Source organism: Callionymus lyra, chromosome 11 (genome assembly GCF_982586985.1).
Source record: "Callionymus lyra chromosome 11, fCalLyr1.hap1.1, whole genome shotgun sequence".
Lineage (NCBI taxonomy): Eukaryota > Metazoa > Chordata > Actinopteri > Syngnathiformes > Callionymidae > Callionymus > Callionymus lyra.
The window spans coordinates 14,176,004-15,329,436 of record NC_141828.1 but is presented as its reverse complement, the minus strand read 5'-3'; the positions used below and the strand labels follow the sequence as shown (position 1 = coordinate 15,329,436).

At 37.9% G+C, this 1,153,433-nt stretch overlaps 23 protein-coding genes and 1 pseudogene across 41 annotated transcripts; 9 read left to right on the top strand and 15 right to left on the bottom strand.

Annotated features, from left to right (window-relative positions):
* Window positions 1-95,944: 95,944 nt before the first annotated feature.
* Window positions 95,945-99,645, bottom strand: ly6pge (lymphocyte antigen 6 family member pge). The gene is made up of 3 exons (XM_087802616.1): window positions 99,585-99,645; window positions 96,829-96,945; window positions 95,945-96,141 (listed from the first exon to the last, which is right to left on the bottom strand). The coding sequence occupies exons 1-3, from the start codon at window positions 99,643-99,645 to the stop codon at window positions 95,945-95,947; spliced, it is 375 nt and encodes a 124-aa protein (XP_087658742.1).
* A 45,645-nt stretch (window positions 99,646-145,290) lies between these two features.
* On the bottom strand, window positions 145,291-176,546 carry tacc2 (transforming, acidic coiled-coil containing protein 2). 9 transcript variants are annotated; one of them, XM_087803213.1, is made up of 19 exons: window positions 172,367-176,546; window positions 170,993-171,505; window positions 167,905-168,102; window positions 158,303-158,409; window positions 156,375-157,743; window positions 155,458-155,515; window positions 155,170-155,335; window positions 154,783-154,832; window positions 154,588-154,697; window positions 153,855-154,008; window positions 153,466-153,609; window positions 153,110-153,202; window positions 150,914-151,057; window positions 150,769-150,845; window positions 149,624-149,667; window positions 147,649-147,809; window positions 146,215-146,321; window positions 145,918-146,038; window positions 145,291-145,852 (listed from the first exon to the last, which is right to left on the bottom strand). In XM_087803213.1, the coding sequence occupies exons 1-19, from the start codon at window positions 175,636-175,638 to the stop codon at window positions 145,787-145,789; spliced, it is 6,954 nt and encodes a 2,317-aa protein (XP_087659339.1). In that variant the 5' UTR covers window positions 175,639-176,546; the 3' UTR covers window positions 145,291-145,786. The 9 variants fall into 9 exon arrangements, with proteins under 9 accessions (XP_087659339.1, XP_087659340.1, XP_087659341.1 ...); XM_087803214.1 differs by lacking the exon at window positions 153,110-153,202 and adding an exon at window positions 152,610-152,669 and having other exon boundaries at window positions 150,914-151,060; XM_087803215.1 differs by lacking the exon at window positions 153,110-153,202 and adding an exon at window positions 152,610-152,669.
* A 7,294-nt stretch (window positions 176,547-183,840) lies between these two features.
* Window positions 183,841-184,486, bottom strand: LOC148069366 (dynein light chain 2, cytoplasmic pseudogene; annotated as a pseudogene).
* A 9,191-nt stretch (window positions 184,487-193,677) lies between these two features.
* On the bottom strand, window positions 193,678-199,568 carry nsmce4a (NSE4A component of SMC5/6 complex). The gene is made up of 11 exons (XM_087802489.1): window positions 199,364-199,568; window positions 198,914-199,139; window positions 198,763-198,840; window positions 197,236-197,366; window positions 196,103-196,248; window positions 195,925-196,024; window positions 195,752-195,842; window positions 195,547-195,641; window positions 195,409-195,457; window positions 194,022-194,098; window positions 193,678-193,841 (listed from the first exon to the last, which is right to left on the bottom strand). Exons 2-11 carry the CDS (start codon window positions 199,098-199,100, stop codon window positions 193,776-193,778), a joined length of 1,020 nt encoding a protein of 339 aa, XP_087658615.1. The 5' UTR covers window positions 199,101-199,139; window positions 199,364-199,568; the 3' UTR covers window positions 193,678-193,775.
* A 1,468-nt stretch (window positions 199,569-201,036) lies between these two features.
* On the top strand, window positions 201,037-202,818 carry LOC148069364 (uncharacterized). Its single transcript, XM_087802866.1, has one exon. It carries the CDS (start codon window positions 201,127-201,129, stop codon window positions 202,816-202,818), a length of 1,692 nt encoding a protein of 563 aa, XP_087658992.1. The 5' UTR covers window positions 201,037-201,126.
* A 2,176-nt stretch (window positions 202,819-204,994) lies between these two features.
* Window positions 204,995-220,618, bottom strand: LOC148069363 (mechanosensitive cation channel TMEM63B-like). 5 transcript variants are annotated; one of them, XM_087802352.1, is made up of 25 exons: window positions 220,457-220,618; window positions 215,613-215,829; window positions 215,453-215,532; window positions 214,055-214,096; window positions 213,271-213,352; window positions 213,108-213,145; window positions 212,880-213,022; window positions 212,736-212,787; window positions 211,708-211,816; window positions 211,573-211,643; window positions 211,084-211,164; window positions 210,876-210,999; window positions 210,039-210,172; window positions 209,836-209,973; window positions 209,596-209,749; window positions 209,369-209,475; window positions 209,201-209,287; window positions 208,886-208,951; window positions 208,654-208,816; window positions 208,470-208,575; window positions 207,290-207,457; window positions 207,116-207,231; window positions 206,988-207,059; window positions 206,749-206,887; window positions 204,995-205,787 (listed from the first exon to the last, which is right to left on the bottom strand). In XM_087802352.1, the coding sequence occupies exons 2-25, from the start codon at window positions 215,808-215,810 to the stop codon at window positions 205,735-205,737; spliced, it is 2,523 nt and encodes an 840-aa protein (XP_087658478.1). In that variant the 5' UTR covers window positions 215,811-215,829; window positions 220,457-220,618; the 3' UTR covers window positions 204,995-205,734. The 5 variants fall into 5 exon arrangements, with proteins under 5 accessions (XP_087658478.1, XP_087658480.1, XP_087658477.1 ...); XM_087802354.1 differs by lacking the exon at window positions 220,457-220,618 and adding an exon at window positions 218,500-218,718 and having other exon boundaries at window positions 204,995-206,532; XM_087802351.1 differs by lacking the exon at window positions 220,457-220,618 and adding an exon at window positions 218,500-218,718.
* A 2,070-nt stretch (window positions 220,619-222,688) lies between these two features.
* Window positions 222,689-223,560, top strand: mrpl14 (mitochondrial ribosomal protein L14). Its single transcript, XM_087802795.1, has 3 exons — window positions 222,689-222,732; window positions 222,920-223,021; window positions 223,160-223,560. Exons 2-3 carry the CDS (start codon window positions 222,942-222,944, stop codon window positions 223,524-223,526), a joined length of 447 nt encoding a protein of 148 aa, XP_087658921.1. The 5' UTR covers window positions 222,689-222,732; window positions 222,920-222,941; the 3' UTR covers window positions 223,527-223,560.
* Window positions 223,561-223,609: 49 nt separating this feature from the next.
* Window positions 223,610-234,313, bottom strand: LOC148069361 (calpain-1 catalytic subunit-like). Its single transcript, XM_087802084.1, has 23 exons — window positions 234,185-234,313; window positions 232,417-232,434; window positions 231,006-231,252; window positions 230,632-230,701; window positions 229,612-229,730; window positions 228,815-228,948; window positions 228,566-228,734; window positions 228,414-228,497; window positions 228,266-228,351; window positions 228,126-228,200; window positions 227,901-228,061; window positions 226,543-226,712; window positions 226,460-226,471; window positions 226,181-226,392; window positions 226,050-226,089; window positions 225,507-225,572; window positions 225,341-225,398; window positions 225,186-225,250; window positions 225,042-225,110; window positions 224,905-224,983; window positions 224,726-224,839; window positions 224,328-224,383; window positions 223,610-224,258 (listed from the first exon to the last, which is right to left on the bottom strand). The coding sequence occupies exons 3-23, from the start codon at window positions 231,249-231,251 to the stop codon at window positions 224,232-224,234; spliced, it is 2,112 nt and encodes a 703-aa protein (XP_087658210.1). The 5' UTR covers window position 231,252; window positions 232,417-232,434; window positions 234,185-234,313; the 3' UTR covers window positions 223,610-224,231.
* Window positions 234,314-237,295: 2,982 nt separating this feature from the next.
* Window positions 237,296-247,098, top strand: capn8 (calpain 8). Its single transcript, XM_087801959.1, has 21 exons — window positions 237,296-237,532; window positions 237,724-237,793; window positions 237,868-237,986; window positions 238,619-238,752; window positions 238,824-238,992; window positions 239,058-239,141; window positions 239,210-239,295; window positions 239,363-239,437; window positions 241,192-241,352; window positions 241,601-241,770; window positions 241,848-241,859; window positions 242,475-242,686; window positions 242,774-242,810; window positions 243,300-243,365; window positions 243,429-243,486; window positions 244,676-244,740; window positions 244,875-244,943; window positions 245,100-245,178; window positions 246,474-246,590; window positions 246,657-246,715; window positions 246,786-247,098. Exons 1-21 carry the CDS (start codon window positions 237,296-237,298, stop codon window positions 246,807-246,809), a joined length of 2,103 nt encoding a protein of 700 aa, XP_087658085.1. The 3' UTR covers window positions 246,810-247,098.
* A 1,969-nt stretch (window positions 247,099-249,067) lies between these two features.
* On the top strand, window positions 249,068-259,340 carry LOC148069359 (calpain-2 catalytic subunit-like). Its single transcript, XM_087802129.1, has 20 exons — window positions 249,068-249,345; window positions 249,681-249,750; window positions 250,956-251,074; window positions 251,137-251,270; window positions 252,568-252,736; window positions 252,805-252,888; window positions 253,147-253,232; window positions 253,499-253,573; window positions 254,588-254,748; window positions 254,829-255,010; window positions 255,146-255,357; window positions 255,425-255,461; window positions 255,522-255,587; window positions 256,215-256,272; window positions 256,354-256,418; window positions 257,275-257,343; window positions 257,419-257,497; window positions 258,548-258,664; window positions 258,767-258,825; window positions 258,900-259,340. The coding sequence occupies exons 1-20, from the start codon at window positions 249,109-249,111 to the stop codon at window positions 258,924-258,926; spliced, it is 2,106 nt and encodes a 701-aa protein (XP_087658255.1). The 5' UTR covers window positions 249,068-249,108; the 3' UTR covers window positions 258,927-259,340.
* A 5,822-nt stretch (window positions 259,341-265,162) lies between these two features.
* Window positions 265,163-266,861, top strand: cfl1l (cofilin 1 (non-muscle), like). The gene is made up of 4 exons (XM_087802573.1): window positions 265,163-265,333; window positions 265,876-266,168; window positions 266,252-266,328; window positions 266,403-266,861. The coding sequence occupies exons 1-4, from the start codon at window positions 265,331-265,333 to the stop codon at window positions 266,522-266,524; spliced, it is 495 nt and encodes a 164-aa protein (XP_087658699.1). The 5' UTR covers window positions 265,163-265,330; the 3' UTR covers window positions 266,525-266,861.
* A 1,407-nt stretch (window positions 266,862-268,268) lies between these two features.
* rrbp1a (ribosome binding protein 1a) lies at window positions 268,269-281,348 on the bottom strand. Of its 4 annotated transcripts, none has more exons than XM_087802291.1 (27): window positions 281,128-281,348; window positions 277,921-279,060; window positions 276,836-276,990; window positions 276,616-276,738; window positions 276,006-276,158; window positions 275,815-275,933; window positions 275,307-275,460; window positions 274,608-274,746; window positions 273,788-273,954; window positions 273,663-273,691; window positions 273,510-273,585; window positions 273,244-273,281; window positions 273,079-273,160; window positions 272,959-273,008; window positions 272,221-272,299; window positions 272,066-272,155; window positions 271,897-271,977; window positions 271,718-271,807; window positions 271,560-271,652; window positions 271,266-271,316; window positions 271,099-271,179; window positions 270,409-270,492; window positions 270,207-270,269; window positions 269,734-269,817; window positions 269,561-269,659; window positions 268,831-268,974; window positions 268,269-268,740 (listed from the first exon to the last, which is right to left on the bottom strand). In XM_087802291.1, the coding sequence occupies exons 2-27, from the start codon at window positions 279,038-279,040 to the stop codon at window positions 268,702-268,704; spliced, it is 3,483 nt and encodes a 1,160-aa protein (XP_087658417.1). In that variant the 5' UTR covers window positions 279,041-279,060; window positions 281,128-281,348; the 3' UTR covers window positions 268,269-268,701. The 4 variants fall into 4 exon arrangements, with proteins under 4 accessions (XP_087658417.1, XP_087658419.1, XP_087658418.1 ...); XM_087802293.1 differs by having other exon boundaries at window positions 272,959-272,996; XM_087802292.1 differs by having other exon boundaries at window positions 272,959-272,999; window positions 281,128-281,347.
* A 4,491-nt stretch (window positions 281,349-285,839) lies between these two features.
* Window positions 285,840-291,958, bottom strand: snx5 (sorting nexin 5). Its single transcript, XM_087802143.1, has 13 exons — window positions 291,791-291,958; window positions 291,192-291,296; window positions 290,997-291,107; window positions 290,807-290,928; window positions 290,583-290,706; window positions 290,257-290,352; window positions 290,066-290,171; window positions 289,878-289,953; window positions 289,543-289,582; window positions 289,375-289,461; window positions 287,603-287,762; window positions 287,459-287,544; window positions 285,840-287,175 (listed from the first exon to the last, which is right to left on the bottom strand). Exons 1-13 carry the CDS (start codon window positions 291,824-291,826, stop codon window positions 287,125-287,127), a joined length of 1,200 nt encoding a protein of 399 aa, XP_087658269.1. The 5' UTR covers window positions 291,827-291,958; the 3' UTR covers window positions 285,840-287,124.
* A 290-nt stretch (window positions 291,959-292,248) lies between these two features.
* mgme1 (mitochondrial genome maintenance exonuclease 1) lies at window positions 292,249-295,607 on the top strand. 2 transcript variants are annotated; one of them, XM_087802144.1, is made up of 5 exons: window positions 292,252-292,993; window positions 294,027-294,240; window positions 294,308-294,440; window positions 294,613-294,762; window positions 295,475-295,607. In XM_087802144.1, the coding sequence occupies exons 1-5, from the start codon at window positions 292,453-292,455 to the stop codon at window positions 295,511-295,513; spliced, it is 1,077 nt and encodes a 358-aa protein (XP_087658270.1). In that variant the 5' UTR covers window positions 292,252-292,452; the 3' UTR covers window positions 295,514-295,607. The 2 variants fall into 2 exon arrangements, with proteins under 2 accessions (XP_087658271.1, XP_087658270.1); XM_087802145.1 differs by lacking the exon at window positions 295,475-295,607 and having other exon boundaries at window positions 292,249-292,993; window positions 294,308-294,444; window positions 294,613-294,742.
* Window positions 295,504-297,662, bottom strand: LOC148069354 (glycine N-acyltransferase). Its single transcript, XM_087802150.1, has 5 exons — window positions 297,319-297,662; window positions 297,134-297,244; window positions 296,958-297,066; window positions 296,067-296,193; window positions 295,504-295,975 (listed from the first exon to the last, which is right to left on the bottom strand). Exons 1-5 carry the CDS (start codon window positions 297,388-297,390, stop codon window positions 295,573-295,575), a joined length of 822 nt encoding a protein of 273 aa, XP_087658276.1. The 5' UTR covers window positions 297,391-297,662; the 3' UTR covers window positions 295,504-295,572.
* A 90-nt stretch (window positions 297,663-297,752) lies between these two features.
* On the bottom strand, window positions 297,753-301,526 carry LOC148069353 (glycine N-acyltransferase-like protein 3). 2 transcript variants are annotated; one of them, XM_087802149.1, is made up of 5 exons: window positions 301,385-301,526; window positions 301,203-301,310; window positions 301,010-301,124; window positions 299,512-299,644; window positions 297,753-299,445 (listed from the first exon to the last, which is right to left on the bottom strand). In XM_087802149.1, exons 1-5 carry the CDS (start codon window positions 301,457-301,459, stop codon window positions 299,046-299,048), a joined length of 831 nt encoding a protein of 276 aa, XP_087658275.1. In that variant the 5' UTR covers window positions 301,460-301,526; the 3' UTR covers window positions 297,753-299,045. The 2 variants fall into 2 exon arrangements, with proteins under 2 accessions (XP_087658275.1, XP_087658272.1); XM_087802146.1 differs by having other exon boundaries at window positions 297,756-299,445; window positions 301,010-301,130.
* A 363-nt stretch (window positions 301,527-301,889) lies between these two features.
* Window positions 301,890-303,248, bottom strand: cst3 (cystatin C (amyloid angiopathy and cerebral hemorrhage)). Its single transcript, XM_087802349.1, has 3 exons — window positions 302,953-303,248; window positions 302,666-302,776; window positions 301,890-302,194 (listed from the first exon to the last, which is right to left on the bottom strand). Exons 1-3 carry the CDS (start codon window positions 303,151-303,153, stop codon window positions 302,120-302,122), a joined length of 387 nt encoding a protein of 128 aa, XP_087658475.1. The 5' UTR covers window positions 303,154-303,248; the 3' UTR covers window positions 301,890-302,119.
* Window positions 303,249-303,313: 65 nt separating this feature from the next.
* On the top strand, window positions 303,314-308,735 carry ephx5 (epoxide hydrolase 5). The gene is made up of 9 exons (XM_087802347.1): window positions 303,314-303,422; window positions 303,497-303,698; window positions 304,999-305,179; window positions 305,244-305,453; window positions 306,475-306,604; window positions 306,670-306,878; window positions 307,280-307,388; window positions 307,459-307,581; window positions 308,343-308,735. Exons 1-9 carry the CDS (start codon window positions 303,400-303,402, stop codon window positions 308,542-308,544), a joined length of 1,389 nt encoding a protein of 462 aa, XP_087658473.1. The 5' UTR covers window positions 303,314-303,399; the 3' UTR covers window positions 308,545-308,735.
* A 137-nt stretch (window positions 308,736-308,872) lies between these two features.
* On the bottom strand, window positions 308,873-318,226 carry mad2l1bp (MAD2L1 binding protein). Its single transcript, XM_087802348.1, has 3 exons — window positions 317,886-318,226; window positions 309,557-309,795; window positions 308,873-309,494 (listed from the first exon to the last, which is right to left on the bottom strand). Exons 1-3 carry the CDS (start codon window positions 318,172-318,174, stop codon window positions 308,982-308,984), a joined length of 1,041 nt encoding a protein of 346 aa, XP_087658474.1. The 5' UTR covers window positions 318,175-318,226; the 3' UTR covers window positions 308,873-308,981.
* A 64,599-nt stretch (window positions 318,227-382,825) lies between these two features.
* macrod2 (mono-ADP ribosylhydrolase 2) lies at window positions 382,826-960,041 on the bottom strand. 2 transcript variants are annotated; one of them, XM_087802705.1, is made up of 18 exons: window positions 959,271-960,041; window positions 954,736-954,837; window positions 953,131-953,277; window positions 801,219-801,248; window positions 734,014-734,130; window positions 576,759-576,880; window positions 541,985-542,015; window positions 521,039-521,112; window positions 439,024-439,102; window positions 428,292-428,330; window positions 425,205-425,261; window positions 416,176-416,217; window positions 415,685-415,729; window positions 410,578-410,718; window positions 410,212-410,280; window positions 386,869-386,907; window positions 386,101-386,172; window positions 382,826-384,023 (listed from the first exon to the last, which is right to left on the bottom strand). In XM_087802705.1, exons 1-18 carry the CDS (start codon window positions 959,305-959,307, stop codon window positions 384,001-384,003), a joined length of 1,266 nt encoding a protein of 421 aa, XP_087658831.1. In that variant the 5' UTR covers window positions 959,308-960,041; the 3' UTR covers window positions 382,826-384,000. The 2 variants fall into 2 exon arrangements, with proteins under 2 accessions (XP_087658831.1, XP_087658830.1); XM_087802704.1 differs by having other exon boundaries at window positions 410,212-410,283; window positions 959,271-960,039.
* flrt3 (fibronectin leucine rich transmembrane 3) lies at window positions 855,499-864,021 on the top strand. The gene is made up of 3 exons (XM_087802493.1): window positions 855,499-855,816; window positions 859,616-860,268; window positions 860,876-864,021. Exon 3 carries the CDS (start codon window positions 860,912-860,914, stop codon window positions 862,862-862,864), a length of 1,953 nt encoding a protein of 650 aa, XP_087658619.1. The 5' UTR covers window positions 855,499-855,816; window positions 859,616-860,268; window positions 860,876-860,911; the 3' UTR covers window positions 862,865-864,021.
* Window positions 960,042-965,291: 5,250 nt separating the features above from the next.
* On the top strand, window positions 965,292-989,671 carry tasp1 (taspase, threonine aspartase, 1). The gene is made up of 14 exons (XM_087802633.1): window positions 965,292-965,459; window positions 965,811-966,000; window positions 966,164-966,231; window positions 967,950-968,018; window positions 968,603-968,723; window positions 969,319-969,403; window positions 969,472-969,551; window positions 969,923-970,029; window positions 970,868-970,987; window positions 971,245-971,323; window positions 977,672-977,782; window positions 979,265-979,372; window positions 979,812-979,885; window positions 988,749-989,671. Exons 2-14 carry the CDS (start codon window positions 965,883-965,885, stop codon window positions 988,839-988,841), a joined length of 1,233 nt encoding a protein of 410 aa, XP_087658759.1. The 5' UTR covers window positions 965,292-965,459; window positions 965,811-965,882; the 3' UTR covers window positions 988,842-989,671.
* A 6,766-nt stretch (window positions 989,672-996,437) lies between these two features.
* On the bottom strand, window positions 996,438-1,012,137 carry ism1 (isthmin 1). The gene is made up of 6 exons (XM_087802956.1): window positions 1,011,499-1,012,137; window positions 1,003,212-1,003,442; window positions 1,001,497-1,001,764; window positions 998,413-998,556; window positions 997,666-997,755; window positions 996,438-997,588 (listed from the first exon to the last, which is right to left on the bottom strand). The coding sequence occupies exons 1-6, from the start codon at window positions 1,011,619-1,011,621 to the stop codon at window positions 997,071-997,073; spliced, it is 1,374 nt and encodes a 457-aa protein (XP_087659082.1). The 5' UTR covers window positions 1,011,622-1,012,137; the 3' UTR covers window positions 996,438-997,070.
* A 9,420-nt stretch (window positions 1,012,138-1,021,557) lies between these two features.
* sptlc3 (serine palmitoyltransferase, long chain base subunit 3) lies at window positions 1,021,558-1,062,005 on the bottom strand. Its single transcript, XM_087802363.1, has 12 exons — window positions 1,061,762-1,062,005; window positions 1,058,984-1,059,175; window positions 1,055,298-1,055,452; window positions 1,052,373-1,052,521; window positions 1,047,309-1,047,433; window positions 1,045,363-1,045,456; window positions 1,040,511-1,040,616; window positions 1,036,978-1,037,197; window positions 1,028,293-1,028,419; window positions 1,023,544-1,023,679; window positions 1,022,065-1,022,194; window positions 1,021,558-1,021,975 (listed from the first exon to the last, which is right to left on the bottom strand). Exons 1-12 carry the CDS (start codon window positions 1,061,858-1,061,860, stop codon window positions 1,021,862-1,021,864), a joined length of 1,647 nt encoding a protein of 548 aa, XP_087658489.1. The 5' UTR covers window positions 1,061,861-1,062,005; the 3' UTR covers window positions 1,021,558-1,021,861.
* Between the last annotated feature and the right edge of the window lie 91,428 nt (window positions 1,062,006-1,153,433).

The following is a 1,153,433-nucleotide window of genomic DNA, read 5'->3' as shown; positions in this document are numbered from 1 at the left end:
TTACCACAAAAAAAGCAGCTTTATAACCATTTAACTAGGAAGACAATTTCCGAATAGAGCCTATGATAATTATAACATTTGGGTACATTTAGGATAATTTACAAGTCAAGATTGATGTTAGAATATCCTAATGATAAATCAAGAAAAATAAATAGAATTTGAAGAGAATATGGAAGGAAGTAAATAGTGAGAAGCCATTACAGAGATGTGATTATAGATATTACCAAAGCTGCTAAGCCTGGGCCGCATAATATTGAGCGCTATCGAAGAGATTTAAGGATCAGAGAAATGTGAGTTCTTCTATGAGAACAAGTCAGAATTCTTGCTGCAGAGTTCTGTATCAAACGCAGGCCAGACAGCTCCTTCTTGTTAAGACATGAAAACAAACAAACAAACTATGTTGCAATAGTCCCAAATCGTGCACTTCTGCACTTACACCTAATATTTTGAGTGCACAAGTGCGTCCCAATGCGCAGTGATAGACACTTTCCACCCTTAACAGCCGCCATCTTAGTGACGTAGGTGACGCTAAACAGAAGCTACGTCACTGATGACGTGTCTTTGGAGAAGATACAAGCGAAAATGTCTTGAGGAAACGCATTTTACCACAAAACAACACAACAACAATAATAACACAATGAAACACAACTTACTAACTTGTTTCAATTGGCGAAAAGCTCTGTCAATTGTTGGGGATAGTGTTTCAACTTCTGGTTGCAATCACTGTTAAAAAGTATTAGAAGTAGAAGCTGTCGATTCATTTCCGGTAAATGTGTAACGACAGTGTTTCATTTGAGACAGTACTGCCATGTCGAAATTTACGCACTGGGCAAGTATGTACACTGTCTTGCAGTGTACTGTAAAACAGTTCACTTATATAAGTGCGCGATTTGGTACACAGCAGCCTTTAGGCTACTGCCCTTAACAAGCTTAAAATATACACTTATTACATTTTTTTTCGAACAATTTCTAGTATCAAGGCTTCAATAAAAGATAGACTTTACAGATGAGCAGATCAGCAGATCTTTTTAAGTTTGTCATTTTGGATAAAGATGATGACAACTGAGCATCAGTTGCTACATTAAATTGAACATACATTTTTGCCTTTAACACTAAAAAGCCACTGATTTAACTGAAAATAATCCCAACACTTTTTCGACATTTGGGTGAGTAGAAAATTAGATTTATTCAATATTCTGGGTAAATTATCACAATGAGATTTTAGATTTTCCGTTGATACGAGTCCAAAGATCATTGCAACGTTAACTTTTCTGGCCTTGTTTAGTTTGTTTGAAACTATTAGATTGAAAAATAAAAAGAGTAACACTAGATGGTGTCTTTATATACTCCTCACTTGATTCTCATGATATAACAAACAGTATTTTGATGATATTCAAACCCTGAAGCAAACCCCTGACCGCTCCATGATGGCGTTTGTGTACAGTATGCTCGCTTCCTGCCGCTTCCTTACATCGCTCTCCCACTCCTTCGAAGCTTGATTATTACAACGTGGCCGGTGACTGTCTCTTCATTGCTGCATCGTCATACCCGGGTGGTTATATGCTTCCACCCGATAGTATCAGTGTCGAGCATTATTTTTAAGACTTCCCTCCCTCTATCAGGGGAAGCGTTAGAGCAGACAGAAAGCTGTGTTGGTCCGGCTTCTCATTTCTTCCTCCTCCAACTCATATTAAATCCCACCCACTCCCTTTGAAAAGCTGAGGGGCTGTAAAAAGCACTGCGAGCGAGAGAGAGAGAGAGAGAGGAAAGGAGTAATCATTATGTGCAATTTATAAACCATTAAGCGCCGTATTAAAAAGCCTGCAATCTAATTCGCCCAGTGGTGGGTGCTGCCAACGAAGGAGGCTGAGGGAATAGAAAGAGTTCATTTAGGGAGTGTGTTTTGGCCATTCAGAGTGTGTGATGTTAATAGGATCCGTGGGGTCACCTCCAGCCAAGGGAGGCTGCTTTCCTCAGCACAGATGCCCAAGTCATCATGGCAAGGGCAGAGGGAGAACATGAAGGCAGGGGGAGAACATGAAGGCTGACAGACCCCCTGAAAGATGGTGGAAAAGGGGATAAGAGATTTGGAGGAAACGATACTGCGGAGGCCTCTCACCTAGTGCAGCTGGTCAGGTCTTAAAAATAAACCTGCTTCACAGCTGTGCAGGGCACACCGGTAAAAAAAAGAAAAAGCTTTACCTGTCCACAACAAGCTTGAATACAAAACGTACAACTGTCCAGCAAATTAACTTTAATGATGAACATTTCAGCATCAAAAAAAAAAAAGGAGAGGTATTGTCGCCGCACGACATCGTTTCCTGGTACACAACGGGGTTCATGGACATTTGACCTCCCACTGTGCAACGTCACAACTCTGCTCTCGCTGTTTTCTGAGCCTTCTCCGCTTTTTCAGTACCCAGCTGGGGGCAGTATGAGGAGAATTGTGGTTTTTGATCCACTCCCTGTACAACACGCAAGAAGCCGCCGAGCAGCATTTCGGTCCAGCCGGAGTTTTCGGTCCAGACTCTTCCTACGTGATGATGTCAAGTTTTCTTTTTAAAAGCACATTTTATTAGTTTTCTTAATTAAACAACAACACACACAGAAACTATCTAAATGCAAACAACAGAAAAACAACGTAAAAATAAATAAAATAAAAATTAATTAAAAAATAACACAAAACGTAGAATGGGTTGGATTGATATTTCATACAAAAGATATTTAACACAGTGAAACAGAGTTCAAACAGTCATTTAGTGTTATTTTGTTGTATAAATGTAAATCGTTGTCCATTTTCCAACATTTCTTATAACATTTTTCTTCCTGTTTTTATTTTATTGGAGAGCAATTACATTTTGTAAATTCCAAAAATGACATTCGTACATTCTTTTAGTGTTGGTGTTTCCTCCTTGTACCAGTTATTGGTAAAGGTTTTCACACAAGCCACAAAAAACATTATTTGTTATGGTATGGCAAATGTGTATTTTGAAATATTTTTTTCTTTTTTGAGTGAAGGAAACCTAAACTGTACAATTAGAGGATATTTTTGACAAACATTAAATATTTATATTATCAAAAACAATCACAAGACAAAACTGAATGTCTGATTGGCTAAACTGTGTCCCTTGCCCTTTTTTTTTTAACTTATGACTAATCAATACATCATAATAGATTTCCTTTAAAAGTTAGAACAACCATTTATTTGGTAATTCCTTGAAGGTCTGTGTTGGATTGTACAGTAACAAGGGCATAATTTTTAGCGAAAGACATTTGGAAAAATCCGTGGCGTCGTCTCATAGAGCCTGGATACATTCTGCGTCGCCAGAACAGGAAGTGTAAACACATAAATCTTTTTAATAGTATAAATGTTTTATGTGTGGTACAAAATGTCCGCCAATCATTAAGTTGAAGTTTCTTTCACTCATAAAACGTCTTTTAAAAAAGATGTTCAGATTTCTAGCGCTTGACGTTATCATGTAGGAAGTGCCATTGTTAGATAGTAAGGGGTCATGAAATGGTACTAAAACTAGTGAAAGTACTAGATGTTCTCCCGCTGTTAGACAATACAATTGTTGGCAACTGATGGAATTTTACTCTAAAACAAGGCAGAATCTCAGGTCTTTAACTTAACATTAGTAGTGGCACTCAAGCTTAAGTTGTGTTAAAAAGATTGTATTCGGTTGGTTGTGTTTCCGGTGACGGCATGGTGGACACCTGAGAACAACTTCTGCTTCCATGTATTCTTGGTGCCAGAGTCACCTCAACTGGGTTCCTTCTATGTGGATGAGCAGCAGTTCTACCTTGATCTTACCTCCAGACACCCTGAGGTCACCATCAATTGACCAGTAAATCAAGAGCTTCGCCCTTTAGCCCAGCAGTTTTCTTCCTACGACGATAAAGACATTTCCTGACTAAAGACAACCAAACTATTTTTATGAAACAAAGAAACATGAACTACTCTAATAACACGAGAACAACAATTTATCATAAGTGAACTTTAGTTGAACCTTTCGGTCCGAGTGTCCAAACATTTTTCAAGGTTATCCACATTCGATGAAGCTATAAAGAGCAGCTGACAAATGAGGATAGTGACATCATACCAAGAGTTTTCTCATTCAGCACTTCCAACACAAGTTCTTATACATTCAACCAGACAGGTAAAACCGTATGATTAGATAGGAAGTTGCATTGACACTAAGCAGCTTCACGTTCACATGAAAAGCTTATTTTTTTTATTTTTTTTACAATTTTGAAATTTTTAAAGGGAGATAATGCATCAAAACATCAATCACAGATTTGTATAATAGAAATAAACATTTTTTTGATAAGACTTATGTTCAGCAGTGTATTAAGATATCCTTGTCATATTTTAGAGCCCATTTTTCATTTGTTTATTCACGATATTGTCATTATCTCAGGATTCACAGCAACATACTTCAGGTTTTTAATTAAGGTTTTAGAACCTTAGTATCAAACCAGTAAATAATTGAATGATCAGAAGTTTTTCTCATGTTCTGTTTTGGTCTCCGAGCAAAGATCCTTTTTTTTCTAAATGCGTAAAGTGGGAATTTAAAAGGCAGGTGTAATAATGATGTAAACTTACGAGAGATTTCAGATTTCAATTATAAAAATGGATTATTTTAGCCTCTGTTAGTAACATGGTTGGCAACTGATGATGACATCACACTTTGACATTTTACTCCATGACAAGGGAGAATACAAACCCGTTCATAATCAGAACCCAGTGTCATCTCCTGCCTTTTTTTTCACTGCATTGACGTTCAAATGTAATTCATTTTCAGAAGAGACGAAGGTCGCCAGGGTCAATAACTGTGGCGGGGAGAGCGTCTGCCCGGAGCCCGAGGCCCTTCCTCGCCGTATCACAACAACACCACAGTCAATACCGTTCAAATTGAGCCCTCATGCAGAACACTGTGCTGATCAATATTCTTAAAAAGGTTACACGTCCAACCAATAAATAGTTTATTGATCTATATCTGATATCTGCTGCTTATATAGATATCTATGGCTGTGGCATCTCTGTCCATTGGAACTGAAATAAACATCAGTTATTATCATGATTGTCTAGTGTATTATCTTTTGGCCGGATGCCCTGAAAATGTCGGTTTCCATCGAGTTGAATCGGTGGAATCAGGTGCAGATACAAGCCCAAACCTTTTGCACGACGAGACACTGTTATACGAGAAAACTAGATGAAGAAAAATGTACAGTAGGTCAATAACTTCAACTCGACGTGAGCTCCTATTGTTCCTGACACACCTACATGCCCGGCGTCGTCGCACGGCAGCTGCAGTCGTGTTATCCAGCTAAACTCTGACACCGTTTGTGATAAAAACCAGCCGCTATCTTTTTGAAAAATGAGTCGTTTAAAAGAAACACCAAAGCAGGTGTTGAGTGGGGTCGTGGGAGGTGTGTGGGTTTGTGTGCCAGGTATAAATCTGGCAAATGGGAACTTGAAAACGCCGCTCCAGTGAGACGGATGGACTAATATTAGGGGTAGAAGGGAAACATGGAGCATCCAAGGACATGGCGGGAGATGATGTTTTCTTTTGAAAATTAAAAAAAAGAAAAGTTTTTTTGTTAGGAATAGAAGAGGATTCTTTGTACTTGTATGTCCACATTTTCCTTTTTTAAAAGGAATTCTTAAATAGAGTGGAAAGAACAAGTACTGAGCCCTCGATCTGAAAAGAAAAAAAATTACATAGACCTTGCTACCAACAGCCAACATGTCTTTGTACATACTCAATCTTGTGATCTTCAATCACCAATCCATGATTTTAATGATCATATAAATATGTGCTCTGTAGTGTTTAAAGCTGTTTCATTATTATTATTATTATAAGTACAAATTGACTTGATGAGACATAAAAAATGATGAGACATAGATCAGTAATACATTCAGTAAAACAATAATCAAATGATACAAGTAAAGGAAATAAAATACAGATGTGGCTCATTATTTAAGAGAGAGAACATAAGGTTCCTCTGTTAATGTCAGACTGATCTTGAACGTTGCATTTAACAGTGTTTAAAATTTAGTCACAGTATCATGATATAGTGACTTAATTTTAAAAATTCCTAGATGTTACTCTCTGCTTCATAATCTTTTGACTGTTATATACTAATTCAGTGAAATGGCCTTTCAAAATGAAGACTTTGTTTCATGATACAATGTCTATGGAGCGTATAATCCATGCATTTGTATCTTCGTGTTTAGACTATTGTAATTATTATTTGGAGTATTTATTTATATTTATTTCCGTGTCTAAACAAGAAGGAGCTGTCTCGTCTGCAGTTAATACAAAGCTCTGCAGCGAGAATTCTGACCCGCTCTAGTAGAAGAACTCACATTTCCCTTAAATGCGAGTTAAAACTCTTCACTTGCTGCCAGTTTCTTTCAGTATCAATTTCAAAATTCTGGTTCTTACTTTCAGATCTATTCATGGTCAGGTTCCTCCTTACATCAGTGATCTGATCCAGCCTTACACCCCAGCTCGGGCTCTGAATCTACTGATGGTTCCTGAACATGCTTCCGGACCAGAGGAGAGAAATCCTTCCTAAGCTTTGGAACGATCTTCCTCTTCCTCTTTGTCTACTGACTCCTTCATAAGCATCTTAAGACATTTTTATATGTGCAGGATTTTTCCTAATTTTCTTGGGGCTGCTGTGTTTGTCTTTATGTTGTCTCGACCGTTTAAAACATGTATTTAACTGTATTTTGTTTCATTGTTTAAGTGCTTGGTGACCCTGGTCTGAGAAAAGCTTCTCAAATATAAATTACTTACTTACATGTTGGCTATTTTAGTAGAAAGGTTTATGTCCATTTTCTTTCTTTGATTTATAATCTTTGGCTCTTATCTATAAATTTAATTAAAACACGCTTAATTTTAAAACGAACAATTCTCATGATACATAGTCAACTAAAGGACAGCAGATCAAAGTTGTCGATAAGGAAATAGCCAAGTATTAGGCAAGTCAGTGAGTATTAATTCAACCCTACATGACAGAACGTGAACCATATCCTACACAGTGTTTACTGATATTGTGATCTTGAAAAAATGTTGGATTACCATGTGTAGATTTAAAGTAAAGTTAAGGGATGAAAACCATGCAGACGCCAAGGCAGTGATTCTTCAAGAACACACTAACGCGGTTATCGAAGAAAGGCGTTGGGAAAATCGAAAGGGCAACAAGAGAAAGTGACTAACATGAAGAAAAATGGCCTGACAGTGAAAAATGTAGGCAGTTAAAGATATCTGCAGAGTGATCTGTTATTACACAAGGAGGAAGACAAACAGCTTCTTCTTTTACACTCTGAAGTGGAGACGCTCATCAATTTGAAGCAGCCGCCTTCCTGGACCTCACCTTCACTCTGCCAGGTTCCAGACGGCGTGGGCGGTCAGTTGCCTCTTCTTCTGTATGCATTCATCACGCGGAAGAAGACGACTACCCTCCCGGGGCATCCTGGGTAATCTTGCGTGACAAGACAGATTCCGGAAACGCTCTGGTCGGAGGGCTGATGGTGGACGGACCCTTTGTTATTTACTGCTCACTTAGCCCCTCTGCACCCCAGCGCTCACGCAATTTATGAGGACAATCGTTGGGAATGCTGCGCTCTATTGGAGCTCTCCCTGATGGATGTAGGGAGTCTGGAGAGGGAAGGGAGGCAGGAAGAGTACATAAGACAAAGATTGAGGTCTGGAAGTCATACGTTTTTTTATTCCTATGAATTAACCAAGACCTTTAGTTTTATGAAAAGAAATACGCCTGAGAATTAAATCCTAAAAAGCAAAGAAATCTAGCCCTAAATGGTTTGAGGAGTTACTTTTGTTGTCAGTACTTCCCTTCAATACTTGAATACTTGATTTTTATTCTCATATTCTGATTTCATTTTGAACAGTCATGACTGGAACAGTAGAGCTCCCTATATTTGCTTGTGGGGAGTGTCCAGGTGAGCACCCAATGGTTTTCAGGCATTTGGTCAGAGACGGCGGTTCCGTTTATTTCCTTCCTTAATGACTTAACAAGAAAAGAAAACAAAAAAAAGAACCAAATGCGGCCATCCTTTTTACTTTTTACGAAAGTTTTTAGTCCGAACTGACAGTGGGGGGCGCCAGAGAAAAATATTTTCAAGCAGTTAAGAGCCTTTGGCCTGTTCAAAACATTTATGTTTGATTTTGCGTTTCCTTTCTTGTTGGCAAATACGCATTCATTGGGGGATCATTAATGTGATAAGTGTATTAGAGGAATATCATTCATCATCTATAATGATATTTATTAAGTCAGGTCAGAAGTGTGTACCAAACAGATGGCAGCGCTTAGGTTTCTTTCATATGGCGCCCTTGGAGTAGCTCAAACGTTGATGACCTCTAGTGTAGACTAAAAGACAAAAAAAGGATTAGATCTCTGGCCGTTGAACCCAACTGGATAAACGATAAATAATAATGTCGAAAAGCTCAATAGATATTAGCAAGCAATAATTATGGCTGATGATTTCAAATCCTGAAACTGCCTTTTAAACTGCATACTTAATTTACAATTCCACTCAATAACTAGTTAAAAGATGAACAAACATGTCGGTAAACCCAACATTTTTACAAAGGTAGTCAATTCTATTTTGTGCCACCAAGAAGTTTTCGGTTTCTCTTAGAGGGTGCAACCTTTTCTATCTGAAGTTTGCCATCAGAATCAGAATCAGAATCAGAAAACCTTTATTAGTCCCGCGAGGGGAAATTCGGTTTAACAACAGCAAGAGAAATAAAAACACCCAGAAATAAAAACGAGAAAGAAAATCTAAATAGAATAAAAGATAAATCTGCGCTATATAATATATACACAATCATATTTACATAAATAACAAGAGGTGCAGTTAAATAGTTATCTTGGTGTGTTCTTGTTGTGGAGTCTGATGGCAGCAGGGAGGAAGGACCTGCGGTACCTCTCCCTCACACACCGGGGATGGAGCATCCTATCACTGATGGAGCTCCTCAATGCTTGCTTACTCATAGTTGAAAAACAAAACAAAACATACAGAGGTTAATTGTGAGCTCTAAGTTGTCCATAGGTGTGAGTGTTTGTGGGATTTGTTGTGTACCCTGTGAATGCATGTCCCCTGCCTCGTGCCCAAAGGAGCTGGGATAGGCTCTTATTTCAATACTATTTCAACACTTTTCTTGAACTATTCTTATGCAAAAATGTATCAGAACCATGTATAGAAATTTTTGACGTATATTTTGGGCGACAAAAGTATTTGCAAGGAGTTTTATTTAGTTTTAATTGTTATTTTCTCAATGAATGGTGATTTCAGAAGTCAATAAAGGATGGTGTAGACATCACGAGAAGGAATAATATCCTAGATCATTTTGACATTCCTTCTTTCATGAATAAAAATAGGATTGTGTGAATTTATCTGAGCAATTACAGAAAACTATTATTTTCCATAAGAGAGGCGGGAAATGGATTAATGAGCTTAACCCTACTTATGTTGCGTCCATTCATTGCAGTAAATCAATAATCCGATGGTAATGTTCTTCAGCGGGGGCAGGGACTCCCTCAAGCTGCTTCGTCTTGATCTTCACAAGTTATTTGAGCTGCCATGGTTGGTTCTCCATAAAGTTGTCCAATGGGACGAACAGAACCAAACACATATATTTTTAGCCTTCTCTAAACAGTCTGGTGTGGAACTGCACGGGGGACTGATGAGGCTCCGAGTAGCAGAGAGCACACAGAGGGGAAGGGAGAGAGTGATGGCACAGAGAGAAACGAAAACACTGAAGAGACGGAGTACATCTGGGGAGTTTCTCGATTAAACCTGCTTCTCCGTACAAACCTTCAACTCTCAGATGATCGGCTCTGATCAAGTCACAGTGGAACTGTTTCAGGAGATGTTAGAAACTTCCCCAACGCTTTGATTTTGCCAGCATGTGACTTCAATGGTGGACGAACTTTACCGACTATCATGGCTGCTGCTTGATCTTTGAAGCAGAGGTTCCCAAACCTTTTTATCACACTGTTTTAATGTTGGCATTATTTTTTAAGAAGGACCTTGAAGGTTAACCTATGTGTTTGTGTAAGTGTCTTGTTAATAGATCTTGGACGTCTATTGTACTCATGAATATGTGTCTGTTTGTACAAAACTCCAGAAAAGTTTTTCCAGAAATAAAATCTTATAAACTATAACCACGCCTACTCTGTTGTGATTGGTCAAGCATCAAGGTTTGTACCGATGTGTAATCTCAGAAATGTCCACCACCAAGGGACTCGTTGTATAAACAAAGCGGAGCGGGATTACAACTGGCTGGTGGAGAAGTGAGGTCCATTATTACTGCATAATGGACTCCGCTCTTGTAACCTCTTGTTGCTGAGATTTCAGACGGGGGAGAAATGTATTAAGTATTACTTCAAAACATCTTCACGATGAGAGACTTACTACATCTTGGAGAAGAAGACATGTAAGTAATTAAGTAAGTAAAGGTTATTTGTAAAGCGCCTTTCTAGACCAGGGTCACGAAGCGCTTTAACAATCAAAGCAGGGAAATGTGAGTTCTCCTACCACAGTAGGTCACTACAGATCCTTCTTGTTTAGACAAAAAAAATAAACTGTTACAATAGTCCAGACGAGAAGACACAAACGCATGGATTATAAACTCCAGATGGTGTTGTGACATCATTTTCCTAAGTTTAGAGATTTTTCACAGTTGAAGGAAACAGTTTGTGGTTAGTTTTCTGCAATGTCGAACAAGAGACATGTCTTTGTCAAAAACAACACCCAGGTTTCTCAGGCTCAGTTTTGACAGACTGACCTAAGTCACTCAAGTACTGATTCAACCCCTGGAACCTTATCATCAGAAGCAATAACCAGAGTTTCAGTTTTGTCCACATTTAGCTGCAAAGTGTTTTCATTCAGCCACTGTTTGATTTCTAGGAAAAAGATTGACTAAGTTCAGCCTCTGGGGCTCAGTTGGATCAAACGAGCTGTAGAGCTGGATGCGAGTGAGTCAGAAGAGTTGGAGTTTAGTTGTTATTTAAGATAAAAAACATAAAAACAATGTAGCACAACTGGCAAAAAAATGGCAATTCTTTTTTTTAAGTTGTTCAAGTTTATAGACTTATTTTTGAATAAACTCAACATCTGTATATGATTTATTTTTATTGTTATCAGTCAGTAATAATCGAAAACAATGGAAATTGAAAGCAGTTTCTATGTGTTTTGGAAACAGATCACATGTTAATTAATCCCAGCCAAGCAGAACTGAAATAGTATGAAATTTACAGACGCAGGCCCTCCGCAGGCACTCAAGCAGTTTCGGTGGGGCCCACAGCTTATGTTATGTACTGTATTCAGCCAAATTTTTTAAAATTGGACTATTTTTAATAGTCACAGTGAAACAAGCTCCCATGAGTAAAAAAAAACTAAAATGACAAAGTGAAGCTATTTAGTGTTGATGCTTTTTGTAAACACTGAAAACGCTATTTGTCACAATTTTGTGTTATGTTTCTGAATGAGATGTTACTATTAACACTTGGCCCCTGTTCATTTTCACACCATCATCCCTGTTTTGAAAAAGGTTCGGACATCCCTGGCTCAAAATAACTTCTTATAAACCGCCGGACCACCAAAACTTTTTTGCTTTTTTAAAAATCTTTTCATTCTTTTACGTTAAATAAAGAGCTTCAATTCTGCATCTTCGATTCACCATTTTGACTTTCTACTGACTTTTGACACCAAGCAAATCTATGGTATATATTTTAACTGTGTATTGTATTAGATTGTGACTCTAGTCTAGAAAGGCGCATCAGAAATACCCTTTACTTACTTACTTACTTACGCTGGGGTGTGGTGTTAATTCCTAAGACAGTATATGTTAGAAAATCATGTAAGGTGTAAAAGCACATACAATTTGACCAAAGATCTATTATCCAAAAAAACCCCCAAAAAAACAGTATTAATACCTGTTTAGGAAAGAACCAGTAACTGAATATACTATTCAATCAATACTCATCTGATCTGTAAGGAAAGATAACATAACACCTGTAAATCAAGTTAGGAAATCTAACACTGATTATTAAGCAATTGAAATGAAAATATTAACAGCTGCTCTGCGCCCATTACACCTTTATTACCTGTCATAATGTTGCCAAGCAACCGCTCACATCTTACATCATAACTCAGTGGAGCTCATCTTTTGCTACAATAATTCCCTACCTCATCTAAGTTGTCTCTTTGGCAGCCCGACAGGAGAAAAGGATCCATGCATTTGTTTTTTCTTTTCTTTAAGATTTTAACACAACAGAATCACCTATTTGGTGTAACTTTGTCGAAAATAAAATAGTCAGGTATGTGGACGACCAAATAGCTTTTCTGGTAACGAGCGAAGCATTCCGGGTCTGACACTGACACATTCTTTTTTCGGACATGCTTTTACATTTTCGGCATAGTTGTGAGTCATTGTACCTTTCAAATCAGCGGAGTGAACCGCAACACTGCATACCATAGCTTTGCAAATGGTAGGAGAGAGAGGTTATGTAAGGTCACCAGTTGCTTTATGGATGATAAAGTAATTGATGGAAGGAACATTTGAGACTTTCACTGGCTGTACTTTTATTTGTCTAAGCTGGTCACTCCTTACTTGTTTGATAACTGAATGTCTTTCAGTGTATTCTTGGTAACACTGAGCTCATTACCAAAGGAAGGAGGGAAAGAATGGCATCACACAGCTAATGCTATAGACCAGTGGAACTCTAATGCTCTAACTACTGCCTTCTCAACTGTATCCATGGTCACAGCAACAGCAAGGAGGCTGATAATATCCTGCGGCTGGTGGTTCAAGGCATTATTTATATTTGTAGAGTGCTTTTCCAGACAAGGGTCACACAGTCTTAAACAATCAAAACAATACCCAATAAAATATATGTTTAAAAGGTCAAGACAATACCGAGACAAACACAGGGGTCTCAGAAAAGCCTGCAAGAATAGAAATTCTCTTAAAATATTTCTTGAAGGAGTCAGTAGATCCTCAAACACAGAGGGAGAGGAAGATCGTTCCAAAGCTTAGGAGCAACAGCCTGGAAGGATTTCTCTTCTCTTGTCCGGAAGCGTGTTCAGGAACCATCAGTAGATTCTGATCCACAGACCTCAGAGCCTGAGCTGGGGTGTAAGGCTGGATCAGATCAGTGATGTAAGGAAGAGCCTGAGCATGAATAGTTGAAGAAAGTAAGAACCAGAATTTTAAAATTTATCCTGAAAGAAACTGGCAGCCAGTGAAGTTTTTTAACGATCGGATAAATGTGAGTTCTTCTACTAGAGCAGGTCAGAATTCTCGCTGCAGAGTTCTGTATCAACCGCAGGCGAGATAGCTCCTTCTTGTTAAGACATAAAAACAAAAATGTCCACCTAATTCATCTTTAAAGTCAGCCAGAATTTCAAAATGTATTTGTCACTCATCATGAAATGATTTTAACTTTCTCAGGTCAAGAAAAAGGGGGCATTAAGTGGGAAGAAGACCCCTGTGAAAATTCTAATATGAAACCATATATATATACCAATTTTATCGATTATCCAGAATTTCACATTTTATTTGTTTTAAGGAGCGGAAAAAGGGGGAAAAGACCTCCATGGAAAGTGAACTGGCATGAAGGAATTTCACAAACCTTCAATTTGAATAGTGAAAACAGTGGTTAAAGTTCGGAAAACATTATAGATTTTCATTTAAAGAAACATCAAAAGGGATTTTAAGTGTTTCTAAAACGGCCTATGAGTAGATTCATCCTTGAGAGAAATAGTTAAAAAGCTTGTTTGGGTGATTTAAACAGAAATATATGCAATGATAACCTTGTTTTCAAGCTTCATAAATACTCATTACGCCTGTAAAGCAGCTGAGAATTGAGGTTACTAGAAAAACATAACGGCATAATGGTCGAGCGCCGAGGAGCAATCACAGGAGTGCAAATGAGAATAAGAGATACGTGTTTTGGGAGGATTTACAGCTGAAGTGCAGCATCTTAGAAGGGGCCGGCGAAGTTCAGCAGATGAGTTCCAGATAAGATTTAACTAAGAACCAAAGAAGCCCCCAAAGCTGTATGCATGTGTTGTTAAGCTGGCCGTCGCCTTACACTCAATCCCATCATCGGGAACGACTCCAGCACTCAAAGCACATATGGCCGGCGATGAGTGTCTGACATATCCTTCAAATGTAGGTTAATGAAATCTGCAGCAGACGGGTTGCCAGATCCTTGGCAACTCCACTCGCACACCTGTCCATCCGTGGTGAGAAAATATTTGGCTGTGTTGACGATGGATCGTGAATTTGTTCTTTATTGTTGTTTTCATCTTTTTGTTAGGAATTCAGTTCAGCTCAAAAAGCTTTTCTCCATTATAATTACTGTAAATAGAATAAATAAAGCGTCTCTTAAATACATCTTGGACCTCTATTGTACTCATCAGTGTGTGTTTGTTTGTACAAAACTCTCTTTTCATTCAAATATTGACATTACAAAATGTGCTTAAGCCCCACCCACTGAAAACACTCGGTTTTTCTGGAGATAAAATCCTGTTAAGCATACTCTGGTGTGATTAGTGATGTAATTTTTATCACTGTTGTGTGCATTTTAATAATAATGATTTAAATAAAAAAAATCTATTTACTCTAAATTAAATTTTTACTTTTTGACACCTTTTTAATCCTGTTGTACTTTAATTAATGACTGAACTGAATTGTTTCAATGTTTCCTTCGCATTTTGCCAGCATTTTGAACTTTCACTTTAACAAAAAAAGAACCTCATTTCCTGGATATTCATATGTTTTACCACAACTTAAATATTGTCGGGGCGCTCTTCAGTTTTTGGGAAACACAAATATTAGAAAAAAAACCCCATAAAGTTGATGATAAAACGGGTAGATTTCCATTTTTTAATTCCTAATTTAAAAATAAAATGTAAATAACTGCGACGTAAATGGACTTGGTAAAATCGCTGACAGTCTAGTAGCAAAGGTTTAGCACTTTCACTGTCTGGGTTAGAGTTATTTTATTGCTTTGATTATATGATGTGTTTTTCTTTTTCCAAGTCGTGTGAAATTAGGTAGAAGTCTGCGCTCATAAGTGAGGGATGGAGTGGGGACGGCGACTCCAGATTCAAGTCCATTCATCAGACGGCGCGAGCAGCTAATGAAACACACGGAGAGTGATTAAGACACAGACACCTTCTACAGCAAAGCTCTCAGGCTGATGCATTAATCACAAGCGTTGTCTGCTGGTATCTATAACCTCGCTGTCTCTGTGCATGTGTGTGTGTGTGTTACAGACACACACCTACCTGGCTATTATGTGCGGTTCACTGTGTGTATTTGTTAGGGAAATTGCTATGGTGCGAGCGCAGATTACGCTACTGTCCTTGTTGTGTCTGACCTTGGACGTTGTTTTCAGCACATTTGTGCATGACTCGTTTTTACGACTCAGGTTCATTCAATTTTTAAAGTGAATCGAGGCTTTTAAAACCTATAAGAAGCCAAATCTGTTTTTTACCAGTTTGTTCCTACGTATGCTTTGACTCGAGCGTGTCATGTGGAGTGGCAGTATTTCTCGTCTGAAGTTCCAAACGGCCACATTAAGGCTGTGCGACGCATTTGTTGGATCGTCCAAACACCATCTGTGGTGTCACATCCAGACAGAGCGGCTGCATATTGTTTATGACAGAAGCAAGATGAAGCTTTAATACCGGCTTTATTGCCTAACAAATGAAGACAGACTGAAAGTGATAATTTATATTTGCTAATTAAGTTAATTAAGATGGGGGTTGGTTTGCTTCCCCTGTTGTTAATTACATCTGTGTCAACAGTGTGAGGTCAGGCCAGTAAATGCAGATGTCATCCACGTACAAAGCCAGACCGTGGAGAGGGGGATGAATGCATACTTGGAATAGATTGTGAGCACAGATGAAGACTTGACAGGGGCATTTTGTTATTGCTACCCATGCTTCTTGTTGGCTCCATCCTTCATTGCTTTCCAAATTAAACTTCACCTTCTTGAACCACCACGCAAAAAAAACAAAAAAAACAAGAGCAGCGACTTAATGAAGCCCTCGAAGAACACTTCAAACACATTAGCAAGTTTTATATTCGCTGTTTAGATGTAAACAGTTGAGCTGTAAAAGTTTAGAATGGCGACTTCTCTGTTCATATAGACCTGGAGATTTTCACTGTTCTTTTTACAAAAGAGGATATAAACAGGGATAAACAAAAATGTATTGGACATATGGATTGTCAGGGTCTCTCTAACATGACTAGTCAATGACTTAATAGCCGAGCTGTTTCCTAGTGGCTTGTTTTACAAACTGGGTTTGGGTCCATTCAGTGAAACATATGGATTGAAAATAAATTTCAACATCTTTATTTAGATTTAATTGAACTGAACATTTTCAGAATCAGAAATCTTTATTGTCAGTGTTGTAAACACAAAATGGGAATCTTTTGTTAATAATAATAATAATAATAAAAAAAATAAGTAAGATAATAGAAGAGAATAGAAGAACAGAACTAAGCGATAGCAACCTGAATTTCTCAACTTTGTAACATGGTATGGAAATTAAAAGGCCATTTGATTTTCAGCTTTGTATTATTTTACATATTTACATAGTTGGTACGTGCAACATCCAGCAGTTTTTAGCTTTAAATTTGGACGGAGCGGCTTGGTTCTTGTATCTTTATCCATGATTTTAGGGGTTTTTTTTATATTTAAGTCTTGACTCATTTTTTTGTATTAAAATAAATAAACAACTTGTGTTCCAAACTGTTTTCCATCAAGCTGTCTGTGTTTCTTACTCCCTCTCAGTGAACTCATTACCGCATCTGCGTGCATTTGGTACCACTGTCAATATTCCTTATGGTGTCAAAAATATGAATACTCTGAAAAGTATAGTTTCTGAAACTGCATATCCAGATACTTAAAGTATATAAATGCCTGTCCTGGGACTCACATTCCTCAGTCAGTTTTAAAGGCAGGAAGCAGATAAACTGTCACTACAGTTTACTCGATATACACTTATATGAGTGTATATGGAAAGGTTCTGTCGTTTTTGTTTTTTTGCCTGGACACTTTATAAAGTACCATGATAGTATGAATGCAACCAAATGGTGGTCATAAGGTTGATGAGACCTAGAGTTCTACTATGAGTATATTAATCCCCAAATTCATAATAATATAAAAAAATAATTTAAAATGTTGAAATCTTACTTAGTGTTGCTTTAACAAGCCCTAGTAACATGATTTGAATATTGGTTTCACGACTAAGGAGGTGACATGTCTTTCTGGCAACACAGCTGGATTCAACTATGGCGTACAAATGGATTACACGTAATCCTTAATGAAAAACACATTCTCTCTCTTTGGATTTTCAAGTGTCTTTGTCCACCAGGTTTTTTCGACAATTGTGACATGCTGACTAGGCAAAGTTGTGCTCCACCTATTGTATCTCTGTCTCGTCTTCAGACTCGCCTCTGTTGCAGCGAACGGGACGGCGAGCAAAGGGGTCTTCGCTACAAGCAGCAGATTAAAGGATTACCATTAATTAGATGTCCGGGACAGAGAGGGGCTTTGCCTGTCTTGGCCATGATACAATATCTGTTAATCTGCTGCACCCCCGGATAAAAAGAAATCAGTCCATTGACAGGAAAATAGGAAAGGAGGGATGGGGCCTGAAATGGAAAAGTAAGAACAAAAGGTGGAGAGGGATATATATGGAGGGATGAAAGAAGAGGAATATGGCGGACATGATCACGGTCCACTTGAACATTGGTCGCGAGTCCTGATGTTGGACGGAGAGGCAGCTGGAGATAATCCGGCCATGAGGACGTAGGGGAGCAGGAGACAACAAGCTAATAACGGGGGGGTCGAAAGATGGAGGGGGGGAACAGTGTGACTCCAGAGAAAATGGACCCGGAGGTTTAGTTCTTGTTTTGTTATATCTATAATTACATTTTTTCTCGCCTGGATTGTATTTCGCGGAAATCTGAACCCTGATTGACATTTGTCCATTTCAGGTGTCGGAGGAAACACAGGATCGAAAAATGAGCAGCTGGACTTCACAGATAGTGTTTCTTTGTAAACACTTGTCAGGTTTAATTGAGGCCTCGCTCAGATGGGTAGCAGGTATGCTGGGGTGATTGACAGGTGACCGGTCGGAGTTTGATAAGGCATCGGTCCATAATGGAAGCCCTGACCCTTTTCTTTTAGGGCTATTAACCCAGCAAGGACAGACGGCACTGACTTCATCTTTCTCGGACAAGGAGTTGGACTCTGTGCCCGAGGCCAGGTGAGGAAAGGCCATAGGGGTCATGTTAGACACAACCCAGTAGATAAGAGTCACCCTGCAGGCCGCTGCACTGTGACCCTTATTTCTGGTCGTCTGCTCAATGAAGATATAACTCATTAGAGATGCCTGCAGGACACATGACTTGTTTACGTATAATCTTAACTCCCAGTTTAGGTATAATAGTTCAGAATCTATTTGTATACTACTTTCTATGACAACTGAACTATGAAGAAGGTTTTAACAGTTAAAGTTGTCATATTAATCTGAACAAACTGTATTTATCATGGGAAATGTTGTTTTTCCAATAGCAAAATTGTTCTTTAAAGTGTAATTTCCTCTCATACATACATGCAAAAACAGAATTTACAACATTGCAGTTGCACTATTTCTGACACTAGGGAGAGCCAGAAACACATTTGGCAATCCAACGAATTGGGCCTTTAATTTTTATTTCCCCAAACGTTTTCAAACTTTACATAATGCTTCTATCATCCACAATTTTTAAATTCATAATTATACTGAAAATTATCTTATTAGTAGTGAAAGATAAATTACTTTTTCAGTGTAAGTATACATAATACTATTGAAAATTATTTTATTCGCATTGATTGAGAAGTTGCTTTCAATATTCATTTCCTTAACGTTTATAAAAAAATAAATAAATGCTTATCTTCTTCAGTGTTACTATACATAATTATACTACAAATATTTTATTAGCAGCGATTGATAAAATTGCTTTTTATTTTTCATTTATTTATCAAACATTATATACAATATACATGTTTTCTTTTTCAATCTTTCTATACATAATTAGACAAAAAGATAGGAGTGATTGATGAAATTGCCTTAAATTTTAATCACCCAAATATTCAAAACATTACATAAATGTTTCTATTCTTCAATCTTTCTTACATAGTTATACTGAAAATCATTGTATTAGCAGTGATTGCTAAAGTTGCTTTTCATTTTAATTTCCTAAGCGTTTTAAAACGTTACATAAAAGCTTCTCTACTTCCAATTATTCTATACATAGCTATACTGAAAATCATTGTATTAGCAGCGATTGCTTAAGTTGCTAAGAGATACTGAATCAGTGCAAACACACAAAGCAATAGTTATTATATTAGAGATAATAGAACTGATGCATTCAAATATCAAGTACAAAATATGTGGACGATGTGTTGAGCATCACTTCATTTGAGACGAGTGCGTAATTGTTGGCGTAAGGTTAGGACATAATTTCCTCTCAGTCCAGGGACGGGGCAGTCCCTCTGTTTGTGTGACTCCGGGCACCCCTTTGAGCCCCTCACGCCTGAGACTCTAATTACTTTTGGGACCTGGAGAATTCAAAGGATTTAGATATGGGGGAGAAAAAAAAAAAAGAATTTCCAATTTACTGAACCACTTGATGTTTGTCTTCGTTTGTGCTTTGACTTGTGCTCCAGCGAGCAGATAGATGCAAAGTGCACATTTGTGCATCCTGATAAACGTGAAACACTATTAGAGCGCTGTCATGCCGGAGTTTATCTCAGGGGAGAGTGTGTGTGTGTGTTGGATAATAATCTCCTGGACAAACAAATTTTTACAACCCCTGCCTTCTCAGTCGGACCTATCTTCATCTCGCAAAGCTCAACCCCTTGCTTGCTCGGCTGCTGACAGTTCCGCTCATGCTGTGAGTCTGTGCCTTGAAATCCCCTTTTCACGGAAAACAAATAATCACTGAAGGCAAAGTCAATAATAGACGCTATGATTTTAAGGATTTTAATACAACCCTCGACATTTACAGAGAAGCAATCAAAATATAATTATTTCAATTAGATAAGATTAAATGTTTTATTTGATTATATCCACTTAAAAACAAAACATAAAAACAAACTTCATCTAAAAATATCTGTCTAGCTTGGTTTTTCTTACATTTATTTTCCAAAAGATTTGACGAAGAGCACCACATTTTAACATGGTTCTATGTAATCCTACAGGGAGATTAATGTTCAAAACCTTTTTGTTTACAGTTTAAAGTGTTACATTTTCTAGTGTATGTTCTAATAAAGGTTTTAGTCTGACCCTGAGAAAACACAATGGATATTTGTGTATCAAAAACATTTTCATGAAAGAGTAAAATTAATTTATTTAGTCAAGGATTTTCATTAAAACCTTTTAGATATACAGCGCTAATTGAAACACATTCTTAAGAAAAAAGGGGCCAACATTAAGAAGATATATATATATATGTATATATATATATGTTTTATTGTCAATTGTCAAAGTTTGAAACCTTAAAGTTTGATTGACAAGTAGCTGATATAATCAAATATTTTAAACTTCTCTCAAATTAGGTCTTGAACGAAACACGATGTTTAAAGGTCAACTGTTGATTTAAGTGTCTCCTAAATACTGTAGATCTTGGACTCTATTGTACTCATCAGTATGTGTCTGTTTGTACAAAACTCTCTTTTCATTCAAATATTAAGAAAATGTGCTTAAGTCCCGCCCACTGAAAATGCTTTGTTTTTTTAGAGATTAAATCTTGTTTACCATAACCACGCCCACTCTGCTGTGATTGGTCCAGCATCAGGGTTTTTCACCGCACTTCATCAATCCCGGAAGTATCCACTTCCAAGGAACTCGTTGTATAAACAAAGCGGGCTGTGATGACGGCTGGCTGGAGCAGGAGTAAAGACAATCTTACACAATAATGGACGCTGCTCTCGTAACCTCTCGTCCGCCCAGATTTCAGACGAGGGAGAACTTTATAAAGTCATAAAATTAAAACATGGTCATGATGAGGGACTTACTGCATCTTGGAGAGGAAGACCTCAATATTTGAAATATGTGAGTGAATTGAGAAAGTTGGGATTTCACATTAATTGTCCTTTTAATAGTAGTTTGCCAATTTTTTTTTTACAAAGAAAAGTCTGTTAAATGTCTCTGAACATGAGAAAAAGGCTCTTGAGAATTCAAGCTATTTATAAAACCCGAGGAATACCATAAACGAGGCAGAGAGCCAAAGTGAGACAATGGATTCTGTATATTTAGTCGGGTCATTGTGGAAGACTGATTCCTCCTGAAGGCTGCCAAGGACCACGGAGACAAGAGCAGACGGAAAGTTCGGAGGCGAAATGCGACGCGGATGAGTGACGACTTGAGGAAAAAAAAGCGGTTCTCATTGCCTGACTTATATACAAGGTGATAAAAGTGTCCTGATCTTGTCGCAAGAATAAAAGCGTAGACAGTAAAGGACGTCTCGCCTTAATCTAGTGAAGCACGAGTATCTACTGTTACTACGACGCGCTTTATCAAAAATGACCGAGACACGAGATTTGAATCCAAATGATGTTTATTCATACGCAACCATTTGAGCTGCAGAAGAAGTGGAGAACGTCGATAATAAAGCGACTAAATCCAAGTGAATGTAATTAGAATCCTAGTGAACAAACAACCCCATTATAATTTTTCATTAGTTTGAATTAGATTAGTGTGCATTCGAGAACTTTCCCCTATGGACAGTGTAAGGCAACGTCCAAACAGTCGGGATTTCTCGACAACAGACCCCGCGAAGCATGATAATCAGACACACATTTTGGTTATGAGGTCAACCGACAGTAATTGCCGTGCAGGTTGGTGCAATTAACACGTTTCCACCACACATGTTAGGATTGGCATGCACGTCCTGATTTTTTTCGTCTCCTGACAACGCCTTCCTGTGAGGTGCTAATTTACCTCTCTGCTAATTGACTGAGGCACAAACCACATCATGGGTTCTTAGAGTGAGTTCCCTTAAAAGTTAGGCTTTCAACAGAAAGCTCAAATTAGGACAGAAAAGCTGTGTAAATGTACGGTGACAAAAAAACAACAAAACAAGGCATCAGATCAAAGACGTTTTGCAGTGATTCAGTTGTCACCAGCCGCTGCATGCAAATGCTCAGACCCATGACCAATTAAATGTGAGTGAGAGAACAAGAGCCTGTAAACTTTACATCATCTCAGCTCACAAGGGAATATTTTGCATTCTCGCTTAGCGGCACAGGCTTGTAAAGTTTTACAGGGCTCCTGCTCCGTATTGACGAGGATTGCGCAGAGAGTCCCAAAGTCATCCCGGTCAGGCACAAAAGTGAACCCCCGACAGATGAAGTCCCCGCATTAACGCAACACTTTAACGCCTTTAATCGAGCGCCCAGTGGGGAGGTTGTCAAAATGGCCATCTCTCTGGCTAATTTATGGCATGTTATTTGTGTGTTTGTGTCGGCGTGCACATGTGGGGGTGTGTGATTGACAGAATGAGACCTTTCAGCCGAAGATCCAGTGTGAAAAAATCAATACCGCAGGACGAGTTGTGCGTCTTCGGCCCACTCTGGTTATGAGCGTCAATGAAGGTTGCAGCCGGGGGGATCATTGTACACTGATGCAAGTCTCTTCATGGGTGTCCTTGCTGTCTTTTTTACGATGTGTGACGATATAATGAGTCTCTAAAAATATCCGAATGAGTGCATTATCTCTGCATAATTTCTCAGGATTTCTGCTGAACAATGTCCATTGGGAGGAACATAAATATAGTATTTGATGTGGTGAAAAGAAGCTATTTGTGGAGCCTGTTTACCAGTTAGCACAGGGACTGGAACAGTCTGTGAATCGACAGCATACAGTGACACTGTGAAAAATAACCATCTGAAGAAAAGTATGAGCCATATTTCCCGCAGAATAACTAGAATCCCAGAAGAGAATTTGGATTAGAAATATCTAAAAATGGCAACCCAACTGGGCAGTGATTTCCTGGACCAAGACTATGGTACTGTTCTCATTAGCTGTACCCCATCCTTTTTTTAAAAAAAATAAATGTTGCCAGTTAGCTTTGCCAGGAACGTTGAATGGTCTCATTAAAATGCACCATCCAGGAGAGAGTTCAACAAATGAGAGCCTCTCCTAAGACAATGGCGATGCACCAGAGATTCAAAGGTTAATCAGACATACTGCTTGTAAGTGATAGCACATTGTGGGGTGTTGGTCCCTTTGCTATACACTCACATACACACACACACAAACCCGCACAGTGTTTGTTCCAAATTATCATTTGCTTTATCCTTAGAGGTTTATTTATAAAATTGTTATTTTGGTTACATTGGATAATTTTTAATTTTTTAATGCAAATGACTTAAGCTTAGTATATCAGACTGTTTCCACCCAGGTATAACTTAATAAAGTTTTCTCGTCCGTCCGTCTGTCCGTCCATCCATCCATCCACCCGTCCGTCCCTCCGTCCATCCATCCATCCACCCGTCCATCCATCCATCCATCCATCCATCCATCCATCCATCCATCCATCCATCCATCCATCCATCCATCCATCCATCCATCCATCCATCCATCCATCCATCCATCCATCCATCCATCCATCCATCCATCCATCCATCCATCCATCCATCCATCCATCCATCCATCCATCCATCCATCCTTCAATCCTTCAATCCATCCGTCCACCCTTCCATCCACCCATCCACCCATCCACCCATCCATCCATCCACCCCTCCATCTATCCATGCTCAGAGCTGAAGATAATCATGAATATGTTTCCTTCATTTTCTTGTGCCGGTTTACTAAAAACTAAGGAAATGAATCAAATGAAAACAGAGATTCATTTGTTGTGATTCTTGTTTAAGCCTGTTGTTGTCAATACAGCAGCATTTGCCATCACACACCTTTTTTGTGCAGATATTATTGTGAAAGACAATCGTTATCCAGTGTTTCCGAGAAAAATTCTACCTGCTGTGTCGACCAAAGGCAACATTTATTAAGCCCAGAAGGCAGAAGCCTCGAGTCTCTTGGCAGCATGATGAACAGAGAACCGAGCCACTCGGGTCAAGTCTCATCTTCCCTTTCCTGAGGCTGATATGTATATCGAAGCCAACAATTATGACATATCAGCAACACCATTTTTCCTTTTCATATGACTCAATTTGTCATGAGGATACTGCTTCCTTCTCCTCTTCCCTCTCCCCAACCCACATATGACCACATTCACATCTTAGTTGAAAGCTTTTACCCCCTGTGGTTTTCCTGCTGAAGCCCCAGGTACCAGAGGTCTGGTGACGGCCCATCCAGACCCGATAGCGCACACGGATTACACCCACACTAGATTAAACCAGCAGCACCACTGCCTGCTGGGAATTCTGACAATTATCGGCCTCATACTCCAGGGAACTGGACTGATGGGGGGACAGGGAGCCCGGGCGTGGAGCAGGGGGCAGTCGGGCTCAGATTGTCACAGAAGCGATGCCACGATCTTGAAACCTGTCTGCTGCGTTAAGATAAACAGTGCCTGCCAGGCAAATGTTTTTGCAGCATATCAGATTGTTGAAAATTCCGTGTTCAAAAGCACAGTGTGAGCTTGTGGCTGCAGCCGTGCTGCTGCCTCTGACTGCTCTTGAATTACCTGCTGCTCTTTGCTCCGTCTTCGGGTTCAGAAATGGCCAATGATGTTGAGCGTGTAAGGTAAGTGCTTTCCTCTGCCGCCCACACAAGACGAGCCTCTTTGTCTCTTAGGAAACCATTGTATATTAAAGGACCCTTACGAGAGCGTTGAGTGGAGAGAATATGGTCTTTAATGAGAGCATTAAAACAACATATGCTGCACTCTTACACCTCAGCACTTGAGACTGGATTTTATTCAACCGTCTCTCTCATGCGCACTTCACCCCCTCCTGCTGAATTCCCACTTGCCTATTTTTGGAAAGTCATTGAGAGTCTTTGACAAAGACGGGCAGAAGTGGATGTGAAAGTGCGCCCCTGGCCTTCTCACTTCACAGCGGAGCAGGCCATCTGACCACCAGCACTAGTTTGGGCCAAGTGGGGCCATTAGCCCCAAACCTGGGAGACCTGCACCGCCACCAATGCCAAGCTATTTCACTCTCCTTCAAGCTTCAGACTACTTTGTCCATCCCGGTCAATACCACCCCGTATCTTCCCCCTGCGGGCGCCAACTCTTCAGCTCAGCACAATCCCAACGGAGCACAACGAAAAAATCCATCCCGTCCACCACACTCTCCTGTCCTGTACGTGTGGGAGTGATTCGGAAATATAAAGGACTCCCGGTGGCCAAATAGGACTCGTAAGCGCCGGTGTCAGAAGAGGTTTCTCTCTGGAGGGCTAATTTTATATTGTTGTCCAGATGACCTTGAGCCGGGTGCCATGGAAACATTTCTATGTCGGCTCTGTGAGGTGTCTTGGTGGCTCTGCTCTTGTCTGGCGACAAAGCCCTCTCACCTCGGAACACAGAGAATTGGCTAAAGGCAAAATGACTGGAAATAATAGCAGGCAGTCTTTGGTACGTGAAGAAAGAGAGAATTAGCAGGGAATCTTCTGAGGCGCCAGTTGTCACAAAAGGTGGCTGAATTTAAAGGCTATTGATGGTCTTGTACGATCAATGGAACAACAAAGTCCGCAAGACCCAGAGAAAAGTGGGGCTAAATGTATTCATGCCTGGTTGACACAGAAAAGCGAAAACAAGGTAATTCATTTGTCCATATGTTTAGCAAATGGCTTAAGACAAGGTTTGTTTTTTAAATGGCCAGATTTTGGCTTTAAAAATAGAGGGCATCAAAGTGTTATATCTGTCATGAATATAGTAAATATATATATTTTTTTGACAGCATTGATGTCCACTGACATCTTAAGGAGCATTGGGAAGGACAAGCGATTGCTTATGTAGACATCACATCAAGTTTTAGCTTTGTTGCTTAAGTCCTGAAAATGTAAGTTGTAGAAACAAAAAGCAATTGTGTTGCATTTTCCTAGTGTTGTAGTTCTTGAGACCATTATTTGTCATCTTGGTCTTATATAAGTCTTGAAGGTCTATGATCTTCGCTTGGTATTTCACAGAATATTGTTGAAATCATATGATGCTAATGTTCTTCAATTTCGAGCAGGTCACTATGTACATTTCGTTTGTACTATTTTTATATTTCGTTTTGGTCTTGACTCCTCCTGTCTTGGTTTTGGTCTTGCCTTGGTCTCAACCCTCTCTCTAGTCTGGACACTATTCTAAAGTTGCTGGGATGATCCAAAATAACAATCAATTTGCAAATTTTGGTGATGATGGTACTATTTAGAAACAATGAATTTAATTTATTTTTAAGATTGTGGGCCACTTAAAATTTCATTGATGAACACAAATGTCTGTCTCTGGACATGCCTGGCCAAAGTAGGCATGTCTAAGGTGGCTTGGACAAGTTAAAAAATGGTTTGGAATAGGGAATAGAAAGAATATAATTTCTAATGTGCATAAAAAGAATCACACATTTTGGTATCCAGGCAACACGTTTCCTTTCTTTGTGAATATGTATATAATCAAACTATTTCAGAAGAAAATGTATGTGGCAGTTTTGTAGAAATAAGGGCGATTCCAGAATATCAAACGAATCAACATGCTAATGTGAACATTGCTTCACCACCATGTTGGAATTTATCATCAAACCTGAGCTATGGATCAATATAAACACCTCTAAGAGTTATCACTATTTACACAAAATAATTAGATTCTGACGTGGTTTGAATAACGAAGACAAAACTGCTTAATATTCTCTGGCAGGTGACGATGAAGGAAATGCATGCATCACTTGTTTCATTTGTTTTGACAGCTCCATTATTTACCTGATTAGGGACAATTTCCTGAACAAGAAGTTGCACCGGAAGCAGCAATTTTAAATGACAAGAACATATTTCTACTGAGGCAGGTGACATTAGAAACACTGCCTTCAATACAAACAACAAGCATTAATCCTTCCCAACCTTGTTTTTGTTTATGTCCATAAACATATAAAAAGGCACCCACTGCTTGACCATGTTGATACTGGATCAGTAGCTTTATATTGCTCAGCTGTTCGGTTACACACACTCTCGACCTTGCATCTACACTACACCAGTGACACTGACGCTTAATTGTCCTCCTGATACTGCAGGTACTCTCTTTTTTTCCTTTGGTATATTCAATTAGGTTAATGGCATCTCTTTGTTAAACATTGATCACATCACTTGTTTTGGTGCTATTTCATAGGTATGTGAGATGAAAACTTCCCTGTGTCATTTCCCGGTTCTTTAAAATTACATATTTGTAGATAAAAAAAGATTGAAACAGCCTTCACCAAAAAGGAAATGATGAAGCATTAAATCAAATAGAAAAACGTTCATAATCATTGGTTAAATGTTCTATAATCAGGAATCAAACCCACTAGTTTGTTAGCTTTGCTGTATTTCTGAATTCTAACCCTGCCTAGCTTACTTGGCAAAATTTGCTGTTGTTTGTTTTCATCGCCACAGTCACATACAAGTAAATATATTTATGTAATGGAAGATCATTTAGTTGTCTGTAGCTGCAGATTCCAGGTTCTATGAGTTTAAAGGAAAACAGAAAATATTTATTAACTTTCTTAACAATAATAAAGAGATACTGACCACACCATTATCTCAGCTGACTGCTTTTTACCAAGCTCTTAACCACTTCACATACGCACACATGCCATTTTAAAATAATACAATTATTTCCATCCATACGCTGCTAAATCGCTAATCGGTTGCTATAGATTCACAGTATATTTACTAAATATGAAGTGGATCGATAGCAACAAACTCTGGGCAATAGTAAAGTGGCTTTACTGGCATTTGATGGTTTCATTGAAATAAATACACAATATTTCTACGATAATGGAAAAACTTGATTGGTTCAAACAATCAAGTCCTTGAAATAAGTTTAAATAAACTCTACCATGTGTGTTTCAGTCAATTAACATATACTATGAAGTCTCATAATCACTCATAAAACTCGTATACTGTACTCTTTTCTATCCAAAATAACCGGTGTTTTCTTTGTATAATACCAGTTTGTATTGATTATTATTGTCTGGAAGTTGTTTCATCACATAACAAAAACGGAATCAGGTTTTACGTGACTTTTAAGACACTTGTTTTGATTCAGTTTACTCCAAAAACAAACCTGTAAACTTGTGATAAGGAATAAAACACAAACACTATTTGGAGCCATCTTGTTTCAGAGACAACAGACCAGCATTTCTGCTGACTCAGCGTTATGGCGAGAGGTTTTTTTTATTTTTTTAATTTAAAGCCTGTCATGTTATTTTATTTTTTTCAGTTTTTACCTAAAGGTCGGCCCCGTGGAAATAAATGTCGACATTAAACGGGTTGGGGTTCCCTGTTATTTCATGTTTAGTCCAGTTAGTGTTGAACCTCTGGAGAGACAAAGGCTTGTGTCAATAACAATATCTGCAGGCTTAGAGAAGCATCAATGGATGAAGGAGTCCAGCTCATCCCAAGTCTCTTCACTCAAATCATCATCCAGTGAGCAGCGTGAATAAGTCATACATCAAACAGGGCCCTATTCTTAATGGCAGATATTGCTAAAGCAGGAATCTTGGTTTCCATGCGAGTGAGCTCATTTGACGTCACCCTCGGTCCAACAGCCGCACCAGACGGTCCCCCTTCGCCACATCAACGCACGCCGCGGTAGTAAACACTGTGGTGGGGAGTTTGATTGATTCCCTTTTTATTCGGGAGAATTATTCATGAATTCATGAGGCGCTTTTGCAAAAAAACTATTTTGAACAAAAAAAAATAGAAAACCTGTTGTGCGTTTCCCAATGATGAATTAATTACAAAGGGGCTTAATAAACAGCGAGTGACTAAAAAAGTTTTTACCGAAAGTGTCCGCAGCCTGGAGGGGTTTCCTAGTAAAAGAGCCAAACGTCTCTGTTTGAAGTGTCGTCTCCACGGTCTAGTTATACTAAACTTCTGACACTATTCCTTCCTGGCGAGTTGTAACCTTGACCAAATCACCTCTACCTTTCACTCTGATCAGAGATCCCGAAGTTCCGTCGTCGGACCGCCCGAAGATCCGCCATGTGGCTCAGCGGGGGGGAAACACTCCGGGGGATATGCGGGCCCAGAAGGGCTGCTGCTAAACCCCTGAGCCGCCTGTCAGCAATACTTTGTCTTAACATAAGTTGCTGTTAAGAGGCAGAAGTGTCGTGTCAGGGAACAGTCCCTATAAACAGCAGGCGCTCCCGGAAAACTTGCAACATATTTTTCCGAACAACTAGAAAATAACAATTAATAAATAAAGGCTTATTATGAAACCAATGAAGAAACAGAGGATTTTCTATGAAAATTAGATAAATATCTTTGGATTTTATAACCGTTGAAGTGTAAAAAAGGCTGTTTTAATGGCATCCATTGATCGTCATGACATGAAATAGCTGCATTATTTTCACTCATTTAAACATTTGATCGATTATCAAGAGCACATGGCAAATTATTTTTTAAGTTTAAGACACAGAGGTGTAAGTATGATGTCTATTAGTATCACCCCTGTAACAGGAAACTGTGTTTTTCAACCTTGGTTTGTCTCCTTTGAGCGACAACATAAATTTCCTTTGCTATCCTTCACTGAATCTCCTTATATCTGCATCAAACTTTTTCAGACGTCCTCGGATTTTCTATGACATATTCGATCTCTGCCCACGACAAACCAACCTCTCAAAAGGCGGAGCTTTAATCTTAGTGGGTGACAAGCTTTTTATCTAAAAACATTCACAGACAGACCTTTATATAAGATTTTCCACTAGTTTACAGGTTTATTTTCTGAGTAAACTTGATTGAAATGAGTGTCTCGATGTGTCAAGAGTCACAGGTTAATGTTGCTTTGGTGAAAATACCATATTTTTTTCTAAACAAAACACATTTAAGATGGTGACAATCAAAAGAAAAGATATTATATAAATAATTTCATACTGCTTTCTTATAGTGAGGACCACAGGATGTTGTTTCTGGGAAGAAAACATTTCTTTAATGAAGCTAATCTGCTAAAACAATGCTCCACAGTGGTGCTGTAATGAATGAAACATATAAAAATTACCCACAAACACTCTGGCAAACACAACGTGAGGATGTAATAAACATCATATTCGTGGCAATAAGTGTAAAACTTTAATAACATCCAGTCTGATTGTATTTCTCCTGCGGTGTTGTGATAACATGCTAGCCATGATTGATTATCTTCAGTCGGATTCACATCAGATTGTATCAGTTAAGGAATTCAAATCAATTTAAAAAACATGTTGACCACAACTTCAAGTCAGAATTGGGCTAAATCTTGAGCTTATATTCAAAGAGACTTCCAGCCCCTCGAGAGAAAGCCGACTCGAAAGAAAGTTAGAGAAGAATAGAATCTCCGGATGAAAGTATCACGCCACAAAACAAAGCACACCTGTTCTGCATGGAGAGCACAAATGAGATTTCACAATCATAAATCATTCCCCTCCACTCGACAGGTTACTTCTCACATGTGGACTCAGGGGGCAGATGCCTGTATGGAAACAAAGCTGAGCTGTTTTTTTTTTTTCAAAGGAACATAGTTTTAAGTCTCAATACTTGGACTCACATCCAACATACCTGCTTGTGTCACACTGTGGCCGACAATATTAAACCATTACTCTATAATGACAGCATCTGCTCATGGTGGGAAAATAAATCCCACGTGTCTAATGAAGTTTAGATCTCCTAAATTAAAAGATATGTGACTCCTTGCTAGCGTTTCACGAACCACTTTTTAATTTATTTAGCAGTGTGCACTGTGGCGTTATCGCGGTGGTATTCCGGTGTGTCACAAGAGAACAGCATTAGCACCACGGGGTGCACTTGCTCCTGCAAAACAGCTTCATATTCGTCGGCTGTTATGCAATCATGCAGAGTAATCATCGGAGCTAATGATCCCCAGTAGATGGCTTCGTCTACCATTACAGCTCGGCAGCCACGGCGAACAGTCGGCAGCAGAGTTTGTGGGTTGAAAGCATCATTTACAGCTTTGCTCAGAAATGGCAGAGGATAAAAGATGACTCATGAGATGAGTTTTGGTGCCCTGATGCTAATCCATCTTGTAGTGGAGGCCCTGGATCCAGGCTGCTTCCGAATCTGTGCATAATTAATTTTATTTTTATTAAAAAAATCGAGTGTACGGCGACGTCTCCATCTCTCGGAGGCTGTGATCCATTCTAATAAAAGAGAGTTCAAGTTTTTGCAGGTTACTTTTCCCACATAGACTTTAACAATAATTTAATCGTTTCGCATCGCTATCGACATTTCAATATCATGCCCGTCGCTGTTTTACTGGCCTTCTTGCAAATTTTTCACTTTTTGCCATTTCTCTTCCCGCAGTTCTCCGCTCATTTATATCTATCTTCCGCTGGTGTTTTGTCATTTCATTAAAGTTCAACAATGTTATCTGTCTGCCTTACTGTTCAATCATGACCAAGTCTTGAAGGTTGAACGAAGATTGACTATAAAACTGAAACTATTGTCTTGTTTATACAAAAGAAATAACATCAGTTTATCTCGGTAAAGCTTTAACTGGCAAACCTCAGTTAAGGTTATCAAATAATAAAGCAAGAGTTGTTTAAAATTGAAAATAATGATAACAACATTTGGGAGAAAACGGTTAAAAGTTCCAGGATTAAGGTAGTGAATGTAAATTCTTACTTTTTTCACTAAACTATTGCTATTTAACCAAAATGGAGCCTCAGCTGCCATTCTTTTGACAAAGAAAGGGTTAATTTTTAAATTAAATTCTGTTAGAATCTGAAGATTTTTCAGTTGGTGTGTATTATACAGCCAATTTTCCATTCAAATAAAATTTAAAAATTATCGAATCAGAAATTCAGTATGTCCTAAACACAGGGAGGAGATGCTTTTGTGTAATCCCTTACAATCTCTGTCCATATTGTGTCCATTTTTGTATCAAAAATACAATTATTTTCAACCCCACAATTACATCCATTTTTTCCATAATCTGAATAATGAATAAAATGTTATCTGTAACTTTACTGGAGTAAAAAAGTTACTGATCGATGCAGTACGGCGTTTTTATGGTAGAGGGCGTGTGTGAGCACAAAGATTCTAGTACTACATACACTATTCTTCTTCATCCTTTCTCATTTTTCCTTCACCTGCCTAATTAAAATGGATGACTATATTTTTAATTTGAGGTAGGCAAGACTACAAACTTTTATTATTTGAAATTGAGTTAATATACTTGATTAAAACATCAAATAAAACTTGTCTTACATGTTTGCGTAAAGAATGCTAAAATGAGAAATGTGTTCGTCTCTGATCAAGTGATAATAATAATCCTCTGGGTTCAACGCACGTCACTGGCAAATAATGAATAACAACATTAATAGTGACATTAAATTGAGAGACTAAAATAAACCAAAAAGTAGTTGAAATGAATTTCAAAGTCATATTGATGTGACTTAATTTGTTTTGAAGCAAGACTATTAAAGTCTTGGAACCATAATGAGTCAGAAACAATTCAGAACCGGGGGTTTATTTAAGGGTTCTTTCATTTAACTCAACCTCAAATAGTTATTTCCTTGTGTGAGCTTAATTTAACATTCTTAATTATAGCAAACAGCAATCTTGTTAATTGTCCCCTTAAATAGAGAACGGAAAAACTATTTTTTAGTCTGAATGGCTTTGATTTCTCGACCACATCAGTAAGTTCCACCTGATGTGGCCTTGACCAGCCTCGGTGAGCGTCAGCGAGGCAGTCAGTGCATCACACCAGACACACAACATCGTTTAAAATCCATCCATCAGCGCAGGCCGACTGCATGTTGTCCCCCAGAGAGGCTCTGTGATAGGAGCCAAAGAGAGGACATGAGCAGCTCAGTGACTACATCCTCAACATTATGAAGATGAGAGCCCATATTGTGTTCACGTTTACTTTTACTTCTAAAACTGTATCACTTCATAAACTGGATTCTTGGACTCTTCGTAGAAGTTCAGGAGGTTTGTGTCTTAGCATTGTACTGCTTAGGAACCGTTCATACTTTTTTCACTCGAGTAAAGTTTATTATTTCCTCCAGTTACCCCCAAAATTCTGCCAGATTAAATGATTTAAGAGTGACGAGGGAATCTTTCGGATTTATTATTAGCATATTCCGACGTCATTGTGAGCTTATGCTGCTGCTTTCCTTCTTCTCCCTGACAGTTTTTGGCGGAGTTGACTTAACAAGTGCACACAACTGGAGCCTAAAAAGATTTTCTTACAGACTCACATTTTCCCTGTAATAAAGTTTTTTACGCGATTGATAAACATCATTAACTACTTTACAAAATTGATAGTTTTTGGTGGAATTTCTTGGTTGACAGTGATATTGAAAGGACTGCAAATTGGTCCCAGTGCAGTTGCACCGAAATACCACACATTGATGGATAATACATGGAATTTGGGAGGAAAGTCAGACTAAACTTTCAACCTCAGTAATAAACAATGGAGAAAACGGTATCCCTGTGTAAAGTAGGATTCAGCTGATGTATTTCTGTGCTTTGACAAAAAGGGTCAATTTAGCAATTAAAACGTAATAATACTAAATCCAGAATGGGATCCCCAATATATAATAACTTTCAAATGATGGCAATTTATAGACTGACCATTAACCTTTCACTGTATTCAACATTTCTTTTCCACTTCTGTTGTTGTAATTCAAATGATCACGTTCGAAAAAGCACGACAGTCTTATAATTAACCCACATTTTTCCCATCATTCTGAATGCTCTTCTTAATACTACCACATTTCTGGAATTAACATTAGACACTTATCTTCAGCATATTTAAATCCCCTAGACCCATTCTGTCTTTAGCTACAGCTAGACAGACAAGATAATAATCTCAATTAATTTGTCACCACTTGCTAATGACAAAAAGGTATAGACAACAGAAAAGCCAACCACAAAAAAAAAACAGATAAAAAAAAAAAGAGGAGTACATGGAAAATGGCACTAATTGAATCTTCAATGTGACAAAACCGAAGATGAAAGTATAATTACTAATTCAAACAAGTGGGAGGCAAATGCACTAACTTTATCTTCTTATCAACAATTACCAGCAGAACGTCGGCCTCTTATCGCGTATTTCAGATTCCTCTGGTAACAAACTAATGAAAATAAGCCTTTATAGTTACGCTGAATTGAAAACTTCTGTTGATATAAGTGGTAAAGCTTGATAATTTATGACTCCTAATAGTTTTCTCCCAGCATGCAATGCAAAGATGTATTTCTTTGTTTCTTTTTTCGTTCTTGCATCATTGTTACCGGTGGATCTAGGCTTGGATGGATGATATATGTGGGATCATTAATCATATGCAAGCGTTTGCAAAATGTTTAGCCTTTGTTTGCTGTGGTGTTGTGTCTGCGGCTCATTCACTGACAACAAAGGTGGCACAAGGGCAACATCGGACAGATATGGAGAGATGAGACCCTTGAATTTAATCATGGGCTAAGTATGAATAGAAAACTCATCCATGTAAAAGCATTTGTTTGTATCACATCCGTGTCTCTCTGTGATCCAGCTCCACACACCTTCTTTTTGATGTTGTTGATCTCTCTCTCTATCCCCCTGAGGACGTCTTCAAACCGAATCCTTCCGACTTCTGGCTCGGGTGAGTCTGACTAAGTAGGACACATGATCAATACATTGATGACATCTCGCTGTTTTCTTCAGTACGAAAAAAAAACACGTTGAAGGCGTCATGATAATGTGCTAAAAAACCTTTCCGAGAGGGTTTTCAATCTTGTTGTTGGTGTAAAAGAGTGTAAATAAATGAACTGATTTAAAAAAAAAATATAGAAAATATCAAGCATTTTACAGCATTTTGAAAAAGACACAAGAAAGCCTTCAAACGTCTAGAATTACATTTTCTTTTTTTTCTATCATCGGAGGCAGAAGTGATCATTTTTAAAAATGTAAAAAATATATATAAAATGGACAAATATAATGTTTACTATACATCCATTGTGGAAGTAGCCCCACAATATCCCAGGGGGTATTAGTGAAATAAAATACAGAGGTCATTTTTCCTAGTACAAGGTAAATTGTATTATAAGATTTAAAATGAAACAAATAATACATTCATTAAATATAACATTAATACACACCAGTAACGCTGCTAAGCTTGTGTAAATTGTGAACCAATAATATTGAATTGCCGATCATTATAGGATTTGGACCTAATTTTGAATCACTAAAAGAGTGAAAAAGTAAAAATACATTTTTTGTAAAATGAAATACTATTTTATTCAGCAAGCACTGCAAAAGAGAAGACCAGTGCTTAAATCGCGCAGTTCTCTTAGTGCACTTACTTCTGCAGTGCGCAAATTTCAAAACGCTAGTACTGTCTCAAATCAATCACTGCCACTACACACTTCATGTGTCATCGGAAATGACTCGAAAACTTCTTCTTCTACTACTTTTTAATGCTGTAGTAGTTGGAATCGTATCGCCGACACTTTACAGAGCTTTTCGCAAATTGTAACAAGTTATTGAGTTGTGTTTCTTTGTGTTATTATTGTTGTTGTTTTGTGGTTAAAATGAATGTTTTCTCGAGACATTTACACCGTTCAAAGACACGTCGTCAGTGACGGATCTTCCATTTAGTGTCATTAAGATGGCGGCTGTTGAGGGTGGGAATTGTCCATCGATCCACACTCAATTTTCTGGCCATTTCTGTGCACCAAGTGAGTGCTCATAGCGCACTACATTTTTGCACACTCCTCATCGTGATGTACTTGCGCGCAGGTACAAGTGCAAGTGCAAGTGCAGAAGTGTGCGAATCGGGACACACCCCTGGAAGCCTGCTAATGCTAATTATCGCTAAAAAACCTACATAACTTACATAATGAAAAAAATTAGCAGGTGTGATATGTTAATTTGGACCTTTTTCCTGGTTCAGCAAACAGTATAACACCAAAGAAAATACCTAGGAAGTAAGTAGTAAAACGTTTTTAATGAACAAATGCTGTAGTAAGTAGCTAATGCTAATTGTTGCACTGTTCCCATGATTCTTTTCATAGATGTTTTTCATCTTGTCAAAATTATAACTAACATTTGTCATCTTCACATTTCAACATTTAAAAATGAATATTGAAATTGAAACGATGGAACTAGTGAATATCCAAGAAAATTAAGAGGCAACGTCAAGAAAACAACAACATTCTTCAAAATCTTTCATTTTAAGGGCGCTGTGGAGCCGCGATCCAGGATGGAGTATTTTTGTGGACGCCGACCAACTTCGCACAAAAAACTCTAAAACCCAACTTTTTGAACACTATGACCACTTAGAACATATCTAAAGCCCACTCAGTTAAAGACTGTGACATTTTCACAAGAAAACTTGGTCTCCAAAAGCCGGAAATAAGTGCTTTAACAGCTGAGCAAGACGAGGAGGCTAATGGCAACATGGTAGAGCTATCGGCAGAGCTAATGGAGCTAAAATCACTTCGCTTTCGGAAATTCCAGGATCGAGAGTTTTCTTTCCGCGCGGCGAAATGACAAGAAATCCCGGTGGATGGTATCAAACTTAACTTTATGGAGGACTCCTCGTCAGAAACTATGAAACGGCGACCACGACTTCAACCGCATGAGAAAAGTGTTTGTTGAGAAAGGAATGTTCCGTAGATTTACAAACAACCCCTGCAGAATGAAATCAGTGAAAATCAGACGTTCTTACATAAGTGTGCGGTGAGAATAGGTTCAAAAACATTCTCAACTGTTGATCCGAAATATATTCAACTCAAGTGCAACGCATATAACCATTTATGGTGTGTGTTTCTTTAATGTGAAGCTACTTCTTGTGTTATTTTTATATTTACTTCTTTTTGACTCGATGTTGACTCTAAAACACAGGTCTTATTTAGTTTTGTATTTGACTCATTATAGATTTGCTTGTTGTTTCATAGGTTAAAACTAGAATTATTTTTTGTGTGACTTTTTTGTGATTAAGGTTACCATAGTTTTGGCTGCTCCTCCGAAAATGTGGATCAGCATCAGCCTCGGGGTACATTTTTAGTAAGGGAGGGGGAATGGGTGTTAGTTCCATGTTTTTATTTATGTTTTTCATGTATTTGTTTGTGTGTTATTCCACGAGACAAGAATGTGTTTAAGCTGTGCCCTTTGTTTGTTCCACATGTAGCATTTGATATATGGCCAAATTAAACATGTTCAAAAATATAAGGCTAACTAGCTGGAATGTTAGAGGATTAAGTCAAGTTAGCAAAACTGAAACAAGTTATAAGTAGGATTCAGTATCTTAAATCAAAAAATAGTATTTGTCCAAGAATCTCAGCTGACCATCTGCATCTTTTTGCATGCATCATATAACAACTATGCCAGAGGTCTTATTATTTTGATCCATAAAAAAAGACCATTTAACATTTCCAAAACAAGTCAAGATGAAGTTGGTAGATATTTTATTGTCCAGGGAAATATACTCTCTCTTAAATTGAATTAAGTCTGTTTATATGGACCTAATGAAGACAATCCTAAATACTTCCAACAGTTTTTTCTTATTGGAATTACATGGAAAGTACATCATTGGGGGAGACTTTAATTGTACTTTAGACCCAGCAGTTGATCGCTCTACAGGTTTTGACAATACCAAGAATCAGACTAGAAAAGTAATCAAACAATATAAAAGTGATTTAAGCCTGGTTGAGGTTTGAAGGGAACAAAACCCTGATAAAAAGCAATACTCATGTCACTCTATTGGCTACAAATCTCACTTTAAAATTGATTTTTTCTTTGTATCTCAAGAGCTTTTGTCAAGAATGAGAGATTCCTGGTATGATATAATAGCAATTAGTTATCTGGCTCCTATTAAAATAAATATGCACGTAGATTAACTTCTTCAAATCCCACCAAATTGGCGCCTGCAGGTGAGCTGGCTACAAAATTCAGTTTATTAAATGAAATGAAACACGGATGAAACCAATGCCAGTGTAAGATGGGATGCTTTCAAAGCACATATCAGAGGACAAATTATTGGTTACACCGGTTACAAATAAAAACAAAAACGATTAGAATTGGATACCTTAGAGAAGCTAATCAAAGAGTTAGAAATACATCTTAATAGAGAATATAATCAGGAAAAAGAAAAAGACCTGCTCCTATTAAGAACCAAATACAATAGAATATCTGCTGAAAAAGTTGCAAAGATACTATTATGGTTGAAACGAAGCTATTATGAACAAGAAGAGAAACCAGGCAAACTATTAGTTTGTGGAAATGTGTAAACCACTATTATATTTTGTAGAACGATGGGGTACACAGTTGCGCACTTCAGAAAAAAAGTATCCTTTCTAAGTAGTCAGTAAAAGAAAAAGTAGTTTCAAGTAATTGATGATCAGAAGATTAGGGCCAAAACTTGGTTGCCTGGCAAGGAAAAGTAAAGTTGGGATTGTTAACTGGCACCAGTGTTTGTCAGAGCGCCGCAGGAGTTCAACATCATACATGGAGGGAGGCGATAATGAGCTGCAGGTGGAAACCATCACGCTGATCGTTCTGAGATTTAAGGGCAAGCGAAGGAAATCCACGATTGAAGAATGAGTTGATAATTGAGCAGGTAATCCATCAAATATATTTCTTGTTTTGAAGGAGAAATAAATGAAGAGTAAACTATTTTTCACTAAACTCTAGATACAGAAATGAACGGAAGCGCAGTACTGCCAATGTGATCACATTGTTTTTGACTGTGCTTCTCGTTCGAATGTATTGTCAAAACACGTTTTAATGTATTGTCAAACATGTTTTAATGTATTGTCAAACACGTTTTAATGTATTGTCAAACACGTTTTAATGTATTGTCAAACACATTTTGATGTATTGTCAAAATACGTTTTAACGCATGTTGTCAAACATGTATTACGTATTGTTGAAACAAATTTTAATGTAATGTCAAATACGTTTTAACGTATTGTCAAACACGTTTTAACGTATTGTCAAAACACGTTTTAAAGTATTGTCAAACACGTTTTAACGTATTGTCAATCACGTTTTAATGTATTGTCAAAACACGTTTTGACGTAATGTCAAACACATTTTAACGTATTACAAACAAGTTTTAACGTAATCCAAACCTGTTTTAATGTATTGTGAAACACGTTTTAACGTATTGTCAAACACGTTTTAATGTATAGTCAAACATGTTTTAATGTATTGTCAAACATGTTTTAATGTATTGTCAAACACGTTTTAATGTATTGTCAAACATGTTTTAATGTATTGTCAAACACGTTTTAACGTATTGTCAAACACGTTTTAACGTATTGTCAAACACGTTTTAATGTATTGTCAAACATGTTTTAATGTATTGTCAAACATGTTTTAATGTAATGTCAATCACATTTTAATGTAATGTCAAACACGTTTTAACGTATTTTAAACACGTTTGAACGTTTTGTCAAAACACATTTTAATGTATTGTCAAACATGTTTTACGTATTGTCAAAACACGTTTTAACATATTTCAAACATGTTTGAACGTTTTGTTAAAACACATTTTCAAGTATTGTCAAACACGTTTTAACATATTTCAAACACGTTCTAACCTAATCCAAATACATTTTAATGTATTGTCAAACATGTTTTAACGTATTTCAAACACGTTTGAACGTTTTGTCAAACACGTTTTAATGTATTGTCATACACATTTGTAATGTATTGTCAAATACATTAAATTGTAATTGAAACACGTTTTGACGTAATTGAAACACGTGGGACAATATGTTTAAACGTGTTAAAAATACGTCAAAATGTATTTGAAATACGTTAAAACATGTTTGCAATACGTTAAAACGAGTTTGACAATAAGTTTACAACGAGAAGCACAGTAAAGAAAATTGACATTGGCACTTGGCAGTACTATGCTTTCATAGAAATACACACAGACAAAAAAATAAAATGACTATCCTCATTGGCAAACGCATTTTCTGAAAACAGTCGACCACCTCCTTTTCTACAAAGAGTATGAAAATGACACTCAGGTGAGATAGCGTAAAAGGAACTGCTGCCTCTGGAGACTCGGTGGCTCTCTTTGTCCCCCGGTCTGCCAGTGGACTCCCGAGGGTCCGCCCGAAGAATAATCAGTCATTAACGGGTGCGGGACCAGTGTCAGTTCCAGAGGGCCGTGTCCCTGCGAGGATCAATAGACTTGGGTAATTAAAGAGCTACAGAAGAAGAAGGGGGGTCCCGATGCCAGTAAATCCACCGCAGCCACAGGATGCTTGTAGCCAGAGTGACTACAGCGCTGACACGGAGAATGACACGACTGATCAGAGTGTTTATGAGCCCGACAGTAGCTCAGACACAATAAATGACACGGCACAATAATGATGGCGACGAAAGCGCCGTTACTCAGATTTTTTTCCTCAAATTGGCAGAGATGATAATGATTACTGTGATTTAGAGTTTTACTACAGGCCGAGACAACGGCAGATTAATGGCAACATCCTGTGTTTCACGGTGTGAAGGCGAATCCATTGAGCTGTCAGGACACATGGTGATTTAATTCCACTAAGCTGCTTTTAGTCTGGCTAATGTTTTATTTTTGAAAACGCCGTGGATCTGATGTGCGCCGCGTGATACCTTGGCTTTTCATTTCCAAAACTTCTGGATTTATTTATTGTTTCGTGACAAAACATTACAAGACGCTCCCTTTAAAGGCCGTTAAAGTGTGTTCACAAACCGTCAGGTCGCATGAATCCGTTTGAAAAAAAACCCTGTTTTGGCATCAACCCCTCGTCAGCTATGTAGTGGTGTGATGAAAGGAAGCTGTTCCTGTGTAAAAGCCCAATAAAGAGATGAAAGAATGACTTCAGAGTCCTGTGGGAAAGACTGCTGTGAATTATGTTGTTTGTTAGCAGCGTATAATGTGTTTTTGCAGAGTAAAGTTCAGAGTGTGTCCTAAATCCCTGAGCGTTTGCTGGCTCCACTTTAATCTGATGCATTACCGACTCTTACCACATTCTAATAGGGACACAGAGTTCTTGTGTTGTCGTTGACCTTCTTGGACAGTCGAGTCGTACTAAATCCTGCCTTTAAAGGCAAAGCACATCTATTTTCCAAACAGTAGTTAGTCTTCTGGATGCTTTTTTTTAAGAGGCGGATACTGAGGGAGGGCTGTAACCAACAGACAGTTGGCGTCACGGAGAGCCATGTCGTACACATGCAGCAATGAATAATTAACAAGGAACATCTGTTGACGGATCATTTCCATGTAGAGATCATTGACTTCTACGGGTTTCAGCCAGAATGGCAAAGAGGATGGAGCAGCATTTTCCTTCTCTAAGTTTACTATTTGTTCGTTTTTTTTGTATATTTCCATGGAGGGTAGGCTGCCCTTTGTCAGTGGTTCTTACTCTTACGGACAGGATTTCTTGTGGGATTTTCAAGATTTCATTTGTGTGATGTTTAATCAGTTGAGAGTGAAGTGGTCGGGATAAGGATATGTTTCCCTACTTTGGTTCTCAGCAGATTGAAATTATTTTTCATTGAAAGCAATAGTTCACCCAAGATTCCGACTTGACTAGTTTTTTACTCAACCTCATGTCGACTAAGGGTTGGGATTATTTGCAGAGTATTCTGTTCTTTTTTAAGAGTTATAGGCAAAAAGATATGTTCCTGAAGCGACTCATTCTCAGTGGACGAACTTCCTAAAAAGAGACCTCCATGGAAACTTGTAAACATTAAACATGTATCGTCCATCTTGAAGCCTTGACCAGAAGAATTTTTCAGTAAAAAAATTAAACAAGTCTTTATTTTTAAGCTTGTTTGTGGCAGACATTTGTAAAAGAACACAATACATGGAACATACAGGAAGTACTCCAGGTAAATATGAAGTACTTCCAGAGTACTTCCTGTTTTTATCGCTGGATATTCTAGTTATGTCTGCTACAAACGAGCGTAAAATATGGACTTTTTATGGACAATTTTTTTTTCTGCTCGTCGAGGTTCAATACATTACAGACGAGCACCATGGAGGTATTTGAATGTTATTAAGTGCATAAATTTTGTGCGTCGACTGGGTTCCAGACGCTTCAATAAAATGTATGAACATTTTTGTCTATAACTTTAAAAAGGAATAGATTATTCTGAAAAAAATCCCCTTAGTCAACATGAGGTTGAGTGGAATGAGCGTGAAACTGGAATTTTGGGTGAACTATGACTTTAATTTTTTTTTTTTCTACTTTTAAAATCACTTTTTTAAAACTCTGTACGTCAGTCTTAATGCAATGAATGCAAGCGCCGTCTCTGACCTTCTGCCACATACAAACAATTTCCCCCAGAAGAACTGGAAAGAGACTTGGACCAAATCCCATTCATCTCCTTAACGTTTCTGGAGCTCATTCCTCAGAGCTGTTTTTCGAAAACAAAGGAATGAGGCCACCTACCTTAAAAACAGATATACGTCATAGTACGTCGTCCATAGAATATGACGTTATCGAAATATTTATCAGAAATATCGTCTTTTAATCTCGCTGTACTTGTTTTTTGATACATGGCCAAACTTCTGGATCTAACGCAGGTACGTAGAACATACTAAAAACACTTATTGATGTAGATTAGCTTGAATAGCCAACCACATTTAAAATTAACATATTTAAATTAGAGCTTGTATCTTTAAAACATTAATATTGTATCAATCCATCAGTCTTTAATCAAACGTTTATTTATTAATGCATGATTATTGTTTCACCCAAGAGCAGATTTAAGTAAATATACATTGTATCAAACGTTAGTGTCCTTTGGAAGTTTTGGATGAAAAAGCAGATTTTTTTTAAATCACTCAAGACGGATTATACATTCTGAAGTCGGAGGGCGGATACATCAAATCATCCTGATGCAGCATTTTTCAACGTATCATTTTCCCCGGCATGTTAGCGGGACTCGGGAGTCATTTCGGCGCCGCGGATCAGTGAAATTCAATCGCGTTTTTAAAATCAGATTAATCACAACAATGGATAATCTGTGATGAAGCATCCGTTTTGACTGCTCTGATAAGAACCGAGCATTTAAAGCTAATAAAAACTGGAGTCAGTAAGTACACATGAATATAAAGATGGTGACACTGATGAAGCCGTCGACGACGAGAGTGTCTGAGAGGATTCCTTTATGAATATAACAAAGTTCTGTGAAGTTATTCTCATGATTAAATGCCTGCTACATGAAAATGAATTTGGAATGTAATTAAAAAGATCAATTTTCTGGTTTTGTTTGAAGATGACAACACAAATCCAATTAAAACCACCTGCATTATTCACTGTTATATTAATGAGTGGAGATGTTATATGTTGCACAAAGAAATGAACAAAACTCAGAAGACAGACGACAGCAGAAGACAATAAAAAGCGGACATTAGCGGCATCCATCATCCACGCTTGTTGAATTTGCAAGAATTAAACCGGCACTTCCTGTTAGTTATTTGCGCTGAATTTGATGCAGCGAGAGTGTGAAGGTTCATCAAAGTCCTCTGAGACAAACACTGTTAATGAGAACGTTACATCACCACTGCAAACACAATTTACTGGATGATGTAAATCAGCCGTTCTATACAAAGAAGACAAACTCCGAATCTCATGGTTAAATCCTCATGATTTGGATGTGAAGTACCACTTTCCCAGGTTCTTAAATTTATGTTAACTTATTATTGAACTTGTGCTTTTCAATCGATTAAATTCTCAAAAATAAAAAGATGATTTGACAGTAACACCGGGGTTACTGCAGACATATGAGCCGCCAAGTGTCTGAGACTTAATAAAAAAGACGAGACACATATCGATCAAAAAAAAAAAAGAGATTACAGATGGTCCAACGAGAGAAGATGAGAGCAATACAAAATAGGTATCTATAAAACAAAGGATGACTGAGCACTTTTTTATTAAACTTTCATTGGTACTCATTTTAATAGTCATCTTGTCTGTGTATGTATCAGCGTACTGACATGACGGTAAATATCAGGACTACATTATTAGACAATACTACAATATTAGCAACATTGTCATTTACAACAGGCCACTAAATCTCCGTCAGGGAACTGGTACTGGTCTGTCAGATCCGTGAGGGCCGCAAAGCAAAAAATAATATTACTATTGAATAGAACTGCTTTAAAGGTGTTTCATTATGAAATAAAACACCATATTTTTCTCTAAAATAACAATGACATGTGACTCTTGACTTGTCAAAGTTCTTAAGAGACAAAACTTCCCATTCACAGTCCCTTATTCCATATAAATAATGCTAAAACATGAAGTCTCTAAAAGCCAGGAGACACACACGTACAGAACAACATCATCAGCATACAATCAAATATACATAGATGCAAAAGGATCTTCTTGCAACCAGTCCAGAGCTATTGCTTATTTAGTGAGATGTATATTTCATGAACTTTATTGTAGTTTTTTTTAGCAGGTCATGATGTTATATTTACATTTTTGTTTTTCTGATTTTCGGGTTGGCTTGTGGATATAATCCAGACATTTAAATGGTACGCAGTACAAAAAAAGGTTGGGGACCATCCTTTAGAAACTCTGCAAATCCATTCATCACGTTTAAAAAATGTTCTAAAGACATTTGCTCAATAAATCTATAAGATGAAACAACAGTTTTTATCTTAAAAACGTGCATTATAAGTTATTAAGTATTGGACAGAGAGAAAAGAAGGGTTGCTAACATTCACGGACACGCCGTAGAATTGGGTGTTTACTAACTTTCTGTTACATTAGGAGACGTACTAGGGCCCTACTGGCCCATATAAATGGATGGTATGTAAAGTAATAGGTAATCATCACAGTGTATAATGGAAAGCCATTTTTTTGTGGTTAAAATTTTTATGAATCTGCAAGAGAGAATCCCTTAAATGTACTTCAAGGGCATAAGCTGCTATGAGTGTAATGGGACCTATATGATAAGCCTCATTAAAAAGGTGATAAATAGATAGATAGACAGATGGATAGATGGATAGGGTGATTTTAAATAGTTGTCAGATTATTTTTAATTATACCTCTTTATATGAGAGATTTAACAAATTGCTTTTGTTAAATCCTCTTGTTTTTCTTTTAATTCCATGCTGTCACTATACATCACAATTCTCTTATACTGTTTACACATAATGAAGGAGGCTCAATTTATATACATTAAAACTAATTTTATTTGCACAACGATTGCGACGAGTATGTAATTGACAGGTTTTAATTATTCTTCTGTGTTGCACAAGCAGAAAGTCAGTGACTTTAGAGAAAAGAACGCTTCTATTTCAGAGTTAGTCTAGAGTTCACCACTTTGCAAATGACTTTAAATCGGCAAAGTGCACTAACCACGCTGAAAGTTTGTTGGCAGTTGGCGGGTAAGACAATACTTTATTTCCTCAGAGTAAAAATAGCCGCTCTGCTGAGCCGTCGTGACGTTTCATTGGGAACTAAATGTGTCTGAGTATTGATCGGAAAAGCTTTCAGTCGCTAATGCTCCTGTTTTATTAGAGCTTTATTAGCGGTAGTTACACCGAAAAAGGTCGGGTTGCTAATTGTCAGACAGAATTCACAATGTTATCAGTGTCGGATTAAGTGGGAGAAAAATGTGTGTTTCAAGTTTGGCAATTTGACAGATACAATGAAAGGCGATCATACTGTGTATTTCTAGAACTAATGCAAGCACTAATTGCCTCTTCAGAGGGAGTTAGGTATAGGATTAGGGCGAACTGAAGGAAATGTATAAAAGTCATGAACTGACTTCATGATTTTTTTTTTCTTGACTTGAATGCAGTTTGTCACTGTGGGTGCGTGTCCAGGTATTTATAAGGTAACTAATGTGTTGATTTAAGTGTGTCTTACATTGATCTTGGACCTCTATTGTACTAATAAATACCTGTCTGTTTTTTACAAACAGATCAAAAAATTGATGTATTTACGTCAGAAAATGTGCTTAAGCCCCGCCTACTGAAAACACTTTGTTTTCTGTAGATCAAATCTTGTATACCCTAAACAGGCCCACTCTGCTGTGTTTGGTCAAACATAAGGGTTTGTCACCTTGTGTCATCAATCCCGAAATTCTGCACTTTCAAGGGACTCGTTGTATAAACAAAGCGGGGCATGATTACAGCTGGATGAAGGAGGAGTTAAGCTATTATTAAATCATAATGGGTCTGCTCTCATAACCTTTTGTTTGACAACATTTCAATTGGAGGAGAACTTAATAAAGTAATGATTTCAAAAGATGGTCATGATGAGGGACTTACTGCATCTTTGACAGGTGAGTCAATCAGGAAAGTTATATTTTTACATTAGTTGCCCTTTAGCCTTTGTGAGGTCTCTGGGTCAACTTGACCCTGTGGCCCGAAATCCCTCATGGTGATTGACCTCCCTCAGTTAACCATCTTAAAATGCGTCTCCTACAGCGATGCTTATAGTAAACCTAAAACAAACAAGGCAAGGTTAGTGGGTTTGATTCAAATGATAACCGGATGGATGAAAAAATAAAAAGTCCTTTTGAATTTCCCGGCTTCCTCTAAACACTTTCTGTTGATTCAGTCCTGGATAATTCCTCATCTGAGTCTATTAATGTTTGTGTTTGCCAATAACTGTCTGTTTATCTCTATTGACGACCATCTGCTTTCCTGGCACGTGTCCCAATCTTTGATTCCCACGACGTTCCTCCTCAGAGGAACCTCATCCTGCCTGCGTCATTGATTATCCACTATTGACCGCACCACTGTTCTTTCCATTAGGACACACAGGAAAACTAACTCCAGTCACAGTGGACATTTTAGACAAGAGAACAGGAGGCACCTATTGATCGTGTCGACACTGACTCTGATCACTTTGAACAGGCGGGCATCAACATGCCGTCCCAAGGCGAACTCGAGCCTTGATCGGTAGGACAGGAGTCGCCGACCGGTGTGTCCCTCAACGGCAAACATTCTGCAGTTCGACAAAAACAAGAGGAGGTATTAACTCCAATGCCCATCGATCGCTCAGAGAGATACGCTGACCCACTCGTCTGGAGGCCGATCTACGTCCTGATGCATTAAGTTTCTGTGGGTGGGGTGAAAAACATATTCTTGCTACTGGGTTGACATACTTTGGAACAAAAAAATCAGACGGATGTCGAGAAGAGTGAAGGGAAGTCGAACATATAGAATAGAAGGTTACGAACCACAGGGGGTTGATGGTTTCAAATCATTATCAACGAGATTCTCTCTCTGGATTCTCTGTCTCCGGGACTCTGGGGTTGATTCGGTGCACAGGAGGGACATAAACTGAGGGCTTAGAGGAGATTTATTTTGTCTGGTTTGAAAGGTTGTCTTAAAGGTTAGACGAAGATCGTGCTTTACCTCGTTATGATTGACAGCTGAAAACAATAAACTTTTGTCTCTTCAACACGTGTTATTCACGTCAAAGTACAGGCAATATTCCATATGATGGTATTGATCCGATACCAAGCAAATACATGGGAAAAATAATGAATACTTACAACAATACTGGTTGATTTTATGGTCATCAAAATGATGTTTTGATACAATGACCCCACTACATTTCCATCTATAAATTCAAAATTTCCTGATAGGTTTATCCAAATCTAGCACCTTTACTCCTGGACCATTGGGAGGATTTAGGAAAAGGTTTTAGAAAATGGTTGTTAGAATCAATTTTCAAATGTCTACTACCAGAAGGAAGTGAGAAAACTAGTCACAACTTTGAATTTTGAGTGGGAAGAACAGGCTGCTGAGTCCGACGACATAAGATAAAAACACATTCCACTTATCAATGGGATAATACTGTAAAAGCCCAGGAGTGAAAGTTATCATTCCATTACTGCATGGATCAACAGTGGCCAAAGCCTATGTTCAAACCAATAGTTTACAAAATTAGACCCTTTTGGAACTGATTTTGATAAAAAAAAAAAAAAAGGCCATCTATTCTTGGTTTATTTTCCGTACATTTATTTAATGTTCTTGCTCATTAAATAAATGTATTACTTTTTCTTAAAACACTGTTGTGATAAAACTTTGTTTAATTTCCCATTTCTAAGATATAGCAACTGTGCAGGTATTGTGCAGCAATGTTTGTATTTATATTCTAAACTATGTATTGACATCAAGTAAATCTAAAAAGAGACAATGATGACAATAAAGGGTTAAATGGTCTGCTGAAGGTCAATGGATAAAAAGTAACCCGTTGAAAACTCCTTTAAAAAAAAAAAGAAAATGGACAGGGTTTCTGTAGATCATCTATAACAGTAGTCACCGTCGAAACTGAGCGTCATTATCACTATTTCATGACTGAAGTCGTATGAAATGGACGAGATGATGAAGCAGATCAATGAGTGTAGCTTAAACACTCCGCACTGATGCTGCAGTTCATCTCTGCTGCAGTATCGTTTATGCCTCTGGAAAATGTGTGCATGATTATGTGGCTATTAAAAATCCAATTTGAATTGTTTTAGATGATTGATTCTCGCTTCTCTTCAAGACAACTTTGTTAGAGCAGCCCGGAATGAAACGACTCGGTGATTGGCTACAATCCAAGACATTATCTGCTATTAAAACTGTATTTAACTGTTATTTGGTGTGAAACGAGTGGCCGTACAGTGGAGGGTGTTAAAAAAGCTTCTGTTTTGTAGTATGAGTGGAACTTGTCCACTAGATTCTTGGTAGTTTTACAGAGTCATTGTTTACGGCACAAACAAAATATGTCACTAAATTATTGGGGAGATTCCATGAAACCTTGGACCAGTAAATGAGAGACCAGAATTGTAAAAGTATTTCTAAATGTATTTTATTTTTTTAAACTCTTAGTTGAAGTGTTGAAATAAAATATGGCAAGTTTCAATGTATATATGTCACAGCACAGATTGGAATCCAGTAGGATCTGGAATCCTAATAGTAGTGGAATTCCAATCTGTAGTAGTACTGAACTGGGATCTTAATATTGATATGTAAATCGGAGAAAAAACGTAAGTTAGTGTCTCAGCATGAAAGAGCTAGTTCCCCCCCCCCAAGCCAGTTCCAAAGTTGATGTCTAATATTCAGATCCCAATACAGTAGTATGATTCAAATCTCTCCTAGTAGAGATTGGAAATCACTGGTAGAATCTGGAACCCTCCTAGGATTGATATATTATACTCAGATCCCAGTTCAGTAGTAGTATCTGTGCTAGTACAGATTGGAATTCCAATCTCATCACTACTAAATGTAGTAATACTAAATATATTCTACTAAAATCTCTACCAGCTAAATGTGGACAAAACTGAAACTCTGGTTGCTCCTGATGATAAGGTTCCGGGCTTAAGTCAGTACTTGGGTGACTTAGGTCAGTCTGTCAAACTGAGCCTGAGAAACCTGGTAGTTGTATTTGACAAAGATATGTCTCTAGTTAAAAACTTCAGAAAACTGACCAGAAACTGTTTCCTTCAACTGAGATAAATCTTTAAACTTATAATCCATGCGGTTGTTTCTTCTCGTCTGGACTATTGCAACAGTTTGTTTCCATGTCTTAACAAGAAGGAGCTGTCTCGCCTGCAGTTGACCTGAAGAAACATCTTAAGACCTTTTTATCTGTGCAGGCTTTTCCTTTATTTTCTGGAACTCCTGTGTTGTTATCTGTGTTATCTTGACCTTTTAAGTATATATTTTATTGAGTATTGTTTTTATTGTTTAAGCACTTTGTGACCCTGGTCTTGAAAAGCGCTATATAAATATAAATGACTTACTTACTTACTTGCTAGTAGGATTCCAGATTCTACTGGATTCCAATCTGTACTTTGACATATGTCTGTCTTTATATACAGAAGCTCTGTCAGGGACTCAAGGGGGGTAAAAGACCCCCATGAATGTCAAATATCATAAAATCTAAAGCTGTAAATTCTATTTGATAATACATGTGACATATTTGGTTTTAAAATGTGTAATTCTGATGACATTTGTACAATATTTAACTGACATCAAGAATGATGTCCATACTTTACATAACGTAGATGCCCACTAACAATTGTGTACTGGATCATCTTCCTGCAAAGACAAGCCTAGATAACAGCCGGAGACAATAAGCTTATGGTACCTGCATGCACGGTCTGTTAGACATAATTGCTCAAACATTAGCATATAGACTACTGACCCCTCTGTGAAGGTTTGAGTAGGGGGCGGGGGGGCAACTGGATCAGGTCCAGTGAAAGGGGGAACAAGAAGGGTAAGACCCCCATGAAAATCCAAATATGTTGAGTTGTGATGAGATTAATACCAAATCAAAAAAAACAACATAACCCCATCTTCTCTCTGGGTCAAGGTGACCCGGCGGCCCAAACGACAAATATTAATACAGTTTATATTATTCTTAAAAAAACAACACACAATAGATAACAACACTGTTAATTTTCTCTACCTTAATTTAAAATGAAAGAGGTAATACACGTCCTTCTGTACTTGTCAATGATGGTGCTAGTAGCAGGTATTCCAAGGTACATACAGGAACAGGCCAAACATTTGGAAACACCCTTTTTATTCACTGTGTTTTGTTTATTTACTATTTACATTGTAGATAATCACTGAAGGCACTTGACAAACACATTTGAAGTTTATGTCTAGTTTCTTGAAAGCAGCCACCTTTTTTTCTAATCACTGCTTAGCAGACGTTTTATCTTTTTCTGGACGAATTCAAGATGTTTTCACCTGACATGGTTTTCACTTCACCGGTGTGTCTTTTCCCGGGTTACTTTGTGGAGTTTCTTGACTTTTTGATGGAGTGGGTCCATCAGTTGTGTTGTGCTGGCGTCAAGTTGAAACACATTCGACAGCCTTATTGGACGACTGTGACCAGAACCAATCCGCTAAATGAAAAGACACGGTGACCATCATTAGTTTAAGAAACGAAGGTCAGCCAGACCGGAAAATTGCAAAAACTTTAAATAACTTTGTTAGGTGTTTCTTAACTTTAGTCCTGAGCTGTCGTTTGAAAATGGAGAGACAAACAACAAAGCCCTGAGGGGCCTCATTCTTAGCCATTACCACTGCATACTTAAAGTAATTCGGTGAGACCAGGAAATGGTTTTCCTCCTCCTGCAATTTCGCCAGAATCTACAGAAGGTAGTTTTAACAGTTTTTCCCCTGATGTTTTAAGATTAAAATGAATTCTATAAAAAGTTTCTCCGGCAAATTGAACTAATTTCCAGATTGATTTTATGATTTTTATTTACGTTTCCAAAGAGAAAAGTGAGACATGCATCATGTCTGAGATCTGTCATTTTCATAAAGGGGGTAAATTCCCTCCGAGCATCACACATTGGCCAAGACTGCAATTAAAATACGTCAGCACATAAATCATCGGCGAAGGAAGGCAGACAGTGACACACTAATCACACTCGCTGAAGGAATCCATTTTTATTAAAATGAGACAGATTTGACTGACAGGTGACACTCTTTTGGGCACCTTGTTGGTAATGAGATATTGGATTTCCTTTAAATTTGGTCCCTGAGATACGTTTTCTGTGATCATCACATGTGGCAGATCTCGTGAAGTCAGGAGCAATTTGTCCATCTCCTGCCACCGCTATTATCAGCCACATAATTTGTCTCATGTTCACATTACGACCTACTTACGGTCCACAGTAGCTTCCTGGGAAATGGATAAAATGGATCATTAGCGTTTCCTTTGTGACAACTTCTTTTAAATGGAGGGACGTTCAACTTTCGTATTATTCACTGGAGAGCGAAAAGTGATACGTATAGAAACACATTATACACCAAGACACCTGCTGTTCTTGAATGATTTTGAATATTCTTAACGCGTGTAAGGCAATAATTTCATAACCGAGCCGTGGCCATGGTTACGCTGATGCTTCTGAAGCATAAATATGTGACCAACTGTTAGAAGGAAAAAACAGTGATTGTGAAAACCTGAACTGAGTTTCAAATAATGCCGTTAATTGCAATGAATTATTAAGTAGTCATTTGTGCTTTATTTCTTTTAAACTGTGTTGGTCAATTTTTTTAAATGCATAACTTTTCATCTTATGTGTCTGTTGACTTGATGTGTACAGACATGTATATGTTTGTGTGTAAAACGTGGCCATCGGGAAACTTAACTCGGATCTTGTCATAGTTCCTTAGAAACTCAACTTTGCTCCTGAGTCGAGTTTTTGTAAATTCAAGATTGCACTAAAATAATGTTTGTCACTTTTGTAAATGGACATATTAATTCATATTTTTCTATCTGAACTACACAAAAAACCTGATTTAAACATAACAAAAAACAAGGTAAATCACATTTAGTAAAATTAGTAAAAAAATCCAGATCATGTTCATGATCATGTTCATGATTCTATGTTAATCGACTCAATATATAAGACATACTTTCTTTAAGATGAATGTTTATTTAAAAAAACAATGTTAAAACATGACAATATAGTCTAGCAATGAGTCAAAATCACAAAATGTGGATCACTCCTCTTTTGACTGAAGTATTTCTTTGTCCTACAGAGACAAGATTAACAGGTAAAGTTAGTTTAATATTGAATATTTTATCTGGAATCAGCCGAGTGTTCGATCACTGGTCACGACCATTTGATCCCTCTCTCTGTCTGACAGGTAAACAGCGTCATCCACACCTCCTTATATGGTCATACATTTATGCTAAAAAGGCCTTACAATGAGCTTCTCTCACTTTTGGAATTCGTAAAAAAAACACTTGTTTACGATCAGATCGGAGTTATGCTCCTGGTTCATGAATCTGGAGTAGGGTTTTCGTAGCAAGGACCTTTATGTACAAATCTGGCCAGGGATTTACTCATGCTTCATCTTTTATTTTCTAATGAAAAATAGACAAAATAACAATATTCAACCCCTTTTGTTGCAAACTAAAGATTGAAAGCAACACTCAGGACTAGAGTCTTAAATAATTTAAATGACTAGAACTGGATCTGTTCAAACCAATAAATGACTCATTATGATGCTTTTTTTTCTTCTAAAATAAAATAAAATCTTAAATCACAACGATTAATTTAAATAAACATAGCTCAAGTTTATTAAAAGATAAAAACAAATGGATTAATTAGATAATTCATCATGATGTGTAATTAATGAATAGATTTTTCTTTGCAGCACTTTATTTTCCTCACTTTTGCCCTTCAGCGACCCGAGCACTCTTTGACGCTTGTATTGATCTTTTGTTTTGGAAAAAAATAAAAAAGTGAGTAAAATAAGAAAAACAAGAACATATGTAGTTCTTGTTATAACTTTTGAGGAACGAGGTCACAGACTCCGGTTCAGCACTAAACAAAGCACAAAAGTGTTTTCGTAAAAACAGTCAAATAAAATAACGAGCAGGTCGTGAACTTGAGTCGCTCCTCTGCTGAAGCCTGATTTCCATGTTTTTCGGATTTTTTTTACAGCGTGACCTGCAATGCACCTCAAAGCACATAATCAGCTCAGAATTCAAACACATTTCAAATCTTTAAGCAGACATACGTCCTCATGTGCGAAGGGTCCTACAACTCCCAGTCATATCCGAACATTGCAATTAATAAAGACGGGTGTTTTCCTCACCGCGCTAATCTAGAATTGCTGACGGGTCACCGGATTTCTGCGGCGGGCGAGAAGAGATTAACGGAACAATCTTTTTTATGTTTTATCTCCGGCACTCACGCTGAGAACGGAGGTGGCCACGGTTTGCTTTTAAATCAGCGACTCAATTACCTCGTCCATATGGGACTAACTGTGGTTGGGATATGAAACAGAGGGAGACTGGTGTGTGAAGACGCCGTATCAAAGGGGCTTCCCCCCAAACTATGGCGAGTCCCTGAAGGCGATGCTTAACACCTGACCGAGTATGATTGGAGTCTGTGCGGCGGCGATAGCTTTGGCGGCGGGCGCGGAGGTGAGATGAGGTGGTAGACGTAGAACATCTGGTCCACAGACAAAGACCCTGAAGCTCCAGGGATTCTTATAATTAGCGTCACATTTCCATCATGACACTTTTTGAAAATGGACACAATGGAGCCCAGAAAAGTACTTGAGGGAAGATGATGATGAAGGAAACAAATGTAGATATTTCAGGACAACGGCTTGTAATTGGTGGATTCGTCGTAAAGACGTATTCTTAATTCTACAGCCTTACACAGGAATATAATCATCTAAAAATGTATCATAATAACAGGTTGATTATGAAATGAAGCCTGAGATTTGAGTTTTAGATTAAAATAAATACTCTCTTGCGTTGATCTTTTTTCGACTTGATGAGAAAATGAACATCTTTGATGTCTCCTTTTACCAATTAAGAATTAAACAAGAAACTATGAATCGAAATAAAAACCTCGATGGCAACAAACATTTTATGATAATGAGACTTTTGAGAGTCTTTGCTTTTTATTGACAACAGGTTTTGTTGATTATGATGTTGACACTTTAGTTTAATTGTTTATGTTGGTTTGAGTCTATTTGTGGAAATCAGAGTTTAGTAAAGAGTTAAGACACTCAGTGGTGGGAAACTAAACCGACCTCTTTAAATCTTAGAACTGGTTAACTTTTGTATTGTCACCATTGACCAAACAAGGGATGACACAAACACATTTGTTTTTCGGGTCTCTGGGTCACCTCGACCCTGAGATAACACAAGGGTTAGGAATGTTTTCAGAGCGATTTAAGAAAAATTATATTTTGGATATAAACTTGAGTGAAAGGACAGATAATGACGATATGGACCTCTGAGATATATTTTTACGCTTGTGTTATTTCTGGGTCATGGTGACCCGGTTGCCCAAGGTCATTCACGGTGACCCAGAGACAACATTAGGGATACCACAAACACGTTTTAAAATAGCTGAAATTATGAAAATGATTTGGAATTATAACTCCATATTACTATGGAATTATATCATTGAAAAGTTATCTATTTAGTTGTCATGGGGGTCTTCTGCAACCCCTTTTGCCCCCTTATTTTTGACCTGATTAAGTTCGAAATGTATAAATCCAACTGTAAATCATACATTTGCTGTATGCTACATAACATATGGGTAACAATGCAACACTTTTCATACATTTCTGAAGAGCTCTGACATGTAGAACTACAAGTGGATTTTAAATGAACTGATTATTCTCCATAAAAGCACCATTGTTGACATCAACGTGTCAGCCAGGACCGTCTGTTTACCGCGGCGTCGCTCTGACAGGTTTTCGTGGGGATATTTAGGCTGTGATCTGACTGGATCGCTTGTCAAACATCTTATCTGGAGGAACGCGAGGCAGCGAGAAGCCTCTTAAAATAAACCTCCTTTATCGGCGTTAAATGTTTCCTGTCAAGACGAGTCGGAGATGTATGCGAGGCACAGATTGTAAACAGCGGTGGATATAAACAGTGCTTGTGAATAATCTCGGTTTGTTATCATCTCCTATTCATTTTAAAGCTTCACATTTACATCACAGTGGAACGTTTGTTAACATGTTCATCATCTTTTTGGATAATGACTTCTATTTCCTGACAAAATGTAGAGACGTATAAGCATTTCACTCAAACTTGCAAATCTTTGTCGTGAAGTAATCCGCTCTATTTAGTCACATTAACTGTACAAAGACTAGCAAATATATCCATATATTTACAGGATTTAGATGGAAGTGTGTCGTGAAGACACTATCTTGATACACAGCTGATTCATGACCCCTCTGTTGTCGTCTTCGGCGTTAGCATCATCTTTGGCACCGTCACCACCAACACCATCATCATAATCGTCGTCACCGCCATCGTCTTCATCACCAACGTCATCATTAACACCATCATCATCATCATTGTCAACATCGTCATCATGATCGTCGTCCTTGTCATCATCATTATTGTCATTGTTGTCGTCGTCAACTTAAATGTCAACATCATCGTCATCAGCACCATCATCAACACCCTCATCATAATCGTCGCCATGGTCACCGGCATCAACACCCTCATCATAATCGTCGTCATGGTCACCGGCATCAACACCCTCATCATAATCGTCGTCATGGTCACCGGCATCACCATCATCTTCATAACCGACATCATCATCAACACCATCATTATCAACGTCATCAGTACCGTCATCATCAACACCATCATCATTATCATCGTCGTCACCGCCATCGCCATCCTCTTCATCACCATCATCGCCATCATCGTCATGTCATTATCATCATTGTCATCATCATCGCATCATCATCGTCATCGTATTCTTCGTGGCCGTCGCCGTCAACGTAAACATCAGAGTCATTGTTATCAGCAGCGTCATCATCAACACATATCGAAGTCTTTGTCGTCGGCGTCGTCATCATAGTCTTCGTTTTCGACGCCGCCGTCGTCATCGTCAACCCATCACTAGCTGTCAGGAACATATCATACATCATTTTTAACATAAAAAAGTTCTTCTCTCGGTTTCTGTAAAAAAATCCAAAACAAGGTTACTTGGTTATGTGTGGCTTTCTGGAAAATGACACTGTTTTGCATCAAGGGCCCTTTGTTATCATAACTTTTTCTGTTATGAAACTGACCCTGGATCCCCATCAGAGAAGTAATAAAGTGAAGTGGCCCTCTCAGGAAATCGTTTGGGGACCTGATCTAAAGGGTTTGATCCACTGAGATTCTAAGATTGTACATGATTTACACAAAACAAAAAGGGTAAGATTTAAGGTGTGCAATTGTATAAAAACAAATTAAAGATATACTGAATATGAGGGAAAGCAGTGGTCCCCAATCCTTGATACCGGGGGCCGCACAGTAAGAAATGTATTATTATTACCACCCAAAACGTATTGGGTTATTTAGAAAACTGATTTTCTCTGAAATAACATAAGTGTAAATGAGTAATTAATTATAATTTTAAATGTATCTTAATTGTATTTTTTTGCAGGTCACGCTATCTTATTTTTACTTTTAATCCTGACAATTGAACACTCTGTGGTACAAAAAAGGTTGGGGACCCCCTGATGTAAAGGACAAGATTAGATTGAAACACATGCAATTAGATTGAATAGATTTTATTAATCACTCTAGAGATTTCCTCCGGGTACACAGCAGACGATAGTTTCATAAAAGCAAGAACAACCTGCCTATTATTATAGCTTTTATTGTCGCATCACAAGAAGCCGATCCTCACTTTGCCTTCAGATTCTGTATCCAATTTGACATCCTTGTTTCCTAAACTCATTGTAATTGTCCTATGATTCAAACATCTGCGAGGCCCTTTTCTGGACCAGTTTGACACCTGTCTATTAGAGGGTCATGAATATTGTTTTTGTCCTGAGATGCAAATGCTGCAAAAACATGATGTAAGAGCATGGAAAAAAATCGAATATATACAGGAATCAGAAACTTTTATTGCCAGTGTTGTAAACGTACAATTTTTTGTCATTAAACTCATGTAGAGACTTCATTTCTGTCGCCTTTACTCCACAAGTGTCCTCCATGATGTGTCTTTTTGGGCTCTCCCTTCATTCAGCATTTCTGCTTCTGATAAAAACTTTATTTGAGATTTGATAGAAAAAAAGAGACGTTTAAAGAGACATTTTATGCTTCTCAGTGGTAGTAGTTGTCTACAGCTGTGGTTCTCGATTGGTTGATTAAATAAACTATTTATTTATAGGTTAATAGGATGAAAGCAAATTATTTTAAACTCTGTTAAAGCAAGTTCATGACTCACTTTTGAGTCTCAACCCACCAGTTGAGAATCACTGACCTTGTGTCACTTTTTAAATCTCCCCTTAAAACACATTTTCATTCCCTGGCTTTTAACACAGCATGAGACTCGGTAGCTGTTCTTAGTGCCTTTATTTTTGTGATATTTTCGTGTTCTTGTACAACACTGTGTATCAACTGCTGTGGTTTTAAAGTGAGTTGAGTGTCTTTACACTGCTAACATGTTTAAAGCGATTTCTCAAACCCATCGTTTAATTAAATATTCCAGATAAATATTTATTTTACAAAATGATATTCTTGTTTCTACTGTACTACACTTCCATAGGCGCTCCATATATAATTCCGACATTAGCAGGTTTGGAAGTTATTTTTAATTAAGCATGAAATGTTCTCTCTCATACTTATTATATCATGGCCAACCCAGATTTATCCAGCCAGCTCTCTGACAGCGGTGGATGATCAAGGTGATCAGAGGGTTTTAATTCAATATGAGGGAATTTGTAAAGGTCAGCCACGGATCTGCCATTTCGTATAAGTTCTGTCCTCTCGTCGAGCTCACCGTCTATAAAAGGTCAAGTCACACAAAAAGAAAAGAGTGTAAAGAAGAACTATTCTTTGTCACCAGAAAATAAACTCCCTTTATAGTCCAGTCTTGAACTTTTCGTGAATGATCTTAATGATGCTGACAATGTCATCACTATATGTCAAAAACACAGTCGATACTCAGGTCTAGTGTCCGATGAAGCTTTATGAAGCAGTGTCATTATTTTCAGAGTTCCCTATATGGAGGTCTCTGCACGATTTTCCTTTGTTTTGAACAACTGTGAAACACTAAATTATTTTTTAAACTGATGGCGCCACCTACTGACCTCTAAACAACTTGACACTGCTTCATGAAGCTTCATAAGCCCATCACTGCTGAGGGTTCAACACTTTCTTGAGCTCACAGTAAAATCCCCAAACGCGATTCAGAAGGAGGAAACAAACCGTTTTTCAAATTAAGAGCCTCGCACCAGCACTCCCCTTCTGCCTTGCAATCCTTTATTATCACAAGCATAGTCTACTGTTTAAAAGCCATGTTTGTTCATCTTTTTTTTTTTTTTAATTATGATCTTATCTGTTGATTGTTTGAAACAAATTTAGATTCATATTGTAGCCCAATTAAAAGGTTTGAGATCATTTCAAATGGTAGGTGTAAGATTTGAAAATATTGAATTTCATAATATTTGATTATAGAATTTTTTTGGGGGGATTTCACAAGTAAAACGTAATATTTCACCTATGATGCTTATACTGTACGTCACTGTCAAAGATGACAGGTTTATGAATCTATAAATCAATAACTATCCCAAGTTATGATCAGTGATCGCAAAAGATCCCATAAATAAATATCATAACAATTCAATGTAGATTTTAGAGAAATTCCTAATAACATCATCATATTTTAACCATCCTATGCATGTATATATTTACAGTATATATATATATATATATACATATATATATACATGCATACATTGTATAAATTGACATTAAAGCATAATGACACTCAAATTTCACCCTTGTAATTTTCTTTGCAGCACTGTTTATCTGATTACCGGTACTAAAATAATGCTTACTTTATCCATGTCCTCTCAATAAGCCATATCGCTCATATTGAAATGTATTTAAAGAAATATACATTTTAGGTAAACTATTACTCTAAGCGTATACATGGCTAGGCATGTTTGATTGTTATTTTAGTGAAGAAGATGTTTATTTTTGTCAGTTCATTTGCTGTTTTATTCCATATTTGCTAAGGATGCAACAGACGATAGCATTAACAGTTGTTAATGAACTCTGATGAGACAAATATCTGTCTCAAAAACATATTCACTGATGACATATCAGTATTGTGTAGGTATTCATCAAACTCGTGTTGCTTTTAAAATTAACTTCATCAGACCGAGAAGTGACAAAGCTCATCAAGCGGCAGCCTGAACACATATTCTACCGACTTATCTTTTATTTTAGCTAATAAACTAAATTCATCCATTAATTAACTATGTTTCTTCTCTTTCCAACTAATCTTCAAATTGAATGTTTATTTTGCCGGATCCGCACCCACCGCTACATCCTGGTACCAACACCAAGACCTGTTTGGTGTAACACAAACAAACAAAGATACTAAATTAAATAAAAATTCCAGTCAATGATGCAGATCCTCATTAATTTACCATCTGACTGCGCTCATTGTTGACATTTGCCTTCCAAGATAACGAGGCTGTGAGGGAACGAAAGAAAATACATTCAGTTTATCTAGTCAAGCTCGCGGCGATGTCACGTCTCATTCAACCAAATAAAAAGCAATAATTGATTTTTTTTTTTTTTCTTATTTATAATGGAAAACACTGATAATTAACCTTTTGCAGTTTTGTCACTGTTTTTGTCCACCATCCGTTCAATGTTTTGAGTGTTGTGTGTGCTGTAATAGAGAGTTGACAATCCTTACAGCCTGAATCTGAAAAGTTAAGATAAGACTTATTTGATTCTCTTGTCAGTAAGCATTAGCTTTCCAGTAGTTAGCATAATAGCTAATAAATCATAATAATTGTATAACAATTCCACAGCAGGATCAGCGACCACAATTCTATTTTGCTTATGTCTCTAATGAAGTCACAAACCCCTCTGAGATAATACTTATTTTTATTGAAAAGTAGCCTCTTTTGGTGGTTTTATTCAATTACAAAAGTGTTTTACGTTGAATATCTTATTAAAAGTTCAATTTTAAGTACAAATCAAATAAATGTATGTGCCCAAAAACCCATCAGAAAGATAAAGAACCATGTTGTTACTAAAATATTTTTAGTAACGTTAAGTGAATGAAACCACAATAATTGTTGTTTCATTCACTACACATGCTCTATAGGTGCCATAAGAACACCTACCTGTCACTAGCTAATGAGTCACATCGAGGCGCTGCCGTACTCACGTGTATTGTCAAGCTAGCACTTAACTTTCAACTCAATTAGTTGCACCGCTGACAGGTGCAGCGGGAGATTAGCAAGTGTTCTAGATTAAGTGTACTTCTTGTTTCTTTTAAAAATAAACCACATTATTTGGTCGGGTAGGAGTAAATTGGCTTTTAATTTTGTGTATGAGTTTTGTGTATGAGTTGGTAGTAGATTTAAAACACAGGTGAATTTGTAATTGTAAATACAACTTTTAACCAAATACTTCTGAGAAACCGGGTTGGTGTATTTCTTGTAATTCCAATCACCCTTAATCTATAGTAATAGTTGATCAAATGTTTATTATTGCTTGTTCTAGGTGCCGCCTCTCTGGCTTCAGCTCGATCTGGAAAGCCAGTGGAAGTTGTGATGATATTCTCCAAGCATAGCTGTTCTGTACTCATTTTCAAGCGGATCTTCCGGATTATACGCTGTTGAAAAGACCTCGGGCATTCAACAAAGTGCCTCAAGGGTGTGTGGCCACGTAACATTTCGACATGCACGGACCAGAAACATCATGTTTGGATGGAGGTGAGCTAGCTGTCATGACTTCACACGGCTGGATCTGTTTGATGTAATCGTGAACGGAGATTATTCAAACACAAGAGCTAGGAGGTGGACTGTATTGAACATTACTTTCTGTCAAGGATCGTGGACACCTTTTTATCTTCAGCAGAAACACAAGCACTGGTTATTTATTCTTCCATGGATGAACACGAGGACATTAACGTTGGACGATTCTTGGAAGAGACTTGTGATGCATGATAGACTTTTAAAATAGCTCACAGAATTGCTTACAGGATGCTGGATTGACGTGACCTCAGCTGCATAACTGTCATGATATTAGAAGCATGCAAGGATATAGGTTTCAATCTTAATTATTCTCCGCTGTATATAAACCCTTTTAGCTTCCTCTACGTAAACTCTAAGATTATAGACTTGCTTATTTTTCATGTCAAACAACACAGAATACCCATTACAAAATTATTAAATAGCTGGAGCCTTTGATAAATTGTATATTAAGTGTTTTGATAATCACTACTAAAAATGAAAAACACTAGAATTAATTGGATTTACAGTTGAATTATTTGTTGCTATTGTTATACAACTTCTGATAATGATGTTGAGGAATTAGAAAAAATAAAATAAAATGGGCAACTAATGTGTTGATTTAAAGCAGCTCTGGGTAGCTTTGGATACCTTAATATTTTTGTACTCAAATAACTTGTGATGACACATTTACTAAAAACTAGTTGAATGACTCATATACCATGACTTGAGGTGTTTTATGTGATTTTTACTTTCACTGTAAAAGTTCTCGGGGATGGTGTGAACATGCTACATATCGTGCTGGTTTTAAAATGTGCTTAAGCCCCGCCCACTTTAAAACCCTTCGTTTTTTTGGACTCTGTTATTGGTCAATCATCAAGGTTTGTCACTGTGAGTAATCAATCCTTGAAGTCTCTACCACCATTATTACATCATAATGGACTCCGCTCTCAAACACGGGAGTGAGTCAGGTTAGGTTTTCACATTAGGGTCGATGAGTACATAACTCCCGCCCGTTTCATTAAAGTTTCATCGTGATAAATTGAACCGCTAGTGTGATAGTCACCATCAACCGAAAGATGACGCATCCTCGTATGAATCAGAGGCGGCGGGAGGATAATGTTTCCTGAAGAATCCTGGAGTGTTGATAACTGACACCTCGAGGCGTGACTATTGATTAACGCCTGGCGTTACAGGAGACAGTTGGAATAAGTAATTGAACAGTGCGTGATCCTAAACGTACGTTTGACGAGGCAGCAAAGCATATACGCGCTCACTAATTAGACACGGATATTTATTGATAGAGGTTTTGTCCTCAAAAGAATAAAGCCATAAAAAGGATTTTATGTGAACATTTATATCCACTCTTGCATGTATTTCATAAATGAGCCTGAATAATGGTCCCCTCAATAATTGTTATTATCGCGAACCATATTTAAATCGCTACACCAGAACCCATAATCTGTAATCAAAGGCAGTAAAAACTGTACACGGCGACACTCCAGGAAGCTAATCAATGCTTGCGCACAAGTGGCGGCCATGCTTTTTCTTTTCCAGTAAGACAGCCTCCAGTTTCCCGGCAGGGGAGAGTAAAAGCTCCAGGCCTCAGATTTCTTGTGGGAATCCAATGTGGCTGTCTTGTGTTTCCATAGAGGTGGCTCTTGAGTTCGTCATGACGAGGTAACCGCCACGGTCAGGGGGGCGTAGAAGCGTGAAACGATACACCTCCGTAAAATAAACATGAAACGCCGCTGCACACCAACGCTCTTGTGGCGAACACACACACAGAAAAAAAAAAAACAACTGACGGACACCTAACGATCGCAGCTCCTCTGACATGTTTTATTAATAGTGGGAATCATAGGAGGCTTTTAATTGGAGAAGCTCTTGTGGGTGTCTCTGAGGAAGCGGGGTGCTGTCACTGTTGATCTGCGGACTTCCTCAGCTCGGAGGGGAAAAACAACAGGACGTCACACTTTCATGTGTATCTCCTGTTGACTGGGTTTGTAATTTGAAGCCGTCCTTCGCTCACCGCAGCCTCTGATTAGCAGTCCTGACTCCCAAGACGGAGAATACTAATTCAGGAACAGCAGACTGGGAATCGCCGCCATTAGCAGCAGGAAACCTGAGTAAAAGGCATGATATGCAAATGAGAGAAAGGTATGAACTTCGCTGTCACTCACCAAATGAAGTTTGTACAGCCACTAAGAGCGTGTCGCTGGAGGTGTGGAGTCGACGTAGAGGTGATGATAGACCGGGATAAATGAAACTAGCATGACTCTGTGATCATGAAATAAGTCTTTGACATTGAAAGAAATAACACTTTGAACCCGGTTAAATCCAGCATCTAGGTGAATCGTCCAATCAACTTTGCTGCATTTTGGCTGAATCTGAGCAGAAAACATATCCCTATACACTTCAGAATTCATCCGGCTTCTTCTGTCTTTTGTTACATCATCAATTCAATAAACAGAAGTGCTGCTGGAAACCATGCATGCCCATGGCATCCCACTGCCTGCAAACTTGTTTTAAAGAACATCATGGTCATTTCCAATTATTCCCCAAACTTTCTTCGTCCCATCATTCTGATCTTGGACTAATCTGTCCAAAGAATTCTGTATCCGATCTGGGCTGGCTTCCTCCGGTGTTTTTTAAGTAACTTTCTATTTTTGAGGCAGATTGATGGTTTGCACCTTTTGGTGAATGGTAGAATCCTTAATGCTAGACTAAGATGGTGATACACCCACTTCCTGCCTGGAGACTCAAGTGTACAGTGGATGTTGTGAAGGGGTTTTTCTTTACCAAAAAAAGGATTCTGCGATCATCCACCACCGTTGTCCTCTGGCCTTTTTCAGTTCCCAAGTTCTTAACTGGTCTCTCCTAACTTTTCTGGTTTCTCTCTCAAATATTTCTTCTTTTTTGTTGTGTGTTCACAGCAACAGCTTCCAGATTTAAACACCACATCTGGAATCACCTCCCGAACTTTTAACTGCTTAATTCATGCGTCTCCAAAGTGTTCCACAAAGGGCTGAAGCGGGTGCAGGTTTTTGTTCCAACCAATCAAGAGGACAACTTTCCACCAATCAGGAATCTAGGAGTAATCAGTTGATTGTCTGTCTTGTTTCAGCTCAGAGGTAATTGGTTAAACTGTACAAGCTTGATCGGTGTTAAGGACCGGTTTAGCTACCCCTGGGTTAATTGATCACAGGTCAACTGTTTTGCATCCTTTGAGTCTAAAACCCCTGTGACACTGTGATCCATGTGACCTCGTCACGCTAATCTAACACAGGCTGACAGGACAGTAGCGACGTTGAACATTTGTTTATTGACACTGTTCACTTTGCCTAATGTCCGAGTGACCTTTGAGTCATAGATTTGTCAGATGAAGGTTATGTAACGAGCGTTAATGGAGGCTTGGGTTCAAAGAGGCTGAACAAAAATGATTTGTAGCGGGAAGTCTATGACTGGTTCGTGTTTATCAACAATAAAACTGGTGTCATAATGTACAACAAGCGGAACTTTACTCAGTTTCACTGGGTTTATACAATTTAATACTGTTTGGGATGATCTCAAATCAAAAGTTGGCTCTGGCGACAAACCAAATATCACACTGTCCATATGGAAAAAGCATAATGATTCACTTGGCTTTTGGGGTGTCTGAAGTCAGCCCTGGGCGGTCTCAGAACCATCGGTCGATCACACTGTGCTTGCTGGCAACAACAATGTGTGAGTCCCTCTAGTTCGCCACATATTGACCCAATTTCCCCGATGGCTCGCCAATCAAAGTGGCTGCTCGGCGCGCCCTCTGTGTCGGAACATGTGTTTGTCACCCGCCCTTCAGCGTCACGGCACCTCGTGGAACTCCCCAAGAGGCTCCCAGGGCCTTACCTCATTTGCACTCATCACGGCGATTCGGGACCGGGGCTGACAGGCTCATTTCCACCACTCTGCATGGAACAGCACAGCAGCAATGTCTGTAAACTACCAGACACCCAGAGCGCTTTTATAATTAGCTCCTTGTTCTGCCGCTGACGTACAAGAACCAGCGTCTGTGGTTTGACAGACACTCCACATAGGTGCTGATCCTGCGGATGCTTCGGGGCGCATGCACATAAAGACTCATGTCTATCCACTGACAGAATCTCCTCTAACATCCTTCATCCAGCAGAATATCCTCCTTAAAAACTCCTGCTATATCACAACTTTATTTTACGACTGAATCCTGACAAGATTAATGTGTGTGAAAAGAAAAGAAAAGACATTAAAAACTCTTAATTCAGACGAAATGCTAAGTCATAGCGATAGCATATGTGACTGGATAAAATTCATTTTTTTTATACTCCAGGGACAGAGAATGGAAGACAAGTTTTGATATTGATCCTAATAAATATTGAAAACGACAATGGTACAGAGTGGTAGCAGAAAAGGAAACGTGTCACAAATCTTTATTTCAGATAGCAACGTTGATTTTTCCTCAATGACAATATTCACCGGATCATGTTCAACAAACAAAGAAGGATCTGCAGGGACTCAAACCAGTGGCAAATATGGTTCCGCTGAGTTTTTCTTGGGCAAAAAGATGTTTTTAATCACTTGACATATACAGTTTGGATGGGGCTCGGTACCAAACTTCAGTTCTGTAATGGCACCGACCAAAATGTTTGGGTAGTAACAAGTATCAAAAACTTGCCTTGTCTTTTGATGTAAAGTTTTGCTACTGAGATGTTAATGATGACCTCAAGACTTGATGATGCTGAACGGAAAAATGTGGTTATCTCTATATATCTGTGGTATATCTGTAATTTTGTTTTTAGTTAAAATTGGTGTTGGAAAAAGCACCGGTATCGAAGGGAAGGTATCAGTACTGGTATTGACGATTTTGAATACCCAGCCCTAATTTTGGACATTGTATTCTTTTAATAAAGCAACATACGTTTTGATGTGCTTCAACTAATCTGCAGAAATGTTGTGGAGGGAGGAGGCTGGTCAAGTCAAAATCACATTTTTGCTCTCTCTTGCTAAACCGATTGCCAAATACTTAAAAGGAATTCTGGCATCCAGATGGTAATTTCCCATTGTATTTCATATAACAAACGGTCAAAATGTTTTCCATTCATCTATTTTTAAGTCATTTTGCTATCAAACCTTTCACTGAGGTAATAAATCATGTTCAAAGTCTGGGTTCCATTTTTCCACCCTCGAGCTTGTTCCCCCCAGTCTGCATAATATGTTTTATTCAACTAAAGAACATGAAAATACTGCAAAATAAAAGCCTTATAAATTCACAAGCTGCTCAAGAAAGGATATTTTCTAAATATCACAATTGTTATTTATAATCATGAGTTATTTAAAATGCATTCAGAGATTAGTTGCAAGTTTCTTTTTGTACTTTAAACTAAACTTTTTCTTTGTGCTTTTGTGTTGTTGTATGGTCGATGATTGATCTCCCACAGGCAAAAGAAATCCACGCGATGATGCCGTCAATCATCGACATTTGTTAGAAATGCTTGTTACATTTAGAAATAATAAGAGCTCTCTCGGTCTGAAGAGGGAGCTATAGACGGAGTTTGACGTCCGCGGCTCACAAAGAAGTGAAAATTGTGTTTTGAGCAGGTGGCTGATTGCTCTGAAGCCAAATGTATGTGTTTAATGTGGTTCACTGAGGTGGGAAATTCACAGGCATTGCACTGGTTCGACCAGCCCAAGGTCAGTCAGGTTAACAAGAGCTGCACCCTCACCTGCTCCCCAGTGCTACATGTCATTGCTGTGTGATGAGTGCGATGGTGAGAATGAAGCTGCTGGTTGCACCTCCAGGTCTGTCCCCTGTGCCTGGAGGGAGGTGAAAATGAAACATGGAGAGGTCGAACGGACACTGGTGTCTCTGTTCCTATAGGACACGAGTGTCAAACCCAACCATACAAACGACCGAAATACAACACAAACATACATTGCACAGAGTTATTATTTTGTTTAATACTGGGCAAAAATCTAGAAAATATATTTTACCGTCATAAGTTTTATTTCGTTGTTTTAAGGCTTTATCAAACAAACACCAATCAGGAAGCCTCAACACAAGGTACAAATCCTATTTTTTCAACCCTTTTGTTGTCTCTGGCCCGAAAAACAAACGTGTTTGTGGTAGCCCTTGTTTTGTCTCTAGGTCAAGGTGAACGACGTCCCTGGATTGCAGAAACAAATATGCAAGGGTGGAGGTCGTTCACCATGACCCAGAGGCAACACAAGGGATACCACAATCACATTTTTTTTTCAGGCCATCAAGTCAACTTAACTCTTTGATAATAAAAGGTGTAAATTCCCTCCTTCCTTATCTTTTCTTTCTCCCTTTTTGAGAATGGGTTTGGTGTATCATTCTGTTATTTTTACTTTTTTACAAATTATTCGAAAGATTGTTTTTGTTTAATTGTGTTGCATAATATCTCACAATAAGTTTGGTTGTGTGTCTTTGTGTGCCCTCTGACAGACAGTTGGCTTTCTGTTCAGGGTGTCCCTGACCTCTTGTCCAAAGAAACTGGGATAGGCTCCAGGGAGGGAATAAGCAGTAGAAAATGAATGATTGAAAACAAAATTAAACCAAAATAAGCTAAAATGTGTGTTATTTGACGCATTACAAATAAATTACAAATGGAGACGATGGATAAGGACATTTGCTTGACCGTTAATCGTTTTGTATTAAGTATATTGGTGTTATATAATATTATAGTTTCCTATAACAGACTGATGCATATTATATATAACTGCAATTATATTTGGTATTAAGAAGAAAGCACTTAAATTTTTTTTTAAGGTTGGAATCTAAAGCACGATCAACATTCAGTTAAAAAGATGAACCGACCCCTGCCTGGCATTGAAACATGGTGGTGGTGGTTAAAAACGACACGGACACAGGAATGAAGAGAAAATGCTCGTTTAGTGAAATATGCCTAAATCAGAGACACAACTTGGCAAAGCAGAGATATATCGCAGAAACGTTTTCGGGTGCGAAGCGCAAAGTTCTGAATAAATGGCAGATCTTAATAGTATGGATATTCAGGAAAACACCTCTAGTCATTTTAGCATGTATGATTGGTCGCCAGTTGACTTACGCAGATGTCTGCCCTTGTCCTTGTTGGAACCAGACTTGCTGGCATCATCTACAGATTGTTTTGTCTTTCTCAGTGTGAGTGTCGACTTGACCTGAAGAATATCTGAGCAAAGGGATTCTAAAGAGAGGCAATTATTTAATATTAATAAAATATGAACAATATCAGTTAATCAAGTGATTATTTGAAATGTGTATTAAATCTAGATGATCAATTACAGTAAGGTTGTATTATTCTTATACTGACAATCAGATTCACAAGGATTACTGAATGTGCATAAAACACTGACTGTGTTATGCGTTATAGTGAACATACTACGAACAAAAGAATTGACACAAATAGCGAAAATGCACGTATACTAGAATAAAAGGTATTTGTCTGACGGAGAACGTATTAAAGATGTAAAAGGTCTCAGAAAAGAGATTAAAAAGACCTCCCTGGTAGACATGTAATCAGTGTTTAGTCGTAAACCTTGTAATACAAATATATAAACACACATATATCCAAACAAACATCAGGCAAGATAATTGGTTGTTTTAATAGTTTGTCTATACCACTGTTAACTAGACTCAGCAGGACATTTGTGCAAGAGATTCAATATTACCGCTATTATTACTTCCATAAACTACACACAGGAAGGCACAGTGCAGGCTGTGGATGTGGTGATGTGAATTACAAAAGGACACGTCCCATCTCCTCTCTACACGGAACTCTGCTCTCCCTGCCGTGTTGGACAGACATCATCGGCTGTTCAACTACGCACGCACAGCAGCCAGAACATGCACAGTGTAGAGGTGGAAATGGAGCGATCAATTAGATTTTAACAAATGACTTTCTGTGTATTACCCGGCAGCTGTTAAACCAGCCAACCTTAGCGCACCCTCCTCTCAGAAGGGATGATGGGGGCTTCTCTCTGCGTATGCCGTGTCGCTGCAAACTAAAGAGAAAGTCACTCGTGGCCTGGAGCTGGAGTGGAGGTACCAGCGGTGTCAGCGAGGGACAGAGACTGAGTACGGAGGTGGGTCAGTCGGACCCCCAAAGGGCCCCCGGAGGACATGATGTTGGGAGTGAAGGCCCAGGGATGAACCTGCCACGGATGGAGGTCCACACTCACCGCAGGCAAAATCACTATTGCCTTCAATATGCTTCACTAGACAAAAGTATGCAGCGCCATATTTGTTAGCACACTTTCTTCGAGTCCTTTTATAATATTATATTATATTTCGATTATCAAGCACAACCAATCAGCTAACTCGATTTATATTGACTTTATAAAGATTGTATTGGTTGGGTTGCAGTGCTTGCTGTATTGTAACGGGTTTGCCCTGGGCACTCTTCCCACAGAACAAAAACATACACAACAAGGGTGGGCTAAGTTATATAATGTGAATGCTAACAGTGGTTTTTCAAGCAAAAAGGAAAAAGGGCCAAAAAACTACTATGAAAGAAAAGTTATTAAAAAGTGTAATTATGCTATAGTTAAAGTTAATCTAAAGATATCGCGAGTACTCTCAGTGTAGACAGTAGACGTAGTTTTTGCGTTATTTAAACGGAGTACTTCCTGTCTGCGTAGCATGTTAGCATTTAGGCTTCTGCTATAAAGAAGCTTAAAATACACTAAACAAGTTTTTTAAACTATTCCTTATGTCCAGGCTTCATTACAAGATTGAAGTTACAGACAAACAGTATGGAGGTGTTTGGATTTTTTCAAGTGCTTAATTTTAGACGAAGACAACTTCAAGTTGCTACATTAAAATGGGCATACATTTTTGTATATAAATCTGAAAAGGAACAGATTACTTAAATTTAAAATAACCCCAACCCTTAGTCGACATGTGAGTAGAAAATTAATTTTGAATTTCGGGTGAACTAACCCTTCAAATATTGGATTGTATATAATACAATATATAATAATGAACATAGTATATACATTTTATTTAAAAATGATTCGTCAAAGAAAATTTGGATGTAAACATGTAAATGTAAACATGACAAAAAAAAGCGCTTTTAAAAAAAAAAAAATGTTCTCACAAAAATGTAATAAAAAATAATGAAATATTATTCTGATATGATATATTATATGTACTCTTATACATGATCGTTTTTTAGCTTCATTATCACCCTAGTTTGCCACTTAAATGCAGTCAGATCTCATCTCTTTTTTTTTTAAGTGCTGTGAGAGGTTCTAAATGTTTAACCTAGTCGAAAGGTTTATGTATCAAAACCTCAAGGGAATACATTGAAAATAAATGTGTAGTAGAGAAAGAGTTTATATACACTGTGGCTCCTTTATTTTTCCACCTTTGGGTTCAAACACATACAGGACTTCAAACGTGTGACAACCGCATGATTGGCCATCATTCGGGAGACAGCCATTATCCCACATCAATGTCGCCAAACAGACTTGCTTGTCCTCATGTCAACTGGAGCTCTATATATACATTGTGAAACTTCTTCCCACAAGCAATTTCAGAGCGTTTTTTTGTACTCAAGTACATTTTCACACTTCTGTCTTTTTTAATCAACACATGGGCAATTTAATCAGAGAACACAATACATCCTGTGACGACGGAAAGAGATGTGTCGGTGCTTGAATCTACCATAGTGTGATTGCTGAGATGACGGTCTTTATGTAGGACAAAGAATACAATCTAGAAGTTAAGTAAGAACACACGTACACTTCTGAAATCTTAACAATAACCTGTCCACCGTCTCCTATAAACCATTTTTAACCCTGACGTTTACACGTCCACAGGCCACATACATTTCCTTCCTTATCTTACCGGCCCTCTTGAGGTTGATGTAAAACAATAACAGTTTTTAAAGATAACTTTAACTCCAAAAATAGTTTTTGTTTGCGGTTTTAGTTCTGTGTGTTTGTTTTTATCTCCCCTGAATTATTAACGGTCATGTTGAGAAGCTTTGTTAAACCAAATATTTTCCAAAACAATGCTTTTTTGTGTATATAATTCTTAAAATGAGAATAAGAAGTGTTTTTTTTTTTTCAATAAAGTGCATTACTGTGATGTTTACATATTTAAATTAAAGGATTTTTATTTTTATTTTATTAATATTTGTCAAGATTGCAATTTTCCTCGAGAATATTTCAACCATATTAAGGTTTTTTCCATCCGTATATTTTCTTGGCAGCAGCCCACAACTGTCATAGCATGTAATTCTTTTTTCTAGAAAGGCCTCGTCTGATATGTACTTTATGAGCAAGTAGACTTGTATCACCCTGGAGTTCATTTTTGGAAAGTTAACTCTAACTTTTGAGCATTATGACTCTGGTTCTGTTAAGGTTTCTGCAAGGCCCTCTTCTTTACATTTGTGATAACGTTTCAAAAGCATATGAGTACTTCCTTTGTTTTTTTTAATCTGGTGCTAGTCATGTTTAATCTGCATCAATCTTTGACCCTAACAATTCAAACTGTTGCAGTGCATTACGGGATATGGCCTATATGTGTCTCATAGATCATGAACTTCACATGCAGCTCATGGTAATGACATGAAGATTGAAGAAGGAAACCCCCAGGTCCTCCTCTTCAGTGAAGGCAAAACAATCTAAAACAGCTAAATATGTGTATATACATTTTAATATTTAAGATTATTTTTAGTTTCAGGAAAGGTTTATGGTCAATTCTGTATTATGTGAGCATTAAAAATGCATTTCTTAAAAAACCCACGACGCAAGTAAACATTCAGAGTGCAAGAAATATATGTGTATGTAATGTAAAAAATAACATCTAAAATAGATCTAATCTAAACACTGCATTGAAATAAGGGAAATATAAAAAGTGACATACATTTCTGTTTAATCAAAAAACTACCATTTCAGTTGTTTTTTTTTAAATTGTTTGATTAATTGAAAAGTTGAAAAATGTTTGATAACAGTTCAATATTCTTGGATTGAAGTGTATAAGGTACATTGTGTTCGATCGTTATGATTTTATCAAAATGCTACTATCCGAAGTAAAGGTTAACAGGATGCGAAGGATGTGAGAAATGTGATTGGAATAGACAATCAAAACCAAATTCACATATAGTTGTAATAGTATTGTCAAGTTGACAACAGTAATGAAAGGGTTAATTCTCTGAAAACAAGATAACTGGTAAGCTAACTTGTCACTGGTTCCAAACTTAACACCATTTCGATGATGTTTGGCTGAATATTATTGGATTGATTAGATTGTAGCTGTTTGACTAGCATTTGCTCTTTGGGTAGTTTTTTGCTAGCGATGTTGTCATTTCTCGGTGGTGATGGATGACGGGAAGGCCAATTTGTCATTCTCACAGTTTGCCACAGCTGTCAGGTTTTTATTATCTGAGAAAAAACAGTGCAATTCTGCCGATACCAACATCTGCACTTGGACAAAAGAGTTCCACGGTTGGACTATTTGTTTATTCATTTAATTTTCTACCACTTCTTCTCTGAATGTGCTTTCACATGGAACCGGCCACTTAATACAAACCAATTTCCTTCAGTCAGTTATCTACATTTTTCTATTAAACCTCTTCTTTAGAATTTCAATCCAATCATTTTGGAATGTTCACATTTACACCGAGCACTGAAAAGATTGGAATCTGTGAGTGTTTTAGCCACACGGCACAACACAACTCGGGCTCCGACTCATCCGATAAAGGGAAAAGTCACTTTGTTTATGATGTGAATTGCTCTCTGAATTCATTTCCACGGCAATTAATCCTGATGCCTCGCCTATAAGATGCATGCCGCACTTTGGCAAAGGTAAGGAAATGGAAAATAATTTAATTGATTAGTTCATACATTTTTGTAATGAACAAGCTGTAATGGATTTTTTCTTTTTTTTTAAATGGAATTAATATCTTTTCATTATTAATGTCCAATGTTGTCTGTGACATTCAAACATCCCTTGGGCTTCAGCTTATTTAATAAAATAGCTTTATTGTGCTTTACTTCATAGGTGAGGCTGAAGTGCTGCGTCCTATGTCCAAAGTGCTTATCATAACCCCCCGGCGTTATCAGGGAGCAACCCCTGAGTCACCATAAGCCCCTTAAAAGAGGATTTCTTAATTAAAGCTTTATTTGTCTACCTGATTGCTATATAAGAGCCGGGTTGAATCTTGATTCTCATATTGGAACCTGACTGTCCTAAGGGATTGGGTCAATATAATTTGAACAGCATGCTTTCCAGCTTGTATTTTTATTGCTTGGATGATGGTATTATTCGTGCCTTAAAATTAGCAGTTTCTCATTCGCATAAAGTGAAGGCAAAGTGGGATTCTGGTACTCTGAGACTTTTATAATGGCCCTTGTATTTTCAACTATCTTTACTGATGATAACATACATGAGTTCGCTGGCTTTCACACCAAAAATCAAGTCTAATTTGTTATAAAAATAATGTTCCTGACTTCTGTCTTCGTAGACTTTGCTCTAAGCCTTGTGTTATCGCAGGGTCAAGGTGACCCAGAGGCCCGAAAAAATTAGTTTGAGGTAAATACTAGACCTCCTTAAATGTTGAAGTCTTCCTGTCCGAGATGCATTAAGTCCCTCATCATGATTATGTTTTAAGTACTTTATAAAGTTCTTCATTAAAATATTAAAATTGAAGAACGAGAGCGGAGTCCATGACATAATAATGGGCTTCACTCCTCCTCCGGCCATCTTTGATCACGCCCCACTTTGTTTATACAACAAATCACTTGGAGGTGGAGACTTCCGGGATTTATGACGCGCGATGCTAAATCTTGATAGTTTACCAATCACAGCAGAGTGGGTGTGGTCATGGTACACAAGATTTCATCTCCAGAAAAACAGTGTGTTTAGTGGGCGGGGCTTGAGCAGATTTTCTAATGAAAAGAGAGTTTTGTACAAATAGGCACATACTGATGAGTACAATATTTAATGATCTTAAAACATCCACTAAGTTACTTTTTGTTGAATTTAAATGCAAAATATGAAAAAAAAAACTATTTGGCACCCGTCTATAATGCACCGGAGATCTGCCTGATCCTTGCCTCGTCCATTTTCATTGTTCACAGCTAATAAGCGGACATGTTGTTGGCAGCTGTTTGTTCCAGTTGCTCCTGTTAACATATGAACTTGTTCTCTTTACCAGATGATCGCAATCATTTTCAAATCTGAAGCAAGTTCCCATCGATCGTCGGCGCTCTGCAGCAATCATTTCACCGTGTGCGTCGCTCAGCGGCTGGAGAGCGAGACAGAAAAGCTGTGACAAATACTAGACTTACGAGAGAGCCATGCTTTGGATGTTCTACACGTGTACAATTAAACGATGTCATTCCACTGTCGGGACCCGAAAAAACACACACTCAGCCACACAACTTTCATATTGCGTACTTATTTTTATTAACTACTAAATAGTATTTTAATTAATAAAGTAAATTTCTTAAAACCTATTTTTTTGGATAGTTCAAAAATCATGGACCATTCAAAGAATACAAGTAGTAATCGATATTTGGGTGTAGGTTAACTGCCCCCTCCTGGGGAAGTTTGAACTGGAAATCCGAAGAAAAAAAAGTTGAGAAGGACAAGGTGTGAAGGGTATAGTAACACTTTTTATAGAATTTTTTTTTACTTTTCAGTTCCAGTCAACCAAAAGTCAGATAATTTTAGTAGAGGTGTCAATGACTACTTTTGTGTTGTTTTTGATTTCAAAAATAGTATTCAGAGTTTGTTTTAACCTGATCAATATAATACAAGTACATAGTGTCATAGGGTAAACAATAATTGTATTTCAAGCCAAACACATTTCTCAAGATAACCGTTCAAAACTTGTATCCATTCTAGACACAGAAGACTTGAGATTAACGCGATTAACATTAGTTAAGTAAAAGAGCAGCCATTTGGCTTTTCTACCTATAAAAACCAAAGGACAGCCGGTCGTCAGGAAACCACCTGTGGAAACTCATTTTTGTTGTGTAAACAATCCTGAGGGATCAATAAAGTTCTACCTACCTAAACCTTGCGATCATTGTCTCACCACAGGAGGGTACATGTGGTGGAAAGGTTCAGTTACAAAATTGAAATTAGAAAACAATATAGATAAAGAAAAAAATGTGTATAAAAAGACAAAAATAAATAATAAATAAAAATAAATAATACAAAATAAATGTTATGTCTACATATTAGACCAAGAAAGCAACACTGACATGTATGGCTTCACTTACATTAATTATACAATGCCTTGAGATTTTCCCAAAATTAAAACGAAATAGTATAACTAAGTTCAGGTGGAATATGAGACTTAAAATAAAAAAATAAAATTTGTGGGGGAGGGGGGAGCTTTTTCTACCCCTTACAATTAACAAAAGAGGCTGCAATTCTAAAAATCTATCTCACTTAAAATACATATGGTTTCCATTTCATTTTTAACTTGACCTGATGGAGTTCCGCTCACCCCTTAAATTAAGGTTTTATAATAGTCTATAATACATTTAGATCAGGCAAACTTTCTGCTCTATAAATAACCTTTTCAAGCTGAAATATGTGGAAAAAAAACTGAACACGAATACCATGACTCGAAGTGAGTGAAGTTAGGCTTGAACTTGTGCATAAAACCTCTGCTATCGTCAGGAAATTATAATAAATTTTGATTTAATTTTACATTTAGCAAAACTAATTTGAATATAATAATAATGTCCATTTGTAAAGCGCCTTTCTAGACCTCGGTCACAAAGCACTTTGACAGTCACACATTCCCCCATTCGAACAAACACATAACGATGTTGTAGGCTGCAACACATAGTGCCAGCTCTGCCATCAGGAGCAATCAGGGTAAAGTGTCTTGCTCAGAGACACTATAACACAAACTCATCTGGAGCTGGGATTGAACCCGCAACCTCTCAGACCCCAAGCAAGCACTCTACCATCCAACTATGACGGCCCTATGAAGTGGATCTCAAAGTTTGACACAAGAAAATCAGGAAAATCAAAAATAAAAGACCAAAGATTCTGTCATGTCAATGTCATCTTCAGATCAAAGCGATGGACTCAATGAGATAAAGGAGGAGGTTTTCCAAGATAAAACATGAAGATAGCAACATTTTTTTAATACCGGTTCTGTACAGTTTAATAAAAATCCACCCCCCCCCCCCAAGATATAGTTGTTAAAGTAATCATTCAAATATCGTGATGGAGCAGAATTTTAACCAGCAATATCGGTGACATGACTGTACTATTAAGACACTATTTCTTAACATATCCTCAGAAGAGTAACTTCGCCTGACTGAGTGATGTCTACAGCATCGGGAAAGAGAAGTCTAATCAAGTTCAGCATTTGACTTCAGCAGCTGGAGGGTGGAAAGCAATTACAGTTGCTGCAGCGAGGAGCAAATCTTTTGAAGCTGAACAACAACATGTTTCACGATGACGTCTTTTTTCCTTCTTTCTTTTTTCGGGTCTCAGTCTTGAAAATCAATCAGCCTACTGATCAATCTTTTTATGTATACTTTAAGTGCTATTTTTTAGAGGGTGAGGTTCCAACTCCATCATGCAATATTTTAAATTCAGCCAAACAAAAAAAACGAACAAAAAAATAAATCACAGGTGATTTAACTCCAATTATTATAAAAAAAAAGTTTTAAAACATTTTCTTTTTGTCGGTCCTTAAATCCCCACATTTCTTCCATCAGCATTGTTTCAGATTAATTCCTGATATTCAAAATCTCTTTCAGAAAAGTAGCCTTTTGAACAGCATGTTGTCAGTAGTTATCAAACATACATTTATACGAGAAATGATACCTTGTACCATAACAACACTTGTTCTGACATCAATGATAGTCACCAGGCTGGAAATATTTCAGTGCCCTCTTTCATCGACTCATTGTTGGTTTCATTTATTCCAGATGAAATAGATTATTAGTTATAGTTATCTTAAATTGTTTAAATAAATCAAAGTTTAGACAACTACATTTTGTATCATAAGTACATGTTTTGACGACAGTGCTTCAATGATTTATATTAAGCATTAGATATATACACGATAGAAAACAAGACCGTTTTTTGTTTCCTTACTTACGTTTGATATTTTTTTATTCTAATTATATTCTTCATCTAAAGGCTGTCTTTCTTTGCACCTCTTTTTTTTAGCTTGATTATTTAGCTGATTATTTTCATGTGTCCTCAGCAGCATAAAATAAAATAAAATGTCCTTTCTGCCAACATTTAACACCACACACATTGAAACTATAAACTTCATTTTGTGATTTAAGCCATTATTTTTCTCCTTGAACATGAAACAGGCCTTGAAATATCGAGGCATCATGTGCGGCACAGCAACACTATATCATTGTCGTATGAATAAAATATAGCTGCACAGGGAGGAAATGACTAATTTTCTTGGTGAATACTTTAAAGGGTAAATTTAAAGGTTAAACCAACATCTCTGGGACAGAAACTGTTCAGTGCTTTCGGCAGAATGAAGCGGTTTAAAACTGCCCGTCATCCCGCCTCACCACGTAGTTATCGTGCGTCCAGATTACACATTTAATTAACCAGATTCATTATGATCACATTCTATTTAATGCCAGGGCAGATCGGCTCACTGCTTTGGCATATTGTCGCGACTGAATCGAAGTGGGTTTCCTTGTCGGAAACACGTGCTTTTCTGGTGTTCCCTGAGCAAGGACCGCTAATGAAAGTCGCCTGCTGTGACAGTTCTGATTGTGTGCAGTAACACTGATCACTTCACAAACTTCCGACAATGGTACACAACTTGTACTCGGGGTAATTATAGATCCATACTGTGTAATGTGGTGGAACTTGTATTTTAAACATCACTTATACCTGCTTTCGCTTTCAGTTGCATGGCAACCCGTGCTGGCCGCTGATTAGGCTGTCAGGGGGACCAGTGACATTCTTTCACCTCCCATGCCTTCGAAACCAAAGCTCTATTATTTGTCAATACATAAATCATATTTATCAAACCTCTAAGGTTTACAAAACAATCATGTAACAATACATAACCATTTCTATTTGTCTGATATTTACTTGTTACTGATTTTTCAGCATTTCTGATCATACAATCGAGAAACACTATAGATTAGTAATAGATTGATGAGACTTGTGTAACAGCTGGGTTTTGAAGACACTAGATGGCTTTATAATATATGGCTATGATTCTAATAATTTGTTATCTACCTTGTAAGTCCCTGACACTGTCTTGTACCAGCTGTTTGTCGGACCACCCTTTGTTCTTGGATGTGATTCTGGGAAATTTAACAGTCAGCAATTCTCTTACACCGTTTTTGATTTACTTATTCTCTAACAGCTACCATGATATGCAAATTGAAATGAGTGGAAGTGTAAGGATCAGTTGAGCATTAAATTCAGCGTTTGACAGGAGGAATAAAGTTTATTGGTATGGTATCAACATATATCAGAGATGATATTGTTTTTGGTATACAATGGTATTAATTTTCAAGTACCGTATATGTATTTAAATTTGACTCATTGGTCCTTGATTTTGAAATGTATGCCTTAAAGCACATATTTATACTACAATCACACTTTTAATATTCCTGGTTACTTCAAAAAGTGTCGTGACGGGATGACGTGCAGCCTGTTTTATGCAGGGGAGTGGCTACGCCTGCCTGGCATAAATCAGGTGAGCCGAATTAGTTTTTTTTTTGTTATAGGGGTAAAAAAAGGAAGCAAAGCCCTGCTACACTCGTACTTCTTGGTTCAGATACCTCCTGCCTTTTGGCCTTGTGGTCTCTAAGCTCTGTTTGGCGGTAGGTCATTATGAATTGGTTAATTCCTTGTGCCGGTACCTCTGGCCAGAGACCGTGGCTTATGTTGAATGCTTATAAATTAATAAATCCTTATGGATTTTGTGTTAAAAGATTTATTTTGTTTCCTGAATTAATATTCTGTCTTCTGTGTTTTCTTTAGCCTGCTGGCGCAGATTGTGGTGGAGTTCCAGGAGGTGGCGGGGTCCCTTGTTTTCGTGTGCTGTGTGGTCTTGGTTGGGATAGTTTCACTGGAGTGGTGTGGTGCACGAACGAGTTGGGTGTTTTCTTTTGTTTTGGACCCTCCCCAGTTTTCCTCCTTACCGTTGGTAAAACCAATCTGGTTCCATTGGTCCTTAAAAACGATTTGTAAAGTGATGCTCTTAGTAGACTCTCATTGTAAGGCGTCCCTACGTACCTCTTAGGTTGACTTCATGGGTGAACGTAGTTGGTCCTTCCAACTTTTAAGGTTAATTTCAATATTTATCGAAAACCTCAACTAACCTTGCACCGCCACAATTATTATAACAAATGACATGTTATTGTTAAAAATGAAAAACAACATGTCAAAATCTTACATGTGCCAGGTGTTTTGGCCTACTGCGTTAGTGGGTTAGTGTAAGGCTTCGCCAAGAAGGTGACTTGACTGAACAGGTGCTGTGAATTGGAATGCTCAGTTTGTGTAACTGTAGAGCACACAGTTAGACATTTTGTGTTCTTTTCTGCCATGGACTGAGGCTATCTTTGGCTAACATCAATCAAGCTTCACAAAGCACAACCAGTTTTATTTTACTTTCACTTGAGTAGTTTCACCATGGGGTTCCCTTGTCTCTCCCTGAGTCAGATCTTCAACTTCTCATTTACATTGACATTTTTTTCTGACTACATTTTTGCAATCAGGTGTTTCCAAGTTCAAAGAAATTAGGGTAACATTAACATGAGCATGATGGACATATTTAGATGTTTTAAAGTGTGTATTTTTGGACAAAGATGAAGATGCCGACAACTGAGCAATAGTTGCTGCATTAAAATGGATATAGATTTCACTTTAACTTTATAAAGGAATAGATTACCACATATTCCCAACCCTTAGTCGACATAAGGGTGAGTATAAAAAGAGAAAGTTTCCATTTTAAGTGAACTATCACTTAATTCTATTGAACAAACCATCTTAACCCCAAGAGTTGATGTCATATCACAGTTGTGACCAATGCTGTGCCTCAAATCGCATACTTCCATACTCAAAGTTAGTATTTTTAGTGCGTAAGTGCTTCTCAATTCTTAGTATGCGAAATTTAGTGCGCCATGCACACTAAATTGGTATACTAAAACGCCCACAAAACTGGGAAACAAAATGATTCGATGGACACTATCTCCCCTAAACGGCAGTCATCTTAGCGACGGAAGTTACGTCATATATATATATATATATATATATATATATATATATATATATATTCATATACTTACAGGTGCATTTTCAGCCAACAGGAGGAGGATGACGTGTCTTCGGTGCTGATACCGGAGTAAATATCTCGCAAATATTTAGTTTCTCATATTTTTTCTTCATTTCTTCTTCCAAACTTGCAAAATGTGCTGCCAGCAGGTGTCAGCGATAGTGTTCAAACAGCTGGTTGCAATCATATTCAAATAGTAGTAGAAGAAGCTGTCGCGTCATTTCCTGCAGTATTAGATTTAGTAGTAGTAGTAGTTTAGTAATAGACATACTATCTGTTGAGAATTTACGTACTAGTTAGTACTAGAGAAGCGAATTATGCGATTTGAGACACAGAACAGGACAACTGGGGAAGTTGTTTGAAACTTTTTAGCCTCCAGAGGTTAGGATGTGCTACTGCGTTACACCTTAAAACAAAAAAAATAAAAAGCAAACAGGCCCTCACCACACATTCTTCTAAGTTCTCTCAATCCCACCACCAACCTCATCCTCACCCCCCACAGAGAACAGCTTAGGTCATTACAGTCTGCTGTCAAAACCTGTGACCGCTCCGTGTTGGAGCCGCCAGGATTAAGGGCTGTGAAAACAAGAACAAGGAGGGAAAGGAGGTGAAAGCTGACGGAGGGAGAAAAGCCTAAAATATTTTCACTCTCTTCCTTTTTTTTTCCATTACCACAGTTGACCACATGCTGATACTTGCAGCTACTTTGCTCTGAATTGCACTCATGTGGAGGGATACAAGTCACATGCTGAACAGAGACAATAGGCCTTTTCGAGTGAAAGAGAGATTTGATAAATACGTTTTTTGAGATACACCCACACCATGTATTTTATTAACCATTTGGCTGTGTATCAGCATGCATACCCTCAATTATGTTTGACATTTGAATGGATTGGAGAGTTGTTATGTTGCTTGTTTTGAGTTACCATGACCTTTGTTTGGTGTGAAATTCCCAGCAGCAAAAGTTAAAAGCCAATGTTCCCAACTGATAGCATATATGCTACAGCAATTGTCATGGTCACTGCAGTTTCGAGGTTAACAAATCAAGAAAAGTACTCGCCCTCATGTCAACTAAGGGTTGGAATTCATTTGAGAGTAATCTGTTTTAAGAGTTATAGGCAAAAATACATGTTAATTTCAATGTAGCGACTGGAGCCAAGTGGTCTTCTTCTTCATCTTTTTCCAAAATACACAATTAAAAAAAAAAATCAAAATACATCTGTGCTCAAAAAAACTTAATAAGTCTATGTATTTCAAGTTTGTTTGTAGCGGTAGTCTCTCAGCTCCTGCCTGAAGTCTTTCCTCATTGAAAATTAAATTGACAGTGCATACGCGTAAGATTTAGGCTGCTAATGAAAATGAAGCTGGCGTAGCAGCTAGCATAGCAGCTAGCCTAGCAGCATCCACTACAAACAAGCTAAAAATAAAGTAGCTGACCTCTAGTCGCTACATTAAAATAAATACTTTTTTTTTGTCTTTAACTCTAAAAAGGAACAGATTACTCTGAAAATAATCCCAAACCCTTAATTAACATGAGGGTGAGTAAAATAGTTTGATCACATCATCGAATAAATTCAGCTCAGCACTGCATGATCGATGGAAGATGTAGAGCACGGTAACAACATCATAATGTGTGCCAACCTTTCAAACTCTCGTAAAACCTTCAAATTTTACCATAATCTTCAGGAAAAAAAAGTTAGTCAGTTCCTCTTCATCTTGTCTTTGTGTTATTTCTGTACACCGCGTTGTCAGTGATGAAATGAATGTCTATGCCTCAAGATTTTGCGAACCGCTCCTCCACCGACTGGTACAAGAAGCCTCCGGTGGGAATTGGCGGAGAACAGACTGGAGACACAAGGCAACTGAGACAAAGAAGCATCTGGTGAAGAATTGGGAGAAATAAATAGAATAAAGCTTCAGTGGGGTTAGTTTCAAAGTACGTTCATTGTACACGCATCATCAATTCCCCTCTACGTGCATTCATTTTGAAAAGTTATTGGCATCCAGCCTGTGGAACAGTGCCTCGTTCTACTCCGCCAAAACTCTTACGGGTCTCAAACAGTTAAGGGTCCAGTTTTGACTCTCCGACGTTGAGTTTAACACAAATTATATGGAAAAATGCATTAACAGTTATTCATATTTCACTTAATTTGGTAACAATGGGATCAGAAAGTGTCATAAAGAAACCCTTGGTTATCTGTTAAAGGAATCTCACCCTTCTCCCCCTAATTAAATACATGAGACCCCCATCATCTTTTAATTTGCCCACTCTGTTAATCTGGTCGTTCACAGCAGATGTTCAGCGCAGACAGGAGTGAAATGTTATCTTCATTTTAATGAATCTTAAAATAATTTAGCTGGAAGTCATTGGATCTAGTTTTACAGACAAAGAGAATCATCAGGCAAACGTGTAGGTGAACTACGACAGACACAACTTGGAGGTGTTTTTCAGTTTCATTTGTTTTAACTTGTCATGTCTTGGAATATTTTATAATTGATTTGTATTACTTAAAACTGTTCCTGTTTAATGCCTAGTTAAGTTAAGAACTAACAAAACCTTAGTAGCTTGACTTCATTAGAAAACAACACAATGGTATCACTAAGATAAATCTTTTTTTATGTGAGAATTTTGATGTCCGGGAATGAGGCAGATCCAAATGCGCAGTGGAATCAACGAACAACAGGAAAAAAAGGATTCTGTAAACAAGTTTATTAAGAGTACCACAAAATAAACAAGAGTCCCACGTGGAATTCTCCATAATCCTCAGTGTCCATATCACAGGCCAACTGAAAGCGCACCACAAACGGAGAACAAATGAAGGTAGACTGGAAAACAAAGAGAGCGGTGGTTCAGGGGAAAAAACACACACACAGTAATAAACATGGCAAAAAGCAGGCACTGGCACAAGGTGAACTAAGAACAACAAAAGAGGAATTCGAGAAAGTCGAACGAGAGCAGAATGCAAACATGACATGCCATGAGGTGTAGATTACAATCTGGCGCCTGCTGCTGGGAAAGGCGTGGCTTTATACTCTCCACCTGATTGGAGTTATTGCTGAAGAGCTGCAGCTGTTGCAGCAACAGGCGCTGAGGTTCTAAACAAACTCAAACAAGTATAAACAAAACAGTAAGTGTGTCACAATAAAATCATCAGGACATGACAAAAATGTGTTATTTTCTTTGTCGTTTTAAATCTCATTTGGCACACTGTTTAGAGAATAACAGTAATAAAATAAATGTAATTGTGTAATCTGCTCTTGATGTTTGTTCCCAGGTCAGATGATCCATAGAGGACCAGTGATGTAGAAATGCATACAATGCTCTTCTTCTCGTAACTAGTGTTAGCTTAGCGTCAAAGGCATGTCATGTTGGTTGACCGGCATAATGAATAGCATTAGACACTACATTTCACTTCTTTAATGCATTTTCATTGTTGCTCTGGTCACACGTTGCAGTTTTTAGGACAACCATGTGTCTTAAGCGGACTGTATCATTCGTTTTTGCTGATTTCTTTCATTCATTTTTTTTTTCCTTGCATACACTTCAGATTCAGTTTTTAATATTATGAATTTGGACATATTAATTTATTAATATCAATCTGGTTTGGTTAAGAGGGTTTAAAGCAATATAGCAAAATATGCCTGAAATATTCCTGGACACTTCTTTAATAGAAAGGAAAGATAAATAAAAAATTATATAAGAAACAAAATAAATGTTTTGGGAGGAAAAAGATAATTTCGAAATGCAAAAGGAGTTTTTTTAAGGGTTAAACTGCAATAAATGTGGTCTTTATGTTTGTCAGACAGGAGCCAAAAACGGCAATCTGACCTAGACTGTCATGTGGATAGCTGAATCTGATCTGTGGGTCATCTTTCATCAACAACAAACTAGTGGGGTTAAAGCAAAAGAGACATTTCTTCACAACAAAAAATAAATCATATAAACTTGATGCTAGTTTCGCATGTGAACTTCTTCTCTACTGATGGTTCATTATTTCCAAGTTAATCCACTGTTTGTGTTCAAATGCTTTCACCAGTCGAGACGAGCTGTGTCAGTCCGTCTCCATGCCTCCGAGATCAGTCTGTCCATCAGGCTTCCAGTGGAGCGCATTTGACAGCCGGTCTCCTGTTGAGGAGCGATGTGTGACATCGGATATTGGATTGGTGTCGTCTGTCTGCTCATCCACCAACCTCCTGCGTTTCTATCTGTCTAACCAAATGTGTCTCGGAAAATTTCATCCTGCCTTATCATTGTTGACCTCACCACAAGCGGCGGTGTTTGGTCTTTAGACATACGACTTCTATTAGCTGCAGCCTCGGAATTTGGACATCAGTTGGGAAATTCCGGCTCCTACGTGTTGCGCTGGTGTGAGTTGTACATTTGCTGAAACGTTGCTTCTAAAGTTTTGTTCACACTAGATGTAGTGTATGCACAAAAATACATTTTTTCACATAAGACTCCAATCCATAGGTGACATTATTTGTAATTAACTGTTAACACTATGATGTGTGAGTACTCAATGCAACACGTTTGGGTTTCAGCTTCAATGTGTTTATAGCGACACATTTCAGAAACATCTGTCGTATCAAACATTCCAGAATGTCAGCAGATATGTTAACCAATCAGAGCTCATGATAATGTGCACAGGAAGCCAGAGAAAGCAGATTCAGAAGAAAACAAAAAATGTCACAATCTGATCCTTAATGAATCAACAAGCGGCGCTGCACAGTGGAGGAATTCATTAATAAACTACACAAACTAAACACCCACAATGAAACCAAACGAAAAATCCCCCGCGATCAAAAATCGAATGACCATGATCAATGTTTAAATTCCATGAATCATAAAAAAATGGACGAAAGATCGAGAATGTACTACCTTTGTGGCCAGTTCCAATAATTTTCACATGCTCAGTCAGTTTGTAATCCAGTCCGTCTGTCTCTCTGTGCCTTCCTGTCAATCTCCACACCAGGTAAACCATCCTCCACATATTTATCAACTTCCTGCAATATTTACCTTCATTACAAAGCAAACATGAACAATTAAGGCATTATCAGTCATAAACAATATGTAGCCTACATGAAGAAATGAAATGGAAATAAACTCAGAACAGGTCAAACTTTGAATTATTTAATCGATACAGAGATTTTGGCTTTAATTTAATTTGTCACTTTTTTCAAACTTTCTGCTTCCCGGATTTGCCATTTTGACTTTCAACTGAAAACTGACTCTAGACTAGCCCCAGTCTACTTTTTCAGATGCAACTTCAAAGATAAACCAACTACCACTGAGTAAGTTGTGTAATAAAATTTGATGTCGAACAAATCTCATGATAATTTTATTGATTCTTACAACAAGGACACTGTATTATGGAAGTAAATCTGTGTCCTCTGGCTTTGAATATGAATTTATAACATTTAATTACATTTGAAATTGAATTCTTTCTTACATTGAATTATGAATAGATTTTTTTTTTACATTGAATTATTTTTACACAATTAATTTGACACTGAATTTATTTATTATGCATTGAAAAATATCCTTAAGGTTTTTCAAATTCAAAGATTGATTTTGATGCTCTAATAATTCAGTGTTAGAGATTCATATTTAAAGTTGGAGGTCAGAAATTGACTTCCATACTGTATCATGATACAATGTCTTTAATTTGAAACTAGACGGCACTCTTAGTTTGAAAGTTATCACACGTTTCATTGAATTACTAGAATAGCGACAGATATTATAAATCAGTAGAGTGCCATCTAGTGGCATTTCCAAATGAAGAAACTGTATCATGATGCATTCACTACACAGTCCTCAAACATCAATTCAATTCAATTCAATTCAATTTTATTTAAAGTGTCTTATCATAACACAGTTATCTCAAGACACTATACAGTTGAAGTAAGACTATAGTTGATTAAGGAAAAACAGATCCCAGCAATTCAACAACAACAACATCACTAGCTTTACTAATAATGTAACCAAGCAACAGACAATGTCCCGCAAATTCAAATATATTTGAATGAAAATTACCTCCCTCTTTCGGCTGGATCCAAAAACACAAACCTAGGGAGGTTTCACGACCCAACCCCCCTCCTCACTTTTTAACGGTGCCCCTGATTATCTCATAGTTTTGCAGGATATTCCCTCCTCTCCCCTTGAAAAAGACGGCATTACTTCCAGCTCCCCAAACTTGTCAAAACCAATTTACCGTCCTATTATTCCCTCAACCGATTTTGCCATGACCCCTCCCCACAGCCCCCACAAATCCTCAACCCCTCACTTCTCTCGATTGAAACTCCCAACACGACCTGTGCAACCCCTGAGCTCCCTTGATCCTCATCATGTTTTTTTTTTGTTGTATTTTACTTAAACTTATTTTTCTCTGTCCTAACTCCTTTAGCAAGTTTCTGAAAGAAATGAACACGGCGACCGCTGATGTTAAACTAACTAACAGGTCTCTGCGTGAATCACTGACTTCATAAAATATACTTGAAGATGTTTGGGAGTCTGTGTGTGCAACACTTTCGCCGTCATCATATCCAGCTCCCCAATCCTCTCCCATCAATTAGCGCCCTCACCAGTGACAACACAGAGGATCTTCATTAGCGGAGAAGGCTCAATTATATCAGTAGATATTGCCTTCCAAAACTAATTATCCCAGTTGCATGGCACGGCTGACTGAGCTTGCCCTCACCCCAGGGCGCAGCAGTTAGTGATGTGATTCAAGTTTGGCTCGGAGGTCGGCCCTCCTTCTCTTTTGTCTCCTTCTCTTTACTTTCACTTGTTGAGCTCATGCCAACTGTACTTAATCCGCAGCCAATTCCATTACCAGGAAACTGAGAGAATTGTTTCTCTGGTGTCAGAGCACCATCATCTTTATCTACTGCTGGTGTAAAGGCTCTTTGTTTTAACAAGTCAGAGCTGTCAAAAATACATGTATTTAGCCTCAATATATTTCACCTATAGTGAAGTAAAGTTTATTTGTAAAGGGCCTTTCTAGACCAGGGTCACAAAGCGCTTTAACAATCATAAACAATATACAGCTAAAATACATGCTTTAAGACGCCAAGACACATAAAACAAACACAGGAGTCCCGGAAAATCAGGGAAAAGCCTGCACAAATAAGAATGTCTTAAGATGTTTGTCTGGTCCGGAAGCATGTGCGCGGAACCATCAGTAGACTCTGATCCACAGACCTAAGAGCCAGAGCTGGGGTGTAAGTCTGGATCAGATCACTGATGTGAGGAGGAGCCTGACCTTGAATAGTTCTGAAAGTAGGAACCACAATTTGAGAATTGATCCTGAAAGAAACTGGCAGCCAGTGAAGAGTTTTAAGGATCGGAGAAATGTGAGTTCTTCTACTAGAGCAAGTCAGAATTCTCGCTGCAGAGTTTTGTATTAACTGCAGACGAGACGGCTCCTTCTTGTTTAGACACGGAAATAAACGCAATAGTCTAAACGAGACAACACATGGATTATAAAAAGTGACCGAAATTAAAAACAAAATATCGATTAATAACTCTTAAAGGAATTCCACAGAAATTATCAGAACATTTTCACGGAAAATGACATCAATATTGAAAAGAGGCAGCAAAAAAGGGCAACTTTTTGTTGCTTTCTCATATTTTACTACAGTCGGAACTGGTGCCGCAAATGGCACCAATCGCTTTTTTCCACTTCAGCATGAAAAACATCCAGTTTTGTTCTTAATATTACTTGAAATTAAGTTGACCATCCCAAGAGTACTTCTGACACAGTGGAAATAAATACAAACACTATTTAAACAATTATATTGAAACATTTTAACCCATGATATGTAAACAAAGTACAAAGGATTTCGCTGATAAGTGTTGAATGTGCTGGGTTTTAAAGTTTTAGGAACCTCTCTTACTCTTCTTCTGAAAGAGTTAGTATGGTTACAAGTAGTAATGATACTGCTTATTCATTTTCAAATGACACTAAATGTCACTCTCTGCTTTATATTTGTCTCTGATCAAATAATTAAATGATGCCTGGTATCTTTTTCAAACTTTGATTGCCATCTAGGAGCCTTTCAAAATAAAGACACTGTATCATGATGAATTTTTTCGTTACCTCCTCTCCTGCCCTCTGCTTTCGTTTTTTTGCTTAACAGTTGACAGGGGAGGTTCCTGACGGCGCTGGGTGGTCCTAAGGAGATGCAAGGCGATCAGAAACGTAAAAAAGTGCAAAGCTCTAATCAAACGCTTTATTTTCTGCAGACCAGCATCAGCTTGTGATCAGATCTACCTGGTAATTCCCTGAAACTCTTCTGTATCTCCCGTTTGTTGGACCACTCTTTGTTCTTGGATGTGATTCATGATACAGTTTCATCACTACACAGCCGTTTCATGAGGCCTTGTCATCCCATCACACGCACAACAACATTGTACTGCTACCAAGAAAGGAGACAGAAATGACGTCAGTGTGAGAACACAAGCCAGCTTTGTTTGTAGCAGCACTTTTCTTTTCTCTTAGTTTAATTTTTTGTCTTGCACTGCTGGTTTTTGTACCTATCACAGAAATAAAAAAAAAAGAAAAGGTAGCCGTTTGTATAATCCAAAGACTACCACCATATTGTGCTTCAAACACAGAATTAGCTTTCAAAAAAAGTACAAGCTCCTTTTCTCCATACGCTACTGATCCTTCGTTCATCCTGCTGGGAGTAACAAAAATAGACTTGCGGCGCCGCAACACAAGTGGTGTAAACATGTCTGAAAGGAAGGTATAAACTACAGGGAACATATGGAGAAAATTTGCTTCGGAAAGGATTCCCCTGATGTGAAAATTACAGCAGAATTTATTGCACTCAATGAGTACAAAATTAGAAGAAAAAAAAAAACAGAATGAAAGAAAGGATTAGTTTTCTTTCATCTCAAGAGCATTACTTGCATGGTCATGACATGTTTCGGGGCCTGTTGTCCGAGCCTTTATTTTCCCGTCACCATCCAGCTCTCTGTCATTTCCTTGTTGCCCTGCAGCCCACCGGCCTCGCAGAAGGAGAGCCATTTAGTCACATTTCAAAGTGGCCCGGTTCAGGGGGACACAATCATTACACATCATTCTTCCTCTCCTCTTCCCCTCGTTTATCCCTCTTTGGTCCCCCTCTTTTCTTTCTCCAGTTTCAGCTATTTGGTCCTTCGGCCGAACTCCGGAGGTAGATCATTTTAATTCTGCTTCACAGATCTTTTTCAAAAAGACCCGAGACCTGCAGACCTCAGAACCGATGACCGCCAGTTGAACCCGTTCTGGCCAGGGAGGAATCCGCTGCTTGTAAACACAGCCATCGTCTCACACGCTCTCATTCTCCCCCTCTAAGTACTTTTGTTCTTTTGCACAATGAGGCAAAGTATTTGATGTTTTAGTTAGAGCTGATCTTTGAGTGTTTGTTTGTGTTTGCATCTGCGGGCCTGCTCCTGCTGCTAACCTGTTAGAGATCCTGTGGTTTCTGATGAGAAGGTGATGAATTCATTATACCCTTAAAAAAACTGCAACCTTAATATAATGATCATTAAGGAAATGTGTCACTACTCATTGTAGTATTTGCAGTCGTTCTACTACACAGCTATATTCTTTTTTGTCAACAGATGTCAACAGTTAATATAACAATTCTAAGAGATCACAAACAGACCATTTCAAGGCTGCTTAATTCCACAAAATTACCAGATTGAGATTTGAGTGTCACCAAAAAAAAAGGGCGTTATAATTATTTCTCTAAAAGTCTACATTGAATTGTTATAATATTTTGTGGGATTGTAGTCTACATCCCATACATCCTCTAGAAGATATCTTTTGCAGTCATTTATCTTAACTTGGGATAATTATTGATTTATAGCGTCATAAACCTTTTGTCTTTGACAATTAAATATATGCATCACAGCTGAAGTATTATGTGTTCATGTTCAACTTCTCTAAAATTCTACATTACAATGTAATGATGTTTTATTATTTTGTATCTAAGACCTGCGATCTATCTTTGATTATCTGTAGCCCATTAATTTGTGCATTATTTTGTTTTATATCAATAGATATGGCAAAAAATAATGAATAAAGACCAGAGAAAATAAATAAGAAACGTGGATTTTAAACAGTAAATATTGACTGTGAAAATGAAGGATTACAAAGCAGACGGAGCGTTAATATGAAAGCCGTATTTATATATTTCCACCATCTGAATTTGTCGTTAAGTTGAGCGCTGACTCTCCAGATTTAAGGGCGACTCATGACTGGAGAAACCCAAACGACAGTGGTTTGTAAGGTTAAGATGAACTGCTGAATGAAAGATAGACCCGCCTAATCTTGCTTCTTATTGGTCGATACTGCATGGTGTGTAACATGTCACAATCAAAGCGTGACAGCCATTACGGGACCAGCAGACAACTGGTTTGGTTGTGTATCGATTCAGCGTCTTTAGACGGAGAACTGGGCCACTGGTCAATGACTGACAATTCTCATAGTTGAATCTCCAAAGTGTTGTACTTTGCAAGGCGTGTCAAGGTGTGTCAGAAGCTCATCATTGTTGATTTATCGTACTGTACGTCAAACTCTCTTTGTGTGCATTGTATATCATTATCCTTGTTTTTTTTCATTGGAGCATGTTAGCGATAAAATACCTTAAAGATAGTCCATGAACAGGTAGTTTCAAGTACATAAGGATTTTGTTCATGAGTGAGGAAAGGATACAGTCTGCATTAGTACAGTATACAAGACGGTTTATTTGAATGAGTACAAATAAGAGTCAGCAACTTGGAATTGAGTTGCACTTAACTCGCACTTATCAATGACTCAACTTGGACTTCTGATATGAGATTCAACTCTGACTGGTGAATTATGCACAAAGTTAGGTTCTGTAGGTCTCATTCGTAAATCGTTCGCAGAAAGAATTTGTGTGGGAAATTGACAGGATTTTGTCATTCATCAATATTTTAGTAGCTGTGAGTGAAGTGTTTCTTTCGTTCATTTATTTGCCCACAGTTTCAGATCAAACAAATATATTAAATCTGTGAAATGTTCTCTCTTCTACAGAGGCAGGTAAAGGTTTGATGTTGAATATTAGCTCCGGAACCAGAGTCTTCAACCACCATACCAAAGTAAGACAGTGATCACGGCCGGTCGAACTTCCAAAATCATGTTTATCAGTTTTTTTCAGGTGGACAGGATCATCTCCACCTCTTTATATGGTCATTCATGAAATGACTCATTACCATGAGCTGCTCTCACTTTTAGATTCATTGAATACTCAAGTGTTAACAACCTGAAGATCTATGAGTTTCCCTCCTCCTTCGTGAATCCAGAGTAGGTTTCTCTTAGCAGCGACCTTTATGTAAAAATATTTATATGGGATCTACTCACTTTGTTTACCTTCTCATCTCTTGAACTCTTGACCAAAGATTCTAGACTTAACTTGGACTCATAACCAAAATATCTGGACTTGACTTAAGCTCTTGACCTAAGACTCTGGACTTGATTTGAACTCTTGACCAAAGACTCTGGACTTGGCTTTACCTCTTGACCAAATACTCTAGACTTCATTTGAACTCTTGACCAAAGACTCTGGACTTGGCTTTAACTGTTGACCAAAGACCCTGGACTTGATTTGAACTCTTGACCAAATACTCTAGACTTGATTTGAACTCTTGACCAAAGACATCAGACTCGACTCGGACACTTGACCGAATACTCTAGACTTTACTTGGACTTGTAAAAGTTAACTCCTAAGCATCTGTGTTCAGTACCATGATTTCACCATTTCTAATTGCTATACAAATGTAAAAGCTTCATTTTGGTGACATCATTGTGAAGCTGAACCGTAGGCCACGCCCCTCCAGGTTGAGTGCCTCTCCCGGCCTGAATGCACCAGACTGAAGGTGCCAGGTGAGGCTGATTAACTGGGTTCGAAGTCATGCAACCACAGAATCTCTGCAGAGCAGCGGTAGGAGCAGGCAGCATGAGAGGTGGTCATGTGGACTGAAGCACCAATGCTGTGTCTCAAATTGTATACTTGCGTACTCAAAGTTAGTATTTTTAGTGCGTAAGTGCGTCTCAATTCTTAGTATACGAAATTTAGTGCGCCATGCACACTAAATTGGCGTACTAAAACGCCCACAAAACTGAGTATGGTTCGATGGACACTATCTACCCTAAACAGCTGCCATCTTAGTGACGTTGTAAATGGAAGTTACGTCATATACAGTATATAAATGCATATATATTCATATACGTCCGGGTGTATTTTCCGCAGCAGTAGAAGGATGACACGTCTTTGGTGCTGAGCTTAAATATCTCCCGAATATTTAGATTCTCATATTTTTTCTTCATTTCTTCTTCCAAACTTTCAAAACGTGCTGCCAGCAGGTGGCGATGGCGTTCAAACAGCTGGTTGCAACCATCATTAAATAGCAGTAGAAGAAGAAGCTGTCGCGTCAATTCCGGTTAGTGCGTAGCGGCAATGTTTGATTTGAGACATACTATCTGTGGAGAATTTGCGTACTAGTTAGTATGTACACTATCCTGATGCATACTAACTTCTAGTATACTAAGAGAAGTATGCAATTTGAGACACAGCACAAGACTGTTTGTGCAGAACAAATTCAAGGAAGACGCAGCCGGTGAGCATGTTTCTGGGATGTAACTGGGCCTTGTCTGTTTCATTGCTGTAATCAGTCATTTTCATGGTCTGACTGCGAACTTTAAATATTAATGGTTAAAATCATGTTGGTTAAATATAATTAAAGGTTATTTCATGGCAATTAAATATAGTTAAAAACTAATAACTTTAAAAATCATGTGAGCTGAATATCTTAAAAAGCTATTGATTTATTGCATAGTTAAAATCATGAGGTCAATTTAAATTCCACGCTGAAAATGTATTGAATGTGTTAACTGTTTTTAACTTGTATACTTAAAATATTATAATTTGCCACTTATTTATGAGGTTCATTTTGGTTACTTAAATACTTGTATTTAACTGAATGTGTTTATCTTGTTTGTAAAATGGTGTTTGTTTGTGTTCAAAGGTTTTTCACCTGGTTATTTACATTGCATTAAACTTCTAAAATAAAAGAAAGAAGGAAATGAAAGCAAAGTTGTGATGAGTAGATTGTTGATGTTTGTGTATCTTACCCTAATCCAGTTCGCTCTAGTTCATCACATGTATGTTTCCAACAATGTTTTACTTTTTCTGCATGACTCAAGGAGCACAATTGTATCATATATTCGATTTTTGTCTCTCCTGGTGATGACCTTTAGTTATTGCAGACAAATAATGTCTGCCGCTGTTATTGTCTAGCGTCTCCTCAATTTACCCGAAGCTCTGGACATGATGGTGCTTTCAAATACTGCTACCCAAAGTCTATGTTGGAGAAAAGTACAGGTGCCCGGGAAATTGTGCGTCGGAATGTCAGTTGATTAAATCTGAATTGTAACGTTGAACAACTCGAATTGAACTATAAACCTCTCGAGACGTTGTACACTCCCATGCAGAACCTTAACCTATGACTTTGAAGTGGCCCTTTAACTGCTGAAGAATATTGGCTCCCCAGGTCTGAACTAAACTAAAGAGAACTTGCTTTAATAACGCTCACGAGGGCCGACACAAGGCCTCTCTCCTGGCTGTCTGAGGACATGAAAGTACAGAAGCAGCTCAAGGTTTGGGGTCAGTGTTTATCCTGGTCCGGGGCAGTCAGTTCACATTCTCACGCCTGCTCGTCAAAGGGAGAGAGAAACTGAAGCTCAGCAACTTTTTACATTTTTTTTTCGAGAACACAGGTCAGTTAATATTGATGTTTCTTACACGGTCACACAGGTCAAATGCATACTCGCTGTCCAAATGGAGTAAAAGTGTGTTAATACTGACCTCTAGAGGACGATGCGTGAACTAAACCCACTTAATCGAACATGAATTGCCAGATGAGACTTTCAGAAAATATTTATCAACTATAAATATGTGCCTTTTACAGGCCTTGACCTGGAGTTTAGGGTCAAATTTCAATAATTTACTACTCTACCAAGGGTTGGGAGGTTAATATACCTCTTTTTGAAATTATTGGCAGATATGTGGGTGAAATATCACTTTCAGAGGACACATCTAATTAGAATGGCAGACGTTGGCAAACATGTATAAACCGATAATGGGAAACGAAAATGAATGGATGATCAATATTTAACCTCAAAATCTGTAATTAAACACTTGTTTTTTTTTTGTTTTTTTTAACAGGCTGTGTTGTTTTGAAGTGCTGGGACGTGTTTTTCTTTTTAAATGGCGCCACCGTGAGGTGAGTGTACAGTATGACAGTCAAATTAAGTAATTTTGTTTTATTTCAAAACTTGAGGATTTTTGATTCTTCAAATACATTTCGTTCAAAAGAAAGACAAAGATAACGCATTATTTTTTTGTCAACGTTTTTATTTTCGTTTTGATTGCCCGTCTTTGTACATTCTCTTACTTTTAAAGCATTTTTTCTGTTTACTTCCTTTCCTCAAGTATGCAGTGAGAGTGGCTCATCACGGTCAAATTTGACAAGAATCCTGGGTCACGTGATGATCTTTGCAGGTGACTCGAGGCTCTGTTTACATGCTCACGGACTGTTTAGGTAACTTGATTATCTTCATCGCTGTGACTCACCTGGTGACAGGCAGGTAAAAGGTTTATGGCAAGAGTGTGAGGCGCTAATCTGGCTTTACTGCGAGGAGCCTCCATGATCCTCCGGTGGCCGTTCTGTCAAGCCTTAGCTCGTATTTAAAGGTGGCGTAGGTCATTGTAAATTCTAAAACCTTTCTTCACATCTTTCAATTGAAGGTAAGAAAAAAACAATATTATGAAGTAATATTTCAGTATAAAATGAAAATTAGGTTCTAATTAAAGTTACTTTAACTTAATTAGAGTCTTTTTCCACAGTTTTAACATATATGGTCCTAAATAAATACAAATAAATATTTATGCCTTCAAGAAAAAAAAGGAAACGTCTACTGGGTTGATGTATTTTTGTGTTTTACTTTCCCCACAAATACAACACCAGAGTGAAACACAACTCCTCTCTGAAGCACCGTCTCAGTTACTTCATCACTAAGTTTCTTTCTACTTTCCTAACCCGCCCAGAAGCACCTTCTCTCAAAAATCCATGCCTAAAAACTCCGAGCACTGTCTCTCACACCAAGAGCCTCTTGAAAGTCCGGTAAAACTTTGTGATATCCGAGGGTCGGCGGCAAAAGATGTGGCAGAGGGTTGAGCGTCGCTCACTTGAAGAAGAAGCAGCAGCTCAGCAGCGTCAGAAGAAGACACCAAAAGTGGAGTCCTTGTAGAGGAGGTGAGCCGCCGGACAAGTTACAGTTGTCGCTGTAGCAGCAGTGAACTGTGACCCCTGGAGATTTGTAGCCCTGGCTGTTGGACTGACTACAGAAAGACTTGTAGCTGCAGGACTTCATCACGCCACCTGGAAAACACAGGATATCAGACTTGTCTCTACCAACTTTGCACATCTAGAAACTTAATTTAATTTTACCATTTATCTTGGAAAAATAGCTTGAGTTCAGTCAGATTTGATGAAGAGCTTTTTTAAACACCCGATTTCAGATCAGCCTTAACAGTCTTTTTCTGACTCCAACATGTTATCTTTCTATTGTATTTGACTCCATCAATCTTCTCTTTAACTCTGAGGTTGCTTTTTATGTGCAGGGATCTGGAAATACTCAGTATGATGCTGTCACCACCCTGTTGTTCGGAGGCACAGAGAAGCCATACAAACTAACAAATGTTTGCTTCTAGTTATATATTATTTTCACACATAATTAGTTGATATATCCATTAAAGTTCCACAAGAATTGCAGTAATAACTAAGAAACAAAGTTCTATAGCTCCCACCATTTGAAGTCTGAAGACTGAAAAGTGTCACAAAATAAAGAGATCTTCAGCCGCGAACACATGGCGCACTATAGGAATATTGACGTTGCAGAATACATGTGAGTCTCAGACCCCCTGCTGGCTGAGAGGTTTCACCAGATGGCTTTTTGAGAAACGACTCGGAGTGATTAAATAAAAGGAGTGGTTGTTGTTGATATAAGTTATATAATTAATTAAAGATGAAGCGGTAGAGAGAACGCTACTCTACGACTGGACTCACTGTCATGGCCGACCACGGTAGCGCAGGCGTCGGAGTGGCTCGGACAGGATTTGGAGCCCTGGCGGTTGCAGTCTTCGTTGTTGGCGCCCATGCAGGTGTAACATGTCAGAGCCTCACCTGAGCAAAATAAAAAGAAAACATTAATTTCTGCAATTATCTTTATTAACTTGTCACAGTATACTGAAAAAACTCAAAGCATGAATAGTTAAATTAAATCAGATCAGAAGTAATCCAGTTTAAGTGCCGAAGCTCTGAGACCAGTGTCTTCCAGGCTTATCCAGTTAACGGTTTAATTGGTTTGTTAAGAAGGTAAACATCCATTATGAACAATGCTTCTCTGGGATAGAAACTCTAAACTATACAACCCATAGTGTGACTACCAATAATTATAGTCCACCCCGCCAAGTAGAATAACTTCAGCAACCGCAAGATCACACCGTGAATAGATGTAGAGATAAAAGCTAATAAACGTTTTAAAAGTATTTTTAGTTTACTTTACGGCACCATCCAACTCCTGACGCCATCTTTCATGGAGAAGATGGCTTGCCTTTTTTTTCTACACACATCAAAGAGGTATGTGGTGTAGCACTTGATAGATAGATGGGTGGATAGATGGATAGGTCGATGGTTGGATTCCAAAATGCACTACGTACTGGCAACATGGATCTTGAGAACTTTAAAAGATTGAAAGTTTTATATTTTTTAACTTCTCTGAGTCTTTTAACTCCTTAAGATGTTTTTTTCTTCCATGTCCCCTTAGGAGTTCCCAACAGAAAAAAGATTTAGGGAATCACAGCTTAGAAAACATGGCCCATTCTTTGAAATACGGAATGATCGAGAGATTTTCATTTTGCCTCGATGCCTTTGGTTTTTTTTTCCAGTGGAAGCGTAGACGGACAAAACAACACATTCATATAAATATCACAAAACCAGAATTTCCATGGCTTTAATGCCAGCTTCGTAAGAGGATCAGACAGACTGGTATTTAAAGAAGGAGCTTCACCATCGACTTAACTCCGGATCTGTCGTCTAATTGTTTTGATCCGGCCGGACAAGTAGAAAGAATGTATTCTCATCTTCACATCAATGAAACAAATTAAGAAAACCCAAATATTAAAAACCAGTATTTCAGCAAAGAAATATGTTTCCCGAAAAAAAATACTCATTATTAAACTAATCATTCAAGTGTATATAAACAGCATCATTATATTTTTTCAAGTGCTTATTAGCATCTTGTTTAGCTTGTTTAGCCAAACATTGAGTTTGTGTTTCATTTTCACAGTTTACATGCTTATTTTTGGAGTATATTTGAGTCAAGAATTACAAGCTGATTTCACTTCAGACAAAATATGTGTTTTTTTCTTTCCAAAATCTCATATTAAATCTTAATTAAATCTTAAAATTAGTTAATGCACTGACTAAAAATGATGGTAATGCAATCTGTGGAATTTCTTCTTGTGGTCCTATAAAAGAAAACTATCAATTAATATAAAAACAATAATTCTAAAGATCTCAGTGCATCAGGTTAAATTGGGCCTCAATAGATTCACCAGCCAATCACAGCATCCAGGTTGAACTTTATTAGCATGTCAGGAATCATAGTAACTTTTAACACCCAATGCAATACCCATGAACAACCACCAGAGAGATAGCGGTGTCTATAGTTTCTGCACATGTGCAGAGGACCCCTCACTCTCTTCTTTGCAATAAATAGTGTATTGTTTATTATTGTTGTTTATTACTGCATGGATGTGAACCATCTACCGGGGAAATTAGAATCTCAACTGTGTGGAACTTTAAGCCGCTGATTGATTCCATTATTAACCTGAGCTAAGCTTGTTCGCTACTCTCACCATGCCTAAGAACCTGTAACCACTGTTGCCTTGGCGGAAACATTTGAAAATGTTTCCTCTCTCTGGGGTCCATTGAACCATTCCCCCCCCATGGAAGTTTGGTCTTTCGCCTCTCGCGGGATACATTTCAATGTAATTGACTTCTCTTTAAGATCATAGGAGATGTTGTATAAACTAGGATACTAATGGTCAATCTGTGTTTTTTTATTATCTTAAGTGCTTGGGGTAGTTCTGTCTTTCCTGTGACTAAATACAGATAGAAAATCGCAATATTAAGTATTGTAGCATCATTTAGATACTCCAGCTACTGTCAAACAGTACCAAACCCAGGGAACTAATTCTTGAATGTTAAATTCAAGACAAGAGGTTACATCAAATAATTATGTACGTGCAAAAACATGATTTAACTCATATGTGTCGACAGATTCCAAATTATTATTCCCTTACTTTTTTTTTAATAGGTCCATTAGTCTTTGATGATATTTTAAATGAAGACTTTCTTGGAAATACTTCATAATCATATAGACTTCTTATTAACTCATATGAAGTGTTTCTTATATAATTGCTCTATAACTATTTCAAATTTGGACCATCAACCATTTCATTCCAGTCATCATCGACGCTTACCAAGTCAACCGGGCGTGAGTCGAGCTGCCTCAGCCTAAACCGCCGCACATGCGAAAAGTATTAGCTCAGAGGCCTATTAAGAGATTATGGGCTGGGATGTCACAATGGTTGGTGCAGGATGACTGGTTCAAGAGAGGAATTAAAGGCATAAACGGCACCAACAGAAGGAGTGATCGAGAGTAAATAAGTCTGAGAAAGAATAACAGAACTGTCCAGAAACTATTGAAAGAAATGTAGGGAAACAGAGAAAGATCATATTGAAGTGTGTTTCCTTACTGTGCGATGCAAGTAGAAGAACAGACAGCAGCATGAGTGGACAGTACTGGACAGTTCTCATGGTCCTGGTGGTCCTGATAACAAGAACTAAAGCAGGTTGTTGGTTCTAAAAAAAAACCCTCCTTGGATTAATAAATTCCTCCTGCTGCTCCCAAGAGTCACAGATCCCTGTTGTCCGGTCGGCTTCTCTGCCACGACATGGATGACGGGGATTGATCCGGGTGTCCTTACCTCACTGCTGAAGCCCCGCCCTCTTTACTGCTGATCAACTTCTCTGTTGTTACAGCGCAGATGATCAGTCCACCTCTTACACGATGCTGAGACGAGTCGTGCTCACACTTCTTCAGCATGCAACGATTATAAAATGAGCAAATAAAAATGGTCTTCCTAGTAAAAACATGGCAAACGTATTTATTTATGAGTATATTGACATCATTTTACATGTACAATGTATTTTGATGTACTTTGCATAACCACAGGACCACCAATAGTGCACAAAAAGTTTGACGGACATGTATGCTTCCTCTTGCAAATTAGAGTGGAGGTCATACGACCCCAGTACAAATCGCTGATGGTGAGGAACACCATTAACCCCCCTACAGATGTCTAACTGAATGTGTGAAGTTGTAGACTTGCAGCTGTTCAGACGACTGGTGTCAAGACCCTGTTGTGTTACCGGTAGAGCAGTCATTCCCTGGTGGTCCGTCCTCAGGGTGAAATATCGTCCATTAACATTCATGTGTACCTTTTACTCCGAGCGATTATTTCTGTTGAGTCGGTGTTGGTGACCGTGAAGCAAAAGCCTTGTAAAACCTTTGTTGAAGCTAGGAGAGGACTGTACTCACAGCTGTGTGGGATACATCAAAGGTCACAAATGTGGGACTCAAGTTAGTTTGCACCATTTCCACCACTCCAACTTATAAAAAAAGGCATTTTCGGACACGCCGATTTTGGGCATATTTTTTAAAGTTTGAGAACGAAAAAATCGGTCGAAAAATACCTTTTTTCGAGCCTTCAAAAAACGACATTTTAAGCATTTTCGTAAAAATCTTTTGTGCTCACATGGTGCGTCTGATATCTAACTTAAGTATTCCGACCTTTTTTTCCATTTTCGGACACGTCGATTTTGGGCCATTTTTTAAAGTTTGAGAAAAAAAAATGGGTCGAAATAGACCTTTTTTCGAACCTTCCAAAAACGACATTTTAAGCATTTTCGTAAAAATCTTTTGCGCTCACATGGTGCGTCTGATATCTAACTTAAGTATTCCGACCTTTTTTTCCATTTTCGGACACGTCGATTTTGGGCCATTTTTTAAAGTTTGAGAAAAAAAAATCGGTTGAAATAGACCTTTTTTCGAGCCTTCAAAAAATGACATTTTAAGCATTTTCGGAAAAATCTTTTGCGCTCACATGGTGCGTCTGATATCTAACTTAAGTATTCCGACCTTTTCTTTCCATTTTCGGACACGTCGATTTTGGGCCATTTTTTAAAGTTTGAGAAAAAAAAATCGGTCGAAATAGACCTTTTTTCGAGCCTTCAAAAAACGACATTTTAAGCATTTTCGTAAAAATCCTTTGCGCTCACATGATGCGTCTGATATCTTACTTAAGTATTCCGAGCTTTTTTTCCATTTTCGGACACGTCGATTATTGCCCATTTTTTAAAGTTTGAGAAAAAAAAATCGGTCGAAATATACCTTTTTTCGAGCCTTCAAAAAACGACATTTTAAGCATTTTCGTAAAAATCTTTTGCGCTCACATGGTGCGTCTGATATCTAACTTAAGTATTCCGACCTTTTTTTGCATTTTCGGACACGTCGATTTTGGGCCATTTTTTAAAGTTTGAGTCGAAATAGACCTTTTTTCGAGCCTTCAAAAAACTACATTTTAAGCATTTTCGTAAAAATCTTTTGCGCTCACATGGTGCGTCTGATATCTAACTTAAGTATTCCGACCTTTTTTTGCATTTTCGGACACGTCGATTTTGGGCCATTTTTTAAAGTTTGAGTCGAAATAGACCTTTTTTCGAGCCTTCAAAAAACTACATTTTAAGCATTTTCGTAAAAATCTTTTGTGCTCACATGGTGCGTCTGATATCATACTTAAGTATTCCGACCTTTTTTTGCATTTTCGGACACGTCGATTTTGGGCCATTGTTTAAAGTTTGAGAAAAAAAAATCGGTCGAAATAGACCTTTTTTCAAGCCTTCAAAAAACGACATTTTAAGCATTTTTGTAAAAATCTTTTGCGCTCACATGGTGCTTCTGATATCTAACTTAAGTATTCCGACATTTTTTTCCATTTTCGGACACGTCGATTTTGGGCCATTTTTTAAAGTTTGAGAAAAAGAAATTGGTGGAAACAGACCTTTTTTCGAGCCTTCAAAAAACGACATTTTAAGCATTTAGGCAACAATTTTCTGCGCTCACATGGTGCGTCTGATATCATACTTAAGTATTCCGACCTTTTTTTCCATTTTCGGGCACGTCGGTTTTGGGCCATTTTTTAAAGTTTGAGAAAAAAAAATCGGTCGAAATAGACCTTTTTTCGAGCCTTCAAAAAACGGCATTTTAAGCATTTAGGCAACAATTTTCTGCGCTCACATGGTGCGTCTGATATCATACTTAAGTATTCCGACCTTTTTTTCCATTTTCGGGCACGTCGATTTTGGGCCATTTTTTAAAGTTTGAGAAAAAAAAAACGGTCGAAATAGACCTTTTTTCGAGCCTTCAAAAAACAACATTTCAAGCATTTAGGCAACAATTTTCTGCGCTCACATGGTGCGTCTGATATCATACTTAAGTATTCCAACCTTTTTTTCCATTTTCGGACGCGTCGATTTTGGGCCATTTTTTAAAGTTTGAGAAAAAAAAAACGGTCGAAATAGACCTTTTTTCGAGCCTTCAAAAAACAACATTTCAAGCATTTAGGCAACAATTTTCTGCGCTCACATGGTGCGTCTGATATCATACTTAAGTATTCCGACCTTTTTTTCCATTTTCGGACACGTCGATTTTTGCCCATTTTTTAAAGTTTGAGAAAAAAAAATCGGTCGAAATATAACTTTTTTCGAGCCTTCAAAAAACAACATTTTAAGCATTTAGGCAACAATTTTCTGCGCTCACATGGTGCGTCTGATATCATACTTAAGTATTCCGAACTTTTTTTCAATTTTCTGACACGTCGATTTTTGCCCATTTTTTAAAGTTTGAGAAAAAAAAATGGGTCGAAATAGACCTTTTTTCGAGCCTTCAAAAAACAACATTTCAAGCATTTAGGCAACAATTTTCTGCGCTCACATGGTGCGTCTGATATCATACTTAAGTATTCCGACCTTTTTTTCCATTTTCGGACACGTCGATTTTTGCCCATTTTTTAAAGTTTGAGAAAAAAAAATCGGTCGAAATAGACCTTTTTTCGAGCCTTCAAAAAACAACATTTTAAGCATTTAGGCAACAATTTTATGCGCTCACATGGTGCGTCTGATATCATACTTAAGTATTCCGACCTTTTTTTCCATTTTCGGACACGTCGATTTTTGCCCATTTTTTAAAGTTTGAGAAAAAAAATCGGTCGAAATAGACCTTTTTTCGAGCCTTCAAAAAACAACATTTCAAGCATTTAGGCAACAATTTTCTGCGCTCACATGGTGTGTCTGATATCATACTTAAGTATTCCGACCTTTTTTACCATTTTCGGACACGTCGATTTTTGACCATTTTTTAAAGTTTGAGAAAAAAAAATCGGTCGAAATAGACCTTTTTTCGAGCCTTCAAAAAACGGCATTTTAAGCATTTAGGCAACAATTTTCTGCGCTCACATGGTGCGTCTGATATCATACTTAAGTATTCCAACCTTTTTTTCCATTTTCGGGCACGTCGATTTTGGGCCATTTTTTAAAGTTTGAGAAAAAAAAAATCGGTCGAAATAGACCTTTTTTCGAGCCTTCAAAAAACGGCATTTTAAGCATTTAGGCAACAATTTTCTGCGCTCACATGGTGCGTCTGATATCATACTTAAGTATTCCGACCTTTTTTTCCATTTTCGGGCACGTTGATTTTGGGCCATTTTTTAAAGTTTGAGAAAAAAAAATCGGTCGAAATAGACCTTTTTTCGAGCCTTCAAAAAACGGCATTTTAAGCATTTAGGCAACAATTTTCTGCGCTCACATGGTGCGTCTGATATCATACTTAAGTATTCCGACCTTTTTTTCCATTTTCGGGCACGTTGATTTTGGGCCATTTTTTAAAGTTTGAGAAAAAAAAATCGGTCGAAATAGACCTTTTTTCGAGCCTTCAAAAAACGGCATTTTAAGCATTTAGGCAACAATTTTCTGCGCTCACATGGTGCGTCTGATATCATACTTAAGTATTCCGACCTTTTTTTCCATTTTCGGGCACGTCGATTTTGGGCCATTTTTTAAAGTTTGAGAAAAAAAAATCGGTCGAAATAGACCTTTTTTCGAGCCTTCAAAAAACGGCATTTTAAGCATTTAGGCAACAATTTTCTGCGCTCACATGGTGCGTCTGATATCATACTTAAGTATTCCGACCTTTTTTTCCATTTTCGGGCACGTCGATTTTGGGCCATTTTTTAAAGTTTGAGAAAAAAAAATCGGTCGAAATAGACCTTTTTTCGAGCCTTCAAAAAACGGCATTTTAAGCATTTAGGCAACAATTTTCTGCGCTCACATGGTGCGTCTGATATCATACTTAAGTATTCCGACCTTTTTTTCCATTTTCGGGCATGTCGATTTTAGGCCATTTTTTAAAGTTTGAGAAAAAAAAATCGGTCGAAATAGACCTTTTTTCGAGCCTTCAAAAAACGGCATTTTAAGCATTTAGGCAACAATTTTCTGCGCTCACATGGTGCGTCTGATATCATACTTAAGTATTCCGACCTTTTTTTCCATTTTCGGGCGCGTCGATTTTAGGCCATTTTTTAAAGTTTGAGAAAAAAAAATCGGTCGAAATAGACCTTTTTTCGAGCCTTCAAAAAACGGCATTTTAAGCATTTAGGCAACAATTTTCTGAGCTCACATGGTGCGTCTGATATCATACTTAAGTATTCCGACCTTTTTTTCCATTTTCGGACGCGTCGATTTTGGGCCATTTTTTAAAGTTTGAGAAAAAAAAATCGGTCGAAATATACCTTTTTTCGAGCCTTCAAAAAACGGCATTTTAAGCATTTAGGCAACAATTGTCTGCGCTCACATGGTGCGTCTGATATCATACTTAAGTATTCCGACCTTTTTTTCCATTTTCGGGCACGTCGATTTTGGGCCATTTTTTAAAGTTTGAGAAAAAAAAATCGGTCGAAATAGACCTTTTTTCGAGCCTTCAAAAAACGGCATTTTAAGCATTTAGGCAACAATTTTCTGCGCTCACATGGTGCGTCTGATATCATACTGAAGTATTCCGACCTTTTTTACCATTTTCGGACACGTCGATTTTTGCCCATTTTTTTAAAGTTTGAGAAAAAAAAATCGGTCGAAATATAACTTTTTTCGAGCCTTCCAAAAACAACATTCAGGCAACAATTTTCTGCGCTCACATGGTGCGTCTGATATCATACTTAAGTATTCCGACCTTTTTTTCCATTTTCGGGCACGTCGATTTTGGGCCATTTTTTAAAGTTTGAGAAAAAAAAAACGGTCGAAATAGACCTTTTTTCGAGCCTTCAAAAAACGGCATTTTAAGCATTTAGGCAACAATTTTCTGCGCTCACATGGTGCGTCTGATATCATACTTAAGTATTCCGACCTTTTTTTCCATTTTCGGGCACGTCGATTTTGGGCCATTTTTTAAAGTTTGAGAAAAAATAATCGGTCGAAATAGACCTTTTTTCGAGCCTTCAAAAAACGGCATTTTAAGCATTTAGGCAACAATTTTCTGCGCTCACATGGTGCGTCTGATATCATACTTAAGTATTCCGACCTTTTTTTTCCATTTTCGGGCACATCGATTTTGGGCCATTTTTTAAAGTTTGAGAAAAAAAAATCGGTCGAAATAGACCTTTTTTCGAGCCTTCAAAAAACGGCATTTTAAGCGTTTAGGCAACAATTTTCTGCGCTCACATGGTGCGTCTGATATCATACTTAAGTATTCCGACCTTTTTTTCCATTTTCGGGCGCGTCGATTTTAGGCCATTTTTTAAAGTTTGAGAAAAAAAAATCGGTCGAAATAGACCTTTTTTCGAGCCTTCAAAAAACGGCATTTTAAGCATTTAGGCAACAATTTTCTGAGCTCACATGGTGCGTCTGATATAATACTTAAGTATTCCGACCTTTTTTTCCATTTTCGGGCACGTCGATTTTGGGCCATTTTTTAAAGTTTGAGAAAAAAAAATCGGTCGAAATAGACCTTTTTTGGAGCTTTCAAAAAACGGCATTTTAAGCATTTAGGCAACAATTTTCTGTGCTCACATGGTGCGTCTGATATCATACTTAAGTATTCCGACCTTTTTTTCCATTTTCGGGCACGTCGATTTTGGGCCATTTTTTAAAGTTTGAGAAAAAAAAATCGGTCGAAATAGACCTTTTTTCGAGCCTTCAAAAAACGGCATTTTAAGCATTTAGGCAACAATTTTCTGCGCTCACATGGTGCGTCTGATATCATACTTAAGTATTCCGACCTTTTTTTCCATTTTCGGACGCGTCGATTTTGGGCCATTTTTTAAAGTTTGAGAAAAAAAAATCGGTCGAAATAGACCTTTTTTCGAGCCTTCAAAAAACGACATTTTAAGCATTTTCGTAAAAATCTTTTGCGCTCACATGGTGCGTCTGATATCTAACTTAAGTATTCCGACCTTTTTTTGCATTTTCGGAGACGTCGATTTTGGGCCATTTTTTAAAGTTTGAGTCGAAATAGACCTTTTTTCGAGCCTTCAAAAAACTACATTTTAAGCATTTTCGTAAAAATCTTTTGTGCTCACATGGTGCGTCTGATATCATACTTAAGTATTCCGACCTTTTTTTCCATTTTCGGACAAGTCGATTTTGGGCCATTTTTTAAAGTTTGAGAAAAAGAAATTGGTGGAAACAGACCTTTTTTCGAGCCTTCAAAAAACAACATTTTAAGCATTTAGGCAACAATTTTCTGCGCTCACATGGTGCGTCTGATATCATACTTAAGTATTCCGACCTTTTTTTACCATTTTCGGACACGTCGATTTTTGCCCATTTTTTAAAGTTTGAGAAAAAAAAATCGGTCGAAATAGACTTTTTTCAAGCCTTCAAAAAACAACATTTTAAGCATTTAGGCAACAATTTTCTGCGCTCACATGGTGCGTCTGATATCATACTTAAGTATTCCGAACTTTTTTTCCATTTTCTGACACGTCGATTTTTGCCCATTTTTTAAAGTTTGAGAAAAAAAAATGGGTCGAAATAGACCTTTTTTCGAGCCTTCAAAAAACAACATTTCAAGCATTTAGGCAACAATTTTCTGCGCTCACATGGTGCGTCTGATATCATACTTAAGTATTCCGACCTTTTTTTCCATTTTCGGACACGTCGATTTTTGCCCATTTTTTAAAGTTTGAGAAAAAAAAATCGGTCGAAATAGACCTTTTTTCGAGCCTTCAAAAAACAACATTTTAAGCATTTAGGCAACAATTTTATGCGCTCACATGGTGCGTCTGATATCATACTTAAGTATTCCGACCTTTTTTTCCATTTTCGGACACGTCGATTTTTGCCCATTTTTTAAAGTTTGAGAAAAAAAATCGGTCGAAATAGACCTTTTTTCGAGCCTTCAAAAAACAACATTTCAAGCATTTAGGCAACAATTTTCTGCGCTCACATGGTGTGTCTGATATCATACTTAAGTATTCCGACCTTTTTTACCATTTTCGGACACGTCGATTTTTGACCATTTTTTAAAGTTTGAGAAAAAAAAATCGGTCGAAATAGACCTTTTTTCGAGCCTTCAAAAAACGGCATTTTAAGCATTTAGGCAACAATTTTCTGCGCTCACATGGTGCGTCTGATATCATACTTAAGTATTCCGACCTTTTTTTCCATTTTCGGGCACGTCGATTTTGGGCCATTTTTTAAAGTTTGAGAAAAAAAAAATCGGTCGAAATAGACCTTTTTTCGAGCCTTCAAAAAACGGCATTTTAAGCATTTAGGCAACAATTTTCTGCGCTCACATGGTGCGTCTGATATCATACTTAAGTATTCCGACCTTTTTTTCCATTTTCGGGCGCGTCGATTTTGGGCCATTTTTTAAAGTTTGAGAAAAAAAAATCGGTCGAAATAGACCTTTTTTCGAGCCTTCAAAAAACGGCATTTTAAGCATTCAGGCAACAATTTTCTGCGCTCACATGGTGCGTCTGATATCATACTTAAGTATTCCGACCTTTTTTTCCATTTTCGGGCACGTCGATTTTGGGCCATTTTTTAAAGTTTGAGAAAAAAAAAATCGGTCGAAATAGACCTTTTTTCGAGCCTTCAAAAAACGGCATTTTAAGCATTTAGGCAACAATTTTCTGCGCTCACATGGTGCGTCTGATATCATACTTAAGTATTCTGACCTTTTTTTCCATTTTCGAGCACGTCGATTTTGGGCCATTTTTTAAAGTTTGAGAAAAAAAAATCGGTCGAAATAGACCTTTTTTCGAGCCTTCAAAAAACGGCATTTTAAGCATTTAGGCAACAATTTTCTGCGCTCACATGGTGCGTCTGATATCATACTTAAGTATTCCGACCTTTTTTTCCATTTTCGGGCACGTCGATTTTGGGCCATTTTTTAAAGTTTGAGAAAAAAAAATCGGTCGAAATATAACTTTTTTCGAGCCTTCAAAAAACAACATTTTAAGCATTTAGGCAACAATTTTCTGCGCTCACATGGTGCGTCTGATATCATACTTAAGTATTCCGAACTTTTTTTCCATTTTCTGACACGTCGATTTTTGCCCATTTTTTAAAGTTTGAGAAAAAAAAATGGGTCGAAATAGACCTTTTTTCGAGCCTTCAAAATACAACATTTCAAGCATTTAGGCAACAATTTTCTGCGCTCACATGGTGCGTCTGATATCATACTTAAGTATTCCGACCTTTTTTTCCATTTTCGGACACGTCGATTTTTGCCCATTTTTTAAAGTTTGAGAAAAAAAAATCGGTCGAAATAGACCTTTTTTCGAGCCTTCAAAAAACAACATTTTAAGCATTTAGGCAACAATTTTCTGCGCTCACATGGTGCGTCTGATATCATACTTATGTATTCCGACCTTTTTTTCCATTTTCGGACACGTCGATTTTTGCCCATTTTTTAAAGTTTGAGAAAAAAAATCGGTCGAAATAGACCTTTTTTCGAGCCTTCAAAAAACAACATTTCAAGCATTTAGGCAACAATTTTCTGCGCTCACATGGTGTGTCTGATATCATACTTAAGTATTCCGACCTTTTTTACCATTTTCGGACACGTCGATTTTTGACCATTTTTTAAAGTTTGAGAAAAAAAAATCGGTCGAAATAGACCTTTTTTCGAGCCTTCAAAAAACGGCATTTTAAGCATTTAGGCAACAATTTTCTGCGCTCACATGGTGCGTCTGATATCATACTTAAGTATTCCGACCTTTTTTTCCATTTTCGGGCACGTCGATTTTGGGCCATTTTTTAAAGTTTGAGAAAAAAAAATCGGTCGAAATAGACCTTTTTTTCCAGCCTTCAAAAAACGGCATTTTAAGCATTCAGGCAACAATTTTCTGCGCTCACATGGTGCGTCTGATATCATACTTAAGTATTCCGACCTTTTTTTCCATTTTCGGGCACGTCGATTTTGGGCCATTTTTTAAAGTTTGAGAAAAAAAAATCGGTCGAAATAGACCTTTTTTCGAGCCTTCAAAAAACGGCATTTTAAGCATTTAGGCAACAATTTTCTGCGCTCACATGGTGCGTCTGATATCATACTGAAGTATTCCGACCTTTTTTACCATTTTCTGACACGTCGATTTTTGCCCATTTTTTAAAGTTTGAGAAAAAAAAATGGGTCGAAATAGACCTTTTTTCGAGCCTTCAAAAAACAACATTTCAAGCATTTAGGCAACAATTTTCTGCGCTCACATGGTGCGTCTGATATCATACTTAAGTATTCCGACCTTTTTTTCCATTTTCGGACACGTCGATTTTTGCCCATTTTTTAAAGTTTGAGAAAAAAAAATCGGTCGAAATAGACCTTTTTTCGAGCCTTCAAAAAACAACATTTTAAGCATTTAGGCAACAATTTTCTGCGCTCACATGGTGCGTCTGATATCATACTTAAGTATTCCGACCTTTTTTTCCATTTTCGGACACGTCGATTATTGCCCATTTTTTAAAGTTTGAGAAAAAAAATTCGGTCGAAATAGACCTTTTTTCGAGCCTTCAAAAAACAACATTTTAAGCATTTAGGCAACAATTTTCTGCGCTCACATGGTGCGTCTGATATCATACTTAAGTATTCCGACCTTTTTTTACCATTTTCGGACACGTCGATTTTTGCCCATTTTTTAAAGTTTGAGAAAAAAAAATCGGTCGAAATAGACCTTTTTTCGAGCCTTCAAAAAACAACATTTTAAGCATTTAGGCAACAATTTTATGCGCTCACATGGTGCGTCTGATATCATACTTAAGTATTCCGACCTTTTTTTCCATTTTCGGACACGTCGATTTTTGCCCATTTTTTAAAGTTTGAGAAAAAAAATCGGTCGAAATAGACCTTTTTTCGAGCCTTCAAAAAACAACATTTCAAGCATTTAGGCAACAATTTTCTGCGCTCACATGGTGTGTCTGATATCATACTTAAGTATTCCGACCTTTTTTACCATTTTCGGACACGTCGATTTTTGACCATTTTTTAAAGTTTGAGAAAAAAAAATCGGTCGAAATAGACCTTTTTTCGAGCCTTCAAAAAACGGCATTTTAAGCATTTAGGCAACAATTTTCTGCGCTCACATGGTGCGTCTGATATCATACTTAAGTATTCCGACCTTTTTTTCCATTTTCGGGCACGTCGATTTTGGGCCATTTTTTAAAGTTTGAGAAAAAAAAAATCGGTCGAAATAGACCTTTTTTCGAGCCTTCAAAAAACGGCATTTTAAGCATTTAGGCAACAATTTTCTGCGCTCACATGGTGCGTCTGATATCATACTTAAGTATTCCGACCTTTTTTTCCATTTTCGGGCGCGTCGATTTTGGGCCATTTTTTAAAGTTTGAGAAAAAAAAATCGGTCGAAATAGACCTTTTTTCGAGCCTTCAAAAAACGGCATTTTAAGCATTCAGGCAACAATTTTCTGCGCTCACATGGTGCGTCTGATATCATACTTAAGTATTCCGACCTTTTTTTCCATTTTCGGGCACGTCGATTTTGGGCCATTTTTTAAAGTTTGAGAAAAAAAAAATCGGTCGAAATAGACCTTTTTTCGAGCCTTCAAAAAACGGCATTTTAAGCATTTAGGCAACAATTTTCTGCGCTCACATGGTGCGTCTGATATCATACTGAAGTATTCCGACCTTTTTTACCATTTTCGGACACGTCGATTTTTGCCCATTTTTTTAAAGTTTGAGAAAAAAAAATCGGTCGAAATATAACTTTTTTCGAGCCTTCAAAAAACAACATTTTAAGCATTTAGGCAACAATTTTCTGCGCTCACATGGTGCGTCTGATATCATACTTAAGTATTCCGAACTTTTTTTCCATTTTCTGACACGTCGATTTTTGCCCATTTTTTAAAGTTTGAGAAAAAAAAATGGGTCGAAATAGACCTTTTTTCGAGCCTTCAAAAAACAACATTTCAAGCATTTAGGCAACAATTTTCTGCGCTCACATGGTGCGTCTGATATCATACTTAAGTATTCCGACCTTTTTTTCCATTTTCGGACACGTCGATTTTTGCCCATTTTTTAAAGTTTGAGAAAAAAAAATCGGTCGAAATAGACCTTTTTTCGAGCCTTCAAAAAACAACATTTTAAGCATTTAGGCAACAATTTTCTGCGCTCACATGGTGCGTCTGATATCATACTTAAGTATTCCGACCTTTTTTTCCATTTTCGGACACGTCGATTTTTGCCCATTTTTTAAAGTTTGAGAAAAAAAATCGGTCGAAATAGACCTTTTTTCGAGCCTTCAAAAAACAACATTTCAAGCATTTAGGCAACAATTTTCTGCGCTCACATGGTGTGTCTGATATCATACTTAAGTATTCCGACCTTTTTTACCATTTTCGGACACGTCGATTTTTGACCATTTTTTAAAGTTTGAGAAAAAAAAATCGGTCGAAATAGACCTTTTTTCGAGCCTTCAAAAAACGGCATTTTAAGCATTTAGGCAACAATTTTCTGCGCTCACATGGTGCGTCTGATATCATACTTAAGTATTCCGACCTTTTTTTCCATTTTCGGGCACGTCGATTTTGGGCCATTTTTTAAAGTTTGAGAAAAAAAAATCGGTCGAAATAGACCTTTTTTCGAGCCTTCAAAAAACGGCATTTTAAGCATTCAGGCAACAATTTTCTGCGCTCACATGGTGCGTCTGATATCATACTTAAGTATTCCGACCTTTTTTTCCATTTTCGGGCACGTCGATTTTGGGCCATTTTTTAAAGTTTGAGAAAAAAAAATCGGTCGAAATAGACCTTTTTTCGAGCCTTCAAAAAACGGCATTTTAAGCATTTAGGCAACAATTTTCTGCGCTCACATGGTGCGTCTGATATCATACTGAAGTATTCCGACCTTTTTTACCATTTTCTGACACGTCGATTTTTGCCCATTTTTTAAAGTTTGAGAAAAAAAAATGGGTCGAAATAGACCTTTTTTCGAGCCTTCAAAAAACAACATTTCAAGCATTTAGGCAACAATTTTCTGCGCTCACATGGTGCGTCTGATATCATACTTAAGTATTCCGACCTTTTTTTCCATTTTCGGACACGTCGATTTTTGCCCATTTTTTAAAGTTTGAGAAAAAAAATCGGTCGAAATAGACCTTTTTTCGAGCCTTCAAAAAACAACATTTCAAGCATTTAGGCAACAATTTTCTGCGCTCACATGGTGTGTCTGATATCATACTTAAGTATTCCGACCTTTTTTACCATTTTCGGACACGTCGATTTTTGACCATTTTTTAAAGTTTGAGAAAAAAAAATCGGTCGAAATAGACCTTTTTTCGAGCCTTCAAAAAACGGCATTTTAAGCATTTAGGCAACAATTTTCTGCGCTCACATGGTGCGTCTGATATCATACTTAAGTATTCCGACCTTTTTTTCCATTTTCGGGCACGTCGATTTTGGGCCATTTTTTAAAGTTTGAGAAAAAAAAAATCGGTCGAAATAGACCTTTTTTCGAGCCTTCAAAAAACGGCATTTTAAGCATTTAGGCAACAATTTTCTGCGCTCACATGGTGCGTCTGATATCATACTTAAGTATTCCGACCTTTTTTTCCATTTTCGGGCACGTCGATTTTGGGCCATTTTTTAAAGTTTGAGAAAAAAAAATCGGTCGAAATAGACCTTTTTTCGAGCCTTCAAAAAACGGCATTTTAATCATTCAGGCAACAATTTTCTGCGCTCACATGGTGCGTCTGATATCATACTTAAGTATTCCGACCTTTTTTTCCATTTTCGGGCGCGTCGATTTTAGGCCATTTTTTAAAGTTTGAGAAAAAAAAATCGGTCGAAATAGACCTTTTTTCGAGCCTTCAAAAAACGGCATTTTAAGCATTTAGGCAACAATTTTCTGAGCTCACATGGTGCGTCTGATATCATACTTAAGTATTACAACCTTTTTTTCCATTTTCGGGCACGTCGATTTTGGGCCATTTTTTAAAGTTTGAGAAAAAAAAAACGGTCGAAATAGACCTTTTTTCGAGCCTTCAAAAAACGGCATTTTAAGCATTTAGGCAACAATTTTCTGCGCTCACATGGTGCGTCTGATATCATACTTAAGTATTCCGACCTTTTTTTCCATTTTCGGGCACGTCGATTTTGGGCCATTTTTTAAAGTTTGAGAAAAAAAAATCGGTCGAAATAGACCTTTTTTCGAGCCTTCAAAAAACGGCATTTTAAGCATTTAGGCAACAATTTTCTGCGCTCACATGGTGCGTCTGATATCATACTTAAGTATTCCGACCTTTTTTTCCATTTTCGGGCACGTCGATTTTGGGCCATTTTTTAAAGTTTGAGAAAAAAAAATCGGTCGAAATAGACCTTTTTTCGAGCCTTCAAAAAACGGCATTTTAAGCATTTAGGCAACAATTTTCTGCGCTCACATGGTGCGTCTGATATCATACTTAAGTATTCCGACCTTTTTTTCCATTTTCGGGCGCGTCGATTTTAGGCCATTTTTTAAAGTTTGAGAAAAAAAAATCGGTCGAAATAGACCTTTTTTCGAGCCTTCAAAAAACGGCATTTTAAGCATTTAGGCAACAATTTTCTGAGCTCACATGGTGCGTCTGATATCATACTTAAGTATTCCGACCTTTTTTTCCATTTTCGGGCACGTCGATTTTGGGCCATTTTTTAAAGTTTGAGAAAAAAAAATCGGTCGAAATAGACCTTTTTTCGAGCCTTCAAAAAACGGCATTTTAAGCATTTAGGCAACAATTTTCTGCGCTCACATGGTGCGTCTGATATCATACTTAAGTATTCCGACCTTTTTTTCCATTTTCGGGCACGTCGATTTTGGGCCATTTTTTAAAGTTTGAGAAAAAAAAAACGGTCGAAATAGACCTTTTTTCGAGCCTTCAAAAAACGGCATTTTAAGCATTTAGGCAACAATTTTCTGCGCTCACATGGTGCGTCTGATATCATACTTAAGTATTCCGACCTTTTTTTCCATTTTCGGGCACGTCGATTTTGGGCCATTTTTTAAAGTTTGAGAAAAAAAAATCGGTCGAAATAGACTTTTTTCAAGCCTTCAAAACACAACATTTTAAGCATTTAGGCAACAATTTTCTGCGCTCACATGGTGCGTCTGATATCATACTGAAGTATTCCGACCTTTTTTACCATTTTCGGACACGTTGATTTTTGCCCATTTTTTTAAAGTTTGAGAAAAAAAAATCGGTCGAAATATAACTTTTTTCGAGCCTTCAAAAAACAACATTTTAAGCATTTAGGCAACAATTTTCTGCGCTCACATGGTGCGTCTGATATCATACTTAAATATTCCGAACTTTTTTTCAATTTTCTGACACGTCGATTTTTGCCCATTTTTTAAAGTTTGAGAAAAAAAAATGGGTCGAAATAGACCTTTTTTCGAGCCTTCAAAAAACAACATTTCAAGCATTTAGGCAACAATTTTCTGCGCTCACATGGTGCGTCTGATATCATACTTAAGTATTCCGACCTTTTTTTCCATTTTCGGACACGTCGATTTTTGCCCATTTTTTAAAGTTTGAGAAAAAAAAATCGGTCGAAATAGACCTTTTTTCGAGCCTTCAAAAAACAACATTTTAAGCATTTAGGCAACAATTTTATGCGCTCACATGGTGCGTCTGATATCATACTTAAGTATTCCGAACTTTTTTTCCATTTTCGGACACGTCGATTTTTGCCCATTTTTTAAAGTTTGAGAAAAAAAATCGGTCGAAATAGACCTTTTTTCGAGCCTTCAAAAAACAACATTTCAAGCATTTAGGCAACAATTTTCTGCGCTCACATGGTGCGTCTGATATCATACTTAAGTATTCCGACCTTTTTTACCATTTTCGGACACGTCGATTTTGGGCCATTTTTTAAAGTTTGAGAAAAAAAAATGGGTCGAAATAGACCTTTTTTCGAGCCTTCAAAAAACAACATTTCAAGCATTTAGGCAACAATTTTCTGCGCTCACATGGTGCGTCTGATATCATACTTAAGTATTCCGACCTTTTTTTCCATTTTCGGACACGTCGATTTTTGCCCATTTTTTAAAGTTTGAGAAAAAAAAATCGGTCGAAATAGACCTTTTTTCGAGCCTTCAAAAAACAACATTTTAAGCATTTAGGCAACAATTTTATGCGCTCACATGGTGCGTCTGATATCATACTTAAGTATTCCGACCTTTTTTTCCATTTTCGGACACGTCGATTTTTGCCCATTTTTTAAAGTTTGAGATAAAAAATCGGTCGAAATAGACCTTTTTTCGAGCCTTCAAAAAACAACATTTCAAGCATTTAGGCAACAATTTTCTGCGCTCACATGGTGCGTCTGATATCATACTTAAGTATTCCGACCTTTTTTACCATTTTCGGACACGTCGATTTTTGACCATTTTTTAAAGTTTGAGAAAAAAAAATCGGTCGAAATAGACCTTTTTTCGAGCCTTCAAAAAACGGCATTTTAAGCATTTAGGCAACAATTTTCTGCGCTCACATGGTGCGTCTGATATCATACTTAAGTATTCCGACCTTTTTTTCCATTTTCGGGCACGTCGATTTTGGGCCATTTTTTAAAGTTTGAGAAAAAAAAATCGGTCGAAATAGACCTTTTTTCGAGCCTTCAAAAAACGGCATTTTAAGCATTCAGGCAACACTTTTCTGCGCTCACATGGTGCGTCTGATATCATACTTAAGTATTCCGACCTTTTTTACCATTTTCGGACACGTCGATTTTTGCCCATTTTTTTAAAGTTTGAGAAAAAAAAATCGGTCGAAATATAACTTTTTTCGAGCCTTCAAAAAACAACATTTTAAGCATTTAGGCAACAATTTTCTGCGCTCACATGGTGCGTCTGATATCATACTTAAGTATTCCGAACTTTTTTTCCATTTTCTGACACGTCGATTTTTGCCCATTTTTTAAAGTTTGAGAAAAAAAAATGGGTCGAAATAGACCTTTTTTCGAGCCTTCAAAAAACAACATTTCAAGCATTTAGGCAACAATTTTCTGCGCTCACATGGTGCGTCTGATATCATACTTAAGTATTCCGACCTTTTTTTCCATTTTCGGACACGTCGATTTTTGCCCATTTTTTAAAGTTTGAGAAAAAAAAATCGGTCGAAATAGACCTTTTTTCGAGCCTTCAAAAAACAACATTTTAAGCATTTAGGCAACAATTTTCTGCGCTCACATGGTGCGTCTGATATCATACTTAAGTATTCCGACCTTTTTTTCCATTTTCGGACACGTCGATTTTTGCCCATTTTTTAAAGTTTGAGAAAAAAAATCGGTCGAAATAGACCTTTTTTCGAGCCTTCAAAAAACAACATTTCAAGCATTTAGGCAACAATTTTCTGCGCTCACATGGTGTGTCTGATATCATACTTAAGTATTCCGACCTTTTTTACCATTTTCGGACACGTCGATTTTTGACCATTTTTTAAAGTTTGAGAAAAAAAAATCGGTCGAAATAGACCTTTTTTCGAGCCTTCAAAAAACGGCATTTTAAGCATTTAGGCAACAATTTTCTGCGCTCACATGGTGCGTCTGATATCATACTTAAGTATTCCGACCTTTTTTTCCATTTTCGGGCACGTCGATTTTGGGCCATTTTTTAAAGTTTGAGAAAAAAAAATCGGTCGAAATAGACCTTTTTTCGAGCCTTCAAAAAACGGCATTTTAAGCATTTAGGCAACAATTTTCTGCGCTCACATGGTGCGTCTGATATCATACTTAAGTATTCCGACCTTTTTTTCCATTTTCGGGCACGTCGATTTTGGGCCATTTTTTAAAGTTTGAGAAAAAAAAATCGGTCGAAATAGACCTTTTTTCGAGCCTTCAAAAAACGGCATTTTAAGCATTTAGGCAACAATTTTCTGCGCTCACATGGTGCGTCTGATATCATACTTAAGTATTCCGACCTTTTTTTCCATTTTCGGGCACGTCGATTTTGGGCCATTTTTTAAAGTTTGAGAAAAAAAAATCGGTCGAAATAGACTTTTTTCAAGCCTTCAAAACACAACATTTTAAGCATTTAGGCAACAATTTTCTGCGCTCACATGGTGCGTCTGATATCATACTGAAGTATTCCGACCTTTTTTACCATTTTCGGACACGTCGATTTTTGCCCATTTTTTTAAAGTTTGAGAAAAAAAAATCGGTCGAAATATAACTTTTTTCGAGCCTTCAAAAAACAACATTTTAAGCATTTAGGCAACAATTTTCTGCGCTCACATGGTGCGTCTGATATCATACTTAAGTATTCCGAACTTTTTTTCAATTTTCTGACACGTCGATTTTTGCCCATTTTTTAAAGTTTGAGAAAAAAAAATGGGTCGAAATAGACCTTTTTTCGAGCCTTCAAAAAACAACATTTCAAGCATTTAGGCAACAATTTTCTGCGCTCACATGGTGCGTCTGATATCATACTTAAGTATTCCGACCTTTTTTTCCATTTTCGGACACGTCGATTTTTGCCCATTTTTTAAAGTTTGAGAAAAAAAAATCGGTCGAAATAGACCTTTTTTCGAGCCTTCAAAAAACAACATTTTAAGCATTTAGGCAACAATTTTATGCGCTCACATGGTGCGTCTGATATCATACTTAAGTATTCCGACCTTTTTTTCCATTTTCGGACACGTCGATTTTTGCCCATTTTTTAAAGTTTGAGAAAAAAAATCGGTCGAAATAGACCTTTTTTCGAGCCTTCAAAAAACAACATTTCAAGCATTTAGGCAACAATTTTCTGCGCTCACATGGTGCGTCTGATATCATACTTAAGTATTCCGACCTTTTTTACCATTTTCGGACACGTCGATTTTTGACCATTTTTTAAAGTTTGAGAAAAAAAAATCGGTCGAAATAGACCTTTTTTCGAGCCTTCAAAAAACGGCATTTTAAGCATTTAGGCAACAATTTTCTGCGCTCACATGGTGCGTCTGATATCATACTTAAGTATTCCGACCTTTTTTTCCATTTTCGGGCACGTCGATTTTGGGCCATTTTTTAAAGTTTGAGAAAAAAAAATCGGTCGAAATAGACCTTTTTTCGAGCCTTCAAAAAACGGCATTTTAAGCATTTAGGCAACAATTTTCTGCGCTCACATGGTGCGTCTGATATCATACTTAAGTATTCCGACCTTTTTTTCCATTTTCGGGCACGTCGATTTTGGGCCATTTTTTAAAGTTTGAGAAAAAAAAATCGGTCGAAATAGACCTTTTTTCGAGCCTTCAAAAAACGGCATTTTAAGCATTTAGGCAACAATTTTCTGCGCTCACATGGTGCGTCTGATATCATACTTAAGTATTCCGACCTTTTTTTCCATTTTCGGGCACGTCGATTTTGGCCATTTTTTAAAGTTTGAGAAAAAAAAATCGGTCGAAATAGACTTTTTTCAAGCCTTCAAAACACAACATTTTAAGCATTTAGGCAACAATTTTCTGCGCTCACATGGTGCGTCTGATATCATACTTAAGTATTCCGACCTTTTTTTCCATTTTCGGGCACGTCGATTTTGGGCCATTTTTTAAAGTTTGAGAAAAAAAAATCGGTCGAAATAGACCTTTTTTCGAGCCTTCAAAAAACGGCATTTTAAGCATTTAGGCAACAATTTTCTGCGCTCACATGGTGCGCCTGATATCATACTTAAGTATTCCGACCTTTTTTTCCATTTTCGGGCACGTCGATTTTGGGCCATTTTTTAAAGTTTGAGAAAAAAAAATCGGTCGAAATAGACTTTTTTCAAGCCTTCAAAACACAACATTTTAAGCATTTAGGCAACAATTTTCTGCGCTCACATGGTGCGTCTGATATCATACTGAAGTATTCCGACCTTTTTTACCATTTTCGGACACGTCGATTTTTGCCCATTTTTTTAAAGTTTGAGAAAAAAAAATCGGTCGAAATATAACTTTTTTCGAGCCTTCAAAAAACAACATTTTAAGCATTTAGGCAACAATTTTCTGCGCTCACATGGTGCGTCTGATATCATACTTAAGTATTCCGAACTTTTTTTCAATTTTCTGACACGTCGATTTTTGCCCATTTTTTAAAGTTTGAGAAAAAAAAATGGGTCGAAATAGACCTTTTTTCGAGCCTTCAAAAAACAACATTTCAAGCATTTAGGCAACAATTTTCTGCGCTCACATGGTGCGTCTGATATCATACTTAAGTATTCCGACCTTTTTTTCCATTTTCGGACACGTCGATTTTTGCCCATTTTTTAAAGTTTGAGAAAAAAAAATCGGTCGAAATAGACCTTTTTTCGAGCCTTCAAAAAACAACATTTTAAGCATTTAGGCAACAATTTTATGCGCTCACATGGTGCGTCTGATATCATACTTAAGTATTCCGACCTTTTTTTCCATTTTCGGACACGTCGATTTTTGCCCATTTTTTAAAGTTTGAGAAAAAAAATCGGTCGAAATAGACCTTTTTTCGAGCCTTCAAAAAACAACATTTCAAGCATTTAGGCAACAATTTTCTGCGCTCACATGGTGCGTCTGATATCATACTTAAGTATTCCGACCTTTTTTACCATTTTCGGACACGTCGATTTTTGACCATTTTTTAAAGTTTGAGAAAAAAAAATCGGTCGAAATAGACCTTTTTTCGAGCCTTCAAAAAACGGCATTTTAAGCATTTAGGCAACAATTTTCTGCGCTCACATGGTGCGTCTGATATCATACTTAAGTATTCCGACCTTTTTTTCCATTTTCGGGCACGTCGATTTTGGGCCGTTTTTTAAAGTTTGAGAAAAAAAAATCGGTCGAAATAGACCTTTTTTCGAGCCTTCAAAAAACGGCATTTTAAGCATTCAGGCAACAATTTTCTGCGCTCACATGGTGCGTCTGATATCATACTTAAGTATTCCGACCTTTTTTACCATTTTCGGACACGTCGATTTTTGCCCATTTTTTTAAAGTTTGAGAAAAAAAAATCGGTCGAAATATAACTTTTTTCGAGCCTTCAAAAAACAACATTTTAAGCATTTAGGCAACAATTTTCTGCGCTCACATGGTGCGTCTGATATCATACTTAAGTATTCCGAACTTTTTTTCCATTTTCTGACACGTCGATTTTTGCCCATTTTTTAAAGTTTGAGAAAAAAAAATGGGTCGAAATAGACCTTTTTTCGAGCCTTCAAAAAACAACATTTCAAGCATTTAGGCAACAATTTTCTGCGCTCACATGGTGCGTCTGATATCATACTTAAGTATTCCGACCTTTTTTTCCATTTTCGGACACGTCGATTTTTGCCCATTTTTTAAAGTTTGAGAAAAAAAAATCGGTCGAAATAGACCTTTTTTCGAGCCTTCAAAAAACAACATTTTAAGCATTTAGGCAACAATTTTCTGCGCTCACATGGTGCGTCTGATATCATACTTAAGTATTCCGACCTTTTTTTCCATTTTCGGACACGTCGATTTTTGCCCATTTTTTAAAGTTTGAGAAAAAAAATCGGTCGAAATAGACCTTTTTTCGAGCCTTCAAAAAACAACATTTCAAGCATTTAGGCAACAATTTTCTGCGCTCACATGGTGTGTCTGATATCATACTTAAGTATTCCGACCTTTTTTACCATTTTCGGACACGTCGATTTTTGACCATTTTTTAAAGTTTGAGAAAAAAAAATCGGTCGAAATAGACCTTTTTTCGAGCCTTCAAAAAACGGCATTTTAAGCATTTAGGCAACAATTTTCTGCGCTCACATGGTGCGTCTGATATCATACTTAAGTATTCCGACCTTTTTTTCCATTTTCGGGCACGTCGATTTTGGGCCATTTTTTAAAGTTTGAGAAAAAAAAATCGGTCGAAATAGACCTTTTTTCGAGCCTTCAAAAAACGGCATTTTAAGCATTCAGGCAACAATTTTCTGCGCTCACATGGTGCGTCTGATATCATACTTAAGTATTCCGACCTTTTTTTTCCATTTTCGGGCACGTCGATTTTGGGCCATTTTTTAAAGTTTGAGAAAAAAAAATCGGTCGAAATAGACCTTTTTTCGAGCCTTCAAAAAACGGCATTTTAAGCATTTAGGCAACAATTTTCTGCGCTCACATGGTGCGTCTGATATCATACTTAAGTATTCCGACCTTTTTTTCCATTTTCGGACACGTCGATTTTTGCCCATTTTTTAAAGTTTGAGAAAAAAAATCGGTCGAAATAGACCTTTTTTCGAGCCTTCAAAAAACAACATTTCAAGCATTTAGGCAACAATTTTCTGCGCTCACATGGTGTGTCTGATATCATACTTAAGTATTCCGACCTTTTTTACCATTTTCGGACACGTCGATTTTTGACCATTTTTTAAAGTTTGAGAAAAAAAAATCGGTCGAAATAGACCTTTTTTCGAGCCTTCAAAAAACGGCATTTTAAGCATTTAGGCAACAATTTTCTGCGCTCACATGGTGCGTCTGATATCATACTTAAGTATTCCGACCTTTTTTTCCATTTTCGGGCACGTCGATTTTGGGCCATTTTTTAAAGTTTGAGAAAAAAAAATCGGTCGAAATAGACCTTTTTTCGAGCCTTCAAAAAACGGCATTTTAAGCATTTAGGCAACAATTTTCTGCGCTCACATGGTGCGTCTGATATCATACTTAAGTATTCCGACCTTTTTTTCCATTTTCGGGCACGTCGATTTTGGGCCATTTTTTAAAGTTTGAGAAAAAAAAATCGGTCGAAATAGACCTTTTTTCGAGCCTTCAAAAAACGGCATTTTAAGCATTTAGGCAACAATTTTCTGCGCTCACATGGTGTGTCTGATATCATACTTAAGTATTCCGACCTTTTTTACCATTTTCGGACACGTCGATTTTTGACCATTTTTTAAAGTTTGAGAAAAAAAAATCGGTCGAAATAGACCTTTTTTCGAGCCTTCAAAAAACGGCATTTTAAGCATTTAGGCAACAATTTTCTGCGCTCACATGGTGCGTCTGATATCATACTTAAGTATTCCGACCTTTTTTTCCATTTTCGGGCACGTCGATTTTGGGCCATTTTTTAAAGTTTGAGAAAAAAAAATCGGTCGAAATAGACCTTTTTTCGAGCCTTCAAAAAACGGCATTTTAAGCATTTAGGCAACAATTTTCTGCGCTCACATGGTGCGTCTGATATCATACTTAAGTATTCCGACCTTTTTTTCCATTTTCGGGCACGTCGATTTTGGGCCATTTTTTAAAGTTTGAGAAAAAAAAAATCGGTCGAAATAGACCTTTTTTCGAGCCTTCAAAAAACGGCATTTTAAGCATTTAGGCAACAATTTTCTGCGCTCACATGGTGCGTCTGATATCATACTTAAGTATTCCGACCTTTTTTTCCATTTTCGGGCACGTCGATTTTGGGCCATTTTTTAAAGTTTGAGAAAAAAAAATCGGTCGAAATAGACCTTTTTTCGAGCCTTCAAAAAACGGCATTTTAAGCATTTAGGCAACAATTTTCTGCGCTCACATGGTGCGTCTGATATCATACTTAAGTATTCCGACCTTTTTTTCCATTTTCGGGCACGTCGATTTTGGGCCATTTTTTAAAGTTTGAGAAAAAAAAATCGGTCGAAATAGACCTTTTTTCGAGCCTTCAAAAAACGGCATTTTAAGCATTTAGGCAACAATTTTCTGCGCTCACATGGTGCGTCTGATATCATACTTAAGTATTCCGACCTTTTTTTCCATTTTCGGGCACGTCGATTTTGGGCCATTTTTTAAAGTTTGAGAAAAAAAAATCGGTCGAAATAGACCTTTTTTCGAGCCTTCAAAAAACGGCATTTTAAGCATTTAGGCAACAATTTTCTGCGCTCACATGGTGCGTCTGATATCATACTTAAGTATTCCGACCTTTTTTTCCATTTTCGGGCGCGTCGATTTTAGGCCATTTTTTAAAGTTTGAGAAAAAAAAATCGGTCGAAATAGACCTTTTTTCGAGCCTTCAAAAAACGGCATTTTAAGCATTTAGGCAACAATTTTCTGAGCTCACATGGTGCGTCTGATATCATACTTAAGTATTCCGACCTTTTTTTCCATTTTCGGGCACGTCGATTTTGGGCCATTTTTTAAAGTTTGAGAAAAAAAAATCGGTCGAAATAGACCTTTTTTCGAGCCTTCAAAAAACGGCATTTTAAGCATTTAGGCAACAATTTTCTGCGCTCACATGGTGCGTATGATATCATACTTAAGTATTCCGACCTTTTTTTCCATTTTCGGGCACGTCGATTTTGGGCCATTTTTTAAAGTTTGAGAAAAAAAAATCGGTCGAAATAGACCTTTTTTCGAGCCTTCAAAAAACGGCATTTTAAGCATTTAGGCAACAATTTTCTGCGCTCACGTGGTGCGTCTGATATCATACTTAAGTATTCCGACCTTTTTTTCCATTTTCGGGCACGTCGATTTTAGGCCATTTTTTAAAGTTTGAGAAAAAAAAAACGGTCGAAATAGACCTTTTTTCGAGCCTTCAAAAAACGGCATTTTAAGCATTTAGGCAACAATTTTCTGAGCTCACATGGTGCGTCTGATATCATACTTAAGTATTACGACCTTTTTTTCCATTTTCGGGCACGTCGATTTTGGGCCATTTTTTAAAGTTTGAGAAAAAAAAAACGGTCGAAATAGACCTTTTTTCGAGCCTTCAAAAAACGGCATTTTAAGCATTTAGGCAACAATTTTCTGCGCTCACATGGTGCGTCTGATATCATACTTAAGTATTCCGACCTTTTTTTCCATTTTCGGGCACGTCGATTTTGGGCCATTTTTTAAAGTTTGAGAAAAAAAAATCGGTCGAAATAGACCTTTTTTCGAGCCTTCAAAAAACGGCATTTTAAGCATTTAGGCAACAATTTTCTGCGCTCACATGGTGCGTCTGATATCATACTTAAGTATTCCGACCTTTTTTTCCATTTTCGGGCACGTCGATTTTGGGCCATTTTTTAAAGTTTGAGAAAAAAAATCGGTCGAAATAGACCTTTTTTCGAGCCTTCAAAAAACGGCATTTTAAGCATTAAGGCAACAATTTTCTGCGCTCACATGGTGCGTCTGATATCATACTTAAGTATTCCGACCTTTTTTTCCATTTTCGGGCACGTCGATTTTGGGCCATTTTTTTAAGTTTGAGAAAAAAAAATCGGTCGAAATAGACCTTTTTTCGAGCCTTCAAAAAACGGCATTTTAAGCATTAAGGCAACAATTTTCTGCGCTCAGATGGTGCGTCTGATATCATACTTAAGTATTCCGACCTTTTTTTCCATTTTCGGGCACGTCGATTTTGGGCCATTTTTTAAAGTTTGAGAAAAAAAAATCGGTCGAAATAGACCTTTTTTCGAGCCTTCAAAAAACGGCATTTTAAGCATTTAGGCAACAATTTTCTGCGCTCACATGGTGCGTCTGATATCATACTTAAGTATTCCGACCTTTTTTTCCATTTTCGGGCACGTCGATTTTGGGCCATTTTTTAAAGTTTGAGAAAAAAAAATCGGTCGAAATAGACCTTTTTTCGAGCCTTCAAAAAACGGCATTTTAAGCATTTAGACAACAATTTTCTGCGCTCACATGGTGCGTCTGATATCATACTTAAGTATTCCGACCTTTTTTTCCATTTTCGGGCGCGTCGATTTTAGGCCATTTTTTAAAGTTTGAGAAAAAAAAATCGGTCGAAATAGACCTTTTTTCGAGCCTTCAAAAAACGGCATTTTAAGCATTTAGGCAACAATTTTCTGAGCTCACATGGTGCGTCTGATATCATACTTAAGTATTCCGACCTTTTTTTCCATTTTCGGGCACGTCGATTTTGGGCCATTTTTTAAAGTTTGAGAAAAAAAAATCGGTCTAAATAGACCTTTTTTCGAGCCTTCAAAAAACGGCATTTTAAGCATTTAGGCAACAATTTTCTGCGCTCACATGGTGCGTCTGATATCATACTTAAGTATTCCGACCTTTTTTTCCATTTTCGGGCACGTCGATTTTGGGCCATTTTTTAAAGTTTGAGAAAAAAAAATCGGTCGAAATAGACCTTTTTTCGAGCCTTCAAAAAACGGCATTTTAAGCATTTAGGCAACAATTTTCTGCGCTCACATGGTGCGTCTGATATCATACTTAAGTATTCCAACCTTTTTTTCCATTTTCGGGCACGTCGATTTTGGGCCATTTTTTAAAGTTTGAGAAAAAAAAATCGGTCGAAATAGACCTTTTTTCGAGCCTTCAAAAAACGGCATTTTAAGCATTTAGGCAACAATTTTCTGCGCTCACATGGTGCGTCTGATATCATACTTAAGTAATCCGACCTTTTTTTCCATTTTCGGGCGCGTCGATTTTGGGCCATTTTTTAAAGTTTGAGAAAAAAAAAACGGTCGAAATATACCTTTTTTCGAGCCTTCAAAAAACGGCATTTTAAGCATTTAGGCAACAATTTTCTGCGCTCACATGGTGCGTCTGATATCATACTTAAGTATTCCGACCTTTTTTTCCATTTTCGGGCACGTCGATTTTGGGCCATTTTTTAAAGTTTGAGAAAAAAAAATCGGTCGAAATAGACCTTTTTTCGAGCCTTCAAAAAACGGCATTTTAAGCATTTAGGCAACAATTTTCTGCGCTCACATGGTGCGTCTGATATCATACTTAAGTATTCCGACCTTTTTTTCCATTTTCGGGCACGTCGATTTTGGGCCATTTTTTAAAGTTTGAGAAAAAAAAATCGGTCGAAATAGACCTTTTTTCGAGCCTTCAAAAAACGGCATTTTAAGCATTTAGGCAACAATTTTCTGAGCTCACATGGTGCGTCTGATATCATACTTAAGTATTCCGACCTTTTTTTCCATTTTCGGGCGCGTCGATTTTAGGCCATTTTTTAAAGTTTGAGAAAAAAAAATCGGTCGAAATAGACCTTTTTTCGAGCCTTCAAAAAACGGCATTTTAAGCATTTAGGCAACAATTTTCTGCGCTCACATGGTGCGTCTGATATCATACTTAAGTATTCCGACCTTTTTTTCCATTTTCGGGCACGTCGATTTTGGGCCATTTTTTAAAGTTTGAGAAAAAAAAAACGGTCGAAATAGACCTTTTTTCGAGCCTTCAAAAAACGGCATTTTAAGCATTTAGGCAACAATTTTCTGCGCTCACATGGTGCGTCTGATATCATACTTAAGTATTCCGACCTTTTTTTCCATTTTCGGGCACGTCGATTTTGGGCCATTTTTTAAAGTTTGAGAAAAAAAAATCGGTCGAAATAGACCTTTTTTCGAGCCTTCAAAAAACGGCATTTTAAGCATTTAGGCAACAATTTTCTGCGCTCACATGGTGCGTCTGATATCATACTTAAGTATTCCGACCTTTTTTTCCATTTTCGGGCACGTCGATTTTGGGCCATTTTTTAAAGTTTGAGAAAAAAAAATCGGTCGAAATAGACCTTTTTTCGAGCCTTCAAAAAACGGCATTTTAAGCATTTAGGCAACAATTTTCTGCGCTCACATGGTGCGTCTGATATCATACTTAAGTATTCCGACCTTTTTTTCCATTTTCGGGCACGTCGATTTTGGGCCATTTTTTAAAGTTTGAGAAAAAAAAATCGGTCGAAATAGACCTTTTTTCGAGCCTTCAAAAAACGGCATTTTAAGCATTTAGGCAACAATTTTCTGCGCTCACATGGTGCGTCTGATATCATACTTAAGTATTCCGACCTTTTTTTCCATTTTCGGGCACGTCGATTTTGGGCCATTTTTTAAAGTTTGAGAAAAAAAAATCGGTCGAAATAGACCTTTTTTCGAGCCTTCAAAAAACGGCATTTTAAGCATTTAGGCAACAATTTTCTGCGCTCACATGGTGCGTCTGATATCATACTTAAGTATTCCGACCTTTTTTTCCATTTTCGGGCACGTCGATTTTGGGCCATTTTTTAAAGTTTGAGAAAAAAAAATCGGTCGAAATAGACCTTTTTTCGAGCCTTCAAAAAACGGCATTTTAAGCATTTAGGCAACAATTTTCTGCGCTCACATGGTGCGTCTGATATCATACTTAAGTATTCCGACCTTTTTTTCCATTTTCGGGCGCGTCGATTTTAGGCCATTTTTTAAAGTTTGAGAAAAAAAAATCGGTCGAAATAGACCTTTTTTCGAGCCTTCAAAAAACGGCATTTTAAGCATTTAGGCAACAATTTTCTGCGCTCACATGGTGCGTCTGATATCATACTTAAGTATTCCGACCTTTTTTTCCATTTTCGGGCACGTCGATTTTGGGCCATTTTTTAAAGTTTGAGAAAAAAAAATCGGTCGAAATAGACCTTTTTTCGAGCCTTCAAAAAACGGCATTTTAAGCATTTAGGCAACAATTTTCTGCGCTCACATGGTGCGTCTGATATCATACTTAAGTATTCCGACCTTTTTTTCCATTTTCGGGCACGTCGATTTTGGGCCATTTTTTAAAGTTTGAGAAAAAAAAATCGGTCGAAATAGACCTTTTTTCGAGCCTTCAAAAAACGGCATTTTAAGCATTTAGGCAACAATTTTCTGCGCTCACATGGTGCGTCTGATATCATACTTAAGTATTCCGACCTTTTTTTCCATTTTCGGGCGCGTCGATTTTAGGCCATTTTTTAAAGTTTGAGAAAAAAAAATCGGTCGAAATAGACCTTTTTTCGAGCCTTCAAAGAACGGCATTTTAAGCATTTAGGCAACAATTTTCTGAACTCACATGGTGCGTCTGATATCATACTTAAGTATTCCGACCTTTTTTTCCATTTTCGGGCACGTCGATTTTGGGCCATTTTTTAAAGTTTGAGAAAAAAAAATCGGTCGAAATAGACCTTTTTTCGAGCCTTCAAAAAACGGCATTTTAAGCATTTAGGCAACAATTTTCTGCGCTCACATGGTGCGTCTGATATCATACTTAAGTATTCCGACCTTTTTTTCCATTTTCGGACGCGTCGATTTTGGGCCATTTTTTAAAGTTTGAGAAAAAAAAATCGGTCGAAATATACCTTTTTTCGAGCCTTCAAAAAACGGCATTTTAAGCATTTAGGCAACAATTTTCTGCGCTCACATGGTGCGTCTGATATCATACTTAAGTATTCCGACCTTTTTTTCCATTTTCGGGCACGTCGATTTTGGGCCATTTTTTAAAGTTTGAGAAAAAAAAATCGGTCGAAATAGACCTTTTTTCGAGCCTTCAAAAAACGGCATTTTAAGCATTTAGGCAACAATTTTCTGCGCTCACATGGTGCGTCTGATATCATACTTAAGTATTCCGACCTTTTTTTCCATTTTCGGGCGCGTCGATTTTAGGCCATTTTTTAAAGTTTGAGAAAAAAAAATCGGTCGAAATAGACCTTTTTTCGAGCCTTCAAAGAACGGCATTTTAAGCATTTAGGCAACAATTTTCTGCGCTCACATGGTGCGTCTGATATCATACTTAAGTATTCCGACCTTTTTTTCCATTTTCGGGCACGTCGATTTTGGGCCATTTTTTAAAGTTTGAGAAAAAAAAATCGGTCGAAATAGACCTTTTTTCGAGCCTTCAAAAAATGGCATTTTAAGCATTTAGGCAACAATTTTCTGCGCTCACATGGTGCGTCTGATATCATACTTAAGTATTCCGACCTTTTTTTCCATTTTCGGGCACGTCGATTTTGGGCCATTTTTTAAAGTTTGAGAAAAAAAAATCGGTCGAAATAGACCTTTTTTCGAGCCTTCAAAAAACGGCATTTTAAGCATTTAGGCAACAATTTTCTGCGCTCACATGGTGCGTCTGATATCATACTTAAGTATTCCGACCTTTTTTTCCATTTTCGGGCACGTCGATTTTGGGCCATTTTTTAAAGTTTGAGAAAAAAAAATCGGTCGAAATAGACCTTTTTTTGAGCCTTCAAAAAACGGCATTTTAAGCATTTAGGCAACAATTTTCTGCGCTCACATGGTGCGTCTGATATCATACTTAAGTATTCCGACCTTTTTTTCCATTTTCGGGCACGTCGATTTTGGGCCATTTTTTAAAGTTTGAGAAAAAAAAATCGGTCGAAATAGACCTTTTTTTGAGCCTTCAAAAAACGGCATTTTAAGCATTTAGGCAACAATTTTCTGCGCTCACATGGTGCGTCTGATATCATACTTAAGTATTCCGACCTTTTTTTCCATTTTCGGGCGCGTCGATTTTAGGCCATTTTTTAAAGTTTGAGAAAAAAAAATCGGTCGAAATAGACCTTTTTTCGAGCCTTCAAAAAACGGCATTTTAAGCATTTAGGCAACAATTTTCTGAGCTCACATGGTGCGTCTGATATCATACTTAAGTATTCCGACCTTTTTTTCCATTTTCGGGCACGTCGATTTTGGGCCATTTTTTAAAGTTTGAGAGAAAAAAATCGGTCGAAATAGACCTTTATTCGAGCCTTCAAAAAACGGCATTTTAAGCATTTAGGCAACAATTTTCTGCGCTCACATGGTGCGTCTGATATCATACTTAAGTATTCCGACCTTTTTTTCCATTTTCGGGCACGTCGATTTTGGGCCATTTTTTAAAGTTTGAGAAAAAAAAATCGGTCCTAATAGACCTTTTTTCGAGCCTTCAAAAAACGGCATTTTAAGCATTTAGGCAACAATTTTCTGCGCTCACATGGTGCGTCTGATATCATACTTAAGCATTCCGACCTTTTTTTCCATTTTCGGGCACGTCGATTTTGGGCCATTTTTTAAAGTTTGAGAAAAAAAAATCGGTCGAAATAGACCTTTTTTCGAGCCTTCAAAAAACGGCATTTTAAGCATTTAGGCAACAATATTCTGCGCTCACATGGTGCGTCTGATATCATACTTAAGTATTCCGACCTTTTTTTCCATTTTCGGGCACGTCGATTTTGGGCCATTTTTTAAAGTTTGAGAAAAAAAAATCGGTCGAAATAGACCTTTTTTCGAGCCTTCAAAAAACGGCATTTTAAGCATTTAGGCAACAATTTTCTGCGCTCACATGGTGCGTCTGATATCATACTTAAGTATTCCGACCTTTTTTTCCATTTTCGGGCACGTCGATTTTGGGCCATTTTTTAAAGTTTGAGAAAAAAAAATCGGTCGAAATAGACCTTTTTTCGAGCCTTCAAAAAACGGCATTTTAAGCATTTAGGCAACAATTTTCTGCGCTCACATGGTGCGTCTGATATCATACTTAAGTATTCCGACCTTTTTTTCCATTTTCGGGCACGTCGATTTTGGGCCATTTTTTAAAGTTTGAGAAAAAAAAATCGGTCGAAATAGACCTTTTTTCGAGCCTTCAAAAAACGGCATTTTAAGCATTTAGGCAACAATTTTCTGCGCTCACATGGTGCGTCTGATATCATACTTAAGTATTCCGACCTTTTTTTCCATTTTCGGGCGCGTCGATTTTAGGCCATTTTTTAAAGTTTGAGAAAAAAAAATCGGTCGAAATAGACCTTTTTTCGAGCCTTCAAAGAACGGCATTTTAAGCATTTAGGCAACAATTTTCTGAACTCACATGGTGCGTCTGATATCATACTTAAGTATTCCGACCTTTTTTTCCATTTTCGGGCACGTCGATTTTGGGCCATTTTTTAAAGTTTGAGAAAAAAAATCGGTCGAAATAGACCTTTTTTCGAGCCTTCAAAAAACGGCATTTTAAGCATTTAGGCAACAATTTTCTGCGCTCACATGGTGCGTCTGATATCATACTTAAGTATTCCGACCTTTTTTTCCATTTTCGGGCGCGTCGATTTTAGGCCATTTTTTAAAGTTTGAGAAAAAAAAATCGGTCGAAATAGACCTTTTTTCGAGCCTTCAAAGAACGGCATTTTAAGCATTTAGGCAACAATTTTCTGCGCTCACATGGTGCGTCTGATATCATACTTAAGTATTCCGACCTTTTTTTCCATTTTCGGGCACGTCGATTTTGGGCCATTTTTTAAAGTTTGAGAAAAAAAAATCGGTCGAAATAGACCTTTTTTCGAGCCTTCAAAAAATGGCATTTTAAGCATTTAGGCAACAATTTTCTGCGCTCACATGGTGCGTCTGATATCATACTTAAGTATTCCGACCTTTTTTTCCATTTTCGGGCACGTCGATTTTGGGCCATTTTTTAAAGTTTGAGAAAAAAAAATCGGTCGAAATAGACCTTTTTTCGAGCCTTCAAAAAACGGCATTTTAAGCATTTAGGCAACAATTTTCTGCGCTCACATGGTGCGTCTGATATCATACTTAAGTATTCCGACCTTTTTTTCCATTTTCGGGCACGTCGATTTTGGGCCATTTTTTAAAGTTTGAGAAAAAAAAATCGGTCGAAATAGACCTTTTTTTGAGCCTTCAAAAAACGGCATTTTAAGCATTTAGGCAACAATTTTCTGCGCTCACATGGTGCGTCTGATATCATACTTAAGTATTCCGACCTTTTTTTCCATTTTCGGGCACGTCGATTTTGGGCCATTTTTTAAAGTTTGAGAAAAAAAAATCGGTCGAAATAGACCTTTTTTTGAGCCTTCAAAAAACGGCATTTTAAGCATTTAGGCAACAATTTTCTGCGCTCACATGGTGCGTCTGATATCATACTTAAGTATTCCGACCTTTTTTTCCATTTTCGGGCACGTCGATTTTGGGCCATTTTTTAAAGTTTGAGAGAAAAAAATCGGTCGAAATAGACCTTTTTTCGAGCCTTCAAAAAACGGCATTTTAAGCATTTAGGCAACAATTTTCTGCGCTCACATGGTGCGTCTGATATCATACTTAAGTATTCCGACCTTTTTTTCCATTTTCGGGCACGTCGATTTTGGGCAATTTTTTTAAGTTTGAGAAAAAAAAATCGGTCCTAATAGACCTTTTTTCGAGCCTTCAAAAAACGGCATTTTAAGCATTTAGGCAACAATTTTCTGCGCTCACATGGTGCGTCTGATATCATACTTAAGCATTCCGACCTTTTTTTCCATTTTCGGGCACGTCGATTTTGGGCCATTTTTTAAAGTTTGAGAAAAAAAAATCGGTCGAAATAGACCTTTTTTCGAGCCTTCAAAAAACGGCATTTTAAGCATTTAGGCAACAATTTTCTGCGCTCACATGGTGCGTCTGATATCATACTTAAGCATTCCGACCTTTTTTTCCATTTTCGGGCGCGTCGATTTTAGGCCATTTTTTAAAGTTTGAGAAAAAAAAATCGGTCGAAATAGACCTTTTTTCGAGCCTTCAAAAAACGGCATTTTAAGCATTTAGGCAACAATTTTCTGCGCTCACATGGTGCGTCTGATATCATACTTAAGTATTCCGACCTTTTTTTCCATTTTCGGACGCGTCGATTTTGGGCCATTTTTTAAAGTTTGAGAAAAAAAAATCGGTCGAAATAGACCTTTTTTCGAGCCTTCAAAAAACGGCATTTTAAGCATTTAGGCAACAATTTTCTGCGCTCACATGGTGCGTCTGATATCATACTTAAGTATTCCGACCTTTTTTTCCATTTTCGGACGCGTCGATTTTGGGCCATTTTTTAAAGTTTGAGAAAAAAAAATCGGTCGAAATAGACCTTTTTTCGAGCCTTCAAAAAACGGCATTTTAAGCATTTAGGCAACAATTTTCTGCGCTCACATGGTGCGTCTGATATCATACTTAAGTATTCCGACCTTTTTTTCCATTTTCGGGCGCGTCGATTTTAGGCCATTTTTTAAAGTTTGAGAAAAAAAAATCGGTCGAAATAGACCTTTTTTCGAGCCTTCAAAAAACGGCATTTTAAGCATTTAGGCAACAATTTTCTGAGCTCACATGGTGCGTCTGATATCATACTTAAGTATTCCGACCTTTTTTTCCATTTTCGGGCACGTCGATTTTGGGCCATTTTTTAAAGTTTGAGAAAAAAAAATCGGTCGAAATAGACCTTTTTTCGAGCCTTCAAAAAACGGCATTTTAAGCATTTAGGCAACAATTTTCTGCGCTCACATGGTGCGTCTGATATCATACTTAAGTATTCCGACCTTTTTTTCCATTTTCGGGCACGTCGATTTTGGGCCATTTTTTAAAGTTTGAGAAAAAAAAATCGGTCGAAATAGACCTTTTTTCGAGCCTTCAAAAAACGGCATTTTAAGCATTTAGGCAACAATTTTCTGCGCTCACATGGTGCGTCTGATATCATACTTAAGTATTCCGACCTTTTTTTCCATTTTCGGGCACGTCGATTTTGGGCCATTTTTTAAAGTTTGAGAAAAAAAAATCGGTCGAAATAGACCTTTTTTCGAGCCTTCAAAAAACGGCATTTTAAGCATTTAGGCAACAATTTTCTGCGCTCACATGGTGCGTCTGATATCATACTTAAGTATTCCGACCTTTTTTTCCATTTTCGGGCGCGTCTATTTTGGGCCATTTTTTAAAGTTTGAGAAAAAAAAATCGGTCGAAATAGACCTTTTTTCGAGCCTTCAAAAAACGGCATTTTAAGCATTTAGGCAACAATTTTCTGCGCTCACATGGTGCGTCTGATATCATACTTAAGTATTCCGACCTTTTTTTCCATTTTCGGACGCGTCGATTTTGGGCCATTTTTTAAAGTTTGAGAAAAAAAAATCGGTCGAAATAGACCTTTTTTCGAGCCTTCAAAAAACGGCATTTTAAGCATTTAGGCAACAATTTTCTGCGCTCACATGGTGCGTCTGATATCATACTTAAGTATTCCGACCTTTTTTTCCATTTTCGGGCGCGTCGATTTTAGGCCATTTTTTAAAGTTTGAGAAAAAAAAATCGGTCGAAATAGACCTTTTTTCGAGCCTTCAAAAAACGGCATTTTAAGCATTTAGGCAACAATTTTCTGAGCTCACATGGTGCGTCTGATATCATACTTAAGTATTCCGACCTTTTTTTCCATTTTCGGGCACGTCGATTTTGGGCCATTTTTTAAAGTTTGAGAAAAAAAAATCGGTCGAAATAGACCTTTTTTCGAGCTTTCAAAAAACGGCATTTTAAGCATTTAGGCAACAATTGTCTGCGCTCACATGGTGCGTCTGATATCATACTTAAGTATTCCGACCTTTTTTTCCATTTTCGGACGCGTCGATTTTGGGCCATTTTTTAAAGTTTGAGAAAAAAAAAACGGTCGAAATAGACCTTTTTTCGAGCCTTCAAAAAACGGCATTTTAAGCATTTAGGCAACAATTTTCTGCGCTCACATGGTGCGTCTGATATCATACTTAAGTATTCCGACCTTTTTTTCCATTTTCGGGCACGTCGATTTTGGGCCATTTTTTAAAGTTTGAGAAAAAAAAAACGGTCGAAATAGACCTTTTTTCGAGCCTTCAAAAAACGGCATTTTAAGCATTTAGGCAACAATTTTCTGCGCTCACATGGTGCGTCTGATATCATACTTAAGTATTCCGACCTTTTTTTCCATTTTCGGGCACGTCGATTTTGGGCCATTTTTTAAAGTTTGAGAAAAAAAAATCGGTCGAAATAGACCTTTTTTCGAGCCTTCAAAAAACGGCATTTTAAGCATTTAGGCAACAATTTTCTGCGCTCACATGGTGCGTCTGATATCATACTTAGGTATTCCGACCTTTTTTTCCATTTTCGGGCACGTCGATTTTGGACCATTTTTTAAAGTTTGAGAAAAAAAAATCGGTCGAAATAGACCTTTTTTCGAGCCTTCAAAAAACGGTATTTTAAGCATTAAGGCAACAATTTTCTGCGCTCACATGGTGCGTCTGATATCATACTTAAGTATTCCGACCTTTTTTTCCATTTTCGGGCACGTCGATTTTGGGCCATTTTTTAAAGTTTGAGAAAAAAAAATCGGTCGAAATAGACCTTTTTTCGAGCCTTCAAAAAACGGCATTTTAAGCATTTAGGCAACAATTTTCTGCGCTCACATGGTGCGTCTGATATCATACTTAAGTATTCCGACCTTTTTTTCCATTTTCGGGCACGTCGATTTTGGGCCATTTTTTAAAGTTTGAGAAAAAAAAATCGGTCGAAATAGACCTTTTTTCGAGCCTTCAAAAAACGGCATTTTAAGCATTTAGGCAACAATTTTCTGCGCTCACATGGTGCGTCTGATATCATACTTAAGTATTCCGACCTTTTTTTCCATTTTCGGACGCGTCGATTTTGGGCCATTTTTTAAAGTTTGAGAAAAAAAAATCGGTCGAAATAGACCTTTTTTCGAGCCTTCAAAAAACGGCATTTTAAGCATTTAGGCAAAAATTTTCTGCGCTCACATGGTGCGTCTGATATCATACTTAAGTATTCCGACCTTTTTTTCCATTTTCGGGCGCGTCGATTTTGGGCCATTTTTTAAAGTTTGAGAAAAAAAAATCGGTCGAAATAGACCTTTTTTCGAGCCTTCAAAAAACGGCATTTTAAGCATTTAGGCAACAATTTTCTGCGCTCACATGGTGCGTCTGATATCATACTTAAGTATTCCGACCTTTTTTTCCATTTTCGGACGCGTCGATTTTGGGCCATTTTTTAAAGTTTGAGAAAAAAAAATCGGTCGAAATAGACCTTTTTTCGAGCCTTCAAAAAACGGCATTTTAAGCATTTAGGCAACAATTTTCTGAGCTCACATGGTGCGTCTGATATCATACTTAAGTATTCCGACCTTTTTTTCCATTTTCGGACGCGTCGATTTTGGGCCATTTTTTAAAGTTTGAGAAAAAAAAAACGGTCGAAATAGACCTTTTTTCGAGCCTTCAAAAAACGGCATTTTAAGCATTTAGGCAACAATTTTCTGCGCTCACATGGTGCGTCTGATATCATACTTAAGTATTCCGACCTTTTTTTCCATTTTCGGGCGCGTCGATTTTGGGCCATTTTTTAAAGTTTGAGAAAAAAAAATCGGTCGAAATAGACCTTTTTTCGAGCCTTCAAAAAACGGCATTTTAAGCATTTAGGCAACAATTTTCTGCGCTCACATGGTGCGTCTGATATCATACTTAAGTATTCCGACCTTTTTTTCCATTTTCGGGCACGTCGATTTTGGGCCATTTTTTAAAGTTTGAGAAAAAAAAATCGGTCGAAATAGACCTTTTTTCGAGCCTTCAAAAAACGGCATTTTAAGCATTTAGGCAACAATTTTCTGCGCTCACATGGTGCGTCTGATATCATACTTAAGTATTCCGACCTTTTTTTCCATTTTCGGGCACGTCGATTTTGGGCCATTTTTTAAAGTTTGAGAAAAAAAAATCGGTCGAAATAGACCTTTTTTCGAGCCTTCAAAAAACGGCATTTTAAGCATTTAGGCAACAATTTTCTGCGCTCACATGGTGCGTCTGATATCATACTTAAGTATTCCGACCTTTTTTTCCATTTTCGGGCACGTCGATTTTGGGCCATTTTTTAAAGTTTGAGAAAAAAAAATCGGTCGAAATAGACCTTTTTTCGAGCCTTCAAAAAACGGCATTTTAAGCATTTAGGCAACAATTTTCTGCGCTCACATGGTGCGTCTGATATCATACTTAAGTATTCCGACCTTTTTTTCCATTTTCGGGCACGTCGATTTTGGGCCATTTTTTAAAGTTTGAGAAAAAAAAATCGGTCGAAATAGACCTTTTTTCGAGCCTTCAAAGAACGGCATTTTAAGCATTTAGGCAACAATTTTCTGCGCTCACATGGTGCGTCTGATATCATACTTAAGTATTCCGGCCATTTTTTTCCATTTTCGGGCACGTCGATTTTGGGCCATTTTTTAAAGTTTGAGAAAAAAAAATCGGTCGAAATAGACCTTTTTTCGAGCCTTCAAAAAACGGCATTTTAAGCATTTAGGCAACAATTTTCTGCGCTCACATGGTGCGTCTGATATCATACTTAAGTATTCCGACCTTTTTTTCCATTTTCGGGCACGTCGATTTTGGGCCATTTTTTAAAGTTTGAGAAAAAAAAATCGGTCGAAATAGACCTTTTTTCGAGCCTTCAAAAAACGGCATTTTAAGCATTTAGGCAACAATTTTCTGCGCTCACATGGTGCGTCTGATATCATACTTAAGTATTCCGACCTTTTTTTCCATTTTCGGGCGCGTCGATTTTAGGCCATTTTTTAAAGTTTGAGAAAAAAAAATCGGTCGAAATAGACCTTTTTTCGAGCCTTCAAAGAACGGCATTTTAAGCATTTAGGCAACAATTTTCTGAACTCACATGGTGCGTCTGATATCATACTTAAGTATTCCGACCTTTTTTTCCATTTTCGGGCACGTCGATTTTGGGCCATTTTTTAAAGTTTGAGAAAAAAAAATCGGTCGAAATAGACCTTTTTTCGAGCCTTCAAAAAACGGCATTTTAAGCATTTAGGCAACAATTTTCTGCGCTCACATGGTGCGTCTGATATCATACTTAAGTATTCCGACCTTTTTTTCCATTTTCGGACGCGTCGATTTTGGGCCATTTTTTAAAGTTTGAGAAAAAAAAATCGGTCGAAATATACCTTTTTTCGAGCCTTCAAAAAACGGCATTTTAAGCATTTAGGCAACAATTTTCTGCGCTCACATGGTGCGTCTGATATCATACTTAAGTATTCCGACCTTTTTTTCCATTTTCGGGCACGTCGATTTTGGGCCATTTTTTAAAGTTTGAGAAAAAAAAATCGGTCGAAATAGACCTTTTTTCGAGCCTTCAAAAAACGGCATTTTAAGCATTTAGGCAACAATTTTCTGCGCTCACATGGTGCGTCTGATATCATACTTAAGTATTCCGACCTTTTTTTCCATTTTCGGGCGCGTCGATTTTAGGCCATTTTTTAAAGTTTGAGAAAAAAAAATCGGTCGAAATAGACCTTTTTTCGAGCCTTCAAAGAACGGCATTTTAAGCATTTAGGCAACAATTTTCTGCGCTCACATGGTGCGTCTGATATCATACTTAAGTATTCCGACCTTTTTTTCCATTTTCGGGCACGTCGATTTTGGGCCATTTTTTAAAGTTTGAGAAAAAAAAATCGGTCGAAATAGACCTTTTTTCGAGCCTTCAAAAAATGGCATTTTAAGCATTTAGGCAACAATTTTCTGCGCTCACATGGTGCGTCTGATATCATACTTAAGTATTCCGACCTTTTTTTCCATTTTCGGGCACGTCGATTTTGGGCCATTTTTTAAAGTTTGAGAAAAAAAAATCGGTCGAAATAGACCTTTTTTCGAGCCTTCAAAAAACGGCATTTTAAGCATTTAGGCAACAATTTTCTGCGCTCACATGGTGCGTCTGATATCATACTTAAGTATTCCGACCTTTTTTTCCATTTTCGGGCACGTCGATTTTGGGCCATTTTTTAAAGTTTGAGAAAAAAAAATCGGTCGAAATAGACCTTTTTTTGAGCCTTCAAAAAACGGCATTTTAAGCATTTAGGCAACAATTTTCTGCGCTCACATGGTGCGTCTGATATCATACTTAAGTATTCCGACCTTTTTTTCCATTTTCGGGCACGTCGATTTTGGGCCATTTTTTAAAGTTTGAGAAAAAAAAATCGGTCGAAATAGACCTTTTTTTGAGCCTTCAAAAAACGGCATTTTAAGCATTTAGGCAACAATTTTCTGCGCTCACATGGTGCGTCTGATATCATACTTAAGTATTCCGACCTTTTTTTCCATTTTCGGACGCGTCGATTTTGGGCCATTTTTTAAAGTTTGAGAAAAAAAAATCGGTCGAAATAGACCTTTTTTCGAGCCTTCAAAAAACGGCATTTTAAGCATTTAGGCAACAATTTTCTGCGCTCACATGGTGCGTCTGATATCATACTTAAGTATTCCGACCTTTTTTTCCATTTTCGGGCGCGTCGATTTTAGGCCATTTTTTAAAGTTTGAGAAAAAAAAATCGGTCGAAATAGACCTTTTTTCGAGCCTTCAAAAAACGGCATTTTAAGCATTTAGGCAACAATTGTCTGCGCTCACATGGTGCGTCTGATATCATACTTAAGTATTCCGACCTTTTTTTCCATTTTCGGGCACGTCGATTTTGGGCCATTTTTTAAAGTTTGAGAAAAAAAAATCGGTCGAAATAGACCTTTTTTCGAGCTTTCAAAAAACGGCATTTTAAGCATTTAGGCAACAATTGTCTGCGCTCACATGGTGCGTCTGATATCATACTTAAGTATTCCGACCTTTTTTTCCATTTTCGGACGCGTCGATTTTGGGCCATTTTTTAAAGTTTGAGAAAAAAAAAACGGTCGAAATAGACCTTTTTTCGAGCCTTCAAAAAACGGCATTTTAAGCATTTAGGCAACAATTTTCTGCGCTCACATGGTGCGTCTGATATCATACTTAAGTATTCCGACCTTTTTTTCCATTTTCGGGCACGTCGATTTTGGGCCATTTTTTAAAGTTTGAGAAAAAAAAAACGGTCGAAATAGACCTTTTTTCGAGCCTTCAAAAAACGGCATTTTAAGCATTTAGGCAACAATTTTCTGCGCTCACATGGTGCGTCTGATATCATACTTAAGTATTCCGACCTTTTTTTCCATTTTCGGGCACGTCGATTTTGGGCCATTTTTTAAAGTTTGAGAAAAAAAAATCGGTCGAAATAGACCTTTTTTCGAGCCTTCAAAAAACGGCATTTTAAGCATTTAGGCAACAATTTTCTGCGCTCACATGGTGCGTCTGATATCATACTTAGGTATTCCGACCTTTTTTTCCATTTTCGGGCACGTCGATTTTGGACCATTTTTTAAAGTTTGAGAAAAAAAAATCGGTCGAAATAGACCTTTTTTCGAGCCTTCAAAAAACGGTATTTTAAGCATTAAGGCAACAATTTTCTGCGCTCACATGGTGCGTCTGATATCATACTTAAGTATTCCGACCTTTTTTTCCATTTTCGGGCACGTCGATTTTGGGCCATTTTTTAAAGTTTGAGAAAAAAAAATCGGTCGAAATAGACCTTTTTTCGAGCCTTCAAAAAACGGCATTTTAAGCATTTAGGCAACAATTTTCTGCGCTCACATGGTGCGTCTGATATCATACTTAAGTATTCCGACCTTTTTTTCCATTTTCGGGCACGTCGATTTTGGGCCATTTTTTAAAGTTTGAGAAAAAAAAATCGGTCGAAATAGACCTTTTTTCGAGCCTTCAAAAAACGGCATTTTAAGCATTTAGGCAACAATTTTCTGCGCTCACATGGTGCGTCTGATATCATACTTAAGTATTCCGACCTTTTTTTCCATTTTCGGACGCGTCGATTTTGGGCCATTTTTTAAAGTTTGAGAAAAAAAAATCGGTCGAAATAGACCTTTTTTCGAGCCTTCAAAAAACGGCATTTTAAGCATTTAGGCAAAAATTTTCTGCGCTCACATGGTGCGTCTGATATCATACTTAAGTATTCCGACCTTTTTTTCCATTTTCGGGCGCGTCGATTTTGGGCCATTTTTTAAAGTTTGAGAAAAAAAAATCGGTCGAAATAGACCTTTTTTCGAGCCTTCAAAAAACGGCATTTTAAGCATTTAGGCAACAATTTTCTGCGCTCACATGGTGCGTCTGATATCATACTTAAGTATTCCGACCTTTTTTTCCATTTTCGGACGCGTCGATTTTGGGCCATTTTTTAAAGTTTGAGAAAAAAAAATCGGTCGAAATAGACCTTTTTTCGAGCCTTCAAAAAACGGCATTTTAAGCATTTAGGCAACAATTTTCTGAGCTCACATGGTGCGTCTGATATCATACTTAAGTATTCCGACCTTTTTTTCCATTTTCGGACGCGTCGATTTTGGGCCATTTTTTAAAGTTTGAGAAAAAAAAAACGGTCGAAATAGACCTTTTTTCGAGCCTTCAAAAAACGGCATTTTAAGCATTTAGGCAACAATTTTCTGCGCTCACATGGTGCGTCTGATATCATACTTAAGTATTCCGACCTTTTTTTCCATTTTCGGGCGCGTCGATTTTGGGCCATTTTTTAAAGTTTGAGAAAAAAAAATCGGTCGAAATAGACCTTTTTTCGAGCCTTCAAAAAACGGCATTTTAAGCATTTAGGCAACAATTTTCTGCGCTCACATGGTGCGTCTGATATCATACTTAAGTATTCCGACCTTTTTTTCCATTTTCGGGCACGTCGATTTTGGGCCATTTTTTAAAGTTTGAGAAAAAAAAATCGGTCGAAATAGACCTTTTTTCGAGCCTTCAAAAAACGGCATTTTAAGCATTTAGGCAACAATTTTCTGCGCTCACATGGTGCGTCTGATATCATACTTAAGTATTCCGACCTTTTTTTCCATTTTCGGGCACGTCGATTTTGGGCCATTTTTTAAAGTTTGAGAAAAAAAAATCGGTCGAAATAGACCTTTTTTCGAGCCTTCAAAAAACGGCATTTTAAGCATTTAGGCAACAATTTTCTGCGCTCACATGGTGCGTCTGATATCATACTTAAGTATTCCGACCTTTTTTTCCATTTTCGGGCACGTCGATTTTGGGCCATTTTTTAAAGTTTGAGAAAAAAAAATCGGTCGAAATAGACCTTTTTTCGAGCCTTCAAAAAACGGCATTTTAAGCATTTAGGCAACACTTTTCTGCGCTCACATGGTGCGTCTGATATCATACTTAAGTATTCCGACCTTTTTTTCCATTTTCGGACGCGTCGATTTTGGGCCATTTTTTAAAGTTTGAGAAAAAAAAATCGGTCGAAATAGACCTTTTTTCGAGCCTTCAAAAAACGGCATTTTAAGCATTTAGGCAACAATTTTCTGCGCTCACATGGTGCGTCTGATATCATACTTAAGTATTCCGACCTTTTTTTCCATTTTCGGGCACGTCGATTTTGGGCCATTTTTTAAAGTTTGAGAAAAAAAAATCGGTCGAAATAGACCTTTTTTCGAGCCTTCAAAAAACGGCATTTTAAGCATTTAGGCAACACTTTTCTGCGCTCACATGGTGCGTCTGATATCATACTTAAGTATTCCGACCTTTTTTTCCATTTTCGGACGCGTCGATTTTGGGCCATTTTTTAAAGTTTGAGAAAAAAAAATCGGTCGAAATAGACCTTTTTTCGAGCCTTCAAAAAACGGCATTTTAAGCATTTAGGCAACAATTTTCTGCGCTCACATGGTGCGTCTGATATCATACTTAAGTATTCCGACCTTTTTTTCCATTTTCGGACGCGTCGATTTTGGGCCATTTTTTAAAGTTTGAGAAAAAAAAATCGGTCGAAATAGACCTTTTTTCGAGCCTTCAAAAAACGGCATTTTAAGCATTTAGGCAACAATTTTCTGAGCTCACATGGTGCGTCTGATATCATACTTAAGTATTCCGACCTTTTTTTCCATTTTCGGCCATTTTTTAAAGTTTGAGAAAAAAAAATCGGTCGAAATAGACCTTTTTTCGAGCCTTCAAAAAACGGCATTTTAAGCATTTAGGCAACAATTTTCTGCGCTCACATGGTGCGTCTGATATCATACTTAAGTATTCCGACCTTTTTTTCCATTTTCGGACGCGTCGATTTTGGGCCATTTTTTAAAGTTTGAGAAAAAAAAATCGGTCGAAATAGACCTTTTTTCGAGCCTTCAAAAAACGGCATTTTAAGCATTTAGGCAACAATTTTCTGAGCTCACATGGTGCGTCTGATATCATACTTAAGTATTCCGACCTTTTTTTCCATTTTCGGGCACGTCGATTTTGGGCTATTTTTTAAAGTTTGAGAAAAAAAAATCGGTCGAAATAGACCTTTTTTCGAGCCTTCAAAAAACGGCATTTTAAGCATTTAGGCAACACTTTTCTGCGCTCACATGGTGCGTCTGATATCATACTTAAGTATTCCGACCTTTTTTTCCATTTTCGGACGCGTCAATTTTGGGCCATTTTTTAAAGTTTGAGAAAAAAAAATCGGTCGAAATAGACCTTTTTTCGAGCCTTCAAAAAACGGCATTTTAAGCATTTAGGCAACAATTTTCTGCGCTCACATGGTGCGTCTGATATCATACTTAAGTATTCCGACCTTTTTTTCCATTTTCGGGCACGTCGATTTTGGGCCATTTTTTAAAGTTTGAGAAAAAAAAATCGGTCGAAATAGACCTTTTTTCGAGCCTTCAAAAAACGGCATTTTAAGCATTTAGGCAACAATTTTCTGCGCTCACATGGTGCGTCTGATATCATACTTAAGTATTCCCACCTTTTTTTCCATTTTCGGACGCGTCGATTTTGGGCCATTTTTTAAAGTTTGAGAAAAAAAAATCGGTCGAAATAGACCTTTTTTCGAGCCTTCAAAAAACGGCATTTTAAGCATTTAGGCAACAATTTTCTGCGCTCACATGGTGCGTCTGATATCATACTTAAGTATTCCGACCTTCTTTTCCATTTTCGGACGCGTCGATTTTGGGCCATTTTTTAAAGTTTGAGAAAAAAAAATCGGTCGAAATAGACCTTTTTTCGAGCCTTCAAAAAACGGCATTTTAAGCATTAAGGCAACAATTTTCTGCGCTCACATGGTGCGTCTGATATCATACTTAAGTATTCCGACCTTTTTTTCCATTTTCGGCCATTTTTTAAAGTTTGAGAAAAAAAAATCGGTCGAAATAGACCTTTTTTCGAGCCTTCAAAAAACGGCATTTTAAGCATTTAGGCAACAATTTTCTGCGCTCACATGGTGCGTCTGATATCATACTTAAGTATTCCGACCTTTTTTTCCATTTTCGGACGCGTCGATTTTGGGCCATTTTTTAAAGTTTGAGAAAAAAAAATCGGTCGAAATAGACCTTTTTTCGAGCCTTCAAAAAACGGCATTTTAAGCATTTAGGCAACAATTTTCTGAGCTCACATGGTGCGTCTGATATCATACTTAAGTATTCCGACCTTTTTTTCCATTTTCGGGCACGTCGATTTTGGGCCATTTTTTAAAGTTTGAGAAAAAAAAATCGGTCGAAATAGACCTTTTTTCGAGCCTTCAAAAAACGGCATTTTAAGCATTTAGGCAACACTTTTCTGCGCTCACATGGTGCGTCTGATATCATACTTAAGTATTCCGACCTTTTTTTCCATTTTCGGACGCGTCAATTTTGGGCCATTTTTTAAAGTTTGAGAAAAAAAAATCGGTCGAAATAGACCTTTTTTCGAGCCTTCAAAAAACGGCATTTTAAGCATTTAGGCAACAATTTTCTGCGCTCACATGGTGCGTCTGATATCATACTTAAGTATTCCGACCTTTTTTTCCATTTTCGGGCACGTCGATTTTGGGCCATTTTTTAAAGTTTGAGAAAAAAAAATCGGTCGAAATAGACCTTTTTTCGAGCCTTCAAAAAACGGCATTTTAAGCATTTAGGCAACAATTTTCTGCGCTCACATGGTGCGTCTGATATCATACTTAAGTATTCCCACCTTTTTTTCCATTTTCGGACGCGTCGATTTTGGGCCATTTTTTAAAGTTTGAGAAAAAAAAATCGGTCGAAATAGACCTTTTTTCGAGCCTTCAAAAAACGGCATTTTAAGCATTAAGGCAACAATTTTCTGCGCTCACATGGTGCGTCTGATATCATACTTAAGTATTCCGACCTTTTTTTCCATTTTCGGGCACGTCGATTTTGGGCCATTTTTTAAAGTTTGAGAAAAAAAAATCGGTCGAAATAGACCTTTTTTCGAGCCTTCAAAAAACGGCATTTTAAGCATTTAGGCAACAATTTTCTGCGCTCATATGGTGCGTCTGATATCATACTTAAGTATTCCGACCTTTTTTTCCATTTTCGGGCACGTCGATTTTTGCCCATTTTTTAAAGTTTGAGAAAAAAAAATCGGTCGAAATAGACCTATTTCACACAGTGCTGTGTGTCGATGAAGTTTCATGAAGCAGTGTAATGATTTTCAGAGTCCACTAGATAGCACTATTTTTCCTTTGTTTTGAATGTAATAAAAAATCATTTTTAAACTGACGGCGCCACCTACTGACCTCTGAACAACATGACACCTCTTCATGAAGCTTCGTCAACACACCACACCGTGTGAAATTGTTTTTAGTGACAAAACATGCAGTTTATCTCACAACAACGTGTCGTATTGCCATCTTTTATTGCACTTAGTAAGCAGTTGTCGTACAGTAGATGCGCAGACAAGATTTTTCCCAGCGTGACATCGAGGTTCACGACCGCGGCCACACTTTATATTAAAATAAAAACCCCAAGCTATGACACGTTCGACAAAATATCTACAACGTTACGGAAGCGACGACGATAGTATGTACAAAACAACACATGCGGTGATGGAAGAAGACCAGCGACAGGTTAGCGACACGTCGCTCTTCTTCACTCGGGAGTTGAACAGTCTTCTCTCCCGCGGTGGCCGTCATGGCAACGTCACACGACGCTATGGTTACACTTTGACCTCACGGACACATCCAAAAATATACACAGCCGTTCAAGAGGAGAAGTCAGTAATAAATCGGTAATAAAGTAAAAGAACACTCCGATCTACAAAGTTTGCGGTTCTTTTTTTTCTCTTTCTTTCAGTAGTTTTGTCTTCTGAAGTGATTTTTGGCGTTTTTTCCGCCGCTAACTCTTGCCCATCTTGGCGATCAGCTCGTCGCAGATCTTCGTCAGCTCTTCGATCTCCTTGTTCTGTGAAGCAGATTTGGAGTTTTTAGATAAAAATAAATAAATAAAAGTTAAAGTTAATGTTCGACCTTTTGCTCCAGCGTTCGCTCCAGAGAGTCCACCTTCATCTGCTCCTTCCTCAGGCTGGCCTGGAAGGCGGCCTGTTCCTGCTTGGACTTGATCCTCACCTGAGCTATATCTGTGTTTGCCCTGAAAACAAATGGACAGAATTCAACAAATCATTCAAATAATGTCTGTTTTCTCCATCATGTGTTAAAAACCATTGTAAAAAACAAACACTAGAGGGAGCCATCGCTCCATTATTCGTTTCACTTCTGCAGTTTCTATCTAACGTTCTTGTGGCGTCTAGAGTTTTATAAACTGACTTGTCGAGCTTCTCCTCGGCATGGATCTTCAGGGCCTGGTACCGCTGCTCCTCCTTGCGAACCCTGGACAGATACTCCTGAGCACACTTCTTCAGCACCTCTTCGTTCTGCAGGCAGAAAGACAAACAAAGATTCTTCAGTGACAAGAAAGTGTCATTTTTATGTATTGAATAATAAATATCATTCCTTGAAGAAGGGACACGAAATAACTATTACATAAGTAACTAATTAACCAAATAATAATAAAAATGAATGTACAGTTATACAGTATATATACATACAGTATATATACATACATTTGTTAGATGTCAGAAACATTTCTACAAGATTGGTCTTGTGGTTGCAGTCTGAAGCGATGAGTTCACTGAGAGGGGGTAGGAAGAGACTTGATGTGTTTGAAGTGCACTGATTATTATTGAGTTATTCTTTCGGTTGCAGGTTGAAACCGTGCATTAAGAAATAACGTTTCAGTTTCAAAATAACAATCAAAGGCCAATAATAAAGAGTTTGTAATTTAACATCTAAAAAATAAATCATACAAATCTAAATTTCTAACTGTATTTGGATTTTTAAAGATGAAAATTGTTATTACACAGCCAAATCACAACTTTTTTCTAAACTAAGGAAAATGGTGTCACAACACGATCTGGAGCTTATAATCCATGCGTTTTTTTCTTCTATTTTAGACTTTTGTAAACGTTTGTTTTCGTGTCTGAACAAGAAGGAGCTGTCTCGTCTGCAGTTGATACAAAACTCTTCTGACCCGCTCTAGTAGAAGAACTTACATTTCCCCGATCCTTAAAACTCTTCACTGGCTGCCAGTTTCAGGATCAATTTTAAAATTCTGGTTCTTACTTTCAGATCTATTCATGGTCAGGCTCCTCCTTAAATCAGTGATCTGATCCAGCCTTACACCCCAGCTCTGGCTCTGAGGTCTGTGGATCAGAATCTAATGATTGTTCCTGAACACGGTTCAGGACCAGAGGAAAGAAATCCTTCCAGACTGTTGCTCCTAAGCTTTGGAACGATCTTCTTCTCTCTCTGTGTTTGATGATCTACTGACTCCTTCAAGAAACATCTTAAGACCTTTTTATTTGTGCAGGCTTTTCCTTGATTTTCTTGGACTCCTGTGTATGTCTTATGTGTTTTGGCCTTTTATAGTATGTATTTTAACTGTGTATTGTTTTTGATTGTTAAAGTGCTTTGTCACACTGGTCTAGAAAGGTGCTTTACAAATAACATTTACTTACTTACTTATAAATAACTATTAATTCCAATGATTTAACACATAATTCAAATAATAATAATCAACGCAGTTTGTTTTCGACCCTCCTGGTCCCCTTGACATCAATTGCTAAAAGATTCTGACCTGTCACGTGATGGACGTGGACGCCCGTGCGTCAAAAAGGGTTGAAGAGTATTTAATGTCGTCACCTTGCGGAAACCTTCCAGCACGTCTTTCATCTTCTCGTAGCGTCGGAAGAGGTCGGCCAGAGACTTCTCCACCGAGTTGAGGTCGGCCAGCGCCTGCTCCTTCTCCATGATCAGCTGCTGGATGGTGTGGTGCGAGAGAGACTTCTCCTTCTGGTCGTCCTCTGACGGACACAAGGACAACGTATGATACTCAGTTTGGATCAGCGTTGAGGTTTAAATAAGAGGACGTGCAGACCATCGAATGGACAGCAATAAAGCCGAGTTGATGGTCCGATCTATCGTTTATTTAAACCTGCTGAACGTGCTGTACGACACTGAACAATAAGACGAACGATGCAGCATGCAGATGTCCTGACTCTGAGTTTTCTAGGAAGAAACATTTGGACGTACAAACACAAAAAGATCAAGCAAATGTCAAGTGGACAATGGTCGAGGAAAGAAACGGTCGTCCCTATTCTTTGACGGACGGATGGAGAGACGTGACACACAAGCGAGGTCTGTGATACTCACCCGGCATGCCTGTCGAGGTTATTAAAGAGTCAAAGGGGCAGAACAGAAAAAAAAAAAAGATAGGGGTCGTGTTAGGTCAAGCTTGGAGGGCACGTGACAAGAGTCGAGCGTCGGACACAGTTGGTGGAGGTGAGAAGAAAGTGAAAGTGTGTTTTGCACTTTTTTTTTTCTCTTGCTTGACACGATATTTATTTTTTAAAAAGTGGAGAAAACTACAGGACTACAGCGTAGAATCTTCAGCCAGGAAATAAATATTCACTGGTGAGTTGGCTGACTAAATAATGTGTAGTTATGTAATGAAATAAATATTTTTATGTTCATGTTTTTGGGTAATTAACGCAGAAAACGTGTGTTTCCTAGTTGATCTAGTAAGGGTGTAAAAGAATGGATATTCGTAATATTGTTTTTATAGTTTTTTATAACGTATCAATATTCAACAGCACTGTATACATTTATTTGTTGCTTTTAAAACAAATTTATCTTATAATCATTGTTCTATTGTTTATATTTCAATAAACTGAGTGTAAAAATAAAATAATTCTATTTTTTAATCTACATTTAACATAAGCAAACATTCAGGGCGTTGTGTTGCAATTAAATTTCCGCCCGCTAGATGGCGGCAGTCATTATATCCTCCGCAGATAATGGATCAGAAAAGACCAGAGGATACACTTGACTCCATTTGACCAAAGCTGATTTTTCGACCAATTTTTGGTATTTAAACAAGCAAAAGCAGACTTCATCAAGAGTCATGTGATCTGGAAATTCTGCAACACCAGAGTCAAGTACTCGGAACAATACTACAAATCTATCCTTGTTTCTACAGTATCGCAATATAATATTATAACTAAAAAGCATCTACAAATAGACCAGAAATATATATGTATGTTACAGCTATTCTTTTAAAAATAAACATTTGGAAGAAAAAAAACGAAATAGCTTTAAAGTACTATAAGAATGAGAACATCATTAGGAAAATACAATACAGTAAGTAATGAATACTTGAATAAAATTTGAGTTAGTGTTTCTCACCTAGCTAATCTAATTATCACTGCCTAGACCAATTTCAATTTACTTATTTGAACAAATGTAATCTTATTTATCATTATTATCTTTACTATTAACAATATGGCCTGTTGGTGATCACATTGCAACCCATACAGGGAAGAAAAAAGGACGTAACATAATAGAAAAACTTTTTTATTTTTATTTTATATATTGATTTTATTCAAACCCCCTCATGAACACAGACCTAACCATCAAGATGATATTAAGCCTCTTCATTTCAAAGGAAATCCTGCTCATGTAGTTACATTTCATTACATTTTCAAAAGTATAACACAACAGTGGAACTAGCCAACATAATAAAAAAAAAAAAAAAAAAGAGTATCAGCGAGCATGTTGCTAAAGTGCAGCCATAGACAGTGAAATAAGTTCAGAAGTTCAGTGTCATTCCTTTACTTACCGATCATCTGAGCGATCGTCTTCTCATACTCTGCAACTATTCTCCTGCAGGCGAGACAGACAATGTATGTGAGGAGCGTAGATTAGGTGAGTTTGATGAAGATAATTGAGAATGTTGCTTCATCATATCAAACATGGTGACTCAGGACAAGGTAAAAGGAATCCAGAGGAATAAGAGGATTGATGATCCATCTGAGCCTGCATCTCATCCTGAGCTCAATCAAGCAAATGAACTAAGCTCTGTCTCACTGAACTAAGCCGGAGACACAACAGCAACTTGTGGACACAAACATTCAATAACACGTATAACATCATTAAAAATAAAACAAGTTAATTGTGTAATGAAGAGCAACATGACATCTTCCTCATATGCATTCCCTTTTTAAATTTTGGGACTTGATTTTGAAAATTGATTCCTCAGAAAAAGGAATATTGGAAAAGTATATTCCATTGTTGGTCGACAAAAAACTTGTATGTTATCTTAAGATACAACCTTCTGCAACACTTGCCTTATTTGGCTATTGCACAGGAGGATAGACAAGCACGAGATATGGCAGTAAATATTATTAGTAATTATTCATTTAGAAATTAAATGATGTCTTAATATCAATATCAATATTGTTACATGATACTAATGGCATCACTGTATGCATTTAGTACATTCTGATTGAAATGTGTTGTTTCTAATTTAAACATTACTTAATCATTTTTGTTAAGTTTAATTAATTATCAAATCAACAAACTGTATTTTGTGGTGCAGTGAGTTTTTTCTTCATCTTTACTTTAGTTTTTCATTTTGAGTGAGGAACAGGGGTTTGTGTTTTTTAAAAGGGGTAAACTATACATTTTATTTCAAAAACTAAAAAATATATATATATTCAATAAAGAAAAGTCATATTCCATTCATATACCACCTGTTCGTCTTATATTCTACTGTTTATAATTGAAGTGAAAAACATGGTAATTTTTTTTTCTATTACAAAACATACTTTCAAGCAACATTTTGGGCTAATTGGACTATAAAGCAAAGAAATCTCCATTTAATAATAATAAGAGTTGGAAGTTTAACTAGTTTGTTTTCCTCTTTCCTCGATAACATGCAGATGGGTGAAAATATACATATAGTGTTTAATTCGACGACCCTACCTCATCTCCCCCACCTCCTGCCGACTGTCTTCATACTTCCTCTGCCACTCCAGCACCTCCTTCTCTTTGGACACGATCTGTGCAAACAGGTTTTGCGGTGAACTCATGTGTTCAAGTGTTAAACACACACACATTTATAGCACACCTCCTCTCTAGCTATTCCCAGTGAGTGATCCAGATCCCTGGGCAGGTGAGGACTCTCCCCGTCCACGTAGCTGTTGTTGTTGGTCCTGGTGTACAGGGAGCTCTTGGTGACGCCGACTTCCACCGGAGACGACACGTCTCTGTGCTGCTTCCAGGCGCCGAGGGACAGCAGCGACAGAAAGGGAAACATGGTCCATTAGAATTCAGAGCCGAAGCATGCGACGCGCTCTCCTGAAGCCGGGCAGCATTTGACCAGAAACGACAATATTCAACACCGCAAAAAACAAAAATGAGTCAAGCCGATGATGCTCCCGTGTTCAGCTGCCGCGTGATTGGACGCGACAGGCTTCTTAATCGCAGCATTAGCCCGGTGACTCGCCCCCAGCTGAGTCAGCGGATCATCTTAAGAACTTAAAAGTTTGTCAGATCCAGGCAGGAGGGGTCGATGGAAACGATACAGCACAGACTGCATCACGTATAGAAGAAGAGGAGGAAAGAGGAAGCAGCACAAGTCGGATGAGTTAGTATTGAGCCAAAGCACATTCCACCGCTTCATCCTAAAATAATGTGACGGGTTAACATATTTTATTTAACGACGAGAGCTAATTTATTGTACGACCGGTTCAAAGTTGCATAAATTCTTGTCCAAACTTCTTTGATTGTCATCTAAACTTTAAGTTAAAATGTTAAACATAGTCATGTTTTTGTTGTTTTAAATACGGTTGTGAAACTGAAATATACGTATAATCATTTTAGTCAATGTATCCTTCTTATATTCTTCTACATGGTTTTCTGTGTTTATGTTGTGTTTATCTTTACAGTGCAAATAACTTGTTTTTATTAATCTATTGTTTGTGTTGCTGTGACCTGGAAAAACTATTTCCCGAAGGAGATCTCCAGAGGGATCGATAAAGGTTGTCTGTCTGTCTAACTAACAGCAAATATACAAAGATAATGTATTCTTGAAACAGTGTTAAATAAAAAAAATTCCAAACATGAGATTTCATTCTCAACTTTTTTTTAATGCTTTCCCTCATATTTTTTTGTCTTTTTGTGTTTTAAAATACTTCGTAAGACGCTCCAAACCTGTGCAACCAGCCTCTAAATATGCAGGTGTATTTCTGACTAGACATGTATAACCAAAACAAAGCTAAACTATCATGGGAACTACTGGAATTGTGGGATCTAGAGGTTGTTGTTATTCCTCAATGATTTTGGCTCCGTATAACAGCGTATAAAACAAGCTGAACATTTGAAAAATTTGGTTTTGTCTGAAAACCGATTCTACAGTATATTTGATTTGTTATAAAGATGAACTGCTCCCTCTACTGTTAGACTGACGTAATGGAAACTCCAGCTGGCAGTCACCATACAAACTAATATATATATATATACAGTATATATATATATATAAAATGAAAAAAACATTGTACAACCTGGATAATGTCCAGGTATCCAGTGGATATATTTGACAGGTTAGTAAATTAATAGGTCAAATTGTTGTAGTGGCTGAAACTGTTTTTAAAAGATGAGGGAAGAGTTTGGAAACTAGAGATAAATAAGATGTTTCAGTGCTAAAAAAAAAAGGTTTTAAAAAAAATCAATTCAGCTGAGATGCAGAGCCAAAAAGTAATTTAAGGAATGCGTCAGGATTACTAGAAGGATGATATTATGGGGTTAAAGTAAGCCACCCTTACTTTGAGAAAAGGTGAACCGTTGATGTTCCATCTCCGAGTGCTTGGTTTCTTAAGACGAGACTGTTGAATCACACGGACCGTAAGACTCAGGAACACAAACCTAGATAAGACCTTTTAAGGCTGAAGGCTCATCTTCCTGTGTCAAGTTTATGGCCTTTTATAGTTGTTGACTCAATTGACGATAACCTCAGCGATGTGAAAGTGGTGATTGTAATCTTGAGTTTTTATTAACTTTCATGCTTCTGGAAGCATTTTGAGAAAAAGGCAACATGCGCTGTAAAGGCGGGGGGAAAGCAGGAGGCTGGTTTAGTTTCAGGTGTTAGCTGTTAGACTACCTGATGAAGCGGCAGCGCCGACACCATGTATTAGGCCATGGAGGTCGTAGCATTTTGGTAAAAGGAAAGAGTGCTGCGCTAGCCTCATGCACACACTACTGTCGCAACATTTCCATCATCTAATCATCACAAACACAGGCGGAGCGCAGGTGCAGGGCTCAATACCTGCGGGGTTACATCAGAGAGGAAGGGACACTGAGAGATGTTTTTGGCAACTTGCAGAGCCTCTATCCTCAGGGCTGCAAGCACCAGTTCCTCCTGGGCCGCACAGAGAAAGGAGGGGAGAGCGGTCGGGGGGGGGGGGGTTGGAAAAATTGCGGCCCAAGAAGGAGAGAGCAAAGGAAAAGCAAATATAATTCATCACACACAGTTGCTGCTGTCCTCGTAAGAAGCTAGTCAAGGTGAGAGAAAATAATAATAAAGCAAACAAGACACAACAAAACAGTGGACCACCAGGATGGATTCACAAGAGGGGGTTAGGTGAGGGAGGAGGGGGGTCTTTATATGATTCGTCAACACACCTGTAGTTTTTGGGCGAACGCTGTGGGGTTGGTCTCAGCGAGGTCGGGCTCCAGGTACTGCACGGGATCCTCACATTCAGACAGCCTGTCTAACGGGGGCAGGGACTGGAGCGGGGGGGCCTCCTCGGTGCACTGGCTAGGGGGCTACAGGGGCACCAGGGGAGGGCGGGGGGGAGGAGGGCAGGGTCAGCATAGCAAAGCAAGCGCTGAGTGTTTGCATGGCAGTGCCCGTAACTTCACACCGTAAATAACTGGTGTTTGCCTCGGGAGTCTAAGCTGCCCTCTTGTGGTTATACAGTGAAATGATTTCAATGACTGGAAATTAAATGACATTCAACGATGACAGCTGGACAGATAAATGGTGACGGTCAAAACGGCTCCTCGCTCACCTGCTCGTCTCTTTCTGTGCTCTGCGTGCGACTGAGCGACTCGCACTCTCGCTTCTTGCCCTTTTCGCTCGCAGCACCCTCGGGACCAGGACGGGACCCTAGAATGGGAGACTTCATGCTGGCCGTTATCTGAGCTTCCATTTCTTCAAAACTCCTACAAAGAAAAGCCATGAAAATTACATGCAACATTAAATATAATGGCAGCAATTGTTGGGGGCTTTGCGACAACATGAACAATATTTGCTACACTTAACCATAAAATGTTAATTAAATTGTCATATATATATATAAATATATATATATATATATAAAAATACATATATACACACACATATACACATACAAACATATATAATACACATACATATATACATATACATATATACACATACACACATACATATATATATATACATATATACACATACATATATACATACATACATATATACATACATACATATATATATACATACACATACACATACATATATATATACATACACATACACATACATATATATATATATATGTATACATACATATATATATATATATGTATACATACATATATATATATATACATACACATACATACATATACATACATAAATATATATACATATACATAATTACATAAATATACACAAATATTTTATTAAACACAAAAAGTGTACACAGGTTTTTAGATTTAGATTTTACAGTAAATCTAAGATTAAACAATGGGTCATACCCGGTGCAGGGGGAGGTGGGTTCAGACCCATGTTGACACGAGTTCTTAGTTAACGTGTCCGAAACTGATTCCAAATTCAAGTACATCAATGGTTTCTTAGTAGACAGCGGCTGAAAAAAAAACAAATCAAAAGTTCAGCATTTTTTTCTTGAGATAAATAACTTCCCGTCTTCTCTACGGACGTAAGATACTCACAGGCGACGAGGAGCCGATCTTCTCCATGTATTCAATCTCATAGTCCTGCCCTGAAACAGAAAGTCAAAGCAGATGCTACTGACCGACGGGAGGTACAATTCGAAACTCTGTGCTACAGTGTACAGTGATCCCAGACTGACACAGAGCGGTTCGCTCTGCATTGAACCAAATGGCTGAGCCAAACTGCCCCGGGGAAGAGATGACGAATCAGAGGGTCAGAGGGGAGGAAAGGACTGGGCACCGACATTTATTATTCTGCCCATGGTATGAGACCATCGCTATTTAACGCTCACAATGTACAACAGTGTTTACTTTCTTTTGTGTTCGCCGTTGAAAAGACTCGTTTTGAAGTACACAAATGACACACAAAGAGAGTTGACCGCTAACCTGGAGCCTGCAGGGGAAGGCCGTTCTCGTTGACAAAGGATGTGAGATCAGACGGACGAGGATAATCCTGCTGATCAGAGCTCGCATCGGTGTCCATGTCGTGCACGCTGTTCCACTTGTGGCCGGTGGTGGAGGCGAGTTTCTCCTCGTCCGTGGCGTGGTCGTCCTGTGGCGGGGAAGAGAGGTTAGAAGGGTCAACTGTGTCTGATATATTCTGAACAGGAAATTAAAAAGTATAATAAATGGAGGATTCTTTTTCAGGAGAAGGAAATAGAAGAGTTATTATACCTGGGTTTGGTCCGATGTTGCCGTCTTCTTTGGTGAGCGCTTTACTCTGAAAGTGTTACTGGATAAAAGAAAAAAAATCATGTATTTCAATTAATAATCCAATTAAATTAAATATGCTAAGAACATATTTTAAAAACGTTTTTTTTATTATTTAAAAAATCAATTCATCCATGTCGGACCAGGTAACAAATGACGCTTTAGAAAAAAGAAAAAAAAAACAACTAAATTGACAACTACCAAGAATGGACACGGGGAGGAGCTGTTTCTCTGCGAACCGCTAGGTTCACATTTAATGTTGTAATGTTCTATTGAAAACTCAAAACTATGCAGTAAATATTTAATAATAGGTCAATCACTTATATTTGACTTGATTCTTGGAAAAAATTGTAATCTTGAATTTTAAAAAAAATGGAAGTAAATAAAAGTGACACAATGTCTAATTATTGACTTTGTGTCACTTTTATTTTGTTACTTTTAATGAGAAAGCTGAGGAAAAAAATGCTCAATGAATGAACAGCTTATGACAAATGATGAAAATGGGATTGAGAGTCAAGAAGGATTAAAAATGATAAGAGAGTAACAAGGTGTAAATGTGAAGAAAATGGGTATGAATGTGAAAAGAAAATGAGGGTGTCATGTTTGCCTCTGTACTTACAAAAGACAACATAGAGAAGACACACCTTTGGACTTCCTAAGACATGAGAATACACAGGTGACAGAAGGACAGACAGACAGAAGACACAATGGCCTGGAGAACTCATTGAGCTCTCTTAGAATAAACTATTCAAAATTTTTCAGTCGTTTACCAGCAGACAGGATCCTAACATTTAGGTTATCAGGAGGAGAAAAATGAATTTCCCCGCATCTGTCTTTTTCACTGATCACCGACAAACACACTGTGTTGAAGATTAACTTACGATTTAATGGGGGTCTTCTTCTTCTTGGCAGGTTTGTTCTGGTTTTGGTCCTGCAGCTCCCCAACGTTATCGTTGTCATTTTCAGCATCGCCGTCAGTAGAAGACAGTTCGGCGGAGGCGGATGCTTTAGGGGGTGAGTTAGCCATTTTGTTATTGGATTTAAAAGGATCTACGGAGTCGTCAAAGTTATCTGGGTCAAAGCCGAAGGAAGCCCTGGGTAGCTTGGGGGAGTTGGAGATGGCTTTCTTGTTTGAGAAGGGGTTGAAATGTGGATCTTCCCATTTGTCAGGATCAAAGTTATAAGATGATTTGGGGATTGGGATTTCATCTTCGTTGCCATTGTGTGACGCTGGCGGGTTGTTGTCCAGCTGCTCGGTTTGAGCTGCAGGAGCCTTCTTCAGCCCCAGTCGAGGCTTCCTCAGAGGCATCTTGGCACCAGGTTTCTTGCCCAATTTCTTGGGTGGAGGAGAAGCCGGGTGTGATGCCTCACAGTTCTCCTCCGAGTAGTCAAACTCCAGCCTTACGGACTGTTGTTTGGGCAGGATGGGTTGTTCTTCTGGATCTAATATAGGTTGTTGGGGCGATGGTGAAGGTGTGAAGTGGTCTTGCTCCACCACCAGGGTGCTGGGCTTTTCGGTTTGGGGACAAAAGGGGCCTTTCCGACCCAAAACGGGCGAGTTTGCTATTTTACTTCCTCCAGATTTGAAAGGGTTGCTGATATCAACACTATCTGGATCCCAGTTGTAGGTGGCACTAGGGGGGGGTGGGGAGTCGACGCCTTTGTCCACCGGAGGGGCTCCTTCCTGACATTGAATGGACGGTGCCACAGGACTTTCCTCCGGGCTGGTGTGAGGGGTCTCCTCAGGAAGAGGGGGAGGCGTCACCACACGATTCTTCCGGGTTCTTCGAAGGGTTCCGCCCGGGCTCGGGTTTGCTGGACCCCCCTCTGCGGTCTCCTCTGAGGTCTGGCGAAGGTTGGCACGCTTTTTAATTTCGGGTGTGCTGCTGGCCGAGTTGGGTCGTGACCTCTCTGGATTTGAAATCTGTCTCTGTAGAGGCTTTTTCTTCACAGTAAGCACTTTCTTGGGTCGCCGGAGCGTCCCCGGGTTACTCTCTGTCCCGACACTGAAGGACTCAGAGTGCGGTCGGAAGCCTCCTGATTTGGATCCATCTACTAGATCGGAATCATTGAACTCTCCTCCCTGGAGGCTGAGGGACCGTGTGAGTGTGTGAGATGCTTCTGAAGAACCGGTATCAAAGTTGTATGCTCCGCTGGCTGCAATGGGCCGGTCCTCGTCAAAAGAGATGGAGGGAGAACGACAGGCGGTCGCGCGGTCCAATGCAGGATCACTGCCAGTGATGCCGTAAGCTGCAAAAGAATGTGGAATTAGACATATTTTTTCAGTTCCTTGTAGCTAATTATCAACTAAACTTCAGTTTAATCCCACGTTTTGCTCACAACATTCTGAGCTATTATGCGTAGGTTTAAAAAAAAAAAGTGTTTCTGGCGCAATCTAGTGTCTGAATATGGAACTGCAATATTGTCAATTCTCCAATTTGCAGTTGCCAATTTTATGCATGTGGTTCTTGTCCTGTCATCTTTTAATTTGACCTTAAATCAAAAAGTCTCCCAGTACTTCATTTTCATCTCACTAGGTGGTGCCAGTGTCCTACTTTTTTCAGTGAGTAATGCTATTGCCTATTTATTTTTAATAAGCACGTTTGCACAAGATTGTATTTTGTATTTATCTTATTTGATATGGATTATTGAATATTTTTACTTGCTATTTCTATTGATCTCACAAAGAGAGATTTTCATTTCGAGCAGCATTTTCAGAAAAATGATATCCATCCATCCATCCATCCATCCATCCAATGCATTCTCAACCCAAAAACTCACACATAAATAAAACTTAATTCAATTGTACCTATTTCTTCAGATGGGAGTTGCTGAATCAGTAAATCCGTAGGAGAAGCTGATTTTACTGGAGTTGTGGATTCAGGGGTCTCAAAGGCTCCATCTGAGTCCGAGCTCCTGTTAGAGAAGATACGCATTTAGTCAAACATCGTACCAACATATTATTTCATATATTTTATTATATGTTTTGCATTCAGCAGCATATCAGCAATCACAACCGAGATGGAAAGCTTAATCTCAGTATTATCATTTTTACAGATGAAGAAATACCCCTAGCGGATGAGAGAAAAATACATTACTGAGTGCATTTTCTATATTTATGGTCCCATTCTACCCTTTTTTCTCGGACGCCAAGTGAGCCGATGCAGACGTATGGTTGATTTTATTGAATCTTTTTCATATTTTTAAATGAAAACTATGGTGAAATGACACACCAACCTGAGCCAGAACAATCATCATACACCAATGATCCTATTACATGCCACAATGTCACTCAAAATAAAAGAAAATCCCATAATACTGAATCTTTGGCTACAACAAGAGTCCATTTCATTCTTAATTTGAAAACAAATTTGTCATCTAACCACCAGACCGATCGGACTCCATCTCACCTTTGCCTGATCATCTTGCCATACTGTGAGCTCCATGAAAGCCGGCGAAAGAGCCCCAAACCTGGATCAGAGTCCGGACTGACTGCCCCTCCCAGCAGCGAGTCCCAGCCCCAGCGAGCCCACTGCAGTGGAGACAGCACCTGCCACGCACTTACGGCCATGTCTGCTTCTGGACAAATCTACAGCCTCACACAGGTCGGAAACCCCTCTCTCTTCCTCCTGATCAATCTCGCCTGCACTTGAACGTCTCGCTGCTCGTCTTGAGAGCTGCACGTTGTGGTCTGTAGTCATGACAATCTGCCTCTGCTCCTCCCAGCGCGATGCCGTCCAATCTGAATCAGGGATGCTGCGGAAGCCCACCTCCCCTGATGCATGTACACGTTGGAACTTCCTGCATCACATTCTGCTCCCTCACAGCATCCTTCCACCCCAGTCTCTCGGCAGCATATGGACGCTCAACCGAACGTGCTGTGCTGTTTAATGTTGCTTAAACCGAAAACCACGCGACAGTTGAAGAAGACAGAAACTATTTATCTATTTTGACTGTTACAAACCAATATTCTTAAAAATACACCAGATATATCAAAGCAGCATCACCTTAGGAAAATCAACGTCAAAGGTATTCTTGGAAAAAAAAGATATCAAGATGTCTCTGTGAGCTGGTCAACATCACATGTTCCATTCAATTTGCAATAAAAGACGGCGTCAATAGCCTCAAGGAATGGTGTCACACATACAAACGTATATAAGTGAGTGATTGCAAAGCTTACTTCCACCCTGAGGGGGCAATTTGTGATATAGAGTACCTGAAAGAAACAGGGATTGGAGAACCCAATATGTATGTTGATATGCAGGAAAGTCCTCCGTATTGATCTACTATATTTATTGCAAGTCGACCCGGAGGTATGAATTCAGTCCACAGAGTCTGCATAGTCGTCTACTTCCACGTGGACAACCTTCCGACCCCAAAACCATCTGCTTCCTTCTAGAAAAGTGGCGTCTCTGCTCTGATGTCAGACAGATGACAAAGCTTCTAATCACTTAGGGACACACCGGCCAGAATCTTGAAAAGAAGGACCGTGTTCTCAGGTCAAGGAGCAACCATGTCCTGGAGTTGGATCGTGGGAGATTTTTTTGTGCGATATGTTTTTAGCTCCCTGCAACGAAAGGCAGGTTTAAGATCAGATTTCAGCCCTAATAAATGTGTTTATTTTAATAAACTAACCAAGCCAATGATCCCTCAATGATAAAGAACAGCAATGGAAATTAAGATATTAGCTCAGTAGGGAGTCATCGTTGTAATCTCAGTGTCTCAGCGGGACATGACCGCTCCCTTTCGGAGATCCAACTAGATCAGCCTACTGGACCCAGGATCAGAGACAATGCGGAAATGAAGATTATGGAAATCCCTTTAAGACAAAAATCCAATTGCCAAGGGCAAAATAGAATAGTTGGTAATGTTTCAAGCGATATTTCAACGCTCAGTCATTTAAGACTAAATCACAGACTCTAAACTTTGCCTGGTATTGTGGAAAAAAATTGTAAAAAAAAAAAGTAAAAAGAAATTGAATTTAAAATGTATACAGTATACTGTAAATATATATAAAATAGTAATACAATAAAAAAAAGAAAAGGGGAGTCGCATAGCCCCAATATTCAACTTACTTAAAGTAAATGTTTTGCTGATAAATATTTTGTGAAGTTAATTTTGAAAATTAATGAATTATGAATTTAAACACAGGCAGATTATGATTTCAAAATACTCCACAAAGATGGTATGAATAAAAGAACATAATATATCTTCTAAGTATCTTCCACATATTTCCCCGAAGGAGATCTCCAGAAGGGATTCATAAAGTCAATCTATCCATCTATCATATGCACTGTATATGTTATTTATGTAAATATTTGAAGAGCATTTATTTATGATTTAAGGCTGTATAAATGTCATTATGATGGTTTCCTTAATCTTATTGTAACCCTGTTGGGTATTGAAAGAGCGGGCGACGGATTAATATGCTCTTCTGTTTTTCAATGTCTTAATTGAAGACATTAGTCACTGTGCTACATCATCTTTGTCGCCATGGAAACAGAAGGTCTTTGAGGATGACAGAGGAAGAAAAACAGCAGCTGGAAACAGGAGCATGGCAAAAAATGGTAAAAAAAAGAAAAAGAATGAAGTTACCAGATCTATTTGTGAATAGCGTGGTTCTACCGGAAAGTGTGGTGATGAATATAGTCCCATCAATATTTGTTGATGCTACAAATAAAGCTTAAAAAGGGAAACCAAGCTGGAGGTTGGAGCCGATGACGGCAAAGATGTCAGCAGCAGAGCCTCCCCGTCTCTTGCCTGGAGACAAGCTGCGTGAAGCTGAGAGACATTTTAAACAGCCAGACAGCTCTGCACACAGCCGGTCTCATTCATGGACTCATTTGTCTGCACAGTTTTACCGGAGGGCGGGAGAAGAACAAACACTGGACTAAGACGATGAGAGAAACTGACTGTGTGCGAGAGAGAGTATTCAGACAACACATGTTCCACATCATGTTTTTTGTTTGTGGCATTAATGTTTTCTACTGTGTGTTTGCTATCGGCAGTAGCCGCGGTGTAGACTGTATTTACAAATGCCACCGCAAATATGACAAAAAAATAACCTTTCATGCATGAAATAAATGAATGAAAAAAATATATTACACTAAGAATTGATTTATTTTTAACTATTAATACAGTTTCCAGATAAATTAAAGAAAAGACAATTTTCAAAGAGAAAAATGAAAAGTTACTTTTATGTCTTCAGGTCACGACAACCATTAATGAATCTGTCAGAGCCCCTCTTTCCCTCATTCCTTTGTTCCCCCTGTTTTTTAATCAACTTTTCATATTTTGTAAATCTTGTCTGAACTTTATTAACTTCTAGGTCGCTGGAGATTGTTTATCACATTTAAATAGGCCATGAAATGCTACTGTTTTGCTAGCAATCTACAATAACAAAACATTAGTTACTACCACCATATTTTCTGTTAAGTGAAATAAATATCAATGAGGAAAAACTAAGCGCAGTGATCTTATTATCACCTGGTATATTCCAACATTTAAGAATTCAGAGCGCAAAACAAAGAACCCACAGAGAGAGTAAATCTCCAAGAGTAATACCCGATCTACCATAATCTGAGGAACACTGAGCAGATGGCACATTTGAGCCTAAAGAAGTGAAGCACGAAGGGGGAACCAAGCAATGCCAACTCAGTTAGTTCTAGATTGTTTGTAAGCTTGTCTAGTCATTGATGATCTATAGCCTGTATTTTGAGAAAGCAAGCTTATGATATATTTAGGCAACATTTTTTGTTCTGCTCCCTCCACTGTTGCAACAGTGTAACTGCAGTGGTAGAAATACTTATTTTCAGTGTTCAAAAATCTGTTCTGCAAATACACAAACCTCCATACTACAACCTTTTCTACCTAATAATGCCTTTACATTTACATCATATACAGCTTTGCAACTCTTTGTTCTCTCACTCTACTTTTAATTTCAGTGTTCACAGATTCTCCTCTGCAGCGAAGTTATCATTCCCACGATACCACCTTTCATCCTCCTCTCCTTTGTGTTACTACTAGAAGTATATCAATTCATTTATAAATGTACTAATCATCACTACCACACATTATCTATCCTTTCACACAAAATATTCATAAAGGTATCACCACAATAATAATAACATAACAGAATTACAATTTTGGTATTTATTCAAATAAATATTTTACATGATGATGTTCATGTTATGTATAGATGCTTTAATGTCTTTATCCCTTTAAACATAAATTCAATATGTATTAATTTACTCCCAATGACAGCCTTTTTTTATCTATATGTGGCCAGGAACCCTCAGTGGTAGATCTCTGAGTTTCTGCTAGTTTTTCCCACAGAAGTCTAGTTCATCAACCCGGGCTATGCCCAGTAAAAAAGTAGCCACTGCACACTGCATTTGCATCATTCAGAGCAGAAGTTCTAAAAATAGATGTATGAATATTAACTTGAAATGCATTAAGGTTATGAATATTCTTGATGATTTTATATACGTAATACAGAAATAGCAATCCTATAATGATATTTAGAACTCATTCTAAGCATCAAAACAGACAAGTTGCCAGGCAGGTTCTGTAAGAGGACCAACACGAATTCATGCATAAGCTAATTTCGTGAGCAACTGGGATGTTAAAGGATGTGACAGGTCAAGAAGAGAATTCAGTAAAAGCCTTATTAATAATTGTTGAGATGAGAATAGCTATGCAGCCTTGTGCTTTTAAAGCCAAGTGTGACTGGAACTCCTGTGCTTGTCGCTGTGTTGCTTAGGCCTTTTTAAGTATATATTTTAACTGTGTATTGTTTTTGATTGTTAAAGCGCTTTGTGACCCTGGTCTAGAAACCTTTACTTACTTATTACTAAGATAGCAAAAGGGCATGAAATGTATATACAATCTTTGAGCTTGAAATCCTGTGCTTAATAAAGCCTTCCACGACGTCACACTCCACATCTGTGTGCAAACGTGGAGCCGAGTCTGTGATATAAATAAAGCAAAGTGGAGCGCCCCACATCCTCCCCCTCCTTGCTCCCTCGTCCACTCATCTTCCTGCATTACCTTTGCTCCTCCTCCCAGCATGTTTCTATTTGAACACAGTCAGCAGCAGCTCCTCTTCCTTCATCCTTCGTACAGAACAAAAACATCACCCCCCCCCCACCATCCATGCCAGTGGCGCTGACTGGTCTACTTACCCAATTCTAAATTCCAACACACTATGATTCATGAAGTGGATTAATGTATAATCACTAAAGTGCAGGTGCTTGTGCACTGTTTCCCTCCTCTTCCTTATTTGCATCTCAAAAGCAACAACAACAATGCTGGGATCCTTTGTGGAATGTGACGGAATCCAACCAGTGTTCCGTCGATCAGGAAATGTTCAAAAACGTGTGCTGAAATATTCTAGTCAAGACCTTCTGGGTCATTAATAAAACAGCCCTGTGGTACAATTCCACAGCAAACCAGCTGCTCTAAATAATGAATAGCATCCAGTCGTTTCACTTTTTTTAGTCAATTCCAATTCTTCGCTCTCTTCGAGGCGGAAAATGTAAACAACTCACATGTGTTCCTGAGACAGAGAGGAGCTCAGCCCCTGTTCCGTGGACTCGTTGGCCCCCATCCTCGTCTACCTCTGCCTCCGACCCCCCACCTGTTTTAGGATATTCTCGCCCTCCGATCCACATCCACCTGCTCCAGCCGTCTCTCACGGAGACTGCTGCAGTGCAGGCGGAAAGAAGAAGTGGCGCTCGCTTGCCAATGGAAGTAAGCAGCTCTTCACTTTACATCGCGCATCCCCGATCTTCAGGTCTTGTAAGAAATGATCCTCATCAAATGAAACATCCTCTCAAAAAAAAAAAATTCCAAGATGGAAAAAAAGAAGAAGCTGCGATGGATGGAACAGATTCAATTAAACATGTGGAGATAATCCTGCTTCTTCGCCGTCCCGCGTGTGACTGAAGGCACCGAGGCTGTTTGGCTGCTCACGCTGCCTCCTCCCCCTCCATCCTCTCTCCTGTGCCTTTAACAAGCAGCTCTTTCTATCTCCACCATACAGGAAAGCCGAACAATGGGACCCCCAAAAAAGCACGATGATAAAAAAGACCCATTCTCTTTTTTTCCAACAATCGATTTCCCTACCATTACAGAGATTGATGGATAACCAATTTGAATTGAACATTTGAGTCCATTGATTTGCCATTGTCCGAGCAGCCTCATGTAAACAATAGAAACTATAGAATGTGTGTCAGTCAAGGCTGTGACCCCCTTTTGCTAATACATTCGACACCATATGTAACTGTAGCTTAGAAGGCAGTAACAAGGTGAATAATAGACAATATATGGCACGTGCAACAACAACCAGCATTAGTTATAGTCACTCTGCCTAACAAAATTGTAATGAAACAGAGAATACATGGTAAGAACTTTTTCTTCAGATTCAATAAGTGATTTCTACAAATATACACTTAGTTCCATTCAATGGGAACTTTTTACATTGAAAAAATATATTTATAATGTAAGTAAGAAGACAAACGATAACAAAGTGCTTTTTAGTCTCTTATTTCTGAATTAATTGTATATACATTTTTGGTATTTTTCGAATACTAATAATAATAATAATAATAATAATCTCTATTTATATAGCGCCTTTCTAGACCAGGGTCACAAATGTGAAAATACACAAGTTTAAAACTATTGCTTCTTGCTTCTGCAATGTCGTACTTTGTAGTTCTCATAAGCATGCATTCACAAAATCATAGAAGGGCTCTTGTACAAGTCTCCTATTTTATCTAGGCAAGTCTCTAGTAAAACTCTCTCAGTACGTCATATGAAAACACTGTCACTATCCCACTGCTCTTAAGCAGATTGGTGGTCACTTATTGTTTATTTGCACAATTATAAGGGTAACAATAGAAGCAAATAAGGAAACTAAAAGAAAAGAGACTGTGTAATGAAGTGAAAACCAACTACAGACAAACAAAAGAAACATAAATACTGTGTGTGTTTATATATATATATATATATACAAAAATATAGATGGGTAAAATTAACTTAAAATGAATCATATTAACAGGTATTACAAAAGGTCAGTATTATAGGCATCAACGTTTTGTGATCAGAGCATTTTAATTTCCCTGCTGGCCAACATCAGTACTGCAATAATAATGTATGAATTGTGTGAAGTTCACTTTTTTGCCAACAATTCAGTCAAAAATGTGTGTTTAGCTGAAGCAATATTCTAGTTGCCTCTGCCAAGGAGATTATACTTGTAGCAAAATAACATGAAAAGTTCCATTTCACTTATACATTCAGCACTAACAATGTCACAGACCCTTAAAATCTAAATAAATATATATACAGCATCAGAGAGACAGTGTCCATAATCACTTGTTTACAGTGGTGTTGGACAGCAGTGGGATTTGTGATCTAATTTACCGGCACTCAAATTTAACCTCCACTTGCATCAGAGACTGGAAGAGCGATTACGACACTCTTGTCTAACAGTGTCTGTCAATTTGTCAGTTTTAGTCGTCCGCCTGGGAGAATCCAGGAGAACATGTCCTGTGGGATGGAAACAGGAGGAGGTCCAGGGTCTTAAAATTGATCGTCGAGGGGAAGAGAGAGTAGAGGGGGAACTGATATACGAGAATAAATCTATTGTGAACCCATGAGAAAGAGTCCGGGGATCATCACAAAAGAAACTGCAGCCTGTGGCACTTGAGGCGCACACACCTGCTGTGTGACGGTCTTATGTGTCACAGCTCTGACTATGTGATCTTAATGCGAAACTCAGACTCGACCCAGAAGCACATTATGAACCAAATGTCGGGGGTGGAGTAATGGATTTTTTTTTTTTTTTTTTTTTTTTTAAATCTGACCCAAATGGAGTCCTGTTCGAACAAGATGGTCAATATCTAAAAGCCTAAGGGGACTTGTAAAACCAAACCCTGCTAATGAAAACTTGCAGCACAGACCCTGACACAGCAGAAATATTGATTAGACCATGAACCCTATATTTCACTAATGGACGACAGAAGCAGTTGAATCTGTAGCTGCGGCTCATTTGGCCGTTCTTTCAGAGTGAGGTCTAGCAAAGAGCAGAGAAATAAAACATTCACTATCCTGAGCAGAGGGGAACTCGAACATGGGGAAGGTTTCTAAAAGATTCATTAAAGCATCAAGTCAAATCAAGGTCGGTTCTAACTTCCATGCATTCTACTGTAAAATGATGAAAAAAAAATGAACAAAAAACAAGTTAAAGTTCATCTAAATGTTCAAACTATGAAATTCTGGAGACAACAAAATGAATTAATTCCACATATTCATGGTTACATATCTTTCCAACTGTGAGGGTAAGTTGTAGCCATTATATTTACATCAATAAATATATAAAGAACACTTAGCAATGCTGCTTAAACCATTTTTTTGGCCTTGGAAAATGCCGTTACGTAGTAAGTGATGCTACGTACGAGACAATATTTTTTTAAATAAAAAACATTTTCAGTAATAATTATTATTTTTATTATATTTTACGGTTTCATTGATTAACACAAATGTTTGATGTTGTTTTGATGAAAAGCAACATTTGTGTGAGATTTGATTTAAGAAGAGATAATACACAATAGGTCTCCTTTTAACAATAAACTACATACAAGTAAACAGGATTCCTGGCTTTAGATCAATGACAGCCGGTTAGGTTTTGATCCTTCTGTTGGACATCTGCGGACTAGCCTGGTTTTATAGGTCACCAGAAAGCAGTAGAGTGTCTTCTGAGACATGGCTGCTTTAAGTTTAAAACCACATGTTCCCCGACCTACAGTTCAGAGGCAGTCTTCTGTCCATCAATGCTTAACATTGTTTCTTACATCCAAGCAAAAAACAACTGGCTGCATCATTATCAATTCACATCTTTTGCAGAATTTGTTTCTCATACTTCTCCTGCGCCCTCCACTGGATGAAAGCATCATTACATCAAGTAAGTGGCTGAGTCATTCACTCGTATCCTTAATAGTTAAGACTCACACCTAGTCATACTTTATCCTTCGGACAAATTAAACTATTTTATCCATATAAATACTTAGTTTATTTCTTTATTATTATGTTGAACCAGTAAATATTTTTTTCTTTGGCCTCTATATGAACCAACACATTTATATACAGTCTAAACAATTAATGGTGATAAAGCCAATAAGAAATAAGTCATTCAGGTTTACATTGTAGTGACACTGACATAGTTGTAAAGTAAATTAAGGTCTTTGACGGTGCCAGATGTCACTGTTTGGACTTTAAAAGGATAAAGACCACGGCTACTTGTTGTCAAAGTAGGCTAAAGAGACTAGTGTCACAACCGAGCAGATCGACAGAAGCTTCCTGACATGAATGATACGATCCAGAACAGAAGCGACATGGCACATGTGTTCCTACCTTATAAGGGTCTGATGCGGTTCAGCGACATGGGCAGGAATGTCACTCAGGTGGGCAGGAGGTGAGGAAGTACAGGCAGGGTCAGGGCGGCGGGGGGGTGCAGGGAGATGTTGGTGTATCGTAGAGGGTGGTGGGGAAGGAGTTGTGGGGAGTTCTTCAGATTGGAGGAGGTGAGGAAGAGGGGCAGTGAGGGAGGGCCTGCAACATAAGGGAGGATAAACATAAACAGGAGACACTAATGAAATATACCTGTCGCGTCAGATAAATCCCTCGGCTCGGTCGCTTCCCTTAAACCAAATTATGACTTGAAAAAAAATAAAAAACAGCCTCCGACCATCCTAAGAAGATCCTATTTGAAACTCCGGAAACAAAAGCTGGAACTCCTGTGATCAGCCTGCTCCCATTACGTTTCCTTTGCTCGGCGAGACTTACTCCGAGTCTCCCAGGTCTCCGTCATCGCCGGCCACCTGCAGGAGCGGATTTGGCGCCGGCCCAGGAACCGTCTTATCAGGAGTGCTTGGCGTCCTAATCTGACAGGCAAACGCGACGGACGGCCGTGCAGCTGTTCCCCCCCCGCCCCACTTGCCTCCTGTTTGGCTCTAAAAATATTCCTGTCGGGACTACTGTTGTGAAGAATCCACAATAAACTCACCCACTACAACAATTCTCCACTGATCACCACCAGATTCCTTTCCGCTTGTTTAGGAATGCTGACAATAAAACCAAAACAAAATGAGTCACGTGCAAGTTCCTGAAGGGAACTGGGTTTGTTTGAGTCATTAACTGACGTAAATTGATTCCAAATACATGTTGTTTTCTGTCTTACTTCCTCCACACAAACACACTCAGAAGTGCCTCTAAAAGCTGACTGATCAGGTTCACAGCGGCAGCACTTGTGTTGCTTTTCTCATTAAGCCTTTTTTTTTTCAACCCCCTTTAAAAACACTAAAACAAGCTTCATTACCGGCGAAACAGCTGGATAGACCAAACAATGTGAATCCTGGAGCAATATAATCAACCTCAAGCCTTTCCAGAACAGCGCTGCAATCATGTGATCATTATTTCTGCCCTGTAGCAAATTGCTTTTGTCACAACACGACTCACTTTGAAAAACAAACGCATAAGTACAACTTGAGCATCAAAAACAAATTAAGTAATTGCTTTCGCGTGCTGGGTTGAACCCCTTTCGCTGGATTGGGTTATATGAAAGTTTGATTACCATGGCAACCATCTATTTACAGATTCTTGTGGGATCTTGCTCAGTTCTTTAGTACACAGTGGAAAAAAACATATTCAGGTTGACAGCACAGCGAGCAACTCAATGGAATACATTTATAAACATAATTAAATTGAGTGGAAAACAGTGAGCTGTTTAGATTTTCCAGGAAGTCACTTGAAAAAAGGATGTGAAAAAAGATTTGAAGTATTATCTTTATCAAACACATTGATGGGAATCATCCCAGAGAAGGGCTTTCTGAAGGTTTGCCAGCAATTGTCAAAAGAACCTCAAAGGGAAATTGCATTTGGTTATAATTCTGAATTCTGAAACTTAAATGACTTTTTTCCTCAAAAAATATATGAAAAAGTGGATGCATTAACTTAACTTTAACACATCCCCATAAAATAACCTTAATTTGTGAAACTTAGATTTCTGTTCTTTCAATTTTAAGCTTGTTAGTTTTATTGCCACAGAGGAATAATGTTGGCAAGCTTTCTACTGCGCTCTCACTCGCAGTTACAACTTTCCTTCAATTGTTTTTAGTGTGTGTTGGTTCTTTCTTGCCCACGTCTTCCTACCTGTATCTGCCAATGTGTGTGGTTAGCTGCCTTGTAATTTATAGTCCATAACAACACGAACCAGAAGGAATTTTAAACTACAGAAAATGAAGACGTTACTGATAAACTCACCTAGATTTCAGCTTTTAAAGTCATCCATTATTGCATTAAAAAAAAGGCTTCTGATTCTTCATTCCAGAACACTTTTACTCCTCTTTAACTCACTGTGTACAGACGCAACGGAGCACATGCTGAAGTGTTTCTCTGAACAGTTTTTTCCACTCAGTCTAGTCGGCGCGAATAGTGAGACTGAGGGCATGTCCAAATTCCTCCCACTACAGGCTTCATTTCACAAAAGAACACAGACTGAGCGGAGCTGACAGCTAGGACGGCCTCAGAAGGACGGGGCGGGGGGGTGGAGACATATGTACACACATGCACCACGAGTTAAACCCTCCACCGTAAGGAGACACATTGTTGGATCTCATACTCCAAAGTTGTTATTCTTTGTTGAGATTTGTAATAGCAGTCAATACATATGTCTTTTTTAGCTTTTTTTAAGCCTTATGTCCCTTCTGGAGCAAACAAACACATTGTGACTGACAGGCGACAAGTGGCAGAGTGGCGGGTCAGCTGACGGTAGAAGCCAACTAGGCAGAGATACAATTTGGTGTTGGGATAGATGTAATACACAAAAAAAAAGTTGTCCCATCTCACAGCGGGAATGTTTTTGTTTGGTGTAACAAAGAAAAATCAACTTCTCCAGTAAAGCTACTTAAAACTGATGGGATTAGCTTGAGTACAAGTGAAGTCTAAATGAAAACCCAACAAGAAGTACATTTAAATCCACATGAAGTCAAAGTAGCCTTTCAGTTCTCTTTTGAGTTGTTCGAAAAGGAGAGCTTAAACATTTCTAAATAGACCTGGAAACATTAAATGCAATAAAACAAATAATGTCAAAGCATGAAACTTTCCAGGAGCTACAATGCGTCTCCTTTAGTGCCGATTCTCTTTTCCATCGTTCTTCAAAAACGACCTTGCTGTAACTCTTTTCTAGGTTATTTTTTCTGTAACTCTGTGATAAATCTGTTCCAAAATGCCCCAACATTAAGAATTTGCATAAAAGTTTTTAAACAATATGTCATACTATTGTCAAGAGCTCATAGAAAGATCAGATTTAATTGTGAGCATACAATAAATACATTATACCCATGATCATTCTCAAGTGTGGCAGGTTGTTAGCAACCTTAAAATAAGATCTGGTTTTAATAACAATAATAATATATATATATATATATATAACATTACTCACAAGTTATCTGGAAGCTCCTCAAATGCACCTCTGAAGATATCTTTTGTTGATAACTCCTCAGTTGATGGGACAACTGTCTCCTCTAAGACAGTGTTGTGCTGCTCTGGCTCTACACAGAGGTTTTCTTCTTCTCGGTGCTCCACTTGCTGCTTTATCTCTACCGGCAACTCTTCTTGTCCCTTTGTTTCGACCACTTCTTCTTGCTCCTCTTTCGGTGTCACACTGCTATTGGTCAGCACCGTTACCTCCGCTTGATCCTCCGATATCCTGCTAAAATCTTCTTGGTGTTCCTCTGCTTTCTTGAGCAAGTGAAGCTCAACCGCTGGTTTGCAGAGCTCTTCTGGTGGTTTCGTGGCTTCAGGAACAGTCTTCTCCAAATCCAAAAACAGGGCTTTTATTTTTACTTCTGTTGCCTCCACAGATGCCGTTATCTCGCCTTGACTCAGGGGAACAACGGTCTCTTCAGGTGGTGTTAGAAAGTCCTGTTTAGGAGACTCCAAAGATGGGAGGGGTCTGGGAAAACAATACAAAAGAGAAGAGGGGGGGTGGGGAAAGTTGGTTAGTTCACAGCACACGGGGCCGGGAAGTGACCGACAAATGTGCAGAAAGGTACAGAAGTATGTGGAGATTCTGTCTTGTGTGAGAAAAGGGGGGCCATACTGGCCCTCGAGAGCAGAGAGACGATGTCACAGCTGAGGTCATCCTTTTAGACATAAAGAGCTTCAGTCAATGCATAAGAGTTGCTTTGTGTTTACTAGCTCATCCATATTCATTGTTCCACAGCAGAATCAGAAACATTTCAAACTTAAAAGTAACACTTTAACTACAAGATGTGTTTGTATTATATTATATATTGTACATTTAAAAAATTGTATAACTATTAATTAATAAAAACTTTTGTTTCAAAGCCTTCATACCACGTTGTCTTGACAGCCAAAAAACAAACTTAATCCAATCTTGATCACAGAATCCTGTCATGACCAATGAATCTGAAATGCATTTCAGTAAAAGTCCATGTGACATTTGTTTAATAAGGCTCGCACAAACTGAACTAGATATTTTCTTGGTGCACACGGCCATGTTTTTGTCCTAAAAAACAGCAGATGAAAGAAGCGACACCCTAACCAGATGATGACTATTGGAACCATGTGGGATCCCAGCATAAACGTGTCATCTAACTTGACATTTCTTAAACACAGAATAATAAACCAAAAAGAACAACTTCTTGGAAACAGAAAACGTTACCTCATGTTCACTTAAAGTCGAGATGAGAGTCTCAAACGCATGAACAAATCTCAGAAATAAAACAATTTTAAAATTACCTCCTAGGCTGAGGTAATATAAAATAATTCAGACTCATGCATTTCTATTTACCTTTTCACTGTGCTCTCGGATTCAGCTTGGGCAAGATAATGGGTCCCAATTTCTGTAGTTGCTGGGTCATGACCAGAACTCCTCGACTCTTCTGAAGCTTCAGACAATAGCGCTACTGGAGAACATGTTGTTTCTGTATTTCCTAATGACTTCAGTTTGCTGTCGACATGAGATTCAACACCATCTTCTGATTCTTTGACTTCATCAGCAGCAACAATGTTACTTAGATTGCTCTTTTCTGGTGCTTTATGGGAGACGTCTTTTGCATCCTCCTCTAAATTTAACAGATTTTTTGTTGTGTCACTGTCCAGTGTTTTGCTCTTGCTGTGATCCTCCCCGAGGTCGCTCACTTTCTTTTCATCCAAGGTCGTTTCCGTACTCCCTTCAATAACAGGATCTTTCATGGGTGGTTGTAAAAATGAGCCGCTTTCTGCAGATAATGTTTTACTGGAGTCTTGCCACTCTGCATCCAATAATGTTTCACGCTCTATAGCGTCACCACGCGTGCACTTCGGTGTCTGAAAGGCCATGAAATCCTCATTCAGCATTCCTTGCTGCTTTGAAAGGTTGTTTGATATGTCTCCACAAAGATCTTCAGTCTGGTCTGAACTTGAAAGATCTTGAATGTCATGGCGACGTGTGCTGACCTTTTTTCCTCCTGAAGTCTCATATTCTCGCGACATCGACAGAACAGAGGCTGCAGTGTTACTAAAGTCCACTGGTTGGTCTTGACAAGGAGGTGACAGATTGCTTATTTGCTGACCTTTCCCATCTGAATCGCCGAGGAACATTAAATCTGATATGATCCTTTCTGACTCAGAGCTTTTTTCCATCTGCTGATTAATCTCGCTCGCCGTCACTACCTCACAGTCGGGGATCTCTTCATTCTTAACTACATCTGTGGTCGCTGGGTTTATCTCACTCATTCCATCGTCACTTGGGTTCACTTCCTCCGTCTTAATGTCAGAGCTGTGCTCCTCCGTCATGCCAGACTCCTCCTCTTCATCCGGTAACTTGGTGACAACTGTAAAGCTGGTCTTCTCACCGACACTTGTTAAATTTCCTGACAATTCCTCAGAGGGATGGTCTGATCCCAGGTGCTCCCGTTTGTGTTCCTGTCTTTTTAATTGAAGTTCTCCGCCAGACTCTACCTCATTTATAATTCTGTCTTTAGTCGACTCCGATGGACATAAATTGGGAGACTCTGACTCAGCTTCCAAATAAATATTACCAATTATTGTCGATTCACTTCTCTGTTTTTCATCGTTATGAGCTGGCAGCGGACTGTCAGTTTCCTCTATAGCCTTTTTATCAGACCCATTATTCTGTTGTGGTGGACTGGCTGTCCTTCCTTTCTTCGCTTCGCAGCTGTCGTCGGTTTCCTTTTGGTTTTCATTTGTTTGTTGGTCGTCTTTGTGTGTCTTTATAATCAGTTCTTCTCCATGCGAATCTTCATTACATATGTCGAATGATTGGCTGCAGTTAATGGATTCATTCATAATTGATGAATCGTCAATAATGACTTCAGTACGTTTCATAGTAGCAGTTAAATTAATAGCTCCATCATTTTTTATTTCTCTTACTATCTCACTTAGATCATCCTTGGTACCTTCTTTTTCTAACATTTGTATCTCAGGTGGAATTTTATCCATTTCCAGAGATGCTGGGGAATCATTTCTTTGCTCAGCGGTGAAAAGATCCACACAGTCATCTTTACGCTTCGCCATTGTCGCCAAATTACCGTCACAGTCTGCACTTTGATGATCCATCTCCTGAAGAACGTTGATATCGCAGTCAGTCACTTCTTCTTTGTGGCTCAACATCTGATCATGGGGCAGCGGGGAGAGCCTACTATTACCGGCACAATGTTTGCCGATAGAAGTATTCGCGGAAGGAGGCGAGTCATCCTTTATCAGATTTGAAGAGTCATTAGTTGACAGACAGGCTAATTCAGTTGAAGGCGTAAGCGTTGTACTTGAAACCACTCTTAATAGAGATGAAGAAAGGGAAACGTCGCACACAGAAGATTTTTCGACATCACTTCCCACTGAAACAAGAAGGTTATTTTCTTGTTCCTCTGTGACTGTATTATCCCTTGTTACAAGTGTTTCCGATTCCTTCTCCTGAGGTTCTTTCTTTGCCGGAGCGATTCCAGATTTGACTTCATCTTCAGTCTTGATGTTCTCCTGATGTTTTGAAATTTCAATGTCAGAACCAATCGGTTTGGTTGCCAGGAGACCTGGGCAGCTATTATCCAAAACGTGTACGTCAAAATTGTCCGAAATTGAAGGATCTTTTGCTGGTGAATCTCGGTTTTCCTCTTTTTCTTCCTTGATAATAACCAACTGCTTTACATCCTGGGCTGTATTATTTATGTCGTCACATTTACTTTCTTGCATGAATTGGAGATAGTCTTGATAAATATAACTAGCCTCCAACACAGGATGATGCAAACTTTCGTGTACCGTTAGAGGAGGCAGAGAGCAAAAGTCCAAAGCAGTTGCCGACATTTTGTCCAAACTATTGTCTTGTTTCACAGAGTCGGCGAAGTGCACTCTGACGTTGCCTTTATTTCCTTCACGTGCATGCAAACAGGACCTGGAGTTAATATTATTGTTCTGACCTGAATCCTGAATCACTTTGTTTGTCTCCGTTTGGCAAGTTCCAGGCTGGATCTGAGTTTGTTGCCCAGTCGAGATTTGCTGGGAAGATGTCAAAAGCTCAGACGAGGATGAAAAGACTTCACTGCTGTTCGTTACTGTCCCTGCGATAGGTTGTTTTTCCAAACTGTACCTTGGAGATATGGCTTCCGCTGACGACTGACTCAGCTTCCATCCTTCCTTTTCACTTGTATTGTTTTGTTTGTCCTTCGTGAGGAGAGGAGAAATCACTTCCCTGGGCTCCTCCTGGCTGTCCTGCTCCGTGCAAATGGTTTCTTCTGCGATGGTACTGATCGACCGAGTCCAGCCCAGTGGCTTCAGCTGTGACTCGGCAACATCGGTGGGTGGACACGTCCCAGCTGATGAGAACCCACGAGCAAACCCTTCCGGCTGAAAGGCTGAACTGTGCTTTGCAGCCGGTGTTTCTTCCTCTCCCACAGCATGCGCTCCTCCTTTCACTCCTGCAGCACCGTCACCCAGACATTTAGTATCAATCAATATGGGGGAAGAATCCAAATCCAAATTATTGAGATCCTTTTCTTTCTCTCCCACTTCAGCGTGAAAGTCGTGTGCCTCCTCAAGTCCTCCCGAATCAACCGAGTTTTGCGGCATTTCCTCGTCCTGGCTTTTCTCAGTTACGTCCACTTCGTCTTTCTCCGAGCGTACCCCCGGTGTGATGCTTAATGAAGTCCGAGGAGGATCCGCGACGACTTCTTCCTCCTCCTTTGCGTGGCTGGAGCACTTTTCTTCTGCACATCCAGGAGCCTTCTCGCTCGCTTGTATAGACACTTTCGAATCACGCCTCACACTTTCTCCCTCGCATTTTATCAGTTCAGGAATCGTGGGTGTTGTCAGTGGCAACGCTGGAACTGCCGCCGAAGCCTCTTTTATATCCCTCTCTCCGCTACTCTCTCCCACACACGGGCGGCTATTAGAGTGAAATGTAACAACATCCCTTTCTGTTTGGAGATCTGATCTTTTATCGAGTAAAGCAGCTGGATTGATGACTGAAGTTTGGGCATTCGCATCTCGGCCGCTGACAACATCCACAGTGGGATCCGGTTTCCGTTCTGGGCTCTGATTAATGCAAGATGCTTGTTGGTTGTGGGCGTCCGACTGTTTAGCGAGGGCCGTCGTGGTCGCCTCGGTAAGACGATCGGGTGTGTTGTGCACAGGCGTCGGTGACGGACTGGAGATAATCGTTTCCCCAGGACTCAGCTGCTGCTTGTCATTAAAGCCATCATGAGTCTGTTCCTCAGAGTTCACCGATGGATGGTCCTTCTCTGGCGCTTGTTCTAAAGTTGCAACGACTTCTGGGTCGTTTCCTTCGGACGACGACACCGCAAACTTGTTCTCAGAGTCGCTATAGTTTTTCGCAACTTCCAGGGTTTTTTTCGGTTTCTTCTTTTTCTTCTTTTTGGTCTTTTTTTCAGGTTTACGTGACGATACCGCCTGTTCGTCTGATTTGGCCTCACAAACCTTTGCCTCATCAAGAGCAGGACTCAACAGGTCCTCCAAAGAAGAAGGTTTATCCATCAGACAAAGTTTCACATCTTTCCTAACATCAATCTCCTCAGTGTCAACATGTCCAGAACCCTCGGCGTTCAACTTTGCAATTGTTGCTTTACACACTTCATTATTAAGAACAAGCCTCGTTTCTTGCTCATGAGAAGGTGTTAGCATCTTCTCAGTCTCTACGTTTGCGTCATCACTAACATCCGTCTGTTCCTTACCCACACCACCTTTAGTACCTAGAATATAATCTCTAAAACTAAACACAACTATATCGTTTCGACTGTGTGCAGCCTCGCTCTTTCCACTCCCGTTACTATGGCCTCCAAGTAGTGCCTGCCCTATAATTGTAGGCTGTAATGATGACTCATCGTTCTTTGCTATTATTCTTTCGCTTGTTTTTTTCTCTTCTCTGCCTCTTTTCGTAGGTTCCTGGGGGTTGGCTAAGCCCAGAGAGGCCATTTGTTCCTCACATTCCTGGAAGGCTTTCTGAAGCTCCTGGTCAAGCTGCTCTGCTGGGGGAGGGGTCAGGGGTCTGGCAGAGGCATAAGGCGCGGCGACAGGGCGAGGCGGCGGCGGCGGCGGCCGGGCATTCGAGAAAACTGTGCCGGGGTCATGGGGCCTGCGATGAGGGTAGGGTGACAGGGTTTTTAGAGTCTCGGCAAGACAGATGGTTGGTCATGCACTGGCACCGAAGCTGCTGTTAAGAGCCACACGTCACACCTCCTCGGAGTCCGGTTTATTCTCAGAGGGGTAATTCCCCGTCAACCATGCTGGCGGCTCTAATATTTAGTAAATCCAAACAAGTACTGAAGCAGTGCTGTTGCAAGTTCCGTGACTACCAACCACACACAGACATCTATCTATACATGGTATATCACATCTAATCAGATTAAATGTTAACCACAATATCCAAATATTCCACCAAATAAAGAAGCTATTCAGTGTTAAAGCATGTATTAAGCATTGTTTTATAAGCCATGTTTAGAAATAGTTACATTCCAGATGTGTACCTTAACAGGTTGAGTATCTGAAGTAAAGAAGTTTCCACGAAGGTAATATAACACATTCATTAGACATTACAAATGATAGCTGATGACTTTAAGTGCTTTGGGTGAAGTAATATCTGTCTTGTGTTATTACACATGACATAAAATTAAAGTGTTAAAGCCATCTAACACCGAAGCATTATTTTTTGTACCATTAAGTCAAAATGCACCAGAACTTTCTCACAGAATGGTCACTTTGGCATGAAATGATTTTAAAAAAAGAGATCATGAACTTAATAATGCATTTAGTTAATCTCTTATAATACTTGTTACCTTGTTACAAACTGCAAAATATTATTATATACCATCATATCGCCCTTTATAGAGCCTTATAAATACATTATTACTTATGATAAAAGTGTTCTTAAGACATTGACACAAGACATTTATCTGTTATTTGCTGAAATTTAAATTAAGTAGGTTAATTTTGAGCATTTCCTCATTTATATTCTTTAATTATTTTTTTCTGAGTCCTTTAATGAGTCACAGTTTCCACATGTTTACTCCAGTAGAGGCCTCATGCTTTAAAGTATATTGAATTTTAAGGGTATGCGTTAGTGTTTTGGGTAAATTAGACTATTTAGTTTTTTTCAAACATACACACGGTATATTAATTAACTATTAACTATTTAACAATAGTATTAAGAGTAACAAGAATGCATTTTCTGCTAATTCAGTTAATAAAACATCTTTTTTGTTGGGTTACAAGAGCAACAATCAGCCATATCTTCTACCGTTTATTTATTTTTTCCAAGCACAGACAAACACTTGTTAGCCATCAATCCGTGCACAGCGATACAAGCAGACTTGCAATCACATGATTGTTACCTCGTATCTATAGCAACCACTTGCCCACTGACTTCCATGTGATGCTGCAAACCCACCAGTAGGGGGTTCACCAGCTCACATTTCCTCTCTCCTGTGCTAGTGTCACGTCTGTTGACAGAGCCACACATGTTTAGAACACCTGTATAAGCTTTTTCAGTACACCATTTATGTTTCTTATTTATATTGGGATTACTCCATGGAACCGGTGGGGTTATAAAGTAATACTTCTAGTGTTATGCAATAATAATTCAGAAAAAAAACAATGAAAAAAATTGCTAAAATTTCTTGATTAATTAAAATTACTTTTAGTGTTTTCTCTGACACAATTAACACGAAAGAAAAGAAAATGTATTTCCTTCTTTGGTATAAAATGGTTCTTTATAAAATGTTTATTAATAGTAATCCTTCACTATAGGTATAGGTATTGAGTAAAGTACATGATTTTCTGTCATGTTTCTGATAAAATGTATGTTTATCAAATTGAATTAAACATGTAACATTAATATAATTGTATCATTGTGAATTTTTGCCAGGAACTGTGCGCTTGATGGTATAACTTATCCAAGTGTGTTATTGTATGGAACCTTTTGAGTAAAATAATGTATGGCTTGTAAGAACTGGGAAGCAGGAACCTGAACCATCAGTGCCTCAGAAAGTTTTGAGACACAGGACTAGAAACTCAGCAGCCCTTACATTTCAAATGTGTCTTTGAACCAAGATCGTATTTCTCATCATTGTTTAAAGTGTAAAATCAGTTTCCTTTCAGAATGTTATTGTCAAATTGGACTGATTATTTTATCACCTAAAAAGATGAAGTTTTAATTTTTATATACATATTACGGTTGAGAATGAACATAAAATTCCCAAACACACACTAATAATAGTGAGGTGTATTGTGTTAAAAAATGGAAATATATTTGGGAATTATTTTTGAAAATATAAATGTCATTTTGACTCAAATTAAAAAATAAATTGAACTTTTACTTAAATGAAACCATCAAGATTTTCAACTTTACAAAATGACTATAACTAAAATTATTTTGTGGTAATTCAAGAGCACTTGTTGTTGGAGGATATAAAACTGTTAAGTGTAAAAAATGTTTTACTGTAGTTTTTTTTTTAAGTTTTTAATAATAAATACACGAGGTAACCTGAAATGCTATCAAGCTAAACGCTAACTAGCTTAACGCTAACATGGACGGTGTACTTCCATTTCAATATACCAACAAAGCTGAATTTCTTTTGTCGCATATTATTTTCCGTGAAGCATGGAACTCACCCCAGAGCAGACTCCCAGAGGTTAAAATCACTACCAAAGTCTAAACTGGGCAGCAGATCGTGAGGAAACTCCAGCTCCTCCTTGTCATCTTCTGGAGCGACACCTCCTCCTCCGTCCTCCTCTGTCGACACTTCCGTGAACACGGGCAGCGACTGCAGACTCAGCTGGCTGGAGTTGACCTCCGTCAGCAGCGTCCTCTCGTCTCTCCTGGTCAAACTCTCCGAGATAGAGCCGGCCTGGGCGAGGACAAAAATCGTGTGAGACTCAGGTGTACTGTACTTTGAAACATGACGGAACACGCTGGAGGACGACACGGATCCGCCTACAGATCCTACTGAGACCGAACAAATAATGGCACCCATGGAAATTAACCACTAAAGGGAAACCAGTTGTTGACACAGCAATTGCATTCATCGCCCACGTTAAGTCACGAGTAAACATCAACAAATCTTGAAATATCACAATCAGCACACAGAAGTCAAATAGCAGAGTATTGTAGTAGGTATTAAATCACTTTTTCCAGAATATTGTAGTATAAAATGACTTTTTTTCAAGTGATACTTCAACCCACTTTCATTGTGTGTGTTAATATCAAAATGTTATGTATTGACACATGGGAATGGAGCGTGAAGTTTTGAAAACATGCTAGAAAGATTGAATGTCACACAAAATAACTTTATAGCATTTATTTTAAATACAGATATTCACATTCTTTTAAAGGCCCTAAGGACCTTAAATATTTCGTAATATTGTTTAAGTCCAAATAAAATCCTGTGTACAGCAGGACAATCCCAAGGACAACTCAAATATGAATCATAATTTGCAAAAAAGAAGACAATTTAACAAATATATTAAATCTCTTTTGTTCATTATGTCCATGAAAAGACAGCTAAGAAAGTCAATAACATTTATTAGAGGTTATAACAAGTGATTGTACCAAATCAGAAAATACCTCCTCCATATTTAAACCACAGTAAAAAATAAAATGCACAATAAGCTTAAGATACATCAAATGCAAATATTATGAATCATGTTATTGAAAGGGCCATTTAAAAAAAAAAAACACACATCACCGTCAACGACCAAAACCGTTTCTGAATCACTGATCATTCATTTATATTTATTTCTTGTTACTTCCTTTCTGTTCATGCGAATTAACACGTTGGTCCAGCCCCGGGGGAAGGTGGAAAGAACCAAACGTATCTACTCATTCTAGTGTTTATCTTTTGAGTTCACGCAAATAGACCTGAAATGTTGAAAACAGGTTTTCATGTTTGTTTAGTTACATTCAGTCCGTTTTATTTTGGGGCTTAATTTTGTCAATTCTAACTGACTTTTTGTGGCATTCTGTCAATAAAATTGTGTGTTTTACACTCCATTGTTCCAATACGAAGTATTCCATGAGTGTGCTGCAAAACACACTCATGGCTATATTTTTAAATGAAATTGTCTCTTTACACCAAAACCTGAATACATATACCAGTTTATTGATTATAATTATTTATTATCATAATATATATTTGTTTTATTCTCTTCTAAAGCCGATGTTAGCACAAAACATTTCCTTGCACATTATAATGTGTACAACTTAAAAAATAATGCGTGACTTATCCCAGATTTAAGTCAAATATTATTGAACTTGTGAACCCCGTTTGCACCCAGTTTCCTTCCCACTAAAAAACTTCTTCTTTCTTTTTATATCGAGCATATTATGTCATAATGGAAGTTTTTTTTATCACTTTGATTCTGTTCTGCATTTTCTAAAAATGAAAAAATAAAAACTCATGTGAAATTCTCCCATTGGCAGAGGCATGCATCGACTCGATGCCTTTCTGGTTTACGTCATGCATCAAGTCTCACATTTAAATGTGCATGTTTAGCAAAGTGTTGGTTTCCCGTTTCCTGTCACATCTCAACGCACTGTTCACCTCTCGGTACATCTGGTTGTGAAACCACAAGACCTCTCGGGGGGTGGAGACTCACAACCTTGTTTGGAACATCTTTGAGTTAAAGAGTTAAACATTAAACACAAAGTCAAGAGCCAGAGGGCTAACGGCTACACTTTTTGACGCACAAACTGTCCTCTGGCTTTGTGACACTTTCAACCACGTGACCGATCACAAGCAAAACTTCTCCCTGGAGAACAGACGCGTCTACTCACAGTCGACGGGCCTCCTCTGCAGAAGTCAGTGTTTTGAAGGAGATCCAAACATGCTGCAACACATGCTGCTGACACTCCTGGACTGACTCAGCTTCCTCCTCCTCCTCCTCCTCCTGTACTGCCTCCTCCTCCTCCCCTCCTAAATTTCCACCGTGCGTGTGTAAGTGTGTGTAGTGGAAACACAACACGGAGTCGCTCTGACTTGTCTTTTTTAAAAATGATCACAGGGAGAAAGAGCGCCACATCCCCTTGACCGTCTTTTCTCTCCTCCTCATCCCCCCCTTTTTGCTTCATCTGTTTTCCTCCCTGGCCCCTCCCTCCCCCAGGACCTCCTCCTTCTCCTCCTCCCCCCTTACTCTGTTTTCAAAGTGACTGCCTCTGCAGGTGAAGGATGGGAATTAGGCCAAGGGTCGGGCGAGAGGGTCACGTTACACTGTGCACTGCTTCAGTCACCCATAGATACTCCAACACATGCATAATCTATCAGGCTGTGCCCTTGAACCAGAGCAGGGGAGGAAATGGACTTTGAACCTTTTTATCGGTTGATCCGACACACGCCTAAGAACTACACTAGAATAGTAGTTTGTCACTTTGTTGGTATTCATTGCAGCATCTGAGTCACTGTATGAGTGTCTTCACTACACACCATTTCCACGAAGCGTCGTCAACACGTCACTAATATTCTATACACATTAAAATCCACTATAAGGTAAGGTAAGGTAGAACTTTATGGATCCCTCAGGAGGTTTTTCCAATTATCCACAGCAAATATTGCAATTTTTCATAAAAAATAAATCAAAATAAAATAAGAACATGAGCAAAGAGAAATAAAGTGAAAGAACAAGATGATACAATCTAAAGATAAAGATAAAGAACAAAGATCAAAGAAAAATAAAAAAGACAAAGGATACAAAGACTAACATAGAATAGAACATCCAGATACTTTTACTCCACTCCTGCCCCCCTGAGGAATGAATGAGTCCTTTGCTGTGTCTCAAATCGCATACTTCTCTTGGTATACTAGAAGTTAGTATGCATCAGGATAGTGTACGTACTAACTAGTACGCAAATTCTCCACAGATAGTATGTCTCAAATCAAACACTGCCGCTACGCACTAACAGGAAATGACGCGACAGCTTCTTCTTCTACTACTATTTAACCATGATTGCAACCAACCGTTTGAACGCTATCGGCGACACCTGCTGGCAGCACGTTTTGCAAGTTTGGATCAAGAAATTAAAAAAAATATGAGAAACGAAATATTCGCGAGATAATTACGCCGGTATCAGCACCGAAGACGTGTTTATCCTCCTACTGCTGCTGAAAATACACCTGTAAGTATATGAATATATATGCATTTATATATGACATAACTTCCGTTTAAAACGTCACTAAGATGGCAGCTGTTTAGTGTGCACAAAACATACAGAGGTTGATTGGGAACTTGGGGAAATTGTCCGTAGGGATGAGTGTGTGTGTGTGTGTGAATGGTTGTTTGTCCTTGTGTGCCCTGGGACAGATTGGCATCCTGTCCAGGGTGTTCTCACCTCAGGCCCGAAGACACTGGGATAGGCTCCATATCTATGTGACCCCATATCAATAAAGTTTACCTATCTATAAGTGATAAAGCGGTTAATAAAATGAATGGATGAATGCATTAAATGTATGGCAGCAGTCACATCCTCCACAGCTAAAGGAACCATGAAATCCCATAAGACTTGGCGACGACTGAGGACAAGAGGATACAGTCAACTCCAGCAGCTTTTAAAGCTGATGTTTGGACATATTTTGGTTTTAAAAACAAATGAAAGCAACTTCTTTTTCAAGAGTCATGCAGTCTGTTGATGGCCCCCCAACAACAGCCTGCATAAAATGTGCCCCCCCGAGTAAATATAATTGCCGACCACTGCACTACGCAGTTATTTTGTACAAGTTTATCCACAATGTTCATCTCTTTTTGTGGTTAAGAGAACACAGAAGCAGGTTTAGCTTTAACAATTGACTTTAATTATTCTTGAGTCAAACTTCATTATCTTCAATATTAGGAGACTCAAGCGTAGACTGCAATTCAGTATCAGTCCAAGGACGTTGTTGGGTCGGAGGTGAACTAGCGAAGAACAAAATCTTCCAAGAGATGGTTCCTCCTCAGCCGGACTTGAAGAGCAGCACGGCCACCTGACCCAAGTAGAAGTAGATGAAATGCTTCGTCTCGTGGGTGACGTAGCTGCCGAAATTCCTGCCCACGATGCAGTGCCAGGTGGGGTTGTACTTCTTGTCGAACTCCCTCTTGATGTGGGCCGCCACGTCCTTCTCGATGTTGAACTTCTCGACGGCCTGCGTGGCGCACTCCACCGCGTCCTGCTGCATGTCCTCCGTCATGTCGGCGTTCTTGACCACGGCTTTCCTGTCGGACATGGTGAAGATGTGGTCGGGCGGTCTCGGATTCTTCTGGACTTCCCCTTTGCGTTTTCAGTCTTTGGGCGGGCGGTCTCGGATTCTTCTCGACTTCCGCTTTGCTTTTTCGGTTTTTCTTGCTGGTCGGCGTCCTAGCCAAGTCTTCTTTGGTGTTCTTATTCTAGTTAGCCAGCTCAACATTATGGATATAAATAAACCAGATGTTTGGAGAAGGTCTTTGATGCATCTCAAAGGCGCCTTTGTTCGTTGTGAACCATTGCTTAGTTCTACTTTGTGTGACATCGTTGTGACAAGGCACAGTTGAAAGTTGAGTCATTAAGGAACGTTTGATTGAAAGGCCTTGTTACATGATCAAAAAACAAAGCTCATGCACGCAACGTTTCATGCATTTCTCAGAGGTAGGGTGAGAAGCGAGGCCATCCATAGAGTCTTGGAGTAAGTAAGTAAGTAAGTAAGTAAGTAATATTTATTTATATAGCGCTTTTCGAGACCAGGGTCACAAAGCGCTTTAACAATCAAAACAATACTCAAAACAGTACATACTTCAAAGATCAAGACAACACCGAGAACAACACAGGAGTTCGAGAAATTCAAGGAAAAGCCTGAACAAATAGAAACGTCTTAAGATGTTTCTTAAAGGAGTCGGTAGACTCCATCAAGCGCAAAGAGAGAGGAAGATTGTTCCAAAGCTTAGGAGCAACAGCCTGAAAAGATTTCTCTCCTCTGGTCCTGAGCCGTGTGCGTGGAACCATAAGTAGATTCTGATCCACAGACCTCAGAGACCGAGCTGGGGTGTAAGGCTGGATCAGATCAGTGATGTAAGGAGGAGCCTGACCATGAATAGATCTGAAAGTAAGAACCAGAATTTTAAAGTTGATCCTGAAAGAAACTGGAAGCCAGTGAAGAGTTTTAAGGATCGGAGAAATGTGAGTTCTCCTACTTGAGCGGGTCAGAATTCTCGCTGCAGAGTTCTGAATCATCTGCAGGCGAGACAGCTCCTTCTTGTTAAGACATGAAAACAAACTGTTACAATAGTCCAGACGAGAAGAAACAAATGCATGGATTACAAGCTCCAGATCATGTTGTGACAACATTTTCCTAAGTTTAGAGATTTTTCTCAGTTGATGGAAACAGTTTCTGGTCAGTTTTCTGCAGTGTTGAACAAGAGACTGTCTTTATCAAATACAACACCCAGGTTTCTCAGGCTCAGTTTGACAGACTGACCTAAGTCACCCAAGTACTGACTCAACCCTGGAATCTTATCATCAGGAGCAATCACCAGAGTTTCAGTTTTGTCCACATTAAGCTGTAAAGTGTTTTCACTCAGCCATTGTTTGATTTCTAGCAAACAATTGACTAAGCTGTTCAGCCTTTGGGGCTCAGTTGGGTCAAAAGAGCAGTAGAGCTGGATGTCATCAGCAAAAATGTGATAAGAAACATCTGGAAATCTCTGAATGATTTTACCAAGGGGAATCAAGTACAGCAAAAACAATAAAGGACCCAGAACAGAACCTTGAGGGACTCCACACAACAGATCTGCCGATTCAGACCTCATTTGATTGGCAGATACACTAAAACTGCGCCCAGAAAGGTAAGATGAGAACCATTCTAACACAGACCCAGACAGTCCCACTTCATCCCTCAGTCTTCTCAGCAGGATCTGGTGATCAACTGTGTCAAAGGCTGACGACAGATCCAAGAGAACCAGAACAGTGAATTTACCAGAGTCAGCCGACATCATGATGTCACTGCCACTGCTCAGAGATGTCCCCAGAAAATATGGTTTTGTCTGTTTTTCACGATCTCGTAGTTTGTTCGGAAGTTTTTCGCAATCCTACGCCAGATAATCGATGGAGGGTGGGCAAAAGAAAATGTTTATTTTTCAAAAAAACTGAGGATTCTGGGAAAAAAATGGTGCTCAAAAAAATACCCAAATTGGAGGAACCACAACCAACACTCTTTCCAGAATGCATGGACATTGACAGCTACCATGACAACGGATTGACATATACAAACTTTTTAACAACAATGTAGTAGCTGTGCTAGTCAAGTATAAAACCCATCTTTTGACATTTACAGCAGCAATTATGTAAAATAAAACCCATCTTTTGACATTTACAGCAGCAATTATATAAAATAAAGAACTATTTTCCAACTGAAGTAGAATCACATGTCTAGTTTTCTTATTTAGATGCTCAGAATATTTCTGATTTTAATTGACTCGCATGTTCTTGCCCAAAAGAGCTGCGTATGTCTAAATGTTAAATGTCTAAAATAACTATTCAAAGCCACTACCTTTTGTGCGTCATCCTCAGCATCCTGCGGGGGAAACAGAATAACATTTTCTGTGGCGCCCTCTTCCGGCTGCAAATGGTAACGAAATACATCAATGAGGGTCTAGCAGACTTTAGTGTAAAGTGTTAATGCGGCGAAAACACACACAATTTTCTGTTAGAAGTATTTGCCTCTCAGTTACGGCCCAGAAGTGCAAAACAAACACTAAAAACAAAAGTACCTTTTAGAAAATAGTAAAATTTGGGTCAGGAAATTGTAATTTTGTTTTACAGTTTGTACATTTCTTTAAATGGATTAAAATGATAGTGATTTTTTTTAATTGACAGATTAATTTTAATCTTTGTTTTTATCTGTAATTTTAGAGGATCACGGCGTGACACAAACAAACCAATATTTTACTCAATTTGCTTGTTTAAAAAGATGAGACCTATTATACTTTCACTGCTTTTAAAAATCATTTCATCATCAAATCAAACATTTTAGGTTGGATAAAAGGAAAGAAGACTAAATTGAGAGCAATAAAACTGAGCCAGAAATATTAACAAGATGTTAAGTCATTGCCTACAGTTATATAGAGAAATGACATGTGATAATTAAGGTATTTAAACCTAAAATAAAATCATAATCAAGCACAGAAATAAAACTTTTCTACATGATTTCATCTGAAGCATGCAAAGTTAATCCAAAGGACCCGAGAATGTTACAAAATAATCTCCAGAGAAAGTTGGATAAAGGAAACGGTTGAGGACCAGCAGAGAGGCAAAGATGAATATGTTGAATCCAACAAAGCAGCTATAGCAGCCATTACATGTTTTCAATTCATCTAAAAAGTCCATAATATAATCGAAGCGGTACGTGCACGATTCTAGGTGCAGAGGTTTGAAAATCACTCTGGTTAGCTACGAAAGAGCAAGAAAAGCAGCATCCATCTCTGCTTACCGGAGCCTCGGCTGTGCTGCTCTCGTTCCCCATCTCTCATCTGGCCCGACACAAACTGTGAGTCAGGACCTCGAGTCTCTCCTTCTGCTCAGGATTAGAGGTCTTGCGGTATGAGCTTTGAGCAGAAAAGAACATAAATGTGCATGTCGTTTGAGTGATTAAGCGACCTGTGGTGCAAAAACCTCCCACTGAGACCAAAGTGCAAGTTCTTATGTGGGCTTAAAGACAAATCACAGGTTTTAGTCTCGCAGCGACTGGCATGTGACGCAGTCGTTAGATGACTTTTGAAAACAGTTTGTTTCAAACACAGCAGAGTCGAGCAATAGAATAAAAGACTTGCATTAAAAGTGCCTTGAAGATGTGGTGAGTCTTCTGTCTTAAGAGAGAATCGGGAACGATAAAGATGGATGAGATAGATAAAGTGTTTCAAACTCATCTTGTCCGTTTACATGAATCTGTTATTGTACATACAATCATATAATATTAAGAAGAAGCAGAAAGAAGAACAATTCTTAGTATTGACGTCCTCATATCATGGAGCATAATTTGTTCCTTAATGTTTTTGTTGATGTAAATGACTTCAACAATGTCATGTGGTCAGTTATGTATTGATAATTATTAGTTGTCTGATGAAGCTTCATGAAACAGTGTCATGTTGGTCAGACGTCAGTAGTTGGCGCCTTCAGTTTAAAAATACTGCGATGTTTCATTAGAACAGGTGTTCAAAAAAAAAGGAAAATCCTGCACATACCACCATCTAGTGGACTCTATCAGTTTTCCCGAGATCAGACGTGCTTCAAAACTGTTCAGACCTGAAGAGTTTGAGTGTTCTTTTCCTTGTAATTATTTTACAATTAAAAACTAACTTTATATTTATAATAAACTATAATTTAAAAAAAGATTTAATTATATAATGCATCTTCTTTTTTCCTTTAAAAAAAATAATTTTCTGCATAGTAGTTTCTTGATAAGTATTTTTTACAATTTATTTTCCAAAACATTTACTTTTTATAAGGTGGCATCATAGGGAATTAATGCCATAATTATTAAGTCATTTATTGCCTCATTATTAATTCATTATTTAAGAAATTAAATAGAATATTTAAGAGACTGTTTCTATCGAAATCTAAATATACAAAATTAAACTTTCAGCTCGAAATAACATCCGAGCTAAGAGAAATTAAAAGACAAAATATGCATTGGAGAAGTTCCAGTCGACTAAGTGAAAGAAGAATGAGGGGAGAGCTCGAGAGACTGATCGGTCATCGGTCACATGAGCTGAAAGATCGTGGCTTCAACCATTCCTGGGAGGAAACCTGGGTCGACCCCTTCCATGTCGTTGCCTCATAACTCCCCTGACATATTTACATAAGCACAGAACAAGCTCGTGTGACTGCAGGCAAAGATCCGTCCAACTGTGTTTAGTTGAAAAGCACTGACCTGAATGTTCAAGACTTTATAAATAGAGATTGGCCTCGACTGTGAAGTCACTCTTTATTCCAGGCTTCTGCACAATTTGTTGTGCACTGAGCGGTCGTGTGACCGTTACGACGGATTGAAAATATAATTGAATTTGATCAATGTATAAATATCGTCTCTGCTCACTATCGAGTGAAAGGTGTGTCATTTCATTCCTCGAATGTTTATGTATGTGTTCATCATCTGCAGGTGGGATCAGAAGAGGAGTATTTAACTTTTCAGCAGGATCTGGATCCCTTTGATTAAAAAAAAGAGGATCCTGATTCTAACAGGAAGTAGGATTTCAAGGTGGAAGAAAGAAATGTGGAAAAACTTTTAAAATTGGCGAAATAATCAATGTTTATAAATTATTTGTATATACTTTTATTTATATTCTGCACTTTATTTGTTCAAAGGTTGCAGATGAAGAAGATAAAGTAAACATAGACTATCCGAAAATAAAATAACATTAAAATCTCCTTCTATTCATAGTTAATTTAATGACCACTCAAAGGCAAAATAAATAACAAATTAAACAAATAAACAAATACATCGTGCTTGTTTTAAAAAAAGGAATTTTCAAAATCCCCAAATATCCAATAATTAACAAAATAAAGAATGTTCAGGATAAGAAAATATTTTTGACAGGTTTGTTTTTCAGCGATATCACAAATGTATCCGTTCTGTTTGTTATTCAACTCTGCGGGTTTATTTCATTTTTATTTATTTTTTCATTTTTTATTTTAACTTTATTATACTCAAAGGTTTAATAAGTAACATACATCTACTTTATCTGTATTATATATGTTACAATTGAAAACATTTAGTGCAAGTTATTAATTATACAGGATGAATATTTGACCAATTATAAAGCTTTTCTACAAATTCAGGGAAATGTGGCGAAATAATCATTTTTTTGTCATTTATGTGTAAGTTTTTATTCATATATTGTACCTTATTGAAAAGTAGAAGTGATGAAGTAGATGAAGTAGACTGCTAAACCAACCAATTATGTCTCTCGGTATAGTAAAAAAAAGAAGATATTGTCCCCATGAAATAAACCACCAAATTTGAAAACAAATAAAAATATACACAATATTCTACAAAAGCATATTCAGTTGTTTGTTTTTTTGACCCTGTGCATGTTTTATTTTGTTAACTATTTGACTATTTTAGCTTATGTTTTGCAAACTTTTTCAAAAATATCCACAATAAATTTGTTTATGTCAATACATTGTTTGTTGCTCATAATACAAATCATATATAAAAGTTTGTTGTGTTTTTTGTCTCAAAATAAAATTAAAATAAAAACGTAAGGTGACTTAAAGCCCACATTGTGCAATGTTGTCTCATTCAGAGAAGTGAAGATAAGAGTCCTTCTCAGTTTCTTAAACAACAACCATCTACAAATCAACTATTAGACTTTATATAATATTTGTAATGGTATTCTAACAAGCACAAAACATTTTATTAATGAAATAGAAATGATTCAAAATATCAACCTTCCTAGACAAAGATCAACTACTCACCAAAAAGTTAAGTTGTTTACTTCCCGCAAGTGTTTACAGGCCGACTCAAGGACAGAGTTTGAGGCTCTGGTGAGGAGAGTCTTTGGCTATTTTTATCTCTGGAGTCGGTGGGTGTGAGAAAGCTGGTGAGGTGGGCACAAGATTGACGAAGTGACTTGGCGTGAATTCACTTGAGGTCACGAGCCTGGACTGATTCACTGAGGAAGTCGTTCGTCGACAGACAAGACATTTGATTTAAACTGTCACTTGAGAAAACGTCATTTGAGGACAGAAGAACCGAGACTTTAATCTAAAAATAATCATCAATGCGGAAGAACACTTGAGGCGCAATAGCAGCTAAACACATCCCTTCTCTCTGCTCCTGCCCCAAATTTCAGAATTATACAATGAATGAGTCCCTGAGTCTATTAGTGTTGCATCATGGGAGGAGCATTCGTGCACTTCTCTGTTCACTGATGACAGTGTTCAGAGGATGACTGTCATCATCCATGATGGACAGTCGTTTTTCCAGTGATCTCCTCCTAGCAACTGTCAGCAGTGAGTCCAGCTTCAACCACAGAGCCAGCCTTTCTGATCAACCTGTTGACACTCCTCTTCCCACCCCAACACACCACAGCATAGAACAGGACACTGTCCACCACAGACTTCCCGTAGATGTTAAACTTCAGATTTAGAACTAAATTAATGAAACAAGACCATCAGAAAAAACATTGAAATTAAAAAAAATTAAAATGAAAGGTTCACCACACTTTGAATGATGAACTTTAAACTCAAGATAAACTGTGAAAAAACAGAATGCATTATTTGTTCTGCACCTTATTAGATTGGACTGCGTATTTTGTATATTATTGTGTTTTTGCTTTATTTGTATGTGATGTATTATGTAAACTGTCTGCATCTTTGTAGAGGACCACAGATGGAAATTAGCATTGTGCTAAATATGGTGCAGCCCTCTTTTCTTTTTAATGTAACTGCTCATAGTCCTTTTAAATAAACTGAAACAGAAACTAAGGTTGAAAAAAAAGATCAATTTAAGCTTCGAAAATATGGCATAGGTGCATAATATCAATAGAATCAGTGTTTTTTTTGTATTTAATGGACTTTACTTTTTCTAATTATCTGACTTTAAAGTAACATATTTTTTTCGAGGATTTCAAAACGTCCACATCAACTTTCAACTCCAACATAAGCTGGTTCAATCAAAAGTTTCCAGTAGCCTTCCTCCAAACGACAGTGGCGGACCCAAGACAAATTACATACAGATTCAACAACCATTGAATATTATGTTGGCTTTTATAGTTTATACATCATTTGTATATACTGATAGGGTTCTGGGAATAGAGCTATTTTTAAGAAGCCCAGTGAGGACAATTATACCGAATAACAGATAAAGAATTGCATCTCCTTCCTCTTTACCCAAAGCAATAACACATGAAAATAGAGGTTTTTTTTTTACCTAATTTAACTTTTTTGGGGGGTTACTCTTACAAAACCAACCTTAACTATATGTAGGGTTACAAGCTGAACTTGCAAAGAAGCTTCCCTAACACATTATATAATATCGTCATTGCTACATTATGATGCCAATATTCATTAAAAAAAAAAAAATCTGTGCAGCTTCACAGAAAGAAAAGATTCCATTTTCCACCATTGAAACATGTTATGATCCTCAACTCTTTTCACAATCAAAAGAGCTGCTATAAAAATTAATTTGAAGTCATCCGCCCTCATTTACAGCATACATCTCGCACCAGCCTTCATCCACATGTGACACACAGAATCAGCTGATGGTTCCCGGCTCTGCCAAGCATTCCACCCATCGCTGCTCCGTCCTTCTCCATAACAACCAACTCCTCCCTCGGATCTTCCACCGCGTCTCCCAGCAGCCCATCCTCCGACACCACACACACACTCACACACTCACTCCCCACCGTGGTCCCTTCCATCCTTACCTTTCTGTTTGGGATTCCGATGCAGCTCCCCATCTTGTATTCCATTCCCTCCTCGGGTGAAGTGACTCTGGCACTACATGGTCTGCAGAGAACCTTCCTGCAGAACTGCATCTTTCTCGTTCAGCATCGCCCACCGAGGCTGCGGTGTTGGTGCGTCTCAGTGGTCACTCAATGCTCCTCATGTCATCTCCCCCCATCTTTACATCAGCGGTGAAGAAGATGCTGCTCTTGTCGGACACATCACGGTTGAGTGCACCCAGGATTTGGAGGGAAACACAGAGGGAGGAGTTGAAAGGAGTGGAAAAAGGAGGGAGTGCGTCTCTTTAAGAGAGCCTGAGGACGGTGCCGCTTCAGCATAGTCGTCGTCGTGATGATGTTAGGAGGCGTTCAGCCAATAAATCTGGTCAGATGCAGCCAATCTGAGCAGGAGCTACATTAAAAAAACACAAATGAACACACAAATATGTAGGACATGCATTTACTGAAATATGTTAGAACTCCTATAGAAAAACATCTATAAAAATAATAATAAGGGGGTTAGTATTTATTCGTAAGAATCTGGCTTCATGATACAAGACTAACAATATTATATATTGTAATACTGTGAAAACAAGGATATATATTTGTAGTATTGTCGAGTACTTGTACTTGTCTTGTGTTGCAGAATTTACAGACCACATGACTCTTGACGTAGTCGTAACCGCTTTCATTCGTTTTGAAACCAATAGGTCCAAACATCAACTGTATCCTCTTGTCCTCAGTCATCGCTGGAATCTTGTGTAATTTCATTGATCCTATAACTGCGGAGGACATAGTGAATGCTGCCATCTAGAGGCCGGTAGTTTAATCGCAACATAAAAATGAACAAACACTGAATATTTATATGATGTTAAAAACATTTTTTAAATCGACACAAGTTTTTTGTAATATAAACCATAAAAGAACAACGATCCATTTTTACAGATTTTCCTGAACAATCTTCTTGAATGTGGTATGCGCAGTCTCAGGGATTCTCAAGCTTGTTCTCTAGTGTGTATCATAACCGACTCATCACAATCCCTTCCTGTAACTTTTTTTTTGTTGTTTTATTTCCAGGATTTCTGGGGTTTCCTCTTGTCTGCAGTTTACAGTACGGTCCTGGGCGTCCAGTGGCGAGCTCTGGCGACACCATGTCCATGACATGACTCAATAAAAGAAGGAAATAATTGAGGTTTGAATGCAAAAACAAGTTGATACCAAATAAAAAAGTAGTTTATTTGTGACATTCTATAAATACAGCGTTAAGAGCAGATATAAAAAAACGTTCCACTGGAGTCAGACGATAAAACAAGTCATTCCTTCTCTTTGGTAAGAGGCGGAATCATTGGATCCACGATGTCAAAGCAAGCTATGAATTCCTGTCAAAGATGGAAAAAAAAAAAATATCACAAACACATTAAAAGACATAAGATATAGAGTGTATACTTGTTACAGTCTAATTTCTGCATCCACAGTGATCACATGACCACATCTTCATATTGTGTCGCATTAGAAATGTAATCAATAAAATATGCTGAAGACAACTTTAATTGGTTTACCTTCCATGTCTTCCGGTTCATTGAAACAATGCATTGTCCAGGAGTCCCGGATTCTCCTTCACTTTGTTCCACAGGAGCTGAACACACGTGAACACAGCATCAGTGGGTCCTACTGTGGAGCCTCGTCGTTTGAATAACTGCACACTTATGTTGTACTGGTAGAATCACGCACGACCTTCCAAACCGTTGAGCTTGCAATGATGAATAGTTGAAAGCATTGAGGGCATTGACACCATGAACATGTTATGGCCATAAAGAAGCACTGTTTCTTTAAGTCACACGACAGACAGCAGACGACATCACTCAAGCCCTTGCAGGAGCCAAGGTCCTTAATTTTCTTCTGCATTATTTCTAGATGTACTTACTGATCTGAATTTGATGTGGTACAAAGCACTTAAACAACTGTGAAAGAAGTTGGCAATGTATGAGGCGGCACCGAAAGGCTACATAGTATTACTCCGCGAGGTCGCCCAGTATTACTCCGCGAGGTCCCCCAGTATTACTCCGCGAGGCCGCCCAGTATTACTCCGCGAGGCCGCGTAGTATTACTCCGGGAGGCCGCGTAGTATTACTCCACGATGCTGCGTAGTATAACTCCGCAAGGCCGCCCAGTATTACTCCGCGAGGCCGCCCAGTATTACTCCGCGAGGCAGCTCAGTATTACTCCGCGAGGCCGCGTAGTATTACTTTGCGCCTTATTGTCAGAAAAATAATAAGTACATTTAAGCACACGTTATTTTTGAGATAAAAAAAAAAAATAGAAATGCCACCTGTTTATCATGACTCATTATACGAATAGAAACTGTAAACATCTACCACCCCCTCCACACTACTGTGGGAGCCTTGAGCAGCTCTTTTAGTCAGACTCTCGCACCCCAGGTGCAAAAAGGAACGCTCATTCATTCCAACCGCATACTTAACCCGTACAATAACCCGTCTTAAACTCCAGTAAATAACTTCCTCCTCTTCAAGTACAGCTACTCTGTAGCATAATGCACTTTTTCACTGTAAGCTTCTTACCACTTTAATTATCGTATTGTTTGGGCTAGTACTTCAGTGATGTATGTCAGCAAGTAATTTTTATTTGTATAGCGCTTTCCAGACCAGGGTCACGAAGCGTAGTTCACTCTTCTCTCATGTCTATTTTTCTTTAGTGTTCCGTCTCCGTTTTCGTCCCTGTTAAATGTTTTTTCTACTGCTCAAGTGAATTTCCCCGCAGTGGGATCAATAAAGTCTAATCTAAGTAAGTCAGTAATTATATTTGTAGAGTGCTTTTCCAGACCAGGGTCACAAAGCGCTTAAACAATCAAAACAAAACTCAATAAAATAAATACATAAAAGGTCACGATAACACAGAGGACAACCTATTACATTGGCATCTACTTACCAATACAAGGAAGTTTGTCTCCATCCATATACAGCCATGCTAAACCATCCTGAAACACAGAGCCGTGTTATTCCCCTCAAAGTCAATATAGCTACCGTTCTTTTGATATTTTCAAAACTGTCCACAGCAGACACTCACCCGCATGAGAAAGGAGGTATGAAATATATTCTGTATCGTCTCGGAGAAGGAATGGGGGTTGATCACAAACTCGTAGTAGGAAATCGGGGTTGTTGCTGTGGAAGAAAAAGAAAATGGTAAAAGTGTACATTTAAACAAGTTTAAATTTAAACTGGAAGTGTGGAAAATAATTTAGCAACTTTTCTCCTTTCATTTCGATACTTACGATCGTCCTGATGGTATCCTTTGAGGTACCCGAGGATTCGCTCGACTTCCTTCTCTGTTGCTTCTTGGTGCGACTCTTCCATCTTTTTAAGCTGGAGGATGATCAATTCCATTTTAAAGAGAAGTCACGAATAAATCCAGTAAACTCTGATGAGAGTCGTCAACTGGTTGTACCTGTGTGGGCATGATTCTCTTCGTCTCTTTGGTCGGTGCTTTCCTTTGCCGTTCGATTCGTTGCTTTGGAGGCGGTGGTTCAGCATGGAAGGAACCCATCCTGAAGAATAAGAAGGAACAAAAAAATGTATATTCATGTTAGTGATGGAGAATTATTTGGAAAGGAATTCAATCCTACATGTAATGGAAGGTCGGTGCCGTTCTGAAGCACGGCTCGGCTCTCCGAGCCACCCGGGTCCAAGCGTCTGGTGGCAAGTAACCTACAGCCTCGTCCTCTTCATCTTCTTCATCTCTCTCCAGTCTGTTCAGACCCATGAAGGTTAACTTCAAGAGAAAGAGAATAAAGTTGTCCATCTGTTTTCAAGATTTTACTGGCTGCCATTAATTATATTTTGACTTTATTTTTAGCAACAATTACACGCCTGCCTTGGTGCTTGGTTCTGTTTTCCTATTGCTTATTTTGCATGTCATTTTATTTCATTCTTTATTCTAAAATTGTCTATTGACTGGCGATAAAAGTTTCTGATTTTGATTCGAACATCAGCCATTGTTTACGATCCTGTAACAGCAGGATATGACATGCACATGTTTGAATGACTGTGACTCATAAAGCAGATAATTTGGCCATTGCGCCGTCATCACAAAGTCAGACAATTTCTCAAGCCGTACCACTCAAAACCTTGTTTTTATTTTAATTACAAATCTAGTTGGAGAGTGCCATTTGAATTATGCTTGAAGATAAGCATAGACTACTGGCCTCTCAGTGAAGGGTGTCTTTAGGGTGGCACAGGAGCAGCCGAAGACCCCCTTGAAAATTCATACAAGTCCAATTTCGATTACATTTAAACCTTGTTTATTACATTCTAAATAAAGGAGATTTCCAGAAGTTCCGCTTCTTTCAGTTGTATGTGGTGCAAAAGGAGGCAATCTATTTTTCGATTAAGTTGATACCATATTTATAGATATTAGTTTAGGAGTTTCAGTTCCTTTTTTGCCATCGTACAGCCGATAATCCACCTGAACTCTTCTTTCTCTTCCCCCTATCTTCACAGTGTTTGGGTTATTTGTTTTTTAAATTGAATTTATTTTATGGTGTAATTCAAAACCACATCTTAAACAGATGAACTGAATATAATATCTTCCAAATATGAGTGACAATAGAATTGAGAACACATTGTTTCTGATATTGATTTGGTCCATTTGCTTAAAAAAAATTGTTATTATTTGTAGCTGTGAAGAAATAAAGCAAGATAATGACGGGATATGAGTTGCGTTGCAAGAAGATATTTTAGGGTAGAGAGGGTCACTTACAAGATGTTCTGAGAAAGCATCGGTGTCAAAGGCAGAACCATCGGCAAGAAGATGGGTGGCTTTCTCTTTTCCAAGTTCTGATGCCATAACAAGAAGCTGAGTATCCATTGTGGCTTCTCGCGTTTGTGTCACTAGAAAAAAAATTTAAAATGAAAATTTAAGACTCAAAAATCCTACGTTTCCACTCACGTTAATGTCTGAAGATACAAGTCAGAGCATAGACAACTTTTCAACACAAACACATTCATTTTCACCTTATTCCCCTCACCGAGTCTTATCCCAGCTACCTAGGGTGAACGACAGGTGGCAGCTCATAACATCTGCTCACAGTTATATAATATCTTATATTTTAAGTTACTCACACAGCTTACTCTCAGATATTTGCAACTATAAATTTCTAGTCGTCTCCGGAAAAAATGTAAAGGACAGAACACTCCTTTTTCTTATCTCCACTTATAGATAACGTATGTCCCGTGAACCTCCGGTGGAAGGACATCTTGTTTTATTTTACGGTATCTGAGTATGAACACCTCCATGTGGGGAGGGAATGGCAGAAGAGATCTCTCTGTAGCACTTCTGCGGAAGAGACGCACAGGTGCCATTTCTCGTAGATGTGTCCGAAGCTTCGATTGTTGTACCAGAGAGTCTTGTTATCTACTTTTTCTTCAATACACTAATATCGCTGATTCCAGACTTAAGTGTCATTTAACTTCGTCCACAAGAAATTCCTTCATTTGGAGAAAGAACCTATTTTTACAATTGGCGTCACATACAGTCTGAGGGGGCGATTTTGCGAGGACGAAGTCCCGACCCACATCCTACCAGGACCAAGGACAGACCAGACAAACCAGGGGCCTCAGTTAAAGGTAAGCAGAAACCCGTTTTATTTATATGTAACGAATTCTCGCATTAGATACTTTAAGATATTTTGTCTGGCTTGTCCGAGGTGGATGGATATTCTTGCATAAGAAAACACTTTGAACCTCTTTTACACCAATTTTAAAAAAGCGATCAAGGATTGCCAAAGGTTAAGATTTTAAAAAGCGATCGGCGATCGGCAAAGGTTAAGATTTAAAAAAGCGTACGGGATCACCAAAAGTTCGAAGGTTGAACTTGAGTAATAAGTGCAGTCGGCTGCAGTAACAGACAAAATACAGGCGGCAAACACACGCCTGTAATGCTTTTAATTTTTAAAAGCTAGAAAGAAAGTAACGGAGAAACTTGTGTAAAAATGGCTGGCTCGTGAGGAGACTTGTGTTTCACAGTGTGGAAGAGAAACGAGGCTACATTTCCTTGTGACGCCCTGGCTGTGATATGGAACAGATTTAAGTGCTTGACGGAGAGAATGATAATCTTGTGTCGATGATCTGTGAAAATGACACTGTGATGTGAAGGAAGCACAGGAGAATGCTGGCGTATTTAAAACAGAGTTTGGAAGCAGAAAGGCGCTGTCAAAGACTCCAGACTCGAGTCTGATTTTTGCTTCATCCACAAGAAATTCCTTCACCTATTTTAACAGTTACATACCAGTTTTAAAGATTTTGTTGGCCTCCTGCAGGACCTCGGTCAGCTTATTGTTCGCATTCAGAAACTCCTCTCTGTCATCTGGAATGACAAGATTATTGGGAGTTGAGTTGCAACAACATTCGGTGTAAAAAAAAAAAAAAAAAGAACTCACGTTTCATGGAGTTGATGAGCCCTCGGTATTGGATCCGAATCCTCCTCCTCACGGCCGGGTTGTTGCCGTCCTGCTCGTCGTCAGACTCCGAACCCGCCTCGTTGACAGAACCAGAGCCGTTCACCTGCTCCTCGGTGCCGCGGTCTGAGGCGGTTCCATCGCTGCTGTTGGTCTTTCCTCGCCTCATTGTGTCAGTTGCAAATCTTACTCGGGGTATGACACGTTTCTGGGGAGGAAAAAAAAAAAAAAAGAAGCTATTTTTGAAGAACGTTCACCACCGTTGACTAATAAACACCAGTATTAAAAAGTGAAGTGAAAGTAGTCAGCACAGAGTGAACGTATAAACTAAATATCAACAATAACATTTAATAAAGCAAAGTGCTCGAACTGGAACTAGTAACGATAAACAAAATGTACGTATTTAACATGAAAACACATTTATAAAAGTACCTGGTGGCGCAAATAAGTTCGCGGCAGTTCCCCTGTGCGTCACGGCTACAAGCTAACAACGGTTAGCGTTTCTAAAACTTCTTACACAACTGGGCTATATTGTCCATGACGAGAAAAAACATCTTATTTTGAGTTATAATGATTTAAAACAACACAGCAGCCTCTACACCGCAGGACCCAACACCCCGCCAGAATACTTCCGTACTCATGATGACGCGACACGTTACGTCACGTTTTGTATTACTGTTTGTCAACATTTCCTTGTTCGCTTTCTTCTATTTATATTGACCAATAAAAATGCAAGGATTATAATAGAGGAATTTAACCATTCCTGTTTACGAATTCGATTAAAAGATGGAAAATGAGATGCAGAGAAAATATAAACTTGATTAAAGAATATAAATGTAGTTTAAATATATAAGTATTTTTTATTTGTATAACTTTAAATATAAATATTTCTTCATAATAAGGACTTAAAATAAGGGGGTTACAAATCAATATAATATCTCAAGATTAGACTGTTATTGTTCAAATTACAATTAAACACATTGTATCGTTATTTGTTCAGTTATTAAATTAATATATTAATTATTATTATTATTTTAAACTCGTTTTAGGGTAGGCATATAGCATCATTGTCTCTACTGCTTAAGATAAGTTGCATTCAATACTTTTTGATAACATTTGAATTTAAATTAAAACCACAAAAAAAAAACACATTCATTATTTATTTCTATTAAAATACCGTAATTTAACCAATTACCTTGAAGTGAATGGGATGAAGTGGAAGAAAATGAGCTACAGAGTAAATAGAACCTTTTTGATAAAAAAAAAAAAAGAAAGACAGAAAACATAAATAAATACATTTTAACATACATTTGTATGTGTCCAAATCTGTAAATATTAATTTGGACAAACGTTGTTAACACAATTGACATAATTAATAAGTAATACATTAAAACAAGGGGGATACAAATAAATATAATATTTAAAGACAGATTATTAGTGTTTGCTTTAAATTACAATCCGTATTCGTTTTTTTATTTCATTTCCAAAACACATTGTATTGTACAGGTTCACATTTACATAAATATTATTAGTTCATCTTCAAACCTGTTTTAGGGTATTTATCAGGGCTCCTACCGCTTCCCTTTAAAACTTTTTAATACCATTTGGAAATAAAATGAAAAAAAACCCCCACCAAATTAATTACATAGGTTTAGGGACAATTCTACATAAAAAAAAGACTTTTAAATAAAATAAACTTGTCAACTTTTTAGTCAACTGTAAAATATTCTTCAAATACCATTGTGCTGATAACGAAAATTTTCCTGCCTAAATAATTTAATAAATAAATGTTTACTAATATAGATCTTACTTGTCATTTGTTCACATTTTAAATACTATTAAAAATGTCATTTAAGAAATGTTGATGTCAATTAAGGCATTGTTTTCAGATATCTGACGATAAGCCAAGAATAGTCCAAGTATATGTAACACCTGCCAAATAGAGACTTCCTCAAATGTCTGTACCAGCTGACGAAAAAGAAGGAGAAACGTCAATGACAGCTCTTCACATCTTCAATAGACCTTTAAATAGACCTCTTGAACACGAAAGGAGAAACACTTTCTAATGGACTCCCTGTTTCTTTTACAGGCAGAAGCAGCTGAAACCGATCACATGGATCAACACTAATCCCGGATCACCTGACTGGACAGGGGAATTACTTCCACTCGGAGCCACGTCTCACTTCCCCGTCGTCATGGGGGACTCGAGGACTACGCTTCACTTGGATCGGACCGACTTTGACTCTCCTGGAGCGGGACGTGGTCGCTGCGTTTTGACCAGCCCTCGCTCGTTGGAGTCCTGCGCACGCCTGGGAGTCAAGCCGGTTCAGCTTCTCATCAAATCCCTGAACCAGCTGATCGCCGAACAACATCGACCCCCCATCGAGGCGGTGAGAGTCATGCACCAGTCCTATGAAAACGAGAGGAGGAGGCTCTTGGAGATGTGCAGAGAAGAAAGGGAGAGGGTTGTCAAGGACACGGGTAACACGTGGCCCAGGACTAACAGACTTCAAGGGCTTGTTTCAGGATCCGGAGTAAAGGTGAAGCTCGAAGAAGAGGAAGTCCCGTACGCTGATCTCTGCTCCAAGTCAAAGACCATGAGCAGGTCCTCGTGCTCGGTCAAAGGTCATAGCCACCCGGAGAGGAGCTCAATATGTAGCTTCAGTCTCGGTGATCTTGAATTCTCGCCAGCTACCGAGAGGAAACTGGAGAAGCTCACCAGGGACATCGCTCGGAAGATGCGGGTCACGGTATCGGAGAAGGATCGGAAGATCGCGGCCCTCATGCTGGCGAAACACCAGGAGGAGGAGAAGCTCATGAAGGTCTCTCTTCAAGAGAACCAGCAGCGAGTCGAGGACCGACGTCGAGAGGAGGAGCAGCAGTTACAGGCGGAGAGGAGGAGGAGGAGGAAGCTGAAGAAGAGCGTCCAGCGTTGGCAGGAGGGGCTGGAAGCTCGCAGGAAAGTTCGAGTTTGCCAGGAGAAGGAAAAAGTTGAGCGGCTTGAGCAAGAGATGCTGCAGCAAGAAGATCGATGGAGGAGGTTGAAGGAGGAGGTGGAGGCCCAGCGAAGGGCGAGGTCGGTATCTGTACTTAGGCAGGCTGAGGAGAGGAAGAGCTACCAGGAGAAGTCGCTCAGAAAAATAGAAGAGACGGAGAGGAAGCACCAAGAAAAGGAGAGACTGGTAGGAATGAATAAGGAGCAAAAGGCGAAGAGGTGCAGGTTGCTTTTGGAGGTGCAACAGAGGAGGAGACTTCAGGAGGAAAACCAGAAGGAGCTGCTCCGGCGTGTCCTCTTGAGGCGGCAGGTGGAGCAACAATGGGAGGAGGAGGAGGTGGTGATGAGGACCAGCCTGGAGAAGAAGCTGCACAACTTCAGGGAGAATCGAACACAGGTTGTCGAGGCACGTCTGAAGGAACTGCAGGAGCGAGCGGCCCAGGAGAAGCTAGATGGCCAGAGGGCACTGCTGAGGGCGCAGCTGCAGAAGGTCCAGCTGCTCACTCACAGGCAGATCCTGGTCCAGCTGAGCCAGCAGAGGATGGAGAGAGCCGCCCAGCACACATCGGCACAGCTGAGGAAGCGAGCGCTGCAGACGAGCCAGAACAACCAGCACCGGCGCCTCTGCCACCAGAGGTTGAAGGAGAGAATCCGGAGAGAGGAGGTGGCGGCGCAGAGGATCAGGGAGAGCCACATCGTCGTGAAGGAGTGGAGAAGAGAGAGGCTGAGGAGACAACGAGAAGAGATCCAGGAGGAGGCGCAGAGACAAGCCCGGGCCTCCTCCTACATGAGGGAGGAAGTGAGGCTGCAGACTCGGAGTAGAACGTTCGACCGGATGGCAATGGAGGCTCAGCTGACCGCTTCCATCAGCAACTTGAAACTTGTAGATTGAAAGCTTTTTAGATAAATTGAATAGAAGTCTTAAATAGTCATTTACATGTTTACTTTTCATTAAAGCCTTACCAACATTTTCAAATGATTAAATAGTATCTGTCGAACAAAGGTTTGTACTTTATTATGGACAATACCATAGGTAAGGTAAGGTAAAACTTTATTATTTAAGAAAGACACGTATATTAAATAATATATATTATTTTATATTATTTTTTCCCCTTCTTTTTATTCAGAAAATATTTCATTTATATTTATGAAAAGGTGAATAGATCAGAGGAATCACAAATAATTGTCTCTCACTTACATTTGAAATAAAATAAAAGGGAAATCCTTTAACAAATTACAACTGACTTCGAAATTGTTAGCAGCAAAACTGTAGTTAGTAGTCAACGTTTCTATAATCTAATAGTTACTCTTATGTTCGTTTTGTGATATTGGACAAGGTTACACCATCGACCTATAGATGGCAGTAGTGAGCAACCGAGGCTGATTAAGGATGAGAAGAAGAGAATATTACGTCGAGAGAGTAATAATTTTACCAACACGATAACTTTATCCGGAAATTTCACCACATGTTTATCAAACGAAACATCCAATTTTTGTTCCACATTGTTAACTTAAAATTCTGGTCTTGCCATCAGATCAGAGTTTTTAATTTTCCTTGTGATGCTTTAAGACTTTAATAGGTAAGTCTCTAACTTCGCTACAGGCTGCTTAAAATTAGATAAATTATAAGAAATATTCTCATCTTTCTATCTTTTTCAGATCAGATTATCAAATTATATGATAAATGAAATTGCTAAAAGAACCAAAAGATACCTAAATTCTAAAGATAAATAGACCTAAATAGTTATTGCTAAATGTTGAGCCATAGTGAGCCATTAGTTAACTAATGAAATGATAATGTATTTGTTTTTGTTTTTAAACAACTTTATGTAACGATTTGTATTAAAACAGTATCTATATATTGGTGAAATTTGATAATTGTATCAATTTGCAAACTAAAAGTATACCAGTGAACTAATTCTAACCTAGCTTTTGAATAACAGTATTTCAAGTATTTTGAAATCCAAAACAATAGAATTGCCAATTTTCTTGACGCATTTAAAATGAGTTTTGTATTCGCAGCACTTTATTTTTTGGATGCGATGACGCGGTTTCGCCAGCAGGTGGCGTACGTGTTCCTTGACTTGCCAGTTTCGAGATATGTGCACATTTCTTCTAAATTACAAATGTGTGTACAGTTACACCTGCACATTAATTAAATCGTTCACGCATTTGTGACAGTTTTTACTAAATGATTGTATCGTAGTTGACAGAAAACGTGGACTACGGTTCAGCCGTAGTGTATTAGTCGATAAATAAAAAAACAATGATCCGCACATGTCAGCCAATCAGGAAGCGGTCAGACCAGGAAGTGACAAAGGAGATATAACCTCTGATAATAATTTTTGATAGAAAAGTTTTAAATATATGCTTCATATTTCCCTCAAATCGGTTTCGGAGAGTCTCAAAAAAAAAAGGCTTGGGAAAATACGATTGCTTATGCAGGATGTGACGTAGGAAGCGCACGGACCAAAATGACAGGGCGGGCAGAAATGGTACTTACTGACACGACCCGAAAGAGCAGGAAGAACTTACACGATTTGATAGATCTGCGCGATACGCTAACGCATGCGCAATGGCCTGTTTTGATTCGCTTAGAGGTTACTTTGGCAGGAGTAATTGTTACTCACTTAATCGTTACTAAACTGATATAATTCACAAATGAATTCGTTTAGCAACTAGAACCCTTTACTCCTACATTTTCCTCCTTTTCTATTTCATATTGCTGTATAATTATCTTTATTCCAAATATTATATATAATATACACATTTAAATGCATTTTCTATTGTATTTTTTGTATCACAAAAGAAACAATATAACTGATGTGTCTTATTAGAAAAGAAAAAAGCAGTTTTGTTTCAAATAATTCAGAGGGACAGAAAATTGAAAAAATACATATAAAATGAAGAAGGTTTTCTTACACAACTAATATCCAATTAGCACTTCATTTCGTAATGTTATAAGAAGGTCTTTTAACGTTATAGGATCATGAACACTGGGAGACTAGTGGTGATGCTGTGAGAGTCAAAATGTTTTTTGGGGGAAAAAAAAGGCAAATCAGTCGATACAGTATTATTAACTTTAAAAAAAATGTGTTGTTTGATTTTGAGAGACATCAACAAAAATCCACAGAGACATGTACAGAATGGACTTGTACTACTCACGAGACAACAGCATAAAATGAAAGAGCAACATTTAAAACAAGCAAACAAGACAACCTTTCCAGTGTTTTCGTCCAAGTGAGTGATCAGTGGTGTCCGTACATCCAGTTGTAAAACTACATGGTTAGCAGAGCTGAATAGTGTCTGATACAATTTGTGAACAAAAGAAACATATACACAAAAACAAAAAAATCACCCTTTCGTGGCTGGAAGAGCAGCAACAACAAGTCTCCTCATGTTCTAGCAGAATGAAAGCATGAGACCGTTGCCCTTCTGCCAGTCATACAAGTTGACATGGATTAGTGCACATCTTTATTAAGACCGTGTGTCAAACCTGGATGTGCAACTGAAGAGGAAATATTTTTAGTTCCACATTCTGATTCAAGACAAAAGAAGCAATCATGACTAGCTGACGCGGGGGGTTTGGCAGTGTTAGTACGATCAACTAAAGACTAGTTTATAAAGGCTCTATTAATTCCGTGTTAGTGAGAATAAAGCTGAAGCTGCGGTAGATGATGATTTTGTTCTCTCTGGTCACCTTTTTTCGTGGTGGAGTTTGGATTATTTTTCCAAATGTGCTGCAAACGGAGTTGAGTTGATTACTTTTGTGTCACAAGTGAGTAAACGAGAACCTTGCGTGTTAAAGTTAGCTATAAGTGAAGCTTTTTCTCACCACAGTGGCAGAAGTCTTGTTTACACCTGTTTGATATATGACGACAAAGAGGGGCAGGGTTTGAAGAGAACACTAAAGTAACGACAAGTGTTTGACTTGGTAAGAGCCGAGTGTAAACACAACAGTGGAGGCAGCCGGAGAGGTGAGTCACCTCCAGTAGTCAGCCGGAGACAGAGTGCATACAACTGACGTAAACATGAACAAAGAAATATGTACAAAAGGATACAACAAATACAGCTTCATCACCATGATAGGACAAAGCAGTGTGGGACGCAGAAGACTCTAGAGCTGTGGTAGCACCGTTTCACCACCAGGGGGAGCATATGTGGCGGCAGCCCCAACAACAGCTCATTTTAAGTTCCAGTTAAATTTCAACACCGTATATTGTAATGCACATGTCAACATTCTGCTTTACGAAAGATCCCATTTAGAAATGAAGGGAATGTTAATCAGTCGACATTACAAAAGGGCCAAAAAAAGGTTTAGAAATCATTGTAGATCTGCAAAATAAGTTTTTGGTTTTAGCGTTTGTATGTGCCTGCAGACATTTATACAGGAAATTGACCGACTAAGGAAAACTGACAAAGTACAGAACCAACCCAACAAGCTCTAAATCAATGCGCTTTGCTGTACCTCAAACTTTTATGGCGCCGTTTGGACAAAGACACGCCTTCCTACCTTCACTTGCACTCTCTTCTGGCGTACATGTGCTGAGACTTTAGGGGAGGGACCGGGCTACACTACACTGTTGCTGTCATTGCTAGCAATTCCCTGCACATATATACACAAAGAACAGAAATGAGTCCTAAGAATTCAAAATTCATTGAAAAAGTCTATATCCCTCAATGGAGGTTGAGATACTTTGAAGAACTGTCCGTTCTTACTCTTACACATTCAGTGCACTGCTAGTCTAAGGTTTCTCTATTCTCGTCTATCAAATGTAGCATCAACGCCACACTTCATTATCGATTATGAGGCTGTCCTCACCAGATTGGAAGTCCTCTATCAAATCATTTTCCACATTGATTATATCCTCGTCCTGCGAGGAACCCTGGCCGTCTTCCTTGCCACTGCCTGAATCAGCCTCCTCAGAGTTTGGATCTTGTAGCACCTCGGCAATGTACATCTGGTGCAGGAGACAAATTAAAAAAAGATATTACAGTTTGGTGATAGCTGCTGCTTTGGTAGCCTAAATGATTTTCAGAAAAATGTATCGGAACACTCACTGCAGCCTTGGTGCCGGCAGCATCGCAGACCGTGTCTTCGTCTTCCAAAGTCTCCGGTTCTGGTGTGTCAATCTAGACGACGACACTTGCATCAGCTTGGAAACCCCAACTTCATTTACAGATGTTACCTTGTAGTTGTGTGCGCTGAGATACTTTAAGTGTCCAAAGCACACGTGAGACAGGCTAATGATGATCGTGATGACCAAAACGACAAACGTGAACATCGAGGTCGGAGCCGTGAACCCTGGGGAGAGACGTGACGATTACATATACATCACGACTGATGCCATAAACGGTCTTACCAGTCCGGACGGTGGAAAAGAACAGGAACCAGAAGAGGCAGAGGATGGGGGCGGCGACGACTTGATCCACAGCCGCGTGGTGGATCTTCTTGTCTAGTTTAGTGGGCAGGTAGGCGTAGTACAAGTTGTATCTATCGACCAGGTGTTTCAGGAGGATGTACATAAGACCTGAAAAAGAACAGGATTCAAATTCAACCATGTACCAACACTTAGAATAACTTTGAACTAAAAGTTTGAGCTACTCGTCCTCTCAGGGCAGGTGACCCTAAAGTAAATAAAAATACGGTGTTCCCTGACCATATAGCGTTCTGCGATCTCTAAAATGTTGGGGTTTTTTTGCACGCAGTATTAAATATTTAAATATTTAGTAGCATTCCCGAATGAGAAAGCTACAAGAAGGTGCTGGACAACAGCCGACACCATGTTTTGTCTCGCAATGCTAAACTGCAACAACTCTCTTTCCCCCTTTAACCCGGAAACCAAAACCGTTTAATACGAGTCAGACAATCAGAGTTTGTTGCTCATGACACGTTAACTTTCTACGTAAAAACCCAAACTAAACTGAAAAAAAATAAATCTTAGCTGCATAAAAATGAAGGTCGGGACAATCGGAGGAGCTGTAACATTATTGAGTAATCATTAAGAATTTCATGTTGTTAAAATATTGTAGGATTTTTGAGAGCGTATATACATTTTTGAGAACGTAGAAAATGTGCGTGAAATGGATTTTGAAAGAGGGCCAGGAGGGATTATGAGGCCTCGACATGTAAGGTAAGGTAAAACTTTATTGATCCCTCAGGAGGCCTCTTTCGGGAAATTGTTTAGTTGTTTGTAGTTGCAAAGAGAAAAATGAAACGGTCACTTTTTTTTTTTCCGAGGGCTGTTCATAACTTGATCCCCCCCCATATAACGAGGGACCACTGTCCGCCCGATTCCTATGACATTTTTACCTTATTAGATGATTATAATTTTAATACTTTTATTATATTTTGTCAACTTTGTCTTTTCCAGACAGTGTTCTGTCTTGTATAAATCATTTGTATGATCTCACTTAACATGCCTTCATTTCAGAATATTTAAGATGACATAGTTATTTCAAATGTTATGGATCGTTATTATTAACTCACAAAATGACAACAACAGAACAATCAAACCAAAAAGTTAAATCAGCAGGGCTTACCGAAAGGTACGATGATCGGGCAAGTAATGCTGTAGGTCATGACCACTGTGAAGACGCACATCATCCAGGCGTAGCTTGCTCCAAACTGAAACTCGTAAGCTTGGTGCTGCACAACAGTTTTAGAAAAAGTAAATATAAGGTATAAATAAAATAATGTTCTACAGCAGACTAAGAACTAACTCACCCTTTTTACGTTCCTTCTCTCCGCCGCAGATCGAGCCAGGCAAAGCCGGATCATGTATAGAAGCAGACCAGGAAGTCTCATCAAGTCATTGGCGGTACCGATGAATGCAGACGCGATGACATAGTTTACAAAAAAGGCTCCGTTGTCAGGAAGGAAGACACACCTACAAAAATAATTCACATGCGTAAATGAGCGGTTCCGAAGTGTAAAGACTGGTTTGTGCTTTGCCTACTCAAATCTGACTGTAGCGTCCGCCAGGAACTTTCTGTCAAACAGCCAACGGAAGAAAACGTCCAAACTGGAAGGACAAAATAATATGTGTGAAAATAAAAACACTTACACAATTAATTAAACACAAGATTACATTTGCATCCATGGAAAAAGTTCTGTGGTTGAAAATACTAATTTAAACGTTCACCTCTTTTAAAGTTATAAAACAAAGTGAAATTATGTATTAAAATCCTTGTTATTCAGATCTTAACGCCAATGATATATAAAAAATAATGTAAACAAAAACGTTAATGAACTTAAAGAAATTTTGCAATACCTGCTGAGTCCAAGAGATGGCAGCAACAGGACCATGAAAATAAGAAAAGTGTAGCATTTGTGCATTGTGGTTCTGTTTTCTCCAGACCTGAGGAAGCGATAAAAAGTGATAAAATGTCAGAAGTTTAGTTGAATATACTTAGTTATATCATGCACTTGTTTATTGTACCTGGTCCAGTGGGACTCGAAGAAAGCAGAGTAGTAAACAATTGTAGGAAGTAAAGCAGAAAAGGCCCACAGGAGGAGTGTTGGGAAAAACTGAGTAATGACTGGATTCTGCAGCAGAGAGATAAAAGTTAAAAGCTGAGCGGAACTAAAACCAACAAAAAAAAAACTTAACAGCGTTTGTTTGGTTGTTCTCTACGTTCAAACTAAAACAGACTAGATCGAACATACATTCAAGTAGTCGACTGGTTTGGTGACATTAAACTTGTCCATTGTGGAGATGATAATGGCAGGTGTCGTGAGGAAGAAGAGGAGGATGAAGAGGACGATGTTGATGACCAAGCAGCGCAACCACCAGTTCAATCCTCCCACTGACAGATGGTTCCTGTGGAACAAAGGTTATGAAGTGCTGAGACCAACACGGGGCGATCACCCACAGTTATGGACACAGCTGTCCACCCGTCAGCTCACCAATGGACGTTCTGCGGGTCTGGGGCGTAGTTGACCGTCCAGTTGGATGTCAAAAGCTCAGCGCTATATTGAGAGTTTTTGGGTTCTTGATGGCAGTGCCAGCCATGGCACTTGCAGGCGTTGAAGTCTTTCAAGATTCTAAATCGAATCAGAACAAACATGAATGTGTGATGTGAACACGATAAAGTGTCTTTTGCACTTACATTGCAGTGATGGACTCGTCTTCAAAAGTGACAAAAGCCATGCCCAAGGGTTTCCCATTAACCTTTTCCCGCTCTTTCTTGTAATCGTCCCGGAGCTTGGACTCCAGCTTTGTGTAGTAATTTACTGCATCTTCCTGTGAAGCAAAAGAGGATCCAAGTTGTCGCTTTTTTACTTTCACTCATAATGCCATGTAAAGTCAACGTTATATGAATTACCATCTTAGAAATTTAAAAAATGAAAAAGACATGTTTTCTGGACTATCAGTTTGTAAAACATTATGGTAAGCAATACACAAAGCTATGTAGGACATTCTGTACTTTTGACATTTGATGCATTTTTTCCCCTGATACCACAAAAAAAGAGTGAAGAAAAAAATAAAAATGACAAAAGTATCGCTGGTGGCAGCAATAACAAGAAAGGGGTTTACATGCAAGACCCCAAACATGGACTATTAGATGGTTGTTCATTTGAAATTCATACAACAAAAAACCCATGAAGGCAAGTGAAATTAATGAAAGATGCGTTTGTTTCTTGCTGGATTAATTATGCTGGATTCTCAAAACTCCATATTAATTTTAAATGGTGGTTTCTGCATAAATAAATTACGTTTCTTTACAATTCGGCTGATTGTTTTTTTTAAACTTGTGATATTTATTTTATTTTTATTTAATAAACATAGATTTTATAGATAGATTGGTTTATTTTAATGCTTTAATCCTTTAAATGTGCAGTCATTTGTTTGTCTGTTGACTACCAGTAAAATAAATCATTTAATAGAATAAGGCTGAAAATGTATGTATGTGGGACCATTAAGGTCAGAGAGAGGCGGGTCTGACCTGCTCACAGCCCTTGATGATGCAACAGCAGAGGTGTCCGCATGGTTTCGGGTTTATCATGGGGGTGATGTGCTCCTTCGCCTGCAAATTGAGGAAGAATTTCTTGCTGCGCTCTGCCTTCTTCCTGCATACAAAACATCAGCTGTGTCACACTGAATGAAGGCTAGAACCAGACCACCGGACAGGCATCAAATATTTAACCCGTTACCTTTCGGCATCCAAATCCATTAATTTGGCCACGTCGTAACAAATACGAGCCTCCACAACAGTGCAGTTTTCATACGCTTGCCTGGAAACGGAAAATATCAAGGATCAGCAAGTTGTCAGTCGATTAACCCATTGGTATTTCATCTTTATTTAAAACATAACATCTTTAACTTCAAATACTGTAGTTAGCTCAATTTTTAATTTCAAAAGGTGTAAAGTTAAACAATACATGTCAACTGCCAGAGGCTTTAAGCCGACACCCCTCAATATAAACCAACCACACATGACCTGCATGTTGCTGCTCATCCATCTCCTATTACGGACACTTTGACATATAGTACTTCTATTGTTGTATACGAGCAGTGCCTGGCTTAACAGGAAAAGCCATGTTGCTCATGCCAGTCGAATACGTGGGCCGGACAGTTGCCATACACACAGATTATAATGATGCATCAAGTTGAAGCTTGCACAGTGAAAAAAAAGTGCTTACTCGAAATGTTCCTTGATGTCTGACTCGGAAGCCATTTTGGAGACTCCAGTAACAAATAAAGTGCGTTTCACCTGTGAAGACATAAAGACAGAGGTAAGTAGGTCATAAATAATGAACTATTTTGCTGTCCCTCACCAGGTCATCCTCCTTGTAGCGCATCTTGGATGTGTGTCTTCTCATGCTGTACACCGTCAATAAGAGATAAACAAATGCAAATATGGTGTGCAGCCATAGAAGTGGGTTGCTGTATTGAAGAAAAAACAAACGCACGTGTTAATGACACAAACATCTAACTTTAGAGCTTGTAATCCATGCATTTGTGTCTTTTCGTCTGAACCACTGCAACAGTTTGTTTTCATGTCTTAACAAGAAAGAGCTGCCTCGCCTGCAGTTGATACAGAACTCTGCAGCAAGAATTCTGACCTGCTCTAGTAGAATAACTCACATTTCTCTAATCCTTAAATCACTTAGGATTCTTTCAGGATCAACTTTAAAATTATGGTTCTTACCTTCAGAGCTATTCATGGTCAGATATCGGTGTCGTCTTGGCCTTTCAAGTACCGGTATTTCTTTTTTGGGGTATTTTTATTTATCGATTAAGTGCTTTGTGACCCTGGTCTAGAAAAGTGCTCAATAAATACAAATTACTTACTTACTTTATCTGTACCTCAAGACTTTGGTATTCCAAAGATACTCATAGTTTTATCTACAAGCTAAACACCTGGACATTTAATTTTACACACACATGTTGTTTACTCCGTTTTGGTCCCAAACTTACAAAAGAAGATGTATTTAACCAAACAAAGAAATAATGTTAATGAAAAGGAAAAGATTAACAAGTTTTCATTTTAATTTGATTTGGATTTGAGACATGTATAAAAAGGATACCATTGTACTTTGCCTAGAAGCTATTCAAGTTTAGTCAGCTGTCATCTATGACTGATCAATGAAATTGCACTAATCTTAAAATAACTTATCTTGTTTGGAGCATGAATATCACAAGACCATCTAATGAGACCAACTAGTCCTATATTTTGGCGTTCTGGAGGTTGTGTCAACCACCTAATAAATCATGGTTAGAATATCAAAGTAACGAGTACAAGTTGGCCCAGGTGTCAAATTGCCTAATTAAGAGACAGTTGACTTTACTCATCAATACTCACTCTGAACTCAGATTTGCGATAGTTGCCCTTCCAAAGCTGAAGGCATTATCCTCTGTAGTAAAACACAAGACCAAATTAAATACAATACAATCAAGTGGAAAGTTAAAATACACAGCAAAGAATCTAAAATTCTACTCTACTTACCCAGTAGATCTCCGGAAAAGTTGATCGGTAGCACAATGCCCACAGAAAGAATGCCTACGATGCCAATAACTCCTGCAATGTGCCGCTGGAAGGACTGATAATGCACAGCATCATCCCCACACTTTTCCCTCAATTCCTCATCCCTATCAAGAGAAAACATGTTTCAATACAAAAACAATACAATACAAAAACATAAATGAATAAACGAGGTGAGAAAGTTGGCCTTACTTGATGCGAAAAACAGCCGTCAACCATGAGCAAACCCCCTGAGACAGAAGATTGATCAGAGATGTGCGTTACATTTAGGGGTTTTAAGTATCTAATACAGATTTTTCATATTTCCTCTTGACTATAACATTTTAAAGCATGTATAAAACAGAAGTGTACTCACAGTGTCTCTTGGATCAATGTCTACTGAGCTGCACAGAGAAGTCAGTCGTTCATAGCGTTCAGGCGTTTCCGACGGAGAGGCGCTGTCAGTACAAAGACATTTTAATACAAGTTATATATATCTATGCATGCTCATTAGGTGAGTGAAGAATAGACAGAAACAAAATCAACAAATGTGATTTGATAAAGGGAGCGTGCTCTATTGAAAAAAAAGGATGAAAAGGAGGCGGATACAACTGGTAGTTCCCCCAGTATAGCCGTGTTCTTCCTCATAATTACTTTGATCACATGGACATACATGTCATGTTACTGTCGGCCAATTTGTTATACATTACAAAATAGTTCCAGAACACAAGCTTTTGGTGGAATTCCAGCAAGCAGTGAGGGTTATGGCATGAAGGAATGACGTCATCTGGAATGTTCTGCTCATGGAATGAGGAGCCTACAGCTGCAATCGGCAAGCTCCGCTCCCACATTCTTCCAGACTCATGTGTACTGTGCAGTGGGGGAAATGCATGCCGGGTCTACTAAACTACGACAGATCTAGACGGCGTTACCTTTCCATGTAAGCCTCCCGTCTCCTACGTAAGGAGGTTCATGCAGAGATTAGAGCACACAGATTAGAAAGCTGAGAAAGGCCATAAACACCCCCCCCACACCGTTAGTGCAAGCAAGACTGACAAGCCGAGAGTAGCTTGTGAACACCTAGAAGATTCCCCCCGGGCCGAGATTGTTAGTGAGGTTATTTGAAAAAGTGGCGGCGGGAGATTTTAGGTGGAACATACTATTCCCGATCGTCCAGGCGACTGTATCGTTGATCCACTCTTCTGTTAAAAGCAGAAACATTCAAATCCAATCATTTCAGTGAAGATGGAGTGGCACTTTGACAGATGCCCATTGGATCCATACCATCAGGTTAACAAAAATAGGGAAATATTTTAAAGCTTAGGATGTTCTATTTAAAACTGCTTAAGGAATATATTCTTCCACTCATGTTTCCAGATCCATTCCATCGCTCCACTCTGTTGCATCCTCCTTTCTCTTCACATACAGCTGCAAAAACAGTTGAGCTGCAACACTGGGGGGGAAGTGGGTGATGGAGCAGTGTCATGGTGCTTCCAGGGTTTAGAGTGAAAGACATCGGCGCTCACAACAATCAACAGGTCTTCATTAAACTTTGTGTTGGTGTGCAGTTAGGGGTGGAAAATAAACCTATGGGCAATCCTTTTTTTTTTAAACTTTAATCCGGCGTACCATTTTAAAATCGGTCATCTCCTACACTTCAGCTGACTTGGTGAAAATAATCCAGATGCTCTTTCAAACCATAGTGCATATTGATGTTTTACCTTATGTACTATAACAATCAAAGAGTAACACTTTACATAATGTAAATGTTAGATTTCATCTTGCTACAAACATTGAATATTTTGCAATACAAAGAAAAAACAACAACTGTCTGTCAGACAAGTCCTCACTTTAACCTCTCAACCTACGTGTCCTCCCTCATCAAGTCAATCCTCTTCATGCCCTCCTTGATTAAAGTGTCTTGGAATTAAATCAAGGTATTTTAGGTATTAGGTATTCTATGTATTTTAGACTGATAAATTGAATCTTGAATGCCTCCAATGGACTGGAATTTATTTTTTTTAAATACTATACACATTCATATAACAGTCAGATGATTTTTTTGTCAATATTTGAAACTGCTCACATCAAAGTGCAAGCTATAATATTTACATTGTTCTTAAACACAATTTGATCAGTTTAACATTCTTCACTAAACTATATTTATTAACCAAAACATAAAGCTTTAAAGTAGACTTAAATTACAATGTACGTTCAATAAAATATTTAAAAAAATATATTGTTCTATATAACAATAGTATTTATTAAAGTCTTGTGATCATTGTACACTGTCAATAAACATGTTTGAGTGCCTAGCAATGCAATCCCTTTTGTGGTGTAGGAGACTGTTTGGTATGCAAAGGATATCACACAGATTAGTTTTGTAATGATGTACAAAACGAAACACCTCAGAAACGAAAACGAAAACAAAGTCGTATGACAAAAATGGATGCAACGTTCAAGAGCCAAAGTTTCAAATAATGATCTACAAATTGAGGACTACTGTATTTTATCTTCTACGTACTTCCATTAATCAGAGAACCAAGTTCTTTATTTACCGTTCAGTGTCTGTCACTAAAGCCAGTCTTCCATAATCCCAAGCTTTTTTTCGGAGGAAGGAAAACAGGCCTAACAGCAGCTGAAAGTACAAACAGCACAAACCGAGCATGTTAGGACGCACACAAACAAGTCACGCTGTGCCAGTTATACAGAACTCACCAAAAAGAACACAAAGTCTAGAGCGAGGACGGTAGGTACGCCTCCGAACGGCAAACCCTGCAGCACGGTACTTCGGATCCGACCGGAGTAGCAGTATTCCCTTGACTGATTCAGCATCTGTTCGGACTGGCTGTCGGGCTTGGCACTTGCTTGTGCCGCGAGCAAGGCCATTATAAACACGGATAGTTGGGGCTGCATTAATCACCACATCTTCCACCTTATGGAGAGAAACAACAGTGTAAATTAGGGTTAGAAGGGGAAATGCATACACAGCCAGATTAAAAACAATTCTGGTAAAAAACAAATTACAAACAAGACGGTAGCGAATGAACCTGTTATTTACCACATGACTGTACTGAAGACTGACTGACAGACAAAGCAAATACACAGCTTACTTCTGAAAGTGTGCAAGTTGTGCCTTGTCATGAGTCACATGTTAGACTGGATCACATGGACAACATCTGAAACCGGCTTTTTTTGAAGCATCACTTTCTGTTCCCCGTTTGCCACAAACAGGCACGTTTCCGCTGATAAAGATATTCAATGTTTCTTATTGGGACAAAGGTCACATCAATTTTGGTGGTTTACTTAATCATATTTAAATTACAAACAAAATGCTTAATTTTATCAGTTTAACGTAGACCATGTTCAAAGTGTATATCTCAGGCATTCATTTAATTTGATCACCCAGGGCCAAACATAAGATAAGTCAATCAATCCTACAATTAAAGATGACAAAAATACTGCAGTATCTTAATGACGTATTCAAGCTAAAAGTAACAAAAATAAAAAGGTAATTATAAGGTTCATTACATGTCACTTAGAGTCCCAATAACTTAATTTTCGGCTCAATACTTCACAGGATGCTTAAAGGATAGGTTTGTATTTGCGCAGCTAAACTGCTATAGTTTTGCCCTTTGACCTACAATTATAATCACACACAACAACACTGCTCATCTGCCCCAACACTAAGTCATTTATCCGGTCCCTGGAATGCTGTGACATCACTGCAAAGGGATGCAGCTCGAGTCGAACAATAAGCTGATAGAGAGCACAGGGTTCAAATGGACCAAGCTCAGCCCAAGGAGGACACAACACCCCCCCCTGTGCCTCGAGGAGCACTGCTGTGCATTCTGAACCCAACACCACTGTTCACACTGATTATCATTCACCAGAAAGGACCTTAAGCACAAAAGTATATCTAGACATTTTTTCAAAAGGTTTGAGTACCTTGTGGTCAGTCTTGTTATTTAATAATTCCATTTCATATAATTTTCATCACACCCGAAATGATAATCATTTCAAGGTCTTTGTCTTCCTATGAGGTCTCAAGTGGCTGAGTTTATGATCCTTCTCAGTTCATTATTGTGGGAAATTTCTAGTCGATCACACTTATCGATTATCGGCGATCACACTGTTTAAAGACTGTTATATTTCTAAACATTTCTTGAGTGCAGTTTCATTATCAGAATAAGAAAACTTTTATTGCCAGTGTTGTAAACACAATACAACAATATGTTGTGGTGGCAATACACATGGAATAAATAAAAAAAATACATTACCATAAAATGGCATATTAACTAATTATACCATTATATTTATTATAATTAACTATCGTTATATTTTATACTTTTGTTGAGCGGAAATTGTTCTTATATTATTGCTTTGTTTATTTTACTGTCAATACAATCTTAAAATATAAAAAGAAATGACCATCAATAGATTTCCTTTCTCTAAACAAAATGATACATTACACATACTTGTAGTTATTTTTGGAAAGGTATATATTTCTGTAATTAGAGGTGACAGAGCAGATTTAAACTGATTGACAACTACCTTAAACTGGCATTTTGTTTAAAAAAAAAAAAAACCCACAAAAAACAACAAATCAAGAATAATTGATTTCGAATGATGAGAAAATAAATTGGGATTTATATTTATGACATATTGCCAAACTCTACTCGACATATACATAAAAAACAAATACTATTTACACTACTGTCTTTGTCCATAAAAGCGCAAATTGACATCATTTTCATTGTTTAAACTAAGATTTTTTTTTTTTAATTGTTGTTTTGAATCCATTTTCTAAACTGAATTAGAATATTTTAATGGGGATTTTATAGTATTATTGTTTTTACACATAATCTTTCGAAAATCTTTTTTTTTAATGTGTAGCATTTTTACTTCAATTATTGTATATGTTGTGTGGAATTTTTATATTGAATTTAAAAAGCTATGAATTAAAAACATTGAATTTAGAAAAACTTTTTCTGAAATATTTGGAGTCAGAATATGAACCTTTTCTGAGTACAGAAATGAATTAAGAAAATAGTTTTTTTTTAATCAATTTTTCAACCAAAAACCAAATAAAACCTTTCAATAAAGACATTCGATTTTTTTTATGTTTCAACTGTTAAATTAAACCATTCAATTCTCTGATGTTATACTTACATATAAACATAAAAAACCTATTCGACATCAGCCATCTTCTTACATTTAAAAATCAAACACTGAAGATTTTTGGGTGCATCTAAAACGGTTAAAATTGCGTGTTCACACAAAGGCTTCATGTTCTTTAGACGTGTACTGTAGTTTCGCGCACATATTATAATATAAAACAAATATTTGCATTGAAACAGTTCCAGCAGATATGATTCTATGAGAGTCAACAACGCATTATAAACTAGTATCTCCATTAATGATTACAACTGTATTAGCTTCAATGTTGCTGTCGCTACATTCGTACATTTACTCGCTTCAGGTGAATTCGCAGTAATTAAAACAACTTAATGTAACACAAGAGCAAACCGAGTGGAAGTTTTAAAGTATTGTTTGGTAATAAAAAACGTTATTTACTCGGTCGAGTCAAGTCATCGAAGCTTACCGTGTTGTTGGATACTTAGCGGTTAAGCTTGTAGCTGCCGACAGCAAACATAACTCTTTCTCGCTCGTTAGTCGACAAACGAGTCCACATCCAGGACACCTGTTGGTTCTGGTCTCGGTTGGTAAAGTCGCGAACTTAACGTGGTTTGTTTGAACTAATGAAGTGAGTTTCTGTCCGGATTATAAATCACCGCCTTTAAAAACTTTTAATCAAAGCCAATGTTTTTCTTCTTCTCTTTATTTAATGGGCTGTCAAATGGCAACTTTGGACTCATAACGCCGCCTGCCGTACAGGAGTGATAATGCAACACATCTCTTATTGGTAACTCCTCGTTATAGCGGCTGATTTCAATTATATATTTCTTCAATTAATAATTAACAATTAACTATTGTTTTAATGTCATTTGACAGAGCACAGATATTGTACAGGGAATATATAATTTGAAAGGATTTTTAAAAATAAATTAATTGGACATTGTAAATATTTTCGCCAATATTTTGTTTCCATGAATTCTAAAAATTAATATTGTAATCTAGTGCTTTGCTCGGGATAAATTAGGAGGCAAGCTATAGTGTTGGACTCAATAGGAAGTAAGTAAGTAAGCTATTTATATTTATAGAGCACTTTTCCGGACCAGGGTCAAAAAGCCCTTAAACAATCAAAACAATACTCAATAAAATATATGCTTAAAGGTAAAGATAACACCGAGACAAACAGAGGAGTCTCAGAAAAATCAAGGAATAGCCTGCATGAATAAAAATAAAATTAATTAATTAAAAAAAATAAATAGATGAGAATCAAACTGATGGTAAAAAATAAGAACATGCTGGGTTCTTTACGGGTTTGGGTTGTTTGTTAATTTACAGTACTTTATATAAACATGAAGTTTTATTTTTATTATTAGTATTATTCAGACAAAAGAAGAAGAAATTAATATTCACCCCTGCTGGAGGAAACTAAAGGTCGCAGACAACACTTTTTGCAAATACTATATAATATTCCCAATTACAGCTGAATGTAAGGATTCAAGGAATTGTGTTGCCATTCAATATGTCGTCAACTGCATCTATTAAACACAATAAATTACTTTGTTAGTAGGTTATGTTAAATCCTTTTGGGGGGAACTTATAGTAACTGTTCTTTATCTTAGACCTTTTTTTAGTAACTTTGTTCTTGTTCTTATTTATTTTATTTTTTTTAATTATCGTCTGTATTGCGATTTGGAAAAACTATTTCACCAAAGTTCTATACATCTATCTATCTAAATATAGTGGAAGTTTTCAATGTTAAATTTTATTTAATTATCACAGTAAAATGTTTATTTTAAAGCTAATTTATAGAAGAAATTATTGGAACATTTCCATAAATAGAGTGCTCTGTCCAGAAGTGATGCCACTATTACCACATGTTAGTGGAAGTGACAGTGGACAAAAAAGTGACAGAAGAAAAAAAGCATCTATCTGCTTCATTGCTGACATTTGAAAGGAACTGTTTCCCTTCTGATTAATTCATCAATAGAGGAGCACTTTTAATTTGGGGTCACATTTCTCAACTCCAACACGTGGTTTTACCAAACCAATAAGAAGACTCAAGAGAAATACACTTTATTTGCCGTTATAATACTGCCAATTTATGCAACAAAAATACTGTATTAAACTCGAATTCGTTTTCCCTTTTCTCCCATTATAGGGAGGTTAGATTGCAATGCTGGACTGAAAAAAGCAAACTATAGTTAAATATATAAACCTCGTCTTGACCCATTAGAGTTTCAAAATGAATAATAAGATTATGTCTCAATGACAAGTAATAAAAACAAACATGTCGAGACGTCGACTCAACGAAGGGAGGGTAGTGTCAGGGTCCATGACGCTGGATTGAAATATTCAATAAAGTAGATAAAGATCATTTGCTGATCTTGATTTAAAAAAAACAAAAAAAAAACATTAGTAACACTTACCTTGTTTTTCCACACACCGAGTGATCTATCCTCGATGATACATAAAGTTAAAAGTTCCTAAACGTGGCTCGACGACTAACCAGAGACTATAACTGTCTGCAGGACTGTTAGCATGTGGGACTAGTTGATCGGAATAAAGCTTTACTAGGAATACTAACTTGGATGTGGCGTCGGTGTGACAGCCGGTTAGACAACTCTGAACCTAACCAGCCCAGCGTGGGGGCGTGGCCTGTCGGAGACGTACGTCACTGGTATGAACGTCAGAGAATTTCTTTTTTTTTTTTTTTTGGTACAATTATTCGATTAAAACGTACAAAATATAAATATCCATCAACCTTAATATCAGGTTAACTCGTCGTGTAGCATAAATAAGCAAAAAAAACATTCTGCCACATACTGTATTTCATGTGTTTGTTTGGAAAATACCAAAAGTCAATAATTCGTAATTTACTTTTGGTATTATTTTTTTTAACTTCCAAACAAACAGCTGATCATCTGACGTTGGTAATGAACTTTGCTTAGTAGCTGATAGGACAAAAAACAAGGACAGAATGTCCTGCAAAGAAAGACAGGATGAGGAAGCTTTGTCATCTGGGAGAGATTCAAAATAGAACCACTATACTTCTGTATAAAGAGAAGCCACAGAGCAATTCGAGCTTTAATTCTCTATTTTAAGGACCACTTATTCACAACTGCCCTAAACTCATAATAAACTAGTAAAAATAGTTTAGAATCAACATGTTTGAATGTCAGTTAATGTTAGTTTCCTTCTGTTAACATGGCTGTTGGTTTTTTAAAAATAGAAGCTCAGCAAGTCAAACCTCTGTTGCAACGTTATCTCCCAGACTGCCGGGGCCAAAACAGCATCATGTAAAGCAGAAGCGTCTGCAGTTGACTGATAATGAAAATAATGTACAGACTCTTTACGCCTTTAAGTAAAGTCCCTCTTGTCATACTACTGCTCCTGATGATAAAGCTCCAGGGTTGAGTCAATACTTGGGTGACTTAGGGCTGTTTGTCAAACTGAGCCTTAGAAATCTTGGTGTTGTATTTGACAAAGACATGTCTCTAGTTCAAAACTGACCAGAAACTGTTCCTTCAACTGAGAAAAATATCTAAACTTAGGAAAATGTTGTCGGAACATGATCTGGAGCTTGTAATCCATGCGTTTGTGTTTTCTCGCCTGGACTATTGCAACAGTTTGTTTCTATGTCTAAACAAGAAGGAGTTGTCTCGCCTGCAGTTAATACAAAACTCTGCAGAATTCTGACTCGCTCTGGTAGAAGAACTCACATTTTCCCGATCCTTAAATATCTTCACTGGCTTCCAGTTTCTTTCAGGATCAACTTCGGGTTCTTAGGTCTGTGGATCAGAATCTACTTATGGTTCCTCGCACACGGTTCAGCTCCTAAGCTTTGGAATGATCTTTCTCTCCCTCTGTGTTTGATGATCTACTGACTCCTTCAAGAAACATCTTGAGACACTTTTATTCATGAAGGCTTTTCCTTGATTCTCTGAGACTCCTGGGTTTGTCTCTGTGTTTTCTTGACCTTTTAAACATATATTTCATTAAGTATTGTTTTGATTGTTTAAGCGATTTGTGACCCTGGTCTAAAAAAGCACTCTACAAATATTACTTACTTACTTACTTACTGCCACTCAATGGAAAGATAAAGCTACTGCTACATTGCAGTATTGTGAATATAGTTTTTAGTATCCCTCAGCAAAGTGTGGCGCTACTAACCATTTAGAAATGTATCCGATTACTATCTTTATTACTATTTCAACTCCTCATACAACTTGTTGTAGATCTGTTTGTAGACCATTATCTCCTCTTTTTCCAATCATGGGTATTGGTTTTATATTTTTAGTCGTAGCATTGAGCTATAACATATTTTTAAAATTATTGATATATTAAACAATGATCACACATTTTGCATTTTGGATGTATGTTATTTGAAATTGTAAAATATATGAAGTATGCAGTTTATTTTTATTTTTTTAATGAATTTCCAAAAGTTAATATATTTGTTTTAATCATATACAATCGAATTAAGACTTACGTTTATTTTAAAATGTATTTTCATTGTATTATTTATTTATAGTATTTATTAATATATATTTTCAGCCCAAATGTAAGGCATTTATGTTATGCGTCTGCTCCAAACCAATTTAAACCAAAAAATATTTTTGTTTGTTTTTGTACTCTGGCGGCTTTGGTTGCTGTCGCATGTTGATGACGCAATTTGACATTGGACGAAAAGCGTGACAGAAGGGTGAGTAAATATAGCATAAATTCGTTCTTAAATCGGGGGTTTTCTTCACCAAGTATAGCATTGAAAAATAAATATAACATTGAGCTAACGTTTAGTCTTGATATTGTTACGATGTGGTCGACGTTAAAGCAGCTACTGGTCGTAGCATGTTTCATGCTAACTGCTAATGTTGTTCTACTCTCTTTAGCGAACCCTTGCAGTGGAAAGTCATGGCTTTGCGGCTTTTTTCAAAAGCTTTACCCGGAATCATCACGGAATCTCAAGCTTTGAATCACTCTAGGACCTTCAGGTAAACGATTTAAAAATAGAAAATGTTGAACTCATTCTAAAATACCACATTACTGGAGCGTTATCTTACAGCTTTACACTTATTTTGATTCACATCAACAGACATATTGACTCTAACATTGGTTATTTTTGTGTCAAGTGTTTCCTCAGTGGTCTCTGCCATTCAGAGGATGGCCAGGGTCCGTGTGGTGGACAACAGCGCACTTGGTACCACACCTTACCACAGACCTCCAAGAGTGATCCACGTCTACACCAAGAACGGAGTGGGAAAGGTTGGGGACAAGGTCCTGCTGGCCATCAGAGGACAGAAAAAGGCCGCGTTAATAGTCGGTCACAAAATGCCCGGACAATGCATGACCGCCCGCTTCGACTCGAACAACGTTGTTCTGATTGAAGAAAACGGGAACCCGACCGGCACCAGAATCAGAGTGCCATTACCGAGTCAGTTGAGAAAGAGAGAGGGTGAATTTTCTAAAGTGTTGGCAATTGCTACTACCTTTGTGTAAACATGTGTATATATTAAATATTTTCAACAAATAGTTTCATTTATCCGTAAACCTTTTTTGTTCATGGAGGCAGTGAATCGGCTTTAAAGTGAAATATTTATTGAAGGCACAACATACATTCGACACATGAACACAAGACTGGCACAGTTTAAAAGCTCTTCAGAACTTATGAATTTAAGGCATTACAGTAACTAGATCCTTGTGTATGTTATGTTAGGCTACTTTTCAAATGTTTCCTTCATCTACAGTGTCAGTGCAAAAAAACAAACAAACTGAACCACGATAGTTAGCTGCTTACATATAACAAAACTCATAAATAAGCTTAATGTCAAACTTTAAAATATTTTGCAAGTGAGTGAGCAACATTCTCACAATCGATGATCCTGTAATAAATCCAGCAAACTTTTTAATGGCCCTGAATCTGCTGCTGTCATTACAGTTGTTAGAATCAAACCAAACTAGAACTCATGAAAGCACAGAACATCTTTCTTTTCTTACCAGACATGCAGGGACTCATGCTGTTTGACGGTTTATAGTGGCACATCTGTCATACTGTAGGTTTGCATAGTTGCCAAGATACTAGCTGAGGTTAGGAGGTCTATTTGGATTCTGATAATCAAAGCACAGCGAGGTTGGCTTTGTCGGGGATTTGAGCATCTTCAGTGTTGAACAGTACTGGTGGTCTGCAGGTCCAGCGACCGGCCGTTAACCACACATGGTCAAGTAAAGCCACTGCCGATGGAACAAGGAGAAAAGTTGTTTAAAACATCGAAATATTCGGATGCAAAAAGACGTTTATACCTCTGTAAGATTCATCTCCGCTACTCCGGACTCCTTTTCAAGTTGACGGAAAGATCCTGTTGAAAAATATTTTTCATGAATACAGAATATATTATAAACATTAAAAGTGAGACAGTGTGATAGTAGGTTTTTAGTGTTTTAACGAAACAAGAAAAATATTTAATCTATGCTAAACCACAACGCTATTATTAAATTATACAACGACACTGATTAAAGGATTATATTTTTTAAAATCAATACAACCTAATGATAATTGTTTCTAAACTTTGGAATCTTTAGACATTTTCATTGAGTTCAACATATGTCCGTTTCTCATTGTACAAAAGTAAAACCTAAAAAATAAAGCTACATTTTACATAATTCACTCAGCTCTTTAACCTTTCCCTGTCAATACTCACTGAACATGGTCTCCAGTTTGACCAAGCAGCAGATGAAGTTGTCAAAGTCTATCATCTCATTCTCAGCGTACCGGGCCACCAGAATCTGGTTCAGTTTGTTGTTCAGTTTAAAACCTAAGAGAGAAAGAAGCATTTGTCAGTTATAGTCATTTTTTTCATTTTCTTTTTATGATCCTTACCTGCGGCTTCCACTGCGAGTCGCATCTCATATGAACTCATGGCCCCAGATTTGTCCAAGTCAAACTCTCTGAAAACAAGCTGGAACCCAAATAAATTAATACCAGCGACACAACAAATCAAATTGAAGTTGTCTTACCAGCCACTTGCGGATCTTATTCCATAGAATCTGGAACTCCACGATACCTAAACGGGCGCTTCCGTCTTTCTGGTGAACTGTTAAGTGACTGTTACATGGGAAGTGGAGATGAAACTAAAAGTGTTTGGATTTGTAAAAGGATACGTCCATCAGGTTGACCATGGTCCTGCAGGACTCCATGCTGAAGCCGTCCGTCTTCAAATCCTTATCTGAACACGAAAAACAGATTCACGCAAAAACGCCTTTTAACAGCGGATGCCAGGAAAATGAATAATCCACATGAAATCGAACAATCTTACGTCGGGTAACAACTCTGTTGAGAATAGTCCGGAGCTCCCGAATGGAAATCTCCATATCCTTGAAAGGAAACCAAAGGATTATACTGGGGTTGATTTCAAATTACATTAGATATACGCGGCTGAGTCATCGTTAAAGTGAAGTGGAGAAGACGTTTCCAGCACCCACCTCTCCTGCCAGCTGAGCAAACATCGCCTTAAATGAATCATCGATGTCATCTTCAGTTAGTTCCTCCTGTCGAGAGAAACGATAATCCAGGAAATGCCATTAAAGGAGTCCAAGAGTTTATAAAAGTTCGACCAAATCACAGGTAAATCAAAAATATTTTCTATCCAACTATGTGTAATGTTATTAAAAATTTAAATACATCTATCAAGATAATCTTATATTAAATAAACCTTATCATTGCGTTTGTTAAAAAAAATCGTTTTAATGTTAAAGAGATTTTATGAATATTCTGTCTTTTCTAATTGTTAAATGGACGATAAGAGATAATTTGTTTGCTATACGTCCTGTTAACACTAGGTGTCATCAGCGAGCATAATGTTCATGCTGCATAATCTCCCAGAAGCCTCATTTGAAGGCCATTACTGACCACACACTCACAGAGATGCAAGCGTGGCACACCGCTAAACCAGCTGAATATAATATTTAAGCTCTGTATGTCGCAGTGAATGACTGGAAGTTGAGCCAATAGACAATCGAACATACTTCTTCTTCCAAGTCTGCAGTGATCTCATCGTCCAGTTCCCTGCAACCAAAGTGAAATCAAATTAACCCACACTTTCTGCAGACAACAACAACAGGCTTCGTCAACTAAAAAAAAGACAAAAATGACGCACTCGGTCTCCGACTGCTTCTCAGTGAAGACTCTCAGGACGAAGTCGGCTTCTTGTCCGGGCTCGAAGGTGGAGGGCACGATGAGGTACTCGCCGGGCGGCAGACGCAGCCGCGTGCTCACCTCTCGCAGGTTGATGAAAGTCTCCGAGCGAGCGCAGGACGAGTGCGACAGGAAGAAGTTCTTCTTCAGGTGGACGTTCTGGCAGCCTCTGAACTGAGCGTTTGAAAAAAATGTGTTGGATGACTCCTACTTTGTTACAGAATTCAGAATGTTGGCTTACCTCCTCTGGGATCTGAAAAACAAAGAGTTAGAGTTACATGAGTAATAAAAAAAAAAACTAAAATGCAAGTGACGAGCTCTCACCTCATACAGGGCGAAACCGATCGTGTGCATGTCTTGACCCTGACGCCGATACTTTCTGCGGTCTTTCTGCATCAGAGCCACCAAGAAACTACAGGCCACCTCATTATCCTCGGGGTCATCGTCCTCCTCCAGCAGCGTCACCTTGTATTGAGGGTTGATCCAAAATGTGTCTGCAGGAGAGGAAAAGTGTTTTCCCATCGTTGAAAAAAAACAACTTGTTTTTGGCACCCCCCACTGTCGGAAAATTGCAATTGCAATGCCGTAAATTCGTCATTGATTCGGTACAGAAAATATGATGAAACGAATAAATGTAAGTTGTTGATTTTCAATTGTACAACACATTTCAATTACTGAAGCGAATCATAATTCCAGTATCTGCACCGATGAAGCTTCAAAAATCCTTTCTTTACTTCCTAGTTTGTGTATTTACAGAGACCCTGGTGAAATAAAGGTTGAAAATGGAAGTTCATGACCTCAGCAAAAAAACAAATCATCATCATCATATAATCTCAGTCAGACTAGCTATTAAAACATGTATCATGAAGCTCTAATGGTTTAATGAGGTTTCTTGATACGAGCAGTGTAAGGAAATATTAATACAGCGATATATAGCGAATATCTTTAAACAATACTATGTCGACATTCAACGGCACCATATTCATATGTATTTTTTTAGGATTTCAAATCACATTTTAATTTATCATAGTGATTTTATGGTTTACATTTTATGAAATTATGTGTAAAATAAAATAATTTGATGTTTTATTTACAATTAACATGCAAATATTCATGTTTATTTTGGTGTTGCAATTTAACTTCAGGCCACTAGATGGCAGCAGTAATTACTTCCTCCACAGCTAAAGGATGAAATGAAATACCACGAGATACAGGCTATGACTCAGCTTTTGAAAGCAGATGTTTGGACACCTTTTGGTTTTAGAACAAATCCAAAACAGCTACGACTTCATCAAGAGTCATGTGGTCTGTAGATTCTGACAACACCAGAGTCAAATACTTGACAATACTTCAAATATATTCTTGTTACTACCGGTTTCGCAATATATTACAATGTTGCTTCTGTATGGTGATGCGAATTTTAGCACCAGATTCTTGCCAATAAACACCCCTATATGATATAGTGTCATTAGTAGGTAGACGCCTTCCTTTCAGAGGTGACTTGAATTAGCAGAGAGCGCCATCTAGTGGCGTTTTAAAACGACGATGATTTATCATTAAACCTAAATCAAGGGATTGAGCACGAGTGCTAAAGCGGCCACTGGTGGTAAATACATTAAAATAATGAAGTTCATCCATCCTGACATCGTGACGTGGGTGAGTTTCTGAGCAGAATCACTCACTCGCGTGGTTCCTGCAGCCTCCGGCCGTGCTGCCTTTCCTCCAGGTGCCGTAGAACTTCATGGTGTTCCAGTGGCTCATGCCGTCGTCGCTCAGGACATCCGGGGTCAGGTTGCAGATTTCCAGTCGGGAAAACTGACGCAGAAATTCGCTGAAGGCCATCCTGGAATCAGAAGAAAACACACGTAAGTCTTAAAGGACTGATTTATTACCGACCAGAAACTCACCAAAACTCTCCATCTTCCATCTTCAGGTGCAGATCTTCCCGCTCAGATTCGTCGATTTGATTCCACTCAGGGGAACTTGAGAACAAATAAAAATGTTTAAAAATCAATGCTGGAGGCATAAACTAAAAGACAGTCTATACTTGTCACTCCAGGCACCGGTCCACTCCACCTGGCCCCAGGGGTTACGTATCCGGATCAGGCGTTCGGCTCTACCCTGGTAGTCCACCTGAGACCACAAAAAATTCACTTGCTGTTTTCTTACATTTATCGCTGATGAGTCGCACAAACCTGCTTCAGCCCAGTGACTGAATACGCGTGACCTTTCACGAGCTTCTTGAACGTTACAGCCTCCATGTCGAAGGCGCTCGAGATCTGCGGTGGGAAAGCAACGGAAACTTTTCACCGACTGCCGCTGGAGTTTTTGCACGCTCAGCACTTACGTCGATGGAGCACCCCAGTAGCGAGCCTCTTTCTAAGGCCTTGGTGATGATCCTGTACAGATCTCGGGGGGCCTTCCGGAGCTCGTACATCTCGGACACGCCCCCCGTGAAGTCCTCGAACCCTTCGGTGGTGCTGCCTCCAGACAGGGCCTCGTAGGAGCCGTTCAATCTGGACGCAGCATAAACAGCAGCAGCACTCTTTTGAGCATCTTAATGCTCGCGCACTGAATTATTCACGTCAGCACTTACTTGGCGTAAGCCTTCTCCAGCAGCGCACTCCAGAATTCGTTGTTCTCGGCTGAGTGGACGAACATTAGCTCCCCATCCTTGACGGGAAGTCGATCGTCAATCACGACATCGACCCATTCACCGAACTGCCAGAACTGTAGCACAGAATTTTCAAGTCAAGCTTCTTCCACGTCAATGTTGTCTGAAGCAGCAATTGTACTTCACCTAAGGCTGCACCAAATTACAAGCCAGAGGATTCATACGACCTATAACCTTTTCCTGTTATCCTGATCGGCCGATCAAATGACAATTACGCCTTTTTGCCATTTATATTCCTACACTACGATAGATACAATTAACTTTTTTACTCCTTTAAAATAAATCAATGGATGAAGGAGACTCGAAGAAACGGGATCTCTATTAACTTTGTCAAGTGAATGATGCATTCAATGAGGATTTCCATGGTGCGTTCAAGAGCGAAGGATATTAGAACGCAAAATCCTCAACAACTGAAGTTGTGGGTTCGATTAGTTCACTGTTACACTGTCAAACAAGTCATTTTATTCAATTTAACACTTTGAGTTTTGTATCGTTTGTTATTTATCTTTCTTCAAAGGTTGTCGTGTTTTATTAAAACAGCATTGGTCACTTTTATTGTTGTTATTTATATGGTTTGTGTGATCAATAATAATAACAAATATAGCCAATAATTGGCCATTTGTATCTGCTACGATCGGTGCACCCCTAGTTTCAACTACTTTTCCATCAACTTAAATATTCAAAGCCCCTGTAATGAGGACCTAAAAAAAGTGTGATACCTGGAAGTGAAAGATTCCGGCATAGTCATCCTGGAAGGACTGGCCGTGTGGAACGACTCTGTGGAGAAGCTTTTCGTTCAGAGTCAGTGACCCGATAGCTGCCAGAAGCCAGCAGTCACCTGGAGTGAACAACACACAAGATCAACACTCGGTGGTGATTTGGTCCCGACTATAGACTACCTGTACTTCCTGACTCAAAACATAAAAGAGGATAACTCATAAAAAACTGAGCAAATGCTTTGCAGTTATCTACAATTCATGATCTTAATGAAATAAAATCCAAATAAACTGCACATGACATTAGACTTTAGACTTTCTTTTATTATCATTGCACGGAAAACACAGCAGTGAAGCTGGCAATGAAATTTCGTTGCTTGGCAACCGTTAAAAAACAAATAAAAGTATTCCTGATACCAAAATGCAATACATTTTTCCTCGAATAGATAAATATAAATGGATTAAACACAAATAATAGTATTGTTTAAATTATGTTTGTATAAAACAATAGAAGAAAAATCTGTAACACATTTGAAAGATACACTTTCACAGTTACTTCACTCACACGATATGTGTATTTAGTATTTTTTTTCACTTGATGATTATTAAAAAAGAAATGCATTATTTAACATCGAATATATGCATTTATTTTGTATTAATCTGTATTATTCGTTATTTATTTAACCCTAAATATATATATTTTTGTTAAAAATTAGTTGGGGTTTCCACTTCCTACGAGTAATTCTTTCTTCTTTTAACAACAATTGAACATGAAGTCAGTTTTTTGCATTGGATTTTTTTAATTTTATTTCCAAATTTCTCCTATTTTTTTTGCTTCAAAGCCCCTCACAAAAGTCACATTATATAAATCAGCCCACGAGTAAACGGAATAGGTTCCAAAAGAGAATGAAAAATCTCTTGAAAATGTTCATAACTTTCTAAGGGGATTATTTTGACGACAATTCTGGTAAACTTGACAGCTTTGAAGGACATTTAGAAGCATTGAAAGCTCCATCTTCTCACCCAGAGCACCCTGACAGATGTCCGTCCTGGTCGCTCCTCCTACGATGAACTGGGGATCATCCATCATTTCCTAGAAGAAGAGAAATGGTCAAACATTACTTAACTTCAGGGGGAATTTCGAGTTAAACATTAAGTGTATTAATAAAACAGAGTAAACAAATGTCACAGGAGGGAGTGGTCTAGAATTCCACACAGTCACGACAGCTGCACGGGTCTCAGGGACCGCTGCCGAGACTTGTCCAAGTCCGTTTTTTCAGACGCACGCCGGTGTCGATGACATGTTTGTGTCGGGACATTAATGCTATGCGGTGATGAGTCTAGCCTAAGCGGGTCAACTGCTGTAAACATCTTGTGTAAATGCGACCCTTCTTTACCGTGGGCCTCATCCACTCCACGTCCTGTGTCTTTGCGGAGTGCGGCGCCAGCTCCTTGAAGCCCAGAGACGGAGGCTCGGCGGGGAAATAAGGGTCTTCGAACAGGCCGCCCAACTCCACGCACTCTTGCTTCAGCGCCGCATAGTCCTGGCTGGAGAACTGCACGGCGTTCTCGTTGGTGCCCATGCCTTCTGCTCGCAGTCGCTCTGCCTGGATCGTTGCCGATATCCCTCCAACTGGGTTCATCCTGGGAAGAGACAACCCATGAGCTGGACTGAAACAGACATGCTTTTGTTAGCTTCTCATTTAAGAAATGGCTTCATAACAAATCCTATGTTGCTGAGCTTTTCACAAGTTTTCTTCACACTGCAATATAAAGTTGAGCGCAATATTTGATACACAGGGGCTGACAAAATCATAAGAAGCATGTTAGTAACTAGTACTACAGGAGTAAGAAAATGGAGGGACAGGAAAGGGGCGTCAAATGAAGATGACAGTCATAATAACTGGGAGATGTGGGGAGAAATATGCAAGTATCTCACTGCAAACAGAATCTTATCAGAATGATTGAATGTAAAATTTAAAATGATGAACCTTTGAATTGTCTTTGTTGAAATGTTTCTTTAATCATTGAATTCAATAATTTGTATATCACAGGTTGAATTTATGTTTATTGGATAACTTAATTCAGTAATTTGTAAATTAGATTAATGTAATTTTTTTTTAAATATATTTTCAAAAGGATTTTTTTTAAATGTATCTATTAATATTTTTTTTCACACATATAGTTTGGAAGTCAAATCCAATTATACATATAAAAAATATAAATCTTATTTAATTGTATAGCCTTGTATTGTATAGGAACTAAATATAAAAAGGTTGGGAATAATAGTGCCACTTCACTAAAAACAAAAAGCAAAAAGCTCAGATCATCAGTCATGTGATCGTCTGCGAGTCGCATGATTGGCTCTTTTGTATAGTCTGGCAGAACTATTTTAACAACAGCTTTTAACTGAATTTTAATGGCTATGAATTAAAAATATTGAATTTAAAATTTTTATTTCAGGATTTTTGCAATTAAAAATTATAAAACTAATATTAAAAAAGGTGATTTTACTTTTATTTAAAACAAAAACAATTATACCTTTCAACCTACAAATAACTGAATGAAATTATTCTAAAAAAAAAAAAGAATGTCTTTCAATATAGAAATGATTAAATTCACTTTTCAATTAAAACAAAATTCAATGCTTAATTTTCTTTTTTCAAAGATTCCACATTTCAAATGTTAAATACAAGCATTAATGAATTTGATGGCACTGATATACTTCCATAGAATGTGTGATAACATCACCACCTTCAACACAACAAACCAGGTGATAAAAACAAAATCAAGTGAGTAACATGATACCTGTGTAGTGTAGGCGCGCTGAGAGGGAGACAAAAACAAGAGAGAAAAATGTCATTTTCTCGTCAGCGGAGCAGCGATCGGCCGGCACAGTGAGGGAAACTGCTGCTGCTTTCAACAGAGATAATGGACTCGTGTTTACCCGTCCTGCTCTCGCTGCCAGAAGTGATCACGATCCTCTGAGGATGGAACTAAAGCACTCTGGTCCTCACATTAGAGAAATTGAAACTTAAAACCAACAATTATCATATTATGATGATTTTTTTTGCCGCTTAAAACTGTCTCTGTAAAGTATCAAAGCTTGATATGGAAGAAGAATGAAAATGAAAAGTAGATATTTTAGTAACAAAGAGCTTGAGGCACCGCTGACACCACTAGTTAAACATTTGAGGAGGTTTAACATGTTGAACCTTAAGACATTTTGATGCAACAAAGAGTAACATATTAACCATTAATAAACCCAATACTTCCTCATTTAAGGTTTTATGGTCCGTGTTCAGAGCAGACCTGGACAAAGTGCACCGTGTGGCCTGCATTAGGTCAAAATAAAACAGTTAACAATTCTATTTATTACTAGTTTAACTCTACATATAACTTGTATGATCTTTGTTTGAAGAAATATTTTCTTCTTAAGTGATTTAATATCACACTTGAAAATCTGACCAAAACATGTTTTTGAGTAATGAGAGTGTATTTGAGGCATTCTATTCTAAATGTATAAATATATGAAATGTTATTTTTCCCTTTAGAATCTTTAAGAAAAATGAAATACTACACAATCAGATTAAGACTAACCCTTTTATTTATTTATTAAACATTTGTTTCCCCCTTCTTTTTTTTGGCCTGACAGACCCTAACAACAGTAACAGTATCTAATATTAATTATATACTGAAGTCACTGCTATAACTTTTCCTTTATAATGCTCATTATCTACTGTTTTTACACATATGAGAAAGAATTTGTTTTAGACCTTACTAAGTTAAAAAATTCTAGAATAAAGAGCGAAACACTTGCTCATTTTAGCCATGTTTTCATTATGATATGAGAAGTCTATTATTATCTAATTTCAAACTCAAGGAAAAGTATCTTAACGCAATGTTAGATCATGTTTCGCACTAGATTTAAGTCTTGGTTTTCATTTCCGCCTTATTCCATTCATTAAAAAGCTGGGGCAAGCATTGGGTTAGAAACAATTCCCCAGGCAAAGGACATTGTTTTTGGTGCCAGACCCCCCTCACCAACACCCAGAGGCCCCCACATGCCTGTTGTGCAGGAATGTCCCTCTGCTCTGCAAGCTTCATCTGGATCATGATAGAAACAAACCACTGAGAAAAAAAAACCAGCTGATCGATGCTTTTTTCCTGTATTGATGATGTCATCAACAGGACTTCAACCCTATAAGCCTGAAGACAGGCCAGTATCTCAGGGCTGCTTTCAAGAACCCGTTTGTGTGAAAACAAACATTTGTTTATATCATTGACGTTGGTTCTGACTCAAGCACCTGTTCAGGGGGAGAGAAAAAAAACAGGCCCCTGTGTGTTTAAAGGGCCTTTAAAAAAAAAAGTTAAAGATTGACAAGAGTCAACCAATAATCCACGGATCGTGCAAGAAGATCACGTTAAATCGTTCAAAGACTCGAGTTTTTTTTTAGGTTCGGATATAATCTGGTCTCGATGGCCCGTCGACAATAAACGTGAACCGTAAAACCGTTAACCGGCGCAGTCCAGACTATCCGGTTCGATCCCGTGAACACGAGCGGCACAAACTCACCAAGGAACGCGGGGAGAAACGTCAGAATCGTAGGTGGGTGGAAATCTGGGGAGACTGCAGGGGGTTCAGGGAGATTTCGTGGACGACAGGGAGAAGGTCCAACCCACAAAACACACACACACACTGCAGGACACACGAGGAAGGAGGGGGACACGCCTCATAAACCAGCACTGCAGTCTGCACTCCCGCCACAGGTGGCGCTATGATGCTGTAAAGAAAACATCACTCACTGCTACAAACAAACGAACAAGATAATATAATTACCCACTTATTATTTTTAGAAGTTATTTTTGCGACATATATAAAATATTTCTACCCGACTGAAACATGATTTGTTTTGATAGATTCCCCTTTTTTGTATTACAAAAACAACTTAATGTACACGTGGTACATTTATTTACAAGTTATAAAAACACATATATTTATTCTAGTTTCGCTTTGTCTCTCTTAATTATAGTAGAATAGTGCAAATAAAATACCACTCATGAAATATAGAACTTTAGTACAAGGTACAAATCCACGTCAATTATTTATTTAAATAAAAATATGCACCACATGAAAACTATCAGTGAAAACTGCGTTGCTGCCATTAGGACTACGTCATGATTTCCCGTGGATCATTAAAACAAGTTTTTGTAAGGATTATATTCCAGAATAAAACAAATGAATCCTTAAAATGTCTTGAATCAAATTGCCAAAATTCAATAATAGTTAATAATGATGTTTTTTCTCTTCAAAGTTGAACGCAAAGCTACGAGTATGACGCAAGTAAGTGAGTTAGTAATAGTTATTTATAGAGGTCTACTTTGTGCAGGGAATAGTATTTTATTTCATGTTTTAATAACATAATAATTTGGGTATAATTGTCCCTTAGCCTATCCAATTAATGTGGTGTCCATTTGGGCTTGAATTTAATCCAAAATGGTATTAAAATGTGTTTAAAAGTCCGTCTACTAAACATTGCATAAATCTGAAATATTCTATGATTGACGACGTTGCGTTAGGTTAGATGAACTCTGAGCCAAACGCTGCCCCCTACTGGAAAAAACCGTGTAATGCAGCAACGTCTCTCCACCCCCCCTTTTTTTTTATATATATCTACCAATAATTGTATACATATTATTTCCTATTTCAACATTTTAAGTTTGCAATTGTAAACAGTTAATCAATTATTTTCATTAATTTAATTTTTAATAAAATAATGAAATACATTATTTTCAGTTGGTGTTATACGACTGAGCATCATAGTAGGTCGTTTAGTCTTGTTACTCGCCTTCAAATTCAAACACTTTCCATTGTGCTTCATCACTGTTCTTTTTTCTTCTATTTTGTTAAAAAGTCTGATTTGTTTTTTGATATGGTCTATGTTTGGAATCAGTTGTGTTTATTTGACTTTTTAGGATAGGGAAAAACCTTCAAAGAATAATTTAAAATGTGCATTTCAAAACGTGTCAGTGTCCACAGGATCACCAGTTAATGTTTAAAAAGACATAAACATCCAGCTGATACCGCTTTTAGTTCCTCAAAGAACACTGCCAGTAAACTCAAAAGCATTCACAGATTTGTTGTTACAATTTCAAATGAGATTTTAGGGCTTTATTGTGCCCACACATTCTCTGCCTTAATAAATGAATCACCCCACCGAAAATAAACCTATAACTTGTTAATACAAAACTCTGCAGCGAGAATTCTGACCTGCTCTAGTAGAAGAACTCACATTTCTCCGATCCTTAAAACTCTTCACTGGCTGCCAGTTTCTTTCAGGATCAATTTTAAAATTCTGGTTCTTACTTTCAGATCTATTCATGGTCAGATTCCTCCTTACATCAGTGATCTGATCCAGACTTACACCCCAGCTCAGGCTCTGAGTTCTGTGGATCAGAATCTACTGATGGTTCCTCACACACGGTTCAGGACCAGAGGAGAGAAATCCTTCCAGGCTGTTGCTCCTAAGCTTTGGAACGATCTTCCTCTCCCTCTGCTTTTGATGATCTACTGACTCCTTCAAGAAACATCTTAAGACATTTTTATTTGTGCAGTCTTTTCCCTGATTTTCTGGGACTCCTGTGTTTGTCTCTGTTGTCTTGGCCTTTTAAAGTAAATCTTTTATCTGTATATTGTCCTTGATCGTTAAAGCACTTTGTGACACTGGTAGAGAAAAGCGCTTTACAAGTAACATTTACTTAAGTCAGTAGAAATGCCCTTTTCTGTGGAGCCAACCTTTCTCATGTATCTTGGCCTTTTATAGCATATATTGTGTTTGATTGTTAAAGCGCTTTGTGACCCTGGTCTAGAAAGGTGCTTTACAAATAACTATTACTCACTTCCAATGAGTCTGTATCCATTTTCTTAATTAAATTCACAATAATCTGTTTTATTAACAGGAAAATGAACAACCAACATATTATTCTTAAATTTCAATAAAAATTCCTGCAGAATTTAAAATAGAATAAGGAAAAAAAGTGGAGTTTGAAGCCTCTAAATGACTTAACTGTTTAGCACATATGCTTGCATACAGGACTGTATGCTAACATATGTACTGTTCAACCTTATAGATTCCGTTTCCTCTTGACAAACTTACTTTAGATTTATTTGCTCAAGAATGATCATTGTGGACATACTATCTTGTGGGAGTAAGCGTGTCCATCATATATCAATCAATCATCTTTAGAAACTGCAGATGTTGTTCTTACACAATTTGAGTCGTTACGCCATATTCCTTCCCTTTTAAAGGCTTGTTTACTTCGTCATCAGGCAGCATTACATGGTATTAATATTTTATTTGGGGCATTAGTAACACACTGCTGACTATGAACTGACTGTGCATCCTCGATAGCCTCGAATAATCGATAGTTAATCAGGATATTTTCAAGTTTATATGTCAAAACATGTTTGCAAAATCATGTTGTGGATTAGGTGTGTTCTGTAATTGTGGTCACATCTACGCGTGTGTGGATTTGCTCAGAGCTACCTGTCGTTTGCTCACCTGTCCACGGTCGACCCCTCCCTGTCTGTAATTTCATCCTCGCCCGCCTCAGCTATAAAAGTGTCCCCGGGTCGACGCCTCAGGTGCAACGTCTCGGGCATCTCGTCCAGGAACCCCAGGCGAGGATGACTTCCACAGCAGGCCGACTGGCCCGTCAGAAGCAGAGGGAACAAGGTCTGGGTTCCAACACCAATGCGGTGAAGTTCTTCCAGCAGGACTTTGAGAAGCTGAGGGAGCGGTGTTTGACCAGCGGACGCCTGTTTGAGGACGACCGCTTCCCTGCGGAACCCAAGTCGCTGGGGTTCAAAGACCTGGGACCTTATTCCCCGAAAACCAGAGGGGTGGTGTGGATGAGACCCAAGGTAAGATGGACGACACTTCTGATCTTCTGAGGTTGACATTTTTAATGTGAGAAACATGAGGAGCCCGGTCATCCCGAAAGACACTGCCAGGGAATAAAAGTATGAAAAAATGCAACGTTAAGTTACATGAAAACTTAAATGCCTATCATGACATCTCATGAAATCTTAATGAGCACAATTCCTTCCAACAGGATCTGTGTTCCAACCCGACGTTCATAAATGACGGAGCCACAAGGACGGACATCTGCCAAGGAGGCTTGGGTCAGTTCAAACATTCTGAGTGAGTTCGATCAAATAGAATTTCACAAAGAGTTTTGGAACGACTTCTTCTGCAGGCGACTGTTGGCTTCTCGCTGCGATCGCGTCGCTGACTCTGGACCAGAGGATCTTGGCTCGTGTGGTTCCTCCTGGACAGACTTTCACCAATGGATACGCTGGAATATTTCACTTTCAGGTCCATGGTCTTCTTTGTATCATTTTAGTTTTTATATTAATTATATACTTCTCAGCTAAACATTCTCTAGAAAGAGGTAGAAAGTAGCAACTGAGTCTTATTTTAGATAAAAACAATTTTATAAGTAAAAATCTTAATCTATATGGTTCAGGCTAAATTTTTTCAAAAAAAAAAATACACTTGACACTTTTTAATTTCTGCAAATATTAAAATAAATAAAATAATAAAAATGTTGCAAAGTATTTTATGGTAAAAATGTTTCATTTAATATAATTATGAACTACATTTTACTTGTCTAATATGATCACATTTTTTTGCTTCGACAACGTAAACTTTTTCACGTAAAATAACGTAAAGTCAAATCATTTGCTATGCTATGCTAAAAGTTCTGTTTTTGTCTCCCTGCCGGGCAGAATAGTGCTACTGTTTAAAATAAAACCAATCATTACAGAAAATATTTAAACTGGTAAACATGTTAAAATTGAATGTAAAATATTGCAGTTTTTTGTCAATGTATTTATTTAATCAAAAATAAACAATATATATTTTTGTTTCGTGATTAAACATTTTCTTCTTTTTTTAAATGAACTATAACAATGACATAAATGTGTTTTTTCATGATTTATCTCCAGTTTTGGCAGTTTGGTGAATGGGTGGACGTTGTGATCGACGATCGTTTGCCCACCAGGGATGGGAAGCTGCTTTTCGTCCACTCTGCCGAAGGATCAGAGTTCTGGAGTGCTCTTCTGGAGAAAGCTTACGCCAAGTATAAACTTAAATTTAAAAAATTGAACGCACTCTTTTTTTTTATCAAGCGCTCAATAAAGACTTCTACAGGGTCAACGGGAGCTACGAGTCTCTGGCAGGGGGGAACACCATCGAGGGTTTCGAGGATTTCACAGGGGGGATTTCGGAAATATACAGCCTGGAAAAAGCTCCTCCGAATCTTTTCCAAATAATCAGAAGGGCGTTGAAGCTGGGCTCGCTGCTGGGCTGTTCTATTGACGTAAGCTCTGCTGCACATGAACCCGCTCATTATTACGTCACGCTAACATTGAACATCAACATCAGATCACAAACCAGAGTCAGCTAGAAGCCTGCACGGCTCTCAAACTGGTGAAAGGACATGCGTACTCACTGACGGGAGCTGAAGAGGTAGATTTTTTAATTTAATCTTATTAAGACATTTGCGAAGCCAACCCACAACCCTTCTGCCATAACAGGTTCATTACAGAGGCCGGAAGATGCAGCTGGTTCGTGTCAGAAACCCGTGGGGTCAGGTGGAGTGGACCGGAGCTTGGAGCGATGGGTAAACACATTTGTGCAGTTTCATTATTTTGATGATTTTAAAAGGTGATGTTTTGATCTCTTTTTAGGTCCAGTGAGTGGAAATACATCGAAAAAGAGGAAAAATCGAAGCTGAATCACGTAAAAGATGATGGAGAGTTTTGGTAATATCCGTTTTTTTTAACAAACATATTCATGTTTTTTCACAAATAAATACATTAAACTCTTAATAAGGATTTAGAAATAACTTGTTTCTGGCTCCCCCTAGTGTGAGAAATATATATATGCCATGTTGCGGCTCCACAGTCTATAAAATTCCTGTCATTTACAGAATCATAATTAGAATCAGATTTGTTTTATTGCCAGTGTTATAAAGACAACATACGATTTCTTTTGTGGTGTCAGTACGGAATAAAATAATGAAATAAGATAACACACAAAATAAGCAATAGAAAAACAGAACCAGGAAACAAGGCAGCCATTCAGCGGTGCCTAGCACCATATGTTAACAAGAAAAGAAAGGCTATTGTTGTGTCTCTTTCTGTTTTATTCTTCTGGTAAATTCAAAAACAACAACACAGTACTTGAATAAAAACACCTTCTCTGACCCACTGTTGTAAAGTTATGAAATTATAAAGGATGGTTAAAAATAATAGTTAGTGATTTCTACTATTATTAAACCAATCATTATAGAAACTATAACATACAACAAAAAGAAAACATCAGGATATCATGAACTATTGCTTTGGACTTTCTATTAAGTAAAGTTTTTTTGTAAAAATGTCTAAATGAATGTGTGTAACAAAGTCGTTCTCACCAGTGTTTAATGTCAAATATGTTTTTCATCCAAATAAACACAGACAAACAAAAACTATATTGGTTGAAAAAAAAATGAAACGGATGAACAATTAATATCATTATTGTTATATAAAATATAAAATTATTATAATGTTTCAATATTTAATATGTATATTTAATTATTCCATTCACCACTTTCTACTTAATAGGATCAATTTGAAATAATAATAAATGTGTATTTTTTTAATTAATGTTGTTTTTTTTAAATCTTTTTATTTTCTATCCAATCCAGCCCGTCAATGCCTTTTTTCGGAACCACTAACAATGGGAAAGCATGGACTAAAGAGAATTAAATAAGGATGAAAAAAATCCTCAATTAAATATATTAAAACCAAAGAGTAGTCATATCTTATCTATCTCTAGTGATGGTCTGATGAAGCTTCATGAAGCAGTGTCATTATTTTCAGAGTCCACTAGATGGGGGTCTCTGCACTACTTTCGTCTGTTCTAATGAAACATCACATTATTTTTAAACGGATGGCGCCACCTACTGACTTCTACTAACACACTGCTTCATGAAGCTTCATCAGACAATCACTACTTTATGACTATTGGTCCGAGCGAATCATTGTTTCAAACTATAGAGTAAAATAGTAAATTTAGGAAAATATAAATATAATAAAAGATGAAAATAGCAAAGCATTGATAAAACTGAGTCTTTCCATCTGCAACCAGAGTAAAGGGAACACTAAGTTCTTACATCAAGAAGTGGCTCGGACTCCCACAGAGACAGTCTGAATACAAATGTACGTCTGCACGTTCACTGAATCTCAAAATGCTGCCACGGTTGTTGCCAGAGTAGACGCCGAAGGCACCTCACAAGGGAGTGTTTGACAGCCACAATTCCAGGAAATAGTGGACTAAGTTTACATGGAGAAGGAAGCCAAATAAAAGAACTGTTCCTGCCCTTAAGAACCTACATCCTTGGATGTTCTTTAACTCTGCAACTCAAACAACACCTTCTTAAGAGAGGAAAAAACACCAGCCACATAGACTTGAGTAAATTCAACAGGTGAGCTGCGGGAAAATATCCAACAATTTGAATCACGTGTCCACTCAGGATGTCTTTTCTGGAGTTCACCAAGCAATTCTCCACTTTGGAGATCTGCAACTTGACCCCCGACACGCTCCTGAGCGACGACGTTGGACACTGGAACAATTACCAGTTTGACGGCATGTGGAGAGTCGGATCTACCGCGGGAGGCTGTCGCAATAACCCAGGTACAAAGTCAGTTGATATGATAACACGTGTGTCATGTCAAATCATGATGGACGTTCCCCTTTAAAGCAGGGTTTTCAAACTCAATCACACAAGGGGCCAGAATATTTTAGCCATCCAAGTCGCTTTTATAAATACTGAATATTTAGTCTGATTTTATTATCTTCTATATCTCCTGTTGGTTCTCTTTCACAAAACTAGTTCTACACGTATTGATGACATTAATCCTGGTTCTTATCCACCCCTGCAGCAACGTTCTCTTCCAACCCCCAGTTTGTGGTGTGTCTGGAAGACGTGGACGACGACCCCCTGGACGGGCAAGATGGATGCACCTTCCTTGTGGGTCTGATGCAAAAGGATATGCGAAGGCAGCGGCAGTTGTCTCGGGACATGCAGACTATTGGCTTTGCTATCTACAAGGTAGACATTTTCAACTTCTGACCTGTCATTTGTTCATGGTTGATTACATTTTTAACATTTTTGTTTTTGTCTTTTAGGTTCCAGACGAGGTTTGCTGATCTTTTTTTGGTTTTCATATCCTTAAGCATGTACTTTGTGCAAACATTTTCGGACTAAGTGAAACAAATATTGAGCTTAAATGTTAGTCAAATGTATTCATTATTCATGTCCAATATTATTTAAAAGAATACCAGGTTTATCCAAGGTAACATGAGCGTGCGACTCTTGACAACTAAAGAAAAAAAGCCTGTTAACTAGTGAAAATTAATAAAACACAAACTCTATTCTTGTCTAGTCTTGTTGTATTTTTTATGCAGTTATCATGTTTTTTTTTGCCGACCAATGGTGCAAAAAAGAAATTAAAGTAAAACATAGAGGCGACTAAATTGGATGAACTTTTTTGCAGTTTCTAAGCAAAAATAAAACAAATATATAGACTTAGTGAAACTTTAAATGTTTTCATTCAACTGGATTACCCGAATTATGTACTGTACGTTATATTTATGGACGACCGACTATTTGGCTATTATCACACAATATCAAAAAACTTTTGATTCTCCAAATTTTTCAAAATGGAGGAAAATTTTACCAAATCTGCATTTTTAAAACCATTTATGAAATGATAGGATTATACTGTATTATTGTTTGTTATTGTATTTCATCAGTACAAAGGTCGCAAAAATGTCCACCTGGGTCCCGACGTCCTCCTGCGCCAGAGAGCGGTGGCCATGAGTGGCAGCTTCATGAACATGCGAGAGGTGCGCGATCGCTTCAAGCTCCCTCCAGGGGAATATGCGATCATACCCTCAACCTTCGAGCCTCACAGGAACGGCAGCTTCGTGCTGAGGGTCTTCTCGGAGAAAAAGGCCGACACCAGGTAACGACACTCCATGTTTCTATCAGGAAGTTTCTGTCGACACCTGGTGGACCGATTAAGTAATTACACTCAACATCTTTTTTCAAGTCCACTGGAAGAAGATCTCAAGGCTGAAATTAAAGAGGTAAAGCTTCTTACAATAAAAGTGATGCTGTTTAGTCATGGCTGCTTAACTGAAACAGTGTGATATTTAACTAATGATGCCAATTAAACTATACATGGAACACATTGTTATTTTAAATGTTAAAAAACAAAATTGTAATTTTTTTTTAAAGTCAATTTGTTTATATTTTTTATATTTTTATCTTGAAATGACCATTGTCAAATAATTGTTACCGGAAATATTTGCCACGGTGTTAAGAGATTAAAAGCTGTTTTTATCTGTCTTCATAAAATATTGTACACTTTTAACAGACAGTAAAATAGCTTTATCTTCTGAAAACTCTTCACGAAAAGAGTAAATAAACATCTACATGTGTGCACAAAGTTGCCGGGTTACCTGTCCTGCAGGTATACTTGTCAAGACAACCGGAAAACACAACAAACAGCGAGCAATTCACACTGTGTCACAAAAAAAACCTGTGTGAGTGACGAAACAACATTTTAATTTCAGAATGAAATATCAGAGAATGATGTTGATCCTCAATTCAAGGAAATTTTCAAGAAGATTGCAGGAGATGTAAGTACAAGAAACATCATCCACCAACAATGCAGACGTGAATCAAACGTTTAATTTCAACAGGACATGGAAGTGTCTGTCTTTGAACTCATTCGGATTTTGAACAACATCGTTTCTCACCGTGAGTAAATCAAGTTTTATATGAAAACACCAGGGGCCTCATTTACTAAGAGGTTGTACATACAAAAAAACGCACTGACCTACTTTTCCAGTCAAAGTTCATATGTATGAATAAGGAAAAAAGTGTTAAAAAGGTCGGACATCCCGACACGTTTGAAGGTGGCGTACGACCTTATTTACTGCTCAGATGCATGTCAACCAAACTAGTCATGTTGAGATGTTCACATCAGAGTTACATTAACGATCAATATCGATCAAAAATTAACACACACACACGTGTTTGTAGTTACACGAGTGGATATTAAATTATTCACCAACTTATAAATATGTTCTCATTCACCAAACTGATGATCTGTTTTTATTAAGACAACATCGATCGTTTTATACTGAATCTTTTAATCCGTTTAATACGTGAAACAACATAACGTCAGATTGATCAAAGTGAAGCTGTACCATGAAAGCAACTGGAGCCGTGTGATCACATTATCGGAGCGATCTCCTTGAAAAACACACTTATATAAATACACCGTCACATGATTTGTTCATTTATATTTTTTAAACAAAACGCTATTATTTTATAAATGTGATAAGAATTCGCACATTGTGCCATACATTCATATTTAGCTCAGACGATCAGACCATCTTCACATGGTCATCACTACTAAGCGTTCTGAGTTACGGATTTACAGTTTTCTTCTTGTTAAACTTCATTTTAAGGTGTTTCAAATAAGCCCCTGATCGTCTCTGTAAATAAAGTATTCGCAAAAATAACCCTGAATGTAAAATATAAACATTTACAATATTTACATTACAAGTGCTCGTCTGCACTTATTTAAATTTAAGTATGTGATCCATGTCAGAAATGTTTTAAATAAACGGATATATTAAAATTCATATTTTTTATTTTTCATTTTCTGATCGCAGAGAGAACAATCACAGACTCTGGTTTATTTGAATATGTAAATGAGGGCGTGGAAAGGGACGAACAAGGCTAATTGTAACAGTAATTCTACGTTGGGATGTACAAAGGAAAAAGGGTTTTTATTTGTGTGCACGCGCAGTTTCAAACATCTGAATAGTTTTGGAGGTGCCCCATTTTGTGATTTTGAGCGTGCGACTGTATTTAGTAGAAGATCCACAAACCTCTTTGTACATGAGGCCCCTGGACTGATTAGTTATTTCTATTTCAGGAGCTGATATCAAGACGGACGGCTTCACCCTGGAGACTGGTCGACTGATCATCAGTCTGCTGGATGTATCCTCTCAGAGGACAGAAAAATAGCTAATTGTTAATCATTTATTCAAACTTTTCCAACTTCAAATGTAAAATCTAAATAGGATATTACGATAGCTAAATCAATTAAAGTTTAAATTCTTAACTTCCTCCAGAAAGATGAAAGTTCCAAGTTGGGGCTTTTAGAATTCCACAGTTTATGGGACAAAATCCAGAAATACCTGGTAAAGTATCTTCTTTATCAACTTTGATTAATCTAGATTAATCTCAAATGATATTTCGCCCATCAGATACTTTTATGATATAAAAACAGTCCATGTCCCATGATGCACTGCAACAGTAGGTTTTACTTGTGTTTTTTATGTTTTGTGATCCTTTAGAAAATCTTCAGAAATCATGACAAAGACAACTCTGGCACCATGAGCTCACATGAGATGAGAACAGCTGCCACTGTAGCAGGTAAACATTAAAACACATCCGTGGATTCTGTCTGGACAAAGTTAAACAGATAATTGTTATATATAGTTGTTTTTTTTTAATTATTTGTCCTCAAATATGTTTATTATTCTTATACATATTCTTATACATTCTATATCACATCAAGAGCTTATGTTTTTTCTTGTTTTACAGGTTTATATTTGTGTTATGTGTGTGTTAGTATTGCATTTAGAGCAAAATACCCCCTTGAAAATTCAAATAATTCCAATTATGATGAAATAAAAATCATGTCAAAATTAAAACGCACACTTAAATTCTGGAAATCTCCTTTACTTAGAATTTAAGAGGATCCTAAAGAGAGGCAGAAGATTCCAAAATTGAATTTATGTATAACATATTCAACTAGGATGATTACCATAACTCAGATCTTTCACCAATTTCAGCCTGAATTTACTATTTCCTCTCCTCCTTTTTTGGGGTCATTTACTTTTACTTTGCATTTAGGTTGTAAATAAAGAAGGTTACATTTTCTAAATTCATTCATTTTTATTTTCTAAAAGCAGCAATTTGGAAGATTTAAATCAATGTTTCTCGCTTCACCACTTTCATAAAAGTGGAACTGCAATGTCGGAACTTGTTGGTTCACACAAATAGCATGCACATTTCTTTACATAATTAGAGAAATGCCGTTGATGTGTTGTTTTCTGATTTTAAATGTCAAACTACTGATGAAGGCCTATTGTTGTGAAGCAGCAGGAGGTCACATAGACACTCACAGACACTAAGGAAGTTACGTCTAAAAGTATCGTTAATATAGAACAATGTACTTCATGACTGTTCGGATTGAAACAGATTAATACAAAAAATGTGGAAAAAAGAAATCCTAATATGTTGCATATATGAGTATTTCTGGGACAGGCTCCAGGTAATTTGGGCGACAGGGTAAAAAGCGAAATATAGGTCGAAAAAAAGAATGAACCAGTTCTCACATGAAGCTTTTAACAGAAATATGACTTCCTGTGAACATCAGGCGACACTGACAGACACACATAGAAGACACTGTCAGTCATCCGTCAGAAGGTAAACACCGACCCAACCTTCTTAACACAGAATATGGGAGACAGCCGGACCAGATAAACCGGTCGGAGGACTTCCTCTATGAACGCACTCCTCCCTCCTTCCTTTGTTGTGGTACAAGCATGGGATCGGCTGTGTAACCCGACCTGTCATTTGTCACCCTGTTTAAACTGCTCTCTGACCCTCTGCAGCTTGAAAAACTGAAACACGAGTGGAGTGACCCTCTGCTTCTCCTCCAGGCTTCCAGGTCAACAGTGCCGTCCTGCAGGCCATCGTCAACCGTTACGCAGACGCTCAGTACGCCATCGATTTTGACAGTTTCGTCGGCTGCCTCATTAAAATAGAGATGCTCTTCAGTAAGTGTCAGCAAGCAAAACTCAACACCAAAGTAGTAAAAGCTGATGAATGTATTCCTCATCCAGAGATGTTCAAGACCCTGGAGAACAGCAAGTCGGGGAAAATCGAGCTGGATATGCAACAGGTTTGAGAACATGTCTCAAACATCTTTGTGGATTTTTTTTTAAACTGAATATTTTTTTGCTCTTTTTCAGTGGCTGTGTTTGGCGATTTACTAATGTTTAATCCAAACATCGATGCGTTTAACATTTATATCAAGTGATCCTCCTGATAAAACAACTACGACTCCCTCAGAATCAACACCAACAAAAAGAAGATGATTGAAATGTACTGAAATTTATTTTCGTTTGCAAAAAATCAAGTTAATAAACTGCTTCTCCGTGACATGTTTATGTAAGATTCAGCCACAATATATAAGTCTGTCTTAAACTTCTGCTCCTGTGAGGATTCATAATTAGGTTAGGGTTATCTCATGTTATGATTAGGATCAGCAGAGTCAATACATCAGAAGGAAACTAGCCGCTATCATTTCCTTACGAGGAATTGAGTGATGTCCGCACTGAAAAAGCTGAAATCTAAGTATTTACTTTTAAAGTATAACATTCAAATAAAACTTAGTTTAAGTCACATTTACCTGACAAGTCTTAAAAATTTGATGAGACTTGAATTGCTTGTAAACGGTAAAATAAATCTTAGCCTAGCTTTCTCAATAGCTTGAGAAAAACTTATTTCCTTTCTTTTCATATTAAGACATTAATCTGAAGGCACAGGGTTGTAGTTAACACTCTACGATTGTACGTGACTGATTAATAAATATCAATTTTGAAATGGATTTGTTAGAAACAATACATTTTTGTGTCTTAATATCTTGAAATAAGAATCGATTTCGGACTTATCAGGTGATTCAGGATCATTCTTGCTTAAACTAAGACATAAACAACTCAGCTTTCAGTCATGAAGAAAATTGTAGCCACACCTCTAACAGTTCAACCCTAAAGTGTAGTCACACCCGTACTTGTGACCGCGCCACATGCAGGACCATTGTTTGAAATCGAACATTTATTGATAATGTGTCAAAACGACCATTATCAACTAGAAAGAAGCGTTCCGATTTCGCCAGTAAATGAACACAACAATCGTGTTAGCCTCGGAACTCAACCAGTCAGCAATCAGCAGAAGATTCTTGAGATATGATGAATTATTTTGTTGGTATGGAAAACAGAATTAACTGGAGGAGCTTTAAGGGTTAGCTCACACAAAATTCAATCTTCACTCACCCTCATGACGATTTAGGGTTGGGATTATTTTCAGAGTAATCTGTTCCTTTTAAGAGTTTAAAGTCAATGTTGAAGGATAACACCTGAAGAACTCTTGAAGAACTCCGGGTAAACACCGCGAGGGCTTCCAGAGCGCATACAGTCTACGGTCTACACTGACCTTCACCCGGAGTTCTTCCAGAGAACTTCCACTTTATATCGCTATTGTTCTTTAAACGTCTGCCACAGTTGAGCGTAAAATATATAGATTTTTTTTTTTCCGGAACAATTCTTCCAGTCAAGGCTTCAATACGAGATTATTTATATGATTTGGATGTTTTTAGGGACTCTTTGGAAGAAGTTTTTCCACTGGGCTCAAGTCGCTTATTAAAATGAACATACATTTTTGCCTATAAATCTGAAATGTAATGGATTACTCTGTCCTCTTCATCACATCCATGAACCTCAACAATTCCTCAACTTCCTCTTCCGCCATCCTTCCCTCCTCACCATCCGAGTCTCACCTCTTTTGTCTGAAATAAGATGTCATTCTGTCCCATGACTCATTTCCAATCTCGTCCTTTCTAGTCGCCTCTAATGCCACTCATCTGTCACAGCCACATATCTCACAGTCGTCCCCACCCTGTTCCACCCTGGCTTCACTCTCTTCTTCACCTCTTTTAATCTCTTCCTGACTCTGTTTGATGGATCTCCTCTGTTGTCACTCCCTCCCTCTCTAGTCTCCCTCTTATTCGTACAGATATCTTTATCCTTGCTACTGAAACGGTCACAAACCCACCTTGGTTGCCGTTTAAAATCAAGTTCAATGAGACCGGACCTGATTAAAGTGGGTCACTTGGAACACTTCTTCTTCTTCTTCTTCTTCTTCTGAATATAATCTTCTGAATACTTCTTCTCATGAATTTAGTAGTTCTTGTCAGCCAAAATGAAAAAAAAAAAATCCTCTAAATCTTCTTTTTTTCATGCAAACAATTCATTCATTGCACATAATGTTAAATATTTTAATAAAATAAAGTATATTACAAACCCAGCTTCATTTTATTAATATCCCTATTTATACAATTTGAGTTTTGAACCTTGTTTGCAGCTGGTTAGGAGGAGGACCCGGACAGACAGGAAGGCAGCCTGCGCCGTTTGTAAAAGAACATAAGGGGTGTGACTTAAAGAGAAAACTGCCTCCTGGTGCACACAACCTGTTGTTCATCGAGGGAAGCAGACTTGTCTCACAAGCCTCTCCAAAATGTCTGGCATTGCTGCAAGCCTCCAGCACAAGAGAGAAAGATCCAGTGGGATCGGAAACAATGATCATGCGGTGAAATACCTCAACCAGGATTATGAGGCGATTAAAAGAAGCTGCCTGGATATGGGACGGCTCTTTGAGGATGACTGCTTTGAGCCACTGCCTTCTTCATTGGGCTTCAAAGAGCTTGGACCTGGTTCTTACAAGGTCAGGGGCATTGAGTGGAAGAGACCCGGGGTGAGTACTCATAGTGACCACAGTTACAGGTGTACTGTCACCACTAGAGTCGGTTTCCATGGTGAAGCTGCTCATCTACAAAATACTAATATTTAATTATTTAAGAAAGGAAACAAAACAATACATTGATGGTGCTTTAGAATGAATTGGCTTTATATTTACATGTTTGGGTGTGACCTCACCCAGAAGTTATTCAAATGAGAACTGCTGGTTTGTACTGGTACATAACCACATTTGGTTCCCCAAAGGAAAGATCAAAATTGATCATTTTAAGAGATGGTGCGGGTTGTGGGTTTGTGAGCTGCATTAATTGAAGTCACATCTTTCGTCTTTAGGAATTGTCGGGCAGGCCTCAATTTATTGCAGAAGATGCCAACAGGACTGACATTTGCCAAGGAGCCCTCGGTAAGAGACATAAAACACACATATGTCTGAAAACTGATGATGTATATCAAGTTTGACGTGGTTGCCTGACTACTTTGGAAGGAATTTAAATAACTCGTAGATTACCTTAGAAGAAGATTTGAAGAGCTTTTTACAGCGAATATACATTCTTCAGATCTTATGACAAAAGGTATGATTCACTGTACACAACAAACTGCTTGTACAGGTGCAACAGGTATCAACAAAACAAAGCATTCAGAGTACGGTTTTTGGAGGATTTCAGACACAAGACCCTTTTCAGAATGACATGTAGAACTCAACGAAGCAGCCAATGATCACATAGTTTCACAGCCAGTAGTTGTAACTGTACTTTTGAGTTTCAAGGGTTTGCAGAGTTTTGGTGCAGATAGCCGAAGATGTTAACTGAGGTTCAGTTGAGTTTGCATTAGACTGACATGACCATAAAAAGCCCAGGTGAAGATTCGAGGTTCCTCAACAGCTCAGAGAGCCAAAGACATCCATCCAGGACTCATCGAACACCTAGTGCATCTCCCGGTTCCAAAGATTCAGTTAAACTGGTTTGTCAGTGGGCACACCCAGTGACAGACTAAATGAAGCTCTAGCATATGTTTTGATGTACGGATGAATATCACTTTGAAGTTGTTTCATCAGTCACAAAGAGTTTAGTGCTTTGTAACATCACAAAAACTGGATTCAATTTCAAATACATAATCTGTTTATGGAAGAGGCTAATGTATTTCCTGACCATGCTACTTTTGACACGGTCAGTACTAGATCTGGGAAATCGCAATGGCCTGTTTGGATTTGCCATGCTTTAAACCGATAGGACAAAAAACGGAGTACTATATAACGCACTTCACGATCACGGGAATCCACAGCGATCCATTTGTATGCATGTGTGTTGCATTTAAAAACTTTAATTTGATTCATATAGCCGAGGATGTATTGTCTCGAGTCTCATAGGATCGAAACATAGGATCGAAATATGTCATTGCACATGCTCAGATTTCCCAGATCGTGTACTGACTGACATCACTTTTCACAGAAAAGAAGAAAAAAAATGATGTTTGAATGTTGAGCATGCTGCATGATGGAATAATAATAAAATGGTTGCTACACCTTTGACACATAACTATTGGTTTGTCTACAATAGAATATGTGGCCCGGGTTAGAAGAAGATCTGACTCACCTCTGTTTGTCTTCAGGTGACTGCTGGCTTCTGGCTGCGATTGCCTCCCTGACTCTTAATAAGAAGGTTCTGCATCGTGTTGTACCGCACTGTCAAAGCTTTGACGAGGAATACGCCGGCATTTTTCACTTTGAGGTATTGTCATCAGCAGAAAACTTAAATATGTTGGATTTTACTGACCATTTTTTTTCTAACAGTTCTGGCAGTTTGGTGAGTGGGTGGATGTCGTTGTGGACGACCGTTTGCCAACCAGGGATGGTGAGCTGCTGTTTGTTCACTCCGAGACCAACGCTGAGTACTGGACTGCATTATTGGAGAAAGCGTATGCCAAGTAAGAACGTTAAAAGGCTGTGCATAGCCAATCCAAATACCTTTTTTTTTAAGGTTAAATGACATTGATTTAAGTGTCTCTTAAATGGATCTTGGACCTCTTTGTAAGTAAGTGAGAAAGTAAATGTTATTTGTAAAGCGCCTTTCTAGACCAGGGTCAAAAAGCACTCTAACAATCAAAAACCATACACAGTTATAATATATACTTTAAAAGGCCAAGACACACAAGACACACACAAGAGTCCCAGAAAATCTAAAAAAAAAAACCCAAAACATCTTGAAGGAGTCAGTAGATCCATCAAAAACAGAGGGAGAGGAAGATCGTTCCAAAGCTTAGGAGCAACAGCCTGGAAGGATTTCTCTCCTCTGGTCCTGAACCGTGTTCAGGAACCATCAGTAGATTCTGATCCACAGACCTCAGAGCCCGAGCTGGGGTGTAAGGCTGGATCAGATCACTGATGTAAGGTGGAGCCTGACCACGAATAGATCTGAAAGTAGGAACCAGAATTTTAGAATTGAGTTTTAAAGTTCGGGGGAAATGTGAGTTCTCCTACTAGGGCGAGTCAGAATACTCGCTGCAGAGTTTTGTATTAACTGCAGGAGAGACAGCTCCTTCTTGTTTAGACATGGAAATAAACTGTTACAATAGTCTAAACGAGAAGACACAAACGCATGGATTTTAAGCTCCAGATGGTTTTGTGAGATCATTTTCCTAAATTTAGAGATTTTTCTCAGTTGAAGGAAACAGCAGTGTTTTACTAGAAGACATGTCTTTGTCAAAACAACAACCAGGTACTCATCAGTATGTGACTGTTTGTACAAAACTCTCTATTTATTGAAATATTTACATTAAAAAATATATCTATTAAGCCCCGCCGACTGAAATGTCTTTCTGGAGATAAAATATTGGATTATTATATGGTTATGGATTAGATATGGACTCATAATCTCTCGTTCGCCGAGGTTTCAGACGGGGAGAACTTTATAAAGTAATAACTTTAGAACATCATTATGACTAGATCTACTGGATCTTGGAGAGGAAGAGTTCGACATTGGAAATGTGTGAGTAAGTCAGGAAAGTTGGGTTTTAACATTATTTGCCATTAAAGATTAAATTAAACAAAGGGCAAAAAACTCAAAAAGAAACCAATTAGAGAGAAGCTTTAGGTCACATGCTTGCTTGACATTTGTAGTCCCTCTATACACAACATTATGTCCCTTAACCCAACATGTTTGTATTGAAATAAATCATATAATCCTTAATTTATAAAAGATCATTCTTATGTCTTACATTTCAGGCTTAACGGATGTTACGAGGCACTTTCTGGGGGAAGCACTACTGAGGGGTTCGAGGACTTCACCGGTGGGATTGCAGAAAGATATAATCTGGATCGAGCAGACCCCCATCTCTTCCAAATCATGGCGAAGGCCTTAGAAAGAGGTTCACTGCTGGGATGCTCGATAAATGCAAGTGTGACATACTTTCTTTATATTTAAATGATGGTTGATGTGAGCATATTTTTTCCGTGACTTAGATCACCAATGCAAGCGACTCTGAAGCCGTCACCCACCGTAAGCTGGTGAAAGGACATGCCTACTCCCTGACTGGAGCTAAGAAGGTAGCGTGAACTTAAGTATGGTCGATTACTTTTGCGTGTTTTAAAAAAAGGTATTGTCCAAAAATGTTGTTTTATATCAAAATACTGTGTTTTAATATGTGCTTTTTTCCATAATAGTGCATTATTTTTCTATGACTTATTGTCCCCTTATCAATATAAATCTTTCCCTGTTGTATTTGTCATGTATCATGGTATTTCTTTAAGTTTATTTAATTTTCAAAACACACTTTTTGCTCACTATTACTTTGTGTGTGTCAGGTGGAATACAGAGGACGCGAAGAGCGTCTCGTCAGGATTCGTAACCCCTGGGGTCAGGTGGAGTGGAATGGCGCCTGGAGTGATAAGTGAGCAAAACTCAAATATGCAACATTTTCTAACAAAACACAAACTCGCTTAAACAATAAGTTGCATACTTGATTTTGACTGTGTGCCTGGATAACCCAACGCCCATTGGGTTTCATGGAATTTCCTGAAACAAATAGGTTGGCAGTTCGAGGTGTGGAGGCGTGGTCATGAATCGTGCCAAGATCACAAGATCACAACACTGTTGACTCAGTGTTTAAGAATGCATTTTTTCATCTGGCTGCTCTGTGGCTTGTGTGTCTTTAAGTTCCGCCGAGTGGAACTATGTGAGCGACGAGGACAGAGAGGAGCTCCGATGCAAATCAGAAGATGGCGAGTTTTGGTAAAGACACACCCCAACGTTACAACTAGAAGCCCCATCACTAACATTGACTACTAGAAGTTTCCTCAGTGTGCTGTGATATGCTATATCAGTTTATATTAGCAAAATTAGTATCACACTTTCTAAACATCATCAGGAGCAGAAAACCAGTGCTGTGTCTCAAACTTCTCTTAGTGCACTGGCGGTTAGTATGCATCAGGATAGTGTACGTTTTAACTCATACGCAAATTCTAGACAGGATAGTATGTCTCAAACACTGCTGCTACGCCCTAACAGGAAATGACACGACAGCTTCTTCTTTTGCTACTATTTAACGATGATTGCAACCAGTTGTAGGAACTCTATCATCACCTGCTGGCAACACGTTTTGCAAGTTTGGACCAAGAAATATGAGAAACGTAATATTCGCGAGATATTTACTCCGGTATCAGCACCAAAGGCGTGTCATCCTCCTACTGCTGGCTAAAAATGTATATGCATATATTTATATGAATCCCCACCTATGATACAACTTGAGCTACAACATAGATATAATATATACATATAAATGCTTTGTTTACCTTTAAGATCAATACAATTTAAATTAAAAACTTTTCTTTTAAACTTGTTTTTTAACTTTGCTAACACAAATTTGTATCCTCTCTCAACTCATACCAACTCTCCAACTCTATGAAAAACCTACGCACAGTGTTTAGTAATGTTTAATTTTTTTACTTTAAGCATGATTTGCATTGTTCTGTAATAAAAACAGGTGTTTAAATTCTAAAACAACCCCAATAATGCACCATTATAATCACATATCTAGCTTTGTTAGTAATGTGTAATGCTCCTTTTTGTTGTAAAATTTTTTTTTATCAGGTGTAGTTTTGAACGTATATCACCATTAATCCACACAAGTTGGATAGTGAAGTATAATTGGACAAAATACATTAAAATAAAATAAATTTCTAAGTAATGAACACGCAAATTCGGGAATAAATCAAATGTATTGATTGGTCTCTGTCTATGCACCAGGATGTCCTTCGACGATTTCCTAAGACAATATTCCCAGCTGGAGATCTGCAATCTGACTCCCGACGCACTCGCCGATGACGACATGAAATGCTGGTCGCAGAGAGACTTCGACGAAACATGGAGGAGAGGAGCTACGGCCGGCGGCTGCAGAAACTTTCCAAGTACTGATCTGAACTCTATTTTTTTTTAGACATCTGAACTCGAGCTGTACTTCAGTTCCTCTGTTTGTTTTGTTGTCCAGGGACCTTCTGGACCAATCCACAGTTTATCATAAATCTACAAGAAGTGGATGACGATCCCTATGATGGCGAAGATTCCTGCACGGTCATCGTGGGACTGATGCAGAAGAACAAGCGTCGCAGGAGGAAGATGGGAGAGGACATGGAAACGATCGGCTACGCCATCTATGATGTGAGAGCGCATGTCTCATTTTAAAACATTCGGATTCTTATTTATGCCATTCTCTCATTCTAGCTGCCCGAGGAGGTAAAGGAATCCTAAATGTCCCTTGAAGGGAAAAAAAAGGGCTTTATAATGTTTTCTTTTGAAATCCGCTAGTATTCAGGTAGAAAGAACGTGCACCTGGACGAAAATTACTTCCTCACCAACCGGGCCGCCGCTCGCTCTGAGACCTTTATCAACCTGCGAGAAGTCAGTACCCGGTTCACCCTGCCGCCCGGAGAATACCTCATCGTCCCGTCCACATTCGATCCTCAAAAGAACGGCGACTTCTACGTCAGGGTGTTCACTGAGAAACAGGCCGGCTTCGAGTACGAGCACTAAAGTTTGCACGTTTGACCAGACGCCATAATCTAACCTGTAACTTTTTTTTTGTAGGGAAATTGATAATCCAGTTGAATGTAGAGTGGAAGAGGTAATAACATCTATCACTAACTCTACGAATGAGAATAACTTTTCACAATTTTATTTCTAGATTGAAATCGACAAAGATGACATAAGCGACAGATTTAAGTCCCTATTCGGACAACTGGCTGGACATGTGAGTAACTTCATCAATGTAACATTGTGGCTAGTTAAAGCCACAACATCTAAGATTCATAATGTTGTTTCTGGGTGTGAAACTGCAAACTCTCTATATGATTTTATCGTCCTTGTAACTTCAGTCATAATAAAATACTGTCTTTGACCCACTGTTTTAAATCCATTCTTAGGTCACATGACACTTTACGGACGGATTCTCTAGGCAAAGTAATATCTAGAGAGCACATAGATCAATACAGAAAATATTAACACGGAAAAAGAATAAGAGATTTTTAGTTACTGTTGCTTGAAGAAGTTATTTAGCTACATCATTGTGCAAAGCTAAGACATAAATGTGGCAACATTTTTTCTGTGCTGGCTATTTAGACAAAGGGTTAAAAGCAGGTCTGGTTTGACTTCATGGATATAAACCTCTACTCATTTCTCATTTAAACTACAATAAAAAAGTATTAAGGAAGGGATGGATTTCTTCAGAAGATTGCCAAACCTTTAGTATTACATCTCAATAAACGTGGCAGTTAGATGTTCAGGGAAAACATCTGTACGAGTTTGCAGCTTGTCCTGGATTGTATTGTTTTGCTTCTATTGTTTAGGTTCATGCTTAAACAGTTACTGTGTTTCTCAGGATGTGGAGATTTCGGCGTTCGAGCTGGAAAGAATCCTCAACCGAGTTATAGGAAGACGTGAGAGACGCCTTTGATTTCTTCCGACAAAAAAAAGAAAAAAAAAAACCTAATGTGAATTTGAGAATTTGTCTTTTCCAGGTACAGACATCAAAACCGGCAATTTCAGCATCACAACCTGCCGCAACATGGTCAACCTGTTGGATGTATCCTTCACTGCTGTCTTATAGCTGCAAACAAAGAACTACTTCCTTGATATTAACAGAAGTATCAATCAGATGAATGCTTCTATTACCCAGCAAAGTCAAGGTTCCACTGATAGAAAACAATATGAACCAAAGAACTCAATCTATGACTTGACATCAATGCAATACAACCATAATGTATTAGGTAAAACTCGAGCTATTGCCAATATCTGATATCTAATCATTTAGATTTTGTAGACAATCTACATTTAATAATATATTTCTATAGATCTTTTATTTCAGCATTAGTTTTGTTCAAGATTTTGATAATTGCGTTTGGTATTCACTTATAATTCAAGAGCTAATTTGGTAATAAACCAACTTCAGTTAAAAGGAAAATTAAGAAAAATTTAAATTGTTCAGATTACATAGAAGAAAAGGTTCATGTTCTTACCGCTGATGTGAATTCCACTGTTGGTGAGCAGATGAGCTGGCATGAGGAAGGAATGTGTTCTAAGAAAAGACAGATGGCATACTTATCTAAACAGTATGACACAGTTTAGGCATGTTTTTTTGCTTTAATTGCTTGTTATTTTAGTTTGGATTTTATATTTTACCTCTATGATATCATTCAAAATATACGTTAAAACAGAACATTAAACATTAGAGATACTTTTGTATTTGTAATTACTAAAAAAAGGCAAAGTTAAACCTGCATACTCCATAAAGTAAGCACATAATACCATCTAAAATGTGCCTTTGACTACACAAAACACTACATGGACGTTTTTCATGAAGTCTGGACTGAGCCCACAAAAGAAAGGACTTATTGCCATCATCATAACCAACAAATCTTCCTTAACTCTTTCTGTACTAGGAAGATGGGACAGGAAAACTGGGGCTGGTAGAATTCAAGATTCTGTGGACCAAGATTGAAAAATACTTGGTATGCATACGTTTTAAACTCAACACCGAGACAGTTGATAGTGAATCTAAAATGTGTGTTTAATATCGTCTCAAGGACTTGTACAAGGCTAAAGACATGGACCAGAGTGGATGTATGAGCGCCATCGAGATGCGTACGGCAATTGAAGAAGCTGGTGAGGCCTTGGCTAACAGTATTTCCATCTTAATATTTAGAGACTGTCGATGAATAAGTTGATGAATAATATGTTATATGCTGCAATACCACAAAATATGAGCTAGTAAAAAGATCTGTATGAGAGTAAACTGATACAGGACATTGCCCAAAAGCCCAAAAACAAATGTGTTTCAGGTGTCACTTGTGTTGCCTCTGGGTCAAGGTGAACGACTTCCACCACTGCATATGTATTTCTGGAAAGCAGGGAGGTCCTACACCTGGAACCAGAGACAACACAAGGGATACTATTATTATTTTTATAACGGAAATAAGGAACATTATTATTATTATCATGTTTGTCAGATTAGTTATAAATAACAACTAAGACGCACGTGAACTAATTGCATGAAGGCTCCTCCCCAGATGCAACACTAATAGACTCAGGGACTCTTTCATTCCTTCTGCTATTAGAGATTGTATAACTCTGAGTTTTGGGTCAGGAGCGGAGAAAGAATCTATGTTAATCATTGCATCTTTGTACCTTTTCTTTGTGTTATTACCTTGCACTTTGTTCTTTTTATAATTTAGATATGAGCTAGAGGAATAAAAGTGCTAAATCTTCTCAGAATCTCAGGGAATTGAACTGAATTCCAGTGGGCCACATAAAATGAATTGGGAGCCCAATTTCCCCCCGGGCCTCTAGTTTGAATGTATAGATATTTAAGGGATATATAAAATAACAGAAAGGACATGAGAATTGATTAAACAGATTTTCTTTTTTTTATATATATATATATTTTTCTGAAATTAAAATGTATTTTCACATATAATGTATATAATGGACTCACGTAGTTCTCATTGAGATTAAAAACTAATTAAATAAATGATTTGTCATATTGTGTTGGGAATAGATTTTTTTTTATTATCCAATTTGACTTTTTTTGTAAGCTTTAGCTTTGCAAATATAATGATTCTGTACTCTTACACTTAGCAAATCTTATAATCCAGGTATCCTTTTATATATTTTGTGTGGCTCTGACGTCCAATCGCTTCTATTGATTCCACGCAGGTTTCTCTCTCAACAACCCGCTGCATCAGGTAATAGTGGCCCGCTACAGCGACTGCGCTGCCAGCATTGATTTCGACAGTTTCGTGTGCTGCTTGATCCGACTGGAGTCGCTCTTCAGTGAGTTTGTCTTATGTATATTTCCACAACGGAAACACGTTCATGTTATATAGCACTTTAGTTACACGAGGAAGCTCAAAAGCTAACAATGGCTTCAAACAGAAACCTTCGAGACGTTGGACAAGGACGGCCACGGTGAAATAGAGTTGTCCTATATGGAGGTACGATACATTAAAATATATATATAGAGAGATATATATCATACATTTTACATCAGTTTTTTTTTCTTCCACAGTGGCTGGAGCTGGCAATGGTATGCTAGTAGAAAAGTAATGTAGAAAAGCTGGGATCATTAAAAAAAGACGTTCCTGCGGGTCCTGCATTTATCTTTCTGGTGATCTTTGCTAGCAACTTATTCAGCCTACATGAAGCTTTAAGGGTTTGAAAATTTAGTTTGAATTATATATAAATGATTATCTCATCACTTAAGTGTCAATTTTCTTTGGTACAAATGTAGAAGTTTTGTGGTGGTTTTAGAGGAAATTCTTAAGAGAGAGAGGTAGTGTAAAAGATAAGGAATTATTTACAGAGTCTGCGAAGTCGATCAGATTGTAGTGTTTGTTGTTTTGTTGGGAAACAGTCAAGAACTATCAGACAATAATTATTAACTGCTTCTGTCATGATACATCTTCTTGTTTGTCTATATAATAATAAATACATCTATTGTCATTCTTGATCCTGTCCAGTCTCTCTGCCTCCAGTTTGAACACAGATCATGAATCTTTAAAAGGCAGCTTTTTTTTATAACAATATTCACATAAAAAATGAATCAACAAGATCAGAAATCAAAATGGCTACCGTAGCTGAGAGATTGTACATTGAAAAGTAAAAATGTAAATAGTTTTTTTTCAGTGTCCAGCTTTGAATTAAAGCCTTTTTTAAGTCTTATGTTTTAGTTGAATCATTTGTTTTTATACATTTGTAAATGTAAGAACCGGTCCCCTTTGTCATACAGCGTCGTCAGTGGCGTGAACGGCATCATATTTCATTTTATAATGTGGTGTAGATGTTACAGCAAGAACAGTACGTTTCTGTTATAGCCTTTTATATTTTTATAATCTCAAGTTAAAGAGTAAATCTGTTTCCTTCTTTAACAGCGGTTCAGGTGAAATCTGAACGTAACATCCACATGTTCGGCACACGGTATTTGTCCCACAGTTCACAAGATTTAGGAGTTTTTAGGGCTGGATGATAATTAAATGTATTGAATCATTTGACTTGACTTAAATAAATATCGGGAACTCTTTTGCAGAACCAACCATGAGAAGTTAAAAAAAAGAAGAGTTAAAAGTGAAGTGCAAAAGAGTGTACTCTCCAATCCACTCTTCCTTTACATCATTTTCTTTTCTTTCATTCTGACATTGATGAGACACTACACACCTCTACTACGCACAATAAAAAAAGGGTTAATTTTACTAAAAAACAGTCTTTTTGTTCAGGGAAAAGACATGATTTGTTTTGATTCATTTGAATCAATTAATTTAGATTATTTTAACCAACTTGTAGAAAATATTTGCTCAACACCGTCTTAAAAACAATTGACTCAACACCATCCCTCTCTCTGTCACCAGACCAGCCCAGTTTATTCCAGTACACAATGGCAAGGTTTTGAAAAAATAAGTCATGAGCTATTGGTCTGATTCAGAAAAGCCCATTTATTTAATCTTATTTCTCCGCTACATACTTATGGTAGATTATTATTATTTCATTATAGATTGCTCTTTGCCGTTTTTACACTGTTTAAATGTATATTGTTCTGTTTTATTTCTATTTTATTCGTATATTATTCTATTGTATTACTATTGTGTTTATTTTTATTTGGATTATACCACCCTTTGTGCACGATAGTCTCCTTAAGAAGACAAAAAGTGAAAAATAACATGTTGTTAATATACTTTACAATTACAGCCAATAAAGCGGTTCAAACATTCTGTTCGATGCTAACTAGCAATTACAAGTTTTAGCTTGGTTAGCATGAGCCCAAACATAAAGTATTTGCTTTATACAGAACCAAAAACCCTTGACTCCATCATATGGAATTCTTTACTTATATTTAAAGCATATTTAATAGGTCGTATTTTTGCTCTTATGATATATTTAGCATAACAAGAAAAGGGTAGTGGATATATGAAAATGTACAGTTAAACTCTCTCATTCATTTTTTATGATAAGAAGGTCAACATTTAATCACTATTAAATTGTACAAACGTCGTTTAAAAGTTGCTTTGACACAAAAGAAAAGGTAAATCGAGTAAACTTGACGCATTTTCAAGCCAAAACAAGTTACCCACGTCATGCTCACCTGTCATCACAAACGCTGACTCATTATAGACAGTAGTAATCGATCATTGAAAAATCCAATCGCTGACAGTGAACATTCCATAGATACAGAAGACAGAAACAATCGATAAAAACATCGATTTCAACAACTAACCCTTCTGTTCATAGTCTCTCAAAACAAAACCGTGGATTTTTTTTCCACTGAATGAAATGTATTTTTGACGTTCGATTAAAAAAAAAACCAAACGACATGTTTTCATTTAAGATATTTTATGTGCCCAAAAAATAATTATTTTAATTTTCGTATCTGAAATCCCACTAAACATTCAATAAATATACACAGAAAAAAATTGCATGACTAATTATTATTTTGTTATAGTCATATATTATGACCGGATTTTCACCAGGGGAGCCACAAGATGACGCCAGAGGTAAGTAGAGCCTTAATAAGCCTGACTCATTTATTAGTAATATATATATATATATATATATATATATATATATAAGTAATTTCAGTAACGCCTTCTTTACCTATAAACGAATAAAGTTAGTATAAATTAGAACAATCACATCAACCTTTTTTTTTTTGCATGTTTTTCAGTTCAATTAAAAATAATAATGATGAAATAAAATAAACGCAATTTAAAAAAGAAAGTATTTTAGTTGGAAAAAAAACTACTGAGGTGAATCAAAACGGGCAAACGTTTTGGCTCCTGTGTTTTCTTTATTTTTGCGACTATTTAGATTGTGGATTATCGTCTCGAAAAGCTCTATATAAATAAATATTACTTACTTACTTACTAACTAACTATTGCAAATATGTTCTCAACAAACACATTCGAAAAAACTGGAAACATATCTTATAGTCTAGTTTCTTCAAATTAGCCACATTTTTTTCCTAACCACTGCTTTGCAGACTTTTAGCTTTTTCTGGAATTTTCTGACAAGAACCAATCCGCTAAATTCAGAGAAACAAGTAACCGTTGTTACTTTAAGAAACAAAGGTGAGGCAGACTGGAAAACTGCAAAAAACGTTGACTGAGCCTGTTCGGTGTTTTCTAAACTTTTGGCTTGTACTGTATCTAACAAATGGTGATTATAGAATGGAAAGGTAGGAACAATCAGAAGAAAATGATTGTCGTTCTCATTTAAAAATATTATTAAATATATATGAGTTAAGAGTGTTTGTCATTTCATTCAATAGCTGTTTCTGGACTAGCAGAGGTCAACATTCCTTCTGATGTAAGAATATATGTTGTGCCAAAACATGTTCAATTCTTTTAGCTGCCGCTTCCTGCCAGATTGGTTTTATGACAACTTTTGGTCGCCGTTTCCTCTTCCTGTGAAAGAAGCTTTGATTTTTTATCATTTTAAGTTTGCGATTTACTTCCTGAGTGAGTCTTGAGCTACTTGATAGGAAGTTTCCACTGCAGACAGAAGAATTCTCAGCAAGCTCTGACTTGACACTTTGTCTTCTGCTGTAGGGTGGAACTCAGTCACACCTGGCTCGCATAACTTGGATTTTCACAAGAACGAAGAAGCAATGTTCTTCAGCAAACATATAAGATTCGTGATTTTTGATTACCTGTGTCCCATTTCAAAACTTTTAATGAAATGAAAGCAACGTTGGCTTATTTAAAAAGTGCCACATTTTAGACAATAATTGGCGTTCTCTACCTGAACAAAGTCTGTCACACCTTGTTCCCTGTTTCCTATATTGCACATAACTTCTTTTCCATCAGCTGTGGGGTTTGTTAATTTGGCTAAAAGGTCTTTCCATAGACCCAGACGGGTAATTTTAGGCCTCTGTCAGGTCTAAGTAAACATTTTTAGTCAAAATCTGTTCAGTATTTTAAAGAAAGGAAGCATGATTGTAAATATCAGGTTGCCTTTGCCATAAAATATTTGATTTGTATTCTTTGAACAACATTAATTGATTAACAACTCTCAACAAAAGAGCATTTAAAACAGCACGTGGATTCTTTTTGACCAAATTGGTGTCAATGGCTTTCGTAAGCCAACTTAAAAGTAAGTATATTGGTAAAGTTATGGCATTTTTTTTGTTACATGGTAATAAAATGTGTTTTGGGACTCTGCTCTCATTCCTAAAACAAGTCCTGTAATCTCCCCTTGTGGTGTTTCAATTCCTTGTTTACCTGTTTCCAAAGGTTGAGTTGTGTCTCAGCAGCAGATGTAGACCCATAATAATCAATGTGTGTTTCCACTGACTGCCTGTTCAGTCATGCTTTCTTCAACTTCTCATTGGCAAAAACAGCGTCGGAGTGCATTTGTCATGTGATCAAACTTGAGTTGTAAGATTTTGCGAGGCGTTATCAAGTAGTTTTTTTTTATTTAATTTAAAAAAGGATAGATTTTAAACTACTTTTTAAATTGTACTTCAGTGTCTTTCTAATTACCCAATCGGTGATAATAGAAGAACACATTATGTGACTAGTGTATTGTTTGTACGTTCGCAAAAAAAAAAGAAGTTGGTGACCACTGATCTAAAATAATACAAACAATATACCTGCTCCAAGACTAAACTATTTTGTATGTGATGATAAATTAAAAAGCACGAGATGAAGATTTATAAATTGTGTTTTTATTGCACTACACAAAATAACACAGGCTGTTATAAAATATATTTTTTATCACCGTTTTACTTCTACCTGAGTAGATTACTGGGCAAGAAAATTCACTTGTACTCATGTTATTTTTACTTTTGAGTAGGAGTACATAGCAAATGGACCAACTCACGAACACAATTAAAAATCTACAAAAACTTTTTGTCAATTTGATTTTTGTTTTGCGATGCAACGGATCTAATCCAGTCCATATCAATGAACCCTTTTGAGTTCTTAACCCAGTATTCGCTGTAAATCAAGTGTATTCTATTATGTGCAATAGTTGTGAACACCCAACGAAGATAAAGTATATCAAATTATTTGGGTTGGTTAAGAAAAATGTTGGCTCCACAGAAAATGGCGTTTCTACCCACATAAAGGAGGAAAGTCTTTTTGAGGAAGATGGGCCAAAACCTTTCTTTAAAAAAAAAAATATGATTCTTGGTGGGACTACACAAGAAAGTCCATGAATATCTGCTGCAATAAAACACATTACTTTTACATTAGTAGATTTCTAGATATATGTCTAGATATATGTCTAGATATATGTCTAGATATATGTCTAGATATATGTCTAGATAGATAGATATATGTCTAGATAGATAGATAGATAGATAGATAGATAGATAGATAGATAGATAGATAGATAGATAGATAGATAGATAGATAGATAGATAGATAGATAGATAGATAGATAGATAGATAGATAGATAGATACTTTATTCATCTCACAGAGAAATTCACAGCTAGCAGCTCCAGAATATGTAACAAGATAGATACATAAGAGGCAACTGAAACATATGTATAAAAAGGAAAAAAAAGAAAAAATATATAACGAAAAAAAGTTCTAGTAAACGTACGTATTCTTTCTTTAATTTTAAGTAGAAGTAGCTAGCAGATGGACAAAACGGATCCCAAACTGTAGATAAAGTAAATTAAATTAGTAAATTAGATTTTTGTGATTCTCTTCTGCGCTTCTCGGCCACCGTAGTAACCCCGTGTCACCGCAACTTTATTGACAATCTAAAGGAAACTCGTCAACATGAGCCAGTAAGCACTTTTTTTTTCTTGTTATGCATTTCTCCTCGTCACCATTATGACTAAACCCTTGTTTTAGAATCAGGCGTGACACGACGTCTAAATATATATGAATTACTCATGACGACCTATTTTTTTTTAGGGCGTGGCTCATCGATACTCACCTGGTCCACATTGATCCAGTTTTATTGGCCGACATGCGTTCATAATACCTGCTGGTACTGCGTCTTAAAGTAGTCACAACCCTCTTTCTTTCCACCAAGCGTACGTTTACCATATTAGGACCTTGAAGCGCATCTCAGGTTTGTGAAAAAAAAAAAAAAAAAATTGGACTGGGTTGTTGTGTCCATATATGGTACTTGTGAACTGTGACCCCGCCCACGTCAGGTGTTGACGCACACCTTGAACAAACGATGAAGACAGAGAGCAGACGATTAAAGGAAGTAGCTCTGGGAAAAAATATATGCATTTATAGGATTCTTCTTATTTTTTTTATTTTTTTTTTAAGCCAACAAAAATTGATGAATCATGCAAAAGAAAAAAAGATTCACTTTGAGTTCACCTGGACTGGCAGGGAGTGGTCGGATTCTCTTTTGGAGGTGTGCTCAGGAAGCTCCGCCCCCAAGGGCTGGGAGGTCAACCTGTTTTCCTTCCTTATGTCCCTTCAGCTTTTTCACTTGCCATTTTCCTTCCGCTGCTTGTGTCGCCTACACCATCAGCAAACATGGTAAGTCAACTCTCCGAAAGCTTAAAAAAAAAACAGCTCGTCTTTATCTGAACCACCGAGATCTAAACTGTTGTTCATGTTTTTGTTTTATCAAACTTTTTGTTGCCTGAGAAAATTTGAAAAAAATTGTGTTTCTTTGGAAAAATGATATTAGAATATACTCAGTTTTCAAAGTAACATAATATTTTTTTTAAGGGGGGTTGTTACAGTTTTAATTTCTCTGACTGAATTGTGCGGGTTTCGGGCGTCAAACTTGTTCTGAGCTCAGCCCCCTCAGGGCAGACTCTCCTGTGCTAACTTGTTCTACCATCACAAGAATGTGACGAGGCCTCTGTGGGAAGTTCCGCCCTCTCTGTGCTGCCTTTTCAGCAACGTCTCTTGTTGCCGAATAACTTCCTGTTTCTTAACATGTCTTTCTTCTGCATTTTTGTTGGAAAAAAAAAAGCACAAATGATGAAAGAAGTCGCCTGCCGTGTGCAGCGTTTATTTACTCCTGTCGTCACCTTCCTAAAAAAAACAAACCTGCCTCTTTCTCTCAACAGACATCTGGTGTGAAAGTCTCTGACAATGTGAAGGATTTGTTTGATCACATGAAGGTTTCCAAGAAGAACCTTGACCCTGACCTGCGTCCACGCATCGTTATCATGAAAATCAGGGACGGGAACATCATCGCTGACGAAGACGACATTTTGAGGGAACGTCAAGCGAAGGACGACGCAGACATCTTTAAAACGTTCCTGAAATATTTCAAGGAGGATGCATCTTGCTACATGTTATACGACTGCCATTTTGAAAGAAAGGGCATTTACAAAGAGGAAATTGTCTCTATAATGTGGTGAGTGACGTTGTCCGCTTTTTAAATCCATCTTTTTTTCTTTGGTCAATGTTGTAGCGACAATGTCATCCCTTTCGTTTTAGGTGCCCCACAGAGGCTAAACTAACAGACAAAATGCTGTACGCCTCGTCGAAAGATTCGTTCAAGAGGGTATTATGTGGTGAGTGTTTTATTCAATACATTTTCATTAATATGCGACTGAATATTCTTTTCTTTTTCTTATGTGCCTCCCAGGTGTCAAACACCATCTGGAGGTCAATGATTTTGGAGACATCTGTACCAGGAAAGGCTTTGCCGATAAGCTAGGCTACGAAGAGGATATGAACAAACTTGAGGGCCACGACGTCAATGAATAAGCATTTGTTGACACCCGACCCTTCAGACGCCTCCTTCTTTTTAAATCCACTGAATCAGATTCGCCTCAACAAAAGCCTGTTTACACCGTTTTATAAATGATAAGTTATAATGTATAAACTGTGCTGAGGTCAGTCTGTTGACTGTTACAAATTTATAGTTACCCTTTTTAGCAATTCAACAAATGCCATTTAGATTTTGTCTGTATTTGCGTTCGTAAAAAACGGAAAGAGGACTGTCACTATGTGGGGGAAATGATCTTGTACTGCAATGCTTTCAGTCATAATAGCCACCTGACATTTTTGCTTCAATTAAAAAAACAAAAACATTACAGCTGGACTTGTTTCCGTGTCAATTTGTATGTGAATATTTTGTTTTATGAGGATCCTGCCGACCACACACAATTTCTGGACACTTTAGGAAGAAAGTTTGTTGATTTTTCATGGAAAGTGCCACGAGAAGGGATGGAGTCAAAGTCCCGATCTTAATAAGTAGAAAACCTGAATCCAAATTTCATCATAGTCCGGATAAACTTGGGATGAGATGCTTTCGAAATTGCATATCAAGAAAGAAAACAAGAGTTTTCTCCCCCCAGTTTTGGCGTAAATCTAGTGTAATCTGTTGTGTAAGATATATAGAAGATATTATTTGGTTGCAACAAAAAGGTTGGCTCCACAGAAAAGGGCATTTCTACTGACTTAAGTAAATGTTATTTGTAAAGTGCTATAACGATCAAGGACAATATACAGTTAAAAGGCCAAGACAACCGAGAAAAACACAGGAGTCCTAGAAAATCAAGGAAAAGCCTGCACAAATAAAAATGTCTTCAGATGTTTCTTGAATTAGTCAATAGATCATCAAACACAGAGGGAGAGGAAGATCGTTCCAAAGCTTAGGAGCAACAGTCTGGAAGGATTTCTCTCCTCTGTTCCTGAACCGTGTGCAAGGAGCCATCAGTAGATTCTGATCCACAGACCTCAGAGCCCGAACTGGGGTGTAAGGCTGGATCAGATCAGTGATGTAAGGAGGAGCCTGACTATAAATATATCTAAAAATAAGAACCAGAATTTTAAAATTGACCTTGAAAGAAACTGGCAGATAGTGAAGAGTTTTAAGGATCGGGGAAATGTGAGTTCTTCTACTAGAGCGGGTCAGAATTTTCGCTGCAGTTTTGTATCAACTGAAGGCAAGAAAAGTGTTTTTTTATGTGGAAAAGGTGTGATTCTAACTAGGATCATAGAGGATAAAGTCCATCTCAGCTATACTGGAGGACACCTAGGATATGTTGCCGGTAACCCAACAATGATTGACACAAGGGAAGCATGTTTATTTATGAACCAGATGTGACTTTCGTATATTCAGAAAAGGGGGAAAATGTTAATGTACGGGACTCGCCATTATAGAGATTAATTCAGCCTAAAGTGGTAGCGTGTAGCCGAAGTGTCGTTTCGTATCGGTAACGACCACTTCAATGTAGGCCAATCATCCCACTTCTGATGCCATCTCAAGTGTCCCCTGAACTGACACGAGCGGTAAATGCATTTTAAAACACGATGAACCAAGAAAGGGAAGCACAGAAATCCAAGCTGGTGTTGAGGCATCTTAGATGTGCTCCATAATCGCTCGCTGGTTAGATGGTGAAGGACTGTACTTGTGCTGAGACATATAGAAAACCACTCACACTTAAGAGACAATTCTATCAATAGAATACTATATAGTTGGGAAGGAAGAGGAAAAACCACAACAGACTGTTACACTGTAGTTTATTCATTCATTCTTATTATGAGTTATTGACCAGCTGTAGAGGGGAAGCAGGCCCGGGGAAGGTTCCGCACCATTCAACCACATAGAAAAATAATAACATACAAATTAATTGCACAGGTCGATGCACGTCTGACGCACAACCAAATTCCCTTTTAACACTGAACTATGGATGCGATGTGGGGCGGGACTTTTGGTCGCGGGGCTTAAATATCGTCTGACATAGCCAGAATTTTGGATGGAATGTGGGTTTTCGTAAAGATCCCAGATCTTTTTTTTGAAATGCTTTAGAATGGCAAACATTTGGTTCCTACAGCAACGATTTACAGTACAAAAAAAAAAAGGAAAAATTGTTTTGGAATGCATAACTATGGTAATCATAAGGCATATTTGGCAGTTTTGTGTGTCGCTGGATTTCTCAGACGGATGTTCCTTCCTTCAACTCGGTAAAGTCGCCCTGAAATCCAGAAGAAAAGACGAATGGTTTCAAATGGAGCAATGAGAAGAAAAGTGTGATCGGATTCAACGACGCTCCGAGGCGACTCACTTTGCCATCCAGGTGCTCCTGTAGTGTCTTCACAGTGTCCCTCTCTTTGGTCAGCTGCTCCTGAGTGGCCTTGAGAAGCTGCTGGAGTTTAGTAGCCGCTTGGCCCAAGTCTTTGGACAACTTCTTCTCTTTATCCAGACGCTCCTGCACAAACAACCAGTAGGACGTGAGAATTAAAGCAACCGGCCACAGTTCGACACTTATCCTAAAAATCTAAATTATTTTTTTTAGCTTGTGTGGTAGGACAGAGCAGTCGGGATTCTCTCAACCTAGTAAGGCAAGGGCTCAAAAACGTGAAACAACACTGCCCAACTAGCTTTCCAAATCCATTTTTAACGCAATTTTTATTTCCTAAATGCTTCATCTTGCGGCTTCTTTGTAGAGTGTTTTTCTAGACCAGGGTCACAAAGCGCTTAAACAATCAAAACAATACCTAATAAAATGCTTAAAAAGGTCAAGACACCTCAGAGAAAAACAGAGTTTGTGTTGTGAACATGTACGTCCCCGTCTCTTTTTCAGAAAGCATTCGAATTTCACAAAATGATCGTTCAAGAGTCCTTGGACAGAAAACTCATGAATCTGGTCTGCGTTTGGCTGTCGCTAGCAGCTAATCGAAATATATATCATAAAACTATAAGCATTAACAAAGGTCAACAAGTTGCATCTACACACAACGTCACGAGGGACTGATCACATGACGTGTGTTTTGGGTGTGGTCACACTGAATCACCTTCAGCTGAGCCACATCTTCGGTGTCGCCTTGAGGCGTCTCCGTGGAAACTTTCAGTAGATCCAGTTGAGCCTGAAGTTCTGTGATGGTAGTCTGGGCCTGGCAGGGAAACATGTTTATTCATTAAAAATAAATACACCGATCAAGACCGAGCCTTGAAAAGAGGAACCAACCTGCTCCAACTCTTCCGAGAGCTTCACCCTCTGACCCGCCTCGCCGTGCAGCTTCTCAGACGTCTGACTCAACTCCACGTGGACCTGAAATGAAAATAAACTCGTTCTTAAAGTGACTCAAACACCAGCTAACTGCTGCTGATCCTGTGCAGGCCCTCTTGATCGAAAAGGTGAAAGTCGACAAGATTAGTCGCAGTTGAGAAATGAATAAATATGCTCAGTCGTTGTTAAATAAATATCTGAGGAGCATGCTGGAAAAGACAGTGTTGGTTAGTCGTGTGTACACAATAGAAAGAAAAAAAAACAGTGATTAGCACAAACAGCTCCTGTGTCAGAGGAGTACTGGATAGACTGGAAATACCGTTCTGAGGCGTTAATGAAAAAAAAAAAGAAAAAAAAAGTTTTGAAATTATGTCATGGGCCAGTGCTCTTGACAGGAAGTGAGGGGTGCTTATTAACGTCGGCCCCCTAACCTCAGTCGGGCCATTCTGTTCTTGCAGACCCGTCTTTGTCATCTCGCCCAGCTGTTCCTTGACCTGAAACAGGAAGTCGTTACTCATCACCGGTGGCACCCATGTGGTAGTCGACTTCCTGCCGCTTCTTCGAATAACGTATCCCCCCCCCCCCCCCCGCTTCTCACACAGCCGCGCCACCGAGTACTTTGGAGAGAGTCACCTGGGAGAGTTCCTCCTTGTGTTCCTGGGCCTCCTTCTGGGCCATCGCCAGCTGGCTCTGACTTTCCAAGAGCTGCTGCTTTAGCTGAAAAAAAAAAGAGTTGAAACATGATCACAGGATTGCACTGACGGCTGACCAGTATGAGGTGAAGAAAGCACAATCAAAGAATTGTGGGTGGGAATATGTAGTAAAGAGTTAAATAAGAGTGAGTTTTACTAAATGATGACCGATTAAAATACACCGATGATTTACAAATTCACATATAATAATCTTTCATATTGTTGCTTTAAAAAAAAAAATGTATCGCCCAAGTTACAAACCAAGTTCGACTCAAGATCAGTCTCTGAATCTTACCTGCGCGACTGATTTGTTAGTCATTTGTCATTTTTTCTGATTTGTGTTTGTACCCAAAATACAATTTTTGCTTTGTGCGCCATTGTTTTTTTAAATGCCAACATTTACCCCCTCTATTTCTTCCTCTATTAATATTTTAACATAGTTTCCATACCTCATATCATGTTGAACAAATCAAGATAAAACTACCTTGCAGGTGAAGGCAAGTCTGTGGTCATTTAAAATCTGATTCCAACTCAAAGGAAGGTTGTCATTATGAAATAAAATTAATTTATTAATAAGTTCACATTGTGTGTAAGAAGTTCCATTTATTTTGCCGTTCACTCGACCATGTACCTGCTCCAGTTGTTCAGAGGCGATCTGCTCGTCCGCCTGCTTCTCCAGCTGGGCCTCCAGCAGCATCATCTGTTCCTTCATCTGCGGACGTCCAATCAAATCGTTTCATACCGACCAATGATATTCAATGGCACATTTTTCGCCATAATCTGGAAAAACAAACCCACCTTTCCGATGCCTTCGTTTTCCGCCTTGAGCGCCTGCGTCTTCTCCACGGCCTGGTCGAGGAAATACACATTTTGTTAGAATAAATATAAAATATATCTTTAAATATACCATAATGATTAAATCAAGTGATTTTTGCTCCACTAAGATGAATCAATTAATCTTGTAATTGTGAGTGAAAATAAAGAACATTTCTATCGAATCCTAAAATAGCTTCTTGTCTGGTAAAATATTCAACTATTTAAGTCACTTTGTTCTGCATTCCTAGACTAAAGATTTGGGAGATTCAGGCGTACCGCTCTCAATTGTTCCTCTGTGTCAGCCATTTTTAACCTCCACACCTGCTCCTCCTCCTCCACACTTTTCTGCAAGTGCTTCAGCATTCCTTCCTGGAAGGCAAGAATCCCATTAATATATGTATATAGAAAACATTTTAAGAGATTCTCTTATATACCGTTTCTGCCAAGACTGTCCTGTACTGTTCGCACTCAGCCTGCAGGGTGCTGTGGCTCTCTTCTGCCTCTTTTAGTTTTGTCATCAACTCCTTAATAAACAAAAAAAAAAAGAAAAGACATACACCTTCAGAAATCCTGATCAACATTTTCCATCTTGATGATTTGAATGTGGACGCACTGGACTGCTGGACTGAGATTCTTGGCATTGTTGGACGAGAGACTCTTGAGCTTTCTGTGTGACTTCTTGCAACCAGTTTGCCTGCAGACCAAACGGTCCCAAGTTACTCACAAAAACAGAACCAAAAGACTTTTTGGTAGTTGGAATTTAAAAATGATCATGTCCATACCTGCTCCGTCTCGATGGATATCTGTGGAAAGAGTGTTTGGAATGTTTCTTTCGCTTCGCTTTGGAAAGCTTTCAGCTGTGCCATGATATTCTGCAAAAAAAAGACAAAAATTAAATGCAATTTAGGTTAAAAAACAAAGAAGAGTAAATACTTACTTCTTCAATGTTCAGTTTTTCAGTTGCTTCCTTCAGCTTCTCTTGGAGTTGTGTAACCTGGTCGTCCCTTTCACTTAAACTAGATCACAGAAATAAAATTAAAAAGTGAAGCATGAATTTCTGATACTTTACAGATCAATGATATTAAGCATTTGTCCTCCTTCGATACACAATACATAATCCCACTCATCCAAAGTAAAAGTCTGCAATAATCGTTTAACGTCACAAAACGGGCTGTTTATTTTATTCACCTTTTATGCTGTCCTCGTTGGGTTGAGTAGGACCATAAAACTAATGTGATAATATTTGCTAATATCAAATTACCAAACCCAAATATTTCTTCTTACTCAACTGTAAATATACAATTTATTGGACCCATTTTCCCCATTTTATACGTTTGTATTTAAAAAAAAAGTCCCTTTATATCAGATTTTGTCCTTAAATATGATTTAAATTTTGGGTATTTAAAGAGAATGAAACGGTCAAATTAAAGGTTTTAGAAGTTATTTCGTTGCCCCTGATTTAATCAGTAGAACACATAACATAAGAAGGATAATCTTTATTGAATCAACCCACCTCAATAGATTTGATTTTCTGATAAACATCCCTTTATTTAACAGCATTTAAAATGTTTGGTTGTTGAAGGCAAGTTATCCGACTATAGAGTCAAGATGAATGTATTCATAGTAAAACCAGTGGTTTCTCTTTAAATATAACTCACTGCACTGTTTGTTTTACCTTTTTTCTAGTTGTCCGACCTCTGTAGAAAAATCTGACTGCTGCGAAAACAACAGAGGGTGAAATTTGTTTGTTAGTGTGTATCACAAAAAATAAACAATCAATTCAAATTGCACTTACTGGTGAGTTTTTAAGTTGCGCCATTTCATCTTTGACGGCCTTAAGCTCATCCTCAAGGGATGTGACGAGGCTGGTATCCTCGCTGCAAAAGATTTCCAGGTGTAAAATAAGTCACACAGAATCACACTCTTATATAAAATATACAAGAATAGAATGCTGACAAACCTCTTATTCTGTTGCTCGAACACAGCAATTGTCGTTTCCTTTTTAAGGGGAAAAAAAGAAATAATTAAAATAATAGACTAAGGATATCAAAGTAACTATGATAAAAAACTAAAAGAATATTGGAGCAGAAAGATAAATTCTTTTGGTTATTTTAAGGAAGGATTGTTACCGTTAACTACAACCTTTATCAGCATTTCTCTTTCTGGTTAAAGGTTAAGGATGCTCGAGAACAAAAGGACACCATTAGGATTGTTGGGAACACCTACCGAGGCTGCCTGTTTAATCTGCAACTGCTTCAGATCCTCCTGGAGGGCACTCAGCTGCGTGTCCCGGTCCTGAACGCTGCAGGGGACGTCAATCATAGTCATTAAACAGTTGTAAAGCAGCTGTAAATGCAAACATGAGGGCAGAACACTCACTCGAGCTTTAGTTTTTCGAGTTCTTCAACCTTTGAAATGGAGAAGAATACAAACATCTGAGTACGTCTGCAGGCAGGGGGGGGGTGGGGGGGTCATTCCAAGACAAGGTAAACTGATAATGATACCTGTGAGTCTTGCTGTTTGTCCTGATTGGCTTCTAGCAATGCGTTGATGGAGGCCATCTGCTGCACGAGCTGGCTTTTTTCTTCCTGCACCTCCTTGAGCTGGACGTTCAACGCCTCCACCTGAGCACTGTGCTCGGCCTCCAGTTTTGTCATGCGGACCTGATATTCTGCAAGAGGAGGATTACAGTTTCGGTTATTTTTTCCTGCCATAAAGACGAGGCTAAATTAGGATGCTTCCCTTTTCCCCCCTAAAAGCCTAAAAGTTTTTTTTCTACATTTTTCAAAACTGATATATTTTTTGTCTTCAGTAAGGCCTAACTTAACATTATTTTATAGATTTGTCTATTATTAACAAGTTAATTTGATGTAGGTATCAGTAATGAATTTAAATGTAAGAATTAATAATACAATTTACTTCATTTTACTTAAAGAATTGATTTCAAAACGTGGGAAGTAATAAAAGAGCATGGGTTTCAGACAAAAAAGTTGAATCGTATACAGTTTTGACTTAATTCGATTATGAAGAAAAAAAAACAGAAATAGTTGTGAAAATGTTAATTAAAAAAATATATATATATATATATATATACACTTAAATTAGTGTGCTTTATTTTATTTTAAACTTAAAATTTGTTTTCTCCTGACTATGTAGTCAATATGGACAACACACACACACGCGCACACACACACACGCACACGCGATTATGAAAGAAACTTTTCCTCCATAGTTGCGCTTACAAAAAGTCTTGCAAGTCATTCAAGACACAAGCACCCAGTAAATGTTTCCATCCAACAATGAATGAAGCGGTTATCCTCAGACCTGAGAGGTTGTCCCCTTCTTGCTGGGCATTATTCAAAGATTCCTGAAGGCCGTCGTTCTTGGTCTGAGTGGTTCGAAGCTCCTCGCAAACCTCCTCCAGTTTTCTCTGCAGCGCCTTTTCGCTCTCCAAGTGACTGGCCTGTAATTGTTAAAAACAGATTCGATATCCATGTGTCAACGAAAGAATATTATTACAGTAGTTTATATTTTATCACCAAGAAAATACACATATATACAGTAATATGACGCTTTATACAGTGTTTTCACAATCTCTCAAGTTGTCACGGATGCCAACTCAGAAACTTATAGAGACTATATTTATAAACTTTCTTAGTATTTCCTACTTAAAAATGGGATTTTATCTAGTTAAATTGTAAGAGAAAATGTCCATCTCCGACAAGCACAGGACAGGCAAAGAAGTGCACAGACACGTCTACATTCCAGCTGCTTCTCTGAAGCCTTTTCCCCGCAGCCTCATTCACCGAATGGCCACATTCCAACCCAGTCGCAGGATGTGTGATTACAAAGCACTTGACCATCCCATAACATTATAGGGTTTGCAGACTGGTGGGAGATGTCAGGGTCTCAGTTTACATGACGCTCTGTGAGCACCAAGTAATGATAACTCGCAGGAATCATCTTCTTTCTTCCGTGGAAACCCGTGTCGGTGATCGAGCAACACACGATGATGTGGCTAACCTGCTGCACAGAGAGCTGCTTCTCCACCGCCGAGATTTTGGTCTCCAGCTCCTTCCTGCTGTGTTCATCTGCATGGCGACCTTCTGTCTTCTCTCCCAGCTCTTTCGTGAGCTTTGCACATTCCTGACGAAGCTTGGCCAACTCTGCGTTTTGTCTTAGAACAACCAAATACTTTAACATAAACACACGTACAATTGTAAAATAGTTTCATGTTATAACTTGTATCAGATTTTCTTTCAACTCGTCTCATAATAGACGTAATCTAGATCCGTCTAAGATGGTTGTCTTGAAATGACGTCTGAAAGACACTGAAGCTAAACATAAACAAGTAGGATTTTTTCAGAAACAATGCCTTCAAAGAAAACTCAAGATACCATGGAATAAGTATTTGAAGCCCTAAAGATGCACGTGAAAAGAACATTAATATTTACACTAAGTCGATAATAATTCAATTGCTGATCGACCAGAAACAGACAAAGATAAAGTTAATTTGTTAAAGGAAACTGACTTGCTCTCAGCCTGGCTGGTGGCCTGGTTTAGAGCATCGCGAAGGATGGAGTTCTCCTGCTGCAGACGGGCCAGTTGTGCATTAGGACCCTTTTCAAGCTGGTCCTGCAGGCCCAGGATCTAGAGGAGACATTTGTTATTCAAATCAAGTAACAAAAAGCTATTTTTGGCCAGAGTCAAAACATCACTCACTTTGGCGTTTTGACTTTGAGTCTGGGCCACTTGGTCCTGGTAGCTGGCCTGCATGCGAGCTTGCAGGGCAATGATCTCCTGCTCTCGCTTGCTCAGCTGGGAGCTAAGCCTCGTCTCCACGCTGGCCACCTTGGACTTCTCCGTGTTCAGCTCCTGACAAACACATAAAAAAGTCAATTTGTGAGTGAAAAATGGAAAATGAGGAGAAAAGGCAAATATTCAATAACACCTGAATAATGTCAAAAGCATGTTTTAGATTATGAATGAAAAAATGTTAGTAAAATATTGATTTACATTGAAAGTTAATCGCTCCATTTCCTGAATAATATATACAATGTTCATCTACTTGTCACTTTCTATGACCTGAAGTGTATTTACATATTCAGAAAAGGGTATGAATCATCAAATAGGCTGACAAACCTGAACTCTTAATCGTTAAAAAACAGCCTTTGCCAATGATTTTTCATGATCACCATTTTCACAGCTCTTCTGCCACCTTGAGGCCAAAATACAAACTTGCTTGTGCAGTCTTTATTTAACGTAGGGCTTCAGAACTATCCGGTTACATTTTAAGCTGTACCGATCACGATAGGAAGGGAAACGTATTCACCTTGGTCACTTCCCGGAGACGGTTCTTCGCTGCTGTGGCGTCCTCTTGTTCTGCCGCCAGTTGCTTCTCTCTCTCCTCCAGTTGTTTCCTCAGCATGACCAGGGGGTCGCCCTTCTGAGTGGCCTGGAAAAACGCCTACGATATGAGAACTGGGACCCTTTTGGATTTCACCAGAGAATACAACAAAAAAAAAAGCAGGCACTCAGACCCGATGACGTACCGTTTGCCACGAGCCTTGGATGATGCCCGACTTTTCCGAGAGGATCTCGATAAGCTTGGAGGCTTCTCCCTCGCTGAACACCATGCTGCGGAGCGTGGACACCAGAGACTTGTAGGGCAAATACAGCGGTGCCTCCGTTGAATTCACCGATGGCACTAGAACACAAAAATAAAAGATTAGGGGAATGATGAAATGGCTTTAAATGTTGGAGCGTTGTAGCGCCAGGCGGAGATACGCCTTTGACAAGCAAACTGCAGCCTCTTCTTCACTCACAGTGAGAGTCTTTGTTGATTGACACAACAGGGCAGAAACGTTGGAACAAGCTGGCCAAGTGTCAAGAGTAACCCAAGAGTACCAATCATGCCACACTTGCCATTTTTAACCAGCAAAGTATGGCCCGAGGACAGTGTGCTACTACACTGGTGCAGCCCTAATAAGACTGAGTAAAACCATAAAGTTGCTTAATTAGAAAAAAAAAAAAAAGTACAATTGCATCTGGTTTATGTAATGTTTCATCATCATTTCTATTCTCGAATCCTTGCGTTTTCTCCATTAACACGGCAATGAATAATGATACTGAAATATAAAATTCAATCCTTGGTTAAGACACAGCTTTTTCTTTAAAAAAATTATACTTATTATCAAAAAAGCTAAATAAAAAATAAGTGGATCATATTAAAATCAATTATAAATACAATCAATCCTTCTCTTGGTTCCATGTGTTTTTATGCCCAATAGACAAAATAGTCCCAGTTCACAATGTTGACCTTTCAAGAAATGAAACTCAACAAACATGTCTTCAATAATCAAACCGATGAAGTGAAAAGAAATGGACGACGACCATCATATGTTATCACATGGAGCGAGACGTTATGGATTTGTACCCATTAAGGCTGAAGTGCAGAGACGCACAATCACATCTGTAAATCATTATCGCAGCAACAGATGTGCAGCTAGAGGAGGATTTATTATCATCTCCTGCGTAAACATCAGCGTTTTTCACATAGTGAGTCACGATAAAAATCATTATTTATCTACAAAACTATTTTAAATGGAAGTGGGCCTTCTCTTATATGCCGACTCACCGTTTTCATTCTCCTTATTCTTCTTGGACCCCTTCTTTTTAGGCTCCTGCGCTTTTGTTGCAAGAGGTGCATTTTGCTGAGCTCCCACCGGGGGCACTGCCATCACGGGGACATCTTTAGTGACAGATTCGAGGACCGGGGCAGACTTGGATTGAGCTGGTGCTGACTTGGCTGGGGCAGCAGCAGACTTGGCGGACTCCTTCGCTGGCACCGGAGCAGATTTAGCTGACTTCGTGGATGCGGGCGCAGCAGAAACCGCCTGCTTGGTGGCAGACTGTTTTTCAGGGGCCACTGAAGCCGTCTGTTTCGCTGAAGAAGCCTTTTTGGGGGATGCAGGTGAAGATTTGGCAGTTGCAGCAGGATCCTTGGATGGGGCTGGGTCAGATTTAGCACTTGGAGGGGCAGACTTGGCGGAGACCGGCGCTGGTTTGGTTGGAGCGGGAGCGGATTTCGTCGGGGCCGGAGCCGACTTTGCTGAAGCAGGAGTCGGTTTGGATGCGTCAGGAGTCGGTTTAGCTGCAGCAGGAGCCGATTTGGCAGCAGCAGGGACAGACTTGGTGACAACAGGGGCAGCTTTACACTGGGCAGGTGCGGAAACGGGGGCTACGGCTTTCGTTGGGATATTCGTTTTGGCGGATTGAGGGGCCGCGATCACTGCTGGCTCTACCTTCGCCGTCTTTTTCTTCTTCTTCTCTTTCGGGGACGGTGCAGGGGAGGGATCGGCGACAGCGGGGCTTGGTGGTGCAGATGTTTCTTCTACGGTGGCGCTAGGCTTAACCTCACCAACGGGGGCAGACTCACAAGCGACCACTGGCGAGACGGCGAGCTCGATAGCTTCATCGGCGGTCTCATCATTGCTATCGGGCTCTGGGATCTTCCCGTTGGGTTTGTCTTCTTTCTTCTTTCCACGGCTCTTCTTCTCAGACACTTTCTCCTTCTTCTTTTTCTCAGTGCGAGCCGTTTGGATCCTGCCCTGCTCCATGCGCTGCTTGGCCAGAGCCTCCTCGTATGAAGTCTCCTTCATGGAGAAAGTTGAAACCAGAGCGATCCCCACGGCGGAGATCAGCATGAAGCTGCCAAACACCATCATCCCAAGGGTCTGGGGGTCGTAGATATCCATTGTTGAAGTTTTTTGAAAACCTGGCGTCAGAAAAAAACAGGACAATTAAATACTCAGCAAAGAGGAATTCAGGGTAACATTAATATTATAACTGACAAACGAACTGAAATGAACTAATAAATCTAGGGAAACTTGAATTAAAACTTTGTTTACCAATTGGATTTTATGGTGGGATTTGTTCCTTGTTATACCATTATATTCAAATGCCTAACGAGAAGAAGATGTTACCATTACTCGCCTTAAGATGTCGCTGTTTTCTCCTGGTATAAATGCAACAAGGATATATTTTTCTGTATTTGATACCATTTACTAGGAACAGAGAAGATCTTTTTAGACAATTTATTAATAGAAATCTATATAATTATTATTAAATAATAATGAATAATTGTTATTAATTCTATATAATTTTTTGGGGGCCGAGATCTTTCCATAATCAAGGATTTTTTATTTATTTAATACCATTCAGTAGGAACAGAGGAGATCTCTTTCCGATACAATAAGTACAGTAAATAAATTACCTTTTTAATCAAAATTTAATTTCAACATTTAATCCTGAAATTGAAGATGGGAACAGCTAACTATTGGGATCACATAATGTTAATGTTAATCTAAAATTGAACAGAATGACAATTTGAAATTAAAAGACAATCATAATGTGAACAAATAATTAACAAAATACATTGCAATAATAATAAATTTCAATTGGTTGAAACAATCATAGAGTAGAAACCAAAACAAAAAACTTTATAGTTTCACCTGAACTGAAACTAAACTAAACTGAAAAAGACAACTAGTTTTTAATTTGAAGTTGTAGAACTATTTAAATGTTTGCTCTTATTTAACCCAGTCCAAAATAAAAATTAAGCAATTATTTAAAGTAAGAAAGACACAGGTTTTTTTCTTAAATAACCTCATATAAAAGGCAGGTCAAAAGATGGATTTCACCGAGCAGGGAATTGACACTTGAAGATGTAAACGTATCCATCACCTGAAGGATCACAAAAGACACAACTCCATGTTTAGCCTGAGGGCATGGAATGTGGACCGAGTAGAGGAAATGTCATTTAAAACAAACCACAAACGTATAGAAACAAAAAAAGAAAAAGAAAAATGGCTTTATTGGTTATTTTTAAGATAGAATAAAGAGTTTAATGGATCGAAGTTGAGGTAGAGTCCAGAGTCCCTTTTTCTTTGCAGGGTCTGTGAGTTGGACTTTTTTTTTCTTTTTTTTTTCCCCCTTTTCTGGCTCCTAAGCTGTGATATCACACGTCACTACATCTCCACATTGAGGTTAAAAAATAAAACTAAATAAAATGAAGAAGTCTAAGGTAAAGTCTTCATGAAAGTAATCTTATGACTGATCAATGTTAGGTAAACTTTCACGACCGAGTATTTAACAACCAAATATAGTCTTATGTAAATGTTAAATTAAATATCTATAAAGGGTTACCTTGCAATATATATTAAAGAAAGTACTTTATGTGGATACTTAGGTAGACTATAACGGTTCCATCTAGAAGTTTTCTTTTTTTTTTTTCTCCACGTCATGCAGAGAACATGTACACGTATACGATAGACTTGGTCCAGCAGTGGTTATGTAAAAAGGCACTTCAGTCGTTGCACTGATAATAAAAAACACTCTTGTTTACAGTAAAAGATCAACTAAAAGTCACTTTTTTAGTATAAACTCACCGACCAAAGTTTCTTGTCAACTGTCAATTGGGAAACTAGCCAGAGAGACGAAAGGGTTCAATGGATAAAAGACGGGAAAATCCCACTTTAACGTCAGCAGGATCCCTTAAACCAGATGGAATAATATCATAGTGGAAATAGAATTAACAGTAAAGGGTTAGCATGGAAGCTAACCTTATGAATCAATGGGACTTGTCTAGCGGTTTTTTAACTTAAACGCGAACAGAAAAAAACCCCATTTAAATCAATGCAGTTCACTCTTAAAAGAATCCACGAAGGTTTTAAAATGATCCTCAAATCCACTATTATTCGTTTATTCGAGGATTTTTTTCCGAGCTAGCTATCTTTGGCTTGAATTAACTATATTAAAAAAACCATTTTTTCCACACACTTACGTCGCCGGGGATGAGGGAGCGTCTGCGTGGATCAAAAGGAATGGAGAGAGGGAAGAAAGACGATGGAATGAGTTTTGGGTAAAGCCTCCTTATTGTCCTGCTAACTTGCTTTTTTTCCCCCCCTCACTCCGCTGGAGAATCTGGTCTGCTCCTGTGAAGTCGTGGCACTTCGAGCTGGCTAGACGAGCTGGCCCTCTGCCCCAGATAGCTAGCGTTAACCTAGAAGCCTTTTGATTGGTCGAAACGAGCACATACCGGAAACAGGAGTTGTGGGAAGTGTAGTTTTTTGCTAGTCTTTCGGTTATGAAAAAAAAGGCTCAGTTTATAGTTTTTTTCCCACTCACACACAAAGATGCCTTGTTTGACTGCTGAGTTAAAGATGGTTCTTTGAATAAGCGAACATTTTCACCACGATTTATACGCAAGAGTGAATTTACAACGTGTTTTTTAAAAACTTTTTAAAAAAAAGAGTTTTAAATATAGAACACAAATTCAACATATCCTTTATTTACAATAAATAAATAAAATCAATAATGAATTTTGCTAAAGCCCGATATTTTTTTCAAAAGGGAATAAATATAAAATGGAATCTACTGACTCCTTCAAGAAACATCTTAAGATGTTTTCATTTGTTCAGGCTTTTCCTTGATTTTCTGGAACTCCTGTTGTGTAATCAGTGTTATCTTGACTTCTAAAGTGTATACTTTATTGAATATTGTTTTGATTGTTTAAGCGCTTTGTGACCCTGGTCTAGACAAATAAAAATTACTTACTTACCTACTTACTTACAATAATAACAAGGTAAGGGTGAGTGTAATATTAAAGTCTATATCATGATTCATGATTTGTCCCTGAACTGGGGTCTATTAATTTATTCCAATAGTTGATTCAATAAGTAATTTGTATTATTATCGTTCATATTATTATTCAAAAACCAGAGATCTCTAATTATGTCCATTTTTATTCATAAACTTTCTCAATTTCCCTCCAAATATGATACAATTCTTCAGTTTGAAGTGAAGTGCAAATATATATTTTTTACATAGAAAGTATATAATTTAGTATTTCAGTCCATTCTTCTGTCAGGAGTGGATCAGCTTGCAACCAGTGTCTTATAACAGTTTTCTTTATAGCCAAAGTCTTAATTCTGAAGTTGAATGTTGTTGAAATTGTCTGCAATTTGAGTCTGTAATATGTCCACCACTATTCCGTTTATCACCGACCAGAATTTTTGTCAGCCTTGGGCAGTCCCCCAAAAAATGTGCCAATGATTAAAACTCCTCAGATCCACATACTACATAAAAAAAGGATTAATAAAAGTAATTGTATGGTACTTCATAAGGAAAAACATTGTAAGAAAGTCAATATTAAACAAATATTACATATGCTCAGGTCGTTACACATGTTGAGATGTAACTTTAGACATAATTTTTAGCAATTTAACACAATTTTAATCAGTATGCCATGATATTTAAAAAGTTGACTCTAGATGTATTTTTAATGGTACAATGACAGTCAGTCACACATCCCTGGTTTTTCCTATCAAACAGGTTCTTTTATATTTACTCAGTAAAACTTCAAGCGATCCAATGACCTTTAAGTTTCATCGGTTATTCCGGGAAGGTTTTCTAACACACCCTTCCTTATTCAAATAGTTCCTGTAGAAACTATTTGTCGCAGCCACACAAATGAAAACGTGTGTAGCATAGTTTCTTTTTCTGATAATAACCGCTGAGACTCACCTTGACGGGCGGTTTAAGAAACACATCACCTCTCAGGGTCTTTGAGATTGGCCATCACGAATGTCAATGTTCAGCCTGAAGGCAGCAAGAGCTGCTGATGAGAGTCGCGCTGCTTTAAAAGACAATCCTTCCTACATCCTCACAACCTGTAACGTGTCAACGAGGTAATGTGTAATTTCTGAAGTAGGTCACCGACAAAATGGTGAATAGTGGAATATAAGTAAGTAAGTAAGTAAGCAAGATCGTTCGAAAGCTTAGGAGCAACAGCCTGGAAGGATTTCTCTCCTCTGGTCCTGAACCGTGTTCAGGAACCATCAGTAGATTCTGATCCACAGACCTCAGAGCCCGAGCTGGGGTGTAAGGCTGGATCAGATCAGTGATGTAAGGAGGAGCCTGACCATGAATAGATCTGAAAGTAAGAACCAGAATTTTAAACTTGATCCTGAAAGAAACTGGCAGCCAGTGAAGAGTTTTAAGGATTGGAGAAATGTGAGTTCTTCTACTAGAGCGGGTCAGAATTCCCAGTGACGAGTTTTGCATCAACTGCAGGCGAGAATATAAGATGCTTAATATAAAGAGGAAACTGGACATCAATCTAAAAACAGCTCACTTCCTTTAAATAGATAAAAATAAACATTTGATAATAATTTGAACCAAAAATACCTCCCTTTTTTTTTTTTTAATCATTCTGGTTACATATCCATAATTTACATCACCGAACAGCACACAAACACCATTATTATAAAAGAAAAAAAAAATACAGCTTTTGTCTATGTCATTTCGTAGTAAAATATTAGTAAGTAAGTACTCTTGTATTCATAACACATTTGATGATATAATTTAAATCATTTTATAGAAAAGAAAATAAAAAGCTGAAAATAACAATAATTATAGAAAAAGTGGTACATTATTACTCGGATTACAAACAAAAACGTGTTAAATAAAGAAGCTGTAGTTGAGATTTTTCACTGTTGAAGAAAAGATCATTCAGTTCCGCTCATTTTGGTCCAATCAAGAGTAACTTGTTACTGTTTTTCTAATCCATAGCCTGTGTCCGATGTAGCATTCCTTTTGAGTCCACGCACACTCGACTCCACAAGAGAAGGACAACGCGGTAACTTTCAAAAGGACAACATGGTCTTTTGTACTTTGTACTTGTATTTTTTTAATTGATGAAGCCGGAAAAGCTCTAAGAAAGTCAATCAAGTTTGTTGCCTGGATAACCACAACCGTTGTTTTTGTTCCGTTTTCCCTTGAATTTCAAATTTAAGATTCCTATAAAAACTTTTGACACGGGTAGGAAGATTTTTTTGTTCCAGGAACACCCACGAGGATACATGCTCCGATTCCTTGTTTGCTTTAAACACTCTTACAAAACTGTTTGCTATGATGAAGTGTTATTACCGGATTGGCTGAGTATTTGGCTGGAGTATTTGGCTTCGTCCAATCACACGCCAGCCCTAAAAATACGGGTCAGTGTGACTGCTTGACCGCTGCTGTCAATATTGACTAATCCCTTCAGAATCAGTCCCCACTGAGATCAATGATTCCACCACTAAGAGCGCAGGTTTTTAACCAGTGCTAGTGGATTACAGAACTAGTCTTTGATAGAATTTAAGGTTGAAAAATTGAAGGCGCATGTTTCGACAGCTTGTCTACAAAGTATGCAAACTAAAAAGTTTAAAATTGTAGATAATATCTGGACCTGTATTTGAAGAACTTTTCTGACCAGTGCTTAGGTTGTCGGATGTGTTCAATCATTTATATTAGGCCACTGAGAAAAGTTGAGATCAATACGTACACAGAAGTTAATACGTTGCAACACTGAACACAGTTCCTATGATTTTGATGATTAGAATGATCCATAATCTGATCAAGGGGTGTCCAAAGTTTTCCAGAGAAGGTAAAAAACATGTTTTATACCTCAGATTCTCTTACCTCTATGGAATAAATACATGTGTAAAAAAAAGAGGATAAATCATAGCTTGTAAATGTTGCTTTTTAAGCACTTAACATACACCGTAGCTTCAAAATGAAGGGATTTATAGAAAACTTGGATTGGTCAGAAGAAACTCATCATAATTTCAATGTCATTTTTTACTTTGTATTGGAATGTCTTGGATAAACTTCAACGATGCCAAAGGTTCAGCATTTTCTACGATACTGGATGTTGAATTTTCCCTTCTATATACTCACTAGAGTAATTAAATTAAAGCAAGTTTCACTTGGTGTCACTAGCGTCCCAGGTGTGTTAAGACTATGAACGTATGTGTACAATAAAGAGCATTTGTTTTGGCTGTTGCTTAGAGATATCAAAAACAGGAAACTTTGTTGACGGCGATTCCCTCATGCGCTTTGGTATTTCCGCAAGGCTTACTTAATCCAGCAGAAGTTTGGAAGTCCCTCTCCCAGGAGCCACAGTGGTCAATAGATTCAGCAGAAAAAGGCGACCACAGCTGGCCAGAGCGAGAAAGAGACGAATACCGCCATCTAACGGTGAAACGGAGTTAGAAATTGAATGCCTTTTTTTTTTGTTGGTTTTAAAAGTGAAGCGTTCTTCCACGCCTTCATTCCTAGGATGCTACTTCATTGACCGCTGTTCCATTTCCAAGTAGCTGGTGCTACTGCGTCATAGGTTGATTATAATTACAGAAACATTTAATAGAATTGTGCCAAAAATGATACATTCAGCAGATGGGCAAGAATAAATAATTCTATATTTGTTCCATTTTGTCATGTTTCAACCTTAATATCAATCTTTTATTAGTTCTGCAACTTCACACAGAAGGAAAAATATTAATTTAATAGTAAACCCAAAGCAAGTCAGAGCTAATTCATACTGTGACGCTTCAGAAAGTCTGGGTTAAGAAAAGCAAATCAAACAAGCCCACTTGGAGGAGCTATTTGACCAAAAAACGAAAGAGTTCTGCCATTATAGGTCTATGGTGGCTGACAAATTGAGAGAGAAACTTAAGGATATATGAGGATTTATTCAATGGCATAGAAATGTATAAAATGCTCGTGTTGTGTTTTCTTTCTTTTTTTTTTTTAGAAAAGCATCAAATACAGAACAATCAACACTGTTGGAATCCATAACAAAATACATTCATTAAAAACTATCTTTTAACATGCCACCGAGCCAAATCCTGATTGTGCAGTTTTGAGAAGGGCAGTGAGACAAAAAGGGTGGAGAGTTCTAGTATCATGAAAACAATGATGCACAAGGAACATATTTAATGATTTAATGAAAGTGTTTTCCAAGTATAACTCAAGTAATGTATAGAGAAATCAACCGAAATTAAAAGGATGAGGCTAATAAGCTAATATTGCAAAGAAAAAGTGAGTAGAACATGAATACATGAAAAAGGGGATGTGTAAATAAAAAAAAGTAGAATGAAAAACAAGGGAATCAGAAGGTTGACACTAGATTGGTGATATATGACAAAATTAAGATATTGCTTTATCATTATTTCACATGTCACAAGGGAGCCAATATTGCTTTTCATATGCACTGAGTAACATCATCTATCGACAACATTGTTCCGTCATTTCATTTAGTAATAGTCCAAGTTAGTCTTTTTAAAAGGTGCAGTCCATTTTAACAACACAATATTTCTTCAGAACCTAACCTTGTCAGTCAAGCACACTTGTAACACAAAATGACTGGATTGAAAGCCACTAAGAAAATATTACGATATAATTGATGAAAGGAAAGTTGTGCTTTCCTAGTTGCACTGTATATCTTTAATGTGTTCATGGGGAGGAGTTGGATGGAGAAGTTTCAATCCAACATAAATGACTTTTCAATGCTGCAGGTTATAATTGGAAACATTAGTTATTTTGTCATAATGCTTAATATTGCCCATTTATTTATTACATAATCAATGGTGTAAGATAAAGTAGAACAATGTGAATGCAAAAGGTACGATGATCATGAATCAAGAGAACCTTGAACAAACGCAATGTTTGTTCAAAATGTAAAATGGCAGTAACAAGACAAGATTCAAAAGGGAAGACTTGAAGATGAAAATGCCTTTGTTTTTTAAACAACCTGTGACTTTATAGATGGGAAAGTTAGGACAACATAGAACAAAGAAAGACACACTGTAAACATGAAGACACTTTTGCTTACGAGACAGCTGGTATATCAGAACCTCAGTTGGGAGCCGACATGGAGTTTCTCTCCATGCCAGGAACCTCCTTTGCAGTTACTGGTTACTTTTAGTGCTGGTCATGTGAGGGTGCTTGAAAACGGTCAGTTGTTCTTGAGCAATTCCAAGCATCCCTGCAGAAGAGTTACGTTGTTCTGCGACAAAAAAAAAGAAAGACACGATTTGTATAGACATTAGTTTCAGCCAAGTTTGAAATATTTAATACTTTAAAATTATATGAATAAGTAAAATGAATTTAATCTTCAAATCATTTGACATAAAGTTTTTAAAAACGACAATACAATGAAAATAATAATAATAATAATAATAAAATGAATTACTTAACAAATAATAAAAAAATATATATTGATAAATATAAAAAAAATACACTTGTTTAAATGATAAAAATGGACCTACTCCCAGTTGTGATTGACCTACCTTGGCATGCTTAATCTCAAGTTCGGCCATCTCTATGAGATTCTTTCTAAAAGCCACAACTCGTCTGCCTTTAAAACTCGTCAGCTCTAGGGAGGAGAAAATATTTATTATACATTTGAAAATTGATCCTGAGGATGACCGAACCTTTCTTCCCGGACTCGGAAAGCTTGTCGAACTTTTGCAGACACTGCTGCTGGTGTTCCTCGGCCTGAGGAATATCCTTGCTCTTCAGTCGTGCCTTGTCCAAAGCTTTATTTGAGTTCTCATAGTCAACGAGTGCCCTCGCTCGTCTGTAGAGAAGATCCTTCAAATTGTGATTGGAAAGGTGAAACAGGACCGAAGAAAATAATGGTTAGTTAAAAGGTAAAAAGCAGTCGTCACGTCCCTAATGAAAATAAACTATGGAACAAATTATGTTTTTAACATTTAAACCAATGCACAAAATGAAGTTTCAAGGCTTTAATATTCATTTTCACGTCTATGAGGATCTGGAAATGTGTTGGGCCTCAAACTATTAGATTCAGCCACTGATTCTATTAAAGATCTAAGTAATCACACATGTATTGCTTGGTATGATTCAGCAGATCTACATTGTTTAAAAACGACAAAAGACACCGTAGCCGGTGTTGGTGTCAAATGAATAAAAAAGCAGGAACCCCTTGACGATTATTTACCATCTCGATGGCACATTTCATTAGCAATACTAAATAAAGCTGTGATCGATCAACCTCCAGCACCACTACCCTCCCTTTAAAAAATGGTCAAACTCATTCACAGAGAGGCTGAAATATTAGACACAGACATGGGCAGAACTCCGGTGGTAGCATGCGGCTGCAAATGCCATTCTAATTTGCCTGGAAACAGCCCAGCATCCAGGCTAAACAAAATGTACAGTCATCGAATAGTCTACAAGTGGCCCTCTATTAACAGAAGGTTTCACGTGATCGTCCACATGGGGAATGATTGCTCCTTCAACCAGTTAAGGACAGTCGACTGAGGACCAAGGGCTCTGATTAAGTGTCGCCGACACTCATCCCAACCACTTGATAATTGGGTTTGACTTTACCCAGCGAGAACTAAAGGTCACAGCCTGACAGACAAGAGCACCACATCATCTGCAGAAAAGGAGCAATGATATCCCGTTATCGCCCAACTGAAGACCTGCCCTCCCCTGAACATGGTGAAATATCTACTCCAAGTCTAATGTCTAATTTGTTGAGCAAAATCCGAAGAACTTTTCAAGACCCTGCGGAGCGTCAAGAGCCTTTTTAATGTTCCATGACCAGGACTAACACCCTGCGGCTTCTCTTGAATCTGATGAAAGCTGGACCAATACCAAGGCCTACTAGACCGTCAGGGGAAGCTCATCTTCCATCTGGTTACTCCAAAAAGAAGCAGGTATATCAAGTTGGAACCCTTAACACAACAACAGAGGGTCCTATCAGGCCAGAGATGTGACATTCTATGTCATGAGTGCAAGACTAGAAATCTGGAATTGGGGCACAAAGGCCAATACCGTGGTTGTTGTTGAATCTTAATAGGCTACAATGAATAAGCAAATTGCCTTTATTCGGACGCATGTGGCTTGGATAGTGGTAAATAGTTATGAAAACAAGCGACTGAATTTTTGGGCAAAACTAAAGTCCTGGAAATGACATCACATACTATATCTTAGGAGGCATAATGTAGTATAAAGAACATTACATTATTGGTACACAAGTTTTGTAACCAGAATAAATGCCTTTAACAAATAAAGATGCTCAGATGCTGCAGCCGCAACACAATAAGGTGTCTATAATACAACGTAAAAACTATGTCATGTGCAATCAATCAATTTCAATTCAGTTTGTGATAATATCATGTCATGTTTGTAGCTCTGTATAAAAAAAAAGCAAGAGATTTAATTAAACAATTACCTTGGCAGCTTGAATATCCCTCATGTAGTATCTAAGCAGCTCTGTGAGTTTCAGCTCCTGGTCGGACGCTACTCTTCCCTCTACTTTCTGAATCAAACACAAAGAAAGTGTATCAACTGGACAAGAATAAGTCTTACACTGCAGCAGTTGGTCTCCAAGTATACTTACTCTGAGCTTTTCAAAGAGGTCCGACAACTTCTCAAGGTGCCTTAAAAATAAATAAAAAAAACAATTGATTTAATTGATAATATGGATAAATAAGAATCTAGACAAACATTGCTGAGATCGCTGACTTGATCAAAATTGACACAATTATCACTGAAGAAATTCAACACACTTTAGGGCAGAGAAATTCTTGTAACCATCGAAAATAACAACCCTTTATTGTTTTGATTCTAGAAGCCAGGATAAAAGAAACCTACCTATTCTTATTAAATTCATCTTTTTTTTTAGATCCTGCATCTATTAAGAAGTCCCAAAGATACCTTGAAGTATTTACTCACTTCTTACTTGCTGTGGTGTCATCTGACGAGATACTGCTTAGTGTGGAGGAAATATGAATATAATCATCAGCTATATCTTGAAGAAAAAGAGAGAACACGGACTGTTAGGAAGCTGCTTTGAAAACAAAGATATATTAATAACTGCTTTATGATCTATAAAGGGAAAAAAAAAAAGTTTTCTCAAATACTTTTGTGTGTCCTAGTCATTTTCTCTGCTTTGGTAGTGGAATCTTTAATTTTTCCATAGTAGTCAAGCAGGAACGTCTTCTCCTGCTCAAAAAACTCATCCACTTCCTGTTTGGATAAAACCAAAAAAATTAGGTTAAACAAGTTGAATGTGAAACTCTTATTACCGAGAAATATTATGCAAAAGCCTCACCTTTATTCCGGAGATGAGCACCTCATCTGCTGACTTCACCATGTTTTTAAAGAACCCACCGAACATTTCCTTGGCATTTTTCCTGCGCACACTTAGCTGCAATGATAGAAAAACAACCCGATTATTTTAGCATTTACATTATTTTGTGAGAATGGGTACATGTTGGTTTAACTCTAAAGTCACCGACAGTAATAAGTAACTAGATAAGCGCAAGTGCTGATGCCAGCAGGATGCAGACTGAATGTCACATGTGTTCAGTAAACTGCACTTCCTCTCTTCCCAACTGAAAAGCATAGAAAAGGAAGTCAGCATTATGCAGCACTTACATCCTGATCATACTCCAAGAAGATCTGAAAGTTTCTGTCTTTGCTAAGAATGGGGTGCGACGACACTCTTTGCAGGAAGATTTCATGCACTTGGACAGTTTTCTTGAATACAGCAAGGTATTCCCTGAAAGGGAAAACAAGGGAGAACAGATTTAATAATACTTCATATAAATATCATTCATCTCAAATAATATATATATATAGTGTCTATTTGTTGAACTCACGCTTCCAATTCCTGCTTCATTTTTGCATACTCGTCCTTCGTCATCGTGGCTTCACCTTCGCCTAGTTTGTGCATCTTTTCTCTTGGACTCTCAAAATCCGGTTTTGGAGGTGCAGGGGGGATCTACCGAATAGAGAAAGGATATTTAAAATAAACATTTTTAAGACTTAAAACACAATTAAGTAACTCACAATGAGTCCTGCATAGTCTTCCGTCTCAACCAAAGTGTCATGTAGCCAAATGAAATCTTCATGTTGTCTGGGAACAGAGAACTCCGGCTTCTGGAAACAGCTAAGAGTCGTCTGGAAAGAAAAAAACCATGTGATGAATACAAGATCTTCGCAACGTTACGATAGCAAAGTAGATACAAATAATTGTTTTTATACCTTTGTATGGACAGTGAACTTGACCTTGTCTCTTTCACAGAGAGCATCAGGAATGTCAATGAGAAGAGAGGCGTCATGGTTCAGATCAACCGAGACGGAGCGCATCTTGAAAAATGAGAAGATGTACGTTATTGGAAACAAAACATAAACAAATGGTGGTGTGTGTGTGTGTGAGACACAAATACATTTATTTACTTTCCATCCTAAAGAATGAGAACATGGCGTTTGTCATTCTGAAGTTGCACCAATACAAAGTTTAAATTTGTGTTCCATGTTCTCAGGAGTACTTTAATAGTAAGTTGACTTTATAGCCGCTACAAGGTTATCTGACAAGATAACAGCTTTGATAAAAACACATTTGTGAATACACTTCTTTTTAAACTCTTCCCGTGTATAATGTCGACTGACAACACATATCAAATATGTTTTCGTCTTTTTAAACAACATTGACTAACCACTTAGTTTACCACTAGAATGTTTTTAAAGAGCTCACAAGTTCAAAGTAATTCCGTAGCCCCGGCTTTGATGTTTAGCTAACGTAGAGCTATCGACTTTTTTTGTTGCCATTTGAATCCATAGCTTTAAAAGAAAAAGCTCACCTTTTCTTTCGTCCTTTCGTCTAACGTGGATGTCATTGTGTTCCCAGCGTTGAAGAAGAACAACACACAAAGAATTAACCAGAAATAAGTTGCTAGTTATCGAGTTAGCTGGTTGACGTGCTGTCAATTCGTTTTTTTCCTCCTCCAGCAAAGTAGTGCGTTTCAAACCCCGCCCCCAATTTTATTTCATTGGTCAATGTCAAATTAGGACAAGTATCGATTGGCAGTTGACTAAATCAATCATTTTTATTTTTTTTATTTATAGTTTCAGCGTTTATAGTTTCGGGTTTTACTTCTAAACAATCTATGGTGGACGCCGGAGGAAAAAGTGAAAGTTAAAAACCGAAGCAAAACGAATCGCTTGACTCGATATTCAATATTTACACGGAAGTAGATGTGACGCGCGATGCATTGCGGGTGATGTAGTTTGAAAGGGGCGGAGTAGGACTCAAGACTCACTAGATTAAACTACAATTCCCATCCCCTTGCATCGCTTGTCTGTGACGCACAAGTTAGGCGCGTAGACATGGTCGTGTTTTCGCGACTTGCAGGGGAAAGTTCCCCGGAAATATTGCGCCAATGATATCGTAAATATAGAAAACACGAATTGCTAATAGATAGAGTGGTAACTGATATAAGACATAAATGTTATCATTGTCAAAATGTTGTCTTTAAAAGTCACCAGGTTGGCTGGGTTTGTGGACGTTCACCACCACTGCTCCCATCTCGTCTCTAGATACTTTGCCAAGTCGTCATGCACCTCAAAGAAGACCAGTCCCTACACCTCACACAACAGTGACCTCTACTCGTCTCTGGTCAGATCCGTGTTGTCCCCGAAGAGGGTCAGCTCTCGATCGCCGGAGAGTCTCCAGGCGGAGGACGAGCAGGTCTACGGACCTGTGGTCCTGGCACCATTTAAGACGAGGGCCGTCGCGGCACCTAAGACGAGGAAGACCCCCCAAATCCTGCATCCCTTTCAGCACGACCAGCAGGACACTATGACCGAAAGTACGGATGACCTCGAATCGACTCTTCCGCTTCGGATAGCGTTAGACCGGGATCGACGAGACAAATGGGCCAACCCGAGTGTGTCCAGAATCCTCCAGTACACCTTGAGTCCTCAGCAGATCTACTACCTGGAAAGGTGGAAGAGGGAGATGATCGCAAAGCTGGGAGAGAAAGGCTTCGAGGAGTACAGTGAAAGTAAGTTTAGATCTGTTATGTTATGTTTAGATATATTATGATAAGGTTCCAGGGTTGAGTCAGTACTTGGGTGACTTAGGTCAGTCTGTCAAACTGAGTCTGAGAAACCTGGGTGTTGTATTTGATAAAGACATGTCTCTTGTTCAACACTGCAGAAAAAACTGACCAGAAACTGTTTCCTTCAACTGAGAGAAATCTCTAAATTTATTTACATGCGTATTTACATGATCTGGAGCTTGTAATCCATGCGTTTGTTTCTTGTCGTCTGGACTATTGTAACAGTTTGTTTTCATGTCTTAACAAGAAGGATGTGTCTCGCCTGCAGTTGATTCAGAACTCACATCTCTCCGGTCCTTAAAACTCTTCACTGGCTTCCAGTTTCTTTCAGGATAAACTTTAAAATTCTGGTCCTTACTTTCAGAGCTATTCATGGTCAGGCTCCTCCTTACATCACTGATCTGATCCAGCCTTACACCCCAGCTCGGGCTCTGAGGTCTGTGGATCAGAATCTACTTATGGTTCCACACACATTTTATTGAATATTGTTTTGATTGTTTAAGCGCTTTGTAACCCTGGTCTGGAAAAGCGCTATACAAATAAAAATTACTTACTTACTTACATCCGTGAGGGGGGGACTAGGAGACAGAAACCCCCACCAAAGAACATTTGAATGATTTAGAAAAGGAAACAAATTAGGAAGGAATCTCCACAGGGGATCGTGGCAAGGAACCAATATGGCGATAGGGGGAGGACCTCTCGGGCCCGGAAAGTTGCCTTAAATATACCGATGTTTCTATAGTTCGAAACCTTTTCTCCCGGTGCTATCGACCTTTAAAGTCGCCGGCAGAAAGTGCTCCCAATCGATCGTAAAGCTTGTATTTTGTTCGACTTGAAGCGGCGAATAAACGACCCGTGACACATTCTGAATTGACCCTTTCTCTCCACAAAGCGAAGCATAAGAACCAGGAAGTGAGATCTTTACACCTCCTTTCCTTTTGATTAGGTTGTTTACTTTTTTCTTCTTGTCCATTAGAATTATTTCGACAGGGGAAGCTCTTTCACACTGCTGTGGAGAACATCCTGGTGGAAGGAGAGACACCATCAGCATCCCCGTCTGAGATCGAGGGATACATGGAGAGCGTCTCCCATGTTTTGAAAAACGTCCGCAGTCCAAGAGCCATCGAGAGCGCAGTTCAACATGGTACCCTCAACTACCTTGGAATCGTGGACTGCGTTGCCCGATACAGGTAAGTGTCCTGTCAAAAGTTTACAAAAAAAGTTGTTTTTTTAATAACAGTGTCAATTTTCTCTCAGAGGTGTTCTGTGTCTCATCGACTGGAAGACTTCGGAAAAACCCAAACCACACCTGAGCAACACGTATGACAACCCTATTCAAGTGGCAGCTTATGCTGGAGCTTTGAACAGTGACACAAATTACAACTTCAAGGCAGGTACAACTACTAAACTCTTTTTACATATTGAACGTATGTAACTACTGTATTTCATATTCAATATGTTGTGTAAAGTGATGGTGTATACAGTATGATTTTCTTAAAATGTGTCCAACAATAAAGTGAGAAAACACCATTATGATGTTTGACCGTTCAATCAAATTACAGGTTGATAAAGGACTCATCGTCGTCGGCTACAAGGACGGGTCACCGGCACATGTCCATAAACTCGACGAGGAGACCATGTTGAAGTACTGGAATAAGTGGCTCAGTCGCCTCGGTGACTTTATAGAAAAGAGAAGAGAAGAAAGCGAACAAGTGAGTTTTTTTTGTTATAGCGCTGATGGTAAATAAAACACAACTAAATATTTATTTGATAAAAAAAGTTTTAAACTTCTGAAGACGCATTTGATGACAAATACGAATTTTATTATTTTTCTTTTTGTTATTATTGTTAAAAAATGAGAACAAATGCCGATACCTTCACTTCGAAACCGGTTCCTGAACAAGTATACACCAATATGCTGAGCATCTAACTCAGGGGTGGGCAATTATAATTCTTCAAGGGCCACATTAAATTCTGTGAATGTTGTTAGGGGCCGTCATTCGTCATTAGGTCATGACATTTATTAAGCTAAATAAGCTGCAATTTTATTCTTGTATATATGAGTTTTTTTTCAAAACATTTCTTCAACTAACTATGTTTTGAGGGATTAATATATACTCAAAAAATTACAGAAAAGAAAGGAGGAGAAAATTAATGAAATGTAAATGAATAATAAATACAAAATACATTTGTTAATGCATTAGAACCATTTATACATGGTCAAATTTTGCCGCATAAATACAGTCAAAGGGGCAGGCTTTGCCCAGGTCTGAACTCACCACAAACTCATTTCTCAAGTGTTGTTTTCCGACATCGTGTCCCCTAGCTTTGAGGTTTTGTTTCACCCTTTGATTAACATGTTGAATCATAAACTCTTGGTTGCCTTGTTTATTTTAAAAATCATCACATGTTTTTACTTTGCAGATCGAAGGGAATTCCTCGAACAAATCCCAAGTGCTCTGATGCTGATATGATCATCAGATTTTTCACATTGTACATATACTTTTGGTATTTGAATTATGTTAAAAGTTGAGTTCATTAAATCCATACCACACTTTTCTGTAGTCGGGGTCTTCAGTAAAACCAAGGTTTCGAAAAAGGGTGTACGAGACTCGGTTCTTCTCCTCGACGAAGCAATAGACGGGGAAACCCTCGCTGTGAAGTCTCCTCGCCATGACACTGACCAGGGTTTTAGCATAGCCTTTCCCTCTGTGCTCCGGTTGTGTGTACAACATGCCGATGGCACCCGAGTTGTACGTCAGGATCCAGGACACCGGCTGCCCCTTCTCATCCAAAACACACTTGGAGGGAAAGTTGAGGACCATGTTGCGGATCATCGTCACGGCCGAGTCCTGGCTAAACTTCCATGTCTGATTCACCAGCTGAACGTGGGCTTCATCGAGGCTGCCGAGTGTGATCCCCGAGCTGAAGCACAGGAGACAAAAAAAAAATATAATGGTCTTACAACTTCCATTGTCAGTATGAGTCACGAAAACTGATATGAAAAAGAATCTACCTGTCCACAGGTGGAAGTTTAGTGACATCCTCCAGCGTCATCATGTGACAAATTGCTAGTTCACTCTCTGGCAAGTTTTTTTCGGATGCTATTGTTTTGAACGGCCCAATGTTTTGAAGAGCGGTGCCTAAAAAATATGCAATAAAAACACAATTATTCATTTTCATTTGTTGACCCCAAGAGACAGACACAACATTTTGGTGAGGAAGATAGCTGAAGTTGACTTATAATGAAAAATGAAAACGAAGTAAACACATTTTTAGGTAGTAGCAACATCAACATGCACCACGACGTCTTGACGTCCAGGTGACGTTGGGATATTTTAATACGGCGAATTATATTCGTAATAGAAAGCATAGAATATACAAAATAGCTCTAATAACAAAATGATAGAGAAAAATAACTAAATGCAACTCTAAACAATATAAAAAATACTGGTTACAGTTCAGTAACATTAGCCTGAAAGGCTAGTTTCAGTAAAGTTTACCCAAACAAACCTTTAACTAACTAGTGAAAATTAGTAAAACCCTAAATCTGTGTGAGTTATTTTGTGCTGTTTTTTTAATCTGAAGGTTGGTCTGTGATTATAATAATACATTTGAATTAAAGTTGCCTTTTAAGAAACTCAGGGTCACTGTAAAGATGTGTTTAATTCAGCAAAACACATCATAGCAGCAATAAAGAGTGGATAAAACACAAAAATGCTGATGGAAAACAGTTAGTTATCCCTAATTTAGCTAGTAGGTGTATTAAGATTTGTAGAATATGCAAGACGGCACGAGTCATCTGCAACTTTGTACTTGTGGTGTAATAAAAAAGATACAACATATATTGTTCCAATTCAATTCAATGGACTTCACACTCACAGTGTGATCGTAAATGTTTATTTACCAAGACATAGAAACCTGGTCCAGTCAAACACAGAGGTGCTTCTGATGAGATCCTCCAGAGCTGCTGGATCAGTGGTGAACACCTCACTGTCCTTGAAGAGGTCCTTTTTCTGAAAAAAATAAAACACTAGTTGTTGAACAAATTACTGTATTTGGAATGAATTGCTTAAAATGTACCTGGACGACTTTTGGTCTGCAGATAATAACTCTGAAGTCCGGCCACTTGTCCACGATGACATCCAGTGGGTCTGAGCGAACCCGGTTCCTCAGGGCCAAAGTTCCATATACCTGGAGATCAATGGTAAAACTCAAAAGGAAAATACTGTATTTGCAGCAGAGTCCAACTGACAGGACTAACTTACCGATTGTGAGAGAGGCAAGTACATTTTGAGCTGGTTTTCTGCCAACTTCAGTTGTCCTTCATTCAATTCCATTCTTAAAACTTCAGAGGTTTTCTCCAGTCATTCCACTGAATAAAAGATTCTTCATCAATCCAATGTTCCAAATCTATTTTTAGATTAAATATTGTAACGTGTGGTCCTCCTCACAATGACCAGACGATTTTCTTGCACAGATGGCTTCTTTTATTAGCCGTACCTTACAGAAGGTTTTATTATTTCGGCCACAACCCACGTTGTAAACGTAAACTTCCTTCAACAACAACTGCGCATGCGCACACCCAACTTCTTAAAGTGCCTCGCGACATTACTAAACACAACAAATCAAGATCGTTACAATTATTATTTTCTAAGAACAGTTTGAAAGAATCCCAAAACTGATTCTACTCTGGTAAAAGTGTTTTACTCTAAGGAACTGTGACCAGGCGGGAGAGAGAAGTTGTGCACATGCGCAAACGTTTCTGCGGCTCCTGCTGAATGACAGCTGGTAATATAATAAAACTGAATATAAGAAAATATATTAAAATTAGATGGGGCAGTCATTTTTTCACAAGATTACATTTTTAATGTAAATGTTTTTATTTCGACATTAAAATTTTGAGAACTGACATTTAAATCGTTTAATGGTATAGTTTGTGTCCAATGATAGTGTGATTTCGATACAGCCTGCCTCAAATTTTCACACAAACAATTATTTAATTTTCCTATTCTTCATTTTGTTATCCCATCTGGATAAAGGCATGTTTTGAAGGTTGCATCATTTACTTCGGTTGAAATGTAATACCTAGTATCTAAGACTATTGTAAGTTTAGTTGTAGTTTTTTTTTGGTGTCTAAACAAGAAGGAGCTGTCTCGCCTGCAGTTTATACAAAACTCTGCAGCGAGAATTCTGACCTGCTCTAGTAGAAGAACTCACATTTCCCCGATCCTTAAAACGCTTCACTGGCTGCCAATTTCTTTCAGGATCCATTTTAAAATTATGGTTCTTACTTTCAGATCTATTCATGGTCAGGCTCCTCCTTACATCAGTGATCCAAACTTACACCCCAGCTCGGGCTTCCAGGCTGTTGCTCCTAAGCTTTGGAACGATCTTCCTCTCTCTCTGTGTTTGATGATCTACTGACTCCTTCAAGAAACATCTTAAGACCTTTTTATTTGTGCAGACTTTTCCTTGATTTTCTGGAACTCCTGTGTTTGTCTTATGTGTCTTGGCCTATTAAGCGTGTATTTTAGCTGTAAATTCTTTTGATTGTCAAAGTGCTTTGTGGCCCTGGTCTAGAAAGGCGTTTTACAAATAACCTTTACTTTACTTTAAAGAACTAGCATAAATAAAAGATAAAACAACTTTCATGTAACTCACAAATGTTTTTTTAATGGTTGTTCAATAACAGGTTTTGGAGTTTGGGGGCAAAATTGTTAAAGTTTGGAAAAAACTGTGGTGGTTAAAGGCGGCGACACTATTACTATTACACTTTTTATTTACAAGTCAGGACAGTCGTTTTTTTTTTGAGTGACAGAAGTTCAGATCTTTGTTTTTAATCAAGTTGTAAACTGTTCTAATAAAGTTATGTAAAATTATCATACATCTTGTTTCCTCAGAAACTTAATTTCCTATTAAATCTTACATTATTAAACATATATTCAACAGATCCAGCCAATTTCATTGGACGATAACAACTAAAAACATTGAATCAAAAGTTGAACTCGTACCACACGGCCCTGTACGCCGCATCCTCAATAAAGCCAAGACTTTTGAAAAGCTTGAGAGAAACGTCGTTTTCTTCTTCGATAAAGCAGTACACCGGGAATCCCAGAGTGTGAAGTTTCTTTGCTAAGGCGCTGATCAACACTCTGGCGTAACCTTTGTTCCTGTGCTCTGGCAATGTATACAGCAAACCCATGGCACAGTAATCGTACACCAGGATCCATGACACCGGCTGCCCCGTCTCATCGGTGATGCAGCAAGAAGGGAAATTCTTGATGAGGTTTTCAATGGTCCGGTACCCCACCTCGCCACCTCCAAACTTCCAGGTACTATTCACCATTTCCACATGTGAAAGGTCAAGGGATTTGATCCGTTGTTCTGTTTCTCTGTAAAAAAAAAGAATGAAACCAAATCCTTCATCCGTTATACAAATGGATTAAAGAGTCCAATACCTGTCCAACTCTGGTGACACCAGCTGGTCGACGTCTTCTAAATACATCAGATGCACCGAAGTAAACACCCTGAAGTTGACGTGTTTTTCAGAAGCTACATGCGTCAGCAAAGGAACGTGGCAAACATCCATTCCTGTCAAAGGTCAATCACAGAAACATGATAAACTTACAGCGGTTCATCCTATGAACCCGGTGCCACTTCTGAAGTTTTAAAAAGCTTTCACATTATGTTAGACAAATATGGCCTGAAAATATACTTTCCAAGTTAAATAATAATTGATTGATTATTATTTTTATTATTTTTATTTTTTATTTTTATTTTTATTTTTTCCCGTTTTTATTTCTATTTTATTTTATTTTATTCTATTTTATTTTGTTAATAGTGTTAAATTTCTAATTTTTGTAAATAATTGTATATTCTTAAGATCGTTTTTATTTTATTTTGTATTATTTCTTTTTCCTTGCACTTTATTTTTTTAAACTGCGCTGTTGTGAAAGTGTGTTTCCCCTCTGGGGATGAATAAAGCTTTTCTATTCTTTTCTATTCTATTTTTCTCCATCAGGTGCCATTTTTCATAAAGCAAATGAATTTACTATCACATAACAGAAATTACATAATCTATACATTTATTTAATTTTCTTGATTTCATGTTACCGTGTTTTTGCAGTTTCAAGTTTTCTTTATTTACATTATAGGTTAAAAATGTTTTCCAGTTCCTTAGCACTTCATAAAAGGGGCCTATGGACCTATATAAACTACAGGCTTTTCCTTGATTTTCTGGAACTCCTGTTGTGTTATCAGTTTTATCTTGCCCTTTAAAGTATATACTTTATTGAATATTGTTTTGATTGTTTAAGCGCTTTGTGACCCTGGTCTGTAAAACACTATACAAATAAAAATTACTTACTTACTTACTTACAATAAATAATCTAAATTTGCGTGGGAACCAGCCTGCTTGTATTAGATTAGATTACATTAAATAGAATTAATCAATCCCTCTGGAGATCTCTTTAGGGAAATTAGATTTCCAGTTCACAGCAGACAATAGAAGGTATAGCGAGTTTCATAAAAGCAAGAACTAAGGGCAAATAAAAAAAAAGAACAAAGTTCAAAGAGATAACAAAGTGCAAATATGAAACCTTGGCTCCTGGAGTTACCAGGTGGTATATAAAACTACAGGCATTAAATTGTTTGGGTATATATACAAACAATATATAAATATAGCATGGCATCAATGGCATATGGGATATTAGTAATAAAAACTATGGTTAAAAGTGAGAAGTTTGGATTATTAACTCTCCATTTTGGGTATGTTTGTAATGTTTAAGTGCTTAAATGGTAATTCAAGTGTTCAACACACTTCAATAACAGTATTTTTATCAATTCAAATACGTATTATTAAATTTGAATTACAAAAGCTTGTGAAATGAAACAGACATAAAAGGCACTTGTTTCATTGAATGCTCTTGATTTCATGCATTCATTTTCTCAACATACCTCCTACCAAAAAGTGAGCGCTCCATTCTATTGCGTTCTCCTTCGTCAGCAGTCGCTTCAAAACATTCTCATCCGTGCAAAAAAGAGAAATTTTGTTCGTGAAATTTAAAGATTCCTGTTTCTGCAAAGACATTTGTTTTAGGGTTTCAGTGATCAAGAGGTTTATTATCAACGTGTCAAGAACGTGACCCACCGTGGGATCAGGTTTACAAATGATGACCTTAAAATCCGGCCATGAATCCACGAGCACCTGAAGTGTAGTCGGTTTGTTCCTGTTAATGCCGAACAAGAAACCGTAAACCTGGAAAAGAAATAAAATAAAAATGACGTAATGAAGCTAAGGATCGATCTCGACTTTTAAAAGTAAACACATACCTTCTGACTTTTTGGCCGATGATTAAAAAGAACCTTCTCAGCAATGATAAGTTCTTCTTTCTCCAGGATCTTCATTTTGACCGTTTTATTTCTCTGAGAGAAGCCGTATGTTCTTCTTACACAACTTAATAAAACATTAACAGTTTCGTTTCTGCCGTGTAGGCAACAATATTTAACACTGCCCCCATGCGTTAGAAAAGCATATTGCAAACTGCAACTCCATCTGCTAATCGTTTTATTTATCAGAAATCATTCGGATTCTTTTTCGGTTATTTAACTTGATTTAAATCACTAGGTTGCCGTCATTGTAACATTTCCATTACGTAAAAAAATAGAAACCCATTTTGATATAAATAGAACATTTGAACTAGTTCTATTACTTCTTATATAAGACCGTCATTATGTGTCCACTTCTAAAAGGCAACTTAAAATGGATTTAAAGCTATTACAAGGAAGTAAACTAAAAGAACTTCTTCAAAAATAAATTGAACACACAAATGCCATATCGGGTTGATTTTTTTTATTCATGTTAAAAACACTTTATTTTCTTGTATAAATCAGTTATTTGAGTAAGTTGATTGTTCGAAGAATGTGTGCATTTCATTGTAAAAAGTTGATTCACTGTGGCTCAGAGTTTGAGTTAGCATCAATCAAAATACTGCTTCGGGCTAAAAGAAGAACATCTAAAAGGGAAGTGAAGATCCATCGGCTGCCACTTTTCCTTTTCGTATCTTTTTAGCACTTTTTCTCGACAACCTTGAGGAAACCATTCCATGGTTTGGACCAAACTGTGAACGTGCACTGGAAGGGCTGAGGGGCAGAGATGGAGAAATAGAATTAAAAACAAAACACATAAAAAAAAAAACATACACATGCTTGTAATAGAAACTTGTTTATATCAATTCTAGTCAAAACATGCCAACCAAAAAAAAAAAAAATCGATCAATAAACTTTCAGATAAGTCATGTGATTGATTTCTTCCTCGGAAACTAAGAAAAGGGAAGTATTACGTGTCTGTAAACTGTCATGTTGAACAAAGATCACTTGACTTATAAACAGTATCGAACAAGAAAGGCATTTGGAATTACTAAATATGTTACTTGTTACTAAGTAAAACATTAAATTGAATAGGTTTAATGGATTAAATAAACTTATCGAGTAATGGTAAAAGCTGCACACACTGCATTTTCTTCTAGGATGCATTTTTCCTTTTTTCATGAGTGCACTTGTTGATAAAGTTTGTATTTAAAACAATAAATGAGAGTAAAAAAATGGACTTACTCGAGCCACCTCTGGGTCAGTGTGGATGGAGCAGACTTCATCAACACCGCCCTTTCTGCAGTTGGTCCTGGCCATCTTCACCGTGATGACATATTTAATGCCACTCACCATCTTGGATAGGAAACAACAAAAAACACATAGAAAAAAATAAATAAAGAACTACATGATGACATGACAGGAGGTGCTGCTATTGTAACGGTCGCTAGGGGGCGCACAACAATATAATTCCACATAAATAAACGTATTTAAAGCCATAAGATAAGATCTACTAATTCATACACACACACCTGGCTTTTGGCCGAGACCGTCTCCACCACCTGGCTCAGGAACATGTCGTTGCTGTCGTTGTTGTGCTTGACGACGGCGTAGTTGAGCGCGGTCTGGAGGCCCGTGTCGTTCACGTCCACGTCCCTGTAGCCGCCCACGATAGACGCCTCGCCGACGGCGAACGCGGCCGCCACGAGCACGAGGATCACCTGACGAGTCATTGTTTTTTTTTGTTGTTTGGATCCGCGGGAGACTCGACGCGCACGTTTATAGACGAAGACGGGAGAGAAAAAACAACAACAACAACAAGGGCTCTGCCCACTTTTATATAACCCTTGACGTCACGATTGATTGAGAGCTCCGTCAGCCAATCAGAATGATCCCCGCAACTTACGCACAAAAAAAAGTTGCGTAACATTCTAGTCTAGTTTGAAAGCCAAAAAGTTTCGACCCTCTTTTGTCTTGACATGGAAACACTGCAGTCAATATGGTGAAGTACAGGAACTATTTTTTGATTAAGTTTCCTTTATTTATTCAATGTTTTTTTTTGTTTTTTTTTGCCAGGGACGCCCAGGGCCAGCTGGTGATCGGGTGTGGGGTGGCATCGGTCGGGATTCTTGCGTACATGCTGCTCGGGAGGAGGCAGGAGAGGGTCGTCATTCCTCTGGGAGAAGGATGGTGGGGGAGAGGAGAGAAACCCACCGAGGAAGAAGAAGATGAAGGGATCCATTCGTTTGAAGTGCAAACATCGGATGAGGAGATCCAGGTGATGATGGATACTTAAAAGTATGACAAACTCAGAGCCAAAGTAGATCATTGCCATCAGGATGAATTTAAAGCAGGTTCTATGCGATTTAGTCGAGCGACACCAGTGGACTTAAGTGGTAGTGTTTTAGCCCGACGGGAGACTACATTTCCCATGAGCACACATGTTGCCATGTCCCGGTTTGCAGCAGTTGAACGAATTTCCATTGGCTGAATGAAGGATGGATATATATGAGATAACGGAATATTATATGCGTTATAACAGTTTTGTAAATAACGTAACTTTAACTTTGTTTTTGTACCGTAATCCCCCCCTCACTTCCCCAACACCACAACTAGCGCAATATGTAGCATGTTCACACCACCCCCAACAACTTTTTACAGTGAAAATAAAAATCACACAAAACAATGTACAAGTTATTTTAGTGCAAAAAATATGAAGGTATCCAAAACTACCCAGTGCTGCTTTAACCAGTTAAAAGTTTTTCTTTACTATTGAAATGCTTTTTTTAAACACTTGCATTTAATTGCGTCCTGATTGAAAGCTGGTATTTGTTGCTATTGAATAAATGAATTCAATTATTTGTTAAAAGGTCGGGGTTTTTTTGTGGTTGAATAATTCATGAACTTTTTAGAGTCTGATGTTCTTATTCCAATAATATTTATTTAATTCAAAGCCTTTTAAAATAAATATAGTTTTTTCTTTAAAAATTCTTAAATACTGAACTCTACGTGTAAAACTTTATTCAGTTTGAAAATATATCTATTTTTAATTAAATAAGAAAAAACAACAAATTCAACCATTTAATATACACATTATTGAATTAAATTGATTAATAGAAACAAACTCAACCTTTCTATATAGAAAATATTCAATTAAATGATTAAAAGGTAATAATTTAATACTTAAAAACAACAGCAAATCATTGTATGTGTCTCCCACGAGGGCGTGCAGTATGCTTAAACTAACATTGATTTTCTGGAACTCCAGTTGTGTTATCAGTTGTATCTTGCCCTTTAAAGTATATACTTTATTGAGTATTGTTTTGATTGTTTAAGCGCTTTGTGACCCTGGTCTGGAAAAGCGCTATACAAATAAAAATTACTTACTTACTTACTTACGTGTGCTGCTAAAACCTGTTGATATCCTGACCTTTAAATATTACAATTATTTAATAGTAACTGGAACATAACTCATTGGAAGGCAGGAAGCAGCTAGTTTTTTGGAGAATGAAGCCTCCATCTGCAACATTGTACTCCTCTAAGAACAAACTTTCCTTCTAAATCTCTCTACTGGACAGGACCTCCATCAGCGCATCGACAGGATGCGTTACACGGAGCCGCTCCAGGACAGTAAATTCCACTATGGATTCAACTCCAACTACCTCAGACAAGTGGCCTCGTACTGGAGGCACGAGTTCGACTGGAACAAACAGGTGGCGATGCTGAACAAGTTCCCGCACTTCAAGACCAAGATAGAAGGTTCGTGCACTTCGAAACCATTTTTGTAGCAGAGGTAAATCGCATTATCTTTCTACAAATGAAGGTCTTGATGTGCACTTTGTCCACGTGCGAGCTCATCCTCGCCCGAATCAGAAGGTTCTTCCTCTCATGCTCGTTCATGGCTGGCCAGGATCCTTCTTTGAGTTCTACAAGATCCTGCCTTTGCTCACTGAGGGCAGCCAGAGCGTCGTGTTTGAAGTCATCTGTCCCTCAATTCCTGGCTTCGGCTACTCAGAAGCTCCTCACAAACAAGGTACATCCATTTTAACCCGTGTTGTCTAAGGGTCAAGGTGACCCGAGGGCCTGAAAACAAATATGTTTTTTTGGTATTCCTTGTGGTGTCCCTGGGTCAAGGTGACCCGAGGGCCTGATAACAAATATGTTTGTGGTATCCCTTGTGTTGTCCCTGGGTCAAGGTGACCCGAGGGCCTGATAACAAATATGTTTGTGGTATCCCTTGTGTTGTCCCTGGGTCAAGGTGACCCAAAGGCCTGAAAACAAATATGTTGGTGGTATCCCTTGTGTTGTCTCAGGGTCAAGGTGACCCAAAGGCCTGAAAACAAATATGCTTGTGGTATCCCTTGTGTTGTCTCTGGGTCAAGGTGACCCAAAGGCCTGAAAACAAATATGTTGGTGGTATCCCTTGTTTTATCCCTGGGTCAAGGTGACCCAAAGGTCTGAAAACAAATATGCTTGTGGTATCCCTTGTGTTGTCTCTGGGTCAAGGTGACCCAAAGGCCTGAAAACAAATATGTTGGTGGTATCCCTTGTTTTATCCCTGGGTCAAGGTGACCCGAGGACCTGAAAATAAATATGTTTGTGTATGCCTTGTGTTATCTCTGGATCAAGGTGACCCGAGGGCCTGAAAACAAATATGTTTCAGAATCAGAAAATCAGAATCAGAAAACCTTTATTAGTCCCGCGAGGGGAAATTCGGTTTGTGGTATCCCTTGTGTTGTCTCTGGGTCAAGGTGATCCGAGGGCCTGAAAACAACTATGTTTGTGGTATCCCTTGTGTTGTCTCTGGGTCAAGGTGATCCGAGGGCCTGAAAACAACTATGTTTGTGGTATCCCTTGTGTTGTCTCTGGGTCAAGGTGATCCGAGGGCCTGAAAACAACTATGTTTGTGGTATTCCTTGTGTTGTCTCTGGGTCAAGGTTAACGACCTCCCTGGCTTCCAGAAATACACATGCAGGTCGGTCAACTTGACCAAGACGCAAAGGTTTAAAACCTTTTTTTTGTCAATTTGTTCATGATTTATTTTCTAAATACAGGATTCAGTAGTCTTGATGCCGCCAGAATCTTTCTGAAGCTGATGGAGCGAATGGGGTTCTCACATTTCTACCTTCAGGGGGGAGACTTTGGCCACGTTATCACCACAAACATGGCACAGATGAAGCCGGAGTAAGCATGCACCATTGAAATGTGGTAAATGTCTATTTTCTCTTCAACAATCTTTTTTATTTCAGGCGCGTGAAAGGTCTCCACCTAAACATGCTGAACCCACCTCATGGATTCAAAGTGCTGTTGTATCTTCTCATCGGTCCTTATCTGCCGTGGTTGGTGGGTCTGACCCGAGAGGACGTCGTGCGATTGTTTCCTTTCCACAAGGTCATTAATGTCATGTTGAACGAGTGCGGCTACCTCGCCATTCAGGCCACCAAACCAGACACAGTAGGTGAGAAAACCTGTGACTCCATCAATCACAACTCACTACTGTAATAACCATTCATTTTATTAAATAATGTTATTAATCTTTACCTTCTTTAACATGCTTGATAAGAGCAATTACATTTCCCTTTAGAACTGGCTTTTAAATTGAGCGAGACAAAGAAATAAAAAATAAAATAGGTCAGTAATGACAAAAAGAAAAAAGTGTATTACAGTGTATTTTTTTTTAAATAAAATAAGCTAAAATGTTCTTTTATTCTATATTATTGAATATAGTGCATAAAAGATAAATGAACAAAAATATTTTCGAGAAGTACAAATGAAAATAAAGGGAAAAGAGACAATTAGAATTGTGTTTTGGTTAAATAGGTACGGTTTTAAACCCTATATTTCACATTTTTCCCCCAGGCTGTGGTGTTAATGACTCCCCTTTAGCATTGGCTGCTTATATTTTGGAGAAGTTTTCCACCGGCACTCATCTGGACAACAGAGACTTGGAAGACGGTGGACTGGAGAGGTAACTAAATCTCAGTTTTTAAAAAACGTACTACCATCATTACCTTCATTCACTCAGTATCCGTTTGCAGTAAGTTCAGCCTGGACGACCTCTTGACTGGGATCATGATCTACTGGAATTCCGGCTGCATCGTGTCGTCCATGCGATTCTACAAGGAGAACTTTAGAAACTTTACGAAGAGACTCGACTTAAAGTATGCGGTTCATTTATATCTAGTTAGGGTTTTTACAATAGAAAATACAAAAGTGCATGAAGTATCTGCTTAGAAGAACCAACTTTCTTCACAAATGTTGCTTGCAGTTCTTTGTTGTTAAACTGTGTAGAGAAAAAGGGGATCGATACCAGTTTCACTGCAACTGTCTAGATCCAAAAACATTTCATACAAGAGTCCCAGATGATTAAGAAAATTACTTCACAATTAAGAGTGTCTTAAGATGTTTCTTGAAGGAGTCAGTAGACTCCATCAAACACAGAGAGAGAGGAAGATCGTTCCAAAGCTTAGGAGCAACAGCCTGGAAGGATTTCTCTCCTCTGGTCCTGAACCGTGTACAGGAACCATTAGTAGATTCTGATCCACAGACCTCAGAGCCCGAGCTGGGGTGTAAGGCTGGATCAGATCGCTGATGTAAGGAGGAACCTGACCATATATAGCTCTGAAAGTAGGAACCAGAATTTAAAAATTGATCGTGAAAGAAACTGGCAGCTAATGCAGAGGATAGGTGAAATGCGAGTTCTCCTACTTGAGCGGGTCAGAATTCTCGCTGCAGTTTTGTATTTACTACAAGCGAGTCAGCCCCTTCTTTTTTAGACACGAAAATAAACTGTTAGAATATTCTAAACGAGAAGACACGAATGCATCGATCATAAGCTCCAGATCATGTTGCGGCACCATTTTCCTTATTTTAGGTATTTAATTAAATGCATTTGTGACAGATTTGTATTTTCGTTTTCTAGGACAGGGATCCATGTGCCGACTGGAATAGCTGCCTTCCCAAATGAAGTGTCTCACGTACCCAGGTCCTGGGCGGCGAAACGTTTCTCAGACATCCGGTCTTACAACTTCATGCCCTCCGGGGGTCACTTTGCCGCCTTCGAGGAGCCGCAGCTGCTCGCCGACGACGTCTATCAGTTCGTCAAGCAGGTCGAACAGAAGTGACGGGAATGAGTGAACATTGAAATAAAAATCGTTACTCTGTATTAATACACATTTTGACATTCTGAATGTTGTACTGTACACATTCCTTGATGCAACACGATGCCCCCAGAAAACCTTTGGAACAACATTTTCTTATTAAATGCACTGCTGCAGATTCATCCGTTTTAATGAAAGTTAACAGACTTGATCACATTCGAAAAAAAATCTGATATTCAATAAATAAAAACTGTGTTCATGTAATACCAATAAAATGTATTGCACTAATGCCATTTGTTTTATTTAAGAATTCATAATATTGTGACGTTCAAATCCTTATTTAGGGAATTTAAAAAAAACTAATTTTCAGCGTTTAAAACATAATTCTTAATAAAATATTGACACATTCAAAACAAAATTGATGCTACAGACATGAAGCTCTGTCATGCTTGAACTGATTGTCAGTAGCTGACGCCCTTTATGGGTACAGGAGCCTGGAACCACACGTAGTCATCCCAGTCCTCGTCGCCGCCACGGCTTTCATCGGTAAACAGAGAGATTACTTTTCTCTTCACGCGAATCGGAACTTTGAATTGTAATTTGGGGCGAAACCAGTCCACCCCGCAGTCCCGGTGGGCCAAAGCCAAGACCGAGGTCGACATCAGCCGCACCGGCTTGGCGTCCAGAAGAAAATCCGCCACGAAGACGGTCCTGAAAAGTTGCCTCAAGCAAGAGGACACGCGGAGGCACTGATCCCCGCAGGCCAGGGCGAGACCCTCCATGTTGATCTCGTACATCTCGGTGGGCAGGACGATGGATCCGCCCAGAAGCAGCAGCACTCGGGGGACCACGCTGAGGGAAAACAGGACCTCCAGCTGCTTCATCAACTCCTCTAGATCCTGAAGCGCTTTGTGTTGCGTTCGCACGTTCATACCGGCCGGCTTCAGCGGCCTCTGGATTATCCTATCCTTATCCTGAAAAAATAATTTCAAAGTGAGTGAATATCACGCGTCACGATTTGATTCCAGTCATTTACCTGCATGGACTCTTGACTCTTCTTCTCGTCACGCACCATCTGGTCGTAAGTCGTGGGAAGCTGCTGTCTCTGGTACAGAATGAACTTGATGATCTCGGTCACGAAGCGACACGAAGCGACCTTCGTGACTTGACCAGGGAAGGCGACTTTCACAAGCCCTTCTTCCTGCGCCTTCCTCGCCACCTCTGCGTCATTACTCTCCTGGTTTTGTTGTTCGGGCGGAACACCTGAACCGTCTCCTGGCAAAACAAAGCATCGAGAATGTTAAGGTTCAACATCAACCCTTGGTTACCCTAAAGTGATACACTGTGGTCATGATGCGACATATTCCACACACGATACGGTATGATATATTTATATACAACTATTATGTACTAAATTCAAGGGACATCTTGAGATTGTTCCACTATCTTTTACTTTAATTAAAAGAACTAAAAGCCAATATATGTCCAAATATCATCTTTAAAAGCAGCTGGAGTCGGCGGTAACTTCTTGACCTTAGTCAGCTCTGGGATTCCATTTTTCTTTTTGCGGCCCAGGACGTTATGACTGCCATCTAGCATATAGAAATGTAATAGTGACGCCAAAATGTAAAAACCATATTTTCAAATATATGCTTTATTTCACATGGCGCATGTGTGCAGCCTACTCCCATCAGTATGTGTGAATGCTTTGCGTTTTCAAAGTGCTTTGTGACCCTGGTCTAGAAAGGCGCTATATTTTCCGCTTCCGGTGAGCCTTTGATCGGCTGCTTGAACGTAAGCTCCTGCAATAATTGCCAAAAACAGTCGTTTTAACGACTACTTGTCCGGATATTATGCTCATATCACTAAAGATATGTCTCAAGCATCTCGGATCTATGATCGTGATGCTCTTTTCAACATCAGAGAGTCGATGGAAGATTATAACCTCGACCGTTATCAACGTCCGGTGAATATGTTTCCGGCTCCGCTGCTCATCGACTCGGACTCTGTGGAATATCGTTTGATCTCTCGGGTACCGGGCGATTTCCACAAGCGATCGAGTCGGTCTGGAGTTCAGGTCAGGATGAGACGTGCAGTCGCGATCGCTCGGAACAACTCTGACGTCATCGGACGTCTTCGATGTTTGATCGACATTCCTCTAGCTGCAGAGCTTGACGACACATCAGCGCTGCCGTCTGTCCAGACCTCAACGAAAGGTGGTAAGATTTTTTCATTTCCTCTCTTTAATTCGGCTTTTACAACCGAGTTGAACTTCAGTGACAGCTGGTACCCACATGACCGCTGTTCGCTTCAAAAGATCCCGCTCTGCACGCCTGTCAGTGACGCGGCGTCGTCAGTGACGTCATCGGTGCTGAATGTGGGACTTCTTAATGTTCGCTCAATTACTAATAAATCCTTTATTCTTAATGATCTTTTCACAAGAGTTAATTTGGATTTATTATGTCTTTCTGAGACTTGGCAGAGAGAGGAAGAGTTTATTCATCTGAACGAACTCTGTCCAGTAGGGAGCGCTGTCCTGGGGAAGCCTCGCCTCTCTGGTCGTGGAGGAGGTCTTGCTACTGTTTTTAGGGAGCGTTTTTCTTGCAAAGTGATTCAGACACAGGAATTCACTTCTTTTGAATCTCAGATGATCTTGGTTGGTTCTACAAGACCTTTCTATTGTGTGTCAATCTACCGCCCGCCTGGTCCTGCGGCGGTGTTCTTGAAAGACTTTAGTGACTTCTTATCTTCCATTATTCAAATGGGATCTGTCCTTATTCTTGGAGACTTTAATCTTCATGTTGATGACGTCACATCTTGTTCTGCTAAAGAACTTTTAACTTTAACAGAAGCCTTTAATTTTGAGCAACATGTTTCTGAACCCACTCATCAAAAAGACCACATTTTAGACTTAGTTTTTACTCTTGGCCTGGACATTTCTAATGTATCTGTACATGATGTCCATCTGAGTGATCATTCTCTTGTCTTGTTTAACCTGGACTTCATCCCTGAACCTAAGCCTTTGAAAGTTAGGTCTCAGAGGCGTGTCATCTCAGCCGATACTGCAGACAGTTTTTCTGCTATGTTTGACCGTCTTTCCTTAGATGACTGCCCAGACGTGGACAGTTTGATTCACCGTTTCACTGATCATTGTGTTGAAATACTGGATCAAGTGGCACCTGTTAAATCGAACTTGAAAATTCAGAAAAAACGGTGCCCTTGGACAAATGAAGATCTCCTGAGTCTGAAGAGACTTTGTCGAAAGACTGAGCGTCTCTGGAAGTCCACTAAACTTGAGGTGCATAGACTTCACCTCAGGGATCTGATGACTTCTTACAATGAGATGGTAGAAACTGCTAGATCTGATTACATCAGAAAACTGGTAGCAGCAAATAGGAAAAACCCCAAAGTTTTGTTTGACACGATTAATTCTCTCGTGTCTCCTGCTCCTCAAATCACGCCTGTCTTCTGTGAAGCTGACAGCAATGCATTGTTGAGATCTTTCATTGACAAAATTAAATTGATCAAAGAGAAAATCTCTCCCTCTTTGTTTGGAACCCCTACTGTCTCTGAGCCCCTCTCCTCCTCTTGGTCCTCCTTCACTGCTGTATCTTTGGGTGATATTTCGGCACTAGTTAACAAGATGAAACCCTCCTCTTGCTCAGATGACGTCCTTCCTTGTAGGCTTTTTATCCAAGTATTTGATGTAATTACATGTAATGTATTACATTAAAGGCGCCGACGAGGACGGCTGCCTCTTCCAGTAGCTCCGCAGCAATTTCTATAATTTTCTGTTTTTTATTAATTTTTTACTATAATCTTTTTAAATGGATACTTTTGAACATGGAAAGAATCGTCTTGTTTACTCAAGAGAGGATCTACTGTCGCTGAAGTCAATGGCACGGGCTGGAGATCGCCACGAGATCCCGATCGAACTTCAGCGCCGTTACAGAGGCTGTCGGGCAGGGAAGCGGCTAAAGGCTAAGCTAACGGACAATCGGAGACGTCACAGACCAACGATCCCAACGATCACGATGGGGAACGTCAATTCACTGACGAATAAGATGGACGAGCTGTCTGCCCTCAACAACCAGCGGATCTACAGAGAGAGCAGCTTGTTGATCTTCACAGAGACGTGGCTCACTCAGCTGACTCCGGACTCACACGTGGATCTGCCTGGTTTCAGCACCATCAGAGCGGACAGAGACGCGCGCGCGTGTGGGAAGCGCAGAGGAGGAGGTCTGATCATGTACGTGAATAAACGCTGGTGTAGCCCGGGACACGTTACTGTAAAGAAAGTCTCTTGTTGTCAAGATTTAGAACTGTTGGCTGTCAGCATGCGTCCATATTATCTACCGCGTGAGTTCAGTCACGTGATCGCGCTGTGTGTCTACATTCCTCCGAGCGCTGCGGCTGCATCTGCCTGTGAGAAGATCCACACAATGACAGCTCGACTTCAGAATCAAAATCCTGACGCGTTTATCATCATCTCTGGAGACTTTAATCATGCCAACCTGGACTCTACTCTGCCTACTTTCCATCAGGCCGTGGATTGTCCCACCAGGAATAACAGGACAATTGACCTTCTTTATTCCAACTTGAAGGACGCCTACAGAGCCAAACCTCTTCCTCCACTTGGAAGGTCCGATCACAACCTGGTCCACCTTCAGTCACAGTACACTCCTCTGGTGCAGAGACAGACTGTGACCACTAAGACAATCAGAAAGTGGACACCAGCTGTGGAGGACGCCATCAGAGACTGCTTTGAAACAACAGACTGGGATGTGCTGCTGAGGTCTCATGGTGAGGACATCGAGGGACAGACACACTGTCTAACAGATTATTTAAATTTCTGTTTGGACGTTGTCGCCCCTACTAAGACTGTCCGCTGTTACCCTAATAATAAACCGTGGGTAACAAAGGAGGTCAAGGATGTCCTTAACAGGAAGAAAGTGGCATTCAGGAGCAGAGACAGGGACGCCATGAGGTCAGCTCAGCAGGAGGTGAAGCGATGCTTGAAGGAGGCAAAGGACACCTACAGGAGGAGGTTGGAGGAGAAGCTGAGCCGAGAAGAAATAAGAGAGGTCTGGGATGGTGTTAAAACCATCACTGGACACAAGACCAAGGCCTCTCTGACTGCAGTGGACACGGTGGATGAGGCAAATGGACTGAACAACTTTTTCAACAGGTTTGAGCAGGTCACCTCACCCTCACTGCTGCCCGCCTCAGGACCTGCCCCACCTTCTTGTGTCCCCCCCAGCTCCACAGAACCACTTCCCAGCTTCACCTCACTCCAGGTACAGGATGTACTTCGGAGGATTCGTCCAGGGAAGGCTGCTGGTCCTGATAAGGTGTCTGCTCGACTGCTAAAGACCTGCGCTGCTGAACTAGCTGAGCCACTCCAGCATGTCTTCAACCTCAGTCTACGGCTGGGGAAAGTACCAACTCTGTGGAAGACTTCCTGTATCGTTCCAGTCCCTAAAAAGATCCGACCGAGTGTGCTGAACGATTACAGACCGGTGGCACTGACTTCGCAGCTGATGAAGACACTGGAGCGGCTGGTCCTCAAACATCTCACGCCACAAGTCCAGCACGCGCAAGACCCCCTGCAGTTTGCCTACCAGCCAGCAGTTGGTGTGGAAGATGCCATCCTTCACCTCCTGCATCGGACCTACTCCCACTTGGATAAAGGAAGTGGTTCAGTGAGAATCCTGTTCCTGGACTTTTCTAGTGCCTTCAACACTATCCAACCCACTCTGCTGCAGGACAAACTGACTAAGATGCATGTGGACCCTGGTCTGGTCTCCTGGATTACGGACTATCTTACTGATCGACCACAGTATGTCAGGCTGAAGGACATCAAGTCTGACACTATGGTGTGCAGTACAGGAGCACCTCAGGGGACAGTACTGGCCCCTCTCCTCTTCACCATCTACACTTCAGACTTCTGCTACAACTCAGAGCTGAGTCTCGTCCAGAAGTATGCTGACGACACTGCCATTGTTGGATGCATCAGGGACAACAGCGAAGACGAGTACAGGAGTCTGATACGTGACTTTGTGGACTGGAGTGAGAGGAACCACTTGCAGCTGAACACCTCAAAAACCAAGGAGCTGGTCTTGGATTTCGGGAGGTCCAGGACAAAGCCACGTCCAGTGTCCATCAGAGGCGACGAGGTGGAGATAGTGGACAACTATAAGTACCTCGGTGTGTGGATGGACAGTAAACTGGACTGGTCCTGCAACACAGACCATGTGTATAAGAAGGTTCAGAGTAGACTGTACTTTCTGAGGAGGCTTCGTTCATTTAACATCTGCAAGAAGCTCCTCTGCATGTTCTACCAGTCTGTGGTGGCCAGTGTCCTGTTCTATGCTGTGGTGTGTTGGGGTGGAAATGTGTCCAAGAGGAGTGTCAACAGGTTGGACAGGTTGATCAGGAGGGCTGGTTCTGTGGTTGGAATGAAGCTGGACTCACTGGTGACAGTTGCTGAGAGGAGATCATTGAACAAACTACTGTCCATCATGGACGATGACAGTCATCCTCTGAGCACTGTCATCAGTGAGCAGAGAAGCAGAATGAGTGCACGAATGCTCCTACCCAGGTGCAAAACAAATAGACTCAGGGACTCATTCATCCCTCGGGCTATTAAATTGTACAATTCTGAGTTCGGGGGCAGGAGTGGAGTGAGAGTATCTGGATGTTCTGTTCCATGTTAGTCTTATATAGTTAGTCTTTGTATCTTTGTCTTTGTTGTTTTTCTTTCCTTGACCTATGTTCTTTGTCTTTGTCTTTAGACTTAGATTGTGTCATCTTGTTCTTCCTCTTTATGTTCTTCTTATTTTATTTTTTATGTATTATTTTTTATGGTTTATGAAAAATTGCTGGCTATTGTAAAAAAACAATTTCCCAAAGGAGACCTCCTGAGGGATCAATAAAGTTTTACCTTACCTTACCTTACCTTAATTGGCCCCTGGGTTACCAATATGGTGAACCTCTCCCTTTCCACATGGGTTTTTCCCAATGCATTTAAACATGCCATTGTGGAGCCTCTGCTCAAAAAACCAGGCTTAGACCCAACTGACCTCAGTAATTTCAGGCCTATTTCTAAGCTCCCTTTCTTGTCCAAGATCTTGGAGAAGGTGGTGTCTGAGCAGCTGTCTTTGTTCCTGGATCAGAGCGACATCCATGAGAAGTTTCAGTCTGGCTTCCGTAAACATCACTCTACGGAGACAGCTTTATTGAAAGTGTCCAGTGACATCATGATGTCGGCTGACTCTGGTAAATTCACTGTTCTGGTTCTCTTGGATCGGTCCTCAGCCTTTGACACAGTTGATCACCAGATCCTGCTGAGAAGACTGAGGGATGAAGTGGGACTGTCTGGGTCTGTGTTAGAATGGTTCTCATCTTACCTTTCTGGGCGCAGTTTTAGTGTATCTGCCATTCAAATGAGGTCTGAATCGGCGGATCTGTTGTGTGGAGTCCCTCAAGGTTCTGTTCTGGGTCCTTTATTGTTTTTGCTGTACTTGATTCCCCTCGGTAAAATCATTCAGAGATTTCCAGATGTTTCTTATCACATTTTTGCTGATGACATCCAGCTCTACTGCTCTTTTGATCCAACTGAGCCCCAGAGGCTGAACAGCTTAGCCAATTGTTTGCTAGAAATCAAACAATGGCTGAGTGAAAACACTTTACAGCTAAATGTGGACAAAACTGAAACTCTGGTGATTGCTCCTGATGATAAGGTTCCAGGGTTGAGTCAGTACTTGGGTGACTTAGGTCAGTCTGTCAAACTGATTCAGTTTGCAGTTGATTCAGAACTCTGCAGCGAGAATTCTGACCCGCTCAAGAAGAAGAACTCACATCTCTCCGGTCCTTACAACTCTTCATTGGCTTCCAGTTTCTTTCAGGATCAACTTTAAAATTCTGGTTCTTACTTTCAGAGCTATTCATGGTCAGGCTCCTCCTTACATCACTGATCTGATCCAGCCTTACACCCCAGCTCGGGCTCTGAGGTCTGTGGATCAGAATCTACTTATGGTTCCACGCACACGGCTCAGGACCAGAGGAGAGAAATCTTTTCAGGCTGTTGCTCCTAAGCTTTGGAACGATCTTCCTCTCTCTTTGCGCTTGATGGAGTCTACTGACTCCTTTAAGAAACATCTTAAGACGTTTCTATTTGTTCAGGCTTTTCCTTGATTTTCTGGAACTCCTGTGTTGTTCTCAGTATTATCTTGATCTTTAAAGTATGTACTTTTTTGAGTATTGTTTTGATTGTTTAAGTGCTTTGTGACCCTGGTCTCGAAAAGCGCTATATAAATAAATATTACTTACTTACTATATAAATAGAGATTATTATTATTATTAATAAAATAACTATGATACAAAATAAAATATGATGTGAAAACCCTTCCCAACAAGAAACTAGCTCCCATAACCAAAGGACGGCTTCGTGTACGATATGGTTTGTGAGAATGTTGCCAGGTGCTCGCCAATGCACAGCCGAGACTGTAACATGAAGAAAAATAAATAAGCTCCGACGATTCCCCCCCCCCCCCCAGAACCTTACAAGTGGATCAAAGGAAAAAGGCTTCCCTTGATTCCATAAAACTGTTTTATTTTGTGATTTCCTTGAGAAGCTGAGGAAACGTTCTTACGTTGAATAGAAAAATGACTACGGATTAATGAAAGTATGATGGCTGACTCAACAAATACTCCTCTACCATCTTTTGAATAACCAAAAGCTACATTGTGTTGCTCTTGATGTTATCTTGATCTTTTAAGTATTATATTGTATTGAGTTTTGTTTTGGTTGTTTATGCGCTTTGTGACCTTGGTCTGTAAAAGCGCTCTAAAAATATAATTTACTTACATTAGTTTGGTCGTTCTTGTATTTATCATGAATCTCTCTGTAGCAATATATTTTGTTTATTATTGTACTCATTTAAGGGGGGGGGGGGTATAATGTGTATTGCTTTACTATCCATTTGATTTCCCCATGTATGGATGCATACCATCTCAAATAAAGACATAAAATATACAAGATGTTAAGAAAAAATACATTTGCCAGCTGCAGATTAACACTGAAAATTATAAGCATAGACACTTTTAATGCTATATATATATATATATATTCAACAAAATTAATGAAACAACACTGATATAAATGTTAAAATACTCATGAAGTTGAAGAGTAAGATGAACGTCACCATCATTCTCTCGCTTTAATGTACTATACAAAAAGTACAAATATATATATATATATATATATTATGATAAATAATCGTTTTTTAATCACCGTTTTCTGTTGAAAACTGTGATAAAAGAGAACAGTTACACAGACTATATGAATAAAGGAAGAAACTTACCAGCTGGAGTTTCAACAGAGGATATAGTAGGTTTATCACATTCTTCTTCGATTACCAATAACTGATCATCTTTTACTTTTACTTCACATAAATCTGTCTCAGTTTCTTTGGCGTGGATTCGAGGACTTTCTTCTACACACGATGGTGTCGTCGGTTCAACTACTTCCGCTTTGGATGCGTTCAAATCGTCGGAGCAAATCTTTAAAGTCTCTTCCTTACGAGTCGCGACATCTTCTTTCGATTTGTTTTTGTTCTGCGAGGAAGAAAACGACAGGCGCTTCTTCACCATCTTTTGGACGTTGATATAAATCGAGTGGACACGACCTGACGTCAGAGGTTTAAAAATGTTTGCTACACGAATTTGAAAGTTTCCGCTTGGATTTGCCGCAATGCACCCTGGGAGGTGCGGCGTTCAAGGTTGTAGTACAAATAATACGCGACTTAATACAAACAAATAAATGATTAGTATTAAAATACATATATTATTTGATGTTTCTAAGGAAGTATTTTTTATAAGCGATTAACATCTTACGTTATGCTATCACACAAATGCATAACAATGGTAGCGTATTCGTCTTTTTAATAAAGCAAAAAAAATAAAATCAAGTACATATATTTTAGCTTTCGCTTTAGACTGTTTTACGAATTCTGCAAAATATCAAATATATATTTTCTTTACCAAGCAAAAGCATTCGATTTGTGGGTTTAAATAAATAAATAAAAATAAAAAACATAAGAAATGGGACAAGAGCTTCTGCAATAACAACAACAACATCAATAATGATAACACATATAATAATACAAATAATAAAAATGATAATCTCAGTTGGTGAATAGTAAAAAAAGAAAGCCTTTGAAAAAAATGTTTGTGATCAAGTGGAATAGAATATGAAGTCTTTTCACTTTTTTGCTTGATTCAATTGATAAAAACAGAGAATTTTATCCGTCTCTTCAGTCTGCTAGATTTTTGAAGACAGGCTCAGCAAAGCACCACATGTTAATGGCCCTAGTTACAAGGTTTGATTTTGCCTCCGAGGCACGTAAACAAGGGTGAAAAAACAAACACAATGAGCTTTGCCGATGCATCTACATAGTAAACACAACTGTCCGTTAAAAACCATTTCCTTCCATGGGTTTAACAAAACCACTTATAGCGTCTCTTTATTAGATGTTGGACATCTTTTGTACTCACCAGTATGTGTCTGTTTGTTCAAAACTCTCTTTTCATTTAAATATTTACATTAGAAAATGTGCTTAAACATGTTTTAACAAGGTTCTGGTTTGACTTGACGTGGTTGTGTTTGTTTATTCCATAATGTTTAAGGTCTGCCAACAAAGATTGCTAAACGCTTGGGATAAAACAAACGTAGGATCAAAAAAAGATTGGTCTGAAAATCAGATATCAAGTGGAAATTAACTTCTTGGAAAGGCTGCTTGTGAATGTGATTCATCAAATTAAAATAATTCACCTTTAACGTCAATAATTTTTGCAGCGCAAGCTTAAACTCACTTACAAGTGACTCTCCCAACAAATGTGCTGATGGCCACATCGCCAGAAATGCCTCCACTCTCCCGCATTTATCTCCATGTTCCTTCTTGCTAATCAGAAAATGTGATGAGGCCAGCAACCCGCAGCTTTTCTCTCTCCAGCCTGCACAAGTGGTTCCTTCTAGTACACCAGGAGACTGGAGCAAGGTCATCGACAGCACTCCTGTCAACATGGAAGATAATTACACGTGGTTCTTAATGCTCACTATCTGTTAGTTTGTAATTAAAAAAGAAGGCGCGTAACTCTGAGTGGAATTACTTTCATGCTTCAGCAACTTCGTATTAGTTGAGCTGTTGTGTTGTTTCGGGAGACAAGTGACGGAGAATAGACCTTCCAAATGTGTACGTGAAGCATTTATAATCACCTCTTTTAGACGAGTTGCCGTTCACGTTAAATAGTTTCGCGGCGAGAAAAAAGGCTATTTACCTTCTCAGTGTGAATGCGGCAGAAATATTAAGGTTGGACTCCAGAGACGAACTGATGCCACGTCGTGTCATGTGGAGGTCAGGCCCACTTATCTTCGAGAGGAAGGGATTTACATAAATGAGGTATTCATACATACGCTTGTCTAGCTACACCAAAGGCCTGGTGACCAAATCTGACCCACAAAGTCATTCTATGTGGCCAACCAGAGCTTTAATACTGTACAGTAGTGGATGAAATAATACGAATTAAATAAGTGTATGTTGAACAAATGTCATCATGTCAATATGACCACCTGGCAATATACCATTTTAGGTCTAGTTTAGGTGCTTGAAATGCCTGACTCCATGTGTGTTGAAATACAGAAACGGGGTTGCCGACCAATCAAATGCTTGAACAGAGGAGGACGATAAACAGAGTAACATTCTTTGTCTGTATCTTTCCTATTAGTCGGCCTTTGCTTGTCTTGGTGACAGTTTCCCCACTGCTCTCAAAAAGAGGATGTTGCTTTAAAAGAGAAATATCATTTTACCAAAGAAAGAAAGGTTTGATGGCGAAAAAAACATAACTTCACTTAAATGTATTTTGAGGGGTAAGAAAATATCTTTATTTAAATCATCAAAAAGTTGCAATCTTTGATTTGAAATACTTACCTAACTTCAACTGTTGACATTATAATCACCCAGATATACCAAAGAAAGATAAATATTAGTTTACTATAGATGTAAGTAAGTAAGTAATTTTTATTTGTATAGCGCTTCCGTCTGTTTTTTTTTTAAAGTTGAGGCCGCCAGGGGGCGCTGGAGGTGAAGGGAAGAATTCCATTTAATTTAATAGAATATCATATTTAATCAAATATTTTTTTTTAACCATTTGCCCTGAGCATATAACATGCAAACTTTCTTGAACTATGGATTCTCAAGTTTTCTATTCCTCCTAACCACACCAGCCAGTGAAGAGTTTTAAGGATCGGAGAAATGTGAGTTCTTCTACTGGAGCAGGTCAGAATTCTCGCTGCAGAGTTTTGTTTTAACTGCAGACACAGCTCCTTCTTGTTCAGCCATGAAAATAAACTGTTACAATAGTCCAAACGAGAAGACACAAACACATGGATCATAAGCTCCAGATAGACACCATTTCCTTAAGTTTTGAGATTTCTCTCAGTTAAAGGAAACAGTTTTTTTTCGGTGTTGTACTAGACCTTAAAAGAAAGTCCTGCTCCCACCCCAATTTTCTTTCCAAGCTGAGTCAATGCAGTCAATATATTTGTTATGTATATTGATCCTGAAGACAACCAATGCTGTAAAATTCAAATGACTGATATTTCAAATGCTAAATAAGGCGTTAAATGTATTCATTCTTATGACGAATTAAAAGGTGGGTGACAATCTACAGTCTCTTTAGACACAAGAAGATTGTTAATCCTTGAGTCTCCTTAAAATGTGGTAGATATTAAACTTATAAAGGACCTCTCCACTCTCTTAAATCAAATAAAATACACCTTTTTCAGGGTTTTTTTTACACAATTTTTTCAACAACCCAAGATCAACGCATATTTGTAAAGTTCATATTAATTGCAGGGTTTTTGCATCTTATTTAATGCCAAAAAGAACCAGCAACCTTTCCAAATATAAGTTGCAACGTGGACGTTAATCATGAAAAGATCATTGATTTAAAATCATATATAAAACTAAAAGAGAATTATGTTACACCAAAATATTACACTCATGATCGCTCCGAGGTCACATCTCAACTTTGTTGTAGAAAACTTTTTTTTTAAGAATCTTAGTGGGAAGTTGCACTTTTTCTGATTTGTAACCACTGCCCTGGGCTAGTACTGAAAACGGTTTGGCAACAATTTTAATCTCTCCAAATGCTTAAAGTTTCTTCTGCCTTCTTTCGCTATGACCTCTGAGTTGACCTCACTGAGGGATAAAGTGAAACAAAAAAAAAAGATGATTCCATTCGATCGGCATCAACAATAACCACCGGATAAGGAACTTGTTGAGAGTCTTTTTCATTGCAAATCTTTGGGATTTATCATTTTTAAAACTGTATGAACTGCATGACAAGAGAGTTTCCCGGAGGAGTGACGTATCATCTTCATGGCAAAAAAAACAGTGAACGAAGACGTCAAGGTTATCAGAAAGCAGCAGGTGTAGGTCACCATGCCCGGAGAGCTACCGGGAGAGTTCCAACTTGAACTCAGTCTTGCATAAAATACAATCAAACCATGCATGATTTTGACAGCAGGTATTTACTCAAAGGTCAGACAGGTTTCTCTCTTTGAATCCACTCCAGAAAAGGTTGAACAAAGGGAGGTTTATTCAAAACAGCACAAAAAAGAAATGTCTTTCTTTTGGGTTCTTGGAAAAAAAAAAAGACAAATTCTTCCTTGTTCTTATTTTAACCAAGTATTGGTGCGTATTTAATCTCTGTAAGCACAACTGTAATGACATGACTCCACCAGTTGGTGGGAGTGTAAGTCTTGGAACAGAACAGCTCATGAATTGGAAGAGAAAATGAAAATGAAGTCAACCTGGCACTTAAATGTAAGTTCTCATTTATTACAATTTAAATAGCACCCGGACGCAAGGTCCTTGAAATCGTATTGAATATAGTGTGACAGTCGGCTGGGAGTCTGCCACAGAGAACAATGCAGGAGTCTCTCCTTTTCTGCAGCTCAATATGAAGCCGGGATCTCACAAAACCCCCGAGCCAGTGCAAGAATGCCTCTCTTCTCCCAAACAGTTCAAACTGAAAGTGAACAGTTTTGCTCTGTTGAAATTGAGCCCAACCTCCCAAATAACACCAAATGTCATCTGTTTGAAACGTGTACGATTTAGCCAAGTATTCAGATGCATTATTCAGTAGCAGCAGCAGCAGCCAACACACTACAAGTTCATTTCTACTCCTTGTCGGACTGGACTCGATAAACAGGAAGTAGAAATATATTTATTCCAATAATATTATTGTTTGGTTTCCTTTAAGCCTTGAGAGTTTCAAATATGTATATTGCTAAAATACCACAAAATATAGTATATATATAATATACAGATATCATGATCCAAACGGATGATCTAGCTTTAATGTTAAAGAACTAAGTAGATATTTAATAGTTTACTTATTTAATTTATTTAAAAGGACAATGTGCAGTTACATTAAAAAGATGGCAGCACCAAAATTTAGCACAATGCTACTTTCCATTTGTAGTAAACCTTACCTTAGTAAATTTACTAAAACTAATACAGATGATAAAATATGATGGAAAAGTTTATGATTTTTGGGTGATATTATGGAGTCATGAACATTTGTTTTTATTTAAAACCAACTCTATAGATGTAGCTTTAAGGGTATGTTTTCTGCTGTCACATTGTATTTGGATAATTGTTTAAAAATAAGTTTACCTAACTAGTTGAGTTTAACAATGAAGAGCTTTAGGTCCTCTTTCTGCCCTATGTTTAGAAGAAAACATGAGGAAAAAAACGAGGTGGTTTATGCCGAAAAAGATCTAGGAGCTGATCCAGGTGTGACCAGTTCAATTTTAAATATCTACCTCCATGGGAATTGTTGTATAAACAAAGCAGGGCGTGATTACAGCTGGCTGGAGGAGGAGGAGAGAAGCCATTATTACGTCATAATGGACTCCGCTCTCGTAACATCTTGTTCGCTAAGATTTGAGACGGGGGAAGAACTTTATAAAGTAATAACTTCTGAACATGGTCTTGATAATGGACTTACTGCATATTTTCCTGAATCACAGATTTATCTCACTGTAGTTGGGTAATGAAAATCAAATGCACATTTATCAAGCAAGAAATATAATAAACAAATAAACATGTTCACTATAGTATAAAGGGAAAAACAGTTTACAACTGACCAATAGAGGGCGCCATCTTAGATTACACGACCGGCAAAGTTTCAAAACACACATTTATAAATTCCGATGAGATGAAACTTTAAATATTCTATCATTTGAATTTGAAAACATTTGTAGGAGCTTCGAACCATCACAAACCTGTTAAAACAGGAGGAATGACGGCGACAAGTGATGTTTCCTGACTGTCAGTCAGCGCCACTTCGCCCCCTGCTGGCCACATCACTCGACTATAGCATAATAAACTATATATTTTATAAGAATAATTCTATGGAATTTCCATCATCATTTAAACTTAATTTCAAATATTATTAAAAGTTCTTGAATTCAACTCTCCTTAAACTGAACGAAACTGTGTCCTAGACGTTTTCGGGTTTTCTTATCCTATCATTGAACTGAAAAAAAAACATTGAAAGACTGATCTTCTGAATTGTTTCTATGTTGAATCTGTTCAGCGATTTCAACCGTTTATCCACACGTGTGATTATCTGCTATGTCGACTAATTGGCATTCTGTCCAGTTGTTATAATTCTCGACAGCGCTTTTATTCATGACTGATGTGTATCAGCCGCTGTCTTTTGCTCCTTATTAAAAAAGTCTTGATTATATAACATATGTGTTTACGCATTAAATAATATTTATTAAAGCTAAAGTCTTGCACGAAAGACTGGACGTTTGCTTTATTAATCTGGGAACAGAAGCCCGTCAAGAGGCTGGTCGAGGTTGATCGATTGAGTTGGTCTGAAAGTGAATTTAAATTGTATAAAAAAGTCATTAATTCAACTTGCATTGGCCGGACTGGTTTGATGAGAGACTTTAGACATTAGCAGGTAATTAATGTTTTGAAATAAATGACAGATATTTCCTCTTTTACACAAAAAATACATATTTTTTATTTAGAATTAGCCTCCGTTTCTGCACGAGTACCAGAGTAAAAGCGAATTCTGTAACTCCCCCAAGTGCATTAGATGTTTAATTCTATTGATTCTTTTCCTAAGAGCTGGATGAAAGTCTCTTCCCAGGCTGCGGGGAGACAAGTTGACCACAAGCGGTGTAAACAGAATTTGGAATTCTGTATTCAAAGCGGATTTAAAAATGCAAAGTTATTCATCGTCAGCTACCCAGATTGGTTACAGGGATGTGAGAAAGAAAGTAATTAAAATGAGATGGATTCCAGAGCAGCCTCTTACCAAACGGGAGACGGCAACTGATTTTGAGGGAACAAAAAAGACAGGAAGAGGGTGAAGCGAGATGGTGTTTGACTGCAGGGGGAAAATATATTTACACACACACACTAGTGAGCATGTTTGCCGTGTGAGTGGGTGTGTGTGCGAGTTTCTCCGTTTCACATCAAAAACTGAAATCTTTTTGATGCATTCGTAATCTGCAAACGCTTTCACGTATTTGTCGTACGTGTATTGACCTTAATCTGTCAGTGATAAACGTTATCACAAGGTGTTTGTTGGATTGAAAGCTTTGTTTTTTTTATTTGATTTGAATTCCCTGATTGCATTTCCCTCCCAATTACCAAGGTGAGATCCGCTCCAAGAGCTCTTCTGTGGTTTGTAAACAACAATTTAGAGACAGAATCTCATAGAGTACCTGGTACAATTCACACCTTTGTTGACTGGATATTTGCTTATTTGTCATAATATTATGTCTTTATTATTAAAATGGTTCATATATATATATTTTAACACAGCTAGCTCAGCACAGAGGCACCTTTTTCAATCTACAATTTTAAAGCAACATTTATTTATTTTTGTTGGGTTTCAAAAGTCCCACTGCATTGGAATTGTAGTGTTTATTAACATTAAGAAAAACCCATTAAATCTTTAGCACTCCTCTTTTCAAGAAGGGTCACATTAAAGTGATAGTTCACCCAGAATTAAAACTTTTACTCATTTTCAAATCACCCTCATGTCGACTGAGGGTTGGGATTATTTTCAAAGTAATCTGTTTCTTTTTAGAGTTATAGGCAAAAATGTTTGTTCATTTTAATGAAGCGACTGGAGCTCAGTTGTCTTCATCTTCGTCCAAAAAGACACTTTAGCATTAGAAATCCTTCCTTGAAAATTTTAATAAATCCGTATTTTATAAATCGGTCTGTAGAAATGCTCAGTCTCCTGGCTCACATCTTTCCTCATTTACACAATACAAGTGTCCACTAGCATAGCAGTGCTAAAAACAAAGCTAAAATATAGACATTTAATTGTTTAAGTGTCTTTTTAAAGGAAGATGAACCTGATTAAAATGGAAATACATTTTTGTCCATAATTCCAAAAAGGAACAGATTAAATAATCCGAACCTTTAGTCGACAGTAGAGGGTGGGTAGAAAATGAGTGAAGTTTGCATTTTGGGGGAACTATTTATTTAAATAGCCAAAAAGAAGGCTTTATAAATGTGTTCTCTTCCTCCCTCTAGTGTTGGAATATCTAAACTGCAACGTCATAATTTCTCTGTTGAGCCTTCGCCAATGTGTACTTTCTTTTTATCAACCAAGATTAAAGCTCTTATTGATTCTTTTTCTTGTTTTATTATGTTCTCAGTACTTTTATGAAAACACTTTTGTAAACTAGCTTTGTCGGTAAAAACCCCCAGCTATAGTAATGTTTAATACACAATACACACAACACAACAATGCAGTTAAACAATTTCCCAAAGGAGACCTCCTGAGGGATCAATAAAGTTTTACCTTACCTTACAATATATTGCCATTCTTCTTGAATAAAAGTTTCTTAAGTTAAGAAACATTATATTTTATTAAATAAATATAAATATGATTCATCAAAATGAATCCAAACTTAACCTGTGAATAATATTATTTAAAAAAGTTAAATGTTTTTGAGTTACCCTCCTACTTCTCTTTCTACCTCTGTACAGAAATATTATTATTGCTAGGGTTTATATTGTACACCTACAGGCTGCCATAGGAGCACAGAAGACAAAAACAGGCCTAAGGGCACTGAAGTAAGAAGAATGGACTTGTCGATGCAGCAGAAGCAACCTGATGTGGATTGTAGCATGTGTTCTGCGAGCAATGGTCAGCAAAAATGATCAGTTGGTTTAACATGAAACAGTTTGGAAAAGCACATTAACCGGCATGAAAAACCCGAATTGTCAAAGCGTAGTAAAAAATCCATTACATTTCTGCCCAACCACAGATGATGGCGTTTAATGGAAGTGGAAATGCTGCCCGAGTCTGGTCGCTGGTCCAGGTCACAGTTAATTACAGTATGTTCACCAGCTGCCTCCGACCGAGAGCCGGGACTCTTTTTTTTTTTTTTTGTTATCACAGCACACAAACCAACTTAAGAGCAGAAAATGTGAGCAGAAAAATAAAAGTATCTCATCTGGTGTCGACGTTTAAGGGGAAGTTGCTCAGTGCATTAATCTGCCAGGCTGTTCCTAACCTTCCCTAATGAAGTCTGTGAAGAATCTCTTTTAATTAAGTGCAGGGGCTGAGGTCGATGCCTCTCCTCCTCCATTAGAAAAAAAGGATTCCTTCAATCTCAACTGCCAATGACTTAGGCGCCGGTGGAGGACATGTCTCTCTCTCTCTCTCCACGCTCCGGTCTTTTTTTTCGAACGATGCTGGGCTAAAAGAGAGTTTATGATGACTGTTGCCTTAAAAACACGAAGATCTCCACCGCACACCGATAGAAGTGTGACACTAGAAAATAATAAAAAAAAGAATGAAGTTGCAGGAAGTGTGGATCAATGAGAAGTTTGTTAGGTTGAGTGGTGAAATTTTGTCATTCAAACAAACATATTTTGAAATACGTTTGTCACTCGTTCATCAATTATTTGTATTGTCATTCTTAGTCAGTTTCTTATCTGCAGGAACAAAAAGTTTAACCATACGCCCTCAAACACACTAAAAAAATGTACCTTTCATCTCAATGGACGGTGAATAGATTTGTTCTTAACCCCAAAAACATGATATCCTAAACCCATTCGTGTGATTTTCTTTAATGATTTAAAGTAACAAATAAAATAAATAAATAGATGTTTCGAAGGTTGTAGTCTTCCTCTCCAAGAAGCAGTAAATATTTCATCATGACCATGTTTTCAAATTGTTACTTTATAAAGTCATCCTTGGTCTGAAATCTCGTCGAATGAGAGTCCAGACCTGTGTGTGCGAGATCGTTGGATTTTCTTTGCTTTTGTGTCGTTGTTTTCTCTTGTTCCCTTCCATTGTTAATTCTTGTTTAACTTCTACTATTTTTGCATTTTTGCCCTTATGCGTAAGTGCTTAGTTTGTTCTTGTTTTTGCGCTATTTCTTTTTACCTCTGTGCTATATTTTCTGTTTTCCAGGTTCGTGGTTATATCCTTTTCCATCCTGGTTCAGTGGATGTTTTTTTGGGGTATTCGACTTTGTTACGTTTTCTTTTTTTAGTATTTTTTTTGATTGTACCCAATTGGCTTTTGGTTCTTTAAAAAAATAAAAAAAACTTTTACTCCACTTTTAAAAAGTGTCTGCTGGTTACTCCCATCTCCTATTTGATTCCTTAATTGTTGCACCTCAAGGGTGAACTATTTATCCTCACCACATACAGTGGTTCTGGTATCGACGGTGCAGCCATGTTGATTCAATAAAAAAACAAAGTGTAACATCTTTAAACAAAACGGGGTGAACTCATTAGTTTTGATCTTTCGCATGATATTGAGTTTGGATTTAAATCTCTACCGTGTATCCCGTATTTAGGACACGATATTTACGTCTTCAGATATCTTTTACAAATAGAATCTTTAGCAGAATGTAACTCGGATGTACAGATATTGGCCTTGAAATAATACATACCTCTGGCCAATCGAAGAGCTCCAGGTAATCCGGTAATCCTTCATGCCTGCCTATAATGGTATATAAAATGAAAAAAAAGGTGCATTAAGTCATTTTATTTTTTTTAATCAAACCGATAAGAAACTAATAAACATGCGCGAGCACTATTGCGAAGGAAGAAGCAGCAACGGGGTCAAACAAGGTGACTGCACAAGCTGGAGGGAATGCTTGACCTTGTGGTTGATGGAAGAGATACTCAGCTGATAAAACCAAATGATCAGTAAATGGCCATTAAACTTTATATTTTGTTGTAAGCCTCACAGCTGATCCTTACACGAGAATTTTAATGACACTTTAAAAGAATTCATCTTGTTTCTTTGTTCCCCACATCGTTTTTATTACGAGTGGAACTGATTTAATTAGGAATAACAATACAAAGGTGATTGAATGAGGCAGATTTGAAGACGCTCCAGTCATAAGAGGATGAGAGTCATGCTTGTATCAGGCACACTGCCTGGATTAGATCATAGCTCAACCAATCGCTTTAAGGTTTTAATTCGTTTCTTTCATCATTTTTTTCCATGTTATTCCTCTACCATGAATGGCATCATTTCCCAGTTTCAGTAAGAGTCAAGTAAAGGTCAACTAATATAAAAACCCAACACTTCTGACTCACTCACATGTTTCAAATGTTGAAGTCTCCAAGATGCAGAAAGTCCCTCATCAAGACCATGTTTTGAACTTATTAGTTTATAAAGTTCTCCCCCGTCTGAAATCTCGGCGAACGAGAGGTTATGAGAGCGAAGTCCATTATGACATAAAGGCTAATCCAGCCAGGTGTAATAAAACCCTTCTTTGTTTATACAATGAGTCCCTTGGAGTTGGAGGCTGTTTTCACCAATCACAGCAGAGTGGACGTGGTTATGTTCAATGAGATTTCATCTCCAGGAAAGGGTTTTCAGTGGGCGGGGCTTAAGCTATTAACGTCCTTAAACAGGTTCTCCAGGTGTCGATTCCTGTCCCAAATAAATCACAGTTGAGCTAGTTGCTAAAAACTGTATTTAATACGGGGTTCCAGTTCAGTTATTTGTCATCACATTACAATATTTGTTTACTCTTCATGTTAAAATTATATTATGAAAAAGTATGTTATTGTGTTGAATCATCAGAATCAGAATCGGAAAACTGTATAGCCAGTGTTTTGAACAAAAAGCTAGAATTTGTTTTGTTGCATTATGGAATATACAAATAGAATAATATAAATGAAAATGTTGTGTTCCCCAGTTGTCCAGTCTTTTCCTGGGTTTCCTGGTATTTCGTTTGCTCTCTTGACAGTCTGTGAGTGCGATGCTTGGCAAGATCCACGGCTGTCAACCATCAGGCCATTCAGCGTTGCTGCATAAAGAGTCTGCTCCTGGGCTGAGTCTAAGTCAGCACGTTTTCTCTGGACCATCGTAGATCTTGTGCCTTGCAGCCGCACTGTTCAAATCCTGTGTGGCTTTGAGTGAGCTACTGCCACCTTCTGTCTGGATGAGCTCATTACCATCAGTCAATTCTTCATGTTGTCTTCCAGAAACTCTCAGAGAGATAGCTGGCTAAATACATTTGTTAATAAACTGAAAACGACACATTCATTACATACAGTGGTGTGTGTCTGGGGTAGAAAAGGTGTGTCGTGTGCTCGGGGGCATTGACACCGCTTCTGTTTTACCCTGTGAATACAATGCACAATTTGACTCACACCATCATAATCTGAATGATTTATAGCCTCCCCCCCTACGCTTCACGGAGACACATGGCTGCAACGCTACCACTCTGCTCGGCCTTGGGGCAAGGAAGAGCAGTCATAAAGAATTTAGTTTTCTGCTAGTTTCTATTAAATGTCAGCATTTTTTTTTTTAAATTTTAGATTGTGTGCCATCCTAGCTATAGGCTACCGGGAGAATTTTCCTCGCTGAATATTTTTGCTTGGACTAGACGCTCCCTTATCTGGGATGGATGAAGGACTGAAATCATTGTTTATTACCTTAAGATAATCAAAAGCATTTTAAATACCTACCACTTAAATATAATCCTTGCTTTTCTAGTCTTATTTTTTTTTTTAACGAAAATGATATTTCAAATATTGAACTATTGGAATTTCCAACTATATTTGGAATTTTATATTATAATATTACTATAATTTAAACTAAATTTAATGGGTTTTGTGAGAGTGAGTTTACAAAATCTGCCAAGTTTTGTATCTTAAACGTTTTAGTCCAATAAAAGTAATCATGTACATGAACATGAAATAAGTTCAAACTTTACACTTTTTGTTGCTTGCATTGCATTACTTATGAATTTATAGCGATTTTATAACAAATTACTCCAGTAATTCCACTTATATTTATGGTTAAGTGTGTTCAATTCATGTTCCTCCTGCTGAACATGTGTCAATGTTTACTTTTGTAGTTGATTTTATGTGGGCCCCTTAATGGTTGTTGTAGTCCAATCATCATGTTGTTTTTGTGACAAATAAAGATGGCAGTTTTTAAAATAAGCAAAGGAATTTATCATGACTATTGTTATACATTAAGACTCTAAATATCAAAAAATGGTTGGAGAAGGAGGCACAACACGGATATATTAAATATGGATTAATCATACAAGAAAAAGAAGGCAATATATAAGTCAGACTTCTTGTTGAAGACAATTTGCTAAATAAACATTACATTCATCCCACGACCACTGCAGCTGAAACATTTTGGCCCCTTAAATGATTGAGTTTGACTCCCAATGGTCAACGATTTATACTTATTTAAGATCAACCAAGGTCATGGTTATCCAGCCATTTTTTGTATTTAAGATGTAGTTAGCAAAATTAATAAGATCCATATAACAAAGTTTGTCTGCAGGTCATGATTGATCATGAACCTGTTTTCCAGCTGGTTGGTGCCATTTCTGAAGGGCAAGAGGCACAAAAAGCCTCCGGCCCTTTTTTTTTTTTTTTTTGGTTTAATTGGCAGATGGGGTCGATGAGACCAACAGGTTTCCACAGGTCAGAGAATTAACCTCTGAAAGAAGTGAAGTTAAAACTCTTTCCCCTGCAAGAAGACGTGGGAGTTGACTCTCCTTCTCCTATCAGTTTCGTTTTCTGCTTCTGTTTATGAGAAAAAAAACACCAAAACACAACATGGATGCTGGAGTGCATCAGCTGGATATACTCTTCTCTTTTTAACCGTTTTAGTTTATCCAATATCCCCCTGTAAACCATCCACATCTGAGGCCATTTTCTTGAACAAATGATAGTAATTTTCACTCCTACAGCTGCAGAAATCCATCACAGGCTGCCCTTTCACGTGCTTTGTCACTCGTCAGAAGTCATTAGTAGTTGCAAGATTAGTATTTGCGGCGCTGAGAGCAGAGTGGAGATTGGAGGAGGTTGCCACAGAAGATCTGTGGACGTGACCGCGTGAGCCACGTCTGATATATAAACCCTAATATCTCTGCAATTCCGTGTCTTCGCCGAGACGCGCCGTGCTGTTTGAACCATTTTCTTTTGCTAAATCACCACACTGGTGCCTTCAATCATACTGAAGAAGCCATTTAGAGAAAATAAAACGTTGGCAAACTTTAGCATTTCGTGACCTTTACTAACTTCAGGGGGACTGTTTTTTGCAAAGGTGTGGTTTTCAGGAGGGATATTGATTTATTCTGAATAAAAACAACATGAATAAACTCAAAAAGGCACTGTGTGCACAGTGGATGTAATTTAACTTCACCATCGATGCAAATGATATTAACATTAACTAGAGTATAAAAATATTTACTACATATGTTTTTAACAAGTACATTTATAGTTGCTTTTTTGGCTTTTACAATCCCTTCCTTCTCCTTCCACACATCTATCTTCTTTATGTCATTGCTATCAACACCTTATAGGTTCTTCTCATCCTCTTTTTTTCTATATTATTGAAGAAGAAAATGTGAAAAACTGAAAAAAAATCTGAACTTCTCAAGAAAAACAGAGGAGAACTGGGAAGTTTATAACTACCATGAAAAAAGAACAAGTCTACTAATTGTTACATTTGTATTGTGAAAGATTCTGGTATGTTTTTTTTCATGCTAAACAGCCCATAGTTGAGGCACTACCTTGGAAATGAAAAGTAGTCACAATTAAGATTTAGTATAGTTTCAATGTTGATGTCACTCCATGATAATGCAGCGAAATCCAAGAGTTGTTGTTTTCATGCTGTGAAGTAGGACTGAAATGGACTTATTTTCATGGTAATGCTAATATCATATATGTCTAGACCATCTGGTATTTTTAACTTTTTCTACAAACTTCTTTCTGACATGGTCGTTTTTTTTCATCCCCAATACCGGAATGGTTCTTCTTACTTTGATTCAAGGTCTTTCTAGTGTCCTATAAGACTTTGTTCTCATCTTCACCTACATCTTCACCTTAGTTATTATTTTAAGTTAAATCTCACGTAATTTTATGATTTTATGTCTCCGAACTGGTAATCGTGCCAACTGTATCATCATCCATTACGGACAGTAGTTTCTCCAGTGATCTCCTCTCAACAACTCTCACCAGTGAGTCCAGCTTCATGCCAACCACAGATCCAACCGTCCTGATCAACCTGTTGACACTCCTCTTGGACACATTCCCACCCCAACACAGCATAGAACAGGACACTGGCCACCACAGACTGGTGAACATGCAGAGGAGTTTCTTACAGATGTTAAATGATCGGAGCCTCCTAAGAAAGTAAAGTATACTCTGAACTTTCTTATACACATTGTCTGTGTTGCAGGACCAGTTTACTGCCCAGCCACACACGAGGTACTTATAGTTGTCGACTATCTCCAACTCATCACCTCTGATGGACACTGGACGTGGTTTTGTCCTCGACCTCCCAAAGTCCAAAACCAGCTCCTTGGTCTTTGAGTCGTTCAAAGTTGTTCCTCTCACTCCAGTCCACAAAGACACGTATCAGACTCCTATACTCGTGTTCGCTGTTGTCCCTGATGCATCCAACAAAGGCAGTGTCTTTACTTCTGGACCAGACTCAGTTCGGAGTTGTAGCAGAAGTCTGAAGTATAGATGGTGAAGAGGAGAGGGGCCAGTACTGTCCCCTGAGGTGCTTCTGTACTGCACACTACAGAGTCAGACGTGATGTCCTTCAGCCTGACACATTGTGGTCGATCAGTTAAAAAGTCTGAGAATTGAAGGTGCAGTCCAAGGTTCTCTGACCCGTGGGAAGATGCATTTATCATGAAACTCCTCATGGTGAAGAAGATTAATCTGAATTACATGTTTATTTTGTTTTTCCTTCTGTGAATCATTTTGGATCAAGCAGTGAGTTATACTGCTTTTGCAATAGAAAAGGTGAGAAGGTTCATACCAAAATCATAACTTAGTTTGATATTTTAATCATCAGATTAACCACCACTATACCACATGTGTACAGTTGTCTCCCCGCATGAGCGGTTAGTTGCAACTTTTCAATTCCAGAGCCGGATTTTGACTCCCCATCGCCCTCTTGATTTGTTTTCTGCAGAGCGGCCTGATATCTGACTCCAGTCTGTCCTTGACTGACATGAAACGCACTGAGAAACCTCCCAAGGTGATGCTCTGGCAGCATGGGGGGTGAGACTTGAATGCTAAAGTGGATGTGTTAGTGTGTTGCGTTCAGGGCCGGATGGTGATCTCTTACCGTGAAATATTTGTCAGTGCAAAAGTGCTAATGATGTCAGGGGCCCCCCTCTCATGAGTTATAATATTCAAAAGGCCATTCTGAAGTGCCTCATGCCGAGCCAGGGAGAATCACCTCACCCCTCTTCACGAATGTCCTCAAGTAACCGAAGCGCAGGAGGTAATGAACTATCCGGAGTCCAGCTCCGGAATATTTTAAGCTTGCTGGAGATCATGTTTTTATGATGAAGACTTTTTCAGAATCCACTCTATTACAACCCAGGCTCCATAAAAGAATGTGCGAATAAACAAGACTCCCTCTTAGTATCCGATGTCTCTGTTTCTTTCTAAGTGCGGTTCAGTGATCAACAACTCCGAAGTTTGTTCAAATCCTCTCCTTAATTGCCGCTTTGCTTCTCTGTGTGTTTGTGCAAAAATGAGTCGAACGTACTGATGGAGCGGTTATCTCCCTCAAGGGTGTATTGATTTGGATGAAAAAATAAAGCGGATTTTTAGTTTCCCCCCCTCAGGGTCGTCGCAGCAGTAAAATGTGGGAATGCAAATTAATAAATGAGCAGGTCTTAAAATTAACTTTTCCAAGATGGATAACCCTATAGCGAGTGGGGGATTAAAGCAGTTAAAAAGAGGGATGAAAAACATTGATGTCTGAGACTTCTGGCTTTTGAAAAAAAAAGGAAAAAAAAAAAGGTAGTTAAAAGACAAAGTTATTAACGCGTAGCTGAAAGACGACACCATGTCGGGTCAGGTGAGTTCAGAGCTCCTAGTCATGTTACGAGTCGGCTAACGTTGGACCATGGTGGCTTTTTTAATGACCACCTTCAGCTTTGAAAAAAAAAGAAAAGTCGCTCATCTGACAACCTTCTCCGGGTCCTCTGTCTTTCCACAAGGGCACTTGACATTTGGCTTTTCAAAACCGCGGATGTGTGGGCTGTTATTAGAAGAGTGAAAGTGGTTTTCACTCTGGTATACATCCTTTATTTTCTAGCCACCAGAAAACTTGACAAAGCCAGGAACATTTCATTTCATATTTTCTATCCATCTGATCAAGTCATCCATCCATCTGGCTTTCAATTCTGATAAGACCTGACTGAATTCTTAATTCTGATTTAATTTCATGTAGTCAGCATCTCCATATTTACATTGATGAGAGTGTAAAACATGAATTGGTTCAGCATTTTCTTTGAGTATAGCTGGAGCAAATAATAAACTTGCACAGCTCTTAGAAAACACCAAACGAACCGCCATTATAAGTGGATAGAGTCCAGGATGAGCTTCATCATGGATATTTTCTGAACTGCCTCTCGTATCACAACTGTTAACGTGGCTAATATTTGAGTTTATTTGTTGATCTTTGTGACATTATTGTGACTAAACTGAGCTTTATTTGATCTGGTGTTGACAGGGACAGAAGAACCCAGGACGAGAAGGGGATGGCTTAACAATGGGAATCCATGAGGAGAACATTGAGTGGAGTTATTGGTTCCGAAAGTTATCATTTAAAAAAAAAAAAAAGTGATTCCATTGAGACTTGAAAATGCTCTTATTGGAAAGACAATAATATGCCTATACCTCACATGGATGTTTGGAGCAGACACTGCTTTTGTACATCTTGGCCAGTAAGAATTTGAAAGTTTACTGTCGCTAAAGTCCAGTTGACTGTGGCATGAAGTTCAAACAGAGCTTAAGAAATTGGACTTCATGCATTTGGCTAAATGTTTGGAACATGATGGTCAGTGTAGCACTATTCCAGGCAGAATAATTCAACTTTATTTGTATTGCAATTTTGGTCATGGTGTTCCTAAAGACAGAAATCCAAGAGCATCACAATAAGAACAGCTTGTCTGTACATTCATATGCATGAGATGTATTTGAAAAAAAGATATGGAAAAAACTATATACACTTGTTTTTGTAAGGCCGACTTTGGAACAGTAAATGGAGCAGTTGCAAAACATCCTATAACATCATACAATGAGCATCAAAGTTGTTTGAAAGATAAGTTCAAGATGGATGGCTTCAGAATTTACATTTTAGAATTCCCTTCTATCGCATCTTTTATTTTTATCCTTTATCTTCTGACACTGTGCACAAAGTTTTGTTTTTTTACAGCGTCTTTTTATGTGGTTCATGATTTATTGCAGTTAAACAATTTAATGAATAAAGCAAATAAATGTTGTGGTTCCCAACATAGTGCCCATTTTTCACACTCTTTTTTTTACCAATCAATTGACGTTTTTTAAAAAATAAACTGGACGATTTGCGACCCTTAAGGTCCATATTTTTGTAAAGACAAACTTGATTGTAAAAGCCTACAGAGCCAAAAATACTTGTTTTTATAATTAATTTATTTGCTTCATCTCTCTATCTGTTCGGCCATCCATCCATCCATCCATCCATCCATCCATCCATCCATCCATCCATCCATCCATCCATCCATCCATCCATCCATCCATCCATCCATCCATCCATCCATCCATCCATCCATCCATCCATCCATCCATCCATCCATCCATCCATCCATCCATCCATCCATCCATCCATCCATCCATCCATCCATCCATCCATCCATCCATCCATCCATCCATCCATCCATCCATCCATCCATCCATCCATCCATCCATCCATCCATCCATCCATCCATCCATCCATCCATCCATCCATCCATCCATCCATCCATCCATCCATCCATCCATCCATCCATCCATCCATCCATCCATCCATCCATCCATCCATCCATCCATCCATCCATCCATCCATCCATCCATCCATCCATCCATCCATCCATCCATCCATCCATCCATCCATCCATCCATCCATCCATCCATCCATCCATCCATCCATCCATCCATCCATCCATCCATCCATCCATCCATCCATCCATCCATCCATCCATCCATCCATCCATCCATCCATCCATCCATCCATCCATCCATCCATCCATCCATCCATCCATCCATCCATCCATCCATCCATCCATCCATCCATCCATCCATCCATCCATCCATCCATCCATCCATCCATCCATCCATCCATCCATCCATCCATCCATCCATCCATCCATCCATCCATCCATCCATCCATCCATCCATCCATCCATCCATCCATCCATCCATCCATCCATCCATCCATCCATCCATCCATCCATCCATCCATCCATCCATCCATCCATCCATCCATCCATCCATCCATCCATCCATCCATCCATCCATCCATCCATCCATCCATCCATCCATCCATCCATCCATCCATCCATCCATCCATCCATCCATCCATCCATCCATCCATCCATCCATCCATCCATCCATCCATCCATCCATCCATCCATCCATCCATCCATCCATCCATCCATCCATCCATCCATCCATCCATCCATCCATCCATCCATCCATCCATCCATCCATCCATCCATCCATCCATCCATCCATCCATCCATCCATCCATCCATCCATCCATCCATCCATCCATCCATCCATCCATCCATCCATCCATCCATCCATCCATCCATCCATCCATCCATCCATCCATCCATCCATCCATCCATCCATCCATCCATCCATCCATCCATCCATCCATCCATCCATCCATCCATCCATCCATCCATCCATCCATCCATCCATCCATCCATCCATCCATCCATCCATCCATCCATCCATCCATCCATCCATCCATCCATCCATCCATCCATCCATCCATCCATCCATCCATCCATCCATCCATCCATCCATCCATCCATCCATCCATCCATCCATCCATCCATCCATCCGTCTAATTGTTATATTTTGTAATCTTGTACATTTAAAATGCATGTCTCAAAGTGGAGGTTGTTTCGTCTGCCTTGTGACGAACAGTGAGTTGTCCAGGAAGCTCGACCAGCAGGAGGGAAACTGGCGGCTACTTCAAGAGTCCTCGCTTAGAGAGAAAAGGGGACTTCAGAAGTACTTTAGAGGAAATACGTGATCCTTCGATCAAACACGAGTCGAATACAAAATGGTTTGACAAGATACTGCTACCATTGGGTTGGAAGCGTGGGATACATATAGTTAAAGGGGTTAAAAAGGAACACCCACCCTTTGAATTTTGGTTGTTTTGTTTCAATTGTTTAATTTATTTGGCATGTGAGAAGCATCTCGATCAACCGTGAAGCTTGTTAGCGGGTAACGGTTTTAAACGGGCAACAGCCGGGACAGCTACACTCGGGCAGGCGTCTGATTGGGCAGCTGTGCCGGGGGTCCTGATCCGTTCCAAAGATCGGTGCGACAGGTGTGACCTTAAAAAATGTCTTCTGTTGTCACTGTACTGGACCTTTACTAGTTCACTAGTGCAAGAGCATCTTTCTTAGTAGTGAACAAGTATCACCCAAAAGAGCAACAAGTTATAATACAAAAATCTTACTTGCTTGTTAACTAGTGAGACAAAAAAGACGAGACTAGTTAACTAGTTAAATGCTGTGTCTGCCATTAATGGTGACTAGTTCATTTATTTTTACATGACTAGTTAACTAGTGATTAAAAAGGTTTCCCACTTGTAAACATGTCAATGAAATCTCTGTGCTACTAGTTAACTTTTCATTATACTAAACATAACTAGTTTTTGTTGAATTTCTTTGTGAGATTTCTCTACGGAGATCAATAAAGTATATTGATTTACTAGAAAGACAAAATGCACATAAATGTTAACTTGTGAAATCAGAAATGTCAAAAATCACGAACGGTGGCTGTTACTAGTTGTACAATTTAAAAGTATGTATACATGTATACAATGTACCCTAACTAGTTACCTAGTGAGTTCTGTTTTTCACTAAATTGCCCTCTCACGTTAACATGTTAGCTTTTTATGAGGCAACATGTTCACTAGTATTCCTCACTTTATGCTCTTCTAATCGGTTATTATTTTGTAACTAGTTAACAAGTGTGCATTATGCATTTCACTAGTTTAATAGTAAACACTTTCAGGTCCACTAGTTTACTAGTGCTGCCGCAAAAAGCTTACTAGTTAACTAGCAACTGCATTACTGTCACTAGTAAACATATTGGATCAAACTAGTTTACTAATAAGAGCAAAACAGCTTGAACTAGTTAACTATTGAGTGTTTCGTTTCACTAGTCCACTAGTACGTTTTAAAACCTTTACTAGTTCACTAGTAATGAAAAACTGCATTACTAGTTACTTAAATGTAAAGATTAAATAAGCTTAATTTAGGTTTAACTAGTTAACATGTCAGTGTTTTTGGAACTCACTAGTAAACTGGTGTTTGCTTTTGACATGTGATATCAAGGATATGGAATAAATCCTCACTTGGCTTTCCTTAGAGTTGTATCTGGAACAATATGAGGCGAAGGAGAGAGAGAAGAACATTCAAATTTTTTTCTTTGAGCGTCTTAAGCTCAACAACACATTTCTTGGTCATAGTGGTGGTTTTGCAAATGTTTCTTCCCTCAGGAGAACTGGGTATTGTATGTAAATCCTTGAATCAACATGCAAAGATTCTATTTAATTTCACAGCTAGTTGAGTGGCTCTAATCTCATCCGGCCATTTGGGCCCTTAGCTTTCCAAATCTAATGGATTCTAGCTTTTTTAAAGTTTTTTTTTTTTTTTGGGGGGGGGGTGAGTGTGTCTCTTGCCTGTATTCTGCAGCATATGAATTTTATTTGCTTTGATAGTGCTTGGCACTGTTTAAAAGAATACAAACGCTGCCTTTATATCCAAACTCGATTATTATTTTTTTAAATCTTTTTTTGGGTCAGTTTTCAGTCAGATGGCATCAATCCAGCTTCCACAGGTCCTTTTTTTTTTATTCCCCCACGATGAAAGAACTAACAAATAAAGTATGTATTTATACACCTTTCTCACCTCGCCACTAAATTACCTCACATTTAGGTGAGGTGTCACATCAGCGTGGGACTGAACTAGCAATCCCCTTTTGCCTTTATTAAAGCGAACAAAATGTCAATGCCTGTCCCCTTCCAGCCAGGTCCAATACAGATATTCATAAAGCATAAAATGCCTTTTCCCTGGGCTTAGTCAGGTGGTTTATTATGCACATATTTAAACCCACTTGCACTTTTCTGCAGGGGGTTTCAAAGAAAATGACACATTTTTGTTACAAGATACTGAACGAGTATTTGTTTATTCACTTTACAGTTTGTTTTCAATAATAAAAAAAAAAAGTTTGTTTTCTCAGTTTAATGATCCCCGAACTGAAGTTTGGCTTTTTTTTATCCGCCCACTCAATGTAAACTAGGCTACGTCTCCCTCGCAATCATTTTGGGTCGGACCGAGACTTGCTGCTGCTGGGTGGGGTAAGCGCCAGGGATGGCCCCGGAGCAGGAGACAGGGCCAGTGTCATAAATCAGGGCCAGAGCTCATGTCTGAGCAGCGAGAGGGAAAAGCCGAGAACAGGACCGAGTCCCGGAGTTGCCGGGGGTGGGGGGGTTGTGGTCAGGGGGATGCGAGCCTCCAGCAGACAAGAGTCCTGGGCCCGGGTGATGGATGTGGCAGAAAAGCCGGGAGGGAATGTTAACGAGATCCAAGGTGTCGTGGCTCGTTGCTACAAGAAGAGACCCGGCTCTGGTGGGAGCTCATTAGGCGCAACGTCCCAACTTCAGAGCACAAGAAAAAAAAAAACTGGCGAACAAGAGCTCGCACTTGAGAAGGAGACTCAAGTCTCGAGGAAGGTGGCGCTCTGCTGGGAGCAAATGTTTTTGAGGGGCCAGCTGAGTTGTGTGGCGGAGTAGAGAAATATGTAGGTTGTATACCTACAGAGAGTGATGGTCCTTTAGACCTCCATGGTTGGCTTTTTAAGACTTTCAGTTGTACAGAAAAAAAATAGAATTTTCATCAAATGTCATTGTAAGTTAGGATGAGTCCAAAACTGCAAAAGTACCAATGAGCAGTTCAATGACAACACTACAAAAACTAAGGTTATCCTTCGCACCTTACTGGTCACTTGTGATGGGTTGATGAGGCCTCGTAAAACAGCCGTGTATCATGAGAAAGCGTCTTCATTTCAAAAGACCACTAGATGGCACTCTTTGCTCTAAACTATTTGACTCCGATCTACGAATCAAATTAAATCATCATTTTCAGACTGAGCTGAAAATGAATACCCTCGATGGTACTCTATGGTTTTATTAAATTCTGGATCAGAGGAAAAGATTATGAATCGCAGTGTCCTTTTCAAAATGAAGGCACTTTATAATAATAAAGCGATTTCTCTACACAGCTGTTTCTTGTCTTTAGATGTTTCTTGAAGGAGTCACTAGATCATCAAACACAGAGGGAGAGGAAGATCATTCCAAAGCTTAGGAGCAACAGTCTGGAAGGATTTCTCTCCTCTGGTCCTGAACTGTGTGCGAGGAACCATCAGTAGATTCTGATCCACAGACCTCAGAGCCCGAACTGGGGTGTAAGGCTGGATCAGATCACTGATGGAAGGTCTGACCATGAATAGATCTGAAAGTACGAACCAGAATTTAAAAATTGATCCTGAAAGAAACTGGCAGCCAGTGAAGACTTTCAAGGATCAGAGAAATGTGAGTTCTTCTACTAGAGCGGGTCAGAATTCTCACTGCAGAGTTTTGTATGAACTGCAGGCGAGACAGCTCCTTCTTGTTTAGACACGAAAATAAACTGTTACAATAGTCCAAACAAACAAAAGCACTGTTTTAATGCCTGGAAGATGTGTTGTTGCCTCTTTTGCAGAACTATTAAGTGTAGAAGTTGCCCATTTTTGGAGTCATCTTGGTCTGACTAAGGAAACCATTTGGTTTGCTTTATTTTAATTTTTAATTTAGGACTTTTTTCCACTTAAAAGTGCATGTTTAATTTATATTTAGAAATATGTTGCATCTTATCTATATGTTCAAAGCTATATACATCAAATGTTTGATGTGTGATTTTTATTCAAATACCTAGAAGAATATCATATCATGGGGCCACGAATGACTGTGTGCACGCGGCAAAAACCCCCAAAGGCCAGGGAAAGCGCCCTCAAAACCCGACTATCACAGCTGTCCTGCCGACACCGCCTTCAAACTCTTCACCTTGTGCCGAAGCGTGGAAATTAACTTTCAGTTGCTTCACTGAGGCTGCCGGCCTGATTAATCACTTGTCAAACATCTGATCGGGGATTGAAAGGCCTGTAATGAACCGGTCAACTTGAAAAAACATCTCTCCTTTTTTTCAGAAGGAGCGAGGCAATGGATAGAACAAATGGAATATTAACTGAAATACTCCTTGTTCATTTTTCAGTCATCCATCTTTTGCAATAGTCTTGAGCCTATTGTTTTAGTTACATGTGTGTTTAAACAGTGTAATCATTTCTATATGGGCTTAGACTGGGCTGGTCAAAATATTTAATTTTATTTTTGGTATTTGGTATTTTTGGTCATTTAAAAGACTTTTCTTTATTCTTTTATACATTTTTTCATTTAATAAAAAATGCACATTTAAAAAAGTGACATATTCATTAGTGAAAGTGTCTAATATATATATATTTTCTTTACACTACACTACACTCTTTATTCTACAGGATCCTCTTGCCGAAAAGTTACAAAACGCTTTACAGCAAGGAGCATCAGAGTACCGGTCCGGTAGGAGAAAGAGGAAGATCCTTCTCTTTCTGAAACATCTCGCAACTTGTAGAGAAAACAGAGATGGGTCTGGGGAGAGAGAATCAAACCAACAACTTTTTCCTTGTGCCCTCCAGCTATATGCTGGTCATCTCTGAGAAACTTACATGAGGGACCAGCTTATCTTGACGGGCTCTGTGCATCTCACTCTTTACCCATAATGCATTTCAGTGTCCATAATCTTGTTCTTTTGGACTCTCTTTAAGTTTTTGACCGAAGTTTAAGAATGCTAAAAAAATAGATCAACGTTCAAATGGAAAGCTTTTCATGGTTTATATCTTTTTTTCAAAAGAAAACTTGTATGTATCTTAGTTACTCTTATATCAAGTGACAAAAGGACCAATTATAGTTCTAAGGGGTGGAAATCTGAGCTTCTTTTCTCCAGCTGCTGCCCCTGAAAATGGACCTAGGATAGAATGATGGTAATAATATGAAGTATCCATGAAAATAATCACCTTTTCTTTATCAAGCAGTTACACAAAGGGTGGAAAAAAAACTCTCATCTTATCACCTCATAATGAGTTTCATTGTGTCAGAGATGACGGCACTGCGAGGGAACAGCCTCTAATGGAATTTGTATTTCTTTCAAAACATTTATGACACCTAATTTATATTGTAATTACAGATAGTTTCCTCTGCTTTTACTTCAGGCAACCACGGCACACTTGTGAAACACTCCATTAACAGCCACGGCAGGATAGGACGGAGAAGGTAGACTGTGAAGTCGTGCGTGAGGTAAAGGAAATAACAAATCTCTCAGATCTTTGCTCGTGAAAACATTTTGTTAGGCTCGTTTTTTGTATCTGAACATATTCTGTGTATTATAGGTCACGACCTTTTTAAAACCAGGCCATAAAAGTGGGAGACTTGAAAAAACTAGATTTGAATTTTGATCCGTTTTAATAACATTTCAGATTCAACAATGTTACAGCTCTATCTCTCACTAGTCTTTCAACACTGGATTCATCCCTTCAGTGGTCTTTTATCGACAGATTTTAAGCTTATTAGAAAGATTAACACAAACTCATCACCAACGTTCTGATTATATTGGGGATAGGTATTGTTAAAGTACTGGTTCGAAATGTCACCCATTTTCTACTCACCCTCATGTCGACTAAGGTATTGGTTGGTATTATTTTTTGAGTAAAACATTTCTTTGGTGTCTTTATATTCTTCCAAAACGTCATACTTAAAAACATCCAAATACTTCCATACTGCTGGTCTGTAACGTCCTTCTTGTTTTGAAGCCCTGACAAAAAGAATTTTCCAAAAAAACTTTAACTTAGCTGCTGCTAAGCTAAATGCTAGACCATCAGCTTACACTGACAGGAAGTACTCTGGATAAATATTGCAAGCGTTTTCAGTCTAATGTCTGAGACTGAAGCGCTCGCAATATTAAAAATGACTGAAATTTGAATATTTTGGGTAAACCAACACTTTTTTTTCACACCGGTACTAATCAGTACTTTTAAAATGCCCCTGTGAGTTAAACACTGTTTAAAAAAATGAATTCAATGTTTATCCAGAAACAAAATTTAAAAATGTTTATTTTCTATGATTTTAACAAAAAAAATACATTTGAATTCGCTTCCAAATAAATACAATTCTCTCTCTTAGTTCCGTTGTTTCAGTAATGTACAGGGGCTGATTTTTGTAAAATAAAACATAATTTCAGACACATTTTGTGTGTCTGAAATTTTGAGATTGTGTGCAATGATGGACTTTGACACCAAAACCCAAGCGAAGCACCAAAATAAGAAGCTGAAATCTGTGTTGCATTTTAGTCTGGTTACTAGAGTCTACATTATGGTACTAAGTAGTAATGGGTTGATGAAGCCTGAATGAAAAAGCTGTGTAGTAAAGACACTGTATCATGATACATAGTCTTCATTTTAACAAGCCTCTAGATGGCACTCTAAGTCATTTATTGAATAAATCGATTAGCGCCAAAGACTGTAAAGCACCATCTAGTGGCCTTTCTAAATGATACAGTGTCTTTAAACACAGCTGTTCCATGAAGCATCATCAACACATAACTAGTATTTTAATGTTTTACTCCCTCTTGTAACTATCTTGGTTTCAGGTCATTCATCTGGTGGCGAGCGCTCTTGTTCGTCCCCCAGGCCTGCAGGACAAAGACGGTGATTCACTTAACACCTCTGGGCTCGGAGGTTTCTGGAGAGAAAAACGATTCCTCAGGCGTTTAGAAGCGTTGCTTTGTTTTCACCGGTTTGCGTTCAGACAAATTATTAGCATTCATGTGATTAAAGCGCGGCGGCGTGGCGGAGAAATAAGCTGATGCTCTTAAATAAGGCAGACACTTGAATTATGGATGTAATTTCCCTCTGGTTAATTTGCACCTTTTTTTCTTTTTTTTTAGCAAGGCTAATGTGATCCAAATATTATTGCGTGCAGAAGACTAAATGCATTATAGTGCAGATGAAACCATAGACTTTATCTTTAGCGAAATGATTCTGTGATCAACTGGTAATTGTGTTTTAGATATTAAGTATAATATTTCATCACAAGTCCAGGAATGCATTACAATATTTTTTTCTGAGCGGATGCCGGGCATCAGTGCACCTTCTTAAACAGCGAATAGACATTCACTGGCAGCCTCTGAATCACTAATCAGCCGCGCGTGTGATTTCCCACAAGGTTCCGCGGCCTAATTGCTCAAAGTCATTGATGGCACATATCATGAGGATTTGTTTACTTCCTCTTTTGGAGGCAGTAATGGACCCTGACGGCACTGGCCCGTCCACTCGCCGGCTCCACCGAGGGCGAGGGAAGGAAGGATTACATTTTTTAGCAGAGGCATTAAATACATGGGAAAAGAAAAGTGTTTGTAACAGGTAATGACGGATGATGAAGATTAAATTAGAAGTTAAATAGATATGTATTATGGATGAGCGACACCTATTGGTCTGATCTTCATTTATAGACTGGAGGTAGTGCTTTGACTTGACACTTTTGATACAGTCGTATGACACATTTACAAGTGAAAGGAAGACCCTCGAGTATCAGGGGACAACATTCAAAGGTTATTCATATATTAGCTGTGTCTCAAATCGCATACTTGTGTACTTAAACTTAGTATTTTTAGTGCATAAATGTGTCTCAATTCTTGGCAAAATGTAGTGCGCCATTCACACTAAATTGACGTACTAAAATGCACACAAAACTGAGTAAGGATCAATGTACACTTTCTTACTTCATATATATAAATATATATATATATATTCATATACTTTCAGGTGCATTTTCAGCCAGCAGAAGGAGGATGACACGCCTTTGGTGCTGATACCGGCGTAAATATCTTGCGAATATTTCGTGTCTCATACTTCATGATCCAAATATTCCAAGCGTGCTGCCAGCACGTGTCGGCGATAGTGTTCATACAACTGGTTGAAATCATCGTTAAATAGTAGTAGAAGAAGAAGCTGTCGCGTCATTTCCGTTTAGTGCCTAGCGGCACTGTTTGATTTGAGAAATACTATCTGTCGAGAACTTGCGGACTAGTTAGTATGTACACTATCCTGATGCATACTAACCGCCAGTGCACTAAGAGAAGTATGCAATTTGAGACACAGCTATTGTCTTCATTGTCAGTCAATACTGTATCTCAATACAAAGTCCACTATCATCACCGACACCCTCATTAAACAAGAGACAGTTTTGATTGTTAACTGTTTATCTGTTTTACGAAATATATATAACATTATTAAGAAGTAGTTGATGAAAATTATAGGAACACGTTCAATTGAATGGCGTACTAGAGGTCCATCAGGATCCTCAAATAAGTTGAAGATACATCCATACATGAAGCTGGTAATCCATGCGTTTGTGTCTTCTCGTCTGGACTATCCCAAAGGAGACAGTTCTACCTAACCTAACCTAATCTAACCTATTGCAACAGTTTGTTTTAATGTCTTAACAAGAAGGAGTTGTCTCGCCTGCAGTTGATACAGAACTCTGCAGCGAGAATTCTGACCTGCTCTAGTAGAAGAACTCACATTTCTCCGATCCTTAAAACTCTTCACTGGCTTCCAGTTTCTTTCAGGATCAACTTTAAAATTCTGGTTCTTACTTTCAGATCTATTCATGGTCAGGCTCCTCCTTACATCACTGATCTGATCCAGCCTTACACCCCAGCTCGGGCTCTGAGGTCTGTGGTTTACAATCTACTGATGGTTCCTGAACACGCTTCAGGACCATAAGAGAGAAATCCTTACAGACTGTTGCTTCTAAGCTTTAGAATGATCTTCCTCTCTCTCTGTGTTTGATGATCTACTGACTCCTTCAAAAAACATCTCAAGACATTATTATTCGTGCAGACTTTTCCTTGATTTTCTCCTGTGTTTGTCTCGGTGTTTCCTTAGCCTTTTAAGTAAATATTTTATTGGGTATTATTTTGATTGTTACTTTGTGACCCTGGTCCAGAAAAGCGCTCTACAAATATTACTTATTTACTTACTTGGCCCATTGATATTTCAAATGCTAAATAAGGAATTGTAATTGAAAGTTGAAAAATAAAAAAAACTTTTACCCTTTTTGCTGTGAATTTAATGAGTTTGAAAGTTTCGAGCACTGAAGTTTTGGTGATTGAAATGTTAAAAACAAAGCGAGTAATAAGTGCACACCAGAAAGGCCATCAGATGTGTAAATTTCTGTTAAATCAAAGTCACATCACTGGCATGTTTGAAGGCTGCACGTCAAGGGCAACTTTTCCAAGTCCTGGTCCAGCTGCGTGGCCCCCGCTTTTCAATGACCACTCTCTGCATCCCCGCTGTTTAAAAAAAAAAAAAAAAATCCAGTGAGAAGTCACACAACATAATTAACTCCATCGCCGTACTCTCATCTAACGATGGGCCGCTTTGGCCGGCGATGGCAGCGCTTTATTCACGTCTCTAATGGCGTGCGTTGAGCGGCTAGTTTGTCTCCGAGGGCGCCGACACAATGGCGACCTGAATGTCACTGGCTTCTTTGAGCTGCTCTCATTTGCAAAAAAAAAAAACTGTCCTCGGGCCAGAGGAAACTCTTTGCCCTCCGGAAAAAGGATGAGTTTGTCGGTGCCATTATGCACAACTATTTAGTTCTCCCTGCCCACCTCTGTTCAATGGTGGACCACACACGAGGTTCATTAGCGCTCGCAGGAACTGAGACTCTTACCACCGTGGACGAGGACAGATTTCACAGGCTCAATTTTACAGTTGGCCTGGGGGGAGGAAGCAAAGCTCACCATCTGTTGGGGGAGACTGTACTTCCATAACCAGTCGGCTTCTGCCAAAGCTCCACGATGGAGACTAGAAAGTTGTCTTACGCCTTTTTATTAAGAGGTTTTTAGAAAAAAGTTATTTTTAAACATAAAATGCGACACGGAATTAAAGAATTCCATAAAAACATTAATATCAAAGCATTGATAATGCATTAGCATCTACTGGTCTTTCAATTAATTAATAATTTTCCAAACAAAACTTACTTAGAGTACTTCTTTTAAAATCATTGATCTCTATATCATTTAATTTCGCAATCAGGTTTTAAGAAAATTGAAAACTGGGGAAAATAAGAAAATGCCTACATATATTTTGTCTATATAGTTTGACACATTGTTCTTTTATCATTGAATTTAGCATCTTTCGCAAGGAAATTAGATTGTTAGAAAACAAATTTAGAAATAAATGGGAATCCACCAAAATTGAAACTTTAAGACAACCTGTGTCAAACTCAATCGCACAAGGGGCTAAAATTGTGCTCAGCTTGTGGGACGAACAAAAGAGGAAATATTTGTCTTTTCCTTTTTGGAAGCTCAATTTAAATGTATATTATTTATCTATATAGTCTTTTTTTTGCTTTTTGTTCATCAAACAGCCCCGACATGTTCATTTTTTTTTCAGCTAGAGTTTTACTTTTGTGGTTCATTGTTGATACTATGTTCTTTATCTTATCTTAATTCAAGATTCAAGATTCAAAGTGTTTATTGTCATATACATCGAGAAACACGTTTCCCTATGCAATGAAATTCTTTCTTTGCCGTCCCTCCACAAATATCGGCGTAACAAAAAAAATAAAAATAAATATAAATATACATAGCAAAAAAGTCAAGATGAAATAACAATAAAAAAAAAAATAAATAAAAAAAAATAATAATAATATAAGAAAGGGAGGGGAACTGTACATGAAATGGATTTAAAGTGACAACAGTGCAGTGTTCAGCTGTTCATGATTCTTATTGCAGTGGGGTAAACACTGGCACATGAAGATTTTTCTAGTTTATTTTGAGATCATGCATGCATTTCTTGAAAAATGTCCTTAAATCCATCTATTTTTGTGACTAACAAACAGACCATAACATAACTTGATTTGTGGAGGTAAAATGGCATCATATATTTTTTTTATATTGATTTTTCATGATGTAACAACAAAATAAACAAAAATTCCATTAAACTTAACTATTCATATTCGTTTTTTTATTTTTCATGTATTCCCTCATTTGATTTACTAACCACGTTCAACCCTTTTTTTCTTTGCATGTAAGAATCTTCCAGTCTAATGAGTTTTTTTTCCCAATGTGCAGCTCTCGTCAGTGGTTTTACTCACAAATTGGAGTCTCCACGAAGACGTGTTGGAATTGCATCGGAGTTCATACTTGAGTTCGTCAGCCGGTGGGGCGCAGCAGTCCTTCAGGAAGCAAGTTTTACTGATTATCTTTTAATAAGAGAAGACAGAGCTGCTGTGCTCCACTTGGCAGTCGAGCGGCTGCTCTCAGTACTTCCACTCGCTTCTACTATTGCGGTTCAGTGTTCTACACCTCATTCAAAATATATGTTCGCTTCTTTTTTACCCTCTTATTGCTTCATAAAACACTTATTTACTGCCATTACAGTCAGTCATTGCGAAAAAAACAAGGGGATATTTTTTTATTATTCGACTCAAGAGAGAGATTCCCTGAAGTGAATGCTTATGGCACACAGAAGGACGGACACAATGAAATGGCATGATATGTGATACGACAGAGACCGCTGACAGAGTGACAATGTGTCAGTGTTTTTATAGCACGCTTGTAAATAAGCCAAAAGGAAAAAATCTACTATATTTTCTACCGTATGAAATCTGCCAAGATACTTTCTTTACGAGCAGCTCCACCACATGAGTTGGATTTTGCTAAACAAACAAACCAAAAAAAAAAAAAAAGAGAAGAAAAACCCGGGGTGGACAGAACAATGGATTCGCTAATCTGAGCCGAGATGAACATTAAACAATAATCGGAAGTGAGAGGTGATGGCAGCGTCGTGGGGAGGAAGCAGCAGGTCGACTGTCTGTCCCCTACCCTTGTCCTTATCGGAACATTGGGCCAGGTGTTACCAATAAGCCACGCAGCCGGACCCCTCAGACTCTGCTTGACTAAGTCAATAATGGAACTTAGTTTACTTTTTTTGCAAAAGAGTTTCTTGTAAACCAAGAAGAGATTGTTTAGGTTTTATAATCCATCCACCCATCTCTCCAAACATTAAAGGGCAACCTTAAGTATGGCTTAAATAGATGTCAAACTGTATTGTATCCTCAGTATGGGTCTGTTTGTACAAAACTCTCTTTTTATTGAAATATTTACATTAGAAAATGTGCATAAGCCCCGCCCACTGAAAACAAATGTTTTTCTGGGGATGATTGTTTACCATAACCACACCCACTCTGCTGTGATTGGTCAATCATCAAGGTTTGTCACCACGCGTTATCAATCCGGGAAGTCTACATCTCCATGGGACTCGTTGTATAAACAAAGCGGGTCGTGATTACAGCTGACTGGAGGAGGAGGGAAGAACATGACTATGTCTGAATGAACTCCGCTCTTGTAACCTCTCGTTTGCCCAGATTTCAGACGGACGAGAACTACGTTTAAAACATGGTGATGATGAGGGACTTACTGCATATTTGAGAGGAAGACTTTAATATTTGAAACATGTGAGTAAGTATGTAAAAGTATGTAATTTCAAAATTACACCTTAACACAATAATGGATAATAATAAGGTAAATAAAGTTTAATTAAAAAAGACACTGCAGCTCTTTGGAGTTCCTATTACTTGTAAATTGGCTTTTAAAGGTTTTAACTGTTTTTATTTTGTAGATATTTAATTTAACATAGTTTAAGCTTTTTTATATTTCAAATTATGAATATCCCTTAAGTGTGCACGCTTTTGGGAAAAGTGGGCCTTTTTGTTATATTCATGAACAGTAGAGTTTTTAAAAGTAAATAACTTAAAAGTAAAGAGAAAATGGTTTGTTAAAAAAAAAATCATAACTAGCAACCATTCACACCATCAATAAGCACTGTGTGTTATATAAAATAAAAAGTTTAACCATTTATGATGGTTAAATTGTCGCCGTCATCTTTTGTGTTCCCATTCAGACGGTGTTGCTCACGAATGGAACCCACAGTTCATTTAGGAACTCGCTGTTCATCACGCAGCAGATGATTGTTCCACTGTGACGTTGATTCAATTTGGGAGTCAGTCAGGGGGAATGTTGTTGAGGTAGATGAGTGAATTCTCCGCAAGTAAAGCCGGAGTTGTTCTCTTTTAATTCACTTTGGCTTTATGAAGAGACTTCATTGTACGGGTCGGAATAATAAGTTAATTTGGGGGTTTAGGACATTTTTCCAGACTCACAAACCTTTATCACAAGACACAATATGGCTTCTATTGAGTTCTATTACTTTTCTATTTACTCTGACCCAAGACACGTATGGATGCAAACTACAATTTGGTAGTTTGATGATATTTTATCCATGTATGTTTTTGCAGTTAAAGTTGAGCATTGTTGTCTTCAAGACTATCCCGACATTAGTATTAAACATTTCCATGAGGAACATTTATAAAGAATTACTTCTAAAGCAGTCTTTCGCAACCTTTTTTGAGTTTTTTTTTTTGTTTTAACTTTGGAATATTTACACGGCACACCAAACAAAAACAACGTTTTCTCAATTTACTCAATGTGTTGATTTAAGTGTCTCTTAAAATGAATGTTTGACCTTTATTGAACTCATCAGTATGTGTCTGTTTGTACAAAACTCTCTTTTCATTGAAATATTTATATTAAAAAATCTGCTTGAACTAAAAAAAACACTTTTCTGGAGATTAAATCTCTTTTGCCCTAACCACGTCCACTACGCTGTGGTTGGTCAAACATTGAGGTTTGTCACCATGCATCATCGGTCCCGAAAGTCTCCACATCCAGTGGACTTGTTGTATAAACAAACAAAGGCGTAATTACAGCTGGCTGGAGGAGGAGTGAAGCCATTATTAAGTGATAATGGGCTTCACTCTTCGTAACCTCTCATTCGCCGAGATGTCAAAAATGTTATGTTGTGGATGACCATGATACCTAAATGAAAGATTCTCCACCAACACTTTTTGAGTTAAAATAGTAAAATAAAAATAATTAAAAGGAGAATATTTAGGCTCACAATGATTCACTGATTTAAAATGAAGGAAGTTCAAGATGCTGGAGCCAGCACCAAACTTTCGGCATCAGTGACGCACGAAGAGAAGAACCTGTCGCTGCGTAAATATTCTTTATTGGATAAAATTGGATTATCTTCTCTGTCACAGCTGATTTTTTCCACAGCAGTGGTTGGGAATTACCGTTTTAAAGTAAAAGCTTAAGGAGTCAGATGTGGTTGTTCCCCTAGTCTTGCTCCATGGGTAGAGTTTGATCAAAGGGGACGTTCTTGATACGGCTGTTATCATTCTAATGAATGGCTGTTTTCATCATACATATCAGCCATTCTTGGACAGTTTGCTCCTGCTGTGTCTCCTGGTTAGCACAGAAGGCACAGAGCCAGGCTACTATTATCACGACAAAGTGATGCGACTGTGAAATACATTTGTGACTTTAAGAGATTTACCAGGGAGGAGATGAGTTATATATTGAAAATTGAACGATTGAAAATATAGATTAAACAAGGGTTTTTGGAAAGACAGATTAATAAGTACAATTGGAAACTAAATACTACTTTTAGTGACTATATTTTGAAGGTCATCAAAAAAATGTAGTAAGTAAGTATGTATAGTTATTTGTAAAGCACTTTTCTAGACCAAAGTCAAAAAGCGCTTGAAAAATCAAAAGCAATACATAGTTAAACATACCTACAGATTTAAAAACTCTAAAAGGCCAAGACAACATAAGACAAACAAAGGAGGCCCAGAAAATCAAGGAAAAATCCTGCACAGTAGATCATCAAACACAGAGAGAGAGGAAAATCGTTCCAAAGCTTAGGAGCAACAGTCTGGAAGGATTTTCCTCCTCTGGTCCGGAAGAATGTGTTGAACCATCAGTAGATTCTGATCCACAGACCTCAGAGCCCAAGCTGGGGTGTAAGGCTGGATCAGATCACTGATGGAAGGAGGAACCTGACCATGAATAGATCTGAAAGTAAGAACCAGAATTTAAAAATTGATCCTGAAAGATACTGGCAGCCAATGCAGACTTTTAAGGATCGGAGAAATGTAAGTTCTTCTACTAGAGTGGGTCAGAATTCTCGCTACGAAGTTTTGTATTAACTGCAGGCGAGACAGCTCCTTCTTGTTTAGACACAAAAATAAACTGTTACAATAGTCCAAAACGAGAAGACACTAATGCATGTATTACAAGCTCCAGATCATGTTGTGAAATTTTCAAGTTTAGAGATTTTTTGGAGCAGGAGGAATATGTTTTTGGTCAGTTTATTGCACTATTATGTACTATTATTGTGTTGTACTATTGTCAAATACCATACCTTGTTTTCTCAGCCTATGTCAAAAGTCTGCAGAGAAAAAGGGGTTACTTTGAAAAACTAGAATATAAGACCGTCTTTTTGGTTAATTACATAATTCCACATGTACTAATTCATAGTTTTAATTCATCCAGTCAGAATCAATATCTAAGAAGACATTTAAAAAAAACATTGATTGAGGTGTATCTAAACTTTTGGCCTGTACTGTAAGAGTCATAAAACGCTCTAATAAACATCTTGTAAATGTCCCAACAGAATCAAGCTCCCACATAAATGAGTCGACTATTTGCAACAATGAATCAAGAAGAATCACCCCTGATGACATTAATGAAGCTTTGGATTAAACGAAAATTAAAATTGATAAAAGCTTGATTGCTGAGGTTTTATTTCTTCTCTTCACCATCCTGCTTATCGTGTTTTTTTTTTACAAAAGAACAGTAGCATTACAATTTACCAAATAAATATTAAAGACACATTTAACGACCAAACAATGATAAATCTCTGCGAATGAGGGGTAAAAATGGAGACATATAATCATATTCACAATAACAGCTATTGTTAAACCCAAAAAATAAATGAATCACTGAATCATCTTGGCAGAATACCAGTGTCCTCCATCAGCGAACAGATAAATTGGATTTTCTTTTCTTTTGGTACCAAAACAAAATGAAATTGAGTAATGAAAGTCTGAGATACCCAACTCTGAGGTAATCATTTATTATTGCTATTGATCAAAAATCTTATGAATCGTGCCGCCGGATCGGGTCGAAAAAGCTGGACCCATTGAAGCTTTTAATGAATGATTATCACCTCAGTGAAGCAAAATTGGCATCATCTGACTCTATTCTTTGTTTAGACTGTGGCTGGCTTAGAGTAAGATAGACGATCCTTTGGACGTTCACCAGCTTTTCTCTAATAGCACAAAGACGTATAAAGGAAATGTGTGAGAGAAGGAAACCATTATTGGACACTTATTTTCTAGACTTTTTTGTTCAAGGCTGGCAACATACCATTATTCAAACTGGGTTTAGTGTAGCTACACAATTTAAAGCCTTCAAGTGTTTACACTTTACTGTTTAGACAACACTATATACAGATGTGTGATAGTGGTGAGGGAAAACAGGCAGAAATCTCAAGCAGAACCAGGCTTAATGTTAAAGGTCTCAATATTTGCTTTTGGAGATTCAAGTATAACTAAAAGATCTGAATCTAAGAACCTTAGCATCCTAGAAGAATGATGTTTGGATTTAGTCTCGGATATGTACAGCTTGGTTCATTAGCAGGACATTCTTAAATGAAACTGAATTATACTGGAGGCCAATGGCAGCACTATTATTCTTAGTCAGAGGACGGGCTGAAGAGTTCTGATGAGATTTTTGAGCATCCTGAGAGAAAAAAGTTACAGAAGTCCAGCCAAGTTGTAACAAAAGCATAGATGATCTTTTACCATTGTCAAGGAAAGGACATGTTTGATTTTTTGCAATTTTACGAAGGTCCATCTGTATTTTTACCAAAAATAATTGCCCATTTTATCTTTAGATTTAACGTTTTTACCATTTCCAATATTGTTGCTAGCAAAGGGCTGACATTGAATGAAACATAATTCACAATAGGAGACAGGAAGAATGGGTAGTTGCTGGTACTTGTCCTTCAAAAGATTTGTGGATTCAGAAGGACAACGTCAAATAAAGTTTTATTTTGTTGTCTTTTGATCAGCCAGGACGAAGATTGGTGCGAGGAAAAAGGACAGAATGTCCTTTCGAAACAAATCCCCAACAAGGAGGAGAAGTTTAAGTACATCATTCTTGTTCAATTGTATAGTAAAGAAAGCGACGACTCGTGAAGAGAGAGCTCTTGATTTGAACAACTTTATTACACCTGTAGTCCCGAGCTGTTGTCTGAAAGAACAAGATCGCAGATACAAGGAACCGGAATTGATTTCCTTTCCAGGGTGTCTGGAGTCTCCCTTTGAGATGATGATGATACCGATGAATCTCAAAATTGATTTCAGAGACAGAGGGTGTAAAAGAGCTCTGTAGTACCTAAAGAAACCCCATCATAGGTTATGAGAATCAGTAGTAGGCAACAGAGAAACCAAACGAAAGCATTGTTAAACACCATGAAAGATAAGGTCTCCAACAAACTTCTATCCAAAAACTCGTCCACTTTTATCTGTCTAAAGGATCTGATGTTTTATGAAACCCATTGGGTGGATGAATTATTCATGCATCTGTAAAGTTTCGCTATTGTTAAAACATTTTCTGTAGGTCAACCTCAAAAAGCAACGCAGTTCCAACCAAAATAGCACCTTTGAGAAGATAATCCATGCTCCATTTATCGTGCTGCCATATGATCTATGTATCAAGACGGAATAAAAGAGACATGGATTTCTCGGGACCTTAACCCCGAGACTACGTCTCTCTCCGAGTAATTGGTGCTGATGCTGCGCCTCTTGCCGTATAGCATGTTTGATGTGGCCTAGCGTTCTGAGCGAAAAGGGAACAAGGTTGCGAAGACTCTTCCACGGCAGGAGGCAAATTGCTCCTCAGAAGTCCACTAACACCTTCTGTGCAGCACGACGCTGCTGTAAAGGCAAAAAACAATTTGTCCGACATGAGTAGGCTCCCCGGAGACCGTCTTTAAGTGTTAAATGACCTAAGCGAACCCAATACTAATCCGAAGGCTGGGAGATTTTCAGGCTTGGATGGCTAACACTTATACCCTCTGCGCAGCCATTTGAAGACTGTTTATGCAAATTCAAGGTGATCTGATTTTTTCTCCTGGCTTACTTTCTCACTCAGCCCCCTGCAGACTCTGAAGTCACTCCAATTACTCCGCAACACCTCCTCCAGCCCAGACACACACACACACACACACACACACACCCGGAGTACGACGCTGCTCATCAGGCTAAATAAACACATCCCGTCTTATCTTTTTCAACATCCATCTTTTTCCATCTTGAACTCCCGTAAGTTGGGATGATGGCTATCGACCCGCCGGGAGATGATGCACAGCCAGAAATGAGACACAGCTGATTGTTCAAATGGGATTGGGAAGTTGGAATATATATATAAACATGTTGAATATCACACTTGTTACATGGAAGCGCAACAACAACAACAACAACAAGACATGAGAGCAAAGACGATCCCGGTGGACGTAGGCTGCAAAGAGTCCAAATTTGATTTGGATGAATTTCACCTGCAGTGGTTCGTGTTGTACCCTTCCAGCCAAAAGGTTTGAGTACAGTTATTTTTTACTATGGGCTTCCACCAAGGATAAGCGATTCCTGCCACAGTTCATCACACCAGGAACACTTTCAATAACAAAACTTCCTTGATTCAAGAAGAGGCTCAACCAGAAAACCAAAAATATATTTTCTCTCTTGAAATCTGAAGTTTTTCACACACAGAGTTTGCTATAATCTTCATTCCGTTATGCTTTTCCAAGATTTTGTTTAATGAATAAACTCAAACACAGGTGGGTGTGTCAGTGTTGAGCATTTCCCCCCTAGTTTTACAACAGCGTAACTGCACTGGCCTCTTACTTATTGCCAAATACAGCATGTTTACGGTTACTTATAGTAACCTTGTAAATCCATATATTCTTCACTGTATGAACATACAATTCACCAGTATTATTAAAGTGATAGTCCACACAAAATTCAAACTTCACTTCATTTTAATGTAGTAGCTAATGCTCAGGTGTCTTCGTCCAAAAAGACACACTTAAAAATATCCAAAGAACTTTACTATACTGTTCGTCTATAATGTCCATCTCGTATCGTAGCCTCAACATGAGACATTTTTCTGAAAAAACTTGATTAAATCTGTACATTTATTTTTGTTTGTAGTGGATTCTCCAGGTCTCTCGGCTCCAGCTACAAGTGTATCCTTATTAAAAGACATTGCAGGTTTCCCTTTGTGTCAAGCTTCTTTACAAAGGAGCATCATATGGGTATTTTGATGTTTTCAACCTTGTGTTATTTCAGGGTCAAGGTGACCAAAAAGGCCCTAAAAACAAATGTGTTTGTGGTATCCCTTGTGTGCCTCTAAGGGGTCAAGGTGAAGGACCTCCCTGACAGTCCCTGGGACCCTCAGATAACACTAGGGTTAAGTGTCGCTTTATTAAAATGAACAAACTATTTTTGAATGCAACTCTAAAAAGGAACAGATTACTCTGAAAAGAATCCCCAAATTTTTGTCAACATGAGGGTGAGTAGAAAGTGAGTGAAGTTTGAATTTTCGTTGAGCTTTCTACCTTTAAAATATCAGTTATACATTAATACATTCCATATTTCAATTACTATTATTAATGTTAATAATGATAATTATTAATTTAACTGGTAACAGTTTTTATTTCTGCGAATATTACCCATCAAAATAGAAGCTGCATACTTAGAGTATATTTATACATACAGGGAAGAGTTAAACATCCTAAATAATATATCAATACAAAGGATGATTTTTCTTTTTTCGAAAACCAAATAAAATTTCACTCTAAAAAAAGATTTGCTCTCCATCATGCAGCAGATAAGGCTACAGTAGGGGGCAGCAGCGGGCCATAGGTGAAACATTAAGTTTGACTTCCTACCTCTTTCTTTTCCCTCTCTCATAAACAGGATTGTGGTCTGCCCTCCAGACATCTGCTGCGTTGTAAAAGGAATGAATAAATAAAAGCAAAGGCCTATGAATGGCACCCTTAGAATTTATGTAGCATGCAAACATATATCCAGCGTCGATATCATAATCCTTATTGGTACATTTACTGTTGGTGTCAGCGTTTGTTTTGCTTTTTACGGCCCCGCCGTCGCCCTTCGCGAAGTGACACGAGGACGCCGGGAGGAAGGATGGAGGGAAGTCAAGAAAGTGCTGCATGAGAAGCAGCCGGTGTACAATACAGAGCAGATCATTAATTAATGCTGCTGAGCGTGTGAAGTGAATCGATTTGCCCCCCGAGCACGACACGCACTAACACCCTCGTCTAACAGGCAGTGTGTGGGGCTGCCAGACTGGTGAGGAATCACACTCCCCTTGTCAATTCACCTCCATTTTAATCACTTCTAATTGTTTCCAATACTGCACGCTGAATATCCAGAGGACAAAAAAAAACAAAAAAAAAACACCCCCCCCACTGCCCTTTGTTTTCGCTACTTTTCTTCCTCTCTTGTTTCACCTGATCACCTCCGTGTCCCTGTGAGAGATTGAAATAGTTGTTTCATGAGTTGTGGGTCTGAATGTGTGTTCACCGGGCCCTGGTATGGTTCACATGGTGCGCTCCTGTCAGTGGGTGACAGCTGGCTCTCAGTGCCCCCCTCTCCAACCCCGCCACCCCAACACCACAAAGAGGCTGTGACTGCTGGAGTGTGACCACTCTCCTGCCCGCCTGCCTCCCTTTCTGCTCAAACCTGGTCTGCCCTGTTACTTTGCTTGTGGCCCTTTCTCTATTTTGGATTTCGTGCTGCATATGGGTCTGGTCATCCATGGAAACCTGCTCGGCCCAATTAGACGCAGCCGCCAGCTGGGTTTCCCTTCCATTCTCCCACCCCCCCCATCCCTCCCTCGTTCATTTTCACAAAAACTGCCACATCTCTCATGTTCCTCTCCAGTGGCTTTTCACTCCGTCGTCCTAAAATCAAAGCTCCTCTCACGCCTGTAATCATGCCAAGCTGATGGGCACTCTGTCCCTGGCACGTGGATGGAAAGAGAGATTTGTGATGCGTCACCTCTCTGCAGATGCCATCCACACACATCGCGAGGCTGCAGAGAGAGAGAGAAAGAGAAAGAGAAAGAGAAAGAGAGAGAGAGAGAGGTCCTCTGTGTCTCCTGCCAGATGCTGTGTTTTGTCTTCATCCTCTCCAGCTGGTTTGGATGGAAAGACTCAAGCAAGGAAGTTCAAACTTCACACAACTTTGTTGCACTCTTCAAATCTCTTTTCAAAGACTGACAGCTGCCACAGTTTGAAACACTATATACGCCTTTTATTTTCCCATCGTGTGAGGGCTCACCGTATAAGGGTTTTTGAAAGTAACTTAGATAAAAGTTAAATATTTAGCAGAATGTTTACTTTCATTTTATTGCTGTAAAACGGTTAAAGGTGCAATGAGTGAGATTTAGAGGTAATGTTAGTTTTTGACTGTTTCAATAAAAGAAAAAGGAAATTTCCTTTTTTTTCGTGACAACATTTTGTTCCTTGTTTTTCTTTAAATCCTTTTTTCTTGCTTGATGCAATGTCCAGGTGTCTTACTGGGTGTGTTCGGACTAAGCATGCACTCTTTATGATCTGTCTCTCGCTGTGTTTTAATGCATGGTCGTGAGTGAGAAACCTCCAAAAACTAACTTTGCAGCTGTAATAAAATTTCAACTTTTAACTGTAAGTTCGTTTAGGTTTTTTTTTCACGGTAAATATTTAAGTGCATGACAAGCTATTCCAACTCTAATAGATTTTCCTTTTTTTTTTTACTTTGCAACAATTGTTCTGACCTTTGTTTGTAGGGACAGTTATACGTTTATTTCTACTGAGGATGAACCTTTATTGAGTAACAGTAACAACAAATTTCGGTTTTAAATTGTCAAGTATATGAACGAACAACAACGTATAGTTTCATAGTCATTTTGTGGGGAAGTTTACATGTCGACAAAGTGTTGGGATTCATTTCTGAATAATCCCTCTGTTTTTGGAGTTTTAGGCAGAAATGCATGTCCATTTGTCGGTCGCGAAAGGGACTCACTTTTCTACGTCCAAAAAGACACACTTGAAAACATCCAAATACCTCCATACTTCGAGAAAAAATTCGGAAAACAATAAACAAGTTTGTAGCAGATGCTAATGGATAACAAACCTACACAGACAGGAAACACTGGTAGCTTTTTACCTGGAGTGTTTCCTGTTTGTGTAGCAGAACAAGAGCGACATCAAAGACAAGCAGTATGGAGTTATTTGTTGTTTTGGAGAAATAAATTAGAACTATCACTTAGAGTACCCCATATGTAACTGACTATTTCTTCACAACAATAATATATGAAATTCAACAATAAAATGACTTGACGTATTCTTCTTTTCTCTGACCACAATCATTGCCCCAACACAAATGGAAGTTAGATTCCCATTTGATTTTCCATTTTTATTTGTGGAAATATGGCATTGCTATCCTATATGTTGTAAAGTGGTACTGCAGAAAAAATATAATCCTGAGATATCTAGGAATATTTAACTGTTTATAGTTCGTTAAAGCATAGATAGATGGCTAGATAGGTAGGTAGGTAGGTTAGGTAGGTAGGTTAGGTAGGTAGATAGGTAGATAGGTAGGTAGGTAGGTAGGTAGGTAGGTATAGATAGATAGATAGATAGATAGATAGATAGATAGATAGATAGATAGATAGATAGATAGATAGATAGATAGATAGATAGATAGATAGATAGATAGATAGATAGATAGATAGATAGATAGATAGATAGATAGATAGATAGATAGATAGATAGATAGATAGATAGATAGATAGATAGATAGATAGATAGATAGATAGATAGCACGAGGAATGAATGAGTTCCTGATTCTATTAGTGTTGCATCTTGGGAGGAGCATTCGTGCACTCCATCTGCTTCTCTGCTCATATACATAACATGGGAATACATATACATTTATTTATTTAAAATGTGGAAAATAGCATAGTTATACAATGTATATTTTGTCCTTTTTACTTGGCAAGTTCATTAATGACTAGATTATACTTTAATGATTATCATTATACAATGATGATGATTAAATGTCAGCGAGTTTGTATGGCGTGAATGTTTCTCTGTGAGTTTTAATTAAAGCCGTGATTCAAAGAAAGATTAAGTTCTTATTCTCCTTGTTTACAGTGGGATCCAGAAATCAATTAATTTTGTTATGTCAGCCAGGTTGGCAAGGAAATGGATCAATTAAAAAAAAATATCAAAGATCATTTAATAAACTTATTTGTTAATTAATGAACAACATGTAAGTCAATTTCATTCTATCACCTGAACAGAAATAGACTCAAACCAAACAAGATTTTCAACTTTCAAGAGCAGCGTGACTAAAACGGAATCAAATATTAAACCATTAATTAATTCAACACCCCTTCTGATCAGATTAGTCAATTCTTAAGGGTCACTGCTGTGCATGTGAATCAAATATCAGAGACTTAATAGGTTTTACATCTGGAGAAGAATCTTATCCTGTTAATAACTCATTCTGGTGACTTTAGGGGAATCCACCCAAAAGCCTTTTCTTTAGCTTCATCGTGGTTTTTCTGTTCTGAAACTTTCTGTAGTTTCCGGGGTGTAAAGACTCTCCTGCAAATCCCCAACAGCAATAGGCTCACGGTGGGTCTTCCACCTGGTCTTCAGGCAGGGTTTTCGACAAGCTCCAGGTGCTTCTTCTGCTTCTGCTTCTTTAAAACTTCTTCCCACTGGACAATAACTTAGGAGAGCACGGCTCGTGAGGCTGAGTCAGATGTTAAGACTCTGCCGGAGTGTGAATGATGACTCTTGGACCCTTAAGATGTCTTATACAGCCTTTAACTACCAATTTTACCACACACTGTAAACCATTTGCAGACTAGGGCCAGCATTTTTTTCTGTTGTAAAGTTGTAAAATTTGGTTTGTAAATCTGAGAAACAGCTCCTATATATCCTAAGGACCCTAGCCAGAAAAGGGAAGGAATGTCCAATTCAGATAGGAGTAGAGATTCTTCTGCAGGCATCATGTCTTCTTGATGGCGAATGCTTGACAGTCAGATCGGTGCAGCTGATCTTAGTCATGAGGACTCGTGTATCGATCTATCGGGAGGTTTTCCAGGCTCGTTTCAACTGGGAAGTAACCTCGGGGCAGACCTAGGACACATTGGGACTTTCTATTTCTGATGCTTTGCTTGGTAACACCTTGGTATACAAGCAGAAAAGCCTTTATGGCCAAATGAATAGATGAATGATGACATTTAAATCTATTAAAGTATAAGAAATAACAATTTCCTAAAACATAAATATACATTTTAGGACAGTCAAGGTGAGGTTTATCATTTACATCATGTTCATGATACACACTAGTTTTCTAGTGATATATACAGTACAGGCCAGAAGTTTGTACTTTTTCTTTCCAGGTGCTTTCTCTCTGAAGGCATCAGAACTATGAGTGAACACAGTGTGGTATTAGGTACGTAACAAAAGAGTGTTAGTTTTTTCAAAAGTATCCACACTTCACTCTGAGTTACTTATTAGGTTTCCTAAAAAATTCAAAAGGTAGTCACCTAAAATGGGTTTCACTTCACAGGTGTGTCTTGTCTGGGTTACTTTGTGGAAGTCCGTTCCTTATCAATACAGTTTGAGACAAACAGTTGTGTTGTGCAGAGTTCAGGTTGAGTTTGACAACTCTTTTTTCATATTATGGTAATAACCAACAGGCTAATAGAATAGAAACAAGTGTGAATCACTACTTCAATTGAAGGTCTTTCAGTAGAATCTGTGACCAAACTTTTGACCTGTACTGTATACTTAACAAATATCTTATTCAAATATCTGACAAAGTAAGTAAGTAAGTAAGTAAGTAAATCATTTATATTTATAGAGCGGCCAGGGTCACAAAGTGCTTAAACAATCAAAACAATTCCCCATAAAATATATACTTTAAAAGGTCAAGACAACACCGAGAACAACAGAGGAAGTGTTTTTATTTGTCTATATTATGACACTAAGAAAAAGTATCAAACTATAAATGAATAAGTAACAAAGTAATTATTATTTGTAAAGTGTCTTCACAGACCAGGGTCACAATACGCTTAAACAATCAAAACAAAACAGAGTTAAATACCTACTTTGAAATGACGAGACAAACACAGCAGAAGCAAAAAAATCAGGTAAAAACCTGCACAAATAAAATGTCTTAATATGTTTCTTGACGGAGTCAGTAGATCATCAAACACAGAAAGAGAGGAAGATCGTTCCAAAGCTTACGAGCAACAGCCTGCAAGGACTTATCTCGTCTGGTCCTGAACCGTGTGCGTGGAACCATCAGTAGATTCTGATCCACAGACCTCAGAGCCTGAGCTGGGGTGTAAGGCTGGATCAGATCACTGATGTAAGGAGGAGCCTGACCATGAATAGATCTGAAAGTAAGAACCAGAACTGGCCTCCAATTCAATAAGTTTTAAGGATCGGAGAAATGTGAGTTCTTCTACTAGAGCTGGTCAGAATTCTCACTGCAGAGTTTTGTATTAACTGCAGGCGAGACAGCTACTTCTCATGTAATTATGTACTTAACAAAAAAGTGTTAAAATGACTATCATTGTATCATATTCTTTGTTTCTTCGCCACATTTTTGACTTTCGGCATTCAGTTGATCCCCTTCAAAATATAGTCACCTGAAATGGTTTTTACTTCACAGATGTGTCTTTTCAGGGTTACTTAGACGAATGGTTTGCCTTATTAATGGGGTTGGGACCATAGATGTGCAGACATCAGGTTAATTCAGCCATATTGGACAATCTAAGTAAAGAGAAATGAGTGGTCATCATAACTTTAGGAAATTTGGTTTCAAATTTTTACTTTGAATGAGCTCAGAAGTTGTGTCCAAACCTTTGGCCTGTACAGTATATTTTCACAGCGTAAACTGGTGTTTCCATCAACAGTTTTGTTGAGCTAACCGGACGTTACAAATTAGCAAGTTGAATGGAACTCAACAAAGCCCGTCTTCATGAGAAATAGTTGGTTAGTAATATGAAACCCGACATGTTTGGAAAGTTGAACTCTCCCTACGTTCTCCTCTTCATGGGTTATCAATCAGTAATGTCCGCCTGATTGAACATGCAATTCCTGGATCCCATTTTTGGCTGTGACAGGAGCCTATTTTGTAGTGACGACTCCCTGACAGGAAGCTCCCCGCCCTGTCTCCTGGGGTTTTGAGGATTCGAGCATCCACCAGCCCCCCCTTTTGTCCTCCACCCTCTTTTTTTTTTTTCTTTTCGTGGATGGTCTTCGACACGGTTAGATTTCAGGCTGTGGCGGCAACGCCAGTAATTGATTTCTCTCTCCTCTCTGATTCTTGCTGGTGGCTGCAAACCCCTCTGAGAAACAGATGAATAAAAAAGGACGGAGCGTGAAGTTTATAGCCAACAGTCACGACACCCGACAGATGGTCAAACCTTTTTCGCGTTATCAACGGGCTTGATAGAAGTCTGGAATGTGGCGAGGGTTAGCTTCTGAATTGGCTTCCGAAAGAATCGCTCGTATATATATTAGAGAAAGGTGTATTGAGCCATGAGCAGATGGAGCGATGGGAGATACCGAGGGAGTCGAAAGGTAGGACGAACCTGAGCTTAATACTGACGGGCCACATTAAAAGAGTGGCGTGCTGGTAGATGCACGAAGAATGAGGGAATTAGATCAACTTGGAAGCAGCAGTCTGTTCCCAACAGCCGGGAGAGAAGTTGATTTATTCACTCGCACAATAGTGGCTATTTAATTAGTTGTGTTTTCCGGCCAGTCTGATCATTATAAACCAGACAACAGTTTTTTTTTTTTCTTCTTCTCCCCCTCAAGAAGTCTGCATAAAATCAAAAGAATCAACAGAGCATTCATCATAATTGTGACCTTGTGTCTTCCTGTCAGCGAGACTGACTTAATCAATTGCACAAGTTGTCAGTTGTGACAAGAGGCGGTTAGACTAGAGAGAGAGAGAGACGGGTGGCGTGGATCGTCTTCTTCAAGCTCTTCCCTCTCTCTCTCCTCTCCAGCCGTCTCACCTCGGAGTCGGAGCGAGGGAAAGTTTGTTTGCAAAAATGTGTTTAATCTTCGTCGCCGTCTTCCCTTTTCCCGTGAAGGAATGAGTCGCGTCAATTACAAGGGAATGAGGAGACGTGGCGTTTGCGGCGTGATGTTTCTGTGAAAGGAGTGAGTTTTGAGAAACTCTCGATCGGGAGACATTGTTACTTGTTAGCTGCCAAAAGGAAAAAGAAAAACGGAAAACAATCGGCTATATTGTGACACTAGAAAATGTCTGTAGTGACATGAAGAAAATTAAGAAAATATATGATCAAAGCAAGAAATTGTCACTTCAATGTAGGTTTTTTAAATTGCTGGTAAGGAGGTTTTTTTTTCAACCTACCTTTGGGATAATTAATTGCTTCAAAATATTTTTTTAAACATAGTTTTGTGTAGTTTTTATGTAAACATACGCAATGATCGAATTTCTGGTGATTTTTTAAAAATATTTTTGTCAGAAAAATGGACATTTTTAGGTTTGACGTCAACGGGCGAAGTCGAAATAATTTAAAACATAGAGAAACAAGCGTGAAGATGATCAGAGACTTTGCAACTGAACTATAATGAACTCTCACTTCATTAGTATCTGAATGGGAATCGGACTAATTGTGTTGCAGAAATGTACGACTATTAATTGTCATAGTTGATAGTTATAATCACTGTATTACTGTTTGTATAATCCATCCTTATCCTTTTTATCCTTTTTAAATTTCACATATGTATCCAATAAAAGTTTTCTGATTTGTGTTTGTTTGTTTTTTTGTTTTCATAAAGTGTCTTTGAGTAGTTTGAAAAATACTATAAAAAACATGTATTATCATTATTGTTAATATTATTATTATTAACTGGAAATATAAAATACACACATTCTCATCTCCTTTAATACAAAATATTGAAGTTTAGTGTAATAAACAAACATGTTCTCCGCTAAAATAACGATCAAACATGTATAATCGATTTACTTAATCTTGGTGCCGTGAACAGAGAAGGTTTCAATGAACTCTAGGCTGATATTAAAGCGGAGATTATCAACATCAGAGATTATAGTCTCCGCACACGTCCTTCAACAAGGACGACAACATGAGACATCTGATAAGATATCAACGTGTATTAACTAAACTTTAAAAATGATTGATAGGAGCTCATACTTTGAATGATTGTTATGCAGTTAGAAATATATTTTTTGTAACTTTTAAAGACCTTTGGAGTTTTATTATGACGCTCAGGACACAAGGTTGCCTCTAATGTCAAGTAAGATATGGTATTTCTGACCTTCTGATTGTTACTGAGAAAAAATATAGACTAAACCAGAGGACCAGAGGTCATGTCATAGGCTTTTTAAAAAATATATATAATATGATATAACTTGAAAGGGAATGACAATGATTTTTAATTACACAGATTAACAAGAAAATAAGTATAATGAAGCTTTGAAAACCTTGAAGATCTACATGGAAGTATATCAGTGACATCATAATATTGTATGATTGAATTTATCATTTCAAATGTCAAACTTATTTTTAAAGCACTGAACGATCCTTTGTGATAATTGAAATAAATAGTTTCTATGAGGTTGAATTTGTTTTTAAAATAATAACGTAAAAAAGATTTTTTTAAACGATTTATTATTACTAATAGTATTGTGTATTCTGATCCCAATAATTAAAAAAAATAAAATTCATGTTCAATTTAAAAATGTTGGTATAATAGTGCCACCAGACAATACCAAGGCTTTAGAATCCAACATGATGAACTGACACACTGGTGCTTCAACATCATTACAAGATGGTTTGGATCTTCAAGTATCTCTGTACTTGGTTTTGTCTGATGTCACCATTATTTACTGACATAGACCTCTGCAGCAGATTCTCAGTCAACATTCTTCCCTGTAATCTCAAACAAGCATGTGGCTCATGAATCAGAGTTAGATTTATCTCAGGCAAATAAATTAAACACTAATAGTCAAAAACAGGTGACATGTTAAGCCTTTGAACATGTTTCACATTTCAGAATAAAATTGACATCTTAGTGGATCTGGCTATAGCTGCAAAACATAGATGTCCAATAGAAAAAGGGTAACTAAAAGGTAATTCATGTGAAAAACGATCTCACATGTTTCAAATGTTGAAATCTTTCTCTCTAAGATGCAGTATGTCCCTCATCTTGACCATGTTTTGCAGTTACTACTTTATAGTTCTGCCCGTCTGAGATCTCGGCGAACAAGAGGTTACGAGAGATATCAACGTGTATTGAAAAGGAAGCGTCTCTAACTTCACTTTAAAAATGATTGATAGGAGCTCATACTTTGAATGATTGTGATGCAGTTAGAAATATATTTTTTGTAACTTTTAAAGACCTTTGGAGTTTTATTATGACGCTCAGGACACAAGGTTGCCTCTAATGTCAGGTAAGATATGGTATTTCCGACCTTCTGATTGTTACTGAGAGAAAATATAGACTAAACCAGAGGACCAGAGGTCATGTCATAGGCTTTTAAACAATATATATGATATGATATAACTTGAAAGGGAATGACAATGATTTTTAATTACACAGATTAACAAGAAAATATGTTTAAAGAAGCTTTGAAAACTTTGAAGATCTACATGGAAGTATATCAGTGACATCATAATATTAAATGATTGAATTTAAATGTTTTTTGTCAAATGCTTTTTTTTTAAAGCACTGAATTATCCTTTGTGATAATTGAATTGCAGCAACATTATGAGTCTCAGTCAACATTCTTGCCTGTAATCTCAAACAAGCATGTGGCTCATGAATCAGAGTTAGATTTAATCCAGGCAAATAAATTAAACACTAATAGACAAAAACACGTGACACGTTAAGCCTTTGAACACGTTTCACATGTCAGAATAAAATTGACATCGTATTGGATCTGGCTATAGCTATACTGACATGTTTCAAATGTTGAAGTATTCCTCTCCAAGATTCAGTAAGTCCCTCATTGTGACCATGTTTTGAAGTTACTACTTTATAGTTCTCCCCGTCTGAGATCTCGGCGAACAAGAGGTTACAAGAGCGGAGTCCATTATGACGTAAAAAAGGCTTCCCTCCTCCTCCAGACAAAGAATTCCGAGATTGATGACACACAGTGACAAACCTTGATGCTCGACCAATCAAAGCAGAGAGGGTGTGGTTATGATAAACAAGATTTAATCACCAGAAAAATCAAAGTGGTTTCAGTGGGCGGGGCTTAATCAAATTTTCTAAAGTAAATATTTGAATTAAAAGAGAGTTTTGTACAAACACATACTGATGACTACGAAAGAGGTACAAGATCTATTTAAGAGACATTTAAATCAACAGATATTATACTAGTTGAAAAACATGATATATAATTGAACCTAGAAACAATCATTTTGATCCAGTGCAAAACCGCCCTTTGTTGTGCAACACATTTTCCAAGAGAAAACATTTGTAGCGGCTGGTATCAGGCAATCATTCTTATTTTAAACACCATAGCTGCGGGTTAATGGGGGAGACGACCTTTCATTCACAGGTCAGGGATGCACATAATAATGTTTTGACTGATGATAAAAATGCCAGGGGTCAGGGGTGCATCCACACAATCCTAATCACCAATTTTCCACAGATTCTCTTCCTTGCTTCGACTCGTTGCCGGGGAAAAAAAAAAACACGTTTTTTTTTAATGGTGAACCCGAATCGACACGACAAATGAGGGTACAGTCTCCTTAAATTTGGGCCTCGACTCTTCTTCGTGTCAGCTTACAGCAACACTCGTGTGAGTTTGTGTAACTCTGCACGCTTCATCTCTGAATGATTGGTTGCGAAATGGCACATTTAAATTGCACGCTGTGCTGAAGTGATTTCCTTCCTACCTTGGTGCCTATTTTGTTATGGAAATTCCTGACGCATTAACATAACCAGCAGGAGTTGGGAGCACGGAATAATGAATTCTGGTAGGGAGAAGCTTGGGCTCTCCATTCTTCGCCGTGCAATAATAAATACGCATTCACTCGCCGCCCGAGGTTCACCACCCTCCGTCGATGCTCGACACATTAGGCGGCTGCTCTTCATTGTTACCTGAGAGGCGTCTTCAGCAGGAGATGAAGGTAATGGCTGCCGGGGATTTGATAAAAGTGACTCAAGGGTTGAAGGAAAATAGCGTGTCACCTTAACCAGCTAATGGTCATGATTGCGCTCGCCTTCCCCTCGGCACAGGGCGAACATCATCTGTTGAGCCATTTGGCAAGATGGGTTATTTCCTTGTTAGGATTTTCTGCTTTTCTCAGGCAAGTCAGTGAAAATTTAAGGAAATTCAACCAAGTATTAAAGTGATGTGAAGGAATATTAAACCTTCGAGATTACCCTCTAGAGGCCTCATATTTTAAAGCGGCTCTGGGTAGTTTTGGGTACCTTAATATTTTTGTACTAAAATAACTAGTGACGACCCATCAACTTAAAACTAGTAGAATGAGTCATACACCGTGACTTGAGGTGTTTTGTGTGATTTTACACTTATTTTCACTGTAAAAGTTCTTGGGGATGGTGTGAACATCCTACATATCGCGCTGGTTGTGCGAATTACGGTGCAAAAACAAAGTTGAAGTTATGTTATTTACAAAGCCGTCATAACGCATATCATATTTCATTATCGACAATCTGATTCATTACCTCATCAGTATCCATCCTTCATTCAGACAATAGAAGTCTGGAAACAGAAAACTCGTCCAACTGCTGGGACATGGCAACTTTTGCGACGTTTAGAAAGAGGTCATGGGAAATGTAGTCTCACGTCAGGCTAAACACTACCACTTTCGTCCACTGGTGTCGCTCGACTTCAAATCGCATAGAATTGCTTTAAGGACTGGGATAAAAATTAATATACTTTTTTTTTTTTTTTACAACCATGTCGTTTTTAGCCGTGGTCCCAATCCCCGGTCTGGGGACTGGTTCTGGTCTGTGTGATTAGTAACCGGGCCGCAAAGAAATAAGAACCCATATAAATACCCAATAAACCCAATCAATAATCTATACTATTGATTTTTTCTGCCCGGAAGGTGTTTTATTTTGAAAAAAACTCCACCATATTTTCTCTTAAAAAACATTAGCATTTGACTCTAATATTTAAAATGAGTAAAACACAAACTCTAGAAACCAAACCTCTGTTTCAGAATCTTCATCATTCATCTTCTATCATTTAATATAAATAAAGCTAAAACTCACACATAGGCACAAAGTCTCTAAAAGCTAGGAGACACACAGATAAAGAATACCATCGTCAGCATACGATCAAATATACATAGATGCAAATACATGAACACTAGTCCAGAGCTTGCTAATTCAGCGTTTTTTGTTTTGTTTTTTTGTAGGTCACACTATTGTATTTTTGCGTATCTATATCTGAACGTCGGTCCGTGAATATGATTAATAAACCACAGTACAAAAAAGATTGTGGACCCCTGGTTTAAAACATTATAATAATTAATATTCATAGGTGTTAGCATCACCAGCTAACAAACCAACTATCACAAACTTTCGGAGAGTTTCTGAGTTAATTAGTTGGACTCCGCGGGGCTTGTTTCCAAACCGGTGTGATTTCTGTCATTTATCCTCCAAATAGATTTAAGCTGGCGATAGTTCCAGCAGCTTTGATGGCCGGTCGATCGAAGCGAGTCGCTCACCTGAAGCTTTGTTTCTCTCTGAGGAACACACGGAGGCCCAGATGAAGTGCTGGCTGTGTTTTGATGTCGGCTCTGATGCTTTAATGATCACACCCTCAGAAAGTAGAAAGGGAAAATTGAAAAATACACTGCAATATCAGCTTAACAAATATGAAAAAGAAGAGCTTAATAAACAGTAACCAAAACAAACAACGTAAAGTGTGTGATCAATGGAGGAAGAAAAAAACGACTTAGTGTTTTTTCATAAAGGAAATGCCAAAAAAAGAAATAATAAATACACTTAAAAAACGTCCTTATATCAAAAGAAATGTAAAACAACATGTACACATCTATGCTTACAGTATAGACCTTATTGCCCACAGGAGATCTCCAGAAGGATTCATAAAGTATATCTAAACTTATCTAATGCATAAAACATTAATGGATGAGCGTCATAGCAGCATCGAAGGAAGGATTTCTGAAATGTTAGGAAGGTGAAACTCCATGAGAAGTAAGTTAATTTGATCGCTTTCATCTATCTTTATTGACAGATACAATCGGGTGTCATCAGCGTAACAGTAAACATGTATAGTGTTTTCTGAAAAAAATAACTTTTGGAAAGATTTAGATTGTGAATGGGATCAGGCCAAAAACAGAACCTTGTGGGACCCCATAGCTGACCTTAGTGTGTGTCGATGAGAAGTGGTTGACATGTTCATAATGTTTTCTGTCCGATAGATAACATTACAATACAATTTTAAATCAGTTACACTTATTTATCCACCTATTTGGTTTTCTAGTCTCTGGAGGTGAATTTGGTGGTCAACGGTGTCTAGATAAGATAAAGGTTGAATTGAGGTTAAATTATTGCAACTTTAAAAGTCCAAAGGACATAACCTGACGTTATTGACGTTAAGTTAATAATGTCAAGTACTGATGTCTTCTTAATGCAGCTATTTGGGAATTGGATCTAATCGAAATGTTGTTGATTTAGAAGAGGAAATAATATAACTTTCTGGTAGAAATAATTCCAAGTATGAATTAGGTTTAGAGTAAAGGATGTTTTGAGGTCTTGAATCTTTTCTCCAATGGTTAGGATTTTTTTTCAATCTAGTTCTTTAAAATCACTGCTGCCATAAGTGATGAGTAATAGCTGGCTCTGGCTGTCCGAAGTACTACCATGTATATTTTTTAACTATCTTGTCAGGCCTGCTAACATTTATCTTTTGAACAACATTTCTTCTCCAGTTGCTCTGAATTCCGCTTTTAACTTGCATGTTTCCTAAGTATACCACAGAGCAAAACTTCTATTTACAGCCTTTTAGGTTAAGGTGCAATTGAGTTTACGTTTTTTATGTTCAAAGTTATCAATATCATTAATGCAATAGGCTGGAAAAGAAACTCGGGTAAGAAATCAGAATAGTTAAATTTGGGAAACATCACTGCGATCAAACTGCAATACATTTAAAAACAAAGTCATACTTTAATATTTCATTCAAACTAACTTGATTATTCTCTTTTATCAATATATGTCTGCTGTACTTTAATTATTCAGTAAAAATGCTGTTGGTGGCGTTTGTGTTTTGGACCTCAGGACCTACTCAACAATGTGATGAACACATAAAGGAAATCTATTTGAAATCTTGGCAATGAGGCAATAAAGTAATGCTAAAACTACCAGGACGAGCAACTTGAATGCATCGATTTCACTCACGACCTGCAGTCACTGAGCTCCATTTATTATTTCGTTTTTTGGGCCATTCAGAGATTTTTGTGCAAAGTTTATCGTAACTATTACCTTCCTGGTGGCGTGAGCACTTGTCATGTCAAAGAAGAAAAAGAATCCTAAAAATAATTAATTAAAGTCTATTTTTTAAGGTTGTTTTTAGTTGAAGATACACGCACACACACATCGACAAAAAAGAAACACAATATTTACCTTCCAAGAAAACATAATCAGGTTAAATATAATAATTAAGTTTAATAATAAATAAATTAATACAAAAAGCTAAATCCCCCGCAACCACCCAAAAAAGAAAAAAAGAAAGAACTCGAAAGAATTAGAAGTTATAAAAAACAAAACATCATTTTTTTAATACCTGGTTAAAAACAGGGATTATGATAAAACACGCGTGTCTATTGAAGCATTTCAAAAGCATCTTTTCGCTCAATGAACCCAACTTTTCTAATATTTTCTGTGTGGCTATAAGCAATGGTTTGTTGTTTACCACAAAGAGTAACACACAAGAGACGTTTACTTCTCTCTGTTTAAATTCCATTTACTGGATTCTCTATTTTCCCTTTTACCTACTATACAGCCTGTTGCTATGGAGACGGCTCTCTAAATCACAGAAGGACTCCAAAATCTCTACAGGAGATGCCGTCATGCTTAAGTAATCAAGCTTATCTTTCTCTGAAGATATGAATCTAAATTTGTTCTGGAAGCTTTAAATATTAACAGCATGCAAAAGTAAAAAACGTGATAACTCCAGAGGTCTCAGTTTCATACCAGGTTCTAAGAAAGTCTCTAATTAGTTGTAAAGAAAATCCACACTCGCAACAAGTTGATTCTAGCTCATTAAAAGCACTAAATAAATAAGAGTCTAACACGATGTGAATTCTCTCGAAGGAGATTCATCAAAAAACTGGAAAAAATTCCAGTCCCGGTGGCTGGCTGTTAGATTCTGCAGGTTTGGCAATGATATGATCCATTAAAAACCCATTTTATAAAACTCTCGAGGGCTGAGAAACACTAAGTGGCATTCAGCCTTGCCAACTTGAAATTAAATTTTCATTATGAGTGCAGGCAAAAGTAATTTTAATATAATCCTACGATATTTTCCACATAAATAAAGTGGGAAGACAGAATATATTACATTCTAGTAAAACCGGATCTTCTTATTAGTTATGCAAAATTAAAGAATTGAAAAAAACCCTCACGGGATTCTCATTTTTGCATTAAATAACATAACATTTAATGAGAATTCTAAGCTCAACAGGAATGATTGCAATCACAAAAGGTAGAAATCGTGTTAGAGGATTCTGCAATTTCAGTTTTAATATGTCTAACCTCATGAGCTTCATTTCTCAGGCCCTTTGAGCACAGCACTGATAGAAAAGGCTTTTATTACAAGAGCTTTTATTACAAAAGAATACAATGACTTCCAATAGAAAGGTTGCGATCGTGAGAAAGGTCCGTCTTCTCTGTGAAGCAGAACACAATCATCCGAGCATCACGGAAAGATGACAATGTTGAAACATGACAGTGCGAAGATTGTCAGGTTATTATTAAACAATCGTTATCTTATTAGAATATATTTAACTTATTTAACTATTAAACACATTTATTTTTAGAATATCCTTCTCTGATCAAGTATAAATTCTTCTCACATGATGCATACAAATTGGTTTATATTTATTACAATAGTTATTTTTAGTTAAGGGAGAATTTCAGTAAGTGAAACATTAAATACTTATTAAAAGATTTAATACATTATAAAAAAAACAACTTTGAATTTAAAAGATGATTAAACTTAAAGAGCTTTATGTTAGTTTCATATTAAGCGTTATTGATGTAACTTATAGATGAAAACACAAAATAATATAAGTCCACGATCCAATAAATAATAAACAACAAGTCAATGACACTCAAAAATGTCAAGAAGCCAAAACGTCACTCGGATAAAACACAAAAGAAAGAACAGGGAACCTGGAAACAACAGAAGAGAAGAGGTCAAAACACACGCTGGGAATAATAACTAAAATACTTGGACAGTAGGAAGACAAAATACTTATCTTAAGAAGAACACGAAGACAACCAGGATAAGAAACGCAGTTTTGTTGATCGGTGCCATTAGTCAGGTTCATGTGGGAGGAAGGGAGATAACAGGAAGTAACTAAACAAAATAAAACCACAATAAAAGAGAAGCATAACACGTTTTTCTTCATTTTAAAATTGAAGAAAAAATGAAAGAATAATTTTCCAGTTTTGTGATAAGAAACATAATTAGATAATGAACCAAAATTAAAACAAATAACATTTTTTTTCCCATGTTTCATTTAATCAAACAGACAAAACAATAGTATTGAAAGTGTGATAATGGAAAGAGACAATTGGATTCTTGTGTTTTTTTTCGGAAAACCATCTGTTTTTGAGACTATTTAGGGTTTTTTACTGACTTCCACATCTTAATGATGCTATTATTATTATGTCGGAAGGCAACAGAGATCTTAGAAACTCACCTTTAACATCTTCCCAGGAGCAGAGATGGGTACTGGTACTAGATTGGCATTTGTATCCAGACCGAAAAGAAACACAGATTTTGGTGCCTCATTTTCAACATTGGTTTCTTAATTATCATTATTTTTGGCCTAAAAGACAAACATTATACATTGTACAGTAAAAACTCAACTCCGACTCTGTTACAATTGAGAAAGTTGTGACACTGATGTTGAATAAAACCTAAACAATGTCCATCAGTCCCCACAAGCCTCCTCATGTCTCCTTGAAGAATACTAAGAAGTTCTCTACGGAATGAAAAAAACTTAAATGAGTCTGTATATTTCCTCATTCAAACACATTACAAGGTTCAGAGTACAATACAATACAAGATGGACGTTACATACAAACCACAAGGTATTAGATGTTTTTTACTTTGTCATTATGGAAGAAAATGTTGCTCCAGTCACTACATTAAAATTAACACACAGTTTTGCCTATAACTATAAAGAACAGATTACTCTAAAAAATAAAGTAAAACATTTTTCAAAATTGGAATTTTGGCTGAACTAAGACTTTCTTAGGTAGGTGTCGAGGAGCCATCCTTACTAGGCGACCAAAGCTGATTTCCCAAAGGAGTTCTCCAGAGGGATTAATACGGTCAATCTAATCTAAACCACCTGAGTCCGTCTCTCTGAACCCTTCCTCAAAGGCCTCACTCTATCGCTGCTGAATGTGTGCCCATCCTTGGATTTCATTTGTCGGTGACTGTCCACGTTGCTTGATCTGTTATGAAGGAATAGTATATTCGAGTCTTTGCACATTCCTTCACCAGGATAGACCATAATCCACAACAATTCACAATATGCTTCTAAACGCTCCTTGACCTCCTGGAAACATTTCATCTTTTCGCAACTTCTTTCAAAAAAAGATTCTCCACTTCAGGCGTCATTTAAGGGTGCAAAACCGGAAGCCGAGGGTAGATGTATAAGTTCATCTGAAGAGACTTAGGAGAAAACAGGAAGTGATCCTACAAAATAAAACAAAATGTTACAGGAAGAAAAAACAACAAATAACTATATATAAAAAAGAGGGTACTTGCCTGCTTGAGACCTTGGATCCAACAAAGAGTTTGAGGCAATACAATTAGTTGCGTATAACAATGGTATAGACAAAAAATATATTAAAAAAAAATTAATACAATTTTAGCAAAATAAAACAAGCTAATTTAAAAATGTATTATAATTTTGGTTATGTTCTTGTTAAAAACTACCAATTTACTTGATTAAAATGAATCATTATAATAATGATCCTTTAAAATTAACTCTTTTTTTTTAATGAAACAATGTCGTACAAATTTTGTGTGCGTCCATGCTGTGCTACACACAACAACACAAACATGGCAAATATAAAAAGCTACAATCGGAGAGTTTGGTGTGGAATCGACGATAAGGTTGAGCTGCTGTTGGAGGGTTGGGTCGCTCACTACTTGCTCCACTGATTCTCGACAAGAACTCGTATACATTCTTGTTCGAGTCTGGTTTAAGAAGATAAACTGAGACATCTTTTAAAAAGTTTTCAGTTACTGAAAAACTTAAGAGGGAGAAACACTCGTCTCACTACTTCAGGGACTCTGTACTACACTACGGGAGTCACATTTGCAAGAACTACGGACGGAAAACCATCTTAAAGTCGGAGCAGAGTCAATACGATCCCTCTTTCTCCATGGAAACGACTTGTTTTAGAAGAAACAAAAAAAGCTCTTATAGTCCCGACCTGCTGCGCCTCTTGCTCTCCCGTCCCACTAGTAATTGCAGATAAGTGCATTTCTGTTGGGGGCAGAAATTATTACCAGCAGGGTTTTTGGGAGAACCTATGAACTCCTCGCCGCTTGACTCGTACATCCGAGGATCTCTAAATGCTCCGCCGAGTCATTCACGTGGAAATTAAGATTCCGGTGACATTTTACTTTTAATCAGCGAGAAAACATCAGCATTGCCGGAGCGACTGCAAAGTAACTGCTTAACAAGTTTAATGCATTTATTAATGTCCACTTTAATTAAAGCTATTGGGCTTCGTTCACCTTCATTAGGCTTTCTGCTTATTTTTTTCGCCTGTAGAAAAAAACACATTATCAAATTAAACGTAATTGCGTGTGAAGTTTTTGTTTTTTTTAACAAAAGTTTTTATTTGCTTCCAAGGCTTTTTGGGTGTTTAATAAAATCTTCAAATCACTTAATGTTCTGTCCTGAAAAATTAAAAGTTTCAATTTTAATGTGAGTTAAAGAAAACATATTACATTGTTGATGTATTTTCAACAAAAATAACTTTTTTACTCGGAGAATAAAGAGCTTAAAAAATTCTCCACTGGGATCATGAATTAAAGATTGGATTAGGAAGGACAAGGCCTCTTGAAATCAATGCGGCAAAAAATTGAATTATTTAAAGATTAAACGTCATCTTTTCTGTTTGTCGCAAACCGGTGAAAATAGGAGTGGGGAATTGTTTGTATAAAGGTGCCTCGCAAATAAATGAAATATAGATTAATGGCAGGATCTAGAATTCCATGTCCATGTTGACGTCCACATTAGTGCGTCTTCGTCCTGGTGACGGCAGCGATCCAGTCCATTAGATTGTGTAATAGAAGGAGATGCGATGTCTGAGGCGCACCATCCCCTCATTCCCCACATTAACCCCCATGACAGCGATAAGAACAAGACGAATGGAATTAAATGAAACAGTACATTTCACTCTTTTCCCTCTGAAATGTAGTTTCCGTCATTACGGATCCTCTAATATGTGTTTTGGCATTCGGCACCAGTCTGAGAGAAGTTTCGCGCTCTGGAGTTATTTCTCTACTTTCGTAGCCTGAAGTTTACCTTTTGATACCCCGACTCAAGTCTCTGAAGCCAAATTGCTTTTGGCACCGTGGGTTGGCACAATGTGACTCGGAGCCTTGCGCACTGATTTGTCACAAAAGAAGAGGAATGTAGATTTTGATCTGAAACTTGCTTCTGGTGGAGATTGGAGCGAATCAAAGATTCATTTTGGGGGAACCACGTTTCAACTTTGTCACAATTTATATGGGAGCGGAAGTGAAGGTGAACCGTCCCACGCACGGAAGCCTTAACACAAATAACACAAAATATAAAAGAGTCCAATATCTCACAACACAAAACAACAAGGAGTCCAAAAGCATCCACCAAATTGAGGTGGTAAACAAAACACGGAATTCAACAGGATATATGGAGGTTAAAGTACTCACAGGAATAATCAAACTGAAATACTCTGGGGCATGAAACCAGTGTCAACACGGAATAGAACAAGACATGCAGTCCATTGACAACTTTGTTCTGGAACACTTGCCTGGAAGCTGAGGGTAGATGTATAAGTTCATCTGAAGAGACTAAAGACAAAACAGGAAGTGATCCTACAAAATAAAACAAAATGTTACAGGAAGAAAAACAACAAATAACTATATATATTAAAAAAAAGAGGGTACTTGCCTGCTTGAGACCTTGGCTCCAATAAAGAGTTTGAGGCAATAAAATTAGTTTTTGGGTATCATTTAAAAAACTATATTTGTAGAAATTGAATTATGTATAACGGTGGTATAGACATGAATTATATTTAAAAAAGGCCAAATTTAATATAATTTTGGCAAAATAATAAAGCTAATTTAAAAATTAATTATATTTTTTGGTTATGTTCTTGTTAAAAACGACCAATTTACTTAATTAAAATGAATCATTATAATAATAATCCTTTAAAATTAACATTTAAAAAAAAAAAAAACATTTTTGGGAGCTTGATTCAATTCAATGGCTGCCTCAGCGCTTTTTTTTTTTGTTTTTTATGTCACGACACAATTCCTGTGTTGCTTTTACGAGACTGGTCATTATAGTTTATATTAAACAAAAAACAACAAAAAAAATTCACTACGCGATGATGGAAACAGGTCACGTGAAAATTGGAATCATTCCACATACTTGAGCGTAGATGAAGCCTGATGAACAGAGATGTGTGTCCTATTTACACAAAATATAAAAACATCCTGGTGTGTTTGGACATCTTTTTTTTCTAAAATTTACAAAATAAATGGATTTATTTCTAAGCCGTATTTGAGGGGTACACAGTTGGTACATGCTTGAAGCATCCTACATCCTTAAACGTATGTTTTTTCAAACTTTACTTTTTGTCTCTGTTACGGTTCAGGATGTCCATCGTCTCTCGCCCCGAGTAGCTGGGATAGACTCAGGAGGTGGAGCCATCACAACCATGACACGATAAACGGCGGTAATAAATGAATATACCTATAGTTTGGGACCCTAGACGGTGGTAGAGGATGATCATGTTTGCAGAAAACACGTAGCATTAGCGTCGCTATCACGACCACCACCAGAAGTACGAACAACGATGGACTACCAAAGAGAAAGTACTTCACCGCAGTTGATCATGTGGAAACGGGAGAGAAGAAAAAAGGTCTAATATTGAGTCGGTAAGAATCGTGGGCACCGACTTGTTCAAAGCCACGCGTGAAGCTACAAATCATTTTTCCCTTTCAACATTTCAGCGGCTCTCGCAGCGTTTGAAGACAGACTCCAGTAATGAGTGCCGTCAATTTCCATCCCAATTAGAGTGTTTATCTGGGCTTAGTTCACCTATAGTGTTGCCTTTGCCTTCTCGCAAGGGGGGGGGGGGGTGCTGATGAATTTTCATGAAGGACAAACACTGTACTTCTGATAGAACCGCTTATCTTGGGCTGGGATTTAAAGCTTTGGAGCGGAATTATTTCTCCTCTCTGATTTGTTTGCGCTGTGTTAACATACAGCGCGGCGCTGTTGCAGAGAGAGAGAGAGCTGTGCCACGGCTCAAAGGAGGAAGGGAAGCATGTAATGCATGTTTGTGTTGGAAGAGATCTGAGGGGCTTTCACCTGGAAAATGGAATAAACGGCGCAACAGCTCATCGCGGCGTCCACTTGATAAGCGCCGTCAGGTAGAACCACGCCGGCGGCACGGGTCAATCAAAATCGACGAATCCCGGGGCCTTTCGCTTTATCAAGCTCTTACTGCGAACATACACTGAAGGACATGAGTTAGTAACGTCAACGTCGCACCTTGAGCAGGCGGTAAACGTCAAACTGCGACAGCTGTTTTTTCGTGGTGTATAAATGCAGTTTATTATTTGAGCTACGCAGTGGTTTTATATGCAGAGCAGACGCTGCAAGCTTTTGTGATTCTCCCACTCCCACGACATTGATGGAGCTCAGGGAAGCCTCAGCTTTGACGTGCAACATTTAAATGAAGTCATTAAAATTTTAACCATCCCCTGGTGCCGGGACAATCGCTCCCGACACCCGCTTGGCAGCCGACAAGTTAATAGAAGCCTGAAGACGAGGGGGGGGGGGGGGGGGGTTCCTAAAGCGAAGACTCGCTCAAAGTTACAGGTAAACAGATGAGAAACTTGATTGATTGATGTCGTCGAATCTGGAGCTTTTCCATCCAAGTGTGTCGCAAACAATTTGGTTGAACCTGCTTCATCTACGGACAAAAAAAAAAAGTGCTCCTAATTCAATTTACAAGATAACCTCGGTTTAAAATCCCCAAAGTTTTTGTGGAAAATGAGATTGAATAATAAAGTTTTGCAACGGTTTCTTCTGAATTTACTTTCATTAAACCTTAAAATCTGGGCGAATAATAAAAAAAATCCGGTCTAATGACGATTTACATGAATTTAATATAGAAACAGCAGATTTAATGAATTGACTCTAACTTTAAAGTTGTTTTTTTAAATGGTTAAATAATAATAATTAAAACAATAATACTGATGATGATGTCGAGTCAACTACTACTGATAATAACTAACAATATGTTTAAGAAATGGAGATTTTCACTTTCACAATGGAGGACCGAACAACTCCAAATCCAACTGTGTCTTTGGCTCAAACATAAAAATAAAAAAAATCTTCAGCTGCATTGCAACAAACTTTGAAGCAAAGGCGCCAATAAATAAAATATGTGCCTGAGTTGACAAAGTCTGTTCCAGTCTAGGCCTGCTGTTGGTGAAATTGCATGAACAAAAAAAAAGAAGAATATTTCACTGTTCATCTTCTCCTGGCTTGTGATGATTCAGAATATCAGAGGATGTTTTGTATTTTAGAGTAGTATTGTTTGAAACTTGTAACTGATTATATTTCAGCTTTTAACTCGTAATGTTCATTATTATGAGACATTATAAGTCAACTGAGAACGTTTTTAAATAAGACAGACAACGGTGTAAAGGGAAGACTTACCTCTGGGATGAACTCATTCTTCTTTCCAGTCTCTTGCCGAGATATTCCAAGATTAACACGTGACGGTTGATCGAAGGTCAATCGAGGTCTGACTAGAATACAAGAAGATTCTTCTGGACACCATGTGACCTTCTAACGATTTGCATCGTCAAACTCAAGGCCCCTGGAGCCAAATCTATCAAACCTGGCTCCGTCACCTCATTAAATGAGGCTGCAATATCAATAATAAACAACAACAATAACAATAATAATAAACCTGGACATCCACGACACTGATCCACTACTGTGTTTTTAAAATCATTTTCCCCCTCTTTTTTTTACCTTTCTACTTCTCCAGGTTTTTTAGGGTTTGAATTAGTGCTTCTGAGTATCTTGTTCTGTATGTATCTTCATCATTTTGCGTGTTTATGTGAAGCATCTTTGGGTACGAGGAAAGCGCCATAGGAAACATATGTTTATAATAAAACTGTAATAATAATAATAATAATAATAATAATAATAATAATAATAATAATAATAAGTAGTATCAATAACATCAGTTGTTTATTTATTCAACTAACTAGATCTATATTTTAATTAAATTAAAAAAGTTTTTTGTATAATGCGTAGATCGTTTTTGACCATTGTTATGTTTTTTAGAAACACCAGTCGTCTATATTAAGCGCCCAAGTGCCCGCTTTGTTTTAGAGTTTCCCACAAAGATTTTAAATGTTCAAAATGTGTTTAAAAAATAAAGTGTTTTTCAAAGTCTGTTGCGTCATTGTTTGTTTACAAATTCTTGTCGAATGTGTGTAAACAATACAAATTGTTGCTACAAATTGTTTAATTCCGACTGTACGATTTGCTCTCAAACAACTCTACAAGTTGTAAATTGTTGAAGCTAATTTTCTGTAATTGAATTTTCTCCGAACTTGGATGATAATGAAAGTTAAGAAGACATCGTGTGGCGACATCCGTCGGTGAAGGCTCAACGCGGCTTTTACCCGTCAGAGAAAGTACTCAAATTGCCTCTGAAAAGCAAATCTTAGCCAATTTCCATCCATTTCGGTGCACGAGAGGCTCTCCATTTTCTTTGAACTTTGAAAGAGGGGGATTCAAGGAACGATGTTGAAGTCCTTATGGAGGTTCGGGGTCATTAGTACAGTACAGGAGGTGGAGATCACAAGACACAGTATTTGTTTTTTGGCTCTACATGTCGAAAGCAAGAGGGTTCAATCACATATCTGTGACAGGCCAAGACAAACAAGTGACACCGTTCACAACAAAGCTGAGACAAAGCCTACACCTTAAACTTTATTAGTTGTTCCAGTTATATTTTAGCAAAGCAAACAATTATGAAGGCATCAATTCATAAACGTGAACTCATCCGATCTTTAAAATGGCACCACTAAACGCAATACATAAATCATACAAACACTTAGATTATTGATGGATTATGGGGGGGGAAATTAAGTATTAGATGGTTTAGTGAAAATTAAAAATGAATCTGCAAGCAGGTCGTACATTATTCTTCCTCTCACCCTCTTTATAATGCGTGTGATTGTGAGCGTTTGAGCTTAATACAAAATAAGGCAGATTTATTCAATACCATCGGGGACAAGAAAATGAAGCGTGAATTCGAATGAAGTTCAAATCAATTAGCTGGCATGCACTAGAAAATAAAGGGCACAGATTTTAGGACTAACCGATTTGTTAAAAAGACAATCACATCCTCTTTCGCATGCGTGTGTGCCGATGAGCTTCTTTCCTGGTCGAATGAGTCAAGCCGCGTTTAAGATCAGACGTGAACGGAGATGTTGGTAGTTAAAAGGCCTGAAGGGGTTTTTTTTTTCTAGATCCTCCGAGACCTTTTGTCTGATTCAAAGCATCGGCTGATTTTTTTTTTTTTTTTTTTTTTGTGGGAGCAGGAGCGGCAGCCGTGCACGAGGAGACATGACAGGTTGCAGCTTTACAAACTCAGAATGTCGTCAGTGATTTTGACTGTTGGAAGTCAGTGCGACTGCCACCGTGGCGTTTGAGATGTTGTAACAAAAAAAAAGAAAAAAGGTAGCTTGATGTTTAGCGCCCGCAGAATCAAAAGACACGTCTGTCCCGACAGCTTCAGCATGCTCGCACGGCAGGAGAAATCAAACAAAACACACCTGAACCTGGTTAATCGCATCACATCAAGCGGGAGCAAATGGCTAACACACAGTGAGGTATGGCTCATCTTTTCTGGCTGATATGTTCAAGTCCTATAGTAGGTACATTCTGACATAAACTTGAATGGAGAGGAAGGTTTAAACAAAGGTGGAGAAAGCCAAATAAAGGTGGGAGAATGACGATGTTGGCCAATGTCAGAGCCCCGTATTCCCGACGGGCCGCTGTGACCCCAGGTGGTAGGCCCTTGCACAGTTTGCTGGCTGTCAGATAAGGTTGATTGTCCTTCCCTCATCTGGTCATTCTTTCTTTTCTTTAGCATCTGTAGATTAAAAAAAAAAAGAGTTAAAGAGTTAAATGGTTGCCAGTATATAAATCTAACTCTTAGCTTAAACACAAATTACAGATATGAGAGATGATTCAAAGTCAAAATGATTTTACTTGTACAAGGAGAGAGCAAATACAGAACGTACATTCTCATGTCGGTCTGATTTCTCTCTGAAGCAAGAACTGTTTCGGTTGCATCTTTATGTCGCATCGTAAGATATTAAATATACGACAGAACACAACAACTGTCACAACCAGAAAAAAAACACAATCATGAATGAATTACAGCAAATCTTAGATGAAGAACAGGAAAGTTATAGTTCTCCCTAATAGCTTATGGGTTGTTTGGAGTCGTGTCCCTAAATTATTTTTCCAGCTCAGACCAGGCAATGATTGAGTACTTTATGTGGTTAAGTAAATGTGATAAAATCCTCTCGATCAGTGAGTTTCCTTCAATAATGTTTCGCTATAATTAATCGAAAACTTAATTCAAGTTTTTACAATCAACCAGCTACTGAGCTATTTGGTAATTCCTTAAATTAGGTGTATGGACACGTCTAGAAAGGGGGCAGTCACAGGGTGGGGTAAAAATAGAAAAAAAAATCCTAACAGAAAGAAAAGACAGAAAATAGTGGTGATGGTACTTATAGAATGTGCATGATACTCTTTCTACTTCAATTTTTGCCAAAGTATCACCTTTGTGAGATATAAATTCAAGATGGGACCCTTATGAACAGTTTGGTCACATGTTCCAACTCTTTTTTTCAATATTCATTAATAGTGAATAATAATAAAGTAATTAAAATGATTCAAATAGTGTCAAACCTTAAAGTGATAGTTTTCCTTTTACAAATTATGGGCAAAAATGTATGTCCATTTTAACGTAGGGACTGATGCTAAGTTGACGTTGGCCTTACCTTCATCCAAAAAGAAACACTTAAAAACATCCAAATATCTTCATTCTGCTCATCTGTAAATCTACCCAAAAAATATTACACAGCACTACCAGAGGTATTTGGATGGTCTTAGGTGTCCTTTTGGACCAAGATAAAGGCTACGACAAAGGGGCATCAGTCACTAAATTAAAATGGATATGCATTTTTTGCCTATAACTCCAAAAAAAGACTGATTACTCTGTAAATAATCCCCACCCCTAGTCAACATGATGGTGAGTGGAAAATCACATTTGCAAAATGGGTGATTGTGTGAAGATTTTCTGAAGCTCCTGGAAACTGGAAGCAGATTTTTTAAAGAAAAAGGTTGCGTCACATACTCCGTGCGACAGTGAATGGATTTGACGGACAGAGTGATGCATGAGACACATGCTGAAACTGGGATTTATCCATTTGCTCCGGTACCTCCAATAACTCTTCAGAAAACGGGGTTGACTCCTCTGATGGATCGTCGTCTCATCTGATTCTCGTCTCTAATTTCAGGCGCACACTGTGTACCCTTCTGTTCCCTTCAATGCGCCTCACTCTGATGCGGCCTGTTGTTCAACAGGAAACTTCTCGTTTCTGTCTGGCATTGTTTAAGCCGGCAACATCCAACACCAACCTGTTTGTCTCCGTCAATCTATTTCAAACCATCTTCTGCTTGTTGAACCCAACAATCCGTTTACAGAAGTTGTGTCAAAAAAAGGGATTACAATAGTCTATAAATACTTTTGTGGAGAGATATTTCCCGGGAATCTCGGTGGAGACTTGGAGCATAACAACCGTGTGGTATTCTTATCAGCCATGATTTATTGGCATGATTATTACGCCTACCGTCTGTCTGTTAAAATAATAGGCGACGCACAAGTTGATTTATTAAATGCTGATAGTTTACTTCACAGGTAATTTATCAAACTCAATCTCCAAAGACGCGCTGACACATTTACGCCGAAATATCAGGGTCGTTGCCGAGGACCTGAAGTGGGAGGAGAGGATTCGCACATGCGTTTCAGCCCTGAGAGGGAACAAACAAGCTGAAGGCTACAAGATGGAGACAGACGGATGGACTTTGAGGTGGAGGAGAGAAGGCGAACAAGCGAAGGACTTTTTTTTTTTTAAGGAATCTGACATTTTTACCTTTGGACTGAGTGCTGTCAGTGAGATTAGTTTCAGGTTCTTCTGAGGCTGCGACATCGTCTTTTATCCCCTCTGAACAAAAGAGGTACAAAAGTACAAAAGAGGGAAAACAGAGGACAAAAGTTACCAAATACATAGCAAAGATTTGAAAGCATGACCTGTAAAAAATACCAAAATAATGTGTTGAAGACACAAACATTGTGAGCAAAATAGAAACGACAAAGACGTTGGTTTGGACCAATAACAAGGTTTTTATAGGTCATGTTAAAATTTAAAAAAGACCTCTGAGCAGACCAACGCGTAGTTGGAGATTACCTTAAGTCCACACTGCTGTAAATGGCTTGTCATGTCAAGTGGCCAAAGTCTGGGGCCATAATTAACTTGGCCCTGGACCCTGAGAGTGAAATCACCCATAGACTATGGTTAGGACACCGGTAATATACTCTGGGAAGATATTTCAGAAAGTTTGCCGTCTCCTTACTTCCCTGTCCCACCCTTGTTGTCTCACCCCAAAAAGCACCTTCATATCGACTAATACTCTCCTCTGCGAAGCTCCTTTATTTGGTCGACCTCTCAAATCCCCTCGTAAACTCCAACTGGTTCAAAACTCGGCCGTCTCGTTTATCAACAAAGCATCTAACACACATCAGTGCTGTCCTCGAACAGCTCCATCAGTTTGCTCTTCATCTTCCCCTGGCTCATATTGCTCTCTTGACCTCTGCCCCTCATATCTTGACAATTTTAACAGGGAAGACGTTGTCTTCTTACCGTCATTGCTGGTGCCAGGATCGTGGATTTCAGCGACATCTGAAACAGAAAACATTGTATCAGTTCTATGATAAACGTTTGCATTTGGATGAGTTACTCATTGCATTATGGATTTATGGTGGTAGGCTAAGTTCGTAGCCATAGCTACTCTTGGGAACACTGGAAATGCTCCCCCCCATGGTCATACACACATTAGTGGTGCTAGAAAATAAAGATACGGCAAGACATCCTAATCTTTTTTTTCTCGATACTGTATCGATATTCAGCAGCACTTCATCGACTCTTTTTTTATTACCCAATTTGTTTTTTCTGGGGCTTTCAAGTCATAAAATGATCAAAAAATATATTGGTTGATTTATATATATATATATCTATATATATATTACCATATACACAGGTTTGTTATGTTTTGTGTTGTAATTATACTTCCAGCAGCTAGATGGCTTTAGTCATAATGTCCTCCTTAGCTAAAGGAACAATAAAACCCTGAAAGATCCCAGCAATGACTAAGGACGAGAGGATACAGTCGACTCAATTTATATATTATATATATATTTCTTAAAAATATTTTGATTTCAAAACAGAAAAACAGTTACAACGGTCTTTAAATTCTGCAACACAAGAGTCAAGTTCTTGGATAATGCCTTATCTTATATCTTTGTTCCTAAAATATCGCAAAAAATATTGTATTGTTTACCCTGTAGTATCGCCAGATTCTTTCCAAAACACACCCATTATAGGACCGAATTTTAACCACCAACCCCGCACCTACTATTACAGCGACCCAGTTAAGCATTTGTGTAACTCATATTATTATTGTAGACAAAGTTTCCAAGATCACGTTATCTCTGAATTTCTACAGGATTCTACGTCCATAAATTACGATGACAAACACTTTCACTTCTTGTTTTTATACGCCAGTAAAATTTGAAGCGTACAATCTTGAAGTGTAACTTTAAATTATGAGTTCTGGAAACTTGCCTGGAAAGTAACTCTTTCCTAAAAGGATAAACTTAAAGAACAACACAAATCTGAGAGACGAGAGAGAGAGAGAGATGCATGCAAAATTAATTACAGACTGCCATCCCTGTAAGGCAGCCTAAGAACCCCTCGTTTCCCCCCTCGTTCCCCCTCCACTATATCCTGCCTGTTATCTCTGCGGTTGCACAACTCATTCTACCCCTGCTCCCCCAGCTAACCTCGCCGCTTCCCTCTTTGCAACAACAATCAACCAAACAAAGCACATCATAAAAATAACCACCCTCCCCAGGCGGTCCGGCGATGATGTAAACAAATACAACCGCTTGCTCTGAGAGAAAACAATCGGTGCTCGCGGAGTCGCGGATGCTAACAGCTCGAGAGTCGGGAAGATTACCCGATTTCATGAACCTGCGGTCCAGGACACTAAACTGCACTGCTTGAATTAGCATCCCCGACTCTTGCGTCTATCTGGTCCAGCAGGTTCCTTTCCGACTCTGAATAACAATACACTGATGCAACAATATGGCGTTTAGCTTTGTAAATCCCTGATGGACCCACGACTCCCAGGAAAGAAAGATTAAAGAGCAGGAAGGATGAAGCAACCCTGATTTCACTCTTGTGCGTTTGTTTTGTCGGGGGCGAGGAAACACCCGTGGGAGGAAGTGACAGTGTTCGCAAATAGTGACAACAGGAAGAAAACAGGCGCGATTTATTACCAATAGTTTAGGAGGCAAAGTTACTTTAAAAAAAAGAAAAAAAGTTGGCTAATGAAAAAGAGAAGTGCTTTGGTTACTGACTACTTAAATGTTCTTCTTCCACCAACTAAACATACCTTGATCATCCTCTTAAGGTCATCTCTCTTCTTCATGTCCTTCTTTATCTCAAGTACTTTTGACATTTGTCAGCCCAGTCTTTCTAAATGAAGACCTAAGTATCTTCAACTCTGTCTCTGGTACCAACTCTCTACACTATACATCATGACAGCTCCTCATCTTGACCCAACCAGAGGGATACCACAACCAAAAGTTTGTTTTTCGGGTCAGCTTCAACCTGAGATAATGCAAGGGCGAAAGGGAGAAAATTGACACAACACAAGCCCTTACATTCCTTGAGTATACAAATGTATATGGCAGTTTTTTGGTAATGGTGCTTCAAATATTGTTTGTTTGCGAGAAAAAACTATACATTCTAATATTGTCGCTTCAAGTGATGTCAAGCACAGTCCAATAACAATATATATTTAAAGTTTTGCTGAAGTAAACATTGCTTTATAACCTAACTTGGAGTGAGTTTATATTTATTTGAAAATGTTTGCCGGTTCTTGGGCAATAAAGTAGTGATGGTCTGATGAAGCTTCATGAAGCAGTGTCATTATTTCTTATTAGAGTCCACTAGATGGCGGTCTTTGCACTATTTTCCTTAGTTAAATCACATCATTTTTAAACTGATGGCGCCACCTACTGACCTCTAAACAACATGACACATCATGAAGCTTCATCAACACTTCACTACAATAAGGTAACAAGGGACTAATATGAAACTAATCTAACACGCAGACGTCACGACTAAATATATGGACGTCACAGATAGACCTTCAAATGATGCTGCCCTGGTTACGTCCTCACACAAAACTGATCGTCTTCTCCGGAAAAAGGATTTAATATCTGCTTTTATCACCAAAAGTTCACCGTTGAGGGTTGACATTAAGAAGCGAAAAAGTAAAATGAAACCATCTGAGGTCAAGCTGCAGAAAACTGAAGAATTGAGAAAGTTTTCTCTTTTGCAGAAAAAAAAGAAAAGCTGTTATATCCTAAACTATTGATTTAGTCATTTCAAAAAAGTGGCCTCAAAAAGCCAAGATACAGCATTTTCTTTCTCATTACACACCCTTGTTCCCCCCAAAGTACACAACCAGCTTCTCTGTAAGAAATATGCTCCTTCATTATTGGTCGTTTAATATCTGATCAAAATAAGGCTTTGAATTTTCATCGATTAGGGTCCAATGAAGCTGATGTGGGCCCTGAGGAGAGAGGGCAGTGTTGGCCGCCTTACAAACTAATCTGACTTCTGTTTGTGCTGACAGTGGCGGGGCCATCATTTAGAGGAGGATGTGAGCGGAGGGTGGTAAACACATAAACAAGATGGGGCGGCGAAGGGGAAAAAAAAAAAAAAACGCCTCCAGTCAACATTCCCAAGAACGAGAGGAACAGTCCACAGAGGTCTGACGAAGACGGGAAGCAGGAAAAACAGCAGACAGGATGGAAGGAGAAAGTTCCGCCACCTCGAGGGTTTCGCCTTCATCCTTGAGGTGTTCATATATTTATAGTTGGAATAAAGTATTTTATTAACCAGTTTAAAATAATAATCGCTTAAAAAAAAGTTAGTTAAGGGATTCAATTAGCTTTTTTTTGGGTCTCTTCATCTCTTGGTTTGAGATGGCCAGGGTCATATTTTCTACAAAGACTCGGGCATAAGTCACCCTTGTATGCAGACAGGCAGAAAATTACACAACCCTCCACCCCCGCCCCCCCACACCAGTTCTTTTTAATCATTCATTAGACAAGCGAGGGAGTGTTGTTGGTCAGCATTAGTGCATTGCACCATAGAATTCAGGCGAAGCTACAATTTATTTGAACAAGACTCATTATAAGCCATTTTCCGCATTTAGTGGAGAGTTTTGTTACGAATAAAAACCACAACAAACAATTAAATAATCCCTTTCTAATAGAATACTTAATAACAATTATTGATGAATTTTATTGTGAGGGTACGCAGTATTATTTTAGGAATTAATCCCGAAATAGACCAAAATTAATGAAGCTGTTTATTGATTTGTTGTCGATGTTGAGCAGCAGTCCCAGACGTCTAGTTCAGAGACCAGTATTGGTATGTGAGACATTAATTACCGGACCACACAGAACAAAAGGAAAAAAAGTCATATTATCACTGTATATACTGTATATATGTCACAGTACAAATTGGAATCCGGTCGGATCTGGAAACCTACTAGAACTTTTACTACAATTCCAATATTTACTATTACAGATTGGAATTCCAATCTCCGCAATGGTCCAAATGAATAAGGTCTATGACCTGGACCAGACGGCTGTCCCCATGGTTACAATGTGTATTGAGAGAAAGGTTATCAGATATCTTAAATATGAAGTAATTCACCTAGAATAGTAATGGCGAATGTAGGCTTACCTATGCTTACATTTTAGGTGGTGAAATGATTCAGTCTATTTTCCAAAACATTTTGATGTAATCCGAATTTCTCCTATTAGAATTGGAGAATGTCCTCGTAGAATTCCCATTTGTCCTGGGACAATTCAAATATTCAGATCCCAATACAGAAGTAGGATTCCAATCTCTCCTAGTAGAGATTGGAATTCACTTGTAGAATCTGGAATCCTACTAGGACAGATTGGAATTCCAATATTCAGATCCCAGTTCAGTAGCAGGATTCCAATCTGTACTAGAAGGATTCCAGACCCTACTGGATTCCAATCTGTACTGTGACATATATATACTGATATAAAACTGATTTTCTCTGAATTAACATTATCGTGTGATGCTTGATTTATGAAAATGAGTAAAACAAAAATTCTGGAAACAAAACTTTTTTAACTCTTTCAAAGTCCTCATTTTTATACAAATAATGCTTAAACATGCAAAAACAATGCAAAAACTGAAATCCCAGGCAAAATAAACCCTTCGATTAATCCTGTCCTGATTTGCTTTCTTGTATATGATTTATTTTTTCAATATAAATTGGTATTTGCTTAAAAAAAGAAAAGTCTAATATTCTATTCGCTGGAGCAGGATATTTGATTTTCGCGAGGTGTACTCCGAAGTGGTTCCCTTTTGCACCATTAATGTTCTTGTCAGTGGACTTCAGCGGGGCCCGCAGAGATGGAAGTCCCCAGCGGTCCCGGGCACATGGCAGCATGGAAACTGTCTCGGCCTAATGTTCCAGACAGAAGCTGACGGCGGAGCAGGAGGTTCCCTTTTGTCACGCAGCCACATGACATCTCCCTGTCGCATAGTCGACTCTTGGTGTTCAAAGGAGTGAAGGAGCGAGAAATGGATCGATGGAGGTGGCGGAGGAGCGCCTCGGCTTTACGTTGTCAGACTTTGTTCTTTTCCATTTGATCCACAAACCGTAAGACAGTGTGCGCTCATCTGCTGAGCACAAACCTACCCTGGAGCTTTGATCCCATCGAGCCGTACATGGATGCCCAGCTGCTCGCAGTCAAACAACAGTCACCAGAGCGACATGCTTTAAGCCTGAGAGTGTCAGAAAGAATTCAGGATGCAGCCTTGAGAGGCTTTAAACCTTGTGTTATCACTGGGTTGAGTTGACCCAGTAGACCAAAACCAAATGTGTTTGAGGTATCCCTTGTGTTATCTCAGGGTCAAGGTGACAGGATAGCCATAAAAACAATTTTATTTGAGGTATCCCTTGTGTTATCTCAGGGTCAAGGTGACTCGATAGCCAGAAAAACAATTGTGTTTGAGGTATCCCTTGTGTTATCACTGTGTTGAGTTGACCTGGTAGACCAAAACCAAATGTGTTTGAGGTATCCCTTGTGTTATCACTGGGTTGAGTTGACCCGGTAGACCAAAACCAAATGTGTTTGAGGTATCCCATGTGTTATCTCAGGGTCAAGGTGACCAGATACCCAGAAAAACTATTATGTTTAAGGTATCCCTTGTGTTTTCTCAGGGTCAAGGTGACCCAACAGCCAGAAAAACAAATGTGTTTGAGGTATACCTTGTGTTATCTCAGGATCAAGATGACCCAATACCCATAAAAACTATTATGTTTAAGGTATCCCTTGTGTTATCTCGAAGTCAAGATGACTGGATAGCCAGAAAAACAAATGTGTTTGAGGTATCCCTTGTTTTATCTCAGGGTCAAGATGACTGGATAGCCAGAAAAACAACTGTGTTTGAGGTGTCTCTTGTGTTATCTCAGGATCAAGATGACCCGATAGCCAAAAAAACAAATGTGTTTGAGGTATCCCTTGTGTTGTCTCTGGGCCAACGTGAACGACCTCCACCACTGCATATGTATTTCAAGAAGGTTGTTCAAGTTGACCCAGAGATAACACAAGGGTTAAGGTTCTTTTTTATGAAAAAAAAAATCTCTTGGATCAAACTCTAGAAGAAATCCAGGGCCAAAGTTCTCGGCCAAAAAATGGTAAATTTCCACAAGCAAACAGTATATTTTAAAAAATCTCACTAGATAAGAAATTTAAATCTGAGAAAACAGGCTCATTAGATCCACTGCAGTCTTTATTTAGAAGGATCTTCTTTTAATTTGTGTCTCTTGTAGATTAATTTCCGAGATGTTCCAGCAGGAAGAGACTCCATGTGCTTGATATTTCAGAGATATGACGGCACTTCTTTTTCCTCCCTGTTCCTTTTCTCCATCCATCTGTCTACCCTCCATCCACCTAGTCACAGCAGGAGGCTGTCAACACCGACTCTGGTTCTGCTCAAGACTTCTGCCCTACAAAAGGACGTTTTTCCTCGCCACAGTCACACTGTGTTTCCCTCGCTGGGGTCTGTTTTTCTTTTTTCCCATATAGTCTTACTTAGAATGGAAAGTGTCTTGAGATAAGAGGCTTTAGGGAAGAGGGAAATTGCGGGTCATTCATAACTGGAGATGCAACATTAATGTTGTGTGTTTTGATTTTGTATTTCCATACAATATATACAGTATTCATGAGCAGCATAAAGACTGTGGTTCTGTTTTCTCTAATAAATATTGCTGTGACTACACTTTGATTACCTTGATATGAAGATTTTTAAAGTGAATTTTAAGTGCTGATTGAACGTCCACGATGATGGACAGCACGATGTCCACCTGGAATTGCACATTTGACTTATTTGAATTAGCATGCTCATCCCACTAGCGAAGCCTGATGTCCTTAGCAGTTTTCCCTCTAAGGCTTCATATACATCTTTACCACGGTATTCTACTGCCAAGTGCAGCCTTGATCATCTCTCATCAAACCCAAGGCTGTATCTGACTAGTGCCCCACAACTTGGCCTTGGACAGGGGGAGAAAAATGAATGGATGGTTCTTAAAAACGACTCAGATCCATCCAAATTTAACAATTATAGGTTAATTCATAACAATTCCGAGGTCACAATTTGACTGAAAACATACCTGATCCGTTTCTATTTCCCCCTCCTATCAAAGCTTTGAGCTCCTATTTTATTTTACAAATGTTTTTGCTCAAGCTTTAACCTCTGATGTTCCCACATGATTTCCCACGGCGATACATTTCACCGGTTGAAGGACTTGACCGGTGGAAGTGCAAGTCTCTCTCTGGATTAATGAGTGAATATTTGAATGTTTATGATTGTGGTTTGTCTAAAACAGCCTTGGGCGAAAGCCAGTGTCGGATGAAGTGCTTCTATAATGATCCCTTGTCTTCTATACACCAACTGTGTTGCGCACGTTGTGTGTGTGTGGGTTATCTTAAAAACATGTAGAACAAAAGTATTTTTTTTTTAAAGATTATGTAAGGCACATATGACCTGTAAGAAATGGACAACCTTAAGGCTATTAAACTCTTAACCACTCGACAAGATGAACTTCATTTGATGTACAATTATTTAAACACAAAACCTTTTTCTTTTTAACGTATTTGAAGATAAACACAATTTAAGTTTTAGTCTTCAAAACTTTACAAATATTCAAAATTGTAAACTTCACCCAAGAATTACAATTCAATTAATATTTAAGTTAATTCACTTAACATGAAAAAATAAACGTGTTATTGAAGGTAATTAAACCGTAAAACAATATAAATTGTTTAAGAAGAAATCCCTTTGTTCTTTTAAATAGCGATATCATATAATTGTTAATTAAAACAGTGGGAAGGGCTTTAATTCTAACTTTTACATTAATAATAATACTTATAGTTATTATTTAAAATGTGGATTTTGATTTAATATACGTAGGACTTTGGGTTAAATGATTATAAAGTGGAGATTTCTCATTTAAAATGACATAAAAACATGCAATAATTTCACCTTTTCAATATTTTTTGATACAATTTAACATCCTTGTTAGCTTTAAAAAGGTGCTATACATAATAACAAGCTATTTTAATTGCCATTGTTCTACTAATGAAACAGAAACAAAAGGCGCCGGATGGTGGAGTGACCCGAGTATGATCTCAGACGGGTCAAATAATTGGCGTCCCACTCCACGACAGTTTGCTCGAGTGTCTTGGGAAGTACACGAGTAGGAAACTTCAGAGCGTAAAGTGGGTGGTCTCGGAGAGTGGATTAATAGCTTTGTGCCCATTGTGTGTACAGCAAAGGATAATTAAAGACGTCTTCCTGCTTAAACAAATCAATAACAAGTGAAGCTCAACAAGTCCACCGACCCCTAAGAAAGTAATGAGCGGAATAAACGTGGAAAGCGGCTCATTTTCATATGTTAATGTTTTTCAAAGTAATCTGTTGTGAATAGCTTAGCCGCATGGGCCGCCACTCTGAAAGACAAAACAAAAAAAAAAAGAGGGAATTCTGTGCCAGTGGGTTAAGAGTTTAGACTTTTCTTTTCTTTGAGACGGAACACTGTCTGACAATCTGAGCCAATTAAAGAGCACTGAGCTGTAACCTGCCGGCTAGAGACACGAAAACAAGTCCGCTCAGTAAACACAAGGCGACCGCCCCACTCCACTGCCGTTCTGAAAAAAAAAAGCTCTTCATTAATATTCCGCCTTTTCTCCTTCCTTTTGGTGAAAGGGCCGAGGGGTTGTGGACACAAGTGTGCTCCCCCGCGGCCTTGAGAGACCTCGCAATGAGTCTGCGGTGGGACGGGGGGCCGGGGACGGGGGAACAAGGGGAAGAGGGTCCTTCTGAAGTGAGTGGAAAAGACTCATTACTCCGGCTCGGGCGGGACGAGGAGCCACGGAGAGAGTGCTCGCGTGAATGACGGAAACAGAACAGGACACCATCTGCTCTGGGGTTAGGCTCTGACGCAAGGGGGACATGAAGGTGGTTTTAAAAAAGAAAGACGGATAAAAAAAACATTTTTTTCTAACAATTCTTTCGACCAGTGACAATAAATAAAACGGTTTCCAGTCTGTTTCTTCTTCCACTTCTTAAGACCTGAACCACGGAACAGGAGAGATGCCACGGAGGATAAAAGTGTGTAGCTGATTAAGTGTAGAGGTGAGACAACACAAAAATAGATACAGGAAGAGGAAATGCAAACGAGACCGCACCCCCCCCCACACCCCACACACCACCCCTCCGTGAGTGACCTACATACCTTCTAAACCTGCTGTCACCGGTGGCCGGCTCGTCTCTCATCGCGCCTTGAATTACTTAACATAATCTCGAGACTCTCTGTGCTGCCGGTGAACCCGCTATCAACTGTTCAGTCGGGGACACGGAAAGGGATTGTTGGGGAAAGCTATACGTTGTAAATGGGGCAGACGATCGAGAATGTTCACATGGTGGTGGTGCTGGGGTAGGGGGTGGGGAGGTCACCGGGGATGCTGGTCAAGGCAGTGGATCGACATGGAAGAGCCAGTAGACTCCCTAGAACCTCCAGTCCAAACATGGCAAAACCAAACTGAAGGCCACAACTGTCTATTTTCACAAACTTTGTCATCTCCTATTGGAGGTTGCAAAAGGAAGTGACCATCCTTGATCACAATGCTTGTCCCGTCCATCCCCTCAATGACCAAATCTACAAACCTGATTTACTGTCTCCATCATCTCAAATGTCTTGGTATGATCCTCATCCAAAGCATCCTATGTCTCTTCTCTCCATCCTACCTTATTACTTATTTAGTACAAACTTCTCACCTGCATTTGTCCCACTTATCTACTCTGATCCTCATTACACACATTAATGATTAATTAACTACAAAGGTGAAACTATTGCTGCTTCTCTCGATGTCTGTCGTCTCCACCTGATCCACCATGGCTGCACTCTCTTATTCACCTGCCTTAATCTCTGTCAATAGCAGGGTTTAGAACTGGTGCACAACATTTCACTTTAACATCATGAAAACTATTGAGAGGACAAATTAGGAAATTAATTCAAATTCAGATCCTGACTCACTGCTACAAAGCAGTTTGAAGAGCAGTGTTAGAGAAGAGGAATTAAAAGATTACATATAACGCTGCTTTAAAGTCAACACTTGAGTTTCCAAAAAAAAAAGGAATTTCTTTATTTTATTGGCATATGTTCTGGTATAACAGTACCTGAAGATGAGCATGGAGACAACATTCCAAAAACAAAACTAAAAAATGTGCATTTCCAGAAGAAAATGCAGTGTGAATGCTGACTCGGTAAACATCCCATAATACAATTGTATCTAGTAGTCAAGTGTGTTGATATACGTTGAAGTTTCTAGGTTTGAGTGAGTACATGAATGTACCTGAAGATCAAAGTGAAAGGAGTTGAAACATGAGTTGAAGAGTTTTACCATTCAAGTGAATGGGAGAAAAAAAGGGTAGAAAAGGAGGAATAGAATAAACAGTTAAAAGAGATAAAAGAGAGCTAGACGATAGCCCGCATTTCGGGAACGAGACAAATTGATAAAAGTTTGAATGGTTCAAATCGGATAAAATTTGTAGGAGGAGATGCAGCTCAGTATTCACACAATTATAGTGACAAATAAACTGGCGTCCTTTCCAGGGTGTCCCCTGCCTCTTGCCCTATGAAACTGGGATAAAATCCAGTCTCCCCATGGGCTAAGGGATAAAGCGGTAGAAAATGAATGAATGACTGAATGAATGGAAAATAAATCTGTGTAATTGTACTTACTAAACTATAAATTTGAGAAATGTCGTTTACATTTATTACAATTGACACCTAAATACTTTAACTCATTTATTAAAGAGAGCACCTCATGTTTTTTTTCTTCAAAATTTAAAACTGATTTGGAGAAAATTCAATGTGTAAACTACATCGATCAGTCTGTGGATAGAGTGTTCGTTGGATGAAACAAAAAGCAGCACATCAGGAATATATTTAGAAACATGGCTTGTTGATGTAATGTACAATTCCAGATGAAATAAAAGACAGCTTGTTCAGTTTGTGGTCGTTGTGGTGAATCAATTGGACCAAAAGTGTGGAAAGTAACATTTGTTTTTACTAAACTAAATTGTAGTCACGAGTAATCAAGTATGTTGCAAGGTTTTTTGGCAAACCACTTTATCATTAACAACAATTAATTTGATGGTTTGACTTGAATCTGAAACAGTGGATTTCGGGGGGTGACCGCAGGGGACTGAACGAGTTTCAAAGATGGAATCCATCCCTGAAGTTTTCCTCTGAACTAAATCCCTCCCTCAGTGACGGTCAACACTTCCATCCGAGTAACAAACCATGTTGGAGACAATTAAGGTATTTTCAAGCAAACACACTTCAGAGCGATCATCGGGATCACTCGGGTCGGCTTTCAATTAATTGCTGCCCGACATGAATGCTGAAGCTCTGGAGAGACCAACACAGCAAAACAGTTTCCAACCATCGAGTCTTCACCGGCACAACTTAAAGATGTCTAACAGATATCATGATGTTTTTCAAAATCTCAAATAAATGTACAAACATGAAGAATAGTTCATGATGTTGTTGATAAATGTCCAAAACAGACGAATAAATAAAAACATTACACTTTTGAAACCTTGATCATTGTTAAGCATCGTAAATATTAATAAGATGTATTTCACAAGTATCTATGAAGAGATGTTTCCAGGTGGAAAATTGAAACAAGTATTTTTCAGGATACTCGGGATTAATGTATTTTGAAATAAATCATACATACTGCCTTAATTAAAACAACAGAATTACACAAAATACAAATATAATTTTCATAATATACAAACAAAAATACACTTGTTTACAGTTTTCATGAGGTCTTGATTGTATTCCATAGCAAACAAATTCATAAGACACAATGAAATACTTCATTTATAGGTTTATAATCATGTATGTGGAATTATTACAAGGATTATAAATTGTGCACATTTTACTTTAAGTAAAAACTGTCTTATTACATTGTAATAACACTGTATTAAGTTGAATTGTATGTCTTTTCAGATTGTAAAAAAGTTTTCTGTAATGACATTGTAATTACAACATAGAGTCTTACCGCTACCACTTATATAGCTTAGAAATAGAAAGAGTTACCACATGTAGCAAATACTTTGTATTTTAATAAATGATCTAGCGGTAAAACTACATTAAGTGAGAAAGTCTTGTAGTTTTATTAGTAAAAAAAAAAAAGTTATAGTTAATATTTTCATGAAGTTCGGCACTTTGCTTTCCTTCTTGCCTTTTTACTTATTAATTTACAAAAAGCAAAATCTGCTTTTAACATCGCAAAAAGGCAAAAAAAACATCTAAGGAGGAACCGGATAAATAAGTCTCACATGTCTCCACTAGTGTCCCACTCGAAAATTTATTCCAGACATTTCAAACACAAATTTGTTGCATCTCACCGGCAAACAATACTCCCTCGGCTCTGAATTCATTCAGTAGCCACTTTTGTGGAGCAAACAGAGGGCTAGATGCAGGATAAGAGCGCTGATCAAAAGCGGAGCTTCAAAGGAAAAAAGCGGTAAAAAAGGGTCCTGTGTAGCGAGAGAGTCTATCTTTGAAGCCGGCTTTCGGGTCAGAGGTGACCGATATAATGGACACCGAGCAGACAGCAGGACTTTTCTTCATAACCCAGTAAATGACCAGTATGCTTTCAACAAAACAATGCTGGTGTACTCGGACAAAACACGGCACTGGCATGAATACAATGTCCCAGCAGGGCAATAATTGGTGGAGCTGTATTTTCCGGTACTTTCACAGTCAGTGTGAAAAGCAGGAAGACGGAAATTAAAGCAGAATTTGCCTGGACAATGGCGGCTCGCGCCGGAGATTTTTAGAGCCCGTGGCCGAAGTGAGACATCTTTTGCCAAAAAGTTAATTGCGTGCCGACAACTTCTGGCCACGAAACTCTCCAGAATCAGATGAACATCACGTTGTTCGGTTGTTTGATGAATAAAACCTGTCGGGCAATTAAACAACTGAAAGCTTTGTTTTTTTCAATACAATGCAGTAAAAAAGAAATGGATTTTGAAAGTTTCTTATAAATGTCACTCTTTGCACATTCAAGGTGAAAAGATCAACATGTTTCTACGCGAGACCTGTTTTTTTATTTTTGCAAAACACCTGTGGCTGGATTCCTGAAGAGACAATTGAGTCGGATTGTTGGTCGGTTGGACTCAGACGGAGCAGCTTGGGAAGAAAAACAAATAAATCAACAACATCACCTCGACTCACAGCAGCAGAAACAATGAAAACAAAAAAAAAAATCCACAATCCGCTGTTATGACGAGAGGAGAAATCACAATTCTCGATCGTGGTTCGGGTCAATTCTGTTGATAAGATGTGAGGTGTCGATAACCAGTCGCACATTTCTTTGCCACTAACTGGAGAATAATCAATAACTTTACACTCTAACCAACGTGTTTCTTTAGGCAGATGGGACGTCAGAAAACAGTCGTCCTATATCTTTTATCGTATTTTTGCTTTGTTTGATAGTGAAGCAAAAGTTTATTTGATTGGAAAAATACATTTATTAGCTTAATTTTTTTTATGAAATCTATAGATTAAATGTTGTTTAGAGTTGGTGACAACAACAGAGTTTACATGGCAACTAGGGTTTCCCTTCCTGGATATGACAACAATAATCCATAATCCATAATACAGTATTGAATGTAGATTTTTTTTTAGTGAAATTGTTCATCTCATTTCAGCATGTGGTTTAAATTCTGAAAAAAAAAAAAATTAAACACATAAGAGAGGTTTTTAAGATCTGTAGATATCAAAGATTTGATCCAATAGATTTGATTGATTTTGATTGTTATTCTTGTCTATACAATGTTGACCTAAATTCAACTGATTTCTTTAATCTTTTGAATCCCTTGACGGTTATAAACAAAGTTTTCTGCACCTGTCTGCATAATCCACCACAACTTCTACTCAAATATCTCAATTGTTTTAGGTTTGAAACTCCCAGTACCGGAAATGCTCATTGGAACCAGAAATATCTCGTCTTATTAATCAGTACGACTTCACAAAATCAAAATAAACGTAATGAAATTAAACTTTTCTGACTTATTCGTGACTGGCTTAAAATAAAAAAATAAAAAAGGCTGCAATTTAAAGTCCTTAAAATAAAGCTATTCAAGTTTTAAGTCTAGTCAGGAATAACATGAATTTTATATACATTCATACTTTTTAATTCCGTGTCTTCAAATGTGTTTTTTGTATTGTAACCAAAATCAATTATTTATTTTCATAATTCTGAATTTGGGAGCCGGAGCAGAGTGAAGGGATGATACATTGTTGTTAGTATTTGTATCCTTTTAAGGTCTTTGTGTTATTTCTTTTGAACTATGCTCTTTATTTTTGTCCTTGTTCTTTTTATTTGCACTTTGTTCTTGCTCTTGCTTTTATGAAACTTCTGTACCTTCTATTGTCTGCTATGAACTGAAACCTAATTTCCCTGAAGCAGATCTTTAGAGGGATTAATGTATTATATCTAAGAAAGATCATCTGTAACTACCTACTTAATATTAGTTGTAATTACTCTCAATACATTACTGTACCTTTGATGCCGCAATTAATGATGAAAAATAACATCAACAAACACAAGGGGCAGTGTGTCGAGGAATCAGAAGACGCACTTCGTGTGAATAATTGTGAGTTTTCTTTTATGTTTTCCACTGTGTCTTTGAAAAACAAAAAATTTAAAATCTGTTCGTACTAAAATTACAGGTAAATATGGTTTTGATATACATCTTGTGCTCTTGTTTCGTTTATGTTTAACATTTAAATATTTCATCTGCATAATTAGTTGCCTTAAACTTACTTATCAATGCAAACCTAACATTAATTTTAACACAGTTTTATCGGCTTGATTTAAAATGTAAGAGACAGTTGAGAGTATGTGTCTCTAAAAATACACTGAAAAACACCTCACATATATTCTCTATGACTCATACAAGAACATTACAAAACGCTGCATTAGGAAATGTTACTACAAAGGATTAAAAACACCCGAAGGATTGACAGAAACTGAGTTTTTCTAATGATATTCCATTTCAGTTGCGGCAACAATGGAGACAGATTCGTTCTGATTGAACTCTATAAATGCTGCCGTTGAGGTTTTTTTACTCAAAGACTTTTTTCACAATTAAAGCAGGAGAATTAGCTCTTCAGGCAGAGTCTGTTACTCACACACGGGTGGATTGAAAAAAAAACAAAAAACATGTCAGATAAATTGTTTAAACTCAAGAGTAGAAAGAACACTGTGAACCGGTGCTGGTAATGAGATGGACCAGTTTGTGCTCATGTTTCCTGGGAATCACAACAGGTCTCTGTAGAAGCGAAGAATCAAGGGAGACATAAGCGGTGAGAAAGTCGTCTACCGCCGCCTCTAGCTTGATGTAATTGTGACTTGTGTCTTGCTGTTGTTTTGAGGCTGAGATTGTTGTGCTGCTTTTTGTTTTCATCCTGTTTCTATCTCATCTCCACAGCAGGCTCCCACCTGACTTCCCTTGTGTTGCACTTTAAGCAGGTTTCTTTCTTTTCCGTCTCACCTGGAGCCCGAAGACAACTTTTCAAATGTATATATTTGCTTGTTGCTCACTTCAACAGTGGAAAAATTGCAAAGAAAAACTAAATCCATGGAGCAGAATTTACAGGTATGTCAGGCCAAAACATGTTAAACGATAAAATAGATCGCAACCGAGACCAAGACAGTACCGAGACCAATGAGTGTCAAGACCGGTCTTGAGTCTAAGACCCTGAATATGGTCAGGATGAAAACAACATTTTTTAAGATTGGTCGCTAGAACTACCAACACTGAATCATAATATTCGCATTTGCTTGTCTGTTTTTTTAATGCTTTGATGGATTCATTTGTATGACATGCAATGATTGCTGTTCACGAACCATTAAAAACTCACAAAACAAAAAACGAAAACTCCAAACTCGGAATCATTCGAGTCACTAAAATAAATATAGGCTTTAGTTTCATGCCATCTTTAAAATTCAGCCATTATTTAACGACATAATATTTTAAACTAGAAACTTACAGAACAAAAAAGGTCCAACAAAAGGTTGGATATAAAGCCAGTTAACCTGGAGACAAAATGACCTAGAAGCGATTAATGTTAAATCCAAATCTTTATAAAGGGCTAAAAAAATATGGAGTACCACAATGGTCAGTACTTGGACCGAAATTGTTCATATTTTACACTAAGAATATAACAATGAATCATGTTTCCTCCAAGAAAAATCTTAAGACCTTTTTATTTCTGCACGCTTTGCCATAATTTTCTAGGACTACTGTGTTTGCCTTTTTGAGAGTTTTTATATTTTTAGGTATTTTTAAATGCGTATTGCTTTTGATTGTTCAAGCGCTTTGTGACCCTGGTCTAGAAAGGCGTTTTACAAATAACTATTACTTACTTATTTATAAAGTGGAGAGTATATATGAGAATATGGAATAAAAAAAAAAAAAAGATCGGTTCGACACCGAACTAAAGATATAAAAAACACACCACTAAGATTAAGAAAACATATATTTTAATAGAATTTCAATCTAAGTAGATAAGGATTGTTATTATTAAGGTTTTATTAGATTCTAGTGCCAAATGTACTCAATCTATTAATGAGTTATTTGCTACCAGTAAAATTTTGGGGCTGAATTTTATGTGCACGAAGGGCTTCTTCGGGTTAGTTCTGAGGCGGAAAGAAAGAGAGACACATTACAAATAGCATCTACTTTACTTTTAAATTGTATTGGATGTTTAATTTGCGAAAATATCAACAAAACCAAAATAAGGCACTGAATTTAAGGTCTGCAATCTGTCTTGGTTTTCAGCCTAAATATATCTGTTTATGTTAGAACCAGTGCCATTGAAGTACTGAGTATTCAATGGAAGTCCATAGTTCTTTTGCAGTAGGTCTACCCATGAGTAACGCAGGCTTTACAGTAGATTAACTCTTCAACAGACGGTGTGTTTACATTGTTTTTAGAAAGAGAGAGATGATGATGGAATGGTGATGGAAAAACAAGCTAAACACACAAACCTAAAGAGATGAGTTCACTGAAAGGGAGTGAGACGAAGTGGTGTTGGAGCGTGAGTTATTATTTTTTTTCATTTATAGCGCCAGTGTTGTTTCACATTTGTGATAATTAGTTTCACTGTTAAACATACATAAATAAATATTAAAGTTTCAGTGTCAGTTCACACATTAGCTAAAACAACTGGCATTTCTTATCAATTATTTTACCATTACACTGTCAAAAAAGTAAAATTAGATCACAGATTTTAAAATTGTATCTCATTATGGAAAAGGTGACAAGAAAACTCACTAAAGGCAAAAGTTCGACATAATAAATGCAGCAACAGAAGTCAACTTTTAAAAAATAATAAAAACAAAACGATACAGGTGAAGAAAATACTTTTTGGTTTGAAATAAGTGACATATTCGACCCTAGAATGATTAAAAATCCCAGTCTGTTCAAGCGAGTGGAAATGAATAATTATATTTACAGTAAAAACCGAGCGAAGGTGTGAAGAGAAAAAAAAAGAAGGATGAGCGAGCGTGTGGCATTGAATCTGTGCAGCCATTACATCTTACCTTCAGAGCTCAGACAACAGCCATCGACTCCGCTAAGAGAATCAGACTGCATGAAGGGAAAACAATTCCTGCTCACAACCTAGATTTATTTATTTCTAGCTTAGGGCAAAGCCGGTCTCATTTTAATTTATGGATGTTCCAGGGGCTTAGCGAAGCGCTCCTGTCCCTCTCACAAGACTCCAGAAACAAGGCTTGCCAGATAAATATTCCAGGCACAGTTACAATACAACCTCCAACGTATGTCATGCATATTAATAAATACTGGAATCTTTTTCAGCAGTTTCAATATTGGAAACTTATTGCTGCTGGAGACATTTAATTGTAATAAAATAGAAGTGAAAAGTGCAATTATAAAGCTATTACATCCTCTATAATACACCTGGATGTAGGGGCAACACAAATCATTGTAACAATATCATTATAATTATTTATTCCTTAAATATTTACAGCAGTGACGGCTGGCGTTCTTACTTTATTTTTGTATTATTTTTTTATTTTTTTGTTTGAAAATAATCATCAACACAGAGGATTTTGTAGATGCTTGTAGATGTTTGTAGAAGTCTTGACACTGAGAAACTAAATTTACATTGATTCAAAGCAAGTAAATAATAATATGATATTAGCTATGTTAGCTCACTTAGTAGCACTTATAATATTTATAATTTTAATATAATTTAAGTATCTATGAGGTCCCTAGTTTTTATTCTGTATGTCATAGTTTAATTAAAATGTGTCTTTATTTCCATCTAAACAAGGAGCATAATAAACAGTATTATTCCCCATGAGCTATCAAAAGTGTTGATTTCTAAATTAAATTTAACATTTCATTAATTATAATAAATAATAATATTTGTCCAAGACTATTTTCGACCGATTCTTTCAATGGTATATATACTGCATATATGAACTGGAAAAAGAGCCCAACGTACTGTAGTATATTTTTCATAACTGCATTATTTCACATCGTTCTTATAGAAATAAAAAACAGAATGCTAGAGACAAACGATCCAGGCGAAGTCTTTACTCTACTTAAAGTGGATTATTATAAATGTTACTTTTATTTAAGCTGCCCTCCTGAAACACTTGATGTCTAAACAAGCTGCAAACGTGCCCATGAGTCGAGTGCTGAGAAAGCAGTGTGTGATTATAGCAGAGAAAAACGTGCGCCTGAAACACTTCCTGCGGTGTGGGATCACTAATGTGTACCGAGTGCGACCTCCATATTCCAAGGTTTAGGAGTGAAGCGCCGAGAGTGTCGGGCCGAGAGCTGCTAATGTGTGTTTCGAATGCGTCCGAGGCTGCAGTTGCAGACGCGGCGATGTCAGGTGGAGGGAGTGAAGATGAGGTTGCAGTAAAAATGGCCTCTACTTAAAGTTCACTTTCTTTTTTTTTTTGACTCCATGAAATGTACTTTTGTGAAAACCTACAGCGATATGGATCAATATGTTGAAGTTCGGGCCTGGTGGCAAACGGGTCAAATGAGATTAGCATCGGAAATGGGGTGTCAGATAGGGGTCACTCCTGAGATAACGCTTCCTTACTTGGTGCATATATATAACAGCATGTGTTGGATAAAAACTTTCTTTTTTTTTCGCAATTTGATATGCATCTTCACTCCAGCCACTGATCCGACAGCATGAAGTCGTCTTTAAAATACTGAAGTAATAGCCGGAAAATACACAACAACCACATCTGTAATTGATCATTCTTTTTTTAATTTAAAACGTTCAACCTGCAAAAGGCTTGCGATGACTCCCATCTAAATGGAGCATGTTTGTCTCTTTGATTGACAGGTAATTTCCCCCTAAATTCATTTTCTTTTTTTTTTTCCGGGGCCTAACAAAGTCAGAAAAAATTGCTTTTAATGTTCCATCTGCCGATTGATTTTGCGAGGACAAAACAAAGGAATATATTAGTGTTCCTCTGTGGTTTTAAATTTGCACATAACTTGATTGCGAATCTAAGAAAATGTCAAAAAGCCCACACAGGCAACAGATAATTACTCACACGGCGTGTGTACGTGTGAAGCAATCCCACGTTCTGTTTGCTTCAAATTGTTTCATTACCGACTCCGGCCTTCATTATGAGACCTTTTATTACTCCTTTCAGCGGCGCAGATATAACCTCTACGTCCACCGGCATCATGATTACTGTTATTACTTTTAATAAAGGGTATTTGCACAGGAATCATTTGCTCCGTGAAAAGTCAGCTACGCACGGTCAGCTGGACCTGAATAAGATTGAATATTTTGCCTGATGCTCGGCCATGTAAATACTCATTTGTCAGTTGCAAATGTGACAATAAACTCTCGACCCAGACACCTTATCTAATGACCCGGATAAGAGCTTTCCGGGTCAAGACCAGCGTAGTATCTGAGAAGTCACTGGCTTCGTCTGTCAATCTTTTTTTATCTCTTTGTTTGGACGACCCTTTCCCTAAAAACCTTCTGCCGCTCGCTTTGGGAATATGAAGTTGTTTCCTGGCCAATTGAATAACATATACTCCCTAATGTAGCCTGTGCTTGGACCTCCACTTTATTCATACTTGAGTAGCTCACTTAGACTTCAAACCATTGTACAAACAAAGCAACAATAGAAAAGAAACATTTATAATTAACGTGTAAAAAAAAGGAAAAAGCTCAAAACATTAAAATACTAATGCTAATTGGTAAGCTAGGCTATAAACAGATTAGGGGTGTCAATGTATGAATTTATTTCTACATGTGTAGTAGTGTAACTGGTTACATGCAGTTGCCCTATTTGAACTCTAGAGGGTTCTGTCTCTATTCAAACACCTCCTAGTCCCATTACAGCAAAGCCCTTCTAGTAGTAATCAGATAAAAAAAATGACTGTGATGCTTTATAGTATTACTCCGCAAGGCTCTAAAGTAATACGCTGCACAAAGTAATACTACTATTACGGATTTCAACTCTGTATGATTATAAACACTTATGTACAAATACAATTGTTTTACTTTTCCTATTCTTTCACAATCGTTTAAAAAAGCTTGTTGTCGCTGACAACACAGTCTCAAAACTTTATTAACACCACTGTCTGCCAATTCAGATCTCCACAAAAAAGGTGGGTTTTACATTTTTCATGTTTTTTGTTTTTCTTCTATGGCAAATCCTTTATGCAAATGCAACGAGAGCATTATAACGTCACATCTGTTCTTAGTCATATCAAGTGGGTGTAAATTTTCCCTGAAACGACCAAGTGATTACAGAAGATTCTTTCGACAACGGTAGGGAAAAATAGTCGCTAAAAATCATGAGATAATGTATAGGCTCACCCTAAAAAACTTTGCACATAAACTACAGAAACTTATAGACTATCAAGAAAGGATACAGTCTTAAGACATTCTTGCAATAAATTAAGTTAACAAGCAAGCAAGCCATCTCAAAAGAAAGTATCAATACAATAAAATAATAGTAAGTAAGTAAGTAAGTAATATTTATTTGTATAGCGCTTTTCGAGACCAGGGTCACAAAGCGCTTAGACAATCAAAACAATACTCAAAAAAGTATATACTTTAAAGATCAAGATAATACTGAGAACAACACAGGAGTTCGAGAAATTCAAGGAAAAGCCTGAACAAATAGAAAGGTCTTAAGATGTTTCTTAAAGGAGTCAGTAGACACCATCAAGCGCAAAGAGAGAGGAAGATCGTTCCAAAGCTTAGGAGCAACAGCCTGAAAAGATTTCTCTCCTCTGGTCCTGAGCCGTGTGCGTGGAACCATAAGTAGATTCTGATCCACAGACCTCAGAGCCCGAGCTGGGGTGTAAGGCTAAGACAGTACTTACGTCATGTCTTCTAAATAAAGTGTATATAAAGTACATATATATTGTTTTTTATTTTAATGCATTGGTTCTTGCGAACAAATATCCATTTAGGTTCACCTCCCATCAAGGTCTGACCGTTGCAAATAGAACCTATAACATCGTGACCCACGATCTTGCTTCTCTACAAATATCTCAGTCATTCATTTGGTATTTCATGACATAAGTACATTATTGGATAAAAGGAAATAAAAAAGTCAAGAGTTTGACGTTGTTAGAATAAACGTATTCATGCCTAAGGTTTGTTAAATATTTCATTTGTAATTTCAAAGTACATTTTTTAGGAAACAAGACGCCCAACAATCCAATAGCTAGTCGTGGCCGGGGGCCTCACAAATCCCAGAACCGCTCCCCCAACCGTGATGGACAGCGACAGTTTCTGGCTCGACACAATCAACAGGCGGGGTTGAAACTTTCCAGTGATGGAAGGTCTCGAGTGTTTGTAAGACATATTCCAATGGCTTTTCAGGTAGAATGGAGAAGGCTATCACAAAGAGATCTATCTGAAATGTTCTGCCCAGGCCTAAATTAATAGAATGTCAGTCAAAAACAAAGTGAAATGGAGGTGAGAGTGACTGAGACCTCTGTGTTAGTGCCGTGTTTGGGATTGGCTGGGGATCACAGCTCTGTGCTTCTCCGGAGAATACGGTTAATCAGCAACCGTTCGAGCCAAAGAGAAAAAAAATAGCCTTGTGATGGGAGAGCAGAGGTCTTTAGATAATGACCTGCCTCATCATCAGGCTTGGCTGACTGAATGCAAATGCATGCAAAACATTTGATAGCTCGGCCTCCACAGAATTAGAAAAATAACCCCTTCAGTGGATTTTTCGAAGAAGTCAGCGAGAGTTCCTCGGAAAACATCCATTATTTCGTGATAATAACTTGGAAATGTAGGTTATTTCTTGGAGTTTTAAAATCTATCTGTAAAATATTGATATCTTTTTTACCAACCTTCAGAGTCAAGAGGGGCTTAGTTTTTAAATGACAGGTTTTCACAGACTAAACAACTTTATACATCTTTAGTCTCAAGGAAGTTATTGGATAAAGTTGGATCTCTTTTCCAGTAAAATTGTAATTTTATCCTAACATTTAGCAACATTATTTCTAGGTACAGCCGTGTTCTGGTGATCTTTGAATTCACCATCTGACACTGGGTTTCGGTAGAAGAAAATAAATTAAGAAAAGTAATATTATCCACCATAATATAAGTTGTCTTTACCCTCCCTAGAGATGTGTTTACACCGATGGCCTAATCCTGACACTTGATAATTGCAACCGAGTGGTCCTACGTTCCAAGCAATTGAATGACTTTGCCTATAAAAGAGTCGTCAATCGGCTATGAATGGGTCTAAAGCTATTGGAAAGTCAAAATAGTGGATCGGAGCAACGGAATTGTAGTTCTCTATCTAATATGGAAGTAGGAAACAAGATGAGTGATCAGATCATTTTAACATATGCAGTGGTGGAAGTCGTTCACCTTCACATAGAGATAACACAAGGGATATCACAAACACATTTGTTTTGGGGCCTCACTTTGACACTGAGGTTTAAATCACTCTAATGGGCTATCATAATTTGTTCAGATCAGGATCAAGTTTGGTGTTTGACACCAAAACGTATGGCTAGAAATGCATTAAAACAGATGTAGTAATGTGAAAATATATTGATTAAAACACCTTAAAAAAAAGTATGAGCTGCTGATTTACACGTAAGAGGCTCAGCAGAAAACTACGGCTCCTTGCAATGTAGTGAAGAAAGTCCCAGTAGGTCGGGCACGTTGGTGTAGTTCAATCAATGGATTGGGCAGCGTATGAGACTTACCTGCAATCTCAACTGAAGACTTCCCTCCACCATCATCCTCTGTCTTCTCAGCAGGTTGATCATCCTTTTCTTCTAGTAAAAGGAAACAAATATACAAAAAAAAACTTTTCAGGTTCAGATATTCCCGAAACGATCCTATAATTGTGAGATTTGCGATAAAACAACTGTTGTGACAGTCTGTCAAGTTGCATATACAGTATATGGTTTCACAAAACAAGTTGTTCCAGTCAGCAAACAAATCTAAAATAAACAAATATCCACAGACACCAATTTCTTTTGAGCGTCTCCTTTTCTTCCCTGTAGAGATGATATACATTATCTCTGTGGAACTGGCTTCTGGAAATTGTTTCATGTTTTTCTTCCTACCGTCGTCTTCATCTTTATCCTTGTCGTTGGCGATTCCCTGATCTTCCTCGTTATTGTCTGCGAAACCTGGATTGTCGTAGTTGTCTCCGGTTTCATCTTTGTCGTCGACTTGATTCAGCTCTTCAGTGCCTGAGTCTTCATCTGCAAGGCAGCGGAAACACGTGGACTTAAAAAACATCTACAGGAATGTTCTATAGAAAAAACATGTGACTAAAATGATAGTTTTTTTTTATTTAATAATAAAAAGTTACTACTTACTATTACTATTGGAATGTATAATTATGACAAATAAACATAGTTATTGCCTATGAAAAAGTAACGTTTCGCCAATATTTGTTTGTTTGCAACATGACTACACCAAGCTACACCAAGAGTGATCCAAAGAGCTACTACAGGTTTCCGACGGAACAAACGCTTCTTTCCAGTTTATTACTAATGCTAAATGAAAAACTTCAAGGGCGTATTATTGGATCTATATAATAATGAACAATTATTTAATCAGATAAAAGGGCACTCTGTGACGCGATCTCTTCACAGCGAGAAGGTTTCCGGTTCGCTTCCAGGGAGCAAACTTGTAACCTTTCTGTGTGGAGTTGGTATGTTCTCTCCCTTCCTATGTCTCAAATCGCATACTAGCGTACTCAAAGTTAGTATTTTTAGTGCGTAAGTGCGTCTCAATTCTTAGTATGCGAAATTTAGTGCGCCATGCACACTAAATTGGCGTACTAAAACGGCCACAAAACTGAGTATGGTTCGATGGACACTAACCACCCTAAACAGCTGCCATCTTAATGACGTTTTAAACGGAAGTTACGTCATATATAAATGCATATATATTCATATACTTACAGGTGTATTTTCAGCAGCAGTAGAAGGATGACACGTCTTCGGTGTTGATACCAGCTTAAATATCTCGAGAATATTTCGTTTCTCATATTTTTTCTTTATTTCTTTTTCCAAACTTGCAAAACATGCTGCCAGCAGGTGGCGATAGCGTTCCAACAGCTGGTTGAAACCATCGTTAAATAGAATAAGTAATAAGTAGAAGAAGAAGCTGTCACCTCAATTCCTGTTAGTGCGTAGCGGCAGTGTTTGATTTGAGACATACTATCTGTGGAGAATTTGCGTACTAGTTAGTATGTACACTATCCTGATGCGTACTAACTTCTAGTATACTAAGAGAAGTATGCGATTTGAGACACAGCACCTGTGTTTCGTGGGCTTACTCCTGCAGTCCAAATACATACAGAGGTTGATTGGGAAGTTGGGGAAATTTTCCGTAGGTATGAGTTTGTGTGTCGTTGTGTGTCATGTAAAAGACTGGCGTCCTGTTTAGCGTGTCATGCGCCTGTCGTACATATAATCTGGGATATGCTCCAGCCCCCCTGCGACCGACCCGCATTAAGCGGTAAAGAAAATGAATGAATGAATGTATGTTCAGATAAAAAACATTAAATCATACATTACAAGAGGGTTAACTAATACAATGGCATGAATGGAACAGACCTGAGGGCTACTCTTATGGTCCCTGAGGGCACCTTCAGCCCACGGGCGCTATATGCAGGTCACCACTGTTAAAAGGATTTGTCACTAACGTATTTAAAGTGTTGCCCCTCAGGATCGCAATCCGCCTGTCGATCTCAAGCTCCATTCTTCCCTTACTCATGAACAAGACCCTGAGGTGCATGGGGCAGGATCTCATCCCCAACCGGGAGAAGGCTCCCCACCGATCGAGAACCACAGTTTTTGTGTTGATTTTTATCATCGCTATTAAAAGCTGAAGGTCACGGTCTGATGAGGCCAACAGGACCACGTCATCTGCAAAAAGAGGTGACCCAATCCCAAGCCCACCGAAACCGGACCCCCCCTCATAGCTACGTTTGGAAATGTTGTCAATAAAAGTAAGGAATAGAATAAGTAAAAACAAAAGGCAGCCCTGACGGGGTCAAACCGAAAATGAGTCTGATTTAAAACTGACAACAAACAACCTTTTAGCTGGTTTGGATTTTAAATGAGACTTAAGAGGAGGATAGTAAAGTACAGTTGGTGTTTCAGTACATTATACTGCTGAATCAATATGTAGTCTTAACACTGGGTCTGTACTTATCTTATGTTTACTCCTATTGGAACCTGTTTCCAAAAAAACAAAACAACAAGGTGATAAACTTATCCTCAACCTACATCATTTTCAGTCATTTTATAATTCAAAACGACCAGGCTGTCCAGAGTTCGGGACTGTGCTGTGGTTTAATGAGGGAGAGAAGTTTTATAATGAATGTATTGCAGCAGTGGGAACAGTATTCCACAATCTTTCTCCACTGTTGTGACAAATGGCCATTTTTCAATTTGGTCTTCAGCCCCAATAATAATGATAAAGTGTGTTGACTGAAGGAATGAATCAGAGGAAAATGCGTTTTTCCGGAGAGGACGGCTCTTTAGATAGAGCACTGAAACTCACTCGCTGATTTTCCAAAATGGGAAGGAGCTTGTAAATGTGGATTAGGAAAGCCAGTTTAACCCATGTCGGCAAATTTTTGAACATAGTCCAGTAGCGTTCAGCGCAGACCGAGGACCAGATGGAGGGATTATGGCTCTACATTGGCCCGTGAAAGTCTCAAATCCTCCAAGAAAAAAAATAAGTTTGGGGTTCCCTGTTGTGTCGAGTATTATCGACAGTGTTGCTTCCATGTGTGTTTTACAGATCTCCACCCTAATCCCTAATCTCTGCAAAGAATCATGAGACCAAGGATTTAACAGAAAACAAACAGACACTTCTTCTGCTAATTAGTCAGAGATTTGTTTATCCAAACCACGAAAATCTGTATCGATCCGTCGACTCTCGTTCTGCACCACAGACGTGAGCGAGAAGTGATGCAACTGTTGCGACAGAATTTTTTTTTTTTTCTTCCCCGTAGCCGCACGCTGTCACCCTTCTACCTTTCTGTTTGTGTTTCATGAGACGGTAATTACATATTGCAGGTCTTGGATAGCATCCCGGGGGCTGCCATCGCACTTTCATGTAAATATGAAAAGCAAAAAATTCATGTTCAGAGAGGTGCTATCTGTCAAATCTTTGTCAATTGGATGGGATTTGAATAAAACAAATCCAAAAAAAAAAGAGGAAAGTATGGCAAGGAAGCGCTTCTCGCTGCCTGTATGCAAATACAGAATGGTAATTATGTCGGGGAGGCTGCACGGAGGAAGAGAAATGGTTCTTGCTTAAAGTTAATAGTTGCAACCGTTACAATATGCCTGGGATGGAAAGACATTTCCATGGTTACAGGGACATGTGGAGGCAAGGAATTAGAATATATGTAAAAGAAATCAACTATTTTTCCTGATGTTTTTGATGATCTAGTATGCTTTAATTTAAAGTAGTCATAATAAAAGGAAGCCATTTCTTTATCAGAATCAGAATTATTTTTAATGCCATTATCGGGTAAGGCTTCCACCAATGAGGAATTTGCTTTTGTGCAACATTAAACATGCAATAAAAGCTTAAACTTAGAAAAATACAGTTTAACTATTTACACAATACAGAACTGAAAGTGTGTGTTGTTTTGGCGGCAGGTTCTGATTTGTAGATTTTTTTAAAATCGATTCCAGGGGTTCCCAGGTTTGTTTTTAACAGTCACCTTTAATATCTAATATAGATTTTGTATTTTACTTATTTTCACAAGTTAGCAAGTATATATATTTTTAATTAGACTGATACCAGGTTCTTGAGGTGTCACAGGCTAATATTACTTCAGACAAAAAATACGAAACACCTTTCATATCAATCAGTGGATCAGATTATACGATTATTCGTTTCTTTCTGGGCGGCCTGGTAACACATGCCTCACAGACGGGGGGGTTGAGGACGACGGGTCGATTGGGTCCAATATCAATAGCTGTAATAAAAATTAAAGATGCTGCTTCACCTTGCCTTGATAGTTCCAGTATCCTCTTCATGGACTCTCCTACTCCTGCTCTACACTGTTCTTTCTCTCCTCTCCCTGTCTTTCCTCTCTCCCTCATCCTTCTCTCTCCATCTTAGCCCGCAGCAGAAGGCTGTCCACACCGAGTCTGGTTCTGCTCGAGGTTTCTGCCTGTTAAAAGGGACTGTTTTTTTCACCATTCATCGTTATTCCTCTACTGAAAAATGACACAACATAATTCATTTGGCACTTGGTGGATCTGTTATTGTTTCATTTCCCCAAAAAATTTTGCAAAAAAAATTACTTTGCACATTAAATCCTTCCCTTGATGCAAAATATCACACATATATGCATGGGGTTGACCAGGGTTCCCCCAACATTTCTTGCACCTCAGACCGGTTTAATGTTGCCTTTATTTTAACGGACCAGTCTACAGATAAAACAAAGATAAAAAGACCTGCAAAAACCTATTAGTGCATGAATATATTGTTAACGCCAAGTCGGCAAGAGCCCAGAGCTTGTTACTCTACAAGATGATAAAGAGTTTGTGTTTCACTCCAATTCTTTTGAGTAAATTTGTACGAAATAGTAACTTGACATGTCAAAAATCACATGCTAAAATTCACTTTTTGATGGAATAAAACATCTTTAAGACAATAATAATCAATGCAAAATAAATTTGATAATTTCTTATTCAATAATCTCTTTCTCTATGGCCCGGTATCAAATGCCTCGTGGACCGGTACTGGTCCCCAAGGATCACTGGAGTAGACCAAGCCTACTAGCCAAAAAATTCCATCAGTTAAATGTGTTTCTCTTGCCTTTCTTATCATTGATTTGCATCCAGAAACCATGTCTAAATCCTTCTAAATTGTTATTTATTTATGGATCACAATATGTATCTTCTAAAGAATCACCTTTTTTAGAAAAGCCACATTTACAGCGGATGGGTCCTACGCAGATCAGTCAACTCCTTTTGCACCAGTTACACCAGCGGTAGTTTAAAACGAGAATTCTACCCGGAAAGCTACTCACAACAGAGGTTCACATGGGTCAGCATGTGCATTCAAACGCCCTTCATGATCTCAGAATCAATGCACACAGCTTGATTCCGAGTGAATCACGTTTTGTAAACACCGGCAGTTACACAAACATACAAAACCATGTCTGTGTTGGGAGGAACGTACCGAGGTTCTGACTCTCCATCACCACATCTTCAATTCCCGCGGCGTCTGCAAACAAAAGGGAAAAAAAAAATTCAAAGTCGGGGGAAACATTTGGAGTTGTGTGCTATTGCCTCCAGTTGGATTGGCTCGGCTTTTGATATCACCTCAAACAGCCTTTTTATTCTACTCCTTTATGTAGCTTTGTCTTAGCGCTGCAGTATGAGAGCAATGAAACCACAAAGACATGCATAAATTAAGTGACGAAAAAAGGAGGGGAAAAGAATGTCACTTCTAAAGCCATACATAATTGAGGGATTTCTTTGTTCCGGGCTTCTCTGATAAGGGATTTTTTTCTTTCTTTCTTTCTTTCTCTGGCATAGTGAAGGCACACGGGATAGAAAGACTGAACTGGAGCAAATAGCAAATTCAATTTTTGATGACAAATGACACCACGAAGCACTGGTGGAGCGGAGGAGCTCTGAGCATGTTAATGATGCGTGGAGAAACATTACCTTTGTCGCCTTCTTTTTCACCGGTTTCTTCTTCTCTTTCATCTAGAAAAGAGGGGAAACAACTTATCACACAAACACGCCGAGGAGAGGATCCGGTCGTCCTTTCGAACGGCAAAGCTCGAGTGATCTTCATAGACGAAGGAGACAAACTGCGTGTTGGCATCACGCTTTTAAACGGCAACTTTATATCGAGCTCTTATTTCGTTTCGCACTCACGATGTATTTTGGAGCACTTTTATCTGCAGACCAGAAAGACTAGAGAATAATGAAGTGAAGTTTTCTCTCCTTTTTTTTTCTGTTGCTTCAAGTGCAATGTAACAACTCCACAGTGAAGTTGGTCAAAAAAAAGATTTCAAAACATCTTCACAAAGTCCTTCTCGCTGTGATTCCATGTTGGGTGCCAATAATAAAAGCTAACCGCTTAATTCCCCGACCACAGCGTGATTCAGAACTGCGATGATGAAGGTTTGGATATGAAATTAAGAAATATTTTTCGCTTTAAGTTTGGGGTTGTAGTTGTTCACTCACTCATGAACAAGAGCCTTTGATTCTACTTAACTGACTACATGACTAAAACACAAATCAAACCCTATAAAAAAAACATCTTCTATATCCCAAAATGTCTTAAAAATAATAAAGTATTATTATTATGTGTAAACCTTCATAACTGCAAATGCACCAAACTCAAGAAATCTTTATTAAAATTCATATATTCTTGAATATTTCCGCAATTATATTCGCCTCTGCCAATGAGTTTTATGTCTGTCAGCAATATAAAGTTCAAAACAGACTTCAATGAAATGTTCAGGACATGTTGATGGCAAAATTATGAGGGTGTTCTGGATTGCCATCTGGACCCCCACATGGCAACATCTGCCTTGTCAACAGTGCAGCAACAGCTCAATCGATTTGCTCTTGCTTTCTACTTGGTTGCGTGAGTATGTTTCAGGAAATTCTTCTGCCACTTTTTTCCCCCTCACATCAAGCTCATTAACATTTGTACCTAATTATAAACAATTTAATCATGTTAAAACTATGATGGGTGCTTTCTGGCTATGATTTAAGTCACTTATTTTACCCAATAATTCTTCTGTATACTTTAATGAAAGTGAACTGAGCTGCCTTTTTGATGCAACAATGGCTCACTTGAACTTTCCATTTTTTAAATCCGTTAAAAATGTGAATTGATGTGTTGGTGAAAAAAAAAATGTCTTGATTTCCACAAAGGTCTATCCAACTATAGACCACTTAAAAAAAACAAACCCATCCCTTCCTACCTTGCAACCATTTCACATCGTACTCAAAATAATCACTCACATTTACATTCTGCAGCGAGAATTCTGACCTGCTCTAGTAGGAGGACTCACATTTCCCCGATCCTTAAAATTCTGCTTTTGAGGCCAGTTTCTTTCAGGATACATTTTAAAATTCTTACTTACAGATCTATTCATGGTCAGACTACACCATACATCAGTGATTTATTCCAGCCTTACACCCCAACTCGGGCTCTGAGGTCTGTGGATCAGAATCTACTGATGGTTGTGTCCCATTTATCTCGACCTGATTGAGTTGCATTAGGGGTTTCCTTTCATACAGTATTATATAAAGAGGGAACACGAAAACCCAAAACTATTTACTGACCCAGTCATACCATACAATTTCCCCAAGTTACCAATCAACCTCTGTATGTTTTTTGGACTGTGGGAGGAAACCGGAGTTCCCGGAGTAAACCCAAGCTACACGGGGATAAAATACAAACTACACACAGAAGGGTCACAAGTTGGCTCCCTCCGGACCTAGAAGCGAACCTTCTTGCTGTAAGATAAACATGCTAACCACAACTGCTTTAACTTCGAGATTAAAAATGACATTTTAGTAAAACAATTTCTAAAAACTATAGTCATATGCCATGAAAATAGAACTTGTAAAATGACTTACCATGATATATTTCTTAAGTATTTGATGTATCCTAAATAGCAAAAAAAAAACAACCCTGCATGTCTTCAAATATGAAAGACATAGTTCAGGGGGTGGATTTTACATTTTAGTCGTCAGAACGAGAATCAAGCCATCAACCAATTGACGCTAATATAGCAGTTTGAGAATTTAGCGGTGAAAAGCAATGTTTAACCTTGATGTGAGCTGTCACAAGTGGCTGCTCAGTATTTCATCTGCTGGTTAAGCCCTGACAGACACATATATTACCATAACATTACAATCGCACTGGCTTGACGCCAGAATTTAGAGTCTGACATTTTCTTAAAGCCATTAGTAGTTTTTAATAGAACCATAATCGTGGCCACATTTGTCCTCTGCGACATTCCTGCACACACTTGCTCTATAAACCGCTGACATTTGGGACAAATTGAGTAAATGAAAGGCATGACACCAATAAGAGAACATGCTCCACAATGGCTATTGTGCCGCTTCTATAATTGCTTTTTTTTTTTTTTTTTTTTTTTTAACAAGCAGCTGAGAGAAACCATTTTTCCATATCTATGCAATTCTGCCCAGAACAATAAAAACGCCAGCCTCGATTAAATGTGGAAAAAAGGCCAGTGCTACTCGCGCCTCATGTTTGTCTGGAGACGCTCTGTCCGTCACGCAGAACGCTGGTGACACACAGTAGATGGCAATCCCGTCTATTAATCATGAGTGGCATTTGAAGATGGAGCCTCGTCTTCTCGAAAAATAGAGGATGACAAAACATCAGTGGATTAGACTATTAGTATGCATTTAAAGAATCAGACAGCTTGTGTATTCTCCTGTTATTTGAGCGATTGTCTGCAGCTCTGAACACAGCAGTATTCAATTCGCGGGGGAAAAGGATTCAAAGGGATACTTTGCAGATACATACACATACATCCGGGCAGCGGTGATTTATAACACTGTCAGGATGGGCGAAATTTAAAAAAAAAAGAAAAACTCCTCCTCAAACTTATGACCCCTTTTTCCCTCCACTTCACTGGGCACCTCCTTCAACCAGCAGGTGGCAGCATTGCCACAGCTTTCTTGACTTGTATTGAGAGGCTCACAAAAGGCTGCACCTAGAAAACCTATAGAGCCCCATTCTTTGAATTCCCCAGAGTATTATATCTCAACTTCAAGTGCGGAAAGTTTGCTTGTGAGGAAACCAAAAAAAAAAAAAAAAATGCACTGGCGATTTGTAAAAGGAAAAACTATCCCACAAACACTTACATGATTTATTTATGGCTACAGATCCAAGGGTAAAGTATCAAAAGGACATAAAGTATTTAGATGTTGATATTAAACCTTTCCCCTGTGCCCCACTTTCATCATCAACAGGAGAGGAAAGCGGGGTTGGATGTAAAAGCAAAACTCCCCCCCCCCCCCCAAGAAATGAATATGAATCACACAGCCCTCGCTCCGTCCATTAATGATAACAACAGAGATTTTTGTCCTTCTTTAAAGATGTATGAGGAAAAAGGTAAAGACGTCTGAGATGACCAAGAGCTATCAGTCACACAGATCGTCTACACAGAGTCCATTTGTTAAAGGGTGGGAGATCGAGTCCGTCCTCTGGGAACGTCTTACCTCTCATAGAAGACAAACAGAAAAAAGCTGCCAGACATTGATTTTTGGCTGCAGAAGTTGCCATGCCCTGTGACATACACTAATCTCGCTAATACCGGTCTGATATCACATAATAGACAGCGTGGGGCGGCGCGCCAGCTCAGGTGGGTTGTTAAGAGCCGCCCGTGGACCTCGGTGCCAACATCTACCTCTTGCTTGCTACTTCTTTTTTTTATTATCCCTGCAGCTCACGGGCTCTGTATGCTTGCGTTACACCAGGATTACATCACAACGCATCTCATCACACGCTCTATGTGTGACATTGTTCAGACAAACATGCTGCAGGGGTGTTTGCAGTGGTTGCGGGATCGGGCGGGTTTCTCCATCTTTCATGTGTACACAGTTCTTTTGCATTGTCATCTTCACTAAAACTCTTACCAAACAGGTACTCTTGAAGCCTCTGTAAGGATCTGATATTAAAACTTATTTAATTCAACTTCCACAAACCAATATTTAAAAATCTCTAAGGAACTGATAATTTAGACCTATAGTTATGTTTTATCTTTAAAGTTGAAACTTGCTTGTTTTATCCATTATACATAACTTTAAATATTTAAATACATGCCATTGTTAGAATAAAAAAAGGGTTTTGCTGAATATATAGCCCTGAGGACATTCACAGTGAGCAGCTGGAGCTCCGTTATACTATTGTTCTCATGCAGATCTAACATATTTGATCTTTAGAAGGAATCCTTAAACACTTGGTTACCTATAAATGGATTCAGACGTAGATTTGATCAATTGGAAGAAGTTAAATAAAAAATAAAGATTAACACATGCCACTTTCACTTCTATATTTTATTATTACTTTTTTTCCTTTTTTTTTTTTTTTTTACAGAACTTCATTGCCATCCGTAGCCTTAGAGACCAGCAGTCAATTGTAAAAACACAGAGCAGAACCTGAATTGAATCATTATATTTTTAAGAAACTTTATTTTAACAGCTGGCCTGGGAATCCCTTAGGAAGAGTCCCATGACCCAACTCCATAAAACCAGAAGACGAGAGGAAGAAGATGATTTGATTTTTTATGCTTAGTAGAAAAAATATTTTGTTAAAGGGCAACTAATGTGAAAACTCAACTCTCCCGACTCACATGTTTCAAATGTTGAAGTATTCCTCTCCAAGATGCAGTAAGTCCCTCATCATGACCATGTTTTAAAGTTATTACTTTATAAAGTTCTCTCCTGTCTGAAATCTTGGCGAAAGAGAGGTTGCGAGAGCCTAGTCGATTATGATGTAATAATGGCTTCACTCCTCCTCCAGCCAGCTGTAATCACACCCGCTTTGTTTATACAACAAGTCCCTTGGAGGTGGAGATATTTGGGATTCATTATGCGTGGTGACAAACCATGTTTGACCAATCACAGTAGAGTGGGAGTGGTTATGGTACACAAGATTTAATCTCCAGAAAAACAGAGCATTTACAGTGGGCGGGGCTTAAGATAATTTTCTAACGTAAATATTTTATTTTATTGTAAGAGAGTTTTGTACAAACAGACACATACTGATGAGTACAATAGAGTACAATAATCTATTTAAGACACATTTAAATAAACACATTAGTTGCTCTTTAATGCATGACAAGCAAAAGTAGATATGTATTAATATAATTTTAAGTAGGTTTTTGGATCTATCTAACCTATAAGAAGGTAGTGATAAGATAGCAAGATAGCGATGTTCTTATTATTGTACATTAAGAGTCTTTTTTCTTTTTTTTTCTAGTTTAGGGTCATGAAAACACATTTAAAACTTATTCTAAACCAAATTGTCTTTGTTAAATTATCATTCGGCGAGTGTTTTTTTTTTATACAGGATCTACATGTTCATGGTTTATGCCTTTTCTTCCATCAAATCTAGCCTCTCTCTCTCCCTCTCTCTCTCTCTCTCTCTCTCTATTTATATATTTCCGAAAATATACAACATATTTCCGAAACACTGTCCAATTGCAACAAAGTAGGTGGGAATGAGAGGATTGATCAGGGAAAAAAGTTTTCTACTGTATATAATTTGATTATATATGCAGTCATTTATTACTACTTGGGTAATATCGAGGCTTACCCTGGCTAACCGAGAGGCAAAGCGGGTCCCAGATTTTTCCCATGGGCTACCCCCAGAAAAGCATCATGATCAATATGTCCTCCTTTAGCCAACCCCGGCCGCCTTTCCTCCGAATCCAAAAGAAACAAATGTTTCAATTCTGCGCTTCTACCTCAGCCAGTAATGACTCAGGCCAGACCAAGTGGACCATACTTATTATAGCCTCTTTTATCCGCATGTAAACTGATCCGTCTTTTGTCCCACGCAGCCTCTTATACCGTTGGCTGTTGACAAGCAGATAGCCTGACGCAGTGAAAGAAATGTACATCAGCAGCAAATTGACGAAGGTGTTGTTATTTATCGTGGAACCTGTCGCACTTTTTTTTTTTTTTGCTCCTTCACACAGCCGCCTGTTTTCTTTAATAGTGTACCATTTGTAGCTTTCAGTCCCCAGAGACACAAGAAGCACGGTGCCGGTGTTCATCCCTATAATTACCAGCAGTCCACTTACATGTGCATTTATCAAGGAACGCTGTCCTCCAAAGATTGAGTGTTTTCTCTTCATCAGCGCCTGTTGCTAAAAGCACGTCTCGACCCGCGGACGATGCGGAGTGAATCCCAGCGGGGGAATAATGGATGTGATGGGTCATCGTGGAGCTTATTGACAGATATATATCCCGACCAGTATCATCTGAACAAGAGTGTCTTCTGTATTATATCAAGGTGGATGTTTCGCTCTCTTTAAACAAAACACCGCACTCTAGCGCTCCTACGGTGATGATAATAGATGTGAAAATCCAATTTTAAATGTGCCTTTTTTTTTTTTTTTTCTTGCTCCGCCGTATCTTGACATCTGTGTTTCACTCCGACGAATCTCTCTTATGTGCCACATCAAGCCAACCTTTATGTCGAAGGCAGAACAAGAAAATCATTCCAGCGAGAGGTTGTCTCAAGGACTGTGCGTTTTTTTTTTTTTCCGTGCTAGAAAGCTGTGCCAAGGCCTTTTGTGGGTGGATTAGTTACTATTAAGCTGCCAGGCCTGATAAATTAGGATTTGTAAAGATTATTACGAAATACTTATGCTCTGCTAATGCTGATGATTGAATTTGTGAATCCAATACAATTACTGCAGTGGATTATAATGAAAGGAATTCTGAATAGGTGGCAGGAAATGAGCGTGCTTTGTCAAAAAAAAAAAAAAGCATCATCACGTCCTTCAAGTCTGACAAGAAGAAAATGTTTTCACCGACAAACACCCATTACTGCTATCTTTAAATATTGTCTGCAACCTAAAGGCTTGAAGACAAATGCATGGTGTATGGGTTTAATTGCCTACGAACACCCTCTAGTGTAAGAATCTAATTATCTTTGGTCCATCGTATCGGAGAGGCCTATAATTGTTTCAATATTACACATCCACAGGGCTGAAAGTGCAGAGTAGCCAGATAATGGCTTCTTAAACAAGTTTGCCTGGAAGAAAACATTCCTTTTTTTAAAAAAAAAAAACTGTTGTTTTTATTTCCCTGCAGAGGAATCTTGACCAATCTACACATTACTTATGGTAACTGAGAACAACTTAAACAGAGGCAGACAAAAAGAAAAGTAGAAGTTAATTAAAGGGGAATTACATCAAGAACAACAACCCCTTTACCAAGTCCTTCTTTTCGCATCGATAACTTCAATGCCTTAAATTTAATTATGCTACATTTAAAACAATTACTTCAACAGAATATTCTGAAACAAAATTAATTTGTAATTTAAATAACACTTTTTATTCACATATGGAGAAATAAAACAAACCGTTTTCATATTTCATAATCATTTCTTCGAGGATTAAATACTGGTTAAGCTTTATGAAAAACGCACAAAATTTCATGATCCATCTTGTGTTTTATTTTATTTATTTCTTTATTTATTTTCCATGCCCTTTCTTCTGTGCAATACTATTTTGTATTATCACTCAGTGCTTTCGAGTATATGATTTTAATCCGCAGGGCACCTTACTTTTACTCCTGTATTGCTTTCTTTTGTACTGTACGCTAGTTTTGACAACTACGTTATCTTTTGGAGTTTAAATCATGGTTGTTCTTATTCGTCTTACTCAGTTTTGTTTTTCTCCCAGTTCAGTGACACTTTGTTTCTCGTTTTCATTGTTTGTATTTAGTATATGTTGTATATGTGTGTAGATCAAAGATCAAGTGGGATTCACTCCGCACCGTACGCGGTAAAGAGGTGCTTTTACCAACAGCGCTGATGAAGAAAAAACACTAAATCTTTTCGAGGACAACGTTCCTTGATTAGTGAAAAATATTATATCTAATTCATTTTTAATCTAGTCTACAAATATCTGAGAGAATCCTCAAGTGAAGTTGTTTTTTTTTCCATTTAAAAATGTTAATGTATCATATTAATAGATAGATATACAAAAATGTGTCTTACCAACACTTCCTAACACAGTAATTTATTGTTTTGACCAGACTTGAACAGATGCAGTTCTAGTCATTTGGATCCTGCTGTATTGTGTTGCCCACAATCTTTAGTTTCCACAAGCAGGGCTGAATATTGCTGTGTACTTTTGTTTTAAATATTAGAAAAATAAATAATTGCAGCCATATATTAAATGCTAAATGCTAAAAGTTAACACATCAAAAAGCATTATACAATTTAACAGACCGATCAACATTAGAGCATAACTGACCATTGTTTTCAAACCATCAAATATAGAAGACAAATAGCTTTTAATAAAATAAAATTAAAAAAATAATTTGAAAAAGCCCTCATTATGACCAGAAAACCTATTTTTTATTTACCCCCACCCCTAATTCAATTGCACCTCATAACCACCTGTATTCAGTTGTATGTTGTGGTTGTGTTACAGACATACAAACACAACAAAATCATCATGGAAACCACACAGACTGTAGTTGGAGTGATATTTTGATATTATTCACTGATCATTTGTGTTCATTTTGACTATGATCCAAACTTCTTATTGACCTATAACAGTACACGCTCAGATCCCTGTAGTGTATAAATAACCTTAAAGCAGATATTGAGAGGATGTGTGAAATGCACGGACCGCCTCTGCTGTTACATATTAGTCAGTTATACAGTATGTTTACAGCTACTATCTATATACGTACGTATATATATATATATATATATATATATATATATATATATATATATACTGTATATATATATTTATATATATATATATATATATATATATATACTTGAAAAGCAGTACTACATTTTTGACCAACATTTAATGATGGCTAGTTTAAGGTTTTCTATTCAATCTTTCTCTCTTTTAACCTACTTAGAGGATAATCTCGGAACACAAGTTTCTAAAAAACACGGTGAAAAAGGAAAGCAATTAAAACCGAACACATACCTTCCTCGGGAATTTCACCATCCATGGATGGGGATTTCATCGATGGTGATTTTTCATCTGTGTATGAAAATAAAGGAGTATTAGCTGATTCAGAAGTAGCACTCGTTTGACCCAGACGTTGAGACATTGTGTCTATTTTTTTTTTTTTCAGCAGAGAGGAGGTCGGACATTTTTAGCCACTCACCGTCTCACCTGACCAAAGAGCCGAAGCGAGACCTCAGTGGAATTACCCTGCTTTGTTTTATACCTGCTTAACAAAAAGGTCTCCTACGGGACCCGAGAGAAGAATGTGTGGCTTTGAAACAAACTCCAGTGTATAATCCTGGACAAAAGCACCGTTCCATGTGAGAATGGCAGTCATTGGAACCTCTGAATAGGCTCCAGGCAGCACTGATGCAAACTCGGACTGATCGGGAAGAATAAAAGGCTGGTTATTGGCACCGGCACAGAGGCCGGTCCAACAAGGCCTGGACCGGGTAATGCTGGCACGACCATAAAACACTTCCAAATTATTATTTCAGCCGGGGCCATTCATTATACTGTATTTGTTAAATAGCTGGTGAGTGGAATAACAGTCAACAAGGAGAGTCACTCGAGCACGAACAATGAGACCCGACTCTCAGAAGTGAAACACAGCGCCGCTCGGCCAAATCTTTACGATCCAGCCATTGTGCCACATTGCGTCACTCTGGAATATGACATTTTACTGCAGGCTTATAAAACACCCCGTTTTTATGTTCGCCCCAAAATGGAACCTCATTGAAAACACAGATGCGTGTAATTGGCAAATCATGGTGGTGACTTTTGTGGGTAAAAACATTTTCATAGCACTCCGGGTCCCTTAGCTGTGCTAATACCAACACTTCCTTTTGACAGACAGTAAAAGTAGCATCATTCACGGCATACTTAGTTGCATGTGCGACGTAATGCTTTCATGAAATTGGAGTTGGGGGCTCATGACGGATTCACGAAGCAGCCATTTTGTTGCCGGATGTAAAAACATTAGACCGAAACAGATAGATGCTGTAAATCTCATCAAGGCACTAGAATTGTTTTTAGGAGATAAAATAGTGAGTCTATTTACCGCTGATATCTAAATGGGAAGATGTGAAACTTTCATGCGGCTCTTTGCGGGCCATTGCTTATTCAGCACATCAGTGCGTAGACAAATGTCAATAATTTACACTGATAAGCAGTATCGGGGAGTTGCAGGCTGCGCGCCAAGATGTTGGCGATAAAAGCATTATGTGCCGCCCGGTGGATTCTGCTGAGGGACCACGGCTCTCTTGTTCCTCTGTCACTCGCCTTAGGTGGTCAAATGGTTAAGTATCTGTGGCCGGGTGACTGATAAAAGCTCTGAAAGCTTCCTACTGTGATTTCCATTAACAAAAAGGAGGGCGGGGAACTTTTAAATTGTCAACACACACAACATGAAAAAATAAATAAAAAATACATCCTGAACGGTGACTTACAGTGTCACCGCTGCACTTACGTTTTGCTAGTCAACACACTTAAGTCAAACCTAACCAACTGATTCCCTTTATTTTCCAGCATGATAGTATCCCAACCATCTAAATTCTAGCCCTTTTTTTAAAGTATGTTTTCCTTTTATGCCTTTTAAGACAATCTACATGGGATATATCTTTATAACGTTGCCCTCTTGACAGTGTGTCCAATTTATTTTGCAGAAACACATAAATTCAGCTCAGCGCAGCAATTGATTTAGAGCAATGTAAATGAAAAGTATGTTGTTACCTTTTTTGAATTTACAGCCAACTTTCCTTGTGAAACTATTACATCTCAAAGATATATCAATAAATGAATTCATCAGTGGGTCACTTTTTAAAATCAATATATTTTGATAATTGTTTGGCTATTTACACGGTTTGGTTCCTGGTTGAAATTAAAGTTTCAGCACAAGACTTTAAAGGTTTTGAAGATTATGTACCCCAACTTAATAATGGATTAAATATGTGTTACTTATTTCATTCTTTTATTCTGTACTGCCACCACAAAGAAATGTCTATGTTGTGTTTACAACACTGGCAACAAAAAGTTTTAGATTTTTCTGATTCTGAAATCAGGGCTCACAACTTGCCAACGTTATTAAGCACATTTCAAATTCTGGCCAAAAAAACCCTAAACAGTACATGCACGGAAGCGTTTATAGTAATAACAGTCTTAACCAGGAGTTTCAAACTCAATGACACAAATGCTACAAATGTTTAGCAATCCACATTGGGGGCCGGAAAACAAAATTTATATTTACCAAACTGTGTTTAATGGGTTTCGAGTTGCCATTTTGCTATTTAATCTAAATTAGCTCCATGTTGGTAGCCCCTCTCCAAACACTCATTATCATCAGTTTGACTAATGACTTAGTATAGGTTATGATACCGACATTGCATCATTTTTCAAGTCATTCATCCAGCCAACCACACAAAATGACTTGGCGGACAGATTCTGCCCAAAGGCCTTTAATTTAACCCTTCACAGTTTCAACATACTGCTGTCATTAGAGGCTACTTTCAACATAAATCCTCTCTTAAAAGTGCATATGGTTCCTTCCTTACATCTCTGACACAAGCATCTGTTTTCCTCCCCGATCTAAAAGACATTATTGCAGCAGGGGTTCTCTTGCTAATTATCGCTAATAAATATCAGCAATTGTCTGGATGCGCCAAGCAAAGCGGCTAAAATTAGATACGCAGATTCAAATGTCACATCCATTAGAGAAATATCTCAAATACAACATAGTTTATCTCAGTTAAAAAAACATTTAATGACTTTTTTTTTCTGTAAAATACTAACTTTTCTCATCTTAAATAGACCAGAATTTACTGTAATTTCTATTTCCTACAATGAAATCTTTCCTACGTTAATCTTAACACTGGCACAAAAGCAAATCCCAGTTTATTTAATCTCTCATTTGTCACACCAGGATTCTTCATTTTTTTATACATGTTTTTCAATTTGTTTTAATCCTTGTCAACATCAGTCATGGGCTTGTCGTGTGCCTGTGAATCGGGTTTTCTGAATAAGCTGATTTAAGGTGAAATGGCAACCGAGAAGGATTCTGTCACTCACCTCCCCTCAGCGGCTCCTCGGCAACCTCCGTGTCATTGTCTGTCAGAAGGGGAGAAAAGAGGGTGTCAGACGCCCCTGCCTCGTAATGTTCAATACAGCGAGTCAACCGCGCTTGATTATCATGTTTCCATGCAGTATTATGATGCCACCATTACAGGAGCTGAGCTCCGTCTGCTCAGGCTTGTCAGATGAGGCGTATCCTGCACAGGCTTTGTTCAGAACGCCACAGAGTAGTTGATCAATTCTATAGCAGATTTTGCAGAGCTGTAACACCTCACCATAAAGATGTCATGCGGAATCCACGTCTGACAACTGAATCTATGCTATCGATGGTGTTTGGCTTAAACGGACAAAGCTCCTACAGTGACCAACACGCAGATTAGGAAAAAGCACTTAGACAGAGTACACCTACGCCAAGGAGCTTATTTCAAATGAGCTTAATAAAAACACATCACACAATTAAATCAATACAAAAAAGCTGCAGTTCATTGAGTCTCCACTTGTGGCTGACTGCAGAAACTGTAATGGCTGGGAAAACCGGTACAGGGATGTGTATTGGCAAGAATCTGGTGATATACAGTAAGTAAGTAAGTAAGTAAGTCATTTATATTTGTAGAGTGCTTTTCGAGACCAGGGTCACAAAGCGCCTGAACAATCAAAACAATACTCAATAAAATATATACTTAAAAGGTCAAGACAACACCGAGACCAACACAGGAGTTTCAGAAAATCAAGGATACATATCAGGATACAGGGATATATCAGATAGGTTGCAATAGATTGCAATATATCGCGATACTGTTGGAACAACTATACATTTGTAGTATTGTCAGAGTACTTCCTTCTGGTGTTGCAGAATTTACAGACCACGTGACTCTTGACAAAGTTGAAACTTCTTTCATTTGTTTTGAAACCAAAATATGTCCAAACATCAGCCTTAAAAGCTGCTGGAGTGGACTGTATGCTCTCGTCCTCAGTCATCGCCCCCCGGAACTTGAGGGATATCAATGTTCATTTAGCTGCAGAGGACGTAATGACTGCGGCCATCCAGTGGCCGGTAGTTTAATTGCAACAGAAAAACCCCCGCTGTGAATATGTTTAAAATAGTTTGTTTATTTACTTTAGGGATCGTTCAACCGAAATTCAAACTTCACTCATTTTTTACTCACCCTCATGTCGACTGCAAGTTCACTTTAATGTGAAGTGCCCAGGGATGCACTTCCTCCAAAAAGATGCTTAAAACATCCATATGCCTCCATACTGCTTGTATGTAATTGCCATCTTGTATTAGACTCCAATGACTCCAAGTATATATTTTAGACTTCAAAGTACTAACAGTGCTATAAACCGGAAGTACTCCGGGTAATATCACAAGCGTTTCCAGTGTAAACTGTGTGCGCTCTGGAAGCTGTCACGATATTTACCCGTACTTACGAGTACTTTCGAGGTACTTAAGGTTTATAGCGCTGTTAGTTAGGAGGCAGTTCGTCCCTGGGTCCTCAGACGCTACATTAAAATGAACATACACTTTTGTCTATAACTCTAAAAGGGAACAGATTACTCTGAAAATAAACCCAACCCTTAGTTGACATGAGTGTGAGTAGAAAATGAGTTTGAATTTTGGGTGAACCTAGCCTATAATATATGAAGATTGAAGTACCAAAGTACATCTTTACCATACTGGTCTTTCAACTGACTATCATCTGTAACAAAAGTTTGGCTCAAATTTCTCTCTAAAACGTCAAAAGTGTGGAATAAAGAGCCAGATTGTGACAAATGTATTCTTAAACGCTGAACAAACCTCAGGACTTTGTGTCTGAAACATGAAATGGTGCAGTAGCTATAATGTGTTTCAGGGTGATAAATGAGACGACGACAGAGCTGCCAATGAAACTTTCACCTCCTGTTTTCACCATTCAAAACATCTGCTGCGTGAGGAAATCTCACCCGCAACCCATCAAAAAAGTCTCCCTTCCATTCCTTCAACCAGACGGCCTTGGTTGTGGTTAGTTGCTTCAGCCAGCGAATGTGTGTGTGTAACACTGACACATTCTTTTCCAATTAAATCTATACAGTTAGTGTGAGGCTAGATTACACTGGACCACACTTTTTCCTCAAATTACCAGGAATGTTGGTCTGGCAGGATTGAAAAAAACAACAACCCCTCTTTGATTCCTTCAGCTCTTCTCTTTACGTCTATTGTGCAAGTGAACCAGAGGTGAATCTTGGCAGATGAGTTGACTCGCACAGTGGGAGCCCGGGGAGGAAGTCTTTGGATGCTGCTTCAAGCGAGAGTGAGTGAGAGGCTGTGGACGTCTGCTCAACTCCAATCGTACAAACACACTCGTATGCACGCACTCGGATCAGGGTCTCAAGACGCTCTGATTCCCACTATCAGATAAGAAACGTGTGCGCCCGCATTTAATATGCACATTTCATGTGAGTGAATGGACGGACGGATCCGCGACTGTGTCGTCGAGCGATGTGCGCGTGGTGAACAAGCAAGAGCAGGCATTAACTTTGATGAAAGGCTGTTGTCATCTGTTCTGTGGAATCTCAAACCATCAGAGCTCCCACTGGATCCGGCGACAGGCTTTTTTTTCCTTTGTGCTACGCTGAATACAAGGGGTACAGTGCATAAATCTAACAGTGCTTGGAGGGGAAACAAAAGAGAGTCGACTGATACAGTAAAACAATAGTGCAAGATGGGGAAGCGTTGAGCGTCGCAGTCGCTGCCATATGCTGTAACATTATTATTACTGATCAGCACGGCTGTCACTGTGGAAACATACGTGAAGAATAGGAGGTGACATCTCTCACTTCCCCCCGCCGTGGGTGCACATAGGAATCACACTTCAGTTGTTCTTTGAATGAATGCTAACTGATTATAGAACTGACATGACGCCCGGGTAGAAGAATGGAATTTGCTATCTTGAGTGAACCGCTGTTATTTGGGTTATATGCCCAAGACTGGCAGCTTAATGAGTTTTACAATGAGTAAACAATGCCTTAATTAACACACTTTGAGAGGTGTTTTTTTTTTTAAACCACTAGATATCAGCGCGTAAGGGGAATCACTCGCCAGGCATTTTCAGAAAAATCAAGCAGAATTGCTCCATAAACCAGACAACAACAGTATTAATTAATGAGCCGTAAAGATGATTCATATTCTCCAGGAAGATTGCAGTATTTCAAGTAGCAGGTAACGCACTTAACGGGATACAGTCAGACTTCTAGATAACCTTCAGATAACTTGCCATACCTAATTCCAAAATGGAGTTTTGTGATCAACAAAAAATATTTTAGTAATATTATTATTATTATTATTGTACTATTAATAATTTGTTTTAAAAATAATGTATACGGTTCACTCTAGTTGGGTTTCAAAAAAAACAAAGTTTTGGTATAAAAACATCGGAAAAAAGGTCCAGTTCACTCCGAGAAAACATTGCAAATACGACAGAAGAAAAGACAGATACTTTCCTTAGAGTGATATATAGGGGAAAACTATTGAAATATTAGACAGGAGTCCTACAGTCTTGGGAGATAAGTTTGAAAAGATCTTGCTCACAGCAACCTTTAATGGAAAATATTTTCAACTTTGTCAATAGTTCTGAAATACTGCTTTTTATTTTCCCAACAACTGTTATGGTAACCCAGCTATTGTCTAGCAAGAACTCAATTAATCGTCTGATTAAAGCTCTGCTACAGAAATAGCGAGATCAGGGCCGGCCAAGATGATATGAACCCAAAATCAGGACAAGAGACTGCTGAAACCAATTACCGACTTCATCTATGTCTTGTGATCATTGTGTGTTTATTTGATAGTAAAACGATGCAATTGTTTATAATATTATAGTTTCAGGTATGAGTTGTACATCCTGTTACGTTGAAATTATTAATGTATGTTTTTATGTATGGTGTTGTTCATGCTGGTTATGTTTAAGGGCAACTTTCCTGACTCACTCCAATGTTTCAAATGTTCTAGTCTTCCTCTCTAAGATGCAGTAAGTCTCTCATCATGACCATGTTTTGAACGTATTACTTTATAAAGTTCTCTCCCGTCTGAAATCTGGTCGAATGAGAGGCTATGAGAGCAGAGTCCGTTATGACGTAATAATGTTCTTTACTCCTCCTCCAGCCAGCTGTAATCACGCCTGCTTTGTTTAGACAACAAGTCCCTTGGTGGTTGAGTCTTCCATGAGTGATGACACGTGTTGAAACACCTTGATGCTGGACCAATCACAGCAGAGTGGGCGTGCTTATGGTAAACAAGCTTTCGTCCCCAGAAAAAACTGTTTTCAGTGGGTGGGGCTTAAGTACATGTTCTAAAGTAAATATTTGAATGAAAATAGAGCTTTGTACAAACAGACACAAACTGATGAGTACAATAGAGTCCAAGATCTATTTAAGACACACTTTATCAACACGTTAGTTGCCCTTCAATAATTTGATGGTTCAGCTTTTTGTAAAAGTAAAGAATCAGAATCAGAATCAGAAAACCTTTATTAGTCCCGCGAGGGGAAATTCGGTTTAACAGCAGCTTATGATCAAAGCTTATGATGTCTAGAGAGCTGATCTCTGCTACTGACATCACACGCATGACAGTATTTTCAACCTCAACGTTGCTTATAAGATTCCCTGACAAGTCCAGTTAAAGTTGAACCCTTCGATCCCCTCCGGAGCTAAAAAAGGAAGAGACCGTAAAGCTAATACGTTGCTGGCAATCACATCACATGCACACCATGATCTGCTCATATTGCTGCCGCAAGAGATAGCCAAGTGAAACCGACAGACCTCATTTTCCCTTCTCAGAAGGGGTTCCTTTCCACGCTTTTAACATGCTCTCTGAACAAATTACGTGTGTGACAGAAGTGAGTCCATAACGCAGCTACACTTCTTTCAGATCAATGCGGGGGGGTTGGGGGGGGGTAAATTATAGCCAAACGGCTGTGGTCGCATTCAGCGGTGTGAAAATGTATTAGAAGCCATGCAAAATATAAGTCAATCGCAGAGTCGGTAAAACAGTTGGCGAGGATACGGCGGCCCCTGCAGATCAGCGGGCCGCGTTAATATTGTCAGCGCCGTGGCTGAACGGAGGAGGAGATGGAGCCCAGCGTGGGCAGCCATCCGCGTCATATTAGCCGAGAAGTGTACCCAGAATCAATTTCAACATGCTTTTTACTCGCTACAACTAGCACCGCCTGACTGCGTTCGTGCTCGCGAATAACACACGCCGAGGCAAAGCGTGCGGCCATCCAGGAACTATTAAAGTCTCAGAGAGCCTAATACAATCATGTATGAACATTGAATCGATTGTGTTTTTTTTTTTTCGCCACTCTTTAGTACGGCCCTTAATAATTCTTGCAACTGGATTGTTTGGAAAAGACTCCGATGCTGAGCGTGTCCATGGCACCGTTGAGATGTAGGAGGTTTATGAGTTTTGTAAGTAATGAATAGGTCATTACCACTTGTTATGAGTTCTGTTGGCAAAAAAGGGTAATACATGTTAAATGAGTCCACCGAGGTTTTATAGTCGGTGTAATTCTTTGTGCATATCATAACGTGGATTCGTGTCTGAATTGCCGAAATTTCTCCCGACATTGGCCCGGCGGCCACATAAAAAGGCCCGTGTCTGATGGGGATAATTGTATTCACCTCCGAATACCAGCGAAGCGGAGCTCTATTTGTTCAAACTCCGCATTGTGGAAGCAGATGAATCATCAATCATTCTTATGCCGTCCTCTTCCCTTTTCATTGCCACATTAAGCAGTGATGAGTAAGGGATCTTGAGGCATCGTCAGACCATAGCTCCGGAGGTAGCAGTCCCTATCTTTTTTTTATTTTCCACCGTTCACTAGACAAAGCAATGCAGAGGCACATGTTTGCTAAATGTTGAGTCTCCTACCATTATCTTACCAGCCGGCCCCCGACAACAGACCTGTACAAAACTCTCTTTTCATTGAAATATTGTATATTAGAAAATAGGCGCTTTGTTTTTCTGGAGATTACATCTTGTTCACCATAACCACGCCCACTTTGCTGTGATTGGTCGAGGTTTGTAACTGTGAGTCATCAATCCAGGAAATCTCCACCAACAAGGGGTTTGTTGTATAAACAAAGCAGGGCGTGATCACAGCTGGCTGGAGGAGGAGTGGAGCTATTATTACGTCAATGGACTCCACTCTCGTAACCTCTTTTTCAGATTTCAGACGGGGGACAATTTTAAAAATGAATAAGTTCAAAACATGGTCATGATGAGGGACTTACTGCATCTTGGAGAGAAAGACTTCAACATTTCAAACATGTCAGTGAGGCAAGTTGGGTTTTCATATTAGTTAAGTAAGATTGAAAATATGATTTGCTCTTGTGCAGATGCACTATCTTAAAAAAAAGAAAATCTGCTTTTCCCAAAATGTTTAAAGGCTCTTTTGAGTAGGTTTTTTATTACATCGTACTGGTTACTGAAAAAACCCTCAAAGTACTTAAGAAAATACTGTGTCCGACCCACTTTTGTCAAGCAGTATATGGTCATGTGACACTAACAGATCTGAAAGAATCTGATACAACTGAACAGAATTTAAACACTTGGCGGTGGGTAATGTTTGGGAAAAGTTCTGAATTGATTCATTCAAGTGAATCAACAAACCACTAAAATCCAATCAATTCTCAGATTGCCCATTTCTAACCAATCCAAAAACATTTGATGAAAATAAAGATAAAAACATATAGTTATGTTGTTGAAAATTAAACCAAAATGTGCAAACTTTAGTGGAGGCTGTCTGTACACAATCCAGGAAATTTGTTTATCTGGGAACACAAACTCAATGGCATATCTCGCCAGTTTTATGGGAAACTCAATTGAAAAAACAAACAACATATACCAAGTACTGTATATTCGTGTCAGTACATGATCTGGAAAATCTGCAATTCATTTGCCCATTAGTGTTCCATTCAAAAACACAAATGTATTTATAGAGCTGTGAATACAATGTGCACATTATATATATATATATATATATATATATATATATATATATATATATATATATACTGTATATTGCTACTATGAACAGTCAGTTGAAACATTGAATTATTTGCCCAGTGATATACTTAATCAGAGATTTGCAGGACAATTCTTTTTAATACGATGCGCGACACAACCTCAAAACTGCTGCTAACAAAATCATTTCAATATTTATCTTTGTTTTAAACAGTTGTAGGTACATGGTCAACGAGTATTTTTTCTCTATATCTTTCATAAAATCGATGCTTCGAGAGACATTCAATTATTGGTTACGTCAATAGAGTTTTTTAATGCAACGCACATGAACAAATGGATCGCATTTATTCCAGATCATGTAAAATTCCCTAAATCTGGTTGCTATTGAAAAAAAACGAGAAAGCGTTGCACGTACGATTGCGGATGATGCATATTCCCCCGATCGTGTACTGACAGAGGTAATACTTTTACACGACAGAAACATAACATATTACGACATAATACGAAAATGATAACTACTTTATTCCCGTCGATTGTTTCTTGCCTGATGACAATTTTTCCTGTGACGACTTATAAAACATTTGCATCATATACAAACCACTGGCGGCTGTTCCTGTGCTTGAGTATTCTTGTCAGCACAGGCCATTTTTCAGTATTCCCTCCACTGCCTGGATGTAACCATATTTTGGCTGTCTCGGTGACAGCTTGTGGGACTTCACATTGTAATAAAGCAATTTCCTGTATGCAAATATTCTGTTTACATGTTGCAGCTCCAGTCGTTGTCACTTGACAGATTGCTTGAATATGAGCCAAACAGCCATACAATGAAAAATGAGAATACTAAGACTTCAATAAAACAGAAATCCATCGCACCTTCTCCGAGCCCTTCAAGCTGATGTCATTAAGTAGATGCACGTTCAACTCCGACATGTACAGATTAGAAAAAGAGAAGAGCGTAATGGCTCAATCACATCTGTGGAGCCGGGATGATCCTTCAGGGGAGGTAAACATATATAACCAAAAACAGAAGTGTAATGGCTTATGGGGAGCTTGACATTGATGCAGACAAAATGCCTTCGGGATCACTGTAGCACATTTTGTGAATTTAGGGAACGACCCGACTGTCTGCATCCGGGGCGGCGAGCGTGATGAGACCCCGAATGCCTGAGCCCACCCGCGGAGCTTATTCGCAGCTTCTGATTCGCTGGCGCCTTCACCGCTCTGGAAATCACACTACAGGCGTTGGGATGCAATCAGCATGTTCTTCTTTAAATCAACCCATCCTTTGACTGCTGCCCTCATTTACACCACTCAAAATCAGCTCAGATCGTTGAGGAAGGATGATGGAGGGATCTTAGTTGTTGTCATGGAGCGAGCGGTGAAGCTCTTTACGACATTAGTCCGGCTACTGGGATTGTTTTGACATTTTGTATCTCACTTGTATCTCAAAAGTGATTTACAAATGGTTTATAAAAAGGATAGTGCCATAAATGTACAACAAGTTTGAATTATTTGGAATAATTATACATAGTTCCATGTGCACAGAATAGCTATCAAGACCTACGTTTGTTATGTTTGTGGTATATTGTAGTCACTGTTGTGAATCAAAATATATCCATAAAATATAATGGATCGCTCAAACTACGAGGCATGCCGTTGTGTAAATAGTTAATGTTTGGAAGATGCATGAGTGGTTTTGTTGTTTGTGAATAAAATTAGATTATCAGAATTAATAACCTAACACTGGACTAAGTTTTAAATATATATTTTATTGAGTATTGTTTTGATTGTTTATTTCTATAAATATAAATAACTTACTATGTATAGGTCAGTCATGCTCAAATCTTGATAAAGAACCAATGCAGTGTCTACATATAGAGACACAACTTACTTAATAATGCAATATAATTATCATCTGTTTAAGTTAATTCTCTTTTGTTTATCTCCAAAGAACAACAAAGGTAATACTGGTCTCACAGAACTAATAGTATGCAGGTTTTTGTAAGTTTTAAATCCTTTATTTTGGACTAAGAAAACTAAGATCAGTTGCTTCATTAAAATGGTTGGACATTTTTGCCTATAAATCAAAAATGGAAGGGATTGCTCTGAAAATAATCTCAATCCTTAGTCGACATGAGGGTGAGTAGAAAATGTATTTTGTGTAATTATTTGGATCTGGCAGTATCTGATATGAATCATTGTTACAAATCTTTAACGCCACATTTTACTGATAAACTTTTTTTTTTTATCATATATCATCAATGTTTTAGGGATACAAGGGATGTAAAAGCCTTTTTGGAGTTACATGTCCAGTGTGTACTCTCTATACTGGGAGCTCTCACGACATGCTATCTGTGTAGCGTGTTAGCCTTTAGCATCTTCTACAAACAAGCTTAAAATATATACTTTTTTTTTTTTTTTGGAACAAGTTCTCTTGTCGAGGCTTCAACACAAGAGGGGCATTACAGATGAGAAATATTGAGGTATTTGGATGTACTGTATATCGTGGCTAACTCTTAGTCAACATGTGGGGGAGTACAAACCTTTAGGTGAACTTTTACTTCTAGTACATTTGACAACATCAATTTGAGGTGGTCTTATGAATTAAAAGACTGTCAAATCCATGTTTTTTTCCCCAGATGTATTGGCTCCATGAAACAAGTTTGTAGGCCAGATATGGACACTTGGTTTGCAGAACATTTGATTTTTCCCTAAGGTGCATTTAGAAATACACATTAAATCCTCAGTTTTTCAATGCCTGTACATGTAAAGCAACCCTTTTTGAAGTTGATCTCATTAGTTCTCAACATGTTTATCCAGGAAAACCTTCGCCGAAATCCCCTCCGTGACTCACACCAGCTCTTGAGCTCGAGCTGAGGTGGCGGTGACACGCCGGGGCTGTTATCCTCTGACAGTAGCTTGTAAATGGCAAGAGTGATAACTGCAGAACAACAACCTCAGATTCCCATCTCGGAGCGCTAATATGATGAGACGGGCGCTGGGTGCACGGGGGGCCAAGCAATATAATTAAGGTCTCTCCCCGGACAGTAATCGTTCGCGAGAAGGACCCGGGCAGGGACAGATGACGAGAGCACACTGGGAACAAAACACTCTTCATCTGGGAGCGAGCGAGATGAAGGCCTGAGAGCCAGTATGCCACTGGGGAGGGAAAGGAGAGGTAAATGGAAGGTAATGCTAGACTGGTGAAGCCGCCCACCCTCTTTCGTCTCCCCTAGTTATTCAACCCAATCCTCCATGGATCCCCCATCAGAGCTAGTGACTGCTGCCGGGCCAGGACGGGAAAAAAAAGAAAAAATGATGGCGTGAAAGGGGGGAGGGAATAGAGAGACAGAAAAGAGAGTGGAAAGAGAAGATAAGGTTTGTTTATTTCACAGAGAATTGAAAAGTGGTAACCAAGAGCTGTTGCTGTGCGTGGCACTATTTCACTTTTCTCTGGGTGTTTAATGAATCAAGAGGATTTATGATTTCAAACCCGTCGTCGCGTTGATATTGAAACTCGGTTTAAGGTTTTCTCCGCTCAATGCAGAGGGTCAGCGAGGTGGGCGTGACACCTCATAATGCATACAGTGTTTGAAAGCACAGGAGAGACCGGACCGGATTAATTATTCATCGCTCCATTTGCAAGTTCAACTCAGAGGAGCGAAAGGGGGGGGGAACAAGGAACTGTAATGATGGGACTTTAATGAAAGATGCTGCGAGCACACATACCTTGAAAGATGGTGGCCATTTTCTCCTTATAGATGGAGAAGTCCGTTTCCAGGAAGACACAGAAAATGACCCGAGTGATCTGCGAAGATTAAAAAAAGACGTATAACGTGTTAAAAGGAGACGGTATCGACCATAAACACACCATAATCCCATTTTAAACGCTGAGGTTAGAAAATGATTTAGGAAGCAGTGCATTACAAAACCTCGCCTAAAAATAAGACGTTTGTATCAGCTTCTCAAGTATGGTACTCATTGGTTTTCTGCAATGTAACATAAATCATCTTAGTAAACGCACCTTCAAAATATGTTTTACTGGATAAAGACTTGATTGCATTTTTTCCTGTTAAAATCCAGCCAAACTAATTTAATCTTTACTGTAACAGGATCAAAACTCAGTTGGAAAACCTGCTTATTCTATGGTTCAACTAGATAAATCATAAATAAGGAACATGAATTTCAATAAGGTCCAGTGGATATATTGAAAAAACAGGATCTTTTAGAATAAATGAAATGTATTTCTGATGGTCAAACAATATTCATCAGCAAAACGCAATTGCCTCCATTTTTCTGTAAATGAATAGCAAGTTGAGCAAATACTACAGCAGCTTTCAAATGAAACAAAATGGGATAAGACGAACGCTAGCGTCAGAGCAATGTCCTGATTGCAGAAATAGCAACAAGATGTTGCACCGTCACTAAAAATAACTTTAGAAAATGGCAACACAGTGTTAATGAAGCTCCTATATGATGGGAAAATATGTATTTAGTCTATGTACAAATTAATGATTCAGCCTCTTTACTACAGTTCCCTGCATTATTTATTAATGTATTATACATCTGGCCTGACCTGTTATTGCAACGTCTGACTCTGTCTGGTTCTCTTGAGGTTTCAGTTTTGAATAAGCAACTTTTTTTTGCCCCCGGCTGCTACAACGATTGTTCCTGGAGAGGATTTACAGTGGAATGATTATGCAGGCGTGAGTTTTTTTCCGGGGGAACCCTTGCAGTGAACCTACTCTTTGAAATTGATCTACTTTCTTCATGATTCCTTCAACAGGACTCTAAGTCTGTACTTATGCAGCACAGAAGGTCAGGTTAAATCTTTAAAACCTCTTTGTATAATCCACAAAATCCAAATACTTTGTTTAGGAGAATATATATTCTCCTTTTTGGTACAATTACTCAATCAAAATGCAGGAAAAACAATTAAGATCAAGTATCTTCAGAGTATTTTGAAAGTTCTTTTATGATTTACGACATACATCTTTAAATGCTCATGCTTAAGAAAATAATAATGCATTTTTGCAATCTTTCTATTGTTCTTTTACCCTTGTTACTTTCGTATTAATAACGTATTACTATTAACTAAATGTTTAAAATAGAACTACGGTTCGTGGGTTTGTGTTTCCTTGTGTACCTCATCTTAACATCATATAGACTCCCAAACTTCTTGACAAAATCGCTTTAAAATGTATGTATATTCTACCGACCTCTCACTGACGAACTGAGGGTGGAAGGTCAACTAAATGAGGTCAAGAGAAAGTGGTCAGAAAGGTGGCAGAAGACCACCATGAAAATTCAAGTATGTCCAATTTTGATCAAATTGAAACCACAGACTTTCAGCTATTTTATTTGATTGTTAGGGGGCTCAAAGTGAGAAAGAAGACCCCTAGGACAATCCAAGTACGTCCAATATAAACATAATCTATACCATATTTAATACATTTTAAATAAGAATATATAAAATCAGATCTACTTTCTTTCTCTCGTCCTGCTCCTTTTTTTTCCCCTTTTGACCCTTACAAGAGCAAACCTACAATCTAGGTATATAAGCTACTATATAATAATATATAGTAGTGAATGTGCTCTCTGCTTTGCTGGCAAACCCTTCAGGATGTGTCTTCCCAGCAGGTGGTTTGTATTTCCTATTAAAAAAAAAATGTATTTCCTTGAACATATTTATGACACATAAAACACTTTGGAGTGAGTCACTGAAATCGAGATTTAGTATCTCAAGATGGAGGCTGCTATGGTCATCATACTCTGACTCACTTTCTAAGAGGCGTTAAGACGAGGGAAGAGTTCTATAATCCTCCTTTTCACATTGCAGATGGGCTAACAAACAGATTGTGTGAAAAGTAATAAACAGACAAAGTGAATACGAGTGTGTGGCGAGGGCCGGAGAACGGGCGGCTCGATCGGAAATTCCATTAGTCTTTTGTGTAGCGCCGGCTGCCCTTTGTGAAAGCGGATGAATCATAAATTCTAACGCTGAAAGTCAAGAGCACATGCGTACAAAAAAAAAAAACTTCTCCTCTGCTATTGATGTCACTGCGACTCTAGCGACGGTCTTAACCCCAACCTTATCATAAATATGAGGAATGACCGCAGCCGCAAATGTAATTATCTTTGCAATAAACAGCAGCGTTTCGGGATATAAATCCCCGACACACATGCGCTTTAAGATCACCATAGGAGCGCCCATACATTTTGTTGATACTTAACCTAAAGGAACCATCATAAGTTATGGAAAAATACCGATGCATGTGCAGTGTTGTTATAAGCTGAATAAAAAAATGTGGCAGAGTCTGCGAATGCTTTACGAAGTTAAGATTTAGCATTGAAACCAGATGGACTGCATTGCTATTCCCGTCATGTAGACCTTTCTCTTGTCAATCTTTTTGTCTAGTTTCTCTTACAGAGTGTCCACATGCAGCCGAGGGCCTGTGCAGCTGCTTTTATTCCACACATCAGAAACTCATTGTATGTGCTCTGACAGATATCAGCCGGGGCAGGGTGCCAAACGCAAACCACAAACGCCGGCGTGCAACATTGACATTCTGTCTGTATCACAACAAACCACCACTGATGGAGGTTTTCTCAGAGAGCAAAACAAATCTTGGAACACGGACGGAAAAGTTCATGTTTGAATTGTTGTGGTATTTGCAAATGATCTTTGGAAAAATTAACAATGGACAGAGAGAGAGAGAGCATGAATCTGCAACCAGGAAGTTTGATTGCGTAAGAAATGCCCTTCATTGTGTGATTAATTCCAAGAACATTCTTTTTGATTTGACTTTCATGAAACTAAACTGAGAAACTCAGAGACATATTAAAAAATGGATCTGCCTGAATTGATAAATTATGCTCAAGGAATCTTTTGAATGAATAAAATGATTAAAATATATTGATATCTTAAATTACTTATATACTAACATTATTCAGAATCAGAAAAGTTTCATTGCCTGTGTTGTTAAACACACGGGAATTTGTTGTGGTGGCTTTACTGAATACAAAAATCTACTAATAATCCGAATTCAATAAAAAGAGGTTAATAAAATAAAAAAAAGAAAATTAAAATAAGAAACATTAACATGTAATGGCATATAAATAAACAATTCCTAAATTAACATTAAGTAGGAATATAATGAATATTATATCGTTATATTATTTAAAAAATGGATTTATTTAATATTTTGAGTGACCATCAACTTTTCTCGCCACCAAAAAGTTAAAGCCATAACATGTCAGTTTGAAAGGATTGTTTCTATTTTTCCTGCATGTAACTGCAATGTTGCAACTCAAGAGTAACAGTATTGAAACTTCTTTATAAACAATATAAATGCTCTTGGTATGTCAGTTTCTGGTCTTATCGTCCTTGGTTATTTTACATTAGTATTGACTGGTTGGAAAATTAACCACTAATTACTGAATGTATAAAAAAGTAGAGGAATATAAAATCCTTTGCTTTTTCGATCGTTAAATGTAGATTTTGGTGCAGGCAGACCCATCTTGTCCTGGAGCTTTTGTGTGGATCTTCATATGTGATGCAAGTATGCTCCCTGCAGCCACCAAGGTTGGAAAAGTTAATGGGAGACTAATTAGAAAGCTGGAATCACTGCATGAAAGTACGTCGCGTCATTATTCATCCTTAAGTAGAGCCCCTTCGCCAAAAGGTGGGCTCTGTATGATCAGCTGCCCTTGGCCGGATGTTTCCTCTGCGTGAGGTGCTATGAATCCTTTGGTTGACGCGCATGCTTTACCAGGAAACCCACAGTAAAGTTAAAATGACAGTTCAATCTGTTTTTTTTTCTTGTCAGCACTTGAATCTTTGGAAAGAGTACCCAGAGGATACAAATCCAGTGCCTATAAAACACTGTCTTTTGCCACAATTCTTGGTTGTGAACGATGGTTGTCTATTTAAAATCTTTAGGTCCCCCTAAACCACATTTGTCGAATACATGGCCGATATTCTGACCTATAAATATGACAGTTATTAAGTCAAGCTAAGGAACAGATATTCTGGATGTCAAGAATTGCACAGAGACATCTGATAACAGTAAGGGTTGATATGAAATTTGATACTCCCAGTTTGGTAAATACAAAATCTGTTCAACCAGCGACCAATACAATTAAAACCTTTTGGCCTTTTGACACATTTGGCGAAATAAACGAGGTTTACAACATAGCGAGGCAAAATGCTAAACGCACCTTAAGTTCTGTTGATAGATTAATTCCTAATAATGAGATCCTGTTGAACTTTAAGTATTCATTTAAATAATCTCCACCACAACAGAAAGACCCAGTCATTTAGAGTTGAATCTTGGCTACAAATATTCCTGAGATAAAAAAAAATACTTCTCCCTTTGCTGGTTGGCAGTAAATAGCATGTAGTGTGACTTGTGGTTCATCTTTTTCGCTCACCGGTTGCCTCTTCAGGTAAAGGCCGGCTAACAGATGAGCTGTCATAGCTGGCCACCCATGCCCATAATTATGTTCTGGGCAGTGCCAGCAGGGCGAGACGTGCAACCACAACTCATGCACTTTTTTCGTGACTTGCGTTTCCTTCTTGAGTCTGTCACAAACAATAATCGGGACAGGTTGTCCTGGCGTTCCCTGCTCCAGCTGGAGCCTAGAACCCCTGGGAGAACTGTGTCTGTGTGCCGTGCCGCCTCGTTACCAACCCACCAGCTGATGCAGATTCCAAAATGCTTGACTGATATACAATATTAACGTGGAGTGAAAATTTGATTTTGTTTGTGTTGTTAGCTTTTCTCAGATTGCAAATGGATTCTTCGCTCGAGGAAAAGAAGAAGGTCGTTTTCTCTAAAGAGTTTTATAACGCAAAAATACAACTGAATGTATTTTCCGCACTATTAGGCGCACCGGATTATAAGGCGCGTTGAAAAGATACAGTCAAACGTTTGACTGGGGTTGCGTTATGCATCCACTAGATAAAGCTGTGCTATAGGGAATGTCAACAAAACAGCGATGTACAACGATGTTCAAATGATGTTTAAATGGCTTAAAGCAGCAGCGTGCGAGACTGGTGGTGTGAACAACCAAGACACACTTGCTCAAACCGGTGGCGGTAATATCACTCCATAGCCATCCGCCATGATGTGACGTGCATCGTTAATCCCACCCCGTGATGACACAATGACGTAATTCCGCCCCACGGTGTGTCGGCTCAGTCGGTTCATAGTCATGAAAGTGTTTGTAAACAAGTCACCCACTAGGCAATGTTCATATATAAGGCGCTCCGGATTATAAGGCGCACTGTAGTTTTTTGAGAAATTTAAAGGCTTTTAAGTGCGCCTTATAGTGCGGAAAATACGGTAATGTACCTTCACGTAGTTTATTTCCTTCATCTTGAGAAGGTCCATTTAATTACCCATTTTCATGGTGGACCTCCCTTTCATCTTCATCTCAAGTCTTCCCTCTAAACTTACAACTCTTACGGTACAATACCGAAGTGTTCTCTAACCATATACCCATTGCCGTTCGCCCCTCAGATAAAAGTTATTATTTGTGGTAAGGAATTTTATCCCAAACCTCTTTGTGATGACAAAGCTCAATCTGCTACAGGAAGTTGAAGAAGACAATAAAAATACTCATTTGAGGTTTCTTTCTCCATGTCTACAGCTTTTCCAGATAGAATATACAAGAGTACAGCAGCAGCACAATGTAACTGTCATTTCACAGAAATGTTATGCCAGTTGAGTTGAGGTTAGTCGCTCCACTATCAGACAATTGCATTTGTTTTCCTGGATACAAAAAAACAGTAATTGAAACATGATTGCTTCAAGATGGGATCTGGTAGTACAACCTATTTTAGCCATGTTAAATTGTTCCTTCTTGTGCTCATCAGAACAAGAGTTTGTATGGAACATCTAAGCTCTTAAGCCGTCCAATGCTGCTCCTGACTACACTTGACGGGCGGGGGCCAGTAAAATATAAATGATTCAAAGAAAAATGGCTTTTTAACTCTTTGTAGGATGGAGGGAAAGTGAGCATGACTTAGACAAGTATACATTTATTTGCCAAGTTATCACTAATAATCTGAAATGAATAATAAATAAGTAATAAATTAATAATATATATAATAATAATAATTAATAATATGTCCGTTACCTAAACCTTATGAACTTAAAACTTATGTAACAATTATTTTGCGACTTGTCGGTACAGGGATGAAATACGGAAGACAGGATAATGGTGATATTCTGAAATACTTTATTAATAAATCTGGCTCCAGAAAAATATTTGAAGGATTTATCTCGAGTTTTTAGCTTTAGCGTTTGGAGCTCTTACTGCTGTGCAACAAAAAAAAGACGCACACAATCAAACCACAAATCACACACATTTTGAGTGTGATACCTAAATGTGTTGTTGTTAATAAAACATGTTATTACACATTAAGACACCAATGCACAATCCTGGAGGCTCCTATTTATTGCGTCACAATCTCACTATTAGTGAGATCAGTCCCTTATCTAGGATCAGCATTAAATGCATGCTCATCCCACTGTGGGTGGATACAAGCTGCTTGCCAGGGGTCTTCACTCTCAAGTTCACAACAGTTTTTTTTTTTAATTCAGGGTTTTATAGTATAAATATGCCATCACAAAAACCGCACAGACGAATACATCAGAGCTTCGTTTTGTTCACAGCTCACCCGACATTGACACACAACATACGAGGGTTCTCCGTTTGATCACATGGTGATAGAAGATGCTATTGTTCGTGAGATTGAATAATTTGTACAAATGGTTCCGGATGCAGCCTCGTAGCCGCTTCATCAAAGCTATAATCAGCAGGAGAGCGTCTCTTTTGTTGTCGGCAGCGCGGGGTTGGATGGAGGGTTCACTTTGAGGCAGGTGGACCATTTCCAGGACTTATTGCTGATGTAATTACACACACCTGCTCGGCGCTCGCCTTCAGTTTTTCCGTGTGCTGCAACAGCACAGAAACGCTCAGCGGGAGTTTGACTGACAACTGTAGTGTAACCGCTCACTCTTACTGTGAAAGTGATTTTTGATTGTATACTGGAAGAGAAAAAGAACTGTTGTACTGAAGAAAACACTTGAATTTATGTAAAAATAGTTGTGTTATTGTACAATTGTGAAGTGAATAAAAATGTTACCTTCCTGGTTTCATTTTAATATAAAACCTGACAACAACAGACACCACAAAATATCTACACTGGAATCTGTTTTGACTTATTTTGAATTTTCTTCAGAAATTCAGTAAACAAATTAAGGGCAATTAACAGAATTCAAGCAAATTCCCGTCAGATACGGTTGCCGAACAATTTATTAGGAATCAATTCATTAAAATAGTTGGTCCTAATCGATCGAAGTTAAATTGGATGCAGGAAATATAGGAAGTTCTCTTCTGAAGGTCTGTTTGGACTCTTTCTTATCGATGGGTGAGAGCCTCGAAAATCTTCAAAGGGTAACGTGAAAATAAAGTCAAGTGAAAACCCAACTTTTCCTGACTCTCACATGTTTCAAATGTAGAAGTCTTTCTTTTCCAAGATGCAGTAAGTCCCTCATCATGACCATGTTTTCAACTTATTACTTTATAAAGTTCTCCCTCGTCTGAAATCTCGGCAAACGAGAGGTTACAAAAGCGTATTTCATTAAGACTTAGTCATGACCTTCACTTCTCCAGGCAGCTGTAATCATGCCCCGCTTTGTTTACTAAACGAATCCCTTGGAAATGGAGACTTCCTAGATTGATGATGCTGTGTGACAAACTCAGATGCTAGACCAATCACAGCAGAGTGGGCGTGGTTATGGTAAACAAGATTTCATCCCAAGAAAAACCTTTTCGACCTGGGACATTTTCTCAAGTAAATATTTCAATGAAAAGAGAGTTTTGTACAAACAGACACATACTGATGAGTACAATAGAGGTCTCAGTTCTATTTAAGACACACTGAACTCAACACATTAGTCACCCTTAAAACATACCTTAGTCAAGCACTGACCCACATTATTTTGAAAAGGCAGTTAACCCTTAAAAGACTAAAAATACTGTGAGTTTTTGCCTCTTTAATAACAAGTCAACTTTGGTAGGCCTTGAAACTAACATTGCTTAATGCATGGTTTTCAGCTGGAATATGTGAAAAAAGAGTCCTCTAGTGTATTTACTTCAATATAGTCACTTTCCAAGTTTCTAACTTAAAAAACACCTTCTGACTATTGAAATGAAAATATAGACTTTGTAAAGTTTTTTTCAGAAACAATTCTGGATGTCAAGGCTTTAATAGAAGATGGACGTTACAGACGAGCAGTATCGAGGTATTTGGATGTTTTTATGTGTGTCTTTTTGTACGAAGATAAAGACGAATACAACTGGGGATCAGTCCCTACATTACCATGGACATACATGTTTGCCTATAACTCAAATAATCCCAATGAGGGTGAGTACAAAGAGAGTGAATTTTAAATGATTGTGAACCAACCCTTTAAGAAAGTGGCCTGTAAGTGATGCTTTAAATGGACCCAGACCTGAGGCAGTAGCCAGTCGTGGAGGTCCCAAAGAATTTCAACTTATCAAGTCTATGACAGACTTCATAGTCTGACAATCTATGAACGATTTCAAACCCTTTCAGCATTAAACTCTAAGTAGGATTGAGGCCAATTTATTTAGTATTTCTGCTACTACCAAGAGGAGCCTCCGAGGGAGGTTGTTCCTCTGGCAATGCTAACAGCAGCATCAGCCATCGTTGCTGAGCAGCCAGGTGAAGCCGGGAGCAGTTTTCCCGTTTGACTTTGATTGACCCCGTCTGCTGAGAGCGCCGAAGCTCCACCTGCAGCAAGCTCCTGAATTATCATTTCAAAGTAGTGCTCAGAAAAGGTTATCCCTTTGAACAAAACGCCTCCATCCACGCATCAAAGGGAACCACTGACATCAGGCTCAGAGGAAGTATGGCGACAACCAAAGCTGGAGAAAGAAGGCTTGGATATTTTGGCTTTCCAAAACAAGCTGTGTAAAATGCAAACGATGATGTGGGGCTTCAATAGATAAATAGTTTTATTTATCCTAATGAACATTCAGGTAACAGAGGATGGTTCTAAAGTTCCAATAACTAATGATTAGATGTCAACTCTTGTAGCAGCACATGGAACAAGTAAAGGTACTTGGTATAAGACATTGCATTTGAAGCAAACATTACTTTTCTATATATAAATAACGATATAATATAATATAGCACAATTATTTATGCGATGGATGGATGCATGAACGGATGCATGGATGGACTTGAAACTAGATCAATTAAATCTCGATAACTTTGTATGAAATGTTGATAGTTGTCGAAGTAATGGTTAATTTTATTTGATTGTATTCCAGATCACTGTTTTAGTCCACCAGTCCAAGGTTCCTGCAGCACAAGCTCCACAACTTTCTTTTACGATCAATGCAACCTGTAATTACATGATTGTATATTAAATACAGCATAAAACCTTAAAAAAAAGTGACACAGTAAATACTTTACTGTCTGTTAGCAAAATAATTTTCAGCAAATGTTTATAATTTGACATGTAATAGTTCATTTTATTTGGTTGTATTCCAGATGACCATTTTAGTCCACATATATACGTTTTATTTTTTCAACGTGAGCTCTTCTTTTTATGATCAATGTGGGTGTTGTGCAAGAAATTATGACACGGTACTACCTCTTATTTGCCTCAGAATTTTGTTTAATTTTAATCATACTACTAGTGATACAATATTCTAAATTCTAAAAGGTAAGAAATTACATTCATAGAAAAAGCCGGGCAAACAATAAATAAAAAAAATGGTGAACATGAGCTGCTAGAGAGCGGTCTGCCATCTGTGGCCCTATTACTTCGATATTTTGAATGGCTATTGAGGAATGAGGACGTTTTTTCCCCTTTTAAAATATGCATTATTTAATTAATTCTAATGTTTAAATCAACCGAACTTAACTTGGAAAGCAAAAAGCAGCAGAATTTCAATTTCTACATGTTATTTCATGGCCGGTTTAATGTTGCCTTACAGTCGACAAATGCTTCTGTACACAATTATGCTCCAGTGCTCGGCTCAGTGTGACTAAATAGAAGCGATAACGTCTGGTAAGCTGCCTGCTTAATTCATCAGTGTAAAACATCGCAGGGGCCGTTTATAACGCAAAGTGTAGCGCTGGATATAAAACATCATGACAGGAAAAATGCTGTCTTGCTAAACTTATGGCGCCAAAAAAAAAAAAAAAAACTGTAAAATAACACATCAGCAGTTTGTATGTTAATGTAATGGATTGTGCCCCATATTTTTTACACATGAGCCGAGCAATGCATATTTAAAACAATATATCATAGTGCTTTAACACGTAACAACTTAAAAAGAAAATGATTTTAAATTAAGGGATAAACGTTGAAAGGAACAGTAAAAATCTATTTCAGAATTTTCTGTGTTTTAAGACATTCTACCCACAAATAAATCTGTAAACATTTAAGAACAAGTATTTTTCATGGGCCACAAGAGGAAATGCCAATAACCTCCAACAGGAAATACGACAACAGCTACTGTTGAAGAGGAAACACATGTTTAGTAGAAGACATTTCTTCCAGGAATTGTTTTAAGTCCTGGGGTGGTTTCTTCCAGCGGGTGTGACCAATGGATCACCGGCTTCCACTGACAAATTTGTCAATTAATATGGATGGTCAAATAATTATAATGATGGATTCTCGGGTCGGGTCCTGAGGGGGACATGGTGAGCGCGAAGGAGAAGGATGGGGTCATTTTAAAATCATAAAGATGAGAGGTAGTGCAGCTGCGGACGAGGTCAGAGGGGAGTGATGAAGGAAGGAGTAATATGAGGGCTGTATCTATGATCCATGGCTGCATTGGTAATGATCTGACCTCTGGACTCGGGGTCTATAACAATCCCTGCTGATGGGGCAGTGTGTCTGGCTAAGACGGAGAGTTCTTCAAACTTGTCTACACACATGAGAAACGCGTTATGAAGTATTGCGCTTCCCTGCCTTCCATCGCTTCTCCTTGTCGGACAAAGTGATGAACGGGATTTTAAAGATTCCGTCAGTGATTGAAATGTGCAGTGAGGCTCTGCTCATATTACAGGTTCTGATGAATGATTCATTTCCAGCGTTTGTGCAGCCGCTTTACCAAACAACGTGGAATCCTCCACCAGGCCAAAAAAACAAGGTCCCGGACGCTAATGAAGCATTTTACACACCAGTAAACAACCAGAACACATTAAATAGAAGTTAATTTTTATCTACCAGTTATAACCGCGTTTAAAAGTGGAGCACATGACGATGACCAGGTGGCTTTTTAACGATATTTCGTAATTGAATGTGTAAATTCATTGATTTATAATGTGCTTCAGTCCGTCCAGTTTTTTCCTCTGGTTATCCAGCGTGAATAACACCGACACATTGAGGATTGATCTCATTTCACGCAGCATATGGATGCATTCACGCTGCCTTAATACCTGCTTCTTATTCCCTATTGAGAGGCTAAATGACGACCTCGACATTCAGCGGTTTTTTCGTATCAACCTGGGTTTCTGTCCGTGAAAAAGGGCCATAAGTTAAAAAAGCTAGACTTGCCCGTTCTCTGGAGAAAGTCTGTACAGCACTTCTCGGGGAATCCAGACGTCAAAGTGGTCGTCTAAGAGGTTGTTGGTTTTATCCCAATTCCAGGCGCATTTAAATCCTTTATTCGTGGCGCAAGTTGCCATCTATAGCTAGCAGTATGAATCGGTGACTTAGTACGAAGTACTTTTGGTGCTGGACCAACAATATATAATATAAAATCCATTTACCAAGAGGCATCCGTTATATCTAAGCCACATAAATCTGCTTTTCTTTAGTGAAGATCTACTTTAAGCCTTTAAAGGACACACTGCGAACCAAACAAATGATGGATGTTTACTCAAGCCAAACATCTAAAGCCCACAACTGTAGAGGACGGCGTGTGTTTAATCAAGGACTTTGTTTTCCTGCTGAGCTCAGAACTGATCAACAAATGAGCTTCACCGATTGATCTGTCAATCTGACACTCCATCCTTCCGCACTTAGAGAAGACCTGAGATCAGTCGGATTACACAATCACAGTTACCATTTCTTTTTTTTTTTTTTAATCAACCTGCTTATGTTGTAATTATCCTTAAGATATTGTTGACAATAACTATTGTATTTGTTTCGGACAAGTATTAAAGGGAGGTGTTGATTTAAGTGTGTCTTAAATAGATATTGGACTCTATTGTACTCATCAGTATTTGTCTGTTTGTACAAAACTCTCTTTTCATTTCAATATTTACATTAGAAAATGCCCATTTAAAATGATTAGATTATCTAATCTAATATATTAAATCTTGTTTACCATAACCAGGCCCACTCTGCCATGATTGGTCAAGCTTCAAGGTTTGTCACCATGCGCCATTAATCCCGGAAGGCTCCAACTCCAAGGAACTCGTTGCATAAACAAATGGCTTCACTCCTCCTGGAGCCATTATTACATCATAATGACATCCGCTCTCATAACCTCTTGTTCACCGATATTTCTGCTGGGGGAGAACTTTATAAAAGTAATAACTTTAAGACATGGTCATGATGAGAGACTTATTATATCTAAGAGATGGAAGACTTGAACATTTGAATGATGTGAGTGAGTCAGGAGAGTTGAAGTTACACATTAGTTGACCTTTAAAGTCTCTTTTATGAATAGAATACACTTTACATCTACTCAAGAAATCCTCGCTTGGAAACAATTGATTTTCACTGCCCGTTTCATTCTATATATAACTAGACTGAACAGATTCAATAAGTGTGTTTGATTACAGCACATTCAACATATTGTCTCCATAAATCAACAAATACATTCAGAAACTAAACTAACTCAAAGTCATATTTCATGTTTATCGGTGGATTGTAAGTTTTAGCCACCAGCTGTTTGGCTGAACCCCACAATGATTGTCTCATGGTGGTACATAACTAGTAAGAAATACTCTGTACTGAGCTATGAATCCCAAATTGGGCATTAACCAAGATCTACTCGATGATGTTTCTTTAGAAAAACAATACATGCTCTGAGGTTCCGTCCAGTTCTCTCAGGTGTGTTAACCCGTCCTGTCAAGCTGACTCGAATCGATAAATGGACTTGAACATTCTGTCCCGTGCTCCCAATTCCCAGATTGACCACCAATAAGCAGTATTGCATGTCAAGTTGAAGGATTGGCGCTCGGCAAAGATGTGTCAGGTTGTGCGTCTGCTCATCTGCACTCCTGGGCTTGCCAGGGAGAAATCCCGCCTGGTTGTCAAATCCACTTAACTTTTCATTTTTCCAATTTCTATTTACTCAATACCTGGTCAAGTCCCCAAGAGCGGGACAGCAATTCACCAGTGGCTTATGAGGAGTGAAAAGCAGTGCGCAAACCAGGTATACAGACTTTTACGACAAATGTCCCTTATTATTCCACGATAACATGGATCTAGCTTACACCGGAGTGAACGAATGGGGAGCAAACTATGTAATTATTAGTCCTTATTAGGTTATATTTGGAAGAACATTTCACGGAAGAGAAAAAAACGTCCAAATTGCTTGTTAACACTGAAAATTTCGTCCTTTTCTTAGCGTATTTGAAGTAAAAGACCAACTTTTTTTTAGTGATATTAGTTGTTCTCAATACATTAAGTTAGTTTGTCAACAATGGTTTTCGAATTCCAATGTCCATTCATGGATAGTTAAATTCATACTGCAGGCAAATGTTTATCTGTTTATGTGTTTGCTAAATTACTTGAAAAGGATCTATAAAATAAGATAAAATGGAGAATTTTGAACAATAATTTAGGTTAATAAAACAAAAAACTGTGAAAAATGTAGGTGGTGTTGTTACCATCTGGATTAAGGATCCTTTTGAAGGATATGTATAAGGACTGACTTGTTTGGCCTTGACTGTGACATGTATTTTCAGAAAAAAAGGCAAAAAAAAGAAAAGATTACAGTCAATACAAATAAAAATGATATGTGGTGAATAATAAGGGTGAACATCTTTTGTGTGCTTTTGTGCTTTCAATCACCACAATCTTCCAAAATCATTTTTGCGTAGGTGGCTTTTTTTTTTTTTTGCTTTGTTAAAACGATGCATTTGTCGGAGCTCAAATTGTTCACTCAAGAACAAATTGGTGTCACAGCCTCACCTCGTCTTCCAAGCTTGAAACACACTCTCTAATGTTTTCAACCAAGCTCCAGGACTAAAAAAATAAAAATACGATAAGTAATTTTCTACCACAACCAACGGTTCATACAGTCACATAAAAGACAACAGAGAATGTTATTTCGCATGCATATCTCCTAAAGAAAAGACCTCGCTCACACCACCATCCATCTTTCCCGCACGCTGATTAACTCCTTTCTTAAGCTCTGTAACCCGGTCAGAACTTGAAAACGCTAATGCAGATGAGTGGAAGAGTGTGTGGGCTGAGTTATCCTCCGCTCCACAGAAATGCTAATACCTTTATCTTCTCTCAAAGGTTTTATCCACATGCGCCGTTTCACTGCGGAGTTAATGCCACGAGGTCAGGAGGACACTCATTAGAAGGATCTGTGCTCCACATGTATGTTTTTTCAAGCTTCTGACATAAGCGGGAGATTTTCTCGTTTTGTTGCCATCTGTAAATGAAAGGGAAATATAAAAGATTGACAGAAAAGCCGTATGATAACACACACCTCTGCAGGATAACACACACATCTGCATGTTTACATGACCTTATAACTTGGATGGTAAACGCCATAAAGATAAAGTGAAAGTTCTTCCATATTTCGAACTTCACTAATTTTCTACTCACCCTCAAGGGTTGGGATTATTTTCAGTATAATCTGTTCATTTTTAGAGTTATAGACATGAATGTATGATCATTTTATTGTAGCTACTGGAGCTTAGTTATCTTCCTTTTCATCTTCGTCTAAAAAAGACACTTAAAAACATCTAAATATCTAAATACGACGTGCTCGTCTGTAACGTCCATCTTGCATTGACGCCTCAACAAGAATTTTTCCATAAGTTAAGTTTCTTTGTAGCAGAGTTTATCAGTCTCTCAGTTACGGTATGAAGTATTTTCTCATTGAAACCCAATGCAAGTTTCGAGTTGCAAGATTTAGGCTGCTAGCCTAGCATTGTCCGCTTAAAACGAGTGTAAAAATATAGACTTGTTTCATTTTTTTCCGTAACAATTCCTCTTGTCGAGGCTTCAATACAGGATGGGGGTAACAGACAAGCACCCTAGGTGGTATTTGTAAGTTTTTAAGTGTGTTTTTTTTGGACGAATATGCAGATAACTGAGCGTCGTACATTTAAAAAGGAACAGTTTACTACCAACCCTTAGTCCACATAAGGGTGAGTAGAAAATGAGTGAAGTTTGAATTTTGTCTGAACTTATCTTTTAACAATTGAGCTTTTGTGTTTCATTGATTGTTTGCGCTGACCGACAAAAAAAACAAAATAATAAGATAGTCCGGACAGGAATCAAACCTGCACCCTGGAGTTGAAGGTGTCACTAGCACAACATGTACAAAGTTGTAGAACAAACATTATTGTCGCCACAGTTACATGAAAGTTTACATTTTACAGCGACCAGATTGTATTCCTAGTGAAAAAGACTTTTTTGTTCAATACTTTGTTTACTTTTTATGTGTGTGAACAACACAAGTAGATGATGATTGAAAATGTAATTGAAATAAGTTTAGTACTTGAGTAACTTAAACACGTGAGTTCAAGGAAAGACTTGTGGATCCCAGCAGAGAAAGTTTTATGGAACAAATTCACATATTGTGTAACCGTGGCCTTTGCGAAATAGTTTTTAAGTCTTTGTTCAATAATACAAGAGAAAAAAAATGGTGCTTTGAGTTTTCTTATTCATACACAAGGTCTGGAAATAAAAGTCAGACAAGGTGATCCTGAGAAGAAAACCATATGGCTGTGTGGGCGACATCACTAAAGGGAAAGGAAGCATTACAGCAGAGGAGCTGTTTGACATGAGTTACTGAAGAGAAACAAGAGCTGATCTGGATTTTGTCAGATGAGTCAAACAAATTTAGAGCCTACCGTCGAATACGAATAGCATGCGTGTGTCAGGTTAGCTTAAAGGGAGGTTAGACAAGAGAATGCTCTGCAGAGTAAAACAACAAAACGTTCAAGAGAAAACCGACTGTCGTCGGAAATTGCAACGTCAGCACAAAGAGAGGATACAAAATGTGAAAGCAAGCAGGACTGTTAAAAAAAAAGAAAGAAAAAAAGATGACCACAAAATGATTGTTTTGGTTTTCTTGGTGGCAGCTGCAGAATGAGTAGAAGGAGTCGGCGTCTGTTTGGAGAGTGAATATTGATTACAGCTTAATCCTTGACAATGTTTACTCCGGGAATCGAAGGTTAACCGATAATAAGGAAACTTGACTAAAGCCAGATCCTCGCCTCTTTCTGAACCCTTTTCTTCTGCTAATTGTGGGGAGTCGGGGGTCCCTCTGCGTCTGTTCGTGGGGACACTCGAAATGGGTCGCCACTATTTAGCGTCATCCATCAAGCTAGATGCAGGATTTTGAACTATGGGAGGAAATCAGAGTCCATGGTTTTCCATGGAGGAACAATAGACTATACAAATAAATGCTTCTCATCATTTAAATAAGATAATTTAACTACATAGATACTACAGGATAAAATCGTTTATTTAAAAATAAAAAAGTTACATCAAAAAATATCTTTAATCTGACGATAAATATAATGATTTTATTGGTCATAAACAAATAAAAACAATGATTGAGAGACGAGGGATCAGATTGATGGTTTAAACAAACATTGAATTTTAAGTTATTACTCTTTTATTATATTAAGATTCTTAATATTGCTACTCTTAATATTGTATTCTATTACAAGTGCCTAACACCACAATGAATTCCAATTCATCACATCTTTTTGATTCTAAAAACACAAACAAATGCTTAAAAATTTTGGCAGAGAAACGTGTCAACACAACATGCAATGAATTTGCTGCGATGGATTTTGTAACTCAGAGCTTCACACACACTTTGAAAATTTGCTTTCTTCTGATTCATCTTCATTGCCTGTAGAAAATACGGGTTCACTTTTGTTTTGTAGCAGTTTGTGCGAAGCTTCAATCGTGGAGGAGAAACTTTTTTTTCGGGATGTGATGTAAGGCTGACATCTATTTATTAATAACGTGGGACAAAAAAAGTCCCAGAATATTCTGTGTAATCCAGAAAAACAAGGGCGCTCATTCCAACTTCTGTTTACGTGACGTCAGTGAGACATTATTATTTGGCATCAACCATGTCTTGTTTCTGCTAATTCACCCCCAAAATATTTGTGCAGCTGTTAAAAAACTGTGTGTTTTCTATTTCTCTTTTTTTAAATCCGGCATTGGTGCTGCACTGGTTTTACTTCCATGTCATACGAGTCATGAGCTGATGGCCTGTCATGACATAATAGATACCTTCACAGCCGTCTTCAAAACACGTCTCACACCTGGATGTCTTCACCGAGGATTGTGAAATAAAAAACCTTTTCTCCGCTTTGACACAGGATCCGTCTTTTCTTCGGGGGAAAAAACTGAGACACTGCGAGCATTTACTGCTTATGTGCTTCCTCTGCCAATATGATCTCACACTGTCGGGCCATTCTAGTCTCCTCATTTGCATCTTTAAACACAGTGGTGTTTACAAAAGTCTTTAACCAGTCAATTAGCAATTACTGTCATTTACACTGGGGTGTTTGTTTAAGCTAATGTGTCACAGTAAGCAGCCATATAAACTCATCCCGCACACACACTCCAGCACGCTTCTCAAATCTAACGCGATTACCGTTTTTAACGTTGATTTCCAGACATAATCACATCGTCCAAAATAAGCTTAGGGTATTTTATAGGAGGGCTTTTAATTATCTCTTTTTATTTTCCTCATAAGGGGAGACGAGACCGGAGTGCCATCATGCTGGAATCCTTAGACGTGTAAGAGCAGAGTGGGAAGATTAGGAAAATTGATTTAATGTAGCGAGGAGCTCGTTCTGGGAGACCCATAGTTCCGAGTGGGTGAGGACGTCGTCTTTTTGGAGAGATGAGATGATTAAGATCATGATTTCTCTGATTGTGAGTCTTCCTTACTCAATTTAGGATTTTCTTAAAAGTTCTCTTTTTTTAAAAGGTTCTTCAAATGACAAAATTCAACCAATTTTAAGGAGACAAAAGTATCTAGAAATCCTTATGGACAATTAAAAGTAAAAAATAAAAATGAATGACAATGAAATACATGAGAATTACCGGAAGAAAGGCATTCATTATGTCTTCAGTTGTGATTCTGTACACTGATATTATCTTATTTACTTCCAACTACTAACCTATATTTACCCTTATATTACCTTATAATTATTTTTACAACATTCCCATCAATGGTGCCACAGTGAGTCATCTTCTTCCATCTTGGCCTGACTTCCATATCACACAGATCAGCTTCATGTCTTCATCAATAACCGTCATTGGTTGTTTTTCTTCTCTTTTACCTGTTCTTCCAATATTCCTCAGGTCTTCACAACAACTGCCTCCCCCAAAAAACTTTGTGTCCTAACTTCTCCACAAGATAGTACTGAAGTAGTAATTCCCGATCTTGTTCCTTTCCGTGTCATTGGTCCTGGTCATAATGGCAGGTCTCTCTACTCTACGGTAAAGTTCCCCTTTTACTCCAGCTAAAATATCTGGCACAGATAACATTGTTTAATCCTGTTCCAGCCTGCCTACACTCCCTTAAATATTGTTGAAGAAGATATCTAGAATAATCTGTGAAGCCTTTTAAAAACTTCAGCAAAATTATGTTGATAGGTACCTGGAGATAAAACACTTGGAACCACAACCTTGCCAAGTTCCCCTGATGACGCTGACCTATGTCGAAATCAAGAGACTACTTTTAGTTTCAACGTCAAGATCGGGGGGGGTTTGCCATCTAAGACGAAGATATGTATGACAGTGGAAGATATGGTCATATATGGAACATCGGACCAGACAATGAAAGAGTGGGGAATCCAACGGATGGAGAAGAAGGTAAATAATAACTTTAAATAAATATCTGTAGATCACAAGATGGTCTGAAGCAGCATCATGGGGATGATCAATGGCTCTTATAATGCTGCTCTACACTCACCAACCTGATGCCTGTCCGGTACAATGGCCACGTGATCACGTACGAGGAAGTATATTCAAAATAAGGGGGTGAGGTGGATGAAGTACTGGACCGCATTTCAGTAGAGAGGGGATAGTGGTGCCGAGATAAGACGAGAATAATACTAGTAATTTGATTTATAGTCGGAAATAATTGGATAGACGTGAGCACAAAACAGCCAACTGGTAGTGGGAAATAAAAACTAGATCACCTTTCATGTGCACAAAGATAGATCGTGAAGAAAAGTCAAAGAGGGGAAACCGTGCCAACAGCTTTGATAAATGAGACAGCTCTCTAAGTGACTAATGCCAGGGTGTACGAAGGGGAAACCTCCCCCTGTTGTTCATACTTGATAAACAGGGACATCGACTATTCTCAGCATAACCGGAATTAATTAATGCTCTTGTAAATATGAACCATTAAAGAAGAAGCGAGGGACTAATTATAGCAGCTCAAGAGTCGCAAAGCAAAGAGTGAGATCACTGGGGACTGAGGAGTAAAGAGGCAGAGCACCCACTCTGTCATTAGACGGGGACCCCCGTCAACTCAAGTCGCGGGAAATCCCTCCAAGCCTCGGGTAGAGACTATCCCTTTCCTTCAATATTCAAAGCAACAATTCCTCTTTACATGGCCAAAGGGACGTTAGAACAACATCGGAGGTGACACATGTGGCGTGGACAGGCCCTTTCACAGGTTGAAGACGGAGAGAGTGTGGTGCTCTGGGACAATGACGCCCCCCCACCCTGTAAATGCGTCTTAACCACACATCTAACCAGGTCCAGGCGGACGCTCGCTTCACTGCCTCGGATCCCAAAGTGGGTCAACACAACAAGAGCGAGGAGGAAAAACCTCTTGAAGCGCCTACACGGTCAATGGAAAAGCTCTGGTGTTTTTTTGACCGAGTAACATCGAGGCGGTCTTAACTCCTGGATGGCAGAAATGGAGTCATAAAGCCGACGCCGACCCCGGTGACCCCAAGAAGCGCTTTACCTATTTTACCATTCCGCGTGCCCATGCTACGACCTTTTCAAGTCCCTCTTTAAAGGTTGCACGTTCGTGCGTTTGGTGGGCTGCGCAGGCTCTGCAGGGGCGCCCGGCTGGTGAGTGCACCTCGTCTCTCCACAGAATGACCTACAAAGCTATTGTATTAAAGGAGCCGTTTTTTTTTTTTTATCTCGGCTCTTCAAACCACTCGGTTTTACCGGCTACAACCAAGAATGTAACCTTTCCTATGAAAACTCAAGCTCTCCGTCATCCTGCACTTTGAAAAAGCTTTTTAGGCACGACTGGTTAGAGGGATCACTGAAAGAGACCTGATCTTGCGGTCGCTCCGAGAGGTGGAAAACGTATTCAGAAACTCCTGAAAGTTTAATCCATCTGTAGCATATGTCTGAGTGAAAATGTCTGAAAGCTCATGCAGACTAATGCCGGTCTCAAATATTAGATCCTAAGTGGATTCATGGTCGCATCTTTTAGGTTGTTCTTGAGGCAAATTAGATTACTTTTGTCAAGTTTCTTCAGGTTGACATCTCGAAAGAGAGGCAAGATTAAATAGAAACATCCAAAGCATCACTTCAGTAAACTCACAAGGACAATAGTCTGGCGAGGTTTGTAGAAGGTTGAGTTTATATTCAATCATTATTAATCTTTGGTTTTTCAAAACAATGTTCCAGAAGAACATTTTAAGAAGTCTTACGATGAAATTTATGTTGTTACTTATTCAGGGATTCACTCTCTCAAACCCAGCAATAGTTAAACTCTACAATTATAAGCACAGAAACAACACAATCAAGCCAGAAACATAGATCCTTGGCATGACGTACTATCTCTACCTTAAGTGAGCAACAGGGGGCACCATGTACTGAGCCCGCCAGTTCACCGTATGGTTCGTAAAAGCAGCAATAGTTAACATTTTTTCTTATTTTTTCTTTGTTTTCTCTAATAAATGGCTTTATTTTGATGACTGATGGAGTAGAAACCTGCATCTATTATTTAAACAACGCTCTTCACTACATACGTTACACACCCTGAGAGACTGTCATGTGACCAACAAACTGCATTTTTATATGAAATACTAGGACTTTTTCAAGAAATCAAAAAGATAAAACAGGAAACTGATCCAAAACTTATTTCTGAAAACAAAAGTGCATGTTGTATATGGAAATGAGCTTGACAGAGATTCTAGAGCATTGCATTTACTCTTTACTGACACTGGGGGAGCCAGAAACAATAATTTCAGACCTACTTGTTGCTGCTTTTTTTTATAACAAGCAGCATGTGAAGCAAGCAGAAAACTATCATCTTTACAAGAGTTCCTGCAGAACCGACTTCACAATGAAGTTGTGGCTAAAAAATACGAAGATATCTAACGATGACGACAACTTGCATCTTTGTTGGATGATACAATCCGAATCCAAGATTTGTTCTTACAGTCTTTTTCTCTAATCTTTTAAATTACGAGATGATTTGTTTTTCTAGGATGGAAATAAAACGGCTTTAGAAATATGCTTTACCTCAGGAGAGACAATAACATCTGAACGGGAATTCATTACCATATAGATGAGAGTTATCTATCCTAACATGTGTCATATTTATTCCAAATGATAGTTTACCCTCCAGCCCCGTTTTATCGCCACGATAAGCAAGTATGGTCAGCCAGCATATTTTCCATCTTTCACAAGGTTTTTTCAATTCTCCATGTAATTTTCTTCAAATCAAGTTTCATCAAAGAAAAACGTATGTATAAAATGTTTTTTTCATTAAACCTAGAGAACCCAGCGCGCCTAATAATGAGCACAAATAGTCTAAAAGTGTAAGGAATAGAAATGGAAGAAGGTGTTGATCCAGTCATATAAATGTAGGCTCAGCATCTTTCTTTTTAAGGATAACTTAGATTTTAAAATGTGATTCATGATTCAGTTCTTCAGGGACCATCAACTGCTATGCAAGTCTTCTATGCTTTTTGGCATTTCCAATTAGGTTGCCACAGCACGACAGCCCAAAAAAAGTTTTTAAAAACTTCGGAAAGACAGATTTGGTTGTTGTTCGTTCACAGAGCAGTAATACTGTGGAGCCTTGCAGAGGAGTACTGTGGAGCCTCGCGGAGTAGTACTATGGAGCCTCGAGGAGTAGTACTATGGAGCTTTGAGGAGGAGTACTATGGAGCCTTGCAGAGGAGTACTATGGAACCTCGCGGAGGAGTACGATGGAGCCTCGCGGAGGAGTACTATGGAGCCTCGTGGAGTAGTACTATGGAGCCTCGCAGAGGAGTACTATGGAGCCTCGTGGAGTAGTACCAAGGAGCCTCGCGGAGTAGTACTATGGAGCCTCGCGGAGTAGTACCAAGGAGCCTCGCGGAGTAGTACCAAGGAGCCTCGCGGAGTAGTACCAAGGAGCCTCGCCGAGTAGTACTATAGAGCATCGCGGACTAGTACTATGGAGCATCGCAGAGTAGAAATTTGGATAAAATAGGTTTGAGGTCAGTAAGAAAAAACATTAGGAATACAAAAAACAAGACTTATATGGCTCTACAAATATTACTCACATACTTACTGTACTGGAACAAGATAAAAAAAATGATAGTGCGTACAATATGGTAAATGAAGTTAAATGATTTATCAGTTATGTTGGCTATAATTGACTACCTATTTGAAATGTGTCTACAAGGAGAACCTTTTTTTTTCTCTGATAACTACTAGAAAGGCATTGTTGTAATAGGATTAGGATGTGTTGGAATGGAGACAGAAACCTTAGTGGTTTTATAGTGCTTCTGCATGTTACTGGTTACACGACGGTTACAACCCTTGAATGCATGTGTAGACATTGACGCCTCTTATTGTAACTGCATTTTATAAATGGATGAACAAGGATGGATTTAAGTCCAACAAAGACAGGGAATTATAAATGTCTCATGATAGACAGATCAAGACACAAAAAAGTAGCTTGTATCACAAAACTAGAAGAACAAAAACCAGCAAATCTAATACACCTTACACGATAAACATGCAGATTGAAATGTAACTTCCAATCCTCTGTCCCTACTCGTATAACCTGTAAATGAAACTTCAATATGAACATTGGACCTAAAGTTGTGCTGCTGATCTAATTAGGAGATTCACTGTGGAACCGTGGCGAGGCCCCGGAATCCTTGACTGCATTAAAAACACTTTTTCCACACACTGAGAAAATGGAATTATTTCCACGCAATGCAATCTCCAGCCTGATATCCTGAAATAGTTTTGTTTCATCTTCTTCTTATCTCATCTGTTGATGCCAGCCTAATCTGATTTTTTTTTTTGTCTTCTTCTAAGTTAGGAACACAATGGAATTCCAAAGATAATGATATAGGTTTCGTTCAGGGGTGATATCTAGGAAATATTCTTTGTTAAGTCTAAAACACACAACCCGCTTCTTCTCCTCGACGCTCCTCTGGGAACGTCTCTGACAGTGTTTTCCGATACACGAGTACATGTTGTTGTTTCCTGACCCGCACATACAGAAGCGACACCGCAAACATGTCGTCCTGTGTGCTCTGAAACCGAATCTTTTATTCATGTGCGCCGTCAGCACACGGAACCGAGAGAAACGAAGGAGCGCCGTCCCGATGCAGATGCATAAGATGTTTGTTCGCTTCTTGATCTATTTCGAGGGGGTCATATGCTAGACGTCACTAATGTAGACCCCCCTCCCCGCCCCCAGTTCCTGCTTCACACCGAGATCCCGGTCGTACGGGTCAACGGCTGTTGCCACTACAGCCCATGTGATCCGCACAGGAAGAGAGCGAGTCAATCTTTTATCGCAGACACATATTGAGAAAGAAAAAAAAAAAAAGCAGCTGAGAGAAGATCACAGCAGCGCGGGGCGTCGCAGACCCCGAGAGGTATATCTCCTCTGCTTTCACTTACCCAGATAAGGACCTGAGCCTGACAGCCTTTTCATTTCCACTTTCTTGCTTATTGCATTTGATTGAGCTTTAATGGGTTTTTTTCGTGGGATAAGATCCCTTTGTTTTTCTGTTCAGCTCTTCTAATTAAGATTCGCTATGACTTACGGAATGACGTTTTTTTTTTTTTTGCAGGAGGGCAACCATCAGAAAAGCTATTCATCTGAACATCGATCGTCGCGATGTCTCATCTGCGCCTCTTCAGCGATATTTGAAAAGAGTTTTTCAGAATTTTTAGTTATTACCTAATGGAGGGAAACGGATAACTCATGAACCGCACACAAGGTGAAAGCGGAAACGCGAAAAATGAACTCGGTTATCGTTTCGGGGAATGAATTAAAGCTCCATCATGGAAGTTGTCAATGTAACAATTCACTTTGGATCAATCTGAAAAAAAAAAGAAAATGGGTTTTAATGCATTTTATGGCTAATAAAATGTTTCCATTTATCATCTACCTCTACATTTAAGCTTGATTCAAAGTAAGTTTATTACCGAAGAGATAAAGTATATAACCTTTAGGAGCTTTATATCGAACTTTAGATTTTAAAGGTCTCATATTATTCTCTTGTTAATTTGATTTAAGGTCCCAGTGAAGCACTATATAGAGAGTTCCTTTTAATAAAACACTCTCTTAATCTTAATTTAAGAGGGTCCTTTGTTTCCACACTGCAGTTCAAGAAAGAGACAATGCAAGTGATCTAAAATACCTTATTATTTTTATTTTTGTATTTAAATCCAGGGAAGTCCCATCGAGATCCGGAGACCTCTTTTCCAAGGGAGTCCAAGAAGAAGTTCTGATGGTCTGATGAAGCTTCATGAAGTAGTGACTTTATTTTCAGTGTCCACTAGATGGCGGTCTCTGCATTATTTTCCTTTGTTTTGAACTGTTTTTGAACTGATGCCGCCACCTACTGACCTCTAAACAACATGACACTCCTTCATGAAGCTTCATCAGACCATCACTACCCACAACCATGTTTTCCATTCCACATTTCATATTTAATTCAAATACTAGAAAAGTACCAACTGAAAAATTAAACAACATGAAATCAAATCAGGACTATTTCAATGTTTTTTTTATGTCACCACTTGTGATGTAGAAAGCCATGAAAATGTGCTTAAAAATGCATATTCTTATGTCATATTTTACACATGCAGTGAGGAGTGAAGGATGCAAAGTAACAACACAAATACCAAAACTTATTTTTTTTTAACCAAAAAATGGTAAATGGTTTAGTATATTATGGTTTCTTTAACCAATTGAGTCCAATTAACAATTAATTCAAATGTATCTCTTTTTTAATCCAAATTATTTCAATTACCAATTAATTTAACACTTTATTTTTATATTTGAAAACGTATTTATAGTAAGGCAGAAGTAGCCACCAAGTCTTTTTTATAATCTTTTCTTTGTCCCATTTGAAAGATATTGTGAGGATTCCATTGAAATCTGTTTTTTTAAATACATTTTGGCTTAAAGATCACTAAACCAACATATCAGAGGTAATGAACTGGTAACTACACAAATGAGTATGTCCTGATCAAACACTTTTAGAATGAAGCACTACCTGATAAAGGACATCAAACATGTCAAGAATTTGATAAATAACAAGAATTAATATACTCATTAAAATGGAGTTTTGTGTCATTTAAGTTAAAAAATGTTGAGCCAAACTAAATTTTTCTGGCTCGAGTGTTGGTTAAAAAGCTTCAGAATCCTGGGCCACAAATGTTCACTTTCATTCCATCTGTTTAACTATAATTCAATTTAAAATGTTTTCAGAATAATCAGGATTAGTCAAATATTTTTCTTACCCTCATCAGCTTATGAGGCTGTTTCCTGAGAGTCACTGGTATGTGTGTGTGTGTGTGTATGAATATGCATTCCCTTTCAATGTCAATTAAGCATTGAATAAACATTCATGATGTGATTTTCATGAGCTTAAGTGTAAGCAAAGTAATTCTAATTAGCTAGTTTATATAAGAGGCTAAGATTAAGTATAAAGAGCTGTGGCTGTCCCACCGGCACAAGGCTCGCAGCCCGTGTTGGCGAGACCGTGTGTGTGTTTGTGTGTGTGTGTGTGTGTTGCAGGAATAATAAATCGTCTCATATGCTCCTCAAACTAGTCCGGCCTCGGTGTTTGCTCCTCCTGCCAAGATTCCCGACGATACACATCTGCTATACATTTGCGACGATGATGGTGTCTGAGACGGTGTCATTAAAACTTCCCCGGGTTATGACCAGGTGTCGTCGGACATGCGTGTGACTCCCATCCAGATTCTGGAGGTACGTTGGAGAGAAGAAGAACCGGGGGGGAAAAAAAAACCTGCAGGAAAAGTTCCAAAAATGAGGCTCGAATTAAAAACTCCCATCTGTGTGACGGACAGACGGGTACTTAGCGGACAATTGTAATCTGTTATAAGCTAATAAAAGCACATTCATGCCGCTTCAGCACAAGGTGAGGCCAGACGGGACTGGAATTTTCACCATCCTCCACTCTCATTGGCTCCTTGCTGATAATTGAGAGACATCCTATCTCTTGGCCCAGACCTGAAACAGCCAGAGGCTTAGAGGTTCAAAGGTCAAACCCCCCCACTCCCATCCATCACACAACACCACTGTAAATCCTGACTAGGTGCTTTTGGTAACTAATTTATCGAGACCGTGCTCCTGTGTGGTATCAGGTTATACGCCTCTTGCATGCTTGGAGGTCTTTATAGCTTTGCAGACGAGACAGCGACTCCCGGGTGCTTAAAAAAAAAAAAAAAACGCCTTCTGCCGTAGGTGTGAGATCAAAATGAGATCACTTTTCCCTGCAATCCTTGAGAAAATACCACCAATCTCAGCTGGGAGCTGAAGTGTGTGAATCAGAATATACATTACAGCTCGTCGCAACTTTGAGATTCTAGGACTCCAGTGCTTCGGGGATCTTATTAGGAGTAGACTATTTCTTTTAGCCAAAAAAAACACCCAAAAAACATGAAAGTGCAAGGGAATACTTTTGAATACATCTTTCTGATGGATGACCCAGCTACACAGGTGTCCCGTGTAATTGGTAAAGTGATATAACTGGAATCGAAAGTGAATTCTGAGAGTGGATCTGGCAAAAGTACATTTGGACCTTCATCGCTGATGCTTCTGCCCTCATCAGGTCAGAGTTAAGACAGCAATAATTGACGGATTTTAAAAACCAAAGGTTAAGGTAAAAAACCTGAAAACTGAACGTATAATTTTGACTGAACTAGTTATTTACATCTGCTTTTTATTCCAGGTTTTAAAATCTCCAAATAAAAGTGTTTTTTTACCAGGTCATTTTTTGATTTCAAAATAAAAGTTGAATAGCCACAGCATGGTTTTCATGCTTTTATTTATATTGATCAATTTATATTTTTTACGTTATAAATCATATTAATTGGTACAAACATAGTTGTTTGTAATTTATTGTATCTCATTTTATCAAAATAAAAAATAAAATATATATATATATATATATATATATATATACACTGTATACATGTACATATACATATAAATAAATACACATATACATACATATATACATTTAGCCGCTACAGACTTATCTACTAAAAACGAATATTGTGAGATTAAACTGTCATGTTGTAAATAGACAACTATGACTTATTATTAATTTGAATATGGTAGACACTGTCACTTTCTACTTTTTTAGTAGTTTTGTCTTTTTTTAGTTATCTTTTACGTTGTATTTATTCTGATCCTTAAGTAAACTGATTTAGGAAAGAGGCATCTTAATCACATTATCAACCCTCTTATCATTGGGTCAAGATGACCCAAAGGCCAGAAAACTAATGTGTTTGTGGTATCTGTTGTGTTGTGTCTGGGTCAAGGTGAACGACCTCCCTGGGTTCCAGAAATATATATACATACAGTATATAGTATGGAGGTTGTTGGAGGTCACATTTGTTTTTCGAGCCTCCGGGTCAGCTTGACCCAGAGGAAACACAAGGGTACAAAAATGTAACTCATGCACATGTTCATGATCAATAGATTCAAATGTCATTAAGGTAGTTTCTAAAAGATTTATTTGATACTTTTAAAGACGACTGAACCTGCAAAAATCCTCTAAATGCTTCGAAACAAGCTCGTCATAAAACACTTCCATACACATGAATAATGTGAAAGTGTGAACAGAAATTAGACGTCTTAAATCTTGCTGTTCTCTAGTGTGGAAGGTAAACAGAAGAGCGCGGGTCAAAAGTCCAGTCGAAGCTTGCCAAAAGCTGAAGCCCATTTTTTAATCTGTTTTTATCTGTATGGACTTATCGCACACTCTTCTGGCTTATCTTCACTGTTTAGACATGCAAAAGGGAAAACAATTGTTCATTTTGCTTGCAAATAAAGTTGGTTCTCCCGAGTCTTTCGAGGACGTGTGCAGAGATATGAACTCCAGTCGAATCATCTTGATGCAAACATGAGACCAAACTGTCACACTTGGACAAGAACCAGGGACTCCGGGGGATTAACGAGGGGGCTTTGGCTACCTTTTCATGTTGGACCGTGACTGAAATGTTTTAGTTGCCTTGAGGATTATTCACAAACGCCACAACTCAACAGTTCCTTAAGAGACGACGGCGAGAGCAAGAGTTCACCTGCAGTAAACAGCTGGAGCTCATTGTGGTTTCGCTCGAGCTCACGAAATCTCGTGTGAGACGGACACAGTATACGTTTCTATGAAAATAACTCTCTGTTCCCACTTCTTCTTTTTTTTTTATGACTCACATTTAAACTTCAACTCTTTCACAAAAGTAAAAACAACATTTAGACAAGTGCTTTTCATATCAAGCTCAAGATTTATTCTCCAGAAAAATGTCCCGCAAGGATGATTTATTAATTGGAAACTCACATGTGTGATCTACATTCATGAAGCAGCTCAGTTTCCTTTTGATACATTAGACTTCAAAACTTCAATCTTAAAACTTGTTAAACTTCTCTTTCCCTGCATTATCATTAGGTTGTTTAAGAGTCTTGAAATTGAAGAAAGGTTATTGAGTGACATTTAAAGGTTAAGTTTGAACCTTTCTTTTCCCCATACAAAAAAAAGATCAATCAGGGATTTCATCTGGACATTGGTTTAAAACGGTTTCTTTTGGCCGTGCTTCATCACAGATGAATACATTTCATTCAAGTTTTCAGTGTCCCTCATTCCTAAAACGCCACTCAGTGTCTTCCTTTCAAGCATAGTCTAAAGGATGACATCATAAAATAATCCATATATATAAAAGTATATATCCAGGGATTAGATATAGAAATTCAATCCAGACAGACTACGACAAAATGACACACGCATGTGTTCCTTCAGAATGTGTCGGTCTTAAAATGCAGTCATGCATTTTATTTTATTTGTTAAAAGTCTAATCCATAAACTCTCAAATGGCGTTTCTGGCTCACTCTAGTGTCAGTAAAGTGCAACTGCAACGAATGTAATTTCTCCATTTGAATGCCTTGTTTTTAATCTAACACTTGTTACACTTTCAATTTTTAATTTTATCTTCCTGGTTATATGGAAACACTGTATTTGACACACAATAATTCTGCAAAAAAAATTAGAGCAACCTTTACAGAAAAACATTTTCAAAATGTCAAATTAAAATATTTTTTTGTATTCCACAGTTAACCTTAAAATAAGAAAAGAAGGACTTTGTAAATAAAACGCAGCTCAACCTATTATTAATTTGAATAATCATTAAAAAAAATATTAAATGACGTTAATGCACTTCAGAAGATATATACATTTATTTTTATCTTTAACCGAGAAACAATACAGCTGTCAAAATAGTTTAATCCAAGTGCAAGAACAGTTTTTTCTTATTCTTGTTTGGGTGTAGCGCAAAGTAAAAATATAAAATCTGCTAAGTGTGACATATTTTAAAGATAATATTTCACAAACACATTCTGCAAAGTATCCTTTACTTTGTACAACAGTTGGTGTTAAGAGTAGAATGCTGAGGTAGAGGCAAACGGACAAGCATTTTCGATGATTTTGAAATGTGTTAAGGAACTAAGAGCTGGTGAAGCACAAGTAAAAAGCCTCTATGAAGATGGTGTTGCATGGTGGTGACCTGTGGGTCAAATCTCAAGGGTTACTACAATGAAGAAGAGAAGTTCTATGACAAGCTGCGATAGTTGCTGGGAATACAATTCAACACATTTGAGATACTTCCACAAGCAACTCAGAAAAACAGACTTGAAAAACAAGTTGATTTTTATTAAAGTTTAATTTAACTCCGTGGTTTAGAAAATGACCCGTGGAGTCGTTTAATACAGCGAAAAAGTTAATTCATGCTGTGGTGGCAAACATTCGCCCTCTCATAAATAAATCCATTATCACTTTTTCCGTGAAGGACTCCTACTTTTCTTAGACCTCACATCACCGTTTTAAATATTTAAGACAATTATACAAGTGATGTTACCATAATTGACCGGCATCTAAATTATTCATCAATCATCTGCGATCTGGTCCACATTACTTTAAAGCCCCTTCCATCAGATTGCAGCCTGGGAAATTCGGTGTCGAGATGTAATGAGCGAGACACCCTTACATCCCGACGTCTCCATCCACTTTACGCTCTCGAAAATTACATTAACCTTTTTTTTTTTCGCCACAATTTTCGGGGGATTTTTCGAAGGCGGCTAAGTATTGCATCATTAATTGACTGCTTAGCACAGGAAATGTGGTGGAAAATGACAAGATTATTAGATACAGAGCGGTAATGCAATGGAGTGAAAGGGAAAACGGCTTGATGGTAACACCTGTAAAACAGCAACAAATGCCGCTGCACACAATTTGAGATTCGAGAATAAAACTCTCTAAGTGGACATTTAACTGATTTTAGTCTTTTCCCCGCTCGGTTACAGACAAATTTGGTTTCAAATGTTCTGCCTGTTAACAACAGAAAATAACACTTTGGTGAAAAAAACGAATTATTTTGTTTGTTTTTATTCTGTGAGCAGAAGTTCAGTAACTTTGATCTATGTTCTTTATCTTTATCTTCAGACTTAGATTCTATCATCTTGTTCTTTCTCTTTATGTTCTTGTTCTTATTTTATTTTGATTTATTTTTTTTATAAAAAATTGCTGTATTTTCTGTGGCTATTGGAAAAAAACAATTTCCCGAAGGAGACCTCCTGAGGGATCAATAAAGTTTTACCTTACCTTAACATTGTGATTATTTTTTATATTTTCTTAACACAGCTGTGACCAAACCTTTTTTTTTTAAATGGGAAACATTTAATTTTGGGAAACAATTTGATAGTTAGCCTCGACCAAATTTGTACTGTGACCAGGAGTCATTTGATTCATAAGTTCAAAATATAAAAATGGGAATATTGTCTTTCAGGTCAGCAAAAAAAAAAGTTTTATTGTTTGCAATTTAAAACTGCATTTTATTTCCATCTTTAAAACAAAATACAGTTTACAAGAGAGACAGCACTGATGAAAATTGAGACTGCTTGACGAAATTATAAATATGTATATACCTGTATATACTGCTCATATACTGTACATGCAGGTCAAGCGTGTCGACTATGGACATCTCAGTGAACTTTTAAGCAGGAGAGCCACTCAGGTAAAGACAAATGTGGCACAAGGGGGCACACAATCCCCTAAAAATTCAAATACATCTAATTTCGATGAGAAAAAGTGTACTGTATTTAGTACATAAGAACTATTCCAGAATATTTGCTTCTTTTTGTGAATTGTAAGGGGATGCAGAGGGCGGCAGAAATGGAAATTCTAAAATATATATATATATATATATATAAATACATACACACTTGTGAGTGTGTGTGTGAGTTGTTCATGAATCAAACACAAACCCTCTGAAATCGAACTGATCTAAATCATCTTTTCATCTAAAAAACAGCTGCTTTGACATGAATACTCCGCCTGTGAGTTGGATTGATGTGAAATGAGTCCCGCCGAGCATTGGACTACGAACAAAGACTGCTTGAGAACTTAACTTGCCCACGTGCACCGGCTGTTTATGTTGCTCCAACCATAAACACGTTAAACTCAATAAAAGTGTTGAGCACTGTTTTAATAAGAGGAAAAGGCTCGGAGCTTTAAAGGCTCTGTTTTTCTTCCACAGATCTTCACGTATCACATTTCTCAATTTCGGAGGCCGACTCTAATACCCCCCCCCCCATCCCCTGCAGGAACACTTGTTCATTTCAGTCAGCGCTGTTTGGGTTTACTTCCCATAACTCGTTCCACATGCAGCGGCCGGGGTCACGCAGCTGCTCCGGACGGGGGGGAACGACTTTTCCTTATCTTTCCTTTTAATTCCGCGAATTATGACAAAAATAATTGTCAATCCGCGAGTATTACTCTCCTGACGACATGGCACCCTTGAACAAAACTCTCAGATCTTTAAGGTGAAATACGATTCAATTTAGATGACAGGCGGATAAGAAATGGTTTTGAAACAAGAGGTGACTGACGTCTGAACACCGTCGGGGAGGATTGCAGTAGCTGATGAAAGCGAGATAGTTCTCCTCTCCTGACACCAGTGAAAGTCTCAGGATTAGTCAAAATGTAGCCGACTGCTTTTATACTTGAAACAAGACTTTGGTTAACAGCGCAAAATGTTTCCAAACACTATATATTTGAGATGAAATATGAACTATTTCAAAATGGTATCACATATATTTGGTAATTACCATGTAGTTACCATCATAGCGTGGTATAAATACATTTGAAAAAGTGCTTTATAATGATTAATACGTGGCTATTTTGGTGCAAATACATAAAGGTACGGCTTTGGTGACAAGATTTAATACCCTAATCCCAAGTCAAACATTTGTTTGTGTGGCTCTGTCAGACATTTGTAACATCAAGAATGAAAGATGGTGATGCAAGAGAAGGTAAACGTGAAAATATGGGTTGTTTTTCCACCGGCTAAATGTGTTGCTTTATTGTTCCTGCACACATTCAAAACCGCAATCACTGTAATATGCAGTAATTCAGGATACGCAGTTAGGGACGACTTCGGAGTGAAAAGGTAAGAAAGGGACACATCAGAAGACGGATGTTAGAGATGGAGAAGACAGGGGGGAAAAAAAAAGATAAAATGTGGTTCATGATGTGGCTCAGATGATGTAAATGAGCACATGAAGAAGAAAAGTGTGACAAGAAGGGGAGGATCAAATGGGGTTTTATTTGTTTCACGTTTTTTGGGTGGGTTGAATCATTTTATTTTTATCATTATCACTATCAATTTTGTGTGTGTAAAATAAGATTTATACACCTTTTTTTTAATCGTTATTATATATATATATATTTATTTAGAATTAACAAACAAATTATGGCATCTGTTAATTTTTGTTAGATGGAAGCAGTCATTACATACTCCGCAATTAAAGGAATGAAAAACATTCCTGCAAGATCCCAGCGATGACTGAGGATGAGAGGATACAGTCTGCTCCAGGATCTTTTAAAGCTGATGTTTGGACATATTTTCGTTTCAAAACAAATTAAAGCAGTTACGACTTTGTCAAGAATCATGTGGTCTGTAAATTCAGGAGTCAAGTACTCGGACAAAAGGTAAAAATATATATCCTTGTTATTAATATCGCAATATATCGTATCTTTGCTGCTGTATTATGATACATATCCTATCGTAAGATTCCTTCCAATACGCTGCCAAAGGATCTAGACGGGAAACTGTTGGCATTCGGGGAAGTTAACTTGGACAAAAAAAAGTTCATATCTAGCTAATGCCTATTTATAGTATTTATAGTTAGAGCTGCATTCATTGAGAGAAATGTTTCCAAAAATGAGCAACCACAGACTCACATTGCATTTTGTTCCTGCCAACTTTTTCAAGAAGTCTCTGCAATGAAGGTGGTTATTGTGTGAACACAATTTCATGCTCCACTGTACTCCACAACTATTAGTCACTAATTCTATGTTTTGGCTCCCTATTAATTGTTTCATGGTAAATCCCGTTACTCTCTGCCACTTGTTTCCTGTGTTTAAATGTTATATTCCAGCAGTTCTTCTTCTTTTGTCACATCTTTTATCATCACTCTCTCTCAATAGCCAGCTGCGATTCACACGCAATGAAATAATAGTTTGATAGCTGCAGAGTACAGTGATAGATTTGTCAATTTAATGAAAAAGAAAAATGAAATGAACAATTGGAAAACTCCGCTAATGCCCACCTGTTTGCCTTTCCTTCCAGACCTGTACGAAGAACTGCTTGTTAACAATTAAAATGGATGAATAAAACAGACCTTTTGTCTCAAACGCATCTCGGGATAATGCTTGGAGCAACATTGAAGTCATTTATTTTAACAACTACCAAAAGGTGTTTCCAAGTATAAACTTGACATAATGAACTTTGTGGATGATTAAAGATAAATCCATACTTAATATTTATGCATAGTTGGAAAACCCAATCACTGAACCTCTAAATCTAGAGGGTTTTTTTCCTCCACTTTCGTACTTCCACATGAACGGAGCGTACACAGAACAACATCGCACCAATCTGCCGACGGGGTTACATGCTACAGTGCACAAGAAAAAAAAAAAAACCCTTTAAACAGATGGGAGATGATTATTACACACCATAATTGTTGTTGCCAGTGTATCATGGAAGTGAAAACATTCGCAGATTTTCGAAATGGGCCGTGAAATACATTGGACTGCAGATTATTACTCGTAACAGAGTGAAGCTAATCAGCTTCACAAATGAGCGACGAGGATAAAAGAGGGACGGGAAGAAGAAGAAAAAAAAAAAGACTCCCCCTCGCGATCCCCGCTATGCGGGACTGGCTGAGTAGCTACCTGGAGCGAGCACTGAGACGCCATGCCTGAGCAGTGGGCATTGTACCCCGCTGTGCGCCCTGACCTCATCCAATAATTGCACTAGCACCCCCTTGTGAAGCGGTTGCTTCGGGGAAGCGTGCGGAGGAACGCGTCGGACTTCGGGCAGATGGTTTGTCTGATGAATTAACAGCGTGCGGACGTAAACAGAGCGAGAAAAAATAAAAAAAAGGGACGGCGAGGACGGAACAAAAGTACCGAAGACTTTACGCGCTTCATGAGTGACGTTCAATACAACAAAAGTGGAAAAGATCTAACTCTGACTGGCAGCCGAGTTGTTCATTATCACACAACATTGCTTCCCATCACCCATTTCCAAAAAAAAAACAATAGCAGGTGCCGGGGAAAATCAAAGACAGCCAAGCAGCCAACGGCGAGGAAAGGGAAAATCAAATATGTCACCGCTATAACAAAACGCCTTATATTGGGCATCTGATGACACAATAAACAAGAAGCCTGAGCAAGCGAGTGTGAAGAAGAGACGGTCCCGAGAACAAAGCCGGGATCATTAAAGCCCCCTCAGTCATGTTATTCTTAGCCAGGCTTCAGACGCTACGAAGGTAACACGGCTGAATCTATTTGACAGGGTCAATGGCCGAAAATTTTTCCCCCCCTCCTGAAGTCAGGCGGTGGGAGCAGAGGGGGGCCTGAGGGACTTGCAGGTGACAGCTTGACTTCTTGTCATATCCACCTAGTCACACTTCATTTCCTAACCTCAGTTTACGATGATGTCATGAGGGTCCGTGGCTGACACCATCGCTCAATAAGCTCTTCATCTCGGGGACCTCACAGGAACCTCAGCGTGCCCACATCAAAAATCAGCCATTAACTGCACTCATGTGGCTCTAGAGACTGAGGGCCAGCATTTTCGTCTTTAAACCATTCCATGGATGTGGCTTGACCAACATGCCGGATCATTTAACAGGCAAAAACATATGGACTTAGCTTGTGCTGTTTATCTCTCGTTTTGAAAATTGTGGCGGTGCCTGAAATGTTTACAGAAACAGTTCTTGAACATCAACTAATGTGTTGATTTAATTGTCTCATCAGTACTTGTCTGTTTGTATAAAACTCTCTTTTCAATGATATATTTGCATTAGAAAATGTGCTTAAGCCCCGCCCACTGAAAACACTGTTTTTCTGGATATGAAATCTTGTTTACCATAACCACGCCCACTCTACTGTTATTGGCCAAGAGTTGATTTTTATCACAACGTGTCATCGATCCTGAAAGTCTCCAATGGACTTGTTGAATAAACAAAGTAGGCCGTGATTGACAGCTGGCTGGAGGAAGAGCGAATGGAACCTTGTAACCTCTCATTCGCCAAGACTTCAGACGGGTAGAACTTTATGAAGTAATACGTTCAAAACATGGTCATTACTTGATAATAATTAATGATTACGCTATCTTAGAGAGAAAGAGTTCAACAGTTGAAACATGTGAACAAGGAAATACTCGTACTACTAATTTTTAGCTAATATTTAATATCTAAGTTGAATTTGTATTCGTAGAAATCTTTGTCAGGCTAAATTCCTGGAGGAATGTCTTTATTTTTCCAGGTAAAGATTTTCAAAAGGAAAACAAAACCAAAAGGAAATGAAGCATCAAAACATACAATGCACTTCCCCCTGGTTATGACTCCAGGGTAGAATCGGCAGCCGTCCTTAATGGTCATGACTTGTTGTCTGCTGAGAAAATAGTAACCTAAAATAACAAACTCAACCACTTGTGAAGCCGCAGCCCGTCTTTTAATGATACCAATGACATATAGAAGGATAAAAAACACAGATTTAAACAAATGTAGGGCAATAATGTCGTGTAAAAAAATGTAAACACCTGTGATTAATAGATCAATTTGCAGTGCAGCTCTTAAATGTATTAAAAGCTTCAGATATGATCACAGTGTCAAGATAACCATTCCACTGTGTTTATGTGTTTGCTCTTCAGGGACCCTTGATGTACGATCAAACATGGAGTGGGAGGAACAAAGTGCTAAGGGCTTCTTGATTTAGTAGCAAAGGTGGCACGAGCAATTTTTTATAACCTTCAAGTGACTGTGACACAAAACAGTAACCTCTTTGAGGGATGTACGCTCCTTGTACGTTGATATTGTTTACAATAAACTCTCTGAACTGCAGACCAGACGGCTCTTTATGTACATAAACCTTTATTTTTAAGTGTTTTCCGCTCCATAACGTAGTTTTCATGTGGTATAGTTCAAAAGATGACATGCAGGAGTGTTCAAAAGCTGCTTCAATTAGATCCATATTTCAGTGGGATTTCAAAAGGGACAGTAAACTCCATTGAAATGCACTTTTTTTTCCCTAAGGGATTAATTTCCAGTGTCATTGGTTGCTGTGTACTCCTGTTGCTTTGATTATATTTCATTTTCTTTGCTACTTATTTATTGTAATGAATAAACTTATAACTAAAAAATAAAAATAAAATAATATATGTTATTTTAAAAAGTTGTCATTAAATAAATATCTTGATATTTATATGTAGATAAATTATTTCCCCCCTTGGTGGGCTAGGTGGCTGTTTATATGCCTGGGAGCTCGAGAGTATAATATATTGGCTTTTCCTAGGACTGCACTCTTCTGGAGAGAGATGTTTGATGTTTCTCCAGTGATATGTTGGAGCCACCTCACAGTGTGGGGGTCAATGCTTCGAATGCCCCAATGACCACTGGCACTACTGTTGCCTTCACTTTCCAGGCTTTCTCTAGCTCTGCTTTGAGTCCCTGGTGTAGTTCCAGTTTCTCATTGAAAAAGCTTTATTGTACAGATAGGACAGAAAAGATAGGATAAACAGGAGAGATACAACAGATACAATAGATTTGATCTATATGATTGATACAATTCATATAATATTTATGAGAGGTACAAGAGATAAAATAGATGATGATAAATAGACGATGAATATATGATACGATACATACTTTACAACAGGTACAAGAAGTACAAAAAATCCGATATATATGATACAATAGATGTGATAGATGTGATAGATAATATTTATATGATAGATACGATACATACAATATATACAATAGGTAAAAGAAGTAAAAAAGGAAAGATACATTTGATATCATAGATACAATAGATGTGATGGATGGGATGGATAAGATAGATATGATGTATAAGATAGATGTGATAGATGTCATATGAAAGATGAAATAGATATGATAGATACAATAGATAAGATAGATCAAATAGATGCAACAGATTCCATATATAATATAGATATTATAGATGCAAAAAATACATTATACTGTATACACTAGGTATGAGAGGTATGATAGATATGATAGATACCATAGATACAATACGATAGATAAAACAGATGCAATAGATGCTATAGATGCAATGGATAAAATAGATGCAATAGATACAATAGATGCAATAGATACAATAGATGCAATGGATACAATAGATGCAATAGAAAGAATAGATGCAATAGATACAATAGATGCAATAGATAAAATAGATGCAATAGATACAATAGATGCAATAGATAAAATAGATGCAATGGATAAAATAGATGCAATAAATAAAATAGATGCAATAGATGCAATAGATGCAATAGATGCAATGGATACAATATATGCAATAGATAAAATAGATGCAATAGATAAAATAGATGCAATAGATGCAATAGATGCAATATATGCAATGGATACAATAGATGCAATGGATACAATAGATGCAATAGATAAAATAGATGCAATAGATAAAATAGATGCAATAGATGCAATAGATGCAAGGGATACATAGATGCAATAGATAAAATAGATGCAATAGATAAAATAGATGCAATAGATACAATAGATGCAATAGATAAAATAGATGCAATAGATAAAATAGATGCAATAGATACAATAGATGCAATATATGCAATAGATAAAATAGATGCAATAGATGCAATAGATAAAATAGATGCAATAGATAAAATAGATACAATAGATGCAATAGATCAAATAGATGCAATAGATAAAATAGATGCAATAGATAAAATGGATGCAATAGATGCAATGGATACAATAGATGCACTAGATAAAATAGATGCTATAGATAAAATAGATGCAATAGATAAAATAGATGCAATAGATACAATATATGCAATAGATACAATACAATAGATATAATAGATACAATAGATAAAATAGATGCAATGGATAAATTCGATGCAATAGATAAAATAGATGCAATAGATACAATACGATAGATATAATAGATACAATATTATAGATATAATAGATGCAATAGATAAAATAGATGCAATACGATAGATATAATTGATACAATAGTTAAAATAGATGCAAGAAATAAAAAGCTACGCAGACATTATTTAAATAGGTAGAAACCTGAATCAAACGTTTTCCACCAACAGAAAGGGTCACCTTCCAATTTCCTTCTTTCAGACCCGGGTCACAGTGCTTTGTCAATACATTCAGCGACACATCAACACCCAAGGACAGTCCGCAGGCCCTGGCTGGTCATCCTGAACCGAATCCAAATAAATAACCTTCCGTGCTGTCCCAGATTTACAACCGTTTGACAGAGTCGCCCGCCAGAGGACGACAATGACACGCCACGGCGGCGATGAATTATTCCCCCACTTTTTCTGCTTACTCCTGTGTTTGCGAGAGAATAGATGGGGCTCGTGCAGTAGAACCAGGCATTACTACTGAAAGAATGAAGCGGCATTAAGTGACAAACACATCATCAGCAGTGGCTGTGTGACTCCGGCAGATGTGGCCAACTTGCCCCACTTTCTTGCACATGCTCCGCAGATCTTTTCCCTGCCGGAAGGAATTTATATTTTCACTCCCTTCCTCTTCCAGAGCGCGAGTCCGGTGCCAACCACTAGATTGCGTTGTCCAGGGGGGTGGGGGTGGGGGGGTCTGGGGGGTGGTAACCAGCCTGTTTTCCCAGCTGGGCTGATACTACGGGGGCAGTCACCACTGCCATCCTTGCCCAGGGCGCACCACACTGAGTCGCTGCTCTCTTGGTAGGAGATAAAGTGCAAATGTGCTGAAGCCAAAGAGCCATTCATGCTTAACTGGTGATGTGGAAACTAGCCGAGGAGGAGATGGTTTCATATCAGTCGGTAACATAAAAAAAAAAAGAAGCTTTGAATAATTCAAGACTTCACAGCTACTCATTGAAAAAAAAAATCGTTTTGGTTTGATGATGGTTAACTTGCATCGATGATTGCCTTTAAATGTCTTGTATGTGATAAAACATTCAACGCTGGTGAGTGAATAATGGATAATAAGATATGAATCATTTAGGTCATAAGTGTTCCGTCTGAATAATTTATATAGTATGTTATATGTATAGTATATTAATATTAAGAAAATAAATATATTTTAACATCCTATGTATTGATCTTCAAACATGCCTTTTTAACCTGCCACTTAAGATGATAAAGCCAAATGAATGCAACACTTGTTGTGGCTCTTCAAGCTGATCCCAGTCCGAGCCAAACGTATGCATCTGTCGTTGAGAAATAGTTTGTTTAAGTTAAACTAATGTGTTTATTTTAAGTGTGTCTTAAATAGATCTTGGACCTCTATTGTACTTGTCATGCTCCCTCCCAGATGCGACACTAATAGACTCAGGGACGCATTAATTCCTTGTGCTATTAGAAAACCTGGATATAAAATCTTGTTTATCTCAACAACACCCACTCTGCTGTGATTGGTCAAGCATTGTGATTTGTTTTCGAGTATCCCGGAAGTCTCCACCGCCAAGGGACTCATTGTATAAATAAAGCGCGGCGTGATTACAGCTGGTTGAAGAAGGAGTGAAGACATTATTACATTATAATGGACTCCACTCTCGTAACCTCTCATTCGCCGAGATCATAGACGGGGGAGAACTTTAGAAAGTTCAAAACATGGTCATGGTGAGGGATTTACTGCATCTTGGAGAGGAAGGTTGATAACAAATGCATTTTGTACTTCGAGACAATAAGTAGGGAAATGGTCGATCACAACCACTCACAAACTCAAGCCTATAGTTAGTCAATAAACAAGGGAATCTCTTCCTCTGAGGTTTTCGGCGCCTCCAACAATTACGAATGTATACACACTGCCAAGAAAATATCAGTATTGGCTTAAAGGAGTCTATATCTGGCACCGTTAACAATCACAAAGCATACGATTGCCGTTGTGTATTTAGGAAATAACACAAACAAAGTGATCATATTACGAGGGGAAAAAAAAAACGGGATATTTCTATATTTCTCTACTCGTTCCAGTCGCTAGAAGGTGTTTGTGTCATCTGTCACTTAATCTCTGATATCGCTGTGATTAAGCAGTTCTTGTGGCTCTGATAGTGTTATCAGTTATCAGCAGTGATGCTGGGAGCTGATGGAACAGGCTCTCCAGCTCAAGGAGGAATTCGCTGGCTGATGGAGCGGCTCAACTCCCTAGGCAGTTGAACTGACATTGACACCCGGTGCCAGCGAGAGAGAGAGAGAACGACAGAACGAGAGAGTGAAAGAACGAGAGCGGCGGAGAAGCCGACTGCGACAGAGAAGAAAACAACATCAGTGCAAAATTAATCACTTTGGTCAAGTCACAGTGAGAGAAGGAAAACTACTTTGGGAATAAAATTACATTCAAGGGAAAAAGCATTTACTATGACGAGAGCGAGAAATGATATTTTGAATCAGATTTGTCACTCTTGGCATTCAGCTCAATGTCAGACCCGCACATGTATACACATTTTCTTATTAAACACAACCACATATTCGTCAGTGCCACCATAAAAGGGCAGATTGTTAAAAAAAAAAAAAAAGAAGGGAAAACTCTACCTTTTCTGAAGCCAAAAAAATGAACTTGCAGCCAAAAATCTTAAAATGCTTTTATTTTAATGCTTTTTCTTATGATGACATTTTGTCATTTCAAGCTAATATACCTTTTTTTTTATTTTTCCTCTACCAAGGTTTTTTATATTATCCTTTTCTTATTTTATATAACTATATAACAGATTCAAAGACATTCACAAGAGCTGTTAAAAAGGGGACAAGGAACGGATAATCTTTTTTTTTTTTCTTTTCAAAAGATATGTCACTCTCTGTGGTGCAGAAGGATCTGTGAAATATATTGAGCTCTTTGCTATCAAAAATAGTTTGAATGCTGTCTTGACTTCTGACATGATGGCAGCGCGTTGAAGTATCTCTCAGTAGAACCTGAGAAATTTGCTAAATATTCCGAAACCAACGGATAAATTTTACCCGATTTTGACCCGAAAGACGTGTCGAAGGACAGCGAAAACACCTAAAGCGGCGCACAACGAAGCTAGGTGTCAAAATGGCCGACATGAATATCATTCTGCAAGAACTGAGAGGGTTCCGACGGGAAAGTACAATTCAATTTCAATAGTTAAAGAAGAGATGTTGAAGCTAAATACAAAGGATGGAAGAAGCAGATGGATTGTGACGGCAGAAGAGAGGATTCAGAACATAGAGGAAGTTGCTACGGAGATGCTAAAGCTACATGCGAGAGTCCAGGAGAAGATGGTGGACTTGGAAAGTCGATCTAGAAGAGGAAAATATACGGATCGGGTGCTGAGGAGGAATCATCTACGATGATAACTTTTGTGGAGAACTTGCTTCGTGAAGGACTTGGAATGACTGGAGCGGAGCTGAGGATCGAGAGAGCGCAACGCTCCGCTGGACCGCGGCCGCCCGACAGCGCCCGACCGACCTCCATCATCGTCAAGTTTTGGAGCTTTACGACCAAAAAAAAAAATCGATTCTTCGCAAGGTTTGGCAGAGAAAGGGATTCTTCCTGGAATTATAACCAAATAAACAAGGATCATGATTATGATCTGAGTATGACTGAGCTCAGTCGACATCGACAGGAGACTAGGAACATAAAGAAGAACACAATAGTTTTAATGCGAAAAAGAATGTGAGATAAGATCAAATATATTTAGGGAAAAAAATTAATAAAAATAAAATAGCAAAGGAATATTTTATAAAAAATAAACAGCATTATCAACTTAACAAGCACTTAAGTTGAAACCTGGGACAGCCCAGGGGCCATTTGTGGCCCTTTGACTGTATTTATTTGGCACCCATGATCGGGTCATAGATCATGTAGAACTATTTTATTTTGTATTTATTTCCATTATTCTTTACTCGTCTCTAAATATGACTATGATGTTTTTGTTTAAGGCCTTTTGTCTTTTTTTGCGAGTATTTATTGGTATTAAAAAACAAATGTAGGTAAATATAAAAGTAATATTTGGAAAAACAAGTGCTTTATGTCAGATAAAAAAATATAATAAAACTAAAATTCTTATATATTCATTCTAATACTGTATATTTAGATTGATTTTATTACTTTATTTTGAACATTAAACTTTTTCATTTTTGCTTGGTGGCCCCACACAACAACCGCTGTATAAAAATGTGGGCCCTTAATGTAGATTTGAAAGTAAGAGATCGAGGAAGATGTTTGACGTCTGAGATTGGAATGTTTTATCATCCTATCCCTATGTGGATCACCAGAGTCAAATTAAATCATTAAAATCTCACTTTTGCACTCATAAATCTAAAGGATTGGATGGGATTGGATTATAATTCCACGGTTAATATGTTGTGTGGGATGACATTAACGTCTGATTTGTTTAATGAGTACAGCGCCGGCTGCAGGGGATGAAGAGTGGTACGTGCGAAACGAAGCCTGCTTGACACCATAACTTATAAATCCGTCAGTCGGATTTATTTACCCATCAATCAAAAGCTGTCGGAACCCCATCATTCCGGATCACTTTGACAAACTCAGGTAGTGAACGACTGTAAATGTAATGCTCATAGAGAACAAAAAGAATACGTTTGTTAATGTTTACACCGAAATGTTGAGTCCATTAGACGGAAAAACAAAACACTAAAATAATGCTGACATAAGATATTCTGTCAGCTTTTATCGCCACTTTTCCAGGTGAAAGAGCATTAATGCTGCAGGAATAATGCACCCAAACACGGCGGTGCTCCATCACCTTTAAAACACATATTGAAACGACCTTCATCCTCTGCTAATGGACAATTTACATGAACAACAACACAATCTACGGGAGACATTTTTCTGTGCCGATGAGTTCTAAAGAAAAGCTGCTAAATGAGTCATTAGCAGATGTTGTTCTCAGAGGCTCCACACACAGATGCTTCTAACAAATAAAAAAATAGAAAGAAGGATGATAACATTACTGATAAAAATACATGTTATTTTTGACCAAGTGGCCCTGCCGGTCATAAAGATTGTATTTTCTAAAGCAGGGTAAATGCATGTTTTCTCTGAAGCATTGGCTTTTCACAATTAAATCAGCAAGTCCAAGGTAGCAACAAATCACCGCGGTTCAAACTAATTGATTTCAAGCCCGTGTAATTATGACTATCAATTGTAAGTCACCCTTCGGTCTGGCCCCCGTTTTTTTAATTCAGTCACGCTGAGAGGGCAGTTTTGAAAAAAAAGGCCTCAGTAAGGTCGGCCCCTGCACAATTGATTCAGCTTCTCACCAAATTTGCAGGCTTGAGTTCAGCATATGCTCCTGCTATGGTCAGACGGGTGTGAACAGGTGGGAGGGAAGGATGGTGTGAATTCAACGAGCTGGATGAGACTCAAGGTGGAAGTGCTACCTTCTGTCGGCATCTTGGGACTTTCCCCAGTTTGATCGGCCCCGGAGCCAACCCTCGCTCTCTCTCTCTCTTCTGGGTCATGTTGACGAGAATCTGGGATTCATTAATCACACACTGATAATTGACAGCGTGAGCTTCGTGTGGGCCCTTTCCAGTTGCCCAGATATTTCCTTTAGCGAGGTTGTAAAACAAGAACAAGAGCAAATCGTTTCACCAATACTAACACAGCAGATTGGTCGACACCAACACTACTGAACATTCAAACTCAATACCATATACATCATGGTATTCATCATGTTTTTCAACTTAAAACAATCCTGGCACCAATATATGCTAGCAGGCATATACCTAGACCAATAATGAGGTTTTAAATACATTTGAGTCAAACTTATTTGATTGCATTAAGGACTTCTTTTCGCATTCAGGATTTCGGGTAGGAATTTTATCTAAAATGTATCTGCGAAAACACTGCTGCGGCTGTGTTTGAACTTGTAAAGATACCTTGGTTATTTTTTTTGCCATAACCCAAACACAAGTTTTTAGTTTTTCAAGTGTTTTTATTTTCCTCGATTCGAATGAGTTTTGAAGGCTCGTGAGATGAGCTCCTAGGAATGGTTATGTCCTTTTTCTAGAGATAATGATTTATCAGTTGTTTTTTCAAGTGTAGATGCCATTGTATATATTCTTGAAACTCCCAATATTTATGTATTTACTTTAAAACATACTTAAGTATCTCCGAAAACAATGGTAAAATTATTTTTTTTCAAACTAATTGTATAAAAATGTTTATTTTATTGAGATGCAGATGAGGCTTCATTGAAGGGAGTGTAGTGAAGTGTAGTGCATTGAATCATTTTGAAAGGCCACGAAACTGGGATCCCAGATATTCGCTATGTTTTCAAGCTAAAATGGTATTTTCAAAAAATATTTATATCATTATTGTCAAAGGTATCGTCTTTTGTACCATGTTTATGATTTTCTACCTGGTTGTCAACCAAGAAGGTACTATTACTTCCACAGTATTAGCAACATTTTGCTTATAAAAATAAATGGTTTTGCGATTGAAAAGTAGCCAAAATTCATCAGCTCGTCACCCACCGGTGTTCACTGCCCCTGGACCTGGAACTAGGGGCCTGCAACTCCCAGATCCCCGTCTCAAATTTCTTGCAGTTTTTTACAATACCATTAATTTAATTTTACTTGAGAGTCAACAATTATAGAGCAGAGAGAATGCCATCTAGTGGCCTTTAAAAAAAATGATGACACTATATCATGATACACTGTTTCATTCGGCCTCATAAACACATCACTGACCGGTAGTAAACTGAGCGATATAAGCAGAGCCACTTCAGCAAATGTACCACCGATGCAGAAACGCCTATGTAGGAATTGATCACCACTATCCACCTCTAACTGTCCGCCAGTTCCGGTCGTCCCATGCAAGAGTCCTCTCGTAGCGCCTGTAAAGCACCCTGGGCAGGGAAAGAGTGACAGGAGCTAACACACACTGATGCAGCTTTCACTGAATAATGCAAATCTCATCAGCCATCACACAATGCTACCTAACAAGACTCTGGTGGGTTCACACAGCATCGTCTGTAACGGTGACAAATCCCAGCGTGAAGCAAATTAAAACAGTGTCTGTGATTATTTTTACTATAGTGTACCGGCACCACTGATGCCATAAATTGATACAAAGTGGCTCTGAGGCGCTCTAGTCCTAGATCCACACTAATGCTGCTGTCGGTTTTATAGTTCACTTGAGTTCATCACTCTTCATTATATTTTACTTCTATAGAGTTATTGAAGTATTTTCATTTATCTTCTTGTTTCCTGCTAGCCAAGCAGATAATTTAGAGTATTAATATCACATCGGTGTTTATTTTTAAGAGGGGTGCTGTATGCTATGATAAATAAAACTAAAATATTTATTGCTTTCATTTTTATAAAGATCTAGAAATAGCTGATGCTATTGCTAAATTGAAAAAAAAAAAGTGTGTCCCAAATTCCAAGTGGTTTTGAGAATGTAAACTCAACTCAACTTTATTTATAAAGCACTTTAAAGACACCAACAGTCGTTACAAAGTACTGTACAGTGACATAAAAGTGCTAAGAAAGCACAGTTAAAACACACAAAGGTAAAACAATATCAAATAAAACAAGTAAAAAGCACTTGAAACAGCTCCGAGTCTCATGCTGTGTTAGAAGCCAGGGAATAAAAGTGTGTTTTAAGACGAGATTTAAAAAAGGATATGTAAAATGAATGTATATGTGATATCACGTTGATTCATTTATAGTCATTTTTAAAATTTTCTTAATCACACATATTAACCAGTTCAATAATTTCTTGAGATGTTAAGCTGCAAACAGAATGTTGGGCAATTTCTCCAAATGATACAGACAGGGTTTACTGATGTACACCATCAGGAAAAACACTAACCATCCTGTCCGTCTTCTAAGACCAGCTGTAAATTACATGACAGTCTGTGTTTTCTCGGTAGTTACTTTTGATGTTGTTTCCCGGATGATCAATAGCAGACGTTGGGGTAATAAGATGCAACTGAAACGGATGTTGCTTCGCAGAGAAGAATGCATGTTCTGTTTTATTCTCTCCTAGTTTGTTGTAAGTAAAATTATTGTTTTATATATATATATATATATGTCCATTCTTTGAGTTTTACCTTAAAGTCAGACTGCTTAGATGACATTTTCCATCGAAACATATGAGTAAATAAGCAGCTCGTCGGAAGTCTGTGTGTGTTTTTGAGCGTGTTTATTAATGCTCTTATTTTCAAGGCTAAGAAAATGGTAAAGCTAGTTGTCACACAGTGCTAATCTCCAAGATAAGTGCTTTGCTAATTACAACAAAACAACGTTAACTTTAATTTTCCCTTTTATTTTCTTTTGATATTAAGAGATTTGACTGGCATTTTTTCCATATTAAAAACAAAAAATAAAGAAAATATTAAAGCAAAAACAATATACAAATGAGTCCTTTTAAGCATTATATAAGTCAATGTGTTTTTATTATTATTATATCAATAAAAAGAAATGCAAACTCAAATTTTACTCGACCAAAAGAAAGGACGATTTACAGCCTTTCTATCATTTTCTTCTAAATATTCCTGTTCTCTGCCAAACTCTATGCAAGTTTAAATATTTAGTGATTAGCAAATTTGAATTCTTTATCGATAAGCCAAGGTTATCACCTCTGGACAGAGCAGAAGTCTTAAGAATTGACAGAGGCACGTTTTTTTTTTCTTGCACATTCTGCATTTTAAGTCAGTGCCAGGGGGGTTGGAGGGGTTAGTGATGGACTCTCCAGTCATGGCGTCCGCTGCAAACACAGTGCCAACCATCCAGGCAGCTTTACTCTCCCTTACAGCAGCACTCTGACAAACACTCAGTGCAGCAGAACAGCGCCAGAGGGGGTCGTCACAGTTGTAGCCCGGGACTGATATATGTGTACAAGTGGTATTGTTCCAGCTTCAGAAAAGATTGTCTGGGCCACAGCCTGTCACATAAATATCAAAGTGCAATTCCATCTACTCCAGTCGCCTCCGAAAGAACCAGGTGGAACATTTCTTACTCCACGTCGTACACTGTGCTGCCAGAAAACGCCAGGCTAACTCGCTCCTGATGCATGAGGCAGTTGAGTTTGAACAATAAACAGGACCCGGAGCTGCTGTTTCCCGTCCATCGTCTGGAGGCGGGATGAATGCCGAGTCCATTTTCAACACCTCGACCCGATGTGACAAACCATGCATGGTAATTACGTGTGACTCAACAAGCCGCCGTTAAGTAACCGCAGAGCTTGTCTGCTGGTGCATTAATGTTGACGCGTTGTCATTACTCGAGAGTCACAGCTTTTTCCTGACCCTTGAAATAGGCATGGCGCCCGACAAACTGGGCACCAATGGTATTAATAAAGTATGAACAGGGTGCATTCGGATCTAATTATTGGGCCTAATGCATTAGATGTGATCACATTGGCTCTTCTGCCGATGAGGAAATCATCTCCCGTAAGACTCCACACTGATAATTACAATAACATTAACCTTTTGCCTTGTTAATTCAGACCCTCATTCGGATTCAGCTCGGTTCACGGACCCCCTCGGAACATTTCTTCGCAGCAGTTTTGCACGCTGGCGATGATGCTAATGGAGTAAAGATGGGAAATAAATCCATCAAACACTTTTCTGGAACCAAGAATAGGATCCTGTTGAATACTTGATAGCTGTATGAACTTTGACAGCTCCAACCAACTCTTGCAAATATACTTTAAGTGATAGTTCACCCGGAATTCTAAAATCCTTTTCTACTCACCCACAAAAACAATAATAACAAAATGAAAGTGAATAAGCGATAGAGTTCCAACAGCAGGTTGCAATCGGCGTTAACCAGAATTTTAAAGTTGATCCTGAAAGAAACTGGCAGCTAGTAAAGAGATTTAAGGAACTTAGAAATGTGAGTTCTTCTACTAGAGTTAGTCAGAATTATTACCTTCAGGCGAGACAGCTCCTTCTTGTTAAGACATGATAACAAACTGTTGCTATAGTCCAGACGAGAAAAAACAAATGCGTGGATTACAAGCTCCAGATCATGGTTGTGACAACATTTTCCGAAGTTTAGAGATTTTTCGCTGTTAAAGGAAAACGTTTCTGGTAAGTTTTCTGCAGTGTTGAACTAGAGACATGTCTTTGTCAAATACAACACCCAGGTTTCTCAGGCTGAGTTTGACAGACATCAGGAGAAATAACCAAAGTTTCAGTTTTGTCTATACTTAGCAGGAAAGTGTTTTCACTCAGCCATTGTTTCGGTGTTGTGTTGACATTTTAAGTATATTTTTTATTGCGTATTGTTTTGATTGTTTAAGCGCTTTGTGACCCTGGTCTGTAAAAGCGCTTACAAATATAAATTACTTACTTACTTAAGAAGTAGTATACGAAGAAGCTGTAGAGTCATTTCCTTTAAGTGCATAGCGGCAGTGTTTGATTTGAGACAGTACTACCCTGTCGGCTAAGAATTATTTTCAGAGTAATCTGTTTATTCTTAGAGTTATAGGCAAGAATAGTCATCCATTTTAATGTAGCAGCTGATGCTACGTTGGCTTCGTCCAAAAAGACAGTTAAAAATATCCAAATACCTCCATAGTCCAAGTTTGTAATGTTCCTCTTATTGTGACACCTTTACAAAGGAAATTGTTCCGGAAAAACTTAAACAAATCTAAAGTTTAAGGTCGTTTGAAGCAGAAGCTTAAAGGCTAACATGCTACACAAACAGGAAGTACTCATGCGAGCGATTCCAGTATCTACGCTGGAAGCGGTTGCGATATTTACCCGTACTGCACTAGTCGATAAATTAAAATGAATATACATTTTTGCTTATAACTCCAAAAAAGAAGAGATTATCCTGACAATAATCCAAACCCTTAATCGACATGACATCATTGAAGTGTCTTCACCAAGGCTTGTATATCATCAGACAGCTGCTCAATAGAATGTTTGGTTCTGAGGAGAATTAAATGTGAATTGTTTATGTCGCAATAGCTGCGCAAACACATTTTACTACTGCTGCTTCGATGCTCGCTGGAAGCGTTTCGCTCAGATAACGTCTCCAGTGCATATCTGAAGACATCTGTGACCAGAATCAAAATCCTTTTTCTTTTTTTTGAACATGAAGGGAGGAGAACAAGAGATAAAACCATGTTATTATAGGAAAAGTACGATGTGAGATTGCTTGAAACTCATTGATTTCCAAACTACATGTGGCCTGGGCTTGTATTCAGTCAAAGCCTTTGGTATTTTTTTCAAAGATGTTTCTGCCAAATTTGAAATATTTCTCTGTCAAAAGATTCCGAATGCTTGAGAAAGATATTAAAGGAGATTTTTTTGTCTTTTCCATGAGTTACATTTTCAACATCTGGCAGTTATTTTATTGTCAGTTTGTTTGTCATATCAGTTTACATTTAACAGGGACTCTTTGAAGTTACTAGGCCGTAACAAAAAAAAGTTTTTATTGTTGATTTGTTTAAAAATGCAATAAAAGTGAAATAATTCAGACTTTCTTAAAACAATGTGCCACAATACTTCTCAACTATCCTTTTGGATAAGATGAAAACATTGCCTGACTAATTCCCAGCCACCAGCCAAATGAAAACACATATTTCTGGAGATAAAGTCGTGTTTACCATAACCACACCCGCTCTGCTGTGATCGGTCAAGCAAGACTCAAACTCCAAGGGACTTGTTGTATAAACAAAGTTGGCCGTGATTGCAGCTGGCCGAAGGAGGAGCTCAGTCCCTTATTAAACCATAATGGGCTACGCTCTTGTAACCTCTCGTTCGCCAAGATTTCAGACAAGTGAGAACTTTATAAATCATTAATGTTTGTCACAACATGTCATCAATCCCGGAAGTCACTACCTCCAAGGGACTTGTTGTATAAACGTGGAGTGGGGAGTGAGGCTTATTATATGGCATAATTGACTCCGCTCTTGTAACCTCTCATTCGCTGAGATTTCAGATTGGGGAGAAATTATAAAAATAAAGTAATAAGTTCAAGACATGGTCATGATGAGGGACTTACTAGTCAGGAGAGTTGCAGTTTCACATTAGTTGGGCTTTAACTCCAGTCAAGGTAAAAAGAGCCCAAATAATGTCATCTCAATATCCTACTAATCTAATCAGCTTTGCATGGGAGTTTCTTTTATGCAAGATAGGAGAAAAATATTTTCAGTTCAAATCTGTCATCACCTAGATAAACAACAATATTTAAACAGATGGCAGAGTTCAAACAATCCCTGTCAACAGTGGTGAGGTTCGACAGTGTAGCAGCCATCCACCTGCCCTCACACCACCGAGCGGACAAATGTCAACCTCCAAACACGTTTTTTTTTAACAATTAACGAGGCACATAACCTTTACAGGAAATGTTCATTTTCTCAAGGAAAGCTCAACTATAGCGGGTGGCACGGCCAAAGATCAAAGAATTGTAGAAATTGGGACGAAAGTATAAACATATGCAACTGGAACCCCTCGATACGAATCAACTTAATTGGATTTACAAATCAACTAAACAGATGCAGATCACAAGTGGATAGGGATCTAATTATATTTCAAGATTTGCCTGTAATAAAAGTTACATCTAATTGAGCTTTAAAAATTGAAAAGGGTAGAGAGTTATTGGGGAATGTTTCAGTGGAGAGCGCTTTAAAGACACACAGAGGAAGATGAAGAGAGAATTTAACTCAATATTAAAGGCACAGTAAACTAACTAACTACTGTAGTAACCCATTAATTTATACACTTAGTCCCTGATTGGAGTAGATTGTGACGATCAGTGTATTGCTTAAGAACATAACACGTCTGGAGCTGGGATTGAACCGACAACCTCTGAGTCAGTGAGTCAAGTACAGATTACTAGATCACTGGAAACATCAGAAATCTTAATGTTGCTGTGAAAAAACTATTTTTTTTCCTCACAAAAAACTGTTAAGAATGAGAGAATCACCAACATATTTATCCATCTACTATCTAATTGTACATAATTAAAAAAGAAGGACCAATTAAAATAATTTAATTATAATTAACTCTGAGTTGAACTTGTGAGTAGTTGCAAGCATAGAAAGAATTTAGTATTTTTTATTTGTATTTATGTTTTTTTATACAGGGAATAACAATCGTTTCAGTTTAAAATCATAATTATGCAATTAGCTAAGCTTGTTTTCTTTGCTACCTTCATTTAAACTTAAATTGTTTCTTTTTAATATCTTTTTCACTTTATTTTGTTATGAATCTTTAATGCCTAATGTATTCTTGTGCTGCTGAACCTTAATTTCATGTAAAATTGTACAGCCTCAAGGTGACAATAGAGACGACTTAAATAAATTGATGAGGTCCAGATGTTGCAGGTGTTTTTTAACACGGATTCTTAGCGTTAGCTTACCTGTCAATCTTCCTTCACTCGACGCAACAAGACCGATTATCATGTGTTATTGACAATCTGACGCATGTAGCATGACAATTGCTTGAGGAATATTCAGCGCGAAATAAAAGAAAAGCTACGTGATTGTCAGAACAATTCGTCGCATCTGGGATTTTCGTCAAATGCTTAATTTAACACATTAGGGTTTGTCAATGACACATTGTGTTCTTGTTATCGTTCATATTCAGCCCGACTGCACGTTTGTGCATGCCAATAACAATGAAGCCGTCTGCAGCAGGAACAGCTCATTTCTAAGTAAAAAAAAGAATGAACAAATACAAATAAAAAAAGTTTGATTCCTCCGTCAAAAGCTCGATGTTGCTATGGAATGTTATTCACAGCTTAAAGCCATAAATATCTTTACCATCAAGTACGCAGTCAATTGAATCATGAGAGGAGACATTAATGTAAAATACGAAAATGTCCCTTGTGGTAAACCACATTTATAACGATTATAATATGTTAAGCAGCATAATTAATCCACATAGGTAATGCACATAAATGTAATTATCATTCATGAAGATGATTCAATTGTTTTACATTTAAATGAGATACACGTTAGATTTGCATTCGACATTGCGTGTCGGTGAATTCAATGTTGACCCGTTTAATAGAGACATTTAATTTCCCATCCTCGAGCTACCACACCCTAGTGTGGTGGAGGGCGTTATATGACCCCAGGAGCTATGTAGTCTTGTGGTTTATCACCCAAGACAGAGTTCCTGGGGGAGGAACCAGAAAAGGAGTCTCAAAACCCCTTAAGGTGAATTGGAACCGACATTCCCTTGACGTGGGCTGGTTGACCAGTTGGCGAGTGTAAGTACCATTTAGATTAGGGACTATTATAAGGTAAGGTAAGGTAAGGTAAAACTTTATTGAAATTGTTTTTTTCTAATAGCCAGCAATTTTTCATAAACAATAAAAAATAATAAATTAAAAATAAAATAAGAAGAAGAACATAAAGAGAAAGAACAAGATGACACATTCTAAGTCTAAAGATAAAGACAAAGAACATAGGTCAAAGAAAAACAACAAAGACAAAGGATACAAAGACTAACATAGAATAGAACATCCAGATACTCTCACTCCACTCCTGCCCCCGAACTCAGAATTGTACAATTTAATAGCCCGAGGAATGAATGAGTCCCTGAGTCTATTTGTTTTGCACCTGAGTAGGAGCATTCGTGCACTCATTCTGCTTCTCTGCTCACTGATGACAGTGTTGAGAGAATGACTGTCATCATCCATGATGGACAGTAGTTTGTTCAATGGTCTTGTTATGGTCTTGGAACTTTCTATGTGATGACTTATGAAACTTCAACTAAACGATTGGAGGGAACTTTAAATTGGATTGTGCTGTTACAGGTGAATTATTTTTAGTAGAACACATTTCAAATAATATGTAGACTGGACAGTCCGTTTTTCGGTGAAATTCAAGTGCGTCGTCAGTATGGAAAATGATCAAATTGACAAAGATCATCTTTTTGTGAATATAAATGCTTTTAAGTGCAGTACAGACTGTCCTCCAATCATGGGTTGAAGTTTCGTTTTTTCATTAAAGAAAAAAAGATTTTACAGAAATGCTACCATTTGCAGCGTGAGGAAGAACATGTGGGAAGAGCCCGGATCGAAATGGTAGTGAAGTCCGAAATGGTTCTTCGACTTGGAACTTTCTGAAAATAAAACATATGACACCATTCGCCAATCTTATCCCCGTCTGCATGAGCTATCTGGACACGTGCATTTATGGCGGAAAAAAAACAAAGAAGGAGCATGAAGTGAAGAGATTCTGGCTGGATATACTCAGACTCCAGAACCAGTGCTCTTGAGAGAGGTTGGGCACTCCCCCACTATTGCTACTGGTAAGTTTATTTTTGCATCTCAAGAAGAAGGAGCTCTCTCGCCTGCAGTTAATACAAACCCCTGCAGCAAGAATTCTGAGCCGCTCTAGTAGGAGAACTTACATTTCTTGATCCTTAAAACTCTGCATTGGCTGCCAGTTTCTTTCAGGATCCATTTTAAAATTCTGGTTCTTACTTTCAGATCTATTCATGGTCAGGCTCCTCCTTACATCAGTGATCTGATCCAGCCTTACACCCCAGCTCGGGCTCTGAGGTCTGTGGATCAGAATCTACTGATGGTTTCTCCTAAACTTTGGAACGTTCTTCATCTCCCTCTGTGTTTGATAGAGTCTAAGTCGGCGTTTGGCAATATGTTTTATCCAGTTTTAAAATGGTAATTGATGAGATGGTACAGCATTACACTCTCTCTTCTCACTTCACTAACCATTTTTTTTATACAATTCAAATTCACAACAGATTTCTTATATTTATTTATTAGAATCCTTCATTTTTTTTGTACCTTTAAATCACAAGGATGTATGTATGTGCTCGTCTGATCTGCCGCCGGGGACGAGAAGCGCACTTCATCTGAATCTTTTTGTAGTTTGACACTCTGACATATTTAAACAAGGAAAAGGGAATTGTAAATTGAGATTGCAGGGGTTCAAACACGGGTAAGTCTGGTGAGGAAAGTGAAGAAAAAAAAAAGTATTTAAAGTGTTAATGATGCAGATGAAGGGATTAATTCATGAGAGAGAGCAAATCATATGCTGCCAATTACAATAGCGACCCTGCAAATAGCACCACTGAGAGTGGTACAGGTAAATCTTAGACTAGTTTAGACTAGTGCTCAGGTCTGGCATTTTAATCTAGATTAGAATAGTTCTCCACTAGGGATACGTTTCATAACCGTTTTTTTTTTTTTCCAATACTAGTGTCAGACCAGAACCTTTGTAGCGGTGTTAGTAGTTATCCCAGACCTACTCAAAAAACCTTACCTTAAAACTTAATCTTAAATTTGTTTTCATAGTAACATTACTTTATCCAAGTTAGGGTCTGTCAGTATTCATTTGGGGCACAATTTTGGCAATTGTAACTAATTCAGAGTTGAGTTAGGTCAGTACATTTTGAAGTTAAATTGTGTGTATCTAAGATGACGTGCATTAGGTGGGAATGGTACTTAAGTTTTTCTTTTATGGAAAATGACACCAAATCAAAATGAGGCACAGTACAGAAAATGCTTAGCAGTAACAGAGTAAACATGCAAAAACTGATACACGATGAAGTAGGTGAACATCAGATTAATTTGTCACCCGTTAGCAAATGTTCTTTTGCACTGGAAATGTTTTGCCATTTAGTCTTTCTGTAAGAAAACGGCTTAAAAATTAAACTTTAACCTTTTGTTAGAATTGATCTTAATAAATTGGTAATGAAAAATGTATCATTCAGAAACTGGTATCACGTGAATAATGTTTATTGATATTGACTAAATTTACCGTCGATTTAAAATGTCTCAGTCACTCCCAGCAGGCCACAGGTAAGAAAAAAACAGAGTATATCTATATTTAAAGCCTTTCAGCTCAACTCCTTCCACACAGAGACTGATACATTAACAAGTCTTCACTTATGAACTGAGAGATACTTCAATGTATCTCCAACTGGACAGTTTTTTTCTTTCTGCAATCCTGCTTTTCAAGACAGTAAAACATGGGAATGATAGTCTCAGAACTTTTTTTTAAGGAAGACTAACTTTTTGCTAACAAAATGACATTGATCATATGAGCATGTATTTGTGTTTTTTATTTAATAGCGTATAAGATGGGAGAAAAAGATTTCTCCCTCAAACCAGTAGGCGCGAATTTCATCAGATAGATACCATGCTTAGCCTTTTTTTTATTTTTATCAATGCTTCATCTTATATCTCAGAGTCCAGCAGGCATCCACGGATCCACGCGCTTTGCCTCGGCTGCATGCAAAAATGTTGATAAAAATGATTTGGCCTATTTTCCCACAAAGAAAGATAACTGCTGAGCCGTTTTTTGAAATAGGATTCAGCAGCAGCCCATAAGGAACCTCCATCTATTGATTTCTAATTCGACTCAAGAGATCCACGTGTTTGGAGCGTGTGAATGTTGGACAATTGTGATTATCAATAAGAAAAGCTCTCGAAAAAGGTTGAAAATTCCCCCGATATTGTAGTCCTTTATTTAATGTATTGATATTTTGTAGCTGAACTATCGTTTGTATCCATAAGCACATCATTTCAGGGACACAAGGGGCTTGAGTTAACCAAGCTACATGGGACACAAGGCAGGGAAAACCCTGGACAGTCTAGTCGTTTAAACATAAAAAAAACGTCAGTTATGGCAGGTAATTAAATATCAGTTGCACTAATTTTGCAGGAGGAAACATTGTTAAAAGGATTTTATGTTTTCCTAAAGGGGAATAACAGAAAAAATAGTGGTCAAAAACAGGAGTCTCCATTGGTCAGTTTAAGTGGATAAATAGCTGAACAAAGGGATATTTTAAACTAGTCTGAACTGGATGGCAAACATGAAAATAATTACCTTTCTATTCATGTTGGCATTTTAAAGAGTTCTTTGATGTGGCATTATTTCAAGAAAATCCCAATTAGCTATTGGGGTTACAATGAAAGCGTTTTTGTGGCATATTGGAGTGTTTTTTGAAAGGTGTATCAGTGTAATAATAGTCTTGCTTCCAAGCAGAACAATCTGCGGAAAGTTTGAATGAGAAAAGAAAATTGTGCAATCAAAGTTATGAATTATTTCAAAATGATAAGAGCATTGTCATGTTTTTTAGTCATTGAACGAATAGAATTAGGTTGATTAACCTCATTCTAGAGTTTGGAAAAACAACTTTTAAAGGGCAACTAACGTGTTGATTTAAGTGTCTCTTAAATAATTAGGACCTCTATTCTCTTCATTTTGTACAAAACTCTATTTTAACTGAAAAATCTACATTAGAAAATGAGCTTAAGCCCCGCCCACTGGCTTTTCACAAGCTAAAATCGTGTTTACCATAACCACGCCCACTCTGGATTTGGTCAAACATCAATGTTTGTCACACAGCGTCGTGAATGCAGGAGGTCTCCACCTCCAAGAGACATGTATAAAGAAAGAAGACATTATTAAGTCATAATGGACTTCATTCTTGTAAGCTCTCCTTCACAGACATTTCAGACGGCGGAGAACTTTATTAAGTATGGAGTTCGAAACATGGTCATGATGAGGGACTTACTGCATCTTCAAAAGAAGACGTCAACATTTGAAACATGTGAGTGAGTCAGGAGAGTTCAGAGTACAAAAGCGACCGCCATCTGAACTTATACAAATACAACACCCCCTTAGTAAAACCCCTACTTTTCACATGTTCTAAGTCCATGCCTGGTCCATGCATCACGGCTAAGATCTGATGGTGCTTTGATTACTTGCATCCTCTCTTCTGATTGTAAAGCTCTCCTGCCTGCTCTGGTGGACTGGATTCAGGAAATAATGTGTTCATTAAAAATCAGCCGGACTGCCGAAGTTAGGGAGATGATTAGCGAGATAACCAGGGGGATATGAGCCTAATGGAACAAGAGGTGGTTGACCATGATTAAAAGCCGTTTCCACATCACTGCCATTCTCTCCTCCAATGCGGCACGTTACCTAATTGAAATTCTTTTTAATTTTCATTTGATTTTCCTCCTCAAAAAAAAACCCCGCCTGGAACGGTGGGACCAGGAATAATGGTGGTCTGAGAGTGTGAGGGGAGAATTTATTAACGTGGGGTCACACATTCTGTCATCTTCAAGCTCTTTTATTGCACGCTTATGAAAGTACTTGTGCGGGATAATCATATTTATTCCTTTTTTAAACAGAAAACACTTATCTTCTCATCTGAAGCAAAAAGAAATCTTAATCAAGGGCTATCTGTCATCTTTGAGTGGTTGAGGGTCATTATCGTTTCTTAGCCATAGAGTCTTAAAACAATATCAAAATGAAATTTGTCTGTCACTTGAGAGTTCACAATGCGATCGAGAGAGCTTAAAAACAAGGAAATCATAAAGGATGTTCATGTTCTACCATATTTTGTAACATGAATATTCTCACCCAAATGCCAACACTCCCTCCTTCCATCTATTTTATATTAATATTTTCAAAAATCCTGAACTGCAAAAAATAAATAAAGGGTCGTAGGGGTCTGAGAATTATCTTGTGTACTGTAAACATTTTCTTTTTCCTTTTTTAATTTTTTTTTTTATTACAATAAAGTCTGTATAAAATAAAATAATAACATTTAGTATTAACAATTTACATGTAAATAGCTGAGTCGTTTCTGAAAGCTGAATGAATTCTTAACATGCATAAAAGGCTTTTATTTAATAGACTTTTTAAAGTGGTTTAGGTCGTTTAAATGGTTTCAAATGGTATGATTAGATTGAGTTTAATATAGAATAGAATAGAAAATGTTTATTCATCCCCAGAGGGGAAACACACTTTTACAACAGCACAGTTGAAAAAAATAAAGTGCAAGGAAAAAGGAAATAATAAAAGAAATAATAAAAAAATAAAATAAAATAAAACGATCTTAAAAATATTCAAATTATTTACAATATTAGAAATGTAACACTATTAACAAAATAAAATAAAATAAAATAAAATAAAATAAAATAAAATAAAATAAAATAAAATAAAATAAAATAAAATAAAAACACACGAGAAGAAAAAGAAAAACACACTACGGATTAGCATGAGGATATTTAAATAATATAAATATATAATATTTTTATAATTATAAAAGTAGACCAAAATATGAGTTCTTCAGACCTGACTTATATATGTATATGTATAGCATGTGCTCCTACATTTTGATATAATAATGAAAGAAGCAAAACTTATATTTCTTATAAAAAATAGAAATAGAAAGAATATATGCATTAGCTCATTTTCACCAAAACACTGCAGATGTGTGTTGGGGTCGACTTCCCGCCACAAAGAAAAACAGTCATTCATTATTACACAGCCGAACAAAAAGGAAGGGGGAAAAAAAAACAAAAAACAAAACATGTCACACATTTGTTGAGTGAAAGATCTCAGAGTGCAGAGGACGAGGGAAATCGGCGGTCGGCTTCTGCCACTCAAAAATGTGCTCGCCAGCTTTGTAGTGTGATCGCCTGTCAGACGCCGCACAGTCTCTGTGGTATGTGGTGGGAACCTTCAGAGAAGATGAAAGACGTAAATAAGCGCAGACTGTCAGAAGAAAACATGGAGCTGACAGAAGATGCCGCTTCTAACCAACACGTCCTAACACGCACCCGCTGCGTAACAATCCGTTAGCTTCACTTGCTAAAATGCTAACGTCAGTTTTATAAAAAAAAATGACATGCTTGAATACGAAGCAATAAATCCAGCTCCAGTGGGTGTTGGGTAAATTAATTCAAACGTCCAGAGGTTTTGAAAGATGGGAGATCATCCTCCTGCCAGCGCCAAAACCACGAGGTGCCGCCGAGCGCTGTCAGCGTCGCATCTACACAATGGTCGCGTCTGAAGCCTCCGCGATGAAACGCCACATCTGGTTGCGGTCCAACTGCTGGCTGGCTGATGAAGGGCTCATGAATAGGGTCTTATCAGGTTGTTTTGAGAGAGCTAGAAAGCCAACAACAACAACAAAAAAAAAGCCCCTCCAGAGATCTCTTGTCTGTCAGACGAGGATGAAAAGTGGCTTTTTCTTTTTTTTTTGGTTTGCCAAACACAGGCTCACACTTTAATGCCATTCAGTTTTGCTTTGACAGTGACTGACACAAAGTGGGTAATTATTTTGCATTGTAGTTTGTCTTTCCTAAGCAGGCCTTGTGTAAATTGTTTTTTCTAAAGTCTGGAGCCCGGGTTACACAAATAGTTTGCTCTGAAAACAACGGAAGACGCGAGACACAAAGAGGATGTGTCGGAGACAGAAACTCTGTTTGGAGAGCGAAGCTGTTTTGCTCTGTGCAGTGAATTCACCACGTCATGACTCAGTCCATTTCCATTACAATCATCTCTTGTTTTACTACACCCAGGACAACACGCTCCGACCAAGAACGGCGTCAGCGCCAGGATGTCTGCAGATTTCGTACTTTCTTCTTTAAACCAAAGCATTTCATCACCGTCTTCTTTAAAGTGACTCCACGAGGAAGTCAAGGTGTTGACATGACATTTACAGAGTTCAGAATCATCAGATTTCTTACCCAAGGCTGCACGATCTTTGTCATGATCGTAGCTATGATAATGTTTGACATCGTGTGGAAATGAAGGCAAGCTAACATCTTTTTAAGTCTCTCTACTGATCTACTTATTTTCCTTATTCTACACCCCAACATACTCAGAAGTTGAAAAGATGAGGGGAGCGAGAAAACAGTGTCAACCTTAAACATGTAAACATATATCTATCTAAACTTTTAGTAAGATCAATCACCGTTTTTTTTCCTCTTCTCCTCCACATTTATTTCGCAACAATATCAATATATGCATAGTAGTGACGCACATCTGCTGTGGACCAATGAGGGATCAATGTGGGACTCGGAAAAGAGATCAATAAAGTTATTTTGACATATTTGGAGATATTATTGACAGTGCCGACTCACAAGCTTGTATAGATGATTGTTCAAAGATTTAACAAGTACAACAATTGCATTCAGAAACCAGCATTAATTCTACTTATACAGGATTTTAAATGTTTCTAAATTACAAAATAAATATAGTAGGGCTTCAGAGTATTACTTTACCGGGCGTATTAATGAGAAGTAATACTACAGTGACTCGAGGAAGAATACTTTAATGACTCAAGGTGCAGCGTCACAGTTTACCATCATTTTGACAGATTTTTTTAGCACAGAGAATTTTTACAAAAAACAATTAATACATAAAGCTTATAATGGTGCACTGTGTTTTTCTTATTTCATTTAGAAATTGAACTGATTTTAAGGGTGCCTTATAATCCAAAATGTTTGGTAAATGAAGTCTGTGATGTTGGCTACAATTTATAATTTTTCTACAACAATAAATAATAATAATACGTCTGATAACTACTGGAAGGACTTTGCTCTAATGGGATTGCTAGGTGTTTGAATGGATACAGAACCCTCTAGTGGTTATATAGTGCAACTGTGATAGCAAGATGGCAGTTTCAGTCTAACGACTCTGGGGGGAGCCAGAAAAGAAGTATTAAATCTTACATATTCCTGCTTTAAATTATGATGCGATTATGGAAATCATTTTAAATGTCATGCGGTTATTTGAAGTTCTACTATGATAATGAATATGTCATTTTGTATTGTCAAAGAGCAACAAAAAACGGTTTAAGGTGCACATATTTGATTTAAATGGTGCTTTTTTGAATGCTGGAGGACCCTAAAAAACTTGAGACTCAAAGTATAACTGGTTGGTTCAAGCATCTTAAGATCTTTGATGATGTATCACACAAGAACAACTAGAGATTTCTAGGGAGGAGAAAGTTTATTTTCTTCACTTTATTAAGGTACTCAGCCTTAGAGTTAAGCTCTTTTTTTTATTGTACTGTCCTGTCATTAACAAACCCTCTTTTGGAAAATCAAAGGAAACGCCCACAAACAAACAAAATCAAAAGTCGATGTGTTTTTTTTATCGTCTTAAAATCTTAAAGTCTGCGTTCTTCTCAAGGACAAACCACCTCATGCCAGGCCAACAAAACCAGCACAGTAGTCGATATCATTCATTATTACGGATGAACGCTTGCAGTGGGAGCGTTCCTGTAAGTAAATAAAAGTCAGAACATGATAGATGAAAGTCAGCGAAGGTGAAGTACAAGATCCGGTTTGGAATTCAGAGATTTAATAACAAAGTAAGTGGACAAAAAAACTTGGGACAGATATTAAAACAAAAACCACTATATCAACCTTTATCTTGATGATAGTTCAAAAGAAATTCGAAATAAACTGAGTTTCTCCTCATTACCCTTTAGTAGTAACATCGTAGTTTTAAACTAGACCAAGTCAATTTACTTTATAAAATATAAATAATCCTATCTGTGGAAATAAAGAGGGGGACAACTGTGACCAGAAGCATCAGAGAATTCTCATTCAGAAGTTCAAAAGAAAAGCTCCTAAATCTACATCTTGATTAACATAATAAAAAAAGGAAAAACATCAACGAGTATTTTGGATTTTTGGGGGTAAAATGTGTTTAGAAGTATATTTCTAGATTAACTGAAACACTCTAAATGTCTCCCAAGTTTAAATTGTCTTTCGTTAGCTGAGATACAGTTAAAAGAGTGAATTTGTGAAGCAGGTCCCCATGAAAAATGGAAAATATGAGTCTATTTTCACATATCTTTTTTTTTCCTTTACGTGACTAGACGGACAATGCAGGAAGAACTTGATAGCTACACAGCCTCAGCTGCTTGCTGGTTGCTGCTTGCTGGTTGAGCCGAGACGGACTCTGGTGCACAAAGTTCAGCACATAAATAGTAATTCAGTGCTCCAGGCGAGGAAAACACAAAAGTATACAGGGGACCGCTCAACAGGACGACAGCTTTTTAACTGCCTTCTCTGAATGAAAAATAGGGAGAAAAACAGGTATGGAGAAAGGTTCAGCACATCAGCTGTTCAACTCAATATGTTTGGCATCAAATACAGGAGACCTTTGTACGCCTGTTGGGTAAAAGAAAAGATGCTTGTTAAAGTTTCTTCTATGAAGTTTGTCTTATAATAACGAGGGACTAGCAGTTTTATTATGAACTGAATAAAAATAGTATAAGGACAGTAACCTTATTTCATTGTTGTTGTACAGAAAACCAAAGATAAAGTGACTTAAGCTAATCAAATGAAAATAAAGGACTCGATTACCATCTGGATCCAAGAACATTTTAGAAAAATGTGTAACATTTCCTTTTGCAACTTTCACTACTAACATGGAGATTATTGCTATCAATTATGTCAAAGTATTGATTATTCAGATAAAATAATGGTTGGACAATAATAAAGGATTTTAAATAATGTAACCACAAATAGGTTACAATGAGCTGCTTGGAAGATGTCTGCACTTTCAGAGTGCCGTTTTAGTTTCAACGTTGCAGCTTTATTTTAAAAAGCAGGAATGCCCCAAATTTTAATGCGAAATACTTTTATCACGGAAAGAAAATGGCCCGAAACACGATGTTGTGATGCCGCAAAACTGGATATGACAAACTTGTCTTTGACACCTTTTTTTCTCTATCAATTTAGTTCGACTTCACCTCATCCGCCTTGTCTTCTTGCATTTACAACATTTTCACAATTTTCACATATTAAACAATTAACATCGGATAGAAAGCATTAGAAAAACTTTTTTTCAATTCACAATTTTAGAAATATTTCAACAGGAAGTGCCATTATGTCAAGGACTGTGGGTTTATTTTAGTTTGAATTTTATATTATATTGTGCATTTTTGTAAGTAATAAATGAATACTTCCATTATTTTGGTATTGAAATATTATTTCATGCATTTAAAATGAATTGCAAGGCCTTGGTTTTGGTGAGTAAAGTACATATTAATAGCCATAAATAGAATGGTACCAATAATTAGCTAAATAAGTTATTTTGTTTCTGGTTGCCGGCCTTGGTTACTGGATTTTCAGTTTCAGCTAACAACTTTTCTTTCGGTTCACACCTACTAAAAGGTATTAGTATTGGATTACATAAAACATGCTAATAAGGGTGTACATGAGCTGCTTGGCGAACGTCTACAATCACAAAGTGCTAGTTGTGGCTTCATCTGTTAACTGCATCTTTAAGTTTTATACGTTTTGGATGCAAAAGTTAGATTTTATTTAATACTTTGTTGCCTGTTTATCTATTTAAAACACACTTGTTTACTACCATATTAAAATAGATAAACAATAACAGACTTCATGGCTTTAGCTTGGCTAGCCGTCGTAATGGCAGAATAACAAAGGCGCTCCTGACGTTATAAAAGCCACCAAAATGGAATCGGCCGGCGCAAACAAGTGAAATAAACAGCATTACGCCGGTGCGGAGAGGTAATATCAGAGATTGCCCTGAGAGAGTGTTATGGAAAGGGACTTGTGCTGTCGCAGGCCTTCATGGTGATAGAATGCCACATGCTCCCTTTTGACAGTGCAATATTGGCTTGGCATGAGCTTGATGAATGCAGCAGCCATAAGTCAGACAAAACCTTGCCCTTCCTGGAAAAGAACCTCTCAAGATGTTTATGTCAGAGAGTGGAGACAGACGCTGTATATTAGGCTTGAGACGCTCGTCTGGAATGGGTTTATGGAAAGCAGAGAGGCACAATTCCACTCTTAGCTATTATTTTAAATGGAAAAAATTCGTACTTTATCAAATTAGATGTGTTGCTCTTTTCTGCAAAACACGACCCGGGTGAAGGTGACTTTCCAGACTGCTCCGGCAGAATGGGAGACAATGTTTTTTGGCATTTTTGTGAATAGAGAAAGGGGCATGAGAAGGAGGACGGGAGGACTCACCTTTTCCTCTGACCTTTGGTGGACCACCTGCCGCGCTGCCACGGTCGAGCGCTTAATAAAGCCCTGCTTTGATTCTCCGGCGCTGCCTTAAGAACCAGACGCTTATGAAAGCGTTTAGCAAAAGAAAGATAAGACAGCTCGGACAAAAGTTCAGCCTCAGGTCAAGATTTTAAGATACAAAGCCACGTCCATAATTAACTCACTTTAACTAATTATTCTATATTTGCATAGCAATATGACATAAAACAAACTCACCAAAAGAGCTCTTTTAGATGCCGTCGTAAACTTTTGTGCGTAATGTTTTTTATGTTCAGATCCGAGCAGCCTTCAGAAGCAACTCGACTATCTATCATCTCTTTTATTCATCTGACCTCAGCAGAGCAGGCCCCCCATTTCAAAAGCAGTCGGTTTGCCAGACAGACGAGACCCACAGCGCCACCAGAACACTTTGCAGTATATTTTAATGACACAATTTGTTGGTCGAGTTCTGGGGCAGCAGTCACAGCAGGCTAACTATTGACTTAAATCGTGCAGATTTGTATCATTCATTTCAACTCTTTATATAGCTTGCTTCAGTTCTATACAAAATAAACAAAGATTGATTGATTTTTTTAAATTCTTATGAATAAATATATGATCAAATAAAAATGTAAACTTTTTTTTACAATCTTATAGCATCAATACACTTTTATGTCTTTAATAACATCACCACAAAAGTGACCTTTTCACTGAGGTACTGACCCCTGAAATGTCCCCAATGTTACTTTAATTTCTCACAAAAGTGTGGCATCATTAGATATCCCAAAGCTGTTTTTGAGGTGATCAGACAAAATACAGTAGATCCAATCTTAAATAATATTTTATCCTATACGTGTCATTCGCATCATTATGGTTTTTTAAACACAACACTTCATTACTTTCATTAAAGTCTGGTTTTATAATTAATGTCTGTAAACTTTGTAAAAAAAACAAAAAAAAAACAGGTGTCTCCGATGTCAGGGTAAAAAAAAAAAATCATACTTTGTGTCGTTATTAAAAATTAATATGATTTTTCAAAATCTTTTCACATCTAGTGGAAGTTTCAGACACTCTCTGAAGCATTACACAACTACACCAATGTACAGTAGGTGTCCCCAAAGGTGGGGTGTTGTGTCAGATGTCTTGGAAAGTGGCCTATATGCATGTGTGTGTCTATATAGGGGCCTGAGAGGAGAGGTATGCGGGTATAGAGGTATTTTCTTTTTATTAAGCCACTTTTTCTTCATCCCATTCCCATTTTTATCAGGCATGACGGCCCCTCGCGAGGCCCCCTGTATATAGTGTAACCCCCTTTGGAAATGAAAGTGGCCAAACTTGAGTTATTGTCCGTATGTGCGACTCACAGATTGAACAGGTGATTGCACAGGTGAAGGTGAGTGAAGCTGGAGCGCGTCTGTGTAAGATAAGTAAATGGAAAAAAAAACGTTCTATATTTAGCAAAACCCATGAATCACAATCGTCACCCCCCGACATCGACGACCCAATTATAGACTGAATATTAATCAATGATGATGTCAAGACATTTGGTATCTATTCGTTCTTCCCTGAACTTCTCAGGGTTTGCGAGACACCAGAGTAAATCCCTCCTGACACGGGTTGAGAGGCGAGACAGCTCGCAGCTCAACGAGTCAAAACCTGAATCATCATTATCGCCAGTTATTTGCATAACGGGAATTTAACTCTCGCTCTGAGGGTGAAAAGTACAACTAAAAGTCAATATCAGGTTCACTATTATGTCCTTTTTCTGAGCTGGACATCTTGATGCTTCCTTTAAGGAGCGACTTTGAGCAGAGAATGATGAAGTAATTTATGCAGTGTGAGTAGAAAACAGTGACTTTCAAATGAATCCACGCCTGAAGCCAGTCTTTGATTTATCCCACCTCAGAGAAGGTGAAAGATATGAACCCGCTCGCTCAGATAACATGCAATCACAGAGCAACATATGAAGTAATGACACGGGGGGAGGGGGGTCTTCGCTTCTATAGCTGGAGTCACAGGCTCAGACGTCGACCTAAACATCTGTGTCAGGACGAGAAGGGATGTGACAACAGGTGGACTTTTTTTGTTGTTTATTATTGTTACAATATCTATAGGTTTCAGCGTAGATGATTTTTAATTGAATATATTTGAATTCTGGTGCATAGGATATAAGTAGGTCTAATGTATAATTACATTTTTATTTCATAATTTAATTATATTTATTATGATTATTTTCTTTTTATTAAAATTGTTTTATTTAATCAAAACGTTTTTTTTTCATATACTATATTTATGGTAGTAACATAAATTATTATTTATGTTATTTTATAATATTTATTTATGTATTAAAACCTAATTAATAAATATTTTAACAATATCTTTGTGCATGTATTATTTTTCTTCCCCAACATATATTGATTGATGGATATAATAAATTGTCATTAAAATTGAATAACATCAGCATGCCTGGATCTTTAATATTATTGTGTTATATTTAAAATATTTTATTTTATTTTTGTCAAGTATCAATTATTTATATGGTTATCGTCTCTTATTTTCTCATAATTAATTGTATTTGACTACATTTCTTCATTCATTTTCTTCATATTATGTTTATTCTGTGTGTATTTGTTATGTTATGGCCATACAATGATTTCTGAATTTCTGTCTATTATCATTAAGGTTCAATGATGTTTATGTACAACAAAAATAAGGTATCATATGACATTTTTCATTTCACTGCTAAATTGAACGAAGTTTAATTGAGATGTAGTTTAAATTCGATCTGTTGTGACAGTTTTATGGTATATCGATGGATTTAATAAAACAAAAAATAGATGGAAAATGTGTTGCATGAGTGCATTAAACATTGACTCAGCAGATCAAAACAGAAGCTAAAAATGCATTTTGTTTTCCCTTCGTTCCATTAGTTTTGTGAATTGTGATGAGTCCGAGCGATTGATGACACCGAGCTCCATCAGCATTACACTGTCAGTGTGCGACACACACCCGGGTTATTTGTGTTCTCCAGAATGTCTGCGACAAGAAAGAGGCAGTGGAGATGAGAATGATTTTCGATCTGCTCCTGCAGGCTTCAAATAGACATAATGAATGTCTCTGATGTGTGTTTTATGCGACGACATAGACGAGGCCTGAATGTGCGTCCGTCAAACTGAGAGCCTTTAAACTTGCAGTTTGGTCTTGAAATGAGATTCCCGGGTCACTGACCGGGGTTACCGTGCTTCCACGAGGACACGCTCTACACTTAACACACACACCACTGGAGTAAAGGTCTCCATGCTTCAGCGTCGGGTTGTGAAGTGTATAATTGTGTTCAAATAGAGTGAGCGAGTCGGTTTGGAGTTTGATGAGTCTACTGTCCTCCTCTGAACCAATAACTCATCCCACTCTGGTTTTTATCACGGCGTGCCAGCCTACCTTATCTGCGCGGCGCTAAATCAATTAGCATGTTATTAAGATAGCCGGGCGTCGGCACAGCGGATGTGTAGGTGGGACTACAGTATCGGTCTGAAGATGGGAACTCAAAGGTCATCATATTTTCAACATGTGTACGTCGGGAAGATTCCGTGCATCAAACCGACACGAGCCACTGCAGATTTTTAAGATCCACTCAAAAAGTGAGCACTATTAAACCCCGTTAGATTCTCCCTCCTCAACATAGAGAAATCTTTTCAGGCTGTTGCTCCTAAGCTTTGGAACGATCTTCCTCTCTCTTTGCGCTTGATGGATCTACTGACTCCTTTAAGAAACATCTTAAGACAATACTATTTGTTCAGGCCTTTCCTTGATTTTCTGGAACTCCTGTGTTGTTCTCAGTATTATCTTGATCTTTAAAGTATGTACTTTTTTGAGTATTGTTTTGATTGTTTAAGCGCTTTGTGACCCTGGTCTCGAAAAGCGCTATATAAATAAATATTACTTACTTACTTACTTACTTACTAAATAAACAATTTCCCGAAGGAGACCTCCTGAGGGATCAATAAAGTTTTACCTTACCTTATTTACTTACTTACATCACGGAGGTGGATATTGAAAGTCACCTCACTTTACACAATAGAAAGAGTTCCTTCTGCAATTAACGGTGCAAAGCAGCAGCTCAGGTTTCTTTTTTTTCTTTTAACAAGATACAGAAACAATCAGCTTAATCCCCCCATTTGAGCAGAAAGATTTCCTCTGTGAAGGCGGGAGCTCAATCAAAGCATCCAGATAAACACTGAGAACAGTGGAAATCTCTGCACGCGATAAACTTTTCTCTATCTTCCTCTGGAACAATCCATTCTTCAGACGTACCTCGTCTCACCCTCAGATACCGTGTTACTTGTTAAAAAGGTTTTTTTTTTTTTTTAAGACTCTGTGATTTCATCTCGGTAACGAATCCATGTTGCTTTAAATCTCGTGTTTGACTATTAAAAATGATAATGAACAATTAACATTCACACCAAAAAGTTTCTACCTCCATGCTTTCAAATTCATCACCTACGGCCTGAAAATTTGAATCAGAAAAAAACATATTCACGGTGGATTAATTGCACTGTATTGTGAATTATTTAAAGGTACTTATATTTATTTTTTTATTTTGAACTTATTGTTGTATTGGTTGTAATTCATTTACACTCTTTGCATGTTAATTCTAATTAAAAACAGGTTTTTCTTTTCATTAAACTCACACTTAATTCACTTAAACCATAAAATTATGATAAAATTAAAATATTATTTGAAAGCCAAAATATTTTTACTGTTTATTGCAGTTGAATATCAATACAGTATCGTGAAAAATATATATGTTGCGATGAGTCGCTCTAATTTCTTTTTTTTGTGGTATATATTTCTTAAGTTATTACATTTTATCCAAATTATATTCATTCCAAATCATTTAAGTTTTATTATTGTTTGTATTTTATTGTTTGCTATCAGCTGTATAGAGACGCAAAACCTTATTTCATTGTTTAGGACAATGTTGTACTTATGATAATAAAGAGATTTAATTATGTTGTTTTCCATTATTTAATGCGCCGCCCAATGCTTTTAACTGGCTGAGATGAGCAAGTAATGTTATGGTTCCACGAAAATCGTCAAACATTCCAGCAGTTATCAAACTATGTCCCTTATTAGTATCTCTCATGACTAGATTTTCTATTGGCAGTAAATTAAATGTCTTAGACTTTATTTAATCACTTTTCTTAGGATTTTTACATGTGAAAACATTTGTCTTTAGTGTTTAAAGTTATTTATTTTATTATCACTGCAACGTACATACTGTGTTATTGCATTATAGTCCAGTATGAATAGGAATCTTCAATGGTGTCCAGATCCTTTCAAGAACTTTTACCGGTCAGTGGCCATGTCACCAGTTAAGACATAAGCTAGACACTGCAAAGTAAAATCAAATCAAAAGCCGCCTGGAGTTCCAGGGGAAGTAAAATGTTATGTCACTTCAGGGACCAGATGCAGCACAGTGGGTTTTGTAAAGGAAGCAAAGGGGTTATCACGGGAGTTCAGATGGCCACTGCACTTCTGCTAACAAAACCAGCAAAATCCCGACATCTAGATAATGTCACCAATATATTACCAAAAGAACCATCTTTACCATCGGTTGGTGACGTGCACTCTGGGACACCTCAATACAAAAGCATCTTGTCTTGTCTTCTACAGCTTTATCTGGGGTCACGAGACCCCAGACTTTGTTCTACCCAGCGTCTATCTCTTCCCAGGGGACACGGAGTCATTCAAAGGCCGGCTGAGAGTCTCGAGCGTTCTCTGGGTCTACCCTTTGCTCTCCTAGAGGTGGGACATGCCCTGAACACCTCAGCAAGCGGGGCGTCCAGGGAGAATCATAACCAGCCATCCAAACCAACTCCTCTTAATGCGGGGGAGCAGCCGCTCTACTCAGAGCCTCTTCTGGTTGAACTAATTTCTGGTAGCTCGTACCCGCAATCTTGCTAGGACTTGAGTTGGATTGTACATTTTCTTGTACCGTATTTTCCGCACTATAAAGCGTACTTAAAAGCCTTTAATTTTCTCAGAAAACGACAGTGCGCCTTATAGTGTGGAGCGCCTTATATATGAACATTACCTGGTGGGTGACTTGTTTACAAACACTTTCATGACTCTGTGCCGATACGCTGTGGGCGGGATTATGTCATTGCGTCATCATGGGGTGGGATTTACAACAGACGTCACATCATGGCGGATGGCAATGGAGTGAGATTACCGCCACCGTTTTGAGCGAGTGTGTCTTGGTTGTTATACACTCAAAATCACTCTGCTGCACGCTCAACCAGTCATACACGTGCGTTCAACATGTCATACATGCGCACGCTCTAGCTGTCATACACGCGCTAAACTTCTCTGCTGCTCGCTCAACATTTGTCTGTTCACAACACCAGTCTCACAAGCTCGAAATAAATGCAAGTTTGATTTCTGTCTTTTGAACATCATTTAAACATCGTTACCATGGGAGTGAATGGAGTTGAACGCTTGATAAAGTTCGACTTTATCTTACTCTTGTTGACATTCCCTTTAGCACAGCTTTATCTAGTGGATGCATAACGCAACCCCAGTCAAACGTTTGACTGTATCTTTTATTCTATGCACCTTATAATCCGGTGCGCCTAATAGTGCGGAAAATACGGTATACTGAGAGCTTTGCCTTTTGGCTCAGCTCTCTTTTTACCACCACAGATTGATTCAGTGTCCCCATAACAGCTGCTGTCGTCCTAACCTGTCTGTGGATCTCACGCTCCATTCTACCCTCACTGGTGAACAAGACCTCATCCCCAACCTAGTTCTCAGTCGGCAGCCTGAGAACTATTTGTAGGTGCACAAGAAATGAACATACCATAATTCAAATTTGGCACCATGAGTGTGAAACAAGTTCGGGAAGATGACGTTATTTCATGAAGGAGTTGGATCTTGCATGTTTTAAAACCAATTAAAAAAAAAAAATGGAATTCAAAAACCTCAACTGTTGAATTTTCCTGACTACAACAACCTCAGGTCAAATGGATCACAAGAGAACACAGTCAAATGAAGCAGATCATTAAACTTTCGTATCATAAAAGCCATAAAATCACAATTTCAGAGCCTCGAGCCTGTAACGGCTGTTAAAGTCCGAGACCTCGTTGCCAGAAATTTCCCACCATAACAAAAAAAAAAAAAACCTGAGACATGGACTCGCTCTCCGTAAAGTACTTTAATTGCCGGATCGGAAAAGAAAGTTCTCTCGGGTCGTACCGTGGGTCTCGTACTGAACAAGGCGGCGCAGCCAAATGTATCGCTATGCGCTCGTGATCAGGCTGGATCTGCGGCGAGAGACGCCGACTTCAAAAAGATCACTGCTGTTCTTTGAACACCAAGCCAGCAGCACAAAGCCTCAGTGGCACGTCAACGTCCTAGAAGTGTAGACTTCTTTTTTTTTTTTTTTTTTTTTGCCCTCAAGCAGCAGAAGCAACTCTTGGTTGAGTTATTTCAAAGGATAGCAAGACAAGAATACACAAAAGAACACATGCTGACACACGTCGTGATCACACTCAATGTCGGAGCTATCCCGGGAGGAAAGTTGCTCTGACTGACCGCAAAAAATGTGCAGCCATTCTTCGGATCAAGTAAGACCTTTTTTTTCCTTTTTTTTTGGCACCAACATGGTTAGTACGACTTCCTCACAACAAGAAGGTTCCCGAATGGGTAAGAAGTTCACATCAGGTACTAGTGATGTGTTGATGAGGCCTCATGAAACTGCTGTGTAGTGAAGTCACTGTATCATGATAGAGTTTCTCCACTAGATGGCACTCTCTGCTTTATGATATTGGCCCTAAAATACTAATTCAATGAAACTTGGCATCATTTTAATTTAGTAACCTTTTAAAATGAAGACACTGTATCATGATACACTATAGAGCTACTTCATTTCATGAGGCCTCATCGCCCATTACTAGTTATTCACTATGCACATTTACAATCCACTTAAAAAAAAAAAAAGACTATACACATTTCACCCAAAACAAAAATTCCCAAAAATAATATTGCAATTGGGATTCAGAAAACGTAGGTATTATGACTAGGAGTGTAAGAAGAAAATTGTTCTATCGACATACATTCAATAGCAGTAAACAGTAAAGGAATCTTTGTTTGTTTAGTTATTTTGCCTTACCAATAATATTTTAATGTTATGATCATTTCATTTGTTTTTCATTTCAATAAAATGTGAAAATGTACAATTAAAATACAGATATATACAGAGTTTGTTCATTTGTATGTTGCAACTAAGCATGAGGCCACTAGATGGAAGCAGTCATGAAGTCCTCTGAAGCTAAAGGAACAATGAAAGTCCGTAAGGTCCTGGAGATGACTGAGGACGAGATGATACAGTCTAAAATATATTTCAATTTTTTTGACTTACAAAAAATATTTTGATTTTATTATCATTATTATTTTTGTTCAACAAAGTGTGAAATTATACAATTAACATGTTTTTTCTGCAGCTCAAGGAATAAATGAAATGAATGAAATTCCGTGAGATCCTGGAGATGACTGAGGACGAGACAGTCTACTCAAGCAATGTGTATCATGAAACAGTGTCTTTCCTACACAACTGCCTTCTTTACAATATTCTCTAACACATTCTCAATATTCCTTTATTCTTTTCCTGTTTTTTCATGTGAATTACTGGGTGTAATTCAATCTGTTGTAAACGACGTATCAATTTTAAATATGTTGATTTTTGGAGTGGCGTGTCCTTTAAAGGGTTTAAATTTGTGGCAAGGAGTTTGTGACTTGAATGGCTTTGTTCAGTATAAGCATGACTTTTTAAAACATATAATATAAATAAATAAATAAATCAATAAAAAAAACGACACTTTCTTTTCCTAAATACACTTTCCAAATGTGCAACTTGACAACACAGTGATGCAGTTTGGTATAACATCCCTACATTTGTCAGCAGTGTCATTCGTCTTTTTGAGTCAACATATATTCTTTTAGTTCACTAGCAGTGTACAAATATGGTTGGAATCATTTTCCTTCACACAAAAGTAAGTAAGTAAGTAAGTCATTTTTATTTGTATAGCGCTTTTCCAGACCAGGGTCTCAAAGCGCTTAAACAATCAAAACAATACTCAATAAAGTATATACTTTAAAGATCAAGGTAAAACTGATAACACAACAGGAGTTCCAGAAAATCAAGGGAAAAGCCTGAGGAAAAAGGAAAACATCTTAAGATGTTTCTTAAAGGAGTCAGCAGACTTCATCATCTATCATTAAAAATATATATATATTAAGCTACTGGAAAAAAATAAAGAAAAAAATGGTGAAGTAATAGCTTTAAATAAGTATGTTTACCACATGGTTCACATTTCAATTGTTTGATGAATATTTTGATTATTTGAGTGACGTTAGGCGACCAAATCAAAGATCTTTTAAAACCCTACATCAGTCTTTGTCCTATTAATGAGTAGCCCTGAAAAAAAAAACAAAAAAAAAAACCCTGTAGAAATCAGAAGACAACTGAACAAGCTGTAAACATTCACCTCAGAGTCCTGCATCAAGAAACTCATAATCAACGCCCCGGATCACGTGCTAGCTCCCAGCTGAAAAGTGCACGTCGAGATCAAACATAAGTGTGTCAAAATCCTCGCAAACAGACGAGCTGCGAGTGAAGACATGATGGAACATGAGTGGGCTGTTTGTACACATCCCTCCTCTGCTCCGAGGTAACAAGCACCCGTGAGTTGACTTTAATGTAGTGCTCATTTTGAGATAGTCACTTTTGGTTATGGCGATACAAAAGGAGGTGCCGGGGTATTCTTCCACGGCGCGAAGACGCCATATGTTTAGTCAGAATTCAGCTTTTATTACGGAGAAGCGGGACAATTTAGGCCCGATAACAACTGTCATCCATCTTATTCAGACATGACATGAATGCCTCAAAATGTGTCATTTCCAAGCTCCATATGTCAAATCCAGATAGCCTGTGAAGCCAATATCCATTTTAAAAAAGTAGTAACGGGGGGGAAGAAAGTGCATTTATATGCTGCATGTATTTATTCCACAGGTTCACTTGACATTTGTCACAAGACTCTTGCTTGAGATGGAATTTATTACCCGCGTTGACGGATGCTAGCGAGGCAACAGATCGTTTACGGAGACGGTATGTAAACACCTGTTTCCCCGACGAGCGTCATCTGCACGTTGAAGAGAAAGGAGCAGGAGTCGCGTCGAACCTGCGAAACATCAATTTCGTCCGGGGCAACACGAGCGCGCTGAAGCTTATTACAGACTCCCCGATCCGTCTTGAGTGTTCTGACTGTCAGTAACGTTAGGGCTGCCGGGGCCCCTTTGAAACGCTTCATTAAAAACGCCTGGCCATCCGGAGCACAGTCGTGGCAGGAAAATAAAGTGTCAGAGCAGATTTTTCAACAGCAGATTAAACCAATGTAAACCCAAATTAAAGCAAATTAAATGTGAAAATGAGAAATAAACCGATGCCAGCCCAGGGGTCGGAGCTTTGGCTCTCCATATGGAGACCGGGTGTGAATTGTTGGGAGTGTCCGACACTGCTTTTTAAAAGCGATGGATCAAAATATCTGCAACCACTCCAGGGGACAAGTCGAAGACGCACAAGAGTAGACGACAAAAACATTATTATTATTTTATCTGTTGTGAAATGTAGAAGTATTTCCGCGCCGGAGTGGCCGGTTGAAAGGATCCGAGATTGCAAAGAGCTTGTTTATTCTTCCACGACGTAGGTCTAAGTGCTTTAAGAGTACATTTCATGCCGGCGTTGGCGCCCTTTGAGTGAATCATGGCTCCGGCGGCTGGCCCCTGAGATAAACTCACACCTAATCAATCTATTCTCCAGGCTGGTTGCGGGGACAGATGAATAATCAGCCGTCACACATTAGTGCCGGGTGGTCCACTGATGGAGGACGAACCTCAGTGAACCGTCCAGGGATGAGCCTCTTCAATTCCAGCATCACAACCCAAGTTTAAAAAAAAAAAGAAGTATTTGGGCTTCATATATGAAACGAGGATGAATGGAATTTTGAATCATATATATGTTAAATGGAACCAACAGCGGTTCAGTTTGACAGACGTATCAAACCATTTATAATAAAAATATATATTTTTGATAGGTCAGTTGAATGCAATTTTCTTTACATTCCATAAGTGACATAATGTTGACATTTTTTGTATTAAAGCTTGAATGAATTTGCAATATATTAGGCAGGATAGAGAAAACTCATTGATTAATGCGGGGGTCCCCAACTAGCGGACCAGTTTAATGTGGGCATTATAGTCACTGACCAAACTTTTTCAACTAGTTTACAGGTTTATTCTTTGAGTAAATGTGACTGAAACGACCGTTAATGTTAATTCAGAGAAAATAAAGGTAAAGGTAAAGCTTTATTGATCCCTCACGAGGTCTCCTTCGGGAAATTGTTTTTTTCAAATAGCCAGCAATTTTTCATAAACAATAAAAAAAATACATAAAAAATAAAATAATAATAAGAAGAGAAGAACAAGATGACACAATCTAAGTCTAAAGATAAAGACAAAGAACATAGGTCAAAGAAAAACAGCAAAGACAAAGGATACAAAGACTAACATAGAATAGAACATCATGATACTTTCACTCCACTCCTGCCCCCGAACTCAGAATTGTACAATTTAATAGCCTGAGGAATGAATGAGTCCCTGAGTCTATTTGTTTTGCACCTGGGTAGGAGCATTCGTGCACTCATTCTGCTTCTCTGCTCACTGATGACAGTGTTCAGAGGATGACTGTCATCGTCCATGATGGACAGTAGTTTGTTCAGTGATCTCCTCTCAGCAACTGTCACCAGTGAGTCCAGCCAAATACCATCTTTTTTGAAAACTAAACACCTCTAGGACAGTAATAATCAATATAATTGAAATTAAATGATTTTCCAGTTAAAAATTCCTCGCGAACGGGGGTTGGGACCACTAGAATAATGAATTATGATCTATTCGTTTTTAAACTGTTTTTTTTAATTACCTAAAAACAGCCAAGAAAAGTCCTCAACTTGAGTCTCTTCAATGTACAATCATGGGTTTGGCAAATTAAAGGATAGATAAATAAGAGTAAAATAGTCCTTATCATTTAAATTTGACTGTTTTTAAAACAGTCAAGTATTGCTTGCAACCGTCTGCTTCTATCGGCAGGGGTGAATATAGTTTAAATATTCAGAAAATAAAACATCTATATAGAGGGGTGTCAGTTAACACATAATATAACAAGTATTTTATGATTCATCAGACCAATCAATGTCTAGATTCAACTAAGGAGGTAAAAATATATTGAATTTTTAAGGTATATTGTACACCAGTTTGCATGTATTGGCCAAACTGACATACAAAGGAATATCTGTTGATCAAGTATTAGTGTTGAATCAGCATGAAGAGAGAAAAATGACAAATTACAGCAACCCGGTAGGGCTAGTAAAGTAAAAAGGGAAATATTTGTTTCTTTAAAAAGCTCTTTGGACTTGAAGCGTATATAAAATGTTTCAAAACATATCAGAACACCTTAAGTCAATCATCCAAATAATTAATTCAATCTTGGAAGATATATATATATTTTTTTTAATGATATATCACATAAAATGCATTAAATATCCTCCATTGTTTGAATATGTACACACACACATATATATATATATATATATATATATATATATATATATATATATATATATATATACATATTTCAACAAATACCTTCATGTATCCATGTGTTGTTGAGCTTCTAGAAACATTTAAGTCTTGATAGGTTCGTAGGATCACAGGATCAGAATGAAGGTTCAGTAGAACAAGTCTTATTATTGTTCCCAACATCTGACAGTCAATAGTAATGACACAATCAAAGACACAACCCCACAATGCAAGAGCCTCGTTCACGTCTGTGTTTGCTCCGTATATCGTTCCTCCGTGAGTTCTTCACCTCACTTTTGTGCTGAAATTCAAGCAACAATAACAATGTCATCCCCATAGCGGAGCCCCTTATCACGGTCTTGAAATGACTCGTCTCAGCGGAGTCATACAAAGTGGGTTTCTTTCATCCCAGCTAAAGGTGAGGAAGGAGGAACGCAAGTTACATGTGGGATAAACATCCCATTTCTCTGAGAACAGGAACAAATGTGACTTTTGAGCTAAAAAAAACAACAATTGATAGAAAGTTATTTACAGCAGCCTGAAAGCAGGAAAGACATTTGAAAACATACCCACGCATCTTGACGGTAACAAATCCCCCTTAAAAAAAAAAAAAGGATTGGCACGGAATCTAAAATCGTGTCAGCCATCAATCAAGTGTCAACAAGGACAGAGACACTCTCGCTGTGATGAATTGCATTTCTGAACATGCACGACAAAGTGATTTAACATGCCCTAAAAATAAACAATAATAACCCCCCCCCAAAAAAACGCAAACAGCTCACATTGGCAACATCAATAAAACAGAAATATATCCAATAAAATCCAGTTCAAAGCATAATTTTGAATCATAATGATAGTCACAGACCGAAAATCAACTTTCATTGGAATCTCTTGTTTTTTATGTTTTTACTTTGTACGGTTTAAGGGTTTTCCAATCTGCTTGAGATGGGAAAATACTTAGTGCTAGTGTGTTGAGTGTTGCTGAACCCCAGGTATGTACATGTTAATCATTGCTCGTGTTTTAATGCACTGCTTTGTTTTTTTATCCGACTTAAGCAAGTCACAGAAAACGCATCAGAGGTTCAACTAGGTAAGGAGACAGTTTGCTTTATTAAACAACATATGTTCAGTGTTTCCTGTTTTTGAACTTTGTTCCCTTCACTCTGATAATAAATGACTTCGGCTGCGACCGAAACAGCCCTTACGTCATAGCGAAAATGGGACCCTTGATTAGAAGGTTCTGTATTAAACTCTCCTTGCAAGTAAAATAGTTTAAACTATAAACCAATTCTGAAGTTCACAGCCTTAAGTCAGATTCCTAACCTGACAGCATGAAATAAAACATGTGAAGATATGTTTGGTTTTTACAGTCAGAAGGCTTCTCACCGATAATGATTAGCTTTGTACGGCTTAGCTCAGTTCGGGGCATGTATTCGGGTTTTCCCCGGGACCTCAGCACATCCTAAAAAGATACCGGATCCACCTCAGCTCACTTGCATATCTCTGTATGGCAGCATTTTTATTCTAATAGCCGTGGAGAGAAGTTATTTCAGCCGCTTCTCTTCTTTTTGTGGGTCGACTTAACATTTCTCCAATAAAAAAAAGAAGAAATAGTCATGCTGTGGAATTCTTCATTTGTATCACCCCCTTTTTTCACAGAGGCTCGTTCAACCTTTTACCAAAAAATTGTTCGGGTCAAGAAAGTCTCAACTGAAGCGAGCTCCGTTTTTATAAATCTAATATTTCCACTTGATCCACTCTCAGTCGTCACAAAACCTTTTTTTTTTTTTTTCCACTCTTCATGTCTGACAGCGACAGTACAGCGAGAGGAGATTCGGGTTGTGAAACGACACGCTCGCACAAGCGGGCTTTGCACATTAGCGTGTTATTTACACTCAGCAGTATGCAATATTAAACTTCACGCCAGAGCGCAGTAGCTCCGGAGTACAGGTTGCGGCAATCATCAGGCTAGAAAACAAGTGTGAGGAACATCTGTATCATCGGGGCTGTTGTTCACAGCATCCATAACACCAGCTGAGGGACACAGCGCATCACGCTGTCCCGCTTTATAACCACACCTCAATCCACGGCGACGGATATAAAGTGTGTCACAGTAAACAAAGATGACCCGTGAAGGTCAGCGTCCCTCGCTGACTTACAAGCCGATAAATGCTCCGAGCGGCACTGAGCTGACAAGCGGAGAAAGTGTTCTCCACTTGACCCTCGGAGAGGATTCCAGAGGTGAAGATGAGTCGCTATTTTACGACAAGATTAATATTTAATCAGACACAATTTTGGATTAAATTGAAGAAGAGTTGAAGTACGAGACAGAATAAATGTAGAGAGAAATTATTTGTAAGGGTAAAATCAAAATTGAGTAAAAGTAGAGACCTTTTTTTTTTTTACAGGTGTTTCTAATACAGGAAATAAACAAATTTATAAACACTTATAAAAAGGAAAGATGAATACAGCCTTTATTTATGTCACTAAGGATTTGTAAGGGTAAAATGATACAAAAGAATGTTCAAAATTATGAGTAAAAGACAGAAGAAAATAAGCCATTTTCACTTATTCAGAATGTTGGCGATAAGTATTAAAGATAAAACAAAACACATCTATATTATATATTAAATAATGATACATGTTTTTGGATCAACATCTAATTTCAGCAGGTGAGTAAGTGAGAGAAGAAGGAACATATTATTATAATGAAAAAAGTCCTATTACTAATGAAATCTTACTTCGGCACAAATACATCTAAAAATCTACTGAAGTTAAACAAAAAAAATATGTTCACGGTTGAAATTAGAGCAAGTAAAAATACAGGAGATTTTTCCTTCGTCTTGTTTTTTAAATTACAGTCGTTATCTATTCATACGGATGGAGAGATATGGAACATGATAGAATTATTCCAATTTAATTCATCCGTATAAAATTTCGCTCAAGTGAAAGTAGATATTAATCTGAAGTTACTCTTGGATTTAGACAATTTCATGACATATCTCAAAAAAATTAGCGAGCGTTAAATGGATTAAAAAAAGTGTTTTAAAGCATTTCAGAGATTACAAGGAAAATACTATGAAAATAAATACATTTATTATATTAGTGTCCAAGTAAATTACTTAAAAATCGTTGTCATTGATCATTTTAAATGTACTAATGCAGAAAGAAACTTAAGTTTCAATTTTCTTTTCCACTTTTTCAAATTGAGTAACAATGTACCAAAGCAGAATACATCAACAAAAACCAAACAAAAGAGGTTTAATTAAGTATATAAACAGTAAATATTCTCCATGTACAAAAACAACATCTATCTGTAACTCATTACTTTCCACCTCTCATATGGACGGTCTGATGGATGGAAAACCAAATTAACCGAAAGAAAAAATAAAAGATCCGAGCACTCTTTCCATCAGATTATAACGATGTTGATTCCTCTCAGCTGTCTCTTTACCCAAAGAGCTTCTGAGTAAAGACGTCTCTTTCCATTTCATTCTCCGAGTTAGAGACGAAGAATTCCGTGTGGTTGCGACGTTCCCTTTCAAATGTATTTTCCTCCAACTAAACCGATATTAAAAATGATCCGGCCGCGGTGCATCTCGCTCTCGATGTTTTGCTCGAGACTGACCATGAAACATCGTGGACGGGAATCAAATCATTTACACAAACACAATATCCAACTGGAGAACGCTTTCAAATGCTGCGTTCGTGTTTAATTGGTTTTAATAGTCCTGCCAAGCAAAGACCGATTTAACAGTCAGCCGACCATATACAGCCTGATTAGTCTCACGCTGGGTTTTTAATTTGATATGTGCGCATAACCACGAAACAAATGCTTGACGGAGCAAGGCAGGTTGATAAATGTCAGTGCTTAATGGAGATGCATGGAAATTAGACGGCGTCCAATCCTCTTAGACGACTGATGAACAAGCCCAGAATTTTTGTCGTCGTGGCACAGATCCACGGCTGGATTCAGATTGGCAGCGGATTTGTTGTGGAACTTGCGTAAAACCTACCTTATCGGGATTCTCTTCGATCCAGTTCTTGACCGTGTTCAGAGCGATGTTGGCGGCGGGCTCGTTGGGGAAGCCTTGAGAGGGTGGAGAAGGGAAGAAAAAGAAGAAAAAAAAGAACAAGGTCAATACCAGTTGTATTCAACAGAAGGCTGATAGTCGAAGCGATAACTTGACAAGGCAGTTGGTTCTAGGCCGGCCCGTCTTTAATTAGTGAGGCTGAACGGCAGCGTGGATTAAAGTAGCGATTGATCACTTCCTCCTAATACTTACGGTATTGATTACAAACGCAATGCGATTTGATTAAGGGAGAAAAAAAATGTATCAAGATAATGAAGCTCAACCTAAAACAACACGATCATGGATGATACTTTAGATTTGCCCTCAGTATCAGCAGGAATAACATCTACTTGAACATACTCTATATTCACTACTATGTTTAATATTATTCCTTTCCCGAAGTCACACTATGCCTTGGTTTGGTCAGTGGACTCTCAGGCTCTCAGATTTGACTAAGCGAAAGGTGATGCATCTACAAAATAAACAACCTGGATTCATACAAATGTTGTTTTCTTTAAATAGTAGATCTAAATATGTTTTATTTTATAAGATTAGGAGATTGATTTTGTTTGTATTGTCTCCCGTATGGATGCAACGATACCACTTTTATGGTTCTGATACTGATACCGGGATGTTGAGAACCAATACCAGTGTTAAAATAGCCATCCATCCATCCATCCATCCATCCATCCGTCCAACAATTAATCTGTCTGTCCGTCCATCCATCCATCCATCATCCATCCATCCGTCCGTCAGTCCATCTATCCATCTACCAGTTTATCTGCCTATCCGTCCAACTATCCATCTATTCGTTTGTCCGTCTGTCCGACTATCCATCTATCCGTCCATCTGTCCGTCTGTCCGTCCATCCAACTATCCATCCATCCATCTGTCCGTTTGTCCGTCCATCCAACTATCCATCTATCCGTCCATCTGTCCGTTTGTCCGTCCATCCAACTATCCATCTATCCATCCATCCATCCATCTGTCCGTTTGTCCGTCCATCCGACTATCCATCCATCCATCCATCCATCCATCCATCTGTCCGTCCATCCAACTATCCATCCATCCATCCATCCATCTGTCCGTCTGTCCGTCCATCCGTCTATGTATATGTCCATCTGTCTATCCATCATCGTTCCATTTATCTGTGTCTCCATCTATCCGTCTGTCCATCTATCCGTTTGTGCGTCCATCCATCCATCCGTCCGTCCATCTCAGGTGTGAGCAAACTCGGTCCTCAAGGGCCGCAGTGGGTGCAGGTTGTTGTTCCAACCAATCAAGAGGACACATTTTGACCAATCAGGTGTCTTAGGAGTGTAATCAGTTGATTGTCAGTCTGGTGTTGCTTGTTTTATCTGAAACCTCATTGGTTAAAATGTGCTTGATCGATCGGTTGGAACAAAAACCTGCACCCACTGCGGCCCTTGAGGACCGAGTTTGCCCACCCCTGGTCTATCTATTCAATCACAAGCTGGCTTTACACATATCCAGTTAGAATCTGTAATTCTATTCAATGCCAACTTATTTTATTTTTGCACGTGCTTTGATTTGGACGTGTTGGATGTTTATTCATTTGTACTTCAGGGTCAACACAGTTATCATCTCAGCATCGACATGGTTTCAACTGTGTGGAAAGTGCCTCACAAATAAAGAGTGATTTATTCATTTGTCAGAAACAAGGACACTTGCAGTGTGCTTGGCAGAAAACAAATAATGTTATAGTTTCAAGGAAAAAGTACCTCTTGAAATTCAAGGAGCTTCTCTTGTTTATCGTCTGGTAAGATTCCATGTTTTTTTGGTTTTTTTTTTAAGATTAAGAATTGTGTTATTCCACCAGATGAAGAGCGACTTCAATGGTGTGATGTTGTTAACCTGTCGGAAAGGAAACTATGTTTTTTTTACACAGTTTTCTGAGCACCATTGACAAACCAGAAAACACTGGCACAGCCTTAACAGCGTATATCCCATGTCAGTTATTACAAAAGGAAAAAACACAGTGATCACTTCTTAAGACTATTGTGTCTTTGATATTGGTTGCAGGGAACACTGTCTTCCAGTAACGACAGAGGTCGAGACCTCAATTTCGACTCACATCAACTAGTACAAGGGCCGCGCTGCTTTTGTGGCCTGTTAGTTATTGGACGGGTCACATTCTCAAATGTTTTTCTTTCTTCCCTTGGGTCACAGCTATAGCATATGACCTATGAAAACTGTGGCTTACTAGTTCTGCAAAGACATTTCTCTTTTGAGGAGGATGTTGAGAGTGTAACACGATCCGCTTCCGAGGCGACTTTCCAATGTGAATTTAGTACATTTAACATGACATTCTTTGCAATATTCTCACCGAAAAATGTCATGTCTCTACCGTTATATTTCCCTTATAGGTCTCAATGTAACCGCGGAAGGTGAAGAGGAATAGCGGAAATCTTTGACAGGATTTGGGTAAAGCCAGTAAGTCAGCACTCCGAGTAGGTTAGCTTGAAGACAAGTGCATTGTCTGTTTAATGCGTCTGGCCTTTAAATCCTGCCCCAAGAGCTGTGTGTTCAGAACGTGATCCACAAAGACAAAACCATTTGCGCAACACACTTAACCTTTTTAGCTATATGACTTTATCTGGTCTTGTTTCCTCCGAGCAGTCCAGGACCACACATCAACTGGAACGCAGGGACGCCCACTCACATACCAAGTAGGTTTGTGCAGCCCACGGACATTCAGAGGGAAAACAACAAGACATGAAACATACTTTTAAATAAAAAGAAAGGCCTTTAAAATGTTGATGCCATAATGTTTGTAGTGCAGATCACTAATGGATCCGATACAGTTCAGGAAACTAATTATGGCATCTTTAAAAATAAAGACATCCATTTATATTCAGATACTTTCAGATGTGGTTATCTACACAACTTCAAAACAAGTCAAAGTTAGTCTAAAGATGTGTTTAATATGTATAAAATAATATTTCATATTTTAGTTAGAACTCCAGTTACAACAACATCCAATTAAATACTATATTATGACCAAAACCGTTCTAATTAACTTAATAATATGTTGTGCTTGAGGGTTAATGGTACAAGTATTAAGCTTAATGATTTTATATCAACACAAAAACTAGCATGAAGTTGTGAATTAAGTTTCTTTACTTTTTCAAAAAGAGTTAGAAAATGACCATTTCCCTTTTCATGCATTTAGTCACTGATGCATTTTGAACTAGCAGCAAAAAAAATACAATTAAATAACATGTATTTATATATACTGTGTATATACAGTATATATATATATATATATATATATATATATATATATATATATATATATATATATATATATAAAATGCATAAATATATATAAAATACATTATGCAATTATATCTAGGTATATCTATATATATATATATATATTACATCAAATTTTAATCTCAATCTTGCATAAAAAGTTTGCACTCTAAAATGCAGGAGAGGGAATGTTACACTGTGATTTTAATTTCCAAACCGGCTATTTTCGTCAAGAGCCAAAACTACTTCAAATCATGGAATATGTTTTATTGATTCAACATTGTTTTTTTGTCATGACAAAATAGCTTATTGACAAAGATACGCGTTATTCTAGTTGGAAATTGTCGTATCAATCGAGATGAATGTGTTCTTTTGTCTAGTGCACAAAAACCTCCTCAGATATTGGGAGGTTTTTTTTAGTAGTTTCAGCTTCTACTTCTTCTTCTCAAAACCCTTTTTTTCTGGGTTTACTTCCTCCATTTGCAGAGCGGAGTGCAAGCTAATCTGTCAGGCTGTAGCGAGCTGGCATGAGGCGCGGTGATGGTGGGCCCTCCAGGGTCCCGGCACTGTTTGGCTCAGCTCTGTCCTAGGCTGGGAATATGGCTGGCTCAGGGAGATTTGTCTTCGTGAGGTGCACTGATGGGATGTGTGCCGTGCAGAGGTGCTGATGAGGACTCAGGTGGTGCAGTGTTATTTCTGCTGAAGGCTCCTACACTTCATCACCAGGAGAGAACATCATCTGGGTGGAGGAGTGTTTGTGAGTGTGTGGAAGGCAGTTTGGAGGTTTACACGAGCACAAAGGCCTGCGATCGATAGCAGACTCTGATTGAATGATGTCGCTTCTTTCTTGGTTCTTTCTCACATTTTTTAAATAAATAAAAAAATAAAGTAAATTGGATTCATTTAAAAAAAATCTGTGGTTTCTCTTGATTCTTAACGGCACACACGTGACCCGATAAGAAAATAAAAGACATGCCTTTGCTTTTCTTAAAATTGGGGAAATTTAGGTTGTCATAGCAGTTTATGAATAAAAAAAAAACATTATCTTAAGAAATACGGTAAACAATTAAAAAACAAAAAAAACAATTGTAAATAAAAAAGAAAATGATAAACAATAAACCTAGTAAAATAACCTTAAATAATTGAATAAAGTGAAGAAGGAAATAAAGGTAAGAAAGAATAAAAAAAAGGAAAAAACAAGTCAAGAAAGAAAGAAAAACATAAAGAAGGAAAAAAGAAAGTAAGTAATGTAGTTTAATGTAGTATAAATAAAATAAAGTATAGAAAAAATAAAACAGAATAAAATATATAACCGCAATGGTTAATAGAGTCTAGATACATTTCGGTTGTCATAGCAGTTTATAAATTATTATTATTTAAACAATTAAAAAAACATTATCTTAAGACATATGGTAAACAAGTAAAAATAAGAAACAAAAATGAAAATGATAAACAATAAAACTATAGTAAAATAACCTTAAATAATTAAAGTAAGTAAAGAAAGGAAAAAGAGTACAGAAAGAAAAAAGTAAGTAATGTAATATGGGATAAAATAAAATATAAATAAAATGTATAACCACAATGGTTAATAGAGTCTAGATAGAAAATATATACAATAGAAACTAGATACGATATTATCAAGTTTAACATATTGGCTTCCTCAAGCACAAAATATGTTTAAATATTAAGAAGATTACATTTTTAATTTTAATAACTTATTAGAATGTATCCATCATGTTTGCTTCTTTGTGCCCTAAAGAAATACATTTACAAATCTATAATTATCTATAATAGGTATTTTCATACACTTTTAAGCAGAAATAAATTGAGGAGTATACAGTGTTACTAAATACAAATATGGTATTAAAAAAGTTGTTTACTGTACATCCGAATAAAAAGCTACATTTTAAGAGAACTATTAGTCTGACGAATACATTTGAATAGATTGCACACATTGAATTTCTGTGATGGTCGGCATAATAACCTTTGGCTCGAGGGAGAAAAGGAAGAGCCATCTCAAATTGTGATGCAACCCAGAGACATCTGGTTCGTCTTCCTTGATAATCCGAAGCACCTTTTTTGAACATTTTGAACAGGACCCTGGGTGACTTTTAAGGAGAGAGAGGTTTCAAATGATTTATTTCTCATCCCACTAGAAGGTCGAGAACACCTCGGTCCTTTGATGATGCTCAAAGCACGAGTAGTTCATTTCGTAATTCAACTTGTAATCTTTTTCAAAGTCGCTGCGTTTATGAATATGTTCGTGAAAATACTTCCTTATCATAGATGTGAAGTAAATGGTAACATTAAATCAATACATAAAATTCATTTTAAAATACATTTGTTAAAGTTAACTTCTTAAATGATAAAGAACCAAACTTTATAGCATCCGTATTTATCATTTAATTTAACATTTTATTCTTTTCATATCTTATTTTGACCAAATACTTTTGCAGAACCAGCTAATAAAATAAATTAAAACAATCTTAATCACAGGGATGTCAGACGCAATCACACAAGGAACAGATATGTTTTCACACTTTTAGTCACAGGCCAAACAAATGTAATATTTATCAAAGTGAATCTTTATATATGCATAAGTAGATGTATAAAGAACTTGATCTATCACAAAAAAAACAATACTCAATAGATCTGAAAGTAAGAACACGGATTTTAAATTGATCCTGAAAGAAACTGGCAGCCAGTGAAGAGTTTTAAGGATCAGGGAAATGTAAGTTCTTCTACTAGAGCGAGTCAGAATTCTCGCAGAGTTTTGTATTAACTGCAGGCGAGACAGCTCCTTCTTGTTTGGGCTTCTTTCCGACATTTATCTGTCGTTTCCAAGCTACCTACGGTGTGATGTTTGAAGCAGTTAAATCTAAAATTATGGGATAATAACAACGAACCAGTGACATATACAGTATACAAAGAACCTGATCTTGCATTATAAAAAAAAAAGAAAGATAATAACATACAAAATATGTCGTTAAACTTAAGATGGAAATTCCTTTTTAGGACATGTCAGGAATTTCTTGAAACAAGTTAAGGCGTCTCCCCAATTATCTGCTGTCGTCCCAGCTTCTTAAGGTAAGTAGCTTGAAGCAGTAAAAGTTTAAATAATGTGATAATGAACCAGTGAACGAGAACAACGGCAAAATAAAATGTACTCTTCCCTGTAGATGCTGCAGGTTTCAACTCTTTTATCTGTGTGACAAGTCGACTGTCCAAACAAACACGTGTGGCTGAGGTGTTTTCCCACAGTGGAATAAAGTGGTCTAAATAAAGAAGCGGCAACGTGTGTCGCTGGTATGATACATTTCTGTACATTCTTAGAAAATGTAGCCGGTAGGTACAGACCGAACATGTCGTGGGCTGAAAAGCTATCACAGTCTGTTTGGCGTGTTGCTTTATACTAAGATATTCTTGGAGAAAAGTGTATATTCTGCAGCAGCGAGCAGACTTGTTTTGATAGAGCGTCTTGATGGAAAACGATAAGTGCTGAAAAGATGTTGAAACTACATCGAATGTTTTCATCACCTCGGCTGCACAACAAAAGGTTCAGCATGTCATTGATTTTGAGGTGTTGTCCACAGTGTAACAACACACCAGTTTAAAACAGCAGCCAACCCTCGTAAAAAATGAGTTTTAGGTCTTCATTTTTAAGCGTCAAGATGTACCCGTTTATATGATTAATGGTAAACAAGTAAGTAAAGGTTATTTTTAAAGCGCCTTTCTAGAGCAGGGTCACAAAAAGCTTTAACAATCAAAAACAATACATCATTAAAATATATACAGAATTTTAAAATTGATCCTGAAAGAAACTGGCAGCCAGTGAAGATTTTTAAGGATCGGGGAAATGTGAGTTCTTCTACTAGAGCGAGACAGCTGCAACTGTTGCAATAGTCCAGACGAGAAGAAACAAACGCATGGATTACAAGCTCATGTTGTGACAACATTTTCCTAAATTTAGAGATTTTTCTCAGTTGAAGGAAACAGTTTCTGGTCAGTTTTCAGCAGTGATGAACTAGAGACATGTATTTGTCAAATAAAACACCCAGGTTTCTCAGGCTCAGTTTGACAGACTGGCCCAAGTCTCCCAAGTACTGACTCAACCCAGGAACCTTATCATCAGGAGCAATAACCAGAGTTTCAGTTTTGTCCACATTTAGCTGCAAGTGTTTTTCACTCAGCCATTGTTTGATTTCTAGCAAACAATTGACTAAGCTGTTCAGCCTCTGGGGCTCAGTTGGATCAAATGAGCAGTAGAGCTGGATGTCCTTTAATAACTGATGTTTGCTGAACTTTACCCCATATATTGAAGTATATAATCTCAAGTGATTGTGTTCATAATTGTTAGACATACATCATATTTTTAACAAGTATATTTACAAGTATCTTGATGTTTTTCAAGACTTAATTAGGCGAAATAATTCAATACAAAGGGATTTGGGTATATGTTACCAATCGCAAACACTGTGACTAATAATAAAGTGAAAATAAAATGTATATTTCACCAAAGCTGCTGCAGTCTTAGCTCTTTTAACTGCTTGATAAGTCGACTTCCCGAACAAGCCTGTGTAGCTGAAGTAAATAGTAAATACACGTAGAAGCCATTCAAAGTACCCACATGGTTTTGTTAGAAGGTGTAAACTAGTTTGTTATGCACTAAAAAGGTAGATTTTCTTTCTCATTTATCTATCCATTTGCTTTAATTTAACTATATTTTAAAATGTCCAACAGTAATATTCTATTATTAATTTATCTAAATACTTCACATTGCAGGTAATTACATTAAGAAATATTCAAATATTCATAATAGTCTCATAAAATTTCCTGAAATTGCTTTCGAGGTGTAAAAGAATAAGTTACACGAAAACAAAATGTACATTTTGCCTGTAGATCCAACTTTATATACACATTAAGTCGACTGTCCAAACAAACGGGTGTTTTCCCACAGATAATAACAAATATATATCAACATTGAACATGGCAAGTTTCGTCCTGTTGGGCTCGATGTTTGAAACATGGTTCCTTAGAAGGTATAAACTAGGCTAACGGGCGCTACAGAGATCATTAGGCTCAATAGAGAATAAAAGAAGTTGAGGACAGTAGGTAATAATAGTGGAGAGGACGGGGTGTCGGTGAGGAAAAAGAAGGGGGGAGGAGGATGAGGGAGGGAGGGAGGGAGGGGTGTCACCCCATCAAGGCCCAAAGGAGAGGCGAGGGTGAGGCGACCCAGGGTGGAGGACAGACTAGTGCCCTAGGACTCCAGACGCCAAAGAGTGGGTGTCAGATGGCCTGGAGCGCCGCTCTGCACCAACACTGGGACGTGGTGAGGCTGTGACCATGACCGACTTTGCAGACCACAGAAGGAGACAGAGACAAAGAGAGGATAGAAAGGTACTGTCAGGAAGACTCGCATGAGGAGGGAGGAGCAGTACTTTTCCCCTCAGAGTACACTGAATCATTTGGATTTCTTAAATTATTGTGTTACGATCTGTGGAATAGATGCATTTTAAATTAGTGGAATGGTAGTAACTAAATTTCTAAAGGTCAAAACATTTTTTATTATTTGTCACAAATTTGTAAAACAAAAAGACAGAAGATGAAATGAATCTACAGTTTTAATACGAGTCTATTGAACACTTTTTTTGGGGGAAATATTTATTCTAGTTATTAGTTAGGAATCAACTGAGGGGTTATAGTAGATCAATAAGTTTAATAACATCAAGATTCTAACATAATATTAATTATAATTAATTAAATATATATTTGTGGTTGATTAAAATGAATAATAATAATTAGAAATGGAGACATTTATTTCCAGTGGTGTAAACACAACATTGGAATTTGTTGTCGAGTACAAAATTAAATAATTAAATAAGATAAAACACAAAATAAGCAAAGGAAGAACATAGCTGAACACCAGGTCAGCCATTTTGCGGCACCTAGATTATAGCATATAAACAAACAGTTGCAGATTTTCTTCACTCCAGACACATGACCGTCACTACCTGGTTACATAAGGCCTGGTGGAAACTGTAAAAATGTTCAATTTTCCAACTCTGATGTAAAGGGAATTCCCAGGTGAATAACATGCTTCCTACCTTAGCTACAAGCTAACATTGCTAGCTACATTCTTTTAAATATTAGTATTATTATAATATATTTTTAGTATTTTAAAGAACAATCTCAAATCTGTAAATCTTCAATTAAATATACCATATATACCAATTTTACACCTGTACACCTGTAATAATGCACCATTTCATAGTGTTAAAGATTGTAATGCTGTTTTTTTGGGCCACCATAAATAATGCCAAATGTATAGATGCAGGCTTGAGATGTGAAAATATTTCTGTAGGTGAAAATTGTTGTTTTGCATCTTAAAAAACGACATGTTCTAAATATTTTATTTCCATGTTCGTAGAAAGATGCTCTGTTTAAAGCTCAACTGTATTTTAGGACAGGAATCTCAAGATATAAATTACATTTTTGGCTTTTAAGCAGCCGAACCAGGGCTACCGTTGAATTGATGGTGTGTTTAACTTTACGCTTTTACCCACGAGTGAAACCCTATGAACATTAAAACACAACGCTGAACAACACTTATCTCCCTGTGGTGTTAGAAAAGGGAAAACTTTCCCAGGTCCTTGCTGGCAAGCAGCAGCAAAAAGAAAAAACATCACAGAGGAAAGATAAGGTACCACAAAATGACTCCTGCGCCTTCGCTAATCCTAGACAGCGATGAGAGGCGCTGGCTACGATGCTGGCAGGGAGGAGAAGAAGAAGAAGAATCTTAGCTACTTGACATCTTTGATCTGGAGCGTGGCAGGCGTGGACAAACCGCTGGAGTTTTTTGGGGGTAGATTACATCCACATATCTCCTACAGCTACCAGACAGCGGTAACACTCTTCTGTCAACAGTCCAAAGATCCATCACGGAGACGGATGAGCTTTAGGTGGAGGTTGAGCGGTGGGACGAGGGATATATTCGTCCCCGGCAGTGCAGCGGGTCGTGCGACGACGGCGTCCCTGCGATCGCTATGATAGGGTTATAAATGTGCTCTTGGTGGTCGTCGGATGAATTATCGGAATTAACTTCACGCCCTTGTGTTTGCGCGCCGCTCTATAATATGGACGATCCTCCACGGGTTTATTGTATGGCTCCTGGAGCAACACAAAGAGTGATGCTGTGTCTCAAATCGCATACTAGCGTACTCAAAGTTAGTATTTTTAGTGCGTCTCAATTCTTAGTATGCAAAATTTAGTGCGCCATGCACACTAAATTGGCATACTAACACGCCCACAAAACTGGAATGGTTCGATGGACACTAACCACACTAAACAGCCGCCATCTTAATGACGTTTTAAATGGAAGTTACGTCATATATAAATGCATATATATTCATATACTTACAGGTGCATTTTCAGCAGCAGTAGAAGGATGACACGTCTTCGGTGCTGATACCAGCTTAAATATCTCTATTTAAAATATTTTTTCTTTATTTCTTTTTCCAAAGTTGCAAAACGTGCTGCCAGCAGGTGGCGATAGCGTTCAAACAGCTGGTTGAAACATTGTTAAATAGAAGTAGAAGAAGAAGCTGTCATGTGATTTCCGGTTAGTGTGTAGCAGCAGAGTTTGATTTGAGACATACTATCTGTGGAGAATTTGCGTACTAGTTAGTACGTACACTAAACTGATGCATACTAACTTCTAGCATACTAAGAGTAGTATGCTATTTGAGACACAGCACTGGTGTTTCAGTCCACATGACCATTGCTGTGTCTCAAATCGCATACTTGCGTACTCAAAGTTAGTATTTTTAGTGCGTCTCAATTCTTAGTATGCGAAATTTAGTGCGCCATGCACACTAAATTGGCGTACTAACACGCCCACAAAACTGGAATGGTTCGATGGACACTAAGCACACTAAACAGCCGCCATCTTAATGACGTTTTAAACGGAAGTTACGTCATATATAAATGCATATATATTCATATACTTACAGGTGCATTTTCAGCAGCAGTAGAAGGATAAACACGTCTTCGGTGCTGTTACCAGCTTAAATATCTCGCGAATATTTCGATTCTCATATTTTTTCTTTATTTCTTTTTCCAAAGTTGCAAAACGTGCTGACAGCAGGTGGCGATAGCCTTCAAACTGCTGGTTGAAACATCGTTAAATAGAAGTAGAAGAAGAAGCTGTCACGTGATTTCCGGTTAGTGTGTAGCAGCAGAGTTTGATTTGAGACATACTATCTGTGGAGAATTTGCGTACTAGTTAGTACGTACACTAAACTGATGCATACTAACTTCTAGTATACTAAGAGTAGTATGCTATTTGAGACACAGCACTGGTGTTTCAGTCCACATGACCATTGCTGTGTCTCAAATCGCATACTTGCATACTCAAAGTTAGTATTTTTAGTGTGTCTCAATTCTTAGTATGCAAAATTGAGTGCGCCATGCACACTAAATTGGCATACTAACACGCCCACGAAACTGGAATGGTTCGATGGACACTAAGCACACTAAACAGCCGCCATCTTAATGACGTTTTAAACGGAAGTTACGTCATATATAAATGCATATATATGCATATACTTACAGGTGTATTTTCAGCAGCAGTAGAAGGATGACACGTCTTCGGTGCTGATACCAGCTTAAATATCTCTATTTAAAATATTTTTTCTTTATTTCTTTTTCCAAAGTTGCAAAACGTGCTGACAGCAGGTGGCGATAGCGTTCAAACAGCTGGTTGAAACATCGTTAAATAGAAGTAGAAGAAGAAGCTGTCATGTGATTTCCGGTTAGTGTGTAGCAGCAGTGTTTGATTTGAGACATACTATCTGTGGAGAATTTGCGTACTAGTTAGTACTTACACTAAACTGATGCATACTAACTTCTAGCATACTAAGAGTAGTATGCGATTTGAGACACAGCATTGGTGTTTCAGTCCACATGACCATTGCTGTGTCTCAAATCGCATACTTGCGTACTCAAATTTAGTATTTTTAGTGCGTCTCAATTCTTAGCATGCAAAATTTAGTGCGCCATGCACACTAAATTGGCGTACTAACACGCCCACAAAACTGGAATGGTTCGATGGACACTAACCACACTAAACAGCCGCCATCTTAATGACGTTTTAAACGGAAGTTACGTCATATATAAATGCATATATATGCATATACTTACAGGTGTATTTTCAGCAGCAGTAGAAGGATGACACGTCTTCGGTGCTGATACAAGCTTAAATATCTCTATTTAAAATATTTTTATTTTTTTCCAAAGTTGCAAAATGTGCTGCCAGCAGGTGGCGATAGCGTTCAAACAGCTGGTTGAAACATCGTTAAATAGAAGTAGAAGAAGAAGCTGTCATGTGATTTCCGGTTAGTGTGTAGCAGCAGTGTTTGATTTGAGACATACTATCTGTGGAGAATTTGCGTACTAGTTAGTACGTACACTAAACTGATGCATACTTACTTCTAGCATACTAAGAGTAGTATGCGATTTGAGACACAGCACGAGTTTTCATAAGGCGGAACTACCTGAAAACCTTGTCTTGAGAGTCTATCGTGAAGGAGGGGAAGAGGAATGAGTGAGAGCGGGAGAAAAAAAATGACCTTCTAAGTTGAGGTAGTTGGACTCCTGGCACTGATATTGAGAGACATGGAAAAGTGTCATCCGGGCGACGATAATCCATTTGCACTCTGGTCTCACGCTCGTGATAGATGTATAAACAGGGGGCCACACTTAATAACCTCCATCATGCTGGGTGACCCCGGTGGCCCCCTCAGTGGGCACCAGTTTGTTTATGGGTGGTACCTCCGACACACAAAAAAAAATATCTGTTGTGGCTAATGGGTCGCACTGAGGGATTGGACTGTCACCGCACTCTGAGCCCTCATTTCTCTTCCCAACCGTCTACCGTACCCTCTGTACGCCCGAGCTACGCCCCAACCTCCTGCCTGCTTCGCCGTCATCTGTCAATTGGTGACTGACTTTGCCTGGAATATGGAGGCGGGTAGAGTAGTGTGTCAATTAGCATTAGCTCGCCTGACAAATCTGTTTTTCACAACAAAGGCCTCGGATAACTTGTTCTGGATTCCCTCCTTGTCACAACGTTGAGAGCGAGACATTTGTTTTTCGTGCCACAATGCAAGGAAGAAGTGGGTCGAACACATTTGCGTCGCCGGCTTTTTATAGATAAAAACAAATGCCGTAATCAATAAATGCTACGGTGTGAAAGTTGACCTTCTACTTGCAATTTACTATATATAAACTTTTTTATTTTTTGAACATAGTGCGAGTTGGGAAGAAACTGAATTTAATTCATTAGATCCCGTTGCTTGAAATCTTCTTAATTAGATTGAAAGTCAGATAACATTCTCAGCATTAAAAAAACAAAAGAAAACTTTATAAAGCTCGACTTTAAGTCACACTTTTGCCTCATTATCGGCAGATTAGCATTTTTTAATTTAGTTTAAATCTAGCAATTGCAAAGTGGCATATAGGTTAAAAATGAAATATAATTAAATGGGAAATCGCATTGAGTGGCTGAGATTTCGAGGCATATTAGTTTAAAAATAACGATTTAATCCGTATGAATAAATCCAGACTAACTGCAGATATTCATGAGAAAACTTCTAGTAAAGAAATGAAATGAAAGTAATGTGACTTCAAAATGTCTGAAGTTCATTATGATTAATATCGGATTCAAAAGTGAATTCAGATGATGATGTTACAGATAAAAAGTATAAAATCAAATCAAACTATTCACAGGTAAAAGGCAGGACGTCAGAAGCTGAATACGGACTATGAGTAAATAATAGAAAACTAATAGAAAAGCCTTTTTATAATCATCCTTCTATGAATCAAAGTCACTGTTTACTTATTTATGATATAATTGAAAATATTATATGGAATTAAAGAAAATGTTAACAAAATTGAATAAAGATGTGAAAACATGTTAAATTCATGCACATACTGATAGTCATCCATGCAAACCCTCCACAGCTACAACATTACTATGTAAGTAAAGTAAAATAAGTAAAATATTTCCTTTTTTTGTTCATAATAAAAACACTACGACATTTGAATACAATATTAAGTCACATGATGTTTAACACTGCATTAATCCTGATGAAGAAATTACGAAATACTCTTTGAGCGTATACGTGACAAAGTAAAGTATTCAGAAGTTTGATTAAAGTAAATTAAAATAAATTGTTTTGAATAAATACATATTTTAAAGATATAGTTTGTTGTACGATTTGAATTTATGAGGATTTTACAATAAGGCCCTCATATGCATTTAAATCTTTCGAAGGCCATTTAGTTTAGCATTGTGTTGATTTAAAAATGGGAAACAAATGTGTTTGTGGTATCCCTTTGCGTTGTCTCTGGGTTGATTAGTTCAACAACCTCCCTGGACCTCACCTTGACCCTGAGATAACACAAGGGTTAAGTAAATTAGTTTCACGTGGAAAAGAGGGAATCACAAGTTTTTCATCGGCTTCCTTTCACGTAATAAGTCTGGATTTATGCATCGTAACCTCATCAGGAGAGCTGGGTTTTCACATTAGTTGCCCTTTAACCTTTGAGTTATCTCAGGGTCAAATGACGCAAAGCCCTGCAAACAAATGTGTTTAAGGGTATCACTTGTTTTGCTTTTGGATTAGGGTGAAAAACTTCAGCCACTTATACATATGTATTTCTTGTTCACCTTGACTCAGTAGCAGTACAAGCACAAAAACATTCGTTTTTGGGGGCCTTCGGGTCATCTTGACCCTGAGATAACACAAGGGTTAAAGTACATCATCATCAACACTAACTTATTCATTAATTAATAATTCATTCGGTAACTCATATTTCTTATCTCAGTATTATGTATAACGAAGTCAGACACACGTTTAAAAACGACAATAAAACTTGGAAATTAATATGTGCACCACGAGTAGAATACATTAAAGGCCTGACATTGATCCCGAAGCACCAACCATAAAGTTTATTTTAAGGTTATAGAAATTGTCAAAGAGTCTGACAGGAGCATGCACCCTCTGTCAGAACAAGGCAGTTCTCGGCGGACAACGGGGGAACTGTCGGCCCGAGAAAATAACGTACCCCCGATTGCCTTTTCTTTGAAAAATCCCTTCCGAGTGAAGATCCTCCGTCTTAATCAGCTTGTATTGTTCTGTGGAGATGCCGTTACGGGGAGCGCTAAGCTGTTTATTTATTGAACGGGCTTTAATTCCTCCCGCTCGGGCGCCGGCGCTGCCTTTGATGCGAGGGTTTGCTAGTGCAGTGGTTACGACGGACTCCCACTGGCGCCGGGGCAACACTACCAGCACCGGGAACAGTAATAAGCAGTGGCCTCGTCAGCAGTGTAAATTACAAACGCTGACACCCCCCCACCCCCCACACACACACACACACACACACACACACACACACACACACACACACACACACACACACACACACACACACACACACACACATACACACACACACACACACACACACACACACACACACACACACACACTCTCCCTTATGCATTTCCACCGCCTTTGTTCCTCTACAGTAGCACTTCCTACCCTCCAAAATGCCACATTTATACAAATGTACATCCACATTACCTGGAATGACTCGGAAAGTAAAAACTTTCTGGTGCCCGTTTTTTTGTTGTTTTTTTTCTTCCTCGTTGCTGTAAAATATCGGAGAGATGAAAGAGTTTTGGTGCGTTTCATCTCGTCTACAATTTTAGAAATGGCCCATTTGAGATGTGTACGGAGACAATACTAACACTGAGACGAGGCAATAAAGATTCATGCAGTGGAAGGGAAGTCTCGCGCCGGTGGTTGAGACGGAAGATAACGAGAGTGCAAGAGGAGACCGGAATAGTTTTTTTGAGGCAAGAAAAAAAAAAAGGTATAGAAGAAAGAATTGGAGGGGAAAAAAATAATATAAAGACTGGACTCCGGCCAGAACTTGAGTCCCTTTTATCAAGCGAGGGATATGAAATGTAAAAGCAGCGGCACCTCTCAGCCAAAACTCTGTGACACCATCTGTCTGCGTGACAATAGTAATGCGTTATTACCTCTGCCAAGAATATCGCATTGTTTGTGTGTTTGTCTATAAAATAACTCATGAGTTCTGAATATATTTTTTTAAACTTTTATCTGTATTCAAGAAAGGTTATGACGTCGTCGCCATTCACTTGTATGGCCTTTAACTGCTCTCGCTGACACTGCTCATAATCAAATCAATTCAATAAATAAATATAGTTTCCAAATGTCATTGTTTGAGCAAAAATGTTTTTGAATATTGACCGAAAATGTTACGTTCTTCATGTGGTGCTTACTTTCCAGTATGGCGGCAATGTTTTTCTCAACAAAATCTCGCAGTAAAATGGTCATGAGACTAGTTCTTTGATTTGTTATACTGTGGAAAAAATGTGTTTGAAAAAGCTTTCATGAAAAAAGAAAAACCTTTTGTAAACGCAAGGTTTCTTAAAAAGTAAATAAAAAAATTAGGTGTTGTACATTAAATAATTTAGATTTTTATTTAGATTTTCCAACGGGGAAATGGACTATCTTTTATCTTTATCTACAAACTCCACTCAAGCTTTTCCTCTGATATACTCATGTACTTCCTTTTAGCCCATTGCTGAGAGAATTGAAAGGAAAAATATATATAAATACTGTTTACAATTAAAGTATTATTTCACTCAACCACACTTATTGTATCTAATTCAGTAATATTGTTATGTCTTTTACCAATGTTTATCGTTGCCGATATATTTATCAATATTTTTTTCATTGTTATTTTGTGACTTTAGGCGATTATTTTAGTTAAAATATATTTTATAATCATTGATATAATTGTATTTATTACTGTTTTTGTTATACGTGTAATGTATGTTTTTTATTTTCGTTCTGAACTTTATATAAAAAGTTTATAAAAACTTTATATATTAAATAACATTTTCCCCAATGTGGGGAGAATGAAGGTCAATATTCTTCTTTTTTTATCCGGTTCAATAAAAGTAAAATCAATAGTGTACAGTCTTCTTGTTAAAAATGCCAATGTTCTCTATTGCCAAAAGAAATACACAAAGTTTTTAAAAACAAAATTGTCAACATATCTCTGCAGACAACAGCATGTTGTGTTTATGTGAGAAACTACTAAAACACCAATAAGAAAAACACTTTGTCCAAAGAACGATCCATTTTGAATGAATGGCTTCAGGTGATGAATAAAGAAATATGTTCACTCATGTTTACTTGAGTATAAATGTCTGGTATAGAACATTCCAGAGTAATCCAAACATCTGCCTCATATTTCCAAAGAGCGCCTGCTGCAGCCGAGAGGTTGATCTATCAGCTCGAACTATAGGCTCTGGCACTGTCTTAGTCCGGGGGGCTGTGCCGTCCTCCGTCACCCATCTTGATCATCGCCACCAGAGCGCTCACATGCGCCAGGATGATCACCGACTGAGGGACGCCGGCGGTGCCCGAGTGTTCCACCAACCATCAGGAGCGAGATCCAGCCAGCTGGGAGCTTCAGACTGCAATCTCCCCTGCAGCACTAACTCAGGACTGAGTGTGGCTGTGAATAACCCCAGTTATAACACGAACATCAGATTTATCATCCACAGTATTCTATTCAACTCAATGGGTGGATATCGTTTGGACTTCTTTAATAAAGTGAATCCTATCAAGGACATGTTATGAAGGGGGGGATTCCTCACATGTTAAACTGCAAAAATGTGCAATAATATAATGGGGAAAAGTAAAAATACAAATAAAAGAAAATATTAAAAGTAAGGATGACAATAAGCTTAGTATTTTTAAATTAAATATAGGTCAAATATAAGTTTATATAAATAGAAGGCACTTAAGCTTTACTTTTTATAAGGGCAATTGATACTCAATAAAAAATATAAGTTGTTGTTTATTAAAGTTAGACTAAAGCCCTATTTCCAAGGGGTTAGTTTTACCTGTGGACCTTTGGTGATTTGTAAATTACCACCTACCTCTGTGTTGTTTTAAGTACATTTGCACGGGATAAGCGACATCTGTAAGTAAGTAATTTAAATTTGTAGCTTAAACAAAAACATCTGTTTTACTGACATAACCTAGAGATACTGATCTAAAAAAGGCGCGCAATTACTGAAAGAAAGGTAGCATATATGCGTAATAATTATAATAATAATAATAAATTGTAAAGACAGGGATGCAGATTCGAACTGGAATAGTATTAATATTACTCAATGCCTGTGTAAAGCCAATTACAGGAGATAATTTGAGCGACATTGTCTGCAATTATTCCAAATTGCCTTGTGTTCACAGGTTATACTTATCTATATGAAGTAGCTAAAAAAAGGTATAAATAACAATTATATGAGCTATAAAAACAGTCAAAGGGACACGTATGGCCACACTTCACTCCTGCATTAATGTTTAACACAAATATTTAGAATGTGTGTGCGAATGGTTGAATGTCTTTGTTTGTCCTGGACAGACTGACATCCTTTCCAGGGTGTCCCCGGCATCTCGTCTGAAGGAACTGGGATAGGCTCCAGCCCCCCCTGCTGACCCCATAGGAGATAAAACGGTAAAGAAAATGAAAGAAAATACTTTCTTTCAAGGGGTAGAAAGATCTGCATGATATAATAAAAAAAAAGGATAACTACACAGTCAGTGTGAATCTGTCACGATGCTAGCAAACTAACATTTTATCTAAACAATTTTGCAGCCCACATTAAATAAGTTGCTGAGCCGGATTTGGTTCCGACCCCCGTTAAAGCAAGTAGGCGTCAGAAAGCGATGGCGTGGAGATGAATTTGAACAAAATGTTTTACAACAACACGAGCAGGTAACAAAACCTCCTCCAGTCCGCGCTAACGTAGCGTCAGCAATAATTTAATGATGTAAACAGGAGGGAGTTGAGGCAGTTTCATATCATCATCCACGTATGGATGGAAGCTCAACTCCTCAACCTCAGGAAAAAAAAGAAGGTTTGGTGCTCAAGGGCAGACTGTGTAAGGACGTCTGGAAATATAAATCCAGTCGTCACAATTTACTGTATTTCTTCACATCTCGTCCTCCCACAATTCCTTCAAAGACTGTTTACACCAACAAGTTCTTGCTCCGTCTTCAATGTGACTTTGTGTAACGGGTGCAGCAGCCAGACTTCCTTTTGCACCAGGTCCCGTCCCACGAGGGCGCACTAACAGAGTGCAGGGTCTAAATCTTGTTGACCTTACACGAGCTGTGTCTTTGTGCATTATTGAGGAAGGTGAGCATGATCCTGTGCTTTATATGGATTTTTACAGTGTGTGAGATACACTTGGTTGTTTGCTACACTATTATGTAAAGAAAACACAAATAAATGTATGTTTATGTTGATGCAATTACACATGTTAATGTGTATTAAAGGATAAATCTATTATAGAATTGAAAATGTATTTACCATTTATCATAACAATATTGTTTTAATGTGAAGAGTCCTGCTGAACTGAATTGTTTGTTACTTCCTGTTTTGACTTGAAAGGTCACACAACTTTAAATCATAGTATGCCGATATAACGTTGAAAAATCATTTAATTAAAATGATATGAAATTACTTGTTTCCCTTAACATGATCTCATTATCCATTAAAATTGTTTGACGGGACGAATAAAGTGGCTGAAAAGGCAAATTCTTTAGACTTTTTGGTGCATCCCTAATGAAAAATTATCTATATATTTATATAATGTGTGGATAAATTATATTAGTGAGTAAAAATAGTAACAGAATACACAGTATAAACAGAAAAAAATGTTGCAGGAGTGGGTATTGTTGTACACATATTGCAGATTAATAATTGGAAAAAGCAAAACAAATATTTTTTTTATAAACAGGGAGAAAGTAAAGTCTTTTAAAATAACACATTAAATAAAAAGATGAAAGCATTATTGTAAATATATATATATATTAAAAGTATATATAATTAAAACAAGTTGATCAAAAAGCACAATATTAAAATATTTGAAATAAAAATCATAACTTTATGTGGTTGATCTTTTAAAAAATCATATACTCAAAAGTATATTTTCTTTTTTAATATATGTGATTCAAACTAAATAAATCACAAAATTGGCAATATGTATAATTGTTTCCCGTTTTTTGCACTACTACTCCATCTTGTAATATTATAGTTGTTTTTTTATTAATATGAGCATGTATTTATGGTAAATATATATTATATTTTGGTTTGTACTCTCTTACTCAGCTGTGAAATGTCCCCACTATATGGAAGGCAAAAAGGAAAATATTATCTTTCAAAAACAATAAAAGTTTTAACTTTTAAGTACTTATATATATATATGCAAGTAATATTGAAATAAAATAAGGTAATTAGATATTTTCATTAGCATGAATTAAATTAAAATGTAATAATATATAATATTATATATATATATAATATATATAAGCTTCATATGGGCCTAATAGACCCACACAAAGGGCCACATGTGGCCCTTCAAGCCATCTTTCACGCGGTCTGACCAGCACTGAACCCAAGGCATTGATGTGTAGGTGAACAAAAAGATGAACTCACCATAGATTCCAGTGGAAATACACGGGAACGCCTGCGAGAACACAGAGAAAGAGCAGCACAGTCAGAACATTCCCACAGATACCGACATCACACTCTCATATTGAACTTGAAGGATCGTTTAGTCTCGTACGCTCACGTTTGATTGACAATCACAACACAGGCCTCTCCTGGCTTTCATCGCGGCGGCAGTTTGCATACGTTGCCCGCGGCAGGAGTGGATCAGGCTCATTAGCATGTATAGGTTGGTGTCGAGCTTCGGCAGCACATCCAGCACGCGAGATATAGCTTGATCCATCCACTGCCCAGAGCTAAGACTTACACATCCAGGTCCAACCTCCCATCGATTTTCCACCCAAATGATCAACGCTAGAAACTTTTCCTGCATGACTCGCATCCATACTCCGGGAGTGAAAAGCAGAGACGTGGTCATGAAATAGGCTTGAAGGATGTGGGAAATGCCAAGTCGGCTCCTCAGACTAATGTGGCTCGGAATCTTTAATGAGTTTATTTATTATTAATGGTTTGGAATCAGCATGTGTTGAGAGGTAAATATATTTAAAAAAAACATTAGTATCTCATTAAAGGGCAACTTAAGTGTTAAATTAGGTGTTACTTAAATAGATCTTGGACTCAGTATGTGTCTGTTTGTACAACACTTTTTTTATTGAAATATTTACATTAGAAAATGCGCTTAAGCCCCGCCCACTGAAAACTATTTTTCGTTTTTCTGGAGATTAAATCTTGTTTTACATAACCAAACCCACTCTGCTGTGATTGGTCAAACATCAAGGCTGGTGACCATGCATCATCAATCCCAAACGTCTCCACCTCCAAAGGACTCGTTGTATAAACAAAGCAAGGCGTGATTAGAGATGGTTGGAGGAGGAGTAAATCCCGCACTTCTCCGAGTGCTGGTTTACAGTACACATGATAAGACAGTGCACATACTTGGCTAGTACGCAAATTTTGACATGTAGTACTGTCTCAAATCAAACACTGCCGCTACACACTAACAGGAAATGACTCGACAGCTTCTTCTACTACTTTTTAACGCTGATTGCAACCAGAAGTTGAAACACTATCGCCGACTCTTTTCGTCAATTGAAACAAGTTATTAAGTTGTGATTTATTCTTTTATTATTGTTGTTTTGTGGTACAATTAGTTGTTTTCTTGAGACAATTACGCCAGTATCTGGAAAGTGTCCATCGATCCACACTCAATTTTCAGACACGCATGATTTAGGACACAGACATTGACATAGACTCTCGTAACCTCTTGTTCGCCGAGATTTCGGAATGGGGAGTAATAAGTAATCAATTCAAAACATGGTCATGATGAGGGACTCACTGCATCTTGGAGAGGAAGACTTCATCAGGTAGTAGGGTCAGGTAGTTTCATATTAGTTTCCAATTAAGAAAAATATAAAATAAAAAAAATCCTGACGTGAATCCTTTTGTAGCTTCCGAAGAGTGCTCCAACAACAGGTCAATATTTAGCAAACATGGATCGAGAAGAACAAAACCAAAAAGAGAGTTGCAGCTGTGTTTTCCAGCCTCACATGGTTCCGTGTCGAGAATCAATGAAAGCCCAGCAAGCGCGGCGACACAACATAAAAACAGATGCGCACAGAACAAATTAGTCGAAAATGCAAATGCTCTCTCGTGAACTAAAGAGCAAAAACCAGTGCGTATTTATTTCTGTCTTTCTCTGCAGAAAGTAACCAGCTCATAATAGATCTTGCATTGTAGCACTTTGCTGCAGACATATTATTCAAGCGCAGCTTTATAGCTGAAAATAATTCCATTATTCGTTTTACTTCAGTGGCCAAACACATTATGATACATAGGCTGCGCGGTTTGCTTCCCTGTTTCACATTTATCTTTTTTAAGGTATATTAATAAACAGTAAAGAGAGGTTTTTTTTTCCTCTTTCAGGGCTGCCATTTGTTCACCAAGGCAGCTGCATGTGTGTGTTATTTTACACATTCATCTTCATCAATGTATGGACTGTAAAAGCGTTCATGTAGGAAAAATGACAAACTTGGATCCGTCAACTTAAGGACTGTTGTATTGCATAATAATAATAATAATAATCTAGGGTAGGAAGTGGTGGAAACTGAATGAATTAGCTATAATAATTCAAATCTATCAAACGTTCAAGTGGTTAGATATTGATGAAAACATAAAATCCAATTAAAAGGAGTAGTTTAAGAAAAGAAGTAGATAATCAGCATGTTACAGCAGTAATGTTAAAAAAAAAACTACGTTAAATTAGATGAGAGCTAAAGCTACAACATGTCAAATTTTGTAATTGTTATTTGGAATTGTTTGAATGTTTCCTGATTCTGATTTCAAAGAGTCGTGCTAAAAAACTCTGTAAATATGATTTTAACAATGTTCTTTACATACATTCCCGTGACACTGTTTTGACACGGGGGGGAGCCAGAGTGAACATTTTCAAACCTACACATTGTCGCTTTAATATCAAAATAAATAACAAAGAAAATGTGGTTCCTAAGAAACTTTTCCAGAGCTTTAATTTTGACCTGAACATCCATTTGAGGAGCCAACATTTTTATAGTATTAAAACCAAATTTTGAAATCTATTTTTAAATGGCAACAAGAGGAAATATTTCACGGTGGCTAACTATAGAGAGAAACAAAAATGGTCTATGCCTATGTTAATTTTGGGGTCATAATCATTTTGACCATTAAGTTGATTTGAGATGATGACTGATACTACAAAGATAGAACAAGATAGTACAAAAGATGGACATTTTGGGGAGAAAACATGTATATAAAGTAATTTTTTTTTCTTTTTCCCAAGGAAAAAAATGAGTAATGACGTAGTTTTTGTCTTTAATTGGAATCGGCTCCAAAAGGCCATGGAAAATAAGGTAAACGTGTGTTATCTCTGGGTCAAAGTGACCTGGAAGCCAGAAAACAAATGTGATTGTTTCATCCCTTGCGTCTCCCTGGGTCAAGATGGACAACCTTCACCACTGGATATGTAATTATGACAAGGGATACCACAAACACATTTTGTTTTCAGGCCTTCGGGTCACCTTGACCCAGAGATAACGCAAGGGTTAACCCCCATTTGTTAGTTGACCCCGTCGTACTCGCCTTCTAAATCAAGATATCCTCTAAGCCAGCGTTCAAATATTGAAACGCGTAAACAACGACGGTCTGACACAAACAATCCAAACTTCCAATCAGCCGTGAAAAGCGCTTTGAAAACGCAACGCTTCGCTTGTCTTTCGCTTCAAGCGGAGAGAGAAACGCGTTTCCGTTTATATCCATATTTACCAGTTTTCAGGTTTCCACCTGTCAAGGTGAATCTTCGTCCTGCGCGGAGATTTAAATCTTTTAGAGAGGCTCTGACCTTTCCAGATGACTGTCTGGCTCTGACACAAAGCACGGATGATGAGGCGTGGAAAAACGAGGCCATTTTGAGTTCGATTCCCAGCCTCGTTTTTTTCAAAGCTCATACACGGGATTATTGAGATTGAACGCAAAAAAAGTGTTTTACGGTTTGTAACCATGAATTATATGAACTTTAATCTTGAAATTACAATCATTTATTTTACTTATAATTTATTATTCTCAATTTATTTTTGAATATCTTGTGAATAAATGCATTAAAATCGTTGTAAACTGGTGACATTTCTCACAAATAATGCCACTAATATACTGATTTATTTAAGCAAAGTAACGTACGTGAGCCTGACTAATAAGCAGGAAATAATAACAAATATAATCCTTTAACAGGATTATTCTCCGTCATTGCCTCCTTGTCCAGGCGCCAAACTGAGCCACTATCTTGTTATCTCTTCTTTTTTTTTTCAAACTCAAACTTCTCTACTTATAGACTCTGCAGCATCAGCATAATCAATCCAAATCTTTTTAATAGTTTCCACACCGAGCCATTAAAGATTATTGATTTCCCCCAGTCGGTGAAAGCGCTTCAGGTAATGACTTTATGGTGTGATGTAGAGATCTGACTTTGGCAGATGTCTTGCTTGTTTAAATGTTGCCTGCGTCTCGTAAAAACGGCAGAAGCCTGGCAGATACTCGTCTCCTTCTCAATAAATGTGCCAGAAAGTTGAAGATAAATAACGTAGCGAGCGAATGATAAATCACTCCGCCAATCAATAAAGTTTAATGTGAAAACAGCCCGGCACATTTAGGAGGCACACTTTATTTATATACGTGTTAAAACGATATGAAAAGGATATTTTTAAGGATATTTTTAAATTTGAAGTTAAAAACATAAAAATCGATGGAAACAACAGAAACCATGGTGTTCGTTTTTTTTTTTGTTCCTTTTTTCGTGTCATTTTATTGTTTGTTCTTTTACATTTCGTCTTTCATCTTATTTTATTCTGCACTAACCCCACATATAATCCCATGTTGTGTTTACAACACTTGCAATAAACATTTTTGATTCCAAATCCAAAAAACGAAACTAAAAAAGGATTAAATTGATCAAAATATTGGATTGTCATTCATTCTCTTTGGATGATCAGAGGGTGACTCCTTAATACTGTTATATTTGCACTGATTTGGTGACTTTACTAGAGTTATCATTATTTGCGAGAACATGTTTTCTAAATAGGGGTCACCAACAAAAGGTAAGACCCCAAAGATGTTCTTTGAATAATGCAACAATAGAACTGTCGAAAATTCTTTTGGCATTTTGAGTAATCATAAGTGATACAGAAAGAACATTTAAAAGCATCTTGCCATTGAGAGTAAGGCAACAATTGCATAGATTTAAGGATATATGTGCATTTGAATAAATAAGGTACCGAAAACAGTGTAGAATAGCACTTTAACAATTAAAATTCCCACTGGAAATTACACCGAATAAAAAATAAACAACTAAAAATCACAATAAAAATGCTCGAATACATGTCCAATGTACAACCAATACGATAGCAAAAAAAGATTGTCGCCATGGTTACTGTGTTGTACATGCACTTGACATATAAGTTAATCTCATGTCTTTATTAAGTATAGGTTTACTTCATGTATTTTACGGTTCTTTTGTTTGTTACAAGAAGAAGAGTAAAGGATCCAGTCGTGAACCAACAAAACAGTTTCAATAAAACCCTCTCTTTACTGTAAACTGGACTGGACTGGACTGGTGTCAGGATATTTAACTCTCTACTTTAAATATCCTGATGCTAATCCGTAGTGTGTTTTTCTTCTCGTGTGCTTTTTATTTTTATTTTTTCCCGTTTTTATTTCTATTTTATTTTTATTTTATTCTATTTTATTTTGTTATTAGTGTTAAATTTCTAATTTTTGTAAATAATTGTATATTCTTAAGATCGTTTTTATTTTATTTTGTATTATCTCTTTTATTATTTCTTTTTCCTTGCAATTTATTTTTAAACTGCGCTGTTGTGAAAGTGTGTTTCCCCTCTGGGGATGAATAAAGCTTTTCTATTCTATTCTATTCTATTCTAAACTGTTCTGTATCAGTTAATTTAAGCAGCATTTTTATCAAAGAAAAACACAGAGAAAGACTCAATGTGATTCTCCATGTTAATTTTATAGAATAATTAAAACATAATAAAAAAATTATTTTGTTAGCAAGTAACTCAAAACTAAGGAAAACAGATCATATTAAATTGCAGCTCACAAAGAAACAAGTATTTTAGAAATTTTCTTAATCCTTTCTTTAACAACCTTAACATATGTTACATGATGTTTTGAATTATTGTGGCCAAAAACTATTTTTTGCTCCATACAATTAATTGCCTGATCGACTGATCGAGAAAACCAAGCGAGGAACATTGTTGCCAAATTTTAGAGAATCGTTCTAACATCTCAGTTCGTTGGCAGAGAAAAATATTTCACATGTTTTCAACATTTTGAATATAAAAACTTTAGTTATTTTGTTTTTTTTATTAACCCATGTGTTATTTCTGGGTCAACACATGTTTTTTGGTTTTACCGAGAGATAACATGGTTAAAACGTTGTGATTAAAAAGGGTTCAAATATTTATTTATTTGTTTTTGATCAGTTAAGTATTGAAAGGTAAGAAATAGTTTTTTAAATGATGTCATTAAAAATAATAATTATTTTTTATTAAATTTAAAAGGCTACAAATAAAAAAAAAATTTTTAAAAATCCGAAAATCCTCTGTCAGGACTTGGGGCTGGAAACGGGTACGATGAAAAAACAAATTTATTAAGAACTATGGAATATATAAACTAGACTTGAGCAAAACACATACCACAGAAGTTTGACTTCGCAACAGATAAAGGTTTTTAAAACACACGTCAATCAAAGGGAAACAGGGATCAGGTGACAAAAATCAGGTCAATGAGATCAGGAGCACAAGAGGAAGTGAACAAGACAAGGATCAGGACTTCACAATAAAACCAGGAAGTGGGACGAAAAGGAACATAAGGACATGACATCTTCAAGTTTTTAAATACATTATTTTTTTTAACTCAACCAAATTATTGAACTCAGTAATTAATTAAAAAAATAAACCTTTCATTATACAAATATATAATATAACTTAAAAACACAATATTTTAATAAAAATAAAATTAAACATTCAATTCAACCAGTCAATATTCAGATGGCGCTGATATACTTTCGTTCAAAAGCTTCTATTGATCGTGGAACTCCGGCGATGCAGGCAACATGACCTCAAGATAACCCGTCACCTCCTCTAGTTCTGGAGGTGAAGCCCCCCCGTGACACAAACTCGATGGACAACACTGCGCCTGGTGTGGAGGCGCGACTTCCACTCAGTGGACGGGACTTTGTAATTATCACTTTATTATTATAGAGCAATTTTGATTCCAAATAAGTTTGGCTGTCATAGAACAGCTTGTTCTCTGAACAAAAAAAAATGGCAAATTATTTTTTATTAAAACTTAACTCCACTGCTTATTGTAATTTTTTTTAATTGGAGCACATTCTTTTTTTTCTAGCCAAAAAATAACACGTGATTATTAATAGATTGTAAAAAAAAGAAATATTCCTGGCATCCTAGAAAATCTTCAACTATATTTTTTCCTTGGGATTTACTTGAACCTGCTATAACTATTCAAAACAGTCACAAAATAAGTAGTAAATATGAATCCATTTCATATTTTATTGAATTAAAATCTCAGTATTTCACGTCATTACTTTACCATCAAGAAACAAAAGTCATGTCTCTACACGTGTGTGGAATCTCAATCCATTAATCGTCTTCAGGAAAACGATATTTTTGTTGCTTCGGATAAACAAGGCAATTATCTTAAATCAGCTGTGCTCGCGGAGTAGCAACATACACTTGCTATAATTGAAGCTTTTGCATAAGAAAGATAACACCAGGCATAAGAGCACACTTTACTTATACCAAGTGCATGATGAAATAATATTTATCCTCATTAAAAAAAGACATACCGCGGAGAGAGGATACACAATGAAACTGCAAACGCACTAAATTCAATATAAAGGGCTGAGGTGCGACGAGGAAAGTATAACCTACTTTTTTTCTGTTGTTTCTATAATAACTATACTTCCACATCCTGGTGTTTGCTTGTACACGAGCTAATTAGGACACGCGTCTGTGTATTTACAGTCCTGACCTATGAGTGCTGCTTCAGGTTATTATTTCTTGTCCGCCCGTTTGGAAGTGAGTCAGCAACGCCGGCCGCACTTGTCGTGACACCAACACTTGGCGCCTCGCGGCTGATGTTCTTTGCTTAGGCAGGATTCGGGAAATTGGTCACCTGGGAAATTATTCTGTTTGCCGGGACTCCTCCCCAATCTATCACGTCGCCTTTAAAAAAGTGGAACACCTTCACAGCGGTCCGGTGCGCGGCGGCAGTATTAAGGTGTCAGGTGCGTGGAAACTTTATGTTGCGTTAATGATTTCTTCGCACAGATAAAGTTAAAGGGGAAAACACAACGGTCGTTGGGTTCAGGTGAGGTTTCAAGAACTGTTTTTTTAATATATATTTTGGAGTGTAAGACCATGTTTTAGTTAATTTAAGCAGCATTTTTATCAAAGAAAAAACACAAATAAAGACTCTTCTATGTTAATTTTATAGAATAATTAAAACAAAAATAATTTTGTTAGCAAGTAACTCAAAACTAAGGAAAACAGATCATATTAAATTGCAGCTCGCAAAGAAACAAGTATTTTAGAAATGTTCTTAATCCTTTCTTAAACAACCTTAACATATGTTACATGATGTTTTGAATGATTGTGGCCAAAAACTATTTTTTGCTCCATACAATTAATTTCCTTTCAGCTCTTATTGAATTCTATATTAAACAGTTTAATAATACATCAATATTATAATAATAATAATACAGTTTAATATTACATCACCAAACCAACAAGAATCTGTTGGTGTATTAATGAGAACTAAGACTCTCCTGTAAACCGTCATCGCAACATATTATAACATGATATTATATATTTAAATAATATTGTTGAGGGTTTACGGTGTTAAATTTAAATGTATTTTAATATTTTGTAGCAGCTGCATTCACAACAAAAGCAAAATGTGAAGGCAATACATATATTTTGGACATCAATTAATATAATTTAATTGAGTTAACTGTGTATTTATCATTAGAAATGAATTAAATAAACAATGGTTTGATATAGATTACAACATTTTTCCCATGTAAAGTAAAATGGAAAAAAATAAAATTTGAAAAATGCTTCTTTTTTTAGTACAACGTTTAAAGACGGCTTGAAAGCTTTGGCGATGACATACCTGTGTACGTTGAAAATGAAAATGTATCAATAGTTATAAATAAATAGAATACATTTTCAATTTATAAAAATTGGTCAATACATTATGTCGTAACATAATTAAGAAAAAAAAATACCTGGTTAAATATTTTCTATTGTGTCAGATTCATTTTAATACAAAATCTCAATTACTCTAATTTATTTGGAACTAAAACAATATTATTTATAAGTAAAGCTATAACAACTGCTACTTTAACTTCACTAAAACATCGACCAAAAGAAAAAAGAAAACGCTTCCAAATAATCCCACAATGACTGAGTATTTAAACATATCCCTCTGCTTATTAAAAAGATGATTAATCGACTTTAAATTGTTTCCGGAGTTGTTTTTTTTTGCAAAGGCATGTTCAGGACAGTCGCCGAGGCTCCCGGGAGAGCTCGCTCGCCCGCAGCGTCGAGTCATTTGTAAAGCAGCAGGAAACGACACAGTAAAGACGGCTCAACCTGAATCGGAACATAGCCGCGCCGTCGGAAAAAAAAAATCTGTCACCTTCGCGTGCTTCGGGCGTCGTGGATTTGCTGTGAGCAGACGCGTTCAGCAGAGACTGGCACACATGGGCGCACCGACCGAGGGGTTCCTGCCGGGGGAGCTTCTCGTCGCGGCTGGCTGAGTAAATAGCACTGGACCCAGTGTGCCGCCCTCCGTCGCTGCGAGGCCTGCTCGCCTGTTTGCAGATGGAACTTCTGCTTATAAATCACGGGCCACAACTGTGTGAAACGCGCTTTATTATTCAAGTGCGACAACAATAACTCGCGAATTAGAAGTGTTTAATCCGTCCATACGTTTTAAAAAGGACGGGTAAGCTTGTTGTAGTATTTGTTAATAAACACTTATTTTTCTTTGTTGCTGCTGCTCTTAGATCACATTTACATCATATATACTCCTCCTTACATCACTGATCTGATCCAGCCTTACACCCCAGCTCGGGCTCTGAGGTCTGTGGATCAGAATCTACTAATGGTTCCTGAACACGGTTCAGGACCAGAGGAGAGAAATCTTTTCAGGCTGTTGCTCCTAAGCTTTGGAACGATCTTCCTCTCTCTTTGCGGTTGATGGATCTACTGACTCCTTTAAGAAACATCTTAAGACGTTTCTATTTGTTCAGGCTTTCCCTTGATTTTCTGGAACTCCTGTTGTGTTATCAGTATTACCTTGATCTTTAAAATATATACTTTATTGAATATTCTTTTGATTGTTTAAGCGCTTTGTGACCCTGGTCTGGAAAAGCGCTATATAAATAAAAATTACTTAATTACTTACTATTTAAAAGCCATCCAAGACTGGAAGGCGCAAGATAATAACAGGAGTTTGAGGAATTTTAAAAATAGAAGCAACGGTGTCGACTAGTGAAGAAATATTGGCTGAATTTCAGAAACGAAGCGGAAAAAAACGACGTGTGTTTTCAATTTTATGTGAATGTACGAGATGGAAAGATAATGAATCCTGGAGGGAGCGATCGTTTGAACTGGTTTAAACCTACCTGGTTTCTGCTGGCTGTGTCGCCTGCCAAACTGCCAGTCTGAGCAACGTTTCGCGGTTAAAGATCAGACTATTCATAGACGCTGCATTAACACCTTTTTCATTCTGCATAATACCAAACTCATTCGAATGTGGGCGCTGATTGTTTGAGGGTCATTATGCAGAATGGAGGAGGGAGAATGCAGAGCGAAAGATATCTTGAAACTAATGACCCAAACCCAAACACCCATTCCAATACCAGCAGTGATCAAGCAAAACTATTATTATAATAATACCCAAGTGGCCTCTAAGAGCTCGACTCAGGCGTTGATGGGTTTGTGTACACACAGGAAGTTCACTGTTCATGAAAGACGGGGACAAAGCTCGGTTAAATATAAGCTCGTATCTTTAGCAGACCTTTCCTCGGAGCTGAAGCCGGGATACAAAGAAGTGACCAGTGGATGGTTCTCTCTACATAAATAATACGCTCTACAGCACAATGGGTCATATCGTTGATGAACTAATGTACTTATTTCTGATTAATACAACAGAAAAAGCTTTGGTATTTTATATTTTTAGGGTCAACAAATGTGAAAAACCAACTCTCCTGACTCACATGTTTCAAATGTTGAAGTCTTTCTCTCCAAGATACAGTAAGTCCCTCATGGCTATGTTTTGAACTTATTACTTTAGTAATTCCCCCCCCTTATGAAATCTCATCAAACGAGAGGAGAGCGGAGTCCATTATGACGTAATAGTTATATTGGGCTTTTCAGCTGTAATCACGCCCTGCTTTGTTTATACAACGAGTCCCTTTGAGGTGGAGATTTCCTGGAGTGACCGTAATGAACCTTGATTTATAACCAATCACAGCAGAGTGGGTGCGTTTGGAGTAAACAAGATTTAATCTCCTGAAAAACCAAACATTTTCTAATGTAATTATTTAAAATTAAAAGATACAATAATGGTACAATACAGGTCCAAGATTAATTCCACTTCAATCAACACATTAATCGCCCTTTAACATTAAACAAATGTTTTGTCCAATAGTATAAACCAGGTCTAGAACTCAACAAGGAAGGAGATCAAATTTTAGACAGCCATGGACAACATATTTGCTTTTTGAATGGTCTTAAGCAGTAGTTCCCAAATATTGGGCTGACCTTTATTACCAGGCCTACATAAAAACAGTTTAAAAGGCTTTAAATAAATAAAAATATATAATATATAATAATATATAATGCCGAAATTGCGAGAAATGACCAGCAAAACAAAAACTGTTGGAGAGCTTGTTTGCATAGAAGTTAAAAGGTTTGTAAAACTAACGTTACACTGAATTTAAATTTTTTAAAAAAGGGTTGCTCAAATTGAATATCATTAGAATTATGATGTTTTCTTACCAAAAAGTGAAGTCTAGGTCCTAGTAAAGATAAATACTATTCCTAAAGAATTCAAGCAATTACGAAGTCTCCTCAGGAGAGATCTGTTAAGAGCAGAGTAGAAGACTTTTAAATGGGTTAGAACTTCCCAAAGAAATGGACACAATCATTTATTTTAGCCTATGATTCATTCGACAGATGTTTTATTTCATGTAAAACAATTTTATTAATTCGAGGGTCCATCCTTTGGCCACTTTCACCAAATGTATTTCATTATCTAGCTTTAAGGATCAAGCGCTTTTGAATTTATGACTCATAAATAGCAAAGAGGGTTAACCACATCGCCTCATTAAGATAGTACTTCCTTGCTTAGATTTCTCTTGAGAATTTCCTGGAATCACACTTAATCCAATCCTGTGTCTCAAAATCGCATACTTATCTTAGTATACTAGAAGTTAGTATGCATCAGGATAGTTAACATATTAACTAGTACGCAAATTCTCAACAGATGTCTCAAATCAAACACTGCCGCTACGCACTAACCGGAAATGACGCAACAGTTTCTTCTTCTACTACTATTTAATGATGGTTGCAACCAGCTGTTGGAACACTAGCGACACCTGCTGGCAGCACGTTTTGCAAGTTTGGATGAAGAAATAAAGAAAAAATATGAGAAACAAAATATTCGCGAGATATTTACGCCGTTATCAGCACCGAAGACGTGTCATCCTCCTACTGCTGGCTGAAAATTCACCTATGACGTAACTTCCGTTTACAACGTCACTAAGATGGCAGCCGTTTAGGGTGGATAGTGTCCATCGAACCATACTCAGTTTTGTGGGCATTTTAGTACGCCAATTTAGTGTGCATGGCGCAGTAAATTTTGCATACTAAGAATTGAGACGCACTTACGCACTAAAATTACTAACTTTGAGTACGCTAGTATGCGATTTGAGACACAGCACAAGACTCCACTTTGAAGACAGGTTCTCTGAGAGGAGTCTTGGAATTATTAGGAATATGGCTCCTGGTCAATAACTGTCCATTCTTTAACAGGAAGTCTGAAGTGACATCGGTCTCAGTCCTTATTAGAAAATGATAATATAAGTAATAATCATCCATTTGTTTAGTGACAAAAACTTTACTTCTTTAAACATTGACTTCATGAAACAAAAAGGCACTTCACTTACGAGGGGGCTGGATTTGTGGCCTCAAAATTGACACATACTGTAGGCAAATGAGTCATTTCACACTGACGCGCACTTCAACGCTGACCATCTTCAATCCATCGTATCTTTCACGACCGCGGTGAAGTATCCTTGAGTTATCGACCGAGTAACCATTCGCTTTTTATTCGTCGTGTTAATTCAGGAATTTGTGGGGAGGTAAATAAAACAACAGCCCACAGCGGTGACTGATAAGCGGGGCGACATTAAAACACATCATGTCATTATCACATTCGACGCTGCGAGGAAGGAGACACCAGGTTGTGTGTGAGAGTGTGTGTGGAAGAACGGGCAGATAAAAAGTTCCGGCGGAATAGAAGTGCAGCACTTGTGCGATACCGAAATTTATGACTGACTCAACGGTCCATGGCTGAAAGTGTACGGTTGATCAAACACAGGAACTTTTCAAACCCCCGGAAACTACATCACACTGATACTTAGAAGAGAAATTTATTTGGTTCTAACACGAGGGCCTTGACAGAACGCAGGTTCCCGGTGAGAAGCTGAGCAGTATTTTTTAAATGTCATGGTAACACTGTTAGTGTATAGTGTGAGTTGAATGAGGATCAACTGGAGAAAAATAACCGGTGCTTTCATCCCTTTTTTTTTTTGGAGTTATTGGAGATGTATTGTAATATAATTTTTCCACACAAATACGACTGATATATTTGAGATGATACATATTCATTTGAACCATTCTTTAAAAGACAATATCATTATTATAACCATTATTCCTTCCTTTGGACAAATGATCATAAGCAGTAGGACATGAAACAGCTCATGATAATGGGGAAAATATCCACACTCGACAAATATAATGTTGCAATGACGTAAATGTCAAGCACGTGAAAAAAACAAACTCGTCTTGTAAAACATTGAAATAAAACTGCTTTCTGACTCTTTTTAAAACATGCATTTAGTACTGATTGTACCTTAAAGTGCAGTTGAATTGATTTTTTTCGACTTGCTTTTTTGATCAATTATATGATTCAAAATAAATTTTGATGACTTTGGCCAATTTTTATAGAAATATACTTCATATTGTATTATGGTGAGTTTTAAAATAATTTTTTTTAAGGCACAAAATTGGTCCTTGTTATGGTTGTTGTATGTATGGTATGTTATGGACTCCATCGGGGACGATTCCAGCTCCATCCAATTGACTTTCATAGTAAAGTTAAGTGAAAATACAAGGAAATAAGAAGTATTTATTACTTTGTATGAGACGAGAATGATGTCTTGAAATGCATAAAAGCAAAACAGAGAAGGTACAAATGAATTTAAAGGTCATTATTAAAGCGGAGATGATAGCGGAAGTAACAGTCTCCCATTCATGAACATGGACAACCACATGAAACAGCTGATAAGATACAGTCTTTACAGCCAAATTCCTGCTGAATTCTTTGAAACAATCCATGGTGAATCTTTTTGACTTAAAGGAGTTATGGAGATCTGAAGTGGATATTTTAAACCATGTCAGCAGTGGAAGCAAAGAGTCAATTTAGTTTAGTCCAAAATAAATCAAATGTAAAAAAAAAGGGAATAATTCGAGCATATTTTTATCTAAAACAAAATAGAGTGGTATCAAGACTTGACATTTTCTCCTTCACAATCACAGAAAAGACAAAACATATTACACCATTCCTTGCTCACTGACTTGACCTTTGCTACCCAGGGACTAGTCGTATTCCCTGCCAAAGAACATACTGTGTGCTCCCCCTAAAGCTTTGAACTTTCCTTCTGATTGAATCTCGACGAGACCACCATCGTGAGATGAGATATTTACAGTATGCAAGGAGAGCCTTGGCTCTATAAACGCAAGTAGGCACTCGGATTGAAGCCTGAGATGAAAGTACAGATATTAATCCAGTGACAACGACATGCGATATAACGTTTTATATACGAACATCATCATCTAATATGCCACGGGACAAATACGCAGCTGTTCAAATGTCAGGGTACGTGGCGCCCGCCATGCAAAGGCTTTTATAAATTAAAGCGAGGCATGAAGAATACCATCAAAGGAAGTAGGATTCTGGTACTTGAGAAATCTATCAAGCCTCACAGACAGATCCACGGGTTGAAAATAGATTCAACTACAATCCAGGCTGGAGACGACTCAAGCATCAATTTCTGCCGTGGAGGAGAAGCAGACGACGTTTCATGTCGTAGAATTATTATTTGTTTTCTTTTTAATCAATCATAGAGTGAATATACATAAATAGCACGCTGTCATCACTATAGAGCTGAGGATTAATGACTCGTATCCACTGTTATCTCTCAGGTGTATTGAAGTACTGTTAGGTATTACTAGGGAATGGAATGGGCCGAGCGCGGGTCACAAAGAGGTCACTTAAATAAAATAAAAACACACACAGGGACAGAGTGCTCAGAGGGTCAGTGGGTGGATGAAATGAATATGGCTGAAGTCCAAGTAGAAATTACTCTCCGGACGAGTGGTTGGCGAGTGGCGACGCTGGCATAGTTTGAAGGATATCTGGACTATAACCATAAATGTGCCGTGAACTCCACATATGGACGGTTGGGTTTTGAGATGGCGGAAATATTCCCTACATTACGTATGTGGAATCCAAAGCCCCTTTACTAAAACCATACATGTTACATGTCACGCTATGCACTGTACAGTCAAAGCTCTTGAATTGAGCAAAGAAAAATCTTTAATAATTTGAAATATCAAAGAAAACAATAAGATCTTTTTAAATATTATATTGATGTCCAATTCCCTTCACATACAATTATATGGATTAGATGTGAATTACCTTTGTTAAAGAAAGAAATTTAAAAAATAATAATATTTTCGACCGTATTGTGTCTTTAAGTTACTACATAAATATCTACTTCTTACAGAAAAATGCAACCATATAATTGTAACTTCATACTCTATCTTAAATTCAATCCAAAGTTGCTTATTGATTTCAGAAACATCTATGAAAGTGTCATCAATATGTCTTCTATTGTTAGCCAACAGGTTAATAAAACAATTTAATAGTAATAAAATAAATATTCAGACATTTTCAGCATTTGCAACCTAACATTATATATATATCTATTTACTATCTTTAAAGATAAATATCTATATACTGTATCTTAATGCTGTAGATGTATAATGGAATTTGGAACATTACGATTCTGCTTTATTTGCCATTTTATTACATTTATTTTGGTTACACTTTTTTTTTTAAGATCTTACGATATAAATAAAATAAATCTAAATAACTTAATGTTAGCCATTTATTTTTGAGCTCACTAAATCAATTCTGAGCTTCAAATGAAGTTCAACAAATAAAATCCAACACATGGAGACTTGTCTTGATGTGCAAATAATAAGCATCAGTTTCAATAATTCTCTTATCAGTTTGTCAGTGACCCTCAGATGAAAGCCAGCACATAATCATTCGTGAATTGAAGAAACACACTAGAGTGTGAATATTTGTTGCCTCCCTGAATATTGTAGAGCAAAGAAAATCCAGCAGAAGAAAAAGTGTAAAACGTCTATTTTGTTCAGGTCTCTTTGTTGGCCTGTGTGCTTGAGGAATACTTACGGAGAGACTTAAAGGCTGGCTTGTTTTGTCAATTGGGAATTTAATTGACTTAATGAACTCTCTTTGTTACCGGATGCTCAGGGTGCTCTGCGATTTCCTTCCCCACGCTCCTGCAACACCGACGATAGTTCATCCTATTTGCACACTTTTAGAGACGCCGGGCTGTGTGAACGAACCTGATGTAATGTTTGAGTGGGCAGGATGTCCATGAGCAACGCTGAGGTAAAAGACTTTGAGAGGAAATATGAAGCAGGGGTAAAATAAGGTAATTATGCCTTTTTCTTAACCTCATATTATGATTGAAATTAATCTCTGTATGAAAAAATTCATTCATATGTAGTGACTTTTAAAACAGTTATATGGCTGCACCCGAAATCTTATAATAAAGCCTCTGTTAGTCAATATGTAAATATGTATGACCATGATTTAAAGTTAAAAAATATAAACAAAAATATAAACAAATATACTATCCATTTTTGTGTATGATATCAATAGAAAAATATTATTAATAATTCAAAATTTAAAATTAAAGGCCCTATCTGTAGTTTCCAAGATAGTGTTTCTGACTCCTCCTAGTGTTGGAAAAGTGTTACTGCAATGTCTTCTGTATACAAGTGAGAAAATGAAGAAAAAAGAAAATCATAATATCAAAATGTTACCAGTATAAATTAATATGACATCATAATGATTTATCATAATGAGTAGTACCAATGTATATTTTTATTCTGACAATATGAGACGCCATAAGTAGAAGCTTTTACTGTAAAATAAATATATTTAAAACAAAAACTAAAAACTATTGTTCCTTGTTTTTTATTGGTCATTTTGACAAAACGTTTTTTCTCATCATTAAAGGGCAACTAATATGTTGCATTTAAGTGTCTCTTAAATAGATATTGGACTCTATTGTACTTATCAGTATGTGTCCATTTGTACCAAACACTATTTTAATTGAATTATTTACATTAGTAAATGTGCTTAAGCCCACTTCCTTTTTCTGGAGATTAAATATTTTTTACCACAAGACCCACTCTGCTGTGATTGGTTGAACACCAAGGTTTGTCACCGCACGTCATTAGTCATGGGAGTCTCCACCTCTAATGGACTCATTTTATAATCAAAACGGGCGTGATTACAGCTGGCTGGAGAAGGAGTGAAGCCATTATTAGTTCATCGTAGACTCCGCTCTCGTAACTTCATCTTGGAGAGGAAGACTTCAACATTTAAAACACGTGAGTAGGTGAGGAAAGTTGGTGCGGCAAACAAGTTGTAACTTCATGACTGTTATTTTGAAAATACCTTCAGACATTCAAACTAAAACCAAATATTCCTTTGACTTCATACTTTTAATTTAAAGCTTTTATCTACGGCACAAAAACTCTAGTGTTGGGAGATAAAAGTATCCAAAACTAATTAAAAGTGCGGTGATGGAGAGTTACGGCCTGCGCGAGCTTGAAAGAACACCGACCTTAAATGTACATTATGTTGTTCAGGTGCGTAAAAAAGTAATATAACACGAAGCATGCAGTGAAATGAGGTGAATAGAGTGTGCCAAATATTTTTTGCTGAGCTTGAAAAGAAACCAAATAGAAAAGCTGTTTTATTGATTTTTAAGGTTAAGGGTTTTCTGTTAATGATGGGTTAGCTTTTAAAGCCTGGAATACTGCTGTCAACTTGTAGTTAGTGTTCAACAAAACAATCTGCCGTCAGTCGTTTAATTAAAACATTCTTGGCTTTAATCTTTTTTCCTATGGGAAGAAGGGAAAGATGCCGGATAGATCCTTTTAAATAAACTGAACTAAACAAGATTGACCTGGAAGTGACTTTGTCTGACAGTGCTTAAACTTTTCAATTAATTATTCTTTCCACATTGGGAAAATTTGAATTACCATGGTAGTTCACAATTATTAGATTAAATTACATACACTACATTAAGATATAAATAACACGTTAAAAATAAAAAATAAAACAATAATATAAATAACATAGTGATGAAAATAAAAAAGATAATAAAGTACATCTACATGAGAACATTAAAACAACATTAAATTATGTTTTAAATATCAATGAATACTCTTCCGGGATGCACCGTAAATATACAAATCTGAAAAGTACTGATACTGTATGTACTCTTCAAGCAGCACTTTAGGTATACTGACATATTCTGAGGCAAGTAAAACTCCTGTTCATCATTTTCCTTGCTAGTTGTTTTGTTATCATTTGTGGCTAGCTAGCTACTGTAGGGCGCGCAAGCTGTGGTTAGCTTGCTGCTTAAAGAATGTATTCTGGTCATTTTGCTGTTAGCCATTAGCCATTGTTAGCTAGTAAGCACACCAAATGAAAAACATGATTTATTTATTTAGTTTTCTGATAATTATATCATTTTAAATGTTCAATTTAAACTTTTTTTCTTGTGGAACCTGACGAACATAAATTGACTTTGACATATTCCTTTCAGTATTTCATTACAATTGACCAAAATAAAAAACAACAAATTGAGAACATCTTTGTTGTCCTTGTTCCCTTAAATTATAAATCAGGTGTACATCATGTCACGACTAGCGTTCAGAAAAAATATGTTCACTTGTTGGTAGAAACGTTCCCTGAGGTTTCCCATCTTCAGGTTGTCCCATCATGTTTTTCAAGCAGGAAAAAACAAGGAAACTGTAAAAATACTATCGTGAAACAATATGCATGAGTTGGTTTACAGTGTAGTGTAAAAGCCTTGTGACGAATTACCCGATCAAAGCCTCCATCTTTTTTTAAATCCCAAGAGAGATTTCTATCACGAGAAAGAAGCCGGCGAGTTCTTCACACATCAGCTCTGTGACGTAGGAGTTATGCACGGGCGGAGGAAGAGGGTCTTGGAGGGTGTTCTCCTCGGAGTGCACGGATGCCTGGTCAACATTAAAGGTGCTTAATTGACGATGTGGTCTGATGGACCTCACGGCCATAATGGGATGAAGGGAGGATACAGAAGCTGGGTCACCTTCACGTTCAACCGAGGCCACATTCGACCTCCGTCGTGATTGTCAAGACAAGCGACACGACGACGACGACAAAAAAAAAAAAAATACCAGTGCAGTATTTAGACATTAAAGCAACACTGTGTAATTAACTCAAATGTTGTTCTGGCTCCCTCCACTGTTAGAACCGTGTAATTGCATTGCAGTGAAAGTGTTTTAGTCCTTGCTAAGAAATTCCATGTCGTGCATGCATGCATTTGTTAACCAAATAAAGAAAAGCTTTTGTTGAGTCGAAACCTTCAAAAAGTACTCTAACTGCTTCAGCAATGACAGAAATGAATGCAACCGCCATCTCTGTCGCAGTTTGGTGATAACATCGTGACCATGCGGGTAGCCCTGGCAAAAGAAAAAATGAAATAAAAAGCTAGTTCTACTGAAAGGACCATGAGTATTCAGAAGTAAACTGTCCATTAAACACACAAAATGTGAAAGCAAATCCATAACTCTTACAGCAAGATTTGGACATTTTATATCATAACAAAAAATGAGAATTTACAAACTGAATAAGCAGAGAAAAAACAGCAGAGTAGCACTTTAAGCTAGCCAGTCGTACCAAGTAGGTTCTAGGCGGCCAAAGAAGTTACGAGCAGATTCAGGATTCCTCAAACGTGCTATGTCGGTTTACACCAAAGACTATAGTAACCACAACTCAAATGTCACACCTTTGTCTACAGTTGAAAAGCAACAACAGAAGTGTTCTTGACAAAAGCCGAACATTGCACGAAAATCCGCGGCTGAAGTGCGACGGTAGGTAATGTCACTGCACAAAGAGCTTTGTCGAGCACCATTTTTTAAGTGTAAACGTTGGTCACACGCTAGAGAGTGACTCACTCTTCATCCACACTCCAGCAAGCTCGGTTGGCATTGCTTGCGTAGGTATAGTATTTGGAAGTTAATCTGAATTATTCCAGGTACTTTTTGAAGTACTCATAACAATAAGATCAACAAAGGCTCGTCCAGCCGAAGGTGTATCGGCGTGGATGCCATCTCATATGAACACAGGTGTCTCTCTGAATAAGAGGTAATGTTGAGGGAAAACGAAAACCCCCAGCAGCATCAGGGTGAAAAAAGAGGGGACACGCAACTCAAGGTCACGGTGCATCACGGCAATACTGTCTGCCGATTGATTGGGAGTACAGGGAGCAGCTGGCTAACAGGAAACAGGAAGGTGACTGAGGGAATCACCATGTGGCTTACGGTGAATTATGACTCCGTCGATGCAGCCTGTTCTATTTTTCTTGAGAGAGAGAACCTGAAACGCATTCAAGGCACTTCTGTCTATTTATTTTATATTCTATTCATAACATGTCTGGCCTAATAAGAATTTATAAACATGACATTAAAAAGGAGTTTTAATATTAGTATGGGACTCACCAACCAATCAATCAATGCCTCAAGCGTAAGAAGATCAACAACCAAAAAATAATTTGGCAAAAAAGCAACTTGCAAACAGAAAAATTGAAGTTAGATTAAAAAAAAGCAATTAATTATCGATTGATCACATTTATTATTATTTTATTGAGTATTATTTTGATTGTTTAAGCACCTTGTGACCCTGGCGCTCTATAAATATAGATTACTTACTTACATTATTTTCTTCATTTAGATAGTATAACATTGTGTTAAACCAAATATGTACATTTTAATCTAATGTTTTAAGTAATCTTGCGACAAAACACCTCTTAAATGATAGCAAGAACCTGATTTTATTCCACTCACGGGGTCATCCATAGACGCCGAAAAGCAGCGTGACATTATATATTAAGCCGATGGGATCTAGAGGTTATCCGGCATTCCAAGTTGTGAGAAATAAAGTCAAACCATGAAACAGGATTCACCCCAGTGTTCGCTAAGATGGGTACTTCATTTATAATGTCACCCGGCGACTAAATCTCTGAATTTCCTGTATGTGTGGGGGGGAAAACAAAAAGTGCTGTATTAAGCAACTCTATAGAGCTGTAGCATCAATTATAAAATATCACGGCGACATTTCCGACATTTAGTTCATTAATTGACAGTGAATAAAAGGCTTCACTGTGTAAGATGATGTGTGAAGTTCACCTAGATAATGTTGAACGTAAAAAAAAGTGTCTTTTTATTTATTAAAAAAGGATATTTCTTTAGATATATCTACTCATAAACCGGCGCATCGGCAGCTGAAGGACTGAGTCGGCCTAGATTAGGCTTTTAAAATTGGGAGTCGATCAGCACGCGTGGCAGCCCTTGTTAGCTTTGACCTTGGTGGATAATAATAGCGCTAAAGCAGCTGTATGTAGGGCTAATAGCGTTGTGATTAAAAAATTATATAGGAGCGAGCATAAACATCGGCGTGTCTGCACATGCTAATAGGGCTGCTTCATCGATCAGTGACGGAGAATTCTTGTCATTGCCCTTCCGTCGTCCCTCCAATCTTAATCATATAAATTACTCTTATATCGTCATATAAATATTCATGCATCTGGCCTAGACATGCACTGTTTCCCACTTATCTCCAGCCTGTCAAGTCAACAGACACAATCTAACGGATCATGAATATGTGTCAAGCAGATGAGGGGGGGGGGGCGCTCATATCAATATTAATTTCCAAGTCAAAACAGATCTTGTTCGTAGGCACGGAGTTGTGAAAAAGAATATACAAACAACAAACATTCCCCGGGCCCTCCCTACCTGTCATCTGTCTTCTTTATGGATTCTCTTTGATAAAACCCACCAGATCCAGCACGTTAACAAAGCAGTGGAATAGTTGTGTTTAGTTTGTTTTCTGTTGTTAGTAGAGGGCACCGGATGAAAACGCAGATAACTTGTTGTATGGAATGCTGATTCAGGGAAGAACAAAAAAAAAACTATTCTCAATGAAGCGTCAACATCGTCGCTGGAGATGAAAACTGTTTTCCCGAACTCAGTGGCTGCTTATCTCCCAGATATGAAGTCGTGTGCTCATCATTTATGTTGTTTGCAAACAATATCAGAGGAATGTCTGTAACCAGTGTCTTATCTATGCTTGAACATCTATTGTCTTCAGATATAAAGCCAGCTGTCGAGAAAAAGTCAAAACCTGGCCATGTGTAGTTTACTCTTGTGAAGCTCAACGAATGATTCCTTAAAAAAAAGATAATATTGAACCACACAATAACTTTCTTCTAGAGATCAAGATCAGCTGCAGCAATTCTGATTATGACTTTCAAAGGTGAATATGTATTTATATAGCCCAACTTTACGTAATTTAATTGCATTCCTTGAAAGAGGAATTTTGATAATAATATTCTTTATATAAATGCCCTTTGAAATCATGCTTCTCCAGGCAATTAATTTCACAATAAGTGGCGAGACTTTCCATGTGTAAATAAAATAATCTGCCAAGAGAAGCCCATTATTTCTACACTTAAACATTTGTAATATTTAGAGTGGTCTACAACAATATCTTTATTCTAATTCAATATTTTGAAAATCTAACAGCAGTTGGAAAAAAGATACATCCACTTTTTCGTCGGAAACTTCCACTAGGCCTCCTTGGGAATTACCAATCTTGGGGGGGAACCGAATGTGTTTTTGGTTTTTTAATCTCTACCCTAAGCCAGTACAGCCAGCCTAAAACATAAATTTCAGCCAGTTGTTTGGTTTCCAATCTACAAACAACACCTTATAACCATCGGTCATGGATGAAGACTCACTTGTAAATCAATATAACATTACTTTCTGACACGTTTCAAATGTTGAAGTCTTCCTCTCCAAGATGCAGTAAGTCTCTCGTCATGACCATGAAGTTATTACTTTATAAAGTACTCACCCGTCTGACATCTCAGCAAAGGAGAGGCTACGAGAGTCCATTGTGACGTAATAATGGTCCTTTCAAAGAGCTGCTACCACACTCCGCTTTGTTTATACAACAAGTTCCTTGGTAGGTAGGAGGTAAAGACTGGATTAATGACGAGCGGTGACAAAGTTCAAGGTTTGACCAATCACAGCCGAGTCGGCGTGGTTATGTTAAACAAGATTTTATCTCTAGAAATGAAGAATCTATTTAAGAGTCACCAATCCAAAAAGTGACTTGTGATCAAGCTCTAAAGATGTTTTAATTTGAATTCTTCCATCAATTTTATATATATATATATATACATATATATTAGTAATATGGTGGACTGTGCATAGGATCCTTGGGTTGCTATATATAGATCTAAGAGAACCGACAGTAATCTAACTAGACAAGATACTATTTTTTATTTTTTAATAATGGTTAAAAACATGATATTTTATATTGATTTTGAGAGGGGAAATCTATGCTGCCATTTTATCCTTCAACGTTCCGTTGAAATATTTGTTTGGAGAATTCTGTCCAAAGCTCAAGTAAAGCACGTCACCTGTGCGCCAGCCATGATGAAGTCCTTGTGCCCTGACCGAACATCTGTAGACCATGATTGAAGGAGAATCGAGTGCAGCCTTGATGAAAGTGAACCTTGCGAGGTGACCTGGACATTTCAGTTCCATGTGCGCACAACATTTTTTTTTTTTTTTGCAAGGTTGACACTCGACTCAGCACCTGGCGTCGTGGAACGCTGAAATTTAAAAAGCTTAAGGGAAGAAATTGGGGCTTAGGAAGATGAGCTAAGGTAAGACGGAAAGTAGGGCACATTTATGTGGTGCAGCTATTAAAGTGATTAAAGATAATGCATCGCGTATAACATGTCCACTTTTATTTTCAGGTCATTCCCAGCCAGCGGAAAAATATGTTTTCTCGTGATAAAATCCCGTTTTGCAACTGCTTTTCTTTATGTAGGGAGCTTTTTTTCTATACATTATTGTTATTTATTTATTACATTATCTAGCTATACAGGGGGACTTGGCAAACAGCTTAAGCTCCTATTCTACTTTTTTAACCCTTTCCACCCAGCAAAATCTTTCTAAAATCAAAGCCCACCAAGCAAGAGTTTCAGGAACTGACTGTTCCCAGGACAGCGCCACGTTGATGAGGCAAACGGAAGGAAGAAGGAAGCGGAATACGCTCATCACAGCGGTACCGGTGCAACTGTTGGAAGACCCACTGTGGGCCAGATGAGGTTCTGGTGCCGAGGCTTTGCCGGCCAATCACTGACTCCAAGTCAATCAAAAAAAAACACTCTTGGGAAGACCTCAGCAGGATGTGGACCTGGGGACCACATGGCATGTTTTTTTGGATGTGGCTCTCATGATCTTAAAGCAAAACTATGAAATTGATAGAAATGTCTCCAACATTTAGTTAGTAAGTAAGTAAGTAATATTTATTTATATAGCGCTTTTCGAGACCAGGGTCACAAAGCGCTTAAACAATCAAAACAATACTCAAAAAAGTATATACTTTAAAGATCAAGATAATACTGAGAACAACACAGGAGTTCCAGAAAATCAAGGAAAAGCCTGAACAAATAGAAACGTCTTAAGATGTTTCTTAAAGGAGTCAGTAGATCCATCAAGCGCAAAGAGAGAGGAAGATCGTTCCAAAGCTTAGGAGCAACAGCCTGAAAAGATTTCTCTCCTCTGGTCCTGAGCCGTGTGCGAGGAACCATAAGTAGATTCTGATCCACAGACCTCAGAGCCCGAGCTGGGGTGTAAGGCTGGATCAGATCAGTGATGTAAGGAGGAGCCTGACCATGAATAAATAGTCGTTTCATTTGTCTTATTGAGAGCAATTAAATGTATCAACTAGTTGAAATAATTTGATTTTAGGAATTAAGTAATACAATAAAAAATACTTTTTAAAATACTTACTGACAACCTTTTAATTTATTTTTTGCCATTTGGTTCTTTAGTTTATCTACCCTCTTATTTTCAGGATTTCTCTCATTTTAGTAGATGGTCAAGGTGGCTAGGAATCATATTTGGACACAACCCGGGTAAGTTAAAGACCCAACACACCCTTTATGACCCAGGTTATTCACTGAAGAGTATCAACAGGTGGTGGGTCAGAATATGAAGTCTGGAAACAAGTGGAAAATATATTAAAGAAACATGATAGTTTTGGCACAACAGGATCTTCATCGTGGATCATGTTGGTTTTACAGAACAAAAGCTTACTTAGCTAGTGTCCCATGATGCAAAGTGAAAGAATCTCAGAACTAAAAGAACAAACATTATACTATTGTTATAAGTATATTCATCATTGGTTGTTTCATTTAATCTCCAAATGCTGTTTGATTGTTGGGTTTTCATACCCAATATTCCAGAAGAATAAAAGTACAAGACACCAAGCATACAACATTCATACTATTGCCACCATTCTTTTTGAAAACACAGCCCTTTCAAGTCAAGATGAGACAATCATCTTCGTCATGGAACATAGCAGAAGTGGCTGTCTGAAGGTATTCTTCAGGTATACTTAATATATTCCGTGTCTCCCACCGTATGGCAGGAATGACATCTGTTTAATCAACAACTTTCTCTCTGACAGTCCCCGTGTTGGATGTGAGCTGTCGCTTTTTTATTCTCACATGATGCCGCAGAGGGATATGATCCTCATAGAAATTCAGGAGACCATCTTCTCCAGCGGCACAGACAGCGGAGGGAAGAGATAAAGCTGAACCAGTCGGATGCGTCTCAACTGTGACTTTACGCCTAAATTAATTGCAAGTCTACTATTCCCATCACCGGAGTTCATTTATCTAGAATGGAAATGCAGATATTTTCTCTTACAGAATAACCCAGTCGCTGTTGCGTTTTCTGTTTTTTCTTTTCCCCGATGATTGCTTGGGACTTGGTGTGCTGGTAATCAAGATGCTAGTATGTACTCACTCGAGATTCCCTCTTCAATCCACATCAGCTGTGATTACCCCTCTCGAGGTGTGCCGAAATGCCATATTTTACATACACTAATATTTCACCTCGCCTGCCGCCCTGCAGACTTCCCTGGGTGTGAGCGGAATATCAAGGGATGAGTCCCTGACAGGCGTGCCCCCCTCCTCAAAGATACCTCCTCATGTAACCCACTTTAAATTAAGAGTTGTGGTATAATTGGGGCTCCGGTGGCAATTAACTTAGTCTTACCGTCGACAACCACGACTAGCGGTGTAATAGGATGTAATTGGCCCGGTGTTGCCGATGATTGGGATCAGATAAATAGGTATGACTAATTTAAAAGGTGGTCTGACCTTTTTGATCGCTTCGGTCTAATTAACCTTTTGCCAAAAGTGTGCGAGTACTGTAGTTGAAATCAGGCCACACAGGAAGTCATCCCTGGTTGAACGCTTGGGATCTGGGTTGGACTTTAATGTAGCTATAATGTGAATAATTTAACACATTTGTGAGACACAGTTGTAGAAGAGAGGGTTATGATTTATGATCATATCATCAGTTTCCCATTATCCATATGGAAAATTAAATTACTCCTTCACTTTTGCTACTTTTAATTTCATCAAGGATTAGAGTCACAATTATATATTAAGATATTTTATTTAGATACAATGATTTTACAACTAATGTATGTTGATTAAAGTGTTTCTTAAATTGATCTTGGACCCCTTTTGTACTCATCAGTATGTGTCTGTTTGTACAAAAGTATCATTGAAATATTTAAATTGGAAAATGTCTCGCCAGTTTTTCTGGAGCTAAAATCTTGTTTACCATAACCACACCCAATGTGCTGTGATTGGTTAAACATCTACGGGTTTGTTACGAATTGTCATCAATCCCGGAGGACCTCCGAGGGACTCGTTGTATGAACAAAGCGTGGTGTGATTAGAGCAGGCTGGAGTAGAAGTGAAGTCATTATTATGTCATAATGGACTAAGTAATAAAAATTACCCTTTAAGTAAGTAAGTAGGTAATTTGTATTTATAGAGCGCTTTTCCAGACCAGGGTCACAAAGCACTTAATCAAAACAATACTCAATAAAATATATACTTTAAAGGTCAAGATAATACTGGGAAAGGGCAACAAGAGTGATTCCACACACGCACACCATCACAGATGTGTATCCGAAGACCTTTTCTAACATTAACATCTAACATTTATTACCATGTTTGGTCTTAAGCCAAGTCTTACTAAACCCTTTTCACGGTGCAGTGTCACTTAACGTCAATAGAATGAATCATAAATCGGATTAAGTTATATATTTGGTCGTCAAGCTGGAGCCGAGAGGATCTTTCATGGAGAAACACTCTCTGACTTTACGAAAAAATTAAGTAATATTTCTATTAGAAGGCTGGTCCAATGAAAGCTGGACCTACACCAACATTGCTTACGGAAATACAGTTGTAAATGTACTACTATTATTGGAGTAAAATGATAAAGTGGAAGCTACACAGACAAAAATTGTATATTTTATTATATGATGAAGTAAATTGAGGATGAGGTGATTTTAATGTGCGATAAGGTCCACAACACAAACTGAATAAGTATGAATCTGGGGTAATTGTTCAATTGCTATTCAAATAAAACCTGAGGTAACATACATTGAGTATTTAACATTGATTCAAAGTGCATAAAACACATACCATTGTATGTTTTTTGGACATTAAACCCACAAACACGGGGAGAACATAAAAACATAGGTTGGCTCAAGCTGGAAGTGTACCCGCAACCTTTTATTCCGAGGCCAGGGCCCAACAAAAAAAAAAAAAAAGATAAAGATTTCAGGTTAAAAGGAAATTATATTTTTTGGCGACTCAACTTTCATGATTTATAGTTTAATTTGCTTCTGATCTTCACTGACGTCCTGACTTTTTAAATGGGTGGAAATAAAAGCAGTGAGCCGTGCTTCATTTCACAATCATCAGCCATCACTTCACTGCCATTTTTTTTGCAATAGCAGACTTTGCATATAACTGTTGCCCCGAAACCCTCATCCCTGTCAAGAGTGAAGCCGAGTAAGACATTCTGAATCCAGGAAATAATTGGACGATGTGGACGAATTCCAAATTTGAACAAAAAACCGACGAGAGGACGATAGAGACACAAATACTTAACCGCCTCATGAAAGAAGATGAGCAAAGAAACCTCATTTCCTATCCCAGTTAATGGCACAGTTTACTTTGTTGTGATCACGAGCCAAGCATGTGGACCACCACCGCGTCTTTACTTCCTAGCCATTATATAACTCAATTGGAAGTCTCTTGCATTTTCCCTACAATAATTTATGGGAAGAGGATTAGAACGTGGATAAAAGAAAAGTTGCGATCAGATCCGAACGTTTTTAATTAATCACACGGGGCTTGGAAATAGGGTGGAGCACGACGTAGATTTGAGACGTGAATCGATGACCATTTGGTTTCCAATTACATCTTTAATGTATTTATGATTATAAGTAATGCATTCATGGGAGTCAGAGAGGCATGTCTATCGAACAACAACGTTATTGTTGTCTACGAAAAAGATGATCTAGAATTAGATATCCCTTCACTTTAATCTTAAAGCAAGATGTGTCACATTCAAGATGGTCCGTGCCAGAGTATGCTGGGATCATGTCGAGCGAAATGAGAAGGGAACTAATGCTTCTAGCAGCCTTGGAATGAACCCACATAGAGGGAGTGCTAATCCTATCATTCTACACCATTCATCTCCACTTGGCTTTCAGCTCCTTTCTCTACGGGCAATTTGTGGCTTCACTGTTGGATGTCCTCTAAGCCCGCCCGATGCTTCAGCAAAACACTTCCAGGGAAATGTGGAGTCAAAATACAGTCCTCAAGTCTGTGACCTCAAAGGGGTCAACAACGACTGCTGACAGCCAGTGCCAGTTACAGTAATGCAAAAAAAACAGCAGCAACGCATACCAACCGTATTATGTGAATTTTAAAGACACAATATATAAGCGAAGATCAGGAATGATAAATTAAATAATAAAGTGACTTTTAGGCAGAAGATATCCGTTAGTAAAGCATTTTAAAACACACACCTTAAAATATAATTATTCACCATAGTAGCAAATATGGTGTATTTCTTTAAATAAAGTAACAATATGTAACATTTTGACATTACTTTTATTTTTGTATTGTAATGATTTTTGTAATTTGGAAACAATCAAGATACATGTTGTAGAACTCTCTAGTCATTTTATTATTTATGTTCTTAACTATATAACTTTGCTTGGACGACCGTCACGAAAATTAAACGAGAAAATGACTCAAAAGTATTTCTCTTGTCTTTTTTTTAACACGCCGAAAATCGGTTATGTCAAAAGCAATCATTTGCATCATTGCAGAGCCACTATTGTTTATATCAAACAGATTGGGGATTAACCCCTTGTGTTATCTCAGGGTCAAGATGACCCAAAGCCCGGAAAACAAATGACAATGACCTGATGCCTGGCTTCATGAAATAAATAGACAACACAGAGGATACCACAAACACATTTGTTTTTCCAGCCTCTTGGTCACCTTGACCCAGTACCTCATCATGACTATTGTTTGAAGTTATTACTTAAAGTTCTCATCCAACTGAAATCTCTGCGAAAGAGAGGTTACAAGAGTAATTGCCCCTCCTCCAGCAAGCTGTAATCAGCGCCCACTTTGTTTATACAACGAACCCCTTGGAGGTGGAGACTTTCGGGGATTGATGACGCACTGTTGCCAACCTAGCTGCTTGACCAATCACAACAGAGTAGGCATGGTTATGTTGGAAACTATTTTTCTTTTAGGATGTTTAACTGTGTTTTATATTTTTAATTATTGTCATGGCAGAAAGAATTTGACATTTTAGGTGAACTAGACAACTAATACAATATATCTAAGTGCTTTCAACAATAAAATCAGCTTCATTTAGCAAGTGGAGAGTTAGTCAAGGGCAGCAAAAAAAAAAAAAATCCCAAGACGCAGATGTGTGATGTTGCAGAGCACAGTCGGCCACGTTCGCATCCTGGCCATGGGCTGTGGTCAGAGCAGGCCCAGAGAGCTGTGACAGTCTCTGCTGCTCCTTCAGCTGCAGCAAACAGAAGCAGAGCGAAGGCACTGGAGCAGAACTGCACTCCATGCAGAGATGAAATGAACGGGGAGGGACATAGAGAACATCAGTAACGGCCACAAGTGCCCGAAGGTTGCTGCGTGTATAAAAGAAGATTGTGCTTCTTTATACACGCAAAAAAAATAAAATGAAAGTAATCCAAAGCGGTCACTTTTGGGAAAATGTATATGTGTAATATGTTTTGGTCCTGGAGCAAGTATAGTAAAGGCCGTTTTTTAAAGAAAAGTTAGATTAGTGATTAAAGTTTAATGAAACAAAGATGTTCCCGACGACCTGAGGACCTCTAGGCAAGGGTACACCTAGAGTAAGACAGTAATTGCTTCAGGTTTTCCTCAAGTTCACATACAGAAGTTGTTTGTTCACCGCTAAGCTGGAGCGGAAAAAAAAGGAGCTATCGAATATCAACCGTATCTTCAGGGGACAAGTGCTCTGGCGTAGACCTGCCAAGTGACAAGAGAAAATGCCTCCTCATTTGTTAAATTCCCATCTTACTTCCTCCTCTGTCTCAACATGTTACAGTGAGCGAAGGGTTTTTCATGAGAAGCTTGCCATGTTCGCTCCACTCGCCAGCCCTGGAGGGGTTTTAGATCTGCTTCTATTTAATCTTTCATGCCAAGGTTTATTTTGTGTTAGGTTTTGTTTTGACTCCGAGTTCTTTGTAAGCCTCTGGAATCTCCATCAGGGAGTCAGTCATCTGGGATCGCATACTCTATTTTTTATGGACTCACTTGGCGGGGTGCCCTTCTTCAGTAGATTCTCTTGTTCTCTAATCTAAGGGTGAGAACCTAAAATGAGATAGAAAATGGGTCTGATCAGCCCGAGAGAGAGAGAGAGGAAGGATTAGTTTGAAGAAACGTCTGCATTCTCTCTTGCATGTCAAACCAGTCGAAAACAAATCAAGGCCACATCCTCGCATGAAGTTTTAAATGACTACTTCCCGTTGGCGTTTGAGAATACGCATACAAAAAAAAATACAAATTCCCTTGCTGCAAGGACTGAACGGGCCGCGGCGAAAATTATATAATGACTGGGCTCATCGTGCAAGGCCAGTCAATCGTTGAACCCACTGTTTTTTTTCCAGCCAAAGCAGCTGTAAAAGCACATTAGACACGATCCAGACAGCGGCGAGAACAAACAGACGCGGTCAGTGATTGGTCGACTCATAACATAAATAAAGCAAGAGACAAGTCTAAAGTAAGACGAGATAATGAGGCGAGTTCGGCGGATGATGGCAGACGAGCCCGGTGTGTGTCCTCTGATGCCGAAGGGACATGATGTTATAAGGTTTTTCTGCCCAAAAGAAAAAGAAAAAAAAGTCTGATGAATGCCTTTAAGACGCTATTCGACTGGAGGGTTGTGTTGAAAATATGAAGGTCTCACACCAGCATGTACCAAACATGGCATGGTTTCATCTGATCTTTGATATATTTACTGTGAAATCTTTAGTAGAAGAAGCCATCAGTTGCAGATGAAACCACGTGCAATTTGTTCTGAAAAGTAATCACTTTGAGAATCCAAAATCTTCACCATTAGCAAGGATTGTTCAGGTCGCACGAGTTTGTTTAGAGTGTATGCTTGTAAAATGTTAAAAAGAAAATTTAGCCACGACATTAAGTCCCTCATCATGACGATTCTCCATGAATTTAAACGTTTATACAGTTCAACCGTGTCTGAAATCTCGGCGAACAAGAGGTTACTAGAGCAGAGTTCATTATGAAGTGATAAAGGCTGTCGAGTTATTTTTGGTTAGAATGTGGTGGCAGTACTACATGTCGAAATATACACACTGGCCAAGTACTTGCACTATCTTTATGTGTACTGTAAACCAGTGCACTCGGAGAAGTGCGCGAAATTGGGACACAGCCATGGTCTTCAATCCTCCAGCTAGCTGCTATCCCGCCCTGCTTTGTTTATATAACGAGTCCCTTGGAGGGTGGAGACTTCCAGGATTGATGACCTGAAGTGACAAACCTTGATGTTTCACACAATCACAGCAGAGTGGGCGTGGTCATGGTAAACAAGATTTCCTTCTTCAGAATAAAGTGTTTTCAGTGGGCGGGGCTTAAGCATAACTCCAAGTGTGAATATTGAAATGAAAAGAGAGTTTTGTGCAAACCAACACATACTTGTGAGTAAAACATAGGTTTAAGAAATATTTAAGACTTAAATCAATAGGTGTCTTCAATCAATAGGCTGTGCCACATTCCACCATCTTGGATTTTTGCATAAATATCGCAGGATGCAAGAGAGGGCAACAAGAAATCCCACGCGAGTCAATGTTTTCATTAAATGCCTTTAAAAATCTGGTTCCACAATCGATGTAATTGCGACCGAGAGGTGTGGCTCCGACAGACAATGAGTCATCAACAGTACAGGAATTCGTCACAATCATCTGTAATGAGCCTGGCACACATCCGCGTCTGCTATCTGCCTTGGTAAATACTTGCATTGATTGGCCCCGTAATGAGGCTGTAGGGCTGTGGGTTACTACTAAGAATGTGATTTGTGGTATTTGCTGTGATACTGATTTGTTTACCCTCTGTGGGCAGGACAAATCCATATATCAAGGCCAACCAGAATTGAACATAATGTTTAGCGTGAGCCAGAACCCGTGTGTGTGAACGACCAGCCGCTGCCAGCTGTGGATTGTGTGGGTATTGTCTTCCCTCCGGCTCTTATAACATTCAAAAGCACTCCACAAAGAATGTGGTTTTTTTTGGATGCCTGCACGAGGACAGTCTTGAGAAAAAAGGTGGTTGAGCCACACAAAGGTGACATACTCCCCCACTTTTTTTTAAAAAACAAGCCATAATTCTCAAACCACATGAAAGAAACACTGCTTTAAAATCAACCAACATTACATTTTTTTTACAATTGAATATGAAAAATACAATTTTTTTTAAAAAGCCACACAAAAAACACCACAAAGCGAAACTAACCGTCAATGCCTGAATACTAATAAAGGTCTTTCCTCGCTGTCCCTGAAGAAATTGTGTTGAACTGGTCGACGATTTTGAACTCTTCAATAAGACATCTTGGTGGGATTTCATTGTTCCAAATTGGTTTCAATGTCACCATCCAGCTTCTTTGAAATCCAAATGTGAAAAATGAAGTGTTTTTTGTAAGATAAGCTTTTTGTCAAGTTTCAAAGTCAAGGTCCCCCCGGTATTTCACTTTGTTCGGCCCGCAAGAGCTTAAAAATAAATGATTTTCTTAGGGAAAGTAAACAAAAGAAGATTAGTTTGTTTCCAATTAAAACCATTCCATTATTACAGATTTTTTTCCATGTATTGCTGGGTTAAGGGAATACAATGTAGAAATGATATGGAAATATATCAGTGCCATCATATTGAACTTTTAAAATGTTGTTTTGTTTAAAGTTTTTTGAATAATTTAATTGAATAATTTGATATTAAAAAGGTTGAATTATTTTTTAATTGAATAACTGGATTTGCTTTTGAATAACTGCAATAATAATAAAAACAACAATAATTAATGGTATTTCACACATGTAGTTTGATATTCTTATTCCAATAAACGAAAAATTAAACTTTTTGATAGGATTTGTGGCCTTTAAATTCAATATAAATGAAGCTGAGCTACTTCAAGCCAATCATGCAAAGACAGCATCAGCATAGGAATGTGTCAATTTTGATTCAACGTCTAGAGTTTTAAAAAATCTGACGTTACATTATTACAAAAGAAAAGGGAAGTATTAAATTCCACCACTTTATATTCTGATGACACCGATATACTTGCAAAAATTCTTATAATAATTAAGTATTTATTTTCATATACAGCTACACTGCATGTACACTAAAACAGTTTGCCAAAAATAGGTTCCTAGAAGTAGTTTCTTACATATATGTTAAGTAAAGTTTTAAACAGGTCAATTTAAGGGGCGTAAACTGAACCAGAGAACTTTAGTCGTATTTCTTTGCTGGCAAATGAGGCCAAAATCCATCATAAACTTATAATAATAAAACTGAAAACATCTTATAAATTACCAAAAAATGGCACATTTTAATGTTGGGTTTTATGTTTTCATAAGGCGAAATAAAATGCATGAGCATACCGAGGATTTTAATATGGAGAGGTGGAAGGATTGCTATTTATTTTATCACCCGCCAACTGTGCCTACGTGAGAAGCTTTCACTTTGCAAACATTAAAGAAAAAAAAACCTTGTGTTTTTGTTTCCACACTGGCTTTTGTTTAAATAAAGCAGATTAAGGATTTCAGTGTTTCCAAAATCCATCGCTTATACCTTTTCCAACAAATTCAAAGACAGATTTTCTTTTTTTCCTCTCTCCTCACAGGGATTACTCAGTGAAAGACACAGCTCGGCTTCTTTCAAGCTCACGTATGGATTTCTCCTCGGGTAAGTGTAAAAGCTCTGGTGTTCTCCACTCACCACAGTGCTCAAGCCGTGTTCTTTCACCAGCCGGAGGGAGTTCTGGTAGCAGGAGGTGAGGTCGCTGGTCTCGGTCGAGCCGACGTGACCTCTGGCCACCGGGCCCACAGTGTGAATCACATCTGTCGGAGAGAGATGAAACAGGAAGGGATATATTACATTTGCGCCGCCACACCATGTCGTAGGACAACACGCTTTTCTTTTAAATATGCAATTTAGAGACACAAATCTCTGCCTGGACACCAAACATTTTTACCCCATTTGTCACTCAATGTTTTCTGCCATGAAGCTACTTAATTGAACTGTGACAACAGGAAAACACCAGAATTTAAAAATATAATGTAAAAAAATATATATATATATTTTGATAGATTTTTATTTTTACAACAGAAATAAGTGAAGTGACACAGACACTAAATCATAGTAAAATACCTGTACAAAAAAAACACTCGTGATATTTCTTTTTAGAGCATTTATTGCTTTACTTATTATTATTATTTTACAAACTTACTTGCCCAACTCTTGGGGTCAAGAAGAATGAAAGTGAAAATTCCTTAACAAGTCTACAGTATATGGAATCACATGTTAATCCAGGACATCACTTAATCCTTGTTTTATTTATGGGTCAAGGTGACTAAAAAAACAAATGTGTTTGTGGTATTCCTTGTGTGATCTCTGGGTCAAGGTGAACGACCTCCACCAATGCAGATGTATTTCTACCCTGAGTAAGGATTAACTACTATCAAAATACATAAATAGAAACTTCCTTCGATTTGTTTTTAACTCTGTTCTTCAGTTTTTTATACTTTTGCTCAGATAGACTGACAAACGTTAACATTACCTGCTTATCAGTAGTGGAATATTTATACTCAAATTTAAAGAATATAATTCACTACTGTATGTATACACACACACATACACATATATACACATATATATATATGGCCACGTTTTTTGTTCTTTCCTAAATGGCTTCAAAAGAGACAACCAAAGGCAGGTCTTAAAACTTAGATAGTTAAGAACTCATTTTAGAAAACAAGTAGAAAATTCACTTTCAGTTTCTATTTTGTATTTTGATTCAGCATATATCCATGTAAATGTGCAAGTTCACCACAGAACAATAAAAAGTTCTGGCACATTATTCATTTATGCATCATTTTTCTAAATTCAATATCGTCCACCATTGAATTAACTGGAGCCTGAATGTACTTCAACAAGCCGCACATGAACATATTGTCATTTATTATCTTCAATACATCCACAGTATTGAGTGAATACCATGTGTTGGTTTGTTTGTTTGTTTCTATACGTTCCCTCTTATGTCCATAAACACACACATGTGACATTCTCAGACTGAAGCAGCTACACAAACTGCATAAACACACAATGTATTGATAGTTTAATATCAATTAAATATATGCGACAACAAGACACTTCTGGATGATTTGTTTTTACAAAAAGGCTAATGGCTACATTTAAAATAAATACATAGAAAAACTAGGTGATCCACAATAGTTGTAAAACATCATTTCACATATTTTAAACTTATTTCAGCTCGGTTTGCATCTTTTTTTTTCTTCTCGTCTCTGCTTAATTGGCGAGCTTCTCAAATCCACATTTTGACAGCTGGGACGAGAAATATAAAGACGGGTTTACCACTCAGTTTTGGATTACATTGGAAGAAAATCTAAGCAGCTTGGGAACTGCACAGCATACAATGTGACTATAATGGGTCACATGGCAAATTGTTTTTGCACATAATTCATGAAGTTCTCGACTAAAAGAACAGCCACATGCCAATTAGACTGTGGGCAAGCGCCAACAATGGAGCGCTGGTGGATTCATGAAAATGTAACAGTCCTCGTCTCATCAACGCCAGCGTTGTATCCACTGTCTGTCCACAAAATACATATTAAAAAAAAAACAACCCAATATTTACCTATTGACTAAGACGACACATTAGAAGGAATGCTGGATATTTGCTTTGGAGATGTGATTTATTCCGACAGATGCTTTGGAATCCTACATGTTGAACAGGCCGGCTTCTTCTTGTCTGGCTTTCCACGGCAAAAATCAACATAATTAACTGTTTTCACAAAAACGGGGCTTGCATCAGATGAGAGAAACACTTATTTTCATAAGAAACAAAACAACTAAAATCTTCCAGAGCCTGCAAATCTGTCAAGAATGTGCGTACTAGTTAGTACGTACACTATCCTGACGCACACTAACTTCCAGTGCAGAGAGAAGTATGCGATTTGAGACACAGCAGCAATATTACTTTTCATTTTGTTTCCGATTCTATCAAAAAATATTAAGATATTATTTAGAATTATTTTACATTCAGGTAAAACTCCCTTTTTATTTTCCATTTTGTAGTGACCCAAGTATCACTTTCACATGCTAGTTGGTTAGTGTTTGGTATTATATATTTTACCCCCTATTATGAAATTTCATCACACTTTGATTTTAAAAATGGAACATTTCAATAATGTTGGCTACTTTTCTAACGGCACACACTTGTAACTACAAATGATAGTAAGGCAATATGCTATTTTCTTTACATTTTACAAGCAAGTAGTCAATTTGATTAGTTTTCCTCATAAAAAAGGCTGAAAACATTTTATGTCTGTTCTTTAACCACTAAAAATAAGAAATATTGATTGAAACTCAAGCTCAAACACATAAAGACATTAAAAAGTACAAAATACAGTTTGAAATACAAATTGTTTTTTGTTTTTTTTTCTAAAGTTAAGTTTAACAGACACTTTTTAACTTAGCAAAAGGAAAAAAAATATATAAATAAGTAAATGATTCCTGCAGGAGTCCTTGGCTCCTGCAAGGTCTTGATCTTGTCTGCCGTCTGTGATGTTACTGAAGGAAACAGTATTTTATATGAAAGCCAGAACCAACATTTTTTTCTTCTTTTTATTATGTTACATTTCAAAAAGTGTTGATCCTTTTTGACACTTAATAATGAAATATTGCGCAACTGTATCATTTTGCATTATTACAATGTTATTTTTGACCCTGAGAACGAATCTGAAATAACCCATGAGAAAAAAATGAATAAATAATGCTTGTATTGATCATGAATGAATAAAACATTTTTCAGGAGTCGTTTATTATTCTTTTGACGAATGTGACATCACTAGATGATACATTTTACCTTAAAATCTTAGTTTAGCAATTATTATACAAACATCTCTGCTTAACCTGTATGACAAAACATTGTGTACTTCTAATGATGATAAACTACTATTGATCTATAATAAACCACTTCTTCTAGCTGTTTTTTTGGTGTTGTGATCTACTTTGTTATATATTATCATGCGTTTTAATTTGATCAACAAGCACCAAGACATTTTCTTTTAGAAACGACTACAGCGATTGATTAAAGTGTTACATCACAAACTAATGCGAATAATTCCTTGAAAAAGTAATGACTTTTTCAACTGGTCGTCTTAACTAATACCGACCACAAGTGGGTTGGAAGTGACTGCAGTTTGCACTGTCGACTAGCTAGTCTAGCAACTGTATAATTGAGTGGTTGGCTAAAGGCATACGCTTACTTCAATTGGTAGATGTATGAAATTGAATAATAGTTTATATAATTCATAACACACATAGTTAATCATATAAAATACAGTGTGATCGTTTAATAATATATTTCGATCATGTTGCAGTTGCCTTCCATCATCTGTGCCTTTGAGTATCAGAAGTTTATCAATAGAAAAAGATGAACGTGAAGTGAAAAATGTCAATAATAATGGGTTATATTGATATTTTGACACCGACAACTAACACTGAAGAAAACGACTGTGATCAATCAGTTTAAAATCAGTTTAAATCTTAAGACGCTTCTATGAAACTTATAAAAGTGTGTTCGTTTTCCCCAAAAAATCTGTAAACCAAAAGGAAATTCACCTCTCATACAACACAAATGTCTTAATCGATACACCTGCGATCATTATCAGAACTTTTTCCCTCCTGAAAAATCAGATAAAAATGATTCATTGTTCAGCACAAAAGGTTTGAATTATGGACTGAAAGCGTCTTTGTATTTTAATGTTGACTCTTTTCCAATAATAATAACAAGCAATTTCATGAGGATTGTCAGCTTTTATAAGCAAGAATGAAAGAACAGGATCTAATATGGATAAAGCAACAGATATTAATTTGTTGTTGACCTGTAATGCAATCAGGATCCGCAAAACTTTTGAAGGATTTGTAACGCTGTGGTGGAGCTGGAGCACACTCACTTACAATACATATTATAAGACCAAAATGCAAGTATTTCTGAGTGACTTTCTTCTATAAGAAGATTGTGAATTATTGCAAGACACGGTGGGAGTTTCATCAGATTGAAGCTTCATTGTATTCCATTAAATGCACCGCTGCTGACATAACTCCGGACAAAGAGAAACGTCATAAAAGGAAGTTCTCTTTTTCAGGCATTATCCGACAGGATCCTTCACAGAGCTCTTCTCTTTCAAGACATTACCTTTCCAATTCCCCCAGTTAATTAGCCTCCAATCCTGCAGTGTTCTTCGCAATTTCCTTCAACACAATCTCCTCAGGATTTGTTCAGTGAGGTCTCTCGCTCGGGGCTACAAGGTCAGTTACACAATCCAAGCGGCACAAAGAGATGATTGACATCCTCTGGACTATGGTTTCACGGATCCTTGGACTGACTCACAAAAGAGGGGGAAAAAAAAGAGACTAAAAACTGACGTTATCTAGTGATTTATGAAATAAAAAAATTCTTCACTTGTTATCGAGTTGATGATTTTCTTGGGAAAAGCTCAAGTGGAAAATCAGGCTCAGAATAGATGATGCAATGGCCTCATGACACAGAAATGGAGGGGGTGAACTTTATAGAAAAATCATCTAAAATATTCCACACCTCTCTACCACAAAAGGACCGACTTCAAAAGAGGCCACTTTCTGAGAATCTTGAAAAAAAAAAAAAGAAACATTTGAAAATATCTTTATCCAGAAGAGAAGCTATCGTCCGCTGCTTCAACCGTCTAATCAATCTTTCATTTCCACTCGTCGGCGCCGACTTTAAAGCTTTCATAACACCACACAATTCACCGGAGCTCCTCCGGGAAGATCTACCTCAACGCTTCTTCTCTCACGGGGGCTGCTGCCGGCTCCTGCCAACGACCCCGGAGGCACGACCACGAATGCTGCCAAAGAAAGCTGACCGTGTGATACTATTTTTTTTTTTTAAAGGTAGTTGAACCACAACGTGCCGGAGAATTAATGAGCAGACGGTCGCGATTCAATCCATTGTTTTCCTTTTATGGTTATTCAAAAGCATTGTTCTTTACGGAACACTTTGATAATACATTAGATAGAGCTTTATACACCATATGATTGAATCGATTACAGACAATTAACTCAATATGGACACACATCGGACCTAAATATATCAAAAGTCATGCTTTCTCAATATTGTTCAATCTTATGGGTATATTTTAACTTTAAATCTTACCTACTTTTAGGCCAATTTTGAACCAATTTAGTAAATTTAATCAGGTCTGTGTCAAGAAACATTTAATTCTACCACATGAAAAACACAATGTATGAATATCTTGTGTCATTATTTTATATTTTAATGGTTTTAATTTTGGTTTATTTCTACTATGTTTACATTAACCATGATTTTATTGGGTATTTATTGGAATTGTCTCAACATAATTTGTGTTTGAGAAAATACATTGGTAAACAGAAAAGACTACTGCTAGGCTACTGGAGGTGTGACACTTAAAATAGGAAATAAACTGCAATATTTTAAACAACTTTTAATAATTTTGGACTTTAAAAGTTTTTTTTTTAAAAGAGTAGCACATGATTCTATTTTAACTTAAACCTTGTGTCATCTCTGGGTCAAGGTGACCCAGTGGCTCAAAAAAAAAAAAAGTGTTTGAGGTATCCCTTGTCATGTTTCAGGGTCAAGGAGAACGACCTCCGCCACTGCATATTCATTTTTGGAAGCCAGGGAGGTCGGCCATCGGGTCACCTTGACCCAGAGATAACACAACGGTTAATGTGGTTATTTCTTTGTATTCAAGAATGCAACCAACTTAATGCATATTTCTTAATTTCAAGTATATTTAAACCGCTCTGGCTTCCCACACTTGCTAAGGAAGGACTTATCATGCGACAGGACTTCACTTAAGTATCTTCTTTATTTTCTTTTCAAAAGGTGTAGACGAAGTAAGGTGAAAAATCTTTAACCAATCAATAATTAAAAACACAATTCTTCTAGATAAGTTCAACAGAAACTTAGTCCTACGTCTTAATGTTTTATATTAACTACTTTTTAAACAGAAATGTACCATACATATTTTACATTGGTAGTTTTATTTTAAGCCCTTGGCATTTAACCACAATTTAAGAATAAAAATAAAAGTTTTAATGAAAAATGGACCACTTTCGTCCAATCGTCGCAAACAAATAAACTGTAAATGACCAACAACTTAAACTGCACTTCAGCAGGAATACAAACACAAATAATATTAACTAAAGCTCAGCACAATTTACACAAGTCCTCAGCAACACAGCTAGAAAGTGCGATTAAATCCACTCCACTGAGTCACACAAGCCTACCAGTAGCCTCCTTGGTTTCGGTCCTTTTTCCATTGGTTTTATTCTGTGCTTTCTTTCTTTTTTGTTTCTTGCTACTGCTGTTAATCACTTCACCTGTCGAGGCTCTGCAGTCATCTGACATCAGTGGCCACACCTCCAGCTTCACTTAACTAGACAGTAGGTGAGTCATGCCGGGGTGAGTGGGTGTATGTGGTTTCTCATTCTTATTATTTTTTTCCACTCTACTTTTACAAAAGTGTGGGTACCAATGCTGTATGTAATGTATTATATTGGTGCCGATACTGACTATGCACCCATCACTCTACATTCGCCTGGCAAAGCCTCTCATGCATGCAGTCTCACAATAATACAGACAAAACAAAACTCAACAAAAGTTTGGCCAAAAGATTATACTGGCAGAATACAACTCAAAATAAGTGTGTTACTATGGAAATGCATCCAAAGTTATTTTAATATTTCATATTCATGTGTTGTTCCGGGCACTTTTTAAGCAGTTTTAAAAGTAACTAATTTTGTGCACTAATGAGAACATTGAACGCTAGTTAATGAACTAGTTCATATTTTGGACGAACGTAAGCTGTACGTACTGTATTTTGCCTGAATTGCAAACATGTCTATCCATTCATCTTCGTCCAGTAGTTTGCCAGATTTCTTTTTAATTTTATATCCCCAGGGTCACTTAATGTCATAGTACTTTATTAATCTTATTTTAATTACATATATTTAATGTATTCTAATATTTACTTAATCCACAACAACACACAACATCCCTGTGTTCCATGTATTTTATTGTTTCTGTTATGACTATGAAATCTGATGCTTAACCATTCTGTGATCTCAGGGTCAAGGTGACCCGGTAGCCTGAAAACAAATGTGTTTGTAGTATCCCTTGTGTTACCTCTGGGTCAACTGAAATACATATGCAGTGGTGGAGGTCGTTCACCTTAACTCAGAGACAAAACAAGGGATATTTGTTCAGGCTTTTCCTTGAATTTCTTGAACTCCTGTGTTGTTCTCAGTATTATCTCGATCTTTAAAGTATGTACTTTTTTGAGTATTGTTTTGATTGTTTAAGCGCTTTGTGACCCTGGTCTTGAAAAGCGCTATATAAATAAATATTACTTACTTACTCACTTACTTACCTTTAACACATTTTTGTTTTTTTTCGGGCTTTTGGGTCACCTTGACCCTGAAAATGAAGAGCCTGTAGTAACATAATAGAAAAATAACTGTGAACTAGTTTATTCTTGGATCAGTAAACTTAAGAACATTTTGAATTACCATGAACTAAACTAGTTCATTTAATAAAATTGAAATGAACTTTCCCAACATCACAACTCTATTGGATATAAGAAGAAAGCAGAGAAAGAACTTGGATATAACTTTGACTAAATACTGTATCACTTGATTCTGACAGATTCATCGGATATACTGCGAACAAAAACAAACTCAATATCACTACAGAAAAAACAAAGTTAAGGACCCGATTGTCTCATTAAGTGTAGCACAAAAAATTAAGTCGCATTCACCAGCGACTCTATGCGTCTTCCCGATGGTTGACAAAACGACTCGTGGGAAAAAGCAACTCAAACAATAAATCCATGAACACCCTCTTCACATACCATTAGCGCGGACGTTTCAAAGTCCTTGACAACATCACCAGGAGACGTTATTATAACTCCCGCAAACAAAAAGTGCGGCTCGTCCTCGGTGGCCGTCAGCCACCGCTGCTTGAATCCTAATGCCACAATACCAACAACGTCGCTTCCACGTCCTTCGCTAATTAATGGCATTTTGGCGTGATTGCCGGCTTGGACCTCTTGAAGCGTCCCTTACCAGGTCGTCGGGGATAACACGGTAAAAAGCGAAACCGCCCACGCCACACCGTTGTCATGGTGACAGTTATGGTTGAGACCCCCTCCATCTACCTTTCTTTGCTAACCGGGAATCAGGTCTAAATGTGGAGCTTTTCACGGAAACAGGAAAGATCCGCCGCTAGCCAAGAAGATACAGTTGTTTGTGCTTTAATAGCATCCCTTCTTCAAAAATGTATTAGGAGCGTCTCAGTGATTATTCATACATCTGGCTTTCAAAGAGCTTTTCTGTTGCGAGTGTCATTGAGATTCTGTCACACTTTAACGGGCAAAAGGGCGAAGTGTAAGACGGAAGTTAAAAAAAGGGATGGTGACAGCGCATCACGCACACTTGCAACGTCGCAGGGATGGATTCCTCAAAAGGACGGATGATAATTCCAGGAAGGAGTTGATGGAGATTAAAGTTAACTTCGGTTATTTAGTCAACATTGCAGCGGTTTTCACGGCTAGCTTGTTTAACCAATAGTATCCCAAAGTTGTTAAAATGCTATGACAATGCCAAATCAACAACATGTTTTGTAACAGTCACATTTTATTCTTCGTTTTTAGAAGTTTTTTTTTTTTTTTGGATGATTCTAAATGGAACAGGGAAAGTTAGCATCAGCAGTTCACACTATTACTTTTCCTTTCATACCCTTTTAAATACAGATAAAACTCCACAATATGACCAAAATGAAACAATATCTTGCCCCACATTTTGCTGAATATTTCAGTTTGGAGTGTTTTGAGATACATTTTAAATATTCAGATAACCAAATAGGGCTGGGACCCTTTAAATTCACTTAGGTGAAATTTTCGGTGTCACCCAGAACATATATCCATCCTGTTGAAGGACACACGGTAAGACAAACCTCTACAGACAATATAAACCCGGAAAGACGGCAGCCTGAATTGACTAAATCAGATTTATTTTTCCCCCCCATGCGACCTATATCTGATCTTTTAATGAAGGTCTTATTGTTTTTTTTCTCCAATTTGCGACTCAGGCCTTTTTGGATAGGAGTTGAAACAACCAGGTTGCATATGACCTCCACATCATCAAGCGCTCACACACATCCATTATGTTTTTATTGTCATGTGGATATTATTATTCATATAAATCTGTGTCAGAGAAGCGACTCACGTCTGAATCCCACAACTGTTGGCCAAACGTTTGGCCATATGCACACAATGACCCACGAAATGCCGTGGACAAAAACGTGGATATGTTTCTTGTATACAGTTTCCTTAAAGGGCACCTAACGTGGAAACTTAACTCTCCTGACTCACATGTTTCAAATTGTAAAGTCTTCTTCTCCAAGATGCAGTAAGTCCCTCATCATGACCATGTTTTCAACTTATTACTTTATAAAGTTTTCCCTTGTCTGAAATCTCAGCGAAACAAAAAGTTACGAGAGCGAAATTCATTATAACAAAATAATGGAAATACGCCCTGCTTTGTTTATACAATGAGTCCGTTGGACATGGAGACTACCAGGATTGATGACGCGTAGTAACAGAATTTATAGTTTGACCAATAACAGCAGAGTGGGTGTGGTTATGGTAAACAAGATTTAATCTCCAGAAAATGGGCTTTCAGTGGGCGGGGCTAAAGCACATTTTCTAAATTAATTTAATAGAAAGTTTTGTACAAACATACACATACTGAAAAGTGCGATAAATTAACTGAAATCACAGTTTAGTTGGCCTTTAAAATGGAATTCTGTGATCGTGCTAGCTCTGGTAGGACAGTAACTTTAACGCCCGACTGCTAGCGTCAATGTTTACTTCCGAAAAAACCCTGTTCGCTGTGTGTGTCGTTGTTGTGATCTTGAATGTCTACAGTTAAGACTGGAGACACATACAAGTCGCATTTGATTCCAAACGTGAATCAGAATTGAGCCTAAAAGACGTCAGGTCTCTTGTAGGAGACAATTCATACCAGAAAGATATTCCCTCGAACTGGAATTGGATCTTACTTACAGACCGCAAGACTAATCAAAAGAGCCAAACGTTTTTTTCATATCATTACTTATAAACTCCAGCAAAAAATACTGTTTAAACTTACAAAGACTTCTCTTTTTTTCTCAACAGCAACTTTTAAAAAAAAAACCTCCAAACAGATGGATCGGTTCAGACCTCAGAACCCAACCTCTACACAGGTCTACCCACAGGGATCCACTGGACAACATTACTGTTTCCAACTGGACTACAAGTATAATGGATCTGTCACGGTGATCGAACTGTACACGTGTTGGTTACGGCAACACAAACGAGAACACACCGGCGCTCAATTTCTCTCCTGCTGTAAAAAAAAGAAAAGTTAATAGAGAAACGTGGGAGGCTCATATTTTAAAGAAACGGTAAGGTGTGTTGGTGTCGGGCCGTTGAGTTAGTATCCATTGGCAGCGGACTGAAGGACACGAGCAGAGGTGGCGTGATGATTGCTCTGCTGTAGGAAATGCCCCTGGTGGAGTCTGGAGGGACGGCGAGCTCCGAGTTAAAAAAAAAAAAACAGAGTGAGAAAGTCACTGAGCAGCACCACCAGCTGTTTCCACCGATGTGGGCTTTCCATAACACTCCGTTCAGCCTGAATAAGCTGCCAGGTGACACTGCTGTCGACGAGTCCTTCTGCTCTTTCCTCTTGTTTTGTGTGAATACAAGAGGCGACAAATCCACAGGTCGAATTAAGCACAAAGAAGACGAGTTCCTTTTTTTTTAGAAGCCGTGAGATAGTATTTGAAAAGAGAATGAATTCAGAGGATCATCACCGTCCTTTTTTTTTTTTTTGTATCGTTTCATGAATAAAATACAATAAGAAAAAGTCGAAACCTGGCAGAGCCTCGGTGTGGTCTTTCATGTCGGCGACTTAAGAAGTTCTGTGATTTCAGCCGCATCTCATCATTCCTGTGATTAGGGCAGCGAGCAGACCGACATCACAATCCTACAGGGGGTCCTTGAGCCGGCGATTCATGAAACTTTCAAAATGTCTGAGAGGTTCAATCTCTCTTTCTCACGAGGTAGTGAAGACGCTGCTGCAGGGCGAGAGCGACGCTGACGTGGCCTTCACTGATTCTATTATGTGGCTTTTTTCAATGAAGACGTAGATGGATTTCACGCAGTGACATCAAAGATTTTTTTTTATCCAGGACCAATTTTCCAAATGACGTGCAGCGATTACAGAGTCACAATATGATTATTACCAAAACAAACCTGTGTAGCTGGGAGACCACAGTGTAGCCATGACTACATGTATTTTTCTTTTAAATAAAAATGACATTTTCTACTCCATTTTTTAAGCTTGGTTAACAACAAACTACGACGATCCACTCGAAACATTCCGGTCATAAATAAAACTATTCATTATATATGACTGTAACACAAAACTACCGTATTTTTTACGCTATATATTTTTAAACAGTTATACCTCTTTTCAATTAAAATGTTTTATTTCATTTCATGATATTTTTTTTAAAGAAATATATGTTTGTGGGTAAAAATCAAAATATATGTTTGAAAAAAACTAGTTAAAAAGTAATTTTCCAGCAATAAATACATATATAATAAGTATATATATATAAGTAAGCAACTTCAAGCAATGTACTATTTAAAAATGTATTTATTTGTTCTATTTATATATATTTTACACTATTTTTTACTTATTTATATTTATATTTATACTTTTATATACATTGATTATATGCAATATTTAAAACATTTATTTATTCTGTTTGTATTATATTGCACTATTTATAACTTATTAATATTTATATTTATACAATCACCCTATGCTGTGTTTTTTAAACGGTTGCCATTTTTCACTGCTGTGTTCTTCTGTGAAATGACAATAAAAACAAGTCTAAAGTCCAAAGTAAGTTAGTAAGTAATATTTGCAGAGAGCTTTTCTAGACCACGGTCAGATGTAAGGATCGGGGAAATGTGAGTTCTTCTACTAGAGCGGGTCAGAATTCTCAGTATGTCTATAAACTCTTGTCTTTGTTTCAGATTATTTAGCTGTGATTGATTTATTATCCATTTGTTATCCTTTATTTCATCATCCATGTGATCTACAACATTAACTTGAAGAAAGCAGATGCTTGTAGATTCTAAAATTAAATAAATAAAACGTTATTTATTCATCGCACAATAAAAATAGGGTCATAAACATGTAAAAAAAAAGAAAGTTGGAGACAAAAACAGCGCAGGTGCCATCAATAACCGGGAAACTCCAATATTTTATGAGTCGGTAACATAAAGAAAAACAGAGAAGGGGGGGATTTTACTGCTAAAAGAAATAATGAAAAAAATACTTTTCTCCGGGCGGATACTTCTGAATTCTTATCACTCTAATAGACGGAACGAGAGGGAGACGCCGACGTGATGTTTTAAAAAATAATTGATCTCGGAGGTGTCAGACACGAAAGCAAAAATACTCGTCTCAGGCCGAGTGTGTTTAACCAGGAATAAATATTAAATCAAAATTCAAATCTCACTATTCTAGAAGCGCCTGTTTGTTTTTTTTGTAATGAAACTAGTTACGATAACAAGATCCGGCTTTCATTGTGGTGGTTGACACCCCCCCCCCCTTCCCTCTTTCCACGGAGGTAGAAAACACATGACATTTAGGTTCACAAGATCCAATTTTTAGATGGCCCAATTATCACTTGGCTCTCGAATCCAGCGTGCCACTCATTACTCACCTATTCAGCCTCTGCAGTATAATTACAAGATTAATCACACAAAAACTATCTCCTACACCAGCGGGCCATCTGCCTGGGAGAAGCTGCCAGAGTGATTCAATGAGGCTAATTGGTTCTGTGTTTGCTGTTTACCTTAGGATTACCACAGTTAGTTATAGATTCCAGCAGTAATTATCGCTCCCGTGTTACGATACGTTTTTTTTCGGTAACATATTGTCGTGGAGAAGTTGTTGCGGAGAAGAACAAGTTGCCGTTTTTTTTTTTTTTTTTCCACCACTCGCTATTTCACCAGGAAAGTTTTGTGGGGGAAAAAATAATGGAGATGTCGGAGCATTGTAAACTGCTCTGATATGAGCCTTTTTTTCTGTGTGTGTGTGGGAACATAGCTCAGAACAGCGGCAGCAGCACAATTCCGAACAATATTACATCTATCCCTGCATCACCTGTGGGCACTTTGCCGGCTCCGAATGTGACCTCGGAGAAATGACAGAAGAATGACAACAGTGGGCCTATTTTTTTTCGACAGAAATTTCAGAGCTGAGGTCTGGCCCCCATTACGGTTCCATCTGTGAGCGTCGCCGGAGCCGCCCTCTTATCCAAGTGCGTCTCTCCGTACCCGGGGTAGGGATTTCTAGGGGCCGTGAATATGGTTCATTCTACCATCACTTTCACAAGACTGATGGAATATCTGTGCCTTTCGCTCATGCTTGTCTCAGGGTGTGGTAGTTACTCTGAGAGGACGGTCGTGGAGACATGTTACGAACAGAGAGGGGAGTGTTTGACGAGTGTATTTCATATAATTACAGCTTAAATAAATGGATTTAATAGATTTCCCAAACCTTAGTTTAAAGCGACAAAGTTCCAACTTTCTACTCACCCTCGTGTCGACTAAGGGTTGGGTTTATTTTCGAAGTAATCTGTTCTTTTTTAGAGTTATAGACAAAAATGTATGTTCATTTTATTGTATCATCTAGTGCTGAGTTTTCATCGCCTTCATCCAAAAAGACACTCAAAAACATCCAAATACCTCCATACTGCTCGTATGTAAAGTCCATCTTGTGCATTTTAAGATTGTTTGTAACGAAAGTTTAAAGAATAAAACAATCGAAAATGAATGAAGTTTGAATTTTTGGTTAAACTAACCTTTTAAGATATAAAACACTAAGAACAGGGATATCGATAAAGAGAGTAAGATAAATGTTTTTGGATAGGCTTTAAAAGGATTGAACATATTTCTGTTTTCACTCTTGATCGCATTTACTGTATGTATTTTTATTTTTGTGATATAGCATTTCATCTCTGCAACTTATGGTTTTTTCAAAAACTTTAATGGGAAAAGCTAAAAAGTAAACATAAACCAATATTTTTGTGGCAAAATGTTTCTCTAATAGTTGTATGTGGAGGTTAGAAAAGGTTTAATTCATAAATATATATAAACAATAGGCTTAAAATCATAAAAAGGTACTTTGTAAAAATGTAATTACATTAAAAAACATATTAAAAAATCAATTAAGCTGCATGAATCTACGTAGTATTTCATTTTAATATATATATATAATAGGTAAAACATTGGTTTTAACCACTGACCCTGAATGCATCATCAGTGGTTTCAATGTATTGTAAGTTTTTAATATTTGTAACTAAATATATGTTTGTTTTATCAGCAAAATGTGAGCAAAAGTAGTTTAACTTTAATTATCAACTTTTTTTCCCCCATAATATTCAGGGCTTACTGAGCAACATAATAAGATGTTATAGCTTTTCAAATCCCAACAGCCGATTTGAAACGGTGTCAATGGGACTATAAAGGGGGGAATGTTCGGAAAACCAATTTAACAACGCAGTAGCAACTGAGCGAGAACACTGCCAACAGAAATATAAACATAACCTCCTTGGCAGAGGCAACTGTAGGTCAATTGGAGCCGCTTTAATGTTTACCAACACATCAATACAAAAAACGACTGTCGGACGAATCAACAAAAAGCGAAACAACCGTAAGCTCGGTTGGGTCACGATTCAAGACGCGGGAGGGAATGAAGGTGGAAACCAGGACACGGGAAGGCGAGAGATTCACATGCTAAGAACACGAGCGCAGAAGAGAGTGCAGCCGCGTCTCAGCAGGAAGCTGCTGATCGAACAGGTGGAAGACACAGGAGGGCAAGAAGATCAACGGCAACACAAGAGAGACTCTTCAAAATAAAACAGGAAGCTACAGAAAATAAAGAAAACAATCATAAAAAATATTATTTAATCTGTATGATACAAAAGACACTAGGAATAATATAATAACCAATAATACTACATGATGTTGACAAATGTATTACAAAATAACACCTAAGTCTGATCAAATATTATTTAGTTTATTTGTTTTTGGGATTATGATATTGCTGTCCTCGATGAGTGTCAATCCAAATTAAACGCCAAACAATATTCACTTTAAAATGAACTTAAAAAGTTGCAAAAACTGGTAAAGCAGCAATAAATATATTGGCATGTAGGTTTAATAAAACGTAAGTGTTATAGTGGATGAAAATAATGTTTTTTATAGATAAGTGGTTTTCATTTGACACTTCTGTAAAGTAATTAATTATAATAACATAAGAAAAAATACATTTTTAAGACCTTATCCAATGTGTTGGCAAAACAAGATTTAATAGAATCTCATGCCTTATACCGTAAAACAAAAGTTATTCTATAGGCTGTCAGTATCTCATCTCTTTTATTTATTGCCAGACAGCTTCATCTTTACACGCCGCCGCTGCCGTCGATCATTATTTCTTTTGCTCCCGCAATGTGAAAGAAAATCTGTCAAATCTGCTGATGAGCATCAAGGTTCCCTCCGGTAAAAAAAAAAGAAAGAACAACAAGGTCTTTGGCGGCCTCGCTCGACTCCCCCCCCCCCACACCTGCTCTACTGTAATATCTCGCCGGTGCATTTATCACGGGCGCAGTCATTTCAGCGGCGGTGTCGGGCCTCGCTGTGCATATGCTCACTTTGTTACCCCCGACAGGAATGCGACGCTGGGGAGAAACCTTTAGTAGCGCACGGATAAACCATCGCCTTTTAGTGGCATGGGAAATGCTCAAAAAACACACGCTCACAGGCGGTGTTTAAGAATACTGCTAAACTCGGGAGTTTGACCTTGTCATTGCTTTTGTGCTGAGGAAATCGCTGACGTGGCGGTTTGAAACAATAGATAAATAATCCTATTTTCACACCTAGAAGCAGTTTGGATGTGAAGGGAGAGACATAGACTGAAGGGAATCACGTTATATATTTCACATGAATACAGATTATCATAAAAGTGATGTAGAATGTTGGTTAAATTCAGTTTTTTCAACCCATGGTGGCCCAAAACAAATGTGTTTGAGGTATCCCTTGTGTTGTCTCTGGGTCAAGGTCAACGACCTCCATCACTGCTTATGTATTTATGGAAGCCAGGGAGGTCGGGCCACCGGGTCACCTTGACCCAAAGATGACACACAGGTTAAAGAATATTATGATTATTTTACGATAACTATTTTACGATATTTAACTTGAGAAGACATTCTAAAAAAAAGTTCATTTATTATTTTCTAATCGTTAAGATACTCGTTTTTGTGATTGAATTTGTTTAAAATAAATCATAATCTGCGCTAAAATAATGTTAAATATGTTTCTTTGCCTTCTTATTGGTAAAATACATATTGAAATGATTATATATATAAGAAAAATGTCCAAATCTTCATGTTTTCTAATGAAAAAAAATGCATTAGCCATAAATACATAAAGTACCTTTAATTAACCACCATAACAAACTAATATAACTAGTGAAACAAAACTACCACAGCCCTTTTTAGCCCATTCTCCAGAATTATTCTACCAAAAAAAAATACATTATTCCACCTCAGAAATAAACGACCCATCCACATGTAGCTCGGCATCGGCTAAAACAAAAACACTTTTGGATGATTTGGCCTTAAATCCAAAAAAAACTACAACATCATCAAAAACTGACAACTATACCAGCCGTTTATAAGTTTTTATGTTCTTTGAAAATGATAATATTTAAGTGTGACATGTAAATAACGTAAAAAAAAAAGAGGGGGTTGTATTCACTTGTAAAAAGTACCTACATGTTTACAAAGTATCATTCAAGTGCAGCAAATGTTTACCCTTGTGTTATCTTAGGGTCAAGGTGACCCGGAAGCCCCCGAAAACAAAATAAACAAGTAATCGTTTTATCCTTTGTGTTACTTTTGGTTCAATTAAGTCGCAATTAAATTTTGTTTTCGGGCCTTCGGGTCACCTTGACCCTGAGACAACAAGAGGGTTGACAGGTTGGAAACCGAGATCTACTTCTTTTGTGTTCGTAAAATACATTTTTATGACAAAAACTTTGTTGTTTAAATTGTTTTAAAATGCTTAAAACATGTGGTTTTCACAGATTCTTCTTCTTAAATCTGACAGAATCATGTTCACTAAGAGAGTTACAATAGTTACAATCTCATCAGTTCATAATTGATCTGATCTGCTCTCTGTTACTAATGTCTGACAACAACCAAATATCTAACATCAAATTTCGCTCTCACAGTATTCATTTCTCCTCCGTGATTCCGACCGACAGTTCCTTCCTTCAAGTGGAATTAGCCCGACGCGTTTTCTTTTATTAAATCAAAAAACGTCTTCCAGCACCCACCGATCATCTTGCATATCTCCTCTCATCCACTCACACCAAATCGACGATGTCATCCAATCCATCATCTCCCTGCTGATGCTAACCCTCCGACGCGTGGAGGTCACGACACCACCATGACACGATGACGGGATTATTCCTTTTTTTTTAATGGGACACATGTGTTGATCCTGAAAAGGCTAATGCTTGTTAGTTAATGCTCATTACAGCCACGGATGGGCGGATTTACATTCAGTCCATCGCTCCTAAAATGCAACGAAAAGAGAGAGAACGTGGCGACACAGGAAGAAGAAGTATAATCCACCATATTCGTGCAGCAGTTCCTGAGCCCCGGTATAGGTACAAATTCTGTCTCCCCACTTCCTACGTGATGACGTCACACATATGCGAACGTCTCTTAAAAATATTTTTTATGGGTTAAAGAAACGTCAACAGAAGGTTTACATGATACTTTTTACCACATGAAACATTTATATTGACAAAAAGACGATGTTCGTCAACATAATCACTTTCCGTTCTTTCATTTCCTGGTCTGACGATCATGTGACTTTAAGACCAACGGAAGTTCCCGCGCTACATGTGACGAAGCCGCTGATTGGCTGAAGCTGTTTTACTAATAATAAAGCACAACTGTACAATTAAATAAAAATTATTCGAGTTCGAGAAAAATGCTAGAATATTCCCCTTTCAATAACTTGTCTGTAGTTCGGATCATAAACACCTCAGTAATTATTTAGGTTTTGATTTTTTTTAAATGGAACAAATAAAAATAAAATGACTCGTTCAATAAAGTGGGCATATGTACATTTAATAATTGATTTAATTGATTTAAAAAAAAATCGAAAACTAAATAATAACGCACAACTGTACAGTAATTATTTAGGTATCATTTCGATTTTTTTTTTTTAAATCAATTATTAAATGTACATATGCCCACTTTATTGAACGAGTCATTTTATTTTTATTTGTTCCATTTAAAAAAAATCGAAACCTAAATAATTACTGAGGTGTTCATGATCCGAACTACAGACAAGTTATTGAAAGGGGAATATTCTAACATTTTTTTTATTTGAAAAGCAAATTATTTTGGAATGATTTTTATTTCATTGTACAGTTGTGCTTTATTATTAGTAAAACAGCTTCAGCCAATCAGAGGCTTCGTCACATGTAGCGCGGACACTTCCTGTTGGTGTCAAAGTCACGTGATCGTCAGACCAGGAAATGAAAGAACGGAAAGTGATTATGTTGACGAACATCGTCTTTTTGTCAATATAAATGTTTTATGTGGTAAAAAGTATCATGTAAACCTTCTGTTGACGTTTCTTTAACCCATAAAAAATATTTTTAAGAGACGTTCGCATACGTGTGACGTCATCACGTAGGAAGTGGGGGGATAAAATTTGTACCTACACCGGCCGGGAAAACGAAGATGAACTCGGCTTTATCCAACATTTATGAGCTACTCTTGTTTGTGGGGACCTCACAGCTGTTTCTCATCCCCTCGTAGTTACCATTTAGAAGTGATGGAGACGCATATTAAAGTGCAGCTGGATCTCTTTTTCAACCTTACTTTAGTCCACATCGACTGGGTTTTCTGATTGCACAGGTAGAGGTTGGCGTTTCCATCTGTTTCGCCGACACGGCGAGAAGGTCAAGCGCTCGCTTGAGTAAACCAACTTGATGGACAGGAGGGTATCCCCGTCTCCCCTCCTCGTCTCCCTCCGTAATTCATGGCAGTCGAGTCCATTTGCACAACAGCTCCTTGTTCTTGGAAGTATTTGACAATCAGTGCCACATGCTCCCGCAGCAGGTTTTTTTTATTTTCAGAAGAACATGGCCTAATGAGATAATAGGGGGCGCTATGACGGAGAGGCTTCACTGTGTGGTCCGGAAGATAAAAAAAAACAGGGTCTCCGTGTTGCACAGATTGAATTAAGGATTAGCTAAACAGTTTGACTGCCTTAAGTAGACGACAGTAAAGATCAGAAGCCGAGACAACTTTGAAAAAAATGTCTCTTAAGGTTATAAAAAATGATTTGACAAAAGACATTTGAAACTGACACACTGGTGGAATGTATTTCCATTTAAATAAGTGATCGTGTCCATATGATCAAATGTTTTATTAAAACAATACTTATTTTAAATGCTTATTAATAAATGCTGCTTTTTCTTTTTCTTGTAATTATTTATTTTTAAGTTTTGAATATAGTTGAAAGTTGTTAGATTATAGTTGAACATATTTGATTATAGTTGATAATAGTTTGATTATAATTGAAATTTGTTTGATTATAGTTGAAAATTGTTAGATTATAGTTGACAATTGTTAGATTATAGTTGAACGTATTTGATTATAGTTTAAATTTGTTTGATTTCAGCTATAATGTATTGGATTAAAGTCGAAAATTGTTTGATTATAGTCGAAAATTGTTTGATTATAGTTGACAATTGTTTCATTTCAGTCAAAATGTTTGATTACAGTTGAAAATTGTTAAAATATAGCTTATAATTGTTTGATTATAATAGATTAATTTAATAGTTGTTTGATTTCAGTTAAAATAATTGAATAAAGTTGATACTTGTTTAATTATAGTTGAAAATACTTTGATGGTTTTAATCATATTTGATCATTATTTGATTATAGTTGAGGATTGTTTGATTATGGTTTAAAAAAAAAGTTTGATTGCAGTTGAAAATAGTTTTGAATAAATACAATTGATTCATTACAGGTGAAAATTCAACAATTGTATGTGGATGATCATTATAAAAGATAACGGTACGATTGTGTCAAATGTACAGATTTTCTGTAAATAAATGTCAAGGATGAAATGAGATTAAAATACAAATTAAATAATCAATAGTTTACAGTAGTATTACTAGAATATTGTTTGTATATTGAGACGTTGGAATATTGTTTGTATATTGAGACGTTGTACTTTTGTTTGTATATTGAGACGTTGTACTATTGTTTGTATAATGAGACGTTGTACTATTGTTTGTATGATGAGACGTTGTACTATTGTTTGTATAATGAGACGTTGTACTATTGTTTGTATATTGAGATGTTGGAATATTGTTTGTTTATTGAGTACTTGGACTATTGTTTGTATATTGAGATGTATGACTCAAGTAAGGAAACACAAAAACAATACAATATAGTTAAGGTTTTAATAATGACAAATAAAGAATTCCATGAAAGAAGTTAAAAGCCCCTAGACCTAACTCAAAAAATAAATGTTTTAATAGAAATAAAAAATATATACTTTAAATTATTTTCAGTGTATTTTTCCTTTTCTAAGATAGGAAAAAAAAGAAAACCTACAACCTTCTGTATTCTGTCCAGAGCAGACTGTCATATGAGGGAAAAAAAAGAATGAACAGAAAGAAATTGATGTGGACAAAAATGGCCCTCAACACCTGAGTGGAGAGTGAGAATGAAAAAATAAAAAAGAAGGATGGACGATGGTTTACTGCTGCTGTTCATGTTTCCTCTTCACTCTCGACTAAATGAATGAAACAGAATCACAGTCCAAATCCCTCGGCTGACAATTATTCAAAGTTTGGGAGGTGAGGAAAGCATGATGCAAGGAGGAAGACAGTGATGCATTAAAAGCTGTAATAAACTGTAACAGCTGCTTGCAGTGGAAGTCAGTCGGATGTTTGATGCTTCTGGAAGGAGTTCAAGTGTTTGGCGGATCATTTATGAGGCGGCATGTATAAGTTATGAGGATTCTTTTTAAAGAACCCGCTGGTCAATAACCATTAGAAGGACTTAAAGAAAGAATTAAAGTTCAATTACGACAACATTGTAGCTTAAGTATTATATATTTATCCAAAGGCACTGTTGCGACAAGACAACATATTACATTTAATTTAATCAAGATCTTATTACAAGATGAAACACAAGGTGAAAGAAGTTAAACAAGCAATTTCATTTCTATTATTAATATTATCAAAACTCAGTGTTCATCACTTTACCTTGACATTTAACAACGTCTATCTAATATAATATATATAAATATATATATATATATATATATATATATATATATATATATATATACATATATATATTGAGAATTTGGATTATTGTTTGTATATTGAGATGTTGGACTATTGGTTGTATATTGGGACGTTGGATTATTGCTGTATATTGAGATGTACAAATATTTGTATATTGATGTATTGGACTATTGTTTGTATATTGAGACGTTGGAATATTGTTTGTATATTGAGACGTTGTACTATTGTTTTTATATTGAGATGTTGGATTATTAGTATATTGAGATGTTGGACTATTGTTTGTACACATAGATATTGGATTATTTGTATATTGAGATGTTGGACCTCATGTTTTGTGTTTATTGAGATGTTTGACTATTGTTTGTATAATAAGATGTTGGACTATTGTTTGTTTATTGAGATGTTGGACTATTGTTTGTTTATTGAGATGTTGGACTATTGGTCGTTTATTGAGATGTTGGGCTATTGTTTGTATATTTAGATGTTGGACTGTTGTTTGTATATTGAGATGTTGGACTATTGTTTGTATATTGAGATGTTGGACCTCATGTTTGTATATTGAGATGTTGGACCTCATGTTTGTATATTGAGATGTTGGACTATTGTTGGTTTATTGAGATGTTGGACTATTGTTTGTATATTTAGATGCTGGACTATTGTTTGTATATTAAGATGTTGGACCTCATGTTTGTATATTCAGATGTTGGACTATTTGTTTATTGAGATGTTGGACCTCATGTTTTTGTGTTTATTGAGATGTTGGACTCTTTTTTATTTCCTGCTTGTTGCTCTCACTCACTCTTGGATCCTGTTTCCTTCAGATCCCACCACCATGTATGGTACACTATTGAGTTAAAATATGATTATCATTGCTAACAAATTTACAGAGATCTAAAGAATATTTACCAAATAATTGTTACAGAACACGTGTCATCTACTCATGTCACCCCCCGCTACCCTGTCGGGTTGACTTCTTATCAGCGGTGCAGCCGATAGGATCAGGTATCAGGAAAAGAAAACTGTGACAAATGATCGGTTGAGCCGGTGGAATCCAAGGAAAGAGGGATTAGCGAAAGAGACATTTGTAAGAACGCTGCTCAGCACTTGTTTGGTATTTATGGATACAAATGTTTGTGATGCGTTTCCTACGAGACGCTTGATCAAAGAATATTTGTTATGCGGTTGCAGTGGCGTCTTGTACGCCTGTTCATCCTGGTGATGTGCGCGGGGGAAACGGCGAGAGGCGGCGTGGCCTCATCCCATGTTGATACTTGGATGGAAATTTCGTGCAAATACAGCAATAAGCCAGTGACAGCGTGCTTAATTATTTTTGGCAACAGCAACCGCCACTAGTGCCGGGGCGGTGCCCAGAGGGACGCCGCTCTCTCTCATGGGGGTCACGCAACAAGGTGGGGCTGGTGCCTTGTTAGAAGGAACTTAACAACATATTTGCGGGATTTTCCTCGGAGACATTTTGGAGAAAAAATAAACATAGATTTGTGACGGCGGTAAATAACAGCGACTCCCACTACAGTTCTCATAAATAAACAGATAACAAACCGTTTCACCTTGCAGTATCTGCAGCGGAGAGGAAAATGGAAAGGTAACCTCAGCGGACATGAAAATGAAATATGAGAGTGTGAAATGGGGGTAAATGCGCTCGCTGGTGTTTTCTTAAAGCATCTGCTAAGGTGGGGTGTGACATTGCTGAGGTAGGCGAGTGGAAGGGCACGACGTCTCCCACAAGACTCGAGGAGGAGTCGTCTTTCACCTGCCCACGTAACACCCGTTATTTATCCAGGACTGGTATATCTCGAAACCAAATGTACCTTAAGCTCCAAGCAGGGGGAGAAATCAAACAAACACCGAGCTTCTGACTTTGGGGTGAAGTGATCTGCAGTCACCAGTTGCTTGATGGTGTCGCGCGCCCACCAGTCACCCATGAAACGCCAACAGGTGGCAGCTATAAAGAGGTGATCAGAAAGTTCCCCGTTGTTATGTATGTGGGCAGATCCGACAACAAAGCTCATTCGTTTATGAGTAACCAAGTTTATTTCCAGTGTTATTGCCGACTGCAGACCCTAAGGGACGACACATTGGAACAAATGCACTGACACTTTTTAGATTCGTTCTCCTCCGTGTCCTTTTTTCATGTCACATTTGTGGCACTGTTGTCGCTGTTAAAAAAGTTAGTGGGTCCATGAAACTTTAAGCGTCGCACACATTTACTTTTCTATGAATTGCTTCAGATTTCTTAATAACCTAAGAAGATTATGTCAGTTTACCTCTAAATTACTTATAATAAATTATAATTTCCATACTATCATCACTATTTATGGAGAGGGCTATAGCGCCACCTATTTATATGTGTTGGTACCACAACCATGCCTGTAATATCTGAAGTAAAGACTTATTTTAACTATAATATTTGTAAATTTACTGTTATTTTTCCATGAATAGCTACTTGATAAATAATTCTAAATGGTTGCCTCCTTTCATAGCTTTTCTCCTGGGTTTATATATATATATATATATATATATATATATATGTAAATAAGTAAGTAAGCAAGCAAGTAAGCAAGTAAGTAAGTAAGTAATTTATATTTATATAGCGCTTTTCCAGACCAGGGTCACAAAAAAATACTCAATAAAATATATACTTTTAAGGTCAAGATATATATATATATATACTTTATATATATATAGAGAGAGAGATTCTAAATAACAACAATAAAATGTTGAGAGAAAAATGACTAAACCCTCCATTCATCTTCTACATTAAATGGAAATGTCGTGTTTTTATTCAGGGAAAAAAGTTCTCCATCTATTTACAATAAACTCGATTAAATGAATCATGTCAATTTCCAAGTTAACATTTACATTCGTGACCACCGTCATTTTTAAAATCACATTATATGGCCCCGCAAGAAAAGCCACATAAACAAGCCGGTATGGATCCGCGTGAGTCACACGATCGATCCATTCTTCTTCTGAATGATACCACCAATGTTTTGGCCCTCTCGACGGGCATGTGAAGATGGTCCATGTGTAGTTTTGTCAGCCTCTGTAGCTAAGCAACTGAGAATTACAGTGAAAAGTAACCAGCGCTCGCGGCGGTTGCTAGGGAACTGCCAGAGTGTTACCAGTTGTGAGTGGCGCTTCGATAGATCAGCCTCTAATGGTTCGGGTCTGATGGAGCTTCGTCTAGAAGGAGATGAGGGATCGCCAGGCAGCCAACACGCTCCATCTCAGCAGCTACACCGTATGTCACCGCCCAACAATCCCCCAGAGTCCCACGCATCAGCACACATAACAACCAGATGAAAATGATGGCAGGTTTTTCCTCAATACCAAAACCATTTGCATAGAAGTGAGGACTGAATAATTGAAAGGTGTGGGAGAAAGCAGGGTGACTGAATTGGGATGAAGGGATGTATGCCTGCCAGCCAAATCCATTAGCCAGGACTTGCTTGACCGAGGCGGGCGGCTGATGGGAGGACTCTGTTATCGGACACTAAAGGACACGAGGGCCGGCCCGCCACCACGCCTGCCCTCTCTACTCTTAGCTGCAGGGGGAAAAGCAGGGGAAAGAGAAAGACCAGGGAATGGGAGCAAAACGAGAGAGACAAAAGGAGAAACTAAGGCAAAGACCGGAGAGGTTCAATAACAGAAAGACTGAAGAGGTGTTACCCTGTTACAGCTTTATAATTGGCCTGCAAGGGCGGTCAAATGAGAGGCTACTTATCGCACATAGCAGTTCCACAAGAATGCTTGTCCATCTCTATAGCCCGAGCCCATTTAAAAGAGCATTAGGACAAATGAAGCGTTGAAAAAAGAGGACACCACCGTCGAATTGAAGGAGAGAAAAAAAAAAAACTTAGACAATCGTTTCCCAGCAAAATAAAGGAGCTCTCAAGTTAATTTAGGAGCCTAATTGAGAGTTTCTCTGGAGTTCCTTTTTCAAAGGGGGACATCTCTGCACAACCAATTCAGCAACTTAGGATGGAGTGGAAGTATAGAACTGAACACCGACAGAAGCAAAAGCATATGTTTTTAAGAAAGCAAACTTACACTACAAAATTGGTTGGGTTTTTTTTGTGTGTTGTAAAATGTTTTCTCAGAAAATGCTTCATTCATGATGCAGTTTATACAATGTTTAACAAGTACTTTAGAAGATCATACACTTTGTTTTTGTGATCAATACACTTATTTACTGCGTTAAAAAGTTAACATTAACAGTCTTATTTAACACCTGCCTTACGTAGTTAAGAGAATATACAAATTGACATTTGTGGCAAGTCTACGTTAGCTTGCTTATCATCCAGTAACATTTTGAATATTTCCTAAGATTTCAAATATAAAATATGGTTCGGTTTTTAAAATAGTATCTCAACAACAAAAAAAGAATACCAGGTCTCTTTTTAAAACATGATACCAAGACAACCAGAAATGTTAGAACATGGACGTCAAACCTTTTCAAATTCACATACCAGTCACAGAGCTTGAGATGAAAATCTTGTTTGACATTGTATAACTTATTTATAAAATTTGTATCTTGTTCTTGTATCTTGAATAATCAAAAATCCACTCAAGGGCCACAAATGGCCGTGGACGGGGCTCTAGATTTGCCTGAGCTAATTTAAAGCTGATAAAAGTTTGTCCAAACAAACTATGCTCACTTTGGTTACAAAATGTATTCATAGGAAATTAGTTCATTCAAATGAGGAGTGAGAAAATGGCAACACAACAGAGTAAAATGAAACAATTGTCTCTAAATTATACAAAAAGAATGACAAGCAGACTAACTGCTGTCTTTTATAGTCACATTCCAGCTTAAAAATCCATGTCCGGTAATTATCATTATCACATCTATTCCAATGATGGCTCCAAACAAAACCTCATTTTCTTCCAACCATTTGTCAGTGGAATATTAAGAGCATCTTTTTTAAAAGCCTTTAATGAATTGGGATTTTTACAGAAAAACAAATACTTTTGAAAATCGGCAGCTATCAGACGCTGGTGTCGCTGCATCTTAATGAACGTCTGAAAAAGTGTTGAGTCCTCATTTGCATGTTTTCATATTTAATTCTGGACGGCGGAGACAGGTCTTGATGTGGCCTAATGTGATGTCTGACATTCCCTAAGCCCTGTAATTATTTCCCCCGACCTGCCCGGCCGATCGTCGTTCCTAAAGTTAATTGCAAACACAACAATTCCTAAAGGTGCCGTCGGTTCATCGGGAGTCTTGCATGCATAATATCCATGTCATTGTCAACAAATCCTCTGAAGAATCAACTTTTATCGCAGCCGTTCAACTTTTCACGACATCGCACGGCCGATAATTGTCGGGAACAAACAGACCTAATATGATCCATATCTGCAATATCCAAGCTGAGATGGAAATGTACTTTCTTTTGTTCAGATCTCCCAACATTAGACACATTTTTTCTTTTATTTTCTTTCTCTGTGCACATTGTCTGGTGTGTTATTGCTATGAGTGAATATTTAATGAAGCCATGGCAAGCTCAACACTGCTGTTCATCTGGGCATCGAGTCAGCGGAAAAAACTCTCTCTCTGGTTCCGCCATCTGTTGGAATCAATAAGGGGTGGTGAGGAGGGTGGGGAGGGTGGGGGTAAAACACCCTCTCCGGCGTTCGCGGCTTCAGCATACTGGTGCCTACGACTCACCCCGCTTCTGTTTTTGTCTTGTACGAAAGTGTAGCAAGGTTAAACGACAGGTGCTAAAGGAAGTGTAATACATCCTGCACAGTAATGCTAATCCCCCCCGATTCAATTAAAGGTGGTAAACAGACAGGCCTTCCCGGTGGCGGCAACTCCGCAACCAAAAAACCCATGCGACATTGTTTGCACACTGCAGTCCACACTCCATGCTGAGGCTTTGGAAGGATTTATGGAGTGACTGGTACTGCGCAGTGAGACAATGTGTTTGTGGAGTGTAACAAGACATTAAAAGCTGGGGGATGTGTTTGTTTAACATGGCAGAAGCTCCAGAAAGCCTTTAAACACAGGGGCAGTAAGAAAAAAAAAAAAAAAATCCACGCTGTCCTGTTTGTCTTCCCGTGAGGTTTACAGTATTCCGCTGCAATGACTGGTAATTGTATCCGTCGGCAGCAAATGGGGAAAAACTGAAGGGGTGTTCGTCTATAGCTAGGGAGGGGGTGATTCTCTAATGGTGAAAGAAATAGGAGTGTTTAATCATAGTTTATTTCAGAGCCTGATTGCAGTCATTGAACTCCGTTATTCTTGCTAATGAGGCGACTGTGTGCATGCTAATAATGTAAAGGCATCTCTTCCCCCTCTTCCCGGGCAACATCATTCTCGGCTGTGATTCCTACCAACTGTGGATCATTTTCCAAGAAGTATATAAGATCACATAACAAGCGGAACATTGCCAGTCGACTCGAATGACTACTGTTCTGTTCAAGCTTTCACATAAGTTGGTGTGAAGGGGATTCAGCTGGTTTAGGCCTCAAGTTTGTACAAAGGGTCAAACGACAGAGATTTAATGAGGCAGCAAAAAGAGCCTGGTGACCAGGATTTTTTCTAGAGGATGTTTTTACGCGGGAAAGAGAACACTTGTACTACAGTCGAGGAGATGGAGTGAGCAAGAGCTTCCTTTTTCGGTATATTTTCGGGACGTTGGGAGTGGAACAACATCTGGGCGGGTAACGCACATAGAGCTAACGTTCGATTGTCGGGAAATCATGCAACTTCGGGGAAGAAACGCCTATCAGGGACGGCCCATTGTGAAGGTCTATAAAACGTCTATAGTCTGAAGTATTGTTGATGATGCTTCGGCGTTGGTCGATAAACGAATGATCCTTTAAATCACTTCAATAAAGAACCAACTTATCCCGTCGGTCCTGTGGTGTTCTGCATCTTTCGGGCCCATCCTTACAAAAAAAATGTGACTAAGTCAAGCACCTTTAAAACACAAGACACAATTAAAACTATACATAAGCGGTGGTTCTAGGAGTGGGTGAACTAGGCAATCGCCCTGGGCAGCTTTTTTTCCGGGCTGGCATCATTGGCAGGAAAACATGATGAAAAATGATGAAGTTTCCCTACATACCAACTGCAGGGGCTGCTATAGCTTTACTTTATAAGTGTACCCTTTAAAAAAGAGCAGTCATAATGTCAACGTTTTGTAAGATGGAGGAGGGACAGGGCTAAATGGGGGGTCAGTCGAGAGAGAGGGGATATGGGGATCCACTGGTCTGTCCCTGAATGACAAGTCACTCAATGTAAGGACCCTGATAAGGAGCTCTAGCGGTGACAAAGACTTAGCAGTGATTCCTGTAATCTTCATCAGTCAATGCTTTCTAGATCCAGATAGAACTCCAGAATGAAACCAAAGTTCAATCATCTGCTCCTTGTCCTACTGCCAACATTTACCGACAAATTCATTACATTTATTCCAATGTTTTTAATGCTAACAGTGTGAGATGGCAACTGGAAAGGCAACTCATGGATTGCTGACCAAGAAAACAACAAAGACAATAAAAATATTGAAATGATTCCCATCAAAATACAAATAATCTGTTCTTGGCCCATCATCAGCATTTCCTGAAAATTAAATGTGGTGTATTTTGTACAATCATATAACCCTCTTTAGGGGAGAAAACAAAGGCAACTCATTTTAAAAGGAAACATAGAATACTACCCCATTCTTTAGGGAAACGACGATCATACAAGTTGTTTTGCCAACAGACAGATGACTGGCTGTTGTAATAAAGGCGTTTACAATTTAACAGTCTTTTATTAACTTAATTTAGGCTCAAGTCCACTGGTTAATTGGCTTTTTAAATACACAAACATAAATATGACTACCAAAGGGACTCAAAAGCAGCAGGCGCTTAAAACTGCCATTCAGCGTTAGTCAAGTACAATAATAATAAACGGGGGCCATGCTGCGAGTGTGTGGTAAACCATAATTGGCGTTTGAAACAAGGGAGGAAAAGTATTAGCATTATATGGGTGAATAATGCTCTGTGCTACAAGGTTGGACATGCAGCAAAGTGAATGTCACAACTCATTGTAACACACATTCTTCAGTTCACATACTCACACATCATACTTAAAAAGAATATGAGGAATCGTAGCGGTTGCTCTCTTGGTCATTAGGAAGCGCCAGACGAAGATCTAGAAATACTTGGGGGAGATAAAAGCAGGTGGTTCAAGGGCCATTACTTTGTTCATCATAAGTGCAATGACACAGAATAGAAAGGTGTCTTTTTTCCTGTTAGCATCATGCTATCGCAGTGGTCATTTGTACCTATTTCTTTATTTTGATAATGGCATGTTGGGACCATTTGAGGCAAAGTAGCGTAACAAAAATAGGGACCATAATAGTGTATTCTTTAGCTAGGTGTATATTGATATTATATTGTCCAATACCTGGCCTGTTTAGATCATTGCTCTAGGTGTGTGTGGATATATAGCCTGCTGGAGTAACAATGGAACAGAAGCCATAGGCCTTTGTTAATGTCATTTACAAATAAGCCCCAGTTTTGTTGAAACCATGGACAGAAAATACACTTAAATGTGATTTTTATTAGTACAAATAACCAGTTCTCTTTACATACATATTTTCAAGAAAGCTCTCCAGTCAGAATTAATATATGTGATTCTGCCTTTAATAATTGAATGTTTTTTTCATTAAGGTAAAATGTGTGCAGGGAATTTTAAGTCCCTTTCGGTCCAAACTTGTTATGGTAGAGAAGAAAATGTTAAATTAAAACTGAGTTTCAAATTTGCTCCTACTTAGGGAACTTTTTTTTTTAATCCTTATGCTGTGTTTCATGTGGGAAGACGAGGCGAAACACCAAGAGACGGATACGCATGAATCTTGCCCACATTTCCACAACATGTATTTCTATCAACTAGCAACTGCTGTTTAACAGGTAAGTTTGCTTTGTTCCAGTTTTTGTTTTCAAAGACAATATTGCCAAAACCTTACTCAAACCACAAAGTTTACTTAAAGAAAGTCTTACTTCAAATATTGAATCCCCATGTGAAATTATTTAGACTGAAACCTGAGGCCCAAAGCAACCTCTACATTTACACAGCCATTACTAGTCTTCTATATACAGTATTATGTTATTGTTATGATTCAGCAGACGCAGAAATATTAACAGAGCAAATGGTTACATGGATATTTAAATGATTCTGTCAATTATGACCAAAGCCTGACCAGGGGGTTGTTTGGGCCCTTGAGGAGACACTGTACGACCAACACCCTCCATTATAAACTTAATTATTGAACCAGAGAATGTTAAATAGAAACAATTTTTCAATTGTAAAAATAAATGCTGTGAGTCTTGTAAAACCACCAATTCAATTTTATTTTAAAGTGCCTTATTATAAGAAAGTTATCTCAAGACACTTTACAGTTTATGTAAAGCTATATTGGAGAAAAGAAAAACTGACCCCAGCTACTAAAAATAATAAGTGAATCACAGCGTGGCAGTGGCGAGGAAAAAATGAATTTGAACTTCTGAAAAAAAAAATGTTTTGGTGGGATGCCACTGTTCATAGTTGGCCCCCACTCATCTTCACTTTGCAAATGTTGTTCCCAGCTAATAAAAAAAGGTGGCCCTGTATTAAAGGGTTAGTTCACCAAAATTACAAACGTCTTCCAGAGCGCATACAATGGAATTCAACTATTCTATCACTCTTCTCTTCTTGTCTGAAAGATCCTGAGGCCTTTTTTTTTTTTACTTCTAACCATCTTCCTTTTGGCTCTCAGGATGCTGCCGATGGGATGGAATGATGAATTAAAGCATTGTTGATCTACCACAGTGTGTCTCAAATGTATTCCCATGTTTTTCTCTGATACTACATCCAAAAGTATAGCGGTTGCTGATCGGCCTGAAAAATCACCTCCAGACCAGACCTTAAAATCTTAATGTTGCAGTGGGGTTGTCTATGTTGCTTTGTGATTATAGACTATAGTCCACTCATCATCAATGTGACTTTGGCAGTAACAATAGCTACTATCTCATCCATCATCATTTTAACACTCCACAAAGGCTCAATGAAATTGTGTCGTATCTATCCGTGAAAATAGGAAAGATGTTAATAAAAGAATCTAATCTTCCACTGGACAATTGGCTTTTTCCATTTGTTTCTTGGCCATCAGTGTATGAAAAAAAGGACAAATGAGATGTCACCAAAAGATGAATGGCTGCTTTACACATGGTAAATCAATCAGCAAGTGTTCATCTGTAAAGAGGATATGATAAAGCTCCAAAATGGCTTCGGATGCATGATAAAAATTGCTGCTTCTTCACCACTGTGAGAGGGTTTGTCAGTCTGCTGTCTACACTGGACGCGCTTGCAATATTACCCAGAGTACTTCCTGTTTATTTATGGTAATTATTTTAATTTCTGCCTACAGAACAATTCCTCTCATCAAGGCTTCAATATAAGATTGCCGTTACACAAGAGAATATTGAGGTATTTGGATGTTTTTAAGCTTTTTGGAGGAATTTTGTCCTTGGGCCCTAAATTGCTTCATTAAAATGAACATACATTTTTGCTTATAACTGTAAAAAGGAACAGATTACTCTGAAAATAACCCAACTATTGGTCGACATGAGGGTGGGTAGAAAATGAGTGAAGTTTGAATTTTGGGTGAACTATCACTTTAAGTGAACTCTTTAGGTAGTTTACTCCGAAATGAAAAACGTATCTCCCATAGTTGATCAAGCCTATGAATTAGATCTTCCGTGTACATTCGTCACTGTTTTATCATAATAAGAGAAGACACTTAAACAAAAATGCGAACAAGTGGTCAATTTAGAAATAGACAAAATAATTCTGAATAAATATTTGCTTCCAGAAAGGATGTAACATTAATGTTAAAATGCTATTCTGCAGAAAAAAAGTTGTTTTGTTTTAAAATAATAATGAGAAAGACTGAGAATGTGTTGTAAACACAACACTGATTTTGTAGCAGTACAGACACAAACATAACAAAAGTCAGAGGCAGCCTTTCACGTTTGCCATCTTGAATGTAAACATAACATGACCAGGTAAACTGAGGCAGCAACCATGAGTGGTGTGTCCTTTCAAAGTTTATCATTCCAGACATTTAATTGATATGCATTCTTCCCTTCCACAACGGCAAATACTGATAATGCACCAGGATATATTAATGATCACCCAATGGCTAAGAAAAAAAAAAACAGCCATTGAACAGAGCCATTAAAACTGAAACTCAAATTAACCTTTTGGCAGAAGGTTCTTATAAAGTAATTGCACATTAATGCGTTCGAAAATACTGCCCAGAGTAGATCCGGAATGGCTCAAAAATATTTAAATGGAAACACCATTTCAGAAATCAGCATTTCCTTTCACACGTTACCTCAGATGATATGACTCATTACCGCCGGGTTTATGGGCGACGGCAGGACGTGTCCTCGCCCTGACAGAACAGAGACCTGATGCTAGTTCAACGCTGTTCCCAGGTTGACGCATCCACGAGAGGCAAACTTTTCTTACTGCTACACTCCCGCCTTTACCCCTGTCTCTCAGCTGTACATTTTTTATGACCCAACATCTTGTCTTAGAGCTTTTATGGGGAAAAAAAACAAAAACAGAATTCATCTATTCTATCACTCTTCCACTGTCTGAAAGTTCCTGAGGCCTTTTTTTTTTTTTTACTTCTTACCATCTTCCGTTTGGCTCTCAGGATGCTGCCGATGGGATGGAATGATGAATTAAAGCATTGTTGATCTACCATAGTGTGTCTCAAATGTATTCCCATGTTTTTTTTCTGATACTACATCCAAGATCAAAGAGTATAGCGGTTGCTGATCGGCTTGGAAATCCACTCCGGACCAGACCTTAAAATCTTAATGTTGCTTTGTGATTATAGACTAGAGTCCACTCATCATCAATGTGACTTTGGCAGTAACAATAGCTCCTATCTAATCCATCATCATTTTTAACACTCCACAAAGGCTCAATGAACACAGTGTCGTGTCTATCCGTGAAAATAGGAAAAGATGTTAATAAAAGAATCTAATCTTCCACTGGACAATTGGCTTTTTCCATTTTTTTCTTGGCCATCAGTGTATGAAAAAAAGGACAAATGAGATGTCACCAAAAGATAAATGGATGCTTTATAGATGCTAAATCAATCAGCAAGTGTTCATCTGTAAAGAGGATATGATAAAGCTCCACAATGGCTTCGAATGCATGATAAAAAATTGCTGCTTCTTCACCACTGCGAGAGGGTTTGGCACCTCCAGCATTCGAGAACCGCATGTGCAGCACTTCAGGAGACATGCTGACATCAGATGTGTGAACCTTATGCAGTAATTAACCGCATCCTGTTCTTCACACATGCAAGAGGAAATATGCCATGTCGCTTTTCGCATTCCCCTCTTCTTGTTGAGGTGATGCTGATGATGAGAATCTGATGATGGGCCATCTTTTAATTACTCTATATAAAAAGCAGGACTCGGCATAATGAAAGACTCTTGGGCCCGGAGACCTTGAACAATAGATAAGACAGCAATGAACGTTGTGAGGATGAAACAATATAATTCCACGGTCATGTTATTGGTGCTTAAAACTGGGATCATCAAAACATGTGAACTCCAACATGGTCAAAGAACAGGTAATACATTATTAATTTTTCATTTTAAGCCATTTGATCCTCAAAAAACACACAATCAATTTGCCCGATATTGGACACACAATCCAAGCACACTCTCAAACCTATGGATAATTAAGAGTTTTTCAATTAACCTTTACCGGACAATGGGAGGAAACTAAAGAACCTAAAGTAAACCAACACAAGCATGGGGAGAACAAACAAAAACTCCACACAAGCTGGACGCTAACCAGCAACCTTCTTGCTGTGAGGGTTCGCACTCACAACGACAAAAAAAGATGTGGAGGCTGGGGAGCTGTGAACTACAGAGAAGAAAAATAAGCGTCACTAGAAGCAAAATAGAGGAAGTGTTGACAATGCACGTAATGGAGTTTAATTTTGGATAAATCATCCCTCTGCGTTTCACTGAGTCTATTGACTCCTTCCACAAGCATCTTAAGACCTATTTATTTGTGCAGGCGTTTCCTTAATTGTCTTGCTGTGTTTGTCACTGTGTTGTGTTGACCTTTTAAAGTTCTTTTTTATTTGTATGTATTTTTAACTATTGTTCAAGCGCTTTGTGACCCTGGTCTGTGAAAGGGGCTTTACAAATATAACTTGTAATTATGTTTTGCTGCATCTTTAAAAGTTTGAGTTGTCCAAGAGTCGGCACAAATCTTTTTGAATATCCCTCCTCCAAGGACGATATGTGATTGCCCTTGATTGTTAGCTAAATATATGACAATTTCAATAAAATGTTCAGAAAATCTTGATCAAGGGAACTGATTGATTAATTTGAAAGGAGATGCATGGTTCATGTTGTACAAAAACAACAAGGCTTCTTGCTTGGCGATGGACTCTCTTTTCACATTCATTTTAATTATGTTATAACCTTGTGAATTAGTTTAATACTTATAATTGGACTTACAGTCAAGAACACCTGAGCCGAGACCAAGACCAGAGAGTGTCAAGGCCGTGAAGAACACACATATTACACACAATAGCTTGCAAGAATATGTGCTGTGAATTAACCTCTGTGGAATGGACTGTAAGAAGGTGTCGTTTCTGCTGTGTTTCTTATTAAAGTAAGGAAAAATAATCCCAGTCCATTATGCTATGAAACTGTTCTTCAAAACACAACATGTTCGGTTCATTAAGACCTTATGACTTTAGGGTGTTTAACAATGTCAAGTCAGTGTCACTATGAATACTCTATATTCTAATCAGGATTATTGATTTTTCTACTCTTCGGTAGTTGAAATGAATTTATGGAGATAATAAAGTTGAAAAAAAGGAATTTTTACTCACTTTCTATCAAATTTAAAGCTAAATATATTTTATAAGAGACAATTTTGATGACAAAACAATCGAAAAAAAAGGAGCAAATCTAAATTTGACAGTTGAAGGAGGTGGGAGGAAGATGAAGAAGCCAAAGTGAAAGTTGTCCAGTAGAGGAACTGATCTATCCGAGTGGGTTTAAATGGGAGCTTCAGTAGAGGTCAGTGTGTTTCAACAGGCAGCTGCTGCCTGAAGACTCCGTGACATTGATGCATTGGTCAGCACTAGATGTGTTAATAGACTGAGCCTGTGGTGCAACTTCATGTCAAGTATAGAAACTCGTACGTGTTTGGCTTCGTGCGACTGATTTTCTTATCCACACGACATCATATCCTGCGACAGCTATTGGACGGAACTAAGTAAACACCAACTTTAATGTCAGCCTCTGTTAAATGATGAATAGGCCACTGGTGGGTCACTTCAAATATTGACCCGTCACAGCATGAGGTCGAGGATCCATACGACTGAAAAATGTCAAGGGAAGAAAAAAAGGGGGTGTTTTTGCACACAAAACAGTTTATAGAGTTAAGTGACCGCATGTTATATTACTGGAAATATCAGTGTTTACTGGGAGGTTCTTAAATTGATTCAAACTAATACTTTGTTAAGGTATTAAAACAACAGTGAGTAACATGTTGTTACTATTATTTTATTTTCTGTAATGATTGGTTTGTTATCAACTCTAGCTATTATTAAAACAATGTTCTTCACTACATAAAGGAGTCTGGACGACCCATCCTGGGAGTGTATTTGACATCAAACTGCTTTAAAACGGTGTCTCCGTAAGAAGCACTGAGAGATGGAGGTGTTCGAAAATATCGATATGCCGATACATCTCGATATTCTTTTCAACGATACTTTATGAATATTCGACAGCTGCATGGACATTACTATGCATTTTTTTCTTCTAAATGTTTGGCTTGCAAATCATATTTTATGTGTTACCATCATTATTTATGGGTTACAGTTCGATAATGTGTATGTGAAATAAAATCAGTACATTTTGACAATCTTTTCCTTGAATTTCTCGAAATCCTGTGTTGTTCTCACTATTATCTTGACCTTTAAAGTATGTACTTTTTTGAGTATTGTTTTGATTGTCTAAGCGCTTTGTGACCCTGGTCTCGAAAAGCGCTATATAAATAAATATTACTTACTTACTTACTTACTTACAATTAACATCTAAATATTCCAACGTTTGATCAAATTTGTGTTGCAGTTAAACATATGGCCGCTAGATGGCAGCAATCATTACATCCTCCGCAGCTTAATGAACAATAAGATCTTGCTAGTTCCCGGTGATGACTGAGGACAGGCGGATACAGTTGACCCCGCATCTTTTAAAGATTATGTACTTACTTACTTACTTACGTTCAAAAATATTTTGGTTTGAAAACAAATGAAAGACTTTGTCAAGAGTGGTGTGGTCTGTAAATTCTACAACACCAGAGTCAATTACTCGACATTAGCACGTGTTTTTATGGCATTGCTTGACTGATATATGTGTTAGCCAGAGACTATTTGATTTAGGTCCCACCTTCCCAAGATTTTCGATTTTCTCTTTATGAATCTAGGACTGAGTTTATCCATGTTTAACATTGAACATTTCTTCATTAAGAATGGTTCAGGCTCATTTGGCCATTGTTTAACTTCATTGAATTGTTTGTAGAAGAAAAAAAACATGTTTTTTTCACCGCTATACACAAATTTTTCCTTTCTTATTTTTTTCGTTGCTCTCATTTGTTCTGTTCATCCACACAAACCTTTATACCATAAAGTGAAAAGCATCTAACATTTTAGTATTTGCTAACTATGACAGTGTAAAGTTGATTTTTCAATATATTGTGTTTGGAAAAATCCAACTTTTTAAGCAATTTTTTTCATACATCAAAGCCTATCAAACTTTGACAATACTATCGGGCTGTGTTCACTTTCGTAAACAAATACACAATGTACTCTGAACATTTGGTCCAATAATTGCAACCACTTTAAAATGAGTTCCAGAAGATTGAACGCATGTGAAATGAAATTGTTTCAGTAAGTTCGACTGCTGACCGTATGAAAATGGAGGAAACATTATGGTGTATACAAGAGAACACAAGCTCCTTCACGGGCTCCTCTACCTTAACCTATTTTCACACATATTCTCCTCGTGTACTCATTTGCTGCATCCAAGCCCAGATTGGTTGACTTGCTGATATCTCCATCAATCAAGATGCATTCTCGCTGACACACGGGTGTTGTCCCGATTTATCCACTCCATCTAAATTTTCACCGAAAGCGAGGATATGGTTAGCAACTAGTAGCACGAGTATCAATCGGTCATAGGGTTTGGAGATGGATTGAAATTGTGTTTTTATTAAATAAATCACAATTTAATGAACCCCTTTTCAATAAGCAGGCGAACATAATAGTGAAAACTTGAGTTTAAATGCAGCTGCTACTGAGACCACTTTGACCCCATGCTGTGATAATTTGCTGTACAAATCATGCTAAAAATGTTATTTTCCTCTACTGAAAGTTTTCAAGTCAGATCAAAGACAAAATGAAAAAAAAAAAAAAGTAATCACCAATAATTACGTGTTTTTACATTACACAGTCAGCAGTTCCAAAAGGGAAAGTGATTTTGTTTTCCCCCTCATCAGTTTAACTAGCAAATAGCACACCTCCACGGAACACAAATCTTCCAGGCATTTTATAACCCCCTCACTACCTTGCTAGTTTCGTGGCGCCACGCTGTTCTGTTTCGCGGCCAAATGATCTAAAACCTTGGATGCAATATATGAGTAATTGCTCAGGTTTATCAAGGCATTAAACAGGCTTTAAGGAAGTTGAGTGCCACATTTGCATCGGCTGAGCGCCGCCGATCCCGTGTCTCCAACAGAAACGCTTCAAACCTTGTAAACAACATTAAAATATCAGTGCCTTTACAACACTTTTATGCAGTTCAGACAGAACATAATGGTTTTTGAGTGCATGTACTCAGTTGCTAACACTCCAGCTGCAAACATTAGGGAAACAACTCTGCAACAGAATGAATTACTTTCATAACTTATTCCAGAACAGTGTAGCGACAGTGGAGGCCCATCAGTATTCTAGGCCAAATCTAATATATAATAAATATTTATATAAAAGTCTGTTGAATTGTTAACAACACCGGTAACTTATGCTTCGAGTGTATTCCGCCGGTCCACCAGTCTTCTGCTCCTCATCCTGAACAAGTTCATTTTGTGTGTGGAACTTTCTACCTGAGAAACCTCAGCTGGGGGCAAGGGTTGTTTTTGTTACTTTTTTTTTATTTTTAAGCCTCACACAACGTGGCAGCTCGATGGAAAAAGTGTAAGAAACTCGCAGTGTAGTAAGGGCAACTTGAAGGGCGACAAGCATTGGTAGTGGGTCAGAGCATTCAAGCCTTGTTTTAAAAATCTTATGAATTCTTCTAAAGTGAAAAATAAATACAGAGGTGAAAGATTAGGTTGGATGTAAAGTTGAGTTTGGAATGGTTACTCTGCTTTAGCTGGAGTCTCCAGTTCACTCGATCGGTACCACAAGTGAACAATGCATAAGTTAAGGTTATTTGAGCCATATGACGTGTCAGTGGTTAGCACATTGGCCTTTGTGGAATTTGTATGTTCACGCTTGTGTGGGTTTACTTTAAGTACTCTGGTTTCCTCCTACATACAGAGTAGGAAAAAAAAATGCTAAAGGCTAGCGACATGTTTAGTCGCCCTGCCTCCTGCCCTATGTACCGTATTTTGGGGACTGTAAAGCGAACTGGATTATGGTCTATTTTTGGATTATAAAGCTCATTAAAGGTTGTATTCATTTAAGTGTACAATGCTCTTTGACCTCTATTGTATCATCAGTATGTGTCTGTTTGTACAAAACTCTCTTTTCATTGAAATATTTAAAATGTGCTTAAGCCCCGCCCACTGAAAACACTTCAGCTTTTCTTTTTCTTGAGCCAGTAGCCACACCTACTCTGCTGTGATTGGTCAAGCATCAGGGTTTGTCACCACGCGTCATAAATCCCAGAAGTCTCCACGTCCAGGGAACTCATTGTATAAACAAAGCAGGGCATGATGGCTGCCGGAGGCGTAAAGAACTGCTATATAATATAACACCATTATGGACTACGCTCTTGTAACCTCTCCTCCGCCCAGATGTTAGACCGCAGAGAACTTTACAAAGTATTTACTTGAAAACATGGTCATGAGGAGGGACTTACACATGGGTTTTGGGTTTTCGCATTAAAGCACAGTGTGGTAAGAGAGCACAACCATAATTAAACACAAGGCGCACAAGATTATAAGATGCAGAGAAATTAAAGGATTTTAAGTGTTCCTTATAGTCCAAAAAATAGAGTAGCTGGGATAGGCTTCAGCCCCAGATTAAGAAGTAGAAATTGAATAAAATCATGTGTAAAATGTCAAACTGTTTGTTTCCAGGTTATAATGTTGGTCAACTATATTTGAAGAACATTATACCATTGTTTATTCACTAAATACAAAGATGTTTGTGTATTTAATTGAAGCTAAAAGTACATGACAGCAAGTGTATGATGTAAACAGAACAACAACTGTGAATGATCTGAAGTGCGGCGTCGGCTCGCCTTGTGGAATACGGGCTTAATAACCATTTCGAAGCGATCAGTCATGGAGCCAAGGAACAGATGCAACACTTGCCTTCGGCAGACACGTGGAGTTGGGTAATGTTGCTTTGATTGCTGTTAATGTTGATGAAATAACCAGAAAATTAAACTTTGGTTTTATAACGGGAATACATTTGAGCAATTTCAATACATCTGAGCAGCGGTCATTAACATGTTTAGTTGCTATTGTTTAATGGGCCATTGTTTCTGTTATGGTTGGATTGAACTCTTCAAATATAATTGTCCTTACTTGACCGCTGAAGCAGTTGCACCTGGATACATAGATTTGAATCATGGGTAAAATACCTTTCTAGTCTTTCTCTTCTTTTCATTTAAAGAAACAAATACACATCCAAGCTGTGACATAGGGATTAACATACTAGATGTATTTAAACAACTGAGAAATCTTAATTCAACCAGAGTCAGAAGGAACAAAACTACAACCCAAATGCATTTATGAATTTTAAAATAAATATAAAGACCTTGCAAATCATGTTATGTGTTACCATAGTTTTTATCGTTTATAGTTTAATAATGTGTGCATAAATTAAACGGATTTTATTATTATTTATTTTATATATTTGCGCCGTTTGTTCATTTATCAGTTGCAATTAAACTACCGTCCGCTAGATGGCAGCAGTCATTAGATCCTCCGCGGCTAAATCAACATTGAAATCCTCAGATCCAGTGAGATCCCGGTGATTACTGAGGATGAGAGGATACAGTCGACTCCAGCAGCTTTTTAAAGCAGACACATTTTGGTTTCAAAACAAATGGAAGCAGTTACGACTTTGAGACGAGTCATATGGTCTGTAAATTCTGCAACACCAGAGTCAAGTACTCGACAATACTGTACGAATATATTGTTTTTCATACAGTATCAAAAGTATCATAAGACGTATCTTATCGCCTGACTCTTGCCAATACACCCGCCTACATGAAAAGTGAATGACTTGAAATGAAAGTCGTATGAAACTCTAATACAAAAATAAGGACAAAAGTTGTATCTTGCCCTTTAAAGTATATACTTTATTGAATATTGTTTTGATTGTTTGAGCGCTTTGTGACCCTGGTCTGGAAAAGCGCTATATAAATAAAAAACAAGCCTTGATTCAACACAAGCACAACAACAGAACAAACCCAGTTGATATAAAAATTGCACTCAATTTAACCCAATTTCGCTTCCAACGCAGTACCTGCCTCATCAAATTGGTCAAAAATAGCCCCAACTTTCCTCGGTGTAGCTGGTATAGGTACCACCTTATAAAAAAGCTGGAAATCACTTATTCTGTGTTTTGTAGCCAACATTCATCATTGTCAGCAGGCATATACAGTTCACATGCACCTAACACGTCCCATTTCCCCACCAGCACCCGTCCAGCCGTCTGACGCTGCAGCACACTCGCTCATTTACGCTGGAAGCTGTCAGTTTTGTGCTATTTACTAATGTAAATGTCCTCCAGATGAAGTCATCCTCATGCATACCCTTGATATGACAAGGAGGAAAACAGGCGAGCGCTTCCACTCCTGGACCCTAATTGTTTCCACGCCGCATTTGAATATCAAACCCGGGAAAAGTTGTCGAAAGGTCTTCGTGACCTCCAGACGGTGGATGCTAGAATCGCTTACCTCATGAGAAACCTCAATGAATTGACTTATTTATTCACAGTTCTTGGTCGAAATTTAAATACATTTCCATGTGAACAAAACCAAAATAAAGTAAAGGCAACAAACATTGTATCTGAATTAAATCCTGTCATCACAGAACATGAACAATACACCAATAAAGTCTGTTCATCCATCGATCCACCTATTAACCTGTGTGTTAATCCATACATCCTTGACTCTGTTTATCCTTTAGTCAATCCATTACTCCATCCATCAATCAGTATATTCATCCATTCATTGGTCTATTCATCCATATATCCACTAGTCTATTCATCCATCCATCGGTCCGTTCATCCATCAATCAGTATATTCATCCATCCATTGGTCTGTTCATCCATATATCCACCAGTCTATTCATCCATCCATCGGTCCGTTCATCCATCAATCAGTCTATTCATCCATCCATCCATTGGTCTGTTCATCCATATATCCACTAGTCTATTCATCCATCAATCGGTCCGTTCATCCATCAATCAGTCTATTCATCCATCCATCCATTGGTACGTTCATCCATCAATCAGTCTATTCATCCATCAATCAGTCTATTCATCCATCAATCGGTCTATTCATCCATCCATTGGTCCATTCATCCATCCATTAGTCTGTTCATCCATCCATTAGTCCGTTCATACATCCATCAGTCCGTCCATCTATCCATCGGTCCGTTCATCCATCCATCCACCATTTTGTTCATCAATCCATCAGTCCGTTCATCCATCCATCCATCAGTCTGTTCATCCATCCATCCATCAGTCTGTTCATCCATCCATCAGTCTGTTCATCCATCCATCCATCAGTCTGTTCATCCATCCATCAGTCTGTTCATCCATCCATCCATCAGTCCGTTCATCCATCCATCGGCCCATTCATCCATAATTCTGTCTGTTCAACCATATATGCACCAGTCTATTTATCCATCCATCGGTCCGTTCCTCCATCCATCTGTCCTTTCATCCATCCATCAGTCGGTTCACTCATCCATCAGTTCGTCCATTTATCTATCATTCCGTTCATCCATCCATTGGTCCGTTCATCCATCAATACGTCTGTTTATCCATATATCCACCAGTCTATTCATCCATCCATTGGTCCATTCGTCCATCAATCAGTCTATTCATCCATCCATCGGTCCGTTCGTCCATCAATCAGTCCGTTCATCCATCCATCAGTCGGTTCATCCATCCATCAGTCTATTCATCCATCAATCGGTCTGTTCATCTATCCATCGGTCCGTTCACCCATCCATCAGTCCGTTCATCCATCCATCAGTCCATTCATCCATCTATCAGTTCATTCATCTATCCATCGGTTCGTTCATCCATCCATCAGTCCGTCCGTATCTATCTGTTCATCTTCATATCAATTTGATTATTCAACTATCCCTCTTTTGATCCATCTTTCCATTCATTCAATTTTCCATCCATCATATTATCCACCGATCCATCAATCTATCCATCTTTTTCAAATAATGTCACAGGCAAACTTTCACCGTCACATTTTCATGACTCACTTGTCCTCAACAAAAGAGTTATCGAATCTGAATAAGGGCTTTAACTCGCCCCTTGGGCTGTACTCCGGGCACAGATATCCTGGTCACTTTTTAACATAAGTCTTGGGGGGGAAAAAAAAACCTTAAAATGTTTTGGAATGTTCGGTAAATGTTTACTCTTCACATATCTTAAAGTCAGTCCAAACTTTAACTGCCCCCGCTTTCAAACTGTAAAAACATAGAAACAGGTTTTTTTTCAACACTAAACAATGTAAAAATATTCCGTTCACTTGATTGGCAAGAAGACACCGCGGGCGCACACAACTCACAAAGGGAATTGAACTGCAAACGGTGGCGATACACGGAGAAGATACTGGACTGCGGATAGAGTGGGTGGGAGGCATCAGACTGGATTTGGGCTGCTCAACTATTTTCTTTCGCTCAGCGGGAACTCTGGTGTACGCTTGCCAAAAATGTTTAATGAAAAAGTTTTTGGGAAAGTTTCATTAAAGGCAGGATTAATAAACATATTATCTCATCGGATTAGGATATCACTTTCGAGTTGCTATAAAAAAAAGTGTAGTACGGTTACTTCGGGGCGAGGTTTTCACTGCTCATCAGTGTTATTAGGAGCTGAAGTTGTTTGCCTGGAAAGGTAATTACACTGGTCATTAAGACAATCTGACAAATTGGCCGGTGGTGCTTCAATTAAGAGCCAGACGTCAGCAGACACCGACGCCCCGCGGCGCAATCATCCTCACCGACGCAGACAAGACTTCCACCGTCACGACCGACTCATCTCTGCTGAAAAAAACACTGAGACACACTAATAATAACTAAGTGATGAAAAGTAGTCTGGACTTTTTTATTTTCCACTTCATCATTTTTTTTCCTCAAGTCCTTTCAGGCAGCTCGCTAATGATTCGGTGCTAGCTTAAGGTCAGAATTATTTTCTCAAGACTCTCGAGACGTTTCCGCACGTTTGATGGTTATTTGGACGGAAACTTATGATTTCAACTGACGCCATAAGCAAAGAGCCCTTGAATAAACCGTCGCCTTTCAAGCATAACCAGGAGGAAATAGATGTATTTAATATCTTCTCTTGCACCTGCATTGTCCCAAAAAGGGACAATTACACCAAGGTTAAACGATTACAAAAAAAAGAGTGGATAAAGGAGGAAAAAAAAGAAGAATATGAATCTAGCTGAGGAGTGCTATTAGAGCCGAAAGCATGACAGCACAGAGGTTTTAAAGGGGGAGTTGAGAAGGGCTATTACCGCACCTGTGGGTGATCTCTCAATAAAGTCCTACGCAGTCGAGAAAAGGGCATCCAAATCTCTGGTTCAAGAAAAGGCCAACGTGCACTCCATTCTAAAAGCACTCAGCGAGGTTAAAAAGCGAGTACAAAGCACAATTTGCAATTTGAGAACAAGTGGCGAAGCTTGTGATTACTTTCTGTGTTCTGGAGCACATGGTGTTCTCCACTAATGAAAAAAAAAACAGTTAATAACGTTAAAACGAATGGACGCACGGGCAGAAGTCGTAGAACAACTGCTTCAAAATGTTTCGTGAAGACAGTCTGACATTTTAGTTTGGCTCATAATTATCTATTATTTATATATTTTTCCATTTTATTTTAAAATTCCACTGTGATATAAATTCATTATAAAATAAAGTGTTAATTTTTTACAAATATATATCTTATACTGGTGGTTATGGCCCGATTTTAAATAAGTATAATAACAGTGAACAAAACAACTAATTTAATTTTTATTTGAAAAGTTTGAGGGTGTCATTTATACTCATTAAAATAAAACATTAATTTTGTACAACTTACTTCTGAAGCAGTTTGTTTTCCAATTAGTTGAATTGATTTGTGTATATAGTTTTGGCAGATGATTGACGATCCCTCAGACTATATTTGTCCGATAACTTATTGATGCACCAAAAAAAAAACATGATCGTTAGAAGCAGTGCGAGTGAAGTGTTTTAAAAACTTAAATACTGCAGTTATTTTATGACATATATTCGGTTGTTTTCATTCTGTGTTGAGCCTGAATTAGGCAATTTTCAGTCAGATTTTTTCATCAACTTATTTATTTCGTTAAAAAGTTTGTTTTGATTATATTTTTAAGAATATTTTGTAACCTGTCTTGAGAATAAAGCCCAGTTTCACTTAGATTGGACCTAAAATGAACAGCGTTGTTGAAGTATTTCTCTTATAAATGAAGATAACAGGAATGCAGGGCGATTAAAAAAAAAAAAAAAAGGAAAAAAACGTGTCACTTTTTAATCTGAGAATCAGTTGATAGATAATTAAACATGTTGCATTTTCATCCTTCCTATGACACCTTTATTATTGCACCAAATTTTGTAATGCAATTTTATGAAAGTGGAATCATATTAGGATAATATTCAGGTAAAACATTGTGTATTTAAAAAAGAAAATTAACAACGGCAAACACAAAAATAATGTAATTAACATTTTACTCGCACATGTACCTTTATGTACAAAAAATAAAACTAAAATAATGATGACTAAGAATATTTCCTGAAAAATAACAAAATGAGTACTAAATTAGGATGAAAAGTAATAATAATAAAGAAAATTATTATTATATTTATTTATTTTATTATTTTATTTTATTTATTTATATTTATTGGGTATTATTAAAACCCATTTCATGAAATTAAATACTGGGTTGTTACTTGCAACGAAATGATCATTCAATAAATGAGATAAAGCAATTTCAATAATGTGAAAATGACACGGTTAAAGAAGTCAGTGGTTTGTTGCGAGCCAACAAAAACATGCATGTGATTTATTCAAGAATTTAAACAAGCAGGAAGACGCAAGAAATTATGTTTGGATCTTATATAATGTATGCAAAAAGAAGACAGCTGGGTTATATTCGGCCAAAAAAAAAAAAAAGCCACATCAAAGTCGTCTGTCAGCGTGCATGCTGTACAAGAATAACAGTAAGAACCAGATGCGTCCCACAAGGGAAAAGAGGAGAAAAAAAATGTATCCCTTGCTGGAGCCTCGACATCCCAGGAAGTGTCTAATTAGAGACGAGTCAGCTTTCAAGAGGCTGATGAAAAAAAAAAGTCCAGAAAGAAAAAAAACAGGACAGGTTCAATGTGGTTCCAAAAAGAAACAATTATTGAAGTGGTGTTTGTGGGTAACAGTAGTTGTGTTCAAGGTCCTCAGGTAAAATGTTGCACAATTAGCGTAACTACGACTTGAAAAGAATGAGAGTCCTCATATATTATTGCTAAATTAAGAAGAAAGTGTCATCTATGCTAAAACTCCAGGGTTTTATTAAGGACTCCCCCAAGCTAGTGGTGTCCCCCTGCTGGCTGTTCCTTGAACACCATCAAAGATAGGCTCCAGACAATAAAATGTCCAGTTGCTACCATCGAACTTTGTGTTCAGCGAAATGATTGTAATTATCTTAAGTCTCTCTAAATATCGGTAGAGGAGAGAGGAGATGGGGTATTTTCAAGATAACTTCCTGGAGTAACCTGATGGGAAATGCCGCGGAAAGGATAAAGAAAGAAAGAAAGTATTTGAGCCAAACTCTTCTTATTAACGCTCACGACACCTATGGGTTACGCTTGATGCCTTGTCTAGGTTTAAATGTCTTTTGGGGGAAAAAAAAGGCTACAATTGTCTCGCTCTGAGCTGACATTTGACCTTCCACTAATTTTAGACCTTACTGCCAATTAACATACTTCTATAGATCCGACCGAAGGCTTCATTTTGCTGTCAAAAACCCATGACCAAGTTCATTCCTGCAGCTGTGATAGAACATTTATTTAAGCCAATATACTGTATATGTTGAAAAAAAAAAGTAGTATCTCAGTTTTGGATTCATGAAATAGATTCTGCCTCCTTTACAACACCAGAAAATATCATTAAAATATCATTTGTTTCTTATGTCGACCAACGGTGACCGTAAACCACCGCAGAGAACCCCCACCCCCCCTAGCCCCCCCAGAGGTCGACCGGGTGCAGCCAGGCGGGGAACAAGGCAATCATATTTGCTGATTAAAGGTCTAATTCATTCTTTATACGTTGAGCCGGACCCCGGCATCATTATTCAAGAGCCAATAGTATATCCTGTTTATAGGGAGAAGGGAGGCAACTCATATCAGCGCTTCCTCTATTCAATCCCCAAGCTGTGAGAGCAGCGTGCTCAGCACTTTCCCTGCCTTGGCCTCACTACAGGAAACATGAATTATACTCGTGGAAATAAATAGTTTCTGTATAAAGGTTTATTTTACATGGTTGTTTTTGTCCTTTTACTACTGATTTTGGCCTCTACCTCGTCACTGTTGAGGTTGACGGCTTTCACAGTGTGGTTTTTGTAGACAGAGGGGGTTCGTTTCTCAGCAAGGTGACAGGGACAAACACTGGAGCACCTTTTTTTTTCATTTTTTTTTTATTTTTTTAATCACCCATATGTTAGTTTTGGCTCGCTCTCCACCGTGGCTCAGTTCAGACGAACAGACGTGCATTAAAAGGCAACAGTCCATATCACGCGGGAGTCATCAGAAACCCATCGTCGGTGGGAACAGAATGAGAATTCTTGACTTTTAACTTTTCTGATGGTCAGATAATTGAGGGGACAAAGTCAATCCCACGATGTTTATGAGCATGAATGTGTCCCCGGGGGCCATGTTTTTGATGGAAAACGGCGCTCTAACCCCTGCGAAAGCGGAAGCGCCACACCGTGGTTACTGCAGTTCTCTCACTTGATAAGGCTTGGAATTGCAACATTGCCCTTAAATTAAATTAACTGAACATATTTATTTGACGCTTTTGTTTCGTTCTGTCGCTCACACATTCATTCCTGCATGTATCAACTGACAGCAACTGTTTAAGCGCTTTGTGACCCTGGTCTGGAAAAGCGCTATACAAATAAAAATTACTTACTTACATTATCTTTACTGCAGTAAAACCTCCCACATATGCCAGATTAAAAGAAACAACTAAAGTGCTTTACTTTGAAATTATACCTGATCCAATTGAGCTGACTTCCTGCCCTAATGATCGACTTTAAAAAATATCGACTGTACAATCTACACACAAATAAAACCCAGCACAATAGCTACGACTCGTATGGTAGAAACAATCTCCTTTTTTTGGAATTAAAGCACCATCACGCTGTGGCAGTTCAGTATTACGACATGGTTTGGCGCGTCCGCCTTCTGTGGAAAACCATCATGGCAGTCGCACTTTTATTTCACCTATTAATGTGATTTAAATGTCACGCACACGTCTTTAATCGCCGACAGACAAGGTCATCACAATAAAAAACGCTGCTGTTTAGTTAATTATCCGTGGTCTGCCGTCTATGGTTTATTTGGAAAACATTAAAATTCTCTGTAACACTGGGGATCGAATATGAACTATAAAAGAAGAAGCGTGTTTTTTCATATGTGTATTACATTAAAAATCTGTTGACATTATGAATTTGTAACTCACACCTTGTTCGTCAAGTCGTCACCTCACGCCTATAGTCGTTGGGACTGTCAACTGTTATTCGCCATGTCTTTCCATCATAGGCTTCTCAAAGAGGTTCTGATACTTTTCCCTGTGCATTCTGTGATATCCGCCGACCAACGTTTCCCTGGTCTTGCTCAAGTAAGTAAGTCATTTGTATTTAAAGAGCGCTTTTCCAGACCAGGGTCACAAAGCGCTTAAACAATCAAAACAATACTCAATAAAATATATACTTAAAAGGTCAACATAACACCGAGAACAACACAGGAGTTCCAGAAAATCAAGGAAAAGTATGCACAAATAAAAATGTATTTAGATGTTTCTTGAAAGAGTCAGTAGATCATCAAACACAGAGAGAGAGGAAGATCATTCCAAAGCTTAGGAGCAACAGCCTGGAAGGATTTCTGTCCTCTGGTCCTGAACCGTGTTCAGGAACCATCAGTAGATTCTGATCCACAGACCTCAGAGCCCGAGCTGGGGTGTAAGGCTGGATCAGATCAGTGATATAAGGAGGAGCCTGACCATGAATAGCTTGATCCTGAAAGATACTGGCAGCCAGTGAAGAGTTTTAAGGATCGGAGAAATGTGAGTTCTTCTACTAGAGCCGGTCAGAATTCTCGCTGCAAGTTCAAGGTCTATTTCCTCTCACTTGACCATGCATGATTGTGCGCGCTGGAGTTAATATAATTCAGCTAGATCTTGAATCTGTTGTTTGACTTGATCCTTGTAATTTTATCTTTCCATGTTATTCCAATAAGCCTTCTATAGAACCTCATCTTGATGGCAGCGAAACGTCTAGTCATTTTGGCGTAGTATGTCCATGTAAATTGAAGTAATGAGGGATCTCAGCAACTTGATTTTAGTCTGAATGGCTTATCTTTTGTTTTCTAAATTGTATTTAGCTTTGCAAGCTGTCCAGTTGCCATTGTTAACCGTCTCTTAAATCCATTATCCAATCCATATCATAGATCCAAGGTACTGGAAACTGGTCACTTCTCCAAACTTATCTCATCTATTTTAACTACTTGCTGTGTTGTACTGAAATCACCAATCTGGGAGGTTAATCATCACTTTGCTCTTTCCACGACTGATGTCCACTCCATAGCTTCTCACAGTGCTATCTAAGCGTTCTGTATCTTCTCTGGATCCTGCAATTAGGTCAATGTAAACGACAAATCGTAGGTTATTGATCTTAAGCCCGTTCACTTCAACATCATCACCATCATTATTTGCTCTAGAATGATGTTAAAGAGACAAAGTACATCTATGTTCATGTCATGATATTCTAGCGTGATTATAGGAGTTCAAGCTGAACTTCAAAATTCTGAATTTGAAGATTAATGTAGCACATTTTCCGCACTATTAGGCGCACTTTTGAGAGTGGCACAATCTTCTCAAAAAACTACAGTGCGCCTTATAATCCGGTGTGTCTTATATATGAACATTACCTGGTGGGTGACTTGTTTACAAACACTTTCATGAATCTGCGCCACATGAGCCGACACGCTGTGGGCAGTTACATCATTGCGTCATCACGGGGTGGGAATTAGAACGCATGTCATATCACGGCGGACGGCTATGGAGTGATATTACTGCCACCGGTTTGAACGAGTGTGTCTTGGTTGTTGTACACTCAATATCACTCTGCTGCGCGCTCATGCAGTCATACACGTGCGTTCAACGTGTCATACATGCGCTCAACTTCACTGCTGCTTGCTCAAGATTTGTCTGCTCACAACACCAGACTCGTGGGCTGCTGCTTGAAGCCTTTTAAACATAATTTGAACATCATTACCATAGCAGTGAATGGAGTTGTCAGAACGCTTAATAAAGTTTGACTTTATCCGACTATTTTGTTGACATTCCCTTTAGCACAGCTTTATCTAGTGGATGCATAACGCAATCCCAGTCAAACGTTTGACTGTATCTTTTATTCTATGCGCTTTATAAACCGGTGCAAACTATTTATGAAAACAGTTTGAAAATAGGCCATTCATTGAAGGTGCGCCTTATAATCCGGTGCAACTAATAGTGCAGAAAATATATTGTATTCAGAACTGGGTAACAAAAAACCAAAAAAATATTATTTGCTGGCTTTCTTTGAATAACACGTGTTTGTTTTTTTCTCGAGCAGTAATGGCATCACATCAGCGACCTCAAAGTCAAGTCAACAAGTGACAATGAAATCATGAGACAAATCATTTGAGTCATCTGCATATAAAGCAGCAGCAACCCCCGAGAGGAGTCTGTTCTATGACAATCTAATTACAAAACTTCACTGGAGCAGAAAAGCAGAGAAGACAACTTGCTGGGATTCTGAGCAGCCACTGTGTAGCAATTGCATTACTTTAAAAATCGCCTGGCTTTTCATTTATCTGTTTATTTGAGTGCTGAGAAGGGAATCATCCCGACACTAAATCGATAAGAGGGAGGCGGCGATTGCTTCAACTTACTAACTATAGCTTTTGGGTAGTTTTCACAGATGGACGGTAAACAAAAAATAGAGAAATATTTAAACACTTACCTGCGGCAACAAAGGAAGTCCGGGTTGATGAAGCATGAAAGAAAAAAGAAGGACATACATTAGACAATAAAACATTGTTAAGAAACATCTTTAAATAATGATACGTATTTTGAGTATTTATTTATATTATTTATATATATGGGTTTTATTTCTGACACATAGTCTACACAAAAGACAAAGATAGATGTGCTTTCTGACATATCCCTGCGATGAATGATGATCCACATTTTTAGCCACGGTTTAGTCCAAACATCCAAAATTGGCACCAGATGCCTAAGAGGAGGAAAAACAAATCCTAAAATGAGCCTATCTGATTGAGTACCATCTATCCGACAGTCTGGCCCTCGCAGACATGTGGGGCTCCACGGCCACTCTGATAAGCGTTAAATTCAACACAGATGGAGGGATAATCAGACTATTTGCCCTTAAATTACAAATGATTTCCTGTCACTTAATCCTTCCCAGGGATCATAATTGGGGGGAATTTTAAATGCAAATATTATTGCGTTGCAGAGATGATGCTCGGAACGAAACGGGACAACGCTAGGACTGGTTCAGTGAAAACATGATTATTTATGTTCAATAAAGGTATTGACTTTGAAAGGAACCTTGAACTTAAATAACTAGGTTAATAATAACAACACATCGCTTTCTCTAGCTTTCCATTTTTCACGTATAATTCAATTTGCGGAGAATTGTCAGGATATTCTAGCTTGCACTAAGCTTAGCTAATTTGTTTCCTTATCCTCAACCAATATGGCAGCATGGAAATTGATTTCTACGACAATAGAGCTACCAGTTGTTTTTTTGCTCAATAGCTAGTAATACCTCGTGTTTAGCTTTTTACGTCATTTTATTACAATGTTAACACATCTATCATAAACCAAATATTGACACATATCTATCCATTATACAATACATTCACCTTAAATCCCCTCTGATTGTATTAAACTAAGTGTACAGGTTAGTCATATTGCAGTATTTTAGTGCCGCTTATATTTTGCCCCTTAAGAGCATTTTATATAAATAAAATTAAATTAAAAGACATATAAATATAAGAAGAAAGACATTGCTTTGGACATGTAGGAACTTATTTTTCAACATTGTACTTGAACTACATTTCACTGTATTTTTACAAAACCTGTTAATTTTTGTAATTCCATTTCATGAACCTAACATGTTAAAATTGGTCAAAATGTATTCAAAAGTTGAAGACATTTTATTTAAAACTCAATTTATAATCAGGATGAATGGAAGTATTGCACTTTTTAACCCTTTTATTTGATCCCACGGTTTCAAATAACACCCAGTATCGCTTGCTTGTTCTGGTAATTACAAAGACACTGTTTTAGTAACATCACGGAATCGACAAGAAGCATCAATCAAGCACATCGCAGGAGCCGAGGTCTCAAGCAGGTGAGTTCCCACACCATCTGATATGACACCTGTTTCTTCTTTTTGTTGTATAGAAAGCTTAAATGTTTCGTTAACTTATGACACATTTTGTACTTGCTAGCTTATCTCGGTGTCCTGGGTCCGATATCGCCAATTCGTTACGGGGGCCGCACTGTGAGAAAATATTATTTATTTGATTCAGGATAAAACATTAGCCCGTGGCTCTCGTAATGCCAAGGCTCTTATTTAGGTCAAATATACTATAAAAACAATAAACCTTAACTGGCTGAAAACACAAACTCAATATTGGACTATCTTGTTGTGGATACATTTATTTTTACTGCAATTAATGTGCATCATTTATTTTTGGTGTATTAATACACTGGTCCTTGAAAATATTGTCTACTTTAAATCTGTCTGAGAAGTTTCCCCTCCTTGTAAAATAAATGTTAAAAAGTGAGTCAATCATGCAGCAACATGCAATAGAAATTATTTATTTCCGTTCTTCCGTCTGCAGAGAGCAAAGACGGGAAAACAGGTGAGCCCTCGCTCCCTCAGCTGTGGCCAAGGGCGAGTCTTATTTCCCTATGATGCACTGGTTACGCTTTGTAATGGATTAGGACACACATTTCAAAACTGTGGAAGAGCTCTTCTCTCAAGAGTGTGGTCTCTTAGCCCGAGGAGGAGTAGATACTGTTCCCTGTGATAAAGTAGGGATGGTGCACACATTGTAACTGGATTAAATCCTTTGGCCACACAGGATTCTCTGGAGGTCAGCGTGCTGGGAATCTATTTCCAACCGCTGAAAATCATATTTGAAAAAAGATGTATTTACACCTCTGAAGAAACTTTTGAAGGTGACGATTACGAGCTTTAGTGCTCGTCGCTCCGACTTCTGTCGCAACAGATGTGGATGCTTTGACTTCTCATTACCAAAGGTGACATGTTTTAAGGATGAATTTTATAATTAGGGTTAACATTAGCATCTGTTGCTTAGCTTATTGTTGGCGACACAATGAACTCGAATAGATAACGTGTTAAGATGTATATTCACAGTCATTATGCCGTTTCTAAGCGCGTTAAAGCTAAACATCTGTTTCTTACTACAACAGTTTATATTTAATTATGAGGTGTATACGTTTATTTTATTTTGATCTATGACATCATCATTATCATATCGTCCTGCTATTGTTCAATAGGTCTATTGAACAATGGATTATGTCTATTGAACAATAGACATATTGAACAATAGACCTATTGAACAATAGACATATTGAACAATAGACATATACATACATGATCTTCTCTTTTTCTTTAAAGAATTTGTCACAGAATCTTCCTTTAGATTTTTTTCAACATTTTACAGAAAATTTTGTTCAGCCTTTTTTAAATGGGTCTTTGTTTTAAGTGTTGAATTAACAATGACTACTTTTAAATTCTGCGAGGTAAAAAGTAAATTCAAATTTTTGACTGTCCATTTAAGAATGCTCCTTATATTTAGAAATGAATATTTTGTACATTTGTACATTTAAATAAAAAATTAAAAAAATACCAGATTGGACTGCTGCCCCTGGGTGTTATGAGAGCTAACCGACAATTTAATTTTCCAAATGGCGTCCTGTCCAGGGTGTCCCCTCCTTCTCGACCAATAAAACTGGGATAGGCTCCAGTCTCCCCGCGACCATGATAAGAGATAAAGCGGTAGAAAGAAAATGAATGAATGAATGAATGAATGAATGAGTCCTTCAATGTTTTTTTTTACTGAAAATACAATATAATATAATATAAAAAAAGAGAATTAGGCCCATTTACATGTTTCTACTTTCGAATGACTTATATTGAGGTTAAATGTTTATCAAATGTAATAATATGCAATTTATAGGATATAAAACTTGGATTTTTTCATTTTTTTGATAGCTCAGCACAATAACGCTATTTTTTTCCCCTCTTTTCCCTTCACGGACCCTCGCACTTACGTCACAGTATGTTAAAGGCACCTCTGAGAAAAATGCAATTTCCCGACTCCGGTGAAGAAGAGCTGGACTTGAAGAACGGAGAGAAGGTTTTGAATGCAAAAGTGTTGGAGACCAGGCAATAGAAAAAGGAACGACCATGAGTTTTGATTAGTGAGAATTCTACCGCTTGAAATCATCACGTTAAGACCCTTTAAATCAACTCTATTAACACAATCAATCCGTTCAAACCAACCATGTGTGTGTGTGATCCTTCTCTGTCGGGTAGCTGGAGGCGTAAGAAACACAGCCTCTTGATTTTGGAACATAAAGATATGCACTTTGTATTTCCTCCGTCTTATCTACACTCACGTTCTCTGTTGCTTTTAAAGATAGCGCCGTTGACGAGGGAATTGTAACAGGAAGTTCTTATCACTTAAACGGCTCCATTTGGTCAAGCAGCAGGCGGTCGAACAACATATTAAGGACGTCCACCACGGCCTTGCAGACTCGAGCGTGAACGTTGCAGTTGCCGCCCTCCAAATGCTGATTCCTGAACATTTGGCAAAGCAATTGCTATCTTAATTGGATATCGAGAGCCCCCGATAGATTGTCCATTTAATAAAACGTGGAGGCCGTTGATAAGAGCCGGACTAATTGTCATGCAGGTTGTGAAGGTTACGATAATGTACACGCCACGACTTTCAAGCAAGAAAATGATTCAAGGGTTAAATATATATATTTGCTAGAGTTTCACTGTTAAAGCTGATGCTTGTCGTAATCCTGCTGGTCAAAAGCACAGAATATGTCTTTTCTTTACGGCAAAACAAAGAAGAGATGCGTTCACCGCCCATGACAGTGAACGCCGGAGGTAATTAAAAGCGGTGGAGGTGCTGGAGGAGAGCCGACACCCGGGCACCAGATAGTCCTCTTCTCCTCCGTCTTCTGTTAATTAGCCGCTTTAATATAATCCAGAACCTCGTTCTTCTATTTCGTAATTTCAAGTCTGTCGTTTTTTGGAATCATCTAGAAATGCAGGGGTAGAGGTCTGGAGTGAAGCGGCTTCCTACGGTCGTGACCGAAAAAAACACACAGAGAGAGAGACCTCTCCATCTGCAAGCACGACGCTTAAAACGGGATTTATTAGCGGGGACACAGACGTGCAGCCAAACAGCATGGCAACAGCAGATGTCACCGGCGTCGAGTATAGCCGTCTAATAGTCGCGCTTGGTGCTCGCTCAGCAACAACAGTGTTCATTAAAGACGGTCGTCTTAAGGAACCGCAACAACAAATGGCAACACAACGTTTTTTTTAAATTGTCTCTCCTTCACCAACTGAGTCGGCGTCGCTGGGGCAGCAGCTTCAGCGAAGCAGCCCGGGGGCTTTTTCTCGGTCTGGCTCTTTTTTCCAGCTCTACTCAAACATACATGACAAAAATACGCTGATTTTTCCATAATAAAATGCTGTTTATATCATGAAATACTTCTTCAAAAACAATAAATACGTGGTTAGAATGATGCATTCAATGATGTCTGGATTGCTATGGTGCGTTCAACAGCGTATGATATTTTATGACTTAACAGCAAACACTACTATACCTGAACGGTATTCACTGCTATGAATAAATGAACACACGGTCTAATTTTTAAAAAATTGTTAAAGAAAAACTACATTTTATTAAAGTGACAAGTGAAGTTTATTTTAATACTTACATGTTTAAGTATTACTATTATTTTTTCGTTAAACAGTGTTTCTTGGGGGGTTTCCTTTAAAGGTTGTGTACTTTTACAGTGTTTTTTAGTATAACTATTGTTATTTAAAAAGGTATATGTGATCAATAATTAATTTCATGTGTGTATTTAAGTTGCTCGGGAAAAACAAAACAGAAATCGGACAAAATTGCTCGCGTCCTATTGAAACAGAAAAACAAAAAAACTAAACAAAATGACCTCCAAAAATGTTTAAATCTAGTTTCTTCCTACGCCAAACACCAGGGGTGAGGCTTAACCAACGGCATCTTATCAAGTCACTCATGTTCTTGCTAAACACAACAAGTGGTTCAAGGACTGTGAACGTGTTGAGGGGTCAGAGGTCACACTCTGAGTTAGAAAAAATGAATGAATTGTCAAGTAGATGTTTCGATTTTTTTTTTTTTTATGAGCACTGTAAATAAACATGTACCTGGAAGCTCTATGGATATCACTCAAAAGACTAGAACATTTTAAAAGTAGATCTTGATTTAAAAAAAGTTAGGAACCCGTGATTTAGGAGAATTATGGCTGAAGCCCATTACCAGAATAATGTCAGCTTGTTCTGTGCAATGAAGCATCACATTTTGATCCTTTTTGGTCCACTTAAAAAAACAAAACGACAACATTTGAGCCAGTTGTTTGCTTCAGATCATTCAGAGAAGTTGATTATTATTTGCATGATATAGGTTTTGTATCTTCAAGGAAAGAAGGAAACAAAAAAATGAGCATAAAGTGCAGGTACACAGACTTCAGTTTGTCCTTCAAACCCCTTCTTGACATCTAGTCTTCAGGCCGTTTCAACCCATGCACCTCATGAACACTGCCTCGACACATCACAACACTCGTAGACAATGTTCCCATCTTTACTTTAGCTTCCTCTTTCACTTCAGCATTTCCTTTCAGGCCTTGTGCGTCATCCTCCGCCGACCTCACCTCGCTTGAACATCCTCTCTAGTCACATCCTGTTCTCTCCACAACCTCGAGAACATGAACCTCATTTGTTGTCCTCCACTCCTTCCTTTACGATGTGCTTCCATTTCCAAACGTCCATCAACGGACAAGTCTCCCTTTATCTCCTTCTCACATGTTCTCACCATCTTTATCTCAAAGCCTTTCGCTCGGTCCCTGATATACTCGTTATTGATCTTCAACTCTACATTAACTCTCGTCTTTACCTCCATTGATTTCACGAGTGATCCAAAACACTTGAACTCCTTCTCAAACGCCTCTTTACGCCCACGCCAACACTTGCCATACACTATTGTATTTTACACGAGTAAATGCGTGGTTGGAATGATGCATTCAAAGACGTCTGGATTGCTTTGGTGCGTTCAACAGCGTAGGATATTTTATGAGTAAACACCAAACACTACTATACCTGAACGGTATTCACTGCTATTAATATTTAAAAGAAAAACTTCATTTTATTAAAGTGACAAGTGAAGTTTATTTTATTACTTTAATTTTCAAGTATTATTATTATTATTTATTTGTTTAACAATATTTTTTTTGGTTTCTTTTAAAGGTTGTGTACTTTTACAGTGTTGTTTAGTATAACTGTTGTTATTTAAAAAGGTGTATGTGATCAATAATTAAACAAAACAAAAAAACCGGACAAAATTGCTCGCAAAATCACCTCCTGCAATACACTATTGTATTTTACACAAGTCAACCTAATGCATGAGCGACGCTTTCCTTAAAGCTCTTATACGCATGGAAGTCGGCGAATCAAATGACAGTTTAGTTTGATTGACACAATTAACTAATATTTTAATGAGAAAATTTATCGTTTTGAACGTTCCACATGTGAATCAATTGTTTCATGTTTGTATTAAAGGGGATTTTCCGCGATATATTTATATATATTTATAAAAATTGCTCCAGAAAAAAAAGTCCCGTCCTAAATAAATGAATGTTGGTCACAAAAACATCCTGTTGTGAAATTTGTTTTCTGTTCATTAACTTCCGACTTCCAGCATCTCCAGTCATCCCTAAATGATGCAGAAACCACGACCCCCAGAACTAGTTTAATTATTAATGAACGCTTTCTATTCCGACCAACCTTCCCAGCGTCCTCACCTCCTGACTCTCAGCCGCCCGGCTGGACGTGAACCTCAGGGGAACGAGAGCAGGTACGACACTCGCACAACTGCTCTCGCGCGGATCCTTCGCCGACTCCATTATAACATTTATCCAAAATCACATTTTTAAACTTTTATTCTTAATGACGGCAGATGATCTTAACCTCACCCGAAGGAGGAAAAACAGCTTTGAGTTTGACATGAAAGTGAAGCCGAGAGTTTTACTTTCATTTTTAGAAGCAGTACTTGACTAGACAAAGAAAAAATAGTTGAATAACATGATAGTTCTGCTGGAAATTAAAAGAGAATACAAAACTGAAAAGTGATAATTAAAGTAATTGTTGGTTTTTTTGGTGTAGATAGAAAGTTCTTCCTACAAGAAATTGGCTTAGAAGTGACTTAAATGCTTGAGTTAAATTAGGTTATTTGTTTTGCTAAATACATTTTTGACTGTCTATTTATTCATGTTAACATATAAAACTTTGACATAACAATCTTCCTCTCTCTTTGCGCTTGATGGATCTACTGACTCCTTTAAGAAACATCTTAAGACGTTTCTATTTGTTCAGGCTTTTCCTTGATTTTCTGGAACTCCTGTGTTGTTCTCAGTATTATCTTGATCTTTAAAGTATATACTTTTTTGAGTATTGTTTTGATTGTTAAAGCGCTTTGTGACCCTGGTCTGGAAAAGCGCTATATAAATAAATATTACTTACTTACTTACTTACTTAATCATGTGGACCAATGATTCTTATATAGCTTGTTACAGAAATGTCAAATGTGTGGCATGTGGACCATATTTGGCCACAACTTAATCAGATCTGGCCAAATACAGATTTTTTACATTTCAGGATGTATATAAGAACTTTAGTGGATAATTAATTTCCTCAGAAGAAAGAAAATATTTAAATTTCAAAAAATATTATTATTATATTAATATTTTAAACCGGTAAGTTTAAGAAAAAATAAATAAATAAAAATTATATATGGTGTATATAGATCGTATGTTCTCCCCTTGTTGTTAAAGTTTATATTTTATAAACATAATAAAGTGAAAACAATAATAATGATAGTAACAATTAAGAATGTATATTGATAATATTGGAAAAACGTTGGAAAAAGTATGTCCTGATTTAAAACTCATTTTTGAAAGCAGTAATTAAGTCTGTTAAAGTCAAAATAAAAGCATAAAAGACAAAACAACAAACCCCATAAAATTACAATATATTGATTTGATAAATTATATTTTAAAACCCAACTCATTTTCAATAGTTTTCTCTATTTTTTAAAAAAAAATGTGAGTCTGGTTTGTTTCATTTCACTGTCAAAACAAACAGCTTTCTTTATTGACTTTCGCGTCAGATCTCATCAGAGCAGGAGAAGAAAAGGGAACTGTTTGGACACATCAGAAAGAAAAACATCAGAGAAACGGCACGACTTGAAGTGTTGTTCAATAGAGGAGCGGATACGTGGAGATGGATTCTAAAGTCATCGTCAGACATCGTGATTCCACAGCGGTGCTTGATCAGAAGAAGGCTGTAAATTGACCATCTATAGGTCGGCCTGTTTTTTGTTTTTTTTTGAGCGCATTTGAGCGGAACGAGGATCACGTTGTCTTCCTATGGGAGTACAATTCCCAAAAAAAGAACTCTTAAAGCCAAAATACACTTTTCAATCAACAGTAGAGACAGATCCGGGTAATAACATAACATGGTGATTAGGTTCTGTTTTTAAAGGGGGCCATGTGTAACATCAACAATAAGTGTATTGGATCGAAAATAACTTTAGTTTTCGTGAGTTTATTGAACTATTTTTTGGAAGATGAACATACATATACATTCTTCAGTAGTGAAATCTAGCGGTTGTCAGTGAGGGACACATTAACTTTTAAATAAAATGAAAAGTACTTGCCAAGTGCAAATGAGAGTGAATTCCAAGAGGCAGCGTGTCCTGTTGTTTTATGTGATATAAAGTAAGTGATATAAAAAAGTCTACAGCAGATGGTAACTTTAGAAGGAATAAATGGATGTTTTCTGTTATGTTCGCAGCCAACAGCCGAGGTCAAAATGATATCCCTAAAATTCTACAGTCTTTCGCTTCTGCTGAGGAAAAACATATGAAGCAAGAAAACAACTTCTCTCAAGCAGTAGATGGTTCACTTAGACTGTGTATTTTTTACACTATTCAACTACAGATGGAGATGAACCCAAAGATAGGTTGCAAAAATATTTTTTTGCTTACATTTTTTGCCTATTTAAGCAGCAATAACAAGCTTTTTTGACAATTTTATCTATATCTATGAAGGGCACTTCAGCTGGTTTCTCTCAAGGGTCCTACAGATTTCTTCCATGGTTCAAAATGACCTTCATGAACCACTCTGTATCTGGACTAAGCCTGATTTTTAGTTTTTAGCTTTACCGTCCCTGCAAAAAAGGCCCCGCAAATTGTTTCCACTCCCAAAACTGCACTTTTTAAATAGCCAAATTATCATTGTAAAAGTTATTGTATTATGTTTATAGCTTGATGTTTCATGTTGCACAGTGGACCAAAGAAAATTCTTAATTAATGGACCCTCTCCAATAAAAATGGCGATAAATAATTCTGATTCTGATCTTGACAGACGCAAGACAGGTGCACAGTTGGAGATGATTGTTGACTGGTGGGTTCTTCTAATAGATAAGAAGCATCTCTCGTTTTACCTCGTTCTGTCCTTTGTGTTTTCAATGGATCGTTCTGTGTTTCCTGACGGACAGTTCCTGACATTGTCAGCGTTTTAAGTAGAGTCCATTTTTGTCTTTTTTTGTTTGTTTGCCGGTGAAACACCGATCTCCTGCCGTGCCCCTGCCTCCTGTCAGAGTTCTTACTCTTTATTCTCGCCTGTTCGGATTACGTTTTGGATTCATTGAGTGGATATGTTTTTGGATTTATTTATTGAATGGCGGTTGACTTTTCCTCCGATTCCTATGACTGTTTCGCTCATGGGTCTTCTATTTACTCACTTGAGATACTTATACTCAGATATTTATTAGTTCTCCAATGTTCTTGGCCTTCTCACATCCTTTAGCAGCTCCAGTGTCACTTTTTCGAATCAGTCCCAATTGGGCAAAAAGTAAATGCAAGCAGGTTGAAGGGAAAATATATTTTTTTAAAAAACTAAATCACATGGCCTTTAGATTTTTCGATGAATATATTTTTCATGGTTTTTCTACCTAAATCCAAGGTACCTCACCAAGTTATTGAATATTTACGACAATAATAGCTTCAATTTCTAACAGCGATGACTCATGCAGTTGAATTATAAAAGTATGTAACTTTTCCTGACCACCATATTGAAGTTTTTCCTATGAAGTACTGAGACACTTTTTGTTACCAGAAGGAACTGTAAACATGTAATACACATATGGTTTGAGATGAATGAGTGACGAAGCAGCAATATTAATGCTAGAGATACACTGTTCTGATACATAATATATATTTTCAATCTCTTTTTTGCTGAGTCAGTACGTCGCATTACAATCTTAAAATATTTCCTTGAGTTCCATTTGTCCGACTGGTATTAAGAGTAATAAAAAGATAAAACACTATAATTAAACCACCTAAAAATCAGGTGACCTTGTCATTTGAACTTTATCTAAAAAAAACAACGAGAGTACTCCAAAAAAAGATTAGTCAGAGTGAAATTAAGGACTGAGGTAAATCTTTTTTGCTGTGACTGCTCGCCCTGATATTCTGCTCAGAACACCATTAACTCCAACTGAGCAGGCTTTTTTTTTTTTTCTTTTTAAAGCAAGCTTTCAAAAAAGTCCTGCGTTTCTATTCTCAGTCCCTTTTCAAAGCATAGCTAAAGCGAACGAACAATGGGAGTAGCCTCGGGACAGTTGGGTGATTTGAATATTAAAATAGAACAAGGCTCATTTAGTCCACGCAGGGTTTCGCCTTTTTTTTTTTTTTTTTAAAAGCGAGTTACCATAATTGAAAGCTTTTGATCCTCGCCGTAACAGCCGAGGACGACTGATAATTGAGATACCATTTCATCGAGTGTTAAAACAAACAGAACCTTAAACGTCCGGCATATGAATCCTCACTGCTGGATGAATATGTTGGAGGCAGGATCCTGGGTTCACGGCACGAGCCGGATAATTGAGTTCTAATCTCCGCGCTGGTGAAATCATTAACTAACTGAACCCTACAGCTCCATAAAAGAGGCAGACGCCCATCGACAGTTTGGCGTGTGTTTGGTGCGAAAGCCACATTAAAATGAGACCCCGGGAGAAAGAAGCGGCTACTGCCTGAATCGATGGAGGCTATTAGGTGAGGGTCCCTCAGGAACATCTCCGTGAAGCCAGGTCAGGAGCCTTAATACTAAGGAGCACCACTCGTGAGATTTCATCCACATATTCATATATTTCCACAATCTAACGACAAGTTTATGCATTTATATCTAATCATTTGCATTCCTGCAAGACTCCCGGAGAGACGGTGATGGCTCAATGCTCTGCACAAGCATCCACCAACAAGGCTATTAATAAATCCTGTCAAAATCCATAATCTGACAAGAGGTGTTTCTATAATCAGCCTTTTTTCCTACCATCTCAACATCACAAGGTTATTTGTTTTACAGCAGCTGGAGACTGACAACTTCCCCACACCGGCGGCCCTGATCCGCCGGCAACTTTCCGACGGTGGAACAAATGACATGGCAATCAAATGAATTATTTTCAATTTGCGACGACTCTGGATATTTACTTCCAACATGACGTCTGTCGAGACGCATTATGTGATTGTTGTTGGTGTGCGACTGTTTATTTAAGCATCGGAGAGGTTGATATTCGTTCTGACTGTTTGTCAGGATCACGATTTTGATATGAACTTGAATAAGACAAGATAATGACACACTTATAAAAAACAACAATGTTGAGTCTCTTAAGCAGTATTCCTGTATTATTTTAGCAACCAAGCTAGTGTCTCAATGTTAGCCATCACTGCTTAAATATAACAAAGAAAAAAAGGGAAAGTATTTTTACCCTTAAAACCAAATGGCCTGAGTCTATTTTTGGCATTATATTTCTGCTTCATCTGCTAATAAACAGGAAAAAAAACAGAAGTTTGATCATAATTTTGACAATGAGGTATTTTTTCTTATTATTCTAACTTTATGTACAACAAAAATTGTTCTCTCATTTATTAAAACTTTCCAAATTTAGAACAATTAAACAAAACAAGAGCTGTTTACACGTTGAAAAAGCATGTAAATGCTGGTACAAATCAGATAGCTACGGAATTAAACAGCACAACCACTTATTTGAATGCCACATATTTTTTTAAAGAGAGTAAATAAAAGTATATAATGCAAACAAACTAGTATCTATATTTCTTTTTTTTTTTGTTTTAGTCTTTTTGCAAAGCTAGAAGCAATAAAGTTTTGAATATTAATCTTCACAGTAGATGAAATCAAAAACACCACAATGGTAAGTATTGACTCAGTTTTTTAAACAAATTAAAGCTTTAAAAACAAGTAATCTAAAGAAAAATAAAACTTTGTATGGTGTTTTTTCCCATGTGACCGAAACATCTAATTGAATCACGGAAAATCACTCTTTTTCTTTCTTTCTTATAAGACATTAGTCTCAAGTATTGCTTCAAATACTCACATTATCATTCATTTATATATACTATTAACTGCTTAAAAGTACACAAAGGAAATAATAAGAATAACCCATGGTACGTGTCAAACTCACTTCTAAGTCAAATGAATGAACGACACAACAAACAGTGCCAACAAACATGATGAAATCATTAGTGCTAATTTATTCAAAGTTTGACATTCCAGTCTTTTGTTTATCCTGTCATCTTCTGATTTACATCCTTTGGCCTCAACCATAGTTGAGAGATGGTCCAACCGTCCGGCGAGAGCTATAATCAACCTTAAGGCGTTCGAAAAAAGCCGCTCGCGCTCGGCAGGTGAGCGGCGATGAAAAAAGCGAGGTTGGCAGGATGATAACAAGACGCAGCCATTGATGGACAGCATGGGATTAAATATTCAGAGCAGTGTTTTCTCATTAGCTCCCACTCATTACTCAACCAGGTGGTGAACTTAGAGGGAATCTTCTTTTTTTTATACATTTTTTTTAAAAACTGACTTCTCCGGAACATGCTTGAGTTGCAGCAAAGGAGCCACAAACAAGCCCGTCAAGGTCAGTTTCCACATTATCACTTCGTGTTGCTCATTTCTCAGCCGTATCTTGGACTTTTCAAAGGTCATCCATTAACTACGCCATATAAAAGACGGTACTTAAGTGTCCTTTGCTAACGACGAGGAAGGGAACTACTGTCACGGCCGGGGGACGACCCTCGCAAAAGAACCTCTAAACGCGTTCTGTTAAAGCAGCATCCTGGGGGGGGGGTTTATTTTTTACCGTCTGGAGCAGGTTGACGTGATGAGGCTCCATGATTCATGACCTCGCTGATGCCTGGATAGACCACTAATTGTCTGCTTATCACCAGACCAACATGGGAACAACGTGCGGTAGGAACCCTCGCTCCCGACACACACTTGACTTGTTCAGGTTGAATTTCCTCTAATGACTGGCTATTAGCCGCCTCACTTGTACTGTTGAGTCGTACCTGTTTGGCTCAATTGGATCCGTCTGAAAAAAGAAAAGACAAAGGGAAGGAAAAAAAAAAAAAAAAGGTCGAGGAGAGTGTTTTTGCTTCCTGCTTGGAAACAAATTGATTCTGAACTCTGAGAACAAAGAAGCCGGGCCGAGGTGTGAATGGGCAACAAACAGATACGAGATGAGTCTGGCAGCTTGAAGGGCGCCTGTGAAAGTCACCGGGACGGCAACTTAGAGCGTACATTATCAAAGAAGGAGCTAAACTGAGCGTCAACACAACTTCCAAAACAAAGTGGGACGTCCAGAGGACAAGACAAATGATATTAACATTAAGTGTTATCAGATATACAGATTTTAATGTATAGTAAACACTGATATATTTCTAAAAAATACAAATAAAGCAACACAAAAATCTATCAATTCTGTTAAAGTTAAAGCGATGGAATAGAAAGTTGTTTTTTGCTTTACAGTGTAGACAGTAGACTTGAATTCATTTGCGATATTTACCAAGAGTACTTCCTGTTTGCTTGTTATTCTTTAAACTTTTGCTACAAACAAGCTTTAACAAGACTTGTTTAAGATTTTCCCGATCAATTTCTCATGTTGAGGCTTTAATATCTAAGGATATGACAAGTTAACTGTAATCGTTCATCTAGATTTAACACAGATTTCGAATAATCACTTGATCAATTGATATTCGTTCATATTAAATAATCATTGCCTCTCTTTAGAATCCACTTGCTCAGCTATTCGTCAGGTCAGGTCAAGCCGACACTCACACTGAGAGAGATAAAACAATCCGTAGATGATGCCAGCAAGTCTGGTCCGAACAAGGACAAGGACAAGGACAGACATCTGCGTAAGTCAACTGATAAAACCGATTCTCTCTAGACAATAAAACTGCGGTAACTTTCCACAACCACCACGTGGCACGACCATCTTAGGAGACAAGTGTTTAGAGTATCTGACCAATAATACAAGCTGTAATGATCAGAGGCGTTTAACTGAATATTCATACTATTAAGATCCGCCATTTCGTGCTTGGCACTTGAAAACATCTCTGCGATAGATCTCTGCTTTGCAAAGAGCCCATGATCATGTATTTGTTTCTCTGACTTTTGCATATTTCATGTTATTTCTTTATACAAGATGGACGTTAAAGACGAGCAGTATGGAGGTATTTGGATGTTGGTAAATGATTTTTGGATGAAGATGAAGACAAATGAGCATCAGTTACTACTTTAAAATTAACTTACATTTTTGTTTATAACTGTAAAAAGGAACATATTTCTTTGATAATAATACCAACCTTTAGTTGACATGAGGGTGATCATTTAAGGTACATTTCATATTTCATTAACCACAATAAGTCATTTACTTTGCACAATAAAGTCCATCATACTTAAGTTTTAATCACATGACTAGCATTTTTGTTGCTTATTTTTGTCGCACGATAACATCTCTTTAAAAAAAACAATTTTCTTAGATACGGCCTAGAAAAGGATCTTATCCCAACAGAAATAACCTAAGACTAAGACAAAACCAAGAATAATAATAAGTGGTCTCTAGAAGTACTTGTTGCTAATGTGCTGCAATGTTAATTATATTCTTTGACAGTGTCTCATATTTAACTATCCAGCCACTACTCTTCCTGTTTCCTTTACACATCAGGTAGTCAGTACTAAAAGCTCTTTAACATCCTATTGCTAGAGTAGTATGGAATGCCAGTGGTAAATACACACAAAAAATGTGTAGTTAAATTAGGAAAATGGATACCCCATATAGTTTCTGACTTTCCAAAAAGCGTATTCCAAACAACTCTTTCATTGACTGACTTTTCCCTGCTTGTGTATTTCCTTGTCGATTCCCTCCTACTCGTTTTCTTCATATCAACTTCATGATGGGACACATGGTGATTTGTTGGTTATTAAACCCCGCCCCCATGTTAAAAGTGCTAACCAATCATTTTGAAGGAAAGGCGGGAGGTTCTCGCAACTCCAGACACAAGTTCCACTCTGGATTAAATGCAAATTATTTGCAAAAAGCAGTGGATCGATTTTAAATGGATCCAGTCTATTTCAATACATATATATATATTTTTTTCATTTTACATGTCTCTATTTACATTTTTTTTATTACCTAGTTATGGCACTCCTGGCATTCCATAGAGTAGAAATGTTAAAGGATTAAACTTCAGTATCAGAAAACTTGTATTACCAGTCTTGTGTTGGAATTTTTTGTGGTGTCAACAGAAAATAACATATAAATAATGAAAATAAATAAATAAAACAAAACAAAATACATTCAATTTAATAGGCTTTTAGCCCCTCACATAAATTGAATCCACAGTCATCTAAACTAGAAACAGAAATACACGTTAAAACTGTAAATGGACATTTTATATTGTAATGTCCAGATCTAATTAGGTATAACTTGTGAATTGAGATCGACTCATAATGACCTGTAATTACAGATAATTACAAGTCTCGTCTGAATGTGCCACGTCAGCTGTCTTTACTGCATGAAGTTGATAGAGATCATCGGGTCTTTTCCCTCTGGTAGATACTATAAAGTGATGCTACTCCAACGTGAATAAACCAGTGGAAAAATAAATGTAGATTTAATAGATTTAAAATCTAATCGTCTACTTTTAATTATGCTGTTGAATTTGGTCACAGTAGAGCCACACAGACTAAAGGTTTCCTTCCAGGTCCAATAACTGCCTGTATATTTAAGGGTCCTTAAAAAGAACTTACCTAAAATAGAAAGAAGCCATCCATCTATTAATCATTGTCGTCTTATCTACTAAGTAGAACTCCCTTTTAAAACTGTAATTATATTCATTTCATAAGGCATCTATTATTAAAACTGAACAGAATCATTTCCCATAAAAAAAAAGTACAAAAAAACAACCATTTATCTGTCTGTCTTTGGTAGTGAATTGACACAATGTTAATCTTTGTTTGTGATTGACAGAAATGCACCGGTGAGCAAATCAAACCGAGGTGCGAAAAAACAACAGGCATCAGAAGATTTTCTCCAAAGATTTTCATCACCATTACACACGAGCGATGCCAAGGCAAGTGAGTCGTCACATAACAAGCAGCCAAATTCCAATGAGACAGAACGACTTCAATAAAGGCTTTAATCATCGTAATTCCTCAACGTTTTGGCTTCCGTTTGTTGACGGATGGAAATTAAACTCTTTCAATTTTGGAGAGACTTTCGCTTCACCACTTTAACCCTGCCCGAAAATAAATAAAACTATTTATAAAATAACTATAATTTATTTAAAAAGAATACTTATTTTTATTAAGTATTATTATTATTATTATTATTATTATTATTGACAGTAAAATGACAAACGACTGACATTGAAAGTTGTTATTTGCTTGTTAAAATCCAATTGTTAATAGTATAATAATAATATTAACATAATACATGGTTTGGGTTTTTTGTTTAAACACACACAGGAGCGAAGTGAAAGGATGATGCTATTCTATGTTAATCTTTGTATCCTTTTCTTTGCATTATTTTCTTTGATCTTTGTCCTTTATATTTGCACTTTGTTCTCTTATTTGATCTTTATTCTTGTTTTTTTTTCATGAAACTATTGTCTGCTGTGAAGTCTATCAATAATAAAAAAAAAAGTGATTTGTTATAATATCATTTAGGTCTATAACACCTGTCCTCAAGCAAGGGGCATATGGTGGGATTAAACCATTATCAAGGCAAAGGGTTTAATAAGTTATTAAGTTTTGTTTAATTACTTTCTTTCATTATTCAAGTGCCTTGTGGACGCTGCTCGACGTAAAGGTGCTGAAGTACCAAAGGTCAGTTTGGTTTTGGATTAATTATACATGTTATAGGAAGAATTAGGACATTTTTTTAGTAATATCAATCATGGTTATAGAAAAGGGAAATAACTTTTAACCACCAAAACACATTGTGACAAGATATCGAGTGTCAACAAAGTTATTCAATGTTTAAAGTTATATACTAAATGTCTATACTTGGAAAAAAAGAAGAAAATACTTAAAAGAACATCAGGTCCAAGTGAATCAACTTTAAGTGATAGAAAATGTCTGACAGTGGCAAGAAAAAAAAAATCAGTTTTACAGGCAGAAAACTCGAGCAGAATCAGACTCAGTGTGGACGAGGGTAGAAAGAGAAAAAAGGAGAGTGTGGAGGAGGAAAGCAGATGGAAAAGAGAGAGAAAGCAGAGATATCTGGATCCATTGATAACATATGTTCACCAAATAATTGCCTTAACCCCAAAATCCATCCATATATCTATCTTTCTAACTATAAATAAGTAAGTAAGTAAGTAAGTAAGTAATATTTATTTATATAGCGCTTTTCGAGACCAGGGTCACAAAGCGCTTAAACAATCAAAACAATACTCAAAAAAGTAAATACTTTAAAGATCAAGATAATACTGAGAACACGACAGGAGTTCGAGAAATTCAAGGAAAAGCCTGAACAAATAGAAACGTCTTAAGATGTTTCTTAAAGGAGTCAGTAGATCCATCAAGCGCAAAGAGAGAGGAAGATCGTTCCAAAGCTTAGGAGCAACAGCCTGAAAAGATTTCTCTCCTCTGGTCCTGAGCCGTGTGCGTGGAACCATAAGTAGATTCTGATCCACAGACCTCAAAGCCCGAGCTGGGGTGTAAGGCTGGATCAGATCAGTGATGTAAGGAGGAGCCTGACCATGAATAGATCTGAAAGTAAGAACCAGAATTTTAAAGTTGATCCTGAAAGAAACTGGAAGCCAGTGAAGAGTTTTAAGGACCAGAGAAATGTGAGTTCTTCTACTAGAGCGAGTCAGAATTCTCGCTGCAGAGTTCTGAATCAACTGCAGACGAGACAGCTCCTTCTTGTTAAGACATGAAAACAAACTGTTACAATAGTCCAGACGAGAAGAAACAAACGCATGGATTACAAGCTCCAGATCATGTTCCGACAACATTTTCCTAAGTTTAGAGATTTTTCTCAGTTGAAGGAAACAGTTTCTGGTCAGTTTTCTGCAATGTCGAACAATAAGTGAAAAGCTGTTGAGATTCATATTTTACAATTAAATGTTTAAATAGGGACAACGTTTTTTTCTAAGTATTCACTTCCTCTTCTCTTCATCGCTCTTATTCCTTCTCCAAAACAACTATAAATAACTCATTTATTTTCTGTTGATATCGCTCACAACTTCCTGTTTTTTTTTAACATTTGTTGCTGTGATTGTGACGTCACAAACCACTTCTGCCATCAGAACATCACATTCGTCTACCTTACGATTATCATGTGTTCTAGTATTTGCAAACTACATTTTTCTGTGAACACAGGTATACGAATGGTTCTACGAAAGTATATATTGGTTGAATATCAGTCGTCAGCTCTTCCATTCAGAGTTGAACTGCAACAATCGCTTCTTGTGCTTTGTTTGAAAGAGGACAAAAATGTCAAAAGAAACAAAGCAGGTAGAGTTTGTTGGAGCGGTCGGTGATATTGCAACAAATCCCTGTCTCCCATCATTAGGCTCTGGCTACCTACTTCCCCTCTGGGCCCCTAGTCACTGACTAGACTCCTTTGTAACCAGGGAAGACCTGGATTTTGGCTTCAGGCGAGGTTGAGTTGACTCTTATCTGATAGATTGCTCGACTACACAGTCAAAAGCTTCGCACACTTCCCTTTACGGCAAAAGGTGTTATTTGCACCCGATGAGGAGGAACTCAGTAAACATGATGTAGGTATAGCAACGGCAAATCACCTGTCAAGCACGCAGCTGCAGGAACCAGACTGACAGGCGCATACGGCGATGATTCAAGCAGAAGGAACGTGTTCTCTTTGGCCAGATTGCCTGTTGTGCTTGCATTGGTAAATTAAGAAATCGCTGCTGTTCGCTCGCAGATGTGAGGAATTCGGCTCGACTCCTGGTAATTGCACCACCTCGGGATTATTGCCGAAAAAACACACAATTGCTGAGCCGGCCCCGTGTAGGGTGTCTGGTTGCAAAAGTGCTCCGTCCAATTCCAAATGGAATTACCCTCCTTCTTTCATTGTGTGCCCGGATTTTCCTCCTCTCTCCTCGGGCTCAGACCATATGCTGGTTCACAAGTGTGCCCCTCGGACCGATGAAGTCCTCGGCCCCGGAGGCACTTAAGTATATTCACCTTTAATCATGTTGTTGAAAAGAAGAAGAAGAAAAAAAAAAGAGCCAGATGTGAATTGAGGTTCTTACTTAAAACACTCATTGCTTCTAGAAATATCATGGGCTTTAGAGAAAGAAAGTTTTCCCACTTCATTCTATTGTATAGCACTTTTCCCCCCTCTTTATTTCTCACTCCACACAAAAGCACCACTTCCACAAAACACACTGTTAAGAATCACATTATTATATTTTTTCCGAGCACTGAGAAGGTTCCGCTGGCCCGAGAGCAGCAGTGGAGATAGAGTGCCTAAATCATAAAACACCAGCTTGGTGTTTTTTTTTTTTTTTTCGGAATTATGACATAAGCTACTTAAGAGAGGGTTTAGACATTGTGGCCAATAACTTAAAATCGCATTACCTCACTCTTAATGTCCTCTCTTACCAATTCATTTAAGGTTTGTAATAGCTCCTCACACAATAGCAATGATGTCAGTAACTAAATGTGGCTTTTATGTGAGAGCCGTTTATATTTGAAGAGACTTTTAATGTAATGTGACGACGCACATTCTGCGACGAAAACTGTTTGGTCTGAAACAACAATAAAAATTCCAAATTAATTAATATCAGTGATTGATATCGCAATAAATCTCGCCCGGAAAAGAAAGCCACTCATGCTGGTCTTCCCATGCACACACACTTTAAAATAACACTGAAATAAATCACTCCTGGTGTGTAACAACAGATAAAACTAAACCCTGGGACAATACTGGCAGTAGAGACTGTGACAGTGACTGTCTTAGAGAAAATGAAAACAGGCTATTTTATATTATTGAAAAAGTTGTTTATTTTATAAGCAATATTTCAAGCCCCTTTTTTAAAAAAATAAGTTTGGAATCGGCATCTGATTAAATCAACACAATACTTTTGCTCAGTGTTGGGAAAATTCACTTTCTACATGAGTAGTACAATAGTTCAAAGGTGAGTTCACAATTTTTTTATGAACTAGTTCAAGCTCCAAAAATGAACTAGTTCATAGTGTTTTTTTTCTCCTATATGTCGCTACAAGCTTATTTACAAAGTCCATATATAATCATAGGCATCAACTATTTTATCTGTTAAAAACATGGGTCAGATTCTATTGACATATCAGTAACTATTTAACAATTGTTTTCAGTATTGCAAGAAAACACAGGAATTGTATGAGATGTTGTGTAACACTATAGAATATAATACGTCAGCGATTGTTCGCCACTGACGGCTGCCAGATTACGTGTTTTCCCGCGATACATTAAGACGTGTTTAGGTAATTTCCTGTCTGTAAGTCTCTTTAGAAATCTAACAACCTAACCGACAAAGCTGAGTAGAGAGAGATGGATGGATGCGTGGATGGATGGATGGATGGATGGATGGATGGATGGATGGATGGATGGATGGATGGATGGATGGATGGATGGATGGATGGATGGATGGATGGATGGATGGATGGATGGATGGATGGATGGATGGATGGATGGATGGATGGATGGATGAATGGATGGATGGATGGATGGATGGATGGATGGATGGATGGATGGATGGATGGATGGATGGATGGATGGATGAAAGGATAAATGGATGGATGGATGGAAGGATGGATGAAGGGATAAATGGATGGATGGATGGATGTATGGATGGATGGATGGATGGATGGATGGATGGATGGATGGATGGATGGATGGATGGATGGATGGATGGATGGATGGATGGATGGATGGATGGATGGATGGATGGATGGATGGAAGGATAAATGGATGGATGGATGGATGAAGGGATAAATGGATGGATGGATGGATGGATGGATGGATGGATGGATGGATGGATGGATGGATGGATGGATGGATGGATGGATGAAAGGATAAATGGATGGATGGATGGAAGTATGGATGAAGGGATAAATGGATGGATGGATGGAGATTTACATTTATTACTTGAGACAAGGAGGAGATGATTAGAAAAGGTGGTGCTCCTGATCTTGCTCACGGCTACTTTGTGCGTTCCATAAGGGGCTTCTGAATCACTGTTGCCCCCTGCTGTCCCATTACGCTAACTGATATCAGCAACATTTGAAATGCTATAGAAAGTTTTGAATACAAATGCATTTAGGAAAAAAATATTGTGTGTTTTCTATTCATTTTTTTTTAACTATATGTCTTACTGTCTGTTCCTCGATTTTCTGGAACTCCTGTTGTGTTATCAGTTTTAACTTGACCTTTAAAGTATATATTTTATTGAATATTGTTTTGATTGTTTAAGCGCTTTGTGACCCTGGTCTGGAAAAGCGCTATACAAATAAAAATTACTTACTTACTTACTTACTGTGATGTGATGTGAGAATTTTATTATATTAACTTCAAGCAACATCCAGCAGTTGTTCTATAAAAAAAAACGGTATTAAACATCACAGACTCAACCTTACATTTCCTCTGTGGACCAGCAACCTCTATTCTCAACACCTTTCAAGATCCATTTCCTTTATGGCATTCAATGGTCAATAAAAGCACTGCCGCTCGTCAGTAACATTGTACTCATTTCAAACTCCACCAAGATTGATAAAACCTTTCCAACACACCCAGTGATTTCATAAGAAAAAAAAAAAAAAGGACTCATTTGATTGGAGGCAAGGGCAAGTGGACGTATCACGCCGATATGTTTTCAAGCAAAAAGCTTCCATTTAATAAAAAATAATGCCAGCGCGGAGTGAGACGCCGGTTACAGTTACGGTTAATGAAAATGTACGAATTTCACTTTTCTTGGCAGATGAAAATAGAACCGGCGTCGGGGGGAAAACGACGGATGATTTACCGAGATGACGGCGCTCTGGAAAACGCCGAGGAGCGCCGGGCGTCGTTCCTGCAGGGACGGGCGACTCGACACCCACTCACGGGGAGAAGATTCATGGGAGAAGCCGTAAATCTAAAAAGGGCAAACGGGGGTTTTCGCTTGAGAGGTTAGACGCCGGGGCCCCTCTGGGGTCCTTGACATTCGCGCCTCAACACAATGATTAAATTGATACAAAAATGTAATCACAGTAAAAACATTTACTTTTGGTGACCGTGAAAGGGTTGGGGGGGGGGGCATCCATTAAAGGCAGATCTATAAATTGACGGAGCATAAATTCATGCTGCCTCTTGTCCTTTTACCCCCCCCATTCATCCTCTTCACTTAAGGGAATTTTCAAGTTGCCCCCGAAGGGCTGCCGGAAAAGTGTCACATGACGACCGCCTTTTCCTGTATCCTCTCTGTTGTCCATATTTCTTAAAGACAGTTGTGCTCCATCAGTCACACATATGTTGTTTGTAAGGGATGCTTTTGTGATGCAGCTCAAGGCTGAGTGCTGTGGTCAGCAGGCGTCCCACCGGGGCGTCAGCAGTAGGAGGTCGATCATTTCCTCCTGCACCTCCGAAAAAAACCCGAGGCCGAGGCGAGTGGGCCGGACAAATTAGTGCCATGAATAGGAAACACGACCACAGCAGGATTGATCGGACAATAGCTTATCTTTTCGTCCGTACTGTTCCACAAAGAACTACATAATCTTTAACTACCCCCTGCTGTTCCCACGTCTAATTCCCCCCAAAATATTTTTAGTTGAAAAAAATCGATTTAAAAAGTCCATAGCAGGGACTTTTGAGGCGAGTGTTCGGCACATGCGGGATCATGTTGTACATTTGGCGGCACCGCAGGGGGTGCAGTGAAAGTGGCCGCTGTGACCAAATGGCCTGAACTTCCGAGGTGATTGATGAACAAACGACAGAGAATGAGGCTGCGAGCGAGAGCAGCTGAGGACGATGCCACCCCCCCGTCCGTCCGTCATTGGTTACACTAGATTAGGAAGTTTCCGAAGCCACTGTAGTAACAAAGAGTAATGATGAATCTCCGTCCCTCTGGTCCGGTACTGTACTAGATTGTCCATCTGTTCCAGTGAAGACGGTGAAAATCAAGAAGGATTGAAAAGACAAGACTGTTCTCCAGGAAAACCCGGGTAAAGCAATCCCAACCCACTTCCTTTAAGTCAGTACCAATTCGCATTCAAGAAACAGGGGTTTCTATGAATGAAAAAATGGTAGAGCACACACACATTCAATGTTATCTAACAATAGAGAAGCTCAAAATACTGCTTTTTACTGGCAGATTCAATGAAACCTGTGGCCGGGCTTTTTTATTTTCAGTTTCTCTGTCAAGGATTATTATTACTTGTGCGCCAGTAAAATAAATCATTCATTCACAAAATTTTCAGAAAGTATCTCTGTTGTGTCAACACATGTTTTTCTATCTCTCTATAAAGGGTGATCAATTACACAATAATAAATAAATAATGTATAAATACTGAATCTAGAATTTGATAAATAACGTGTTTGACGATTGACGAACGACCCGCTATATTTGACAATGGAATGATGAAATAAACACGATAAAGAGGAAATGTATAAATACATGAATAAATAAATATTTAAATAAAATACATTCATGAATAAGTGTTCAAATAAAGTATGTGAAAATGTATGAATAAATACATTTATATATACATAGAAATAGCAGCGTTCTTTTTCAGCGACACAAACAACATTACATTATTCATTTTGACATTTGTATATTTATTTATACACATTTATTTATTAATTTACACATTAAGTTATGTATCATACATTATTTTATATATATTTTTTAAATATGTCATTTATCGTCCTTCATAACTTTCAGCAGTTAATAAACTAATAACCAAAATTCACTTTGAATAATCAGCCAGTCCATGTTTTATTGGGGCTTTTTTTTGTTTTTTTGTGGCTTTAGGTTGAATAGATAAGCAGCGTTTCCATTTTACAATCAAAAAATTACGTAAACGGTCGAGGCAACAGTCATACCACAATACGTTGTGGCATAAATGCATTGGTAGCCGATCACCATGGCAACAGGTGGGGCTGTACCAGACCGGCCCCTTTAACTATTTGAACTAGTGCATTAGTTAAGAAACGCCCGGTTTTCAAAGCAACTGGTTAAATAAGATTTATTTAGGAAACTTTTGTCCACATTAAATGACCAAGTTTTAGATCCCGGTCCTAAAGTTTGACGTGTTTGATGCGCATTAATTATAATGTTTAATAAATTTAAACGTTTAATATGTTTAAATATGAACATGGTTAGAAATACTTTCATTTAAAGTTTATAAGTAAATTAAAAAACAACATATCTTAAAAAAAAATATAGAAATATGTATTGTATAAAAGACAATACAATAGACAATTAAGTAATTAACTTCTTTTTTCCCCCAATTTTCTAATATTATAAACCTCTTTCCTGCAAACTATGCAGAGATATCATTCAAATATCCGAACGTGACAAACAACAAGATAATGAATGGATTTTCCACTACAAAAAAAATCTCCCGTCAATCGAAGATGAACCTTTGGACAAACATCAGTCCTTGACCGTGTTCATTCATCCACTCGACTCATACGTCAGCCGCACGATCACATGGGTCAATACAGATGTGACATTTGCACGTTGATTGTGCAGGTTTTCAAAAGGCTGGAGATTTGTGGTCCGATGCCTGATGGGATCTTCGGCTGATGCATCGGTGATCACCCCCAGACTGTGAGCTGAGCAGCGAGTCTCTCATTCAACCTTATAGCTGGACGGAGATAGAGGGAATCATCTCGAACGAACACGCTGTGCACTGAAGAGCTCTTGCTACCTTCAGTCGTGATTCATTCTCAGTTTTCAACATACATCAAGCGACGAGGACCTAAGATGATTTGACAATGGTTGCTTTCTACCAACATAAATATTGAATAATTAATGTTGTTCAATTGATTCTGTGACTGTATATAATCGTGTTGAATAAGCTCCTCAGGTTGACGTCACAATACGTCTCTATACGTCTGCTCAAGTAGAAAGGATGCTGGTGGTCAGGGCCGGGTCTAGGCAGGGGCAAGAGGGGGCCTGGCCCCCTCAAATAAATGTTGTGCCCCCTCAAACTTACATGTAAGTAAGTAAGTAACAGCACAATGCCCCCTCAAGATTTGTGGCTGCCCCCTCATACATGCCTGTCTAGACCCGGCCCTGCTGGTGTCCATTTTCATATTCAGGATGTTGCTCCTGGCACCTGTCGATGCTTTTGACACCACCTACAGCTTGACAACCCGCAACTGTCTTCTCGCCACCTTGCCTGTCTGCCTCCTCCTCCGTCTCTCCTCGGATAGCAAAGACTTGATCCTCAACCTGCCACCCGCTTTTGACTTTTCGAGGTGCTATCAACACATCTGGCCCCTGAATGAAGGCTTTATGGGTTGAATTTCACCGATTTCTTAACCGCTTGTTCTTCAGCCATTGAGACGGACATGGAATCAATATTCATTTCCCTTGGATCGCCAACGATGTATGGAGCTCCCCACGGACACGTGGACTCGACAAAGGAACAACACGTCTTTGACTGGAAATTGATCTTTTTTTCCAAATAGACACAGAGTTTCTACATCATCTGTAATCAGTGAAATCTATAACCAAGATTATTTAAGACTTTGTAAAACAAAAATACGTCAATTACTCTTTGACACAAGCGTGCGTTCAAGTCGGAGTAACGGTCGGACGTATCCATACGACAGAAATGAAACATGCTTTTGCATATTTTATGAATTCCTAATTGCAGATAATCTTCATGTCTCTAACAGGGGAAGATATTAATTACATTATTTAATTGAAACTGTCGGGGAATTACAGCCTCTGCCTGCACAGACATTTATATTTTATGAGCTGCTAATTGACTACCTCGTACGATCCGTATCTCGCCGCACGTGACTCGGCGAGATCTGCAAACATGCATACGGGGTTGGTCATGCGTGACTCGCCAGGGGTTACTATTGATCCCAGCTTTCTCATTGAAAAACAACTTAATGAACATGTCCCAAGGCAGCTCACAACGCTCCAGCATGTTCCTGCAGATAAGTGTTCTTGTGGATTGACAAGAGAAGAAGAAAAAAAAAAAAACAGGAGGCTCGTCCAGTCAGGGCTGGATCTATGGATTTATCGACTCCATCTCTAGATAAGGGACGCGAGAATAATGGTGTCCTGAACGCATGAGCTGGGACGGTGGAAATCATCCACCATCGCTCAGAGAATGCATAGGTTGAGGTAGTTCCGTTTATTTTTTCCTTTTTAAACGACGGATTGGATTATATTTTGACAACAAAAACAGTGAAAAAAGTATTTGAAAAAAAATATTCATGAATTGCTATAAAATTAAAATACAATATATTTATTAAATGTCTTACATATTAATTTAAGACGGATTTGACCTCAGATAATTAATTTTTCACATTCATTATATAATAAGAAGAAAGAGAAGAAGAAAAAAGTTGTAGAATTTGTAGAAGTAGTAGAATCTAAAGTAGAAGTGGGAGTAGAAAAAGTAGCAGAAATAGTAGGAAAAGTAGTAGTAATATTAGTAGTAAAAGTAGAAGTACAATTAGTAGTAAAAGTAGAAGTAGAAGTAGTAAAACTAGTAGTAGAATTAGTAGTACAAATATTAGTAGATAAAAGAGGAGTGTAATAGTAGTAGAAATATAATAAGTAGTAGAAGTAGTAGAAGAATAAAAATAAGTAGTCGAATAATTAGTAGTAGAAGTAAAATTAGTAATAGAAGTAGAATTAGTAAAAGCAGTAGGATAATTAGTAGTAGAAGTACAATTTGAAGAAGTATTAGTAGAATTACTAGTACAAGAAGTAGTAGTAGAGGTAGAATTAGTAGTAGAAGTAGACAAAAGTATTTTCAAAGTTGAATGGGAGTGAGTGAGTAGATTCATTTACTGGAAGGTCAAAGGTTAAGTGATTGGGGGAAAAAAGGGTAGAAAGAGGAAAAGGAATAGAATAAATAATTGAAGAGATAAAAGAAAGCTAGAAAATTTGAATGGTTCAAATCGGTTTAAATTTGTTTAATCCACCCTTGTGTAAATGTTTTACATTTAGTTACCGATTTTCTTTTTTTTATTAATTGTTCTTCTTTCCTTTCACAATCTGGCTCTAACAACTGGTGGAAGATCTATCATTATTTGACCAAAAGTTAGGTTTGTCAGTAGTTTAGCTGAACTTTTAGCAGGGTCACTCCGACCTTGAATCACGGGTACATGCCCGACGCTGGGCGCCACTTTGGAGAAGGATTTGCTCAAAAGAGAAGGAGATCACAGCGGGATGGCTCGGCTAGTTATTCAAATCACCTGAATCATTTTAAAGACAGTGGGCCGATGCTGGGAGGTGTTTCTCACAAGAAGTTACATGGTTTGTAACACAAGAAATCAAGGGTGATCTTTTTTGGTCAAATAAAGCTAGATCTTCCACCATGATAGCACTTCCCATCTTATACATGTGAGCATGATTATTGAAGAGTAATAATGTAAGGTTTGCCATTATATCACCACATTTTTATTCATAATTCATAATTGTGATGGCATTCACCATCTATATAAACAAAATAATGGAAAAAAAAAAGATAACATTTTGAAATATTGTGTCACAAAGCAGTGCAGGACATGACATGAAGCAATATCTACCTTAATTTTATATATTTTCTTACATTTTAAATGAGGTTTGACTCATTCAGCTAAATATAATTTAAAAGCCTGTTAAGGGAGTAAACCTGGATAATTGGTAGATAATGAATGAATAATTGTAGAATATTGGATGGAAATTAAGATACAGACGCGGTTTATATAGAATTATTAATATAAACTATACAAAATAATGGTCAACTTAAGTTATGAAACTTATGAGTTAAGATTTATGGACATAAATAACTGCAAATAAAAACATGTATATTGACACGTGGCCCTCAAGCCGTCAATCATAGATCCAGCATTTCTGTTCTGGTTTACCAATAACACGACGTACGCGCTGGTTTTCAATTATCACTTACAAGAGGTCACTCTCACTTGAGAGCTCAGGGCAGATAATTATCCTGATTTCATTTCTCTTCTCCGATCTATATACAAACTTATCTTTACCACAACATAACTCTGCGTGTAGTCAACATACATATCGTCACGCTTTGCTAACGTATTGCCTAAAAAACTAACGCTAAAAAAAGGTATTATGCTAAAAAAGGGAGTGAACAAATAACAACAGGCCGTGTTGTTAGCGGACTCATTAAAGGCCCTGATGCTTCCTCCAAGTACAAGCTCTCATTTAAGCGCGGAAAACCAAACTGAAATTGATGACCCTTGCAACCACACAAACGCAAGTCTCCCCGGGGAATACCTAAAAATAAGAAATAAGCACCTTTACCGAACAATCTTGGAGCACTACACTAGCTCTTCCCGGCTCCAGCCCTAAAGGCCAGGAGAGTTATCCTCTGTTCCCTCTGAAGTACACTTTGTCCTAGTTTCCTTACCAGATGGGCACACTTTTTTCTTTTCTTTTTTTTTTTGTAACTGTGAGGCATCTTTGCGATGATTATAACAGCAATATTGAGTTCACAGGATGTAGCATCATCCTCTGTGTTCTTTATAATCAGTTAAATTAAATGGCTGAAGGGGGAAACAATGGATATTACATCATTATTAGCGAAATGAAAAAGAAAAATCCAGTCATTCATCTTTCTACAGCTTGTGCAGAGTCACGACGGGCATGGGGGCCTATCCCAGCTTTCCAGGGCAAGAGTCCTGGGAAGGTTGTCGGGTCATTTAACATCGTACAGTACAAGGAGTCAGTAGATCATCAAACACAGAGAAAGAGGAAGATCGTTCCAAAAGTTTAGGAGCAACAGTCTGGAAGGATTTCTCTCCTCTGGTCCAGAACCGTGTTCAGGAACCATCAGTAGATTCTGATCTACAGACCTCAGAGCCCAAGCTGGGGTGTAAGGCTGGATCAGATCATCTGATGTAAGGAGGAGCCTGACCATCAATAATTCTGAAAGTACGAACCACAATTGTAGAATTAATCCTAAAAGAAACTGGCAGCGAAGTGAAGAGTTTTAAGGATCATGGAAATGTGAGTTCTTCTACTAGAGCAGGTCAGAATTCTCGCAGAGTTTGGTTTTAACTGCAGGCAAGACAAATCCTTCTTGTCTATAACCTCTGGACAGGTTTGTATTTACTTTTAATATATATATATATATATATATATATATATATATATATATATATAAAGTATAGCATCAAGGATTTACCTATATATTGTTTTTTTTATGCATTTGTAGCTTTGACAAAAAAGTGCTTTTAGGCATTCCATGTACTATTTTCTGTCTTTTAGTCACATGATACTCAAGAGGTACTACTTGACTGCATTGTTTGAATATTAGGTCATTTCTTCACATGATTGTATTCCTGACATTTATGAACAATAGAAAATGACCCATGTTGTTGCTGAAAAAAAGATTAAAACATTTTTTACACACTTCAATTAAAAGTTTTGGAAATTTTCAAGTATATTTTTATTGGTTAAATTCTTCTTTTTTTTCTGAGCTCATAGGATGGACCAAGACTCGCTCGTTCACTTTTATATATTTGTTTTAATATTTCATGTGGGAAGCACGTTTTGGCTCCTTCAGTAAAAGGTTTGAGAACCTCATCCGCTTAAAGGTCAAGGTTAAAACCCGGCGGCAGATTATCAGTATTAAAATTCTACACCTCCTCGGAAAGTTTGCGACGAGCTCCTCCGAAATTCATTCACACGCCTGTCAACGCGAGGCCATATTCACCCGGCGATCTAAAGTAACTTGTCAAATAGTTGGAATTGATCCTGCGCTCGGGATAATCCTCGTGAAGGTCGCCGGTGGTCAGTTATCTTCTAAGAAGAAGGGATGGAAGGCGGCCGATCACAGCGTGATCCACGACGCAAACAATAATCCATTCTACGCTCGGTGCATTTGCACAATAATCTATAACTCATTTGTGGTGACGTGCCCTTTGTCTGCACGTGTGATCCAGTCGTACAAAGGTCACGTGGTGCAAAGTAGAGGAAGCCGTCGATGCAGGAATCGATACATTATGATCCCCCGGCGAGGCTCTTTCTCAGATGCTTGACGTATACAAATAACAGGAGATCAAATCAAATCAAGGAGACTGATGGGAAACAGAAGGTAAGTTTCACTTCTGTTTGATTCAATGATGTCGTAATGATGGCGAAAACATAACCTGGAAACATCCGTTTGAATAACTGAGACTGAGGATTGATTGAGACGACTGTTTACAAAAGAGGTCAAACACATAAACTGTGTTTCATGTTCAGAGTACATAGTACATAGAGTACATAGATATTTAAAAAATAATTAAACCCTAGAAAAATATATATATATACATGTATATTTATAACCACAATGACGTAAAAAACATTTGTTTTGTTTAATTCACAGCACTTCAATTAAACGTTTTGATATTTTTAAGTACATTTTTATTATTTAAATCCATTTTTTGTGCTTATAGAATGGACCGAATAAACATATATACTTATATAAATAAATACTTCTGCATATATATTCCTCCTGAATTTACTCTCTTCTTACCTCCCGCTGCCTTATCAGGGTTTTGTGTGTGCGTTTGTGTGTTTATAACTGCAACAAAAACATAAGTAACAGAAAATAAATAGCGTAGTATATTCCTATTTTAATTTGTATATTTTTTACTCTGAAAAAAAAAAAACTGTTGTAAATTGTTTGACTATAATTAATAATAATATGTTATTATTATTATTATGGTTATTATTAACATTATTGCTAGGTGGTTCAAAAATAGAACTAAATGTTACTTTAGGTTTAATATAATGAACAAAAATATGATTAATTAAAAAGAAAATTGGAAAATAAAATAAGAAAGGTTACATTTTCTAACCATCATATTGGTTTATTAAAATACAATAAAAAATTTAAAAAAAAAGGAAAATAGCCCAGCTTAGGATCATAGACTCACAATATCTATCCATTAGTATCAATGCTTTAGTTATGAGACAAGAGTCAAGAGTTATGTGTGTCATCTTGCACTTTATTTTTATTGCACTTTGTTCTTGTTTTATGAAGATCGACTCTGTTGCTGTGTGCTGGAGAAACAATTTCCCGAAGGAGACCTCCAGAGGGATCAATAAAGTTCATCCATCCATCCATCCATCCATCCATCCCTCTATCTAGATGCAATCAAAAAGCAGGCCTCAAGTTGGACCCATGACCCCCTGGAACGATCTCTCTGTTGACCTGAAGTTGTGGCGACTGGGATGACGTTTGACAAGCCACGACTGCTTACCTTATCCAAATAAAAAGGGCAAATATGACTGAAAATAATCTCCACGTGTCTTGACAAGAGCGAACAGTACTTAAACCTCGACGGAATCCAAAATGTTTTAATCCCTTTGTGACAAACGGGCCATTTATTCTGATAGGACTATTCAAACTGAGATATTCCTCCGACCACCTCTCAACATTCTGCTGATGGTATCACTTTTCAATTACAGGCGAGGTATTACTTTACGTTGAATCATCTCGGCCCCTCACACACACGTCAGTGTTTAAAGATTCCCTCTGTGAAGCAGACAAGCTTGTAGTAAGCAACGGCGGACGTGCTTGAAAGCGGCCTCGCCACAGCGCACCAGCAGTCAGCGCTGATCCGCGGCCGGGAAACGGCGGGAGGGAGGGCTGAGCTATATCTAAGCTGAACAGTCAACACTAGCATCTCAGCTTAAACCCGTCAACATCTTCTCTGGTAGGGCAGATCAAACACGCGTGCACTCAAAAACTCTTATCGACACACAAAAGCCCTCGTGCTCGACTGTGTAAAACTCTGCTTTAAAGGGGATTGCAGCTTTACAGAAGCAAGTGTTTTCAAAGAAAAAAAATAAAATACATTTTTCTTTTTTTTTTATTCCAACATGTGGCTCTTTGAGATATCAGGAGAAGAGAAAGGTTTGCATTTCTTTTCCCCCAAATCCTCCAGTGAATGGCTAATTTGCCCACTCAAGTGAAATCAGTGGTGGAGTTGTTCAAACTTGTGGAGGCTGATTTTAGATGAGCTCTGGTAACAGTTATGCAGCTATGCGAGTATTTTCTAGGAGGTATATATATAGCATTGAGAAAACTCAACCACGAGCGTAAATAAAAGCTTTGCACGCGTTTTATTGTCAATAAACAACAGTGTTTTTAAATGCACATGCGCCACTAGTCGGGTGCAGAAACCTCTACACTATAACCCTCAGTTCAAACTGTTTAAAAGGCGAATAAACAAGATCTTAAACAACAATTTATGCACATCTATGTGCATAAATAATAATTGTTTTGTGTTGTTTTGTTTTATCAACCACGCCCCTACTTCAGAGACATGGGAGACTAAGGGATGAAACTATTTTTATTGTATTTTAGTTGGAATTGTAGATGGTGATGTAACTGAAAAGTATAAATAAAAAACAAATGTAAATTATATGCTTTAATTCACACAAAATAAACACAAAAAAAAGCCTTAAGGTATATACAGTACATTCATTTCAAGTATAATCATATTATAATCGTACTTTTTTATATTACATTTAAATTTTACTAACTTCCAGTTCCTGCAAAAAAAGGGAAAACAAAAAATAACTATAACCCTCAATTCTAACTGTTTTAAAAGGCGAAAAAACAAGATCTATTCAATAATGTGCATAAATAATAATTGTAGAAACACTTAAATAAAATAAAAAATGGTTAGACCTGTTTTCTCAACCACGCCCCTACTTAAAAGACAAGGGAGAGTAAGGGATGAAACTCTTTTTATTGTATTTTAGTTGGAATTGTAGATGATGTTGTTACTAATAAAAAAAAGAGTAAATTATATGCTTGAATTCACGCAAAACAAAAAAAACATATAGCCTGAAGGATATATACAGTACAATAATTTTAAGTATAAATATATTATAATAGTTTAATATAATATTTTTTATAATACATTTAAATTTAACTCACTTCCAGTTCCTGCAAAAAAGGGAAAACAATAAAAAAAATAAAACAAAGCATGTAAGCTAGCAATAGCAAAAAAAAGAGTAAAAAACCTCAATTAAAAAGTTATTTAACCTTTTTTTCACCCTTCACTGTGCAAAAATAAAGTAGTCACAGTTTTGAAGAATAAATACTCGAGCGTTCAATCGATTATTTTGCTCAGAACCCAAAAAATCCACAACGGACCGTCAACAACATCCCCCGACGTTTTAAGGAGTGAAAGTCAACACCGTGTTGTCAAGAGCCGACAGTGAGCGCTTTCATCTGGATCGCGTCGCTCCGAGGGATTCTGCTGGATTTCTTTAATTGACTGTCATTCAAAGCCCGTGGTCAACGCTAACAATATGACTGTGATAGATTCATTTATAATCTCGACAAAAGAAAGAACAAAAAAAAACAACGATCAATAAACAACAGGGGCGCGGCAGAGATTTCCTGTCATTAACTTGAGCTGTCAATCTGTCTCTCATCATAATCCCTCGCTCTCCCACGTCAACACGACGCTTCCTCTTGTCAACGCGCCAATAATCACGACGCGTGTTTTATAATGGTTTTACTTCGCTGGCTTTTCAGCTTGATTTTTCTTCCTTTTTTTTTTTTTTTTGATATTAGAAGTGCAAGCTTGTTATACAGTTTCCATCTCCTGACTTTAAATTGCTACTACTGTGGAAGCGAGTGATTTCCATAGGGGCAGAAGATTCAATTTTCCCTAACCAATCGCTGGAGACCCACGGATGGAACATCACTGAAGTCAACACGGAGCCATGCCAACAATCCTGTCGGGTGAATAAAAAATAAACATCGTGGAGGGATAAGAACTGCCCAGACTTAACAACAGAACACGAGTATATTTATTTTAAAACAATACATTTTAGCAACAATTTATAGATATATTATGGTTTGTTTTTTTTCGTTTGTTTAGTTTGATTCAGTTGTTGGTTTTGGGGCATTGCCAGCTAAACATGAATAGAAACCAAGGAAGCGTGGACCTGAGAACGCATGAAAGAGGATTCAAATCAAATTCACGTGGTGAATGAAGGAAAGGAAATCGACTGAATCAGAAGCTTCAGGGTAAGACCATCAGCCTGCAGTTGATACCAACACAACTTGATACACTGTAAGCGACAAAAACAACAATATTGATGCATTTTTATTTCATTTTTAATCAAACAGGTAAATCAGTATGTGTCTGTTTGTACAAAACTCTCTCTTAATTGATATATTTACATTAGAAAATGAGCCTAAGCCCCGCCCACTAAAGATTAAATCTTATTTACCATAACTATCATCAATCCTGAAAGTCTCCACCTCCAAAGGACTCGTTGTATAAACAAAGCGGGTGTGATTACAGCTGTCTGGAGGAGGAGTGAAGCTGATTATTACATTAGTTGGCATTTAAGTAATGGTCTGACGAAAAGGTTAACAATTGAAAAACTAAAATAGAAAGGCTAAAAGAAATAATTAAAAAAATAATAGGAACATGATGAAATCCCTAAGAACTTTGAGGAGGAGTGAAGGAAGTACATTTATGTTGATTAAGGGTCTTACACTTGCAAAGAGGAACTGGAATTTTGGCTATTTTTATTAGGTATTATATATGCATAGCGTTTATCGAAATTGGATGTCTTGAAATTTTCATGTCCTTTGCCTTCTTTGCACCACCATTTCTAATGAAGTTTCCATCCGCCCTTTAAACCTTTTGATTTAAGAGTCTATAACACATCATCTATATGTATAGATTTGATAATTTTTTTTCTAAATATTAGTCAAGCCCCATTTCACCTGCAATGACTTCACATTATACAGTGAAAGGAATAAAAGTTGTTTTTTTTTAAACACAGCTATAAGGGAAAAGGAAAGTCACGACAAATATCCTGAAAAAGATGTAAATTGTATTATCGTTTTATAGTAAAATGTTCTGTAATGTCATGTTATTTTGCTCGGTGGTTTGATTGATGTTTCTTATTATTACCATCATTATCTTTTTTTTCAAACTAGCTGCATAAATGGAAACCGCTCAACCTGTAAGAGCATGATCAGCTTTGAACACGCACACATTAGCTCTCACTCACACGATGAAGCGCTAATTATGATGGACACGAACCATCCAGCAGATCTAAAATACACCTCCAGGCTACGGTTCTTTAATGCCAAGCTGCTACCATCCCTAACAGATCGTTTCTTCATGTAAAGAACTCCTATGTATAGAAAGAAGTCCATATATATGACCTACTTTATTCTCTATAGGCTTCTTCACAACACACACACCATTTAGTGTTTGTTAGGTAAACAACAAGGTGTTATAGATTTAAACTCTGCTCATAATCTTACTCATGTATCAGTAGCACAAATATGATGGAACTAGTTCAGATTAGTAAATGGTGTCCACCTGGTCGAGCTATCAGAGCAATCGTGGAGAAGTGGGTCCTTTTTTAAAAATCCTCTCCTGTTGTGATTCTGTTGCACATGTTTCTCAGTGAAGACCATTAGGGTCTTTGACAAAAGATGGTGCTTAAAAAAGACGTGCCATCAGGAACACAAGGCTCCCTGATAAAGTCTGGATGGTGGTGAAAAATGACAGACCAGGAGGGAATTTGGATAAAAAGGACGACAACGGTGGAGTGTTTAACCAACTTGAGAATTAGAATCAACCTGCAGAGGGCAGAGAGTCACTAAAAAAAAGCCTGTTGTCTAAATAAATAAAATGCCTCTAGAAGGGATGGATAGTCTGGACGGATACAAAGACGGACAGACCAAAAAACTGACAGATAAATAAATAGTTACACGAAAAGACGAACGTATGCAGAGATATATGTAGATGGACACATCATATACTGTCGATGGATGGATGGATGGATGGATGGATGGATGGATGGATGGATGGATGGATGGATGGATGGATGGATGGATGGATGGATGGATGGATGGATGGATGGATGGATGGATGGATGGATGGATGGATGGATGGATGGATGGATGGATGGATGGATGGATGGATGGATGGATGGCTCGATGGATGGATGGATAGATGAAGGGATAAATGGATGGATGGATGGGTGGATGGAGGGATGGATGGATGGATGGATGGATGGATGGAGGGATGGATGATGGATGGATGGATGGATGGATGGATGGATGGATGGATGGATGGATGGATGGATGGATGGATGGATGGATGGATGGATGGATGGATGGATGGATGGATGGATGGCTCGATGGATGGATGGATGGATGAATAAAGGGATAAATGGATGGATGGATGGATGGATGGATGGATTGAAATATTGATGAATGGCTCGATGGATGGATGGATGGATAGATGAAGGGATAAATGGATGGATGGATGGATGGATGAATGGATGGATGGATGGATGGATGGATGGAATATTGATGAATGGCTCGATGGATGGATGGATGGATGAATAAAGGGATAAATGGATGACAATATGGATGGATGGATGGATGGATGGATGGATGGATGGCTCAATGGATGGATGGATGAATGAAGGGATAAATGGATGAAAATATGGATGGATGCATGGATGGATGGATACGTAGATATACATATAATGCAGGCAGGTAGAGAGATACATAGACAGATGGAGGGGTGGACAGATAGAAATATGAATGGATGGATAAAAAGAACAGAAGGACAGATGGACAGATGGACAGACATGGAAGGATAGATGGTAAGACAGGAGGGAAAAAGAAAAGAAGGAACGACGGCCAGATGGACACTTTGATTATATAATAAAATATTGAGACAATGAAACTATTAACTATGAAACTTTCTTTTTACAATGTAAATAATGAGAAGCAATCATTTTTGTTATAGTTGATTTTGTTGGCACCAGTGGACAAACAAAAATGTAGGGTTTTGCCTAAAAATAACCACATTTCCCATGAGCACTAGAACATATTGCATAAAAATGATCACACTGTCAATCATCCTTCAGATCTGATTGTTAGTTACTGGTCAATTAAAATAACGTAATAATAATAAAAATGAGGTCGACAGTCGTAGCTGATGCTTACACACCGATGGGAGTAGGCCGCGACGCAGCATACCATCGCACCATCGGGGGGCAATCAGGGTCAAATGTCTTGCACGACGGCGCTGGGATCAAACCTGCGACTTCACAAGCCAGCCACTCCCCCCCCACCCCTCACGTCTGAGCTTTTTTGTCGCCTCATGGAGCGACGAGCGATTCCACGACTCAGAAATAACTTCTGACAAAACTTCTCCGGGGGCATTGATCGTCGCTCTAACCCCCCTCTCACCATCGCCGTTGTTCTCTCGTGTCTGTGATATTTAAAAAAAAAAAAAAAAAGGCGTTTGCATCTCTACGCGCTCTGTAGACAAACTGCGAGCTATTTGCACGCCTCTCTCGGCGTGTACGCGGCGGCGGCGGCGGCAGACTTGAGATAAACGACGAGTAAAAATACCACAAAACTGGAGCAAGCAGGAGAAGGAAAAGCGGCGTGTTTAGCTGCGATGACTGCTTCTTTTTTTTTTTAATATGCATCATAGTGCTGCTGCGGGCGGTCAACATGTTAACTGCAGCATCAATAAATGTTCTGCATGATTAACTCTATAATATAAAGGAGAACAATAAAGCTCTGACCTTGATATTATGTTACCTTTCACTTGTACCTGCTGGTCATTTCATCTCTCGCATTGTTATTTGCTTTGCATTCCAACCCCGATACATGCCAGGAGCCACGTTTCCTGCAGGTAGCCGGTGGGGGTTGGAAGCAGCAGGGGGGCATGTCACCGGGTACGGCAGCGAGATGTGCTGATGACTAAAGGTCCAGATGGCCGGAGGAGGGGGGTCGACGGTGGGGGGGGGTATGGGGGCGCTCTTTGAAAGTGCTCCTGAGATGTGGTCCTCACAGCTGTGGAGCATGTTAATGGAGGGAATAATCATACCAGGTTCATGCATACTGCTCAAGCCACACTTGCCTGGACATTATGAGGCAAGAAAACTTCCTTTTTCACTTTTTATTTCTTCACTTTCTTCTGGTGGCCTTTACATTCAAAATACAGGGCTTCCAGGTGTCACATTATAAGTGTGACAGTCTCACGCCACACTTGACATTTCTCACACTTATATTGACCCATTTAATAGTGTATTTATATATAGTTTTTTTTTTTTAAATCATAATACATTTTGGTCCTTTTTTGTTCAAATCTAGCCCATCACAAAATGCCTATCTTTGCTGCACCCACATTTTGAGAGTTCTTTCTAAACGTAACTGTAAATTCCCCAACCACAATTCAGAATGAGAGAATTGAACTTCCAGCCTTCAAATTAAAATTTTAAAATCCACATTTGTTTATTCATTTTTGCCATATTTATTGATTGTTCAAAACACATTTAGATTCTGAAAGGTTTTGATTATTTTAAATAGCAGATTTGAGGTGTCAAGTAATAACATTTTAAAGTATTTTTGGAGAAATTGATAATTAAAACTGGGTTTTTTTTTTTTACCTGTGACTCATACATGTCATTGTCAAAGATGACAGGTTTATAATGCTACAATCAAAAGTTATAAAGTCACCATCAATGAAAAACAATTCAATCTCTACGAAAATTGAATCCTGAAAATAGAAGCATTTGTCTAGAACACAATAAACACAGATGTTTCTCACATTATTTCATTTTTTCTAAGCCACAAAAAAGATTCTAAATCATGTTAATTCATGCTCCTGTTATTTATACAGAGTCAAGTAAGCTGTCAATCACGCATCAGACTTGATTGTTAGTAGCAGGTCTCTTCATGACTCTGTTTCGTCACAGTCGATCCAATTGTGAATGTCAGAGTGTAAATGACAATAGTGGTGATTGAAATGAATAAAACAAAAATCTTCTTGGCTTCCCTCTCTTTGTGCTCAGCTCAGGAGTTGCATTCATTTTTTTTTCATTTTCCCATTTCCAATGGGAGATACAAAATACAAAATAGGAATGAATGGTATTAACATTGCATTTGTGTTTAACTTCCCATTAAAGATTAATTAAATGGACACAAAGTAAAAGTGGTTCACTAGATGCGTTTGCAGTGTATATATATATATTTATGAGTCTATATATATATTTACAGTGGTAAATCGTATGTTTAGTTATAAGAAAATGTTTTTTTAGGGTATTTTTTACAATATTTGAGAGTGATATGAATAAAAATAAAATTTATTTTAACAGGTATAAGATGACCGTTTGCTTTTTGGGGGATTTTATGGCAAACCCTAAAAAAAAAACTGTGTTTAAATGGTGATTCATGGGGGCTTAAATTCAAGAACAAAAGACAATATCATATCCATGTGATCTCTACCTGACAAGAAAAAGACAATATATTCACATAAATAGGTGCAAATCATATGTACTGTTGTTATTTAAGTGTGAAATGTAGTCACGCGTTAATGTGTCAAAGATATATCTGTGTGTATGCGGCAACAATTCTGTCAAGTTTAATGCCTTTTATAGATTCAGAATTAAAGTTAAATCTAAATAAAAGAAGCATTATGTAAAACAATCCTATTAAGAATTAATTTTGTGGCTTATAAATGCATTATTCATGCCATAATTCATCTGAAAATATGTTTAAGTGCTTGTTTTTCTGTAAGTAAAGTCCAAAAGATTCAACTATTTCATAGTAAAAATGTTCTGGATGCTGCAACACTTTATATGACAGTCACAGTGAGAGATATTTTTAGAGCACGACTCTGTTGCTGGCCGATACACAGAGGGACTTCTGAGAAATTGCACATCTAAATAATGTAAAGTGTGTCCTTCTTTACACCCACGAGGCCCCAGATGCTAAATGACTTGCTTGACAGGAAACAGCCGAGGAGAGGTTTTTACTACAAAAGGCTTTTCCGTGTTTTTCGTAAGTTCATTTCGGTCCAATTGATTCCAACAAACCGCGTAGATCCTCAGAATAAATCGGATTTTTACCTCACGCACAATTTTTTTTTTAGATATCTTTAACCATTTAAAAAAAAAACTTGATCCTCTCTGATGAATATAACTGTAGTTTTCAAGCAGCCATCGACACCATTTCATGCAATAGATCCTGAGAAAATATAGGTTGTAGTTCTGAAAAAAAAATGATCATAGCATCGCAATATGTCGGAGACGAGTACAGATTATACGGAGCAGAAAAGCCGTCAGGAGATGTTCCGACTCTAACGGGGATGCATTTCATTCCATGACAGTGATGAATAAAAGAGAATATGAATTAGTTTCAGGATGAAGGCGTGTTAGGAGACGTTGCAGTCCCTCTCTCAAATAAGCGGCACGTTGACAGAGGAGGATGAATCTTTAATGTCCATGCTTAAGTTGTCAGGAAAGAGGAGAGTGACTTTCCACCAGAGTAGTAGTGCTAAGATGATATCCTGGGCAGCCATTTTTTTTTTTTATATTTCATCCTCATCCATTCTTCAATACCAGGGGTAAAAAACATGATACATTTAGGGAGAACGTTTTAAATTATGTAAAAACTAATATAAAAAGTACTTAAATATTTGGCCCTCTACTTTAGTTAGTTTGCAGAGATGTTTTTTGTTTTTTTTCTGGAAATAGTAATGAAAACGAAATAAGAAATTGTGAAACTAGTACCATAACACAGTGGTCCCCAACCTTTGGTCCAGTACAGGTCTGTAGGGAACATCTTACGGGGCTTATCATTTATATTATTTATGTTCTATTGATTATTACTGTCTGAAAGGTCATTTGCCTTGAAAGAAATCTGACGTAACATTTGTCTTTGTCTCTTGACAGGTCAAGAGGCTGGACTCAGTCAAGTTTGATCCAAAAATAAACCTGTAACCTGATAAAGATGATTGAAACACAAACTATATTTGATTGTACCGTTTTTATCTGAGGACAAAAAAAGGGTGACGACCCCTGATGTAACAAGCTCGACTCAACATGTCAAAACTAGGTAAGCACTGAGCCAGGTTATTCCTCTGCCAAGGGGCTCAAATTCACATTAATCCATGAACTCATATACAGCATAATACTGTTTTAGTCAACAAAATTGTTCTTGTCTTGGTCTCAGGTTCTCTCCGTCTCATCATTTGTGTGTCCCAAAACGAGCACTTCTGAATTTACACTAAATATTTGGAGTACACACTGAGCAGTGTGCGAAAAGGAAGTGCACTGCAGGCACTCAATTGGTGCACTTAAACAGCCAGAAAATGTGGATCAATGGACACTTTCCACCCCCAATGGCTGAAGACGCCGATAACGCTACGTCTAAAGCTAATGTCTCGAGGAATGTCTTGAGAAAACACTCATTTCGCCACAAAACAACAGTAATAACACAACGAAACAGAACTTAGTAGTAGAAGAAGATTTGAGACAGTACTACCCTGTTGAAATTTGTCCACTGCACAAGTGCACCGTCTTACAATATACAATAGTGTGGCATTGACGATTTTCGCGGCACAAACATGGACAAGCATTTCTCAATTCACAGCAGAAAGTCGAAAAAAAAGACTCCAAAAGGATGACTATGTTCATCAATTTTAGAGAGTTATTTGTCTTTCTTGGAAATGTCTCTGTCTTAGTTGAGTCGGTCTTGACTACAAGTCTACAACATTCTATTACACTAATGGAACAATTATAGTGAAGTTAAGTTTTTACTATTAAATTATCGCTTAATTTAGCCAGGTTTTGTTGAATTAGTAGATTAGAGACAAATATTATAAAGCAGAAAGTGCCATCTAGTGGCCTTTTAAAATAAGACACTGTATCATGATACAGATTATTAACTACGCCGATGTTTCATGAGGATTCATCGACGCACTCTATGAACAACTAGTGTAAAAGTAATTTACTATAAGACTTTGTGTATGTCAAGAAAATTAAAGAAATCTTCATGTATAGACTAGTCTATGTTTTAGGCAAATAATACAGTACTAAACAGTACTATTTTATTAAAACATGTGTTAAAACAATACTTTTCTATTTGTCATTTGGAAATTATCTATATATTCGATGTCGTAGCAATCCAAACTTTAAGAAAATATCGAAAACAAATTATTTGACTGAACACAAACTAATAAAAAAATATAAATATAAGAGCTTTATCTCATTTTCCAGAGAGAAACCTAGTGCTTTTCTCTTTGTGACGATCTATGTTTTGCTGTTTGTTGTTGCAAAAGAAACACAATATGTACCATGAGCTCCGACTTTTTATTTAAGTTTGTCAATCACTTCTGAAGCTGATAGAACATACATTTCTGACCAGAGCTTCTTTCGGTTTAACGTCGTCGATTTCGTCTCAAAACAGAAGTGAAATTGGAGTTTAAGTAAAATCACATTCTTGCGACGCCCAACGAATAATTCCACGGGTCACAGGCAAGCATAACAAGAAGGTAGACGCAACAACATCGAAGCAATCAGTAATGTATGTTCGTTGTGATGTTTTTCCACGGGGAGGAAGCAGGAGGAACATGTCAGCCGAGACAGGAAAGGGGGAAAAAAAACAAAAAACATCAGCGTTCACAAGGGGAGTGAGTCTCTGAGCTGCCACAATGTGTAGCGTCGAAAACACAGAAATACAAGACTGTACGACCGCTTCGAGGAGGCCGTTACCTCCGCTCCGATGCTCCTCAGGTAATGTGATATCTATAAACAAACACCACCATCGCCACCGACGGCGGGAATGATCATATTTCTAAAGCCTGCGTTTCATCAGATTAATTTGTAAAACAACTTTTTTACTGATGAATTAAAATATCTTCAATACACAACAATACGATGATTTGGAAACAACTCAACAATTTGTATTATTGACAATTGTGTAATACATTTATTCTGTGTGGAATTTGTATGTTCTCTCCGTGTTGCGTGGGTTTACTCCGGGAACTCCGGTTTCCTCCCCAAAGTCCAAAAACATACAGTGGTTGATTGGGAACTTGGGGAAATTGTCTATAGTAAGTAAGTAAGTAAGTAATATTTATTTATATAGCGCTTTTCGAGACCAGGGTCACAAAGCGCTTAAACAATCAAAACAATACTCAAAAAAGTACATACTTTAAAGATCAAGATAATACTGAGAACAACACAGGAGTTCGAGAAATTCAAGGAAAAGCCTGAACAAATAGAAACGTCTTAAGATCTTTCTTAAAGGAGTCAGTAGACTCCATCAAGCGCAAAGAGAGAGGAAGATCGTTCCAAAGCTTAGGAGCAACAGCCTGAAAAGATTTCTCTCCTCTGGTCCTGAGCCGTGTGCGTGGAACCATCAGTAGATTCTGATCCACAGACCTCAGAGCTCGAGCTGGGGTGTAAGGCTGGATCAGATCACTGATGTAAGGAGGAGCCTGACCATGAATAGATCTGAAAGTAAGAACCAGAATTTTAAAGTTGATCCTGAAAGAAACTGGAAACCAGTGAAGAGTTTTAAGGATCGGAGAGATGTGAGTTCTTCTACTTGAGCGGGTTAGAATTCTCGCTGCAGAATTTTGTATCAACTGCAGGCGAGACAGATCCTTCTTGTTAAGACATGAAAACAAACTGTTACAATAGTCCAGACGAGAAGAAACAAACACATGGATTACAAGCTCCAGATCAGTTTAGAGATTTTTCTCAGTTGAAGGAAACAGTTTCTGGTCAGTTTTCTGCAGTGATGAACAAGAGACATGTCTTTATCAAATACAACACCCAGGTTTCTCAGGCTCAGTTTGACAGACTGACCTAAGTCACCCAAGTACTGACTCAACCCTGGAATCTTATCATCAGGAGCAATCACCAGTGTTTCAGTTTTATGAGTGTATCTGTAAATGGTTGTGTGTCTTTGTGTGTCATGTGACAGACTGGTGTCCTGTTCAGGGTGTCCCCTGCCTCTCGCCTAAAGAAACTGGGATAGCCTCCAACCCCCTTGAGACCCCCATAATGGAATAAGGGGCAGTTGAGAAGATAATTTCATCAGTTTTACTTCATTTTTCTTCAATTGACTTGTGTCTCGGAATGTTTTATTATGAGTAAAGTTTACTGATCTCACTCTTTTGATTTGCTTCCCCTGTACGAGGATTCAAGGTGATCCTTAAACACTCATGTCGACTAAGAGTTGGGAATATTCTCAAAGTAATCAGTTCATTTTTAGAGTTATAGACAAACATGTTTGTTCATTTTAATGCAGCGACTGGAGCTCATTTGCCTTGGTCTTAATCCAAAAAGACACTTAAAAACAGCCAAATTTTCTCGGTGGTGCTCATCTACAACATCCATCTTGTATTGAAGCCTCGACATGAGGAATTGTTGTGAAAAAATCAAAGTAAATCTTTATTTAATTGGTTTGTTTGTAGCGGAAGTTCCATCTCTCTCAGCTCAAGCTACAAGATTATCATCACTGAAAGATATTTCCGCTGATAGCTTATAATAAAATAAAGACTTGATTCATTTCTTTTTGGAATTATTCCTAATGTTAAGGCTTCGATACAAGTTGGACATTATAGACGAGCAGTATGGAGATATTTGGATATTTTTAAGTGTTTGGTTTTTGAAGGAAGATGATGAAGACAACTACTGAGTTTTAGTCGCTACATTAAAATGAACAAACATTTTTGCCTAGAACTTGAAAAAGAATCAGATTACTCTGACAATATTCCCAACCCTTAGTTGACATGAAGGTAAGTAGAAAATGAGTGAAATTTGAATTATGGGGGACTTTAAGGAACCTGGTAAAAAAAAAAATGAAGAGAAAATGTGTTTTTTTTCCCCTTATGCCCCTTAAGATTAAAACTGAGGATTACTGAGTATTATAAAACCTTATATACTATAGTAGTTAAAGGAAAAATACATAAATAAATAGAATAGTTTGGTGTTTAGGAACTCTGTTAGAATGATATTAGGAAGAATAAAAACAAAGTAAACAATGTATGAAACAAAAAACGGAGGGGACGGGATGCTAAGCTAAGATGCTATCTCATTGAGCTAAACAGGGTCATTATTTACAGATCATCAATTTGTATTCTAATTTATTTAAGGAATTGTTTATGGAAAAAAAAGAATACATTCGTAGCCAACAGAAGAATATGATGCAAGTAGAATAAAACACACAAACACATGGCGAAGAGTGTATATTTTTTTCCGACACTTCGCATTCACCCACCGTCAACCGTCAGCTGCTTAAAACGCTAAGACATAAATGATGAAGAATGATGTCATTAAAATTCTTCAGAAATATGAATAACAAAAGCCAGCCTGTCTAAAGCAGATCTAATGGCTGCTGAGGAGAAGACGACAAGAAAGACCGCTCTGACAGTAGCTGACAGTTCAGCTCCAGACACGCCACTGAAGTCGTGTGTCAGGAATACAAGAAAATGCATATCCTCTACTAGATAAAGTCAATTACTTTTTTCTTTTCCTTTTTTTTTCCCGGCGGAGAAATGGTTGATTCGGTGCAGATGGATATCTGAATATGATGCGTGGAAGCACTGTGTGTGCCGAGGAAAGTCCATTATGTCTTCTTTTCAGTAAACAGGAGACGGGATGTACTAAAATAACTCACAAGCCATTAAAGTTGTTCATATTTTCTGAACAGTACAAAGCTCTGTGAACATTCTAATTATTATCACAGAAACTGGCAAGTGAAATGACAAAAACTGATGGTGCAAAACTTTTAACAAAACACCAGGAAAAAAGACTTTATGACTTTTGACATTTGTTTTCCTTTCTCTATCTGTGATCAGGCGCTGTTCTTTTTTCATATCTGCGCTGATGCTGTTGCCAACTCCTCATGTGATATCATTTTTGATCTTCCTAATCGCTTCCAATGACATAAAGGCAACGTTTTTAATTCTTAAAATCTAGGATATGTTTCTTATTTTTGGTTGACCAAACAAAAATGTACATATCGTAGTGAACAGCTTTGTTGATGACAAAGGAGATCACATTACAATGAATTAACCTAAATATGAATAAGGAACACTTAAGTACAGATGATAAAAAATATTAATTTGTTTTGTTTACTTCTGACAGGTCCAGATAACCAGTTCAATTTAGTCAAAAATGGTTTCATGCAACTATTAAAGGGCTAACTAATGTCAAACTCCAGTAATTACCTACTGCAATCGCAGTCTGAAATCTAAGCGGACGAGAGGTTACGAGAGTGGTGTCCATTAAGACGTAATCCTCCAGCCAGCTGTAATCTCGCCACGCTTTGTTTATACAACAAGTCCCTTGGAGGTGAAGACTTCAGGGTTTGGTGACGCTTCGTGACAAACTTCGATGTTTGACCAATCACAGCAGAGTAAGGTAAGGTAAGGTAAAACTTTATTGATCCCTCAGGAGGTCTCCTTCAGGAAATTGTTTTTTACCAATAGCCAGCAATTTTTCATAAACAATAAAAAATAATACATAAAAAATGAAATAAGAAGAAGAACATAAAGAGGAAGAACAAGAGGACACAATCTAAGTCTAAAGATAAAGATAAAGAACATAGGTCAAAGAAAAACAACAAAGACAAAGGATACAAAGACTAACATAGACCAGAACATCCAGATACTCTCACTGCACTCCTGCCCCCGAACTCAGAATTGTACAATTTAATAGCCCGAGGGATGATTGAGTCCCTGAGTCCATTTGTTTTGCACCTGGGTAGGAGCATTCGTGCACTCATTCTGCTTCTCTGCTCACTGATGACAGTGCTCAGAGGATGACTGTCATCATCCATGATGGACAGTAGTTTGTTCAATGATCTCCTCTCAGCAACTGTCACCAGTGAGTCCAGCTTCATTCCAACCACAGAGCCAGCCCTCCTGATCAGTGGGTGTGGTTATGGTATTTCATCTCCAGAAAATCAGTGTTTTCAGTAGGCGGAGATAAAGTGCATTTTCTAGTGTATATATTTGAATGAAAAGAGAGTTTTGTACAAACAGACACACACTGATGATACAATAGAGTCCAATATCTATTTAGTAGACTCTTAAATCAACACACTAGTTGCCCTTTAAGTGAATTATCTAATTAGTTAAGTAAATAAAATACATTTGAAACCTAAACAGAGAAATGGTGTCATACTAATTATGTAAAACATATCTATAATCCAAAAGGTCAAAATACTCAAACAGTGTATACGACACTGATAGGATACAAAATTGGTATGGTATCGATATTAGCTGTTTTAAAACTCCTGTTCATCATTTATCTTAGTGTATTAAACTGACTATTGATTCACCTTCTACCCAATTAATGTTGGTCGTTTTATTAGCCATTAGCTTCAGCTAGCAGTCGTAACCATGCTAACATGACTCATTATAAATTGACCCGAAAATTAATCCAAGAAATAACAGTTTACTCAACCGCTAGTGTATTAAAAATGTTATACCAAGTCTTATGATTCTTTGTGAGGATCAAATGCAGTTTTTTTTTGCGATTGTTTATTTTATATTTGGAAATATTACTTAAAACTAATTTAAATATAGAGTCAAATTGTGTTTTAACTAATATTAGATTAATTTATCTTGCTTTTATTTACATTTTTTAGATAATTATTTAGTCATATCCACATTTATTATGGCTTTTAAATGTTTGTTTTTTTTTCAATCCTGCGGAAAAAATGGTGTAGAGTACTAAGGATTTTCCCGGGTACTTTAATCGAGCTTGCAATTTGAGTATCGCGGAAACCCTTATCCTTGTTATGTGTCTGATTACCGAAACAAAAGTATTCAGAAGAAACATCTGCATTAACTCAGCATTAACTTTGATAATGCACTTAAAGTACATTATCAAAGTCTGAAGAACGTTTTGAATTATCTGCTCGTTTGACTCCAAAGGGGGGGGGGGTGTTGAGTATTCCCATCATGGAAGTAAAACAGGGAGAGTGTGTTGAGAATGTAATCGAGCTGCCATGTACGCTCATCATCACTGTCACGACCACGACCAGGTGTCCCAAGGTACCGGGGCGACGGCCATTCCTCAGCTTCTTCATGAAAATTAATCGTTCCTCCGCCACAGTAAATGACATGCCACATTTGTTTACCAGCGAACGGATAGCTCGGGAAAGTCGAGGCGGAAGGATTTCAGCGACTGACCTGTGCTTGTATGAGGCAGCATTTGCATTCATTAGACCAATCAGGCAGCTTTTCCTAACTCCCTCCATCATAAATGATAGATGAATGAAGGCGACGGCACCGAGATCACTTGGACCCAGATAATAGATATATTTTACCCCATAAATAATTCATGCCGGATTCCTTCTGAAAAAAACAACATCTGATTGGTTCTTAAGGAGTCACTGGAATAAAGATTATGCAAATGTTGAACACCATAATTGAGCGTAATTGCATTGCATATGTTTGTGAAGCTTTGAAAAGCCATTTCTCCCTCTCAAAAATGTGCTCGCCTGCACGCCACGAGTGATTTACTAGCAGGCACCTGTTCCAAGGGCAGAAAAGAAGAGCAACGTGATGTCAAATTGGGTGATTAAAGGGGGGAACCGGGGGGTGCTATCCCTTCGCTTTCTCACACAACATCCGGATTGGATACGTGTTTCAGAAGTCTCTTCATGAGACGTTTTGATGTGCTAATGTGGCATCTTTGTTCTCTCCGTCACAACCTGGCCGAAAGTTACGCAAGAAAACGAAGAGGAATGAAGATGAAAACTACGCCGTTGTTTTGGTAACAAGTGCAGTAACTTGTTACTTTGTCAAAAAAAGTAACGTAATTATTGTTACTGTGACTCCAACCCTTGTGTTATCTCACGGTCAAGGTGACCCGAAGGTGCAAACATGCGTTTCTGACCATGAAGCCAAAAAAAAAAATGTGTTTGTGGTATCCCTTGTGTTGTCTCTGCATCTAGGTGACCCTGAGGCCCAAAAAAAACATTTTTTTGTGGTATCCCTTTTGTTGTCTCAGGGTCAAGGTGACTCTGAGGCCCAAAAAAGTATCCCTTGTGTTGTCTCTGGGTCAAGGTGACCCTTGGGCCCAAAATCAAAATGTGTTTGTGGTATCCCTTGTGTTGTCTCCGGGGCAAGGTGACCCTGAGGCCCAAAAACAAAATGTGTTTGTGGTATCCCTTGTGTTGTCTCTGGGTAAAGGTGACCCTGAGGCCCAAAAAAAACATTTTTTTGTGGTATCCCTTTTGTTGTCTCAGGGTCAAGGTGACTCTGAGGCCCAAAAAAGTATCCCTTGTGTTGTCTCTGGGGCAAGGTGACCCTGAGGCCCAAAAACAAAATGTGTTTGTGGTATCCCTTGTGTTGTCTCTGGGTAAAGGTGACCCTGAGGCCCAAAAACAAATGTGTTTTTGAGCCTCAGGGTCACATTGACCGTGAGGGAAGGACAAGGGTTAACAGGTTCCTTCCTCTTTACTCCAGGCCTCATACCTTCATCCCTCCATCAAACAAAAAGTTAGAGGTAACACGTAGCTTGAGGTAACAGGGTTCATTTTAAAATAAGTAACTAGTAATGTAACTAAGTTCATGTTTTAAAGTTACGCACCCAAAACTGGTAACGTGACACAACAAATTTGAAAACAAAATGAAATCCCAATATAAACTCAAGATCGCTAACTAAAGCAGCATGTACAGCTAATCTGGTTATCCACTTGCCGTCAAGTAACTGGGACAAGTTTAACAAACACAACAGCCACCCGCAGCCTCAGTGTTATGAGTGTAATCGATAGTTTTATTAGGAACCAATAATGATACTGAGCCGAGCACTGTGAATCCCACAAGCGGACAAACATGGCCCGAGGTACCGAAACACTGAATTAAACCCAGAACAAATCAATGCCTGCTTCCACAAGAGACGTTAACAAGATCAAAAACTGCACCGAGCACCGCAATGAGTCGACAGGATCATTAAAACGTTACTGTTAATAACTGAACTTTTTTTTTTAAAGCAATATCTACTCAATGATAACAAAATGTGTGAAAAGATAACAGAGAAAAGTAAAATCCTGAAACATTTTATATCAATTACACCTACAATTAAAGCAAGGTTACATAAGTGGGAGCGGAATGTTCATTTATGATACTAAAGGTGACATTCAGTCTATTCCACTGGTCAAACATCTCTTCCATTTATCTAATCTAACATGAATCACAGCATAAAATCCAAAGTATTCAACAACTTCAAATGATGCAGGATTCAACAATGTCAGTTCTTATTGGGGGACAAGCCCCAAATCCCGACCACTGGCCTAATAGGACTAGTGATGTTGACTCGGACTGCATTTATAGGTTGTCGAAGCTTTTCAGAATTTTGTTCAGCAACCAGAGCACTTTTTCCTGAACAGAACACGAGTTGTACAAGATAGAAGCCATACAAGAAAACAACAAATCCCTAAATAAAACGTCCTGAATTTAAATATAAACCAAGGAAAAAATCTCCAAAATGTAATCTACATTCTTCTCTGTGTCATTTTCAGTTCGTTTTCATGAAATATCCATTGCACTAGGTTCAAAACTTTTACGATGAATTGTGCTGATAGTAATCGATTCAGAACATATAAAAATGAACATTACTCTGACAATCAATACTTGTATATGTAGTTTACAAGAATATATCCACCATATCGTAAAGGTCTTTGAAATAAAATGTTACCTAGAAACACAATATGTCGAACAATAACTTCAACTTCTTTTATACTGAGTGCTTTGAGAATATAAACCCTTGGGCCATAAGTAACAAGTCAATTTGGAAGAAACGTTTTCAGCTACTTTTAACATGGTATTTTTATTTATTTAATTATCGCTTTTCCACTTGATTATTAATAGTTATGTTAGGTCTCTGTCACTGACAAATAAAACACTACGGTATTAAAGAAGTTATCCCCAAAACTAATCTCCAGAGAAAAACTTTAGTTGAAGTTGTGACTTTAGTTGTCTTACACTTTTCACATTAAGAGATGGGGATTAGTAAAAGATGACATTCAGAGGCAGCTAAAAGTACAATCAGCACTCGATTGAAAGGAAATTGAAAGCTATTTTATTTATTATTTTGGGGAGGGGAACATTTTGCAGATTTGTGTGACAGTTCGTAATAACAGGAACATCATGTTCAAAAGTACAATGTGGCCAATGTGCCAAAATGTCCCTGGCGAAATTAAAATGAGCTTTGAAAGCCAGCTTGCATTTTTGATCAAGCATTCACTCTTTCAGCATCACTCCTTTGTATTTACCAAAAAGTGCAGCTGCTTTATCTGAATGGGAGGATGGAGGCGCCTACTTATCACGTCCATAGGAGAGGATTTGTGAGCTTCTCAAGTGTCGAGCCATGAAACATCATCTGTCTGGAAATGCTCAAGATATAGACAAAACACTTTTTTTTTCAGAGGGAAGAGATTTGAGCTCCCGCATCTGACACTGTAGAGCAGTTTATCTGGAAATGTTACTCTCAGGGAACGTTTTGAAACTAGTTTTAGTCAGAAAAACACATTATGTTTAGAGCTTTTTTGTTGAAACAAGGTAAAAGTAGCCTCTAGTAGTTCTATAGCCTAAACACCTCATGAACATACTTCCGAAAACAGGTGCGGATCTCCAAGGGCTTATGAACATACCCATTCCTAATTAAGTCATAGCTTTGTGCCGTTTCTGTCATAACAAATCCTGGTTCCAGGTCAGAGGGGAGATGGAGACTTAAAACAGAAGTGTGGCATCTAAGCCAGACATACTTGAGTCTACGGACCTCGGGCCTAAATCAGCTCAAATGTTTTGTCTGTTCCGTCAGTTGGTAAAGTCCAAAATACTCAATCTTATTGAAATATTGACAAATTGGCCTTAGAAAGGAAGTTATATATATATTAAACTCCAAGATGCTTTATGTATAAGATACATATATATATACACAGAGAATTCAATTAACCTAAAATCCTGGAAGTTGTTTGGGTTTGTTTGCTGGCAAAACAATAGGGTTTAATATTGTTGTGTAATTTCTGTAGGGGTTTTACTGTGAATTAAGGGCTTGTTTGTCTTATTTTATGATTTTGGTTCCCTAACTAAAAAAATAAAAGCTATATAGATGATGATATCTAATGTGTTCCTAACCGTCTGACATCTTACAAAGATGGGAGTCGCTTGATTGGCCCACACTTCATGAAACTTCAACATAAAATGGAGGGTCACATATTGTCATCTCCATGGCCAAGATTGGAAAAAAATATTGTGCAACATGTAAGATGACTAAATGAAGAGTCGATATCTGTCAAAGGTAGTGTAAATCTGTAAAACAAAGACTTACTCTGAACCCATAACCCCGAGCTGAAGTGAAGACAACACAGACACATGTGTCTTCTTGGAAGCATATTCCTACTTCGGTGTTAAGTATTTTATCTGTTTCCACTAAAGTGGTCACTGCTCATGCAAAGATAATCCGATGGTCCTTCAAAGATTTATCACACGGGGTGTTGAGAGTCATAGAGTCAGAACATTCTGGCCTTTTTAGATCCCCTGTTTACTGAAGTAGATTTTTAAGAGACTTTTAAAGGCACAAACCATCTCTAAAGATGAAACTCTTCATTTGAAGTTCCAAGGGGATCTGTGACGATTCCAGTTTAGTTTTACAAGTAATTTCTGGGCTGCACTACTTGTTTTTCCGCGTTTGCCAGGAGTTTACGGTGTGTCGCAAGACTGCTGGCGATCTGAAATCATCCAGTCCGACCGGACCCGCAACTGACGTCAGTTCCTTTCACAGTATGACTGGCTTCAATCACTCACTCAATTGGACTCTTTGAACCTTCTTCTGGCTCATTCTTGAATGCTTAATTTATTAGTCGGTTTGGGTGACTTTCATTTTTGATCATTCACTTCCTATTTATTTTTTTTATTTTTTTTCAGTGGTTCGTGCGTCTGGCTGTCACTCAACTTCTGGACTTCATTTTTATTTTGTGTTATGAAGATTACTTGTGATATTGTACTCTGCAAATTGTTAGTTGCATGTTCTGAATTTCAAAATAAATTGTATATTGTTTGATTGTTTGTTTTTAGTCCATTGTGATCCCGATATTGGGTCACCTTTGTTAACTTTTCATGACAGGACTGCACTGAAAGAACTACGTCACGTCTTAGAAAAGCTAAGATCAAGAAATACAATTCGAAAGCAAAAGCGACTGTTGTCAGTGAATAGAAGTCTGAAAGGAAAAGGGAGAATTTCGGAGCTAAATTTACTCCCAAATGTCCTTGGATAACTACGGTGACCACGATGAACAAAGATATCCATTCACTGTTGAGGAAACTGCTTGAAGAAATCCCAAGGATAGCTGGATAAAGATGCCTTACAATAACAGGTTTACAAATAATCAGTGACCAGGTAGAGTGGGGTTAAGTACAAAAGTACAAATGCCACCGCAGTAGGTATAATGTAATAAAGTACCAGTGGTTTGAGTGGAAACCTCACTCTCTGAAGTGAGAGCGCTGGAAGCTCGAAAAAGCAATCCAGAATTCAAGAGGACGGGAGTTACCGAGCACAAAAGAAAAAAAAAGCCCAATAGGATCTGATCAGAAGGTTTTCATTGTTGGATATTTTGTATTCCGCCACTAAATAATGAAAGCGGAGAGAGCCAATTAATCAGGCACTTGTTTACCATTCTCAAGGCTCTCCACATTCATTAGTCTGCCGAAGCAACGCTCTATGGGGCTTGAGACAACCACCGGAGAGGAGATCCATCTACACGCCGCAGGTGACATCCAGAGATTTACGAGCCGGTGTGCACCCCTTACACACTGTGTTTCCGCTCTCCATAAGACAATAACTGCTTCATTATGATTTCAAATTGCTCCTTTTGTTGCCGCGACAAAGATGGTCGCCGCACGACCGAATGTAAACAGTAGTTCAATCCCTCAACGTTACTGTCCAATTAGCACACAAAAGGAGGGTACAATTATTTATTGAATATTTCAGGGGACATTAGCGTAAGGTCATTATTTCATCGGTGATTTGGAGACTAGCCAAAAATATGGTAGTAGAAAATGTTAGCGCTGTTTGCGACTGCAGTATACTTCGCATATTACGGTAGGAAATCACAGGTCTACCCTTGAAAGAAGGCAGAAAGACTTACAGAGATACAAATATTTGGTCAAGTTAAGCAGGCTATAAGTAAGCAAGTAAGTAAGTAATTTTTATTGATATAGCGCTTTTCCAGACCAGGGTCACAAAGAGCTTAAACAATCAAAACAATATTCAATAAAGTATATACTTTAAAGGTCAAGATAATACTTAGACAAACACAGGAGTTCCAGAAAATCAAGGAAAAGCCTGAACAAATAAAAAAGTCTTAAGATGTTTCTTGAAAAAGTCAGTAGACTCCATCAAGCGCAAAGAGAGAGGAAGATTGTTCCAAAGCTTAGGAGCAACAGCCTGGAAGGATTTCTCTCCTCTGGTCCTGAACCGTGTTCAGGAACAATCAGTAGATTCTGATCCACAGACCTCAGAGCCCGAGCTGGGGTGTAAGGCTGGATCAGATCACTGATGTAAGGAGGAGTCTGACCATGAATAGCTCTGAAAGTAAGAACCAGAATTTTGAAGTTGATCCTGAAAGAAACAGGAAGCCAGTGAAGAGTTTTAAGGATCGGAGAAATGTGAGTTCTTCTACTTGAGCGGGTCAGAATTCTCGCTGCAGAGTTCTGAATCATCTGCAGGCTGTATGAAAAAAAATAAATTGTCAAAGGAATATATGTAAGAAATAAGTATAGTTTGTGTTAAACTCAATTCTTCACCATCAACTTAAGAGATCTACAAGAACTGGAAATGTGTAATGTATATGTACTTAACACCTACACCTTAGCATGTACATGTACAACAGCTACAACATCATATTCCCTGTTCTGTAATTTCAAATTACGACAATCTATTCATTTAATAGTTGATAGAAGCTCCATCATATTGTTTCCCGTTTTAAAATAACTTTTTTAGATTTAATAATGGAGTTTGTATGTTTTTCCCGTGTTGCGTGGGTTTACTCCGGGCACTCCAGTTTCCTCCCACTGTCCAAAAACATAGAGGTTGTTTGAGAACTTTGGGAAATTGTCCATAGGTATGAGTATTTGTGTGTCAATGTTTGTGTGTCTTTTTGTGTCCTCTCGCCTCTCTCGCCTCTTGTCCAGAAACTGGGATAGCTGGCAAAAAATGAATTATTAATGAGTATTCAACAACTGAAACTATTACATTTAGATAGATACTTTTCAAAATCAGATTGGGAAACCGATAAGTTACAATGTTATATTTTGCACCAGAAATACAATTTCAATGCGTCTATAACAGTTTACAAGTAAATTTGTAAGTAATTTGAAACCTGACAGGCCAGGAATTCAGCTGATTCCAACACCCAGTCAATCCTTATTGATAAAGAAAACGTTGAGTGTAGGTGTGCAGGACGAGGAGAGGCTATATAGAGCCACGACAGCCTGACTCACACACATCTGCACCCAATCGACGACGCCACAGATGAAAAGAGTAGGAGAGGGCGTGAGTTGATGCAATCAATGCCGACTGAAGGATGGGATGAGTGACCTGAAAAGGTGACTTAAGTCGAGGGTCGGCTATGTAAGCCTCCTAATCTTTCTCCCCGTGTGTTGGTATCAGGTTCCGACAGGAGCTCGACTCTTAAATAAATATTTCTAAAAAAAAAATGGTTAAGACACATAAGATGCAACATATTTGTTTCTGACTCCCTCAACTGCTCGAGAAGTGTGACATTGTTCATCCTGTCATGAAAACTGAAAGGTCTCCAGCCCGGCCACTACAATCACCATGTGCATTTGTTAACAAAACAAAAAAGGGCTATTGCTGGGTCCACTTTCTGTTTTGTTTTTTTTCTGTTCTTTCTGGTAGCTTTAAAAAGGCACTTCATAGTGGAAGTGAATGGAACTGTCATCTCCCACTCACTGACATAAAGCAGTTTGTGAGTCAGGACGGTAGCAACCAAACCTTGGCATTGTTGCATGTCAACAGTCATTCTCAAAATGAAACTATTCATGACAAAAGTGAAGTAAAAAAAAGTCTAAATATTTGACTTGTGCCTCTATACAACACAAAAGCAAAAACAAGGGATGCTGCACGTACAGGGAAACACTGTGTTGTCGACCCCTGAATTACACTGGATGTATATTCCATAAGTCTTTGAAAACAATTCACTAAACATAAAAAATATAAAATCGACAATTATTAAATTCCAACAAGGAGAAGAGTTTTTAAACGTTTTTTTTACAAGTCAGAAAAATAAACATCGCTTTTGTAAATCCGCCAAAGAACATCGATAAACTAAACAAAATAACAACTATCAAACATTAAGGTAAGGTAAGGTAAGGTAAAACTTTATTGATTTATTGAGGTAAATTGTTTTTTTACCAATAGCCAGCAATTTTTCATAAACAATACAAAATAATACATAAAAAATAAAATAATAAGAAGAACATAAAGAGAAAGAACAAGATGACACAATCTAAGTCTAAAGATAAAGAACATAGATCAAAGAAAAACAACAAAGACAAAGGATACAAAGACTAACATAGAACAGAACATCTGGATACTTTCACTCCACTCCTGCCCCCGAACTCAGAATTGTACAATTGAATAGCCCGAGGAATGAATGAGTCCCTGAGTCTATTAGTGTTGCACCTGGGTAGGAGGGTAGGTCAACTCATTCTCCAAAGAGATGCGCTAAAACAAGAAATAACTTAAACTTCATTTAAATAGTCCAAAAAAACAATAGAATAAAAGTTGTGAGTGATCAAAGTCCCAGAAGAGAGGAAGGAGGAATCAATGAAGTAAATGAAATGTTCAATGGTGGATGTCTCTAGCGAGGCACCGCAGTTGACATCGGTTGGATCTGTCCGAGGAATCGATCAACTCCACGATCCTCAAAAATATAAATGAAATAAATAATAAACCAATCCAAAGTCCTAAAGCCCATAAAAAATGTTAGCAAATCAGAAATAACGGCTTAATGGAAATAAGGAACGTGACTTCGTCAGATTAAGGTAAGGTAAGGTAAGGTAAAACTTTATTGATCCCTCAGGAGGTCTCCTTCGGGAAATTGATTAGCTTGTAACAACATATTCATAGTCATGGTCCTTTCAACTTTGATGTCCGATGGAACTGAGCGGCCGTTTATGGACGCTGGCGATGAAACCAATACGTGGCAGAATGGATACATAAAGATCCAGTGTTATGTAGGGATAAGCCTGTTTTATGTACAATTTATATCTCATAGGCTGTTCTACATAATGTTAGTAATTTCCATCCCATTGCAGTACATGACGATTACAACCCATTCTGGGTATGTATAAAAATAACCTTGCAGCTGTAATGATCTAAATAACACATACATAAATGTAATCCAAGTGACCAGAACTGGGGAGAGGGAGGGGTGGTCGGGGAGGGGGGGAGAAACCTATACCATTGTGGAGGCGAGCATGTCATGAATAAAGAGAGCAATGAATCGTGCAGAGCTCGAATGGATGTTCCTTTTCTTGAGAGCATGAGAGAAAATGCTCCTCTCTTGTCACCGGGCCAGATGCATTGATGATCATTTTCCACAGCCCATTTCCCCACTTAGTCAACTGAGCAGCACAAAGGAGAAGCAGAGGGTGTGAATTATCAAAGAAGAAAAATGCAGCAAGACACTTACGGCCAAAACAGCTACCTCACACTTAAGTAAGCCCGCCTGCTTGTCTTGCAGAACAGGGGCCGTTTCCTCCGACTTAATAGAGTTTAATGTGGGCTCAAGTCTGTGTGTGAATAATGAATAACTCAGGTTGGAAGGTGAGCGGGATCTGTTCCTTGCATGCAGAGGGAGATTAGCCACTGGTGGCCCCTGACAGATGGAGGCCTCTCAGGCTGACGCAACGCAGACCCGGGAGAATATCAAGTGTCATGTCATTACACACTTCATAGACTTTCCCAAACTTCCAATGTTAACTTATTTAAGAGGCGGGCGGCGGACCAAAAGGGGGAGGCTTTTGAAAGTGAAATTTGACAATCCACCAAGTGTTTTAGAATGACCAATGTTTGCCCTGGGTCCCCCCCTTTTGTCGTACGAAGACGGCGGTCGCCAACCTTCAGCAGGTAGACAGCGACTAAGTATTGTTCCCTGACAAGTATTAAGCCCCTCCGGGGCCACACATTCCAACACGATAAAACTAGATAAGCATTTTTTTACTGAAACATCTTGAGACCAAGTGAACAGGAGCAAAATGTTACTTATTAATTTGACAACTTTCCTTTAGAAAATAGTAGTTTATCCCCTATTAAACGTAGCACTCAGGGGATAAAGGAGTCGTGGGTACCCCTGTAATAATGGAGTCATTCAAGCGTACTGTGACTTTAATTGAAGGTCGAATGGGAAAAAAAAGCAATTTATTTTCCTCTTGGAATAACATTCATGCGAGTACAGTTCTTTTTTACTTACATTTTGCTCTGTTGGTGTAAAAAGAACACTAAGAAAATATAATATGACGGATATTTCTATACCAAGGCAGCGTCCAACTATGCCCTGTGGTATTGATGATGGTACAAGATCACCAAACCACCTTTTTGACTCCTGCAGTAGCAGCTGCACTCTTTCTTAGGGGTGAAGGAACTCATCACTAAAAGAATCATAAAGGCAGTGTTGGAATTTGTAACTTAAACTGTTCATTTTTTTCTTATTCCAACTATCTTTAGGATAGTAATAGATGAAAGTGTTGATTATGTTGATGATACGTCCAGAAAAACGGAGCTTCTCTGAAAAACAACTGAATAAATAAGTGTGTTCAACCCTTGTTTTAGTAAAGAAGATGAAAACTGTATTTTTCCTCACATAAATGTTTACCACAAGCAAATTGGGATCTTTGTTTTTCTGCCACTGTGAGCTTTGCCTGGAAAATAAAGTGGAAAAGAAAGGAAATAATATTTTAATATTATCCCACGGATCTATTATACAGTCATGAAATAGCTGTACACAAAACGGATTGTTTTTTTTCTTAAATGGCCTTTTTGCAAAATTACTATTTTATTTATTATTTTTATAACCACCAAGATGAGTCTTCAGCATTTAATGAGAACAATAAAAATGTGGCAATAGATTCAGATCCACGGTTGTTTATCATCTAAAGTAGAGCAATTACAATGAAACGTATCCAAATAGAAATGCTGCTACTACTGCTTCCCTTTTTTTTTTAAATATATGATCCAATATAATTTTAAGTACCTCCATAGCAAATGGTTTCTTTTTTTAAAAATCAGATATGATCCGAGTAGTTTCGCTCCAATTTCCACACCGCCGGAGAGAATGTAGAATAATTTGGAAGGATGAGCCTTTATTATATGCTATTAAATAGGTAGCCTTTTCAAATAAAAAAAACAGTTGGTAGAATTGTCTTGCTTAGAGGGAGAGTCATTTATTCGAAATGAAATGAGAAGGGAATTTTATTCAGAGTGGGAAACAAGATTGCCTCTTTTCATCAGACTCAACCGACCTATCATTGACAATTGGATCGAATGAATAGTGGAAGCTTTGTATTTTCCGGGGGGCCACAGAGATCGGCGATTCCTTCAAACCGCAGGCCATGAAAGTCTTTTATCTGACGATCTGCCTCTTTATTTTAATAAAGTATGCGCTCGTTAAAAAGTGATTTTATGAAAGAGAAACACCCTCTTGTCTAGAGATGCTCATATCTGATGCCATCTTAATCAGTTTATCAGTATATTATTCTAAAATAAACATCCATCATGCTGAGTTCAAGACAGAATTTGAAGCTCTAAAAAACTACATTTTCTAAGAATAATGGTTAGATTATAAACATACTGGTGAAGGAAGATTTATGGAGGTATAATCATTTTCTTTACCGCTTAATCCCTTATGGGGTTGTCGTGGAGCCTATCCCAGATTCTAAGGCCAATAGGCAGGGGACACCCTGGACAGGATACAGACAAAGACAGACAACCGTTCACACAAACACACTCAAAACTACAGGCAATTACCCCCAAGTTCTCTGTTTGTTTTTGGACTGTGGGAGGAAACCAGAGTTCCCTGAGTAAACATGCAAGACGGGAAGAACATACAAACTCCACACAGAAAGGTCATAAGTTCGTCTTCTTCTGACCTGGAAGCGAACCGGCAACCTTCTTGCCGTGAAGGCACCACTGTGCTATAAACAGAGCGACTTACTGTATTTTGGACTTTCAAATATGCAACATAGTAAGTAAGTAAGTAAGCAATATTTATTTATATAGCGCTTTTCCAGACCAGGGTCACAAAGCGCTTTAACAATCAAAACAATACTCAAAAAAGTATATACTTTAAAGATCAATATAACATAGCTGGTTCTTTAGAAAGATACAATATAAATAAATAAAAAATATATATTAACAATGTGCAATACATACATTTTTATTTTGCAAGGTTTTTAGCTTTATTTGCTACGTTTGTATGTACTTGTGTAATTGTGTAGACATGGACAAATAAAATCTAATACTGCTCAAAAGTTCACTATTTTAATAACTGATCTATTCTTTAAAAAAAGATGTAAAGCTATTTAATAACATACTGTTAAAGAAAAGATGTAAGCCACCATGGTTCTTTTTGTTAAGCCCGTTTAAAAAAATGAAAGACAAATATCCGAAAAAAAACGTGTGGTTTACATGGCAAGTCGTTTCCAATTAGACCGACGACAGGATTAAACCGGGCCTAAATAATTAAGGACCGCGGAAGAGCGCGAGTCTTTCGAACGACACTATGAAATTCATTATGTCTTCTCCTATCTAAACACAGGATTAATCATCGTCATTTTATTAAACTAATATAAATCCTTTCAAGAGCCTTATCTTCAACTTAATGAAAGATGCGCATGAGAGAATAGGAGAGCGCATTAAATCCTGGAATCCTCGGCCTGAACCTGCCAGTAAACTGTAAGTGACCCCGGATGGATGACAGCGGGTAAGCCGAGAACGACGTGGTTGCCATGTTTACCTGCCTGTCTTTCTTTACTGTGTCAAGCGGTGAGCTGCCACCAGAGGCCTGACTGACAAAGCCACTGCAGAGAGGAAGTGGAAGGGGGTTCGGGGGGGGGGGGGTGTATGAGGCTGAGCGATGGATGCCCTATCCATCATGGCCGCCTTTGCTGGTGGGCCAGAGAGCCGACAAGCGGCGGTGAGGGAGAGGTGGTCAGTGAGGAGTCAGCACTCTTTGACTGCTCCAGATCCATCATCCCGACAAGAGCAGCCGAGGATCTGTCTGGGTGTCGACAGCCAACAGGATGGCTTCTTCCCTCTTTGGGCAAAGTGCAATATGCTGACCGAGGAGAAAACGTTTTTTTTTTTTAGGGCCAGTCGGGATTATATAATTTATAGGATTAGGGGATTCAAGACGTAAAACGCAGATCCAAAGGGATCTGACGAAGGTGGTTGGAGATGATGAAACTATCTCAAACTTGGTCGAACTTTTACAATGTATTTTCTAGTTTTATTGTAAAGAAAGAAAAGTTTTCCAAAAAACAATAGCAAGAATTGGGAAGGAGAAATCAAAATAAAAGGTACGATGAGACCAATAAAAAGCTACAAAAACATAGTTTAGGAGGAAAGAAATGAAGGGATGTAGGCCTAATAAAGGGTAGATCGGACAACAGGTAAAAATGTGTGAAGAATTGGAGGTTTGGAAGAAAGAAAACGGTAAAGGTAGAAAGGTATAGTTTGAAAATAGGAATTCAAATTTAAGTCGGAAGGAAAGGAAAGAAAGAAAAGAGGGATGATAAAATAAGATAAGAAGGACAAGGGGGGTTCCAAAGAAAGATTGATGAATGACAGTCGGGTAGGAGGATAAAAGGAAGAGAGCAGCCGAGGATCTGTCTGGGTGTCGACAGCCAACAGGATGGCTTCTTCCCTCTTTGGGCAAAGTGCAATATGCTGACCGAGGAGAAAACGTCTTTTTTTTTAGGGCCAGTCGGGATTATATAATTTATAGGATTAGGGGATTCAAGACCGTAAAACGCAGATCCAAAGGGATCTGACGAAGGTGGTTGGAGATGATGAAACTATCTCAAACTTTGTCGAACTTTTACAATGTATTTTCTAGTTTTATTGTAAAGAAAGAAAACTTTTCCCGAAAAACAATAGCAAGATTCAGAGAATTGGGAAATAGAAATCAAAATAAAAGGTTACGATGAGACCAAAAAACATAGTTTAGGAAGAAAAAACCCAAGGGATGTAGGACTAATAAAGGGTAGATCGGACAACAGGTAAAAACGTGTGAAGAATTGGAGGTTTGGAAGAAGGAAAGAGGGAAAAGTAGAAAGGTATAGTTTGAAAATAGGCATGCAAATTTAAGTCGGAAGGAAAGGAAAGAAAGAAAAGAGGGATGATAAAATAAGATAAGAAGGACAGGGGGGGTTCCAAAGAAAGATTGATGAATGACAGTCGGGTAGGAGGATAAAAGGAAGAACATTTGGTAGTCATTTAGATTGTAAGTAGGAAAGAAGATAAGGAATGTAGGCCTGAGAAGAAAGAAGAAAGAAAAAAGGTGATTGGTAGGAAGGACAAGATGGATGAACAAAGGGTTGGAAGGAAGCCCTAATTTAAGCCATATTGTCAGGTATAAAAAAAAAAGGAATGGAAACTACGGAGATAGAAAGAGGGCAAGGTTGCTGGGAAGGATGAACTTGGGAAAACTGAGAGAATATTACAACACAAAGAAGTGATACAGGAGGAAAGATCTGAAAAAGAAAGAGATGAATTAGTATTTAAGGTGAAAAGGAAGGAGAACGGCTGAAAGAACAAAGAAGAGAATGATGAAATTTATAAACAATGCAATGCTGTTAGATAGAAGATTCACATGTGAGAAAGTTGGAGGTATGAAGAAGATGGTATCCTTAATTAAATAAGAGAAGGAACATGGGTAAGAAAGGAGGTATAAAAAGGTCAACTGGAGAAGGAAACAGGAAGCTTGATTTGCGGGTAAGAAGTTAACAAGTCGGCAACGTAGAAGGATAAAGTTGAGTCAGTACTCGGAAAGAGATTGAAAGAGAGTGAAATACTGCAGCAAGAAGAAGTAGGCAGGATGGAAAAAGGGAAGATTAAAGAAAGAATGAAGGCAGGAAGGTGGGTTGATAGAAGAGGAAGCGACAGAAGGTTAAAAAAAAACAAAAAACACATTAAATCAATTTATTTTCACACATGATTGGTAGCCAGGAGGAACGGTGGGACGAACAGAGGGCCGAAAAGATGGAGTATAGTTAGCAGCAGAAGTGGTAACCAAAATATATTGATACACCATTTCTAGTAATCACCGACCATTAACAACAAGTGCCTCTTTTAATGCACAAGTCGACAGGAAGCTGATGAGCGTGTCTTCGGATTGACTTCCGAAGGCCAGACTCCGCGATGAGGCGTAGGAGCTATTGACGGAATGCGACGGAGCAGGAACACGACACATGGGTTAAAGGAGAATTATTGAACTGGCAGGCGGGGAAAGAGAAAAGAAGAAGAAGAAGAAGAAAGGAGGGCGGAGGACGTGAGAGAGAGAGAGTGATCATGCATGAGAGAGTTCACAGTGGGATCCAACCTCCTGTAGATCTAAAGAATTAGCGTTGTAGGGAATGTCAGCAGGAGTGCAAACGCTGAACTTAGTCTATCATACATCACTATTTGGTGGAATGGAAGTATAAATACCTATATTTTTTCAGAGCTGTTACATTTTTCAAAAGGAGCCTCGTCCAACATCGTCAAGTGGAATGACAGATCAGACGGTGTGGGGTATTTACCAGAAGTTTGAGGGTTAAAATATATATATATATATATATATATATATATATATATATAGACCAGACCCTGGCAAAGTGTGGCCCTTTCACTGTATTTATGCGGCCCTCGTAATGTCAAAGTATGATCATGTAAAAATGGTTCTAATGCATTAAAAAATGTATTTTGTATTTATTATTCATTTATATTTTCAACATAACACTTATTTACTTTTTGTGAGTATATATTAATCCCTCAAAACATTTTTATAAGTTAGTTGAAGAAATGTTGTGAAATAAATATATACACAAATAAAATTACATCTTATTTAGCTTAATAAATGTCACGGTCTAATGACGAATGTCTTTTTTTTTTTTTTTAAGAGAGATTTTTTCGTCTTTCTTTTTGCTTGACGGCCCCTAACAACATTCACAGAATTGAATGTGACCCTTGAAGAATTATAATTGCTCACCCCTGGTATAGACACAGGCTAGAGACATGATTTCGAGACCAGGAGGTTTTTTTTTTTGTTGTTTTTTTTTTTCACCGTACCATAAGTCATGGCCACAAATGAACTAAAATCCCTTAATCCATCAATGAAAGTTCACCCCTTTCCAGGCTCTGGACTCAAAAGTCTAGGTTTGATTCCTGATTATTTATGAAATTTTATTGTGATGCATTCATTTGAGGAACAACTAAACTGTGAAGAATAGGCTAAATCTCGTTTTTTTCTTTTTGTTTCGTATATATATTATATATATATATATATATATATATATATATATATATATATATATATATATATATATATATATATAAATGACACCTGGGAGTTTTTTCTGAAGAAAGTAGTACCTTAGTATTTCTAAAATCTGTTAGAATAAAAGCCAGATGTTCCTAGTTTTTGTTTTGTTAAAAATAGGAATAAAAAATAAATAAAGAATAATAATAATATCTAGGGATCCGTAGAAAATACTATTGAACTGGGAAATTTGATGGTATTTAGCAAATGGAATACCTCTTAGGTGTGTTTTTCCGATGATAGTAAATTACTGGTACTTTTGAAGTAAATCAAGGTGTTTTCTCTCTAATATTGAATCATGTATGTATATGTAGAAAAAAACGACTTAAATTGTTATTTTGAGGCTTAATAATTTCAATTGTAACAGATAATTTTCATTTTACATTTTGTGTGCGATTCTGATAAAAAAAAAATAAAAAAAAACATTTGTACCTTAGACAAAAAATAAAAGAGAATAAAAAAAAGTGAGACCAAAAACAGATAAGCACCTAAATAAGGCAACTAAGTTTGCATTGAATTTCGGGCCATTATGGTACCATTAGTACCAGTAATCTTGTTACCTGTTATTATCTGCTTTTTTAAGATAGACTATTAGGGGTGAACTATTGCATGCAAAAGGCCAAATGGGGCCTCAGGACCACAATTTAGCTCGGTTTGATTTTGGGTGTAGTTTCATTAATGCAGTTATTTAAGACAAATACAGTGAAAACCTCTAAATCTGGAGATCTTTAGGAAAAAAATAAATAATCCTTACATCATTATTCCTTTGATCACTGCAGTGACATAGACTTAATTCAAATCCACCAACATCCAGAAGGAGCTGTCGTTTTGGCAGCATCGCAGTCGATGCTAAACACGACAATTCTCTTAATGCAGACTCACAGTGAAAACCCATTAGGACGTGATCCAGTTTAACTCCCACACTCTGCCTTAACCCACACTGGCAGGATGCCGCTGATAAAAAACTAGTTCACAAGCAAGGAAAAGAGCAACGAGGGCAAACAAAGCATTTACTGCAGGTTTTTCAGCGAGTCGTCAGCTTTGACTCGGGGTCTAAAAACCGTGGTAAACAATTCCTTATTGAGATGTCTTTTTGAATATACCAACAGAGGTGTCAGCTCATTAGTTGAGCCGAAGCAGGTATTTCACACGCAACCATTCCCCGTGCGGGAGGAAAAAAAGAGAGCAGAAGATCTTAATTGCATCACTCCAACATGACATGAAGCGGATCTATACGAGCATGCAGTACTACGACGCACCAGAGGAAGTCACAGCGGGCCGAAAAAACTAATATTCTATGCACATGATGTTAGTATGACTCATGAATTGAATCTTGTCTGCATCCGTCACCGTGGAGTGATAGCAGAGAGAATGGACTTTCATCAGAGTGTGGGAAGTAGAGGCAGGGATGCGGTCCCGCCGCTGGGACCCAGGCTTGTGTTTTGCAGACACAGATACGGCAACAGCTGCAACACTTTGACAAAACATCACCCAAAAGCAAGCGAATTGTATTCGAAATGCCGTGCCTGGAAGCCAAATCCAGTTTCGAGCAGCCGTGCGCGCATTTTGGACGGCGCACAGAACGCAATAAACCAAATCATAAACATGCAAAGGCAAGGAAGCACTTAAAATTGAGGATGAGAAAAAAAAAACGTTTTGCATGGCGTGACTGACAGAGATAAAGGCTGTCTTTCTTTTCTTTCTATCATTTCATGGGAAAGACAGTTTCTCTTCTACAGAACAGTAACATTTAGTAAAATTAATGTATTTTTAGGTGACGTAAAATAAAAATGAATGTGTTGACTTTATGCCACCACTTAAAATGCATTGTTAATTTGTTATTCCTTGATTTGGACGTATCATTTATGTTGCAAAGATGTTTTAAGTTATGTTTGATGACTGTGATCTTGTTGTTTAGACACCATTGTAAGTTATAATGACAGATAAGATGCCACAATCGAAGCGCCTCATGACTGGAGTGACTTAAAGGTTCGACGGGCGTGTCGTTTGTGTGTTTTTTAATCTTCCTGACTGTGATTGTGTTTGCTTGATGTGGTGATATGTGCAGCTTCAAGAACTAAAATGTTAAAAAAAATCCAATTTCTACCTCTTATCCAGGTTTTATTGCTGTAACATCAGAGTCATCCCTCACCTAATAAAAACTTTCCAATAAACACAATCCTTAATGTCCTGATTGAACTTTCCCAAAGGATCAATATAGTTATGTCAGTCCTATCTATCTATCACTTCCACATTTTTTTTTATCGTATCTACCCATCCATCTATGGTATCTATCTATCTATCTATGGTAGATATGGTATCCATCTATGGTATCTATAGTATATATATATACTGTATATATATATATATATATATATATATATATATATATAGTATCTATCTATCCATCCATCCATCCATCCATCCATCCATCCATCCATCCATCTATAAATGTATCTATGGTATCTATCTATCTATCTATGGTATCTATCTATGGTATCCATGGTATCCATGGTATCTATCTATGGTATCCATGGTATCCATGGTATCTATCTATGGTATCCATGGTATCCATGGTATCTATCTATGTATCTATCTATGGTATCCATCTATCTATCTATGGTATCTATCTATGGTATCCATCTATCTATCTATCTATGGTATCCATCTATCTATCTATCTATGGTATCTATCTATGGTATCTATGGTATCTATGGTATCTATCTATCTATCTATCTATCTATCTATCTATCTATCTATCTATCTATCTATCTATCTATCTATCTATCTATCTATCTATCTATCTATCTATCTATCTATGGTATCCATCTGTCTATCTATGGTATCTATCTATGGTATCTATCTATCTATGGTATCCATCTGTCTATCTATGGTATCTATCTATGGTATCTATCTATCTATGGTATCTATCTATGGTATCCATCTATGGTATCCATGGTATCTATCTATGTATCTATCTATGGTATCCATCTATCTATCTATCTATCTATCTATCTATCTATCTATCTATCTATCTATCTATCTATCTATCTATCTATCTATCTATCTATCTATCTATCTATCTATCTATCTATGTATCTATGGTATCCATCTATCTATCTATGGTATCCATCTATCTACCTATGGTATCCATCTATCTATCTATGGTATCCATGGTATCCATGGTATCCATGGTATCCATGGTATCCATGGTATCTATCTATCTATCATTTCTTATCTATCATATCCATTGTATATATTGATTGTATCCATCTATCCTAATAATTGTATCGATGGTATCGATTGTAACCATCTACTCTCTCTAGCATCATAGGTTAGACCCAGGGCCATTCATTCCTAAAATACCTTAAATACAATTGCATTGCTTCCTAATCTGGCTTTGAATCGGTTCTACTTCAAGTCTTGCACGTTATGCTTGTATGAGGCTCCTCTGGCTGTTACAGAAGGCTATGATCTTTCCTACTGTACCTTTGTAATATACAGACCTCAACAAAGCCATGCCGACGTTACTGGAAGAGGTCTACTAAGAAAGGAGGGAAGTCGTATACCAAGAAAAATGAAATATTTAGATCGATTCAACTTTAAAATGAACAAAAAGTTTTGATGAATTCTTGAGAGGCTATTGGACAGAGAAACAAACAAGAAGTTTACAATACAATTATTATTATGTTGCCTCAGATTCGTTGGTCAATTCTTAGTAATTAAAGGAGAAATGGATTTTTTCGACTGCTCTAGTTATATTAAATAAAATTAGTCAGTTCCCAGAAAAGAAATTAACAGCCTGACTTTCATTCAATTACACTTCCTGAGCCGTGGCCAGTTGTGTTGTTTATCTCAAAATGCATTTATTCCAAGCAGATGTTACCCTGAATATTAATGGTGAACATATTACCTGACTGAAATATTGGCTGTCAGAGTGACTTGTTCTACCAGGCTGGCTTTATCCGAAAAGAGAAACATGCCTTCTCCGAATAGAAAGGAAACTTTAAATGTAATACAAATCTGAATTTCTCATTTACCAAATCATTGGGTCGCTATTTTGCATTTAAGCTACTGTGTTGCAAATCTCCGGGATAAGGAATAATTTCACGGGTACTAAGTGCAAGAATGGAGAGAAGTACAAAGTGCAATCTTCTTTATAGTAATAATGTATCTCGCGTAGTCGGTTCAATTTCTTTGTCTTCTCAAGCAATAAGTCTTTTTTTTTTTTTACCCAACAATCAACTTTGACGAAGACGGGAACCTCCGGCTAAAGCAGGAAATAAATGAGTTTACTCTCGCTAATTGAGCAGTAATCATGATGGGCCCGTTTGTTTCCACTGAAGAAACATCATTTGCCGATAAACATTTTTCTAATCGCACATGCTGCAGGCGCCGCTTCCTTGTTTAGTGCCAAGGTGACCCAAAGAAAACAAATAATCACGTGACATGAAATAAGGAAGCAAGCCCCGAAAGCAAATGGCCCATCGTTCTAGCCCAGGACGAGAAAATGATGAGTGTGTGGCTTCGCAAGTAAATCTCCGAGTCTTATTATAGGAGAGAATCGATAGCCTTCCCATGATGCCTTTCTGTCATTGTTAACTAGCAACCGATCCGCGAATACACGAGCAACCAGATGTAAAAAGGCTTCCTGCTGTGCTGATTATGAGATGAGCAGATTTCATCAAACTTGTCTTGGTAGTGTAATTGATCACAGCATGGGATGTAATAAATGGTGTACTCAAACAGAAGTATATCACAGGGATTTTGCACTATAGCTTAATTTAATTACAAACATAATTAAATTTCACGAAACCTTTTTTTCAATTTTCTCCATGCAGGGCGACACATGATGGATGATAACGGTTCTTTAAAGAAAAATTAAAAAAACAGCGTGACATTTTTTTTTCTACTTAAATTAAAACTGCAAATCATCACAGAAAGAAGCCCTTGTTGCTTTCAAAGAATAATAATAAAACAAAAACGTATATATTATTGTCGTTCTGCAGGAGCGGGATGCAAAGTGACCCCGAGTCAGAATACTAAGAAAATAAAAATAAAATTGAAGTTAAGAATCCCTTTTAATATTGAAAACATTAAAAAAGGTACATACTGGAAGACATTAGGCAAAGTTATTATATACATAACCTTTTAAGTATTTATTTTATTGGTTACTTTTTGATTTTTTAAGCGCTTTGTGACCATGGTCTTGAAAAGCGTTCTATAAATAATAATTACTTACTTACTTACATTACAAATGAAATCAAAAAAAATACAAAAACAATTCGTTTTTCTACAGTTTAAAGCAGATGATTAAATTCCAGGTTAGTTCCAGATTACAATCTGGATCCATTACATTTTTGAGGGGTTTTTGACTTTATTTGAGGAGAACTTTTTTTTTCTCAAATGCAAAAAAAACAACATAATTTTGATATGATGAGTTAAATAATAGCATTTTAGAAAACAAATAAATAACGTAGACTACAAATACAAAGAAATTGTCAAAAGTACCCCAGTATTATTTAACCAAAAATCATAATAAACGTTTGTAAAAGATTGTGGAAAAAGTATTTCTAGGTGAGCAGCAGTATTATCTTCTTCTTCTCGTTACATGGCAGTTTGCAAACGACGTATAGGTGCATTACCGCCACCTACTGGTATGAAGTGTGGCACGAGATCTAATTTATTTTAATTACCTTAATAATGATTTGCTTTTTTTTTATAATTTTTTTCTATCTAAGATATGGAAATCATACAATTTCTTACTGGAATTTCTAATTAATATACATTTAAAACCTACATATATCTTCAAATCTGATGTATGCTTTGGTCAACATCAAGACTTTTGAACGTAAGAGCCTGTAAAAGTATTTTCTGAGGACCAAAGTCAGAACACCATTACATGTACTCGACATGATTGAGGCTTTTTGATCGACCCTCGGAATAAAAGCCGGGGTCCATGGACGTCACTGAGCTATAAAAAAAACCCCTCATTTGTTAATGCATTTTGAAGACGAAGTCTGGTGAAATAGATCTCGCAGATCACGCATCAATCCAGGCAACTTAATCATTTAATAAGTGGTCGTGCCTAAAATGTTGCTTCTTCGCTTTCCTAGCGGCCCAATCAGACGAGCTGCTGCTTTAGGTGGCTTTTTGGATGGATTTTGAGATCATCGTATCAAGCTGTGCAATCTTTTCAGAAACCCTCGGCTCACCGACTGCTTCTGTCACGCCATGATTACAAAACGTCGGGAGGATTATTGCCTGGAATACTGTAAATTTTCGTGTTATTAAAAAAAAAACGCCGCCTCGTTCCAAAAGTAATATGGGATTTCGGATCCAGAGGCGCGGAGCAGTCCTGGCGGAGCGCAAATGAGAAACGGCGTTAAGTGGGTCTCATCAAGTGGTGGCTTATTTCTCCGCTCAACACTAACACACACACTTTACTGGCCCTAACAGGATGCACACTGACAGACAGTAATGAAAGTGTCTCACTCGAGATTCCAATCAAAAGCTCATCAATCACAGCTTGAATCTTTATATAAAAAAAAATAAAAAATAAACTGTGCTGCTCATGGAGCGAGGTGGTGATGGACGGAGTCGAGGTGCAGATCTTCGCCAAATTGAATCATGTGGTATTTGGTACAAACAGTCTGTTAAACAACTGGAGTTTGCAATATTGATGACGTGAACGAGGGCTTCAAAGTGAGATGAAGAAAACAGATGGAAAAATGGATTTGTGTTCACAATGAAAATGTTTATATGTTTTCTAAAGCGGTACCAGGTTTAAATAAAAACAGAGTCAGTATGAGAGAAAATAATAAGAAGTTCCATGTGAAGAAAAATACATTTTAATCCTTGTGGTCTCTGGGTCAAGGTAAATTCTAGAAATACATACGCAATGGTGGAGGTCGTTCATCTTTACCTAGAGACAACACAAGGGATACCACAAACACATTTGTTTCCGGACCTTCGGGTCACCTTGACCCTGAGATAACACAAAGGTTAATAAAAAATAAATAAAAAGGTGTGTATCACACTGTATACAACAACAAAAACGTACAAGGTTATGTTGGGGTTTTTTTGTATTTATTTAGTATAGTATGTAGTCAAAAAAATACCATAATAACACATAAATAATGTTGTTCAATGAGGTTTCTTCAACGTTGCTGGATAAGACTTTGTATAGAAGGTATATATATATATATATATACACACACATCACTTGCTTTCAACCCCAAAGGCCCACGATTTATATTGGTTCGTTTGGATGCTGTGTTTAATAGACATTTGAAATCACAGGTATGCACTTTTACTAGCTATTTAAGGAATTGAAAAAAAAAAACTTGACATTTTTAACAACACTAAAACTATTACCTTTAGTTTTAAATATGGGAATACTTCTACAACCACCCCTATTCCATCTACCTCTTATAAACTACTACTGGTCATACTTTTCTAGTGTCTAGTGATAATAATAAGGTGGTTTTCTAAGCCCGGGGGCTAGTATTTCCTGTGATGTTTGTGAAAAGTTTCACCACAAGACACAAGGGGAGCCACTTTTACATGGATGGGTCACGCAGGAATGCACCAGCCTTAGGCGGTATGTAGGAAGCGTGAGAAAAAAAGTGAGTAAAGGATGAGCTACACTGGCGGATATATGGGAAAAAAAGACCTGAAAAACTCTTGGGGGGGTAGAAAGGTTAACTAAAAAAGGTGTATGTATTCCAAGGGGGGGGGGGGGGGGGGCTTCTCTGAACTATGTGTGCTAAAAGCTGGTTGTTTTTGATTATGGTTTACAAACTTCACCTTTTCAACATATTTAATCCGAAAATAAAAACAGAGAATGTTGTCCACAGGACCTGAGTAAAGTACTAGTATGATGGATAGCTCTTCTTCTGGGAAAAGATGACAGGAAAGTATATTCAAGAACTAATCATAAATGTTTTATTCCAAGCGATAGATAAAGCTTGAGTTGTACCGGGAAAACGGCAGCTGCGGCGGCACTTTTAAAGGATAAGGTCAGCTGCAGAAATACGCACAGCGAGTCTCCAGGGACACTTATGGAAACATTCAAATCCTTAACATCTCAAATAAACACCTCACCAGGGGACTAAAGGTAGTTTTTTTTTTTGTTCAATCTTCCTGCATTCAGGCACCTCCACCCGTGGTTATTATTCACTGTTCATTATCACCGCTCTGATTAATAAGAGCAATTTCAGAGTCCCCTGGTATTAGTCTCGGCAAAGCAGGGGTGTGTTTGCACTTCTATACACGGTGGTGTGCTACTTAGAACGTAACTAATGAAGTTAAGCAGGACTCGGTTCCTCCGGTGAGGGATAGGGTAATAGAAGGGACGGAAACATCAGAGGAGTGTTTAAAGATTTTCAGTAGTTAAGTCTTCATTTACAACATGATTGAATATAGGAGTTAGAAATTAAAATATACAGTTGCCTTCAGATCTTTATTGTATTTAAAGGTCAACTAGTGTGTTGATTCAAGTGTTTTAAAATAAAAGTGTAATCAATCAAGGAGACCGTCGTATAGGACTGTGCTCTCGTAACCTCTTGTTCGCTGAGATTTCAGACGGGGGAGAACTTTAAAAAGTAATAAGTTCAAAACATGGTCACGATGAGAGACTTACTGCATCTTGGAGAGGAAGACATTCAATTATTAATTTCTTTATAATTCTACATTGCATTTGGTGACATGATATTTAAATTCTTAAACTTAAACTTATCCGACACATTTTAATTGGGTAAAATGTGTCGGATAATGAATAAAATAAATGAACTAATGAATAATAAAAAATAACAAAAAGTACTGTGGATTCAAACAGTATAGAGAATGACCGTGATAATAAAGGATTACAAGGAAGACGGAACGTTGTGCTGATGCTATTCATTTAAAAAACATATTGTTATATATCCTCCTGAATTTACCTTTAAGTATAGCGATAACTCTTTTAAGTTTAGCTCATGAGTAGAAACTTAAATGACCATGGCTTGACAGCAGTACAATGTCAGCGCTAAAATGTTACAATGACACGCTGTAGTCTCCATTGTTGTCAGTAGTGGTGCTGTAATAAAAGATAAACAACTGTTGCTTCTGATTGGTTGATATTGTGCGGTGTTCTCGGCTAGATTTACACAAAAAAAAAAAAAATGTTAAGTTTTAAATTGGTAAATATAAGCGTGAGAAATGTCAAGTGTGGCCTGTGGTGTGAGAATGGGTCAAATTGCGTTACTAACACACACAAAGCGTGAGACTTGGCAGCACTGTGAGTAAATCAGGAAAGTTCGCACACAGAGAGTTAGCAATTTAACACTATCCCGTGAAAAGGGCAAGTAGGAAGTAGTGGAGTTTTAGGTCATCTCCGAAGTCAACAGGGACACTAAGAGGTAAATCATCCTGGATTGAGCTGCTGCTCGTATCACCATGAGATCATTCTGAGTCAAGACGTGTGATTAATTTGGTCAGGCTAAAGCACGGTTTGTGACCTATTACCTGCCAACCATTTCAAAATATCCCTCATTTTCTAATCACCGACTAAGGGTTGAGATTACTTTCAGAGTAATATGTGTATTTTTGGTAGTGACGAGAAAGAAACAATGTCAATATGATAGTCCAGACTGACTTTTCCTCTTTTAAAAAAAACACCAAAAAACATCCAAATGCATCCCCTTGGATTAAAGCCCCAATATGAAAAATTGTGAAAGTCATATGCATTTCTGCCTATAGTTGTGACATTTTTCAGAACATTTTGTGTAGGTGTCACAACAAGAGGACCATCACAGACAAGCAGTATGGAGGTACTTTATTTCATCTATTTGATGTTTTTAAGGTTTTTTTTACAGCAAAAAATGAAGGTGAACGACTGAGCTCCAATGGCTACACTCAATTTTTTGTCTATACCCCTAAAAAGGAACAGATTACTCTGGAGATAATCCCAACCCTTAGTCGACAAGAGGGTGACTGGAAAATGACTGACATTTGAATTATGGGTGAAATATTATTAAACTAAGCTTTGGTCAAATTTGTGGATAGATTAAACATATTTCTTACGTTAAAAACTACTTAAAACTTTGTCACAAAGTTACGATTTTATAGTCGTAACATCTCTAACATTTCTAAAATGATACATAATAACCACAGAGATTTATGAGCCAGCATGAGCTGGAGGATTCAAACGTTTCCTGTTAAACAGCAAATTTAGATGTGTTGTGATATTTCTCACGTCTAAAGAGAAAACTTGCCTTGAAGTCACCTTCATAGGAATGCCCCGGTGCCAGCGAATTATGAAGCTCCAACAGTTTCGCATGGAGGAGGCTGTGATTCTATTATTCTTTAAAATGCAGCGCGATGCCTTTTATGAGAGTGTGGAAAAGCCATTTGAGAAGCAGGTCACCGGAGTGAGAGGCTCGGCCCTGAGCACATTGTGTCTTATCCCTCTCCATTTCCACCACCTTGTCCCCGAATAATGGGCAGACTTCGTCGCTGCCCCCGGAGGCTAATGGCTTCTTATGGAGGAGAAATCAACACAGAAATACCTCCACAGGTAATCCGCCTCTTAAACCAGCGACTCGCCGCGAGTCCAATCCTGCTGTGTTCAAAATAGCATCAGAGAAATAAGCTATTCCACCCCTGGAGATGCCCCCGTAATGTGCTCCGTGAGGTCTGATGATGGGAATTGTAGATCTGGGCGATAACCCTTTTCTTAATGTCCATGACGTCCCGGGCCTGAGAAGGCATAACAATTATTCAAATTCAACAGGAAAATACTTTCAATTTGGATGGATTAGCATATTTACCTAAATAAGATATTGTTCCCAAACCAATTTAAGAATCGCCAGATCAATCTGACCTTTGCTCGCTATTATGATATATACGAGTTCATTTTCGTTGATGTTTTCAATTTAAATTGTCACTTTTTTACCCATATTTAAAGTTAATTAGAATTAAATCAAACTTTTTTTTAAAGCTTGCTGGAACACATATAAGGATTTCTGAGCCCATTAATAGGCTTGTGCTTTATTTCCTGTTGCAATTATTCAAATTCAACAGGAAAATACTTTCAATTTATATGGATTAGCATATTTACCTAAATAAGATATTCTATAGACACTGTTGTCAAACCAATTTAAGAATTACCAGATCAATCTGACCTTTGCTCGCTATTATGATATACATGAGTTCATTTCCGTTGATGTTTTCAATTTAAATTTTCACTTTTTAACCCATATTTAAAGTTAATTAGAATTAAATCAAACTTTTTTTTAAAGCTTGCTGGAACACATTTAAAGATTTCTGAGCCCATTAATAGGCTTGTGCTTTATTTCCTGTTGCAATTATTCAAATTCAACAGGAAAATACTTTCAATTTATATGGATTAGCATATTTACCTAAATAAGATATTCTATAGACACTGTTGTCAAACCAATTTAAGAATTACCAGATCAATCTGACCTTTGCTCGCTATTATGATATACATGAGTTCATTTCCGTTGATGTTTTCAATTTAAATTTTCACTTTTTAACCCATATTTAAAGTTAATTAGAATTAAATCAAACTTTTTTTTAAAGCTTGCTGGAACACATTTAAAGATTTCTGAGCCCATTAATAGGCTTGTGCTTTATTTCCTGTTGCAATTATTCAAATTCAACAGGAAAATACTTTCAATTTATATGGATTAGCATATTTACCTAAATAAGATATTCTATAGACACTGTTGTCAAACCAATTTAAGAATTACCAGATCAATCTGACCTTTGCTCGCTATTATGATATATATGAGTTCATTTTCGTTGATGTTTTCAATTTAAATTGTCACTTTTTTACCCATATTTAAAGTTAATTAGAATTAAATCAAACTTTTTTTTAAAGCTTGCTGGAACACATTTAAGGATTTCTGAGCCCATTAATAGGCTTGTGCTTTATTTCCTGTTGCAATTATTCAAATTCAACAGGAAAATACTTTCAATTTATATGGATTAGCATATTTACCTAAATAAGATATTCTATAGACACTGTTGTCAAACCAATTTAAGAATTACCAGATCAATCTGACCTTTGCTCGCTATTATGATATACATGAGTTCATTTCCGTTGATGTTTTCAATTTAAATTTTCACTTTTTAACCCATATTTAAAGTTAATTAGAATTAAATCAAACTTTTTTTTAAAGCTTGCTGGAACACATTTAAAGATTTCTGAGCCCATTAATAGGCTTGTGCTTTATTTCCTGTTGCAATTATTCAAATTCAACAGGAAAATACTTTCAATTTATATGGATTAGCATATTTACCTAAATAATATATTCTATAGACACTGTTGCCAAATCCATTTAAGAATCACCAGATCAATCTGACCTTTGCTCCCTATTATTATATATATGAGTTCATTTTATTAGACTTTTTCAATTTTATTTTTCACATTTTCAACCATATTTTATTAGAATTAAATCAAACTAGATGTTTTCTTTTTTAATAGCTTGCTTTATTTAAGTATTTCTGAGCTCATTAGTAGTCTTGTGCTTTATTTCCTGTTGCAATTATTTTGTTCTATATATTTTTTTCCATGCATTAATTCAGAAAAGCAGAAAATAATCACCAGCAATTATCCTCTAATCCTTTAACGGTGCACTCAGACTAAACACGTGAGCGTACAATACCAAGTCACAGCATGTTTTAGCCCCTTCGGTATTTAAAGGGGATTTTTTTCTAGAGCTTTTGTAAAGTATTTGTGGAAGATAAGGGTCAATGGTCAACAACAGGAAATTGTTTGCCTCTTTTATGGTATTTAGATGGGTTTTTTATTATTATTATTATGGATTTAAAAAATAGGGATACATTTGGTCTGAGTAAGTATCTGTAACAAAAAATGCTATACGTTGTTATTCGAAAATATAAAATAAAATATTTAGTAAAATAATGTGTTATGAATACTGTTATTTCCGTAATGTAAGCTGCGCAAATTACATCTAAAAAAACAACAATATTAGGTATAGGTGTCCACATTTTAACATAATCTTTTTTACACAGATTTTTAACTTAAATAAAAGCCTTTCTTTCCGAAGCAAGTTTTGTAACACGGCAGTAAAACGGTTTGATGACTTAATATCCAGCCTTGAAGAACAATCATTTTAAAGTTCCGCTCATGTGCTTAGATTTTCTCCGACACCTTTAGTGGCCTTTTTTGTACTCAGTTTTCATTTATTTACGCTGCCGTCTCCGACATCTCGCTATTGATTAATTGATCCTGAGCTTACATTCTGCTATTTCTAATACCACAATGAATAAACTTTTGCTACTTTAACATGTCAAATACCATTTCCTTTTTTTTTTTTCTTTACACACATTCATTATCAAGACACCGGTAGCCGTTTTTTCTGTACATCTTTGATTTTATTGTCTCACTTACTCTCATCATTTCTGATGTGATTGCTAATTGATTAAATTAACATTCAGACGAACGACTGAGTTACACTGACGACTGGCTGCGAAAGTTTAATTCGGCAAATTAATTAAATGTCAGTTCTGTTGCCTTAGTGGGGATAAATATCACATGTAATCAAGACGCCCAATCACGGTGATGATATACACACTATCTCCGACTCACAACTTTGTCGGGTAACACACAAATCTAAAAAAATCAACTCGTGATTTCATGAAATTTTTTCCAATCAGGTTGATATTCAAGCTTAATAACAATAATCTATATTCATAGTTAAATATGTTTTCAAGGGGAAAAAAAGGAAAGTTTTGAGGAAGAAATAAACACAACGTTCACTTGTTCTTTGAATTATTCGATAAAAACAACACACAGTTAAAGAATCTTAATTTAGTGGAGTCAAGGTATAAACAAATAAAAAAATATATTTATTTTCACAGTAGTATGTGAGAACTTGTCGTCTAAATACTTCACAACATACCTCCAGCTGTCAACATTCATAATTAGAAGCCTGTCAACAGCCCAGTTTATCCTCATGAAGGCAACATTATTACTTTTAATTACTTATATTAGCGAACACTAAGGTTAGAACAAATGTCACAAGAAAGAGTTTGTTGTCGAGCGTCAGGCGACAAACGTCGGCGGCTGCTAATTCCCTCATGGGGGCAAATAAATCTCAGGTCCGGGGTCAGTTTCACTCTCATGTCTGCACCCACGTCCGCTGACACATACGTATATTAGCCGCGGCATGTGTGTTCACACACACACATACACACACACACACACACGTCACTTTTGCTGACACAAGGCGAAACAGGTGGATTTAATGCCACAATCTCATCTTTCGCAAAAGACCGCACAAGGAGCCGCGATATTGCTTTCAATATAATTCCATCGATAACACAATAAAACTGAACTGGTTTGAGATAAAAGTGCTTCGATCAGCAATAACATTAAGAAACAAACTATTCTTGTCACCGCTAAACAGTTGCTGGAGGTTGTTTTTTTTGGCATCTAAATTAATTATTCTCGGATGAGGATACATTGGAGTAGCTTGTGTCTACGGTTTGTTCAATAACAAGTTTAAAAGAGGAGCCTCATGCTGATGAATGGCTTTATTTCCTGCTCACAGAAAAGGTACCGATCGAGGTTTAAAGGGGGCGTCTGGTGGATCTGACATCAGTGGGAAAACGACACAGCGAGTCAGAAAGTAGACATCTGCCGGCATCAAAGAGTCTGGTTGCTAAGTGACCATCTGTTACCAAATGCATTCGGCTCAATCGGAATTATGTCGATTGCAGCTTCATAATTGTGTACATATGTCGAGAAGCAAAGCGACTGAGATAAATAATGACGCTCCACTGTCATGTGGCTGAATACCTACAGAGATGATTGATTTATCGGATTCCTTCAGAGCTTTAATATCTAGCGACAGATGGCTCACAGTCGGGATGTTGTCTCCCTTTATTTCTAAATGGTTTTAGGGTTGTTTTTTTTTGGGGTCCAGGTAGTTACCGACTGTTTAAATGATAATCATCAGGATAAATATTTCAGAATAAATTCTACTGTGAAATGATAAAGTTACGCACTTTGACCGTCAAATACAGAATATTATCATCGAGTGATAAATCGACGTCCGCCTCAGCCGACACCAAAATGCAACGAAGAGTCAAAACCGGAGGCTGTATATGATGGATTTCCAATCATGGTCATGGCCATCTTGGAAATCCAGTCTTCCAGTTACAGCTGGACGTCCGTCGAGAGTTTGTATGGGAGGAATAAACCACGTCAAGACGGAGAGAACACAAAACCAAGACCATAGCTACAGTAAGTAGCCTTTTGAAAAAACCCTTTTGAGGTCAGACTATAACTGATCAAAATGTAGAATTTTTTCTCACGATTAAACATTTTATTTTGTATTAACGTCTATAAAAAAGTACTTTTTCAACAGGGAATAACATCCTCTATGGATCAATTTTCATAAGACTTTTTCTGTTTTTTTACTTGCCTTCAATATAATTTGAGTTAATAGTTTTTTTTTTGTTTTTTTTTTAATATATATTAAATACATATTTGGGTTAATTGTATTGGCATGAAATAAGTCTGTACTTAGTAATTAGTATTACACAATTTTATCATTTTTGTCACATTTATTTCCCTGATATTGGCCCTTTATAACAGTCACAGTACAGTATATAATGTGGCCCCTGCAGTGGCCCCTGACTCAGCCCCGATACTGAGACTGGACCGAAACCCTGTGTAAAACCCCATATGTTATTACAAGTTATTTATTTATTATTAGAATAAATAGCTAGAATTAAACAAAATGTAAAACTAAAGTTCAATAGTCAACACTACATGAATACATTGTTCTAGCTTGTTTCAGCAACAAAAATTAATTAAATATATAAATACATATACTGTATTTATTCTTGCATACAAAAATAAACATTCCAATGATTCATAAAGACGTTAAAGCCCATAACCAACTCGTGACTCAAGCAGGCAGTTATAAAATGATGAATACATGAATCTCTAATTTTACACCTATACAGGCAACCGTTGATTGACAATGCATGCTGTTTTGTGGAAGCATGAAAAAGAAAAAAAAAAACTAGGACGCCTTCCCATGAGACACCACGTCTCAAGTATCCTTCATCCCTTCTAAATGTGTAGGTTCAAGCAATTGTTTCCATCTTCACACGTTCCCAGATGTACACACTGTTTTTTTTCCTCGCTTGTTTACAGTGACGGGAAGTGAATACTAAATGTCAAATTGTGTGTGTGTCTGTGTATATATACAGAAATTTAAACTGGAATCTTAGCCAATCTTAAAGAACTTGAATGGAATTTGAAGCTAAGATTCACAAACAAACATGTTCTTCTTAGACTCTCATCTTCCAGATTAATCATTTAATTCAAAATATGTAGTAAAAAAATGTAGCTTTAAAAATGATGAAAACAAAATGAATTGATATGAAAAAAACAGGTTGTTTTATATCCAATTCATATATACATTTTGTGTTTCTTGAGTGTAATGTTGTGCGAAAACAAGCTTTTAATCATTCACCTGGGAATGTTCTCAACTTTCCATCTTGTCTTGATTTATGGAGTGTGTGTCTGTTTATCATACATGATATGCATTAAACTAAGAAATCAGTCAGTGTGAAAAATGTATATTCAGCAACAGGAGGATTCAGACGAGGCGGCAGCTGTTCAACTAGAATTACCATTAGTTAAGCTACAACAACAGGGTAATTTACAATGGATAAAAATTTGTTTTCCTAAGTCTGCTGTTTTTCCTTTTCCCTTGTTCCTGGTTTTGGCGGAATACTCAGTAAAGATGTGGGTATTATAATAAAAAACACCCAACATTTAAATTTTTTTCATCAATTTCCACCTACCCTCAAGTCGACTAAAAGTTGGGATTATGTTCCTTTATAGAGTTATTGGCAAAACAAATGTCAACTTGAATGAAGAGAATGACGCTAAGTTGTCTTTGTCTTCATCTTCGTCCAAAAAGACACAATAAGAAAAATCCAAAAAAGTCCTTGGTGCTCGTCTTTATCATTCATCTTGTATTGAAGCCTCGGCATGAGGGATTGTTTCGGAAAAAACTTAAATAAGTCTATATTTTATGTTTTTAGTGTAAACTCTCAGTATCTCAACCCCTGGTTGACGAGTATCCTCATTGAATTGCAAGTGTCAAGATGTGCGATGATAGCCTGGGAGCTTCCGCTGAAAACATGTTTAAAATATAGACTTTTTTTGCAGAACAATTCTTTGCGTGGAGGTTTCAATACAAGATGGACGTTACAGTCTGGAGGTATTTGGATGTTTTTAAGTGTATTTTTGGGTGAAGACGAAGACAACTGAGATCCAGTCGCACATTGTTGTCTATAACTCGAAAAAGGAACGGATTAGTTCTATTAGAAGTTGAAATAAACCCAACTTCTAATAGAATTTTGGGTGAATTATCACCTTAAGTTAAGACTGTTCCAATTTCCAAAGTTTTGAAGAATTCCAGTCCCGAAAGCTCCACTTTCTTTTGCAACAATTAACTATTAATAAATACCTCCTTTCTTTCTTCCAGGTCAATTATTTTCCCTGATATAACAGATGATTATATAACACGCCCGACCACAAGACAGTTTCCTCGTCTTGGTCTTAAAATAGCAAAAAAAGACGATCCAAACCGAAAAGACAAACCTGTGAGAATCAAGGAACCGTCGCGATAGTCGTTTCCGTCAAAACAAACAAAAAAAAGACACGTCAACACTCAAAATCGTATCTTATTTTTTTTAACAAGCGGTTTTCTTTTTGCACCTGTGGTGGTATTTATCAAGGTTCAATAAAACAGATATTGCAATACATGAAACACTGGCCGTGTCTTTGGATCTCCTACCATTAAACATTCCTTATTCATCCTCAGAGGCACCGTGGGCCAAGCGGGGCGCACCGGGGTGGCAGAATCAGGAGCAAAATGAGTAAAATAATTGGAAGGTCAGATTTGATAATGGCCACTCCAGTGAAAAACAAGGTCTTAATTGGTGCGAGGGCCGCTCGGTGAGTTTTCAAGGTAAAAACGTGAAAGCACTCATTATCCTTCCCTTCTGGAAAGAAGCGGCGGATTGCGCCCGCCTTTCCTTCGCCCGCATTAAGTCATGACACAATGCTTCCTTCCTTGGCTTCGCGCTAATGAGAGATCGGAAACATTTCAGGTGAAAGTCGGAGTATTATATAAGCAGGTGTCAAAATAATTGGATTCTTTTTATTAGCATTCACTCGTCATTGCGATTGTTCCCGGGCTCTTAAGCGTCGACGTACGGATGTTTTCTCCGGGATCTCGGACTTCAAAACCCGACCCGTGAATCCGACTAAAGCTTCACGTATCACCTGTAAGAGCTGGGAACTTTCGGCGAGCGGAGAGCCTCTGTTCGGTGTGTCGCCCCTGGGGGACGAGTCCTTTTCATCAAGCTTTTCCCACTTACCCTGACCCTGCCATCTGGGAAAACAGACAATACTAATGAGGTTCGGTCTCCTTGTCTGACGCTACCAAACACACACACACTGCCTCCATTGTACGCCACTAGTCACTGGGAGCGAGGGAACGCACTTCGCAGTGCAAACACTGAGGGACGAACACAGGTACACAGTGACCCACAGCTGATAACAACTTATCGATCGCAACATTGTTTTTGGAATCTGATTATACAATCGGTTAGATATTGACTTCCTTATCAATCCTTGTCAGCTAACTAAATAGAAGCATGAAGTGAATCCACAGCAAGGAAGTATGTATCCTTATACGAGTGTTATCAGAGATTAGATTATCATGTTGAGAAATTGAAATGATGCATTATAGTACGTATTGTATGTTCTTCCTGTGTTGCGTGGGTTTACTCCGGGAACTCTGGTTTCCTCCCACAGTCCAAAAACATACAGAGGTTGATTGGGAACTTGTGGAAATTGTCTGTAGGTATGAGTGTGTTGTGTGAAGGGTTGTGTGTCATTGTGTGTCCTGCGACATACAGCCGTCCTGTTTAGGGTGCCCCCCTGCCTCTCGCCCTGAGAAGCTGGGATAGGCTTCAGCCCCCCCATGACCCCCATAAGGTAAAAAGTAAATGAATGAATGAATGCATTATGGTACATTATTATTGCACTGACTTGACTTTTTTTCATTAAATAAAAGCATATGATAATACATGTACTTGGATGTATAATTCATGAACCTATCAAACTGGAACGTACGACATTATCGGAAGATGACAGATTAAGATTATACTCAGTAGCCACGCTCAGATTTAGATGTGCGGTTGAGTTGGACTTTTCAATTCAAAATGCAGATTGCTCACACTATTTCGATGATTACCTATGCAGTTTTTAAATTATAGAAATAATTCAGACATCAGTCACGGACCAACATTACTTTAGTCTGAATATTTATTCACGTTGAAGCCAGAAAGTAATAACTTCAGACTCAACCTTGTTTCTTATACAACATGACAATGTTGATAGTGTTTTATGAGTTAATATCTTCTACTGTGGCTAATGTTAAATAAGATAGATAGATACTTTATTCATCTCCTTAGAGAAATTCACAGTTCAGCAGCTCCAGAAAATGTTACAAAGAGATAGAACACAGAGGCATGCAAGTTATGTACAGTCTAAAATATACTGAAACATATTTATAAAAAGGGGAAAAAAAAATAAGCAACCACTGTTCCTAAACCAGCAGGTATTTAGTATTTACAAAACGTATTTTATATTTACAGTGTGTGTATCAACCTTTTTAACCTGTGTTTTGCTAGTTGTCTAATAAAACCGTAGTTTCCTCTCTGAGAATAACCTGGTGTCTCACTATAGGTTTTAACCCATCACTCGATTTTTAAATTAGTTTGAACTAAGACAATTTATTGTTTTATTGGATCAAGAAGCTCTACATTCAACCTATGTATGTCTCTTTTGTAAAACTATGCAAGTTCAGATGTATCATAGAAACAATTTAATTCAACGACCTTCACTTTATATGTATATATTTGTCACAATTAAGCAAGGAAATAAGAAAGAAATTAACTGTGGGAGATATTATTCCGAAATGGAGGACCACTTATAATCTCCCTCAATTTGGGGGTCCATGCAAGATCTCACTCCTATATGTAGAACAATGATTTAGAATTATGATGTGGAACCATGCACACTCCAAGGTATCTTCGAAATGATTTAACTCAACTTCACCTTTATATATGTCTCTCAATAAAGCGAGAAAATTCCTTTATATCCAACAGGTCTGGTATGTTTGATGTGATGGATTTTCATTATTACATTCTCAAGCAAGGAGACACCTGAGAGTTAGGAGAGGTTCAGGCATGACAGACTTCCACATGCAGACATAGGTCATGGCTTATGGATTATGTATAAATGAAGCCTCCCCGCTTTTGTATGCAGCCTCCACAATAATCCTGTTAAGCATATGCCGCTTGATTTAGTGAAAATCTCTGCCTTGCATAATCATAGTCATAATGTTTCATCGTAGCGATGGTTTCATATTTCCCCGTCCCGGCTCCATCCAGACTTCGCTGTGTTTAAAATAATCTTGTGTATAATTTATTTGATGCCTCAGATCTCTTTGTAAGTGCCGTTGTGTCATAACAAAGTCGTGTTTTTTTTTTTGTTAATGCCCGACACTCCCGTGTGTTTATAATTATATACGTGCGTTTACTCAAACTTGTCGGTGAATTACTACAAGTCGTTTCTGCTGTGTGTATACGTTTCGGATTTTGACGAACACCGAGATACTCTCAGGCGAATGTGAAAAAAAAAACCCCAGTCAACATCAGAGGAAAGAGAAAAAAAAAAAAAGTAAGTTAGAGCACCATACTCTCTAAAAACAGCGAGGGTAAATTGGTGTGAGGCAGGCAGTGGGGGGTTACTTGGCATTGAATTGCTTCTGCAGGAACCAAAAAGGAACAACCTCTCGGAGACACGGGGTCAGACAGGGCTAATTAGTCTGCAGCGGCCCCTCAAATTTCTGCCCTTCGATATTAATGAAGTGATCCAAAGGAAAGCAGCTGCTTCGAAGCCCTCCTCGTCTTCCTCCTCCTCCTCCTCCTCCTCCTCCTCATCCTCGACACAACCTCCAGTTGCTACCTATTTTCCTCCGGCCCCCCTGCCGCTTGGTGACTCTACCCAGGAAGGGCAGTGCTGTGCCAAGGAAGAAACCAATACAACTCCTGGTGACAGCGTCTGATCGATGGTCCCAAAGTAGGGGGCAAATGAGAAGAGAGGTATGGGGGCACTGTGGTGTGTGTGTGTCTGTGTGTGTGTGTGTGTGTGTAAGTGTGTGTCACAATGCCAGAAGAAGGGTGTCTTACATCATCAGAATGTAAGGATAATGTTAATCAACATATTATAATACATTCCAATATAAAATGTATCTTATAATTCATTTGTTGGTATATTTTCTTATGTAAATAATTGTGTGCTTAATGCTAAAGTACATTTGTTTTAAGCTTGCATGATTCATCTTTAGCCTTTGGTTCATAAAACAAAGACAATTTGACCTAATAGTATCAGGGCCGGGTCTAGACAGGCATGTATACGGGGGAAGCCACAAATCTTGAGGGGGCATTGTGCTGTTACTTACTTACTTACATGTAAGTTTGAGGGGGCACAACATTTATTTGAGGGGGCCAGGCCCCCTCTTGCCCCTGCCTAGACCCGGCCCTGACTAGTATCACCTTTCGTGTTCTCATCGGCATGTCCTGGGGCTTCCTCCAATTTGGATATGCCCGGAAGCCATGACTGGCTTCAAGGACGTCCTTATGAAATAGACATGCTACCTGAAGTATCTTCTGTCAACTCAAAGACGTACCGCAGAGAAAACTGATTTCCACAACGGAGTCAGATTACGTAGATCCACTTGATAATTCTGCCTTTAGGCTCTTCGTTCACCAACCGACCGACGTGAGTCCTGAAGACTGAAGTACTTCCTTGAATCCTAAACAAGCTCCCAAGATACTACCTGGGGGTGGATTTCACCTGTAACCAAACCAGGACCTTCCAGGTGGTCCACTTAATACACAACCAATGTATAACAATTCAACTTTACAACCGATGGGTCATAAGGCTTATGAGCCATTTTATCATGTTTTTTAAATTTTATTTCTGGATTGGTTTAACCTCATTAAGATGTGATACCATTGTGATCTTTTGTCTGAAGTTTTCAGAATCTTAAGGTATTTACATGTCATATTATTTTGACGAGCATATAGAGAAACAGTTCTTTTCATTTAATGGTTTACCAACACAAACAAGTCTTTTTTTCGTGTCATGTTGGTTGATGTTCGTAACTGTAGTTATTCATTGTAGCCACTAGGTGGGTTCATTATATATATTATTACTTTATAAGGTTATTCCTCGTCTGAAATCTTGGCAAACAAGAGGTTACGAGCGTGAAGTCCATTATGATGTGATCATGTCTTCACTCATTTTTTTTATACAAGTTCTTTGGAGATGGAGACTTCCGGGATTAATGACTAGTGGTGACAAACCTTGATGCTTGACTTACAGCTGAGTGGGTGTGGTTATGATAAACAAGATTTAATTTCCAGATAAATAAACCGTCCTCAGTGGCACATTTTCTACTGTAAAAATGTAAATGAAAAGAGAGTTTTGTACAAACAGACACATACTGATGATACAATAGAAGTCATATTTAAGAGACACTTAACTCAATCATTAGTTGCACAGTAATATTTTCCTGTGTCCGCCTAATTCATATCACTGTTGAAGTAAACAAGGTCAAAGACGAACAAATATTTGACTATTGAACGTACAATAAGTGTGCAGGGTGTCACAAAAATACGATAAATGATGATGAGATAATAATATCACGAGATATGATTATCTTGGGATAATCGATATACTAATACATCATTCTCCAATACATTCTTGTCACCTCCAGGGGCTCTGTACTAATCAATGAGCAAATGCAAAAATGTAATTCCCACATACTTTAAGTCATGTTCACTTATAGGCCAGAAACAGAATAACGCCTTGATGTGAGCATTTAATGATAACGGGCGACTTCGCACTGCGTCTTTAATAGCCACGGTAGCCCAGCCATATAGACTGATGATACATCCCTCATTTTCATTATCGCGGCCACGATATCTGATGACTTCAGCACATTAAAAAATAATTTATCATTTAAGCGATGCCCTTGGATGAGGTGCGGGGAGGTTAATATTCCTGATGTAAAGTTTTGCCCTTAAGGAAGAGCCATCATTCAGTGAGCGACACGCTCACAAGTCTTCAGAGATGCACGCCGGGGAAGTGGAATCTCTGTCCCGGGTTCACATTTTTTGACAGCTTATTCTCGGCACATTCTGCAAGGCGGACCAGAGAGCTGGAGACCAGTAGGCCAGTGTGAGTGAGAACAGCGGAGCGATGAAGGTGAGCTGTTGTGAAGAGGTCGCTGTATGAATACTGCATGACTCACACGGACGCAGAATCAATGGGTTTTACTGGGGGAAATTAAAAATGGATGTAAAGACACCTAGAGTTCAACTGGGAAAGTAGAACAGGAGTATACTTATATATAGAACGAAACAACAGTTTTTTTAAAGTGATAGTTCAAGCAAAATTCACTCTTTTTCTACTCACCCTCATGTTGACTAAGGGTTAGGATTATTTTTGATCTGTTTCTTTATGGTGTTATAGGCAAAAAAGATACATCCATTATAAATGAAAAAAAGACAAAGTCCACTGAGTGTCATTTGCTTCTTTCAAGTGGACTTACATTTTTGCCTTTAACTCTAAAAAGAAACAGATTGCTCTGAAAATAATCCCAACACTTAGTCGACATGAGGGTGAGTAGAAAATGAGTGAAGTTTAAATTTATATCGCTATAAGTTAACGGTATCGTTTTTCTCTAAACGACGAAATTGCAGGAGTCTTCTTGATCATTGGGTGAATCTGTAAGTAAACAATAGCTTCTGGCATCCAGTAATGACAGAGTACAGATGTCATGACCCCCATCTCCAGAGGACCCTCCATTACAAGCTGGTGTGCTAAAAAAAAAAAAAAAGAAAAAGAATGACCCCCTTCTCTCCTTTCTTCACACCCTTTAATGAAGCGTCACAGTCCTTGAACCCTTCCTTTTGTTTGACCTTTCACTTTCTCCCGGGCAACCGCCTTCGCACCGTCAATTGCAAGGGGTCTGTAATTTTTGAGTCGTGCAACCTTTTGGGCAGTTTAACCCCCTCGGTTGGTAGCAGTCCGTGGCAATCTGGCGTGATTGAACGCGGTGGCTTCCGAGGGGGGGCCGAGGTGCCAATTAGGAGGTCAGATATCAGGAGACTGCAAACACTAGTCATCTCACTTCAGCCCCTGCACGCCGTGGGGAAACAAACCATTTTCACATATACGGAGACGGGATCACTTTTCCACTGTCTCTGGCAGTCGCCGCCTTGATATCAATACAGACAAGCCTCTCCCTCCACCGGGGGTGTGAGGCGGTATTGACATTCAGCTCAGACCCACAGCTCTGAGTGGAGTCCAGGGTGTTGGGGCATGAATTATGCATGTCTTGACGCCAGGGTGCTGAGCAACACCAGTGCCATCATAATTGAAACAATTGAAAAGACAATACCAGATGGGTCAATAATTAGACAGCAGGGGAGAGAAACTTGATCTGGACGCTCGCCCTGCCAATGTACCTCCTCTCAAGAGGAGGGCCGACCAGTGCAGAGCCACATGCTGCATTGGATTATGTGTCGCTGGTGTGTGTGTGTGTGTTCTTTGCATGCCTGGTCACAGTGACAAAGATAGGTGTGATTGAAAAAGTATGATTGTAATGAGAAGGAATAGAAACTGTTTCCTTCAACTGAGAAAAATCTCTAAACTTGAAATTCGAAAACGATCTGGAGCTTGTAATCCATGCGTTTGTCTTTTCGTTTAGACTATTATAACAGTTTATTTTCGTGTCTAAACAAGAAGGAGCTGTCTCACCTGCAGTTAATACAAAACTCTGCAGCGAGAATTCTGACCCGCTCTAGAAGAAGAACTCACATTTCACATTGCACTTTGTCTTTCGTTAATCAATATATATCCAATCATCTATCCATCCATTTGTTTATCTATCTGTCAATCCATTAATCCGTCACTCCTATCTATTGATCCATCCAGATAAATAGACAGATGGATAAATCTATCCGTTCAACCATCTACCCATCCACCATTCATCCATCCATCCAGACTAGTAGATTTATCCATCCTTATATACTTCCATATATCCATCAATGCATTCGTCAATCCATCTTTTAATCCATCAATCCATCTATCTATCCATCCACCAATACATCCATCCAGAAAGACAAACCTATCCATCCATGTATCCTTCTATACATCTATCCACCCATCCAGATGGAAAGAAAGCCACACCGAGCTTTCATTCACGGATCCTTCTATACAACACTGGCAATACAAGGTTTCTGATTCCGATTGTGAATTCTATAATACATAAATCATAAATATATCCATATATACAGTATATCCATCCATGTATCTATCTGTTTACCCATCTATCTGTCACCATCTATTGAACCACCCAGATAAATAGATTAATGGATTGATAAAACAAATATTAAACTGTCTACCCATCTACATATCTATCCATAAAACTATCCACCCATCCATCCATCAATGCATCTATATATATCTGTTCATCCAGCCATTCACCCATAAACTTATTTTTAAACCTTTAAAAAAGAGATTGTTGTCAACATCTGGTTGAATACACCACAAGTGTTTCCAATCCAAGCATGTCCCAGTTTCCTTCAAAACTTTTATTGATGGTAAATCTTTAAATGCGGGTTAAAACTTTGGCACTGGTGTATTTATCAGCGCTCACGGCCATAAATGTTTATAGGGAAGCATGTGTGATTTAATGGAAGGGTCAATGGAAGGGGGGGACGCTCAACATTAAAACCAAATGGACGGTTTTATAGACAGCCGTCATGTTTCTGTATTTCCCCCCCCAAAGAAAAGAGTTTACAAAGCGATAATGGTTTAGCAAACTTAAGAAGAAATAAACATTGGTCTGCCATGCGAGGGGGGAAACATCAAACAATCCCGCAATAAGAACACTGGTTTAAAGACATTTACCATTTTTAAAAGCTAAATGAGAGGAAGTAACCATGGCGATTATGGGAGAGGAACATCAAAGTCTTGGGGAGAAGCTATTAAATCTGTATTTGTGGATAATTAGCTGTGAAAATTGCACCAAAGGAGTCTGGATTCAACGCAGCTAATTAGTCTTTATCTCGAGTCTTGTATGATAGGTAAACAACATCATCAGATAAATGATGAATAAATCTATTGTTTATTTCCTGTACAGTTGATAACCTTCGACCCAGATGATGGGATAGTGTTATACATACGGTGGTGCCCTGGAGGACAATAGTCGGAGCTCTTTTTTCAGTCTTGTATCAGTTGTCTTTCACAATCAGAAATATAGTGCTGTGTCTCACATCGCATACTTCTCTTAGTATACCAGAAGTAAGTATGCATCAGGATAGTGTACATACTAACTAGTACGCAAATCCTCCACAGATGGTATGTCTCAAATCAACACTGCTGCTACACACTAACCGGAATTGAAGTGACAGCTTCTTTTTCTACTTCTATTTAACGATGCTTGCAACTAGCTGTTTGAACGCTATCGCCACCTGCTGGCAGCACGTTTTGCAAGTTTGGAAAAAGAAATAAAGAAAAAATATGAGAATCGAAATATTCGCGAGATATTTAAGCTGGTATCAGCACCGAAGACGTGTTTATCCTCCTGCTGCTGAAAATGCACCTGTAAGTATATGAATATATATGTTTACGTTTAAAACGTCATTACGATGGCGGCCGTTTAGGGTGGTTAGTGTTCATCGAACCATACTCAGTTTTGTGGGTGTTTTAGTGACAATTTAGTGTGCATGGCGCACTCAATTTTACGCACTAAAAATACTAACTTTGAGTACGCTAGTATGCGATTTGAGACACAGCATAGATGAATAAAGATAAGTTATTTGTAATTGAAGAATTGGTCTGGACCATCAAATCAATGTATTGGACCAAAATTCGGAGAACATGAATAGACGTCAGAGTCCATTTCACAGCAGTCCCCCACCCCCATGATGCATTGCTGTCATTGAGAACCTTTATTTACGACTCAAACAAGTCCGCCACACATGTTGAAGCTACTACTCTGTCCCATTACCAAAAAAAAAAAAGGGCCTCCTATTTTAAGCCATTTTCAAATTGAGACCCCCACAATTTCCAATCGCCTAATGTTTACCCGATCACTCACATCCCCCCCCCCCCCCCCCATCCTCTTACGCACCTCTGTCCAATTTCCTGGTGATGAATGACCACTGGCCGTCTCACTGACAGCGAGGCAGCTGATGCCACATAATTACAGTATCACCATTTAGGCAAAATTACCAAATTACTCCGGTCCTCAAGAGGCCTGAAAGACCCGACGTGCGACCCAACAAAGGGAAATATCTGAAAGGTGGACTACACTTTGGCCCTTTACAGATGAGCAGTGTTGGTCCCTTTTATGTACGTATTACAACCTATTAGGAGCAAGAAAGAACTTTAATCACTCAGCAAAAAAAGGAGCAACTGCCACCATTTAGTAAGGCTTGAAAAACATATTTTACTTGACTCTTTTTACCAGATTTGAAATAATATCTCATTAATTCATCTTGAAACGATGAAGACAAGAGTAGCATCAGTGGAGACACCAGCTTTCATTATTATCTTTTAACACAGACGCTCGTGTTTTTTTTTTTTAAATAGGGCGTCTTGATAAATCTGCTCTCTTGGCCTTGATTAATGAATGAAAAGAAAAGTTTGATCTTTACAATTCATTTATTTCAACAGAGATGTTCTCTCGCACGATCAGCCAAGGTTGTCGACGAAAACAAAAAAGCGATAAAAAAAAAAAACAACCTCCGGGAGAGCGTCAAGTGGAGACCACCATCTGTTAAATGAAGTGTGTATGGAGTGATGAAGTGACATTTATGATGTGAGTGCTAACAGTCGGCAGGAAAGATGATGTTGACTTAGCGCGTAGTGTGTGGTTCGGGCTGTCACAGTCACTATGGTGGAGTTCAGACCCATTTTTAAAGAAATCCGAAACGAGAGAACGAGAGAACTGTATGTTCCGATGTCTGACATATTGGTTTGATCACATCGGGAACAAAAGGCTAAAGATGCACTGAATGAAATTCCATTAAAAAAAAACATTGTTAAGTGAGGGAACAAAGCTCTTTACTAGAGACAGTTTAATGAGCAGAAGTTATTTGAATTAATGATGAATATTCATACAAAGATTGAAGGAAAAACAACACCCCCTCACACGCATGAATCATATTAAGACCATTGCTCTGCCAAATTGACTAAATTATTGTCTAGAAAATGTCCAAAAAACAAGTAACACTTAATCAAAGACACTTTATTTCACTATTGGCTGTCCCACACCACCCACACTGGAATAAGCTTTGTGCAACCGACCTTGTTTATCATTCATTCCCAAGACATGTATTATGGAGTTATTATCCTACAAGTTCTGATAATGACAGAATTTTAAAAGTCTTCCAAGTCTGGAGGTAGATCAAGTTTTATAATTCCGTCTCTTAGTTGTTCACAATTACATCCAAGTTATATTATAATATTGACAAAGCTCTCAGTGTAATAAGCAGCAGATTGATCTTTTTTTTCCTAATAAGTGTCACAATGTAATAAATAAAAGGTAAAAAAAAAACACAGACACAAGAGAAAACTTCACTCTTATGTCAGCACAGAGCAAATCAGCTGCAAAACAGGAAGGCAAACACAAAAGATAAGAGAAAGAACAAGGCTCAGAGACAAGGTCAATAGCAGCTAGATCGACCATACACTGCTAGCCGTCGCAAACCAGGTGGAATAATCCAGAAAGAGGGAACGTAAGCTCTTGATCAGTGCCGGTTAAATAAGGCAAATGCTGGATAACATCAAGGGGCAGAATGAACAGGAGCTGATACCAGCGCGGGATGAAAAGGATCAGTGATACAAGCTCTAATTTTTATCGTGTCTTTGAATATATGTTGTCGACTCAAAATTGTTGTTTGTCATCCATCAGGCCGTTCGTTTCTCAGCCAAAGCAGATCTTAAATATGTCCACAAGTACTCAGAAGACTCCAGCAAATCGGATTAAAGGGAGAAAAATCAATACAGATTTAAGAGAGAGGAGTTTTATTTTTGAATTTTATGAGTCGTTGGGTGGTGAGGGAGGAAAATATATGTCAGTCAAATGCAGCCTCTATTCAAAATCAAGTTTATATGACATTAACGAGGATATGTAACCAAGAGTTCCACTGTGTATAAAAGGTAAATTATATCATAATACACGATCTGGAGTTTATAATCCATGTGTTTGTGTCTTCTAGTTCAGACCATTGTAACAGTTTATTCTGGTGTCTAAACAAGAAGTAGTTGTCTCGCCTGCAGTTGATACAAAACTCTGCAGCAAGAATTCTGACTCGCTCTAGTAGGAGAACTCACATTTCTCTGATCCTTCACTGGCTGCCAGTTTTCTTATACAAGTATAACATAAACGTTTTAAGGCAACACATATCCACTCTAAGTTGTAGAGATTTCCAAGAATCTCAATATATTACTGCTTAATAGTTATAACTTGTAATAGTTTTAACAGTTGACAACACCTTTTAAATGTCAATAAACACCTTCAGAAGTTTTCATTAGAGTTGAATCAAGTGTCAACAAAATAATTGATTTATTATTAATGATTAATTTTCAGAGACACAGAATCTGATTCTGTATCTAGCTTTCCAAAAAAAGAATATATATATATATATAGAAAGAGGGGTAACTAATGTTGTAGGCCGGAATATTTGTATGGCCCTTAAATCTTATGAGGGCCAGATAAGTACATAGAAAGCATTGAATTTTGGCCTCCAGGTCTCAGTCTAAAAAGAGAAGCTAAAAGGTGGCTAACTCTTTGCAGCTTGTGAGAGTACACTTTTATTGTATAGAAGAAAAAAATCTACTACTTTCCTGTTTCGTAATGATTGAATGGCTTGGAGCACTTTGTGACCTTGGTCTTAACTGAACCTCAAATGGCAAGAACATTTGATCTTTTCATTGCAGTACTTTATCTTTTTTTTATACCAACTCTAGTTGTACAGAAATCAACAACTTGACCGACTGTCAATCTGTGCCCTTTGAATGCGTCTGCACAGAACAGATAAACAACTGCGATGGTGTTTAATCAGATTGAGTTGTACGTCAGCGACTAATAGGCGGTACTTGGCTTGTGATTTATCTCTGTTTGCCGACTACAGAGACACAACAGTCCTCCAGATTAAATAGGGCATGGGAAAGCAGGCAAACACCATCAAGGAGAAAAAAAAAACTTTATCACCATCAGATGATTAGTATTATTAGCACAGGTGCAGTTACAGTAAACACCAGGGAGTGTTTTTTCCTTGTTTCTTTGTCCTGAAAGGCAGCAGGAGATAAAGGAGGTGAACTGAACAAGGGTGCCGTTCCCACCGGTGTTTTGTCAAAGTACGATCTCATATGTTACAGCTCAGAAAACTTTGTAGCAGCTCCTTTATGGCTGGTTTTGTTTAAAGTTATGATTGTGTTCGACTGGACATTTGAAATGTTGCATTATCATCTACATGGCTGACTAACAGTCCCTTAAACAGGTCAGTGTTGGATCTTCGTCCATAACCTTCAAGGACCTCACGCGGAAAATAAAATAGGTTCTAAGGTGTCTTACAGACACGAGTCAGATGCCGCATTCCTCTAAAGCGACCCCTAACAAGCTTTATACCTACTTAATGCTCCGAGCCACTGAGCCAGTGACCTCGTCTGGAAAGAAGAATCCATCAACCGTTTCTCAACGACCTCGGAGAATGTCTCTTTGTCTGGATTGAACATTGTACAATAGCCATCGATTGAGTTCCTAGACTCAACGTTAAAAACCTTCATGCTATTGTACGTTTTTGTGGTGGGAATTGCAAGGTATTTGACATGCAATAATGTATTTACACCTTCAAATAAGACATTGTAGCTCAATCCTTACAGAAGAGGTTAAAACGAATTGAATTTGTCATTTAAAAAGTGGTATTAGCTTTTAGCTTAGCAGTGCACTATTACTATAACGCTAACTAAGTTTAGAAAAGTTGACATGAGTGATAGAAGAATAAGATTCCATAACAAAACGTTCAGAATGAGTGAAATAGAAACTGGATAAAAAGTAAATCTCTGCTCAAAATATGAGAGAATACATTAATACATTAAGCCTGTAAATGTTTGCCCTTCTTTCTTCCATTATTATTTAAAGAATGCAGTGTTAAATATTCAAAAGGGAGGAAGGCAAAACAATAAACAATACAAAGATTTTTGAACTGTCAATCCTAAAATATACTCAAGGGGAGGAAAAAAAAATATCCTTAAAGACTTCAGACCAAGAAGGCTTAGTGGAATTTCCCAAAGTCAATGGAAAAGTTCCTCAGGGACACGATGTTTCTGAAGAAGTTGAAACTCTAAATACCTTCTATGGTGACAGATCGGGCTGAGATGTGCAAGTGCAGATTAACCTCTCGAGTCTTTGTGGATTGTTGGAAGTGTCAAGCAGCATGCTGATGTCAAAAATATATATATTCTGTGTCCTTGATTCTGATATATTTCATAGCTTTTTCTTTTTCCTGAATGATATTGTAGCATTTGAGTCATTTCTTCTAAATCCTTTCAGATCACCTCAATGGATATTCGAGCTAATTGTCAAACACATTTTTGGTGGGTTAACAGAAAATATATACATAAAAATAAATAATATAAATATATATAGATATAATAAAAAGTCATATTAAATAATACGAAATATAAATAGTAATAGTTAAAGTATTTTTTTGAAAGATGAAAAATGTGTGGACCAGGAACCAAATATGTCTCCCCAAGTAGTTTGAGTAGTCTTTAAATAACATATTTAAAATTAAAATCAAATTAATTATTACTTACGTGCAACAAAAATGCAACTTATGCATTTCAGTACAATGATATACATGCAGATACTCAGAAAATAGTATATACTCAATATTATTTTAGAAACCACAAGGATACAAAATATATACAGTATAACTCAGAAGAGAAATTCAAAATATAACTCCTGTTACAACTTGTAACAATTAACAGAACGTTACATTAAATATTAATTAAAAAAAAAAACTGCAACTATGACAATGAGTTTTGGGTCTGAGGTATTGTAGAAAAAAAGAATAATAATAATAATAATAATAATAACCTATAGTATCTGGATACAACATTTTAGTACCAATTTATTTTGAGTCACAATATGTTGACGTGACAAGGCTACTATAGACTATAGAAGTTCAAAATGTGCTCTTCAACAGGCAGTGGAATGCCGAAAATTCCCCAATTAAAGAAAAAAATGTCCAAGTGATTCATATGGAAGGGAACACAAATAATGTTTGTACAGCAAAATAATGCTTTAAAACTAAATGATCATATGGACCCAGTTTAATGGTTGAATCAGAATTGTGTTACACAATAAAATGTCTAAAAAGTACATCAAGTGCAAGATAATGTGCATCAAAAGGCCCAATATGTTTCTTCATGACACCATGACTCATCTACGCAGCCAGTGAATCTAAAAAAATGAAAGACGAATTCAAAGCACCTTTAAACCCATTTCTCCACATCATTTTCAACTCACACCGTGGTTCACATTACAGCCCCTCGTGTGACAGAGTTTGACAACCCCGAGAACAAACAAGGAGGAGAGAAGCGTCGACTAAATGTGTCAGTGGAACTCCTATCAATATTACAGCTTCTCTGACTTACAACGGGCCAAAACCCAGAGAGTGTAATTTTTACAAAAGAAACAGAACTGAAACAATGTTAAATTATTGAATTGTTTGAGGCAGGGAAAAGTTTGCAGTCGGTGCTGCTGCTGAATTTCAAATCAAAGCTTGAACTTGTCACCTTGTGTATCGGGTTTACTGGCGGTCTCTGTAGCTGGAATTTGTTCTTTTTCTGGTTTGAAATAAATGATCACATGCAGCCAAGTTTCATTATTGAGCAGTCGATAATGAGCAGCATGCTTCAGTATTTAGCCCAAACAACAAACAACAGTATAAAGTATATATTAAGAAAATTACATTTCTTATCCTGGTGCTATTAACAAAAACTGTCTTGTGGTTGTGCTAATGCCGTGTGTAGCTTTTTAAAACTAAGCATTGTAGCTTAATTTAATTGTTTTTTAAGAGTCATGACTCACAATAGTACCTCTCTGGCTTTTCACTATGCAACTTTTAAGACCGGAACAAGGCATGCCTCCAATCCGCAAGTCCGTCAAACTGCTTTGGTGCAGTCAGTGAGAGACGGCGATTGCATTCATTGTCAAAAATGAAAAGGAAAATGGGGAAAAAACGACACAACGATTAAGCATTTAAAGTCAAGGTAGCCGGAAATAAATTGTACTTGTGCCCTGGCCAAATGGCAGCCTTGGTGATTGTCTCGCTGTTTCCACTTCACCATGAAAAAATATTTTCACAAAATTCCCTTTTTTTCATCACTGGCAATAAAAAAAAATGGATTCTGATTGAAAGTAAAAAATGTAAATGATTGGTCCATGAATATTAACTTTTTTATCTGATGTTTTTTCTGCCACAGCAATTCCTCTACCTCGACCTATGTCGATGGCCTTTTTCTTCTTTACTACATCCTCAGCGCTCATGGGTTCGAATCTTCTCCTCCTCTCTTCTCCTAACCTTTTACCTAATTTCACATGAATCCATAAAAGCCATTTTCACCCTTTTCCACCCTGTCTGCATTCTCTTCTTCACCTGCAAAGTCAAATCAAGTTTTATAAATCAACAATTTTGGGGCACTAGGTTTTGTGTGTATATATTAACACATACAATAACAATATGGCGTCTTTTTAATGTTAATTTTAAATTTTCAACAGGTAGTATTGTCTCAAATCAAACACTGACTCTACACACTTAACGGAAATAACTCAACAGCTTCTTCTTCTACTACTTTTTAACGCTGATTGTAACCAGAAGTTGAAACACTATCGCCGAACCTTGACCATTTTACAACAAGTTATTAAGTTGTGTTTCGTTGTGTTGTTACTGTTATTGTTTTGTGCTAGAATTTGTGTTTTCTCGAGACATTTACGCCGGTATCTGCACTGAAAACGCAACGGCTCATCATCTACGTCACCAAGATGGCGGCCGTTGAGGGTTGAACGTGTCCATCAATCCACACTCAATTTTCTGGCTGCCTTGATTCCTCATTTCACACTATATTTTTGCACACTGTTAATTTGGACACACTTGAGGACTCAAAATATTTAGTGCAGAAGTTCACAATTTGAGACACACCCATGGTGCGGTACAAAAATAGCTATTTAAGTGCCAGAAATGAACTTTTCCTTAACTTCCAACATGAACAATTTCAGTGTCAGTTTATCAAGAAGACTTTCTTCTTTTTTTCGGGAGGGGGGGTCTTTCCGGTATGGTTGGTGGGTAATTACCGTCATTGATTAATAATACTGGTCCAGCTTTCCCTCCATCTGCCAAAAAATAGAAATAATCAGTGCCACATGTGTCCTACTCTGGCCTAAAGGAGAGTCATTTGCTGCTGTGATTCTCAGCCTAAACTGCTTAGTGGGATGTAATGGAGAGCAATTTTCTTGTCTTGAGAAAAAAGGCTGAGGAGGGTGGATGTGTGGGGGGTGCAGCAGACGCTTCCTATTCCTTTCCATCAAGTCACCAAACAAGGACAAGTCGGATTTCATATCTGCCGTCCCGCAGAAGACGATGGATATGAGCTCACGCTGGTGCATATGGTCAATTTATAACAGAGAACTGGTTTTAATGGGACAAGACATTTATGTTCATCAGACAAACATCAGTTTTGTTTTAATATCAGTGACTTCATAATCGTACTCGCCGCACTGGTTTTGTTTTAACCAATGAAAAATATCTTTATTAGTCTGTGCTCACTACCCCCAAATGCTAGAAACACTAATAAACAAATGTATGACCCGCTCTAGTAGAAGAACTCACATTTCCCCCGATCCTTAAACCTCTTCACTGGCTGCCAGTTTCTTTCAAGATCAATTTTACAATTCTTACTTACTTACTTACTTACTATATGTTTAGTTATCAGTCATCAAGATGTTTAAAATTTATTTTAAATCCTAGAGAATTAATAATGACTCTACTTTAAATTGTTTTTTTTATCTCATGAGCAATTTCATTAAATTTGTATTTATTTATTCCTTTTTTATTTCCTCTTTAACTGCCACTTTTATTTGAAAGTGAAGTATCGTAGATAATATAAATATTTTAAGAGGATCGATTAATTCATACTGAAGTTGATTGTGTGCTTTTTATGCAAATTAAAAAATGAAGCATTATTTATGCAATTTTTAAGGTTGATAACATGCTTGACCGATACATAAATGGAATACGCATTAAAAACAAGAGAATTAAACAATTAAACAAGAGGTTATTAAAACCAAAATTCAAGTCACATTTGTGTATATTTAGTTGTTTTTCTTTAAAATGAAAATTGAAATCAAACATTTCTAAATATTAATTGTTGGTGTTTATATGATTAAGAAATAGGCCATGATTTTTATACAGTTATAACAGACCATCACTATATCCTAGAAAATGAATCTTTAAACTGTATTATCTAAGTAATAAATGTGTTTATTATAACTGCTTGGATGATAAAATATATATTTCTGAGAGAAACCATCTACTTTTTCGAAAATAATAAATAAGTAAAAATAATCAAAATTGAGATTTAAATTTGAAAACATTTAGATCATTAGAATTAGTCCTGACATATGTAAGTAAACCAGGGTACATAAATATGGATTAAAAAATATATCATAATGATAAAAATAGCCATATTTCTTGTCAAATATAAATAAAATGACTGAAATTAATTATACATTTTCTTTCTTTTCCCGCTCATCAGTCACTGAGGAATACATTGTTTGTGTATTTAACATGGATTATATACAGGCTCCCCCCGACACCCATTGTAAGATCTTTGAATGGCCATTCACTGTTATTATCCACCTACTCTTATTTGCTAATGTTAATTTGCAACAAAAAAAACTATATTAATGTATCGTGTGTCAATTCTCCTCGTTTTCTGGACCGATGACATCCATTTGCATCAAATTATCGCCCGGTTTATGCGAAACTCATTCGTGGCTTTCACCCATTTCCGCGATCAAACATCCTAGTTTTGACGAGAGTGCATCTGACGCCTTGAGTTGTATGGCGTTGTTTACTCCTCTGGATGCTGAGGGGGAGGACAGACTATTATTTGAGATTTAAACAGACTTCTGTTGCGGTTTAATATACGTGTGTAGGTGGAATAAATAAGACGGGGCGGAGAATTAGTGTGAAAGCGAAACAAAACAGATGATAGAAATTGGGAAGACGTCTTGTCAGAGGAGTCAAGCGGCTGTCAGTTTCCAGGAGACAGAAAACACCGATGCCGACAGAGATTACTGGAAGAAGAACTCGTCCGGCGGATGAAAGGGAGACGAACCGAGTGTTCAAAGAACTACACAATTCATCGTTGGAAGTTCTCAGCGGAGAGACGATGTTGTGCTCGGAGATAATTAAAATAACACACTCGGTGGCAGCGTGATTACTCCCAGGTGACATCGCAGGTTATTAAAGTGTCACAGTGTTCCCTGTTTTGGTCCTTCAGACGCTTGATCTGAAGTCGCACCTTTATCTGCTCCATTTGTTTGACACTTTCGCAGCCTCGTTTTTTTGACTAATCTGGACCTGGATGACTTCTCTGGGCTCCGGACTCTCTTAGGAAGGATGAGAGATGAAGAGCTTTTGTCTAATCCGGAATAGAAACAGTTACATATATATATATGAAAGCTACTTTTACTCTTCTGATTCTTTGCAAATGTACGGTTGCTAAGGCACTTTGTTCATCTCGGTCAATCTGGCCTTATACGTTTTTCAAAGTTGATAAGTTGTAACATTAGAACACGCAGGATGTAAAAATGGTTATGACTAAAACAAACTCTGTCTATATGTTGTTTTGCTGTATTTTACATTGTTTTTTTTTTTAGCAGGGTAACAAAGAAAATAAATGTAAAAAATAAAAAAAAATTGAAGAAAATTACTTAGGAAGTAAACCGATGAATTCCATTTGACTCTTTGTCGTTCTTTTTTTATCTTCAATTAAAACAAACTCAATTAATTTCATCTTGTTGTTGTTCAGCTGTGTTTTATATGATTTGTTTATTTTAATCAACAACAATAAAAACATTAACAAAAGCCAATAATTTCCATTGGACAGTTTATGTTGTAACATTGAAAACATGCATACTGTGGAAATTGGTATTTTAATTTAAATAATTGCATTTATTTTCATTTGTTTTATCTTAAATTAAAACAAATTCAACTAATTGCATCTGTATGTTGTTATGTTGTATTTTATATTATTTGTTTATTTGTTTTGAACATGTTCACAACTAAAATAAACACTGACAAACTAAAATACAAAATAAACCAAAAAAAAAACATTAACAAAAGCTGTTGAATTCCATTTGACAGTTTATTTTGTATCATTTAAAACATGCATATTGTGGAAATTGGTATTTTCATTCAAATAATTGTGTTTATTTTCATGTTATTTTTAGCTTCGATTAAAACAAACTCAATGAATTCTGTCTCTATGTTGTTCTGCTGTATTTTATATTATTTGTTTATTTGTTTTTAACAGCTTAACAACTCAAATAAACACTGGAAAACAAAAATACAAAACAAATAACAAAAAACACATTTACAACTAACTACTGTGGAAATTGTGGTGATTTTCATTCAAATAATTGTATTTATTTTCACATTATTGTTAGCTTCAATTAAAACAAACTCAATCCATTGTGTCTCTATGTTGTTCTTTTGTATTTTATATATTATTTCTTTTTAACATAAAGTAAACTACAAACTAAAGTGAAAGTTATCTGAACCTAACCTTTAATCTCAGTTTGTTTTATTCAAGTTTATTCCTAGTTTGTCAAACAGACTCATGTTCATAAAGAATAATTTACAGGGATATTTTAAATATGAAAATATGTATATATACTAACATTCAACTGTATTTATTGTATTTTACAATTATTTCTTGTTCATTCAAATTATAAAAAATACTATATATTATTTTATTATGCTTTGAATATACATAGAAATGTATATCATAAAAGTAAAAAAACAACTTTCCTAACACCTGTATGATGTATGACAAAATCCTAGTACAAGTTTGGTTCAATATAAATCTAAATAATGTGTATCTTGGTACGATGGTGTGGTAAACTATTCCCAAGAGGAAAACAGCGGAAATATATGTGTTGTGATGATACAAGATTGTTGAGAGTGTTGTGTACACCGAATAAACATGAAACGTCAATCAAAATAAGCTGCCAATTACCGCCTTAATGTCTTTGTTTGTGTGCAAATGACACTGTTTTCCAAACTCATAAAAATACATAATCACTCTTCAAATCAGTGTCTCATTTAAACAAATGACCTTCTGGCGCACAGACTGTATTAACATCTATTAAAACGTACTTCGGCGATGAATTTTATGAGGTCCAATATATCGAGCTGCACACGATATCAACAATATAACTTTATATACAAACAATTGAAGTTTATTTAAGCACAACACTAGCATATTGTCCGTTATGGCGTCTCTGAAGATACAAGCAATAAGTCTGCATTTTTTTAAATGCACAAAATGCTTTTATTAAAGGTCGTTTTGGGCAAGAAATCGAGTTGCTGCTGTTAAGATTATATCTAAAGGACAGGTGTCATTATGACCAGGTTTTTCAACTTCTTCATGGCTTCATTACCATCAGTTCACCATTGATAACTTATCTAATCATGCCTTAAAGTTGTCTCCAGAATCATTTCCAAACTTGAAATCCTCTTCATTTAAATCCAAATGTGACTATAATGACATCTTATTTCAATTCAAAGTTTCTCCAAAACTGTGTTTTCATACCATCTCCCGCCACACGTTAAGGTGAGCCGATGCCTTGACAACAGATTGTCGTCATGGAAACTGGGAAGTTTGTGTCTGTGAACATGAAAGTACATTCCAAAAGTAGACGCATATTTGAACATATACTATTGCTTGAGAGCTTCAGAAGTTCATGATGAAATTATATGTATAGCCTTAGTTTCATAAATCATTTCACTATTGACTTTTTTTTACAGATTTTTTTTTGATTATATCCCTGTTCATTAGTTCCAGCAAATGTCCAATAATAAGGGGCGTCGTCGACTTCACTGATGACTGAGAACGTAGCCTCAAATAAATGGGCGTCGTTTCACCGCCCCAACCATAATTAGACAAACTCCACCTCTTGACTGGAGTCCGACTAAACCGTAACAGATGTCGCAGATACCGTGTTATAAACCGTCTATTATAGTTTTGCTGAGATATCAGATATATGCATTTTGGTCATTCTTGTCCGGTTCCATTCCTGGACCGTACAAACACAATCCACCTCTACCTATTTGGACTTTAATTTCCATTTAAGTTAAAAACCAGGGAGAATCGACAGAAATTACCCAGAAGTGCTTCTATTTCCTTGATTTTCTGGAATTCCTGTTGTGTTATCAGTTCTATCTTGACCTTTAAAGTAAATCATTTTTTTGAATATTGTTTTGTTTGTTTAAGCGCTTTGTGACCCTGGTCTGGAAAAGAGCTATACAAATAAAAGTTGCTTACTTACTTACTTACTATCTGGACAGACGACCTTCATGCCCGCGAGGCAAAATATTCATATGTCAGTACCTGGCGTGTCGTAGCCAGAAATAAGAACATGTGTCTTCACATGCATAATGTGTTCAATACACTGTATCCAAAGCAATCACACTTGACTTCTTCTGCATTCATTTGAAAGTGATCAACAAGCTGAATAACAAAACCCTCTCCAGCGAAGGGTGGTGCACATTTATGCAGAGTCAGCAAGGTCAGACGCCATAGTAGTCAGGCACGCCCTTATCTACAACATTATACCAGTATACATCCAGTGTGCAGTGTGCGTCAAAAAGGTACACACGGTGTTGCGTGGAGGAAGAAGGAAATGAAGTGCACTTACATTTCGCAGGGAGATCGTAGCCACAGGTGATCTTAGCCTTCCCGGTTTCACAGCCATTGAGTGAGTGACACTCGTCGTAGAGACACGCGCCCGCCGCCTTGTGTATACAACCGTCCACTGCGACAAACACAGAAAGGAAGGGAGACGATGAGGGCGACACGAAGTTGTAGATTTTTTCAAGAAATGGAGTTCCTCAGGGATCAGTACCGGGACCTTTTTTTTTCTTTCTTTTTTTTTAAACTTATTTGCACAAGATAAACTTTATCAATGATGGAGAAAATAGAATACTGACAGAAAAAGAGACAGACTGAACGAAGAGAAAAGTGCATGTTTGGCATTCCCTAAATCTCTATCTCACTGCTGAAATAAGTCAAATCAGGTATCAAAAGCAAAGTCTCATCTGGAAACTGTACGCAACAAAAATCGGAAGAAAAATGTAAGAAATAATAATATTGAATAAAAGAAAGCACATTTTAGCTCAAGGATAATACTTCTCCCGTAGATAATATCACTCACACATTCTTAACATTCATATCCTTGCAGAGAAAAAGAAAATAACAACGGGGCTGTAACTCTGAGCGGTATTAAAATCCTGACTAATGTTTATTTATTTAAAAATACATTTTCAGTGATCCTACTCGCGAAATCAAGTCAAATTACATTTCACTGAAAATAATTGTAAAAAGAAATGCTGGAAAAATACATATACAATTGTTCTTCAATATGCTAAATTCGATGCGTTACATAACAAGATGCAGGATGCATATTTGTACATAAATTGCTTGTGCTGGAAGTGACTGACGGTAGAGGAGATGGAAATAAACTTGAACTTGAACCGGAAAAAAAACAAAAACAAGAAGCGTTTTTGAACTGAATTCTCAAAGAAATATGCTGATTATACATTCCGTGTTCGACCTCAAACAAAAAACAGTTCAATGCATGAAGACGATCAACGAGTGATTTAATCAAAAACCCCTAATAAAGCAAGACATTTGAGGTACGTATTTATTTGCACTTCAAGTCGATCAAAGGCGAACATTTGGGATCGATATGTCATCTAAGAGGCAGCGAATGTCTAGTATTCTTCGGCCTGAATGATTTTCTGTGTGCGGGTGCCGTCGGGAAGAAAGAGTGGACCTGCCATCGCGATGCTTGTTGCTGGTATATATTGATGAGGCGAGGAATGAAATTAGCCAGGCTTGGATCTAATAACACTTCCACACACGCTGAAAATGAGACCGTTGTTCCTGTAATTCCTCTCTACTGTCAACAGCCATATACAGTAGGACCATTAACTGCATTCTGAGCCGCATTGGTGGGGAATTGTATATCTTTATTCTCTGTTGTGATGTGAATACGGTAGTGTTCTGATTCTGTCGGGCGCACTGTTGATGTGTGTGTCCCGGTTCCGCTGAAGAATCTTCCCCCGGCCCCGCCCTTCTAAGGTTTTAATTTTACCGGGTTAAGGCCGCGATGCAGTTGATTGATGGCGCGTCTTACACGAGAAGGCAGAGAGATAGAAATCCACATTATCCGTCTCTGAAAGCCTGACATCCCTCCAAGAGCATGTTATCAATCACATAGAAACATCATAAAATCCTCCTCAAGTTGTCCTGTAAAAAATCCTCACAGGCCATTAGTGGATAACAGAGATAGAAGCGGAGCCGGTGACAGTTGGACGAACTGGAGACTTTCTTTTTTTTTTTTGTTACGCCCGTTCAAACTCGAGGACATTCAACCTGAAAGATAACTATTTTAAGGTTTGAATATTGTTAAACAGATACTTAATTGTTCATTTTTAACTTTGATAATCTCATTATTGTTGCAGATATTTCATCGTCCATATCTATTACCACTCAGGGCGTTGTTTTTTTATATGTTTTTTTTTTTTGTTAATATATACACACAAGCTGAAGTTTATGATTAATTTTTTGTGAAAAAAATATCTTAAGGGATAAACGTTAAAAGGACTTGGGACTTTTTAAAAGGCTGTAACTTGCTTAATATTTGAGCTACAAAGGTCGATTTAGTTTAAAAATTGCCAAAGAAAATAACAATTTTCACGGTGTTACAGCACTTATAACAAGAGAGCAGTTAGCGCACGACTGTTTTCGGCCTTTTTGCCTTTGCAGACGGAAGGAAGGAAGGAAGGAAGGAAAGAAGGAAGGAAGGAAGGAAGGAAGGAAGGAAGGAAGGAAGGAAGGAAGGAAGGAAGGAAGGAAGGAAGGAAGGAAGGAAGGAAGGGAGGGAGGAACGAAGGAAGGAAGGAAGGAAGGAAGGAAGGAAGGAAGGAAGGAAGGAAGGAAGGAAGGAAGGAAGGAAGGAAGGAAGGAAGGAAGGAAGGAAGTAGAGAAGAGCTCTGTAGGACCCTGTAGCACCTGTGCGAGGGTAACCAAGCTCACTCATAAAAGTGTCCATTATAGATATAGATTTGTAGAGATAAATGTGGGTTGTGTTGCACTTTATGAACTTCTGTTGTACTTTTTCTTTATTTTGTTTATATACTGTAGGTTTGCCTCCCAAACACTGGTGGATTGATTTTCTACCTTCATTGCTGATGGACTGAAAGTTGCTGCATATTTTATTTGAGAAGTCAGTTTTTCCATTCGCACATCAGTTACTCTAAAAGTCAATTTTAGTTTCTGTTAATAAGTGATATTCTTGTTACACTTTGTTTTAACAAACTGTATTCCTCTGGAGAAAACTAGGTGTAAGGAAGAATATCCAAGAGGATCAACTCCACCTGGCAAAATTAAAAGATCATCTTCATCAATTGAGGTCATTGTAGTTGCTGATGATTTTTTTTAAATTGTAATGAAGGTAAAGTTGATTTAAATGTATCCAGTTTACTGGTAAGCCGTATTTGTACTTTCTGTGGAATGTACAACCAAACGTTATCACTCACGAGAGCCACTGACATTTAATATAAAAAGATATAGATTATTGTATTGTTATTATTGCTCTGTAAAAACTGCCAAAATGTGGAAAGCAAGTATACACCTGTTGATGAAATATTAACAAGTAAGACCAAAGGTATAAAGAAACAAAAAACAACTGAGTTTTGTTTTTCTTGGGAAAATCAGCTTAATAAAAAAACAATCAAAATTATAAGGTATGTCACTGCAATTCCATAAAATCTATGATGCACCATTGCCAAATGCAGCATGTGGGTTTGTTGACAAAACACGGGGAAGGCCCTTGCTGGATCCGAACACTTTCTCTGAGCTACTGTCGTAATGCAGTTTGTTGGTCAAGTGGACGGTCCTAGACTCTCCGAGTGGGTCGTCTAGACAAAGTAATGTAGTAAAGAGCATCGTTAAAATAACAGCTAGAGCGTTCTACCACACTAGGTCATGACTTTTTCCAAAGGTAAACCAATTATTAAACAGAGTTATTATATCAAAATGTTACCTATTGTTGATTTAATTAAGTGAATACGAGGAAAAAATGGTCAGGAAATTGAATTAGTTGGGGGTTTTGACCGCCATTGAAATATATAAAGTCATCTCCGAAACTTTGAAAGAAAGATTACGAACACGTTCTGCACTTAAATCTTCCGCACATTGTCTTTCCAGACAAAAGGATCTTTGAGAAGGGGACGCTCCTCTCCCGAGCTGCTTTCAGTCTCTCATGGATGAGTCAATGACAACAGCTGGGCGGAAGATTCTCCTGCTCTATCAATCATCTTTAATGGACTGAGCGACAGGCCGTTGACAGAGACAAATCCTGATGGCTTTCTGGAAAAAGTAACATGAGTCTGACAGTGATGTGGGCACGAGGAGGGATCGCTCGAGCTGACAATGGAAGCTACTTAACGCTATGACGAGCAGATGTAGTGCAGGCTGCACGCTTGGCATTTTCATAATACCCACTGTGCAAACAAGATTGTCCCATGATCGTCAGCCACTGTCTTATTTGCATCATAATTGGTTCTTAGCGTCTCACAAACACGACTTGTGTTATGTACAGGGTGTAATGAAAAAAAAAAAAGCCCTCATTGTAAAGATGCACCTCTTTTATGTACACAGTAAGCCGGACAAAGAGTGTTTTGTAAAAGAGAAGAAGCTTGGACGTTATTTATTATTGGATGGAAACACTGTAACTGATTTGTGTCTCAGCGAGTCTGTAGATGACTTTGATTTGCACTGTATCTATTTTCTATCATGTGACATGGATGTCAGTCAAAGTACAGAGTTGCCTCTATCCTGAAATCTCATCCAGCTCTGAGGGAAATACCAACTTTCTTCAAGAACCATGGAGAAAACTAATTAGGTTTGTCTTGGATCCTCTAAATATAATAATTCCACGCTCGATATTTGCAGGTTGACCTTGGAAGCCTTTCCCTCACCATGTAGACAAAGCTCGAAAGTCCCCTGTATTTGTGAACCCTCAAGTACTCAGTAATACTGAGCAATGCATGATGGGAGAGTCCGTCATTTTGGTTAAATAATTCAGAAAATCTCATTTAATCTAGTGTTCTCCGCCTCAATAGACGGACCTTACGACATAGAAAGTGGCCCATCGGTTCATTGTCTACCCACTAGAAGTCTGGTCCGATCCAAGCTGGACGTAGATCCACATCGCTTCTAGAGCGGGGTCATGTCAATAAAGTTTTTAATCGACGTCAAGGGATCGTTCACCTAAAATTTCAATTTCCATTTCTACTCCTGTAAACTAAGGCTTTGGATTATTTACAGAGGAATCCGTGTCTTTTCGGAGTTACAAGCAGAGATGTATGTTCATACAATCGTGGAAACGCTCACACTTAAAAACATCCAAAAACCCCTGTCTGTAATTTCCCTTTTGTATTGAAGCCGGGAATGAGAAATTGTATTTTGAATTGAAAAAAAGTCGACATTTCAAACTTGTTTGTAGCTAAAAGCCTAACATGCTATACAGACCGGAAACACTGGGAGCTTGCACGTCAGCTGACCCTTTGACCCTTCAACCCCTCACTCTTGACCACCAGATACTCAAAGTCGCGAACCAACTTGAACAGAACGCAGGTCCCTGAACACTGTAAGTGTATTTTGTAGAAAATAATATTTCTGGTTTCACACAGACAGGAAATTAACTTTATATTAATTTTGTAGAATTTCAAAAAGTGAATTTCACCTTATTCTAAAAATACACACCAGTAATGTAAGGAGCTTTTGACACAGAAGCTTTTTTGGGGGGACGTTTAATGGCCAAACTCTCAGCTTGATAACACAATATCAATGGCTTACACTAAACTGGACATTTTTTTCTTTCACATTCAAAGATTTAAATCTTGAAAAGCCTCACATTACATGTTTAATTAGCCAGTTTTTTTTAAACTTTTTTCTTTCTTTTACTTTCTCCGCTCTCACACACACAACATGGTAACAAAACCAGCGAGTCTCAACAGGCTCCTCAGTTTATTGGGGGTGCCTGTAAACAGAGCTGGGACTGCCAGGATCTTCAATGAGCTTTGGATAGATTCAATTTTCCCGACCGCTTCACGGAATAGGCGGAGCTGCTTTAAATGTCCTGCTGTCGGTTCATGCGTGTGTTAATGAGTGGAAGGGAACTTGAGATGCCATATGATTGTGTCCCGACTTATTTTGTTTTGTTGAAATTGAAAATAAGTGAATGTTTTATATCAGACCACGTTAACCAAAAAACCTGGTCTCCAGAGCCGCACACAAGTCAGTATGATTGTATTAGTCGAGGTTTTCCAGCAACGTTGTACTGTCCACCATCAAATATAAGCGTGTAAATCTGTAATATACTCATTTGAAAAACCTTTTTTAAAAAGGAAAGGTTAAATATAAACATCATAAATTTCATTTAATAGGTCTTACAATTTACGTAATTCACCTGCAATGTCACCTTTATTCAAGGGCTTTAGAAATTGTAGTTCCATCGTATATATCAACGGAAAGGTCCTTTTTAAATTAAATAAATGATATAATAATTCTCCAAATATACACTTTTATTGTAGTGTTGTAAAGTACTAATCATATAGTATTATTATATTTATTCCGTTTTATTGTTATTATATATAAATCTTAGATTTTAATAGTTTTTATAAAATTGTGGGGAATTTCCTCATGTCCAAAAAAATATGTTGATCAATGGGGACTTTTAAATATCACATGTCTTGTTAAGTATCATGGACAGCAGTGCTACGAACTGGAGCCGAGGCCTCAAGCAACCACATTTCTGAACTGGGTGTAAGACACAAATGAATCAGAGTTATGAAAAGAGTGACAGGTGGTTCATTATAGATGTCATTTCTGTCATAATGAGTAGAAAAAAGTGTTTCCCCAGACAAATTATTTTAAATCAAATTAGACATGGCAACATTTCCTATAGAATAATCCATTCAAGATATATAAAGTAGTGTGTCACACAGACATTTTGGAGACAATATTAGCGAGGAGTAGGCAGCGCAGTGTTTTTGAAAAGCTATTAAGACCTGGAAAATTGTGAACACCTCAAAAACAACATCATTTTTACTTAATTATTTAACCTTTTTAATGTATTTTATATGTCCCACATTATTGAGAGCTTTGAATGTAGATTAATGGTGTTTTTAAATAAATGCTTACAGTATGTTGACTCAACAAAACAAAACAAAAAAAAAAGAAATCATAGATTTTGTTTTTATTACCACGTTTAGTGTCGTTTCATTTGTTGCCACTATCTTTAAAGTGTCTTCCTCACATAATAATGGGGTAGAGATAAGAGAATGGTGTCATCAACATATAAGAAACTGAGTATAAAAAGGCCAGTTACAAAAATAATAATTTTGTCAATTAACAGTTTTTTGGAAAAAGTAAAAAACCATGTTAATTAATGTCGAACAACCAATTTTACCCCGTTGTATTTCAATGTATTATCTCTTTACAAAATACTTTTATTCAACATCGCATTCAGGCCGAGGCAGCTGCATCTATTCACCCACAAAAATGGCCTTCCTTCCCCCCCGACTGTAACGGATACGGCACATGTCTCTCCGTTCGGTCAATGTAGGACAAAAAAATGATTTGTCTTCTCCGCGCCATCCGTTCAGAGGGAATCTACTCTGGCACAATTCTAATGAGGATAACTTTGAGCGCCGCCAGCGCAGCATTCCTCAAAGCTAATAACGGCAACAGCCGGAGACGTATTGGGCGAGACAAAGAAGAAGACGAGCCCTTGTGCGAGTTTCTGGCGTCATTTTTAAAAGAGCTTGAATGAGTTACTCAGCTGTAACCTTGGCTATTGTAGGAGCCGCACCTCTCTCAAGGCATCGGGTCCCACGTGAATTATAGGGACCGGCAAATCTCTGCTTATGCTCCCAAGTCTTCTCCCGGGCATCCCGAAAAACCAAAGGCTTTGAATGGCTCCCTCAGACACAATGAATACCTGATCTGCTCTCATTACGATACCCGGCTCTTCTGAAATAGTGTCAGCGGCAATTTTCTCATCTAATTATTTTCAGCTCCTCTGAGGTTTGGGTTCAGGGCTGGAGCCAGAGGAGGCTGGAGAGACAGGGGGGTGAGCTTCTCGCTACCTGGGGGGACGTGGTAAAGAGGTTGACTTGGATAAGTTTAAACGTAGATGAACACAAGCCAACAAACACGATACACAACGAATAAACAATCCATAATAAAGCAAATTAATTTGGAGTCAATTAACATTAAAAAAAAAAGGGCACCTAATGATTTAAGTGTCTCTTAAATTGATCTAGGACCTCTTTTATACTCATCAGTATTTTTCTTTTTGCACAAAACTCTCATTTAATAAAGATATTTACATTAGAAAGTACGCTTAAGCCCCGCCCTCTTAAAATACGCTGTTTGGGCTGAGAATCAATCTAGTCCAAGCAACCACGCCCACTCTGCTCTGATTGGTCACAAAAACACAAGTGGCATTCAAGGACTCACGTAAATTTCAAACTCACCCCTAAAACTCCCATTGTGTACATTAAAAACGAATAATAAAAATAAGGTTTGCTGCTTAATGTACACATTACAAAAACACCTAAAGGCAGAAGTAACTCCATGTTTATATAAATATTTACTTTGTTTCACGATTCACATGTAGCTACTTAACTGAATTAGGGCTTCTAGGGGAGGACTTTTCACCAGTGTCACGTCAGAATGTATAATTTAAACCTTAATCTCGTTTGGCAAGATTTCAGACGGGAGAGAACTTTATTAAGTCATAACTTTAAAACAAAGCAACATCATGATGAATGACCTACTGCATTTTGAAGAGGACGACTTCAACATTTACATGTGAATAAGTCAGAAGAGCTGGGTTTTCAGATTAGGTGACCTTTAAGAAAAAAAAAAATCTTGCAAACTCAATGTAAGTCGACATTCTAATACAATTAAAACAAAAATAATAGTACAGTAGTACAACAACCTTAACTTTATTTATTCAAATATATTGTGTTCCTCTAGGAAATGCTAATTAAAGGACTCAAAGATAAGCAGATCCTGTGTTATATTTTTACTGGTTAATTGGATTATTATTATTAAATTTTTTTGGAAATAAACATTTCTATGCATTAACAATTAAATGCATGGTTTCATATCATATATTACACACAGTGAAATTAGGTATAAATACAGATTAGATCAACTTTATTGATCCCTCTGGAGGAATAGTTTTTCCAGCAACACAGATGATAGATTAATGAAAACAAGTGCAATAAAAATGACTGTCATTAGAGGACAAATATAATAAAATATAATAAATAAAATATAATATAATAAAAGCATTACTCTTAAAATCGCCAAACAAGCACCTTTTAAATCGTTATAATTGTATTTATTTTTTTCGCCCCACACCCCACCTGTTCTCCCTTCTGTAAAAAGATAAATAAACATGATATTAACAAAATCTGTGACAAGCCCCTGCCCTTAATGGAATTTAAAAGAAAAAAAGTATTGAAGAAGAAAAAAGTTGAATTATGTGGTACACTGTCATTGGAGGAAGAAAACAGAAACATAATAGTACCTGAAGAAGAGCCATTCGCCGTTTCCCTGTACCGGACAAGATAATTTACTACAATATTGTGATGTCAAATGCGCTATTATGTTGCCATTTTTCGTAAGTTTATCCACACATTTTCTCTCTGATGCTAAAAGATATATATTCCTAGAGGAATGTCTAGGAAGTGTGTGTTCATGTTACTTTTTTTCTGCCTCGATATCTTTGAGTCAGTAAATACTACACTGGACTGTTGAATGCTAGATACATATATTATTCATTAACCTAACATGTTAAGAATAATAAGGAGGGTCGAACCAGGACACGTCAATAGTACAGAAATATCCAACACCAGTTTCAAGGTTTTCAATATCCTTGGAAAAGTAGCAATTTTTTTTATACTGTTGCACAAAATATACAGTTAAATATTTGATGCTCGGATCCCTAATCTCCCGGCAGGAGCCACACATCCCACCGCCCTCTGTGGATACTAGACATGTAGCATAACGTCAGCTCAGGCGAGGAGACTTAAATCTTCCAAACTAACATCCCGCTTCCCCTTTTTCGCCTTATTTTACCGTCGCCATGGTAACTACACGTTTTCCCTTCTTTCTTCCCCGTCTTCCGGAGCTATAGTAGAACAAAAAAAAAAGAAAGATCAAAGCTCCTCCGCGATCTCACCTCCGTGATTTACGACACAATTTTCTACTCAACTAATTTCACTGAAGGAGATAATGACGCGGATTAGCCGCTAATCAAGTGCCAATCAGAGATCTGGCTGAACTAAATGTCAGATGAGAAAAACGTGTAAAGCTATTGTGGTCGGTCCCTGGCGCTGCCGGATTATGTTTTCTAATCGCGGCAATTTTCCGAAATGCTACAGAACCCGGAGCTCATTTTTGCTACTGTACCCAGGAAAGGAAACGATAATCTTCATTCAGCAACGTAATACCTCGGTAAACAAGGGATTTGGACTAATTGAATGGACCGGGCATATATTCACAGATGTTACTCTGCGCTGTGATACGAAACACCTACAGATTACCACAGTTTCCAAAAATCCCAGGACACAGAAGCTGGAACCATCGGTGGTAATCAGAGTTACGGCGGTGACCATGACTCATATCGGGAAGAAAAAACATAATAATAAAGTAAGATTATTCTCATTTGTTTAACAATAAAATAGTTAAGTTTAAACACCAGATTGTTCTTAAATCAAGCTGTCTTGGGTACAGTTTATTACCTCAGATCCATCCATCCATCCATCCATCCATCCATCCATCCATCCATCCATCCATCCATCCATCCATCCATCCATCCATCCATCCATCTACCCCTCTACCTACCAATCTATCTATCTATCTATTTAAAAGAGAGCTTTTATTACATGTCATTTTATAAACTGACCACTAAACCAATGATATCTATTTAATATATCTGTACTTCAATTCACTTCAGGCATTACTTACGTCAAATATGTTGTTTTTCTAATAGTGTTACCTAAAAGATAATTAAGGAAAAGAACGAAGTTGTTTTTTAAATGATGAGCAAAAAACATAGTTACTTCAAGTTAAAAAAAAAAAATTAAAAAAAATCTAGCTTTAGTGTCAAAATGTACATATAAAAAACATATATTAACCATTAATTATTTTAATTTTGAATTACTGGTTTTAGAAGGAACTACGTTGTTTTTCTCAAGCGATAAAACTATGTCTTTCAAGCATAACAAACAATAAATAAATAAATAAAAATATTTATAAATACATACATAACAATATAATAACGATGTGTCATCGATCCTTTTATTTTTAACAACTTTTTTCCTTATAGTCCTTCAACTTAACACAAACTTTATTATGTCTAAAAAGCAATATACAACAGATATTATTAACTTTTTCAACCCTATCCAATCAAAATGTGGACCCCTACATTCATATATAGTAGAGACAAGTTATTACAATGTTATATGTGCAACAATGATAGAATAAACTATATTAACATTGGATATGTTTAACCAAAGTATTCATTAATTGATATATTTTTTGTTTATGATCCCATTGTTTTTTTCTAAAATAAAAATACAGATCACTATAAACGAGGGGTGGGAAATAAATTCCTCAGGGGCTACGTCACATATTGAGACAGTTATAAGGGACAATCAAACCAAAATAAAGAAGAAACAAAAAGCTTTAAAAAAACGAATAAATAAAAGTAAAATTCTTGTTAGGTTTCTTATTGTATAAGTTATCATTTTAAAATGTATTATATTTAAATATACTTGTTAAATGCTCAAAAAGTATGATAACGCCTTTAAATAACTCAAGTTACATTGTATTTAATATGAATTCCATTTTAAAAAGTGGTATGAAAGCAGTTTACCTTATAAAAACAAACAATCTTTACCCATAGAAAAGAATCACAAAAGAAAGAAAAGACAAGACAAAATATTTAAATATTTAAATCAGGTAATATTTAGAATTTAACTATTATTATAATTAATAGAAAGCCATCAAAATACACGTCAACATGGTCAGTTTTACAGTATTTTGACATCAGGGATCAGAGTCCTGAATATTCCCAGGTCTGCCATAAACAAACAACATCAAACGTCACTATTGTACCTTCAGACTGACATAACAATAAAATGAAGAGGCTCATGTGACCCAGTTGTTCAAGCCGGAGAAGAGTCCGACAGCTGCGGACGACCCGGAGCCGAGGCCCCGAGTCGCCCTGAACTCTTCACCATCCTCCTTAAAAAAAAAAAAAACACATGCGAGACGTCGTTTCAAGCGTCTTGTTTTCACAGCGCCGAGGAAGCGGAGTCATTCTGTCCCAGACAAAAGCACTCGACGAGGTCACCTTTTTCTCTCTTTACAAACCCCACAAATCCCATCAAATTCAACTTGATATGAAATCAACCTCGGAGGCCTTTTTTTTTCAGATATGAAAAACCTGATCAGAGCAGCTTCAATACAACAAACTGTAATCGCCGCTGGGCTTGGGATGATACCTGGTCCTTCAGGGGATCCATTATTTCCACTTTACACTTTTGAAAAACTCTTATTTCCGAGTGTGAGGTCTACCTATCATCGCACATAAAACCCCCTTTTTGTTCGATATGACAGTCATTTTTCACCTTTGACTCGTCGTCCGGTCTCTTATTACAAACAAGCGCTCCGTCGATGTAGCTATTATCGCCACGTCTCCCAGGTTAGATTACCTTTGGCACTCTGGGTTTACTGTTATTGCCAAAGGAAAAAAGAAGCTGAGAGAGTGTTTGAAAGAAGGAGCCAAATCACCCCCCCACACCCCCTCAATGAGACGTGTGATAGCATGTGGGAACTTGCTCGGTACCAATGCCTTCCTTTTTTTTCCTCATGCTTCCCTAAGCCCTCACAAACAAGATAAACAACCTCAGAGAGGCACGTACGACCGGAAATCACTCTTCTATATATTACTTTTTTTTGTTGTTGTAAACTTGACTTTTATGAAAAGGACAATTTATTTATATCCCTTGCAAGGTTCTCTGAACCAAAAAAAAAGAAAAGAAAAGAGAAGGGCCGCTAACAAGAGAAAACAAGAAATGCATCACAATGTGGTGAGTTTAAACATGAAAGAGGCTTCACAGCAGGGGTCCGCAGAAATGAAGTGGGTTCTACAAAAGGTAGTCAACCCTGCTACGTTCCACTGATGGGATGTTTTTTTTTAAATACGGTGTTTAAGATCAGAAGGTGTTTGATGGCTTCATGCGGCAGTTTATCAACGCACATCTTTTTTCCAGCTTGTTTATTTCCTTCCTTAAAATCTATATTTATTTATTTATTTTTCAACTGGGAGCAACCGATATGCACAGGGGGGAAACTTGTTTTTTTACTTTTTCAATGATTCTTTCACCAAAAAAGACTATGGCCTGGTGAATGATTTTCAATACAAATGCAAAGAAACATGAACTTGGTCAAAAAAAAAAAGAAATATAGATATATAAGAAAAAGTTTATAAAAATATAATTAAATAATCTATTTGTTGTCTTATATTTGCAATGTGACGTTTCCTGTTGTATCTATCTATCTAGATCCATCCATCCATCTATTCTTTCTACTCTGTATATCTATCTATCCATCTATTCTATCTACTCTACTCTATCTATTCTATCTACTCTACTCTATCTACTCTATATATCTATCTACTCTATATATCTATCTATCCATCTATTCTATCTACTCTATATACTCTATCTACTCTATGTATCCATCTATCAAACTATCTACTCTATATATCCATCTACTGTATCCATCCATCCATCTATCCATCTACTGTATCCATCCATCCATCCATCTATCTATCTATCTATCTATCTATCTATCTATCTATCTATCTATCTATCTATCTATCTATCTATCTATCTATCTATCTATCTATCTATCTATCTATCTATCTATCTATCTATCTATCTATCTATCTATCTATCTATCTATCTATCTATCTATCTATCTATCTATCTATCTATCTATCTATCTATCTATCTATCTATCTATCTATCTATCTATCTATCTATCTATCTATCTATCTATCTATCTATCTATCTATCTATCTATCTATCTATCTATCTATCTATCTATCTATCTATCTATCTATCTATCTATCTATCTATCTATCTATCTATCTATCTATCTATCTATCTATCTATCTATCTATCTATCTATCTATCTATCTATCTATCTATCTATCTATCTATCTATCTATCTATCTATCTATCTATCTATCTATCTATCTATCTATCTATCTATCTATCTATCTATGTATGTATCTGTCCATCCATCTATCTATGTATGTATCTGTCCATCCATCTATCTATTGTATCTATCCATCCATCCATCCATCCATCCATCTATTGTATCTATCTATCGTATCCATCCATCTATCTATCTATCTATCTATCTATCTATCTATCTATCTATCTATCTATCTATCTATCTATCTATCTATCTATCTATCTATCTATCTATCTATCTATCTATCTATCTATCTATCTATCTATCTATCTATCTATCTATCTATCTATCTATCTATCTATCTATCTATCTATTGTATCTATCTATCTATCTATCTATCTATCTATCTATCTATCTATCTATCTATCTATCTATCTATCTATCTATCTATCTATCTATCTATCTATCTATCTATCTATCTATCTATCTATCTATCTATCTATCTATCTATCTATCCATTGTATCTATCTATCTATCTATCTATCTATCTATCTATCTATCTATCTATCTATCTACACATGCTAAGGTAGAATCTGAAGCTGTATGGATGTACAGGAGAGAATGTCAACATGGCTGTTGCTTCTTAGATGTTTCAGCCAAACTAGAAATGAATGCTCGACAACTGGCCGTCACTGCGATTGATTAAAAAGCACAAACGGCTGTTACACAAATACACATAGTGTTGTAAGTCGGTAGCCTATAGAGCGTCACCAAGCACAGATGTGTGATTTCTCTTTTTTCAACATGAAAGGATGGTTGGAAGTTCAAGAAGAATTGGCACTTAACTGGAAGATATAACCGTAGCTAAGACTACGTAAACAGCGAGAATCCAGTCGCAGAGGCCAGAGACTCTGGGATAGCCATTGTGGAGCCTCTGCACGTGATTTATCTGATGGTGCGCTGACAAGTCTCGAGCCGAACCCCAAAGTGTGCCATCTATTAATTGAGCCTGTGTCAGTGCCGGGGAGATTAAGCGTCCACAGCTGCCCACTGAAATGTCTTCCACGGGCCCAGCTGTGATCCACAAATCAAAGGCCCCCCAGAACCGAGACCAGTGGAGATCTACAGTCTTACACATGTGTATTGACCGCACTCTTTTTTTTTTCATTTATTTATTTTTTTATTCTTGCTTGATCAGAATCTTTCCTAAATCCGTCGGAATGGACGTGGTTGATGTATAGAGCTGCAGCGACCGCAACCGCAGGAATAAAACTTCCTCTGTTCCGCTGCTTCACCTCATAATTCACTGGCTCGTCTACTATTTTCGCCTCTTGACTCTGGGACTTTTCGCCAAATTATTTTCCTCTCTCGGGTTCAGCTGCGGTTTAACAAAAAAATAAAAGAAATACTTCTTCTTCCTTTTTTTTTTTTTTGTCCACCGACTGCTTCAACTTCCGTTTGACCCGTGTGGTCCCCGGACTAAACCGGCCGGTCATGCCCCGGCTGCACTGTGAGCGTCTCCCCGCCGCAGAGCCAGGGATTAACGGAAATGGGTCTTTAATAATTATACCGCCCTTTCCTGCTGGTCCTTTTAATTAAGTAGATAATCTTTCTCTGGGGAAGACCAGCTTCAACATACTTACCGGCGATTTAATAAGCAGACTTTTTTCTTTTTTTTTTTTTGAGGGCACCAAAAATACCATCTAAATAGAAAAACGAATATACCTTCATCTAATGCTACGTGGTGGAGATGTTCTTGTTCTCGTATGATGAAAGCTGCCCTTTCCGCTGAGGGATGGAAGGTGAATCGGGTAATGGGGTCCTCTGTCACTCCGGCTTTTTTTTTTGAGTGACAATGACAAGTCCAATAACGAGCAAGACACCGGGGCTCAGCCCTCCACTGAACTGTTTAACCAGAGAGAGCTATCTCCGCTGTCCAGTGGGCAGTCATGCAACCCGGGCAGCAACCCCTTTCCTTTTTCGCTTCCGTCTAAGGTCGTATAATTCAAACACCGTAATGACCTCTACCATGACAGCATTCAGATTGCTGCTTACTTAGAGCAAGGGGCTTATTGCCTGTTAACTCCAGCCTTCAACAAATCAATATCAGAACAATATCTGAAAGCTGTTGGAATGTTTGTGCCACAATTATTCAAATGTGTCGCTCTCCACGGAACCGAAAAGCGCAGAGGTATAACTCTGAGAAGTCATGGGAGAGACGGTGACAGCTTTATTTTTAATAAACGGATGATTTATTCTTTGCGGCGGAAAGGTTTGCCACGGTAACCAAGAATGAAAGTCTTCAACTTGAACCAGAGCTGTTACCTGTATTTTGTTATTTGAGAATACTTCCAATAGACACCTAACTTGATACGCTCAAAAAAGAAGTAGAAGTTAAGCTTTAACCCTTGTGTTATCTCAGGGTCAAGCTGACCCTGTGGTCCGAAAACAAATGTGTTTGAGGTATCCCTTGTGTTGGTATCCCTGGCTTTTCATAAACAATTTCCCAAAGGAGACCTCCTGAGTGATCAATAAAGTTTTACCTTACCTTATAAATACATGTAAACTTGTAAAGGTCATTGCCCTTGACCCTGAGATAACACAAGAAATACCCTCAAACACATTTGTTTTCAGGCATCAGGGTCACCTTTACCCTGAGATAAAACAAGGGATACCTGCAACACATTTATTTTCAGGCATCTGGGTCACCTTGACCCTGAGATAACACAAGGGATACCTCCAACACATTTGTTTTCAGGCATCTGGGTCACCTCAACCCTGAACTAAAACAAGGGATACTTCCAATACATTTGTTTTCAGGCATCTGGGTCACCTTGACCCTGGGATAACACAAGGGATACCTCCAACACATTTGTTTTCAGGCCTCTGGGTCACCTTGACACTGAAATAACACAAGGGATACCTCCAATAAATTTGTTTTCAGGCATCTGGGTCACCTTGACCCTCAGATAACACAAGGGATACCTCCAACACATTTGTTTTCAGGCATCTGGGTCACCTCAACCCTGAACTAAAACAATGGATACTTCCAATACATTTGTTTTCAAGCATCTGGGTCACCTTGACCCTGGGATAACACAAGGGATACCTCCAACACAATTGTTTTCAGGCCTCTGGGTCACCTTGACCCTGAAACAACACAAGAGATACCAATTTTTTGCACAATGGACTGGTTTTCTGTAGGCATTCGTTCCAAAGAGTAGTTTTTAGCTAGAAACAGCAATAATAAAAGAGCATTATTGCCAATAAAAACACATGTTTAACGCAAGAGTAATATATCTCACTATAAAACTGAATCGGCAGAAGCTCCGGGCTGATTGTTGCCGCCACAAAATAGTCCCTTGTAGAGTTTGTGTTTTACTTATTATCGGTAGTTTGCAGGCTTGGCGTGTCAAGAGTAGAAGACTACTATTGCTTTGGAGAAAAATCCATTCAAAATAAAAGATATAATCAGTACAAACGCATAAAGTCAAGACCAAAAGTTTGGACACAAATAACGGACTCAATGATGGCCACTCTTTTATCTTACTTGAGATGATTGTTTCTTGTCATAATATGAATTGTAGCAGAATATCTACACAACTTGGAAGACCATGCTTGAGCGACAATTGTATCGTTTAAACAGTAACAGAAACACTGTAATCCACTATCTACAGTATTCACCTGAACACGCTTAGCAATGTCCCCATGTTCCTTATCGTGTTTCGCGGTCGACGGCAGTTTACATTGAACATTAGTCTTTGAAAACACCACAGCAGGTGTGTCGGGTGGACGTATGCATCCATGCCTCTCAGACACGTCAACGATCAACATGAGTCGCGAGTCTAATTCTTTCATATCAGCTTGTTGCAGATGTCATACTAATGAGCCATCTGTCGCATTTTTTTAACATTAAAAACTACAACTTTAAGTTCATAATTATTCTAAATTAACATATAAATAACAATTAATGAATTGGTGAATTCACTCAAAATCCGTGTGCGGTCATTGTAAAGGCAGTAAAGGAATTATTAGGGATTAAAATGTTTGAAATGTAAAAATCAAAGCTTATTATAACCGTGTCACCAATCAAACACAAGCGACAGGCGATGCAGTTCCACTATAACAGCTGTCGACACGCTGGTTTACACCTCATTACCAAATAGTTGTAACCATGAGTGACCATGACGTGTGAGTAAAACAAACCTCAGTTGCATAAAACCTTTAAAGTCGAGCAAAAATAAGATCCTGTTCAAAACACCGAATCCCCTTGTGGCTGAAAATGATTCTAATTCAAGTTATGCCAAGAAGAACTAAATTAACTCGGAAAAAACTTCCATCTGTTGCTCCCGCTCTTCTTACGTTTAAGAATCACACCATTTCGATTCACGCGCTAAAGTCACATTTTTTGGCAAGCTCTGGCCCATGAAATTAAACGGGAGATAAGTATTAGAAGTTTGTTATTGGCTGATTTCGAAAAGTCTTTAAAAAAAAAAAAAAAAAAGTGTAAGGGGAAAGAAAAAAGATAATTAGTTGTTTTTTTTAAAAAGCCACAGGGTTATACAAGTAAAAAATAAAATAATGACTTATTAAAAAGTAGAAAAACACTAGTGACCAATGTGAAGTTTTTCGTCATGATTAAAAGAATAAATATAATGTAATCGTTATTATAACGAGTACAAAATGTTTTCAGAACCATCAGTCGTTTTTTTTGTCGTAAATATTGCTATAAATCAAATAAAGTTAAAATATCGAGGCTATTAAAAGGTCACAGACTAAGCCGGTGTCAGTTCATGGTAAGTAGTCCACGAACCAGTCGCTTGTCGGGACTGATGGTCTTCAAATGTTTGCTCCAGAGCCAGATGTCCTCCTGACATCCACTTTAACAAAGGCCAAGCAACACACTGGGACAATTTCCAGGTATTATTTTGAGTTTACGACAGCTGGGGCCGCTCGCCAGGTCCACTCCAACGTCCACGCCGTCTGCAATGCAAATCCATCAGTTTTGGCGGCAGCGGCTGCACTTGCACAGCAGTTTTGCAGGCAGCGGCCACTGCACAGCGCTCTCTGTTTTTTCACTCACTTTTTTTTTTTTTTCCGGAGAGCGATCCTTCCCTGTCAGACGCCATGGTCGTCCAGTCGCCATCACTCTAATTAGATGGGGATCCCTGAAGCACGAGCCGTGATTGAAGACAGCAACACCGGCAGCCAATCTCAATCACAGGGATGAGGGAATAATGAAAAATAATGCTGTGGCGCGACCTCTTCTTACATCTTTTTTTCATGGATCCTGGCCTTGTGAAGGACACGGTTCCGCTAAAGCTTTTTTAGCAGAAGTTGACAGATTTTTGACAGGTTTCCTCCATTGGGGGAAAAAAAAAAAGCTTTGGAATAATTGTTCTTTGGACTCATTGGAGGGTGTTTAACAGATGGAATTATTGACTGAAAAGAAACATGGATGAGATTCTGTAAGCAGACTGTTTTTTCTCAAAATTATTTATAAAAGGAAACAACTTTTCAAACACAAATGAGCTGAAAACATTTCTCCATATCTCGATCTTGCTGTTGGAGTTTTTTTCTGCTGTATATTTGGCCCTTGTGTTACCTCTGGGTCAAGGTGACCCGGTGGACTGAAAAAAAAACGTTTTTGTGGTATTCCTTGTGTTGAATCTGAAAATGTATTCCTGGAAGCAACACCAGGGATAACTCAAACACATTTGTTTTCGGGCAATTGGGTCACCTTGACCCTGAGAAAACACACGTGGTTAAATATATTTTAGCATTCCGGATTGAGAAGGCTACGAGACAGTAGATTCTGATCCACAGACCTCAGAGCCCGAGCTGGGGTGTAAGGCTTGATCAGATCACTGATGTAAGGAGGAGTCTGACCATGAATAGATCTGAAAGTAAGACCCAGAATTTTTAAGTTGATCCTGAAAGAAACTGGCAAACATTTTTTTTTAGCATTGGATGAGCCAATTGTATATTCATTCTCCAAAATGATGCTTGAGCTTTACATAGGTGTCTAATTTTTAAGTTTTGTATCTGGAACTTTTTAACGTTAACAAACTAATTGCAAGTTAAAAACATGACCAGGAAAATAATTATTTTGAACCTTTAAACAAGATATAAATGCTATTTTTGAACAATATTCTCTTAAAAGAAGCAGGTATTGAATATAAGGATGAACAAATAATTTACTATTTTGCCAAAACAGCTCCTTAATGTAAAAAAAAGGAAAAGAATATTGGACAAATTCTAGTCAAGCCAATTTAGAAGTATTTTCTTATTGCAAGGTCATTTTATTTAAGTAGCTAGCGTCCACACTTTGGATCCTAAGCTTGTGGTATGTTGATTTAACTCCGGATATTGTATAAAGAGTTGACTTTTTTTATTGTTATAATTTACAGTTGCAAAGAGACATAACTTAAAAAGAGACTTTGGGCTGTATTGTATTGAATCTAGGGCCAAATACATGTGGTAACTCAATTTTATGTATAATATAAAATGAAATATTTCATCTCCCGGGTAAACATGCTCCATATCTGTTGAGTGGAGGATGGATTAGCCAATTTTGTTCACACGTCATGTGAAAATCATCTTTCCTTGCATCCATAATACATTGAACTTAAAAACAGATGTGAGGAAAAAAACAGACAGAGATTGATTCGTTTTCGACTATTCGGCATCATTTCAGGGAATGCTAGAGAAAAAAACCGAGAGGGAGGGGAAGCAGATGATCAAATCCGATGGTGATTCTTCTGTCGTTTTACTAAATAGTAGATTTATCCTGCTGCTGTTGCTATGGTTGCGGCGCTGAAGAGCAGAAAAGGAGATGAAATGTGTAATCTTGTCATTGATCACCAGGTTTTTTTTGCTTTTATGGTATCATGTGAGAACGCGCGTTTAGTAGTGTTGTCACGAGCACTAAAAAAAATGTTGCAAGTCTCCACTTCCTGGGTTCTTCCATTGATTTTCCTTAATGCCCGAAACACATGCAAAACACAACATTTAGTAACCTATTTATTTCATAAATGTAATTTGGAAGTGTATTTGTGACAGGACTGGAGGGCAGGGATAATGGATGGCTTCTCTCAAGTCATTTAGAACAGATAAAAAACTAGTTTAGTTTAATTAGATTTTCAAATGGGAGGGGGGGCGTTGTCCCAGTTCTGAAAGGAAAGACGCTCTTTGTGAAGTTGCATTTAAAGAAGCTCGGGTGCATAGGCTAATCGAAAACACATGATAATTGTGCATTTTAATGGGCTTGAGAGGTGTGAAGCACGCCAAACTGAAACTACGCCTGCATGAATAATTCGATAAAGAAGTCACACTTACAGTATTCTTGTTGTTTTTAATGAAGTTAAAGCTGTGATATTACCACTTGTAAGGAACTTTTTTTCACATTAACTTGCCCTCTGGTTTGACTTGGATCATTTAAAATGCACTGCAAAAAGAACATAAAACAACACTATTGTGTTTCGCTTTAAGTTGTTGCACACATTTTCCTTATACTCTAGAATGATTGATCTGAATCGGCTTTAAAGGTCATCAATGATAATCCAACCGAGAATAGAGTGACCGAATAATAGCCGCCAAGACACATTGACACGGACGAGTGAGCAACACCTTCAATATTTAAATCCAATAGACGAGCTGCTCAATACTTTCTTTGAGTTTCTTGTGAGAGTTGTTAGCCACTTTTGTAGGAACCTTTTTATTGTACTTCTTTGGTCTTTTCTAGGACCTTTATCTCTGGAATGTCGTCTTTGCAGGAACCTCTTGGGGGGTTGGTGATGTCACAACAAACAACAATGAAGAAGAAGGCGGCGGCATTTATGTTAGCGTTGCTAGAAGCTAACGCCAACAAATAAATCATTTGTGTACAAATATTTGGTATAGACAGAACATTTAGTTATTATCAGAGAATTAGAGACTGCAAATATATGGAGAAAGATCATTTAACTATCTTGTAAATATTAATATAGGTATTTTATAATACTATGGACAAACTTAAATACTTCAATATTTAAGTGGAATGCTAGCAGCAGTGTGTGAATAGTTGTCTAATAGAATACACAAGACACAGAAGTTTGGTTAGTATCATTATAGTTACAATGTTAAAACAAACCACCTCTAAACCAAGTGTCAATATAGTGACCTATTAAGATGCTAATGTTCAGGGTAAGATACGTAACTGAAATTATTTATGTATACAATTATACAGAGATTTCCGATAGAGGTAATGACAGGCAACTTACAGTATATTGCTACAGCATTTTGCTCTCTGTAAAAATTAGTAATTAAATTAAAGAGCAACTAATGTGTTGATTTAAATGTGTCTTAAATATATATTGGACTCTAGTGTACTCATCAGTATGTGTCTGTTTGTAAAAAACTATCTTTTCATTTAAATATTTACATTAGTAAATGTGTTTAAGCCCCACCCACTGAAAGTGCTTTGTTTTTCTGGATATTGAATCTTGTTTATAAGCACGCCCACCCTGCTGTGACTGGTCAAACATATGGGTTTGTCACTGTGTGTCATCAATCCTGGAAGTCTCCAACTCTAAGAGACTCATTATATAAACAAAGTGGGGCGTGATTACAGCTGGCTGGAGTGAAGCCATTATTACATCATAATGGACTACACTCTCGTAACCTCTTGTTCGCTGAGATTTCAGACGGGGGAGAACTTTATAAAGTAATAAGTTCAAAACATGGTCATGATGAGGGACTTACTCCATCTTGGAGAGGAAGACTTCAACATTTGAAACATGTGAGTGAGTCAGTTTCCCTTTAATATTGAGAGTTAACATATACTGAGTTCCAAACTATGTATAGAATTTTCCCAGAGTACACTGCTACATAGTTATAGCTAAGGAGCCTTTATCAACGTCTTTATTCCCCAAAATATTCTAGCGACTAAAATGTCCCACAGCTACTTGTTTTTCAATAAATACCCAACTATAACAAATAACGATTTATCGGATGTAAAAGGGGTAACATGCAAACACGACAACCTGCAATATGCTATTCAGAGTTAATTCACCATTTAAATTGTTAGTATCGGACAAACATTGCCTTCCTTTCCTCATCAATTGTTTATTATTTCTCCAACATGCTCTTAGCCAAGGGCGGTGTTTCTTCAACACTGGGGGGTCATTCGCTAAAGCTGTTTTTTTCACATGTTTACTTGTGAGCTCCACATAAAAAACCCGACCCTTTGTGGCGGTCAGAGGACACTTAGCTAAACGACGCGTCAATCAGCGAGGGGTGATTAATTTTACAATGAACACCAGGCACCGATTCAACGCCCGATGCTTTAATTGGATCCAACGAAAGAAGAGAGAGAATGACCCTTTCACTGACCCTTGTCGACGAGAGCCGGTCCTAAAGCACAACCTTCTGAAAGACCCCGCGGTGTCAGAGGTGGACCAGGGACAACCCTACTTAACCTTTTCGGGCACATCAACCCTGTGAGGCCGTTTAGCATCATTGGAGATCGGGCGCTCGGGGTTCCGCACGCATCTGCTAAGCATTTATTTTCAATGGGATTTGATTTGAGGAATTAACAGGCATGACAAGTAGATTGGTTTTCCATTCACAGAAGGGCATTGTGCAGACCCTGGATCACCTTGGCCACCTCAAGGGCTTCGTTGTGTGGATTGAAAGGGAGTCGTTGTGTAGTCCACGAAAACACAAGTGGAAGGCTGTGAACATTCCTCAGTTCGAGTTGTTCTATCAATAAATATCTGAATTCAAGTAAAACAAGAAATAGATTGGGTTCCTTTTCAGGGAAAAGAAAAGTCTAAAGAAAAGTTTCATCTGATCGTTCGGCTGATCACGAAGTCTGTAATCTCCTTCAGATGGAAAAGAAAAAAAAAGTTTCTGACAGTGAATGAAAGGTCTTCGGGAGACGTGATCACATTCAAGAAGTCGTCGGCCTCCCAAAAGTTTCAGGTTCAGTTAGCAGGTGCTAATGGGACGTTGAGAAGCCTCACACACCGTCTGGGGGGGGGGAAGACTGCCGTCTCAGAAAGTGAGATGACTCGAGCATGAAAAGACACCCGGCGACTCACCGCTGCCAGACCTGACGCAAAGTGACAAGGCTGCTCCACGCCGATCCAGGGAAACAGAGAATTCAATATTAAATCCTCATCTACCGGCATTACGGCTACAATTTAAAAAACAAAAGTGGGATTGATGCAGAGGATTTCCAACCCGGGATAAAAACTCTTTTCATTTCAAAGGTGCTTCATAGAATGACTTTGTCAAAGTAATAGGATGTTTTTTTTTTTTTTTGTTTAAGGGAAGTGGAGATTTGTCCTTGATGCTGTTTTATCGGTCTACCTTCGCTAGCGCAGCTGAGGATCACTAAAAAAGTCCTGGGATTGTACGCAAAATGAAAAGCAGTGAGTCGATTCCTCATAAATGAAGACAGTGGTTCGCAAACAGACATTTCGAATGAACACTAGGAAGGGTCGATTTTTTTAAAATTACAAAAGAAAAAAATGATGTTTATTATTACATTAAATATAAATAAAAATATGATCTTTACATTTTAAGGCAGGGTAGATGATTTTCAAAAACAGTAATGCATGGGAAAGCTGTTAAAAGAACGACTTTTGTTCAGAAAGTTCAACAACTAGCCTACAAAACATTGCTACATCAAAGATCCTGGGATGTTTGAACTGTTTTTTGTGTGTTTTATTATTTATTTAACAATCCATAATGTAAGTGGGATTTTCCAACAATAGTTAAAAATGTTCAAGGGGACAAAACCTACCGTAAAGAGCAACTAATTTGTTGGTTTAAGTGTGTCTTAAATAGATCTTTGACCTCTATTGTATCATCAGTATCTGTCTGTTTGTACAAAATCTCGATTTTTATTGAAATATTTACATTAGAAATTGTTCTCAAGCCCCGCCCACTGAAAACACTTTTGTTTTTCTGGACATTAAATTGTGTTTACCATAACCACGCCTTCCCTGCTGTGATTGGTCAAACATTGAAGTTTGTCACCGCACGTCATCAATCCAGGGAGTATCCACCTCCTAGGGACTCATTGTATAAACAAAGAACGCATGATCACAGCTGGTTGGAGGGGGAGTGAAGCCATTATTAGGTCGTAATGGACTCCGCTCTCGTAACCTCTCGTTCGCCAGGATTTCAAACCGGGGTGAACTTTATAAAGTAAAAGGTTCAAAACATGGTCATGATGAGAGACTAACTGCATCTTGGAAAGAAGGACTTCAACATTTGAAACATGTGAGTGAGGAAAGAAGGCTGGGTTTTCACATTAGTTCTATCATTTTCAGAGGAATCTACAAAAGTGTACAAATTAACATAATCTTCCCAAAAATAGTTCAACTCTTTGTTTTGTTGTTTTCTTTTCAAAGTTGAATTCGAGGCACAATTTCCAGACGCAGTTTTCTACACGGAGGCGGCAGAACACGGGCCGACTGGGTTGAGAGGAGACGTCCTCGTCTGTCTCTGGTTCTGATTCTACCTGACAACTAATATCAGCCCGGTAGAGACAGGCTGACATGTCTTCACTTTATAAGGGAGAGAGAAAAAAAGAGAGGGAGAGAGAGGACGGGCTGACAGGTGCAGCTACACTCAGGACACTTCGTAATAGGGAACCATATTGGATCACGTAAAAAAGTTCATATTAGACGTGTCACTGAAAGAGGGACAAGCTACATGATATGTTTCTCCTCTTTACGATAGTTGTCGTGCTTAACTTGTTGCATTGTTTTCGCCTTTTCTTTCGGTCTCATTACACGCCACCGGAATTGCACCGGACCACTGCGCTGAGATGTCAGAATGTCTTTTCGTTTGGGTCAGTGACGCCATCAGATTGCAAGACCTCGGGTCGGAGGCGGGGTTTTGCCACGAGGGCAACTTTCATCAAGAGCCGCAAAACCGTTGAGTGAGAGAGAAGGGGGTCGCTCAAGGAAAAGTGACGACGACAAACAACGTGTCAATCAGGGATAAACATTGCATGCAAATGACAAACGCAATTGTCAATACAACTCATTCCTTAACACTTCCACTTCTTCCATCAAAAACAATGGCTGTGAAAGTAGCAGAGAGAAGTGTCTGATGTTAAACTCTCTCAATCCTCTGTGTGCACATTCTATACTTGCTTTTTAATTGAGTCCCCCGAGGCACATCTCCCTATATCAACAGCCTTTTATGAGCAAGAATTGGATGCGTTTTCGCTGCTCTTGAGACTGAACCTGTCCGCCAGGCAAACCTAGTGTTTCTACTGAAAAAAAGTCAAACTTTTTCTATCTGCCATTAAGAAGATTCACATCCGACTTGCAGACATTTTTTTTTCAATACAGTTACCACATGCTAAGTAGCGCTATATTTACCTGACTCAACGGGCCATGTTATTTCATTAAAAGCAATGTTGCGGCCATGATCAAAAAACGTCTACATATTGGAAAATCAAGCTTGTTTATAGGTAAATAATTATCCTATATTATCCTCTCTGTATGTTAGTTGCCACTGCTAATCTTTCTGAACTATTTGAGCATTTAAAAGTGGCGTTGTCGGACTGCAGACTTGCAGTTTAACATGTTTTCAACATGTATGAAAAGTGAGAGACTATCAATACATTATTTTATTTACGTCCTGCTCACTTTTTTTGTGAGCTTTGTCTGTAAAAGGAACAAGCGTTATTGATAGCACCTTAAACATCAATGAGGCTGAATTCAATCAGAAGGCGTTGAAAGTCGCTACTGTGTATGGGGCAGAAAACACATATTAGAAAGTATCATTGCTGCTTTAATAAGTAAAGTAACTAACTAAAGTAAGTAAGTAACCATTTCAGCGGTCTCTAGATACCTTAACAACTAAAAAATCACTCAATAAGCTCAGGAAAAATGCTTTATTTAAGGTGGACGTTGTTTTTATTCATTATTTCTGTAAATATCAACAAATAAAAACATTTAACCTATTGTTCTGTTTATTATTTTGTATTTATTATTTGGAATCAAATGCTAAATGCCCTAAAAAGCTTTGTTTAATAAAAATAATAATACTAATAAAATGGTTTTATTTACAAAGTTCACTTTCACTTTCAAACTTAATAACTGCTAAATATGCAAAGATTGTTCATTGAAATAACAGGATAACTCCTCAAAAAGGAAATAAAACCATGTAGTATGTTGCTCATCATTATGAACCTTTTCTCGGCAAAGCAGCCAAAGTGCGTATCTGCTTGTGATTGTTACCTTCAGTTTGTCTCTCGTCTCGACTGGCCAAATATTTCAAGTCCGTGGTAAAGCTTTGTGATGGATTTCAAGAGGTCGGAGTGATTGTTTCTGAAGTGCCTCCTGCCAATCGTAGTGTTTCACAGCTAAATTACTTACTTTTGTCTACTCTCTCTTTATGTTCCAGAGACACGTCCGTGTACGTTTCTCAACTTTTCCCTAAAGGAAAAAAGAAAACCTCGCTCCTCATCAGGAGTTGAAGAAACTATTTATTTTATAGATTTCCATCAGAGATTACCCTCTTAACCTTAGCCCCGTGCTTCCTTATTGGCTTTGTTATTGATCGCCCTCCGCTCGGTGCCCCGTCTCCAAGGTGACTCATAACAAATAAACAGGTGCGGAAGTGTCCTATGCATCAGCAGGGGATGTCGAACCGAAATGGAAATTACGTCGCAGCAAATCATTGCGAGGGGTTTGATTAGAATGGCGGACGGCAGTTCATAACTGAACTCAAACACATCATTGTACATCATTGTACAGGAGGATGAAAATAGATGGGAACATGATTCAAAAGCATTCTCTAGATGTCCAATTCGCTGTACTGTGTATCATTATTAAAATGGTTTAATAATCGGTTTACAGCCGTGGTGACTCTTAGGGAATCTTCATTCATGTGCACATATATGTCACACTTCACTTTGTTATAGTGTTTTATTCTGTTCTTTGTTTTGCTAATGTTTCCCTATCAATCTGATATTGTGTGTGGGTTACTACCTCGACTCATAGGCTACAGGGCATTAAGGTTTCTAGGACTGCTGTGGAACCACCATCTGAAAGGTAATTTCCGCACTATAAGGCGCACTTGTAAGCCTTTAATTTTCTCAAAAACAACAGTGCGCCTTATATATGAACATTAGCTGGTGCGTGACTTGTTTACAAACACTTTTATGACTCTGCGCCGACACGCCATTGGCGGGATTACGTTATTGTGTCATCACGGGGTGGGATTTTTACGACGTACGTCACATCATGGCGGACGGCTATGGAGTAATATTACTGCCACCGATTTAAGCGAGTGAGTCTTGGTTGTTGTACACTCAAAATCATTCTGCTGTGCGCTCAACCAGTTATACACGTGCGTTCAACATGTCATAATAATAGTGAGGAAAATACGGTACTAATTTCCCCGTGTTATATGCTAACACTATAAACATTTCTCTTGCATATTTCAAACATCTTAATATATATTTCCCTTCCCCAAGAAGGTCTTCAGAAAGAGAATACAAGGGGCACACGGTGGCAAAGTTTTTGGTGCGATCATCTCACACAGCAAGAAGGTTGAAGGTTCGCTTCCAGGTCCTTTCTGTGTTTGATATTGTATGTTCACTACATGTTGTGCAGGTTTACTCCGGTTTACTCCCACAGTCCATAAACATACAAAGGTTGATTGGGAACTTGTATGATGGGAACTTGTCTGTTATTTATTGAGCACAGCAACAAAACAATCCTAAAAATGCATCTAAAAACAACTATGAAAGATTAGAGGTAAAAGGGCTGAACTTGATCCGTTGTGTAGTCAATTATGCTTTAAATAGTTTGAATTATGTTTTACAGATTGTTGTATTTGAATCATTTAAACAAAAACAACAAATGATGCATCACTAAATGAGACATTGTATGAATCACGAGGGAGAAACATCTCAAGGTTCATCCAGCACTTTAACCCTTAAGATGTTTCGAACAATGTATTCCACGCTACTTCCACGGTTCACCGATTCCTTTTCGGGTGTCAGCGCGTGAAGATCTCCCGCGTATATGAGAAGCACTCAAACTCTGTGATCTTATGTTCTTTTCACTACTTTGACTCATAAGAGGGTCATGCCGAGGAGTACGCTGAAGAGGGAACACCTGTCTCTCAAGTGTCACTCCATTATTTAACTACTGTGAGGATCTGGCACCTGAGAGACAAAGACTTTCTCTTCGTCATTCAACCGGTCTCAGGGGCATCTTTTTAGGAAGAGGTGCTGAAAAACCTATTAAACAATCTGCATTCCTCAAATATATAACGGCCATTGTGTATCGACCATCAGCTCGTTTATTCTGCCAACCTTTTATTTTGGCTATTAAGACGGTGAAAGCGCAACAGTTTTTGTTGGTTCAACTCTAAGGATCCCACTTTATAACGTTAAGAATGGACACTTGACCTTCTACCACACATTGCGATGTCCTTCCCGTGGTTATGGTGTAAGTACTAAGCCGAGAGTTTGAAATGGTAACCGCTCTAGTCCAGTTTAAGAAAAAAGCTCCAACAGCTGTGAACAGCTGCGTTAATCATGAATGAGCTGTGCATTAAGACTGTGATAAGAAAAGTGGGTCAAAAAGCTCATAAATTCTATTTCTTTTCCTTCGCGACTTATGCATTATTGAGTAAAAGGGCTTAAGCACTTTAGGGGCGTCAAATACAACGGGCAGATCACGCGTTAAGACTGACGTGATAATGACAGTAATCACACCCCCCCCAAAAAAATGACACTTGTTAAAAGTAAAATCCCAAAAATAGGAAACAGAAGAAGGAACTAAGAATATCTATCAGGAGCAGCTGGGGTATCTCATTAAAACACGCTTCAATTCACAGTGACATGAGCATTTGCCTAAAAATGTCTGGAGTCTCATCCATTTGAAATGGGAACAGTCCATTATGAAGGGAAAAAAAAAACCAACACAGAGAGGAGATAGAGTTTGTTAAGATGTTGAATCCTCTGAATACAGTTTCGAACAAATAATGAGTTGTTACTTCTTTGTGCAGGGAGTGTTAGATAAATGGAACGGATATTGTGAATGTGAAAGAGTGACGTCCGTCCATTACAGAGGTTTTTTTTTCCTAAAATAGGAATAGCTGAAACTCACAAAAATAATCAGGGGACAGATGATTAAAGAAATGCATCGATGGGCTGATAAACATGGAAAAAATGCCCTTCCTAAAATAATTAAATAGAATATGAATAAAATATATTTATTTTTTGGTGGAATAAGGTCAATAAATCGGATACAAGTGAAAAGGTGCAACATTTATGTGATTTTCAAAAATCTCAATCATTAAAAATTTACTCTATAGGTTATGATGTCTTATTTTCAGTGTGATGGGGTATTTTGAAAAAGTAAAAAGGTTTAGCATTCTACAGTTTTTTTTAATGGGAATATTTAGTTTGTGAGGTATGGTTTTTTTTCCTATTGCTTATTGTGTGTTGTCCTTCATTGGCATTACACATTTTAATTCTGATTTCTAGCTCCTATTCTGAGCCTTTCCTGACTTACAAACATGTAGTGAAATGTCTAAATCTCAACTTTTAGTGGTAAGGAAATATATTTAGTGTGTGTAAAACTACTGTATATGTGTGAATACAAGAAGAATAAATGATAAAATAGCCGTTTAAATGGGTTTAAATCCAAATACCCACAAGTCCATTATCTTCAGGTACATTTGAAATGCATTAGTCTTGTCCGAGTAGGATTTGTTGTAATTTGGATTTTATTCCGTCTTGTTAATCATTGAGCTAAAATTAGGCTTGTAATTATATTTCAGGAATCCTACTTAATGATGATGATATCTTATCAGGAAGATAGCGAGCCCAGTGTTATCCCTCTCTGAAATGTATTTCCTGTCGTTCACAGTGACAGACGATCTTTCTATTGAAAATTAAATTATAGTTTCATCGTAGTATCCTGAGCCATCTCATCTTCCAGTACTTATAACGGGGAGGATGTTTTTCTGCATGCTACCAAACTCTGGTATACTTTATACTAAATTGCATCAGACAGGAAATTATTGCAGAACAAAACAAACACTTTAAGTAGAGAATGAGAAGTTAATCCAACTATCTTGTGAGAAAAACAAGCAGAGGGTTTGTTCAATTTGGCACACCGTGATGACAAAGAGCTTTGCCAGAAGACGTTGCAACCAACTACTATTCCTCCTCTTGACTTTGCATCTGTTGTAATGCAACTTGTGTTGAAATCAGGTTAACAGCCTGGTTACCTCAAATGGATTAAAAAACTAACCCATATATTCCGACATCACCTTAACCAAACACTTGAGTCAGTACTTGGGTGACTTAGGCCAGTCTCTCAAACTGGGCCTGAGGAACCTGGGTGTTGTTGGTTTGTGTTTTCTTGTTTAAACCATTGCAACAGTTTATTTTCGTGTCTAAATAAAAAGGAGCTGTTGGCCTGCAGTGAATACAAAACTCTGCAGTGAGAATTCTGACCCGCTCAAGTAGGAGAACTCACATTTCTCCAATCCTTAAAACTCTTCAGTTTCTTTCAGGACCAATTTTAAAATTCTGGTTCTTACTTTCAGATCTATTCATGGTCAGACTCCTCCTTACATCAGTGATCTGATCCAGCCGTACACCCCAGCTCAGGCTCTTAGGTTTGTGGATCAGAATCTGCTTATGGTTCCACGCACACGGTTCAGGACCAGAGGAGAGAAATCCTTCCAGACTGTTGCTCCTAAGCTTTGGAACAACCTTCCTCTCCCTCTGTGTTTGATGATCTATTGACTCCTTCAAAAACATCTTAAGACATTTTTATCTGTGCAGGCTTTTTCTTATTTTCTTGGGGCTTGCTATGTTTGTCTCTATTTTGTCTTGGCCTTTCAAAGCATGTATTTTAACTGTCTATTCATCTGTAGTTTAAGCACTTTGTGACCCTGGTCTTTACACATAAAAATGACTTACTTACTTACTCATAGCTTAATAAAAAGACAGCAAAGTGATGGTTTCACCTGATGTGTGTGGGACTCGTACACGACGCTTCAGAGATTGTGTTTGTACAGTAGGTGCTAATTAAAAAAAAGGCGGAACGTACGGTAGAATAATTATCAGCAACGTTATGCAACTGCAAGTCAGGATCTACGGGGATCAGGCCTGAATTATTGTTTGAAGCATGTTACCCGGAATAACAGCAACAGTCGCCAAAAAAGAACAGATGTCATCCTCTTGTGATGTCACATGACACAAAGCTGTGTTCTGCAGGCGCCTCAAGCATCAATTATACACGCTCAAAGAATACTACTCATTTTGAAAATAAAGATACATCTATATGTATATATAAATATAGATGTATAGATATATTGTGCGGCTAAGTGATTCACAAGTGCCCTATCAATCCCAAACACACCGGTGGGAGCCTGAAAAAAACCCCCCTCACCTCGACCCCTGTTGGCCTTTCCGAGCTGTGAACTGGGACATCAGGCCAGCTGCAACATTGATCTAGGAGGCTTGGATTTCAAGAGCTGAAAAACAATCGTCCTGTTGGCAAATGGATGGCAGGGAGCCCCGGCACCAGGGTCACCAGTTCAGCCAAAGCCCCAAGGTTGACTGGAAGTGTTGTGAAGGAGGAATGCTGATCGAGGAGACGAAATGGAAGTGCCAGACTTTTGTCGGAGACACTGGACAGCTCTGTCTCTGATCTGGTCAAAAGGTCAGCTCCACTGTCATGCCACTTCAGGACTCTGCACTGTGCTGAGTGTATTAAGACTTTTCAGGGTTTCAGCACTCTTCCTCCAGTCCGTAGACACTTGTGTTTTTCAGCTAGTAAGCTACTTTTTTAAAAAGACAGTGTAAAGTCTTCTTTGTATAAAAAAAACGGCAAGTTTGGCTGCGTGTTTGTCAGTCTGTTCTTAATGAGTTACTGTATCCGAAATAAAAAAAAGTTTGGAAATAAACATGTAGACAACGTTGCTCTCAATGAAGATTCTAGAAGGTAAAGGCAACTAGATCATGTCAAGGGAAAAGTGGGGTAAGAAGACCCCCTTGATAATTAAACTGTGTCCAATTTAAATACAATTCAATTGAAAATGAATTAAAGTAAGATAGATTTCGAGTGTCAATCTCAATTATTTTGGTCAAATGTAAAAGAGCACAAAATAGAGCCAAAAAAATACAGGTACACCCACTTTTTATAAAAGAAGAAAGGGAACTGTCATATTTATTGTCTATATTTTACATACCTATCATATCTACCCTTCCATCCATCCATCCATCTATCATATCTACCCATCCATCCATCCATCCATCCATCCATCATATCTACCCATCCATCCATCCATCATATCTACCCATCCATCATATCTACACATCCATCCATCCATCATATCTACCCATCCATCCATCTATCTATCATATATCTCCATCCATCATATCTACCCATCCATCCATCTATCTATCTATCTATCTATCATATCTATCCATCCATCCATCCATCCATCCATCCATCCATCCATCCATCATATCTACCCATCCATCCATCATATCTAACCATTTGTCCATCAATCAATCCATCCATCCATCATATCTACACATCCATCCATCCATCATATCTACCCATCCATCCATCCATCCATCCATCCATCAATCCATCCATCCATCCATCCATCCATCCATCCATCATATCTACCCATCCATCCATCTATCTATCATATCTATCCATCCATCCATCTATCATATATACCCATCCATCAATCCATCAATCCATCCATCCATCTAATCTATTGGCTATAGTCTAATACATGGCCCCGCTTGTTTTCTTCTAGTCTAAGGCAAATAGCCCGAACCATTTTCTTTTTTTGGTTTCAAATGTATACTTCAGACGTGGGCAACGCCTGCTATACAAGTTAGTCCTTCTCAAATGTTTTGTCATATTCGTCTCTCTAATCCCAGTTTTCTTCCAAGTGTTCCATTGACAGGAATGACGGAGGGCTGGATCACGTCTCCTTGATGGGACACACTTGACAGAGCGCCACACAACCACAGGACGCCAAGTTTGAACTGCAGTTGACACGTGTACGTCTTTTGACTGCGGGAGGTAACCAGAGAGCTCTGAAGGAACAAGTGAGAGGTCAGCAAACCAACTCAAAACAGAAAAGGTCAAAACTTTAAATCCACAACCATAGTTGATGCTTCAACACGAACCATTGGACATCCAAAAATCCTATTTTTGTACAAATGTAGTTGACATAAGTCCAAATTGTGCATCACAAAATGTGTATAAATGAAAGTCGCTTTTGTCAGTAGTATTTTCCTGAAAAGATACAGATGTTCCTGACCCTGACATTCTAGAAGGTAGAAGTTTTCATGAGAATAAAGATGTGTTGACTAAACTTTTAATCCCATTCTTGGCAGCCGAATAAATGTGCCGGGTATCTCCCGTGTATCTACATCAGATCTCCAAACGACACACCAAAAATATACCCAAACCATTTTCTCCAAAAAAAACTTTCAAACTACTTTTTACATGAAACACACCATTTTTACTAGGAATTTGCCCCCAGTCACTTTGAAACGTTGATTACTTTGCTCCATCTTTCTCTCAAACTTTGCAGTTCTCTCTCCTGCTCCGACTGAAAGGCCTGTCAAAAATGATTACCCTGTCATAAAGCGAATACTGAATTTGTGATGTATCATAGGAGCCGGCTCTATATAGGGCAGTGGAGAAGTTTAATTTTTGAACGCCCGCTGTCACCGGCTTTTTAATTTTTCAGCCAGTTTGGTGGATCCTGTCGAGAAGTTCTTTACAACCTGTCGACCACTCTTTTAACTCTGGCCTTAACAAACGGTGCACTTAGTGGAGGTAAATAAGCCTGACAATAGACTTTCCCAACAGTGCTGTGAAAGCATTCGTTGTAATTAAGCTTATTAAAAATAATTACAGCTGGTGGTGATTCCTTGTCCTGAATTGAAACTCAAGTGCTTTTACTGTGAGGGTTTTCATTCAGGGAAATAATTCATAATTTTCTTTTCAACAGTAAGAGTTTAATCTCAATAGGAAATACATGTGTTGAAGCAGGCCTGGTTGCATTTTAAAGTAAAACAAGTGTGGTACACATGTAGTACAATTTTAAAAGGCAGCTTTTATCTTATTAAGGTTTCCAGAAAACCATTTGTGTAAATATTGACAGAGAAAGTTAAAATTAATAAACATACTTGGGGCTATTCTGAAGTGGTTTACAGTCCTACCAACCAAAGGATTGATCAGAACAATAAGTAAAACCTTAGTTTAAAAATTGGCAATATTGCAATAAAGTATATAAACTAGAAGGGCAACCCAAGTAGTACACGGGATACAGGTTTGAGTTGCACTCATGTTAGACGTTAAAGGCAGGATGGTGACGAGGGCTGACAGTTGAGTTTTAGACTCTTTGTTTAGGAGGTAATTTAGCACAATGGATGTGAGAGTAATTCAGGGAAGGTTTATTGACAAAGGAAATTATGGGGAAAATGGAAAACGGACATTGACCATTTAGCTTAAAATAACAATAATTGACTGGAATATCTGATATAATAATAATCATAGTAATAAATAGTAATATGTATATTCATGAGAAACTGAGAACGCGTTTGCTGAATAAAGGACATACTGGTGGTACAACTTTCATGAATTGTGTTGCAATTATTTTCTGCAAACCAGTTTGAGTTCATTATTATCTCAGATATTGTTAACTACATTTTTCCATACCAATTCCGAAAAAATCTTGAATTTCGAGGATTTATCACGAAAATAATTTGCAATATATCATCAATTAATGTTACATAGTTTCACATAGCAACACTCATTTGAATGTGTCCTCTACTAAATCTTACTTTTATTATCATTATTAGCTTTTAATATAAGTAATTATGATCATAATTTAAGGCTTAATATATGAGCCAAAGGTGCTTTAGCTAATTTGATTAATATGATTATGATTATCCAACTAATGGACTGATCATTTTAATAATATTTAACACTTTATACTTGAACTGTTCTTTTGTTTTTTTGGCTGTTTGGCTTATGTTAAATTGACAATGGGATACATTGCACAACTACATTTTTTAAAGCTACTAACGTCCATTAAAAGGTAAACATTGAGATTAAAACTCTTCATTTATATAGTTCAATGACGATAACTTTAATAATAATAGTTTATGTTTTTTGGGTAATATTTCATTCCTTTTTCTTTTTTTTAATCTGAACGTTGCACACTGGAGACATGTTTGGTTAACATAGTACTTGACTTTGTACCTTCTATACATCAACACTCCATAAAGGACTGAAGAGGCTCTACAGTTCTTCTTTATCTCATAACGTAGGAGAGAACAGCCACTGACCGGAGGAAGAGAGACACAGATCAAATGGTCAGCATTCAGGTCAAAGTGTGGAGAATCAGAAATGCAGAAGAAGAAAAGAGGAAGGACATTCATCACGTTGTGCAGCTGCTGTTTATTTGCTTGCTTTGATTTCAAAATAGCTCTTCTCTATTCTATAGCTAACCCTTTGTGTTTCCTTCAATTGCTTCTCCTCTCCTCTCATCACGTTCGATTTCTTCTTCCCCTCCTCCCGTGAAAGACAGATCTATGGAGCCGGAGAGTTCTTGTCTGAGGACGTCTTATCGCCCGTTTGTTGAATACAATCGTGGTGGTGCGTATTAGCGGCTCATCGTTGGCTGCATTTTCCTCACCTGGCACTCTTGTGATTAGATTTCATATCCCGGCACGCCGAAGATAAACTCTATCTCCTCTGGCCAGGACCCTAAACATCAATCTGCCGCAGGGCTCGAGGCAGAAATATCACACGTCGCTGCGTCTCCTTTACCGATACATACCAATTAAGCTCGTCTTGGTCGAAAACATATTGTAGCGGTAACTTGATTAATATTCATGATGTTGTGTCTCATCGAGCCGATGTGTCGCAAAACCTTTACAGTGAATTACAGTCAGTGTGACATTTGGAAAAACTATCACTGTCATTATATATATATGTATATGTGTTGAGAATAAATAAAACAAACCAAATATGAGTTGTATTTACATAGTTTACAAAACAAGGAAAGACAATTTATTTTCGTTCTTTCTCTGGTATCTGAGTCGACTCAAATCAGCACCAAAGTGACCTAACATTACATTTCAGAATAAAAGTTGTTTTGTTTAAAGCTAGAGTTATGACTAACAAAAACAATGACAAGTATATACATTAAAATAATGTACTAAACAATACAACTTATATATAAATGTGATCAAGAGTGAATAACTGAAAGTATAATTAAAGCACCAATATAGACCACACCTCTGCCAAGGAGCTAAATTAATGTGACTCAACAACAACATAATAGGATGATAAGAATAGCATGTGATGGAAACTCGGATCGCTCGTGTGAATCAAAGTGTAAAAACAACAAAGCCGCCATGATAATTCCTACACTTAACTCTTTGGCACGGATTTACCTAGTGACTAAAGAATGCCTAAGAATTACCGTTGACTAATTTAGAATCATGTAAGAACTATGTTGAGTCATAGAGTAAATAAATATATAAAAAAACAACCTTTAATAATTCCATATAAAGAAAGTTTAACAAGTATAAACATGTTGATAAACTAAAACGAATCATGAAGAAGTTGCTTTCTCGTTTAAAACTGGGGAAAAAAAGTTGTTTTTCCAATCAACTCAACAACCATTGCAACATGTTGTGTTGTGTGTAATAATGGCGGGGGGTCAGTGTTCAACAATGATGCCAGATATGATCCGAATCAACCCAAATCGAGTCTTCCATTGATCTCTTCCAGCTGCACATTCGTGAAACACCATGTCTCTGACTGCACAGGTGACACAACAGTGGAAGTGGGAGTGAAGAGTGGGGTAGATTGGGGTCTGTTTATTTATCGTCCTCCCCGGCTTTGATGCTGCGTGACCGTCCAACTTTATTAAACTGGGCTTTGAGTGCCGCACACAGCGGCACTAAAACTTCCTGATGGCTGAGAGGGGATCAATTGGAGCTGCCGCTCGCAGAAATTACTGCAAAATAATGGTACTACTGCACAGGTAGAGCCCTGCCTGCATTAGGGGTTAAATAGGCCGTTTGAATTCTTTAATCAACTCCAGGTTTTGCTGCGTGAGCTCTGCTTCTAGGAAATACACACTACGAATATTACTTACCTACTGCTTTGGCCATTTTCATGAATACAAAATAAGAAGTCATGTGAACAGATGTATTGAAAATGATGGAAGATAGACAAATGTCACACAGGGGTGTGTTACGTATCACAAGACAGGGGAAAAAATACTGTATATTGTTAATATATATTTGCGATATACTGCTATACTGTAGGAACGAGGATGATTGATGAAGCCGTAACTACTTTCATTTGTTTTGAAACCAAAATATGTCCAAGCATCAACTTTAAAAGCTGCTGGAGCCGGCTGTATCCTCTCGTCCTCAGTCGTCCCCGGGATCTCCCAGAGGAGTAATGACTGAAGCCATTTAGTGACCGTTTAAATTTCAACCCGAAAATGAACCCGGTGTGAATAAATGTTAATTGTAAATTAAACATTTAAAAAATATATATATTTTACAAACACTTTATTGGACTATAAACCACAACAGAACTATGGTAACACATAAAATATGATGCAGCGCTGACGAATATCGGTACAGTTTTCTGGAAAAGAATATTGGGATATTTTCCACCGTCACATCAGCAGCTTTATTATTCATGGTCTTACTGGTTCTCGTCAAATTGCAACCTGAATAAGAAGTTAAAGCGACAATATATGTCACACATTGAGATCGTGGAGAAAAAACTGCACAATCTGTGGTGTAAGAACATGTCGAGGACTTACAGGAAAGGCTTTGGTTGAACAATAAAAATACATCTTTTGTTTTGACTGTCATAAAGTACTTGAGCGCTGAACAATACCCGGAAGTGAAGACAGTGAACACAGGTCTACAAATCAACAAAGATATACCAAACGCAAGGGTGTTTACTTTTAAAATATGTTCTTCTGTATTTAATTTGACTTGTTGCCAATTTTTACAGTAACAACAACTAGTTACTGTTATTCAAAAATAAAGGTTTTATTCTCTCTGCATTTTTATATTTTAACCATAATTTATTTTGACTCTGAAGCAAAAAATAACCCAAGATAAGTACATTTAATTTAATCAAAGCAAATTCATGCAGCAGTTTGTGAGCACAAAAACAAAGTGTTAGATTCCTGAGATTAAAAGTTTTCTTTGTGTTTCTTTCAGAGAGAAATACATCAGAGAATGTTAATGTATCTTGGAAACACAAACAACAACAGGGCATATTAATAATTGAAAATACATTACAAACTTTTGAGGAACAAGTTCAAGCAAAACAAAAGTTTTTTGAATGTTACCATCTATCTTCTCCAGTTACACACCAAATAAGATATATTTTTTTCTAACAACTACTGACTGCTGGATCAAATCTTGACAATTTAATTTCACGGAAGTCTAAAGATGATGTTTGGTGACCATTTCCAGGATTTGTTGAGATAAATCCCGACACTTTATAGTATTCTTCTATAATAATCATCTCTTATTTTTTGTCTTTTTTCATTATTTCCTGATAGATTATGTAAATTTGATCGTCGCTCGTCTCTTTTTTTTGTCGACAACCAGGCCTTCGTGACCCCCGCCACCTCACCTAATTGTATTTCCCAGCTTGACGCTCGAAGAAGAGCGCTGATGTTTGCCGAGGAGGGCAGATTAGCGCTCATCAGTGGTGACGATTCAGATCCAGGGTTGACCCCGAGGGTTAAAAAGCCGAGACCCCTTTCGCACGGCAATACACTGGGACCCCCAGCGAGGACAATGGTTCCCCATTGTCCCCGCTCCACAAAAACTAAAAGACAGCAAATTGCCATGTCAGGAACTTTGCCCCCCCCCCCTCAACGATATAACACAGAGACCCTGTTCTCATCAAATTATGTGCAGACATGTGCTGAAGCCACACTAGCTTAGGAGCAATATATTTTTGATGTAGGTGTTTGTGTGGGTGAACATTTCGTCTGCGACTCCAATAAAGATTTATGTGCAATGCAAATGGCTGAATACCGACTTGATTCATGCGCCAACATGTACTTGGAAGTAAACAGGAAGAAAAACAGATTGTATAAAAACAGGGGTTAGAAACATTTTACCCTCTTTGCACTAGTTTTTCACATTAAAGAAACTGCTACTTTTCTTTTGTGACATTTATCGAGATAACTGCATATACAGCGAAGGAATATGCTTTATAATTACATTAAATGACGCAAATCGTAACCCTTTATGACTGTAACTATGTTAGAAATGTTACTTCCATTCTAGAAGACTGACAGTGAGTTTCTTTTATTTCGTATTTAGATTGGAGAGCGATGTTTTAAACCACAAAATAATGTTAAATTACATTTTCTTCAAGCAAGTTTTTACTTTCAAATATAGCATGAACTCTATAATGACTAAAATAACCAAACTGTTATGTTTCAATTGTTACAGCCAATTGACAGGTGCAAAAAACGTTTTAAGCCGGTGCAGTCGGACTTGAAACGGTGGCTAAAATAAAGGATGTCTTCAAAAAGGTACACACTGTCCCATCTAGAGTTCTCATAATCTGACTTTCTTACTCAGTATGCAATCTTCAACACCGTTTTCTCCCTCCCTCTCAGTGAACTCATCACTTTAGATTTGTACCAGTATGCATATATATTATATAGTTACCATCATCGGTAACTCTTTTATCTTTCGGAAAAATCGGAATTGTTTAATATTTAACAATTTTATCAAACTGGATGTTGAGGAGTTATTTTTAATAATAATCGCAAGTAACTTTGGACGCATATGCAGGTTAATCCGGATTGTTTGTGGATCATCTTTCTGCATAAATGTTTATTGTTTATTGTTTATTAAGCAATGTTGAAGCAGAGGAAAGTGCTCAAATGTTTGGACAAGATAAACCTTTGGGCATTCATGGTCATTTCACTTTGCTAAAACAAATCAGGATTTTATTGCATGGTCATGAACACACACAAAACATTAATGGATGACCTTCTTTGTCAGTTTAGTAAAGGGTGATTGGAAGAATTATTCTTCCCACTCTTTAAGTATTTATTTATTTTTAGCTTTTTATATCCTGCATAGTTGAAGCTATCCGCAACCGCTACTTTGTTTCATTTTGGTAGGAGGAAGAGAACTGCAATTTAAGTTGGATGGAAACTTGGACCAGTTGAGTAACAATCCCAAATAGGTGCCATAAGTTACTGGAGCTAGCCACTAGCTCGCAAGTTAGCCAAAAAGTTTGCTACCCTTATGTAAATAAATCCGATCATTATAGTTAAAACAAGAACCAACGCATCAGCAAATGTGACTCACTTACATTCAGGACAAAGTCACAACGTTGGCGTATGAAATATAATCCTCGTAAATGTTATTTTAGGTATCTGAAGGGTGCGCTTGTAAACAGGAACTCAACTCTCTGACTCTACACGACGCATACTTGAGAAGACATATGGTTGGAGCGGTGTTGTTTAAGTGTACGAGTTATGTTCTGTGAATTTCCGAGAGATCTTTTGTGTCTTGCTTTGCTAAAGTAGCTGGCAGAAGTCAGCAATTAAAATCCCAACCAGATGACATACATCATTAGAGTGGATTTCCTTTGGTGCTCGCGGGCCGATCATGCGAAAGGTAATTAGGCATTTCTCCACAACACTGACTGACACTAAGATTAACAAGCTTTTGGCCCACAGTTGAGCGGAGGTGAGAAATCTGCCATTATTGTCCGGATGATGAACGAGATTCCGTTCCGACCTGATGGCAAAGTGGAGGTTTTCTCATCAGGCCACTCTTCCTCGGAAATCCTGCAACTTTGAAGTTAATAAAGCACTGACGCGATCAATAAAAGAAAATCTCTGGCTATTTTAGCGCCGCACTTCCACTTGCCAAAAGTGTATAATAAACCCCGGGAAAAAAAAGGCATTGCGCGTTGTTTATGTTGTTCACCGGGTTTACTGGCGCGAACACAAAGAGGCTCTGCATGTTTCCAATAAGTGTTGAAGTCTTCCTGAATGGCAGCAATAAAAGACACAGATCTTGCAGGAATGTGAAAAGCTCCAGTAAAATAAAACGCGGGGTTTAATGACCATCTGTTGGGTGCCGACGCAGACCTCGCCGCAACGCGCTTTGAGAATGATCAAAGGGAGCGTCCGCTCAGAAGCAAATCAGCTAAGTAGGAACACCGAGAGAAATAACAAGCCACCGAGCACAGACGCTTTATCCGGAAAAGGTAGATCGCAGCCGTAATGATCTCGTAAGAGAAGACATGACGGTGATGAACACTTTATTTTTGTCTTAGGCATAACTGAACCATATTAACGGTACTAGTCCTTTTACTGTTATTAAGGGCTGGGTAGTGTGTGACTTAATATTAGCCCTGGCTCAGACCCTATTACAGAAAATAATTCTTAACAATAGACAATCGAAAACACCCTCCTTATACCTTCTGACAACTAAAAGTGCAAAAAAAATTAAAATCCTGACTCACAACATGTTTCAAATATGGAGGTCTTCCTCTCCAAGATGCAGGAAGTCCCTCATCATGACCATGTTTTGAACTTATTACTTCATAAAATTCTCCCCTGACTGAAATCTTGTTGAAAGAGAGGTTACGAGAGCAGGGTCCATTATGATGTTATAATGGTTTCACTCCTCCTCCAGCCAGCTGTAATCACGCCCCACTTTGTTTATACAACGAGCCCCTTGGAGATAGAGACTTAGAATTATCTCCAGAATAAAGAAGTGTTTTCAATGGGCGGGGCTTTTAAAATTGTTCTTATTTCAATTAAAGGGAGTTTTGTACAAACAGACACATACTGATGATACAATAGAGTCCAATATCAATTTAAGCGACACTTTAATCAACACTTTAGTCGCCGTTTAATTTAAAAAAAGAAAATGTTCCCTCCCATATAATGGAACTAACACCAAAGTAGAAAAACCTTAATTTAAGTACATTATTTCACAGAAGTCATAATTAAACATTATTAACTTTTTTCCCACAGTTTATTTGCTACTTTGGGAATGTGATTTTCAATGAATGATTGTCCTGATGCAATGCATTATGGGACATTTTGTTTTACAACGGTGTTATCTGTCCATTGACTTTTAACGTGTAGGCTCAAGGGTAAACAAAAGTAATATAAAGCTTTATTTAGACATTCTGCAGTTGAACATAAGGTGCATTCCCTTCTTTTATTAAGAGACAGCGCCAGGCCCGCTTTAAAACCAAACCCCTTCGGCTCCGATGTTTAGCCTTCGCTTGGATCACATCCGCACTAGAATCCAATCGCTCTAAAAAAAAGAAAAGCTGATGATTGTGAACGACACAGTAAATTGATCTGGTAGGTTTGTACCACAGCTGCATTACGGGGAATACTAAATCCTAATCAAGCCAAGCAATTCCCACAGCTAGACTATCTTGGTGAGCTTATTTTCTCTTTTTATGAAACAGATATCAAACGAAAAAAAAGAAAGACGGAGGATTTAATTACAAAAAAAAAGCCCAGTGGAACACTTAAAGGAGTTTATGGGTATATTTCTCTTTTTCACCGAACGTCTTATGTTTACGAGCTTCCCGAGGTGCTGTGCGGGTGCGTTTATGTGTTGGCGGGGAGGATGCCTGATGACCCATCAGCTCTTAAACGAAGCATAAACGTAGACGCACACAGAAAAAAAAAGAGGCCTGTCGATGGCTTCGGGTGGACATGCGCGAACAGAAGGATCTTATCTCGTTCAAGGTTTGGGTAAATAAACTTTCGGCAGCTGTGCCAGACGCAAGAATCCATCTCACTTCTTTTTTTCTTCTCCCTCCAGGCCCCTCTCACTGAGCTCAAAGTCTAGGAAAAGCTACATTGAACAAGTGTGTCGCTAATCTTTGGACCGTTGCTCCGGACATGAAATCTGAAATCATCGGCGACGGGAGACGGTGAACCCAGAGGGTGCGATTGTTGAGAGATCACTTTTCAGATCTCACCTGATAACTCAAGGAACACAACAAGCCAAACAACTGAAGATGGTTTTTTTTATCATCCGGAGCACTTATTTGAAAGAGATAAAGCTGTTGAAGGAACTGTCGCTCAACAACCCACTGCACTGTTTTTTCTGAAATTAATGAAATCTAAAGTAAGAGTAACCTTTAACTTTCACCTTATAACTATCAATGAGAGGATCATAATTTTCCACACTGACATAAAAAAGGATGAACCTGGATACAAATGGTCAATTGTAGAGAACATTGCAACAAGATGGACGTTGAATATATATATTTTTTTAAATAATTACGCAGAATCTGCTCCTATTAGTGCAATATTTTGATTTCATATCTAATTCTGCTAAGGAGTGGTTTTTTTTTCTCTCACTCGCCTCAAAAACATTTGGATACACAAATATTTTGAAAGATTTGTCACTCCCCTAGTGTCGAGGTAGGAGCTCTTACAAATGTTGTCCTTCCTTTCTACAATAAAAAGAAAAGAAAACAAAAAAAACCCAGCAACATCCCTTCAGTAAATAATCCAAAAATAACTAATTTGTAAAAATGTTTTAGGCAAAGAACAAATCTGCTAATGAGGCAAACTAATTTAGTTGTCAGCTTATAAATATTTTTCACTAAATTAGAGATAAAATATATTAAATTTTGAATTATTCATTATATTTTAGTTGATTACAAGAGTATTTTCACTTAATATGATAATTTTACCATGGAATAATATTTCAAATTGTTTTAAGAGATTATTTTCAAACCGAAAGAGAAATAATTATCAATAAATAACGTAGAATTTGAATTAATTTATTCAAAAAATAAACATAAATGCTTCATTTTGTCTAGATTTAGGCCTTAAACAATCAACAATTGTATTTCAATCACAAAGTGTATTTACAATCAATATTGTAGTCTTAAAAATATTAACATAGCTCCATATAGAAAAATATCTGAACAATTACGCTGATGACTTTATCCACAAAGAACTGGATTAAAAAAAAAAAAACGTTAATATCTGTCAGAAACCAAATACAACCGTGTTCTGTGTGAGTGAGTCCAGAAGTTAGTTGCTATCCTCTGTAGAGTCAGCTAGTTATAAATGGCACAACTAAGTATGCCATGTTGTCAAAGTAAAAAGATGTGGTTTAAGGTCACATTTAAATGAAGTATAATGGATTTAAAGCACAGCTTCTATATCCGTGTGACTTGACTTTGGAGTTCATGTCGAGCAAAAATGTTATTTCCTTTTAACTCCCCGACTGTTGACTGAAGACCCAAATTCCCAGAGCCTCTCGAAGAGACAACTACTTATCAGTGGAACAGCTGTGCATACTTTCGTCTGCGAAGGCCGAGCATGTATTTGAACATCAAGCCCACCCCCCACTAGCAAAGGAACTTTTCGAACGTGTCTGTTGGGTGACGATCACGTCGGACCCTCGTGAAAGGCTAAGGGGAAGGAGGAGGAAAGCTTCCTTGTGTTTCCACAGGTGAAGCCGGCTGGTGGTGGTGGGACAGTCCCAGCTGGTCTCAAAGGTCTAATCTTCCCCCCCACCTCCAGCCTCCCACTGTAAACAAGACAGCTCCCCCGTGGTCCTGAGCTCAGTTTCATCAGGACTCTACAGTTTTCTCACCGAGTGTTTGACGAACTTGTTTATTTTCCCCTCCGCATGGGAAGCGGAGGACAAAGCGATTGGGAAAAAAGCTATGTTTATCAGAAGCCTCGAAAATTCTCCCTGGTCCACAGTCGCAGCGAAAAAAAAAATGCTTGATTGAGGCTTTTCTGAAAATAATGTCTTGACGCCGCCCCCTATAATGCCCATTATTACTGCTAAGTATGCCCCTCCATCAATTATGGCATGTGCTAATGTGAGGCGCGCAGTGGAAAGCCAACATGTTTCAGTGGGCTCAAATAGCTTAACTGCACTCTCCCCCTCACAGATTAATCTTCTTCCCAGCAGACACATCTGCACAAGCACAACACAGAATAGAACATATGTCCCAGATATAATTGCTTTGTACGAAACAACATTTCAGGGTCCGCAATGAAACAGCGTGTCCTCGGGAAATACTCTCCATTCCTTTTACGTTATCGTTTTTTCTATCCATCGGTTCAAATATTCAAGTAAAGTAGAACTTTCTAACTGACTATGAACAAGTGAGTGCGGGGGTTAGTAAGTGAGTCATTTATATTTGTGAAGAGCTTTTCTCAGACCAGGGTCGTAAAGCACTTAAACAACAGAACAATGCACGGTTAAAATATTTATTTTAAAAATGTCAAGACAACATAGAGACAACAACACAGGAGCCCCAAGAAAATTGAGAAAAAGTCTGCAGAGATAAAAAGGTCTTAAGATCTCAGTAAGATCCATCAAACGCAGAGGGAGAAGAAGATCGGTCTAAAGCAACAGCCTGGAAGGATTTCTCTCCTCTGGAACCATCACTAGATTCTGATCCACAGACCTCAGAGCCCGAGCTGGGGTGTAAGGCTGGATCAGATCACTGATGTAAGGAGGAGCCTGACCATGAATAGATCTGAAAGTAAGAACCAGAATTTTAAAATAGATCCTGAAAGAAACTGGCAGCCAGTGAAGAGTTTTAAGATTCGGGCTGAGATGTGAGTTCTTCTACTAGAGCAGGTCAAAATTCTCGCTGCAGAGTTTTGTATTAACTGCAGGCGGGACAGATCCTTCTTGTTTAGACGTGAAAATAAACTATTAAAATAGTCCAAACCAGAAGAAACAAACGCATGGATTAGTCAGGTATTGGAATTTAGTTATTTTTAGAATCAATTAAAAAATGACAGAATGTGATACTACAAAGAAAACATACAGTATTTCAACATAATAAGGAAGGAAGTCTTGTGTTTAACCAAAGCAAAGTAAACAACATCTGTTACTAATACTATTGCCAACATACTCTTCAATACTGTCCTCTTTCTTATTAAGCTTTTATTTTGTAGTTTGTATTCTTCAATTTTATCTGATGTCTGTTTGCATTTTTTATCTTTATTTGGGTTTTTATTTTTGTCCTTTAGTTTCCTTGGTCTTTGTCAGTTATTTTTTATTCCCTCCTTAGCTTAACAGTGTCTAGTGGTTCCTCTCATTTGGACTTTGCCCTGACTTTGAAGTTGAACTTAATAGTCTTGGCTGTTTTTTTTATTGTTTATTGGTCCTGGATTACCTTTGTTTTAAACTAATGATTTGCTGGTGTGTGTGTTTCAACTCTTCAGTTGACAACCGTTGCAACACACTTATGACATCAATGGCGTCAGTGATTAGGACAAAGTTCAAAACAGTAACACAACGACGACAATAGCAGCCTGACAGTCTTTTAGCATTTGGTTCCTGTTGTGTGTAACTATCTCTGGTTTCTACTGGATGCTATTGTGTTGCCATTGTTTTGTCATAGTGTTGCATTTGTGTTGCGAATGCATTGGGTTTGTGTTTGCATTTGTGTTGTAATTGTATTGTGTGCATGTTGCACTTGGGTTGTGACTGCATTGTGTTTCATTTTTGTTTTGAGTGCATTGTGTATATATCGCATTTGGGTTAAGCTAGTTTTGTATTTTGATTGCATTGTGTGACAGTTGTGTTGCAATTTAATTGTGATAGAATGTGTTGCATTGTGATTACATTGCAATTGTTTTGTACTTTTCTCGCGATTTCATGGTATTTGCGTTACACTTAAGTTGTGATTTCATCGTGTTTGTGTGAAGTTTAATTTGAGTTGCATTGTTGATTGCATTGTGTTTGTTTTACGTTTGGGATGCAAATGCATTGGGTTTGTGTAGCAGTTGTGTTGCGATTGCATTAAGTTTTGTTTCATTTTTGTTTTGATTGCATTGTGCATATGTCGCATTTGGGTTGAAACTAGTGTTATATTGTGATTGCATTGTGTGACAGTTGTGTTGCAAATGCATTGAGTTTGTGTTGCGTTTGCATTAAATTGGTGTGGCGTTTGTGTTGTAATTTTATTGTGTGTGGGTTGCACTTGGGTTGTGACTCTATTGTGTTTCAGTTTTGTTTTGATTGCATTGTGCATATGTCGAATTTGGGTTAAATAAGAGTTGCATTGTGATTGCATTGTGTTTGTGTGAAAGTTGTGTTGCAATTGCATTACGATCATGTTTAATTGTGATTGATTGTGTTCAATTGTGATGTACATTGCATTTGTGCTGTACTTTTGTTACGATTTCATGGTATTTGTGTTGCACTTTTGTTTTGATTTCATCGCGTTTGTCATAAATTTGTTGTGATCGCTTTGCATTTGTTTTTGTGATGCATTCGCGCTTCCTTTGTGATGCATTGTGTTTGTGTTACATTGTGTCTCCTGTCAACATTTTCGCTTTATTTCGACGGAATGCTTTTATTTTCTCACTGTGCCCGTCCATATACTCTCCTTCTCTTGCTGCACTTAGCTGAACTTATGCATTTGTTTCCAGCTGAGGTAAGAACAGAAGCACTTCTAATGCTACACATCGCACACGTAAAATACATTCATTAGTCAAAGGAACTTTGATTGTTTTCTAATTAGAAAATTAAATCATTTTTCCATGTTGTATTCAACAAACTGGTCTTTGAAGTGATGTTATACTGTGACAAGGATCACGCCTGTGTTTTTAGGACATCAAAAGCTCAGTGAGACTGATCAATAGAACTATAAATCCTACAGTGCTCACGAGAGACCGAGGATACCGCAAAGTGAGTCTATGAATTTCCCTACACGGAGACATGTGTTTGATGAAGAGAGGACGCCCGTTTTCCCTCGACACCTTTTTTTTTTGCCTGCTTTGTGCTTCTGTAGTGGGAGAAAATACATGAATATGCAGATGATAATGAGAAAACATCACACAAAGTGGTTTCCTCCGACGACCACCCACCACGTCTGGCATCTGTTCCCAACCTCCATCCCACAGTGTACCCTGTTTTTTTCCTCCGTCGTTCCACCTTTCTCCCAGCATATCTCTTATGCTGTTTTACATCGCGCTTCAAAACGCCCTCTCGTCGGGCCACCTTTACACAAGTTTTTTCCTCGGCTCTCCTCGGAGAGATCGGTCTGAACGTCCTCTGCAGCTGCAGGTGATAATGAAGTGTCTGGGAAAGAGGGGATTAGGCGGAAGAGTGGTGGGCATCATCCCTATAGTACGAGCGATCGGAGATCCCCCCCCTCACCCCCAAAGGAAAGACACATGAAACAGATTCACCTCGGGTCCCAACCGGCTTCGCCGTTCTCGGGCTCGCCCTTAGGACGCGACGGCGAAGGAGGGTTAACGCTCGGCTCCGTGGAGACGGCGGCGTTTCATCCTCTGACAATCCGACTGTTTATTCTGCACAGCCGGGCATAACAGGCGCAGGGAAAGTGAACATCTCTACCGGGGGAACAGGCTGACACCAAGGAAAGATAGATAGAGGCTGGGAAAGAGACAGAAGAAGAGAAGAACCCAACCCCCTCCCCACCACACCGCCAACCCGCCATCGTCTTCTCCTCCAACGAAAAAAATATGACAGCTTTTCTCTAGAGCTCTTCACTCCCTTGGCTGAGTCCTCAGTTGGATGCGAGCGGCCTGTCAAGCCGGGCAAACTAAGCTGCCCCTGGGGAGGCGAAGAACGCTTCCAAGTTTTGACTGAGGTGGTCAATGACTCAGTGGTAAAACAGTCCACACTGTAGCACTTTATGTCCGTGAATCACTTTGAAAATCCAGTTCTTAAGTTCTTAGGAGTAAAAGTATCATGATGTTCTGTTCTATGTTAGTCTTTGTATCCTTTGTCTTTGTTTTTTTATTTGATCCATGTTCTTTATCTTTATCTTCAGACTTAGATTGTATCATATTGTTTTTTCTCTTTATTTCTCTCCGTTCTTGTTCTTATTTTATTTATTTTTTTATGAAGAATTGCTCTATTTGCTGTGGATAATTGGAAAAAAAAAACAATTTCCCGAAGGAGACCTGCTGAGGGATCAATAAAGTTCTACCTAACCTAAACGGAAACGTTATAAGTGTTTAATCGATGGTAGTATGTTTTGAAATGAGAAGGTATTCCAAGAGATTAGTCAATGACACTTTGACAGCCATGATGTTTGTAAAAAAAAAAAAGTAAGTCATTAACCAAGTAAGTAGGTCATTTTTATTTGTAAAGCGTCTTTCACGGACCAGGGTCACAAGCCGGCTAAACAACAAAATAATACACAGTTAAAAATAGATACGAAATTGAAATACAGATCATTTTATGGATTCATATTAAGGAATTTCGATTGGCAACATAGAGTTGAGGATACTGAAGTCAGATTGTATTACAAGTTATGGCGCAAATGCTATTTTTTTTTTTTAACAATTAGCTTTCTTAATAAAACAACAACACACAGAGAAAGAAATGTAGCAAGTGCAACCAACAACAAAAAAAAACGTAAATAGAAAAAAATGAAAATTAAAAGAAATAAACAAAACATAGAACGGGTTTAATTGATGTTTAATACAAAAATATATTTAACACAGTAAGACAGAGTTCAAATAGACATTTTGTCACCTTTTGCCGTATAAATGTAAATCTTTGTCCATCTTCCTGATTTCTTTTAGCATTTTTCTTCCTCTGTTTTTATTTTGTAAGGGAGAAATTTAATTTAGTAAATTCCACAAATTATATTTCTCCCTTCTTTTAGTGTTGCTTATTCCTCCTTTTACCAGTGTTACCTTTTTTTTACAAGCAACAAACAAGTATTTAAATGGTAAGTGTCTTCCTTCAAGTTCTGAATGAACTTCCATCCAGAATGTAGGTTTTTTTACGACACAGCCAGAAAAAAATGGGAATGATCAACATCAATTTCACCACAATTTCGTCAGCATTTATTGTTGTTCTCTCCAGGCACGAGAGGATACATTTGATTGCTGGGTTTCACATACATTTCTCCATTCATTCCCACTTAATGTTCAGTGTTTTATTCCCCTTTTGTTCCATCACTATTCTGTACAATGTTAATATGGTCTGTATTTCCTTATCTTCACTATCTATTTCCGTGTGACTGATCATCTTGGGAATCCCCTGTGGTGATGGCCAACTCTCATTAGGCAGATTGGGAAAAAAAAAGGAGAAGAAAATCCGGTGCTAAAATACATATCGAGTACTTAAAAGCAATCAGTGCTCGCTGTGATTGCTAATAAATGTGGACCCAGAGTTATTGAAAGAGCTGTTAAAAAGGCAGGATTCCACTGTGAGCTTCTCTATAACACGGTGCGATCTGTGGTTATTGCGGAGAGAACCAATTATTGTAATAGATCAGAATGATGTATGGCGGAAAATAAGCTCGCCATTTTTTTCCAACAACGGAGATTCCGAACCTTTTTCCCAGAGGGGTTTTTAAAAATGGATATTTATTTTCTTTGTTCGAACCTTTTCATCAAATATTTAACAAGAAAATAAAGAGGATGTTGTGAGAAGTCGTTCCTATTGTAGGGATTTAATGGCAGCGGTCCATTAACTCCAACATTGATCTGGAATAGTTCCTCTCCAGTGATGGATGAAGAGAGCGGAGTGCAAGAAGCAAGCCTGGGTAATGAAATTAGTTTCTATTGAACTTCAAAGAAAAAGGAAAAAACAGGTGGCGTACCTTTGAAACTCCTTTCATCATTCATAATAACTCACTGTTCGCTTCGGTTTGTACATGAGACGACATATGTTCGTACGACCCACAACATAGTAGTCTTCATCTTGTGAAGCCCCCGCCAGCTTCTTTTTTCAATAATTCAATGAATACCACGGATCCCTGAGGGTCCGGGAAGGATGGCCACATAACAAATGAAACACCGACGTCACTGTGGAACACGTCTTTACTGAGCAACTTTATTGCTGTTGGAAAAGTACCTGATTGATAACAGATATCTTTCTTTCTTTTCCAAACTTTTGACCTTTTATTCTGACACAACATAGGAAGTGGTTTAAAGCAAACCACTAATATTTAAAACCAACATCTAGACATTCTATCTGTAGAATCATGACTAAATAGGCAAAAAATGAACTAGGAAAAATGGTAACAACATTTAAAAGTTTTTTTTATATATATATATATATAGTCCAGGAATTAATGGAAACGTTCAGATTCGTCTATTAAACCATGTAATGACTATGTTTCCTGCTTCTGGAATCAATTTGACGTAATTTAGCTCAGCCTTGACTTTACGTGTGTGTTAAAGTGTGTGTGTGCGGTGAGTTAAAGTGTGTATGTGCATGTGTGTTAAAGTGTGTGTGTGTGTGTCTTAAAGTGTGTATGTGTGTTAAATTGTGCATGTGTGTGTGTTAAAGTGTGCGTGTGTGTGTGTTAAAGTGTGTATGTGCATGTGTGTTAAAGTGTGTATGTGCGTGTGTGTTAAAGTGTGTATGTGTTAAAGTGTGTGCACGTGTGTTAACCATTCGGTGTTTGGTGTGATCCTTTTAAAAACGAAACAAAGTTGTTTGCAGAACAAGCCTGTTGTGTGCTCCAGATGGTTGAAATTGACAAGATGATTAAATCCAAGGATATTCCTAATAGGCCATTGATGGTTTGTAAGAATCAGGTACTTTTTATTTGCAGCTTTACTTAAAGATTTAAACCTCATTATTAGTCTTGCAAACTATACGTATGCATGTTTTCCTTCTTAACCACTCAAGGAAGATAGGAAGAAAAGTTTAACTTTGTTTTACAAAGTGTTAATGCACCCAAAATTCACTCATTTTCTACCTTCGTGTCGACTAAGGGTTGGCATTATTTTCAGAGTAATGTGTTCCTTTATAATCCATTAAAAACAAACACTTTAAAAACCAATCCAAATACTTGGTGGTTGTCTGTAATGTTCCTCTTGTATTGAAAGAATGGTTCTGGGAAAAAAAAACTTAAATTAAGTTTAATGAATAACATGTAAAACAAACAGGAAGTACTTCAGGTAAATATCGAAAGAACTTCCATTGTAGACAATAGACTGTGTACTCTCTAGAATAATTCCTGATGTTGAGGCTTCCCTACAAGTTGGACGTTACAAAAATGAAGACAACTGAGCTCCATATGCTTTACACTATAAACTATAAAAAGGAACAGATTACTTTGAAAATAATCCCAACCCTTAGTTGACATGAAGGTAGAAAATGAGTGAATTTTGGGTGCATTAACATTTGGTGAAATTACACTTTAACCGTACACCATTGTACTTATCCAATATGGTTTCTTGGACTGTGTATGTTTATCTATAATGTGGATTAATACCTATATCTCATGAACTGAAAAGTGTGGGATCCCAAAACGAAAAAAACAAACAAACAAGCGACACTTTAGGAAACTATTTTAAACCAGTGTCTTCGACGTAAGAAACATTTTGTGGGACATCGAAAAGCACTTCTGGCAGCAGAAGGAACCATTAATCTGCGAGCAGGTGGCTCGGACCGCCGGTATATTGTGACCATGTCGACGTTACACGATGCCGTGATTAGCGGAGAAGATGAGATCGGGGGGGAAGTGCCCCCTTGTGAAGCCCTGTCCCCCCCCGTCTGTCACTTCCCATCAACCCATCATCCCGCTCGCTGCTGGCGCCGAGTCCTAAACTGACTACTGAGTCAACTGACAAGGCTGCTCAGCATCCAGTTATCCCATAATAAGAATCCCTCACTTGTGAACGTATCGAGACCCTTGACAGGCTATCATGCAAAAAAGGGAAGGAGGGGGATGTGTGTGTGTGCACCAAGGCACTGTCACGGGACCGCTCAAGCAAAAAAGGACAACAGCGAGTTAAACCCACCAAAAATAATAATAATAGCCACAATGATTTTTTTTTTTTTTTTGGCGACGCAAATGTGCTCTGACACCGGGGCTGGTTAATGCTTTGAGATGTTCTAAAGCTCAACAACTGACCCAGAAATGCTGATGCACGGAGGACGAGGGGGGTCTCGGTGAGGTCGCGTGTGATTCACTGGAAAAGAACCAAAATTGACAAATCTTGCCTCCTTTTGAAGTGGTTTTCACACACATCACACAATGACGAAAGATGGAATAAAGGTAATAAAATAGTCATAAAATCGCACAGCAGGTTGATTTTTTTGTACAAATCAAAACTTTTTTTTAAAACATCCGTGACAAAATGTTGCCGTATACGTCTGTCCCTTGTTTAGCATTTTTTTTCTTTTTCCCTCTCAAGAGAGCTGTCGTGAGGATCAAACACAAAAGGAAACAAGCAGCTGCAATATGTTTACAGCGACAGCCTGAGGGAAGCGAAGGACCTCTCGCTGCCACACTACATATATTTATTCCCCGCTAAATGATTCCGAGGAGTCAAAAAAAACAAAAACGGGCGCATGTTACTTTCAAGTTCTCAAACATTCGCTGACGCGAAAAGCCTTTATTCTAATCAAACATCGTGCTTTGTCAGTCCGACCCGTGAGCTTTTAATAAAACATCATCGGTGATAAACGGTGAAGCTCCAGGAAGGACGGGATGACCCGAGGACGGCAATAAAAGACTCGGCGACACAGCATGAAGGCGATAAGGGAAGATGCAAGTGAGCGCCATCTTATCGGCAAAATGATTTAAAAAGAAAAAAAGGTATTATCAGATACGTTTTTAACGTTTAAAAGTTTGAGCAGGCAAAATTCACTCATTTTCTACTCACTGTCATGTCGATTAAGGGTTGGGATTATTTTCAGAGTGGCCTTGTTTCTTTTAAGAGTTATAGAGAAAAATGTATGTAAAACTAAACAAAAAAACTAAACAATTCTATATTTTAATCTTGTTTTTAATGGATGCTGCTATAGCTAGTTGATATGCTAGCTGTTAGGCCAGCTTTGTTTTCAGCTTCATCCAAAAAGAGATGCTTAAAAACATTCAAATATCTCCATGGTGCTTGTCTGTAACGTCCATCTTGTATTGAAGCCTCGTCAAGTGGAATTCTTCCAGAAAAAAACTCAACAATTCTATATTTTAAGATTGTTTTTAGTGGATGCTTCTATAGCTAGCTGATATGCTAGCTGTTAGGCCAACTTTGTTTTCATTTTTCATCCAAAAATAGACATTTAAAAACATTCAAATATATCCATGGTGCCCGTCTGTAACGTACATCTTGTATTGAAGCCTCGACAAGAGAAAGTATTCCGGACAAATTAAACAAGTCTATATTTTAAGTTTGTTTTTAATGGACGCTGCTAGGCTAGCAGGCTAACTCTTGCGCGCGGAAACTTGCAATGTGTTTGAATGAGTAACGATGTCAGCAGGAGTAACTTTCGTAACAAAGATTATTAAATTAAACAGACTCATCCAAGTTTTTTCTGGGATAATTCCTTATGTCGAGGGTTAAATACAAGAGGGACGTTACAAACGAGCATTATGGAAGTATTTAGATGTGTTTTTTTGGACACTTTTGGACTTTTTGGAAGTTTAAATTTTGGTTGTACAATCACTTTTGATAATCTTGATTATTTGGGTTAGTGGTTTTAAAAATGATAAGAGTGTAACTCAGAACTATTACAGCAATTTTGGTAGGATTTTATCCAATAAGCAAATTCCTAAAAATGGCAGTTTTTTACAAGTACATTTCATTTCAGGACTATAAGCTGCTACTATGTCCACATGCTTTGAAGCTTGCGACTTATAAAATAATGCTTGTAGTGTATATATTTTTATGGGTTCACATTGAGTGAGACAGAAGAGATAATGCATGGATGAAAACAATAGATTGTGTTTTTAACGGTCAAATTACGCTTGTGATATAAAAAAGAAAACATGAAAAAAATCTGATCATCTTGGCTATTGAATAAAGAGTCACATTAACTTGGCAAAAATAAATCAATTATGAGACTTTGGAGACGGCAGCGTAAAGAACTGTCTCAAAGCAAAAAAGATGCCAAACGTCTTTAGAGGTAATGAAAGCAGATGGTTTGAACCGGACTTCTCTGGTACAGGATGTCCCAAATTAATTGACATAATTTTGAAGGCCAATTTTTCTGTCAATTCTTGTTTAAAACAAACTTGAATCTTCACAGTATCTATAGACACAGATCAAGATTTTCAATTGGATCATTTATTTATGTAGTTTTTTTTAAGGGTGAGCCATGCTGTGTACTACCAAAGGAAAGTAATTCTGCCTGGTGGGATATGAATCATTGAACATTTATTTCAGTCAAACGTGTTTTCTTCAAGTTTCTGTAGCATGTCAACACAGAATTTTTGACGTTTTCTAAATTTACTTTTTAAAGCCTGAAAGAGCAACAGACAGTAGGGTTTGGTTTACAATTGTTTCCTCGGAATCAACACACCGTCACTTGAGGAATCTGGTTTCTTGTTCTGCTCAGGTATTCCTTGGGATTTCGCAACAGTTTCTCACAAAATTGATTATAGTCTCCAAAATTAAAAGGTACAAAGTTCGAATTAGTTTGAAACTTGGGGAAGTTGTTTTAAAATTTTGCATTGCACATTCTAGGGTGCGCTTTGTCGAAAGACAAAAAATGACTTCTCTGACAAAAATAAAAACAATAAAAACACTGATTTTTTTTGTTCTCCCCGTGTTGCGTGGGTTAACTCCGGGCACACCGGTTTCCTCCCACAGTCCAAAAACATACAGAGGTTGATTGAGAACTTTGGCAAATTGTCCATAGGTATGTGAGTGTGTGTGAATGGTTGGCCGTCTTCGTGTGTGCCTGGCGTCCTGTCCAGGGTGTCCCCTGCCTCTTGCCCTATGATACTGGGATCGGCTCCAGTCTCCCTGTGATCCGGGTAAGGGATAAAGCGGTAGAAAATGAATGAATGAATACAAAACTATAGGCCTGTGAATAGAAGTAACATCTATGGAATATAGACAGGCAAGTTAATTGAACCACTTATGAAACATGTCGCACATAAAACACTAGTCAAACATGTTATTCATCCTATTAGGAGGACTTCGCAAATCCTCGGAATCAAGGGCAGGGTTTTAAATAAAGGAGACAACTCGCTTTTTAAATTGCATTTTCCGTTTAGATTCACTTTGATCATACTCGGAAAAAAGTAAGGAAAAACGGATAATTAGCTTGTTGAAAAATGGATTTCCCGACATACATGTACTGTCGTTTAATGAAACAAATCGTTACCTTTTTACTGCGATGACTGAGCTCCACAAAAGCTCCCTTGAGCGTGACACTCTTTGTGATGGTAAAAGTGAGTTTTTTTTTTTTTTTTACTTCGCCTACAGGGCCAAGAGATCAAATGATGCTGTCAACTAGCTAATGACATGGCTACCACAGGCGATGGCCGGCAGCCTGATTTATACCTCGGGAACATTGATGAATAATTCATCGGGGGAAAAAAAAAGGGAAAAACCAAGTAAAACATGTGACAATTTGGTGTATTATGGTTTCTATGCCTTACTCTCTTCACTTTGGATGATTGAAGGAATCGCTAATGTATTTAACAAAATGACAAATCCTGACCACACGACTGTCCATTTTTAACAAGCTTTTCTATCAATCGAGCTCATCCTCCAGATATCTGCTGACCATTTGTTCTTTCCGTGCCATTATAATGCGATTCCTTTTCTAAATACGGAGAGTCAGCGGCCAAAATGAACGACCCGATCACACTGCATCAATTAGCGTATTCATCATTACTGAATGGATGGCTGGGGGTTAGCGACATTAGCAAGAGCTTCCGTACTAAAATCTCAGCTTTCTCATCATTTGGCGAATCCTACACTGATGTTGATCAAGATCATCGTTTTAAAGTTACTGCTGATATAGTTTTTTGGAAAAAGAATAAAACATTTGACTGATAAAAATCTCTAAATTTAGGAAAATGATGTCACAACCCGATCTGGAGATGGTAATCCATGCGTTTTGTCTTCTTGTTTGTACTATTGTAACAGTTTATTTTCGTGTCTAAACAAGAAGGAGCTGTCTCACCGGAAGTTAATACAAAACTCTACAGCAAGAATTCTGACTCGCTCTAGTAGAAGAACTCACATTTCTCCGATCCTATTATGTGTCTTGGCCTTTTATAGTATAAAGTTTTAACTGTGTATTGTTTTTGATTGTTAGAGTGCTTTGTGACCCTGGTCTAGAAAGGCGCTTTACAAATAACCAATACTTACCTACCTTACCTACCTACATTACCTACCTAACCTACCTACCTACCTTGCGTACCTACCTACCTTATGTACCTATCTACCTACCTTACGTACCTACCTACCTACCTTACCTACCATACGTACCTACCTACCTACCTTACCTACCTTACCTACCTACATACCTACCTACCTTACGTACTGTACCTACCTACCTTACGTACTGTACCTACCTACCTACCTACCTTACGTACCTACCTACCTACCTACCTACCTACCTACCTACCTACCTTACGTACCTACCTACCTACCTACCTTACGTACCTACCTACCTACCTACCTACCTACCTACCTTACGTACCTACCTACCTACCTATATTACGTACCTACCTACCTACCTACCTACCTTACGTACCTACCTACTTACCTTACCTACCTACCTACCTTACCTACCATCCTACCATCCTACCTACCTACCTACCTACCTACCTACTCACTTAACTCACTTTGCTTACTTAACTTACTTTACTTACTAAACAGTTGATTTAAATGATCTGAGACAAGAATATTGACGTTGCAAACATTGCACCTCTTTCAACCAAAGTCTGTTGATTTTCAAACATTAAACATTGTCAATGCATCACTGAAGGTACTTCTCTAGTCTCAACCCCTGCTTTGCTCTCCCAGCACGTCTGATCTATGATAAAGAGTCAAGGGGAAACAACGTTCTGCCATTTTTATTGCCACCCACGGCTATTATCCCGTCACTGGCATGCCGCTTGTGTGTGACGCCGAGTGTTAAACTCAAGCGCACAAAGTCACCCAAAATGCAAGAGAAACATTTCTGAAATACTTTAAACTTAAAAGACTGTGTTTAAATCATATTATTTAACTCCAAATCCCCATAAGACATCTACTTAAATGTATTGAAAGCCATTTTAAATTTAAGTTGGCCAACCATATGTTGGTCCTTGAGTTCAAAACATGTTCCAGTAATTATTTACTATCTTGACAAAAAAAAAGTTGTTATATAAATCAACTGTGACCAAAAACATTTATAGCTAGGTTACATTTTATTACTTTTTTCTTTTTTAATTAATAAATTTTCTAAATATGATTTCCTGTTCAAGGTCAATGGGGGGTCAAGGCTACTTAAAGCAAGAGGACACCCTGACCTATGTGCACCCTACTTGAATGCACTACAACTCAATTCTACTACTAACTTTGAAATATATCTTATATTATTATTATTATATTTATTGTACCCTGAACAAATCTACCATATTTTACTTTTCAAAAACGTCTCCAAACCTTTCTATACACTGTTCTTCTATACACCATCCTTTACCTGAAATTACATTTTTCAACTTTAAAAACGCATCTTATATCATTGTACGTTCAAAAAATTTTGTACCAGACTATAAACCTAGCAATTTAAAACACACTTTTATTCTCTGGCTTTTATCACAGCATGAGACTCAGAGCTGTTTTTGTTTTATCTGTGTGTTTTAACTTTTCTTTCTTAGCACTTTCATGTCATTGTACAGCACTTTGTATCGACTGTTGTTGTTTTTAAAGTGCTTTATGAATTAAATAAAAGTTGATTGATTGATTGATTGTTTGAATTATTTTTAAACCTGCCCTTCACTTGGAAATACATTTTCTTACGAAACTCAAGTTTACCAATAGACAAATGCGAAAGAAATGAAGGAAAATAAACATTAATTAATCTAAATAAATGAATGAACAGCAGTACATAATTTTTTTACTTGAAATACTTCGGTTGAACCCACTTTGCATTGGCTAACTGAAACCAAAATCAATGAATTCTATTCGATTCCAAATGAACTTAACATTGGGACAAAAAAATCAACATCCCATCTTAATTAAAGTTACTTTAGTCAGTCAAAGCAATATTACATCAAGTTTAACACAATTCAACCAAGTTTCTTTGTTAATTTATTTTATTTATATTTTTGAAAAGCAGTTATAATGCTGGAACCGTTTAAAAGGATTATTCTAAACTGGAAATGAAAGGAGAAAGGAGAAAGAAAGGAGTGTTTGGACCTTGCTGCAAAAAGTAGCGTCGCAAAACATTAACATAAATTACAATAGCGAACACAAAAAGAACTTAAATATTAAACGCATTACTCCTTGAACATTTCACTGCAAGCAAACACACGCTGAGATTAATGCCGGAAAGTTAGCGCCAGATCGAAGATTTTTATGAGAAACGAGAGAATTAACGGTGAAAACGACTAGCGTCGGATACATTTTTATTGCCCCCCTAACAGCGGGAGGCATCCAGGGCTACATTAAACAACAATGGTGCATGAATACATAGTGGACCTAGATCAGGGTGTGACTAAGTGCCCGCTAAATATGAGTAGATAAGGAAATCCCCCCGGGTACATCCCTCCGACTCCGAGAAATACTTGCAATCAATTCATCATGTTACATTATTTAGGCTACTCCACAGGGGAAACACGCTATCACTGTCATAAGTTATGTTAATGGCTGCTACTACCATCTGTGACTTGAGGACCATCAGTCAAGTGCGCCGGGTAATCTATGCAAACCAGAACAATATCAGCCAGTGATTAATAATAAAAAAGGGGGCCTGCCCGGGGTTTCCACTGATAATGTGAGCTACAAAGAGGGACACACAAGGCTATCCTGTCCTGACCGTCACACAACACCGTCCCCCCCCCCCCCCCCTATCTGGACCTGGACCCCGCCTCCCGCTCAGATTACCGTGCCCTGAACCCTCCACCCACCACCACCACCACTGCAATCTACTCAATAAACAAACCCCTGGCAGTCCCCGGGCAGAGGATAATGGTTCACCTGGAGGTGACAAGAAAGGAAAACAGAGCTCTTCGCGTAACTAATGGAGATAGAGATACGCACAATGAAGCACTTAAAATCTTGATAAGGGTTATCCAAACATGTCTAAACTGGATACACTTTCGTTCACGGCACATTGCAGTCCGGCAGCTGCGGTTGAGCTTAAAGTATTTTTGTTTGAAACTTAACTCTTTTTTTAATTGTTTTATTTGGTAGATTTGCAGAAGTGTCTTCATTTTGTTAACGGGCTACTAGGAAAGACAACGCAACCGTCTGGACCATAAGAGCTTTTGAATCTTTGATGTCGTCGTAATGAGGTTGTTTGATGGACTGTTGCTACAGAAATGTTGAAAAACATTGGTTTTTAAACCAAATCGAAATATTTCGGTGTGATAAAAACTTTTATATGTTTTATAATATTGTGATAGATAAACAATATAAAAAAGGAAAGTCTATATCAATTAAATGTTTAAGTTTACTCCCAGACTTATTTAGATAAAAATCACATTATATAAAAACTATATAGATACATATATACAGTATAAACATAAACACAGAAAAAACAAATCTGATTCTACACAATATGTCAAACGTGAGAGAAGGACTGTACACACTTCTTCACTTACACTTAGTATTTTGAGTGCACAAGTGCGTCCCAATTAGTAGTATGCGAAAATCTAGTCCGCAATGAGCACTAAATCGGACCGGAAATTTTGTGTGGATCTATGGACACTTTCCACCCTCAATGGCCGCCATCTTTAGTGACGTAGATGACGCTAAACGGAACCTACTTCTGACGCCGCATCTTCGAAGCAAATATTGGCGTAAATGTCTTGAGAAAATACTAATTTTACCACAAAACAACACAACAAGAGCAGTAATAAAATAAAACACAACTAAATAACTTGTTTCAATTGGCAAAAAGTGCTGTCAAGTGTCGGCAATAGTGTTCCAACTTCTGGTTGCAATCAGCGTTAAAAAGTAGTAGAAGAAGAAGCTGTCGAGTCATTTCCAGTAAGTGTGTAGCGGCAGTGTTTGATTTGAGACAGTACTACCTTGTCGAAATTTGCACACTGGCACCATCTTAGTGTGTACTGTGAACCAGTGAACTCGGAGTAATGCGCGATTTTGGAGAGAGCTAAGTTAAATATACTACGAAGAAAGTGAACTTGTTACAAATGGTGGAGGTTTTAGACTAAATTAGAGCTTTTGGCCCAAATATTAAGGAAGTTACAGCCTTTTTTATATTCATAAGTCAGACAACATTTTTTTCCTGAATCTGTCGCTATCAGCCAATAATGACGCTAGCACCGTTTAAAGCTCATGCAAGCATAGTAAGGGGACAAAACAAGTTTAAAAACTATAAAAATGAAATGGCCTTTGCATTTTTCATTTAAAATATTTTCCGAGGTTTTCCCTGGGCAATTCCGGGTAATTTTGATGTACTCAACCGGGTCAATGATGAACAAATTGGATGAAAAAAAATGCATCGAAAAAGGAAAAAAATCACTGATAAATGAAGGAAAATTGCTTTTCGGGGTTTTAATGAATTATCAGACATGGTCATTCTTCCAACAGTGATTTACCAATTTCCATACTCATCTTTTTTTTTTTCCAGAGGACAGCGGAACCAGTTTAGGGCAAAGATAATTAATTATGTTCACTGTATTATTTTTTTCTCTCAGAAAAGTGGTGACTCACAAGCACTGTTTAGGAAAGTTATTAGAGAAAAGCGCTGGGGGCCACGTCGAACTACACAGCCCGTGTTATGTAAGCACTGACGAAGTCTGGCGAGTTCACCGAGCGTTTGCTTCCTGCGGGTAAATTAACCCGAGCGAGGACATAACAAACAACCGTACCCTCACTGCTTGACGGAGGCAGTGAATGTGGGTTTCATAGCTTTTTTTTTTTTTTTACTAAATGGGCAACAGCTCTTGTTAGAATGCTAATGAAACCCCCCCCTTATGGATGGAGACATCAAAGAAAAGCTCTGTGGCTTGCACAGGACTCCATGGTGTTATGATACGGTTCACTGTACTCGCCGAAAAAAGTCGAGCATCAGGCAACACGATGTTTACATGTGGCCTTCTCTTCTGGGACTGATGCCACACTGTGACACACACATCACGCCATCAACCTGGCACCGTCCATAATTAGCCTCTATTCACAGAGGCCTCATTTAGTCGACTATTATCAGAGATCATTGTTATTTCCCCCCCCCCCCGCACCCCATCTCCACGTACGTTCGGAATCCCGGCGAGACCGGCGTGTCTCACCGAGATAACAGGGCTATTTCGGTTTAACCCCATTGTGTACACAACACTGAAGACATTCAAGCGCAGAGCCAATTCCCATTAGCGGTTTCTTAGGATTTAATTGAGCATCAGAGCGAGGCCATTTTTTTTTTCTTTTTTGTCCGTAGAATTTTTTTCCTCGACACTTTGACAAATTGACTTTTTTGTAAAAATGTGTGTCACGGAGGGTCAAGTGAACTTGTGTTACACTCGCCTTGGTTAATTCTTGGTAACACCGTGTGTCGTTGATCCATTCTAAGAAGGCTTATCTTTATTGAACAAGCTAGCTTTGCGTTTTAGCAGGTTTAACATCTACTTTCACCGTCTAAAGGGGGAGTTCTAATCGCAGACTTAGTCCGGGGAGTTGGATTTTTTTTCCTTGCGTATGACCTGATTGGTGGAGCACAAACAGCGGTAAGAAAATAAGTTGTCCAACCGAGGGGTTCCTTCATTTCACCATGCCATTGACCCCTTAAACACCAATAGCCTATGGCTAAAGGACCGCTTTTGCAAAATACAATAAATACTTTAAAGGGCACCTAATGTTGGAATTTAAGTGTCTCTTAAATTGTTCTAAGACCTCTATTATACTCACAAAACTCTCATTTAATAAAAATATTTACATTACAAAATATGTTTAAGCCCCGCCCACTTAAAATGCGCCGTTTCAGCTGAGAAGAAATCTCGACCAAGCAATAACCACGCCCACTCTGCTCTGATTGGTCACAAAAACACGAGTTGCATTCAAGGACTCACGTAAATTTTAACTCAGCCCTGAAAATCCCGTTTTGTACAATAAAAACGAATAATAAAATAAGGTTTGCTGCTTAATGTACACATTACAAAAACACCTAAAGGCAGAAGTAACTCTCACCATGTTTACATAAATATTTATTTTGTTTTGTATGATTAACATGTAGTTACTTAAACCGTAGTCTCATTTAGCGAGATTTCATACGGGGAAAACTTTATTAACTTTAAAACGGAGCAACGTCATGATGAATGATCCTACTGCATATTTAAGAGGACGACTTCAACATTTAGAACATGTGAATAAGTCAGGAGAGTTGAGTTTTCACATTAGTTGCCCTTTAAAATATATAAAGTAACATCACATTTTAGAGCGCAATTCCTTACTTTTAGTGATTATTCAACATGTTTTTTTTTGTTGTGAATTCCAGGCAATTATGGCCACTTTATCCGTTTGGCTGTGAAGCCATATTCGATGTTTGCTGCCTCATTGAATTTGAGATTTTTTTGAACAATCTTTTTTCAGCAGAAACTTCCAAGGCAAGGCTGTTGTTTCTTTCCTTTAGATCCTTTTGTTCCTGTTCAGAAACCTGTCAATTTGCTGCTTACCTCCTGGCTACAAACCATTTGGTAACAAAACCGCCTTGAGAATCCGAAGATCAAGGCAGTTTGAATGTTGTATGTTCGGAACAAATGGTTACACAGATATATATATATATCAGAAACCACTGGTCTAACCAATACCTTTGCGTGGAAAGCACGGAGGACCAATCCGGTTTACAGATGCGTCAGTGATAGAGAACATATTTCACAGAACAACAGAGCCATATGGGGTTTACTCAGCCTTCCGGGTTTTTGATGATTTACAGGTTTTAGTTTCTAATAAATTGATAAACATCTGCTTTGGTATTCTTTGATTCTTTTGTACTTCAATGACAGCTGGAATTAGAGATGAAAGACATCCTCTTACGGGGCAATAAAAATGATTTCATAGAGGTCGTACGCTCTCAATGTCTTATGCATTGTTAAAAATGTCCAAGTTTAGCTCTCGAAACCGATGACTGTTAGATTCCCCGCATCATCAGACTCTGGAGACTGCTCAAGACAGCTACAGCTTTGTTGTACAAAAAGTCAAAACTACAAACAACACAAACAACTATTCTGTGTTTACCACCCCCAGCTGGGAGGAATACAAAAAAAACAGGTTACAGCAAATGCAGAGTTGTGAAGCAGATTTTTAATGTTCTCAGGGCGGCACCCCCTGTGAGATAGTCAAGAGACTCTTAACTAGTAGATTTTTGTTTTGTGGATGATGCCTTTGCTTATAGAATTCATTCATTCATTGAATTCAATTGGGTTTTCTCCCCCCCTGTGCACTATTTTCTTTGACCTGATCAAGTTAACCCTTCTTTCAAAAGTTCAATCAGTAGTCGAGATGTTTATTTTCAAGCAAATTTGTCGAGCTATTTGGGAGCTTCTAAGACCAGAAGATCACCCACGTAGACAGACCTGTTATCTATATCTACAAAGTGCACTTGAGTCCGCTTGGTTACCCTCTCACGGGTGCTTCAGGGGTCCTACAGAGCTCTTCTTGGGCTCAATAGAATGCCAAGAACTCTGTGGATTTATTCATCCACAAAGGAAAATTGTTGTTTGCCAACTACTTCCTTATTCCACAGACCTCAGAGCCCGAGCTGGGTTGTAAGGCTGGTTCAGATCAGTGATTTAAAGAGTGAAAGTAAGTACCAGAATTTTAAAGTTGATCCTGAAAGAAACTGGCAGCCAGTGAAGAGATTTACGGATCGGTGAAATGTGAGTTCTTCTACTGGAGCTGGTCAGAATTCTCTCTGCAGAGTTCTGTTTCCTCACACACGGTTCAGGACCAGAGGAGAGAAATCCTTCCAGGTTGGTGCCCCTAAGCTTTGGAACGAAGACTCCTGTGTTGTTCTCGGTGTTATCTTTATCTTTTAAGTATATATTTTATTGAGTTTTGTTTTGATTTTTTAAGCGCTTTGTGACCCTGGTCTGGAAAAGCGCTCTACAAATATAATTTACTTACTTACTAAATTACTTATTATTATTCCTTACAATAGCGTGAATAGACTTTTTGACCTTCTTTTAGCCCTTAACTGTTTTAGGCGTTGTTTTTCCAAATCTGTTGCGATCCGCCAAAAATGTACTCTTGCATCCTTTTATGACATAGGGACTACCAAATGGTTTTAAACTAAATTACAGGACCTTTGCATTTTTAATTTAGATTTTTTTCCATGGGCAACTTCAGCTAGTTTTATATGTATCGAAGATAAAATGGATCTTGTTTAATTCCGGTAACTATATATGGTGATGGTGGATTCCAGGACACCTTCAAACAAATATGTCCAAAATTGAAATTTTTGCGGACCGACGTAGAGTATCCCATGTTAGATAAAAGACTGTCCCTGACAGGCAGCCCACTCCCCGACCCGGGAGGCCTAAGCGTAGCTGAGGTGTGTTCGCCAGCATGATGTATCATCCCTGTTGTGAAACTTCCCCTCCGTGGAGTCGCGAGAAGACAGCAGGGAGATAAGAAGGACCTTATTTGAGAACAAATCTCCCTTTCACATCGACTGCCTTTCGCAGCAGGCGGGGGGGGACGAGGGGGGGGTCTACAAGAGCAAATCGCAGGGCAAAGGTTTTGCCGGGGTCATGATGGGGGAATAGAGTATTTTATTTTCCGACCACATTGACGTGATACACCTGAAGATGCTGCTCTTGAGATATGGACGACAGAGCTGTTATACTCGACGATACGGCGAACCGATCGGAAAAAACAGGAACGCCGTCCTGTTAGGAAGCCTTGGCTTCATTATGGAGATGAGTGTTCGTAACCTATGATCTCAATCACCGAAGTACTTTAGATCGCCGGTCGTTGTCAGCGACGATGATTGGGACGCCGGCTGCATTAATGACCGGACGGAGAGAAAAAAAAAAACTGTACGACTGACACATCCGACTCGACAGGCACCGAAGATGGATAAACAGATAAGGGCGGAGCTGTGACCTTATTTCATCGTCACGCCATTTTAATCAAGGATTCTTCTTCTTTTATTTAAAAAAAAACCCAGATTCATTCCCATGTATCTGGGTGAACGTCATGCAGTGATGAAGCATTATTTCAATCTTGTCACTCTATAAAAAAAAGTCTAATTTCAGAGAGAATGCCGAGTTTGGGACGTGGAACTCTGTGGTTGCTTCCCACCCCCCCATTATTCCCACACCACGCTCGGCTGCTTCAGATTTCCGTCATCGCTTTGATGATAATGTTCTTAGGCAGCCTTCTAAAGCAATGGCAGTGTGTCCATGTGGAACAGGGGAAGGTTTTTTTTTCGCAGATTTTACATGCTTGTAAATGTGCATGGAGACACATTTCCAAGAGACCGAATGACCCAAAGAAATACAGTATGTGCATCAAATTAGACCACGGTTTCTTCTTTATGTGTCAAAGGGGAAGAAAAAAAATAAGATGATAGGGACGGGGAAAATAAAGGCATCTACTCACCACCGCCTCCTCCAAGAAGACTTGAGTTTGCTGTAAGAAAAAGAAGAACAAGGTCAGACAGTGTGTAGAGCCAAATTAATTATTATATCATTCACTCAAACAATTGTTAAGTGGTGTTTTCACCACCATTCATATTCCAGGAATTCAAAAAAAATGATCAAGTCGAGTCATTTTGAAGTTCAGATGCAGCTAAAATTGTTATTCAACTTTACAAAAATTAAAAAAAAAAAAAGGTTGGCATCGTAGCGTAACTCTGTTAGCATCTTCCTCAGAGCAACACTTGGAGGATTCTTTGGCAGGATGACAAGAGGTTGTATTCAATAAAACATGCGGTTCATTAAAAGCAATTAACAATGGCCTGTGGAGTCTGACAGCTTTATCTACTGCTGTAAAATACTGGAAAATAAGATTTGGTGGGTGTGGCTGCACGCGTGGGACAAATACAAACACTAAAAGAGACTTGTTAGTGTTTTGAAATGCTCTTTAGACAACTTATTTTTAAAGGTATTTAAATGTTTATGCATTATTTTCATTTAAAATGAACTGCAGAATGCATTAAAACTAAGAATTTTGAAAATAATTATTCTTGAAAAAAGCCTTTAGACTAGCATTTCAACATGATGTTGTTCTTCCAAAAACTGTAAAAAGTTGTAACTGTATCAACACAAAAGTTAGTGTGCTGAGAGATTTTTATTTTTATTAGAGGACACGATGTTGATTTCACTTGAGACATGGAGGGTCCCAAACAGGACTCGGCCTACGACCGACCAAAAGGCTTTTTAGTGTTTACACTTCACTGCGAGAACACCATCATCAGACTTAAGATAGAATGTTGCGATGTGTATTTTAATAGATGGAAATATTAACTTAACAAAGATGCTGGTGCTAACATGAATTTAGGTTTATTTTTAGGTTATTTTTTTATTTTTTTATGTATTAGTGCAATAGGAAACACATTAAAAATCCATTTTAATTTTAGAAAATTTGTTTTACCAATGAACATTTAAATCACCTTGAATATGATATTCCCAATACATACACAAATACATCTTTTTATATAAGTAAGTACGTAATTTGTATTTGTATAGCGCTTTTCCAGACCAGGGTCACAAGCGCTTAAACAATCAAAACAATACTATATAAAATATATACTTTAAAGGTCAAGATAATACTGAGAACAACCAACAAAGGAAAAGCCTGAACAAATAAAAATGTTTAAAGATGTTTGAGCATCTTTACTTTTGACCAAAAAGTTATGTTAAACTTCTTAATTAATTTATTATACGGTTGAAGTTGTTTATGGAGAGTAAAACCTATTATTAATGTGAAATACTTAACTCATAACACTTAATAAAGGTGTTAATAAAACTTTTCCTTCATATTTAGTCGATTTATTTCAAAGAAAGGACACCTCTCGTTCAATGTATATTTAAATCAACCTTTTACAGACATGTATCTACTCTTGCAAACCCTAATAATGATCTATTTAATAATTCTAAACTCCTCATTTATCAACTACATCCTATTAAAAGTTGATTATTTTCTCCCACTCAGTCCGTGGGTAATTAAAACGCTGCTTCACCCTCCTTCACCGCCGTCATTTCAGCCATTATTCAGTCGGTTTCCTGATGATCTACAGAAGAGGCCGACCTGCTTCCACACGTTTCCACCGCGGCGTTAGCGGCTGTGCATTGTTTTCATTTGAACTGTACACCTATGAGTGGGCATCGCTACAAAAGAAGCTCCCGCGCTGCAGAATTTGTTTCATCAAAGGCCTTTTGTTAGTGCCGTGAGGATACATACAGTATGAGCATAACAGAGGGAGACAAAGGGACCTCTACCAGGGATGTTCTGACAGTCTACTGTCATGTTTACAATAGCACTTCTCCAGGTTTTTCCACGCTGAGGAAAGATGTTTCCAGCCTACAGCTGTGGGAACTGTCAGTCATCGGCGTAAACACATCCTTGTTAGAGCAGACTTTTATCATCAGTTTGGAAACACACCAGTGCACATCCTCAAATCCTGGATGAGTGAGATGAAATAGTTAGTGGCGTTTATTGTGGGATTGTTTCACTGTGAATAACTCGGAAAGAGTTTTTTAAAATTTTATTAAGAGGGAAACAAAAAAAATGTTTGCTCACCCAATTAAAGCTTATCTCTATTATCATTGATCTAGATTTTAGTTTTTTAATTAATAAAAGTTTTATTATCTCTAAAAAAAAAAGGAATATATATGCAGTTGCTACTATATTGGGAATGTGTGGAAGAAAACACATTTATTACTATCTCTGTAGGGGTGTAAGAAAATATTGATATAGTGATATATCACAATATTTTTGGATAATACTGTATTGATATTTATCAGCACTTAAGCGTTTTTTTTATTTATTTAAAATCATATTTGATTTGAATCAAAGTGTTTATAAACTTTATTAATCCCTGGAGATCTCCTTTGGGAAGATGGTTTAAGGTTTTTTGGGTTTATATTCACATTAAGTTTGTGTGAAATAAAAATAAATATACATTTTGTTTACATTAAGATATTCACCTGTGTTTTGTTAATTATGTGTTGCTTTTCGCCGCTCAATGGCAGCAGTCATTTCGTCCTTCTCAGCTAAAGGTACATTGTAGTCCTTTGAGATCCTGGCAATGACTGAGGACGAGAGGATACGGTCGACTCGAGCAGCCTTTAAAGCTGACAATTGGCTACATTTTGGTTTGCACACTTACGACTTCCTCAAGAGTGGTGTGGTCTGTAAGTCTTTCAACACCAGACTCAAGTATACAGACAATACTATATCGCTGTTCCTATATTATTGGAATGTATAGCAATATATAGTAATGCTGCCTCTGTATAATGAAAGACATTGATTCCTGTCAAAACACACCTCTACTATCCGACATAAATATATTTTAAAAAGAGGTGCGTAACATTTCCGTCCACACAAAATCACTTGTGCAAACACATGTCACAAAATACTAGATTCTATATTATGTGTCAATAATACAGTCAACAGCTGTCTTTATTCTCTAATCCATAATTTTGGATTTCAATTGATAACTTTCGTGAATGGTTGTCTGTCTTGGTGTCCCCTGCCTCTTGCCCTATGATACTGGGATAGGCTCCAGTCTCCCCGTGACCCTAGTAAGGGATAAAGCGGTTGAAACTGAATGAATGAATGAACTTTTGTGGAGAAAAGAAACAACATTCTGATGAAGAACTTGTGTTTCTTTCAAATGTTTAACTAAGAATGTTGTGTTGGAAAACTACCTATGCAACATTAAACCGAAAATTCTGTCTTAAGAAGCAAATCTCAATCAGCAATGACGACAAATAAAGACACAATGTTGTAGTCGCTCGAACCTTTACTACCAAAATGTCGGTACAAAGCTTGACCCATACTTAACATGCGACTACAGCATCACAAATTAAATTAAAGTAGCAAATCGTGGAATTAATTTCAGGTTTTATCAGCTTAATGAATCCACTAGTTGCACAGTTAATAGAAAAGATAGTATTCAGTAAAGTCACCCAAGAATGTGTTCAACGCTGAGCGATTCAAACTGGGGAGTTTAATCACCTGACATTATGGAAATGCATACCTGAAGGGGGTGCTTGGTTCACTCCACACCTAATCAGAGACGAGATGGAGATGTGGTTTCTAATCAGGCCCAGACACCTCGCCTGTGCATGTGTTTGTGTGTGTGTGTGTGTGTGTGTGTGTGTGTGTCGTGATGTAGGGCAGTAACAGTAGTCGTGGCAGTAGTCGACGCGGTAACCTGGGGGTTGAGATGTTAGAATCTTTTTTTTTAAAAGCGCACGTGACGTGCGGTGTGATCGGAGCGATCGCCCGACGGGAGATGAAGAGTGTTCGACAGCTATCTCATCCCTGCAGCGGGTTTGATGAATGTGGATGTCGGTGAGGAGGAGGGTGAGATGGAGGGGAGAGAGAGAGAGGAGAAAAAAAAAACGGCTGCTTTATGCCTTTTCATTTCCTCCTTCCCTGCATCTTTTCGTTTAATGATCAGAATGTCATGAAACACAGTCTGGCAGTTCATCTTTAGAGCCCACCGTGCAGAAGAAATATCGGTAACCTAAAGAGATATACTCAACCGGCAGCTTTGCATATCAAGAAGGATACTAAAAAAAAATAAAAAAAACCCTAAGAGTGGATGAGGGACTTGCTTAAACAATCCATCTTCAACTGGAGAGACAAACACGAAACAGCTGCCGCTTCAAGCGGAGAAACTCGAAACCTCTTGGCAACGGATTCCTTCAGAAAAGGCCTTCAATGTGTGTCAATTATCCTGAGTGAAAATCAAAATGGAAATCCATATTTGGCTACATCAGCTCCATAATGCATATTTTATAGTGCATGTATTAATTATAAAAAAGCTCTCCTTGCTATTTGTGCCTGCCATGGGCTCAGTCTGGCTATCTTGTTGTGGATCAACACATTTCTGCCTTCAGGGAAACTACACAAGAGCCAATAATTAGCAATATCAGAAGCTACTTTTACTCCCTCCTATAGACGCCCGAAATACCCGCACACATGGACTCGCCCCGTTCATGTCGAATGATATTTTCAGTTTGCCGCCACAAAGACTTGTTAAGTGTCCGTCGATGCTCTCGAGGTAATATCATCAATCAATACAATACTCTGAGGGACGCTCCAAAGTACATTTGCACCTCCTCAACGATCACATCGGAGCGTATTAAAGCAAACAAGGTAGTGATCTCTGCGCTTCTGAAGTTTTTTTTTTTTTTTTTTTTCCCGCCCTCCTTCTTGACCCAGATAATGAGACAAAGTGAAGCCAGAGGAGTCGGTCCACACGCGGAGGTTACGGCCATAAATCTCGGAGGAAGGGTGTCTCGGACGGCGTGGGGATGGCGGGTCATTAAGGATCGGCGGGGTCTACCGCGCGCCGGGGTTGGGACACCCACTTCCTGCTTGCCCTTTTTACCCCTTGACCCCCATGGCATCCTCATAGCCAATGGGAGCGCACGGTCGTAACTGCCCAAGTGTTTTCACAGCAGGGAAATATTGATCACAGACCTCGTGTCGGGGGGGGGAAAGCGCGACAGCCACCCATCATGAATCACGTTCCTAGCGGCGAGAATTATGAAACAACCTTCGTGCCCATATATTTGAAACATAAAAACAAAAAAATGGCCGGGTTCACACCTCAGGGAGTGAGGCATGGTTGAGCGCCGTCTTGTCAGCACAGGCCCTCGATCATGCATTTAAATGGGAAGTGCTGGTGCATAACCGCGAAAGCCACAGAGCAGTAAACAGATCCAGTGTCTACCTTCTGGTTTCTCGCCACCTTATGTGAACCTATTTAAGGCCCTCGTTCACCCGGGGCCCACTTCTTCGGGAGACACTTCTCAAATGAGCTCAGAGGTTAATAGTAAACTCCGAGGGGACTGTGGGAGGAACGGTGGGGATAAAGAAGTGATAAAAAAAAGTTTTATGGGGAACATTGTTTTGCCTTTTATTGACGACGACTGAGAGGGAACTTTAATGGAGAAATTGGATGTAACCTCTATGTAATGCTGTGGTTTCACAAACAAAAGTTTTCATCGACTGCTGACTGATTAAAATGAACTTTTGAATCAAAACTGCTGAAAGTAATTCAGTGATTTTCTGTAAAGATACGTCTATAAACCGACAAAAAGCAGATAAAAACATTTTGGTGGTACTGTTCTCACTAACAAAACATTTGTTTTGTAGTTTTATTGATTGGTTTAAACTGAGCTACTTGGCCAAGGTATGCACCCTCTTAGTGTTCTTCTTCAATACTTCTTTATTCTTATCGTAAGCAGTGCTATTCGGGCAAGACAAAGCTCAAAAAGGACCGAACTTGTTTCACCCATATCAGTCAATAAGTGATGCTCCACAGAAACGGTATCTTTCTGCATCATGTGTCTCTGGTTCACCACCACCTTCTCTTTGAAGATAAGATAGGATATTGCTTTTTTTTTTAGTCGCACAAGGGGACATTCCAATACCAGCAGATAACAGAAACATAAGGGAAAAAAAAGGATACAAATAGATAAGTAGCATTTGTAGACACTAGTATAATTATATAAAAACGTATCTCAAATGTATTTATTGTATTAGGATTAAAAAGTGAAGTACATTAAATACAGTTTATTCGGAATTTGTAAAGAGGGTTTGGAAGTTTTTTGAGTTCATTCATAGTTTGCTTAGTTTTTTTCAAAATAACCAATGAGAAGACAACTAGTTTAATCTCAGTGAATCACAATGTCTTTGTACTCGAAAAGCTTTAAAAAAAAAAACAACCTCAACAACATCCTAAAACTATCAGTATTAGCTTCTTTCAATAGCTCCTAATAGCAAAGAGCTAATCTGTATATATATATATATATATATGTGTGTATAATTATATAAAAAAATATATTTTTTGTTTCTAAACTCACTTGATTATGGTTGAGTTGGTAGAAAAGTTTGTCTACATTTATGTTGAGTAAAAAAATAAATAACACACACAAATGTGATGGATAGTTAAATCATTAAAAGCATACTTTAAGATGTACAAACTCACTAAAAAAGCATTTATCAAACAAGCACTGCATTCACAGGATCATCATTATTTAAATGTAGCCACAAGCAACAACAGTGGCACCACAACAATGAAACTCTTCAGGCAACAGTCGTTTTCTCTTCTAGTCTGTGGATCCCTGACCCAACGTTTATGTTTTAATCATTAGAAAAAGTAACAACTGTACAAGTGAGTCTTCAAAGATTGAAGCAAAATATGTGTCTGTGTATTTGTGGAACACCAAAAGTGTGTGTAACTCTGCACATCGCATGATAACACTGGAAGGCTTTTTTTTTTTTTCTTTTATAGCTTGTAGTGGTCCCAGAGGAGCCCGACTCTGGCAGGGAAACTTCTGATCAAGGTGGCAGAAACCTTGTAAAACATAAAGACGTATATCCAGGTTCACGTTTCCTGGAAATGAAACACGATGATAGATTTACGGAGATGATTAAATTCAGAGCAAATTAAAATTCCTGTGTTTTTCCAACTGGAATATTTCTTGGGTTTGACAAATGACATGTTGATGGGCCTACATTTAAAGAAATCCAACTGGTAAAGATGAGCTACAGAGATCTATAGATTTCATAAAAATAAATCTGGTTAATCAAAGTCAATGAAATGCTGTAGTACGCATGCCAGGCCTGTAAGTGGCGTTAGGATTTTCTTGACAGAAAGCGTGACATTTGGATAAAGCTTGCGTGTCCAATTCAAACCACAGAGGAACAACATGAACATGACAAGCATTGGAAGCAAATTTAGAACTCATTGGAGACTTTTAACCTCCGTACAGGACCTCATGTTTGTCAAAAGGTTACATAGACATTTTTTAACCGGTCTAACCTAAGCCCCTTAGGTCATTTTTAATCTGATGGTTGTTACGCTGACCTTTAAAGACGTCAGTGTTTAGATTTATAGCAGAGATTATCGACTTTAAACAATGTAAAACAGAGACTTGCAATAAGAATACAACTAAAGTTGAAGAAGAGTAATTCGATGTCGCGTTTGGTAAAGGAGTATCACGATCAGTTTTTCCGAAATGTTTGATCAAAACTTGATAATGTGTCGATCATTCTCAAGTAAATATATTGTGTTTTTTTTGCACTGCAAATTATTTGTCATTCATCAGTAAGCAAACAGCTTGAACTCAAGATTTGTACTTTGTTTAATATAATTTTCTTTTTGTTAGAATTCTTCTCATCAAATTGGTATCGGAAAAAAAGTATCGTCCATGAACCTAGGGTATTTTAATGAGTAGCATTTTCGAAAAATGACGATCAATACCCAGCCTAATGTGTGACATGACTCATCATGTGTGATGAGTTTGACACCCCATGACTTCTGACCTGCTCAAGTAGAAGAACTCACATTTCTCCAATCCTTACTCTTCACTGGCTGCAAGTTTCTTTCAGGATCAACTTTAAAATTCTGGTTCTTACTTTCAGATCTATTCATGGTCAGACTCCTCCTTACATCACTGATCTGATCCAGACTTACACCCCAGCTCGGGCTCTGAGGTCTGTGGATCAGAATCTACTGATGGTTCCTGAACACGGTTCAGGACCAGAGGAGAGAAATCCTTCCAGGCTGTTGCTCCTAAGCTTTGAACGATCTTCCTCTCCCTCTGTGTTTGATGATCTACTGACTCCTTTAAGAAACATCTTAAGACATTTTTATTTGTTCAGGCTTTTCCTTAATTTTCTGGAACTCCTGTGTTGTTCTCAGTATTATCTTGACTTTTAAAGTATATATTTTATTGAGTATTGTTTTGATTGTTTAAGCGCTTTGTGACCCGGGTCTGGAAAGGCGCTATATAAATACAAATTACTTACTTACTTACATATGGAACAGAGTGATCAGACGGAGTCAAGTTTGTGATTCATAACCCTTCTTTAACCCTTAGTGAGAACCAGCAACAGAACATCTTTGTGACCTGTGAATATTTTTCTACCTAATACACATGTTTAATCATCTTAGGTTATGCATCTTCATTTGTCTGTCGACTTTACAAGTGATCAAAGAGGAGATTGTGTTGAGTCCCACTCATTGAAAAGTGGTCCACGCGTCCCTCAGACAGACCCACTGTCGAGCAATCACATTTCCACACCTTCTCAACCAGTGTGGGCTGCATTCACACCCCCGGCTCAGGCCAGAGCTGTTAATTTGAAATCACATAAGCAAATATACATGTCATTTCCAGTTCTAAACTGCAGCCTGAGGGATGTGTTAGCCGAGCAGCGCCGGTGATGTAATGAATCTCCTGTTTCAGCAGCCATTAGGAGAAGTTGGTTAGATGTTCGTGTGAATTACAGGGCGCAGTACAGCAAGACAATCATGTTGTCGAACAATTTATATTTTTTTGCGAAGGGGGAAAAGATGGAGTCGTGTTTCCCGGGCCTGGGTACAGACGTTCCGGGAGCTCTCGTCTCATGTCTGAAGGCATCGACGTGACAACAGACTAGTGTCAGTGATTAATCCTTTCCCTCCTCCGGCTTGTCACCTCCATAACAAACCAACACAATAGCAGATGCCAGAGTCGGCCCGCCGTCTATTGTTATAATTACCTGACCTTCAAATCCACATTAATGAGCCCGGATGATCCCGTCCTCTTTCATCATTTGGCTTCCGAGGCCCTCCTTTTATCTAACAAGGTCACCTTTCACAACAGTGCCTCTTCTTCGGAAGAGCTCATCCTTCCTCATAAATATACATTTACCTGCTTCTTCTTGAGCCCACCAAGGATGAAACCCGGGGAAGAAGACATCAGTGGGCTACACTGGGTTATCTCTTCTGAAGTATATACATTAGAAGCCAACATTCTGATGTATGTAATGCAGCTTTTTTTTCTTTATCTGTAATACTCATGTTTTTAAAAGACACATGACGCATGCTGTGTATTGAAACAGTGATGGATTGTATGAATAAAAAATGAAATGTACAGCGTATTATCCAAGCACTGTGATATAAAGAATTGAATTAAATATTGAATCCTTGCCCACAAAAAATAAACTGCATATTTGTTTTTTTGTTATACCATGTACTGTATTTAAAAAGAAAAGGTATTGTTAAACATCGAGTACAACAGCAAACAGTACTCAATGTAAATGTTGAGGTCAAAGTCTTAAGACACTTTAGGTTTTTTGACAGATTTTGATTGTTGTTCCAAATATTTGTGTGGACAAAATACATATTTTCTGTTGAAATACATGACTCTGTTGTCGCTTGGATGGAGCCATAGCAAAGGTAATGGTAGAAATTCCATCAGATCCCTTTTTACTCCAATTCTCTTTAAAAGAAACTCAAATCATTACATTTTTGCTGAAGATACAGACAGAATAAAATGGTTCTGGCTAGCTAAACCTATTTAGCACCGGCAGAGCTGATGTAAATCTATAGCTTTGAGTGGTAATAGCAATAAAGAAGTCAAAGAAAAAACTTGGAATTAGATTTTTGAAAATCATCTGATAAATTGCTGTAACAAACATTCAGTTTCTCAATCATTACCTATATTTTTCATTTAATTTTAACACCATTTAATTTTTAATGAGAATCCAATTGTAGTACTTCTTCCACAATACTGCCAACTTTTAAGCAAATGACAAAACTTCATGAATACCTACAGGATAAAACTATGAACGGTAAAGTCCACGCACTAAATCAGGCGTCAAGGTTAGAAAGTCATTGAACCAAGAGAAGGAGAAGAGTCCAGTATAGATTCTAAATGTGTTATTAGTTGACAATAACATTTACAAAATAACGATGTAAGGAATAAGGAGTAAATGGAACAAAAATATATGTTTAATGCAGGAAAAGGACGTGAGGAAACAGCACAGACCGACCAAATCGAAGCTGTCGACGACACTGAGACACCATTAAAACCAGGTTAAACCACAACAACAGGTACTAATGAGGTATTTTCCATCAATAAAACAAACATTCCAATAAAAAGCTTCTTTTTTTTTCTTGGCTCATTACTACGCTAAAAAGGGCCGTCTTTTCTTAGCCTACAATTGACCCATTTAGATTGCTAATGATATATTGAACATAATTTGTAAGATCACAACACAATAGCATTTCTCAAAAATGAAGATTGGATTTTTCTTAAAGAATTCTTCACAACAGTTGAAGAGCTTCAAGACCGAGCAGAAGCTGCTCATTTGCGTCACACTCGGATGGTTTGACCTCGGAGGTCAGCTTTGACCTTGTCAGAGAGCAGATGTACTAACCGTGTAGGTGTCCACCCACGGACGAAAAAAAAAGGTTCAGGTCAAATGTAGCATGTAAAAATGAATATAATGGATGTAAATCTAGCAGTAAGACATATAACATATAAGGAAACACTCAAACAGCTCATTTACACCCAAGTATTTAATGTCATACTCTTTCTCAATAGTTAAGTCAGTAACCCTAACAACCATTTTGGCACCAAAGCAATAGTTTCCATTCTTTGGAAAATGTTCCTGAATGCATCAAAGTCGAAAAAAAATCCTGTAATTTCCTTCAAAAGATCCCTGAATCCAGATGGAGCATCACCGAAATCTCCTATTGTCAGAATTCCCTAAAAGTTTTAGTTTAAATGTTTTCATAACTTGTTTTTGTTATTAACAGGCAGAGGAACAAAATGGTAAAACTTAAAGAAGACCACGTGGAAATGGAACAACACTAAGTCCACACACTTGTTGGTGAGCACAAGTACTAATAAGACATATTTACTTACATAACTTACAAACTGTTGAAGATGAATTTTAACTAAAATAAAATACGAAATGTTGGGTTTTTGGCCAATAATTTGAGAGATATAAACATACACTACCATCTGAACAAAGTAACAAAGAAGCCCTACAAAAAGAACTAAGGAAGTCAACTCAGAAAAAAACACAGATTAATCCAGGCGTGGTTTGAAAAAGTAAGATTTGTCACACCACAGTCAGACGCGTCAATTACCACCTGGCTAAGGAAAAAAGGTGTTGATAAAGAGAGTTGCTAAATATGTAAAAACCAAGTCTCAAAACGTTCAATTAAGTTGTTCGTCTACAGGAGACGATCGGAGAGAGAGACACAAGGCAATGAAGTGGAAGTGACTCGTGCGGTCGATGAGCAGGAATGGTGGTGGTTTGAAAGTTTTCACTTGGAAGTTTTGAAACTCTCGCAGGAACATTTGGAAACAACATTTGTTTTTTTCCTTCTTTAAAATGAAGCGATAAAACTCCAGGTTCAAGCCAGTTTGCACGGCTCTTCACAAACAGATAATCAAATAAGTCGCTGTTGCAAAAAAAAAGCAAGATCACTCCTCAGGGGTCGGCGCAGTTCACTTCCTCTGGCGCTGTACCACCACGCACTTCTGTTTACAATTTCTAAAACTGCCTACTTGGGATTCACCCCGATGGATGAGGAGCATTAGGGTAAAGAAATTTGGCAACTAGGGGGTGTTTTGTAGGTTTCATATCAGTTCCTTTTACCTTCTTTTCGACAAAAGCATTAGTCAAGGAGATGCCCGGCCTTGATGGCACGGCCCAGCGTTCTGAATCACAGACTAAAGCTTAAGTGCACTACATTGCATTAAGGTAGAGTGCATTGTCTCTTTAACACCACATGTTTCTTAACTTCTTTTACTTCCTTTGAAAATGCACTTAACCAGCACTTAAGAGATTCTGCTCCCACCAGTGTCGGTTTGATCACAGCAGTACAAGTGTTGATGTTTTTCTCTTTGTATGTGTTGTCGTTCTGCCAAAACCGGTGCCATTTCAACTTTGTTTTCTACTGTATATGGATTTTTTTTAGATGGAACTTTTTTTTTTTTAAAGATGATCAAAGACACGACCCGAATGAAGCTTCATACAATAATATATATTTTCCTCTGACCCATTTATTATTTCATAGTGAAGATTAATTCATCTTTACCACCAAGATTATTTTATTCATATATTGTTGCATTGATTTATATCCTTAATCTTGTTTTAGAAATGAAAGGTTAGTTATTCAAGATGCAAATCATCAAAATAATCCTGGATAAAAACATAAACATAAACATATTCTTTACTTCAAAACAGTTTAAAAATTAAATTGTAATGCATCAGTTTTTGTATTATCCGTAACGGGTTGGAGAGGTTAAGCTTGACTGACTGTATTTAATAATTTTAAAAAAGCTTAGAAATCATAATCTTACAGGGAAATACAAGCTTAAATCTTTATTTAAACTAAAACATATATAAAATAAATAAAATAAAATATATTTCAAAAAGAATATCTATATATATTTTAAGAATGTATTATCATTTTAATTAATGACAAATAATTGTATTTGGGACTTTGTGGACATTTGAATATTTTCCATAATCTTGGTAAAATAGATTAAACAACACAAAATATAATTATTATAATATAATAAGAATGATTTATATTTACATAATTCACAAGAGCACTTCAATAAACAGTTAAAAACAATATGTATATTTTATATTTTTACTTTGTGTGAGCTCAATGGATAAAATGGACAAGAAAAAAAGAGGAACCAGTTTCATGGAATGACTTCTGGGGTGAAGTCTCTCTGGAGTGACAGGAGCAATCAGGGTGAAGAAACTGTATTTAAATATCTGTGGGAGCGCATCTAAATATCCGTTTCTGCTCGATGAGCATCAGGGTCATGTTAATTAAAATGCATTTCGGAATTCATTGTACAGCTCCGACTGGAGAAAGTTATCACTCTTTAAAAAAAAAAAAAAAAGCAATTAAGTCAAACTTGTGAGACCCAAAATGACCTGGAGTCTAAATGAAGAAGCATCAGCTCAGTCAAGTGCGGAAGTGAAACGCATGAGAGCTCCCCTGAAAAGGCGACGCTAATCTTTCATAGATGAGGGATAGAGTTTGGTGAATCTTCGGGCGGGGAAATCTTAGGATAAGTTTTTGGGGGGTTGAAAAGACGAATGTCATGAGAGGTTACTGAAGACTGTCCTTTTTTTTCTTTTTTTTTTTGTGCGCAGCTGGTGAGCAGCCAAAATTATCTCCCATTAAAATCTAATGAATCATCAACAGTGACCAAAGAAATCTTGGTACATCTGTTTGAATCCAGCTGCTTTTTTTTAATCCATCTGCGCAGCATTGCAGCCCGGCAGGCATGCAAACTTGGCAACAATTACAAAAAAAGAGAAAGAAAAAACGGGATGCAATCTGTTAAAAAAAAATGAATATTTCAAAACTCATTGTTCTGTATGCAAATGTGTTTTTTATGTAGAAACACAATTAAATCAACATCATGTTCAGTTCGGGATAAGAACATCCGAGAAACACTTTTATTTTTTAATGATTTATATCGAAATGAGAATATCAAAGTAAAGGCTTGACGTGAGGAAAGTTGGAGAGAGAATGAGGGAGACCAGATGGTTTGAAATGTTGATCAGTTTCAAGATGAACAACGAAGATGACAGAGACAACATGAGCCTTCTTCTTCTCACTGCAATCATTGCAGCCATGTGCCGACAATTACACATACACACTCGCTCCGTTTACACGCACCACTCCAAGCTGTAAAAATCGCTGATCTGTATGAAAATGTTCGGAACTTTAATTCGGAGTTAATTTGAGAGGGATAGAGTCGGCTTCCATGTTAACCATTAATATTTATCAATAGATTTATCAATATTGCCGTGACTTACAGCTCACTTGACTCGATTCCAAGAGGTGGATAAAACTGAAAGTATCATCTATATACAAGCATCGTACAAATGCGATCAATGCACACCAGAAAGAAAAACATCTCGGCTCTTCCTTCGTTTAAGTTTCCTCTTCCACTTAAAGACGGATTCACACATATTGCCAGTAAATTGTTTCCCTATTCTTTAAAAATAGATGTTGTGTTGCAACAGACCACAAAGGCAGCCTGTTTCAATTGCTTATTCAAGGAGGATTAGGGGGGGGAAGCAGCTATAAAATAGTTAAGTGCTGCCACCATGAGAATTATACAATCAGACAGCCCAAGTATTTCCTCTTGGCAGTTTCACAGAATAAACCTGAGATTGAATAAAACATTTGCTTGGTGGTACGAAAAAAAAAAGGGGGGATTCATTCTTCTTCTCTCTAACAAGGTTGCCTGTTAAAACGATTGTTATTTGTTGAATGGTTCCGATTTGAGCTGCTAAATGAGCTGACAAGGCTAGCTAGCGTGCTCGAGTTAGACAAAGAGTGGGAGATAAAGAAGAGGATGGAACCATCTGCTAATACCTGACAAGGTGACTAGAATGAAGGAAGGCGAAGGGGCTTTTGTCGGGGTCTGCATGACTTTTCTATGATTACCTTGGGTACCCCAGTTTCCTCCCACGGCCCAACGGACGTGCAATTCTAATGCTAGATTCCAGGCAGTTTGAAATAGTTATTTGGCCTTATAGGAATCATCAAATGACTCCAATAAAGTGAATCGACAACTGGAAATCAGGCAAAAAAAGTATAGTGCGATAAAGAAGTTAATGGAAACCACTTGAAAATAAATAAATCGGCAAAATTGTAATAGACACCGTTTCCGCAATTACATGACCCAGAACAGGATGTACCCACTCACATATCCTGTTCACTCTGAATTGAAGAAAGACTTTCCTTTCCATTTGATGAATACTTTTCAACTCCATTTGTAAGTTTCTTTTAGATAGAGATATCGCCTTTATTTGACAAATAAATGAATAAGTGTCCTGTATAAACCACCGATAGTCCAGTCTCTTTAACACGTCCATTATGCCTTAAGATTTGGACCGACAAAATACTTGTTTTCCCATCTCTGACGTTCACAATGAGACTTTTGTTTTGTAAGTAAGTAAGTAAGTTTTGTAAGTAAGTAAGTAATTTATATTTGTAGAACCATTTCCAGACCAGGGTCACAAAGCGCTAAAATAATCAAAACAATACCCAATAAAATATTATTATATATAAAATATCACTGATGTAAGGAGGAGCCTGACCATGAATAGATCTGAAAGTAAGAACCAGAATTTTAAAATTGATACTGAAAGAAAATGGCAGCCAGTGAAGAGATTTAAGGATCTGAGAAATGTGAGTTCTTCTACTAGAGCGAGTGCATGCAATTCGGGTTACAAGTCCCCGGTTGTAAAGATTCTTGCATTAATGTTTGTTCTGCAAAAGCATTTACTTTAAATGTAACATACAGGCCTGTTCACAAGCCCTTACATCATATTTTAATCAAGTCCATTAATGAAAATACTTCAGCAGCATATGAGAAATGTATCCTCGAGATCATTTTCTAAATCTTAAAAATGAACCAGTTAACATTTGCGAAACTTAAACAACAATTCAAAGCATAACTAACCACCTAAGGTTTGTATTCCCAGTTCATGAGAAGTGACATTTAGGAGAGCGGCGTCAACATCCATTCAGACAATCAACATAAAGGTCGCACCGACGCTGTAACGGCTGTACCGTCTCCTCCACATTTAAACATGCGTCTGCTCTGCGCTCCTGCTTTAGTAACACCACAGACAGAAGGCGTTAAAAAGGTGCAATATTGCAACCCTCCATCCAGAGTGTGGGTAAATAGTGTCAAGAGAAGGAATCCCACTGAGACTTCAAGCCCGGGCCAGGCCTTGGCAGGAAACCACAAGCTTTGGTGTTCCTGTGTAAAGACAGCGATATGGAGCCAGAGGGGCCTCTGTGCTCAGATTTAACTGCTCCGAAAGTCAATCAGTAAATCACACCAACGCACCATGTCACGGCCGACGTGTCGAGGCAAGTTAAAATTCAGTTACACAGGAAGATGATGAGACAGAGGGAGATGGAGTTGAAACATAAATCCCAGTTTCATTAAGAACACTGCAGATCTTACTGTTGAGAATATACTTCTTTAACAAGTCTCGCAGTAAAGGTGATTATAAATGAAGCTGTAAAACCTTTAAAAGCAAAAGATCGTACAGATTGAGTTGTCTAAAGACAGAAATTAAGTTAAACTGTACATTTATTTTATTAAATCAAAAGTCTGTCCCCAGCCACAAAGTCCCTATAGCTAAAGGATTATATTCATAGTTTAAAATTCTGAAAACATTTCTGATTCCTTTACCAAAATACATCTTTTTACAATTTGTATGTATTTATTTTATAAGAATTTGTAATTGGTTCAGCAATATTTCATTGTATTTGTTTTATTTATAATTTTTATTTTATTTTATTAATAATCTCATTTATAAACTTCAAAACGACATTTTTCTTTATAATAAATAATAAAAAATATTCTAAATTCTATCACCAGATATAAACCTATTCAACTGCTATTATATAATTGATAATAAGTAAAAGGTATTGATAGAAACTCACTCAGAATATATATATTGACAGCAAAACCTTAATTTCATATATGTTTAAACAATAAAATATGATCTGCAGTCGTAAAAGAACATTATACCACACAGCAAACAAACAAAAAAACAGAAAAAATAAAGTTTCTTGGACTGAAAGATGACACCGGAGTAACAAGACAGAAACTCACTGAAGAACTGGAGTGAAAAAAACACCAATGTTTGTCAGAAGCTGCACTCGGATGTGAGACTTCATGAATCCTTTCCTCCATCTTTCAATGCTTATCCAAAGTTGGCATCGCATAAGCTCAGACTTTCCTCTCCATGGAAACATTCCCTGTGTCTTCTGGGGGATAACAATGTGTTGAAAACCCTTTTTCTACTACTCCTACACCACTTGATGAGTGCTTTTAGTTGCCTTTCCAAAAAGTACGGCCCGTCAAAGAAGATTCTAATCAAGTTACTAAGTACCTGGTCTGCTCTGGTTCAAAACAAACGGGGCCAGTTTGTGTCCGTTAAGTACATCCTTCCTACAAAGTCCTTGGACATCTACCTGGTTGGACTTGCCTCGAGTTCCTCCGACAAGAGTCTGGATGAGGTTCTTAAATGATACAAGCCTAAAAATAAATCAAGTGGAAAAAATATAAACAGGAATTAAAGGGCAACTAATGTGAAAACCCAGCTCACTCACTTACTGAAATGTTTCAAATATTAAAAGTCATTCTCTCCAAAATGCAGTAAGTTCCTCATCATGACCATGTTTTGAAGTTACTAATTTATAAAGTCTGAAATCTTGGTGAATGAGAGGTTACAAGAGTCCATTATGAAGTAATAATGGCTTCCCTCCTCCTCCAGCCAGTTGTAATCACGCCCCACTTTGTTTATACAACAAGTCCCTTGGTGGTGAAATCACTTTCTGTGATTGATGACGCGCGGTGACAAACCATCAAGGTTTGACCATTCACAGCAGAGTGGATGTGGTTATGGTAAAGAAGATTTCATTCCCAGAAAGAGTTTTAAGTGGGCTTAATCACATTTTTATAATGTAAATATTTAAATGAAAAGAGAGTTTTGTACAAACACATACTGATGAGAACAAGGATCTATTTAAGAAACACTTAAATCAACTTGAACTTTGTAGTTTATCATTATAAATAAGCAAAAAGTTAAGTATCCTGTCACTACCTTTCCTTTCCTTTTGTTTTTTTTTTAAATCAGACAGAAACACATCAACAAGCCGATACTGAGCTTTTTTTAAATTGCCCATTAGCTGCTACTTCTTATTCTTCCAGGATCAGCCAGAGTCGCATGTTTCAAAGATTGTGTTTCAGAAAAAAGCGACGCTCACAGAAGCCGCCGCCATAAAAAAAACCTGTTATCACTACGCTAAAGCTCCTTCTGGTCCGGTTACGGTGATTCTCCACAATCGAATTAAGCTTCGAAGACAATCCAACGATAATGTTGGAGAGCGGTGAATGAACACTTTGCACCTTTTTTTTTTTTTCCCCTCCTCCCTGCTTGTTTATAGCAAGGACGGACTCGGGAATTGACCTTGCATCTCAAGGACGCATTATTTGAAATGCATTGGACACCACACATATATCTTTTTTTGGTCGCCGGAGTGTCAACCTCGCCGAGTCCCGCCTGTCAGCGAGCGATCAGAGAGCATGAGCGGCGACACGCTTCCAGTCCTGACACGTTCACACGCAACCGCTCTCCCACACGCATGTTCCCGTGCTCTTGAGGTAACAAGGAGACATGACAAATTGCCTCAAAGATCTCGCGGGTCGGCGGCTACATGTGTGACGAACGCGATCTAATTGTTAAACATTTGGGGGGGAAAAAAAAAAACCTCTCTCTCTCCGGTGAAGGACGGAAATGTCTCCTCAGGTAAAGGTAGATCAATCTGTTTCCAAGGTTACTTAACCCTCGCCAGTGTGGCCCTCCACGAATACAACATGCATATGCAGAGGGGAAGAAGAAAAAAAAAAAGCAGAAAAGCAGAGCCACAGATGGCTAAAAGCATACACGATTAAAATGCAATTCAGTTAGGAGGGCGAGACGGATGAATGACCTAAATGGAATTGACGGCAGCACAGGTAGTGACTCCCTGCTAAACCGGGTGTACATCGGTGGGTTTTTTTTTTCCATTTGTCATGCGGCATCAAGGTTGAGTTCGACTCATTCCCAGAAAGGAATTACACAGACGATCAGACACAAATTATAACATGCTTAAAGGGATTGTATATAGAGGATCAGCAGGTGCAGGGAGTGGGCCAGGAGCCACATGTGGCCCCTCGGGATGTCGAAAGAGGAACTATCAAACTTGGTGTTTCTGGAAATGCAAAAAAAAAAAGGTTTTGTTTTTTCCACCATTGGTATGTGGCGTCATAATTCAAAATATAACTCTTGAAAGTGATTTGTGTAGTTTTGATTTAAATGTTGTAATTAACAATGCATACAAGCCGTTATGGCTATATTGGCTAGAGATGGGTTTTCGAAACTTGGGTCCTTTTTTTGCACCGACCTAAAAATGCTTCGCTAGTATTGAAAAAACAATTTGTCTTTCGCGGCCAAGTTAAATACCCAAGCGTGATAAAAACTTGATAATCTGAGGATTTTTCTGAAAAAAACTACAACTCATGAACGACAAAGTCAGTGAACAACAGGTAGATTTGTTACTTGTTAGCAAATACCAAGACCTCGGTAAGACCATGACCCCAGTATGACCCCTGTAAGACCAAGACCCGGTAAGACAGAGACCCCGGTAAGACCCTGGTAAGACCAAGACCGAGGTAAGACCCCGGTAAGACCCCAGTAAGACCATGAACCCGGTAGGACCATGACCAAGTAAAACCCCTGTAAGTCCAAGACCCGGTAAGACTGAGACCCCGGTATGACCCAGACCCCAGTAAGACCAGGACCACGGTAAGACGCAGACCCCAGTAAGACACCAGTGAGCCCAAGACACCGGTAGGACCCTGGTAAGACCAGGACCGCCATAAGACCCAGGCCCCAGTAAGACCCCTATAAGACCAAGACACCGATAGGATCCTGGTAAGACCAGGACCACGGTTCGATCCAGACCCCATTAAGACACCAGTAAGACCAAGACACCGGTAGGACCCTGGTTAAGACCAGGACCCCGGTAAGACCAGTAGAAAAGTGCTCTTTTTGGATCAGTACTGGGATCAGAATACTAAGCACTACTACTGGCTTCTAAAACTACATTCAGAAAAATGAATAAATGAAGTCTTTTCAGTCAGGAATGTTTAATTTAACTTATTTATTTTTAAATTCATATCGATTTTTATCAAGAATTTTGAAAATGAAGCAAAAATAAATCTGATATTTTTCATCTCATTTTTAATATTCATAGTCAAGAGAAATAAAAAAAAAATTAATGAATGAATCTCAACTTATTAAGACATCAATACCTATAACTATAAATGAGTTAGAGAGCCCTTAAATTTAGTTTTAGTTTGTGTTATTTAAATGTATGATTGTGACAAACTCAATTATTTCATTGCAATGATTGTGATCTTTGATATCCACACTTATTGTATTTGCCATATTTCTTCTTATTGTCCCTTTTGCCCATTAATACAGAGCCAGTACGTGTACAATAAAACTATGGATAGTACATTTAATTTGCTAATCCTGCTTTAAATGTACATCTAAAGATACCATAACCGGACCATTTGGGGATCTTTTCCTGGGTGCATAATCGACTTGAGAGCCTGAAAAAACAGGCCCATCCGAGACAACCTTGTGGGAGATTCTCCTCTTAAAACACCAATATCGTGACTGGATTAAGTCAATACTTCAAAGGACGAGTCCTTCTATGATCATTAATTGAAGTTCTAATTACTAAGAAGGCATCAGTGAAGCAGCGGCGGCGGCGCCGGGCTCTTGCTGTGTTCATCATTTATGAAGCCGGACTAAAAGTTTCAGCTCTTCAAAAGTGTTTAATTGGGCTCTCTCTCGCACGAAACACAAAAAAAAGCCAAAGACACTTGAGATGATGTCGACGAACACTGGCTGTCAGCTCCGTGTCGAACATGTGACACACCGTAGAGTCAAATGCATAATTAGTCAGCGAGACATCGTATTATACGTTGGGAAAAAAGGGCATCGTTTTCCCAAAAAACACACCGCGGGAGACAGCCTGGACTTCTTAATTAGTCCCTGAAAGTTTCCATTTCAAAGCGGTTTTCCTTTTTTTTTTAACAACTCTCAGAGTATTCCAAGGTTCTGGACGGACAAAGGCATCGTCTGGTGAGACAAAATATTCCTCCAGCTGAGAGAAAACAAGCCTTTATTCCTGCCAGTGCAGGAACTGCATGCTCAATCTTATTTATGACTAATATAAGGGAAATGAATGTCTGCTGCCCATCGCTGCGGCGTGCAGAGGAGGATGTGGTTTAATCTTCACTTCCATCTTTAATGAGATATGATGCAGGATGAGCAGGATCTTGCGCGAGATTTCTGAAGCACAGTGTGCACGCAGGACTGCATATAGCAACACAATAGAAGCGTCGTGGGAGAGTAAATATTGGGGTTTTTTTTGTGGACAATGGAATGGATTGAAAGTGAATATGTGCTGATAAAACATGTCCATCACATCAAGATGGAATCGAAGCAAAAAAAGCCTTTTTTTTTTAACAGCGACTTCTTTTCTATCTTCTTTTCTATCTATCCATCTATCCATCTAGGGAGGAAGGACCTGCGGTACCTCTCCCTCACACACCTGGGATGAAGCATCCCAGGTGTGTGAGGGAGAGGTGCTCCCTGCTGCCATCAGACTCCACAATAAGAACTCAGCAAGATAAATATTTAACAGCACCTTTTCTTCTTGTTATTTTCTTCTTGTTATTTTTGTAAATATGTTAGTGTATATAATATAGGGCAGATTTTTATTCTATTCTATTTAGATCTTTCTTTTCATTTTATTATTCTATTTCTGGGTGTCTTTTATTTTTTTTATTTGAGGTATTGCGCTTGCTGTTGTTTAAACTGAATTTCCCCTCGCGGGACAAATAAAGGATTTCTGATTCTATCCATCTATGATATAATTAATTCACTAAAAGAATCGAGAAAAGTGTCTCATTTTAGGACAAATATTAAGCTTGAATTTTTGGTTAATAATAAAACTAGACTGTTTTTTTCTGACAACGATACTTGAACACTATGATTTTGCAGTGATGTTTGTCACGGTGATGATTAAGCCTATAAAAAACACTATTTTGTGTTTTGACACTTCCTGTCAGGCCACAGTAACTATTCTATCACAACTTGGAGTAAGTACTAGTAGGTAAGTAAGTACTTAACCCTCTTACATTCTTCGTCTAACAATGTTCCGACACGTCTAAAACCATGTGACCTCTGTAACTTTTCCCAACCTAAGACACCAGCATGGGATTATATTTGAGAATATACACTAATATTTAGCATTAAAAAAAACAAAAACAATATTTTGTACCTGCTTAATACCCTGTGATAATCAATAGATTTTGACATGGTAATGGGTTCCAAGAATCTTTTAGCAGGAAGCGTAAGAATGTGGATTTTGGATACGGCAGCGTAAACAATTGTCTCAATGTGAAAAAAGGGGAAAAAGCGATAATGAAAGTCTGGAGTAAACTTTTCCGGAAATCTGTATTTTTTGTTGTTATTATTATTATCTTACTGTTGTGTTACAAGTACTGCTCAGAAAAAAACATTTATTTGGTACAAAAATATATATATTTCTGTGTAAATATTTCATGTTGCATCGTGTGGATTATAGTCATTGTAGACAATAGGTGTGTTGTATACATTTCCTTTATTTTTTAAAAGAAATGAGTTCAGTCCAGAAGTTAGGACAGTATTATATACAATATAACTTCAGTACTTCATAGTACTGCATACAACAATGAAGTGCATGTTTACAGAATAATGGGAATTTAAGGAACTGACTGAGATGCAACTATATCAAAACATTATCTATATTTAATATTAAAAGAGGTAAAATGAACAGAATAAGAAAATCACTCTGAGAACAAACTCACATATTAGCCTTTCTCTTCACTAAAATTGACACATTTTTTAGCATTTGAAATTTTAAAATATCCATCCATCCATCTAAAATTAATTCCATTTTTTTCAGAAACTTTAAGTAAACAAAGTTCACGTATTTTCATGAAGCTTTACTAAACAGATGATGATTCAACTCATAAAGGTGTTTAAATAAAACAACCACACGCCTTCTCCACAGACCAGTATTCCCATCGAGGCGCCCGTTTAACAGCAGAGCTGGCCGACAGGAACATGGGAGGAGCTCCCGTCGTGACATCTCAATGGTCCGCGGCGTCTCCTGCTCCACTAATGTGATCTATGATCACTCCCATCTCAATTAAAAGTCAGAGCGGCCTCAGAACAGCTGTAAAGGGAGGCCTCGCAGGAGTGCACTAACCGCCGTTAATGTCAGAAGTCTGCTTTAAAGAGCAGCATCTGTTCGGACTCCGGGCGGACCCCGTGCCTAGAAGCCCGCGAACAGCAGACTCCACGCTGATGCCCATCTGGATCTGGAAGCGACACAATTTGTCCTGGAATCACAGCACCAGCTTACAATTATAGCCCTAAATCCAACTACTTTAGAGACGCAGTTGGAAAATCAAAGTCGAATTAGTTTGACCGAATGATGTTGGATTGATCCGAGAGCTGAACGCGAGTCATGGTAGAAGGAAAGAATCATAGAAAAACAAAAAAAAAGTAAGACGACAAATACTCCATTAAAGGTTGAACTAATACGATGAAAAACTATTTATATTTAGTAACAGAAAAAAAAAACATTTGAGATTATTTACAAGTTTAAAACACCTGGTGTTCGGCTTTAAATGTTTAACATAGTACTGTCAAGTAAAAAAATCGGTGAGAAATGTTTTCAAATTTATTTATTTATATCATTCTACTGTGATATTCGTTGCCTGCAATATTTAGTTTCCACCAGCAGGGCTTTTTTTTTGTCTAAATGATTGAAAAATAAGATTAAACATCTATCTATACTAAGCGCTGTAAGTTGAGACATCCAAAAAAACAAGTATTATACTCCTCACTAGACGAATTAAAGTCCAGTTTATGACCATTTTCGATCACCCTGAAAACTCAAACACAAGATTGTGCACAGACAGAAACTGTAAGAATTAGATATGCTAATAATGCTATTTCATATATACTCACTCTTACACACATTTATACTCACTTTCACACACATATATACTCACTTTCACACACATTTATATTCACTTTCAAACACATTTATACTCACTCTTACACACATATATACTCACTTTCACACACATTTATATTCACTTTCACACACATATATACTCACTCTCACACACATATATACTCACTTTCACACACATATACACTCACTTTCACACACATATACACTCACTTTCACACACATATACACTCACTTTCACACACATATACACTCACTTTCACGCACATATATACTCACTTTCACACACATATATACACTCACTTCCACACACATATATTCTCACTTTCACACACATATACACTCACTTTCACACACATATACACTCACTTTCACACACATATATTCTCACTTTCACACACATATACACTCACTTTCACACACATATACACTCACTTTCACACACATATATACACTCACTTTCACACACATATATACTCACTTTCACACACATATACACTCACTTTCACACACATATACACTCACTTTCACGCACATACATACTCACTTTCACACACATATAAACTCACTCTTACGCACATATGAACTCACTCTTACACACACACAAACACACACACATATATGTATAAGTCAGAGTGAGTATGTATGTGTGAATATATATATACACACAGTATATATTATATATGATTTATGTGTAAATAATCACAGAAAATGTAATAGTTTTGACTCCCCTGTTCTTTATCAAAAGATTGACGTTCACAAGCTAAAAGATGGTTTTAATGAAAAGCTGTGTTCTTCCCATGTCTCTTCGGTCAAGAACCCAAGAGCCACAGAGCTCTTTTTATGAATGGGATTACTCCGAGATCTGCTGCACATCCCTGTGATATTCCGCGGATGACGATTCATCTTCATAACACTGGCCATAAATCAACAGTGCGATAGGCCCCTCTTTCGAATTTCCGTTATTTAACTTCTCCGAAGCAGCCGCCTGTGGTTCCTCTCAACACTCGATCCAACAGGAACACTTGGCTGTTCGTTCTGACTCACGGCTCAGGAAACAGCAGAGCATGGAGCCAGGAAATGGACTGCCAAGTGGAGGGACATGAGGTCCGGTGAAAAATAAAATGGGTTATTTGTTTAAGAAGACAGCGGAAGGATGCTCAGCCGAGCAGATCTGATCAGATAATTCCATAGCTCAGAGCTTTTTTAACAGAAAGGCCTGGTGCTACGTGTCTATGGCTCGTGATTTTACTGCAGATCGATGGAAACGCGTCGACGACGCTCTGGTTAGCGTCAATTAAAGAGAAAATAAATATCTAATTTGTTTATTTTCCATCTCAAATTTGAGCTCTTAAGATAAATCTACACACGTAGGACAAAAATTGTTTCCTAGCATGTTTAAGATCAAGTTAGCGTCACCAAAAGTTAAATATTGAGTAGATATAAGTCTAAGAATTTATCAAATAAAAACACGTAATTTCTAAATAATTTGATCATGATTAATAGAGAGTGGTTTTTAATGTGGGGGAGGTTTCCAGGGGGCGCTAGAGGGGCATGAGAGGAGGGAAGGGAATAGTTTAATTTAATTTAATATGATGGTTTTCTGAGGGTACCAAACCAAACCACAGTTCTGTGTCAACATGGCTGTTTGCATTGTTACCAAGTAGCTAGCTAGTTAGCAGGAAATGGACAATCCAACAACATCAAGCTGATTTTTCTTTGTGCATTTTGAAGCATTTTCTGTGATTTACTAATGGGTTCAATGGGCCTCGTCTTGGTCTGAGTAACCCTGAGTTAGAGCTGTGTATTGTGTCTGTGAATACTCGCGTGAATACTTGTGTGAATACTTGTGTGAATACTTGTGTGAATACTTGCGTGAATACTTGTGTGAATACTTGTGTGAATACTTGTGTGAATACTTGTGTGAATACTCGCGTGAATAATGCATGAAGTCAGTTTTGTTGTTGTTACTTGAACACATAGCTCAGGTTCTTTAAAGAGCAACTAATGTGTTGATTTAAGTGTGTCTTAAATAGATGTTGGACTCTATTGTACTCATCAGTATGCCTCAATTTTTTGGAGAAAATACCAGAAGTGTCCACCTCCAAGGGACTTGTTGTATAATCAAAGCAGGGCGTGATTACAGCTGGCAGGAGGAGAAGTGAAGACCACTATGAGTTCATAATGGACTCCGCTCTTGTAACCTCTCGTTCGCCGATACGTAAAGTAACAACCTCAAAACATGGTCATAATGAGGGACTCAATGCATCTTGGAGAGGAAGACTTCAACATTTGAAACTCATGAGTGTAGCAGGAAAGTCCTGGTTTCCATTACGGAAAGGAAACATTAGACGACAATAATTCATCTTCGTGTGAATGCAAATTGAATTCTCCTCAAAAAACATCTCCATGTGTTCTCGGTCACACACACACACACGTCAGCTGGGATCAAAAACTCTTTGATGACTATTTATAATTATTTGTTTGTTATTTTTTTTACATGTGTTCTGTTTTTAGCTCAAAGATGTTTTCGATTGTTGCACAAAATGAATAATCTGTGTGTGAAGTACACCACTGGGATTGTGTAGAAGAGCAGACCAACAAACTGTCCCCCATAGATTCCTGCTCGTGTCATATTCTTGGACGACTGAAGCACAAAAAACACACAAAAAAAGGAAGTTTAACGACCACACGGAAAAGGAAGGAAACACCCAGTACACTTGAATAATTGCAGCTGTCGTTCCCGTCCACATGAATTAACAATGTGTACTCATCGTGATGATTTCTTGATTTAAACCAAAGTTATTACAATAAACCTCAAGTTGCTCTAAGAGCCCAGACTCCAATTTTTGGGGCGATTTTTTTCAAAATTGATCATAAATCGAAATATCAAAAAAACGACAGATGATGACTTTTCCAGGTGCAGAGAGAATTGTCTCACTTTTCATTCCTAACACACACAAACACACACAAACACACAGATAGCTCAGATTGAATTTTTATAACCCACTCCCAAGTCGGTCTCCAAAAACTCTTCCCAAGTCCATTTGATGAAGTGTGCAGCCATTTTACAACAACACAAACACAGACACACAGACACACACACACACACAGATGCACACAATCACGGACACACTCAACCGGGAAGAGATGTGTTACCATTCCGGAATGATGAATACATGATGAGGTAACACAGATTATGTCATTCGGCAATAAAAAAAAACGCCATCAGCAAGACGCGCATTTGTGACGGAATATTTGGATCAAAATTCAAAAAGATACATTTTGTAATAGATAAGTTGAAATGTATCAACTCGTTTTATTCATGTAATTTTATTTTAATCTTTAGTATCGAGTTAAAAATAAATAAATGTATTATTACAAGATATTAATGACCAATTCTATTTAAAGTTTAAGGTTTAGAGAGACATATAATCGTCATATTATGTTGAGTTTTCCCATTGTTTTTTGAATAATGGAACAAACTACTCATTGATAAGATTATTTTATACTGTATTTATTTATTATAATAATACATTTAAATAAATCAAAATGAACACAATCCATACATTGCCAACTAGAGTGACTGCGGTCACAACAAAGGTTGGACAATAATACTTGTCTGGATGCACTAACATTAAAACTGCTTTATGGTCTTTATGATCAATTATTAACGTGACATCAACATCCATCTACGTGGGTCTCGCGGTTACCTCTACCATTATGGTATTAGACGTATAACTAAGACGGGAGAAAAGGAAGCCTGTGGCTCGACTGAAATGTGCTACTCAGCCTTCCACGGAAGCACTCCACCTCTGGAGAGGATCCAAGGGTCAAATCCTCGCGCCGGCGATAATGATATTACATCTATAAACCGCGAATCACGGCCAGGTCTTGCTGACTTGAGGGCGTTCACGAGCCTGCATTTCTCTTCAAAGGCCATCAGTCATCAACAAGGAGGATGGATTTTTCACGTTTTCTTCTGTGAGATCCATCGACATTTTAAGGAAATTCAAACGCTAACCTGGACCTGCTTTTTTTAAATTCAATCCGCTAATAACCAAGAGCACGTTTTAAATACTCACCAAACTACACTTGTTCAACACGCCGTCTCATCTTTTAAAACCCTCTCTAGTGGGGAAAATGATCATTTATTTCTTTAAAGATTAATTGCCTTTGAGATTCTTGAGGAACTTTCCGATAAAGTGGGGCAGCATTGAAAGTGTTTCCCGACTCCTCCTTGTTCTCCTAGCATGCCGCGATTAGCCCTGGATTTTGAAATCGACGCCAGTCTGTTTGAAGTCGGAGGAAGGGAACGCCAGGATGAAAAACATTTTAAAAAAAAACTATACATTTGAGTGTAGAGCGATGCTTTTAACAGCACCATGCTTGCATTCATGCAAACTTTAACAAAAGGGGGTTTAATTCCAGACTCGAGTTAAAGCTGTCAGAGCCGGTCAGCTTTTATAAGATCAAACCTAAGATGATAAAAGTGTCCTTCACAAGACCTTTGGGATGTGACTTTTAAAATGATCGCCTTTGATTTTCAATCCAATAAGGATTCAGTGAGAGTGGATACATCGGATTAAAAAAGGCCTAAAACATGTTTCAAACATGTCCGTATGAGTCGATTAGTCATTTTATTTTCAGATTATTGCACATAGAATGTTTAGAAAGGATCACAGGGACAATAATAGAATGCAAGAAGGTACGTGTCGAGACATTGTTTGGAGATAAATATTGACAAAGACGCTGCTTATTAATAACCAGCAATTACGTTTAAGTACACGGCATGTGGTGAAGGATCTTAAGTAATTATAGTAATGACATCCTTTAAGTGGCAAAATAAAGCAAGTGAGCGTTTACGTTAGTGACTAATACATAACCAACAACAGGAATATTACACCAAAACTTTCCACTACTCGTCTATTTGTCTTTGTGTATTGATTGGCAGCGAAAGCGTTGTAAGATTTGATGAGAACAAAGAATTACATTTTCCTTTTTCCCTAAAATGAAAGTGGATCAATCCAATCCAGCAGTTTTTTTTGGCACAAACACGTGCAATTCTGTTGATAACTACCCCCCGAAAAAATTAAAAAAGCAATTATCTCTAAACTTGGCTCTTTTGTCGCCCGTTGAACAACCTCGATGGTACAATAAGAGTATGTCGTAATTCCTGCGTGGCATGGTACGAATTTAATTCGAAGTCAGAGACAAACTTTTTCTTAAATTAGAAATATTTAATAATTATTCTAAACAAGAAGGAGCTGTCCTGCCTTCTGTTAATACAAAACTCTGACCCGCTGTAGTAGGAGAACTCACATTTCCCCCGATCCTTAGAACTATGCATTGGCTGGCAGTTTCTTCCAGGGTCAATTTAAAAATTCTGGTTCTTACTTTCATAGCTATTCATCGTCATCAAGAAACATCCTAAGATCATTTTTATTTGAACATGCTTTTCCCTGATTTTCTGGAAATCCTGTGTTTGTCTTATGTTGTCTTGGCCTTTTGGAGTTTTTAAATTTGTATGTATTTTTAACTGTGTATTGCTTGTGATTGTTCAAGCGCTTTGTGACCCTGGTCTGGAAAGGCGCTTTACAAATAAGTATAAGTTAGTTACTAACTTAAATATAAAGCAAAAGTCGGAAAAGTTCAAGTTAATACATTATAAAATAATATATACTGTATATACATGTTGGTTTGTATGGGGCTCTATGTATTGAACGCATGTGACCAAAGGCTTATGCTTCCTTAGTTTATTTCTAGTTGTTGCCGGTGGAAATAGTGTCGAGATGCAATGTAGAAGATGGTAATTACATATAAAAGGTAATATATTACTGTACTTTTTGCGTCAGCTTATTAGTGTTTGTGATCATTTTCATGGAGAACGCCGAAGGTTATGTCCTCAGAAGTACTTAAGCGTGTCGACACAAATCCATACCAGTGGCGACAAAGTTCAATCCACTCGACCAATCATGTTTACGTTCTGAATCCAATCCGTACATGTGTAGTACGGGTTGTACAGATGTAAAGATCTGAACCCGGGGGAGAATCGATGGATAACTTAAGCAGTGTTGTATTCATTATTTGTGCTGTTGTTAACATTTGCTCAATCCCTTCTCCCTCCCACTCGCTTCCCAACCTTGTTACCCCCCAAAACGACATTACATAAATAATGCCCCAAAGCCAGGTAGCGAATGAGCACAAGCGGACGTCTGATTGTTCCACCCCGTGTATGACTAATCTATTTCCAGCTCACTGTAAATCGCCTCCGCCGCTAGAGTCCTTCAACAGCTGTGAAAGAGCGACTCTCGCCTCGTGATACATCAAATAATATTAAATGAAAACGCTCAGCATGCCGGAGCGTTAGAAAGGATTTTTTTTTTTTTTTTTTGCCTGAAAGATGTCGGACCAAATTAAAGGGAATAAAGCGAATAAGGATAATAATAACAAATATTTATCCGCTTCAAACTGAGACACAGTCTAGCCTCTTGATCCGCTGTTCAAGAGTATCGGATCTCATAATGGTTCCATCAGAAAATCCGAGAGTGTGCCAAACTAAACATGCGATCCGTCCACTACTTTGACAGTAGAAGGAAAATAAAGTCTTTTTTTTTGTTTGGATTGGAGCAGCGCTACACTCCACAATGAACTCCCGAGATTGAAATGGGTTAATCTAGTTTAAGAAGGATCCCTGTTTAAGCCTGGAGGTTGTTCTAATCAGAGTTCCTGGTAAATCTGTTTTATTCCACTTTAAGAGTCTTAAAGAATATTAACTTGTAGCCTTATAGAACACTTACGGCAGTGACAGGGGGCGACATAAAGGTCTGTTGTTTCGATAATGGTGAGGGATTTTAAGTGCGAAGATGTTAAATATAGAGCTTGCTGTGTTTGTTGCCTCTGGCTAATCTACATTTAGCTTGTCTGAGAAGCTTTTATTTGTGGTGTCTAAAAACTACTCATCATGTCATTAGGACATTTTCATACAAACACAAAAAGGTTAAAAAAGAAGGATAATCTGTATTGTATTTTATAGCAATAAAGCTGGATTGCTAATAGCTGTGTAATCTCTATTAGTATTAATATAAGTTAAAAGATAAACAATGAGCCAATAAAGAATGTAGCGTGTTAAGCTAATGTTCTATTAGCATTCTAACAAACAAGCAATGGGATTAAACAAGCTAGCTTTAATGTAAAAAAAAGAAAGAAAAAGTTTAACTTTTTTTTTTATATAAAACATTCATGTTTAGTAAATAATCTATAGAAATTTAGATCTCACAAAGTTATTTTCAGCATTACAAAGATATGGTTAAAGTGAGCAACCCTTTTGGTATTTAGCTTTGCTGTTAGCTTCTTTTACTAGCTACAATATTTTCCTCATGTTTTTTTGTTGTAGCTTGTCAAGAAGTGATAATTAATAATTAAAAAAAAAACATAAATAAAAGTAACATATTTGTGTTTTCTTTAGTATTGACTTTTAAAGTGATTCCAAATTCTGAAGTTTAATTTTATAATCACTCTTGACCCCGAACACATTCTTCAACACAGCAGCTCCAAAAACATTCTAATAACCAACTAACAATTTGTTAGCAATTCAATACACGGATTTAAAAGAGAAAAAAATCAACACATTTCTTTGCTACTGGTGAGACATTTTTAGCATTTGAAAAACACCCTTAAATTAAAAAAAAGACGAATTTCTCAACTAGTTGTTTTAACATTTTTTTTATTTAAATATTAGTTTAACAGTTAACTATTAACTTAGCATTAGGAGAAGTCAATATGGCTGCATTGAATCACTACTTATTGGGTTGAACTACCTTTTTTGGTTGTAAAAAAACATATTAAACAATAGAGGTTCACAATAATGATAGCGGTAGATTATATTTTCCTTAATAAAAATTGAAATGTTGAAAAAAATGGTGCAAATGAAGAAGGGTAGGATCACTTCTGGTATTTCTGGAACAAATAAATACTTGTTTAGTCTTTTGACTCCCGGTCCACTAATAAAGACATAAAATTGTCAAGATCTCTTATAAAGGTTGACTGATGACTCAAACATATATATTGTTTAAATCCAATGGACCGATCCACTCTCACAACCTTTTTTTTTTTTTTCTTTTACGCTTCTCCTCTGCTATTTTAAGGGTCTATCTCAGGGGCATCTAATAGCCTTTCACACTGTATTTGCGACGGCACCAGCAGGCTGTCGCGCACATGCAGAGCAGCTTAAAATGCTTGGGCCCATATTTAGCCTCTTGTATGTAGTAGAGTGAAGCCTCGTCTAATTGGAGTCATGGGGAGGATCTCGGGGAAAGCGCTCTTCAAGCTCTGGCCTACAATTGTCCTCGGTGTCAAAGGTCGTCCGGGAGATTTGACTGTAATTTCATGACGGGGCGTTTAAGCGAAGCGTTTCTATAAAAAAAAAAAAAAAAAGGGGGGCGATAATAGATGGAATTATTCCTGGGACTCTTAGGACTTCTGTTGCGGGTTAAACTTTTAATGTGGATTTCTCTCGTCCACGCTCGGGCCCCTCGCGGGAGATACGTCATCGGAGGTTATATAAAAAAAAATAAAAGAAATGAAGACTGCAGGGCACTTTCTCCACATCATTTGATGGCAATCAGTAAATTGCTGCCTCGGTGCAATGGTAATGCATTAGTAATGGGTTCTGATCACGACCAGAGGGTTGAAACTAGGAGTGGCTAAGCCTATTGTCTCTTCGGACAAAAGCAGGTCTTCAGCGCTTTAACTCCTTTTGACTTAACCGTTGAATTTTCACAGATTCAAAAGGTCTTACTCCCGGGATCCCCCTGTTTAGCTTCAGCTCCTGCTCATCCATTAGGAAATGCCTTTGTTTCAATGGACACTTGTGCTGACTCGGCACCTTTATCCGAGGCTTAACCCGAGTGCGTCTCTTGCACCATATGAAGTTCCTGTTGCTCTTTTTTTTTTTTTTAGGAAAGACACAATAGACCATAGTGTGTCTGTTGGACTGTTAAATTAAAATCCGAGGAAGGTTTTTAAAATGTAAATCTGTGTTGCAATGACTAACCCTGTGTTGTATTAGCATTAACCAATGAATACATATTGAGTCCAACAATTCGGTACCTGCGGGGCTGCAGATATATCAGGGAAGAACCACCAGTTGCTTTGAAAAATAATTAGGTTGTGAGACGGAGCAGTACGTCTTAATTGTTTATTAGATACCCAACGCAGAAATAAATTAACTTTAATCTGAATAATTAAGAATTTATCCAACCTAAAAACTAATGCAACCAAGTAACTACAACTCTTATTACACTTTACAAACAGTGTGAATATATAATCTAATAAGTTTTGGTGACTGCCTCTAATTTGTGCCTCAAAATCCACAATATATTCAACGTTATGCACATAAATACACTATCCGTCCATCGTACATAAATCACTTATGCCTGCGTCTCTTTTTTTATGATCTCGTACTTGAATAATGGCCGATAGCTACAATCTCTGACCTATTTCAAAATCATGTCAAATATGTCAAAATTCAGGTTTTGTATTTTGTGGGTCGACTTCCTTGCGCTCTCTCGATCCTGGAAGGGGTTTCTATTTGGTCACAAATATCAACAGCACATTTGTTTGCGAGTAAACCATTTAAGTCAGTGGGGCCCACATAAAAAAAAGACATATATAAGGGCCATTTGACCTTGAGTTTGACACCTTAGGTTTAATGTCCCTGCAGTTGCACTCCTGGGATACATAGGTGATCCTAGTTATTTCGAGCGGTATAAACAGTTTTTCTCGGTATTTACGACATCCCGGGATGCACAGTTTCGTCGCACCTTCAGCCAGGTTTCCCAGAGTGATTGCTTTGGATTTTAACCCCAACGGACTTTTGACAACAATGTATACTAGAACATGCTACCATGCAAGAAGAGCAGGACAACACAACGGAAGCCAAAGGCAGATCATTAACCATCTCAAATTGTTTTAAAAAAAACATGTTCAGTACCTGCTATTTGGGCCAAAGTAGTAGGTGTGTCAGGTGATCTAAAGCCACTTGGACAACCTGGTCAACTTCGTCAACTCTTATCCTAATAGCTTCATAATATTAGTTTGCATAGTTATTTCTTAGCACTTTATAAATAGTGACATCAAGATCAAGATCAAGGAGTCATAATTTGACTGTAAATGAAGTAGACGTGTATGTCAACTAGGGCTGCACGATATATCGGACAAATATCGATATCACAATATTGGCACGTGCGATATGCATATTGAAAACATGTGCGATAAGTTATAATTTTTCATTGATCAATCAAGTAAAATCAAGCATTTCTTAAATCCGCACTTTGAAAAATCAGTTTCACGTTCTGTAAAGTTGTCAATTTGTACTTCTATGTCTCATTGTCGTTTACGTCTCCGTCTGCTAGGTTGGTTGCCATGGTGACTTAGAGCGGCTCAGTATATACACGGAAGTAAAACTAACTGCACGTGCACGCGGCTACATTTTTAGGTGAAGGAAACTAATATCGCAATAATATCGATATCGGTAATTCAAAGACACCAATATCGAATATCGCACATATTTCCAATACCGTATGTCAACGAAACTAAAATGTATCATATAACCAAGGTCACATCTAAGATCTCTAGAAAAGTCGTGAAGGAATAAGCATTCAAAATCCAAAATGAACAATCCATCGCCTTCATTAAAACTTTTAAAAATATGTGCAAAAACTTCCCCAATGGAAACAGTTGTGGCAAAAAAAATAAACCGGCAGTTGAAAGCGAGATCAGGTCTGGCTTGACAGGCTCTAAACAAAAACAAAAACAAAAAAAAAATATGTGACAGGGCGCTGTGAACAGCAGTTAAAAGAGCTTCAAGCTTCACAATCAGGCAACATCTGTGCAGAGAAGGCTTCAATTGGAATAATTCATCTCAACATGGAATCATCATCTGGGCCCAACAAGGCCACTCCGAAATAAAGTTCCAGAAGAAGTGGATTAACTTCTCAGGCTTCAGTCTTGAGAGGAAAGTGGCCACTTAAATAGATAGAGCACTCAAACAGCGAGAGCACAGGGGCCTTAAATTGCTTCTCTTCCTCTGCCAGAATGGAACGGTCCCATTAGAAATAAAAGAAGTGACAGCTTCACTACATACAGAAACACATGCATAAGGTTTTCACTTAAAGCTTGCCAAAGCGTTTATCACCTGTCGCCCTGACCGAGCATCTGCTTGCCAATCCATTTGAGTGCTCAGGTAGCTTGTTTTTTTTTTCCCCCACCCCGTTCGCCATCTCATTGGAGATGCATTGAAATTCAATCGCTTCTGTGGAATCAATGGATTTTGAGGAGAATTACCAGAGCAGATTAGAGCTGGAGGCGGACGCACAGAGAGCTATCGTCAGATCATTCCAGCTCTTCCCTGCTCTGTTTGTTTTCCCCGCACTTTAGCTAAATTAGCAATTATAGCAACGTAGCCAATCTCGCCATGGCTGCTGGAAAAGCCAGACACACACCTGGAGAAGCGCTACCCCCCCCCAAAAAAAAAGAAAAAAAAAAGGTTAGTTTTAAGTGGGGTTCACACTCCAGCGAACTAATGAGAAGAAAATAGAAAAAGCTACCTCAATTTTCACGTCAAACCTGGCGGAAAAAAAAACCCAATCAGAAGAGTCAAATTGGAGCGTTAAGCAGAAATTGGATGCCAGCTCGGTTTTATGGTTTCCAGCATCACGCTGAGGCGAGATAATCATTCAAAACCAACGAGTCTGGTGATGTGGAGTTTGCATGTTGCACTTTCGCTCGCCCGGGTGTCCTTTGAGCCCTATAGGTGACAGGTTACATTGATTTAATCAAAGTATTAAGGAATCATCGGAGATTTAATCACACGATCACTCGGAAGTACTTTTTAAGTCAATCAGAGGAAGCCAGGGTTGGACTTTGACGGTTGGCAGCAGGACGTGTTGGCTTCACTGGAAATGGATTTCCCATTGAATATTCTGATTCTGAGGAAGATATATTATTTTATTTATTTATTTTTGTTTACGGCATCCTATCGATGTATGGGGCCAAAACCTTATTCCATCATCCCCCCTCTTGATAACAGTGTATAAAATAAAACAACAATGAAAATGTCATGAATGGTGGTTTCAAAACAGTGTGAGACAAAATCAAGAACTTAAAAATCTTAATTCAGAGTTTAGGGAAGTACACCAGAGGCAGTTGTAATTTAATTTCAACCATGATGATCAATTCTCACTGATGGAAGGTCTTAACATGAATAGCTCTGAAAGTAAGAACCAGAATTTTAAAATAGATCCTTAAAGAAACTGGCAGCCAGTGAAGAGTTTTAAGGATCGGAGAAATGTAAGTTCTTCTACTAGAGCAGGTCAGAATTCTCGCTGCAGAGTTTTTGCATGAACTGCAAGCGAGACAGATCCTTCTGGTTTAGACACGAAAATAAACTGTTACAATAGTCTAAACGAATGATGGAGATGATTGCTTTATACTGTAAATGTATCCCCTGTCGTAAATCTCGGCGAACGAGAGGTTACAAGAGTCCACTACGACGTAATAACAGCTTCACTCTTCCTCCAGCTAATCACTGTAATCACTTCTCGCTTTGTTTATACCACGAGTCCCTTGAAGGTGGACACTTCCGGGATTGATGACTTGCATTGACAGTCCTCAATGCTTGACCCATCACAGCAGAGTGTGACAAGATTTAATCTCCAGAAAAATCAATTCAAATCAATTTAAGACACACTTAAATCAACACATTAGTTGAACTTTAAGTTAAACTTTGTTACTTATAATAGTCATTTATCACAAAAAGATCCTCACGGGTGATTTATCAGCGCGATCCGTCAATTATCCGAGCAACTTCCTCTGGTCCTGACAGAGACATGAAGAACACAGACCATCAGATATATTTAGATATAAAACTGTTCCGGTGTCGATATGTAAATCGATGCTTGTGATGTTTCAAATCATCTGCAACCACGTGAAGCATCAGTCGTCTCAGTTCAAAGAGCCTCACAATTGCCCACCGGCTGAACTGTAAACTTTTCTGTCCTCTTTTCTTTTCTTTTTTTTCTATCCAGAACATCATATCCGTCACCGCACGGCAACAACAACAACAACAAAAAAAAAAAAGCACAAGTTGATATCAAAGCAGGTTCGGTTCTCACAGCTCGAACCGAAAAGGCTTTGGTGTGTTGATGCTCTATTATTTTTGAAGGCGAGGACCTCTGCTCGTCCAGCAAGTCCTTCTGAGGTCTCATGTCTGCGCTGTTTGAGGTGACTGGTCGTCATGGAGACGTGGCACCGCGAACAAAGGCAGCGGGCTTGTTATACACATGTATGGGGGTGCTGGGGGGGGGGGGGTCGCCCTGGTCATGTGACGTGGGTGGCAGTTTCAGCGATCAGAGGTAGAAGGTTGTCAAAAGGGACAGACGGGTTGCGTGAAAGTTAGAAAGGAATATTGACGAAGAAGATTCTTAAGAAAAAGGTTATTAAGTCTAAAACTCCGGCAGAGACATCGACACAAACCAGCAAACTTGTTAAGTGGTCTCATGGTAGATTCCATTCCGGCCAAAATAAAATGCAACACCGGCTGATATTGTTTCGCGAGTACTAACTTGTTTTTAATTAAGTCTTCAGGGTAGTCCTAGAATCTAAAAATGAATAAACAAATATACATTTTCCATTCTTCAGTAAGATTAAAAAAACAAATGTCATTACGAGGCTGAATATTGAGCAAATACTTTTGAGATAAAATGTATGTTACAGACTCTGATTTAAGCTTAAATCACGCCATTAATAAAAGCAGTAGCCTGCTTGCTCTACATTGCTGACAAATAACTATAGCTGCTAAAATACTAAAATATTATATAAGCGAGACGTTGAAGGATAACATCTATGTAAATATAAATCGAGTGTCTGGGTACTTCAGCTTCCTTCCACATACAAACATACCGGTGATATGTTCAGGCACAATAAAATTACTGGATTATTCTATATATGTGAAATATTTTATAAGTTTGTGTCATGTACATTTTTCAGTGTATATAATGATCTATATTTTAAATTTCTTGTTTTATTATCCAAGGTTGAAAAGCGATTTATATTCTATCTCTTCCAAATACTTCGTAGGACATAAACTGTTTAACAAACCAATGAGTCCGACTACTGGTTATGCACAAATGGCAAATAAATAACCTTGAACCTTAATAAAGGACAAACACACAATTGGATTTAAAAGGGTTGAGACGAGGGCTGCATGATATTGGAAATAAGTGCGATATATGATATTGGTGTCTGGAATTGCCATATCGATATTAATGCAATATCTTTTTCTTCAACCGAAAAATGTATTAGCTGAAGCCAAAATCCTATTTTTGTATTTTGTCGATATTGTATGTATATATTAAGGAGTATTTTTGCACAGTATGAGTCCGAAAAGAGCTGCTTCCGCAAATATGGTCAGATTTTAGTCTAAAATCTTTCTACTGAGGCTTTGGAAAGTTGACTTTAATTAGTCAGGACGGAATTTGACATCAAGTCAAACTCAGTAAACAAAAATAAAGATGATAAAACCAACTGTTTTTGTATTAATTTTTTTGTAAATTACCATGTTTAAAGATTGTTATTGTTATTATTATGAATTATTACTTTCTATTGCTATTGCTTATGAACAGTATATGCACTGTTTTTTAATACAATATGTTAGTATGTTTTCTTTGTATTTTTCTACTATGAACTTTCTGTGACGACTCAAATTCCATCTGTGTGGAAAAAGAATCGTATCTTTTCTTAAAATGTTTCCTCCATGAATCACACCATTCTTGCTTCACACTTGCATACGAAACACGACTGATGAGGCTCACAATTAATTGAATAATTGATCCTTTAAGGGACACTTCTGAAAAAAATAAAAAACACTTGTCAAGCCATGAACTCTCAAGACATCTAAAGTTCTGCGTGGCCTTGAGTTTGACTCATCTCCATGGAGTAGCGATCGCGTTCACTTTGCCCCAATTATAGACCAAGCGATGTCTAAACATCACACGGCGCCTTGTTATACCGGAATAAAGGGAAATATTAATAGAAATGATCAGCTCTGACACATTTATCTTCAGATCTGACGTGCGATCTGACTGATCGCGGCCAACTCACCGAAAGAGCGTTTGACAGAAACGACCGGATTCTCTCTTCTGAAAACACTTTCAAAGCACAGCGAGCAACAATGGAAGCGGCGCGAGAGAGAGAGAGAGAGTCACTTAACGCCAAGAATTAATTACAAAACCAAATCCAGCCAAGATTATTGACGTGTTCGTGAGAAACGTAACTGCTTAATACCGTTTTTTTTAAGCGACAGATCTAGACGTGGAGGCAAACTTTGGATGAACATCAAGCAGAGGGACGAGACTTTCTCCAGGGAACAATAGATAATTCCCCATCGAGCCCATCTGCACGCCGCACGTATATAGTCCGGGGTAGACGAGAGAGAATATTCATTAGCAGGATGCTGAACTCTAATTAAAGGAGGTGGAAAGGAAAAAACACACAGGTGTGGTTTGCACCTGGTTTTTCCGCTGCATTTTTCCTTTTCTCCCAATAAGCATCCATGATATCATCATCATCCTAATGCTAGAACCCCGATCCGCCTCCAGCGAGGCGTCACTGCGGGTGAGAAAGATGGCGGTTTTCAGGTGCTTTAAACCAACACACGAGCAGTTGGGATCTAGTCGGGAAGAGGATTTATCCGTGGAGAATTGCCATTACTATGTGCTGGAGCTGATCAGGTGTTTGAAAGAGTTAAATAAGTCATGTCAAGGGGTCAGAGAGGTCAGATAGAATTCCCACGTAAGCACTAAATGACCTGGTTGCATGCAGGTCATGGTAAAAAAAAAAAAAAAGTACACCTGGATAATTGGGTGCAACCGGTGCTGACACTGACACAGCAAAGTGACAGATATTCAGGGGAAAAAAGGTGAGGATGGACTTAATGGTGGCTGTGTTTTACTATCCATCCGAGATTGTGTTGCGTAACAAAGCAAATATATTGATATACTCGAGATTACACTAATCTCACGATGCGATCCGATATATTGCCGTACACTTGTATCATTTATCAAGATATTAGGAGACACTGGATTGTGGTGATGCCTTGCGATTTTTACACTTTTCGATTGGTTGAATAAACGAACCGAAAGCCAAAAGTATTTTCCAAAAATATAAACTTGAAAAGTAGCTGGAGCTATCCTCTCATCCTCAGTCGTCACCAAAGATCTCAGGTATTTTGTTGTTTCTTTAACTGGGGGGGACGTAATGACTGCTGCCATCTAGTGGCCCGGAGGTTGAATGGCAGCACCAAAATGAAAACTTTTATTTAAAAAAAACAATAATAATCAATCCAGTGGTGTTGAAGACTGATAGAGTTCTCACAGGATTTTATTGGGACGTTGTAATAAATAAAATAATCTAGCGGCCAAAAGGGAAATTAAAACACCAAAATAAACAAAGGCTGTAAATATTTACATGTTGATTATAAATTTACAAATTATTTATTGGAACACACTTTGTTGAATACAGATTAATTTATTTAAAATAAATAAATAATAATAATAATAATAATAAAGAACAAACGCTGTGAATTTTTTTTTTTTTGGTAAATAAAAAAAAAGAAGCAAATAATATTTTTTAAAAATCAATCCAGTGCAGATGAATATTAATAGAGTAACATGATTTTTTTTTGCTCACATTCTTACCGTACAAAAAGATAAAAATGAAGGATGAATTTATTTAACAGGAAAAATGGTGTAATGTAGGATAATAAACTTGAGCAAAATGTAATATAAGGAAAACTATTTTTCTGCAGAATATTGCTTCAAAATTATAGTTCAATTATTAAGATCATTGTCATTAACAGCTGAAAAAAAAGTGACTCTCAGTAGATTTCCTGACTGGATGAGGCATCATCGATCAACTCCCGACTGCATGTCGATACATAAGATCATTGAAAGGACTTTCATTTGCCATGAGAAAGAAAAAAAATCTTGTGTCTTTTCGAAAATAAAACAAAAAAAAGAATAACGTCTTGCTTGTGACTGTTTACAGCTTGAAAGAAACTCAACAACAAAGAAGCGACGAATCATTTCCATGGAATATTGAAAAGGCTGAATATGACTTTTGAAAAAAAAAAGTTTTAATGTTACTTGGAGTCCTCTTCTGGCATCGTCATAAAACTCTTACTACTGTTGAAGTCGCGCCGCACACTTGATCGATTACACACCCGTTTGTCACGTGAATAAAGAAAGAGTCGAGGAAATAGAATATTGTGAATCCGAGCAGCTGTTGTTTCCGAAATAATGTTTAGTTTTAGTTGCAATTGTACAGGGAAGACGGTAAACAGCTGGCCCCCAGAAACTCCACCTGTTGTGTGTGGAAGCAGAACCCGAAGTCGGTCCATGTGTCACTCGGTGCATGTGTGCGTCTGATTAACTGCGAGTCAGTGAGAGCATGTGTTTTATCAGTTGCTGCCGCTTGTTTGAACGGAGACGTGATGAAAGACTAGACAAACACCAGGGAATGTCAGCAGAGGACTAGAGTCAACACTCGGCAGCCTCGGCTGCCAGGGACCCCGGAGAGAGGGGCCTTGCCCTCCGACACCCCCCGGCCCCGACCGGACCGTCTCCCCGCCTCGGCTCCTCACCGGAAGATACTTAAAGTGAGGGGTTTTTTTTTTTTCCGACGTGTTCAGAAGACACATGGGGACATGTGTTATGAGGCAATGCAGGGAGAGGGAAGGAAAACAACAAGCTAATAAATACTGCCTGGAAAAAAACCTTTTTTTAAAAGTGAAAACGTGTTTCTCTTAAGAGAGGAGGAACAGATACGTCAGTGTTGGACTCAAACAACCTCATAACCAGAATAGAAAATTGATCAATAGATTAAAGTTACATAATAATCGACCCTGACTTTAGCATGACTTCAGTTTAACTAGATATAATAGTGTTTAATGGTTGCTTAGCTTATACTCTTGCGACATAACAGTACCATTATTTATTTCTAGAATCCAGGCAGTTTGTACATCTATTCACAGCTCAACAATGAAAAGAGACGTGGAAATTAATCAACAAATAATTGTCTGCACACAAAACTAAAGTTAATATTTAACAAAACTAAAAGACGCATTGAAATGTAAGACACAATTAAAATCAAAAGTTGGGTTTTACTTGAATTTATTACGGTAGGTTTTTGTGAATAATTGTATTAGGTTGGTCTGAAAATAATACAAATACAAATTATTCAAATTATCTATTGGTTCATTTTATCACAATAAACTAAACTCATACAATTATCAAACAATACCCAATAAAATATATACTTAAAAAGTGAAGAAGAGTCTCAAGGAAAAATCAAGGAAAAGCCTGCACGAATAAAAATATTTAAGTAAGTCATTTATATTTAAAGAGCGCTTTTCCAGAGCTGGGTCACAAAGCGCTTAAACTATGAACAAAAAATGATTCTCAAAAAATATATACATAAAAGGTCAAGATAACACCTAGAATAACACAGGAGTTCCAGGAAAGCCTGCACAAATAAAAATAAAAATGTCTAAAAGCGCTCTTATTTACCTACAATAATAAATTTAAATAAACCCAACATTTCCAATTATTTTTATTTCTTCTTATTGTCCTGATCTAAAATTGAGAAACTACTTAGCTGGATAATAACAATCCTGCAAATGAACATTATTTTTCTAAATCAAAATTCAATTTATTCAGTTTCCTTCACTTGTTTATTTAATGAGATCAAGGGGTTCTGGCCCTTTTTTTTCCCCCCTGCTGATAAAGTCAAGCTACTCGAGTCAAAAGTCAAAAACAACATGATAAAAGGAAAAGTTTTGTGATAAAGAAGTGACCAGAAGGAAGTTAATGAATAATATTATGACCCCAACATTTTATTGTCATTGTTTGAGAGAAGAGAAAATGAATTAAACCAAAGTTATTTGGGTTTAAATTTGGTTATAATTAATCAATGATTCAAAAAAAAAAAAAGAGGATGTAGATTTATCTGTATTTTCTGTTCAAGTCCAGGTCTGGGCATATATATATATATATACGGGGGGAAACACAATTAAGGTGAAAGTAATAAACACAAGATAGACGCCCCATCAACCCCTTCTTCAAATCCCCATCTGAAGCTTCTCGGGCGAGTCTTTGTTCGTGTTCGTGTGGGAAGCCGGTCGAGCTAACCCCGAATCCCAATTGACTCAACGTGCTGAGAAGCTTTTGCCTTTCACCAGTGCTAAAGCAGGCATGAGCGCTAATCCTTGGGGGTTAAATGAAGCCTCCTCTGGGCTCTCCTATCCTGAGAGAGTTGGGGGCGGCTGCTGCTGCCGCTGTCATGCAACCAGAACTTGAATGTCTTTGGCAGAGTTTCGTGAGCTATACTCTCACACGGGAGTTCAACTTCAATATGAAAACAATCCTCCGTGAGATCTGTCTACTCAAGATACTCGACAGCTGATGATGCTTGTATTAAAATGGAATGACCGCGACCCTCGCATGACAGACATCATCTTTTATTATCAATTATAATTTGTTTTAAACTCGACAAATAACTCCTCAATCATTGCTGATCACACTTATCTTAGCGCCTTCGACACAATCCCAACGAAAGATTCCACTTCCTTCATTAGTGCACATCCTTCCTGAGAGACGTCATCAATCCTACATATAAATGCTTCTATTCCTGTACATGTGACTCTTTACACCTACACCTCTTGCTCGGCTGATGAGACTTCCCACCGCCGAAGCTGCGAAGGTCTTTGATGGTTCAGCCGAGGGAAGTTCTTACCGGCTTGTGAAAACTCGCATCATTGTCTTGATTTTCTGGCTTCTCTCAGGGATACGGTTAAAACTCCAGGACTTGACAAAAATCAGGGGAAAGTGTTTGTTGTAAATTATAACAAACGGTTATAAACTATTTGTCGCCCGAAGACAGTGTTTTCGACATAAACATGATCAACTCATGAACTCATTGAGTTGTGTAATATTTTGTTGGAAAGACATCTCAACACAACTCCCAAAAGGTTTATAGGGAAGTACTTGTTTTCTCTGGCTGAAAAAAACCTTTATTTTATCTTTGTTTTTTCTAGTTTTTGTCATATTTTCTTAAGATTTGTTAATTAATTAATAATATTATGATTATTTTCCATTTAAAACCATTTTGTCATAAAGATTTATTTCTTGACAAAACAACTACAAGTTTAGAGAAGATCCATAACTGACAATAATGTATTGTAATTTTGTATAAAAGACAAAACTGACTAAATTTTATGAGGATGAAAAAGCAGTCAACAAAACGCTTTAGTCCACGTTGCTAAATTGAAATCGATAAAGAAGGAGAAGCTACTTTGTGATATAATTAAAACACATTAATTACGGCAAAAATGTGTGTTGAATAACATAATTAAAGTGTTTTTAATCATTGTGGCTTTTTAATTAAAAACTAGAGACGTTGTGCCCTAATATAAATATTACATCGAGTCAAATCAGGAAGTTATGCGATGATAGATATAGGTGTTGAATATGGAAAACATTTTTTTATTCTATATTTAACAAACAAAACGAAAAAAACATGTATAATAAAAAAGAACTAAAAAGTGAAAATTGTCTCTATATGTATAATCCACTAAACAGGTATAAAATGTTGTTTTTATCACATTATAAAATCCTTGTATTTACTAAAAAACAGGAAATAACCTCACGATACTGACTCCATGTATTACGATAATCACAATACATTGACATGAACTAATATAACTCAAGATACAAAAGAAGTAACAAAAAAACGTTCAAATGGGGAAAAGTGTGTGTTAAAGAGTGACTATAATCCATGTGTTTGTTTGCCACAGAATTTGAAATCCAATGGTATGATACACAACTTAAAAAAGCCTCAAATCAATGCAGTTTTCGATCGATGTCGCACCTTTGGCTCCCAGAGTCTGGTCGCCAACATCAGCCACCGACGCTCGTGTCAACAGAGCGAGGGATCGCTACGGCAACGATGTCGGAAGTGTCAACGGTTAATCCACACCGGCGCGAGGATTCCTCCCGAATAATCCACCTCCACACTCTATATTCAAATCCAGGGAAGTCGGGAGTTTGAAGTCTCTACACTCGGACGGTTCATTGATAAACCGTATCAACAATTGCAGGTTATGTTGATTGCGGGAATAAATGGAATTAGGACGTTAGCTTTGATCATCCGAGCGTATAAAAAAAGTCGACACTTCCTTCGCACACATGTAAATGAGAATCATGGTAGCTGTCTGAAGTACCCCTTAAATTCCCCTCACACCTCGGTAATACACACCTGCACACACTATAGATGAGATAAAAAAGCTCCGGTTACTTCATAAATTACCCCAAACATGTGATTTAGAAGCTCATCTCAGGCGTCTGGCATTAACAGGAGGGGAAGCCGTATTTCAGGGATGTCTAGTCCAACTTTAAACTCTTCCACCGCTTTTTCTTTTCTTTTTTTTTTTTTTTTTGGGGAATGAGACTTCAGGCTGCAGACAAGCAAGTCATTTGATATTCACCGGAGGTAATGTCAAAGTGTCAGACGCCGAGGTGGAAAAGGTGCTTTCGTGGCTCACTTGGCTAAAGGTGTTTTCCTGAAACACTTGAAGCCGAGGGTAACAATAGATACGTGTCGACGTCCTGATCTCCACTGGATGATTTAATAAATTAGTTATTACGGGGGGAAACTAGGGGTGTAAGAAAATATTATATAATATACAACGTGATACTTTTAGTCCTGATACTGTATCAATATTCAATATCACTGTATCGATATTTCTTTTAATTTGTCCTTTAACATAACGTTTTATTTAAATTAAAAGTAATTTAATGGTTATATCAATAGTGTGTTTATAAAATACATTTATTTAACAATTAATACCTAAATATTCAGAGCGTTTATTTATTTGTGTGGTGCAATTAAACATCCGGCCACTAGTTGGCAACATTCATCAGTTCACCTCCGTGCCAAAGTAACAACAAAAACGGCGAAATACACCAAGTCCAGCTGCTTTTAAAGCTGATGTTTGGACAAAGTTTAAAAAACAAAGTTAAGAAATTAAACACTGGCAGATACTGGATATTTAGCATGTTGCTCCAGGTTGTTTGAGATGTTAATTCATTGTTTATTGTTTATACATGTTTACATTTTTTGTTAACATTTTGAAAAGCTACAAGCACTTTTACATTTGAATAGAGAAAGTATTTGCTCATTTATCTTGTTGTACAAGCCAGAAAAAGTGTTTGAAGAAACAATATACCCTTGTTACTGAAGTATTGCGATATATTGTATTGTCACACATGTATTTGTCAAAATGCTGTAAGATCATCTAAAGTTCATACAAGTTCATATTGATTATGTTTTAGCTTAAAATACATATTTTACAGACAAAAAAAGTGGATTAAAAATTTAAGAAAGAATCACACTATAAAAAAAGAGGAATGTTTTAATTTGAAAAGATGATATTTCATGATAATATTTGTATCCTTTTCTTTTATCTATGTTCTTTATCTCTAGATTTATATTGTGTCATCTTGCACTTTCTTTTTATTGATCCATCTATTGTTGTTGACACATAACTGGTCAAAATACAATATAATAACAACAAAAACAGTTTAAAAAGGCAAAAAGCTTTGATGACACAACATAATTTGAACATTTATTGACGAGTTATTCCCGTACTTTAAAAACTATACATGGTGTCGCCCACACACACACACACACACACACACACACACACACACACACACACACACACACACACACACACACACACACACACACACACACACACACACACACACACACACACACACACACACACACACACACACACACACACACACAAAAACACTGTTGCCTAGCATCTGTACTTCCTGTTTGTCCCAATCAACACAGCCATTACCAAACATTAGCTTCTGTATAATCAATTATATCTTATCTGGAAGCAAAAAAAAAAAAGGATTGGTTTGTTCCACCAGATAACATTAGTCGCCACTTCCTTCCTTCACAACTCAGATCCTGACTCACCCTTTTTTTTTCGTCAGAGTCGACTCTTAAAACCCCTGCTTTCAGACACACACACACACACACACACGAGTGCAGTCGAGCTTAAAGCCTACGAAATCTGTGTTTGTCTTGAAAGTTCAGTTAGTGCTTAGGGAAGCATACCGAGTCCATTGAGAAGATAAATGCTACCATTTAGCAAAAAAAAAAAAAAAAGGCTGGAGAAAAAGTCGCTAAATTGGCTAATTACAGATTTAGTAGCGGAATACTTGGGCTTGTTCACAAAGGAGGAGAGAAAGACTTCAATTAGCAAACGTTACAGAAAGTATGGCCGCCTGTGAAAACTCTGTATGATAATTCTTGCTTTTATCTTCTTTATTGTGCTGATAAGTGTGGTGGGGTTGAGGGGGGGGGGCTCTATCTAATCTGATCACACAGCATTGTGTTGAGGTCATTAACCGATGGGAGGTCCTGAGGTTGACAACTAAGCTCCGACCCCCCCGGCCCACCCTTTAGGTTTTTTTAATGGAACTCGCTCATCCCAGAGTTTCCCCCCTCTGTCGCTACAGAGAAAACACAGCAGCAGCAGCAGCGACCACAAAATACATCCAAACGTAAACAAAAGAGAGGCGGAAAAAAAAACAGCCGACTAGGCTATTTGCATTGCTCGTCATTCTTCCCAGATGACCACTGACCAAGACCCTTGGGTTTGCCCAAAAGCAGCAGGATGTCGGCCCCTTTAGTCTCTGTTGTTGTTGTTGTTGCCGCCCCCCCCCCGATCCCCCCAGAGATGAAGGGAAGGCGAGCGTATCTCTAAACATCTGGAATCTGCATCTGAAAAGGGCCAGAGGACGAAAACCTCGCCGCTTTTATGAAAAGAAATCTATGGTCAACTGGCCTTTGACAGCTGCCCAGGGCCTGTGGTTGGTCTGGAGTCAGCAGTTTCTTTTGAACATCCTCATGAGGGGTGTTGAATAGCACCGTCATGTTAGGGGACAGCTTTTTTTTTTTAACTACGTACTGTATACTCAATTAGAAAGGCCATTAGAATTCTTCAAGGGCCACATTAAATCATGGGAATGTAGTTGGGGGCCGTCAAGCAAGAAAGAAGACGAGAAAATCCCTAAAAAAGCTAAATAAGCTGCAATTTTATTAAGTAAATATGAGTTTTTTTCAAAAAATGTCTTCAACTAACTTGTAAAAAATACTTTGAGGGATTAATATATACTCGAAAAGTTACACACAAAAAGGAAATAAGTGTTATGTTGCAATGTAAATGAATAATAAATACAAAATACATCTGTTAATGCATTATAATCATTAATACACGATCATACTTTGATATTACGAGGGCCGCATCAATACAGTTCAAAGGGGTCTTGACCCCTGGATCAGAACCGGCAACGTTAGTGCATTAAAAAAAATAGGCTGAAAAAAAATCAGAGGAAAAGATAGTTTTTCCAACCAACTTACAACTTATTTCAAAAAACCAGCGTCAACTTTCATCCGAGAAAATCCCGGTTAAACTGTCGCGACGTTGAAAGGCTGCCTGTCAGGGAAGCAGAAGCCGAGATGAAAGAGCTGCAGCAGAGATCGCTGCTGATTGCCTTTCCAGTATGAATATGCAAATAAAGCAGAAGGTAAATGAAAAACAAAGCGGGGGTTTTTTTGGCAGCCGCCCCGTTTTCATGTTCCCCTTAATTTGGCATCGCTTGAAACCAGAGAATTCATCTCGGCAATGAATTTAACGAAGATAAGGAGACTTGCTTCTTAATAGAAGCATTGATTCAGTATTTATATACAGTAAAGAAGGTTTTTTTTTCCAAATTGTGTTATCAAAATGACCCAGAAGCACAAAAACAAATGTGTTTGAGGTATCCCTTGTGTTGTCTCCAGGTCAAGATGACACGGTGGCCTGAAAACAAATGTTTTTGAGGTATCCCATGTGTTGTCTCTGGGTCAAAATGACCCAGAAGCACAAAAACAAATGCGTTTGAGGTATCCCTTGCGTTGTCTCTGGGTCAAGATGACCCTTATGCCCGGATAAAAAAAATGTGTCCGCGTTGCATCTGGGTCAAAGTGACCCTGAAGCCCGAAAACAAATGTGTTTGGGGTATAACTTGTGTTGTCTATGGGTCAAGATGACCCCAAAGCCTGAAAACAAATGTGTTTGAGGTATCCCTTGTGTTGTCTCTGCGTCAAGATGACCCTTAGGCCCGGATAAAAAATGTGTTCATGTTGCATCTGGCTCATGGTGACCCGAAGGCCCAAAAACAAATATGTGTTTGTGGTGTTCTGTGTATTTCATCTGGCTCAAGGTGACCCCAAAGCCCAAAAACAAATGTGTTTGAGTTATCCCTTGTGTTGTCTCTGGGTCATGGTGACCCGGAGGCCCAAAAACAAACATGTTTGTGGTATCCCTTGTCTTGTCTCCAGGTCAAAATGACACGGTGGCCCGATGAAATGTCTGAGTTATCCCTTGACTTGTCTATGGGTCAAGATGACCCCGAAGCCTGAAAACAAATGTGTTTGAGGTATCCCTTGTGTTGTCTCTGCGTCAAGATGACCCTTAGGCCCGGATAAAAAAATGTGTTCATGTTGCATCTGGGTCATGGTGACCCGAAGGCCCAAAAACAAATATGTGTTTGTGGTGTTCTTTGTATTTCATCTGGCTCAAGGTGACCCCAAAGCCCCAAAACAAATGTGTTTGAGTTATCCCTTGTGTTGTCTCTGGGTCATGGTGACCCGGAGGCCCAAAAACAAATATGTTTGTGGTATCCCTTGTCTTGTCTCCAGGTCAAAATGACAGGGTGGCCCGATGAAATGTCTGAGTTATCCCTTGACTTGTCTATGGGTCATGATGACCCCGAAGCCTGAAAACAAATGTGTTTGAGGTATCCCTTGTGTCGTCTCTGCGTCAAGATGACCCTTAGGCCCGGATAAAAAAATGTGTTCATGTTGCATCTGGGTCATGGTGACCCGAAGGCCCAAAAACAAATATGTGTTTGTGGTGTTCTGTGTATTTCATCTGGCTCAAGGTGACCCCAAAGCCCCAAAACAAATGTGTTTGAGTTATCCCTTGTGTTGTCTCTGGGTCATGGTGACCCGGAGGCCCAAAAACAAACATGTTTGTGGTATCTCTTGTCTTGTCTCCAGGTCAAAATGATGAAATGTCTGAGTTATCCCTTGACTTGTCTATGGGTCAAGATGACCCCGAAGGCCCAAAAACAAATGTGTTTGAGTTATCCCTTGTGTTGTCTCTGGGTCATGGTGACCCGAAGACCAAAAACAAATGTTTCTGTGGTATCCCTTGACTTGTCTCTGGGTCAAGTTGATACCTTAAACACATTTGTTTTTCGGGCCACCGTTGACCCCCAGACAACACACAGGTCAAATAAAGCCTGCAATCATCACGGGAATATCTAAAGTAGCTTTTATCGCTCAATAACAGCACATCAATAAGTCAATAAAGTCTGAGTGATGGTCGCCCAACTTTGTCATTGAAAATGGGAGCAGTCATTAATAAACAATAAATAAATATATATATTTTTTTGTTCTTAAATTAACCCTTGATTTCCTATCAATAATGTCCGCCTCACCTTCAGATTGTTGTTTGGACATTCATGCACGTGTTCGGTCAGACGCTTGAGAAAGTAGGCCACCACACGCTTCCAACTAATGTTTCTATCCATCGACCACAGCCACAGCGAAAGATAAATCAATTACCAGGTCGAATGTCGGTCACAATCTGAATCAGATCCATCCCAGTGTTTGACTCTCGTGACTAAGTGAGCCGTCGCCCTCCCGAGTCACGTGGCGTCCGAGCCAGATTGCAGACGCTTGTTTCCAACACAAACAGGGGAGAAGGATGTGGAACGGCTCGAGCGGCGTCGCGAGCACCCTTGGGAACTGAGAGCACCTATCGTCTTCAAACAAAAAGATGAACGGGACAGATTTTTTTTGCCCGGGCTTGAGATAAGTGAAATCTAAAACCCCGCGTCCTCCAGTGGGGCTCTTTGTATGTCTGAGTGAGGGTCAATCGGCAGCCACTGACAGATGCGTCTGCAGTCGATTTAGGGGAAGGGAAGCCGGTGGCGAGGTCAGCCACAGGTTCTCTCTGCCGTGTCCCCTCGAGGAGGGGATCAAGTTAGGATGTCTCCAGATTGACCTTTCGTCACCTCGGAATCTTTCTCTCCCGAATATTTCACGCCGACGTCGATGACATTGTTGAGCCAATTACAAAATAACATCCGTAACAACAAAAATCATACATCGTTTGAATTCTTTTTCGAAAAAAAAAAAAGGAATTGTATGGAACAAAAGAAAGAGACGCTCCAGCTGGAATGCAAACAAAGCCAGAAATCCACTGGAGGTCTGAGCAGTTTTGGCAGATGCTCCAGATTTAAGTGTCTGTTCAATTAGGCTCTTCAGTCGAGATGGCAATCGGGGACTAGCCATGCGCTAATTTATTGAGGCTGGAGTTGAAGCCCCATTTTTTGGTGAATTGTTGGGGTTTTTAAACTTTGGCCCACGAAGAATATTTCGCTTCAAGTTGAGGCGGTCAGTGAAACGTATGACACTGAAAACACTGGGAAGCCGGTCATGCATGAGCTTCGTTTTGACGGATCAATATGATGTGAGGTTAGAAATGAGGGCGTAAAGCAAGGATTGGAAAAAGTATTTGACTTTGGATTATAATAAAAACTTCCTTAAAAAAAAAGAAAAGGATCATTCAACCAAAACCAGTAATATTTGTGTCTGGTCTATTTCATCAATGCAAAAATGTAGGTAAGTAAGTAATAGTTATTTGTAAAGCCCCTTTCTAGACCAGGGTCACAAGGCGCTTGAACAGTCAAAAGCAATACACAGTTAAAAAATAACTATAAATTTAAAAAAAAAAACTCTGAAGACAACATAAGAACAATTAGGAGAAAGCACAAATAAAATAAAATAGTTGTGTGTCAAAATGTATTGTATAACGATAAAAACTTTTAATTAAATTCAAATTATTTCACTTTTAGGAAGAGTATACCCATTTCCAGAAAAGTCCCAAATAGAATTAGAACTTTAATATTTGCTCCTAATTCAATAATTACTGTTCGAATAATCCCTTTAAGATTATACCATGTTTTTTTTGTTTAATTCCTTATACTGCATTTTCACATACACCACATTATTAGGTGAAAAAGAAAAATTCAATCTGAATGCTATTAGCCTAGCTAGTCATGAAATGCTAGCATCCTTCATTATGGCAATAAAAACCTATAGTACTTGTATTAATGTGGTGAAGGTGAAGGTTAGAAACTAAAATATATTAATAACTAGTCAAATGATGGACTTGTTACTAAAATATAATAATAACTAGTCAAATGATGGACTTGTTACCTAACATGAACTATTTATGGCAGGAAAACATTAAATGTTTTTCCTAAAAAATATACGTCTTGAATAGTGTACCGTACCGAGGTGATGAACACAAACTATCTTGCTCTATGAATTAGTTTTTATTGGTATTTAAAATGTGTATTTATTCACATTTTACATCGCTGAATCAGTTAAAAAAGTAAAATATGTTGTGTATTCTACCAAATAAACCCACATAGTTGTGTTTATGGTCCATGATTGAATCTTTCCCTGTGCACTGAGAACACTTGATCTTTCTTTTAAGCATCTCTCAAATAATTCAACCCCCCCTGCAGCAGTCATCAAACAGAATCTTAAAAGTGAAGAGAAAACAGACTGTTGGCAATTACCTAAAAGTAGTATTATCAGCGTTAAAGAGCCTCGGAAAATGAGTGGGGCAGCTGCATGTGCCACACAGATCTGATTGTAGATATTCAGTGACAGAGAATGAACAGAGCGGCTCTGTTGCAGCTCGCCTGCGCCGGGGTCGCTGTGTTTTTGCCTTGTCGAGTCGCCGGAGGGGGAGACACTGGAGATGACGTGGGACGGGAGGGAGTGTCGGCCGGGTCACCTCTGCCGAGCGACCCTTTGACTAACGGGGTGAATCAGTGCTTTTTCGCCGGTGGCCTCGAGGGCGGCGAACCTAATGTTGGGCTTTATTTACTCATGAAACCAAACACGGTCAAATACCAGACACAAGAGGTGGAGGAGGGTGGGCGGGCTCTGAGGCATCGCTTGTATCTGTGGCAGCGAAAACAAAAACATGCGTTTTCCCTTTTATTTACTGTATTACGTTGACTTTAAAAGATCTACAGCAAACCTACATTTAATAAACAATATGTTGAAGGGAATACAATCATAAAACAACACATATTTGCATCGTGTCAATGTTTTGGATGTCTGGATTTAGAAAAATAAATACAAATCATATGATGTTTACATTCCAGAACCCCTGGTAAGATGTAAGAAGAGAAAATCTGGGAACAAGAACAACCTTTCTACGGATTAAATTGAACTTATTACAAATCATTTCCACACTGTTTAAACACATTTGAAAATGTGTTGGGGGGGGAAAAAACACCAAGCTGCATATGTTTGTCTAAAACGTTACAGTACCATGATCGGCTCTTCTTCAGGTGCTATTAAAATTAATTTAATAATAATAATAATATCAAATATATAGCTCACTATATATATTTAAACATATGGTAATTGTAAACATGTGACAATTAGAGATTACTTTATACATTATTTTTGTTTTATTTGTATTTACTTTTCTACATTTAGACTTTAACACAATGCAAATATGTGTTGTTGGTTTTTCAAATTGTATTCCATTGCAAATAAATACTCCATCTATCTACCATGATCCTGTAACATGCTTTTCTCAAGAGATTTTTAAAAACAAACTTGCAAATACTTCCCGACATGTTTATTTATCCGAATGCATCGCTGAATCTTATTACGTAAATGCAAATATAATGAACACTCGACTACATCTCTATGGAATAAAGACATACAAGTGTCAACACATATGCTTTAAATCTGTGTCCCCCTCCCCCCCCTTTTCTGGTTGGCCACTTCCATCCACTTCATTCTCTCAAACTGATAAGGCTGGAGAGTGCGTTTTTCCTTTCCTCCACTCCCCCTAGCGGCCCACGGCGCAACCGCAGCCGACAGAGGGACATCAAAAGAGAGAGAGAGTGAAGGAGAGAGAGAGGGAAAGAGAGAAGAGAGGCCCCTCCTCCAGATGACATCAGTGCTCTATTGAAGCAAAGCTAGAGGCGAACACAACTCCACATTTGTATTGGGAACTATCCGAGCACCTCTGTGTGAGGCAGAGAGAGAGAGAGAGAGGGATCAAGGCACCAGTAAACACTGACAACACAAACTCCTCACTGCTCTCTGGATGTGATTCTCAAACCCGGATTGGATTATTTTACACCCCATTTTTTGACCCGGAGGATACCTGTTAACGTTGCTATTTTTTTTATTTTTTTGTTGTGGGAGGGGGGTTTGACAGAGGTAAGTGCGTTTTGGAGCGCATCCTTTTTTTCGTTAATATTGGACTTTTTTTCCCCCAAAGAGGAGAGAACATGATTTATTTCGCTTTAAAAACTCACACTTTTCGTCCCCTAAAATTATTTTTAAATACACACTCATATCAGCTTGAATTTTTATCAGAGGAATAGATGTTTATTCCAACCTATATTTTCTTATTATTCTAAGCGCTCCGGTGCGTCTCGCTCGCAGCGACGCGTCTTTTTTTTTCCTCTATCATTTGCAGCGTTATCACGCAGCAGCAAAAACAGGAGGATAAAAAAAAAAGGGGGTAAAAGAAGCGATGTCGAATACACAAACTTGAAAGGATTACAGGGGAAGTGTGTGATAAGTCTCGGCGCCCGCAGTCTGGAGAAGACACCCCGGTGCGCCTCTCCAACAAGGCGCTCAGCCGGCGGAGGAGGACGCGCACTGGGGGGACAGCTGTTCACCCCCAGAAAAAATAAAAGTCCGATAACAGCCACTCTCAGCTTGTTGGATACGAACTTCCATCCCTAGCTTGAACCGACGTCTCAAAAAAAAAGCAGTGGCGCATTTTAAACACATTGCGCACTTTAATAAATTAATAACTTTTACTATTATACTCTCTTGATCCACTTTCCTTACTATAATAATACAAAATAATAATTAAAATATCATTAAATTATATTATTTTAACCATTTACATCTATTTTTAATAGATCCACATGCTTTGAATGTCATTCCCTAAATCCAAGCGCGTCTCACTTTGATGGGCAGACATATAAATAGCCTGTAAAACATGGTAGACAAGAGAAGAGATCCAGTTGTCTTGATGATGCCTCCAGGCCAAAGTCCCCAGTCACTTGCTATCAAAGGGGAATTTTCAGATTGTACCAGGATCCAGGTCACTGCTGACATTCTATCAGTAAATTCAACGTGACAGTTAAAAAAAAAAAATCGTGTCACTTTCAGGAAAATATATATATTTTTTGTTACTTTACTTTAGCAATTTAACTGCGAAAGATGGGGATACAAAAAAAAGGGGGGCTTAGGAAATGATCAGCCGAGGCTTCACTCACGCACATCTTGCAGTCCCTATCACCCCCATGTGGGGAAAAAGCAACTGCAGCTGCCAGAGAGAGCTCTCTCTTTCAGCGCAGCGACAAAAAGAGAGCCCCCTGCCTGGCCATGGCCTCTCTTTGGTTCTGTAAACCCCATCATGACAGCAACAGAAAGTCATGCATTCGATTCATATTTATCAGATTTTATCATTACTAATGTCTTGCTCACATACATCACCTTCCTAACGTGTCTCCTGCTAGCTCGACATAATCATAAATACATATATATATATATATTAAATGGCATCAATTACCGCACTCCCGAACTCATACAGTCTTAAATGACTAATCACCGGCAGATACAAACAACAATGATTTCCCCAATGGATAACTGCAACCGTGGCTACAAAATTAATTTCAAGAGCGAATGAATAATTGAACAGTCCGCCATTACTACTTCCCTCTCTCGCCTAAATGTATCCGTGTAATATTATTCTGTACTTCACAAAACTAAATCATTATGATCTGCAGTTCTTGCAGACCTTAAAATTGGTTTCTGTTCTGTATCTACTCCCCCCCCTCCCACTCCTCACTCCCCAACCCCTGAGCCATTTTCGTCTCAAAGGCACAAAGTCCCAGGCTCTGTTATTGCTTACTAATGTGCATTTATGCGTGCGGAGCTCACGCCGACTATCAGTGTCCAGCTTTGTGTGGGTGTCGCATGCCTCTCTCCTGCGAAAAAGGTAATTAGCTGGACACACACGGATCAAGCTGGACGCCCAATTTAACTTGGCGGGTTGAGATGAAATGGACAAGAGGCCACTTTTGATTGTTGATGCAATCTCCTGTCCGACCAGCATATAGAAAGGATAGCGGAAAAAAAAAATCTGTCACAACACGCACTCTCCAGATAAATAGATGTATGTGGGAAGGGCAGGGTGTACATTGGCATGAGTCGACTTAAGTTCTAAATGCATTGAAGGGGGGGGGAGCTCTCGAGACAAGTCGAAAGGATACTTAAATATTTGAAAAGCCAAACTCTCTCCACCGAGGCTTCAAGATCCACATGCCTGCCTCCGAGCAAACAAAGGAGAAGGGGAGACTTTCCCTGAAATTTGATGAGCGTGGAAAAATAAAAGAGGGAGAAATAGCCCAGAAGACTGGCAAGAGAGTCTTCTTTTTTTTTTTTTAAGTATACGTACTAGTTGAAGGAAACCTGAACGAACCGATTGCATTAAGTTCACTGTGCTTCATGGAAATACATCCAACAGAGAGAGATTTTGTGTATACCAAAGCATAAAATGTTGCACCATGTTCTCGTTGCATCATAGTTTGAATGTCAGCTTTTTCTTGTCATATCCCGCTGTGACGTTAAACCAGGGATGTAAATAAACTTTCTAGGAATGATCACCAACTTGTTGCAAGCTAGTTGAGATGCATTAGCTCCCGTCATAGTACAAACTAACCACCTGCACCAATTTCTAAAGAAAATGGTTTTTGGTAGTAATTGCAGCATTTTGAATATGCATTAATAAACACTAGAGTCCTTGTTTAACCTTCCAGAAAGCTCATTGTTTCGAGGAGCATACATGTATTGCTGTGTTCCCTTGATAAAGGCAGGCCATATAAACGCCATCACATCTGTAGTGCAGAGAAGTAAAGAATTCAAACCGAGACTACGTACTAAACTGTGCTCAGAGGCAGGAGAATGCTCCTAAATGAGGTGAGAGGGGCCATTTAAAATTGAAATAGCTTTACTAAGTGCTGCCGCGAAAAGTTCATTCCAGCAGACAGACCTCCGACTATCCCTTATCACGCTGCCATTTTCTAAAAAACGCCATTACAGAATTCCATCTCTTCGGTGCTTTATCCCTGAAGTTGGCATAGGATTTAAACTTCTTTCCCCCCTCGTACTGATAACTTATAATTAAATTAGAACAAGAGCAGCCACTATATATATATATAAAGTTAGATAGATGAGGGCGTTTTATCCCACAGCATCTCAGGAATTGCAATTGGTTTAAAATGAATCTTAATTCCGGGGGATTTTCGTGCAGCCTGGAACTCTTGCCTTCATTACACCACACACTGTGGCTCAAAACACATTAATTGACGTCTGTTTAACACTGTGAAGCCATTGTTTTTAAACGGAAACTAAATATTTTTGCAGGGCGGAGGGAATTCTATTTTTACCAGAAGAAGTAGTGGGCTTGTACGGTGGGGGGGTGTGGGGGGTAGGCCGGGGGCACTCGGTCACAGATAGTCCCTGGGGGCTGACAGGGATGGATGCAACAGTCACCCCTGCTTTCCAATGAAATTCAAATGAGTATCATTTGTCACAAGTGCCTTTTTAACATTTGCGAGCAGAATTAAACTCTTCCTTGTTAGTTTTCGATTCAGCCTGTTCCTTAGCAAAGAAGTCACCCTCCTGACTGCTAATCTGAAAGAATAAGACAACAACAAACCCAAATCCAGTTAGGCAGGAAAACTGGAAGGGCACAAGTCATGATCCTAGCTATTGTATTACTGTTGTTATTCATTTGCTCAGACATTCTTTCTTTTATCACCGCGGACGAAAATAGACGAGGTCTGCTTGAGAGTTAAAGGTCAAACAGCACAATTGAAAGTTAAGAAAAATATCCAAATTAAAATGTCAGAGATAGACAGTGGTTACAGTTCTGTATTGAATATGATGCTCATGTCATCCCTACTGATCACTTTCCCTTTTGATTGACTTTCAGAAATCGCTCCGGCTGAGGTGGGCACAGCATGACTCGAGCTCCAGGTGCATGAAGGAGCCAAGGGCCTGAAAGGATTAGCTCCTCACCTTTTCCCCGTGGGCGCCAAAAAAAAAGGGGAAGCATTGGTTATCTACTCCTGGACAAAAAAAAAAGGGACCACAGGATTGGATTAATGTGTGTACGAGCCGGGAAACAGAGCAGAGGATCCTGGTTACCTGACGGACTAGGGTACATGAGGGAACAGTCCTGAGCTGAGGCTGTGGCGGCGGGAGGATAGGCATGGCTCAGACCAGCTTTACGTCAACTCATCATGCCTGACAGGCCTGATCGCATGCCAGAGCCTTTGTGAGACAACGGATCACTATTCGACAGCGGAAGGACAGGAAAAAAAAAACTCCCATTCGCTGTAATGGCATCTGAGCTCAACTTTTTCAACGCTCAATAGGATTGTCCCACCGTTGACGAAAGTGATGCTTTTTCGGCATCTATAAAGCATGAGACAGAAGTGAAGGGGTTCGGCGTCTAGTTAAAGGAGCGGCTGAGCAAAACACTGACCATTGCCCAGATATCACCGTCAAGATTCCTTTCAAGAAGAGGATCTTTGATTGGATTCCTGTTCGTCTGGAAAGGATTAACCACAGAGCGTAAATCAGGTACGACACATATGGTTCATCTCGGTCGTTTCCACTTGACTGACCGGACTACGATTTCTAATGAGACACGCCGGAAAAGAGGTCACGACATGAATGTATAATTGAAGCCATAAATCAGTATTTACCTAATTAGGAAGAATCAGTCACGCTTCAATAGCGAAAATAAAGATGACAACGAGACCAGTTTCTGATTGCGGGATATTTTGCCAGAGCTGTCATGTTGGATTAAATATAAATCGGTGTGATAGTATGATGACAGGAAGAAAGATACACATCCAAGAATAGTAAGGATGATTAAATTACTACCCTTTAGGACAGAAAGCCTTCGCTATGAACCTTAAAAAAACATTGCAGTGGTGCTTGCTAAAACAGCTGAGACATGCAGGATTCTTCATAAAAAAAAGGGTGGAGATGGTTAAGGGCCAAATGTGAATATCCATCACAGATTTCATATGTATAGAGAAAGTTTTTTGCAAAAGGCATCTGTGCCGCTGACAATCTTTAAAATAAATTAAAAGAAGCGTCTCTGTTCCTGTAGAACACACATTTGTGCTCTCCTATTTGAGGTTGTGTGAATTAAAAGTACCCTTGTGTTTTTCTCCCTCAGGGGCCGTTCCGACAGCGAGGCTTAAGCAGCTCCAAGATGGTGCATCAATCCAAGATCTTCGTCCTCTTCCTCATCAGGGTTGCATTGCTCCTGGGTGTCGCAACTCCCCTGATGACCTCAGCGTCGTGTCCCTCATCCTGCAGGTGTGATGGGACCTTTATCTACTGTAATGACCGTGGACTGACTTCCATCCCCCTCGGTATACCACGGGACGCTACGGTGCTCTTCCTACAAAATAATCGCATTCGCAGTTCCGGCATTCCTGCGGAGCTACGCCAGTTGATATACGTGGAGAAGATCTATCTTTACTGCAACAACCTGGATGAATTCCCAACCAATCTTCCTCTTGGACTTAAAGAGCTCCACCTTCAGGAAAATAACGTTCGGATGATCACCCATTCCACTTTAGCCCAAATCCCGTACATCGAAGAGCTGCACCTGGATGATAACTCCGTATCCGCCGTCAGTATTGAGGAAGGCGCTTTTAGGGACAGCAATCATCTTAGACTACTTTTCCTGTCGAGAAATCACTTGAGTACTATCCCGTCAGGCTTGCCCATGAGTATTGAGGAGTTGCGCTTTGACGACAACCGCATTTCCTCCATCTCAGAAGTGTCGCTGCAAGATCTCATCAACCTGAAACGACTCGTCCTGGATGGTAACTTGCTGAACAACCGCGGGATAGGCGAGATGGCTTTCTTCAACCTGATCAACCTGACCGAGTTGTCGCTCGTGAGGAACTCCCTAACGTCGCCACCGGCCAACCTACCCGGCACAAGTTTGGAGAAGCTGCAGCTACAAGATAATCATATTAACCGAGTACCGCCTGGGGCCTTTGCCTTTCTGAGGCAATTGTATCGCCTGGACCTGTCTGGAAACAACCTCAGTAGTCTTCCTCAAGGTGTGTTTGAGGATTTGGACAATCTAACGCAGCTCCTACTTCGAAACAACCCGTGGCAGTGCACTTGTAGGATGAAATGGGTGCGTGACTGGCTGCGGTCATTACCATCCAAGGTAAATGTGCGTGGCTTTATGTGCCAGGGTCCGGATAAGGTCAAGGGCATGGCAATTAAGGACCTGACAACGGACATGTTTGACTGCACAGATTTCGACCCGAGCACCACATACGAGACCAGCACGGTGTCGTTAAATTTACGCCCTTCACTGCCCCAGTGGCCGTCGTTTGTAACCAAAAGGCCTGTTGTAAAAGTACCGGACACGGGGAAAAACTATCGCAGCACCACAACCTCTTCGGGCAGAAAAATAATCACCATCAGTGTGAAGTCAAGTAGCACAGACACGCTGCATATATCATGGAGGGTGTCCCAGCCCATGACTGCCCTGCGGCTCAGCTGGCTCAAGCTAGGGCACAGTCCTGCGTTTGGCTCCATCACCGAGACCATTGTACCGGGGGAGAGGACGGAGTATCTGCTTACCGCTCTGGAGCCAGAGTCTTCCTACAGGATATGCATGGTTCCCATGGAGACGAGCAATATTTACCTTTCAGATGAAACCCCCGTTTGCATCGAGACAGAAACAGGATCTCACAAATCCTACAATCCGACGACAACTTTGAACCGAGAGCAGGAAAAGGAGCTTTTCAAGACCACAAGCCTGCCTCTCGCTGCCATTATTGGAGGGGCGGTGGCACTTTTGGCAATTATCTTGCTGGCACTGGTGTGCTGGTACGTCCACAGAAATGGGTCACTGTTTTCCAGAAACTGCACATACAACAAGGGTCGGAGGAGAAAGGACGACTATGCCGAAGCCGGAACTAAGAAGGACAACTCTATCTTGGAAATAAGAGAGACCTCTTTTCAGATGATACCCATCAGCCACCTGCCTGTATCCAAGGAGGAGTTTGTGATACACACAATTTTCCCACCAAATGGCCTGACTTTATACAAAAGTCCACACATTGACAACACTCTTAACAACAGAAGCTACAGAGACAGTGGAATACCAGATTCAGATCATTCCCATTCATGATACTGAACACAAAACATTCTCGACCATGTGACTTAAACAGAGTGGAAGAACTTTTACAAACACTGGATCTAAGAGACTTTAAAAAGCAATGTTCTGTACATTTGCCATATAATTTATATTTAAGGACATTTTATTACGACTGAGGACGTTCCACTTGCAGGTGTCACTGAACCATCAGTGGGTTATTGTACTGCAATTCTATATTTTAGGGATTTGTAGTAATTTGTACTGTATTTCCTTTGCTTACAGTTATCGACCAACTAAAAAGAAACTCTGTGTTCTACTGAGATATGATGACTTGTCAACTGTGAAAGTGGGTTTTCATTGCTGTGTTGAAACAATCAGAGTTTAGAAAACCTTGTAGTATAAGCACAGGTCATTATTTTCACTTTGTGGCTGTCTGAAAAAAAGTATTTCATGACTGGAATTGATTGACAAGTTGTATGAATACAAAACCAGGCATGTTGCCTTTTCAAAGAATGATTGGTCGTACGTAGTCCCAATGCACTAATGATTGACGAGTTTTGCTTTAGCGATCACCTAAAGTAGGGTCCAGATAACTAAAGATAAGGTGCTGTGCTTTATTACTTTAATGTTTAAGTGTATTATATTTTTGCATTTTGGGAGAAAAAGCAGTGGCACCCGTTAAGGGGTTCTTGTTTTTTTTTCTTTAGGATTGTAGGCCAGAGCACAGGGCAGATAAAGCACACAGACCTTACAAGGCTTTCTTGCTCCACACAAGAAAAACCCGACAGGCCGACACAGAGGACCCCCCACACCATCTCTATTTGAACAAGCCAACAATGGCCAAAAAGACAATGGCGGCATTCTTAAGTACCATGTACCATTCCTCATTTCAACAGGCGAAAAAATACGTTGGCTTTTTATGTGGATTCTCGCAGTGTCGGCCATTCCTTAAAACTCTTCTTTTGTATTATTTTTCACTTTTTTTTTTTAAGTTGCCACAAATTGAAGCTAACTGTTCTTTGAAAAAAACCAAAGTGCATTGTATGCCCTTTGGCCAGTCTTGTATGTGCCTTGATCCAATGCTTATTGTATTTAGCTTTTTAAGAAAACGGTGACTTTTTTTCATACACACTTGAAAAATGAAAAATATTGGTCATATTACAAAAAATAAAAAGTGGATAAAATTAACGTGGGTTTGTTTTCTCTATTGGTTTTTAACAAGAAGAAACTGTTCAACTGGTGAAACAAGTTTCAATTTGTTTGATTATTTCTACCAATATTTATCAAGTATTAAGTGCAAAAACGGTATAAAAAGGATAAACTAATTTGGCTTGATGGGCGTGTTTGAAAACTGGTTTATTATTAAAGGTGAGCGATTTAATATTTTAGTACAAATGTGCGTATTTTACCAGAATTAAAATATATAGTGAGCGCTTGACCGATCAGATTGTGACCTTCCTTTGTATACATCTTAAACTTTATTTAGATTAGTCTATTAAAGTATATTCCACAACTTAAACTGTTTTAATAACAGATTGTGAGTGATTATTACCAAGTATTTCAATAAGAATCAGAGTAAAAAGAGGATCTACAATGAAATAAACTCAAACTTTGGGACTTTATTTATAAACCCATAATGGGAAATTTGAAAAGAAGATCTATAGCTTGTCAAAAACATCATAAAACACGATTATTTTAATATAATTGTGTGAATGCTGGGAAGCAAACTTTTGAGATCCTGTTTTCTTCCGACCTAAACTTTGTTCCGCTTCTCCTCCCACAAATTGTATCCGATTTGAACCGTTCAAACTGTTATCAATTCAGCTTGTTTCCAAAATCTAGCTCTCTTTTATCTCTTCAACTCTTTCCTTTATACCTCTTTTTCTACCCGATTCATTTCAATGAGGAAACTCATGTTTCAACTCCTTCCACTTTGACCTACTATTTATACTTTTACTAATTATTCCACTACTATTTCCAATCCTACTACTAATTCCACTACTACTACCACTACTACTTACGCTACTACTACTAAATCTACTACTACTTTCACGTTTCTACTACTTCTAATTTGAATACTAATTCCACATTCTTCTACTTTACTACTAATTCCACTACTACTTCCGCTACTACTTCTAATACTACTACCACTACAACTTCCGCTACTACTACTAAATTACTACTACTTTCACATTTCTACTACTTCTAATTTTTACTTCTAATTCCACATTCTTCTACACTTACTACTAATTCCACTACTACTTCCACTACTACTTCTACTTCTAATTGCACTACTACTTCCGCTACTACTTCTACTACCACTACCACTATTACTTCCGTTACTGCTACTAAATCTACTACTACTTTCACTGTTCTACTACTTCTACGTTTACTACTAATTCCACCTTCTCCTACTTCAACTACGAATTCCACTACTAGTTCCACTACTACTACTAAATTTACCACTACTTTCACATTTCTACTACTTCTACTTTTACTACTAATTCCACTACTACTTCTACTTCTAATTCCACTACTACTTCCACTACTACTTCCGCTACTACTTCCACTACTACTTCCGCTACTACTTCCGTTACTGCTACTAAATCTACTACTACTTTCACTGTTCTACTACTTCTATGTTTACTACTAATTCCACCTTCTCCTACTTTAACTACTAATAGCACTACTCCTCCGCAGCACAGCAGGGTCAGCATTCACACTACATTTTCTTCTGGATATGCATTAATCTAGTTCTATTTACATCGCAATCATACAGTTTAGACTGATAAGGTAGAATCCACAAGACGCCTTCAGATTGCAAACGGTCATGCTATAGGTGTGACATTAGTCAGTATATAAGAATGGTAAGATGGTGATGCAACAGCTAATGTTTAGATTAATTTTAAAAAAGTGATCCACGGGCGTACTTTCCTTCTCTGAGAAACTATTTCAAACCAGTTTCCACTCAGAGCCACATCTGCTCGCGGCTGCTGTTGGTCTTTCATGTGGCAAAGCAACGTGCAACATATCTGATGGACCAGGGAGCTCAACATTAAAGCAAGAGAAGGGGGGGGCAGCCGAGAGATTGGACTCCAGGGTTTGATAAAACTCTCAAGCTCCGACGCGACTGAAACTAATGACAAGCCACCAGATGGAGGGGCGATAGAAACAAAGTCTGTCGAGGACACGTGTTTTCAGACGGAAGACGAATGTGTGTATTTACGATACTTGGAGCACACGCCCTAATGATACGGTTCACTCAGTCAGGAAGCCGTAAAAGCACATATGGAAATAATTAAAGTCTATTATTTCATGTTAGAAATCCACTGAAATCAATACTTGCCGTTTTTTAAAAAGGGAATCCAATTACGATATGTCAGCGTTAGGTATGTTTCTGAAGGGTCTGTGGATTATAACATATAATACTTAACCACATTCAAACACTCGCCTGCTATTAGCGGCAGCGAAAAGTTTAATTACACTGTCGGGACTGGGTTTCAATCTGTTAAAGCGATTCAAACCACAAGTGTGTAGTAACCTGGTCCTGCATGCTAAGTATATATCAAATTAACGTTTGGTAAACAGTGGCTCCACTTTTAACAACATGAATAGTTTCCACATGGCTCTACTTTTTCCATTTTACTGTTCAGGTGAATTTGTAATTATGGCAGCGGCTGTTGAAACGGGTTATTTCAAAAGCGGGGGGGAATATATTGGTTAAGTACCCCGTTATTAGGCAGCGGTTGATCAAAATAAAGGGAGAATTGTTCGTCAGTGGTATTCATGTGTCAATAAAAGTGTAAGACAATCATTATTTCAACCAGTAAATCAAACATTTTCATAGCTGATGGTCCACCCAACCGAATATATTATATAGTATAATAGAACATATGGGAGGAAATGTTTCAAGGCCTTTTCTACTCTTGTTTATTCAACTCCTCTTTCAGGTTTGTATTAAAGTTGTTTCAATGCATTTAGTGTAGATTGTGGGACTTTTCTATCTGACTATTTACTGGCTTAACCCATCCCTGCTTCCATAGACAACACCATCTATATTAATTTGAAAAAAACAAACATTTCATTTTTGGCCGATTAGAAATATTGGTATTCGGTCTTGTTGGTCAACTGGTACAACACACAAGCAATTATTTACGTCTGTTTTGTTATATTTTAGTTTCATTAACTATCTACAAAGGAACTTGTGATAATTGCCTTGGTGCGTTTGAAAAGTTATTTTAAATGTATGTACAGAAATCATTGATTGAGGGAATGCTAACCAACCATATTTCCAATTGAAAGACATTGATTTATACAGGAGGGGACCTTGTTTAGATTGTATATCAGTTACATGTCTACATTATGTTCACAGACTGACTATAGACAAAAAAACCAACCTATGTTAATGAAAAATGCATCTCAATACAACGCGGTGGAAGTTACTGTACATGTCTCTGATTTAAGCAAGTTTAAATGCTATTTTCAAATATTTCAGTCAGTTATAATCAATACAACTGAACTAATATAAACTGTTTTCCCTTTCTGTGCAACCCGGTAACAAAGGCCTCTCGGAATGATACCAGGTTGGGGGATCCCATCATTAAATTAAGTGTGATAATATAGGGTTAAAAAAAAGCACAACAAACATGATCTGTAAGTAAGCTGCTTTGTCAACACCTCTCATATCCTTTCAGTTGTTTTTTTGTTAGATTTCAAAACTTTGCAGTATATTTTTGACTCTTGTTTTGGGGACGTTCTCCTTAAATTGTCCTCTTGTCCTGAACGACACAACAGGACTGTAGTTCCAAGACGTGGAAGTCTATGATGATTTTATTCTGGCTTAGATTAGTTTAAATAAATTGACACTTAAGTGCCACTGAACCTTTTGACAAAGTTCATCTCAATCCTAATCATTCAAAATGAAGTTCCTCGATAATTAAACACAATCACATCAGAGCTACATTAATTACAATTTCAATAGCAGTCTACATATTTAAGACACTTTGTTTCTACGATATCTAGCGCATGACAAAGAGTTTCCGACTAATTGTTTATTTTTGTAAGACCCCCCCCCCCCACATAGTAAGACGAGCACTTCAAAGTTCAACCGACTCAACGGCCTGTCACCGCGTTCACACACCTTCCAGATAAATCGCGGTGCAGCACGGGATTGTTTCTGCTTTTTAAAATAAAACATTAAACAGAGAATGCTTTGTGCAAACCCCTGCTTTTCTTAGCATCAAGTTAAATTAATGAACCCGACTGCCAATGACCCCGGGCAAACTCACTTATCACTAATGACCCTTGACCCATCTGTCGCTTGATACAATTCCTTAATCACTTTTCTTTTCACCAGGGTTGGATTCGTCTTTGGAAAGAAGCATTTTTCAACCAGTTCGACACAAACACAAGAGACGAATATGTCTTGTCTTTTATTTAACCTATGATTAGGACTGATGGGGGCAGCTGTACCGTCGGCCCCCCCCCCAGGGGCCGCGACGGCCTTTTGTGCGTGTCGGCTACATTTGCATTCCTATAGGTTAGCTGGTATCAAAGTATCTCTGGATGACCACATTGTGACCGGTAGCCCGAGCGAGCTCCCTTCTCCGTCAGCACCGTAGGGATCAAAACAGCACAGGCCATGTGACACTGTCGCTGATTAGAGTTGGAGGGTTGGGGTGTAGGGGGGGTCAGGTCAGCACCAGTTCAAGGATGTCAAGAGGTGAACAACAGATGCATATCAGCATAACACAGCCATTCATCAAGGAATCCGAAACCACCAATCTGCCTGCCATAAGGAAGTTTTTTTTCACCCCCTGACACTCATGAGGACATTCTTAGTAGGAATGTTAGAAATCACACAAGAAAAAAGGGGCAGATGTTAAGCTAATGACTTAATTACGCCGATGACCCCCGCAAAGTCACACGGTTAAGCCAATGAATCCGCAGAGATCAACGTGGTGGATAAAACACCCTCGGTGGATTTCGAAAAGGTTTAGTGTTTGTTGGCTTTGTTGCAGATAATTAAATCACATTTTTTTTAATATAAAGATAAGCAGAGAGACAATGCATACTTCAGCAAATCTTTACTTCATCTTATTTTCACAAAACTTTGTAAAAAACACAGCTTAAATCTGATTTTATTGAAAGGTTATTGAATCTTCATTTATTTGATTGTATGCTTTGCTTTAAAAAGTTGAGTTTCATTGGTTTGTTTTGCGAGTTCCTGCAGAAACTAGGGGTGTGAGGAACAACACTTATCAGGCTCAATCTAACACATAATTAAAGGGCAACTAATGTGTTGATTTAAGAGTCTCTTAAATTGATCTTGGACCTTTATTGTATCATCAGTACGAGTCTGTTCTTACAAAACTCTCTTCATTTAAATATTTACATTAGAAAATCATCTTAAGACCCACACACTGAAAACACTTTTCTTCAACATATTAAATCTTGTTTACCCACTCTGCTGCGATTGGTAAATCATCAAGGTTTGTTACATTGCGTCATCAATCCCAGAAGTCTCCACCTCCAAGGGACTCATTGTATAAACAAAGCGGGGAGTGATTACAGCTGGCTGGAGGAGGAGGGAAGCCATTTTCTTGTCATAATGGACTCTCGTAACCTCTCGTTCGCCAAGATTTTTATACAGAGGAGAACTTTATAAAGTAATAAGTAGACCAACGTTATTCTGTAATTTCTTATTTGAAGACATCATACTCCTCTTTGGAATGATGGTGCGAATCACATAAATCTACAAACCAAATCATGTTAAAACACTGACATTTTAAAAACTAAGGAATGCAATCCTACCTCAAAAGAATAGGAAGAGTAATCCTTGAACAAATGCTTGTAATGACTGATACTAAATCCCACTTGATCCCGACTGCGACAGCTGAAACTTTTCTTCGGGAAATGATGAGGTTAAATGACGCAAACGGATATCGATGCGAAACACTTTTAATCTTCTCAAATTCTTCGTAATGAATTAACGGAAACGCCGCCACCACTAAAAAAAAAGAAAATGGGACGCTCATTTCCTTCCGGCCCATTAGGCCCCATCTTGCAAATGAAATGCCCAAATGATGAAGTAATGCAGAGGTCAGAGGTTAAAGTATTGGTCAGGGCCTTGTATCAAACACTGCTGATGTATACATTTGTAAAACAAAAGGGAAATGTAGGCATTAATCTTGACACAAAGTCTAACTTGACAAAAAAACCCGCCCTGTCCCCCTACATCCCCCCCAGCCTTCCGCTCATGATATTGGTGAAGTAATTTAGAGGGTGCAATCTAAGTTGAAGACAAGAGCATGAAATTAAAGATTATTCAGCAGAGAGAGACTCCACTGTGTATAATGCTGAGCACCCAGCTGGCTTGCCAAAAGTGATATTGCTATGGCTGTTAACAGTGACGCTACGGCTCTTTTCCACACATTGTCGCAGGCCCGGGTTTTCTTATACAAGATCATTTAAAAACTTGTCGGGTTCATTATAAAAGCTGACTCAGTAAGACGGGCAGGAGTCAATTTGGCTCTGAACCCAAGTTTAGACATGTATAAACGGTAAAGAAGGCTGGATGCGATTGTATGACATATTAAGATGCCACGTTTTTCGGTGAGTTTGCCAAAATAACTTCATGCTGATGAGTCCCTCGTGTCAGTGTTAATTCCTGCTTGCTTTTATGATGTATTTCTACTTCTTGTGTTTATCATTTTATCAAATCTTGGTTTAGCTTTAGAGCTTCAAGACTGGGAACAATCTCACCTGTTTGACACCTTGACGGATGCCAGATCTTATTCCTGTTTTTTTTTGTGGATTTCATGTTTTTTTTTTAATCTTTGAGCGAGGGCTAGTATGTAACAACTTCCGCATCTCAACAATTCAAATAAGAGATGACAAAAATGACTATAAGGAACAACAACAACAACAAATTAAGTAGATATTTAAAATGAGTCTCAAATCATCTATCGAAAAACATCATTTATATCCTATCTTTCATGGTTCGGGTGTCCTTTGTGTAAAATTTTGAAACACAAAACGAAAAAACTTGCTTTTTTCTTTAAAATACATCCATGAAATTGGATGTTGTGTCATTTTTGTGCTCCTAGACGAAAATCGAAGCATCCAAAGAGTTAAAATGCGTGTATTCTTACTAACATATGAATGGTGGCAGGTGTTTTTTGGGCAAAGTCTGAAGCCTGGATGCAACAAATTCAACAAATGTGTCTGGGAAAATCATTCAACTGATTAAAAAGTCCTAGAATTTCTGTATTTTAGATCAACAAACCTTGGATTCTTCGCTTTTTGCCATGAGAACAAAAATCCTTAATAAGGAAAACACCAGAAATATCTGTATTTTAATGGGAAAAAATCATGTTTTTGGTTTTTAACAACCTGCCAGACATATTGAAAATAGAACGAACAGACGGTAGACAGACCTCGGGCGCTTCTATCGAGGGACGATCATAAGTTATATGTTAATCTCTCCGGAATTTGACGCGGCTTTTCATCGTCGGTTTTTATCGAAGTGCGTTAAACACCTCGTACATGAGTAGAGGGTTTATGAACGCCCGGTGCGTTCAAGTGTAAGAGTTCACATTGTTCACACATCTCATTAACACAGACAATCACACTGATTGTCAAGCACGCCGGCAGCGAAGAGAGAAAAAAAAAAAACTCAAACCGCCGCCTCAAGATCCTCACTCTCGGTCACAAGCACGGCTGCTTTTTTTTTTTAACAAAAAAAAACAGTAGCAAAAAACAGTGTGTCAAGTGAGAGACATGTGAGTGAGGGATGAGTTGGCGTGAGTGAGGGCCGTCCTTGTCCCGTCTATCTCTGTCTGTCCGACCCCCCCCCCCCACACCGACCACCCTTCTCTAAGTCCGGCAGGCGAAGGACCGCTCCATCTCTCTTCACATTACCCGCTGACCTGAAACCATAAGGCCAAAAATCTTAACCAGATCCTCTGTCTTCTTAATGAATCCAATTTTTTGCCTGAGAGCACAAGCTGCTCACATACATCCTTTTTTCCCCCCCAACTCTAAATTATCTGACATTAATATAAATTAACATGCCACCCCACCACCCACCACCACCACCACCCTCCCACCATGCCATCTATATATCAGTGAATGAAGACGGAGACTTATTCCGCTCGCAAAAAAATACCATGAGTCAATAGTCTCATTAAAAGCCGGCTGCGATCAAAACAAAGCCAGAAGGGCTGATTGGTGTGCCATTACAACACACATTATACACAATATGTTATGAAAATATCTATATAATTGACTCCCTCTCTATGGCAGCCATTAATTCATGTCCTCCATTAAGTGGTTTAAATGATCTTGTAAGAGGCCGTACATCTCCTGATGCCCTTTATGAGATCAACACCACACCCCCACTGCCCCCCCACCCCACCTTAGAACTTAATCGACCCCGAGTTCTATTTTACTATGCATCTGATGCTTGGGAATAAAGGTTTCAAGTCCTGGAGGTTTTCAAGGCTCCGGCTCGTCCATTACCGGGGCAGATGCCGAGCTCACCGGTGGGAGGCCGGCGGGTGCTCGGCTTCGATCCGAACGCTTTATGTGAAGCCAGCTCCAAATGTCAGTACAGTATCTGCATGCCAGTGTAAGCTCATTATTTTTCAGATGCAAGACTTTCGCTTACCTAATGCCTTCCCCGCGCGCCGCCAACTCATACAGATTCGCGTTCTGGTTCTGATCAAGAAGTTTCGTCCGTGGCTGTCTCGCTCACATCGCCTGGCGAGCGTTTTTTTAAAAACAAAAAGGCAAAAGCCACGGCGGTCTCGACAGGAGGTCGTCTCGTCACACAAGGAAAGGAACATTTCCAGCAAATTGCATCATCTTTGCCTCGGAACACTTCATAGAAATGACATAACCGAAACGCTTAATACGGAATTATATCAATTACATTCAATGTGATCCGGCCTCGGAACAGTCTGGAGATGGTTAAAGTCTGTGGATTTACTGCCAGCAGACAAGTCTGACGCTTCAAGGACGTCAATCAGTTGCCAGACATTACTCTGCAGGACCTTATTCAAGACTAAAAGATTATATATACAGTATATTATTTTTCATTTGCTCAAGGGTTGCACTCTTTGCTCTTCAAAAAAAAAAAAAAGGTACACAACTACAACAGTGTCAGGTTCTCTTAGGGTTGTAAATTTGACCTGTCACCATTGATCAAGGCACTGGAGAGAAAACACTGACACTTGAAGGTTTCATTAGTTTCTCTGCCCTTCGGCACTTTGGATGATGGCAACTGCGCAAGCAAAACCCGCCCTCAGAACTGCTGATCACGAAACAGAAATATTGTTTAGTGTTCAACCTTGTCCGCGCAAAAACACTGTTTTTTTTTTCCCGGAACCTTAGTGTAAAATTATTGTAAGAAAAATACTACAAAATATTTGTGGATCCAGATGGATCTCCAGTACAACACCAATATTCATTCATAAGTTTGTATTTCCATAACCAAAATTTTGAAAATATTTAATCAAATTGTTCATTCCATTATTGCTCACTGAATATACAGTCTCTACTGACGGATTTAAAGGTATGTTTTTATCATCCATGTTAATTCTACATGTATTTCATGTGTATTATCTACCTTATGAAACTTGGTTTTAGCAGTAGAGCTTCACAGCCGGGAGCAACCTAAACTGATTGATACCTTGACTGGTGCAAAATAATCCTTTGAATTTTTTTATTTTCTTCGTTATCGAGGGCTTACTTCCTGCAAAAATTAACGGTGTAAGCAACTTTTTCAGTTACTTCAATAACTTAAGTGTACTTGTTGATCCTGGTGTTCTTTTATCTTTCAGATTTGTCCGGAATCATCCATTAGTTTATTTCCAGATTACGGTTTTTGTGATTAAAAATGGCGGTTCTGTGTATCCGACAGAATATTCTAAGATAATTTCTGTTTTTTTGTTTCTTTTTCATCTTGCAAAAATTGTGTTTTTTATTATGTGCAAAGTACAGTAAAACCCCAATTTAAAGGGCAACCAATGTGTTGATTTAAGTGAGTCTTAAATAGATGTTGGACTCTATTGTATCATCAGTATGAGTCTGTTTGTACAAAACTATCTTTTCATTGAAATATTTACATTACAAAATGTGCTTAAGCCCCGCCCACTTATGAACCCCAACCTTGCCCTCTCTGCCGTGATTGGTCAAACATCAAGGTTTGTCACCACATGTCATCAATCCTGGAAGTCGCCACCTATAAGGGACTTGTTGTATAAACAAAGCGGGGTGAAGAACATTATTTCGTCATAATGGACTCCGCTCTTATAGCCTCTCATTCGCCAAGATTTCAGACAGGCAGGTGAGAACTTTATAATGTAATATGTTTAAAACATGGTCATGATGAGAGACTTACTGCCTCTTTGAGAGGAAGACGTTTTTTTTTTTACGTTAGTATTTTTAACTGACTTACTGACTAGTGGTAGACAATGAACCTCAAGGCTTCTGAAGAAAAAAGCAGTTTTTGGGAGGAATTTAAAAACAGATGATTTAAATCAAAAATATTATCCACCAACTTATTGTTGGAGTAGAAAAGTAATAGTACAACTATTACATGACAACTCACTCACATTTTATCTGGTAACCCTTGACTGATGTTAGACCCTGTAACGCCAAGATTGCTGTTCCAAAAAATTGAGCAAAATTGTGCAAAACTTTAGAAGAACGCGACAGCCGGAGCCGCGGTTTTGAAAACTTCTCGGAAGACATCGTCGTTGGAATTGTCAAAGGAAAAGCTCAAACACGAGGGCTGTTAGCGGGCTGTCTCTCGCTTCCAGACGTGAAGAAAAGCGACAGCAGTGTCATCACTGAAATATCAAAGTTATGCAAACAACCCTGCAGCGTGTGCAGAGACTGCAGAAAGACCGAAAATACACGGTAGAGGAGAAGGGAAGTCATGAGAGGAAAAAGTTTGGGTGGGAGAAGCCGTCAATTGGAGGGTGAGGTCACAAATGGTCGGGATTAATTTAGCGCCGTTCGTGACACGCGGTCACATGATTACCGAGTGATGAGAATCCATCGCTTGGCTAGGATTCGGTATTGGACAGTTAGTCGTCCAAAAGAAAGAGCTCCATTTTGAGAAAGACAAAGAGAAACTAAAGGAAGATGAGCGAGACAATCTTTTGTTGATGCATAATTGTCTGATGAATCTCTTTCAATCCACAGATACTGGAGGCCTGTGGGACGTTAAACAATCTAAGCCACTATAATCCTAAGCTTTCGCTGCTTCAAATCTTCTCTACTAACAGTACAATGTGAGTGTGTGTGTTTGCGTGAGTATGGTATGACACACACGGCTTAAACCAACATCTGGCAATGTCACAGTATCAAACCTCCCACTCCTTGGAAGACTTCCTTCTTATTTTGCATTTAATAAAACACCAGAGCAACCCTTGTATCATCCTCGTATTTTCCTTTTTTTAAGTGTCGACATCACTGATGTTTTCAAAGCTCTCCATGAAAACCACTAGAAAATTACCATGTTCTAGATCAGACATGAGTAAAGTTTGGCTCGAGGGCCACATGACTGTGTTTTTACGGCCCTCATGAGGTCAAAACGCAACAATTATAGTAACTAACCAATTTAAGTCAATAAGGATCTTTGTTTCAGGACTTTTCTCTCGCTTTTCTTTCTTAAATCCATGATAATTAATGGGGTTTTCATATTATACTACGTTTTCATAAAGTTATTTCTATTTTATTCCCCATTTCTTCTATTTAAAAAATAATGACATGATTATGATGATAAAATAAATGTATTTAAAATGAAATATATTCAGTTTAATAGCACATTGAGATGTATTTTATGATCTACTCTTCATCATTTACCTTAAATTTATTGTGTTGTTGTTGTACACAACATATTTAAAATGAAACCGTTTTCTTTTTCTTTTGGATCTTTAAATAAAATTAATGAATAATTATTTAATATGAACTCAAATACCATCTTAAGCTTATTTTATAATGTATTTTGTATTATTATTTCTATTTCATTAAGTTTCCTCAGTCCATTAAAGCTCATTTTAGATGTCCTTTCTTTTAATTGATGGGCCCTTACAAGTACAGTATAGGATACTTACAGTATATAATGTGGCCCCCAAGGGAATCTAACTGCCCACCCATGTTCTAGATGAATCTTTGGTTCAAATTTTGACACAACAAAGGCATAAAAATCATAAAATCTCTTCATATTTCAACTTAAATAAAACATCACATTAGTTATCGTCGTAACTAAATCAGTTTGTGTTCAAGACATTAAGGAATCATGTAGCTCAAGTAAAAGTTTAAGTAAGACTTAAAAAACAGCAAAAACCGCATTAAGAGCAAGAATAAAGTCACCCCAACTCGGCTTTTTAATAGTGGGGGACGAATAGAAAAGACCGAAAAAAAATAAACATTTTACTGATTAAAATTAACAAAGTAATTAAAAAGAAAGAAAAGAATAAAAGGTGTTTTTAGTTGAAATGATTTATTATTTTTGTAAAAAGTGTTTTCCTAGAGTCTCCAAAGTGTCTTTTCAAAACACTGACCAAATCCTTGATCAAAAGGAAGACGACAAAAACAAGGAAAGCAGGATTGTGACTAGTTTTTTTTTGTGTTTTTTTAATAAAACAAAATAAATGCACTGCTAATGTTGTCACTTATAATTAAAGCTGTTGATTAGACACTTAACTCGAGCCTTTTGATCTGCAGATTCTTTTTTAATCAGCACATAACTCCAGGTTGTGTCACCGACGGCAGGTTCAGTAAAGTGTTAACGAAAACATTCAAAGTAAGACATCACAGGAAAAAATTTCCAAAGACTTCCCACATAGTTCCTGGGTATGTGTTAATAGAGACAGCTCAGCCATGGATGTCATTAAACGTGATTTCTATTAAGGATGATAAGAGGATAAGAGGGAAAAAAAAAGCTCCCAGTTGAGAACGGGAGGTGGAAAAAAAAAGAGCTTGTTTTCGTATTTTTGAAGAGCTCTTTGTTCAGTGATAAGTAATTAACTTTTAATGCGAACCTCAAATAAATCAGAAGATTTTTACGAGTAGAAATTAAGTGGTTGATTCGTTTAATGTATCACCTTCGGCGAAGCCCATCCTAGCGACTCACGGTTTTTACATTCATATTCAAAGACATCATGGTGGATACAGAATTCTTTACCATGTACTAGATCTCGCAGTAATTGGGTATCAAGACAGGAAACTGCTCACTGGAAAGCAGTTTTAAAAACCTTGAATTCCACCCCATTCTCCACCATAAGACAATCCTAGACTAAAGATAATTTAGAGTTGTGTAGTTCTGGACCATCAAGTCTATCTCTGTGACGGATCAAGTTCCTGCGACCTCTACCATCACTGGTTATTATGCAAGCATCTGGACGGGCCAGATTTAAATCGCCCCAAACGAGGCGGGTTCATACTTATTCATCAAGTTGCATTTAAATAAAGAAACTTCAGCCAGAAGTTTGTCATTACGAAAAAAAAAAAAAAAAAAAAAACGCCGCTGGGTTTACTTCAGGGCCTCATTCTTCATTTTTAATTATAGTAGATTAATATTAACCAGAGAGACAACCGACATCCAAGACAAGATGACATACTGATGGAAGTGGCGCGCTAATGAAATTACGAGATGCCAGGAAATGCATGCTGAGCAGATGATGTAATTACAAAAGGACTCAAGCCTAGTTTGTGCAGAAATTGTTTAAAAGCTTTGGAGGGAACACATGGAAATGGGATTAATTGAAAGAAAATGAGAGACAATAGTGCGTAATAGTGTGCGTTGCGTTTTTGTCGTGTCACGATGAAAACCGGATAAAAGACCTTATTGAAAGTCATTTTTCATACAGCGGAAGAATTCGGATTTACCATGGACGAGATGCTTCCTAAATTAGACATAATGCGTGAATTTAATTTCAGAAAAGTCAATGTTATTATGTCATCAACTTTAAATTAATAATTATATCTTTGTTATTTAATTAGATAATTGAATCATTGAAATGATAATCCATAAAATGTACAAGTTATAACGTATTAATGGGGATCTTGCCAAGTTTACCATTTTATTTTATTTTCACTTTATTTTCACTAGAAAATAGATAAAAACATGAATCATATTAAACCGGATAAATATGCACCAGAACATCAAGGTCCAAGATTTATTTCTACCCGTCTACTATCCGGTTCATGAATATTGTCTAATTAAAGTAAAAGTATTTTCTTTTCTTTTTCTTTTTCAATTTTCATGATTTATAAGTATTTTTTTGTTGCCACCACAAACATTCCCAGTACAACACTTGCAATAAGATTTCCTGCTTCTTATCCTGATATATTCACTACACATGGGGTCAAACTCATTCACACAATGGGCAGAAAAGCTTTAAGAAGTTGAGGTTACAGGCCAAACAACCAGCTTAGGGGGGCCATAGTTGGCCCCCCGAGTCTAACACTACAGGATTGTATAGAAAACTGTTTGATGATGATAATGAATCCCAATTTATTATACTTTTCTGTACCAAGTTAAATCTATCTATCTATCTTCTATCTATATATATATAAAATAAACTTGCGGATATATATTTCACTAAATTAAATGGAAGAAATGGGGAAGAAAATAGAAATTACTTTATGAAAAAGTAGTTTTGAATAAGAGAGAGTGAGTAGAGAAGATTCAATGAAACATTTTTATAAAGGCACTTCACTTCAATGAGCAGTTTTGATCATTTAGAAAACGTTTCCAAACAGGTGAGAGCTAATGAAACGAAACGAGAAATAAAACAGTTTTTACAGAATGACCCAAAACAGAGTAGTTTTAGAAAATCATCTGATCCTTTCTAGTAAATCCCCGAAGGCCTCGTTCCGAGGTGCAAAGTTCTTCCGTAATATCATTAAATGTACTGTGATTGACTCTGATCTGAACTTCGGCCATTATCTCCTGTAATACGATTACGCGGTTCCCACTGCGATCCAGTCCCGGCTGCTAATAAAACACGGGAAATGCGTTTATTGTGTCTTTTCGGTCGACTCTTGTCAATGGCACCACAAGCTAGCCCATTAATCACGCCTATCGCCGTGTTGTGTGTGTGTGTGTATACATGACATGGTGGGCAGGGGGTTGAGGCCTGTAACATGGGTTTGAACCTCGGTGGACTTGAATGAATGAAGGGGGTCCCCCTCAACCACACAGGCATAGTTCCTAGGTCACAAATCAAATTACACCGATGGCGCACCGGACAAGAGAATTAATTTAGCCGCCCTTCCTCACCTCTATTGTCTCTTTACCCATGCTTGACTTGGGATAAATAAGCGACCCCCCCCCCCCCCCCCGCAAACCCCACCCCCGTTCATCGGCGATCCCCTCAAATGAATTGTACGCCCTCGCAAAGCGACATGAGGTGAATGCAACAATAAGAGAAGGTAATTTCGGGTAGTTTTCACCGCCAGAGAGGGACTAAATGCAAATGAACAGCACGAGCCAGATGGTCTCAGTTTTTTGGGCAAATTCACTTAGTCAGGCATAAGTAATGTCTCATCATATAAATATGGTCGATTTATTATTGGGCAGAATGTGACGACTGATGCAGATGTGCGATCCCCGTCCAACCATCCTTCACCTCGCAGGAATAATTCTGTTTGGCACCCCCCCCAGCCCCCCGGAGGTCAGCGGGGACAACAAAGTGGCATGTCAGATCTGACCCTTGCGAGACCACATGTGTGTGTTGTTGGTTGGTGTGTCAGGCTACCACGCCCCCCCCCCAAAGGGGTCCAAGTACCTCTGCTGCCGGGAAAGCTTTTTCTAATTAATCCCAACGTTGACAGGATGGATCAGGAAGGGTGTCTCGGTGACTGGGTGACGGGGAGGCTAGCATGACAGGAGGGTTAATGCCAGAGTCTCCCCTGAGGTAAGGACGTGGCAGACAGGAGGGTCCACTCTTGGGACAGGTCAGCGGACAACACCCGAAACCAGACAAGGCCAACGTCTGTCAACGCAAATCAGTCCGGCACTGCAACGACGGTGGAAAAAAAAATACTCACAACAAGAACCCGATCTTGTTGTGAGTATTTCCAGTTAAATATTTACTCAGCATATGTTTCACTCTTTCTATTAACTGTGGTAAAAAAAAAAAAAAAGTGCTAATAGTGGGCTCATTTTCCATCCTTCGGAGCTTGATGGAGTGAATTCAATGTGTATTTGACAGAGTGGAGAAGATCTATGATCGCCGCGGCTCTCTTGAAGTTGAGAGATTCGTCATCTTAGTTCACATTTCACAGCGAGCGGAGCCGGAATCTAGAGGTGGTCGCGCAGTTAACCCCGGGGGAAAAAAAACTCCTTTTTTTTAAAAAAATGCAAATATCCTTAAGTGATGATTAATTGAAAATCCGTAATGCAAGGAGGCCATTGTTTAATGCACGTGAGTCCTATAGCCCCCCCCCCAACCCACACACACACACACACACACACCCCTCGACCCCCACTGGGTGACTGAACACATTTGCTGAGGGAAATCATTGTTGGCTTTCTTTATCGCGTCCAGTCAGAATACTAAAGGGCGTGAAGGACGATTGTGTCACTGTGTCCCGATGATAAAACGCCATGTCAAGAGTTAAAATGTTTTTCTTAATTAATAAAACATCCCCTCGTTGTATTATTTTCACTTAATGATTGGCTTGATTAAATTGAAATACATATTCAACGTTATTACTATAAGTTGTGATTCATTGAGAACTTACCGTTTTAATAGAATTATGTGATTGTTGTTTTAGTTTATTGCAAATATGAAAAACATGTGAACATATTTAACAAGCATTTTCAGGTTCGGTGTATAATAGGATGAAGATCCTATTTCTGTATTTTTCTGGGGTTTAAGAATGTTTTAGAAAGTACTTTTAGCTGTATTGGCTTCTCCCTAATCCTGCTAATGGGAAAAACATTTTTAAATTAAAAATCTAAAGAAAATAAGTGTATCTAATTGTGGTTACAAAATATATGGGAATTCTATCATCCAAGCTTTGTTTTCTCATTCATAATATCATATAAATACAACTGTATAATAACAAAATAATCAAAAATTTAGATATTTTATAAATTCAAATATATTATATTTTATCGTAAAGTATAGAGTGTAAACACATAAAAGTATAGTAAGTATAGAGAGAGTTGTCTGATCATGTTACAAATGTAAAAAAGATCTATCGATCCATCCATTCGTCCGTCCATCCATCTGTATATAGATAGATATGTTTGTCATTCTTTTATGGTTTACTTTCAATAAAGTGTGTGTAAAATAAATAATTGTATTTTTTTCATTTTATTTTTATTTAGAGTTAAAAAGAAACTATAATGGCGTTTGTTTATTTTGGTATTACAATTAAACTTCCGGCCGCTAGATGGCAGCAGTCATTACGTCCACCGCGAAGGCACAATGAAATCCCGGCGAAGACTAAGGACGAGAGGATACATTTGACTCCAGCAGCTTGTAAAGATGATGCCTGGGCATATTTTCAGTTCTATTAATTCAGCCAAAGGAGAAAGAACAATCACATACAAGTCACTAAAATTCAGTGTCCCTTGAAACAATTCCAAAAGTGATGCAAGTGTATCGTGATATATTGTAGCAAACCCCGTGAGCTGAATATGTTGTATCGTACCGTGAGATTACTGCATCGCTTCAGCCAAATTATCAAACCATCTTTCTGGGTAGTAGCCAATGTGATGACGCCGGGGCAGCACCTCGTGCACAGAGGCCCAAGACTTCCCGTAGCCTGTAAAAATCTTCTGGGGGAAATATTGATGTGTTCCTTATCAAAAAATGTGAGATATATTCTCTCAGGTGTGTCCTGGGTCCGCCCTGGGGGCTCCTCCTGGAACCAATTACCTCGCTGTGGAGGCGCTCCAACAAGAATTCTGTAACGCTGCTCGAGAAAAAACACTTGAGCCGCACACTTGTTGCAAATTTAAACAACTCTTGGGTGAAATAGAGTTCAAATTCATAAAATGGAATATTCTGACAAACAAAATACTCTTTCTGCCTTTTAAAAAAAAAAAAAAATCCAGAATGCATCAATACATTGCAACACTAAAAACAAATCGACCGTCTTCATTATGGTGATGCTTGAGTAGGACAATTGGATTCACTGGCTGTATGTCATTAAAAAGACAGCAGGGTTTTATAGGAGACTTTAGACGCTGAAAAAAAGCGGCCCTTAATTAACCAGTAAAACATGGAGGGATGTCAGTGGCTGAGGAATCTTCTTTTTCTTTTTTTTTCAGATGTGCAAGTGTTGTGGTTTACAAAGCAGTAGGAGAGCGTCTTCCTTACAGCCTGCACATGATCGGGCTGCAGCGAGAGATAGAGTTCTAAGATAAGTAACTGCTCATTAGCAAGCATCACACAACCACCCCGGATGCTATAAGTGGCAGATCTATAAAACTGAGAAAACTATAGTTGCTATATGGTGCGCTTCCCACGAAGAAAGTGACTTGGTTTGTCAATTAAAATCTTGGATATTGTCATTGAATCGTAAGTTTTAAATTACTTATATATATAAATATGAATAAAACTATATCGAAACAACAATAATAAAAAAAAAAAAGGTCACATTTCCAATCCTGCATCCGACAAACACGGTCTCCACGATGACCTAACGTGATCATGAGGTGAGACGTGTTTACAATACATATATCATGAGGCCTAATGACAGTGTGGAAAATTGAATTACAGTTTGGTCAGGTTTGCCTTGAGACTCGATCAATACATTCATTGATGTATGACAGGCCGGGTAATCCAGATGCAACGCTTTGCGTGCAACAATCTGTGTCGGTGCTATATTTAAAAGCATGAAGATTACTGCAGGAAATTATGTTAAATGCACACAGAGAAAAAGAAACAAGATATATTGTATCTCTGGGGGATATTTTTGCAGCTGTGTGAAAACACTCTAGCTTACACTGAGACTGTGCTGGTGCAATTACATGCGTTTTATATTAGTAAAAATGTAACAACACATTAGTAAGTAAGTAAAGGGCCCTAGACCAGGGTCACAAAGGGCTTTCACAATCAAAAACAAAACACAGTTAAAATATATACTTTAAAATGCCACGTGAGACAAACACAGGAGTCCCAGAAAATCAGGGGAAAGCCAGAAGGAGACAGTAGATCCATCAAACACAGAGACCTCAGAGCCCGAGCTGGGGTGTAAGGCTGGATCAGATCACTGATTTAAAGAGTTTGACCATGAATAGATCTGAAAGTAAGAACCAGAATTTTAAAATTGATCCTGAAAGAAACTGGCAGCCAGTGAAGAGCTTTAAGGATCGGAGAAATGTGAGTTCTTCTACTAGAGCAGGTCAGAATTCTCGCTGCAGAGTTTAGTATTAACTGCAGGCGAGACAACTCCTTCTTGGTTAGACACAAGAATAAACTGTCACAATAGTCTAAACACAAATTCATGGATTACAAGCACCAGATCGTGTTCGGACATCATTTTCCTAAGTTGAGAGATTTTTATCAGTTGAAGGGAACAATTTCTGGTCAGATTTCTGCAGTGTTGTCCTAAAGACATGTCTTTATCAAATACAAAATCACCTGAATATGTGTTGAGTCAATATTTGACCATAATGGCGTTTTTTCGTGGTCTTCTTTAGCTTATGGATTTTGTTTCCACGTCATTTTGATGACTTATAATAATTATTAATAATTCTAAAATGATGGTTTTCGACACTGGGAGTCGTAGCAGCCAATGAACATCTCTCGTTTAGAGTCATCAACCAGTGTGAAAAGTAGGAGTATAAATTGGAAAATTACTTTATACGCCCATCTTACTAGCTTAGGTACCAGACTTAATTAAATAGACTAATTTGTCTGCAACATTAAACGTGACTTAATGCGCAACATCTGCCTTCTGTTATTACTATTATTATATATATATATTTTTATCTTTTATGGTTATTTGTCAGTATTACTATCATCATTCCATGTTTTGTTTTGTTTTTTCCTTCGTTCTAATTCTTTCAATGTACTTTTCTTTATGGAGAACTCGACTAGGCTTTGTGCCAAAGTGAATCTCAGATACATAATGTGGAAAAGAAACCTTATTGATTTGCTTTCACTTTCTCCCTCCTATTCATTTTTGTTTTATTGTCTGTCATCAATCAAATTGCAGATTACACAGAAACCTGATCTATTTTTCCTACATAATCAAAGCTAAAAAATATGTATAATCATTTGACGTGATCTCATATGAGATCCCTGTATAAGACAAATCCTCAACCGAGTAAAATCATAATACAAAGTTTCATTAAATCAATGTGGTTCTTGAGAGAAAAAAAAAAGTTTCATTTCAACCCAAGAGGGCTTCGTTACACATGTGACCTTTTATGGTTCCTATGGGAGTCTGACTCCTACTGACAAACTTGTTTATAATCACACTGAGTCACAGAAGCTCAGATGACTCATGATTCCCTTGTTCGAGAAATGTTAACGAAAGTTTTTGTCTTAATGTCTATGTAACACAGACACAAACAGGACAAACAACTAAAAAGAAAATATGTACCATATTTTCCGCACTATTAGATTCATCAATATCAGATTATAAGGCGTACCTTCAATGAATAGCCTATTTTAGAACTGTTTTCATACATAGATTGCATCGGATTATAAGGCCGATAGGATAAAAGATAGTCAAACGTTTGACTGGGGTTGCGTTATGCATCCACTAGATAAAGCTGTGCTAAAGGGAATGTCAACAAAACTGTCATATCAAGTCAAACTTTATTAAGTGTTCTGACAACTCGTTCACTCCCATGGTAGCGATGTTCAAATGATGTTTAAAAGGCTTCAAGTAGCAGCGCGCGAGACTAGTGTTATGAGCAGACAAATGTTGAGCGAGCAGCAGAGAAAAAATGTTTTGAGTGTACAACAAGCACGACACACTCACTCAAAACTGTGGCAGTAATCTTACTCCAAAGAAGTTCGCCATGATGTGACCTACGTCGTAAATCCCACCCGATATTGTCGCAATGACGTTATCCCGACCATGGCATGTCGGCTCAATCGGTTCAGAGTCATGAAAGGGTTTGTAAACAAGTCACCCACTAGGTAGGTTCTCTGGATTATAAGGGGGAACTGTCTTTTTTTGAGAGAATTATTGGCTTTTAAGTGAGCCTTATAGTGTGGAAAATACGGTAACTATCTATCTATCTATCGTTCGTTTCCTTGTCCATTTAAAACATGCTTGATGACTTTAGTGGAACTAGTAAGGACTGTTGGATGTGATGAGTGACCGTTGTTTCAGCAGCAAAACTAAACATTTCCAGAATCCCTTTCTGGTTGCCATACAGATAGATGCAGGTATGTCCTGTTTCCTGAGATAAAGACCAGCCACACAGTCACCCCGCTGCTCACGACCACGGAGAATAGGCTTCTCTCTGATTGAGCTGTTTTTCAACTCTCACTATTCAGGCGGTTGAATTCAGGGTGCTGAAGACAGCCAGGGTTAATTTACTGTAAGAGCCGGCTTTCTATTACTCTACTTTAGTGTGTCTCTTCACTGGCCTATTTTAAATCCCCCCTGAAAACATGTTAATTAGGAACACCAACACGAGAGACGTTCCAAGGCGACACACCGCCTTTCACTGGCAAAAAAACTAAAAAAAAAAACTAAAAAAAATCAGCGCACATGTGTTTGCAAGTGCACTCAATTACTCACCCTTTTTTTTTTTTCGAAGTGGCTAGCTTGGACAGTTTTGCACAATTTCATTTGCCGGGGGCAACATCTCTTTCGAGCAAACACAATGTAGGTACTTTGAAAGGTCAACCCTGGTTTCCAACCAACAAAGAGCAAACACGAGTTGGGAATTGGTTCAACGAAAGGATGTTATTGCAGAATGGCGTCCTTTTAAATGAATTTTAAAACATGATTTGAATAATATTGTAACACAACCGGCTTCCATTGATGTAGCAGCACATTTGTTAATCCATTACAATGTCCTCGGAAAATTCTATTTGCTGTAATTAGACAAAACACGTTGAAGCAAAATGTTGCAGTTTCCCTTAATTGTAGATACCAAGCAAAATTATTCACATTATACGTTTGGGTATCAACATCCAATTTCCTCAACCATCCACTAAATTCATCAGTATTTCCTTTCAAAATTGGGTGAAACACTTCTATTAATAGAGACGCTCGAATTTCACAGCACTGATTTTAGCAGAGTCCGAAATGTAGTTTAATTTGAATTTAATCATGTCTGACGTGAAGACGAAGCTGTTGGCGAACAGAGTATTGAATTTTCAAATGCAAGTGAAACCACAAGCTGTGACTGATTAGGAGTCTGAAGTTTTGGGTGGACTTTCTGACACGTTCGTTTTCAAAAACAACTCGAAAACATTATTATTTCTTCGCGGAATCAAGATTGTGCGATAGACATATAAAGAACACGCACATCTGTCTGGGCTACTTTCAAGGAGATTGGTGAATTTAAAGTATTCAGAAAACCTATCGTGATAAATATAACAGTTAAATAATCATCTGTTTCTTTTAAATAAGTCACCAATTCTATTTCAAACTTACTTCCAAGTTAAGGACTCTCGTCTTTAAGAAAATAAAATGTCATCATTTATTTACATGGCAAAGTATAACTTGGGCAAAGTTTCCCTGGTGTACCCCAGGGTTCAGTTTTGACACAATTTTATCTGTTGATTTTAATTCACTACCTTGTCCGCGGACATTTCTATGCGGACGACACAGAGATGCAACTCCCCACGCAGAGACTCTTGGGGCTGAGCTTATGTTTTCAGCCTGTCTGGACGACACAGCTCAACATTTTCTCCCAAATCAACACATCCAAAATTAAATTCCACCCTTTAACTCAATTATCCTGCCAACTCTCACGAACCCCCAATGGAAGAAATATAGTTGTCCTTTTTTAAACTCAGAATTAAAGGAATTACAGGGAATGTTTTCAACAGCTATTAGCAAAAATCTATACTTAATACAATTTATTTGCCTTAATTTCTTGCTGTCTTGACCAATTAAAATGTCTTCTTTCTGGTACACTTGACAAATGTTATGACATCACCAAAGTTTAAGCTTTACTATATTTGCTTCCTGTCAGTTTTAGAAAGTATACAAGAGAATCTTTCACAGTAAATCCCTTTAAAATTGGGTTCATTGATAATAAGTTGAAGTCATTTCATTTATAGAAAATATATTATTCTTTAAACCGATCATTTAATTTACTCAGTTGTCTGATTTATATTAATTAAGTATATGACCCTTATTTACCACCATTTATAATTAAAATTGATTATTATTATTAGTTTAACATCATCATTTATAGTAGTAATAATATTCACCAAACCTTTTTTTCTCAGAGTTAAAACCACAATATTTTGACATGTTTTTTCTTTCAGATACAAAATACTCATTTATAAATTCTGCATGCAACTAACTTTAGAAAATAAAAATAAAATAATAAAAAAGTATAACTTCCTTCAGAGATAGATATGATTTATTGATTTTGAAGAGCTTCAAAAAAAGTCCTCTGAGGACTAAGTTTCTATTCTAAAAATCACCCCCGCACGTCGTTTCATCAACTAAAAAGCGACAGAACATAAATTGCAAGTGTCTTAAAGATCGACTTTCAGTCCATTCCCGCCGGCTTTGTCGCTCCTCCCGTGTCCAGGGAGACGTTTAACCTCCACGTTGGCCTGCTCTTCATGTCTCTTTTTTTTTCCCTCTGAGGAGTTACGGTTTCTGGGACTCGAAGGCATCTTAAGTTTCACTTGCATCTTGGCCCACCTCGTCCCCTCGGCCCTTTTATTCAAACCAAAATAGACGGCATAATTCATGCCAGCCAATTTCGACGAGAATGTAAATAAAGAACAAGAGTTGACTGTTCTGCAAACACACGATGGGCCTCTTCTGGGGTGGATAGCGTCTTTTCTTAAAACCGATCCTGCAACAAGTCTGACCTCGGCCCTTTCTCCCCGCTCCGTTTTCCAAAGCAACAGCACGAGTCCTGTGCTCCACATGTCTCGGCTCATTCCTTATCTCACATTGGCAGACACTGTGTCCCCCCACCAATAGTCGGGATTCCTGCCCAGGTTCGAGGGCCCCGGCAGTCTGGCCGTGCCTCTCATCTACCCGTTCAATCTACCTCTAACTAAATTGACTTTGGTCTGCGCCTCTTTGCACTCTCTTTGCACCGGGCATTTACCTGCTGAATTGGTCAGTTGTTTAAAGTGTCAATTAAAAACTCATCACCCAATAAACGCGGGGAATAACCGCTGTTAATTAATTTGAGAGGTTTATGATGTGTGCGTTATCAGTCATCAGCGTGTCTTTATACCATTTGGTCATGCATTTTCTTGCGGATGAGACTAATGAGGCACATAAAGTAAAATGAAGGCAGACTGTAAAATGGCGTCATCTGGTACATTATCTTTCTGTGATCACAGCTTTACTGCAGACGTTTGGACGGAGAGACACTTTGAAAATTACGCTGATACGATGATGTGGACAGTGAGATATAAGGGATAAATGGATTCAACGTTTATGTTCCCCATTCCAGTATTGAGGCTCTGAGTATCTACCGAAACCGAAGCTATTTGACTGTCCTACTGTGAGATAACACTGGACATTCTTTGAATTAAAGGGAAAAAGTATATATTTAAATGAACATGTTTGCATGTTTACTAGTCCTTATGACAAAAATAACTTTTTTAACCTGCAGAAAACGAGGACAGCCTGTGTAACAATATACTTTAAATTAATTTTGTGAGGAAACCTGTCAAGAAAGTGTCAAGATCTTAAAGTTTACACTCAAAATAAATGAACCTTTTTAGAATCAATATTCACCTTTATTGAGCAAAAACGTTTTATTGTATTTATTTGATTGGATTCATGCATTTACTTGATTGTTTTTACATTTAGGGATGGACGCGTAATTTCGGGTGGACAAAAAATGTATCCTACTATCAATCTATCTTGTGCTATCTATCTATATATCTATATTGTGCAATCTATCTATCTATATTGTGCAATCCATCTATCCATTTTGTGCTATCCATCCATCTAGTGCTATCCATCCATCTAGTGCTATCCATCTATCCGTCTTTTGCAATCAATCTATCCATCTTGTGCTATCCATCCATCTATCTATCTTGTGCTATCCATCATCTACCTTGTGCTATCCATCATCTTTCTATCTTGTGCTATCCATCTATCTATCTTGTGCTATCCATCCATGTATCTTGTTCTATCCATCCATCTATCTTGTGCTATCCATCATCTATCTATCTTGTGCTATCTATCTATCTATCTTGTGCTATCTATCTATATATCTATATTGTGCAATCTATCTATCTATATTGTGCAATCCATCTATCCATCTATCTATTTTGTGCTATCCATCCATCTAGTTCTATCCATCTATCCATCTTTTGCAATCAATCTATCCATCTTGTGCTATCCATCCATCTATCTATCTTGTGCTATCATCATCTATCTTGTGCTATCCATCATCTTTCTATCTTGTGCTATCCATCCATGTATCTTTTTCTATCCATCCATCTATTTTGTGCTATCCATCATCTTTCTATCTTGTGCTATCCATCTATCTATCTTGTGCTAGCCATCCATGTATCTTGTTCTATCCATCCATCTATCTTGTGCTATCCATCATCTATCTATCTTGTGCTATCTATCTATCTATCTATCTTGTGCTATCTATCTATATATCTATATTGTGCAATCCATCTATCCATCTATCTATTGTGTGCTATCCATCCATCTAGTGCTATCCATCCATCTAGTGCTATCCATCTATCCATCTTTTGCAATCAATCTATCCATCTTGTGCAATCCATCCATCTATCCATCTTGTGCTATCCATCATCTATCTTGTGCTATCCATCATCTATCTATCTTGTGCTATCCATCTATCTATCTTGTGCTATCCATCCATGTATCTTGTTCTATCCATCCATCTATCTTGTGCTATCCATCATCTATCTATCTTCTGCTATCTATCTATCTATCTTGTGTATTTAACTATCTATTCATCTATAATCAAGGGCAAATAGTACAGCCATTATAAATATCGAACAAGGCGACAAAAACCCTTAATTTTTAACCACTTTTACGACTGTCCTAATACTTGATATCAGGATAGGGTTAGATTAGATAGATGGTTCATTCTTAGTGAGATATGCTGATCAAAAACACTATTTAATCATGAATCACTTTTCACGTTTAATATGCACAGTGAAAAGTGAATTATCTAAAAACATTTATATATTTTTAAATTCAAATCTATTATTATCATCATTTGTATCGATGTTCAACTATAGATTCTGATTAGAAATCTATCGATTCAAGAAGGTAAAGGAAGCTCCTGCCTCAGGAAGGGTGAGATGACATTCTCAAGTCTGAGAGTGCCGTCGTGACTTCTCTGTAAACAGGGTACTTATTTAGACGACAGATTGACGTGTCAAATCGTGATTAGATAAATGGAGGCTGTACTGATCTGCAAAGTGTCAAACTTGAAGAGACAAGCCGGCAAGAATGAGACATGAAAGGAGACACTGTGCGACATTAGACTTATTGTCTATTGTTTATTTAGTGATATACATAAAAAAAATGTTGGTTAAAATGAAATGTATAGTTTAGATCGCACACAAATACATATTGGTTTTTACACTTGAACTATTTTGGTAACCAAAAGAAAATCTGAATCTGACGAAATCTTTTAAAAATAAATATATATATAAAAAAAAGAAATCCCTAAATTGAATAACAATATTTTCTTTGAAAGCAAACTGGAGTTACTTTTTTTTATCACCATCAGGGTTTTAGAGTTGTGGATATGTGTCGATTTTTGTGTTTTTTTTAAATTATTTTCCAAGTGTGAAAAATATTATATAATACAGTATATCATGATGCATTTACCTACGATATTAAAACAATATCTCATCTCTTAATAACGGCATCTTATTAATTAATTTTTGACTTAATAAAACGTGAAGAATTTTAAATACACTTAAGGAAGCTATAAAGTAAAAAAAAAAAAAGGAAGCACAAACAGTTAGAGAAAAGAAAGTGGCTTTGAAAGCTCTGTTGTGATATGTAACGTATCGTGAAGCTCTTACCAATACTTCCCCCTATTAATAATACATTTCCACTAAATGTCAATGCATTTGTCAAGTTATTTTTGCTCTTAAAAGTGGTGTTGTGTCACATAAAAAAAGGCAATTTTTGTTTTCAAAAAAGTGAAGCATATGCTGAAGAAACAGTGTGTCTGCTTGACACCACCAGCCAAAAATACGGACTTTTGCAGTAATAAACATATACTTACAGCCTTGAATCTTAAAGAATCAAACAATTCCCTTTCCATTGTTTTCATGCTCAAAAAGTAGTTTTTATACATTTGCATAACAAGGGGTGTTGTTGTCTTCACTGACAAGTCGGTGTGTATTAGCCGCTATAGTCACAAGCTAAATCAAAAAAAGGTCTCATAATATTCAGTCGGGTGAACCTGGTTCTTTTTACCAGAGACTGGCTAACTAAACTGGAAGACTTCATTTCCAATACAGTGACCACAAATTGGCTTTAAAATTGTGGTTCAGCACCAGGCGGGTGATGTCACAGATACTACGTCAATATAATAAAGGCATGTCGATTACTATAAATTTAAGTAGTAGAAGTGCTGAGGTGAAACAATATCGTATAACTGTATACTTTAGACTAGCTCAAATTGGCCAAAGAATTGACCGGGAAGCGTTTGTTTTATATTTTTCAGTCCTGTAGTTAATGTTAAAAGGTCTTCCTAGAACTGTACCCTTCCTGTTATCTATTAGCGTTTCCAAAACGTACATTTCCTTGATAGCCACCAAGTGGGAAGGACTTAACGTAGTCATTATTTTCTGTAAATGTGTTTCTATTGAAAGCGATAGCTCTCAGCAGAACGCCGGCCGTCCGGGTGCCTGGCAGTGTTATCCTTTCTTTTTTTTTAAATGCTCTTGTCCTGAAGAATGTTAACATGGCTTTAAGATCCGATTATTCTTAACTACTCCGGGAAAATCTGTTTAAAAGGACACGCTGAAAAAGTGTGTGCGTGAGCGTCTTAAGATTGAAAAGCGATAGGTTTTAAAGACTGCGTACAGTAAGTTGAGACGCGTGCAGCCAGACAAACATTTCCCAATTACCGTCCATGCAGGGTTTTCATTAAGTACTTCCACGCAAGAGTCTGACTGGCTGCTCTTTGTCTCCGCGGCCGTCTGAAGCTAATCAAATTCGCGGGCCCCGTCTCAGAAGCCATCTCAGCCTCCCATTATCATTAATCTGGACGGTCATCTCATCGGCACCGTGGTTAGCGAACAATGTTAGGGCTAGAAATTCAATTTTCTACAGTTAGCAATTGAATTGGTGATCAATTGCAGCATCTCCGGGATGAGGGATTGTCAAAAGCCGGGGTCTTCCGTTCTTCCATTATCGGAGAAGCTCGGACGAGCTCCTGAAATGCCATTAATATAGCTGCAGCTGTGCTGGACGGCAGATGTGACCCGACCAGACGCTGAAGCTACTAAGGACGAGACAAAAAAGGCACGATAACCAAAATTACTTTTAACAGGAATGTGGCATATCGTGTAACGCAGTCCCAGATACTAGATGCGCAGCAAATATTAGGTGAACCGATATTACTTGGGGGAATAAGTGACGAAAGGAAATCAAAAAAGACATGCTGGAGGAGAAATTTAGAGGATATTTGTTCACAGTGGTCGTAGTTAAAGAAGCAAACAACGTCCCGGGAATTGTACAAGACGTTATAAACGGTTGCTTTTGAGGTCACTGTTTACTTTCAATTCACAAGTGCAGACAACTTAGATTAAAAAAAATGAAAACCATCAAAAACAAAGATATGAGTTTTACTTTATTTTTGCTGATTCCCGTCCAGCGTTGGACACGCCATCTTAACCCATCTGCAGATTACATTTGGCACTCTTTGACGCGGGTGTCCTTACGGACACTCTCCTTTTCCGAGGCCTTGGGCTCCGACTCAAACCTTGATTTCTACTTTTATTATTTCCCTAAGATTTAGGGGGCTCCTACAAAAATGCCTTGCCACGATAATTTTTCTTTTTATTCACATATCAACGAGAGAAAATGGCACTCGACTGAAGAAGTTTGTTTTCACAATTAAAACAATTGGTAAAACATTCAATTATACGACTCATTTATTACTTTTTTATTTGCTGTTAATAATCGATAATTAGGCTGTTGTCTGGAGTGAACTCTTGATCACCAGGCTAGGGTGGAATCTAACCATGCTGAACTAGAATCTTACATTGTTCATGTTTCCATACGCTTTATTACTTTCTTATTTAATTTGGTCGACTGCTTTCCCTGATGTGGCTCTGATCAAATCAACAATAATGGTGGTTTAAGGTTATATAAGGGCAACTACTACAAACGAAAAAAATGAAATTTATGTCCAAAACTTTGTGTAAAGAAGTGGCCGTTTCTGGCATCCACACGAAAACCAATTAAATTGATTTAAAGGTAGTGTTTGCAAACTACGGTTTATGAGGGTGATGGTAGTTCTCATAAGCTCACTGAACAGTTGTTGATAGTGGGTTCACCAAAGCTAAATAAAAAAATAAAATAAAAAAATATGAAGAGCTCAGAAGTACATCAAAGATCACTTTGGTGCTGATGCTTCGTATCCCTGTCATGGAACACAATGGTACTTATTTGTAAATTTGAATTCTGAATGCTTTCGGAAAACAGCATTATGCCATTTTAAAAAGACCGGCATTTTATTTTTAAGTTATGGAGAGGATCGTATTCATTTTAAGTCAAGTTTTAACTTTTTAATTTTTTTATTGTCAAATATGCATGTATTAAGACATACAGCATAAGTACAGAGTTTTTTTTTTTTATTCATGGACATAGTGATGTCAAAAAGTACTATTTTTGTCAACGCTTTTCACACTTGAACATGCCATTCAGCTGAAAACAAAACTACATTTCCATCTCTATCGTGGCTGGTTTCTCTCTTGTTTTTTAATCCTGAATAATTCACACTTTTTTGTTCTTTAATCCTTACAGCCCAAATATTCAATATCACAATAAAGTACTTACTTTTGTTATTTGCAGTATTTATTTCTGTCCATTTCTTTCTTTAGTAAGTTGATAAAGCCATATGGTTTCCTAGTAAACTGGTCTAAGATTTTCCTATTAACCCATAATAGATGGAAAAGTTCAACCAGCAAATAGTTTTACTTGAATTATTAGCATTGGAACTACGTTATCTTTTCTCCACCGTAATCTAAATACTTGGTACAACTTTAATTGTTATGTTACTATAAGTAAGTTCTAAAAACGATCTTAAAGAATAGCAACAGACTGACACAAATACTTTAATTCACGGCTAATTAAACAGGAATTCAACAATGATGTGTCCGCGCTGCAGTCATAAAACAAGTAATAAAAGGCACCCTATTCTAAAAAGTTGTGAGACTCTCCCTCCTGAAGCGGCGGATGGATATCACAATTTAAGTGGCTTTTTTTTTTTTTTTTTTGCAGCACGATATGCACTGTCTGGCTTTCAAGGGTCTATAGAGACCGAGTGTCTGCCAGAAGAGCATAAGACTAATCGCGTGCTGCCAATTCTGCTTATATTGTTAAACCTGAGCCAAAGGATCGCTACACAGTAATGACATTACACCCAAAAAAATGTGCTGGAGTGACACAAACTCACATTATCAATGAATAACTTTCGCGAACCGCCCTAAAATGTTGTTTTTGGGGGGAAGGATCCAGCTTTAATCGACTATTTCATATGCTATCTTAATAAGTTGGTGGAAAAAGCAACAATTGAAATCGATTTTTCTTTGTGCGCTTTTATGGTATTTCGGAGGGAAAAAAAACTCAAGATCAGTACGATATCGGATAATTAAATCTAAAAGTACAAAAATCATGAGCCGGCGGATAAACAAGATCTCACATAAACAAGTGACCAACAAACGAGCAGCCGTGAAAGCCGAACAATTGAACATTTGAAACGCCGTTTCCTTCGCCGTGTCCCCCTCTGACCCCCCAACATCGCTCCCTCTGTTTCCCATTGAACTGCTCCACTGTCCCGGAGAAGAGGGGGAGGTTAGATATGAAAGCACTTATTTGTCGGCCTTTGTGCCGCCGCGACTCGGGGCCTGTGTCGCTCGCCAGCTTCGCCGCATTCTCCTCGTTGTTTGGATGCGTGTCTTAGTAACAGCACGAGTCGAGTCACCTTCTGAGCATGAGCGTACAGTCGATAAGTCACCGGATGGAAACTGTGCGAATAATTCCGTTTTGGTTCGTCCGTTTTCCCACACAAAGAGATTCATATGGTTATCAAGTAATGTTGCTTTAGTCGTATGTGGGAAAAATCTGGGTGGTCAAGTGTTTTCCTTTGGTCTGTAGGAGGTTTAAATGTGTATTTGTAATACTTAAAAGTACACAAAGACTCACAAAATGTAATCATTACAAATTATGTTGCATTACGTTTGTGTTGAATTACATTTGTGTTGCACAACATTTGTGTTGCATAACGTTTGTGTTGCATTACCTTTGAGTTGAATTACGTTTGTGTTGCACTACATTTGTGTTGAATTACGTTTGTGTTGCACTACATTTGTGTTGCACTACATATGTATTGCACTACATTTGTGTTGCATAACATTTGTGTTGCATTACGTTTGAGTTGCATTACATTTGTGTTGAATTACGTTTGTGTTGCACTACATTTGTGTTGCACTACATTTGTGTTGCACTACATTTGTGTTGCATTACGTTTGAGTTGCATTACATTTGTGTTGAATTACATTTGTGTTGCACTACATTTGTGTTGCACTACATTTGTGTTGAATTACCCTTGTGTTGCATCAGTTTGGGTTGCATTACGTTTGTGTTGCATTACATTTGTGTTGAATTACCCTTGTGTTGCATCAGTTTGGGTTGCATTACGTTTGTGTTGCACTACATTTGTGTTTCTTTACATTTGTGTTGCATTACGTTTGAGTTACACTACGTTTGTGTTGCTTTACATTTGTGTTGCATTACGTTTGAGTTACATTACGTTTGTGTTGCATTACGTTTTTGTTGCTTTACGTTTGTGTTGCATTACGTTTTTGTTGCTTTACGTTTGTGTTGCATTACGTTTTTGTTGCATTACCGTTTGTGTTGCTTTACGTTTGTGTTGCATTACGTTTTTGTTGCACTACCGTTTGTGTTGCATTATGTTCCAGACAAATCTGGGTGGTAAGGTATTTTCCTGTGGTCTGCAGGAGTGTTAAATGTGTATTTATAATACTTTAAACTACACAAAGACTCACAAAATGTAATCATTACAAATATTCCGGGGGTTTAGCTATATTGTCAACCAGCCAGGTAGAGATTTTAGAAGTTAAAGCGTAAAGAGTATGTCTGAAGAAAAATGACATGTAATTATCCCAATCTCAAATTATAGTTAAGGGTCAAAAGTCAACTTTAATGTCAAATCTCTTCATATGTTCCAGACATAAATAGGAAATCGAGAAAACGTTTAACACTTCACCGCAGTGGAGAGATCAAGTGCGGGGACAACAAATAATGAAATTAACCAAGATAATAAAACATCTACTGATAGCATTACTTAAAAGGCCATTTAATTTTGATGGATGAAAAGATAAACTTATTTTGCTTTTGCTCCTTGTATTCTATTAATTGTGTGTTTATCAGATTCTTTTGTCCAATTATATGCAAACTACACTGCTTGAAAATACTATAAACGATGTTAGGTTAAATTGTCAATTCCCCAAATTTCCTGGTTCTGGTCTCAATGAAAGCCCAAAAAAAAAAGAAAAGCACAAATCATATCTCTGCACTGGCTCCCCGTCTTTATTAGAATTGATTTTAAGATACATCTTACAACCCTTAATGGACTCGGACAAAATGATTTATCTTTATCTTCTCGCACCTATAAATCTCCACGAGCCATCGGTTGTCATTATATAACTTTCTCCACGTTTTTTTAATAAAGATTTACAATGACGTTAAAGGCTGATAATTGGTCGGACTAAATTCCAGACGAGTATCTATGTAATGAGTCCTCATTGTGCAACATTATACAGGTATGTTGTGTAAGAACACGACTCCTCACTGAGGCCTTCAGGGTCATCTGGATACGACTCATTAGAAGACGACCAAGGCCAAATGCTAAAAAGGGCATTAAATTATAAATGTGGGGAAGTACTTGTCTAAGCTAGTGTTAAGAGAACGACTTATGCAGATCAAATAAAGAAGAAGACTCTAATGTTATTTTGGTAAGATGGTTTTAATTTGAGTTTTAATATGGTTTTTGAGTCAAGATTTTTAATTAGTATTTATTTGTGACAGTCAAATCTACAATTTTTAGTCAAATTTCTTGTCGAGTTAGCAGGTTTTTATGTAAAATGGTATTGTTGTAGTGTAATTCATTGTTTTAAACTAAAGATAATATGTATCCATTCCAAACAAGGATTGTTTTATCCTTTTATTTTGACATGACAACCCCAAAAATCGTAATTTTACTTAAACGTCTAGATAGTAAAGTTCATGTCGCGATGATATCATGGAAGTCCTTAAGATGTCTAACGTAGAAAATAAAATGTATATTTATTTCAAAGTAAAGGATGATAAAATAATTGTGAATGTACGTTATCGGAGGCAAAAACTAATGAAAGTCAGTCTGTAAATTTTTAAAGGGATTTGAAAGATGGGATTTCAAGTCCAACCTCCCTCTTGGAGACTGTTCCAATGTCCTTTCATCTTCGTCATTTATTTTTTTATATTTTTTAGGGTATTTTGTCCCTCACTTTTGAATGCACCACACTAGTACTTGCCATGTGTTGCAGTGACATTTTATAGGGTTGTTGTTACACAGGAATTTGATTATGTATTGTCCCTTTTTTTAGTCAATTGTAATAAAGAGATGCATTTCTTAATCGTCAATTTTACATTATAAGGTGGATTATATTTTTCTGCCTTCATGTTGTGTCTTATCTCGTTTATTTCACACCATCTCGTTGACGTCAATTTTATTAGTTAATAATGTCAAATAAAAACACTACAGCAACTACTTCCCATGACATTTTTCTCAAAAACATACTTTTATTTGACATTTATTCAAGTTGAAATTCGCAAATTGTTAAAGACTAAGTTGTTATTAAGACCTTTAACAAGACGCATTAGCACATACTCCTGTTTTTTTTTTTTCGGTTCACATACGAGCGGGAACAATGGAGCTATTGGCATTCCTTCCTGTTACCTCTGGACAGGAACATTATACGCTCACAGCACCTGGGTATCCGTTTGCGTCATGGTGCCCTTTATTGTGCAGACTTCAATAACCGTCTTGTTCGGGTCCACCCGCTTCCTGGGCTTTTGTTCGGGTCAAGTTTGTCGTGAAGGAAAAAGGTATGGATTAATATGAAAAACAGATGTGGTGGACAGAACAACAGCATCTGTTTTTTGAAGTGGACGCTCAAGATGAAACAAACAAGGAGCCGCGAGCTCACTGGGGACTTTAAACATATCACGTTAGGTTCTCAACAAGAAGAAAATACACTTGACTTTAAGTGAGTGCGACAACCTTATGCATAAACAGAGCTTTGATATGTATTGAAGCTGTTCTACATGTGACGAAAACTTTGAGAGAGCAACACATAAGTATACATATAATATTTGAAGTACAATATGTATGATGAAAAGTCATCACGTTTGTATTGCATTACGTTTGTGTTGCATTACGTTTGTGTTGCGTTACGTTTGTGTTGCATTACGTTTGTGTTGCATTATGTTTGTGTTTCATTACGTTTGTGTTGCATTACGTCTGTGACGCATTGCGTTTGTGTTGTATTACGCTTAAGTTGCATTACATTTGTGTTGAATTACATTTGTGTTGCATTATGTTTGTGTTTCACTACGTTTGTGTTGCATTACGTCTGTGACGCATTGCGTTTGTGTTGTATTATGCTTAAGTTGCATTACATTTGTGTTGAATTACATTTGTGTTGCATTAAGTTTGTGTTTCATTACGTTTGTGTTGCATTTAGTTTGTGTTTCATTACGCTTGTGTTGCGTTACGTTTGTGTTGCATTACGTTTGTGTTGCATTACGTTTGTGTTGCATTACGTTTGTGTTGCATTACGTTTGTGTTGCATTAAGTTTGTGTTGCATTTAGTTTGTGTTGCATTTAGTTTGTGTTGCGTTACGTTTGTGTTGCATTACGTTTGTGTTGCATTACGTTTGTGTTGCATTACGTTTGTGTTGCATTACGTATGTGTTGCATTAAGTTTGTGTTGCATTTAGTTTGTGTTGCATTTAGTTTGTGTTGCATTTAGTTTGTGTTGCGTTACGTTTGTGTTGCATTACGTTTGTGTTGCATTACGTTTGTGTTGCATTACGTTTGTGTTGCATTACGTTTGTGTTGAATTACGTTTGAGTTGCATTAAGTTTGTGTTGCTTAACATTTGTGTTGCATTACGTTTGTGGTGCATTAGGTTTGAGTTGCATTATTTTTGTGTTGCATTACGTAGGAGTTATATTACGTTTGTGTTGCATTATGTTTGTCTTGTGTTACGTTTGCGTTGCATTACGTTTGTGTTGCATTTAGTTTGTTTTTCATTACGTTTTTGACGCATTACGTTTGTGTTGCATTACATTTGAATTGCATTACGTTTGTGGTGCATTAGGTTTGAGTTGCATTAGGTTTGAGTTGCATTACGTTGGAGTTATATTACATTTGTGTTGCGTTATGTTTGTCTTGTGTTACGTTTGCGTTGCATTACGTTTGAGTGGCATTAATTTTTTGTTGCGTTATGTTTGTGTTGCATTACATTTGTATTGTATTGCATTTGTGTTGTCTTTGGTTTGTGGTGCATTACATTTGTTTTGCATTACATTTGTGTTGTATTAAGTTTGTGCTGCATTATGTTTGTGTTTAATTACATTTGTGTTGCATTACGTTTGTCCATTTTGGACAATAAAAAAGCACTAGTCAGAATTGTGATCACGTTAACCTTTTTGCTTGTTAAGGCATGAATTCTTGCAAATCGATTTCAAAATAAAATGCTTCAGTTGCCTCAAAATAAAAGATTAATCATTGTAAATAAGCAAAAAAAACAGAGTGAAATGTCTAAAGAAGTTATGAAGGTGTTCGGTCTACAAAGTGAGCAAACTCTTAGACGGAGTATTTATCGAGAGGGGGAAGTGGACAGCGGCCGGACTACACAGGACAGTGGCATCTCTTTTTACTCTGCTGGACATAAACTAAGACCCCCTGCGAGCCCACTGAGAACTGATCCTGATTATCTCAGTGCGTCTAATCCTCAGAGGCCGGCACTGCCTGTTGCTATCACCCCCCAAAAAAAGACTCACTCCAGTGGCCAGAGGATCTCAGACACAGTGCGCCTAAACTGTGAAAACTCTCGCCACAAAAGGAACCGAGGAAAGAAAGAAAACCCCCCAAAAAATCCACCCTCTTCGCTCGCCCCCCCTCCAGCGCTACCCATCCCCGTCGTCACACATGGCGAAGCAAAGGAGCGCAGCCTCATCCCAGGAATCCTGCTCAATATCCTGGGATTAGCCGCAGACCCTCTCGGTTCCCCCCCGCTCTCCCTCCTGCTAAGGCTAATTCAGACCAAACTCGTCTGGGTAGAGCCATTGTAAAAGCCCCGCCACACAAGCGACACAATCAAATAAACTAAAGTTTAATCTCCTGTGAGCTCATATCGGAGTCTCCCTGGTACCGCACACAAAACGCCACGGAAGGGAAAACCCGGGAACTTGTTAAATAGAACAGAAGCCACATCCAGGTTTTTTCCCCCCCTCACGCACGGATACCACAACACAGACGAACTGCTGCAGCGTGATTGTTGAAGGGAATCAATGAGCGAAGTCAAAGCTCCAAAGTGTGCGCTTCAAAGTAATGTGTGTGTGTGTGTGTGTGTCTTAATCAATTAGCTTAATGCCCGTTTTATATATCCAGTCCGACAGTCAATTGGAATTTTTGGCCATATGGTCGGGATTGAAAAAAGAAATCGCCCTTAAGTTAAATATGTAATTAGGTTCTCAAAGGGGGCCGTGGTGTGTTTCATTTGGGGGCCTGGAGTCACGGTGTGAGGTCCACCAGAGAAACGAACACTGCTCCACACAAATGATGTCTTCTGTCCCCAATATAATTACACCCATTTTCATTTGGGGAACATGAATTCATTCAAAGCAGCTAAAAATGGAAATTTCCTTTACAAGAATATACGCTATTGTAGCCGTTTTAAGTTACAGCTACGCTTACAGTTACACATGACATTACACTACTAACACCGTCTGTCAACACATACTAAAATATAAGTATATCTTATTTTGCATATGGGTCGTGTTTCATTTAAGTTGCTATGCGTTGCATTTGTGTTCGGTTGCCTTGCAGCTGTGTTGTATTGTGTGTGTGTGTTGCATTGCGTGTGTGTGGCATTGCGTGTGTGTTGCATTGCGTGTGTGTTGCATTGCGTGTGTGTTGCATTGTGCGTGTGTTGCATTGCGTGTGTATTGCATTGCGTGTGTTGCATTGCGTGTGTGTTGCATTGCGTGTGTGTGGCATTGCGTGTGTGTGGCATTGCGTGTGTGTTGCATTGCGTGTGTGTTGCATTGCGTGTGTGTTGCATTGTGTGTGTGTTGCACTGCATGTGCGTTGCATTGTGTGTTTGTTGCATTGTGTGTGTGTGTGTGTTGCATTGCGTTGGTGTTGATGTTGGCTTTGTGTCGGCGTCCTGTTGGCGTCCTGTTGGCGTTGTGTTGGCGTTGTGTTGGCGTTGTGTTGGTGTTGGCATTGTGTTGGCATTATGTTTGTGTTTGGCATTGTGTTGGCATTGTGTTTGTGTTTGGCATTGTGTTGGAATTATGTTTGTGTTTGGCATTGTGTTGGTGTAGTGTTGACATTATGTTTGTGTTTGGCATTGTGTTGGCATTACGTTTTTGTTTGGCATTGTGTTGGCATAGTGTTGGCATTATGTTTGTGTTTGGCATTGTGTTGGCGTAGTGTTGGCATTGGTGCTGGCGCTGGCGTTGTGTATGCATTGTGTTTGCATTGTGTTGGCATTGTGTTGGCGTTGTGTTGGCATAGTGTTGGCGCAGTGTTGCCGTTTTGTCGCTGATGTGTTGCTGTTACTTGCCGTTGTGTTGTAATTTTTTGTGTTGTGTTTGTGTAGCATCTTCTTTCTATGTAGCACAGTTTGTCCATCAACAAAGTACATCAGACTGAAAGTGCCAAACAAAGTCTTGCACAACAAGCCAAAGTAAGTTTTATTCACCAGACACAATTCAGTTTATAAATAAAAACACTTATATAAACTGTTATGATTATAGGTTAAAAGATTTAACCTCTCATGATGGTCAAACTGTTGTTTTTAATTCATTCCCATTATCATTATTCATCTATTTTGATTGCATAATGTTGTAAATGCAACCACCGACTCCAAACCGTGCACTTTTCTTTTGGAATGTATATACTTTTTTGTTTATTTCCCAGCTTCAAACTGGCCTTCTTTTGTTCCATTATGAGATTGTGTTTCACAAACTGAAAACAAAGCGGTTAATTATGGCATTTCCAGGCTTTGGGCCAGTTCTAATGTGCCACCTTCAAAAAAAAAGAAAAAAAAAAAGGTTAACTCATGTTGGCGAACATCCTGTTTTGCTGTTTGCACGCCAGAGTATTTCCTGTGAGGGTGGGAATCTACAATTCAGTGATGGATTCAAATACCCACACATCTATACATACATTAGGTGGAATCTATAAGATCTCGGGAAGCTAAAGTAAAGAGGGGCTTTAGAAAATGACCGGAGGTAATGCAAGAAGAGGAGGTGGAAGAATCAGAATGGGGGGGAAATAAATTCTGTACAGTTTCACATATGCAAATCTGACTACAGGGAATACTGCACTCCGGCTGAAGTGTGCCTTATTCTGATGATGCAGTTCAGTGCAGTGGAGGAGGAAATTGGGTTTAGTCGGATAGAGATGGAGCGTTAACACGTGGCCTGAAGGAACAGATGAAGGTCCCACCTTAGTCCCGAGAGGACTTCGGGAACAGCCTGGGGGACCCGGGGGCCCGGGGACGCGAGACACTGCAGATGTGAAGATCAGTGTATCCGGCCATAATGACATTCAAATGTTGAGTCCACAGGGTTAGATATGCCGGGGGAAAAAGTGTGGGGAATTAAGGGGCGAGCGGTACCAAAACTCTTGGGGTCCATTTTTACTCCCCTGATTGCCATCGCCATATCTAATGAGACTCCAAATGTGACTTTTTATACGCTTTCCCCGTCTCCGATGGATCGCTCCGGAGGCCGTTATCTGTTGAACCTTAATTTAATAGCTGGATAAGGCCGACTGGCAGCTCCCTCCAACCTAAACCTACACACTTGGATGAGGGTAAGCAACCAGAAAAGAGAAAAAGTAAAGACCGAGGGAAATAAAGTGGAGTGACAAGAGGAGCGAGCGAGGTGAAAAAGGTACTGTAACAATGCTGTTCATTTACTTAAATTGATTGAATATCGTGTCACCTTGAGACAAGAGTGAGATGGAGCCGCCGAATCCTTTTTTTTTATTTGAAGCAGACTATTTCAAGACAACTAAAAATAGTTTGCTTGTTACCTTTTTACGACACAACTCTCATCCAACCCTCAAGAAATTAATCGGTTGCCAGGAAAAGTTAACCTTACTTATCCCCCCCTAATAGTTTGAATGAAGTATCCATCCTGGCGACAGAAGCAATTCCTTTCATTCATTAGTCTTGGAACGGTGCTCTCCATCACATTAAAGTCCAGTCAAGAATCCTCGTTTTTGCACCTTAGTAGACACTTTTGGAATGGACCTAAAAGTACAAATGGCTTAATCAACTCGGTATAACATAAGGTATAATAAAAGCATGTTATATAGAAAACAAGCGCAAAGTTATTCATTTTTTGAATGTGTGTTTGCAGCAGCACAAGTTAAGAGATCAAACACAAGACCAAGTGTATTGCGTAAAAAAAATGATTTAGGAGTTTATGGAGTTGGAAAAAAAAAACCCAATAAAACAGATATTTAATCTGTTCTTTGACAGGAATAACTTCTCTAATGACAGTAAAGAGTTTTTGGGGAAATACGATCACTTTTTACGTAAGTGAATGCCCTTTGTCATCCCTTGCCATTTGTTCTTTTTATTGCACATTGTTCTTGTTCTTGTTTTTATTAATCTATCGTCTGTGTTGCTGTGAACTAGAAACCCAATTTCCCAAGCCATCCATCTTTAATTGTATTACATTTAAAAACAGGAATCACCCAATTGTGCATCAACGTTACAATATGTTTCTCTTGATCTAAAATAACATGCAACGATCAACACCTACCAACACATGGACATGGAAACAAGAACTTTGGTCAGTAATTAAATGAATAATTTGTTTGTTTTTTGTTTTAAAGAAGAAGATGATATAATTGTAGCACCCTTGTGTGGACAATTGCTTCTACAAATTGTTTTCATGGATCTCCAGAAGATCCAAAATCAGAATTTAGAGGTGTAAAAGCATGATAAATCTACCATTAGTTGGTGGTAAAATGTTAATATGGATTTTCTCCTCCACTGGACGCACTAAATTACATGTAAGCAGTTAAACTTTTGTATTTATTGCAGCAAAAAAAGCAAACTGATGTCCCTGGAAAGACACAAACCATGGCTTACCTCCTTGATAAATCACTTCGTAGACACACATAACAGTAAATCTGCCCATAAATTATTAGATTCTTGGTATAATGTGTTAAGATTTAAGATTAGCTTTCATAAAAATGAATACTTTTCTCGTTAATTTCATTGTTTTACGTATGAACTCACTATTCTTTCCTGGGAAGCGTGAAGCACTGATATTTAATCCATTATTGAGATTAGTCTTAAAGTACTAGCTAGCATGTTTTCTTAATAGTATTCAGACCATAAAATATGCATCACGAAGGGCACAATCACACCATTCTGGAGGTAACAAAAATAGAGACATGCTTGGCTGGTGTCAACCACAACAACTTTGCCCTTCTTCTTCTTTTTTTTTTACCTCGTAATTAAACAGTCAGAGCAAACAGTAGGAATAGTTTCAGCAAGAAAGCATGTGATTTATTCATGGCCTTTGAATTCACCCTTTCAAATGTGAGACCATGTGAAGCGAAGCATTAACATCGCATGTGCAGGTGCTTTTATGAGCCCTCATCCATTACTCCTGATTTACATTCTTCAGCCAACACAGCTCTGAAACAAGAGCTTTCCATTATACGCAACCCCCACATAGTTCCGACTGGCAGGGGGTTATTTGAAACTGGACCTAAACGATTGTTTAAGGTCATTTACCACCGACGTTGCATTATGAAAATTGATAATTCTTTTACAAAAGCTAGTTGAAGTCTGTTACTGTGTGGTAAAAGATAGTTTATCTATCTATCCATCTATTACTATGCAATCCAGAGACGTCGTTTAGCAGTTGGTTCAAAACAAATCCTAAATAAAACAAACAAAAGGAAAGTTATACATTCCATTCTGTAATATCATGGTATACTATTGGCTGGTCATTCAAATAATTAACAAAAATAAGCAATAAAGAGATATTTTAACTAAAAAAAACAGCCTCAAAAAATTCAAGGTTACCCTTTCAATTTAAACTTAATAAAGTTCACATCCAAAGGCAGAACATCTGAATGTACCAGATGCAGCAACAGGCGCTGAAGTGAAAACAAACACAACTTGCTAATTGGATCTTTTTTTAAGTCCAAGACCACATATGTCCTGGATTCATCCAAAAACAAATACATCCACGCACTCTTTTTTTTAACTTGTAAATGTACTTTATCTTAGACTAATTACGTCTAAAAATAATTATAAAATGACCTCCATGAATATTCAAATTGACGTTTTTTTTCCGCACCAAAATAACAACCTTCAACATATTTTCGAAGCAAAAAAACACTTCCAGGCACAAGTGCAAATTGAATGTGTTGTAGGTGGTTCGGTAAGAGATACTGGACGGGCAGAGAATGAATGGGGTGACATTTTTTAATACCGTTATGTGAAATAAACACTTTCTCACAACACGAGATTAGATTCCAATATAAATGGAGTGTAATCCCTGGTGGTCTTATCTAATGTGGCTGATGTATCAAGAAGCATATTGTTGCCTCTGGGCCATCGCTGGTTTGTTCCTTACAGTATGTGGAGATCACATAACAGGACTCAATGCATGCAAAGATAAATTAATAGCTATAAATTGCTTCATACTGCCCTCTAGCATGAGCTTGAAGATGTTGTTGCTTTCTGATACTTGTTGATCAGGGGATGGTTAAAGCTTAGTCAGCATAAGATTACTGTCCTGCTGATCCAACGATCAGAGGATCATCTTCCTCGACAGATTGTTCGCTACTTGCTTCATTAGTTCCTGATGGAATAAAGTTTTGATTCATCATTGGAAGTGTCTTCTCCAACTTGGTCTAGATCAGGGGTGGACATTTATATTTCCTCAGGGGCCACATTATATACAGCGGCTGTTATAAGGGGCCGTCAAGCCAAAAAAAGTAAAGATTTTTATATGATGAGAAGAATTTAAGATGTATAAAGAAATAAAAGTACGTAAGTTGAAAATAAGCTTATGTCTTAATTTGATTGCATATCATTTTATTATAATTCTTGCATTTTAGAATTCTAAAAATACATTACATATTTCGCATATATTACCATTTGAAACAAAATACTTTAAATGCAAGACAATTGTTATTATGCCATCATTTTATTTTAGTCTATAAATTTAATATTATTGTACGTACATTTTATTCAAAATTCTATAAAAAAGAAATGCGAAAAGTATAAAACAAAAACCCATAAAAAGGACGAATAAAAGGAAAATATATGTACAAAAATGGATGATAAAGAATTGACATTAAGACCAGCGGTAAATAAATTGTGTGATATTTAATTTTATATACTTTTTTTTTCAAATGTATACACTTTGCCCAGATGATCTTGACCATCACAAATGGATTAACTACTCAACTGCCATTTTTGACTACATCAACATGAAGTCAAGGCAAAGGATGATGAAGTCAGCGACACAACGCCAACACTACGCCAACAATGAGTCCAATTGCTTCTAAAATATAAGCATTGTTTTGTATCAAATTATTCAGTTGGCGTTATCATGATGGGTGACACCGTGCCCTTACAATTTCTTCCGTAACTGTCAAGAAATATCACACACTTTTAGTCTAATTGAAGTCAAACTACAATCATAATGTGGCTCATCAGCTTTAGTATAAACATACTAATTGAAATTCATATTTGAAAACAAGATGGTTAGACGAGGTATAAAACAACAATTACAATTAACAAAGCAAAATAAATAGATCTATCAATGTTTTCCTTATTTTTATAATGAGAAATATACTTTTCTTTGTACGATTTACACTTGCAACTACGGCCAACAAAGCCCGAGGGAAATCCTGGAAAGTCAGCGGTAAATGGTGTGAATGTTGCCAACAAAATAACCGTCACAGTTTAAAATAGATATTTGGAAACAATCTGGTTTTCAAGTTAAAACAAGCAAAAGGGAACCGTAAGTGAGTTAGTAGTTTAACAGGTTGAATTTCAACTGTATGTATGTAACACTGCACTTGACTTTTAAGTTGTTTAAAATCAAATAGTTTTGACTAAATGTGTTTTGTTTTTTTATATAGTTTACTGTGTAGATCATCACAACTTATCAATATATTCTGATCAAATCTAATCATCACCATAGTCTCATTAACCTTTAGTGTTGTGAGGTTCATAGCCTTTCCCTCTAGTCCTGAATACGTCCCCATCCACTGAAATCAGGCCAGTTTTCACCCATTTTAAAAGGAAATATTTCAAATAATCTTCTGTAAAAAGTGACACAAATCAACATCCAAGTGTGTTTGTTTGTGAGCTATATTTAAACTCTAAATGGTATTATATTTAGCTAAAGTGCTTTCTGAAGGGAAAAAGAAAAAAAAAAAAGCGCACTTAAAAAACTTTGTTCGAACAACAGATGTGACTTTGTAGTCATGTTCAAAGATGGCATCTAAATAAATTATGAACAACAGCAGCCAAGTTTCTTGAATTCATCTTTCAGCAGCCAAGCCTCCGACAACTTCTAACGAGTCCCACTTAAAACATGTTTGCGTTTACTTCCCCCCCTAAAATTCCGTCTTGCTGAGGTAAGTAGAAATTTCAGTTTTCATGAGGACCATTTATGCATGTTTACTTATAAAAAGCACTTGGGAGTCGATGTTTTTGTGAAGCCTGCGTGGGTGGGGAAGCATCAGAAAGGCCAAATGAAGCACTTCCAGTACCACTGAGAGATTAGATGGCAGACTCCAGCCCTGAGATATCACTATTGATTTCCCTTTCTTTCTCCCATTTCTCACTCTGTGGAAAAATAACTTCATTACTGTTCTAACTGACTCATCGCTACCAAGAGTTAGAAGCCATATATTTCCAAGACAACCCATCTGAGAAATGCATTTACACATGACATACAGCACATTGTCTGGCTAATAACCGCAGCAGAGCCATTTGTCTTGTGGCTGAATAAGCATCTTTATATTCCTGGAGAATTGTGGCTGAAAACATTGTCATTCTTATGCGTGAACAAAAAATGCGGATAATTAAAAAAGGACGAGGTCTTTGGGAGTCTTATTATGACATGAATTTCAACGGAACCTAGAATTCTTATCGGGGATGAGCCGAAATTTAATTAAAGCTCACCCTTTTCTCACATTCGATGACATTGCTCTCTCACTTCATCCCCGACCATTGTGGACCGCCGATGCTTTATAAGCGCCAGATAACGGAGTCAGGCCGCGGGATGGATGGAGAGCTCCGGTGCAACATTCACTTTGAATATTTCATCGCGAAAAAGGAGTTCATGATTTATGAAAGAATTTTTGAAGTGTCATGAGAAGGGACAGTTAAATTGTGGGCCCCGTCTCCGCCGCAGAGTCGCCACCTTAGACAAGACTATTCCATTCCTCTGTTACGTCACCTTTACATAACGCTGCAGAAGAGACTGTTTTTAAAGCCGTTCATCCACTGTTTCTCGCAAATAAAAAGCGGCGGCCTGGAAATTTCAGGAGAAAAAAAAATGTCATCCACTCAATTTTTAAATGACCCTTGAAAAACGATAGAATAGTCAAAGTCACCACTATTGAGAAAGAAAAATGTGAGGAATTAATTGGAATTCAGGAACATATGATGTTCTCGAGAAAGCGGCCTTCAATGGCACTTAGTGAAGAAGACAAGAGCGGGTTAAACGCTGAAGCAGCAAATTTGTGAAAATGATGCCCACTTATGTTCTAATCACAAGCCAGGAAATGTCATTAGTAATGAGTTTTACGTTTGAAACTTCACGACTTCCTAACCTGGGACCTTGTTGAAAACTCATAATGAAGACATATTATCTGCTACGAGACCCCCTGTCACTTTTTGTCACAGATTTGATCTGCCATGAAGATGGTACGGATTGATTCCAAGTTGGGTTGTGTTGTAGCAATTAAAAAATACCATTTTTAATGTGGAAAAACAGCACTTTTTTCTTATGGAATGAGAAAATGATTAGGTTTTAACACCGACTATATGACTCAGAATGAATCAGAAAAATGTATTGCCAGACAACATAAGGATTTTTGTGGTAGTACAGAATAAAATAATGAAATAAGAAAACACACAAAATAAGCAATAGAGGCTGCACTGTAATCAAAAGAAAATTTGGCTAATTGTTACTGATATTCAATTTTGATTTACATCACAAGCTATTGGTGTTTTCTATTCACATAATAACGGAAAGTTTGTGTTCACATACTTATTGTGGATGTTTGCAGGTTTATTTTATCTATATTGTACAGCATATTTAAGTTTGTTAATATGTTGCTTTTCATACAAACATAAAAAAACTGAGGATTTTCGTTGGAGTTTATTTTTAAAGTTGATAAAGGTAGCAACCGTGGAACCTTCGCACCAATACGCAATCTTTTTTTGCGCAGCAAAAAATTAAATAAAACTCTCCGATGATGCAAAAGCTCCTCGACGGCAGCACCATGCAGCAGCTAGCTTCAAGCCGATGGAGACCAGGTCTTCTCCAGTCAAGTAATAAGATCAACTTGCACCCACTTAAAAAGAGAGTCTGCAATTTTCCTCAAGGGACCGTCGAGAAGCCTCCCACAATTATCGGCGGTGAGAGCCCGGAGAGACATGGACACTTAGCACCTGCTGTCCCACGCTCTTATTATTTTAATGTGCCTTAAAAACACTGTCTCGTGTCATATAGATCTTGCAAAGTGATACAAATGGCTTGTAGTGTGCATTCTTTGTGTGGTGAAGGTTGAATCTTCAAAGTGCTTTTGTAATTCATGCCAGAGTGCTTCCGGAGGTCCTTGTTATCTTGACGATTCCCTTTTTCTTTTTTTTTCCAAATCAGACTTCGACATTTTATTTCACTTTTACATTTTACATCACAAAGACTGGTTGAAAGCAGAATGACTCTGGAGAGAGTGTTAAATAAGTCAACTTTCACCCATTATGATTTGTTTTTCATCTCTGAAGAATTCGCACGTGCTTTAAAGTACATTTTCAGTATTCGTAGAATTATAATGTGTGATCCATTAAGAAGTGCTAATGCAACTGAAAACCTCGATGTTGAAGTTGTTTTTATATAAAATGTGTCCCCGATTCTTCCAATGCTGATGGTTGTGAAATGCATCACTGTTTTCTGGTATCAAATAAAAAATCCTGTCTGTCTCGCTTGTGTTTACATCTGTTGAGTCTGTTGAAAAAATTGCCTCTTGGCTCAGCTCTTTCTGTCCATCTCAAAACTCTTATTTTATTCATTAACAAAACTTAGTTTAACTCTTCACTTGGCACTGGTACTTCAACAAAACATGATCATATCATTGATATATTTTCAGCACTTAAACCTCAATAAAATCAAGTATTATAGGATGGATGTACTGTATCATTGGGAACGTCTCTGTTTTTTTTAAATTATCACCAGATTAGTTTTCTTCTCTTATCAGACACTACCTTGAACGCCAGTCAAGTAGTAAGTGGCTGGTTTTAGAAGTGACTTAAATAGAAATTAAAACCATATAAATGACAAAGGATGATGATTAAAAAAAAGGAATTCAAAAGCCAAAAACCCTAAATGGTCTAAGGAGAGACGAGAGCAGTATGAAGTGGGTTTGTTTAATTCTCATTGGAATCAGATTCATTTTAAATATTTTAATGGGGTGCTTTTCCCTTCTGGTTCCCCCTTTATCTGGAACTTTTCCTGTTGCGCTACCACCTTTAAAGGGTCAGAAGTCTATATCATGATGCCTTTTTTTAGCTATTTTATCCACTGTAAGAGAATCAGATAGACTTACTAATATTTTAGAGCGAAATAACCAACAAAAACGAATGGGAACTAAGCCTGTTCTCTTGTTCGAGGCACACACAGTTACAAATCTCATGGTTAAATAAATCACCTTATGATTCTGGCTAATGTGGTTACAGTGGCATCTGGACAAACCACTCTTATTGGCCCGATCGGTAAATTGCCCTTGTATTGGCTGAGGAGAGGAAAATCCAGTCAAGCATCCGCAGAAGCAACATGGTGTGCTGAAGGATGCCCGGGACGCCTTAACAACATCATGTGGCAATATATCGCATTACATCTTCATCACATTCCTCCTGAGCGACGACCGAATTCAATCTCATCGAGTCCTACAACATTTCATATTCAGGAGTCGTTTAGAGAATAGACACAAACAGAGTCAAATCGAATCACGTGCGCAAAGACTCCTCGGTAAGAATCGCTCAATGGCATCAACGCAATTACAACATTCACGGCTGTTAATTGGCTTTTAAAGATATCCAGCTTCGGCACATTTACAACCCAACGTGTTTGGGTCATGTCAGCGCTCTTCTATTTAATTATCCATCGGCTCAATAAAGCGATATTATTTCCCATCAAATAGTTATTAGGAGAATGTCTGTGGGAAGAAAGGAGATTGAGTCTTGGCCAATATAAAATACCTTTTAGTCAGCTGAAAGGTCTGGGAGGAAAAACCTTGAGGAGCGACATCAGTAACAGGGGTCAATAACAGCCGTCTTAAGCCATTAGCCAATAAGAAGGAGACGAATCAGGGTTCAATGTGGCCATCCAAGATTATCACCTGTCCCCCAGGCACAGGGGAAAAAGAAAAAGAAAATAAAGGATTTGGACAAGTCCGGAGGGCGGTGAGGGCAATTGGATCAGGAATTCCTTTTTTTTTTTTTGGCCACAAAACTAAATTTAAGTTCTGTTTTTCCCCCGATGAATATATTTTGATAAATGTACTTGGTGGTGGCAGCGGAAAGATCTATAAAAGAAAATATATTTAAGGGAAATAGAGCAGCTATAAAATGTAAAGCACAATTAAGTGGCGGTCAATTCTTCAGCAAGAAAAAAAACAAGCTACAGAGTAATTCAAGTGTAAGAGGGAAAATAAATGATTTTTTTTTAAATATGTTTATTATATTTACAATTATTTTTTTGTTATTGTATGGAAACTCATTCTGTTTATCTTATATGAATTAAAAGGTAATCATAATTGCTTTTTAATCCTGATGAACAATAACAGGATGAACCAATAAACACTTATTAAATAAGCCTTAGTCCAGACACAAATGAGTTCATAGGTTTTTGATATTCGTCCACAAAAGCCAAATATGGCTGCACGCTAAATACTCCGTTATTATTAGTTTATTACTCAATCAGAGCTCCATAGCTCAGATATTAAGCAAGTTAAAGCCTTTTAAAAGTTGCACGTTCTCCAATGTTTTTTAGCCGTTAGCAGCATCCACGTCATTTTTCAGAATAGACAGAACGATGATGATGTTAAAGGGAAAATAAAATACTTAAAACTAAATTACATGGGGGCGCACGGTGGCAAGAAGGTTGCTGGTTTCTTTCAGGCCAAGCCTACTTGTGACAATACTGGAGTGTGTATGTTCTCCCGTGTTGCTTTGGTTTACTCCGGGCACTCCGGTTTCCTCCCCGAGTCCAAAAAACATACAATGGGTTATTGGGAACTGGGTGAAATTGTCCATAGGTTTGAGTGTGTGTGTGAGAATGGTTGTCTGTCTTTATGTGCCTTGCAACACACTGGCGTCCTGTCCAGGGTGTCCCCTGCCTCTCACCCTATGAAACTGGGATAGGCTCCAGTCTCCCCGCGAGACTTCAATAAGGGATAAAAGCAGTAGAAAATGAATGAATGAAAAATAACATTGCATTTACATTTTTACATCTCTTGTGGTTTTGTATCTAATACAACGTCCCGGCAATGCTGTGTACTTCAGCTTGTAACATATTCAATCGCTTATATTGTCTATCTCAACTACTCCATATAAGAATAAAGGTCAAAAAGGAGAACACTTTTCATCGCTTCCACTCAACACGTCCCGTTTTTGATTTGAAGTGCCTTGGTACCATAGCAACCAGCCTTATGCGTGTGTTGATGTCACATACAGTCAAGGCAGATGTGTGGACATATGAAGCCAAGTGATAAATATGTATAAGGTACCAGCATAACCGATTGCGTTAACAACCCAGGACATGGTGAAGCGGGAGTCCATGGTGATCCTAAACTCGAGAGGGGCTTGGAAAGCGCTGTACAGTGCGAGCGCGTGGGTGATGCACGGTGACAAAATCCTCGGGGAGCAGTGACGGATCGCTGTCATGAAGAGTGAAAAACATGCAGTTTCACTTCTTCAGTCCACTTGACAAAAGGCAACAGTTGTACTTGATCGTTAAAGAGCAACTTAAGTGTGGATTTAAGTGCGTCTTAAATTGATCTTGGACCTCTATTGTATCATCAGTATGTGTCCGTTTGTAAAAAAAACTCTCTTTTAGTTGAAATATTTACAGTAGAAAATGTGCTTAAGCCCCGCCCACTGAAAACTGTTTTTTCTGGAGATTAACTCTCGTTTACCATCACCACGGCCACTCAGCATCAAGGTCTGTCACCGCGCGTCTCCAAGCCAAGAAGTCATAAGGTAAGGTAAGGTAAGGTAAAACTTTATTGATCCCTGAAATTGTTTTTTACCAATAGCCAGCAATTTTTCATAAACAATAAAAAAATAATACATAAAAAATAAAATAAGAAGAAGAACATAAAGAGGAAGTACAAGATGACACAATCTAAGTCTAAAGATAAAGACAAAGAACATCGGTCAAAGAAAAACAACAAAGACAAAGGATACAAATACTAACATAGAACAGAACATCCAGATGAGCTCCATCAGTGATAGGATGCTCCATCCCCGGTGTGTGAGGGAAAGGTACCGCAGGTCCTTCCTCCCTGCTGCCATCAGACTCCTCAACAAGAACACACCAAGATAAATATTTAACTGCACCTTTCTTGTTATTTTTGTAAATATGATTGTGAATATATAATATAGTGAAGATTTATTTTCTATTCTATTTAGATTTTCTTTCTTTTTCTTTTTCTTTTTTTTTTTATTTCTGGGTGTTTTATTTTCTTGGTATATTGCTCTGGCCGAATTTCCCCTCGCGGGACAAATAAAGGATTCTGATTCTGATTCTGATTCAGATACTCTCACTCCACTCCTGCCCCCGAACTCAGAATTGTACAATTTAATAGCCCGAGGGATGAATGAGTCCCTGAGTCTATTACCTATTACTATCACTTTTATCACTATTTTATCACTATTATTATACTATCACCTCCAAGGGACTCGTTGTATGAACAAAGTGAGGCGTTATTGGCTTGATGAGGAGTGGAGCCATTATTACTTCATAATGGACACTACTCTTGTAACCTCTCGTTCGCCGAGATTTCAGACGGAGGAGAACTTTATAAAGTAATAACTTCAAAACGTGGTGAGGGATTTACTGCATCTTGGAGAGGAAGACTTCAACATATGAAACGTGTGTGCGAGTCCGGTTTTCATATTAGTCCAAGCGTGGATGTTTATCAGCTGTCAAGCATAAGAACGATTAGTTCGGTTTTCATCCAAAAATAAAATTTTGATTTATTTGCACATGACATGTAGAGGACTATGCAAATGAAGCAATTAGAAAAGCTCAAACCTTTCACGGCATTAGCATGTAAGCAGAAAATCAGAAGATTCATCTCCACCTGCTGCTGAGATTTTAATTATAATCCGTCATTGTGTCGACCTCCTGCCCTTTTTTTCCCCTCACCAGACACGGTCATGTGCATCCATGTGATCCAACCCGCTGTCTGGAGCATCGGCAACTCAAAAAAACGACGCCTTGAATATTTCATCTTTTGTTTATGCTGTGACCCACTTCGACTACCTGTTTGTTTCCAATGACGCTGATGAATAAAAAGGTGTGTTACAAAGCAGCATCCCTGTTGCTTCTCGACATGTTTTGTCTGGCTCCAGCTTTCAAAGGGCAAACACTGGCTCGCATCGGACCCACAGGAGTCCAAACTCAGCACCAGTGGGGGGGTTATTGTGTAATTTTTGGATTGTCATATTCTATTCAGGCGTCTCCGTCCAGATTCGGTTAGCAAACTATTCGGGCTTATATATAGGTCATATTATCATATTTCGTTCTTCAGCTTAAAAAGAAATGCATGCTTTTGTTGAAATGAAAACTGTTTTTAACTGGAAAAGCTGATTCCCTTAGTTATGTCATGTTATTCTGATATTGTGGGTCGTTTTGTTGTTGTTTTTTAATTATATTTTCATTTTAAATGCATCTTATGATGATTTTAAGCAGTTGGAATATTGTTAACAGCAATAAACTCAAAGAAAAAGTGGGTTACGAAAGGTTAGAAAAAAGTTTTCTTCGTTGCTTCAACTCCACAAATAACAATCTCAGTAGCTTCAAATGTAGAAGAGTAACTTTGTACAACATTATGGATATAACAATTTTTTTTGTGCTTGAATCTTTGAATGCAAATGGGATAAAAAAAATAAAAAAAATTGCAAGAACACTCACTTAGTTTACATATGCATGGAGTAAAATACATAATTTAGAATTTAATATTACTTATTTTGAGTTTTGTAAGTGTTTGTAACATATTTAGGAAGAAATGCATAAAGTAAATAACAGTAAATGTGCTTTCCAAAAACTCTAAAATCATTTAAAAATAAGGACACATGAAAATGATGGCATGAACAATTACAATGAAGAAATATGAGACCCATGAATTGATCCACACAACCCTTTATAGTCCAGTTTCTATAGCTTCGACTGCTGAAGCCATTAGGATGTAAAATCCCCCCGAAGAAAAGAACAGATACTTTTGCTTTACTTTTAATTGCAATGCAAAGGCATGGATGAGAGGCCAATACACTAGGCACTCGCACTGTAAATGTGCTCGGAGAAAAAAGGCGCAAATTAACGTGTAACAAAATGAATGCAAATGTATGCATATTCCTTCTATCAGCCAGGACTGTGGGTTTTCTTTCTTTTCATAGTCTTTAAAAAGAGGCAGGGCTGACAAATAGCAAGCTGTTTAAGATTCATGAAACATTTATTTAATTCGCAGGGCAGGAACCTTTTCTTGACATTCTTTTACTTTTCAGGATCTGGCATTCCACGGCCAGATACTTGACAGGATCACATTGGACAGGATGTACATTCTCTGACACATTACTTTACTGCATCACTCACTGCGTCTCTAGGGGGGGAATATGATCTGAATTATATCTGCTTTAAAAAGGATGAAACAACCTGAAAAAAAAACCTTAGAAAAGAGAGAAAAATCTACATTAATTTAAGTATTTTTTAATTTTTTTTAATAGTTCAATAGCTGTAAAAACAAAAAAACAAGTACTGAATGTATTTTAATGACACTTTCAGGAAATGTTGATTATGGAATAAGATAATTTATGATGACATTTATGAATTAGTCTGGATATCCTTCTGGATCCAGGAAGGTTTGAAGGAACTATAATTCATTGTTATGGTTTACTCCAAATTCTGGAGAAAAGTAACCCCCCCACCCCCCAAAAAAAAAGATCAGTATTTAATTTATTTAATGGATGCAATTTAATAATGGGTACTTATGGCGCCAATCCCGCTCCCTAACTTTTCACATAAGATGATACAATTAATGTTTAAATTTAATCAAAATTGGAAATGTTTGAATTTTCATGGAGGTCTTCTACTGCACCCCCTTTTCCTTGACCTGACTTAGTTACCTGCATATAAAAAAATATGGAGAGGTCAGTATAGCTCCATTTTATTGGGTCAAAATTGGATTTTACATTTCTAGATGATCCCTAATTAAAGCCATAATAAAAGATGTACACTGGCCATCGATGAAAGATTCGAAGTTTGATTTCAAATCGCTCATCCGGACAAATCCCGTCCACATCCCTCCTTTGTCCTTGTAAATCTCTCAGCAACTCTGGACAATCTCTTCCACCTATTCGCGGTCCCAGGTTGAGCCGGAGCCCAGCTGTCTTGGATGTTTAACCGCTGCTTGAGTGACAAGGAGTCGCAGTCAGAAGCACTGACCCGCTCAATGGGGAAGAACCTTTTTTTTTAGAGATCCTCCAGGTTCCTTTCTTTAAGCCCAGGCTGTGTAAAAAAACTCCACGCCCTTTGTGGCTTCCCTCCTCCCTTGTGCACCAACCCCCCTAACTCGCTTCCATTCTGTCTTTCTGAGCTGCTCACTAGTCCGTGGTGCCCCTTCTCCAAAGAGCGAAAGAATGCTTGCCCACAGTTCCCTGGTACTGTGGTCAGTTCTTTCCATTTCCACAAGGATGCGAGTGGACTTAGTCAGGGTACAGAGATTTTTCCTGCCCGTGGATTAATTCCCGACGTCGCTCCCAGGACATATGGCGAGTAGGTGTGCCGTTAAATGCCCAGATTAACTTAAAACTCACACAGCTTCTACAAACACCGATCTGCAGTTTGACCCCCGATGCCACGGGCTTTTCTGTAAAACACAATACCACTTAGGGTACCTGAGAGAGTAAAGAGGGCGTTTAACTCCGAGGAGAAGATTTAAACCATCTGTTTTAAAGAGCTTAGCTGCAGACTGTCCTCCACTGTCTGGATGGGTTTTGGAAACAAGAGGGAAAAGCAAACAAGAGCACTCAACCAGTGAACAATCAGGCACGTCCAACACTCTTTGCTCAGTGAATTTACACACGACGGACCATATGTCTCTACATTCCTATTTCACATTGTAGCAGACTAAACTAACCATCTGGACAAATAAAGAGTTCCCCTGGTGAATCATTTTACCTGTGGGTTTTTCTGCTGAGATGAAACTCGAGGAACAGATTTATTCCTGGTGTTCGTTTTAATTAGACCACCATAGACTCTGGCATCATATATATATGTAGAGATATTCATGTATCTATTATTGTGGCTTCTCAATTGCATAGTGTACTACATATGATCAAAAGATATATTAATTTCCATATATTTAATAGTTAAGAATGTTAACTTAATACATACAAATATAGTAAGTAAAGGTTATTTGTAAAGCGACTTTCCAGACCAGGGTAACAAAGCGCTTTAACATTAGAAAACAATAGACAGTTAAACTATATACTATAAAAGGCCAAGACACAAAAGACAAACACAGGAGTCCCAGAAAATCAGGGAAAAGTCTGCACAAATAAAGGGAGAGGAAGATCGTTCCAAAGCTTAGGAGCAACAGCCTGGAAGGATTTCTCTCCTCTGGTCCAGAAGTGTGTTCAGGAACCATCAGTAGATTCTGATCCACAGACCTCAGAGCCCGAGCTGGGGTGTAAGGCTGGATCAGATCACTGATGTAAGGAGGAGTCTGACCATGAATAGATCTGAATGTAAGAACCAGAATTTTAAAATTGATCCAGAAAGAAACTGGTAGCCAATGCAGAGTTTTAAGGATCGGGGAAATGTGAGTTCTTTTACTAGAGCGGGTCAGAATTCTCGCTGCAGAGTTTTGTATTAACTGCAGGCAAGACGGCTCCTTCTTGTTTAGACACGAAAATAAACTTTAACAATCGTCTTAACAAGAATACACAAACGCATGGATTACAAGATCATGTTGTGACATCATTTTCCTAAGTTTAGAGATTTTTCTCAGTTGAAGGAAGCAGTTTCTAGTCAGTTTTCTGCAACTATAGGGTCATTCTACGCAAGCATTTTAGCTGATGTCTCAAAAAGTTTTTAAAATGACAAAACTGTACTGCTTTTAAATTAAATGCAAGTCTCCCTTTCATTTTCAATACATCTAAAGATATTGTCAAGACTTTTTTACAAGGAATGTGGTCAATATCTGCCTGTTAAAAAAGTAACAAGGAATAAGCATTAAACATTTTAATCGAATTTAAATTCTATATACACATTTCCATCAGATTAAAAAAATGCATATATGATATCTATGCTATGTTTTTACTGGTATAGTAAAGTATATAAACATAAAGGTGAATTATGGCAATAATGGATAGATTTATCTTGATAATGTATCTTGTCCGAATTTGCGATTTATTGCAGTATAACACGACATATTGGAACCTGTTTTTTTTTTCCGTTATCATTGTAATCTAAAGTAAAGGTTATTGTAAATAATTGGCATATTCTCTACTTCTCTACTCCATCTCATATAATCCAGAGGGATCAATAAAGTCTATCTATCTATCCATCTATCTATCTATGTATCTATCCATCTATCCATCTAAAATGGAACCCATATGCTCTATAAAATATGAAATCTAGGTCCAACAAATTACAATATGAATTCAGATTTATGCCTGAGGTGGGAAAATGTATTTATGGAAAGTCATGTATGTCTACAATAATGTGAATCTGTCTATAAATAATGCATTGTAATAATTCCTACAGGCGGTCAGATAACATGTTTTATTCTAAATAAGTCTTCTAAACCCGTCTGCTACACTCAAACATCCCCAGAATTGAGTTGCTCTCCGTACAATAGGCCCATGTTTAAGTTCTGGTGACAGGTGTCAGAGGAATTGTCTGCCATGAATGACAAATGTCACAGTGAAGTGAAGGATTACTTTGCATTATTTTGAGAAGAATTCTTATGAGCCTATAGCGGTCCAGTCAAGTGGCGGTAATCTGCGCTGGCCAGGCCCCAGCTGGACTGACAGAGGCTTAGTTCCACGGCTCAGAACCTGCACTTCCCAGCAAGAAAAAAAAAATTGACATACCCAGTCACAGTCCGTCAGAGAGCTCAAATTTGGCTATTTACCTCAGGTCATAACACAGGCTCAAGAGAGAAGTCACCCAAAAGATTGTCCTGCTTATGGGAATTACTTAGAGGCAGAAACCTACAATTTATAGTCCCTTAAATTCAGCGAAATCCATAATCTGGTTGAGTTTTATCATTTAATTGCACTTAATATCATTTTTACCCAGTCAAATGCTTTAAAAAAATGTATTTTTTTATATGTAAGGTGGATCATTTGCTGATCAGCTTTGATTTGTTTGTAAACCTGTTCTATGCCTTCTCTTATCAGGAAATTGTGTTGCTACTTGAAATGTTTAATACGTGACCGTGAGCTCCATTCATCAAACCGATATTTCAAACTGACACAAAAACCAAAAACATGTTTGTACTAGACAAGAGCTAACCTTTTAAGACATCATTAATCATGCAAGGTTCAGAAATAGTGTCTTATGTTCCTGAAAATATCATTTAAATACCATTAGAAGTTATTTTGATAATAGACAGACAGCAATAAACACACAAAAAGTATAATCTCTTTGGCAGAGGCAACTAGAATATTGCTTCAGTTAAACATCCTTATTTTTGACTGAATTGGTACCAAATAAAAGCGAACTGCACAGAAGACATACATTATTACTGCAGTACTTGTGTTGGCCAGCAGCAAAATTAAGATTCAAATTCTATTATTACAAAACGCTGATGCATATGTCCTCTTGTCATACCTTCAATATTTCAAAATTACAAAACATATTGATTCCATGATATGTGTATTTTTTTTACTATTAACATGAAAATATTCACTGTTTTTATTTATTTTTGTGTCGCAATTAAACGCCAGGCCGCTAGATGGCAGTAGTCACTATGTCCTCAGCAGCTAAAGGAACAATAAGATCCTGGCGTTGACTGAGGATGAGGGGATACAGTGAATCCAGCAGCTTTTTAAGCTGATGTTTGGACATATTTTGGTTTGAAAACAAATGAAAGTTGTTACGACTTCATCAAGAGTCATGTGGTCTGTAAATTCTCCAACACCAGAGTCAAGTTCTCGACAACACTATACATATATACTTGTTACTACAGTATCAAATCACCAGAGTCAAGTACTCGACAATACTATACATATATCCTTGTTACTATATATACATATACGAGTTGTAATCTACAGACGTAAAACGCCAATTAAGCATCATTAAAATTACAATTTAAAAATGCAATCACTTCCCCAACTCACTTCATATTGCAACTTATCAAGTTTAGAAACATGATTCCGATCTGGATTTTCTGGGCTCGTGCCCTGACCGCCGCTCTCCAGCGCTGCTCGCGATGTTGGCAAACAGACCGCAATCACGCCGTCGTTTTACTCAATGTGTCTCTCCAGATAAGTAGAGCAGCAGCCAGAATCTCTAAATGTTCATTCTGCCACTCATCCACACAACAACAAAAACAAAAAAAACAGTGACCCTAGAAAGTCGCCAAAAATCTGTCGAATTCTACACACAATCCATTACGCTGAATTGATTAATGAATGGCCGTGATCTGTTTAGCGGACATATGTAGATTGAGCTTAAATGACGGCGTACTTAGAGGAGCTGGCATGAAGGGCCATCCATTGACCCTGATGTCAGATCAGGGTGAAAAATGGAAAACTAAATGGCGAGCCGTGGGTGGTGCTAAATTGAGTCCAGTCAGATGGCTCATTGATTATTTGATTATGGCACTCTGTTCTGATTAGGTGATAAGCAGAGTGCATATTGGGAACACAATACGAGTTGAACAAAAACGCTCTTTATCTGCGAACAACAGTTGTTTGTACAAGGATGTCATCATGAATGATCATGGGCTACCGTGATCTATGTATTCTTGTGCTACACACTAGAGCTAAACGATATATCGCTATTGTATCGCTATCAAGATATTACAATTCAAGATATTAACATCACTATATAGATCCATATCCCCCGTTCATCCCGCATGCAAAAGTCAGTTTTCAACCTGCTGTATCCGGAGCTAGGTGTAGCGTCTTCTTCCCAATAATCACGGTGAAGAAAGTTCTCTGTAACCCCAGGTGAAGCACAAGAAAAGTTTAACTGCTGATGCATTACGCCATGGGTCTATGAGGCAGGAGATATAATCGAACGCTATCACATATAACATGGCTTAAGAACAAAGCAAAAGAGTAAAGAGTGAAGTTAAAGACTATAAAATATAGTTGTAGCAAAATATATATATTTGTAGCAAAATATATATAGTATAGTATGAATAAACATGTATTTTAGTTTGTTTATTTCTGACAATTAGTTAAATGAAGGAGAACTTTGTACATTCAAATGTATTATATATATATTTTTTATATAGTCATATCGTTTCGCTATGTGGAAGAAATATTGGGATATGACATGTTGCCCATATTGTTCAGCCATACTACTACTACTACTATAAAGGTCCTTTTTACAACTAATGTTAAAATCCAACTCTTCTGACTCACTCTCATGTTTCAAATGTTGAAGTCTTCCTCTCCAAGATGCAGTAAGTCCCTCATCATGACCATGTTTTAAAACTACTACCTTATAAAGTTCTCCCCCGTCTGAAATCTGGCCGAACAAGAGGTTACGAGAGCGGAATCACGCCCTGTTTTGTATATGCAACGAATCCCTTCAGGTAGGAGACTTGCGTGATTAAAGATGCGCAGTGACAAACATTGACGTTTGACCAATCGCAGTAGAGTGGTTATGGTTATGGGGAACAAGATTTGATGTCCAGAAAAACAAAATGTTTTCAGTAAGCACATTTTCTAATGTAAATATTTAAATGAAAAGAGAGTTTTGTATAAACGGACACACACTGATGATACAATAGAGGTCCAAGATCAATTTTAAAAGACAGTTAAATCATCACATTAGTTATCTATTAAGGTATGAAATAGAAAACGCATGGACAAATCATCCAACACTGTAAAATCCATTTAATTATGACATGCTATTGTTTTTTTGTGCTTTTGATTTTCTTTTTTACAATATTTACTACATTGCTAATTTTCTTTGATGTATTATTTAACTACTGTACTCCGTGTTATAGTGGTGTTTTGAGTCTTGTTATTTGCTACTTAATTTGTTCTTCAGTTTTCATAATTGTTGTTTTGTCGTCTGCTTGTTTTTTTTCATTTCTAATTACTCTCCGCCCATGTGATCCCTGGCTATCATTCCAGTCGTTCGGTTTGCCGCTCTTCTTCCAGCTCTTTAAAAAAAAAAAAACAGGCTCGCCAACTCTCACGGAAGATTTATTTTTAAATGAAACCGTAAAAATAAGGGCAATCGTGGCTTGTGTTACTAATTATAACTGTTTTTTTGCTTCCGTGTGAGAAGTTAGAAATTCACTGTAAGCAAAATGGACCATGTAATTGATTTACTGAGTTCTAATATTTTCTGGGGAAACAGCAGACTGGTTTGTTTGTGAACTGAAAGCAAATGTAGTGTATTTTAGTGTATTGCCAGCATCAATCCGAGATTGGAGAAAATGTTCCAAAATAGATACGTTTTCCCTACAGTTTTAGCAAAAGTAAAATAGTTTTACAGAGCTTTAACTTCCTTATCTACAATTGCCAATCTCTCTCTCCGTCAGTCTTGTATTACACACCGCTTAATAGCCCCAAACTGACCAACGGTCCCTGAAGGCACCGTCCGTCAGCCAAGTGCCCGATCATGTTTTTTTTTTGTTTTTTTTCCACAACAGTCCTCTCGATACTGAGAAAGGGAAGCAAAGAAGCGCCTTGATGATATCGCCGATATTCAGTTTCCACAAAAAAAGTCATCGCTCATGAGTGGCGACGAGTGTGGATAAGAAGAAACCAAAAAAACGGGGCCTGATAACAATCTCTTTGTCTCAGAGTAATGACCTGCGATGCTGGGTCAACATCCTGAGGAGTTGACTGGTGTGAGGACACGTCCAACTATGGGAAGGTGTTGAGACATTGAAGGCTAGGTAGGCAGAGATATTGAGTTACACTATGAGGAGGTATGACAATTGATTTTTGCCTAATGGCCAGAAGGTTTTCAGGTTTTTTTTAAGGTGATGCAGCTCTCGTCTTTCTCCCTTTTAGCGCCTGGACTCACATGATGACTTTTGACCTCACACCTGGAAAACCGATTGAGATTAAAATCAAAGTCTTCGCATTCAAGTGTCACAGCTGCCCAGCTGTAGCAGCTCAGAACATATACTTCTTTCTAATTTAGGTGAGAATAAACTCTATTTCATTTTATCGGAAAGTGAAATATCCTACATTAGTTCTGAAAAAAGTGAAGATTTACTAAAGAACATATTTTCTATTAAAAAAAAACAGACTAACAATTATTGAAGCCGCTTGCAAATTACACAAATTTGACAAAGTCTGTATAAAGTGTTTTTCCAGGACAGATGACAGAATTTTTTTTTTTTTTTTAAGGTTATAATAATGCTTCTCTTTCCAAGCACAAAGTGTACCCGGGGAGATGATGCACAGCCATTTTCTTATTCACACAAGTTATTATTGCTTGGCCATGTCTTAATTATCAAATCCCATTAATATTTCCCCATCTGTGTCACTACGGGGAATATGTACTAAACAAGGGAAATTGCTGCTTTATCTTTTAATACACTTAAAAAGCTCAATTTATTTCATTTTTTTAAAATGGACCAGGGGAGCTACTGAGTAAGCTCAGAGGCTCTTACTGTGAGCTAACTTATGATAGAGCCAGTGGAGCTTCTGATGTCAATAGAAATGCGGAAAAAAAATACAATATAACAATATACTGTAACTCCAGAATTGTTAGGAGATAAGACTATTCACACATCATTACCATGGCGCGAATACAATTGTAGGAAGAAATTGCCCTCGCCACATATAGGTAGATTAATATCACCATCCTGTTTAGATATTGCCACTAAACACCCATTTTAGTAAGAAAAAAAAGCCACAAAAATCAATAAATATACTTTAACAATATAATTATGAAAATAATTCTAGTAATTGGAGCAAACTTTCAATATTAAAAAACAAATAGTACATCAGGAAAAGGGATGATTATACTTAATAATGTTATTTTAATACTAATTCCAAAAGATAAATCTTCAGAGGTTAATGTACCTTCATTCAGAATTAAAAGAAACTCTTCTAATGCTAGACTTGTGTGGGAATAACTCGGGTGGACGGTGACAATGTCAATGGTGGGAGTAATGAGAGAAACGAGACAGTTAGCCGTAAAACAATGTTTAATTACACTTTAAGTACCAGGACATTGTCTGGGAAAAAGCTGGGGTTTTGGCAGCATCAACTTCACAGAAGCTGCCAACCTTGATTCTAATGTGGTCAGAGACAACCGGCCAGTCTCCCGCTTTCATCCCAAACTGGACAACAATAACAATGCAGAACAATAAGTTCCGGACTGTCTTCATTTGGAACAGCATAGGTTTATTTACGAGTCAATTCACATTTCTACTTTGTTGGAATTCTGGTACGAAGAGAAGACTCAATCATTTCTTAACACTTCTGTGTCTTTCTCTATCATGCACTGAGACAAAATGCTCATGGATTTTCACAAACTAATAGGTCAGTTTCTGTAAGTAATACTTAAGTAAGTAATATTTTTAGAGCGCTTTTCTAGACCAGGGTCACACAGTGCTTAAACAATTAAAACAATACCCGATACAATATATTGAGAGCCAAATCGTACCACAATCAGAATGTTTTCAATACAAACGTCAGGTTTGTTATTCATCCAAGGCTTTTAAAATAAACTTTATATTCAACATGAAGCACCAATCACTAAATGGGGCTTGGATTTGATATCACTTTGAGAAGGAAAATGTCAAATTTTATATTCTCCAGTTTTATAACCTGAATAACCTTAAATACAGATTTAAAGGTTTATTTTCGTGTCTAAACAAGAAGTAGCTGTCTCGTCTGCAGTTAATACAAAACTTCTGACCTGCTCTAGTAGAAGAACTCACATTTCTCCGATCCTTAAAACTCTTCACTGGCTGCCAGTTTCTTTCAGGATCAACTTTAAAATTCTGGTTCTTACTTTCAGATCTATTCATGGTCAGGCTCCTCCTTATATCAGTGATCTGATCCAGCCTTACACCCCAGATCGGGCTCTGAGGTCTGTGGATCAGAATCTACTGATGGTCCTGAACACGCTTCAGGACCAGAAGAGAGAAATCCTTCCAGGCTGTTGCTCCTAAGCTTGGGAACGATCTTCCTCTCCCTCTTGTGTTTGATGGAGCGCTCTGTTCTAAATGATTGGACAGGTGGGAAGTAAATGAAGTCGGTAGGCAAAAATATTAAGGAACTAAATCAGAGAATGCTTCAAGGTTCCTCATCATCAGCACAAAAATAGCCTCAGTCCATAGGGAAAAGCAGCAGTTAGTCGACACCACTAGGTATTTACTCGATATTTTACAGTGGAGCTTTCACTTTAATTGCTGCCTGAATAATAAAACAGCAGAAGTACTCTTGGTGCGCTCTGATCAATCTGACATATCGGCTAATGAAATAAAAGCCTCTGTGTTCTCTTGAGCTTTGTTGTCATCTTCTTTTGAGCTATAAAAAAAACAAACTTGGCGAAATGTGCATTGATAAACACCCATAAAGCCTTGTCTCATTTACTGAGAGGCCATTATCGTCCCGCACTGAAAGGTGCTTTCTTTCTTTGACAGTTGCTGAGACTCTCCTCATCTATAAAACATTGCTCTAAACTGCTGCTTTGCTCGTTTAGTAATGTCTGGGGAGTGAAGCATTCATCCTAAACCTACTGACTTCTTGCCAAGGCTGTGGGAAATCAGTCTCTCGATCATGCATGTAAAATAGATGAAGCACTAATGTGAGGGCCTGAGTCACTTTTCGTCTGTTAAAGCAGCAACATCCGCGTGAAAGAAAAGGACATCAGCCTTTTTCTATGTTTAGAAGTCAAGTGTGAGGGCAGCTGTGAAGCACCACACAGGGAAGACCAATGTTCAATGGTGGTAAATCTTCCAACTCGCTTGTGTTGTTGAAGAAAGAGATGGTGTTTATTAAAGGAAGCTGATTTGATTAGATGATAATTATTATTGTTTTGGTTGAACTTTAAAATGGGCAACACGTGTTGACTATTAATAAGATATTTAGTTATCTTTGTATAAACAGAAAACCAGGGACTTATAATAAAGTACTAACTCACGCCATTTTCATTGTGACTATATTCTCAATGGGATGATAAAATGGAGTTCCCATTAAACAACACCTTTATTACTTATTATTGACAAGAAATTAAGTTATTACAGAATAACTTAGGTGAAAACTACCTTCTCAAAATGTACCCCCTTATTAGGTGTAAGTACCATGAGAGAAGTAATTCACCATTAATAACACTGTCTCCTTTAAAGGAAAAATACAAATATTCTAGTACTAATAGTATATTTTTAATCCCTCAGTAGGAAACGACTGTTAAGTGTTATACTTGTCTTACGTTACAACTGTCAAAAAGAGACCGTACTACTATGAATCTGAATTATTTCTCTCATGGTACTAACACCTAATAAGGTGTAAAAAGAGAGAAGCAACTTAAAAATATTCTCAAATATTTCCTGTAATTATCATTAATTGAGGTGTAGTTCAGAATGAATCCCTTATACGCATGCTATTAAGGATAGAATATAGTCACAATGATGTGGTTAATAAGTGACTTATCTGTTTTTAAAACCCATAAATAAGTAGCTTATAAGTAGCATGTGTTGAAATAAATCGTTAATGAAAGATATATCTATATTATTTAAAGCTTCCCCTTTTGTTTGAAAACGTGACTAATTTATCTAAAACATCAAACTGTCGATCCATTCTCATCGTCAGTGTATCAAATGTTATGTTTCCATCACTTTGCTTTTATTGCGCCCTTCGTCTTATCCTTGTGCTATTTTGTATTTGTATTTGCTGTTTTCTTTGTAGCCAGTGCCTGAGACCCAACACTCGGCTCTTTTCTCATTGCCCTTTTCATTTTTTGTATCAACTTGCAATCTATTGCAGGCTTTCAGACACTGAGGTTCAAGTTTTCAGGTTATTTCCTGATTGTCTCGAATGGCTATAGAGCTAAAGAAACAATGTTTCAAAGAACATTATTTGTTGATATTATACTTTTGGGTAAGGTTTAGAGCCCATCAGCTTTTATTGATACTAAAGTGGAGATAGCATATACTACATATGTCTCAGTTTTGTGACTACTAACAGTGATCTGTACATGGAGAAACATTGGTAGTTTGGTATGAAGGACGATAAATGACTTATGTATAAATAAATGTATAAATACGTAACTAAATGTTAAAATATATAAATAAATATGTGGATAAATATCAATATGTCAAAATGTCAAAATAAATAAATGTCTTCTAATTGTATTTTTGTCAAAGAATGGAGCCATTTTAATTACAAAAACGTTGCATTACAAATGTGTGATGCTCTCAAGGCAGTGGTAGTTGATCCAAGGCTGTAACCAATCACTGCCTTAGACTGATGTTCGACCCGCCTACTTCATTTACATACGGACAACGAAATGTCAAAATGAAAAAATGTCAAAATTTAGAAATACCTAAATAAAAAGAAGACAAAATGTATATATAAATGTCAAAATGTATAAATGACAAAACGTGTATTTATACATAAAATAGCTCCATTCTTGGAAAATTAAATCAGAAGTCATTTATTTAAATTGAAATAATGATATTTATCTAAACATTTATTTATCCATTCATACATTTTGTTATGTATTTATACATTTATTTAAACACAAGTCATTTATCGTCCTTCATAGTTTGGCCAAAGAGATCGTATGTATAATTGCTTAGATCTTATCCATTACTGGTCTTTCAATGTTCTCCATCATAAAGAATACATGTAATAAAATGGTGGACAAAATTAAATCTTTGGATAGGGCAGCCTGATTTTCTCTTTTCTTAAGTTCCCTCAACACTTGAGTTGACGGTTGAATTTGCCAAAAATCCACCATCCAATCTTCGTTTCCACCATGCAATGTGCTTCTAGTTAGGCTAATTGTTAATGAATCCCAACCAAGCTCTGCTTTACCGAGGTGGTCTGCATCATGTTAGCATGCCCGTGGGAAACATTGCCACGAGCTGAGAAACTTTGCTAATTGAAAAAGTGCAGAGCGTCAAATAAAAACCCATCCCTCTTTCCCTTTGTGCAATAACAAGGCAATCAAAGAGGAAGTGCAGGGAGGAGAATGTTTACCGCTAATTGCAAATGAGAGCATAGCTTAAATGAAGTCCAGAGATGACCCTAATGTATGCCGACAGAGTGAACATTGTGTGAGCATGTTTCCAATGTAAAGCACTTTCATTATTTCCTCATGTTGAATTACTAACCAATTTTAATCCCAACATTGATGGGGGGGGGGGCGGAATAAAGTGCGGTTAGAATGTTAAATAACATAAATATGCTAAAGGAAAAACAAGAGGAATTAAACATGAAGTTATAATTTACGAGTTTAAGTGCAAATAAATGTAGAAAGAAATAAGGTGTAGCTTCTGTTAAAGCTCTAAAGGGAGACTTTTAGTAAGATTAGTTTATAAGGGGTTCCTATCTTGGGGTGTAGCTTGTAGGTGAGGGTGTAAAAATAACAAGAAATTGCATCTAATAGTGGGAAAATATATGGAAGGGGAATGTGAAAGAAGAAAGGGTTTTATCAGAGATTTTTAGATGGTGAATACCAACTAGTATTTATCATTTCTAAAATAAACATGAAGGGAAAATAGGACAAACAGACTCAATAAAGATGAATAGATATTATAATGTTAGCTTGTTATGCATTTGTGCAGAAGAAAAGCCTAGTTAAAACTACACAAGCACTCAGAGAGGTCAAGAAATGATCTATTGGACCACATACAGTATATATTTTCTCTCGTCTCATTTCAATGAATTCTGCATCGACAGCTTATGTGTTTGTCGTCCCATTATGATTTCCTGAAAATGTTTTTTGGAATCATCTTATAATAAGTTGTTTTATGATTTCGCCAACCGACACGTTGAATGCAAAATATGTTTGTCTTCAACTAACTTTTAAGTGTATAAAAAAAACAAAGTGTTAAAGCTCAACTTTGAAAATATATTTAAATTTCTTTAGAAATAATTTAAGAAAAAACCTTGAGCACTTTGCAAAGAAAATAAAGAAAGTTTCAAGTCACTTATAAAGCGCTCTAAAGTACTTAGCAATGTAAGATAAGATTAGTCAATATTTAGCAAACACAAACTTTTCACTCTTCTTGATCAAATGAGTATTTGAAACAAGGAATCACAGAGCCTTTGCGGGCGACATATCACGTTCATACCATGTCTGACTTCATTGACAGAAAAGCCATTAATACACGAGTAATCTCAATCTGTCTTCTATAATGTCGAGCGTTTGATTGCGCGCCGGATAATTGCCTTCAACAAAACTGCAGTACTTGAAGAGATCCAGGCATTAACATCCGTACCATTGTCAATACTGTCAAAAGGTGACGGCTGCAGTTTCACGGGAATCCGATATCAAGTCAAGAGCTAAAGTCGTGGACCTTTACTTCCCTGGCTGATTAAAAACTGCTCCAAGTTCAACTCAAGGTACATTTAAAGACTAGTAAAACTGAGTGAATGTTCAGGATGGAAGGAAAAACTGACAACTGCAGTAGATGTAGTTGTCTTATCAGTACCATACAGATTTACATTAGTGAAACTGAAGGTCTGACTTACAATAAAGGTCTTTTTTCGGGCCATTTTCAAATTAGTGTTGCATAAAAATTAATCCCTTCCAGATGTCCACATGAGACGACGTGTGCATAAAAAAGCAAACACAGGTGAACAATTACAACAGGAAAATGTCAAGCATATCAGAGGTATTTTACGATGGAAAAGGGACTTATTTAGCTAGAAATTAATATAGAAAATGCAACTTACAGTATTTCCTGTTTTTTGGAAAGGGTATGTACATATATCCCGGTTGAGGTAACTATCGAAAAAAAACCTTTACGGTGATCATGGCTCAGTTTAATGGAGGGTAACAACATTGTTGGAACAACAAAGCGGCAACAGCAGAAGGAAGTGTTAACATCAAGATATGATGACACTTCGCAGCAGACGGCTGTGATTGAGATGACAGCTGGTGTTTAAAGTGCAAGCGTACACCGGGTTTACCATAATGAGGCTCTCAGGGGAAGGAAATGCACTCCACATGCCCCAGCTACTGCGCCCTGGGTTTTATGGATGGACACATACTTTTCTTTGAGACCGCACTAAAAAAGTGGCGTGTGGTGGATTTGCTTCGCTTAAGCAAGTGTGCGAATTGTTAACATTTTAATTGTGGGAAATAAAAATGACCAATGTCATTTGTTTTCGATAATTCAGTCGCGATAAATGATCCTTTCAAGGACAGTCTTTTATTACAAATTTCAATTCACCATGTATCGCTAAAAATATTCATAAGTTAACACCTTACCTTTAAAGTATATATTTTATTGAGTATTGTTTTGATTGTTTAAGTGCTTTCTGACCCTGGTCTGGAAAAGCGATATATAAATACAAATTACTTACTTACTTACCTTAAAATTGATGTTGTAAATTATATTGTAATCTATCTAAAGCACCTTTTAAAGCACATTTTAGTTGAATTGTTAGATGAATTTGCACATAATAATTACCTAAAACATGCATTTCTCTAAACTTTCTCTAAAAATCTCTAAACTTAGGAAAATGTTGTCGGAACATGATCTGGAGCTTGTAATCCATGCGTTTGTTTCTTCTCGTCTGGACTATTGTAACAGTTTGTTTTCATGTCTTAACAAGAAGGAGCTGTGTTGCCTGCAGTTAATACTAAACTCTGCAGCGAGAATTCTGACCTGCTCAAGTAGAAGAACTCACATCTCTCCGGTCCTTAAAACTCTTCACTGGCTTCCAGTTTCTTTCAGGATCAACTTTAAAATTCTGGTTCTTACTTTCAGATCTATTCATGGTCAGGCTCCTCCTTACATCAGTGATCTGATCCAGCCTTACACCCCAGCTCGGGCTCTGAGGTCTGTGGATCAGAATCTACTTATGGTTCCACGCACACGGCTCAGGACCAGAGGAGAGAAATCTTTTCAGGCTGTTGCTCCTAAACTTTGGAACAATCTTCCTCTCTCTTTGCGCTTGATGGAGTCTACTGACTCCTTTAAGAAACATCTTAAGACGTTTCTATTTGTTCAGGCTTTTCCTTGAATTTCTCAAACTCCTGTGTTGTTCTCAGTATTATCTTGATCTTTAAAGTATGTACTTTTTTGAGTATTGTTTTGATTGTTTAAGCGCTTTGTGACGCTGGTCTCGAAAAGCGCTATATAAATAAATATTACTTACTTACTTACATTTATTATTTCAATTTATGAAACATCTACCTTCCTTTTGTGTTTTTATTATTAAATTGGTTTGATTAAGTTGAACCATTAATATTTTGATGAAATACTAGATGATTAAAAATTCAGTTGAAGGTAACAAGCTGATCAATCATTACAAAAACAATCACCAATTTGACACAATGGCTATTCGAGTTAGATGGAAATGTATTTGCACTTGTTTATTTTCTATTGCATTGTTATGACGGGATGAGAATTGATGATATTTCATCCCTAATTAAAGAGATGCATTAAATTATCAATTAATTTACAGACTGACCTTCTCCTTCCATCCGCCTGAACCGCCGTGACACACTTTCTTCATTCATTTCATTCGCACAGACAACAGTAATTGGCACACAGTTAATTGAGTTGTTCTTTCTGCGTGAACATCGCCATTTTGAAGCGTTTGCCCTCATCGCTCGTGTCGACGTGTCACATGGACTTAATATCAACGTGCGACGGTGTCACCTTGTTGAGTCGTTCTTGTTTGACCCGTCATGCTGATTAATTATGGTAAATGTATTGATTTAATTACATTTACGCCACGTGATTTATACATTGGAATCGGCGTCGGCTTCAAGATTAATAGTGCTTTTCAAACAGCAAAAGGAAAAAAAAACGTCAAAGTCAATGAGGAAAGAAGAATAGAGAGGGGAGCTAATTAAACAAAAACATATTTGCATTTAAGACAAATAACAAGATCAATTATACAAATGAATCACAAGTGAAAAAGTATTGACAGCTTGAATTGGTAAACAAAATAAACCGGGTATGCTTGCTAAAAAAACGAAAATTCTACTGCTCTTTAAAAACATTTTAAATGAGAGTGTTGTATCGAGGAAAAGATTAAAAACCAAGCTGGATAATGTACTAAATTATCATTTACAGTTATGCGTTATCGTAGGAAGAGTGCAGGAGTAGATTTGCGCTGGAATGTGGGAGTTATGTTAAGAAAACCAGATGATTTGCTTACACAAACCCCCCCCAGTTGGAATAATAATATTTACATTTTACCTGAGACGTATAAACTTCTGACTCGTCTTGAATATTTTAGGTGTGTCATGCATCCGAACGCTTGCAGGCGAATAAGGGAGAAACGCAACCAGCAGATACAAACCAGGGAATTCCAGGACTCGACTTTGTGTACATTTCAAGACAAATACAGATAGAGAAATATGTGCAAGCGTAGATGAGCAAGGTTGAAAGCGAAAGATAGTCATTTATAATATAAATATAAATATATACACACATGCAGACAACGTTGAATGTGTGGGCCTCTTCTACTGACCCCACTTTCAACAAAAAAAACAAGCAACATCCAGCAATTATGAGGGGATTAAGACAAGAGGCAACAACAACCCACCCTGAGACACCCAACCTACTCCCATTTAGACATGAGGCATCCACGTCTACACGTGTAAACAGTCACACGGATAACAAATAAACCATTCATAACAAACCCGTAACCATTTATTTTTCTCATCCTCCTTCTCTATTTTCATTTCTCACCAATAAAAACATGCCCGCCAGTGACGCAAAATGATCTTTAATGTACGACTGTTAAAAGAAACAACATTGTATTCATACGTATTCTTTTATTGTGCTTATACAGGTAGTAAAATGTCGGTACATTACAAATTAAATATATACTTGCGGTGCAGCTACATAGTTTACCGACATTTTGAGACAGATTGTTGGGCACCATGTACCACGTGAAATTGGTTTGAGGTCAGCAAGCAAAAACAAAAATAATACATGAGGGTTTTATGGAGCACTGTAAATTTTACGAGGGGTGAAAAGGTACGAAAATAGTCTGAAGAATAAGGTAAATTGTGTAGTGTGTTTGGCTAGAATTGATTACCTATTTGACGTAGGTCTACAAGAATAAAAAATTAGTCTGATAACTACTGGAAGGGATTTGCTGTAATGGGATCTGGAGGTGTTTGAATGCAGACAAAAAACCTATAGTGGTTATTTTGCGCAGCTGCGTGTTACAACGATCGATTACATATGAAGAAAAAATGTAAATATTGACACCAATACCAGGGAGCTATCTAGGAGACTCCCGTAAAAGCAGCCCATCCCAGCTGTATCTCAACCTGAGAGTACATTTTACAACTGAGAACAACAACATTAACTGAACCAAACAAAATAAAACAACATAAGAGTCCAATCTGAAGACACACTGATGAACAATAATCCTAAAGGCAACCGTTTTCAGATCATCCATATGTATAAAACCTCAATTTATTGTAAATAATGCACCGATTAATGAGCCACATATGGAATCCAATTACCAACCGGCACCTGCCGAGATATCTTATCCGGATTTGTGCAGTTCTTTAATCACGAAGGCAGAATGTGCAAGTATAAGCCAGTCAAACGCATCTGTTCTGAGGAAGTCATCATGCGGGGGGTCATTGAGAGGGGTAATAGTGTCTCGTGGCCAACGCCCCTGGCCCCCGCCGTATGGTCCTAACTGGAGCCACCTTTCCTGCTAATCATCGCGACATCCACCAAGACATGATGAACGCACTGACATCAGCTTCTAATGCGATGTTTTTCGTCAACAACCGTATACGGCCTCCGGGGAGCCGCGGTGACTCGAGGACGACCATGTGGCGTCTGATTGTGCAGGGAAATGAACTCGACAGCGATGAACTCCGTAGCATTTAACGCGAATGAATTTTTGTCATAACATCTTTCATCGTCCATACTCTCACCTGGCAGCTTTTCAAAGTATTTTTCTCAATGAAACGCACCTGTTTCCATTTTTTTAGTCTGTGTGGATGAACCCCAGCTTTAAAAAACAGATGGTGAATACATGAGGTTTTCTGCTTCGCGAGATACTTTTAAGCTTCCATTCGGACCTAATTCATATGTTTAAAAGGAACAACACCTGCAGATTTCAGCGTGATGACGGGACTATGAAAGGTCACACAAGAGTGCTAATTTGAACAGAAGCCAAATACAGAATGTTGAAGGTGTTAATCTGTTTGGAAAATACTTTTTTGGTTAAGTCAAAAACATAAAGTTACTCATTACATTTTTTTAAACTAGGAGAAAAAATGCACAATTTCCATTGTTATATTTTACTCATGACAAAGAAATGCCTTGAATTTGAATGAATGAATGAATCGTTTATTTGGGGTATGACAGTTTGGATCACATTTTATCATAGTTCACAATATATATGTCACAGTAGGGGTTGGAATCCAGTAGGATTCTACTAGTAAAGATTGGAATCGTACTACTGAACTGGGATCTGAATATTGGATTTCTAATCTGTTCTAGCAGGATTCCAGATTCTACTAGTGAATCTGGATACTGTATTACGATCTGAATATAAGGAATTCCAATCTGGAATATTGGAATTCAATATCTATAGTAAGCACGCCAAGTATTAAAGGCGCTCAGGTTTTAAAGCGTCATGCATGGTATCACTTCTAGTACACCCTGATCTTGGAACAATCGTCGCCATCACTTGATCAAGTTACTTTATGCTGTCGCTTTGACTTCAACTTAGGAACTGGCTTGGGAGGGGGAAATTAGCTCTTTATGCCGAGTCACTAACTCAAGTTTTTTCTCTGACTTACATCTCAACATTAAGATCCCAGTTCAGTAGCAGAATTCCAATCTCTACTATTAGGATCTGGAATCCAATCTGTACTGTGACATATATATATATATTCCACATTTAAACACCAGTAAAATGACATTCTATTTTCCTTAGTGATTGGTTTGTTTCCTGTCCATGGTTCAAACATGAAATGCTACACACTATGAAACAATCAAACTTACAAAACACAGAATAGCCGGTCCATAAAAAAACGGCACCAAAAATAACAGTTTCAAATTGTGGGCACAATTGTTGCGAAATTACTCAAAGCTTGTTTGTTTGGCCCCCTGCACAAAATGAAACACTGTTTGCGTTACGGACCACCCAAAACTGTTTACCCAAAGCTTAACCTTCGATTTCATTAAAAAAGATGGAATTTGAATATGTTTGCCTGAATATATACATTGGAATAATACATTAAAAGTGATTTATCACTTTAACGAAATACTCTTGTCGCCTTCCTTGAGTCATGCTTTGACTTTCGCCTCACGCACCTCCCAGATGCCACCCACAGCATTAGGAATTCTGCTCCATCACATAAGGTGTGTGGTCTTTGGCTTATTGGGGATGCTAATCTGCTTTTGTTTGTGCTCGGACACAAGATTCTATTACAGAGATTAAATTGTTTCCATGGCTAACCCATGCATCAAAGGCCCGACCAAAGTGATGCCTGCTAACTTAAGTGGGTTTTACTAAAGTCACTTATTTGTGTGTTTCATCATGCTAATGGCAGCCGCCATCATCCCATTATAGCGCCACAGCTGAGCAGGGTTAAACAAATGCAGTTTGTTGAAGGCTGTACAGCCATGGTCCCGTCCAACCTGTACGTCACAACAAATCATCGGCTTGTCTTTTAACCCGTCTGACAGAGAAGCCCTTTGAACCCTTCGCTTCCCTGCTCAACGTTTCTGTTTTGAGTCTCGTCCTTTTTTTTAATGAACATCCATTTATTCCGTGCGCGGCGTTGCAAATCAAATTTGACCTGCCGTTGCACCCAAAAATTGCTCTGTTCTTCTTGGGAATTTAGGAAAATAATGAAATGTCAAAGAGCTCTACTTGTATATTGGAAAATGTTGACACTAACTACTTTTGATTAAAGGGAGGAATTTTCGAATCATGCTGGTGCGACTGATAACTAGCACGAAATAAATGCTCTTGACATTATACTACAGCATCAAGACTAATAGTAACATCTCTTTCCGGACGTTTTCAAATAAAAATCAATCATAAACAGTGAAAGAAGGTCTTGGTGTATAATGAGTCGAGATTCCTTAAGCCCTACAGTAACCACGCAATCACTTGTGTCAACAGAAGGGAAATCCATTCCATCTGAACATCCAGTCGTTGCTTCATTAACACAGGCAGCGAGTGAGCCGCCAAGATGATGATTTGCTGGAGCAGATTCATATCAGTACTGCGCGGTGAATAGAGGGAAAAACAATTCATATAAACCCACAGGTCAGTAAAGAGCCAAGCCGATTCATGGCCCTCCAAAATATAACTCAAAAGTGACAGCGTGTTATCTTTTAGATAACAGATTCATCGACAGGCGTGAAGCAAAAAATATTTGAAGAGGCAAATGGACCAAACTGTGGACCAAAGTTTTCCTAAAACATAAAAACACAATTCTTGCCAATACACAGCCCTAATCGCAACAATTTCCTATTTTTTGCAAACAACAGGTTTATAAGATATAGATTAACTCTACAAAAAAGTTACATTTTTTCAAGAGAAAACTTTCGATAGCATGAACATTTGCGGCAAATATAGAAACCATGGTACTCAAGAACAGCCTTGCTGAGACCAAACGAATATAAGAAGAATATAAGCTTCCAACTGGGTTCAACTCGACATTTAAAATTACAATGTACAATATCAAAAGCATGTTCTGTGAGTAAGAACTTTGAATGCTTCTGTTGAAATGGGGATGTGTATTTTTATTACATTAATTCAACATCGAGCCAATATTAGCAGACCAGGCATGACCAAAAGAACTCGAGACTGAGATCATTAATGGCAGAGACAAGACTGAAACCAAAGACCACCAAGACATGATCTTCAACTCTAGAAAGTATTCTAATAAATGTGTTGATTCAGATGGTTGACAAGAAATGTTTATGCATCATTTTAAGAATGTTGACAGTATTGAGAAAACAGTTGAAGACCATAGTTGTACGATTGCAATCAGAAATACAAGTTTAATATATACAGGACTATGCCTAAAAATGTCTATATTCATTCGTGAAAAGTATGGCAAGAAAAAGATTTGTCTAAATGTCATTGTTTCCGGAATTCTCACCGTTCCTACCCTAGTGACTGGTAGGTTTGACAGCTCTGGTTATCGTAGGAACATGTGTTGAATATGAATAGTTAAGAGGCCTTCAGGTATGAGTCCCGACAAAGATAGATCTACAAAATCTCTATTAAAATGAAAACAAAGATCCTTTCAAATACCAAGGTCTCTCTTTGAGAGAAAAAAGGAGGTTCTTGAAGGTTTAAGTGGATCTTGAAAATCAAACTCAATCCAACTCATTTGCAGAAGTATTTCACAATTTCATTCCCTGTGTTGTATTGAGATCAGTACTACTTTTCGTTAAAAAGATTGAATCCAATTCATACAAAAGCAACTACAAGTGTCTCTAATGGTTGGGATAGTCATAATAAGAGAGTAGTGTGTGAAAATAACCTTCAAACCTATACAATGCTAGTTATTTATAAAGCAATTGAGAAAGAGATAAGATGAATAAGGGAAACCAGATTTATTTTGATACTATAAGAGACATTTGAGGGTCTCTGTGAAAAGCCAGACCGGAGTTTGGAGCGAAACATGCTCACAAATATTGAATGAAGGGCCCTGGGTAACGGTAACTATATTCCCATTTGAAGCCTCTCAGCAAACATCACCGTGTTTTTCCAATTCAGTTGCTAAGAGGCTCCTTTTTATATATGAAGTGATTTTTCCTCCTGTTTTGCACACGGAATCGTGAGGACGACACAATCACCCTCGCCTCGACTCGGTCACACTAGCGCTACAGTGAATTATTTCATTTCTGCTCCGACAAGACTACGTTTTTCTGGGAGAGCAGAAATGAATTTTAACAGCCGCATTTCCTCTGACAAAATGAGAAGTGCACAGTTAAAGCATTAAATTATCAAGTGGCGTGTCGGGTGAAAGGAAATTGCATCCTCAAGAAAAAACGCCCCAGAACAAAATATATGGGTTTCGTTTTTTTTTTGTTTTTTTTCCTGCTCAATACTGCACTGCTCATTACCTGGAGCATCATTATTACCTTGGCATTAAACATGCAGGGACTTTTATGGACATATTGATCAGTAACAACTGTGAAGTGAGAGATATAGACATTGCTCTAAAGAAATTAAACACCATTAGCTAATATATGTACGACATAGTCAAGAACAACTTGATATAAATACACACATTTAAAGCGAAAATTAATAAATAACGTTGTTTTAACGATTCATTAAAATTGTCATTGATAAAGGACATGGAAACATGTATTCATGCATTCATGTAGAGGCCACTGACAAACAAAATGTTATCAATTAAACGTTTTGAGACACATTAGACACATCTTTAAAGTATGTACTTTTGTATTGTTTTGATTGTTTAAGCGCTTTGTGACCCTGGTCTCGAAAAGCGCTATATAAATAAATATTACTTACTTACTTACTTACTTACATTAGACACATATTGACTGTATAATGTGTTTTAACACTCTTTTTTTTTTTAATTATTCCTTTGAGAACTCGGTGCTAAAGCTCTCACAACTGAAACTGACAAATCCTTTATAATATTCCTGGATCCAGATGATTATCTTTTTCAAACAGTGGCAGTTGGCCCATAGAGGGCACTGGGGGGCTGCCCTTCCGCCGAGCTGGCGTTTTTTGTCTTTGTTTTTTCCTTTTTCTTTAGCTTTTTTATTTTATTTTTATTTATTTTTTATGATTAAACATAACCATTGCAGTGACTATTTTGTATGGTGTGTTCCCAGAACTCTTCAGACTTATAAGCTACATCTAAATTATTGTTCATTTTTACATTTTTGTTTGTAAGAAAGTATATAAGAATTCGTCATATCCTGTCTGTCTGGGGGCCCTTCTTTCAAGAGCCCATTGATGCGTCTCATTTCTGTAACTTGGCGAATCATACCGCGCCGAAAAAGTAACAGAAACGTCGCCTCTGAAAACACATAAAGGTGCGAGTTCACATTTTACTGTTAGCTCTGTTAGCTCACGTGGTCACATGCACCATTTTTGAACTTTGACGATGGGATTTTCGCCAGTAAAAACACCATCATTTCATAGTATAACTTAAATATATTTGCACCTTCCACAATTTCCTAAAGGAGATCTCAAAAGGGATTAATAAAGTAAATCTATATATCCATCTATCATCGATCTATCTAGCTGTCAATGGTAGATTTTTACATGAAATCAATGTTGTCTAATTTAAGTACACAAGTTCCGAGTGTTATTTTCACCGGGCAGAAAAATGTTTTTGCACAAAGAGCTCCATCTTGAATATTTTTTCACCGGCCGCCACGGCATTCAAGGCTCAGGACAATGGCTCTTCAGTGGGTCTTTTACCCTTTGAAAGGATGATTTCCAAAGATGTTTAGACGTTTCTGCTAGTTTGCAAGGGTTATTTTCTGAGTATCACAGACCCCGGGACAAGCATCTTGACATTTTAAGAGGCACAGGGGAACGCAACAAAGGAGAAACTCCAGTCAGAGACAACAACACTAAACTGTAGTACACCGTTCCTTGTCTCTTACCAAACACTTGATCCAAGTATTACTTTGAATTTTGTATTTTCTAAAGTCTTTAATGAATCATGAATGGAAATCCTGAGATAGAATTCTTCCTAAATGTCAGCCCTTTGTTAAGTTTATAAATGGAAATTACACCTTAAAATTATTAGTCTCATTTTCACCATCATAGAGTTATACAGAAGTGTGTAGCTGCTGTTTAAATTGTGTCTTTTCTCTGCATGTTATGGATTCCAGCTGCTATTATCCAGCAGGGAGTTATTAAGTCACATCGTGGATGAGAACATTTACTTTGTCACCTGCAGCACTTAACAAGTTTAAAAACTTAAGCATTGTTTAACTTCTGCCACGTTTTGCCTCCAACTTTAAGAGCTACTTTACGTAAGTTTACGTTGTCTTGGTTAACATGGTATTGGAGCCTCAATCCGTCCAAAAAGTTGTGCAAGAAAAGAGCTAAAAAAAAAAGGAAAAGAAAAGATGAATGTGATAGCTGTGCCGGATCAAACACTATCCTGAGGCGAGGAATTATTATTTTAATTATGTTCTGCTATCAAACTTTTTGGGGGCTTATCGGAATCAACGCTGCTGAAGAATTTTAATGAAAAAATAATAAACTAATATGGGAGAGAGAGAACAGGTAAGATCGTTGAGATGAATGAAAACTTGATAGCAGAAGTCGGGGGTCGATTCATCCCGTTCACCTCTTTTCTCTTGTTTATAACAATGCAAGAAAAAAAGAAGCTCATTCCTCCCACCAACCTACTCACAACTGCCACCCCTATAGATATATGAAAACCTTCATCTCGTGGAGTATAGGATATACTCTTTGATCAGCGTTTCGGTTTCTCTTGATTCCTGGGGAACGAGGTGTTCAAGTCTCTTGCTTACAGCGGGGAATAAAACGAAGAGCTCTCGATAGAGACGTCTTTGCTGTCGCATTAAAAACACCTGTACAGTTGTAACATCTGAGAGCCGAAGAAAGGCCTTTACATCAAAAACCGCACAAGCAGCTCAGGAATGCCAACCCTCAAAGTGATCCGAAGAGAATCTGCATTGAATATTTAGATGGAGCAGCAGCGACCCCTAAAGGACAGAAGATAGACTGCCACTATAGTGCAAATCCATATTTACCAGCAAGTGTGTAAGTGGGCTTATTAATTCATCCATCATATTCGAATGTTGTTTTTTTTCGTTCAGCACTTATTAACAACAACCCTGTTCATGTCACCAATTACCACGTTCATACATCATCTTTAAAATATGCACTTTAAATGTGCGTTTATGTGGAGGAAGGCGGTTTTAATGCTAATAAATATAAGAATATAAGACAATAATTCATGTTATACCTATTTATTTATGCATGTTCTCCTTTATTTAAACACTGCAAAGAATAATTAAAACTAAACTGTAAAATGGTTAAAAATAGAGAATATGCAGAAACTCAGCCATGGATCAAAAGCTGAAATTGAAATAATAAAAAACGACTTCCTGCAATTCCCGTTTTCCTGCAAAACTGATATTGAGATTAAAATGATAATATAAAACCTATATTATTTCTAGTATTTTTTAAATTATAAATCATTCAGAGGATGCTTTGCACTGTTCTTCTATTGCTTATTTGGTGTGTTTCTTCCATTCTTGTATTCTGTACTACAGATATATATATATATACATATACTTCTACACCACAAATGGCAGTTCTGAAGCCGATTCAGATTTTTAACATGTTTAAAAACAATTTGTTGTATCAGTACAAACATCCTGCAAAAAGTATCTTGCATTTGAAAATTGAAAACTTTATTTTATTTTCTAAAATAAAGAATAAGGATAATATGTATTGCAATAAACTTGATAATTACTGATCAAGCTTGAATAGTTAAACTAAGTGACAATTGATCTTGTAAATAAAAGTTGCATTTTTTAACAACAACGAAAAGCTCTTCAATTTCTCAGCGGTCCGAAAGAGGAGCAGTCGACAATGTTTGGCCGACCTGAATACGAGTCTCTGGGAAAGACGGGGATAAAAGAGAGGCTTTCTGACCTTGACAAGTGGGACTTAAGTCGCCCGTCTGCCAGGAAGACAAGTGAGGTCTGGACCTGAGTCGGCGGCCTCTGCATCAGCACTGGCAGGTGTCCCCAAAGACACTAAATGTTTTTGTGTTTGTTGTTTTTAAGTGTGAAAAGTGTCTCACAGGGGGTTTTCGGGGCCAGTAGGTAAATAACTGCTGCCTAGTTCTTACAAAACATAGAATACCAAGGACAGAGTGGGGAGCTTATACTTCCACTCCATATGAGGTCATTATAGCAGTGTGAACTGTCTGAAGTGGAATCTGGAGCCTCACGGACAACCCGGGTTAAGCCTTCTAGGGAGCTTTTACGGTTTCACCGTGTTGACACGGCTCTCCAGTTTCTTTCAACAATCTTTCGGTGAGACTGGCGAGTTTTCAGCGGGATCCCTTTCCATCCTACTGAATCGCCGGGATTGGCTCTAACCCCTTCTGAACCCATCATACCGGGAATAGCTGACATAAAATGAACGAAAGTAAGCCATAAAGGTTATTACCTACTACTATAGCGCTTGGCAAAGCCTCTTCTGTCACTAAATCTCATATACAGTGTGAAGAACTAGCTAAAAGAAAAGTAGATCATAAAGTAAAGATATCTGCAGAGAGGACAGAAAGATGTACTTACTGAAGACATATAGAAACATACTTAGAAATCAGCAAAACAAATTTCCTGATTTAAAAATTTAAGAAGCCGTTTTAGCTAGCTCTAGTCATTTCGAAAATATATAACATAACAAAAATTCAACATGGTTAGTTTATATATTTCTGCAATTTCATTCCATCCCATGTTTTGTAAAATGACTAGTTTTCGTTTTGTTATTTACAGAATAGGGACATGGAAGCGGCAGCGGTGAGAAGCCATACAAGAGATTTATTGAACCCTGCAAAATCCAGATGGAATTAGGAAACCACCACCAACAAAATGTTTTTTAGTTATTTTGCTAAAAGAAAGACGGATAAAATGTTCTGGTTTTCTTCCCTGGCAGAATCCAAATCATGGGTCTCACCAAACTTAACCGGACTCGGGGTCCACAGGAGATACATCATTGAAGCAGTGTTTTTGTAAACTTCTTTAACAATTCTGATATATATTTGGGGTTTTTATGTATTTTTGTGTGCGATTTCACTGTTAATCAAGATTTCCATTTTCTGTCTAATCCTGTGTTTTTCTATTTGATAAATCATTGTCATCTTAAATTGAAATCTATAAAATTAAAGCTATATAAATGACAATATTTGATGTGATGATATTTTCTTCCTGAAGTGTTAGTTAACCCAGAATTCAAAGTTAACTCATTTTCTACTCACCTTCATGTCGACTAAGGGTTGGGAATTTTTTTTTTTTTTAATGTAGCAACTGGAGCTCAGTTGTCTTCGTCTTGACCTCGTCCAAAAATACTCTTAAAAACATCCAAATACCTCAATACTGCTTGATTGTTTAGAACAAAAACTTAAATAAATCTGTATGTTTTAAGTTTGTAGCGGAAGACACCAGTCTCTTAGCTCCAGCTACAAGTCTTCCCTCAATCAAACGCATTGCAAGATGTATACACCGATACGCCTTTTAGTGTCCACTAAAAAGAAGCTTAAAATATATTTGTTAAAAAAAAATTCTGGAACAATTCCTCATGTCGAGCCTTAAATACAAGATTACAGACGAGCACCACAAAGGTACAGTATATGCTGTTGTTAGGTGCGTCTTCAAGATGAAGACAATGGGCTCCAGTCGCTACAATAAAATGAACAAACATTTTTATCCTACAACTCTAAAAAGGAAGGGATTACTCTGAAAAGAATCCCAACCCTTAGTCGACATGAGGGTGAGTAGAAAATGAGTGAAACCCGATAACTATCCTGTGTTGAACAGAAAAGTCCATTGCTCCATTTGCACTCAATAAATGGAGGGTCGCAGGAAAAGTTTGAGAACCATGTCTTACAAAAATTGCTTCAAAATTGCTGGTTACAAAATCAAAGGCAGTAGAATGTCTGGAAAACGGTGCCACAGAGAAGCGGTGGGCATCTCGTACACTCAGTCCGGTCATACACCATTGGCAGCCAAAGCAGTGGGGAGAGGTTGCTCTAAGTACCATGCAGATACACAGTGACAGCACTGATTCCCATGATTACTCTCCATTAGCAACACCTCGTGAAAATGATGTTTATCTGGCTGTGTTGGCACAGTCGGGGCCACGAGGGTTCAGGCAAACATCCACGACAAAGCACACAGGGGCTCATCGCAATCTGGACGCGAGGAGGACAGAGATCAGGTCGGAAAAAAACTCAAAGGCAATGGACGCGTGCCAAGTGGTGTGTCACCTCGGTTCATTATTTACATGGAGCTGCTGTGAAAACTCTCGCCCCGTCACGAAGGCTTTTCTTTGAGGCGATACAATTAACTGGACTTTTTTCTTCTTTTTTTTAACACAAGACTCGGTCACCCAGTATCATTTCACTGTCCAGCAGAGCAGCAAGTTCTTTCTGGCGGTGAGATTGATTTTAAGTCTCGGGTTGACAGTGTGACAACCAGCAGTTTGTTTAAGACGAGACTTCTTATATAATGTGCCGAATGTTTGGTGGTACAAAGGGTTCTCATGAGAGGTGTGACGCTCAGTCATCTATTGTGAATGAGCTTTAATAATACAGCTTTTAAATATATTTAAGACCCCTTGTGCTATCTCAGGGTCAAGGTGACCCGGTGGCCTAAAAATAAATGTGTTTGTGGTATCCCTTGTGTCGCTTTGGGTCAAGTGACACATTTGTTTTCAGGCCACCATGTCACACTAACCCGGAGACAACACGGGTTAAGGTAAATTAAGACTAATGAAAAAGTACATTTAATAAATGTATACTTCTTATGTCTACTTCTGTCATTTGTCTTTTTGTTCTTTTATTGCACTTTGTTCTTGTTTTTATGAAACTATAGTCCGAGTTGCTTTATCCTGGAAAACAATTTCCTTGGAGGAGATCTCCAGAGGGATCAATAAAGTCCATCTATCTATCTAAATTAAAATAAGAGATTCATTAGAACAGGTTTTGAAGCTTTAATTGAAAAAAAAAAGTATTTTTTAAGGAGCAAAATATTTGACAAAACACCTCGTAATACTGGTTGGAATGAAATTTTTGAGGGAAACAAATTAAAGAAATTAAATATGTATATGAACTTTGTTTTTTTGTTTAATTTTCCTGTTTTATGAAATATGAACAGTCTAAAATGTGGGTGTGTAAAAAGGTTTATATTCGTCCCTTTTAGTCAAAATCATGTTGCCATTGACATTTTTTACACAATCAAGGTGACCATTAGCGCTTAAAATGTTTATTCAGCGAGTCAAAAAAATGATGTATGTGAGTCAGCAGTGATTTATTTCCAAGCCAACTGGGTTAAACACATCGTTTTTATCAGGTAGGTAGCACCTTAAATCAGGCCCCGGGGACCATTTGTGGCCCTTGAGCAGATTTTATGTGGCCCGAGAAGATCATTACAAACTGTATTATTCAACTAGAGACATTACAAAATGTAAAAACTAACATTTCAAATGTCAAATGGAAAGAACAAAATGTAAAGCATCAACTTCAAAATGATTTGTTTTTGTTAAATAGGTTTATGATGCAGGAGACTTTATTTTTTAACTTCTAAGTGAGATAACTCTTTGTTTATGGTTCATATTTGGCACCTGCCATTATCTTCGTATGTTTGTTCATCATGACATCCATTAGCAGAAAATGAAATATATCTCAGCATTGCAGGCAAACATTTTTGGAAGTGTAAGCTGAATAGGTGACGTATTACAAGTGGAGGTGAGGAAAAAAAAGCTGAAAGAGTGAGAGTCCCTAGCAGTCATATTGGTGTCTGACTCACAGGCTTTATGGCAGGGGAACTCAATCTAAGAAAGACAGATAGACCGGTTGATCCGGACTCTCAGGAGGGGGCCGAGTGTATTGTCGAGCTCATCCAGACAGAACATCTAATGAAGAGTCCAGGCTGAAGAGACTCGCACAAAAGCTTTATCACGAAGAGAAAAAAAAAAGATGATTTTGACACCATATGTCCATTGTCTACTGTACCTTTTCAACAGCATCAAAGTATCCTTGAGACACAGAGCTTTGACAGACGTGAGCAGAATACTATTTTAGAATTACATTGTCCTATTTATCAACTTGGCCTTTAAAAGCTCAAGTTGAGAAGCATGACAGTGAAAAGTGTGTTTTCACAAGATCTGAGAGTACAGGGATAGAAAAGGAACATCATCATGTGTGAAGGCGACTGCTCTATGGTGCTGAAATATTACCAAAGCACTCAGAGAGCTACTGCATAATAAAAAAAAAAGGCAGCGTTCAGCATTACGGCGTGTGACTCAGAAGCACATAATATTCCCTGTACATTACCAACACTCTGGCACTGCCACTACTTTTCAGGGGAACACGGTGAACCCTCGTTCTTCTCAGTGACAGTAAGAGACCGTTGCGTCATTTAGCGATGAAATAGTAATTTCATCTCATGAGGTCAATGTGACATGTGAACATGTCCATGGTAAAAAGGTTCAGAGTGAGGGATTTTATTTAAACCAAATAATATCCCTTAAAAACCTCTTTTATTTAGGTAGGTAGGTAGAACTTTGTTGATTTTTGCAATATTTTTTTCCAATTAGACACAGCAATACAGCAATTATTCATAAAAAAATAAATACAAATAAAATAATAACAAGAACAAAGAGAAATAAAGAGAAAGAACAAGATGATACAATCTTTTATATATAATAACATATGTAATATTTGATGTTTATTATATATATAATAATATATATAATATTTGACACCTATTTTAGATTTTTTTTTTTCAAATATATACTGTTGGACAAAATATTACATGCGATGTTGTTATTACAGTTATGAACATTTAATACTTGATTAAAAAAAAGAATTGTTTATTATGGTGGAAACTAAGTTACTAAAAATAACTACTTCGCCCTCACTACTGGAGAATATTTCCATAGAATTTAAAATATGATATAATGCAACAAAATACTGTATATATATTTTTTAACCACAAACTGCTTCAATTTCTCCAAGTTTCTAATTGTACGTTAACATACCACCTTTGACGATGATGTCTTGTGTCAATTTTTTCACTGTAACCAAGTAGCATGTAGCTAACAAGTAAGTAAGAAATTGAAAAGTTTCTGACAGTAAAAAAGACCAAAAGTATTCCCGTGGAAGATACTGCTACTAAAAAAGGGAAAAAATCTTGGGGTCCATGATTGCCTGAAATTCTTAACAAGTGATACCTATTTAATAGTGAATAAAAATAATGAAATACACTGTAAAAGCACAAAAATAGAGATGTATGAATTTGTGAGCGACACAAATTAACGCATTATTCCTTCGTACATCCCAATCGACGTAAAAGGAACCTGTCGATCCTTCCCATGTGATCCAGAACGAAAATGGGGAGAAACAAGAAACGTAACTTCACTTAAACTGAGGCGAACACGGGACAAATCGATCCTTTTTGGCACGTTGTCCTCCGGGATCAGTTCGAAAAGAAAACTTTTTACTGCCCTGTTCAGTATTGATACATATGGACTTGAACGTGAAAGGTGGCTCAGGATGTTTTTTGCGCGTATAACCCTTTAGTACCTGAGCTTTTTTTTTCCTGAGACCTGACAATGTCCTAAAATTAACCTTTTTTTCTGAGACCTGACCAACTTTCTCTGAGACCTGACGATGTTAAGCTATGTTACCGGCGATCAAAGTCATGTATAACCATGTCAGAATCATCATGATGTTCATAAAGTGTCTGCCTATAGAAATAAATGAGTTCCTTGTGAAATCTCAGGCTGAATAACGGTGGAGATTCCCAGCAGAGCGTGGGTCAGGGGTCAGGGGTCGAGCCCTCTGCGTGATTGCTACAGTAGTCACGATCAGAAGAGTCCTCTTCGCTTTGTGAGGCGTTCTTTAATCACCTCATTCGTAACCGACACGCTCCACGAACAAAGACGAGATGAATCGCACGAGAGGTCAAAACAACGTAATGATAAAACGCATTTCTTTTCATCGAAAATCCTGTCCTTACATTATGAACGAGGGATGAAAACTGGATTATTATTTCCACAGGCTAAAGATATGGACGATTTAACCGGACGAATACCGAGACGTAACCGACATTCACAGATGGAAGAAACCACCGTCTTAACTATCAACCAAAACATTATGACTAAACTATGCGAGGGACAAAAGTGATAAGGAAAGGTCGGATCAGGACGAGCCGTCACCGAGCGTCTATCTTCTCCGAAACAGCCAATGCTAGTGAGATATTGTCTCCATTATTTCACCTCCAGGTGACACGTTGGGGAACCTCAGGCCAACCTCCAGCCAAACAGAATTAAGACAAAATTAAAAACTCAATGAGCCTGCTAATTAAACTTTAATGGAGGACATAAAATAACGTAATACCCTCTAAAAGGTATAGGCGGTCACCAGAACGTAGTGCGCTCGTAAAAGGTGGAGACGTCTCTCCGTTCGGGGACTAGTTAGTGCTGTTATAATGGCTCAACACTTGAGTAGAGAATTAAGCTGCTTAGTTGTTCACTATATTTGGATAAATCATAAGAAATAGGTCGACTTAAAGTTGACAAGCTGCAGATTCCATCACTGTTCAGCAAGAAATATCAATCGTACTACACTATAGTATACTGGGTATTAATAGAAAACTTTCAATATTGGAACAATACACTTCTGGTTCCTGAAATCTTTCTATCAATACTAATTTCATAAGATAAATTCTAACACAAAGATAAGTACATTACACATGTAATAGACATCTTGAGTTTCATTTTACAGCTTTAGTAAATTTTCCTCACCGTTATTTATGATAAATAAATAATTTTCCAGTGCAAAGGAATATTTTCAAAGCATGTGAAAAATTAACAGAAACCTGGCACTAAAATAAAGTATATTTCGAAGCATTTCGGACCAGAGTTCTATACTCAGCCCTGACAACAAACCAAATATTTTGTGAATTTAGTTTTTTATTTAAGTTTTTAAAAAATGGATTAAGATTGTCTTAAAATAAGAAAAGTCGTCTTTCGTGAAGCAATTAATGCTTGAAATTACAGGTCGTGCCTTGTCGAGAAGAGGAAGATTTTATTGAAATTATGTAGTAACAAATATATTGTATAATTGTAATATAAGGGTGAATACATTAGATATTCATTAATTTGATGATGGATAGAATGAGTCTCCAAGAATGAAAATATAAATATACATTATTTAAAAAGATTATATATATATAATTATATATATATATTTTACAATATTTCCTTTAATTAACAATATATATATTCTCTTTTTTATTATTATTTGACTATGTCAAAACAATATTATTTTAATATCTATGGTTAAAAGTGAAAAACATACAATAGGTTTTTCATTTTATATAGTACGCAGTGATTTATATTCAATCCACAATTCCACAAACCACAAAAATGTGAGCATAAAGAACAACATAATCATTTTCCAAAAGTCAAAACTTACAAATGTTTTGCAAAAATGATCCTCGGTGATGACTTTATAAAAACTGTACGCTGATACAAGACAATGTTATCATTCTTATGAGTCTTATCAGTGTGTGAAGAAGTAATACACACTCTCGTGCAGTGAGACCATAACATCAACGCAAATAAACTCTGAAACTTTCCCCACTTCATTTTGAACTGCCGTCAGATATTGAAAAAAAAAAAACTGGATGATAAAAAGTCCAACTCGATGTTCTTATCAGTCCAACTACCTGTACTGCAGCACTGAGAAGAAAGACGGCGGTGCCAAGTACAGAGAGAATTTCACAAAAATTATTCAGCCATCTCATCAACCTTTCACACTCTCTGACAGCCCACTAAACATAACAAATTGCCCGTGAGCCAACACGCAGCTCAATCAGAACCGGGTTCGCCTGCCGCATTTATTACTGCAGAGAACTGCCTGAGCTGCAATATTATTCGTCAATTTAAAGTAAAATAAAAAAAACTGTGCACTTCGGAAGATCCTCATTCGTTTTTTGTGAAAGACGACTTTACCTTTTTATTTGAAAAGGTCAGCGGAAGTACAGGAAAGAAAAGGTGATGACACAGCAGGAGATGTTTTGTTTTTTAAAATATTGCCTGGATTCCAAAAAAATACTTAATGGCAATAAATTGTTCAAGGAAATTGCTGTGGCATTTAAGAGAAACCTATTTGCCTCGTCTGAGGCAGGAGGTCATGGATGATTCCTTCCTGCCTATGAGAGAGAATCAAACGGACTAGAAAAACATGGACTTTAAAGCAACACTACGTAATATAGTAATATTCTTTTTTTCTCATTATATTCCAATGATTTTTTTAATTCTAATGAAACGTCATAATTCATTTACGAAGTAGATGAAGAGACAACTTTTGAATTAATATCTTAAATGACTTTTTAAGTTTTCAGGACATTGCAATTACACTCTCCTAACACCGGGGGAGCCACAAAACAAATATGTTCAATGTTATGTAGTAAGTAAGTAAGTAAGTAAGTAATATTTATTTATATAGCGCTTTTCCAGACCAGGGTCACAAAGCGCTTAAACAATCAAAACAATACTCAAAAAAGTATATACTTTAAAGATCAAGATAATACTGAGAACAACACAGGAGTTCCAGAAAATCAAGGAAAAGCCTGAACAAATAGAAACATCTTAAGATGTTTCTTAAAGTAGTCAGTAGACTCCATCAAGCGCAAAGAGTGGCTCTAATTATAATGTTAACCAAACCATGAATAAGGGTTTCAAATCATTTGATGTTTTTCTAATTTTACCCTTTGGTGGTATTAGATTTTTTTGTCAAGTACTTTGACACTTGTACAAGTACAGAAGTACAAATGAAAAGACATCAATTTTAAATGACAACCAAAATCTCAGAGCGTGTTACTTAAATAGATCTGAACTGGCTATTACTTCTTTTAAAATGCAATTATATCATAAGATATTTAAATTCAAAGTTTCATCTTTCAGGAAATATTTATGAATCTGTTTGGGTTTTTTTCGTGTCATTATTTGTTTTCACCACTGTAATCCGCAATCATTTTTCTCTTTCATTCTAGAGATTAATGAATTAATCAAACCAAGAAGATTAACATAAAAAATGCAACTTTCAACTCTGAAAATTACGTATTTAAACTTAATATGTCGATTTTGCATTTTCAAAAAGTTAAAAAAAATCATTTTATTTACACAGTATATATTTTTTATTAAGAAAGGGATTCTCATCGTTTCAGCTCCTTGTGTTCATGTAACGATCGTTTCATATAATCTTTCTAAAAAAAATCTTGTTTATTTGCAAGATTTCAATCCAAAAAATATATCTTTTATATCTAATATAAAAACAATAAAACATAAATCGATCAATGGCTCTTGACTCACTCCTTTTATATTATTTATATTTAATGTTTTGCATTTCTGGATGGAACTCAATTTGCCATATTAAACTATTAAATATTATCCTATATCCAAACAGTGAAGCATCCTAAACTAAAAAAAATACGTCTATTCTGCATTTTTTAACAACTATTTTTTAAGAAAAGGTTTATTGTTGATATTTTTCATGCATTTCTTCAGTTGAAATGTTATTATGTTTTTCAGCAAACAATAATAACTTCCTTTAACAAACAGTAATTTAAATCCAATAGGCCAGGGCTCCACACAACACTGAAAAAACAAGCTTTAAATCAGGACTTTTCAGCATTCTAGTTTCTGTGTGTGGGCTGCAACCGACTGCAAAATATATTACATAATATCGAAGCAGACTTCTAAAAATAGGAACGAGTCTCTGTGTTTGAAATATATTTTCCAAATATAATGGAACTGTGTGTCTGTGGGACGACAGAAACTCTCACAAGCCCAAGAATAAAAAGCTTGACTGACGAGAAAACTGTCACCAACTGTCAGGTCGGTCTCATCAGAAAAACACACTTTTGAGTTTTCACCACTAGAGGGCGGCTTATGACAAGATATCAATTTCAGTGAAGTTCCTTCAGAAGAAGCAGGTCATTTAGGTTGAATCCTTACCAGCATTGACGATGGCGTCCACCTCCAGGACTGTGATGTCCCCTTTGTAGAGAGAGACTTTATCACTTAGACCTCCTCCTCCTCCTCCTCCTTCTTCTCCTCCTTCTTCTCCTCCTGTCATCTCCGTCTCCTCCTCTCTATCTTCAGCTGAAATAGAAACAACTTCATGAATCTTATTTTCGCACAATTGTACTCATAGGAAGATCGACAATCTTTGCAATGTTATTTCATGTATAAGAACATTAACATTTAAAGTCAAGAATAAAATTGCAACTGAAAATATATACACATCGATTTAAACCTTGATTAAAATAAAGAATATCAATACATTTAATTTGTTGTGTCCTTTACAACCATTGATCGCAAAGAACAATAAATAAAACATGTACACATTATACAAGAAAAAAGAGAAGTTTTTTAATATAAGATATAAAAGTCTAAACCCAATTTTACCTCTAGAGAGTGTGTGAAAATGACCATCAATTAAACATTGTAGCCTTTTAATATAATTTAATATAATTCTTATTGGTTTATTGTATTAGTTAAGAAAAGGTACAATTAAATATTAATATTTATCCATTTTTAGCCATCACAACTGCAGACATGTCAACAGAATTTGGTATATTAGTAGTAATTATTAACATTTCTTGCAAAAGATAAGTTTAGACATTGAGTGGCATTTCATTAAAACTTTGCATTTTTTGTATTTTGCTTATATAACATATCAATGTTCACTGACTTTTCTGGCAATATGTTGGTATATTTCTCAGTGTTTTTTCTAATTTGATTTAGATCCCCTTTGTGTCTGCTTAAGGAATTCGATTTTATTAAGTCCAAACAGCTGTAAAATTCAACTTTTATTGTTAATTTAATAACATAAGGCTGTTTCTTATTCTGATTAAATAAAGTGAGGTACATGTGAGTGGTCAGGGGCTGAGTAACGAGTAACATTGGATAACAAAAAGAACATTTATCTTGTGATAACATCATGACGACATTTAAACACGCACTCCACTAATCAATCATTATTATTTTATATTAACAATTAATTCTTATTACCTTTTTAACTTGCTGGAAAGAAATAGAATTTGCACAAATACCAGATTGGTTAAAAAAAACAATTATAAACTGAAGTGTTGAATTTGTTTTTTTTCTGTCTGTTTCTGTGGTTGTTTACCATGTTATTTACTTCGCATATTGTTTATATTGAGTACTGGTTGATTTATTGTTGTAACCATTTTTAAAGATATGTTTTTTTGTTTACTTAGCTTTCCAGAGTGACACGGTCCTATAAAACTGAATAAAGAAGTGAATTAATCATTAATGTTTTATAACATGAATCATCAAATATGTTCCCCATTTTATTTATTTTGTTACTGTATGAATTGACGCATAATAAACATTAAATTTACATTTGTTTTAATCTTTATTTATCTTTAAAAAAATTGTGTATTTCAGTTTTCCCTTGTATGTAAATGGGGGAGGATTTTAAAAGCAGTCTCAAATATGTAATTCCATACAAATCTTTTTCTTTTTTTTTCCCAATCATCATTAAAGATGTTTATACGAGTCCAATCATTTCCCGTGCTGATGCAGATCTCTTACAGTAATTCTCCTCACTCCAGGACGGGATCTTGTCCAGACTAATAAAATCTTGACGTCGATACTCTTTGCGTCTGTCGTCTCGGTCCATGCGGAGCAGTCTCTCTGTGAAAAGGAAATGTAGAACGTTAAGAGATTTAAAAAAAAGAAGAAAAGGAGGGGAGAAAACATGAACGCGTTCCATCTCCACGAGCGTAATCTCGATGCCAAACATTCTGATTCTCTTTTAACGCGTCATGCCAAACACGCTCGTCCTTGATCCTCCGCATCCTGGGTCCAAAAATGTGATTTTTTTTTTAGAATAACCGAAGCGTCACTTGAAGACGACAAATGCGAGATAATGGGCTTCGATTTTAAGGCTCAATCCAGCGCGACCCATTTATCTCTGCGACGACCTCATTTATTTGTTTTTTCGATTGCTATGGGAAGAAACTGCGTACTTTTCCTTCATACACATCAGTGCAGAGCATAAAATAACGTGTTATATTCAAAATGTTTCTTATTTATTAAGACTTCAAAACCCAGAGAATTATTTTTGAGCTGAGCCAAAAGGCAAAGTTCTCCATCCAAGGTCAATCCATGTTCCTACTCACAACTGGAAAATATATCTGAAAATATTATAAATATTAAGATTCTAACTGACTAAAACACATCCATTTTCAGGACTTTTCGTTGAACTTGCAACCTGTAGGTTAAACATGATCACAGGTGATGTTGGCTGTTATTCTGAAGGCTTAATAAATCCACTTAGTCACTTAAAACCATCTCAAATAAGCAGCGAAAACTCATTTTTTCACACAAAAGTTGATTTATTTTAAGTGAATCAACTGTAATGCGGTGTTTTAGATCCATTTTTCTATTTTCTTGCTACATCCGAATGAGGCTGGACACATGAGCAACGACAGCTTGAAGGGAAATCATTGTTAAAACATTTCAAACCACCTTATATAAACAGGAACAACAGCAAGATACAATCATTTCCAGGTTTGACAATTTCAGATGAATCCTAAAAGAGGATAACTATGGGTTCACATGGTCCAAATTGGTCAAATAATAAGTCTAACAAGTAACCCCAATGACATATCAATTTTCTACAACGCTTTCTTGATCTGTGTTTTGGTATTTCTTTGGTTAGGCTGGTAAGAAATGAGGACAATGGACTTTTGAATTTTGCTTAAATTCTGCTTCTTATTTCCAGTTCTTACAGGAACAGGGCTGAAGGCGAAATCGAAAATCTATCTTGCGCCATCACGACCACACCATCTCTGCATGTTGTCGGGAGGAAACACCAGCGCCTGGAGCACGGAGGTAACAAATCAAACTCAAGCACAGGAAGGAAATAGTTTAACCCCCAAATCAAGAGTCACCGACCAAAATGTTTTGGTGGAGCCGAGTACCAAGAAAAATCCTTGTGGATTCTTCTAAAGAAGATTCCTCTAAGAATTAATTTTTCACCTGTTAGCAAATGTTTTTTTGCACTGGACATTATTTGTTGTTGGTTTTTTGGAGTGATATTCAACCAAAGCCAACTCAAGACTTGTACCATATGTGATGTCATTTTCCTTTTCATAATAATTGATCTTATGCAATTGGTATCGAAAAAAAAACTATCGTTCAGGAACCGGTATCGAAGTGAAGTTATCGGTAGCATTTTCTCGATACCTAGCTTTAGTCTTCACTAGCCTGACTCAAACTTGTTGTTGCTGATCCTCCAACTAAATCAACATCAAAATAATTAAACTAATTTAATAATAATGATGACAATCTTCACGATTATCTGATACAAAAAGAGACTAATTATCTTTGAGGAAAATTGTATATTGTTGCATTTCATATTTATACACAATTATGTAAACATACTGTATATAATTGTCCTATTTTGTCAAACAAATACAAATAAGTAGATATTAAAGAATACATTAATTGTATAAATGTATATTATTCCTGATTTGCAATAGAAAGAAGCAGCAGCTGAGGAGCATTAAATCTAACTGGGAACACTTGGCTAAAAATATAGAGGTTAACTGATGACTCTAAATAAGACCTGAGCTAATTTTATCTTTCCAGCTCTTAACTCTAAATTTGATCTGCGTTTATGTTCTTTATTATATGATTTAACTTTTTTTTTCTTTTTATAAATGAATTAAAAAATAACGTATTCCAAGTAATGCATTTTCTTATCTATTCTCTATGGTGAATATTTCTTAGTCTTGACCCTTTGTGTTAGCTTAAGGTCAATGTGACCCAAAGGCATGAAAACTAATGTGTTTGTGGTATCCCTTGTGTTGTCTCAATGTCAAGGTGACCCAAAGACATCAGAACGAATGTGTGTGTGGTATCCCTTGTGTTGTCTCAGGGTCAAGGAGACCCAAAGGCTTGAAAACGAATGTGTTTGTGGTATCCCTTGTGTTGTCTCAATGTCAAGGTGACCCAAAGACATGAGAACGAATGTGTTTGTGGTATCCCTTGTGTTGTCTCAGGGTCAAGGAGACCCAAAGGCTTGAAAACTAATGTGTTTGTGGTATCCCTTGTGTTGTCTCAATGTCAAGGTGACCCAAAGACATGAGAACGAATGTGTTTGTGGTATCCCTTGTGTTGTCTCAGGGTCAAGGAGACCCAAAGGCTTGAAAACTAATGTGTTTGTGGTATCCCTTGTGTTGTCTCAATGTCAAGGTGACCCAAAGACATGAGAACGAATGTGTTTGTGGTATCCCTTGTGTTGTCTCAGGGTCAAGGAGACCCAAAGGCTTGAAAACTAATGTGTTTGTGGTATCCCTTGTGTTGTCTCAATGTCAAGGTGACCCAAAGACATGAGAACGAATGTGTTTGTGGTATCCCTTGTGTTGTCTCAGGGTCAAGGAGACCCAAAGGCTTGAAAACTAATGTGTTTGTGGTATCCCTTGTGTTGTCTCAATGTCAAGGTGACCCAAAAACATGGGAACGAATGTGTGTGTGGTATCTCTTGTGTTGTCTCTGGTTCAAGGTGAGCCGGGGAAGCCAGGGAGGTCGTTCACCTTTACCCAGAGACAACACAAGAGATACAACACATACATTCGTTTTCATGCCTTTGGGTCACCTTGACCCAGAGACAACACAAGGGTTTATTTGTTGTTCCATCAAAACCAAAAAATATATAAAGAAGTGCATTCATTTATATTCAAGTGTTCAGCCTATAGTTTCCATTGATGACAGTCTTATAATTCAATGTATACACAATGATATCATCAACCTATGGTTGTGGCATAATAACACAAGTTAATTTTCAATAATATTTTTATAGTAAATACATTTTTTATTTCATGATAAACCAACATCTTCCTTATCACTTTTTCTTTTTCTTTTTTTTCGCTTGACTATCCCCTTAAATATCAATTTACCCCTCCTGTTCTTAACTGTCCATGCACGTGTATGTGGCAGTGACTGTATGAGCCATGGTATGGATGAGCAACCTTTCCAGGGTGTCCCCTGCCTCTAGTCCAGTGGCAGGCAATTAAATTCCACATTTTATACAGTTATAAAATTCCTTTTTTCCCTAAATATCGAGAATTCTGACCCGCTCTAGTAGAAGAACTCACATTTCTCCGATCCTTAAAACTCTTCACTAGCTGCCAGTTTCTTTCAGGATCAACTTTAAAATACTGGTTCTTACTTTCATCACTGATCTGATCCAGCCTTACACCCCAGCTCGGGCTCTGAGGTCTGTGGATCAGAATCTACTGATGGTTCTTCGCACACGGTTCAGGACCAGAGGAAAGAAATCCTTCCAGGCTGTTGGTCCCTAAGCTTTAGAACGATCTTCCTCTCCCTCTGTGTTTGATGATCTACTGACTCCTTCAAGAAACATATTAAGACCTTTTTCCTTATCCCTGATTTGTACTAGGAAGGCTCTTTACAAATAACATTTACTTACGTACAATATTCACTCAAATTATTTTAAGGGGCAATAAATTTCTATTTAATATATAAAGAAATTAAATACATCCTCAAGAAATTAATATTTAGAGAGCTTTTCTAGACCAGGGTCACAAAGCGCTTAAACAATCAAAAAATACCCAATAAAATAAACACCTAAAAGGTCAAGACAACACAGAGAAAAACATAAGAGTCTCATAAAAATCAAGGAAAAGCCTGCACGAATAAAAATGTATATTTTGAAGGCCACATAAGTACATACAGTCCCACAAGCTCCAATTAAGAATAAGAGAATGAATGAAGTAAAAAAAAAAAAAAAAGAAAAGTCAGAACGACCACGTGAGCTATGAGGGAGGACCATAAGGATGCTCTCCAGAATTCACACAGGTGGGATGGAGGTGGGACATGCTAGCAGGTGCCAGTTTTAGAGAACACACACCAACACTCCCAGTGCACCTCAAGCTAGTTTGGACGGCGGACAAACAGACGCAGCATCTCTTATTTAAAAAAAAAAAAAAAAAACAAGTGTTCAGATCTTGTCAGTCACCTGTCCATCACTGCCATGATGCTGAGGCTGAGGAAGATAATGGAGAGACCCCCCCCCCTCCTCTCATAACAAACCTTACCTTTCTCTGTCTTCCAGTCCTTTTTCTTTTTGCTCATGCTGCCGGTGTGATGGGACTTCGAGTGGTTGTTTTTTGAGTGTGGCAACCCCAGACTCACAGTGAGTTGCGTTCCGTCGCTTACAGAAAAGAGAAAGTGAAGCAGCGTCTGGACGGACGTCTCACCTGTGAAGCTGTCAAATGTCTGTGGAGCTCACTCGGCGCAACCTAGCGTGACTGCGCCGTGGGGGAGATGTGTACGAGTGCGAGCCTCGTGATTGGTTGGTGAGAAACGGGAAGTGGACTCGCGATTGGCGGAGATTAAACGTCCGTCAAATGATGTACGCGCCGCGGTGAAGCAGGGTTGGTTGATTTTATTTTTTTATTTTTTCATTTTTTTTTTGTCAGCGGTTCGTCCCATTGTGAGTAGTTTAGAAACGCTCGGTTGAATTTTAATTTCACTTTCGATTACTCAATGATCGCCGCTGTTACATAGGGATTCACTTGTTGTTGATTTGCTAGGACCTGTTTTTCTTGATCATGTATATTTATATTTAAAATTCAGCAGTCTGCCCAATAATGAGTAGTTTAGAAACGCTCGGTTGAATTTAAGTTTCACTTTCTTAATTTAATGATATTTATGCTGCTGCGAATATTTATCATTTTAATTTAAATTTTAAAATTATTTCAGAAGTACTGAGGAAAAAAACGAAACAAAATGTTTATTATTTATTCATTTCAACTAACACAGTTTTTTTTTTTGTTTTAATACTTCACTTTCCCAATAAAATAAGGTATTTAATCATCAATTAAGGGTTATGAATTTATTTATAGTAAGCCAACAGACGTACAATTTTATTATATATTTTTAATTATTATTATTATAGGCAGGGGGACGTCAACATTGAGGTTGGTTCTGTTTAAGGTTTCTGCTTGTTAAAGGCATGTTATTTTTTTCGCCGCTGTTACATAGGGATTCAATCTTTGTTGATTTTCTAGGGCTTGTTTTTCTTTGTCCATGTATGTTTTTATTTAAACTTCAGCAGTCTGCCCAATAATGAGTAGTTTAGAAATGCTCGGTTGAATTTTAATTTCACTTTCACTTATTCAATGCTATTTAGGCTGCTGCGAACATTTATCATTTTAATTTAAATTTTAAATTTATTTCAGAAGTACTAAGGAAAAAACAAAACAAAATGTTTATTATTTATTCATTTCAACCAACGCGGATTTTTTTGTTTTAATACTTCACTTTCCCAATAAAATAAGGTATTTAATCATTTATTAAGGGTTATGAATATATTTATAGTAAGCCAACAGTCGTACAATTTTATGGGTTTTTTTTAAATTATTATTATTATAGGCAGGAGGACGTCAACATTGAGGTTGGTTCTGCTCAAGGTTTCTGCTTGTTAAAAGCATTTTTTTTCCTCGCTACTGTCACATAGGGATTCAATAATAGTAAATAAGCTGGGACCTGTTTTTCTTTGTTCATGTATATTTTTTATTTAAACCTCAGCAGTCTTCACAATAGTGAGTAGTTTAGAGACGCTTGTTTGAATTTAACTCTCTTAATTTAAAGATATTTCCGCTGCCGCAGACATTTATAAATTTGTTCAACAATTTATTCAGAGGACAATATTATTATTATAATTATATTGTTAGGAAGGAATTATTTTAATATATATTTTTTTATAATATAATGAGAAACTAATAGTTCACAAAGGAAAATCATTATGCCTCGTATTCCAAAGCAATCACATCCATTTTGAGTAAGAAACAATGTTTTAAATAAATGAAATGAAATTATAAAATGACTAGTGATATAGCTGTTAATATTTATTAACTAGACTTTAGAAACTTTTCATTTCAACTTTATTTTTTATTTACAAGAATAACATTAATTATAAAATGTCACAACTTGTTCATATAATAATATAATATAAAACTATATTCAAGTAAAATCAATACATGACTTTTAAGATTTGTATTATTTCTCATTGATCTAAAAGCCCTACCACATTTTTTTTTTTACATTTTTTTTTTGAAAATGTTTGCTCTTTTGCGACAACAAAACTCTTATTGTGTGTTTGTTAAATATCCTTCTTTATCAAATGAAGTTACTTTGAAGCAATATCCATGACGGAGGACGGCAATCATGCCAAAAAGATCAGACCAGTGAGCCCGGCTGTTGTATGCACTGGTTCCAATGACTACCGTCTGTCATCTCTTGTGTTAGGTCTGGTCCACGCCCATCTGTTCCTTAAATCACCAGAATCATCCAGATTAACAAAGTGTGCGAAAACAAGTTAAATGAAACATTATAATCCAAAATAAATTGGATGAATAAAGTGACTCTATAATTGTGATTTTCGTTTTGTTCATTTGTATATAGCGACTGAAAATAACACATCAAAGTCAGACAGTCATTCAAATGCACTACTTAAAAAAGCAAATTCAATCTTGTGACAAATCTATTTCCTCTGAAGTCAATTATGATTGAATGGCAAATGAAAAAGTAAGCAGTGTTGAGCAATAACTACTAGATGGCAGCATTTCACCACGCATTGTGAACTATACCATCAATTGTTGTTTCTTTTCCTTAAATGTTGACATTTAAAAACATACGTATAATCGGGTTTAAGGGTTTAACTAAAATAAAAATAAGTACTTTAAATACTGCTAGTCCATGCACGAAGATTAGGGGAGGATACCTGACATTAACAGGCGTAAGTCTGGCAAAAATAAAGAGTACATTTCGGTGCGTCATTTCTGTTTTAGTGTGGTCTTTCCTGATTCATTTTTTTAAGCAAAAAGACTTTAATCACATAATAAACTAAAACTAAAAATATTCAAGTGGCCCTTATACTCCATCATAGACCTTTAGCTTTTATTTATGAAGGATTTGCAGGGCTTATTTATTAAGAATAGATTAGGACTCGTCTTGGGATTCATTATAAATTAGTCTGTTACAATTAAATAAAGTTATTATTTATGATGTTAATTTTTATATAAATATAAATTCTTAATTGTAAGTCTTTTTACACATTTGTGTTCATTATCTAAGCAAGTTTTGTACAGTCCTCAAGCACCGAATATTGGTTTCAAAACTAAAATGTATAGTGTCGGATAAAACCTACTGAAGATCACGTTGAAGGAGTAAAAAAAGAAAATAAAAATAATCAAAACCACGAGAAATAAATTGGATTTTCTTTCCCTTTTAAATTGATGCGTGTTGCACTGAGTAGTTGAGTTAAGGTTATCCTAGCTCTTAACATCCTTCATATAAAGGATTTAAAAGTTCCCATCTTTATTTCTAAAAATGTCCCTTGTCTCAATAATTGGCTTTCACGTTTGCAGCTTAACCTTGTTGGTGCCGGTGATTAGATTTTACTTTCTTAAAGAACCCCTAAGGTTTCCGAGCGGGTGCTTTGAAGTTTCTGTGCAAAACATTTTAATTTTACACAGCGATACCGAAAAGACTTCAAGCTTCACATCACATAGAGGAGTGTCTACCGAGAGCATAGGAAAGAAATAATGTATTATAAACATATTTATCCTATATATGTTTGAAGCCAAAGGCTCTTGATCGCCTTGAGCTTTATACTGCACTGATTTGTGTGATTTATTTTGCCATAAATCCACCAATATCATTAATTGTATCTTGACACATGCTTTTATGTCACTCATCTGCCCCACAGATGTACAACTCTTGCAACTATTTTAATTGAAAAGAGGCAAAAACCCTCAGGCAGGACTGTTTTTTAATCTGATACACATTTCCAAATGTCCGTGTGTCTTCAAATGTCTGTTTGATAAACGAAGAAAATCAACACAACTCAACGTCAAAGGCATGATTTTAACTAATGGCTCTATAAATTCCAAACTTTGTTTGTTTTTTTTTAATAGGATTTGTTTGTTCCAAGGAACTGTTTTACTGTTTGAAAGTGTGTCAATAAGTCAGAGAAGTGGACATGTTCATGTTCTCGGTGCCTCTTTGTTTAGTCTACATGCTGGGATCTAAAAGGACTTTTCTTTTCCTTCAGAATTCCTTTCTCTTGTTATCGTTGCAAAATGTGTTGCGACAAATCCTTCCTTATCTAGTACCAGTGTATATTCGTCAGTTCCGAGAGGCGCGGATCCCAAAGGCATGCTATGAGTGCGAGCGCACAACAGACAGCAAACACGAGTATTACAATAATAATACGGCAAAGACAACAAGTACAATTACAAAGAAGTATGAAACACAAAGGGGTTAATCATCAGAGATGTCGCTTTAAACCAAAGCACCCAGAATTCTCCACGGTCCAACAAATTGACATCTAAAATACACCTAAATCCATGCGTTAAGACTATTGTAAAAGTTTGTGTTTGTGTCTTAACAAGTTACAGTTAATAAAAAACTCTGCAGCGAGAATTCTGACCTGCTCTAGTAGAAGAACTCACATTTCCCTGATCCTTAAAACTCTGTATTGGCTGCCAGTTTCTTTTCAGGATCCATTTTAAAATACTTACTTTAAGAGCTATTCATGGTCAGACTCCTGCTTACATCAGTGATCTGATCCAGCCTTACACCCCAGCTCGGGCTCTGAGGTCTGTGATTCAGGATCTACTGATGGTTCCTGAACACGGTTCAGGACCAGAGGAGAGAAATCCTTCCAGACTGTTGCTCCTAAGCTTTGGAACGATCTTCCTCTCTCTTTGCGCTTGGTGATCTACTGACTCCTTCAAGAAACATCTTAAGACATTTTTATTTGTGGATTCATTACCTTACTTTTGCTGGGACTCCTGTGTTTGTCTTATATGTCTTTTAAAGTATATATTTTTAACTGTGTATTGTTTTTGATTGTGAAAGCGCTTTGTGACCCTGGTCTAGAAATGCACTTTACAAATAACATTAACTTACTTATTTCCTTACTTACCTATAATTTAGCCCTGGTGCAAGATAAAATGTTACATACAAGACAAGCATTTACTATCATTTTAAAAGGTTCAGGTTGAGTGAACTGTTCAATCTGACATTTTTTGAGCAAAGACAGACGGAGACCCACAACTTATCTTAATAAGATGTAAAACGTGTGTTTATGTGAGTGTGTGTAGGTTAAAATAAGACGCACATCATCAGATACCGTAACAATCCACTGTATTTTCTATTTGATCAAAACTGATCCGAAAGTATTTCCCATGCCTTAACTAATCCAACGAATCCAAGTGCTCGGAAAAAGCACATGTTCAGCACGTGTGGTGCGCTGGGATAAGCGATCTTCCTTCTCTGCACACCATTAATAACAACAGTTTCCACAGAGATTGGATGGCATGCGATACTAACACTTCCCCCGTAACAAAGCATACTGGCCGCCATTCAACACTGTGGCCCCCAACTCTCTTTTAATTACTGTGTAAAACGCTTTCATCTATGTTGGCTCGATGCGAGGAACAAAAACATTACACTGTCCCTAATATCTGTGGTAGTCTTGTAAAAATAAACGATTTCTATGACTATTAAGAATACTTAAATCATCAAAAGATACAAATTATATAGGGTCACCATTTTCTAATACTATAATAAAATACTATTTAACCATTTAAAGTATACAGTGGTTTACTCTCTTCTAAGGACAAACAAATAAATGATGTACCGTCTTATTGGTGTTTTAAATTTGTATTTTTCTTGTGATAGAAAGGGATATGTATCTAGCAATAATTTATAATTATAAATGTTATTTTATACTTGTTTGATTATTGCTTAATATAACTTTTATAAATTGTATGTGTCCTTTTTTCTTTTTCCATTATTTTAAAACGTGTCACTCCAAATAAATTGGAGTATATTTTAAGTGTTTTTTTTTTTTTTTAATCATATCTGCTTTAATTAAATATAGATTAAATTAAATAATATTTAAATGCTATATTTAAACCTTAACAAATATTGCAATGCAAATTTAGGAATCAGAGGATATTTGAAAACACGTAAAATGTTTTGGAAGATTTTTTATAGACACGTGATCACGATTAAACGTCACTTCCTTAGCAACGTGTATCTGAACCAGGAAGTACTCGATGACAACTCGGCTAACTAGCTTTTAGAAGCTACGTGAGATGACGGCAAAGTTTATTTCGCCGAAACTAACCCCATAAACAGGTGTTGAACAGATGTGAAACAAGCAGCCGAGCCTTACCCTGACTGTCGCTGGCCGAGGACGAGCGTAACTTGTAAGACAATTTCGTTATTGAGTTTGTCAGCGCGACGTTAGCTTTCAAGCTAACAATAACAAACATTGAATCGGTCTCATTGTGAATCTCTTGCGAGGAATTCTGTTCTATTATGAATCACATGAAAGGAAAAGTAAAAAGGAATTTACAAAAACGAGCGTGGTTGTCATTTTTAATTAACTATACTATCGTATAAAGTAAAAACATATTGTAATTTTAATAGGAAATGATCTTCCCTGTTATATTAATTTAGAGGTTGTTTAAAAACTGATATAATAACTTTTCCGTTTCTTTTTTCAAATGGTCTTTGTTCTCTAAACACAATGATTAATATTTATGTTTTCTTTTAAGGTCTGCACCTACAATGACTTCCTCACCACGGTGCCATCGGCCATAATAGGCTCGTTGAGTTATGCGGGGGTTATGGAAAGTCCAGTGAACTCAGTTGAGGATCCCTCTGTTCTCTTGGTGCATTCATGGTCCAACAAAGAGGAGACAAGCAAACGTTTAAATGTGGGTGGATTTGTTCTGGTGCATGCAGGTAAGACTCCTAAACCCCTCAATCATAATGGTTCACTTTAAACAGTTCTCACAACTTTGTGTTAAGTTGCAAATTAATTGAGTTTATTTCCTTACACCGCTATCCATACTTTCTTTATGATGTGTTGCATGATAGTAAAGGCTGCTTCACTGATTGCTTTCAGGTGCTGGATACCACTCGGAATCGAAGGCCAAGGAGTACAAGCATGTTTGTAAAAGAGCCTGTCAGAGAGTAAGTTGTTTATGCACCTGGCGCCTAATGTACTAAGACTGTGTGCACATGTACTTATTCACGGCAAAGTTTAAATTTATCAAGAAAGAAAAGAGCGTTAAAACGTGCAAACTTCCAGCGACCTTCTGAGCTGTAATATATACACATAAACTGCTCTTCTGGCTGCTACGAACCATTGATCATGTAAAGAAATTCACATCAGAGACTAATTTAAAGATAAACATTGAGAAAACAATGAACACACCCATGTGTTTGGAGTCACATGAGTGGATATCAAAGTATTCACAAACGTATTAATATGTTTCTCATTCGGATCCATGTTGATTATGAACACGTGAGTGTTTTGTACCACATGTTTTTAACGCCTAATTCAAACCAACAAAAAAAAGATGTGAAGGACTTTTAGAGTTGTTTTTATAATATCACGTTCTCTGTTTGAGCCTGCCATTGAAATGGATAATTTAGGGTGTCAGTCGTTCTTTTTTCTGGTTTTCTGGATTTGAGTGAAATATAAACAAGTTTATATCTGTTTATATTAGGAAATCCACGCAATTCTTAGAACATGAGGCCCCTGATTTTTTTTTTACTTGTTCCAATAGCTTTTAAACTACAAATACCAAATTTTGTTATGTAATTTTAAAAAATGTTTTGATTTATTAGACAATTGCATGCTACCTTTTTATGTAAAAATGAATCCCTAAATTGTACTTTTTGCTGTGATAAGGTCTAAGTGAATGAGATGATTGATGCAGTTTTATTCTTCCAACATTGGGAACATTTGAGTAGACCAAGCAGTTCACAAAGAAAAACATTAAACATGAAAATATATTAAATTAAGACATTCAGTACCAGGTTAAAAATAATAAAATGAAAAATATAAATAATAATAAAAATGTAACAAAACATAACACTATAATGAATAAAATACATTTCTATATATATATATATATATATATATATATATATCAAAAACTAAAAGAATAAACGGTAAAAATAGAGGTGAGGTTTTTTCTTTAAAAAACAATAATTTAAATTAAACTGTTACTGGCTTCCACTCCTGCAATGTTTAATGACAATATTAAGATTGTTATAGACTTGTAGTTCTACAGTATGAAATTGTTTTTTACTTTTAAGTAAGCAAGTAATTTATATTTGTAGAGCGTTTTTCCAGACCTGGGTCACAAAGCGCTTAAACAATCAAAACAATACCCAATAAAATATATGCTTAAAAGGTCACAAAGTTATTTATTTTTAATTTATTCTGATAGTTTAATTATGGCATTTCAGGTTTGCTTTATAGAACTTATTTAAATCATCAGATTTTAGATTATTTATTAGTTTTTCATCTATATTATCCTACAGGATTATTAGTAAAAAATCAAGGCTCAGCAGCTCACCTGTGTTAAAGAAAAAAAATAAAGAGTATTAAAAATATATAGATTTTGTAGAGATTTTCAATGTCTAAATATGTATATACAAATCTGTGTACATCTTTATAAAATAAAAAAGGCAGCTTATCTTCTTTTTGTATATGTTTTACTAATATAAAGCAAAGCTTTTCCTCTTGGATGTAAATTTGTGCAATCTTCAATCAGACCACTGGATGTCACTGGAGGTTACATAAATAATGAAATCGTTTAAGTGGCAAGTGTCATGGAAGAATAGACTTCAACCTCCATTCTTTTCTCACCATGTCTCTTGTTTTTGTTTACTTCCAGGCCGTGGATCGACTTAAAGCAGGAGCTCACGCAGTGGAAGCAGTGGCTGCAGCGCTTGTAGAACTGGAGGTTGGTTCATTGACATTCAGCCTCTAATATACACAACACAATCGCACTACTTTCACAAAACTGCCATAAAAAACACAGCCGTAGCACAAACAAGACTATCCAAAAGGGTGTTATTAACGATGACGGATATAATTTGGCATATGCACGTGTTTATCCAAAACAGGCTAACTCTGCTCAGAACTCGGGACGCATTCACACACATCCTGTTGGATGATGTAAGGGATCCTTCTCTTCCAAATAAGTTAGGAACAAAGATGAACTCTACAGCTGCAAATATGTACAGAGTAGGATTCAAACTGTTTATGCTGTGATTATTATAATATTCCCCTTCTGCCGCTTCCTAAACCTGAAGTTGCATTCGTGTTCTCTTAATGACTGTTGATGTCATCTGGTGCGCAGAAACAAATGTGGGTTTGAGCTGGAAACTTGATGTTGGGGAACATAAAGATGGTAATGATATAGTGAAAAGGAATGATAAATGTAGCCAAATATACACATGAAAATAACTCAATTAAATCTAGTAAAAGCTGTGTTTACTATTATTGAAAAGTGAACTGATAAAAGAAATATATTTTGTTTTTAAGGATTCTCCGTTCACGAACGCTGGCATGGGCTCCAACCTTAACTTGTCCGGGGAAATTGAGTGTGATGCCAGCATCATGGACGGGAAGTCGCTGCATTATGGAGCCGTCGGTGCCATCAGTGGTGATTTAACAAAACACACATGTGCTATGATGCCTCACAAAATGGTCCAGTGGCCTTTCTTTGTCATATTAAAAGCTTCAGCCCTCTTGTTAAATTCATTCAGATCATCTGCGATTCTGAAAGAATTGGAGCCAAACATTTTAACCACAGGTAGCCACTGGCCATGTCGGACCACACATTGAGCGCCCGAGGGACGCGAGGCGCGCTGTTGATGCATTCGCAGGGCGTTTTCATTGAGTCCTGTCAACAAAAGCTGTTGTTTCCCAAGAACACATGATTGATTCCAAACATCAGCTGAGGGGTGAAAGCTGGCACCGAACATTTGGCACATATTTAACCGCATTACGAACCCACACCAGCCTGGACCGAGCTGTTTACAGCGCAAGCTTGTTTCGACTATAAAACTTCAAGACTATACAACAGAACTTTATGCATAAATCTTTTTAAAAACAAAGAAACACATTCAAATAAATTATTAAAATGTGATAAAATATTATGTTTTATTTCTACCAACCTGATGTTTATAAACAAACTACTTTATCATGTCTTCTTCAAGTTAATACTTGTACTTATTATTATGATTGATTGTATACAGGAATTAAGAATCCGGTGTTGGTGGCAAACCGTCTGCTGAGTGAGGCGCAGAAAGGGAAACTATCGGCTGGCAGAATCCCTCCCTGGTGATTATCATACCTCCATAATGATCGATGAAGTCTTTGATTGTTAATCAAAGTTTTGATTTACTTAGTTTTTTAGTGGGCAGAGGAGCCCATGATTGGGCCATCAGTCATGGAATCACCCCGTGTACTTCAGAGAAAATGGCCACGAGTGAGTTTATTTTGGTTATTCTTCCAATCAACTTGAATTGAGAAATTACATTCAAACATAAGATACATTGTTTTGATAAAATTTGTTTAGTCTTGCTCACTTCAACCTTGACCTTATAGCGAATGTTGGGCCATAAAGGAACTCTCTTCCAATCCCTGTTATAGCCAAGTTGTTCCAAACATGTATTTTTTATGGAGCCTCAATCAAACGCACACAATGACAACCATCATATAAAAGCCAGCTCATATAGCAGGTTTAAAGCTAAATAACTTTGTATGGCTATATACTGTAATAACATAATGCATCTCACTGTAATACTCGGCTTCTCTTGTATAAATCTTGCCGTCATCTGACACTTTTAATGATTCCAGAGTTCAGTCTCTCAGCCTACAAGAGGAACAAGAGAAAGATGGAGCTCGCTGAAAAAATGGACGGAGGAAATAATCAAGCCAAGAAATTACGACAATCAAGCGAAAATGTGAGTCTCATTTGAGTAAAGTGGAGTTATCAGATGACTCTGCTTTGGAAACGTACGGATTATAAGCTTTATGTTAAAGTTAATCGTCGTATAATGTCCCCGTTTTACAAGAGAGGATTCATTTCATCCCTTCAGTGCCTTGGATATTTCCATTTGTCTAAATTCTACAATCGTATCGGACTGTTTGTTGATTCTGGCCGGTTCAGCTGATGAATTATCCGGCGACAGAATCGGGCATCAAATGGCTTATTTGCTAATGAGAGTTAAAGGTCTGTGCAGCCACGAGTTCTAATCTATCAATTGCATGTTTACACAAACCTGCTTGGCCTCCTAATATTGATTTATCTGTGGCTATTTAGTGCGGTCAGACAGCCACAGTCGTCGCCTCTCGTGCTGGGAAATGCTTTTGTTGCTTTGTTTTTTAATGGTAATAAATCTCATTAATGAAATGGTTGTGAGTGAGAGATAATGGGAAGCAGAGAATAGAAATTTACTTTACGACAAAATGAGTCAATTAAGCAAGTAAAGTTCTTGCATTGATCTAAAACTTTTAATGTGATTACCAGTAAAAATAAAATTTATAAACATAAAAATAAGGATTTCCTATAAATAATGGATTGTTTTTATCACACTTGTTTGTTAGGTGGAAATAATTAAGTAATAATAATAATTAAGTAATGCCATAAAGCAAGCTTTGGTGCATTAGGGTATAATGCAATAGGAATGTAATACTTACCTCTGCATGTGTTTTTCAATGGTTAAAATCTATCTTTTCAAATCCTGTCTTCGAACGTAAACCTTATCTCATTCATTCTTGTTTTCTACTTCTTTGCTGCAGGGAAATGGTTCTGGGTGCCTTGACACAGTTGGAGCTGTTGTTGTTGACCAGGACGGGAATGTTGCCGCGGCGGTGTCCAGCGGAGGCCTGGCCATGAAACATCCTGGCAGAGTGGGCCAGGTAATCTCACCTCTTTTGTTCAGATTAACAACCTCTACATCTTCAATTATAAAAAATAAATCTTCAAATGAGAGTAATTTGTCTTCATGTTCTTGGTGTTTTATGGAGGAGGATGTTTTTATATGTTGCCACCCAGGTTTTCTCTGATTGAAACTGCAGAATAAGCGAAAATGGTTACAGCAGATTTTATGATCCAACAGCTTATTTAAAAATAACGTAAATACTGATGTATAATTAAACTCAATCTCTCGCCACAGGCTGCTCATTATGGATGTGGCTGCTGGGCTGAAAACGCCTGTAACAAGAACCTTTACTCCACAGCAGTGAGTACTTCAGGTATTCCAACACACTCCCGACCACAATGTCTTTCCTGTGTGTAGTCCTGCACCATATACTGTTTGAGGGATGATACAAATCAGAAACATATTAGATGCGATCGTCCTCCGGCCCCTCTGAGTCAAACTTCATGAAGCCTGATAATATTTTCCGATGACCTCCAGCCATTCCTGCTCGGTGATTCTCATCAGTCACTTCCTCGGATGATTGAGTCATCACTCTGCGTTCTTTGTTAGTCATCTGCATGCCAGGTGCTGCGCAAAGCCCTTTGGATTTGCAACGGCATTCAGAGCGGGGACACCTGCTATGGACATGATAAAGAAAAGCCACTGGGGTGCAGTAGAACGCAGGGCTGTGATCTAATCTCATTTTCAAAAAAAGTGACCACACATAAACCCAGAGTCACAAATTTGGCACAGGCGTTTATTGTGTTATTTTATGTGAAAATCTTGTCGTGATTTAACGTTTCCAATTATTTCTTCTTGCTTAATTACTTTTTATTAAACCTGACTCGACCTCATCATGAAAACCTTTTTACTTTGAATCTTTAATCCTATTGTGGAGAGAGGGAGAACATATTATGAGGTTAGGTAGGAATTCTGTTGCAAAAATACAATTGTTGGGTAAGATCAGGCTTTCTGGGGGATAATAACGGTGAGTTCACCAAGAAGTCAAGCCAAATAATATATGTATTAAGCACCACCTAAGAAGGCGCCAATGTCAGACCAATGACTCTACGCTGTCGTTTAAGCAAAGAATTTCCCTTGAAATTGTGCACCATGAAGGACAAGTTTACAGCTGAGTTCACAGCGGAGTCATGTATTCAAGGCTTCAAAGCGCTCCAAGGATAATGTAAAATTCAGGTAGAATTTAAAAACACATTAAACCTCCTAGCCTGAGCAACCATCCCAAAAATGTGACTACCTAGCCTGAACTTTTCTCTAAATGGAACCGTAATAATCGGACAGGAATAGTTTTAGTCGATTGTTGGCGCATTCTTTTGTTGCGTTCTTGATCTAGGTTTGGATAGGAGGTCATGGGCAAAGTAAGGCATGAGGATACATGTGGTCTTTTACCTGTGTTTACGAGGCCCTCATGATGTACAAGTTTAACTATAAAAGTAATGGTTGAATTCATGAGTAGCGCTGTTAATTATTTCCAATTTAATCATTCGTTTTTTCATCAATTTACTTACTACTTTTTGTACATTTTTGTCCTCCATTAACCCTTGTATTGCCTCTGGCTCAAGGTGACCCTCAGATAAAACAAGGGTTAAGGCTTCTTAATCTTTTTTTGCCTACCCTTATTGTATAGAAGTCACTTATAATTATAATAAACAGTTTTACTTTCCTCAATAAGTTGATGATTATTTCAGTTAAAACTTGGTAGGTGTTTGTATTTGGTTGCAGTCGAAGCAGAAGTGGAAAAGCAGAAACAATCAGATTGGCAAACTTTTCGAGTTTCCATTGTGGTTGTTAAGATTGTAGGTTTAATGATATTCGGAAAAGAGGTCAGTCATTAATTCCCACGGCAAAGCAAAACTGCTCCTTCTGGTTCAGAAGAAAGCTTCTTGTGTGTGAACAAACAAGATGATCAGAGCTATTGCCGGTCAATATCTGGTGTTTTTGGCTGCAGTTTAATGGCTGTGAGAACCTCTGATGAAAACCATAAACCATTTAGTTTCAGCTACAATTAGGAGCTTTAAATAAAACTAAATGGGAGAAAATGGATGAATGAAAACCCCTTCAGAAAAGCTGCTTTTATGTTGTTTGTTTTAAGTCGATTTTTTCACAATGTGAAAGAATGTGAGAGATGCTGAACAAAAGAAGAAATCTTCAGAGAAATTAAGTGTTAAAAAAGTAGCTGAACGAAGTAAAACATTGTTTTCCAGCCCCTCTCCATGTCAATAAATTAATGAAAAATATCAGTTTAGATAATATATTAATAATAAAAAGAATGATTATGAAATCACTTCAGTTAGTTTGTATGTTATCCTAGAATGCCTGACAAAAATACATTTAAATAACATTTCACTGGACAAAATGGCTGATTAATAGAACTCTTTTAGAAAAAACAGATTAAATCGCAGTAGTAAAAAGTTTAAAAGTTAAAAGTTGAGTGATATTGAGCTGAAGTGGTCACACGTGCCTAACATGTCTTGCGGATGAACTCTTACACCCTTTAATGTATTTAACTCTTTTAAGATGCAAAGTTGAAAACCATCAAAACGCATCAGACCTCAAAGATCTGCGAGTTGAAGTGCACACATGGCACACATGGCAGAACTGTTGGTATCTTCCCTCAATTGTGGCTTTTTTGAGGATTTTTAACTGGAACAATGTGCGAGAAACAAAGACGTTAGAGCGCCTAATCTGCCATTATAAAGACGTGTTATACGCCCGTAGAATAGTGTGTCGAGAGAGCGATGCACAGAAGAAACGGCCTTACCTCTTTAAGATGCAAAGACGTTTCCTTCTAAGACGTAGGTCCTGGAGAACATTACAAAAAATCTTTTGAAGTGGATCTGAAGCCAAATGCTTCACAGTGCAGATGACATGATTGGACCAGACAGGCTAATGCTAAAGTCATATGTACATAAGATGGCCAGAAAAAAACCCTGAAGCTTTTCATCTGTGCATGATCAACCAACAATCGGCCACAAAGAGTTGATACAAAAAGAAATGATACAAAAAATGTTCTTGTAATTTAGAAGTTTGGTGTCTCATTTCAGTCCTCAATCACATCAGTAGATATTGTGTAACTTGTTTGTTGATAACTGTAGTTTGTCATGCTAGCCGTGGCCTGTCATTGAGGTCCAAAGTCATCCCATAACATATCCAAGGTCAAACCGTACATACGTTGGTGGTTGGGAGAGAGTCAAGTCTCAACTTCTTACAATCCGATTGAAATCCAAGCGCTTTTTCTTCATTATTATATACAAGTAACTTTTTATGGTTTAGACCATATGTCTCAAACTCAAGGCCTGTGTCACGATCAGACGCACACTTCCTGTTACAGAACTTTGAGTAAATATACATTTGTGTGATTGAATTTGACACTGGTCTAGACATATTTTCAAACTTCCATCACCTCGAGCAATGAAACGCAGAACTTCATGTTAGTTTGGTCCATCTGGTAAGAGCATCTTGTGAATCCTATTCTCTTCTTGAGCTTATTTTAATCTTATAAAACAGATTTTGACATTATGAGACGTCTCCAAGCTAGATGGATAATTACCTAATCAAAACAAATAGAAAAAAGGAGATTTAGGTTACAAAAGTACAACAGTTTGACTTTTTTCTTCATGGACTTTGAGTTCCTTCTTGTTTGATAGTCAAGCCAGAGATTAACGAATATTTCCTAATTGTTATTGTGGGGTCCATTTTGAAAATGTGAAACAAACTTGAGAGCTGCCTGTCATACCAAGGCGGGACACTTAAACACACTTTAGGTGATGGCATTTGAGACTCCATCTTGTTGCTGAAAACTCCAGCCTTTTAATTATCTTTACCAATGTGAAAACTCAAATTTTCTTGAATCGCTCACACCCCATCATGACCATGTTTTGAAGTGATTTCTTTATAAAGTTCTACACCGTCTGAAATCTCGGCGAACAAGAGGTTACGAGAGCGTCCATTATGATCCAATAATTGCCAGCTTTAATCACGCCTGCTTTGTTTATACAACGAGTCCCGTAAGTGACACTTAAATCAACACATCAGTTGCCCTATTAAAGCGGCAATATATAAGATTGAAAATATTGTTTTGGGTTTCCCTACTTCAAGCACGATTAAACTGAATTGTTATAGGGCAACGTTGCGTAGTAAAGAGCTAGCTAGAGAGTTGTACTGCGCAAATCATGACTTTTTAAAGTGAAACCAATCAATGAAACGTTACATTATTATAAAAATTATGAAACTTAATAATGTCAAAATGTTGTCATATGTGTGTGATTTTTTTCTTTCTTTTTCAGGGCATGTTTATTTTAACTTTAGATATTCTTTTTATATTTTATTTTTGCATTAAGAATTTCGACGAGTAAATTGATGATCCATTTGTGAAAAGTTGAAATATGTGATCATAAGGAGTCCATGAATATATCTATCAAAATTATTATATCAGAGTTTTGCTTTAAGCTTACACACAAAAATTGACATTATTGACCACTTGTAGCTAAAGTTAAATATATTTAATTTGGGTGTTTTTGAGTGGTTTATTTGCTGCGAGTTGTTGAGATTTTATTGCATATATTGCCACCTCATCCTCTGTCTTCCTATATTGTGGCTGAGCCTTTGAAGTAGCACCCGTCCTTATGTGGAAGCAGAACATAATGCGTGTGTTCCAGTACAACACCTGCTTTTCATTTCCGAACATGAAAGGCATTTCCATCAAAAGAAACAGAAAAGGCAGAATTTCCCTCCTGACATTAGTAGCATGGTCGTCACCCTCTATGTCACTCTTCTTTTTCCCGTCATTCCATCTAAATCCACTCACCACCGTGGTTTGAGTTTGTTTTGGAGCATGTGGCTCATGTGGGCGGGTAATTCCTTGGCGGCTGGCATCGGAGTGGCTTGTGCCAGCGAACGAGACGATATACAAATGTCACTGTTTACTCCGGCGCTGATTTCCCGACCCAAATGTCGTTATCTATATTTGAGAAGTCTTTGATCGCAGGTCATTCCAAAGTAGTTTTCGGTCGGCTGTCTTCACTCTCCCGGCTCCTCTGGGATCCAGCACTTTATGGTAAACACGCAGCAGAAAAGACACAGTACCTGGCCAATTCAACATTCTGCTCTCATTAAAAAAAGAACTTCAAATCGCTGCAGGCGTCCGGTCGCCATGGTTACAGACCTGCTTTCAGTTCTGTTGTAGTTACCTGATATTTTACGAGGCCTTCATTTATGTTTACACAAACAACCCAACTCTATTCTTTCGTCTTTATGGGACCGTTTTTTTCCCTCTTATTTCCAGTTGTTGCTTCCTTCTGGAAATGCAGATGCTGAAACATGGACGCGTTCTCAACCTATTAAAAAAATCACTATTGTTCTTGGCAACGATTGTGGTTTTGTTTTCGGTGATTAATCAGCAAGTTTTCTTTTAACAAAGATGTATTAAATGCTCACCTGCCATGGCTCGATTGAGAAGTTGGAGAAGGAAAGGTGAGACATTTGCTCTCTGTGCCCGCACACTTTTATAGTTCCAAGTTTGCCTCTTTACAAAATGATTTGTTTTTCTTGGAACGTTTATTATTACCACACACAGCTTTTTTTAAATCATCTTAACCCTTGTGTTGTATTAATAATATTTCTGGAGGCCAGGGATGTCGTTCCCTTTGACCCAGAGACAACGCAAGGGATACCACTGACACATTTGTTTTCTGGCCTCTGGGTCACCTTGTTTGCAGGACATCACCTCTAGATATGTCCACAATGGAACTGATCTGTGTTTTTTAAGAATATTTTCACTTAATCTTGCCGCACAGTAAGTCTGGCAACAAAGGGTTCTGGAAAATATATATATATATATATATATATTGATATAGTCTTGACTTCCATGATGTTTTCTATATCCTGGTATGGCAGGTATTTTTGAATTTTTTAAGGCCATTGATCAAAGCTGTAAAAGTCTTATCATTAATCCTGGATCAATGGATAACATAGTTTGAACAATGTATAAAAGTTGGCTTAATAGAGTGTTTTGAAAACAAATAATAAAGACCTTAAAAGAATAATGTGCTGAATGTGACCTATAACCCTTGTGTTATCTCTGTGTCAAGGTGACCCGGAGGCCCGAAAACAAAGTGTTTGTGGTATCCCTTATGTTGTCTCTGGGTCAAGGTCAAGGCTCCCATAAATACATATGCAGTGATGGAGGATCCCAACACAAAGGATCCCACAAACAAATTTTCTTTTGGGGGCCTCCGGGTCACCTTGACCCTGAGATAACACAAGGGTTAATAACCACAGCTCGGCTCCAAAATAACCACAAACATTACAATGTTAAGAACAAGCTGGTGTCCTGGTTTGAAAGTTGGTGAAAATCAACTTGTTTATTGTATGAAGTGTTTCTAAAAAAAAAAAACCAGAAATTTCTCCGCAACTCGATTATCTGTGGTAAGAAAACGTGATATTCTAAACTACTCCTGAATTCCACAGCATCATCTCTTCAGATCTGTTATCCTTCTGGACACATTGAACTGATCATAACCGTGACTCGTCAAGCTGTAAAAGTCGTTTCAGAGAATACTGCTGATACAAATAGAACTATAATTACATCCATATGCCCGAGTAACCTATGTTATTCGTTTATTTATTTATTTTCGTGTCTTCGCCGTCTTCTCGTTTGCAGGCTGCGGAGAACATCTGATCCGCACCATGCTCGCCCGGGAATGCTCGTCCGCCATGCAGTCGGACGATGCCCACCAAGCGCTGCTGGAGGCTATGCAAAACAAATTCATCAGTGAGTGACAAACCATGGACATATGGACACGACTTTAAATACACAACAATCTGACAGCCATGGGAAACGCACAGATGTTGTGCAATTACATGACGCACTGCAAACATTGGGGGAAAACTTGCATCAAAAGAGAGTTTATGGATTATTTTTAATGTCCGCTAAATGACTTCATCCTGTTTGCTATGCCTGAGAATGACCGCCGGTTTAACCACATTTCCAGCCGTCTGTCAACTTGCGAGAGGATTCCTGTGACGAAGAGGTTTTGCCCCGGCTTCATAAAGTTTTTTTTCCGCAAGGCATCAGCAAAACAAATTGACGGAGAGCCCTACTAGCGTATAATTCATTCTCCTAATCATTACAAAATACAATAATGATGCTTAATTATGGGGGGCGGGGGGGGGTTTCTACACATGGCTACGTCATGTTTCGTGGTATGATATACTCTCATAACTGTAAGAGTCAAAAGTTCACATTACGTTCTTCAACCCGGTGCTTTTTATTAGTCGACTCGTGATAAACATCAATGCAGTCATTCAGTCTCATCTCACATTAACGTTGAGAAACACCTACTTGAGTTTCTTCTAATAACAGACTGGAAGGAGTTTTATAGAGGAAAACAACCATGAGAAAAAGGAACTGATTTTTTTTTTTTTCGTAAGAACGGGGAACGGTGGCATGAAGTCAACAATTCTGTTTGTTTGTATGTATTTTATGGACAAGATGTTGATGTTTGAGTTTTATCATAGAAATGGGTTGATTCCTTTTCGTACAACATTTTTTTTATTTGTCGATCTTTTATTGACGGTAACCGGAACACATAAAACTTTATAGTCGCCCAACTATTTCAAAAAGCTAAACCAAGGTATTTCACAGAAGGGTGGTGCTGTGATGAAGTGTTAAGTCATCCTTCATTAGTTGTCCACGAGCTGACAAACGAAATATTACAAAATGTTCTTGAAAGTTTATGATTTCTAGTGTCAATTAAGGCAGAGAGCAGATGTTCATGGAACTGTGATGTAATTTTTTTAAATTTATTATTATACAACAATAGCAGGTTAGACATGATGTACTTCCTATTCAAGCTGTTATTAATGAAATCTATTATTCTGTCAATATAGCATAACTCACTTGGCTTTAATCTAAAAAAAAAAAAAAGTTTATTAATAGATAAAGATACAGTTTATAAGATATTTTAGAATATATTTTGTTGAAAAAAGAATTTGTGAAGGAATGAAAACAAATCTAAGAGATTTTCTTTAATATATTTAATGTAAAAAACAATACTCTTAATATAATTTAATATATATATATAATATATAATAATTATAATTAATAATAATATAATTAATATATATTTATTGTTTAATTTAAACAATTTCAAGGATCAATAAAGTTTTACCTTACCTTATAATAAAGATTTTGATCTAGGAAATAATTCCTCTTTTGTTCATAATAAGTCTGATGTTGACCTTTGTTCCTCAGGCTCGCCCTTTCTTTCCAGCGAAGATCGTGTTTTGGGGGGAGTGATCCTCCTGCGATGCTGCAACATCGTGGAACCTCAGCCATCTCCCAATATTCAGGGTGTCCTCGGTAAGACGGTCGTCGCCACATAACAAGATTAAGCTGCACTAATAATAAAAATAATGCCATCTCACGTTTGAGATGAGAGAGAGAGGAGGATCTAAGGCTTTCCTAGCAGGTGGTCTTGTGTTTTAACTTACACAATCAGGCTCTGGTTTCACACCCTTCATCTGGTATTCAAAGACCTCCCACAATGGAATCAAACGCTAATCTTCAGACAGAGAAACCTTTTTAAATGCTGTCCAGATAGACTGATCCAGTTTCTCTACCTGAGGCTTCTGGGAAAGCTTTTTTTTTTTTTTCTTTCTTTCTTCTCAAAAATAGATTTTCCAGCCGCTTCCACCGACATGAAAGCAAAATCCTTCTTCTAAGAGATATCATATGAGAGTTGGATTTGGTATCTGGTATAAAAATGATCACGGTTGTTCTATGTGTTTGGGTTTGACAGTGGAGTTCCTGTGGAGCCACACGACCGAGAGCATGTGTATCGGATACATGTCGGCCCAAGATAGCAAAGCTAAGGTGAGCAGATTTATTTCGTTTAGTTATAAATCTGTGTGGATTTGGACTGTGGGAGAAAATGATTGTTAAATTTGGAACAAACCATCTCCTTAACCTTTAATGAAATGTATTGAAAGAGAAAACAAGTGCTTTAAACCCGAGCTATAATACACAGTAACTGTTAAATAACAGAAAATATATATATATTTTTTTCAGCCTTTAGTTAGTTCAAAATAAAACCAAAAAACGACCCAGTTTTGGGTCTTAGGCTTAGACTTAGACTGCACTTTATTGATCCCTTTGAGATGACACTCTCAGGGAAATTTCTGTTTTCCAGTAGCACAGAAGGAATAGAGAAAAACCAAAACAGCACACAGAAAAGGACGATAGCATTAAATAACAACAACAGTAACTGAATATAACGACAGTATAAAAAAATAAATAAAATAAGCTACACAAAGTGACTTTACGTTATTGCAATGAAATGAAAGTGTCAAAGTGTTGTTAATCCACTGTAGAGGTGGAAGGGTCTGAGGTTTAGTTGACCCTATGATGTTTTAGTTATTATTCATTATTTTGAGTTACCCCTAAACCAAAATTGGAATCATATATATTTTTTTATCAACTTGCCATATCAATGAATCAATGCTCCTAAAACCCTAACCCAGAGTAAAGAGAGTTTTTACAGTCAAACATTTTAATTTTGAAGATTTCTTTCAGATGATTTGCAACAGTTGTTTTACATCTGTTTGGACTTTAAGATAGAAAAAGACACTTTCACACGGCAGGTGAAGGATGAATCTGTTTTGGAAAAAAAAAATTACGAACAAATCAAGTAATATTCTTTCACACGCATGCACACGTCCTCTGGTAGTACTTGGTCGTTATGGGAGGCTTGAAGCCAGTAATCCAGAGTGGAAACAACGCCAAGTGGATTCACTTGAGCAAACAACACTAGAGAGTCCAAACGTCTGCAGGTGTTCTTTTTTTTTCCTTTTTTAATTCTCGGACGTTGAGCGATGTGATTGTCAACATCTGCAGGCAGGTGAGTGGTTTTTAAAGGGTGAGCTCCGGTCTTGTGGCGAAGGTCCCGGAGAACAAGGGCTCTTTTCAGTGCAGGGTTTGACCCTCGTGAGAGCACTGACCTCAAGAATCCTATAGTCCACCTACTATGACGCAAGGGGACAACAGATTGAGAACATTTGTCAGTGCTTTAGTTACATCGTATACAATTTACGTTGACATTAATTTTTATGGTTCGGCGAATTGTAAAATAAGTTGTATAGCTGTATTTTTTTTAATTAAATTTTACTTTGTATTAACAGTCAACCCATTATTTTCTCACATGGGAATATTATATTTTTATTTTTATAATTTACAAAAAGTTACATTCAGTCCTGACCTTTAGTTATTCAGTTGTTGCTAACTGGCAAGTTTTAAAATAATTAATTTTCTTTTATGTACTTGTTCATTTTTATGTTGCGATTTAAAGTTCTCGATAGTTGGCGACAGTCATTCAGACCTCCGCAGCTATAGTAGCAATGAAATCCTGCGAGATTCTGGCGGTGACTGGGGACGAGAGGATACAGTCGTCTCCAGCAGCTATTAAAAGCTGATATTTGGACATACATATGACGTATATGGCTTTAAGTTCAATTAAGTCAAGCAAAACGGAGTGGAAGATGTCACTAAAACTCAAAAAATGATCTGTAGAAATGTGTCTTATTGAATCATATCGTGTGCAGAATATATCGTGAGATTAGAGTTTTAATACAGCCCTAGACGTAATGAGAGGTCTTCATAATTCTAATCTGTTGATCTGAAGTTTGATACGAAGAAGTCAATGAGGGTAATCCAAAAAGTCTGTTTCATGATCAAGGTCATCAGTGCCTGTTAGGATTTAAAACAAAGTAATGAAGACATGTTATTAGCCACGACGTCCAACTGACTCATTCTTTACATTGTAAATCTCTGGCCTGACACATTCGGACGTGAACGTGCGCAGAGGGTCGTCAAACAGCCGAGTCTAATTCTGTGGTTACTTCAACTCGGGCTGATTTGTTTGGCTAATGTATCTCTCTCGCCCTGAAGAGAGGGCACTGTTGTTTGAGTCCGGTTCAGATTTCAAAGCGTTTGCCCGCCATCCAGCCTTGCCACCCCCCCCACCTCACCCCTCCGACCCACTCCAGCCCCCCCTCCCTCCCTCCCTATCTTCTCTTCCCTCTCTTCTGGTCTTTATCTCCGGGCCAAGATATTTCCCTACAATATAGGATATACAAACCACTATCAGTCTGCTGTTGATCAGCATTTTCTTGGCAAACACTTCATGTTCTGGCCTTTGTTGGGAGTTCAATCATATGTTCCCCCCGTGAAATAAAGTCTTAAAGTCGGCTACAGATTGAGGAATGCATTTTTCCCAGTGGTGGCTCTCGGCTCTCCGGGGAGAGGGAATAACGCTTCCTTTCTTGAAGCTCTCGGTGACACACTGATACTAAAGAACGCAGCTGCTGCTCCCAAACTTCACACCGCTCTATCAAAGATCACAGTTTGAAGGAGTGAGGAGTAAACGAAGCTCCGGCGCTCTCACCATCTGCATAACAGAGCAGCTGGCCGCTTTTTCCCCAGCCTTGGAACATAACAAAATCTTCATTCACCAGCTGGGAGCCAGAGTCGACCTGCGGTCACTGCCATTGTGTCAAACATTAAACAAATTCCTATAGTCGATGGAGTTCACTCAAACTAGACAACCAATATCTTTTAGTGATTGACCTTTTTGCTTGACATAAAAGTGATTAAAAAATTATTCTCTAATGCTAAAGACCAGGGGTGGGAATTTGTGTGATTAATTAATTAATAATTAATTTTGTTACTTTTTTAAAAACTTTTTTATCACTACTCTTTATATTATTTTGTAATAATTTGTTTATTTTCGTGTATAAATGAGAAGGAGCTGTCTCGACTGCAGTTAATACAAAACTCTACAGCAAATATTCTGACCCGCTCTAGTAGAAGAACTCACATTTTCTACTACTCTCTTCTGTTCTTTGTTGTATTAATTCACTTTGTATAGATATTATGTTTTATTAGATTTTACTTTTGTAATTATTGACACTAAAGAACCCCTGCTGGTGGAAATTAAAGGTTGCAGGCAACTTTTGGCAATAGTCTTAATTACAGTAGAATGATATATACCTTTTATAAATAAACTTTTTTTTCTTCTTCTACATCAACATTAAAATGAATGAATTTAAATGTAAAGAATAAACCCTCAACTTCAGGGATATTAGTAGCGGCTTTTATGTGAGATTAAAATATAGATTTTTTTTCTTCTCTTCACTACTTAAACTATGTTTTTAATGCTGTGATTGATTAGTGCAATCCGACAGAAAGAAGGTTGACGGTTCAAATTCGGTTAGAGGTTGATTATTGTGGTTACATGTGACGAGTTTATCGGCTTCTTCTTCTAGAAACTTGTTTTTTTTTTCCCCAAAATTCCAGTAATGGATAAAGGTTAACATGTGATACCAGTTGTTTGTATTTGTGTGTCACTGGTTGCAGCAAATAATGGTAGATATTTACTGTACTTTAATACTTTGATCAGAGAGGAAGCGTGGCCAGAGTGGTCCAGGAGGCTGCATCTGGATCCTCTTTGATTTAGTGCAAAACCTTTGGGGAGGTCATGACTCGTATACTATGCTCCCTGTTTAAGCCTTTATTTCGTTTCGGGTGCTCACAAGTTTAATGTGGCTCGTATCAAATTCCAGCATCAGCTTTTAACACAGTTTAGTTACACATATGAAATATAATGACGTCAAAATACCACCTTTTTTTTTTTTTCTTCAAATGCCGTGTATCCTAGTGTTATTGAGAAATTAAAGAGAAGGATTTGTACTCTGCTAATGGAAGAATGGCTCAGTCAAGATGTCTCAGTGTGTGTGTGGTTGTTGAAGCTTAATGCATTACGTTTCCAGGGCTATTAAGCAACTCTAATAGGTGACAGCTGTGTCTTTCATCCTCAGCATGGTCAAGCTCACTTTTAAACGGAAAGGTGATCCAACAATGACTGCTTCATTAGTAAGAGAATTCGGCTTCTTTAAAGTTGACCCTAATGTTTTTTTTTTTCCTCTCTTACGAAATCAGCCATGTGCTTCTTTTCAGAATGTTCAAATATGCCACATTGTTTTTTACTCTGACTGCTCATTTGTTATCGCCAAATTCTCTCAAATGTGCCAAATCTTTGGCTTTAAGATTCACGAATTTAGTTTTTTGCAGACCTGTGTTAGTATATAGGGAAGTGCGTTCACTTGTCATTCTACACCACAATAATAAACAAAAAGGTTTGATTACTATCATATATACGTTTTAGCTTAGCAATTTACTTGGCTTTAAGGTAAAAGTACTTCTAGATCATTAGGACTAGGTCAGAATTATACGAAGTTTGTAGCTCACAGGCTCATGTGTTAAAGAGGGATGGGTAGTGATCATATACGGGCATGTCCAAAGTGCGACCCATGTGGCTCTTGGTCTTCATTGTAAAATGCATTTTTTAACCAGAAAATATAAAATACTTAAAAACATAAAAAACAAATATCGCTCAGCCTTTTTATGACGAAAACAAATGTAAACTCGACAAAGGGAAGCTGTTAAGTTTCAATGCACATTCATTAACACGTAATAACTGTTTGATTGTATTCTGTCTGGTGTAATCTTTTATTTTGAAGTTCTGTTCACATTTGGCCCTTGCTTGTTTTCACTTCATCAAATGTGGCCCTCCTAGAAAAGGGTTTGGACTTCCATGTTAAACAATAATAATCCACACAGAGACCGATGGCAACCAGACTGTAAAGCAACATAGATTTTGGTTTTGCTTTGAATTTCCTGATTAAGATTTCCATCTCAAATACAAACATACAACATGTGCCACATCAGAACTTACCAGGCAAAGCCATTTTATGCCAACAATTTATCCCCAAAATAATCCTGAGCCTCAAAATAATGGTAATAAAATGTGTATAAATGTGTATAACCATGGAAACACAAAGTGTAGTTGTTTAAAATCTCAAAAATATATATTTTTATTAATTTCTTGGACCAATTTGGGGTAAATTCTTTGGGTAAATTTCGCCTTTATCTATAAAACATCCCTATGTTATTAATAAGTTACCATCGTACCCCCCACATAAGATTTCTCTTAATTCTCAAAGAAATATTAAAATGTTAAAATCTTCACAATTTACTGATATGTCATCTGCTCTTGCAGCCGCCTGTCTTAATGATACCAGGAGGATTATATATCAAACTATTGGTAATATTGTTTGTCAGAGCTTATCAGAAATATAAAGGTAAATTGATATATATTTGGTTGCAGTATCATTAAAACTTCAATTCTGCCATTGGTAAGCATCCAGTAGTAGTAGACAAATGTACTCTTGACATTATTTTTAAATGTTTTTTTCTTTCTTGTTATTTTCTTAATTTATCTTTTGTCACGTCAGTACCTGTGGTGTGGATGGTTTTACTGAAACCGACGACACGGCAGCTTCTTTTAAAGCCACACAAAGACACACTGGACACAACCTTCTTTTTTCATGATATACGTTCACTGTTTAAATCAAGAGCCGCCCGCAGACTCGACTGCTGTTCCAAAGACATTCCTCCCATTCCTCGTAGCATCTCGCTGGGCGTTGCTAAACATTCAGTCTATCTCCCACTGTCCCTCCGTGATAAGAACATGAAAGGAGTCATACATAAGAGCAGGAGAATTTAGGGCAGAGGTCGACCTGGATGTCTACGTTTTAATGCTAAGCTTCAGAGGCCGTTTGTAGGTAGTGACAGATTTTAAGCCCTTTATTTATTGCTATTTAATAAGATGTTACTCTGTAAGCTACGTACATGAAGTATTATCTTTAACTTTTTTGACAGCGGACCGTAAAACATCGGCAGTACACACGTTTTCAATCACAGTGTTCACCTACAAGAGCACTACAGTTATAGAAGAACCTCTGGAGTCAGGTTGTATTGTTTGTCCTGATGGGTCTGATGAAAGAGCAGCGTGGGCTTCACGCCTTTAAGTTCCTGCTCCTGGACATCATTACCACAATAACATCGTGAAAGACTGGAAGAAGGAAATCTCGTAAAAAGCAGCTCAGACTTGATATTGTCTGCGACACAAATGTCTTTTATTCTTCCACATTTTGCTTTTGTCATCGCTATTGCACAGCAGATGAATAACGGCGTTAGTTATGGGGGATTTTTTGTTTTGAACAAAAAGAATGTCCAAGCCACAATACAAAAGAAACAAACAGTCACCGAGTTAAATTTATCCCACAGTGGTGTTAATGTGCGGCTTCTCCTGCCCTTAAATGCATCATAACACCGAAGAATGTTGTTTTTCCCTTCTGACAGATACAATGAAGCTGTGTGTTCATGTCGTGTCGCTCCTGTCATGTGGTCACTTCAGTCGCTGAGTAATAAGCTGACGGCAGCGAGGCGCTGAGTAGCGTGTCGTTTTATTCTCTCTAATTGCGTGAATTCTTCGTGGCTTCCGAAGCTGTCTCGATAGAGATTGATGAAGTTGGATGTTGAAATGTCCGGTACCGGAGCAACCTTAAATGACTTGAAGGTATCTCACTTGGAGCTCTGCGCTGTCATGATTTGTTTGTTTGACTTCTTAAGATTACGACCTAAGAATGTAGGTTTTGGTTTGTTTTGGAATTACTGACTCGCACAGATTCTTTTTTAGGAGATTATATTCTGGTTTGTGAGGTTTACTCCATTTTCATCACAACACAATGTGGTTCAAAAGTGATGCACACGTCCTATCCGTGCCTTTGTTTATCCATTTAACACGATGGTGTGGTGGGGTAAAGTTGAACTGCACATATGGATGTGTATTCCATTGCTGTCTTAGGTCTATTGAAAGATGGTATACTTTCTCTAATAAAATCTCCTATCTAAGCATCAGTTGTCATTCAGTAACAACATTTTCTTTTTTTTCGATACTTGGCACAAGAGGGTGTTTCAGAGATCACTTAATCGCACCACTATAGATAGATAGATAGATAGATAGATAGATGGAGTTTATGGATCCCTGGAGAGTGCATTGAAGAATGCATTCCATTAGTTGGTGCATTATATGAATTTCCAGTGGATAGTAAACCATAAAAGGTTCTTCGTCCAGTCCAACCAATATCTTATTTCACTTCTTGTTCGAGGTTTCTTTTCCCAGAAGTTGTTCTGCCTTTTTGTCTCTTGATTTGTCATCCGTGGTGTAAGTATCAGGCGAGGATTTTGGTCGCCTAATGGCACTGTGCTGTTTTCTTAAGAGCTTAGTAGTTGGCGCTCGTGGTATAACATATATTTAAGCTAGAGGTAGTGCCATCTAGTAGGCTCTTACAATAATAATACTGCTTTGTGAAGCTTCATCAATCCATCCATATCCCAGTGAAGTAAAAGTGGACAGTCTTCTATAAGCACTGTAGGAGCATTCTCATTGAGTAGAGTTGACGAAAACAGTGGCTTCAATAACACACAACGCACGGGGATCTAGAAAAAGTTTTATTGTTGGATCAACCTTGGGGAAAATCCAAATGAGCAGCACAAGCTAAATCCTAATTCCAGTGTTTGCAACTGTCGATGTTCTCAACTGAAACAACCTTCTTGAAACAAAACCAAAGGATCCTGACTGGCTTTTTCTTGGTAGCAAAGTCTATGCTTCAGGTGAATGTTTAGAGAGACGTTTTCCAGTAATTGTGACGCTCTCCAGTTCCATGGGAAATCTGAAGTTGAAGTTTTCATGCTGGCGTTCAATTGTGTGAGAGAATAGACCTTGATGAAACCTCATCAGAGAAAATCATTGATGCAAACGCTGTGTGATTCAAGGATAGAATCTGCATCACTTGAGCAAACCCAAGGTTGTATTCTATGCTCTGGAATGTCTGGTTGAGTCATGAGATTAACCTGAGGTGCAGATTTGATTGTTTCTGTGCAACATCTTAACGTCTAAAGCTTTCACTATTTCAGCGCCAGTAGATTAGGACTGCCGAGTCCACACATACTTTATTATTTGATATAGATTTTGTCCATTTAATCAAAAATACTTTACCTAATTTAGATTTAATTTCCTTTTTTTGTTACCTTTTTTATAGTAAACCCTTTTTTCTAATGGTTTTACTCGGGGTCATAAAAGTGGCCACTATCTTTAAGAAGTCAAATGTGAACTTACCAAACTCCTAAAGAAGTTTGATATAATAAATATTAAACATTCGCAGGAAGTACGTTTTATTCCATCCGTTTTCCCCTTTTTGTTGGAAGTCTCTGTTTAATTGTGACATTTTTTTACAGGAATCTATTCATTATTTTTTTAACTTCCAAACTAAATAAAATGATACAATTGATTATAATTTAACATATGCAGTGAATATATATTATATAAACCTGTCATCCCAGGACTGACTGTTCGATTCAGATGTCTCGATAAAACGTACTTGATTCCAACATCTCTCGGCTTCTAATCTTCCGTCGAAAAAAACGTTCAAAGGGGCCTTAAAATGTCCCCTGAAGAGATGAAGGGGTTAGGATGAGTAAAGAGGAGGGAAATTAGGAGGATAATAGCCCCTCGAGATCGTTGCCATGTACGAAACGGCGTCGTCTGGACGCCGAACCGCTGCAGTGACTGTCGCCCCCGGGTCATGCAGGGGAGCAGAGACTACGGGTCTCCACGGCCAGGAACTGGATGAGTGATGTCAGGAGGCCAGTCCTTCCGCCGGGAGTCTTTCGTTCAGAAACCTGTCTTACCATCTCGTCTGTGATGGAACTGTACTGTCAGGATTGATCTGTCATTATTCTCGTGTGTTTTCTTTCACCCCCCCCCCCCCACTTTCAGACCCACATATCGAGGTTACCGCCCGGCACCGTCCCGGGTCAGTCCCTGGCCATCGAGGGAGGAGTGTGTCGCCTGATGACCACGACCGAGTGAGCGTCATCCACGCTTCGGCAATACCTTCAAATCGCACACCGTTTGTGACGCTAATAAACGTTAGCTTTTAGCTGTTTTAACGAGGTGTCCACGAGGAAAGGGGGCGGGGCTTATATCTGTGCACTTCAAGGACCTCCCCTCTCGGCCAAAAGCATGTGCTTTAACCCCCCCCTTAACACACACACCCACCCACAAGCCCCCCCTGGATTACACTTGATGCACCATTGCCTTGATGCATTTTTATTTACTCTCGTGACACCAAGTGGCATTTTTTAAGTTTGTACATAAGCTACAAATAAGGGTCAACAGGGTGGACGTCCAAGTGGTTTGGTGTCGCCGAACAGAACCTCCTGTTCCGAATTGACGTCCGGACACAATGTAACCGGCTTTCCACGTGCCTCCCTTCGTCTGTCAATCGTGTCGCTTCTCGAATGTGAAGACGCAGCATGAACACGTCCAAATCCCGAGGTTTAACGTGGATTTCAACACGAATGTTATGCAGTTTTAAAAGAATATATAGATACTCAGGTAGCAGAATCTATCCCGTCACTCAACTCGACTGTTAGACATCATATTTATAGACTCACTTTAAAAAAAAAAAAAAACATATTTATGCATCTAAAAAGCCCATGAAATGGTGCTGTTGAGGAACGTACTTGAAAAAAGACTGGAGGTCTAAATTTGTTTTTTTTCCTTTGTTACTAACGAGAACTCCGGTAACCGTTTCAATAAGAAAGCCTGTCTAGTCATGATTTACGAGAACTGTTCTATAAGCTATTAAATCACTCTGTGCACAGCTCGATGAGGAAATAAAGTCTATGTTGCTACAAGTCTTTGTTGGTATTTCATGTTGTCAAACTCCAGCTCCCCTGACTCACTCACATTCTTCGAATGTTGAAGACTTGCTCCAAGATGCAGGAAGTCCCTCATCTTTTAAAAAATAACGTGAACGAATTACAAACTGAACTAATCATGACCATGTTTTGAACTTATTACCTCATCAAGTTCTCCCCCGTCTGAAATCTCGGCAGACAAGAGGTTACGAGAGCGGATATGACGTAAATATTGCTTCACCCGTCTTCCAGCCTGCTGTAATCACACCCCGCTTTGTTTATACAACGAGTCCTTTGGAGGTGGAGACTTCCTGGATTCATGATGTGCTGTGACAAACCTTGATGCTTGACCAATCACAGAAGAGTGGGTGTGGTTATGGTAAACAAGATTTTAGCTCCTAAAAAAACCTTTTCGGGTGGAGTTTAAGTACATTTTCTAATGTTAATATTTCCGTTTGAAGGTCCAAGATCAATTTAAGATGTTCTTGGCAAAAATGCTAAATCTTTTTTTGGTAAAAGTTTCTTAAATGTCTTGGTACGCCCCAGAAAAAAAAAATCATCATTGGAGTGCCCAATTTCTCTTCTTCTTATTTTTTCTACAAAAGTAATGCTATAATAATAACTAAAATACAACTAGTTTTTGTATTATGCCTTTATTTTGGCTTTAATTTTGGAAACACAACGGCTCCACTATTAAAAAAAAGCCAATATTTTTGTTTAATTTAGTAACTGCAGTCTGGTGTGCAACATAACATTGCATTTATATAGGTTGTTGTTCAACAAAATATGTCTCAAAACACAAACCTCTAATTTTAATGAATGTTTAAAGGTTTTGTTCCAGTTGTTGCTCCACAGTCTCTTGACCCTGATCTGATCCTTTTTAAGTCATCAAACAAAAAACCTTACCTTGCCTGTCACCCACTATTCTCCATTAGCTTGATTACACGCTATTACCGCTCGCCCACTTTTCATCAGAGATAATCTGCCTTTTGCTATAAGGTCCTCGTCAGGCTTCCACCCGGAAAACAAAAAAAAAAACCTTGCCCTTCAGAACATCATCCCTCTCTCTGCCCCACAGACCCCAGCGCTTTGGCTTTGAAAAAGGATCCCGGGGTCTTTAAAAAAGTGGACAAGGTCCTGAGCCGTTCAAGGTGTATCCATTGCCGTGGCAGCTTGGCAGGAGCTCTTAAATGCAAAACAGACGGTGGAGCAAATAAAGATCAAAGCTCGCAGCAGCAGCAGCCTTGTCCGCCTGCTCCGCTGTCCTCACATGCCAACGCCGCCGCTGTCGCTATGAATCACAGCCTGCAGCTTCTGGAGGCCAAAATCACCACCTCCGGGGCTCAGTGCTGTGACAACGGATCCTCTTGATTTTTGTGGCGGAAAAAAAAAGTCATCTTTGTACGTCTATATCTCGTACTACTATACCTGTTATACTGAAAAATGTCCAACAATTCAATTTTATTTAATAGAGTCATTGTCTTTAGCAAACCAAAAGTCAGAAATAGCTTTATTCCCCTAATATATATATGAATATACACAGAATGAGTAGAATTAACATCAAGTAAAGTAGAGTAAAAACACAATAATCTGACAAATTATATTAAAGATCGACACCATTTAGGTCTGAATCTTCAATTACCGTTATTATGTAGCGAAATATATGAAAAAAAGATGTTTTTCAGTGGAAAAAAGTTATTTTAAAGTCATTTTAAATTTGTTTTTTATGAAGTTTTGTATCTGAAATGTTGAGCTAATGGTTCAACTACACGTCCATGTTCCCAGGTTTACAGCAACAAAAGGACCCCCAATAAAAGAGGAATAAAAGAGAATATCAAATGCAATAAAAGAGAAATACAATATAATAGCATGTTCCCAGGTATACAGCAACAAAAGGATGCCCAATAAAAGAGGAATAAAAGACAATATCAAATGCAATAAAAGAGAAATACAATATAATGGCAAGAACAAGAAGATTTAAAGAATTCGAATTTATAAGTTTTATATTCTTTAGTCTTTTGTCCTCAGTCCAAGCAATGGACAAAACAGAATTTGACATTTTTTTTGGGACATTTTCATGTTAATGTTTTTACTGTTTGTGCAATGATGTCCAATATTGAAGATCATCTGTTTCCAACTTTCCCTCATAACAAAATAAATAGTAGTTTTCTCTTTAAACTATAAAAATTACACAAAATTACCAAACATCTTCTTTTATTATTGAACCCAGATTGCTTGTCGAAGCTAAAAATATTTCTTCATGAAGTATCAAAGAATCTTTTATCATACCTTTAAATATAACGCCTCGCATAAGTTGTTTACTTTTGTCGATCTCATCACAAAATAAACAAAATGCTATAATCGTCATAAGAAGTTGATCTAATAGAACCCTCAAAAAAACTGCACTCTACTTTCGAGCATGTGGACTCGCCGGTCCGTTCCAAGAGTGAAGCTCGACTCTCTAATAAGCCGCAGCTACTTGACCTGTTTATTCAGCTGTGCACCCAACACATGCCACTTCCCACTCGGAGGTGCCGGCTCCAGGCGGGAGGGGGGCACGAGCGCCAGCCAACCCCCTTACCATGCTGTGCCAGCTGGTCCAGGGGCACAGCGGATAGGTAAGTACCCCTCCTGGTTTTTTTTCGAGTCCACCATTCTAGATTAGAAGACCGAAAAGAAAAAAAGGCTTTTAATTATGTTTTCTGTGGCGTTAGGCCCCTGTGGTATTGTGGCGCAGACACTTCCTGCATTGTGTGCTTACACCACCCATAAAGCACCGAATCAAGGGAGTCGAAAGAAAGTGAGGCTAAAAATGACTCCACATCTGTCACCGCAAAAAAAAAAAAAACGAAGGATTGCCACCGTGTGATATTCACCTTCCGTCTGCAACCGACTCCGCCCTTCCTCGCTTTTTCACTCCCCAACACTCCACCACCTTCCTCCTGCTTTTGGCTGCGGGTGTCCTGGCTTTCTCGACCTGCTGACGAAAGCCAGAGCCTGTGGAACGTCTTCCAAAAAAACCCTGTACATACGTCGAGATACTCATTCTCGCTCAAAATAGACCAACAATCATATCTTGGTAATGTTTAATGAGCCCTTTCGAATCCTTGACAATATACCACTAATATGGTGCTTTGCGTCCCTTTTGAAAACGCACCAGAATAGGAGGTCTGGAAATAGAAACACAAAAGCGAGTGAGGCCTGAGTCGCGACCCGGCAGTCAACAAGTCCACCGAGGCCCTGCTTTACTTTTTTTTATTCATGGTGTGTATGTTTTCACACCGATAAAAGACAGCGAAGGGAAAAGGGTCGATGCTCCTGAAGGTGCACGGCGACCCTTAGATGGTTATCGGATCGGACAATGTTTTTTTTCTTTCTATTTAAACATTTGAGCGTCGGAAGGAGATTCCACGCTACGCTTGAGTATCTCATGTCAACACTATTCACGTCTCAGAAGCAGGTGGTTTCTCGAGTGGTTCCACTTTCCCTGGAACCTTTTCCTCTCGACTGAGAACACAATACATCCCGGGGGCTTTTTTGGACGACTTCAGCGCTACATGCTAATGTACACGCTGTTCTGCAGAGCCTTAAATCTATCAAAAGCTTTTCTCGATCCATCCTGAAGTCCAGGAAAGCAGGGGTTCCCGGGGGACCAGCCTTCAGTTAAAAACACAAGTAAAAATAGTGGCAAAAATATTATGTTAAGGACATGAAAAATACATAAAGCAGAGTGAGAGATGATGTTATTTGTATCCTTTTAAAATCTTTGTTTTCCTCCTTTAATTCTTTAATTGCACTTTGTTCTTTTTAAATTTGAATTTTATTCTTGCTTTTATGAAACTTCTGTACCTCGTATTCTCTGCTGTGAACTGGAAATCTAATTTCGAGATGGAGAACTCCAGAAGGGTTAATAAAGGTAGGTAGGTAGAACTTTATTGATTGTTTTTTTATCCAATTAGCCACAGCAATACAGCAATTATTCATAAAAAATAATTGCTGTATTGTATTGTAAAGTCAATCTAATCTAATCTAAGATGAAGCAGAGAGAGCACTGGGCTGGTTTCTCCTTAACAAAATGCTTGTTTCTTTCAAGGTTTATTTCTTCGCAACAAGCGCCTTGATGTGTCAAAAAGTAACAGTCCAATGTTACTTATGAATTACTCTTCATTTTTTTTCCCCTGTGTGCCTCAGTATCAAATTTCTTCAAAAACCCAGAAGCTCCAGCACATCAAACAATCCCAGCAGCAGAGTTTAAAGCCACCTCTCCTGCAGCAACAGGCGCCAAATTATTTAAAAAAAAAAAAAAGTTTTAAAAGATAAAAAAGGTTATTTTGATTTTACTTTGACACCTGTTTTTTTTTTGTTTTTTTTTCAAAAATATCTATATATTTCTGATTTCTGAGTTCCGCAGCGCCTGTTGCTTTCACAGCAGCTGCAGCTTATCAAACAATCAACACCCCAGCAGCAGAGAGCCAACTCTCCTGCAGCAACAGGCGCCAGATTATAATCGTCACTTCCTGGTATGAACTGTCTTTATTCTCTCTGCGGATTACATTTTTCTTGTTTTCCTCCTTGTGCACGAGCCTACTTTTGTCGTTTTATACAGTATGTTGTGTTTTTTCTAATAACCTTTTTGTTTTTTCAGTCTTGTTGAGTTTTTGTTCTCCGGCCGACTTGTGGTGCACTTTAAGTTTCCTTTGGACGGTGATATGGACACTTGACGTTTGTTTTTGTTTTGTTTTCTGTAACTATTGTGATTAAACAGTTTTGATTTATTATGTTTTTGTCTGTTGTTTGGATGTTTGTTCAAATCTAAACCCCACAATATTTCCACTTGTCTTTAATCCTGTCCTCGGTCCAAGCCATGGGACAAAACAGAATTTATCATTTGTTTTGAGAGTTTTTATTTACTGTATCAAATGCCTCACAACCCCAGGATAACTGCACAGAGGTATTTTCTTGTCTCATCAACTTGTGTTCTTACCATAGCAACTAAGTACTTTGAAAAAAATGTTCTTGGATTAACAAAACTGTATAAATATATATTCTGTCAAAGCATATCCAACCTCCTTAAATCTCTTATTTGGAAACATCTACCAGACTGCTGTATTCTGAAGCTGCACTTTTATAAATGACCATAAAAGCACTGAGAAAGTGCATACCAACGCCAAGGGGCTAATTGTAAACGGCATTGTAGAGCCATATACATTAAAATTAATAACACAATTTACATGAATTAAGAATTGTGTTTTCCCATGGCTACAACTGAGTACCCTGCCTGGGGATTGAACCCACAAAGCTTGATTGAAAGAGCAGTGACTTGACCCTCGGACTAACTAGTAGTTAAATCATTAGTTTGACTTGGTTTAAAACTCACCTAAAAACATCACTTTTTGAACGGGCTTATTCACTGTAACTCTTGTTTTATGGCTTCCATGTTTTTGTAGTTCCCTTTAAGAAAGTTTGTACCTCTCCTAACTTTTAAAACTCTTTTCTTAATGAATAAAATGAATATTATTATTATGAACTGCGACTTATCTAGCGTAAAGATAATGGATTAGATCAGACTTGGTCCCGGGGCCACATCTCTGAAGTTAAAATAATACTATAAAACTGACCATTTAGAAATGTTTAACATCGCTATCCATACTATTACTAGTTCAACCCTACATATATTTTCCTGCAGATCTTTGCTTGAATACCATTTTTTTCTGGTGGTGCTTTTATATGCTATTTTAAATGAAATGTATATAAGATGAAACATTATAAAATGTATTTACTGTTGGTCTTAATGTCATTTCTTTATTTTTGTACATTTTACTAAAGATCTTTTGAATATATTTTTTCTCCGTTTTTGGCCTTATATTTGTCCTTTTGAGGGGATTTGGTTTTTACTTGTGCTTTTATCTAATATTTTTTTTATAAAATGTACTGTATATATAATAAAAATAAATTAAATGTCTAAATTAAATTGTGGCACAAGAACACTCTTTTTGCATATGATCTTTTTTTTAATGGTGAAATGTAATAATTTTTAGAATCTTAAAATAAAATGAACCATAATAAAATGATATAGAAACAAATTAAAATGCTTTTTTTTTAAATTTCCTATTTATCTAATAGTTTCTCAATCATATAAAATAATTTTTTTGTCCCTATCTTCTGCCCATCCCTGGTTTAGATGGAGGAGGCAGACTTGCTGTCATAGCCTGTGATGGTAAGCGATGCTACTAATAAACTTCTTGTACTTCTTGTCTTAACAATACAAGTGAAAACATCTTTATTTTAAACATCTTGGGATCAATTCATTAATTTTACAAGAGAAAAACTATTGTTCGAAATGATTCTTCTTTGAAATCCAAGGCTTGTTCCGAGTGTGGTGCCCTGGGCTGTGGAACGTGCCGTGGCCTGTTGCGCTGTGAAGACAATTCCTGCATTGGTAGCTGTGCCACACACACATGCACACACACACACACACACACACACACACACACACACACACACACTCGACTAGAAGAATGATTGCATCATGAATAGCCTTCTCTGTGTTTAAACGCCTGGAGAAGTCGGCGCAGAAAATGGTCAGAGGTCCCTGATATTGACACGGAACATGCAGTGTGGTGCACGTATGTGAGGAATTACCCAGGAATGTGAAGATGCAAGCCAAAGACAAATTATTTGAGTAGACAAACACGCTCTCCCCGCCAACTGAGAAGGGATATCAAACCAAAAAAGGCAGTAGGGAAACGCGTCTTCCAGCAGATCCAAAAAAAAAAAAAGAAGTCTTTATTTATAGATTTAATATCTCAATTCTTTTTCCGATACAATTGTATTCACAGATTCTCGATACAACATTGAGCGCCTAGCATTCAGTCACGGACACACACACAGCTACAACGTCGTAATAAATACTTTACAAAACACGAAAAAACAATGAAGGCTTTGTACAATGCCTCGAAGAGACAGGGGTGGTGGTTGTACATTTCAGGTAGACAATCTTAAGGAAAATATGCATGCTAAATAACAATTTCACAGCCATCCCTGCCAAACGTGTTCGTACCCCCGTCCTCCGTCCCTCCCCCAACGCTGCCAAACATTCTTGAAGGATGTCATTACTCTATTAGCACAACACCAGATGGACAGAATCTAAAAAGACATTCCTAAGTTATTAACGGTTTCCCTTTACGAAATTAAATTCTCCCTTTTTGCAGAACAAATTGACAAATTCATTCATGGAAAAAAATGTACCCATTTGTTTTTCTGTGTCCGCTGAAACAGTTTTTTTTTTTAAGTGAAAGTTTGAAACAGATCTCCAGTAAATGTCTTCTTCCTCTCGTCATATTTGATCAAAAGAGTCATGATTGAGGTTTTGTGTGTTGGCCTGTTAGCTTCGAAGCTAGAACTCCCTCGCTTCTTCAAACTGCTTGTAGTAGTCCTCGTCCTGCGGGTTGTCGGGGCACTTCTGACCGTTGTTGGGCGGTCGGGCTTGGTTGTATCGACTCCAGTCCCCCTTGCATATGATCCACGGCAAGATGTCCACCTTATAGTGCAAGTCGGCTGAGAATTCGGTGCTGATGAGATTGGGGGTCCCGGCGCCTTTGCCTCGGGTGACGAGCTTCATGTGGTCGTCGTAGCAACAGTGCTGGGCGGCCAAGGTGGTCGACTCGAGGGTCAACATCGAGCGGATGCAGTAGCGCGCCGTCGGCTTGTAGATCTCCAGCTTCTCTTTGGGTCCGCTAGCGTCCTTCCAACGGAAATCTCTTCGGAGCAGGGCGTCGTGGACGTCAGCCGTGCTGTAGGCGACCTCGGTCGGGTACGAGCAGGGACAGCTGGGAAGGTCGTTGGCCACTTTGACCATGTATTTCTTCAGGAAGTCGCTTTTACAGTTCATCCATCTCTCACAGCTATCGGTATCTAAGAAGACATAGACGAGCCATTAGTGACTGCTGCACCTTTTACTATCATTCTTGTAGGTTATAAAAAGTTCTTACCGATACCAAATAGTTCTGTGGCATTAAACTCGTCTGTTCCAGCTAAGAGGCTCACTTCAGTTGCTGCTGTCTTGAAGGCATCTTCAATACCTTAAAACAAAAGAAGATATTGTTGGTTAGCCTCAAGTTCTTATATGAAATATCATTACCGTATTTCCGCACTTAAAGGCGCACTTAAAAGCGCACTTAAAAGCCTTTAAATTTCTCAAAATGACGCCTTATAATCCGGAGCGCCTTATATATGAACATTACCTGGTGGGTGACTTGTTTAAAAACACTTTCATGACTCTGCGCCGACTGAGCCGACACCCCGTGGGCGCAATTACATCATCACAGGGTGGGATCAACGACACACGTCACATCATGGCGGACGTCTATGGAGTAAGATTACTGCCACCATTTTGAGCGAGTGTGTCTTGGTTCTTGCAACCTTTATCTGCTCACAAAATCAGTCTCGCCGGCTGCTGCTTGAAGCCTTTTAAACATCATTCGTACATCGTTACCATGGGAGTGAACGGAGTTGTCAGAACTTTATCCGACTGTTTTGTTGACATTCCCTTTAGCACAGCTTTATCTTGTGGATGCATAACGCAACCCCAGTCAAACGTCTTACTGTATCTTTTATTCCATGCGCCTTATAATCCGGTGCGCCTAATAGTGCGGATAATATGGTATATTCTAATGAAGAAGTGCCGTTCTACCATTTTATTTTAGGATTGTTAGTATTCCTGGTGTAAGGAATTTTACCTGGGCAGTTTGGCATTTCACAAGTCCTGGACTCTGTGGCTGTACAGGCGTAACCACAGGACCGCGTTCTCTTCTGATTGCCATTGCCGCAGGTGACGCTGCAGGCTGACCAGCCGCTCCAGTCTCCCTCTCCGTCCATGTAATCTGAAAAAAACAGAAATAAAATCTTAGCAAACGGCAAACTTTGCGAGGTAAAGTAGAGGTTGGACTTGAGAATGGAAAAAGGCGGAATCCGTTCTCTCTTTGATGTTGCACCTCGTAGCGTAAACCCAACACATCTGTCTGCACCGTCGCACACACACAAATGTGGAGTCGCAGAGCAAATAAAGCCAGGGTGGAACATGTTTGTGTGTTTCTGAATGTTTGAAGTCACAGGAAGGGCCTTTCAACAAAGCTCAGGGTCTTCTGACAGGTTCTGTGCGCTGCAGAATAAACAATTTACAGAAGACGACAGCTCCAGACCATCTCATCAGAGAAGTCGCAAACATCTGTAAACTAAAATAAGACGCTGACCCCTAACTCTCCATATGTGTCTTTTAACTTATCGTAGTACATAGTAATAACCAGAGTAGAGTGTCCTCCAATGAAGTCGATCACACAGGGATTGCAAAACAATGATAATGGTTGATGCACCTTTTTTTTAACATCAACTAAGTGTCTCAATATGAAGGAGCTGTCTCGCCTGCAGTTAATACAAAACTCTGCAGCGAGAATTCTTAACCGCTCTAGTAGAAGAACTTACATTTCTCCGATCCTTAAAACTTTGCATTGGCTGCCAGTTTCTTTCAGGAAAATTCTGGTTCTTACTTTCAGATCTATTCATGGTCAGACTCCTCCTTACATCACTGATCTGATCCAGACTTACACCCCAGCTTGGGCTCTGAGGTTTGTGGATCAGAATCTACTGATGGTTCTTGAACAGGGTTCAGGACCAGAGGACAGAAATCCTTCCAGGCTGTTGCTCCTAAGCTTTGGAACAATCTTCCTCTCCTCTACTGAGTCTACTGACTTCTTCAAGAAACATCTTAAGACATTTTTATTTGTGCTTTTCCCTGATGTTCTGGGACTTCTGTGTTTGTCTTATGTTTTCTTGGCCTTTGGAGTTTTTAAAATTGTAGGTTTTTCTGCTTTTGATTGTTCTAGTGCCTTGTGACCCTGGTCTAGAAAGGCATTTTACAAATAACTATAACTTACATCAGTCACTGAGTAAAATGATTTCATTTTTTAGGAGTGTTTAGTCCATAGTCATCCATCTTGTCAAGTATCAAGTTAGATTTGGTTCCTGTACAACCAAGGATCAACGTCTGGATTCAAAATGTCAAATATTATTTTTGGCCACAAAAAGACAGGAAATCACATTTAAACCAAGTCATAAAAACATACTTTTATGACTTTATGAACATATTTATAGCCTGGTTAAAAAAATCAGCTTGGGTCGTAAACCATTTTCAGTTTTTGCATAATAAGGGGTCATGTTTATTTGAGTGAGCGACTGTGCATTAGCCGCCGTTGCTTCCTGCTCCCGTCAGGACTCTGGACCATAGTATGGCTGAACCATAAGACCTCATCTCCGACGTCACTGAATCTATGTCCTTATTTTAAACATTCTTTTTTTTGTGCCACGCCTTATGACATAATGTGGCACGCCTCGTGGGAGCGCTGTCATCAACTTTTCAAGTCCGATGAAGCCCAATCAGCAACGGAGCCAAAGAAAAAGCCGCAAAATTCAGTTTCCGCGATCACTAAATAACACAGCGCTTATGTAATGCAAGGCTTTCGATGGGTAATAGTTTGATATAGATTAAAGTGAAAATATGTCTTTAAGTTCATAGTTAAATTCATAGATGTTCCGCAGTTGAATGAGTTTAGGAAATAAAGGAACACTAGATTATCAACATAGAGGGCTTTCGAAAAAGATCTGTTGTTCTGTTGACTTTATTCATCCTCCTCAGGTTGTGCGTAAACAAGCGTTTAGAGTCAGATGAGTCGTCTGGCTTGTGTAAAGCCAGACAACATTTTCATGCTGTGTGTGTTTGTCTAAATGACTGGCCTCAAATTGGCACGTGAAACGACAAAAAACATCCTCTTTAAGAACGATTATTACCAAGCAGACGGATGTAGTCACTGGCAATGGAAAACGGTTACACTTGGCTCTGCGAGCAACACACACACACACACACACACACACACACACACACACACACACATCTTGAAAGCAGCGCTCCATCAATGAGCAGAATTAATGTGGGCATGTTGGGGTGGAAGTATTTCTGGCCGGGGTCCAACCTTCCTATGCTCCCCCCACCTCGCACCCCGACTGCCATCTGCCCCTCATTATGAGTAGATAGCCATCTATGCCTGTTTTCCTTCCCTTCGCAAAGGTTGTTACACCCGAAGAGCACTTCAACAAGGGGCTCAAAAATAAAACATGATGATTCCAAAAATGTAGGAGCCGATATTGAGCACCCCTGGATGACGGATCACGCCATCAATGATTCGGGAGGACACGGGATTAACAGGTTTTTAGTCAGAAATGAAGATGGAGCGTTTCCTCGTCCGTCAGCGCGACATGAAACGAGACCGCAGTGATAAGCCAGAAACATTAAACATGAGGTACGGCTTTGACAGAAAAAGATTATAAAATCATGCTCCTAACCGCTGCAGCGCAAGTGCAATGTGGATAAGATGACATTTTTCCACAGCGCTCGCATTCCTGCTCGACCGCGTTTTGGTTTTGGGGCATGCTACGACTCGGACCCGGATCGGCGGTGAAAAGACGCGAGATTGCGCCCGTCGACGAAAGGGAGTTGTGAGAACGCCGGACTTTGATGTTGCCGTGACTTCAAACTGCGTCACGTCGCGGGAGGAATCCGTCTCATAAAAGAGTGTTAAAGGCTTCAATCAGGAGCTCTCGAAGGCTCGCCTGAGATGACGGCTCTCATTTTGGTGACAGCTTAAATCAGCAAATGTGCAAATTACAGATTCTACATCAGTCTGTGGCCATGTGCTGAAACCCGGCGCTCAAATAAGAGACTCTATACCCTGCGAAATGTTCTCCGCGGCACACGGATTTTTCGTTCTCACCGTATTCCGCTTGAGCTTTGCTTCCTCCTCCTCCTCCTCCGCCCGCCGTGGCGCCCCCTCTCCGGTCCCAGTCCGTTGGCGGACGTAGGAAGTTGCTGTCCTCGTTGTTGCGATCGTGCTCCTCGGTTTGATGCGTCGTGGAGGACGAGGTCGAGGAGTGACGCCACCAGTTGCGCCAGTTCGGGGAGGCCCAGTTGGGTCTGGTTTCTTTTCGCAGACCCTTTTCCGTCTCGTGCGCCTCCAGTCCGTCCACCACCTCTATGGTCACCTGTGTCCAAGAGAAACAAGATTTTGAATAACGCTTGAAACAACACACAAGTTAAAAGCTGAAATGGTAAAAATGTATCTAACTGCTCGCTAACATTCGGTTGTGTTAATATTTGGCAACACCTATAAGACACTTCCTTCCTGACTCACTCACATGTTTCAAATGTCAAAGTCTTCCTCTCCAAGATGCAGTAAGTCCCTTATCATGACCATGTTTTGAACTTATTACTATATAAAGTTCTCACCAGTCTAAAATCTCAGCAAACGAGAGGTTACGAGAGCGAAGACCGTTATGATATAAAAAAGGGCTTCAGTCCTCCTCCAGCCAGCTGTAATCACACCCCGCTTTGTTTATACAACGAGTCCCTTGGACGTGGATGATCCGGGATTGATGACTTGTGGTGACAAACCTCAATGCTTGACCAATCACAGCGATACTATAAAGTGACATGGAACATGTAACACTATAAAGAACACAAGAAAATCGCAACAATCGTGAAGCTAGAAAATCTAAGAAATGCTGCATTTTTTTGTTAGCATTATGGAAACGGATGTTCTTTTGGTCATTTTCTGACACAAAGTGCTTCTAGAAATTACCCTCCTGTTGGTTTTTTTTAATTTCCTACCACCTTCTTGCAACATCCCCTCTTATCCTGCCCCCGCCGTGACTTAAACCCTTCTTCCATGAGACTAGTTTCATAGACCACTAATAAACCCAGCAGCCCCTGGACTCATCATAGCTATCATTCACAAAAGGTTTTGGGGGTCAGTCTCTTGTAGCAACGATGACGGTCCTCGATACCCTCTTCGTCCTCAACGGTGCCCCCGCGGGCCATCTGTCCTACACATGTGTCCACCAGATGAGTCCGGGGACCGGCACTCCTGCCCCCTCAGCCACCCTCCCACCTCTTGGGGTCCTCTCCACCTAAACACAAAGTTCAAAGGGCTACTCAGCCTCCTCCAGACCATGAAAGCCAGATGAATCCGGGGATCAAAGAGCCCCCCCCAAAAAACCTCCTCCTCCTCTTGTCCCACAGCCTCACGCCCTCGCTCAATTGCTCGCTCTCCTCTTTTTTTTTCCCACATCTTGAGATGTTAATACACTTTGTTCATGCTCGGATTTGCCGATGATGCTCCCTGCAAATGGAGGGACCCCCGTGCAGGATTAGACGGGGAGATGATTTCGAACATGGCAGCGGTTAGCCGACCATCTGCACCGGCTGCTGCGACTGACATTTACATAAGCCTGCCCGTCTGTCTTACAGCATATGTCTTAGTAGTGATGACTGGTGTCTTCAGCCAGGAAGTGTGAAAGAGACGGATGGGAGATGAAAAAAAAAAAGGGGGTTAGCGATACTTCCTGACCCGGTGTGCTTGAGTAGCCATGTCTAACAGCCGCATGAAAAAAGCACCACGGCAGGTGCACACACAAGACACACTTGGATCACCTGTATGTTGGGGTTCTGTCCGTTGATGTCGGCCCGGGAGAGGTCGGGGAAGTTGTGCAGGTCCAGGAGGAAAGCGCCGGCTCCATCTTTGTGCACGTTGCCGGCAGCGGTGCCGCCTTGACCCCAGGGCAGCGCGGCAGGCCGACGGCCGGATCGGTGTTCGGGACCTGATCTCCGGCCTTCAGACGCGAGGCGCACCGACGAGCTGCTTTTCGCATTTATAATGTTTTCCTGTGGAGAAAAACAAATTTACGCGAAGATTTTACTAAACAGATGCAACAGTTTTTTTCACCCCAAACCGAACACCAGACCACTCTGGTTTTATCATCGTGGGTTTAACCGTTCAATTTATAACAGTGATCTTAAATCCTTTTAGGCGAGCCAGGATCCTCAAATTGGCCACTTTTAGCCTTTTTCGTTCATCACGTTTCACTCTGAGGATCTGGATAGGAGGTAATTCATTGTGCCGAAGAGAAAAAAACCCACCAAAGAAAAAATTCAGCCATTTTTATTAGCATTGGCTAGTCGCAAAAAATATTGTAACTAAAATACTGTCATATTTGGAACAAGCTAATTCTAAGGTAAGTATAATAAACCCAGCAATCGTAATGGTATGATGATGCAACTTCGAAAATACCATCTCGATCGTTATCTTCACTGTGTATTTTCATGCCCTTATTTTGATGCCTTCATTTTTTTGTCCATGGTTACCGAAACAGTTTGCGGCAAGTTAACACAAGATCCATCTTGTTGTACGAAGAACAGAAGCAAAGTGAAAAACATTTCTTTATTTATTTACTTCCCTTTTCTCTCCAAATGGATTCATAGTCTTGAAATATGATTTGTCAACTAGCTAGTCACTAGCTAACGCTGTTTAAAATATGGTGAAACAATGAATGATTGAAATGGTGAAAGCGTTAAATGTACATTTAATATTTAAGTATAATTTTATTATAATAATAATTTCATGGAACAGGGCTCAAGTAGGCGTGGTTTAAAGAGGAGAACTCATGGATAATCGATCTGTACCAAACACAATCTTGAAATCAATGGATTTTTTGAAAATAAATAATTCACTTTAAGTTAACAGATAGTTTTAAAAAACTTTTTTTGTACAACATTTAGGGAAACAGTACGAAATCTTCACGTGGATCCGTCTCACAGCTACGTTTTGAATGGTTGGTTTCATTTTAAAAAAAGGCCCGTATTGTGGATGTTGCCTTAGAGTCGGAGCAAAACATCGGAAAACAAACACCGTCGACCAAAAATATAATCCGTCCGCAGCCCGTATAGTTTTGTCCAATTTTAGCCGGATTTACCATAGTGATGCAGGAGCGTGAGAGAGCGACGGTTTTCACAAGAAAAACCAAACACTTCTGCCTCCTTTTGGAACAGGATAGCATTTGGTGACCTCACATGTGGGACGGTGGGGGTGGAAGTCCGTCCCAGCTGGACAGCTGAGGCACATGTCCACCGTCAGGTATGTACGGAGGGAATAATTACCCCCTTAATAGCTCGGACAGACATAAGTAGTCGCGATCATTACCGTTCTGGGGTGGCAGCGAATAAGAACAAAGAAAGCCATCAATCAGAAAAAAAGCTTGTTTTTCCTTCTTCATGTCTCATTTCTGCTACTTTTTTTTTGTGGCTTGAGGATATAGCAGCGGTGGCTAGTCGCGGACAAAAAGTGTCAGCTCAGCCGCAGCGTGGTCGGTATAAAAGCCCTTAGTCCAGCTGTTTGTTTCCTGCCAAGGTGCCGCTATAAGGTGCAGGAAAAGATTATAAAAGTACACGCAACTTCCCTTCAAACACTCTTTAAATCACCTCTTAATCCAGTCAGAGGGTTTTACAAACGTCAACAGCCAGTTAAGACATCCAAGTCATAAAGTATCCCTCGGTATCGATGCTCATCCTCTGTGTCCATCTCGAGCCGTAAGTCTTCCAGATGACCATGTGATAGCGTTCGCCTTTCAAGTCCCAAAAGCCCTCAGAAGTTACTCACTGGCTGTAATTGAGCTCCTCGGAGGGACCTCATGTTCGATGGAAATGAAAAACACATGCCGAAAATAAAATATAAGATGAAAAACTTGCCAGGGAGAGGAGACCACACAAGTGAGTGTCGTCTGATAATTACAATAAGAGTTTAAATATCGCTATTAAAAAGAATAGTTACAGGACTTGATGAGGTGAGTTGACGGCCCCTGACATGAATCCTGAACTTGATCTTAGTGTATTCTCGTAGTATACAAGTATTGTATACTAGTGATGGTCTGATGATGCTTCATGAAGCCTCTAGATAGAGGTCACTGCACTATTTTCCTTTGTTTTTAACAACTGTTCTAATGAAACATCACATCAAATTGAAACTGATAGCGCCACCTACTGGCCTCTAAACAACATGACACTGCTTCATGAAGCTTCATCAACACATCACTACTGAATACAGCTGAGTTATACTGGAGTAGGGTTTGGGACACCTGGCTCTTTGACTGTATTTATGAGTCAAATAAACTTTTATTTATTTTTATTATCCTTTACTAGTCTCTAACTATGAATTTAGGGTCTTGGTTTTGGGGCTTTTTTCTCCTCTGTTTGTCATTTTTGGGAGTGAATATTGCCCTCAAAAGTTTTGAGTGAATATAAAAATACGAAAATAAACATTTGTAAATAAAGTATGTATTTTAAAATGTATATAAAATACAATTTAAGGTATATTTAGGTTAAAAGAATTTACTTGATTTTTATCATTTTTGCTCCTTTATTTCTGCTTGATGGCCTCTAGCAACAGCTGTAAAATGTGGCCCCTGGGGAAATGTAGTTGCCCACCCCTGTACTAGACATTACCAGAAAAGAACAATTGGACGACGTCATATTTTCAAATGCTATAAAAGCACAATCAGATAACTAACATTACCCAGTAGCCCATGTGAAATAGATGATTTTACGACGAGTTATAATTGCTAATAAACCTCTTTGCATTACTATATAGAAGATAAAACCAATATCACATAATAGCACCAGAAGAAGAAGCTATTATAACGAAGGTGAAGGGAAGTCCAACTGTCCTTCCATAAATCCACCTTTTCTCCGTCTCCATTGCTCATCTACGATCCTGCGCTACTGCTTAAATGTGGAGATCAAAAGTGACACAGTTCATCCGAGGCCTCCCAGGAAGTCACCCCCTTACTCCCAAAAGCAATGAATGAACACTTGCACACACAAGCCACCCCTCCTCGCAGTGTCTCCTCTTCTTTTTTTTTTCCCGCTTCCCCTCTTGTTCACTATGTGAGGGCTGCTTAAAGGGGCATGACTCCATTTTCAATTGGGAACAACTCAGGGGTCCTTCCCCCCCCGGGGAGGACGGCAGGAAATGAAGACAGTCCACATTGTGCCAGAGGCTTTCAAGTGCCGCGCCTGCGAGCGCGCTGAAGAAAATCAAGCTGGCTGATATTCGGGATAATATTAAGGATTTCTAATGAATGAATGTTGGACGAATACAATAGTGTTGAGCGTGAAGCACCAACACTTTGCTACACAGAAGAGGAACTTTAAAAAAGTTACTTAAAATCCAACAATAGATCCCAAAGGAAGCTCAGGTTGATGGCGAAAGAAACAACATAAGATCTTCAATATTAGCTCTAATGATGTTGACATGGGCTTCTGGGATGGAGACAAGTTTCTTGACTCAGGAACTTAACTGTAACATACTCGTAAATCACAAAGCACTGTGTGTATTACATTATAATATACACTAGTATTTTAAATCTTCAGGTTCATGTTTGGAATCCTGCAAAGTATTACAAAAAATGTTTTCAGTTGTTTTTTTTTAACAATTTTAAAGTGTTCTCTTTTGCTTAATGAAAAAATAAATCAATAATATATATATTAAGTTATTTGTTGAATATCAAAGACGTAAAATATTAAAATATGTTTTTAAAAGGGCAACTATTGTGAAACGTTATTAAATCCCTATGTGCTCAGCAGGTCTATGAGGAAATAAATTCGATTTTGCGACAAGTATTTGTGGTATTCATGGTGTTGTTGAGTGTTGTGTCGAACTCCAACTTGTAACAGCTGTAATCACGCCCGCTTTGTTTATACAACGAGTCCCTTGGAGGTGGAGACTTCAGGGATTGAACCTTGATGCTTGACCAGTCACAGCAGAGAGGGTCTGTTTATAGTAAACAAGATTTCACCTAGAGAAAAATAAATCATTTTCAGTGGGCGGGGCTTAAGATCATTTTCTAATGTAAATATTTCAATGTCGAGAGAGTTTTGTACAAACAGACAAATACTAATGATGCAATAGAGTCCCAACAGCACTTTAAGACACACTTAAATTAATTCATGTCTTTAAAGAAGCTCAGAAACGAGATGGAAAGTAAACATTTGGTTAAGACTGAAACCAGTGAGTTATGTGTAGAAAGTTTTGTTTTAAAAAATAAACTTACTAGTCTAAGAATACTGTTACTGTTCTTGCTTGTTATATCACCAAGATGTGTTTTATTGATTGGCTTGTACTTTTTCTAATGACTGTTTTTGAACCTGGTTTATTTGATGTGATGCGACAAGCAATAGCTAGTATTCTGGGTGCTTACTAGCTCAGAAAATAAGCTTAAACTCTTTATATTTGCTTTGTTTAGTTCACACGTGTAATCTCTTAACAGTGTCATTTTACAGTGTTTTTGTGTGTACAATTGTGTCTTTATTTCCAAGCCCTATAAGGATCCAGACACTGAACCTAGTCACCAAAGGAAGATGCTAAATGAGTAAAAATATTGTTTGTAAAAATGATACCACTAGAGTTCTTTAATTATACTGATACAAAAACAAACTTGACCTGTTCTGTGTGATTAAAAAAAAAGTGAACACAAGAAGACCTACACTTTAGAAAAGTGTCTCAGAAAGGTAGAAAATGGGCAGCAGCTGACAAATCCGCCTCAATGCCGAGCGTTTTTCTGCTCCACAGGTGCATGAAGCTACATCCTGTCATTTGTGTGTCCCTTGAATGGCAACTTAAATTTGACACCCCACAAACCACCCCCTACCCCCTCGCCCTGGCTGAAAGATGACATCAGCATCCAGAGAGCAGACCAGTAGGGCACATCGAGAGGGGAGGAAAAAAAAAAAAAAAAGTCTCCACATGAGGTCCCGAATTGCAACATCGAGTCTTTTATCCCCAGACAGGATCTGGATGTTAATGTGAAGGGCGGACAAAAGGGCACATTGAGGTTTACCCGGGTCAGCCCCGCCCTGGCTTGTCCAATCAAACTTTTTGGCCGGCTGACAAATATTCGATAAATTCTTGGAATACGTTGTCAGCTTTGCGAACCCTTCCAGACTCGCTGCTGCGGCAGGAACAATCCCGGGCCATTTCCTTAAATTACCATTAAAGCATTTATGAGGGAACGTCGTGGCCTTAAATCCCCTTTTATCGCAGCGACAACCAGGGGAAATATTTCAGTAGCCGAAGCTAAATATACATCAAAAAGCGGCTGAAGGATGCTTAACACTCTCTAAAAAAGCCTGTTGATCCCAAACCTGTCTTAGCCTCGGGTCAGGATTTGGGGCTCGACTGGAGTCTGTGTGCTTTATGTCGATGTTAAAATAGGCGGTTAAACTATTAAAGCGCTCTTAAGTGGTGTCATGTTGACAAATGTTTCCCTCGTGAAAATTCAGTCAGGTCACCGCTGCTCAAGAGCACTTCCTGGAGAGGTGTCGGGATGTGAAGGGAAGCAGAGGTGGGACGTGTGAAAGAATTCCAGTTAGTTTCGGATCAACTGTTACATGGAAATGCTAGAAAGTGGGTAAATAAAAAATATACAATTTGATGCCACTTTTGAGCTTATATGTGTTTGCTTCAGCAAAAACCTTTTTTTTGATGTACAAAGAATTACCTTATATGGCGTTCCATGCAAAATGTTTGTGATCCTAAAGAGAAAGTTTGAATAAAATGCCAAATATATATTATTGATTTATATTATGAGGCCAAAGAGTAGGCAAACATTTTGCAAAATTTTCATTTGTCTGTTGCTTCTACATCAGGATTTTTTCAAACATTTAACTAGAAAAACATTCCTAATTCAGTTTTTTACTTAATGTAATTTACGGTTTTCGCGTAATTTGACACTTTTTTAAGCATTTGAAATTTTTGTCAACGTTAGTGAGCTCATCACACGAAAATCAGTGCACAGAAAAGCAATGTAGCTACAAAACGGAGTATTGAATCCCTTCAAGACATTTGTGGATCCAGATTGTAATCACAACCAAAATTCAATCCCATTATCAACATTTCCTGAAAATCGTGTTGTAATACAACACCAATTTTCGTGCTAATCTTCTCAGTATCTTTTTAAATTGACATACCAGCGAACTGAAAAGATTCATCTGTCTTTAAAACACTTCCTCCTTAGACACCTCAAAATAAAACTCTCAAACAGTTGAACATAAAACATGAGCCGATTCAAAGGTCTGTCCTCTACCGATATACAACCATTTTTTGATTATTGCGCTAAACCTTTTTTTCGCAACTTGTCACATACGCTAAGTTTCAGAACCAATCAGACCTCAAAAATGTTATTCTATGTTATTCTTTGTATCCTTTTCTTTGCGTTTTTTCCTTTGATCTACGTTCTTTATATTTGCACTTTGTCATCCCTTGCACTTTGTTCGTTTTATTTGCACTTTGATTTTGCTCTTGTTTTTTATGAATCTATCGTCTGCTGTGAACTGGAAAACTCAATTTCCCAAAGGACACCTCCAGAGGGATAAATAAAGTCTATCTATTTTTCTAAAAAGTAATTTATCCACTCATGCAAACAGGGGGGCACCTCAGGGGTCCATTACAGGCCCTTTTGATTTTGCTAGCCAAACAAACGGGTCAGAGCGATGAGTCCACGATGACAGGGGATCGCCTGTGGGTTGCATTTAACCCCGGGGATCTGGTCTCTGGGATTTGATCTTTGACCTTGCATCTTATTCCATCCCTGCGCCGACTGACTCCGCACTCCCCCTGGGAGCTCCGGGGTCACCACATTAGAGGAATTTAAGAAATCATTGATACAAATTCTGCCATACTCCTGTGACATAGGGGGCGCTATGTTTGTCCATCTCTTTATAGATTTTTTTTTTTTTCCTGCGTCTGCTCTGGAGTTCATGTTTGAGATTGCAGTGCAGTGTCTGAGAAATATTTTGGAATGGGGCCGTGAGGAACAAGGAATCTTTGTTCTGTCAGGGAGGATGTGAGACTTGACAGGGTTTACACATTTAGGAAATGTTCTTTGGAAACCAGATCAGAAACAATGTGGGTTCATTGCAACAGTCTCCATGTTTCTTTGCCCCTAGTGGGCGTTAAAAAGGCACCATTATTTTTTAAACAGGCGATTTAAGTGTTATTGGCAGCTTGTCTGGACTCACTTGGATTAGCTTCATCTTTTTGTTTTACACGTTTTTCAAACGACATGTTGTTCCAGTTATCTCTGGAAAGATCGCATTCTCTTGTCAGGGGCCAACGACAATGAGTTCTTGTTTTAAATCGAAGCACAAATCCCTGTTTTGGAGCTTTTATTCTGAAAGGTAAAATGGCAGTTATATTCTAATCAACTACTCAGAGGATATATTAACTGTACAAGGGGGAAACTAATGTAGTTAGGAAATCAAAATGTAAAAAAAAAGCAAGGTAATGTTTTGTTTTCATGTATTATTAATTGTCTTACTTACTTACTAATAAATACTACTTATTATATACAAGATCTAATCAGAAATATAATGTTAATTATTGAGAGATGTGAGAATAATGTAAGGTAAGATAAGGTAGAACCTTATTGTTATTAAATTAAATTGTAGTATTTAATGTAAAACACTGTCAAGAGTATATCATAAACACAAAAGGCTACTGAAAAACAATATGCAATGACACGTGACACAATTTAAAATATATATATATATAAATTCAAGTGTCACACTAAGAAGCAACCTTCCCTGGCCAGTACCTACAGTACATCATAATTTCACTACATTATTATTGTTTTTTTTTTTTATCTTGAATCTACTCTTGTAGTTTGGATTTAAACTCTCAAGGGACACGTGGATCAACCTAGTGGACCAGATGTGGCCCCCAAGATCCCCTTGTCCTGCGTGTACATTTTGATGATACTTCAAAAACTAAAACACAAAAAAAAAACACACTTCTATGTACAATTTTTGAATAACCAAGATACACGTATTGCCCTTTAATGTACTCAAATTATGAGTTTAACTTTTTTTTTTTTACTGACTCTCGACTCACCTGTGCGTCCAGGTTGTGGGTCACGTTGACTTGCGGCAGCGGGCTGGACCTGAGCACGGTGATGTGCAAGGTGAGCAGGAGGAGTCCCAGCAGCAGCAGCACCTCGGCCGCCAGCCGCACCATCCTCCTGACGCGGCTGCCCTTCGGAGCCTGCGGGCCCGCCGGAGCGACGGCTCCCCCCGGTGCAGAGGCTCCAATCTCCGGATCCGCCGGGGACGAGGAGCCGCAACACCACTTGGGAGCCACTTCGGGGATCACAATGGCAAGATTTCAGGGAAAATAATACACGTCCAAAAATGAGATTTAGTTTTTTTTAAAGGTAGCAGGCTTGGAATTAAAAAAAAAAAAAAGATAATAAAAAAAAGAAGTTGTTGCGCTCTTCAAGTCTCGGAACTTAGACAACTTGAAGTTGTCCTCTGGTGTCTCCCCCACATTTCTCTGCTCACATCCCTTCTTTCTTCCTCCACCACATTTCCCTCGGAGCAAAAGAGTCCGCTTCATCCATCACCTCTCGAGCTGTGCGTCCGGCTGGCGTGGCTCCTGCAAGTGGTGGAAGCATATCACACTGGTGGAGGTTTTTTTTTGTTTTTTTTGACGCACACACGCGCACGCACGCATACACAAACAGCAGTCCTGTTGTGAGGTAGCTTTATACTCTTTCGCCCCTCCCTCCGGTTAACTCTTTCATCCCTCTCTCCCGCACTCCTCCCTTCGACCACTAACTCCAAGTTAGAAACTTTTTTCTTTTTTTTTTAAATCCACCTGCAGTTTATTTTTAATTGCGCTTTATTACATGGATTACGGCGGCCACGCCCACCAGGGTCGTCTGTTCCTGTCATCTTTGAGTCCAATTATAATATAAGACATAAGGTTTTCTTTTATAATGATTTTTAAATCAAATTAAAACAATTTAAAACTGTATCAACCTTTATTAAAGTGTTCATTTGTTTATAGTATTTATTTACTAGAAAATATTTTTTTATTTATTTTATTTACAGTAACATTTTACTTGAAAACTTGAAAATACTTAATAGAGGCTGAATAATAAATATTGTATTTTTTTTAAATAAATCATTTTATCATTTTGTTTCATTTGCTCTTGTTTATTAATTTGTTCAAATAATATAGTTAATTTTACTGTAAATCTTTGAATAGTGAAGGAATTAATTTGTGCTAGGTTTAAGGGCGACTATTGTGTTGATTTAAGTGTGTCTTAAATAGATTTTAGACCTCTATTGTATCTTCACTATATGTCTGTTTGTACAAAACTCTCTTTTTATTGAAGAATTTACATTAGAAAATGTGCTTAAGCTCCGCCCACTGAAGGTTAAATCTTGTTTACCATAACCACACTCACTCAGCTGTGATCAGTTAAGCATCAAGGTTTGTCACCGCCTGTCATGAAGTATCCACCTCTAAGGGACTTGTTGTATAAACAAAGCGGGTGTGATTACAGCTGGCTGGAGGAGGAGTGAAGCCATTATTACGGCATAATCAACTAGGCTCTCGTAACCTCTCATTCGCTGAGATTTCAGACGGGGGAGATAAAGTAATAAGTTCAAAACATGGTCATGATGAGAGACTTACTGATCTTGGAGAGGAAGACTTCAACATTTGAAACATGTGAGTGAGTCAGAAGAGTTGAGCTTCACATTAGTTGCCTTTTAAAACCTAAGTTTGCCAGGTTCTGAGCCTGATCCGTGGGCCTTGAGCAGATTCCATGTTGCAAAGAGTCTCTCTCATAAACCCTCTTTCCGCTTTGTCGCCATAATTTGCAAATGGGTGTGAATCAAATACCAGAAAACACACAAAAGTAAATGTAAAGGCAGACGCAACATTCCATTTATTTATTTTGTGTTGTATTTTGGCTGTCAAGTCAGAGTCAGTTATCTCTCTTTTCCTTGAGCCGGTATGTGTAAGATATAGTGATGGTTTGATGAGGCTTCATGAAGCAGTGTCATTATTTTCAGAGTCCACTAGATGGCGGTTTCTGCGCTATTTTCTTTTTTTTTGAACAACCGTTCTAATAAAACATCCCATCATTTTTAAACTGATGGCGACTCCTACTGACCTCTAAACAACATGACACTGTTTCATGAAGCTTCGACAATAAATCACTAGTAAAAACTATATTCACAATACAAACGAAGAAAGCTCAATACAAAGGCTTGGCATATATACTCTACAACCTCACTGTCAACCAATTTGGACAAAGTTTTTTTTTTTTTTTTTTACAAAAGCACTTTTTTAGAAACTGCTGTGATAATGATTGGATAGGATGTCATTTTCAACACCAAGAACTTGAAACTGTTTAAAATAAATTAATAATAATTAATTGTTATAGCAGGAGCTGTCTCGTCTGCAGTTAATAGAAAACTCTGCAGAGAGAATTCTGACCTGCTCTAGTAGAAGAACTCACATTTCTCCGATCCTTAAAACTCTTCACTGGCTGCCAGTTTCTTTCAGGATCAACTTTAAAATTCTGGTTCTTAAGTAAGTAAGTAAGTAAGTAATATTTATTTATATAGCGCTTTTCCAGACCAGGGTCACAAAGCGCTTAAACAATCAAAACAATACTCAAAAAAGTATATACTTTAAAGATCAAGATAATACTGAGAACAACACAGGAGTTCCAGAAAATCAAGGAAAAGCCTGAACAAATAGAAACGTCTTAAGATGTTTCTTAAAGGAGTCAGTAGACTCCATCTTACTATTCATGGTCAGACTCCTCTTTACATCAGTGATCTGATCCAGCCTTACACCCAGCCAACAATTCCATTTTTTGCTTTTGTTGTTTTGTGGAAAACCATAAAAAACCTTGTGTTTATTTTGGTTTTCATTCTCATATCTAAATGTTCCGAAAGCACATTTTTGTAGCTTTTTATCCGCGTAGCATTGTTGGTTTGTCAACCAGCAACAACTTGTGTAGTGAAGATATAGCAAAAGAATAGAAGCCCCCCCCCCCTAACCCCCCGTCAGGCTGGTGGTCTTCACGGGTGTGGACACAGGAAGACATCCGGATGTTCTGTCCAGGAGGTCCGCTGGTTCCTGCCCACATGTTCCTCCCAAAACCTGATTAAAAGCGCTGAAGAAAGGTGCTGCGACACTCGGCTTCGGCACGACAAATGGCGGCTAATGTGATTAGCTTTGTTATTGTCCACATCAAAGGAAGGTTGACTGTCGAATTATACGCCGGCAACTCGTGTCTTCCTTTGAAGTTTCGTCCATTAACATTCAATCACATGTTAATGTGGCGACAAGAGTCGGATACACGAAGGAAAAAAATGAAAAATACTCTAGTATAATGTTGTACTTTTTACTACAGTACAACTGGGGCAGGTTGGTGATGACTTTGGACCCGCGGTCGCACCTTTGAGATCATGTTTGAAACAAAGGATCCGTTAAAACAATTGTTTTCTTTTGCCAAGCAAACACTACTTACGACCTACAAAGACTCACAAATGTGAGGAAGCACTTGGAGGCATCACTTGTAACACCTTCCTGGGACAACCTCATTGTGCTGTCAACGCTTTTCTCCATTAGCAGAAACTCTTCATTCATTGTGTACATTTTGAGTCACATTTTTTTACTACAGATACCTTATTTACCTTATAGATGAATTGATAAAGAAACACAAAAAAAATCATATTTAAACCAGGTAGATGCACTATTGGTAGTTGCTAAGCTAACAGAAATGTTAGCATTTTTTAAATACATTTTTTGGTTTTCTTTAGTTTTCTTCACTCTACACTTGTGTTGTAAATGTTTAGCATGTCATCATTAACTGCTAGAATTTACTTTTTATTTTTTTAAGCTTTTTTGCACTTTTGTTTGACAAAAAAGTTTGTTTTTGGGAAAAACCATACTAGCTACTGTACGGGTCCTGTAGATATGATTGATGACTAAACAGATCGTTCCATATGGATTTGGAACCTGTAATCATAAATAAAATGAATTACAATAAATAATGTAAAAAATAACATTATTTAATAATTAAAAAACTAAATCCTTGTTCATTTTTGGCTTAATGTGTTACCCTATTTTTTTTTCAATAGTTTATAGTTCAATAATGTGTTTAAAAATGTTTTAATTATTTACAACTGGCAAATATTCACAACACTTGTTCATTAAACTACCAGCCACTAGATGGCAGCAATCATTACGTCCTCCGTAGCTAAATGAAGTCCCGTAAGAACCTGTTGACGACTAAGGACGAGAGGATACAGTTGACTCAAGCAATTTCGTCAAGAGCCATACAGTCTGTAAATGGAACAACGCTACAGTACTCGGACAATACTACAAATATATGGTTGTTCCTACAGTATCGCAATTTATCGTATCCCCTGAATAGGTTTAGTATCGCCAGATTCTTGCCAATACACATCCCTAATATTCATATTACAAGGTTATAAATCGTTATAAAGTACATATTAACATCTTGTTCTACATGACACAATTATAACCGTGTAATTACTGACTCAGTATTCAATAAGGTATTTTTGTCAACAATGTAACAAATCCACGCAGCCATCATCTACTGATCAACCAAGAGGTCCAGACCTCCCTGAACTACACCAAAACGTTTATGTTTAACGCATATCCAGGCGTTTCTAGACCAAGTTAGAGAGTCACTTCAGCATGTCCTGGGTCTGCCCCTTGGTCACTTGGACAAGCCTGTAAAACCTCCTAAGGAAAACATCATTAAAAAAGTTGCTAATGACCACACCTTATTTCTAAGGCAGTCCAAGCACCCGTGGAGGAAGCTAACTTTTGCTGCCACCTTGTTCTTTCGGACACTACCCAGAATATGTAACTACGGATGAGAATAGGAGAATTGACCGATAATTTCAGTGGTTTGCTATTTGGCTCAGCTCTTTCTGTACCACGACTGACCAATGGCTGAGGATGCTCCATTGATCTGTTGCCCTAACTCTCGAGCAAGACCCCAATATACTTGAACTCCCATGGGAAGGAATTCCCCTACCAACATGGTCAGGACCTTCCTAACTTTTCTGACTGAGGACAACGGTCTCAGATAATGGATAATGGAGTGCACGAATGCTCCTCCCCAGATGCAACACTAATAGACTCAGGAACTCATTCATTCCTTGTGCTATTAGATTGTTTAATTCTGAGTTTGGAGGCAGGATTGGAGTGAAAAAAAAGATGATATTCCATGTTAATCTTTGTATCCTTTTTCTTTGTTGTTTTTCTGTGATCTATGTTCCTTATACTTAGATTTTTTCATCCCTTTGTTCTTTTTATTGCACTTTGTTCCTGTTCTTGTTTTTATGAAGCTATCGTCTCTGTTGCTGGAAAAACAATTTCCTAAAGGAGATCCAGAGGGATCAATAAAGTTTATCTATTGATGAGTTCACCCAGTAATGACTGAAGGTTTTGGCCGGAGTTCGCCAACAGCAGCACATCATCTGCATAAAGAGTGATTTGCGGAGTCACAAATGCCGATGACAAACCCTGTCCTGGATGTGATAAGAATCCGTTCCACCTGCTTCAAGTGCTTCTGACACAGACGAAGAGCACTCAAGAAATGGTTACTTTGTAAATGTTGTGGAGAATGAAAGAAACTTGAGTAAGAAAAAGAAGATTGTGTTGAAAATAACAAACCACTGAAGCCAAGACGTTGCTTCCCTTGTGTGACCTGAAGCTCAAACGTTCAAATAATCAAATCATGGTGACGACTGAGATCCATTCGACATACCGACAACTGCCCGACAATCAATGGACTGTGATCCATATCTGGTCTCAGCGATGGTGGCGGCTCAGGAACCCCTCGAGGGCCCTCCTCCGTCCAGATGCACCTTTAGCTGTCCGAACCGACTAATACTCTCCTTTTATCTCCTCCACTTGAGCAATCACTCTCCAGATTAAAAAAGGAAAAACTCTCTGCAAATGTAAAACAGAGAAGCGAGAAAATACTTTGGACACATAGTGACGGACATCAAAGGCGAGGCAGAGGATCTCTCTTCAGAATAGCAGCCACATGCCATTCCAATCACTGCAGTGTATTTGGATCCGCAGTTCAAAGGAGGCTGGTGCGGGGCCGCTCTCTCTGGGGCCTGGCCACCAGGAGCCCGGACGCACAGATGTTTCACATGCCAGCCCCGAGACCATTTGCCACTTCTGGTGCAACGTGGAGCCGTTGGAAGTGAGAGTCATGATTTCCACCTTACGTCCGTGTCCCTGGGTGTTGTTGTGTTAGTCCAGTGAACGTGGCAGTGAAGGCACAGATGTACGATCCAACCTGTGTCTGTTTTCACTCCTTCCTAATGATTCTATACGGGCTGTCAAACAGTGTATACTGTACATATACACACATCCAGGGTATCATTATTTCAACACGATTCATAAAAATGTTCTTTAAAAATGAATAAAAGGTGTCCATATTTATATTTTCATACATTAAAACACATTTTCCTTATTATTATAAATTAATCCACGACTGGATATGAATAAATAATAATTTATATTCTGTTGTATTGCCCATTTTTTAAACATTCTTGCTACTGTACAGGTAGTGTCGATATGATTGATGACTTAACAGTTCCATATGGATTTGGAACCTGTCATAATAAATAAAATGAAATAATGAATTACAATAAATAATGTCCAGAAGGTTATCAATCAAAAAAAAAAATCCATGGTAATTTTTGGCTTCATTTTATGCGTTACCATAGTTTTTTTTAAAAGGGTTATAGTTCAATAATGTGTTTTAAAAATAAAATAATTCTATTATTTACAACAGGCAAATATTCACAGAATTTGTTCATTAAACTTCTGGCCACTAGATGGCAGCAGTCATTACGTCCTCCATAGCTAAATTAAGTCTAGAAGAACCTGGTGATGACTAAGGACGAGAGGATACAGTCGACTCCAGCATTTTCGTCAGGAGTTTGTAAATTGTACAACACTATAGTACTTGGAAATCGTAATTTGTCGTATCCCTTGAATACGTGTCGTATCGCCAGATTCTTGCCAATACACAACCCTAATATTTATATTACAAGGTTATAAATCGGTATAACGTACTTATTAACATCTTGTTCTGCATGACAATATTGTAATTACTGACTCAGTAGGTATTTGTTGCATTGAGTTTTTTAGTGTGTGTTTGTACTGGTCTGACTGTATAAACGATTAAAGACGCACAACTGGGTAACAAATCCATAATTTTTGCTGGAGATTGAATTTAACATTTCAAAAGTGAAAACTTTAATATTCCATATTACAATTATGTAATTATAATTCAACCTTTTTACATTCAATTTTAAAAGGCTACAACTTAATTAATATTGAATATAGATTATACTTTTTTTTTTAAATATTGGAAATAAAAAATAAAACTGTGTAAAAAAAAAAGAGAAAATATTCGATTAACCACTGTGTTATCTCAGGGTCAAGGCGACCCGAAGGCCCGAAAACAAGTGTTTGAAGTAGCCCTTGTACTTTCCAACACATTTGTATTCGGTCAAATTGACCCAGAGGTAACACAAGGATTAAAAGAAACATTTCAAATTAAAAAACAAAAAAAATTACATTTAAAAATGTAAATTTAACCATTTCTTTAATAATAAAAGTCTGTAAAAACAAATTATAAATGTTATTCTAGTGAATTTGTCTGCTCTACGGTTAACAATAAAAGGTTTATTTTAACAGAGATTAATGTCTAATGAGTCATATAAAAAAAATGACTCTTGAAACATCCCATAATAGAAGTTTTAATTTAAACAAATTCAAAATAAGCATCGTTTTCAAAGGGTAGGAAAAAAAAAATGGCAGAACATTTTAATGACTGTTTTGGAGAAAACACTCAAATCGTGGGAAGCAAAAAAAAAAAAGAAAGCAAACTGTGCGATGTTTTGATAGAAAGTCTCCACAGTAGACGATAACTGTTCCATAAACGAAGATTATGCAGCAATTACTCCGCTGACATGAGATGAAATCTCAACACGCTCTCGGTATCATAAGGAGGTGTCGGGGCTTGTTTTGCGGCGAGACTGCTCTTTTCCACCGAGTCTTAACAGCTTAATTGTCGATGCTACAAAAAAAAAAAAAAAGACCCGCTGCTTTCTGTCGCAGCAACACACAGTGCAGGAGCTGTGAAGGTAACTATGCAGACTATGCAGCACCTGAGCCAACAGAAACCTAACCCACCAATTAGTGCTGAACTCCAGATTCTCCTGGTATGGGGTAATCATTTGATTAACACAGGAAGGATTATAGATGGATGATAAATGTGTTTTCACAATGTGTCAGATCGGATCTCGTCGACACTTGTTTGCCCTCGGGACGTTACCGCGTTTTTTTTTGTTTTTTTTTAAATCCAGCTCCGTGTAAACAACGCGGCGTTTTTTATCGTACGGCCCTCGGAAACATTCCCGACGCGTGTACATCTGGGTCGTATGGCAGCGACGGGTTGTTTGGATTAGGGTTCGGTTTCACAAACACGGTCGCGACCTCGGGGTGTTTACTTCGTAGAGACCTCGTCTGTTGTGACGGATGAAAACGCTCGATCGACACAAATGTTGGGATGTGTTACCGAGCTCGTGATTCACTGTCAAAAGTTAAGTTAAGTTTATTTTTACATACATACCTGGATACCTCCGCCATTACTTAAAAATCCTCAACATTTCTGATTCACTAAATGTTGCGACAATGGATGGATGATCAAAAAAATTGATGTTGGCTTTAAGAAAATGTCAAATTGGCCCCTTGGCAGAAGTATGATCTGTTGAAGTGCTTTTCTTGTTTGTACAAATATGCTGAATCAGCAGATCTCTGAGCCGGGCGATTAATCGAAGATTAATTAATCACAACAATGTGATTAATCTTAACCCGAAAAAGATTTATAGAGACACATAAAACTCTTGGATATTGGAAATGTTTACATTGAATTCCAAAGGCTACAAATTTAAAAATATTAAATATAGATAATTTACCTTTTCACATTTTGAATCAGATTATCAAACTCTATGTGTAAAAAAAAGAAAATACTCAACTTTTAAAAATTCATTTAACCATTGTGTTATCTCAAGGTCAAGATGAGGTATCCCTTGTACCACCAAAGCATTTGTTTTCAGGCCGTCGGGTCACCTTGACCCAGAGGTAACGCAAGGATTAAAAGAAACATTTCAATAGAAAAAAAAGTTTCAACATTTTAAAATCGTTTTAAAAACTAACAAACCCACTAATAAAGGATTGATCATCATAATAATAGATAGATAGATAGAACTTTATTGATACCTTCAAACTGTAAATTATTATAAAAAATAATGCAATGCTAAAAAAACCAAACAACAAAATTTCAGTTTAAACATTTGAAAAGTAAACCGTTAATTTCTAAGGGTCACAATAAAAAAAAAAAATACACTTTCAGTTATTGTCGACAATAATTGAAATTGTATCTTTTTTATGATTAAATGATTAAAAATCGACGTTGGGTTTAAGAAATTTGAAATGGGCCCCTTGGCAGAAGTATGCTCCGGTGTAGTGCTTTTCTTGTTTACATATTTGCTGAATCATCAGGAGCTCTGGGCTGGTTTCTCCTCAACAAAGTGGTCCAATTTAGAGCTTTGGGTTGGACTCATTTTTCACTAGTTTACAAGTCTAAACTTCAATGAACAAAAACAAGTTAAGGTGACGTGTCAAGCATCTCATGCTACTGTAACCTCGCGGAAAATCTGGTCTCTTTTCAAAATAAAACACCTTTTACACAGTATTGATCAATACAACATTCTAAAAATGACGACTGAGCTAAGCTAGCAAGGGTATTATTCAGTTTAAAACTTCCTGACTTTAAATCACATGTGAAAAATGATTACTGTGACCTATAAAGATGCTAATGTTTAAGCTTAGCTAATCTTACAATCAAACTTAAAGTTCATGTGAAAGGTTAATGGATAAAAATGGTTGAAAAGGTTTATAATATTTAACATCTCTGCTATAGACGGTGGATTGTAGGATAAAAATCTGAGGAGTTAAATAATATAAAAGGATAAAAAGAGGAATAAAAGTAAATCCATTCAGATATTAGAAAAGGCATTATTTTAAAACAGATTTATTGAACATTGGATGTGATTCTGACAGGACAGGATTCATTGATTTTGTTCAAATGTATTCAGTGAACTCTAATTATTTTTGAGTCCCAACTCGTGTAAAAAATATCCATAAATAAAAATCTCCGGGTCCTTCTTCGAGCTCAAGTTCTGCCTCTTAAAAATCTCTTGTAAAATAGAAAAAGCAGCTGCCAAACATTTTGGCCAACGGTCGCCCCCCTCCGCCCCCCTCTGTGTGATGTGTCCATTTGCAGTTTTGACACAGTCGCGCCAAGAGGTCAAAGGTCATATCAGCTGTCCAGCTCGAAGTCTGTCTCGTCGTAGAGGTCGGGCCGCGGGGAATATTTCCGCCGTGAGAACTTGAGGCCGAGGTGGTCGCCCAGCTCGTTGAGTTGGTGCAGCACCTGCGGACAGAGACGCATTGTTCAAGCTCAACGCTGCCCCTCGAGGGGGGTCCGGGCGGTATTTTTCAAAAAAAAATGTTTAAGCGTACCCGATCCAACATGTCACGCGTGTGCGCCGCCGACAGGCAGAACCGAGCTCGGGCCTCTGTGATGGGAGTTGCTGGAAAGCCGACCACTACGACGCCGATTTTCCGCTCGAGCATCTCGCGTGCGAACGCCCTGTAAGAAGAGAGACCAAGAAGTGAGTTCCAGGGACGTTAATGAACCAGTTAAATAATATTAAATATACAAATACACGCTTTTTGGACACGATTTTAGATCTAAATACTTACAACATTTTATGAAATAATTTGATTTATAAAGATTATTTAATTAAAAAAAAGTTGACATATTAGATTTAGATATAATAGAAAAAAATAATTTTAACATTGAATTGCACTTAATACATCATCAAATTATTTAATTTAATTTAATTTAATTTAATAACCAACTGTTGATGATTAATTGATGTATTAATTAGAGAAATATGACTTTATTGATCTAAATTGTTTTTCCAATTAGCATGCATTAATTAATGTAGTTTTCAGGCATTATATTTATTTATTTTAAATATTTAATTTCGCTATTTCGTTCGGTTGAATTTGTTTTTTATTGAATCATTTAATTTCAAAAATTCAAATAATATTATTTGTTTTTTTTCACACATAAGAGTCTGATTCCAATAATTAAAAGAGGCAAAATCAAAAGAATGCCGAGCGAAAACAAAGACACAAAAAGATTTATTTATTATTAATATTATTATTAAAGGAACCCAAAACATATTAGAACCTTTTAATATTCACATTATTCAATTTAATTATTCAATGAAATAATTCAACCTTTAAATATTAAACATATATTTAATTCAATAACAATATATTAAATTAAAATGTAACACTTAAAAACAAAGTTTCAACTTAAAAAAATGTTCAATTCAACCGTTAAATATTCTGATGTTCAAGTTTGCCTGCAACCTCCAGTTTCCGCCAGCAGGGGGTGAATAAGGTAAGGTAAGGTAAAACTTTATCGCCGCGTTCTTTTGGCTAAACCATTAATAATAAAATAATAATAATACAAATCAATGTGTTGTGACTTAAACTACCAGCACAAAAGAATAATAAAAAAAAGCTTAAAAAAAGACACAATAAGGTTAGAATTCATTTGTTTAAAAATATTAAATGTAATTAATCGCATCATCACGTGACGCAACTCGAGACAGAAATTGTTATGAAATGCGATATTGCGAAAGAGCTCCCGGTAAGGGGCCACACACCGGCCCCGGCCGGCTCTGGTTTGTGTACTGGATCTGGGAATCATTGCATCAAAAGACACTTTGTAACCAAATTGATTCTACCTGAGCGTCTGGCTTGTTATGTTGTAATGGTCGAATAATAGAAACCTGATGCAGACGCAGTCCTCGCCACTGATTCATGGAAACTTTTTTGGGGGAAATTGTGCAACATGGGCACGCGCTTCAGAAGCGATGAGACATGGCTGGCCATGTCGATGTTTTTTTTGTCGAGACTTACACGACTTTCCCCGGCATGTAGAGCAGGATGGGAACCACCGGCGAGTCGTCGTTGCCGTAGATGATGAAGCCCATCTCCTTCAGCCTCGCCCTGAAGTAGCGCGTGTTCTCCGCCAGTTGACGGATCCGTCGGATCCCTGTTTTCGAAAAAAAACAACACAAAATCGTGAGATACACGTCGAAAAAAACCATCTCCTCCTGCACCTCCATCCGGACCCTTCCTGGCTCCCCCTGTGAACTCCACTCCAGCTGCAGCAGCAGATGGTTCAGTTTTGTCTTTCATGACGCCAGACTTTTTTTTTTTTTTTTTTGCAAATAGAAAGTAGCACGGTGGCGAATACAAATGGTGTTTGGGTGTCACATGTATCTCAGGTAAAAGTGTGGGGGGGAGGGGCTGCTGCAGCACAGCTTTGGCTCGACCTCGGAACACAGCTCTGTTTCCCTCTGATTACCTGGGAACAGATTGGCAGTTCTTTCAAAGGGATGTAAGAGAGCACTTTAAATCCCCTTATCTCCGAAGAGAGAGAGCGAGAGAGAGAGAAGGGGTCGGGCCTGGTTGGGCATCTCTGCCAAGAAGCCCCATTTTCGCAAAATTGTTCCTCTCTGCAGAAAAGAGAGAAAAAAAAACGGGGGGCCACGGAGGTCAGAAACCTGCTGCCAGACGCAAGGAATCGTGCGCGTGGGTGAGAATGTGTGGACGCCGCTGTCTGTCAGAGCTTCTGCTGTCGGCAGTTTACCCCCGAGTGTGACATTCTACGTTTAAGAGGAAAATTGAAAATACACAAGTGTGTGTGTCTCGATGTGTGTGTGTGTTTGGGGGGGGGGGGGGGGGGGGGCTGCGGTTTCTCCGTGGTTACACTCAAAGTGGTCCAGAAGAGGCTAGAACATTTTTTTTTAAAACATCAATATGTCCTGGTGTAAAGTCTGACTTAAAGAATGTTTCTGGAGAATTACTGGAGTCTTTACATGTATTACTGACGTGTAATTGAGTCAGTGACACAATTTATTCGTTACAAATTGACCACAAGGGGGAACTGGTGAACCACGCACTATATTTCGTCATGAAATGGTTAATGCTATGAATTCAGAACGGGTGCATAAGTCCCACGTATCCGTAAACATGAGATGTGTAAACGTAATAAAAAGCATATTTAATTAATTAAGATATGATTTTTTTTTTTAAAAGATGTTGGGTTAACCCTATGCTGTGTCTCAAATCGCATACTAGCGTACTAAAAGTTAGTATTTTTAGTGCGTTAGTGCGTCTCAATTCTTAGTACGCCAATTTAGTGCGCCATGCAAACTAAATTGGCGTACTAACAGGCCCACAAAACTGGAATGGTTCGATGGACACTAACCACCCTAAACAGCCGCCATCTTAGTGATGTTTTTAAAGGAAGTTACGTTAGCGTTAGCGGCGATAGCGTTCAAACAGCTGGTTGAAACATCGTTTAATAGAAGTAGAGGAAGAAGCTGTCATGTGATTTCCTGTTAGTGTGTAGCAGCAGAGTTTGATTTGAGACATACTATCTGTGGAGAATTTGCGTACTAGTTAATACGTACACTAAACTGATGCATACTAACTTCTAGTATACTAAGAGTAGTATGCGATTTGAGACACAGCACTAGTGTTATCTCAGGGTCGAGGAGCCCCGAAGAGTTGTGTTTGTGGTATCCCTTGTGTTAACACAAGGATAAAACAAAACTAATTCAGAGGTTTATTTATTCAATATTTTTTCTATTACTTATTTTGTGTGTTATGTACTATTAAGTTGCATTGACGTAACTACATATTTATACTCGTAATCCACAAGGTACGAATGCGTAATTGAAGATTTGTAGTCGTAAAAAAACAGAAAACAAACAGTGTACACAACCTCTTGAATCTGCAGGTGTGAGTCACAGATTTGTTCAATCACTGCTAAAATAGGTCAGATTCAAGAGGTCTTGTTTAGTAACTTGTACACTTGGAAAGTATTGCTTTCTTTTACGACTCTGGATTAATATGTAGTTACGTCAATGCAACTTAATAGTACGATTACACATCTCATCTGGGACTTATGCACCTGTTCTGACTTCATATAATTCAACAAATTCATTTTATTTTTTATTGAAATATTTTCTTATATATTACATAAAACAACAGGCTTTATCTATACTCTCTCAACAAATGCAATGCAATAAGAAATTCAACAACTGCATGTGAGCGACTGCATTGCGGTTGCACTTTTTTTTGACACCAGGAGGCGCCAGAAACACTATTTTAGTTTGTATATATTGCAGGTTTAATTTGGTTTTCGATTCGTCTGCTTAACCACTCCACCAGATCTGTCAAGAACCCCCCAATTTACGTCCATCGAAGGACACGTACAAGGACACAACACCAAACACACAACTTTGGACTGTGGGAGGAAATGTGTGTGTCCAGACGAAGCACACACATCACTCGATCAATTACGAGTTCCAAACCCTGAGTCGCCTTAAAGCTCCAGGAATGATTTGATTTCTGTTTTATTAAATGGGGCTCTGCTCCATGTCTCCGATGACAAAGCTACTGATTTAAGATATATTTACTGACTATTATCGTAGAAATATTCACTCTGTTTTAGGCATTATACGTAGATAAGTATTACACAATGTCAGCTAGCTAAGTGACATTTCTTCACTTTATACTGCAATTGAAAAAATCATTTGTTTAATTAAAAAGTGTTTTTATTTGTTATGTGTGGTGAGGTTAGATTTGGCTTTTACGGATATTCAAGGGATGTCACTCAAAGAAACAGTGTCTTTGTAATAGCATTACTGGCATGTTTGCCAAACTGTGTGACTTGTAAAAATGTTAAACTTTAGAAAGTGAAACTATACAGTTAAAAAACTTAATAAAAAGCACATTTAATAAATTAAATACAATTTTTTTTAAAAGATGTTGGGTTAACCTTAGTGTTATCTCAGGGTCAAGGTGACCCGAAGAGTTGTGTTTGTGGTATCCCTTGTGATAACACAAGGATAAAACAAAACTAATTTAGAGGTTTATTTATTCATTCTTTTTTCTATTACTTATTTTGTGTGTTATCATGTCTCGTTCTTTTATTCTGTACTGACACCACAAAAAATTATTTGTTTACAACAATAAAAGTTTTGATTGGATTTTTCTTCAGTTCTCCCTCTAGTGGCGGAATAAGGGAACATCTTATTTATTTTTTTCCCATCAAGCATTCTTTGTAACTGTTGATTATTTGGTCTTGTTCTAATCCATTCATGCTCTCTGCTGTCCTGGAGTGTGTGTTTCAACTCATCTGGTTTCAAGACACGGATCCTCACACTATCTTACAACACTCTTGCTTCACAAAAGAAGAATGACAGGATGTTTTTTTTGTCTCCAAAACTAAACCAGCGACACATTAGAGCATCAAAAACACCAGATAATCTCTCACAGATGAGCAAAACAGCAAAAACCAGAAGAAAACGACTCCAGGATCCACTGGACTCGTCCAAGTTTTGGATGGAAACCATCCACTTGCATGAGCGGGCGAGCTTCAACCGTGAACCCTTCCGTCCTGACAGCAGAAGGAATTCCTTGGGCTCTCACTGTGACTTGTCTGGAAATGACTACTTCCCTGCCCCGGTGTCTGATGCCATTAAAACTTCTCAGAGGTACTGGGTCCCTTAAAAGCACACGTGTAAATGATTTCCTCCGTGATAGCTTCACGTGTGCGGGGCCCCCCCTCCTCCTCCTCGCTGCAGACCCCAGTAATCGCTACCATGTTTCCAGCTCGAGCAGCTGTTCGTCGTAACCCCCCCTGCAGCCCCTGGACCCGCTTCCTAACACCAACGGCGGTACCATCCTCTGGGTTTGCTTTGGTTCCTTTCCATAAATGTAAATGCAATAAAGGTTGTTTTTTTTTTCTTTACGAGCGAGATCTGATTTTCAACAGAGGGCGCTAGAGATCACATGAGGACGACTGCTTTTCATGACACACATGCATGTTGCCGGATTATTTAGATAAATCTTTAGTATTACAAGCACCTTGTTAAGAGAAAATAAAATAATAATAACTGAAGTATAAACTCCATAAATATACAGTCGCTACTATTTATATTAAACAATTTTTGAATAAATCAAGTTGCTATTCTTGTGCTTATAATTTTGTAAAAAAGGTTAAAAAAAATCAATTATAACGACAAAACATGAGTATTTTTAAAAGCTATTTAAATATTTTATTTTGTTAATTCAACTATATGGAGTGATATCTTTGGAATCTTTAGTTGGACACAAGATCAATATTTATGAGTAAAACAAATAATAGAAAAGTAATGGATCAATGTTAAATTGTAATGTAACCATAAAAAAAAACAATAATAGTCATTCATTGTTTATAAGTAAGCAACATTTTATAAGTACATTTTAGGTTTATATTGATATTATCATATTGAGATATGCACTATTTTTAAAATACTATGTATTTATTCTATTTATACCATTTTGCACTATTTTTAACTTATTAACATGTATACTTTTATATATATTATTTCTATGCAATATTTAAAACGTTAATTATTTATTCTGTTTGTACTATATTGCAGTATTTTATTAATATTAATATTTATACTTTTATATATACATTTACTCTGCTGTGTTTTTTAACGGTTGCCAAGCAACGAAATTTCATAAATAATAAGATAATAGACAATAAAAGAAAGTCTATAGTTTGTCTCTTTTGTGCTCAATCATGGATCCTGAAATATTTACCTTCTTTCGTTCCATCTTCTCCCATGATGCACTTCATCGCTCGCATGATCTGCTCGACGACGGGAGGCGACATCGCCGAGGAGTAGACGGCGCTATGGGAGTGGCTACGCAGGTAATCCACCAGCTCCTGCAGGATGAGAAAAAAAAAACCCCTCAAACTTTGTTCCTGCAAGTGTAAACTTCTGCAGCGACGACAGAGAATCAATTAAAAAGTGGCTTCAGTTCTCTGTGAGTCTAACTGCTTTGGAATGGACTGTGAAATGGATCTTCTGCTCCGCACTCTGGCGCGCTAATCCGTGCAGGAAGTGAGGCTGAAATGAGCCAGATTGAGGACTGTCATGCTTTCTGTTCCCGAATGTCAGGGGGATATTTTTTTAAATACCAGGAGTCGCTCTGAGAAAATAGGCAATTTAAGGCGTATAAAGCAAAATAATTCAGAGGTTTATGTATTCATTTTTTTTTACCACCCTGTCACTGACAAGAAACCCACTTGTGACATTATACATACATTTATAGTAAAACATCCTTTTTTATTAAACTATATAAAGATACAAAGTAAGTAAGTAATATTTATTTATATAGCGCTTTTCGAGACCAGGGTCACAAAGCGCTTAGACAATCAAAACAATACTCAAAAAAGTACATACTTTAAAGATCAAGATAATACTGAGAACAACACAGGAGTAGTACTGGCCGCTAAATTACAGCTAGCACTGTTAGCTAGCTAAGCTAACAAGTGCAATATTTCACTTAAAAATGTCCTTCACTTTATACTGCAAGTCATTTGTTTAACTTAAAAGTGTTTCCATTTGTTATGTGTGGTAAGGTTAGATTTGGCTCTTATATTTAAGGGATGTCACTCAAAGAAACAGTGTCTTTGTAATAGCATTACTGGCTGTTTTTTTCAAACTGCTGGACTGAGTGTACAAATGGTCAACTTTATATAAGAAACTATACAGTTAAAAAACTAAATAAAAAGCATGTTTAATAAATTATTAAAATTTTTTTTTTTTTTTTTTAAAGAATATGTTGGGTTAAACCTTTTGTTATCTCAGGGTCGAGGTGACCCGATGGCCTGAAAACAAATGTGTTTGTGGTATCCCTTGTGATAACACAAGGGTTAAACATAACTAATTCAGAGGTTTATTTATTCATTTTTTTTACCACCTTGTTACAGACAAGAAACCCACTTGTGACATTATACATACATTTATAGTAAAACATCATTTTTTATTAAACTATATAAAGATACAAAGTGGTACTGGCCGCTACATTACAGCTAGCGCTGTTAGCTAGCTAAGCTAACAAGTGCAATATTTCACTTGTGTCCTTCACTTTATACTGCAAGTCATTTGTTTAACTTAAAAGTGTTTAATTTGTTATGCGTGGTAAGGTTAGATTTGGCTCTTATATTTAAGGGATGTCACTCAAAGAAACAGTGTCTTTGTAATAGCATTACTGGCTGACAAACTGCCTGACTTGTAAATATGGGAAACTTGATCAAATAAACTATACAGTTAAAATCAAAAAGCTAAATCAAAAGCACATTAAATAATTTTTTTTTAAATAATATTTTGGGTTAACCCTTGTGTTATCTCAAGGTCGAGGTGACCCAAAGGCCTGTAAACAAATGTGTTTGTGGTATCCCTTGTGATAACACAAGGGTTAAACATAACTAATTTAGAGGTTTATTCATTCATTATTCACCACACTGTTGCAGACAAGAATCCCATTTGAGATGTTACACATACATTTAAAGTAAAATTTTTGATTAAACTTCACAAAATTACGAAAAGTAAACATCCCAAAGACTGCAGCTAGCACTGTTGGCGACTAGCTAGGATAGCAAGTGCAATATTTTACCTAAAAATGTCCTTGGCTGTGTCCAAAATCGCACACTTCTCCGTGTGAACTGGTACTACAGTACAGTGGTAACTACAGTACAAGTTAAGACAGTGCACGTACTTAAATTTCGACATGTAGTACTGTCTCAAATCAAACACTGCCGCTACACACTTACAGGAAATGACTCGACAGCTTCTTCTTCTACTGCTTTTTAACTCTGATTGCAACCAGTTATTGCTGACACTTGACAGCACTTTTCACCAATTTAGTCAAAACAATTAAGTTGTATGTTATTTAGTTATTACTGTTGTTTTGTGGTAAACAAATTGTTTTTACTCAAACATTTACGTCGGTATCTGCTCCGAAGTAGTTTCCGTTTATCGTCATCTACGTCAGCAAGATGGCGGCCGTTAAGGGCAGAAAGTGTCCATCGATCCACACTCAATTTTCTGGCCTTTTGAGTGTGCATAGCCCACTACATTTTCGCACACTGCTAATTGGGACGCACTTGTGCACTCAAAATACTGCAGTGTAACTGCAGAAGTGCGCGGTTTTAGACACAGACCTTCACTTTATACCGCAATTAAAAAATGTTTTTATGGTTTTATGTACGGTTAGGTTTGACTCTTACATGGATTTAAGGGACGTCACTCAAATAAACAATGTCTTTGGAATAGCCAGAAGATGTACGCATTACAGGACTTGTAAAAGTATTTATATCATAAATTATACAGCTAAAAACAAAACAAAAATTGAATAAATTAACTTTAGATGTTTCAAATAACATGTTGGGTGACATTGAAACACTAAAATGTGTATCAATATTGAAAATGAAAGAAAAAAAGTATGTTTTGTGGAACACCGTGGGAGGAAATCAGAGGTATCACAACATTTTTTAACTAGGTTGACCCCCTTGTCACCACCGTGTTTCGTACGTAAGTGTCAATAAAAGCAGCAGTAATTTGAGTCAACTGAGGTTGACCAGTGTGTTTAAGAAATGTATCAACACCAGTAAAAAAACACATTTATAGACGAGCTTCGCCTGCTACCGAACAAATCCACAACACATGCTCCTGGTTCATATTCAAAATGTGGTTAAGACCTTTTTTTTTTGTTAAATAAAGTTAAGAAAAAAAAAAAGGCTCAGCCGACGCGACACGAACGAACGCCATGACAGGAAGTGTCAGCGTGCGGCCGGCGAGGCGACGACATGTGGGTCGGAGAACGTCTCTGGATCGACCCTCCTGTCGTCCGTCCTTGCTGGGATGGCGGGGAAGGAAGTTTGTGGACTAAGGGGGGGGGGGGGGGGGGGGGGGGGTTGGTGGTGGGTGCTTAAGTACAGGATCAAGACGCGAGTCGACATCTGTTTTCGGTTTAAGCCCGGGTGGGGGGGGTTTCACCGCAGGATCTCGGTACCACGACCAAGACAAAACCATTTGAGGGAACATGTCCGAAATCCATCTCTAATCCAGAGGGGGTTTGGAGCGACAGCTCCGAGGGTTGGTTGCCCCCCCCCAGAGACGTGGAACCAGAAGGTGTTGTCGGGGCGACTTTTATTTCCGGGGGTCTCTCGTTAAAACAGGAACCCCAAATCCATTTCATGGATTCAACAACAAATACCTCGACTCGGGAGGCTTTAACTCTCTCTTATCCCGGGAGTTTTACCGCAGCCAGCTGTCGAAAAACCAGGCAAGGAGTGTTTCGTACTTCAAAAACATTATCTCGCTTGTTAAAAAGGCCGTACCCCCCTGCCCCCCCCCCAGTTCGAAATCTGGAGCGCAGTACCCGACGTCGGCCACAAGAAGGGGCTGGCCCGCCGCCCAAAGGCTTCACCTTCTTATTAAGGGCGGTGCCGAGGACAGGAAGTTCGTCCTCCTCTCTCGGTAATACCTAACACGAAAAACATGTCTGCTTTCTAATCAACTGCCGCAGCACTGGTGCGGTTATGTACTAAAATGTTCTTTTTTTTTAATGGAGTTAAGCAGGAATTAGCTACAGCCGGAGCATTTGTTGGACACGTGAGGTGCAGAGAGAGAGAGAGGCTTTTAAAAAAGCAGACCTGAGTAAATCAGGGTTTGGAATACGTTTTATGGCATGTTTTGCGCTCGGTTATGGAGCCAGAATGAGCAGAGAGGGGAGAGAATGGCTGCCAGAGTCGGTGTTTAGAAGTGACACAGAAGTATGATGAGCGGAGGATGTTTGTCTCGAATGGATATCGATAGAAGTGAAGCTAGAGAAGAACCAGTACACAAGAAGATATGTATATGTATATATATATATATATATATATATATATATATACATTATATAGCATTATATTACATGTTTTCTAACCCTTGTATTGTCTCTGGGTCTAGGTGACCCATAGGCGTGAAAACAAATGTGTTTATCGTAACCCTTGTGTTGTCTCTGGGTCAATGTGACCCATAGGCGTGAAAACAAATGTGTTTATGGTATCCCTTGTTTTATCGCAGAGTCAATGTGACCCATAGGCCTGAAAACGAATGTGTTTATGGTATCCCTCGTGTTGTCTCTGGGTCACCTTGACCCATAGGCCTGAAAACAAATGTGTTTGTGGTATCCCTTGTGTTGTCTCTGGGTCAAGGTGACCCAGAGGCCTGAAAACAAATGTGTTTGTCATATCCCTCGTGTGGTCTCAGGGTCAATGTGACCCAGAGGCGTGAAAACAAATGTGTTTATGGTATCCCTTGTGTTATCTCAGAGTCAATGTGACCCATAGGCGTGAAAACAAATGTGTTTATGGTATCCCTTGTGTTATCTCAGAGTCAATGTGACCCATAGGCATGAAAACAAATGTGTTTATGGTATCCCTTGTGTTATCTCAGAGTCAATGTGACCCATAGGCATGAAAACAAATGTGTTTATGGTATCCCTTAACTCAGGTTCAAGGTGACCCATAGGCGTGAAAACAAATGTGTTTATCGTATCCCTTGTGTTATCTCAGAGTCAATGTGACCCATAGGCGTAAAAACAAATGTGTTTATCGTATCCCTTGTGTTGTCTCAGAGTCAATGTGACCCAGAGGCCTGAAAACAAATGTGTTTATGGTATCCCTTAACTCAGGGTCAAGGTGACCCATAGGCGTGAAAACAAATGTGTTTATCGTATCCCTTGTGTTATCTCAGAGTCAATGTGACCCATAGGGCTGAAAACGAATGTGTTTATGGTATCCCTTGTGTTGTCTCTGGGTCACCTTGACCCATAGGCCTGAAAACAAATGTGTTTATGGTGTCCCTTGTGTTAACTCAGGGTCAATGTGACCCATAGGCATGAAAACAAATGTGTTTATGGTATCCCTTAACTCAGGGTCAAGGCGACCCATAGGCGTGAAAACAAATGTGTTTATCGTATCCCTTGTGTTATCTCAGAGTCAATGTGACCCATAGGCCTGAAAACGAATGTGTTTATGGTATCCCTTGTGTTGTCTCTGGGTCACCTTGACCCATAGGCCTGAAAACAAATGTGTTTGTGGTATCCCTCGTGTTGTCTCAGAGTCAATGTGACCCATAGGCCTGAAAACAAATGTGTTTGTGGTATCCCTTGTGTTGTCTCAGAGTCAATGTGACCCATAGGCCTGAAAACAAATGTGTTTATGGTATCCCTTAACTCAGGGTCAAGGTGACCCATAGGCGTGAAAACAAATGTGTTTATCGTATCCCTCGTGTTATCTCAGAGTCAATGTGACCCATAGGCCTGAAAACAAATGTGTTTATGGTATCCCTTGTGTTATCTCAGAGTCAATGTGACCCATAGGCGTGAAAACAAATGTGTTTATGGTATCCCTTGTGTTATCTCAGAGTCAATGTGACCCATAGGCATGAAAACAAATGTGTTTATGGTATCCCTTGTTTTATCTCAGGGTCAATGTGACCCATAGGCGTGAAAACAAACGTGATTATGGTGTCCCTTGTGTTGTCTCTGGGTTAATGTGACCCATAGGCCTGAAAACAAATGTGTTTATGGTATCCATTGTGTTGTCTCTGGGTCACCTTTACCCATAGGCGTGAAAACAAATGTGTTTATCGTAACCCTTGTGTTAACTCAGGGTCAATGTGACCCATAGGCATGAAAACAAATGTGTTTATGGTGTCCCTTGTGTTAACTCAGGGTCAATGTGACCCATAGGCCTGAAAACAAATGTGTTTATGGTATCCCTTAACTCAGGTTCAAGGTGACCCATAGGCGTGAAAACAAATGTGTTTATCGTATCCCTTGTGATATCTCAGAGTCAATGTGACCCATAGGCGTAAAAACAAATGTGTTTATCGTATCCCTTGTGTTGTCTCAGAGTCAATGTGACCCAGAGGCCTGAAAACAAATGTGTTTATGGTATCCCTTAACTCAGGGTCAAGGTGACCCATAGGCGTGAAAACAAATGTGTTTATCGTATCCCTTGTGTTATCTCAGAGTCAATGTGACCCATAGGGCTGAAAACTAATGTGTTTATGGTATCCCTTGTGTTGTCTCTGGGTCACCTTGACCCATAGGCCTGAAAACAAATGTGTTTATGGTGTCCCTTGTGTTAACTCAGGGTCAATGTGACCCATAGGCATGAAAACAAATGTGTTTATGGTATCCCTTAACTCAGGGTCAAGGCGACCCATAGGCGTGAAAACAAATGTGTTTATCGTATCCCTTGTGTTATCTCAGAGTCAATGTGACCCATAGGCCTGAAAACAAATGTGTTTATGGTATCCCTTGTGTTGTCTCTGGGTCACCTTGACCCATAGGCCTGAAAACAAATGTGTTTGTGGTATCCCTCGTGTTGTCTCAGAGTCAATGTGACCCATAGGCCTGAAAACAAATGTGTTTGTGGTATCCCTTGTGTTGTCTCAGAGTCAATGTGACCCATAGGCCTGAAAACAAATGTGTTTATGGTATCCCTTAACTCAGGGTCAAGGTGACCCATAGGCGTGAAAACAAATGTGTTTATCGTATCCCTCGTGTTATCTCAGAGTCAATGTGACCCATAGGCCTGAAAACAAATGTGTTTGTGGTATCCCTTGTGTTGTCTCCATCCATCCATCCATCCATCCATCCATCCATCCATCCATCCATCCATCCATCCATCCATCCATCCATCCATCCATCCATCCATCCATCCATCCATCCATCCATCCATCCATCCATCCATCCATCCATCCATCCATCCATCCATCCATCCATCCATCCATCCATCCATCCATCCATCCATCCATCCATCCATCCATCCATCCATCCATCCATCCATCCATCCATCCATCCATCCATCCATCCATCCATCCATCCATCCATCCATCCATCCATCCATCCATCCATCCATCCATCCATCCATCCATCCATCCATCCATCCATCCATCCATCCATCCATCCATCCATCCATCCATCCATCCATCCATCCATCCATCCATCCATCCATCCATCCATCCATCCATCCATCCATCCATCCATCCATCCATCCATCCATCCATCCATCCATCCATCCATCCATCCATCCATCCATCCATCCATCCATCCATCCATCCATCCATCCATCCATCCATCCATCCATCCATCCATCCATCCATCCATCCATCCATCCATCCATCCATCCATCCATCCATCCATCCATCCATCCATCCATCCATCCATCCATCCATCCATCCATCCATCCATCCATCCATCCATCCATCCATCCATCCATCCATCCATCCATCCATCCATCCATCCATCCATCCATCCATCCATCCATCCATCCATCCATCCATCCATCCATCCATCCATCCATCCATCCATCCATCCATCCATCCATCCATCCATCCATCCATCCATCCATCCATCCATCCATCCATCCATCCATCCATCCATCCATCCATCCATCCATCCATCCATCCATCCATCCATCCATCCATCCATCCATCCATCCATCCATCCATCCATCCATCCATCCATCCATCCATCCATCCATCCATCCATCCATCCATCCATCCATCCATCCATCCATCCATCCATCCATCCATCCATCCATCCATCCATCCATCCATCCATCCATCCATCCATCCATCCATCCATCCATCCATCCATCCATCCATCCATCCATCCATCCATCCATCCATCCATCCATCCATCCATCCATCCATCCATCCATCCATCCATCCATCCATCCATCCATCCATCCATCCATCCATCCATCCATCCATCCATCCATCCATCCATCCATCCATCCATCCATCCATCCATCCATCCATCCATCCATCCATCCATCCATCCATCCATCCATCCATCCATCCATCCATCCATCCATCCATCCATCCATCCATCCATCCATCCATCCATCCATCCATCCATCCATCCATCCATCCATCCATCCATCCATCCATCCATCCATCCATCCAGCCAGCCAGCCAGCCAGCCAGCCAGCCAGCCAGCCAGCCAGCCAGCCAGCCAGCCAGCCAGCCAGCCAGCCAGCCAGCCAGCCAGCCAGCCAGCCAGCCAGCCAGCCAGCCAGCCAGCCAGCCAGCCAGCCAGCCAGCCAGCCATCCATCCATCCATCCAGCCAGCCAGCCAGCCAGCCAGCCAGCCAGCCAGCCAGCCATCCATCCATCCATCCATCCATCCATCCATCCATCCATCCATCCATCCATCCATCCATCCATCCATCCATCCATCCATCCATCCATCCATCCATCCATCCATCCATCCATCCATCCATTTTTAATACCCGACGGCAGGTATGTGTGCAGATATATCATATAAACTCATATAAAGTTAAAAATAAATAACAAGAAATCATCTTCATTCTCCTCAGGAATAAATAGGGATGGATTTTCTCATATTGGAAGAGAAGAGTTTGACGGGAACCTTTTTGCCTGCGATGTAGCCTCCAGCAGCCCCGAAGCTCTTGGTGAAGGTTCCCATCATCACGTCGATGTCGGCCGCGTTCACGGCGAACAGCTCGGTCACGCCTCGGCCCGTGGGCCCCACCGCCCCGATGCTGTGAGCCTCGTCCAGGTACAGGTACGCCTTGTACTTCTTCTTGAGGGCGATGACCTCGGGGAGCCGGACCACAGATCCCTCCATGCTGCAGGGGTTTTTTTCAAAAACAAACAATCTCAGAAACAACAGAAGACACATCAAGTTGGTGCTGGAACTCTTCAGTTCCGCTGGCGTTCATTAAAGTCGCGTCAAACGGAGAAGGGAAGCCCTCTTCCCCGCCGACATGTGACAGGGGCTTACAAGGACCAGAGTAGACCTCAAAGGCTTGGCCGGAGTGAAGCTAAATCTAGCTTATTCTTCAGCCAAACCGTTTGATGTCGTCGGAGCGGCAGTGGATAAAGAATTATCTCCAAGAGCAGGAAGGAGAAATGAATACCCCCCCCCCCCCAAATAATGACATGATTCATTTTTGTTGCAGCGAAAAATTTTGGTCTAGTGTTTTGTGAATAAATAACATTTATCTTACAAGTGTATTTTCATGGATAAACATGTCTCTTGAGGGCTGCTGAACATACATCATTACCACAGATGCTACGTATATTTCCTGTTGTTGACCTTTTTTAAATTTACATGAAAAATATTAGAAGAATAAATCCTGATACTGCAGTTAGACAAGGATTTAAAGGCGTATGGAGGTTAAAATTGTATAATTTTTATTTTTATTAAAAGTTATAAGATTAACTTCTTAAACATTATTTACTTAACCCTTGTGTTATTATCGCAGGGTCAAGGTGACCCCAAGGCCCGAAAACAAATGTGTTTGTGGTATCCCTTGTGTCGTCTCTCTGTCAATGTGACCCATAGGCGTGAAAACAAATGTGTTTATGGTATCCCTTGTGTTGTCTCAGGGTCAATGTGACCCATAGGCGTGAAAACAAATGTGTTTATGGTGTCCCTTGTGTTAGTGCGGGGTCAATGTGACCCATAGGCGTGAAAACAAATGTGTTTATGGTGTCCCTTGTGTTAACTCAGGGTCAATGTGACCCATAGGCGTGAAAACAAATGTGTTTGTGGTGTCCCTTGTGTAAACTCAGGGTCAATGTGACCCATAGGCGTGGAAACAAATGTGTTTATGGTGTCCCTTGTGTTAACTCGGGGTCAATGTGACCCATAGGCGTGGAAACAAATGTGTTTATGGTGTCCCTTGTGTTGTCTCAGGGTCAATGTGACCCATAGGCGTGAAAACAAATGTGTTTATGGTGTCCCTTGTGTAAACTCAGGGTCAATGTGACCCATAGGCGTGGAAACAAATGTGTTTATGGTGTCCCTTGTGTTAACTCGGGGTCAATGTTACCCATAGGCGTGAAAACAAATGTGTTTATGGTGTCCCTTGTGTTAACTCAGAGTCAATGTGACCCATAGGCGTGGAAACAAATGTGTTTATGGTGTCCCTTGTGTTAACTCGGGGTCAATGTGACCCATAGGCGTGGAAACAAATGTGTTTATGTTATCCCTTGTGTTAACTCAGGGTCAATGTGACCCATAGGCGTGGAAACAAATGTGTTTATGTTATCCCTTGTGTTAACTCAGGGTCAATGTGACCCCAAGGCCTGGAAACAATTGTGTTTGTGGTATCCCTTGTGTCGTCTCTCGGTCAAGGTGAACGACCTCCACCACTGCATATGTATTTATGTAAGTTCACATTGACCCATAGATGACACAAGGGATACCACAAACACATTTGTATCCAGGCCTTTCGGGTCACTTTGACCCTGAGATAACGCAAGGGTTAATGGTTTAAGCAACATGAAATCATATTTTGACATTATTATCATTATGTTTCCTTATTTTCTGCAAGAATGTATTTTATTTCGATCCGTCTCAAGAAGTATAACTCTGTAATATTAGTACGATGGTCTTTACGTCTTTAAGTACTGAGAGACTTTTTGCAGGACTACCTAGAAATTGACAAAATCTGGGACTCGGAGATATTTTACAGCATTTCTGAAAATGGCCGAAACCAACCTAACATATTGTTGCCTCAGATTCACTATAAAAACAGAGCAGATAAATATATGCTACGCGATCCTTCTTAATATTGCTAAAAATCCCTCTGACCATGGTAGCGCAAGGTCTTCTTATCTTTGGTAGCAGCTTTATTTACCTAAATTTCCTGTCATTCTATTGGACAAGTTGCATAATTATCTGGGCGCTCAACTATTCCCTTCATGTTCTGAATAGTAGATCACGATGAGAGCTAACATAACGACTAAGAAAGAAATCAACATTTCGCCAGTAAGACACACCCGCCCTGCCAACTTCCAAACACAAAATTGTACCTATGAAATGCATTTTTAATGCTAAAAACTGCTAACACTGTTTAACACCATTCCATGTGCAGAAATCCTTCATAAATAAAATATCTATACAGTTTTGTAAGTTGGCGAATGGGATGTAAAAAGCTTCAACACAACCGCCGTGTTTTCCATTATCTTTTAAAAACTAATTTTGTCTGGTCACCCACAAAATGTAATTTAAAACCTGTGACTGCTATCAAAGCACTTTGAAACTCGGACCTCTGCCTAGACACTGGTTTTCACCCATAGTTTGACTTGCTTTATGTATTCAAAATATATGAGCAATGAGCAAAAGAGGACAGCAGGTGGCAGTAGTATTCAAGAACGTATTTGCTTCTCACAGTAGGGGAAAGAAAATAATAATTTAATAAACATTCAAATCCTTCTTTTATGAGTGACTTTGCTTATCGTTAGAAAGATCACATGACCTTCTTGGGGGAGGTAATAATGACAGCACATTTTTTGAAATTGCTGTCAGATTAATTGACAATTCAGTTCTACACTTATTCTATTCTTGATATATTCTTAAAATCTGCATGTAAAAAGGGATTTTGGTGAAACTTCCCATGAAGGTCTGAACGCTTTATAATGTCTTATGCATGTGCTGAAGATGTATTATACACCAGACCTTCAGAGAAAAGTGTTACCATGATTTTTAAGTGGAGTCGGTGCGACGGTGGAGTAGCTGGGACACGGTTTTGGAGTCGAGTCAATCTCCGTGGCTCCATTTTTGGACCTGATTCGGAGCTAACGAACAGATGGAGCCGGTCAGGACCACTTATGAGCGCCAGGAGAGACACACACCACTCCTTTTTTTCTTTGTAAATTAAACACACAAACAAACACACTTATATTTAAGTAGTATGCAGCCGAAGCCGTAATTATTTCCATGTGATAAAGGCTAAAAAAGCAGTAGAAAAGTGTGATTTTAAAGCTATAAAGTATATTTATATATAAATAAAACAGATTTTTATCAGCATTTAATGTTTTTATATTGAGTTATTGTGTCTTTTTTATATTTTTTCCACAGCCTGTACCTTTTTTCTTATTCATTTATCAGCTAGAATCTAATTTATAATAATTTTTTAAATGTTTAATGACCTGTAGATTCCTTCCACCATGATGAGGATCTTCTTCCAGGGTCTGTGGGTTCGAGGCTGACCTGAGCACACGGCATCTCTCAGCATCTTCTCCAAACTGTGCATGTCTGGAACACAACAGAACCGAAGTCAGATATTGATCATTGAAAATTGACACAACAACAACAACAACAACATAAATTGTTTTAACATGACGGCTCCGTGGTGTTATTTTACGATCAACCAGCAGGTGGCAGTGTTGAATAACTCTTCTCCACTAGTACCGCTTCACCCTCAGACTGAACTCAAAGTGACCGTTTAAGCTCCAAATCTGTGATATACTGAGATTGGGATTATAAATCTTGCATTTAAACAGAAAATTAGCTTTTTCTTTTAATACATAATATTTAACAATTAAGTCTTTATGAAATCCAAAAATCCAATTTCCGTTCAGATTTAAATCTCACACCGTTGGAATATTTTCTTTATCTTTTGATCTAATCTCTTAGTTGGGAAATGAATGAGTCACAATGTCACGTGATTATTTTTAGGGGTGGAGGCCAAACGCTCCAGGTGAAAGCACGCGTCACTCAAGAATATCTGGTTTTTGTTACATCAGCAAATCTGAAGGCAAAAAAAAAAAAGACTAACTTGCCAGAGCTGATACGTTTAGAAACAAACAGTAACATTGTAGATCAACCCTTCTTTTTCCCCCGTAGTGGTTCTCAAGTAATCTGGCATTTGTGGCCCAGACGGGAGTTCACACGTCTAAGTGAGTCAAGTGTTTATATTGGTATTAAGATGAATTAATCTCGCTAAATATGTAGCAGTATTAATTCAACGTAGCCATACAATGCTTTGAATACATATGTCAAGTCATGCCTGTGTATCTCCGTGCTCCCTAAGTTTGTAAGAACTTACTCATCTTACTTAACTCATCTTAGCATACTGATTATAAATAGACAGAGCTCTGTTGCGTCATAAATTCAATGACTTCTCCTTTGCCAAGGTAGAGGCTTATGACACAATTGTGGGTCCAACTAGATGAGAATTACAGCTGTAGAAATTGCAGAAAAGCACTGAGGCAGCACATCAATCTGCCAAGGAGCTCTGACCCCAAAAAATGAAATGAAAAGAAAAACTCTTTAACACTCTAATTTATCATGTGAGTCTCAAGAGTCTCAGAGAATTGAACCACTTGTGTAAAAGTGCAGTGTCTTAACCACTGAACCACCAGGAAATTAGGATGTAGGCTAAAGTATTTAAGGGCTGTAAGAATTCTACCCATCAACCCCTGAAACAAGTTGTCATCATTACATAAGTTAAGTTAATTTACTTTATATACTGATTGTATGTGTGTGAAGCGACGGATAAAAGCCATACAAGAGAATGACAAAACTTAAAGAGCAACTAACTTGTTGATTTAAGTGTCTTTCAAATTGATCTTGGACTCTATTGTATCATCAGTATTTGTCTGTTTGTACAAAACTCTATTTTATTTCAAATATTTACATTAGAAAATGTGCTTAAGCCCCGCCCACTGAAAACAGTTTTTCTGGAGATAAAATCTTGTTGACCATAACCACACCCACTCTGTTGTGGTTGTTCTAAAATTGCAGTTTGTCATCAATCCTGTAAATCTCCAGTTCCAAGGGACTTGTTGTATAAACAAAGCGGGCGTGATTACATTTGGCCGCAGGAGAAGTAAAGCCCATTATTATGTCGTAATGGACTCAGCTCTTGTAACCTTTCTTTCGCTGAGATTTTAGATGGGGGAGAACTTTATAAAGTAATAAGTTCAAAACATGGTCATGATGAGGCATCTTGGAGAAGAAGACTTTAACATTTGAAACATGTGAGTCAAGAGAGTTGGAGTTTGACATTAGCTGCTCTTCAAACACCCAAACCCAGATGGAACTACAGGCCCCACTTCTACCATTTCTAAACAACACTAAATCATTCAGAAAAACGTATTTAATTGGAAACAAACAGACACTGATTAAATCATAATCCTAACTTTGCAGAGGTGATCACATAAAACCACCGTCATGTATACTTTGTTAGAACCCCGTTCTAGCTGGACATGTTTCAGCAGTTCAAAGCGTGGAAGCTCATCTGTCGGCTAGATCCACGCACTCGAACATCACTCAGCTCTTAGCCTTGAAACACCCGATTCTCACTTTTGAGAAAACTGCAGTGCTGGCGTTTTTAGGCTCGACTTTTTATTGACACAAAAGTTAATCTAAAAACTGCAGAGCTCTTCAGGGCGACGTGTGAACAAACTGAATAATAAGAAGACCTGACTTATCCGACATCGTGGGTGTTTTGAACTGAACACCCATTGTACACACTCCACCTGTTTACACTGGGTATCTTTCAGATGTGTCCTTGTGTGTGTGTGTGTGCATGTGTGTATAACAGCCTAAAGCTGTCTTCGGTTTTCTGATTACCTATTTTTCACCCTCAGTCAGAACAAGACAAATGAGCACATATGGATCTGATCTGAAGAGCGATTTACTCGGAGAAGAAAAACAAGACAAAGTTGTTTGTCTTGTTTTTCGTTGCTAGAACCGATAACATTTTTAAAGTTCCTTCATTCCAATCAGTTCAACAGATCTGAACAGTCTGTTTCTGAGTTTGTCTGCTGCACCTTTAACCTTTGTTTTTTTTACTCATGTAAAACATCAGCAGATACAAGAGAGCTTGGATTTGCATTTGGTTGGCTTTCCTTCTTTCTTAATTCTTTCTTATCAATGTTAATATTGGGAAATTACTGCGAAAGGAAACAAGTGTGCCAGTGAATATTCAGAATACCCTGTACCTAAGGCTCTGGCCGGAAATAAACTGAACACAGTCATTGTTTACAGCCATTAGGAAGGCCTGGAGGGACTCAGCTGAGCAGACTCTGGTCCTCTGGAGTTCAGAGGCGACTCCTGAGACTGCTGCGAGCGTCCTCTGCTCTGAGACGCAGTTTCACAACAACTGAACAAACAAGTTTAAGAGAGTCAGTAGGTGAGGGTTGACGGCCATCACCTGAGAACTAATCTGGTGACACTACAGGGTCTGAAGAGACCAGAATCAGTATTTTTTAAATGTCCAAATATTTCTTCTGTTTGCTGATACTGTATTTATTTTTGATATCATTTGGTTGACATTAAAGGCGTTTCCTGCTATAGTTTTAAAGGTTGAGGTGGAAAACATAAGTACCTAACATAAAAACCTCATTTCCATCTCTTTTACTTTATCAATTGGTGACCACAGCTTCAAATTTTATCTTAAGATTATTAGGCAAATGCATAAATTCAGCTCAGCACAGCACAAGTTAGAGGAACCCAGTTTATGATTTGGTATTAGAAAAATGACCAAGTACTTTGTTTCAAGATTCTGAATGGTTTGAATGATTTTGCAGGTGAGCAAAACCGAATAAAATAAAATTTGGCAAATATTTTCTCCATATACAGCCTCAAGTTTTAAAACTTTGCATGGTGTTTTCCATTAAAACTAGCGCGGCAACCGCAATGGGTGTCTCCAATCTTGAGCTCAATTGCCACATCTAGCCACCAATATTATTATTTATGGCCCACGACCTCATTTTGTAATGTCTACTTCCTGTAGAGCGATCACCACTTCAATAAATGTTCTTACTGGGTCTACAAAACTGCTACCGGATTACGATTTCATGATTGTTGTGATTGTGTCAAGATGTGAATAAAAGGATTGTAAATATTAGTTGTAGCGTTGTGAATTACAACCCGGCTGTTTGAATGTTGGCAAAAATATTGATCATTTAATCATTTTCAGTTTCTATTCTCTAAATCTCAAATTACATAACAAACTTTTAACTGACTTACAACTGTGAGGATTTAGAGAATGTTTTGCAAGTCATGTGTTTTATGTCAATGTTAATGTCTTTAAAATACTGTATATATAATTTGAAAAGAGTAACTAAACATTAAGCCAATCGAAGCCAACAAACGTGCATTTTGTTTGGTTGGTTTGAGACAATAAGACAGCATACCAGATAAACATGTTCAAACAATATTAATCCTTTTATAAGCTTAAATAAACACGGGCTTCATGCTTCACCGTTTACAGAGGCGTTTCCTTTTAAGCTACACATCTGATGATTAAAAATGACCATGCAAGCCAACAAAATTGAATCGCTCAAAACGTGAGACAGTTCTGTTAGACAAACGAAGCCATACAAGACCGGAAAAACCAGTTTACCTGGCCTTTACGGGGGTTATAGGCCACCTGAAACTGCTCTGTTGTCGGGGATAGCCCTGTTAACAAACAATGTAATAATAGGCTGAGTTGTCAAGTGTGGAAATCAAAAGGTTATAGATGAAGAAGCGAGGTCAGTGGCTCCAGGTGCCTGAGGGCTCTTTTCGCCTTCGGATAGGCCTTTGGGATCTGCTTGGAAGACCCTTTAAATGACTCTGCTTGTACCTGTCAGGACACATTTTCTGGTCCTGCCTCATTTGTCGTCTCTCCAGCAAGAGCAAAGACGAATCCGGCGTAAGCAGAGTAAATGTTTTATCGTGTTTAATAATCCTGAATGCTCGCAGGACTGCAACTTTTTAAAAGGATGCCTTTTTTTCCCCCCCCCCGTCAAAATAAAACTGTTTTTCTGCCGTGCTGCTGATGGATGAAGCCAGACCTCAGTCTTAACTGCACATTTACTAAAGCTTTTCCATTTACTGCTCCGAAAACAGAATATTAAATAGGGGCTTCTTCAGGCAAATCCTGTACCGCGCCGAAAATAATGTCTTCCCTGAGATAGAGGCGGAAGAACAGGAACAGAAACTCGCATTTGAGCCGAAATAATGCCTCATTCTGATGGAAAGCTCAAGTCAAATATCCAGCAGACTTACTGTTGTGTTTGAACACCCGGATCGTTGCTCCTGACAATCTTGCTCCCAAGATGAGAGACGTGTGATTGAGTTCATCGCTCAGGATCAAACTGCCCTGGAATCAGTAGACAGACTTAAAAGAAAGTTCAGGGAGGAAATGTGAAAAAAAGTTTTTGTTGTAGTAATAAACTGACTTATCTTCGTAAAATACCATTAAAACTTTATCTTAATGAGCAATCCTGTGCTACTGCTGTTTGGTTTATTAAACATTTATCTGTAATCCTGTTGCTGCTGACTTAATTTCACATCCTCAATGTGGTACCAGCACTTCTGTAGCTGGACAGCATAAACACAGAGCGGATTCATTTGTGATGGTGTCAAGAATTACACAAGGATTTGCAACAGCTCCTAAAGGAAACTAAAACCTTTCTATTGATGTATAAGGATGGTCAAAATCTGGTATACCCATGCAGCTGGACAGCTGCGTTCACTGAGAGGAAGCCAGACAACAAAGTGATTTTTATTTTAGTTAAAATGGTAGTTGTTCAGTGTTATCTTTACTCTGTGTGAGTCTCACTCAAAAATGACACAACACACACATACCATCCACCATGTCAATTATCAATTGACAGTAAATCAATTAATTTATTAAAGGTATTGTTATAACGTTAAATAGTTCAAATTCCTTTCGCTATATTTTTGTGATTTTAGAGAGCCATGTTACAAAGTTTAGAACTCAACTCAATTGTGTGGTCTTTCTCCCTTTATTTAATTATTATAACACAATCAAAAACTCACATTAATATAACCAGATATTGAAAATTAATAATAATAAGATGTGTATAATGTAATACTTGGGAAAAATCACAAAAAGATAAACCGTAAAAATGTTCTCTAAATGGATAGTTTTGTTGAAAATCTCAAAAACAAATCAGACTTGGCTAAACCCTGGGAGAGACACTTAAAATACATTCTATAATCCTTGATTTGATTTAAGTAACATTGACATTATTCACAGGTAAGACAAACAAAGGTGCAGCTGATCAGAAGTCAGAAATATGACTGGCCTCCTTAGCCACAAGGCTTAATAGCCAGTCAACCCCTTGATCGTCAATGTCTTAGTGCTCAATGTGTGTTAAATTGGCTGTACAGTATATTTGCATATTTACATGTTCTTGGATGAGATAGTTGCTCGCATTCCAAAGGAATCAGCATGCAAATGGATTCAGAGTGAAATCCTCTTTTGTGAATTTACATATTTAACATTTGAGCTGCGAGCATTAGTCTGAATGAGCTGTTATGGATGTTATGTTGACACCGTTTCAGTGACGGTTACAGTGGGTCTGGCCTGAGGTCAGGCTGGTGGTCTCGGCTTCCACCAGCAGCTGTCACTCCAATGTAGCTCTGCCTGCCTTTCGCGTCCACAGCCCGTCCCTGTAGGATAGAGTTGGCAGTCGGCGATGACCCCCCAGAGCCTCAGAGGGTTACAGATGGGGGGTTGGGGGTGGGTGACGAAGAAGAAGCATCTTCACCTCTTGAGCCACATAAACGACCACATTCCCATCACTTAAACGGTCGACCTCTTTGTACGGGCCAATCACAGATCCTCACGCTGTGGTGTTGCCCCTGGAAACGGCCGGGAAAGGCGGGCGTGCCCGGCAGGGCCGAAGTCCAGCTAATCATTCCCCAGAGGTGTGCTCTTAACGAAATCTGCCCTTCCTCGTCTATGCGTCGTAAAAATACCCCGAGCCTCAACCTCTCGGCTACTGTACTGTTTAATTAGGATTTTAATTAAAGTGGCACCGCCTGGATTCGACGGCAGCCCCAGTTAAGTTGGCTGTTATTCATTCATTTAGTCTGTATGTACGAGGGGAACAAAAGCTAAGCTAATTAAATTACTTTCTACAGCGCTGTTCAAACATGAGGTTTTTTTTCCTGGGCATACCGCGGAATCTCACGTCCCCTACCTTTCCCACCAGAGCCGGGATGTTCATGGAGTTGGTGGCGAAGCCCATCCCGAATGTCATCGTCGACTCGACTCCCAGAAAACGAGCCACTAGTTTCTCCAGGTCTTCATGTATCCTCAGGTTACCTGCGTGGAAAAATAAAAATAAATTAAGATGTGACTAGAATATTTGCTGTCACAAAACCAAAATCCTGGGCAGATGCATAAATTCAGCTCAGCACAGCACAAGCAGGGATAGAAGTAGGACTCTGTAACTAGTTCTTAAGTAATTGAATGTCATGACATTTCTGGAAAGAAGAGATGCAAAAGGCAACCTAGATAATTGGTGGCAATAATAAGCATTGACCTTATAATACAAATGACAAAAGTCATATTAGTGGAGAACCTCCTGATGATCATTTGGAATTAGTACTTGATGTACCAAAAGCAAAACTGCATTCTTCCCCTCGATGACTTGCACTTAAAATTTGTGCTTGTTAATACGCCACTTTATCCACTTTGGTAGATTAATCACTCTCATTGTATCTTTGAAAGAACCCTTTACAAAGACCTTTTTTTTTTTTTTTTGTAAGAAGTTTGCTTACTCCAGCAGCGTATTTTGAAGCAGATGCTTTTTATGATTCAGTGTGACAGGTGGTGCCACAATCCATTTACCAAATTACAATATGACTTTGTACTTATTTTCATCGTTTAAAATTACAACAGAGCACCTCATGAAACATTGGGAAGAATAGTTACGAATTATTTATATTAAAAGCAAGCTCAGAATTAGCCATACATCTGGACTCACAGATCTAAATATTACATACTATTTTCATGTTTTTTAATAAATTGTTAAGATGTTATATATACTATTTTTCATCTATAGGTTATTTCTTTAATGATTTTCCTATAATGAATTTGATCAGTATCCAAGTTTGTAGGCAACATTATTATTTTCTCTTAATCATCACTTAGCTTAAGGCACTGGGGACATTTGTGGCCCTTGGTGTCCATTGTGTTAGTCAGCCAGAGAATTTAAAATACTAATAATTGTACAAATTAGTCATTTGAACCAACATTGACGCAAAGTGTTGATGCTAATTCCTTAATATTTAAATGTTTTTTCCGGTCTGTCCAGGAAAAAGTTATCTATGTATGTTGAACTGGTTGTTATTTATTTCTTAAACACTTGTAAGAAAACACTCTTCACACGTGGCCCCTGTTATTTTTCATGTTAATTGAAAGTGAAGTGAAACCAGAAGTGCACCTATTGCCACCTCTGCGAAACCAGATTCTGTAATAGCTTGTTTCCTTTGCCCGATTGAAAAGCAACTACCTCTTTGGTTTTCTTGTTCTTTGTTCTCCTAATGTCCATGGTCTGTTTTGTTTCCCTTTTAACAAAGAATACAGAAACCAAACTCTCCCTGTAAAGCCAGCTTTGTTCAATAGCTACAATGAATCTGAGCGCGAAAATATAGTAGACTAGAGTACAACAATGGTACACCCAACATTCCTGTGCATGACAAACATCGTAATGAAGTTCAAAGCAACACTTCTACAACTGTCACATGTTAACTAAAACTTGTTTGGAATGTTAGAAGAAAGTGCCTAGAGCAATGCTAAGCAGGAAACACCATAGCATTGCATCTAGCTAGCACTGTTGTGTTCTCAGTTTTTATCTTGATCTTTAAAATATATACTTTATTGAATATTGTTTTGATTGTTTAAGCGCTTTGTGACCCTGGTCTAGAAAAGCGCTATACAAATAAGAATTACTTACTTACTTACTTACTTACTAACCAGCTCTTTGTCAACTAGTATATCCCGAAACCTGAAGCAAATACCAATTCTTATTTACTGTTCCAAGTGTTGAAAAAGTCAGACGGCATTATCTCTTAGGTGATTATGTGATTCTCTGCTTGAAAAATAACTCAAAAACAGATGAACGGATTTTAATGTATCAGCTCAATTTGCTGGTATTTCAAATTACCATTTGGGTCATTAAGTATTTTGAGGTTTGTTTTTGTCTTCACTACTGTGTCTGCAGTATAAACATGTTCTGTTAAGCTCAGTTTCTATCGATTATATGCCAAATTCTTAAGAATTTATTTTCAATAAAGGCAAAAAATGAACATATGCTATACTATTTTTGTATCAAAAGAGACTACTTCAACTAAATGGCAGTCCTGCGGTCCACGATTGAAACAAGGTAAAAAAAAAGTGTTTTTTTTCATCATCAAAACCCAGTTCTTAACATGAAGCAGTTTAAAAAAACATCCTTCCAAGTTAGCGGGTGGTGCATTGATGTCCTCTGCGCTGGATACCATTTAATATCCATTCAATTAGTCAAAGAGCTAAAATGAGTCGGAGTATTCCAAGGAAAAAAAACAGGAACGCACAGTGAGTGACGTGTATTAAATCATAATGCAGTGAAGAAGCTCTGGGAGTTTGATTTAGTTTGTTCCATCAGGCTGTGAGCCAAGTCAAATCGATTTATACATTTCCTCAACCACTCAGGCTCGCAGACCCTGCTGGTATTTCTTTTTTTTTTTTTCTTTTTACATTAATCAGATGACATTTGCCGTTTAGTTTTTTTCTGGAGAACATCTTACTTCATCCTGGTTCGTTCCTTCTTTCTCTTCTGATCTTACGTTCATCCTCGCTTGGTCACGTGTCGACCATTAAACCTGGTTATCTTTCGTCGGAAGAACTAAAGCTGCTTTTCTCCCACCATCGACTATTAAATCACAATTATTGACAAGGAGGAGTTTATCTAACATAAGTGTTCGGGCGACCTACAAAATGTTTAGACCTCTGAGTCATGGAAAAGTTGTTCAGGGAAACAAGGAAATAACTCCATCATAAAGCAGATTTAAAAAAAATCAGAAAGCATTTTAGTCTCTTATCTTAAATCTTACCACAGGTTTTATTGTGTAAATGATTACCTCTAAAAAGGAAATGGTGAGCAACTAAATGATGGACTGTGAATTTTAAAGGTGTGTTTAGTGTGTACTTTGTATCCTCATGCACAGTATAAGAGGTTGGCTTACAATTGATTCCTGTGCGATTAAAAGTAATTTTACGTAAACAAACAAAAATATTTTTTTGTACAGCACGACGATCAATTATAAGGGAAAATGGCTCAATATAATTAAAACTATTTTATTTTTACAATATAATTTCATACCTTTTTCTTTTTGCAATTTAAATATCGTTTAATAAAGTGAGTTCACCTAAAGAGCCGGTGTTATTCTGAAATCTTTACACATTACACAGAGTAGTGGAAAATATATCAGAAGTCTAGAACAAAACTCTTTCTCTATGAAAGAGAATGACACATCCAAGTGATAATTGATCTATTCCTTGTATTCCTCCAAAATTTCCTTCAAAAATCAATTTTGACTTACTTTGCTAACAGACAAACATCTCAGAGTCGGAAGACTTAACTTAAAAACCTATTAATCTTTAACTAAAGACGGTAAAAAAGCCTACTTCCTTTAAGCTATGTTTGTTTATAAACTTGAAACGGAGCTTTAATAATGTATGTATTATGCACAAACAAAACAACGAATGGGGATGTTTCATAAAAGCGAATTAATTCTGTTTTCTTAACGAACGTATTCAAATAGAAGAAACCCTCAGAAATGCAGATTTAAAAAATCCATACAAACGTGTCCCACATTCAAAAGAGAAATAATCAAACAAATGAATGAATTATGGATAGATGGAGGGAGGCTGAGTGGGGGGGGGGGACGATCTCGCACAAACAAAATTAATAATCTCCTCCTTCCCCAACGAATGTCAAACTCGTCTTCCGAGTGACTTGACTCGGGGTCTGATCTCGAGAGTTCCTGCCGGAGGACAACTTCTTTCCACATTTCAAATCCAACATGTTCAGTGAGCTCCAGCTTGTTTACCAGTCAGAAAAAAAAAGAAGGATTGACAGATTTCTACATCAGAAGTTGAGTGAAGCTCAGATACTCACATACAAAATTGATCTAAAAGCACAGATTCTATTTCCAATTCCCTCTCCATCACATCACACCTTCATTCCTTCTGTGTGCCGCTGTGATGTCCAGAGTGTTTTATAATGTTACAATTCTCTAAGATATAATTTCCCTGCTGCTCACAGGAGATGAGTGTGTAATGATCTCAGCTTATGCTCGATGGTGCATAATTTAACAAAGGGTGAATAATTCATAAAACATTGCAGGGAGTGAAAGATAATTAAACTTGTGGGCTCTGCGGCTCATGAGAGAGATAATAAGTGATGGTATGTTTTATGTTTGACACTCGACCTACAGAGGATCCCATTCCTCAAATAAACCATCGAAGAATAAACGCTTTTTTCCGAAGGTTAATTACTGAAATGTGTTTTCTTTCATCAATACTTGTATATCATACCAGCAAGATGTGCTATGATGTTTTCAATCAAAGGAAAGAACATTTTTAAATCAAGCTAAAATTGACGTCCTCACCTTAATCTCCAAATTCATGAATTTGTGCTTTCCAAAATGATTGGAATAAAAGTTCAGCACTTGATATCAAAAAGAAAATTGGGGTTTTATTTCTAATTTAAAAATGTCTCTCGCTTTTTGATTAGGTTTATAAAAAGTTGAGATTAGTGGGACTTATTCATTTTGAAAAACCTGTCATGTTTCAATGTTTTATTCATTTCAAAACCAACAAATAACAGAAGTAATATTTCTAAGATCCATATTTCAAAATGCAAATAAAAAAGTTAAAATATGTCAAACTTGGGTCCGGGGGCCAAGCCTGAAGTCATTTTACTGTACATTACCTATGAGATTGATTGATATAGTGTCCGATAAAAAGATACATTTGGGAACAGACATCAAAAGGAATGCCATAAATGATATTAAAAAAGAAAAGCTCCTGTTGAATGAGTGCCAGTTACAGCAAATGTACATTTATCTTGGCTCAAGACTGTCATCAAGATTTTGGCACGATGTGTGATTGAGTTTGAAAACCTCTGATTTGATCCAAGAATACTTTTCTAACGTACTCATTTTTATTTTTTTGATGAACCATTTCTGGATTCCGAGTAAGACCACAGACTCACCTATTTCCTGCCTGGTGCTGCAAACCCCAAGACCGTACTGGTCGGCTTTGTCCGCCACAGTCTTCAGGAAATCGGCTTTGTTTTCAGCGAAGCCGAGGTAGTTGTACGAGCCCATGTTGATAACATTGTGAAGCGTCCTCCCGGTCAATCTGTGAGCAAACACACGAGTACATCAGCTTTTATGCATATTGATATTCTGGTAGCAACACGCTCTGAACACTGAACTAACAGAGTTAAAACAATATCATGTGATAAAGCAGCGGTAACTTAAGTACATACGTCTGGTAGTTGAATGCTTTGTACTTTTTCAGTCTTACAATAAGGTGCAGAAGGTTTACTACATGGCTTATAACCATTGATCATTAACTTAACTTGAGGTATGCCCTATAAGCAGTAGAACATATGGTACTTTGAAAATGTATATGTACAAATCTAATTAATATTTTTGGTCACAAATACTCTCTTTTACTTTTATGTAAAGCAGCTGAATTGAATATCTGATGTAGCTCGTGTGAAGTCGCTATTAAAAGCTTCTTCCCCCCTCACAGAATCATCCCTGTAGACAAGATGGCCGCCCCATTTCTACTTACTCCTCGTCACACTAAAGCGCTTTAAACATGTAATCCACGATTACCCTTTTTTTTCTTCTCATATCTTTCCCCTCCTCTTATTTCTGCTCATTATGCACTTGTGTGGAATCATGTATGCAGTTGAAGTGCTACTTTATTTAAGTGTGTTCAAATTAAATCACTAGTGGTTTGATTTTCCATGTAGAATAAAGGTTCCTCATAGTATTCGCAACTGCTTTTATGATCTCCAATTCCTTCCTGCTATGATATACTATAGCAATTTTACGCACATTTCTAACAATAAAAAAAGAAATGGTGCTGTTTTACAAGTGGAGTGTCCTTCATAAAGGAGCAAGGACGATTCATAGTCAGGCAAAAGAGAGAAATGACAACAGACTGAAAACACTGAGGGCGACGGGAGGTTTAGTTTGGTGTGAATTGATGGTGTCAGAGGTCGTTTTTGAAGACATCCAACGATGGAGCTTTTCTGATCTGTCCCGGAAAACTTCCTGTCCTTGGTCGTAGATCAGTTTTTCACATCTCGCGGTCATAAAGAGTTTGTGGGGGATTAAAAAAAAAGAAAAAAAGTCACACAAGCGTTAGCATGTCCTATAAAGATAAGGCGAGGTTTGGCAATAGCAACGTACAATGCCTTTAAATCAATTTTGCCAAAATCAAAGAGAAGTGTAAGTAAGTAAGTAAGTAAGTAATATTTATTTATATAGCGCTTTTCGAGACCAGGGTCACAAAGCGCTTAAACAAACAAAACAATACTCAAAAAAGTACATACTTTAAAGAGAATGATGTAAGAATTTATAGGTCAAAAGAAAGACAAACTGGGTCTCTCCTGGGCTCCCTCCCAATAAGTTGTCAGGCAACCTGACAAAATACCTGGATCTCGATCTGGGCCCCAAATGAAATCAAGCAATATTTATTCATAAAATAATGATATATAACGTCAATAATTAATATAGAAACTTCCCTGAACAATTTAAGATCTAAATTGTGTGTCTTGGATTCGGAGTAATGGAAGAAACATGGAATTTTAGGCATTCAATAATCAAAAGTTCTGATTCTGTTTGAATGTTTTTTTCGTCTGCCCAATTGGACTTTGTTTATACATTTTGGCTCATAAATGTTGACTTTGAATCCGTTGCTTTTCAGGCTTGGCTGATCGAGGAACATGACTGTTAGCGGTTAGCCTGTTTCTCAACATGGTGAAAATGTCCAAGCTACAAATAGTTTTTTAAACCTAAATCCTCAGTTATCCAATCAAAAAGGTTATTTGTTGGCGTAACCTTTAGTTTGTAAGGTAAGGTAAGGTAAAACTTTATTGACAGCATTAGCCACAGAGCCTACCCTGTTACGGTGTCACGCCAAGTACGTCATTCATCTGCCATGGTTAGCTAATAAACATCGTGATTGGAAGAGGACCCTAAGACAGTAAGAAAAGCAGAAAGTTCTTCCACAGTAGTATAAGTTAAAAGAACGGTTACTCAACATTAGTTGTGTGGCAGTAGGTTGGGTATACAGGCGCGAAAAATACGTTTATTTTACGTTTAATAGAACTACATTGACGTGTACTTAATATTTCAATACACTTAAGTTCTAGATGCTTCAAGAACATCAGTTTAAAAAAAAAAGGAAAGAAAAGAATACCGCTAATAAACAGGATCAGAAAAGAAAAAAGTATTGCCCAGCCCTCCCTGCTCTATCTCATGACCAAGCTTCTCAACTTAGTTTAGACGCCACGAAAAACAAATCTCATTTTGTTTATCCAGTCTGAGCCCAAGAACGTGTGGCCTGTGACGTGGCCTGAGTTTAAAGGTGTCAAACGAAGGATCCTCATTCTTGTCGTGTCATACTTCTGTAAAACTTGAAAGACTTGACCTTTGTTAACGTCACTTTATCATCCGCCAAGACAATCTCGATGAGATCCTGACGTCAATAAACCATAGCCTGCGAAAGAAGAACTCAGCCGAACAAAAAAAAAGTTGGCTCTTTATCTAAGTTAACCGTCTTCGTACGCGGCATCTTGACAGCACAGCGGCAGCAATAACAAGCCCCTCACTTTTTCCACTATTGATTTAAAGTTTTCCTGTCGTGGCCATTCATGCATATTTCACACTGGCTCCCGACCACGAAGATAAGAGTGAACCCGTGACAGAAATGTAAATATGAAAACAGAAATTGAACTGTAGCCAGACACAGGCTACAGCAATTAGCAGTAATGAGATATGACTCCCTCTTGAGAGTTTTTCACTGACGAGACCTGTGACACAATCGTCTCAACCTGCAGACGTAGTCATTAGCGACTTTGTTTGTTTTTTTTACACAACAGCGAGTGGTGCAGTACCTGAATGTCCAGTTGTAGTCATCTGAAACTCTCTCCATGAGGTCGAAAACTGGTCCCGGCAGACTACAGACGGGGCGGTTCCAGTTGTCCCGGACCCTCATGTACAGGTTTCGAGTGTAAAAGTTTTCAAAGTCTTGGTAGAGTGGAGTGAAACTCTAGAGGAGACATAAAAATATACATCCATAAGTTCAAATGACACATCTTAAACCTTCTTTAATTTAGGTTTTTCTTTAACTTGTATCCATAGTTTAGCTAAAATCCAAATTTCACTGGGTTGGGATTATTTTTAGAGTAATCCATTCCTTTTTAGAATTATAGACAAAAGTTCATTTTAATGTAGCAACTAGAGTTTCGGTTGTTTTCGTCATCATCTTTGTCCAAAAAGACACTTAAAAACATTAAAATACCTCAATACATTGTATTGAAGCCTCGACATGAGTAAAGTTTATAGAAAAGCTTAAATAAGTCTGTATATTTTAAGGTATTTGGGTGTTTTTAAGTGCGTGAATCTGGATGAAGATTAAGACGATGACATCTCCAGTCCTTACATTAAAATGGACATACATTTTTGGCTATAACTCTAAAAAGGAACAGATTAATCTGAAAATAATCCCAACCCTTAGTTGAAAAATGGGGTGAGTAGAAAATGAGTGAATTTTCGGTAAACTAGCCCTCTTGTCTCTGGGTCAAGATGACCCAGAGGCCCATAAACAAATGTGTCTGTGGTATCCCTTGTGTTGCCTCTTGGTCAAGCTGTCCAGGTCACCTTGACCTAGAGGCAACACAAGTGTTAGAGGAGGTGTAACAAATTCATACATAAAGGAGTTGGTCATAGTCTCTTTACAGTTCCATTTCCACCAAACTGTTTCAAATAACATAACAAATTATAAATGAAGCATGATCGTGATCAAACAGAGACACACAAAGTGATGAATTATTTAAAAAAAAAAACAAGAATGACAGTTAAATGAGTTCTTCTTCTGCACCTGACTTTTTGAATCAAGTTGCGTCTTTGGAATGTTGTTTACATACCAAGCAACAGCAGGTGACAGCAACATATCAGGAGCTACTTATCGTCTCATCACTCACAAGCGCACATGAATGAAACACCCACTGGACTCTCTGTAGTCAAATTTCATTTTTATTAAAAGAACAATCAACTTTTTGCCGGATAGGGAACCGTATACTTTATAGTCTGGAAGAGGATTTTGTCTCAGTTTTATTTCCCTTTCACCAAAGTGGAAAGTTTTGTCACATCAATTATTCGTTAAATCTTTTGTCTGCTAAAGTTGTCTCTCTTCCTCAGTTTCACTAGAAAAAGTCAAACTTTCACCCGCTTCTCTTTCTGGCTTGACAACCACTGTTCCATTTACTTCCCCAATGTTCCACCACCTTGACAGGTCCACAACAAAAACCCATTGTCATGGCATAATTATTTATGATTTAAGCAGAGCGGAACAAATGAAAACAGCCGACGTGTCCTAAGAGCCACGGGCGTGGGTTGCAGAACTTAAATCTGCGGCGGCACGATTTGCTCTCGTGCGGCCGCGTTTGAGGGTGTTGCACAATAACGGAATAAGGAACTTGATTCCGGGGAGATTTAATTAGGTTTTTTAAGACGGATATTCTCCGTGGTGTCCTGCCTCACCCCTGGCAACATTCAAGTGCAGAGCAACATGACTGATGAAGGCAGAGGGAGAGCTTAAGAGCAGGAATTGAAATAATTAGGGCAAAACAAAATGCGGTTGACACCCAAGGCCTGCCAGCATGCTGCATTATATTAACCGACTGAATTTCTGGGTGGTGTTATGTCCCGGATTTTTAGAGGGGAAGTGAAAGGCATTGGGTATTCAAGAGATACTTCACTTTTTCAACCGCAAAAAAAAATCCAATTTAGTGGCTGTTAAAATTGAGCTTGTCTCTTGAATGTAGCCACTTTTTACACATCATGCGTTTTTATGCTCGCTTTGACTGCAACAGTTATTTTCTATATATAGTTAAATGATCCTTTCAATGCGGAATTAGAGAGAGGAGAATCAAGGTTAATCGGCGTGGTGAAAGAAAATAAGTTTTATAATGTAGGCGGTGGCGACAGAGACGCTATACACAGCGGAGGTAGAAGGGTCAGAAATGCTCAGGTGTCTAGAAAAGGACATTATACAAGATTATACAACAGTACAAGTGGGGGCAGTTATATTTCCAACATAAACAATGTGTTGTGTCAGCCGAAAGAAAAAGGGTATGACAAAAATGGAGCCACAATTTGGAAAGAAAGGCGATTACGTTCTGAAAGAAGAGATATCGCTAAGGGTTATCAGCTGAAATGTTTATTTCATCACATATTATTTTATCTACATCTATAAAGGGCACTCTAGTCAGCTTAGTTACCCCCTCGCGGGTGCTATACGGGTTCTAAAGAGCTTTTCTTGGGCTAAAAATGGCCGCCATGAACTGCCCTGTGACTGGACAATTTTTCTTTTTTTCTCTTATTTGTTGTTATTAAACCAAATTAGAGCTCTGTAGCTCGAATATTAAGCAAGTAACAGCCTTTTAAAAGCCAACGTTTTTGGCCTTCTGTTACCCCTTAGCAGCTTCCAAGTCCACATTTTTCGGTATCTGGAAATGGGCCGAAAAACTAGGCTTGCACCCTAATGGATCCATGCAAACAGGTTAAAGGGACATTAATAGTGGTTTTGCATCTTATTCAAATTCTTGGGCAAGGTTGGGTACTTCAGCTAGTTGTATATGTTATAGATCATTAATTAAATTATAAAATAAATAAGAACAAAACATACAATTAAAATATTTACTTAATTTTTTTTGAGTAGGAAGGTCGTGATTAATGAAAGTAGATTCCAGTACAGCTGTAAGGCCATAAGTCGTCCACTATAGAGCACATTGACTGGGTTTTCAACTCACCAGTTAATCATGAGTCTGCCCCTTGATTCTGAAGCTCCTCCTTATGCACTTCACTTGTTTCCTCTATCCACAAAGGATCAAGTGCACGCTTCATGTGACTTTGAACTTGAGTTAAGTATAGGGCTGTGTCCCAAATGGCAAGTTCTCCGAGTGCAATGGTTTATAGTACACATTAAGATAGTGCACCTACTTGGCCAGTGCGAAATTTTTTCCACAGATAGTACTATCAAACACTGCTGCTACACACTTAAAGGAAACGACTCGACAGCTTCCTATTCTACTGATATTTTGAGATTTTAACGCCGATTGCAACTAGAAGTTGAAACACTATCGCTTGGCAACACTTTTCGACAATTGAAACAAGTTATTAAGTTGTATCATTGTGTAGTTATGGTTGTTTTGTGGTAAAATTAGTTTTTCCTCAAGACATTTAAGCCGGTATCTGCTCTGAAGAAACGTTGTCAGTGACGTAAGTTCCGTTTAGCGTCATCTACGAGACTAAGATGATGGTTTTTAAGGGTGGAAAGTGTCCATCGATCCACACTCAATTTTCTGGCCTTTTGAGTGCACCAATTTAGTGCTCATTACGCACTATATTTTTCGCACACTGCCAATTGGGATGCAATTGTACCCTCAAAAAACCAAGAATAAGCGCAGAAGTGTGAAATTTGTGACACAACCTAGGTCAAGAACCAACACTGAACTCTGTTTGCACTGGAAATCTAACTGTGTGACCTGTTATTGTAAAAAAAAAATGTTTCACTTACTTTCAGCTCCTCTCTTTCCTGAGCAATATTGCACTTCTCCAAGCCCACGGATCGCATGAAATCCCTTAGGTAGCCAAATAAGGTGACAATCCCGAAGCCGAGGTATGTCATGACAGCAACATACATGGGTGCCTGTTCAAACGATTCCTGCTGGGGCTGCCTGGAGGCGATTCCAGTCCCACAGCCTTTTGTCTGGAAATGAAAAGGCGACAAATAAGCCATCTTAAAAGGACAAAAGAACACAAATTCACCAGCTCCTATTAATTTAAATCACAATCGAAACCATGAATTCGACGCCTCCGGTGTACACGGACGTGAACGTCACATTTGGGAAAAGCAGACGTGACATTTGCCAGGCTCTGCTGGAGGAGATCACGCAACCGGTATTTATCCAACATCTTGAGATGCCATAGTTGTAACGTTCATTTAAAACAACAAAACAATACATAATGTTCCTAATCGGCATTACTGTTTGTTCTACGGCTTATTGTAAGAACATAAATATATACAGTATACTGAGCAAGGTCACATGAGCTGATGGATTCTCGTTGAATAATTTGGATGAATATACTTGTATTTCAGTTTAATTAGGAATTCAACTGATCTTAGTCCCATTTTTAAGTTGATTCAAAGCTTGTTATTTTTTACTTTTTATTAAATAAGTCAGAGGTGTATTTTCAGACACAATGTGTTCAAGTTAATCATTTACTTTATCAGTTCTTTATGGCTCTTTTCACCTGTGACTCGCTTTATGCTTCATTCATGATATTCATATCTTGATGATGAAATAAATAATTCCATATTTTGAACAGTTATTAACCAAAGCCACACCCACATGGTAACCGTATATGTTGCATCGTACATTTCTGCAGAAATTAAGTAAATATTGTATTAGCTGTAGCATTCCATCTGTTTTTTCCATCAATAAATATATTAAGTGTACAGTAATATACACTTAATAAGTCATGTGGACAATTCTAATCCCATCACTGCAAATATACGTGGGACAATAGGCGGCTAAGTAAACAGCCACATGCTTCTGGAGTTTGTTTTGGGCGGTGGTGGAAATGGTAATAAACTAGTAATAAACTAGTCTGACAGTGGAATCTAAACGTAACCTTTTAGGGCCGTAACCTGTGGCCGCTTAGTTCACATAATGGTAGAGCAGTAGAATCTCTAGACACATCAGTAATAAAGAGTTTAATAGTTTAATTTATAGCCAGAATAGACCATTGGAGAAAACTGGAGTTGCTGAAGGCTACAGTTGTGTTACAGCTTTGGATCAAACATAAATCTTTCCATTGTGTACTTACTACTTTCTTCTTCTTGTGCTCATGTGGGTTTACTTCAAGTCAAAAGTAACCAATTTTGGGCAATATCATTTTATATTCTGTATTTGAATTGTCTATACGTACCTTCTAATACAGGTTATCATCTAGCTAAGCTAGCAGGTATACCAGAAATCTAACAATTAAATCCTATTGAGCTAAATCGGAACATTCCGGCTTGAGACCCTGGCTCCAACAAGCAAAAAATAATAGCTAATTTGCTTAAAAATACGTTATGAGGTGTAAAAAAATGGTCCATGATCCTGTTAATATCAGGAAAGACAAACAAAATTGGAATCATATGATGTAACAATTCAATAAAAAGTTTGAATCCTTTTTAGGGTTAAATTCAATACTTAATCCTTTTTTTAAATTCAATTTGAAAATTAATTTGAAAACAACTTGAACCAAAATTTTAAATGGCAATATGAAAAACAAACACCATAATTGTATAGGTTAATTTTAATTTTCTACTGTCTTTCTTAGTCTACTGAAAAACTTTCCTTAAATCCAATCATGCTTATTTTAATAAAAGTTCCTCGCACGAAATCCACCGTGCCCTGTAATTATTCCCACGTTGCTTCAAGGCATGATGATAAAAAAATCTGGTTGGACCGCCAATTCTAAGGAAATTTACACATTCCGATGTTGCCAAAAGAAAAAAACAAAACACCAAGTGCATGTGCAAGTTGAACGCTGCTTTATATTTTGAGGTTTTAAAATCTTATTCTTGGTTTCAATGTAATAATTATTTAAATTTTGGATTTAAGACATGTTAATGCCAATTAAAGCCTTGTTTTAAGATGCATTGTTCTAATGCATCTAAATATGTTATAAGGACCAGCAGGAACCCTGTTTTTAAACACATTTTAGGGACACGAAATGGACACAAGGCACCAGTTTCATAAAAATAGCCTCGTGGTGGACTTGTCCAAGGGGTGTCACTCCCATCTTGCCCCCAATAAAACAGTATAGAAGCCAACCCCTTTAAATATAGAAATAGGCAGTAGAATGAGTGACAACTTCAGAAATTGCTGATCACACGAAAGTGTCTTCTTCACTCGGGCCTGCCTGAGGGCAAAGAAAAACTTGGGAGAGGAGGAAGAATTTCAGGGCGGGGACCTTGTTAAGTTTATTGCTGCACAGACCTTATATACCACACAATGATATTACAAAAAAAAAAAAAAAAGTTACAAAAATAAAATAAAAATAAACAGACGAATATTTAGTTTAATAAAGCTACAACTTGCGTCAAGACCCTAAACCGGAAGTGAAACCATTCAAAAAATAATTAAGTAAATAAAACAACAACCAGGATATTTAACTACAACAAAAAAAAATACTAATTAAATCATCAACTACACACATCGTGGACTTTAATTTACTTACTTTACTTTAATCTCATTCATGTCGCGTTTTAATAAATTCGATTATATCAGGACAGACGTACCTCTTTCCGGTCGCGGAAGCCATTTTTCCTAATTTCCTCGCACTTCGTCCCATTTCGTTGGAGAAGTTTCAGGTTCCCGTTGGCACCGGTGACTGTCATTGCCGTCGCGAGCCGCAGCCGCCGCTCGTCGCACCGTCCAGGTGGAGAATAATAATAATATGGCGAGAGTCTCACCCGCGGAAGGAAAGGTGACTTCCTGCTTGTGGCGCGGCTGCAGTTCTGCCTCCTGCCATCGGAACCTTCGATGCAACACAAGGATGTGTTTACCTTCTCTCTCCCTCCCTGGTCTGTGAAGTGAAACTGAAGGTTTGGTTTCGAGTCAAATAAAATAAACTAATAAATTCGACCTAGTCTGACTATAGACACGGGATTTACAATGTAATAGAAATGATGCGTTTAAAAAAATAAATTTAATATAATATTGCTATTTGTTGTAGTGTATTGTCTAATAATGGCCACAAAAGCCTTAAACTAATTTATATCATTTTATTATTGAAATAAATTACACTATAATAATAATAATAATAATAATCTCTATTTATATAGCGCCTTTCTAGACCGGGGTCACAAAGCAGGTATTTTAAGTCAGGTAAACTTGACTGAAATGAAAGTCCATCTGCACATAAACTCATACATCTACTGACTCCTTCAAGAAACATCTTAAGACTAAATCGGAACATTCCGGCTTGAGACCCTGGCTCCAACAAGCAAAAAATAATAGCTAATTTGCTTAAAAATACGTTATGTGGTGTAAGAAAATGGTCCATGATCCTGTTAATATCAGGAAAGACAAACAAAAGGGGAATCATATGATGTAACAATTCAATAAAAAGTTTGAATCCTTTTTAGGGTTAAATTCAATACTTAATCCTTTTTTTAAATTCAATTTTAAATTTAATTTGAAAATTTGTTGTATAGTGTATTGTCTAATAATGGCCACAGAAGCCTTAAACTAATTTATATCATTTTATTATTGAAATAAATTACACTATAAGGTATTTTAAGTCAGGTAAACTTGACTGAAATGAAAGTCCATCTGCACATAAACTCATACATCTACTGACTCCTTCAAGAAACATCTTAAGACGTTTTTATTCGTGCAGGATTTTTCCTTGATTTTCTGGAACTCCTGTGTTGTTCTCGGTGTTATCTTATCCTAAGTATATACTTTATTGAGTATTGTTTTGATTGTTTAAGCGCTTTGTGACCCTGGTCTGGAAAAGCGCTCTATAAATATACATTACTTACTTACTTACATTTTGTTTTAAAAAGCTGATTTTAATACATTGTAGTAACTGATTCGATTTTCTGGAAATGATGTGTTTGTCTTATGTGTCTTGAGAATTCTGACCGGCTCTAGTAGAAGAACTCACATTTCCCCGATTCTTAAAACTCTGCATTTGCTGCCAGTTTCTTTCAGGATCAATTTTAAAATTCTGGTTCTTACTTTCAGATCTATTCATGGTCAGACTCCTCCTTACATCACTGATCTGATCCAGCCTTACACCCCAGCTCTGGCTCTGAGGTCTGTGGATCAGAATCTACCGATGGTTCCTGAACACGGTTCAGGACCAGAGGAGAGAAATCCTTCCAGACTGTTGCTCCTAAACTTTTGGAACGATCTTCCTCTCCCTCTGTGTTTGATGATCTACTGACTCCTTCAAGAAACATCTGAAGACATTTTTTTTGTTCAGGCTTTTTCCTTGATTTTATGGAACTCCTGTGTTCTTCTCAGTCTTATCTTGACCTTTAAAGTATATACTTTATTGAATATTGTTTTGATTGTTTAAGCGCTTTGTGACCCTGGTCTGGAAAAGCACTCTATAAATATACATTACTTACTTACTTACATTTTGTTTTAAAAAGCTGATTTTAATACATTGTAGTAACTGATTCGATTTTCTGGAACTTCTGTGTTTGTCTAATCCTTACCCGCTCTAGTAGAAGAACTCGCATTTCCCCGATTCTTAAAACTTTCTTTCAGGATCAACTTTAAAATTCTGGTTCTTACTTTAACAGCTATTCATGGTCAGACCTTACAGACCTTACATCAGTGATCTGATCCAGACTTACACCCCAGCTCGGGCTCTTAGGTCTGTGGATCAGAATCTACTGATGGTTCCTGAACACGCTTCAGGACCAGAGGAGAGAAATGATCTACTGATTCCTTCAAGAAAAATCTTAAGACATTTTTATTCGTGCAGGCTTTTCGTTTGATTTTCTGAGACTCCTGTGTTTGTCTGGGTATTATCTTGACCTTTTAAGTATATATTTTATTGAGTATTGTTTTGATTGTTTAAGCGCTTTGTGACCCTGGTCTGGAAAGGCGCTTTACAAATAACATTGACTTACTTACTTATCATTGAAGTTACAAAAGTTTAATTAATGTTTTTGTAACTGTCTATCTCAACTTTATTCTCTCAGTCAACTGTGCAGTGCAAGACCCGTGACTGGTAGTTGATCGAACGCACAATTTTGTATTTTTGTACCTCAGAATTTTTGAGTTTAACTCCGGGTGACCGTACATCTTTTATTATCGTGGACATGTCCTTTTTTTTTCTCGAGGGTGTCGAGACAATTGTACTGTGCAGGCAAACCTAAAAAATCCTGATGACAAGAAGATCGTTTCGCTGCCTTCAATCCACCCAAGTACACAAAGTCAGTCATTTACTAGAGCTTGTAAGTCCGACTTGCACGTGAGGTACCATCCCTCTTAACGACACTCTCAAGGACCCGAAATAAAACTACTTTATAAACAGACTTTGTTCCCCAAGTTCGCCCTTTTGAGGTAATAAGTGTCTCTTCTTTTGGAATTCATAATATTCAACTAAACAAGTGTGTTTAACTCAGAGGTGCTGGAGATGTCAGAGCTTAATTTACACCTTTTAAAAATGTTTTATATATTTATTTATCATGTAGATTGACATAACTCAATGAAGCTATGGTTCGACACACTCTGCCTAGATTTAGATGACTTCAATAAGATCTGGGATTATTACCTTTTGATAGTCATGAAACCCTATAATTGAATGGTAATGGCTAAATGATGCATTGAAAGCATTTTTTTTAAGTTTGGAAGATTACTTTAGAAAGTGGTCAGGTTGCTTTTTGTATTGCTAAATATTTACTTTTAAGTAATGGTTCCAGGTTACGTATCAGGAGATGATCACCATAACAAACCCATTAGCTGCCACTCTAACTTTAATAGGCAACTAATCTCCGAAAAAAAAGGCATTGAACTCACAGTGAAAAAACACAATTCTAAGATGCTTTAAGCACGATTTCCTCCCCCCTATCTACTCTTTACTGTCCCTCCTTAATCAATAAAAAACAATACTTTATTTACCCCAAGTATTTTCCTTTATTTAACTTTAACCTGTTTATTAGATTGTTAGAGTGTTCAAGTATTCCAGTATTCAAGTAGTCAAGTGTTCGAGTATTCAAATACTCAAGTTTATGAGTAAAGTAGTCAAGTATACTAGTATTATAATGTTACAAACACAATTACTTAGTAATTGCGCGAGTAAGTGTACAAGTGCGCAAGTTAGTGTACAAGTGCCCGAGTAAGTGCGCAAGCGCGCGAGTAAGTATGTAAGTGCGCGAGAAGTGCGCAAGTGTGCGAGTAAGTGTAAGTGCGCGAGGACGTGTGCAAGTGCGCGAGTAAGTATGCGGGTAAGTGTTCGAGTATTCAAATACTCAAGTTTATGAGTAAAGTTGTAAAGTATACTAGTATTCAAATGTTACAAACACTTACTTACTTACAAAGTGCACAAATAAGTTTACAAGTGCACAAGTAAGTGCACAAGAAGTGTGCAAGAGCGCGAGAAGTGCGCGAGGAAGTGTGCAAGGAAGTGTGCGAGTAAGTTGGTAAGTAAATGTACAAATAGGTTAGTAAGTATGTATGTCGTAAGTAAGTAGGTAAGTTACTGGTCAAGTATTAAAGTGTTCAAGTATTCAAGTAAACTTGTATTCAAGTATTCAAGAAAACTAGTATTCGAGTATTCAAATATTCAAGAAAACTAGTATTCAAGTGTTCAAGTATAGTCAAGTATTCAAGTGTTCAAGTAGTCAAATGGTCAAGTAAACAAGTGGTAAAGTGTTCAAGTATTCAATAAAACTTGTATTCAAGTAGTCAAGTAATTAAGTATACGAGTATTTAAGTATTAAACTATTTAAGTGTTCTAGTGTATCAAGTAATCCAGTATTCAAGTAGTCAAGTATATATACTGTATATGAATATATATATATATTTGTTTTTGTAGAAAAAGTTATTCATATAAAACCCTTGAAGAATCTGAAAATTGTTATCATTATGTTGAATAATAACAAACTTTTCATTAAAAGACTTAATTCATGCGCGAGTATAAGTGTTCAATTAGTCAAGTGGTCAAGTATTCAATTATTGTAGTCAAGTAGAGGAGTAGACAAGTGTTCCAGTGTTCAAGTATTCCAATAAATGAGTATTCAGTTAATATAAAACTCTGCTCTAGTAGAAGAACTCACATTTCTCCGATCCTTAAAACTCTTTACTGGCTGCCAGTTTCTTTCAGGATCAACTTTAAAATTCTGGTTCTTACTTTCAGATCTATTCATGGTCAGACTCCTTCTTACATCACTGATCTGATCCAGCCTTACACCCCAGCTCGGGCTCTGAGGTCTGTGGATCAGAATCTACTGATGGTTCCTGAACACGGTTCAGGACCAGAGGAGAGAAATCCTTCCAGGCTGTTGCTCCTAAGCTTTGGAACGATCTTCCTCTCCCTCTCTGTTTGATGATCTACTGACTCCTTCAAGAAACATCTTAAGACATTCTTATTTGTTCAGGCTTTTCCTTGATTTTCTGGAACTCCTGTTGTGTTCTCAGTATTATCTTGATCTTTAAAGTATATACTTTATTGAATATTGTTTTGATTGTTTAAGCACTTTGTGACCCTGGTCTGGAAAAGTGCTCTATAAATACAAATTACTAACTTACTTTCTTCAATTATTCTAGTTACTCAAGTAGTCAAGTGTTTAAGTATTAAAGTATATATACTGTGTGTATATATATATATATATATATTTTTTTTTTTGTATAAAAAGTTATTCATATAAAACCCTTGAAGAATCAGAAAATTGTTATCATCATGTTGAATAATAGTTATGTATTAAAGTGGTCAAGTATTCAATTATTCTAGTCAAGTAGTCAAGTGTTCAAGTATTAAAGTATTCAAGAAAAAAACTATTCAAGTTTTCAAGGATATTCAAGTAGTCAAGTATTCGAGTATTACAATATTCGAGAAAACTAGTATTGAAGTGTTCAAGTATAGTCAAGTATAATCAAGTATTCAAGTTTTCAAGTATTCAAGTATTCAAGTGATCGAGTGTTCGAGTCTTCAAATACTCAAGTATATATTCTGTATTCTGGAACTCCTGTGTTTTTCTAAGTCTTATCTTCACCTTTAAAGTATATACTTTATTGAGTACCCTCAATTGAAACTTACAAAAGGTCCGGACAGATTGCAAATACATTGATACAGAAATATTGATAATAGTTCATCGGAATACTGTTGTTGTCCAAAATTACCATCTGGATCCTTGGATTCCAACTGCAACACAAGCCTTAGTGACTTATTTACTATTTCTACTGAGAGCACTACTGCCACCTGCTGGCCCCGTTAGATCCTTTCAATTTTGGGTTGAATTAAAAAATGCGTCTAGTTATACAGATGCAGTAAACGTCGGGTGATAATGGGCGAAAAATCAAAGCAGGTAAAATACACAAGTGTTTGTACTTCAAGGAGAGAAGAGAGTTAATCTTGCGTCCCCTGGTGTTCCTCTACCTTCTTGTACTGCACTTTATGCTGTTGCTTTAAAGTGCTCTATAAATAAACAAAGCGAGTGACGGTAAAAGCACATTTTTTATTCGACTGTATATTTTTGTTTAAAAACAAACCCACATGTTTGATCAAGTTAGTTTTTATCTTTATAAAATGTTTTTTTTTTTTTTTAAACATCAAGTACGGAATCAGTATTCAGCTCAAACCCACACAGGAAGAAGAGGCTAATGCTAGGTGAGAAGCATCTCGCCTACACGTGGATATAACGATGCTCTAATTACAGAATAGAAGCAAAAGTATTGCATTGAAAGTGGCGGAGAATGAATTATATCACGATCAGAACCGAACTGACTTCGTAAACATTCATTAAAACATTGCTTTAGATCATGGCTGCCCTTTGTTTGACTTACACCGACTCTAACAATTCACCATATTTCTCGTTAGAGTTAAGTCTTATTTGCTTGTACAGGTCTGAGCAGCAGATACTGACACAACTGCTTTAATTTTATTATATATATATTGTCAAAACTATTGCAAGTGCGGGAGTAAGTGTGCGAGTAAGTGCACGAGTAAGTTGGTAAGTCAATTTACAAGTAGGTTAGTAAGTATGTATGTTGAAAGTATGTAAGTAAGTAGGTAAGTAACTGGTCAAGTATTAAAGTGTTCAAGTATTCAAGTAAACTTGTATTCAAGTATTCAAGAAAACTAATATTCAAGTATTCAAATATTTATTAAAACTAGTATTCAAGTGTTCGAGTATTCAAATACTCAAGTTTATGAGTAAAGTAGTCAAGTATACTAGTATTCTAATGTTACAAACACACTTACTTACCTACTAAGTGTGTGAGTAAGTGTGTAAGTGTGCGAGTAAGTGTGTGAGGAAGTGTGCGAGTAAGTGCGCGAGTAAGTTGGTAAGTAAATGTACAAGTAGGTTAGCAAGTGTGTATGTCGAAAGTATGTAAGTAAGTAGGTAAGTAACTGGTCAAGTATTAAAGTGTTCAAGTATTCAAGTAAACTTGTATTCAAGTAGACAAGAAAACTAGTATTCAAGTATAGTCAAGTAATCAAGTATTCAAGTGATCGAGTGTTCGAGTGTTCAAGTATTCCAGTATTCAAGTAGTCAAGTGTTCGAGTATTCAAATACTCAAGTTTATGAGTAAAGTAGTCAAGTATTCTAGTATTCTAATGTTACAAACACACTTACTTACCTACTAAGTGCACGAGTAAGTGTGTAAGTGCGCGAGTAAGCTGGTAAGTAAATGTACAAGGAGGTTAGTAAGTATGTATGTCGAAAGTATGTAAGTAAGTAGGTAAGTAACTAGTCAAGTATTACAGTGTTCAAGTATTCAAGTACTTGTATTCAAATATTCAAGAAAACTAGTATTGTAGTAAAGTATGTTCAAGTATTGTCAAGTATAGTCAAGTACTCAAGTATTCAAGTGATCGAGTGTTCAAGTGTTCGAGTGTTCAAGTATTCCAGTATTCCAGTAGTCAAGTGTTCGGGTATTCAAATACTCAAGTTTATGAGTAAAGTGGTGAAGTATACTAGTATTCTAATGTTACAAACACACTTACTTACTTACTAAGTGCGCGAGTAAGTGCACAAGTGCGCGCGTAAGTGCGCGAGGAAGGGTGCAAGTGCGTGAGGAAATGCGCGGGTAAGTGCACGAGTAAGTGTGCGGGTAAGTGCGCGAGTAAGTTGGTAAGTAAATGTACAAGTAGGTTATTAAGTATGTATGTCGAAAGTATGTAAGTTAGTAGGTAAGTAACTTATCAAGTATTAAAGTGTTCAAGTATTCAAATAAACTTGTATTCAAGTATTCAAGAAAACTAGTATTTGAGTATATAATGACACAACTGTTTTAATTTTTTTTATATATATTGTCAAAACCACTGCATTTATTCACTGCTGCAGTTCAAGATCATCATTATTAAATCTTTAATTTGGATTAAACCACATCTCATGGGCAGAGGTTGACCTTCTGCTCCACCAAGCAGCTGTTTTATTATTTATTTATAAAATTGCTTGTGTGAGCAGATAATAATCAAGAGAAGAGCAACTTTTGGAATGCAAGTGCAAGTGAACACCTGACATCGAAGTATCAAAAGTAGATTCGACACTTCCTATTTAAAAAAAAAAGGAAATAAAAACCTCAAAGTTTGGTTCGAATCCTCTTTAAGACTCGGGTCAAAGCCCTTCCGTTAATTCAAGTTCCATTGTGCACTGCAACAAGTGTATTTCTGGTGATTTATTTTATATTTCAGCACATTTAAGTGTTGATGAATGGCGGGAGATCATGACATATCTTCCGTCTCAAAAGAAACAACCTGTTTTTCAGCCCATTGTCAATGAATGCTTAGTTGTTTGGAACTGCCTCGGGCACTGCAGTGTAACTTGAGTCACATGACCACACAAAAGAAATGCAGCTTTAAACTAAAACTGGTTTTGCGAGAACTAATGGGATGTCAGTCAGAGTGTAAGCAACTCACAGTCTGCAGGAAGGAATATTCATTTTCAAGACAGATGGTCAATCTCGTGTACGGTTCTCTGGGACCGTAAAGCTCGGCTTTTTTTTTACAGGAACACATTTCCCTGCAAAAGAGAGCCTCTGACTTCTTGACAGCGAAGGACATTTTCACCTCCTTACTTTTGACAGGGAAAAAAAACATTGGTTTTTCGAGGAGAATATTTGCAAACGCTGCGTATGCATCTTAGAACCAATGTTTTTTTTAGTGATCCCTGGAAGTTAAAGGGCAAATAATGTCAAAATACAACTTTTCTGACTCACTCACTTAAGTTTATGAGTAAAGTAGTCAAGTATACTAGTATTCTAATGTTACAAACACGCTTACTTACTTACTTACTAAGTGTGCGAGTAAGTGCGTAAGTGCGCGAGGAAGGGTGCAAGTGCGTGAGGAAGTGTGCGAGTAAGTTGGTAAGTAAATGTACAAGTAGGTTGGTAAGTATGTATGTCGAAAGTATGTAAGTAAGTAGGTAAGTAACTGGTCAAGTATTAAGGTGTTCAAGTATTCAAGTAAACTTGTATTCAAGTATTCAAGAAAACTAATATTCAAGTATTCAAATATTCAAGAAAACTGGTATTCAAGTGTTCAAGTATAGTCAAGTATTCAAGTGATCGAGTGTTCGAGTGTTCAAGTATTCCAGTATTCCAGTATTCCAGTATTCAAGTAGTCAATTGTTCGAGTATTCAAATACGCAAGTTTATGATTAAAGTAGTCAAGTATACTAGTATTTTAATGTTATAAACACACTTACTTACCTACTAAGTGCACGAGGAAGGGTGCAAGTGCGTGAGGAAGTGTGCAAGTAAGTGTGCGAGTAACACAACTGTTTTAATAATTAACAACTTGTTTAAAATGTCAAAGTCTTCCTCTCCAAGATGCAGTTAGTCTCTCATCATGACCATGTTTTGAAGTTTTTACATTATAAAATTCTCCCCTATCTGAAATCTCGGCGAACAAGAGGTTACGAAAGCTGAGTCCATTATGACGTAATAATGTCATCACTCCTCCTCCAGCCACTTGTAATCTCGCCCTGCTTTGTTTATACAACAAGCCCCTTCCCCCCCTTAATCGTTTACTGTTTGCCTTCTTAAGTAAATATTTAAATGAAAAGACAGTTTTGTACAAACAGACACTGATGATACAATAGAGTCCGAGATCCAAGAGACACTTAAATCAACACATTAGTTTCCCCATTAAAGCTATAGAACAACCGATGTTTTCAAAAAGTATTTCTCGCTATTTTCCGATTATTTAGAATATACTGTATGTTCCAGACTGATGGTTTCGGTTTATCAATAAATTGTTTTATTGTGTTGAATGTGACATTTTAATCTCTGGAGTTTTGGCTATCAGTCCGTATATTAGCATATTCAAAAAAAAAATAAACACAAGTGATATAAGTAAAAATCTACGTAAATGTTGATAATGGGATAATGAACTGAATATTTTAGTTTCCTGGACTTCCATTTGGTTCCACAACCTTTTGAAGGATTTGTAATTATTGGTAATGTGTTGAGACTATTTGAGAACAGGCCGAAAAGACAAAAGAAGAATAAATAATCTGTTCTATTGATAATTAGTACTCAAAATGTGACTCTTAGATAATGAAAACGAGTACACAAAATATTTAGAAACACAAACCTATGAGTCCTCATTCCATATATAAATAAATCTAAAAGACAAACTTACACATTGACACTAACAGTCCCTAAAACAGGGGTGGGCAATTACATTTCCTCTAGGGCCACTATATACTGTGACTGTTGTGAGGGGCCGTCAATCCAAAAGGAGAGGAGCGAAGAGCTAAAATATGACAGAAAAACTTTGAAAAAACAAAGCAAGTAAGAATAGTAAAGAAAGAAATATCAGCATTAATTCAATTAAATTAAATTCAATTAAATTTTATTTAAAGTGTCTTATAATAACAAAGTTATCTCAAGACACTATACAGTTGAAGTAAGACTATAGTTGATTAAGGAAATTAAACCCGGCTATGTCAAAACACTTTTAAAAACCTTTCATGTAAAAGAAACTGATAGGAAAATAACTTTTTCCTCTAAATAAGATGTCAATAATTTCGATCGCCAAGAAATTTGCATAAAAGTAAAAGCAAAAAAATCAGAAATGTAAAAAATGTATATATATATTTAGAGTTAATACAATAATAAATGTAATATTAAATTGGGCCACACTTTGCCCAGGTGTGCTCTAAAAGCTAGCAGACGCAAACATAGAGAACACCATCGTCAGCATACAATTAAATATTTTAAGTTATTGCAGGTCATCCAATTGTATTTTTACCTTTTTCTCGGTCGGTCCTTGAATATAATCCTGACATTCAAACCGGCCAACAGTACAAAAAAGTTGGGAGACTCCTGCTTAATATATATGTAGAAAACAATGACAATGATTTGTTATGAAGGTTGATTGTTGGTACCAAAGACCAACCAATCATTGGTAAAGGGATTGGAGTGAATGTCGTCAGGCTCAACACAACACCATTCTGGTACTATATCAATAATAGACTCTTATGTCTAAGACCAAAGTCATGTATTTGTTTACTCAATACCTACTTATACAAAACCCAGCAGAGGGCGAGATGGGACGAGATGTTGATGGAAAATCAACAAAAAACAGCAGCAGACAGGCACTGTCAAAATGCTTATTCACTTATTTGCAATTACCACGATCTTGGTAGTTACAAGAATGTGCATGGTCTCACCTGGACTTGGGGTCCGGGATGGTTCTGTCACGACAGCTAGCGGCCTCACATGCAGGACTGCTTTCAGAGCGACCGGATGCAGCCCACATCTGTCAGGCTTCATTAGCTGTGGACGGCTGTGCAGCAGTGTTCATTTTGCCATCACAAATCTTCACCCAACCTTACTCTTTTTTCTTTTTTTTCACACATTTGGCGAGTATGGACAGCTGTGCGTGAAGATCAGGAATGAAGTCATCACGAATTGTCACCTCAACAACATGTGCTAACAGGAATAGTACCTGGGGACCTTTTGCTAATCCTACCGACGGGCTTTAAAATGCTAACAACAATGCTATTTCAGTCGCTATTCAGACAGGATTAGTTTTCGTAGAGACGTGGGGTCACGTCATTATTAGTAATACTACTGACACAGAATGTAAGAGAAGATATGACAAGGAGAAATCCCCTCACACTCTGCAGTCTCCTTGTTCTTGCTACGTTCTGATATTGCTGCCAGAAAAACATGGGGTCAAAAAGAGGTGAGAAGAATGGTTGTTTCTTTTCAAAAAAGGAATTCCTGCCTGTTTGGGGGGGATTACAAATTTGAAGTTTAGTTGAATGCTATGGTTAATAGAAATGTAGGCCTATGTTAACTCTAGATTTAAATCAACATTAACTGTTGCACCGAATGGAATTGAGAAGTTAGATAACAAATGTGTGGTCTATGATGTTTGCTCATGATGAAGTGATTAGTAAGGGTAGGGTAAAGATGTGTTGGTGAAAAAGACTGGAGAGGTGGAAGAAAGGGCTAGAAAAAAAAGGAATGAAGATCAGTAAAAGCAAGTCTAAATACATGTCATCAAGTCCCAATATTCGGTACCAGTCTTGCAAAGTATTATCAAAGATCAAAGGAGTTGAAGGAGAGAGTGAAGGCAGAGTGGAATTCATGATCTAAGTACCTTTTTTATGCACCCCATACTGATTTAATGTAAACATCATCTTCACTAAATATTGTAGCCTAAAAAAAAAAAGCTGAATCAGCAGAAGCTCTGGGCCAGTGTATTCGCAACAAGATGGTACCTTATAGAGTATGAGTTTTACTCATTCTCACTATATAGGCTTATTTTTTTTTTGGTTCAGTAAACAAGCTTTCAGACAGTCATAATCAATACAACAGAAATATCTGGGTAACAAATTCCACATGGACCGGTACGGGGCCTCGCCCCAGTGGTCGGGGTCCACAGCTTTATCGGAGGGTAGCGAGATTAGCGGAGTTGAAGGGTCAAAGATTATCTCAAGTGCCAACACAATATATTCCGAAGAGACTTTTCAGATAAGTTTGAAATCGTTGGTTTAAATCTGCGTTATCAGCATTTTTTTTTTTCTTCTAATTTACTGTTCAGCTCTATTTAGCGGATGCATTAAATGGAATGAAAGCAGAAGAAGAGGATCTCCCTCGACATGAAGCTGTGATTTTCCTACAGTGTTGTTTATTTTCTGAACAAACGAAGGTAGAGCCACGTCGGATGTCGGCCGCGCTCCGAGCTCAACCTCTTCGAGATTTAGGTGTTTTCGGATGAACTCGTGCCACGCTGTGCTGTGTCTGACGCCAGTTGCACCACAGTGCTATATTTAAACATCCCCTGGGGTGCCATTAAATCATGAAATTCCCTCGTCAGGCCTGGTTGGCCTCATTTAATACTCACATCATACAGCATTAAGAAAGTACATTAAAAAGGGGGGGAATATTGAATTTTTGTCTAATGCGCTATCTTGCATTTTAGCATTTCATCCCTCGGCAGACATTCTAATCACTTTATCCTTGAAGTAAGCACAAAATAAGCCGGGCTTCCTGGTGGAATGGCAGGAGGAGGATATTATATTCATGTGATATGATTGTGTTTGTCGGCATTGGGTGCCGCAGATAGTCTTCACTTTGAAGTGTGAGCGCTCAATCCATTTGCCCAGTAAGAGAAAAATTGTAGCAGGTTGATGCGTTTAGTGGCGGCATTGTTGTCGTTTCTGTGAATGGAAGTGAAATTGTTATTTCGCTCAAGTCATTTAAACTTTAATTGTGTTGCACTGTATCTTTGGAGGGAGAATAGAGAAAGAGAGTGAGACGTCCCTTTATATTATAGCTTTACGGTCCATAAAATTCTCTGTCAACTCTAATCCCCCCCCCTTTTTTTTATTCCTCAAACACGATTCTTTTATTTAGGTCGGTTTGTTTGCACACTCTTCACGTAAACATTTTTTGTCCCGCAAGACAATGGAAGCTCGGTTTCGTTCCTGCAGATGCAGCGTTTTCAGTGGGTGTTCACATCCAGAGGGGAACGCCAGATCTCGCTGATTCTGTTTGGATGTGAGTGGGAGATGAAGAGAGAAATGCATAAGCTTAAAAAGAAACCACATTTATAGATGAGAGGTGGAAGGATCTGAGATCAAGGTTTGGAAGGTTAAAGTGCCAGAGGACGGTGGTGGAGAAGCGTTCTGAGGGCAAGGTTAAACAGAAATCATGCTTAAGAGTGAATAATGGGTCTCATTTGGATGAAGAGTAGCAGACAAATAGTTTGGACAATTATTTAATTCAACGGACAACCATCTTCTGAATAAGTATTTGGGTAATTTTAACCAAAATGTCGATTGACTCAACCTTAAAGCCGCAATACGTAAGATTTAAAACATGGTTTCTGGCGCCCCACAATGTCAGCACAGTGTAACTGCAAGGTTGTGGAATTTTTTATGTGTATTTGTTTACAAGACAATCTTGTTTTGTAAGTTTCTTGTTTTTATCTTCCTTGTAACTTCGAAGGTCTCGGTATTCGATGACTCGATGACGATGAAAATGGAGTCAAATAAACGCACAAAAGAATCACTTCAGTCACAGGAGGAGTGATCTCATGCTCCAAAATATCAGCTGAATGAAAATATACCTAATGATTGTTTCCATATTATAGTCTATATTCTTAAGGGTTTTATTATTATACTTATTAAAAAAACATTCCTAATATACAAGGATCGTGTGATATATTGAGTCGATTTAAATCGATAATTCACAGTCATGAACATAATCTGGATTTTACACCTGCTAATTAACGAAATGTTATTTTTTGTTGTGCTCAAATCAAGTGTATCGTTCACACATAGAAAATAAAATTTTGCTAAATCTGGTGCAGCTATCTTTTTAATGTAACTGCACATTGTCCTTTTAAAATAAACTAAACTGAACTGAACATACAGCGCAATATAAATTCGAATATTAATTTCTAATAGTGACAAACATTTTTTTATGGCATTAATGAATTAAAAAACAAAACAACACATACTCAGGTATGTATAGATATTCCGAGTATCTAACATAAGATCGTGCTAACATAAGATCGTAGCTACCTAAATATTGATGAATGCAAGAATCCCAGTAAATATCCTGCTGTTTAAGTTTGACACACAAGTTGGTTCTGCTCACGCTTCATCACGTCACCATTTATCGTTCCCTATCTTGCAACCATAGCTAGCAAACAACAGCCTAAAAAGCAGGTCAGGAAGTACAGTGAAATGTTAAAGGTAGAATTGAACTCTCAAAAAGTTACCTATAATAACATTACATAACAGAAATGTCTACATTAAACCTTGTTATCAAACAAACAACAAGGATAACTCTGCCTTCTGCGAGCACAGACCATGAAACATTGCTTTCTGAATTATATATACATGTTCAACAACGGTTAAAAACAGAAAAAGCCAGTATCTTCATCCATCCAAAACATTTTGGCCCTCTAACCTAATATTTGTCAATACCATCAAATGATCAAAATAGCATTTCTGGAAGGCCTTTTCGTTCAGATATCCTTCTGAAGGTCAGTCTCAAGTCCATATGGCAGCAGCAAATCTGTCTTCCCTGGCATCATTGGCAGTAAACAAGATATAGTACTTCGGAGTTCACGTGATTACACGAGGAAGAGGGATCGGTTTGGGGTGAGAAACGAGGCGAGGCAACGCGAGCATGAATCGATAATCTCAATCCGCCTGATTACATGTTGAAAGGATTGTAAATGGAATATTCTTGGAGCTCATTTTGAAGTCATTAATCATTATTTAGTTTCATATAGAAAGGTCAGATGACAATGGTAAGATAGCTTCTGTAAATACATATATATATATATTTTAGAAAGACAAAAGTCACTTTCTTGCAGTCATTGTCAGAGCGCTGTCAATGTTGCTTCGTCTCATGCATAAATCCGAACGTGACCTCAAAGTCAAAAGTATTCTCATGTGAATAGCGGAAATGAAATTCCCCAGAATTTTCCTGTCTATCGCTGTCAAATTGAAAATGTAGCCAGACGGCCAGTAATGTACCCGGCATAGTGTCAACAGTCCCGGAATACTGTGATTATGGTTTTCTATCCAGAGGGATTGTTCCCGACGTGCTACGCACTTAATCTCGGCGGTGTCATCAACTCGCCGTCCGGATAGGTTTGCCGGACAGTCAGAAGAGTCATCTCCTGCAGGAGGTGATCTCTTCACGGGGCGAGAGAGAGGGTGATGTATGGACTGACACACCGGGTCTTAACAAATGGGCTCCCCTCTGCTCCTGACGTGCAGACGCACCGAAAGACACTGTCGCTCGGGGCTAATGCGTCTGGGAATATAGATGAGCCTGCCATGTATAGGATGAGGAGGATGCTGTCATGAGAAGAGGAAGTGACACGGGAGATTCTTTTGCTGCATCTGGCTGGTCACAAGAGGCAATAAATATGTGATATTTTAGAGGCAAGATGGTTAACTTCAGGAGGGTTTAAGACTTTTATAAAGCAGGTATGGTGTGTATCAGTGGTCCTTAAACTATGATACCGCCCACCTCCACATTTGACCCGGCCCCCCCCAAAATACTAGAAACTAATTTTGATTACTTTTTTCAAATACAGTGCATGACACTAATATAGTACAACTCATTTTTAGGGGGTGCATTATTTTTTAGAGTAGCTAATTAAAAATAAAGATTTTGTTATTTCGTACACCTACCCACATGTTTTGCTCTCTAAGGTCTAATTTAAAATATATCAACATTTAAGGGCCTCATTTAAGTTTAAGAAAGGGTTATTTAGTTATGATTTATTTCATAAAAAGTTGATACTTTTTACGAGTTTTTATTATTTATTTCCATCCTTTTTATTTCACCCAGAGAGGGTGATTTGGTTGGTATGATTATGCACCTCTGTGATTGTCCTACTTTTTCTGTTACAAACTGACCTTGAGCCCTCCATCAGAGAAGAGAAAAGTTACGTGGACTTTACAGGAAAAGAAAGTTTGGGGACCCCTGGTGTATATACTCGGTGAAGCGGTTATAACTCAACCTTGACTTACATTTTAATTCAAGTTATTGACATACGTATTAGATGAATTTAACATACAGGTGTGCAACTTGTGTTTGACCAATAAATACCAGGTGACTTTTCCTAATGTTTGGGGTCATCATGTTAGGTCTTTGATTTCTCACTATGGACAAATTTGAATTTGAATCTCCTCTCCTACCATCCTCACTTCTATCTGAGGATATACTCAGTGACAAGCAATTTTTTTACACAAGGTGAACGACCTCACTGGCTTCCATAAATGCATATGCAGTGGTGGAGGTCGTTCACCTTAACCCAGAGACATTACAAGGGATACCTCACACGCATTTGTTTTTAGGCCTTTGGGTCACCTTGACACAGAGATGACACAAGGGATACCTCGCACACATTTGTTTTCAGGCCTTCAGGTCACCTTGACACACAGAGATGACACAAGGGATACAGCAAACACATTTGTTTTTAGGCCTTCGGGTCACCTTGACCCTGAGACTGCACAAGGGTTAAATAGAAGTTTTGTGTTTCATTGTAATAGCAAAACAGATAAATCAATTTGTTTGTTTTTACAACTGGATTACATCACTTTATTATTATCTGTTTCGCTCTCTTTCTTCGTCAATAGGTCAGCCCTGACTCACAATTATGACTCTTAAGGGAAAAGATCATTAAAGGATTAATAGATAAACGAAGAAGTCCCAACGTTCTTACCATTCAATAAAAAACAAACACTTATTATTATCTCGATTTGAACGGAGCTCGCACAGCCTTTGACCGATTACAGAAATGTGGAGTGGTCTGTGAAGAGAAGGACTTCAACAAGGTGCAGTGGAGCTGAGAGATATTGGAATTTATTCATCCTTTTTCTGCCGCTTATTGCCTTATCAAGGTTACAGGGGGGGGGCTTGCAGCGATTCCTAGCTGCTGAGGGCGAGAGGCGGAGGACACCCTGAACAGGTCACCAGCCTGTCCGAGATAAACAATGGTTTCGCACAGATACTAGCACCTACGGACAATTTAGAGCTCAGTATCAACCTCTGCATGTTTCTACACTGTGGGGGCTTGACTGCTTCACAAAGCAGCTGTAAGTGAACCGACAACCTTGTTTCTCTGAGGTGCTAACCACTACACCACTGTGTGCCTACTCTTTGTAATTTATTAGTATCGTATTATATTGTTAAAATGTAATAATATGGACTTAGAGACAAACAAATATTGATCACTGGTTTTAAGTAAGTAAGTAAGTAAGTAATATTTATTTATATAGCGCTTTTCCAGACCAGGGTCACAAAGCGCTTTAACAATCAAAACAATACTCAAAAAAGTATATACTTTAAAGATCAAGATAATACTGAGAACAACACATGAGTAACAAAAGCACTGTAGCTATCTGTGGTACTACTGTTTTACTCTCTAAATAAAAGTGAGTGTAAAGACTAATTTTGTTAATGAATCAAAGAAGAAACTCATTTAAGCTACAAATTATTCTGTGCAAAAGAATTTAACAGAATACAATTCATTATTATGAAAGTCTGCTCTCAACAGTTGGAGTCACATTTATACAAACAGTGAAAATTAATGTGTGTCAGAGTTAAAAATAGGCTGGTTGTATTTTCAGTACGTCTATCTTTTCATTGTGGATAAATAGAAAAAGGGAAGCAGAAATAAAAAGAATAAGACTGATAGCCAGAGGCGATGTTTTTTGTTTTTTAAGAGCCCGCACAGTGTGCACTGTTATTATGAGAATATCAATCCACATTACAACACACTTTACTTCCACTCATTTACAACACGCTGCCAGTCCTCAATAGGGAATAGCACAGTTACTGTAGCGTCACATTCAATATTAGTTTTTCTCGTTTTTCTCCTGCTCAAAGAAGTGTTAATGTAAACTGTAGTCGCTGAGAAATTGCACTCTTAACAGAGAACGGGAGGCGAGCATGAGCGAAATTGCCTTTTATCGCTTTCAATGTTTCAATTATTGTTTATTTTAAATATTTGCATAGTGTGAGCAGGTATTGAAGTTTAAGGCTAATGGAAGTAGTTATTCTTTATCTGATCAAAGAAAAACACCAATAAATGTGGTGATTTCACATTCAGTAATAGTTACTTTAAAACGCCTTTTACAGACTAGGATCACAAAGTGCTTTAACAATCAAAAACAATACACATTTAAAATATATACTTTAAAAGATTAAAACATATTAGACAAACACAGGAGTTCCAGAAAATCAAGGAAAAGCCTGAACAAAAGAGGAAGATCATTCCAAAGCTTAGGAGCAACAGCCTGGAAGGATTTCTCTCCTCTGGTCCTGGTTCAGGAACCATCAGTAGATTCTGATCCACAGACCTCAGAGGCCGAGCTGGGGTGTAAGTCTGGATCAGATCACTGATGTAAGGAGGAGTCTGACCATGAATAGATCTGAAAGTAAGAACCAGAATTTTAAAATGGATCCTGAAAGAAACTGGCAGACAGTGAAGAGTTTTAAGGATCGGGGAAATGTAAGTTCTTCTACTAGAGCGTCAGAATTCTTGCTTCGAGTTTTGTATTAACTGCAGGCGAGACAGCTCCTTCTTGTTTAGACACAGAAATAAACTGTTACAATCGTCTGAACGAGAAGCTACTGTACATCCGACACGTCATACACCTCAGGCCACAACTGGTCAGGATTTAATTATACATGACTGGAAATGTAATTCCATATTCATTATCGTCAATGACTTATAATAAACACATTGTCCTTCTAAAATAAACTGAACTAAACTCACAGTTGCTGTAACAAACCCATTGTAACAGTTGTTGATCAATTACTCCTTTCATTGCTCTGGTTTCTGCTCAATCTTTAATCACAGATGGACTTCTTACAGGAGGCAAGGACACCGCATCAAGATAAGAATAGGAAAATAATAAAAGTACACATTTTAGGGTATGACTGTCATGCTCATCTTTTGTTCAGGTTTTATTTTTTATAGTTACCTCCTCCTTTCTCCCTTTTCCTCCCTCATGAATGCTGAACAGCGATCACCTGCAGCATAAGGACCCTCGGCTTCCAGATCAAAGAGTTTCTTGCGGATGGTAATTGGCTGCGTTTCTTCCGGTTGTTCCGTGTTTTAGTAGGATTTAGTATTTTGCCTTCTTGCCTCAGTCGTACTTTAGTTATTGATTGTCCTTAGAGAGTGTTTTCACCTCTGTGTTTTCTTTTCTGTTTTTTTTCCAGGTTACCTGTTCTTTCTTTTCCCAGTTTCGTGGACTTTTTGGTGAGATATTGGACTCCTTGTTTATTTATGAGATTGTGAAATTTGATGGTTCTTGTTTAAGACTGGTTTATATATTAAATTGTTCCTCATTTGATATAGATATATGTATATATGTTTATATACAGTACACTATATTCTATAGTTTCTTTTTCTGCTTGAGATATTTCACTTGCAAATGGTTTCTGTTTGGTATGAGCCTGTGACAACTTGTAACTATATGAGTTGAACCTATTGATCATTCGTTGAAACCAAATATGCTATCAATCGTGCAGTGGAAAGCAATCAAAGGAAGTGGAAGAAGAGAGTGCAGTCAGGGTGGAACCTGTGGAAACGACTAACACAGTTGATCCGTGGGATTTTCGTTTGTTTTTTGATCTTTTAGATGCACAGGAGCAATAGTGAAAAGGATATTGTCAGACCCCCCACGGTTATCCAGGGGTTCAGGAAGCACTGTGGAATTTACATCTTGAAGATCAAAGGTTTTACTATGGATGATGTACAGGATAGGTTTGCTGATTTGTAATGATTGAGAATGGAGGGGAAAAAAATGAAAAATAGTTGGTAAATGCTGCTTATATTAAAGTTCATATGGATGTATCGTGGTTTGACTCTCATAAAGCGATCCCTCACATTCACACCAACAGAGTACACTGATGTTTTTGACTCCTAATGGTAGCAAGGTAATATTACGAAAGTATATTGGATTGGATCGACTTTATTGATCCCTCTGGAGATCTCTTTTTGGAAATACATGTGGTTTTATGAGTCCTTTTTTCCGTATATGATGTAAATTCTTGTTAAATTTATCAAGATACTTCTCAATCCAACAAGACTGAAAAGACTAATTACCAAAAAACCTCCCCCCAGAAAACTAAAATTTCCCTCAGTATTGAGTATACTGAGTATTCTCTTCACATGAATACATTTCCTTCTGCTGCTGTGATTTCTTTGCCAGTATTTTGACTGTATGAAGGCCCAAGAATAGCCTTGAGAAAAAGCAGCTAAAAGAATTTAAAAAATCCCTGAGTAAGTGGTCCTCCCTGAAGTCATCTGCAAAATTCATTAAGAGTATGCTCTCCTAATTGCTTCTTATTTTAGTCATGTTTGTAAAAAAGATGACATATGACCCCGAAGAGGAGAGTTTGCTGTGAGCACTTGAGGGAATAGGCCGGTACAGTCAACTCACTTAGGGTCTGAATTAAATCATCGTGGTTCTCACGCACATTAAAGTCCTGTAGACCTCTTTAGCTTTTGTCGTTCTTAGTCAGGAGTTGCAACTGCAAGTCATACTAGTGCAACCTAACCTACCTCCATCACTATGTAGCTCACTGGTGTCTTCCTGTTTCTCTTCTTCTACCATTTTCTTCCATCTCTCTCTTTCCTATCATGTCCAAACATCTGAACACCCAACATTTTTTTTTTTTTTTACAATCGTTTTCTTTATCCGATCAGCTGACACATCAAAGCGTAAATCGGAGAAGACGGCTGTCAGCTTTCTGTAGACATATTCCATTTGTTGTGTAAATAAAGCGTTCTTTATTTTAAAAGAACGACTTGTTCTTTTTGAAAGTCCACTGTTGCTTTTTGTCTGACGCTTTTCAGCAAGAACACGCTCCACTCAACGGGAAGTAAAAGATGTCTTTGCATGTTTTTTTTTGTATGTGAGTGTTTACTTGTTCTTGGTTGATGACCTGATATGGAAATAAACGCAAATTGATTCCTCACATCACTACTACTTGAAAAAAACACAATAGTAAAATATTGACTTCTTCTTTTGTGATAAAATAGAAATAACAACTTGTAATAATTGTCTATATTATATGCCATACAAGGGTTAAAATGTTACAGATGGTCTCGCTTTTTCCACTAGACCATGAAAAATGCCTGTTTTGTTTTTACATGACTGGCAAGAAAGCTGTTTTTTATTATGATTTTGAGATAGAAGCAGCAAGCCAGAGTAAATAAGTAAATCATCAACTACAATATTAATTAATATAAACCAAACTGTACTTTATATTCAGAGCCGTTGCAACCTAGAATATCTATCGAGGTCATATAGCATTACGTTACAATAACATTGTATTAATATATAATAATTGTCAAGTAACAAAAAAAAATCCTCGTCAAAATCCCAGCCTCCCATTTATCACTCCAGTCTTATAGCTTCCCGTAACTGCAGCAGTCGAAACACTTCACACTCTAAGGTGCCGCACACTGGGTGCTAAAAGCAGCACTGCAAAAAACCGCACCACATAAATCTGTAATGTGGCTCCTTATGTTCTCGTCTTCCTCCAAACTGCCCTCCTCTGTTACCATCACCGTGGCTTGGAAAAAAAAACAACTCCAGACTGCTTTAGATCCACACAGAAGGCGAGGCTGGTGAATTAATTCCACAAATACTGTAATGAACTGCAGATTTTCTTTACACGAGGGAGTAGAGGATATGATAGTGGTTGGCTGTGACAGTGGTGGCAACAGGCGTGCGATGCTGCCGGCGATGGGGGTGAAAGAGAAGCAAGTGACTGATGGGCATGTGTCAACCCTCCTCCTACAGTGAATGTTCAGAGGGGACAAAAGGGGGGCCTCGCTAATTGGGGCAAGATGTAAAAGTGCCTGTCACACATCATCATCTTGACTAATATGTTTGGAGTTTAAATCAAGCCGGAGCGATGAAATACAGTGCGTTGTACGTTCCCGCACAACGTCAGTTGCTTGATGTGTCCAGTGTTGCAAGAAGACATCGACACACATTGCACTTATAGTACGTCATCGTCAGCGTATGGTGAGATTTTGTGCATCATAAAGTACAAAACATATATTTAAAGGTCACCTAATGTGAAAACCCAACTCTCCTGACTTATTCACATGTGGTAAATGTTGAAGTCGTCCTCTTCAAAATGCAGTAGGTCATTCATTCTTTTTTGAAGTAATTACTTAATAAAGTTCTCTCCCGTCTGAAATCTCGCCTAAAGAGATTACGGTTTAAATTAAACAGTCTGACTTCACTCTGGTGAAAAGTCCACTCTGGTGAAAAGTCCTCCCCTAGAAGCCCTAAGTAAGTAAGTACCTACATGTTTATCGTAAAACAAAATAAATATCTATGTAAACATGGTGAGAGTTACTTCTACCTTTAGGTGTTTTTGTTATGTGTACATTAAGCAGCAAAACTTATTTTTATTATTTGTTTGTTGCTTGAATGCAGCTCATGTTTTTGTGACCAATCAGAGCAGAGTGGGCGTGGTTGCTCGGACGAGATTTCTTCTCAGCCAAAACAGAGCATTTTAAGTGGGCGGGGCTTAAGCGTATTTTATGTAAATATCTTTATTAAATGAGAGTTTTGTGCAAAAAGAAACATACTGATGAGTATAATAGAGGTCCTAAATTAATTTAAGAGACACTTAAATCAGCTCATTAGGGGCCCTTTAAAATAGAAATACAAAGGTACAAACAATCCATATTTTATTGACAATAAAATAAATAAAACAGTTTAAATATATAATGTAACAGAAAATTAAAATATAACAAACCCATCCATAAATATCTATATCTATATCTTTATTGTTCTCTCTGTCTGCCTATATCTATCTTTCTCTATCTATCTATCTATTGTATACCTGATGCCTGGGCGACTCGTTGCTGATGTGTTCGGGTCATGGTTCGAGACTATTGGGAAGACCCAGAAAACACCGGAGAGACTATCATGTCATAGGAACGTCTCTGGGTCTCGGCCAATGGGAGTCCGACCGCCGCCGACTACGAATAAGCCTCGGGATGATGAGATGAGAATGTGATCAGAACTTTCCATTTCAAAATGCTGAAGGATGAACATCAAGCGTCTCGGGGCGTTATGTCAAAATGACTGTAACAAGATCACCTATGATCAGATTATCCACGTTTCCTGGAGTCAAATGTCAGACACAACTATTCAACTTCCTGCCAAAGCTGACAGTAGAGTTCAACTATCTTCTATTACAGAGACTAAAACCTGTTCCACTGTTTTATATAGTTTGATATGTAAATAGAAGTAAGGAAGTAGGAAAAAACAGGAACTAGAGTCACAATATTGAAACTGAAAAGATCATATTTTCCTTAAACATTGCAGTCGCAACACAAACCAATTACCGTGTAACCTATTTTAAGTGGCTTTGAAAATCAGATTTTGTCTCGTTTCCTTGATCCGCTAAGTACAGGAAATGAAAGCATTATTGATATTAGCATGAAGTGACACCCCTCAGCAGTAATCACACAGCAGGTGGGTAATTGGCCCCGGAGTGTACAGTGGGCTGTCCTTGTCTCGAGATGGGGACACCAGCCGAGGCGCCGCTGCCCTCTGAGCCAGATGTAGCTTTTCATAATTAACCAAGTGAGACGAGTGCGCAGCATTCCCTGCTTCGCCTTTAGACCACAAGATGTTCGTCATTTTGCTTGCAGACAGTGTGTGAAAAGGAGAGTGACAGGGAGGTTTATTGCTGGGACTTCAGACCCAGACTCCAGAGGCCTTCCTGGTGTTAATTGAGGGGTAATGCGATTTGTTTTGCAGGCTCTTGCTGCCCTAGTCGACTGGATCTTATCCCCAGTGATTGCTCTCTAATGGCTCTTAGCTCAATCTGTGTGCTTTAAGCCGCACCACACGAATGATATTATGAAATCGTTATTCTTAAGAGAAGTGTCCTTCAGTGAAAACTTCTGCCAGGTAGTTTCAAAGTGAAAAGGCTCATGTTTCTTTTTACTTATAAAGTATAAATCAGCTTGGCTATTTCTCATCTACATTTATAAATAGAAAGTCCTGTTTTCCACATACATGTCATAATTCGACTCTTCAAATCTCTGTGTTTTAACCTTCAAACTAAATATCCCAGACCCTCTTAAGCAGGGGTCCCCAAATTTTTTTGTCCAAAGAACCAATTATATGTCAGGATCGTATTCACTAACCAATGTTCCGATAGAAACAAGTAAAAATACAATAACATGCCATGTAAAAAAAAACGACAATTAAGTGCATGAATAAAACATCAAACAATGTGCTGAATCAGCTCTGGACTGGTTACAACAAGATGTTTGTGTATATGCATCTATGCATATTTGATCGTATGCCGACGATAGTCTGCTCTATGTATTGGTCTCCCTTTTACAGAATTTGTGCCAACACTTGTGTTTAACAAATTTGCATTAGTCAAGAGTCACATGTTGTTTTTATTTCAGAGAAAATCTGTTTTATTTTTCTAAATGAAACACCTTTTAGACAGTAATAATAAATTGAACTTTTGTTTTTCTTTCACTGCGGCATGGTAACAAATGTCTCATGGACTGGTACTGGTCACCCGGACCTGGGGTTGGGGACCACTGCTCTAGGGGTCCAAATTAAATCGCAAGGGGCTATAAGCCAGAAAACCATAGAGAAAAAACAAGGAGAAGTCATAACGTAAAGAAAGAATATGTTAAAATATTTAAAAAAAACTGTAAAAATATACATTTTTGGAATTGGAAATAAACAAGGATATTAAAAGTGTAATTATTCAAAGGTATTTATCAAGATATTTAATTGTTTAGATTTCATTTTCTCAATGCTAATTTCCAGCAAATATTCTTCAATGTCCAAATATGCCTCTCCGATATTTGGACATCAAAAATACATTTATCATATAAAGACTTTAATTTGATTAAATGACCATTGCTATCCTAAATCAAAGCAAAAAAAAGTCACATCATGTTTTTTAAGGGTCTAATAAAAATGGGTATGATAAACTATAATGGATGTAAAAAATGTGATCTCATGTGGTCCCTAAATAATACTCTGCCAAGATCTTTTTAGTTTACAACCTGCGGGATTGATGGAAGATATAGTGAGACATGGTCACAGAGGGTCAGATTATGACCACTAGATGTAAGAGCAATGGAAATTGGTGTCCTTAGGTTGGAGACCGGCTTTTCTCTTAGATTTCCCAACATCTCAAGATGAGGGAGAAGATCAAGGATGAAGATGGAGAGGACATGTTCCCACTTTGGCTGATGATCCATTTTAGCTCAGCATCCATGAGAATGAAGAAAAATGAGATGTATAATACAGTGTAGAAGTGTATCTGCACAAAATCTGTTGATCGCAAAATAGCCCCACGTAAGAGACTGACTTTGCACTAGATAACAATGAATGATCAATATATCTACAGCACAGCTGATGCTCTGTTGTCTTGTTGATGTAGTGGCTTAATTGTGTAGTTCATTGTTGTAGCATTGTCTACACTTCAATTACCTCCACCTGGAATTGGCCGTGGACCCTAAAGACCTGAGAAGAGAACACTTAAGAATAAGGACCAACTTGTGGTTGTATTGTTATATTGTTGAGGGGTTATCATGTTTTCTATGTAACGGGGACACTCGATTGTTGATCCCTAAGGTTTCTAGAATGATTCAGTACAACCTTGCAGCTCTATGCTAGAAACTTCCATTATGTATACCTACTGTAGTAGGTACAGAACCATTCAGCTGTAAGAAACCTAAAATATTTCCAGATTTTTTGACTCACGTGAATAGTTTTCATTTCTTTTTAGGGATTCATAGTAGTTTCCTGAACAACAGTTTCCCCACGAGGCTAAATTCTCTATGTAGGTATGTCCTTGGTATGACAGACTTTGACAGATATGAAGTCCCCCATGGCTTGCCCAATGATACACTCAGTTTTTTTTTTCTTCAGGGATGGGCCACCAGCTAGAACTCTCAGGAGAACACATTCATGCATTAAGTCAGTCATGTTCTGATGCACCAAGCTAAACCCGACTAAACTGATCTTTCTTGAATGACCTTTCTGCATTAGTGCCACTGCACTGCAGTTCATGAATGATTAATGGTGAAGCTGACTGTTTTGGGCCTGCCAAGCCGAGTTTTCTGCCTGACAGAAACATACTAACTTGCAGGCATAGTGGAGCATGGAAACAGTGGCTGCTGGACACAAATAAGGCCAGGAAAACAACCTGGGATAAGTAAACAGTGCTCAGGCTTACGTGTGCATGTGTGTGTTTGTGTGTGTTTGTGTGTGCCGTACACAAGCTTTCACACTTAGAAATGGATGAATCTATCTATGGAAAGATTATATAAGAGTGGCAAAGTTATTAAGATGTATGTGGGTTGTGACTACAGCGCATAAAAAATACAGGCACTAGCAGCTAGCCTTCTTCTGCTATAGACAAACCGATGGTTCCATGTGTTGCTTTTGATTTGCCTTGAAGTCCCAGCTACTTGGGGTGGGTGACAAGGGACATCCTGAACAGGTGGTTAGCCTATGACATTACCCAAATTATAGATTTATTTTCAAGTGATGTCCTTGCAGTACCTCCTCCGCTACTGCAGGGGGGAATAGACGCACTGGTTTCACACTATGGGGAAGACGAAGAAGTTTACATTTGGACAAAGTGTTACCATGGTCATGTATTAGTCATACTTTTTTGTGTTTCAACCAAAATTAAAACAAACTGTTTTTTTTTAGATCCAATTTGTCTTAAAATCCGACCAAAACGATTACTCAGCTCTGAATAGACTAGATAAAGCCTCTAAGCCTCAAACACCGAAAAACTTATGGATGTATCTCCATTGGATTTCCAGTAAACTATCAATGCAGATTTGCGACAATATCCACAAAATGTGGTCATTTACAGTATGATATTGATATAACTTTTAAAAACTCTGGAAACCCTACTAAGCTAACATCAATGGCGGCCTAGTGGTTACGACGTTTAAGTGCATTATCCTGTAGGTTTGACCCAAAACAAATCATTGTATTGATTTTATTTTATACTGTGAAAGGAGCTCCTTGATGGGGGTATTCACTCTCAGTGTTTTTTCCTAGCTACAACAGAGGTCTTCATTATGCAGCTGAATAGCTCCACAAAAGGTTCTTCCATCTCAATTACATTGCAATTCTCCTTCAAGACATTACCCAATTTCGCGAAAGGAGATCTCCAAAGGGATTAATAAGTGTATCTATCTATCTACATAAGACTGAATTTGGCTTGATAAAAATCCTTTTAATCTTAGTTTAAAATAGTATGCTAGCTGTTGGAATATGTGCAAACTCTGGCTCCTCCAAGACTTCCGTGCAGAGATACATCGTTTACTGTCTCTTCAAAAATGTAGCAGAGCCAACGGGAAGCATTCCAGTGATGAACTTCTCCTAAAAAATCTGCTTATTTCATTAAATGAAAAATAAAAGCAACTCTCTGTAGACAGAAAGAAATGTTGGTTTGACTAGATTTCTTCAGTCAAATTCATAAAAACTCCTCTGCTCTGTGTTCTCTTTGTCTCGCCACATTTGCCGTCTTCTTCCGTTCTTTGCTTCATTCAGGATGCACTTTGAAAATTGCAATAAAGGACTAATAAGAAGATGAGTGTAGGCGTCTGTGAAAATGAAAGGAAATATTGGGAGATAATGGAAAAGATAATTGACTCTCACAGTGAAGTGAATGAGGGAAGATGAGAATATGTGCAGTTTTGCAGATTGCAATGACCAACGTTTGTTTATTTATTTATTATATGCAGATGCGAACATAAACAATGAGACAAACCTCTCTGCTACAAACAACATCAAATCAAAGTGTTTTACTCAGAGCTCGCCAGATGAAAACAATCGTTTCCTCATATCAGTCTGACAGCGTTCAACTCCTCCAGCTTTCATACGAGAGACAGCACAAAGGGAACACTGGCCACGAGTGTCACTGCAGAAACGTGAGTCTATCAGACACTAAAGCAGCCGTCAGCGTAACTGATGTCTCTGGCAAACTTTGACTTCTTGAAAAAAAAAGAAAAGAAAGAAGAATTATCATAATCATACTCGTCTGCCAGCAGGGCAGCATGATGGGATAATATTGCTCTTTAAATTGAAATGCAACTGACAGGAGAAGGCAAATAAAAAAGATAAGACCTCTACATTGTATTTATAGCTTCACTGAAATTTTCCTTTGACTGCCATTAAAAAAAAAAAAAGCCTGAAGTCAGATACAGCCTATTTGACGTTTATGTGATTGTATCCATTATTATAGTCATTGTTATTAATCTTTGTTTTTAGAAAGTAGAATGATTAAGTATTCATTGTATCCATATTATAGTACATATAATGGCAATCAGTTCTAAACCTTTTGTATTATGGATTCACAAGTAAAATAGTAATTGTTAGTGCGTACGTATGCATTTGCTTTTGCTTAAAGGTGCCAAAAAGAACATGATTCATTTGTTTTTTTTCTTATCCTGGAAATATCTGTGTAAAAATGTTGGTGGTTAAAAACCTCTAGCTGCACAAATGCTTGTTTTGTTTAATAACCATGGCTTAGTTTAATAAAAAGCAACAAGAAGCCTCTTTAGTCAGCCTTAAATTCATTTGTGCCTCCTGGTGGGCACAAATAGAGGTAATTTACCTATTTACCGTTTGCTTATTTTTGAAAATTCATCTAAGAAACATTGCATGTATCAGATACATTTCTGCTGTAAATAAAAACCATGTGTAAAACGTTTTTTTTCTCCTTATGAAAAAAACGTACATGCTTAGTGGATTGTGTTTTAAGATTTGCAATTAAATTATAGGGAAGAAATACTGTAAAAACCGCCAGTTTCTTTCAGGATCAATTTTAAAATTCTGGTTCTTACCTTCAGATCTATTCATGGTCAGGCTCCTCCTTACATCAGTGATCTGATCCAGACTTACACCCCGGCTCGGGCTCTGAGGTCTGTGGATCAGAATCTACTGATGGTTCCTGAACACGGTTCAGGACCAGAAGAGAGAAATCCTTCCAGGTTGTTGCTCCTAAGCTTTGGAACCATCTTCCTCTCCCTCTGTGTTTGATGATCTACTGACTCCTTCAAGAAACATCTTAAGACATTTTTATTTGTTCAGGCTTTTCCCTGATTTTCTGAGACTCCTGTGTTTGTCTTATGTGTCTTGGTCTTTTAAATATATATATATATATATTTTAACCGTGTATTGTTTTTTAATGTTAAAGTGCTTTGTGACACTGGTCTAGAAAGGCCCCTTACAAATAACCTTTACTTACTTACTTACTTAAATTAGGGAAATCTCCAATGCAGACCATTGGCAATTGAGGCTTGGGGGCCACATGCAGCCCTTTAACATTGATGTGACTCTCATGACGTCAAGGACGACGTAGAAAATAAGGATTTTCTTTTGTATTTATATCTACTATTCATAACTAGTCTTTAAATATGACAATAGGGTTTTTGTTCGAGTACAATTGTTATGTTTGCAAGTATTAAGATCCCCTGAATAAGCAAATTTACAAAATATGCTTTTATAAAACGTTATGTAACTATAATAATTCAAGCACATTACCCCCAGCTTAATGGTCCCTCACAACTGCAAATGTGTAAAATTTGGCCCCTTAAGTATGTAATTTCCCACCACTGCTCTAATGCGTCCCTTAATGCAGGAATCCCCAATATGTTTTTGCAGTGCAATGCAAATTATATTTTTCATGGACTAAACTCCAGATGATGCATGACCAGGAAAATAAAATAAAAATCAAGTGCATAAAAAACAACATCATGCGGAATCAGCAGGAATACGTGGTAAGATTTTTCATAACAAGATGGTCCCATACTGAGTCTGTGTTTTACTAATTTTCGCTAGTTCACAGGTTTATTTTCACATGTAAATTTAACATAAACAAGCATCTTGACATGAATGACAGAGCAGTAACAGGAACGATGCTTAGTGGTTGAGAACCACTGTTTCAAATCACCTTCACGCTGCTGTGGAGGATAAATGAACATACTTGGAGGACAAAGGCAAAGATCCACAATCTTCACCTTCGTAACTGGGTCTGTTATTAAAAGATAAAAGGCTGATGTTGGTGAGAAAAAAAAGAATAATCCAGACTCAAGTTGCTTTACTTTATATTATTCCTTTTTATTCCTTGAGCTCGCTCCCGAAAATTCCTCCTGGTTAGCGGAGGCATTGAAGAGAAAAATAGATGATGGTCCAGGATTGGTGCTCTGGTGCAGAAACGAGCCCTCATTGATAATGCATCAGGAGAGCGGCTCCTCCAGGACCACATCCATGCAATGTATGAGGCGGGCATTTGGGCATGAAAGTGCATGTGACCTCTTGCTCGGAACCCGTGGCCAGGGTAAACTGGGATGTCTTCCCCCTGGTTTGTTTGGCGTGGATAGTCCTCGTCGCATGGACAGGGATTCCCCCGCCGACATCAATTCTTCCCATTTCCAGACAAAGGGATGAAAGATTCATGAGATATTCCCGGCGACGGCAGATTCAATATTGTCAGGTGGTGATGGCCTCACCACCTTTTCTCTCTCTCGAGCGATCCGTCGTCGTACTTGATAGAGGTTTTCCAGTGAATACATAAGGCCAATGTAGAATGATTACCGAATGCGCTTCTTCAGAGAAAGAACTGGCATTTCTTTTTTCCTTTTGTTGTGCCTCTGACCTTTGAAAATATCACAGATTAAATCTTTAATTATTTATGAAAGGCAGGGGTGGCGTCAGAGTAGGCCGCCACATGCAACGGGGGCCATTCTTAATGCAAGAGAAAATTGTTGATGCCTGGGCCATTTGTGCCCCGTCTGCAATTTGACACGCCTTGACATTTTTGTTTGATGACATTAAATTTTGTTTATCGTGTCTAAAGTAATGACGCTGAGGCGTGGGATTCAACTGCCAGTCGACAATTTGATTCGGATGGAAAACTGTTATTGATTCAAGCGGGTCCGTCGCAGTTTAATGGATTATAATTGTGTATCTCTCATAAGGTTACTTGTTCGTTTAAAGTAGATCCTAAAAACTTTATTGATCCCTAAATTCATCACCTGGATTGAAATTAATCTGCATTTCTCCACACTAGGTGTGTGTATTGGCAAGAATCTGGCGACACGATACGTATAATTATAAAGGTGAAACGATACAATATATTGCGATACGTTGAGATACTTTAGTAAATATTTGTAGTATAGTCCAAGTTCTTGACTCTGGTGTTGCAGAATTCACAGACCACTCTTGACTAAATCGTAACCGCTTTCATTTGTAAATATGTCCAAACATCAGCTTTAAAGGCCGGTGGAGTCATATGTATCCTCTGGTCCTCAGTTGTCGCCCGGATCTCACTGGATGTCAATGTTAATTTAGCTGTGTAGGACGTAATGACGACCAAGAGTGTAATTACAACAGAAAGCCAAAAAGGAAAAAAAAAGAAAAACCAAAAACAATAATAAAAATAATAATACAGTGCTGTAATATCGTGAAAAATAACACAACTACATTTAAGGTAAGGTAAGGTAAGGTAAAACTTTATTGATCCCTCAGGAGGTCTCCTTCGGGAAATTGTTTTTTACCAATAGCCAGCAATTTTTAATAAACAATAAAAAATAATACATAATAATCACATGGAGCCTATCCAAGTTTTATCGGGCAAGCGGCGGGGGACACCCTGGATTTTAAGTTTATTTATTGCTTATAGATGAAGATCTCAGTCCCTCAGTTCCTGCTTTAAGTCTTTCCATATTGTAACACATTAAAAAACAAGTGTCGGATTTATGCAGCCTCATGTCGAGGCTTCAATACAAGATGGACGTTACAGACGAGCGACACGGAGGTGTTAGGATGTTTTCAAGTGTATCATTTTACGACCCTTAGTCTGCCTTGTCTGTGTCTCTCTTGATTGAATTGTTTGCACCTGGTGTTTGTTATCAGACTCCCTTCTTATTCTCACCAAACCTCTTGTTCTGTAACAGTGCGTCTTCCATGTCATGGTCCAACAGACCTAAGTGGATTGTTTTATAGCACTTTAGTGGTTTTGATTCCAAGTTTGGTGAAGATCTTTTTGTACAGAAGAGGAGTTCAGTCGTTTCATTTTAGGGTTCTGCAGTGAGTTTTCCCCTAACACTAACCCAATACATATATTTTTAAACGTTGAAAAGATAAATAGAAGTGTTAGGATAAATGACTGGTGGTCATGGTAATGGAGGACATTATTTTATTGGTTACCGCAGGAGGAGATTATTTTATTTGACTGCTTTTCATTTTTAGACTCCAGACTTTTAAACATTTTAAACTTTTGTATTGTCCTTTTGTTTGTAAAGCACCTATGTGTGTCTTAAAAAGCGCTCAATAAATACGATGTAATATTCTTATTTTTTTATGAATTTTTCGTCATCAATATTTATTTATCTTTGGTCAGGTCATTTCATAAAAAAATATCATGTTTTTTATGTTTTCATATTATATTATTCCCTTCTCTGTACTCCTGTAGTGTGTGCATTCTTAAAAAACATAAAATAATAATAATAATAATAGTAGCTATTATTTCGTTAAAAGGTTAATTGGTGTTGATATTTTTAGAATTGTTTTTATGTTTAATTCATTATAGATTATTGTTGAATGTATTATTTTAACGTATTTTATTATTATATTTGTTATTTTTTCTTCTATTCTTGTTTTTGATGAGTTTCAATGTGAATGTACTGCTGAAACAACTGAATAGAGACATGATAACATAACTAAATGTGTTATGTGTTTCATTTCAAAATTAACGAGACAGATTTAACTAAACATTACAACATTTCCAAAAGTTAAAGTTGATTTATTTATTTGTAAAAGAATAATAATAATAAAAATCCAACCTGCTCTCTTTACGAACTTCGAATCACTTTCCCGAAAGTGTTTTGACAGTGCTTAAACAATACTGTATCTTTTTGAATATATTACATTTGTATACGTGTGTACAAATCAATATATCTATAAAGGGCACTTAAGTCAGAGTGGTTACCCTTTTTCCTGGTGCTACAGAGGTCATACAGAGCTCTGCTTGGGCTGAAAATGACAGCTGTGAACTGATCTGTGTCTGGACTAATCCTGATCTTCGGCCTTATTTGTCCGCAAAGGCCAAAAGGAAAAGAAAATGGTGCAAAGTACTTCCTTATTATTAGTGTACAATTGTGTGAGTTCTGTAGCTCAAAAATAAGCTACAAGTTACAGTGTTTTAAAAATAACAAGTCCTCGAATATTTTTGTCCTTTTTTTTTTATTTTACTCTTGACACTAGCAAACATGTTATAAGGAAAATACAAATATTTAAAACTAAATAATTTGTTTGTATGTTGTAAAAATCCCTTGTACTTAAGATAGTTCGTTTATATAATGCCAGTAACGGCAGGTACAAAATGGTCCGAGGCGAACCGTTGTACATTTTTTGTTCAGCAATTTTGTTGCACGCAAATGTTATTTTTCAACCCAGTGCGTGTGAGAATGCTTCTTATCAGTGAATCCTTGTGCCGACCCTCATGGCCTGGCAACACAAATCAGAGTCAACTGTGCGTCATTCTCCAAATCTGCTGAGATTGGTGCAGGCGTTCCAACACAGCTCAGAGTGAAGAAAATACATTCAAATCCAACTGCAGAAAAATACAAGCCTTGAGCACTTGCATTTCTCTAAAAAAGTATATATATTTTATAATCAATTCATCTATTTATATGTTTGTTATTAATACTGTAAAAATAATTTAGCTGCAACAGAAAAAAAACGGTGAATATGAGTGTTAAAACAAATTTTACTTTTCCTCAAACCCCCTCCTCAAGTTAATGTTAGCACTGGGACTCTAGGGACCGTCTGAACATCTCAATTTAAGAGTGCTAACATGCATCACTCCAAATAACCCATGAAATGAAAGCCGTCTCGTAGATTGATGACGGGAATAAATCAGAGCGAACTACTGATTATACATCACTCTTGGCTGCCCCAGAAAAATCCAGAGTTAATGTATCGGCAGTGCCTGATCGCTGAACAGAACTTCGAGTGTTCGAGGAGGCCAGAAGAAAAGGAACATAAAAAAAGGTGATCCGTTAAGATGTAATAATGATTGACAGTTGATTAACCATTCATATGTTACCATGTCAACATTTAAGTACAACACTTGTCTTGTATTCTGTGAAATAGTGGTGCCGATTTATAACAGAAGCACAACTGATGGGAAAGTATTGGAATCATGTCAACGTTGAAGAAGACTTCTTGAGTACATTTTAAAAGTACTTGTTAAAGCGTCTTGGCAGAAATATTGATTTAAAAAAAAAAGTGTTCACAGATAAGCACAGGGCTTTTAAAACTTCACCACCATGTCAAGACCCCCCCAAACACATTCAGCCTTTTTTAATATGTTTTTTTAAGCATAAGACATTATTAACACATGTGTATTGAGTACTGTATATTTCCATTGAATAACTTTTCAACATAGGGCGTAATAGTAAGCACAATCGCCTCAAGAGATACAAGTTCAAAAGCAGCTTTATTCACCGGTACCAAAAGGAGAAGAGGTATAGATAAAAATAAACAATATATACAGAAAACAGTACAGAATGAAGTAGAAAATATACAGAGTGCATAATAATGTCAAACATTGCAATAAATTTAGTATAAATGGCATGGTGGGAAATATCGGTTGGGAACCGAAATGGTTGCCGGTTTGCTTCTAGCTCCCATTGTTTCGTGGGTTTTCTCTGGGCACTCCAGTTTCCTCCCACAGTCCAAAAACATGAGTGTGTGTGTGTATGGTTGTGTGTCTTTGTGTGCCCTGCGACAGAGTGGCGTTCTGTCCAGGGTGTCCCCCCGACTCTCACTCGAAGAACCTGGAACGAGCTCTAGCTCCCCCGTGACCCGTATAAGGGATTAAGCGACATAGAAAAATAATGAATTAATTAACTTTTCAACTTCAATTTCTAAATAATAATTATATAACTCATATACTACAATAGGTTTTTGTCATCATCCTCACCAAACAATTATGGGAAAATAATGTTTCCTTTTTAGCTGCTAGAATCAGATCCTCTCCAATTGTGTGAGGTTTTTAACTCGAGCAATGAAAGTCAAAATGATGCTTTATAGGCCGACCAATGTACAGCAGCTTGCTGTATAAACACATCAGACAAAAAGCTCTATTTTTCGTTTTTTAAAAAAGTTCACTTTTTTCTTGGTCTCTGTCGCGTGTTTTTGCATAAGTCAATGCTGAAGTTTTAATGGCTTTTAGAATTTGTTAAAGAGGATCTCCAGGGTATTATATTGCATTTAATTATATTTTATTGCACTCTTTACCAGCCTCTTTACCAGTGTTATTGAGCTGCCACCCCCTCTCTAAAAAAAACGACTATTTTGACAGACTAAATGTACAGTCACTCTCAGATTCTCTCAGTTTCTTCTACTTGATCAATAATCTGTGGTGTCTCATTAACTGTAAAACGAGTAAACTTTAAAGATGTTTGTTTTATGTTTATGTTTATGTTTATGTTTTATGTTTTACTGACTCCTTTAAGAAACACCTTAAGACGTTTCTATTGGTTCAGGCTTTTCCTTGAATTTCTCGAACTCATGTGTTGCTCTCAGTATTATCTTGATCTTTAAAGTATATACTTTTTTGAGTATTGTTTTGATTGTCTAAGCGCTTTGTGACCCTGGTCTCGAAAAGCGCTATATAAATAAATATTACTTACTTACTTACTTACTTTTATTTTGAGGGAAATCAGCTACTTTTCTTTCCCTGCTGCTTCTGCTCTACTTCCTGCGTGCTTGAGCTGCACTGAGCTGATTTTATGCATGTGTGCTGTGGCAAAAATGGTAGCCTCAAGTATCCACTGGTGAGTTATCGAGCTCACGCACTCAAAGCTGAAATAAACTCAGAACATGCATTGATTAGAATCTGACACAATCACGCAAAGTGCCCAAATGACGTTGGTCATGTAACTAATCAGTCTAAAATTGGCACTTCTCTAGAAAGAAAGGCAGCAAAAATGTTGTGCTGGCATGAAGACTTCATGGGCAAGTTTCAGTCCCTAGACCTTTTAGCTTGGTGCTTCCTGTGCAAAATGACAATTTTGGATAGCTACTAACAATTTGTTCTTTGACCAATTTCACCTATAGATTATAAACATTAGCAAAGAATGCCAGGAAAAGTGTGATTCATCAGATAAGGCTGTCATCTATTCTAACTTAAGAAGGCAGCAAGTGCAGCCTGGCTGGTCCTTAGCTAGATGGCTGTCTGTCTAACGGACTATCAAACCCTCTAAATTTTTGGTCATGTTTACGCATCAAATTCAACAGATCTGTTGTGTAGGACTTAATGTTAATTTTCCTTTGCTGATGCCCACATCCCAGGTTCACTCCCAAGATGTCAACAGCTCACCTCAAGAGGTCTTTGACTGCCTGTCACTGGGCCTTCCCTCGCATTCACATCCTACTGACTAGCCTGGATGTTGAGGTGGCCACGAACCCTCCAATCAAATATAAATAAAATAATTTTATAACTTAGAATGTACTATGAAATGTTTAGCTAGAAGTACATTACACAACTGTCCTCCAGATAACCTGCGGACGCAGCTTAACTGCTGCTCTTCACAGTGGAACAAACTAATTGCAGCTGTCTCTAAAAGCAAATACACAATAGAAACATGGGCTACTGACGTATACGTCTGGTGGTGATTATGAAATGGCTTACAAAACTGTAATACTGTGTAAAGCCACCAAAGACTTGTGCTGTGTCTTAAATCGCGCACTTCTCTAAGTGCACTTACTTGGGCAGTGCACAAATTTCGACGGGGTAGTACTGTCTCAAATCAAACACTGCTGCTACACACTTACAGGAAATTACTCGACAGCTTCTACTACTGTGTCCATCGATCCACACTCAATTTTCTGGCCATTTGAATGCGCCAATCAAATGTCCTAAGCGCACTACATTTTTTGAACACTTCTCAGTGTGAACACACAAGTGTACCCCAAAACTTTTCTTGTGAGTAAAGTTTTTTGGACTTCGAACCATCTCTGATTCATGTTCACGGTTTGAGTGCACAACCGAGGTCAGGTTTCGAACGTGAAAAAAATGTATAAAGTTAGTTTGTCTTTTGGCACATTTTAGCTTAAAAGCGCTCTATGGATTCAGTATTCAGTTGGTGAACAAATCGGTTAGAATCAGATTGAAATGGACTTAATATATTTAGTGATTCTATCCTCCATCGATGATGCTTTTAAGAAAAGACATATTTTAATTTCAACCAATCCTCTTACTATTTACTTCATGTTCAGACGACATGAAACAACTTTAATCCAGTGTTTTTCTTGACGAGAACCTTCTATGACACAGTGTGACGCAGCAGTAAGCCGTGACCATCGCTTCCATTTACAATGTAATCTGTGGCAATCTCGACACATTCCCCTACGTCTTAAGCGAATGCAAGTCTCAGGATGTTGAAGATTAAAAGAATTACCCGGAATCTGAATAAAATGGATTGCGTTTAAGGCTTTAGATGACCTAGTTTCTAGCATCTCCCCACTAGCTTAGCTCCTCTGGAAGCTTCTGATATTTGTGAAAACTGGTATGTCGTGTCTGCTGGTGTCTCTGTTCTTCCATGCACTTTTCTTTTTCTGATGGCTGAAATAAATTCTAAGATCCTATAAAAAAATTGTGACCTACATATAATTAACCCCCTCAAACCAGAAGAAAATTGCCTTCGAAGCGGCACAGAAACTTTCAATATTCACCACACGTCAGTTAGGAGTCCTTTTTTTTTCTTTTTTTTTTTAAAGCAGCATTCTTAATAGAGGAAGATATCACGAACTTTCTTCAACCTGTCAGGCTGGCAGCTACCGCATAAAACGCTCAGAGGAGCCTAGGAGACAAGTGAGGGAAGAAAAAGCTTGTCTCTGGGAAGTCTGTTGGCTGTCAAACACTTTACATGGCAATATGGAAATTCTAAGAGACGGCAACAATCCAAAAGTGAACAGTAGACTGCCTCGTAACAGCTTTGTGTGCGTGTTGTGCTACTGCTAGCAGCTGCTTGTACGGTGACTGATGGTGGAGTTACATAAGAGAGCTAATTTATTATAAAATGTTTTCTTAAAGGTCACCTTATGTGAAAACCCAACTCTCCTGACTTATTCACATGTTGTAAATGTTGAAGTCGTCCTCTTCAAAATGCATTAGGTCATTCATCATGACGTTGATCCATTTTGAAGTTATTACTTAATACATTTCTCTCCTGTCTGAAATCTTTCCAAACGAAATTACGGTTTAAATGAAACATTCTGACATGGCACTGGTGAAAAGTCCTCCCCTAGAAGCCCTAAATTAGTTAAGTACCTACATGTTAATCATGAAACAAAATAAATATTCATGTGAACATGGTGAGAGTTACTGCTGCCTTTATGTGTTTTTGGAATGTGTACATTAAGCAGCAAATCTTATTTTAATTATTCGTTTTCAATGTACAAAACGGGAGTTTTAGGGGTGACTAAATTTACGAGAGTCCTTAAGAGAGACACTTAAATCAGAACATTAGGGTCCTTTTAAAACGAAACTACATAATGTTTGTCTTCAATTGTATTAACGATAATCTTCATTACACGAGTGCTCCTGGGAGAGCCTGAGAGTGTCAAACGGATTTAGAGTAGTGGCTCAAAAATGATGTTTTCATGTAAAACACTGAGAGACTTACCAGGAAGATAAAACCAGAAACTCCCAAATCAAGAGCCTTTTCTCTCACTTAGAAAAGGAAAACACAACATTGTAGTTAGTTTGTTTCAATATTGATACTGAAACGTACAAATAACTATTGACTATGAACAAGTTAGTTTTGACTTCCTTTAAACATTTTTACAATGTGATATATGCAGATAATGGCCGGTTGTCTTCATCAGGCTGACGGTGAACCCAGCCTCACTTTTGATCACTAGCAACAACATGATGCCAACTCGACTCTCTCTCTCTCTTCTCTTCTCAGAGGAAGGGAATCCCTTAGCATTTCTCCAAAATAAATGGAAATTTATGGGAAGTCTGGACAATTCTTGTTTTTCTTTTCAACGAGGAGATGCACATTTATATTTTTCAACGCATAATCGCAATCCACAGTATTTAAGTTAATCTACTACACATGGTTGTTATTAGTGTTGTAGCTTTTGAGATTTGTGGCCTATTTGTGATCTTGGTCTTGATCGTTTTGGTCTTGTCCAGTGCTGTGTCTCAAATCGCATACTTCTCTTAGTGCACTGGCAGTTAGTATGCATCAGGATAGTGTACGTACTAACTAGTACGTAAATTCTCAACAGATAGTACGTCTCAAATCAAACACTGCCGCTAACCGGAAATGACGCGACAGCTTCTTCTTCTACTACTATTTAATGATAATTGCAACCAGCTGTAGGAACACTATCGACACCTGCTGGCAGTATGATTTACAAGTTTGGATCAAGAAATATGAGAAACGAAAAATATGACAGGAAAAACTTACATCGGTAACAAGATGAAATATTAACCGAGGGAGTGTCGCTCTCAATGTTTACTCTTGCCGCCTCCATTTGAGTGGTAGTGACATAACTTCTGTTTACAACATCACCAAGATGGCGGCAGTTTAGGGTAGAAAGTGTCCATCGATCCATACTCAGTTTTGTGTCGATTTAATATGCCAATTTAGTGTGCATGGCACACTACATTTCCACTAAGAATTGAGACACACTTATGCACTAAAAATACCAAGTATGCAAGTACGCGATTTAAGACACAGCTCCGGTCTTGGTCTTGAGTTCTCTCTATTACACACTCTAAAATTACACTGATGTTCTTCAACTTGTCGTGTAGTTCAGTATTGTAGTTCTCTTGAGTTTGTCCGGGCTCTTTTTTGTGGTTTCTCTATGTATGTAATAGCTCTTTCCTTTTTTTTTCGGTGTCAATCTTGAACTCAGTCCTTGACTTGAATCAACAAATACATTTAAATAACTCAACTTACTTCTAATTTCAGCACACCAACTGCACGCAGAAGACATCTGGGTCTTACTCGTGATGGCTCATTCGTTATAGATGCAAGTGTCACCTCCTCCACAGAAGGATGACACAATAGTTGTTGATGGTTTCTCCACGACTCGGGTGACTGCATAACTAAGTAGTGTTCAAACATTAACAATTATCCTTATTTAGAATTACATCGCAGGCGGAATCTTCAACAGCGCATGCAGTCCTGAATTAAATCAATTTGGATGTCAGTTTTTAATGCATCACACTGATCATGCAGAGACGATTAAAAGCATCTTCAACATATGTATGGTTGACTAAAAGGTCTGAATAATGTCATCATTATCAACCGTTGACCCATGTACAATCTATTCCATCAGATCAGATTGATTTTACTCTTCATTTCCTTTATATTCTCGATGCGATTGAATTCCTCCGAAGGCCCCTTTAGCAGATTAAGATCTTCTTAGAAGAGTCTCTGTGTATTTCATTGCATAAATTATGAGATTTATCAACTGTTGCTTGAGTGCTCTTGCACAGAGAAAGGGGTTGAGTATGAGCGGCAGAATCTCAAAGACTGAAAAGAGAAATTATCTTCAATGATTGAAAGCGAACATTAATGCTGGATCTGAAGCAGCACTCTGTTTGAAAAGGGTTTCTAGTGTGAAAACCTTGGTTCTGTTTTTTTTATTGCACTTGACAAACTTGTCAGTCATATTGTATTATTGAAAAAAAATGTAGGTTTAAAATATATATATATGTAAATGATCTCATAGACTCAACTGAATTTCATTTTAAAATTGGGGTCTATAATTTCTTTTTCTTGAAGGAGTCAGTAGATCCATCAAACACAGAGGGAGAGGAAGATCGTTCCAAAGCTTAGGAGCAACAGCCTGGAAGGATTTCTCTCCTCTGGTCCTGAACCATGTTCAGGAACCATCAGTAGATTCTGATCCACAGACCTCAGAGCCCGAGCTGGGGTGTAAGGCTGGATCAGATCACTGATGTAAGGAGGAGTCCGAACATGAATGGATCTGAAAGTAAGAACCAGAATTTTAAAGTTGATCCCAGTGAAGAGATTTAAGGATCGGAGAAATGTAAGTTCTTCTACTAGAGCGGGTCAGAATTCTCGCTGCAGAGTTCTGTATCAACTGCAGGCAAAACATCTCCTACTTGTTAAGACATGAAATGACATGAGTGTACCTCAATATGAGCCACACCAACTACATAATACAATGTTATAAAATCCACAGGATTCCACAGCGTAACAAGATATTTTATGTCCCACAGAAGTAAGACGACAACAAAAATGACCTCGAAAAGCCTTTTGTCGCCTTTTTGTGTTGAGCCAGCTCTCATTCCTTCCTAATATGCATTTTTTGTCCATCTTGTTTTCCACCAAAAGGGTGTGTTCATAATGAAAAGATCATCTATTCAAAATCAAATTCTTTGGTGCATTCTTGTTCTTGTGCTTTCTTCCACACCAACTCCTGGAGGCCAAATTATTGTATAAGCTGTAAAAAAAAGTACTAGCATTATAGTCTGAAATGTTACATATCACTTGATGATTGGAATTATTTAAGAAGGATTAAAACACATCCCAGGTTGTGTTTTATTACCCTAACCCTAACCCTAACCACATCAAGGTCTAACCTCCTGGTTTTCTTCCCAAACCCATAACGTTATCAACAATTCCAACAGTTCCTAAAATAAGAAACTCTAACATTAACATATGCCCTCCTGACACTGCCATCTAAACAAAAAGTTTACCAGAGAGCAAAGATTTTTTTTTTTTCTTTTCACCCACCCACTTTTTTTTTTCTTTCCTGAACGCTGCAGCAATGCTGACGCGATGACTTTCGACAAACTCCCTCGGGGGAGCTGTGAACTAAAGGAAGCGAAGGGTGGAGGTGGGAGGAGGACGAGGTGGTGAACACACAGTGCAGTAAACTTTGAAAAGTAATTCATGGACTTGTTATGTGGAAAATAGCTGCTAGGTATGATTTACTAAAAAATAATTGACCCGTGTCCGTATTTAGACAATTCAACGCTCAAGACTTTGAGGCTCTTTAACTGAAATGGAAGAGATGAAAGAACAGTGAGAATGTTTCAGCAGACAGGACGTCTCCCAGGAGAGATATCGATCGAGTCTCAGATATTTTGTTCAGGTGAGGTACAGTCAATGACTGCTCCGGTATCCAGACCTTTTATCGGTAAAGGTCACGACTAAGAAATCCCTTCAGGCGCCGACTCGCCCCTTGATAACACGTGTAGCATACATGTTGAAAATCTCTTGATCCGACTTCGCCGTCCTTCAATCCCAGGCCTGCGAGGACGTCGTTTTCTCAGGACGATGCGTTTTTTCTTCCAGATCAGTGGAACATGAAGGTCATGCTTAACTTTTGACAGTCAAAGTCCATTAAGCTCGACGTCTCTGTAAAGAAGAAGCTTGTTTACCAGTATTGTTTCTCGCTGTAGACTCTTATCATATCTGAGACCAGACAGTTTGCAACTAAGACTTTGATACCGGTTCATGAACCATACTTTTTTGATATCAATTTCATAAGATAAATTCTAACAATAAGAAAATTATGTTGCACAAATATTGAGTTTATCTTTTCAGCTTTGGTACATTTCCACTACAAGCTGTTCTCTTCCAGAACAAAAGTCTTACAGTGCAAAAAAACACTTGCTAACAAGGTAACTTGCTAACATGTTAACTGCCTTTTTTTTAAACTTGTTTTTCTTTAGAAAAATCCACAAATTGTCAAGTCTTGATCATGCATGGTTAGCAAAACTTGACAAAATGATCTTTTGTTACAACTGTACTGAGACATTTTGGTCGGTGCCAAAAAAGAACTGTAGTTCGATACCCAGCTCTACACGCGCCACGTTTATTTAATTCCCGGGAATATTAAAATAATTGCATGTTCACTTTCTGTGACTACAATGGTGCCTTAGGTCTCTTATGAACCTGTTTCTTTTTGGATAATACAGACATGGAGCATAGGCTTGTTGAGTTTTATGACATTTATATTATTTAGATCTTTTTCTTTCTTCGATTTTTAAAATCTGAATCAAGTCCCAGTTCCTTTGATATTTCCTCTGCTGCCAGCCATTAGCCCTCTACAAACCATCTTTACTTTTTGCCACAATAGATTAGTTGGAGCATTACATGTTATTTTTAAGTTAGTAATGTATAAATAAAGTAGCTTAAGAGTTAAGAAATTTGGGAAGGTTAATACATTGAGCTCTGTATATCCTTTCTTTTCTGCATTACATTCATCACCTGTGCAGTTTAAACCCACACTTTTTATTTCTTTCCCGGAGCCCCAGGGTTTCACCTCCAGAGAAGCTGCTGATCCAGGATCTCCACCACGTCATCCAGCACCTCCATGAACTCTCCTATACTCTATACTCTATACTCCTATACCCTTTTTCACTGTATCCTCTCTCACTCTTCTCTCCATCCATCTGTCTTCTCCCCATCCTTACTCCCAGCCGTTGAGAGCAGGAGGCTGTCAACTTTGAGTCTGGTTCTGCTCAAGGTTTCTGCCTTCTTAAAGGAAGTTTTTCTTCGCCAACACCTTGATGTGATTTACTCATTGTTGAGTCGCTGGGATCTGTTTTTCCTTTCTCCACTACAGTCTTACATCAACTGTAAAGTGTCTTGAGTTAACTTTGTTAAGACACTTTAAATAACATTGAATTGAATTCAATTGAGGTGTTTATTAAATATGTAAAGAATTAACAATTTTAATCAGATTAGGTTCATCAAGATTTTAATTATTTTGCATTTTATACACAAACATTTATACATTACAGCAGGAAAGAAAAATATTAAAATGAAAGTATACAAAAGGTTTTAAAGGTGACCCAAAAAAAAACAACTTTTGGCACAAAAATAAAACATATTCAACATTACCAAGTCAAACAAGTCGGTGTTTGGGTATAAATATACAAAAAGAGTAGTACTAGTTATATCCTGTTTAGACATTTTATTCAGATTTAATCAAGTCTCATTTTGCTTTACCCTACAGATTAATACAATCAAAAAAATGTATGCCTTAACATAATTATTACATACATTTAACTTCTCTTCTTGTCTTTGCCTGATAATCGTCAGCTTTAGAAAAAAACCCGTCTACGTCATCAAATTCATTCCCAAGAGGTGTTCCCGAGGCCAGCTGAGGACAAAGATTCTCCAGTGCGTCCCCTGTGGTCTCTTATCGGTGAACACTTCACCAGCGAGTCTCCCAGAATGCATCACTATCAGATGGCCAGGGCACCCTTAGATACTTCTCTAAACCCGGGGGGTAGCAGCAGCTCCACTCAGAGTCTTCCCTGGATGACCATCTTCTTACCCTTTCTCATTCCAATTTATTGTACCCGCGATCTTATTCTTTCAGTCTCTGTCCACCGTTCATGACCATAGGTGTGTGTAGGGATGTAGATTTGGGGGTTTCCCAGGAGTTCATGTTTAAAAGATTCATCCACATTAATGTTTCCCTCTTGATCCTTTCTCAACCAATTACAAAGACAAATGTGTTGACAATCTACAAAAGAGTATTTTTAGTAATAACATCATATTTTAATTGGTTATAACTCACCATTAAATAATGAATGAATGAATGAATGAATGAATGAATGAATGAATGAATTTTTTATTTCGGGCATGAAAGTTTACATCAACAACATCAAACTTCATCATAGTTCACATATTACATGTCCCGAAAGGGAACAGCGGGAAAAGCAGAAGCTTATCTTATCCCCAGTATGACGATTTCACATAACATGTTACAACAGTAGATCACAGTTTGTCCGGTCGACAGACTTTTATTTGCCACTCCATTTTTTATATGTTGGACGGATGGGAGCCATTTTTTGATTAAAGTTCTCTATCATTCTCGTTGGTGATTTTCTCCAAGTCTTCACGAATTTTGGCCACGTCAGCTCGCATCCCTGCCACGGTCTCGCGAAGTCTGTATCTGTCAGAGCACATCCCGACCACAGCTCTCCAAAGCCACAAGACTTTCCATTCATCCCAACTGTCCAGGGTGTAGCCGGACAAGAAGGTCCCGTCCGGGCAAACTCGTCCCCCTGACGCCGCACGACGTGTTGGAAACACTCTGTCAATGGCTTTCAGTGACCAGCTTAGTTACTCCATCTTGGACCAGCAGATTGTCTCGATTTGTCAGGCCTCTGAGAGGGTGTCTTCTCACACAGTTGAATCGCAGTCGAATATAGCGCATTTTATCTCGACTTTTATAAAAAACACTTTATGTCACATCCTTATACGTACATCTGCCATGGGTTTTCAAAACCTCAGCTCATTGTTTTGTTACTTTTGTTATGTCATGGTCTCTGTGCTCATGAGCCTTCCAGAATCATTTTGTAACTTTCAATGGTAGAGTTAATGAAGTTTTTTTGAAGACCTTTTGTGTCGCCGAGTTTTTAAATATTTTTTCTGGTGAATACATTCTGCTTTGCTTTGAAATTCAGCTTAAAGTTCACCACCAAGTTTTCCTTTAAAATGAGTGAGATCATTTGTATCCCTTGTCTTGTCTGCAGCTTATCGTTTATTAATATTAATGTGTTGCTGTAGTGTTTTCTTTTTTTTAAAGCGTCACTTAACAAAATGCTTTATCTGGATCCGTTGTGTTCTACTTTTTCCATTGCTTGTGCAGCACTGAGCTGAATTTAGGCTGCTACAAAAATGGAAGCTCTTCTAATCCACTATAGTACACCAACGGGAGGCAAAATAGTCGGTGTACAAGTGACTGAAATCTTGGAGTATAAACTGTGTCCTTTTGTGCAGGAATTTTAGGATCCTGGCAACTTGTTTTCCCCTTAATTTACTGCTTTTTCCATCACTTTTCTTTACCTCTCTTAATATAATCGACTTACCTTTTTTCATCAAGTCATGCCTCGAACAATACAAGAAGAGTTTACCTTTTAATTAGGAACTTGTTTGTGTAGGAATATAGTTTCCCTATTGTTATTATTTTTCTAGTGAATACATTCTGCTTTGTTTTGAAATTGAGCTTAAAGTTAACCACAAAGTTTTCCTTTGAGATAAGTGAGATCATTTGTATCCCTTGTCTTGTCTGCAGCTTATCGTTTATTCATATTAATGAAGAAGGAAAATGTACTTCATACAAACAACGCTGGCATTTATTCTAGTTCAGGAACCCTGATGGTAACATTAAATCACACAAGCACACATGTGCATACACATGGCTATAATTTCAAGCTGCGATACAAGGACCTCCCGGCATGGAGAATACCGTGCAAGGCCGGGCGTATTCAATTAGCCGCCGGCCGTTCTTCACCCTTACCTATCGCCGTTGCATCACATTTCAATATCGCAGTGAGGTGTGCGGCCCACGCCGCGCTGACACATCAAAGCAAGCGGGAATCCACACCAGGAGCCTCAGAGCGTTGGCACCGACATCATGTGGTCCAGCAGACATGCTCAGAAAGTGGCCATGCATGTCTAAAGACCCGAGCAGACGCATTAAAATATGGATTCTCTATTTCCCACCTCGATGGGCTGAACTTGTTCCTTTGGGCCCTAAAAAAAAACCCTGGAATGGTTTCAAGTTAAACATGGATGATTTGAACTTTTCGGATGCGCCAGGCCGAATTTTAAGTGCACTTCCATGACTTTTTTTTCCCTTTTTTTTGGGACAGAAAGCGACCTCTAATATAGTCTGGTCCATGAAGTGAAGTTTCATCAGGTGTACAGCGGGAAGTCTTTCCATTTAGCCAAGTAATGACAGTCATGTCTTTAGTTCTTATCTTAAGAAGGGAGCAAGGGAACCAAGACTGTAATGACAACGTTTGGACTGTCCTTCATTACTGCCCAGGCTATTATAGATAGCACGGTGCAGCTTCTTGGACCATATTTTATAAAATAGTAAACTCTGCACTCAGAATTACGGTTGGATGTGTGTCCGTCATAAGTTGGCTGCAGGGAGACTCACTACCTGGGCTCCTTTACCCTTGAGTGTCCTTCACTTTTACACCAACAGAATTTTAAACTTAACTTGCGTTACATCTATATGTTTTAAGCGTTTTCTGATTAAATTATTTATCAGGTGGTTTTTTGGTCCCCAGCCCCCAGTACAGGGACTGGTACCGGTCAGTTTAGGTATTTATTAATAGGCGGGAAAAGTTTTACATTTACATATTTTTATATAATTTCTGTTTTTATTGATTATTACTTGCTCAAACGTGTTTTGTTTTTAAAAAGATGGCATTTTCTCTAAAGTATCATTAGCCTGTGACTCTTTTCAGTCAAGTTTACACAACAAATAAACCTGTAAATTAGTAGGAAAATGTTTTTACATGAAGGTCAGTCCGTAAATATAATGCTCATTAACCTGGTCCCCGGTGCAAAAAAGGTTAGGGACCCCTGGTATAGAAGCTCTTGCATCTGTGTTGCTGTAGTGTTTTCTTTTTTTTTTAAAGCGTCACTTAACAAAATGCTTTATTTTGGACCAGTTGTGTTCTACTTTTACCCTTGCTTGTGCAGCACTGAGCTGAATTTAGGCTGTTGCAAAAATGGAAGCTCTGCTAATCCACTACAGTACCGGGAGGATCGCAAAATAGTCTCTGTACAAGTGGCTGAAGATCTTGGAGTTTAAACTGTGTCCCTTTGTGTTAACCTTGATTAATCTGCATTGATTTCCAACCAAAATGTTATTTGTTCACTGACCCACCATCCATATTTCAATTCCTAGATAAGAGATAATTGCGAGAAGTAATTCTGTAGAGAAAATTACTTTTTTTTCAAAGTATTTTGTTAACAGATGGACAGACAAACACCAATGATCAGATTGTTGAAGGAAATAACAGTATTTAGGACATGCTTTTTCAACATTGTTACTATTAATTTCATCATACTACACACTTTAGGATCAAAGTGTCTTTTAAACTCACTACAAACTTGACTCTCTTAACTTAAGCACAACATTAAACTTAAAGCTATTAAAGCCGCCTGACCGCCTCGGGGTTCGCCTCCCCGCCTCCTGTGTTTCCTTCCACTGCTGTGTTCCTTCGCTCTTGGTCAAGTTCGTAAAGGGCCCAACATCCAATTCTATCTTTGTGCGTTTTTTTTGTTTCCGACGGGCTCCCTCATTAGCAACTTAATTATGGCTGCGAGCGAAATGCGGGAAACAAACCCCTCTAATGTTTAAAACATATTTCCTCTGCCAACTCCTTCGCCTTCCCTTGCAAGTGGATCCGAGGTGAACTGAAGGTAAAACGTATACAAAGATGGTAATCAGAGCGTCTCAAGAGTGGGTATACAATGCATTCATGATCAAAGCCCGGGAGGAGCGAAAAAAAAGTTCAGCTCCTATTGTTATAGAAATGACTGTTGAGTTTGCTCAGGGTGGAACAAGTCAGTGCCTCAATACCTAAAATTTAATTAAAGAGTGAAGGAAACGCTTCTACAAAGCTTCACATTACACGAAAAATGATATTCATATTTTTGGCGTCTTTGTTCTTTTATTGTCTAGAGGGAGTGTGAACAACTTCACTTTCAATTCCATCACGCCATCCCATCGTCGCCGCGGGGAAACCCTCCAGGAGCTATTTGTCACCGGCAGATGTTGCCAAGAACCATGACCGCTTATAACGGCGGGAGTGGAATGGGACTTTGGCACCGGCTCTGATTGGAAACCTGCGGAGCAGAGAGGGCACGGTCAAGGTGAGTAATACCGGCGACTCTCAGGCCCGGAGGTCAGCTAATCTCCCTCAGCAATCAAAAAGGCAATAGAACGAGGGAGAGGTCCCTGAGCGTGGCTGACACTCCAGTGAAAGGCCCGCGAGCTTTATTTAATGCCTCCTCTGTAACTCACAACGACTTATGTTGTATTTGGCTCAAAGTGGAGTCAAGAGTTTCTCCAGGATAATCTCAAAATATCTCAGTTTGCTCTGAAGCAGAATGACCTATCGACTCTAGTCGATTTAGTTTTGTTTTTGTTTTAATCTTTGAAAATATTTGACCATTCTGAGTTTGGTATTAAGATTTATTCAGACATTTTCCCAAACTAACCATTCATAAATGTTCAGGATATTTCTGTAACAACATCTCTCAAGTAATGCATGAGTCCAAAATACTTTGTTTGTTGCATTTGTTTAGATTTCGATGGACTGTAGGAGTTTTCTGGTCGAGTTAATAACGAATATACACTTTGGTAAAATGGTTTAAATCAACTACACAATATTTTTCTCCTTTATCCAGGATGGTTTTTAATCAGTAATACATATAGATCTAGAAAAACACCACGGGAGTGAAGCATACAATGAAATTAACAAAACAAGTTCCCTTAATTTGATATTCAAGTACTTGTTGAAGTTTGTTGGTTCATTGCAAAATGACATTGTACATTGATATTTAGCAACCCTAAAACAATAATTACATGAATTACAACGGCACGCTTGGCAATGCAGTCACATGAAAGTTTATTTTTTTTATTAATGTTTTGTGTAAAGTATTGTTTTGAAATTAACTCATTTAAGTCAGCGACAAATCCTTTTAATCCTCATTGGATCCAGATGAAACTTGGAAAAATGTCAAAATAAAATGAGTTCCTTTCCATATTATCAAGAGCTTCTAATAAACGTATTGAAATATATAATTAGAACTTCTTAAAGTGTGGATCTGATGGCAAAATAACTTGCCTAACCTTCCGGGTGAGGGCAGCGAATATCAGGCTACATAACCCTTGTGTTATCTCAGGGTCAAGGTGACCCGGAGGCCCCTCCAACACTGCATATGTATTTATGGAAGCCAACCTAACCCAGAGCAAAACAAGGGATACCACAAACACATTTTTTTTCAGTCCTCTGGGTCATCTTGACCCTGAAATAACACAACGGATACCACAAAGACATTTTTTTTCGGGCCTCTGGGTCACCTTGACCCTGAGATAAAACAAGGGTTTAATAAAAATGTGAAAAAAATATATATATATATACAATAGAATGATTAGGATTATTAGAAATAGTTTTAAATATGTCCTGGAAATGTCTTTATTACTAAAATATATCTCTTTTGAGAGTTTTTGAGAATCGTTTTTTTGCCTTGTGACTGCTTTCTCCTTCTTTCTCCCCTCTTTTTTTTCCTTTTTTTTTATACCTTCTCCCATCTTAATCTCCACCTTATCTCTCCTAACTATTTAACCCATTCAATCTCAAATCTTCTCAATCCAAGCCGTCGCACTGCTTCACTCATTTCTAATCTCGTCCTGACTTGTTTTCCTCTATGAACTCTGGTTTACTCCCAAAACACGGAGCGCTTAATCAGTCAATTGTACGCCTTCACTTCCCCATTTTTTTTTTGGCTTAGACTTAAACCCTTAAAGGGATTATGGCGTCTCAAAGGTAGTCCATATGCGGTGATCAAACTTAAAAGTATATTTTTAATACCCTATAAGCATGAAAAAAATAAATAAAACGATTCAGTCAACTGGTGGGACACAACGAAAAATTGAAGATTCGGGGCTAAAAATGTGATGTTTTTTTTTTTTTGTTGCGAAAGCCTTTGTTGTACTTTACAGTTTTGACTTCCATCAGGCTCTATGTGTTTTTCAAGATACCACATGTGAAAAGATTTCCCTGCGGTCGATTGCATATAATCGTGTTTTAATTGGAGAGAGCTACTGAGAGACGGAGGAGGACTCTGGGCCAAAAATCTGTCTTAGAGAATATAATGAGCCTTGTTTCAACCGAATGTTTTCCTCCGCTTGATATATTCACTCTCTGTGAAAGGACTTTTTTTTATTAACACACTGTGTCTGTTTACAGAGGCCGGGTTTACCTAGCAATTAAAACTCTGTGTACCTTTAGAGGAGCGGATGAGCCGCGTCCACGAGGTCAAAGGAGGCTTGTTTGTAATACGATCGCTCTGATTAAACGTCCACAGACCCGTCTGCGCGAGCTAGGTAGGCTATTAAATGTGTGTGTTTCATCTGATGCTTAACCAAAGCTTTTTTTTTTTGTTCCCCCTCCTTTACACATAGGAACAAATAAACCTGATAACTAATAAGAGGGTGAGTTGTAATTTTGAAAAACCAACCTATAATTCGTGGTGAGTAGTAGTAGTTAACGTACACAGGATATGAGAGTTTGAAGGTCAACATAAGTCAACATATTAATGTTGACTTAATGGCCGGATGAGCATCAAGCCACAGATAAGTAGCAGCCTGGTCTGACTCATGGTTTATTTTAAATACGTCCATTTAAGCATCCATTTATACATATATGCTAGTGCGCTGTTTCGCACGCATGCCGCTGGATAAATATGTTTATACACAGTGAATCAGATTCTGTCTGCTAAATAATTACAATTTATTCAATTAAATCTATATTTATGTGATGTATGTGACATCTTGGAAACATTTCCCCATCTTCTATGAAAATAAAAATATTTCTCTCAGGTCCAGGTTCAACACAAAACAACACAAAAGCAAATACAGTTACAAGCCAAGAGCGCCCAGGATACTGAACAATTGGCTCTGATTGTCACGTCTTATCCAACACCCCAAAACATAATTTACCAAAGTCCCCGAAATAGAAAACAAAAATCAGGCAGGAAAAGGCCCGGAGATATTATTTTACAGTAAGAAATGTTCTCATCAAAGCAAAAATACTTGTGCGGTTTCTGGGTCAAGGTGACCTGGAGGCCAGAAAACAAATGTGTTTGTGGTATCCCTGCATGCTGTGTTGCATCTGGCTTTACATCAGGCAACGGGTGACCTTGACCCAGCGACCGCACAAGGGATGACATTTAAAATTTTGTTATTGGTGACTTAATATGTAATTGCAATGTCAGAAAATCTCTGATGCGCCATCACTAGTTTCAGTGTATGTACTTATGAATGTATATTCCTCGTTACTTCAAAAAGACTCTTTCAGACTTTACGGGCAGGTTATTCAGACAAACTTACGTATTAAAGAAGATTTTTTTTAAATAATAATGATTGTTCAAAACCCAGCACTATATATAGGAAGAAGTAATAATAATAACAATAAAATGTTGTGTATTTGTTGCTTTAGTGCACAATAAACACACACATAAATCAACCAACGCAAGGCTTTGTTGTGATATGCATTTTTCAGTCAATTTAAATTTCTTTATGGCGCTGTCAGGATCAACTTGTTTTCCTAGGAAATCAAAAAATGGAAAATGGTTTTGTTTACACAAAGTCCGCCAATTGTAATTGACTTGTGCTTTCACTCCCCACAGAAACATTGAACGCTACATGAGTAGTGCGTGGAAGGTATTTTCTTGAAATCATTTGCTCACTTTGACAAATCTCCTGTTTTGTTTCTGTTGAAATGTGAAAGGAATCAAGAAGTTGTACACATGTCCTTCTGCTGCGTCATAATCATTCTTTATACTTTCTTTTCCTTTATTTTATTCTTTTTCCAACTGAAAATAACTGAGCTTTGACTGTAACTCAATTAAACATCGATTATACAGCACATGTTTGGACAGTTGATATTGATCCGAGGATATAAAACGTATTAGCAATTTAAATCAAGAACCCTTTGCATCAAAACGACAGCGTGAGCGCGGAGAAAAGATCCGCCAGTTGACAGATGAAACATATTTAATTGAGATACGTTGGCCTACTTTTCATTGTCTCAAGTCGCATTATAATTAATAGACTTTTCTTCTCTGTTTCGATCGTAACATTTGCGTCAGCGCTATTGTTGTCAGCGGGGAAGACGACACAAGGATTAAATCTCCCGTTTGTTGTTAAACAGTGAGTCACACTCGTACATCCAAACCTCGGTGTCAGCCGAAAACAAGCGAAACTTGAAAGGAATTATTCGGTGATGAAAAACAAAAAAAACGCGGTTGATAAAAGCAAACGTCTCTAAAAAAACAGCCGCATCTGCATTCCCGTGGAAGCCGGTGTGAATCCGGTGTGTGACAAATCCCTCTAATGATATGACACAGAACATTCGGTAATTCATCAAAGGGTGCAATTGCTGAATGTGATCCTAACGTCCGTAATTAAGATGATAAAGAGCACTCATCCTTTTTCTCCCCGTAATACTCCGAAAGACTGCGCTTCTATAATTAATACGTCCTAGAATCAGTAATTAATAGAAAGGTTGGCAAGCTCATAATTCTGTGATTTAATCTCGGAAACCATTGATTTCTGAGTCAAGTCACCGTGCCACGAAGCCACTTTAGATTTTAATTTGTCCTTTGCGCTGTTGTTAGCCCTTCAGACATTTTCTTTCTCCCTCGCTGTCTTTTTTTTTCTTTAATGAAGTTTTTAAAAATGAAGTCTATTCTCTTCTGGACTCCAGCGTTTCACCCCTTAATGGTTTTGTGAGCACCAGCTCTTGGCTCTAGTCTAGACTCTCTTCAACTTTTTTTTTTTTTTCGCTCATATTAAGCGAAACTGTTTATATGAGACTTGCTGAAGTGCTCTGTGTTTCCAAGGTATAGGAGATACATTTGAAAACAACAACCCAAAAAACTGAGCAACTGGGGAAGTAACTTCTATAGATAATTCTGGAAAATCAACACTTTTTATTTTGGTTTGGCAGTTTTTTAGTTTTTAGAGGGTCTTTGCCCCCTTACAATTATCAAAATAATTTAAATTTCATGTATGTTGTGCCCCTCTTCACCTAATCGTGTTGTCCTCACCCCCTAAAACCTTCATGGAAATGTCAGTACTGTACAGCAGGGGTCCCCAACCATTTTTTGCACAGCGGGCCGGTTTAATGCAGGCCTTATATTCACGGACTGACCTTCATATAAAAAGATTTTTCCACTAGTTTATAGGTTTATATTCAGAGTAACCTTGACAGAAACTACATTTTCACGTGTCAGGAGTCACATGTTACTTATGTTACTTCAGAGAAAGTTCCATCATTTTTAAAATCAAAACTTCTTTAGGACAATGATTATCAAAAGAACATTATTTTATTATTTTAGAAACACTAAAAAAAACAACTCACGTACCGGTACCGGTCCCTGGACTGGAGTTAGGGTACAACAAACATCTACATGATCATTTTTTAAGCATCATGTAGAGCAGTTTGTGAGTCTTTGTGACATTTATAGCAGGCAGACACACAAAGGGACAGACAGATACACCTAAAAACCCATCATATTTATATATAAAAAATCCAGAGGTGAGACTTGGCAACGTTTAAAATATTGTAGCAGAAGTTTGGATGGGATATACAGTATACAGTAGTTTTTCCTTCTTCTTTAACTAGCATCGTTGCTACTACAGTATATTTTGAATGTGTTGGGTGTTCATGCTATTTGAAACAGGTAATAGAATTGTACAGTACATACTGAACTTATGCTCAATTCATGCTGAAAATTTGAATAGAACGTCAATAGATTAACTTAGTTTTATCAAATTAAGAAAGTGTGGTCAGAGTCCAACAACAAGTTAAATGAAAAATCGCTTGATGCTTAAACATAGGTCAGGTCATTTAGGATTTAAATTTTCCGGTATTTGGTTTAGTGTTTGGATATGAATTTTCTTTGATGGATCTATGAGGAACAATGTGGTTTTTGCCAAGATCTTGCTCTAGAACTGATCCACAGCTTCGTTGGTAGGCTCCTTGAGTTTCCCCAACCCTTCTACAATCGTTTACGGATCTGGAGAATTACAGATCAGATTACCTGATAAGAGCTTTTTTTTCCCTGTACGAGCAGTGTCAGAGCCTGATCGGTGTAACCAGTAATGAGGCAGAGTCGTTTCCGGTGAGGGTTTCGAATCCGCCATGGTTGCCTTTTATCACTAGACAGAATTTCCAGACAAAGCCAGGGTCTGGTTTGGTGGTCCTACGATTGGATCCCTGCTTTTTAAAGTTGCATGGTCCTGTTTGCTTCATGAGGCAATGACCTCCAGGTTGGCGACCAAGTGTGAAAAGGTAGCGATAAAATTCAGCACCTCGAAATCTGAGTCCATGGTTCTCCAAGTCTATTTTCTAGAGTTGCTGCTTCTGTGACTGACAAACACGAAGAATCTTCACTTTAGGCTTTTTCTAAATCTTCGCTGGCGTGGCTTACATCACGCTCACGGGACTGAGAGTCGCACATCAGCTTCATAATCATGACCAGATCTTGACGTCCTGCTTGATTACGAGGGAAACCAGGACTGAGCTTAATCTTGCATGCTGTTTGCCAAAGCGAGCAGCCTGAGAGGCCAGATTGGATAGCATAGCGAAGCTCCTTGGCTCTAATGAACACTACAGATGTGTCAAGCCGGGTAGGAGGGCGACGCCAACAGCAGTGTAAACAGCAGCCAATTACCTGCCTGGATGATGATTCTTTACCGCTGCTTAGCGTGTCCAAGTGAGCAAGCCGGCGCATCTGCTCCGAGGTCTACTACTAGTACACATCATTATTAATATATAAAAAAGGTCTTGCTGACCACTAATAACGCACAGCAAGAGATCTTTGCTCATCTAGTTGCAGAATCTATTCCTTCAAGAGATCTCACTTAGAGAAATGGGAAAGTTATTTCTGTGAGTATGAGCTGAGAAAAAAAAGAGTTAGATATAGTGGGAGAAGCAAATGACTTGCCATCTGGCTGGATGCTCCTCTTGTCACCCTCAGGCAAAAAATGCTAGCTAACAAGAAGGAGAGCTAATCTGTAATCTAGATCTTGTGTATTTTTGTTTGGCTCCTTATGTAAGAGTTATATCAGAGATGCTCTGAAAATACAGCAGGCATTCAAAAACATGCTGGTGAAATGCCAAGAAATCCATCATTTCTTTCTATAAAGATGTTGTTTCGGAAGAGGTTCAGGAGTTCAGTGACACTGTAGGTGTTATAGCTTCTCACAGAATATGAAGTTACTGAAGATTTCACAGACAACTAGAGGCATCACTAATGATAGAAATAGTTTTCATAAAGTAGACTATCAATAAACAGACAGACAAATATGTGGATGGATGGATGGACAGAAAAAAAGATAGATAGAAAGATAGATTTGCTGAAAAAATGTCTCTTATTTAATTATAACGGATACTTTTATTCTTTGCACGAACTGACATCATTCAAGAAATAAACCATTCCCATTTATTATTGAGAGTAATCCGCTAATGAGCACTAACAGCATGGGTGTCTCTTATTTCTATTCCAATAATGAGGTAGCTCACGCTTCATTTTTTCCTCCCTGTTCAAATGGTTTCAAATTCCCATGAATAGAATCTGATAACCCCCCCAAAAACCAAATATTTTGGGCATCTTTATAACCTGAGCTAATTGCTGAATTTACATAAGTTCTTTTGAAGATTCGTTAGTAGTTTTCTCAAAGTCACGACTGACAAAATGATACAACTTCATAGCCTTTGAAACCCAATTTCTCAACTGTCAAATTGATTCTCAAGGGCAGCAAAGTACTGCACTCGTGAAAGCACCAAAATGAAATATGTTTTTTTTTCATTTGTTTTTTATTGGCACTCAACTGTTAAATCATTTCTTCATTTTCTTTGCTGCTTATTGCCTTATGGAGGTTGTGGGGGGACTGAAACCTATCCCGGTTTCTTTGTTGAGAGGCGGGGGACACCCTGGAAAGTACGCCAGTCTGTCGCAGGGCACATTAAGTAAGACAACCATTCACACACACACAATCATACCTACCGACAATTTCCCCCATCCCCAATTAACCTCTGGATGTTTTTGGACTGTGGGAGTAAACCAGAGTTCCCAGAGTAAACCACGCAACACGGGCAGAACATACAAACTCCACACAGAAATGTCAAGTTGCACAAGTGCATAATTCACTTTGTATTGACTCTCACTCTCTAAGATAGTCCTGCTATTAATATTTATGAATATTTTACATTTATGATCGTGTACTTAAAGTCTCTTCATTAAATCGAAACATAAACCCAAATAAGTAGGCGACACATTCTGTTATTCTCCAGCCTGTTCGCCAGAAGCCAAAGCAATCCCTCAACAATTAGCAGCAACTTTATTAGAATTGATCTTCTGATGAATCAAGCAACGACTGGCGGAATCATAAATCACTACCTATTATTATAATGTCTTTATTTTCATCGGATTATGAAAAGAAATGGATTGTCGCAGATCTAAAAACCTTTTTAGTCCAATTGATTTTGGTTTTTTTTTAAGATGAGATTCCCTCTCTCTTAAAGTGATAGTTCATCCAAAATTCAAAAGTCATTTTCTACTCACCCTCATGTCGACTAAAGAATGGGATAGTTTTCAGAGTGATCCTTTCCTGAATTATAGACAAAAATGTTCCATTTTTATTTAAGTAGCAACTGGAGCTCAGTTGTCTTCGTCCAAAAAGACACTCAAAAACGACTGAAAACCTACTACTACTACTCGTCTGTAATGTCCCTCTTTATTGAAGCTTTGACCACTAGAATTATTCCGAATAAAACTTCAGAAAAAACATCTTGTATTGAAGACTCAACGTCTATTTATTTGTAGCGGAAGTTAAAGTTTCTCAGTGGCTTTTGCCTGAAGTCTTTTCTCATTTAATCACATTGCAAGTTGAATGCTAATAGCCTAGCAGCTCAGCTACAAACAGGCTTAAAATATAGACTTTTTTTTCTGGAACATTTCCTCTTGTGGAGGCTTCAACACAATATGGACATTAAAGACGATAGTTTTAAGTTTTTCCTTTCAGACGAAGATGAAGAGGCTACATTAAAATGGACATACGTGTTTGCCTTTAACTCTAAAAAGGAACGGATTACTCTGAAAATAATCCCAACCCTTAGTCGACATGAGGGTGAGTAGAGGATAAGTGAATTTCTGGTGAAGTATGACTTTAAGTGCCTCATTTTGTGCCGTTTTTTGACTAAAACAAGTGGAGGTTTTTCATAGAAACATGTTTTTACATACATATCGTGACACAAACATGCATATCTACGGATGTGAGAGTCTGAAACATGCATGCATGAAGTCATCTGGCGGATCCGTCTGAAAGTGCCTGAAAGGCGGCGCAGCCTTCATTCGCTGTGGTTGGACGGTAACACATGGTGACAAGTCTTGACTGAAGGTATCTCATTATACAGCGGCATAAAATAAAATGAATCAATGTAACCGATGCCACCAAAAGGGGTGTTAAAGTCCGCTTGGATTCATGTCCCCGGCATGATGCGAATGGGATAGAAAAAAACTGACTATTTTTATTAGGAGATATTGCCAATGCTTGCGTCTGAATTGAGCAAATAAGAAGCCCCCATATCTGAGTGTGTTTGTGAAGATTCATCTCTTTGAATTCCGCCGGTTGAGAAGAGGTATTCATTCCCGCAAGCATAACTGGAGCAAATAACTGCTGTGAAATCCACAGTGTGGTGGTTGTAATATAACTGACAGCGCAAACACGTCTCTAAAGATCTCGTAATGATATTTCACCGCGGAACGGATTTTGATATCATGTAAGTCCGTTCAGGACTCCACGCCGGCGCTATTGTCTACAGGCTGTCCGGAGGGTGTTTTTGGTTTATGATGCAGAGAGAATAAATCTCATTACTATTGATGCAAACATGAGAGTCAACTTTTTGCTTTGGTGTGTGAAGCATGACGCGCCCAGAACTAAAGTGACCTGACTTTATTCTGCCGGGACAAAAGCCAGTGCCCATCCGGACCTCCCAGGGGTTTAAATTAGTTCCACTCGTGTCTCTTTGTGGTCTCTGAATCCTCTCTCACTTCCAGTGCGTAGGGTTGCTGGATGTCTCCAGTGGCAGGGCTTACTTTAAGCCCTAACCCACATCTCGCACCAAGACACGAGTTATCTTTGAAAATAACCTTGAGAAAGTAGGACTGGAGGAGAGGGTTTTCGGTACACTTGATTTGTCTTCTCTATAATAAGACCAGATGATTTGCTTTCTCCAGAGAGCCATGGCAGCCAAGTATTTGCTGCCCTTTAAATTCCTTAGTAGACCCACGATGGACGCGATGCTTGGCTTCAGACGTCCCAATTCCTCGAGTTCAAGGTTGCAAAAAAAAGCGGTGTGCATCACAATAAGAACTTTTTTTTTTTAATACATTTGGCAAACCTCTAAAAAGGATTCTTCTGCAGAGGGATTTTTTTCGCAGCTGCCCGAAATGTCAGGAAGGGTTTTCTTTTTTTAATTTAGCAGCATGTCAAAATGTCCAGGGAAGGGTCTGTTCTCCAATTATTCTGGGTTATATAAATCCAGGAAGCTTTCAGTTCCGTTGAAAGAACAAATGTGAACTATATGATTTAAACATACTCCCAGTCTGATGGAACTCATTACTAACCCGTTTCACTATGGGAGTTTTTATTTGTTAGTTATATTAAAGGCAAACTATTAACTAACTAAGGTAAGGTAAGGTAAAACTTTATTGATCCCTCAGGAGGTCTCCTTCGGGAAATTGTTTTTTTCCAATAGCCAGCAATTTTTCATAAAAAATAAAAAATAATACATAAAAAATAAAATAAGAAGAAGAACATGAAGAGAAAGAACAAGATGACACAATCTAAGTCTAAAGATAAAGACAAAGAACATAGGTCAAAGAAAAACAACAAAGACAAAGGAAATAAAGACTAACATAGAAAAGAACATCCAGATACTCTCACTACACTCCTGCCCCCGAACTCAGAATTGTACAATTTAATAGCCCGGGGAATGAATGAGTCCCTGACCAATCACAGCAGAGTGGGTGTGGTTATGGTAAATAAAAGTTTAATCTCCAGAAAAACAAAACGGTTTCAGTGGGCAGAGCTTAAGATAATTTTAATGTAAATATTACACATACTGATGAGAACAATAGGGGTCCAACACACACTTAAATCACAAATGAGTTGCCCTTTAAATTGTCTAAGGTCAAAGTTTACAATAATAAAAACATAATCAGCAGTAACTAATGATTATTTGAAGCACCATAATGTAATGTTATTTCGATTTGATTAAAATAAAAATTTATTATTATCAGTTTTATTTTGAGCACTCATGTAGTAGATTTTCATATGAAGTACTGATAGCATTTTTGAAGGTATCAGGATGATAAAACCACAAACTCACACAACGAGAGCCAGTGTCTTTTTCAATCCTACATATACAAAAACATCTGTATACTCTTGAGCAGATGTCACTGATATGTTGTCTTTGGGCACAAGGGCGCCCATGAGGTTTGTCTACAGGCTGAAAAGATATTGTTCTATATTAACCTCTTATAGTAGGTAGCAGCCCTTTGAGTATCTCAGTGCCCTTGGAGTAGATTGTGATTCCCTCTTTGGTGAGTTATTGAGGTGACCAGGCTTAAACTATTACTTATAATTGAAGCAGTAAATCTTGTGCATTTATTTTATCAAACATTTATTAGCCATTCTTTCAAGTCATTGTGTTCCCCATCATTGACTCTGCTCTGGTATCTTATTCCAGTGAACATACTTTTATCGAGATATAATAGAACATCAAACTCATATGTACGGTGTCTTTGAATACTGTCAAAAGTGCTTTAAAAATCAAATGTATATTCATTATACAGATCAGATTTAATCATATAACAGCCAATCAGAGTGCTCTTAAGATTTAAGCTTCTCTGAGTCATCATGTAATAAAACGATCCCAGTCTTGACCTTGACCAGGATCATGTCTATGGATGTAAGCGATATTTCCCATCATGCCTAGTGTTTAAGTTGTGGTCAGAACCGCACGTACATGTTTGCGGTTTTACATACATTATACAGTGATGCTGGAATATCTATGCGTGTCAGGTTAATTATTTAACAACCTTGAATTTAAACAGTTGGTAATTCAGTACCAGTATCATTAATATTAAAGCAACACTATGTAACAGTTTTATTTAGTTTTATCAGTTGTTTTTTTTAACCTTATGAACAATCATATCTCACACATTATAACCCTAGCTATTATTTAAATAAAATAAAATACAGTATATATATTTTTTAAAGGACCACCGGCAGGTACTGTATGCCACCAATTGAAAAATATAAGAAAACTTACCACATCATAGTTTATTAACATATAATAAACCAACTAATTTGGTCTCATTCTCACAGAGTTACTCTGGAACACTTTTTCTTCACTCTTTACCATCCTGGATGTAACCGGTAGCTATTTCTGGTTACTTTTGGTCAACTTTGTAAATTGTATTCGTCTTTTAACCATTACTCAGATCCAACCAGTCAAGCTTCAAGTTAGTGATTTTCAAAATAAAAGGACGAATAACCAAGTAAAAGCATTTGAAAAGCTTGCATTGCAAGTAGCTGAAATTTTTTTTTAATTAGGTTTCCCACATAATAATTGAATTGAATATTTAACCTTTCAAGGTGTCCTGAAGGCCTGGAAAAAAAGTGTTTGTGGTATCCCTTGTGTTGCCTTTTGTATAAGGTGAACGACCTCAGCCACTGCATATGTGTTTTCACCTTGACCCTGAATAACACAAAGGTTAAGTTATCAAATAAAAAAAAAAAAAGACAATTTAATTGATTAAGTATAAAGAAAACTTAATAAAATAAAAACAAATACATAAATAAGAGTTATGTATTTATAAGCCAATATAATGGGTTAAGAATAAAAAGGCAAACAATGCATTCACCTCACCCTTTGTTTTAATTTTGTGCCATATCATAAAAAAAGAGCTTTACTGCAACAGAAAGATTAAATTATCCTTCTTTGTGTATTCGTAAACTTATTTTCAAATGCTTTTAAGTTTTTGATTTGAGTAAACGTAAAGAGAAACTGCATGGCAAAGAAGATTCTTATTCTACTGCCAAGAGAGCAGCCATGTGTTTTTCAACCAAGTTCCCTTCATGTTGGTAGCTTCTCATTAGAATATGAAGGTTTTATTAGCAGATGGATGAAAAAAACAAGCTCTCGACGGTGGCCTTGATATATGTAAAAGATGTATTATTTCTCCTCGTTGTGTCTTTCGTTTCGGTGTACACAACAGCTAAGCACACACTCATCCCGTCTGCTTGAGTTTCTTCTAACAGAGCTACCCTGTGGCCAGTACTGCTGTCAGCTTTCTGCCTCCCATGAAATATTCACAATACCATGAGTCATGTACAAACCACGGGGAGAGCTGTGTTCAACTATCCTGTTCTGAGATCAGACTGACTAAAGGGGAGCGACTGTTCACTTTGATCATTCACTGGGCCTCCTGACTGCAGCCTTCTCTGTCCATCCCAAGTCTGATCTATACACACCTCTTTGTTGCTCTGCCACGCCAGCCTCCACTTGAACTCTTCATCTGTTGCTCCGTTAGTCATGAATTGATAAAGGAGTTCGGATGGAATTAGGGCAATACTGACACCTCACATGAGGAAGGAATTGTACTTCCAGCGTTTTTTTTTTAATGAAACGCTTTGTCGATATCGATTTTTTAACATCATCTAACATTTTCTGTGACATCGTGGGTTCTTGGGTCACTGAAGGAAATCATGAAGAAACGGCAAATGTGCTTCCTGAGCTAGAAGATAATAATGCTTGCTGCAGACATTATTATTATTTCTGCTGTCTCGCCTGCAGTTAATACAAAACTCTGCAGCAAGAATTCTGTCCCGCTCTAGTAGAAGAACTTACATTTCCCAGATCCTTAAAACTCTTCACTGGCTGCCAGTTTCTCTCAGGATAAACTTTAAAATTCTGTTTCTTACTTTCAGATCTATTCATGGTCAGGCTCCTCCTTACATCAGTGATCTGATCCAGCCTTACACCCCAGCTCAGGCTCTGAGGTCTGTGGATCAGAATCTACTGAGGGTTCCTGAAGACGCTTCCGGACCAGAGGAGAGAAATCCTTCCAGGCTGTTGCTCCTAAGCTTTGCAACGATCTTCCTCTCCCTCTGTGTTTGATGATCTACTGACTCCTTCAAGAAACATCTTCAGATATCTGTGCAGGCTTTTTCTTAATTTTCTTGCTGCTGTGTTTGTGTCTGTTATCTTGACCTTTTAAAGCATTTTTTTTTTACTGTGTATTGTTCTGTTGTTTAAGCACTTTGTTACTCTGGTCTGTGTTATTTAATACTTCCTTTATCTTAATTTATTTTGAAGATTAGAATCTAGATTATCAATCTAGAATTTATTAGTTGGTGGAGTTTGTTCTCCTATTGCTTTTTTGGTTTACTCCAGGTGCTCTGGTTTCCTCTCACACTCCAAAATTACTCTCAGCAACTGGGATGATGATGATAAAGGAATAAGAGGTAAAGGAAACTAAGAAAAATGTTATGTGTAATTTATTTATACAATAATAATATACAATAAAAAATATATTCTCCTCCCTCTGTGCTTAATAGAGTCTACTGACTCCTTCAAGAAACATCTTTAGACATTTTTATTTGTGCAGGCTTTCCCTGATTTTCTGGAACTCCTGTGTTTGTCTTATGTGTCTTGATCTTTTAAAGTATATATTTTAACTGTGTTGTGTTTTTGATAGTTAAAGTGCTTTGTGACCCTGGTCTAGAAATGCGCTTTACAAATAACCATTATATACTTACTTACTTACTTATGTCTGAGGTGGGAAAATCTTTTTGCACGTCATATTCATCAAAGTTATTATGTGAACATCTTAATAATGACTTGTCCTGTCGGAGATTTTAAAAAAAAGCAGTCTTTAGGCAAAGTGGAAATGGCACCAGTTTCATTGAGTGACCCAAATTTAGTCGCTTCGGGCTGTCGATTTAACTGCCCAATTCTCTTATGTTTTCAGTCTTAACCCATGAAAAAATCAACATGATTTACGCAGGCGTGTTCTATCTAGAACCATCGTGTGACACATAAAGTTTAGACATGTGCTGATGACCTTTAAGATTTTGCGGGTGAGTCTCGGCTTTAATCACAACATTTGACACATTTTACGCAATGTCCTCTCAGTCGTGTGTCGGCTCGTATTCTCCTCATTTTTCATTTAATTCTTATATTTACTTCAGAGCTAATAACAATAATGAAATAGTACATGTAGCATTACTCACATCCAAAAAAGTTTTCCGCTAAAATCAGAGTTTGATAAATGTTGTATTAGAATAAAATTATGGCTCATTTCTGGTGAACGTTTTTTTTTTGTTCTGGACCAAAAACTTTACACTTAAATCTGTCATTGAAGTAAGTAAGTAAAGGTTATTTGTAAAGGGCCTTCCTAGACCAGGGTCACAAAGCGCTTTAACAATCAAAAACAATACACAGTTAAAATACATGCTTTAAAAGGACATATAAGACAAACACAGGAGTTCCACAAAATCAAGGAAAAGCCTGCACAAATAAAAAGGTCTTAAGATGTTTCTTGAAGGAGTCAGTAGATCATCAAACACAGAAGGAGAGGAAGATCGTTCCAAAGCTGAGGAGCAACAGTCTGGAAGGATTGCTCTCCTCTGGTCCTGAAGTGTGTTCAGGAACCATCAGTAGATTCTGATCCACAGACCTCAGAGGCCGAGCTGGGGTGTAAGGCTGGTTCAGATCACTGATGTAAGGAGGAGCCTGACCATGAATAGATCTGAAAATAAGAAGCAGAATTTAAAAATGAATCCCTGAAAGAAACTGACAGCCAGAGATGAGTTTTAAGGATTGGAGAAATGTGAGTTCTTCTACTAGAGCGGGTCAGAATTCTTGCTGCAGAGTTTTGTATTAACTGCAGGCGAGACAGCTTCTTCTTGTTAGGACATGAAAATAAAGTGTTGTCAATGAAGAAAACAGATGCAAAAACAAAATGACAAAAGGTACAGAGTAAACAACTGAACAATAAATAATACAATTATGGCTAATAAGTATCAACTGAGCCATATCATGTGCCAATCAAAAGACGATGAACAAAAAACAGCTGGACAAAAAATGTAAAACATACAGTTACAATAGAGACCTTCAAGAGTAAAATGCAAGGTGACAAAATACTTTGGCTAATACATAAAGTAAACCATGCCCCTTATTATGCTAATTCAGGAAAACTGGTGAACAGGAAAACAATCAAAAGAGAATGTTAGAAAACAAATAATACCCCAAAGTTAGTGTACAGTATCGAACATTTATATTTAAAATGGTTAACTGCAGTATCGTACAGTTTGTGCCGAAAGTAAATGAAATTGTTTTTATTTTTGGCTGAGTGAGTATGTGATGTCTGATCTCCCTACAGCCAGTCTTAAGTGGAGAGCTGATGAACTATTGATTTTTGCACTTCACTGACAAAATGACTTAAACATTTGCTACTTTGTAACTCACCTGAAGTAGTGCTCCCATAATTCCATTGTCATAACGAAGTCATATATTAAAAATAATAGGTAAAATGAGATGCAATTAGAATGTATCGTTTGAAAATATATATAAAAAACAATACATTTAGGCCAAACCACGTTTAAATTTGACACATTCTAACAGTACTTGGATCCAAAGTTAGTTTCCTCGCTTTCAACTGTGTATGTTTTGAGGGATGTACCGACACAAATGTTGTTTCACTTCTCATTAGTGTCGCGTCTCACTGACGGAAGGTAAGTCATTCTCGGGGTGAATAGTTTGAGCCGAGCAAGTCCTCAAAGCAAACCCTCTCATCTGGAGCTTCTCTTTTGTAGTTCGTGCCGTTCTGTACTTGCCGTCAGTCTTTCTTTCAGAACTATTTGCAGGCGTATCACGCAGCTGACTGCTGTCTCACCTCAGCACACCTATTCATCAAACACCTACACACACTTTCAGACATATAGAAGCAGCTGGTTGATACTATTCCGTTTTCAAAAAGTCAAAAAGTGGGCATTTGTATTAAAGGACAATTTATTTTTCTGAATGGTGATATTTTAGAAGATAGTAAAATGTCTGCCTGTGCTCACTGGTGAAGTTGCTAGCCTGGATTTTAACGAGTGGGATATGAATGTATGCAGTGAGGGTGACAGGTGAACTATATATCTGCTGTTACATATTTCAGCATCACTTTATATTCCTCCATTTCCAATCAGTGCGATCACTTTTTCGTCCTCTACCTTGCCACTCTCTGTCGGTAAAACCCAATGTGATTAATAGAGTTGGACAAAGTAAGTAAGTAAGTAATATTTGTAGAGCGCTTTTCTAGATCAGGGTCATAAAACGCTTAAATAATCAAAACAATTCCCAGTAAAATATATACTTAAAAGGTCAAGACACCATCGAGACAAACACAGGAGTCTTAGAGAATCAAGGAAAAGCTTGCACGAATAAAAGTGTCTTCAGATGTTTCTTGAAGACAAAGAACAAGAAGTTCGGAGACCACAAGGCTAAACTTCCTGTATAAGGTTTTTATTTTTTTACCCTCAATTTCTAGGAAATCCTTCGCTTTTACAATTGACAAGAACCAGTGAAGAGCCTCAGAAGAGAATCTTTGATGGTTTTTTTCTTTCCCTGCCTGTCATTTTTAGCCACTGCACTTGCTCTGTTTTTTTGTGGCTGAGTTAGTAAGTGGCTGGTATTGACTTTTGAACAAAAATGTCAATGAACAGCGACAGACACACTTTACGTTCTTGTCAAGGGAAAAGACACGGCGAAGAGAACAAAGAGTGCTGCGGACCAAAGTATTCATCTCACTGGGGTTTGCGAGACGTTAGTGCTTACTCCTACAAAGGGATTGATTAAGCAAAGCAAGAATCCCCTCAAAGTTAAGTGGTGTATTGATTAACAGTCAGTCGAGATGTCAGAAAGGTTTCTACTCGTATGTCATTCTTCGGTCAGTTGTGTTTTTCAACAACTGTATCATGATACACACAAGCGGTAATACAAAAATGATTGTGTTGACTGCGACGTCAACACACTAAATCCCCTGAGTTATCTATCATAACCTCAGGTTCTACGAATTGTTGCCTCGGGGTAAACCAATAGCGAAGCCGTTAGAGGGCGGAGCACCAATATGAAGTAGAACTGAAAATGTTAAATGATCAGATGAAACTGTTTATTATGGCAAAGGTGGCCAAAGTGACCAACAACTATATCCAGTATATTTATAAAGCATGGTTTTAAATGGCAGTGATGTATGTTGGGTATAATGGGAAGAGGGTAAATAAAACGGTTACTTATTCAATGCAGAAAATAAGACGTATAAATATAAATAAAATTGAAAAATCATTATATAATAAGCGATACAGAACATTGGAAATACAATGAAATCAGCTTTGAACTAGATTTTCTATGAGATTTTCCCAATTCTTTCATAGAAATGTCTTGTTTTTTAATTTAATTGTAGTTTTTTTGTCGTTCTTCTTGTTGCAGAGGTCAAGGCTTTTTGGGCTATGAAGCACAAGGCTTTTCATATTTATATATATTTATATAAGTCATTGATGATGTTTTCATGGTTTTGTTGCCATTGTCATGTTTAGGGAAACAAAATAGTTAGTTTTTTAATAATGGATCATTTATTTTATTTTGCATGACCTTGAATTCATAACTCTAGTATGACCATGTAACCCTGTAACAGTGTTTAAATATCACCAATATAACCCAACAATATCATCTTTGCTATTTTCCAATTAGGGGATTCAAAGTACTCAACCCAAACCTATATTGATCATCCCGACGGTGTCCTTTGTATGTCCTTCTCCACGTCCATGAACCTAGCAAGTTGACTCAAGGTAACCAGTTATTTCTTTCCCCCACGTCTTTCCCATTTTCTTATCTTTTCCTGAACCTCTTTTGTCGTATATTACGCCTGTCAGTGTTCAACATGTTCCACTATACCTCCTCCCTTGATCATCACTGTGGGTGACTTATAGCAAACACTTTCGCTTCTCTTCGTCACTTTCTCTCCACCTTTATTTTGTTCTATTTCTGCTTCTCCCAAACTCCCCTTTACTCCCTACACATCACTAAATCATCAGCAGACACCATCGAACCAACATTCAATAAATGCCTTGCCCCAAAAACTCAGATAAAGATGTTTACATCACACTCAGACGTTTGTTGAAGTTCTTCTTATAGCTTTTGTTTTTGTGTTTTGGAGAATTTTAATGAGTGCTTTATGGATTAGTTTGAGATGCTGCGGTTGGGTTATTTGTTGACAACTGCTGCCCACAGATGTAAAAAAAAAATGTCCAAATGAACCAATTAACTTGGACTAAAGGGAGTGTTATGAAGGCTGTTCAAACGAATACGACATGGGAATCGGACAATAAGGATTAAATGTTTTTTTTCTACAAGTATGTTTCTGGACGCACTAGAACTAGAGGGTGTTTTTTTTTGTTCTTCATTTTTAATCATTGAGAACCAGAGAAGTTGTGGCTGTCTTCAGTTATATTCTTCTTTAATTAATGATGTTGATGTTTATTTCCCAGATAAAAAGGGTGAAGAATTAGAACTCGAAACCAGGACCATGGTTACCGAGATCAAGGTCAGCTCTCATCTCGTGGACCTGATTTTCCTTGTCAGTATTCCAGGCAGCGCATAGGAAGTTGGCAACAGGTTTGACTTGGCAGATTCCTCCTGACCCGATATGGCGCCTGGAAGAGATGCTGTCTGAATAGTCGATTCTTCAAACTTGTGGTCAGCATTCCGCATGCATCTCTTGGAGCTAAACGCTCCTTCCTCCGCGCCTCTTTTAAGCCTCCTGACAGGAAGGATGTGATATTGCACCTGGTCTCTTTCATGGCTCCCTCCTCCCTTCTCGTCCCTGCTTCATCATGGAGCCCTTGCACCTCTCCACATGAATTGTTCATTCCCTCTCTCTCTCCCCCCTCCCGACATGACACCTCCTCTCCCCCTGAGCTGTGGTGCTCACACTTTGTGAAAAAGGAGGACAACTCGTTATTCAAAAGCGCTCAACGGACGAGATCAGAAGCTCGAAACGGATCCACGCGACTGGATGGACATACTAAAAACTACTTTAAATTGGTTTTTCGGTTCCGGGCAGAGTTTCAGCGCAGCAGCCGCTTCTGATGCCAGAGTGATAAACAGAAAATCCCCCCACTCAGCCTCAATAAATCTGTGTTGTCTAATGAAGCCCAATCAGCAGAAACCACCAGCCAAAAGGAGCTCAATCAAACTTCTTCGTCTTATCTAATGACTCCCAGTGGGACTTACAGGTCCAGCTTGAGGAAGCCAGGCCCGGCTCTAAGTTGAGCTGAGCTAATAAGCTTCCTGGAACAAAACGTAAACCCCCAATCTGTTGTCAAAATAAACACGGGAAAATATGGTGAATGTATGATTCATTTAAATCTGTTAAGACCATTGTATGAACATACGCTATCACCAGTCAGCGCTATCAGGGTCGATGAAAAGTTTGGAAAAATAAACTACTGATGGGAATTTGAGAAGGCGTATGAACACCTGGATAATTAGGTAAAATTAGAATGTATCATTGATTCTAGGCATTCTAGTTAGCATCTTGCTTAAGCCAGATTGAAACGCTAGGCTTAGTTGAGATCACTCTAGAAGGGTTGCGTCAAACTGCTCCAGAAAAGTGCTGAGATGGTTCAGGTTTTTGTTCCAACCAGTCAAGCACACGAGTTAATCAACCAGTTGTCGTCTTAAACAAGCAACTCCTGATCGACAATAAACTGATCACCGTCTTCAGGTTCAACTGTATGTGCTTGACCGGACCAGTTTGACACCTGTTCTCTACAAGATCATGGTCTGGGTCGGCTTCTGTTTCTCTTATAGACCTTGTGCCGGCAAAACTAAACACTATATATATATTCAAGAATATAACACTGAATTTAATTCATACACCCTCTTTCAGTCGACCCCATCATGGTTATCCAGACCGCAGTGTGTGTTCAGGTGGAATTTACTTGTCCCCATGGACCTTCTTTCCAGATCCAGAGCCATCTTGAAGCCACTACTTCGGTCACGCTCTTGATCGTTCTGGTCCTAGCTCCAGTGATGCCCAGTATGCTGGGGGCTCCGTGGAGTTACTCGCCCACAAAACCACGGCAGATTACCTCAACTGGTACGCACCTTGCTTTCTAGTCCTGCTCGCGACAACTAGTGACCAGATGTTTGTACTTGGGCCTCTTTGGCCTCCTCCAAGGGCACCATCAGCTCATGATGATGATGTTCCTTCTAGCCTCAGAAACCCAGAAGTAAATCTGTCCTCAAGGTGGTGCTGACGATGTGTCTAGGGTACCTCAGTCAAACATATTTTCAGAAATGTGATGACAGCGATGTATAAATCATGGCTGAGCAATTAGCTCCACAAAGGGCTGTAGTGGGTACAGGTTTTTGTTCGAATGGAATGTAATCAGTTCTTCATCAGCCTGGTGTTCTTGTTTCAGCTGAAACCCTTATTGATTAAACTGTGGGCGACTGATCGGTTAGAATAAAACCTGCATCTCCCCGACTCTTTGAGGAACGAATTGCTGACCCCTGGCCTACAGTTTACTGTTTAGGTTCCAACAAATAGTAACAATATATAGATGATTTTGCGTTTTAGGGTTAAAAAAATGACATTATTTACTAACATCAAAGTGTAGTTTTATCAATGTTGCTAAATACTCTTAAGCTTGTGCATGAGGCTTCTCTCTATTCTGTGAACAATTTTAGTGTTATTATGCTTACTAGTGTCATGGATACTTTACAGCTGTGGAATTTCCTTGGAAAGGGTTGTGGGCATCTTCACGAATGATGTAGTTTTGCTCTACTTTAAAATAAATATTTTGTGTACCCCAGGGTCTCAGGGGGTTTTGACATTTCATGTCAATAAATCGTCACCTGAGGATGACCCACTGCAGGGCTGTTCATACCTGGATATGGTACATTTTCAAGCTCTTTGACAATTTATTTTGCTATTCTATGAAACCACATATTTCAAGCCTATTTCTAACTCCTTATCCAGGGGTTTTAACACTAAACCACATCATAATTGCATCACTAAAAAATCCACATCAATTATGTTGATAATATATTTGTTCTTTTCTGTTATAGCTACCATTATTCCAACACGACAAAAGCAATGATGAATCTTCCAGACCATGTGGACATTATAAATAACTGAGACTGCAGTGTCGCATCATAAGATGGTCGCAGCCGGACTTTGTATTTACGATGTTTTTTTTCCGACCACGTCAGGACGCTGACAGAAGAGATGTGGAATGGGTGAATCAGAACAATGGCGCCCAGCTGTTAAGCAAGTCTACTGTTTGGCGCTCTCCCTGTCTTACGGAGCGGAACATCTGTCTCCACTCATTAGCCGGTTCCTTTATGTTCGACCCAAAATGAGTTGGAAGTGACAAAAGTCATCGCGGGCGCCAACCCGGCTCAATGCATGCGACATCCGTCGATAATTCGATTCAGTCTTTCGCAGTCATCCGGTTATTCTGCTTCTATTGAATCCCATCATTTGTGTATTACTTTACTGTCATAAATGTCTCCTTTGTTTCTTGATCACACACATAATTGAGCCGTAATTATCCTTTTGTCTTCAGAGGATGTCTAACGACTCATCCTACGAATAATAAACAAATTGAAAGTGACGATATAAATAATAATGACAGGTGAACAAAGGCTCAAATTGACATCAGCATGCAATTTAGCAGATGTCTGTCAAGCGCACTTAAGTGAAAGGATTGTCTTCCGCGGTGACGGCGACAGCTGTTGTTCACAAACACCTGGGCTAATGTGAAATCCTACTTTGTGTATTAATCACGACATTTTGATTCAATTAAACCCTGTGTACTCAAGTATTTCAGCCGGCTTACCCTCTCCTAAAATTCAGCTCATCCCGTCAGGTTTTTATTTTTTGTGTGGCATATACATAGCAGATCAGTGGAGATTCTCCTGCATGCAGCTTGGCCTTGTAGTTTGCTTAAAGGGTTGGGTTGCAGGGAAGAGGGAGGACAGATTAAAGCAGCTTTGCCTGCGCCTAAGTGGATTATCAGCAGGTAGAGTGCACCCTGCGTTTGTGCAGCGATTGTGTTAGTGCGCTTCCTGCCTGGCCTACCGAGAGGACCATCTGTCATTTACCGCTGATAGATGGTCCAAAGCGGACGTCACTTTCCTGTGCACACAACACCTGCTGCATCCTGATCAGACCATCGCCGCTTATTAGTGGACCCATAATTGTGTCACCATAACACCCGGCTCTCGCAAGATCCGAAAAAAACAAAGACAACATGTGAACCCAGAGGACCATAAACCGAGTTAATAAAATCGCAAAATGGGAGTCGAGGCACTTATTAACCTGGCGGCTGTGACGTTAGAAACGGGAAGATGTCGCTTATAAATCCCACACAAAAAAAAATATTTTCCACCTTCAACCATGGCCCGGTCCTCAGTTTCAACAACAACATGTGGGTGTTAAAAAAAAAAAACAAGCTCAATTATCGCTTTCATTATGTCTTTTGCTCATTATATCAGTGAACAGACTGTTATTTGATGACTGGCAGCATCTTTGCAACGTGTTGCCAGTCGCCAACACAATTTCATGCTTTGAAGCAAAATCATACCCAGTGACAACTGTACGGGAAAAAGGAAAAAAAAGACAGCGTTACAACAAGGGAGAGGACGAGTGTGAATATGAAGTGCTGCGATTAAAGATACATGTGGGACATCATAGCGTCCGTACATGCACTTTCCTTTCTGAAGCCGCACGTGTTCAAACACAAGCAGATACCTTTTAAGTGCAGTCGGTAGTTGCACAGTTAAAAATAGCGCATGAAGCTTGAACACAAAGTGAGCCACAGAAGATATAAAAGTTGATGCTGAGACCACCTTAGAATCTTACCTTACATAAAGAAGCTTATATTCCAGAAACAACTTTATTGTTAGTGTCTGTTTTACTTTTTGAGTATCATCTAGAGTTCTAAACAATATCCACGCTTCTCTGCCTTCGTTAACGTGCCTGTTACTAAAAAAGAGATGTTCCTCTTTATGAAACGTCTAATTTGCTAACATAGCTGAAGCTACCTCTCATACTGGTGCGTTGAAAAGCAAACAGGGAAATTAAAAAGAGTGAAGAAAACGTAACATTTATACTATATATTTCTTCTTTGTCTTCTAAACCAACAATAAAAAAGGGTATTTTTGACAAACATTTCGGGAATCCCGGCAAAATCTATAACTGAAATGTAATATATATAATAATATTTGTTTTAGTTATTTAACTTAATTTAAATTTCATAAAAATGTTCAAACACCCTGATTTTTTTTTTCAATTTTCCATAATTATATGATTTAAAATTTATAATTTCGTTAAGCAAAGAGGAACGATATTAATCAATATTTTTAACCAATTAAAGCAAAATGTATGAGAGTGTGTGTGAATGGTTGTCCGTCTTTGTGTGTGCCCTATGACAGACTGGCGTCCTGTCCAGGGTGTCCCTTAACTCTCGCCCTATGATACTGGATAGGCTCCAGTCTCCCCGCGACACCGGTAAGGGATAAAGCGGGAGACAAGGAATGAATAAAGCAAAATGTATTTGTAATGCATTTATTTATCACAAGTCAAAGTGTCAAAGTTTCCGTTGCCATTTTCCAAGTTCCTCATCATGCCATTAATGTTCCACGTTATTGTTCTACCCTGTCTTCAGCTTGATGTTTTAATGTGCGGCTTCATTGAATTCATCTTCGTGTACAAGTCACAGCCCTTTGAACATGAGGCGGTTTCTCCTCTTTAAGGAGGTGATGTGTGCGGTGCGCCCGTGTCACTCACGGGGACAAAAAAACACGTTTCATGACAGCGAGGAGGCTGTTGACCCTCTCGGTGGAGCAGCGATCCTCTCAGTCAGATCCCAAACACCTGATAGCCTTCGCTTGACAGCCAGAAGAAAAGACCACGTCTCCCTCTGACAAGCGTCTTTCGCTGCTCGTGGTTTTATCTCATCAAGGCTGCCATGAAATAAATTGGAATAGAGAATGAAAAGGAGGTAAACAGAGGCGTTGTCTCGGTGACACGTGACTCTCGGGGAACATCTTGTTTCACCATCTCTCGTCTGCCTCATTTCATGCATGTGTGTTTTTGATTGATTGTGGTTTTATTGATTCGCAGCGCTGGGGGTATGAAATATGCAGTTTGTTATTTTAAAAAAAAAAACACAGTATGCCTCAATGACGCTCCAACGTGCAATCTTGTTATGAATTTTTAAAAATTAACGCTCACTACATCTCTCTAACAGAAGGCGACTTGCATATTGATATTGTTGTATAGATTGAGGGCAAAACAAGGATTTGTCTTTGAAACCATTTTGTGACTAATCCAGATACTAACTGGACCCAAGAGTGTGCAGAAGAGGAATGATTCACGCCGTTTATTAAATATATTCAAGTAAAAATACAACCCAAAAACCAGAAAACTAAAGAAAAGGAAACAACACAGAGAAAAAAGCTCGAGTACCAAATACATATGAACAAGAAGGAGTAGTCAAGTACTTTGAGATAGATGGATGGATGGATGGATGGATGGATGGATGGATGGATGGATGGATGGATGGATGGATGGATGGATGGATGGATGGATGGATGGATGGATGGATGGATAGATGGGTGGGTGGGTGGATGGATGGATGGATGGATGGATGGATGGATGGATGGATGGATGGATGGATGGATGGATGGATGGATGGATGGATGGATGGATGGGTGGGTGGATGGATGGATGGATGGATGGATGGATGTGTTCAAATATGTTTAATTACTTTTAACCTTAAAGTCAAGAACAACCAGTCACCTTCTGGGATCGTCCTGAGCTAAAGTATGTTTATCAATTTTAAAATGAAAAAAAATAACAAGTACAAGTAGTTAGGTATTTTACCAACTTCGGAATATGGACAATCTGACACCACAGACTGGAACCAGGAAGCTTAAGTAGTAGCAACTGTTGTTGATTGGTTGATAGGTTCCAGCTCGGTGTCATTTACCTGTCAAAAGTGACGACAACAGTGAGGAAGGACAAAGAGAGAACAACAGAAAGGAAAAACAAAACATGGAACATGAGACAACAAAAAAAAAACAAAGACCAACAAAATAACAAGGATGTAGAGACTACACACAAAATAAAGAAACAAGGAAATGTGAGAAGAAAAAAAAAGCAACACAAAAAAAGACACAGGAGTAAAAAAAAAAAAAATTGGAGAGAAAAGCTCTTGCACCAGGACATACACAACAAGTAGTTAGGTATTTTAGTAACTTCGGTATATGGACAATCTGACACCACGGACTGGAACCAGGAAGCTTAGGAGTGTCATTAATTAGTCAAAAGAAACAACATCAGTCATTTGTTGATGACAAAACTATAATTCAATTACTTAAATGTTTTTATGTATGTAATGTAAATTATTATAAACACATGTGTAAATCAATTGGATACCAACTGGACCCAACAGTGTCTAGTGTGTAGAAGAAGAACGATTCAAGCCGTTTATTAAAAAACATATAAATGAAAATACGACGAAAAAATAGAAAACCAAGGATGTCACAGAAAAAAAGAGAAACACACACAATCAAATTTAAAAAAATGAAATCGGAAACAAAATAAATCAAATAAAAAAGCTCAAGCACCAAATTCACATAAATGAGGGAAAATAGCCAGGTACTTTGATATGTTGACAATCTGACACCACGGACTGGAACCAGGAAGCTTAAGTAGTAGCAACTGTTGTTGATTGGTGATAGGTTCCAGCTCGGTGTCATCCCAGACAGAACAACAGAAAGAAAACATGTGGAACATGACAAAACTATAATTCAATATCTTAGATTTTTTTTTTGTATGTTATGTAAATGATTATAAATACAAGTGTAGATCAATTGTTATAAGATTATTACAGCTTTGAAATTCAACACATGTATTACGTTTCCACATGAGGAGAAAAAAACAAGCTGTGGTTAAACCTAGCTAAGTATGAATCTGTGCAACACAGAGAATCACCCACAGCTATATGACCTCTAAGATAATTTAGTAACGTTATTAAGTTAAGCTGCCTACGCAGCTGGTACATTTTAAAATGTAACATGCTGTCATGTGACCTCTGTTTTTATTAGTCAGTAGTCAGTCATGGAACTTCAAGGTTGCCTGTTCAATTCCTCCTAATGATGTGTGATATAGGCTTTGAACTAGGCTTTGGCCCCGCCTAATTGGTCCTGGCGCCGTGTCATGTGGAGGCCATGATTGAATTTTCCCATTAGCTGCATTCAATCCCATTTATTCCTCATTTTTCCCCTCCCTCCTCCAGACTTCCTTGACCTGAATGAATTATGTATCTTCTCACTCGCCCTCACTTTATCGTCTAGCGATGTATTTTCATCCAAAACATGTTTTCATTGTAGTTCTTTGTCGCCAGTGTGGATTGGGTATATAGTTTTCAACTAACAAGATACATTATTATTTACCAAATATAGAGGATTTTCAACTCATGGAGTTTAAGACAGGGGGTCAATGTATGTATATATATATATATATATATATATACATATATATATATATATATGTATATATATATATACATACATACATTGAATACATGCACATGTATGCACATACTGTATATAGAGGTATGCCAGTTCATTACATACTTAGATTATAGACTTAAAAGCCACAGGCATTTCTAGCATCTGTCACTGAACCAATGAAAAACTTGTACAAGAAGAATATGCATCATTAGACATTCTTCGAGTAACCTAGATAGCGTGCAAGAACTGTTGGCATTTTACTTTTTAATGGATTATTGTATTTGTTTCTGTGTTGTTTCTATTTTGTCTGATAAAAAAAAAGGTATAATATCTTTACATTTTCTTCTTAATAACTTGTGTACATTACACCCAAGTAAAACTTACCTAAGTATTTTTAGTGACTGGCTATAGTGGTTGTCAGGTTAGGAATTTAGGATTTAATTAAACAAAGAATACACATCAGATCTGGTTCAAACACGAATGAGAAATCAGTTTTCATGCCTGTCTGTCTGCATGTCTGAATCCTGGTAAGTTGATGTTTCATCTTCATCACAGTATCGCGAGACATTAATCATCTTAAGTCAAAGGTTTCCATCGGAAACAAACTCGGATGAGTTATTATCCTCAAGGTCAAGGGTGCCGTTTACTCCTTCAGAGGCCGGCTCCAGGCACGAAGACATCTATAATCCTGGTATTTCTTTCTCAGACAAGCAGTGATGAAAACACAATATACAATTATAATAAAATAATATGTATTTAAGTAAAATTGATAAACATACTTTAGCTCAGGACGATCCCAGAAGGTGACTGGTTGTTCTTGACTTTAAGGTTAAAAGTAATTAAACATATTTGAACACATCCATCCATCCATCCATCCATCCATCCATCCATCCATCCATCCATCCATCCATCCATCCATCCATCCATCCATCCATCCATCCATCCATTTCTTTGTGTTATTTCCCTTGATCTATGTCGATTATAGTTGCACTTTGTCATCCCTTTCATTTTGTTCTTTTATTTTCACTTCACTTGCTCTTATTCTTGTTTTTATGAAACTATGCCATGCTGTGTACTGGGAACCCAATTTCCCAAAGGAGATCTCCAGAGGGAATAATAAAGTCAATCTAATGTAACCTAAGAAATTGTGTGTTCATGTTTGCAAACATGTAGTCTGAAGAACATGGTTTTAATAATGAAAATGTGGTTTTAAAAATGTAAGTATTTTGAATGGATATGTAGGGTCTTGGTCTGTGTGAGACTTAATGGAGTCAATTAATCAATACATTTTGACACAGTGTTGCATTGCACTGCAAAACCAGATTGTGAATTCAAAAAACCGAGAACAGCTAGAGAGAGTAAAAGGTCTATTTTCTCCAACAATAGCTAAAAGCTCGAAGTGTGGTTCACCCAACACTTCTCTTTAGCTCTTTGTGTTGATTCCCGCTTTCAATCTCGGTCGCCGTGATCCAACCCGTGTGAATTTAATGGAATCGTGAAGATTGGAATGTGAGTAGTAAACAGCGCCATCAATCAAAAATAAATAGGACAGGCAACAGCGCCATTAATAGTGCGAGGCGGCATGTAGATGAGGGGCCACCTCAGCGTAATCATTCGCAATTGACCCCGTCACCGCAGGAGCGTTGTTTGCACGTGCGACTCTAAAACGACCCATCCTGCCTCGGTTCATCCCTGGGAAATCATATCGGGAATCAACATACATAATAAATATCCTCTTATTATAGGGGAGGACTCATCAGGAATCTGATCAACACCTCAGCGCCGGCTTAATCTGTGAGACAATTCCTTGCTTCTCAATATGAATCTTTAAAATCTCTGCCGTCGGACTCGTTTCGACCGCCGACTGCCTCGGGCTTCCTACATTCTATCAGAACTAACAGCCCCGGCCATCTCACGCTTCCACCTCCTGCAGTGCTTTTTTTTTTTGAGCTCTCCTCCCCACGAGCGCCGGCGGAACCGATGTAACTAAAACACACATCCTCTTACCGACAGGTAGTTTTTCCCCCTGCAACGCAGGAGGAGAGAAAACACAATTCCACTCCGGAGTGATTTCATATCATCAGAGAGTGCAAGTTTTTAAGTGATTACTTCTTCTCTGAGTGCTCGCCCTCAAGAGTCGGGGGGGTAATATTCCATCCAGGCGGTATTCAAATGAGATCGGAAAGTCTTTTCAAACACACGCCTCCCACCCCCCCCCCCCTTCCTCGTCCATCCTTATTTGACCCACTGGTTCTTTTATCTTTCTCCTTCGAGCATGGAGTGGATGCTGAGGCTTAGCCGGACGAGTCCAACACTCCTGAGTTCCTCTCTTGAACTCCCAATGTCACTTTTGTCGTGTCATTTTTCACAGAATAGACATATTTTCGCTGCATCTGCTGCTGTGTGCTTCATTTTTTTTTTCTCCTGGCTGCAGGATTACAGGTTCTATCCGGGCCTTCAGATACACACTGGCAGAACAGTGTCCCACTGACCCTCCAAAGCCTGCAATTTGACAGGGTTATTTAGGGAGCTAGCAGAACACATCCGCTCGCCTGTTCCTCTGTGCTTTTCGTGGTGCTGGACAGTCGCAAAAGCCCTTTCACACTTCTGCCTCAGCCTTCTACTGCTTACTGAGCATGGTCGCCTCTCTATGAGTCCCAATCCTATTACCCCTCGACGGCCTTATGGCGTGGTGATAACAGCAGTGCGGCATCCGGCGAGAGAGGAAGTGCTGAGCTTCCTTTAGCTGCGGTAGGTGGCTTAACCAGCACAAGAATACAAGCTGATATTTTCCACTGGTTTCTCATTTAATCTATCCCTTGTTGAAGCTGCTGATGTTTCAAGTATTTTTTTATGTGGTCGTAAATTACATTTATATTGCATTGTAAAGATTATAATCGGAGGGAAAACTACCGGAAAAAAGTAGCCTCCACTGCTGACCCAACAAATATCTGTCGCAGTGGCACAATACCTGAAACTTTTTCACGGAAATATTGCTGGATTCACCTGCTTGTCTTTTCAATTTCAAAAATCTAGGTCAAATGTTGAAACCTCAGTAAAATAATATGACATCAAAAAGCATCTACATGGATGTATGGATATGATTGTAGTGTTAAACACATAAAAGAAAGCTACAAATACATAGTATATACTGTATATAAATAATATTATCAGGGAAACAACATCTACCTGGAATGAGTCGTGTGTCTTTGTCTGTGTTTATCATTTTTAAGATGGAGGTCGAAGAAGAGAGTGCAGGCAAGGTGACATGTCACGTTCAAAAGTAAGCGACACATAGGACGAAGAGTAAGACAAATAGTTTGTTAATAGAGAGGAGATGGAGTTTGACCAAGAAGGTTGGACATAAACACACCAGTAAAAGAATAAATGGGGTTCATGTATGTGGTTTTAAAAAAGAAAAATTAAAAATATATATTTTTACTTCAGCAGTAAAAAAAAAGAAAAGAGGAATCAAGACATTCTAGTCAGAAATGAGCATCTGAACTGAATGACCTGAGTCTTTAAATGCATTTAAGCACCTCTGACTTTGGGAGAGACATTTAAGATACCAAGATAATCTACTTAATTTCTCGACTAATCTACGGATTTGGTTTCGCTTTGTTGGAATCCACCTGGAGCATCTGCACTTTTGTCACATTCTATGGCACACAGGGAGTTGATTGGACGCTGGAAAATAAAGTAGAAAAGACAGGTACACTCTTACGATCAGAATCTAGCAGACTAGTAACCCAGCAGGACGGTAGCTATCCCAGCTATTTTGTTGTTTTTTTCGTAGCTATATCGTACGTACACTGCCACCTATCGATAAGGAGGAGTCTTTACACCTTGATAACTACAATTTCCTTACCTGCATAGATAATAAAGGACATTATTTATTCATTTATTTTTACAAAAATTCCATTCTCACCTCAGTCACAGCCAGTTACACAAAACATTTTAGTCACCCGTGAAACGTACTGTTATCAATGAAAGTGTTCTGTTAAAATGATGGGATGGTTGTAATTGTCTGTCAAACTCAACCACTGACCCTCACCTCTATGTGAGACGACCATTAGGAAAACTTTTCACAACAATTGAATGTGTATTTTTGGCAAACAATCTGAACAAAAGGTGTCATCATTTTGGTAAAAAAAAAAACACCCTGCTCGCAACATTTTGAAGAATGACAATTCAATCAATCAATTTCTTTGGTCCAAAATCTCCATTGGATGGCACTAATATTTTGTCGTACTGAAAGAGTTGAAGAAATCTTCGTTGAATTCTTCCCTCTATCCAAAAGGAGATTTCCACCTTTTATTGATGATCAAAACGGGAATTGCATCCACTTGGAAAATAATGGACTTGTAACAGCATCCTGTAAACACAATCACAGGGCGGTAAAACACATCCTGACTGCTTTATTTATCTTGCAACACTAACTACATTTAAATTCCGCAGCAGCCTTCTGAGGGCAATGTTCTTTTTGAAAATGATTTGTCTCTTTATGTACTCACCTCTCCCGTGTGCAACCGGAGGCTCTTACATTGTAGGTTAAATTAAAAAGCAGACAGTCTATCTTTATCCTTTTTCTCTTCTACCTCAAATGCATTTAATGGGCTCTTTCATTCCGCAGCAAGACTGGATTCAGAAGGTAACTTTATAACTTTAAAAATCAATTTTATTTCTTCTTTATTTTTCATAGTTCATGCAAAGGAGACTTTTATTAAGCTTCTGGTTTATAAAGTTTTAATGTACAAGCAACTTGTGAGAGCTGACGCTGTGTTTTAAGGCAACATGGGTAAGGGCTCGGTGACGGGGCTCTTAACCTTCGCGTGAAAGCCCCAGGTTTTTTTTTTTTTTTTTTTATCCAAACCCAATCAGGCCCTTATGCGAGTGTCAATCCTGGTTCAGTCATGTACACCGGGGTTAATTACGTTGAGGCCAGCAGCACGTGGAGCCTGGAGAAGCTTCCACTGTGACTCATCCAGAAAAGACAGTGGGAATATGAAAAGAAAGGCGAGTCATTAGGAATGTGTCCGTTTCCCCCTTATTTTTTTTCTTTCTTCTCACCCTTCATCTGCATGTTTCTGAAGGTTTCTCCAATTACCGAGGCAGAAACCCCCCCCTCCTGCTTCTTCAGCCGCCACCAGAGGGGAAAGTAGGAGGGGAGGCGAATAGATGAGAAAATGGAGGGATTCTGACAACAGTGTGAGTTTAAATTAATGGTTTAAATTAGCCATTCTACTGCAAAGACAGAATCAAGGGTGAAGGAAATCTAGTTAGGGCTTGATTGAGAGCAGCTCTTTTTTTTTTTTTTGCTTCTTTTATAATTGGCAGGCTGAGAAGTATGTTTCCCACGGCAACCCTTTTACATACTAGTCCTGTGGTGATTAGAGAACATACAAGCGTTATTCTATAACTTCAGTCCATTTCCACGGCTCTCTGAATTAAATAAATGTCTAAAAATGAATCTATAATGGTTAAAGCTGTTGTGAAATAAATAATGATAATACATCTACACTTTGAAAGTCCAATATCACACATTTCATTTTAAACGATCAATTTTAATCAAATATGCATTATTTAAAACTTCCCTTGGTACTACACCATATGGTTTTGTTTAGTTTTTTCAAATAAAAGTTCAATGTATTTCATAAAACAATTTATGTTTGTCACATATTTTTAAATGTTCACATATGTTCTGGCAGAGCATCTGACATCGTTCTCAACAAACGAGAGAACATTTAAAAATGTAATCAAACCAGAATTAAGTATTAAAAAACCCCCAAAGAAAACGAGCAACAAAAAGCATCACAAACTAGGACAAAATTCAACACACAATAGAAAATAATATATTCAACCAACATTAATGTAACTGTCAACACAAGAAAAATAATAATTTCGCTCACGAGAAAACATGAGAAAAGCTTAGAAACACAAGAGAGAAGAATAATAGAAATAGAAATAGAAAAGCTTTATTCATCCCCAGAGGGGAAACACACTTCCACAACAGTGCAGTTGAAAAAAATAAAGTGCAAGGAAAAAAGAAATAATAAAAGAGATAATACAAAATAAAATAAAAACGATCTTAAGAATATACAAATTATTTACAAAATTAGAAATTTGACACTATTAACAAAATAAAATAGGATAAAAATAAAATAAAATAGAAATAAAAACGGAAAAAAATAAAATAAAAAACACACGAGAAGAAAAACACACTTTGGATTAGCATCAGGATATTTAAAGTAGAGAGTTAAATATCCTGACACCAGTTGGGATGAAGGACCTTCTATAACGCTCCGTCCTACACTGGGGGTGTCTGAGCCTGCCACTGAAGGAGCTGGCCAGCTCCTCCACGGTCAGGTGCAGTGGGTGAAGAGCGTTGTCCCTGATGGAGGATAGTCTGGAGAGTAAGTAAGTAAGTAAGTAATATTTATTTATATAGCACTTTTCGAGACCAGGGTCACAAAGCGCTTTAACAATCAAAACAATACTCAAAACAGTACATACTTCAAAGATCAAGACAACACCGAGAACAACACAGGAGTTCGAGAAATTCAAGGAAAAGCCTGAACAAATAGAAACGTCTTAAGATGTTTCTTAAAGGAGTCAGTAGACTCCATCAAGCGCAAAGAGAGAGGAAGATTGTTCCAAAGCTTAGGAGCAACAGCCTGAAAAGATTTCTCTCCTCTGGTCCTGAGCCGTGTGCGTGGAACCATAAGTAGATTCTGATCCACAGACCTCAGAGACCGAGCTGGGGTGTAAGGCTGGATCAGATCAGTGATGTAAGGAGGAGCCTGACCATGAATAGATCTGAAAGTAAGAACCAGAATTTTAAAGTTGATCCTGAAAGAAACTGGAAGCCAGTGAAGAGTTTTAAGGATCGGAGAAATGTGAGTTCTCCTACTTGAGCGGGTCAGAATTCTCGCTGCAGAGTTCTGAATCAACTGCAGACGAGACAGCTCCTTCTTGTTAAGACATGAAAACAAACTGTTACAATAGTCCAGACGAGAAGAAACAAACGCATGGATTACAAGCTCCAGATCATGTTGTGACAACATTTTCCTAAGTTTAGAGATTTTTCTCAGTTGAAGGAAACAGTTTCTGGTCAGTTTTCTGCAGTGTTGAACAAGAGACATGTCTTTATCAAATACAACACCCAGGTTTCTCAGGCTCAGTTTGACAGACTGACCTAAGTCACCCAAGTACTGACTCAACCCTGGAATCTTATCATCAGGAGCAATCACCAGAGTTTCAGTTTTGTCCACATTAAGCTGTAAAGTGTTTTCACTCAGCCATTGTTTGATTTCTAGCAAACAATTGACTAAGCTGTTCAGCCTTTGGGGCTCAGTTGGATCAAAAGAGCAGTAGAGCTGGATGTCATCAGCAAAAATGTGATAAGAAACATCTGGAAATCTCTGAATGATTTTACCAAGGGGAATCAAGTACAGCAAAAACAATAAAGGACCCAGAACAGAACCTTGAGGGACTCCACACAACAGATCTGCCGATTCAGACCTCATTTGATTGGCAGATACACTAAAACTGCGCCCAGAAAGGTAAGATGAGAACCATTCTAACACAGACCCAGACAGTCCCACTTCATCCCTTAGTCTTCTCAGCAGGATCTGGTGATCAACTGTGTCAAAGGCTGAGGACAGATCAAAGAGAACCAGAACAGTGAATTTACCAGAGTCAGCCGACATCATGATGTCACTGGACACTTTCAATAAAGCTGTCTCCGTAGAGTGATGTTTACGGAAGCCAGACTGAAACTTCTCATGGATGTCGCTCTGATCCAGGAACAAAGACAGCTGCTCGGACACCACCTTCTCCAAGATCTTGGACAAGAAAGGGAGCTTAGAAATAGGCCTGAAATTACTGAGGTCAGTTGGGTCTAAGCCTGGTTTTTTGAGCAGAGGCTCCACAATGGCATGTTTAAATGCATTGGGAAAAACCCCTGTGGAAAGGGAGAGGTTCACCATATTGGTAACCCAGGGGCCAATTACATCAAATACTTTGATAAAAAGCCTACAAGGAAGGACGTCATCTGAGTGTCCTCCTCTCTCCCACCTCCTCCACCGAGTCCAGCGAGCGGCCCAGGACAGAGCCGGCCCTCGTGACCAGCCTGTTCAGTCTCTTCCTGTCCCGGTCCGTGCTGCCTGCTCCCCAGCAGACCACAGCGTAGTGGATAGCAGAGGCTACCACAGAGTCATAAAAGGTCCTTAGTAGTGGTCTGCACACTCCGAAGGACCTCAGTCGCCCCAGGAGGTGGAGGCGACTTCGGCCCTTCTTATACACGGCGTTGATATGTGTAGACAAGTTCAGTTTATTGTTGAGGTGAACACCCAGGTATTTGAAGCTGTCCACCAGCTCAATGTCCGAGCCCTGGATGCTCACCGGTTGATGTGGGGGGACTTTTTCCTGAAGTCAATCACCATCTCCCTCGTCTTACCGGCGTTAAGCAAAGGTAGTTGCTCTCACACCAGTCAACAAAGTCCTTGATGACTGACCTGTACTCCAGCTCGCCCCCCCCAGACACGCAGCCCACAATGGCCGAGTCGTCGGAAAACTTCTGGAGGTGACAGCTGCTGGAGTCATAGGTAAAGTCCGCCGTGTAGAGGGAAAAAAGGAAAGGTGACAGCACTGTCCCTTGAGGCACCCCGGTGCTGCAGATGGTCACCTCGGACCTGCAGTCCTGCAGCCTCACATACTGCGGCCTGTTGGTGAGGTAGTCCATCGTCCATGCTGCCAGCTGTGTCCCAACTCCTGCGTCCTCCATCTTCTTCCTTAGCAGCGCCGGCTGGATGGTGTTGAAAGCACTTGAGAAGTCAAAAAACATGACTCTCACAGTGCTACCGGCGGCTTCCAGATGAGTCAGTGCCCGGTGCTGCAGGTAGATGACGGAGTCGTCCACCCCCATCTTTGGCCTGTTGGCGAACTGCAGTAACGCAATAAACGTTATCAGCAAATGAATGAGGATGAAGTGACACTGCGGACTGGAACCATACAGCTTAAGTAGCAGCTGCAGGGGTTCTATTTGGAATTGTGTTCCAGCCTTGGGTCATTAACGTATAAAGGTAGATGGGGAAGGGAGGCCACAGAATGAAATTACAACGAAATCAAACAGAAAATACATCCTCATATGTTTTATTTTATATAAAGTAAAGGACATTTTAAAATAAACAGTATTGCTTGTTTAGCTTGTTGATAAAATTTCATTTATTATCTATTGAAATTGACCTTTTCATGTATATTTTACTTTAAGATATTTTAAAGATTATAATCTATATTAAGGTAACCTCTAGCTCAATTTTGAAAAAATGAATTTCTAGTATAAAATCAAATATCCACCATGCATGCATTATGTCTCCAAAAGAGGGCATCCTGTTCGTTAAAAGGTTAAAAAAATGGCTCCAAGGTCATAATTTAAATATATATAATATATATATAGATATAATAATGACGTGACAAGATATGAATTAGAAAATGTACGACATCTGTTTCGCAGTAACCCTTAAGTAAGGTACTTCTTACTGGCAATCGTCTCCAAAGGCTCTGTTCCTGTACAAATATAGATACTTTAGTAACGTTTAGCTTCACACTGTGTACACTTTGGTGCATCACACACACACACACACACACACACACGCACAAATAGAGGGCGTAAATCACAGAGAGTAAATCACCCACCTTCACGTCTCCATTCTGCAGAATCAGCTGACTGTATGACAAAGCTCTGGAGAAGGCGAGTGAAGGTGAAAATGAAACCTGCAGGGAAAGACGACGACTGACTTTGATTATTGCACCCTCTACAAAAATTGAATCGTGAAATCGACCTGATTCCAATTTGTAAAAGTAAAAAAGTTTACAACCCGGTACATGACATGATTACCTTGAAAAATCAATCGGTAACTTCAACAAGAGCTTGGAAGAGACGAAAAAGATGTTATCCATGATTGTTGTGTGCTTCCTGCTGTCTGTCAAAGTGTTCGTGCTTTACATTTAAATAAGAAAAATGGTATATGAGGCATAGTTGTGGTCACAGTATACACCGCTGTGGAAACAAAATGATCTGTAGTCTTTAAATGAGGTGTTGTCTGCTTAATAATATCAATTGTAAAATATATTGATTTATGGAAGTTGGGTTTTGTCTCCACATCAGAGTTACGGTTTTGGAACAACCAGAAGCACCATGATACCTAAGCTGCCAGGACTACATTCCCCAGTTCAGTTCATGAACCACCATAAATGTATTTGGTCAGTTCCACCGATGTCTCACGCATTTGCTCTTTTATTGGTCCCTTTTGATATTATAGCGCATGACGTGAAGTTACAAATTATTATAGCCATTGAACGAAGCCTGAATGATTCATGATACTCTAGATCACTGATTCCCAACCTGTGGCCCATTTAGTTATTGCTATTGGGCCGCAAAATAGTTTCCAAAATGGTAATATTTTTTTGTGGGAGGGTGGATGTAATTATATAAAAATAAAAATACACATAATAATGTTTTAAATGCTAAAACTCGTTAAGTTTAAAAGGATATTAAACATTTTCAAATATTCTTATCATTAGATTGTTTTTCCTTCGAGTATTATACATGTGACAAGGAAATAAGAGCGCATTATAATGCCTTCGTATTTATGGGGTCGGAGGTGGGCCGCAAAGGTTTTGTAGACTTAAAAGTGGGCCTCTAGATGGATGGATGTTTAGCCGAGATATACAAAGAAGACTTGGAAGGCTATTTGTAGGACGCTTCAGGAACTCACTGGACAAAACATTTTCACTCCTGATTTCTTTGTCCTGTCAAAACAGGTCTATTTCCTGTTTACCAGCTAACTGCAAGTTACATGGTAACAGCTAGGATGACACAGAATGTGACACTAAGCTTTGGAACGATCTTCCTCTCTCTTTGCGCTTGATGGAGTCTACTGACTCCTTCAAGAAACATCTTAAGACGTTTTTATTTGTTCAGGCTTTTCCTTGATTTTCTGGAACTCCTGTTGTGTTATCAGTTGTATCTTGCCCTTTAAAGTATATACTTTATTGAATATTGTTTTGATTGTTTAAGCGCTTTGTGACCCTGGTCTAGAAAAGCGCTATACAAATAAAAATTACTTACTTTACTTACTTACAGCATAGGTGGTGTGGTCAGGTACAATGGGAAACTTGAGAACCCAAAGATCAGCATGTTGTATGTTAAGAGCAAATGGTTAAAAACATATATACTTTTATAGAATATCATGTGTTCAAAAATGAGTTTAGAATAAAGTATATCTAATATTATCTCATCTAATTTCCCTTTCTTTCCTATCTAAGGCAAAGTAAGTATTGAATAACGGAATTCAATTGTCTAAAGTAAACTCCCCGGGGGAGGTATCTTCTCTCTCAGTACTTTTCTAAATTGTTGATGGACAAGTAAAAGCCACTCAAACATAGCGAACTGCAGACTTTATTATCTTAAGTTCACAGCTGGAAAAAAGCTTTAAATTAAGCACCTTTCCCCTCAATCTTGCGTGTATGACTCTTATTGTAGATTTTACAATTACATGTCCTTGCTCCGCCGTCGTTTGTCTCCACCTAAAATAGCAGACGGTGGCAAAAACCTAATCTCCTCTTTTCTGGTTGGTCAGTATCTGTCCCTTTCACGCTCCGCCGCTCACTCCCAGCAGAGATTAGGATGTATGAATTCATCCTGCAGGCTCTGGCTGTAGGTGTATAAAAAAATGAACACATGTGAGTCCCTATATAACGCCACGTGTGTTACACATCTTTAGATACGGGGGAACCATGTGCACGTCTGTTGACCTCGTAATTCTCTATTGTCCATGACTTACAACAGAGAATCATCCCTCCAGGTGGTGCGGATGCATCCACAACAACAACAAAAAAAACAAAAAAAACAATGAGACTCCTGTCATGTCTTTCTATGAATAGAAATTGGATAACATTATGAGGGTTTTCATTTTTTACCCATGTACTATCGCTGTCGTTCCTTCTGCTCGGAGCCAAATGACTGAGAAATACCTCCAGATTCCCGAGAGAGGAATTTCATAAATTCAATTCTCATACAGCCATAAGTCCCGGAACATCTTCGGAATATCAAATCAGGTGGAGGAACAGGGAGCTAAAACAGCTTCTGGAAAATAATGGGCAGCCTTATTAAAAACATACTGCGGTCATGGGAGGAGTTAGTGTGGCAGCAAGGTCACAGTGCGGGCCACACTAATTTACAAGGGTGGAAACGTTGCCAGAAAATGTTCCGCAGCACTTCCTTCCTCTCTGGCGACGATGTAAGAGACAGCCTATTCCCTAATGCATTAGTGTCACGGCATCATTAATTACCAAACGACCTTTATAGCTTCTTTAAAGAATCCCGACGGAGTTTTGACCATGTCAGCCAAAAAAAAAAAAAACCTGAGACACAAACACGCCATCGCGACGCACAACAGATTAACGCAGAACATATTAACCTTCAGGTGCATCTAATTGTTGGGAAACACAACGTATCTCTGAGTGAAGCCCGAGAGCGATCGATATATCGACCCCCGGGGGGGCCGGGCTTACGGACACTAATCCTGCAAATCTTCCCCGAGGTCGTCAAGTGATGTATTGAATATTTGAATGACTGGGATAGCACTGCTGAGGCCAGGAGTCATTGATGACTGGTGATTCGTGTCCCACTTTTGAACGTCGGTCGGCTTCGCTTCTGTCAACTATGAAGTGAAGTGGAAGTTTAAACAAACTTGGAGCTGTTGAGGCTTCATTAGAGCCGTCGTGTCAGATCTATTCGGGGCTTGATCAGTCACCGGCTTGATCGCAGTTCTAGTCACATAACTAGAACAGAAATAATGTCCAAGGAAGTCGGTGCTTCTTTTCAAGTGCCATCTTGCAGTGATAACAAACTTTTCTACCAAACTCTGAGTTGATTATGGGAGGACGCTGTACCTACAATGAAGAAGAAACTTTCATTTGTCATGAGTTTCACCGTCTCTACAACACCTTATTCTGCTCAACAACATTTCCAGCTCATTCAATTTCCACAGGGGCCACAATATATACTGTGTCTGTTGTAAGAGATTAGATAAGAAATATTATTTCCAAGAGTTATAAGATATTTCACTAGATCTAGCAAAAAATATGCTCTAATGAAATTTGCTAATGCAGTGGTCCATGAGGCATTTTTTACCAGGATGCATTGAAAGAATACAGATTTTTATTATTTATTATTACTGTCTGAAATGTGTTTTGTTTTAGCAAAAAGATGGTATTTTCTCAGAAGTAAACATAACTTGTGGCTCTTGACAAGTCAAGTTTATTTGAAAAATAAACCTGTAAACTACTGAAAAAGTAAGTAAAACACAAACTCTATACAATTAATTTTTTACTGTTTTTATCTTAAGGCTGTACATATATATGTGTAGACATAAAAGCGTTGGGGATCCTTGTGCTAATGTACCGCTAATGTATCACTTCAGATGACTTAGAGGTCACCTGAAGATGGACGTAATATCTCTGATGTCACCCATCGGCTTAGAAGCCAATTTGCAGTCATGGCGATCTCAGAAATGCAACCTTCTGGTTTAACCAGGCGAAGACTGAACTATGATTGAAAGAAACAACGGCCCTTTTTATGCTCTTCTGCATTGACGTCACTTTTGAAAAGCAGATGTTGCACCTTGGTCTAGGAATGGAAGTCCAATTTATTGACATATTACATTCATGGTTTAGGGATTTCTTGGATCTCACTATATTAGAGGTGTAGAATAAAATATCTAAGTCTTAATCCTGTTGAGTATTATGTGTGAAAGTAAGGTTTTTAGAGATTTAAGCAAAAGTTGTCATTTTGTATCATGTATCATCATACAGTGTCTTTATTTCTAAAGGCCACTAGATGGCACTCTTTAAGTTTTAAAATGATGCCAGGTTTTGTTGAAATAGTAGATTAAAGATTATAAAGCATAGAGTGCCATCTAGTGGCCTTTCAAAATGAAGACACTGTATCGTGTCATAAGCTGTTTCAAGAGGCCTCATCAACCCCTCAATATAAAATACCCAAAAGCACATTTTGAAATACATATTCATGCATCTGACTCTTGACAACTATTAGAAAATTCCAACTTCTAATCTTAACTAAAATGCATAAATTATAACTGTTATCGGAATCAAATCTACATACATATTCCAGACAGATTTATTTGAAATCCTACTTAGAAGGATGAATAAATCTGTTGAACTCTAAACATTTTTATGTATTTGACATGAGGCATAAATATTGAAATTTTGTTGGATTAGTTCATTTGCATGTAAACATAAAAATGTCAAAAATAGGTTTATATAAATAAGAGGTTGGCAATCCAATCTTTGTGGCACTGTATTATTTGCTAAGCCTGTATTTTAATTTAATTTTTAATTGTCAAACCAACAAAAAAAAGATACATTCTAGTTAAATATCATCAATAAAGATAATACAAGGAAGATTGAATAAACAATAAATATTCACAAGACATAAAGTGTGTTTTTGATTTGAAAGATATGTCTGTCTGCTAGAAGCATTTCATCAGTTAAGTTTGACTCGAGCCTCATGAGGGCTGCCTGCATAAACAGTCTTGGTGACTCTGGGGAGGAAATTACATTAGAAGTTTATTTTCAAGACCAGTTAATATTCTTTAAATAGGAAACTTCATCAAAACATGTTGTTAAAGGGACAAAACGCAATTGTTGTATCCGTCAACCCTGCGTGTCAGAAACGTGTAACTGCAAAGAGCCTTATTAACCCTTGAGTTATCCCTGGGTCAAGGTGACCCGCTGACCTCCAACACTGCATATGTATTCCTGGAAGCCAGGGAGGTCGTTCACTTTAACCCAGAGACAACACAAGGGATACCACAAACACATTTGTTTTCAGGCCTCCGGGTCACCTTGACCCAGATTTAACACAAGGGTAAAGTA

What these genes read in the sequence shown, in the direction of transcription:
- ly6pge (XM_087802616.1), bottom strand. Translation starts at nt 99,645, where the DNA reads ATGAGAACTGTCCAGTACTGTCCACTCATGCTGCTGTCTGTTCTTCTA. An exon ending in TCTTCTACTTGCATCGCACA is followed by an intron (nt 96,946 to 99,584) that starts GTAAGGAAACAC and finishes TATTTTGCTCAG; the next exon opens with GTGAGGCTCTGACATGTTAC. An exon ending in TACCGTGGTCGGCCATGACA is followed by an intron (nt 96,142 to 96,828) that starts GTGAGTCCAGTC and finishes TGTGTTTTCCAG; the next exon opens with GTGGCGTGATGAAGTCCTGC.
- tacc2 (XM_087803213.1), bottom strand. Translation starts at nt 175,638, where the DNA reads ATGCCGCAAAACTCGGTTGATTCGGGAGGACTTGAGGAGGCACACGAC. An exon ending in TGCTGGAAGGTTTCCGCAAG is followed by an intron (nt 146,322 to 147,648) that starts GTGACGACATTA and finishes TTCTGCCTGCAG; the next exon opens with AACGAAGAGGTGCTGAAGAA. An exon ending in GCCGAGGAGAAGCTCGACAA is followed by an intron (nt 146,039 to 146,214) that starts GTCAGTTTATAA and finishes ATTTGTTTTCAG; the next exon opens with GGCAAACACAGATATAGCTC.
- nsmce4a (XM_087802489.1), bottom strand. Translation starts at nt 199,100, where the DNA reads ATGAGGCGAGGAAAGACCAACAGCAGCGATGGAACCGCCTCAGACCGC. An exon ending in GCTCATCAACTCCATGAAAC is followed by an intron (nt 198,841 to 198,913) that starts GTGAGTTCTTTT and finishes TTGTCATTCCAG; the next exon opens with ATGACAGAGAGGAGTTTCTG. An exon ending in AGGATACCATCAGGACGATC is followed by an intron (nt 195,642 to 195,751) that starts GTAAGTATCGAA and finishes TTTCTTCCACAG; the next exon opens with CAACAACCCCGATTTCCTAC.
- LOC148069364 (XM_087802866.1), top strand. Translation starts at nt 201,127, where the DNA reads ATGGGGGACTCGAGGACTACGCTTCACTTGGATCGGACCGACTTTGAC.
- LOC148069363 (XM_087802352.1), bottom strand. Translation starts at nt 215,810, where the DNA reads ATGCAGCCCCAACTATCCGTGTTTATAATGGCCTTGCTCGCGGCACAA. An exon ending in AACCAGTCGACTACTTGAAT is followed by an intron (nt 209,476 to 209,595) that starts GTATGTTCGATC and finishes TCTCTGCTGCAG; the next exon opens with AATCCAGTCATTACTCAGTT. An exon ending in CTGCCGGCACCAAGGCTGCA is followed by an intron (nt 206,888 to 206,987) that starts GTGAGTGTTCCG and finishes CTCCTGCACCAG; the next exon opens with ATGTACATTGCCGAGGTGCT.
- mrpl14 (XM_087802795.1), top strand. Translation starts at nt 222,942, where the DNA reads ATGGCTTTGCGGCTTTTTTCAAAAGCTTTACCCGGAATCATCACGGAA. An exon ending in AATCACTCTAGGACCTTCAG is followed by an intron (nt 223,022 to 223,159) that starts GTAAACGATTTA and finishes TTTTGTGTCAAG; the next exon opens with TGTTTCCTCAGTGGTCTCTG.
- LOC148069361 (XM_087802084.1), bottom strand. Translation starts at nt 231,251, where the DNA reads ATGAACCCAGTTGGAGGGATATCGGCAACGATCCAGGCAGAGCGACTG. An exon ending in CTGCAGACTTGGAAGAAGAA is followed by an intron (nt 225,573 to 226,049) that starts GTATGTTCGATT and finishes TTCTCTCGACAG; the next exon opens with GAGGAACTAACTGAAGATGA. An exon ending in CCATGGTCAACCTGATGGAC is followed by an intron (nt 225,111 to 225,185) that starts GTATCCTTTTAC and finishes ACAGTTCACCAG; the next exon opens with AAAGACGGAAGCGCCCGTTT.
- capn8 (XM_087801959.1), top strand. Translation starts at nt 237,296, where the DNA reads ATGACTTCCACAGCAGGCCGACTGGCCCGTCAGAAGCAGAGGGAACAA. An exon ending in AAAGATGATGGAGAGTTTTG is followed by an intron (nt 239,438 to 241,191) that starts GTAATATCCGTT and finishes GTGTCCACTCAG; the next exon opens with GATGTCTTTTCTGGAGTTCA. An exon ending in TCAAGAAGATTGCAGGAGAT is followed by an intron (nt 243,366 to 243,428) that starts GTAAGTACAAGA and finishes TAATTTCAACAG; the next exon opens with GACATGGAAGTGTCTGTCTT.
- LOC148069359 (XM_087802129.1), top strand. Translation starts at nt 249,109, where the DNA reads ATGTCTGGCATTGCTGCAAGCCTCCAGCACAAGAGAGAAAGATCCAGT. An exon ending in TCAGAAGATGGCGAGTTTTG is followed by an intron (nt 253,574 to 254,587) that starts GTAAAGACACAC and finishes TCTATGCACCAG; the next exon opens with GATGTCCTTCGACGATTTCC. An exon ending in TCGGACAACTGGCTGGACAT is followed by an intron (nt 255,588 to 256,214) that starts GTGAGTAACTTC and finishes TGTGTTTCTCAG; the next exon opens with GATGTGGAGATTTCGGCGTT.
- cfl1l (XM_087802573.1), top strand. An exon ending in GAAATTGTCTCTATAATGTG is followed by an intron (nt 266,169 to 266,251) that starts GTGAGTGACGTT and finishes CTTTCGTTTTAG; the next exon opens with GTGCCCCACAGAGGCTAAAC. An exon ending in GTTCAAGAGGGTATTATGTG is followed by an intron (nt 266,329 to 266,402) that starts GTGAGTGTTTTA and finishes TGTGCCTCCCAG; the next exon opens with GTGTCAAACACCATCTGGAG.
- rrbp1a (XM_087802291.1), bottom strand. Translation starts at nt 279,040, where the DNA reads ATGGATATCTACGACCCCCAGACCCTTGGGATGATGGTGTTTGGCAGC. An exon ending in ACAAACAGCAAGACTCACAG is followed by an intron (nt 273,692 to 273,787) that starts GTATCATTATCA and finishes TCCATTTCAAAG; the next exon opens with GTTGAAGAACTCGAAAAACT. An exon ending in AGATTAAACAGGCAGCCTCG is followed by an intron (nt 273,282 to 273,509) that starts GTAGGTGTTCCC and finishes CCCCTTAAAAAG; the next exon opens with GAAACGACAATTGCTGTGTT.
- snx5 (XM_087802143.1), bottom strand. Translation starts at nt 291,826, where the DNA reads ATGACATCCACGTTAGACGAAAGGACGAAAGAAAAG. An exon ending in GACACCACAGCAAGTAAGAA is followed by an intron (nt 289,583 to 289,877) that starts GTGAGTAAATAC and finishes TTTATTTTTAAG; the next exon opens with GCACCTTGAGAAGTTGTCGG. An exon ending in ACCTCTTTGAAAAGCTCAGA is followed by an intron (nt 289,462 to 289,542) that starts GTAAGTATACTT and finishes TGTTTGATTCAG; the next exon opens with AAAGTAGAGGGAAGAGTAGC.
- mgme1 (XM_087802144.1), top strand. Translation starts at nt 292,453, where the DNA reads ATGTTGTCTTTAAAAGTCACCAGGTTGGCTGGGTTTGTGGACGTTCAC. An exon ending in GACTGCGTTGCCCGATACAG is followed by an intron (nt 294,241 to 294,307) that starts GTAAGTGTCCTG and finishes ATTTTCTCTCAG; the next exon opens with AGGTGTTCTGTGTCTCATCG. An exon ending in ACACAAATTACAACTTCAAG is followed by an intron (nt 294,441 to 294,612) that starts GCAGGTACAACT and finishes ATCAAATTACAG; the next exon opens with GTTGATAAAGGACTCATCGT.
- LOC148069354 (XM_087802150.1), bottom strand. Translation starts at nt 297,390, where the DNA reads ATGGAATTGAATGAAGGACAACTGAAGTTGGCAGAAAACCAGCTCAAA. An exon ending in GCAGACCAAAAGTCGTCCAG is followed by an intron (nt 297,067 to 297,133) that starts GTACATTTTAAG and finishes TATTTTTTTCAG; the next exon opens with AAAAAGGACCTCTTCAAGGA. An exon ending in AAACTTCCACCTGTGGACAG is followed by an intron (nt 295,976 to 296,066) that starts GTAGATTCTTTT and finishes CCTGTGCTTCAG; the next exon opens with CTCGGGGATCACACTCGGCA.
- LOC148069353 (XM_087802146.1), bottom strand. Translation starts at nt 301,459, where the DNA reads ATGAAGATCCTGGAGAAAGAAGAACTTATCATTGCTGAGAAGGTTCTT. An exon ending in ATCGGCCAAAAAGTCAGAAG is followed by an intron (nt 301,311 to 301,384) that starts GTATGTGTTTAC and finishes TTTCTTTTCCAG; the next exon opens with GTTTACGGTTTCTTGTTCGG. An exon ending in GTGTCACCAGAGTTGGACAG is followed by an intron (nt 299,446 to 299,511) that starts GTATTGGACTCT and finishes TTTTTTTTACAG; the next exon opens with AGAAACAGAACAACGGATCA.
- cst3 (XM_087802349.1), bottom strand. Translation starts at nt 303,153, where the DNA reads ATGACTCGTCAGGTGATCCTCGTGCTCGTGGCGGCCGCGTTCGCCGTC. An exon ending in CGGTCTCGGCCAAAAGCCAG is followed by an intron (nt 302,777 to 302,952) that starts GTGTGTGTGTAT and finishes TTCCTATCCAAG; the next exon opens with ATGGTGAGTGGCATTAAATA. An exon ending in CTGACCCAGAGGTGGCTCGA is followed by an intron (nt 302,195 to 302,665) that starts GTAAGTCCATTT and finishes TCTGCCCCTCAG; the next exon opens with CCCTTCCAGTGCACGTTCAC.
- ephx5 (XM_087802347.1), top strand. Translation starts at nt 303,400, where the DNA reads ATGGAAACACTGCAGTCAATATG. An exon ending in AGAAGCTCCTCACAAACAAG is followed by an intron (nt 305,454 to 306,474) that starts GTACATCCATTT and finishes TTCTAAATACAG; the next exon opens with GATTCAGTAGTCTTGATGCC. An exon ending in ACGAAGAGACTCGACTTAAA is followed by an intron (nt 307,582 to 308,342) that starts GTATGCGGTTCA and finishes TTCGTTTTCTAG; the next exon opens with GACAGGGATCCATGTGCCGA.
- mad2l1bp (XM_087802348.1), bottom strand. Translation starts at nt 318,174, where the DNA reads ATGGTGAAGAAGCGCCTGTCGTTTTCTTCCTCGCAGAACAAAAACAAA. An exon ending in CTCTGTTGAAACTCCAGCTG is followed by an intron (nt 309,796 to 317,885) that starts GTAAGTTTCTTC and finishes TTGTTTTGCCAG; the next exon opens with GAGACGGTTCAGGTGTTCCG. An exon ending in AGAGTCAAGAGTCCATGCAG is followed by an intron (nt 309,495 to 309,556) that starts GTAAATGACTGG and finishes TTATTTTTTCAG; the next exon opens with GATAAGGATAGGATAATCCA.
- flrt3 (XM_087802493.1), top strand. Translation starts at nt 860,912, where the DNA reads ATGGTGCATCAATCCAAGATCTTCGTCCTCTTCCTCATCAGGGTTGCA.
- macrod2 (XM_087802704.1), bottom strand. Translation starts at nt 959,307, where the DNA reads ATGAGCAAAAAGAAAAAGGACTGGAAGACAGAGAAAG. An exon ending in GGACGCCATCGTCAATGCTG is followed by an intron (nt 801,249 to 953,130) that starts GTAAGGATTCAA and finishes TTTTTCTTACAG; the next exon opens with CAAACTCAAGTCTTCTTGGA. An exon ending in TGACAGCACTCAGTCCAAAG is followed by an intron (nt 384,024 to 386,100) that starts GTAAAAATGTCA and finishes TTTAATCTACAG; the next exon opens with ATGCTAAAGAAAAGAAAGAA.
- tasp1 (XM_087802633.1), top strand. Translation starts at nt 965,883, where the DNA reads ATGGAAAGTCCAGTGAACTCAGTTGAGGATCCCTCTGTTCTCTTGGTG. An exon ending in TTCAGAGAAAATGGCCACGA is followed by an intron (nt 969,552 to 969,922) that starts GTGAGTTTATTT and finishes TAATGATTCCAG; the next exon opens with AGTTCAGTCTCTCAGCCTAC. An exon ending in TACGACAATCAAGCGAAAAT is followed by an intron (nt 970,030 to 970,867) that starts GTGAGTCTCATT and finishes TCTTTGCTGCAG; the next exon opens with GGAAATGGTTCTGGGTGCCT.
- ism1 (XM_087802956.1), bottom strand. Translation starts at nt 1,011,621, where the DNA reads ATGGTGCGGCTGGCGGCCGAGGTGCTGCTGCTGCTGGGACTCCTCCTG. An exon ending in CCCACAACCTGGACGCACAG is followed by an intron (nt 1,003,443 to 1,011,498) that starts GTGAGTCGAGAG and finishes TTTTCTCCACAG; the next exon opens with GAAAACATTATAAATGCGAA. An exon ending in GACAGAACCCCAACATACAG is followed by an intron (nt 1,001,765 to 1,003,211) that starts GTGATCCAAGTG and finishes TCTTGGACACAG; the next exon opens with GTGACCATAGAGGTGGTGGA.
- sptlc3 (XM_087802363.1), bottom strand. Translation starts at nt 1,061,860, where the DNA reads ATGACAGTCACCGGTGCCAACGGGAACCTGAAACTTCTCCAACGAAAT. An exon ending in AGGAAAGAGAGGAGCTGAAA is followed by an intron (nt 1,055,453 to 1,058,983) that starts GTAAGTGAAACA and finishes TGTCTCCTCTAG; the next exon opens with AGTTTCACTCCACTCTACCA. An exon ending in TCCCGGCTCTGGTGGGAAAG is followed by an intron (nt 1,045,457 to 1,047,308) that starts GTAGGGGACGTG and finishes TACTGATTCCAG; the next exon opens with GGCAGTTTGATCCTGAGCGA.